Source organism: Chiloscyllium plagiosum, unplaced genomic scaffold (assembly GCF_037043375.1).
Source record: "Chiloscyllium plagiosum isolate Xiang-an unplaced genomic scaffold, Cpla_swu_hap1 HiC_scaffold_45, whole genome shotgun sequence".
Lineage (NCBI taxonomy): Eukaryota > Metazoa > Chordata > Chondrichthyes > Orectolobiformes > Hemiscylliidae > Chiloscyllium > Chiloscyllium plagiosum.
Window position 1 is genome coordinate 2,009,488 of NW_028270183.1, and position 1,067,500 is coordinate 3,076,987.

At 45.8% G+C, this 1,067,500-nt stretch overlaps 20 protein-coding genes, 5 long non-coding RNA genes, 1 other non-coding gene and 3 pseudogenes across 60 annotated transcripts in view; 18 read left to right on the forward strand and 11 right to left on the reverse strand.

Annotated features, from left to right (window-relative positions):
* Positions 1-11,784, forward strand: part of fbxw9 (F-box and WD repeat domain containing 9) — a 30,712-nt gene extending 18,928 nt beyond the window's left edge. For 5 of the 6 annotated variants that reach the window (XM_043695076.2, XM_087983500.1, XM_043695078.2 and 2 more), the window contains 3 exons: positions 8,307-8,396; positions 8,933-8,998; positions 10,165-11,784. In XM_043695076.2, coding sequence (XP_043551011.1) covers positions 8,307-8,396; positions 8,933-8,998; positions 10,165-10,239 — 231 coding nt within the window. In that variant the 3' untranslated portion in view covers positions 10,240-11,784. The remainder of the gene's footprint in view (positions 1-8,306; positions 8,397-8,932; positions 8,999-10,164) is intronic. The other variant, XM_043695083.2, reaches the window with a different exon arrangement.
* A 3,339-nt stretch (positions 11,785-15,123) lies between these two features.
* On the reverse strand, positions 15,124-21,363 carry LOC122552326 (guanine nucleotide-binding protein G(I)/G(S)/G(O) subunit gamma-7-like). 2 transcript variants are annotated; one of them, XM_043695071.2, is made up of 4 exons: positions 21,106-21,363; positions 19,689-19,758; positions 19,013-19,145; positions 15,124-15,680 (listed from the first exon to the last, which is right to left on the reverse strand). In XM_043695071.2, exons 3-4 carry the CDS (start codon positions 19,103-19,105, stop codon positions 15,555-15,557), a joined length of 219 nt encoding a protein of 72 aa, XP_043551006.1. In that variant the 5' UTR covers positions 19,106-19,145; positions 19,689-19,758; positions 21,106-21,363; the 3' UTR covers positions 15,124-15,554. The 2 variants fall into 2 exon arrangements, with proteins under 2 accessions (XP_043551006.1, XP_043551007.1); XM_043695072.2 differs by lacking the exon at positions 19,689-19,758.
* A 1,547-nt stretch (positions 21,364-22,910) lies between these two features.
* On the forward strand, positions 22,911-52,910 carry dhps (deoxyhypusine synthase). Of its 2 annotated transcripts, none has more exons than XM_087983325.1 (10): positions 22,911-22,937; positions 23,794-24,015; positions 26,190-26,354; positions 48,294-48,415; positions 49,176-49,272; positions 49,884-49,970; positions 50,616-50,721; positions 51,106-51,209; positions 51,310-51,435; positions 51,861-52,910. In XM_087983325.1, the coding sequence occupies exons 2-10, from the start codon at positions 23,821-23,823 to the stop codon at positions 51,954-51,956; spliced, it is 1,098 nt and encodes a 365-aa protein (XP_087839451.1). In that variant the 5' UTR covers positions 22,911-22,937; positions 23,794-23,820; the 3' UTR covers positions 51,957-52,910. The 2 variants fall into 2 exon arrangements, with proteins under 2 accessions (XP_087839451.1, XP_087839452.1); XM_087983326.1 differs by lacking the exon at positions 22,911-22,937 and adding an exon at positions 22,964-22,971.
* On the reverse strand, positions 52,789-63,527 carry wdr83 (WD repeat domain containing 83). Its single transcript, XM_087983327.1, has 9 exons — positions 63,419-63,527; positions 61,851-61,971; positions 61,119-61,224; positions 57,069-57,117; positions 56,285-56,411; positions 56,061-56,128; positions 55,727-55,835; positions 54,316-54,430; positions 52,789-53,229 (listed from the first exon to the last, which is right to left on the reverse strand). Exons 1-9 carry the CDS (start codon positions 63,519-63,521, stop codon positions 53,086-53,088), a joined length of 942 nt encoding a protein of 313 aa, XP_087839453.1. The 5' UTR covers positions 63,522-63,527; the 3' UTR covers positions 52,789-53,085.
* Positions 63,465-67,763, forward strand: wdr83os (WD repeat domain 83 opposite strand). Its single transcript, XM_087983328.1, has 4 exons — positions 63,465-63,598; positions 65,447-65,552; positions 65,778-65,875; positions 66,666-67,763. The coding sequence occupies exons 1-4, from the start codon at positions 63,564-63,566 to the stop codon at positions 66,730-66,732; spliced, it is 306 nt and encodes a 101-aa protein (XP_087839454.1). The 5' UTR covers positions 63,465-63,563; the 3' UTR covers positions 66,733-67,763.
* An 8,449-nt stretch (positions 67,764-76,212) lies between these two features.
* Positions 76,213-91,112, forward strand: alkbh7 (alkB homolog 7, RNA demethylase). The gene is made up of 5 exons (XM_043695067.2): positions 76,213-76,410; positions 78,465-78,638; positions 80,220-80,344; positions 80,626-80,801; positions 90,926-91,112. The coding sequence occupies exons 1-4, from the start codon at positions 76,228-76,230 to the stop codon at positions 80,765-80,767; spliced, it is 624 nt and encodes a 207-aa protein (XP_043551002.2). The 5' UTR covers positions 76,213-76,227; the 3' UTR covers positions 80,768-80,801; positions 90,926-91,112.
* LOC122552324 (artemin) lies at positions 81,882-82,465 on the reverse strand. Its single transcript, XM_043695068.2, has one exon. It carries the CDS (start codon positions 82,463-82,465, stop codon positions 81,977-81,979), a length of 489 nt encoding a protein of 162 aa, XP_043551003.2. The 3' UTR covers positions 81,882-81,976.
* Positions 82,309-127,535, reverse strand: gtf2f1 (general transcription factor IIF, polypeptide 1). Of its 4 annotated transcripts, none has more exons than XM_043695063.2 (14): positions 121,608-121,799; positions 118,604-118,650; positions 118,114-118,186; positions 117,559-117,752; positions 117,303-117,473; positions 105,936-106,138; positions 104,450-104,603; positions 103,416-103,477; positions 99,443-99,574; positions 98,288-98,361; positions 98,064-98,199; positions 97,683-97,809; positions 94,025-94,248; positions 82,309-82,446 (listed from the first exon to the last, which is right to left on the reverse strand). In XM_043695063.2, exons 1-13 carry the CDS (start codon positions 121,617-121,619, stop codon positions 94,038-94,040), a joined length of 1,596 nt encoding a protein of 531 aa, XP_043550998.1. In that variant the 5' UTR covers positions 121,620-121,799; the 3' UTR covers positions 82,309-82,446; positions 94,025-94,037. The 4 variants fall into 4 exon arrangements, with proteins under 4 accessions (XP_043550998.1, XP_043550996.1, XP_043550997.1 ...); XM_043695061.2 differs by lacking the exon at positions 82,309-82,446 and adding an exon at positions 127,517-127,535 and having other exon boundaries at positions 92,994-94,248; positions 121,608-121,669; XM_043695062.2 differs by lacking the exon at positions 82,309-82,446 and adding an exon at positions 127,439-127,495 and having other exon boundaries at positions 92,994-94,248; positions 121,608-121,669.
* Positions 127,536-128,293: 758 nt separating this feature from the next.
* Positions 128,294-128,655, reverse strand: LOC122552391 (small ribosomal subunit protein uS8-like; annotated as a pseudogene).
* A 5,335-nt stretch (positions 128,656-133,990) lies between these two features.
* On the reverse strand, positions 133,991-142,287 carry yju2b (YJU2 splicing factor homolog B). Its single transcript, XM_043695053.2, has 9 exons — positions 141,986-142,287; positions 139,704-139,757; positions 138,679-138,761; positions 138,124-138,179; positions 137,391-137,451; positions 136,522-136,664; positions 136,027-136,199; positions 135,514-135,652; positions 133,991-134,511 (listed from the first exon to the last, which is right to left on the reverse strand). Exons 1-9 carry the CDS (start codon positions 141,986-141,988, stop codon positions 134,069-134,071), a joined length of 1,155 nt encoding a protein of 384 aa, XP_043550988.1. The 5' UTR covers positions 141,989-142,287; the 3' UTR covers positions 133,991-134,068.
* Positions 142,288-143,024: 737 nt separating this feature from the next.
* On the forward strand, positions 143,025-211,690 carry LOC122552320 (uncharacterized). The gene is made up of 3 exons (XR_015754515.1): positions 143,025-143,110; positions 187,745-187,832; positions 211,509-211,690. It is a non-coding gene; the product is annotated as an uncharacterized LOC122552320 (long non-coding RNA).
* LOC122552319 (sphingosine 1-phosphate receptor 2-like) lies at positions 180,866-325,386 on the reverse strand. 8 transcript variants are annotated; one of them, XM_087983525.1, is made up of 3 exons: positions 256,258-256,490; positions 255,276-255,339; positions 180,866-184,062 (listed from the first exon to the last, which is right to left on the reverse strand). In XM_087983525.1, the coding sequence occupies exon 3, from the start codon at positions 183,942-183,944 to the stop codon at positions 182,865-182,867; it is 1,080 nt and encodes a 359-aa protein (XP_087839651.1). In that variant the 5' UTR covers positions 183,945-184,062; positions 255,276-255,339; positions 256,258-256,490; the 3' UTR covers positions 180,866-182,864. The 8 variants fall into 8 exon arrangements, with proteins under 8 accessions (XP_087839651.1, XP_043550992.1, XP_087839655.1 ...); XM_043695057.2 differs by having other exon boundaries at positions 255,276-255,397; XM_087983529.1 differs by lacking the exons at positions 255,276-255,339; positions 256,258-256,490 and adding an exon at positions 325,366-325,386.
* Positions 283,604-283,918, forward strand: LOC148136379 (Nuclear RNase P). Its single transcript, XR_015754521.1, has one exon.
* A 49-nt stretch (positions 325,387-325,435) lies between the features above and the next one.
* On the forward strand, positions 325,436-443,538 carry LOC122552310 (intercellular adhesion molecule 4-like). Of its 4 annotated transcripts, none has more exons than XM_087983524.1 (5): positions 325,436-325,508; positions 431,690-431,953; positions 435,569-435,883; positions 438,140-438,418; positions 439,649-443,538. In XM_087983524.1, the coding sequence occupies exons 1-5, from the start codon at positions 325,451-325,453 to the stop codon at positions 439,825-439,827; spliced, it is 1,095 nt and encodes a 364-aa protein (XP_087839650.1). In that variant the 5' UTR covers positions 325,436-325,450; the 3' UTR covers positions 439,828-443,538. The 4 variants fall into 4 exon arrangements, with proteins under 4 accessions (XP_087839650.1, XP_043550981.1, XP_043550979.1 ...); XM_043695046.2 differs by lacking the exon at positions 325,436-325,508 and adding an exon at positions 403,157-403,357; XM_043695044.2 differs by lacking the exon at positions 325,436-325,508 and adding an exon at positions 419,304-419,488.
* Positions 443,539-444,034: 496 nt separating this feature from the next.
* Positions 444,035-453,259, reverse strand: LOC122552317 (uncharacterized). Of its 2 annotated transcripts, none has more exons than XR_006312355.2 (3): positions 453,124-453,259; positions 452,474-452,659; positions 444,035-444,443 (listed from the first exon to the last, which is right to left on the reverse strand). It is a non-coding gene; the product is annotated as an uncharacterized LOC122552317 (long non-coding RNA). The 2 variants fall into 2 exon arrangements; XR_015754516.1 differs by lacking the exon at positions 444,035-444,443 and adding an exon at positions 449,959-450,046.
* LOC122552311 (intercellular adhesion molecule 5-like) lies at positions 448,827-480,691 on the forward strand. 3 transcript variants are annotated; one of them, XM_043695049.2, is made up of 7 exons: positions 448,830-449,074; positions 453,209-453,475; positions 459,018-459,332; positions 460,286-460,579; positions 462,109-462,396; positions 469,563-469,871; positions 480,233-480,691. In XM_043695049.2, the coding sequence occupies exons 1-7, from the start codon at positions 449,008-449,010 to the stop codon at positions 480,385-480,387; spliced, it is 1,695 nt and encodes a 564-aa protein (XP_043550984.2). In that variant the 5' UTR covers positions 448,830-449,007; the 3' UTR covers positions 480,388-480,691. The 3 variants fall into 3 exon arrangements, with proteins under 3 accessions (XP_087839647.1, XP_043550984.2, XP_043550983.2); XM_043695048.2 differs by lacking the exon at positions 480,233-480,691 and adding an exon at positions 472,081-475,536 and having other exon boundaries at positions 448,831-449,074; XM_087983521.1 differs by lacking the exons at positions 469,563-469,871; positions 480,233-480,691 and adding an exon at positions 468,965-469,541 and having other exon boundaries at positions 448,827-449,074.
* A 16,581-nt stretch (positions 480,692-497,272) lies between these two features.
* LOC122552309 (intercellular adhesion molecule 1-like) lies at positions 497,273-539,001 on the forward strand. Of its 2 annotated transcripts, XM_087983516.1 has the most exons (8): positions 497,275-497,526; positions 512,596-512,868; positions 520,754-521,068; positions 526,938-527,231; positions 528,000-528,287; positions 534,751-534,996; positions 535,354-535,662; positions 536,549-539,001. In XM_087983516.1, exons 1-8 carry the CDS (start codon positions 497,460-497,462, stop codon positions 536,782-536,784), a joined length of 2,028 nt encoding a protein of 675 aa, XP_087839642.1. In that variant the 5' UTR covers positions 497,275-497,459; the 3' UTR covers positions 536,785-539,001. The 2 variants fall into 2 exon arrangements, with proteins under 2 accessions (XP_087839643.1, XP_087839642.1); XM_087983517.1 differs by lacking the exon at positions 526,938-527,231 and having other exon boundaries at positions 497,273-497,526.
* Positions 539,002-545,434: 6,433 nt separating this feature from the next.
* On the forward strand, positions 545,435-550,854 carry LOC148136380 (uncharacterized). The gene is made up of 3 exons (XR_015754514.1): positions 545,435-545,727; positions 546,591-546,788; positions 547,628-550,854. It is a non-coding gene; the product is annotated as an uncharacterized LOC148136380 (long non-coding RNA).
* A 5,830-nt stretch (positions 550,855-556,684) lies between these two features.
* On the forward strand, positions 556,685-601,901 carry LOC122552314 (intercellular adhesion molecule 1-like). Its single transcript, XM_087983518.1, has 8 exons — positions 556,685-556,913; positions 573,682-573,954; positions 582,089-582,403; positions 588,274-588,567; positions 589,334-589,621; positions 597,651-597,896; positions 598,254-598,562; positions 599,449-601,901. The coding sequence occupies exons 1-8, from the start codon at positions 556,847-556,849 to the stop codon at positions 599,682-599,684; spliced, it is 2,028 nt and encodes a 675-aa protein (XP_087839644.1). The 5' UTR covers positions 556,685-556,846; the 3' UTR covers positions 599,685-601,901.
* Positions 601,902-615,043: 13,142 nt separating this feature from the next.
* Positions 615,044-653,948, forward strand: LOC122552312 (intercellular adhesion molecule 5-like; annotated as a pseudogene). Its single transcript, XR_015754506.1, has 7 exons — positions 615,044-615,110; positions 615,695-615,964; positions 630,960-631,274; positions 633,808-634,101; positions 634,871-635,158; positions 645,927-646,235; positions 653,106-653,948. The product of XR_015754506.1 is annotated as an intercellular adhesion molecule 5-like (transcript).
* On the reverse strand, positions 641,077-856,422 carry LOC122552308 (uncharacterized). Of its 5 annotated transcripts, XR_015754509.1 has the most exons (5): positions 856,319-856,422; positions 852,657-852,740; positions 727,000-727,119; positions 720,266-720,318; positions 641,077-641,558 (listed from the first exon to the last, which is right to left on the reverse strand). It is a non-coding gene; the product is annotated as an uncharacterized LOC122552308 (long non-coding RNA). The 5 variants fall into 5 exon arrangements; XR_015754508.1 differs by lacking the exons at positions 852,657-852,740; positions 856,319-856,422 and adding an exon at positions 780,540-780,589; XR_015754511.1 differs by lacking the exons at positions 852,657-852,740; positions 856,319-856,422 and adding an exon at positions 780,230-780,304.
* Positions 677,918-726,551, forward strand: LOC148136381 (intercellular adhesion molecule 5-like). Of its 2 annotated transcripts, none has more exons than XM_087983522.1 (6): positions 677,918-678,050; positions 678,836-679,105; positions 720,157-720,471; positions 722,563-722,856; positions 724,694-724,981; positions 726,416-726,551. In XM_087983522.1, the coding sequence occupies exons 1-6, from the start codon at positions 677,990-677,992 to the stop codon at positions 726,535-726,537; spliced, it is 1,350 nt and encodes a 449-aa protein (XP_087839648.1). In that variant the 5' UTR covers positions 677,918-677,989; the 3' UTR covers positions 726,538-726,551. The 2 variants fall into 2 exon arrangements, with proteins under 2 accessions (XP_087839648.1, XP_087839649.1); XM_087983523.1 differs by lacking the exon at positions 677,918-678,050 and adding an exon at positions 678,592-678,692.
* Positions 738,442-774,614, forward strand: LOC122552315 (uncharacterized). Of its 2 annotated transcripts, XR_015754512.1 has the most exons (5): positions 738,442-738,557; positions 744,154-744,272; positions 750,494-750,706; positions 753,159-753,293; positions 774,522-774,614. It is a non-coding gene; the product is annotated as an uncharacterized LOC122552315 (long non-coding RNA). The 2 variants fall into 2 exon arrangements; XR_015754513.1 differs by lacking the exon at positions 738,442-738,557 and having other exon boundaries at positions 744,139-744,272.
* LOC122552307 (sphingosine 1-phosphate receptor 1-like) lies at positions 855,756-861,934 on the forward strand. Its single transcript, XM_043695042.2, has 2 exons — positions 855,756-856,113; positions 856,410-861,934. Exon 2 carries the CDS (start codon positions 856,913-856,915, stop codon positions 858,047-858,049), a length of 1,137 nt encoding a protein of 378 aa, XP_043550977.1. The 5' UTR covers positions 855,756-856,113; positions 856,410-856,912; the 3' UTR covers positions 858,050-861,934.
* A 14,990-nt stretch (positions 861,935-876,924) lies between these two features.
* Positions 876,925-877,851, forward strand: LOC148136382 (SCAN domain-containing protein 3-like; annotated as a pseudogene).
* LOC122552306 (kinetochore protein Spc24) lies at positions 876,969-896,932 on the reverse strand. The gene is made up of 6 exons (XM_087983148.1): positions 896,849-896,932; positions 893,422-893,586; positions 892,526-892,671; positions 887,999-888,102; positions 884,876-884,952; positions 876,969-882,764 (listed from the first exon to the last, which is right to left on the reverse strand). Exons 2-6 carry the CDS (start codon positions 893,582-893,584, stop codon positions 882,658-882,660), a joined length of 597 nt encoding a protein of 198 aa, XP_087839274.1. The 5' UTR covers positions 893,585-893,586; positions 896,849-896,932; the 3' UTR covers positions 876,969-882,657.
* LOC148136383 (protein FAM200C-like) lies at positions 877,957-878,700 on the forward strand. Its single transcript, XM_087983166.1, has one exon. The coding sequence runs from the start codon at positions 877,957-877,959 to the stop codon at positions 878,698-878,700; it is 744 nt and encodes a 247-aa protein (XP_087839292.1).
* A 22,094-nt stretch (positions 896,933-919,026) lies between the features above and the next one.
* On the forward strand, positions 919,027-1,002,670 carry LOC122552390 (DENN domain-containing protein 1B-like). Of its 3 annotated transcripts, XM_087983376.1 has the most exons (23): positions 919,027-919,158; positions 937,099-937,163; positions 944,633-944,676; positions 947,611-947,660; positions 952,027-952,146; positions 956,911-956,980; positions 957,320-957,400; positions 958,695-958,769; positions 959,939-959,992; positions 961,725-961,835; positions 965,396-965,496; positions 965,640-965,685; positions 966,611-966,712; positions 970,444-970,569; positions 971,667-971,768; positions 975,284-975,374; positions 975,513-975,544; positions 982,290-982,361; positions 986,460-986,516; positions 992,210-992,344; positions 993,200-993,267; positions 994,246-994,456; positions 995,638-1,002,670. In XM_087983376.1, exons 1-23 carry the CDS (start codon positions 919,142-919,144, stop codon positions 996,757-996,759), a joined length of 2,952 nt encoding a protein of 983 aa, XP_087839502.1. In that variant the 5' UTR covers positions 919,027-919,141; the 3' UTR covers positions 996,760-1,002,670. The 3 variants fall into 3 exon arrangements, with proteins under 3 accessions (XP_087839502.1, XP_087839504.1, XP_087839505.1); XM_087983378.1 differs by lacking the exon at positions 958,695-958,769; XM_087983379.1 differs by lacking the exons at positions 958,695-958,769; positions 959,939-959,992.
* A 4,373-nt stretch (positions 1,002,671-1,007,043) lies between these two features.
* The window catches only part of LOC122552305 (protein crumbs homolog 3), a 64,853-nt gene continuing 4,396 nt past the window's right edge, over positions 1,007,044-1,067,500 (reverse strand). For both annotated transcript variants that reach the window (XM_043695036.2, XM_043695035.2), the window contains exons 2-4: positions 1,014,149-1,014,529; positions 1,009,555-1,009,604; positions 1,007,044-1,008,618 (exon numbers count right to left, since the gene is read on the reverse strand). In XM_043695036.2, coding sequence (XP_043550971.1) covers positions 1,008,424-1,008,618; positions 1,009,555-1,009,604; positions 1,014,149-1,014,212 — 309 coding nt within the window. In that variant the 5' untranslated portion in view covers positions 1,014,213-1,014,529 and the 3' untranslated portion in view covers positions 1,007,044-1,008,423. The remainder of the gene's footprint in view (positions 1,008,619-1,009,554; positions 1,009,605-1,014,148; positions 1,014,530-1,067,500) is intronic.

Here is a 1,067,500-nt window from a genome sequence, read left to right on the forward strand (position 1 = left end):
GGATACATTCAATACGTGCAGGAGGTAGAGGAGGAGACTTGGACTCTGCGAAAGGTCCCTGACTCATCCAGCACCTGTGCAGAGGATAGAGACAGGCTAGCTTCATCCAGCACCTGTGCAGAGGATAGAGACAGGCCAGCTTCATCCAGCACCTGTGCAGAGGATAGAGACAGGCCAGCTTCATCCAGCACCTGTGCAGAGGATAGAGACAGGCCAGCTTCATACAGCACCTGTGCAGAGGATAGAGACAGGCTAGCTTCATACAGCACCTGTGCAGAGGATAGAGACAAGCTAGCTTCATACAGCACCTGTGCAGAGGATAGAGACAGGCCAGCTTCATACAGCACCTGTGCAGAGGACAGAGACAGGCCAGCTTCATACAGCACCTGTGCAGAGGATAGAGACAGGCCAGCTTCATACAGCACCTGTGCAGAGGATAGAGACAGGCCAGCTTCATACAGCACCTGTGCAGAGGATAGAGACAGGCTAGCTTCATACAGCACCTGTGCAGAGGATAGAGACAAGCTAGCTTCATACAGCACCTGTGCAGAGGATAGAGACAGGCCAGCTTCATCCAGCACCTGTGCAGAGGATAGAGACAGGCTAGCTTCATACAGCACCTGTGCAGAGGATAGAGACAGGCTAGCTTCATCCAGCACCTGTGCAGAGGATAGAGACAGGCCAGCTTCATACAGCACCTGTGCAGAGGATAGAGACAGGCCAGCTTCATACAGCACCTGTGCAGAGGATAGAGACAGGCCAGCTTCATACAGCACCTGTGCAGAGGATAGAGACAGGCCAGCTTCATCCAGCACCTGTGCAGAGGATAGAGACAGGCTAGCTTCATACAGCACCTGTGCAGAGGATAGAGACAGGCTAGCTTCATCCAGCACCTGTGCAGAGGATAGAGACAGGCCAGCTTCATACAGCACCTGTGCAGAGGATAGAGACAGGCCAGCTTCATACAGCACCTGTGCAGAGGATAGAGACCGGCCAGCTTCATCCAGCACCTGTGCAGAGGATAGAGACAGGCCAGCTTCATCCAGCACCTGTGCAGAGGATAGAGACAGGCCAGCTTCATCCAGCACCTGTGCAGAGGATAGAGACAGGCCAGCTTCATCCAGCACCTGTGCAGAGGATAGAGACAAGCTAGCTTCATCCAGCACCTGTGCAGAGGATAGAGACAGGCCAGCTTCATACAGCACCTGTGCAGAGGATAGAGACAGGCCAGCTTCATACAGCACCTGTGCAGAGGATAGAGACAGGCCAGCTTCATACAGCACCTGTGCAGAGGATAGAGACAGGCCAGCTTCATACAGCACCTGTGCAGAGGATAGAGACAAGCCAGCTTCATACAGCACCTGTGCAGAGGATAGAGACAGGCCAGCTTCATACAGCACCTGTGCAGAGGATAGAGACAAGCTAGCTTCATCCAGCACCTGTGCAGAGGATAGAGACAGGCTAGCTTCATCCAGCACCTGTGCAGAGGATAGAGACAGGCTAGCTTCATACAGCACCTGTGCAGAGGATAGAGACAGGCTAGCTTCATCCAGCACCTGTGCAGAGGATAGAGACAGGCCAGCTTCATACAGCACCTGTGCAGAGGATAGAGACAAGCCAGCTTCATCCAGCACCTGTGCAGAGGATAGAGACAGGCCAGCTTCATACAGCACCTGTGCAGAGGATAGAGACAGGCTAGCTTCATACAGCACCTGTGTAGAGGATAGAGACAGGCTAGCTTCATACAGCACCTGTGCAGAGGACAGAGACAGGCCAGCTTCATCCAGCACCTGTGCAGAGGACAGAGACAGGCCAGCTTCATACAGCACCTGTGCAGAGGATAGAGACAGGCCAGCTTCATACAGCACCTGTGCAGAGGATAGAGACAAGCCAGCTTCATACAGCACCTGTGCAGAGGATAGAGACAAGCTAGCTTCATACAGCACCTGTGTAGAGGATAGAGACAGGCTAGCTTCATACAGCACCTGTGCAGAGGACAGAGACAGGCCAGCTTCATCCAGCACCTGTGCAGAGGACAGAGACAGGCTAGCTTCATACAGCACCTGTGCAGAGGATAGAGACAGGCCAGCTTCATACAGCACCTGTGCAGAGGATAGAGACAAGCCAGCTTCATACAGCACCTGTGCAGAGGATAGAGACAAGCTAGCTTCATCCAGCACCTGTGCAGAGGATAGAGACAGGCCAGCTTCATCCAGCACCTGTGCAGAGGATAGAGACAAGCTAGCTTCATACAGCACCTGTGCAGAGGATAGAGACAGGCCAGCTTCATCCAGCAACTGTGCAGAGGATAGAGACAGGCCAGCTTCATACAGCACCTGTGCAGAGGATAGAGACAGGCCAGCTTCATCCAGCACCTGTGCAGAGGATAGAGACAGGCCAGCTTCATCCAGCACCTGTGCAGAGGATAGAGACAGGCCAGCTTCATACAGCACCTGTGCAGAGGATAGAGACAGGCCAGCTTCATACAGCACCTGTGCAGAGGATAGAGACAGGCCAGCTTCATCCAGCACCTGTGCAGAGGATAGAGACAGGCCAGCTTCATCCAGCACCTGTGCAGAGGATAGAGACAGGCCAGCTTCATACAGCACCTGTGCAGAGGATAGAGACAGGCCAGCTTCATCCAGCACCTGTGCAGAGGATAGAGACAGGCCAGCTTCATCCAGCACCTGTGCAGAGGACAGAGACAGGCCAGCTTCATCCAGCACCTGTGCAGAGGACAGAGACAGGCTAGCTTCATCCAGCACCTGTGCAGAGGATAGAGACAAGCTAGCTTCATACAGCACCTGTGCAGAGGACAGAGACAGGCCAGCTTCATACAGCACCTGTGCAGAGGACAGAGACAGGCCAGCTTCATCCAGCACCTGTGCAGAGGATAGAGACAAGCCAGCTTCATCCAGCACCTGTGCAGAGGACAGAGACAGGCTAGCTTCATACAGCACCTGTGCAGAGGACAGAGACAGGCTAGCTTCATACAGCACCTGTGCAGAGGACAGAGACAGGCTAGCTTCATCCAGCACCTGTGCAGAGGATAGAGACAGGCCAGCTTCATCCAGCACCTGTGCAGAGGACAGAGACAGGCCAGCTTCATCCAGCACCTGTGCAGAGGACAGAGACAGGCTAGCTTCATCCAGCACCTGTGCAGAGGATAGAGACAGGCCAGCTTCATACAGCACCTGTGCAGAGGATAGAGACAGGCCAGCTTCATACAGCACCTGTGCAGAGGATAGAGACAAGCTAGCTTCATCCAGCACCTGTGCAGAGGATAGAGACAAGCCAGCTTCATCCAGCACCTGTGCAGAGGACAGAGACAGGCCAGCTTCATCCAGCACCTGTGCAGAGGATAGAGACAAGCTAGCTTCATCCAGCACCTGTGCAGAGGATAGAGACAGGCCAGCTTCATCCAGCACCTGTGCAGAGGATAGAGACAGGCCAGCTTCATACAGCACCTGTGCAGAGGATAGAGACAAGCTAGCTTCATCCAGCACCTGTGCAGAGGATAGAGACAAGCCAGCTTCATCCAGCACCTGTGCAGAGGATAGAGACAGGCCAGCTTCATCCAGCACCTGTGCAGAGGATAGAGACAAGCTAGCTTCATCCAGCACCTGTGCAGAGGATAGAGACAGGCCAGCTTCATACAGCACCTGTGCAGAGGATAGAGACAGGCCAGCTTCATACAGCACCTGTGCAGAGGATAGAGACAAGCTAGCTTCATCCAGCACCTGTGCAGAGGATAGAGACAAGCCAGCTTCATCCAGCACCTGTGCAGAGGACAGAGACAGGCCAGCTTCATCCAGCACCTGTGCAGAGGATAGAGACAAGCTAGCTTCATCCAGCACCTGTGCAGAGGATAGAGACAGGCTAGCTTCATCCAGCACCTGTGCAGAGGATAGAGACAGGCCAGCTTCATACAGCACCTGTGCAGAGGATAGAGACAAGCTAGCTTCATCCAGCACCTGTGCAGAGGATAGAGACAGGCTAGCTTCATACAGCACCTGTGCAGAGGACAGAGACAGGCCAGCTTCATACAGCACCTGTGCAGAGGATAGAGACAGGCTAGCTTCATCCAGCACCTGTGCAGAGGATAGAGACAGGCCAGCTTCATACAGCACCTGTGCAGAGGATAGAGACAGGCTAGCTTCATCCAGCACCTGTGCAGAGGATAGAGACAGGCTAGCTTCATCCAGCACCTGTGCAGAGGATAGAGACAGGCTAGCTTCATACAGCACCTGTGCAGAGGATAGAGACAGGCCAGCTTCATACAGCACCTGTGCAGAGGATAGAGACAAGCTAGCTTCATCCAGCACCTGTGCAGAGGATAGAGACAAGCTAGCTTCAGGATGAGATGCTTTTTACAGTAAAGATCAACAGCTCCTTCTCTTGAGCTCTGATGTTTTTCAAACATTCATGCCCTCAAAATGTTCATCTAGCTGGGAGCCAATCACCTTGCTGTTGGTGGGCAGAAGTCTTTTGTCATGGATAGCTGGTCACTAGTCCATAGACCAACCAGCTCCTTACTGCCAACCACAGATTCCTGTAGACACACCTCTTGGCTCCAGCTCATCTGGAGGGAGGGGATAAACTGGATGTTTAAGAAGGAAATTGAAGGGAAAGTTAGAACAAGGGAAGTCAAGAAAGACAACTATCAATGAAGCAGAAAACTCAAAAAGGGATTATGCCGTAAGGTTGAGTGAAATAGGAGTTGATGGGAAGGGTCAGGGCAGTAACAAATTAAAAATGCTATATATGAATGCACGAAGCATTAGAAATAAGATGGATGAGCTTGAGGCTCTTTTGGAAATTGGCAGATACGATATTGTGGGGATAACTGAGACGTGGTTTCAAGTGGACAGGGCCTGGGAAATGAATATTCAAGGCTACACATGCTATCGTACGGGCAGAGGGGGTGGTTGTTGGTAAGGGATGATATTCAATCCCTTGCGCGGGGGGACCTAGAATCAGGGGATGTAGAGTCAGTGTGGATAGAGCTGAGAAATTCTAAGGGTAAAAAGATCCTCTTGGGAGTTATCTACAGGCCCCCCAAACAGTAGTCTGGATGTCGGATATAAGTTGAATCAGGAGCTGAAATTGGCCTGTCGCAAAGATGTCACTACAGTTGTTATGGAGGATTTCAACATGCAGGTAGACTGCGAGAATCAGGATGGTATTGGACCTCAAGAAAGAGACTTTGTGGAGTGCCTCCAAGATGGATTCTTAGAACAGCTGGTGCTGGAGCCTACCAGGGAGAAGGCAATTCTGGATCTGGTATTGTGCAACGAACCAGAATTGATCAGGGACCTCGAAGTGAAGGAGCCATTGGGAAGTAGTGACCATAATACAATAAGTTTCAATCTGCAATTTGAGAGGGAGAGGGTACAATCGGAAGTGACAGTACTTCTGTTGAATAAAGGGAACTATGGAGCTATGAGGGAGGAGCTGGCCAAAGTTCAATGGTGCAATACCTTAGCAGGGATGACCGTGGAGGAACAATGGCGGATATTTCTGGGTATAATGCAGAAGTTGCAGGATCAGTTCATTCCAAAAAGGAAGAAAGATCCTAGGAGGAGGCATGGGTGGCCGTGGCTGACGAGGGAAGTTAAGAAACATATAAAGTTAAAATAGAAAAAGTATAACATAGCAAAGATAAGTGGGAAAACGGAGGACTGGGAAACTTTTAAAGAACAACAGAGGATTACTAAGAAGGAAATACGCAGAGAAAAAATGAAGTACGAAGGTAAACTGGCCAATAATATAAAGGAGGATAATAAAAGTTTTTTTAGGTATGTGAAAGGCAAAATAATGGTTAAGACTAAAATTGGGCCCTTGAAGACAGAAACAGGGGAATATATTACGGGGAACAAAGAAATGGCAGAAGAATTGAATTGGTACTTCAGATCTGTGTTCACTGGGGAAGACACAAGCAATCTCCCTGAAGTAACAGTGGCTGAAGGACCTGAACTTAAGGGAATTTATATTTGTCAGGAATTGGTGTTGGCGAGACTGTTAGGTCTGAAGCTTGATAGTGTACATCCCAGGGTACTGATGGTGTACATCCCAGGGTACTGAAGGAGGTGGCTCGAGAAATCGTGGATGCGTTGGTGATTATTTTCCAGAGTTCGATAGATTCGGGATCAGTTCCTGTGGATTGGAGGGCGGCAAATGTTATACCACTTTTTAAGAAAGAGAGAAAGCAGGAAATTATAGACCAGCTAGTCTGACCTCAGTGGTGGGAAAGATGCTGGAGTCTATTATAAAGGATGAAATTACGACACATCTGGCTAGTAGTAACAGGATAGGTCAGAGTCAGCATGGATTTATGAAGGGGAAATCATGCTTGACTAATCTTCTGGAATTTTTTGAGGATGTAACTCTGAAGATGGACGAGGGAGATCCAGTAGATGTAGTGTACCTGGACTTGCAGAAAGCTTTTGATAAAGTCCCACATAGGAGGTAGTGAGCAAAATTAGGCGCATGGTATTGAGGGCAAAGTGCTAACTTGAATTGAAAGTTGGTTGGCTGACAGGAAACAAAGAGTAGTGATAAACGGCTCCATTTCGGAATGGCAGGCAGTGACCAGTGGTGTACCGCAGGGATCAGTGCTGGGACCGCAGCTTTTTACAATATATATTAATGATATAGAAGATGGTATTAGTAATAACATTAGCAAATTTGCTGATGATACTAAGCTGGATGGCAGGGTGAAATGTGATGAGGATGTTAGGAGATTACAGGGTGATCTGGACAGGTTAGTTGAGTGGTCAGATGCATGGCAGATGCAGTTTAATGTGGATAAATGTATGGTTATCCACTTTGGTGACAAGAACAGGAAGGCAGATTACTACCTAAATGGAATCCATTTAGATAAAGGAGCAGTACAGAGAGATCTGGGTGTTCTTGTACACCAGTCAATGAAGGTAAGCATGCAGGTGCAGCAGGTAGTGAAGAAGGCTGATAGCATGCTGGCCTTCATAACAAGATGGATTGAGTATAGAAGCAAAGAGGTTCTTCTGCAGCTGTACAGGGCCCTGGTGAGACCACACCTGGAGTGTTGTATGCAGTTCTAGTGTCCAAATTTGAGGAAAGACATTCTGGCTATTGAGGGAGTGCAGCGTAGGTTCACGAGGTCAATTCCTGGAATGGCGGGACTACCTTACGCTGAAAGACTGGAGCGACTGGGCTTGTATACCCTTGAGTTTCGAAGACTGAGAGGGGATCTGATTGAGACATATAAGATTATTAAAGGATTGGACAGTCTGGAGGCAGGAAACATGTTTCCGCTGATGGGTGAATGCCGAACCAGAGGACACAGCTTAAAAATACGGGGTAGACCATTTAGGACAGAGATGAGGAGAAACTTCTTCACCCAGAGAGTGGTGGCTGTGTGGAATGCTCTGCCCCAGAGGGCAGTGGAGGCCCAGTCTCTGGACTCATTTAACAAAGAGTTGGATAGAGCTCTCAAAGATAGTGGAATCAAGGGTTATGGAGATAAGGCAGGAACAGGATACTGATTAAGGATGATCAGCCATGATCATATTGAATGGTGGTGCAGGCTCGAAGGGCAGAATGGCCTACTCCTGCACCTATTGTCTATTATCTGCAAACTCTGCTTTCACTATGATAGGCCACAGGTACTGGAACGGCATTAGGCCATTCAGCCCAACCAATCTGCTCTGCTGTTCAATCATGGATAGTATTTTTCTCATCCCGAAAATGCATAACCTCTCACTTTCCCACATGGGATTCCACCTGCCCCTTCTTTGCCCACTCTCCCAGCCTCTCCAAGTCCTTCTGTAGCCTCCCTGCTACCTCAACATAACTTGTCCCTCCACCTACCTTTGTGTCACCTGCAAAAGTAGCAACAGTGCCCTCAGTTCCTTCATCCAGATTGTTAAAGTATGATGTGAATAGCTGTGATCCCAACACTGAGCCCTGCAGAAATCCATGAGTCACTGAATACCAACCTGAGAAAGACCCCTGTCTCCCTGCTCTACCTCTGCCAGTCAGCCAATCCTCTCACCACGCCAGTACTGGCCCCAACACCACAGACTGGTATTTAGCAGCCTCCTGTGTGGCGCCTTGTCAAGGGTCATTTGGAAATGCTACTTGAACAAGCAGCTGTGTAAATAGTGCTAATAGTGAGGATCAAGGACTTTGCTTTTAAAAGGTGCAGCAATCCTTCAACAATTCTTTCCCCATTTCAGACCATAAGCAAAAGTACAGAGATATAAAAAATGCAGTCTTTCCATCTTTCTCTGTCAATTACCATTTCTTTGGCTTCTCACTCACAGTGTTTTAATGTTGGTCACCGCTCACAGCTCACAGGAATCAAGCATTCCCTTGGAACCTTGTACACTTCATCAACTGATAAAAGCATCAAGGTAAGCTTGAGGGGGTTATTGAGTATCTGATCCTTGGCACTGACGTGGTATGTAGTGATCGTTGGTTTCCTCAATATCCCCACGTTGTATTCTATGTACTTGTTGGAGTACACTGGCTTCGAGATGGGTATACAGTCCAGGCTGTGGTCACTGGTCATCTGATTCACATCAATCGAGACTGACCTGCAGTTTAACTGCATCTAGCTGTTCTCCCATATCGTGTTTATCAACCATTGGACCTCCCACCATCCAGAGGGATTGCAGAAGTGAAATGCAATTTCTGGGGTCCCCTTCCTGTGATCATGTGCTTCATCTGTTCACTCCTAAATGGTCTCATGCTCCCCTGACTACAGTTTCCTCTTATTCTGAGTTACTTTACCATTTGAACACCTACTTCCAGCTGACCACTCTCTGTACCTTTGCCATGTTAGAGCTGGTACACAGCTCCAGTGTGTGGAATGTTGGTGGTTGATTCACCATGTACGTTTATTGTCTGTGTTAATCAGGAGCTGATATCTGTCTCTCTCCTTTTCCAGGTACATGTGCCAACAGAGCCCCCACACACAATTTGCACTTTACCACACGTTGATGTAATGAATGGGGTGAGTATGTTGAGTGGATTGTGTGCTGGGGGAATGACGTGAGTTTGGAGTTGCCATTTCCTACCATGAGTGCTCCTTGTTGGGGCCATAACCCTCCTGACCCTGGGGTAGGTTTGTGGACTCTGTTTTACCAATGGCCCAGAAAACGTTTCCCCCCCCCCCAGCCTTTCAGAAAGTGTTGGAATTCAAGGAGGGGCTTGGATCGGGCATGGCTCTGTGGTCTGTCAGCTCTGACAGTGCTTGTTGCAAGGGGATCTGAGTTAGGATTAAATGCTACAGAATCCTGGGGAGACCTCCCCTGGAGAAGTGTTGACTCTGAAACTCCTTGTGTAACGAGGGGTCTACCTTCTGTAGCCACAGTGCACCAGATATCCACCAGATTCAAATAAAACAAAACCAAGTAAAGAACCCCAGAGGATGATGATCTAAAACAAACACTAAGAATGTTGGAGAAACTCAGCAGGTCTGGCAACATCCGTGGAGAGAGATACAGAGTTACTGTTTCAGGTCTGGTGACCCTTCCTCAAACCTGGAATCTCAGAATAATCCCGGGGATGGAGGATTGTTTTATGGGGAGAGATTTGAGCAAACTAGGTCTGTTGGGAGCTTTGAAGAATGGGAGATGCTTTCATTGAAACTTACAAAATCCTTACAGGCTGGATGTAGTTAGGATGCCCCCACGGACTGGCCTCGTTAGAACCGGGGAGGGGGGGGAGGAATCATCTCAGGACAATGTAGGCCGTTAAAGACTGAGATGAGGAATTCACCCGCTCAGATGGTAGTGACCCTTTGAGAGTGTCCACTCCGGAAGTGTGGAAGCTCAATCCTTGAGTACATTCAAGACAGCAATCGATGGGTTTCTAGAAAATATTGGCCTTGGTGTCACAGCCCGCGATAATGCGTGGCTAGGCTGGCTTGATGGACTGAATGGCACACCCATGTTACAAAGACTGACCAGAGAAGGTATAATCAGGAAGCACCAAATGCCCTCAAGCAGATTGTCTTTACCCCTGGCATTCTCACTCTGAGGGGTCTGTGCCCCTTGGCTATCTTGCCTTGAGGTGAGGGGAGAGAGAGCCGTTCTGTTGCATTGGGAGGGCAGGGGGCTGTGTGTTTGAAGGAATGTTGGAAAGCATTGGGGTAATGGTGACCTTGATGTTTTTCAGATCAGTGTGGAGGGAGACATCTTGGCAGCTGCTTCTGGATCGATGTCTGTGGAAATCTGGAGGAGCATAAAGTGACCAAGAGACTGGTTTGAGTTTGGAGTGTGGTTCGGGTTCCTAAGGGACACTCGGTTGTCAGACCACCCCACCTTTACCAGGGCTGCAAGCAGGCGACTGGTGCTCTTGGCAGGAGGGGGTGGTTCCCCCTCTTAAACACACCTACTCATGTCATGTGACTGCAAACTCCTCCCTCCTGCCAAATGTCCTAATGCATTAAATTCCTATTGATCGAGACACTTTATACATTAATATTGTTATGGTCGTCACTTGCATCCCACACTTCCATGGTGACGGTGGAAGGTGCTGGTACTGTAGAATTGAGTGCCCATGGCCAGTGAATTGGGCCACAGTTTTCCTTCAGCCTCTGTCCTGGGGTGAGTTTCTGGAAAGCTCTGACTGTTTATCCCTTTGTGAGCCAGTGCACTCCCACAACCAAGCAGAGACAGTACAATGTGTCTGTGGAACGGTTGACCCACAGATCTTGCTGCTGTGTGATTGAGAAAATAACACATTTCACAGGGTTAACACTAGCCATTGGGTCAGTGCCACTCACTGAGACCTGTCGTGAGTATTAAACCTGCAGCACTGACTGGTGGTTAAGCTGAGCACTGGTAAGTGGTAATCTCCCAATGTCATGGCAACTACACCGTGTAGACCCACCCCCCGATCCAGGTCAGGTCCCTGTGATGGGGTTTGGGCTGTAGTTTTTGGCAGCCTGTGCTCTGTAAGTTGGTGATATCAACAGGAACCTCAGGTGCTGCAGTTCCCCATCTGTCGGATTTCTCAGGCTGGTGTCACAGCCCAAGATAATGCATGTTCAAATCCCTCTCACAGCTTCGGTGCTCATATCCATGAGCCGAGCCGAGCCAAGCCAAGGGAGTACGGTGCTGCCAGAGCCGCCATTAGGTTGAGATGTGAATCAGAGGTGCTGGGTTTCCAGTTGCGTGGATGTAGATGATCCCAAACACTACATTACAAAGGAGTTAAATAATGACTTTTTAAACAGTTGTGAAATGTTGACATGAAAACATGCACACGTCCTGACGAAACATATATCCCTGAACCAACATCACGAAAACAGATTCTCTGGTGATTTACCTCATTGCTGTTTGTGGAATCTTGCTGTTCAAATTGGCTGCTGTGTTTCCAGAGTTACCAAAGTGAGTGTGTTTGAAAAGTACTTTGTGAGCTTGTAAACATTGTGATTAGAAATGCAAGTTTTATTCTTTTAATATTTGCTGACCTGGAGCATTCCTTTGTTGCCGTTGTGAGATTGACTGGATTTACTACTGTGTTTCTGGAGCAGAAATACAATTTAATTAAGGTATAACCTCTCTAACACGACGAGGCACTGAGGCACAGGTCGGGTTTGTCCCCTCTCCATATGTATCATGTTACAAATGGAGAGAGGGAGAAGTGTTTGTTTAAAGACACAGGCACCCAGTATTCTCTCTCATCCACAGAGCAGCAGCTCAACAAAAAAAGCAGCGTTGCACAAATGGCAGAAAATTACTTGAACTGGGAGAATATTAATTAATAAAGGTAAAAGATGTGAACAGCTGACACGGTGAATCAGATTCTGTTCCTGTGGCAGAAAGGGCAAAAATTCCCACATGAATCCGAAGTTCAGAATTCGGGTTTTTTTCCAGAAACTTGAACAAAATCCAGAAAAACAGTCTCGTGTGGAATACGATGAGAGTGCTGCACTGTCTGAGGGTCAGTGCTGAGGGAGTGGGCACTGTCTGAGGGTCAGTGCTGAGGGAGTGGGCACTGTCTGAGGGTCAGTGCTGAGGGAGTGGGCACTGTCGGAGGGTCAGTGCTGAGGGAGTGGGCACTGTCGGAGGGTCAGTGCTGACGGAGTGGGCACTGTCGGAGGGTCAGTGCTGACGGAGTGGGCACTGTCGGAGGGTCAGTGCTGACGGAGTGGGCACTGTCGGAGGGTCAGTGCTGAGGGAGTGGGCACTGTCGGAGGGTCAGTGCTGAGGGAGTGGGCACTGTCGGAGGGTCAGTGCTGAGGGAGTGGGCACTGTCGGAGGGTCAGTGCTGAGGGAGTGCCGCACTGTCGGAGGGTCAGTGCTGAGGGAGTGGGCACTGTCGGAGGGTCAGTGCTGAGGGAGTGGGCACTGTGGGAGGGTCAGTGCTGAGGGAGTGGGCACTGTGGGAGGGTCAGTGCTGAGGGAGTGGGCAGTGTCAGAGGGTCAGTGCTGAGGGAGTGGGCACTGTCAGAGGGTCAGTGCTGAGGGAGCGCCGCACTGTCAGAGGGTCAGTGCTGAGGGAGTGGGCACTGTGGGAGGGTCAGTGCTGAGGGAGTGGGCACTGTCGGAGGGTCAGTGCTGAGGGAGTGGGCACTGTCGGGTCAGTGCTGAGGGAGTGGGTACTGTCGGAGGGTCAGTGCTGAGGGAGTGGGCACTGTCGGGTCAGTGCTGAGGGAGTGGGTACTGTCGGAGGGTCAGTGCTGAGGGAGTGGGCACTGTCGGAGGGTCAGTGCTGAGGGAGCGCCGCACTGTCGGAGGGTCAGTGCTGAGGGAGTGGGCACTGTGGGAGGGTCAGTGCTGAGGGAGTGGGCACTGTCGGGTCAGTGCTGAGGGAGTGGGTACTGTCGGAGGGTCAGCGCTGAGGGAGTGCCGCACTGTCGGAGGGTCAGCGCTGAGGGAGTGCCGCACTGTCGGAGGGTCAGCGCTGAGGGAGTGCCGCACTGTCGGAGGGTCAGCGCTGAGGGAGTGCCGCACTGTCGGAGGGTCAGCGCTGAGGGAGTGCCGCACTGTCGGAGGGTCAGCGCTGAGGGAGTGCCGCACTGTCGGAGGGTCAGCGCTGAGGGAGTGCCGCACTGTCGGAGGGTCAGCGCTGAGGGAGTGGGCACTGTCGGGTCAGTGCTGAGGGAGTGGGTACTGTCGGAGGGTCAGTGCTGAGGGAGTGGGCACTGTCGGAGGGTCAATGCTGAGGGAGCGCCGCACTGTCGGAGGGTCAATGCTGAGGGAGCGCCGCACTGTCGGAGGGTCAGTGCTGAGGGAGTGGGCACTGTGGGAGGGTCAGTGCTGAGGGAGCGGGCACTGTGGGAGGGTCAGTGCTGAGGGAGCGGGCACTGTCGGAGGGTCAGCGCTGAGGGAGTGCCGCACTGTCGGAGGGTCAGCGCTGAGGGAGTGCCGCACTGTCGGAGGGTCAGCGCTGAGGGAGTGCCGCACTGTCGGAGGGTCAGCGCTGAGGGAGTGCCGCACTGTCGGAGGGTCAGCGCTGAGGGAGTGCCGCACTGTCGGAGGGTCAGCGCTGAGGGAGTGCCGCACTGTCGGAGGGTCAGCGCTGAGGGAGTGCCGCACTGTCGGAGGGTCAGCGCTGAGGGAGTGCCGCACTGTCGGAGGGTCAGCGCTGAGGGAGTGCCGCACTGTCGGAGGGTCAGCGCTGAGGGAGTGCCGCACTGTCGGAGGGTCAGCGCTGAGGGAGTGCCGCACTGTCGGAGGGTCAGCGCTGAGGGAGTGCCGCACTGTCGGAGGGTCAGCGCTGAGGGAGTGCCGCACTGTCGGAGGGTCAGCGCTGAGGGAGTGCCGCACTGTCGGAGGGTCAGCGCTGAGGGAGTGCCGCACTGTCGGAGGGTCAGCGCTGAGGGAGTGCCGCACTGTCGGAGGGTCAGCGCTGAGGGAGTGCCGCACTGTCGGAGGGTCAGCGCTGAGGGAGTGCCGCACTGTCGGAGGGTCAGCGCTGAGGGAGTGCCGCACTGTCGGAGGGTCAGCGCTGAGGGAGTGCCGCACTGTCGGAGGGTCAGCGCTGAGGGAGTGCCGCACTGTCGGAGGGTCAGCGCTGAGGGAGTGCCGCACTGTCGGAGGGTCAGCGCTGAGGGAGTGCCGCACTGTCGGAGGGTCAGCGCTGAGGGAGTGCCGCACTGTCGGAGGGTCAGCGCTGAGGGAGTGCCGCACTGTCGGAGGGTCAGCGCTGAGGGAGTGCCGCACTGTCGGAGGGTCAGCGCTGAGGGAGTGCCGCACTGTCGGAGGGTCAGCGCTGAGGGAGTGCCGCACTGTCGGAGGGTCAGCGCTGAGGGAGTGCCGCACTGTCGGAGGGTCAGCGCTGAGGGAGTGCCGCACTGTCGGAGGGTCAGCGCTGAGGGAGTGCCGCACTGTCGGAGGGTCAGCGCTGAGGGAGTGCCGCACTGTCGGAGGGTCAGCGCTGAGGGAGTGCCGCACTGTCGGAGGGTCAGCGCTGAGGGAGTGCCGCACTGTCGGAGGGTCAGCGCTGAGGGAGTGCCGCACTGTCGGAGGGTCAGCGCTGAGGGAGTGCCGCACTGTCGGAGGGTCAGCGCTGAGGGAGTGCCGCACTGTCGGAGGGTCAGCGCTGAGGGAGTGCCGCACTGTCGGAGGGTCAGCGCTGAGGGAGTGCCGCACTGTCGGAGGGTCAGCGCTGAGGGAGTGCCGCACGGTCAGCGCTGAGGGAGTGCCGCACGGTCAGCGCTGAGGGAGTGCCGCACGGTCAGCGCTGAGGGAGTGCCGCACGGTCAGCGCTGAGGGAGTGCCGGAGGGTCAGCGCTGAGGGAGTGCCGGAGGGTCAGCGCTGAGGGAGTGCCGGAGGGTCAGCGCTGAGGGAGTGCCGGAGGGTCAGCGCTGAGGGAGCGCCGCACTGTTGGAGGTGCCTTTCTTTGAGTGAAATGTTATAGTAAATTGTGATGTCAGATATAAAAACCTGGCCTTAATATGAAGAGCAGTGCAGTGCCGATGGTCAGGGGTAAAGATTTGTTTCCTGACCATCAATCCCATCAGTGATGGCTGGGTGATTATTCTGTTGCTGCACATGGACACTTGAAGGCTGCTGTTTTGTCTGACTGAGGGAGGGCTGGATGTTTGGAATTATCTCGGTGTCCCCTCCTCCCTGAGACCGACACACACAGATTCCGAGAACGCAGCAAAAATATGAGACAGCTCAGGATTCACACTGACAGCGTTTAATTGTCAAAAAAACTGTTCCGATCCAAATTGGTGATTTTAAACACACAACAAACACGTACTGCCCTGACCCTGTGCCCAGGCCCAGCCCCATCCCCAACTCCACAGCCAATGGCTGGAGGGAGGTGGGGAGTACTGCAGACAGTGTCTCTGTATGGGCATCTCTTTGGACAGCACTGTGTGGCTGGGGGACCCTCAGGCCTCTCCATGATATGCAGACACTTGTCTCTCCTGCGTTTTCTCCCACCCCCTTCTCTTGGCTGCTTCATCCCACTCAATGTCTGGTCCGGGATTTGGGATGGGGAAGGGGAAGAGGAGTACATTACGGGGTGAAATATAAAGCAGGGATCTGTGTTTCCCACTGGATGTGTGGTCCCACTGGGTAGTTTGGTACTGCCCTGGGTGTAGTTACAATATGATACAGGGTTTCTTGTCCTTGAATGGATTGTCCGAGTTCGGGACTCCTGTCACCAATGGGTCATTTGTTACATGGTCCTCGCAGTAACGCATCAGATCAGCTGCAGCTTTGGAAATCTGGGGACCAGAGCAGAGAGAGAGTGAGACATTGGAGATGGGAGACTGTATGAGTGGGACAAATGCAGCCTAATGGAACACTGAACAGTCATACAGCACAGAAACAAACCCTTCGCTCCAACTCTTCCGCACCAACTAAACTAGTCCCACTGACCTGCATTGTCCCACATCCCTCTAAACCTTTCCTATCCATGTACCTGTCCAAATACCTTTTAAATGTAACTGTACCTGCCTCTACCACTTCCTCTGGCAGTTCATTCCACAGACAAACCACTCTTTGTGAAAAAGTTCGACCTCAGGCCCCCTTTGAACCTTTCTCATCTCACTTTAAATATATGGCCCCTTAGTTTTGAACTCTCCCTATCTGAGGGAAAAGACCCTTTCTATTCAGCCTGTCCATGTCCTTCGTGTTTTTATAAACCTCTGTCAGGTCACCCCCTCAACGCCCGAGACTCCAGTGAAAAAAGTCCCAACCTAACCAGCCTCTCCTTATAACTCAAAGCCTCCAGTCCCAGCAACATCGTTGTAAATCGTCTCTGCACTCTCTCCAATTTAATAATATCCCTCCTGTAGCAGGGCTACCAGAACTGTACACATTACTCTGAAAATCGTCAATTAGTGACAGTAATGAAAATGAACTTTACCGGTGATAACAGTCATGCTGGAATATCCCTAAGGAATCTGAGGTGTTGCTTCTTGCCTGAAGTTAGTCATCGTGATTCTTTACAATGACCTCTGTGAATGTCTTCTGCCCTTTTCAAAAATCCTGTGACTGACGCTGTACAGAAACTCCCGGGAAGGGATCTTGTGGTGCAATGGTAATTTCCCTGAATTTGGGTTTAAGTCAGACCTGTTCCAGATGTGTGTCTGAGCAGAATGATGGAAAACCCTCCAGGGCAGAGCAGACAGTGAGAGTGGGCCATGTGGGGGTAAGGCCAGAATTAGGTCCACAGCCCAATCAGCAACTCTCAAGAAACTTTTTTTCCTCAGACAGGGATGAGAACCTGAAACTTATTACCACATGGAGAGTTTGAGATGCATCGTGTTGATGTTTTTAGGGGGAACACCAGAGAGAATGAGATAAAGTGATGGGATGGAGGGGGATGATTTACACTGAGTCGGATGATTTCAACTGAATGTTCTGATTGGATGCTGTGCTGTTGATGTAACTCTGTACCAGTGTGTATTGGGTAGTGACACATCTTGGAAATTGATATTTACTTCTCAGCATAGCTTGTGTGTTTGTGAATAAAGTGTGAAATGGAACATGAAATAAGAAGCTTTTTTGAAATGAGAATCAATGCCTACCATATGGAAACCTCCCCCACGCTGCTTCCAATTTTCATCCAGATTAATGAAAGCAAGGACTGAGGGTGAGGACATTCTGAGGTGTTACCTTGTGCATAGAACCATCAACCCACAGGTCCAAGGTCAAAGCAGCTAAACAGAATTCGACCCCAGTTTGCCACATGATCTTCAAGTCAGTCATTGTTAACCCAATCCCACACCCTGACAATATTGGAATGAAGAGGAGCAGGTGCTGGAAATCAGAAACAAGATCAGGAAGTGCTGGAGAAACTCAGCAGGTCTGGCAGCCTCTGTGGGGAGGACAAAAAAACCCCCCGATGTCTTGAGTCCAGTGACCCCTTCAACAGTACCTTCTGACAAAAGGTCACTGGACTCAAGATGTTAACCCTGCGTTCTCCCCACAGAGGCTGCCAGACCTGCTGAGTTTCTCTAGCACTTTATGATTTTGCTTCTGACAATGTTGGAAGTTGGCTGTATGTCCTGGAGTAAAACCCGTTCACCCAGGGCTGAGGAGAACAGTCCAGGATCTCCCTTTTGATTGACAACACAAATTCAAAATTGTTGCTTTTACTGCATCGACTGACATATAACCAATCCCCTGTCCTGCAGGGGCTATTTGCTAACTGATCCCCTCTCCTCAAGGTGGGAGGGAGGTTGTGCTATTGGTGGAGAGTAGGAAATTGGCGAATTAATCTGTGGAGCATTTTGGAGAATACAGGAATTAGGAACAGGAGTAGGCCATTCACGCCCTAAGTTACTCTGCTGTTCAATAAGATCATGGCTGATCTGTGTGTGTTTTGAATTCATATTCCCATCTACCCCCATTATCTTTGATTTCTCTCCCTAACATCAATCTATGCACCTCTGCTTTAAGAATATTCAATGAGCCCATTTCCACTGCTTTCTCAGACAGAAAGTTCCAGAGTACCTCAATCCTGAGAGAAAAACAAAATTCCTTCTCTCTGTCCTAAAAGGCTGACCTCTAATTTTAAACAGAGAACGTGGGAGGGGGAAGTCTTAAGTCATAATCCTTATTCTTCCTGCCAAAGTGAACAACTTTACATTTTCCCACATTACACCCCTACCAGATGTTTGCCGCTGACATAAGCGATCCATATCGGTCTGCATCCTTGTTATATCCTCTTTATTACACTTTTCTAGCAAGCTTTATGTCATCTGCAAGTTTAGCCACCGTGTCCTTATCTAATCATTGATATACATTTACATGTTGTGGGCCCACGACAGACCCCTGCGGGACTTCACATTCTGTCAATCAGAAAAAGAATCTTTATGCACACTCTACTTTGGGTCAACTAGTCTATCAATAGCAATATGTTACTCCCTGTACTCTGAGCTCCTCCTTTGCACAATGACTACTCATGGGGAACCTTATCAAATGCCTTCTAGAAATCCAAGTACCGTACATCAGTGGCTCCTCGATCCACTCTACATGTTATTACTTCCAATAAATTGGTGATTTCCCTTTTCACAAAACTATGCTGATTCTTCCTGATTACCTTTAGCTTTTCTAAGTGCCCAGTTATAAGTAATCCTGTTACATCACACAATAATTTAACCTGCTCTCTGGTTGCCTCCAGAAAATGCTACTTTAAGAAACTATTTAAAAAGCTTTCCATGAATTCCTCGTCCGGGGTACCAATGCCAATCTGATATTTCCTGTTTAGATTAAAGTCATCCTTGATTATCGCCTTCCCTTTGTCACAAACACCAGAATTTCTTCTTGTATAGAGTAACCACAATGTGGGATAAGATAATAGGGCATGTAGACCATTCCCACTGGTGACATCTTCCCCATACTATTTCTCCTCTCCATCCAACCCCATTCTAATCCTGATCTCCTAAACTGAGATCACCTTCAACTGTTACACAAATGTCTTCCTTGTTTAGGATTCCTAGTCTGGGATCAATTGATTAATTAGAGTGTTTTGGAGAGTACAAGATTGATTGGTTAAATCATTTTCATAGATTATTAACGAGTAAATCCCAGTTCGGGAGTTGCTCACTTGAATTCTCTCGATGCCAGCCTCCATACGAAGTTGTTCCACTGCCTTCCTGGCCTGAGCGATGTGGCTCATGGTGACCATTTTGGATGTCATTGTGAGAGCAGTCAGTTATTTCACAGTCACAACTGCGAAACTAAAACAAGAAGACAGTGATGCATAGACCCTTCACTCCAACCACTCCATGCCGAACATAATCCCAAACTAATCTAGTCCCACTTGCCTGCTCCTGGCCCATATCCCTCCAAACATTCCTTATTCATCTTGGAATTCAAAAGACAATTACAACTCAGCATTTACAAATCACTCATGACATCTTAACAAACTCCAACTGCTTTTTATAAAACGTATTAGTTGATGGGATGTGGGTGTGGCCGGTCAGGTCTGTATATATCACTGTAATCTCATGTGAGCCAGTAAAGAATGGCAGATTTCCATCCCAAAAGACCATTAGTGACCAGATGGGTTCTCTGACAATTGAGTGCAGTTACATGGTCACCACTAGGCTCGGTAATGTATTTGAAAAACAATTCTAGAACATCAGATATGTCACTTATTCATGTACCAGCTTAGTACCTAAACTAAGGAGTAGTCAAACTGTGGAAGATGCACAAGATATTGGATTATTATTTAACCGACAAGGATTCCTGGAAGAAAGAGAGCGCGCCTCCTCATTTACCTGAATGAATGGCCCAGTGAAGTATTGTCAAAATATTCCAAGCCATTTGAATAATACTGAGTAGAGGTATCTGGAGCAAACAAGACAATACAGAATAAAACACTGAATTGCAGATGCTGAAGGAACTTCTGAGGAAGGGTCACTGGACCCAAAACATTAATTCCGTTTCTCTCCTCAGATGCTGCCAGACCTGCTGGGTTTCTCCAGGATTTTTGTGGGAGAATACAGAACTTTATAACAGTGTGTGTCTCTCTGACTCTGACTCCCTCCCCCACTACTGTCTCTCCCTGTAAACTCCTCCTGTGTCATCCCCTCTCCCTGTCACTCCCTCTGCTCGCTGTCAGCCTCTCCTCTCCCGTGACCCTCTCCCCTCCCTATTACTTCCCCCGCTCGCTGTCAGCCTCTCCTCTCCCGTGACCCTCTTCCCTCACTATTACTCCCCCCGCTCGCTGTCAGCCTCTCCTCTCCCGTGACCCACTCCCTGTCACTCCCCCTGTGACCCTCTCCCCTCCCTGTCTCTCCCAGTGACCCTCTCCCTGTCACTCCCCCTGTGACCCTCTCCCCTCCCTGTCTCTTCCAGTGACCCTCTCCCTATTACTCCCCCCGCTCGCTGTCAGCCTCTCCTCTCCCGTGACCCTCTCCCCTCCGTGTCTCCCCGTGACGCTCTCCCCTCCCTGTCACTCCCCCCGCTCGCTGTCTGCCTCTCCTTTCTCGTGACCCTCTCCCTGTGACCCTCACCCCTGTCTCTCCGCCACTCCCCCTGCTCCCCCTTCCTCTCCTGTGACCCTCTCCCTGTCACTCCCCCTGCTCGCTGCCAGCCTCTCCTCTCCATCACTCCCCCTGCTCGCTGCCAGCCTCTCCTCTCCCTGTGACCCCCACCCTTCTCCATTACCCCCTCCACTCCCTATTTCTCCCATTACTCTCCTCCACTTCCCTTCCCTTCATCATCAACCCCTTCCCATCACTTGCCCTCCTCTCCCCGTCAGGAAGAAGGGCTCATGCCCGAAACGTTGATTCTCCTGCTCCTTGGATGCTGCCTGACCTGCTTCGCTTTTCCAGCAACACATTTTCAGCTCCTCTCCCTGTCACCCTATCAGCCTCTCTTCTTCCCAACACCCCTCTATCACCCCTTTTCCTCGCCAACTCACTCGCTGTCGGATCCAGGTTGCGTTCTGGCTCTGATGGGTTGTTTTTATCCCTCCAAGCCCGCAATATATTGAGCCGGTGTCCCTCGCCTCTAACCCCCGTTGCTGTCTCCAATCTTCATTTTGTCAGACACTCAAACCCCTTGTCGCTCATGTACTTCTGGAACAGAAATCTATTTGCCCTGTCTCAGCCTGTGCCAAGCTGATGAAAAGCTGTTGTGTTGAAAGCGGTTTGTTGAGCTCTGTTGAGAATCACAGATTGCTGTACATACCTGAGCCCGGACAAGTTCCCAGTTGCTGTTTACTGAAGCTCAGGCAGATATTGTGCAGGTAAGTCACCAGAATTGCATCCTAATTCTTCTCCCAAACACTGTGGTGATCATCTGCTGTTGTTTACTGTGCCCAAGCTCCCTTTCCCCATCACAGCCTGGATCCTGGGGTTTCACGACAGAAAGCTGCTCTTTAAAATGTGTCACAGGACTGGCACACACTGAGAACTCTACAGTTAAATGTCAGACTTCAAAAACAGCTCCCCCCCACCGCCCAACCCTCACCCGACTCCCATGCTGTCTAGTTATAAACCTTTGTTTTAAAAATAACTTCTCCCTGGAATTCTTCTAATCGTTCGGAGACCCTCAGCTCCCAGAGCTCCACCTCAGATCTTCAAAGTTACAGACTTTGGGATTGAAGGAAGTTGGAGAGGTTTAAAAATTCCAGCTGCCAGAACCACAGACCGTTCCCTTCCCTGGTTTTAACCTGTGACTGTAAACAGATCAGACGGCAATCCAGAGTCCCTCAGTATCAGCCCCCACAGAACTTTCCCAATACCCTCCCACACGGACCCCGACTCCCCCTCCCCAAACCGACCCCTACACCCCCTCCCCACACCGACCCCCACACCCCCTCCCCACACCGACCCCGACTCCCCCTCCCCACACCGACCCCTACACCCCCTCCCCACACCGACCCCGACTCCCCCTCCCCACACCGACCCCGACTCCCCCTCCCCACACCGACCCCGACTCCCCCTCCCCACACCGAACCCCACACCCCCTCCCCACACCGACCCCCCACACCCCCTCCCCACACCGACCCCCCACACCCCCTCCCCACACAGACCCCCACACCCCCTCCCCACACAGACCCCCACACCCCCTCCCCACACCGACCCCCACACCGACCCCCCACACCCCCTCCCCACACCGACCCCCCCACACCGACCCCCCACACCGACCCCCCACACCCCCTCCCCACACCCCCTCCCCACACAGACCCCCACACCGACCCCCCACACCGACCCCCCACACCCCCTCCCCACACCCCCTCCCCACACCGACCCCCACACCCCCTCCCCACACCCCCTCCCCACACCGACCCCCCACACCCCCTCCCCACACCGACCCCCACACACCCCCCCCACACACCCCCTCCCCACACCGACCCCCACACACCCCCTCCCCACACCGACCCCCACACCCCCTCCCCACACGGACCCCCCCCCACACGGACCCCCCCCCCACCCCCACCCCCTCCCCACACGGACCCCTACACGCCCTCCCCACCCCGACCCCGACCCCTACACGCCCTCCCCACCCCGACCCCGACCCCTACACCCCCTCCTCAAACCGACCCCTACACCCCCTCTCCACCCCGACCCCTACACGCCCTCCCCACACCGACCCCCCCCTCCCCACACCGACCCCCCACCCCCTCCCCACACCCCCCCACCCCCTCCCCCACCCCACCCCCTCCCCCCCCACCCCCCCCACCCCACCCCACCCCCCCCCCCACCCCACCCCCTCCCCTCCCAACCCCCTCCCCCCTCCCACCCCCTCCCCCCTCCCACCCCCTCCCCCCTCCCCCCCCCTCCCCCCACCCCCCTCCCCCCCCCTCCCCCCACCCCCCTCCCCCCCCCTCCCCCCACCCCCACACCCCCTCCCCCACACCCCCTCCCCACACCCCCTCCACCCCCTCTCCCCACCCCCCCTCCCCCACACCCCCTCCACCCCCACCCCCTCCCCCTCTGGCCTCTGCCCCGCCCCTTCCGGCCTCCCGCCGGTGACGCGCAGGCGCAGTTCTTTCTGTTCCGCGCGTTGATCCCTCGGTGAGGAGAGGCCGGGAATGGGGGCCTCGTCCGTGTCAGTGCGGGAGGGGGAGAGGGGCCTGTGTATACCCCGGGGGGGGGGAGAGGGGCCTGTGTATACCCCGGGGGGAGGGGGGAGAGGGGCCTGTGTATACCCCGGGGGGGGGGAGAGGGGCCTGTGTATACCCCGGGGGGGGAGGGGGAGAGGGGCCTGTGTATACCCCGGGGGGGGGGAGAGGGGCCTGTGTATACCCCGGGGGGAGGGGGGAGAGGGGCCTGTGTATACCCCGGGGGGGGGGAGAGGGGCCTGTGTATACCCCGGGGGGGGAGGGGGAGAGGGGCCTGTGTATACCCCGGGGGGGGGGAGAGGGGCCTGTGTATACCCCGGGGGGAGGGGGGAGAGGGGCCTGTGTATACCCCGGGGGGGGGGAGAGGGGCCTGTGTATACCCCGGGGGGGGAGGGGGAGAGGGGCCTGTGTATACCCCGGGGGGGGGGAGAGGGGCCTGTGTATACCCCGGGGGGGGAGGGGGAGAGGGGCCTGTGTATACCCCGGGGGGGGGGGGGGAGAGGGGCCTGTGTATACCCCGGGAGGGAGGGGCCTGTGTTTACTCGGGGTGGGGGGGTGGAGAGAAGGGGTCTCTGCTTACCCCAGGGAGGGGTCTGTGTTTACCCCCAGGGAGGGGGGAGAGGGAGGGGTCCCGGGGGGTGTCTGTGTTTATCCTGGGGTGGGTGTTGGAGGTGAATTTGTGTTTACCTGAAAGTATGGGGGAGAGGGAAGTCTATGTTTACCTGGAAAGGATAAATCACTTGGGAGGTCTGTGCTCTGGATCTGACTGTGAACTCTTCCTGCCCTCAGACTGTATCTCTGTTTTCCAGCCTATAGATAATCCACTGGGATCAGGGATGGCTGAGTCTATACCATCAGTCGCTCTGGATGCAGTTCTGAAGCCAAGTTCCACCATCCCCGAAGGATCTGTGCAGGTCAAAGGATATGACTTCAACAGGGGCATTAACTACCATGCTCTGCTACAATCTTACCTCACCACTGGATACCAGGCTACCAACTTTGGACTTGCCGTACAGCAGATTAACAGCATGGTAAATCCGAGAGACCCTTCACCTTTTCTCACAGGAGCACAAATTGAGTGATAGTGGATGAAGTCGAGTTCCTGGAGAAAATCAGCCATGTAATTGTTGAATAATGGAGCAGACTAGAGGGGATGGCTGGTCCTGAACTGCTGAAATTAGCTTCACCCCCTACTGAGACAGAAGCACAATAACCAGGTCCAAGTCCAAATCATTTAGGAGATCAACAAAATCTTGTCTGACCACCCTCCTCCAAAACCATGTGCTCTTTTAGATTCATAGAGATGTACAGCACAGAAACAGACCAACCTGTCCGTGGCAACCAGATTTCCTGAATTAATCTAGTACCATTTGCCAGCACTTGGTCCATATGCCTCTATATTCATTCCTTATTCATAATATTCATAACCCTTCCTATTCATATACCCATCCAGATGCTTTTTAAATGTTGCAATTGTACCAGCCTCCACCACTTCCTCTGGCAGATCATTCAATACACGTACCACCCTCTGCATGAAAAAGTTGCCCCTTCAGTTCGTTTTATATCTTTCCCCTCCCACCCTAAACCTATGCCCTCTAGTTCTGGACTCCCCCACCCCCAGGGAAAATGCCTTGTCTATTCACCCTATCCAGGCCCCTCATGATTTGATACATCTCTATGAGGTCACCTCTCAGCCTCTGGTGCTCCAGGGAAAACAGTTTCAGCCTAGTCAGTCTCTCCCGGCAGATCAAACCCTCCAACCCCAGCAACATCCTTGTAAATCTTTTCTGAATCCTTTCAAGTTTCAATACCCTTCCTATAGGAAGGACACCGGATTAGCACACCGTATTCAAAAAGTGGCTGGAACATGCTTCTGCAGAAATCTACATTTCTAACTCGGATACAAAGATCCTTTCAATGTCATCCTGAATCAGTCATAACAGGAATATTCCAGTAGTCACTGCACGTCAGTGAGTCTAGTGGGGTAGCGTCTGAAGGGGAGCAGTCAGCGAGTAAGTTCTATTAGTCAGTGCTTGGAGTCAAAGTGAAGCGAGGATTCATTGACAGCAGGTTATTAGGGCACTCCTGTGAGTTCTGCCTTCATTCTCTTCCAGAGGGTCTGCCTTTAGGGAGGAAGTGGAAAGGTGTCTGACCTCAGGGAATGTGGCCACTTTAGCAGGAAGAATACTAAGGCTGAATATTATCTAAATGGAGAGAGACTGCAGATAGCTGCAGAAGAGAAGGACTTAGGTGTTCTTCATGGATTACAAAAGATCAGCAAGCAGAAAAAACAGCAAGGAATTAAGAAGTTAAATGGAATGTAGTAATTTATTGCAAGGGGGAAGGAATATGAAAGTAGGAGTTCTGCTCCAACTGTTGAAGGCTTTGGTGCAACTGCACCCAGTGTACTCTGTACCATTTTGATTTCCTTACATATGGAGGAATAGACTTCCATCGAAATAACTTCAGAGAAGATTCACTCAACTGATTCTAGGATGAAAGGTTTGTAAGGAAAAGCTGGACAGTCTGAGGCTGTATCACCTTGAGTTGAAGAGGTGATCTTATTGCAATATATAAAATGTTCAGGAGACTGGACAGGATGGATCCTGAAAATAAATTTTCTCTTTTGTCGTTTCAACTAGTCAAAAATAAAATGTAAAAACAGGGGGTCTCCTATTTAAGACAGAGATAAATACGTATTCGAACCAGGTCAGAGCAGGCTCAGGAGGCTGATTCCTGGGATGAAAGGGCTTTCCTGGGAAAAAGGTTAAGTGTGTGACCTTTGGATGTTGAGAAGAGTCAGGTGATCTGATTGAAACATATAAGATTCTAACAGGGTTTAATATGGTGGATGCTGAGAGAATGATTCCCCCTTGTTGGGGAATTTGAATGAGCTGAAAAATTATAAATAAGTCACTCATTTAGGACTGAGGTGCGGAGAAATTATTTTTCTTGGAGGTTAATGAGTCTTTGGAATTCTTGGAGAGCATAGGTCAATGGAAATATCCAAGCCTTGATCCAGGAGGAAATGGTGGCGTATGGAGGGCAGAGAGAAGGTGAAGTGGATCAGCTATGATCTTACTGAATGCTGGAACAGGCTTGAGGGGCCAGATGTCGTCCTCCTTGTTGCTGACTCTTATGATTGTTTGTGGACATGGTGCCAGGGGAATCGGAAAGCTAATATGTGACTGACTGACTGTTTCAGATTGAGAAGAAGCTCGAACCATTAAATGAAGATGAACTGAATGCAATCAATCTGAATCCATGTCAGCGAGAGAGATCAGGCTGCACTATCTTCTTGGGATATACATCCAACCTCATCAGTTCTGGCCTTCGTGAGACGATCCGCTACCTCGTGCAGCATAACATGGTATGACCCACATCAATAACCCAGTACAGTCTGACCCACATCGATAACACGGGACTCCCTGACCCACATCGATAACACGGGACTCCCTGACCCACATCGATAACACGGGACTCCCTGACCCACATCGATAACGCGGGACTGTCTGACCCACATCGATAACGCGGGACTCCCTGACCCACATCGATAACACAGGACTGTCTGACCCACATCGCTAACGCGGGACTGAATGACCTACATCGATAAAGCGGGACTGTGATCCACATCGATAACGCGGGACTGTCTGACCCACATCGATAACGCGGGACTGAATGACCCACATCGATAACGCGGGACTGAATGACCCACATCGATAACGCGGGACTGTCTGACCCACATCGATAACGCGGGACTGTCTGACCCACATCGATAACGCGGGACTGTCTGACCCACATCGATAACGTGGGACTGAATGACTCACATCGATAACACGGTACAGTCTGACCCACATCGATAACGCGGGACTGTCTGACCCACATTGATAACGCGGGACTGTCTGACACACATCGATAACGCGGGACTGTCTGACCCACATTGATAACGCGGGACTCCCTGACCCACATCGATAACGCGGGACTGTCTGACCCACATCGATAACGCGGGACTGTCTGACCCACATCGATAACGCGGGACTCCCTGACCCACATCGATAACACAGGACTGTCTGACCCACATCGCTAACGCGGGACTGAATGACCTACATCGATAACGCGGGACTGTGATCCACATCGATAACGCGGGACTGTCTGACTCACATCGATAACGCGGGACTGTCTGACCCACATCGATAACGCGGGACTGAATGACCCACATCGATAACGCGGGACTGTCTGACCCACATCGATAACGCGGGACTGTCTGACCCACATCGATAACGCGGGACTGAATGACCCACATCGATAACGCGGGACAGTCTGACCCACATCGTTAACGCGGGACTGAATGACCCACATCGTTAACGCGGGACTGAATGACCCACATCGATAACGCGGGACTGTCTGACCCACATCGATAACGCGGGACTGTCTGACCCACATCGATAACGCGGGACTGTCTGACCCACATCGCTAACGCGGGACTGAATGACCTACATCGATAACGCGGGACTGTCTGACACACATGGATAACGCGGGACTGTCTGACCCACATCGATAACGCGGGACTGTCTGACCAACATTGATAACGCGGGACTGTCTGACCCACATCGATAACGCGGGACTGTCTGACCCACATCGATAGCGCGGGACTGTCTGACCCACATCGCTAACGCGGGACTGTCTGACCCACATCGCTAACGCGGGACTGTCTGACCCACATCGCTAACGCGGGACTGTCTGACCCACATCGCTAACGCGGGACTGTCTGACCCACATCGATAACGCGGGACTGTCTGACCCACATCGCTAACGCGGGACTGAATGACCTACATTGATAACGCCGGACTGTGATCCACATCGATAACGCGGGACTGTGATCCACATCGATAACGCGGGACTGTCTGACTCACAGCAATGACGCGGGACTGTCTGACCCACATTGCTAACGCGGGACTGTCTGACCCACATTGCTAACGCGGGACTGTCTGACCCACATTGCTAACGCGGGACTGTCTGACCCACATCGCTAACGCGGGACTGTCTGACCCACATCGCTAACGCGGGACTGTCTGACCCACATCGCTAACGCGGGACTGTCTGACCCACATTGCTAACGCGGGACTGTCTGACCCACATTGCTAACGCGGGACTGTCTGACCCACATCGCTAACGCGGGACTGTCTGACCCACATCGCTAACGCGGGACTGTCTGACCCACATCGCTAACGCGGGACTGTCTGACCCACATTGCTAACGCGGGACTGACCCACATCGCTAACGCGGGACTGTCTGACCCACATCGCTAACGCGGGACTGAATGACCCACATCGATAACGCGGGACTGTCTGACCCACATCGATAACGCGGGACTGTCTGACCCACATCGCTAACGCGGGACTGTCTGACCCACATCGCTAACGCGGGACTGTCTGACCCACATCGATAACGCGGGACTGTCTGACCCACATCGCTAACGCGGGACTGTCTGACCCACATTGCTAACGCGGGACTGACCCACATCGCTAACGCGGGACTGTCTGACCCACATCGCTAACGCGGGACTGAATGACCCACATCGATAACGCGGGACTGTCTGACCCACATCGATAACGCGGGACTGTCTGACCCACATCGATAACGCGGGACTGTCTGACGCACATCGATAACGCGGGACTGTCTGACCCACATCGATAACGCGGGACTGTCTGACCCACATCGATAACGCGGAACTGCCTGACCCACATCGATAACGCGGGACTGTCTGACCCACATCGCGAACGCGGGACTGTCTGACCCACATCGCGAACGCGGGACTGTCTGACCCACATCGCTAACGCGGGACTGTCTGACCCACATCGATAACGCGGGACTGTCTGAGCCACATCGATAACGAGGGACTGTCTGACCCACATCGATAACGCGGGACTGCCTGACCCACATCGATAACACAGGACTGTCTGACCCACATCGCTAACGCGGGACTGAATGACCTACATTGATAACGCCGGATTGTGATCCACATCGATAACGCGGGACTGTCTGACTCACATCAATGACGCGGGACTGTCTGACCCACATTGCTAACGCGGGACTGACCCACATCGCTAACGCGGGACTGTCTAACCCACATCGCTAACGCGGGACTGAATGACCCACATCGATAACGCGGGACTGTCTGACCCACATCGATAACGCGGGACTGTCTGACGCACATCGATAACGCGGGACTGTCTGACCCACATCGATAACACGGGACTGTCTGACCCACATCGATAACGCGGAACTGCCTGACCCACATCGCTAACGCGGGACTGTCTGACCCACATCGCTAACGCGGGACTGTCTGACCCACATCGCTAACGCGGGACTGTCTGACCCACATCGATAACGCGGGACTGTCTGAGCCACATCGATAACGCGGGACTCCCTGACCCACATCGCTAACGCGGGACTCCCTGACCCCCATCGATAACGCGGGACTGTCTGACCCACATCGATAACACAGGACTGTCTGACCCACATCGATAACGCGGGACTGTCTGACCCACATCGATAACACAGGACTGTCTGACCCACATCGCTAACGCGGGACTGAATGACCTACATCGATAACGCGGGACTGTGATCCACATCGATAACGCGGGACTGTCTGACCCACATCGCTAACGCGGGACTGTCTGACCCACATTGCTAACGCGGGACTGACCCACATCGCTAACGCGGGACTGTCTGACCCACATCGCTAACGCGGGACTGAATGACCCACATCGATAACGCGGGACTGTCTGACCCACATCGATAACACGGGACTCCCTGACCCACATCGATAACGCGGGACTGTCTGACCCACATCGATAACGCGGGACTCCCTGACCCACATCGATAACACAGGACTGTCTGACCCACATCGCTAACGCGGGACTGAATGACCTACATCGATAAAGCGGGACTGTGATCCACATCGATAACGCGGGACTGTCTGACCCACATCGAGAACGCGGGACTGAATGACCCACATCGATAACGCGGGACTGAATGACCCACATCGATAACGCGGGACTGAATGACCCACATCGATAACGCGGGACTGTCTGACCCACATCGATAACGCGGGACTGTCTGACCCACATCGATAACGCGGGACTGTCTGACCCACATCGATAACGTGGGACTGAATGACTCACATCGATAACACGGTACAGTCTGACCCACATCGATAACGCGGGACTGTCTGACCCACATTGATAACGCGGGACTGTCTGACACACATCGATAACGCGGGACTGTCTGACCCACATTGATAACGCGGGACTCCCTGACCCACATCGATAACGCGGGACTGTCTGACCCACATCGATAACGCGGGACTGTCTGACCCACATCGATAACGCGGGACTCCCTGACCCACATCGATAACACAGGACTGTCTGACCCACATCGCTAACGCGGGACTGAATGACCTACATCGATAACGCGGGACTGTGATCCACATCGATAACGCGGGACTGTCTGACTCACATCGATAACGCGGGACTGTCTGACCCACATCGATAACGCGGGACTGAATGACCCACATCGATAACGCGGGACTGTCTGACCCACATCGATAACGCGGGACTGTCTGACCCACATCGATAACGCGGGACTGAATGACCCACATCGATAACGCGGGACAGTCTGACCCACATCGTTAACGCGGGACTGAATGACCCACATCGTTAACGCGGGACTGAATGACCCACATCGATAACGCGGGACTGTCTGACCCACATCGATAACGCGGGACTGTCTGACCCACATCGATAACGCGGGACTGTCTGACCCACATCGCTAACGCGGGACTGAATGACCTACATCGATAACGCGGGACTGTCTGACACACATGGATAACGCGGGACTGTCTGACCCACATCGATAACGCGGGACTGTCTGACCAACATTGATAACGCGGGACTGTCTGACCCACATCGATAACGCGGGACTGTCTGACCCACATCGATAGCGCGGGACTGTCTGACCCACATCGCTAACGCGGGACTGTCTGACCCACATCGCTAACGCGGGACTGTCTGACCCACATCGCTAACGCGGGACTGTCTGACCCACATCGCTAACGCGGGACTGTCTGACCCACATCGATAACGCGGGACTGTCTGACCCACATCGCTAACGCGGGACTGAATGACCTACATTGATAACGCCGGACTGTGATCCACATCGATAACGCGGGACTGTGATCCACATCGATAACGCGGGACTGTCTGACTCACAGCAATGACGCGGGACTGTCTGACCCACATTGCTAACGCGGGACTGTCTGACCCACATTGCTAACGCGGGACTGTCTGACCCACATTGCTAACGCGGGACTGTCTGACCCACATCGCTAACGCGGGACTGTCTGACCCACATCGCTAACGCGGGACTGTCTGACCCACATCGCTAACGCGGGACTGTCTGACCCACATTGCTAACGCGGGACTGTCTGACCCACATTGCTAACGCGGGACTGTCTGACCCACATCGCTAACGCGGGACTGTCTGACCCACATCGCTAACGCGGGACTGTCTGACCCACATCGCTAACGCGGGACTGTCTGACCCACATTGCTAACGCGGGACTGACCCACATCGCTAACGCGGGACTGTCTGACCCACATCGCTAACGCGGGACTGAATGACCCACATCGATAACGCGGGACTGTCTGACCCACATCGATAACGCGGGACTGTCTGACCCACATCGCTAACGCGGGACTGTCTGACCCACATCGCTAACGCGGGACTGTCTGACCCACATCGATAACGCGGGACTGTCTGACCCACATCGCTAACGCGGGACTGTCTGACCCACATTGCTAACGCGGGACTGACCCACATCGCTAACGCGGGACTGTCTGACCCACATCGCTAACGCGGGACTGAATGACCCACATCGATAACGCGGGACTGTCTGACCCACATCGATAACGCGGGACTGTCTGACCCACATCGATAACGCGGGACTGTCTGACGCACATCGATAACGCGGGACTGTCTGACCCACATCGATAACGCGGGACTGTCTGACCCACATCGATAACGCGGAACTGCCTGACCCACATCGATAACGCGGGACTGTCTGACCCACATCGCGAACGCGGGACTGTCTGACCCACATCGCGAACGCGGGACTGTCTGACCCACATCGCTAACGCGGGACTGTCTGACCCACATCGATAACGCGGGACTGTCTGAGCCACATCGATAACGAGGGACTGTCTGACCCACATCGATAACGCGGGACTGCCTGACCCACATCGATAACACAGGACTGTCTGACCCACATCGCTAACGCGGGACTGAATGACCTACATTGATAACGCCGGATTGTGATCCACATCGATAACGCGGGACTGTCTGACTCACATCAATGACGCGGGACTGTCTGACCCACATTGCTAACGCGGGACTGACCCACATCGCTAACGCGGGACTGTCTAACCCACATCGCTAACGCGGGACTGAATGACCCACATCGATAACGCGGGACTGTCTGACCCACATCGATAACGCGGGACTGTCTGACGCACATCGATAACGCGGGACTGTCTGACCCACATCGATAACACGGGACTGTCTGACCCACATCGATAACGCGGAACTGCCTGACCCACATCGCTAACGCGGGACTGTCTGACCCACATCGCTAACGCGGGACTGTCTGACCCACATCGCTAACGCGGGACTGTCTGACCCACATCGATAACGCGGGACTGTCTGAGCCACATCGATAACGCGGGACTCCCTGACCCACATCGCTAACGCGGGACTCCCTGACCCCCATCGATAACGCGGGACTGTCTGACCCACATCGATAACACAGGACTGTCTGACCCACATCGATAACGCGGGACTGTCTGACCCACATCGATAACACAGGACTGTCTGACCCACATCGCTAACGCGGGACTGAATGACCTACATCGATAACGCGGGACTGTGATCCACATCGATAACGCGGGACTGTCTGACCCACATCGCTAACGCGGGACTGTCTGACCCACATTGCTAACGCGGGACTGACCCACATCGCTAACGCGGGACTGTCTGACCCACATCGCTAACGCGGGACTGAATGACCCACATCGATAACGCGGGACTGTCTGACCCACATCGATAACGCGGGACTGTCTGACGCACATCGATAACGCGGGACTGTCTGACCCACATCGATAACGCGGGACTGTCTGACCCACATCGATAACGCGGAACTGCCTGACCCACATCGATAACGCGGGACTGTCTGACCCACATCGCGAACGCGGGACTGTCTGACCCACATCGCGAACGCGGGACTGTCTGACCCACATCGCGAACGCGGGACTGTCTGACCCACATCGCGAACGCGGGACTGTCTGACCCACATCGATAACGCGGGACTGTCTGACCCACATCGATAACGAGGGACTGTCTGACCCACATCGATAACGCGGGACTGCCTGACCCACATCGATAACACAGGACTGTCTGACCCACATCGCTAACGCGGGACTGAATGACCTACATTGATAACGCCGGATTGTGATCCACATCGATAACGCGGGACTGTCTGACTCACATCAATGACGCGGGACTGTCTGACCCACATTGCTAACGCGGGACTGACCCACATCGCTAACGCGGGACTGTCTAACCCACATCGCTAACGCGGGACTGAATGACCCACATCGATAACGCGGGACTGTCTGACCCACATCGATAACGCGGGACTGTCTGACGCACATCGATAACGCGGGACTGTCTGACCCACATCGATAACACGGGACTGTCTGACCCACATCGATAACGTGGAACTGCCTGACCCACATCGCTAACGCGGGACTGTCTGACCCACATCGCTAACGCGGGACTGTCTGACCCACATCGCTAACGCGGGACTGTCTGACCCACATCGATAACGCGGGACTCCCTGACCCACATCGATAACGCGGGACTCCCTGACCCACATCGCTAACGCGGGACTGTCTGACCCCCATCGATAACGCGGGACTGTCTGACCCACATCGATAACACAGGACTGTCTGACCCACATCGATAACGCGGGACTGTCTGACCCACATCGATAACACAGGACTGTCTGACCCACATCGCTAACGCGGGACTGAATGACCTACATCGATAACGCGGGACTGTGATCCACATCGATAACGCGGGACTGTCTGACTCACATCAATGACGCGGGACTGTCTGACACACATCGCTAACACGGGACTGAATGACCTACATCGATAACGTGGGACTGTGATCCACATCGATAATGCGGGACTGTCTGACTCACATCGATAACGCGGGAGTGTCTGACTCTCATCAATGACGCGGGACTGTCTGACCCACATCGCTAACGCGGGACTGTCTGACCCACATCGATAACGCGGGACTGTCTGACCCACATCGATAACACAGGACTGTCTGACCCACATCGATAATGCGGGACTGTCTGACCCACATCGAGAACGCGGGACTGTCTGACCCACATCGATAGCGCGGGACTGTCTGACCCACATCGCTAACGCGGGACTGTCTGACCCACATCGCTAACGCGGGACTGTCTGACCCACATCGATAACGCGGGACTGTCTGACCCACATCGATAACGCGGGACTGTCTGACCCACATCGCTAACGAGGGACTGTCTGACCCACATCGCTAACGCGGGACTGTCTGACCCACATCGATAACGCGGGACTGCCTGACCCACATCGATAACACAGGACTGTCTGACCCACATCGCTAACGCGGGACTGAATGACGCACATCGATAACGCGGGACTGTCTGACCCACATCGATAACACGGGACTGTCTGACCCACATCGATAACGCGGAACTGCCTGACCCACATCGCTAACGCGGGACTGTCTGACCCACATCGCTAACGCGGGACTGTCTGACCCACATCGCTAACGCGGGACTGTCTGACCCACATCGCTAACGCGGGACTGTCTGACCCACATCGATAACGCGGGACTGTCTGAGCCACATCGATAACGCGGGACTCCCTGACCCACATCGCTAACGCGGGACTCCCTGACCCCCATCGATAACGCGGGACTGTCTGACCCACATCGATAACACAGGACTGTCTGACCCACATCGATAACGCGGGACTGTCTGACCCACATCGATAACACAGGACTGTCTGACCCACATCGCTAACGCGGGACTGAATGACCTACATCGATAACGCGGGACTGTGATCCACATCGATAACGCGGGACTGTCTGACCCACATCGCTAACGCGGGACTGTCTGACCCACATTGCTAACGCGGGACTGACCCACATCGCTAACGCGGGACTGTCTGACCCACATCGCTAACGCGGGACTGAATGACCCACATCGATAACGCGGGACTGTCTGACCCACATCGATAACGCGGGACTGTCTGACGCACATCGATAACGCGGGACTGTCTGACCCACATCGATAACGCGGGACTGTCTGACCCACATCGATAACGCGGAACTGCCTGACCCACATCGATAACGCGGGACTGTCTGACCCACATCGCGAACGCGGGACTGTCTGACCCACATCGCGAACGCGGGACTGTCTGACCCACATCGCGAACGCGGGACTGTCTGACCCACATCGCGAACGCGGGACTGTCTGACCCACATCGATAACGCGGGACTGTCTGACCCACATCGATAACGAGGGACTGTCTGACCCACATCGATAACGCGGGACTGCCTGACCCACATCGATAACACAGGACTGTCTGACCCACATCGCTAACGCGGGACTGAATGACCTACATTGATAACGCCGGATTGTGATCCACATCGATAACGCGGGACTGTCTGACTCACATCAATGACGCGGGACTGTCTGACCCACATTGCTAACGCGGGACTGACCCACATCGCTAACGCGGGACTGTCTAACCCACATCGCTAACGCGGGACTGAATGACCCACATCGATAACGCGGGACTGTCTGACCCACATCGATAACGCGGGACTGTCTGACGCACATCGATAACGCGGGACTGTCTGACCCACATCGATAACACGGGACTGTCTGACCCACATCGATAACGTGGAACTGCCTGACCCACATCGCTAACGCGGAACTGCCTGACCCACATCGCTAACGCGGGACTGTCTGACCCACATCGCTAACGCGGGACTGTCTGACCCACATCGCTAACGCGGGACTGTCTGACCCACATCGCTAACGCGGGACTGTCTGACCCACATCGATAACGCGGGACTCCCTGACCCACATCGATAACGCGGGACTCCCTGACCCACATCGCTAACGCGGGACTGTCTGACCCCCATCGATAACGCGGGACTGTCTGACCCACATCGATAACACAGGACTGTCTGACCCACATCGATAACGCGGGACTGTCTGACCCACATCGATAACACAGGACTGTCTGACCCACATCGCTAACGCGGGACTGAATGACCTACATCGATAACGCGGGACTGTGATCCACATCGATAACGCGGGACTGTCTGACTCACATCAATGACGCGGGACTGTCTGACACACATCGCTAACACGGGACTGAATGACCTACATCGATAACGTGGGACTGTGATCCACATCGATAATGCGGGACTGTCTGACTCACATCGATAACGCGGGAGTGTCTGACTCTCATCAATGACGCGGGACTGTCTGACCCACATCGCTAACGCGGGACTGTCTGACCCACATCGCTAACGCGGGACTGTCTGACCCACATCGCTAACGCGGGACTGTCTGACCCACATCGATAACGCGGAACTGCCTGACCCACATCGATAACACAGGACTGTCTGACCCACATCGTTAACGCGGGACTGTCTGACCCACATCGATAACGCGGGACTGTCTGACCCACATCGATAACACAGGACTGTCTGACCCACATCGCTAACGCGGGACTGAATGACCTACATCGATAACGCGGGACTGTGATCCACATCGATAATGCGGGACTGTCTGACTCACATCGATAACGCGGGAGTGTCTGACTCACATCAATGACGCGGGACTGTCTGACCCACATCGCTAACGCGGGACTGTCTGACCCACATCGATAACGCGGGACTGTCTGACCCACATCGCTAACGAGGGACTGTCTGACCCACATCGCTAACGCGGGACTGTCTGACCCACATCGCTAACACGGGACTGTCTGACCCACATCGATAACGCGGGACTGTCTGACCCACATCGATAGCGCGGGACTGTCTGATCCACATCGCTAACGCGGGACTGTCTGACCCACATCGCTAACGCGGGACTGTCTGACCCACATCGATAACGCGGGAATGTCTGACCCACATCGCTAACGAGGGACTGTCTGACCCACATCGCTAACGCGGGACTGTCTGACCCACATCGATAACGCGGGACTGCCTGACCCACATCGATAACACAGGACTGTCTGACCCACATCGCTAACGCGGGACTGAATGACCTACATTGATAACGCCGGACTGTGATCCACATCGATAACGCGGGACTGTGATCCACATCGATAACGCGGGACTGTCTGACTCACATCAATGACGCGGGACTGTCTGACCCACATCGCTAACGCGGGACTGTCTGACCCACATCGCTAACGCGGGACTGTCTGACCCACATCGATAACGCGGAACTGCCTGACCCACATCGATAACACAGGACTGTCTGACCCACATCGTTAACGCGGGACTGTCTGACCCACATCGTTAACGCGGGAATGTCTGACCCACATCGATAACGCGGGACTGTCTGACCCACATCGATAACACAGGACTGTCTGACCCACATCGCTAACGCGGGACTGAATGACCTACATCGATAACGCGGGACTGTGATCCACATCGATAATGCGGGACTGTCTGACTCACATCGATAACGCGGGAGTGTCTGACTCACATCAATGACGCGGGACTGTCTGACCCACATCGCTAACGCGGGACTGTCTGACCCACATCGATAACGCGGGACTGTCTGACCCACATCGCTAACGAGGGACTGTCTGACCCACATCGCTAACGCGGGACTGTCTGACCCACATCGATAACGCGGGACTGCCTGACCCACATCGATAACACAGGACTGTCTGACCCACATCGCTAACGCGGGACTGAATGACCTACATTGATAACGCCGGACTGTGATCCACATCGATAACGCGGGACTGTGATCCACATCGATAACGCGGGACTGTCTGACTCACATCAATGACGCGGGACTGTCTGACCCACATCGCTAACGCGGGACTGTCTGACCCACATCGCTAACGCGGGACTGTCTGACCCACATCGATAACGCGGGACTGTCTGACGCACATCGATAACGCGGGACTGTCTGACCCACATCGATAACGCGGGACTGTCTGACCCACATCGATAACGCGGAACTGCCTGACCCACATCGATAACACAGGACTGTCTGACCCACATCGTTAACGCGGGACTGTCTGACCCACATCGATAACGCGGGACTGTCTGACCCACATCGATAACACAGGACTGTCTGACCCACATCGCTAACGCGGTCTGAATGACCTACATCGATAACGCGGGACTGTGATCCACATCGATAATGCGGGACTGTCTGACTCACATCGATAACGCGGGACTGTCTGACTCACATCAATGACGCGGGACTGTCTGACCCACATCGCTAACGCGGGACTGTCTGACCCACATCGCTAACGCGGGACTGTCTGACCCACATCGATAACGCGGGACTGTCTGACGCACATCGATAACGCGGGACTGTCTGACCCACATCGATAACGCAGGACTGTCTGACCCACATCGATAACGCGGAACTGCCTGACCCACATCGATAACACAGGACTGTCTGACCCACATCGCTAACGCGGGACTGTCTGACCCACATCGCTAACGCGGGACTGTCTGACCCACATCGCTAACGCGGGACTGTCTGACCCACATCGATAACGCGGGACTGTCTGACCCACATCGATAACGCGGGACTGCCTGACCCACATCGATAACGCGGGACTGAATGACCTACATCGATAACGCGGGACTGTGATGCACATCGATAACGCGGGACTGTCTGACTCACATCAATGACGCGGGACTGTCTGACCCACATCGCTAACGCGGGACTGTCTGACCCACATCGCTAACGCGGGACTGTCTGACCCACATCGCTAACGCGGGACTGTCTGACCCACATCGATAATGCGGGACTGTCTGACCCACATCGAGAACGCGGGACTGTCTGACCCACATCGAGAACGCGGGACTGAATGACCCACATCGATAACGCGGGACTGAATGACCCACATCGATAACGCGGGACTGTCTGACCCACATCGATAACGCGGGACTGTCTGACCCACATCGATAACGTGAGACTGAATGACTCACATCGATAACACGGTACAGTCTGACCCACATCGATAACGCGGGACTGTCTGACCCACATCGATAACGCGGGACTGTCTGACCCACATCGATAACGCGGGACTGTCTGACCCACATCGATAACGCGGGACTGTCTGACCCACATCGATAACGCGGGACTGTCTGACCCACATCGATAACGCGGGACTGAATGACCCACATCGATAACGCGGGACTATCTGACCCACATCGATAACGCGGGACTGTCTGACGCACATCGATAACGCGGGACTGTCTGACCCACATCGATAACGCGGGACTGTCTGACCCACATCGATAACGCGGGACTGTCTGACCCACATCGATAACGCGGAACTGCCTGACCCACATCGATAGCGCGGGACTGTCTGACCCACATCGCTAACGCGGGACTGTCTGACCCACATCGCAACGCGGGACTGTCTGACCCACATCGATAACGCGGGACTGTCTGACCCACATCGATAACGCGGGACTGTCTGACCCACATCGCTAACGAGGGACTGTCTGACCCACATCGCTAACGCGGGACTGTCTGACCCACATCGATAACGCGGGACTGCCTGACCCACATCGATAACACAGGACTGTCTGACCCACATCGCTAACGCGGGACTGAATGACCTACATTGATAACGCCGGACTGTGATCCACATCGATAACGCGGGACTGTGATCCACATCGATAACGCGGGACTGTCTGACTCACATCAATGACGCGGGACTGTCTGACCCACATCGCTAACGCGGGACTGTCTGACCCACATCGCTAACGCGGGACTGTCTGACCCACATCGCTAACGCGGGACTGTCTGACCCACATCGATAACGCGGAACTGCCTGACCCACATCGATAACACAGGACTGTCTGACCCACATCGTTAACGCGGGACTGTCTGACCCACATCGATAACGCGGGACTGTCTGACCCACATCGATAACACAGGACTGTCTGACCCACATCGCTAACGCGGGACTGAATGACCTACATCGATAACGCGGGACTGTGATCCACATCGATAATGCGGGACTGTCTGACTCACATCGATAACGCGGGAGTGTCTGACTCACATCAATGACGCGGGACTGTCTGACCCACATCGCTAACGCGGGACTGTCTGACCCACATCGATAACGCGGGACTGTCTGACCCACATCGCTAACGAGGGACTGTCTGACCCACATCGCTAACGCGGGACTGTCTGACCCACATCGCTAACGCGGGACTGTCTGACCCACATCGATAACGCGGGACTGTCTGACCCATATCGATAGCGCGGGACTGTCTGACCCACATCGCTAACGCGGGACTGTCTGACCCACATCGCTAACGCGGGACTGTCTGACCCACATCGATAACGCGGGACTGTCTGACCCACATCGCTAACGAGGGACTGTCTGACCCACATCGCTAACGCGGGACTGTCTGACCCACATCGATAACGCGGGACTGCCTGACCCACATCGATAACACAGGACTGTCTGACCCACATCGCTAACGCGGGACTGAATGACCTACATTGATAACGCCGGACTGTGATCCACATCGATAACGCGGGACTGTGATCCACATCGATAACGCGGGACTGTCTGACTCACATCAATGACGCGGGACTGTCTGACCCACATCGCTAACGCGGGACTGTCTGACCCACATCGCTAACGCGGGACTGTCTGACCCACATCGATAACGCGGGACTGTCTGACCCACATCGATAACGCGGAACTGCCTGACCCACATCGATAACACAGGACTGTCTGACCCACATCGTTAACGCGGGACTGTCTGACCCACATCGTTAACGCGGGAATGTCTGACCCACATCGATAACGCGGGACTGTCTGACCCACATCGATAACACAGGACTGCCTGACCCACATCGCTAACGCGGGACTGAATGACCTACATCGATAACGCGGGACTGTGATCCACATCGATAATGCGGGACTGTCTGACTCACATCGATAACGCGGGAGTGTCTGACTCACATCAATGACGCGGGACTGTCTGACCCACATCGCTAACGCGGGACTGTCTGACCCACATCGATAACGCGGGACTGTCTGACCCACATCGCTAACGAGGGACTGTCTGACCCACATCGCTAACGCGGGACTGTCTGACCCACATCGATAACGCGGGACTGCCTGACCCACATCGATAACACAGGACTGTCTGACCCACATCGCTAACGCGGGACTGAATGACCTACATTGATAACGCCGGACTGTGATCCACATCGATAACGCGGGACTGTGATCCACATCGATAACGCGGGACTGTCTGACTCACATCAATGACGCGGGACTGTCTGACCCACATCGCTAACGCGGGACTGTCTGACCCACATCGCTAACGCGGGACTGTCTGACCCACATCGATAACGCGGGACTGTCTGACGCACATCGATAACGCGGGACTGTCTGACCCACATCGATAACGCGGGACTGTCTGACCCACATCGATAACGCGGAACTGCCTGACCCACATCGATAACACAGGACTGTCTGACCCACATCGTTAACGCGGGACTGTCTGACCCACATCGATAACGCGGGACTGTCTGACCCACATCGATAACACAGGACTGTCTGACCCACATCGCTAACGCGGGACTGAATGACCTACATCGATAACGCGGGACTGTGATCCACATCGATAATGCGGGACTGTCTGACTCACATCGATAACGCGGGACTGTCTGACTCACATCATTGACGCGGGACTGTCTGACCCACATCGCTAACGCGGGACTGTCTGACCCACATCGCTAACGCGGGACTGTCTGACCCACATCGATAACGCGGGACTGTCTGACGCACATCGATAACGCGGGACTGTCTGACCCACATCGATAACGCGGGACTGTCTGACCCACATCGATAACGCGGAACTGCCTGACCCACATCGATAACACAGGACTGTCTGACCCACATCGCTAACGCGGGACTGTCTGACCCACATCGCTAACGCGGGACTGTCTGACCCACATCGCTAACGCGGGACTGTCTGACCCACATCGATAACGCGGGACTGTCTGACCCACATCGATAACGCGGGACTGCCTGACCCACATCGATAACGCGGGACTGAATGACCTACATCGATAACGCGGGACTGTGATCCACATCGATAATGCGGGACTGTCTGACTCACATCGATAACGCGGGACTGTCTGACCCACATCGATAACGTGGGACTGAATGACTCACATCGATAACACGGTACAGTCTGACCCACATCGATAACGCGGGACTGTCTGACCCACATCGATAACGCGGGACTGTCTGACCCACATCGATAACGCGGGACTGTCTGACCCACATCGATAACGCGGGACTGTCTGACCCACATCGATAACGCGGGACTGTCTGACCCACATCGATAACGCGGGACTGAATGACCCACATCGATAACGCGGGACTATCTGACCCACATCGATAACGCGGGACTGTCTGACGCACATCGATAACGCGGGACTGTCTGACCCACATCGATAACGCGGGACTGTCTGACCCACATCGATAACACGGGACTGTCTGACCCACATCGATAACGCGGAACTGCCTGACCCACATCGATAACACGGGACTGTCTGACCCACATCGCTAACGCGGGACTGCCTGACCCACATCGATAACGCGGGACTGTGATCCACGTCGATAACGCGGGACTGTCTGACTCACATCGATAACGCGGGACTGTCTGACTCACATCAATGACGCGGGTCTGTCTAACTCACATCAATGACGCGGGACTGTCTGACCCACATTGCTAACGCGGGACTGTCTGACCCACATCGCTAACGCGGGACTGTCTGACGCACATCGCTAACGCGGGACTGTCTGACCCACATCGCTAACGCGGGACTGTCTGACCCACATCGCTAACGCGGGACTGTCTGACCCACATCGCTAACGCGGGACTGTCTGACCCACATCGCTAACGCGGGACTGTCTGACCCACATCGATAACGCGGGACTGTCTGACCCACATCGATAACGCGGGACTGCCTGACCCACATCGATAACGCGGGACTGCCTGACCCACATCGATAACGCGGGACTGTCTGACCCACATCGATAACGCGGGACTGTCTGACCCACATCGATAACGCGGGACTGCCTGACCCACATCGATAACACAGGACTGTCTGACCCACATCGCTAACGCGGGACTGAATGACCTACATCGATAACGCGGGATTGTGATCCACATCGATAACGCGGGACTGTCTGACCCACATCGCTAACGCGGGACTGTCTGACCCACATCGCTAACGCGGGACTGTCTGACCCACATCGCTAAAGCGGGACTGTCTGACCCACATCGATAACGCGGGATTGTCTGACCCACATCGCTAACGCGGGACTGAATGACCTACATTGATAACGCCGGACTGTGATCCACGTCGATAACGCGGGACTGTCTGACTCACATCAATGACGCGGGTCTGTCTAACTCACATCGATAACGCGGGACTGTCTGACTCACATCAATGACGCGGGTCTGTCTAACTCACATCAATGACGCGGGACTGTCTGACCCACATCGCTAACGCGGGACTGTCTGACCCACATCGCTAACGCGGGACTGTCTGACGCACATCGCTAACGCGGGACTGTCTGACCCACATCGCTAACGCGGGACTGTCTGACCCACATCGCTAACGCGGGACTGTCTGACCCACATCGATAACGCGGGACTGTCTGACCCACATCGATAACGCGGGACTGTCTGACCCACATCGATAACGCGGGACTGCCTGACCCACATCGATAACGCGGGACTGCCTGACCCACATCGATAACGCGGGACTGTCTGACCCACATCGATAACGCGGGACTGTCTGACCCACATCGATAACGCGGGACTGCCTGACCCACATCGATAACACAGGACTGTCTGACCCACATCGCTAACGCGGGACTGAATGACCTACATCGATAACGCGGGACTGTGATCCACATCGATAACGCGGGACTGTCTGACCCACATCGCTAACGCGGGACTGTCTGACCCACATCGCTAACGCGGGACTGTCTGACCCACATCGCTAAAGCGGGACTGTCTGACCCACATCGATAACGCGGGATTGTCTGACCCACATCGCTAACGCGGGACTGAATGACCTACATTGATAACGCCGGACTGTGATCCACATCGATAACACGGGACTGTGATCCACATCGATAACGCGGGACTGTCTGACTCACATCAATGACGCGGGACTGTCTGACCCACATCGCTGACGCGGGACTGTCTGACCCACCTCGCCAACGCGGGACTGTCTGACCCACATCGCTAACGCGGGACTGTCTGACCCACATCGCTAACGCGGGACTGTCTGACCCACATCGCTAACGCGAAACTGTCTGACCCACATCGCTAACGCGGGACTGTCTGACCCACATCGCTAACACGGGACTATCTGACCCACATCGCTAACGCGGGACTGTCTGACCCACATCGATAACGCGGGACTGTCTGACCCACATCGATAACGCGGGACTGTCTGACCCACATCGCTAACGCGGGACTGTCTGACCCACATCGATAACGCGGGACTGTCTTACCCACATCGATAACGTGGGACTGAATGACCCACATCGATAACGCGGGACTGTCTGACCCACATCGATAACGCGGGACTGAATGACCCACATCGCTAACGCGGGACTGAATGACCTACATCGATAACGCGGGACTGTGATCCACATCGATAACGCGGGACTGTCTGACTCACATCGATAACGCGGGACTGTCTGACTCACATCAATGACGCGGGACTGTCTGACTCACATCAATGACGCGGGACTGTCTGACCCACATCGCTAACGCGGGACTGTCTGACCCACATCGCTAACGCGGGACTGTCTGACCCACATCGCTAACGCGGGACTGTCTGACCCACATCGATAACGCGGGACTGCCTGACCCACATCGATAACACAGGACTGTCTGACCCACATCGCTAACGCGGGACTGAATGACATACATTGATAACGCCGGACTGTGATCCACATCGATAACGCGGGACTGTGATCCACATCGATAACGCGGGACTGTCTTACTCACATCAATGACGCGGGACTCTCTGACCCACATTGCTAACGCGGGACTCTCTGACCCACATTGCTAACGCGGGACTGTCTGACCCACATCGCTAACGCGGGACTGTCTGACCCACATCGATAACGCGGGACTGTCTGACCCACATCGCTCACGCGGGACTGTCTGACCCACATCGCTAACGCGGGACTGACCCACATCGCTAACGCGGGACTGTCTGACCCACATCGCTAACGCGGGACTGAATGACCCACATCGATAACGCGGGACTGTCTGACCCACATCGATAACGTGGGACTGAATGACCCACATCGATAACGCGGGACTGTCTGACCCACATCGATAACGTGGGACTGAATAACCCACATTGATAATGCGGGACTGTCTGACCCACATCGATAACGCGGGACTGTCTGACCCACATCGATAACGCGGGATTGTCTGACCCACATCGATAACGCGGGACTGTCTGACCCACATCGATAACGCGGGACTGTCTGACCCACATCGCTAACGCGGGACTGAATGACATACATTGATAACGCCGGACTGTGATCCACATCGATAACGCGGGACTGTGATCCACATCGATAACGCGGGACTGTCTGACTCACATCAATGACGCGGTACTGTCTGACCCACATCGATAACGTGGGACTGAATAACCCACATTGATAACACGGGATTGTCTGACCCACATCGCTAACGCGGGACTGTCTGACCCACATCGCTAACGCGGGACTGTCTGACCAACATCGCTAACGCGGGACTGTCTGACCAACATCGCTAACGCGGGACTGTCTGACCCACATCGCTAACGCGGGACTGTCTGACCCACATCGCTAACGCGGGACTGTCTGACCCACATCGATAACGCGGGACTGTCTGACCCACATCGCTAACGCGGGACTGTCTGACCCACATTGCTAACGCGGGACTGACCCACATCGCTAACGCGGGACTGTCTGACCCACATCGCTAACGCGGGACTGAATGACCCACATCGATAACACGGGACTGTCTGACCCACATCGATAACGTGGGACTGTCTGACCCACATCGATAACACGGGACTGTCTGACCCACATCGATAACGTGGGACTGTCTGACCCACATCGATAACGCGGGACTGTCTGACCCACATCGATAACACGGGACAGTCTGACCCACATCGATAACGCGGGACTGTCTGACCCACATCAATAACACAGGAGAGTCTGACCCACATCGATAATGCGGGACTGTCTGACCCACATCGATAACGCGGGACTGTCTGACCCACATCGATAACGCGGGACTGTCTGACGCACATCGATAACGCGGGAGAGTCTGACCCACATCGATAACGCGGGACTGTCTGACGCACATCAATAACGCGGGAGAGTCTGACCCACATCGATAACGCGGGACTGTCTGACGCACATCGATAACGCAGGACAGTCTGACCTATACCCACTGATCATTTAATTGATTTTGTCATTCACCATGTTGACCTGGTTACTAAGGGAAGATTTTGTGTCGCTCGTAATGTCCTGGGTGATGCTGTCAGTGAGATTAGGAATTTGTTCGGCTGTCACACAGTGATCACTGAGAGTGTTGAGGAGCAGCCAGCAGTATTATGCAGGAAATCTGCGTCTTGTTGGATGTACAATGGACCTAGCATTTCTCTGGGATCTCAGTCCGCGTATCAAACCTGACCAATCAGCTCATTACTGACATGAGCTGTTACAATTCTGTCAAACTCTGTGTTATAAACACCCACATTGTACACAAACTCTCGCATACACCCAAATACACAGGTATACACACATACACATAGTCACTCACACCCAAATACTCAGGTACACACACTCACACTTAAATACACGGGTACACACACACAGTCAAATTCACAGGTACACATACTCATACTCAAATAGACAGGTACACACGTATATACTCAAGTGCTCAGGTATAGATAAACGTACTCACACAAATACACAGGAACACATACATACTCACTCACACCCAAGTGCACAGGTACACACACCCAAATACACAGGTACATGCACACACTCACACCCAAATACACAATTTCATGCACACGCTCACTGACACTTAAATACTCCGGTACACACAGACACACGCACACACACTCTTAAATACGTACGTACACACACAATCACACAATTAGTCACTCAAATTCACAGGTACACACACATACTCTCACTCAAATGCAGAGGTACACACATACTACACCGAAATACACAATTACACACACTCTCTTTCACACACCCAAATACACAGGTACTCACATACATACACCCAAATACACAGGTACACTCACACACTGACACTGAAATACATCATTACACACACACACAGCCAAATACATGGACACACACATACTGTCACACAAATGCACAGGTCCGTGCGCACATACTCACTAATGCCCAAATATACAGGTACACACACATACTCACTCACACTCAAATACACAGGTGTACACACTCACTCACACACTCAAATACACAGGTGTACACACATACTCTCACTCAAATACACAGGTACACACGCACATACTAACTCGCCCACATACACAGGTGTGCACATACACATCCACCCACACCCAAATACATAGGTATACAAATCTACACCCATGCAAGTTCCCAGTTTCTCAGGGGCAAACCCATTGAATTTTGGTCAGGACCAGAATTACTGTCAAGGTCATTTGTTGAGTGATGATCTTTTGAGAGCCTTGATTTACCGTGTTTGAAGGGGTGGACTAGCTTGTTAATTCTGTTTTCCAGTGTCCTATGGCTCCACCTTATTTCCCTCACTGTCACCTTCTTTGCAGGTTGATTGTGTGGTGACTACAGCAGGAGGTGTTGAGGAGGATCTCATGAAGTGTCTTTGTCCCACGTTTCTGGGGGATTTCAGTCTGGAGGGGAAGGAGCTTCGTGCCAATGGCATAAACAGGTAGTATCCAGCCTGGGACAAGGCAGCTGTTTGTGAAAGCAGCAATTCTGAAAATGGATTAGGAAATCTCCGGCTCAGGGAGTCATGTCGGGAAGGCAGGTTTCATATCACAGTACACTGACTGACTGCACAGATGCCAAATGTCTCAGAGCTTTAATCCTCTCCTTTAGCCTCTCTCTGGCAGAATCTCATTGCATGTTGTCTGGGCTACTGTGTTTGTCATCAGGAACTGGCACCAGTGTTTCAGTCAGCATCTAGTCACACACCCAGCTGTTACATTCAGTGAGCAAAGTTCAGCTTCATTGTCATCTCGCTCCTGGAGAAAGCTGACATGGAAACTCTTGTGTTCTCACCTCAGCCCTGCAAATCCTGGAGGTCTCTTCGCTCTTCTCTTGGGATGCTTTGCCAGTTGGATACTGCGATAATCTGGTTAGCTGTCCGTTTCTGAAACTGGCTCAGCCCAGGGTGCTACCTGATTGTAGACCAGTATCTCATTTTGCAAGGTTGGCGTGGCATCAAGTTCCCTCGGCACAAGGTGATGGAGAAAGCCTAGTGCCCGTGGAAGCTGCACCATCAACATCAGTACCATCAGGGACTGGGCTTTTGGAGAAACTTCAATAAAAGTTTATAACTCTTTGGTTTGGTCAGCCCAACTTCCAAAGTTGAAACACTGCAGCCTAACCCAGTGCCTCTCTTCTCATTCCTGAGACAGCTGTTTCCTTCTGACTTTGGATGTAAGTTATTTGTAATTACTTAACAGAATTGGAAATCTACTGGTTCCAAATGAAAACTACTGCAAATTCGAGGACTGGGTGATGCCCATTCTGGATCAGCTGGTCCGAGAACAGAATGAGCAGGTGAGAAAATCTTTTATCCTACAGTTCGATCTGCAGCTGGACTGAAACCTCCAGGGGGTGCATGCTGTAATCTGGCTGTAAACAGGTCAGTGATGAGGGACAGACCTATTCTGTATTCCTTGGGAGTTTTGAAGAAAAAGGAGTGATCTGACTAAGCAGTTTCTGATTGGGTGGGATGGAGAGAAACTCTTTCCAATGGTAGAGCAGTCCAGAATAAAGGGGAAAAACTATCACGAGAGCAAGTCTGTGTCAAGTCAAACTGGGGAGCACATTGCTACCCAAAGGCTGGAGTAGGTCCGGAACTTTTTACCTCAAAGGCCCAGAGATACCAGGAAAGGGACTGACATTTTCAAGACTGATCATTTTTTGTTGGCTACAGGTATCCACAATGTGGAACACAGGAAATGAAATAAAGTTGAGATACAGATACAGGGTCTGAGTTCATGGGAGTGGTAGTGAAGGGTTGAATGCCTCTTGTTAAAGCATCGTACCATGTTGGAGCTTGTAATATGAGTGGCTGTGAATTGCCTTGGTTTATTTACTTGCCCTGTTGTAATGTACTGGCCTTTACAGTTTGGAATGAAGTGGTTGTATTCTCTCTCTTGTTATAGGGGATGAAATGGACTCCATCAAAGGTGATTGCTCGCCTTGGGAAGGAGATTGATAATCCAGAGTCAGTTTATTATTGGACTTCCAAGGTGCAGTATTCAGTCCATTTCTCACACTCCCTTCCAAATTCTTTCCAGTCTCTACTGATTAGATTTCTCCCCCTGACGTAAACAGTCAAAAAGTCTAACTCAAGTCACAGTGATCCAGAGGCATTATCTTCCCTGCTATTTTTGATCCAGTTGTCCACAAGCATTTCCATTGGCCAGATTCTTGGAATAGTTTGCACTACATTCCTGTCTTTCATATCCTGCTGTAGCTTCCTTTCCTAACTTTGTTGTTTCTGGAGTCTCCCAAGAATCTGTCTTTGATCTCATCTCTTTCTCATCATGTTACACCTTGCAAGCATCATCCTTAGGCATGGGCTTAGCTCCCCTAAGTGTAGAGAAAAACCCACTTTGTGTTGGCAGGCTGTTAGACTGGAAAGGTCAGAATTCCCTGATTTGTCCGTGCCTGGGGAGGTGTGCGGTGCGTGTCCGTGCCTGGGTGGGGGGATGCGTGTCCATGCCTGGGCGGGTGCATGTCTGTATCTTGGGAAATGTCTCCTGTCTTACTTCTCTTGGTGTTAGAACATGAAACAATCCAGCACAGGGCCAGGTCCTTCGGGCCACCATACCCATGCTGATCACGATGCCATCCTGAACAATGCCTGTATTCCCTGCTGGTTCTTGTTACAGAATAACATTCCGGTCTTTAGTCCAGCTCTGACTGACGGCTCGATTGGGGACATGATGTATTTCCATTCATACAAGAATCCTGGCTTAGTGCTCGATATCGTGGAAGGTGAGTGGGGAGACACTCCCTGTAACCCTCCTTCAGGTGTGGGAGTAGAGGTTGAGGTTGTGTTCTGTGCTTTGGGGCCAGGCTGACTGTGGGAGGGAGAACTGGCTTTATGTTGTGAGACAGAGCGTGAAGGGAACCATGTTTGGATGGTGCAGGGGGTGGAGAAAGGCAGTCTGTGCATGGTGACGGTCTTCTGTGTTTGGGGAAGTAACCGGGGACTGTGTTGGGGGTTGGGAATGGTACTCAATGTGGGGGGGAGGGCTGCACATTTGGCACCAGAGGCAGGAACTGGTTGTGGTCCATGCTTGAAAGCAGTAGGGAGAGGGACCTTGTTGGGTGCAGTCAATGATATTACTTGTTTCCTTTCCTTTCCTGTCGGTGCAGACATCCGCAGGATCAACGACCAGGCAGTGTACGCCAAGAGAACTGGAATGGTCATTCTGGGAGGTGGTATGGTCAAACATCACATTGCCAACGCCAACCTCATGGTCAGTAATCTCCACAGAAACCATCGCCACTTCTACTGGGCCCAATCCTTTTCCTCTTCCCCTCATCCTAATTCCTTTCTTGTTCCCTCCCCACAAACAGAGGAACGGAGCAGACTATTCCGTCTACGTGAACACAGGTCAGGAATTTGATGGCTCAGATTCTGGAGCTAGACCAGATGAAGCGGTGTCTTGGGGTAAAATCCGGGTGGATGCCAAACCGGTGAAAGTAAGTTTCTCTTGCTCCTTGGTGGGTAACACAAACAGCAGCTGGAGAAAACCGTGCACCCCCCCCCCCCCCACCTCCTGCTGCACGATTGCTGTCAGGACCACCTGCTAAATACAGAGGCTACCTGATATTGCTAAGATTCAAGTCATGCTGCACAACAATGAGTTAATGTCCCTCCACATAACCCTCACTCAGTCACGCTGTTTGCCCAACTGGAGAAAAACTGTATCTCACGGCATTGACTGTGTACACTGTCAGGGCAACAGGATGTACACTGTACTTCCCATTCACTGTTGCAGACAGCTGCTGTGCCAGGGGCAGGGGACACTTTTAAGGCTGGTCTGATGAGAAGGGTGCTGGCAGGGAAGGGGCTGTTACAAAGGGATCGTTGTGAGTTAATTCTGTTGCCTCCCTCTCTCCCACAGGTGTGTGCAGATGCCACTCTTGTCTTCCCTCTGCTCGTGGCTGAAACATTTGCTCGGAACTTTGATGCACTTTCACCTCAGTCAAAGCTGCTTTAGGCCCTGGTCTACAGTCGCGGTGCTCCAGCCCCTGGCCTCCTCTCCCTGAATAACCCTGATGAGTCCTGGAATGCTGCTCCCTTGAGAACATATTGTGAATCTCAACTGCCTTAGCTTCAGCTCTGTACAGCAAATTATGTGTGGGATTTGTGGACTACAGCTGAGAGTAGAGGGCCATTAGTGCGAAAGTTGGGAAGGAAAGATGGAAGTCGGGGGGAGGGTCATGTGTGAACACCAAAGATTGGCTTCTGATCTAATACACATTAAGAGCTGAACGACTTGGAAAGGTGAATGTTTGCTTTGAAACTGGTGTGGATGAAGCAGAGATGTTTTGTCTCTTTTTAGCTTAACCAGAAAGAGAGGTGGGATGGTGGAGGTGAGGGAGATAAGATCAAGGACACAGGACCAGTGATACCCAGAGGACTTCAGTAAAATTGATTCAGGAAATTTCTGGGATGAACAGGTTCGGAGTTTGGTTTAACTTGCATCCTGAGTGTAGACCGTGCCAGAGGAGTTTGATCTGTGGTATGTCCTAGTGCTAATACACCAGCATGCTGTGCGCTCACCTGACAGTGAACAATCCATGATTCTACACTGGCACACTGTGCATGGGGTGGGAGATGACAAGCAGGAATCTGCTGTCAGGACCAGTCCAAAAACACTGTCCCCTCCCCCTGACTGAACATCTCAGACAGCTGGTTAGGTAAATCTGTAGATCAGGTGAATTTGCTGAATTGGTCATTTACTTGAAGCTGAGGCTGCTGCTTCCTGCATATGAAAAAAATCAGTTAGTCAAAGTTTCTGATTGTTTTCCCCGATTATAAAACATCAGTGGTTTTGAGTCTCTGTTTTTATTCACTTGGAAACCTGATGTTATAAATACAAATGTGAACCTCAGCCACTTTCAACAGAATAATGTTATTCACAACAAAATAAAGTTATGTTGCCAGTCAATTCTCAGTGCTGGATGAGTACTTAAAGACATTAACTTGACCATTCCCTTGGTTGAGAATTTCTGCCTTGTTCACCAGCCTCTGCTGTTATTGTTTTGAGCGAGACTCAGAGAGCTGTGTAAAGGTCCCGTGGTTCTCGGTAATACATGGAGCAGCTGGTCCTGTTCTAGTGATGGTCACGATGGGGTTGCCTCTTCACTGTCATCTCCCCAGAGCTGGACAGTATCCTCAGTGGCAGTCAGTAAACAGCACTGGGTGGGATGGTAGCTCAGTGACTGCACCACACCCTTCCCAACAGGCAGAGTGAGAGTGCAGGATCCCTGCAACCAAGACATCACAATATATCAAACAAAACTTGTATTTGTGCACCTTTCCCACTCTGTCACACCCCAAAACCCTTACTTTTATACAGTTCTGCCTTGTATTGTTAGAAACCAACAGTCTGCACGGCAAGATTGCACAGACAGCACTGCAATTACAAGGTAAGCTGTTAGTGATGCTACATAAGGGATATGTTTTGGAATTCCCCTGTGTCTCCTTGAAATAGTGGTTTTGGATCAGTAACACTCCCCACAGAGAGTAGACGTAGCCTCATTTACTGTCAAGTCCCAGAGTCAGGAGCTCTGACTGTGCAGCCGTCCCTGAATGAAGGCACTGTCCTGACAGTCTGAGTTAGCTGCTCCAATCTCTGAAATGCAACATACTCTGGTAAAACTGCTATTCACTGAGCCACCATCAACTGCCAATTTGCAGCACTTCAACCAATGACCATTCCTTCTATGAGAGTGTAGACTGGGCAGTATCTGTAATCTAAGCTGAATCACTCCTTAAACCATAGAATGATCACAGCGCAGTGTGCCATTGCTGGCTCGTGAATGAGCAATACACCAAGTGCTATTCCCCTTTTTCCCATAACTCTGCACTTTCTTCCTTTTCAGATAATCCAATTTCCTATTCATTGCCTAGATTAAACCTGCCTCCACTAGTGTCACCAGCATCACATTCTAAATCTTCACCAGTTCTCATCATATGTCAGCATTGCTTCTTTTGCCAGTTACCTTCAGTCTGAATTCAGTTTCTCGTTCTTTACACCTAAAGGATAACAACAAAATTCTGCAGATTGCTGGAAACTTGAAACAAACACAAAATACTGCACAAACTCAGCAGGTCTAGCAGTATTTGTGGAAACTTCAGTACAACTCCTCTTCAGGTGTGAATTCTCCAGCATTTTCTGTGTTTCTTCCACCAATGGGAACAGTTTCTCCCCATCCACTCGATCCAGACCCCTCACTGATTTGAACACCTCTCCAACCTCCTCTCAGCCTTCCCTCTCGGCCACAGACTCCCTGGGAGCTGGCACCAGACATTGTCAAGGGGAAGTCTTCAGATGTGGTGCATGTGCTCACCTCGATCAGATCCCAGAAGTACACAAGCCCATCCTCCGAGCCACTCACTACATGTGTGTCAGATTCATTAAAGCAACAATCCAGCTTGCAGTCTGTGTTCCTGTGTCCTGTATACCTGTTCAAACAAAGTGAAGCTTGAGCTCAGAGTATGGCAGTGCATTCAGTTCATTCACTTGTCTTACTACTGGGTTATGAAGTAGGGCACTGCTACCTCACAGCACCAGGGTCTCAGGTTCGATTCCAGCCTCAGGTGACTGTGTGGAGTTTGCACTGTGTGGGTTTCCTCCGGGTGCTCTGGTTTCCTCCCACAATCCAAAGATGGTGAATTGGCCATGTTAAATTGCCCGTAGTGTTAGGTGCATTACTCAGAGGGAAATGGGTCTGGGTGGGTTACTCTTCGGAGGGTCGGTGTGGACTGGTTGGGCCGAAGGGCCTGTATCCACACTAGATAAGCTAATCTAGTCAGTCCCATGAACACTGGTGAGCAGACATCTTTTGGGACTAAATCCTGTGGCACAGGGAGAAGGGGAGACATCTTGCTCAGTCAGACCATGGAGATCGAACAAGCACAACGAGTTGTCTCCCGCTCTTCTCACCACATGGAAACTCGTTCAATTCTGTAACGGATTTATTTCCACTTTCTAATGAACAATTTCGTTTTGAGAAAATCACTGAGAGCAGTGGCAGGGTCTTGAGTGGGTGGGCTAATGACCTGGGCACACATCAGTCAGGAAGAGAAAAATGTTAGTCACCCAAAACTGAAAATTCAACACTGCACAGAACCAAATAAACCTTGATAGAAAATTCTTTAATCTGATATTCATGTGACCATCTGTGTAGTTTTTAATAATCTTTTTGTTGAGCTTGTGAGACCCTGTCTAGCAGGATCACTGTTGTACTTGAGGTACAGTAATGTCTCCCCTGGGGAAAGAAAGGAGGTGAGGGGTCAGTGGTGAGAGGATTCAGCCCCTCAACTGCCATGGGAGGAGGACTCCGAGTTCCACTCAGTCCTGGCCGGCTGAAATAAACAGCCAGATTATAATAGGGTGTACAACATCACAGCAACATTCCTCCAACATCCCCCCCCCCCCCCCAAAACCAGGGAGGGCTCTGTACAACACCACAGTAACATTTCCACCCCCCCCTTCCCAGGGAGGCCTCTGTAAAACACCACGGTAACATTCCCCCTCAGTCGGTGAATAACTTCCCTTTTGACTATTTAAATTTCTGGTCAGGTTCAAGTGACTGATTACAGTTACAATTTGCAGGTTCGGTTTGGAGAGTGTGGAAATTGGTTCTTTGCAGCCGCCCACCCCTCCCTCCCTGAGGGTGGGTGTTGGGGAATAAGAAAAGGAGGCTGGAGAGTTAATGTTTGATTCAACCTTCTCAGAATATGACTAATTTCACTTACTCGCCAAGAAGCTCCCCAGTCTCCTTATCTAACAGGCGCAATGTAGAGTCCAGGCTCGAACTCAACGTGCACTGACTATCTTTGCTGAAACACACACTCGTTATTGGACCTGAGAGAGAGAGAGAGAGAGATAGAAAGACAGTCTGTCTGTAGGAAGGACATCTACTGTCTTGGTACTGACTGTAACACATTGTAGCATTGATAATACTCAATAACACTGTAGTTAAACTGACTGTCTAAGACACATAAACAAGAACTTGGATTATTTGTCTGAGCTGATGTGCTATATTTCCATCTCAAAGATTTGATATGGCCCCTCTCACTTAGCACTTACTTCCAATAAAATCTGCAAAAAGTTGTCCCATCCGTAAGTCGTATCTCCGAATTCGCCCATCGACAGACCTAAAGCAACAGGAAGCTGTTAGGCTGCACAGCAAATCAGGTTATATGTGGCACATTCAGAAAAAGGCACTCTCTTATACACTGGTGTTTGCTGTGTGTGTATCTGCAAGTGGGTTTCTATTTGTCATGCTGCCCTTGTTTCTTCTGTTCGCTCACCCTGACAGAATTTCATGGTCTGAAACTTTCACACTAGAAATCCCATCCTTTGCTTCATCCAGGATTTGAATAGGCTCTGAAGTCCGTGAGCGACAATCCCAGCACCGAACCGAAGTGTCGATGGAACCTGCAAACACAGAAACATAGAAATTATCAGGAGTGGGCCATTCGGCCTGCTTCACTGTTCTAAACAATTATGGCTGGTCATCCAACTCAACTCTCTGTTCCTGCTTTCTCCCCACAGCCTTCCAATTCTCTGGTTAGTTGAAAAGTGCACGCTAACCCACCTTAAACAGTGAATTATGCAAAAAGGAATCAGACTGAAATAATACAATAGGCTGAAAGGAGAGAGTGGCCAATTCCTGGTCAAATCTGTACTGTCAAGATTCCTCACAAATATCTAACTTCATCAAGTTGGACAACGTAAGAAAATAGCATCTAAACACACATCAGCATTGTTGGCAGTTATACCGTGCAATCCCGGGGCTGAAAATGGTTAAACATTCTTCTCTCTGTCCATCCCTCTGCCCACTGACACTTGGCAGTGCCCTATCCCTACAACCTCCTTCCTGCAGATTCCTGACCTTTAACCTCTGCCAGCAGCCATTTGCCCACTACATGCAATATTATATTATATTAATTACCAGACAATGTGAAACCAGAGCACACACAAATTTCAAGCCTAGATTGTGAAACTTGCTGATGTGTTGCGATAGATTGCAACAAGCTAGATACAGAATGCAAATTCACTCTGCCTGGATCTTAGTGGGAACCCTGTACTCACCTGAAACAATGACTGTCGATTCCTCATTGAACTGAACACAGTTTACTTTCTGTTTAAAACAAAGAGAAATCACAATTGGTATTTGGCTGAGAGCTGGGAAGATGGCAGTGAGCAAGAGTAGAGGAAGACAGCTGAGTGAAGGTGACATTCAACAGCTTTGAGGAGGATTCTAAATGTAGAGAGAGGTTTACAAGACCATAAGATGTAGGGACACAGGTAGGCCAATTTGACCCAACAAGTCTGCTCCACCATTCAATAAGACCATGGCCAATCTGACAATCCTCAACTCCACTTCTCTGCCTATCCGCCCAACTCTCAGTTCCTGACCTTTTCAACCTCTCCTCCTAAGACAGTCCCTCCATTCCTGGAACCAACTAAGTGAACTTTCTCTGCACTGCCTCCAGTGCCAGTGTAACTTTCCTTAGATAATAAAACTTCTCACAGTCTTCCAGTTGTGGTCTAACTAGTGCCTTGTACAGTTTTAACAAGACTTGGTACTCTATTCCCTTTGAAATAAATATTAGTGTTCCATTTGCCTTCCCTATTAATCAGTGAACTTGGATGCTAGCTTTTTGTGACTCATGTACAAGGACTCCCAAATCCCTTTGTGCTGCAGCTTTCTGCAAACCATCCCCCTTTAAATAATGTGCAGCTTTTCTATTCTTCCTGCCAAAATGCATCACCTCACATTTTTCCAAATTATATATTTTTTTGCCCATCCACTTAACATGTCCGTACCTCCCTGTAAACCTCTTGTCATCGTCGCCACTTGGCTATTTTTGTGTCTTCTGCAAATATGGTGAGAGTACATCCATTTCCCTCATCCAAGTCATTAATATATATTATAAATAACTGTGGCCCCAGCACTGATCCCTGTGGTACTCCACTAGTTACAGCGAATCCTCTTACAAGGATGCCTTCCTTGAAAATGCTCAATCCCAACTCAACTGCCTTCTATTACTTAGCCAATCCTCTTACCATGCTACTATACCATGCCCAATAACAAGGGCTTTTACACCTGTTGGCAATCCCCAAATATATCTACTGGTTCCCCTTTACCTGTCCTCCTTATTAACTTCCCAATTAACTGTAATACATTTGTCAGGCACGGTATTCACTTCATGAAGCCATGCTGACTGTTTGATCTTGGTATGTATTTCTAAATGCTCTATTATTATATCATTCTGTCATAAGCCAACCAGTCAATCATTATCTGTTTACTGTCTTCCTTTTTTGAATAAGGATGTTAATATTAGCAATTTTCCAATCTCTGTGACGTTCCCAGAATCTAAGGATCCTTAGAGGACTACGACCAAATAAACCACACTCTCTCTGTAGCTATGTTTGAAATCTGAGGTTGCAGTTGATCAGGTCCAGGAGACATACCAAACTTTAGCCCTATTAGTTTCCCTAAGACCATAAAATATAGGAGCAGTATTAAGCCATTTGGTTGATTGACCCAATCTAGTCCCACCTGCCAGCACCCGGCCCATATCCCTCCAAAGCCTTCCTATTCTTATACCCATTTAAGCAAAACAGAATTTACTTAAACACTACAGTTGAAACGCAAACAAAAGAGTTTAGAATAATTTAACTATTTGAAAACCCAACTGACTCAATACCGCAACTTAACAAAGGAGCTGTTCCAACTCCCATAAGCACACCCCCCCTTGGCAAAAGGTAAATTCAAACACAGGTTCTGACACAGAGAGAAGTCAGCCAGGGATCATCTGCTCCACTATCCAATCTTCCTTGTGGTTATCAATGCCAATGTGATTTTCCCAATCTGCATTAATATTAACATCACCCCTGATTAGTGTACTGCCTTTTCACATGTCTTCAATAACTCCTGATCTGTTATCTGCTTTACAGCCACTGTTAGTGGCTTATTAACTACCCCTCCCAAAGTCTACCTCCGTATTTTATCTTACCGTCATTAGATATTTTACATCTTCTGATTCAAGGTCATTTCTTGCTATCGCACTTGTTCCATTTCTTAGTAACAAAACTGCTCCACCACCTTCCCTTCCTGCCTGTATTTTGGAAATGTCATCTGCCCCTGAATATTTAGTTCCCACGTTTGGCCTCCTTCTAACCATGTCTCTGCAATGGCTATAAGAATATATCATTAATCTCTATTTGTGACACTAATTCATTTATTTTGTTCGAAATTAAGTAAACAGCCATTGATTTTGCATTTTACCATTTTTTTTCCAGCTTTGGCCTAATTGCTGATTTTTCTTGTGCTTGTACACTCTGTTCCTTCCTGTCCCACTCTGGGCATCATTATTAAAATAATTGTGCAACAATTATACCTTCTTTTTGTTGTGACAATGCTACTCCTTTAACAAGGTTATTTTTTGTTTTTTGTTTTCGAGAGGTAGTAGAAACAGTGGTGCTGACAATGGCAGGGCACTGGCCAGTTCTCCCAGTTGAGGTTTTTTCTAGTTTGGTTTTACTTGTAGCAGGCAGTCAGACGCTTCTGCAATGAAAAAGGTTTCAAGTTTCAGTAGATGATCCCTGGCTGACTTCTCTCTGTGTAAGAACCTGTGTTTGAATTTATCTTTTGCCAAGGGGTGTGCTTATGGGAGTTGTGGGAGTTGGAACAGCTCCTTTGTTAAGTTGCAGTATTGAGTCAGTTGGGTTTTCAAATAGTTAAATTATTCTAAATTCTTTTGTTTGCGTTTCAACTGTAGTGTTTAAGTAAATTCTGTTTTGCTTAAATGGGTATAAGAATAGGAAGGGTTTGGAGGGGTATGGGCCGGGTGCTGGCAGGTGGGACTAGATTGGGTTGGGATATCTGGTCGGCATGAACAGGTTGGACCGAAGGGTCTGTTTCCATGCTGTACATCTCTATGACTCTAAAGCCGAGTGGTTTGACCAGCTGCATCACTCCCGGAAAATCCACTTTATGTCTGCCTTTAAAAATAAGAAAATGTTAGGGTCAGAGCTATCTTCTTAAAGTATTTTGCTGGGGTCTGGCCTGGTCCATAACTTTGCTTTTAAGTGTACACATGCTCCCCACCCCTCGTCTCCTGAACCCTCCCCTCTTCTAACCAGTTTAAAGCCTCTCTCCAGCCCTAGTTACACAATTTGCCCGGACACTGATCCCAACATGGTTTAAGTGAGGCCTATCTAAACAATAGTGCTGCCAGTGCCCCATGAACTGAAACCGTTCCTCCCCCCACACATTTAATTCCATGATTTTATCTACCGTGAGCCTGATTGCCATGGTTCAGGCGATAATCCTTACGTGGTTTTGAGTTCTTAGTTTCCAGTCCTATCAATGTCACTGGTACTATGGGATCCCTGCCCTCCCATTCCAAGTTCCTGTCCAGTTTGAGGAGATCTCCTTTATCCCAGCACTGGGCAGAAACACCGCTTTTGAGACTCAAGCTCAAGGCTGTGGAGAACTGTGTCTATCCAGAATATACTTCCTTTATCACAACTATGTCCCTATTCCACCCCCCAACAACTCCCAAGCTGTCATGGTCAGTTTGCTCGTCCTCCCTGCTGTTCCACTCCCGTCCACATTCTCTTAACTGTTGGACAATTGCAGGGACAAAGGCTCCTCATGAGCTACCCCATACCTGGCTCACCTATAATCACACCCTTCCTATTCCTGACCACAAACCAATTAATCTAAAGGTGTGACCATCCTCTGGAGAAACATCCAGGTTACTTTCCCACTCTCTGATGGGCACTATCTCTGCAACTTCTGGATCAGTGGTGCTGGAAGAGCACAGCAATTCAGGCAGCATCCGACGAGCAGCAAAACTCAGACTTCAGCTCCTCAACTCATATCTCAAGTAGCTCAAGCTGCAAACACTTGCCACAAATCAGGTGGAACAATATAAGGTGAAGGAGTGAAGATTATAGGCAGATTGACTGATCACAGTAGCAGGAGAGAGCAAACGATCAGTATGTTGACTGTCCCCCCATTTCTGTGTCTGCCCCTAGCACAATCCCACTTCCAACAGGGAACACCATGGATTGTTGATACCTCAAGATTTTCCAGTGCTCCAATTATTTACCAAACAGCTTTCTTACCCCTCTGTGGCCCCGGAATTTCCGGACCAGCTGTCCTGTAGCCACGTCCCACAGGACAACAGTTTTATCGGATCCACACGAGCAAATCTGGCTATTATCACAGGAGCTGGGAGAGATGAGAAATCAGAGTATGAGTCAATGAAAGGGAACCTATAGCAGGAAGATGCAAAAATCCTCAGCACAATGCTTCCACCCCCACCAAGATCCCACACAAGGGCAAAGGTCATTGAGTGGATGACCAGCTGACCCTGAAGGCAAAGAGCATGAATTCACAGGCTGGGGATGGGGGGGGGGGGTCACATCAATATCAAAGCTATTAGAAATGTAAAAAGGTAAACCAGTATTTCATGGTACGGAAAATTAACCAGTTCAGTAAACAAGGCCATTCAGTCCATCAACAGCTTTGTCAATGCCTTGCTGTAGAAGCTGTACCTCTTGGTAAATAGGGGCTCGGGACTGAGATACTGTCAATACCTGGTGGACAGGGTGACAACGTGGGAATGGGCCACCATGCTAGGGAAAGCATCCCGAAGCGAATGTTGCAACTGCTGATACTCACAAATGCTGAACGGCGTGGAATGTGCAAACAGTATATCTTTATATTGCCTGTAAATCTAATCTTCACGCAGTATGCACATTGACTTCAAGCAGGAAGCATTTAAAAACACAGAAGTGAAAATGTGATTTGGTGTCAGTGGAAAGGCGTGCAGTAGTATGACAATCTGGCCTTACCCAGCAGCATCCAGAACCTCATATCCATGGCCACTGTAGGTCTTTAGGATGATTCCTCGATGTGGATTCCACAGTTTTAGAGATTTGTCACTGCCACAGGTTAAACAGTAATTGCCATCCACTACAGACAGAACACAGACAACAGCTAAGTAAACGGTGGAGAATCGCATCCCCACTAGACTGGATCTAAATGTCATCCAAATACATGGCACATAAGTGGAACATAATTTTTATAAATAGAGTCATAGAGATGTACAGCATGGAAGCAGACCCTTTGGTCCAACCCGTCCATGCTGACCAGATATCCCAATGAGTCTAGTCCCATTTGCCAGCATTTAGCACATATCCCTCTAAACCCTTCCTATTCGTGTATCCATACAGATGCCTTTTAAATGTTGTAATTGTACCAGCCTCCACCACTTCCTCGGGCAGTTTGTTCTATACACACTCCAACCTGTGCTTCTTGGGTCCTTTTTAAATCTTTCCCCTCTCACCTTAAACCTATGCCCTCTAGTTTTGGACTCCCTAACCTGAGAAAAGGACCTTGGCTATTCACCCTATACATGCCCCCAATGCTTTTATAAGCCTCTATAAGGTCGCCCCTCAGCCTCCAACACTCCAGGGAAATTAAACCTAGCCTATTGAGCCTCTCCCTATAGCTCAAACCTGGCAGGATCTTTGTACATTTTTTTGAACCCTTTCAAGTTTAACAACATCTTTCCTGGACCAGTATTGAACGCAGTATTCCAAAAATGACCTAACTAATGTCCTGTATAGTCACAACATGACCTCCCAACCACTATACTCATAGCACTTACAAATAAAGGAGGCAATGGCCTAGTGGTATTATCGTTGGACTGTAAATCCAGAGACCCAGATAATGTTCCAGGGACCCAGGCTGGAATCCCGCCATGACAGACAGTAGAATTTGAATTCAATAAAAATCTGTTCATTGTTGGAAAAACCCATCTGGATCACTAATGTCCTTTAGAGAAGGAAACTGCCATCCTTATCTTGTCTGGCCTAAATGTGACTTCAGACCCACAGCAATCTGGTTATCACTTAACTGCCCTCTGGGCAATTAGGGATGGACAATTAATGCTTTCAGCCAGCGACACCCTCATCCGTGAATTGGGGGGGGGGGGAGGAGGGGGGGGGGGGGGGGGGGAGGAGGGGGGGGGGGGGGGGGGAGGAGGGGGGGGGGGGGGGAGGAGGGGGGGGGGGGGAGGGGGGGAGGGGAGGGGGGAGGGGAGGGGGGGGTGCGGGGAGGAAGGGGGGGGGGGGGGGAGGAGGGGGGGGGGGGGGAGGAGGGGGGGGAGGAGGGGGGGGAGGAGGGGAGGGGGGGGAGGAGGGGGGGGAGGGGGGGGGGGGAGGGGGGGAGGGGAGGGGGGAGGGGGGGTGCGGGGAGGAAGGGAGGTGGGGTGCAGGGTTGGGGGGGTGTCTAAGGGATGTTTGGTCCTCCAGCCGTTGGCGGCGCTGTCCCGGTCCGTGAGGAAGCGAGTCGAGCCCGGGGAGGGGGCCGGGGGCCGGGGGCCGGGAGCGGCGGCGGCGGTTACGGTTACTGTTACCATTAAAGCGCACGGCCCGCACGGCGCGCTGTCCGCTCGGGAAACCCCGGAGCCGTGTCCTCGGGAAACGCGGGGGCTGAGGCCGAGGAGCCGGAAACGCCATCACGGAGTGACTTCCGGTTCCGGGTGAAGGGTCAGAGGCAACATGGCGGACCCGCGGCGGCCCAACAAAGTTCTGAGGTAAATATCCCGGAGAGCGAGAGTCACACAGCACAGAGGCAGACCCTTCGGTCCAACCCGTCCATACTGACCCAGGTATCCCAACCCAATCTAGTCCCACCTGCCAGCACCCAGCCCATATCCCTCCAAACCTTCCTATTCATATATCCATCCAGATGCCTCTTAAATGTTGCAATTGTACCAGCCTCCACCACATCCTCTGGCAGCTCATTCCATACATGTACCACCCTCTGTATGAAAAAGTTGCCCCTTCGGTCTCTTTTATATCTTTCCCCTCTCACCCTAAACCTATGCCCTCTAGTTCTGGACTCCCCGACCCCAGGGAAAAGACTTTGTCTATTTATCCTATCCATGCCCCTCATAATTTTATAAACCTCAATAAGGTCACCCCTCAGCCTCCGACACTCCAGGGAAAACAGCCCCACCCTGTTCAGCCTCTCCCCCCAGGCTCAAACCCTCCAACCCTGGCAACATCCTTGTAAATCTTTTCTGAATCCTTTCACGTTTCACAACATCTTTCCGATAGGAAGGAGACCAGAATTGCACGCAATATTCCAACAGTGGCCTAACCAATGTCCTGTACAGCCACAACATGACCTCCCAACTCCTGTGCTCAATACTCTGACCAATAAAGGAAAGCACTTTTTGCACTATCCTGTCTACCTGGGCCTTTCAAGGAGCTATGAACCTGCACTCCAAGGTCTCTTTGTTCAGCATATATCCTCAGGACCTTCCCATTAAGTGTATAAGTCCTGCCCTGATTTGCCTTTCCAAAAAGCAGCATCTCACATTTATCTAAATTAAACTCCATCTGTCACTCCTCAGCCCATTGGCCCATTTGATCAAAATCCCATTGTATTCTGAGGTAATCTTCTTCACTGTCTACTATACCTCAAATTTTGGTGTTATCTGCAAATCTACTAACTGTACCTCCTATGTTCACATCCATATTGTTTATATAAATGACAAAAAGCAGTGGATCTAGCACCAATCCTTGTGGCACACTATTAGTCACAGGCTTCCAGTCTGAAAAGCAACCCTCTACTACCATCCTCTATCTTGTACCTTTGAGCCAGTTTTGAATCCTGGATTAGAATGGTGCTGAAAAAGCACAGCAGTTCAGGCAGCATCCGAGGAGCAGGAAAATCAACATTTCGGGCAACGCCCTTCATCAGGAATACAGGCAGAGTGCCTGAAGGGTGGAGAGATAAATGAGAGGAGGATGGGGAGAAAGTAGCATAGAGTACAATAGGTGAATAGGTTTGGGGATGAAGGTGATAAGTCGGGGAGGAGGGTGGGGAAAGGTAGCAAAGAGTACAATGGGTGGATGGGGTGGGATATAGGTGATGGGTCAGAGAGGAGGGTGGAGTGGATAGGTGGAAAGGAAGATAGGCAAGTAGGACGAGTCATGGGGACAGTGCTGAGCTGGAAGTTTGGAACTGGGGTGAGGTGGGGAAGGGGAAATGAGGAAACTGGTGAAGTCCACATTGATGCCCGGGGTTGAAGTGTTCTGAGGCGGAAGATGAGGCGTTCTTCCCCCAGGCATCGGGTGGTGAGGGAGTGACAATGAAGGAGGCCCAGGACTTCCATGTCCTCGGTAGAGTGGGAGGGGGAGTTGAAATGTTGGGCCACAGGACGGTGTGTTCCCTCGCTTTAGTACTGGTGGGGACAGGTCTGTCACTATAACACTGGGGTACAGTATTGGCGGGGACAGGTCTGTCTCTTTATGACACTAGTTTACAGTATCTGGGAGACAAGTTTGTCTTTGTTTAACTGTGGGCTATACAGTTTATATTGTGTTATTTGTCTTTCAAACTTTAATCCCTGAATCATGATGTTTAATTGCAGGTACAAACCACCAGCCAGTGATAATAATCCAACCCTGGAGGATCCAACTCCGGATTATATGAACCTATTGGGGATGATCTTCAGCATGTGTGGGCTGATGTTAAAGGTACATCTCCTCCACCCTTTCAGTGTCTGTTCAGTTTCAGTGACTATAACAGGATTATACAGTCTGACGCTTCGACCCACACAGCCAACACAAAATAGGATAACTGGCATTGACATTGGTGGTGTCTAGTGGTTTTTGGGATGTGAGGGGTGTTGTATTGTTGGCTGTGTCTGGCATTGGTTATATTTCAGGGTCTGACTGCTGTCTCGCTTGTTCTCTCTCTAGTTGAAGTGGTGTGCCTGGATCGCTGTTTACTGCTCTTTTATCAGCTTTGCAAACTCCCGCAGTTCTGAAGACACAAAGCAAATGATGAGCAGTTTCATGTAAGTGAAACATTTTCTTATTAAACTAATTCAGTTCATCTCAAAACATAACAAACAGTTCTCGGTCTGTCATGTACTTCTCGTATCTGCTGTATTCTAGAAAATAACACAGACTGTTCATGCAGAGCACAGGAGGATCCCGCACAATACAATTAGAAACATAAGCAATACATCTGGGTTAGATTGGTGCTGATTGACACAAGCATATTGACCCCAGAGAAGAATCTTCTACTGTTTATGTTCCACTAGTGGCCCTCGATGATTTAGAGACTTGATGTTGATTAACATCTCATATGAAAGATTGCATTTTTAAAGTGCAGTGCGCCCTCATTACCGACACTCGGTGCTCCCTCAGCACTGACCCTCTGTCAGGGCGGCGCTCCCTCAGCGTTGACCCTCTGTCAGGGCGGCGCTCCCTCAGCGTTGACCCTCTGTCAGGGCGGCGCTCCCTCAGCGTTGACCCTCCGTCAGGGCGGCGCTCCCTCAGTGTTGACCCTCCGTCAGGGCGGCGCTCCCTCAGCGTTGACCCTCCGATAGGGCGGCGCTCCCTCAGTGCTGACATTCCGACAACTTGACATTTACAGATAGGTTGCTGGTTTTACAGCTGGGCTGTGGTGAGGACAATGGAGCCTCAAGAATGGAAGGAAGGGTAAGGAGCTTGAGTTGATTAGATGGGAGAGAAGTGAAGCAGGAGTTTGTTCTAGTGTTGCGAGGTGAAGATCGTCTTTGTGATGTGGTTAGCAATAAGTTCCTGCTGTAATGCCTGACATTTCACCACCTTGTTTTTCAGGTTGTCAATTTCAGCAGTGGTGATGTCATACCTGCAAAACCCACAACCCATGTCTCCACCATGGTAATGGATTGGGCCACCCCAACATCACCATGGTCACGGTTGGGCCACACCAAATTCACCATGGTCCCAGGCCATGTCATGACCACACCACCATGGTCATGGCCAGGGCCGTGCCCACGTCACTATGGTCATGGCCCTGGGCCAATGATCCAGCAACCCCCGACTGCCCCACCTCTCCCATATCATCATACCATGTCAATGACTCAGACCCCATGCTTAGTCTGATTGTGATAATGGCACAGACCTGTAATTATTTCCCTGTTATTGCCATGGTATTAGCTCAAGAACCTCCCCATCTTATATTACCATGGCAATAGGGCACCCCATCCCTCCCAGTAATGGCTGGCACCATAACTGGTACACGCAGTCCCCTCCCACCGCTGCACCTCTTCGTCCCTTCGTAACCTTGCCCTCTGCAGGACTCAACGATAATCACAGAACTCATGCTTTGCCCTTCCTGGATGTTACAATGTATGAAGATCAAGGGAAAGCTGTCATTGCCGAAGAAATAACTTAAATTACCTTTTGTTATTCTGAAATGTATCAGCTATACAATTTATTTAAATTGTGAATATTAATTGAAGCATGTGGAGAAGCTGTGGCCAGACCTCTGAGACCTGTGTGTAAAGTTTTCTGATCTGGGGTCTGACATCAATTGGAAACTGATTTGCTATTTTCAACCAGGATCCTAGCACCAGCTCCCACCCAGTGCCAGGTTGTCCCTTAATATGTCACTTTTATACAACTTTGCAAGAACTCTCATGAGAATTTGATTTAAGGAGCAACTCATAACTGAAGCTGCACACCAGTCTGAAGTAGCAGCAGAAGCAAGTTGTCCAATTCATTTGGCAACACTAATTCATCTAAATAGATATTTCACCAGTTTCCTAAAAGCCGCTTGGTTAATGAATACCATTTAACACAAGAACTGACTCTCAATATTCTTGTGTTGTTTTAAGATTCTTGCTTCGTGAGTGTTTCTCTTGGCAACAAATAGGATGTATAAGATCTCACTGAATAAAGAAAATAAATATTTGTGTCTTTGTTTTTTTTAGTGTGGGAAAGAATTTTGTAATTTATTTTGTTGCTGGAGATTAGAAATCATCAGTCGTCACTTCCCTTTCCAGAGCCCAGGGGCTGCTGAACCTGGGGCAATTGGGAATAAGGAGGAGTGAGGCCACTCCCATCACTTTCTTCTGACTCTTTTAGCAGAATGAGTGATTGATCATCAGAGCTCACACTGTCCTGGTTCTGGAGAAAGTGGAAGTTGAGCAGACAAAAGGGTATAATTTCTTCACATAGCATTCTATGGGCGGCACGATGGCTCAGGGGTTAGCACTGCTGTCTTGCAGCGCCAGGGAACCGGGTTCAATTCCTGCCTCAGGCGACTGTCTGTGTAAAGCTTGCACATTCTCCCCATGTCTTCATGGGTTTCCTCCCACAATCCAAAGATGTGCAGGTCAGGTGAATTAGCCATGCTAAATTGCCCGTAGTGATAGGTGTGTTAGTTGGGGTAAATATAGGCTAGGGGAAGGGGTCTGGGTGGGTTACTCTTCGGAGTGTCAGTGTGGACTAGTTGGGCCAAAGGGCCTGTTTCCATACTGTAGGGAATCTAATCTATTGCTGTCAGTATCCTGTCCACTCACTATCAGTGAATAAGGAAGGCCATTCAATCTATTTAATACATCTTCCAGAGACACGAGCGAGGGTTCAACCATCCACCATACATTCCAACATTTTATTATTGTCAGTGTTAGTTTGAGCTGGAAACAAACTTTGACCTGGAAAGTCAGCTCTGTTGCAGGTCAGTAATGTCACTTTGAGATAGTCTGAAGAAGATGTAATGGCTGAGAGGAAATGGACAAATGTTACAGGTGAGAGATGGGGAGGATCATGGGGAAAAGATTGAGATGGTTGAAAGGGAAAATGTCAAGGATTGATATGGGTTGGTTCAAAAGGGAGGTGTTGGGGAAAGGCTACGGGGAAATGTTGCTGCGAAGGGGCTTAAAGGGGAGAGGTTTGAAAGGGTTAATGGGAACATTGGTGTGAGGGGGGTAAAGGGGAGATGTTGCTATGAAGGGGGTTAATGGGAAGAGGTTGCTGTGAGGGTGGGGGGATTAATGGGGAGAGGTTGCTGTGAGGGTGGGGGGATTAATGGGGAGAGGTTGCTGTGGGGGTGGGAGGATTAATGGGGAGAGGTTGCTGTGGGGGTGGGGGGGATTAATGGGGAGAGGTGGGGGTGGGGGGGATTAATGGGGAGAGGTTGCTGTGGGGGTGGGGGGGATTAATGGGGAGAGGTTGCTGTGGGGGTGGGGGGGATTAATGGGGAGAGGTTGCTGTGGGGGTGGGGGGATTAAGGGGGAGAGGTTGCTGTGGGGGTGGGAGGGTTAATGGGGAGAGGTTGCTGTGGGGGTGGGGGGATTAATGGGGAGAGGTTGCTGTGGGGGTGGGGGGTTAATGGGGAGAGGTTGCTGTGGGGGTGGGGGGGTTAATGGGGAGAGGTTGATGTGGTGTTGGGGGGGTTAATGGGGAGTGGTTGCTGTGGGGGTTAATGGGGAGAGGTTGATGTGGGGGTGGGGTGTTAATGGGGAGAGTTTGCTGTGGGAGGTTGGGGGGGTTAATGGGGAGAGATTGCTGTGGGGTTGGGGGGTTAATGGGGAGAGGTTGATGTGGGGGTAGGGGGTTAATGGGGAGAGGTTGCTGTGGGGGGTTTGGGGGATTAATGGGGAGAGGTTGCTGTGGGGGGTTTGGGGGATTAATGGGGAGAGGTTGCTGTGGGGGGTTAACGGGGGGAGAGGTTGCTGTGGGGGGTTAATGGGGAGAGGTTGCTGTGAGGGGTTGGGGGGGTTAATGGGGAGAGGTTGCTGTGGGGGTGGGGGGTTAATGGGGAGAGGTTGCTGTGGGGGTGGGGGGTTAATGGGGAGAGGTTGCTGTGGGGTTAATGGGGAGAGGTTACTGTGGGGGTTAATGGGGAGATGTTGCTGTGGGGGTGGGGGGTTAATGGGGAGAGGTTGATGTGGGGTTAATGGGGAGAGGTTACTGTGGGGGTTAATGGGGAGATGTTGCTGTGGGGGTGGGGGGTTAATGGGGAAAGGTTACTGTGGGGGTTGGGGGTTAATGGGGAGATGTTGCTGTGGGGGTGGGGGGATTAAGGGGGAGAGGTTGCTGTGGGGGTGGGAGGGTTAATGGGGAGAGGTTGCTGTGGGGGTGGGGGGATTAATGGGGAGAGGTTGCTGTGGGGGTGGGGGGTTAATGGGGAGAGATTGCTGTGGGGGTGGGGGGTTAATGGGAAGTGGTTGATGTGGGGGTTAATGGGGAGAGGTTGCTTAGTGGGTTGGGGGGGTTAATGGGGAGAGGTTGATGTGGGGGTGTGGGGTTAATGGGGAGAGGTGGTTGGGGGGGTTAATGGGGAGAGGTTGAGGTGGGGGTTGGCGGGGTTAATGGGGAGAGGTTGCTGTGGGGGTGGGTGATTAAGGGGGAGAGGTTGATGTGGGGGTGGGGGGTTAATGGGGAGAGGTTGATGTGGGGGTTGGGGGGGTTAATGGGGAGAGGTTGCTGTGGGGGTGGGGGGATTAAGGGGGAGAGGTTGATGTGGGGGTGTGGGGTTAATGGAGAGAGGTTGCTGTGGGGGTGGGGGGGTTAATGGGGAGAGGTTGATGTGGGGGTGGGGGGTTAATGGGGAGAGGTTGATGTGGGGGTGGGGGGTTAATGGGGAGAGGTTGATGTGAGGGTGTGGGGTTAATGGGGAGAGGTTGCTGTGGGGGTGGGGGGTTACTGGGGAGAGGTTGATGTGGGGGTGTGGGGTTAATGGGGAGAGGTTGATGTGGGGGTGGGGGGTTAATGGGGAGAGGTTGATGTGGGGGTGGGGGGTTAATGGGAAGAGGTTGATGTGGGGGTTAATGAGGAGAGGTTGATGTGGGGGTGGGGGGTTAATGGGGAGAGGTTGATGTGGGGGTGGGGTGTTAATGGGAAGAGGTTGATGTGGGGGTTAATGGGGAGAGGTTGATGTGGGGTCTGGGGGGGTTAATGGGGAGAGGTTGATGTGGGGGTTGGGGGGGTTAATGGGGAGAGGTTGATGTGGGGGTGGGGGGTTAATGGGGAGAGGTTGCTGTGGTGGAGTGGGGTTAATGGGGAGAGGTTGATGTGGGGGTGGGGGGTTAATGGGGAGAGGTTGATGTGGGGGTGGGGGGTTAATGGGGAGAGGTTGCTGTGGGTGTGGGGGGATTAATGGGGAGAGCTTGATGTGGGGGTGTGGGGTTAATGGGGAGAGGTTGATGTGGGGGTGGGGGGTTAATGGGGAGAGGTTGATGTGGAGGTGTGGGGTTAATGGGGAGAGGTTGATGTGTGGGTGGGGGGTTAATGGGGAGAGGTTGATGTGGGGGTGGGGGGTTAATGGGAAGAGGTTGATGTGGGGGTTAATGAGGAGAGGTTGATGTGGGGGTGGAGGGTTAATGGGGAGAGGTTGATGTGGGGGTGGGGTGTTAATGGGAAGAGGTTGATGTGGGGGTTAATGGGGAGAGGTTGATGTGGGGGTTGGGGGGATTAATGGGGAGAGGTTGATGTGGGGGTTGGGGGGGTTAATGGGGAGAGGTTGATGTGGGGGTGGGGGGTTAATGGAGAGAGGTTGCTGTGGTGGAGTGTGGTTAATGGGGAGAGGTTGATGTGGGGGTGGGGGGGTTAATGGGGAGAGGTTGATGTGGGGGTTGGGGAGGTTAATGGGGAGAGGTTGATGTGGGGGTGGGGGGTTAATGGGGAGAGGTTGCTGTGGGGGTGGGGGGTTAATGGGGAGAGGTTGATGTGGGGGTGGGGGTTAATGGGGAGAGGTTGCTGTTGTGGAGTGGGGTTAATGGGGAGAGGTTGATGTGGGGGTGGGGGGTTAATGGGGACAGGTTGCTGTGGGGGTGGGAGGTTAATGGGGACAGGTTGCTGTGGGGGTGGGGGGTTAATGAGGAGAGGTTGATGTGGGGGTGGGGGGTTAATGGGGAGAGGTTGCTGTGGGGGTGCGGGTTAATGGGGAGAGGTTGCTGTGGGGGTGGGGGGTTAATGGGGAGAGGTTGCTGTTGGGGTGGGGGGTTAATGGGAAGAGGTTGATGTGGGGGTTAATGAGGAGAGGTTGATGTGGGGGTGGGGGGTTAATGGGGAGAGGTTGATGTGGGGGTGGGGGGTTAATGGGGAGAGGTTGATGTGGGGGTGGGGGGTTAATGGAGAGAGGTTGCTGTGGTGGAGTGGGGTTAATGGGGAGAGGTTGATGTGGGGGGTGGGGCGGTTAATGGGGAGAGGTTGATGTGGGGTTTGGGGGGTTTAATGGGGAGAGGTTGATGTGGGGGTGGGGGGTTAATGGAGAGAGGTTGCTGTGGTGGAGTGGGGTTAATGGGGAGAGGTTGATGTGAGGGTGGGGGGTTAATGGGGACAGGTTGCTGTGGGGGTGGGAGGTTAATGGGGAGAGGTTGCTGTGGGGGTGGGGGGTTAATGGGAAGAGGTTGATGTGGGGGTTAATGAGGAGAGGTTGATGTGGGGGTGGGGGGTTAATGGGGAGAGGTTGATGTGGGGGTGGGGTGTTAATGGGAAGAGGTTGATGTGGGGGTTAATGGGGAGAGGTTGATGTGGGCGTTGGGGGGGTTAATGGGGAGAGGTTGATGTGGGGGTTGGGGGGGTTAATGGGGAGAGGTTGATGTGGGGGTGGGGGGTTAATGGAGAGAGGTTGCTGTGGTGGAGTGGGGTTAATGGGGAGAGGTTGATGTGGGGGTGGGGGGGTTAATGGGGAGAGGTTGATGTGGGGGTTGGGGGTGTTAATGGGAAGAGGTTGATATGGGGGTTAATGAGGAGAGGTTGATGTGGGGGTGGGGGGTTAATGGGGACAGGTTGATGTGGGGGTGGGGGAGTTAAAGAGGAGTGGTTGATGTGGGGGTTGGGGGGGTTAATGGGGAGAGGTTGATGTGGGGGTGGGGGGTTAATGGGGAGAGGTTGATGTGGGGGTGTGGGGTTAATGGGGAGAGGTTGCTGTGGGGGTGGGGGGTTAATGGGGAGAGGTTGCTGTGGGGGTGGGGGGGTTAATGGGGAGAGGTTGATGTGGGGGTTGGGGGGGTTAATGGGGAGAAGTTGATGTGGGGGTTGGGGGGGTTAATGGGGAGAGGTTGATGTGGGGGTGGGGGGTTAATGGAGAGAGGTTGCTGTGGTGGAGTGTGGTTAATGGGGAGAGGTTGATGTGGGGGTGGGGGGGTTAATGGGGAGAGGTTGATGTGGGGGTTGGGGGGGTTAATGGGGAGAGGTTGATGTGGGGGTGGGGGGTTAATGGAGAGAGGTTGCTGTGGTGGAGTGGGGTTAATGGGGAGAGGTTGATGTGGGGGTGGGGGGTTAATGGGGAGAGGTTGCTGTGGGGGTGGGGGGTTAATGGGGAGAGGTTGATGTGGGGGTGGGGGTTAATGGGGAGAGGTTGCTGTTGTGGAGTGGGGTTAATGGGGAGAGGTTGATGTGGGGGTGGGTGGTTAATGGGGACAGGTTGCTGTGGGGGTGGGAGGTTAATGGGGACAGGTTGCTGTGGGGGTGGGGGGTTAATGGGGACAGGTTGATGTGGGGGTGGGGGGTTAATGGGGAGAGGTTGCTGTGGGGGTGCGGGTTAATGGGGAGAGGTTGCTGTGGGGGTGGGGGGTTAATGGGGAGACGTTGCTGTTGGGGTGGGGGGTTAATGGGAAGAGGTTGATGTGGGGGTTAATGAGGAGAGGTTGATGTGGGGGTGGGGGGTTAATGGGGAGAGGTTGCTGTGGGTGTGCGGGTTAATGGGGAGAGGTTGCTGTGGGGGTGGGGGGTTAAAGAGGAGTGGTTGATGTGGGGGTTGGGGGGGTTAATGGGAAGAGGTTGATGTGGGGGTGGGGGGTTAATGGGGAGAGGTTGATGTGGGGGTGTGGGGTTAATGGGGAGAGGTTGCTCTGGGGGTGGGGGGTTAATGGGGAGAGGTTGCTGTGGGGGTGGGGGGGTTAATGGGGAGAGGTTGATGTGGGGGTTGGGGGGGTTAATGGGGAGAAGTTGATGTGGGGGTTGGGGGGGTTAATGGGGAGAGGTTGATGTGGGGGTGGGGGGTTAATGGAGAGAGGTTGCTGTGGTGGAGTGTGGTTAATGGGGAGAGGTTGATGTGGGGGTGGGGGGGTTAATGGGGAGAGGTTGATGTGGGGGTTGGGGGGGTTAATGGGGAGAGGTTGATGTGGGGGTGGGGGGTTAATGGAGAGAGGTTGCTGTGGTGGAGTGGGGTTAATGGGGAGAGGTTGATGTGGGGGTGGGGGGTTAATGGGGAGAGGTTGCTGTGGGGGTGGGGGGTTAATGGGGAGAGGTTGATGTGGGGGTGGGGGTTAATGGGGAGAGGTTGCTGTTGTGGAGTGGGGTTAATGGGGAGAGGTTGATGTGGGGGTGGGTGGTTAATGGGGACAGGTTGCTGTGGGGGTGGGAGGTTAATGGGGACAGGTTGCTGTGGGGGTGGGGGGTTAATGGGGACAGGTTGATGTGGGGGTGGGGGGTTAATGGGGAGAGGTTGCTGTGGGGGTGCGGGTTAATGGGGAGAGGTTGCTGTGGGGGTGGGGGGTTAATGGGGAGACGTTGCTGTTGGGGTGGGGGGTTAATGGGAAGAGGTTGATGTGGGGGTTAATGAGGAGAGGTTGATGTGGGGGTGGGGGGTTAATGGGGAGAGGTTGCTGTGGGTGTGCGGGTTAATGGGGAGAGGTTGCTGTGGGGGTGGGGGGTTAATGGGGAGAGGTTGCTGTTGGGGTGGGGGGTTAATGGGAAGAGGTTGATGTGGGGGTTAATGAGGAGAGGTTGATGTGGGGGTGGGGGGTTAATGGGGAGAGGTTGATGTGAGGGTGGGGTGTTAATGGGAAGAGGTTGATGTGGGGGTTAATGGGGAGAGGTTGATGTGGGGGTTGGGGGGGTTAATGGGGAGAGGTTGATGTGGGGGTTGGGGGGGTTAATGGGGAGAGGTTGATGTGGGGGTGGGGGGTTAATGGAGAGAGGTTGCTGTGGTGGAGTGGGGTTAATGGGGAGAGGTTGATGTGGGGGTGGGGGTGTTAATGGGGAGAGGTTGATGTGGGGGTTGGGGGGGTTAATGGGGAGAGGTTGTTGTGGGGGTGGGGGGTTAATGGAGAGAGGTTGCTGTGGTGGAGTGGGGTTAATGGGGAGAGGTTGATGTGAGGGTGGGGGTTTAATGGGGACAGGTTGCTGTGGGGGTGGGGGGTTAATGGGAAGAGGTTGATGTGGGGGTTAATGAGGAGAGGTTGATGTGGGGGTGGGGGGTTAATGGGGAGAGGTTGATGTGGGGGTGGGGTGTTAATGGGAAGAGGTTGATGTGGGGGTGGGGGGTTAATGGGGAGAGGTTGCTGTGGAGGTGGGGGGTTAATGGGGAGAGGTTGCTGTGGGGGTGGGAGGTTGATGGGGAGAGGTTGCTGTGGGGGTGGGGGGTTAATGGGGAGAGGTTGATGTGGGGGTGGGAGGTTGATGGGGAGAGGTTGCTGTGGGGGTGGGGGGTTAATGGGGAGAGGTTGATGTGGGGGTTGGGGGGGTTAATGGGGAGAGGTTGCTGTGGGGGTTGGGGGGGTTAATGGGGAGAGGTTGCTGTGGTGGAGTGGGGTTAATGGGGAGAGGTTGATGTGGGGGTTGGGGGGGTTAATGGGGAGAGGTTGCTGTGGTGGAGTGGGGTTAATGGGGAGAGGTTGATGTGGGGGTGGAGGGTTAATGGGGAGAGGTTGCTGTGGGGGTGGGGGGTTAATGGGGAGAGGTTGATGTGGGGGTTGGGGGTTAATGGGGAGAGGTTGATGTGGGGGTTGGGGGGGTTAATGGGGAGAGGTTGCTGTGGTGGAGTGGGGTTAATGGGGAGAGGTTGCTGTGGGGGTGGGGCTTAATGGGGAGAGGTTGATGTGGGGGTGGGGGGTTAATGGGGAGAGGTTGCTGTGGTGGAGTGGGGGGTTAATGGGGAGAGGTTGATGTGGGGGTTGGGGGGTTAATGGGGAGAGGTTGCTGTGGTGGAGTGGGGTTAATGGGGAGAGGTCGCTGTGGGGGTGGGGGGTTAATGGAGAGAGGTTGCTGTGGGGGTGGGGGGTTAATGGGGAGAGGTCGCTGTGGTGGAGTGGGGATTAATGGGGAGAGGTCGCTGTGGGGGTGGGGGGTTAATGGAGAGAGGTTGCTGTGGTGGAGTGGGGATTAATGGGGAGAGGTGGGTGGGGGGTTAATGGGGAGAGGTTGATGTGGGGGTGGGGGGTTAATGGGAAGAGGTTGATGTGGGGGTGTGGGGTTAATGGGGAGAGGTTGCTGTGGGGGTGGGGGGTTAATGGGGAGAGGTTGCTGTGGGGGTGGGGGGTTAATGGGGAGAGGTTGATGTGGGGGTGGGGGGTTAATGAGCTGGCAGTCAGGAACATGTCTGGCTTTGGCGGGTATTGAAGGATAATGAGAACTGAAGGTTAATGCAGCAGCAGGTGAAGGGTCAGGGGTGAGCGGGAGGTCATTGCGCGTGCCCAGTGCTATGCTGCGCGCGGCCTTCCCGCTCATCCGGGCCTCCAGCCCCGAGCTGCTCGAGCGGCTGTCACGCGGCGGCGGGCTCGAGCTCCGGCCGCGGTTTATCAGCGGCCCCGAGGAGGACGCTCTTCTCCGGGACGTGGAACCCGGTCTTCGCCGCAGGCAGTACCAGAGGGATCACTGGGACCAGGTCTGGGACACTCCGGGGCCTGAGGGACAGGCAGAGCAGGCCCCACTGGACCGGACCGGCGCCCCCTCAGCACTGACCCACGGACAGTGCCCGCTCCCTCAGCACTGACCCTCCGACAGTGCCCACTCCCTCAGCACTGACCCTCCGACAGTGCCCGCTCCCTCAGCACTGACCCTCGGACAGTGTCCACTCCCTCAGCACTGACCCTCGGACAGTGTCCACTCCCTCAGCACTGACCCTCGGACAGTGTCCACTCCCTCAGCACTGACCCTCCGACAGTGCCCGCTCCCTCAGCACTGACCCACGGACAGTGCCCACTCCCTCAGCACTGACCCTCCGACAGTGCCCGCTCCCTCAGCACTGACCCACGGACAGTGCCCACTCCCTCAGCACTGACCCTCCAACAGTGCGGCGCTCCCTCAGCACTGACCCTCCGACAGTGCCCACTCCCTCAGCACTGACCCTCCGACAGTGTCCACTCCCTCAGCACTGACCCACGGACAGTGCCCGCTCCCTCAGCACTGACCCTCCGACAGTGTCCACTCCCTCAGCACTGACCCTCCGACAGTGTCCACTCCCTCAGCACTGACCCTCTGACAGTGACCACTCCCTCAGCACTGACCCACGGACAGTGCCCACTCCCTCAGCACTGACCCACGGACAGTGCCCGCTCCCTCAGCACTGACCCACGGACAGTGCCCACTCCCTCAGCACTGACCCTCCGACAGTGCCCACCCCCTCAGCACTGACCCTCCGACAGTGCCCACTCCCTCAGCACTGACCCACGGACAGTGCCCACTCCCTCAGCACTGACCCTCCGACAGTGCCCACTCCCTCAGCACTGACCCACGGACAGTGCCCACTCCCTCAGCACTGACCCACGGACAGTGCCCACCCCCTCAGCACTGACCCTCCGACAGTGTCCACTCCCTCAGCACTGACCCTCGCACAGTGCCCGCTCCCTCAGCACTGACCCTCCGACAGTGCGGCACTCCCTCAGCACTGACCCTCCGACAGTGTCCACTCCCTCAGCACTGACCCACGGACAGTGCCCACTCCCTCAGCACTGACCCTCCGACAGTGTCCACTCCCTCAGCACTGACCCACGGACAGTGCCCACTCCCTCAGCACTGACCCTCCGACAGTGTCCACTCCCTCAGCACTGACCCACGGACAGTGCCCACTCCCTCAGCACTGACCCTCCGACAGTGCCCACTCCCTCAGCACTGACCCACGGACAGTGCCCACTCCCTCAGCACTGACCCACGGACAGTGCCCACTCCCTCAGCACTGACCCTCCGACAGTGCCCACTCCCTCAGCACTGACCCACGGACAGTGCCCACTCCCTCAGCACTGACCCACGGACAGTGCGGCACTCCCTCAGCACTGACCCTCCGACAGTGCCCACTCCCTCAGCACTGACCCTCCGACAGTGCCCACTCCCTCAGCACTGACCCACGGACAGTGCCCACTCCCTCAGCACTGACCCACGGACAGTGCCCACTCCCTCAGCACTGACCCTCCGACAGTGTCCACTCCCTCAGCACTGACCCACGGACAGTGCCCACTCCCTCAGCACTGACCCACGGACAGTGCCCACTCCCTCAGCACTGAACCTCCGACAGTGCCCACTCCCTCAGCACTGACCCACGGACAGTGCCCACTCCCTCAGCACTGACCCACGGACAGTGCCCACTCCCTCAGCACTGACCCACGGACAGGGCCCCCTCCCTCAGCACTGACCCTCTGACAGTGCGGCACTCCCTCAGCACTGACCCTCCGACAGTGCGGCACTCCCTCAGCACTCACCTCAGTCAGTATGCACATGTCTCAGTCACCTTACATACGGACTGGGTTTGTGGGTTGTGTTTACTCTCTTTCGGAATGTGGAGACTCCAGATGCTGCAGAGTCAGAGTTGGAAAGTGTGGCGCTGGAAAAGCACAGTGGGTCAGGTAGCACCTGAGGGCCAGCAGCCCTTCAGCCTGGTAGCAGGACGTCACGTTGAATTGTTCTTGATTTTAATGGATTTTTTTTATCATTGTTGGCCATCAGGCAATCCATGGATATCGTGAGATTGAGAAATCACATTGGAGTGAACAGAGCGAATCTGTCTTGCAACGACTGCGAGATGTTGCGTTTCCCCCAGGGGTCCCCCAACTCTCAATGGTACATGTGCTTGATCTTGAGAAAACTGGATTCATCAAAGCTCATGTGGACAGTGTGAAGGTTAGTAACAGAGGCAACTATTAATGTTGGTGCATTACTAAGTGAAATCATAGATTATGTGTTGGGTCCCCTGCAGTTTTCTACTTATCAAGTATTTAACCATTTCTCACTTCAATGTCACAGTACCTGTTTCTGTCACCCTTACAATCAACTGCAGATCATCAGAAGTGTCTGCCTAAAATTTATTCCCTCAAGTCGCCTCTCTGTTTTTTCCATACTCCCTAAATCTACTTTTTTCTAAATACTTACCCCACCTTCCACCTGAGTATCGCCGCCAGTACACTAGCAGAAACCAGTTTTGAACATGTCTATCAAATCTTCCACACCCATCCCTGAAATTTCCCTGGTCAATGGAAAAAAATCCTAGCTTCTCTCCCATCATTTATATCATGCTCTGTAAAGATCTTGACATCCTTCCTGAAGTTTCCAGAATTAGCAACAATAGTCCAGTTGAAGCCTAACTAGTCTTTTTAAAGAAAGAAGGTTTCTTTATGATTTCCTTGCTTGTATTTATTGCTCCACACCCATTCTGTCTTTCCTACATAATTAACTTCAGGGTTGTACATATTCATTGGAATCCTCCCTCTATCTGTCCATGTCATCATATGCCTCTATTGTTCTGAAGTCTGCTAAACAGTCCCTTTTCATCCCATTTTTTTCTGTTTTCTGAACAAGTTTGTTGTAACTCTAAGCAATTCCTGCAGTGATTTTTTTTTTGGTTTTGGGACGAGAGGCCTCCAGCAATCATAATAATCTTTTCTGCTAGTTATAACTCAGTTGGAGAGTTTTTCTTGATTCCCATTGATTTCAGCTTTTCTTTTTACAAATAAAAATGAAATTTTATCATTTTTTGTGGTTCCCAATCATGTTACCATTTGTTGAGTTATCTTTAAACTTTAAACGAGAACTGTTCTTTTCTTTCACTGTGTTTGCCTTTTTTCCATTTTTCATGCACTCTACTTTAAATTTTGCCTACTTTTAGTGTTTGCTAATAGATGTAGTTTCAATGTTTTATTTTCACCTGTGTTTTTGTCATCCAGGGAGCTCTGGCTTTGGATATCTTATTTCTCTTAATGGTAATGTGTTTATCTCCACCCCAAAGCCTGACATACCATTTAGTTTCTCTTTTACACTCTGTGCTTCTGTTAAAATGTCATGTAGAATCCTTGATTTTATGACAGTTCGAACGAACTTCTTACCTTCGAACCATGCCCACTAGTTTTGCACTCCCTTACCCTTGGAAAAAGACCTTGCCTGTTCACCCTATCCTCGCCCTTCATGACTTTGTAAACTCTATAAGGTCACCCCTTGGCCTCCGTCCCAGGGAAAACAGCTCCAGCCTTATGAACTCTTCTCACTCTTCCAACTAAACTGTATCTATTTTGTGTATGTCCCCATCATTGAATTTTGAATTTGTCACATGTTCTAATAAGTAAATTTGAAATAGCGGAGTAAGATGGTCCCAAAGACAGACTGCATAATCTGTCTGTCCATGGTCTGGGTAAGGGGAGGGTGGGAGCAGGAGAGTCTGACTTTAGGAGGTCTGTGCCTTATGCAGTTGCCTCTCTCTTGTTCATATAGTTCTGTGGAGATACAATTGCTGGTTTATGCCTGTTGTCAGGATGCGTGATGCGCTTGTTGAGTGAAGACAGTGATGTGGATCAAATGGATTTACTGCTACAGCAACATACTGCCTACATTCTGAGGTGAGATTACAAAGAATCAGAGGCTCTCATTGGAAGGCAACTTGCCTTAGTGTATCTTTACTCAATCGTCACTGCTTTGATTCACTCAGTGGATTTGGGGATGACCTATCTTATCTTCTCTTTGCTCTTTTCACGGTAACCTAACAGATCAAGCTTGCCTCAGTACCCTGGGAGGGAGGGGAGAACTCCAAGCTCTCTTGCCCAGGAGTGTAAATATCAACTGTAACAGTCTGTCACTACTCTTTCCATCTTCCTTCATTAGTATTGTGTGTATGTTTCAGGGGAGAGGCCCGTTACCGATTCAGCCACCAAATCCTGCCAGATGAACAGTCATTTTTTGGGGGAGAGAAGGTGCCTCGTGGACGGAGAATTTCAATCATTTGTAGGAACCTGCCCAATGAACCAGGATCAGGGCCAGACTGATCCCCCCGGGCTTTGTCCCAAGAGAACGTATTTGGTAATCTGCACTGATTTAATCTTGCATAAATGAAGCAGACTTCCATTTGTGCATCTTGAGGTTCTTTTAGGCTATTTTCTGCTTTTTGTCTCTGTCTCTCTCTCTCTCTCTCAATCACATACTGTAATCAGGGCTTTGTGACTTCATTTCACTTTTTATTTGAACATTAGATAAATCGAAGCATTTGCAACAGCAGAATCTTTAAAATAAATAAATAATTTAGCTACATAAATATTTCTGGTTGCACAAACCGTCACCAAGAATTAATCCCAACATCACCTTGTTGTCACTATTAGTCAAATAGAAATCTTTTCAGACTCAAAACTGCTTTAAGTATAAATGCACACATCACTGTTATAACATGTTGAACACCTGGAACAGCAAAAGACTAATTTTTAAGAGCCAGAACCTTGCCCCACACACCCAGAATGCCCTACTTTACAAGTTTGCAAAATCTAAATGTTGGGATAAATATAACCAGACATGAAACTTCTAGTGACAGTAGACCACAAGCAAACTCTTAGCTGATGAAACTGGTGAACCTATCACCTTACCTGGCTGGTATTTCTTTGCCAAAGGCAGCACTAGTCACCCTCACAGCACTGAGATATTAGTATGTAACAGCTAGAATGGAGGCAAAACTCGGAGTGTGAATGAGGTGAGGATTTGGACAGATCGCAGGGAGAAATAAACAGCACAAGCAAATGATGGAGAGGGAGAGTAGCGTAGAAGGAGAAAAGGAAGGCTGTTGAGATGCTGTGATAAGCCCAGGTTCAAGTTCAAGAGGTGTGTCATAACATTTCTGAACAGGTTGATTAAAATATCTAGAAGAAGTGTCAATAAGAGGAGCTTCACTGTCCAAAGCACTTACAAGTCACTAAAATATTCTTCCCTCCTTCCCTACTTGTTCCCCCCCCACAACACCAAAATTTTCACTTGCCTGAGCTCAGCTTTGAAGTCTTGCCCAATTCATTGATACCATATAAACTGCATGTTGTTACAACTCTCCACATTTCTCTCCGTCTCTCTCTCTCTTTCCCTCCCCCTCTCTCCTGTCCTTCCCCCATCATAACCCCCTCTGCCGCCAAGCAAGGTATGGATTTTCCCTCTGTTTCAGTCTAGGTTGTGCTGGGATTTTTGTCTCTTTGCCCCACCCCTGCCCCATGCTCAAATGATTACCCAATGCAGCTGCACTCAGAGGCTGAGAGCTTTTCCACTGTGTGCCAGTGATTGTTAATGTCCAGAAAGGTGACGTCCTTGAACTGAGTGGGGCGACAGCACGGGTCACTGACAATCTTCTCCTGTGATGTGCTGAGGAGGCCGGTTTTCCTAAGCAGCAGCGAAAGGGTCAGGTCATGGTTGGTCCTGGCCAGGGGGCAGCTTCCACTGCAGTACTTGAAGAGGACGATTTCATCTGACTGGTAACCGAGCCCCAGATCCTGAACACGCAACTGGATGGCGCGAAGTCTGCAGTTCCTGTCCTCCCACTCCTCGCCTTTCCTCATCACTGACATTTTCCGTTTTCTCCTCGCTCTTCCTGGGTTTGACTGAGGTTCGAGTGGGGAGTCTGATGTGGGTAGTGGCGAAATTGTGAATTCTCCACCTGAGCTTGTGGTGGATGTTCTTGGGAGGTCAGGCCTTCTCCCTGAGGGAAGAAATATCATTTAATTTTCCTTTCAACAAATGTAGGAAATGGTTAGATTTGGGAGCAGCGGTTGTGTCATCAGTTCTGAAAATACAAACGTCTTCCCTTCCCCCAACACATTCACCAAGAGAAACTGCAAAGAACTAGACTGGCCAGCAGCTGGGATCTCTGCTGTGGCCATCCCTTCCCCATGAGGCCAGACCATGGGCATTTCTTGATTGTGCCATTGACAGTGCACATGTAGAGGGTGAAACCGGACTTCGACCCTCCATAGCCCCAGGTATTAAGGCCCTGTGTGAAAAAACAAACTCACTGCCCTCCAAGCTAAAGCTGATTTGGATTTTACTCATTAATCTGTATGGGGGGGGTCAAGTATTTTATAGGTTCACTAACTCCATTCATAGTCACTGCTGCAGATGCAGGCAAGTGGGCTGACTGAAGTTAATCAGTCAGAGTGAGAGAGTATTCTCTCTTCTTTTTCACTTACCTGGCAGATGCTGAGGTGGATCATTGGTGTCCAGAGGTTGTTCCACTGACAGATCAACATGAAAAATGATTAAAATTGCCACCAGCACAGGGAATGTCATGATTCAGTCGAGCGTTTGGAAATTCACTTGCCTCCCAAAAAAATACTAGGGCGACCGAGGGACTGCTGGATTGTCCACTCCAAATTCTTGATTGAATTTTAATTTCGGTGGTTCTTCGTTCGCTGTTGCAGGATGTTTGTGATGGAATGGGTGAATTGGAGTATTTAAAGCAAATCTGCATCCTCTCACTGACATATTTCATACGACATTCCTGGCATGACTAGCCAGTGAGCTGCCCGGTATCAGCTGGTCCAAATACCTCAGAGTATTGCAGGAACGATGTTGAGTGTGAGCAAAACTCAGCCGACCTCCCTGCTAATGATTTATCAGGTGCATTGGAGCTGTACCTGCAGGGACCAGAAGCGACAATCCCACAGGGCAATACTACCCCACCAATCGTCAGTTGGGGGTTGAGGTGGGGTATGGGGTTGGTGACTGTGGCTTCATGCTCTCTCTCTCCTGTCTGGGCTATTCCTAAACTTTACTACACAGTGGCTGTGGGAAAACACTTGTTTTTGAAATAACATTGTGTATTTATATGTCATTTCTAGCGTCTTCATCCTATAACCCAAACTAATCTCATCAGCACTGATAGTGTTCTGTATACCAGACTTATCAAAGATACTGCAGCAAGACTGTGGTGAGACCTGGACAGTATCCAGGTTTGGGCTGACAAGTAGCACGTAACATTTGCACCACACAAGTGTGAAACAATGACGATCTCCAATAAGAGAGAACCTAACCATCATCTCTCGATATTTAATTTGCATTACCATTGCTGAATCCCTCACTCCCAACATTCAGAAACTGAATTGGACTAGCCATCCAAATACTGCGACAAGAGTAGGTCAGAGGCTAGGAATCTTACAGCGAGTAACTCACCTCCTCAGTTTCCAAAGCCAGTCCATTATTGACAAAGTACCAGTCAGGAGAGTGATGGAACACTTGCTTGGCTGACTGCAGCTCCAAAAATACTCAAGCTCAATATTGTCCAGGACAAAGCAGCCTGATTGCTCCTGGATGTGGTGTCAGTTGTTGATTCTGTCCACCACAAGAATATTAGCAGCAGTGTATACCATATATTAAGATACACTGCAGAAATTCATCAAGGCTCCCTAAGCAGTCCCTTCCAAATATGTGTCTGCTACTCTCCAGAAGGACAAGGGCAGCAAATATATGGGAACATTTCCATCTAGTTCTCTCCAAGCTACACTCCTGATTTGGAAAATACATCACTGACATTAGGTCAAAATCCTAAATCTCCCCCCAACAGTTTTGTGGGTCTAACACATAGATTGCAGCCCTGCAATTTGGAATAGGTAACAAATGTTGGCCTAGGCAGTGACAGCCAGTCCTCATAAAGAATATCAAAAATATCACAGAATATCTAAGAGTATTTTGAAGTCTTTCACAGATGGTGAACGGACTGGGATAGACTGTTGGATAATGGAATTGTTTTGTGACCATCCTCCCTCAGCTCTGGATTTTACTGGGGTCACTTTCTCACAACTGGATACCCAGTGAATCAACGATTGTCAGCAAGCTGTTGAATCCCTGGTAGCATTATCAAAAACCCCCATCACAGGTCAGGGAGGTGGTGGGGGCAGGTATGCTGCCTGATCCAGGAAATCAGTGTCAGGTCAGGACTGGATTGAACCTGGGAGAATATTAGTCTTAGAACAAGCACATGTGAGATCAGGTAGACAGAAACATGGGAGGGGACAGAAGACACACATGGAGGCGGGGGAGACACTTAGCAGCAGGGGAGGTGGCACAGACGGCTTTGGTAGGTACAGTCGGAGACATTTCTCCGATGTACATCTTTCACACAATGTGTGTTTGATATCTGCCACATTGAAATGTTTTGTTAAATTTTCTTGGTGTATTCCTGCAGACTGTCTTTGTAAATCCTGCAGTGAGCTTTCTCTGCTTAATCCCCACACAAATCATTGTTCCTGGGTAAGAAAGAAAGTTTCCACCTGTGAGGTGACCTCACCCCCACTCAGAACAGATGCAAAGCAGGTACTGCCAGCCAGAGACACCTCGGAGAGGCCACTGTGGGGCTTTCGAGGCCACAGCGCAGCCCCCATCTCAGCTCCACAGTTTGTGGCAGGATTGATTTGTCCCCACGGGCTGGGAGGAGTATTGTATTGGTATTGTCTATTCCCCAAACGCAAATCATAGATAAGAAATATGGTCATCCAGCGGGAGTTGCACATCAACAGATGCAAATATGTCACAGAGTATCCCAGACGGACCAGAATCAGTGGAGGAGGCCAGCACCAGATAGCTCAAATCAGGATCCTCATATCAACCTCTGGGACCTTAGCCTTGGCTGTGCAGATCGCAGCGAGAGAAAGGGAATCATGACAAGAGAATTAAAACCCAGTGATACACAGCTCCTCAGCCACATCTTAAAATGACTTGGAACATTCCTTGTCAGGATACTTTCAATGGAATTTTAACTGAAGGAGCAGGATTTCTCAGCTCACAGCACATTCTTTCCACAGACCAGCGAGCAGTCATTACCCAAGAGTCAATTAACCATCAGATCATTCTCCGCTGAAACAATCACTATCCAATCTGACTCAATGACTAAAATGATGGACTCTCCAGTCACACCTGCTGTAAAGATTTGCCTTGTATACCCAGCTTTGACTAAGCTGTGAGGAACCAGTGATAGTTAAATCCTCCTTTTCCAGAGATACAGATCAGACAGACATATTCACACACGGACATATAAACAGACCATTCAAAGAGATATACACACACAAACATACTGAAGCTTGAATCACATTGAGTCTGTGTATTCCAGTGCTAGATTTTCTGATAAAATTCAAGAATGGAAACGTCTTTCAGTGACACATTTCTGTTTGCCTTATTCACTGAAAAGGGACAAGCTGCTGAAGGACTTTGATTTCACAAGCTGATCTTAGGTAATTCCCACTTAGAGACGAGATGCCACCTCCCTATCAGTAAAGACAATCTATCTCTTCAGAGTGACAGGAGTCAGCGAGTAGCACAGTGCCACTCAATCCCCCTGTTCACACAGCAAGCCAATTAGCTCATTCCAAACTCATCTTTTATCCATTTCCTGAAATGTTTGTTCCCATGAAGTCTCTGACCAATTTTGTTTTGAAGTTTACTCCTGAATCCACGACGTATCAAGTAGCACTTGCCAAATTCTCACCACTTGCTACAAAGGTTTTCTCTCATCACCTCTGGTTCCTTTACCCTCTGGTCATTGAGAGGTGACCAAAGGAAATAATTTCCCTTGGTTTACCTTAAACACTTCATAATTTTGGAAAAACTCCATCAAATTTCCCCTTCTCCAAACTCTCCATGTGACCAAAGTCCCTCATTCACATGACACTCTAAGGAACCTTCCTGGCACAGCCTTCATAAATCACAGTCCCTGGAGTTAAACACTATGTGGCAGTTGAGCCTGGACAAGTGTTTTACATTTGGATGGTCAAAATGACAATGATTCACCTTCACTTGCACAGAATTCACAAGAAATAATAACCAACAGTGTTCATTCTCAGTGTAAATGGAGCTGGGACTGCAGTCTCTCACACTTGTCAGTGACCTGCCATTTAATCAGGAGCTTCAAAGACTAACATCCAATAGATGGGGCTGTCTTAGGAACGGTGACAAAGAGATGGGTTTTAAACAGTACTTTAAAGCAACACATGATCAAGAGGCACTTTCAGTGTTTTGAGTCAGTGACAGAGTGAGAAAATCAGGCTATACAAGAAACCAGGAGAGAGGGAAATTACAGAGATAGGGAAGTATGTAAGGGCTGAAGGAGGTTACAGAGATAGGGAGGAGTGTAGGGGCTGGAGCAAGGTATAGAGATAGGGTGAGGTGTAGGGGGCTGAGGAGGTTACAGAGATAGGGAGGGAGTTAGGGGCTGGAGGAGGGGAGAGATAGGGAAAGTTGTAGAGGCTGGAAGATGTAACAGAAAGGGAGACGTGTAGGGGGCTGGAGGAGGTTACCCAGATAGGGAGGGGCTAGAGGTGGTGACAGAGGACTCTGCTGTTCAGAGTCATAACAGATGGGGCAATTAAACAAGCTGAGGATGGAGAGAGGGTAAACAGGGATTGCCAGAAGATAATACTAAGGAAGAGATCATCACCAGCTTCATTCTCTCACACCCACATGTCTGCACAATCACGTAACCATGTGTGTACTCTTACTTTTGAAAATCCATACTCTCGCCTCATTTGTTGCTAACCATTGAATCCTTTCAAATTTGTGAAGGGTGATATTAGCATTGTTGCATCACAGGTTCGATGCCACCCACCGTGTGTGTGGAATTTGCACATTGTCCCTGTGTCTGCGTGGGATTCCTCCCACAATCCAAAGATATGCAGGTTAGAGTGGATTGGCCATGGTACCTGTGAGGTTATGGTGATAGTACAGGAGGCTTCGTCTGGGTGTGATGTTCTTCAAGTGGTCAGTGCAGACTCAATGGGCCAAATGATCTCTTTCCGTACCGTAGGAATCCTTTGATTCTATTTTTACATTCCTTTCTGGGCTAAGTTTTACTGAAATAAAGAGGCAATCAATTGTTTATTTTTTCACCCCTTCTTCCCATCCCAATTTTATTATTATTAATTTTTATAGTAAAATGAATTTCCCCTCAATTATTGAACAACATCAGACTTCAAGTGAGTAATCAATATCATCCCCACTCCAATCACAACCAGGAAAATCTCTGCCAACCCACAAAAATGCAGGAAAACTGAGAGGAATGGAAGGAATTCTGATTATAGCCAAATTGGAAAATACCGAATCTATAAATACTGGAATCTCCATAAATCAGGTGAAGGACGAACATATTTTGCTGAGTCCTGTGGTCAGTTGTGGCAGAATCTGAGCACAGGATGACCATGTGTGTTCAATCCTCAGCTTCACAAAACCTGTCTACAGACTGTTGTCTACACCAAGAACCTGATTGATGAGGCTCCTCCAGTGCGTGTTCCAGCAAAGAGGCAGCACCTGATCCACAAGCTGCAAATATGCAGAAAACAGCAACGGGGTAGAGGCAGTTAAACACTGCAGGCAGGAGGATCAGTGACAGCAAAAATCATTCTAAACCAATTAAGGTACCCGTAGTCTGGTCAGTCATTGCAGCAGAGGTGTTATGTGAAGCAGTGACCTCTGTGTAACACAGCAATGGGGCACAGACTATTCTCAGGTCTGATCCACAGCAGGCAGAGACTCCCAGACACAGACATTCCAGGTGCTGTCACACACCTGGTGATGTATGGACTGAAGAAGCAGAAACAGACCTTGAAGGAGCAGACAGAAACCAGGAAACTAACTAGTATGACAGAGACAGGAAACTAAATCAAAAACTCAGATTCTCAGTGGGGTAGAGCTTTGCTAGGCACGAACTCTCGCTGTAGTACAGACACACACACATAGTAACCACAGTGAGAGTCAGAGTCAATCTCCAACTTTAACTGAGGTACCAGACACACACACCAACTCTTGCTGGGGTACAGGTTACACACACGCGCTCTCACTGGGGAACGGAGCCCCACCCCGTGCGCACACACACACACTCTCTCTCTCACCGGGGGACAAAGCTCTCCCACACATACACTGACTGTCTCTGGGGTACAGTCCCCTACACACACTAACTCTCACTAGAGTACAGCTCCCACACACACTGACTCTCACTGGGGTACAATCCCACACACCGACTCTCACTGGGGTACAATCCCACACACCGACTCTCACTGGGGTACAATCACAAATGCACTGACTGTCATTGGGGTACAATCCCACACACACCGACTGTCACCGGGGTACAATCCCACACACACCGACTATCACCGGGGTACAATCCTGCACACACACTGACTGTCATTGGGGTACAATCACATACTGTCTCTCTCTGGGTACAATCCCACACAGGCTGACTCTCACTGAGGTACAATCCCACACACACTGACTGTCACTGGGGTACAATCACATACTGACTCTCACTGGGGTACAATCCCACACACACTGACTCTCACTGGTGTACACTCCCACACACACTGACTCTCACTGGGGTACAATCACATACATACTGAACACTGGGGTACAGCTCCCACACACACTGTCACTGAGGTACAGCTCCCTCACACACTGTCACTGGGGTACAGCTCCCACACTGACTCTCACTACAGTACAGCTCTCTCACACACCTACTCTCACTGGGGTACAGTTCCACACACACTCTCACTGGGATACAAGGTCCCACACACTGATTCTCAGAAGTACACAGACCCCACACACGCATTGACTATCACTGGGGTATGGGCCCCCCACACACTGACTCTTACTCTGGTACAATCTCTCACCCACTGACTCTCTTTGGGGCACAAAGTCCCACATACACACTGACTCACTGGGGTACAAGGTCCCATGCACACACTGACAATCACTGGTGTACACTCCCACACACACACTGACTCTCACTGGGGTACAATCACATACACACTGTCACTGGGGTACAGCTCCCACACACACACTGACTCCACACACATACTAATTCTCACTGGGGTACAGACCCCACGCATAGCTGAGTTTATGAGTGAGCAGGGTTTAGGGTAACTGTTTGTCGAACAATCCCATCATCATTGCTTAGAGTGCTGCAAACAATTGCAAATGTAAATATCGCTGTTATTCAGGAATCCAACTAGAACAAGTTTTCAAAAAGCAAACCACCAGGGCACAGACTCATCAATCGTCAATACTGTTCATCACAGTCACTGTGTGTCAGCTTCTAATCCAAGCTAATCCTCTGATAGCTGAAACATTCCAGCTGCCTGCTCTTTGGCAAACTCAGAGCAATACTGTAAGGCCATCAGCACATCATCAACAGATTTCCTTATTAGACATTTCCTGTCTGTCCAGTCCATTACAGACACTGTTCTTCCAGCCCCACATTATAACTTGCACCCAGAAACAGACCACACTGGAGATAAAGCCTCATCTGACACTCGAGGGACAGGGGGCAGTGGGGGGAGACATTGACAGGTTAATTACAATTACAGTGTTAGCAGATTAGAGAGATGAATCAACTCTGATACTTCATTGCCAGCTCTCAGACAGGCCACTCTGTCAGTCTCATGGGCGCACACTAAACCTGAGCCATTCACTGACATTTGGCAAGGGTTGGACCAGCTACACCAGTGACACACCTAAACAAACACAACATCCCTCTGGGTCACGTAAGGGTTTCCCTGATCCCCAGAAACCACAAATCATCCCATCACACCAAAGTGAGGGTCAACTTATGGGAAATTGTACTCCAGCGAGAGTCAGTGTGAGAGACTGTACCCCATTGAGAATCAGTGTGCCCGTGGGATTGCATTCCAGTGGGAGTCAGTGTGTGTGGGAGCTGTATCCCAGTTAGAGTCTGTGGGTGTGGGACTATACTCCAGTGAGTGTGGGACTGTACCCCAGCAAGAGTCAGTGTATTTGGGAGCTGTACCCCAGTGAGAGTCAGTGTGTGGGACTGTACCCCAGCAAGAGTGAGTGCGTGTGGGAGCTGTACCCCAGTGAAGTCAGTGTGTGTGGGAAAGTACACCAGCAAGAGTCAGTGTATTTGGGAGCTGTACCCCAGTGAGAATCAGCGTGCGTGTGGGAGCTGTACCCCAGAGAGAGTCAGTGTGTGTGGGATTGCACCCCAGTAAGAGTCCATGTATGTAGGAGCTGTACCCCAGTGAGGGTCAGTGTGTGTGAACATGTGCTTGTCTGTACCCTAATAAGAGTGATGTGCGCCCCCTCAATTTCATGTGAGATAGCTGTTCCAGGAGTAAAGGAAATGAAAAGGTATTTTGTTTCGACAAATAACAACGTGAAGCCTCTGGATATTTTTGTTTTTCCAGAAAGGAATTGCTTCCCAGTGTGATAACATGCAGCCAGGAAGCCGCCAGTGCTTTGAAATGTACCAGATGCTCACATCACGACAGCTGGAATGTAATATCGGCAAAGGAATAAAATTGGAAAAGAATGACAAGTTTTGTCCAGCCCAAACCCTTCAACCCTCAAATAAATCTATTTATTGGAAAAATCTTCCGTTGGTTTTTTACAATGTGTGGATTGCAGTGAGGATGATTAACATCTCTCACCATGTACAGGCAACCAAGTGTGGAACCAGTCACAATTCTTAGAACAGGAGCCCATTAGCCGCCTATTCAGGTGACCCAGAGTCTCAGGAATGCTTTGAACAGAAACAGTCACTAACGGGAAGCAAGCCTCTGGTATTAAGATGGTATCTCAAACATTTCAAGAAACTCACTTGTCAACACTCCTACTCATGTTGAGACTTCACAGCACAAAGTCGTCTTCTGGCACACACCCCTACCCTACATACCAAATACATCGTCCTATTCAAAAAGTCAACATAAGAACAATTATAAAAGGAAGACCTTGTGTCTGGTTTTCCCTCTCATGAAGATTAATTGTGGTTAATTTAATTACTCCTAGCTTAGGATGTTGGAGGCTGCGGGCTAGTACCAAACCAGACATATCAGCCCAAAATCGAGGCTGACTACAGCACTGGGAGTGCTAAACTGGAAGCATCTTTCACCAATGTTATTAAAGAGATGCAGTATTATCTATGAGGAGAAAGTGAGGTCTGCACATGCTGGAGATCAGAGCTGAAAATGTGTTGCTGGAAAAGCGCAGCAGGTCAGGCAGCATCCAGGGAACAGGAGAATCAATGTTTCAGGCATAAGCCCTTCTTCAGGAATGCGCTTTTCCAGCAACACATTTTCAGCTGCAGTATTATCTACTGTAGTGAAGATCTCACAGCTCACTTTGCATGACAGTAGGAACCTCTCCCTATTCATCCATCAACCAAATCTAGTAATATACTTGCCCATAATCAATTATTTATTTCTTCACTGTTTGTGGTATCCTTTGGTTTAGCTGTGTGTATGCACAGTGACTGTGGGCCATTGATTCACTGCCTGAGACAGCTGCACACTTACACATGCGAGCAGGCACACTGACCGGCAGCTCGATCCCCCTGCAGTTCACAGATACTGTTCCCTGCCAACAAGGCGCATGTCTATTAATCGCTCTCTTAGATCACAACAGTCTGAATGGCACAGAAGCCACAAAGGCTCAATTCTTCAACTCCCAGAAACAGTCTGCAGGGCTCTGGCAAAACAGATAGCAACAAGGAATATTTTCCAGTCCAGAGTCCTTGTTCTTCACGTTTGCCACTCCATCTTCTTTCAAACAGTATGATAGACAGTAACACAGTCTTGGCTCTATTCTCAGAGACCTGTTTGAACACCAGGATGTGTTCAAACCTGCCGAACACAAAACTGCTCCATTTGGAGCGAACCCCAGCTTGTTTCCTCTTTATGCAAATTGTCCATGTATTTTGAATGGCCAATTAGGAAAAACGGCTTAACTATCCCACTGTAATTAATGTTCTAGGTCCTTTTTCTTTTTGGCTGTTCAGCCCCATGGCAATCCCAGGTCACATGGGCAGTTTTTGGGACTAGATGAGATCATAGTCAGGAAAACAATTCATTTCCTTTCAGAATGCTCTTGAGGGGCTTTTGTGGTGCAGTGGTGGTGTCCCCACCTCTGGTCTAGAAGATCTGCTTTCATGTCCCACCTCTGGAACAGGTGGGACAGGTCAGAATACTCCCAGCCAGTTTGGTCTTTAAAGGGAGATCACACTAATATGTAGGCTGTTCCTAACACGTTACAACAGTGCTGTCCCCCACAGTGAGATCAAGAGCTGGAACTGTAGCAGCTTCGCCCCGACTCCTGCTCAGGATTCCTGAATTTGATAGTTGTGTCTATACTGTCAGCAATTCGAGCTGTCTTCCCCAGCCAGAGTCTCAATTGCATTGCAGCAACGTACATGGACACACTCCCCCCAGTCACTCTATTGTAGCCACAGCTGGAACCTCAGCAGTGATGAAACGAATGAAAACTCGCAGCCGTTTTATTGGATAAGGTATTGAGCCTGAACCATTACATTCATTGCACAACAAATACAGATACTGAACAAGTTTAACATTTGACAGAACCAACACCGGGGAACGTTACAGCCTAATGCACATTCCACCTCACTTACATTGTTAGTTTTACTGAGCTCTCCAGCGATAGGAAAAATTCTGCTCATTTTGGTCTTGCACTGACAACCCCACTCCCACCTTATCCTGAACCAAATCTCCAACAACCCTCTGCCCCACAATCCAGCCCCCAGGCTTCAGTCATACCTGCTGTGTAGTAATCCACTGGAGTTGATGTGCGTTTGTACTGAGTCTTTCCTTCCCCCACATAGATACTTTTCCAAAACATTGCTGCCCGCACGCGTCCGCACCCCCCCCCACTCTCCCCCCCACCCCATCTCCGGCTATGACTGGTGCTTCAAGGTTGTCAGCAGGTGGAAAGGCTTTTGCTACAGTCAGTTCTGTACTTAAAGGCTTGGTACCCAATCCGTACAAACTGTCTCGTTGTCACAGGAGATATTGTACTCCGAGACTCTGTGAATTGTACAGTCACATTCTACCCAGGAGCTTCTCTGTTGGTTATGTCTGGTCAGCCACTCTGGTAACACGTGTAATATGAAGCCAGGCTGTCCCAGTGAAGCTGCTGTGGGTATTGGTGCCTGTTTGACAGGAGGGATTTCCTAAAGCGGGTCCTGAATGGCTCAAGTCCCACGGTAAGGCTCCAACAACAGGTAGCACCCACACAGGAGTATCTGCTACATCCAGAATGAGACTGATTTTGATCCAGTTTAAGGCCTGCCTGTGCTGTGGATTGAACCTACCTCACAAAAAAAAACCCTCGTCCTTCATCCCTTCAGTCAGGGTTGGACTGAAAGCCAGGACTCAGGAGGGAAGAAAGGACAAGGCTGAGTGCAGACCATAACAATTACCATATTGTACAAAATGACAGCAAGAGGTCAGTCCATTATATACAGGAACAAAATCAAAAACTACATACACACACACCCTGGGCCACGTGTCAGTTCCCTTCCTTCAGGAAGAAGTGCATCTTCTCATTAATCATCTTCCGCTCAGGATTGAGTTTTTTCAGGATCTGTGCCAGGACATTGACCGTCTGCTCACTACTGAGTCCCGTCTTCTTGGTTTGAAACTTCTTCAGCAGGTCCTTGGTGGTCATGGGTTTTCGGGTGAGATACCGTCGAACTGCATCCTCTGTCAACTGGATATCACTGCGGGGGGGGGGGGGGGGGGGGGGGGGGGGGAAGCAGGGAGAATGGCCAGGGGGTTAATAATGGGCATCTCACTTAATGACAACTGTGCAGCCTCCCCCAAGCCCACAAGCAACCCAATAACCAGGTTCCCCAGACCCCGCTCCTTACTCAATACCCCATCCCCCAGCATCTCGTTTAACCCCATTCACTCATGTCTCACTGTCACTTATCTCCAACTCCAGCCTGCCCCGTCGTATCTCACTGACTCTCCATCCTGACCCAATCCTCCCCTCCCCCAACCAGCACTCACCCCCACCACCTCCATTTCCCCATCACACTATCCCATTCCCCACCATTCTGCCCCATCCTGCTATCCCACTCTCCACCATTCTGCCCCATCCTGCTATCCCACTCCCCACCATTCTGCACCATCCTGCTATCCCACTCTCCAACATTCTGCCCCATCCTGCTATCCCACTCCCCACCATTCTGCAATCCCACTCCCCACCATTCTGCCCCATCCTGCTATCCCACTCCCCACCATTCTGCCCCATCCTGCTATCCCACACCCCACCATTCGGCCCCATCCTGCTATCCCACTCCCCACCATTCTGCCCCACCCTGCTATCACACTCCCCACCATTCTGCCCCATCCTGCTATCCCACTCCCCACATTCTGCCCCATCCTGCTATCCCACTCTCCACCATTCTGCCCCAACCTGCTATTCCAGTCCCCACCATTCTTCTATCCCATTCCCCACCATCCTGCCCCATTCTGCTATCCCTCTCTCCACCATTCTGCCCTGTCCCACTATCCCACTCCCCACCATTCTCCCCTCTCCTGCTATCCCACTCCCCACCATTCTGCCCCATCCTATCCCACTCACCACCATTCTGCCCCACCCTGCTATCCCACTCCCCAGCATTCTCCACCATACTGCTATCCCTCTCTGCACCATTCTGCCCCGTCCCGCTATCTCACTCCCCACCATTCTGCCCTGTCCTGTTATCCCACTCCCCACCATTCTGCCCAATCCTACTATCCCACCATTCTGCCCTGTCGTGCTATTCCACTCCCCACCATTCTGCTATCCCACTCTCCACCATTCTGCCCCATTCTGCCATCCCATTCCCCACCATTCTGCCCCATCCTGCTATCCCACTCTCCACCATTCTGCCCCGTCCACTATCCCACTCCCCACCATTCTGCCCTGTCCTGCTATCCCATTCCCCACCATCCTGCCCCATTCTGCTATCCCTCTCTCCACCATTCTGCCCTGTCCCACTATCCCACTCCCCACCATTCTCCCCTCTCCTGCTATCCCACTCCCCACCATTCTGCCCCATCCTATCCCACTCACCACCATTCTGCCCCACCCTGCTATCCCACTCCCCAGCATTCTCCACCATACTGCTATCCCTCTCTGCACCATTCTGCCCCGTCCCGCTATCTCACTCCCCACCATTCTGCCCTGTCCTGTTATCCCACTCCCCACCATTCTGCCCAATCCTACTATCCCACCATTCTGCCCTGTCGTGCTATTCCACTCCCCACCATTCTGCTATCCCACTCTCCACCATTCTGCCCCATTCTGCCATCCCATTCCCCACCATTCTGCCCCATCCTGCTATCCCACTCTCCACCATTCTGCCCCGTCCACTATCCCACTCCCCACCATTCTGCCCTGTCCTGCTATCCCATTCCCCACCATTCTGCCCTGTCCTGCTATCCCACTCCCCACCATTCTGCCCCGTTCTGCTATCCAACTCTCCACCATTCTGCTATCCCATTCCCCACCATTCTGCCCCATCCTGCTATCCCACTCCCCACCATCCTGTCCTGTTCTGCTATCCCACTCCCCACCATTCTGCCCTCTCCTGCTATCCCACTCCCCACCATTCTGCCCCATCCTATCCCACTCCCCACCATTCTGCCCTATCCTGCTATCCCATTCCCCACCATTCTGCCCCACCCTGCTATCCCACTCCCCAGCATTCTGCCCCATCCTGCTATCCCTCTCTCCACCATTCTGCCTCATACTGCCATCCCACTCCACAGCATTCTCCACCATACTGCTATCTCTCTGTACCATTCTGCCCCGTCCCGCTATCTCACTCCCCACCATTCTGCCGTGTCCTGTTATCCCACTCCCCACCATTCTGCCCCATCCTGCTAGCCCACTCTCCACCATTCTGCCCCGTCCACTATCCCACTCCCCACCATTCTGCCCTGTCCTGCTATCCCATTCCCCACCATTCTGCCCTGTCCTGCTATCCCATTCCCCACCATTCTGCCCTGCCATCCCACTCCCTACCATTCTGCCCCATCCTGCTATCCCACACACCACCATTCTGCCCCATCCTGCCATCCCACTGCCCACCATTCTGCCCCATCCTGCTATCCCACTCCCCACCATTCAGCCCTGCCCTGCTATCCCACTCCCCACCATTCTGCCCCATCCTGCTATCCCACACACCACCATTCTGCCCCATCCTGCCATCCCACTGCCCACCATTCTGCCCCATCCTGCTATCCCACTCCCCACCATTCTGCCCTGTCCTGCTATCCCATTCCCCACCATTCTGCCCTGTCCTGCTATTCCATTCCCCACCATTCTGCACTGTCCTGCTATCCCACTCCCCACCATTCTACCCCATCCTACTATCCCACTCCACACCATTCTGCCCCGTCCCAACATCGCACTCCCCACCATTCTACCCCATACTGCCATCCCACTCCCCACCATTCTGCCCTGTCCTGCCATCCCACACACCATTCTGCCCCATCCTGCTATCCCATTCCCCACCATTCTGCCCCATTCTGCTATCCCACGCCCCACTATTCTGCCCCATCACACTATCGCACGCCCCTCTATTTTGCACTGTCCTGCTATCCCACTCCCCACCATTCTGCTCCATCCTGCTATCCCACTCCCCACCATGCTGCCCTGTCCTGCTATCCCACCCCACACCATTCTGCCCCATCCTGCTATCCCACTCCCCACCATTCTGCCCCATCACACTATCCCACTCCCCACCATTCTGCCCCATTCTGCTATTCCACTCCCCACCATTCTGCACTGTCCTGCTATCCCACTCCCCTCCATTCTACCCCATCCTGCTATCCCACTCCCCACCATTCTGCCATCCCACTCCCCACCATTCTGCCCCACCCTGCTCTCCCACTCCCCACCATTCTGCTCCATCATGCTATCACACTCCCCACCATTCTACCCCATCCTGCTATCCCACTCCCCACCATTCTGCCCTGTCCTACTATCCCACCCCACCATTCTACCCCATCCTGCTATCCCACTCCCCATCATTCTGCCCCATTCTGCTATCCCACTCCCCACCATTCTGCCCCATCCTGCTATCCTACTTCCCACCATTCTGCCCCATCCTACTATCCCACTCCCCACCATTGTGTCCTGTCCCGCTATCCCACTCACCCGCTGCTTGGGGTGGATTTGCCGGATTGGGGTTGTGGGGTGGATTTGCCAGAGGCAGTCTGGGGTCCCGTATCCATCTTCAGCCGCTTGGCCACCGGAGTTTCTGCAGAGTTACCCTGCCGCTTCCCTGTGAATAGGAGACACCAGGATATTAAACATTCCCCGTTTCAGAGCCCACAGTCTGGGTCCAGAGGGTTTCTGTCGGAACAGTTATGTTGTTCTGCCACCTCGTCATGTACCGTGGGCAGTCAGACCGTACCCCCATTCCCACACCCTCTGTTTCACTGGGAATTGAGCACAGCCCCCCCCCCCCCCCTCCCCCCGTTCCCTGAGTGAGTCTCTTGTTGGGGTCAGCCTGAGCACAGTGTGGAGGTATCTCACCTTGCTCCAGTTTGTTGGCAGCTGCCTTCAGTGTGGACGAGGTGCTGATCTGTGGCGTGGGTGTTCCTGGGCGGCTGTTCCCACAGGAACTGTTATTTGATCCTCTCCAATCTTTCTTTGGGGGCGTTTTCTTCTTCTTTCAACACAAGAGAAAAAGAAAGGTTCAGAGATGACAGGACCTCCTCAGGGAGTGTGGACCCGGAGGGTGAACGTGAGAAACTCACCGACATGAAAAGCGCTGAGGCAGCTTCAGACTCGATGTCACTTTCATCCGAGGATTCCGATTCCTCGCTGCTGTCTGTGGAAGACGACCAACACAATCACACTTCAGCTCTCACAGATTCCAGTCCCGCTCCCCAGGATACAATCCACAGCTACACCAAGTCTGCATCGCACCCAGCAGCTCCAGCACTGTAGCGGAGTGCGGCCCAGGGACTGATGGAGGAGCCTTGGGATTAATGAGGCAAGGTTCCACCCCCCCCCCCCCCCCATCATCATTGCTGAGACAGCAACACTGGCCAGGGTCTGACAGACACGACCACAACGAGATTACCCAGTTACTGACACTGGCCAGGGTCTGACAGACACGACCACAACGAGATTACCCAGTTACTGACACTGGCCAGGGTCTGACAGACACGACCACAACGAGATTACCCAGTTACTGACACTGGCCAGGGTCTGACAGACACGACCACAACGAGATTACCCAGTTACTGACACTGGCCAGGGTCTGACAGACACGACCACAACGAGATTACCCAGTTACTGACACTGGCCAGGGTCTGACAGACACGACCACAACGAGATTACCCAGTTACTGACACTGGCCAGGGTCTGACAGACACGACCACAATGAGAACATGTTGCCTCACATCTGCAAACAAAAGTGACAGTCAGTTCTGACTCCACTGGGTTCCATTCTACAACAGACAGTGGACCAGGTGAATGGAAAGTTACTGACTGCACTTTCAACTGTTTTGGTACTAACTGCGCTAATACTGGCAAGTTCACCAAATCATTGATCACAGCTTGGGAAATCGCAGTTCATTAGCTACAAGATCAGAATCTTCCAGGGGAACAGTTGTGCTGCAGGTAACATTGTGGGCAATGGTTCCTCTAGGTTTGGCCTCGAGCTCTCTGGACATCGGTTACAGGTCCTGGTGTCAACTGAGAGAAACATGAAAGGCTCCCCACAATGAGAGAAAATTCCATCAGAAGGAGGAACAGCTCAAATGTTAGAGGGGGCAATTTAACCTCTAGACAAGGGACAGTATCATTGCACAGGAAAAGCATTCACACACGTGCAGAGAGACAGACACACTATCTCCCCTTTCATACACTGGTCTGGAACAGCAGCTGGAGAACAGATTCCAAACCTCCTTTGTTCTTCTTTTCTCTCTTGTCAGGGGCTGCAGATTTCTTGTCGTCATCTTCCTCATCTTTCTCTTCATTTTGTTTTTCCTCTTCACTCTCCTCACTGCTCTCAGATCCAACAGTCTCATCAACACCTGAGAAACACCATGCCAGGAGAATTCAGAAACTAGCACGAGATGACACAGAAACTGATCATGACACTGATAATAGATTAACAATGGAACCTACAAAGGAACAGGTCAGGAAAGCTGCCAAACATATAGATGAAGGAAAAGATGAGCAGAGAGAAATGTTGGTCCATTGCTGGAGAACTGGTAATGGCAAATCGAGAAATAGCAGATAAGGTTTTTTAAAAAAAAAATTGTCTGTCTTCGCAGACACAGGAAACCTCCCAGATATAACAAATCCAAGAGACAAAGGCGAATGAGAAACTGAAAAAAATCTAAGTAACTGGACTGTTAATAACATCATTCTCGCCTGCTCACCCATTCTCTCCCCTTACACTGTTCTCTCTCATTCCCCCCTCACTCTCTCCCCTTACACTGTTCTCTCTCGTTCCCCCCTCACTCTCTCCCCTTGCGCTGTTCTCTCTCCTTCCCCCTCACTCTCTCCCCTTACTGTTCTCTCTCGTTCCCCCTTACTCTCTCCCCTTACTGTTCTCTCTCGTTCCCCCCTCACTCTCTCCCCTTGCGCTGTTCTCTCTCATTCCCCCCTCACTCTCTCCCCTTACTGTTCTCTCTCTTCCCTCCCTCACTCTCTCCCCTTACACTGTTCTCTCTCATTCTCCCTTCACTCTCTCCCCTTGCACAGTTCTCTCTCATTCCCCCTCACTCTCTCCCCTTACACTGCTCTCTCTCATTCCCCCCTCCCTCTCTCCCCTTACACTGTTCTCTCTCATTCTCCCCTCACTCTCTCCCCTTGCACAGTTCTCTCTCATTCCCCCTCACTCTCTCCCCTTACACTGCTCTCTCTCATTCTCCCCTCACTCTCTCCCCTTGCACAGTTCTCTCTCATTCCCCCTCACTCTCTCCCCTTACACTGCTCTCTCTCATTCCCCCTCACTCTCTCCTCTTACACTGTTCTCTCATTCCCCCCTCACTCTCTCCCCTTACACTGTTCTCTCTCATTCCCCCCTCACTCTCTCCCCTTGTGCTGTTCTCTCTCATTCCCCCCTCACTCTCTCCCTTTGTGCTGTTCTCTCTCATTCCCCCCTCACTCTCTCCCCTTGTGCTGTTCTCTCTCATTCCCCCCTCACTCTCTCCCCTTGTGCTGTTCTCTCTCTTCCCCCCTCACTCTCTCCCCTTGTGCTGTTCTCTCTCATTCCCCCCTCACTCTCTCCCCTTGCCCTGTTCTCTCTCATTCCCCCCTCACTCTCTCCCCATGCTGTTCTCTCTCATTCCCCCCTCACTCTCTCCCCATGCTGTTTTCTCTCATTCTCCCCTCACCCTCTCCCCTTGTGCTGTTCTCTCTCATCGCACCCTCACTCTCTCCCCATGCTGATCTCTCTTGTTCCCCCCTCACTCTCTTCCCTTGTGCTGTTCTTTCTCGTTCCCCCCTCCCCACGCTATTCTTGCTGGTCCCTTTAATCATTTTGTGATTTGTCAGGAATTTGATCGCAAAGTGAATCAAAGGCGATATAAAAGATCAACAAATTCTAGTGTCTGAATTCACACCCTTTACCTACAGATGGTTCATTTCTTTGTGCCTATTTTCTCAAACCCATCACATCTTGGACAGTTCTGTCAGTGTATGACTGAGTGTGCTTGGAAGAAGTGGACGCTGTTTAATTCTGGTTTCTTATTGTAATTATACTTTAGCTGTTAACTGTTTTTGCCACATGTTTAAAGAATAAGTCTTTATATAATAAAGGAATTATTTTTCAGTTGTTCAAAATCATTTGGTTGATCGCTCTTTTCCAAAGAGACTATCTATTGTAGGGATTATACTGACATTTTACACTTGTAGTACGGCTCATGGGATGGTCTGCCTTGCTTATCAGGTCGCAGAGGTTAGTGATTAACGCAGTGGCATTGACTGAGAGCTGTGTAAAGACTGCAAAGATCAGAATCCCAGCTGCAGCTTCTCACAATCTCAATATCTGGGATGTAGGACTGGGTCTAATACTTACAAATTTGCAGATGACTAATTAGATGTGAACATTATTCTGTACTGGGCAGTTACTAGGCTCCAGTCAGAACTGAAGAACATACAAACTCATTGCATGCTGTAATCCAACAGGGAGGCTTTATTCCGAAGCTCTGTACTCTGTAAGGACTCGAAACAAGTCTGAACAAGCCTGACTGCTGATTCAGAGGACTCACCTCTTAAAGCGACACTGTTCCTAACATAACATCCCACAACTACAACATCGAACCAATGTGAGCTACCAGGTGGATAGAAAGAGGCTTCAAGGGGATTTGGACAAATCGAGGGAATGGGCAAGAGTGTCGGAGATGGAATGGAATGCGGATCAGTATGAAGTCATTCACTGTGGTCACAGGAACAAAGGTGATCTTTGAAATAGTTATTACTGACGTCAGACTGGACCCGAATACCCTTGTTTACAACTTACTAAAATCTCACATGCCAGTACAACAGGTACGGGGAAGATAAATGCTATGCTTGCCACCACTGCAAGGGGATCCAAGTCCCGGAGTAAGTAAGTCTTGGTGCAGTTGTAAAGCGCCTGGTGAGACCCTACCTGGAGTATTATATGCAGCTTTGATCTTATCTAAGGAAGAATATACTTGTCAGAGACAGAGTGCAACTGAGGTTCTCCAGAATGACCCTTTGGTTGGCAGGATTGCCTGATGGAGTCATATAGCACAGAAACAAACCCTTCGGTGCAATCAGTCCATGCTGACCATAACCCCAACTAAATAATGAGTTAACTACCAAGGAGTCCCACCTCTCTACTCCTGGCCCATATCCCTCCAAACTTTTCTATTCATGTACTTAACTAAATGTCTTTTAAACATTGTAACTGTCCCCACATGCACCATTTCCTCAGGGTAAAGCGAAATTAAAGATCAATAGTTCCCTCATGGTTTGAAAAAAATGAGTGACTTCATTGAAATTTGCAAAATTCTTACTGAGAGTGACGAGGGATATGGAGAGGTTGTTTTCCCTGGCTGACGTTCCAGAACCAGGGAATTCACCTGATAAAGGGCAGACCATGTATGACCGAGATGAGGAGCAATTCCTTGCTCAGAATACAGTGAGTCTTTGGAATTCGTCACTCCAGAGGGCTGTAATCATTGAGAAGAAATCGGTACATGTCTGGACACGAATAACATCAAATGAGATAGTCCAGGAAATTAGCAGTGAGAGGGCAAGTGGGAGGGAGAGGGAAGAGAACGTGCAGGATGATGCGCTGTCTAGTCCCGATGGGGGTCATTTATTAAAGCTGTCAGGCCACAGAGAAAATGTTTCTCCAGAGACAGGTCTCCACTGTGAAAGCTGCCCTCAATCTGATCCCTCCACACTAACTCAGGGAAAGGCAGCAGTTTATCAGCATCCACCAGCAATGATAAAGAAACACCAACCCACTCACTTTAAAGCTATGGATGAGATCTTTCTCAGCAAATCATAAGCTTTAGTTACAAAATACGAATTAACTACCAAGGAATGTACTGCAGGCTGTTGGCAGGTTTAACAGGGTGACTGCTAACATATTCAGAGGAACCTCGATTATCCGAAAAACATTGGTGGGGACTATTTTGTCAGATATTTGAAAGTTTGGCTAACCAAATGCCAGATAACACAGTTTAGCCAAGCATCAGGACCTTGTGATCTTGCTGAATAATCCGAAATTCAGATAATCGAATGCCGGATAATCAAGGCTCCTCTGTAGACAGAATGAGCCTTCCTACCTTTGGTCACGGGGAACCATAATTATAACCAATCCCAGCACAAACATCCTCCCCACAATGGTCATGTCCAAACAAACCAGCACCAGGGACAATCACTACATACCTTTCGGTACATCTTCCCCTTTATCGGCTTTCCCTTTTTCCAGCTCGTCTTCATTATTGTCACTGAAAATCAAACACAACACTTTCGGTAAAATACTTGACAGGTTTACCACCCCCACTCCCCCCGCCTGACCCCCAACCCCAGCAAACAGCCAGATCCCTCTCCCCATGAGACACTGCAATGGGCAGCCAAGAATCCCCCCCACCCAGTGCATTGTCCCCCACTCTCTCCCCCCCCACCCCGCTGCAGTGTCCCCCGCTCTCTCCCCCCCAACCCCGCTGCAGTGTCCCCTCGCTCTCTCCCCCCCTCGTGCAGTGTCCCCGCGCTCTCTCCCCCCCTCGTGCAGTGTCCCCCGCTCTCTCCCCCCCTCGTGCAGTGTCCCCGCGCTCTCTCCCCCCCTCGTGCAGTGTCCCCGCGCTCTCTCCCCCCCTCGTGCAGTGTCCCCGCGCTCTCTCCCCCCCTCATGCAGTGTCCCCCGCTCTCTCCCCCCCTCATGCAGTGTCCCCCGCTCTCTCCCCCCCTCATGCAGTGTCCCCTCACTCTCTCCCCCCCTCGTGCAGTGTCCCCCGCTCTCTCCCCCCCTCGTGCAGTGTCCCCGCGCTCTCTCCCCCCCTCGTGCAGTGTCCCCGCGCTCTCTCCCCCCCTCGTGCAGTGTCCCCGCGCTCTCTCCCCCCCTCGTGCAGTGTCCCCCGCTCTCCCCCCCTCGTGCAGTGTCCCCCGCTCTCTCCCCCCCTCGTGCAGTGTCCCCCGCTCTCTCCCCCCCTCGTGCAGTGTCCCCCGCGCTCTCTACCCCCCCCACCCCGGTGCAGTGTCCCCTCGCTCTCTCCCCACCCCACCCCGGTGCGGTGTCCCCTCGCTCTCTCCCCACCCCACCCCCACCCCGGTGCAGTGTCCCCGGCTCTTTCTCCCCCACCCTGGTGGTGTAGTTTGCTCTGGCACTGTGCCCCAGTGCAATCTGCAGGCTCAATGGAAAAACTGTAAAACCCAGGATGAAATCCTAACACCGATGATAGCAAGTAAAAAAGATTAAATACCTCGATTCATCATCAGAGATATAATCCACTTCCTGCCCTTCGAAATCTCCATCATCACTATCCTCGACAGCCTCATCGTCAGAACCCTTTCTCTTCTTCCTCTTGGCTCCAGCTTGCCCTTTCTTTGTGGCTTTTGGGAATTTTTTGGTGTCTCCTGGAGAAGGCAACAGAAGAGCCATGTCAAGTCGGTGAGTCAGAAACACGGAATCCAGGACATGGCAACAGAAATTGGCCATTTACTCATCAACTCCCTGGGCCTAGCAAACCTTTACTGGCCTGAGCCTTCAATAAATTCCTCTGCTGTTCCCTGGGGAAGGGAATTCCACAGGTTAACAACCTGGAGACAGAGAAACAAAATGCTTTCATCTCCATTTTAAAGGGAGGCCTCTTCCACTTTGCCCCAAATTTTAGTCTACCCTACAACAGGGAGCACCCTCCGGGTATCCACCCTATGCAATGACACCCTCTGACGGAGCCAGTGATCCACAGCCCACACTGTCAGACTCTCTCTGAGGGAGCCAGTGGCCCAGGGCCCACACTGTCAGATTCTCTCTGACGGAGCCAGTGGCACAGAGCCCACACTGTCAGACTCTCTCTGACGGAGCCAGTGGTCCAGGGCCCACACTGTCAGACTCTCTCTGAGGGAGCCAGTGGCCCAGGGCCCACATTGTCAGACTCTCTCTGAGGGAGCCAGTGGTCCAGAATCTCTGCCTCAGAGTAAGAGGGGTTCTGGGGAGACAGGGAATGTAGTTAATGTGATTCATTCTGAGAATGATGACATTATCTACATCAACACAGACTGGGCAGTGGAAGGGAGGAGGAAATATGGGAAAGTGTTTTTAAACCAGACCATTAGGGTTAATTGTTAAAGTTAATTGGAAATGACAATGAGCAATTGAAGTAAAGTGGAAACGTATGTGAAAAACTGGCTAAATGTAAGAACAGTGTGATTTGGTGGAGGGCGGGAGGAGGAGCAACCTGACCTAGGGTATGGGTGGGAACTGTCCCCTTGTGCAGTTTATGTTGGGTCACTTGATATTGCTTGCCATCTAGTTGCAAGAGCTGGAAAAGTGCTGCAGTTAGAATGAAATGTGGATTCAGCCTGTAACTTTACATTCAGAATAGTATTAACAGCAGGGACCATGCTCCACTCATCGGAATTTATCCCAGCAGGCTGGGGTTCACGAGAGCGGTGCTGTGCAATCGAGACCGTCTCAAGTGCCTCTGTCACTAAAGTCCCCGATGGATCGGAGGCAGTGAGAGATTCACTGGTTTTAGCTCAGTTGATTAACCTAATTATATTACATTATAAAGTAACTGTGGTATTAGCTAACAATTATTAATTCATGTATGTATAAATATTTTAACTCAATAAATGAGCTACATATTGAAGTGCATGTATCAGACCATAAACAGGCAACAGGGAGGTACTTTCAGCTGAACAACACACAGGACAAGGTGAATCGTGCTGCTCCCTGTCACTTACTGTCCTCATCACTGTCCTCATCATTCTCATCAGAGCTCATTTCCAGGTCATCTTCCAGGTCGTGGATGCGGAGGTCATTGCCTTTTCGCTTCCTTTCTTTCCCTTTCTTTCCTTTTTCTTCCTCCTCCTCTCCATCATCCCGGTCCTGATCCTTTAACCTTTTTTGCAGCATGATACTGAAATGGTTCACCACTTTGTTGCGCCTGGCCAATAGCCATCGTTCCAAGGTGATCGGACGGTATGGGACAAAAACAGAAATAACCCCAAAAAAATGTTAAACTCAGCATAATAAAACGGCAATAATCGAGCGCCCTTTCCAATCTCTCACATCAGCAGGAAGATGGTGCAGTGACTCTGAGGAACAGACAGATACTGCCCTCTATAATTAAAGACAGACCAATAATGACCAACTGAGATGCCTTCTCTGTGAGAGAGGGGCCCAGTACTGTTCAGAGTCCACTCGCAGCAAACCCAGTGTTTGAACATAGTGCCCTGGCAGCGTGAGGATAACCAGCAGCAGCATCTCCAAGTACCCCAGCCCCTCCAGACGACAGAGGGTGAGGGAAGCTCAATCACAATTCCCTTAAAGAGCCCAAAACCCTGATGTATAGATAGAAAAAGATTTGATTTGGACTTCCAAGATCAACAAAGTCTGACTGCGAGAAATCAATATTAACTTTAGCCCTACACCAACCATATGGATACTGTTGGGGGGGGGACGGCCTAGCAGGGGTAAGCTGCAGTGACCGGGTCTCTGGCACGAGGTCTGGCTCTGAGGCCCAGAAGGGAAAGGGGGAGAGGAGGAGAGCGCTAGTTATAGGAGACTCTATAGTTAGAGGGACAGACAGGCGGTTCTGTGGACATGGGCGAGACTCTCGGATGGTTTGTTGACTCCCGGGTGCTAGGGTCCGAGACGTCTCAGACCTTGTCTTCAGAATCCTTAAGGGGGAGGGTGTGCAGCCAGAAGTCGTGGTGCACGTTGGCACCAACGACATAGGTAGGGAGAGGGGTGGGGAGGTCATTCAGGAGCTCAGGGAGTTAGGCTGGAAACTAAAAGCTAGGACGGACAGAGTCGTCATCTCTGGGTTGTTGCCGGTGCCACGTGACAGTGAGGCAAGGAATAGGGAGAGAGAGCAGTTGAACACGTGGCTGCAAGGATGGTGTAGGAGGGAGGGCTTCAGATATTTGGACAATTGGACTGCATTCTGGGGAAGGTGGGACCTGTACAAGCAGGACGGGTTGCACCTGAACCAGAAGGACACCAATATCCTGGGAGGTAGGTTTGCTAGCACTCTTCGGGGGGGTTTAAACTAATTTGGCAGGGGGATGGGATCCGGACTTGTAGTCCAGCAAGTAGGTTAGCTGTTTTTCAGGATGTCCAAGAATGTAGGGAGGCTGTGGAGAAGGTAGCACTGACAGGGAATACTTGCGGACACAGAGATGGGTTCAAGTGCGTATACTTCAACGCAAGGAGTATCAGAAATAAGATGAGTGAACTTAAGGCGTGGATCGGTACTTGGGACTACGATGTTGTGGCCATCATGGAAATAGGGATAGAAGAGGGACAGGAATGGTTGTTGGAGGTTCCTGGTTACAGATGTTTCAGTAAGATTAGGGAGGGTGGTAAAAAAGGAGGGGGTGTGGTGTTGCTAATTAGAAATGGTATAACGGCTGCAGAAAGGCAGTTCGAGGGGGATCAGCCTTTGGAGGTAGTATGGGCTGAAGTCAGAAATAGGAAAGGTGCAATCACCTTGTTAGGTGTTTACTATAGGCCCCCCAATAGCAGCAGAGATGTGGAGAAACAGATTGGGAAACAGATTTTGGAAAGGTGCAGAAGCCACAGGGTGCAGAAGTCATAGGTGATTTCAACTTCCCAAATATTGATTGGAAGCTCTTTAGATCAAGTAGATTGGATGGGGTGGTGTTTGTGCAGTGTGTCCAGGAAGCTTTTCTAACTCAGTATGTAGATTGTCTGACCAGAGGGGAGGCCATTTTGGATTTGGTACTTGGTAACGAACCGGGACAAGTGATGGGCTTGTTAGTGGGTGAGCATTTTGGTGATGGTGACCACAATTCTGTGACTTTCACCTTGGTTATGGAGAGAAATAGGTGCATGCAACAGGACAGGTTTTAAAATTGGGGGAAGGGTAAATACGATGCTGTAAGACAGGATCTGAGGAGCATAAATTGGGAGCATAGGCTGTCAGGGAAGGATGTTGTTGAAATGTGGAACTTTTTCAAGGAACAGATACGACGTGTCCTTGATATATATGTACCTGTCAGGCAGGAAAGAGACGGTCGTGTGAGGGAACCTTGGTTGACGAGGGAGGTTGAATGTCTTGTAAAGAGGAAGAAGGAGGCTTACATAAGGTTGAGGAAACAAGGTTCAGACAGAGCAGTGGAGGGATACAGGATAGCCAGAAGGGATCTGAAGGAAGGGATTAGGAGAGCTAAGAGAGGGCATGAAAAATCTTTGGCGGGTAGGATCAAGGATAACCCCAAGGCCTTTTATGCGTATGTGAGAAACATGAGAATGACGATAGGTCTGATCAAGGACAGTAGTGGGAGACTGTGTATTGAGTCGGAAGAGATAGGAGATGTCTTGAATGAGTACTTTTCTTCAGTATTTACAAACGAGAGAGACCGTATTGTTGAAGAGGAGAGTATGAAACGGACTGGTAAGCTAGAGGAGATACTTGTTAGGAAGGAAGATGTGTTGGGCATTTTGAAAAACTTGAGGATAGACAAGTCCCCCGGGCCTGATGGGATATATCCTAGGATTATGTGGGAAGCAAGAGAGAAAATTGCAGAACCGTTGGCAATGATCTTTTCATCTTCACTGTCAATGGGGGTGGTACCAGGGGACTGGAGAGTGGCGAATGTTGTGCCCCTGTTCAAAAAAGGGAATAGGGATAACCCCGGGAATTACAGGCCAGTTAGTCTTACTTTGGTGGTAGGCAAAGTAATGGAAAGGGTACTGAGGGATAGGATTTATGAGTATCTGGAAAGACACTGCTTGATTAGGGACAGCCAGCACAGATTTGTGAAGGGTAGGTCTTGCCTTACAAGTCTTACTGAATTCTTTGAGGAGGTGACCAAGCATGTGGATGAGGGTAGAGCAGTGGATGTAGTTTACATGGATTTTAGTAAGGCATTTGATAAGGTTTCCCATGGTAGGCTTATGCGGAAAGTCAGGAGGCATGGGATAGTGGGAAGTTTGGCCAGTTGGATGGAGAACTGGCTAACTGGTCGAAGTCAGAGAGTGATGGTAGATGGTAAATATTCAGCCTGGAGCCCAGTTACAAGTGGAGTTCCGCAGGGATCAGTTATGGGTCCTCTGCTGTTTGTAATTTTTATTAATGACTTGGAAGAGGGAGTCGAAGGGTGGGTCAGTAAATTTGCAGACGATACGAAGATTGGTGGAGTTGTGGATAATGAGGAGGGCTGTTGTCGGCTGCAAAGGGACTTAGATATGATGCAGAACTGGGCTGAGGAGTGGCAGATGGAGTTCAACCCTGCCAAGTGTGAGGTTGTCCATTTTGGAAGGACAAATAAGAATGCGGAATACAGGGTTAACGGTAGGGTTCTTAGTAAGGTGGAGGAGCAGAGGGAACTTGGGGTCTATGTTCATAGATCTTTGAAAGTTGCCACTCGAGTGGATAGAGCTTGTAAGAAGGCCTATGGTGTATTAGCGTTCATTAGCAGAGGGATTGAATTCAAGTGTCGTGAGGTGATGTTACAGCTGTATAGGACCTTGGTAAGGCCACATTTGGAGTACTGTGTGCAGTTCTGGTCGCCTCATTTTAGGAAAGATGTGGAAGCTTTGGAGAGGGTGCAGAGAAGATTTACCAGGATGTTGCCTGGAATGGAGAATAGGTCGTACGAGGATAGGTTGAGAGTGCTAGGCCTTTTCTCATTGGAACGGAGAAGGATGAGGGGTGACTTGATAGAGGTTTATAAGATGATCAGGGGAATAGATAGAGTAGACAGTCAGAGACTTTTTCCCTGGGTACAACAGAGTGTTACAAGGGGACATAAATTTAAGATGAAGAGTGGAAGGTATAGGGGAGATGTCAGGGGTAGGTTCTTTACCCGGAGAGTGGTGGGGGCATGGAATGCGCTGCCTGTGGGAGTGGCAGAGTCAGAATCTTTGGTGACCTTTAAGCGGCAATTGGATAGGTACATGGATGGGTGCTTAAGCTAGGACAAATGTTCGGCACAACATCGTGGGCCGAAGGGCCTGTTCTGTGCTGTATTTTCTATGTTCTATGAATGTCTTGTGGTGAGACTGAGAGATAACTGAATAAAATTACAAACATAATTCACATCTTATTTTTATTCCTCTGATAACACTTGCAACACTAAAACTCATACAGCAGTGGGGAAACTAACAGGAGTTACAGTCAATACGATGGGAATATAATAAGGATGATGTGGAAAAATGGAAGACATGGAATAGTTTGGACATTTTCTGGACTGAAACGTTACCATGCTGCTCCCCACCCCCAACCAAAGAATAAGGTTAATTTTGTGTTCTGATCAACCGGTGCTGTGATGTTATTACACACCTCTGGAGCAGTTGGGACTGGGACCCAGGCTTCCCAGTCCAGGGACATGGACAGTACCTCAGCAACGCCCACCTCCATGATGACAATTTAAAGTGCACTGTGAGCCACCTGCTGTTTATGAAATCCAGGTGACTTCAGGGAAAAGGCAAACAAAGCTTTCAAAGTGATAAAGGTTCATGGCCCTTCATTATTACTGACAGGTTAATGGGGCCTACATGTTCATGGCTGCCTGGCAACCCTTTTGGACATAACTTTCTGTTTTACAGACCTAAATAATTAGTAAGGAAGACACCCCAGAAGTTGCAAGTGTTTCTCCCAAAATTCTTTTCTTAATAGAAGTTCCCAGATACCCAATAATAAGTTTCCAGAAAGCAGTATTCCTGGCTAGCCTTTTAAAATCTGAAAGCTGAAATGTGATCATTTCCCAAAGCCTCAGATTCACGTCAACTGTAATCAGGATGAGGTTCTTCCATCGGTGTCCAGCTATCAGTAATTTGATGCTATTGATAGGGAAGCCAGTGTTTCTGCTTAGGCCCCTGGCCCAGGAACGAGCTGTTCCTCTTTCCTTTAAACCAGCCTGGCTGTAGGGACTGCTCTCTTCTCATGCTCTGTCAATGGGTCTACATTTGGGATTAAGGTGATGTACTTCTATTTTGGGATTATATCTTAGATTTGACAGTGTTTGTACCCGTTTTATGAATATGTTTTGCTCACTGTAAACTGATTTTTTGAATTAATTAAAAAAACCTCTGGTGAAAGTCTCTTATGTTCTCAATTTTAAACGTAAAGGTAAAGTCAGGATAGTCCCAGAGGATCACACGGGCTGTTCTCTCATTACAGAGATAGAGAGACAACTGGTGGTGGTTTAACCTGAGACACAGGCGAGGGGAGAGATCTTCATGGTAATGTGACCAGTGGTGTGCCACAAGGATCGGTGCTGGGCCCTCTATTTTTTGTCATTTACATAAATGATTTGGATGCGACCATAAGAGGTACAGTTAGTAAGTTTGCAGATGACACCAAAATTGGAGATGTAGTGGACAGCGAAGAGGGTTACCTCAGGTTACAACAGGATCTGGACCAGATGGGCCAATGGGCTGAGAAGTGGCAGATGGAGTTCAATTCAGATAAATGTGAGGTGCTGCATTTTGGGAAAGCAAATCTTAGCAGGATTTATACACTTAATGGTAAGGTCTGAGGGAGTGTTGCTGAACAAAGAGACCTTGGAGTGCAGGTTCATAGCTCCTTGAAAGTGGAGTCTCAGGTAGATAGGATAGTGAAGGCGGCTTTTGGTATGCTTTCTTATATTGGTCAGAGTATTGAGTACAGGAGTTGGGAGGTCGTGTTGCGGCTGTACAGGACATTGGTTAGGCCACTGTTGGAATATTGCGTGCAATTCTGGTCTCCTTCCTATCGGAAAGATGTTGTGAAACTTGAAAGGGTTCAGAAAAGATTTACAAGGATGTTGCCAGGGTTGGAGGATTTGAGCTATAGTGAGAGGCTGAACAGGCTGGGGCTGTTTTCCCTGGAGCGTCGGAGACTGAGGGGTGACCTTATAGAGGTTTACAAAATTATGAGGGGCATGGATAGGATAAATAGACAAAGTCTTTTCCCTGGGGTCGGGGAGTCCAGAACTAGAGGGCATAGGTTTAGGGTGAGAGGGGAAAGATATAAAAGAGACTAAGGGGCAACTTTTTCACACAGAGGGTGGTACGTGTATGGAATGAGCTGCCAGAGGATGTGGTGGAGGCTGGTACAATTGCAACATTTAAGAGGCATTTGGATGGGTATATGAATAGGAAGGGTTTGGAGGGATATAGGCGGGTGCTGGCAGGTGGGACTAGATTGGGTTGGGATATCTGGTCGGCATGGATGGGTTGGACCGAAGGGTCTGTTTCCGTGCTGTACATCTCTATGACTGTATGACTCTATGACCTCAGCAAAGCAATTGGCTACTTTGGTGATTAGAACATAGAACATTACAGCGCAGTACAGGCCACTCAGCCCTCGATGTTGTGCTGACCTGTGGAACCAATCTGAAACCCATCTATCTTACACTATTCCATTATCATCCATATGTTTTTCCACTGACCATTTAAATGCCTTTAAAGTTGGCGAGTCTACTACTGTTGCAGGCAGTGCATTCTACACCCCTACTACTCTCTGAGTAAAGAACCTACCTCTGATATCTGTACTATATCTATCACCCCTCAATGTGAAGCTATGTCCCCTTGTGCTGACCATCACCATCCAAGGAAAAAGACTCTCCCTGTCCATCCTACCTAATTCTCTGATCATCTTCTACGTCTCAATTAAGTCACCTCTTAACCTTCTTCTAACGAAAACAGCCTCAAATCCCTCAGCCTTTCCTCAATAGACCTTCCCTCCATACCAGGCAACATCCCAGTAAATCTCCTCTGCACCCTTTCTAATGCTTCCACATCTACAATTCTATAATGTGGTGACCAGAACTGTACACAATACTCCAAGTGCGACTACACCAGAGTTTTGTAGAGCTGCAAGATGACCTCATGGCTCTGAAAATCAATCCCTCTACCAATAAAAGCTACCACAGTACGCCTTCTTAATAACCCTATCAACCTCAGGGATCTATGTACATGGACACCGAGATGTCTCTGCTCATCTACACTACCAAGAGTCTTACAATTAGCCCAGTACTCTGCATTCTTGTTACTCCTTCCAAAGTGACTTACTTCACACTTTTCCACATTAAACTCCATTTGGCACTCAGCCCAGCTCTGCAGCTTATGTCCCTCTGTAACCTGCAACATCCTTCTGCACTGTCCACCATTCCACCGACTTTAGTGTCATGCGCAAATTTACTAACCCATCCTTCTATGCCCTCATCCAGATCATTTATAAAAATGACAAGTGGCCCCAAAACAGATCCTTGCGGATACACCACTAGTAACTGAACACCAGGATGAACATTTTCCATCAAAAACCACCCTCTGTCTTCTTTCAGCTGGCCAATTTCTGATCCAAACCACTAAATCACTCTCAATCCCATGCCTATGTATTGTCTGCAATAGCCTACTGTGGGGAACCTGATCAAACACTTTACTGAAATCCATATACACAACATCAACTGCTTTACCGTCATCCACCTGTTTGGTCACCATCTCAAAGAACTCAATAAGGTTTGTGAGGCATGGCCTACCCTTCACAAAACTGTGTTGACTATCCTAATCAACTTATTCCTTTCTGGATGATTATATATCCTCTCTCTTTTAATCCTTTCCAAGACTTTACCCACAACCAAAGTAAGGCTCTCTGATCTACAATTACCAGGGTTGTCTCTACTCCCCTTCTTGAACAAGGGGACAACATTTGCTATCCTCCAGTCTTCTGGCACTGTTCCTGTAGACAATTATGACATAAAGATCAAAGCCAAAGGCTCTGCAATCTCTTCCCTGACTTCCCAGAGAATCCTATGTCACAAAGCTAGTCCCTTTTTTTCTGAAAGCTGTTCCTTGGCTCAAGGAGGCTCTGTCCTTGATTTTATTTCAGAGGGGTAATAAACCAGGCCGGGCTCCAATCAGTCTGGTTTGGTACAGAGATGAAAAGGGTTTTGAGAGGCCTTTTGTTTATATGTAAACAAATGAGACTTCAGGCCAAAGTGGTCATGTTTTAGCAGTGACCGGTATAATGAAAGGGGAGTGGTCAGCTCTCTAGCTGAGCAGTTTAGTTCAGTCTTGAACTGGTGAGGCTTTCAACAGTGAACTGTGTGGAAACTTTCTCTCTCTTTCTGCCCTTCAACTTCAGCCTGTAAGCATATGTTCCATTTATACTGGCTTTTAAAGGGAGTTTGCTTAATGGGATTGTTGTGTATATTCGGAACCACATGCTTAAGTCTAGTTTGGATAGACTGAGTTCTGTTGGGGTTCTTTATTCTGTTTTTTGCATAACATTGTGTAATTTTGTGAATACATTTTTTTGTCTGTTTTAAAATCTAGTAGTCAACCTAGCTAACTTACTCCGGGTAATTTTCACCGTACACTTACTGAAACAAATTGCAAAGTTATGGTCTGAGCTGCCTGCTTAACAATGTTTTGAGTGGCCTGGCCTAGTCCATAACACCTAGGATAAATCCCTTCTGCCCAGGGGACTTATCTATTTTCACACTTGCCAGAATTGTTAACATCTCCTCCTTGTGAACCTCAATCCCATCTAGTCTAGTTGCCTGTATTCTCCTTGACAACAGTGTCTTGTTCCTTGTGAGTACTGATGAAAAATATTTATTTAGCACCTCTCATCTCTCCTCAGACTCCACGCACAACTTCCCACTACTGTCCTTGATTGGCCCTAACCTTACTCTAGTGATTCTTTTATTCCTGACATAGCAAGGGAAAGTTTTAGGGTCTTCCTTGATCCTATCTGCCAAAGACTTCTCATGTCCTCTCCTGGCTCTTCTTAGCTCTCTTTCGGTCCTTCCTGGCTAACTTGTAACTCTGAAGCGCCCTAACTGAGCCTTCACGGCTCATCCTAACATAAACCTCCTTCTTCCTCTTGACAAGAGATTCAACTTTAGTAAACCACAGCTCCCTCGCTCAACCACTTCCTCCCTGCCTGACAGGTACATACTCATCAAGGACACGCAGCAGCTGTTCCTTGAACAAGCTCCACATTTCAATTGTGCCCACCCCCTGCAGTTTCCTTCCCCACCTGTGCATCCTAAATCTTGCCTAATCACATCATAATTGCCTTTCCCCAGCTACAACTCTTGCCTGCAGTATATATCTATCCCTTTGCAGCTCTAAAGTAAACATAACCAAATTGTGGTCACTATCACCAAAGTGCTTATCTACCTCCAAATCTAACACTTGGCCCAGTTCATTACTGAGTACCAAATCCAATGTGGCCTCGTCCCTTGTTGGCCTGTCTACATAATGTATCAGAAAACCATCCAGCACACATAGGACAAAATCTGACCCATCTGAGGTCCTCAAACTATAGCGTTTCCAGTCAATACTTGGAAAGTTAAAGTCCCCTATAACAACTACCTTGTTGCTTTCACTCCAGTCCAGAATCATCTTTACAATGCTTTCCTCTCCATCTCTGGAACTTTTCAGAGGCCTGTAGAAAACTCCCAACAGGGTGACCTCTCCTTTCCTGTTTCTAACCTCAGCAGACAAGTCCTCAAACATCCTTTCAGCCACCGTAATACTGTCCTTGACCAACAATGCCACACCTCCCCCTCTTTAACCACCTTCCCTGTTCTTATTGAAACATCTAAACTCCAGAACCTGCAACAACCATTCCTGTTCCTGCTCTATGCATGTCTCCAAAATGGTCACAACATCGAAATCCCAGGTACCAACCCATGGTGCAAGTTCACCCAGCTCATTCCAGATGCTCCTGATGTTGAAGTAGACACACTTCAAACCACCTTCCTGCCTGCCGGTACACTCCTGCAACCTTGAAATCTAATTCATGACCTCACTACTCTCAACATCCTGTACATTGAAGCTACAATTCAGGTTCCCACCCCCCCTGGTGAACTAGTTTAAATCCTCCCAAAGAGCATTGCAAAGCTCCCCTCAGGACACTGGCACTCTCTGGTTCACGTATAGACCATCAGACTGAATCAATTCATTTATACAAACACAGCTCGCCTGGTGGCGAGGTGGGGCTCCATTATCAGCACATTCCTCCGTCTCCAGCTGTAACAACTACAAGGGTAAGTAGATGATGTGCATCAATATCTGATGTTCCTTATAGTACCAGGGGAAAGTGCTGGGAACAAACTGATCTGAGAGAGATAGCTCAGACACTATCAAGCTCGAAAGAGGCCAATGATGCAATCCAGGCCCAAAAGAACAAAGAACAAGAACATTACAGCACAGGAACAGGTCCTTCGGCCCTCCAAGCTGGCGCTGATCCATATCCTTTATCTAAACCTGTCGTCTATTTTCTAAGGATCTGAATCCCTTTGCTCCCTGCCCATTCATGATTAGATTCCCTACAGTGTGGAAACAGGCTCTTCGGCCCAACCAGTCCACACCAACCCTCTGAAGAGCAACCCACCCAGACCCATTTCCCTCTGACTAATGCACCTAACACTATGGGCAATTTAGCATGGCCAATTCACCTGACCTGCACATCTTTGGACTGTGGGAGGAAACCAGGGCACCCGGAGGAAACCCACGCAGACACGGGGAGAATGTGCAAACTCCACACAGACAGTCACCCGAGGCTGGAATCGAACCTGGGACCCTCATGCTGTGAGGCAGCAGTGCTAACCACTGAGTCACCGTGCCGCCCATGTATCTGTTTACATACATCTTAAAAGACGCTATCGTTCCTGCCTCTACCACCTCTGCTGGCAACGTGCTCCAGGCTCCCACCACTTTCTGAGTAAAGAACTTTCCACGCATATCTCCCTAAACGTTTCCCCTCTCGCTCTGAACTCCTGACCCCTAGTAATTGAGTTCCACACTCTGGGGAAAAAGCTTCTTGCTATCCACCCTGTCTATACCTGTCATAATTTTGTCTAACTCAAATCAGGTTCCACCCCCCCCCACCACCCCCAACCTCTGTCTTTCTAATGAAAATAATCCTAATCTACTCAACCTCTCTTCATAGCTAGTGCCCTCCATATCAGGCAACATCTTGGTGAACATCCTCAGCACCCTCTCCAAAGCATCCACATCCTTTTGGTAATGAACTGTATGCAATATTCCAAATGTGGCCAAATCAAAGTCCTGTACACTTGTAACATGACCTGCCAAAAAAAGCACAGATTTAAACTTCGAGGTAACCAATATTAGGAGTTTACCTTCCCCACTCCTCCTCGGCTTCCTCTGCTGTCAGAGTCTTGTGTTTCGCGACCGGGATAAAGTTGTACCAGGCATTAACAGGGAAGGCTTCAAACGCTCCATCAGGACACTGCGTGAAGATGTAGTAGGAAGCATTTTCAGTGACCCCACCTTTCCTCTGACCTTTGAACCTTAACAAAGGAAAAAGAGATGAGGAGTTCACACAGAGGGTTGTGCCCATTGCTGCCCAGTAATGATGCAATTCCCTTTCCTTACTTCCGACCCGCTTTCCCATTCACTCTCAGCAGCCAGGGCTGGTCCTCGGGTTTAAATTCGCGTGTAACAATCCCAAATTTCTTCTTTCTTGACTCCTCACGGAGCTTTTTGCCAAACTCACTGCCTGCACCAAACATCGGCTGTTCCTCCTCCTGGTAAATCTTCTTGTTACTCAGGTCACGCTCCATTTTAGCCTGAGAGGAAATGGAGAATCATGTAATGCTTGTGACGAACCCTGACAGTCATCAGTATCAATGTATCCTGTGCAGGACCCTCTCCCTGCATCTCTCACACAGCCTACTGGAGCCCTCTTGTATAAAGTTATATAATCCAGGAGACCCTATGCCCTGATAGCAAGCACTGATTCCCTCTCACCCACCATCATTTACTCAATGTGAATAACACAAAAGCTTTTAGACAAAGATACCCTGAAAAGGATGAAGTTGGACAGCGCAGTACCACAAAACCTTCTGGAATAGTGAACATTTCCGAGCATCCCTTGCCCTGTGGCATCCCGCACCCCTTCTGAGGCCTCTGCCGTCTGCAGAGTTATACCTGAGTCCATGTAGAGAAGTCAATCTTATCGGCAGCATTGAAGGCCATGATGTTGTGTTTCTTGGTGTTGTTCCTGGAAAGGGAATGGGTTCAATTCAATAAGAGATCAGGCCCAATGACCACCCCTGATGCTCACCCTCAAAAATCCCCTCAGCCCATAACCTCCCAGCCCTCACTTCATCACAGAAGTTCTGAGAAAGAGTCACTTTAGACAAAGTTATGGAGTGAAGTCAATGGTGGCCCTCGAAATGTTTACGCTTTCTCTCTCTCCACAGATGCTGCCAGACCTGCTGACTTTCTCCAACTTTTGATTATTATTGCAGATCTCAGCACCCAAGTGCTTAGCTTTTGTTTTCATCAGAAAATAACCCATCCTGATTTGGGAAGAGTTCATACATTTCCCTGTGAATGATTAACGTGTTGTTCCCGTGTCCTGGCCCAGCTGTTAGTTACTGCTAATTCAGACATGAATGATCAGAGAATCTCTTACTTGGGGACACGGACTGTGTATTCCGTCACTGCCTGGCTGCTCGAACCCTGTCAAAGAAAAACAACCATGTGATCATCAGTGACCTACGCCAAGCAGTAACTGTAATAATAACCCTCTACCTGCTACACCATAGTAACTGGCCTGTGCATTGTAACTCAGCACAAGAATGAGCCAGAGGTGAACCTTTCCGCCATCCTAATGTCAGAGTGAGGATGATTGCTAATGCACAATGCTCAGCACCATTTAGGAGCCCAGATACTGAAGCTGTCTGTGTTGCACAGATGGTGTCTAACTGCTTTTGGTAAGTAACAGGAAAACTAACTTTTGGATACCACTCTGCCGTAGAGAACAAGCTACTTTTCCAAGATCAAAGATCAAACCTTGAATTGTGTGGTAAATAGTCATTAGTTACACAAGGGCATGTAACCTTGAAGATATTTGATAACATTTGAGCTAAAGGGAAAGGCTGTTTCCCCTGGAGCTTCAGAGGCCAAGGGGTGACCTTATAGAGGTTTATAAAATCATGAGGGGCATGGATAAGGTAAATAGACAAGATCTTTTCCCTAGGGTGGGAGAGTCCAAAACCAGAGGGTATGGGTTTAAGGTGAGAGGAGAAAGATCTAAAAGGGACCAGAGGGGCAACTTTTTCATGTAGAGGGTGGCGCGTGTATGGAATAGGCTGCCAGAGGATGGTGGAGGCTGGTACAATTACAGCATTTAAAAGGCATCTGGATGGGTAAATGAATAAGAAGGGTTTAGAGGGATAGGGACCAAATGGTGGCAAATGGGACTAGATTAATCTAGTATATCGCAAGGTTGAGTTGGCCGATGGGTCTGTTTCTGTGCTGTACATCTCTGTGACTCTGTTAGTGATACATCTCTCTCTCCCTCTGTCTCACACACACATGCACAATCAGCAAACATCAAAACAACTCTGAGAAAGTCATCTCACACCTTTGAACTTTGGACTCCCGATTTACTAAACGTTACTTTTTGTTCATGTTTCCCACCCACAATATCTCTGCAGAGCGTTCTGTTTTACCTATCCTACTTGTGAATAAATACACGTACATGTTTGCACTTAAAAAGGGAATATAATTGGTCAAACCTATCAATGTGAGAGTTTATTTTATCTTACAGAATGGTCACAGTCAGACATTAATCATCGTTGAGAATCCATTGGTCACATTTCACACTTGTGACAATTTGTGGAGTATTGGGGCTTGATCCTAGGTGCACAGCTGTCACCAGGGTCATGAGACTGCCCACAAGCAGCAAGCCCTGGTCAACATCCAGGCTTGAGAAATGGCAGAAAGCATTTGTGCTACATAGACGCAGGCAATAGCCATCTCCAACAAGATTAAATCTAGCTATCTCCCATTGACATTCAATAGTGTTACCATCACGGAATCCATCACTGTCAACATGCTGGGGGTCACTATTAACAAGAAACTCAACATCAATGGACTTGCAACATCAATACCACAGCTTCAAGAGCAGGTCATAGGCTCGGATCATGTCATCCCTAAAGCCTGTCCATTGCCTACAGGGCACAAGTCAGGTGTGTGACAGTATATTCTCCACTTGACCAGATAAGCTCTAACAAACAGATCAAAACCATCCAAAACAAAGCAGCCCACTTAAACTGGCATTCACCCCGTCCACCACAGTAAGGCTATGGATGCAATTTACAAGATACACTGCAGTAAGACACCAATAACCTTCGGATAGCATCTTCCAAACTCACAATCACTATAACTTAGAAGGTCAAGGGCAGCAGGTAGATGGGAAAACCACTGCCTGCAAGTTCTGAACCATCTCACCTTGGGATAGTATCTCAGTTCCCTCACTGTTGCTGGGGAAGAATCCTGGAAAGCCCTCCCTAAAAGCACTGTGGGTATACCTACAGTCCATACATTATTGCCATTCTCTCAGCAGCTCACAACCACCTCTCCAGGGCAGGTCAGGGTGACAATAAACACTGGGCTTGTCAGCAATGCCCACATCCTACTAAAAAAAATTGTTACAAGGCTTGATCCAGTTGCCTTCCCTCTATCCCACACTCTCAATATTTATTATTTAGCAGCATACAGATGTACCGGTGCAGGGGACAGGCTGTACAGAAAACATATTGCTGTCAGGGCAAGAGAACCAACTGATTGGGTGTCCTGTTCTTACTCTCTTGCTAATCAAATAGGCTATATTTATCCCTTAGTAAGGGGGATCCTTGTTCCCTTTGTGAATGATAGAATGGCAAAGTGTTTACTTTATTCACAGCTCAAAAAAGGTGCACATGATTTTGATCTTAAAAACTTAAGTTTTGTAACTGCTGCAAAAACTAAACCCTGTGGTGAATGCAGCATCAGGGTTGAGACACGTTTAATTAGGTTAACATGATTCAGAAATACTAGCTACCTGATGAAGGAGTGGCGCTCCGAAAGCTTGTACTTCCAAATAAACCTGTTGGACTATAACCTGGTGTAATGTGATTTTTAACTTGGCCCACCCCAGTCCAACACTGGTATCTTCACATCAGAGAAACACTTGGATTAAGGGGCTCAGACAATCCAGTGTTATCCCAGTCAAAGGGAATTTCAATATACTTCTCACACTTGAATAATGGTAAGCCTGGATTTACACATTTTCTTCCTGTGCATCTGTCAATGCACATTTATCAAGATACCCTCTGTCTATACACGAGCTCAGGCTAGACTTATCAGAAATTAGAATAGTTGCAGAAAGTTCGAAAAATGAGGGAATTGAGTCAATGCAGAGACACTTTAGAAATTGGGATTAGCTTCCTTAAGGCAAGAGAAAATTGAGTAGAGAATGAATAGAAGAGTTCAAACTGCTGATAGTTTTGACAAGAAGCGAATAGCGGTTCTTCTTCTGACTGACAAAGCCACTACATGCAAAGTCTTTCCAGACTTCAATGGCAGCCAATTCCTTTCAAACTTTCTAAAGCCTCCCAGGCCAACCCATCTCCAGTAACAGTCCAACTTACCAAATTGGCCATAATTGCAATATGGTGAGAGTTTCAACTTCTGAATGGGCCTTGTTTAGAAGCTGTAATATGAGTAAATAAAGGTAAATTATCAATGTTGTGAAGGTGGAAGAAAAGGAGGAGGAGGATGTCAGACAGGGTATTGTGGATGACGGCTGAGGGGGGGATTGGTGAGGAACTGACTGAGGAGTGGATGGGGAGGGTATATGATTTGAGGGGGAATCGGGGTGGATTGGGGGAGGTGATTTGTGGATGGATGGGGGTGAAAGTGACGGGGTGAAGGTGATCGGGGGTAAATGGGGGGGGGGGGGGGGGGAAGGTGAGTGAGGGATGGATGGGGGAAGGTGATGGGGGTGGATGGGGGGGGAAGGTGATGGGGTGCATGGGGGGGGGAAGGTGATGGGGGTGGATGGGGGGGGAAGGTGATGGGTGGGAAGGTGATGGGGGTGGATGGGGGGGAAGGTGATGGGGGTGGATGGGGGGGAAGGTGATGGGGGTGGATGGGGGGGAAGGTGATATGGGGGGGGGGGAGGGTGATATGGGGGGGGGGAAGGTGATATGGGGGGGGAGGTGATATGGGGGGGGGGATATGGGGGGGAGGTGATTGGGGGGGGGAAGGTGATATGGGGGGGGGGAAGGTGATATGGGGGGGGGAGGGAAGGTGATATGGGGGGGGGGGAAGGTGATATGGGGGGGGGGAGGGGCGAAGGTGATATGGGGGGGGGGGCGAAGGTGATATGGGGGGTGATATGGGGGGGGGAAGGTGATATGGGGGTGGATGGGGGACAAAGGTGATTTGGGGGTTGATGGGGGACGAAGGTGATTTGGGGGTGGATGGGGGACGAAGGTGATTTGGGGGTGGATGGCAGTGATGATTGGGGGGCAATGAATGGAGGAGGATGGGGGATGGATGGGGGGAGGTGAGTGGGGGATGGATATGGGGGGAGGTGAGTGGGGGATGGATATGGGGGGAGGTGAGTGGGGGATGGATATGGGGGGAGGTGAGTGGGGGATGGATATGGGGGGAGGTGAGTGGGGGATAGATATGGGGGGAATGGGGGGAGGTGAGTGGGGGATGGATATGGGGGGGAATGGGGGGAGGTGAGTGGGGGATGGATATGGGGGGGATAGGGGAGGTGAGTGGGGGATGGATGGGGGGGGGAGGTGAGTGGGGGATGGATGGGGGGGGAGGTGAATGGGGGATGGATGGGGGGGAGGTGAGTGGGGGATGGATGGGGGGGGAGGTGAGTGGGGGATGGATGGGGGGAGGTGAGTGGGGGATGGATGGGGGGGAGGTGAGTGGGGGATGGATGGGGGGAGGTGAGTGGGGGGTGGATGGGGGGGAGGTGAGTGGGGGATGGATGGGGGGGGGAGGTGAGTGGGGGATGGATGGGGGGGAGGTGAGTGGGGGATGGATGGGGGGGAGGTGAGTGGGGGATGGATGGGGGGAGGTGAGTGGGGGATGGATGGGGGGGGAGGTGAGTGGGGGATGGATGGGGGGGGAGGTGAGTGGGGGATGGATGGGGGGGGAGGTGAGTGGGGGATGGATGGGGGGGGAGGTGAGTGGGGGATGGATGGGGGGGGAGGTGAGTGGGGGATGGATGGGGGGGGAGGTGAGTGGGGGATGGATGGGAGGAGGTGAGTGGGAGATGGATGGGGGGAGGTGAGTGGGGGATGGATGGGGGGGAGGTGAGTGGGGGATGGATGGGGGGGGGGAGGTGAGTGGGGGATGGATGGGAGGGGGGGGGAGGTGAGTGGGGGATGGATGGGGGGAGGTGAGTGGGGGATGGATGGGGGGAGGTGAGTGGGGGATGGATGGGGGGGGGGAGGTGAGTGGGGGATGGATGGGGGGGGAGGTGAGTGGGGGATGGATGGGGGGGAGGTGAGTGGGGGATGGATGGGGGGGAGGTGAGTGGGGGATGGATGGGGGGGGAGGTGAGTGGGGGATGGATGGGGGGGGAGGTGAGTGGGGGATGGATGGGGGGGGAGGTGAGTGGGGGATGGATGGGGGGGGAGGTGAGTGGGGGATGGATGGGGGGGAGGTGAGTGGGGGGTGGATGGGGGGGGAGGTGAGTGGGGGATGGATGGGGGGGGAGGTGAGTGGGGGATGGATGGGGGGGAGGTGAGTGGGGGATGGATGGGGGGGAGGTGAGTGGGGGATGGATGGGGGGGGGAGGTGAGTGGGGGATGGATGGGGGGGGGAGGAGAGGGGGGGATGGATGGGGGGGGAGGTGAGTGGGGGATGGATGGGGGGGAGGTGAGTGGGGGATGGATGGGGGGGAGGTGAGTGGGGGATGGATGGGGGGAGGTGAGTGGGGATGGATGGGGGGGGAGGTGAGTGGGGGATGGATGGGGGGGGAGGTGAGTGGGGGATGGATGGGGGGGGAGGTGAGTGGAGGATGGATGGGGGGGAGGTGAGTGGGGGATGGATGGGGGGGAGGAGAGGGGGGGATGGATGGGGGGGGGAGGAGAGGGGGGGATGGATGGGGGGGAGGTGAGTGGGGGGGAGGTGAGTGGGGGGGAGGGGGGGGAGGTGAGTGGGGGGGAGGGGGGGGGAGGAGAGGGGGGGATGGATGGGGGGGAGGTGAGTGGGGGGGAGGTGAGTGGGGGGGAGGGGGGGAGGTGAGTGGGGGGGGAGGGGGGGGAGGTGAGTGGGGGATGGATGGAGGGGGGGGAGGTGAGTGGGGGATGGATGGGGGGGGAGGTGAGTGGGGGATGGATGGGGGGGAGGTGAGTGGGGGATGGATGGGGGGGGGAGGTGAGTGGGGGATGGATGGGGGGGGAGGAGAGGGGGGGATGGATGGGGGGGAGGAGAGGGGGGGGATGGATGGGGGGGAGGAGAGGGGGGGATGGATGGGGGGAGGTGAGTGGGGGGGAGGTGAGTGGGGGGGAGGGGGGGGAGGTGAGTGGGGGGGAGGGGGGGAGGTGAGTGGGGGGGAGGGGGGGAGGTGAGTGGGGGGGAGGGGGGGGAGGTGAGTGGGGGGGAGGGGGGGGAGGTGAGTGGGGGGGAGGGGGGGGAGGTGAGTGGGGGGGAGGTGAGTGGGGGGGAGGGGGGGAGGTGAGTGGGGGGGAGGGGGGGGAGGTGAGTGGGGGATGGATGGAGGGGGGGGAGGTGAGTGGGGGATGGATGGGGGGGGAGGTGAGTGGGGGATGGATGGGGGGGGGAGGAGAGGGGGGGATGGATGGGGGGGGGGAGGTGAGTGGGGGATGGATGGGGGGGGAGGAGAGGGGGGGATGGATGGGGGGGGGAGGTGAGTGGGGGATGGATGGGGGGGGAGGTGAGTGGGGGATGGATGGGGGGGGAGGTGAGTGGGGGATGGATGGGGGGGGAGGAGAGGGGGGGATGGATGGGGGGGGAGGTGAGTGGGGGATGGATGGGGGGAGGAGAGGGGGGGATGGATGGGGGGGGAGGTGAGTGGGGGATGGATGGGGGGGGAGGTGAGTGGGGGATGGATGGGGGGGGGAGGTGAGTGGGGGATGGATGGGGGGGAGGAGAGGGGGGAGGGATGGGGGGGAGGAGAGGGGGGGATGGATGGGGGGGAGGAGAGGGGGGGATGGATGGGGGGGAGGTGAGTGGGGGGGAGGTGAGTGGGGGGGAGGGGGGGGAGGTGAGTGGGGGGAGGGGGGGAGGTGAGTGGGGGGGAGGGGGGGGAGGTGAGTGGGGGGAGGGGGGGGAGGTGAGTGGGGGGGAGGGGGGGAGGTGAGTGGGGGGAGGTGAGTGGGGGGGAGGGGGGGAGGTGAGTGGGGGGAGGGGGGGGAGGTGAGTGGGGGGATGGATGGGAGGGGGGGGAGGTGAGTGGGGGATGGATGGGGGGGGAGGTGAGTGGGGGATGGATGGGGGGGGGAGGAGAGGGGGGATGGATGGGGGGGGGGAGGTGAGTGGGGGATGGATGGGGGGGAGGAGAGGGGGGGATGGATGGGGGGGGGAGGTGAGTGGGGGATGGATGGGGGGGGAGGTGAGTGGGGGATGGATGGGGGGGGAGGTGAGTGGGGGATGGATGGGGGGGGAGGAGAGGGGGGATGGATGGGGGGGGAGGTGAGTGGGGGATGGATGGGGGGAGGAGAGGGGGGGATGGATGGGGGGGGAGGAGAGGGGGGGATGGATGGGGGGGGAGGAGAGGGGGGGATGGATGGGGGGGGGAGGAGAGGGGGGGATGGATGGGGGGGGAGGAGAGGGGGGGATGGATGGATGGGGGGAGGTGAGTGGGGATGGATGGGGGGAGGTGAGTGGGGATGGATGGGGGGTGGGAGGTGAGTGGGGGATGGATGGGGGTGGGAGGTGAGTGGGGGATGGATGGGGGGGGAGGTGAGTGGGGGATGGATGGGGGGGGAGATGGATGGGGGGGGGAGGTGAGTGGGGGATGGATGGGGGGGGAGGAGAGGGGGGGGATGGAGAGGGGGGATGGATGGGGGGGGAGGTGAGTGGGGGATGGATAGATGGGGGGAGGTGAGTGGGGGATGGATGGGGGGGAGGTGAGTGGGGGATGGATGGGGGGGGAGGAGAGGGGGGGATGGATGGGGGGGAGGTGAGTGGGGGATGGATGGGGGGGGAGGTGAGTGGGGGATGGATGGGGGGGAGGAGAGGGGGGGATGGATGGGGGGAGGGTGAGTGGGGGATGGATGGGGGGGGGGGAGGTGAGTGGGGGATGGATGGGGGGGAGGAGAGGGGGGATGGATGGGGGGGAGGAGAGGGGGGATGGATGGGGGGGAGGTGAGTGGGGGATGGATGGGGGGGAGGAGAGTGGGGGATGGATGGGGGGTGGGAGGTGAGTGGGGGATGGATGGGGGGTGGGAGGTGAGTGGGGGATGGATGGGGGTGGGAGGTGAGTGGGGGATGGATGGGGGGGGAGGTGAGTGGGGGATGGATGGGGGGGGAGGTGAGTGGGGGATGGATGGGGGGGGAGATGGATGGGGGGGGGGAGGTGAGTGGGGGATGGATGGGGGGGGAGGAGAGGGGGGGGATGGATGGGGGGGGAGGTGAGTGGGGGATGGATAGATGGGGGGAGGTGAGTGGGGGATGGATGGGGGGGAGGTGAGTGGGGGATGGATGGGGGGGGAGGTGAGTGGGGGATGGATAGATGGGGGGAGGTGAGTGGGGGATGGATGGGGGGGAGGTGAGTGGGGGATGGATGGGGGGGGGAGGTGAGTGGGGGATGGATGGGGGGGGGGAGGTGAGTGGGGGATGGATGGGGGGGGGGGAGGTGAGTGGGGGATGGATGGGGGGGAGGAGAGGGGGGGATGGATGGGGGGAGGTGAGTGGGGGATGGATGGGGGGGGGAGGTGAGTGGGGGATGGATGGGGGGGAGGAGAGGGGGGGATGGATGGGGGGAGGTGAGTGGGGGATGGATGGGGGGGGGGGGAGGTGAGTGGGGGATGGATGGGGGGGAGGAGAGGGGGGGATGGATGGGGGGAGGTGAGTGGGGGATGGATGGGGGGGGGAGGTGAGTGGGGGATGGATGGGGGGGAGGAGAGGGGGGGATGGATGGGGGGGGGAGGAGAGGGGGATGGATGGGGGGGGAGGAGAGTGGGGGATGGATGGGGGGAGGTGAGTGGGGGATGGATGGGGGGGGGGGGAGGTGAGTGGGGGATGGATGGGGGGGAGGAGAGGGGGGGATGGATGGGGGGGGAGGAGAGTGGGGGATGGATGGGGGGGGAGGAGAGTGGGGGATGGATGGGGGGGGAGGTGAGTGGGGGGATGGGGGGAGGGATGGGGGTAGATTGCTCTAACTTATCACTGCGCACGCGCAGTCGGTAGGGTTGATTGCTGAATGTTATATCTTTCCCGGAAATCGCGACACGATGAAGCCGATATCAATAAGTTATTAGTTAACCTCCGAGAAACAGCGCTCCAATCCCCATATACAGAGAGAACCGAAAACAAACCACCTCCCGCACTAAACCGGACTCACCGGAAACCAGGCCCCCGCTTAATCCCCGCCCCCAGCCGGCTCGGTCCGGCACACAATCCCCGCCCTCCGGCATCCGGTCCGGCACACAATCCCCGCCCTCCGGCATCCGGTCCGGCACACAATCCCCGCCCTCCGGCATCCGGTCCGGCACACAATCCCCGCCCTCCGGCATCCGGTCCGGCACACAATCCCCGCCCTCCGGCATCCGGTCCGGCACACAATCCCCGCCCTCCGGCATCCGGTCCGGCACACAATCCCCGCCTTCCGGCATCCGGTCCGGCACACAATCCCTGCCTTCCGGCATCCGGTCCGGCTCTCTCAGTTCCTGTGTCGAACAGGCCCCCGAAAGAGCGGAGTTAATCCGAAACAGAGTGCGGGAGGAGCTGGGCAGCTCCGGGTGGGGGTCACTGTCAGGGGAACGTCACCCTCAGTGGGATCGGGGGGGGGGGGTGTCAAAGTTTGTGAGAAGATTTGTAGCTCGGGTGCTCGTTGTTGTGGTTCTGTTCGCCGAGCTGGGAATTTGTGTTGCAGATGTTTCGTCCCCTGTCTCGGTCACATCCTCAGTGTTTGGGAGCCTCCTGTGAAGCGCTTCTGTGATGTTTCCTCCGGTGTTTATAGTATCAGGGGGATTCACTCTCTGGGGAAATGGGGGGGGTCACCATCAGGGTGACTGTCAGGGAATGGGGTGGGCACCGGATATTGTTCTGAGCCCCTGACCATGGTGCAGACAACACTATCTTTTTTTGGTTTCAGTGTTTTATTATAGACAAATAAGTTTTAGAGAATGAATCCTAGGTTCTTTCCTCCCATACATTTTCTTTTGGCTTCTTCATGGTTCATGATCCAAGCTGAGATTGTTCTAACGAGGTTCCCAGCAGAGCATCCCTGCACCTTTAAAGCTCCTTGACTGGAACATCGAAACCTGGGTCTAATGACACCCCCTTTGTTTAGTCTGCCAGTGAGACTGACCACTATTTTCCCAACTCTTTGTCATTAATAGTCTCAAACTCTCCGATACAGCCACACTTCTTCATTATGGTCAGAAATTTCACAATCACTTTGGAACATGGTTGGATGAGAATGTGGCGTTTCTGTGCATTGTCGATGCTGGTAAGGGCATCAGGGAGAACATACATGCACACCACGATGCTGCTTCGTCAAAGAATTTTTAAATTTAGATCTGTATGTGATGATATTGCTGCAAGGAAAGTACCATACTCCATGAGTATGGGATGCAGACTCATGACATGGTCTTCAGGAAGATACAGAGCTCTTTCAGCATGTCTGGTGTCATGTTTAGGGAGTGTGGAATAAGTTAGAAAGCATTCAGCCCCATTCCTTCAATCTGGACTGATAGTTCAATTAAGAGAATGTGAGGACTGCAGATGCTGAAGAATCAGTCAAAAAGTGTACTGCTGGAAAATCACAGCAGGTCAGGCAGCATGTAAGGAGCAGAAGAGTCAATGTTTCAGACATAAGCTCTTCATCAGGAATGTGGAGAGAGAAGGGGCCTGAGAGATGGGGGGGGGGGGTAGATTAAGGATGAGGCTGGGGTGAAGGTAGCTGGGAAGGTGATAGGTAGATGCAGTCGGGAGATAATTGTGATAGGTCAGTGGGGAGGATGGAGTGGATAGGTGGGAAAAAATATGGACAGTTTGTCAGGTTGGATCTGAGATGACGTGAGGGGAGTCGAGGTGTGGAAACTGATGAAGTCGATGTTGATGCTATGTGGTTGTAGGGTCCTGAGGCAGAAGATGAGGCAATCTTCCTTCAGTTGGTGGATGGCTTTGATTTGGCAGTGGAGGAGTCTCTGCTCCACTCTCCCCACCACCCTATCACAATTACCTCCCACCTGTATTCACTTATTGCTTTCCCACCTACCTTCTCCCCCCCACCCCATGCCCCACAGTTCCACCCCACTCCCCTATTTATGTCTCAGCTCCCTCCCCCCGCCACATTCTTGATAAAAAGAGTTTCTGCCCAAAACGCCAGCTGTTCATCAATCCCGCACAGGATTGAACATAGATTTACACATTTTGTACAGCAGAACAGTTTCTCAGAGGCAGCTTCCGGCTGGGACTGTGACAATGGCACATCAGACCAAGGGCAACCTCTTGCAGTCTGTGACCAGATGAAGCCCACAGCAGAGACAGCTGCTCCTGAGCTTGCATGGAGAACAGAGCAGATCCCTTCAATAGAAGAGGAAAACATGGGAGCATCGAGGGACCATAACAATTGGGGGTTGGGGGGTTATGGGGGACAGACTTTGTCTATTTTCACATCTTGCCTTTATCTTGAAACTCACTTAACTGTACATTTAGTATTGTATTTTTTGTCCTATGGTTCATTTTCCTGAAGGCAGCATTTCTTAAAGCAAATAGAAGGTTTCAAAACAGTCCTGGTGTCACTTAAAAAAAAAAATTATCTGCTATTCCTGTCATAATTTTGCATTGCCACTTATAAATCATGACAGTTCAGACGTTAAGAATGCACTTTTGCCCTATTTTGTATAGTCAAAACAATGTTTTAATTTAATATCAACACTGTCAAAGAGAGTGACAAACAAACAGCTTTTCAGGAGGGAGATACAGTCATTCAGATTTAAGGAGCAAAAACTGTAGGAAGCAGACATTCTCACTGCTGTTGGTATACCAGGGCTGCTTCACCTTCTTTCACCTGCATCAGGATCCGTGGAACATTTATCCATCGAACCTGCTGCTCCACTCGTTTCTCTCCAGGGTCTAGGCTCAATCCTTATTCAACAGTAAAACTTTGCAGTGCACAACCTGCAGCCCCAATCTTGGACACTGTCTCATGCAAGTACAGTAAGGTACTGCCTTACCTGTCTAAGCAAAAGGAAGCATGTTCGGAGTACTCAAATGGTTTTCTCCTGTACTTGCTGTGTTGTGTCCAAGGTGTGTCCTTCCTGCCTCAGTGCTGTTCCTGTGAAATTCGGTCATCAAACCACGTTTTCAGAGGGTGCCCTTTGTCACCCAAAGACTATCGTCCGAATCTGAGTGTAGAAATCATGGCCTGTTGCAACTGAGTTCACCAGGACAAAATGAATCATGTGCACTTTGCTGGTTATCTGCATTCACATTTTAGAATCTTGGCAAATCTGTTAATTTTAAACCATAAGATTATCTCAATCATCTGATAAACAAAGGACCTTGTAATGAAATGTTACACATCACTAGTCCCACGACAAAATGAACCACAAGCAAGAAATGATAATCCTGCATCATATGATCAAATGAATCTGCATCATGTCAACCATTGAAGCATCAGTATTGTGGAAGATGACATCTCACACATGCAGGCATGTAAATAACGGTGTCTAAGCATATGAGGATTCTATAATGACCAGTTCAAAGTGAGATGTAATATTACATTCAATGTCCATCTCAGTAATTCAGCAACATTTTTACTACAAGCGTTAAAAGTTTTTCACTTCTGAAATTTTCATTTAAATCCTTTACCTACATATATTTAAAACAGATTGTTAAAAGAAATGCATTACAAATTCACATCGACACAGCATCTATAAGAGTTGAAGGCCTTTTAAGGTCAAAGATAAGATTATTTTCTAATTATGTTACAAAATGTCTGACATTTGACTCAGTGGTTAGCACAGAGACTGGGTTTGATTGCACCCTTTGGTGACTGTGTGGATTTTGCATGTTCTCCACACGTCTGTGTGGGTTTCCTCCAGGTACTCCAATTTCCTCCCACAGTCTAAAGATGTGTAGGTTAGATGGATTAGCCAGGGGAATGCAGGGTTGGGTGGAATGCACTTTGGAGAGTCGGCGTGTGCTGAATGTCCTACTTCACTATTAATCGGGATTCTATGATTTGCACTTTTCAAGTTCACTTCACACCATTAAATAACGTTTAACAATTTTTAATGAAAGCACAACCTCCAAAATCAAGCTTTGCAAATACTACTTTCCAAAATTTCTCTCTGACCACACTAAAATCTCAAACTCAAATCTTTTAGGAGTGGGGGTGGAATTGAGCTGAAGTTTATGATTTTGTTAATTTAACAGGCAACCCTTTGTCTGGATTGTGAATCCCCACCAGGGGCTTTAAATGAGCTTGTGCATGTACTTCCTCTAAAGTCCAAATCGGACATACTCGAATAACATAACACCAGCCAGAGTGGTGTTAACCTGTCTCTCCACAGGTGCTGCCAAACAAACTGAATTTTTCCAATATTTTCTATATTTCAAATCTCAAGTATGCACAGTCCTTTGCTTTTACTTATGGTGTTAACCAGTTAATGTGAGCTGAGGGCACTGCCTATTAAACCCAGAGATATGCTGAAACGAAAATGAAATATTCAGCAGGTCAGACAGCACTTGTGGAGAGAGAAAACATATGCATTTCCCGCAACTTTTTTCAGATTTTTATTATCGACAATATTTTGATTATGTTTCAACCTGGGATGGAATTGTAAAAGAATTAATAAATTCTACAATTACTGAGCTGCTGAGTTTACATTTTCTTCTGTCTCATTTATCGTCACTTTACTTTCCCTCCATTGTGACCCAGCAGAGGGGAGATTTGCCACCACTTACTAAAAACACTGAGCCTTCTTTTATCCCTCAGCACCTTTCACTCAGTGACAGTCAACCATCCTTCCTAACCTTTTAAAGGTTAAGTGTTTGATGGGAATGCTTACAGATATTTCCACTTGGGCACAAGGGGGAAGCAAAGTGACAAGCCCAGCAGATAATTATTTAATTCATATGGGTGGGTGATGGGGAGATGCCATGATATTTTCACTGACCCAGTAATCCAGAGCCCAGACTAATCATAGAAACAGACAGCACAAAAGAGGCCTTTTGGCCCAAGTCTGTACCGACAAAAACAATTCAAGTCTACACAAGTCCCACTCCAGCACTTGGCACATGGCCTTGAATATCATAATATTCCACAGAGTGCATCCAAGCACTTTTTAAAAGATAGTGAGATTTAAGCATCCAACTACCCTCCAGTGTATTCCAGATCCCCTCCAGCCTCAATAAATTGCCTCAAATCCCTCTAAACCTCTTGCCTTCACCTTAAAATTACGTCTCCTTATTACTAAATCCTCAACTGAGGGGAACAGCTGTTCCTATCCACCCTGTCCACGCCCCTCAAATCTCATATACATCAATCAGGTTCCCACCAACCTGCTCTGCTCCAAGCAGAACCACCAGAGCTTATCCAATTTCTCTTCATAACTGAACTGCTCCACCCCAAACAACATCCTTCCTGTAACTGCACACAGTACTCCAGCTGCGGCCTGACCAAAGTTCTGTACAACTCTAACATAAATTAGAAGAGCAGGGAGGTTAGGGTTTTAAAGGTAAGGGTCCTGAATGCCTCTTAATCGCCCTATTGACCTGTCCTACCAACTTCAGGGATTTGTGGACCAGAGGCTCTGGTCATTCATTGAGCACTCACTTACCTTATTCCTTCTTCCAATGTGTATCACCTCACTTACCAGTGTTAAATTCCATCTGCCACTGATTTGCTCATCTGACAAATCCATCTATATCCTCCAAGAACTCAAGACTTTCTTCCTCCCTGTTAACCGACTTACATCCAACTTGCCAAGTAACCCTGGATCCTTTGTGTTTTTTCCTTCTTTAATCAGGGTCCCATGTGGGAACTTGTCAAAGGTTTTCCTTAAATCCATTTAAACTACATCAACTGCACTCTCACACCTGGTCACATCCTCGAAACATTAAAAAAAAACTGGTTAGGCATCAGCTCCTGCTGACAAAGCTATGCAGACTACTCCAACAACCTTGCCTCCGACTGGAGATTAATTTCTTTTCTAATAACCTGAGGAAAATGGGATTGAATTCCTCCCTGGCAGCTGATTAAATTTAAATTCAATAAATTTGGAATTGAAAGCTAGCCTCCGTAATGAAGACTATAACTATTATCATTATTGTAACAATCCATCCAGTTCACTGTGTCTTTTGGAGAAGGAATTTGGTCGTTCTTACCTCGTGTGTGATGTATGTCATCATAGACTCATAGCAACCATCCTCTGCATTGGTCTAGTAAGCCTCTCAGTTCCAGGGCAACTAAAAATGGGCAATAAGTGCTGGCCTTGTGCACAAAAGAAGAATATAATTACTTATAAAGCATTCAGAAAAAACCGTTACCTGGAGACAGGTGATAAGATGGAACTAGGTACCACAAGGAGTGGCTGAGGAGAACGGTATTAGCTTTCAAGTGACAGATAGACACAAGATTCTGTTGATGGGGTGGACACAGGATTGTGTGCAACATTAACCACACCTGTTTCAGTGTTGAACATTTCATGTAATTATAGAAAGTGGTTTTCTCACATGGTTTTCCAAGCTGATTGGGGACAGACACCAAGTTTGGGATCAAGCCCAAGGTTGATCATGGAGCATGCTGCTCCTGAAGGTCAATGTCACAGGTTAACTTCAATAACTAGATTCCCTCAGAAACACAGGTTGATGTGAGTATTTATTGTACAGGAATTGTAAATCATGAACCTATTTGCATTTATTTACACACAGGCACAGCTCAGACAACATCGGTGTCTGAACTAGAGTCAGAATAGTCTGCAACAAGGGAGCTGGTATTGAGATCTCGATCCGAGTCTATCACCGCTTCAGTCTGTAGGGAAATGTCAGCTTCTTCCTTCAAGTCACTAACACAGTCTCCAGTTGTACTGTCTGGAACATGGTCCTTTTGATCTGTTCTATTTCTCATCTTCGATCCAGAATCCTTCTTTCTGCTGATCAAGAGCGACTGCTGTTTCTGGCTTTCTGATTTCCGTCGAATTATTCCAAGATTACTTGCAGCAAATCCATTTGGGCTGTTTGTGGATTTGGTTGTTAATATTTTATTCAGGCCAAGTTTTTTCAAGGTCTCACCAGCCTTCTCTCCCATGGCAACTTGTGATGATGCAAACCAGGACCTGGAGGTGATTTCCTTCCTTTTCAACCTTTGCTTGTCCTCGTAGGCTGTATAAGAAATAGTGGAACATCAGAATCACTGCAATTCCCGCAGATACAACAGAAACAAACAGGTCAGTCCGCCTGGCCTGGCGTTTTAGAGACACTCAAACTTCTTTCCATTTAATCTCAGCTTAACCCTCTTCAACATTCTCCCTCAAAATGTTAAATTTCTTATTCAGTCCCTCCCTGTGGTGTACATGTTTCTCCTGAATTTCCAACCGTATTTCTTGGTGACACATCAATGATCTTTAAGCTCTGCTCTTTAGTACAAGAGGAAATATTCTAACTTACCCAAAGGGTCATTTTACTCGAGAATGTTACTGCTGAGACACATGCATAATCCAGTTTGGAGTCATTAGATAATGAGTGGTTCAAACTGGGTCAGTCTTACTGAATCAGGTGATTATTCGTCATGTCCCAGTGATCTTCAGCTGAAACCAAATTCAGCACAGGTAGGGACTGCTACAGAGAGTCAGTGCCATCATCATGGATTCTCAGAGGTGAACGCTATTCTCTTTGTATTCAGTTTTGACCAAATGCATTTAACCCTGAGGTTCTTAGCCTAAAGGGTTTCTTTAGCTCCTCTGTCCCTAACACTGATACAGTGACCTTGAACCCCATGCGCCCCCATGGAAGTTTACAAAATCACAGTGGGTGGGGAGTTCTGGGACACCCCATTGCACAGACCCAGTGTGTGTGTCGTCACTCTCTGACTACACAGAGAATCTGGTTACATGGGCTTCAGAGAGCTTTGCCAGGTCTCCCTGACCATGTACTTTACCATCACTCACAATGATACCCTCCCCTGTTCCAGACTGGGTGCTGAGAAACCACAGACATTGCCTAGGACTTTCCCAGAACACCAGAGGATGAACCATATTGCTCCCAAGATATTAGTTGAGAATTTTCCTTCCTATAAACACAGCTGTAATGCAGCAGTGTTAATGCTGAAATCAGCTCCTACTCTGCACCCTTCTACGCATTAATATTGATCGTCACCCAACTTACAATCCATAGTATGGAATTTGAGAAGCGAAGCCAGGTGTTTATCATCCTCAGACTCCTGAACCAGAGGGATACTGAGAGATGCTTTGTTCCGAAGAGCTTCATCTTTCTCTTCCACCTCTTTCAACACCTTTTTCTCATCCTAAAGACAGGAGAAATGTAATTGTTTATTAAGAATTAACATTCATGACCGCAATGAAATAGGAGAGCTAAATGGAAAACACGTGGGCACCAGGAATATAAAGATATCTTTAGCAATGACTTTCTGCTTTGTGTTTAGTGATTATCTACACACCCTTTATCTTTTTAATTGTTTGATGGTTCTCAGAAAGATATACCCCCACCCCTACCAGCCAATGTGCTCACATGTGGGAGACACCACAATGCTAACTGGTGCTGTTCACTCTCTCAAGGAGGGGCTGTAACTGGTGGTGCTGCCTTTCTCTGGGAGAGGTGGGCTGGAGAGTGAGGGGTGCTGGACTAATAGCTTCACAGAATCTGCATCAGCAAACGCACCCGGAATTTCTTGCGCAGCATGCTGTTCATGGCAAAGTCATCTTTCCAAGCATTCTGCATCTCCTGGATATCGGACAAGGTGGGAATGGCAATCTTCAGCTTCTCCTGGTCACTGACTCCATGTTCCAACTTGTACATGGCATCTGTCTCCAACAACTTCTTCTCTTCATGCTCTGGAGGATCAATAATCTTCATGTGATTAAAGTGAAAGCAGCACACTCAGACCAACTATCAGCCCAAATTCACAAAGACGCATTCAATGCCACACTCACCCTCACATCACATCACATCAACTCCTGAGCCAGAGACCCTCACCTCCCCAATCGAGCCGACCCTCACTAACCTGGCTTGTCAAGCATCCTGACCATCATTCCACCCTCCCCCACATACACTATCATCCCTGCCTGCATTCTCACCTCCCTCAGAGACCCCTCCCCTTTGTCCCACTCCTTCCCTTAATCCCCACTCTCTGCTCCCTCCTGCTGGGTCACTAACCTGTTGTTAAGATTTGCTCATTGTCCTTCATGTCCCACCGCTCCTCTTTGCGCCGTGCTCCACTCACTATCACATAGTCACAGTTGGCTGGGTCAGTCTGCATCTCGATGTGATTCACACACAAATGACACTTCATCCGAAATCTGCAACATCCAACACCAGACTTAACGGAACACTGACAGTGCGTGAGCAAGGAAACAATCCAGCTCCAAAATCAAGAACCCACCCGTGTGAGAGTGAGCGATCAAGCAAGCAAAAGGGAGTCACATTTCTGTGCTAGAAAAGGGGCCTGGCCAAAAATCAGGGAATCCTCCCACCTGTCATTGTCTTCCCTTAGAGTCCTCATGAGCAGCCATACAGGGACAGCCTGATCACAGCTGGACCTTGAGGTGCATGACAATGGGGACAAGGGTTTTCCAGAGGGAGAACATGTGGTGAACTGGATCATTCAAACAGGAGATCCCACTCCAGCAGTCACACCATCTCAAACACACATACTGGCAGCTAGTGAACAAATGAAGAGCACGCAGACCCATTCTATTATCACTGGACTGCCCGACACAGCAAGACTAATTCTCGACTATGGTCGAGAAATAAGGTAATTTTAAAAAAGTTTACAATACCAGCACTATTGGCTAGGCCTTCATAATGTGAACCACTTCTTGAAATGCTGCAGTCAATGGGGGGTGCACTCACAATGCCATTAGGGAAGGAGATGCAGATTTTTGATTCATTGACAGTAAAGGAATGGTGAGCCTGCCTCTGCCAAAGGAAAGGGAGGATCAATCTGTCCCGATGAAACAATGAAAAGGAGAGGAGCAGCCAAGCCCTGACTGAGCTTCAGAGGATGAGGTGAACAGGAGTGGTACCTGTAGATGGGGGTTGTGTAGTAATTCCCAACTTTCTTCTTTTCTGCATTATACCGGACACCTGGAATGAGGAAAGGACTTTTAACCCTTTAGCATCTACTCTTTTAAACCCATAGGAAAGCTATCTTTATACTGTCCCCAAGAAACACTTCCAGGGTAGTTACACAGCATAGAGTTAGAAAGACTGTAAAGTTCCCTTTATTCTTTTGAGCCAAGTAAAGCTCCCTCTGCTATTTTAAACCAAGTAAAAGATCCTGTGACACTGTCCCCATCAAACACTCCTAGGACAGGGACAGCATAGGATTCGATACAGACTAAAGTTTCCTCTACGCTGTTCTAGAAACAGGTACTGCACAGATTTAAATATAAAGTAAAAACTCCCTCTACTCTGTCCCCAAACATTCCCAGAACAGGAACAGTACAGGGTTAGATACAGAGTAATGCTCCTTATTCTTGCAAACAATCCTGCTTGGATAAAGGTTCTACTGCATGTTTGCAATTTCCCTCCTTATGGCATCTCCTAAACAGCAAATGTTGTTCTGCGGAGCCAAACTCAAGTGAAGCTAACTACATCTCATTGCTCTTCAATTAACTGCCATGAAGCAGCAGAGATACAAGTTTTCTCCAGCTGGTTTACACTGACTCCACATTTGGGCTGAAGAGATGAAAAGGCTGAATGCACTAACTCCCCCAGCCCAATCCCATTATATCCTGCACACTGTCATAGACTTACCCATTCCAATGTGCTTCCCACAACCATCACACCAGATGTTATATGGCATCTCGAACCTTTGAGAAAGCAGAAGATTCAGTTACTGGTAAACTATTCCTAATAAGCCACAATGATATCTGTCACCCTGAAGATCCAATTCCATTGACTATCAGGCACATCAACAGGCCATGGCAAGGGCCTGTCCAGTGAGTATGAACAAGACATTAATCAGGAAAGTGTGGTTACCACAGCCAAGCTGACCAACTCTTGCTCATCCACTACTCAGATCTGCTTGGATAGCAATTGAGGAAGAAAACTTATTTGACATCCCTTTAATTGGACCACATGGCAGACAACTGTACATACAGAGAGAGAGAGAGAGAGAGAGTGCTAGAGCAGAGCTGGGAATGAGTTGTCGTCATCGTCGTCCCTGTCCCCTCTAACCCCAACTGCAACACACAGAACGTCAACCCCAGTTGCGTACACAGAAATCCCAACAGATTGTCTTGGCTCCTACAGATACAAATGCACAAGAAAACAGAGTAGCTGAAAATTCAGATTCAGCAGGAGACTCACCGAATAATGAGGATTCCTTGGGAGAGTTTTCGTGCCCTTTCCCGCAGAGGATGACTGTTCCTGTATTTGTTGAGGGATCCATGCTGTCAGGTTAGAAAGACATCATCCCAGTTGAGAAAAAACAAGGAAGAGAAACATTACGGTTTAAAGCCAGAGTACATTGCTTAGCATTGAAATCCCTCCACCCAACTCCTCCCATCTTTAGTTCTCTCACAGAACCAAGCCCAGCTTGCTGATATCACCACTCAGTTTTTACGTCTCAGAAAGAGGCCTTTCAGCCCATCATGTGAACGTTGGTCATCAAACACCTACCTATTATAACCCCATTCTCCAGCACTAGGCTTTGTGCACAATGGCATTTCAAGAGTTTATCTAGTTGATTTTTAAATGTTTTGAGGGTTCCTGCCTATTTTAGTCAGAGTTCCAGATGCCCACAACCCTCTAGGAAAATGTTTTTGCTCAAACCCCCTCAAAACCTCTGACTCCTCATCTGAAAGCTGTGCCAACTGATTACTGCCCTTTCCACTAAGGGGAAAAAGTTTCTTGCTATCCACACTCAGGGCTTCTTACACCTCAAACAGATCCTCCCTCAGGCTTCTGCCCTCTAAGGGAAACAACCCCAGCCTATCTAGTTTTTGATGTGAAACACTCTTCAGGTTTTACAATGTTAAAGGCATAAAATAAATGTAAGTTTTTTTTGATAAAAACTATTATTCATGGGATACGAGTGATTTTAACAAGGCAAAATGTATTGCCCAACCGAAACAGCCCTTGAGAACATGGTGTGAGCTACTTTCTTAAACAGTTGCAGTCTTTGGGGCATAGATACACCCACAGTGCTGTTAGAGAAGGCAGTTCAAGGTTTTTTGAGCCAGCAACAGTGAAGGAATGGTAATATTAGTTCCAAGTCAGGATAGAAAGACAATAGCACACAGTTGCTGTATGAAAATATCTTGTGGATACAGCTTGCAGTTCTTAAGCACCATTCCACCAAGCACTTTATCTCAAACACACTGAACTCTTACCTTGGCAGGATCAAAGTCAGGTGGGTAATACTTGTTCACACCTTTCCGTTCCCCCTATAGGGAAGAAATAATAATTTGCACAATGATTAGCTAAGTTTTTCTTTTGTCTTGAATGCATGCCTCTCCAGCCTAGAGAGGCCACCTCTCACAGGATTGAGAATTCCTCAAGGGCAGGACATCCCAGTCCAACATTGATGTGGCTATTCCTCACCAGAGTCCAGGCAATAGCACTGATATGAAATTTTAAATATGAAGGTTTCAATGGTCAAACCCTAGCCAATTCTCGACAGCCAGGAGTCCCAACAGGTTTACCCAACTAGTATCCCTTAGGTAAACCATTGACTGGACAGAGACAAGGTGTCAAACTCGGGATCAAACCAGAGCCTTTGGACCGACTACACCTCAGAACACTGGGAAGACTGTTTGCAAAACGTTATAAAGCGGAGCCTCATCACATAACAAGGCAAACATCCTTCTAGTCAGCAGGCCGCAACTTCTGCAACAACCCATCTGTCAAGGATTTTTAAAACTGGGGCTTCAACCAGCTGCAATAGCATAGTCTCACCTTTGAGGCTCACACAGATTCAGAGTGAGCGCTCAGATTGATTCTGCAGTGAAGAATGTCAGTAGCATACCTGACAATGTTTTGAATGTCTTCCTGAATAATTTAAATTTTAATTAGTGCTATAGAGTCATGGAGATGTACAGCGTGGAAATAGACCCTTCAATCACCTCAAACGTCAACCAGATATCCCAAGTTAATAGCCCTATTTGCCAGCACCTGGCCCATACCCCTCTAAACCCTTCCCATTTATATACCCATCCAGATGCCTTTCAAATGTTGTAATTGTAACCACCTCCACCACTGATAGAGTCATAGGGATGTTCCTCTGGCAATTCATTCCATACAGATATCATTCTTTGTGTGGGAAAAGTTGCCTCTCAGGTCCCTTTTAAATCTTTCCCCTTCACCTTAAACCTATGCTCTCTTGTTTTGGACACCCCATCCCAGGGAAAATACCTTGTATTTTTACCCTATCCATGCCCCTCATGATTTTATAAATCTCTAAAAGGTCACCCCTCACCCTCCGACACTCCAGGAAAAACAGTCTATTCAGCCTCTCCCGATAGATCAAACCCTCCAACCCTAGTAAAACCCTTGTAAATCTTTTCTGAACCCTTTCAAGTTTCACAACATACTTTCGATAGCTGGGAGACCAGAACTGAATGCAGGATTCCAAAAGTGGCCTAACCAATATCCTGTAGAGCTGCAACATGATGTCCGAATTCCTACACTCAATGCATTGTCCAATAAAAGCAAGCATATCAAATACCTTCTTCACTGTCCTATTTAAGACTCCACTTTCAAGGAACTATGAACCTGCACTCCAAGGTCTCATTGTTCAGCAACACTCCTCAGGACCTTATCTTTAATTATATACATCCTCAATTTGCCTTACCAAAATGCACCTCACATTTATCTAAATGAATTCCATATCCCACACCTCAGCCCATCTGATCAAGATCCTGTTGTTCTGAGATTATGTCCAATTTTGATATCATCTGCAAACTTACTAGCTATACCTTCTATATTCCCATCCAAATACATTACAAAAGAAACATTTCAGACCCATATTCAAAAAATAGACTGCAATGAATCACAGTTTACACTTAACGATGCAAATCCAAACAGCAACTGTATTATTACCTAATTTGGCAGGACAGTGGCTCAGTGGTTAGCACTGCTGCCTCACAGGGCTAGGGAGCCCAGGTTCGATTCTAATTTCAGGCAACTGTGTGTGGAATTTGCACCTTCTCCCCATGTCTGTGTGGGTTTCCTCCAGGAGCTCTGGCTTCCTCCCACTTTCCAAAGATGAGCAGGTTAGGTGAATTGGCTATGCTAAATTGCCCATAGTGTTCAGGGATGTGTAGTTTAGGTACATTAGTCAGGGGTAAACGTAGAGTAACAGGGAATGGGTTTGGGTGGGATACTCTTCAGAGGGTCTGTGTGGACTTATGAAAGGCCTGTTTCCACACTGTAAGGATTCTAAGATAATTAGCCAGAATTAAATCAGGACACAAGACTCAAACAAAATGTTACACCACTTTATATGGAGGTGCCAGTATTGGATGGGGTGGACAAAGTTAAAAGTCACACAATACCAGGTTATAGTCCAAGTTATGTGATTTTTGACCTTCCCTTTAGATAGACACCATTGATCAATTGCTTGTATAGTACATAAATACTCATTCTCAATACAAAGCATGACCAGCATATTTACCATGGCTTATCTCTTGAACTTCCAGTCCACTGTCAAATGGTTTCCAATGCAATCCAACAGCCTGTGGACAAAAGAAACATTGAGTGAGGTTGCCAGGATTTCCTGACACTTCTTACTGATGTATGTCTGTGCTGAGATTAAGTGGATGGTCACAGGAGGACAGAGAGGAAAAAGGAATAAAGGGTCAGGAGATGGAGGAGGAGAAAAAGGGATGGAAAGGGTGGGTAGGAGGAAAAGGGAAGGAGAGGATGGGAAGGAGGAAAAGGGAAGGAGAGGGTGGGTAGGAGGAAAAGGGAAGGAGAGGGTGGGTAGGAGGAAAAGGGAAGGAGAGGGTGGGAAGGAGGAAAAGGGAAGGAGAGGGTGGGAAGGAGGAAAAGGGAAGGAGAGGGTGGGAAGGAGGAAAAGGGAAGGAGAGGGTGGGTAGCAGGAAAAGGGAAGGAGAGGGTGGGTAGCAGGAAAAGGGAAGGAGAGGGTGGGAAGGAGGAAAAGGGAAGGAGAGGGTGGGAAGGAGGAAAAGGGAAGGAGAGGGTGGGAAGGAGGAAAAGGGAAGGAGAGGGTGGGTAGGAGGAAAAGGGAAGGAGAGGGTGGGAAGGAGGAAAAGGGAAGGAGAGGGTGGGTAGGAGGAAAAGGGAAGGAGAGGGTGGGTAGGAGGAAAAGGGAAGGAGAGGGTGGGTAGGGGAACACTGAAGGGGGAAGAGGGACTTGAGGAGGAAAACTAATGGAGACTGTTCGTGGGAACAGAGGCTGAAAACGGTAGAGTTTCCGAACCCCCGTCATCCCGGGAGTGACAACGAGGACAATCGGCAGAAAAGACGGATGTTAGGCGGGAGAGACGGATTCCCCCTGCGCCGCGCCGGGCCAGGCCGCCGAGAAACCTCGGAAACCCAAAGCCCGGTTTCCACAGCAACCCCCGATCCCGCCAGCGCAGGCACCGCCATATTACCTGCTCCGAGACCCAGACTCACCGCGCAGGCGCGCCCCCGCCGTGATGACGTCAACACGTTCCTCCTCCCAATCCGCGGAGCAACCGTCTCCGAGCAACGGGGCAGTCCGAGCCCATAAATTCCCACAGACTACAGGAGTCAAAGAAACTCAGCTAGTTAGGAAATAAACTGTGTATTTCAGGTTAGTAAAGTTAGAATTATAAAATGTTTCAAACTGAAGTAGGGGATTGGTAGAATTTAAGCATGTGAGGCCATTGCTGCATTGTGTCTAAATGAGCGATTTACCTCATGGCAGCCCCGCACATTCTCCATTTTTAGAAAATAATCCAATTCCATCTTCAGTCTTAAACTGAATCTACCTCCACCGCATTTTCAGCAAGTGTCTTCTAGGTCCTACTGTCACGTGTACCAAGGCGCAGTGAACAGCTTTGTCTTGCGAGCAAGACAGGCAGATCACAGAGTTAAGTAGCACAGATGAGTAAATAATAGGTAAACAGCGGCAAAAACATAAACACAGGTACAGGCGAATGTTAAGAGTTTGTGCGTCCATTCAGTATTCTAACAACAGTAGGGTAGAAACTGTTACAAAACCTGGCTAGTGCATGTGTTCAGGCTTCTGTACCTTCTTCCCGATGGTAGAGGTTGTAGATAAACGTTGCCAGGGTGGGATGGATCTTTGAGAATGCTGGCGGCCTTTCCTTGACAGCAGGCCTGGCAGATGGATTCTATAGATGGGAGTTTGGCCTTTGTGATTGTCCGGGCCGGGTTCACCACTCTCTGTAACCATCTCCGATCTTGAGTGGTACGGTTGAACATACCAGGTAGTGATACATCCAGACAGAGTACTCTCAATAGCGGACCGATAAAAATTGGTAAGGGTATTTGCCATCATACCAAATTTCCTCAGCTGCCTGAGGAAGAAGAGATGTTGTTGGGCCTTTGTAACCAGTGTGTCCACATGAAGAGTCCAAGAAAGCTTGTTGTGGATGCCCACTCCCAGGAGCTTGACACTCTCCACTCGTGCCACCTCTGTGCTGTTAATGTGTAGGGGTGCGTGAGTAACATCCTGCCAAAAGTCAATAATGAGTTCCTTGGGCAAATGTTTCTCCTCATGTCACTGCCCTTAAACTGGTGCCCTCTCGCTCTTGATCCTTCTCCATTGGGAAGAGTTTCTCCCTATCTACTTTGCCCAGACTCTCATGATGTTTCAAATCACTTCACAACCAATTCAACAAAAGCAGTCTCAAAGACTCTATCTGCTTAATTAAAGTCCCTCATTTCTGGGACCATTCTCATTAATCTATTCTATGATTTAAATGATATATTAAATTACAGATACAAATAACAAAGGGTTGATGGTGCAGAGACAAAAGGAGTGGTAATAAGGTTAAAGGTGTGGCCTGAGGAGGTGTGAATGGCAGAATGATAAAATAGAAGGACTCCTGATGGATGTCAGTTATAAAAGTCATACAGCACAGAAGCAGGCCCTTCTGCATAATTCATCCATGCCGACTAGATTGCCTAAAATAAATTATTCCCATTTCCCTGCATTTGGCCCAGATCACTGTAAACCTTTCCTCTCTGTGTACATGTCTTTTAAATGTTGTAATTTTTCCTCTGGCAGCTTGTTTCATATGTGCACCATACTTTGTGTGAAAAAGTTGACCCTCAGATCCCTTTTAAATCTTTCCCCTCTCATCTTAAACCTATACCCTCTAGTTTTGAATTCCCCTAACCTGGGGAACAGACCTTGTCTATTCAACCTCTGTAGTCCGATCCTGATTTTATAAACCTCTATAAGGTCGTTCTTTAGCCTCCAATTCGCCCTACAGCTCAAACCTTCTAGTCTCTGTAACAAATCTTTTTTTGCATGCTTTCCAGTTTAATAACTTGACCTATATCAAGGAAACCAGAAATGCACTAGACTCCAAATTTGGCCTTACCAATGTCTTGCACAGTCGTTACATGATGTCCAAATTCCTGTACTCAGTGTTCTGACCAATGAAGGCAAGTGTGCCAAATGCCATCTTCACCACCCTGTCTACCTGTAATGCCACTTCCAAGAAACTGTATGTGCACTCCTGGATCTCTCTGTTCAACAACACTCCCCAGTCCCCTACCATTAACTGTGTAAGTCCTGCCCCAATTTGTCTTAGCAAGACCCTGCATTTATCTGAGTTAAACTTCATCTGCCATCCTCGGCCCATTGGCCTAGCTGATCAATGTCTCTTGTACTCTTGGATAACCTGTCCACTATACCATCAATTTTGTTGTCATCTGCAAACTTACAATCCAGTTAATACCACTTAATACAGTCTCATCCTACCTCCAGAAGGGAAGATAGTGATGTCAAGGCTGGATAGGGAAGAATCAGAAATGAACAAAATGAAGGTGAGAGAATGATGAAATTGAAAAGAAATGTAATGAAGTTTTCCAGTTTAGGGCAGAGTAGAAAAAGGCATTGCTTGTGTCATACTATACTGGAAAAAGAGTTGATAGGAAGTGATACAGTGTAGGACTGGAATAAGAAATATTCCACGTAGCCCACAAACCAGGTATACCTTGGATCCAGTGTGGTTAACCTTGACTACAACTTTTATTTTAGTCAGTGAGATGAGTTAAAAGCAAAGAAGTTCAGCTGGATACAGATGAGGGGAGCACTGGATCAAAATTGCTTGGATCTCCATTGAAGGAAGAACTGGAACCTGTCAGGCCATCCTGATCAGAGATGAAGGTGTAGAGAGAGATCCATTACAGAATTCTGAATGGTCTGGACAGAGTGGACATTGGGAAGATGTTTCCATTGGCAGGAGAGATGAAGACCCGAGGGCACAACCTTAAAGTAAAGGGAAAACCCTTTAGAATGGAAATAAGGAGAAACTCTTTAGCCAGAGACTGGTGAATCTGTGGAATTCATTGTCACAGAAGGCTGTGGAGGCCAGGTCATTGAGTATATTTAGAACAGAGATAGCTAAGTCCTTGATTGCCAAAGGGGATCAAAGGTTACAGGGCAAAAGCAGGAAAATGGGATTGAAAAACCTATCAGCCGTGATTGAATCACAGAGTAGACTCGATGGGCTGAATGACCTAATTTCTGCTCCTATGTCTTAAAGGGAGATGTTGAGGACAGAGAGCTTTAGAGAAGTCAAATCAGTAAGGAGAGACTGGTGGTTCTGAATGAAGCATCACTTGGTGTGGCTTTGGAGCCCTATTCTGGACAGGTAGTTTCTGTCTCATTGGCTGCACAAATATGATCTGAGAAGATACACAATTCTCTGTTCTCTGCTTTTTGCTAGACTCTCTTCTCCAGCTGAGATTTTTGTCTTGACTTGCCTCTCTCAATGTCCTGAGAGAAAGTGAGGACTGCAGATGCTGGAGAGTCAGAGTAATCCTGATGAAGGGCTTATGCCCAAAATGTCAACTCTCTTGCTTCTCGGATGCTGCCTGACCTGCTGTGCTTTTCCAGTGCCAAACTTTTCAACTCTTTCAATGCCCTTCCAAACAGAGAGCCTCCAGAGGTCACAGCTGTCAGGACTTTCTCTTAGTCTATGGCTTATAGCTTGCAGGTGTTCTTGTCCTGAGGTATGGACATCCAGGACATCATGACTTTATTGACCAATTCATTGTACAGCAGCTCTTTGGGTAAACAGTAGTCATAAATGTGTCTGAGCCTCTACAAGCATTGCTACTTAGCAATGAATCTCTGTTGATAGAATTAGCAATCCCCAGGACCTCTGAGTTGGTGACCTGCACTTGCCAAGAGCTCCTCCACCGTGGACTTAATATATAGCCATGACAGGTAGGCTTTCTATAGTGCCTAGAGCTTCCCTGGCAATTCTCCCTAAACTACAAATCAAGGTAGTGTTGCATATGTCTCTTCAACTGTTTGTTGCAATCAGTGATGATCTCCCTGTCTTTGTTTTCAATGGAACTGTTCTCTTTACTGAAGGACCTGTTGCCTTTTTGATCACTTCAAATGTGCCCTGACATTCCTGCATTCAAGAACATCTGGACATTTCGGCATGTAACCAGTAATTATTGGTACATCACATTGTAATCTGTTTAACTTTATTTCAAATGGCTCTTAGTGCATTCAGAATATCCTCACTCCAGTCTGTCACAATTTATTTCCATAAAAGGACTGGACCGGGGGGGGGAAATGGACCCAAGATAGGAACAATTCAGTTCAATGAGGTAGGTGCAGACTATTGAGGTTTATTGATGTGAATAGGGCTGTCATGTTGAAGGAAACCATGACCTTGTTGTCCTCTGTTTTGTTGTTTTTGATGATGTGAAAGAATTCTGGGTGGAGTAGATTGAGTGCCGTGAGTCTTCTACTCGGTGTTTCAGTTTACGGTGAAGTTCCTTGGCTAATCTGTCTGACGGTGTGCTGGGGAGTGAGACTATAGGTCTGAGGGAGGCCCTTGGTTTGTGTATCTTTGGTAACCCATAGAAACGGGGTTTGTTAGATCCTTTAGGTTTCATTCTTTGGAGGTCTGTCTTGTTACTTTCACCTGTCTTGTGGATGTCTTCAATGTCACTGTAATATGGTTTTCTTGGTTTGTGGAGTCGGGTCCATCGCCACCTTTTAGTAGGTGTCAGTATCTGCGAGTAGTGTGTTTGCTTTTTCAATGTATTGTGTTCTGTTCAGGATGACGGTCATGCGTCCTTTGTCTTCCAGTAGGATTACAATATTTCTGTCTTTTCTGAGCCCTTCCAGTGATATCCTTTGCAGTGTGTTGAGGGTGTTCCCTTCTTTCTTTCTGCTTGTTGTTGGTGCTACTAAGCAGAAAGGGGTAGCACAGTGGCTCAGTGGTTAGCACTGCTGCCTTAAAGCGTCATGTACCCGGGTTCAATTCCAGCCTCAGGCAACTGTCTGTGTGGAGTTTGCACATTCCCCCGTGTCTTGTGTGGGTTTCTTCCGGGTGCTCCGGTTTCCTCCCATGGTCCTAAGATGTGCAGGTCGGGTGAATTGGCTATGCTAAATTCCCCTTTGTGTTCAGGATGTGAAGGTTAGGTACATTAGTCAGGAGTAAATATAGGATGGGAGAATGGGTCTGGATGGATTACTCTTCAGAGCGTCAGTGTGGACTTGTTGGGTCGAAGGACCTGTTTCCACACTACTGATTCTACTGTCTGATGGCCTGCTGGGTTTCTTCAGTACGTCCGTTGTCTTTCAGGGTTAATTCCAGTGTTGCTAGGAAGTCCTTTTTGTTCACATTCCTGTGGTTGAAGTTCATCCCTCGTACTAGGACAGCTTTCTCCGTGTCTGTGAGTGGTTGGTCTAACAGGTTCTTTATCCAAGCTTCTGAATTGTCTGTATTATTGCTGTGTGTGAGCTTGTCCAGTTTTTCTTGTAGGGTTAGTCTTTTCTTTGTCTTGGTCAGTTATTGTTTAGTGTTGATGGTTTGTTCTAGCATAATTGTCCATTCCTGGAATTTTTGTTCGATGTGACAGCCCTATTCACATCAATAAACATCACCCTGGCCAAAAAAACACTGGCTGCACTACTAGATGAGCCAAGGACACAAACACCTGACAACACCAACTACATCAGCAAGGACAGCATCCTCAAACTAGTAGACCTGTGCCTTAAAACCCACTTCGCCTTCAACAACAAGACCGACAATGGGACATCCATGGGATCACCAATATCAGGATTCTTGGCAGAAGCATTTATGCAGAGGTTGGAACAAACAGTCATCCCCACGATCCAGCCCAAACTTTGGGTCCACAGAACTAATTAGAAGAAACCCACAAACACATAAACAACCTCCTTAATGGAATAAAGTTCACCAAAGAGGAAGCGAACAACAACAGACTCCCCTTCCGAGATGGCACGTTAGAACAAAAAGCCAATGGAGAGCTGAAACCAGACCAAATACTCCACCACAGGAGCAATCACCCCAACACCCACAAACAGAGCTGCATCAGGACATTATTTAAATGAGCCACAACATACTGCAGCACCCAAGAGCTACGAAACGCCAAAGAAAACCACCTATACAATGTATTCAAGAACAACGGGTAGCCAGTAAGCACAGTCTGTTGATTCCTCCACAACAAACCTAAAGAAGAAGACACAACGTGTCCAGAGACTCTAGCCACACTACTATACATTAAAGACATCTTGGAAATAACAACAGACTACTCCGACCCCTTAGCATCGCAGTAGCCCACAAACCTTCCAATACATTGAAAAAGCTCTTGATGAATTAAAAGGACCCTTACCAACAACCAGCAGAACGAATGTCATATACAAAATACCCTACAAGGACTGCAACAAACATTACATTGGACAGACTGGCAGGAAACTAGCCACCAGGAAACATGAGCACCAACTAGCTACCAAAAGACACGACCAACTATCACTAGTATCCTTACACACAGACAATGAGGGACACCAGTTTGACTAGGAAAATACATTCATCCTGGGACAGGCCAAAGAGAGACACGCTTGGGAATTCCTAGAGGCCTGGCATTCAAACCGCAATCCATTTACCAACCTCTGAGAAAAAGAACCAGAAGTGATATCAACCACCACAACAGACCCAGACACATAAATAGAAAATGGGACAGAACACCAGTGCTTCACTGGAGGCTGACTGATGTTACCTAGCATGGTGATGAAAACGGGACAGAACACCAGTGCTTCACTGGAGGCTCACTGATGTTACCTAGCATGGTGAGGAAAACGTCTGAGAACAAATCTTCCAGCTCTGTGAGGAAACTTACAACCTGAACCACAACTTGAGCTACAAATCTTCACAAAAATTGCAGTCATGAATGTGTCTGAACCATTCCAAGCATTGCTATTTAGCAATGAATTAGCATTCCTCAGGATCCTCCCCTTCTCCCATACCGAGCAGATCCCCTCAACAGTGAAAATTGTCTTTCGGCAGACACTCTATTGGTCTCTCAGATAACCACTGAGGGGATTTTCTGAGAAAGTGGAGTTGTCATTGAACAGCAGGAGCAAAGTCCACAAAATACATGACCCACTGCTGCTCACATATGTATAACCTCCTCTGGAGGTCTGTAAACACCTCCAGCCACCACACGGCTCCCTAGGTCTGTAACCTCCTCTGGCCCCTACATATCTCCCTAGCTCTATAAACACCTCCAGTCTCTATATCCTTCCCTGTCCATAAACTCCTCTAAGTCCCTAAAACCCACCCCATCTCTGTAACCTCCCTATATTTCTAAACACCTCTAGCCCCAACAACCCTCCACTGCACTCATCCCTATCTCTGAAACTTCCTAAAGTTTCTACATCCCTCCCTATCAGTGTAATCTCCTCCAAGTGTTACAACCCTCTCCATCTCTGAACCTCCTCCTTCTCCAACCACCCTTCCTACCTCGAAACCTCTTACAGCCCTCTCTGTCTTTATAACTTCTGGCTTAAGAGCCCTCCCTAGCTCTGTAATGTCCTTCTGCCACAGTATCCAGCCCCATCTCTGTAACTGCAGCATCAACCAGAAGGGCCTCTTATCTCCCTTTCCTCCAATTTCTATATACAAACATATGGGTTAGTAGCAGAATGCGTTAGCTGTTTTATGTGACTTCAGCCTGCTCTGCCACTGAATATGATCATGGCTGTCCGATTGTAACCTCATCTCGACATTCCTGACTATTACCAATAACCTCCCGCTGCCCTTTGCTTAACAAGAATCTTTTCACTTTTGAATTAAAAATATTCAAGAAATCTGATTCCATCCTCTTTTCAGGAAAACAGATCCAAGGACTCACAGCTCTCTGAGTAAGAAGATTCTGCTCATTTCTGCCTTAAATGGGCAAGCCACAGGAGGAAATATCCACTCTACATCCATCCTGACAGGATCACTCAGGATTTTTGCATCTCAATCAAGTTGCATCTTACTCTAAATTATAGTTGATATAAACTCAGCCTGTCTGATTTGGCCTCATAAGTCAACTAACCCATTCCAAATATTAATCTAATTTTCTGAACTGCTTCCAATGCATTTAAATCTTTCTATAAATAAGGTGACCAATGCTATAATTCAGATGTGGTGTCACCAATACCCTGTGTAACTGGACATAAACTCCTTAAATGGAAATGGTTGAAGATCAATGTGGAGTATGATGAAGTGGGGCGTGAGGGAACCTGGTCCTGGTTCTATGAAGGAAGAAAAATAGTGCGGCCAGAAGTGTGGGAAATAGACCAGTCACAGCTGAAGGCCCAATCCACCATAATGGGGGTGAATCTGCAGTTAAAGAAGAACATGTCAGAAGCACTGCAACTGAAGGTGGTATCATTAGAACAGGAGAACAGAGACAGAGAAACTGAAAGAAAGAATGGAATGCCAACAGGAGACAGAATGCGAGGAAGTGGAGCTGAGCTGGTTTTGGGAGTCAGTAGGTTTGTAACAGGTTATTAGTGGATAGCCTTTCCCTGGAAATGGAGACAGAAGTCAAGGAAGGGTCGGATGAGTCAGACATGGATCAGCTGAAAGTGAGAGAAGTTGGAAGCAAAATTGATCATTTTTTTCTTTTCAGACAAGAGCAGGAAGCAGCAGTGATACAGTCATTGACGTACTGAAGAAAAGGTTATGGGAGAAGCAGGAATGGAACAAGAAATGTTTCTCAAACTCCCAGGCATAATATGAGTCCCATGGTCACTCATTGTATTTGCTAGAGGTAAAATAAGTTAAAAAAGAAGTTGAAAATGCCTACTTTTGCAAGAAATAGCATTTGAATGGGTCTCTTTCAGCAGCCATGTATTTGTGACAGGCAACATCTCAATAATGTTTTCAATGGTTTTGTTAATTAACATAACTCATGATTCCAAAAGAGCGGTTTTGGGTCCTGACTCAGTATTAGATAACGTATATTTATGATATCACAATCTGGCCCTTCTGCATACTTTAAGTGTATGAAGAGCATCCAGGTGCAAGCATGCTGAAGTACATGGGTCTTAGTCAAGTTGGATCCACTGCCATTTTCAAGAGTCCATGCTCCTGTCACAAAAGGAGGCCAATTTTGCTGACTATCTGTCTTTAGTGACATTTGCTAATTGAAATATGAATATTGTCAGGGAACTTTGAGAACTTCCCCCACTTCAAAATTAGGGCCATGCTATCTTTCACAATGGTCAGAGACCCAGGTAGTCTCAATCAAAACCAGTTTCCCTTATCTTGAGCTTAAATCTTAGCCAACATCTTTGGAGTAGTGTTTGAACATGATTCAGAGTAGCAACTAATTCCTATTTCATTATTAGTCTTGCTTTTGTAAATAATTACAAAACCTACAAAATATACAAGGGAACACACTCTTCATGAGCAGTATTTCTGTTAGGAGCTATTAGCTTCTGCCCCAGTAGGAATAAGATTGAGATCGCTCACCTCTCATTGTCAGCATGAACCTTACAGCCATCACTTGGAGCTTGATTAGAGCTGAATTATCAGACACGAAAGGGCAATATTCTGACCAATCGGTCCAAACAATCTCCCTGACCAGGGTATTAAATATTGCATGCTGGTCACCTGGACGGTCATGATCTCCCTCAGCAGAGATCACTCAAAGCCCAAAGCATTACCACAAGATGGTGGTTAATTCCATCTGCAAATAACAGAATTAAGTTTATGTAACACCTTCATCTCTATTCGACAAGAGTTACAGATACTAATAGTTTAAAATGAGAAGAGCTGTGACATTGTGAATTTAAATCCACCAGGTGGCACCCTTTAAACAAGTGTGATCCCGTGCAGCGAGGTTTCTGATGTTTGGCTTTATCAGGACAGATAGGAGGTTGGCCTTTGTGATTGTCCGGGCCGAGTTCACCACTCTCTGTAATTGTCTCTGATCTTAATGGTACAGTTACCATACCAGGTAGTGATACATCCAGACAGAATGCTCTCGATGGTGCACTTATAAAAGTTGGCAAGGATTTTCACCATCATGCCAAATTTCCTCAGCTGCCTGAGGAAGAAGAGATGTTGTTGGGCCTTTGTAAGCAGTGTGTCCACATGAAGAGTCCAAGAAAGCTTGTTTTGGATGCCCACTCCCAGAAGCTTGACACTCTCCACTCATTCCACCTCTGTGCTGTTAATGTGTAGGGGTGTGTGAGTAACATCCTGCTGAAAGTCAATCATGAGTTCCTTGGTTTTGCCGGCATTGAGAGCGAGGTTGTTCTCAATGCAGCATTTTTCCAGATCTTCCACCTACCTTCTGTAATCTGTTTCGTCGCCATCTGAGATTCGACCGACTATGGTGGTGTCATTAGTCAACTTGTAAATGGCATTAGTCTGGTATTTGGCGACACAGTCATGGGTATACAGTGAGTACAGTAGGGGATGAGTACACACCCTTGGGGGGCTCCAGTGTTGAGTGTTAGTGAGGATGAAATATTGTCCCAAGCCTCACTGATTGTGGCCTGTGGGTCAAGAAACTGACGATCCAGTTGCAGAGAGTGGGGCTCAGTCTGAGATCATTAAGTCTAATAATCAGTCTCAAGGGGATAATAGTGTTGAAGGTTGCACTGTAGTCAATGAGTAGAATTCTTACGTAGCTGTTCTTGATGTCAAGATGTTCTTGGGAGGAATGAAGGGCAAGTGATATGGCATCTGACATGGATCTGTTGATCCGATAGGCAAATTGGAGTGGGTCAAGAGTAGTGGGGAGGCTGGAGTTGATTACTGCCATGACTAGCCTTTCAAAGCACTTCATAACCACCGAAGTTAGGGCCACTGGGCGGTAGTCATTGCGACATGTTGCATGAGCCTTCTTAGGCACAGGGATGATGTTGGCCTCTTGAAACAGGCAGAGACAGTGGCTTGCTGCAGGGAGAGGTTGAAGATGTCCGAGAAGACCTCTGCCAGTTGATCTGTGCATGCTCTGAGTGCATGGCCTGGTACTCTGTCTAGTCCCATCGCTTTTCTTGGATTCACATGAAGGAAAACTGATCTGACCTCTGATGCAGTGACTGTTGGGATTGGTTCATCAGGACTTGTCAAAATAGGTGTTACCTCTCCGCCGAAATTCTGCTCATAGTGAGCATAGAAGGCCATGAGACAATCTGGGAGGGATGTGTCATCATCTGCTATCTTGAACTGTCTCTTTTTAGAGCCTGTGATGTCATTCAGTCCTTGCCATAGTCGCCAGGTGCCTGTCTGGGTCTCTAGTTTGGATTGGTATTGGTCCTTAGCTGTCTTAATGGCTCTGCGAAGGTCACACTTGGATTCCTTATATTTGAGTGGGGCTCCTGATCTGAAGGCCTCACGCCTGGTTTTTAGCAGGTTCTGTCTGTCCTGATTCATCCAGGACTTCCTGTTGGGGAGCACCCAGATTGATTTCCTCGGTATGCAATCCTCCACACACTTGCTGATAAAGTCTGTGACAGTGGTAGCGTACTCGTCCAAGGTACCTGCGGCCTGTTTGAACATGCCCCAATCAGCCGATTCCAGATAGCACCGGAGTTGATACTCTGCCTCCTCCGACCAGCACTGGACCTGTATCCGCGAGGGGGTCTCCTGCTTGAGCTTTTACCTGTAAGCTGGGAGAAGAAACACGGCATTGTGGTCGGAGTTCCCAAAATGAGGGTGGGGGATGGAGTGGTAGGCATCTTTCACAGTGGTGTAGCAGTGGTCTAAAATGTTTGGGCCCCCACACCAGGCTCTTAGCATTCAGCAAAGTATCCCGAGTAAGTCACTCACTTACTGGTTAATCAGTGACCCTGAACCCTGATATAACGGGCAATGTGGGGGTTTTGTTGTACAGTACTAATGTCTGAGCCTCTGGGCAGAAGATATGCTCTCAAGACCCATTCACCCCAGAGTTATGTCATAACATACTCAAACAGGTTGGTGAAATAAATAATATAATGGCAATGTGTACTTGGTTGGAGTGATACCTAGTGCATAGGAGTTGTGGTCGAGACTAATCATCTGTTCAGTTTTCTGTACGTGCAGGTTGTTGCCTTTTTAAAAATCAGATCTCATTGATCCTCTTTACACCTGCATCTTGTTTCCTGTCTGTATGTACTGCTCAGTTAGATCTCAGAATGAGTCTCCACTCACGATGAACAGAGATAACAAGCTTATAATCAAAAGTTCAATTTCCGGATTCAAATCACAAAATGTTTTGAAGATTGAATAGAAAAGGACATTTTGATCTTTTATTCCACATAGCCTTCACACCTGGCAAAGGGCACGTAAGGTTCTGAAATGTCATCAATATAGCATCTGTTGTTTTGGATGTATCGGTAAGGTGTCAGTCATCTGGAGGATGTAATTTCTCTAGTATTCAACTGTTGGCTACAACATGAGTGGAATTTTCTTGGATTTAGACCAGTGTCCAGTGAGGACAGACCTAAAGCACAGTGATGTTGTCAAATTGCATTAATTTCATTACTCAGGAACTCTACAGGTTAACTGGAGAAGATGGGACATTCTGATTACATTGTATCCGACTCCCTCTTTCTATCTGTCCACCTCTGTATGTATACGTCTGGCTGTGACAATATTTTTTCTTTTCATGCATTCATGGGAGATGGTCATTGCTGACTTGCATTTAGTACCCATTCCTATGGCTCAGGGGGGAGTTAAGAGGCAGCCACATTGCTGTGGGTCTGGAGTCGCATGTAGTCCAGACCAGGTAAGGAAGGCAGATTTCATTCCTAAAGGACATTACTGAACCTGTCCAGCACAGTTTTGGAATGATCCAGTTGGCCTATGGTCTCTGACAATAGCTTTTTATTCTAGTTTTTTCATTAAATTCTCCAACTGGGAGTTGACCTCATGTTGCTGCTTCATTCATGTAGATCTCAAGAGGACCATTCTACTTCTCTTGATTGTGTGGGTATCTGTCTGTCTGTGTATTGATGTGTGTCTCTGTATATGTTTATGTATATGTGTCCCTTCATGTGAGTGCCAGTCTGTCTGTGTGTGCTGTCTAACCATCACTCGGTATCCTTATATCACTCAAGTAAAATCACTGCAAGATTGTTGTTATAACTCATTTAATGCTCAAATGTATTTCAGGCTGCAGAAGCTGTCCCTATTCATCTTGAGCTGATACATCTCCCCATCACCACAACATGTCCCTGCACCTCAAATAACCACTTCGTCAGACGAATAATCTGACATGTGTGGTCTTGCAAAAATTACCCACATCCTGAACACAAATACTTTTTAAAAGACTTTTTCACACTGATATCTAAATTTACGAGCTCTGAGGAATTCACATTGAATTTGACAGCACAGAATAAGGTCATGGAGTCTGTGCTAGCTTTTTGAAAAACTTATATTATCACTGGCACCTTGATAATCTCTCCTCTCTGAGTATTTATCCTTCTCGTGTGTCAGCATTGACTCTGAACTCAGGAGGTTTTGGCTTGGCAGGTTCCACTCCAGAGAATTGAGCATCTACTGCGGCCTAACATACTCAGTGCACAAGGAGTGCTGGATGAGATGTTAAACTGAAGCCCTTTCTGCCCTTTCCAACATTATTTCAAAGAAGGGGTACTAGAGTTCGCTCTAGGCTCCTAGCCAAACTTTATCCCTTATCCACAAAAACAGATGATCTGGTCATTATCACATTACTGCTTATGGGAGCTTGCTGTGGGCAAATGGCTGCTGATATTTTTTGACAACTTCATTTCACAAGGATTTCATTGACTGTAACACACTTTGGTTATCTTGTGGTTGAGCAAATTCTTTCTTTTATTCCCTTTTGAAAGAAGTTTCAATATTTTCTCACCTGCTGGACAAGTTGTCACTCCTGATGAAGGGCTTATGCTTGAAACGTTGACTGTCCTGCTCCTCAGCTGCCGCCTGACTGGCAGTACTTTTCCAGCATCACACTTTTTGACTCTGATCTCCAGCATCTGCAGTCCTCATTTTCTCCTAGGTTGTCACTGTCTTTTCCAGTGGATTTGACACTGATTCCAGATGTCCTGCTCCACTCTTCCATTATCTAAACCTTACCCCTCCACAATACAGCCTCCATCTTCCCTTTCTTCCTCCAATCCAGCCCTCGTCTACATGACTGTCATCTCACTCCCTCCCTTCCCACTCCCCCTATCTCTATGAAGCAGTCAGAATGGCATCATCACTCCCTCGCTGATTGCCATGCCCCTGGCTCTGTAGTAGTTCCTGGGACTCAGTGCCCTGTTTACAGGGATTAGCACAAAGAGCCAGAAATTAAGTACAAGATATTGCCAGTGCATCAACCATGACACACTAGTGTCCATGTGTTATAACCTGTATGTCCTAAGATGATATTAAGACCATAAGACATAGGAGCAGGAGTTGGCCATTTGGCCCATCGAGTCTGCTCCTCCTCTATTCAATGAGAGCTTGGCTGATCAGATAATCCTCAACTCCATTTTCCTGCCTTTTCTCTCTTTTCTTGTCATCTGTTAGATTAAGATTCCTGTTCCAACCTCTAGGTTTTATGAAAATATTCCTGAAGAAGGGCATGTGCCCAAAACGTCGAATCTTCTGTTCCCTAGATGCTGCCTGACCTGCTGTGCTGTTCCAGCAATAAAGTTTCAGCTTTGATCTCCAGCGTCTGCAGACCTCACTTTCTCCTTTATGAAAATATTGAATTGTAGAAAAATGGGTGACACCTTCAGCCTATTGTGCCTGTGCAGGGTCTTTGGAAAACATACAATTCAATTCTCCCTCCCTGTGCTTTGCACATAACCCAACAGAATTTCTCCCTTCAGGTATGGAACAAATGGCAATTTTTGTTTGATTGGTTCACAGCATATGGGCATCACTGACTTCCCAGTGTATCGGAGGATTGTAGGGATACCTACAGAACTGTTACAGAGGATGTTCTAGGGCTTTGACCCAGCAATAGCATCAAACCTGGATATTGTCCAGGCTTTCTGCATTGAAGACTGCTTTAGTATCTGAGGAGTAGCAAAAGATGCTGAACATTGTGCAGTCAATAGCAAACATTCCCACTTCTGGCCAAACGATCAAGGGAAGATCATTAATAAAGCAGCTGAAGATGGTTGCACCCAGGAACTCAGAGGGCCCTCCTGTGGTGCAGAGGCAATGTCCATGCCCCTAGACTAAAAGGCCAGGATTCAAGTTCCACCTGCTCCAGAGGCATACAATAATAGGTTGATTAGGAAAAGTGGTTAAAAAATACACTGAAAAATTGGTGCTCTTGTTATGTGGTGTTAGTGTCCCTGCCTCTGAGCCAGAAAACTTCTGTTCAAGTTCCACCTACTCCAAATGTGTGTCACAATATTTCTCAGGTTGATTAGCAAATATTTACCCTGAGGAACTCCAACTGTGATGTCCTGGGATTGAGGTGATTTATTTCCAGCAACCACAATCATCATCTTTTAATGCAAACATATAGGGTAGGAGCAGGAGGAGGCCACTTACCATTTAATAAGACAATACCTGATCATCAAATCCACATTCCTGCCTATCCTCTGATGTGCTCGGTCAATCTCACACCTCCACCACATACCAGTAGCTATGTAGCAAGTACACTGCAACTGTATTAAACATGGCCAGGTCTCAAAGTCTAAAGGGAGTAGTCCTCAGTCAAATCAAGGGAGCTTACTTTCAGTCAGGAGGTCCCAAACAATAAGTCAAGGGCAGCTTCTAACATCATTCCAAGGATTGGATATGGTCAGTCTGTCATTTGGGTGGTTGGGGGTCCAAACTCCGACAGTTTGGAAAGTTGATGTATGTCAGCTCTGTGTATCTGGTGCAACCAGTCCAGGAAGTTGCAGGAAATCAGTCAGGAAGCTGCACAGAGATTGGTCAGGAACATGGCCAGTCATCAGTATTGGCTGGTCGTTCAAATCAGTCAACAGATGGGTCAAGGCCAATTCTGCGGCTCCATCCTTGAAAAGTCATTGGTTTATTATCAGGGCTTATTGCTACAGGAGGAAAGCTGGGGAACTCAAATGTGAGAATTGGAAAATGTATGCAGGGGTATTCCAATTTGGAAAGTAGGGCAAATCAATATATTTTGAAGGGGGACGATGATAGACCATGAAAGAACAATGCAGGGGGAGGTGAGTATCATCGACAGTCAGCAACACCCTTGCTTTGGTGAGATAGAGCACAACTATTATCTGGCATGTTGGCCCGATATAGCTGCAGTTGGGTGTAAAGTAAGCAGATGTAAATTTTGATAGATAGTTTGGGTAGGTGCTTGGGAAGCTCATAGCCAGTGGGGTTGGGGGTACTGGGAGGAGAATGTGTACATTTGGGAGTTCATCAAGGGTAAGAGGCTGAGGCTGAGACTCACTGCATAAAGCATGACAGCTGTTTCCTTCTATCATGCTGCAAATAACAAGTGCAACAGAACTGCAAATGGCTGCCATCAGACCTGGAATGCGTTTCATTTCGTGGGATGGGACTTCAACTATTGAAGATGTAAGGCCCTCCAAAGGTACATCAACATCATTACGCAGACAACCATACAGTTCAGCTGGAAGACACCTTCAAGCATTACCCATGTAATGATACCATGTCTTTAAGAGATGTTTTAAATGCTTTTTTGATGAAGAAAGGTTGACAGAGAGAGGTGACGAACAATTTACTTGGAGCCAATGAAATAAACAATTTGTGAAGTCTTGGGGTTTCTTTTAAAGTTGGAGCAATAGATGCGGCATGAATGGGTGCTGTCAAGCTCTCACAGAACAAGGATTTTTAGTTTTAGCTTTCAGTAGCAGTTGCTGATGGGGTCATAAAGCTGGATGTGGAAGCTGTTATTCTTCTCTCTGTTACAGCTAAGAGCTTGGGCTATGTTCTTGCTGCTAGAATTTCTTGTGAGACAATCTATTTTACTGAATTTGTCTTTGCCAATGGTGTGTTTATGTGATATTACTTTGTTGGAACAGTTACTTAGTAATAGTCACAGAGTCATTGAGATATACAGCATTGAAGCAACACCTCACATTTATCTAAATCATACTCCATCTGCCACTCCTCAGCCAGTGGCCCAACTGATCAAGATCCCGTTGTACTCTGACGTAACCTTTTTTGCTGTCCACTACATCCACTACATTTTCACACGGATGATCCCTGGAATGACAGGTCTAACATATGAGGAACGGCTGAGGATACTGGGATTGTATTCGTTGGAGTTTAGAAGATTAAGGGGAGACTTAATAGAGACGTACAAAATAATACATGGCTTGGAAAAGGTGGATGCTAGGAAATTGTTTCAGTTAAACGAGGAGACTAGGACCCGTGGACACAGCCTTAGAATTAGAGGGGGTCATTTCAGAATAGAAATGCGGAGACATTTCTTCAGCCAGAGAGTGGTGGGCCTGTGGAATTCATTGCCACGGAGTGCAGTGGAAGCCGGGACGCTAAATGTCTTCAAGGCCAAGATTGATAGATTCTTGTTGTCTAGAGGAATTAAGGGCTATGGGGAGAACGCTGGTAAGTGGAGCTGAAATGCGCATCAGCCATGATTGAATGGCGGAGTGGACTCGATGGGCCGAATGGCCTTACTTCCACTCCTATGTCTTATGGTCTTATGGTCTTATCTCCAAGTTTGATATCGGCTGCAAATTTACTAACCATACCTCCTATATTCTCATCCAAATCATTTATATAAATGACAAAAAGCAGTGGGCCCAGCACCATCCTTGTGGCACACTGCTGGTCATAAGCCTCCAGTCTGAAAAGCAACCCTCCACCAACACCCTCTGTCTCATACCTTCAAGCCAGTTCTGTATCCAAATGACGACTTCTCCCTGTATTCCATGTGATCTAACCTTATTAACCAGTCTACCACGAGGAATCTTATCAAAAGCATTACTGAATTCCGTATAGAGCACGTCCACAGTTCTGTCATCATCAATTCTCTTCATTACTTCTTCAAAAAAACTCAATCACGATAGTGAGACATGATTTCCCATGCACGTTGACTATCCCTAATCAGTTTCCAAATGCATGTACATTCTGTCCCTTGGGATTCCCTTCAACAACTTGCCCACTTCTGATGTCAGCCTGTGGTTCCCTGGCTTTTCCTTACCACCTTTCTTAAATAGTGGCATCATGTTCGCCAACCTTCAGTCTACCTAACCTGTGGTTTAAATTATCTTTTATTCTGTTAAGTTTTCCAGTAGAGTTATTCCAATTTAGAGTCATAGAGATGAATAGCATGGAAACAACTTCTTTTACTGTATTTTAACTATAGTGTATGAGTAAAGAGTATGTGTATGGATATGTGTTTTACTTCAAGACTGGTAGTTTGACCAATCAAATTGCATCCAAAATGCAACGTTTGGCACTCATCTTTAAAATAAGAAAAAGTTAGGGTCTTGGCTGTCTTCTTAATATATTTTGAAGGTATTTAGTCAGGTCTGTAACAAATTGCAGGCTTTTGTCGGGATCAAAATCTCTAATTCCAGGCTGGGTCTAAGATTGTCTGACTCAAAGGCAGTGAGTGGTGAGTGTCGGTACTTTTTATTTCAGAATTTGCGTTTGATTGTTTTAAACAGGGTGTGCCTTGTGTGGTGATGGCTCTTTCAGTCACTATGAATTTCCTAGGGGTGGAAGAAGTCACTTCAGAAGTTTTACAGAAAGTGAGCAAGGCAAAACCTTTGGAATTGGCAGACTTGCTGGAGTTGGAGTTGCCTTTGTCCATGTGTAAAGGGAAGGCAATTGCAGCAATAATTCGATATTTACGATTGGTGGAATAGTCATCAGAATTATTGGAAATTGCTAAAAATTCAATTGTAATTGAAGCAGCTTGAACATTTAAAGGAAATGAAACAGTTTGAATTACTATTAAAAACAGAGGAAAAGGAAAAGGAAAGGAAGGCCCCAGTGGGAGAAAGAAAGAGTTTTTGAACTTCAGAAGTTGGAACTAAAAACTCAAATTCGACTTAAAATGGCGGAGGTAGACGTGAAAGTTAAGAGAAGTGATGGCAACAGTGATGGAAAGCAATTCCATCGTAGCCAAGGGACTGGTGGGATTTGTTTAAGTATGTCTAAGCATTACCTAAGTTTGACAAGGATGTAGAAAACTTTTTCATTTCATTTGAGTAATTGGCTAAACAAACAAAGTTGGTGGAAAAAGCTAGTGAGATATAGTACTGCATTACTATCAGAGGAGTTATCTGAGGAGTATGAGGAGGTGAAAAAAGTCATTTTAAGTGCATATGAGCTAGTACCAGAAGCCTACAGAGAATGTTTTAAGAATCTAAGAAGAGAACCTGGTCAAATATACATAGAGTTTAAAAGGATTAAACAAAATAATTTTGATAAGTGGAAAAGGCATTCAAAATTGGTCACCAACATATGACACTCTTAGAGAGATAATTATTTTGGAGGAGTTCAAAAATTCATTTCCTAAAGTAGGGAGAACTTGTGGAAGAGCAGAGAATTAGCAACTGAAATTGCAGATGATTTTGAGTTAGTTCATAAATCAGAGTTTGCCTTCCGACATCAATTTCATAGAACATAGAACATTACAGCATAGAACAGGCCCTTTGGCCCTCGATGTTATGCCGACCTGGGAAACCAATCTGAAGCCCATCTAACCTACACTATTACATTCTCATCCATATTCCTATCCAATGACCATTTAAATGTCCTGTGGGGGATATAAATTGGGGAAAAGAAAAATCCTCAGTTGGTAAGGGAAAAGGAAATCTCATTGAAGATAGTAAATGTAGGTTACTAGATAGTGAAAGGAAACTCATGAGCGGGTGGGGGGGAGAGGGGGGCGGCAGTGAGAAGAGAAGTAAAAAGCTCAGGTGTTTTCACTGCAATAAAATAGGCCACATGAAGTCACATTGTTGGTGGGTTAGAAGTTCTCATGACCACATGATGTAACATCATTAACCAACACCACTAATGACTATGATGTACAAGCAGTGAGTTGTGGCCTAGAATGGTTCACTCTAGTTGCCAAAGTAGCAAGCACCTTCCAGTAGTCTGCACTTGTTTCAGGAGCTGCTCACTTTATATCTTGGACCACAAAACCTTGTGTTGCATTAAGGATGGTGACGCTCTGCGTCTTCAATCTTGTGGCAGCAGCTAAACAGACACTTTGCTCACACAAAGTGATGAAAAGTGAATATATATTTCCAAATGTAAAAACTTCTTTACAATTAAGTGTTACTTATGCCATCTATACATCCACAAATAGTCTTAAGACATAAGATGTAAGAGCAGAAGTCAGCCATTTCGTCCATCGAATCTACTCCTCTCCATTCAATGAGATCGTGGCTGATCTGATACTCCTCAGCTCAATTTTCCTGTCTTTTCCCCATAACCTTGATTTCCTTGCTGATTAAAAGTCTGTCATATAACATGGGAACAGATCCATAAGTCCAGCTCATCCCTGCCAACCAGGTATCCTAAACTGATCTAATCCCTTTTGCCAGTATTTGGCCCATATCTCTCTAAACCCTTCCGATTCGTGTACCCATCCAGATGTCTTTTAAATGTTGTAATTGCACCAGCCTCCACCACTTCCTCTGGCAGCTTATTCCACACATGCACCACCCTCTGAGTGAAAAGGTTGTCCCTCGGGTCTCTTTTAAGTCTTTCCCCTCTCACCTTAAACTATGCCCTCTCATTTTTGGATACCCTATCCGTGGAAAAAGACCTTAGCTATTCAACCTATTCAAGCCTCTCAGCCCCCAAAGTTACCCCTTAGGTCCCTTTTAAATCTTTCCCCCTCACCCTAATCCTCCAACCCAGGGAAATACCTTGTCTATTCACCCTATCCAGGCCCCTCATGATTTTATAAACCTCTATAAGGTCACCTCTCAGCCTCCAAAACTCTAGGGAGAAAAGCCCCAGACTATCCAGCCTCTCCCAATAGCTCAAACCCCCAATCTCGGCAACAATTCTTGTAAATCTTTTCTGAACCCTTTCAAGTTTCATATCATCTTTCACATAGCAGGGAGGCCAGAATTGAATGCAATACTCTAAAAGTGGCCTCAACAACATCCTGTACAGCCACAACATGACATTCCAACTCCTTTACAAAATGCACTAACCAATGAAGGCAAGCGTGCCAAATGCTTTCTCCGGCACCCTGTCTATCTGCGACTCCACTTTCAAGGAACAATGCACCTACATCCCTATGTCTGTTTGTTCAGCAACACTCCCCAGCGCCCTACCATTAACTGTATAAGTCCTTTCCAAATTTATCTTACCAAAATGCAGCATCTCACATTGATTTAAATTAAACTCCCTCTGCCACTCCTCAGCCCATTGGCCCATCTGATCAAGGTCATATTATGTCTGAGATAACTCTCTTCGTTGTTCGCTGCACCTCCAATTTTGGTATAATCTGCAAATTTACTAACCATACCTCCTTTATTCACATCCAAATCATTTATATAAATGACTAAAAGCAGTGGACCCAGCACCAATCCTTGTGACACACTGCTCGTCACAGCCCTCCAGTCCAAAAACCAACTGTCTACCACCACCTCTGTCTCCTACCTTCAAACGAATTTTGCATCCAAATGGCTAACTCCCCTTGGATTCCATGTGAGCTAACCTTCCTAACAGTCTAATATACGGAACCTTGTTGAGCACTTTGCTAAAGTCCATATAACCACTCTTTCTTCATCAATCTTCTTTGTCATCTCTTCAAAAAAGTCAATCAAGTTAGTGAGACACAGTTTCCCATGTACAAAGCCATGTTGGCTATCAGTTCTTGCCTTTTCAAATGCATATAAATCCAGTTCTTCAGAATTTCCTCAACAACTTACCCACCACTGATGTCAAGCTGACTGGTCACCTTTCTTAAATAGTGGCACCACATTAGCCAAGCTCCAGTGTTCCGGCATATCACCCATGACTGTGATGATACAAATATCTCAGCAAGGGCCCCAGCATTCTCTTCCCTATCTTCCCACAAAGTTCTGTGAATCTCAGCCTTGACTATACTTAATGACCCTGCTCTACAGCCCTTTATGGTAAAGAATTCCACAAATTCACTACCCTTTGAAAACAATCTTCATCTGTCTTAATTGGGCAACCCCTTATTCTGAGATCAAGGCCTCTGATCCGAGACTCTCTCACAATGTGAAACAGCCTCTCTGCATTTAGCCTGTCAAGCCCCCTAATAACCTTGTATTTTCCTCTCATAATAAGATCTCCTCTCATTCTTCAGAACTCCAATAGGTACAGGTCCAACATACTCAACCTCTCCTCATAGAGTCATAGAGATGTACAGCATGGAAACAGACCCTTTGGTCCAACCCATCCATGCAGACCAGATATCCCAACACAATCTAGTCCCACCTGCCAGCACCCAGCCCATATCCCTCCAAACCTTTCCTTTTCATATACCCATCTAAATGCCTCTTAAATGTTGCAATTGTGCCAGCCTCTACCACTTCCTCTGGCAGCTCATTCCAAGCACGCACCACCCTCTGTGTGAAAAGGTTGCCCCGTAGGTCTCTTTTATTATCCTTCCCCTCTCACCCTAAACCTATGCCCTCTAGTTCTGGACTCCCTGATCCCAGGGAAAAGACTTTGCCTATTTACCCTATCCATGCCCCACATGATTTGAGAAACCTCTATGACGCCACCCCTCAGCCTCCGACACTCCAGGGAAATCGGCTCTAGCCTATTCAGCCTCTCCCTATAGCTCAACTCCTCCAACCCTGGCAACATCCTTGTAAATCTTTTCTGAACCCTTTCAAGTTTCAGAACATCTTTCCCATAGGAAGGAGACCAAATTGCATGCAATATTCCAACAATGGCCTAACCAATGTCCTGTACAGCCGCAACATGACTTCCCAACTCCAGGGAAACCAGCCCTAGCCTATTCAACCTCTCCCTGTAGCTCAAATCCTCCAATCCTGGCTACTTCCTTTTAAATCTTTTCTCAATCCTTTCAAGTTTCACAACATCCTTCCGATAGGAAGGAGACCAGAATTGCATGCAATATTCCAAAAGTGGCCGAACCAATGTCCTGTACAGCTGCAACATGATCTTCCAACTCCTGTACTCAATACTCTGACCAATAAAGGAAAGCATACCAAACGCCGCCTTCACTATCCTGTCTACTTGCGACTCCCCTTTCAAGAAACTATGAACCTGCACTCCAAGGTCTGTTTGTTCAGCAACACTTCCTAGGACCTTACCATTAAGTGTCTAAGTCCTGCTAAGATTTGCTTTCCCAAAATGCAGCACCTCATATTTATCTGAATTAAACTCCATCTGCCACTTCTGAGTCCATTGGCCAATTTGGTCAAGATCGTGTTGTAATCTGAAGTAACCCTCTTCGCTGTCCACTACACCTCCAATTTTGGTGTCATCTGCAAACTTACTAACGATACCTCTTATGCTCGCATCCAAATCATTTGTGTAAATGACAAAAGGTAGAGGGCCCAGCACCGATCCTTGTGGCACACCACTGGTCACAGGCCTCCAGTCTGAAAAACATCCCTCCACCACCACCCTCTGTCTTCTACCTTTGAGCTAGTTCTGTATCCAAATGGTTAGTTCTCCCTGTATTCCGTGAGATCTAACCTTGCTAATCAGTCTCCCATGAGGAACCTTGTCGGACGCCTTACTGAAGTCCATATAGATCACTGCTCTGCCCTCATCAGACCTCTTTGTTACTTCCACAAAAAACTCAATCAAGTTTGTGAGACATGATTTCTCATGCACAAAGCCATGTTGACTATCCCTAATCAGTGCTTGCCTTTCCAAATACATATACATCCTGGGCCCTCAGGATTTCCTCCAACAGCTTGCCCACCACCGACGTCAGGCTCACTGGTTTATAGTTCCCTGGCTTGTCCTTACCATCCTTCTTAAACAGTGGCACCACGTTAGCCAACCTCCAGTCTATGGCATCTCACCTGTGACTATCGATGATACAAATATCTCAGCAAGAGGCCCAGCAATCACTTCTCTAGCTTCTCACAGAGTTCTAATACCACTAAACCAAGAATAGACCTATCAATGTTGTCATGGACAAAAGCAAATAGATGAGACTTTTTGACTCCCTCATCACCTTTTGCATACTCAGACCAGCAGCGTAGTCCATTTGAACTTGACTGGCTTGGTCATTAGTAGTACTGAAGAGCAACTCTGGGTACTGGACCTTGAACCCCTCCACCCAGAGTGCATTCTGCACCCTTGTTACCCACATAGCTTCCTCCAAGTGGTGTCCCAACATAGAGGAGTACTGATTCATAAGCAGGTATATGAACAGGAAGGGTTTGGAGAGATATGGGCTGGGTGCTGGCAGTGGGGACTAGATTGGATATCTGGTCAGCATGGACGAGTTGAACCGAAGGGTCTGTTTCCGTGCTGTACATCTTTATGACTCTAAGTGGGACGATTAGGTGGTAATCAGAAAGGAGGTTTTGTTGCCCGTCTTTAATCTGGTGCCGTGAGACATCATGGGGTATGGAGCCAATGCCTATGGCTCCCAGGGCAACTCCTTCCTGACTTATACCTTTGTGCCATCACCACTGCGGAGTCTGACATTTTGGGACGTAGATAGGATAAATGAATTGACAAAAGTCTGGCAAATGGAATATCTTGTGAGAAAATGAGAAATTCTTCACTTAGACAGGAGGAACAATAAAGAAGTACATTACCTACATGGTGAGATGTTGCAGAGTTCTGAGTTGTAGAGAGATCTGGGTTCCGAGTGCATGAATTGCAAAATGGTTGGTATGTAGGTACTGCAAGTAATAGAATTTTATCATTTATTGCAAGCGGAATTGAATGTAAAAGTAGAGAAGTTATGCTTCAGTTTTACAGGGAACATCACGAATAGTGTGTATATTATTGGTTTCCTTATTTAAAGCAGGAAATGAAAATGAATTGTTGACAATTCCGAGGAGATTTATGAGATTAATATCTGGAATAAGTGAACTCTCCTATGAGGAAAGGTTGGACAGACTGGGCTTGTTTTTACTGGAAATTAGAAGAGTGAGGAATGATTTAACTGAAGTATATAAGATTCTAAGCCATCTTAACAAGGACTTGGAAGTGATTTTGCCTGTTTTGAGTGAACCCAGAACAAGACACGTCCCATTTAGGACAGAGATGAGGAGAATTTGTTTCCTCAGAGGGTTGTGTGATTTTGGAATTGTCTGCCTCAGTTGGTGGTGGAGGCAGGGTCATTGAATATTGTTAATATAGAAAAATAGGTACAGGGGTAGGCCATTCAGCCCTTCGAACCTGCACCACCATTCAATATGATCACGGCTAAACACAAAGTCTCAGTATCCCACTCTTCCCCTCTCCCCATACCCTGGATCCCTTTTACCACTAGGACCATGTCCACCTCCTTCTTGAATATAAGTAATGAACTGGCCCCAACAACTTCCTGTGGGAGAGAATTCCACAGGTTCACAATTCTCTGGGTGAAGAAATTCATCCTCATCTCAGTCCTGAATGGTTGACCCTTTATTCTTAGACTGTGGCCCCTACTTCTAGATTTCCCCAATATCAGGAACATTCTTCCCACATCTAGCCTGTCCAGCCCCCTTAGGATTTTATGTTTCTATGAGACTCCTCCCTCATTCTTCTAAATTCCAGTGAGGACAAGCCCAGTCGATCCAGCCTTTCCTCATATGTCAGTCCTGCCATCCCGGGAATCAGTCTGGTGAACCTTTGCTGGACTCCCTCAATAGTGAGAATGTCTTTCTTCAGATTGAGAGACCAAAACTGCACACAATACTCAAGGTGGAACTGGATAGATTCCTGTCAGGGTAGGGGAATGAAAGTTTATTGATTGCAGATGGAATGTGGAATTCGAAACACAAACAGATCAACAGTGTTTTTAATAAATAGTGAAGCAAGCTTGAATAGCCAAGTGGTCTATTTATGCTCCTACTCAATATTTTCTTAATGTTCTGATCAGATTAAGAGAGTCCAGGATGTTTGTTTTAGCGCGTGATCAGTTCTAGCAGATCTCAGGCTGAGCAATGCTGGAGTTTGAATTGCTGTCAGTGCCTCTAGCCTGAGACTGAAAAATAAAACTATCCTGAGTTTTTACTTCTGATCATACTCACTAGAATGTGTGCCTGCATCCTGTAATTAGATTCTGGTCTCTGGACCCTAGGCCTCCCTTCACTGGATTTTGATCATTGGACCCTGAGTCTCCCGTCACTGGACCTCAGTAGCTCCAGACCTAGACCCTCCTCTAACTGGACTTTGAGCCTCTGGACTTTAACTCTCAGATTTCCCATCTCTGATTTCTGGTCACTGGACTCTGGGACTCCTGTTACAGGACTGAACATCCAGTCGCTGAACAACTAATGATGCTCTGCTGCTGTTGCTCCTATCTGCTTAGGGGGAGGTGTCATTATGTGACAGTTAATCAGCATTTACTGAACAAGAATGCTTGGTTGTGGTCGAACCAGAGGGTATTTGGGTTGCTTCTGTTTCCTGGATCAACAACTTTTTACCAGGGTGTGATTTTGCAGGAAATGTCAGATTCTCTCACGTGGAAAGGAAGCTGATCATGATGCTCATGGCTGTCTTCAAATAGCTGCTGAGATAAGTGTCAGCCTATTAACCTTGCTCTTAGTAAGAATATTAAGTACTCAGAATAGTGTGAACATGTCTTTCCGTACAAAAATGAACTGACTCGACATTTAATGACAAGGCAACAAATCTGAGAGCTCAGTGTGCAATAACACAGAGCACAGCCACAGTACACATGGAAGACACTGTGTCTAATTAGTGCTTAGTATGAGGATTCCAGGTCATGATCAGTGCCCAGTGTGAGGGTTCCAGTTCATGATCAGTCCCCAGTGTGAGGGTTCCAGTTCATGACCAATGCCCAGTGTGAGGGTTCCAGTACATGGTCAGTGCCCAGTGTGAGGATTCCAGCTGATGATCAGTGCCCAGTGTGAGGGTTCCAGTTCATGATCAGTCCCCAGTGTGAGGGTTCCAGTTCATGATCAGTGCCCAGTGTGAGGGTTCCAGTTCATGATCAGTGCCCAGTGTGAGGATTCCAGCTCATGGTCAGTGCCCAGTGTGAGGATTCCAGCTCGTGATCAGTGCCCAGTGTGAGGGTTCCAGTTCATGGTCAGTGCCCAGTGTGAGGATTCCAGCTCATGGTCAGTGCCCAGTGTGAGGACTCCAGCTCATGATCAGTGCCCAGTGTGAGGGTTCCAGTTCATGGTCAGTGCCCAGTGTGAGGATTCCAGCTCATGGTCAGTGCCCAGTGTGAGGATTCCAGCTCATGGTCAGTGCCCAGTGTGAGGATTCCAGCTCGTGATCAGTGCCCAGTGTGAGGGTTCCAGTTCATGGTCAGTGCCCAGTGTGAGGATTCCAGCTCATGGTCAGTGCCCAGTATGAGGATTCCAGCTCATGATCAGTGCCCAGTGGGAGGATTCCAGTTCATGATCAGTCCCCAGTGTGAGGGTTCCAGTTCATGGTCAGTGCCCAGTGTGAGGGTTCCAGTTCATGGTCAGTGCCCAGTGTGAGGGTTCCAGTTCATGATCAGTGCCCAGTGTGAGGGTTCCAGTTCATGACCAGTCCCCAGGGAGAGGGTTCCAGTTCATGACCAATGCCCACCGTGAGGGTTCCAGTTCATGATCAGTGCCCAGTGTGAGGGTTCCAGTTCATGACCAGTGCCCACCGTGAGGGTTCCAGTTCAAGACCAGTGCCCACCGTGAGGGTTCCAGTTCATGGTCAGTGCCCAGTGTGAGGGTTCCAGTTCATGATCAGTGCCCATTGTGAGGGTTCCAGTTCATGACCAGTGCCCAGTTGAGGAGTCCATTCATGACCAGTCCCCAGGGAGAGGGTTCCAGTTCATGACCAGTGCCCAGTGTGAGGGTGCCAGTTCATGACCAATGCCCAGTGTGAGGGTTCCAGTTCATGATCAGTGACTAGTGTGAGGGTTCCAGTTCATGGTCAGTGCCCAGTGTGAGGGTTCCAGTTCATGGTCAGTCCCCAGTGTGAGGGTTCCAGTTCATGACCAGTGCCCAGTGTGAGGGTTCCAGTTCATGATCAGTGCCCAGTGTGAGGGTTCCAGTTCATGATCAGTTCCCAGTGTGAGGGTTCCAGTTCATGGTCAGTGCCCAGTGTGAGGGTTCCAGTTCATGGTCAGTCCCTAGTGTGAGGGTTCCAGTTCATGACCAGTGCCCAGTGTGAGGGTTCCAGTTCATGGTCAGTCCCCAGTGTGAGGGTTCCAGTTCATGGTCAGTGCCCAGTGTGAGGGTTCCGGTTCATGATCAGTTCCCAGTGTGAGGGTTCCAGTTCATGATCAGTTCCCAGTGTGAGGGTTCCAGTTCATGACCAGTGCCCAGTGTGAGGGTTCCAGTTCATGATCAGTGCCCAGTGTGAGGGTTCCAGTTCATGATCAGTGCCCAGTGTGAGGGTTCCAGTTCATGATCAGTTCCCAGTGTGAGGGTTCCAGTTCATGGTCAGTGCCCAGTGTGAGGGTTCCAGTTCATGGTCAGTCCCCAGTGTGAGGGTTCCAGTTCATGATCAGTTCCCAGTGTGAGGGTTCCAGTTCATGACCAGTGCCCAGTGTGAGGGTTCCAGTTCATGATCAGTGCTTGGGAATGAGGGTTCCAGTTCATGACCAGTGCCCAGTGTGAGGGTTCCAGTTCATGATCAGTGCTTGGGAATGAGGGTTCCAGTTCATGATCAGTCCCCAGTGTGAGGGTTCCAGTTCATGATCAGTCCCCAGTGTGAGGGTTCCAGTTCATGACCAGTGCCCAGTGTGAGGGTTCCAGTTCATGGTCAGTCCCCAGTGTGAGGGTTCCAGTTCATGATCAGTGCCCATTGTGAGGGTTCCAGTTCATGATCAGTGCTTGGGAATGAGGGTTCCAGTTCATGACCAGTGCCCAGTGTGAGGGTCCAGTTTGTGACCAGTGCCCAGTGTGAGAATTCCAGTTCAAGACCAGTGCCCAGTGTGAGGGCGCAGTACTTGACCAGTGTCAGAGCCCCAGTAACAGTCTCGTGCACCAATTTTCCCTCTCCATCAGCATTCAAACACCTCTTTTCTCTCATTGGCTATCTGTTGTTTCTGTAAACGTACGCCTGAGAATATCATGCAAACTGGTGTCTCAACTCTAACTTATTTCCAAAGACCTATAGTTAGTAAGTTCGCAAATGACACCAAAATTGAAGGTGTAGTGGACAGCGAAGAAGGTTAACATAGATTACATAAATTAGATGGGCCCATGGGCTGAGAAGTGGCAGATGGAGTTTAAATTAGATAAATGCGAAGTGCTACATTTTGGGAAAGCAAATCTTAGCAGGACTTATAGCCTTTATGGTAAGGTCCTAGGGAGTGTTGCTCAATAAGGAGACCTTCGAGTGCAGGTTCATAGCTCCTTGAAAGTGGAGTCGCAGATAGATAGGATAGTGAAGAAGACGTTTGGTATGCTTTCCTTTATTGGTCAGAGTATTGAGTACAGGAGTTGGAAGGTCATGTTGCGGCTGTACAGGACATTGGTTCGGCCACTTTTGGAATATTGCGTGCAATTCTGGTCTCCTTCCTATCGGAAGGATGTTGTGAAACTTGAAAGGGTTGAGAAAAGATTTAAAAGGATGTTGCCAGGATTGGAGGATTTGAGCTGCAGGGAGAGGTTGAATAGGCTAGGGCTGGTTTCCCTGGAGCATCGGAGGCTGAGGGGTGACCTTACAGAAGGCATAGGTTTAGGGCGAGAGGGGAAAGATATAAAAGAGACCTAAGGGGTAAGTCTTTCATGCAGAGGGTGGTACTTGTGTTGAAAGAGCTGCCAGAGGAAGTGGTGGAGGCTGATACAATTGCAATATTTAAAAGGCATCTGGATGGGTATATGAATAGGAAGGGTTTGGAGGGATATGGGCCGAGTGCTGGCAGGTGAGACCAGATTGAGTTGGGATATCTGATCGGCATGGACGAGTTGGACTGAAGGGTCTGTTCTGTGCTGTACATCTCAATGACTCTATGACCTCAAAACTATGAACTTTCTCATTCATCTACCAGATGCAGTCCAGATGGGTGGCACGGTGGCTCAGTGGTTAGCACTGCTGCCTCACAGCACCAGGGACCCAGGTTTGATTCCCGTCTCAGGTGACTATGTGGAGTTTGCACATTCTCACCATGTCTGTATGGGTTTCCTCTGGGTGCTCCAGTTTCCTCCCACAATCCAAAGATGTGCAGGTCAGGTGAATTGACCATGCTAAATTACCCATAGTGTTAGGTGCATTAGTCGGGGTAAATGTAGGGGAATGGGTCTGGGTGGGTTACTGTTCAGAGGATCGGTGTGGACTTGTTGGGCCAATGGGCCTGTTTCTGTACTGTAGGGAATCTAATCTATTTCTCATCTGATTGGAATATCATGATGTATGTTACTTTCTCATCTGTGGGTCAGAGTTCACACATCAAGGTTGGGCTTGTCAACTTTAAACAGCCTTTGGGCACTCTTGTTAATTACAACAGAATGAAGAAATAATTAGATCTTTGAGGTGATCAGAATCGCCGCTGAACCTGCCCAGACTTGGAAATTCTGAATTCAGTGAAGTAACTTAAGATTCAAATCAGCAGCAGCCCACGGGAATTCAAAAAGCTCACAGATGTCTGATTGATAGAGCGTAACAGTGAGTCAGCGCTTGCTATTTAACTTCTTTCACTCAACCATTTCCTATTTCAATGTCAGGGCCTTTTCATGCTTGCACGGCTTTGCTGCTTCAAGTCACGTTCTACTGCTTCACTTCCCTGTATCTCACACAGGGAACCTTCCTTCTTCAGAAGTCTGTAATTTCATCGCTGAGGTCAATCATCACCGATCAGCCATTTAAGTTCCAGGCCATCTCTGCAGGAGTTCTTCAGGGTGGATATTTTCTAATGAATCTGTGCAGAGACGTTATTACAACACCTCTAGAGCAGGTGGGACTTGAATCCAGGACTCTTGGTCCAGAGGTATGGACACCACCAATGCACCACAAGAGCCTCAATTTCCTGGGGTATGGTCCTGGACCCAACCATCTTCAGCTGCTTTATCAATGACCTTCCCTCCATCATAAGGTCAGAAGTGAGGATGTTCACAGATGATTGCATATATTAGCACCATTCGTGACTCCTCAGGTACTGGAGCAGCCCATGTACAAACATAGCTGAGAGCGACCATATTGTTGAAGAGGAGAGTGTGAAACGGACTGGTAAGCTAGAGGAGATACTTGTTAGGAAGAAAGATGTGTTGGGCATTTTGAAAAACTTGAGGATAGACAAGTCCCCCGGGCCTGATGGGATATATCCTAGGATTATGTGGGAAGCAAGAGAGGAAATTGCAGAACCGTTGTCAATGATCTTTTCGTCTTCACTGTTAGCGGGGGTGGTACCAGGGGACTGGAGAGTGGCGAATGTTGTGCCCCTGTTCAAAAAAGGGAATAGGGATAACCCCGGGAATTACAGGCCAGTTAGTCTTACTTTGGTGGTAGGCAAAGTAATGGAAAGGGTACTGAGGGATAGGATTTATGAGTATCTGGAAAGACACTGCTTGATTAGGGACTGCCAGCACGGATTTGTGAAGGGTAGGTCTTGCCTTACAAGTCTTACTGAATTCTTTGAAGAGGTGACCAAGCATGTGGATGAGGGTAGAGCAGTGGATGTAGTATACATGGATTTTAGTAAGGCATTTGATAAGGTTCCCCATGGTAGGCTTATGCGGAAAGTCAGGAGGCATGGGATAGTGGGAAATTTGGCCAGTTAGATAGAGAACTGGCTAACTTGTCGAAGTTAGAGAGTGGTGGTAGATGGTAAATATTCAGCCTGGAGCCCAGTTACAAGTGGAGTTCCGCAGGGATCAGTTCTGGGTCCTCTGCTGTTTGTAATTTTATTAATGACTTGGAAGAGGGAGTCGAAGGGTGGGTCAGTAAATTTGCAGATGATACGAAGATTGGTGGAGTTGTGGATAGTGAGGAGGGCTGTTGTCGGCCGCAAAGGGACTTAGATATGATGCAAAGCTGGGCTGAGGAGTGGCAGATGGAGTTCAACCCTGTCAAGTGTGAGGTTGTCCATTTTGGAAGGACAAATAAGAATGCGGAATACAGGGTTAATGGTAGGGTTCTTAGTAAGGTGGAGGAGCAGAGGGAACTTGGAGTCTATGTTCAAAGCTCTTTGAAAGTTGCCACTCAGGTGGATAGAGCTTGTAAGAAGGCCTATGGTCTATTAGCGTTCATTAGCAGAGGGATTGAATTCAAGAGTCATGAGGTGATGTTGCAGCTGTACAGGACCTTGGTAAGGCCACATTTGGAGTACTGTGTGCAGTTCTGGTCGCCTCACTTTAGGAAAGATGTGGAAGCTTTGGAGAGGGTGCAAAGGAGATTTACCAGGATGTTGCCTGGAATAGACAATAGGTCGTATGAGGATAGGTTGAGAGTGCTAGGCCTTTTCTCATTGGAACGGCGAAGGATGAGGAGTGACTTGATAGAGGTTTATAAGATGATCAGGGGAATAGATAGAGTAGACAGTCAGAGACTTTTTCCCTGGGTACAACAGAGTGTTACAAGGGGACATAAATTTAAGGTGAAGAGTGGAAGGTATAGGGGGGATGTCAGGGGTAGGTTCTTTACCCGGAGAGTGGTGGGGGCATGGAATGCACTGGCTGTGGGAGTGGCAGAGTCAGAATCATTGGTGACCTTTAAGCGGCAATTGGATAGGTACATGGATGGGTGCTTAAGCTAGGACAAATGTTCGGCACAACATCGTGGGCTGAAGGGCTTGTTCTGTGCTGTATTGTTCTATGTTCTATAGCAAGATCTGGACAGTGTCAAGTGGCAAATAATATTCACTCCACACAAATGTCAGGCAATTACCATCTCTGACAAAAGTGAATCTAACCATTTCCCCATGACATTCAATGGCATTACAACACTAAATCCCCCACTATTAATATCCCAAGGGTTACCATTTACTGGAAACTAAATTGGATCAGCCATATAAATACTGTGTCTACAAGAACAGGTCAGAAGCTAGGAATCCTGCAGCAAATAACTCACTTGTCCACCATTGACAAGTCACAAGTCAGGACTGTGAGGATTATTCTCCAGTTGACTAGATGAGCACAGCTCCAAGAACACTTGAGAAACTAGACACCATCCAGGACAAAGTTTGTACCCTACACACCACTTTTAAAATGTTTACTCCCTTCATTATCAATATACAGTGACCGCAACTATTTACCAAAACTTCTTTAACAGCATCTTCTAAACCCATGACTTCTAACACATAAAAAAACAGGAACATCAGATGTATGGGAACACCACCACTTGCACGTTCCCCTCCAAGCCAAATACCATCCTGACTTGAAAGTATATCGCAGGGTCAACATTCTGGAACTCCCTCCTTAATAGCATTGTGGGCGTATCTACACCAGCTGACTGCTTGGTGGTGATCCTATGCTGGATGGTAATGGGTTTGGAGCTGCAGTCTAAGGAGTCGACTCTGGGTCTGGATTCACAGATATGTCAGACCAGGCAAGGATAGCAGATTTCCTTTCCTGACGTATTTCAGTAAACCAGTTGAATTTTTACAATAATAAACAATGGTTTAAGGATGATCATTAGACTTTCAATTCCAAACATTTTTATTGGGTTCAGATTCCACCATCTGTTGTATTGGGAATCATATCTACCTGTGTCTCTGGTTTAGTCCAGCCACATTACCAGTAGGACATAACATTGTTAAAGATTGAGACTCATCAATCTACTCAGCCAGTTGTCTAGGAAGATGTAACATGTAACAGTCTGTTTTACATAGGCCATAACTAGCAATCTATCCTGGGTCAGAGGCTATGACTGTCCTAATCCATGGACCTGAGCATATCATCCAGGCTGACAATGGAGTGCAATGCAATAGTTGTTTGTTGTGTGTTGTACTGTGACTTTGCCCACTTTTTTCAGCTTGGAAAATTATAGAGGCATAGGCTCAGTGCATTTCTGGAGGGAGTGTTGCATCACTGGAAGTGACATCTTTTGTCCTTTAACAAAGGCCCCCTCCCATTAATGTAAAAACATCTTGTGGTGTTGCTTCAAAGAAAAGCAGGGGAGTTCTCACTAATGTTCTGGGCAATGATTATCCTTCAAGTAACATCACAGAAAGAGATGATCTGAGCTTGATCATGTGACTGTGTGAGGCTGCTGTGAGAAAACTGGCTGCCATATTGATATAAAAGGAAAGTGCTGCAGATGCAAGAGATCATAATGACAACCAGTAAGTGCTGGAGAAACTCAGCAGGTCTGGCAGTATCTACGGAGAGAGAAGAAACTCCACTGTGCCAAAGAAGTCATTAGACTCGAAATGTTAACTGTTTCTCTCTCCACAGATACTGCTGGAGCTGCTTAGTTTCTGCAGTAGCTTCTGCTTTTATGAGTCACTGCATTTCCTGGTGTCTTCATTTTAAAACTCATTGATAGTGAAGGTCTCTGGGAACATCCTACAAGCGTATAGAAGCTGCTAATACTAATTAGATCATGGAACTCAAGTTTGTATTTCACTTTTTGCTCCCAGCGATTGCTGGAATAAGGCAAAGGAATGAGTTTTAGTTTATTATAATGTCCAGTCTCTCATATGCAGCATTGAGATCAGAAAGAACCATATAAACTACTTTGGAGTAATGTAGTCACAGAAGTATACTCAGAATTTACAGCAAACACAGACATTGCTAACAAAACTCAGCAGATCTGGCAGCATCTTTTGGAAGAAAGCAGAATTAACGTTTTGAGTATGATGACTTGTCATCAGGTCTCATTCGACTCTTCATTATTTTCCTGACCACCCCTGCTTTCAGCATTGTAAATAGTTTAACCTACCTGGCATTCCCCAAGCTGATCAATTTTTTAGCAGACCCATCATAACCCCAAATTATCTGTTACGTTGCAGTGTTACAGATTTACAACATGGCAAATAGTCTTCCTGGGAAACCAATGACTGAATTCTTGACAAGTCTGTAGAATTTGGTGGAACACTGTGAGTAGGGTCAGCACTTTAGGAAATGTCAAAGGATCACTTGGTTTGTAGAATTAATAATATTGTGACTCAAAGGATCTGGACCTCAAGAAAGCCATAGAACTGGCCCTTTACCTGCAAAAATATTGGAAAAGGGGGTCAGGAACATCAGGGGTCCATAAACGGTACTGTCTTCAACCTTGGACAATCCCCATACCACAGAGCCAAATCCCAGGTGGATAATACTCACAGCTCCTGTTTGTTGCTGAGTGACAATTGGCGATTGGAGTCAAAGGCTGTGAGCTTTTAGAACTGGATGGGAAGTATCTCTACAATACAATGAGAGGCAAGAACACCCATCTGTGCGTGTGGTTGTAGAGTTCACCCCAGACAAGGCGAAATACATACTGCCCAAGCCGTAGCCACCTCAAGTCAGGGCTTTGCAAATAAATCAACCTGAAGATGAGGAATTGTTACAACTAAATTGCATCACTGCTCCCAAAGTGTTCCCAATTAAGCTCAAACTCCAGGTAATTGGCCACCCGCAGACATGGAGGTAGACATAGATGCCACTGTATCTATTGTTGGGGAGTGAACCTTTAGGAAATTCCAAAGGGGAATCTTCGCTTTAAGCTTGTAAGGCAGCAGGGCTAGATTGGCCACATACTCTGGGGAGCCACTCTTATTATTGGGACCACTATAACCCCAGATAGGCACAGACAACAGACAATCCGACTGGCCTCGTTGGTAGTGAAAGAACCAGGTTCCAACCTTTTGGGAAGGGACTGATTACAGAAAGTCTGCCTGCATTTGGCAACAGATCTTAAAAATGGGTACTGCTTAGCTATATGAAATCATTAAGAAGTATCCCAAGGTGTTCGAAGAGGGCCTCTTGAAGATAAAAAGTGACAGGGCCAAGGTCTATGTAGACCCAGAGGTCCAACTTAAATACTCGAAGGCACATCCAGCCCCCTATGCCCTATATGCCAAAGTAGAGGCCGAATTGGAACGTCTAGAGGAACTTGGCATTAAATGCTTGGTATAACTTTCTGACTGGGCCATGCCAATAGTCCCAGTTTTAAAACGTGACAACTCAGTTTGCCTCTGTGAGGTGTATAAGCTAATAGTCAACAGAGCTTCCTACTTAGACAAATACTTTCTGCCACACAGAGAAGACTTGTAGGCAAAGCTGGCTGGAGTCACATATTTTCCAAAATGGATATAAGCCATGCCTATCTCCAACTGCAGTTTGAGGTATCATTCAGGAAATATGTTAATATAAAAACTCAGAAAGGTCAGTCTGAATACGCTCACTTGCCTTTTGAGGTATCTTTGCCTTATGCCATGTTTCATAGTGTCATGGAGAGCATCCTTCAAGGGGTGCCCAATCTGGGAGTCTATCTGGATAACATTTTAATCTCAGGAATTACTGCAATGGAACATGTGGAGAGTTTGGAGGAGGTCTTACAGCATTTTTCTGAGGCTGGCATCTGGCTACAAAGGGAAAAGTGTCTGTTCCAGATAAACGAGGTAACATACCTCAGATATAGAGTCGACAAAGATGGACTATACACTCTCAAACAGAAGGTGAAATTTATAAAACGATGCTCCAATTCCGAGGAATGCAATGTTTTGCTGGTGCAGTGGTAGCATCCCTACCCCTGGACCGAGAGGCCCAGTTCAAGTCCCACTCACTACAGAGGAGTGTAATAAAATCTCTAAACAGGTTGAATAGAAAATGAAGTTAAATTAAACAAAACTTTATAAGGTGGTAGTGTCCCTACCCTTCCACCAGGAGGCCAGGGTTCAAGTCCCACCTGCTCCAGAGATGTGTAATACATCTCTGAATAGGTTGATTAGAAAAATAGGTTAATTAAAGAAAAAACTAAAAATTATAAACTTAAAAAAAGAGACTCAGGGTTGTCATGTTTGCCACTGCCTGCCCCACCTCCTCAGTTATTCTCATGTCACTGGAGAGAGAGCATGTAGTGTTCATCAATGCTGTCAATGCCTTCAGAGAGATGGGAACCATGGGGTTACTTGTCTCTCCAATTCAATTTTGTCTTAGACCCTTCCCACTCTCCCTACCCCTCCTTCACTTTTGGTGGTTCATGTTGGTCATAATGGGTTTTGCTTGTAAATATCTAGTTGGCTACGTGGGTATTTTACTGGCAGTGGTTAGTGTTTAGAAAGGAAACGAAAATAAAACAAGTCATGCTGGCTTTGGAGCTGGTGAAGTCCTCCATGGTGTGTGATAGCACTTCAGGGTATATAAAACGATAAAGTGGACCTGTGGTGCAGTGATAATTCCCTACCCCTAAACCAGGCGACCCAGGTTCAAGTCTCACCCAGTCCAGATGTTTGTCATAACATGTTTGAACAGGTTGTTTAAAAAAAAAGCACATCATCCATTTGTCTGAGCTGTCTGTCCCAGGCTGGAGCTGGCCTCTCTATGCCATGAGTAGTGGCTTTATTTGGTGTTCAAGAATAAATGATGTTCCAATTAGGCTTCCTGAGCGATCACAGTTTTAGATCTCCGTTTTTTTTGTTTTATCTTACATAAGAGTTGATGGCTTTGGATTGAGTGAGTAATTTCTTCCTAAGCACAGCTGAGATGTCAGTCCCCCCTGCCAAACACACACACCATCTCTTCCCCTGTCCCCATATTTGCATGAAGCTTGCACAGTTTGACATATTATCAGGTGCTAAGTGATGTTTAACTTGCTCGACAATTTCTAGCCACACTCACTGAGGTTTGAATCTTGCATAAAGTCAAAGCTCTGACTGTAGGAAGAACACACAACTTGGGAATAATCTTTTAACGTCAATCAAAGAAAGGGGGGTAAGAGGAGTTGGGAGGGAAAGAGAGACAGAAAGAGTAAATGTGGCATAATGCATAATCACTGACAGTGTCAAATGAAATCCAACTCCAGTCTTACCTCTTACACAGTCTGCACAGAACACAGCAAATTGACTCCAAAACCTTATTTTGATTCCATCCTTCTGGCAGAATCACAAATTCTGTTTGTGAGCCATCTATTGGAACAGTTCCTGAACCAGAACCTCAAAAACCAAGGCAGAATTTTTTTTAAGAAAAGGTTTATTTTCTGTTGGTTAATTCTCAGTGAGCAGCCATTAATCATTTCTCGTACCGCTTAACATTCTATATTTTGAGTTCTCTACATTGACATTTAGACATTTAACAATGCCAATCCATTGCTGGATTCTGCTGTAGTGTTGCCACTTAAACATTTAAACTAAACAACCAAATTAATTTGACCTTCATTTAAAGGAGCAGCCTGACCCACTGGCAGCTTCAAGATACTGAGTGTCTCTACATCTGGGTCACTTTCTGTATGTTCTCCACAATGGTATCACGATGGAGAATAAATCAGATGCCGTTTGCACTGCCGTCCAGGATTCTGCCCAGCTCCTTTTTGCTGTTAGTATCATAACTTGGCTTTTTCAAACACTGATTGGTTGCTGCCTCCATCACTTTGTGAAATGTAGGCAGCATAGCTCCATTAAACTTTTATATTGGAGTTATTTTCACAAGAAAGAGAACTCCTGCACATTTATGGAAACTTACACAATCAACAGTCATTGTCCAGTTGTCCAATGTGACTTGAGTTGAAGACAGTCACTGAAGCTGGTCTCCAGAGCTAGGTGTCAAATTTGAATCTGCGCAAGGCCAGAGCTGCTGCATCAGTCTGAGACTGGGCCTGAGGCTCTGTGACTCACATGCAAAGTTCCACAACTCCCTCTGTATGTTGGTTGGGAGGTGCTGACTACATGGAAATTTCAAACAGCGGAAATATCCCGTGGAAACTAATCACAATATGTTTTGATATTAAACAGTTTCTCACAGCGTGACACATATCAGTGACAGAGATCAAAGTAAAGGCAGCAGTCAATGCCCAAATTACAGAATTTATAGAAACAAACCTAATTCTAAATGATGTGTGAGCCAGTTTAAAATATAATAATTAGAATTTTAAACATTTAAGCTGGAATTGGCCAGCAGACTTGCTTCTTTTAGCTACACTCATCATGTAAGTAATAGTTTACTGAGTTACAAAATGTCAGTGTCAAGGTGTCAAGTTATTATCAAGATGATAGATAGCCCTAAAGGGTCCAGCTTATGCTCCTAATATAATTGAAACCAAAACCTGGCTCAGAGAAATCCTGCTGCTCTCCTTCCTCTGCTGTGTTAACATGAGGGGAACAATTTCACTTTCCCACTGTAATTTTGCTGCATTACCATTACCAGTGGGTACTATGCAGGGGGCACAGGACTAGGCAGAGCAGGCCCTAGGTGGGGGACAGTGCTGCTGGGCAGCAGCAGTGCTACTATACAGGGAGCACAAGGCAATGTTGATTGGTAGGAGACTGTGCTGCTGGTCACAGGGCAAAGCCCCAGGCAGGGAAACCTGCTGCCACCACTGGAAACAACATTATATATGGAAGTGGCATTACCTGGAGGTCAGGTCTAACACTAATGTGGCATCAGAAAAAGAAAGAAAAGTTTGTGATGATGCTCCATTAAAATTGTTGTGTGTGCCTGCACGCCTCAAAAATATTTTTTTCTCTCCCTCCAGCCACCATTTGCGTTTGCAAATAGCATGGAAACGTGATCCTTTCTGAGGATAGATTAAGAGCAGACTGTGTCCTGTAAGCTCTATTATTCAGCATTGTCTTTAGTTGTGATTTCCAGCAGCTTGGCTCACAGATTCTGTCCACGAGACTCTGCAAATTCTGTCGTGCAGCTCAACCATTGGTCACTTTGTCAGGTGTATTCATTTCTGATTGGCTGCTGCTAAATTGTTATTGTGGAGAGTAAAATAAATCCTGTGGGTCAGCTGACTGGTTGCCATTGTATCATACAGTGAAAGGGGTTAGATTGAGTCTCACATCCAACTTGCTCATCATTTGTTGACCTGAGGTCCTCTTGTGACAGCGGATATTGTAGGCTCAGGGACTAATCATGCACATGTTTGTCTCTGTGGCAGGTAAGTGTGTGGAGTGCACGTGTCGATGGTGCATGGTAAGTTACTCAACACCATCAGACCCTTTTGCAGCACAGACATTCACACAAATGTTGTGCATTCTGGCATCGTTGGTGAGTCTGCCATCTTGTGTTTATGGTAAGACCGGTCCAATGTACTGGTGTGGCGAAGACTAGGGAAGCAGCTGTCAAACCTGGTCTTATTCTCCATCATGGAACAGCAACACAGGATGCGGAGAAATGCTCTGCGCATGTCCCTGCTCCTCAGAGTGTATATGATGGGATTCATAGCAGAGTTGAGTGTAGATAGGGCCAGGAAGATTTCTGCTTTGTGCAGGATCTTCAAATTGCTTTCTGTGTAGGCAAAGTCCAGCAGTAACATGATGAAGGTGGGTGCCCAGCAAATAATAAACACACCGAGCACAATCGTGACTGTCTTTAGCAACGCCAGGGTCTGTGGAGCCGCAGTTTCACAGTGACTGGATCGTACAATCAGATAAATCCGCACATAAAGGATGACAATAGACAGAAGGATGATGCTGAGCAAGGTGATACAGAACAAAATGTAATTCTTGGAGAACAGAGGCAGCACAGTGGAACAACCATTTACATGGCAGAGGCAGTTCCACCCCATTACCGGCAGCCCACCCAGCAGCACAGAGGCAATCCAACAGCTTCCAATCAGCAAGCACATCCGAGTATTCTTGTCACCGCTGTAGAGTTTGACTTTCACAATGGCTGCATGCCTTTCAATAGCGATGGCCAACAGACTGAGAACTGATGCAGCCAATGCAACAAACATGGTGCCCTCACGGATAAACCACTGCAGCGGTGTCAGCTTCATGGTCTGGCTTCCCGAAAACACAATGTTGAAGATGTAAGCAATGCCCGCAAAAAGGTCCGAAAGTGCCAAGTTTCCAATGAAATAAAACATGGCTGAGTGGAACTTCTTATATCTGCAGATGGCCACCAACACCAAAAGGTTTTCAAGGATGATGAAAGAACACAAAATGATGAAGACAACAGAGGTGACACTCAGGCCTTGTGACTTATATTTCGGGTCTGCAAGTTTCCCAGTGTGGTTATAATGGAAACTTATTAACTCCCTGTTGTAGTAATTATTAAAGGAGCCCTCAGACGCGGTGCATAGTGGTTCCCCCATTTCTACAGAATTCGCTGGTTGCAGTCGGCAGTCGATTCCTTCAAAGGCATAATGTCTCTTAACACCACGTTGGAGGCCCACAGGTTCGACAAGATTCAAGAAGGGCTACTGTCATCACCTATAGGAATCAACAAAGGAAAATGAGGTAGTTAGTCACTGTTATGAGAAACAAACATCACAATAAAAGGTCATATGTGGGGAAGGGGGGAGGCCAAGAAAATGTTGACAGTTTTCTTTACTGCCCCTGGAAACCAAATCATCCTCAACGGGACTTGCTAAATGATCTGTTTGCAGCACAGAATTATTGGTTCAACTCATCGAAAGAACACATCCTGCTGGACATGTTATTATTAACTCAATAACTAGCAGGGAGTTACAGTGATAGAGACAAATCTAAATCTCCTTAGTCACAAGGTGACCTCATCTCAGATCTCGGTCAACCTGACTCCCAAAGTAACCCAACAAGCAGAGTTTCTGAGATAATAAAGTTGCACCAACTCCATCAGGCATGTGCACTGGGGCTGCACAGGGCAGGAGGAGAAGTGGTGCATATTGGCATGACCTAGTTTGGTGCTGCAGTGGGATGTAAACAGGAATGGGGTTGCACTGGGACATGAGGAAGATTGGTACCACAAAACAGCAGGAGTGAGATTTTAGCTGCATCCAGGCATGAGCAGGATTGATGTGCAGTGGGGACATGGTTGGATTGAAACTGCACTGGGGCAGAAGTAAGATAACAGCAGCATAGATACTGAGTTATGACCATTGCAAGGGTTCAGTCTGAGAATCACAGTCACCAGGCTGAATAATATACAATGCTCTACATCATATACCAAGACTGCATAGAGAACCAACTCTGCAGATTTGAAAACTTTCAAATGGAGGCCTCCATCTATATTCCGCCTTAATTCCCATCCCTGGGATTTGTCCAGTCCAATAATCCTCACTCTGGTAAAACTACTCATTCACGGCCTGGTGCCAGTAACTGAAGGCAAACATGCTGTCCTAATATCAGAAAGGGATTGGGGGTCAGAGTATTAGAAAGAGGATTTTACTTTTAAACATTTGATGGGGTAGGATAGAGTGGGGTGGGGGTCTGTGTGGAGGAGTACAGATTAATATGTAGCCTCTTCCAATCACAAAAAGTTTATCAATTCATCTGTTGAGTAATTCAAATTTTATATCTTCAATTCAAAACGTGGATGGTAGAGTGATACAACCCATTCCTGCTAATACTCCTGATTTCTCCTGCAGACACTCCCTGCCCTCCTCCTCCCAATACTCCCTGCACTCCCTTCAATATTCCCCATACCCCCCTTCCCAATCCTCCCTGCTATCCCTGCCCCGATACTCCCCATTACCCCCTCACCCGATACTCCCCACAATCCCATTACCCGATACTTCTGCAAACCCTCCCTCAATACTCCCTGTGCCTCTCCCACCTAAACTCCCCGCACTCCTCCCCTGATACTCCCCGCACTCCTCCTACTAATAATCCCCACATTCCTCCTGCTGAGATCCCTCACTAGACCTTGTTATTAACAGGGTTTATCATTTATTCGCACATAATCTAATCTAATCTAATCTAATTATTAATTAAATTCACTTCATTAATATTCAGTCTCCAACTCTATCCGTCCACTACGTAAAAACAAAACACTTGATATGAAAGTCAGAAAAGGTAAGTGGCAACTCCAGCCTACCCATTGCTCCTCCTGGCCTTCACCTTGAATGCCAGGCACCAACATCTCAAGCATGCTTCATAGTAAGCAGATGCAAGCACCCTTTGTCCACAGTTGCTGACATCCAACATATGCCAGCTTCTGATTCATCATGGCAAGCTCCAAACCACTTATGGTTCTGCACTTTTAATGTTACACTTTGTAGTGCAATGGCAATTAGTGCAAGGGCACTTTATATGCAGGGACCCATCTCACGGAAAGGACCAGGTTACATTGACCTTCCTCCTATAGGGCAGGCATTTCTCCAGATGGTACTGACCCTACTGGTAATCCTAGATCAAACCGGCAAGGACCAATGCCATGGCCCATCCTGAGAAGAGACTGAGCCTCCACACCATGCCATCCAACCAGGACCTCCAGGTCCCTGCCTGCAAAGCAGGTGCCTATTTCCTCCCACCTGCTAGGTTTGGAGCAAATGCCACAAACTGCACAGGGCAGCTCTGGGCACAACAGCCTTTTAATAATGACACTGCCACCAGCGGTACTGCTGATTCCCAGCAGTGGTGAGCATCTCCATGTATAGTGAGTGGTAGAATTCTGCCAGTATCAAATGAGAGGGGTACCGTAGAGATGAACTAGGCAGTCAATAAGGTAGGCCTGCAGTGACAGCACAAGAAAACTCACTAGACCTTATGGAGAGAAATCTCTATGAAACTCCATAAAAATGACAATTTTCCAAAATATGACAAAAATACAGCTCTCGGTATCTGGATGCATGTAGCACTCAGTAAAGATGAAGGGGTAACACTGTCAATTAATAATAGCACTAATTCCATAAAGATTATTTTAGTTAGGAGATCAAGATATAGATTCGGTTAGAATGGAGATAAGAAATAGTTGAGGAAAGAAGTTACTCATGGGAGTAGCTTATATGCCCCCTAACAGTAACCGCAGTATGGGACACAGTATACAAGAAGAAATATTGGGTACCTCTGATAAAGGGACAGCAATAATTATGGATAACTTTAATCTACATATCAACGGGAAAATCAGATTAGCAATACAAAAAAAAACTGTGCATGCTAGAAATCAGAAACAAAAACAGAAATTGCCAGAGAAACTCAAGAGCTCTGAAAAGGGTCACTGGACCTATATCCACAAATGCTGCCAGACCTGCTCAGTTTCTCCAGCAATTTCTCTTTTCTGTCTATTCAATCCCTCTTATACTAAATCCCATTAGCCTTCTTGATTAAATGATGTGGAGGAGCCAGTGTTGGACTGGTGTGGACAAAGTTAAAAATCACGTAACACCAGGTTATAGTCCACCAGGTTTATTTGGAAGCACTAACTTTCGCACTGCTCCTTCATCAGGTAGTTGTGGGACAAGATCACAAGACACAGAATTTATAGCAAAAGATTACAGTGTCACGCAACTGAGATGATATATTGAACAAACCTAGATTGCTGTTAAGTCTTTCAAGTTTGAGAATGGGTTTTCAGTTCATTAATAAGTAAATCACAGAACTTGTTTTAAGTCACATTGTCGAGATAACTTAAGATTTTATAGAAATGGTGACATCTCAGCTCAGACAATAAATTAAAGATGGGAGGTCATTGAAGTCATTCTGCGTATCCACAAGGATTCTGTTCCTGAGAACCCCCAGGAGTGATGAAATTTGCAAGTGTGGAACTGGATATGTGGGTTTTGCCCACAGATGTTGATTTTTATTGTATAAAAGCAAATATTTGATTTTTATTGTTACTTATTTCTTGATGCAGATAAGCAAATTTGTGATTTTGTGGATACAGAGGGCTTACTGTATGCATTGTACTTGCATAGTAACTTTTTGTGACTCATATACCAGAAACTTAAATCCCTCTGAATCTTGGAATTCAGAGATGGTTCTCTATTTAAATAAAACTTCACTTTGTTATTCTTCCTGTCAAAGTGGGCAACTTCACATCTTCCCACATTATATTCCACGTACCCAGTTTTTGTTCACATGCTCAACTATGTATAGTAGTGTCCAGTTTCCTTATGTCTTTTATCTTTGTGTCATCTGTGAATTTAGCTACCATGCCTTTGCTTCAGTGACCCTTCTTCATTTCTCTCCACAGATCCTGCCAGAGCTGCTGAGCTCCTCCAGCAATTTCCGCCATTGCTTCCAGTCTTCAGTAATCGCAGTTCTTTGTTTTATTTATAAAGGTAAGGACTATATGCTTTAGCTATACAGAATATTTGTGAGTCCGTATCTCAAATCCAGTGTGCAGTTTTGATCTTTAAGGAAGGATGTATGTGCACTGGAAGAGGTTCCCCATGATCGGATAGATTAGATTAGATTCCCTACAGTGTGGAACTAGGCCCTTCAGCCCAACCATTCCACACCAATCCTCTGAAGAGTAACCCACCCAGACCCAATCCCCTCTGTCTAATGCACCTAACACTTTAGGCAATTTAGCAAGACCAGTTCACTTGACCTGCACATCTTTGGGCTGTGGGAGGAAATAAGAACAGCCAGAGGAAACCCACGCAGACACAGGGAGAATGTGCAAACTCCACACAGACAGTCAACCGAGGCTGGAATCAAACCTAGGTCCCTGGCACTGTAAGGCAGCAGTGCTAACCACTGAGCCACTGTGCCACTATGGAAACCTGTAATTATCAGCTGTACCCCCCTAGCCCAAACAACCCTCCCAATGATCGCTGGACTCCTCCCTGGACCACATACAGCTGCCACCTCTGTACCTGAAGCCACTCTGCACAAATATTGTACCATCAACTGAAAGATAGCTAGCTATTCTCTCCCACCATTCACTGTAAGTTGTTCCCTCTAACCAGTGACTGAAAGATTGAACAATTAATATGTGAACCTCCCTGTGTCTTCAGCAAAGAACTGAAAGGATCTGGAAATGAGGAAATTGGAGATCAGAAGGTGTTCTAAGAAGCAAAAGGGAAACTTCATTGAATCCAATGGCCTGGTGCTAGTGCATCATGTTTTCCCCAGTATTTTTTTCTCCGCTGATAATATAGCAGTTTGCTGTCTGTATATGTGTGTGGGGGTTAGAGTTTCAGCCAGCAGAGTTATCCGTTGATAATTCAAAGTTCTGTTTGCCTGTGTTTAGAGTTGATTTCTTTGCAATAATTAGTACTTTGCGATAATGAATATAGAAACCTGGTCGGTGTTTTCCGTAAAACTGACTGAATCAGATAGGAAAATCAGGGACTATGAATAATTTGATTAAATCTTTAACTTTTCTGTTGTTTCCAGGGAGTAATAGGGTTTGAGTACCAGCACACTTTCCCAAATGGATTGTAACATAAATTGCCCATTTATTCCTTTTAGTACCTTTTGTTAGAAACCAGAAGGTAATAATTACTGTTTTACTTGAAACATATCATTTTCTCCAATGACTTTTTAAAACTTGTAATAAATCCACAAAGTTCTTATCCTTAAAATACTTGTATGTTCCTTTGTATCATAAGCACATATGACTAGGAGCTGAGGTAGACTATTCAGATATTCGAACCAACCCAGCCATTTAATAATTTAAGAACTGTGCCTTTTTATTTTTGCATGTTTAAAAGCTGTGGCTGCAAGGAGAAAAAAGTGTTTCTAAAAACAGGGATTTACCAGGGTGGCTGCACAATTTCATAGCAAGAAATTCAATACCTATTGTGAACTTCATTTCTTGTGACTATGGGTTCCTGAAATCTTAATGTAATTGCAATAACTGTCTCTCCCAACTTGCAAGTCTCCCTCCATTCTGTGTCCCTGATTTTCTCCCTCCCATTGTCCATGACTCACTATCCCTGTATCTGTGACTCTCTCCTCCCCATGTCTCTATCTCTTATCCATTCCATTTTCCCTCCGCGGTGTCTGTGATTCTCTCCTTCCTTCATCCTTTTCTTTCTTTCCCCCTCAACAGTGTCCATGATTCTCTTCCTTCCTGTATCCCAGACTCTGCTCTTGTATCCATGATTCTCTCCCCCTCTGTATCAGTGACTCTCTCCCTCCCTGTGTCTGTGACTGTAATTTTAAGTCTCTCTCAACATTGTATCTTTGATTCCCTGTGTGTCTTTGTAAGCAGTCTTTACATTGCCTTATTAAAGAGAAGGCTGTGGCATGACGTAAATTCTTCTACTTCTGGGTAAGGCCAGAGCATGTGTCATAAATATAAACCGGTTACTCAGAGATCCAAAAGGAATTCAGGCAACAATTCTTTACCCAGAGAATGCTGAGAATGTGGAACTCACTATGCAACAGAGTGGTCAGGATGAAGAGCACAAACACATCTAAGTAGTTGCAAAATAAACTCATGGGGGAGAAAGATCAGTACGTGTGATTTATGAATTTGGAGGAGATCCCTGTGGAAATTAAACATCAGCACGGTTGGTTTCTGTGCTGTTCATTCAATGCAAATAACTTTTAAGATATGATTTTTCTAAGGTGCTGTCCCCTCCACGCAATGAATAATTTCAGCTGGTTTGAAGTTACCCATTTGACCAATGTGATGGCAGTGAGGTTAAACCTCTCCTGTGTGCTGTATAACACACATTTGTGCCATAGACTCAGTCTGCACAATGTGCTGACAGGTCATCTGAGAGTTGGTTAGTACCTGCAGCAGAGTGCCAGAGAACAAGAACAGAAATTGCTGGAGAAACTCAACAGGTCTGGCAGCATCAGTGGAGATAAAACCGGAGTTAACATTTCGAGTCAGAAGGGTCAGTGGACTCTAAACATTAACTCTGTTTCTCTCTCTACAGATGCTGCCAGACCTGCTGAGTTTCTCCAGCAATTTTTGTTTTAGCTTCAGATTTCCAGTTCTTTGTTTTATTGTATGCCAGTGAACAAGGCCTGGGTCTCACCCTCTTCCTCCTAGTGACATTTGAGGAGGAGTATGGTGGTGTAGGGGAAGAAAACAAAGCAACCAAAGTAATGTCAGTGAACATTTATCTTAAGTTGGAGGACAGACAGATGATCTCACTGGAGTTTTTCAACATTTCCACTCTGATGGTGAATGTTTATGCTTAAAAGCCATGCTGGGATTTCCCACTCTGCTGCTTTATCATCATAAATGAACACCAATGTACTGACAGGGCTGATACACGTGTTTTTGGGACCTTCAGCTACTACTGAGCAATTTCATCCTATCACCCAGTCAGAACCAGGAGTGACTAATTGACAGCCCCTCAGCCCTACATGTAGTTTTGAATATTGCCTCAGTGATGTTTGCACATACTGCAAAGACTGGACTGTAAAAGTATTTAATTGGCTGTAAGGTGCTTTGGAATGTCTGGTACTCTTGAGCAGATTATATCATTGAAAATCTATCCTTCTTCAAATGGTGTGAGTTGATGTGAAGTAGACTGGATTTTATCACAGTCAAATGCTTTATTAGATAGGAAGTGGGCTGACAACCCTCTTGCAATTTCTTTAAAAACTAATGACTTCTGCTTTCTGGCTGACAGGACATAACTTGACAATATTCTACATTATAAGGTACATGGCAGTGTTGTAGCTGCCCAAGAATAGCTTGGCTAGTGAAGTGGCTAATTCTGGAGCACAGATCTTCAGTACAACACTGACAGCTGTGATGCTTGGGAATCTGGGAAGTCACTGAGATGGATCATCCATTGGACACTTCTGGCCAAAGATGGTTACAAATGTTTCAGCCTTGTCTTATGCACAAATAGCATGTGCTCTTCCATTATTGAGCGTGGGCACTTATGGACCCTGCTCAGTGTGCTGCATGTTTAACTGAACACTGCCATTCACAACCGCATGTTGCAGAACCCCAAAAGGACGGGAAACTTGGTGAGTTTGATTGGTTAGATTTTAGCAAAGCTTTTGATAAATGAACCCAGGAGATTGGACTTCAAGATTTGAAGTCATAACTTAAGTGGAATACATCTGATTTGGACCAACACCTGCTGAACAAGAGGAAGCAAAGGGTGTTTACAAGTGGAAAGAGAGTTGGACTGCTGGGATTCGGCACTTGATACATGAGAAGGAGCTGTTAAAACTGAAAATCTTTGTGCAGGAGAAGAAAAAACGCAGGGGTGACCTTATTGAATTATTCACAATGATAAAGTGTATTGACTATATGAATATAATAATATAGACACTGTTTCTAGGAAAACTGAATAAGCTGGTGCTATTTTCCCTGAAGTGTCAGAGGCTGAGGGGTGACCTTATAAAGATTTATAAAGTCTCTATATGAGGGGCATGGATAGGGTAAATAGACAAAGTCTTTTCCCCAGGCTAGGGGAGTCCAAAGCTTGAGGTGACTTGAGGTCACATGTTTAAGGTGAGAGGGGAAAGATTGAAAAGGGACCTAAAGGGCAACCTTTTCATGCAGAGGGTGGTGCATATGCGGAATGAGATGCCAGAGGAAGTGCTGGCGGCTGGTACAATTACAACAGGCATTTAAAAGGCATCTGGATGGGTATATGAATAGGAAGGGTTTAGAGGAATATGGGTCAAATGCTGGCCAATGAGACTAGATTTATTTAGGATATCTGGTCAATATGGACGAGTTGGACCAAAGAGTCTGTTTCCATGCTGTACATCTCTATGCCTCTATGATTCTAAATACTTAGAAAAGAGTGAAATGATGTAACAACTTGCAGGATGTGACAATATGGAGTGAACAACAATGCAAATGCTGAGTGAGGTCTGAATTAGTGACTCAAGTTGGATAGATTTAAGTTCTGAAAGCAGGGATAAGAAGTCAGTGGTAGATATGTTATTGGAGGGGATTCTGAGGAACTGGTTTTACATGCTTTTGGAAAGGCAAGGACTGATTAGGGATAGCCAGCATGGCTTTGTGCATGGAAATTGGGACTCACTAACTTGATTGAGTTTTTTGAAGAAGTGACAAAGAAGATAGTTGAAGGCAGGATAATAGATATTGTCTATATGGACTTCATTAAGGCATTTGACAAGGTTCTACATGGTACACTGGTTAGTAAGATTAGATCTGCCCAAAATCCACAAACCTGACTGCCCCGGCTGACCCATTGTTTCAGCCTGCTCCTGCCCCACTGAACTCATCTCTGCATACCTCGACATGCTCCTGTCCCACTTAGTCCAAGAACTCCCCACCTACGTTTGGGACACCACCCACGCCCTCCACCTCCTCCATGATTTTCACTTCCCCGGCCCCCAACGCCTTATCTTCACCATGGACATCCAGTCCCTATACACCTCCATCCCCCATCACAAAGGCCTCAAAGCCCTCCACTTCTTCCTTTCCCGCCGTACCACCCAGTACCCTTCCACTGACACCCTCCTTCGACTGACTGAACTGGTCCTCACTCTGAACAACTTCTCTTTCCAATCCTCCCACTTCCTCCAAACCAAAGGAGTAGCCATGGGCACCTGCATGGGCCCCAGCTATGCCTGCCTCTTCATCGGATATGTGGAACAGTCCATCTTCCACAGCTACACTGGCACCACTCCCTACCTTTTCCTCCGCTACATCTATGACTGTATCGGCGCTACCCCGTGCTCCCACGAGGAGGTTGAACGGTTCATCCACTTTACTAACATCTTCCACCCGACCTCAAATTTACCTGGACCATCTCAGACTCCTTCCTTCCCTTCCTAGACCTCTCCATTTCTATCTCAGGTGACCGACTCAACACGGACATTTACTATAAACTGACCGACTCCCACAGCTACCTAAACTACACCTCCTCCCACCCTGCCCCCTGTAAAAATGCCATCCCATATTCCCAATTCCTTCGCCTCTGCCACATCTGCTCCCAGGAGGACCAATTCCAATGCCGAACAACCCAGATGGCCTCCTTCTTCAAAGACCGCAATTTCCCCTCAGACGTGATCGACGATGCTCTCCACCACATCTCCTCCACTTCCTGCTCCTCTGCCTTTGAACCCCGCCCCTCCAATCGCCACCAGGACGGAACCCCACTGGTCCTCACCTACCACCCCACCAACCTCAAGATACATCGTATCATCCTTCGTCATTTCCGCCACCTCCAAACAGACCACACCACCAAGGATATATTTCCCTCCCCACCCCTATCACCACTCCCTCCGCGACTCCCTCGTCAGGTCCACACCCCCCACCAACCCAACCTCCACTCCCGGCACCTTCCCCTGCAACCGCAAGAAATGCAAAACATGCGCTCACACCTCCCCCCTCACTTCCCTCCAAGGCCCCAAGGGTTCCTTCCATATCCGTCACAAATTCACCTGCACCTCCACACACATCATTTACTGCATCCGCTGCACCCGAAGTGGCCTCCTCTACATTGGGGAGACAGGCTGCCTACTTGCAGAATGTTTCAAAGAACACCTCTGGGACACCGGCACCAACCAACCCAACCGCCCCGTAGCGGAACACTTTAACTCCCCCTCCCACTCCACCAAGAACATGCAGGTCCTTGGCCTCCTCCATCGCCAGACCATGGCAACACGACGCCTGGAGGAAGAGCGCCTCATCTTCCGCCTAGGAACCCTCCAACCACAAGGGATGAATGCAGATTTCTCTAGCTTCCTCATTTCCCTTCCCCCCCACCTTATCTCAGTCCCAACCCTCAGACTCAGCACTGCCTTCTTGACCTGCAATCTTCTTCCCGACCTCTCCGCCCCCACCCCTTCTCCGGCCTATCACCCTCACCTTGACCTCCTTCCACCTATCGCATTCCCAATGCCCCTTCCCCAAGTCCCTCCTCCCTACCTTTTATCTTAGCCTGCTTTGCACACCTTCCTCATTCCTGAAGAAGGGCTTATGCCCTAAACTTCGATTCTCCTGCTCCTTGGATGCTGCCTGACCTGTTGCGCTTTTCCAGCAACACATTTTTCAGATTAGATCATATGCAATCCAGAGAGAACTAGCAAACGGTACAAATTTGGCTTAAAGATAGAGAGAGACTGATGGTAGAGAGTTGATTTTCAGACTGGAGGCCTTTGACCAGCAGTGTACCACAGTGATCAGTGCGAGATCCACTGCTTTTCATTATTTATATACATTATTTGGTTATGAACATAGAAGTATGGTAAGTTTGCAGATGACACCAAAATTGAAGGCGTAATGTACTGTCAAGAAATGTTCTCAAGCGTACAACGGAATCTTGATCAGATGGGCTAGAGGGCCAAGGAGTGGCAGATGGAGTTTAATTTAGATATATGTGAGGTGTTACATTTTGGTAAGGTAAATCAGGGCAGGACTTGTACAGTTGTGAGAATCCAGAGAAAGTATATTCCTGTCAGGGTGAAAGGAAAGGCTGGTAGGTATAGGGATTGCTGGATGACTAAAGAAATTTAGTGAGGAGAAAGTGAGGTCTGCAGATGCTGGAGATCAGAGATGGAAATGTGTTGCTGGAAAACCGCAGCAGGTCAGGCAGCATCTAGGGAACAGGAGAATCGACGTTTCGGGCATTAGCCCTTCTTCAGGAATGAGGAAAGTTGGTCCAGCAGGCTAAGATAAAAGATAGGGAGGAGGGACTTGGGGGAGGGGCGTCGGAAATGTGATAGGTGGAAAGAGGTCAAGGTGAGGGTGATAGGTCAGACTGGGGTGGGGGCGGAGAGGTCGGGAAGAAGATTGCAGGTTAGGAAGGCGGTGCTGAATTTGATGGTTTTGACTGAGACAGGCTGGGGGGAGGGGAAATGAGGAAACTGGTGAAATCCGAGTTCATCCCTTGTGGTTGGAGGGTTCCTAGCCGGAAGATGAGGCGTTCTTCCTCCAACCGTCGTTTCGCTGTGGTCTGACGATGGAGGAGTCCAAAGACCTGCATATCCTTGGTGGAGTGGGAGGGGGAATTGAAATGTTGAGCTACAGGGTGGTTGGGTTGATTGGTCCGGGTGTCCCAGAGGTGTTCCCTGAAACGCTCCGCAAGTAGGCGGCCCGTCTCCCCAATATAGAGGAGGCCACATCGGGTGCAAAGGATGCAATAGATGATATGTGTGGAGGTACAGGTGAATCTGTGGCGGATGTGGAAGTTTCCTTTGGGGCCTTGGAGGGAGGTGAGGGGGGAGGTGTGGGCGCAGGTTTTGCACCTCCTGCGGTTGCAGGGGAAGGTGCCGGGAGTGGAGGTTGGGTTGGTGGGGGGTGTGGATCTGACAAGGGAGTCACGGAGGGAGTGGTCTTTACAGAATGCTGATAGGGGAGGGGAGGGAAATATATCCTTGGTGGTGGGGTCCGTTTGGAGGTGGCGGAAATGGCGGCGGATGATGCGCTGTACATGGAGGTTAGTGGGGTGGTAGGTGAGGACCAGTGGGGTTCTGTCCTGGTGGCGGTTGGAGGGGCGGGGTTCAAGGGCGGAGGATCGGGAAGTGGAAGAGATGCAGTGGAGGGCATCGTCAACCACGTCGGGGGGGAAATTGCGGTCCTTGAAGAAGGAGGCCATCTGGGATGTGCGTTTTTGGAACTGGTCCTCCTGGGAGCAGATGCGGCGGAGTCGAAGGAATTGGGAGAATGGGATGGCGTTTTTACAGGGGGCAGGATGGGAGGAGGTGTAGTCCAGGTAGCTGTGGGAGTCGGTTGGTTTGTAGTAGATGTCCGTGTTGATTCGGTCGCCTGAGATAGAAATAGAAAGGTCGAGGAAGGGGAGGGAGGAATCTGAGACTGTCCAGGTGAATTTGAGGTCGGGGTGGAAGGTGTTGGTGAAGTGGATGAACTGTTCAACCTCCTCGTGGGAGCACGAGGCGGCGCCGATACAGTCATCGATGTAGCGGAGGAAAAGGTGGGGGGTGAGGCCAGTGTAGTTGCGGAAGATGGATTGTTCCACATATCCTACGAAGAGGCAGGCATAGCTGGGGCCCATGCGGGTGCCCATGGCTACTCCTTTCGTTTGGAGGAAGTGGGAGGATTGGAAAGAGAAGTTGTTCAGGGTGAGGACCAGTTCAGTCAGTCGAAGGAGGGTGTCTGTGGAAGGGTACTGGTCGGTACGGCGGGAAAGAAAGAAGCGGAGGGCTTTGAGTCCTTCGTGATGGGGGATGGAGGTGTACAGGGACTGGATGTCCATGGTGAAAATAAGGCGTTGGGGACCGGGGAAGCGACAATCATGGAGCAGGTGGAGGGCATGGGTGGTGTCCCGAATGTAGGTGGGGAGTTCTTGGACTAAGTGGGACAGGACGGTGTCAAGGTATGCGGAGATGAGTTCGGTGGGGCAGGAGCAGGCGGAGACAATGGGTCGGCCGGGGCAGTCAGGTTTGTGGATTTTGGGCAGGAGGTAGAAACGGGCGGTGCGGGGTTGTGGGACTATGAGGTTGGAGGCGGTGGATGGGCGGTCCCCTGAGGTGATGAGGTTATGGATGGTCTGGGAGATGATGGTTTGGTGGTGGGGGGTGGGGTCATGGTCAAGGGGGCAGTAGGAGGAGGTATCTGCGAGCTGGCGTTTGGCCTCAGCGGTGTAAAGGTCGGTGCGCCAAACTACTACCGCGCCTCCCTTGTCTTCTGGTTTGATAGTGAGGTTGGGGTTGCAACGGAGTGAGTGGAGGGCTGCGCGTTCCGAGGGTGAGAGGTTGGAGTGGGTGGGAGGGGTGTGGGAGTTCAGGTGGCGGTTAATATCGCGGCGGCAGTTGGCTATGCAGAGGTCGAGGGCAGGTAGGAGGCCAGCACGGGGTGTCCAGGTGGATGGGGTGTGTTGGAGGTGGGAGAAGGGGTCGTCAGAGGGTGGGCGGGAGTCTTGGTTAAAGAAGTAGGCGCGGAGGCGAAGGCGGCGGAAGAATTGTTCGATGTCACGCCGCGTGTTGAATTCATCAATCCGGGAGCGTAGGGGAATGAAGGTGAGGCCTCTGCTGAGGACTGATCTTTCATCCTCAGAGAGGGGTAGGTCTGGAGGGATGGTGAAAACACGGCAGGGCTGGGAGCTAGGACCTGGTGTGGGGCTGGAGCTGAGTGTGGGGGCGGGGTTAGGTCTGGGGGCGGGTGTTTGGTTAAGAAAAAGAAGGAAGCATATGTAAGGTATAGACAGGATAGATCGAGTGAATCCTTAGAAGAGTATAAAGGAAGTAGGAGTATACTTAAGAGAGAAATCAGGAGGGCAAAAAGGGGACATGAGGTAGCTTTGGCAAATAGAATTAAGGAGAATCCAAAGAGTTTTTACAAATACATTAAGGACAAAAGGGTAACTAGGGAGAGAATAGGGCCCCTCAAAGATCAGCAAGGCAGCCTTTGTGTGGAGCCGCAGAAAATGGGAGAGATACTAAGTGAGTATTTTGCATCAGTATTTACTGTGGAAAAGGATATGGAAGATATAGACTGTAGGGAAATAGATGGCGACATCTTGCAAAATGTCCATTTTACAGAGGTGGAAGTGCTGAATGTCTTGAAAAGGGTAAAGGTGGATAAATCCCTAGGACCTAATCAGGTGTACCCGAGAACTCTGTGGGAAGCTAGAGAAGTGATTGCTGGGCCTCTTACTGAGATATTTGTATCATCGATAGTCATCGGTGAGGTGCCAGAACACTGGAGGTTGGCTAAAGTGGTGCTCCTGTTTAAGAAGGGCGGTAAGGACAAATCAGAGGACTATAGACCAGTGAGCCTGACGTCGGTGGTGGGCAAGTTGGTGGAGGGAATCCTGAGGGAGAGGATGTACATGTATTTGGAAAGGCAAGGACTGATTAGGGATAGTCAATATGGCTTTGTGCATGGGAAATCATGTCTCACAAACTTGATTGAGTTTTTTGTGGAAGTAACAAAGAGGATTGATGAGGGCAGAGCAATAGATGTGATCTGTATGGACTTCAGTAAGGCGTTCGACAAGGTTCCCCATGGGAGACTGATAAGATTAGATTAGATTACTTAGATTAGATTAGATTAGATTACTTACAGTGTGGAAACAGGCCCTTCAGCCCAACAAGTCCACACCGCCCCGCCGAAGCGCAACCCACCCATACATTTACCCCTTACCTAACACTACGGGCAATTTAGCATGGCCAATTCACCTGACCTGCACATCTTTGGACTGTGGGAGGAAACCGGAGCACCCGGAGGAAACCCACGCAGACACGGGGAGAACGTGCAAACTCCACACAGTCAGTCGCCCGAGGCGGGAATTGAACCCGGATCTCTGGCGCTGTGAGGCAGCAGTGCTAACCACTGTGCCACCGTGCCGCCCACTAGATAAGCAAGGTTAGATCTCACGGAATACAGAGAGAACTAGCCATTTGGATACAGAACTGGCTCAAAGGTAGAAGACAGAGGATGGTGGTGAAGGGACGTTTTTCAGACTGGATGCCTGTGACCCAGTAGAGTGCCACAAGGCCCTCTACTTTTTGTCATTTACATAAATGATTTGGATGTGAGGGTAAGATGTACAGTTAGTAAGTTTACAGATGACACCAAAATTGGAGGTGTAGTGGACAGCGAAGAGGGTTACCTCAGATTACAACAGGATCTGGACCAGATGGGCCAATGGGCTGAGAAGTGGTAGATGGATTTAATTCAGATAAATGTGAGGTGCTGCATTTTGGGATGCAAATCTTAGCAGGACTTATATACTTAATGGTAAAGTCCTAGAGAGTGTTGCTGAACAAAGAGACCTTGGAGTGCAGGTTCATAGCTCCTTGAAAGTGGAGTCGCAGGTAGGTAGGATAGGATAGTGAAGAAGGCGTTTAGTATGCTTTCCTTTATTGGTCAGAGTTTTGAGCACAGAAGTTGGGAGGTCATGTTGCGGCTGTACAGGACATTGGTTAGGCCACTGTTGGAATATTGCATGCAATTCTGGTCTTCTTCCAATCGGAAAGATGTTGTGAAATTTGAAAGGGTTCAGAAAAGATTTACAAGGATGTTGCCAGGGTTGGAGGATTTGAGCTATAGGGAAAGGCTGAACAGGCTGTGGCTGTTTTCCTGGAGTGTCGGAGGCTGAGGGGTGACTTTATACAGGTTTACAAAATTATGATGGGCATGGATAGGGTAAATAGGCAAAGTCTTTTCCCTGGGGTTGTGGAGTCCATAACTAGAGGGCATAGGTTTAGGGTGAGAGTTGAAAGATATAAAAAAGACTTAAGGGGCAACATTTTCACGCAGAGGGTGGTACATGTATGGAATGAGCTGCCAGAGGAAGTGGTGGAGGCTGGTACAATTGCAACATTTAAGAGGCATTTGGATGGGTATATGAATAGGAAGGTTTTGGAGGAATATGGGCCGGGTGCTGGTAGGTGGGACTAGATTGGGTTGGGATACCTGGTCGGCATGGATTGGTTGGACTGAAAGGTCTGTTTCCATGCTGTACATCTCTATGACTCTAATGGTCCTGGGGAGCATTGTCGAACAAAGAGACCTAGAGGTGCAGATTCATAGTTTCCTGAAAATGGAATCACAGGTAGACAGGGTGGTCAAGAAGGCATTTGGCTTGCTTGCCTTCATTGATCAGTGCACTGAGTATAGGAGGTGGGAGGTCATGTTGTGGCTGTACAGGACATTGATTAGATTAGATTACTTACTGTGTGGAAACAGGTCCTTCAGCCCAACAAGTCCACACCAACCCATCAAAGCGCACCCACCCAGACCCATTCCCCTACATTTACCCCTGCACCTAACACTACGGGCAATTTAGCATGGCCAATTCATCTAACCTGCACATTTTAGGACTGTGGGAGGAAACTGGAGCGCCCGGAGGAAACCCACGCAGACACGGGGATATTGTGCAAACTCCACACAGTCAGTCACCTGAGGTGGGAATTGAACCTGGGTCTCTGGCACTGTGAGGCAGCAGTGCAAACCACTGTGCCACCGTGCCGCTCATTGGTGAGGTAACTTTCAGAATACTGCATTCAATTCTGGTCTCCCTGCTGTAGGAAATATGTCGTTAAACTTTTACAAGGATGTTGCCAGGATTGGTGGGTTTGAGCTGTCGGAGATGCTGAATAGGCTGGGGCTATTTGCCCTGGAGCATTGGAGGCTGAGGGATGGCCTTATAGAGGTTATAAAATCATGAGAGCATGGATAGGATGAATAGCCAAGGTCTTTTTCCCAAAGTAGGGTAATCCAAAACTAGAGGGCATAGATTTAAGGTGAGAGGGAAAATATTTAAAAGGGATCTGAGGGGCAACTTTTTAATGCAGAAGATGGTGCATGTATGGAATGAGCTGCCGGAGGAGGTGACGGAAGTGAGTACAATTACAACATTTAAAAGGCATCTGGACAAGTACAAAAATAGGAAGGGTTTAGAGTGATACTTGCAAATTGGACTAGATGAAAAAAGGATATCTGGTCTGCGTGGACGAGTTGGACTGAAGGGTCTGATCATGTGTACAACTCTATGACTCTATAAGTATCATGGAATATGATGTTTCTAAGACATTGGAAGCAAATATGTGGAATGAAAAGATTTCTGGCACTCCTGTACACTCTTATGATTTGACTGAATTAAACTGCGACTAATTAGACCGTGTAAAGGTCTGTGTTTCTGCTGCAATCCCTCACGGTTCTTCCTCATTACCCTTGGCCTTGGGGCCATCAGCTCATTCCCTCTGATGTAAAGTCCAGCAACAAATTTATGGGAGGTTCATAAGGAGTACTTCATATTCCCTGACAGCCAACACCAACCATAACCTTTTCATTAAAGTCACATAACTTGGCTGAACAAAGCACACATATACATCACTGAAAAGGAGTGTATCTCTTTCTTAGAATAGACTCAACTCAAAGCAGCAGAAAAATGTATTCAATTCAAAACTCCACTTCAGGTGAGAGAAATGAAGTTTCAGAGAGAGGTACAGCAGAGGATTAAATACATCATCAAGCACCCTGTATACTGTTCCCCCATATTTTCACCTCCTGCAAGTTGTTAAATCATTTCACCAAATTCTATGTTTGCCTGGGGAACTGTGACTCATTCATCAGGATGTGATTAGATGAAGAGTAAAGTTCCCTCCACATTATCATAGAATCCCTACATTTAGGAAGCAGGCCATTTGGCCCATCGTATCCACACCAACCCTCTGAAGAGCATCCCACTGAGACCCACCCAGATACCCTATCCCTGCTTTCCAATGGCTGTTCCACCTAGACTGCCCAATCCTGGACACTATGGCATTTGAGCCATGGCCAATTCACCTAACATGCACATCTTTGGACTATAGGAGGAAACCCACACAGACACATCAAAGATACCCAGGACAGGTTCAGCATGGGGTTAGATACAGAGTAATGCTCTCTTTACACCATCCCTAAGAAACAGTCTCTGGACAGGTTCAGCTTGGGGTTAGGTACAAAATAATGCTCCCTACACCATCTCCATGAAAGACGCCCTGGACAGGTAGAGCACGGGGTTAGATATAGAGTGAAATTCCTCCAGTATTTCAAAATTGAATCTGAATTCTGGTCCAATTCAGGAAATAAAACCACAAATTTTTAGAAGAGCTCAGCAAAGCTAGCAGCATCTGTGAAGAGAAATCAGAGTTAATGTTTCAGGTCCAATGACCCTTCCTCAGAACTCCTCAGAGTTGAGAAAGGGTCACTGGACCTGAAAGGTTAACTCTGATTTCTCTTCACAGATACTGCCAGACTTGCTGAGCTTTTCCAGCAATTTCTGTTTTGGTTTCTGATTTACAACATGCTCGGTTCTTTCAGTTCTAATTCAGATAAACATGTTTGAAGGCAGAATAGCTTAGTTTCTATAAAGACAAGCTGTGCTACAATAAATCAAGATTTTCACAAATAATCCCAATCCTAATCAAATAGATGAGAGCTTTATTAAACCATCTTACTGTTATGTTCACCAGCAGCCTCTTTTAACAGTAATTAATAGCTTTGTGCTTCTGAACTCAGCTGTGTTCCTCCTTTCACTGAGATTCTTTTTCTATCCAGATTGTTAACTTAGCTTTTCTCCTTCAGAGAAAGAAACATCTTCATATATTTCCAATTATTTATTACATACGGTCCAGCACAGAGACAGACTGTCTGGCCCAACAGCTCTATGCTGATGTTTATGCTCCACCCATACTTCCTTTCACTCTACATCATCTAATCCCATCAACACATCTTTCTTTTGTCTCACCCCCATATATTTCTCTAGCTTTACTACCCCAACTACTCACTGTGGTAGCAAGTTCCATACTCTCACAAGCCAAGGACAAGGAATTCCCTATTGGATTTATCAGTTACTACCTTATGTTTACGGACCCAAATTTTCTGGAAACATTTTCTCCACATTTATCTTTCAATAAAATACACTAATAAATTAGAGCATCTCTATTAGGTCAGCCTTCAGGCTTCTCTTTTCTAGAGAAGTGTGTCCAGTATATTCAATCTTTACTCACAGTTATAACCTCTCAATCCTGGAATTAACTGTATCAATGCTTTTGTAGCTTCTCCAGTGCAGTTTGGAGATTAGTGTGTGAGTGAGTGAGTAAGTATGTGTGTGTGTGTCTGTGTGAGTGTGTGTCTGCGTGTGTGAGTGTTTGTGTGTGTGTGAGTATGTATGTGTGTGTATGCGTGGGTGTATGAGTGTGTGTGTGTGTGGTATGTGAAGTGAATACATCTCTAAATTAGAAACAAGGATAGAAGAAAGAAATAAAATGGTTTGTGGCTTACAGCCCTATTATATAAAGCGAGAGAGAGAGAGAGAGAGAGAAGCGATTTCTCTAGAAAGACAGAAACGTTCAGAAGGTCAGTGAATATGCAGGGACTTTCAAAGAGAGAAAAAGTCACTCCAGAAGAAACAGGCCTGTAACAACAATTCTGGAGTTTAGCAGGCTCCACAAAAATCAGAGCAAAACAAAATAAGCCCATAGTGCTTCAATCTCAGTAAGAGAATAGCTCCAAAAACAGAAAGCTGTGGCAGAGGAGTTAAAGGAACCCATGTGAAGAAATATTGAGCTTTCTTAGCAGTTTGTTTAAGGATCTCAGAAAGAGATATTAACTAAAGAAATAGCATCAAGTGAATGTAGATGTTTGCTGAAAAGAACCAATTACCACCATGCTCACTGAGCAAGGAACCTTAAAGTGGGAACAGGATGATCTTTCTCTAAAGTTGAATACCTGTAAGGTTGCTGTTGAGGGTAAACCTTAATCCTCAATATTTGCAATAAGGCTATTCAAAATAACTCTAGTATTGCACAAAATAACTTCTTTCCCTTTTGTACGTAACAAACTTTAATGTTCTTTTGTTAAAAAGACATTCAACAGCCTGTTGTGAATATGTTCAGTGAAGAACCTCCACTGTAATTAAATTGTAAAATAGAAAGCTTATGGTCTGTCAAGTCAGGTTTCACTATGGAGTCTGACCTGTCCAGTATTACTGTCAGTTGGGATCAGAACCATTTTGAAGTGTCAGCTACAAGTTTTCAATAACGTGATTCTGAGGTTTTCTTTTCCTCATTGTAACTTCCTATTTTTCATTAAAAATGAAATATTATCATAGAAGCCCTACAGTGTGGAACCAGCCTATTTGGCCTAACAAGTCTACACTGACCCTCTGAAGTGTAACCCACCCAGACCCATTCCCCTACCATATTACTTTACATTTCCCTTGACTAATGTACCTAACCTACATATCCCTGATTACTATGGGCATTTTAGCGTGGCCAATTCATCTAACCTGCATATCTTTGGACTGTAGGAGGAAACCCACGCAGTCACAGGCAGAATGTGCAAACTCCACACAAACGCAACATCAGGTTATAGTCCAACAGGTTTATTTAGAAACACTAGCTTTCAACACACCTCTTCTTCATCAGGTGAATCACCTGATGAAGAAAGTTAGTGCTTCCAAATAAATCTGTTGGACCTTAACCTGGTGTTGTGTGATTTTTAACTTTGTCCACCTCAGTCCAACACCAGGACCTTCAAATCCTCCACACAGTCAGTCATCCGAGGCTTGAATCGAACCCAGGTCCCTGGCACTGTGAGATAGCAGTGCTAACCACTAAACCAACATGATGCAGTCTGTTTTCACATTGGTATATATTCTGCCCAAAACGTTCAGAAAACAACTTTACTCATCACTGAAATTTCATTGGCTGCAGTTGACTGGCAATTCAGTGCCATTCAGACAATTGCCTCTTCAAAGAGGAATGTTGTGGTCAGCTATGTACTCATCTCAGCTCACTCCACTTCTGCAGAAAAGTTCATGTACACAATATTCCCGAATGTTACACAAGAACCTTTCCAACTTTCACATTATACACTCAATACCTTCCCTATACTGGATATTTTAAGTGTTCCAGGAATCCTCTTGCATTGCATGTCTGCCTAAACTGTACCGAAGATCTCTCAGTTCCTTTCCTACCAATCAGCTGCTTTTATTGGGAGCCTTTCCCACTGCATCGCACTGTCACTTTCTTTCAATCTGGTCAGTTCTGTTTCTCCTGGACTGACTAAATACTACATTCCATGATGTCACAGCTGGGATGGAGCTCAAATTAGCTTTTGGTCAAAATCTGGTGAAATGCCAAGAAATAACAGAGACTGGATTGGATTTATTGGCCAGTGGTTACTATACAAGAATGACAGCATGGTCATTGAACTCAGTGCATTTGCATTAGGTATTACAGGTAGCTAATGTAATGATCCCATGTTCAAGGCTACAATCCAGGGTCAACAACAGAACCAGCAAATTTTCAGGTGGTGATGGCAAAAGCTAGAACTTGAGGGAGAATGACTGCTTACAGGCAAAGGATTCATCATGCAGAGGATTTGTGTTTTCTTTAAGCAGATATGAAGATTGTAGTGGATACTGCGAAGGCTACTGGGCTTGACAATATAACAATTGTGGTGAAGATGTGTGCTCAGAACTTGCCACATCCAATGCTGAGGTGTTCCAGTACAGTTGCAACACTAGCATCGACCTGACAATGTAGAAAATAACCCAGATAAGATGCTATACACAAAAGGCAGGTCAAATCCAAACTGACCAATTACAAACTACTCTGTAAAGTGATGGAAGGGGTCATCAACAGGCCTATCAAGCAGCACATGATTATCAATAACTGGCTCACTGATAGTTGGCTTGAGTTTGTTGCCAGGGCCACTCAGCTCCTGACCTCATTACAGCCTTGGTTCAAACATGATCAAAAAAGTTGAATTCGAGAGGGGAGGTGAGAATGACAGCGCTTGACATCAAGGCCGCATTTGACTGAATGTGGTTCCAAGGAGCCCTAACAAAATCGGCAGTTGGGTGGGGGGTGTGAATCTCCACTGTTTGGCTCACATCCAGTACAAAGGAAGATAGATTAGATTAGATTACTTACAGTGTGGAAACAGGTCCTTTGGCCCAACAAGTCCACACCAACCCACCGAAGCGCAACCCACCCAGACCTATTCCCTTTCACCTAACACTACAGGCAATTTAGCATGGCCAATTCACCTAACCTGCACATTTTTGGACTGTGGGAGGAAACCGGAGCACCCGGAGGAAACCCATGCAGACAATGTGCAAACTCTACACAGTCAGTCGCCTGAGGCGGGAATTGAACCCGGGTCTCTGGCGCTGTGAGGCAACAGTGCTAACCACTGTGCCACCGTGCCGCCCACAAATGATTGTTGTTCTTCAAGGTCAGTCAACTCAGCTCCAGAACATCTCGGCCAGAGTTCCTCAGGATAGCGTCCTAGGCCCAACAATCATCAGCTACATCATCAATGACTTGCTTCCATCAGAAATGGCAATGTTCACTGATGATTGGACAATGTTCAGTTTCATTTGTGAATCCTCTCATTCTAAAGCAGAATGTGTCCATATGCACAAGACCTGGACAATATCCAGGATTAGTAAGTTACAAGTATCAAATTTGCAGAACACAAGTGACAAGCAATTACCTACTTCCCACTCAATGGTATTACCACCACTGAATATCATTGTGCTGGAATTTACCAGAGATCAAAAATTGAACTGGACTAGCCACGATCTGGCTACAAGAGGATTTCAGACGCTAGAAACCCTGTAGCAATTAACTCACCTCCTGACTCTGTAAAATCTAGTCAAGAGTGTGAGGGAATATTCCCCAGTTTCTTGGATGGGTGCATTTCCAACAACATTCAAGAAGCTTGACACCATGCAAGACAAAGCAGCCCACTTGATTAGGACCATATCCAATTCCTCCACCACCAATGCTCAGTAGCAGTAGTGATGCCACCTACAAGATGCAATATAGAAATTCACAAAGGTTCATTAGACAGCACCTTCCAAAACCCCTGACCATTACTGTAAAGAAGACAAGGGCAGCAGATATATGAAAATGCCACCACCTACAATTTCCCATTCAAGCCAATCACCACCCTGACTTGGAAATATATGCCCTTCCTTTATTGTTGCTGAGTCGAAACACTACAACAAATGCTTGCCCTGCTAGCAACACTTATGTCTCAGGAAAAAAAGAGAAACATAAGATTTATTTTTTTTAGTCATATTGCTCACTTAAGTTGAAAAATGGGAAGCTATTGCAAGCAACTTAAAAGGAAAATACAAAACCACGAAGTGTGGAGAATTAGCTCCAGGACTTGTCCTTCAGTACTTTCTTTGTTTATCAATTAGTTAATCAGCAAATTCTTCACAGTCAAGTAACAGGAAAAGTAAGACAATCCGAATTTGATTCACATTGAATAAGATCCCAGTACAGACAAGGGTGTGAAACAAGGTTATGAATATCACAGAGTTTGTACCAGAGGTCACTCTGACATGGACATTCTTAAACGACTTGTACACATTCCCAATTCCTTGCACATTGAAACATATGCTTTGTCCTTGTAGCTGAGCAGTAGCTGCACACATTCCACATCCATCTACAATCTAAGCAGCACACAACTGTTTTTAATCATGCGTTTTCACATCAAGAGGCCTCTGAAAATAACAATTGTGAATGGTTGAGTTGCAATCCTAGAGAATGAGTGTCGCCCTCTGGAATTGTTCACTTGTGTACTACAAGACACGTTTAGCAGGATACATTGTGCAGGATTTTATTCTTTTTACACAGATTGACACCTCCAGCAGAAATGGTCTGAAAGAATCAATGGACCTTACAGTGTAAATATGATTAGCCTCACAGAGATGAAAGCTATACAATCCCACAGCACCACAGTATCCCCACTGTATGCAATAAGCTCAGCCATTCCTCTCTCCCCATCACCATGTCACTGTCTGTATCTGTCCCAATGTTCATTTGTTCCCTCATACCATTAGTCAGAAACCCCTTTCCCCTTACACCCTGTATTATCATTTGTAATATTGATAACTGGTTCCAGTTAGCATTGTGATGCAGTGGTAGTAACCCTATCTTTAAGCCAGAAGGCCTGGGTTCAATTCCCACCTGTTCCAGAGATGTGTAATAACATCTCTGAATAGGTTGATCAGGAATTTGTTTTTTTACACTATGCTATAATCAGTGTACTCTCATCAAGAAGATATTTGAACATTGCTGGAAGCAGCTAAACTCAGTGAGCGGTACAGCCAAACATACATGCTACTCCCACTCAGCGATGCAGCCTGAACTGGGCAGTTATGCTTTTCTTTGTCTGATTTTTGTAGCAGGTAATTTGGTATAACCAATCACAACACACGAATCCTCATTCCCCAGCACTCCTGTTCTTTATGTGACTTCTTCTCGGCTGTGTAAGTGGGTGGGTTGTGGAGTTACACATTGGTCCCAGTCTGCCACAATAAACTGCAGGCTGAGAGTTTCATTGAGTATGGTGGGTGGTGTTAAACACCACAGGTTAAATGTTGGTAGACAGAATTTGTGTATTAATGTTTCTTATCACAGTTAAATTCCAACTCCCAACATTAGCAGCACAAACGTTGCTGATTGCCAGTCCAAGGTGCAATGGGAAAGACCACCATCCAAAGTCTTTCTGCTGAAGTTAAATGAGGGTCCATTCAGTTATTAGACCCTCCCAGTGCCTCAGATACTTGTAAATATAGTTTTGTATGAGTAAGCAATGCCTTGGGTTTTTGTTCTGTTCTCAATATACATACACTGTGTAGAATTGAACTGCTCTAGTAAATAAAAACTGAAAGAACTGCAGATGCTGGAAATCAGAAACAAACACAGAAATTACTGGAAATGCTTAGCAGGTCTGGCAGCATCTGTGGACAGAAATCAGAAATTTTTTGGAACTGAAACATTAACTCTGATTTCTCTCCTCAGATGCTGCCAGACTTGTTGACCCTTTCCAGCAATTTCTGTTTTTGTTCTACTGACTGTGTATGTATATAAAGATTTTTTAACATCATAGAATCCCTACAATGTGGAAGCAGGTCATTCAGCCCATTGAGTCCACACCGACCCTCCGAACAGCATCCCACCCACTCACCCCAACATACATACATTCTTTGAAACCCTGCATTTCCCGAGGCTAATCTACCAGCCTGCGTATCTATGGAAACTATGGGCAATTTGGCATGTCCAATCCACCTAACCTGCACATCTTTAGATGGTGGGAGGAAACTGGAGCACCTGGAGAAAACCCATGCAGACACATGGAGAGTGTGCAAACTCCACACATTTGCCCAAGGATGGAATCGAACCCAAGTCCCTGGCGTTGTGCTAATCTGAGAGTGTATAATTTTGAAATTAAAAAAAGCAGTACTCATCAACCCAGCAAAATTCTTACCCAATTTCCCTCAATTAATGGATAACTATTACCTGTCCCCTTGTTCTACTTAGCCTCAGGCACCCCTGTCAGACACCATTATTTAAACAGGTGGATGGAGATGAAGAGGGGAGGGCATGAAAGAGATAGAATCAGAGCTAAATGTTAGCAGCTGGATCATTACCTCCTTTCCTGGTGTCTTACTGTTACTTTGCCCTTAACATGCACTTAGCATTACGCCAGACTATCTGGCTCTCTGACATCTCTTTCTGTCTGTCTCTCTCTCTCTCTCTCTCTTAGTGGTATGATTAATATGGACTGCAGTTTGTGAGGGGACGCTGGGAGATCGAAATGCTGCTTGTCAATCCAAATGTGAAAATACTACACTTTTCGATAAGTAGTTAGGTAAAGCTCTTAGGGCTAAAGGCAGAGCAGGCTTGTACAGCTAAACGGCCTACTCTTTTCCTATGTTCTCAGATTCAATGTTTCCCCTATCAATTTCCTGATGGTACCTCAGTGATTTAAAAGCACAGAAGCTGAGCAGCACGCTGTCAGCAGGAAAGCAACAGGGGTAAAGGGAGCACTCACAGGCTTGGACTAAAAGAAATATCCCAAAGGCCACTCTTTCCACATGACCATTCAATCACAGATCCTCTGGCCTTCAAAATCTCTGCACTCTATTTCCAATCCCTGTTTGAAATATACAGACACATTTAAATCACATTGTTTCATGCGAGTCCTCAGTTTTAAAACCCTGTGATTAATGGCAGAAGTTGCCATTTGGGTTTAGTGAGACTGATGTTACATGGGTGCAATAAGTTTCATGAGGCAGAGAGTTGGGGTCAGAGATATTTAAGTTGGTCTGTCTCCCTTTCCCCAGGAGGTGATTTATAGTTTTGCTTATCTCTGGTGTTTTCAGAAGGTTATGGTGAATTGTTATTGTACAGACTGTGCTGAGCTGTGCTGTCCTCCCACTGTGCTGTTAGATAGGAGATTCAGTAGTGATGAGCTATTCCTAACTCAGAATGGTGAGTGGGGGCCCTCTCAGAGGGACTGAAGTTCCCATGTGCTTGCTAGCCTCCCCCTTTGAGTTGCAGGTCTGGGAGGTTATTTTCAAGAAGTCTCGGGGACACACTATAGGATGGTGTATAGATGCCACATTGCAGCCATGGGGGTGTGCTGGTGGAGGATGCACAGTTTGTAGCCAGTGGCTACGGAACAAGCAAGTATGCTGCTTTGTTCTGGATAGTGTATGCATTAACACGATTCTTGGTTCTTCGCTTCCCCATCATAGCTCATATTAGTTCTTAAACTTTCATAAGTTGCTCATCATTGCTTAGAGGAGAGAAAAGGAACATCCTAGATGTTGATTAGATGAACAGTTTAGGGATAAAGCCAAAAGGATGTAATGGGTAATGACAAACATGCTTATTGGGTTGACTGAGTGTCCTTGCTAGTGTTTTTATAAATCCTCTATTGTATTAGGCAGAGCAGCACTGAATGAATCCTTTTATGACTCTCAAAGAGCCATAAATATCAAGTAGTGGAACAGATATTATCTGTGTCAATATAAATGGATCTTCCTGTTCTTTCTGGCTTCGATGAAATCCCATTGGGGTTATCTGCTTTCCTCACAGATGGGACCAAACAATTGGCAGATGGTAAGAATGCAAGTCTCCAGATCCAACAATGTAGATTTTATAATTATAGCATGGTGGTTCAGTGGTTAGCCCTGCTGCCTCACAATGCCAAGGATCTGGGTTCAATTCCAGCCTCGGGTGATTGTCTGTGTGGAGTTTGCACATTCTCCTTGTGTCTGTATGGATTTCCTTCGGGTGCTCTGATTTCCTCCCACAGTCCAAATAAGCAGATTGGATTGGCAATGGTAAATTTCCCACAGTGTCCAGGGATATATAGATTGGGTATATTAGCCATGGAGAATGCAGGGTTATAGGGATAGGGTAGCGGAGTAGGTTTGGGTGGAATGCTCTTTGGAGGGTCAGTGTGGACTTGATGGGCTGAATGCCTCCTTCCCCTATCTGTGATTAGTTTGCAATGCACTAGGTGGGTAAAGGGGGAATATTCTCTTGATTCTATACTTTACATAGGCCAGTGAAACAAAATCAGCAACGCTGAGTTACTGTTGCAATTCACGGTCACTCAACCAGGGCTGAAGTCAAACATCCCCCTTTAACACTGAGGAGCAGAGGCAGTCATCACATTAGTTTGAGTAATTTGAAATTGAAAGGAATGTTGCTCACTGTTATGCATTGATCTGGTTGAGTCACAATACACTGGCTATTTTAGAAAACATTAACATGTTGCTCTGGGTTCCAGTGGTTTAATAACAACAACGTCAAAAACTCTTTCTATCCTACAGATTTCTCATTCACCTTCTTAGCCAATGCTGTTCCTGTACTCCACAACTACCTGATGAAGGAGCGGCGCTCCGAAAGCTAGTGATTACAAATAAACCCGTTGGACTATAACCTGGCATTGTGTGATTTTACTTTGTCCACCCAAGCCCAACACGGCACCTTCAAATCAATGTTATTTCTGGCCATGTTCTAGACTCCCCATGGCTGTGGTACCTGAGGGAAAGCCAGGTCCTGGAGAAGAAGGAGCTGTGCTGCTGGTAACTTTTGTGAGAGTCTGGTAAAACAGTTCACAGGAAGGCCAGGAGCTGGACCAGGTAGCAACACGGCACTCTGCATGGCCAGTGAGAAAAGGAATGGGTACAATAACAAGAATCAGAACAATCCAGGACTGCAAAGTCACCCCAACTCCTCATGATTCAGTCACTTTATTGTGAAAGATTTAACAAGGTTCCCCTCCACGGGAGGCATGGAGGAACTGATGTCAACAAATGTACTGTGATTACAATGATTCTGCTTCAGGATTGCACCATGTTGAGAAGCCTTTGTGTAGTCACACTCCAAAGCATTGGCAGCACAGCAAAAGGATCTAATACTTATCACCCCACACAGTGTCTAAACTGAAGGAATGTTTGCAGAATTATTTTCTCAGACAGACTTATAAACTGAAATTGTAAGGTCTTTAACTCGGAGGTAGCTTGCATGACCCACTCTTCTATTGCTCGAAGAGTTTTTTCTTCCTCCACCACTACTCACTGTGACATTCTCAAGCTTCAAAATGTGGTTACAGTGGGAAAGTGTTCAGCAACTATTCTGTAGGAGGGCCTGAATACTTTTTTGAGTTGTTCATTCACAACATGTTTCTGTGATCCACTTCACGTTTCCATTTTCGATGCATTCGAAATTTTCAAAATGCAACATGCCTATCGATCAAACTCCATTCCCCCCCACCCCACTCCATTACTGCTCTGTCCAGCCAATTAGTGAGACAACAACTAAATATTACTCTCCATCTCCCCCAGCCCACCATCACCCCGAATCCCAATGCTATTAACTGTCGACTATATTTCACAAAGCACTCATGAGAAAGTGAAGCTAGCATGTCAGAGAGGCTGGAAGCAGCAGCCAGTTGGCAGAAGATCAGGGGAGGAGCTCACCTTCCTAACCCACATGCACCCTAGAGTGGTGCTTGACTCTCAAGCTTTCCACTGAATACAGTGCTATTGAGTACCCTCTTGTAGCGAACTCCTGAAATTACAGCTTCTCCAAATGCAACAACACGGGCCCCTGCTCACTGTCACACTTCACCCTGTTTAGAGGGGAGAGTTGCTCAAGGGAGGCAGGCTGCCAACATTATTGCACCGCTTTGATAAAAGAACCTCACTCTCAACATCTTTTTACTGAGACAGCTTGGCCATCCCAGCCCTTTTAGACAAATCATTCCCTGTTCTTTGAGAAAAACTGTGGATGCCCAATCCATGTTTAATAAGACTGTGCATAATTTGTTGACAAGGGATGCCCGGAACATGAATACTCCCTCTCCCTGGTGGGTCCACTCAGACAAACCCTTTGATTATTTGTCCCAACAGCACAGTTAGCCATTTGTTCTGGTGTGGAGTCTAAAAATTGAATGCATTCCTGGCTGATTCAGTCATGTTATCGTGCAGAGGTGAAGGTAACTGAGGCAAGATGCACTGAGTGAAGCTGGAACAGAAGGGTTTTTTTTAACACTGAATCAGAGCTTTGTATCCCACTCCCTCATTAGTGCTGACTCTTGAGAGGACTTGGGAAACCTGCACAGTGGGACATTCATTTACTAAATCATCCAAAATCAGGAATCTGACAAAGCAATGAAATAACACACAGAGAGGAAGATTTCCAGAACTTCAAGAAACCCAGAGCTCTGACATGAAGAAATCTCCATGAGGATTGCAATGTGAGAAGGAGGAATTGAATGGAATAGTAGAGGTTTGCTCTGGGATCACAGTATACTTACAGATCTGGCATTGACAATGCTGACCAAGTGTGAGATTTCCAGAGCAGCAGCATGAGTTACACCCCATGCCCAAACCAGAACATTAACAGGTACAGGTCAACGTAAAGACTGACTTCACAAAGAGTGTGTGATTCAGATTTCTGCTCACACATTGTTTCCTGGAAGAGGCAAAGTCACCATAGTCCCAGAGGATGTTCGAGAGAGATGACTAGTGATGAATTTAACATGAGGGTTACCACAACAGAGGCAATGGCAAGATTCAGAAGGCGGGATCAGACGTTGACACTGACTCAATGCCATCCTTGAATTGAGGGATAGTGATGATTTGACAGCAACTGAGTCTTTTGTTAAGGACATCTAGGGATATGATGAATTATTCTAAACTGATTTGATGGTCATTTTAAATTATTTTAGTCTTTTCTTAGTCATTCTGCAGAATCATTTAACATGACTGTGGTTAGAGAGCACAGTCTTTAATAGAGCTTTGCAATTCATGCTTTTACTGAGAGTAGTTTAGATTTTAGCTTCAATTTTCTCTATTATCTGACCATTTTCTAAATATCTAACGTTCTGGTATATTTCACTGCATTGGCACCTGTCCCTGTCAGTTCCATATGCTGGGGTTTCTTTGCATCTGTGCCTAAATACTTATCTGTATACAATTGATATACCCACACATTCATAAATATGATCTGCACAGCCTTCAGAACATTTAAGGAAACTCATCAATGCAGTATTAGCTTCAGTTTTATAAATACACACAGCCTGTGACCTGGAGACAGACACGCTGCCTGCCTTCCGACAACTTCCACTTTCACAGTGACTGGAAACCATAACAGTCAAAGGTTGCTGCACAACAGCAAGAACTCAGTAACTAAAATAAGGGACATCAAAATATATTTTTAAAGCATTTTGGTGACTGGAGATTGTGACAGGCATGTAATCATTTTTGATCTGTCATCAGCAGTGTATCATGAGATATTTAGCTGAAAGGAGGTCAGATCAGGGCTTGTGGAAGCAGAGGAGAAGGCACAGGGGGCCAGGAAACAATGGTCATGGAGTCTGGGCGCAGGGAGATTGGGAACAGGGTGTCTGGAAACAGTGTTTGGAAGTCTAGGTGCCGAGGTTAAATGGCTCATCAAAAAGAGAAAATTGGCAAAATATAATGAGTGCAGATTCTCAGATCTTACCAAAGTGTAGAGCGTTTAGCTATCTGATGGAATTACATTATTTTATGACTACCTAATAGCGTGGGGCTCAGAATCAAAGGAAATGTGTAGTCATATAAAACCATGTCCAATTAACCAGCACTGACAAGGATTGACAGGGCTGTGATGTTTGAGACAGTTGACTTATAAATGTCACCTGAGGAACATAATTCACTCCACAGCAAGATGCCCTGAGGATCAAGTGGAAGGACCTTATATTTTTTATGCATCATTACTAGTTTGTAGTGACATCAAATCTTTATGAGAAGCATGCAAGTATTTCTTCTTTCATTGGGAGATTTAGACCTCAGTGCAAGTTCCCTAAATGATGAGTCATTGGAGTAATTTTATGATTGAATCATTATCAGGTTGGCACTGTGGCTCAGTGGTAAGCACTGCTACCTCACAGTATCAGGGACCTAGGTTTGATACCGGCCTCAGTCTGTGTGGAGTTTGCACATTCTCCACATGTCTGTGTGGGTTTCCTCAGGTGGTCTGGTTTCCTCCCACAGCTCAAAGATGTGCAGTTCAGTTGGATTGGCAATGCTAAATTGCCCATAATTTCCATAGATGTGCAGGCTAGGTGGAATAGCCATGGGATATGCAGAGTTACAGGGATAGGGTAGTGGACTTGGTCTGAGTGTGTTCTTTGATGTGGACTCGATGGACCAAATAGCACGCTTCCACACTAGAGATTCTTTGATTCTAAGAATAATTTGAACTGTATATTTAACATTAAATAACAGCTTATAATAAAAAAAAGCTTAAGAAAATGACTTTAGGAACAAACTGTGAAAGAATGCCAGGCAGTCTGTGAGTTGGGTATATCAAAGTGTTTCAGTGAGGGGTGTGGGCTATATCAATGCATTTCAGTTCAGTTCAGGTTGAGGGATATATCAGTGTTGCAACAAGGGGTGTGGGATGCATCAGTGAAGGGATGTGATACATCAATAGTGTTATGTTGAGTGTTATCAGGTACATCAGAAGGGTGTACAATGAGGGGTGTTACTGTCAGGGATATAAGGTAAAATGAAAATGATGAACACAGACAAATGTAGTTTGCCTCTACCCAAAATGAATCAGGAGAATTGGACATGGAGCATAGGGAACTGGCAGAGTAGTTCAACAACTACTTTAGTTCGGTCTTCACAGAAGAAAGCAGATACAAATACCGTCCCAGAATGGTAGGGGAGTTAGAAAGGAGGAATTGAAGGAAATTAATTTTACTATAGAAGCAGCGTTGGAGATGAGATGGAAAGTTGGTAAACTGCATGGCCTGGTCATCTAAATCCCAGGGTACTAAAGGAGGCGGCCTTGCAAATAGTTGATATGTTGGTCGATAATCAAGAGTAGCTTTATTTGTCCTTTCTACCACATACAATGGATACAGTGAAAATGAGACAACGTTCCTCCAGGACCAAGGGTGCTACATGGACAGGCAGACTACACAATGATACACAGAGCAGCACATAAGAAGTGCAAAATATGCAAGACAGCACAGTAACTCCTGACACGTCAAGACAATAGGTACAGTTGTGTACACATTACAGTTTCTCATCTTCAAAATGTTTGTACATTCTGTATTCCAGTCACAAATTGGAGGGTGGGAAATGTAACCCAGCAGTTTAAAAGAGGAGAAAAGTAGGAATTACAAACCTAACATCAGTAGTAGGGGAAATGCTGACATCTGGTCGAAAGAATGTGATAAAAGGACATTTAAAAAATAGCAAGGATATCATATATGAAGTCAAAAAAGGTTTTATGAAAAGAAAATTGTGTTTTTCAAACCTACTGGAGTTTTTTTTGAGGAAGTAACTGTCGTCTAGATGAGAGAAAAACCTGTGGATAGTGTATATTTGGATTTTCAGAACGCTTTCGATTAAAGTAAAAGGATAGTGTGTGTAATCAAAGAGATAGGATTAATGATAACATACTTACATTGATTGAGAATTGGTTAATGGGCAGAAAGCAGAGGTTAGGAATAAATGGGTCAGTTTTGGAGTGGAAGGCAGTGATGAGTAAGGGACCTCAGGGATCAGTGTTCGGGCCCTAGCTGTTGACAATATGTATAAAAGATTTGGATCAGGGATTGAAGTTTGCTGATGGCACAAAAGCAGGTGGAAGTATGAATGGTGAGGAAAATGGTAAGAAGTTTCAGGGTGAGTGAGAAGGAAATGCATAGAAGATGCACAATAAATGTGTATAAATATATGGATAAATGTGCACTCATCAATTTTGGTAGGAAAGACAGAATAGCAGAGTATGATTTAAATAGTGATGGATTGCAAAATGTTGATGGACAATTCCTCCTTTCCAAAAGACACTTGCTCCCCTATCATAGGCCAGTTAGCTTAACATGTGTTATTGAGAGTCTATTGTAGAGACTTCAGGGGCTGCCAGGAAGGTAAATGTTCCTGTTAAATACTTACCTCATGAATAGGCAGAGTGAAGGCTCAATAGGAGTGAATGCAGACACGGGGACTGCTGGGTACGTGAACTAATACATTCAGGCTGTGGGTATAAGGTAGCTAGGAAGGAACTGAAGAATGGACTTAGGAGAGCTAGAAAAGGGCATGACAAAACTTTATCGGGTTGGATTAAGGAAAACCCTCAGACATTCTACACTTATGTGAAGAACAAGAGGATGGCCAGAGTGAGGGTAGGGCCGAAATGGGATGGTGGAGGGACTTTGCGCCTGGAGTCGGAGAAGGTAGGGGAGGTCCTTAATGAATACTTTGCTTCAGTATTCACTACTGAGAGGGACATTGACTTTTATGAGGACAGCGTAAAACAGGCTGATATGTTTGAACAGGTTGATGTTAAGAAGGAGGATGTGCTGGAAATGTTGAAAAACATAAGGATAGATAAGACCCATGGGTTAGACGGATTATACCTAAGGTTACTACAGGAAGTGAGGGAAGAGATTGCTGTGCCTTTGGCGATGATCTTTGCAACCTCACTGTCCACTGGAGCAGTACCAGATGATTGGAGGATGGTAAATGTTATTCCCTTGTTCAAGAAAAGGAATAGGGATAACCCTGGGAATTACAGACCAGTCAGTCTTACATTGGTGGTGGGCAAATTATTGGAGAAGATTCTGAGAGACAGGATTTATGATTACTTGGAAAACCATAGTATGATTAGAGATAGTCAGCATGGCTTTGTGAGAGACAGGTCATGCCTCACAAAATGTTATTGAATTATTTGACGATGTTACAAAACACTTTCATGAAGGTAGAGTAGTGGATGTGATGTACATGGATTTTAGCAAGGCATTTGATAAGGATTCCTGAAGAAGGGCTTATGCCCGAAATGTCGATTCTCCTGTTCCCTGGATGCTGCCTGACCTGCTGCGCTTCTCCAGCAACACATTTTCAGATTTGATAAGATTCCCCATGGTAGGCTCATTCAGTAAGTAAGGAGGCATGGGAAACCTGTCTGTCTGGATACAGAATTAGCTGGCCCAGAGAAGACAGAGGGTGGTAGTAGATGGAAAGTATTCACCCTGAAGCTCAGTGACGAGTGATGTTCCACAGGGATCAGTTCTGGGATCTCTGCTGTTTGTGATTTTTATAAGTGACTTGGATGAGCAAGTGGAAGGGTGGGTTCGTAAGTTTGCTGATGACACAAAGGTTGGTGGAGTGGCGGATAGTGTGGAGGGCTGTTGTAGGTTGCAACAAAACATTGACAGGATGCAGAACTGGGCTGATATGTGGGAGATGGAGTTCAATCTGTAAAGTGATTCACTTTGGAAGGTCGAATTTGAATATAGGGTTAAAGGCAGGATTCTGGGGTCCACGTCCACAGATCCTTCAAAGTTGCTACCCAAGTTGATAGGGTTGTTAAGAAGGTGTATGGTATGTTGGCTTTCATTAGCAGTGGGGTTGAGTTTAAGAGCCACAATGTTATGCTGCAGCTCTATAAAGCCCTAGTTAGACCATAACTAAGGAGCATAATTTTACGGTGATTCGAGGAAGGTTTAGGGGAGATGTCAGAGGTAGGTTCTTTACACAGAGAGTGGTGGGTGCGTGAAATGCACTGCCAGCAGTGTAGTAGAGTCAGATACATCAGGGACATCTAAGTGACTCTTGGATAGGCACATGGATAATAGTGAAATGAAGGGAATGTAGGTTAGTTTGATGTTAGAGTAGGATAAAAGCCTGGCACAACATCAAGGGCTGAAGGGCCTGTACTGTGTTATATTGTTCAATGTTCCATGCAATAGCAGTGCATTTAAAAATACATCACATATCAGGCAGTAGTAGTATGGCTTCCAAAAGGAAAGTCAAGCCTGACAATTTTATTAGTTTTTTTGAGGAAATAACAAACAGGATAGTTAAAGGGAAACTTGTAGATCTAATAGATTTGACTTTCCAAGTGGTATTCAATAATGTACTGCATATTAGACTACTTACTAAGGTAAGAGCACTTGGTACTGAATGTGTTAGAATGGAGAAGGAATTGGCTAACTAATAGAAGATAGGAAGCTGAGCATAAGGGGGGGGCATTTTCAGGATGGCAACTCATAACTATAGGAGGGATTAGTGCTGGGGCAACAATTACTTAGAATATATATTGATGACTTGGATGAGGGAAATGAACGTACTCTCACCAAACTTGCAGTAGACTTAAAAATAGGTTGGATAGATAGTTGAGTTTTGTTTTTTCTTCTTTTTCGGTTTTTTTTCTGTCTCTTGTTAAATTTTGGCTATTGTATATTTGAGTTAATTGTATATCAATGTTTATATCTGAGAGTTTTGTTTATTTTTGTAAACTTGTAAAAATGTTAAATTTCTAATAAAAATATCTATATAAAAAAAAAGGTTGAAATGTAATAGTGAGGATGAGACAAGGAGCTTGCAGAGGGGTATAAATAGGATAAGTGCGTGGCAAATGGAATACAATGAAAAAATGTGAGATTGTGCACTTTGGAAGGAACAATAGAGGAGTTAATTATGATATAAATGGAGAGAGACTGTGAAAGCTACAGCACAGAGGAATTTGGGAGTCCCGTGCATGACTGACAAAAAGCTAGCATCCAAGTTCAGCAGGTAACACAAATGGTAAATAGACTGTTGTTCTTCATTTGGAATGCAGTACAAAAATAGAGAGTTTTGGTAAAACTATACAAAGCACTACTGTAGTCAGATCTCTTTTGAAATAAAAGTTGTACTGGCATTGAAGGCAGTCCGGAAAAGGTGTGTGGAGGGATTTGCTTATGGGGAGAGGCTGGTTGGGCTTGTATGCATTTGAGTTTAAAAGAATTAGAAGAGACATGATTAAAACACAGATTTGTTCGGAGACTTGACAGGATAGATGCTGAGAGGTTGTCACCCCAGTGAAGGTGTGAGGTATTTGTGGAATAGTCTAGGACCAGAGTAATTTCAGAGTAATGAGGCACCCATTTGAGATGGAGATGAGAAGGAAATTTCTTCTCTCAGAATGGATAATGAAATTATGGAGTTCTTTAGCACAGAGGGCTGTCAAGGATTGAATGAAACACATCTATAATTAGCAAAGGAATCTAGGAATACAGGGAAAGAGTTGAAAATGATCAGATCAGCTATGATCTAACTGAACTATGAGAATTATGTGCAGCTCATTCAAGGAACACCTACTGCGGGTTCTTGATAAGTATATACCTATCAGGCAGGGAGGTAGTTGTCGAGTGAGGGAGCCATGGTTTACTAAAGACGTTGTAGCTCTTGCCAAAAAGAGGGAGGCTTATGCAAGGATGAGGCGTAAAGGCTCAGTTAGGGGGCTTGAGAGTTATAAGTTAGCCAGCAAAGATCTAAAGAGAGGGCTAAGAAGAGCCAGAAGGGGACATGAGAGTTGTTGGCGAATAGGATCGAGGAAAATTCTAAGGTCTTCTATCAGTATATCAGGAATAAAACAACGACTAGAGTAAGATTAGGGCCCATCAAAGATAGTAGTGGGCAGCTGTGTGTGGAATCAGAGGACATAGGGGAAGCGCTGAATGAATACTTCTCGTCAGTATTCACATTGGAAAATGACAATGTTAGTGAGAATACGGAGATACAGACTACTAGATTAGATGGGATTGCAGTTAACAATGAGAAGGTTTTAGCAATTTTGGAAAATCTGAAAATAGATAAGACCCCTGGGCTGGATGGGACTTTTCCTCGGATTCACTGGGAAGCCAGAGAAGAGATTGCAGAGCCTTTGGTTTTGATCTTTATGTCATCATTGTTAACAGGAGTAGTGCCAAAAGACTGGAGGAAAGCAAATGTTGTTCCCTTGTTTCAGAAGGAGAGTCAGGACAACCCTGGGAATTATAGGCCAGTGAGCCTTACTTCAGTTGTGGGTAAGGTGTTGGAAAAGATTATAAGAGATAGGATTTATAATCATCTGCTAATGAATAATTTGATTAGGGATAGTCAACCTGGTTTGTGAAAGGTAGGTCATGCCTCACTAACCTTATTGAGTTCTTCGAGAAGGTGACAAAACAGGTAGATGAAGGTAAAGCAGTTGATGTGGTGTATATGGACTTCAATAAGGCACTTGATAAGGTTCCACACGGTAGGCTATTGCATAAAATACTAAGTTTTGGGATTGAAGGTGATTTAGCAGTTTGGGTCAGAAATTGGCTAGCTGAAAAAAGGCAAAGGGTGGTAGTGGATGGGAAATGTTCATCCTGGAGCTCAGTTACCAGTGGTGTGCCACAAGGATCTGTTTTGGGGCCACACCTGTTTTTCATTTTTATAAATGATATGGATGTGGGCACAGAAGGATGGGTTAGTAAATTTGCAGATGACACTAAGGGAGGCAGAGTTATGGATAGTGCCGAAGGATGTTGTGGGTTACAGAGGGACATAGATAAGCTGCAGAGCTGGGCGGAGAGGTGGTAAATGGGGTTCACTTCAGAAGAAGTAACAGGAATGCAGAGTACTGGGCTAATGGTAAAATATTTGGCAGTGTAGGTGAACAGAGAGAAGCATAAACCTCTGAAAGTTGCCACTCAGGTTGATAAGGTTGTTAAGAAGGCATATGGTATGTTGGCGTTTATGGGTAGGAGAATTGAATTTTGGAACCAGGAGGTCATGCTTCAGCTGTACAAGACACTGGTAAGGCCGCACCTGGAATATTGTGTACAGTGCTGGTCACCACATTATAGGAAGGATGTGGGAGCTTTGGAAAGGGTGCAGAGGAGATTTACTGAAATGTTGCCTGGGTATGGAAGAAAGGTCTTATGAGGAAAGGCTGAGGGAACTGAGGCTATTTTCATTAGAGAGGAGAAGAATGAGAGATGACTTAATCAAGACATATAAAATGGCGGCACGGTGGCACAGTGGTTAGCACTGCTGCCTCACAGCGCCAGAGACTGGGTTCAATTCCTGCTTCACGCAACTGTCTGTGTGGAGTTTGCACATTGATAGATATAGGACAGATATGAGGGGTAGTTTCTTCACTCAGAGAGTAATAGGGCATGGAACGGCCCGCCTGCAACAGCAGTAGACTCGCGGACGTTAAGGGCATTTAAATGGGCATTGGACATACATATGGATAACAATGGAACAGTGTAGGTTAGATGGGCATCAGATTATTTTCATAGGTTGGTGCAACATCGAAGGACAAAGGGCCTGTACTGCGCTGTAACGTTCTATGTTCTATGTTCTAAGACTTGATGGGCCAAATGACCTATTCTTCTGCATCTTACAGTCTTTCGAAGTTACAGAGTCATAGAGATGTACAGCGTGGAAACAGACCCTTCGGTCCAACCCGTCCATGCCGACCAGATATCCCAACCCAATCTAGTCCCACCTGCCAGCACCTGGCCCATATCCCTCCAAACCCTTCCTATTCATATACCCATCCAAATGCCTCTTAAATGTTGCAATTGTACCAGCCTCCACCACATCCTCTGGCAGCTGATTCCATACACATACCACCCTCTGCAAGAAAAAGTTGCTCCTTAGGTCTCTTTTATATGTTTCCCCTCTCACCCTAAACCTATGCCCTCTAGTTCTGCACTCCCCGATCCCAGGGAAAAGACTTTGTCTATTTATCCTATCCATGCCCCTCATAATTTTGTAAACCTCAATAAGGTCACCCCTCAGCCTTCGACGCTCCAGGGAAAACTGCCCCAGCCTGTTCAGCCGCTCCCTGTAACTCAGATCCTCCAACCCTAGCAACATCCTTGTAAATCTTTTCTGAACCCTTTCAAGTTTCACAACATCTTTCCGATATGAAGGAGACCAGAATTGCATGCAATATTCCAACAGTGGCCTGACCAATGTCCTGTACAGCCACAACATGACCTCCCAACTCCTGTACTCAATACTCTGACCAATAAAGGAAAGCATACCAAATGCCTTCTTCACTATCCTATCTACCTGCGACTCCACTTTCAAGGAGCTATGAACCTGGACTCCAAGGTCTCTTTGTTCAGCAACACTCCCGAGGACCTTACCATTAAGTGTATAAGTCCTGCTAAGATTTGCTTTCCCAAAATGCAGCACCTCACATTTATCTGAATTAAACTCCATCTACCACTTCTCAGCCCATTGGCCCATCTGGTCCAGATCCTGTTGTAATCTGAGGTAACCCTCTTCGCTGTCCACTACATCTCCAATTTTGGTGTCATCTGTAAACTTACTAACTGTACATCTTATGCTCACATCCAAATCATTTATGTAAATGACAAAAAGTAGAGGGCCCAGCACCGATCCTTGTGGCACTCCACTGGTCACAGGCCTCCAGTCTGAAAAACAACCCTTCACCACCACCCTCTGTCTTCTACCTTTGAGCCAGTTCTGTATCCAAATGGCTAGTTCTCCCTGTATTCCATGAGATCTAACCTTGCTAAACAATCTCCCATGGGGAACCTTGTCAAACGCTTTACTGAAGTCCATAAAGATCACATCTACTGCTCTGCCCTCATCAATTTTCTTTGTTACTTCTTCAAAAAACTCAATCAAGTTTGTGAGACATGATTTCCCACGCACAAAGCCATGTTGACTATCCCTAATCAATCCTTGCCTTTCCAAATACATGTACATCCTGTCCCTCAGGATTCCCTCCAACAACTTGCCCACCACCAAGGTCAGTTCCAAAGGATAAGAAGAAATCTTATTAAATGGTAGAAAGTTCGGACAGGAGTGAAAAGACTAGATGCAGGGAAAATGTTTGGAAATGTGTTGCTGGAAAAGCGCAGCAGGTCAGGCAGCATCCAAGGAACAGGAGAATCGACGTTTCGGGCATAAGCCCTTCTTCAGGAAGAAGGGCTTATGCCCGAAACGTCGATTCTCCTGTTCCCTGGATGCTGCCTGACCTGCTGCGTTTTTCCAGCAACACATTTCCAGCTCTGATCTCCAGCATCTGCAGACCTCACTTTCTCCACAGGGAAAATGTTTCCCTTGGCTTGGGAAGGCCCAGAAGAAAAGATCATGGCCTTAGGATATGGTAGGCCAATTTGAACTCAGAGGTGGACAGATTTCTTCATGAAGGGTGGTGAACCTATGAAATTCTCTATCACACAAGACAGTGAAGGCCACACCTGTGAATATATTTAAGAAAGATGAGAAAGGTTTCAAAAAGCTAAAGTTGATGAGAAGTATGGTGAGAGAGCAGGAATACGGTGTCAAAATATAGGATCAGCCATGATGATGCTGAATGGCAGAGCAGGCTCAAACCTCCGAAAACACGTTCCTACTTTATCTCTTTCTAATCATTGAGGGGTGTGGAGAATTTCAGAGTGTTACAGTGAAGAGAGTAGAATATATGTTACTGTGATTGGTGTTGGGCTTATTAGTGCTATAGTGAGGGGCGTTATTGCATTAGTGTTACAGTGAAAGATATGAGGTCTATCAGAGTGTAACAGTGAGGGGTGTGGGTTAGATCAGAGTGTTACAGTGAGGAGTGCTGAATGTATCAGACTGTTACAGTGAGGGGTATAAGTTAGATCAGTACTACAGTGAGGGGTGTAGGGTATATCCAAGTGTTAGACTGGGGGCTGTTGAATGTATCAGACTGTTACAGGGCATGGGGTATATCAGTGTTACAATGAGTGGTATGTTAAATCAGGGTACAGACTGTAATATTAGGTGCTATACAGTGTTTTGTAACCCCTGTCTTAGTGTGAGATATCAAACTGAAATTTGAATGAAATCTCTCAGATTGACAGGGTGTCCATGAAGGATTGGCAGATATGCATTGTATTGTGATTGCTGTCTCAGATGCCAGCAGTAACCTCATATAGTACCAGGCAGACAGATTACACTGTAAACACACAGCCCCTCTATCACTGATAGTCCAGTGCCAGTATTGAGCTGTGTCACACTGTAAGAGCAAGAATTACTTGGAACATTCACGTGTGAGATGTTTAATAGTTACCAGACTCTTAGCCCCAGTCATCATGGTAAGTTTGAATTGTTTCCAGGAAGGTAGTTTGTGACCAGGCAGATGGACGATTGTCATGGTGAGTGGTACACTCCAACAGACATGGCTTTCAATTGGTCTGTGCCAGTCAGCATGTTCCACTAGAGGCTCCCCATCCTTACCTCATCACATCCTATCAGCTTACCCATCTATTCCTTTCTCTCTCATCTGCTGATCCAGTTTCTCCTTAAAACTGTCTCTGTTGTTCATTTCAAGCCTTCCCTATCAGAGCAAGTTTCACATTTTATAGAATTATAGATTCCCTACAGTATGGAAACAGGCCATTCAGCCCAACAAGTCCACAATGACCCTCTGAAGGGTAACCCACCCGGACCCATTTACCCCTGACTATATATTTTTTGGGGGATGGGGAGGGATGGAGACCATCTTACGAGGAGAGTTCTAACAGCATGGACACCAACCCTTTGGTTCAACCAGTCCATGTCGACCATAATCTCAAACCAAACTAGTCCCACCTGCCTGTGCTTGGCCCATATCCCTCCAAATACTTCTTATTCATGTACTATTCAAAATACATTTTAAAATATTGTAACTGTACCTGCATCCACAACTTCCTCTGGCAGTTCACTCCACACATGAACCATTAAGTGTCAAGAAAAGCCCCTCATATTTTTAAAATCTTTCTCCTCTCACCTCAAAATATGCCCTCTAGTCCCGTAATTCCCCCATCTTGGCATTCACCTTATAAAATCATGAGGGCTGTAGATAAACTGCTATAAAAGTCAGCCCTCAAACTCTAAAAAAAGTCCCAGTCTATCCAGCCTCTTCTTCTAACTCAACCCCTCCATTCCTGACAAGAGATTTGCCATTTGGTAAATTTCTTCTGAACCGTCTCCAGCTTCATATTGTTCTTCCTATAACAGGGTGACCAGAACTAGATACAGTAATCCAGAAGAGGCCTCACCAACATCTTTAGAACCTCAACATTGCACCAATCTCAGGGGAAAGAGATTTCTCCTAAGTGAATCATAGAATCCCTACAGTGTAGAAACAGGTCATTTGGCCTAATGAGACCACACTGAGCAGCATTCCACCCAGACTCATCTCCCTACCCTGTACCCCTGAATTTTCAATGGCTAAACCACCTAGCCTGCACATTCCTGAATACTATGGCAATTTAGCATGGCCAATCTGTCTAACTTGCATATCCTTGGTCATCTCTATGTGTATGTTATCAAACATTCTTAGATTGGACCTTAGCCTTTTTAAAAAATCTGCTGGAAGGCTAGTGACATTAATGAACAAGATGACCAAATGAACACAGCATCTTAACGAAAAAGAAAGAACTGCTGATGTTGTAAATCTGAAACAGAAACAGAAGTAGCTGGACAAACTCGGCAGCTCTGGCAAAATCAGTGCAGCGAAAGCAGAGTTAACATTTCAAATCCAGTGACCATCAGTTCTGAAGAAGCAGATGATGCCAGACCTACTGAGTTTCTCCAGCTATTTCTGTTCTTGAGCACAGCACTTTGCTTAATAGTGACACCTCTGCACGAGAGCAGCTTGCTGACTCCTTCTTGGTTGACACAGTATTTAAAAAATCCTGATTAAAGGCTTTTGCCCAAAACGTTGATTTTCCTGCTCCTCGTATACTGCCTGACCAGCTGTGTTTTTCCAGCACCACTCTAATCTTTACTCTGATCTCCAGCATCTGCAGTCCTCACTTTCGCCATAAAAAAAATCTACCTTGGGTAAGATCCCGAGGGGTGTTCACATCATTGGAACACGATCTCCAAAGTTAGTAGGTTAGGAAGGAGCAAGGCTCACATTCTGAAGCTGGATCAGACCAGATCCGGTTCAGATATCAGAAGAAGGTTCTTTCTCCAGGCTACAATGGCCTGTGGAACAGGCCGTCATTTAGTGCAGTGAATGCTGAATTCCTTCAGTCAAGAGTTGCATCAGAAAGGTCAGATGAAGTGATTTGAAGTACTGTGTGGAGGTTGAATGATGGTGGGAATGTGGAAAGACTTGTAGCACTCTTTCAGAATCTGACAAGTTTGTTACTGTATGATATTATCTCCTGACCAAGCCATCTCAGAAAATGCTTCCTTCTCACCAGTATAATGTGCACACAACTGACTCCAGTGTTTAGATTAACAAACTTTTCCCCCCTCCCCATTCCATTTGTTGCTGAAGATCTTATATCCAATGCAGACTGTTCTACGAGGAGGGAGCAGTGCTGATGTTGTCTCGTTCAGTTTTTTCCAGACTATGTCTAAGATGATTTCTGGTGCTGAGCTTCATCAGCTAATACTCCCACAACACACTGGCTTCAAAATCCCTGCCTGGTTTTCTTATTCAAATACAGCCCACTCCCTCTGCCAGTAATTGCAGTCTCTGACCAACCCCCTCCTCCCAGTTCCCTGTGTGCCGCCCCCTGGGCCAAAATCCTCAGGAACTAATGCTGCCTCCTTCCCATTCTTCATCCACAACTCTCACCAACTCCTGACCTGGCCATCTCTCTGACCTGGCCCAAAGCTCCTCAGTCACTCTGTGTAGCAACGAACATTCTCAACAGCTTGCATTCATATAGCACATTTTCTGTAATAAAACATTCTGTAGTGCCTCACTGGAGATTTACCAACAAACGTTAGTTAGGACGGACCCCCCCCCCCCCCCCGGAGAAGGGTAACCAGGAGATCTGATTGAAGGAGGGGATCTGTGAGGGTGCAGAATTGGATCTTCTGCCTAGACTCGATCTTTTCGTCAGGTCTGACCTTTCCAACGGCCTCCTTGTCTCAGTCTCAGTCTCAACGTCAACTCGCTGTGCCTTTTCCGTATCCCCAGCCAGCCTCTCCCCATCTGCCAGTCGGAGTGAGACTTTCCCTGTCTAGCTCTATCCAAACTAACGGCCAGCAACTCCAAGCTCAACTCGTTGGTGAGAGACTTAAACTAAAAAAATCAAAACACGCTCCATTCCAGATCAGCCTGAATTTGAATAAAACAGGGTGGGGTGAAAACCAGTTCGCTCAATGTTACAAAGCTGTTAAATCAGTCCCAGATTTCTGAAACAGTCTGGCATTAACCTGGCTTCCTAACAAAGTAACCGCGGGATCGCCTCGAGTTTCCAGTCACTCACAGCCCGTTTCCCAAACACAGAGAGACACCAAGTAGCGGAGAAGGAGCAGCAATTCCTTACCGTGTTAATAATCCCGACCTCTCAGACTGTGTTCAGATTCAGATCGAGATCCTCAGTGCGGCCAAACCTTCACCGCCCACTCCCTTCCCCAGCCCCTCTGCTTTGTGTCCGCTTCACTTATGCTTTCCTTCAGACAGGAGGGGACGTGGCTCATTGAGTCTCCCTCCCTCTCTGCACGTCTGTCTGTGTCTCCCTGCTGCAGCACATGCGTTTCTCCCTCTCTCTCTCTCCGTCTCTGTCTGTCTGTCTGTCTATGTGTCCCTCTGTCTCTGTGTGTGTCTCTCTATCTGTTTCAGTGTGTGTGTGTGTGTCCCTCTCTGTCTCTGTATGTGTGTGTGTCTCTCTGTCTGTTTCAATGTATATCCCACTGTCTCTGCCTGGGTCCTTGTCTCTATTTCAGTCCCCCCGAGTGTGTGTGTGTGTGTGTGTGTATCTCTGCCTGGGTCCCAGTCTCTATTTCAGTCTATGTGTCCCTCTGTCTCTGTGTGTGTCTCTATCCATTTCAGTGTGTGTATGTCCCTCTCTGTCTCTGTATGTGTGTGTACCTTTCTCTGTCTGTTTCAGTGTATGTCCCTCTGTCTCTGCCTGGGTCCCCGTCTCTATTTCAGTTCCTCTGTGTGTGTTTGTGTGTGTGTGTATCTCTGTCTCTGCCTGGGTCCCCGTCTCTATTTCAGTTCCTCTGTGTGTGTTTGTGTGTGTGTGTATCTCTGTCTCTGCCTGGGTCCCTGTCTCTATTTCAGTCTATGTGTCCTCTCTCTTTGTGCCGAGCTGAGGGCTGTGTCAGTGCTGTTTCATATGAACAGTACATCGGGGAAAGTCCACAATATTCCTCAGAGTCTGCTTTGGATATCTTCAACGGCTCGCTGTCAGACATCAAATACCACATTTCCTTTTGTAATAACACGGCCATTAAAACTGTCCTGGTAATACCCAGCCCCACTGTCTCACACCCACAGGCTCTCCCTCTCCCCTCCTCTTTCCCTTTTCACCCCTCAACTCTCCTTCTTAGAACCTTCTCCCCAATCCTCCTCTTCATTTCATCTCCCCATCCCATCTGCTCACTACAATCCCCTCTCCACTTTCCACTCACTCACCCACCCACCCTCACCCTTCCCTATCCACTCACCCACCTCCACACCCTTCACTACCCATTCACCCAGCCCCTCACCTTTTCCTACCCACTCATTCAGTCACCCATTCCCTCACCATTCCCATCCACTCACATATCCGCACACTCTTCCCTACCCACTCACCCAGCCCTTCACCCTTTCCTACCCACTCACCCAGTCACCCATCCCATCAGCATTCTCCACCCACTCACCCACCCCCTCACCCTTCCCTACCCACCCCAACACCGTTCCCTCCCTTCTCCACACCCACCCACCCATCACCATTCCATCCCTTCTTCCCACCACCCCGCCCCCTCACCACTCCCTCCCTTCTTCCCACCCCCCCACCCCCCTCACCACTCCCTCCCTTCTTCCCACCCCCTCACCATTCCTTCTCCCCACCCACTGCCCTCACCATTCCCTCCTTTCTCCCCACCCACCCACCATCTCACCATTCCCTCCTTTCTCCCCACCCACCCACCCTCTCACCGTTCCCTCCTTTCTCCCCACCCACCCACTCTCTCACCGTTCCCTCCTTTCTCCCCACCCACCCACCCTCTCACCGTTCCCTCCCTTCTCCCGACCTTCTCCCAACCCAAACCCCTCACCATTCCCTCCCTTCTCCGCACCCACCCACCCACCCCCCTCGCCATTCCCTCCCTTATCCCCACCCACCCACCCCCCCCCCTCGCCATTCCCTCCCTTATCCCCACCCACCCCCTCACCGGTCCCTCCCTTCTCCCCACCTACCCACCCCCTCACCATTCCCTCCCTTCTCCCCACCCACCCACCCCCTCACCATTCCCTCCCTTCTCCCCACTCACCTACCCCCTCACCATTCCCTCCCTTCTCCCCACCCACCCACCCCCTCACCATTCCCTCCCTTCTCCCCACCCACCCACCCCGGCACCATTCCCACCCTTCTCCCCACCCACCAACCCCCTCACCATTCCCTCCCTTCTCCCCACCCACCCACCCCCTCAACATTCCCTCCCTTCTCCCCACCCACCCATCCCCTCACCATTCCCTCCCTTACCCCACCCACCCACCCTCTCACCATTCCGTCCCTTCTCCCCACTCACCCACCCCCGCACCATTCCCACCCTTCTCCCCACCCACCAACCCCCTCACCATTCCCTCCCTTCTCCCCACCCACCCACCCCCTCACCATTCCCTCCCTTCTCTCCACCCACCCACCCCCTCACCATTCCCTCCCTTCTCCCCACCCACCCACCCCCTCACCATTCCCTCCCTTCTCCCCACCCACCCACCCCCTCACCATTCCCTCCCTTCTCCCCACCCACGCACCCCCTCACCATTCCCTCCCTTATCCCCACCCACCAACCCCCTCACCATTCCCTCCCTTCTCTCCATCCACCCACCCTTTAAACATTCCCTCCTTTCTCCCCACCCACCCCCTCACCATTCCCTCCCTTCTCCCCACCCACCCACACCCTCACCGTTCCCTCCCTTCTCCCAAACCACTCCCCTCACCATTCCCACCCTTCTCCCCCCCACCCACCCCCCTCACCGTTCCCTCGCTTCTCCCAACTCACCCCACTCACCATTCCCACCCTTCTCCCCATCCACCCAGCCCCTCACCATTCACTCCTTCTCCCCACCCACCCACCCACTCCCTTACCCCACCCACCCCCTCACCGTTCCCTCCCTTCTCCTAAACCAACCTCCTCACCATTCCCACCCTTCTCCCCCCCACCCACCCCCCTCACCGTTCCCTCCCTTCTCCCAACCCACCCCACTCACCATACCCACCCTTCTCCCCATCCACCCAGCCCCTCACCATTCCCTCCTTCTCCCCACCCACCCACCCCCTCCCTTACCCCACCCAGCCCCTCACCATTCCCTTCCTTCTCCACACCCATCCACCCCTCACCATTCCCTCCCTTCTCCCCACCCACCCTGTCACCATTACCTCACTTCTCCCCACTCACCCCCCTCACTGTTCCCTCCCTTCTCCGCACCCACCCACCACTTCGCCATTCCCTCCCTTATCCCTAACCACACCCTCACCGTTCCCTCCCTTCTTCCCACCTACCCCTTCACCGTTCCCTCCCTTCTCACCACACACCCACCCCTCACCATTCTCTCCCTTTTCCCACCCGCCCACCCCGTCACCATTCCCTCACTTCTCCCAACCCACTGCACTCACCATTCCCTCCCTTCTCCCCACCCACCAACCCCCTCACTGTTCCCTCCCTTCTCCACACCCACCCACCCCCTCACCATTCTCTCCCTTTTCCCACCCACCCACCCCCTCACCATTCCCTCCCTTCTCCCCACCCACCCAACCCCTCACCGTTTTCTCCTTTCTCCCCACCCACCCACCCCCTCACCATTCCCTCTCTTCTCCCCACCCACCCACCCCCTCACCATTCCCTCTCTTCTCCCCACCCACCCACCCCCTCACCGTTCACACCCTTCTCCCCACTCACCCACCCCCTCAACATTTCCTCCCTTCTCCCCACCCACCCCCTCACCATTCCCTCCCTTCTTCCCATTCACCCACCCCCTCAACATTTCCTCCCTTCTCCCCACCCACCCACCCCCTCACCATTCCCTCCCTTCTTCCCATTCACCCATCCCCTCACCATACCCTCCCTTCTCACCACCCACCCAACCCCTCAACATTTCCTCCCTTCTCCCACCCACCCAACCACTCACCATTCCCTCCCGTTTCCCCACCCACACACCCCCTCACCATTCCCTCCCTTATCCCCACCCACCCCTTCACCATTCCCTCCCTTCTCCCCATCCACCCAGCCCCTCACCATTCCCTTCCTTCTCCACACCCACCCACCCCCTCACCATTCCCTTCCTTCTCCACACCCACCCACCCCTCACCATTCCCTCCCTTCTCCCCACCCACACTCCCCCTCACTGTTCCCTCCCTTCTCCACACCCACCCACCCCCTCACCGTTCCCTCCCTTCTCCACAACTACCCACCCCCTCACCGTTCCCTCCCTTCTCCCCACCCACCCAACCCCTCAATGTTCCCTCCCTTCTCCCCACCCACCCACCCCCTCACCGTTCACTCCCTTCTCCCGACCCACCCACCCCCTCAACATTTCCACCCTTCTCCCCACCCACCCACCCCCTCACCATTCCCTCCCTTCTTACCATTCACCCATGCCCTCACCATACCCTCCCTTCTCACCACCCACCCACCCCCTCAACATTTCCTCCCTTCTCCCACCCACCCAACCACTCACCATTCCCTCCCATTTCCCCACCCACACAACCCCTCACCATTCCCTCCCTTATCCCCACCCACCCCTTCACCATTCCCTCCCTTCTCCCCATCCACCCAGCCCCTCACCATTCCCTTCCTTCTCCACACCCACCCACCCCTCACCATTCCCTCCCTTCTCCCCACCCACACACCCCCTCACTGTTCCCTCCCTTCTCCACAACTACCCACCCCCTCACCGTTCCCTCCCTTCTCCCCACCCACCAAACCCCTCAACGTTCCCTCCCTTCTCCCCACCCACCCACCCCCTCACCGTTCACTCCCTTCTCCCCACCCACCCACCCCCTCAACATTTCCACCCTTCTCCCCACCCACCCACTCCCTCACCATTCCCTCCCTTCTTACCATTCACCCATGCCCTCACCATACCCTCCCTTCTCACCACCCACCCACCCCCTCAACATTTCCTCCCTTCTCCCACCCACCCAACCACTCACCATTCCCTCCCGTTTCCCCACCCACACAACCCCTCACCATTCCCTCCCTTATCCCCACCCACCCCTTCACCATTCCCTCCATTCTCCCCACCCACCTATCCCCTCACCATTCCCTCCCTTCTCACCACCCACCCACCCACTCAACATTTTCTCCCTTCTCCCACCCACCCAACCACTCACCATTCCCTCCCGTCTCCCCACCCACACACCCCCTCACCATTCCCTCCCTTATCCCCACCCACCCCTTCACCATTCCCACCCTTCTCCCCACCCACCAACCCCCTCACCATTCCCTCCCTTCTCCCCACCCACCCCCTCACCATTCCCTCCCTTCTTCCCACCCAACCACCCCCTCACCATTGCCTCCCTTCTCCCCACCCACCCACCCGCTCACCATTCCCTCCCTTCTCCCCACCCACCCACCCACTCACCATTCCCTCCCTTATCCCCACCCACCCCCTTACCATTCCCTCCCATCTCCCCACCCACCCGCCTCACCGTTCCCTCCCTTCTCCACACCCACCCACCACTTCGCCATTCCCTCCCTTATCCCCAACCACACCCTCACCGTTCCCTTCATTCTTCCCGCCTACCTCCTCACCGTTTCCTCCCTTCTCACCACCCACCCACCCCTCACCATTCTCTCCCTTTTCCCACCCACCCATCCCCTCACCATTCCTTCCCTTCTTCCCACCGAAACCCATCACCGTTCCCTCACTTCTCCCAACCCACTGCACTCACCATTCCCTCCCTTCTCCCCACCCACCCACCCCCTCACCGTTCCCTCCCTTCTCCAAAACCACCCACCCCCTCACCGTTCCCTCCCTTCTCCCCACCCACCCACCCCTTCACCGTTCCCTCCCTTCTCCCCACCCTCCCAACCCCTCACCATTCCCTCCCTTCTCCCCACCCACCCAACCCCTCACCATTCCCTCCTTTCTCCCCACCCACTGAACCCCTCACCGTTCCCTCCTTTCTCCTCACCCACCCACCCCCTCACCGTTTCCTGCCTTCTCCCCACTCACCCACCCCCTCACCGTTCCCTCCCTTCTCCCCACCCACCCAACCCCTCACCGTTCCCTCCTTTCTCCCCACCCACCCAACCCCTCACCGTTCCCTCCCTTCTCCCCACCCATCCAACCCCTCACCGTTCCCTCCCTTCTCCCCACCCACCCACCCCCTCACCGTTCCCTCCCTTCTCCCCACCCACCCACCCCCTCAGCGTTCCCTCCCTTCTCCCCACCCACCCACCCCCTCACCGTTCCCTCCCTTCTCCCCACCCACACACCCCCTCACCGTTTCCTCCCTTCTCCCCATCCACCCACCCCCTCACCGTTCCCTCCCTTCTCCCCACCCACCCACCCCCTCACCGTTCCCTCCCTTCTCCCCACCCACACACCCCCTCACCGTTCCCTCCCTTCTCCCCATCCACCCACCCCCTCACCATTCCCTCCCTTCTTCCCATTCACCCATCCCCTCACCATACCCTCCCTTTTCCCCACCACCCACCCCTCAACATTTCCTCCCTTCTCCCACCCACCCAACCACTCACCATTCCCTCCCTTCTTCCCATTCACCCATCCCCTCACCATACCCTGCCTTCTCCCCACCCACACACCCCCTCACCATTCCCTCCCTTATCCCCACCCACCCACCCCTTCACCATTCCCTCCCTTCTCCCCACCCACCCACCCCCTCACCGTTCCCTCCCTTCTCCCAAACCACCCTCCTCACCATTCCCACCCTTCTCCCCCCCACCTACCCCCCTCACCGTTCCCTCCCTTCTCCCAACCCACCCCCCTCACCATTCCCACCCTTCTCCCCACCCACCCATCCCCTCACCATTCCCTCCCTTCTCCTCCACTCAATCACCCTCTCACCGTTCCCTCCCTTCTCCCCACCTTCTCCCAACCCACCCCCCTCCCCATTCACTCCCTTCTCCACACCCACCCACTAACCCCCTCACCATTCTCACCCTTCTCCGCACCCACACACCCCCTCACCATTCCCTCCCTTCTCCCCACCCACCCACCCCCTCACCATTCCCTCTCTTCTCCCCACCCACCCACCCCATCACCGTTCCCTCCCTTCTCCCCACCCCCACACCCCCTCACCATACCCTCCTTTCTCCCCCTCACCATTCCCTTCCTTCTCCCCACCAACCCACCCCCTCACCGTTCCCTCCCTTCTCACCACCCACCTCCTCACCATTCTCTCCCTTCTCCCCACCCATCCAACCTCTCCCTGTTCCCTCCCTTCTCTCCACCCATCCCATCACCGTTCCCTCCCTTCTCCCCACCCACACACCCTTTCACCATTCCCTCCTTTCTCCCTCTCACCATTCCCTCCTTTCTCCCCACCCATCCACCCCCTCCCCATTCCCTCCCTTCTCCCCACCCACCCACCCCCTCACCGTTCCCTTCCTTCTCCCCACCCACCCACCCCCTCACCGTTCCCTCCCTTCTCACCACACACCCCCTCACCATCCCCTCCCTTCTCCCCACCCACCCACCCACACTGTTCCCTCCCTTCTCCCCACCCACCCAGCCACCCCCTCACCATTCCCTCCCTTCTCCCCACCCACCCACCCCCTCACCGTTCCCTCCATTCTCCCCACCCACCCACCCCCTCACCGTTCCCTCCCTTCTCACCACCCACCCACCCCCTCACCGTTCCCTCCCTTCTCACCACCCACCCCCTCACCATTCCCTCCCTTCTCCCCACCCACCCACCCGCACTGTTCCCTCCCTTCTCCCCACTCACCCACCCTCTCCCTGTTCCCTCCCTTCTCCCTACCCACCCACCCCCTCACCGTTCCTTCCCTTCTCCCCACCCACCCACCCCCTCACTGTTCCTTCCATTCTCCCCACCTCCCCACCCCCTCACCGTTCCTTCCCTTCTCCCCACCCCCTCACCATTCCCTCCTTTCTCCCCACCCCATCACCATTCCCTCCCTTCTCCCCCCTCACTGTTCCCTCCCTTCTCTTCACCGTTCCCTCCCTTCTCCCCACCCACCCACCCCCTCACCGTTCCCTCCCTTCTCCCCACCCACCCACCCCCTCACCGTTCCCTCCCTTATCCCCACCCACCCACCCCCTCACCGTTCCCTCCCTTATCCCCACCCACCCTTTCCCTCGCCATTCCTTCCCTTCTCCCACCCACCCACCCCCTCGCCATTCCCTCCCTTCCCCCACCCAGCCACCCCCTCGCCATTCCCTCCCTTCCCCCACCCAGCCACCCCCTCACCATTCCCTCCCTTCTCCCCACCCACCCATCTCCTCACCGTTCCCTCCCTTCTCCCCACCCACCACCCCCTCACTATTCCCTCCCTTCTCCCCACCCTCCCACCTCCTCACCGTTCCCTCTCTTCTCCCCACCATCCCACCCTCTCACCGTTCCCTCCCTTCTCCCCACCTACCCATCCCCTCACCATTCTCTCCCTTCTCCCACACACCCACCCCCTCACCGTTCCCTCCCTTCTCCCCATCCACCCACCCCCTCACCATTCCCACCCTTCTCCGCACCCACCCACCCCCTCACCATTCCCTCCCTTCTCCCCACACTCCCCCCTCACCGTTCCCTCCTTTCTCCATTATCCCCACCCACCCCCTCACCATTCCCTCCCTTCTCCTCACCCACCCACCCTCTCACCATTCCCTCCCTTCTCCCCACACTCCCCCCTCACCGTTCCCTCCTTTCTCCGTTATCCCCACCCACCCCCTCACCATTCCCCCCTTCTTCCCACCCACCCACCCCCTCGCCATTCTCTCCGTTATCCCCACCCAACCACCCTCTCACCATTCACACCCTTCTCCCCACCCCCTCACCGTTCCCTCCCTTATCCCCAACCACCCCCTCGCCGTTCCCTCCCTTCCTCCACCCACCCACCCTCTCACCATTCCCTCCCTTCTCCCACCCAGCCACTCCCTCACCATTCCCTCCCTCCTCCCTTCACCCCCTCACCGTACCAGCTCGCCACTCCCCATGTCTCCACTCCTCCTCCCCTCCCCTTGTCTCCTCTCGCCACCCCTCCCTTCCCTCCCCACCCCTCCCCACCTCTCCTCCTCTCTCCTTCCCTCATCTTCCTTCTGTCTCCTCTTTCTTCCCCCTTTTGCTGCCCATCATCCTGCTCCTCCACTTCCCTCGCCACCTCCCTTTAGTCTGTCCTCCTAAACCCCTCATTTTCTCCCTTTTCCTTTCTCTCTCTTTCTCTCTCTCTCTCTCCCTTCCTCTCTGTCTCTCCTGCTCCCCTTCCCCATCCTTCCCATCCTTATCCTCCCCTAACTTTCTCCTCTTCCAGATCCCTCCCCTTCTCTCTTGCTCTCTTTTTCTGTCCTCCTCCCCCCTTCCCCTCCCCCTTCCCTAACTCACTCAATGTGTTCTCTGAAGAATTTATTTCCCGCCTATCATGTTTCAGTTGCAGAGTTTGAAAGCATTTCGGGTAGAAAGAGTTTTCAGAATGTGCACTGCGAATCTCTCTCCCTGTCACTTCAGATCATGAGATATAGAAGCAGAAGAAGACCCATCAGCGTATTGCGTCTCAATGAAATCATGGCTGATTGGATATTTTTCAAACCTTTAAGCCTTTGGTTGGAATCATACATTACAGAAGAGGCCTTTTGGCCCATTGCATCTGTATCGCCAAAAATACAATCCTACCTAGACTAACCCCACTTCCCCACGCTAGGCTAACCCCACTTCCCCATGCTAGACTAACCCACTTCCCCACGCTAGACTAACCCCACTTCCCCACGCTAGACTAACCCCACTTCCCCACGCTAGGCTAACCCCACTTCCCCACGCTAGGCTAACCCCACTTCCCCACGCTAGACTAACCCCACTTCCCCACGCTAGACTAACCCCACTTCCCCACGCTAGGCTAACCCCACTTCCCCACGCTAGACTAACCCCACTTCCCCACGCTAGACTAACCCCACTTCCCCACGCTAGGCTAACCCCACTTCCCCACACTAGGCTAACCCACTTCCCCACGCTAGGCTAACCCCACTTCCCCACGCTAGACTAACCCCACTTCCCCATGCTAGACTAACCCACTTCCCCACGCGAGGCCAACCCCACTTCCCCACGCGAGGCTAACCCCACTTCCCCACGCTAGACTAACCCCACTTCCCCACGCTAGACTAATCCCACTTCCCCACGCTAGACTAACCCCACTTCCCCACGCTAGACTAATCCCACTTCCCCACGCTAGGCTAACCCCACTTCCCCACGCTAGACTAACCCCACTTCCCCACTCTAGGCTAACCCCACTTCCCCACGCTAGACTAACCCCACTTCCCCACGCTAGACTAACCCCACTTCCCCACGCTAGGCTAACCCCACTTCCCCACACGAGGCTAACCCCACTTCCCCACACTAGGCTAACCCCACTTCCCCATGCTAGACTAACCCCACTTCCCCATGCTAGGCTAACACCATTTCCCCACGCTAGGCTAACTCCACTTCCCCACGCGAGGCCAACCCCACTTCCCCACGCTAGACTAACCCCACTTCCCCACGCTAGACTAACCCCACTTCCCCATGCTAGGCTAACACCATTTCCCCACGCTAGGCTAACTCCACTTCCCCACGCGAGGCCAACCCCACTTCCCCACGCTAGACTAACCCCACTTCCCCACACTAGGCTAACCCCACTTCCCCACGCGAGGCCAACCCCACTTCCCCACGCTAGACTAACCCCACTTCCCCACGCTAGACTAACCCCACTTCCCCACACTAGGCTAACCCCACTTCCCCACGCTAGACTAACCCCACTTCCCCATGCTAGGCCAACAGCCTTGAATGTTTTGACACTCAAGTGTTCTTCCAAGTACTTTTTAAAAGTTGTGAGGTTACCGGCCTCAATTACCCTCCCGAACAGTGTTTTTCCACCACCCTGTGAGTTAAAAAGCTATTCCTCAAGTCCCCTCCCAACCTTCTGTTTTTCCTGTTGTACCCCCTTATTATCGACCCTTTGACTAAGGCAAACAGCTGCTTTTGGATCCTGTCATGCCCCTCATAATCTTAAACACCTCCATAATGTTCCCTCTCAGCCTTCTCCACTCCATAGAAAACAATCAGAGCTTATCCAGCCTCTCTTCATAACTAAACTGCTCCATCCATCCCAGACAATATCCTGGTCAATCTCCTTCGATTTATTTAAAAATAAATAACAATCAGAATACACAATGCTAATATTGCATTACACTAACATACAACTTTTATTTATTTATGTAAATCCACCCAAACTATTCACAAAATTGCTTCAAAGTAATTAACTGGACCATCCCTCATTCTTTGAAATGTTTCTAGCGATTTATGAGATGCAGCCAGTTCCCAAGCCTTGATCTGTGTCGTTTTAAAACACAGGCATGATTCACATGCACTGCACAGTGCTTCCTGATGTACCCTCACTCTGTCTTAAAGGTACAGCCTGCCCACAATGTGCTCTCCATTTATCTGGTTGAGTAGGTTTGACTGTGGACAGTGGGGAAGGAATCTGTTCTGTGTGAATATCTGCTCCTTTCATATTTTGTTCTAAGCTCAGGATTGCCTTGAAGCTTTGTTAGACTTTGTTCGGAGAAAAAGGATTGCTTATTTAATCAAAACTAAAATATTAATTTTTGTGTGCGTTGAGCGAAGGAAGTGCTCAGTGACATGTTAGGCACTTATTGTTAGAAATCAAAAACATAAAACATTGGAAAACAAAACAGCTTCAGGATATATTATAAACACCCCCATAGTCAGTCAGCATCAATAGAAATACCAACAAGAACACCTTGCCATCAGGTCCATTCCCCACCAAACACTCTCAGTACAGGTAGATACAGAGTAAAGCTCTCTGGCCAATGTCCCCATCAAATACTTCCAGGACAATTATAGCATGGGATTAGATACAAAGTAAAGCTATCTCTATGCTATATTCTTCAAACACTCCCAGGACTAGATACAGCGGAGGGTTAGACACAGAGTAAATTTACCTCTACTCTTGTAAACTGAAAACAAAGCTCCCACGACACTGTCCCTATCAAATTCTCCCAGGACAGGGACCACATGGGAGTTAGATACAAAGTAAAGCTATCTCTATTCTTTTAAACTGAATGGAAAGCCTTCTGTACACAGTCTCCACCAAACATCCCTGACAGGCACAATAGGGTGTTTTTAATACACTCATGAGATGTAGCCGTCACTATCTGAGCAAACATTTATTGCCTGTCCCTAGTTACCCTTGGTAAGGTGGTGGTGAGCTATCTCCTTGAACTGGTATAGTCCATGTACTGTAGGAAGAGAGTTCCAGGATTTTGACTCAGCAATACTGAAGGAATAGCAATATACTCCTAAGACAGGATATCGAGTGGCTTGGACAGGAATTTACAGATGCTGCTGTTCCCATGTACCTGCTGCCCTTGGTCTGGATGAAAGTGGTTTTCAGTTTGGAAGTGATGCCCAAGAATTTCAGCTGTGTATCTTGTAGGCAGTACACACTGTTGCTACTGAGTGGTGGTGGAGGAGCAAGTCAATGTAGGGCCAATCATGTGGACTGCTTTCTTCTGGATGGAGTGTTGTTGGAGTTGCACTCATCCAGGCAAGCTATCCTACCTGTTTCTACCATCCCGTCTGGCAGTGCATTCCAGCGCTTACCACCCTTTGTGTAAAAAAAACTTCCTCTCACATCTCCTTTAAAAACTCCCCCTTTTAAAGTCATAGAGTCATAGAGATGTACAGCAAGGAAACAGACCCTTTGGTCCAACCTGTCCATGCTGACCAGATATCCCGACCCAATCTAGTCCCACCTGCCAGCACCCGGTCCATATCCCTCCAAACCCTTCCTATTCGTACATCCATCCAGATGCCTTTTAAATCATACTAGCCTCCACCCACTTCCTCTGGCAGTTCATTCCATGCACGTACCACCCTCTGCGTGAAAATGTTGCCCTTTAGGTGTCTTTTATATCTTTCCCCTCTCACCCTAAACCTATGCCGTCTAGTTCTGGACTCCCTGACCCCAGGGAAGAGACTTTGTCTATTTATCCTATCCATGCCCCTCATAATTTTGTAAACCTCTATAAGGTCACCCCTCAGCTTCTGACACTCCAGGGAAAACAGCCCCAGCCTGTTCAGCCTCTCCCTTTAGCTCAAATCCTCCAAACCTGGCAACATCCTTATATATCTTATCTGAACCCTTTCAAGTTTCACAACATCTTTCCAATAGGAAGGGGACCAGAATTACATGCAATATTCCAACAGTCTCACTCCATGTTGTCTCTGTGACCCAACACAACATTTATTTGCACACACCTTTATATAAAGTTGAACATCAGGTGCAGTTTAGCAGAGCTTTGGGACTTTCTGAGTGGTTGGAAAATGTCTTGCAAGAATTAACAATTCTGATGTAATAGAAAAGATAATATTGACATATCAAATATGAGTGATTATTTTATTGCGCATTTTGATTAAAAGACAGTAATAATCTTTTAAAGGATGTGATCATGGGCTGTGGGTGTTGTTTCCATCCCCACTTGCCCTTGGAGAAGAAGGTGCTGAGCTGTGTTCTTTAATAGCTGCAGTCCATGTCGTGGAGTACAGCCCTTTCACTGCAGCAAACTCCTGCAATGATGCATCTCGCGGTTTTCTTCGAGCTGTATTGAAAGTGTTTATTGAATGATATGATCTTGACCTGAGTCTGACCTAACATAAAAGTGTGGCTCCAGATGTACATTGGTTATAGAAAAGGGGACAGAGCAACAGCAAAAGCAGCCTTCACAGGCATGAGTAAGTGAAACTGAGTGCATCAACAGTAAACAGGTCAGAAATCTCGCAATGATGTAAGATCTGAACCTCAAAACCTTAATCCATTTTCACTAATTTCACATTCTAATAAAATATTAGTGATACACAAAATAGCACAGGTCGGTGTATGTTATAGACACACAGGATAACACAGGCCAGAGCGAGTAGGCCAGAATGTGTTACATACACAGGGCAATATAGGCTAGAGACAAGCCAGAGTGTGTTACACAGGATAACACAGGCCAAAATATGTGACACGCACAGGATAACACAGGCCAGAGTGTGTTACACACACAGGATAACACAATCCAGAGTGGGTTCCACATACAGAATAACACAGGCCAGAGTGAGTTACATACATAGACAACACAGGCCAGAATGTGTTACACATACAGAATAACACAGGCCAGAGTGTGTTACACACACAGGATAACACAGGCCAGAGTGTGTTACACACACAGGATAACACAGGCCAGAGTGGGTTCCACATACAGAATAACACAGGCCAGAGTGAGTTACACACACAGGACAACACAGGCCAGAATATGTTACACACACACAGGATAACACAGACCAGAGTGTGTTACACACACAGGATAACACAGGACAGAGTGTGTCACAAACACAGATAACACAGGCCAGAGTGTGTTACATACACAGAATAACCTAGGCCAGACTGTGTTACACACACAGGGATAACACAGGCCAGAATGTGTTACACACACAGGATAACACAGACCAGAATGTGTTACACACACAGGATAACACATGCCATAGTGTGTTACATACACAGAATAGCATAGGCCAGAGTATGTTACATACACAGAATAACACAGGCCAGACTGTGTTACACACACAGGATAACACAGACCAGAGTGTGTTACACACACAGGATAACACAGGCCAGAGTATGTTACACACACAGGATAACACAGGCCAGACTGTGTTACACACGCTGGATAACACAGACAAGAGTGAGGTACACACCCAGGTGGCACAGACCAGAATGTGTCTCCCACATAGGATAACAGAATGTGTTACACACACAGGGATAACACAGGCCAGAATGTGTTACACATACAGGATTACACAGGCCAGAGTGTGGTACACACACAGAATAGCATAGGCCAGAGTATGTTACATACACAGAATAACACAGGCCAGAGTGTGTTACACACACAGACAAAACACAGGCCAGATGTGTTACACACACAGGATAACACAGACCAGAGTGTGTTACACACACAGGATAACACAGGCCAGAGTATGTTACATACACAGAATAGCATAGGCCAGAGTATGTTACATACACAGAATAACACAGGCCAGATGTGCTACACACACAGGATAACACAGACCAGAGTGTGTTACACACACAGGATAACACCGGCCAGAATGTGTTACGTACACAGAATAACACAGGCCACAGTATGTTATATACACGGGATAACACAGGACAGAGTGTGTTACATACACAGAACAACACAGGCCAGAGTATGTTACACACACAAGATAACACAGGCCAGACTGTGTTACACACACAGGATAACACAGGCCAGAGTGTGTTACATACACAGAATAACACAGGCCAGAGTATGTTACATACACAGGATAACACAGGCCAGAATGTGTTACACACAGAGAATAACACAGGTCAGTGTATGTTACACGCACAGGATAACACAGGCCAGAGTGTGTTCCACACACAGGGATAACACAGGCCAGAATGTGTTACACACACAGGATAACACAGGCCAGAGTGTGTTACACACACAGGATAACACAGGCCAGAGTGGGTTCCACATACAGAATAACACAGGCCAGAGTGAGTTACACACACAGGACAACACAGGCCAGAATATGTTACACACACACAGGATAACATAGACCAGAGTGTGTTACACACACAGGATAACACAGGACAGAGTGTGTCACATACACAGATAACACAGGCCAGAGTGTGTTACATACACAGAATAACCTAGGCCAGACTGTGTTACACACACAGGGATAACACAGGCCAGAATGTGTTACACACACAGGATAACACAGACCAGAATGTGTTACACACACAGGATAACACAGGCCAGAGTGTGTTACATACACAGAATAGCATAGGCCAGAGTATGTTACATACACAGAATAACACAGGCCAGACTGTGTTACACACACAGGATAACACAGACCAGAGTGTGTTACACACACAGGATAACACAGGCCAGAGTGTGTTACATACACAGAATAGCATAGGCCAGAGTATGTTTAGGGGGTTAGATAGGGTCGACAGTATGAACCTTTTCCCGCGTATGGAGTCGGGTATTACAAGGGGGCATAGCTTTAAATTAAGGGGGGGTAGATATAGGACTGATGTTAGGGGTAGGTTCTTCACTCAGCGAGTCGTTAGTTCATGGAATGCCCTGCCAGTAACAGTGGTGGACTCTCCCTCTTTATGGGCATTTAAGAGGGCATTGGATAGGTATATGGAGGATAGTGGGTTAGTGTAGTTTAGGTGGGCTTGGATCGGCGCAACATCGAGGGCCCAAGGGCCTGTACTGCGCTGTATTCTTCTATGAAATCTATGAAATCTATGAAATCTATAACACAGGCCAGAGTATGTTACACACACAGGATAACACAGGCCAGACTGTGTTACACACACTGGATAACACAGACAAGAGTGAGGTACACACCCAGGTGGCACAGACCAGAATGTGTCTCCCACATAGGATAACAGAATGTGTTACACACACAGGGATAACACAGGCCAGAATGTGTTACACATACAGGATTACACAGGCCAGAGTGTGGTACACACACAGAATAGCATAGGCCAGAGTATGTTACATACACAGAATAACACAGGCCAGAGTGTGTTACACACACAGACAAAACACAGGCCAGATGTGTTACACACACAGGATAACACAGACCAGACTGTGTTACACACACAGGATAACACAGGCCAGAGTATGTTACATACACAGAATAGCATAGGCCAGAGTATGTTACATACACAGAATAACACAGGCCAGATGTGCTACACACACAGGATAACACAGACCAGAGTGTGTTACACACACAGGATAACACCGGCCAGAATGTGTTACGTACACAGAATAACACAGGCCACAGTATGTTATATACACGGGATAACACAGGACAGAGTGTGTTACATACACAGAACAACACAGGCCAGAGTATGTTACACACACAAGATAACACAGGCCAGACTGTGTTACACACACAGGATAACACAGGCCAGAGTGTGTTACATACACAGAATAACACAGGCCAGAGTATGTTACATACACAGGATAACACAGGCCAGAATGTGTTACACACAGAGAATAACACAGGTCAGTGTATGTTACACGCACAGGATAACACAGGCCAGAGTGTGTTCCACACACAGGGATAACACAGGCCAGAATGTGTTACACACACAGGATAACACAGGCCAGAGTGTGTTACACACACAGGATAACACAGGCCAGAGTGGGTTCCACATACAGAATAACACAGGCCAGAGTGAGTTACACACACAGGACAACACAGGCCAGAATATGTTACACACACACAGGATAACATAGACCAGAGTGTGTTACACACACAGGATAACACAGGACAGAGTGTGTCACATACACAGATAACACAGGTCAGAGTGTGTTACATACACAGAATAACCTAGGCCAGACTGTGTTACACACACAGGGATAACACAGGCCAGAATGTGTTACACACACAGGATAACACAGACCAGAATGTGTTACACACACAGGATAACACAGGCCAGAGTGTGTTACATACACAGAATAGCATAGGCCAGAGTATGTTACATACACAGAATAACACAGGCCAGATGTGCTACACACACAGGATAACACAGACCAGAGTGTGTTACACACACAGGATAACACCGGCCAGAATGTGTTACGTACACAGAATAACACAGGCCACAGTATGTTATATACACGGGATAACACAGGACAGAGTGTGTTACATACACAGAACAACACAGGCCAGAGTATGTTACACACACAAGATAACACAGGCCAGACTGTGTTACACACACAGGATACCACAGACCAGAATGTGTTACACACACAGGATAACACAGGCCAGAGTGTGTTACATACACAGAATAGCATAGGCCAGAGTATGTTACATACACAGAATAACACAGGCCAGACTGTGTTACACACACAGGATAACACAGACCAGAGTGTGTTACACACACAGGATAACACAGGCCAGAGTATGTTACACACACAGGATAACACAGGCCAGACTGTGTTACACACACTGGATAACACAGACAAGAGTGAGGTACACACCCAGGTGGCACAGACCAGAATGTGTCTCCCACATAGGATAACAGAATGTGTTACACACACAGGGATAACACAGGCCAGAATGTGTTACACATACAGGATTACACAAGCCAGAGTGTGGTACACACACAGAATAGCATAGGCCAGAGTATGTTACATACACAGAATAACACAGGCCAGAGTGTGTTACACACACAGACAAAACACAGGCCAGATGTGTTACACACACAGGATAACACAGACCAGAGTGTGTTACACACACAGGATAACACAGGCCAGAGTATGTTACATACACAGAATAGCATAGGCCAGAGTATGTTACATACACAGAATAACACAGGCCAGATGTGCTACACACACAGGATAACACAGACCAGAGTGTGTTACACACACAGGATAACACCGGCCAGAATGTGTTATGTACACAGAATAACACAGGCCACAGTATGTTATATACACGGGATAACACAGGACAGAGTGTGTTACATACACAGAACAACACAGGCCAGAGTATGTTACACACACAAGATAACACAGGCCAGACTGTGTTACACACACAGGATAACACAGGCCAGAGTGTGTTACATACACAGAATAACACAGGCCAGAGTATGTTACATACACAGGATAACACAGGCCAGAATGTGTTCCACACACAGGGATAACACAGGCCAGAATGTGTTACACACACAGGATAACACAGGCTAGAGTGTGTTCCACACAGAATAACACACGCCAGAGTGTGTTAAATGCACAGGGACAACACAGGCCAGAGTGTGTTACACACACAGGATAACACAGGCTAGACTGTGTTGCACACACATAATTTCACAGGCCAGAATGGGTTACATACACAGAATAACATAGGCCAGAGTGTGTTACACACACAGGATAACACAGGACAGAGTGTGTCACATACACAGATAACACAGGCCAGAGTGTGTTACATACACAGAATAACCTAGGCCAGACTGTGTTACACACACAGGGATAACACAGGCCAGAATGTGTTACACATACAGGATTACACAGGCCAGAGTGTGGTACACACACAGAATAGCATAGGCCAGAGTATGTTACATACACAGAATAACACAGGCCAGAGTGTGTTACACACACAGACAAAACACAGGCCAGATGTGTTACACACACAGGATAACACAGACCAGAGTGTGTTACACACACAGGATAACACAGGCCAGAGTATGTTACATACACAGAATAGCATAGGCCAGAGTATGTTACATACACAGAATAACACAGGCCAGATGTGCTACACACACAGGATAACACAGACCAGAGTGTGTTACACACACAGGATAACACCGGCCAGAATGTGTTACGTACACAGAATAACACAGGCCACAGTATGTTATATACACGGGATAACACAGGACAGAGTGTGTTACATACACAGAACAACACAGGCCAGAGTATGTTACACACACAAGATAACACAGGCCAGACTGTGTTACACACACAGGATACCACAGACCAGAATGTGTTACATACACAGAATAACACAGGCCAGAGTATGTTACATACACAGGATAACACAGGCCAGAATGTGTTCCACACACGGGGATAACACAGGCCAGAATGTGTTACACACACAGGATAACACAGGCTAGAGTGTGTTCCACACAGAATAACACACGCCAGAGTGTGTTAAATGCACAGGGACAACACAGGCCAGAGTGTGTTACACACACAGGATTACACAGGCTAGACTGTGTTGCACACACATAATTTCACAGGCCAGAATGGGTTACATACACAGAATAACATAGGCCAGAGTGTGTTACACACACAGGATAACACAGGACAGAGTGTGTCACATACACAGATAACACAGGCCAGAGTGTGTTACATACACAGAATAACCTAGGCCAGACTGTGTTACACACACAGGGATAACACAGGCTAGAATGTGTTACACTCACAGGATAACACAGACCAGAATGTGTTACACACACAGGATAACACAGGCCAGAGTGTGTTACATACACAGGATAGCATAGGCCAGAGTGTGTTAAATGCACAGGGATAACACAGGCCAGAGTGTGTTACACACACAGGATAACACAGGCTAGATTGTGTTGCACACACTTAATTTCACAGGCCAGAATGGGTAGCATACACAGAATAACACAGGCCAGAGTGTGTTACACACACAGGATAACACAGGACAGAGTGTGTCACATACACAGATAACACAGCCCAGAGTGTGTTACATACACACAATAACCTAAGCCAGACTGTGTTACACACACAGGGATAACACAGGCCAGACTGTGTTACACACACAGGATAACACAGGCCAGAGTGTGTTACATACACAGAATAACACAGGCCAGAGTATGTTACATACACAGGATAACACAGGCTAGACTGTGTTGCACACACTTAATTTCACAGGCCAGAATGGGTAGCATACACAGAATAACACCGCCAGAATGTGTTACGTACACAGAATAACACAGGCCACAGTATGTTCTATACACGGGATAACACAGGACAGAGTGTGTTACATACACAGAACAACACAGGCCAGAGTATGTTACACACACAAGATAACACAGGCCAGACTGTGTTACACACACAGGATAACACAGGCCAGAGTGTGTTACATACACAGAATAACACAGGTCAGTGTATGTTACACACACAGGATAACACAGGCCAGAGTGTGTTACACACACAGGATAACACAGGCCAGAATGTGTTCCACACACAGGGATAACACAGGCCAGAATGTGTTACACACACAGGATAACACAGGCTAGAGTGTGTTCCACACAGAATAACACACGCCAGAGTGTGTTAAATGCACAGGGATAACACAGGCCAGAGTGTGTTACACACACAGGATAACACAGGTCAGTGTATGTTCCACACACAGAATAACACAGGCCAGAGTGTGTTACACACACAGGGATAACACAGGCCAGAATGTGTTACACACACAGGATAACACAGGCCAGAGTGTTTTCCACACACAGAATAACACAGGCCAGAGTGTGTTAAATGCACAGGAAATACACAGGCCAGAGTGTGTTACACACACATAATTACCCAGGCCAGAATGTGTTACATACACAGAATAACACAGGCCAGAGTATGTTACACCTACAGGATAACACAGGCCAAAATATGTTACACACACCAGGATAACTCAGCCAGAATGTATTGCACACATATTTGCACAGACACCCACAGAGTATGTTAGGCACACACAGGATATCACAGGCCGGAATGTGTTATACACACACAAGATAACACAGGCTGGAATGTGTTACACACACATACAAGATAACACAGGCTGGAATGTGTTACACACACACACACACACAGGATAACATAGGCTGGAATGTGTTACACACACACACACTGGATAACTCAGGCTGGAATGTGTTACACACACACCCAGGATAACACAGGCTGGAATGTGTTACACACACACACACTGGATAACACAGGCTGGAATGTGTTACACACACACGCACACGCACACACACAGGATAACACAGGCTGGAATGTGTTACACACACACACACACACACACACACAGGATAACACAGGCTGGAATGTGTTACACGCACACACACACACACACACATGAAACAGAGTGGCAGCATCTCTAACCTCATAGGAAATTACCCACCACTGATCTGCTGATTTTTTTTTTAACTAGTTATCACCACCAGTAAAACACCCATGCATCCAATTGAGTGTTTACATACAAAACCCATATGGGCAAAATGAATTGTCAAAGGTGAGGGTGCAGGGTGGATAGGGAGACCAGGAAGAGACTAAATCAAAATTTATTTGGACAGGAAATAAAGCATTGTATGTCCCACAGTACCTGCAGATGTTAAAAACTGGTGAGAAGAGTCTCTCCTGACACAGGTAATCAAACTCTTATTAAAATCTAGACAGCCAAGAGGAAACAGATAGAATTACTGGAGCCCAGTCCTTTTACACGTACAAACTTTGTCTACAAAAACACCCATTGCATGTTGTGCACGCCCCACTTCCATTGTTTTTTGCACTCATTTATGTGATATAGAAATCACTGGCTTGTCCAGCACTTATTCCCTGTCACTAATTGCCCTGGGGATGGTGGTAATGAGCTGTCTCCTTGAATGGCTACAGTGCTCATGGTGCGTAGTCTGATATATTCTGAATCAATCTTATATTATGGTATACCTCCAGGCACGTGGGACTTGTACCCTGACCTTCTAGCCCAGAGATAGAGACACTATCGCCCCGCCATGATACAGATGGTACCCAACTACTATCACCTCCTGAATATAAAGAACAATATCTAATAAACATACTCACTATGAGAGCTGGCTTTGTCTTCCACAAAGGACGGAGGTATAGTTTTGGGAAATAATATATACTGGAGTTGAGGACAGAATGCTCACATGCAATACTTTCATTGCTTCCTCATGTGATTGGGCAACATTCCTCAAGTGCATGGCCCCACACATTGTTGATCTGCATGTGCAGAAACTTGTAATATCTCCCCACAGGGAGAGACTTCTAGATGTCAGGAAAGGACATGAGAAATCGTTGGCAGATAGGATCAATGAAAACCCTAAAGCTTTCTATAGTGATATCAGAAATAAAAGAATGACTAGAGACAGATTAGGGCCAATCAAGGATAGTAGTGGGAAGTTGTGCGTGGAGTCCGATGAGATAGGGGAAGCACGAAATGAATATTTTTGGTCAGTATTCGCACTGGAAAATGACAGTGTTGTCGAGGAGAATACTGACCTACAGGCTACTAGATCAGACGGGATTGAGGTTCACAAGGAGGAGGTGTTATCAATTCTGGAAAGTGTGAAAATAGGTAAATCCTCTGGGCTGGATGGGATTTATCCAAGGATTCTCTGGGAAGCCAGGGAGAAGATTGCAGTGTCTTTGGCTTTGATCGTTATGTCGTCATTGTTTACAGAAATAGTGCCAGAGACTGGAAGATAGGAAATGTTGCCCTCTTGTTCAAGAAGGGGAGTGGAGACAGACCTGGTTATTATAGACCTTAAAGCCTTACTTTGGTTGTGAGTAAAGTGTTGGAAAGGGCTATAAGACATTGGATTTATGATCATCTAGAGAGGAATAATTTGATTAGGGATAGTCAATATGGTTTTGTAAAGGGTAGGTCGTGCCTCACAAACCTTATTGAGTTCTTTGAGATGGTGACCAAACAGGTGGATGAGGGTAAAACGGTTGATGTGGTGTATATGGATTTCAGTAAAGTGTTTGATCAGGTTCCCCACGGTAGGCTATTGTAGAAGATACGGAGGCATGGGATTGAGGGTAATTTAGCGGTTTGGATTAGAGATTGGCTAGCTTAAAGAAGACAGAGGATGGTGGTTGATGGGAAATGTTCATCCTAGTGTTCAGTTACTAGCAGTGTACCGCAAGGATCTGTTTTGGGGCCACTGCTGTTTGTAATCTTTATAAATGACCTAGATGAGGGCAGAGAAGGATGGGTTAGTACCTTTGCAGATGACACTAAGGTCGGTGGAGTTGTGGATAGTGCAGAAGCAAGTTGCAGTTTACAGACGGACATGGATAAGCTGCAGAGCTGGGCTGAGAGGTGGCAAATGGAGTTTAATGTGGAAAAGTGTGAGGTGTTTCACTTTGGAATGAGCAACAGGAATGCAGAGTACTCAGCTAATGGAAAGATTCTTGGTAGTGTAGATGAGCAGAGGGATCTACACTAGATCCCTGAAAGTTACCACCCAGGTTGATAGGGTTGTTAAGAAGGCACACGGTGTGTTAGTTTTTATTGGTAGAGGGATTGAGTTTTGGAGCCACGAGGTCATGTTGCAGCTGTACAAAACTCTGGTGCGGCCGCACTTGGAGTATTTTGTACAGTTCTGGTCACTGTATTATAGGAAGGATGTGGAAACTTTGGAAAGAGTTCAGAAGGGATTTACCAGGATGTTGCCTGGTATGGAGGGAAGGTCTTATGAAGAAAGGTTGAGGACTCGAGGCTGTTTTCATTAGAGAGAAGAAGGTGGAGAGGTAACTTAATTGAGACATATAAGGGTGGACAGTGAGAGCCTTTTTCCTCGGATGGTGATGGCGAGTGCAAGGGGACATAGCTTTAAACTGAGGGATGATAGATGTAGGACAGATGTCAAGAGGTAGTTTCTTTACTCAGAGAATAATAGAGGTGGGGAATGCACTGCCTGCAACAGTAGTAGACTCACCAACTTTAAGGGCATTTAAATGGTCATTGGATAAACATATGGATGAAAATGGAATAGTGTAGGATAGATAGGCTTCAGATTGGTTCCACAGGTTAGCGCAACATCGAGGGCCGAAGGGCCTGTATTGCACTGTAATGCTCTATGTTCTATGTCTCAGGGAATACTGTATGTGTGGAATTGTTCAGGTGACTTAAAAGCCATCGACACAGAGTGACTCAATCAATATTAGCGATCTTTTGATTTTAGTATCAAAACGTTCTTCCCTATCCCCTCCCCCTCAAAAAAGATCCAGTTCTGGTGAGGAGATAGTGCTCTTTTTAGTACACCTCCACTATCTCCCATGCCCTACGTGGTGACTGCTATGATTTGATTAACAGAAAAAGTGATCAGGAAGAGTCTTTACTTCACTGAGATGACAAAACTAGGATCTAGTTGGTAAGGTAGAACATGAAACCAGAGACTACTTGATTGAAAAAGCAGCCAGAGAATATTCTCTATTTGTGTTTCCATCTGTTCTTAAAGTTGCTTCGTTTGTAAACATATCCAAATACCCTCAGAAACCATCACACACTGTATTCTACTTTCACTTTGATTTCTAATGCTGAGGTGAGAACCACTGACTATGGAATTCCTTACCAAAGAGGGTAGTTATACACAATGTGGCCATGGCCAAAACAACACAGCCTACACAAGCACAAACTCACTTTATCCTTCTCTTTCTACCCACACACACTGCCTGTCATTGGGATACAGTCCTACTCATACACTGATTCTCACTGCGGTACAGCTCCCACTCACACGCTGTCTCTCACTGAGGTACAGCTCCCACACAAACTGACTCTCACTGGGGTATGATCCCATACACACTGACTCTCACTGGGGTACGGCCCCCACACACACTGACTCTCACTGGAGTACAGCTCCCACACACACTGACTCTCACTGGGGTACAGCTCCCACACACACTGACTCTCTCTGGGGTACAATCCCACACACACTGACTCTCACTGGAGTACAGCTCCCACACACACTGACTCTCACTGGGGTACAGCTCCCACACACACTGACTCTCTCTGGGGTACAATCCCACACACACTGACTCTCACTGGAGTACAGCTCCCACACACACTGACTCTCACTGGGGTACAGCTCCCACACACACTGACTCTCTCTGGGGTACAATCCCACACACACTGACTCTCACTGGAGTACAATCCCGCACACACTGACTCTCTCTGGGGTACAGCTCCCACATACACTGACTCTCACTGGGGTACAGCTCCCACACAAACTGACTCTCACAGGGGTACAGTCCCACACACACTGACTCTCACTGGGGTATGATCCCATACACACTGACTCTCACTGGGGTATGATCCCATACACATTGACTCTCACTGGGGTATAGTCCCACACACACTGACTCTCTCTGGGGTACAACTCCCACGCACACTGTTCTCTCTGTGGGGTACAGCTCCCACACACACTGATTCTCTCTGGGGTACAGTCCCACACACACTGACTCTCACTGAGGTACAGCTCCCATACACAGTGACTCTCAATGGGGTACAGCTCCCCCACACACTGACTCTCGCTGGGGTACAGACCCCACACACTGACTCTCACTGGAGTAAATCTCCCACACACACTGACTCCCACTGGGGTACAGCTCCCACACACACTGACTCTCACTGGGATACAGTTCCACACGCACTGACTCTCACAGGGGTACAGTCCCACACACACTGTCTCTCACAGGGGTATAGTCCCATACCCACACTGACTCTCACTGGGGTACAGCTCCCACACACACTGATTCTCACTGGGGTACAGTTTCACACACATTCACTCCCACTGGGGTACAGCTCCCACACACACTGACACTCATTGGGGTACAGTTCCACACACTGACTCTTGCTAAATATGGTTTGATTTGGTTTGTTTACTACCCAGCTGTTTCCTGAAAACATACTTAAGTTGGTCAGTCAGTATTAGTTTCTTATTCTAGCATGTTTTACATGTACTTGTGGTCACCATGTTTCCTAACTTAGCTCAGTTACTGTGATGTCATCTTTTACAGAATTGTTCCCACTGACTAACTGGAACCTAGGAAGGGACACTGGACCTAAAACATTAACTCTGATTTCCCTCCACAGATGATATCAGACCTGCTGAGCTATTCCAGCAAATTCTGTTTTTGAAACTGGACCCTTTTATGCAGACAGGCACAGAAGATCTCATTTCAGTCCCACCTCTCAACTATTCCTGTGGTCACAGAGTAGGAAGTTCCCTCTGCTAGTCAGTATCTTTTCAGCAGTAAGCAACCCCATAGTGACAGTACGCTGCAAATAACCGTCCTTGCTATTAAGGTTTGGCTTTTATTAAATTAGACTGGTCAGAATCAGGGGGTTGAGTGACATATACCCAGCACCAGGACTGTGGAACTGAAGAGCAGAGTCTCTGGATTGGATAGATCCTGGATAAAACTAACAATGGAATAAGGGTCCGTTCTTGTCAGAACGTCGACTCATTTGGAGGATTGGTGCACCGGAGCTATACAAAGCCAGGCCCTCAATAATTTGTCATTCAGACAAATCATCTGGAAGTATGTTTCCAAGTATAAAGAAGAAATCGCCACTTGTAAATCAAATGTGGTCAATGCTCAGTCAACAGTGTGTCTGCTTCCACTGTTCCTGAGCAGACTGGTAATGACGTCATATCTGAATACAACTGTGAATAAGTCCGATCATTTCATTGGATGGGCTGCCAGGGCCTGAAGCAATCAGCGAGGTCCAAGGCTCCCTCCAGGGCACAAGGTTATTCAACAGCAAACATTTTGATACTCACCACAAATTCCATGGTGCAGTTCTCCTCAGGACAGCAGTGAGCACAGACCCTGCAATGGCCGAGTCTAAAGTCCAAAGGAAGGGGCGGACATTCAGTAGGCTGCATTCCACCTCTCCTGTGACCTATTGGAGCAATAGGTTGGCTTAACCATGGGCAAAGACATTGCTACATGACTGCTTAAAGGGGCAATGTCACAGTATTAAAGTGGTGGAGTCACTATATTACCAGGGCAGTGATAGTATATTATGCTCCTGTGTTTCAGTATTCTCAAAGATGACTGTAATCCTGTGTGGCTTTCACTCAGCTGAGTAAATTAATAGCAGACCTACAGAACAAACTGAAAACCCTTTTCAGATTCCTTCACTGCTGATTCCATTTCAAAGTCACTAAAGATTCACCTAGACTTTAGAATACAACAGACTCTAACTATACGAAACCTTACCTGAGGTCCTTAACTGTTAAATAAATTGAATTACTGTTAAAGCAGTTGAGGAGCGATATTAACAACTGTGTTCTTTTTATTGTCATCATTAACTTTAGATAGCTTGGAATAATCAACAGTTTGCTATGTTGTATTCTGATAGAAGGGATATTATTTAATAGTGATGATTTTGTTTCCTTTTATGGACATGATCTGGACTAACTGACTGATTTGAAGGCTTCACACGTACTCACAAGCTTGAAACTATGGCCTCATAGACACCTCCAAAAAGAACATAGTGAACATCAACAATTGTTTATTCAATTGAAAAGGAGCTGCCAAACAAACAATTGTGAATATTCAACATGGCTTACAAAATTCTTTGATTCAATTTGAGTGGATTGGACCTTTCCTCAGACAGAGTGATTAAATATTAAGATAATTGTTTCTGTTAAACTTCTGAATTTCTCTGAATGAAATTAATTTTTTTAGTAAGCTCTGTACTGTGATTATAACAAAATAAATAATGATACATTTCAGACAATAAAACTTCACTCTTACCAGTTTTCTCTCAAGGTTTGGCACGCTCATTTCTCCCATTGAGCCATTTTCTTAAATGAAGTGAAAGAGAACAAGGCTATTTTCAGTCCGAAGCGTGCATCTCTATAACAAGCTTCAGGAAGTTCACAAGGACTGGATTTAAAATATTCCCTGTCTTCTTTTGGCTAAGATCCTGGGTTATTCATCTGTCCTGACCCTCCTCTGCCTAACAACAGCCCCCTCATGATTGAAAGTATGAGCACAGAGCTGTGCACAGTTGTTGCTCCAAGCTCTGCCCAATGCTCATTCTCTGTAAGTTGTTTTGTGGATAGCTAAACTGCTGCAGATGTTAGACTTACATAACATTCTTGTTACATAACAATAGACAGTTAGGATGTGTGAAATAATGAGATCAAAAACCCTCAAAGAGGAACAATTTGTGGGAAATGACACCCTATCTTTATAAAGATCGAGCCGTAAAGAAGAATGTTTATGTTCCAAAGATGTGTTAATTAGTTAAGGGGTAAACTATAAAGTATGGGATTTGGGGGGGTGGCGAGGATTAGTTAGAGGGAGGAAACAGGCAGTTCGTAATTGGAAGTGGGTTGTGGTGTCCCATAGGATTCAGTTATTGAGATATTTCTGTTTGCTCTACATGTTGTATATATCTCAAGGCCTAACATGAATATACCAAAAACAGGAAGTATAACTAGTTATTTTAGAAGACAAAAGAAAGCTGTAAGAAAAGTTTTGGGAAGATGAGGTTGAGGTTAAAAATGGACCATGGAATTCAGTGTCAAGATGTGTGAGGTAATGTGGCTTGGCAATGACAGAAATAAGTGTGAATGGGAATTGACTCTGTGAAAGAGAAGTTATGTTTGAGCATATGGGTTCACCAGTCATTAAAGGAAAACCCCGGATGGCAAGGCTATGAAATATAGATTTCCATGTCTGAAGTGTAAGGGATGTAGAATGTAAAAGCTATTTCACATGAATTAGACATCGGCTCCAGCACTGGAGTATTGGATTTCACAATGGGAAAACGGGTACAGAGGTTCAGCAGAGGCTCACTGTGATGCTGCCTGGTATGTTAAATAAACATTTCTGAGGAGCTCAGTGTCAGCACACATTTGGGAAACCTCAGGCAGAATAGGGAGGAAGAAGTGGAATTAACCATGTGATGGCCAGAACTGCATCTCAGGAACAGTGTGAAACTTATAAAAAAGCAATGTGCAGAATGTGAAATAATTTAACAATTGCTTCTTGCCTCAACCTCCTTTACTATCTTAAATTAAGCCTCAGAAATCTTCCAATCTGTCTACATGCTTTCTGGAGATGGGCAATTAATTTTATAGACAAGTACAACTTTACAATTATTCTTGCTACCTCAGCAGGTTGAGGATGAGGACTGTTCTGTTCACCTCAACCTTGAAATAGGGGCCAACACTTGGGCCTCCTTCACTGAGTCATGCAGTCATGGTGGAGCCAGCTGTGTTCCGTTTTCATTTACTGACTTCCAACAATGCTTTCATCATGAAGCTCCCAAATTAAAGCTTCTTCACAGACTGAACATTTTGTCGGATTGAGCACTGCCCAGGGAACAGCTGTGGTTCCTTGCTTTTACCGATCAATAGAAAATCTATTCACAACTTATTCAATAGAGGAAAAATACAAACCACAAACTCAATTTTTTGTTAAGTCCTTTAGAAGAACGTTGTTTCATTTACCTTGAGGCAAACTTTTAGCTTTTAAAATTGTAATGTAATCCTTTTCACTCTGAATACTGACATGAACAAATTCCAAATATAGGTTTCTATTTTCCATATGTGTCAGTTAGATAATTGTGAAGCAGGTTTCTTTCTCTCAGACTTTGGCTGTACTAACCTGAACTAAGTGGAACTGATTGTGGCACAAACTCATTCTTCCGCCTTCTTCCATCTGTGGAGAAGCATCCAAATGTCAATTAACTTCTCCACTTCCTGCTCACACTGAGCTTATGGTGGCAGTGTGAGACATCTTGGATAGGACTTTACAGGATTTCTCTTCTCACTTAACTACAGCTCCAGAAAGTAATCCTGAACTCCACAGAACCATCTAAAGAGAAACATTCAAAGGATTTTGCACAGACCCCTCAGGTGAATGTAGCCAGGACTAGAGTGATCAAGGTGTTATAGAGGGAAAGTGAGGACTGCAGATGCTGGAGATCAGAGTCGAGAGTATGGTGCTGGAAAAGCATCTGAGGAGGAGAATTGATGTTTCGAACATAAGCTTTTCATCAGGAATGAGATGTCATCGGGCTCAGTTTATCAATGTGTTTGTTGAAACATTCCCATCCCTGATCATCAGTGGCTGCTGACTAACTGAGTGCTTAGGACCGGGGAGCAGTTAATAAGCCTGAATTAACAAGGTCCAAGTTCTGTGATTCTAAACTAATTGTCCAACCCTTGTGATGGGAGGTAGGTGATTTATATATTTAATAACATCCACTTTACAGTTGGAATTTCAAACTAGTGTCATATGGCTATTGGTTACTTTTGGGAAGGGTTGAAAAACACCATGGTTAGAGAATCCTTCCTGAACCATTACTTAATCCAGTATGTTTAGGAGAGCAGGTGATACCTAATCCAGTATGTATAGGAGAGCAGGTGACAGTAAATACCCCTGGAGTGTTAATGGAAGATTGTTTATGTCATGGGAATTACAAAAGATGTAAACATTGAAACCATTAGCTTGATTTTTGGTTTTGAAAAATCAAGGAGAGGACTGATTTTGGCTTAGAAAACCAAGAAATTAAATGCTTTTAGGACAATTTTTGCAGAGGCCTGACTGGAGTCACAACCAAATATGGGTTCTCTCCCAGAAAGGTGGGTAGAACATTTCAGGGAAAGTGCAGTTAACTTAGTGTAAACGTTCAGCTTGTGAAAATGTCAGGTGAATAGTATTTCGTTCAAAATCTGAAGATTATTGAAAGACTGAGAAAGACTAAACTTGTAGTTTTCTGAGTATTTATGGAAGAAGACTTCAAAGTCCTGAGGATAGCACTGGAGAACCTTTGATAAAGAAGAATATTCTCTCTGGATTTAAAGCACTGTAAAATAATGATCTTGGGGATTAGATGGACTTAGTTTTGCTATGGGCCTTAAGATCTTTGAAACTATGTTCTGTATTTCAATGGTTTGGTTCGTTTATCTTTTTCACTTTGTGCAATAAACTTCTGTTTTATTGTTAATAGAAAAATCTGCAACCTTGCCTATCTATGTTTCAATGAATGACCACCATGTTCATTAAACAATATACTGTCAAGCCAGATCTCATTTTGGGATCTGATTTCTCCAGGTAGTAACATCAGCTGGGCCTATAACAGTCTGCACCCTCATCAGAATCTAATATTTCGACCCAACATCAGGGAAAGAATGAAGATACATTTCCAAATCATAATAGTGTGTTGTTTGGAGGGGAACATGCAGGTCGTGGTGTTTCTGTTGATCTGTTGACCTAGTCCTTCTAGACTATGACACCATAATTGTCCCCCACTACAACATTACCCATCTTCCAACAACTCTGTTGTCTCTGAAACTCTCAACCCCTCATACCATCATCACATCCAGATTTGTTCCAGTGTTTTTTTGTGAAGTCTCCTATATCCCACGAAGTGTAATCTTGAGCCCAAGTAAAGCTGTATTGCCTATATCCTATCCAAAGCTAGTTCTAGACACTTATTACAGTATAAAAGTAAGGAAGTCTTGCTACAATTGTGCAGGGCATTGTTGAGACTCACCTAGAGTACTGGGTATAGATTTAGCTCTTTATTTAACGAGGGATATCTTTATGTTGCAAATAGCAAGGCATATTCTGGAATTCCACCTCTAACACAACGTCTTAAGATTAGATTCTTCTACAGTGTGGAAACAGGCCCTTTGGCTCAACAAGTCCACGCCAATCCTCCGAAGAGTAACCCACCCAGACCTGTTTCCCTCTAACTAGTGCACCTACGTTATGGGCAATTTAGCATAGCCAATTCACATGACCTACACATTTTTGGAGCACCCGGAGAAAACCCGCACAGACACGGGGAGAATGTGCAAACTCCACACAGACAGTTGCCCGAGGCTGGAATCGAACCTGGATCCCTGGCGCTGTGAGGCAGCAATGCTAACCACTGAGCCACCTTACCACCCTCTGACCAAGTTTTCTTCTCTCTGGTCCTCACACCTCCTTCTTTGGCTTTGTGTCTAAGTTTCTGTGGAGCTCCTTGCGATATAGAAACATAACATAGAAGCAGAGAGAATAGGAGCAGGAGTAGGCCATTCTGCCCCTCAAGCCTACTCCTCTATTCAATACGATCATGGCTAATCAGTCCCCGGTCCCACTTTCTCCTCATACTCTTTGATCCCTTTAGTCCTAAGAAATTTATCGACATCTTTCTTGAAAGTCTTCAATGTTTTGGCCTCAATAGTTTCTTGTGGTAGAGAACTCCACAGGCTCACCACTGTCTGGGTAAAGAAATTTCACCTCATCTCAGTCCTAAATGCCCCCCCCCCCCCCCCCCCTACCCTTAGCCTGTGACTCTGGTTTTGATTCCCTGATTATCAACAGCCAGAAGATCCTTCTTCACATAAAGAGACCAAAACTGCCATAATATTTTAAGTGTGATCTTACCAATGCCCTGTACAGTTGCAGCAAAACACTCTTGCTCCTGTACTTGAGTCCTCTCACTATGAAGGCCAATGGGCCATTTGCCTTCTTCACCACCTGCTGAAACCTCATGTTTATTTTCAGCGTCGTCTCGCTGCTCCTCTCCATTTCCTGATCTATCACTTTTGAGATAATTGCCTTTATGTTCTTGCTACCAAAGTGGATAACCTCATATTTATCCAAATTATACTACATCCCCTGCTATATATTTGTCCATTTCCTTAACTTGTTCAAATCACACTGAAGCACTTCTCCGTCCTCCTTACAGTTCACCCTCCCAATCAACTTTGTATCATCTGCAAACTTGGAGATATGATACATGATTTCCTTATCTAAATCATTAATATTTATTTTTGAGATGTGGAAAGTGTGATATAAAAACTTATTGGTATTTTGATTTGTTAACGTAATCACTGGTTTCATTAACTAACTGCATATCTGAGATAAACACAGCGGGAACACTTAGCTACACAAGCTCTGAGTTCACCATGCTAGCTTTATGTCATTGTTGAGGCTATGTGCAATCACCAGTCTGTGTGCATTACTAGGATTAATATCCAGTGCATTCTGCTTACATTACTGAAGTTTTCCAACTTCACCAATTGCCACAAGTATGTATGTTTATTTGATTACTTTCCTTGTGTAGCTTTCTCAGTGTACGTCTTTGCACCATATGTATTTTTTATACAGTCCATCTTCCATTCTCTCCATGCTATGTCTGCATGTAAACGCAATCTGTGTGTGTCTGTATGTGTATGTGTGTGTGTCTGTCTGTCTGTTTGTCTGTGTATCTGTGTGTGTATGTGTGTGTGTGTCTATACGTGTGTGTTTCTGTATGTGTGTGAGTGAGAGAGAGAAAGAGGAAACATTCTTTAATGCGGCAGCATTGATGATCATGTGAGATTTATCCACTGTTTGTAGACAGTACTGTATTTACTTCGGTTTGTTGTCTCAACCTCTCATTCCCATGATAATTGTCCCACAAAAATACATGGATTATTTTAAACCAATGAAGAATAGAAACAGCAATATTTTGGGAATAGGTGTTACCTGGACAATTGCTCTGTGTCAGGAGTAACTGAGGACAAAAGACTACAGTAAAATGCTGAGATTGAACCTGAACTGCCCTTTCAGAAAGCTGAAAGCCTTCTTGAACTGCAGGAATTTTTTGTGTGTAGGGTCATCCACAATGGTGTTTGGGAGGGAGTTTCAGAATTTTCATCCAACAACAGTGAAGGAACAGCGATGGATTTCCAAGTCACAGTGTGGCTTGGTGGGTAACTTTTAAGTGGTGATGATCCTATGTCTCTGCTGCCCTTAACCTGCTAGGTGGAAGTGGTCATGACTTTGAAAGGTGCTGTCAAAAGAGCTTTGGTGGATTATCGCAGTACATTTTGCAGATGGTGCAAACAGCTCCTACTGTGCACTGTGGTGAAGGATATTTAAATGTCTGTGTATGCAGCAGATTGAAGTGTGTGTACATAAAAGAACTGAATATCCCAGCAATGACTGTGCGAGTGTGTAACAGGACTAATTTATCGAGTTTTGGCATCATGGTAGCCCATAATCCCACCAGCACAGCAAAACAGCAACTAATGAACTTGAAAGATCCCATACAGACCACGTCCTTGTTTTTACCTAGTCATTTACGAAATACCTTGCAAGGATGTAACAAACACTACATTGGACAAACAGGCAAAGAACTAGCCACTAGGATAAATGAACATCAACTAGCCACAAAAAGACATGACGCTCTCTCACTAGTATCCTTACATACTGATGAGGAAGGACACCATTTTGACTGGGACACCACATCCACCCTAGGACAAGCCAAACAGAGACGTGCACAAGAATTCCTAGAAGCATGGCATTCCAACGGGAATTCCATCAACAAACACATTGACTTGGACCCCAACTACCACCCCCTGAGAAAAAGAACAGGAAATGACACCACCATAGGAAATGACATCACCAGTCCAAGGGAACCTAAACACATAAATAGAAAGCGGGTCAAATCACCAGTGCTTCACTGGAGGCTCACTGATGATGTTACCTAATATGGTGATGAAATGTTTGAAAACAAACCTTCCAGCTCAGCGAGCAAACTTACATCCAGGAGTATTTTATTTTGAAGTTTTTTTAAAGAGGTGACAAAGAAAATTGATGAAGGTGGAGCTGTAGACGTTGTCTATATGGTCTTCAGCAAAGCATTTGAAAAGATTCCATGATAGACTGGCTAGTAAGGCTAGATCATATGGATTGGGAGAAGCTAGCCAATTGGATATAAAATTAGAGGGTACTGGCGATGGTTGTTGTTCAGACTGGAGGCCTGTGACCAGCAGTGTGCCGCAAAGATCGGTGCTGGGTCCACTGCTTTTCTTCATTTATATACATGATTTGGATGTGAATATAGGAGGTATGATTAGTATGTTTGCAGATGACACCAAAATGGGTGGTGTAATGGACAAGTGGAGAAAATGATCTCAGAGTAGAATGGGACTTTGATCAGGTGGGCCAGTGGGCTGACTAGTGGCAGATGGATTTTAATTTAGATAAATATGAGGTGTTGCATTTTGGTAAGGCAAACCAGGGCAAGATTGATAAAGTAAATGACAGGAATCTGGGGAGTGTCGCTGAACAAAGAAATCTAGAGGCGCAGGTCTATAGTTCTGAGCCAGTAGAGTCACAGATAGACAGGGTGCCTTCATTGGTCAGAACATTAGTATAGGAGTTGAAATGTCAAGTTGTGACTGTACAGTACATTGGTGAGGCCACTTTTTGGAATACTGCATACAATTCTGGTCGGCCTTCTGTAGGAAGGATGTTATTAAACTTGAGAGGGTGCAGAAAAATTTACAAGAAATTAACAGGGTTGGAGAGTTTGAGTTATAAGAAGAGGCTGAATAGACTGGAGCTATTTTCCCTGAGCATTGAAGGCTCAGGGGTAACCTTAGAAAGATTTATAAAATCATGAGGGGCATGGATAGGTAAATAGACAAGGTCTTGTTCCTAAGGTGGGGAAGTCCAAAATTTGGGGGCATGGGTTTAGTGTGAGAGGGTGGTACATGTATGGAATGGGTTCCAGAAGTGGAAGTGGTGGAGGCTGGTACAATTACAGGCATCTGGATGGGTACATGAATAGGATGGAGTTAGAGGGATATGGGCCAAATGTTGGCAAATGGGATTAGGTCAGATTAGGATGTCTGGTCAGTGCGGATGAGTTTCAGTAGAGTCATAGAGATGTATAGCATGGAAACAGACCACTAGGTCCAATTCGTCCATGCTGACCAGATATCCTAACCTAATCTAGTTCCATTTGTCAGCACTTGGCCCATATCCCTCTAAACCCTTCCTATTTACGTACCCATCCAGATGTTTTTTAAATGTTGTAATTGTACCAGCCTTCACCACATCCTCTGGCAGCTCATTCCATACACGCACCATCCTTTGCATGAAGAAGTTGCCCCTTAGGCCCTTTTAAACCTTACCCCTCTCACCCTAAACCTACATCTTCTAATTCTGGATTCCGCCACCCCAGGGAAAAGACCTTGTCTATTTACCCTATCCATGCCCCTCATGATTTTATAAACCTCTTTAAGTTCACCCCTCAGCCTCCAACACTCCAGGGAAACAGCCGCAGCCTATTCAGCCTCTTCCAATAGCTCAAACTCTCCAACCCTGACAACATCCTTGTAAATCTTTTCTGAACCCTTTCAAGTTTCACAATATCCTTCCTATTTGGATCAAAGGGTCTGTTTCCATGCTGTATGATTCCATGATTGAAGTGTGAGTGTATAACAGGACTGAGTGTCCCAGCACTGATTGTGGTGTATCTATTTACCTATTTACCATGGTCAGTCTGTGTGTCACATGGCATGTCCAGTGGTGTGGATTTACAAACCACAAAGGAACAAGCTCTAAGATGGAGTTTTACAGGAGCTGATACAATAGTGTAGATGTGGTGATAATACATAAACCACAATCCCCACTTTCCCTTCTGTGAATCAGTTTTAGAAGAAGTTTGTTCATATCAGAACAGTCAGGGCTCCATATGTATTAGCTTCCATTCCATAGGCTCTGGGATCACTCCAGGAACTCTCTCATATTAACCTCATCACTTCATTATATTATGTCTGTGATTTTCCACAAACTCCTCTGCAACATCTTGCCTTAAGCTGGAAACTTTAACAAACACCCAGAGGCCCTTTAACATCTGCTTTGTACATGTGTTTGTGAGCACCATGTGTACACATTGTCTTTTTCCATATCCAGCTGTTCGTTGGAGAATGCCTATGGACAAGAATCCCGGCACCTTTCATACACTGGCCTGCTCAGAACGGCAACAATTGGCTGAGACAGGCAGGTCACAAGAATGTACTGGTTTATCCATATTCTGATTGGATTTGATGTCTTTTCAATGGGTGAGCAAGTGCCCAGTTGTGCAAACAAGACTCTGCATCTTGTTGGACTGTCCAGACACGAGTTTCAGGTGAGAATAATTCAAGGTGAGCTCCACTAGTATCTACAGCCAAGGAAGGAGCAGTCCAATAACCTTGTGCTGCCAAATAAAACTTTCCATGTCAGAGAAAGCAGCAAAACTGTGAGAGAAGAGGGGGAAACAATGCTGGTATATTTGCTTGAGCTGTTTTACAATGATATATTGCACAGTCAGTTTCCTTTATACCCCGATGGGTATAACAACAAAGTGCCGTGGTGTTACTAAGAGGCCAGGTCAGACGAGATTCTCCAGGAAGCCAGGCAATAAACCATTCAGCAACTCTCCCTCATTGTGCCCTGTGTCCAGTTCCAGAGGTGGAAGGGAACTGTTTAAAACCCTCCTTTTCTATAACTTCAAATCTTTTAAATAACAAGGAGTTTGATTTGAACAATAACATAGGTTTCTGTAGTGTCTAAGACATCCAAAGACAGTTGCATCTGCTGACAAGATTCGACACAGGAGCTACTTAAAGAGATGTGAAGACAGTTGACCAATATGTTACTGAGTGAGGTAGGTATTAATGAGAGAAGTAGAGCAGGGAAGAGCTCTACGAATGGAATATTAAAACCTCGGAAACTGCCAATGCAGTTTTAAATTAGGAAGGAAAATAGGTTGGAATTAGTGGAGTGTAGAGATCTCGGAGGTCTGTGGGGCTGGAGAAGGCTACACAGAAAGTGAGGGACAACACCATAAGTGGTTTCAAGGGAAGGATGAGAATTTTAAAATTAAAGCACTGTTGGACAAGGAGCCAATATAGACATTCACATTTCAGATGTACTCAAGTTGAAGGAAGGTCTAAAATGAGAATTTGAATGTTTGAGCCTGGTACTATTTAAATATGAGACTAGGCCCAAATAAGGAGAACAGGGCATGTCTGCAAAAATATAGTGGCAAGGACAGAGATGAAAGTGAAAGCATTTTCAATCTTACAGGACTTCTTTTATCTTTATCTTTCAATTTGTACATCTCTCCTGAGCACTGACTACAAGAATGTGTCAGCTGCTGCTGTCTCCAATGATCTATTTGAAGGTACTATTGCTGTCAGGGTGATTCCTTTCCTTCCCATACTGAAGCATCTGGAGTTTGCTCAGTGCCTCCTCAGAGGGACAAGGGAAAAGACAGGAATTAAAGCTGTAGGTATAGATTCTATCCATCTGGGATGCAAAGTTTCTTGACAGGCTCTTCTGATATTCTGCTACGTTGCATCACTCACACTCATAGAACATAGAACATAGAACATAGAAGAATACAGCGCAGTACAGGCCCTTTGGCCCTCAATGTTGCGCCGATCCAAGCCCACCTAACCTATACTAACCCACTATCCTCCATATACCTATCCAATGCCCGCTTAAATGCCCATAAAGAGGAAGAGTCCACCACTGCTACTGGCAGGGCATTCCATGAACTTACGACTCGCTGAGTGAAGAACCTACCCCTAACTTCAGTCCTATATCTACCCCCCCTTAATTTAAAGCTATGCCCCCTTGTAATACCCGACTCCATACGCGGGAAAAGTTCACACTGTCAACCCTATCTAACCCCCTAATCATCTTGTACACCTCAATCAAGTCACCCCTAAACCTTCTTTTCTCTAATGAAAACAGCCCCAAGTGTCTCAGTCTTTCCTCATACGATCTTCCTTCCATACTAGGCAACATCCTGGTAAACCTCCTCTGCACCCGTTCCAGTGCCTCCACATCCTTCCTATAGTATGGCGACCAAAACTGCACACAATATTCCAGATGCGGCCGCACCAGAGTCTTATACAACTGCATCATGACCTCAGGACTCCGGAACTCAATTCCTCTACCAATAAAAGCCAGTACGCCATATGCCTTCCTCACCGCACTATTTACCTGGGTGGCAACTTTCAGAGATCTGTGTACATGGACACCAAGATCCCTCTGCTCATCCACACTACCAAGTATCCGACCATTAGCCCAGTACCCCATCTTTTTGTTATTCTTCCCAAAGTGAATCACCTCACACTTAGCTACATTGAATTCCATTTGCCACCTTTCTGCCCAGCTCTGCAGCTTCTCTATATCCTGCTGTAACCTGCCACATCCTTCCTCACTGTCAACAACTCCTCCGACTTTCGTATCATCCGCAAACTTGCTCACCCAACCTTCTAACCCCTCTTCCAGGTCATTTATAAAAATGACAAACAGCAATGGTCCCAAAACAGATCCTTGCGGAACACCGCTAGTGACGGCACTCCATGAAGAAACTTTGCCATCAACTACTACCCTCTGTCTTCTTCCATCCAGCCAATTCCTAATCCAAACCTCCAACTCACCCTCAATGCCATATCTCCGTATTTTCTGCAGTAGCCTACCATGGGGAACCTTATCAAACGCCTTACTAAAATCCATATATACCACATCTACCGCTTTCCCCTCATCAACCTCCTTCGTCACCTTTTCAAAGAATTCAATAAGGTTTGTGAGGCACGACCTGCCCTTCACAAAACCATGCTGACTATCCTTGATCACATTATTCCTCTCCAGATGTGCATAAATCCTATCCCTTACAATTCTCTCTAAGACTTTGCCCACAACAGAAGTGAGACTCACCGGCCTATAGTTACTAGGGTTATCCCTATTCCCCTTCTTGAACAAGGGAACCACATTTGCTATCCTCCAGTCTTCTGGCACTACTCCTGTAGACAAAGAGGACATAAAAATCAAGGCCAATGGCTCTGCAATCTCCTCCCTTGCTTCCCAGAGAATCCTAGGATAAATGCCATCAGGCCCAGGGGACTTATCTATTTTCACCTTTTCCAGGATTTCCAACACCTCTTCTCTACATACCTCAAAGCCATCCATTCTACTTATTTGTGTCTCAGTATTCACATCGACGACAATGCCCTGTTCCTGAGTAAATACTGAAGAAAAGTATTCATTCAGTGTCTCCCCAATCTCTTCCGCCTCCACACGCAACTTCCCACTACTATCCTTGACTGGACCTATTCCTACCCTAGTCATTCTTTTATTCCTAACATACCTATAGAAAGCCTTAGGGTTTTCCCTAATCCTACCGACTAAGGACCTTTCATGTCCCCTCCTTGCTGCTCTTAGCTCTCTCTTCAGGTCCTTCCTGGCTACCCTATAACTCTCAATCGCCCCAATTGAACCTTCACGTCTCATCTTGAGATAGGCCGCCCTCTTCCATTTAACAAGGGATTCCAATTCCTTATTAAACCACGGCTCCCTCGCACGACCCTTTCCTCCCTGCCTGACAGGTACATAATTATCAAGGACACTCAATAGTTGCTCCTTGAACAAGCTCCACATATCATTTACACTCTTGCCTTGGAGTCTACTTTTCCAAGCCACACATCCTAAGTCATGCCTCACCGCATCATAATTTCCCTGACCCCAGCTATAACTCTTGCCCTGTAGTACCACACTTATCCCTCTCCATCACGAGAGTAAAAATCACCGAATTATGGTCACTATCCCCAAAGTGCTCACCTACCTCTAATTCTAACACCTGGCCTGGTTTGTTACCCAGAACCAAATCCAGTATGGCCTCACCTCTTGTTGGCCTGTCTACATATTGTGTCAGGAAACTCTCCTGCACACATTGAACAAACACTGACCCATCTAACGAACTTGAGCTATAGCTTTCCCAATCAATATCAGGAAAGTTAAAGTCCCCCATAACAACCACCCTATTACTGTCACTCATCTCCTGAATCACCTTCCCTATCCTTTCTTCAATGATTCTAGGACTATTAGGAGGCCTGTAAAAGACTCCTAACAGGGTGACCTCACCTTTCCTATTCCTAACCTCAGCCCAAACTACCTCAGATGGCAAGTCCTCATCCATCGTCCTTTCCACCACTGTAATACTATCTTTGACAAGCAATGCCACACCTCCCCCTCTTTTACCCCCACCTCTGACCCTACTAAAACATTTAAATCCTGGAACCTGCAACAGCCAATCCTGTCCCTGTTCTAGCCATGTCTCCGTAATAGCCACAACATCGAAGTCCCAGGTACCAACTCAGCTCAGACAATGTCTTGGCACAGTTCTCCTATCATACACATCTAACAGCTTTTGCAATTGACATTCACAACTGTTGCAGCTGATAATTTGACTCATTCATTAGGGACAAATCAAAAATGTTGCAATGCTTCAAACATGCAACACATCTTCTAGGATCCCACTGGACTGAAAAGATCAAGGAAGTGATGAGTGATGAGTTTATTTTAACTCCCACATTGGTCAAAATTGACCGATGTAATCAGTTTAGTAAAGTCAATTACAGAATAGAGTGTACATGTCTGTGTAAGAAGATGAACTGGATTTTGAGAGTTCCTGATAAGGGTAGAGATACAGAAAAACATAAGAAAGTAGAAGCAGGAAACAGGCTGATTATGATTTTGCCTCAATTTCTGTTCACCTATCATTTCCCCATAGTCCTCAATTTCCCAAGAAACGGTATATCCATGCATCTCCAAACATATTAAATGATAGAACACCCACAATCCTTTGGGGTTTAAAGATTCAAATATCTCATACCAGCTTTGCGTGAGGTAATTTCTCCTCATCTCTATCCTAAATGATTGGTGCATTATCCTGGGACTATAGCTCCATTTTCAGATTCCTGATCAGGGGAAAGCAATGTCTTAGGATTGAATCTTACTTGTTTCAATTTGATATCCTCTCATTCTCCTAAATGCCAGAGACTGTAGGCCTAATTGACTCAGCCTCTCATGTTAAGACAGCCTGGGCATCCCATGAGACAATTTACAGAATCTTTGCTGTCCACCTCCAATAAAAGCACAGTGTATGCTTCCTTGGATATAAAAACCAAAGTAGCACATCCTTTTTCTAGTTGTGGTTACTCAAAACCCAGGAAGTAGGGAGATTAAGTGGTTGGGATAAGGTTAATGATAGGGTACATTGTTGATGGAGTATAGAACTATTTTATTTAATTTGCTGCACTGTCTTTGTGTGATCCAATCTTTCATAAGACCAAAAACTGCTGGAGAAGCTCAGCAGATCATGCAGTATCGATGAAGAGAGAAACAAGGTTAACATTTGTCAGTTAAAATGTCAGTGAGCTTTCATGTCAGTGGCCGTTAAACCTGAAGTTATGAAAGGCAAAGTAAATTCTTCCTCCAGAAATCCTGCCAGATCTGCTGAGTTCCAGCATTTAAAAATAATATTTCAGATTTCCAGCATCCACAGTATTTTACTTTTGCATCAATCTCTCATAAACCTTCCCAATCTTATTACGACCTTTCACTGAACATGAGTCTTTCATCGAGTTTATAAAATGAGAGTTGGTACTGTTTTAAATCTCTATGACAGTGTACTACTGCCAGCGTTTGCATTGAGTACGTGAAAACATAGTGAAGGATAAAGCAAACCACGACTGGAATGGCTTTCAGTTTTAATTCATTCATATCTTTCCAGATGTCTGCCTTAAAGTAGACTGTGACTGAACTGAAGCTCCCAAATACTGAAAGCAGACAGTGTGGGTGAGACTCTGTGGTGAACATTGCAACACTCAGAACACAAGTCCGCTATCCTTTGATAAGGGGATTTTTAAAAACTACAGCCCACATTTCCTGGAAAGCTATTACCTGTACTGATATGGTTTCTGGGAAAAAATGACATTTCTACAGCTGCCTCTCTGATTCACCCACATTTTCCAAAATGCAGCTAATTCAGAATATTACAGAATTTTAAATGCTACACTTAACCTCAATTTTTAACCCGTGACCAGCTGAGAGACTGAGAAATGGAAAATCATCTGATAGACACTTGTTTTGTCAAACAAAGGTTGTATGTGGCAATATGAAGCATGGTATCTCAGGAAATCTGAAATTAAAACAGAAAATGCTGAGAAATATTAAGCAGCATCTGTAAAGGGAGAAGCCAAGCTAGCTGAGTTTCAGGCTAGTGAGCTTTCATCAGGACGTAAAAGGGCTGTTTGGAATGAAGACAAAGAGAAGGTCAGTGAAAGGTTAGTAAGACAAAGAGATTGAATGGGAGAAGGGATATTTTTCCAGAGCTGTCGAGAATGGTGTGGGGGCAAGTGAAGAAAAAGACAGACAAAAGCTGTGCCAGAGCAGGTGACCTGCTGTTCCAAACCTGTCAGTGCCAATATCATCAGAGGCTGATCCTTGATTTGAGGGTGCCATCTGCTCAGGATTGTGAGGTTCTGCCCTATCCCTTGGTGAAGTTTCTCTGTTTGTTCTGGTTCCAGGCAGGATACCTCATCGGTAAGTTACTGTACTCGCTCCCCTTCTTTCTTCAACTGCCCCTTCAGTTGGTTAAATTTCAAAGGATCTCTTGCTCGTGAATCTAATTCTCCCTCACCAAAGTAATTGATGTTTTAAAAGGGGCAATTTTACCAGCTTTCTTAAATGAACAAAAGAGTGGTTTATTAGTTATTAGGAGAAAGTGAGGTCTGCAGATGCTGGAGATCAGAGTTGAAAATGTGTTGCTGGAAAAGCGCAGCAGGTCAGGCAGCATCCAAGCAGCAGGAGAATCGACGTTTCGGGCATGAGCCCTTCTTCAGGAACGAGGAAAGTGTGCCAAGCAGGCTAAGATAAAGGTAGGGAGGAGGGACTTGGGGGAGGGGCGTTGGAAATGCGATAGGTGGAAGGAGGTTAAGGTGAGGGTGATAAGGTGAAGGTGATAGGCCGGCCTATCACCCTCACCTTTTCACCCTCACCTTAACCTCTTTCCACCTATCGCATTTCCAACGCCCCTCCCCCAAGTCCCTCCTCCCTACTGTTTATTAGTTATTAACCAGGATAGAAAATAGTAACAGATTCAAAACAGGAGGCGAGTCTGAAAAAGATAACATTTAAAAATATGTACAGATCAGTATCAGAGTTCCAGGAACAGCAGAAGATGAGACATTGAGACCATTGGTGATACTGGTAACACTGATGTTAGTAGGCCAACACTCCATGGCTGTAATGAGGTCAGGAGCTGAGTAGTCCTGGCAGAACCCAAACTGGATGTCACTGAGCAGGTTATTGCTGAGCAAGTGCGGCTTGATAGTGCTGTTTCAACATGTTACCTTTGTGGGTAAGTTGCTTCCTGCTTCCTTTCGATTGTGATTGGCTTGCAGCAAAGAGAGTGTACTTGTTCTATTACCTGCAGCGTACGGATACCGAGGGTTTCTCAGCTGACACCGAAGTGATTGGAATGAGGTCAGTCAAGTGGATCTCATAGAAAATGAATTCCCTGATTGGGGATGTTAACCTGGACCAATTGGGGAGCCCTGGCTGACAGGTATAAACAGGAGTGTCAGGGGTTCTGCTCACTTTGGGAGTCAGCTCTAAGCTCATTGGGTCAGTGTTATATACTATGCACATGTAAATAAAGGGTGAGTTAGTGATGAGATACCAGTCTTCTTGGAGTTATTTCAGACACTTTCACCCACTAGCACACAGAGCAGAGGTGAAGCTGACATTGAACTCCTGTTCTTGTCAATGCTTGAGAGACAGAAACATGTTTCTCAGCCAGATTGCTCTTTTTTCTTCATCATGGTCAGCCTGAAATAACTCACAGAAATTACAGTACTGTTTGCAATGCCTTTCTCCCTTTGATGTCCTTCTCTTTGAGGCTTCCTTGACACCTGTTAGGTGTGACATCCCAGAGTCTCCCTCAAGGCTGAGGATAATCCACACAGGCTGTCCAGAAAGTCATTGAATTCCATTGTGTGGAAATTTCATTCTCAGTCAAGTTTTGGTTATATATCCTCTTTAAAAAAAAAGTATTGCAATAAAAATTCAGTATGCACTATGTTTGTAAGTGGTCGTAGATAATGACAGTCTTCTTGTGAGTGAACAGCTTGTGGGGCTGGTCGCAAGAAAGAAATATTTATTATCAAACACTCACTGATCTAGTTTGTACAAAGCTGATCTGGTGTGTGGAGAGTTGCCCAGGTGTGTCCTGTACACAAAAAAGCAGGACAAATACAACTTGGCAAATTACCACCCCATCAGTCTACTCTCTATCATCAGTAAAGTGATGGAAGGTGTCATCAACAGTGCTATCAAGCAACACCTGCTCAGCAATAACCTGCTCAGTGACGCCCAGTTTAGGTTCTGCCAGGGCCACTCAGCTCCTGACCTCATTTTGGACAGAGAAATGGGAGATGGAGTTTAATCTGGACAAATGCAAAATGATGCATTTTGGAAATCAAATCTAAGTGCAACTTATACAATAAATGGTAGAACACTTCAGAGAATTGACGTACAGAAGGAACTGGGTGTATAGGTCCATGATCCCTGAAAGTGGCAACTCAGGTGGATAAGGTGGTCAGGAAGGCACACAGCATGAATGCTTTCATTGGCGGGACATACAATATCAAAGTTAGCAAATTATGTTGCAGCTGTTTAAAACTTTAGATAGGCCACATTTGGAATACTGCATGCAGTTCTGGTCACCACATTACCAGAAGGAAGGGGATATTTTGGAGAGGGTGCCCAGAAGATTTGCCAGGATGTTGCCTAGTCTGGAGGGTTTTGGCTATGCGGAAAGGTTGGATTAACTTGGATTGTTTTCACTGGAAAAATGGAGGCTGAGGGGTGACCTGATAGAAGTTTACAAAATTATGAGAGTCTTAGATCGGGTGGATAGTCAGAGGGTTTTTTTTCCCCAGGGTGGAAAGGAGAAATTACAAGAGGGTAGAGATTCAAGGTGAGAAGGGGAAAGGTTAGGGGAGAAGTGCAGGGAAAATGATTCACACAGAGGGTGGTGGGTGCCTGGAACACACTGTCAGTGGAGGTGGGGGAAGCAGGCATGCTAGCAACATTTAAGGTGTATCTTGGTAGACACATGAACAGGAGGCAAACAGTGGATAGAAACCACTTATGGGCAATAAATAGTGGGTCTAAATAAGGGTCAGAATCAGTTCAGGCTTGGCTGTTCCTGTGCTGTATTATGTTGTATACAATAGCTCAGAGACTAGGATACTGTGATGAGTAACCCACCTCCTGATTCTTCTCCCCCCTCCCAACACCCCATCTTCTGTATACACACCAACAATTTCTTAACTACTCTCAGTTCTGAAGAAGTGCCACTGGACCTGAAATGTTAACTCTGATTTGTTTGCCAGACCTGCCAGACCTGAAGAGTTTTTCCAGCAATTTCTGTTTAAGATTTTTAACGCATCTGTTTCACATCTTCCACCCAAGGTGTTTGCAGTCACATCATTAAGAAGTGCCTTCAGGATTATGATAATGTTTTGTGGACACCTGAAACTTTGAAGCACAATCCACAGAGTCTCACAATTTACTGCTCAGTTCAGTGAACCCACTGAAGCATTTCTGAAGTTTTTCTTGTTTTGTCTGGTGACAAAGGCTATGTCAGAGGTTCCTCTGGAGAGTTTAAAGCCCATACTGTGTCTGTGGGAGGATTTCCTGAACTACAGGAAGAAGGTGATTCAGGAAAATGGACAAGATTTTCTCTGTTTTGGACAACAGAGAAACATCTCGAAAGTTTCCACAATGTGGTTTATCTCCCTTTTTGGAGATAGTTATAGTGGTCACCTTCATGAAGTCAGAAGGAGTTCATTTTCCTTACAAATCCTTACAAGAAGAGTGCGCAGAGTCGAAGGGTGAGCAAAAGCTCATTAGCTTTGAAGCGCTCGGCTGGAATATAATCAGGACAACACACTCTGTTCAGTCCAAGAGGGGGAGATCGGCGTCTCAGTGTTAAAGTGGCCCACCGACAACAGGAATTCCAAAAGCATCTGACGGCCAATCTGGGAAATATTCACAAACCCAGCTCCCACTTCAGTGAGATGGGAGGTTGACTGCACTAGATACCATTGTCCAAACCGTTGGGTTCCAGCACCATTGCTATCAGGACTGATTTGATGAAAACCATGCTGGAATATGTAACCTCCTGCATCAGAAACGAATGCCTGCTGGAACAACCCAAAGTTTGCAAGTCAAGGCAGCAGCTGAAGATTGATTTCCAAAGACAACTCTGCAACACAAGTGATCAGTCAAGGAGACAGAAGATCCAGGAAATCTGACAGCCCACTGGTCACCACAGAGACTGGCTTCCCATGTAAAACTTTTTGAAGCCATCAGGGCCATCCATGGGGCAAGGTCTAACAGACAGAATCGTCTTTGTTTGCAGTATTGTCTTTCTCTTTGTAAGGTTGACAATGACATTTGACAAAGCTGGAAAGAACACTTCCAACAACTTTCAACCACAAAGCCAAAGGGACAGCTGACCCCATCCAGGATATTCTGCTGTTATCCTAGATAGGTCATAGAACATAGAACATAGAACAATACAGCACAGAACAGGCCCTTCGGCCCACGATGTTGTGCCGAACTTCTAACCTAGATTAAGTACCCATCCATGTACCTATCCAAATGCCGCTTAAAGGTCGCCAATGATTCCGACTCTACCACTCCCACGGGCAGCGCATTCCATGCCCCCACCACTCTCTGGGTAAAGAACCCACCCCTGACATCTCCCCTATACCTTCCACCCTTCACCTTAAATTTATGTCCCCTTGTAACACTCTGTTGTACCCGGGGAAAAAGTTTCTGACTGTCTACTCCATCTATTCCTCTGATCATCTTATAAACCTCTATCAAGTCACCCCTCATCCTTCGCCGTTCCAACGAGAAAAGGCCGAGAACTCTCAACCTATCCTCGTACGACTTCCTCTCCATTCCAGGCAACATCCTGGTAAATCTTCTCTGCACCCTCTCCAAAGCTTCCACATCTTTCCTAAAGTGAGGCGACCAGAACTGCACACAGTACTCCAACTGTGGCCTAACCAAAGTCCTGTACAGCTGCAACATCACTTCACGACTCTTGAATTCAATCCCTCTGCTAATGAACGATAATACTCCATAGGCCTTCTTACAAACTCTATCCACCTGAGTGGCAACCTTCAAAGATCTATGTACATAGACCCCAAGATCCCTCTGTTCCTCCACCTGACTTAGAACCCTACCATTAACCCTGTATTCCGCATTCTTATTTGCTCTTCCAAAATGGACAACCTCACACTTGGCAGGGTTGAACTCCATCTGCCTCTCCTCAGCCCAGCTCTGCATCATATCTAAGTCCCTCTGCAGCCGACAACAGCCCTCCTCACTGTCCACAACTCCACCTATCTTCGTATCATCTGCAAATTTACTGACCCACCCTTCGACTCCCTCATCTAAGTCATTAATAAAAATTACAAACAGCAGAGGACCCAGAACTGATCCCTGCGGAACTCCACTTGTAACTGGGCTCCAGGCTGAATATTTACCATCTACCACCACTCTCTGCCTTCGACCGGTTAGCCAGTTTTCTATCCAATTGGCCAAATTTCCCTCTATCCCATGCCTCCTGACTTTCCGCATAAGCCTACCATGGGGAACCTTATCAAATGCCTTACTAAAATCCATGTACACTACATCCACTGCTCTACCCTCATCCACATACTTGGTCACCTCCTCGAAGAATTCAATAAGATTTGTAAGGCAAGACCTACCCTTCACAAATCCGTGCTGGCTGTCCCTAATCAAGCAGTGTCTTTCCAGATACTCATAAATCCTATCCCTCAGTACCCTTTCCATTACTTTGCCTACCACAGAAGTAAGACTAACAGGCCTGTAATTCCCGGGGTTATCCCTATTCCCTTTTTTAAACAGGGGCACAACATTCGCTACTCTCCAGTCCCCTGGTACCACCCCCGTTGCCAATGAAGACGAGAAGATCATTGCCAACGGTACTGCAATTTCATCTCTTGCTTCCCACATAATCCTAGGATATATCCCGTCAGGCCCGGAGGACTTGTCTATCCTCAAGTTGTTCAAAATGTCCAACACATCTTCCTTCCTAACAGGTATCTCTTCTAGCTTACCAGTCCATTTCACACTCTCCTCTTCTACAATACGGTCCCTCTCGTTCGTAAATACTGAAGAGAAGTACTTGTTCAAGACCTCTCCTATCTCTTCCGACTCAATACACAGTCTCCCACTACTGTCCTTGATCGGACCTACCCTCGTTCTCGTCATTCTCAGGTTTCTCACATACGCATAAAATGCCTTGGGGTTATCCTTGATCCTATCCGCCAACGATTTTTCATGCCCTCTCTTAGCTCTCCTAATCCCTTTCTTCAGGTCCCTTCTGGCTATCCTGTATCCCTCCACTGCTCTGTCTGAATCCTGTTTCCTCAACCTTATGTAAGCCTCCTTCTTCCTCTTTACCAGACATTCAACCTCTCTCGTCAACCAAGGCTCCCTCACACGACCATTTCTTTCCTGCCTGATAGGTACATACATATCATGGACACGTCGTATCTGCTCTTTGAAAAAGTTCCACATTTCCACGACATCCTTCCCTGACAGCCTATGCTCCCAACGTATGCTCCTCAAAACCTGCCTTACAGCATCGTAATTTCCCTTCCCCCAATTATAAAATCTACCTTGTTGTGCGCACCTATCTCTCTCCATAACCAAGGTGAAAGTCACAGAATTGTGGTCACCATCACCAAAATGTTCACCCACTAACAAGCCCATCACTTGTCCCGGTTCATTACCGAGTACCAAATCCAATATGGCCTCCCCTCTGTTTGGACAATCTACATACTGCGTTAGAAAAGCTTCCTGGACACACTGCACAAACACCGCCCCATCCAATCTACTTGATCTAAAGAGCTTCCAGTCAATATTTGGGAAGTTGAAGTCGCCCATGACTACGACCCTGTGGCTTCTGCACCTTTCCAAAATCTGTTTCCCAATCTGTTTCTCCACATCTCTGCTGCTATTGGGGGGCCTATAGTAAACACCCAACAAGGTGACTGCACCTTTCCTATTTCTGACTTCAGCCCATACTACCTCCAGAGGCAGATCCCCCTCAAATTTCCTTTCTGCAGCCGTTATACCATTTCTAATTAGCAATGCCACCCCCCCTCCTTTTTTCCCACCCTCCCTAATCTTACTGAAACACCTGTAACCAGGAACCTCCAACAGCCATTCCTGTCCCACATCTATCCACGTTTCCGTGATGGCCACAACATCGTAGTCCCAGGTACCGATCCACGCCTTAAGTTCACCCACCTTATTTCTGATACTCCTTGCGTTGAAGTATACGCACTTGAGCCCATCTCTGTGTTCGCAAGTAGTCCCTGTCAGTGCTACCTTCTCCACAGCCTCCCTACAGTCTTGGGCATCCTGACACACAGCTAGCTTACTTGCTGGACTACAAGTCCGGATCCCATCCCCCTGCCAAATTAGTTTAAACCCCCCCGAAGAGTGCTAGCAAACCTACCCCCCAGGATATTGGTGCCCTTCTGGTTCAGGTGCAACCCGTCCTGTTTGTACAGGTCCCACCTTCCCCAGAATGTAGTCCAATTGTCCAAATATCTAAAGCCCTCCCTCCTACACCAGCCTTGCAGCCACGTGTTCAACTGCACTCTCTCCCTATTCTTTGCCTCACTGTCACGTGGCACCGGCAACAACCCAGAGATGACGACTCTGTCTGTCCTAGCTTTTAGCTTCCAGCCTAACTCCTTGAGCTCTTGAATGACCTCCCCACCCCTCTTCCTACCCATGTCGTTGGTGCCAATGTGCACCACGACTTCTGGCTGCACACCCTCCCCCTTAAGGATTCTGAAGACAGGGTCTGAGACGTCTCGGACCCTAGCACCCGGGAGGCAACAAATCATCCGTGAGTCTCGCCCATGTCCACAGAACCGCCTGTCCGTCCCTCTAACTAGAGAGTCCCCTATAACTAGCGCTCTCCTCCTCTCCCCCTTTCCCTTCTGAGTCTCAGAGCCACAGACCCCTTCACTGCAGCTTACACTTGCAACGCTGTCCCCCCAACAGTTTCCAAAGCTGTATACTTATTTTTTAGGGGAACGACCACAGGGGAACCCTGCACTGCCTGCTTCTTCCCCTTCCCACCTCTAACTGTTACCCAGCTACTTCTGTTCTCCGGCGTAACTTTGTCCCTGTAGCTCCTATCAATCACCCTCTCAGCCTCTCGAATAATCCTCAGTTCATCCAACTCCAGTTCCAGTTCCCTAACTCGTTCGGTGAGGATCAGGATCTGACTGCATTTCCTGCAGGTCATTCTTTAAGGATGTGGGATGGGCCATTTAGTACTGATATGAGGAGGGATGTCTGTACCCAGAGAATGTGAACCTGTGGAATTCTCTGTCACAGAAAACAGTTGATGTCAAAACATTGAAAATTTTCAAGAAGGAGTTAGATACAATTCTTCAGGCTAAAGAAATCAAAGATTATTGGAGAAAGCAGGAACAGGGAAATGAGTTGATCAACCATAGATGAATTGAATGGTGGAGCACCTGGAATGGCTTGAAGGATCGAATAGCCTACTCTTATTTCTATTTTCTGTTTCTGTTTCTGTTCCTTGGTCAAATCCATGGGTGGACCTCCATCGAATCAGAGAGTCATGCAGCCCAGAACAGACCCTTCAGTCCAAGCAGACCATGCTGAAAATTGTCCCAAATTAAATAGTCCTACCTGCCTGCACTTGGCCCATATCCCTCCAAACATTTCTTATTCATGTACTTATCTAATTATCTTTTAAATGTTTTGACTATACCCACATCTACCACTTCCTTTAGAACTGCATTCCACACATGAACCACTCTCTGTGCAAAAAATGTTCTGCTCAAGTCTTTTTAAAATCTTTCTCCTCCCACCTTAAAAATGAGCTCCCTGGTCTTGACATCCCCCACCCTAGGGAAAAGACATCTACCATTCACCTTATCTATACCCCTCATGATTTTAGAAACCTCTAAAAAGTCACCCCTCAACTTCCTATGCTCCGGTGAAAAAAGTCCCAGCCTATCCAAGGTATTTTTGAAGAACTGGGAGAGCTGCATTAAGCTTCAATGTGATCTCCAACATCCAAACTGACTGCAGCAGTAGATACATGGAAAATCCCTCCCTTCCACATTTAAAATTGATCAGCATGTCTTATAACATCCCAACTTAATGAGCTACTAGAATTGGGTAAATAATGTTGGCATTGCCAGCAATGACGCCATCCCAAACATGGCATTGCAACTTATGGCCTTCAGAGATCCTGTCAAGGATCTAAACGCCATATTTAAGTAGTGTAGAGAAGGGCATTCTCCTTGGTTTCTCCTCTGTTGTTCTATTCTTAAAGAGTTGCATATTCTCCAGGAAATAATGGAGAATTGGAGTTGGAGTTTTTCCCAAGATGGGTCTGTTCTCATACTCCTTTACATTTTCAGGTGGGCTGTCCCATCGAACTCAGCAATGAGAAAAGCTCAAGGAGAGGCCGGAAACAGTTCCGTGCCCTGTTTGCTTCACTCTGTGTACTCTTGTTCAGTGCAACCCTCCTTAATTGCCTGGTGCAGTTTGCACATGCAGCAGATTACTGTATATGTATAAAATTTCACTCTTAAACAATACCGTATGACAAGGCTGGAATGCTTGGCTTTGTGAGTTGTGATATCTGCTTTCTGCTCCTGGACAGTGAATGCTGTAACTGACGTTCATTCCTTCCAACCTTCTGCATGCAATCAAATCTATTCTCATTGAATCCCTACAGAGAGAAACCTAGGAACGTCAACAGCTCTGCAAGTCAATCAACCAGACGGTTCCCTTTTTCCTGCTCTTTATTCTTAACCGCTTGTTCTTCCCTGACTATTTCATTTTTTTTTAATCATTTGTGTCGTCTACAGCTCAGTGCAGAGATTGGGCAGCATCACAACCAAAGACTGGGTAGATTGTGTTGGACTGCTCTGTCTTTGTTTGGTTACCAGAACAGGACAGATTTAGCTGCTCAGTATGCTGTTTCTTCAGACTGAGCCACACTCTGACCTGTTCTCAGCTTTGTCTGGATATCTGTGATGAGAACACATTCAACCAGGTTGTAAGACCAACACATTGACATATTAATCCACCTTATAAAAACGGAATACTTTCCAGCCTGGGTGTCCTGTTCATCTCTGCCTCATGTCCTGGGTTGCCGGAGTTTTAAAGTTGTGCCATAATTCAGTGCAGAGAAATGATTCACACAGACTAAGAATGGCAAATTCAGCCCACACTTCCTATCCTGAAATTATTCCAAGCTTTGTGCAGCACAGCAGCTGCATTAGCTTCAGGTTTCAGATTTCCTGGGAAAGAGACTGCAGGCAGGTTTGTGAAATAAGAGCTGCAGTGTGCTCCACAGAATTGACTCTTTGTTATAGTGATTATGTGGGGGAGGGGAGGTACTGGGATATATTAGAGAACAGAATGGCTGTTAGACTAGGGCCCTGATGCACTGTTTATGGTCTTTGTCAAATATATGTAAAGCAATAGGCAGAACGGGCAAGCTTCCAGCAATGTGCATGCGTATCTGTATGTCTGTCTGTCTGTGTGTGTCTATGCCTGCCCATCTTTGTGTGTCTGTATGTGTGCGTGTGTGTGTGTGAGTATTTTTGTGGAAGTTGGATGCAGACCTGTGTCACAGCAATGGTTTCACGAGAACCATAGTTGGTTGGAGTACTTTGGTAAAGAGTAGAATCAAGAAGCAGGGAGAATAGTAATAACAGATTGAAAGCTGCTCCCACCAAATCTTTAACATTGCTGGACATGCTTCCAGACACAGCCTCAGATAACAATTAGCCGTTTCACACTCTATACAGTGTGCATTTATCAGACACTGCACTGAGTTGTACCAGACCTCAGGCTTGTTTTAAAATGCTGTGTATCCGTAAAGTTAGTTAGTCAGGTGTGTTCAGATGGTGACCATCATATGTCTCACCTGTTTCATACATGAGTCAGTTGAATGTTTTGATTATTGAGAGACAGTGAGGACTGCAGATGCTGGAGATCAGAGTCAAAGAGTATAGTGCTAGAAAAGCACAGCAAGTCAGGCAGCATCTGAGAAGCAGGAGAGTCAATGTTTCAGGCATAAACTCTTCGTCAGGAATGTGAGGATGGGAGGAGGGGTCGGGGAGGTGAAGGCAGCTGAAAGATAATTAGGAGAGTGGGAATGGGGGAAAGGTAGCTGGGAAGGTGATAGGTAGATGCAGGTGAATAGCTTGGAGTGGAGGGTGGAGCGGATCGGTGGGAAGGAAGATGGACACGTAGGACAGTTCAAGAGGGCGGTGCCGAGTTGGAGGGTTGGATCTGGGTTGAGGTGAGTGGAAGGGAAATGAGGAACCTGGTGAAGTTGATGTTGATGCCGTGTGGTTGGAGGGTGCCAAGGCAGAAGATGAGGCATTCTTCCTCCTGGCTTGGATTTGACGGTAGAGGAGGCCCAGGGGTTGCATTTCCTTGGCAGAGTGGGAGGGGGAGTTGAAGTGGTCGGCCACGGAGTGTGTGTGTGTCCCAGAGATGTTCCCTGAAATGTTCCGGGAGTTGGCGTCCTGTCTCCCCAGTGTAGCGGAGACCACATTGAGAGCAATGGACACAATAGATTAAGTGTTTGGATGTGCAGGAAGATCTCTGCAGGATAGATTTTGAATTGATAATGTGATCTTTAATGTGTGACTGCAAATGAAAGCTTTACTGAGCTTCTTAAATTAATTTTAAACTAGGGGTTATGGATCAGCATTTATTACTAATCACAAGTTATAGAGTTATAGATCTGTACAGCAGGGAAACAGACCGTTCGGTCCAACTCCTCCATGCTGACCAGATATCCTAAATTAATCTAGGCCAATTGGCAGCATTTGGCCCAAAGCCCTCTAAACCCTTCCTATTCACATACCCATCCAGATGCCTTTTGTCCTTGAGAAGGCAGTAGTGAGCTGCTTCTTGAATTTCTGCAGTCCATTTGGTGTAAGTCCATCAATAATGCAATGAGGGAGGGAGTTGCAGGATTTTGACCCAGTGATACTGAAGGAATGGCAAAATAGTTCCAAGTCAGAATGATGACTGGCTCTAAGGGGAACTTGCAGATAGTGGTGTTCCCATGTAGTTGCTGTCTTGGTAGTGGTGGTTGGTTTGGAAGATACAGTCCAAGGAGCCCTAATGAATTTCTGGAGTCCATTTCGTAGATGATACACATTACTTCCACTGAGTGCTAGTGATGGAGGGAAGGAATTTGTTGGATGTGGTGTCAATCAGTTGGGCTGCCTTGTTCTGGATAGTGTCAAACTTCTTTAGTGTTGTTGGAGCACCCATCCAGGCAAGTAGGAAGTATTCCTTCACACTCCTGACTTGTGCCTTGTGGTGGTCAGGCTTTGGGAAGTCAGGAGGTGAGTTACACGTTGCAGTATTCCTAACCCCTGACCTGCTCTTGTCACAGTACTTATTCATGTCCTCAGGAAAGATCTGAGACAAGAGCTAATCACAACCCTTGCAGGGTATCACCTGATTCAGGTGAGGAAGTCACCAGGCAGTAGTAGAAAACAGGAGAAGCAGTTCCAAGACAAACCTGGATGTGGATGCAGCTTCTACTAAGAATGGGAAGAGCTTCTGGCTGGCCGTGTGAGTTCAGTGTGTGAGATGAGTCAAACAGGACTCACAACCCAACTTGGACTACTCTCACCCCACACAATTTTAGGGTAACAAGGTGACTCAGTGGTCAGTGCCAGGGACCTGGGTTCAATTCCTCGGGCAACTGTCTGTGTGGAGTTTGCACATTCTCCCTGTGTCTGCATAGGTTTCTTATGGGTACTCTGGTTTCCTCCTACAATCCAAAGATGTGCCGGTTAGGTGGATTGCATGTTAAGTTGCCCCACAGTGTCCATGAATGTGTAGGCTAGCTGGGTTAGCCATGGGAAATGCACGGTTACAGAGATGGGGTGGGCCTGGGTGGGGTGCTTATCAGAGGATCAGTGTGGATTTGATGGGCTGAATGCTTCCACACTGTAGGGATTCCATGATTCTATCTTATTTATTTGGTTAATCTAGTTCGGTTTCTGAAAGTGTAACACTACTTCATGGGCTTAAAAAAAGGCTGTCAGTTTGTATCATTGACCATTTACAACATTTTCAATAAGTACTGCCTAATTTGCTGCATGTTTCCAGCATTTTTATTTTTTTTAAAATCAGCATTTTGCTGAGAATGTTGAAGGACAAAAATGGAAAATGCAGGAAACACTGCACACCATTTGTGGAGAGAGAATCAGACCCTTCCTTTTTCCACGGATACTGTCAACTAACAATGTCTCCTGCATCTACAATACTTTGTAACTGTTAAGAGATTGATATTAGTGGCTGAGCTTTATTCATTGTGTTCATAGCAGAGATGGATTTGGGGACCCTTGAATCTGGATGACTCTTTTCTATGGTGTGTTCAATAAGCTGTCAGCAGCCTGAACTCTCTCTCTATATCACCAATGCATGATTTATGTGATCAGTTATGAATGAACCTGTTTACTTATAGAGTAATTGATCATATAGCAAGTGCAGCCAAGTCCATGCTGACCATAATCGCAAACTAACTAGTTCCACCTACCTGCTCCTGGCTCATATCCCTTCAAATCTCTCCTATTCATGTATTCCTATCCAAATGTCTTTTCTCATGGCAAACAAATCTTTAAATTACTAAAATAATTAACTGCAGAATTGTTTAAAACTTCGTCCATTTAATGAATTAGCGAATTTGACTAAATTCATTGTTAAATCTCGCAGTGTTCACAGGGTAAGTAATGATAATATGTTTGAGGGATTTTGCTGTGAAGCTATTTAAAATTCAAAAATCAGAAACAGATTTGCTCACAAGGAGGAATCTGAATCCAATAAACAAGTGTCATAACCTTGGGATCAGCTATGGACATGTGAGCTTATCATTCCAACATGCATGTTTTTAAAAATGGAATACTAAATTTGCTGCTAAGGAAAAGATAACGAGAGACAGACTACCCCACTGTCTCCCACAGACATCTTTAGATGTTACCCTTCCAGGGATATGCATAAACACAGCTAAAAATTCCCTAAAGCCACCGGTCTGTATGTTTTAATGTCTGATACCTGATATGTGGATTATACTGCTGTGCAGGTCACAACTTGAGAACAGCCATTAAATACCCCTGTACTGGAAGTGAAGAAAGGAAAAATGGTTTCTCATTACGAATGCTGCCAGCCAGCCATCAAGGCCGAAATCAATCAGGATTGAAGAATTTTAGTCAACCTGCAAAATCAATAATCTCAAAATTGTCTGTTTAACTACCAAAGTAACCTCTACATGTACCCATCCAATGTAATGGCCACAATGTTCTACTATCTTCTCTTCACAAATGAGACTGACATGTTTATCTTTTTTTTAACACTTTTATTTATTTTGGACTAATTTCATATTCCTAATCTGCTGTGTTATTATTTCTTCTCATGTTTACTAATCAATAAAACTAACTGTTTTGCTAACTCAAGAAATTCTGACTAAATTGGCTCCTTTAAAAACATAAATTCATTTGGTCTGGGAGAAAGATATCAAAATTGAAGGGATCTTTTTACATTAACCTTGTTGTGACCATCCAGAGGGTGGGTAAATAAAGAGGAGTCAGTTCATCCATCCTCACCTGGGAGATGAATGATTTGTTATATTCCATCTGGGAGAAAGTGAGGACTGCAGATGCTGGAGATCAAAGTTGAAAAGTGTGGCACTGGAAAAGCACAGCAGGTCAGGCAGCATCTGAGGAGCAGGAGAGTTGACATTTCAGACATAAGCCCTTCATCAGGAATGGTAACAGACTGGGTAACTTTGTTCAGAGACTGGTGGTTGTAAAGCAAGTTAGAGTTGTTTCAGGTTCTGGAGGATCAGGCAGCATTGGGAAAGGAGGTGGGGTAGTAGAATGTTACAAGGCTAATGATTCAGAGGCCAGGCTAAAGCCCTGGGCACACAAGTGTAAATCCAAGCATGGCATCTGGTTGAGTTTGAACTCAATGAATAAATCTAGAATCGACAACTAGTTTCAGTTACAGAGACCATGGTTGTTGTAAATGACCCATCTGGTCCTTTCAGGACAGAAATCTGCTGTCCTCACTCAGTCATGCCTACCTGTGATTCCAATTCCACAGTTATGTGGTTGACTCTTAATTATACTCCCAAATGGACAAGCAAGTCACAAGTTCAACAAAATTCAGCAGTTAGGGACTGGTAATAAATGCTGCCCTTCCAGCCATGCCCACAGACTGATAATCAGTAAAGAGAACCTGATCATGGCCTTCTGTCTAAACATTCAAGGTTTTTTAGTTGGGTGGTGATCCTTCCTGTGTTGCATTCTGCTACATCCACTTCTTCCAAAACTGTGTTCTGGCCACAAATTGTTCTTGACCTGGAATCTGATTAAATAATCTCTTCCTACAATATAATCCAATTGGTTATTAAACCACAAAACACTCAAACTAGCAACATGAATACAGGACAGTGATGCTAATACAAATGTTGACACATATATGAATTAGAAACCCTGACTGTACAGATTGTAAAATAGACACTTACACTTTATCTCTGGGAAGACTGTGCTACTTTGGCACAGAAAGGTTATCCGAAGGAAATTCCAGGTCTAATAAGACTCAAGAGAAGTCTTGCTTGAAGGTGTTCCCTGTCAATATGAGCAAACATTAATAGGTGTAAACTTGGCTCCTGGCCTCCACTTTGCCATACTTTACAGAGTATAGGACGCTCTAGAAGTTGCAGGAACCAACTGCAGAGCCAGTGCTCAGTAATGTCCTTTTCAAGTGTACACCCAACTCTTTTTGGGAAATAAGGTTTCAGCATACGTGAGAACATTTCACTTGCGAATTTCCATTCTAGTGGGGAGGGTGTTGTGGGTAACTTAATTGAAACTTAGAGGCGAGGAGAAAGTGAGGATTGTAGATGCTGGAGAGTCAGAGTCGAAACGTGTGGCGCTGGAAAAGCACAGCAGGTCAGGCAGCATCTGAGGAGCAGGAGAGTTGACGTTTTGGGCATAAGCCTTTCATCATTCCTGATGAAGGGCTTATGCCCGAAATATCGATTTTGCTGTTCCTCAGATGCTGCCTGACCTGCTGTGCTTTTCCAGCGCCACACTTTTCAACACTGAAAAGTAGAGGCTGTACATTAAGTTACCTGTCTATAGGTGAGGTCCAGTTTTGAATGAATCTTAACAGCTTCGGATTCCAAACAAACATTCACTCAGTTCAGATTGGATGGTGAATAATGGGCAGTAGAGACTGGTTAGCCATTATCAGTAGCAGCAGGTGACTTGAACCAGCAGAGGTAAAAATGTCAGCTACAGGTTTTAACCCTGATTTCAGGTTTTAATATTAGCCATCTGATACAGAAATAAAAACAGCAAAATGTTTCGCAAAGTTTCAGTCTGTGAAGAGATCAGTGGCTGGTCAGGATTGAGATAGAAACCAACATTACGAGGAGAATATTTATAGAATGAAGTATCTACAAAGGAAGTAATTTCTCTTTCCAGTTACTGTCCAATAAAAACTGCTTTTCCAGCATCTTCTAATTTGTAGCATCATTCCTTGTCAGGAATTGAATCTGACCCACACAGTGAGTTCCTAAGTCAGTGATTCTCTGGTTGATAAGGAACAGTAATTCTGATACAAATGCTGGAGAAATCAGGTCAGCAAGTCTAGCAGCATCTGTAGAGACAGAAACAGAGTTAACATTTTGAGTTCGGTATGAATCTTCTTTCGAATGTTAGTTCTGATGGTTGCAGTAAGTTGTTCCACACGTAAACAACTAAGTTCTTTCTTAATATAACCTTCCTTTTTATGTTAGGGTTTTGATTCAGCTGAGTTACCAAGAGACCTGGAGCAAATAAGCAGTTCGGCTACAGACCAGCCATGATCTCAATACGTTGAGAGAACAAAGAATAAGCTTGAGATGTGAAATAACTTATGTGGGATTCGGAACTTAGCATTAACATCAAAGAGAATACTTTCCACTGTCATGTAATCATTATTATAAATCAAATAAAGATGATCCTATTGGGCATGTTAGAGAGGGCATTTATTCTTGACATTGCTTTATGCATTTATTTCCTGACCCCAAATTACCTCTGTCATTCAACACATCTACGTTGTCCTCTCCTGTAGGCTAACTTTTTCAGATTTTAATTGTGACTCTCCTTGGCTGCTGCAGATTAATATATTGTTAGTTACGGTGAATACAGTTCAGGTGTGTCCAAGGGTAGTGGCACTGCCCATCAAGGCAGTATCATGCTTGTTTGAGCATGTGCAGGCAGTGTAGAGCTTTGTCTATGAAATACTTCATTCTCTCAGAGACAGAGAAAAACAGATACTGAACTGAGTGTAATCCTTTTTCCAGTCAGTGAAGAACACGGAGCTGAATGACTGAAGCATTACCGTATGTTCCAGGATAAAAAAAAGCTTTTCTTAAAGTAAATGATTTCAAGAATTCTTACTGATCGAGGAAGCTGAAACTTCCAAAGTCAACCACTCCACTGGAAAACATTGGTATGGGTGATAAAATCAGTCACAAAAAATCCACAAGCATTTTCTTAAAATGATCTCATGGGATTTGAGCATCACAAGCTGGGCCAACATTCATTGGGCATTCCTAATTGCCGCAATCCAAGATGGGGTAGGTAAACCCACAGTACTGTCAGGCAGCGAGGTCCAGGTAGGAATGGCAATTTAGTTCTAAGTCAGGATGGTGTGTGACTTGGAGGGAAACTTACAAGTGATAGTGTTCCCATGCATCTGCTGCTGTTCTCCTTTGAGGTGGTAGAATTTGTACATTTGGAACATGCTGTGTAAGGAGTTTCATTGAGTTGCCGTAGTGCATTTTGTAGTTGGGAGACCCTGTGGTCGCTGTGTGTCACTAATGGATGCTGTGAGTGTTGAAAGTGGCCAATGCACTGCCAGTTAAGGGGGGAGGGGGGGGGCTGCTTTTCCAGAACTTCTTGTGTTGAGCTTCTTGAGTGCTCCTGGAACTGCATCCATGCAAATGGAAAGTACTGCATTGTACTCCTGACTTGTAGATGGTGGACAGGCTTTGAGGAGACAAAAGGTGAGTTATTTGTCACAGAATTCCTAGTCTCTGACTTGATCATGTAGTCATAGTACTTTTATAACTGCTCCAGTTCAGGTTCTGGTCAATGGTAATCCCAGTACATTAATAGTGGGGAAATTCAGAGATGGTAATGTCATTGAATGTCAAGGGTAGATGGTTGGATTGTCTCTTGTTGGAGATGGTCATTGCCTGGCATTTGAGTGGCTGAGTCTTACTTGCCCCTTATCAGCCAAAACTGAGTATTGTAAGTCTTGTAGCATTCTGGTGTGGACTACTTCAGTATCTGAGGAGTTGTGATTGGCTCTGAACATTGTACAGTCATCAGTGAACATCCCCACTTCTGACCTTATGATGGAGGGAAGGTAATTAACGAAGCAGCTGAAGATGGTTGGGCCAAGGAAACTCACCAGAGATGTCCTGGAGCGGAGGTGACTGACCTCTAACAAGCACAACCATTTTCCCTTGTGCTGAGTATGACTCTAACCAATGGAGAGTCTTTCCCCCTGGTTCCTATTGACTCCACTTTTGCAGGATCTCTCGGATGCAGTACTTTGTCAAATGCTGCTTTGATGTCAAAGGTAGTCACTCTTACTTTGCCTCAAGAATTTGCTTTTTTGTCCATGTTTGAACTAAGGATGTAATGAGGTCAGGAGCTGAATGGCCCTGGTGGAACCTGAACTGGGCATCACTGAGCAGGTTATTACTGAGCAGTTGCTGCTTGATAGTACTGTTGGTGACATCCTCCATCACTTTACTGATTTAGAAATCACACAACATCGGGTTACAGTGGTCGAGAGTAGACTGATGGGTAGTATTGTCATGATTTTGGATACACATCTGGGCAGTTTTCCACATTGTCAGGTAGATGCCAGTGTTGTCACTGTACTGGAACAGCTTGGCTAGGGACGGGGAAGTTGTGGAGCACATTTCTTCAGCACTATTGCTGGAATGTTGTCAGGGCCCATAGCCTTTGCAGTATCTTGTGTCATCAACTGTTTTTTAATATCATATGGACTGAAACAAATTGGCTGAAGATTGGCATGTGTGACGCTCTGGACTTCTAGAGGAGGCCAAGATGGACTCAGCACTTCTGGCTCAAGATTGTTGTTGATGCTTCAGCCTTATCTTTTGCACTGATGTGCTGGGCTGTTCCATCGTTGAGGAAAGGGATATTGGTGGAAACTTCTTCTCCAATGAGTTTGATTGTTCACCACTATTCATAACTGGATATGACAGGTCTGCAAAGCTTAGATCTGATCTGTTGGTTGTGGGATTGCGTAGCTATGTCTAACATTTGCTGCTTATGCTGTTTGGTACGCAAGTAGTCCTGAGTGTAGCTGCATCAGGTTGACAGCTCATTTCCGCGCCTGATGCTGCTCCTTCGCACTTCATTCAATATTGAATTGACATGGGATTTTGTGTGTATGAATTCTAACTCAGATATGGAAAGGGGAGGGGTGGTTTCATTGCCCACACTTTACTGACAGATGTGAGAATGATTTTGAAGGGGCATGTCCAGTGGCTGAGTGGTTAAATGCATTGGTAATGAAGTGCGCAGGCCAAAGCCAGCCTGGATTCAAGCCCCAGTCTATACTGACTGGCTGATTCTGTTCAGAGATGGCACACATAATTCAATTGTCACTTAGTGAAGGAGGGCATCACATCACATGTTGATGCTGAGCACTGTTTCAGCTCAGTGTGCAGTGATCCAGTAGCTCATGCTTTATAATGTGGTGATCCAATACATTATACATCAGTGTGCAGTGATCCAGTAGCTTATTATGCAGAATGTGGTTGATCTGGTAGCTCATGCTGTGGAGTGGGGTGATCGATTGCGTTATTCTGTAGAGTGTGGTGATCTAGTAGATCATACTGTGATCCAGTGTGTCATTTTGCAGAGTGCGGTAACATTAGGCACACATATTAAGAATGGCCTAGAGCACAATCCCCGGCCCTGGCTGGGACAGGAGAAGAAGGGGAGAGGTTAGGCAGGAGATACTGAGGTGCAGATGTGTAGACAGAGGTCGACTCTGAGCAGCTGTGCATTTTCCACATTCCACAAAGCACCATGTGGTTAATGGTCATTCCTCATCTGGAGATCGCTTATCAACTACCTCCATACTGCTTCATTGTGACTCTATCTTATCATTGGCCATCAGTTGTCTGGGATTTCACTGTAAAATCTCTATCAAGTTACAATAGCAGTCTACATATCTTCAGCCTGTTCACAAGGCAGCCCTATCATTACTGCACATCACAGCCAGGGAAGATCCACAACAGTAAGTAACTGAATGATACGTGACAAAATGAAAGCTTGCACAGGCTGAGGATTGAGCTAACGTCAAGTGCCTGCAGCAACATGAATTGACTAATAGTCCTCTGGCCTGTGATATTGGTGAGACAGCAGCCAGCAAACTGTATGTGTATGAGAGAATAATCATTCACCACTGAAAGCACATGACAAGATTATTTTACATTCACTGTCAGGATGTTGTCCTTTCGTATATCAGGGAAGATTCCTGATGTATTACTCAGCTGGAAACCATTTTGTTTTTATTTTTATTTCTGATATTCTCATTAACCCAGCAGTATTGCACTCAAGCTGTATTGCTGCTATTTCTGCAGAATAACTTGGACAATGTGATTTCTGTGAAGTGGAATGTGTTGTCATGCAGACGGAACTGATTCATCAATCAGATTGCAGCTGAGTGAATGGTGCGTAGGCACATGAGGAGATATGAACAGGCGCTGAATGAGCTGAGGTCTGCAGTATTCTGCTGGTGCTGCTGTGAAATGCCTGTGCTTTCATTCCGATCGACATCACTGATTGATGTACAGGAGAAAACTCAAAATAGGCCCTGTACTTTCTTCACTCTGAACTGACAGAAGACTTGAGCTTTTGGGAAACGTAAAATTCACAGACTGTTCTGTAAGGTCTTGCTTACAGTAGCAGAGGCTCACTCGCTGCTGCATGCTGCACATCCTCTGAATCCAGAACAACTACATCTGGTGAGGAGCAAATCCGATACAGTACTTTAAAAGAAACATGAGGAAATGTTAGACCTAATGCAAAGGAAAGAAGCCAGTCAAGTAGTTGAAGTGTCCTTGGGTGAGCGCTTTGGGGATAGTGACCATAACTCTGTAAGTTTCAATGTCCTTATGGGAAGAGATAAGGATAGTGCAGAAGTTGTATCTAAATTAAAGGAAGGCCAATTTCAATATCATTAGACAGGATTAGGCAAACACAGAATGGGAGCAGAAACTTAATTAGAACTATAATTAGAAAGTAGGAGTCTTAAAAATGGAATAGCAAGAGTTCAAGGCCAGCAGGCCCCAAAGGATCCTTCCACATCCGACAGAGATTTACCTGTACCTCCACACACATCATCTGCTGTGTCTGTTGCTCTTGGTGTGTTATCCTGTACATTGGGGAGACAGGACACCAACTCGCGGAACATTTCAGGGAACATCTATGGGACACACACACTAAACAATCCCACCGCCGTGTGCTAAACACTTTAACTCCCCTCTCCCACTCCGCCAAGGACATGAAATCCCTGGGCCTTCTCCACTGCCAGATTGTAACCACCCGCCATCTGGAGGAAGAACACTTCATCATCTGTCTTGGGACCCTCCAACCACATGGGATCAATGTGGATTTCACCAGTTTCCTCATTTACCCTCTCCCCACCCCCCACCTTATCCCAGATCCAACCTTGCAACTCGGCACGATCCTCTTAAACCATGCCACCTGTCCATCTTCCTTCCCACCTATCCGCTCCACCCTCCCTCTGTGACTTATTACCTTCACCCCCACCTTTACCTACTTATCAAACTCCCAGCTTCCCCCCAGCCCCATACCCTCCCATTATCTCTCAGCCCCCTTGGGTCCCCCACATTCCTAATGCTCGAAACATCAACTCTCCTACTCTTACTACCTGACCTGCGGTATTTTTCCAGCATCACACCTTTTGACTCTGATCTCCAGCATCTGCAGTCCTCACTTTCTCCCAGCATGTTCCTTGAAGAGTGAAGGGGAAGGACAGCTATCCAGCAAACACTAGGTGTCAAAGCCGAACAAGAGTTCGAAAATGAAGGAGATATATGTCAGGTACAGAGCATAAAAACACAGGAGGCCCTTCAGAATATACAGCGTGTATGGGGTTCTTAAAAAAGAAATTAAAAGGGCCCACAAAATACCTTTGGCAGAGAGGATTATGAAAAACCCTAAGGCATTTTTAAGTATATTAAGAGCAAGAGAAAAACCCAGGAAAGAGTGGAGCCTATTAGAGACCAAAGGGGCAACCTGTGTATGGAGCCAGAGGGCATGGGTGAGGTCTTAAATGAATAGTTCTTATCTGTATTCACAGAGGAGAAATATATTGTAGCTAGAAATTTCATTTGGGATGGTGAGGTTCTAGACCATGTTAAGATTAATAAGGCGGAGATATCAAATGTTTTAGTAGGCACAGTAGTGCATAAATCCCAGGATATATTCCAGGCTGCTATTGGAGATAAAGGAGCCCTGCCGGAGATATTTAATACTTCACTGGCCACAGGTGAAGTGCCAGATGACTGGAGGATCACTATTGTGTTCAAGAAGGGCAGCAAGGATATGCCAGGTAATTACAGAGCAGATAGTCTGACAGTAGTGGGAGGGAAATTGTTGGAAAAACATTGGAGGGACAGGATTAACTTGGAAAAGCAGGGATTAATCAGGGATAGTCAGCACGGATTTGTTGGAAGGAGATCCTGACTAATTTAATTGAATTTTTTTTGAAAAGATTAAATATATTGATATGGAGAGTGTAGTTGAGTTAGTTTACATGGACGTCCGTAAGGCCTTTGACAAGATTCTACATGGAAGGCTGGTCCAAAACGTAAGAGCCCATGAGCACGAAGGCAAGTTGACAAACGGGATCCAACATTAGCTTGCAAATAGAAGGCAAAGGATGATGGCAGAAAGATGTCTTTGTGATTGGAAGCTTGTGACCAGCGGTGTACCACAGGAAGCAATGCTGTTTGTTATGTACATTAATGACTTGGATGTGAATGTACAAGGTATAATTAGTAAGTTTGCAGATGACACGAAAACTGTTAGTGTTGTTGACAGTGAGGAGGGTGGTCTCAGGCTACAGTCTGATATTGATCAGCTGGTAAATTGGGCAGAGGAATGGCAGATGGAATTTAATCTCAATAAGTGTGAGGTAATGCAGTTTGGGAGATCTAATAATGGAAGGATTTACACAACGAATCGTAGGTCCCTAGGGAGTACTGTACTGAGGAACAAAGGGATCTTGGTGAGCAAGTCCATAGATCCCTGAAAGTGTCACTCCAGCAAGGTAAGATGGTGAAGAAGGCATAGGGATGTCTGCCTTCATTAGCCAGGATGTAGAATATCAGAACAAGAAAGTCTCGTTACAACTTCATAAAACATTGGTTAGGCCACGGATGTGCAGTTCTGATCGCCACACTCTCAGAAGGATACAATTGCACTGGAGAAGATACAGGGGAGATTCACCAGGATGTTCTATGTTTCCTAGAATAGAAACTCTCAGTTATGAGGAGAGACTGGACAGGCTGAGTTTGTGTTCCTCAGTGTTGAAAAGTGTGGCACTGGAAAAACACAGCAGGTCGGGCAACATCTGAGGAGCAGGAGAGCCGACGTTTCAGCATAAGCCCTTCGTCATGCCCAAAACGTCGACTTTCCTGCTTCTCAGATGCTCCCTGACCTGCTGTGCTTTTCCAGTGCCACACTTTTCAACTCTGAGGAACACAAACTCAGCCTGTCCAGTCTCTCCTCATAACTGAGAGTTTCTATTCTAGGAAACATAGAACATCCTGGTGAATGCCACACTTTTTGACTCGGACTCTCCAGCATCTGCATTCCTCACTTTATTCTTGTTTTCCTCAGAGCAGAAGAGGCCAAGGGAGGATCTGACTGCAGTATACAAAATTGAGAGACATAGATCTTTTTCCCATGGAAGACATAGCTAAGACCAGAGGACATAAGTCTAAGGCGAGGAGTAAGCAGTTAGAGAGAATCTAAAGAAACATTTTTCCCCCAGTGGGTGGTAGAAATATGGAAGGTGCTGCCTGAGAGGGTGGTGGAGGCCGATACTCTTGCAATATTTAAGAAGCATTTGGAAGAATTTATAAAATGCCACGGCAAAGTAAGTTGCTGATCATGTGCAGGCACATGGGATTCATACAGTTTGGTATTTGTTGGTGGGCATCGAAATGGTGGGCCAAGGGGCCTGTTTCTATGCTGGATGACTCTATGAGAAGTCAGTTGGGAAGAGTGTTCAGTTCTTCACTCATACACAGAAAGTGCAACTCTATGAGTACAGATGTCTGAACATGATGATGCACAATCTTATTAGTTATAAACAAACTACTTTATGCCAAATAATTCCAGGAACAGAACTGATCTTTGAGTAGGACATGACAACAACTTACATTTAACAAAATAAAACAGAAGCTGCTTCCTTACAACAGGAATACTTAGAAGTGCCTGTTCCACATTTTCCGGTGTCTTTGTGTAGGCAAATGGAGCCATGACAGACAGAACGTGCACAACACAGAATCGATCTGAGCCCAGATGGCTGGTATTGAAAATTGTTGATCAATATTCTGCATCAGATTTCATGATGTAACTTCTCAAAGAATAACATGAAATTATGAAATTATAATATATCCAGTTCTGAATAGGGATCACTGAACCTGAAACGTTAACTCGGTTTTTCTCTCCACAGGTACTGCCAGACCTGCTGAATTTCTCCAGCAATTTCAGTTTTTGTTTCAAGTGTGTCCTGATGGTCTGACGTTGACTTCAACTTGCCCGGTTCCAGTTTCAACAGCTGAAGGCTGGATAACACAAATGGCGAAAATAGGCAACTGAGTTGCTTCCAGAAGGCCTGTGTGCCTCAGATTCAACCTAACATTAAAAAGTCACATTTCCAAATCCTCAGGAATCCCAGCAACTGAAGGGATTTATGAGGAAAGTAAGTGTATTTCCAGCACTGCTTGTGAATTAAGCAAACAGGAGTGTTTCCTTCCAGTCCATCAAGTTTATCTTCTCTGCCTAGCCAGGACTGGTGAGCACTTTACCCTCTGCCCCGATCTAGTTACAGACAGGATATCTGCTTTAAATAAATAGCACACTGTTCTTAAACCTGCACAGTATTTAAGGAATTAGTCATCTCCCCTTATAAAATCCACACCTAAATAACAGCAGAGCCCTAGTTTCTACAGCTCAGTTTTGAATTTAACCTCCTGCCTTTGCAAGCTGTGGTAATTAAACTGTGCTGTAACAATTCTGTCATGCTGTTCAGAATTATTTTACTTAAAATCAATACTTTGCTTTCCTTAAGTTGTTGAACGTTAGAGATTCTGGTCACTATCCAGAACCTTGCCCATTAAGCCATGCGTCTTGTTTCGGTCTAGATAGCAAAGTTTGTCTCTTCATCTGTTGCAGATGACTGCAGCTGAGTGCAATCTCATATCAACAATCACTTGCAAGTGTGCACTTTCCAGCAACTTCACTGGATTAGATTCCAGACAGGAAATCCTGGATGATCTGTGTTCTGAGGAAGCAAAGTGCTTCCTCAAAAGCACTCAATCGATCTCAGCAAATCTCTCTCTCTCTCTTTGTCTTACAAACACTGGAAATAATTAAAATAAAAGTGATTCTGGGCATGTGTTGGCAAGCAGCCAGAAACATGGCTGTCTTTATTTTAATCTGTGCACCCTCTCAAGGGGCTGATCTCATGAGGCCTTAAACTGAAACAATTTGTACGCCCACGCATAAATAATTGCTTCATCTTGGCAATTCTGTTTTCCAAGTTGCTGTCAGCTATGTGAAGATGTTAAAGTTCACATTGTTGCGTGCAAGAGGATTATTTAACCTCTTCATCACCTCAGACTCTTCAACCCAGGCATTTTAACTCCAACTCATCTCACTCAAAAGATTTGTAAAAGGTCCTGATCAGCACTGCCTCCGCACCCTCCAAAAAAACTAAAGCTGGAATCAGGAATAATTCAAAAGTTGCAAATTGAACAATTGGAATTTAGTATTAGACAGGAAAATTGATGAGACACCAACCAGTACTGCCCTAACACAGCTGAGGTAGACAAGCAGGAGGCTGGAAGAACACAGCAAGCCAGGCAGCATCAGGAGATGGAGTGTAACCCTTCTTCAGATCTGGGGGTGGGTGTGGGGGGAGCTGCAGATAACGGGGGTGGCGGGTGCAGGGTGGTGAAGTGGGGATAGGTGAAGACAGGTAGAGGGTACGACCTGGTTTGTCGAAGGGAGGAATGCATCTAGTTGGTGGCAGGGAGCAGTGGAAGGGATGGGAAGGGGCTGGGCAGAGAGTCGGGGGATGGGAAGGGTGGTTAATTGAAATTGGAGAACTCAACGATTAGCCCCCTGGGCTGCAGGATGCCCAGGAGATGTTGTTCCTCCAATTTGTGGTTTGGATCATTGTGGTAATGAAGGAGACCAAGGATGGTCATGCCAGAAAAGGACCACATCGGGAGCACCTGATGCAGTAAACAAGGTCGGAAGAGAGGCAGGTGAACCTTGGTCTCACCTGGAAGGACTGTTTGGGGCCCTGGATGGAGGTGAGGGGGTGTGGGGTACCAGCAGGTTTTGCATAAGCCTGCAGGGGCTGACCTGACGTCCCAGTCACTGCCCATTTTAATCCCCTTTCCCACCTTTTCCACCTGGGCAGTCTACAGCTTGGAGGACTCAACCATTGAATTGTCCAATTTCAAATAACCTCCCTCCCTATCCCCCAACTTCCTCTCCCTTCCTTCCACTGTTCCCTGCCACCAACCGGATTCATTCCTCCATTGAGGAGAAAGTGAGGACTGAAGAAGGGCTTATGCCCGAAACGTCGATTCTCCTGTTCCTTGGATGCTGCCTGACCTGCTGCGCTTTTCCAGCAACACATTTTCAGATCATTTCTCCATTGACCAACCAGGTTGTGCCCTTTACCTGTCTTCACCTATCCCCACTTCACCACCCTGCACCCACCACTCCCCTTATCTGCAGCTCCGCCCATCCCCAGTCCTGAAGAAGGGTTCCCCCTGAAATGTTGACTTCTGCCCCTGCTGATGCTGCCTGGCTTGCTGTGTTCTCCCAGCCTCCTGCTGGTCTACTTTGGAGTCCAACATATACGGTTTTTTATTGTCTCTGACACCATCTGAGGACCATCTGGACAGACAGGAATGGGAGGAAGCTGTACTGTGTGAGCCACTTTACCATTCAGAGAGATCCTGTCTGATCTATGTTGTAAGACTGAACCTTTGTCACACATCAGTTAATATTGTTAGTTACCAAAAGTCTGTCAATTTCAGATTTAAAATTAGCAACAAATGTAGAATCAACATTCAGATTTGGGCTGGCAAGTTGGTAAGTGAATAAGGTTCACTCAATAAATATCTCCCTGAAAAGCAAACCTAACCAGTTCCCACTGATATTAAATGGCATTATCGGTGGTAAACCCTCACCATTAATATCCTGGGAGTCACAGTTGACCAGATGTTAACTGGACCAGTCACATAAAGACTGGGACTACAGGAACGTGTTAGAGGCTGGGAGGTCTGCATTGAGATATCCATGTCCTGCCTCCCAGACTGATTGAGTGGCACCTCGAACATTCAATCCCTCCACTAATTGCCTACCCTGGTTACAAGATGTCATAGAGTCACAGAGATGTACAGCACGGAAACAGACCCTTTGGTCCAACTCATCCATGCTGAGCAGATATCCCAAATAAATCTAGTCCCATTTGCCACCATTTGGCCCATATCCCTCTAAACCCTTCCTATTCATATACCCATCCAGATGCCTTTTAAATGTTGTAATTGTACCAGTCTCCACCACTTCCTCTGGCAGCTCATTCCATACACGCACCGCCCTCTGTGTGAAACAGTTGCCCCTTAGATCCCTTTTAAATCTTTCTCCTCACCTTAAACCTGTGCCTTCCAGTTTTGGACTTCTCACCCTGAGGAAAGGACCTTGTCTACCATATCCATGCCCCTCATAATTTAAAAAAAAATCTCTGTAAGGTCCCCCCTCGAGCCTTGAACAGCTGTGTGATTTTTAAAGAAAAGGAAAGCAAATGAAACAACTATTGGCTACTGCTGAGTGATCTGGAGGACAATTCAATTTACTTGCCAATCCATGGAACACTATGGACACAACTAGTTGGACACTGTTCGTCAAAGGAAGACCGATGTTAACTAGCCAACAGATTATTGATTAACATAAAGAGGAGGGAGTAAACAATCTCTGACTGGTTTTGACAGGTGCAGAGTGATTTCTGAGGAGATATGGGACTGGCTGCAATGTCTTACTCTGCTGCTACTTGCCAAGGTTCCTTCATTTGCACTTTCCAAACCTGCAATTGCTACCACATTGAACGGCAAGACCAGCAGATGCACCTGCGAGTTCCTCTCCAGCCCACACACTTGGAAATATATCACTGTTATGTTAACTCTCACAGCAGATATGTGATATACTTTTAAGGGTCATACTTATGACATCATCATCACATCATTGCATGTGAGCTAATGGGATAAAGGTCTCAACCTCTGTCTCCCTAAGCTTCCTCTCACATTATGACATGCTGAGGGACGTGTGCTGCAGTATGTACAAATTACTTATCTTGAGCATAGAAACACAAATGCCAGTGATTATAATGTATGTATGCAAATGCAAAGTGCTGTAGTTTTGTTGAGTTCTTCAGCATACATGACCACATTTCATCCTTATGTCATGTGAGCTAATGTAAGTATCACAGTGTGATAGTGGCAGATCATCAGTATATCAGACCATAGCATGTCACAATCACTCTGCTGTTGGGGTTGGTACACTTTGCAAGCCTCACATCCCTGCATGAGTTGCTGAATATCCTGACTCACCCCTGGCCAGTACACAGATTCACATGCTTGACACATTGAATGTTCAATACCTATGTGTCCTTGATCTAACATGGTCATGATATCTTGCTGTAGATCTTTTGGTGCTTGGACTTGAAAATGATTTGCCGTGACATTTCAAGTTCATCACTGTATGGCCAAAATGAGCAAGTGTTCTCAGGAACTTCCTTGATATTGTCAAGCCACCTTTGGATCACATTCTTTTGCAACTTCTCTCGTTGCTCATCTTTGGCAGTTTCCATTTGCAACAGTTCACACTGACTCCAACCAAAGTCTGGTAGCTCTATCTGAAGAATGTATTTGTTCCAGAAATCTAAAGCATCCATATGCAGAGCAAGAGGGCCATCATGATCTACTGTGAGTTGATTAATCTGCTCAGTGCATCAGATGTAATCATTCTGGTGCCTGACTTCAAAGCCATTTCTAGGGTGCCTTGACAAAGTAAGTACTGCAAATATATTGGTGCTTTTGTTCGTGGGGTTTAAAATATAATTCCTTGTGCCTTTGGTCCCTTTCAGTGGTGAATTTATTGCTGAACTGCTGTGAAAGCACGTGGTACCAAATTCCAAAGCTAATATTTTATGTTCTATATTGGCTAGTTGGCTTGGACAGGTAACAGGACGTTTCGATCAAAAACAGTACATTTTTAATCTTGCAAAAGATCTTTTTGAGAGGTGTCTACTTCCAAACTTGTGTTATTCCTGATATTGTAGGATTGCAATAGGCAAGATTTGTGAACAGAAGTTGCTCAAGAGTAGCTAATGAGAAACAAAGACTTGTTGGCAGTCATCTTGACACTGAAAGGGACTGCCCCTGGGTAAATCTCTCAGCTGATATGCCTACTGCACAAGGTTGGAAATGTAAGGTGACAGGAGGTCCAAAACTCTGAGGCAACAACACAGATCCTCCTTATCCTGTGGGATTAGCATTTGTTTAATATCCATTATCTTGCTTAGATCAAGGTGGACTCTATGGTCAGAGTAAATACATCCAAAAATGTTCATTTGGTTAATGTTGACCTGGTACTTGGTGCAGTTCAATACAAATTCATGTTGCAGGCTGTGGGTCCTAACTCTGCCTTTGTTTGACCCCTGACCACAATCTCACTAGCTCTGCAAACAGAGCCAAGTTCATTTCCAATAATCACATCCATGTGCTCTAAGACATAGCAAATCTTTCACTGTCACTGCATCAAAATCCTAAACTATTTCTCTAACAGCATTATGGGTCTCCCTACACACCAAGGATTGCAGAGGTTCAAGAAGGCACCTTATCAACACATTTGCAAGGGCAATTAGACCATAAGGCCATATGATAGCAAAACAGAATTAGGCCATTGGGCCCATTTAGTCTGTTCTCCCATTTGATCATGGCTGATATGTTTCTTACCCCTAAACTCCCACCTTCTCCCCACAGTCCTTGATCTCCTTACTAATATAGAACCTATCTATTTCTATATTAAATACACACCATGACTTGGCTTCCACAGCTTTCTGTGGCAATGAGTTCCACAGATTTATCACCCTCTGACTGAAGACATTCCTTCTCATCTCAGTTCTGAAGGATCACCCCTTTACCCTGAGGCTGTGGCCTTGTATTCCAGTCTCTCCTACTAGTGGAAACATCTTCTCCTCATTCACTCTTTCCAGGCCTCTCAGTCTTCTGTAAGTTTTAATGAGATCTGCCTCATCCTTCTAAGCTCCATTGAGTACACACTAAGAGTCCTCAATCACTCATATGACAAGCTGTTCATCCCCTGTACTATTCTTGTAAATTTCTCTGGACCTCCTCCGATGCCAGCACATCTTTCCTTCAATAAGAAGCCCACAACTACTCACAATATTCCGTTCTGACCAGAGCCTTAAATGCCTCAGCAGAAGATCTCTGTTCTTGTTTTCTAGCCCTCGTGAAATGAATGAACAAAGGCATCGGCAATAAATACCAAAATCCCACTAATGAATTTTCAGGAAATTATCTTTGGCTTCAGCTTCTGCTTCTTCAAGTGACAAGGGTAAGGAGTTGCATGTTCAACAACAGAAATGTGCAAAGAGGGACAAGGGATAAGTGAGCAGGACAGCAGAAAGGAATGAGCAACTGAAAATGGCAGCAATTGAATTTCTAGACCCCTCCATTGAAAGTAGTTTGCGAAGTAGTGTAGTTTTCTGAGTGGTAAACTTGGCTTCTTTTCATCTACTTGAAGAATTTGACAGCATAACTTCAAGAATATTTACTTGTTCATTGACTTCATCTTTTAAACTTTAATTGAAACCTGTTATGATACTCTTAACAGTGTCATAAGATCTAATATATGATTGCCTAGGAATTACAAAGGGGGGGGGGGGGTTGTTCATTTTCCAGTGCATTAATTAAAATCTCTCAAATGTAAAAGGATGAACAGTCAGACTGGAATAGACAAGGAGTAAGGCATCTCGTGAGACTCATTGAGAGCTGAATTAATTCAGGAAAAAGAGGTTGGCAATGGGCCAGATATGTGACCAATGAACATCAAAGAAGTAGTCATGGAAAAGTGGAGAGTCAAGCAGATTATTTGAAGCTGATAGTTTATTGAAGCAAAGCAATGATGGATGCTTAATAAAGCACTTTGAATTACACTCAGGGAATTTTACAATATTTTCAGTCAGCAATATTGCCATGGTGACACAGCTTGCATTAATTTTCCTGCTGTTTAACAAGTGATGTCCATGTGTTTGGGATTGTTTCTAAAACTTAAACAGCCCCACATAATGTGCGATTCCCTCAGCTGTGGCAACATGTGTCTGGGGCCCGAGCTCCAACTCTGCACAAATTCACAACTGATCTCAAACTATATCCCATCATTCCTCTTCAATGGAATTAGTGCACACTGGCCTTTCACTTTTTAGGTCAAATTTAAAAAAGCCCAAAGCTGGAGGAGGATGATGTAGGGGAGATACAGCTGGCATGGGAACAGTAGATTGGGACTGTGGATTGAGTGTCGGGGAGTGTTGGGACTATGGAATGGGGGTTAGATAGTGTTGGAAATGGGAGTCAGATAGCTTTGGATCAGCCATGATCAAATGGTGGAGCAGACTCAATGAGCCATATGGTCTAATTTGCTCCTATATGTTATGGTCTTATGGGGATCAGGCAGTTTTGGGGCTGTGTTTTGGGTGCCATGCAGTGTTTTGACTTGGATTGGGTGCCATGTTGAGTTTTGACTGTGTACTGGGTGTCAAGCAGAGTTGGGACTGTGGGTTGGGTCTGAGATAGTGTTGGGACTGTGAGTTGGGTGTCAAGGACAGTTTTGGCTGTGTATTTGGTGTAAGCCAGTAATGAGTCTGTGGATTGGGTGTCAGGCAATCCTGAGGAAGGATCTCTGGACCCAAAACGTTAACTCTGGTTTCTCTCCACAGACACTGCCTGACATACTGAGCTTTTCCAGCAATTTTTGTCTTTGTGTCAGGCAGTTGAGTCATGATTTCAACACCATGAATTCTCCAGCAATCTTGAATCCCAAAGAACAAGGATGAAGAAACCTCATCAAGGAAATTAGTTACTTGCTTATCTTGAACAATTGCTTATGGGAAATTGTTGGGTTCCGGCTGTTGTTTTGCTTTTCACTCACACTCATGTCACTCTCTCTCCTTCCATTTATAAATTTCTCCTTTTAGTTTTTTTTCTTTTTTTTTCTATGTCTTTCATGTTATAGCTCTCTTACCTTGTTTTTATTTCTCTCACCCTGCTTCTTGTCCTAGTGTTTCTTTCCTTTCTCTTCCATTCTTGTTCTTTCCCAGTGTCTCAATTTCTGTTCCAAGCTACGAAGACAGGATAAAGCTGCAAACAGTCAAACTGTTGCCCACATAAACACCATTCCTTCATTCCAGTCTGACCAATCCCCAACCTAAAACACACAGCATCTGCTTCTCTTTAAGTGATGGGGTACAGCTGATGTCTTATGTCAGAAATCTGCGTGGGAGGCAACCAATTGGCACTGAGTTCAGGAGAACCAGGTCAAAGCTGTCTTATGTGATAAAGTGTGCAATGCTGAAGCCTCTCTTTAGGAACTTGTTTATCAGAGCAAAAGTGTCATCATTTTCAAATGATTTCAAGAGTTTATCAGCCTCCCTTCTCTTTATCCTAAACGAACATTAAGTACTAACATTAATGGCTGTCTGTTATTGTGGACACGCGTGTACATGTATCCGTACTTAGCTTTATAAATGTTGCTATCTATATGTGCGAACATCTGTAATCTATAATGCAGCTGCTTTGTAGCTATGAAAGTCAAAGATAAAATCTTTGCATTTCTGGGTAAGATCAGGTACCTGAATAGTATCAACTATATTTTAGTCAGGGATTGGCCAGGTTCCATCTGAGATTTTTGATTTTCCATGGATTAGTACCACAGTAGAATTCTCCACATTGGCAGCCTTTATATTCCATTAATCTCAACTAAACTCACATCTATTCTCAGGGATTTACAGAAGATATTGACATTTAACAACTTACAGCATGACAGGTAGAGCAAAATATTTTGGTTTGCTTCAAAAAAGAATAGAACAAATGCTGTGAACAGATTCAGAGCAGCTTTGGTGCTAAAACTTGGTAGAATTAGATTGAAAGGATTCAAACTGGGCAGAGTAGGAGAAGCAAGCTGAGAACAAGACAACAAAGGAACGTGACATACAACAACAAACAAACAACAAAACAGCAAGTACACCGCAAGACAACAGGCACACTGCAAGACAACAGGCACACTGCAAGACAACAGGCACACTGCAAGACAACAGGCACATAGCAAGACAACAGACACACTGCAAGACAACAGGCACACAGCAAGACAACAGGCACACAGCAGGACAATAAGTACATAGAAAGACAACAGGCACACTGCAAGACAACAGGCACACTGCAAGACAACAGGCACGCAGCAGGACAACAAGTACACAGCAAGACAGCAGGCACACAGGAGGACAACAGGCATACAACAAGACAACATGCACACAGCAGGACAACAGGCACACAGCAAGACAACAAGCACGCTGCAGGACAACAGGCACACAGCGAGACAACTGGCACACAGCAGGACACCAGGCACACAGGTAGACAACTGGCACACAGCAGGACAACAGGCACACAGCAACACAACAGGCACACAGCAAAACAAAAAGCACACAGCAGGACAACAGGCACACAGCCAGACAACAGGCACACAGCAGGACAACAGGCACACAGCCAGACAACAGGCACACAGCAGGACAACAGGCACACAGCAAGACAACAAGCACGCTGCAGGACAACAGGCACACAGCAAGACAACTGGCACACAGCAGGACACCAGGCACACAGCAAGATAACTGGCACACAGCAGGACAACAGGCACACAGCAACACAACAGGCACACAGCAAAACAAAAAGCACACAGCAGGACAACAGGTACACAGCCAGACAACAGGCACACAGCAAAACAACAAGCACACAGCAAGACAACAAGTATACTGCAGGACAACAGGCACACAGCAAGACAACAATTACACAGCAACACAACAGGCACACAGCAGGACAACAGGCACACAGCAGGACAACAGGAACACAGCAGGACAATAATCACACAGCTGGACAACAAGCACACAGCAAGACAATGTACACAGCAGGACAACACGTACACCGCAGGACAACAGGTGCACAGCAAGAGAAATACACTGCAAGACAACAGGCACACAGCAGGACAACAGGCACACAAGACTACAGGCATACAGCAGGACAACATGCACACAGCAGAACAACAAGCACACAGCAAGACAAGGACACAGCAACACAACAGGCACACAGCAGGACAACATGCACACAGCAAGACAACAGGCACACAGCAAGACAACAGGTACACCGCAGGACAACAGGCACACAGCAAGACAACAATTACATAGCAACACAACAGGCACACATCAAGACAACAGGCACACAGCTGGACAACAAGCACACAGCAAGACAAGTACACAGCAACACAACAGGCACACAGCAGGACAACAGGTACAGAGCAAGACAATGTACACAGCAAGACAACAAGCACACAGCAACACAACAGGCACACAGTAAAACAAAAGGCACACAGCAGGACAACAGGCACACAGCCAGACAACAGGCACACAGCAAAACAACAAGCACACAGCAAGACAACAAGTATACTGCAGGGCAACAGGCACACAACAAGACAACAATTACACAGCAACACAACAGGCACACATCAAGACAACAGGCACACAGCTGGACAACAATCACACAGCAAGACAAGTACACAGCAACACAACAGGCACACAGCAGGACAACAGGTACAGAGCAAGACAATGTACACAGCAAGACAACAAGCACACAGCAACACAACAGGCACACAGCAAAACAAAAGGCACACAGCAGGACAACAGGCACACAGCCAGACAACAGGCACACAGCAAAACAACAAGCACACAGCAAGACAACAAGTATACTGCAGGGCAACAGGCACACAGCAAGACAACAATTACACAGCAACACAACAGGCACACAGCAGGACAACAGGCACATAGCAAGACAATAATCACACAGCAAAACAACAAGCACACAGCAAGACAACAAGTATACTGCAGGGCAACAGGCACACAGCAAGACAACAATTACACAGCAAGACAACAGGCACGCAGCAAGACAACAGGCACACAGCAAGACAACAGGCACACAGCAGGACAACAGGTACACCGCAGGACAACAGGCACACAGCAAGACAACAATTACATAGCAACACAACAGGCACACAGCTGGACAACAGGTACAGAGCAAGACAATGTACACAGCAAGACAACAAGCACACAGCAGGACAACAGGCACACAGCAAGACAACAATCACACAGGAAGACAACAGGCATATAGCAAGACAACAGGCACACAGCAAGACAACAATCACACAGCTGGACAACCAGCACACAGCAAGACAAGGTACACAGCAAGACAACAGACACATAAGACAACAAGCACACAGCAAGACAATATACAACAGCAGGACAACAGGCACACAGCAAGACAACAGGTACACAGCAGGACAACAGGCATACAAGACAACATGCACACAGCAGGACAACAGGCACACAGCAAGACAACAAGCACACCGCAAGACAATGTACACAGCAAGACAACAGGCATACAGCAGGACAACAGGCAGACAGCAAGACAACAGGAACACATCAAGACAACAGGCACACAGCAAGACAACAAGCACACAGCAAGACAATAGGCAGATAGAAGGACAACAGGCATACAGTAAGACAACAAACACATAGCAAGACAACAAGTATACAGCAGGACAAGAGGCATGCAGCAAAACAACAATCACACATCAACACAACAGGCACACAGCAAGACAACAAGCATACAGCAAGATAACAAGCATACAGCAAGACAACAGGAACACAGCAAATCACAGGCACACAGCAGGACACAGGCTCAAAGCAGGACAACAGGCACACAGCAAGACAACTGGCACACAGCAGGACACCAGGCACACAGCAAGACAACTGGCACACAGCAAGACAACTGGCACACAGCAGGACAACAGGCACACAGCAACACAACAGGCACACAGCAAGACAACGTACACAGCATGACAACAGGCATACAAGATAACATGCACACAGCAGGACAACAGGCACACAGCAAGACAACAAGCACACAGCAAGACAATGTACACAGCAAGACAACAGGCATACAGCAGGACAACAGGCAGACAGCAAGACAACAGGAACACATCAAGACAACAAGCACACAGCAAGACAATAGGCAGATAGAAGGACAACAGGCATACAGTAAGACAACAAACACGTAGCAAGACAACAAGTATACAGCAGGACAAGAGGCATGCAGCAAAACAACAATCACACATCAACACAACAGGCACACAGCAGAACAACAAGCACACAGCAAGACAACAAACATAAAGCAAGATAACAAGCATACAGCAAGACAACAGGAACACAGCAAATAACAGGCACACAGCAAGACAATATACAACAGCAGAACAACAGGCACACAGCAAGACAACAGGTACACAGCAGGACAACAGGCATACAAGACAACATGCACACAGCAGGACAACAGGCACACAGCAAGACAACAGGAACACATCAAGACAACAGGAACACATCAAGACAACAGGCACACAGCAAGACAACAAGCACACAGCAAGACAATAGGCAGATAGAAGGACAACAGGCATACAGTAAGACAACAAACACATAGCAAGACAACAAGTATACAGCAGGATAAGAGGCATGCAGCAAAACAACAATCACACATCAACACAACAGGCACACAGCAGGACAACAAGCACACAGCAAGACAACAAGCATACAGCAAGATAACAAGCATACAGCAAGACAACAGGAACACAGCAAATCACAGGCACACAGCAGGACACAGGCTCACAGCAGGACAACAGGCACACAGCAAGAAAACAGACACACACCAAGCCAGCAGGTACAAACCAAGACAACAATCACATAGCTGGACAACAAGCACACAGCAAGACAACAATCACACAGCTGGACAACAAGCACACAGCAAGACCACAGGCACATAGCAAGACAACAGCCACACAGCAAGACAACAGCCACACATCAAAACAACAAGCACATAGAAAGACAACAGGCACACAGCAAGATAACAAGCACCCAGCAGGATGTCAAGCACTCATCAAGACAACAAGCACACAGCATGACAACAGGAACACTGCAAGACAACAAGCATACAGCATGACAATGGGCACATAGAAAGACAACAGGCACACAGCAAGACAACAGGCACACAGCAAGACAACAGGCACACAGCAGGACAACAATCACACAGCTGGACAACAGGCACACAGCAAGACAACAATCACACAGCAAGACAACAGGCACATAGCAAGACAATGTACACAGCAGGAAAATAAGCACACAGCAGGACAACAGGCACACTGCAAGACAACAGGCACACTGCAAGTCAACAATCACACAACTGGACAACAGGCACACAGCAGGACAATGTACACAGCAGGCCAACAATCACACAGCAGGACAACAGGTACACAGCAGGACAACAAGCACATGACAAGACAACAAGCACACAGCAAGACAACAGGCACACAGCAACACAACAAGAACACAGCAGGACAACAAGCACACAGCAAGACAATGTACACAGCAGGACAATAGGCACACAGCAAGACAACAATCACACAGCTGGACAACAAGCACAGAGTGGGACAACAAGCACACAGCAAGACAACAAGCATACAGCAAGAAAACAGGCACACACCAAGACAGCAAGCACACAGCAAGACAACAAGCACACAGCGGGACAACAATCACACAGCAAGACAATAAGCACACAGCGGGACAACAAGCACATAGCAAGACAACAGGCACATAGCAAGACAACAGCCACACATAAAACAAGAGGCACATAGAAAGACAACAAGCATACAGCAAGATAAAAGTACTCAGCAGGATGATAAGCACACGGCAAGACAACAATCACACAGCTGGACACAAGCACACAGCAAGACCACAGGCACATAGCAAGACAACAGCCACACAGCAAGACAACAGCCACACATCAAAACAACAAGCACATAGAAAGACAACAGGCACACAGCAAGATAATAAACCCCCAACAGGACAACAGGCATACAAGACAACATGCACACAGCAGGACAACAGGTACACAGCAGGACAACAAGCACATGACAAGACAACAAGCACACAGCAAGACAACCGGCATACAGCAAGACAACAAGCACACAGCAGGACAACAGACACACAGCAAGACAACAGGCAGACAGCAAGACAACAGGGACACATCAAGGAAACAGGCAGACAGCAAGACCACAGGCACATAGCAAGACAACAGCCGCACAGCAAGACAACAGCCACACATCAAAACAACAAGCACATAGAAAGACAACAGGCACACAGCAAGATAACAAACACCCAGCAGGACAACAGGCATACAAGACAACATGCACACAGCAGGACAACAGGTACACAGCAGGACAACAAGCACATGACAAGACAACAAGCACACAGCAAGACAACCGGCATACAGCAAGACAACAAGCACAGAGCAGGACAACAAGCACACAGCAAGATAATGTACACAGCAGGACAACAGACACACAGCAAGACAACAGGCAGACAGCAAGACAACAGGGACACATCAAGGAAACAGGCAGACAGCAAGACAATAAGCACACAGTGAGACAACAGGCATACGGCAAGACAACAGGCAGACAGAAAGACAACAGGCATACAGCAAGACAACAAACACATAGCAAGACAACAAATATACAGCAGGACAAGAGGCACACAGCAAGACAACAGGCACACAGCAAGACAATAATCACACAGCTGGACAACAAGCACACAGCAAGACAACTGGCACACAGGAGGACAACAGGCACACAGTAGGACAACATGTACACCGCAGGACAACAGGTGCACAGCAAGAGAAGTACATTGCAAGACAACAGGCACACAGCAGGACAACAGGCACACAACAAGACTACAGGCACATAGCAGGACAACATGCACACAGCAGAACAACAAGCACACAGCAAGACAACATGCACATAGCTGAACAACAAGCACACAGCAAGACAAGTACACAGCAACACAACAGGCACACAGCAGGACAACATGCACACAGCAGAACAACAGTCACACAGCAAGACAACAGGCACACTGCAGGACAACAGGCACACAGCAAGACAACAGGCACACAGCAAGACAACAGGTACACCGCAGGACAACAGGCACACAGCAAGACAACAATTACATAGCAACACAACAGGCACTCAGTAAGACAATACTCACACAGCTGGACAACAAGCACACAGCAAGACAATGTACACAGCAGGACAACAGGCACACAGCAGGACAACACATACACCGCATGACAACAGGTGCACAGCAAGAGAAGTACACTGCAAGACAACAGGCACACAAAACTACAGGCACACAGCAGGTCAACAGGCACACAGCTGGACAACAAGCACACAGCAAGACAAGTACACAGCAACCCAACAGGCACACAGCAGGACAACAGGCACAGAGCAGACAATGTACACAGCAAGACAACAAGCACACAGCAGGACAACAGGCACAAAGGAAGACAACAGGCATATAGCAAGACAACAGGCACACAGCAAGACAACAATCACACAGCTGGAAAACAAGCACACAGCAAGACAATGTACACAGCAAGACAAAAGACACATAAGACAAGCACACAGCAAGACAATATACACAGCAGGACAACAGGCACACAGCAAGACAACAGGTACACAGCAGGACAACAGGCACACAGCAGGACAAAAGGTACACAAGACAACAAGCACACAGCAGGACAATGTACACAGCAAGACAACAGGTACACAGCAAGACAACAGGCACACAGCAAGACAACAAGCACACAGCAAGACAATGTACACAGCAAGACAATGTACACAGCAAGACAACAGGCAGACAACAAGAAAACAGGAACACATAAAGACAACAGGCACGCAGCAAGACAACAAGCACTAATCAAGACAACAAGCACACAGCAAGACAACAGGCATACAGCAAGACAACAATCACACAGCTGTACAACAGGCACACAGCAAGACAATGTACACAGCAGGACAACAAGCACACAGCAGGACAACAGGCACACTGCAAGACAACAGGCACATTGCAAGTCAACAATCACGCAGCTGGACAACAGGCACACAGCAAGATAATGTACACAGCAGGACAACAATCACAGCTGGACAACAGGCACACAGCAAGACAAGTACACAGCAACCCAACAGGCACACAGCAGGACAACAGGCACAGAGCAGACAATGTACACAGCAAGACAACAAGCACACAGCAGGACAACAGGCACAAAGGAAGACAACAGGCATATAGCAAGACAACAGGCACACAGCAAGACAACAATCACACAGCTGGAAAACAAGCACACAGCAAGACAATGTACACAGCAAGACAAAAGACACATAAGACAAGCACACAGCAAGACAATATACACAGCAGGACAACAGGCACACAGCAAGACAACAGGTACACAGCAGGACAACAGGCACACAGCAGGACAAAAGGTACACAACAAGACAACAAGCACACAGCAAGACAACAGACACATAACAAGACAACAAGCACACAGCAGGACAATGTACACAGCAAGACAACAGGTACACAGCAAGACAACAGGCACACAACAAGACAACAAGCACACAGCAAGACAATGTACACAGCAAGACAATGTACACAGCAAGACAACAGGCAGACAACAAGAAAACAGGAACACATAAAGACAACAGGCACGCAGCAAGACAACAAGCACTAATCAAGACAACAAGCACACAGCAAGACAACAGGCACATAGAAAAACAACAGGCACACAGCAGGACAACAGGCATACAGCAAGACAACAATCACACAGCTGTACAACAGGCACACAGCAAGACAATGTACACAGCAATACAACAATCACACAGCAAGACAACAGGCACATAGCAAGACAATGTACACAGCAGGACAACAAGCACACAGCAGGACAACAGGCACACTGCAAGACAACAGGCACACTGCAAGTCAACAATCACACAGCTGGACAACAGGCACACAGCAAGATAATGTACACAGCAGGACAACAATCACAGCTGGACAACAGGCACACAACAAGACAATGTACACAGCAGGACAACAGGTACACAGCAGGACAACAAGCACATGACAAGACAACAAGCACACAGCAAGACAACCAGCATACAGCAAGACAACAAGCACACAGCAAGACAATGTACACTGCAACACAACAGGCACACAGCAGGACAACAGGCACAGAGCAAGACAATGTACACAGCAAGACAACAGGCATATAGCAAGACAACAGGCACACAGCAAGACAACAATCACACAGCTGGAAAACAAGCACACAGCAAGACAATGTACACAGCAAGACAAAAGACACATAAGACAACAAGCACACAGCAAGACAATATACACAGCAGGACAACAGGCACACAGCAGGACAAAAGGTACACAACAAAACAACAAGCACACAGCAAGACAACAGACACATAACAAGACAACAAGCACACAGCAAGACAATGTACACAGCAAGACAACAGGTACACAGCAAGACAACAGGCATACAGCAGGACAACAGGCAGACAGCAAGAAAACAGGAACACATAAAGACAACAGACACACAGCAAGACAACAAGCACTAATCAAGACAACAAGCACACAGCAAGACAACAGGCACTTAGAAAGACAACAGGCACATAGAAAAACAACAGGCACACAGCAGGACAACAGGCACACAGCAAGACAACAATCACACAGCTGGACAACAGGCACACAGCAAGACAATGTACACTGCAATACAACAATCACACAGCAAGACAACAGGCACATAGCAAGACAATGTACACAGCAGGACAACAAGCACACAGCAGGACAATAGGCACACTGCAAGACAACAGGCACACAGCTGGACAACAGGCACACAGCAAGACAATGTACACAGCAGGACAACAATCACAGCTGGACAACAGGCACACAGCAAGACAATGTACACAGCAGGACAACAAGCACATGACAAGACAACAAGCACACAGCAAGACAACCGGCATACAGCAAGACAACAAGCACACAGCAGGACAACAAGCACACAGCAGGACAACATGCACACTGCAAGTCAACAATCACACAGCTGGACAACAGGCACACAGCAAGACAATGTACACAGCAGGACAACAATCACAGCTGGACAACAGGCACACAGCAAGACAATGTACACAGCAGGACAACAGATACACAGCAGGACAACAAGCACATGACAAGACAATAAGCACACAGCAAGACAACCGGCAGACAGCAAGACAACAGGCACACAGCAAGACAATGTACACAGCAGGACAACAGACACACAACAAGACAACAGGCAGACAGCAAGACAACAGGGACACATCAAGGAAACAGGCAGACAGCAAGACAACAAGCACAAAGCGAGACAACATGCATACGGCAAGACAACAGGCAGACAGAAAGTCAACAGGCATACAGCAAGACAACAAACACATAGCAAGACAACAAACACATAGCTGGAAAACAAGCACACAGCAAGACAATGTACACAGCAAGACAAAAGACACATAAGACAAGCACACAGCAAGACAATATACACAGCAGGACAACAGGCACACAGCAAGACAACAGGTACACAGCAGGACAACAGGCACACAGCAGGACAAAAGGTACACAAGACAACAAGCACACAGCAGGACAATGTACACAGCAAGACAACAGGTACACAGCAAGACAACAGGCACACAGCAAGACAACAAGCACACAGCAAGACAATGTACACAGCAAGACAATGTACACAGCAAGACAACAGGCAGACAACAAGAAAACAGGAACACATAAAGACAACAGGCACGCAGCAAGACAACAAGCACTAATCAAGACAACAAGCACACAGCAAGACAACAGGCACATAGAAAAACAACAGGCACACAGCAGGACAACAGGCATACAGCAAGACAACAATCACACAGCTGTACAACAGGCACACAGCAAGACAATGTACACAGCAATACAACAATCACACAGCAAGACAATAAGCACACAGCGGGACAACAAGCACATAGCAAGACAACAGGCACATAGCAAGACAACAGCCACACATAAAACAAGAGGCACATAGAAAGACAACAAGCATACAGCAAGATAAAAGTACTCAGCAGGATGATAAGCACACGGCAAGACAACAATCACACAGCTGGACACAAGCACACAGCAAGACCACAGGCACATAGCAAGACAACAGCCACACAGCAAGACAACAGCCACACATCAAAACAACAAGCACATAGAAAGACAACAGGCACACAGCAAGATAATAAACCCCCAACAGGACAACAGGCATACAAGACAACATGCACACAGCAGGACAACAGGTACACAGCAGGACAACAAGCACATGACAAGACAACAAGCACACAGCAAGACAACCGGCATACAGCAAGACAACAAGCACACAGCAGGACAACAGACACACAGCAAGACAACAGGCAGACAGCAAGACAACAGGGACACATCAAGGAAACAGGCAGACAGCAAGACCACAGGCACATAGCAAGACAACAGCCGCACAGCAAGACAACAGCCACACATCAAAACAACAAGCACATAGAAAGACAACAGGCACACAGCAAGATAACAAACACCCAGCAGGACAACAGGCATACAAGACAACATGCACACAGCAGGACAACAGGTACACAGCAGGACAACAAGCACATGACAAGACAACAAGCACACAGCAAGACAACCGGCATACAGCAAGACAACAAGCACAGAGCAGGACAACAAGCACACAGCAAGATAATGTACACAGCAGGACAACAGACACACAGCAAGACAACAGGCAGACAGCAAGACAACAGGGACACATCAAGGAAACAGGCAGACAGCAAGACAATAAGCACACAGTGAGACAACAGGCATACGGCAAGACAACAGGCAGACAGAAAGACAACAGGCATACAGCAAGACAACAAACACATAGCAAGACAACAAATATACAGCAGGACAAGAGGCACACAGCAAGACAACAGGCACACAGCAAGACAATAATCACACAGCTGGACAACAAGCACACAGCAAGACAACTGGCACACAGGAGGACAACAGGCACACAGTAGGACAACATGTACACCGCAGGACAACAGGTGCACAGCAAGAGAAGTACATTGCAAGACAACAGGCACACAGCAGGACAACAGGCACACAACAAGACTACAGGCACATAGCAGGACAACATGCACACAGCAGAACAACAAGCACACAGCAAGACAACATGCACATAGCTGAACAACAAGCACACAGCAAGACAAGTACACAGCAACACAACAGGCACACAGCAGGACAACATGCACACAGCAGAACAACAGTCACACAGCAAGACAACAGGCACACTGCAGGACAACAGGCACACAGCAAGACAACAGGCACACAGCAAGACAACAGGTACACCGCAGGACAACAGGCACACAGCAAGACAACAATTACATAGCAACACAACAGGCACTCAGTAAGACAATACTCACACAGCTGGACAACAAGCACACAGCAAGACAATGTACACAGCAGGACAACAGGCACACAGCAGGACAACACATACACCGCATGACAACAGGTGCACAGCAAGAGAAGTACACTGCAAGACAACAGGCACACAAAACTACAGGCACACAGCAGGTCAACAGGCACACAGCTGGACAACAAGCACACAGCAAGACAAGTACACAGCAACCCAACAGGCACACAGCAGGACAACAGGCACAGAGCAGACAATGTACACAGCAAGACAACAAGCACACAGCAGGACAACAGGCACAAAGGAAGACAACAGGCATATAGCAAGACAACAGGCACACAGCAAGACAACAATCACACAGCTGGAAAACAAGCACACAGCAAGACAATGTACACAGCAAGACAAAAGACACATAAGACAAGCACACAGCAAGACAATATACACAGCAGGACAACAGGCACACAGCAAGACAACAGGTACACAGCAGGACAACAGGCACACAGCAGGACAAAAGGTACACAAGACAACAAGCACACAGCAGGACAATGTACACAGCAAGACAACAGGTACACAGCAAGACAACAGGCACACAGCAAGACAACAAGCACACAGCAAGACAATGTACACAGCAAGACAATGTACACAGCAAGACAACAGGCAGACAACAAGAAAACAGGAACACATAAAGACAACAGGCACGCAGCAAGACAACAAGCACTAATCAAGACAACAAGCACACAGCAAGACAACAGGCATACAGCAAGACAACAATCACACAGCTGTACAACAGGCACACAGCAAGACAATGTACACAGCAGGACAACAAGCACACAGCAGGACAACAGGCACACTGCAAGACAACAGGCACATTGCAAGTCAACAATCACGCAGCTGGACAACAGGCACACAGCAAGATAATGTACACAGCAGGACAACAATCACAGCTGGACAACAGGCACACAGCAAGACAAGTACACAGCAACCCAACAGGCACACAGCAGGACAACAGGCACAGAGCAGACAATGTACACAGCAAGACAACAAGCACACAGCAGGACAACAGGCACAAAGGAAGACAACAGGCATATAGCAAGACAACAGGCACACAGCAAGACAACAATCACACAGCTGGAAAACAAGCACACAGCAAGACAATGTACACAGCAAGACAAAAGACACATAAGACAAGCACACAGCAAGACAATATACACAGCAGGACAACAGGCACACAGCAAGACAACAGGTACACAGCAGGACAACAGGCACACAGCAGGACAAAAGGTACACAACAAGACAACAAGCACACAGCAAGACAACAGACACATAACAAGACAACAAGCACACAGCAGGACAATGTACACAGCAAGACAACAGGTACACAGCAAGACAACAGGCACACAACAAGACAACAAGCACACAGCAAGACAATGTACACAGCAAGACAATGTACACAGCAAGACAACAGGCAGACAACAAGAAAACAGGAACACATAAAGACAACAGGCACGCAGCAAGACAACAAGCACTAATCAAGACAACAAGCACACAGCAAGACAACAGGCACATAGAAAAACAACAGGCACACAGCAGGACAACAGGCATACAGCAAGACAACAATCACACAGCTGTACAACAGGCACACAGCAAGACAATGTACACAGCAATACAACAATCACACAGCAAGACAACAGGCACATAGCAAGACAATGTACACAGCAGGACAACAAGCACACAGCAGGACAACAGGCACACTGCAAGACAACAGGCACACTGCAAGTCAACAATCACACAGCTGGACAACAGGCACACAGCAAGATAATGTACACAGCAGGACAACAATCACAGCTGGACAACAGGCACACAACAAGACAATGTACACAGCAGGACAACAGGTACACAGCAGGACAACAAGCACATGACAAGACAACAAGCACACAGCAAGACAACCAGCATACAGCAAGACAACAAGCACACAGCAAGACAATGTACACTGCAACACAACAGGCACACAGCAGGACAACAGGCACAGAGCAAGACAATGTACACAGCAAGACAACAGGCATATAGCAAGACAACAGGCACACAGCAAGACAACAATCACACAGCTGGAAAACAAGCACACAGCAAGACAATGTACACAGCAAGACAAAAGACACATAAGACAACAAGCACACAGCAAGACAATATACACAGCAGGACAACAGGCACACAGCAGGACAAAAGGTACACAACAAAACAACAAGCACACAGCAAGACAACAGACACATAACAAGACAACAAGCACACAGCAAGACAATGTACACAGCAAGACAACAGGTACACAGCAAGACAACAGGCATACAGCAGGACAACAGGCAGACAGCAAGAAAACAGGAACACATAAAGACAACAGACACACAGCAAGACAACAAGCACTAATCAAGACAACAAGCACACAGCAAGACAACAGGCACTTAGAAAGACAACAGGCACATAGAAAAACAACAGGCACACAGCAGGACAACAGGCACACAGCAAGACAACAATCACACAGCTGGACAACAGGCACACAGCAAGACAATGTACACTGCAATACAACAATCACACAGCAAGACAACAGGCACATAGCAAGACAATGTACACAGCAGGACAACAAGCACACAGCAGGACAATAGGCACACTGCAAGACAACAGGCACACAGCTGGACAACAGGCACACAGCAAGACAATGTACACAGCAGGACAACAATCACAGCTGGACAACAGGCACACAGCAAGACAATGTACACAGCAGGACAACAAGCACATGACAAGACAACAAGCACACAGCAAGACAACCGGCATACAGCAAGACAACAAGCACACAGCAGGACAACAAGCACACAGCAGGACAACATGCACACTGCAAGTCAACAATCACACAGCTGGACAACAGGCACACAGCAAGACAATGTACACAGCAGGACAACAATCACAGCTGGACAACAGGCACACAGCAAGACAATGTACACAGCAGGACAACAGATACACAGCAGGACAACAAGCACATGACAAGACAATAAGCACACAGCAAGACAACCGGCAGACAGCAAGACAACAGGCACACAGCAAGACAATGTACACAGCAGGACAACAGACACACAACAAGACAACAGGCAGACAGCAAGACAACAGGGACACATCAAGGAAACAGGCAGACAGCAAGACAACAAGCACAAAGCGAGACAACATGCATACGGCAAGACAACAGGCAGACAGAAAGTCAACAGGCATACAGCAAGACAACAAACACATAGCAAGACAACAAACACATAGCTGGAAAACAAGCACACAGCAAGACAATGTACACAGCAAGACAAAAGACACATAAGACAAGCACACAGCAAGACAATATACACAGCAGGACAACAGGCACACAGCAAGACAACAGGTACACAGCAGGACAACAGGCACACAGCAGGACAAAAGGTACACAACAAGACAACAAGCACACAGCAAGACAACAGACACATAACAAGACAACAAGCACACAGCAGGACAATGTACACAGCAAGACAACAGGTACACAGCAAGACAACAGGCACACAGCAAGACAACAAGCACACAGCAAGACAATGTACACAGCAAGACAATGTACACAGCAAGACAACAGGCAGACAACAAGAAAACAGGAACACATAAAGACAACAGGCACGCAGCAAGACAACAAGCACTAATCAAGACAACAAGCACACAGCAAGACAACAGGCACATAGAAAAACAACAGGCACACAGCAGGACAACAGGCATACAGCAAGACAACAATCACACAGCTGTACAACAGGCACACAGCAAGACAATGTACACAGCAATACAACAATCACACAGCAAGACAACAGGCACATAGCAAGACAATGTACACAGCAGGACAACAAGCACACAGCAGGACAACAGGCACACTGCAAGACAACAGGCACACTGCAAGTCAACAATCACACAGCTGGACAACAGGCACACAGCAAGATAATGTACACAGCAGGACAACAATCACAGCTGGACAACAGGCACACAACAAGACAATGTACACAGCAGGACAACAGGTACACAGCAGGACAACAAGCACATGACAAGACAACAAGCACACAGCAAGACAACCAGCATACAGCAAGACAACAAGCACACAGCAAGACAATGTACACTGCAACACAACAGGCACACAGCAGGACAACAGGCACAGAGCAAGACAATGTACACAGCAAGACAACAGGCATATAGCAAGACAACAGGCACACAGCAAGACAACAATCACACAGCTGGAAAACAAGCACACAGCAAGACAATGTACACAGCAAGACAAAAGACACATAAGACAACAAGCACACAGCAAGACAATATACACAGCAGGACAACAGGCACACAGCAGGACAAAAGGTACACAACAAAACAACAAGCACACAGCAAGACAACAGACACATAACAAGACAACAAGCACACAGCAAGACAATGTACACAGCAAGACAACAGGTACACAGCAAGACAACAGGCATACAGCAGGACAACAGGCAGACAGCAAGAAAACAGGAACACATAAAGACAACAGACACACAGCAAGACAACAAGCACTAATCAAGACAACAAGCACACAGCAAGACAACAGGCACTTAGAAAGACAACAGGCACATAGAAAAACAACAGGCACACAGCAGGACAACAGGCACACAGCAAGACAACAATCACACAGCTGGACAACAGGCACACAGCAAGACAATGTACACTGCAATACAACAATCACACAGCAAGACAACAGGCACATAGCAAGACAATGTACACAGCAGGACAACAAGCACACAGCAGGACAATAGGCACACTGCAAGACAACAGGCACACAGCTGGACAACAGGCACACAGCAAGACAATGTACACAGCAGGACAACAATCACAGCTGGACAACAGGCACACAGCAAGACAATGTACACAGCAGGACAACAAGCACATGACAAGACAACAAGCACACAGCAAGACAACCGGCATACAGCAAGACAACAAGCACACAGCAGGACAACAAGCACACAGCAGGACAACATGCACACTGCAAGTCAACAATCACACAGCTGGACAACAGGCACACAGCAAGACAATGTACACAGCAGGACAACAATCACAGCTGGACAACAGGCACACAGCAAGACAATGTACACAGCAGGACAACAGATACACAGCAGGACAACAAGCACATGACAAGACAATAAGCACACAGCAAGACAACCGGCAGACAGCAAGACAACAGGCACACAGCAAGACAATGTACACAGCAGGACAACAGACACACAACAAGACAACAGGCAGACAGCAAGACAACAGGGACACATCAAGGAAACAGGCAGACAGCAAGACAACAAGCACAAAGCGAGACAACATGCATACGGCAAGACAACAGGCAGACAGAAAGTCAACAGGCATACAGCAAGACAACAAACACATAGCAAGACAACAAACACATAGCAAGACAACAAGTACACAGCAGGACAACAGGCACACAGCAAGACAACAAGCACACAGCAAGAAAATAGGCACACACCAAGACAGCAGGTACACAGCAAGTCAACAAGCACACAGCAAGACAACAAGCACACAGCAGGACAACAAGCACACAGCTGGACAACAAGCACACAGCGGGACAACAAGCACACAGCAGGACAACAAGCACACAGCTGGACAACAAGCACACAGCGGGACAACAAGCACACAGCGGGACAACAAGCATACAGCAAGACAACAAGCATACAGCAAGACAGCAGGCACACAGCAAGACAGCAGGTACACCGCGAGACAACAATCACACAGCTGGACAACAAGCACACAGCGGGACAACAAGCACACAGCAAGACAGCAAGCATACAGCAAGACAACAGGCACACAGCAAGACAACAAGCACACAGCAAGAAAACAGGCACACACCAAGACAGCAGGTACACCACAAGACAACAATCACACAGCTGGACAACAAGCACACAGCGGGACAACAAGCACACAGCGGGACAACAGCCACACAGCAAGACAACGGACACACATAAAAACAACAGACACATAAAAAGACAACTGGTACACAGCAAGATAACAAGCCCCCAGCAGGATGACAAGCACACAGCAAGACAATAAGCATACAGCAAGACAACAGGCACACAGCAGGACAACAAGCACACAGCAAGACAACAGGCACACAGCAGAACGACAGGCACACAACAAAGCAACAAGTGCACAGCAAGATTACTGTGGAGAAGGACATGGAAGATATAGAATAGGGGAGATAGATGGTGACATCTTGAAAAGTGTCCATATTGCAGAGAAGGAGGTGCTGAATGTCTTAAAATGCATAAAAGTGGACAAATCCCGGGCACCTGATCAGGTGTATCTTAGAACTCTGTGGGAAGCTAGGGAAGTGATTGCTAGGCCTCTTGCTGAGATATTTGGATCATCGATAGTCACAGGTCAGGTGCTGGAAGACTGGAGGGTGGCAAACGTGGTTCCACTATTTAAGAATGGTGGTAAGGACAAGCCAGGGAACTATAGGCCGGTGAGATTGGGCAATATATTGGAGGAAATCCTGAGGGACAACATGGCTTTGTGCCTGGGAAATCATGTCTCACAAACTTGATTGAGTTTTTTGAGGATGTAACAAAGAGGATTGATGAGGGCAGAGCAGTAGATGTGATCTATATGGACTTCTGTAAGGCGTTCGACAAGGTTCCTCATGACATACTGGTTAGCAAGGTTAGATCTCATGAAATAGAGGGAGAACTAGCCATATGAATACAGAACTGGTTCAAAGGTAGAAGACAGAGGGTGGTGGTGGAGGGTTGTTTTCAGACCGGAGGCCTGTGACCAGTGGAGTGCCACAAGGGATTGGTGCTGGGTTCACTGCTTTTCATAATTTAAATAAATGATTTAAATGTGAGCACAAGAGGTATAGTTAGTAAGTTTACAGATGACACCAAAATTGGAGGTGTAGTGGACAGCGAAGAGGGTTACCTCAGATTACAACAGGATCTGGACCAAACGGGCCAATGGGCTGAGGAGTGGCAGATGGAGTTTAATTCAGATAAATGCGAGGTGCTGCATTTTGGGAAAGCAAATCTTAGCAGAACTTATACACTTAATGGTAAGGTCCTAGGGAGTGTTGCTGAACAGAGACCTTGGAGTGCAGGTTCATAGCTCCTTGAAAGTAGAGTCGCAGGTAGATAGGATACTGAAGGAGGCGTTTGGTATGCTTTCCTTCATTGGTCAGAGTATTGAGTATAGGAGTTGGGAGGCCATGTTGTGGCTGTACAGGACATTGGTTAGGCCACTGTTGGAATATTGTATGTAATTCTGATCTCTCTGCTATTGGAAGAATGTTCTGAAACTTGAAAGTGTTAAAAAAAAAAGTGTTGCCAGGGTTGGAGGATTTGAGCTATAGGGAGAGGCTGAACAGGCTGGGGCTGTTTTCCCTGGAGCGTTGGACGTTTAGGAGTGACCTTGTAAAATCATGAGGGCATAGATAGGACAAATAGACAAGATCTTTTTCCCAGGGTAAGAGAGTCCAAAACTAGGGGGCGTAGGTTTAGAGTGAGAGGGGAAAGATATAAAAGGGAAATAAGGGAGAACCTTTTTCACCTAGAGGGTGGTACGTGTATGGAATGAGCTCTAGGGGAAGTGGAGGAGGCTGGTACAATTATAACATTTAAAAGGCACCTGGATGGGTATATGAGTAGGAAGGGTTTGGAGGGATATGGGCCAAGTGCTGGAAAATGGGGCAAGATTTATTTAGGATACCTGTTTGGCATGTACAAGTTGGACTGAAGGATCTGTTTCCTTGCTGTACATCTCTATGACTCTAAGACCACAAGCACACAGCAAGACAATAAGCAAAGGACAAGACATTACCAAACAGTAAAGCAGCAATAAGCACCAACAAACAACAACAATTCTTAATTACTGCATTTCTGTGGATAAAAATGTTTCTGAGTGAATAGTGGGATTGATAGCTGGAGGCTGTGTTCTTCATTAAAGTGTAGGATATTTGAAAAAAAAAACCTGCTATTTTCTGTAGAAGAATATGCTTTAAGAGTAGCCAAGTGCTGGATCTGCAAGGGTTAACATGGTCAAGAGCTCATTGTTTAGTTGTAGTCTGACCTTTTCAACCAGTTAACCAGATCAAGACATTCAACCCCAAAGTGAACAGTGTATAAAAACGATGATTCATCACACTTCAATCCAACTGCCTGCAGCTCCCCACAGTAGAGCATGGGATAATAGCTCTTAATGGAGCACAGACTGCCCTGTGTGCCTTTGTACCCTTCTGGCTGTGTCAATCTGCCTATTCATTAGGTAGAAATGCAGGTATTTGGGAATTTCAAATTCTCAAGCTGTCTGATTATCAGGACTGATTTGGAAGGAGATGGGGATCCAGCAAGCAGGATATGTTTACTCAGGAAATTAGCATTTTAAATCCAATAAATCAGTATCACAACCAAATTACAAAATATTTTGGTTAATATATAATGACTATAGCACACGTGACAGAAGGAGAGAGAGAAATCATTGACATGGTAGACTACAGCATTCTTGTGCCTCAGTGTCAGTCCCTGTGGAAGGAAACAGATTAATTCCTCAGAACATCATCAAGAGATTTCAAAGAATATATCACAAACAACAAATCTTTTTTGTCGTTCTTCATTTTTGCAACCATTTGCAGTTCTGAAGAAGGGTCACTGGACCCAAAACATTAACTCTGATTTCTCTCATTGGATGCTGAGTTTTTACAGCAATTTCTGTTTTTGTTTCAGATTTCCAGATCTGCAGTTCTTCCGGGTATTTTTTCAAATCATTTTTGGGGTTATAGTCAACATTTTGCCAAAAAATGCAGTTGCTACTTTGCAAAAAAAAACAAGAAAGATCTAGTAAGAAATAAGAAAGGTGAATGAGCAGTATCTTACTTTTTTCTTCACTCCCAGGGTGTTGGTGTCAACTGGCTGGGCCAGTTTTTCTTATCCATCCCGAACTTCCCTTAAATGGATTGATATGCTCGGTCCAGTTCAGAGGGCACCATGGGTCTGGATTCACATGTGGACCACAGCAGGTAAGGACAGATTTCCTTCCTTAAAGGGTGTGAGTGAACTGGATGGGCTTTTGCACCAACTCATGCTGGTTCTTGGTAGTTGGTGTTATTGGGACTCGGAGCAGAAATAGGCTATTTGGCCTTTTAAGCCTGCTCACATTTCAATAAGTTCAAAGCCCATCTGGTGTGGTTTCATCTTCATTTTGCTATCTGCCCTGTGGCTCTCAAGCTCCTAGGAGACAGTGAGGACTGCAGATGCTGGAAATCAGTCGAGAATGCGGCGCTGGAAAAGCACAGCAGGTCAGGCAGCATCCGAGGAGCAGGAGAATCGAGGTTTCAGGCAAGAGTCCTTCATTCCTGATGAAAGGCTCTTGTCCGAAACGTTGATTCTCCTGCCCCTAAAGCTCCTTGTCTGCCAATCTCCACTTTGAAAAAATTCTGGGATCCAGCTTCCACTGCTTTCTGACGATTGTTATCAGCCAGCTTACACATTGCTAAACTGCCGCAATGGGAATTGAACCCACGTGAGAGCATTAGTAGGGATTAATGTCCCAGGGATAATACCACCTCCCCATTACAGCCCTTAAAGCAGAAAAACCTGCTGAGTAAGGAAGCAGGAGGTGGGGAGGAGGCAATGCAGTGAGGATACAGGGGATCGGGGAGTGAGATTGGGGCAGGAATGGGGATGGGGGAGTGTGGGTGGGGGGAATGGGGGAGTGAAGGTGGGGAGGAGTTAGGATGTGGGAGGGAGCAAGGGTGGACGGAATGATGGTGCAGGGCAGTGGGGACGGGTGAGGGTGGGGGCAAGTGGGTATACGGGAGGAGTGAGGGTGGGGGAAATGGGGATGGGTGAGTGTGGGTGGGGGAAATGGGGATGGGGGAGTGTGGGTGAGGGAAATGGGGAATGGGTGATGTGGGTGGAGGAAATGGGGAGGGGGAGTGTGGGTGGGGGAAATGGGGATAGGGGAGTGTGGGTGGGGGAAATGAGGAATGGGTGAGTGAGGATGGGGGAGTGTGGGTGGGGGAAATGGGGATAGGGGAGTGTGGGTGGGGAAAATGAGGAATGGGTGAGTGAGGATGGGGGAAGTGTGGGTAGGGGAAATGGGGATGAGTGAGTGTGGGTGGGGGAAATGGGGATTGGGGAGTGTGGGTGGGGGAAATGGGGATGGGTGAGTGTGGGTGGGGGAAATGGGGATGGGGGAGTGTGGGTGAGGGAAATGGGGATGGGTGAGTGAGGATGGGGAAATGGGGATGGGGGAGTGTGGGTGGTGGAAATGGGGAGGGGGAGTGTGGGTGGGGGAAATGGGGATGGGGGAGTGTGGATGGGGAAGTGGGGATGGGGGAGCGTGGATGGGTGAAGTGGGGATGGGGGAGTGTGGGTGGGGGAAATGGGGATAGGGGAGTGTGGATGGGGGAAATGGGGAATGGGTGAGTGAGGATGGGGGAGTGTGGGTGGGGGAAATGGGGATAGGGGAGTGTGGGTGGGGGAAATGGGGAATGGGTGAGTGAGGATGGGGGAAGTGTGGGTAGGGGAAATGGGGATGAGTGAGTGTGGATGGGGGAAATGGGGATTGGGGAGTGTGGGTGGGGGAAATGGGGATGGGTGAGTGAGGATGGGGAAATGGGGATGGGGGAATGTGGGTGGGGGAAATGGGGATGGGTGAGTGAGGATGGAGAAATGGGGATGGGGGAGTGAGGGTGGGGGGAAATGGGGATGGGAGAGTGTGGGTGGGGGAAATGGGGATGGGGGAGTGTGGGTGGGGGAAATGGGGATGGAGGAGTGTGAGTGGGGGAAGTGGGGATGGGGGAGTGTGGGTGTGGGGAATGGGAATGGGGTAGTGTGGGTGGGGGAAAGTGGGGATGGGGGAGTGTGGGTGGGGAAATGGAGATGGAGGAGTGTGGGTGGGGGAAATGGGGATGGGGGAGTGTGAGTGGGGGAAAGTGGGGATGGGGGAGTGAGGATGGGAGAATGAGAGTAGGGAAGGAGTGAGGGATGGGTGAGGTGATGATGCAGGGGAGTGGGGATGGGGAAGAGAGGGTGGGGTGCAGTGAGGGATGGGTGATGGAGGAGTACTGAGGGTGGGTGTGAATAACACTCGGGGGAGTAAGGGTGGGTTGGGTGAAGGTGGGGATGGGGGATAGTGAAGGTTTGGGGAATGGGGATATGGGGGGTGGTGAGGCTTTCGGTGGGGGCATTCCCTCCCTGTTAATACAATGCCTATCTGCTGGTATCTGCAAACACAGCCCCATCGCAATGATCAGAACCATCGCTGAAAGGGAACTGTCAGTTTGTCAGTGTATTTAGAAATCCTGCACTTTAAATTTTTGCAAAAATGCCTGGAGTATTACAGCAGTGATTGTCAGCTATTTCCCTTTGCCTATTGACATTATTCTGAGAAATTCCTTACTAGAATTTTGCTGCCTGTCTGATTTTAGAAGCATTCATTCCTACTGTAGGCGATCACAATTTCAGTTTAATTGTGCACTCATTGGTCCGGGGCCTGACGTTCCACTACTTGTTGTTTTAAGGTATTGTTTGTTTTGGTAAGGCTTTATTTCATTAAAGGTAATTAAATGGAGTTAATGGACTTTTATAGATGATCCTGTTTTCCCAATATAGCGAAAACAGAATTGGACATCTAGGAGGTTCTTAAAATTCTGACTTACCTGTGTTTGGGTCCTAAGATTTGCCCATTGTCGGTCTTTCTCTATTCTTGCCTGGGATATGGGTGTCTCTGGCTAGGCCAGTATTTATCACTCACCCCTAATAGCCCAGACATCAGCTGAAAATCAACCAGATGGCTGTCTGCACATGTAGCCAGACCAGGTAAGGAAGATGGACTTCCCTCCCTGAAGGGCACTATGAAAGGACCAAGGGTGGTGGGTGAGGGGGTGGGAGATGAATTGGCACTACTTTGCCCTGGAGGTTATGAAGGCCCATGCATAGGCCGCCTTCCAGGGAGCCCTGCCACCCCTCAGTGAAAATCCGGAGCTTCCCACCCAACTTTTTAGAGCCAGAAGCTGTCCCAGCTCAGCCCTTCCAATCCCGTGCCAAAGTTCCCTGCCTGTGTATTTTATTTAGAAAAGTGTGAGCAATGGAATCAGTGGCAGTATGCAGCTCAATTCTTGCTTAGGCTGAGCAGGAGTAAGGGAGAGCATGAGTACAGTGATGCGTTTCTCTGTGGAGCTGAAAATAAACAGCCAACTGCTTTCATCAACCATAAATGCAGCCACAAACAATCCAAATGTGTGCTTTGTTTTTCCAGTCAATAAATTATATTTCCAAGCATTCAAATTAAAAACGGAACCAGTCCAAGTCTGATTCTTGTTTATTCCAAGTGTCAGCTCCTGTAAACAGGGTTAAATATTGGGGGTTGTCAGAGTGAACAGTCATGGTGAGGCAGTGTACCGACCGGGGATAAGTACTCTGCACTCTACAGCTGCATTCCCATGACCACATTCCCAAACTAGCAACCGGAAAGTAAGTACTCCCCCTTGGCACTCTTCCCATGATTGATCCGGACGCTGATTTCATGCATTCCTGGCTGATATTCCTGAAGGGGTAGACAGGGCCTCTGCTTCCATTCCATAATTCCCTGAGGTCAGGATGGAGGCCTATTTCACTCATTCCTAATAAATCCACACTGTTTCCAGAAAGGACATTTCCCTGCCTGTGGAGCAGGAAACCAGATATTAAACAATTCTTTCTGACCTGTCTGACAGGCTGAATAAGAACAGTTCACTGTTTAGCTGTTCCCTGCTCTGCAGGCTCTCCTGGAGTTGTAAATGTGGGCCCCGTGTTCATGCAGCTGGGGTCGGGTCAGCAACATGACCCTTACTCTGAATAAGATGAAAGAAAAAAATGTGGAGAATTTCTGTCCATTCAACTCCTTTCTGCCCCATTTACTGAAATACTTCAACAACAAACTGGAAGGCACCATGGGGAAGCCAAAAGACAAATGACAGCAGTTGTGTTAACATCAGGAAGTAGAGGCAAGGCAGGTTTTACAAACTCAGAAAAACCAGGTGAGTTTGAGGAGGTGCTGGTGTAGGGGAAGTGATCATTGGGTTCCATGCTCCGGTGGGAGTGGGGCTCAGAAAGAGCTGATCATCCTTTCGGGTCAAGTCTCCTGGCTGTGGGGGAGCAGAGGGATGAGGATGTTCTTCCTGTGACAGTCAGACTATGGAATACATTACATGGTCTTTCTCAAACTGTGGGATCAGAAGGTCCAACTGTAGCACCCTCATAGGTTTCAGTCTGGGATTGGCTGGGTATCTCCAGAGGAGGCCAATGGAAATAAAAATGTTCATCTCAAAGGAAACAACCTTACACTTCAAAGAAGGTTGGACAGTGAATTAGCTGTGACCAATAAACATCAGAAACAAGAAGTAGGAGGCAGAGAAATTAGAAAAGAGACGGTGAGGGAAGAGGGGTGGGAGAGGAGCGATGTGAAGGTGAGGGGATAGAAGGGGATGACTGGACAGGTGAAGAGTCAGGAGCAGAAAGGAGAGAGGGGTTGAGGGCAGATGAAGGGGTGAGGGGCTGTGAGGATGAGAGGGGACTGGAGGAAGGGGTGAGGGGACATGACGGAGTGAGGGGAGAAGTTAGGGAGCAGGAAAGAATGAAATGAGAGGAGAGGGTGGGAAGAGTGCCCACATACTCTCCCTGACAGAGGGGTTCAGTAACTCGCTGTCTAATCCCTGCCATTGTTCTCCCTGACAATTGTGCAATTAGTCTGTCATCACATTCTGGAGGGGAGACGTCTGTCTGTCTGTCTGTCCTTTCTTGGCTTCAGAGCCTCTCTGTCATCACATGCTGGAATCTGAAACTTGTGACATCAAAAGTGCACTTAAACAAAACATACACATAGAACATTCTGGAGGTTTGCACAGTCCCAATGTAAACTGGACAATTCACATGGCAGAAAGACAGTTCAAATTTCCTGGGTTATTCACACAGCAAATCTGTTCTGAACTTTAACTTTTTCCTACATTGGTGGTGACCTTCTGTACACAGTCATTTCGGGAACTGGAGATAGTCTAAAGCACGGCTTCCTAAAATGTAGGCTGTGACACCACAGTCTCCTTTTTCCCCAAAGTGGGGTGTGAGATAAGATTTTGGGGTCATGAACTCTGAGGCAGCAATGGTTGCCATGGTGGAGTTTGAACTGAATGCTTGCAGTCCAAATGGCTAGGGTTCTTAGCAGAGACTCAAACAAACAGCTCTGCCAACCATCCAACCCAAACTTAGGGTCCACTACATGGATGACACCTTTGTCATCACTATATGAAACAAATTAGAGGAAACCTTCAAGACCATCAATAATACCTCTCCTGACATAAAATTCACAAAAGAGGAACTCAACAAAAAACTGCCATTCTTCGATGTCACAGAGTGAACAGCCAATGGGAGAAACTTCAAACCAGCATCTACAGGAGAACAACACATATGGACCAAACACTGGACTACAGAAGCAATCATTCCAACACTCACAAATGAGGCTGCATTAGAACATTATATCAATGAACCACCACACACTGCAACACAGATGATCGACGAAGAGCAGAGAAAAATCACCGATACTGTGTATTCAAAAAGAACGGGTTCCTAATGAACATAGTCCACTGATTTCTGAGGAACCAACCAACACAAGCAGACAAAACCCGTCCAGAAACCCGAACCACTCTCCCCTACATCAAGGACATCTCGGGAATGACTGCCAGACTACTCAGACCCCTTGACATCATGGTAGCCCATAAACCCACTAACACACTAATGAACTTGAAAGGCCCCATACAGACAACAAGCAAAACTAAAGTAACTTACAAAATGTCTTGCAAGAACTGTAACAAACTGTAACGAAACTGAAGTCCAATGTTGACTCTGGTAATACTGAGTGACTTCCATTAGCCCTACTATTTCCAGGTCTATGGCGGGTGGTGGATTTAACTGTAACAAACTACATTGGACAAACCAGCAGAAAACTAGCCACCAGGATACATGAACATCAACTAGCCACAAAAAGACATGACCCACTCTCACTACTGTCCTTACATTCAGATGAGGAAGGACACCACTTTGACTGGGACAACACATCCGTCCTAGGACAAGCAAAATAGAGACACGCATGAGAATTCCTAGAAGCATGGCAATCCAACTGGAACTCCATCAACAAACACATTGACCTGGACCCCATCTACCACCCCCTGAGAAAGAAAGAAGGAAATGACATCACCAGAGCAAATGACACCACCGACCCAAGGAAACCTAAACACATAAATAAAAAGCGGGCCATACCAGCAGTGCTTCACTGGAAGTTCAGTGATGATGTTCCCTAGTATGATGACAAAATGTCTGAAAACGAACCTTCCAGCTCAGTGAGCAAACTTACAACTAGGAAACTGCCATCCTTACCTGGTCTGACCTACATGTGACTCCTGACCCACAGCAATGTGGTTGACTCTAACTGTCCTCTAGGCAATTAGGGTTGGGCAATAAATACTGACCTAGCGGGCAACGCCCTCATGCTGTGAATGAATAAGAAACGAAACTGAAGTCCAATGTTGACTCTGGTAATACTGAGTGACTTCCATTAGCCCTACTATTTCCAGGTCTATGGCGGGTGGTGGATTTAACTGTTCACATTGGACGAGAGTTATCCAGTGGCCAGGATGTGTATGTTTTCAGTCATTTGCATGGCTTTCCACTACCGGTTCAAATGGAGACCAATTTATTTTAGAAAATGCTCATTTGCCTTTGCTTATCAGTTGTCACTGAGTTAACATTCCCAGGCAGTGCTGAGTAACTCAAAGTACAAAGAAATGGGACATTGCCAAGTTAAACTTCCAAGGACCGAAAACATATTCTCCCCAAATTTATTTTCTTGTCTGAAACACTAACAGCTGTTTTTCCCTTTAACTGTGGATAGATGACAGAATTCATCTCAAATGGCTACCCAACTCATAATGGCAACAATGAGGCATTTGTGTGAATTAGACCCTAGTGCAGTTTACCATCCTTCCATCTGTGTCTATTACATGAGAGGAGCAATGACTCAATGTTGGAGTGAAGGATGAAGTATTACTGAGACAGCTGCTTAATAGAGTGCTTCCAAATCACTTGCTAAATTCTGTGTAAATGTGGGGCAGTAGGGTAAATTCCCATCCTCATTAAGTTACGTTGCACAGTGTGTTCTGAACTCTGCTCTGAGCTGGAGCCTGAGGACTATATTTATTCCTTTAACTGGATCATTTCCAAACGATATCACATCAGACTTGGTCACCACAGTTAGAATTGACAAAAGGATTCCATTGGATAAACACAGGGTAACTATTCACTCTGATGAAGAATCAAGAAATTGAGTTGAGGTCATGTATGAAGTCCTCAGAGAAATTATTCTCTTCACAGAATGACAGAATTGTTATGGTGTGGAAAGAGGCCGTTTGGCTGATTGTGATTGCACTTGTTGTTCAAACATCACCACCCAGTACCAATCCCCTTCTTCCCCGAACCCTTGCTCTCCATTTCTATCCAGTTCATCATCCAATGCCCTCTTGAATGCTTTAGTTGAACCTGCGTCCAGCATATTTCAAGGTTGGATATCCTACTCACTGTGTGAAAACATTTTTTGCTCACAACACCCTTGCTTCTTTGGTCCTCTTGTTCTATTCCTTTTACCAGCAGGAACAATTTCTTCCTAGCTATTCTATCCATCAGATCTCCTCTCAGCCATTTTCTCTCGAAGGAGAACAATTCCAACTTCCTCAGTTTCTTAGAGAAATGAAGAACTCATGTGAGAAATGAAGCTCACTGCCAAATAATTTTAGTCCGAGTCAAATTCCAAAGCAGTCTTTATTCATACGTTCTTGCAAGCCCGAGTGACCAGAAAGTAGGCACACTTCTGAATAATATTATTGCACATTTATAGAGTTTTCTATGAGCCTCTCTGTACCTCCCCTTTTACCTCATATGTGACAGTTGTATTGCTCTGTGCAGCTGCTAATCTAATCGGCTTACCATATCTATCTGTGGCCTGTTGTTAGCGTGCAACCCCCTTGATAGCTGAGTCTCATTACCTTTGTTGACGCAACACTGGGTTTTATCACTTCTGCACACTGAGTCTTTATGACTTCTGAGTACCTGACTTCTGAGTACCTGACTTCTGCAGAAGCAACACTTAGACACATTTTCCACACTCACAACTTTCCAAAATCAGAAGACACACTGAGCACCAAAGGGTTGCACCTGCTAGAGAGGCAGCAGACGAATCAATTAAATCAACCCTGTTTCCCATCGTTACTGATGATTGCCCCCTGAAAGTTGTTGAATTGATAATTTTGAGATATTCAAAGTTAACTATCAAGTATGTTCTGAAGAAGAGTTAACTGTTTCTTTTGCTCCACAGATGCTACCAGTCCTTCTGAGTTTCTCCAGCATTCCCTGTGTTTGTTTCAGATTTCCAACACGCGCGATATTTTTCTTTTACATAAGTTATGTTATTGCTTCTTGTTTGTTGGGCTCAAGTGGTTTGAAGACAGTTGTTAGTGATCTGCAGTTATATTTTGGAACTATCTCATCCAGTGTCTATTTGTGATGCTAGGGGCCTGTTGGCACTCACAGACATGAAGCCATGTGTGGCCAGTCACCATGACAGGGCTGTTCCATAGTTAATGGTAAAGGGCCAATAGTGAGCATAGTTTGCGCTTTCTTCATGTCGAGTTCCTTCTGGTTTATTATTCTGTTTCTGAATGTGAATTCTCACAATAATTGAAACAATGCTTAGTAATGAATGCTTCCAGCCTCCACACACTGGGCAATTCACTACCCTTAGATCCTATCAGTACTTTAATGATCATTGATGGTTTTACACTCTACTGAATGCAGTCTAGCCTCTCTCTGTCATTAACACACAACAAACTGATCTGCTACTTCCATTAACACGCCCTGATCCCTTGGAGTTGAGTACTGAGATTTATTTATTTTTCCTGATGAGAACTGGCTACAACCCAACCACATATGATTCACCCTCCCCCCCCCACCCCCACTGCCTTCTGCAGCCCTCCTGCTGACCTAGTGCTGATGATGTCCGATAGGAGCCTCAGGCTGTTAGCCATACATCATTAGATAGCACTATCTGATAAACATGTCGATCTATTCTTAGAGCAAGTTTGGGATTTGCTCTGGGCAAACAGCTCGACTGATCAGTCACTGACCGTTGAAAGGCCAGGATATGATTTGTCGCTTAGATACTTTCAGTAGAGATGTTTCAATTCAATTGAAAATAGAAGTTTATTTGTAAATTAGTTCAATATCTCAAATTTTTAGCCAGTAAGACAGGGTCTATGCAAAAATGATCATAACTAGGAAACATTGTTGATGAGAAATATGTATCTCAAAATTGTTTGCAGTGCCTGTTTTCCAGGCTCTGGGAACAGCAGTGGGTTCCAGTTCTGCAGCCATACAAATGGGTGAATGATTGTGATAACCCCCGCTCCCTGTGCCCTCTCCATACTGAGGAGTTGTTAAGCACCCACAGAGTCTAATTTCTGGATTCTGTTTTTTGGCAGCTGCGGTTATGATCATCTTTGTGCTGCAAGTTAAAAGGTTCAATGTGATGTCACAGAATCGATCGCGATGGTGTTAACGATTTTGAACTGTTTTATAATTAAAACTCCCTGCATCCACAAACCCTTCTGCCCATGATAAATATTCTCCCTCAGTCTTGTTACTCTATTTGCGGGTCAGTGAACTGAGATAAAGAAGAGTTTCTGAATTGGTGATGGAACTGGCTATTGGTCATTGTATTTAAACATCTGGCTGTGAATCAGACTCCAGCAGGAGAAATCTTCAATCGTTTCATTCTGTCAGACATTCCAGACAGCCTGGAGCCTGCTCTAGTTATTCTTTAATTGTCTTAATTATTTCAAATGAGCTGCAGGTTACGATATCAACTCCATTTACTCTCCTTTAAAGCTAACTGCAAATCTCCAGTTGTCCCAGGATTGAGCGAGATCTTCACATCTGAATTGTTTCCATTCTAACCAAGTTGGACATATATTTGGTCAAATCAGATCAATTTGGGAAATCTCTGGTAGCAAACATTAAGAGATCTAATTCTTTATCCCAAACCTGTGAGTATCTGTAACAGTGTTCCTTAATCATGATTTAGAGACTCTGATGATATCTCTCCAAATATCTCTGTGTTTGTGAATGACATGAAATTGACTTCATTTGTGTTTGATACTCAAACAGTTAATAATGTTCTGGAGATCCTCAGAGATAAAGTTCAAACTCCATTGGTAGTCTGAAATGAGTTAAAAACTGTATTAATCTTTCCACCACTAGTTTAGCTGTAATTGACCTGAAAGGAATCAGCCTTTCATATCCATTGCTCTGCGTCAGGAGGCCTGGGTTGAAGCCCCAACTACCTAAATGTCACCTAAATGTCCTAACATGTTCAAACACACTGACGCCTAGCTTTTGATTTTGGGAGTGGTTCTTCACAATTCTCTAACACGCAACTGAATGATTGTCAAAAACGGGTTTGGGTATCAAAGATAGTTGTTTCATTAGGTTTTCCTATGACCTGATATGTGTGACATGTTTTACAAAATTGTACTGCATCTTTATGAAGTCTTGGTACGTAAAATACCTGTTCATTGATGTCGATGTTTCCCATATTCCCATTCACTCTACTGTAGAGTTTTCATCAATTATTCACAATATCTCCTTTGATATCTCAATGGTACCACCATTTGATGAACAGCCATACATGTCTCCGCCTCCTCATCCAAATTCTGTTTCAAATAACTCTGGAACACCTTCTTCCTCAGCTTCAATGTGAGCCTGCTGTGTTCACCTATTTAACTCTGGATCTGATTCCTGAACCTCAATTAACACACATGTCAAACACATCCTTTGAATTATCTGAAACAGAGATTCAGATACTCTAATACCTGCTTGTGGTATTGGTGTGGTCTCTGGTGATGGCCCTTGTTTAGCCATTGTCCTGGTTACTGTACATTGTTATGATGCTGTGATAGGCAGCCAAACAAAATCAGTCTTTCCACCTTTGTTGTTGTAACACTGTAAAACTAAACCATTGAAGGCCCCAAATAGTCACTCCAACAGTTTGTAACCAGACTTTTAAATATCCAATACCAGACTTTGTGAATGATAAATTCCCAGACGTTGGTTTTTATCTTCAACAAATGGCTTAATTTATTAAATAGAAAATAACATTAGCAGAGAGAAGAAAATAAACAACACTGTAAGCTGATTAATGTCTGTGCTTTGGAATAATAAAATCCCTACAGTTTGGAAACAGGCCCTTCAGCCCAGCAAGTCCACATTAACCCTCTGAAGAGTATCCCACCCAGACCCATTCCGCATTATTCTATATTTACCCCTGACTAATGCAGCTAACCGACACGTCTCTGAACACTATGTGCATTTTCGAATAGCTAATTCATTTAACCTGCACATTATTGGATTGTGGGAGGAAAACCTCGCAGACATGGGGAGAATGTCCAAACCGCACACAGATAGTCACCCAAGGCTGGAATCGAACCTGGGTCCCTGGTGCTGTGAGGCAGCAGTGTTAACCACTGAGCAACCATGCCGCCCCTAAACTTGTAGGTTTAGGCTAATGTTCTTGTGGACAAGCTTGACAGCAACCGGCAGAATTTAAAATCAACCAAAAAATCTGGAGTATAAAGTGAGCCTCAGTAACGGTGACCATGACAGCTACCATTGATAGCAGTGAACCACTTGGGTTTTTAGAATGTGCTTTATGGAAGGGAATCTGTCACACTTACCCATTCTGGCCATTATGCGGTTTCAGATTCAAAGCATTATAGCTGGCTCTTAACTGCCCTCTGCAATAGCCTCACAAGGCATTCATTTGGATGGGCAACAAATGCTGGCCTTGGCAGTGATACCTACTTCTCATGAGAGAATAAAATTACAAGCAGTTATCAAATTTTATTTCAGAAACTGTTCATGTACAGGTCCAGAGATCAGACATTGCCAAGGATCTCAAGATTTAGCAGCAAGACAAATATGCATTAGGGTGTAAATCTGAAATATTTGTTTCAGACTTATTTATACAAAAGGCAGACAGACAAGCAGGTAAACAAAACGAGGGATAAATAACAGAAAATAACAAAACTGGCCAGATTACTTTCACACCACATTGTTTCATAGCATAAATGTGGACTCCTTGGTTGTTTTTCTGAAACATTGATCAGGGTCACCTTTTCAGTTCACCCAGACAAAGGCAGCAATATCAGGCTTCCAGAAACTGGTGGAACAGATTAGACAGGGAGCTTTCAATTCTTCATGCTGTCTCAGCAGCAGCCCAGAACCATCTCTCAGAAAACATTATTCAAAAAGTCAGTTTTAATTCTGGTTCCACCCTGATAGTCTGATTGATTCTTCCAACACCTCAATGACCATTCAACAACTGCCAAATGCTTGAACATAGACTCTCTTCCGAACTTGCCAGAACCAATTCCTAGATACTGACCTCGTAAGTAGTCCAATTCTACTATCTGTTTCAATACAGCTCTCTTCCTGGGTGTTGTTGTGTTTGGTAGAACCTTTTTAATCAAAGTTCAGCCTGCAATTAGACTCCTAACCTGGTCTCACAAAGACACAAAGCTTGTTTGATCTGTTATTTTCCTTTTAACATAAGCTGTCAATCAGGTATTTCCAGCTCCTAATGCAAAATTGATTAAATAATGCACACTAAGTAATGAAAATTCAGTGACAGTTTGAACTTGATGGAAAAATATCTGTTCTTGCAACTGTTCCACCTCTTCAGTCTTACTCAGACTTTCTGTGATTATGGGTGAAGCTTTCAATTTCACTCTTGCCAAATCGTTATCCAGGAGTAAATCAACTCTATCCATGGTCCTTTTCTAAACTAACCTGACTGTGACTCGTCCTGACAACAATTCATTCTCCAATTGAACTTTGTACAATGGAATCAAAGCATACCCCACACTTATCTTACTTACCAACACTTTGGTTTTCATTGAACTCTCTGGAGGGAAAACTAAACCTTCCAGCAGTAGAATTTAAGTAGCCCCTATGTTCCTTTGTAAAGGCTACCTCACTTGAAGAAAAAGGAGTCACAGAGCATAGAACAGTATAGCCAGTACAGCACAGGCCCTTCAGCCCTAGATGTTGTGCCAACCTTTTATCCTACTCTAAGATCAAATTAACATACATACCCTTCATTTTGCTATCATCCACGTATCTATCCAAGAGTCACTTAAATGTTCCTAATGTATCTGATTCTACTACCACCACTGGCAGTGCATTCCACACACCCACCACTCTCTGTGTAAAGATGTAGTCCATTTTGGGACTAACATAGGCAAGGCTAGGATGGAGGACCTGTTTGGGGATAATTGAGCACGAGGAACGAAAGGGTCATAATCTCCAAATTACTGCCCAAGCCAGGGCTTAGGGACAAGAACATTAGGGAAGGAAACACCTGACTAAGGGAATGGTGTGGGAAAGAGGGGTTCTATTTCATGGGACATTGGCATCAGTTTTGGAACCGGGAGGATCTGTACCGATGGGACGGTCTCTACTGAACCGATCTGTAACCAGTGTTCTGGTGAAAAAGATAAATAGGGTCAGTAGGACTTCAAATTTGTGAATCGGGAGAAAGGGAAAGGGAAAGCAACAGGAAGTATGGTGATAAATGAAAAGGTCAGCAGTAGGTTAGCATGTATGGAGGAAGGTTTAAGTATAAGGCAGAGTATGAAAGAAGTGAAAAGGAAGGATAACTCAAGAGATGTAATTAGAGATGTTGGAAATCATGAGGGGTAAGAAAACTAGCATAAGGGCACTTACCTGAATGCTTGTTGCATTTGTAACAAGTAGGAGAACGTGAGGACTGCAGAAGCTGGAGATCAGAGCTGAAAAATGTGTTGCTGGAAAAGCGCAGCAAGTCAGGCAGCATCCAAGGAATTCCTGAAGAAGGGCTTATGCCTGAAACGTCGATTCACCTGCTCCTTGGATGCTGCCTGATCATCTGCGCTTTTCCAGCAACACATTTTTCAGCATTTGTAACAAGGTTGATGAGTTAACAGCACAAGTCATTGCGAATGAATATGAGTTGATAGCCATCACGGAGACATGGTTACAGAATGGTCATGACTGGGAATTAAATATCCAGGGGTACCTGACTATTTGGAAGGACAGACAGGAATGCAAGGGAATGGTGTAGCTCTGATATTCAAGGAAGACATCAGGGAGGTGCTGAGAGATGATGTAGGTTCTATGGAGCATGAGGTCAAATCCATTCGGGTGGAAATTAGGAATTCCAAGAAGAAAAAGTCACTGATAGGTGTAGTTTATAGGCTACCAAATAATAACATTGGGGTGGGAAATAAACAAGTAAATAACTAATGCCTGCAAAAATGGTAAGGCTATTGTCATGGGGGATGTTAATGTGCATGTAGATTGGCCGAACCAGCTCAGTCAGGGTAGCCTTGAGGAGGAGTTTGTTGAGTGTAACCTTGACAGGTTTCTTGAACAGCATGTAATGGAACCGACGAGGAAGCAAGCTTTCCTAGACTGGTCCTGTGTATTGAGACAGGAATAATTAATGACCACATAGTCAGGGATCCTCTTGGAAGGAGTGATCACAGTATGGTTGAATTTAAAATACAGCTGGATAGTGTGAAGATAAAATCCAATCCCAGGGTCCTGTGCCTGAATAAGGGGGACTGTGATAGAATGAGGGAGAACCTGGGTAAAGTAGACTAGAAGCAGAGACTTTATGGTGGGACAGTTGACGAGCAGTGGAGGACCTTCAAAGAAACTTTTCAAAGTGCTCAGCAAAAGTATATTCCAGTGAAAAGGAAGGAGCGTAAGAGGAAGGGGTAATCTGCCATGGGTAATCTGAAAGAGGAGGGGTAATCTGCCAGGGGCAATCTGTAAGAGGAGGGGTAATCTGCCATGGGTAATCTGTAAGAGGAGGGGTAATCTGCCATTTAGTACCCTGGGATGCATTCCATCAGGACCTTGAGACTTATCTATCCTTAGCTCCATTAGCTTACCCAACACTAACTCTTCTGTAATAATTGTTTCCAGGTCATTCATCTCTTTGTCAATTACTGGCATGTTATTAGTGTCCTCCACTGTGAAGACTGATGCAAAGTACCTTTCAATGCCTTAGCCATGGGCAATCTGTAAGAGGAGGGGTAATCTGCCATGGGTGCCTAAGGAAATAATGAAGGCTATCAAAGTGAAAGAGAAGGCATACAAAGTGGCCAAAAACAGCAGGAGTCTAGAAGATTGAGAAAGCTTTAAACAGACACAAAAAAAGCTATAAAGAAAAGTAAGATAGAGTATGAAGAAAAGCTGGCACAGAATATAAAGATAGATAGCAAATGTTTCTATAAATATATAAAACAAAAAAGAGTGGCTAAAGTAAATATTGGTCCTTTAGAGGATAAGAAGAAGTAGTTAGTTATGGGAATTGATGAAATGGCTAAGGCATTGAAAGGTACTTTGCATCAGTCTTCACAGTGGAGGACACTAATAACATGCCAGTAATTGACAAAGAGATGAAGGACCTGGAAACAATTATTACAGAAGAGTTAGTGTTGGGTAAGCTAATGGAGCTAAGGATAGATAAGTCTCCTGGTCCTGATGGAATGCATCCCAGGGTACTAAAAGAAATGGGGGGAGAAATAGCAGGTGGACTGGCAGTAAGTTTCCAAAATTCACTAGACTCTGGGCAGTCCCAGCAGATTGGAAAATAGCAAATGTGACACCACTTTTAAAAAAGGGAAGTAGACAAAAGATGGGAATTATAGACCAGTGAACTTAACCTCTGTAGTGGGGAAGATGCTTGAGTCTATTATCAAGGAAGAAATAGCAAGGCATCGCGATAGAAATTGTCCTATTGGACAGATGCAGCATGGGTTCATGAAGGGCAGGTCATGCTTGGCAAATCTTTTGGAATTCTATGAAGATGTTTCAAACAAGTTGGACAACGGGGACCCAGTGGATGTGGTATACCTAGATTTCCAAAAGACCTTCAACAAGAGGCTGCTGCATTAGATAAGGATGTATGGTGTTAGGGGTAGAGTATTAGTATGGATAGAGGATTAGCATGGATAGAGGATTAGTTGACTAACAGGAAGCAAAGAGTGGGGATAAATGAGTGCTATTCTGGCTGGCAATCAGTAACTAGTGATCGGTGTTGGGACCACAATTATTTACACTTTATATAGATGATTCGGGGTTGGGGACCACATGTACAATGTCAAAATTTGCTGATAACAATAAGATGAATGGAAGAGCAAAGTGTGCAGAGGACTGTGAAACTTTGCAAAGGAACATAGATATATTGAGTGAGTGGGCAAAGGTCTGGCAGATGGAATACAATGTTAGTAAATATGAAGTAATCCATTTTGGGAGGAGTAACAGTAAAAAGGATTATTATTTGAATGGTAAAAAGTTGCAGCATGCTGCTATGCAGAGGGACCTGGGTGTCCTTGTGCATGAGTTACAGAGGGTTGTCTGCAGGTACGACAGGTAATTAGGAAGGTAAATGGAATTTTGTCCTTCGCTGCTAAAGGAGTTGAGTTTAAAAGCAGAGGGGTAATGTTACAGCTGTACAACGTGCTGGTGTGGTCACACCTGGAGTACTGTGTGTGGTTTTGGTCTCCTTACTTGATAAAGGATAGACTGGCACCAGAGGGGGTGCAGGGGAGGTTCACTGGGTTGATTCCGGAGTTGAGGGGGTTGGTTTATGAGGAGAGACTGAGCAGACTGGGATTGTATTCATTGGAATTTAGAAGAATGAGGGGGGATCTTATAGAAATGTATAAAATTATGAAGGGAATAGATAAAATAAAAATAGTTAGGATGTTTTCACTGGTGGGTGAGATTAGGACAAGAGAGCATGGTCTCAAGATTAGAGGAAGCAGACAATTGCCAAGTATTTGCCTGCTCACTGAACCAATGTGAATGAGACATTTAGATGGACTGTACCATTCTATCTTCACCCTGGAGGCTCCCTGCCTCCATTCCTGATGAAGGGCTTTTGCCCGAAACGTCGATTTTCTTGCTCTTAGGATGCTGCCTGACCTGCTATGCTTTTCCAGCACCACTCTGATCTAGACTCTGGTTTTCAGCAAATGCAGTCCTCACTTTTGCCCATTCTATGTGCAGTTGTGTATCCCCTTGCAGATCCCTTATGCCCTCATCACAACATTCTCTTCCACCAATTTTTGTATTGTCAATAATTCAAATACATAAATGACACTCTGACCCACTCCCAAATCATTAATATACATTGTAAATAATTGAGGTCCTAGTGGCAATCCACTAGTTACATCATTCCAATCTGAAAAAGAAACATTAATCCTGACTCTCTAACTTCTGTGTGTTAACCAATCCTCAATCCATGCTAATATATTACCTCTAGTACCGTGAGCTCCCATCCTGTCTATAATCTTTTATTTGGCACCACGTCGAATGTCTTCTGGAAATTTAAGTACATTGCTGGTACCTCTTTATCAACTCAGTATTTTTTTCATCCTCAAAGAACTTTGGCAAATTTGCCAAACATGATTTCCCTTTCACAAAGCCGTGTTGACTCTCCCTGAACGCATTAAGCTTTGCTAATAATGGCCTCCAGTGGTTTCCCATTGCCAGATGTTAGGCTTTCCGTCTCCTTTTCTTTTTAAACAGGGTCATCACGTTAGTAGTTTTCCAGCCCACTGGAACCCTCCCAGAATCCTGTGAGATCTGGAATGTTTCAACCAATGCCTCCATTATTTCTGCAGGCACTTCTTTTAAAACCTTTTGATGCAGGCCATCATGTTCTGAAGACTTGTTTGCCTTCAGTCCCATTAGTTTGTCAAATAGTTTGTCCCTCGTGATATGAGCTGTGATAAAACTTTTCCTCCCATTAGTACCTTACTTTTCTGTTACTGTTCGGATAAAAACAATGACTGCAGATGCTGGAAACCAGATTGGGATGTTTATAGTGTCCTGTAGTGTTACAGAATATTCTCTTCAATGTCTACTAACGTTCCCCTCCATCTACTTTTCCAGCCTGCGTTCTTTTTTTATTGTTAAAAATCACACAACACCAGGATATAGTCCAACAGGTTTATTTGGAAGCACTAGCTTTCAGAGCGCTGCTCCTTCATCAGGTGGTTGTGGAGAATAAGATTGTAAGACCCCAGTCCAACATCAGCATCTCCAAATCATGTCTTACAATCTTATTCTCCACAATCACCTGATGAAAGAGCAGCGCTCCGCAAGCTAGTGCTTCCAAATAAACCTGTTGGACTATTACCTGGTGTTGTGTGATTTTTAACTTTGTCCTCCCCAGTCCAATACTGGAGTCTCCAAATCATTCTTTTTTCACATCTGTAATTGCCTTTATTTAAATGAAGTGCACTGGTTTGAAATCCAGACCTGAGTTGTTCTCGCTAAAATGGAGTTTGAATTTTCTACATTTTGTGATTGCTATCCTCTAGAGGAACACTTAATTGTGAGATCTTTTCTTAATTCATGTTGTTAGACATCACTTGGTCTAAAATATTCTGTTTCTGGTTAGTTTCTGTTATGCACTGCTATAGGAAGGAATCCCTGATGCACTCTACAAATTCACCTTCCATATCACCTTTGCCCATCTGATTTGCTCAGTCAGTTTGCAGTTTAAAATCACCCGTGTCAACAGCAGAGCCCTTCATACAAGCCTCATTATTTTCTTATTTATACTCTGTACTAGACTGAGGCAACTCCTGGGGGCCTATTGATAACTCGCACTTGTGATTTCTTTCCCTGATTATTCCTTATTTCCAGCCGAACTGATTGCACATTGATACCTTTCACTATTAAAAATTCTACTCCACCTTTGCCTATTTTTCTGAAAGGTTAGATACCCTTGAATATGGAGTGCCCAGTTTTGACTACCCTGTAACCACATCTCTGTAATAGCAATCGTCATCTTCATTTAATTTGATCTGTGCGGTCAACCCATCTAACTTGTTACAAGTGCATTCAGATAAAGAGCCTTTCGCTTTGACTATTTTTATCATTACTACTTATTCTGCTTCTAATTTCTGCTGTCCACTGTGCATGTTTTCTATCACTTCCTGTCACATTTTATTTTATTGCTTTTCTCTTCACTACCCTGCACCTCTGGTCCCACTTTTTAGGTTTTTAAGCTTTGTCTACAACCCTAATTACATAATCTACCAGGACACTAGTCCCAGCCTGCATCAACTGAAGCCCGAGCTAATGGAATAGCTCTCTTTTTCCTCATGGCTGTTACAGTGGCCCATTTATATAGCCATAGAGATGTACAGCATGAAAACAGACCCTTCCAGTCCAACTTGTTCATGCCAACCAGATATTCTATATTAATCTAGTCCCATTTCCCAGCATTTGGCCCATATCCCTCCAAACCCTTCTTATTCATATATCCATCCAAACGCCTTTTAAATGTTGTAATTGTACCAGTTTCCACCACTTCCTCGGGCAGCTCATTCCATGCACGCACCACCCTCTGTGTGAAAAAGTTGTCCCTTAGGTCCTTTTTAAATCTTTAATTTTTGCCCTCGGAAGGGTTTTAAAGGTTCATACTTCTGTAAAATGAATTGAAATTCAGTCCTTTAAGCTCCCAAAAAGGACTTTGTAGTACTCTGTACAAACTTGCACTGGTAATCCTGAGTCAGTCTGAGTCTGAATGATGCCATCGCTGGGTGTGAAAAAAAAAACTTAACTGCATTTCCTGTGACTTTGCATTGAATTCATTCTCGCTGTTTATCAGTATGAGTCAATTAATTTCTCAGAATGGTCAAATATATAAATATGATAAATGGTCAAATACATTGAATCACCCCCCTTCTTTGACAATTTACAAACATTAACTTGGAATTGTTACTCAGATTATCTGCCAGAGCTGGTCAAAGCTTCCAAGTATTAGCGAGATTGATCATTTTATCGTTAACAAAAGAATGAATTATCTTTGGCGAAATTCTGGGCAATTATGTAGTGGTGTGTTCCCAACACTGACAGTATTTCTGATGGTCATCGAGAGCCAACTGCATGTGTCTAGTCGAGAGTGTGGTGTTGGAAAATCACAGCAGGTCAGGCAGCATCCGAGGAGCAGGAGAATCGAAGTTTCAGGCAAGAGCCCTTCATGTCATGGTAATAGATCAGAAACCCAGAGTACAGATAGGTGCACATATTAAACTCCTAATTCCAACCCGTGTCTTTTAAAAGAGGACCGATGTAGCCAGAAGAGAACAGTGGATGTAAATACAGTAGTTGACATGGTCCTGAGTAGACCGTGGAAAGTTTTTCTTTATTCACTCATGGAATGTTGGTGTCGCTGGCTGGCCAGCATTTATTGTCCCGTCCTTAATTGTCCTTCAGAAGGTGGTCGTGAGCTGCTTTTTTGAACCACTGCAGTTCACCCTCAATGCCATTAGGATGGAATTCCTGCATCTTTACCCAGAGACAGTGAACGATACTTTTCGGTGATATTTTTCCAAGTCAGGATGGTGAATGGCATAGAGGGGAATTAGCAGGTGGTGGTGAGAGAGAGTGCATGTGGGAGCTGTACCCGAGTGAGGGTCAATGTGTGTGGGGGCTGTACCCCAGTGAGAGACTGTGTGTGGCACTGTACCCCAGTGAGGGTCAGTGTGTATGGGAGCTGTACCCCAGTGAGAGTCAGGGTGTGTGGGAGGTGTATCCCAGTGAGGGTCAGTGTGTTTGGGAGCTGTATCCTAGAGAGAGTCAGTGTGTGTGGGAGCTAAACCCCAGTGAGAGTCAGTGTGAGTGGGAGCTGTAATCCCAGTGAGAGTCAGTATGTGTGGGAGCTGTAACCCAGTGAGAGTCAGTGTGTGTGGGGACTGTAACCCAGTGAGTCAGTGTGTTTGGGAGCTGTACCCCAGAGAGAGTCAGTGTGTTTGGGAGCCGTAACCCAGTGAGAGTCAGTGTGTGTGGTGTCTGTACCCCACTGAGAGTCAGTGTGTTTGGGAGCTGTACCCCAGCGAGAGTCAGTGTGAGTGGGAGCTGTACCCCAGTGACAGTCAGTGTGTGGGGACTATACCCCAGTGAGAGTCAGTGTGTGTGGGAGCTGTAACCCAGTGAGAGTCAGTGTGTGTGGGAGCTGAACCCCAGTGAGAGTCAGTGTATGTGGGTGCTGTACCCCAGTGAGAGTGTATGTGGGATTGCACACCAGTGACAGTCAATAGATCATTGTTTACACATGACAATTTGTACCACTGCTCAGAATTGGACCAAATTGCTTGTTGTGTTATTTTAATGCAGATGCTGAAACAATGCTAAGGAAGAGCAGTACATGTGGATGAGGATGAGCTATCATGATATCGAACACAAAGAATGTGCAACATTTGAAGTATACTGCTATCTTTTGCAGATGTAATTTGTTTGCTTGCTCATTGTGAGTGACTCTTGGACATACAGCTCTGATACTCTCTCTATATGGTGTAGATTCTGTTTGCAGTGCTGCTTCTGAAGAGGTCAGCATATCTGTAGGGGCTTGTGGTTATGAAAGCAAAGCAGATTCACATCAAAGTAACAACACTTCACCTGACAGATGAGCACTGTGGTTACTCTTCTTCGACTTTAATTCACACTTTATTTTATGCAGGTCAGCGACATCTCAATGGATCAGGGTTTGAACTCTAATCACAAGTGTAATCTTTTATGAAGCTTTTTATCTTTTATCAGTTCTTTTATGAAGGCGATGGGTTTGATCTGAATGGCTGCATTGATGGATTCCCAGGTAAAGTTCTCCTGAACCTGCTGGAGTTAGTTTATAGACTGAAGGATCCCACGCTGTGCTCACTGGGTCCCACAGACACTGGGTTACAATTTCAGCACAGACTCTTGTCAAACGCTATTCAAGAAGAGAAACTAGGGCCATGTGTTCTAATCGGAGCTCTTGCTCACACATCCTTTGCCATTGTGACCTGATACAACGAGCAAGTTTGAAGGTTATTTATACTCCTTCATAATTCCAAGCTAGTCTGAGACAAGCCCAAAGTTTATACATCGCAAAGCCTTAATTATGAGGTAGCAGCTTATGGGTGAATGGTATGAAAGAATAGCTTGCCATTTCTCAGTTCTTTATCAGTTCTCTACCAAGAGAGGGAGTGTATTGTCTTTTTGCAGTCTGGAGGCTCCTTGCCTCTGTAGTGTTCATACACAAGAGCCAATCACAGAGCTGTTACATTCAGCATTCCTGACCCAAGCAACTGGTTCTGATTGAGAAACCAACCAACAGGTGATCCCTTGGTGAAACTGCTCTGAACACCCACCCACAGTGCTGATGGTTCTGATAGTCTCTCCTGAATATCTACAACGTAGCAGTATAAGTACAATAAGCTCCAGTATCTTGTTTTAAAACTGTGATATCTCCTTCCACAGTTTCCTTGGTTTAAAGCAGTATCCTTTTCTCATTTTGGTCCACAAACCAAAAATAAAGACAACTTTATAAAAAGGTTATCTTTCCAGTAGTCACTGCCTGGCACTTATGTAGTCAGAATGTTACTTGCCACTTACCATCTGAAGTCTAAATATTGCCCAGGTCTGACTGCATTTGGACACAGACTGCTTCAGTGTCTGGGGAGTCCCGAAAGGTGCTGAACATTGTGCAATCATTGGTGAACATCCCCACTTCTGACCTTATGATGGAGGGAATGGATTGGTGGGAACTGATAGAAACAAGTACCTGGTGCCTTCTGGTGATGGCAAAAACATGAGATTGCCATCATTAAACACAACAAAGATCATTTGTTTCCAAGACACTGAATGAACAATATTTCTTCCTCAGGATAATTCCACAATGGAAAAAACTGTCAAAGGAGATAGTCACAACCCCAGCATCTAAAATCTTCAAGACCCATCTTTAGATTATTTCCATTCAAAAATGTTCACTATCTTGACTACCAGCTCCACAGGTGATACCTAGTTTAGCTAGAGCTACCCATTTAAATGTTTGTGGAAAAGGGAGGTTAGCTTATGATGCTGACATAACCACAGTGAAAGCAGAAATGATGCTGCTGTTGGACTTTGTAAATTACATTAGCACCTGACATCAGGTAATCTACAGAAGGAGTTAGCCACTGCTTTTCTCGTTCAGATAAGTGGTTAGCACTGTTGCCTCACAGCACCCAGGGTCCCAGGTTCGATTCTAGTCTCAGGTAACTGTCTGTATGGAGTTTGCACGTTTTCCCCGTGTCTGTGTGGGTTTCCTCCCACAGTCCAAAGATGTGCAGGTTAGGTGAACTGGCCATGGTAAATTGCCCATAGTGTTAGATGCTTTAGTCAGAGGGAAATGGGTCTGGGTGGGTTACTCTTTGGAGGGTCAATGTGGACTGGTTGGGTTGAAGGACCTGTTTCCACACTGTAGGGAATCTAATCTAATCTGTTGTCACTTCCATTGGCATCAAACAGGCGTGATCAACTAATCAACCTGAAAACCTCTCTCCAACCTTTAAAGAGACAGATCACATTTCTAAGCAATAGACAACCAGAGAAAGCAGTAACAGTACTTGGCTCTTTGATTTCTCTTAAAATTCAAGACCATTTTGAATAGAAGGGCAGCAGAGGGAATGGTACAAAGCATAGAAACACACAGCTTCAGTCATTCAGATTTCTGAGCGCTCCCTGGATGTAGCACAAGCAGCTCATACTGTACCGAGCTATAACAAAGTAACTCTGCACTTTCCACGCACCAATGTTCTCCCGACTCAGATAATCTTCTATATCCTCAACTCGTGTTCCTTCATTTAGTATATCCAACCCAACTTTAAATAAAATCTGAAGCTTTGAAGATCTGTCATAGAAATGACTGTGTGCTTGTACTTGAATATAAGAGGTATGGTTAATGGGTTTGCAGATGACAGCAAAATTGGAGGTGTAGGTGACAGGAGAGAAAGTTATCTCAGAGTGCAGTGGGATCTTGATCACATGAGCCAATGGGCTGAGGAGTGGCAGATGGAGTTTAATTTAGATAAATATGAGGTGTTGCATTTTGGAAAAGCAAATCATAGCAGGACTTGTACACATAATAGTAATGGGGAGTGTTGCTGAACAAAAAAACTTTGGAGTCCGGGTTCATAGTTCCTTGAAAGTGGAGTCACAGATAGATAGGACAGTGAAGACAGTGTTTGGTATGCTTGCCTTTATTGGTCAGTGCATTGAGTATAGAAGTTAGGAGGTCATGTTGCAGCTATATAGGCACATTGGTTAGGACACTATTGGTATACAGTGTGCAATTCTGGTCTCTATGCTATAGAAAGGATGTTGTGAAAGTTGAAAAGGTTCACAGGATTGGAGGGTTTGAGCTACAGGGAGAGGCTGTATAGATTAGATTCCCTACAGTATGGAAACAGACCCTTCAGCCCAACAAGTCTGCACCGACTGTCCAAAGAGTAACCACCCAGACCCATCGCCTGACATTTACCCCTGACTAGTGCACCTAACAGTATGGACAATTTAGCACGGCCAATTCACCTGACCTGTACATCTTTGGACTGTGGGAGGAAACTCACGCAGACACAGGGGAGAATGTGCAAACTCTACACAGGCAGTCACCCAAGTCTGGAATCGAACCTGGGTTCCTGGTGCTGTGAGGTAGCAATACTAACCACTGAGCCGCCCAATTCAAATTTCACAGCCAGCTAGCGTAGGATTTGAACCCACATCCCTAGATCATCAACCTAGGCTTCTAGATTGCTAGTCCAGTAACTACACCATCAAATAGGCTGGGACTATTTTCACTGGAAGGTGAGCAGTGAGGGGTGACCTTATAAATGTTTGTAAAATCACTCTGAATAGCCAAGCTCCTTTCACCAGGGCGGAGGAGTCCAAAACTAGAGGGCATAGGTTTAGGGTGAGAGGAAAAAGATTTAAAAGAGACCTAAGGAGCAACTTTTTCACACAGAGGGTGGTGCGTGTATGGAATGAGCTGCCAGAGGAAATGGTGGAGGCTGATACAATTACAACATTTAACAGGCATCTGGATGGGTATATGAATAGGAAAGGTTTAGAGGGATATGGGTCAAATGCTGGCAAATGGAACTAGATTTAAGATATCTGGTTAGTATGGATGAGTTGTACTGAAAGGTCTCTTTCTGTGCTGTACAACTCAATGACCCTATATCAGACTTGAAACGTTACCTCTGTTTTTCTCTCCCTCCAGATGTTGCCAGGTTTGCTGAGTTTTTCCAGTATTTTCTGTTTTTAATGTTTCCAGCCACTGTAATATATTGCTTTTGATCTGGCATCAGTTAAATTCTGGATTTCCATAATACCAGGTCCTAATTCCCCATCTAACCTTTCTGGTGAGTAGGAAGAATGGACTTTCGCCTCATTCATCCAGGCTTCAGTCCAACCCAGTTCCAAAGGTGGAAAGGGATCTGTTCTGACTAGTTCCCAAACATTTTCAAGTACGTCAAGCCAGTGTGAGGGAAAGACAGCATAACTTTGGGTCAGAGATATGGAAAGTTGGGATGAGGGACCAACATGGGATAGAAGATGAACTAACTGCACAGAGACTGGTATCCTGTCATCAAGTCAGCCACTATTTACCTGTGCACAGTGTATGGCTGTGGCCAGCCAGTGACTCCTGATTGACCTGGGTTAACAACCCCAAACAAGGATCTCTTCACTAACAAAGTCCACTTGGTTCCAATCACTACAGAAGGTCTGATTGAAAAGTATTTGAATGAAAGACCAGAGTCATATCTGTCTCCAAAACCCAATGCTTCTCCTGTTTTAGTTCATAAGATTAGATAATTGTACAGAGTGGAAATAAGGATATAAAGATTTTAATCTGGTCTTTCTATTCAGAAACAACTTGCAGTTAACCTTTTATGTCAACTTCTCACAACCTGCATTTTGAGTCAACCTGCATATTTCTAAATATCTGACATTCCTAAACTTGGCACCATTATTTCCCAGTTCTTTCACTCTGAGGGTCCAAGTTGGATGTATAGTTCACATTGTTGAATATAGAATATCCAACATCTGCAAATTGTTTAGTCAGAAACACAAAATCTGCTCGAGTCTGAAAGTTTAACTTGGCAATTTTCCTTGTTTAATTGTTGAGTTCCTCAATGATATGTTGGGATTGTTTGTGATAAATATAGACCAGTCATTTTCCTTTCACTTAATCCTCTTTCTCATCACCTCCACTCTGCTGCTGACCCCTTTTTCTTTGTAGAATAGTCACTAATATGACAATTTACATTATAGAGTACCTTATACATTGCGAAATGGCTCAAGGCCGTTGTTGTAAATGCTTGCGTTTATAGAGCAGTTACATTTTAAACTGTCCCTTTAATACAAGGCGAAGCAGAGTTTCATTGGGAGGGATGTGAGCTCCGGTGAAACAAAGTTGAAACTTTATTGCTGGAACAGCACAGCAGGTCAGGCAGCATCCAGGGAACAGGAGATTCGACGTTTCGGGCACAGGCCCTTCTTCAGGAATGAGCAGAGAGTGTTCAGCAGGAGAAGATAAAAGGTAGGGAGGAGGGACTTGGAGGAGGGGAGTTGGAAATGTGATAGGTGGAAAGAGGTCAAGGTGAGGGTGATAGGTCGGAGTAGGATGGAGGCGGAGAGGTCAAGAAGAAGACTGCAGGTCAGGAAGGCGGTGCCGGGCTGGAGGGATCCGGCTGAGACAAGGTGGGGGGAGGGGGGATGAAGAAACTGGTGAAGTCCAAGTTCATCCCCTGCGGTTGGAGGGTTCCCAGTCGGAAGATAAGACGCTCCTCCTCCGACCGTCGGGTTGTTGTGGTTTGGCGGTGGATGAGTCCAATGACCAGCATATCCTCGGTGGAGTGGGAGGGGGAGTTGAAATGCTGTGCTACAGGTTGGTTGGGTTGGTTCGTCCGGGTGGCCCAGAGGTGCTCTCTGAATCGCTCCGCAAGTAGGCGGCCTGTTTCCCCAATATAGAGGAGGCCACACCGGCTGCAGCGGATGCAGTAGATGATGTGGGTGGAGGTGCAGGTGAATCTGTGGCGGATATGGAAGTTTCCCTTGGGGCCTTGGAGAGAAGTGAGGGGGGAGGTGTGGGCGCAGGTGTTGCACCTCCTGCGGTTGCAAGGGAAGGTGCCGGGAGTGGAGGTTGGGTCGGTGGGGGGTGTGGATCTGACAAGGGAGTCGCGGAGGGAGTGGTCTCTACGGAAAGCTGATAGGGGAGGGGAGGGAAATATATCCTTGGTGCTGGGGTCTGTTTGGAGGTGGCGGAAGTGACGGCGGATGATGCGCTGTACATGGAGATTGGTGGGGTGGTCCTTCTTCAAGGACCGCAATTTCCCCCCCGACGTGGTCGACGATGCCCTCCACCGCATCTCCTCCACTTCCCGCTCCTCCGCCCTTGAGCCCCGCCCCTCCAACCGCCACCAGGACAGAACCCCACTGGTCCTCACCTACCACCCCACCAATCTCCATGTACAGCGCATCATCCGCCGTCACTTCCGCCACCTCCAAACAGACCCCAGCACCAAGGATATATTTCCCTCCCCTCCCCTATCAGCTTTCCGTAGAGACCACTCCCTCCGCGACTCCCTTGTCAGATCCACACCCCCCACCGACCCAACCTCCACTCCCGGCACCTTCCCTTGCAACCGCAGGAGGTGCAACACTTGCGCCCACACCTCCCCCCTCACTTCTCTCCAAGGCCCCAAAGGAAACTTCCATATCCGCCACAGATTCACCTGCACCTCCACCCACATCATCTACTGCATCCGCTGCAGCCGGTGTGGCCTCCTCTATATTGGGGAAACAGGCCGTCTACTTGCGGAGCGATTCAGAGAGCACCTCTGGGCCACCCGGACGAACCAACCCAACCAACCTGTAGCACAGCATTTCAACTCCCCCTCCCACTCCACCGAGGATATGCAGGTCATTGGACTCATCCACCGCCAAACCACAACAACCCGACGGTCGGAGGAGGAGCGTCTTATCTTCCGACTGGGAACCCTCCAACCGCAGGGAATGAACTTGGACTTCACCAGTTTCTTCATCCCCCCTCCCCCCACCTTGTCTCAGCCGGATCCCTCCAGCCCGGCACCGCCTTCCTGACCTGCAGTCTTCTTCTTGACCTCTCCGCCTCCATCCTACTCCGACCTATCACCCTCACCTTGACCTCTTTCCACCTATCACATTTCCAACGCCCCTCCTCCAAGTCCCTCCTCCCTACCTTTTATCTTCTCCTGCTGAACACTCTCTGCTCATTCCTGAAGAAGGGCCTGTGCCCGAAACGTCGAATCTCCTGTTCCCTGGATGCTGCCTGACCTGCTGTGCTGTTCCAGCAATAAAGTTTCAACTTTGATCTCCAGCATCTGCAGACCTCACTTTCTCCTCCGGTGAAACAAACCCATGTGACTCGCTTGTTATGGAGACAGAAACTCATGTTGAAATTTATTGGAAGTAAGATGTGAGTTTAACAGAATGGAAGAGGCAGTCATCCTCCTGTGTACATACAGGCCTGGGTTTTTACTGAGTCAGGAGAATGCAGGAACCCTTTATAAAATGGTGGGTAGATCCTCAAGCTGAGATTCTCAACCCCCATTCCTAGGGTTTGTATTTTCAGTGGAGCCTATTGATGGTGCACGTGTGTTCAGGCTACACACTGATACCAAGTCTCCTCCGCTGGCTACTTCCAGTTTGGAGGGAAACACGGCGTCTCCTCTGCATTTTCTATGGAGTGGGTCCGTGATTAAAGATGTCTCCTGGTGCCTCAGGGCATGTCATGATAAAGTGTGAGTGAGGGAACTTTTGAAAGTGAGATTGAAAATGCCCTCCTCATGGCTCCCCTCCACACCCATACCAGGCTATGCATCCCCCCTACCTCCCACACAAATTTTCTGAGGAGTTGTAAGAATTATTACTTTATTAGTTTTTTATATTTTTGATTGTGGACTAAAATGGGGAAAAGTGGACTGTTTTGAAAGTAAAGGATTGTGGAAGGAATTGTTGCATTTTTAAGAACATTGACTGAACTGAAACTCATTGTGAGTGGTGTTTACACAGCTCCTTTAGTCAAGATTTGGCTAGTAACAAGTAACTGATTGTAAAATTGTGACCAATCATGGATGCCAAAGCTCATCAATCTGACAACTCGCTGATTGGTTCCTGGGCAGCTGAGCAGTTTGTGGGCGAGGCTTTTAGATGGCTGCAAGGTGGTATGTGCCTGACTCTATGCAGGAAAATACCTGAAGCCGAAAGACAGCTTGTAATCTTCATCCATCAGTTATTGTAATCTGTTGTCTTTACCGAATAAGTAAGAGACTTTGAAGTTAGTGTATCAATCACCCTGTGCCTTTCATGAAGAAATTAAAGAGCACGCTGTCCATGTTCTTTTTACCAAAATCTATCACCCCACACCTCTCTGCATTGAAACACCATCTGTCACTTATTTGCCTCCTCCACCAACTTGTCTATATCCTTTTGTTACACATTGTTCTCCTCACAGTTAACAGTTCTCCCAATTTAGTGTCATCTGCAAATTTTGAAATCATCACCTGCACACCAAGATTTAGATCATTAGCATAGATATGAGGAAAAGTAAAGTTTCCAAATCTGAACCTGGGAACTCCACAACAAATCTTCCTTCAGCCTGAAAATACCCATTAACCATTATTCTCTGTTTCCTATCCCCCAGCTAATTTTGTATTCAGGTTTCTCCTATCCCATTTATTCCATGATCTGTAAGTTTTCTTCAAAGTTTGCTGTGTATCAAACATCTTTTCAAAGCACACCACGTGACAGCATTATCCTCATAAACACTCCGTTGCCTCTGCAAAAAACTCCAAATTAGTTAGATGTGGCTTTCCCTTAACAAACCCAAGCTGATTTTTCTGAATGAACCCACATTTTTCCACATGACTATTAATTCTATCCTGAATAATTGTTTTGAGATGTCACCTCACCATTAATGTTAAACTGACTAGTCTGTAGTTGCTCGACACTTTTTCTTTTTTAACTTAACTGTGACCACTGGAGAAGCCAATGAAAATTCAAGGTTACGACGGAGGATTTCAATGGGTGGAGTTTATGTGAAGTGTTAAATTAAAAGAGAGGGAAAAGAAGTCACAGAGCGATTCACAGAATGACAGCCAAGACTGCATTCATGATTATAAATAACATTTGTGCTATATAAATGCCAGGTAATGACCATCTCCAATAGGAGACAAACTGACCACCTCCCCATCACATTTAATGGTGTTACCATCACCAAATCCCCAACTAGCAACATCTTGGAAGATACCATTGACCAGAATACAGAAACCCAGTTACTGACATACAGTCAATGATACTCTGTCACTAATACCTGGTCACTGATACCCAGTGATACCAGTCACTGATACCCAATCAGTCATACCCAAACTGTGATACCCAATCACTGATACCCGGTCACTGATGCCCAGTCACTGATGCCCAGTCACTGATGCCCAAACAGTGATACCCAATCAGTGATACCCAATCAATGACACCCGGTCACTGATACCCAGTCACTGATACCAAGTCACTGATACCCAATCACTGATATCGGTCACTGATACTCAATCATTGATACCCAATCACTGATACCCCAATCACTGATACCCAGTCACTGATATCAGCCATTGATACCTGGTTACTGATACCCGGACACTGATACCCAATCACTGATATCAGTAACTAATACCTGCTTACTAATACCCGGTCACTGATACCCAATCACTGATATCGGTCACTGATACCCAGTCCCTGATACCCAATCACTGATATTGGTTATTGATACCTGGTCACTGATACCTAATCACTGATATCCAATCACTGATATCGGTCATTGATACCCAATCACTGATACCGGTTACTAATACCTGGTTACTGATACCCGGTCATGATACCCAATCATTAATACCCGGTCACTGATATTGGTCACTGATACCCAGTCACTGACACCCAGTCACTAATATACCCAATCATTGATACCCAATCACTGATACCCAGTCACTGATATCCAATCACTGATATCTGTCACTGATACCCAATCACTGATATCTGTCACTGATACCCAATCACTGATATCGGTCACTGATACCCAGTCCCTGATATCCAATCAGTGATACTCAATCACTGACACCCAGTCACTGATACCCAGTCACTGACACCCAGTCACTGATACCTAATCACTGATATCGGTCATTGATACCCGTCACTGAAACCTAATCATTGATATCCAATCACTGACATCGGTCATTTATACCCAATTACTGATACCCAATCACTAATACACGGTTACTGATACCCAATCAATAATACACGGTCACTGATACCCAATCACTGATATCGGTTACTAATAGCTGGTTACTGATACTCGGTCATGATACCCAATCACTAATACCTGGTCACTGATATTGATCACTGACACCAAGTCACTGACACCCAATCACTGACACCCACTCACTGACACCCACTCACTGATACCCAGTCCCTGATACCCAATCACTGACACCCACTCACTGACACCCACTCACTGATACCCAGTCCCTGATACCCAATCACTGACACCCAGTCACTGATATCAGTTATTGATACCCAGTCACTGACACCCAGTCACTGATACCCAATCAGTGATACTCAGTCACTGACACTCAGTCACTGATACCCAATCACTGATATCGGTTATTGATACCTGGTCATTGATACCCAGTGATACCCAGTCACTGACATCCAATCACTGACACCCAGTCACTGACACCCAATCACTGATATCGGTTATTGATACCTGGTCATTGATACCCAGTGATACCCAGTCACTGACATCCAATCACTGACACCCAGTCACTGATACCCAATCAGTGATACTCAGTCACTGACACCCAGTCACTGACACCCAATCACTGATATCGGTTATTGATACCTGGTCATTGATACCCAGTGATACCCAGTCACTGACATCCAATCACTGACACCCAGTCACTGATACCCAATCAGTGATACTCAGTCACTGACACTCAGTCACTGATACCCAATCACTGATATCGGTTATTGATACCTGGTCATTGATACCCAGTGATACCCAGTCACTGACATCCAATCACTGACACCCAGTCACTGACACCCAATCACTGATATCGGTTATTGATACCTGGTCATTGATACCCAGTGATACCCAGTCACTGACATCCAATCACTGACACCCAGTCACTGACACCCAATCACTGACACCCAGTCCCTGATACCCAGTCCCTGATACCCAGTCCCTGATGTCGGTTATTGATACCCAGTCCCTGACACCCAGTCCCTGACACCCAGTCCCTGACACCCAGTCCCTGATACCCAATCAGTGATACTCAGTCACTGACACCCAGTCACTGATACCCAGTCACTGACACCCAGTCACTGACACCCAGTCCCTGATACCCAATCAGTGATACTCAGTCACTGACACCCAGTCCCTGATACCCAATAAGTGATACTCAGTCACTGACACCCAGTCCCTGATACCCAATCAGTGATACTCAGTCACTGACACTCAGTCACTGATACCCAGTCACTGATATCGCTCCTGTGAACTGTCTTGTCTAGTTTTGTATAAATATAGGTGTTATAGGAATATAAGTTGTTGTTGTGACTTGGGTGTCATGGTGTAGTTGGAATTGAGTGGAAGGAGCTGAGGTCCGGTTTACATTTTGCCTACTTTGCACCCCCTCTTACTCTCAGAAAGTGTGAGTTGAGGAGCCCATGGTGGTGGGGTTGGCTGATGGGCCCAGCTTCCTATTGGATTACTGTGGCCTCTGATTGGGCAAGAAGATCCAGTGATTATGGTCTGATTGCAGGAGGAAGTGGACTCCCTGAGCTGCCTGGTTCCCTCAAACAATTTGATCTGAGGAGGTAGCAGGTTCAAGTCTGACACCAAACCCTTGGATACTTGCTCCCACCTGCATCGAAATAAGTCCGGGTGTCTTACAGCATTGTCTTATCACATGGTTGTGAGAAAGTTTAATCCAAGATCAATTACTCATCTTTAACTGACCTTATGATTAGTCTGTTCTGGTCACTTCCTTACAGATAGTACCTGTGAAATGGTGTTAAATGTTAGCTGTGGCTAAATGTCAGAACGATGCTGTAGGCCTGGCTCTCCATGTGCACGGTGCAATGATGAATTAAATTCATTCCATGTGAATGTGGTCGCTCCCTATTCTGGCCCCAGACGATTTAATCATGTAATTTAATTCAGTGGATGCTTGATTTCCGCTGATACAGTTTGCTGAGCCCTCTACTGTACAATGTTTTGATGTTTGGCTGGAATGGGAAATTATTGAAACCAGGCTAGTCATTATTACTAAACACATTGTTTAGAAGATTAAGAACCACAGCAGAAAATTCTGGAATTAACCACAAGACCTCAATAAGTTTTACCAAAAACATTGAAATGTCTTTGACTTTAAATGTTGTCCTATTTTCCAGCATTGGTTGATTTTCTCTGTACGAATGGTAGGAGCTTATGATAGGTCATGATGTAGGCTCACTGTGTTGGTATAGACCTGTATGGGCCACGGGCAAGTATTGAATGAGGCAGGCCTGATGTGGAGCACTGAGAAGAGGACAGGACAATCAGAATGAGTAGGCACTGAGTGAGGCAACTCATCAAGAATGAAGCATTGAACAGGAAGTGATTCCTCACAGCTCACAGTTACTGACAGAGAAGCTGCCACTTGCTTATTCTCTCAATCCCTGTCTGTCATGCAGCAGGAACACACAATGGGAGTCATATTAAAATAAGATCTACTCCTGAGCCAAGTTAACATGGAATGTCAGTCAGACAGTCACAGGCAAGTTCGACTGTCCAGCTGGTTTCTCCAGGTAGCAGACAGAACCCTGGTTGGCTTTTCAACTTCAGCGTTTGAAAAGAAACCTGGGCCTATGGGAGATGTTTGAAGTGAGGACAGTCTCTTATACGCCAGACATTCTCTAGACAGTTAACACCTGCAAGCTTGCAGGATTTAGTAAGTGCATTATACTTGGTAAATGAGGTGTGCAGGATGACCCGTCTCCTTCTGAATGCCAGTATGATAGTGGCTGAAGATAATGTGGTTCCAGCTCATATACAGAAAGAGGGTTAAGGTGGATGTGAACACTGATCACTGCTTATCACCTCCTTGCATGTTTTGTCTTTTCTCTGGGTTTTGGGTTCTCTTCAAATCTCAGTGTAGGTGTTGTAGCTAGAACAGCTTTTTGTCTCTTTGGGGTTGTGCTGCAAATGCTGACAGATTCTCCTCTGACAGAATTGAAGAGTTTCAGAGTTTGGTCTCCTTTCCATGCAGCTTCAGGTGCAGTTTTTATGTGGTATTGCTGCCCTAAGCTATTTTGAATTTCTCTCTGATTTCTGTGGTTTATGCTGCTTTTGTTGTTTGCTGTGAGAACACTGTAAGGGGAGGAAAAACAAATCTGCAAATACCAGATACCTGAAAGTTAAAATGAAGGGACAGGTCAGTTAACATTTTGTACAGGGTAGATACCTTCTCTTGTCTCTTCTGCCCTGGCAGTATGATGTGGGTTATTGGCACCAAACAGAGGGTGAGCAGAGTAGGTTGGGGCCAGCAGTACAAGGCTAATGGGCATCTCAGGAGGGGAGGTAGCTCATCTGCCAACCCAGGAGGAAAAATGAGGTTTCAGTAAGAATAAATTCATCCAAAAATTTTATTTTAATTAATCCATGGGAAGTGAGCATCTCCAGCTGGACCAGCAGTTATTGACAATTCTTTGTTGCCTCTGAGAAGGTGGTGGTGAGCTACAGTCCTTGTGCTGTGGGTTGACCCACCATGCTCTTAGGGAGAGAGTTGACCCAGCGACAATGAAGGAACAGTGACATATTTCCAAATCAGGATGGTGAATGGCTTGGAGGGGAACCTGAAGGTGGTGGTGTTCCCATGTATCTGCTGTCCTTGTCCTTCTGGATGGAAGTGATCGTGGGTTTGAGGTGTCTGAGGATCTTTGCTAAATGTCTGGGCATGTTTGCTTTGCTTTCTCCCTGATGATTGTCTTTTGTCAGCAGCATGGAGTCAATAGGCTGACTTTCTGTATTGAAACAGTTCAGTGATGATATGGCCTGACAAGCCTTTGTATGTCTTAGCCCTCACTCGTGCCACCTGTGACACTGAAGAGACCAATTCGTCCTTGCTTTGTGTTGAGAATTGGAGACTGTTCCATAAGAGTGGACTTGTACAGGATGGTCAAAGCAAAGAGGGACTAAACAAAGATGATTGGATAGTGTTAGAATGTGGTATTGAGGGGGATGGCCAGCTACAATCTTCAATGACACAGCAGGCTCGAGAGATTGAGCAATGAACCTTAGCTCCTGCACTCCAGTGTTTGGTGGTTACCAATTGTGTTGCCCTGCTGCTTGGCTTGCTTGTGACACAGGCAGTGTAGTTGCTGCTTCTTTCCATCATCATTAGGCAGCAATATTGAAGTACCCCCACAACACATTCTGTTCTTTCCACACTGGTAGAAGCAAGCTCCTGACGAATGGAAAGCATTGTTGAACAATGCTGGCAGAAAAATGTGTTGTATGTCGAATTGTTTCAGTCAGGCTGCAGCCCCCTGAACCCAGCAGCTGGTTTCCATCTCCAGACCAATACTGCAGACTCAGTCTTATACCAGCAGGATTCAGGCAGCCTGCACTGTTTACAGGCTTCCATTCTGACATTTTAATTCACAGTTCTTTAAACTAACCAGATTCCAGCAAATATGTTGTAATTGTACTTTATTATCTTGCAGAGACTTGACTCTTAATCAGCCATGACAACGAACCAAAACAAAACAAGTAGAAACTTTCCCTGAAAAATCAGACTTGATACTTTCAAACTTCACAATTTGTCCTGATTGAAACATCACTTTAAGTCTATCTATTTTCAGAGGATGCCTGCCTCTTAGTGAATGCTATTTACAGCCAAGTAAGAGCGAAGTGGGTTTATCCCTGGGTGGTGGTGGTTTTGGGGGGGGGGGGAGGTGCGGGGGGGTTGGTTGGGGAGAGGAATCCCAGGTCAGGTATGCATACTGTGATCCCAAATCACCCAGTCAGAGTTAACTCCATACATGGCCTTGGCCCAAAGGCCACAATTACAGTTAAGATCACTGTCGCCATCAGACATTGCCAGACAGGGACAGCAGTGTTTCCCACAGACCTATGGGATTTCCCACACAGATGTTCCACAATGTGTAAAATTCAGGAGATGAGGAGACATTTCTTTACCCACAGAATGGGTGAGTCTGTGGAATTCATTACCACAGGAAGGAGTTGATGCCAAAACATTGAAGTTGGGCCCACAGGGCAGGATGGCCCATGGCTTTGCTGCTTTTCTTCCCGTTTCTGCTGCTGCTCTGTTTCCTTGTTAAGGCCTTTAGATCCAGAGGGAAGCAGCTTGCTACCTCATTTCAAGGCAAGCTCCAGTGTGTCTTCATGGCACTTTCTTTGTCCTCCTGTGAAACACTGACCATTCGAGGGTTGAGAGAACAGGACCTAATGGAAGAAGATAGATTTTGGTCATCTGGACACAGTCTAGCACAACTGATCTTTCAGCGTTTTGCCTGAAGGCTTGTGGAGCTGGCCTTAGTTTTTATGACAGTAATGTTTGTTCAGTGATCCTCCCATTGAATATGGAGGATGGGTGATGTCATTGCTGAGGGAGTTTCTCTCGTGATGTTATGTGTCACTGATACACAGGTCAGGTCCCATTGAAGTACAGGAATGAGGCGACAACAGCTGCAAGGAGTTTTGTTGACCTGAGCAGTCTTTATTGTCAAACGCTCACTGCTGGAAGTTGTAAAAAGCTGTTCTGGTGCAGGATCTCATTGTCAATGGTCACCTTCTGAAAGAGGTGGCTGCTGAGATATGGGAAGAGCTCCACATATTCTGGTCTCACCTTCCATATTTGGCAGGTGGAATATTCGGCTGGCCAGATCTAGGGTGATATATTCATTTTGTTGTGGCAACCCTCAAGATCGGGACAAATTTCTTGTATTTAAAATTGAAGCAATTAAAAGTGGCTTGCAGACCTGTTGTAGAGTAGGTAAGGACACTGTAGTGATCTGTATGTCATGTGGGTCTATGATGGTCGGTTTATGTTTGGCATGAAGGCAACTGAGGTCAATGGGTTTTTTTTAACCAGAGTAATACTAATATTTTAAAAAATTATTATGTGGGTTAATAATGTGGCTATCATTTGTGGCAATTCCTATTTGTTGCTGAATCCATTGGCTCTCTGGGCCATCTTGGAGGACAGTTACAAGTTAGCCACATTGCTGTGCCTCTGGGGACTAGATGAGGACAGTAGTGAGCCATTTATAAGTTTTTTATCACAATGGTCACCATTAGAGTAGATTTTTTACAAATGGAAGATCCCAAAGCACCATGGTGGTATGCAAACTGAGGTGTTGGCCTGGGCCCCTGGATAACGAGTCCAGAGGTATTACCATTACACTGCAGGCTCTCCTTTTCATGATGGGATGCAGCACATGAGGAAAGACAGCACTTGAATGATCAGTGTAATACCAGAGAAAAACCTTTATAACCATTCATACTTCAACGTCAGTCACCTTTAACTAGTAAGTCTCAAAACCCTGCTTCCTGTGTCTGAACTCATTGTACCTTCCCAGTCAGATGGGTATAAAGGATCCCATGGCACCATTTCAGAGATCAGGAGAATGTTCTCTAACATCCTGATCAGATAGTCCCTCAAACCACAGCATTAACAACTGTACCTGACGAAGGAGCAGCGCCCCGAAAGCTTGTGTGATTTCAAATAAACCCGTTAAGACTATAACCCGGTGTCATGTGACTTCTAACAGCATTAAAAGCATTTTAACGGCTCTGGGGAGAGGTAAAGTCAGAGTGTCATTATCCAGTCACTGCTTTATTGAAGGTGGTACAGCAGGGCCATCTGCTGACAGAAATGTGCAGTTCAGATTTTTAAAATTCATTTGTGGGACATGGGTGTCACTGGTTGGGCCACTATTTATTGCCTGTCCCTAATTGCCATGGAGAAGGTGGTAGTGAGCTACCTCCTGAACCGCTGCACACCAGGTGTTGCAGGTTGACCCACAATCCCTTTAGAGAGGGAATTCCAGGATTTTGACCCAGCGACAGTGAAGGAACAGTGATATATTTCCAAGTCAGGATGGTGAGTGACTCAGAGGGAAACTTGCTGGTGGCGGTGTTCCCATGAATCTACTGTGCCTTGTTATTCCAGCTGGAAATGGTCATGGACTTGGAAGGTGACGTCTGAGGATCTTTAGTGAATTTCTGCACTGTATCTTGTAAATAGTACACACTGCTGCTAGTGAGCATCAGTAGTGGAGGCAGTGGATGCTTGTGGATGTGGTGCCAATTGAGTGGGCTGCTTTGTCCTAATTGGTGCTGAGCCTCTAGAGTGTTGTTGGGGCTGCACCCATCCAGGCAAGTGGGAGTATTCCATCACACCACTGATTTGTGCCCTATAGATAGTGGACAGGCTTTGGGGAGTCATTACTGCAGTATTCTGAACCTCTTACCTGCTCTTGTAGCCACTGTGTTTAGATGGTGACCCCAGTGAATTTCTGGTCAATGGTAATCCCCAGGATGTTGATAGTGGGGGATTCAGTGATGGTGACACCAGTGAATGTCAGGGGATGGTGGTTAGATTGCTTCTTATTGGTGATGGTCATAGCCTAGCATTGTGTGACACGAATGTTCCTTGACATTTGTCAGCCCAAGCCTGGATATTGTCCAGACCTTGTTGCATTTGAAAGTGGACGGCTTCAGTATCTGAGGAGTGGTGAATGGTGCTGAACATTGTACAATCTTTGCTGAACATCCCCACTTCAGAGCTGAAAATGTGTTGCTGGAAGAGCGCAGCAGGTCAGGCAGCATCCAAGGAGCAGGAGAATCGACGTTTCGGGCATAAGCCCTTCTTCAGGAATCTTTGAGGAAAGTGTGTCCAGCAGGCTAACATAAAAGGTAGGGAGGAGGGACTTGGGGGAGGGGCGTTGGAAATGCGATAGGTGGAAGGAGATTAAGGTGAGGGTGATAGGCCGGAGTGGGGGTGGGGGCGGAGAGGTCAGGAAGAAGATTGCAGGTTAGGAAGGTGGTGCTGAGTTCGAGGGTTGGGACTGAGACAAGGTGGGGGGAGGGGAAATGAGGAAACTGGAGAAATCTGAGTTCATCCCTTGTGGTTGGAGGGTTCCTAGGCGGAAGATGAGGCGCTCTTCCTCCAGCCGTCGTGTTGCTATGGTCTGGCGATGGAGGAGTCCAAGGACCTGAATGTCCTTGGTGGACTGGGAGGGAGAGTTGAAGTGTTGAGCCACGGGGTGGCTCATGCCCGAAACGTCGATTCTCCTGCTCCTTGGATGCTGCCTGACCTGCTGCGCTTTTCCAGCAACACATTTTCAGCTCTGATCTCCAGCATCTGCAGTCCTCACTTTCTCCATCCCCACTTCAGACCTTATGACAGAGGGAAGGCCATTAATGAAGAAGCTGAAGACTGACAGTGTGTACAGTACAAGGGAATATCAGACTGACAGTGTGTACAGTAGACGGGGTATATCCAGATGGACAGTGCGTAAAGTACAGGGGTATATCAGACTGACAGTATGTACAGTATACAGGGATGTATCAGACTGACTGTGTACAATAGATGGGGTATATCCAGACGGACAGTCCGTACAGTACAGGGTATATCAGACTGACAGTGTGTACAGTATACAGGGGTATATCAGATGGGCAGTGTGTACAGTAGACAGGGTATATCCAGACTGACAGTGCGTACAGTACAGGGGTATATCAGACTGATAGTGTGTACAGTATATAGAGGTATATCAGATGGGCAGTGTGCATAGTAGACGGGGTATATCCAGATGGACAGTGCGTACAGTTACAGGGGTATATCCAGTTGGGCAGTGTGTACAGTATACAGGGGCATATCCAGATGGGTAGTGTGTACAGCACAGGGGTGTATCAGATAGGCAGTGTGTATAGTTACAGGGGTATATCAGACTGACAGTGTGTACAGTTACAGGGGTATATCAAATGATCACTGTGGAGTTACAGGGGTATGTCAGACTGACAGTGTGTACAGTATGGGGTACATCAGATGAGCAGTGTGTAGTTACAGGGTATATCAGACTGACAGTCTGTATAGTATACAATTGGACACTGTATAGTACCGGGGTACATCAGACCGACAGTGTGTACAGTTACAGGGGTATATCAGCCTGATAGCGTTTACAGTACAGGGGTACATCAGACTGATAGTGTATACAGTTACAGGGGAATATCAGACTGATAATGTATACAGTACAGGGGTACATCAGACTGACAGTGTGTACAGTATACAGGGGAATATCAGACTGACAGTGTGTACAGATACAGGGGTATATCAGACTGACAGTGTGTACAGTACAGGAGAATATCAGACTGACAGTGTGTACAGTTACAGGGGTATATCAAATGAGCACCGTGGAGTTACAGGGTTTTGTCAGACTGACAGTGTGTACAGTATGGGGTACATCAGATGAGCAGTGTGTAGTTACAGGGTATATCAGACTGACAGTCTGTATAGTATACAGTTGGGCACTGTGTATAGTACCGGGGTACATCAGACCGACAGTGTGTACAGTTACAGGGGTATATCAGCCTGATAGCGTTTACAGTACAGGGGTACATCAGACTGATAGTGTATACAGTTACAGGGGAATATCAGACTGATAATGTATACAGTACAGGGGTACATCAGACTGACAGTGTGTACAGTACAGGGGAATATCAGGCTGATAATGTGTACAGTACAGGGGTATATCAGACTGACAGTGTGTACAGTATACAGGGGAATATCAGACTGACAGTGTGTACAGATACAGGGGTATATCAGACTGACACTATGTACAGCATACAGGGGTATATCAGACTGACAGTGTACAGTTACAGGGGAATATCAGACTGACAGCATGTACAGATACAGGAGAATATCAGACTGACAGTGTGTACAGTACAGGGGAATATCAGACTGACAGCGTGTACAGATACAGGGGAATATCAGACTGACAGTGTGTACAGTATACAGGGGAATATCAGACTGACAGTGTGTACAGATACAGGGGAATATCAGACTGACAGTGTGTACAGAATACAGGGGTATATCAGCCTGATAGCGTTTACAGTACAGGGGTACATCAGACTGATAGTGTATACAGTTACAGGGGAATATCAGACTGATAATGTATACAGTACAGGGGTACATCAGACTGACAGTGTGTACAGTATACAGGGGAATATCAGACTGACAGTGGGTACAGTCATGGGTATAGCAGACTGACAGTGTGTACAGTTACAGGGGAATATCAGACTGACAGTGTGTACAGTACAGGAGAATATCAGACTGACAGTGTGTGCAGTATGGGGTACATCAGATGAGCAGTGTGTAGTTACAGGGTATATCAGACTGACAGTCTGTATAGTATACAATTGGGCACTGTGTATAGTACCGGGGTACATCAGACCGACAGTGTGTACAGTTACAGGGGTATATCAGCCTGATAGCGTTTACAGTACAGGGGTACATCAGACTGATAGTGTATACAGTTACAGGGGAATATCAGACTGATAATGTATACAGTACAGGGGTACATCAGACTGACAGTGTGTACAGTATACAGGGGAATATCAGACTGACAGTTTGTACAGATACAGGGAATATCAGACTGACAGTGTGTACAGATACAGGGGTATATCAGACTGACAGTGTGTACAGTATACAGGGGAATATCAGACTGACAGTGTGTACAGTTACAGGGGAATATCAGACTGACAGTGTGTACAGTACAGGAGAATATCAGACTGACAGTGTGTACAGTTACAGGGGTATATCAAATGAGCACTGTGGAGTTACAGGGTTTTGTCAGACTGACAGTGTGTACAGTATGGGGTACATCAGATGAGCAGTGTTTAGTTACAGGGTATATCAGACTGACAGTCTGTATAGTATACAGTTGGGCACTGTGTATAGTACCGGGGTACATCAGACCGATAGTGTGTACAGTTACAGGGGTATATCAGCCTGATAGCGTTTACAGTACAGGGGTACATCAGACTGATAGTGTATACAGTTACAGGGGAATATCAGACTGATAATGTATACAGTACAGGGGTACATCAGACTGACAGTGTGTACAGTACAGGGGAATATCAGGCTGATAATGTGTACAGTACAGGGGTATATCAGACTGACAGTGTGTACAGTATACAGGGGAATATCAGACTGACAGTGTGTACAGATACAGGGGTATATCAGACTGACACTATGTACAGCATACAGGGGTATATCAGACTGACCGTGTACAGTTACAGGGGAATATCAGACTGACAGCATGTACAGATACAGGAGAATATCAGACTGACAGTGTGTACAGTACAGGGGAATATCAGACTGACAGCGTGTACAGATACAGGGGAATATCAGACTGACAGTGTGTACAGTATACAGGGGAATATCAGACTGACAGTGTGTACAGATACAGGGGAATATCAGACTGACAGTGGGTACAGTCATGGGTATAGCAGACGGACAGTGTGTACAGTTACAGGGGAATATCAGACTGACAGTGTGTACAAAACAGGGGTATACCAGACTGACAGTGTGTACAGTACAGGGGTATATCAGACTGACAGTGTGTACAGATACAGGGGTATATCAGACTGACAGTGGGTACAGTCATGGGTATAGCAGACTGACAGTGTGTACAGTTACAGGGGAATATCAGACTGACAGTGTGTACAGATACAGGGGTATATCAGACTGACACTATGTACAGCATACAGGGGTATATCTGACTGACAGTGTGTACAGTACAGGGGATTATCAGACTGATAGCGTGTACAGTACAGGGGTACATCAGACTGACAGTGTGTACAGTACAGGGGAATATCAGGCTGATAATATGTACAGTACAGGGGTATATCAGACTGACAGTGTGTACAGTATACAGGGGAATATCAGACTGACAGTGGGTACAGTCATGGGTATAGCAGACGGACAGTGTGTACAGTTACAGGGGAATATCAGACTGACAGTGTGTACAAAACAGGGGTATACCAGACTGACAGTGTGTACAGTACAGGGGTATATCAGACTGACAGTGTGTACAGATACAGGGGTATATCAGACTGACAGTGGGTACAGTCATGGGTATAGCAGACTAACAGTGTGTACAGTTACAGGGGAATATCAGACTGACAGTGTGTACAGTACAGGAGAATATCAGACTGACAGTGTGTACAGTTACAGGGGTATATCAAATGAGCACTGTGGAGTTACAGGGTTTTGTCAGACTGACAGTGTGTACAGTATGGGGTACATCAGATGAGCAGTGTTTAGTTACAGGGTATATCAGACTGACAGTCTGTATAGTATACAGTTGGGCACTGTGTATAGTACCGGGGTACATCAGACCGACAGTGTGTACAGTTACAGGGGTATATCAGCCTGATAGCGTTTACAGTACAGGGGTACATCAGACTGATAGTGTATACAGTTACAGGGGAATATCAGACTGATAATGTATACAGTACAGGGGTACATCAGACTGACAGTGTGTACAGTACAGGGGAATATCAGGCTGATAATGTGTACAGTACAGGGGTAAATCAGACTGACAGTGTGTACAGTATACAGGGGAATATCAGACTGACAGTGTGTACAGATACAGGGGTATATCAGACTGACACTATGTACAGCATACAGGGGTATATCAGACTGACAGTGTGTACAGTACAGGGGATTATCAGACTGATAGCGTGTACAGTACAGGGGTACATCAGACTGACAGTGTGTACAGTACAGGGGAATATCAGGCTGATAATGTGTACAGTACAGGGGTATATCAGACTGACAGTGTGTACAGTATACAGGGGAATATCAGACTGACAGTGGGTACAGTCATGGGTATAGCAGACTGACAGTGTGTACAGTTACAGGGGAATATCAGACTGACAGTGTGTACAAAACAGGGGTATACCAGACTGACAGTGTGTACAGTACAGGGGTATATCAGACTGACAGTGTGTACAGTATACAGGGGAATATCAGACTGACAATGTGTATAGATACAGGGGTATATCAGACTGACACTGTGTACAGATACAGGGGAATATCAGACTGACAGTGTGTACAGATACAGGGGTATATCAGACTGACAGTGTGTACAGTTACAGGGGTATATCAGACTGACAGTGTGTACAGTTACAGGGGAATATCAGACTGACAGTGTGTACAGTATACAGGGAATATCAGACTGACAGTATGTACAGATACAGGGGTGTATCATACTGACAGTGTGTACAGATACAGGGGTATATCAGACTGACAGTGTGTACAGTATACAGGGGAATATCAGACTGACAGTGTGTACAGTATACAGGGGAATATCAGACTGACAGTGTGTACAGATACAGGGGTATATCAGACTGACAGCATGTACAGATACAGGGGAATATCAGACTGACAGTGTGTACAGTACAGGGGTATATCAGACTGACAGTGTGTACAGTTACAGGGGAATATCAGACTGACAGTGTGTACAATAGAGGAGAATATCAGACTGACAGTGTGTACAGTTACAGGGGTATATCAGACTGATAATGTGTACAGTACATGGGTATATCAGACTGACAGTGTGTACAGTACAGGGGTATATCAGACTGACAGTGTGTACAGTTACAGGGGAATATCAGACTGACAGTGTGTACAGTACAGGGGAATATCAGACTGACAGCGTGTACAGATACAGGGGAATATCAGACTGACAGCGTGTACAGATACAGGGGAATATCAGACTGACAGTGGGTACAGTCATGGGTATAGCAGACTGACAGTGTGTACAGTTACAGGGGAATATCAGACTGACAGTGTGTACAAAACAGGGGTATATCAGACTGACAGTGTGTACAGTACAGGGATATATCAGACTGACAGTGTGTACAGTATATAGGGGAATATCAGACTGACAATGTGTATAGATACAGGGGTATATCAGACTGACACTGTGTACAGATACAGGGGAATATCAGACTGACAGTGTGTACAGATACAGGGGTATATCAGACTGACAGTATGTACAGTTACAGTGGAATATCAGACTGACAGTGTGTACAGTATACAGGGGAATATCAGACTGACAGTGTGTACGGATAGAGGGGTGTATCATACTGACAGTGTGTACAGATACAGGGGTATATCAGACTGACAGTGTGTACAGTATACAGGGGAATATCAGACTGACAGTGTGTACAGTTACAGGGGAATATCAGACTGACAGTGTGTACAGTATACAGGGAAATATCAGACTGACAGTGTGTACAGATACCGGGGTGTATCATACTGACAGTGTGTACAGATACAGGGGTATATCAGACTGACAGGGCGTACAGTTACAGGGGAATATCAGACTGACAGTGTGTACAGTTACAGGGGTATATCAGACTGATAGTGTGTACAGTACAGGGGAATATCAGACTGACAGTGTGTACAGTTACAGGGGAATATCAGACTGACAGTGTGTACAGTTACAGGGGTATATCAGACTGACAGTGTGTACAGTACAGGGGTATATCAGACTGAGTGTGTGTACAGCTACTTCAACAATGACCTTCTCTCCATCATAAGGTCAGAAGCGGGTATTGGCTGATGTTTAGCAACAGTTGCTATTCCTCAGATAGTGAATCAGGTCCTATCCAAATGCAGAAAACCTGGACAATATTCAAGCTTGAGCTGACAAGTGACAAGTGATATTCACACCACACAAATGCCAGGAAATGATCATCTCCTACAAGAGACAATCTAATTACCGTGTCTTAACATTCAATGCCATTACCCACATTGAATCCCCACTGTTAATATCCTGGGGTTACATGGACCATGAACTTGACTAACTGTATAAACTGAGCAGCTACAAGAGAAAGTCAGAGGTTAGGAATATGCAGCAAGTAACTCACCTCCTTACTCACCAAAGCCTGTCGACCATCTCCAGGATCAAGTCAGGAATGTGATGGAATGCTCCCCATTTGCCTGGATGGGTGCATCTCATAACACTGACACCATCTGGGACAAAGCAGCTGTTTGATTGGCACTACATGCCATAAACATCCTGACACTCAGTAGCAGCAGTGTGTACCATCTATAAGATGCACTACAAAAATTCACCAAGGACAGCAGGTACATGCAAGGTTCCCCTCCAAGCCACTCACTACCCTGACTGGGAAATATGTCACCTTTCCTTCACTGTCCCTAACAGCTCCATGGTTCAACCCACAGCACATGGACTGCAGCGGTTCAAGAAGGCAGCTCATCATCACCTTCTCAAGGGTAAGTAGTGAGAGGCGTGAGTGAAATAAAAATCAACTTAAATCTGATGATGGTGAGGAGGTGGTGGCCTTCATGGTCATTGTACTTTTCAGCTCTGACTGTGGTCAACTGGCTCCTGTGTCCAGCCAGAAACCCCTGTTCCTGCTGCTCCTGCACTCTGGTGGTGCTATGCCAATGCAGTGGCAATGTTAATAGGTGTCTTTCCCATTTTTACACCTACCACCACATGAAAACAGTTGACCAAAAGAGTACCATTTCTGTTCTTTGTTTGTACTGAAGCTGTGGCTTTGTCAGTGGAGCTCCTGTTTCTGTGGCAGTTGCGTTGCATTTGATAGTAATGAAGGCTGATATTGCAGCGCAGTGCTGAGGGGGTGCTGCAGCATTGTCGCAGCAGTCTTTTGATGAGATATTAAACTGAGGCACTGTCTGTGTGTTGGCTAAATGTGAAAGATTCCAGTGGATGATTTCGTAGAAGAGCAGGGAAGTCCTCCCCAGTTTCCTGGTCAATATTTATAGAGAGAGTTGATCCGTATCTGCTAATTATCACATTGCTGTTTGTGGTGCTGCTTGCTATAAGCCAAATAATCGCTGAATTTCCTGCATTACTACATTGACCACACTTCCACAACTCATCGACTGACTGTACAGTGCTTTGAAATTCTGGATTAGTGGAGCTGGAAGAGCACAGCAGTTCAGGCAGCATCCAAGGAGCAGCGAAATCGACGTTTTGGGCAAAAGCCCTTCATCAGGAATAAAGGCAGAGAGCCTGAAGCGTGGAGAGATAAGCTAGAGGGGGGTGGGGGTGGGGGGAAAGTAGCATAGAGTACAATAGGTTAGTGGGGAAGGGGATGAAGGTGATAGGTCAGGGAGGAGAGGGTGGAGTAGATAGGTGAAAAGGAGATAGGCAGGTAGGAGAAGTCCGGACAGGTCATGGGGACAGTGCTGAGCTGGAAGTTTGCAACTAGGGTGAGGTGGGGGAAGGGGAAATGAGGAAACTGTTGAAATCCACATTGATGCCTTGGGGTTGAAGTGTTCCGAGGCAGAAGATGAGGCGTTCTTCCTCCAGGCGTCTGGTGGTGAGGGAGCAGCGGTGAAGGAGGCCCAGGACCTCCATGTCCTTGGCAGAGTGGGAGGGGGAGTTGAAATTTTGGGCCACAGGGCGGTGTGGTTAATTGGTGCGGGTGTCCCAGAGATGTTCCCTAAAGCGCTCTACTAGGAGGCGTCCTGTCTCCCCAATGTAGAGGAGACCGCATCGGGAGCAACGGATACAATAAGTGATATTAGTGGATGTGCAGGTAAAACTTTGATGGATGTGGAAGGCTCCTTTAGGGCCTTGAATAGACGTGAGGGAGGAGGTGTGGGCACAGGTTTTACAGTTCCTGCGGTGGCAGGGGAAGGTGCCAGGATGGGAGGGTGAGTTGTAGGGGGGCGTGGACCTGACCAGGTAGTCACGGAGGGAACGGTCTTTGCGGAAGGCGGAAAGGGGTGGGGAGGGAAATATATCCCTGGTGGTGGGGTCTTTTTGGAGGTGGCGGAAATGTCGGTGGATGATTTGATTTATGCGAAGGTTGGTAGGGTGGAAGGTGAGCACCAGGGGTGTTCTGTTCTTGTTACGGTTGGAGGGGTGGGGTCTGAGGGTGGAGGTGCGGGATGTGGACGAGATGCGTTGGAGGGCATCTTTAACCACATGGGAAGGGAAATTGCGGTCTCTAAAGAAGGAGGCCATCTGGTGTGTTCTGTGGTGGAACTGGTCCTCCTGGGAGCAGATACGGCGGAGGGGGAGAAATTGGGAATATGGAATGGCATTTTTGCAGGAGGTAGGGTGGGAAGAGGTGTAATCCAGGTAGCTGTGGGAGTCGGTGGGTTTGTAAAAAATGTCAGTGTCAAGTCGGTCGTCGTTAATGGAGTTGGAGAGGTCCAGGAAGGGGAGGGAGGTGTCAGAGATGGTCCAGGTAAATTTAAGATCAGGGTGGAATGTGTTGGTAAAGTTGATGAATTTCTCAACCTCCTTGCGGGAGCACGAGGTGGCGCCAATGCAGTCATCAATGTAGCGGAGGAAGAGGTGGGGAGTGGTGCCGGTGTAATTACGGAAGATCAACTGTTCTACGTACCCAACAAAGAGACAGGCATAGCTGGGGCCCATACATGTGCCCATGGCTACCCCTTTGGTCTGGAGGAAGTGGGAGAATTCGAAGGAGAAATTGTTAAGGGTGAGGACCAGTTCGGCCAAACAAATGAGAGTGTTGGGGACATCGGGAGATGAAGAAACAGAGGGCTTGGAGGCCCTGATCATGGCGGATGGAGGTGTCGAGGAATTGGATATCCATGGTGAAGATGAGGCGTTGGGGGCTGGGGAAACGGAAGTCTTGGAAGAGGTGGAGGGCGTGGGTGGTGTCTCGAACGTATGAGGGGAATTCCTGGACTAGGGAGGATAGGACAGTGTCGAGGTAGGTAGAGATGGGTTCAGTGGGGCAGGAGCAGGCTGAGACAATGGGTCGGCCAGGGTGGTCAGGCTTGTGGATCTTGGGAAGGAGGTAGAACCGGGCAGTGCGGGGTTCCTGGACTATGAGGTTGGAAGCTGTGGGTGGGAGATCTCCTGAGATGATGAGGTTCTGTATGGTCTGGGAGATGATGGTTTGGTGATAGGGGGTGGGGTCATGGTCGAGGGGGCAGTAAGAGGAGGAGTCCTCGTGTTGGCGTTTGGCTTCAGCGGTGTAGAGGTCAGTGCGCCAGACTACCACTGCGCCCCCTTTATCCGCTGGCTTGATGGTGAGGTCAGGATTGGAGCAGAGGGATTGGATGGCTGCGCGTTGTGAGGGTGAGAGGTTGGAGTGGGGGAGGGGGGTCGACAGGTTGAGGCGGTTAATGTCCCGGCGGCAGTTGGAAATGAAGAGGTCGAGGGTGGATAATAGGCCAGCGCGGGGTGTCCAGGTGGATGCAGTGTGTTGGAGGTGGGCGAAGGGGTCCTCGGAAGGTGGGCGGGAGTCCTGATTGTGAAAGTAAGCTCTGAGACGGAGGCAATGGAAGAAGTGTTCGACGTCACGACGTGTATTAAATTAATTGATGCGTGGACGGAGGGGGATGAAGGTGAGTCCTTCGCTGAGGACTGATCGTTCGTCCTCAGTGAGGGGGAGGTCTGGGGGGGATGGTGAAAACTCGGCAGTGCTGGGAGCTGGAATCTGGTGTGGGTGTGGAGCTGGGAGTGGGGGTGGAACCTGTAACTGGAGTGGGTGTGGTGATGGGGGGAATGGGGTTGGAGTCATGAGCAGGGGTAGTCGTCCCCTGGGGTTCTGGGGTGTGGGGATAGTGACAGTGGGGTCTGTGGGGAGCGTGTCAGCAGAATGCAGGTGAGTAGTGCAGTGCTTTGAGATGCCTGCCTTCTTTCAGGACAGGACAGCTATTCCAGAATTCCACACAAGGGGGAGTTTGAGCTACATTTAAAATTTCACTGCATCACAGCAGCAGGAATTTACAACTTGACCAGTTTCAAATGAAAATATGGGATTTAATGTGGGAAGAAACCGTGTGAGTACTTGTTTCTGTGAGATCATTTCCTGGTATTGACAGATGGTATCAATCAAATAACATTGACGGAGAAAGGCCACAAGGCTCCACAAATATTTCCTTCACATGAATCAAAAACAAAGAATGCTGGAGAAACTCAGCAAGTCTGGCACAATTACTCATAGAATCCCTCCAGTGTAGAAACAGGCTGTTTGGTCCATCAAGTCCACACTGACTCTGCGAAGTGCATCTCACCCAGACTCACCCACCTACCCTATCCATGAAACCCTGCACTTCTCATGGCTAATCAACCTACCCCGTACATCCCTAGTTACTATGGGGCAATTTAACATGACCAATCCACCTAACCTATATGTATTAGGAATGTCAGAGGAAAGCCACATAGACATGGGGAGAATGTGTAAACTTCACATAGACAGTCACTCGAGGCTGGAATTGAACCCGGGCCCCTGGCGCTGTGAGGCAGCAGTGCCAACCACTGGGCTCTGCCACCCAAAAACAAGCCTGAAGTTGTCTAGCTCCTTCAAGGTCACTGCCTCGAATATACACCACTTGTGATGTTGGTAGCAATGGGATTCATCATGACTCCTTAGAGTGTGGAGCTTAAATACAGCACTTCCGAACACTTGGCCACACTACCTGTGGTGTGGAGAGAAAAACCAAGTTAAGTTGGGTGACCCCTTTCTCCAATACCTTCTCCTTTTTCTTTCAGATCTCCAGTATCTTCAACTTCTTGTGTTTTATTACTTTTATTATTTGTTGATTGATTTCCCCGCCCTCTCCCTCCGTATTATAACCTCCAACTTTATGTATCCATGAAACATGACAATAATATCTTGTTCCCATCTTTACTGTGCATTCCAACATCATTTCCTGGCTTAACATTGGTAAATGAATTATGATTTGAGGATTTAACCTCAGCTCAGACAATTCTATTGCCACATCCTGATCGTGGGTATGATAAAGATCCATTCAACGGTCGAATAACATTGGGGAGGGAGCTGTTCTTGAATCTGTTGGTATGTGTGTTTAAGCTTCTTTATCTTCTGCCTCATGGAAGAGGTTAGAAGAGAGCATTACAGGGGTGGGAGTGGTCTTTGATGATGTTGACAGCCTTTCCAAGGCAGCAAGAAGTGTAAATGGAATCCATGGGTAGGAGGTTGATTTGTGTGATGGTCTGGGATGTGTACACAGCTCTCTCTAGTTTCTTACGGTACTGGGCAGAACAGTTGCCATACCAGGCTGTTATGCACCTGGACAGTGTGCTTTCAACGGTGCATCTATAAAGGTTGTTGAGAGGCCTTATGGATGTGCCGAGTTTCCTGAGTCACCTGTGGAAGCAGAGGTCTTGATGGTCACACCTCTGTGGGTGGCCCAGGACAGATTGTTGGTGATCATCACTCCTAGGAACTTGATGCTGTTGACCCTCTCCACCTGAGCTCCATTGGTGTAGACAGGGGCGTGCCCTCCAGCTTGCTTCCTGAAGTCAATGATCAGCTGTTGTGGTTCTGTTCGCCCAGCTGGGAATTTGTGTTGCAGACGTTTCGTCCCCTGTCTAGGTGACATCCTCAGTGCTTGGGAGCCTCCTGTGAATCACTTCTGTGATGTTTCCTCCGCCATTTATAGTGGTTTGTCTCTGCCACTTCCGGTTGTCAGTTCCAGCTGTCCGCTGCAGTGGCCGGTATATTGGGTCCAGGTCAATGTGCTTATTGATTGAATCTGTGGATGAGTGCCATGCCTCTAGGAATTCCCTGGCTGTTCTCTGTTTGGCTTGTCCTATAATAGTAGTGTTGTCCCAGTCGAACTCATGTTGCTTGTCATCTGCGTGTGTGGCTACTAAGGATAGCTGGTCGTGTTGTTTCGTGGCTAGTTGGTGTTCATGGATGCGGATCGTTAGCTGTCTTCCTGTTTGTCCTATGTAGTGTTTTGTACAGTCCTTGCATGGGATTTTGTACACTACATTGGTTTTGCTCATGCTGGGTATCGGGTCCTTCGTTCTGGTGAGTTGTTGTCTGAGAGTGGCTGTTGGTTTGTGTGCTGTTATGAGTCCTAGTGGTCGCAGTAATCTGGCTGTCAGTTCAGAAATGCTCTTGATGTATGGCAGTGTGGCTAGTCCTTTGGGTGCAGCATGTCCTCATTCCGTTGTCTTTCCTTTAAGCATCTGCTGATGAAATTTCGGGGATATCTGTTTTTGGCGAATACATTGTCTCGGTGTTCTTCTTCCTCTTTTTGCAGTTCTGGTGTACTGCAGTGTGTTGTGGCCCTTTTGAATAGTGTCTTGATGCAACTTCTTTTGTGTGTGTTGGGGTGGTTGCTTTCGTAGTTCAGGACTTGGTCTGTGTGTGTGGCTTTCCTGTATACCCTTGTGGTGAATTCTTCATTCGGTGTTCTCTGTACCATCACATCTAGGAATGGGAGTTGGTTGTCCTTTTCTTCCTCTCTAGTGAATCGGATTCCTGTGAGTGTGGCGTTGATGATCCAGTGTGTGTTCTCTATTTCTGTGTTTTTAATGATTACAAAGGTGTCATCTACATATCTGACCCAGAGTTTGGGTTGAATTTGCGGTAAGACTGTTTGTTCTAATCTTTGCATTACCGCTTCTGCTATGAGTCCAGAGATGGGTGAGCCCATGGGTGTGCCGTTGATTTGTTCATATATTTGGTTGTTGAATGTGAAGTGTGTTGTGAGGGACAGGTCCAGTAGTTTGAGTATACCGTCTTTGTTGATAGGTTCACCGTCCTGTTGTCTGTTCTGTATGTCCAGCTGGTTGGCTATTGTTTCTCTGGCTAGGGTTTTGTCAATAGAGGTGAACAGTGCCGTTACATCGAATAAGACCATGGTTTCTTCCTTGTCTATGTGTATATTTCTGATGATGTCCAAGAATTCCTGTGTTGACTGTATAGAGTGTCTGGATCCGCTGATCAGGTGTTTCAGTTTCTGCTGTAGTTCTTTAGCCAGTTTGTGTGATGGTGTCCCTGGGAGTGATACTATGGGTCTGAGTGGGATGTCTGGTTTGTGCACTTTAGGTAGTCCACAGAATCTGGGGGTGTTGTTGCTTTCAGGTTTCATTCTCTGTAGGTCCGACCTGGTTATCTGTCCGTTTTTTTGTAGGTTCCTCAGTGTGTTGTTTATCCTATTGGTGAGCTGTGGGGTGGGGTCAAACTCCCTCTTTTGGTGGGTGTTGGTATCTGCAAGTAGTTGTTGCGCTTTTTGGATGTACTCTGCTTTGTCCAGGATGACCGTCATTCTGCCTTTGTCTGCTGGTAGTGTGATTATGTTCTTATCGTTTCTTAGTGATTTTAGTGCTTCTCTCTCCTTGGTGTTGAGGTTATGTGTTTGTCTTTTCCTTGTTGTCAGGGGTACGATACTTTGTCCCACTGTTTGTTGAGTCTCTTCTGTCAGTCCATTGTTCCTGAGTGTGCATTCTAGTGCTGCCAGGAAGTCTGTTGTCTTGGCGTCCCTGTGATTGTAGTTGAGTCCCTTGGCCAGTATTGTTCTTTCCGTGTCTGTGAGCTGTCTGTGGGAGAGGTTTCTAACCCAGGTGTGTGTTGTGGTGTCCTCTCTGTTGTGCGTTAGTTTGGCCATTTTTTCTTTTAGTGCAGTTTTTTTGTGGTGTGTGGTCCTGTTCTGTCCTCTGGTGACGGCCTGTTCTATGGTCCGGGTCCATTCCTGATTGGTGGTTTTTGAAATTAACGACTTTTGGCACGCAATTTCTTGTCTGTATTTGTGAAGTCTGTTGTGAGCGTCTGTAATCATTACCTGGATCATCCTGAATCCGTTCTGTCTGGCTGTGTCTCTGGCTTGTGGATTGTTGACTGGTGGTCTGTATCTGACACATGGCAGAAGGATTCGATTCTTTCGGCATTCATGCAGGAACCGGAGTTGTTCAAATGTGGCGCTAAGGCGGTTGGCACAGGATTCCCATTTCCTGGCTTGTCTTAGCGTCTTTCGCCCGTAGGTGTTCAAAGTTTGTGAGAAGATTGTGAGGGGACAAAACATCTGCAACACAAATTCCCAGCTCAGCGAACAGAACCACAACAACAAGCACCCGAGCTACAAATCTTCTCACAAACTTTGATCAATGATCAGCTCTTTAGTTTTGCTGATGTTGTTATCTTAACACTACAACACCAAGCATTCTGTCTCCTTCCTGTATTTTGATTCGTCATTTTTTTGATATCCAGCTTACAACGATGGTGTGGTCAACAAACTTGTAGACTATGTTCGGATGAAATTTAGTCATACAGTTATCCTATTAGATTTTGTACTGAGTAAAGGATGAGTTCTGAAAGGAATATGTACTGGTACTGTGGCACTGATGGATAATTACTTCAGGATTTAGTTGGCTGCATGGCTGGTTTATGATGCAGTGTGATGCCAACAGAGTGACTTAAATTCCCACATCGCCAGAGGTTACCATGAAGGACTTCTCTACACCTCTCCTTGCCTGAGACGAGGTGACCTTCCAGTTAGCCCTGTAGGCCTCAGGGACTATAGTAATGTGATCTTTATGCTAGCTCTGTGCTCGCAGAGTAACAATAGGGAATATTATTGGATTGTTTAGCAGCGTTGAAGAGAAACAGCAGCCAAATGCTTGAGGCCAGGGGAAGGGTAAATTACAGCTGAGTCATATCTCGTTCTAAGCAAACATTCAAAGCATGCATTTTTCAACAGGGGTCAAGGAATAGCAGTCTTGAACAGGAAGGTGGTTAATTCCTCCACCCTTGCACTCAGCACTTGAGAAGCACAACTGCCTCCTTTGCCTTAGATTGATCAACACATTATGGAGACACTGATTCGTGCAAGTTGACACTGTATAGAACTTCTCTGTAACTTCCGAGGCCACATTATTTATTTCTGGCTACTTCCATGTTTATCAAGATATTTGACAGGTTGTTGACCTGAGAGTAATGTTCAGCATTGGCCTTGTTTATGTAACAACTGCACAGTGCCATCGTCAGCATTGGGATTTTCTAGCCAAATCAAACCCACGTGATTCACAGGAAACTCCTCAGCATTTTAATAAAACAACTGTGGATGCTGGAGATCTGAACCAAAAACAGAAATTGCTGAATAAAAGCAGTAGGCCTGACAGCATCTGTGGGAAGAAAGCAGAGTTAATGTTTTGGGTCTAGTCATCCTTCCTCAGAAACATTGACTCTGCCTTCTCTCCCCGGATGCTGCCAGACCTGCTGACTTGCTGCAGCAATTTCAGTTTCTGTTTCAGCACTTACATATATCACGATATATCAACTCACAGAACATACCATTCCCAACACGACAAAAACACAGCATCCGTGTTGTAGTAGTGTGCATGGGAAGACTTGGTTTTTTGGAAAAAGGTATTGATTTTTCAACAAATTTATAAAAGTACAAAAGATAATATAACAATCTTACATAAAAACATGAATAATAAACTACCTACTACTGTACAAAACAAGCCAAAACTGACTCAAAGACACTGAACAGTCTTTCTACATTACAATTCAATAAATAATTAAATTTAACAAATTAGATTAAATTAACTTAAATTAAACCAAACCAACTTAACCTAAGTTAGATTCAACTAAATGAAATGAAATGAAATTAAATTACACCACTCAACTCCCCTCTATCGAAGCTCCTGTCAGCTGTAACATTAGTTATTATACCTGTATTTATTCAGGCCTCCTCCCCTCAAGGCCCCCAGGCTACTAAATCCAGCCATCACGGCTGTACAAAAGCCCTAATCAGTATTGCTGACAAGTCCGCGTCTATGTGATCTATAAAGGGCTGCCACATCTTATAAAACAGTTCCGTTTTCTGGTGCACCACATTCGTAAGAAAGTCTGGAGGGACATGCTCAATCACTAATCTGCGCCATCCCGTGAGACCTAGAGAGTTTTCTGAGATCCAACTCATTAAAATGCTCTTCCTCACACAATACATGAGAATGTTGAATACTCTCTTCCCGTGTTCATCTAGCAAAGGCAGATTCGGCAATCCCAGAAGAAGGGATACTGGATCTGCCTTGACATCAATTGCCAGGATCCCCTACAACTCATTTACTATGGCACCCCAGTACCTATGGATCTTGTGGCATGACATAGACAATGTGTAAGGATGTGCCAGTACTTGTTTCACATTTAGGGCACCCTGGAGATGCTCCTTTCTTAAATTTTGCTAACCACTCTGGGGCCAAATGGGCCCTGTGGAGAATCTTTAGTTGCGTGGCCTGTGCTTTATTTTCACAATCTCCCAGATATCCTCCCATGTTTCCAGTGAGAGCTCAGTTCCTGATTCCAAACTCCACAAAGTCTTTCCATACTTTCCAAAGCACCCCTTTCCTTGTAGATGGTAAAGGGTACTGACCGAGAGAGTGCCCGCACACCGACGCACCCTTCGTTCCATATCGGACTTATAGGGCTGAGCCAAGAGTGTGGTCCTTTTCTGTATGTAATCCCTAATCTGGAAATAGCTAAAGAGGTCCCTACTGAGTAGCCCCATATTTATGGCTCAGCTGGTCAAAAGACATTAAGACCGCTCCCTCAAGTAGGTCTCCCAAGCAGGAGACTCCTCTCACCTCCCATGCTTTAAAGCTGGAATCCATTGATCTGGCCTAAATCCTGGTGTTCCGACTAAGGGGGTGAACAGTGAGGTCTTATATAGATTACCCGCGTCCTGCCACATCATTCTCCACACTTTGACTGTGTTTCTAATAAGGCTTTTACAATGCTCAACAACAGATTTCATACTAGCCATAAACAGCAAGTTAAGGAGGGGACACTCTATCCGGAGACTCACTGATGATGTTACCTAGTCTGGTGACGAAACGTCTGAAAACGAATCTTCCAGCTCAGCGAGCAAATCTACATCTAGAACCTCAACCTGAGCTACAAATCTTCTCAAAACTCGCTAAGGGGAACATTTTGCCTGGGAGGCCTCAATGTCAAGGCATATTGACCTCGAATCCTTCCACACCCAATCACTCACATAGACAATAGGAGTTTATTTAGTATTGTTTAAAGTCTGGGAGATCTACCCCTTCCCATTCCCTGTAGGAGTTGCAACTTGGCAAATTGAATGAGAGGATGCCTACGGCACCAAATAAAAGATCTAAGCCAGCCATTAAGCCTCCACAGCTCTCGTCTGTGCATCAACAACGGGAGCATTCTCATGGGGGATAGTAGGCAGGGAAGAACATTCATTTTCATCAGAGCTATCCGACCTAACCATGATATTGGTAACCCCTCCCAGCGCTGAAAATCTTGTTTTATCTTCTCAAATAACTGCACAAAATTGTCTCTGTACAACTGATGAAAAGCATGAGGTAATGAAAATACCCAAACACAGAAAACCTTTTTGTGACCAGCGAAAAGGAAATCACATTCCATCTTCCAGGTCAGGTTTTCCTACCAGGCCCCCCATTGGCATGGCTTCCGATTTTGTAAAATTAATTTTATACCCTAAGAAAGTGCCAAATAAATTAATCTTTTGTATCAGCCAGGGCACAGACTTTTCCGGGTCAGCCAGAAAGAGAAGGTCACCATCAGCGTAGAGTATGATTTTGTGTTCTCCCATTCCTACCTTTGGAGCAACTATTTTAGAGTCCTTCCGAATAGCCTCTGCCTGGGGTTTGATTACTAAAGTGAATAGCAGCAGCAGTGAGAGAGAGGACACCCTTGTTGGCTACCTCTCCCAATGCTACAGTTACCTGATTTTATACCATTCGTAAGGACTGCTGCCATAGGGTCACTATACAACACTGCTACCCACCTGGTGAAGGACCCCCCCCCCTCCCCCAAGGCCAAAATGTTTCAGGACTTCAAAAAGTCCAAGACTTCACCCAGTCAAATGCCTTTTGTGCGTCTAAGGAGAGTACCAAGCCTGGGACTGACCTCTGCTGATATACCTGTACCATATTCAACACTCTCCTGATATTGTTAGAACTACGACCCTTAGTAAAGTCTGTCTGGTCCTCCTTTATGACAGAGGGCACTACCTTCTCCAGCCTCAACGCTAACATTTTAGACAGGATTTTAAAGTCTACCTTGAACAATGAGATAGGTCTATATGAGGCACCATCCTCAGATTCTTTCCCTCTCTTTTGAATAAGAGAGATATTGGCTTCCCTAAGAGAAGGCGGAAGGCAGTCCGGGCTGTGTGAATGGTTGTATATAACCCAATATTGGCTCAGCCAACATATTTATGAACTTCTTACAGAACTTGCTCAGAAATCCGTCCGGTGTTTTGCCACTTTGGAGCTGCCTTACTGCACCTTGTATCTGTTGTTTAGTTAAAGGCGCATTCAAAAAGGAGGCTTGCTTTACAGTTATACCTGGGAGGTCCAAGTTCTCAAAAAAGGATTTCATCCTCACAACCCTCTGACCGATCTAACTCTGCATAAAATTTCCGAAATATTGCATTAATCACTTTAGACTCGTGGGTGAGAATACCAGTTCGCTCCCTAATGGACATAATGGATTGTGGGACACTTCTTCCTGGTCAGGTTGGCCAAGTATCTACCTGGCTTATCATCATATTCAATAAATCTCTCTTCACTGCTTGGGTGAGTACTGAATTCAGAGCAGGCCGGAGTGCCATGGCCGCTGTAACTTAGCCATAGATGGTCTATCATAGTATGCTGATTTGGCTGCCTTCAGCCAGCCCTTCAGTATACGCTGCTGCTCTCCTCTCTGCCTCTTCCTGGTTGCTGAGTATGAAATAATTAAGCCCCTTAAATAAGCCTTGGTCATTCCCAGAGCTTAGATGGGTTACTGGCTGTCCCTGTGTTAATGTCCCAGAAAGTCCTAGATTCCTTGTAAAGTACTCAATAAACTTACTATCTTTCAAAAGAAATGGATCCATACGCCAGTGCCACGTATATTAACATCCAAGTACATTGCCACATGGTCTGAAATGGCTATATTCCCAATCCTGCAGAGTAGTACCAAGTCCAGACAGGTCAGTGGATCAAAGAACATATCGATCGTTGTGTGGCACTTGTGCGAGTTGGAGTAAAAAGTAAAATCCCGACCATTAGAGTGGACTCATCTCCACACATCCACCAACCCCAACTCCCCACGTAAGTCCACCAACCCCAACTCCCCACATAAGTCCACCAACCCCAACTCCCCACGTAAGTCCACCAACCCCAACTCCCCACGTAAGTCCACCAACCCCAACTCCCCACATAAGTCCACCAACCCCAACTCCCCACGTAAGTCCACCAACCCCAACTCCCCATGTAAGTCCACCAACTCCAACTCCCCACGTAAGTCCACCAACTCCAACTCCCCACGTAAGTCCACCAACTGCTTGGATTATGGGGAGATACCCAAGAGACCCCTTGGCATCCTGACCACCTCCAGATCCATAAGACGGTTGAAAACTCTCCCTATAATCATACAGTGCACCTAAAAAGCCATCAATTTAGAGAATGTATCAACTAAGAATTTAAGGGGATGTGCCGGAAGGCAGTAGACATTCAAGATGCCATACTCCTCCCCATGTGTTAAGGCTTTGAGGATAACAAACCACTCATGTTCATCCTTAATTTGTTCTATTACCTGGAGTGGGAGGTTCTTCTGTATTAATATAGCCATTTTTCTGCTTTTAGAATTGAAAGATGAATAAAGTACCCTGCCAAACACTCGCTGCTGTAATTTTAAATGTTCCTTATCATTCAAGTGTGTTTATTGTAGCAAAGTGATATCAACCCTCTCCTTTCTGAGATTTGAGAGCACCTTCTTTCTTTAGGCATATTGCAGATGTTGGAAACCAGAGTTTAGATTAGAGTAGTGCTAGAAAAGCACAGCAGGTCAGGCAGCATCCAGGGAGCAGGACAATTGACGTTTCGGGCAAAAGCCCTTAATCAGGAATGGCTTTTGCCCGAAACGTCGATTTTCCTGCTCCTCGAATGCTGCCTGACCTGCTGTGCTTTTCCAGCACCTTCTTCCTTTAGTCTGGTGAGTGACTTCCCTTTATGTTCCAGGTGCACCATCTAAACGAACAACTAGCCATAACCTGCAGCCTCCCCGAGAAAGAGACCTTGGAGTGCATGTTCATAGCTCCTTGAAAGTGGAGTTGCAGGTAGATAGGATAGTGAGAAAGTGTTTGGTATGCTTTCCTTTATTGGTCAGAGTATTGAGTACAGGGAGCTCATGTTGCGGCTGTACAGGGCATTAGTTAGGCCACTGTTGGAATATTGCGTGCAATTCTGGTCTCCTTCCTATCGGAAAGATGTTGTGAAACTTGAAAGGGTTCAGAAAAGATTTACAAGGATGTTGCCAGGGTTGGAGGAATTGAGCTATAGGGAGAGGCTGAACAGGCTGGGGCTGTTTTCCCTGGAACGTCAAAGGCTGTGGGGTGACCTTAGAGAGGTTTACAAATTTATGAGGGGCATGGATAGGGTAAATAGACAAAATCTTTTCCCTGGGGTTGGGGAGTCCAGAACTAGAGGGCATAGGTTTAGGGTGAGAGAGGAAAGATATAAAAGAGACCTACGAGGGAACTTTTTCATGCAGAGGGTGGTACATGTATGGAATGAGCTGCCAGAGGAAGTGATGGAGGCTGGTACAATTGCAACATTTAAGAGACATTTGGATGGGTATATGAATAGGAAGGGTTTGGAGGGATATGGGTCGGGTGCTGGCAGGTGGGACTCGATTGGGTTGGGATATCTGGTCAGCATGGACAGGTTGGACCGAAGGGTCTGTTTCCACGCTGTACATCTCTATGACTCTATGAGTGGAGACAAAACAGGATTTATAAAATCTAAAAACTACCGCTACAGGCACTACCAAAACAAAGAATCTAATTATTACTGTTAAATTAGGCAGAAAACAAATAGCTGGAGATTTCCCCCCTTGCCCATAGGGGGCACTCATCCTCCTCCCTAATACCATCATGGCTCCTTCCGGTTAGAGCCACGCCCCAAAACCCAGGTCACACAGAAACAAAGGAAACCTATAATTTACACAAATGGAAATTAAAAGTTGGCATCCAACCTGTCCCCTCCATACGTCAAACTGCTTTGTCTTTAATAAAAAATGACCACTCCACACCCGGAGAGAACAAAGACAATAAACAGAATGAATAAAAAATTACAAGAAAGGGAAAGGAAGAGAAAAAAAAACCCATCCCCAATCCCATACATTATCAGAACATTGCCAGGCATATAAAATAGAAAATGGAGAGAGCAAAAGGATACACTAATGTCCATGACTTTTTTTTGACCCAGTCCATCATCTTTAGAGTCTGGGAAATCCCTTCCTTTCTCTTATGAGTTAAAATTGTAAAGAGACCCTCCATGGCTGAAGCACATTACTGCCAGGTACCTCTCAGAGTACTGAACGTTCAGGCCTCTCAATCTTTTCCTGACTTCATCAAAGGATTTGTTTTTCTAATTACAGCCCCAGAAAAATCTTGAAAGAACGTTTTTGACCCCTTGTATACCAGGACCAGTGAGTCTTTCCCCATTGTTTTGGAGGCTTCCATAATTATTTGCTTCTCCTTGTAGCACTGGAGTCACACTAGGATCGGGCGGGGGCGCTGATCCGACCTGGACCTGCATATTGCGATCCGGTGGCCTTGCACCACACGCACCCAGCCCAACTCGACTTCCAGCTCCAGGAACTGCAGGAGCCATTGCTTCAGGAAGCTGACCAGATTCCACCTCCTTCGTGTTCCCGGAGCCCGATTATATGTAAGATTTTTCTTCAACCTTGATTCTCGAGGTCGTCAACCTGGTCTAGCAAGGCCCACCTAGCCTTCCAACCCTTCTGAGTTTTCCACTGCGACCTCCAACACTGTGGTTCCACTCATTGGTCAAGCTTTTGGATCTCCTGCTTATGCTTTTGTAACATGGCAGAGATTTGTACCAGCGCTGACTCAATTTTCTCTCTGAGCTTTACAAACTCCGAGACTAAATATTGGTGTTCCAGTGAGTTCAAAGGCACCACTGTGGGATCAGCACTGCGGCCAGAGGTGTGTCCCATACTGTAAGGGAGTGCTACAATCCTCACAATCCCTTTCCCATAGTCATCTTCCTTTTCCCAAACTGTTTAAATACTAATTTTAAAGGTCTTGGGGCTTTATTTTACTTTATTTTCCTGATTTTCCTTATAAATAGCTAGTGATCTGTGTGCAGATCTAAGTTTCCTATTTCCTACAATTGTAATACCGATTATTTACTATCTATGCTACTTAACACTGTGATCTATCTGTATTGCTCGCAAGACAAAGCTTTTCACTGTGCCTCAGTACACGTGACAATAAATTCAATTCAATTCAATTCAATTCAGTGAGGGGAAGGTGAAAGCACTTCACTTGGATTATGTGCAGAGCCCAGTACAACAGACCTATCAGGTTGCCACGATCTTGGATCAGCGGGAGGACTTGTTTTAAAATCAGGGCATTGACAGATGAGGTCAGGACAGAGGATTTCCCGCCAAAAGAGTTCGCAAAATAATCAGCTTTAACTGATACTAACTTGTGGATCAAATCCAGACTTATTTAACTGACTGTTTTTAAATTCCCAAAGCTACAATGATGGCACTATATTACAACTCCAGTCATTAGTCTGCAAGTCCAGTAACATATCTTTTAGAGGGATGGGATGGTTGTGAAGTTAAAACTAGCACCTGCCTCAGAGACAGTCAAAAAGTGTGGGGCTGGAAAAACACAGCAGCTCAGACAGCATCTGAGGAGCAGGAGAGTCAACGTTTCGGGCATAAGACCTGCCTGAGAGAACTTGCTTTATCCTGCCTGGGAGAGCCTGCTTTACGCTGGCTCCTGTCTCAGAGAGAGCCTGCTTTACGCTGGCTCCTGTCTCAGAGAGAGCCTGCTTTACACTGGCTCCTGTCTCGGTGAGGCTGCTTTACACTGGCTCCTGTCTGGGAGAGCCTGCTTTACACTGGCTCCTGTCTGGGAGAGAGCCTGCTTTACACTGGATCCTGTCTCAGAGAGAGCCTGCTTTACACTGGCTCCTGTCTCGGAGAGAGCCTGCTTTACACTGGCTCCTGTCTCGGTGAGGCTGCTTTACACTGGCTCCTGTCTGGGAGAGCCTGCTTTACACTGGCTCCTGTCTGGGAGAGAGCCTGCTTTACACTGGATCCTGTCTCAGAGAGAGCCTGCTTTACACTGGCTCCTGTCTCGGAGAGAGCCTGCTTTACACTGGCTCCTGTCTCGGTGAGGCTGCTTTACACTGGCTCCTGTCTGGGAGAGCCTGCTTTACACTGGCTCCTGTCTGGGAGAGAGCCTGCTTTACACTGGATCCTGTCTCAGAGAGAGCCTGCTTTACACTGGCTCCTGTCTCAGAGAGAGCCTGCTTTACACTGGCTCCTGTCTCAGAGAGAGCCTGCTTTACACTGGCTCCTGTCTCGGAGAGCCTGCTTTACACTGGCTCCTGTCTGGGAGAGCCTGCTTTACACTGGCTCCTGTCTGGGAGAGCCTGCTTTACACTGGCTCCTGTCTGGGAGAGCCTGCTTTACACTGGCTCCTGTCTCAGAGAGAGCCTGCTTTACACTGGCTCCTGTCTGGGAGAGCCTGCTTTATACTGGCTCCTGTCTCGGAGAGAGCCTGCTTTATACTGGCTCCTGTCTCAGAGAGAGCCTGCTTTACACTGGCTCCTGTCTCAGAGAGAGCCTGCTTTACACTGGCTCCTGTCTCAGAGAGAGCCTGCTTTACACTGGCTCCTCCCTGGGAGAGCCTGCTTTATACTGGCTCCTGTCTCGGAGAGAGCCTGCTTTACACTGGCTCCTGTCTCAGAGAGAGCCTGCTTTACACTGGCTCCTCCCTGGGAGAGCCTGCTTTACACTGGCTCCTGTCTCAGAGAGAGCCTGCTTTACACTGGCTCCTGTCTCAGAGAGAGCCTGCTTTACACTGGCTCCTGTCTCAGGGAGAGCCTGCTTTACACTGGCTCCTGTCTCGGAGAGAGCCTGCTTTACACTGGATCCTGTCTGGGAGAGCCTGCTTTACACTGGCTCCTGTCTCAGAGAGAGCCTGCTTTACACTGGCTCCTGTCTCAGAGAGAGCCTGCTTTACACTGGCTCCTGTCTCAGAGAGAGCCTGCTTTACACTGGCTCCTGTCTCAGAGAGAGCCTGCTTTACACTGGCTCCTGTCTCAGAGAGAGCCTGCTTTACACTGGCTCCTGTCTCAGAGAGAGCCTGCTTTACACTGGCTCCTGTCTCAGAGAGAGCCTGCTTTACACTGGCTCCTGTCTCAGAGAGAGCCTGCTTTACACTGGCTCCTGTCTCAGAGAGAGCCTGCTTTACACTGGCTCCTGTCTCAGAGAGAGCCTGCTTTACACTGGCTCCTGTCTCAGAGAGAGCCTGCTTTACACTGGCTCCTGTCTCAGAGAGAGCCTGCTTTACACTGGCTCCTGTCTCAGAGAGAGCCTGCTTTACACTGGCTCCTGTCTCAGAGAGAGCCTGCTTTACACTGGCTCCCGTCTCAGAGAGAGCCTGCTTTATACTGGCTCCCGTCTCGGAGAGAGCCTGCTTTATACTGGCTCCCGTCTCGGAGAGAGCCTGCTTTACACTGGCTCCTGTCTCAGAGAGAGCCTGCTTTACACTGGCTCCTGTCTCAGAGAGATCCTGCTTTATACTGGCTCCTGTCTCAGAGAGAGCCTGCTTTATACTGGTTCCTGTCTCAGAGAGAGCCTGCTTTACACTGGCTCCTGTCTCAGAGAGAGCCTGCTTTACACTGGCTCCTGTCTCGGAGAGAGCCTGCTTTATACTGGCTCCTGTCTCGGAGAGAGCCTGCTTTACACTGGCTCCTCCCTGGGAGAGCCTGCTTTATACTGGCTCCTGTCTCGGAGAGAGCCTGCTTTACACTGGCTCCTGTCTCAGAGAGAGCCTGCTTTACACTGGCTCCTCCCTGGGAGAGCCTGCTTTACACTGGCTCCTGTCTCAGAGAGAGCCTGCTTTACACTGGCTCCTCCCTGGGAGAGCCTGCTTTACACTGGCTCCTGTCTCAGAGAGAGCCTGCTTTACGCTGGCTCCTGTCTCAGAGAGAGCCTGCTTTACACTGGCTCCTCCCTGGGAGAGCCTGCTTTATACTGGCTCCTGTCTCAGAGAGAGCCTGCTTTACACTGGCTCCTCTCTGAGAGAGAGGCTGCTTTACACTGGCTCCTGTCTCAGAGAGAGCCTGCTTTACACTGGCTCCTCCCTGGGAGAGCCTGCTTTACACTGGCTCCTGTCTGGGAGAGCCTGCTTTATACTGGCTCCTGTCTCAGAGAGAGCCTGCTTTATACTGGCTCCTCTCTGGGAGAGAGCCTGCTTTACACTGGCTCCTCTCTGGGAGAGAGCCTGCTTTACACTGGCTCCTGTCTCAGAGAGAGCCTGCTTTACACTGGCTCCTGTCTCAGGGAGAGCCTGCTTTACACTGGCTCCTGTCTCAGGGAGAGCCTGCTTTACACTGGCTCCTGTCTCAGGGAGAGCCTGCTTTACACTGGCTCCTGTCTCAGGGAGAGCCTGCTTTACACTGATTCCTCTCTGGGAGAAAGCCTGCTTTACACTGGCTCCTGTCTCAGGGAGAGCCTGCTTTACACTGGCTCCTGTCTCAGGGAGAGCCTGCTTTACACTGATTCCTCTCTGGGAGAGAGCCTGCTTTACACTGGCTCCTGTCTCAGAGAGAGCCTGCTTTACACTGGCTCCTGTCTCAGGGAGAGCCTGCTTTACACTGGCTCCTGTCTCAGGGAGAGCCTGCTTTACACTGGCTCCTGTCTCAGAGAGAGCCTGCTTTACACTGGCTCCTGTCTCAGAGAGAGCCTGCTTTACACTGGCTCCTGTCTCAGAGAGAGCCTGCTTTACACTGGCTCCTGTCTGGGAGAGCCTGCTTTACACTGGCTCCTGTCTCAGAGAGAGCCTGCTTTATACTGGCTCCTGTCTCAGAGAGAGCCTGCTTTACACTGATTCCTCTCTGGGAGAGAGCCTGCTTTACACTGGCTCCTGTCTCAGGGAGAGCCTGCTTTACACTGGCTCCTGTCTCAGAGAGAGCCTGCTTTACACTGGCTCCTGTCTCAGAGAGAGCCTGCTTTACACTGGCTCCTGTCTCAGAGAGAGCCTGCTTTACACTGGCTCCTGTCTCAGGGAGAGCCTGCTTTACACTGGCTCCTGTCTCAGGGAGAGCCTGCTTTACACTGGCTCCTGTTCAGAGAGATCCTGCTTTATACTGGCTCCTGTCTGGGAGAGCCTGCTTTATACTGGCTCCTGTCTCGGAGAGATCCTGCTTTACACTGGCTCCTGTCTCGGAGAGATCCTGCTTTACACTGGTTCCTGTCTGGGAGATCCTGCTTTATACTGGCTCCTGTCTCAGAGAGATCCTGCTTTATACTGGTTCAAGACTGCAGGAAGATGACTCGTTACAGTCAAATTGTATTCTGTCTATAAAACATTCATTTAAGCCAGCTGCAAAAGAGACTAAACGGATATTTGTCATGTTGAAGATGTTCCCATTTGTGGAAATTCCAGCTGTTCCTGAATAAAAACATTACTCTCCACTTAGATGTTAGTCATGTTCTAATTTCAATCAAACTGCATTTCCTTAAAGATTGAATGATTTTAATTGGAGCCTGGGGATTGGCAAACTTGTAATGTGTCCTCAGTGCCTATTACAGTGAAATGTCCTATCTGAGAGTGGAATGAGTGATTTGATCCTGCCTTGTCAAACTTAATTGTGGGAATAAAGAGATGTTGTCAAAATAAGCACTACCGCACTTAGGTGGTAGTGTGGGGGTTAAAAAGAAAAAAAAAAATTAAATACACTCAGTGCCTTGGGCTCTCCAGCCCTTTGCAGCAATGTGTGCAAAAAAACAAAAAATAAAGAGATGTTGTTTATATTGATTGGACACATCTTGTAAAGTTGATTGGTAATTAGGGAAGACCGGGGTTTTCATTCATGAGTTATTACTTTCTTCCCAGCAAACTGACACTTTCCTTGAGTAACAAACTTATATCCAGCACATACCATGTTAGCATAACCACTCACTCAGCCACAAACAAGTCAAGCAGTGGAAATACCCAGACCCTCCAACTTCTCTCTTTGTTAAAGATAGACTTGTGAACTTTAATTAATTTCAGTAGATCTGCAGCATGGTAGCTGGGGATTTTGAACTTCCTCAGAATGACCCATTTTCAGGCCTACTTTCACTCCTGTGAACTAGTTAAAGGGAAACACAAGGACCAATGTGGAATTTGTGAACTTCTTTATTTTTGTCATTTTTCTCCCAGTGTGTCTCTCCTTGAAGCTGTTTCATTTTCAGTAATTGCTTTGTAGTACAGAGCTTCAACATTTGTTCAAAGAAAACAAGCAGTCAAAGCTGTATGTCTTGTAACATCAGGCACAAAGCAGACGAGATAAGAGATTCTGTTTGACACAACATGACGAGAGTTTTGACTGATGAGGCCATCATTGGTGTGAACTGACACCTGCCTAACACAGTTATCAGAGCAGGCAGGATGATTCTGATTGGAGAGGGTCTTACCCTGAAAACTGTGCAATGTGTGTACAAATTCTTTTACTCCTACATCAAACAGTGCTGTCGATTAAGACATGTGCTTTTAGCATGCTCAAATACATTGCAGTGATTAGATTAGATTAGATTCCTTACAGTGTGGAAACAGGCCCTTCGGCCCAACCAGTCCACACCGACCCGCAGAAGAGTAACCCACCCAGACCCATTTCCCTCTGACTAATGCACCTAACACTACGGGCAATTTAGCATGGACAGTTCATCTGACCTGCACATCTTTGGACTGTGGGAGGAAACCGGAGCACCCGGAGGAAACCCACACAGACATGGGGAGAATGTGCAAACTCCACACAGACAGTCACCCAAGGCTGGAATCGAACCTGGAACCTTGGTGCTGTGAGGCAGCAGTGCTAACCATTGAGCCACTGTGCTGCCCTTCTAACTACTTCTTCTAACTTATTATTTTCAGTTGATTTACAGTATAATTTGTCATCCAGTCTAAATTATTTGAGATATGGATGTCCAATGCCAGAACACCATTTCTTGAGAACAGTTTGAGGTACAGATGACACATTTAAATTGCCACTATACTGAGGCATAGTGCAAATGGCAATGGATCCTTTCAGTGGGATGAAGCTACAATTTCAGAGCAGCACATGGACGTGTGATTGCTTTCAATATGTAAATCTTGTATACAGTAATCTTTACAAAAGTGAAGGAATCCTTCACAACGTATGTGGAAACCTTGTGGAGAATCAGTTACAAAAACCACACAATGGTTTGGCCACTTCATTCCATGCAGAGTCTGACTCTGAAACTCAGTTGCACTCATGAAGTTAGCGACTCATGAAGTTGGGTTCAGTTTGAATAACACTATGTCCACCCAAATAAATGCTGTTGCCACTGTCTATCATGAAAACTCATGAAACAACCTTTGTGTTCCACCTTTGTCCTAATCGAACTCAGACTGCTCTGGAAGGGGCGTCGCTCACATATTTGAGCAATGCATCAAATCTAAGCTGTGCAGTCCTGCCACATCTAGTTGTGAATGGTGGAGGACAGTTAAACAATTCACTGGGGAAGGAGGCTCTGCAAATATCCCCATCCTCAATGATGGAAGAGTCCAGCACATCAGTTCAAGCGACAAGGCAGAAGCATTTCCAGGAATCTTTAGCCAGAAGTACTATGTGGATGATCCATCTCAGCCTCATCCAATGATTTCCAGCATCACAGATACCAGTCTGCAGCCAATTCGATTTATTCCACATGATATCAAAGAGTTGGATGGAGTGGATACTGCAAAGGCAATGGGCCCTGACAACATTCCAGCAATAGTACTGAAGATTTGTGCTCCAGAACTTGCCTCTCCCATAGCCTAGATGTTTCAGTATAGTTACAACATTGGCATCTACGTGACAACATGGAAGAATTTCCAGGTACATCCTGTATACTAAACGCAAGCCAATTACCACTCCATCAGTCTACTCTCGATCATCAGTAAAGTGATGGAGGGTGTCATCAACTGTGCTATCAAGCAGCAGCTGCTCAGCAATAACCTGCTCAGTGATGCCCAGTTCGGGTTCCACCAGGGCCATTCAGCTCCTGACCTCATCACACCCTTGGTTCAAACATGGACAAAAAAGCTGAATTCCAGAGGGGAGATGAGAGTGACAGTCCTTGGTATCAAGGCTGCATTCAACCAAGTGGGGCATCAAGGAGCCCGAGCAAAACTGGAATCAATGAGTATCGGGGGCAAATTCTCCAGTGGTTAGAGTCATACCTAACACATATTCCAGATGAAGGGCTCATACCTGAAACGTCGATTCTCCTGCTCGTCGGATACTGCCTGACCTGCTGTGCTTTTCCAGCACCACACTTTTCGACATAGGAAGATGGTTGTGGTTGTTGGAGTTCAGTTATCTCAGCTCCAGGATATCTCTGCAGAAGTTCCTCAGGGTGGTGTCCTCGGCCCAACCATCTTCAGCTGCTTCATCAATGATCTTCCCTTCATCATAAGGTCAGAAGTGGGAATGGTCACTGATGATTGCACAATGTTCAGCACCACTTCCGACTCCTCAGGTAATGAAGCAGTTCATGCTCAAATGCAACAAAATCTGGACAATATCCAGGCTTAGACTGACAAACGGCAAGTAACATTCATGCCATACAAATGCCAGGCAATGACCATTTCCTAACCACTAACCACTTCCCCGTGACATTCAAGATGTTACTATCACTGAAGTGCCTAGTGTCACATGTCAGGAGTGCAGGTCAGGGGCTGGGTACTTATTTCATCACCTCCTGTTCCACACAATCTCAACTAATCTTAATTTTGACCTCAACTCTCCATTCTGGTATACCCCCGATAATTTTTCATACCCTTGATAATCAAGAATCGACCTATCCATAGCTTAAAATGTTGGAATATTGTGCACCCACTGAGGAAAGGAATTCCCATGACTGATAACACTCTGAGAGGCTCAATGGCTGAGCTTCCGTAGCTGTTTGAGGTACAGACTTGGAATGATTCACCAGTCTCAGAGTGATGAAGCCCCTCCTCATCTCAGTTATAAATGACCTACTTTGTATTCTGAGCCTGTGTGCCATCTTCCTGATTAGCCCCCTCCTCCTGTCCCCTCCCACCAGCCCAGGGAACTATCCTTTCTGCATTGACCCCATCAGCCCATTGAAACATTGATGTATTTTGTTGAGATTGGCAGAGATTGAGGTTAAAGATATGTTTTGGTTGCATGATTGTAGAATATTGTAAGCACCAAAACAACCCATATCGACATCAAGTTAAATGATGCAAAATGTGACATTTCTGTTTCTACCAGTCATACAGAATATACTGGAATGGTGAATCTTGAGGAAAAGTCAGCCATTTGTGCTGTAAGATGATGTCAGTCACAAACAAGCTGATGCTGGAACAGCTCACCCTTCAGAGTTTCCAACAGCTTAACATTGAGGAAATATCCTTGCACAATGTAGGAAGGAAGTGCCCCTGAGATAGTTGTGACCTGACAGATGAAGCTGCATTCTTTGTGCAACTTCTCACTACACTGGAGCCTGATTGGATGAGGTATCTGCTTTCTCAAATGGACATTAGCTTGCAAATCAGATGTTGTTGGTGTGGATGGACAAATTTGTGTCTGAATTCACTGTGGGCTATTTAGGTCATAGATGAACACAGACACTAACAAGAAGTTGCTGTTGTTACATTTTGTGTGAAATGAGAGTTAAGTGAGCATTTCAGCTCAAGACTCACGTTTGGTTATTTTGCAACTCAGTGTGCCTGGTCTTGACTTTAGCTTGCACTTAAAGATAGATTTTAAAAATATATCATATTTGCGGGCGTACAGTGGCTCAGTGGTTAGCACTGCTGCATCACAGTACCAGGGTTCGATTCCACCCTCGGGCGACTGTCTGGGTGGAGTTTGCACATTCTCCCCATGTCTGTGTGGGTTTCCTCCGGGTGCTCTGGTTTCCTCCCACAGTTCAGAGATGGGCAAGTTAAGTGGATTGGCCACGGAAAATTGCCCATAGTGTTCAGGGATGTGCAGGTTAGGTGGATTAACCATGGAAAATGCAGGGTTACAGGGATAGGGTAGTGAGGTGGGTCTGGGTGGGATGGTTGGTTGGACTCGATGGGCTGAATGGTCTGCTTCTATGTAGGGATTCTATGATTGGGCTGCATCTCTGACTATCTTTTGTAAGCTGAAATAAAATTAGAACAGTTTTTTTTGTTCTCTGCAATATAAATGCATTGTTTTAAACCCAAACATGCATTAGTATCATATACAAAGTGACTGCGGCATGTTTCCCATAGGAAATATCTTACACTTTGCTCATTGGTGTAGCTGGCTGAGAACTCCTTAAGTACTTTAGGTCAAAGGCCCAGCCAGGTCTTTGAATTCTGTCAAAGTGTTTGGCAGGTAATTCAAATCTGCGAGTTGAGGTCAGGTGAGAGAAGGCTTGGTAAAGACACCAGCATGGACCAGTTAGGCCCAAGGGCTTGTATCTGCATTGCAAAACTGATGTAATTCTGTGACCTGGAGCACACTGAGCTGAGCTCTCAGGCAGGACTGGGGTTGCCACTTATCTGATTCCAACTGAAACTGTTCAACAAATCGATGCAGCCATGTAAGTATATAGCCATGTAAGTATATAGCCATGTAGTCCTCTGCCTGAGCTGCTTAGAGAGTATGACCCTGAAGGAAGGTATCCTGCAGAAAGCTGCTGACATGGCTTAGATGTTTGTGCCTACATTAAACAGCCTGAGTTCTCACTCAGTAAATATCACCATGCTGCATAAGCATATTGTGGAAGGGTACCACTTCTTAATGAACTGAAACAATGTAGAACTGATGCAAGTTCCTTCCCAGAAATGAGGCTTACCTCATATCCTCACAGTAAACGAGAACCGAAACTGAAATTGGTGACCTGCCAGTTCTCAACAAGAACTGACAAGCAACTCACCAGTCAGGAACATTGATTAGTGAAAGAGAGAGATACTGACAAACTATCTATCTGAGGGGACGGACTGAGGGGATGGTGATGGGGACGGACTGAGGGGATGGTGATGGGAACGGACTGAGGGGATGGTGATGGGGACGGACTGAGAGGATGGTGATGGGGATGGACTGAGGGGATGGTGATGGGGACGGACTGAGGGGATGGTGATGGGGACGGACTGAGAGGATGGTGATGGGGACGGACTGAGGGGATGGTGATGGGGACGGACTGAGGGGATGGTGATGGGGACAGACTGAGGGGATGGTGATGGGGATGGACTGAGGGGATGGTGTTGGTGAAATTTGGGAGGTGAGAAGGAAGCTACTTTGCTCCTTCAGCTTCTCCAAACTATTTCGATAGCTTCCTCAGCATATTTCCTGTTTCAGTAACTTATTCAGCATGCCTCCTGGGGGCAGATGTATGAGGAACAGCTGACCCTATACTAGAGATATTGTGCTGTTGACCTAATGATAAAGTCACTGGGCTGGGTGGCACTGTAGCATCAGTCCACCAGTGAGGTCATGACGCTTGCCGGCACTGAAGGAACCTTTGGATCAACAAAATATAACTTCTCAACTTATTCCAAACTTTTCTAGTCAAAGCAATTGGCAAGAAATTCCGGTGAATTGAAGAGACCCTTTTCCTTTTGAGGTAAGAATATACTGTCTGAAAGGGGATTCAGCAATAATAGAGATTTGAATGCATATTTGAAAGGAAACATTTTTAAGAGTGTGAAGATAATGATATCACCCTTCCAAAGAAACAGCCCAGACAATGCAGGCAATGGCTATGTTTCCATCCTCCTATAAAGTTTATAAATATTCACACTTCAGGATTAAACAGGGTTTCTAGCCAAACCAGTTGGCTGCTTGACTTGACAATGGGTTGTTCAATATTAATTAATGTTTCTACTGTAGTTAATAATAGATAACTATCAATATTGTGTCACAGCACTATAGCAACCTTTAACAAGCCAAGGCACTTTTAGTCATTTTTAACATGATGATGACTTGATTAGATTAAGCACATCTCAGATGCCAGGAAATGACAGTATTTCAGGAAATAAGGATCTCAAAAAGCCAACACAAACCTTGACCTGCATCTGTGAAACAAGATAAATGTAGTCACTCCTTAATGACTGTTCATATGCTCACTTGATAAACATTGCTTCCTTAGAACTTTATTGTAATGGGAAAAGGCCAATTATTACAGAAACGGAGTCCATACCCTTTGAGAGTTAACCTGTTCATTTCAGAGTCAACATGAATTTCCAATGGATTTTCATCAGGGCCAGTACAAGGCAAGGGTCTGGATGGGCAGGGGATGTCTAGCTCCCATGTTTATGGATATGAGATCAGTGGTATGCCTGCTCATAGCCAATCGTAACACAGCATTAGGAACCTACGCAGCCGATGACAGGATTTTGCAGATAACCAGGGCTAGGCTAAGCTAGGCTCGAATGTAGTGAGCACAGATCTGGCAGATGGAATACAATGTTAATAAATGTGAAGTCGTTCGTTGGGGTAGGAGTAACAGTAAAAAGGATTATTATTTGAATGGTAAAAAGTTGCAGCATGCTGCTCTGCAGAGGGACCTGGGTGTCCTTGTGCATGAATCACAGAAGGTTGGTCTGCAGGTACAACAGGTAATTAGGAAGGCAAATGGAATTTGTCCTTCATTGCTAAAGGAGTTGAGTTTAAAAGCAGGGAGGTTATGCTGCAGCTGTAGAGGGTGCTGGTGAGGCCACACCTGGAGTACTGTGTGTGGTTTTGGTCTCCTTACTTGAGGAAAGGATGGACTGGCACCAGAGGGGGTACAGAGGAGGTTCACTCGGTTGATTCCGGAGTTGAGGGGTTTGGTTTATGAGGAGAGACTGAGCAGACTGGGATTGTATTCATTGGAATTTAGAAGAATTATGAAGGGAATAGATAAGATAGAAGTAGAGAGGATATTTCCACTGGCAGGTGTAATTAGGGCAAAAGGGCATAACCTCAAAATTAGGAGGGAGCAAATCTAGGACTGAATTGAGAAGGAACATCTTCACCCAGAGGGTTGTTAATCTGTGGAATTCCCTGCCTAATTAAGTAGTTGATGCTTCTTCAGTAGATGTTTTTAAAGCTAAGATAGATATCTTTTTGAACAGTGAAGGGATTAAGGGATACAGGGAGCGCGCAGGTAAATGGATCTGAGTTCACAAAAAGATCATCCATGATCTTATAGAATGGCAGAGCGGGCTCGAGGGGCCAGATGACCTACTCCTGCTCCTGGTTCTTAGGTTCTTATGTTATGAATATCGCCATACAACAGCCATGTGGGTGTTGGGGGGTGGGGGGGAGGTGAGTGTGTAAGGCTTGGCAAGTCTCAAGTCCTGGGGAGCCCTGTCTGCTTGAGTATAGCAGCAGCCTTTGATTATGTTCTGTCTCTCCCCATCTGTCCCAAAAGTGGGCTGACTGCAGTCATTTTTTTTAAGTTTTATAAAGTTTTGGAGGAGATGATGTCTCCATGTTAAAGCATCCTCTCTGCTACTTACCTTTCATTTAGGCTGCTGCTCCTCTCAGACTGGAAGGGCTCTGATTGGCCATTGAGCTTTGAGAGATCACTCCCCCTCCCTCATTTAAACAAAGCTGCCTCTGAACTGACTAACGGGAGAATCGGCTTTGGGTGGTTTTCTTAGTTCCACACGAACTCATCCCACATCTTGAATTTGAAGCAAAGGTAATTGTTGTGACAGTATTAATCTGCTAAATGAACTGAGCCACCCCACTATCTCTTCCTAGCGTCCTGGCCTTCCTCTGGATGCCATCACAAGCAGGATTGCTGTGAGCTATCGGTGCTCGTGATTTTGAGAGCGAGCAATTTGTTGGGTATTCCACTGCTCACCATGGTCCACCGAGTGTCAAATGAGGACAGATTCTTAGTGTTCCACAGCAAAATTCTTATATGACGGGAGTTGGTTAGCTCAGTTGGCTGAATAATTGGCTCCTAATGCATAGTGAAACCACTGGGTTCAATTCCAGACCAAGCTGAGGTTATCATCAAGGATCCTCCTTCTCAACCTCACCCCTTGTCTGAGGTATTGGTGATCTACTGGTTGAAGTTACCATCAGCTCCTGTGACAGACTCTGTGGTAGATATTGAGGTCCCTGCTTTGGTTTCCTTGTAGTCACATCTCCATTGTCAGACATATGAATTTCTGTTTGAGCTGACAATCCATCTGTTTCACATACAAAGTCTTCATGGAAATCATCATTTCTTTCGGGGAGGCTTCTGGCCTCAGGAACAGCTCCAACCATTGGGTCCCTACCCTGGGGGGAGATGTCTTCCCTTAACTGATGTCTTCCCTTAGACACTTCACAGGGAGCTCCCAAGCAGCAATCAAACTAACTGCAGGTTGTTATCATTTTGGTAGCTGAAGATCAATCATCTCAGCTCCAGGACATCTTTCAGGGGAGTTCCTCAGGTTAGTGTCTGAGTCCCAACTATCTTCAGCTGCTTCATCATTGACCTTCTCTCCATCGTGAGGTCAGAATTGGGGGTGTTTGCCAATGATTACACAATGGTCAGCACTATTCCCAATGACTCAGATCCTGAACCCATCCATGTCGTAATGCAGTAAAATTCTGGAAACTATCCAGACTTGGACAGGTAACTGGTAAGTAATATTTATATCATACAACAGCAAAATCATGAACAGGTTCAACAAGAGAACCAACTACATTGACATTCAGTGGCATTACAATCACTGAATACCCCATATCAATGTCCCGGGGATTAACAGGACTAACTGTATAAATACAGTGGTTACAAGAGCAGGTCAGAGGGTCGGAATAGTGCAGGCATGTAACTCACTTCCCAACTTCCCTAAGCCTGTCCATGATCTACAAGGCACAACTCAGGAGTGTGATGGAATATTCCCCACTTCCCTGGATGGGTGCAGCTTCAACAACACTCAAGAAGCTTCACACCATCCAGATCAAAGCAGTCACCTGACTGGTATCACATCTGCACCTAAAACACCCAATCCTTCTCCCACCAAGATATTGTGGCTGTAGTGTGCATATTCCACAGGAAGCACTGCAACATCTCACCATGACTCCTTCGACAGAACATCTTAAACCAATGACTTCTATTGGGAACTAAAAGCAACAAGTACAAAGGAACACTACCACTCCATACTCTGCACCATCCTGACCTGGGAATGTATTGTATTTCTTCACTGTCACTTCATGAAAGTGACTGAGCATTATCTTTCCAAGGAAAGTTAGGAATAGGCAATAAATGCTGGACTAATCAGAAATACATGTGTTCCATGAAGTAATTCATAAATTAGACCAAGTTATCTGCTGCCTTTAGCCGAATGTACACAGCAACATGGTGCCTATCCCCTTGTGTACAGAGGTCAGCTCTCTTCTTAGAATCTCTTTCCCCCTCTCCCACTGAGTTCGCTATTTGTTGCTTCCTTTTAAACTCTTTAAAAGTTACTCCACTCAAATGGAGAATGTTAAGAAATAAATAATTGAAGTTTTAATCTTTAAAGAGCTACAGTGCAAGCTGTTTGTTTAAAGAGACATTGGATTTGTGTTGGGTGTATATTGAGTGAATGATTAGTGATGTTCAGAAGGTGGATATTTACTCCACAGTCACTTGTTCTCAGAGTGATAGTACCACTCTTGGTTTTGGAGATGAAAGAAAATGATTTTTAATTAATCTGTTTGACATATTATTGCACATCTCTAGGTCAAATGGGACTTTGAACATGGACCTTCCAGAGATATGGAAATTACCATTTCACCACAAGACCCCACCCTCACTCTATCACGTGGCTGGGTATTTGTGATATTTATCACTGCGAATAAAAACCTAATAAAGTCCGTATGAACATCAGGTTCCAGTTCTATCTTTCGGTGCCTAATGTTTCAGTATACAGTATATTGTATTCTGATTTACCTAGTTTTTAGACAATATTGTCACAACTCCATGAACTAGTGCAACAGCAATAACGCTCCACTTATTCCATGACATTCCCCAAGATACTTGACTGTCAGACCGAGACTAATGAAAAGCATGGAAGAGGTTTCTATTGTTCACAGGAGTTACTATTTCTTGCAAGTTATTATACTGTAGGTACAGGTGAACAGTTTATCAACCATTTGCATATATTGCCTTATAAACTCCCCCGAACACACAAAAATAAACAGAGTAAGGAAAGAAACATGGACACAGGGAAAACTGAGAAAGTTATTCAGTTGTCTTTTTTCACAAGATTTGTTGAGTTGATTCTTGCTGATCAGAAGATTCTTCTCATTTCCTTTTCCAAAAACATCCCCTGGTTTGCAGGAGATGCACGTGTTCCTCAGGGTAGTGTCCTTGGTCCAACCAACTTCAGCTGCTTTATCTATGACCTTCCTTTCATCATAAGGTGGGGGTGTTGGCCAATGATTGTACAATGTTTAGCACCATTCCTGATTCCTCACATACTGAAGCAATCCATGTTCAAATGTGACCTGGTCAATATTGATCCAGGTTTGGACTGATAACATTTACATCATACAAGAGCAAGATAATGACCATGTCTGACAAGAGAGAATCCAACCACATTGACATTCAATGACATTTGAATCAGTGAACCCTCCTGTACCACAGAAGGTGCAACGTAGTCAGCAGCACTCGCACAGTCACCTCTTGGATGTTTGTGGTGGTTGCTGACATCACTGGGCTGGTCTGCACATGTGCCAGTGGCTTTTTGCTGTTCCATGTAATCATTTCTTATTGTACCTCAGTGCTATGTGGCCCTCAGCTCCTCACTTTTCCTTCTGCAGCGGGCCCTGGAGATTTCCTGAGGATTGCTGTCGCTTGTGCTGCAATAGATACCGGAAAATTGCTAATGTGTTCCGAGGCCGACTTTCAGATTTGTGTTACAAACATTACATATGAGGTTTTAAAAGAAGGCCATGTGTAAGTTATCTCTTTTAATTTAACATCAAACAGAACACTTTCAAAAGGGAGGATCGTGTGAAACTCTATTGGAGTCTGTCTGGCAAAAGGTCAGTTGATGATTACCAGAGGGATAGGGATCCAGGTCAAAGATTACTGAAAGTAAGATCTTTCACACCCGAACACAAAAAGAGGCTGTAATTTTCATCTATGTGCTGTCCTATGAACTCCAAGCACTCTGATTAAAAAAACCCTAGAGAGAGAGATTGCACCAGAGAGAATCCCAAAGAGAGAGAAAAAGGGTCACAGAGAAAGTCCCAGAGAGAGGGAGAGGCACATATATACAATATATAGATAAAGAATTGAATTTACTGTCACGTGTACAAAGGCACAGTGAAAAGCTTTGTCTTGCAAGCAATACAGACAGATCACAGAGTTAAGTAGCCTGGATGAGTAAATAATAGGTAAACAGCGGCAGAAACAAAACACAGGTACAGGTGAATGTTAAGAGTTTGTGGGTCCATTCAGTATTCTAACAACAGTAGGGTAGAAACTGTTACAAAACCGGCTGGTGCATGGGTTCAGGCTTCTGTACCTTCTCCCCGATGGTAGAGGTTGTAGAAAAGCATTGCCAGGATGGGATGGATCTTTGAGAATGCTGGTGGCCTTTCCTTGACAGCAGGCCTGGTAGATGGATTCTGTAAATTAGAGGTTGGCTTTTGTGATTATCTGGGCCGAGTTCACCACTCTCTGTAACCGTCTCTGATCTTGAATGGTACAGTGGCCATACCAGGTAGTGATACATCCAGACAGAATGCTCTCGATGGCGCACCTATAAATGTTGGCAAGGGTATTCACCATTATGTCCAATTTCCTCAGCTGCCTGAGGAAGAAGAGCTGTTGTTGGGCCTTTGTAACCAAATCGTCCACATCCAACAAGAAAGCTTGTTGTAGATGACCACACCCAGTAGCTTGACAGTCTCCACTCGTTCCACCTCTGTGCTGTTAATGTGTAGGGGGGAATGAGTAACATCCTATTGAAAGTCAATAATGAGTTGCTTGGTTTTGCCAGCTTTGAGAGCTAGGTTGTTCTCAGTGCACCATTTTTCCAGGTCTTCCACCTCCTGTCTGTAATCTGTTTCATCGTCATCTGAGATTCGACAGACTATGGTGGTGTCATTAGTCAACTTGTAAGTGGCATTAGGTGAAAGTCAGGACTGCAGATGCTGCAGATGAGAGTCAAGATTAGAGTGGTGCTGTAAAAGCACAGCAGGTCAGGCAGCATCCGAGGAGCAGGAAAATCGACGTTTCAGGCAAAAGCCCTTCATCAGGATGCTTTTGCCCGAAACGTGATTTTCCTTCTAAATGGCATTAGTCTGGTATTTGGCGACACAGTCATGGGTACACAGTGAATACAGTAGGGGGCTGAGTACGCACCCCTGGGAGGCTCCAGTGTTGAGTGTTAGTGAAGATGAAATATTGTCCCAAGCCTCACTGATTGTGGCCTGTGGGTCAGGAAACTGATGATCCAGTTGTAGAGAGTGGGGCTCAGTCCGAGATCACTAAGTTTAATAATCAGTCTCAAGGGGATAATAGTGTTGAAGGCTGCACTGTAGTCAAAGAGTAAGATTGTTACTTAGCTGTCCTTGGTGTCAAGATGTTCTAGGGAAGCGTGAAGGGCAAATGATATGGCATCTGACATGGATCTGTTGATCCGATAGGCAAATTGGAGTGGGTCAAGTGTAGTGGGGAGGCTGGAGTTGATTAATGCCATGACTAGCCTTTCAAAGCACTTCATAACCACCGAAGTTAGGGCCACTGGGCGGTAGTCATTGAGACATGCTGCATGAGCCTTCTGAGGCACAGGGATGATGTTGGCCTCTTGAAACAGGCAGGGACAGTGGCCTGCTGCAGGGAGAGGTTGAAGATGTCCGAGAAGACCTCTGCCAGTTGATCTGTGCATGCTCCGAGTGCATGGCCTGGTACTCTGTCTAGTCCCATCGCTTTTCTTGGATTCACATGAAGGAAAACTGATCTGACCTCTGATGCAGTGATTGTTGGGATAGGTTTGTCAAAACATGTCGGAATAGGTGTTACCTCTCCGCCAAAATTCTACTCAAAGCGAGCATAGAAGGCCATGAGACAATCTGGGAGGGATGTGACATCGTCTACTATCTAGCACTGTCTCTTTTTAGAACCTGTGAAGTCATTCAGTCCTTGCCGTAGTCACCAGGTGCCTGACTAGGTCTCTAGTTTGGATCAGTATTGGTCGTTGGCTCACTTAATGGCTCTGCGAAGGTCACACTTGGAAAGAGAGAGTGTGACAGCAATTACCATGGTTCGTGGTGTGTAAAAGACTTTTGCTTCCGTCTTCACCTCTGCTCAGAATGCAAGTGAGAGTATGGTTGAAGAGACAGAATCCATGGAAATTTGAGGACATTGGAAAATTTGTTCTGATGCAGCAGAGGAAGGAATCACTGAAATTATGCACTGCTTGGGATTTCTGAAAAGACCTAGGAAGAATAAAATTGGGAATAATTTTAATTGCCTTGCGTTAAGAATGTAATTCTATAGAGAATGATATAAAGGATAAATGTGTGTAGGGTTTTCCAGTGTGCTGACATGCTAATAAGGGATGTCTTGTTTTGTAATTTAGAGTATTAGGTCACTACTCAATGTTTAATTGGGGTTAATTTTAGTTTATTTGTTACAGTAAAAGTCTTAAAGTTGAAATTTGTTGTACAATTTCTTTGAGTTAATGACTGAGAACTCAATTAGTTGTCAGTCTCAAGACAGAGATCATGGTGAAAGTCCTAGGTGTACTGAGTGGTGTTTGATGTTACTGAATTGGGAATTCCGTACCCCAGGCGAAATCACTGGAGAAATAGTTTCAAATCCCATTGTGGCAGCTGGTAACATTTGAATTCAATCAAATTGGAATTAAAACACAACTATGTGGTTCATTAATGTCCTTTAGGGAAGAAAATCCACCATCCTAATCTGCTGTGGCCTACACGTGACTTCAAACCCACAACAATGTGGTTATCAATCAACTGCCCTCTGAAATATCTGAGAGCCAATCAGCTCAAAGAACAAACACCCGCTTGTCCAGTGATGCCCACATCCCATGAGAAAAGAAAGTTAATTGCAGGCTTAAGTTTCAGTCTGAATTGAATACATAGAGTCATAGAGTCCCCCAGCATGGAGACTGGCCCTTTGGCCCGAACTGCTCAATGCCAACCAAAATGTCCATCCACGCTAACCCCATTTCCCTGAACTTGGCCCATATCCTTCTAAACCTTTCTCATCCATGTATTTGTCCAAATGCCTTTTAAGTGTACCTGCCTCAACCATTTCCACTGGCAGCTCATTCCATATGCATACCACCCTCTGTGTAAAACAGTTGCCCCTCAGGTTCCCTTTTATTTTCTCCCCCCCTAACCTTAAACTGATGCCCTCTAGTCCTCAATTCCCCAACCCTGGGAAAAGGACTGAATGCAATCACCCAATCCATGCCTCTCATAATCTTATACACTTCTATATGATCCCCCCTCAGTCTTCTACGCTCTAAACAAAAATGTCTTCGCTTGTCCAGTCTCGCCATATTACTCAGATTGTTAAGTCCTGGCAACGCCCTTGTAAATTTCTTCTGCACTCGTTCCAGTTTAATGACATCCTTCCTATAGCAAGGTGACCAAAACTGAACATAATACTCCATATTAATGAATACATATTAAAATCAAACACGGCTGTTTTCGTGTTTTCCTCCAACTCCAAATAATATAATTGTTTTTATGGAATGAATTATTATCAGTCACTGCTTTGCCAATAACACTTAACTGCCAAAAACAAACTGTTGCATAATCAGAGAGTGACATTGGACCTTCCTTTTCTGGAGGATCTTGGAAATGATGAAACATAACTACTTTTGCAGAAACAGTTCCCAAGGAATTGTTTGTTTCAACATGCCCGTGGTGCACAGTCATTTCTCACAATCTATTCCCCAAGGTAAAATAAACATCTTAAAGATAAATCCAGCCCTTAGAAAATAGGCTAATCTTCTTTGTTCTTGTACTTTCCTATCTTCCAAAGACTAACACCCTTAAATATCCGGTTCGGATTAAAATATTCACGTTTACTGCCACACTGCCCAGCTCAGCTGTCCATTCATTTACATACATGTAAGTCTAAAATGCGCAGCCATCTTCTTTTGCCAAAACATCATCCTGTTTCTCATATTTCTAGAGTTCACAACAAGCTCATTTAAAACACTGAGCTTCACTTTACAAAACTGACTCTTGACCTACATCAGGATCACACACAAACTTGCAACAACTTTTTTATTTGGGTTTCACCAGAAGAAAATTCAACAAAAATTCACCAAATTCAACACACAATTCACTACTGTCACATCAGCAACCCAGCAACCCAGCAACCTGTCCAGCCTGATAAGAGATCCACTCCGGATGCTGAGCAGAATATCCAAGCCGACACTCTTGGGCAGTACTGAGGGAGTGCCGCACTGTCAGAGGGTCTGTGCTGAGGGAGTGCCGCACTGTCAGAGGGTCTGTGCTGAGGGAGTGCCGCACTGTCGGAGGGTCTGTGCTGAGGGAGTGCCGCACTGTCAGAGGGTCAGTGCTGAGGGAGTGCAGCACTGTCGGAGGGTCAATGCTGAGGGAGTGCTGCACTGTCAGAGGGTCAGTGCTGAGGGAGTGACGCACTGTTGGAGGGTCAATACTGAGTGAGTGCCGCACTGTTGGAAGGTCATTACTGAGGGAGCGCCGCACTGTCGGAGGGTCAGTACTGAGGGAGCGCCGCACTGTCGGAGGGTCAGTACTGAGGGAGCACCGCACTGTTGGAGGGTCAGTGCTGAGGGATTGGCACACTGTTAGAGAGTCAGTGCTGTGGTGGTGCCACACTGTCCAAAGGTCAATGCTGAGGGAGTGCCGCACTGTCAGAGGGTCAGTGCTGAGGGAGTGCTGCACTGTCAGAGGGTCAGTGCTGAGGGAGTGACGCACTGTCCAAAGGTCAATGCTGAGGGAGTGCTGCACTGTCAGAGGGTCAGTGCTGAGGGAGTGACGCACTGTTGGAGGGTCAATACTGAGTGAGTGCCGCACTGTTGGAAGGTCATTACTGAGGGAGCGCCGCACTGTCGGAGGGTCAGTACTGAGGGAGCACCGCACTGTCGGAGGGTCAGTGCTGAGGGATTGCTGCACTGTCGGAAGGTCAGTACTGAGGGAGTGCCGCACTGTCGGAGGGTCAGTGCTGAGGGAGTGGGCACTGTATGAAGATCAGTGCTGAGGGATTGGTGCACTGTTAGAAAGTCAGTGCTCTGGTAGCGCCGCACTGTCGGAGGGTCAGTGCTGAGGGAGTGACGCACTGTTGGAGGGTCAATACTGAGTGAGTGCCGCACTGTCGGATGGTCATTACTGAGGGAGTGCCGCACTGTCGGAGGGTCAGTGCTAAGGGAGTGCCGCACTCTCAGAGTGTCACTGCTGAGGGAATGCCGCACTGTCGGAGGGTCATTGCTGAAGGAGTGCCGCACTGTCAGAGGGTCAGTGCTGAGGGAGCGCCGCACTGTCAGAGGGTCAGTGCTGAGGGAGTGACGCACTGTCAGAGGGTCAGTGCTGAGGGAGTGACGCACTGTCGGAGGGTCAGTGCTGAAGGAGTGCCGCACTGTCGGATGGTCATTACTGAGGGAGTACCGCACTGTCAGAGGGTCAGTGCTAAGGGAGTGCCGCACTCTCAGAGTGTCACTGCTGAGGGAGTGCCGCACTGTCAGAGGGTCAGTGCTGAGGGAGCACCGCACTGTCAGAGGGTCAGTGCTGAGGGAGTGACGCACTGTCGGAGGGTCAGTGCTGAGGGAGTGACGCACTGTCGGAGGGTCAGTGCTGAGGGAGTGCCGCACTGTCGGAGGGACAGTGCTGAGGGAGTGCCGCACTGTCGGAGGGTCTGTGCTGAGGGAGTGCCGCACTGTCGGAGGGTCTGTGCTGAGGGAGTGCCGCACTGTCAGAGGGTCAGTGCTGAGGGTGTGCCACACTGTCGGAAGGTCAGTGCTGAGGGAGTTCCACATTGTTGGAGGGTCTGTGCTGAGGGAGTGCCGCACTGTCAGAGGGTCAGTGCTGAGGGAGTGCCGCACTGTCAGAGCGTCTGTGCTGAGGGAGTTCCACACTGTCGGAAGGTCAGTGCTGAGGGAGTGCCGCACTGTTGGAGGGTCAGTGCTGAGGGAATGCTGCACTGCAGGAATGCCACAGTGTTGGAGGGTCAGTGCTGAGGGAGTGTTGCACTGTCGGAGGGTCAGTGCTGAGGGGGTGGTGTACTCTCAGGGGCTCAGTGCTGAGGGAGTGCCGTACTGTCAGAAGGTCAGTACTGAGGGAGCGCCGTATAGTTGAAGGGTCAATGCTGAGGGAGTGCCCCACTGTCTGAGGGTTAGTACTGAGAGAGTGCTGCACTGTCGGAGGGTCAGTGCTGAGGGAGTGGTGCACTGTCGGAGGGTCAGTGCTGAGGGGGTGGTGTACTCTCAGGGGCTCAGTGCTGAGGGAGTGCCGTACTGTCAGAAGGTCAGTACTGAGGGAGCGCCGTATAGTTGAAGGGTCAATGCTGAGGGAGTGCCGCACTGTCTGAGGGTTAGTACTGAGAGAGTGCCGCACTGTCAGAGGGTCTGTGCTGAGGGAGTGACGCACTGTCCAAAGGTCAATGCTGAGGGAGTGCTGCACTGTCGGAGGGTCAGTGCTGAGGGAGTGACGCACTGTCCAAAGGTCAATGCTGAGGGAGTGCTGCACTGTCAGAGGGTCAGTGCTGAGGGAGTGACGCACTGTTGGAGGGTCAATACTGAGTGAGTGCCGCACTGTTGGAAGGTCATTACTGAGGGAGCGCCGCACTGTCGGAGGGTCAGTACTGAGGGAGCACCGCACTGTCGGAGGGTCAGTGCTGAGGGATTGCTGCACTGTCGGAAGGTCAGTACTGAGGGAGTGCCGCACTGTCGGATGGTCAGTGCTGAGGGAGTGGTGCACTGTTAAACAGTCAGTACTGAGGGAGTGGGCACTGTATGAAGATCAGTGCTGAGGGATTGGCGCACTGTCGGAGGGTCAGTGTTGAGGGAGTGCCGCACTGTCGGAGGGTCACTGCTGAGGGTGCGCTGCACTGTCGGAGGGTCAGTGCTGAAGGAGTTCCGTACTGTCGGAGGGTCATTACTGAGGGAGTGCCGCACTGTCAGAGGGTCAGTGCTAAGGGAGTGCTGCACTCTCAGAGTGTCACTGCTGAGGGAATGCCGCACTGTCGGAGGGTCATTGCTGAAGGAGTGCCGCACTGTCAGAGGGTCAGTGCTGAGGGAGTGGGCACTGTCAGAGGGTCAGTGCTGAGGGAGTGCCGTACTGTCGGAGGGTCAGTGCTGAGGGTGCGCTGCACTGTCGGAGGGTCAGTGCTGAAGGAGTGCCGCACTATCGGAGGGTCAGTGCTAAGGGAGTGCCGTACTGTCGGAGGGTCAGTGTTGAGGGAGTGCTACACTGTCGGAGGGAGAGTACTGATGGAGTGCCGCACTGTCAGAGGGTCAGTGCTGAGGGAGTGCTACACTGTCAGAGGGAGAGTACTGATGGAGTGCCGCACTGTCAGAGGGTCAGTGCTGAGGGAGTGCAGGACTGTTGAAGGGTTTGTGATGAGGGATTGCCGCACTGTCGGATGAGCAGTGCTGAAGGAGTGCCGCACTGTCGGAGGGTCAGTGCTAAGGGAGTGCAGCACTCACTCCCACTCTCACACCCTCTCACAGGGTTATACTCCATAACAGTCACACACACACTTTACCAAACATACATACATCCAAACACACAGTCTCTCACGCGGACCTATACTCATATGTACACACACTCACATGCAGACACTCACACACACTCTCTCTCTCTCATGCACACACACGTATAAGTCTATGGGGTGAATTTCCATTTGTAGAATTATATTTGCAGATATATTCTACTTTGCTCAAAAAGTGCACCATCTGCAGGCAGTCAATCCATGTAATATTTCATAAATTCCACTTTGGAAATAGAACCAGTCTGACTCAAGACTGGGATCATATAGATTCTAACCTCCCATCTTTAATGCTCTGTCTGAGCTGAGATGTCACCCTTGTATTATAAAAACCTTAAGTTATCTCAAGAATGTGATGTAAAAGTAGTTCTGGGATTTACGTATCAATGAACCAAAACCCGCAACCCATTCTAAAAGACGAAAGACTTAACAGCAATCCAGGTCTGTTCAATATATCATTTCAGCTGCATGACACTGTAATCTTTTGCAAAAAATCCTGTGTCTTATGATCCTGCTTCACAACCACCTGATGAAGGAGCAGCGCTCCAAAAGCTAGTGCTTCCAAATGAACCTGTTGAACACACCACAACTTGGTGTTGTGTGATTTTCAACTTTACAAGTATTTAATGATCCCACTCCACTGCTTCTGAGGCAAAGAGTTCCAAAGTTGCACAATCTGCTGAGAATGAGGGGCTATTGTCCCTGAACACAATGTCTGGAATGATGGACTTGGGAATAGTGCTTTCTGGCAGTATGCAATCTCATCGGTAACCACTGATGTCAACTGGCTATCTCCCAGGCATCAAATATTCACCGATGGAGGTCATCAGTTCATGTGAGAGTGAACAAGTCTATCCCAAGCCTCATCCCTGGTCCATCTGGATGCCATGCATCATAAATAGTTCTTTAGAGTCATAGAAATGTACAGCACAGAAACAGACCCTTCGGTCCAATTCATCCATGCCGGCCAGATATCCCAACCCAATCTAGTCCCACCTGCCAGCACTTGGCTCATATCCCTCCAAACCCTTCCTAATCATATGTCCATCCAAATGCCTTTTAAAGGTTGCAATTGTACCAGCCTTCACCACTTCCTCTGGCAACTCATTCCATACAGTACCACCCTCTGCATGAAAAAGTTGCCTCTTAGGTCCCTTTTATATCCTTCCCCTCTCACCCTAAACTTATGCCCTCTAGTTTTGGACTCCCCAGCCCAGGGAAAAGACTTTGTCTATTTATCCTATCCATGCCCCTCATGATTTTGTAAAACTCTGTAAAGTCACCCCACAGCCTTCAGCGCTGCAGGGAAAATAGCCCCAGCCTATTCAACCTTTCCCTATAGCTCAAATCCTCCAACCCTGGCAACATCCTTGTAAATCGTTTCTGAACCCTTTCAAGTTTCACAACATCTTTCCGATAGGAAGGAGACCAGAATTGCATGCAATATTCCAACAATAGCCTAACCAATGTCCTGTACAGCCACAACATGACCTCCCAACTCCTGTACTCAATACTCTGACCAATAAAGGAAAGCATACCAAATGCCTTCGTCAGTAGCCTATCAACCTGCGACTCCAGTTTCAAGGAGCTATGAACCTGCACTCCAAGGTCTCTTTGTTCAGCAACACTCCCTAGGACCTTACCATTAAGTGTATAAGTCCTGCTAAGATTTGCTTTCCCAAAATGCAGCACCTCACATTTATCTGAATTAAACTCCATCTGCCACTTCTCAGCCCATTGGCCCATCTGGTCAAGATCCTGTTGTAATCTGAGGTAACCCTCTTTGCTGTCCACTACACCTCCAATTTTGGTGTCATCTGCAAACTTACTAACTGTACCTCTTATGCTCACATCCAAGTCATTTATATAAATGATGAAAAGTAGTGGACCCTGCACTGATCCTTGTGGCACCGGCCTCCAGTCAGAAAAACACTCCAGTTGTGTTTATCCAGTAATTACCATAATTTGTTGTTTTTGTTTTTTATTCATTTGGACTTCTGCTAATGGTACAGTATGAATGTTGACAGGCATGAATTTCGACCCCATAATAGTCGACCCCATAAATTTAACCTTAAATAGCAGTCTAAACAAAATTCAACTATTACTCGAGTATATAGAGGAACCTCGATTATCTGAATGAGATGGGCGAGCACTATTTTGTTCAGATAATTGATTATTCAGTTAATTGATTTCCTCTGGGGCTCGGAGTTTTCTGTGAAGTGTGCTCCCCGTTTAGGAGACGAGACAAAAGCACACCGCGTGCGAGTCCCCCACTCCCAGCCCGTCCCAACCGCCTGCCTGCCCCACCACTCTCCATAACACCATCTGCCCCCCCCCCCGTCTGCTCCCACCCCAACCCTCAACCCCGTCCAACATCACCCCCATTTACTCACACCCCGCCTCCCGCCCACCCCCAACCCTGCAGCCCCAACCCCACCCCTCCTTCCATCCCACCCACCATTCCACCCCCATCTGCAGCCCTGCCTTCCCAGCTGACCTCCCCCAGGGCAGCCGGACTATACACCAAAAGTCAGACTACACACACGCACACATGCACATGCACACACAACTTTTTGACAGGTTCCACCTCTGCCCTGTACAGGACAATGTTGGAGAGATTATCTGGGGAAGGGGGGTTTAGGGGTCACCCCTGTGTAGAACTCCAGGGAGTTGGGGCAGAGAGAGAGGGTGGAAGGTCAGTTATTCAGAGACGGTACCTGGACTGTCCAGGACTGTTCTCGGCAGCATTTCAGTGAGCTGAGTTCGTTTTTAGTCACTGTACCTGTAAACAAAAGATGCAATCAGGGTTGAAACAGCTCTTTGATGTAATGTTTCTATCAGGACCTTGAGATCCCCTTCAGATAATCTGATATTCGGATAATTGATATTGGGATAATCGAGGTTCCTCTGTATATGGTATTTGCACTTTGAACAGAGGAATCTGTAGAATCTTTTCAAAGCTATTAGGATAAATAGACAAAGTCATTTCCCTTGATCAGGGAGTCCAGAACTAGAGGGCATAGGTTTAGGGTGAGAGGGGAAAGATATAAAAGAGACCTAAGGGGCAACTTTTTCATGGAGAGGGTGGTACATGTATGGAATGAGCTGGCAGAGGAAGTGGTGGAGGCTGGTACAATTGCAACATTTAAGAGGCATTTGGATGGGTATATGAATAGGAAGGGTTTGGAGGGAAATGGGCAAGGTGCTGGCAGGTGGGACTAGATTGGGATATCTGGTCGGCATGGACGGGTTGGACCGAAGGGTCTGTTTCCATGCTGTACATCTCTATGACTCTATGATTCTATGACTATTTATGTGCATTGGTCAGGGTTTCACAGTTTGTTTTCACACTGACACCACCCTACCACTTACATCGCTATTTTCTTCAGCTTTTTTGTAAAAATTGCAACACATCATGTTTCAACCTTCGTTTCTCATTGAGATCAGCCCCAGTTTCATTTATCTAAACTTAGAACTGGTAAGTTGAGTCGTTTGTGCGGGGGAGAGAGAGAGAGAGCAAGAAAACACTGCTGTTAACAACACGGAAAATTCTGTACAGGAAATGGTCATTTGTAGATATTATTCTTGTTCCAACCAGTTAGTGCTTCTATGGAAATGTACCATGCCACCTCTGAGACACTTCTGTGATCTCTTGGAATTGCAGCTGCAGCCCATAATAATCCTTAGGAAGCAGCTTGTTTCTGTGGAAATGTCAATCTTTCAGCTTCAAATGTTTTTTCCTCCCAGTGAGCAATTAAATAGATGAATCAATATTCCAGAGTTTAAGGACATTGCAATATTCTATGTCACAGGATGAGCTACTCATCAGTGTGTGCAGGATAGGGACATGATCAAAGTGTGATCGTGTTCTCTTTGATCTTAAAATATGGATCACATCTGCAAGAGAATTAATTCAGTCTTTAGAGAATCTGGTCTGGTTCAAAGACTCTTCATTTAATTAATTGAAACAACATTCACTCATATTGTGCTTTTCACATAGAAAACCTCACATGATACTTAACAAGAGGATTTTTAAAAATGTTAACACTGAGTGACATAAGCAGACATTAGATATAAAAAAAATGCAGCAGAAACTTTGCAGATCTGGCAGCCTCTGTAGACAGAGAAACATGGTTATCAGGACAGATCATCAAAAGCTTGATAAAGAAGTAGGTTTTAAGGCATGTCTTCAAGGAGGAAGTGAGGGAGGTAACGAGATGACAAGGTGGAGAGATTGGGAGGGAATTTCAGAGCGTTGGGCTTGACCATGTAAAAGCACTGCTGTTTGAGAGTTCAGCATTGGAGTGTAGATACTTTGGAGCATTAAAGGAGATTAATAGGGAGGAGGTGAGTCTATGAATGTATTTGTAAACAAGGATGAGGAATCTAAAATTGGGGCATTGCTTAACTGGAAGTGATTGTAGGTTAGTGAGCACAGGTGATTGGAAATGAAACTTGGTGTGAGTTCAAGGTTTTGGATAAAAGCTTCGGGAGCCAATAAGTTGGGACAGGAGTGATTGTGGGAGAGAAGCAGTTTGTGAATGAAGCAGCAGTGAGTTTAGTGGCAGCCACAAACAAGGTGCCGGCTGCAGCAAGTAAAGAGGGCAGGAGACCAGCAATCAGCAGACTCAGAGCAATGTCATGGAACTGGAAATAGATGGTTTCTGTGCTAGTGCAGCAGATACGTAATTGGAAGTTAATACCAAAGTTGCAAACAGATTGCAGGATCAATAGATTTCAGGATCCCAACCATATGATGAAGACTCGGAATATATTCCCTTGATATTTTCTTGAAGGTTACATTGTAAATTTCAGGAGCTACATTTTCATCCTCACAAGCTTTTTTATTTGATAACAAAGGAATAGCAGATGGAATTTAATTTATATTAATGTGAGGTGCTGCATTTTGGAAAAGCAAATCAGAGCAGATTTATACACTTAATGGTAAGGTCCTGGGGAGTGTTGTTGAACAACAAGACCTTGGAGTGCAGGTTCAATGTTCCTTGAAAGGGGAGTTGCAGGTAGATAGAATAGTGAAGAAGGTGATTGGTATGCTTTCCTTTATTGGTCAGAGTATTGAGTACAGAAGTTGGGAGGTCATATTGCAGCTGTACAGGACATTGGTTAGGCCACTTTTGGAATATTGCATTCAGTTCTAGTTTCCTTCCAATCGGAAAGATGTTGTGAAACTTGAAAGGATTCAGAAAAGATTTACAAGGATGTTGCCAGGGTTGTAGAGTTTGAGCTATAGGGAGATGCTCTATAGGCTAGGGCTGTTTTTCCTGGAGCATCAGAGGCTGAGGGGTGACCTTATAGAGGTTTATAAAATCATGAGGAGCATGGATAGGATAAATAGACAAGGTCTTTTCCGTGGGTTGGGGGAGTCCAGAACTAGAGGGCATAGGATTAGGGTGAGAGAGGAAAGATATAAAAGGGACCTAAGGGGCAGCTTTTTCACATAGAAGGTGGGGCGCATATGGAATGAGCTGCCAGAGGAAGTGGTGGAGGCTGGTACAATAGGAAGCATTTGGAGGGAGATGGGCCAAATGCTGGCAAATGGGACTAGATTGGATTGGGATATCTGGTTAGCATGGATGAGTCAGGCCAAAGGGTCTGATTCCATGCTGTACATCTCTATGACTGTATCTCTATAAAATAGATCAGTAATAACACCTTCTGAATTTGTGTCGGTCTAGCAGGTATTTGAACTTGTACAGAAGCAGAATTAGAAGAATTCATTAATATCCGCAACAATGATCACACCTACTACATTTAAAATACACAAGAGAAACATTAATTTCCTAGACAGTACAGCTGTAATGATATCCTTTACCAAAATCATGAGGGCCATGGATAGGGTAAATAGACAAAGTATTTTCCCTGGGATCGGGCAGTCCAGAACAGGAGGGCATAGGTTTAGGGTGAGAGGGAAAAGATATAAAAGAGACCTAAGAGGCAACTTTTTCACGCAGAGAGTGGTACGTGTATGGAATGAGCTGCCAGAGGAAGTGATGGAGGCTGGTACAATTGCAACATGTAAAAGGCATTTGGATGGGTATATGAATAGGAAGGATTTGGAGGGATATGGGCCGGGTGCTGGCAGGTGGGACTAGGTTGGGTTGGGATATCTGGCCGCATGGACGGGTTGGACCGAAGGATCTGTTTCTATGCTGTACATCTTTATGACTCTAAGTACAGTATTTAAGGATAACAGGAATAAGTTAACAATAAGTGCTTTTTCTACAAAAAAACTTGACACACATTTCTATGTACAAAAAAAAAAGCATCCTCAATGTACTTCCTGTAGTCTGATGAAGTCAAGCTAAACATTTGAAGGTTTGTTTCTAATTCTGTCACTGCAACTCCAACAATTCACAGTATGAACATTCAGTTGAGAAAACGCAAGTGCAATACATGAAATAAAACTGTTCAGCTTTAAATTATCTAAATGACACAATATTCAACAACATTCACTGCATTTTCCACCACTCTGTGGCTCCTGGACCTCTGCCACTTTAAGCTCCAGTTACCTTTGCAAGGAACTTATTACCTGAATGACTTGAAAGATTGGCAGGCCAGATTGAAATGGAACAATGGGAAAATGGAACAACTGATCAGGTTTTTAGCAGAAAGGTAGAATACAAATAAATCAGAAATGAAGTGAAATAAGAAATAAGAGAAGCAAAGAGAGACAATAACAGGAGATTGGCAGTTAAGATATGAAGAAATGCAAAAGTCTTCTGTAGGTTTGTAAATAGTAAAACATAATTTAGCAAGATTTGCTATTAACATGGTTTTACATTTAGATTCCCTACAGTATGGAAACAAGCCCTTCGGCCCAACAAATCCACACTGACCTTCTGAAGAATAACCCACCCAGACCAATTCCCCTACATTTATCCCTGACTAATGTACTTAACACTACAGGCAATTTAGCATGGCCAATCCACTCTAACCTGCACATCTTTGGACTGTGGGAGGAAACCGGAGCACCCGGAGGAAACCTATGCAGATACAGGGAGAACATGCAAACTCTACACGCACAGCCGCCTGAGGTTGGAGTTGAACTCAGATCCCTGGCACTGTGAGGCAGCAGTGCTAACCACTGAGCCACTGTGCCACCCTATTAGAACTTTACTGTCAAAGTTAAATGCCTTCAAGTTAAGTTCGAGATATTTTTAATGGACTTGTCTCTGTCTAAAAAAGGCATTATAATTACACAATGTCTGTGTAAATATGGAAAAAAAATGGATATGCAGTTAGAAAGTTGATGAAAAGTAGAAACAATTAAGGACCAAAATGGTAATTAATATATGGAAGCAGAGGGCCTGGCTGTGGTACAAAATCAGTACTTTGCATCTGTCTATACCAAGGAGGAAGGTACTGGTGAAGTGAGAGTGAATGGGAAGGTCGCTGAGATAGACCACAGTTGATAAAGAGCAGCAGCTAAGAAAAGCTGGATACTGTCATACCTTCATCAGGTGTAAATGCAAACATGTTTCTACATTCAACATTATCTCATTCTGAGAAAGAAAACTTCACATTCAAACTTCACATTGTCACTTTTGTCTCTGGGCAATTAGAAAAATCCAATCTCCATTTTCCCAATTAGCAGATAAAACAATAGAATATGCTGTGGAGTCAGCACAGATCTTTTCCCAAAATATTTATTCCAAACCTTCCAAACACCCAACATCTATCACCCAGACTGACAAAGGTAGCAGATGTGATGGAGCTCAGCAGCAGCATTTAGTCTCCTGTTGTCAATTTAAATGTTTTTCTTTCCATGTTTTATTCATTTGTTACAGATTACATACCTCTGTAAGATGGTCTCTCTGCCAAAGAAACAGAGTGGTATTTGTGAAAGGGTACCAGTGAGAACCCAGACATGTGTCTGCCAATCATGCCATTCCTGAAACCTATGATTCCAACATGTATTATTCAGAGCAGTGTTCGCTATTTAACACGGTTTTCCGCAGAATTTTACTTTCAATGTTAAATGCCTTCGAGTAAAGATCGAGATAATTTTAACGGATTCATCTGTATCCAGAGAAACAGAAAGGTTAAAATAACATGTTGACGTCAGTTTAGCCAAGTTGCCAGAACTCTCTGTGGAAAAAAATCGGAAACGCTATTAGAAAGTTGATGAAAACTCAGTAAAACAATGCAGTCTGTTGGCCCATTTACTGCCCTGCAGAAGCTTGGAAAGGTCCAGTTTCCGCATAGAGCCAGCAGTACCCAGCTTTCTCCTAGGACTGGCTGCTGCTCGGGACCATTTAGCGATGGATTTCCAACTGTCTCCGCGCTTTGCAGGAGGTTACCTCTTTTTCCTGGCTTTTACCGGGACAGGTAATTATAAATATTTTTAATCTCCCTATTTGCTGAGGCTGGAGCCGGGTAGCGCCTCGGGTTGTTGTTATAATGTCCCGGCTCCAACCCTGAGCCCGCTCTCGGGGGAGTGGGGGGTGAAGATGGAAGATTCCCCTTATCCCTCCTCCCTCTGTGTCACAGACAGAGCCTTACACCCAGGAGGGCAGGGATGGTTCTGAGGGAAAGTGAGTACATTAATGATGGAGCAGTGAGAGTTGACGAGGATGATCAGTGTGTATTTCCGTGTCTGAAAGAGAATGGTGTTTCAAGGAGCTCACATAGAAGGCAGTTCGACATACACTTGAACAGGGAAAAGGTCCAATCAGAAAAGAAAATACAGCCGGAGCTACATGGATTTTCAGTAGCCTGGCCCAGTCTTTCTTTAGTGTGAGTTAAAGTGGAATGTGATTTTTTTTACAATTAGAGGCAATGTAGTGTTCAATTCTGTGCAGTAACCACTGTATTAGGAGGTCAGATGGTGGTTAGAACAGGGAACTAGCGATGTGATTTCTGTGAAGGCAGATCCTTTTTACTCAGTCAGTTAACTGTCTAGTAGAATATCTGCTATCTGCGATCTTAATGAACGAAATGTTTGTACTACTGCGTTTAGGGCTGATTGGAGTTTCCTTCCTAAGTGTTGGGAGTTCAGTTCAGGAGAACAATTTACTCCCAGCGGAAGAACTGGTTTTCAGATCAGGAGAAGCAATCAACCCAACTGAAGTTTGTGAGTTGATGGGTCTTCAAGTTGTTAGAATTGAAAAGAGGTTTAGGGCATTAGGATTGAAATAGGTTCATGTCAGCATTCTGATTTAAGTGGTAAAAAGGTCCCAGCAATCCAGGAAGGAGAACTGAGAAGTCAGTAAAGTAAGAAATGAAAGAGTTGAGCTAGGCGTAATATTTCTCTGAGACTGAGTACCTCTAAAGGATAGTGATTGAAACTTTACTATCTGTCTTAAGATCTTTCTAAATTGTCAAAGACATAGCTTTGTTTTTCTTCTTTTGTGTAGTAACTTTGGCCCAGAGTGTTTGTATGGGATGCCTGGGTACTCTGAAGAATTTGAGTTTCACATCACATTGAACCAGCAACAAATCTATTGATGCATGAGACCATGCCAGCATTGATACGGTCAAAGTTTTTAGCAAATTTGATGGATTAAATGCTATTAGAACATGAAGTTTAAAAAGGAATATTTTCTGTTGACAGCATTTGTTCATTCCCTATTCATGTGATAGCCTTGCAGTGAACCAGGATACATTCCAACAGATAATAGGTAAGATTTACAGAGAATGTAAGGGAGCCAGTGCATAGCTGACCTCTATGATGTCGATGAAAAGATACAGCCATCAACAACAGAAATCTATAGAGAGAACTGGGAAGGCCGGGTTCAGCTAAACTCAGACAAATACATTGTGTAGGTAAAAGAATGCCAGTCCTTTGGAATGATTTAGACACACTGGTGGTGGACTGGGGTGTACAAAATTAAAAATCAGCCAACACCAGGTTATAGTACAACAGGTTTATTTGGAAGCACTAGCTTTCGGAGCGATGCTCCTTCATCAGGTGATTGTGGAGAATAAGATTGTAAGATACAGAATTTATAGCAAAAGTTTACAGTGTGATGTAACTGAAATATTATATTGAAAAAGACCTGGATTGTTTGTTAAGTCTCTCATCTTTTAGAATGAACATGTTGGTTCCAGTTCTTTCATACGTAAATCACATTTTTTTTTTAAAAGTTACATTCTCAAGTGAATTTTAACAACAGTGTCATGCCGGCCCAGATAATGTATTGAGGGTGTTAGCTCCCTGTGTGAGGCTGTCTGTGCCACAATGGTCAGACTGATTCTAATCTAAAAAACAGATTTACAGAATCTTAGACGGATTCATGCAGTTTTTGAACAAACAATCCAGGTCTTTTTCAATATAATATTTCAGTTACATCACACTGTAAACTTTTGCTATAAATTCTGTCTTACAATCTTATTCTCCACAATCACCTGATGAAGGAGCGTCGCTCCGAAAGCTAGTGCTTCCAAATAAACCTGTTGGACTATAACCTGGTGTTGTGTGATTTTTAACTTAGTCCTTTGGAATGCTGTGCTCCTGACAGAATCAAGCTGTGAACTTAAAAATATCACAGCCATCTATCTCTGAGATGGATGCCTAAAGACACAAGAAAGAGTTGAAAAGTTTCCCACTATGTATTCAGTCTGCAGTTTTCTGATGTGTGAGAAAACGTTGTGGGTTAGTTAGCAAGTAGGGAAGCATGGTGGCTCAGTGGTTAGTGCTGCTACCTCACAGCACCAGGGACCCATGTTTGATTCCCCCCTCGGGTAATTTGTCTGCATGGAGTTTGTACATTCTCCCCATGTCTGCGTGGGTTTCCTCTGGGTGCTCCAGTTTCCTCCCACAGTGCACAGAAAATTGACCATAGTGTGCAGATTAGGTGGATTAGCCTAGGGAAATGCAGGGATAGGGTTGGGGGCGGGGGGGGGGGGGGGATGCTCTTCAGAGGGTCATTGTGGACTCGATGGGGACACTGTTGTGATTCTATGAATCTTTGATGTGTTGTGATGGATAATTCACAAGGGAGTTATTACTGATATTTGTTATATTAAGGTTAATATAAAAAAAGGTGCAGTATTGAAGGGAAGTTTTCTATTTCCTGCAGAATACAGGTCCCTGTGGATGAATAGATGTAGCTTGTAGTGGGTTTAAGTGAATGACACTATGAACTCAACTGTTAATTTTAAACTGGTTATTATAGGAATTCTCAATGCACATGGGATTGTTCAGCAAGTGCTATTCAATTGTAGATCCATCTTGAACATTACACATTCTGTTACGAGTCTTGTAACATTGGGAAAGTTGACTGCACCCACTATTATCAGTTTGGTTCATAAAGTGCTTCCCTTATACTTGCTAGAAACTCAATATTCAAATATATATAGGGCCCAGGCCTCTGCAGGAGAAGGCACCATTGGTGTTTTAATTAATCAAAGCAGTTCCCTGGTACATTCTCCATAGTAATGCCAATCAGAGAGATCATGCCAACTAATCACTATGTGGAAATCATGAAGCAGAAACCTTTCTTATTTTTAGGATGAGTGAACAGGAGAGACATGCTGCAATCAGTTCTGAAGAAGGGTCACTGGACCCAAAACAAGGACGTGAGGGGGAAGAGAAGTGTAATAGCCATCACGAAGGAGAAGGTGCTAGGGAAGCCGAAAGGTATGAAGGTGGATAAATAACTCAGACCAGTTCTGAAGGAGATAGCTGGAGGCATTGGTGGTGAGCTTTCAGGAATCACTGGAGTCTGGAAGGTTCAAATGTAACACCCCCTGTTTAATAAGGGAGGGAGGCAGAAGACAGAATCTATAAGCTGGATAGCCTGACCTCAGTTATTGGTAAGGTTTTAGAAGGAGAAAGTGAGGACTACAGATGCTGGAGATTAGAGTCAGAGAGTGTTGTGCTGGAAAAGCACAGCCAGTCAAGGCAGCATCCGAAGAGATCCTCAGATGTTGCCTGACTGATAAGGTTTTAGAGTCCATTATTAAGGATGAGTTGCAAAGTGCTTGAGAGTGCATGGTCAAGTAGGACTGAGTCAGCATAGCTTCGTCAAGGAGAGGTCAGGCCTGACAAATTTGTTAGAATTTTTAGAGGAGGTAACGGGCAAGTTAGACAAAGGCAAGCGAGGGGACCTGATCTATCTGGATTTCCAAAAGGCCTTTGACAGGGCGCTGCACAGGAGTCTGTAAAACAAGATAAGAAATCATGGTGTTGCAGCAAGTTACTGGCATGAACAGAGGATTGTCTGACTGGCAGAAGGGGAGGAAGGGCTCTTTTTCAGGATGGCATCCAGTGACCAGTGGAGTTCCGCAGATTCTGTGTTGGGACAGCTATTCACATTAGACATTAATGATCTGGACGATGGAACTGAGGGCATTGTTGCTAAGTTTGAGATGACACAAAGATAGGTGGCAGGAGAGGTAGTCGAGAGCATAGTGCTGGAAAAACACAGCAGGTCAGGCAGCATCTAAGGAGCAGAAGAGTCGATGTTTCGGACAAAAGCCCTTCATCAGGAAGGGCTTTTGCCTGAAACATTGACTCTCCTGCAGCTCGGATGCTGCCTGACCTGCTGTGCTCATTCCTGCTGAAGGGCTTTTGCCCGAAACGTCGATTCTCTGCTCTTTGGATGCTGCCTGACCTGCTGTGCCTTTCCAGCACTACACTCTTGACTCTAATCTCCAGCATCTGCAGTCCTCACTTTCACTTGGCGGGGAGGTAATATTAAGGAAGCAGGGAGGCTGCAGAAGTACTTGGACAGGCTAGGAGAATGGGCAAAGAAGTGGCAGATGGAATAGTGTGGGAAAGTGTGAGGATATGCATTTTAGTAAAGAGGACTATGGATCTGTACCTGATGGAGTTTAGAAAGGTGAGGGGGATCTCATTGAAGTGTACATAATACTGAGAGGCCTGGATAGAGTGAACGTGGAGAAGATGTTTCCACCAGTAGGAGAGAATGGGACCTGAGGGCACCGGCCTCAGAGTGAAGGAATGATGCTTTAGAACTGAGATAAGGAGGAATTTCTGTAACCAGAGGGTTGTGAATCTGTGGAGCTCATTGCCACAGAAAGCTGTGGAGGCTAAGCCATTCACTGCATTTAAGACAAAAGTAGATAGTTTTGTGATTAGTAAGTGGATCAAGGGTTACGAGTAGAAGGCAGGAGAACGGGGTTGAGAAACATTTCAGCCATGATCAAATGATGGAGCTGACTCGATCAGCCAAATGGCCAAATTTGCTCCTATGGTCTTATGGAAACATTGACTCTGCTTTCTCTCCCTAGATGGAGACCTACTGAGTTTCTCCAAAAATGTGTTTTTTTTGTTTCAGATTTCCAACAGCTGTTTGTTCTTTGAATAGTATTGATGTGACTTGTTCACTTTTTGGTCAATGTTAACCACAGGATGTTGAAAGTGGGGGAATCAGTCATCGTAATACCCATTGCATGTCAAAGGTTTATGGTTGAATTTTCTCTTGTTGGAGATGGTCAATATCTGGCACTTGTATGGTGTAAATGAAGCTTATTACTTGTCAGCCCAAACCTAGATATTGTCCAAAGCTTGCTGTATTTTAACATGGAGAATCGACGTTTCGGGCATGAGCCCTTCTTCAGGAATGAGATAAAAGGTAGGGAGGAGGGACTTGGGGGACGGGCATTGGAAATGCGATAGGTGGAAGGAGGTTAAGGTGGGGGTGATAGGCCGGAGTGGGGGTGGGGGCGGAGAGGTCAGGAAGAAGATTGCAGGTTAGGAAGGGCTCATGCCCGAAACGTCGATTCTCCTGCTCCTTGGATGCTGCCTGACCTGCTGCGCTTTTCCAGCAACACATTTTCAGCTCTGATCTCCAGCATCTGCAGTCCTCACTTTCTCCCTGTATTTTAACATGGACTGCTTCAATGTCTGATGAGTCACAAATGATGCTGAATATTGCACAATCGTCTGTAAACATCCCCACTTCTGACCTTATGATGGAGGGAAAGTTATTGATGAAGCAGTTGAAGATGGTTGGGCCAAGGATACTACTCTGAGGAACTCCTGGAGCTGAGATGACTGATCTCCAACAACCACAACTTTCTTCCTGTGTGTCAGGTGTGACCACAATCAGTGGAGAGTTTGCCCCTTGACTCCCATTGATTCCAGTTTTGTTAGGGCTCCTTGATGCCACACTCGGTTGAAGGCAGCCTTGATGTCGAGGGCTGTCACTCTCCCCTCCCCTCTGGAATTCAGCTTTTTTGTCCATGTTGAAACCAAAGCTTTAATGAGGTCAGGAGCTGAGTGGCCCTGGTGGAACCCAAACTGGGCATCACTGAACAGGTTATTGTTGAACAGCTGCTACTTGATCACACTTTTGAAAACCCCTTCATCAATTTTCTGACGATCTGAAGGAGGGTCATGGGCCGGGTTGGATTTGTCCTGCTTTTTTATATACAGGACCTACCTGGGCAATTTTCCTCATTGCTGGGTGATGTCAGTGCCGTAGCTATCCAGCAACAATTTGGCAAGGTGTGCAGGAAGTTTTGGTGCACACATCTTCAATACCATTGCTGCAACCTTATCAGGGCCTTAACCTTTGTAGTGCTCCAACCATTTCTTGTTATTATGTGGAGTGAATCTAATGAACACTCCATTTGTGTTGCTGGGGACCTCAGGAGGAGGCTGAGATGGATCATCTTCCTGAAGAAGGGCCTGTGCCCGAAACGTCGAATCTCCTGTTCCCTGGATGCTGCCTGACCTGCTGTGCTGTTCCAGCAATAAAGTTTCAACTGAGATGGATCATCCACTCAGCACGGGAGGCAATGGTTCAGTGCTAGTATTGCTGGACTGTTCATTCAGAGACACAGGAAATAGAACATAGAACAGTACAGCACAGTCCTTGGGCCCTCGATGTTGTGCCGACCTTTTATCCTATTCTAAGATCAAAGTAACCTCCATACCCTTCATTGTACTATCATCTATGTGCCTATCCAAGAGTCACTTAAATGTCCCTAATGTCCTGGGGACCTGGGTATGAATCCTGCCATGGCAGATGGTGCAATTTGAATTCAATAAAAAGATCTGGGTTTAAGAGTGCACTGACGACCATGAATCCATTGCCGATTGTCAGAAAATCCCACCTGGTTCATTCATGTCCTTCAAGGAAGGTAATCCTTACCTGGTTTGGCCAACATGTGACTCCAGATGCACAGCAATGTGGTTGACACTAAGCTGCTCTCTAGGCAATTTGGGCTCGGCAGTAAATGCTGGTCTAGCCAGTAATGCCCTCATCCTGTGAATGAATAAAAACAAAGTTCTGGCTTTTCAACCAAAAATATGTTTGTAATTGCCTTTGTCTTTGGAATGCTGTGCTGGGTTCTCCCATTATTAACATCGACCATATTAGTGGAGGGATGTTTAATTGTCCACAAGGTGTAGCGGGTACGATGGTTATATATTCTTAGATTATATAGGTTTAGGAAGGATTCCTGCATATGGAAAGCTAGAATACGTTACCCCACTATTAAAGAGAAAGGAAACAGGGAACTCACACAGCTGTTAGTCTTACATCAATAATCAGGAAAATGCCACAGTCTGTTATGAGCAATGGGATAAATAGACACCTGGATGATAATAATTTGTTTGGATATGATCAACATGGATTTGCGAATGGGAAACTTTAAAGATATTATGAACACAATTGATAATGGAGAGTTAAAGGACATAATACATTTAGATTTTCAGAAGACTTATGATGAGGTTCCCTACAAGAATCTGGTTAGAAAGATTAAAATGCATGGGATAGGAGGGAAGGATTACCGATTGGCAAACAGACAGGAAACAGAGAGTCGGTATAAATGGGTCATTCTCATGTTGGCAGCTGGGATGGATGGGTAACCACAAGGACCAGAACTTGGCCCCAGCTGCTCACAATCTTGACCAATGATTTCAAGGGGGAGAGGAAATGTAATATTGATCCAAAACAAAGCGGGAATGTGTGTTGGGATGAAGGTGTAAAGCAGCTTCTGGAAGATTTGGACAGGTGTCCTGATTGGTCAAGAACATGGCAGATGGAATGTAATTGGAAAATATAAGGTTATCCACTTTGGCGGGAGAAACAGATGTGCAGAGTATTTTGAGAAAGCTAAGAGATTGGAAAGTGTAGATGGATAAAGGCACCTAGGTGTCCTTATCAATAAGTCACTGAAGGCCAACCTACAGGAGTAGCAAGCTGTTAGAAAGGCTAATGGAATGGTAGTCTTTATTGCAAGGAGATTTGTGTACATGAGTAGTGAAGTCTTGCTTTAATTGTATCGGAGCTTGGTTAGACTGTAGTTTTGGTTTCCTTCCCTATATCATTACTATAGACAGGGTGCAACTACATTCCACCAGACGTGTTCCTGGGATAGTGGGACTGTCCGCTGAAGAGAGTTTGGACAAACTGGGTGTGTGATCTCTAGAGTTGCAAAAATTGAGAGGTGATCCTATTGAAACTTAGAAAATATTGAAAAGGTTATACAGATGTTATGACATGGAGATAGGCAGCCGAACCAAATCAGCCTTTTGGCTCTTGCCTGAAACGTTGGTTCTCCTGCTCCTTGGGTGCTGCCTGACTTACTATGCTTTTCCAGCACCACACTCTCGACAGCTACCCAGATTCTGATGGACTTCATCCCAACATCTTAAAAAACGTAGCAAGTGAGATAGTTGATTTTTTGCTTTTAATATTTGAAAACTCCCTTGATTCAGGCAAAATCTCATTAGATTTGAATGTAGCAAATGTCAAAAAGGGAGGAAAATGGAAAGCAGGGAACAACAAGGTAGTTAGCTTAACATCTGTCACCGGGAAAATTCTGGAAGCTATTATTAAAGAAATTATGACATGGCTATATTACATGATTTCAAGATTATTAGTCAACATGGTTTAGGAACATAGAACTGTGAGCAGTCTGAGCACCACACCCTGAAAGGGTATATTGGCCTTGGAGAGAGTACAACATAGGTTCCAGAATGATCTCTGGACTTCAGGAATAAGTAATGAATTTTTTTGATTTGATTTATTATTGTCACGTGTAACTAGGTACAGTGAAAAGTTTTGTTTTGTGTGCAGTACAGGTGGATCATACCATACAAAGATCACAAAGTGATAGAACAGAGCAAGGAATACAAGGTTCCAGCTGTAAAGAGGGTGCACAAAAAGCAAGATCAACTTTAGATTTAAAATTTGAAAGATCCATTCGTCAGTCTAATAGCAGCAGGGAAGAAGCTGTTCTTGAACCTGTTGGTACGTGTCTTTACGCTTCTGTATTTTCTGCCTTAAGGAAGAGTTTGGAAAAGATTATAGTCGTGCGGGAAGGGTCTTTGATATTATCTGCCTTTCTGTGGCAGCGAGAGGTGTAGATGGAGTCAATGGATGGAAAGTTGGTTTGTGTGATTAACTGGGATGTGTACATAACTCTCTGTAGTGTCTTACAGTTCTGGGGAGGGCAGTTGCCAAACTAAGCCATTATGCATCCAAATAGAATACTTTCTATGGTGTAACTATAATGGTTGGTGAGGGTCCTAATGGGCACACCAAATCCCCTGAGGCTCCATGAGGGAGAAAAGGTGTTGTTGTGGCTTCTTAACCATCATATCTGACCAGGACAGATTATTGGTGATCATCATTCCTAGGAACTTAAAATCTCGGACCATCTCTACCTCAGCTCTGTTGATGTAGATAGGCGCATGTCCTCCCCCTTGTTTCCTGAAGTCAATGATCAGCTCTTTGGGTTTGGTGACATTGAGGAAGAGATTTGTATCATTGCATCATGACACCAAGCACTTTGTCTCTTTGCTGTGTTCTGTCTTGTCATTGTTTGATATGTGGCTTGCATTGGTGATGTTGTCAGCAAACTTGTGGATAGAGTTCAGATGGGAGTTGGCCACACAGTGTGAGTGTACAGGGAGGACAGTAAGGGGCTGAGAATGCATTCTTGCAGGGTGCCAGTGTTGAGGATTATCTTGGAGGAGATGCTATTGTCTATCTTCACTGATTATGGTCTGTGGGTCAGAAAGCTGAGGATCCAATTGCAGAGGGCGGAACTGAGACCTGGGTTTCGGAGTTTTGAGATTAGTTTGGTTGTAATGATAGTGTTGAAGGTGGAGTTGTAGTCAATAAGTAGAAACCTGACAGAGGTATTCTTATTATTCAGATGTTCTATGGATGGATATAGGGCTAGGGAGATGGCATCTGCTGTGGACCAGTTGCACCATTGGGCAAATTACAAGGGATTGAGGCAGGTTGGGAGGCTAGAATTAATATGAGCTAAGACTAATCTCTCAAAGCATTTCATAGTGATGGAGGTCAGAGCCACCAGGCAGTAGTCATTGAGGCACGTTGCATGTGTTTTCTTTGGTTACCAGGATGAAGAGAGATTTTGCAAATTAGGAACAGATTCAGGAATTACTGCAGAAACTCAGGTCTGGCAGCATCTATGGAAAGAAAGCAGAGTTAACATTTGGAGTGCAGAGACCCGCCTTCAGTAGTATGAGAAAAAGGGCTTATAGAACAGCAGGTACAGACAAGCTGCACTTCAGCCAAACCTGTGAACAAGAATCTTCCCATCATTTCCTTCACCCATAACACACATGTTTTTCTCCCTTTCTGTCTGAATGGGCACTTTATAAAGGGGTTAAAGGTGTAGCTGATAGATTTATGTATCAACAATTATTAATTGTATGTGTATCAGTCGTTAGAATATTTATATGGAATAAAGAGTATCTTGCTAGGTACAGAAATGCAGCCTGTGCTCTGTCAATTTGGGACTAAAAGACAGGTAAAGCAGGGAATTTTCAAAGAATCCCTACAGTGTGGAAACAGGCCATTTTGGCCCAACAGGTCCACACCGACCCTCTGAAGAGTAACCTACCCAGACCTCTACATTTACCTCTAACCTACACTACCCTGAATACGATGGGTAATTTACCTAACCTGCACATCTTTGGATTGTGAGAGGAAACCGGAGCACCCGGAGTAGACCTACGTAGACACGGGGGGAATGTGCAAACTCCACACAGACAGTCGCCCAAGGCTGGGATCGAACCCGAGTTTCTGGTGTTTGGAGACACAGTACTAACCACTGAGCCACTGTATCGCCCGTTCAGCATTATCATACTAGTACATTCACTTTTGTCATCCAAGTCATTAATAAATATTGTAAATAATTGTGGCCCAGCAATAACCCCTGTGACATTTCACTCGTTACAGGTTTTCATCCCAAAAAGGCTCCCCTAATGGTAATTCTCTGACTTCTATTAGTTAGCCATTCCTCTATCCACATTACCATGGGCTCTTGCAACTAGTCTAAGTAGGGGGTACATAATTGCTAGTTATATTGAGCACTGATGAGACCAAACCTACAGTAGAGCTAATTGAATTGAAATAAAACATTTGGAAAGGCTTTCTGGAGCAGATGCTGAGCAAGTGTTTCCTCTGGCTGTAGAATCAAAGACACAGACTCAGTCCTAGATTACAAAGTTGGCCATCTGTTACTGGGATTAAGAAATATTTCTTTACTAAAGGGATTGCGAATTTATGAAATCTTCTATCCAAGAGAGTTTTGAATGCTCAGTGTCGATAGGGTTATCTTTCATGACGGCCAGAGTGCAATCCATTAAGGGTTTCCATCTGATCCTAAAACCAACGTCATTAAAATACAGCTGAAAAGAAGCAACAGATTCTGCAACTACAAGTAGCTTCTCTTCCACATTTGCCTATTGAGTTGACCAACTGTAAAGCGGGAATGAAAGACTTTTGCTTACTTGAATTTTGCACACTTTTAAAAAAAAACTTTAACTTCTGTAGCCATGCCCCGAACACCGGGGCTTGATTTCCACCATATTGCCCCGGAGGAGATTAAAAAAGTAAAATACCTAAACAGTGAGAGAGATGCAGCCTAGAGCATGAATCATAAAAGATTTGTATGAGGGTGCAGTAGTTGGGAATTGCGAGGGGACTTGAATACAAAAGTAGGGAGCTTATGTTTTGGGTGAAACACATCTGGAGTGCAGGATTGGTCCCCTTATTTAAAGAAGGATGTCAATGTGTTGGAAGCAGTTCAGAAAACCTTAACGAGACTAATACCAGGAATGAGAAAAGGTAGGGCTTATAACTGCTGGGAATTGGAAGAGTAAGAGGTACTTTGATTGAAGCATATAAATTCTTGAGGGGTCTTCATAGTGTGAATGTGAGGAAGATCTTCCCTGTTGTTGGAGAATCCAGAACTAGCAGTGACTGCTTAGAAATCAGGCATCACCATTTTAAAGGGAGGGATGAGGGACATGTTTTCCTTTTGGACTGTCATGAATCTTTGCACTTCTGTTCCTGAAAAGGCAGTGGAGTGTTTGGATGTGTTTAAGACAGAGCTGGATTGATTCTTGGTAAGGAAGGGAGTGAAAGGTTAATGTGACTGGGCAGGAATGTGGAGTGATGAGGTCAGCCATAAATTTATTAAATGGCAGAGCAGGCTTGAAGGACCAATGGCCTATTCCTGCTCCATGTTCATCTGTTCATCTGTAAACTGATCCAGAGATTTGTTCAGAATTGTTCATGTTCTCAATGAATTCCAAATCCCGATATTTACTGTGATTTGTATCCACAGTGGGAAAAGTGACTGGATTGGAGCTACAGGTCAATGCAAACCCCCTGGCTGTGGCATTTGGTGACCCTTTGGTGGTGAACTGCAGTACGTCATGTGCAGGATCTTACATAGCAATCGAAGGACTAAGAAATTATCCCAAACTGGAAAGTGATCAATGGGTCTCAGTTAATATCACAAGTATCCACAGGTGGTCTTTCTCGATAATATGTTTCGTACAATGTGAGAATACGACTGACATTAAAAGAGAAGACATAACTGTATATAGTAAGTGGAAAATTTTATATTAACAAATAAAATAAAATGGTGATAGAATTTACATGTTTTAGCCTGTACAGCAAATGTTTGGCTAAAGGAATCTTAATGTGTTGAAAAGCTGCAGTGTCACCCAAAACTGTTTTACATACAAACTGAGGAGATAAGCTCAGTCAAAATTATGGAGTACAGACAAACATAGAGACACCGTAAGGACAAAATGACAGCCACATTTAGAATGAAGTAACTCACAGGTTATTGAGGCTGGGCAAAGGGCAAGATGTCATCACATAACCAGCAGTCACAGTCGCTTCAGTATTGTAGCATCATAGACAAGGATGTGTCAAGTGATCACTCTATTGGAGCAGATAATAAAATTGGTAATTGTCTCAGCACATATCAAAGCATTCCAAAATGACCTCTTGGCAAAAGGCAAGGTCAAATCATTGATTCACTATGAGCAGATGGCAGAAAATATGAGGCCATTGTGGCTGGACAACATTCGGTACTAGGCGCAGTATCAGCACTGTAACCAGGACAGAAAAAGCAAGCAAACTGTGTGCTCCAGTGTTACCACAAAGCTGTCCTGCCTGACAAGATGTATGTGGTTCTAAAGAAGACTGGTCCCTTATATCCAAGAAATGTATCTCCAAGCATGCAGGCTGCACTAGGAAAAGAAAACCAGAAAACAAGCACAATAAAGACAGCAGTGACAGCAAGAAGTACACAAGGAGACTGAGTCCACGTAAGCTAATACACAAAGTTCATGGCAATGCAGACACAAGTCAAGAGCCAGAATTATTTTTATATTCACTTGTGGGACATGAACATAGCTGGGTGGGCCCAGCATCTATTGCCTGTCCCTAGTTGCCCTTGACGAGGTGTAGTGAGCAGCCTTCTTGAACCACTGTAGTCCACATGCTGTAGGTAGACTCACAATGTCCTTAGGGAGGGAATTCCAGGATGATGAACCAGTGACATTGAGGAATCACAACATATTTTCAAGTCTGGTTGGTGTGTGGCTTGGAGGGCAACTTGCAGGTGTGTTGTCAGAATAGAACAGCTTTCAATCATAAAGTCATAGAGTCGTAGAGATGTACAGCACAGTAACAGACCATTTGGTCCAACTTGTCCATGTCGAAAAGATATCCCAACCTAATCTAGTCCCATTTGCCAGATTTGGCTCATATCCCTCTAAACCCTTCCTATTCATATATCCATCCAGATGCCTATTAAATGCTGTAATTGTACCAGCCTCCACCACTTCCTCTGGCAGCTCATTCCATACACGTACACTCTCTGTGAAAAAGTTGCCCCTTAGGTCCCTTTTAAATCTTTCCCCTCTCACCCTAAACCTATGTCCCTCTAGTTCTGGACTCCCCCACCCCAGGGAAAATACCTTGTCTATTCACCCTATCCATGCCCCTCATGATTTTATAAACCTCTATAAAGTCACCCCTCAGCCTCCAACGCTCCAGAAAAATAGCTCCAGCCTATTTAGCCTCTCCCTATTGCTCAAACCCTCTAATCCTGGCAATATTTTCTGAACCTTTCAAATTTCATAACATTCTTGTTTTAGGAGAGAGACCATAACTGCCCACAGTATTCCAGTGTCTTGTCCAGTCCCACTTTGTAAATGGAGCACACTGTGGGACAAAATCAACTCACGAGAAGTTTTTGCCAGAAACAATGTTGTTTTCTCAGGCAGAGCTGGCAAACACCACTCCAAGCCAAGACTAACACAGGAGAGAATGCGATATCCCATCAGTCTGAATTTTGAAGGATATCATTGGAATTCAGTAGTACACTGATAACTGCTACATTAACTGCATACAATGGTTTATCCAAGCCGTGCATTGGCACATTCTGATCACAATGCAGCTCTGGCAATTTGGCATGGAGATCACAAGTATTTTAGCTGATAGAGCCAAGTGAACTGATAGTGGCAGAACCACCAACCTATATGGACCTTGACTTTATGCCTATCTCTGAAATCTGCGAGGGCAGCAGAAGAGACCAAGACTCACATTGGGTCATTCCAGGATATACAACAATGTAACCAGATAGGTTTGATTCTGCAGGAAGTTTTAAAGGTGGTGTTGTGTTGCGTGTTAGAGAAGTGCAGTATTCACATACAAAGAAGCTTAAGTGTCAGCTTGATGGCCTGGAATGCATTAGGATTGTCCATCATGTGGATCACCTCATAGACGCTTTGGAAATGCTGGGCTGGTTGGCAAACTCAATAAAGATGCAGACATTCCAGTGGATCTATAAACACTTCTATGTTTTCACCTTTAGTGTATTTGATTTAACGTCACTTCTATGTTTTCACCTTTAGTGTATTTGATTTAACGTCTGGGGAAAAGAAACAGGAATGTTGTAATATTGCTTTAAGAGCAGTGTTCCCTATACAGATGGAGCAAAGGTTAGGATATCCTCACTGTCCAGAATCACTGCAGCACTCAAAGGCAAGGATGTGACTGGATATTATACTGGATGTCTTAATTTTTTTCTAAGTAACCTCAAAAGAGATCTTAAGGTGAACAGAATCAATGAGATTTTGTAGTTCATTTGTGTTCTGTATAGCTTGTGTCAACAGTCACTAACTCATCATTATAGTGTAAAGAAGCTGTGACTGTATGATACGTTTATGAGAGACAGCATGTATCATCACAGGAAGTTGTACAATCTGACAAGATCGAGCATTCAAACAGAGTTGTGGCAGGATGCAGACACAGTAAGATGGTCCTTAAATAAAGTGAATGTTTTCCTTAACTGAGCACATTCTTTAGCTGAGATATTATTTCAGTGGTGAAATAGTTTAGCGAGTCAGAGAGTCATACAGTCCTTGAGCACGGGTTTGCACATATACCTATCTACACTAATCTCACTTTTCAGCACTTGGTCCGTAGCCTTGAATGTTATGACACTTCAGAGGTTCATCCACATACTTTATAAACATTGTGAGGTTTCTTTCCCTCCTATTAAGATGAATAAACCATATTCTTCAAATTTTAGTTCAAACACTCACCACAGAACAACACACATTAATGTCCAGGTCCTCTGTAAAATGACAATTTTTATTGTTGGTTGTTTCAATGAACTTCAGTTAGAAATCTTTTAATTGAAAGTTACTTTTAACAATGCTACTGATGTCAGTAGTAATTTCAGTTTTCTAATCAGAGTATCAGTTTGAGCTGAAAATGTGTTGCTGGAAAAGCGCAGCCGGTCAGGCAGCATCCAAGGAGCAGGAGAATCGACGTTTCGGGCATAAGCCCTTTTAACAGTTTGAGCTGTGTGCAGATTGAGAAGTCCCCAAGTCAATGTGCTGAGCAATGACGAATAATGAATGGCAAGGTATAAATGTGATTGGCTGAAATATCTAGTCTGGTACATGTATAACATTGTGTGACAGTGAATCATTGGGAAGGACAGGGCTCCATGGTCCTCAGAAATGTTATTTCCCATACCAGTTGAAGTTACCATGAAGGACTCTCCTTTTCAGCTGCTGCCCTCATCTGAGGTATGGTGACCATCTGGTTAAACCAGCATCAGTCATCTCTCTAATGGTCCTTGTGGACTTTACTATCTCAGCGAATCCTGTCAACTGTAATTCTCCTTTAACAGATCGAGAGATAAACATTACAGTACTCCCTGAAGTGCTGGAGATTAACAGAACATATCATCTGGAGTGCATTGGCCCAAGAGTTTATCCAAACAACAAACTCATTCTCACATGGCTAAGAGGCAGTGAGATTATTCAGAGAAATTCCACAGGCGAACCAGGTTCTGTGGATGAAGATAAAAGGTTGAGAAATGTCTTCAATTTCGTTGCAAGTCGATCAGATGATGGACAGGAGTACACCTGCTTGGCTGAAGTGGACTTGGGCTCTAATACCACAAAGTCAATCACAAACTCTTCTGTCACTCTGCAAACGTACTGTAAGTTAAATTGTAACAGGTTTTGTTGATTCATCTCTATGTTCTGGTTGCAGCAATAAGGGGCCTTTATCAGTAAAGTTTTGGATCACATTGAAATCTCCTGTGTTGAAAGGACTTTGCTGATATTTTAAACCTAAAATCACTGGGAATACAGGTCTGCAAAGCAGTTCAGAAAACCCACAGACCTGAAATGTTAACTCAGTTTTACTCTCCTGAAATGCTTCTTCAATTGCTGAGTATTTCAATATTTTCTTTTTTTAAATTTTTGACTTGTGGGATCTGCAGTATTTTAATTTTTTATTAAGCAAAAAATTAATCCCTTTCAACTCAGGAGATAGAGTAACTTCACCAGGTTGATATGGTAACAGAGCTGGTATTTATTGAAATGCACTGATCACCCAGAAAGATACAGTGATTAGATTCTCTACAATATGGAAACAGGCCCTTCGGCCCAACATGTCCGCACTGACCCTCCGAAGAGTAATTTACCCAGACCCATTCCCCTACCCTATATTTACCCCTGACTAATGCATCTAACACTATGGGCAATTTAGCATGGCCAAGTCACCTGTCCTGAACATCTTTGGATTGCCACTATTTTTAAGGTGGAGATAAATAGATTCTTGATTATTAAGAAAATTAAAGATGATTATGCCTATGAAGAAGTGGGTAGAATTGAGGTTAAAATCAGATCATTGATGATTTTAATAATGGCAGAACAGGCTCAAAGAGCCTGACAAATTACTCTTATTCCTTGGTTGTACACGTGCTTGTAAGTTGGCACAAAATTATTCATAGAAACCTTAGCCAAGTGAGTTAATTATCAACTCATGCAGTGATTCCATCCCATCTCCACTCCACAAGGTTGCCATAGCAGCCTTGAACAGATTGGAGATTGAAAGACTGCTCTCTAACTGTACAAATTTCCAGTTTACATCAAGTTTATGATTGCTATTCCCTCAATAGTTTTTTTAAAATTCTGACCTTGGAAATTTTGATTTAAATATAGCATTTGTCTAGTCAATAGGGAGCAAAACCTCATGAAAATTTGGACAACTCATTGTGTATAAAATTGTGCCACCGTTTAATCAACATTTTATTGTTACAAATACATTACAGGAAAGTTCCACATTAATCTGCCATATAGTTGACTCAAATCTCATTTATAAAGCAACAAATGACATCTAAGAATGTTCTCAACATAACAATGAATATGTCATAAGCAACGACAAAGATTGGTAATTACAACACTCCAAACTATTCATTAAGCACACAAAAATAATTGCAAGTAGTTAGCAGCATAAACTCAACTAAATAAAATCCATCAAAATACTTTAGTTAAATTCATTTGTGGGATCTGGGCCAGCATTTATTCCCCGTTTCTAGTTGCCCTTTGAGAAGGTGATGGTGAGCTGCATTCTTGAACCGCTATAGTCCATGTGTTGTAGGTTGACCCACAATGCCCTGAGGAAGGTAATTCCAGTATTTTGACCCAGTGACAATGAAGGAAGGCGGATATATTTCCAAGTCAGGATGGTGAATGGCTTGGAGGGGAACCTGAAGGTGGTGGTGTTCCCATGTATCTGCTTTCTAAAAAGCCCTCTCTGTCACCATGTTCATTTCTCAACCCCCCGAACACGAGAAAATCAGTCTCAGTAAACCATTCAAAATCATAGTCATGATATGATGTATATTTGAAATATCTCTGATAAATTTCCTAAATCCATCTTTTACAGACTGTTCCAATTATACAGCCACGGCCATACTTCCTTACACAACAAATCCTCCTATAATCATCTCACCATAAATAATGCCCAGGCAATTCAACTTAATTATATTATTGTCAATGTCCTTCAGAGTGACTTTTTGTATATTGGACATTTGAGTTGTTTATTAAAGATACTCCATGTTAAATAAATTCAAGCCTTCTTTGGGGAGAATTAGAAACAAGCATAATAACAGTGTGGTATATTGGTGGCATCATTGTGGAGTTTTCCAGTTTACCAGGATTCAGATTGCATTCCCATATTGCAGGTGGCCCAAAGCTCTGCAGCAAAGCCCCCCCCACCACCACCATTAGGAATAAGCAGTGAGTCCGTTCTGGGCAATTTGCACAAGGGCAGAAATCTGGTCACAGAATTGTTTCGCACATCACATACAATTAAACCATTTAAATTAAATTGAGATATCATTGCTTTTTAACAAGATCAGCTGGAAGTTGCATTGCTCCTAATTTCAAATCATTTTGTTTTACAGATAAACCAATCATTACAGCTCTATTAGCAAATAACAAAAGTGTCTCCAAGTCTCCAGTATATTTCAGTAAAGGTGAATCTATTATATTACAATGTGACTACCAAGGAAATCCACGCCCAACACTGAAATGGGAATGGCCCAAACAAAGCAATGTTGTGATTAATCCTTCAGGAGTTCTCTGTATTTCTGATGCTACAACTAAAAATAGTGGAACATATAAATGTTCAGTTATGAACCAACTTGGAGCTGAAGAGAAGATCGTGGACATCAGCATCGAAGGTGAATCAAAAATATCAAAGCTGATTGATTAAATTATTTAACTTCACTAAAAACCCGTGGTGTAAATCTCTACTTCAAACAGAAAAAAAAGTGAAAGTTTTGGCCTGTCTAACACCAAAGTCGAAAGATCAGACAAAACCTTTTCCAAGGTCTCTTCTGTTTCATTCCAACCTCCAACAGATTTAAAAGTTCATCCTCTCACAACTTCACTTACACAGTGGGGGAAAACAATCTCCATGTACTTACTGGAAGAAATGAACGGTTGTAGGCCTTTATGGGAAAGTTTGTGCAAGTGTCCAGAAACTTGATCATAGAGTGGACTTTTGTAAACAGACAGAGAGACTTCAGGAAGTCAGAGAGAAAGTGAAAGAATTCTTAAACCAGTAGACATGATGTGGAGGTTCTGGTGTTGGATTGGGGTGGACAAAGTTAAAAATCACACAACACCAGGTTATAGTCCAACAGGTTTATTTGGAAGTACAAGCTTTCGGAGCGCTGCTCTTTCATCTGGTAGCTAGTCGGGCAGGATCATAGGACACAGAGTTCAGAGTAAAAGATCAAAGTGTCATACAATTGATGCGATGTATTGAACAAACTTAGATTGCTGTTCAGTCTTTAATCACTTAAAATGGGGATGCAGGTTTCAATTCATTAATATGTAAATCCCAGAACTTCTTTCAAATCATAGTTCCAAGATAACATAAGATTTTATAAAAAATTGTGACATCTCAGCTCAGACAATGCATTAAAGCTGTGAGTTTAGAATCTATCTATATCCCAATCTTGAGGCAGATTGGTTCTATTTCCAAAGTAGGAATTTATAAAATATTACATGGACTGACTGCTTACAGATTGTGTGCTATTTGAACAAAATTGAATGTATCTGCAACTACAGATCCCTAATCAGTGGAAACAGATCATGAGATTAGTAACTGAGAAAGCACTGAAACAGGAGCAGCAATCAATTTTGAACATTTTCATTAGACTAATTCCATTTCACCTGACACTGCAGTTATGGATGGGCCATGCTGTTGAGCATCTCCTGTGATTCTCATTCTACCCAGCTGACTAATCTGACAGATTGACACACTGTTTTTCTCCATTTATATTCATGACGCACAGAGAACAAAGTATCTATATGACTTTAGGACATTAAAAATCTCATTCATTTTTTAAAAATTATGCAAATTCAGTTTTACGAATCATTTCATTCACCTATCTTCCTCACAGGTAAAGCTACGATCATAGCTGCAGCAAGTGTATCAGTGGTGGCTACATTGATCTTTGCAACAGGAGTCATCATTTATTACTTGAACAAGAATGTCAAGAAAACAGGAGTATACAAACTACAAAATGCAAAGCCCAACAACAATCCACAAGTTCCCAATGAAAACCAGTATCAGGAATGATCACAACAACCTGCAATGGACTAGAATATGAAACGAGATTTTACAATTTAAAAACAGCATTTCTAACTACTCTGGAAAATATCCTGGGTTTGAGTTTGTTTGCAGGTCTCTTGTCCTATGTCTTGTGCTTTCTGCAGATGATACAGGAGAACTATGCAAATATTCACCTCTAATTCTTTCTGAATGGTGTCTTCCTTCTCTACCTCTGTAACCTTCTCCAGCTGTGACTCTCCAAGAACTTCCTTTGTTTTTAAGACTGGCTCTTGCACATCTGCATCTTTATTACTTATATCACTAGCAGAATCTTCTTCTATGCAAAAGTGGGTACTGCAGATGCTGGAGATTAGAGTCAGGGTTAGAGTGGCACTGGAACAGCACAGCAGTCAGGCAGTATCCGAGGAGCAGGAAAAATCGACGTTTTGGGCAAAAGCCCTTCTTCAGGACGATTCCCGATGTTACAGCCATTCTTCAGATTGAGATTCAGGGCACAATATCAACTTAGATTTGGAGACCAATTGGCTTTTAACACTCCCTAGGATGGGGGGGGGGGGGGGTGCTTTAAGACTGGGGGCACATTTTTAAGTTGAGAGGAAAGACATGAGAGCAAATCTTTTGCCTCAAATGTTGATTTTCCTGCTGCTCGGATGCTGCCTGACCTGCTGTGCTTTTCCAGCACCACTCTAATCTGGACTTCCTGCCTTCTATGTCACATCGCTAAGGAACAGGAGACCAGGAGCCAATGTAATCCCTTCAGCCTGTTCTACTGTAAACTTATTTTGATATCCTTGCTCCCTGGGACTCTAACAGAACCACCTTGCTGAATTCCAGAGCTGTCAGCCTCAACATTGACCAACCCTTTGGCCTTCTAGTGTTGGGCATGCTCTCCACATCTTCCAACTTAACAAAGTCATTGGGTCAAACAGCACGGAAACAGACCTTCGGTCCAACCAGTCTATGCCAAACATAATTCGAAACTAAACTCATCCCACAGTTTCTGGTCCACATCCTTCCAAACCTTTCCTATTTGAGTACTTATCCAAATATCTTTTAAACATTGGAAATGTACCCTCATCCACCACTTTCTCAGAAAGTTCATTCCACACACAAACCACCCTCTGCGTAAAAAACGTTGCTTCTCATGTTTTTCCTCTCAATTTAAAAATGTGCCCCCTAGTCTTAAACCCTCCCCCACTCCAATCTTAAGGAATGTTAAAAGCCAATTGGTCTCCAAATCTAAGTTGACATTGTACCCTGAATCTCAATCTGAAGAATAGCTGTAACAAATGCAGAGAATGCTAGAGAAACACAACAGGATCTGTTTTGAAGAAGAGCCATACCATATTCGAAAGACTAACTCTGCTACCCGTTCCACTGATGCTGACAAACCTGCTGAGTTTCACCAACATTCTCTGTGTTTGTTTTAGATTTCCAATATCCACAGCATTGTGCTACCAATGAAGGGGAGCTGAATTGTCCAGGAAGACATGAAATATGAACTGGTTGGGATGTTGGCAAGACATGGTCAAGTGAGATACAGGACCAGGTCACAAATCCTCCCTGCAGATCCTTGAGTTCATCTGTAAGAAACATTTCACATGTCAGACAGAGGTGTGAAGAAAGAATTAAGAAACTTGAGCTTTTCAGGTTTGAAAGGCAGTGACTGCTTCTACAAACCAGGATGTCAAGCTTTGCCATGAAATGGACAGAGAGAAACACTCAAAGGCAAATTTAGGTCAGGTGTTGGAACCTTTTTCACATTTATTGAATAGAAGTGAGGAATAGATGCAGCACTGAAGGAAGCTAATGGATGCATCTTGTCTGTGCCCACTGCCTGTAAGAGCAGCTGAGCTCATCCCACTCCATTACCTTTCCCTGTTGTCCTGAAAATGACCTTTCTTTAGTTCTCTTTATAAATCCATGACTGTATCTACCTCCATCACATTCTCAGGCAGCACATTTCACAACCTCACCACACACTGACTCATTTAGGCTTTCTCAAATCAGTGTTAGTTACTTTGATAATCACATTGAATCAGTGGTCTCTGGTTCTGGGATTGCAGAAATCCAGCCTCTCTGCATTTCTTTCATCCATGTGCCTCATTACATCTTTCTTCTTGCTACATTGAGACTTTAGTTATTTTCATGATCTTTGTTTGGTTAATGAAACTTCACTACCTTATCAAAATGATTCATTTTGCAGGAAGTCTTTCCAATTTCTTTGAAAAAATTAAACAGTTCATTGTTGAGGTACATTAACAACAGACTCTTTAAAAGGTTATATTCAAGTATCTAATGTTGATAGATTTAATTAGAAACCTTTTTCTCTCACATAGAAACAGACCCTTCAGTCCAACTCGTCCATGCCAACCAGATATCCTAAAGTAATGTAGCCCCATTTGCCAGCATTTGACCCATGTCCCTCTAAACCCTTCCCATTCATATACCCATCCAAATGCCTTTTCAATATTGTAATTGTACCAGCCTCCACCACTTCCTCTGGCAGCTCATTCCATACACGCACCACCCTCCGTATGAAAAAGTTGCCCCTTAGGTTCATTTTAAATTTTTCCAGTTTCAAGTTAAACCGATGCCCTCTAGTTCTGGACTCCTCCACCCCATGGAAAAGACCTTGTCTCTCATCCATGCCTCTCATGATTTTATAAACTTCTATAAGGTCACCCCTCAGCCTCCAATGCTGCAGGGAAAACAGCTACAGCCTATTCGGTCTCTCCCTATAACTCAAACCCATCAACCCTGGCAACATCCTTGTAAATTATTTCTGAACCATGTGAGAAAAGACTGGGTAGAAATTGCCTTAGTGGTTTCAGGAAGTTGACCCTATGCAGAAATGATATCCTTCTTCCTGAATTGTGGGTCTGTTTCAGGATGAGTGAAGAGCTGGCTGAAACTGAAACAGCAATAAGAGAGTGGATCACATTGGCCAGATCACAGGAGGGACCAGAATGATTGTGAGAACATGGGGCAAATGATAGAAAGGCAGAGAAGTTGTGAAAATTGTGTATTTTCGATATCCTTGCTAAAGCTAATTCCTACATCAGTCCAATACCACAAACATGGTGAAAACAGAAGGCAACTAGCTGCCTACATTAATGAGATGTTAACAATGATGCTGCTCATATCAACTGCTTCAGGAGAGATTACTTTGGTTGTATTTTGTCTCATTCTCACTCACCTGAACCCAAATTAACACAATACGTGGAGGCAATGGCTTGATGGTGTTATCACTGGGCTGTTAATCCAGAGACTAAGGTAATGTTCTGGGAACCTGTGTTCAAATCCTGCTGTGGATCTGACTGAATTCAATTAAATAAAATCTGAAATAAAGATTCTAGTGATGACCATGAATCCATTGTTGAATGTTGGAAAAGTCCATCTGGTTCACTAATGTCCTATAAGAAAGGAACGTGCTATCCTTACCCAGTCTAGCCTACATTTAACCCCAGACCCACAGCAATGTGGTTGACTCTGAACTACATTAAATGCTGGCCTAGCCAGTGATGCCTACATCCTGTGAGTGAATGATTAAAAAAATGAAATTAACATCTGTTTTGTCACAAGATTGCTGCGTACACACCACCTCTCGGGATCGTTTTGATTCAATTTTGTAAGATGCAGTATTTTAATTGTATAATGAATTTGATGTATTTCATGAACATTAAGTGGGTAATAAATTATATTGGTAAACACAGATTCAGGACTGAGTCTTTTCTTTTGTAGCTATATGGCATGCCTCTGTAAATTCCAAAGTTATAACGTTGAATAGAAGTACGACATTGAGAAACTTTGGTGCTATATTAATGAAGGATCTTTTTATGTGTGAATTGAAGCTTGGCAGCTTATAAAGGCTTGGCTGTGAGTTCTGTTCTTCACCACTTCGCAACAGCTGGCTTTATCATTAGATCAAAACAGGATCAATGAATTTGCAAGTTTACAAATACGTGTATGCAAACTTTGCTTGTCAATTTTTGTATTTTGGAAATATTTTTCCAAGCCCATTTTTGTTTTGCTTGGATTCCTCCTAAGACCTGCATTAACAGTTTTCGCTGTTTCTTCCTTGTTCAGGCCACCCACTGATTTACAGAAACGCCCTCCCCATCTCCTACATCTCCACAGACCATGTAAGACTTAACCCCTTGGTGACCCACTCCGCCATTATTATGGAGGCAGGGGAAGAGCAGCAGTTTGCAGGTACATAGGATTCAGGCATCATTACTCCCAGGCAAAAGTGAGGACTGCTGATGCTGGAGATTAGAGTCAATAGTGTGGTGCTGGAAAAGCATAGCAGGACAGACTGCATCCGAGGTGCAGGAGAATCGAAGTTTCAGGCAAAAGCCCTTCATCAGGAATGAGGCTTTATTTCAACCAGGGAGGTTACCAGCACCACCGGTCCTTTGAGGTTCCCTGAGTGAGTTTGCATCATTTCTCAAAAGCTGTGGACCACTACTTGAAGATCTCAAGCTGTTCACCTGATGTCATTGAAGCAAACCAATTGAGCACTAACCTGTGGTCAATCTGTTATCTGTTATCGGACAGCTGAAGGAGAATCTGTGACAGGCCAGTGAGTAGTATGAACATCCATTTAGCAGATCAACACCCTGTCCAAAGTAACAACACCCATCTTTAGCTTTAGAACATAAACCAGCAGCAGAGGCACAGAGATCTTCAATTCTTTGTAATCTGCCTGATTAAAGCTACATTCAAACCCCAAAAGCAACAATGGTTCTGGGAATGGATATTGCAGATATTGATGAGTTCTTAAAGCACAGGGATAGTGTTTTCTAGCTCGGAGCCAGAAGGCCTCCCTGTGACATGTGTATATCATACTGTATCAGGACCGGTTCAGTAAAAAATAATCACAGAACTTGGTGCTTTACAGCACCAGTTTTAGATTGCAGACAATGCGACATTTGCATACAGAACTGGCATCCAAATTCTGGTAGAGGACAGGGTGGTGGTGGAGGGATGCTTTTCAGACTGGAGGCCTGTGGTCAGTGAGTGCTATAAGGATTGGTGTGGGGTCCACTACTTTTCATCATTTATATAAATGATTTGGATGTGAACACAGAGGTACAGTTAGTAAGTTTGCAGATGACACCAAAACTTGAGGTGTAGTGGACAGCGAAAAAGTTTACCTCGGAGTACAACGGGATCTTGATCAGATGGGCCAATGGGCTGAGGAGTGGCAGTTGGAGATTAATTCAGATAAATGTGAGGTGCTGCATTTTGGAAAGGCAAATCACAGCAGGACTCACACACTTAATGGTAAGGTCCTGGGAAGTGTTGCTGAACAAAGAGACCATAGTTCCTTGAAAGTAGAATTGCAGGTAGATAGGATAGTGAAGAAGCCCTTCCTGAAGAAGGGCTTATCCTGAAACATTGATTCTCCTGCTCCTTTGATGCTGCCTGACCTGCTGCGCTTTTCCAGCAACACATTTTTCAGCTCTGATCTCCAGCATCTACAGTCCTCACTTTCTCCTAGTGAAGAAGACGTTTGTCAGAGTATTGAGTACATGAGTTGGGAGGCCATGTTGCGGCTGTACAGGACATTGGTTCGGCCACTTTTGGAATATTGTGTGCAATTCTGGTCTCCTTCCTATTGGAAGGATATTGTGAAAATTGAAAGAGCGCAGAAAAGATTTACAAGGAAGTCGCCAGGGTTGGAGGTTTTAAGCTATAGGGAGAGGCTGAATAGGCTGGGACTGTTTTCCCTGGAGCATTAGAGGCTGAGGGGTGCCCTTATAGATGTTTATAAAATCATGAGGGGCATGGATAGGGTAAATAGACAAGGTATTTTCCCTGGGCTGGGAGTCCTTAACTAGAGGGCATAGGTTTAGGGTGAGAGAGGAAAGATATAAAAGGGACCTAAGGGCAAACTTTTCATGCAGAGCATGGTACGTGTATGGAATGAGCTGTCAGAGGAGGTGGTGGAGGCTAGTACAATTACAGCATTTAAAAGGTATCTGGATGGGTATTTGAAAAGGAAAGGTTTAGAGGGATATAGAACAGGTGCTGACAAATGGGATTAGATTAATATCAGATATCTGGTTGGCCTGGCTGTGTTGGACCGAAGTGTCTTTTTCCGTGCTGTACATCTCTATGACTCTATGACATAGGAGCAGAAATTAGGCCATTTGGCCCATTGAGTCTGCTCTGACATTCGGTCATCGCTGATAGGTTTCTCAACCCTATTCTCATGTCTTCTCCCTGTAACCTTAGATCCTTTTGACAATCAAGAGCCCATATATCTCTGTCTTCAATATACTCAAAGACCTGGCCACTACAGCCTTCTGTGGCAATGAATTCCATAGATGCACCACTCTCTGGCTGAAGAAGTTTTTCCTTATCTTGCTTCGAAAGGGTCATTACTCTAAGGCTGTGCACTTGGGTCCCAGTCTCTCCTGCTCAATGAAAACATCTTTCCAAAATCCATACTGTCCAGACCATTCAGTATTCTGTAAGTTTCAATGAGATTCCCCCTCAACCTTCTAAACTCCATCGAGTATCGACCCAGACTCCTCAAACGTTCTTCACATATTAAGCCTTTCATTCCAGGGATCATTCTTGTGAACCTCCTCTGGACCCAGCCCAGGGCCAGCACATCCATCCTGAGATATGGGGCCTAAATTGCTCACAATGTAAATAACTATGTGTTGAGTCACAATGAAGTATTTTAAAGTTTAACTGAATGGACAAGTTAATGGAAAAGTTAGGATCATTGGTTATGGGAGTGTACTGCAAACTGTAGAAAAGTCTGACAGTGATTAAATTGAACATAGAACATAGAACATTACAGCACAGTATAGCTCGATGTTGCACCAACCTGTGAAATTAATCTGATGCCCATCTAACCTACACCATTCCATTATAATCCAAATGTATGTCCAATGCCCACTTAAACGCCCTTAACGTCAGCGAGTCTACTCCTGTTGCAGACAAGCCATTCCACGCCCCTACTACTCTCTGAGTGTAGAAACTATCCCTAACATCTGTCCTAAATCTATTAACCCTCAATTTAAAGCTATGTCCCCTTGTGTTAACCTTCACCATCCAAGGAAAAAGGCTCTCACTGTCCACACTATCTAAGCCTCTGATTATCTTATACATCTTGATTAAGTCACCTCTCAACCATCTTCTCTCCAACGAAAACATCCTTTAGTACCTCAGTCTTTCCTCGTAAGACCTTCCTTCCATACCAGGCAACATCCTAGTAAATCTCTTCTGATCCCGTTCCAAAGCTTCCATATCCTTCCTATAATGCAGTGACCAGAACTGCACGCCATACTCCAGGTGCGGCCTTAACAGTGTCTTGTACAGCTGAAGCATGACCTTGTGGCTCTAAAACTCAATCCCTCTACCAATAAATGCCTACACACCTTATGCCTTCTTAACAACCCTATCAACCTGGATGGCACCTTTCAGGGATTTATGCACATGGACACCGAGATCTCTCTGCTCATCTACACTGCCAAGAATTTTACCATTAGCCAAGTACTCTGCATTCTGGTTACTGCTTCCTAATTGAACTACCTCACACTTTTCCATATTAAACTCTATTTGCCACTTCTCAGCCCAGCTCTGCATCTTATCTATGTCTCTCTGTAACCCACAACATCCTTCGGCACTATCCAAAACTCTACTCACCTTAGTGTCATCTGCAAATTTACTCACCCATTCTTTTATGCCCACCTCCAGATCATTTATAAAAATGACAAACAGCAGTGGATCCAACACTGATCCTTGCAGTACACCACTGGTAACTGAACTCCAGGATGAACATTTCCCATCAACCACCACCTTTCTTCTTTCAGCTAGTCAATTTCTGATCCAAACCGCTACATCATCTTCAATCCCGAAACTCTGTAGGTTTGCTCACTGAGATGGAAAGTTCATTTTCAGACATTTCATCACCATACTAGGTAATATTTTCAGTGAGCCTCCGAAAGAAGCATTGATGGTATAGCCCACTTTCTATTTATATGTTTGGGTTTCCTTGAGGTGGTGATGTCAATTCTTGTCATAACATCATTTCCTACAGTGATGTCATTTCCTGTTTCTTTTCTCAGGGAGTGGTAAATGGGATCCAAGTCAATGTGTTTGTTGATAGAGTTTTGGCTGGAATGCCATGTCTCTAGGAATTCTCGTGCGTGTCTCTGTTTCTCACAGTAACTATAGATTATAACACCTTACTTAGAGTAACAAGGTTCTCAGTTCACCTCCCACTTCAACACTGAGGCACAACCATAAAAATCTAAAAGCCAGTATAGTATTGAGGGAACATTGTACTCCAGGTACGTTGTTAAACTGAAGTCCTATCTCCTGTCTCAAATGGATGGAAAAGCTCAATGCCAGGCATGATAATGTTTTCAAATTGAGCAGGGGTTCTACTCAGTGCCCTGGTCAAAGGTTCTCAATCAATCAATATCTACAAAACCAGATGCTCTGACATGATCACATCACAGTTTCTTGGAGTTGGCTGAACACATACTGGTTGGTGTGGTTTCTATGGTTGCCCTGCAAACACAGCCTGCCTCGAATATGGTTGAGTCTTCAGATCATGGAATGATCAGCATCTCAGAAACTCTCAAACTGGAGGATAAAGTTAAAAATCACACAACACCAAGTTATAGTCCAACAGGTTTATTGGGAAGCACTGGCTTTTGGAGCGCTGCTCCTTCATCAGGTGGTTGTGAAGGAGAGGCGCTCCGAAAGCTAGTGCTTCCCAATAAACCTGTTGGACTATAACCTGGTGTTGTGTGATTTTTAACCCTGTCCACCCCAGTCCAACACCGACACTTCTACATTACACCGGAGTGGCGGCATGTGCACCCTGAATCCTGAGAGACTCAGACAGCAGAATGAATGAAACCTTTAAAAATTATAAGAAAATAAACGAAAGATGTGCAGGGGTTTTTGAAGGATTGAAATAAAAAGAGACTGGGCGTGGAACATCCCCCATATTCTGACATTTGACAGTTAACCGGAAGGGTTGGTCAATGGAACATGGACTCAGATGGCTCAAGCGTGCTCTGAGTTAGTCTGGAAATAAGTTGTTAAATTGTCAGCAAGTTCCTCTCGATCTAGTTACAGTCTCAAAATTCCGAAACTTTTAAGATTAGTGTGATTCCAGATTATTTTAAAAACATCTTTAAGTTAATAATTATGGATTCGAGACTAACTTCACTGGCTGAATGTATTTGGCATTTCAAGTTGCTGTTCATTGTAACAGGCAAGTAAAGCATTTTAAAATATGAGTAATGTTTAACATTTACATAGACTGAAGTAGTATTGTATTGTGATAGGTTTACTACATCGGTGCAGTAAAAACGATATCTGTTGGCTTTTCCAACAAGACATTTGCCGTTACCGATTTCCTCGTGTATTAGTTGGTTTCAGTTTAACAACCGGAAATAAAAAAAGGCTTTGTTTCACACTTTCTTCTAACTAATGTTAAGGAAAGTACAGATTAAATAAATATAGTCGTATACAGAGATCTGCATCATTCACATAACTCAAATCAATCCTTGTAAATTGGTAAATTAATGGTATCAGTTTGCTGCAATCTGATCTAATGCTTCGGTCTACCCCTATATTTAACAGTCACCATTATCTTTCATCATGTGCGTTGCTAGACCGCTCGGAAAGGAAGAGCGGTTCAACACTGGATCTTTCATTTTCAATTTGTCTGGAACTAAAATAACTAATTACAAGTTGGCCATTTATGAAGAAAAGTTTTCTTTCCTATTCAAGAAATAACGTTTCCTGTGGGTCAGTATCAGCTGAACATAATTCACCACGACATAACATGTTGATTGTCTTCAAGTATAATCCTGTATAAAATGTACCCATGCCATCCAACTCCCTCCTGTGACTCTGCTGTCCTTGTTGTTCAGGGTTTAGATCAGAGTGGTGCTGGAAAAGCACAGCGGTTCAGGCAGCATCCGAGGAGCAGGAAAATCGACGTTTCGGGCAAAAGCCCTTCATCAGGAATAGAGACAGGGAGCCTCCAGGGTGTAGAGATAAATGGGAGGGGGGTGGGGGCTGGGGAGAAGGTAGCATAGTGTACAGTAGGTGAATGGGGATGGGGATGGAGGTGATAGGTCCTTTTTGTTCAACTGTGCTGGTTTTTCTGAAGTGGAAGGAGATGGGTGGATACTCAGATTCTGGTGCTTGCATCTCTGATCCTCTGCAACCTGGCATCCTTGAAGGGAGAAAATCGAAACCTTAGCACAGAGTGGGTTCTGAGAAGGCTTTTCAAAGAGAAACATTTTCATTTGGGAAGACAAATAAGGCAATGGAGTAAATGATAACAGAACGTAGAACATTACAGCGCAGTACAGGCCCTTCGGCCCTCCATGTTCCACCAATCTGTGAAACCAACCTGAAGCCCATCTAACCTATAGTATTCCATTTTCATCCATATGTTTATCCAATCCACCATTTAAATGTCCTTGAAGTTAGTGAGTCTATTACTGTTGCAGGCAGTGTGTTCCACACCCCTACTACTCTCTGAGTAAAGAAACACTCTTCTGACATCTGCCCTATATCTATCACCCTTTAGTTTAAAACTATGTCTCTCCAACAAAAACAGCCTCAAGTTCCTCAGCCTTTCCTCATAAGACCTTCCCTCCACAAATCTCCTCTGAACCCTTTCCAATGCTTCCACACCCTTCCTATAATGCAGTGACCAGAACTGTACACATTACTCCAAATGCAGCTGCACCAGACTTTGGTACAGCTGCAACATGACCTCATTGATCCAAAACTCAATCCCTTTACCAATAAAAGCTAACACACTGTATGCCTTCTTAACAACCCTATCAACCTGGGGGGTAACTTTCAGGGATCTATGTATATGGACACCAAGATCCCTTTGCTCATCTACATGACAAAGAATCTCACCATTAACCCAGTACTCTGCATTCCTGTTACTCCTTCCAAAGTGATTCACCTCACACTTTTCCGCATTAAACTCCATTTGCCCCCTCTCAGCCCAGCTCTGCAGCTTATCTGTGTCCCTCTGTAACCTACAACATCCTTCGGCACTATCCACAATTCTACCGACTTTAGTGTTATCCGTAAATTTACTAAACCATCCTCTAAACCCTCATCCAGATCGTTCATAAAAATGACAAACAGCAGTGGACCCAACACAGTGGACCCTTGTGGTACACCACTAGTAACTGAACTCCAGGATGAACATTTCCCATCAACCACCATCTTCTGTCTTCTTTCAGGTGGCCAATTTCTGTTCAATATCGCTAAATCACCCTCAATCCCGTGCCTCTGTATTTTGTGCAATAGCCTACCGTGAGGAACCTTACCAAAGACTTTACTGAATCCATATACACCACATCAACTGCTTTATCCTCATCCACCTGTTTGGTCACCTTCTCAAAGAACTCAATAAGGTTTATGAGGCACAATCTACCCTTCACAAAATCATGTTGACTATCCCTAATCAACTTATTCCTTTCTAGATGATAATAAATCCTATCTCTTATAACCCTTTCCAACACTTTACTCACAACTGAAGTAAGGCTCACTGGTCTATAATTGATTTGGAGTGCTGGTGTTGAACTGGGGTGTTCAATCTAAAAATCACACAACACCAGGTTATACTCCAATAGGTTTATTTGTAAGCACTAGATTTCATAGCACTGCACCTACCTGATGAAGGAGCAGCGCTCCAAATGCTAGTGCTTCCAAATAAACCTGTTGGACTATAACCTGGTGTTGTGTGATTTTTACTTGGTCTACAATTACCAGGGTTGTCTCTACTCCCCTTCTTGAACAAGGGAACAACATTTGCTATCCTCCAGTCTTCTGGCACTATTCCTGTAGATAGGATACAGAGAATTCTAGAGGAACAGTGAGACCTTTAGAGGAGATGATGGTCTAGTGGTATTAACACTAAACCATTAATTCAGTGAGTCAAGATTAGAGTGGTGCTGGAAAAGCACAACAGTCAGGCAGCATCGTGAGGAGAAGGAAAATCGACGTTTTGGGCAAAAGCCCTTCATCAGGAGTCCAGCAGCACTCTAATTTTGACTCTGATCTCCAGCATCTGCAGTACCCACATCTGCCACTTTGAGAAAGATGTGATAGCACTCAAGAGTGTTCAGAGAGGTTTTACAGGGAGTTGTCAAGGCGGAGAATTGTAAATGTGAAGAGATATTGGATAAGCTGGGATGATTTTCTTTGGAGCAGAGAGGCTGAAAGGAAATGTATTTGAGGTGCCCCTTATTATGAGGGGCCATTTAGATTGAATAGGAAGGATCTATTTCACTTAACAGAAGTTAGTAATGTGGGGAATAGATATATAATTTGTGAAAGGATTAAAGGGGAGTTGTATAGAAAGATTTTCACCAGGTGGGGCTGGTGGGGTCTGGAATTTACTGGCTAGAGGCAGAAGGGGAAATGTTGGTGAAGTGGTGTCATCAGCTGAGTAATCCAGACAGCCACTGTTCTTGGGATTAGATTAGATTCCCGACAGTGTGGAACCAGGCCCTTTGGCCCAACAAGTCCACACTGAACCTCCGAAGAGTAACCCACTCAGACGCTTACCCTATATTTACCCCTGACTAATGCATCTAAGACCATGGGCAATTTAGCATGGCAAACTCACCTGACCTGCACATCTTTGGATTGTGGGAGGAAACCGGAGCACCCGGAGGAAATCCATGCAGACATGGGGAGAATGTGCAAACTCCACATAGTCACCTGAGGTGGGAATCAAACCTGGATCCCTGTGCTGTGAGGCAACAGTGCTAACCACTGAGCCACCGTGCCGCCCTTGATTGGATGTGGATTCCTGTGGAAACCAATGGAATTTAAATTCAGCAAAATCCCAAATTGGAAGTACAGCTTTAATGATGACGACAATCAGACTATCATTAACTGTTACAAAATCTCATCTGATTCATTATTGTCCTTTAGCGGATTGACACATCATTCTAAACTACAAGCCACTCGTGCCCTGCAACAATGTGGATGACTCGCAACTGCCCTGGGTGGTGGCTGAGCAAGCCACTTGTTCAAGGACAGTTAGGGATGGGCAACAAACGCTGGTCTTGCCGGTGATGCCCGTATCCCATGAAAAGAAATTCTCAATATTTGGATATTCACTGTAATCTTTGAGGCTACAGATTAGGTCAGGTAGCACTTTATAGCTGGTAGGGATTTGATGGGTCAAGTGTTTTCCTTCTATACAGTAAATTTCTAAGCTCCTGTTATTTGCGTAAAAGAGGTGTCTTGTTTTAAAAGAAGCCTACTTACTGGGCTGGTTTCACATCAGCTCCAATGATCTTGACTCAAATGGGTTGTATGTCTCAGTATTTACTGTGGTTTGTTTTTTTGGCAGCCACTGTAACTGGATTTGAAGTTTCAATCGATGTAAACCCCCCAGCCGTGGAATTTGGAGGTTCCATCGCGATGAACTGCAGCACAACATGTCCAAAACCAACAATAAATGTGGAATATAAATCAGGGGTAAACTTTCACAGAAAAAAGGGCATTACTTGGTACAATGACTATTTCCCAATTGTCCAGCAGTGGGATTTAACACCAGCATGTTCTGTGATGTGTATCTCTGAGCTGAAGGAGAAGACAGCGAATGTCCCAGTATACAGTAAGTGAAAACTCTCATTTCCATATTTGTATAGGAAACATAAAGTAGGTAAAAGGTGGTGTGGAATAGTTTAGACTGTAAGAAGTTTCCATGATTTGCAACCAGATGCTGCAGCATGTGAGCTGAGATACTGGACTGCATTAGTACGAAATGGGTTCATACTCAGCACCTGCACAGGTTGACAGTCACGTGGTTTTAATATTCCTTCATTGGATGAGGGCATTACTGGCTCAGCCAGTATTTGTTGCCCTTGCATAATTGCCCTTGAACTGAGTTCCTTGAGAGGCCACTTCAGAGGTAAAATATAAGTGAACCACAAAACTGTGGGTGTGGAGTCACATGCAGGCCAGATCAGGTAAAATGGCAGATTTTCTTCATGAAGGACATTAGTAAGTGAACCAGAATGGTTTGTGAGACATTGAATGGAAGGTTCTTGCTACTCTTACTGTGACAAATTTTATTTCCTATAACCGGTAACCTGTAGAAACATATGGGAGTGAACTGTACATACTTTTAGCTCTGTGCAAGTTGTGTTGTGCTTTTTGAAGTTTTTATTTGCCATGAGACCTGGTGAATTTTTCTGATGAAGGGCTTATGCTCAAAACTTTGACTCTCCTGCTCCTCGGATGCTGCCTGACCTGCTTTGCTTTTCCAGTGCTACACTTTTCAACTCTGATCTCCAGCATCTGCAGTCCACACTTTCTCTTTGCCATCTTTAAAAGCCCTTTGTGCACCTGGACAAACTCAGTAAGTCTGAAGCTGCCTTGCCTGGTTCCTGATATTTGTCCTGGCCTTAGCAGACAGGCAGACATTGGCATGCACTTTGGAGGCAAGGACCTGGAGGTGCTGTTGGGAGGGGTGGTACAAAGGGAGGATTTCCTTTACCCCCTGACCAGTAGTGGAGACTGTGGCACCGGACCATACCAGCCTGGAGCAAGACTGTCACCCAGGTTAAAGTAGCTCTCTGCCACCTGCAGGGGTACACAGCAATGTAGTGAGAAGGTCGATAACCTTCTTCACACTGTCAGTGTAAGTGCCACCCTGTTCTCTCTGATTGTTAACCAAAGGTGTAGCAGGGGAGCTCTGTCCCATGTGTTGTACACCTTGCAGTAGGTAGGAAGTATGAGACACCACTGTCCACATCCGCAAGGAGCAGTTTAAACATTGAGTTTGAGAGTTTGAGAGTCAGCTAGAAGCACAATAGTGCTTCCACAAGTTTGGAATAATGTGAAAGGCACTTTTTAGATGTGGTCACCCCACAGCTTGAAGAAGGAACAGGTAACCAGCAGATACAGGATGGAGACAGGAGACAGGCACCTCTCTGATACACTTTCAGGCAGCCCATGAAGTTCAGATTTGCATAGCAGAACGTACTGACATTGAAAAGCTGTAGCAGGGACACTCTGAGGCACCCAGCTGATAGACTGGACCAGGTTGTGTCTCAGGGCTGCTCACTTGCTCATTTAGTGCTCACTCACTTCATGTCTGTCTACATGGTCACAGCATCTATGACTTGGCCTGCCTTTCAGTGGCAATTACAGCAGTCACACAAGCAGGCAGTTTGACTTGCTGGTCAGCAGCCCTCAGCCAAGGGACACACATCTTGCTGTTTGGCAATGCGCTATGTCAGTCCCATTTCAGCACCATGTGACAGGTGAAATCAGGTCGCACGACTATTTGTGCTGGTATTGTGGGGTATTGTGGAGGGGGTGAGGTGTCAAAAGGAGGTGCGGTGTCCCGATGAAGTGAGTAGCATGACAGAAGCCACAATGCATAGTCTGGAAGATTGGAACTGAGAGAGAGTGAGGGAGGTTGTTGCAAGCATTCGAGAGAGTGGCAGAGCATGAGCCTGGGAGGAAGGTGTGTGCTATAGCAGAGTTAGAGTGAGTGTGAAGTAGCAGAGAGAAGAGTGTGGCACTTGCCCTGGAGGAGCAGAGAATGCCATTGGTCTTCTTCCTTTGATCTTGCCTCGCTTTTCCAGCATCTTCTGTTTTTGTTCCAGATTTACAGCATCTGCAGTTCTTTCAGATTCAGTATTGAATTCAGCACCTTCAAATTGTGAACCCATTCTTTTCCTTTCTTTTAGTTTTGCTGATTACATTCTCTGTCACTCTCTCCCCTCTCCTCCCCTCCCCCGCAGTGGGCCTGTCTGTTCTTTCCAGCCTGGCAGTTAAGCACCCCATCCTTCTGCCTTTCTCATATTCCAATCACCTAATCTGAACAATCAACACCCTTTCTCCCCCAGCACTCCAACCCACCCCCTGCACATAAATGCTGCCCTCTCCACACTCCAACCCACCCCCTGCACATAAATGCTGCCCTCTCCACACTCCAACCCACCCCCTGCACATAAATGCTGCCCTCTCCACACTTCACTTCAGTTTTGATGAAGAGTCATCTCGTCTCAAAAAGTTAGCTTGTTTTTCTCTCCATGGGTCTGGATCAGAGTGGTGCTGGAAAAGCACAGCACAGCAGGTCAGGCAGCATCCAAGGAGCAGGAAAATTGACGTTTCGGGCAAAAGCCCTTCATCAGGAATAGAGGCAGGAAGCCTCCAGGGTGGAGAGATAAATGGGGGGGTGGGGCTGGAGAGAAGGTAGCAAAGAGTACAATAGGTGAATGGGGTGGGGATGGAGGTGATAGGTCAGAGAGGAGGGTGGAGTGGATAGGTGGAAAAAAAGATAGGCTGGTAGGACAGGTCATGAGGGCAGTGCTGAACTGGAAGGTTGGAGCTGGGGTGAGGTGGGGGAAGGGGAAATGAGGAATAGTGAGCTTTTTTAGGTATGAGAAAAGAAAAAAAAATGGTTAAGACTAAAATTGGGCCCTTGAAGACAGGAATGGGTGAATTTATTATGGGGAACTAGGAAATGGCAGAAGAGTTGAATAGGTACTTTGGATCTGTCTTCACTGGGGAAGACATAAGCAATCTCCCAGATGTAATAGTGGCTAAGGACCTAGGGTAATGGATGAACTGTAGGGAATTTATATTAGGCAGGAAATAGTGTTGGTTAAACTGTTAAGTATGAAGGCTGATAAGTCCCCGGGACCTGATAGTCTGCATCCCAGGGTACGTAAGGAGGTGGCTCCAGAAATCGTGGATGCATTGGTAATTATTTTCCAATGTTCTATAGATTAAGGATCAGTTCCTGTGGATTGGAGGGTGGCTAATGTTGTCCCACTTTTCCAGAAGGGAGGGAGAGAGAAAGTAGGGAATTATAGACCAGTTAGCCTGACGTCAGTGGTGGAAAGATGCTGGAGTCAGTTATAAAAGATGAAATTACGACTCTCTTGGATAGCAGTGACAGGACAGATCAGAGTCAGCATGGATTTACGGAGGGGAAATCATGCTTGACTAATCTTCTGGAATTTTTTGAGGATGCAACTATGAAGTTGGACAAGGGAGAGCCAGTGGATGCAATGTACCTGGACTTTCAGAAAGCCTTTGTTAAAGTCCCACATAGGAAGTTAGTGAGCAAAATTAGGACACATAATATAGGGGGAAAAATACTGACTTGGATTGAAGATTGGCTAACTGACAGGAAGCAAAGAGTAGTGATAAACGGCTGCCTTTCGGGATGGCAGGCGGTGACCAGTGAGGTACCACAAGGTTCGGTGCTGGGACCACAGCTATTTACAGTATACATTAACAATATAGATGAAGATATTAAAAGTAATATTAGCAAATTTGCTGATGATGCAAAGCTGGGTGGCAGGGTGAAATGTGAGGAGGACGTTAGGAGAATACAGGGTGACTTGGACAGGCTAGGTGAATGGACAGACGCATGGCAGATGCAGTTTAATGTGGATAAATTTGTGGTTATCCACTTTGGTGGCAAGAACAGGGAGGCAGATTACTACCTAAATGGAGTCAAGTTAGGTAAAGGGGCAGTACAATGAGATCTAGGTGTTCTTATACATCAGTCAATGAAAGCAAGCATGCAGGTACAGCAGGCAGTGAAGAAAGCCAATAGCATGCTGGCCTTAATAACAAGAGGGATTGAGTATAGAAGCAAAGAGGTTCTTCTGCAGCTGTACAGGGCCCTGGTGAGACCGCACCTGGAATGTTGTGTGCAATTTTGGTCTCCAAATTTGAGGAAAGACATTCTGGCTATTGAGGGAGTGCAGCGTAGGTTCACGAGGTCTTACGCTGAAAAATTGGAGCGACTGGGCTTGTATACCCTTGAGTGTGGAAGGCTGAGAGATGATCTGATTGAGACGTATAGGATTATTAAAGGATTGGACACTCTGGAGGCAGGAAGCATGTTTCCGCTGATGGGTGAGTCCTGAACCAGAGGACACAGTTTAAAAATGAGGGGCATGCCACTTAGAACAGAGTTGAGGAGAAACTTCTTCACCCAGCGAGTGGTAGGTGTATGGAATGCTCTGCCCCAGAAGGCAGTGGAGGCCAAGTCTCTGGATACTTTCAAGAAAGAGATGGATAGAGCTCTTAAAGGTAGTGGAGTCAAGGGTTATGGGGATAAGGCAGGAACAGGATATTGATTGTGGATGATCATCCATGGTCATAATAAATGGTGATGCTGGCTCGAAGGACCGAATGGCCTACTCCTGCACCTATTGTCTATTGTTTTCAGTTCAGATTCGAGTATCTGCAGTAATTTGCTGTTTTATTGTGTGCAGTGTTTAACTTTAGCTCCTGAAGGATTCCTGAAGAAGGGCTTACGCCCGAAACGTTGATTCTCCTGCTCCTTTGATGCTGCCTGACCTGCTGCGCTTTTCCAGCAACACATTTTCCAGCTCTGATCTCCAGCATCTGCAGTCCTCACTTTCTCCTAGTGTTTAACTTTAGTCAAACACAGCACCAAAGCACAGGGTAAAGTGAGATTTGGCTGATTATACAATTGCAACCAACTATGAATGCCAAAACTCACCAGTCTGATGAAGATGAGGCGTTGGGGGGATAGTGAATGGCTTGGAGAGGAACCTGTAGGTTGTAGTGCTCCCATGTTTCTGCTGCCCTTGCCCTTCCTGATGGTAGTGGCCACAGATGTGGGGGGGGGGGGGGGGAGCTCATGAAGGAGCTTGGTGAGTTGCTGCAGGAGTTCATGTATTTCCTGGCCTAAGGTTACATTAAGATGAATGATAAACACTTGAACTAAAAATATGCAGGAGAACTGGAACCATGTTGAAGAAGGAGAATTGACAGCTGTGTGGGGTTTGAACTGGTTAGTAGAATCGATTGGAGGGAATGGAGAAGATTGCTCAACAGAATTGCCTCCTTTGTCGTATCATTTTATGGTTTGATTCAGCAACAATTTTATATGTTGTTATTGAAAACAGTGCGCATTTTAGTGCTATTAAATCAGAATCCCAACTCCATGTTCTTGCCATAGTGTAGAGCATGATGCATGAAAAAGAATTTGATCACTGCTTGATGGGCCAGGCACAGGCTGGGATAAACTTTACTGCACACAAGGACTATTTATATATGGAATGAAAGATAGATATGTTGAAAGTAAACAAGAGTAGAACTGGAGTTTTCAGAGACCTATTATTTCAAAGAATTCTGTTAACTATTTTTCATAGATCGAGAGATAAGCATTACATTACTCCCTGAAGTACTGGAGATTAACAGAACATATAGTCTGGAGTGCATTGGCCCAAGAGTCTATCCAAACAACAAACTCATTCTCACATGGCTGAGAGGGAGTGAGATTGTCCAGAGAGATTCCACAGGTGAACCAGGTCTTCCGGATGAAGATAAAAGGTTGAGAAATGTCTTCAATTTCGTTGCAAGTCGATCAGATGATGGACAGGAATACACCTGCTTGGCTGAAGTGGACTTGGGCTCTAATACCACAAAGTCAATCACAAACTCTTCTGTCACTCTGCAAACTTACGGTAAGTTCCAATTGCACAAAAAATGCTTTCTTTGTTGAGAGAATATCAAAGATTAAATATCCATAACTTATTGAGAATAAGCAATGGGAAGCAATATGTAAATGTTCCACAAGTCTTTAAGCCTGCCAGAGGGTGTGCAAAATCTAGTCCAAAAAAGTCAATAAAGTCTTTGCGAGGCAGATGAACATAAGGAACAGGTGTGGGAATATGCCATTTAGCTCCTTGAGCCTACTCTGCTGTTCAATAACTAATCTTTGACTGTAGCCCCATGTCCTTACCCGTTCCCACATCTCTTGATTTTCCTTCTTCAAGGTGGAGAGCTCAAGTTGGAGTATGTTCTGACTTGCCAGACATTCCATTGGTTAAAGTGTACTGATGGGCGCTCCTTCCACTTTCAGGAACACTGGGTGGCTGAGGCAGTCACCTCTTGCTTTGCCACATGGCAGCCAGCAGATTCCTGACAGTGACAGGAATTTCTGAAGGAATTTCACCACGCTGCCTTAAACATCACTCAGTAATGAGGAGAGGGGGGGGGTGATAAATAGTTCAATAAACCTCATTATAAAGAGAGGGCAAAGACAACTACAAAAATCTACACCTGGGTTATGAACACTGAAATCCCAGCCTTAGCCGGGATGTTATAGACAGAGGCGAGTAAAGATCACAGTGAAGATAAATCAGGAGTGCATTATTATGGACTGCTCAGGGTGACTGGCACACATGAAACAGATGTAGCATTTGAAATGCCTGAAAAGTAGCAAGAATTAATTTGAAAATAAAAGAGGTGAGGTCCTCCAGATGACTCCAGTTTTCTGACTATGAGTGAATGTGATATATTCCTGGGGTGGTGTATTATCTAATACCTACACTGGTCAGTTTTCCACTCTGTCCATTATAAACTGAAACACACTGCAGCAAATTAAAATAAAGTGAATTTCTTGTCTGAATTACAGCTTTCATGGATCAGCCTAGAATCCTGGACAAAAGACCCAAAGAAGTGAAGCAAGAGGTCACATTAACATGTGAGGTCTCAAATGTCTATCCTACTGAGAAGATGAGAGTAAGATGGTTTCAGGATGGTGTGGAACTGAACTCAGATACCACAAGGCCAAATTCCAACACTGTCCGAATAACAGCAGCATGGACACCACAGGAATCTGGTCTGATGGAAATCGTCTGTCTGGCCGATTTTGAGAAATATCCATCAATTCCCTCAAAGAATAATAGTGCTTTCATTGAGGTGTATGGTAAGAATGCTGGTTATGGGGGAGTTCAAAATCAGACAATATTCTGATAGTTCATCACTGTCAACAATACAACATGTCAGCATTTCCACCACTTTCAGTAATAAAATCCTTTTCATTGAGTAACAAATTGGGAAGCTTGTGGAAATGTTTGTATACTCAGACACTTGGTTGAGTAAAGCATAAACATTGGCTAATTCGTTGGAATGGTCTGTTTCTGTGCCATATATTCTATATGACCCTCTGTCAATGAAAAGCATTCTGAGAAAGTCTTAATGACTCGAGGTATTCCGAGATCCTGAGATAATGTGATTGACATTGTCAATCATAGGTGCTGCTCATAGGTGAATGTTACTCACACTTAGTATTCCAGGATCACAACAGAATGTTTCAATGTTTAAACAAGTGATCTTATCATTTGGATTATAAACCTGAGGTTTCAGATTGACAAAAGAAAATGGTGTATGAAAAGAAAAGAGAGAATCTCTAACTGTTAAGGTGTTTTCATCCTCTTCCATGAATAAATCATTGATCACTAAGTCATTAATTACATGTAACTGAAGTTCCCTAACAACCAAAGTTCCCGACAAGCTGCAATGATAAACAGAAGATGCTGGAGAAACTCTTGAGTTGTGGTGAACAGTCAATGGACTTGAAATGTTAAGTCTGCTTTCCCTGCATACTTGCTCCTAGAACTGCTGAGTATCTCCAGCATTGGCAGCTTGTGGGAAGAAACAGGTCGTGGCCCTCTTCAAGATTGGGGGTTTTGTAGACATTTTCAAGGAGTAGTCAGTGAAACGTGGGTCACACATAACAACAAATATCAGAGGAAATATTGCTATCCAACTTTAGACAATGGAATCGTTGAAGGTATTTGTACGACATGGAATATTAAAGCAGCTGCTGACAAAACAGAACCTTCATGCAGAATGAAACCTCCTGAGAAGCAGTTACCCGTAAAGAGATTGGCCAGTGTATATTTTACAATAATGATGAATATAGTTTCAAAAGTTGCAAACACAAATGATCAGAGCACCAAATTAAAGAAGAATTTTGCATTCATGTAATCACATACTCACCCTCAGGAGATCTCAGATTGCTTCAGAGCCAGAGAATTATTACTGATGAGCAGTTCCATTGTTTCGATTGCACATATCCTCTGGAGTGAACCACTTACAGTAAACTCACTGAGGATAGGTGTTAAATGTGGCTCCTTCAGTGCTTCCAAAGTCTTGAGAACAATGAAAATAAATGAGATTGTAGGATTCTACAAAAAGAAATGAGCAGAATCAACAGTTCAATAGTTCCAGGGGATTTGGATCAGGGATGTATGCTGACCAGAACACCAGGAATACTGAGGGAATACAGAAAGATACTGTGGGGCTGTGTACATCTCCCTGATACAGCAGTGAAGTGGATAGTGAGTAATTAGCACTGAGTGCCGCCTGCCTTTGTTTCATTGTTATTAACCTCACACTGAGGGACTACTAGATACAACAATGTTTCTAACAGTATCTTTCTATTATTTTTAGCTTTCTCTTCCCCTGAAATCCAAGTACCAACCAGCCAGGAAGGAAATCTGGTTAATATTACATGCCTTGTGTTAAATGTCTCAGGGGATCTTGAACTCAGTCTGAAGAAAGGAAATGACATATTAGTGAATGGATCAAGCAGTACTGGGCTCACTATCTCTCATACAGTAGAAGCTCAAGCTAAGCTGGATGGACAGCAGTATATCTGTGAAGCTGAACTGAAACTTCAAGATCAGTCAATGACAAGCCCTGTTATTAAACAACAGATTGAAACCCTCCATGTCCTGTGTAAGTAGCATTACTTTCCCCACAAAAAGTCAGTGGGATTTTTTTTTCAAATGGAGACAATGAAATCCTCATCTCAACTTTCCTCTTAGTCCGAACCAATTTGAATTGGTCTCCTCACACAGGGACTGCCCTGCAGCAGCTCCTTTGTCACTGAGACCAAAGGGATACAGATCCTGGGGTCAGGACATGTGAGGACACTGTCCATTATTACCCCGGTGCATTGTGCCACAGAGTGCAATCATGGGAGTGTGTGTTCACTTCCCATGAAGCAAGGTCTACATATTAACCAGATCACTGGAATGATACTGAAGGAAGAATGGGCAATTCCACATGGACAGCAGAGGGGAAATTTAAAGTTGAGTCACAGTGAGCTATTGTAATGTGTGGGATAATAATAGGACCTGAATTATCCTGGAATAGCATCTTCAATGGAGATAATTGGACACAGTTGTGAAAAATGAATAGTTAACATTCAGCCCATGAAGATTGCAAAAAGAGTGATATATTGTCCAACACTTAAACAGAAATACTCTGTGAAGAAATGGTTCTCTTTTTTCTGGTATAATTTGCTGAGGGTAAAATAAATAAAATGTAAAAACAAAAGAAGTCACAAACTGAAAAACTCCTAGAGGTTAATCTAGCACACCCTCCAGCTGTAATGACGGATGTCTTTCCCTCCAATATTCTTGTGTAGCTCGGCTGTTCAGTAGATGCAAAATGTGTTGACATGAGCTGAATTTGAAAGTGGGTAAAGTGAGTTAATGAAGGGACAGCAGTAGAGAAATGAGGGCTCCTGGCAGTGCAGTGTGCACTTCCTGGAACACGGAACACTGAACTCTGGAACACTGAGTGCAACGAGCCCTGGTAAAGGGGGTGGGTGATAGCCCTGGTACAGTGGGTGAGTGATAGCCGTGGTACAGTGGGTGTGTGATAGCCTTGGTACAGTGGGTGGGTAAAAGTCCTGGTACAGTGGGTGGGCTGTGAGCCCTGGTACAGAGGGTGGGCTGTTAGCACCTGTACAGTGCAGGGAAACAGCCCCAGAGCAGTGCGCAGGCAGGAGTCCCAGGCAGAGACCTCCACGGGGGAGATAGTTTAGCCACTTAACTTGGAGCAGCTGAGAGAGGACGGCTGTTGGACTAGGGTCTGGTGTGGGCATGCAGATCATGTGTGGAGCCCTGTGCTGAGCTGCTGTACTGTAATGCCTATTTGAAATCTCCAACTTGCTGTAATGTCAACCCTTTCGTGTTATTGTGTTACTGTATTTTTATCTTATTTTTCAACTTGTCAGTAATGCAATTCCTTTTATTTCTCTGCTGTGTCCAAGAACTGTCCCATGGCACTTGTACCTAAGATGTTGCCATAAGAAGGCAGACATTGTAAAAGTTTGTCACTGTTTGCTGACAGTGGCCAATTGAAGGATATTGTATTCTCACAACCGATGGCAGAGAATGTGATCTTCCTGGGACTGAGCCTCATCCCTGATTTCATCCATGAGGATATAGTTTGTGGCAAGTATGCAATCTGTGCCATGTGGATGCTCAATTCCTATTTTCCATGCAGCATCTCCATGAAGGAGGCTTTCCATTTCCTTCCAATTGAAGAGATTGCATCAGATTCATTGTCAGAGGGGTTCACCATTTCATGTGGTCGTGGAGGGAGAGGGGGAGCAGAGCCAATTTGTGGAAATGGCCTCAGTGAGCAAGGTTTTAAAAAGCTGCGTTATGAATGCAGCAAGAGGCTTTGTAAAATATTCACTGTAGGTTACCACCTGATGAAAGCGTAATGCAGCTCAGTGCTCCCAAAATGTTGACTTTAAAGACAGCAGTCCAGTTCCAGGTCACGGGCATCGTGCCCTTTGGAATTCTGTCTGATTTTTACTCACCAGCCTCCCACCACATCCCCACTTGTCAGTCCACACATGAAAGCAAGTATAAAATTCTGACCATCACCCCTCTCCAGTGTTATGAACATTTCTTAAATCAATATTAGTCCAGCCATCAACATGTCCTTTAACTTGTCTCTCCAAACTATCTTGTAGCCAGAAATCCTACATTTCCAATTCTCTCCTTCTGTAAGCCAGGTTCATCTTCCTGCCACCATCTCACAGATTCAGAGCTTGAGTTCACGTTCCTGTAATTCACTGCTCCAAAACTATATTATCACCAATTGGCAGGCACTAACACTCCATGACAGAACATTCCCAGTTATAAACAAAGTTCCAACCCACATGAATGAAAGAAAAACTGCAGGTAAGTGTGAACAGTTTTCCTGTGGGACCTCTCATTGTCAGAAGCTAACACAGACGTATTCAATGATTTTAAATGCAATGTTATGAATCACTGCGATTTTAAATTAATATCTGAGAAGTTGTGAATGATGCTGAACATTGTGCGATCATCTGCAAACATACCCACTTCTGGCCTTTTGATGGAGAGAAATGGATTGTTCTGATTCACAAAGTGAATTTAGATTATAGCAGATAAATATATTGATACATGGATTGGAGTGATCGCTAGTTATTTGAAAAAGCAATGCCTCAGAAGCATTACAAAGGTGAACACATATGTTAAATCAGCATAGAAATGGTATGCATGATGTATTAACAGACTATAATTTAATGAAACACTCACTTTGTGTCCCTTGTGAAAACGTGAAAGAAGCAAAAAAAAACTATTAAGACAAGGCCTTGTCACCACATGGGCTGCTACCTTGAACAATGCATGGTCCCCATCAGCAGCTATTCACTCTCCCAGGCTGACCTTGATCATTCTGTTTGTCTGCCCAACTGTTTTTGTCTCTGCGAGCTCCATCTCCATCTATTGGTTACTCCATTCCCCTCCCTCCCACCCTTCCTTCAGCATATACACAAACCTTTTCCTGCCAACAATCATTATTGAACAAGGGTCACTGAACCTGAAACATTAACCCTGCTTTCTCTCTACACATGCTGCCAGACCTCCTGAATTTCTCCAGCAATTTCTGATTTTGGGGCTGAGTACAATTCTGCTGCAGCTGATTGCCCACAGTACCTCCTGAATACTCTGTGTTGAGTTACCAAATCTGTTCAAAGTGTATCCCATTTAGCACAGTGATAGAGCCCACAACATGATGAGGGCTCAATGTGGAAACAGCATTTTGTCTCCACGAGGACTGTGTGGTGATCACTCCTACTGTCTTGGATAGACTAATCTGCAGCTGGTAAATTGGTAGAGATGAGGTCAAGTTTGCTTGTTCCTCTCATTGGTTTCCTCTTGACCTGCCACAGATCCAGTCTAGTGAACAGCTCAGTCAGTGGTGATGCTGCCGAGTCACTCTAGGCAATGGACATTGAAGTGTCCCACCCAGAGTACATTCTGCACCCGGCTACCCTCAGTGTTTCCTCTAAATGATGTTCAAGATGGAGGAGTACAAATTCAGAATAGGAGGGGATTATGGTCATCAGCAGGAGGTTTCCTTGTCCATGTTTGACCAAATGTCATGTCACTTTCTGGGGTCCAGATTCAATGTTGAAGCCTCCCAGGACAACTTGTTGCTAACTGTATACCACTGTGCCACTGCCTCTGTCACCGATCTGCCTACTTCAGCCCTTATAAATGACCTTGACATTGTCCTCCTCACAGTTTACAATGCTTCCACATTTTGTGACATGAACGCATTTTGGAATTGTCCCTTACACAACATGATCAAGACTGTTTATATTCAAACATTCAGGGTATAGTCATTACAACCCTGGGGATCTCTACTACAAGTTTACTTCCAGCCCATAAAGTATTCATTAGCTGTTACTCTCTGTTTCCCATCACTTCACCTTTTCAACTTTAAATATTGACAGCTTATCCAAAAGCTCCTCTTTATCAAATCTAAACCATTCAAAGTGATGAAATTTCCTCCTCTGTCACCATGGCCTGGGCAGCATCTACCTCTTTGGTAAAGACAGAAATAGAAAAATAGTTTACCACCTCAGCCATGCCACTTGCCCCTTTCATTGTCCCGAATCCCCCTTACACCACCCTCTTCATCAGTATTCACACTGGAAAAAGACAATGTGGTCAAGGAGAATACTGAGATACAGGCTACGAGACCAGACGGGATTGAGGTTCACAAGGAGGAGGTGCTAGCAATTCTGGAAAGAGTGAAAATAGATAAGACCCCTGGGCCAGATGGGGTTTATCCTAGGATTCTCTGGGAAGCCAAGCAGGAGATTGCAGACCCTTTGGCATTGATCTTTATGTTGGCATTGTCTACAGGAATAGTGCCAGAAGTCTGGAGGATAGCAAATGTTGTCCCCTTGTTCAAGAAGGGGAGAAGAGACAACCCTGGTAATTGTAGACCAGTGAACTTTACTTTGCTTGTGTTGGAAAGGGCTCAAACAGATAGGATTTATAATTATCTAGAAGGGAATAAGCTGATTAGCAATAGTCGATATAGTTTTGTGAAGGGTAGATCGTGCCTAACAAACCTTATTGAGTACTTTGAGAAGGTAACCAAACAGATGGATGAGGGTAAAATGATTGATGTGTGTACATGGATTTCAATAAGGCATTTGATAAGATTCCCCACAGTAGACTTTGCAGAAAATATGGAGGTATAGGGATTGAGGGCGATTTAGGGGCATGGATGAGAGATTGGTGAGCTGAAAGAAGACAGAGGGTGGTAGTTGATGGGAAATATTCATCCTGGAGTTCAGTTACTACTGGTACATCGCAAGGATCTGTTTCGGGGCCACTGCTGTTTTGTCATTTTTATAAAAGACATGGATGAGGGCACAGAAGGATGGATTAATAAATTTGCAGATGACCTAAGGTTGGTGGTGTTGTGGATAGTGCGGAAGGATGTTGCAGGTTACAGAGGAACATAGATAAACTACAGAGCTGGGCTGAGAGGTGGCAAATGGAGTTTAATGCAGAAAATTGTGAGGTGAGTCACTTTGGAAGGAGTAACTGGAATGCAGAGTGCTGGGCTAATGGTAAGATTCTTGGTAGTGGAGATGAGCAGAGATATCTCGGTGTTCATGTACATAGATCCCTGAAAGTTGCCACCCAGGTTGATAGGGTTGTTAAGAAAGGCATACAGTGTGTTAGCTTTTATTGGTAGAGGGAGAGAGTTTCAGAGCCATGAGGTCATGTTGCAGCTGTACAAAACTCTGGTATGGCGCATTTAGAGTATTATGTACAGTTCTGGTCACTGCATTGTCGGAAAAATGTGGAAGCCTTGTAAAGGATCCAGAGGAGATTTACTGAGATGTTACCTGGTATGGAGGGAAGGCCTTTTTCCTAGGATGGTGATGGCTAGCACGAGGGGACATAACTTTAAATTGAGGGGTGATAGATATAGGACAAATGTCAGAGGTACGCAGAGAGTAGTAAGGATGTGGAACACCCTGCCAACCTTTAGGGCATTTAAATGGTCAGTGGATAAACATATGGATGAAAATGGAATAATGTAGGCTAGATTGGCTTCAGATTGGTTTCACAGGTCGGCACAACATCAAGGGTCGAAGGGCCTGTTCTGCGCTATAATGTTCTGTGTTTTTATTGTAGATGTGTCTGTCAGTGATATCCAGATTTTCTTTATGTTAACTGTCAGTCCACATAATCTGTTTCTCATTTTGCTTTTTAACATCACTTCTGAACCTTCTGTATTGTACTTGGTTCTCAACTGTAATTACTACCTGACACATGTCATAAACAGGGAGAAAGTGAGGACTGCAGATGCTGGAGATCAGAGCTGAAAATGTGTTGCTGGAAAAGCGCAGCAGGTCAGGCAGCATCCAAGGAGCAGGAGAATCGACGTTTTGGGCATAAGCCCTGCCTGAAGAAGGCCATTTCTTCAGACCAGACCATTTCTTCTCTGAAGACAGCTCTTTGTTCAGCCATTGATTTTCCCGTGAGCCTTTGGTTGTCGTTCACTTGATCCTGCTGTGTTCTTGCCCTACTGAAGGCCACTCTCCCCCAGTTGAATATTCATACTCTGGATTGACCAATGTCATTTTCTGCCATTGTACTGATGATACGATGATCACTGAGCCCTCAATGTTCTCCCACTGACACTTGCTCCATTTGGCCCATTCCCATGACCAGGTTGAGCGGTGCTTCCTTTCTTATCGGTCTGGACACTTACGGCTGGAGAAAATTCTCCTGAACACAGCCTAGGAATGCTTTCCCTTTTTATATTACCACTATCTCAGGCAATGTCCCAGTATTTAAAAAGCCTATTATAATTATCCTATGAGGGGAACCCCTCAGTAAAATTTATTTGCCTTTTTTTCCCTCAATTAATCAGGATCCAAACAGAAACCTAAAATAAATTGGAAATTTCTCAAAAGCAGCACTCAGAATGTTACATTTTTCACAGAATTCAGGGCAGGTTATTCCTCCTTTTATCCTGTGTTTTACTTTGCCTGGTTCTGCTTGATACAGACACTGGGTTTTAAAATAGAAACCAATTTTATTCTAAATATTAAAATCTGGAGAGCACCAGAAAGAATGAGCAGAAGAATTGGAAGAATATTTGAACTTTGAGTTGTTCAGTATCATAATTTAATTTTTGATTGGAATGAACTTTACAGATGCACCAGTAAAAGCAGAGATCTTTAAAGCTCAAGAAAACTGGATTGAAGGGGAATCACAGAATTTAACATGTCATGGGCAAGGGAACCCAGATCCCCAGAGGTTCTGGATCAAAGATGGGAAAATGGAAAGCAGAGAAATACTCTACATCCCATCTGTTCAAATGCAGCATGGGGGACTGTACGTGTGCATGGTCAAAAATGAGCACTGATCGAAAACCTCATCTCTAAATGTAACTATTTTGTGTGATGTCAGATTCTAGGAAATTGAATCTTTGAATCTCCCTATATTCCGAGCACCGTGAACATTGTGTGATATTCTTAGACCATGAGTTCCAGTAGTTGTAATGCTGAATTAATATTTACACAATGACTGCATTTCACTGTGAACATACCTCATAATAACAGATGACTGTAAGTATGTCCCAGGCTATAACACAACTGCAGAGATTCACCTGTTCTGAAATGACTGTTGGAAGATAGATGGCAGCACGGTATGTGGGAGGTTTGGACATCCTGTTAATTGAAGCCGTGTTGGAGAGCTGTATCAGTGATCCTGTCTGCCTGCCTATTTTCATCTTTTTCTTCTCTCTTCCAGATAAACCACGAGACACAATCATGACCATATCGGTAAATGACAAAACCATATCAGGAAATAACACACCCATGTCAAGCATTCCAGTAGAAGTTACTAAAGGTGATGAAATTACAATAAGCTGTAAGTCAGATGGAAGACCCTCACCTACATTAGAGTGGGTAAACCCCAGTAATGGCAGCAACATTGTGATTGGTCCCTCTGGGTTTCTGCACATTCCGTACGTAACCTCAGAGCATCAAGGAATTTATAAATGTAGAGCTACCAATCAATATGGAATTGATGAGAAGGAAGTGGACCTCAGGGTCAAAGGTCAGAATCTAATATTTCTATTGTCATTACTAGTTTGAGCTCCTATTTTACTGCACCCTTCCTGACAATGGGACAAATGGATAAACTGTTGCCTGCCTCTAACAATGCTGCTCTGTAACTGGCCTCTGGTACATTGGGTACGGGTGGTTCAGAGTGAGAGTCTCTTGCATGTGTTCCTCTTTGTGTGTAGAAGCACCATCCTCCTGCTTTGTGTTTGCCCCACCTGCCTGGGGAATAACTCCAAGGTAGGAGGAGTGGGACACTTTATGGCTGTGAATCCACACATTGCGACTCCATGGAGCAGAGTTTTGGCAGATCAGTGAGTGCAGCACATGTCTCTGGGCTTCACTTCTTATTGTGATGGGAGCAACAGGGAAAAGCAGTGAAAAAGTACAAGCTGGAGGTACTGCAAACACAGCAGCTCAAATCAGTGTCTTGGGGAAAATACAAATGAATATTAGGGTTGGAAACTTAAAAAGAAAGACAGGATTCCAGTAAAAGGCCATCCCTGTAACTATTATCAATGCTGGGGCTATTCCTGCAGTCAGGAGTATTATTCATGTTAACAATCCATGTTGGTTCAAACTATGGACAGCGAGAGGAGTTTCTAGTTTGGGAGACTTGTTTGAGGGGGAGGTTATAATGTCTTTTGAGCAACTGAGCCGCAAACACGGGTTGCCCAGCAGAAACCTTTTCCGTTTTTTTCCGGTTATGGATTTCATCCAGAAGAAGACTACACTTCTCACTAAGCCCTATAAGCCCAATACAGAGAGGTTGTTGCTACGTTTCACAAGCACCCTTTCAGTTAGTGCTCTCTATCGCCTGTTGGGTGGCAGGGCCTGGCAGGATATTAACCGGTTATGTGAGGTCTGGGAGCAAGAGCTGGGAGTGGAGATCTCTTCTGAAACATGGGAGAACAGACGGGAGAATACTCGAAAGATCTCAGTCTGTAATAGACATGCGCTATGCAGTTAAAAGTTCTGCACAGGGCTCATCTGGCACCAGACCACCTGGCAAAGTTTAAAAAAGGGACATCTTCAGTGTGCCCCAAATGTAAAATAAGTACTCTTACCCACTGCTTCTGGACATGCCACAGGCTCTGTGTTTATTGGAGCGCTGTGGCGGGAGAGATAGGGAGGGTATTGAGGACTGAAGTCAAAGTAGACCCGAAATCTCTCCTCTTAGGTCTACCGAATTTACCATCTTTAGACGGGCATGGGAAGAAACTATTTAATATTCTTACATACTGTGCATGGAAGAATATTCTGATAAATTGGGTGTCAGAGAACCCGCAGGGCTTGGTGGGACGGCAGAAATTAATTATGGAGCACATTCCCTTGGACCTTTTCACAAACATGGTGCACTACACAACAGACCATTTTTATAAGGCATGGCAGCCTACTTGAGTTATCTGGATATAGATTTGTCAGTTATCTTAACTAGGGTGTTTGTTTAACCAGGATGATTAGATTTGTCAAGCCCTGGGCCCTGGAGGGGGTCTCCCGAGTTAATATGGGTATATATACAATGCTCCCGTTCCTGTTTGGGAGCCTTGCGCTGAGCATAGCTGTTCTGTATTTTGTGTTTGTTTTGTATTTTTTTTAGTTTTCTTTCTTTTTTTGGTGTTGCTTTGCACAGTGTTAGGGTTTGCTTTGTATTATAGAGTAGGTTAGTAGTTAGTAGATAGTAGTTGTATTGTAATTTGTATTTTTTTTTTCTTTATTATACTGATATTTGTGATTTTTTTTTCAATAATTTTATATGTTTGTAAAGTTAAAAAAAATTGTTAATAAATATATTTACAAAAAAAACATGATAATCATGCTAATAGCAATGTAAGAGACAGGAAATAATTATGATTGCTGGAAATTCTGAACCATCTTAAAAAGAAATCTTGATATCAAATGTATGGAACATTACATTAAATCTACTTATCCGTGTGCAATTCCTGCAGAATGTAAACAGGTATAGACAGTGAGTTGAGGGCAGACTGCCAAGGAGTGGGGTGTGATGTGGGAAGAATGAAAGAAGGTGAAGAATACAAGCAGGAAAACAGCCATGAAAGAGCTGAATAAAGCACACGGGACATTCCATTGGAAAATACCCTTTGTTTATAATCCACAGATTTCAGAAATATTCAGGCATTTTGCAATTAATTATTTCCCACACTGTTGATTATTTGATTTCTGTTTTTTCAATGTTTTCATAGATTTCATATGGATAATACTAGTGATTGCAGGAGCAGCAATACTATTGATAATAGTTACAGTGTTGACCTTGTACTGCAAGTGGAGATCCCAGAAAAGAAGACAGTATAAATTAAACAAAAGAAAACCCAATTCACAGAAGCCCAGTGGGAATGATCATCAGGAAGATGTTCCTTTGGAGGAACTTGATCCATAACAATTACAAACTAATATGATACATGTTCTGATAGATATATTATATGTTCTGATATATATGATGTATGTTCTGCAAACACAGCAGCTTGATCAGTGTCTCAGGGAAAATGATGGAACCTATTTAAAAGATGAAAGAAAATCATCATATGATGAGGACTCCTTCTGTCAACAACAAGAACGTGCATTTTCTCGAACCTTTAATGTAATAGATATCCCAAGGTGCTTTGCAGAAACCATAAGACCACAAGATAGAGGATCAGAATTAGGCCACTTGGCCATTAAGTCTGCTGCACCAGTCGATCATGGCTGATGTTTCTCAACCCCATTCTCCTGCCTTCTCCCCATAATCTTTGATTCCCTTACTAATCTGTCTTAAATATGTTCAATGACTTGGTCTCCACAGCCATCTGTGGCAATGAGTTCCACAGATTAATTACCCTCTGGGTGAAGGAATTCCTTCCCATCTCAGTTTGAAAAGGTCATCCCTTCACTCTGAGGCTTGATCTCTGGTCCTAGTCTCTCCTACTAGTGGAAACATCGCCTCAATGTCCACTCTATCCAGCCCCCTCAGTATTCTGTAAGTTTCAATCAGATTCCACCTCCCTCCCCCCCATCTTTCTGAACACTGTCCAGTACAGATCAAGGGTACTCAACTGCTCCTTATATGACAATCCCTTCTTCTGGGATCATACTTGTAAGACTCTTATGGACTCCTCCAATTCCTTAAATATGGGGCCCAAAACTGTTCACTATATTCCAAATGTGGTCTGACCAGAGCCATATAGATCATTAGCAGGACATCCCTGCTCTTGTATCCTCACTCTCTTGAAATGAATGTTAACATTGCATTTGCATCCAAATTGCCAACTGAACCTGCATGCTAAACTTAGGGGAATCATGAATTAGGATTCCCAAGTTCCTTTGTGCTTCGGATTTCAGAAGCCTTTACCAATTTGGAAAATACTCAACCCCTCTCCTCTCTACTGAACTGCATAACTTCACACTTTCCCACACTGTATTCCATCTGTCATTTTATTACCCACTCTCCAAGCCTGTCCAAGTCCTTCTGCAGCCTCCCTGCATCCTCAGCACAACCTGTACCTTCACCTAGGAAGCAATGATGAACAACATGTAAACACTATTAGGGAGTTGGATTTCAAACTAGAGACAGATGAACCTTGGTTAATTCTGTGATATTGTTTTAAGGTCAGAAAGTCAATGTGGAACAGTAATGTAAAGATCTCAGTTTTACAGTAACATCTGATCACTGTAGAATGTCTGCAAGAACCCCTGTTATATTAATAGGTAAAATACTCATAGTCATAGAGTCATAGAGATATACAGCACGGAAACAGACCCTTTGGTCCAACTCGTCCATGCTGACCAGCTATCCCAACCCAATCTAGAGTCTTGTATTTATGAAAAGCACTTCAAATACATGAAGGAAAATAGTATAGTTTTAATCTCAGAACAGAAAGTTTTAAGGTTTAGTTCAGAAGAACCAGCCACCTCTGCCACTGTGCTATGTAGAGCTTTCAAACCAGGAGACTTTGCATACAATTCTTCAAGTTGGAACTGAAAATGTTTTGGCAATTTAATTTAGATAAATGCAAGGTGCTGCATTTTGGGAAAGCAAATCTTAGCAGTACTTATACACTTAATGGTAGGGTCCTAGGGAGTGTTGCTGAACAAAGAGATCTTGGAGTGCAGGTTCATAGCTCCTTGAAAGTGGAGTTGCAGGTAGACAGGATAGTGAAGAAGGCGTTTGGTATGCTTTCCTTTATTGGTCAGAGTATTGAGTACAGGAGTTGGGAGGTCATGTTGCAGCTGTACAGGACATTGGTTAGGCCACTGTTGGAATATTGCGTGCAATTCTGGTCTCCTTCCTATCGGAAAGATGTTGTGAAACTTGAAAGGGTTCAGAAAAGATTTACAAGGATGTTGCCAGGCTTGGAGGATTTGAGCTACAGGGAGAGGCTGAACAGGCTGGGGCTGTTTTCCCTGGAATGTCGGAGGCTGAGAGATGATCTTATAGAGGTTTACAAAGTTATGAGGGGCATGGATAGGATAAATAGACAAAGTCTTTTCCCTGGGGTCGAGGAGTCCAGAACTAGAGGGCATAGGTTTAGGATGAGAGGGGAAAGATATAAAAGAGACCTATGGGGCAACTTTTTTATGCAGAGGGTGGTACGTGTATGGAATGAGCTGCCAGAGGAAGTGGTGGAGGCTGGTACAATTACAACATTTAAAAGGCATTTATTCTCTTATTAAAGAACATTTGGTGCTGCATTTTGGGAAAGCAAATCTTAGCAGGTCTTACACACTTAATGGTAGGGTCCTAGGGAGTGTTGCTGAACAAAGAGACCTTGGAGTGCAGGTTCATAGCTCCTTGAAAGTGGAGTCGCAGGTAGACAGGATAGTGAAGAAGGCATTTGATATGCTTTCCTTTATTGGTCAGAGTATTGAGTACAGGAGTTGGGAGGTCATGTTGCAGCTGTACAGGACATTGGTTAGGCCACTGTTGTAATATTGTGTGTAATTCTGGTCTCCTTACTATCAGAAAGGTGTTGTGAATCTTGAAAGGGTTCAGAAAAGATTTACAAGGATGTTGCCAGGGTTGGAGGATTTGAGCTATAGGGAGAGGCTGAATAGGCTGGGGCTGTTTTCCTGGAGTGTCGGAGGCTGAGGGGTGACTTTATAGAGGTTGATAAAATATGAGGTGCATGGATAGGATAAATAGACAAGGTCTTTTCCCTGGGGTGGGGGAGTCTAAAACTCAAGAGCATAGGTTTCAGGTGAGGGGAAAGATATAAAAGAGACTTAAGGGGCAACGTTTTCACGCAGAGGGTGGTACATGTATGGAATGAGCTGCCAGAGGAAGTGATGGAGACTGGTACAATTGCAACATTTAAGAGGCATTTGGATGGGTATATGAACAGGAAGGGTTTGGAGGGATATGGGCCGGGTGCTGGCAGGTGGGACTAGATTGGGTTGGGACATCTGGTTGGCATGGACGGGTTGGACTGAAGGGTCTGTTTCCGTGCTGTACATCTCTATGACATCAGAATTGTGAGAGGTTCACAGCAGCAGATTCGGAATGGAATTGGAAACAAATATTCTCAACAGTCTAAGGAGAATAAATTGGAAAGTCAGTTAAGTAAGACTTCAAGAACTGAGATAGTTATGATATTTTTCTGGAACTGAGTCAGTTATATTTGTTCTTTTCTTCTTTTCTGCAATAAATTTATGCTCTTATTAAAGAACATCTGGAGCCTCATGTAAATATGTTTCAGAGACTAACCTTCATGTTGAATAGCTAGAAAATTAAACATTTGATCTATGAAGACAGGTTTCATTCTATATTATGACTTATCCTATAATTCCATCAGCAGGGATCTTCACAAAATTATGAAAAATAATTTGCTACTGAGCCTTAGAATGAGATATTAGGAAAGCTGATCAATGCTTATTCAAGAAGTAGGTTTTAGGAAACGCTTAAAAGATACAATTATTCGGAATATTGGGAAGGCCAAAGGCATTATCTTTAGTCCCTGCTACAAACTATGACCACAAACCATTTCCATTTGTTTTACTGGAAACTGCAGCTTTGAGCCTGAATGTTCACTGAGTCCAAATGCTCCAAACCATCTAAAAATGTTGGGGCAAGAGCCACTTCTAGGATTTCTGCCCCCTATTCCCAGCATCCCAATTTTTGTGGTCATGGAGTAAGATGCAGGTAGCAAGTCTGAACTTTGCCTCCCAACTTGGTTGACTCTGCGAAGGGCTTGCCATTTCCTAACCCCCTTGCAATTTGTGGGGAATTAGCCAGCTTCACTATGACTCATTGTTCATGGTGCTCAGAAGACTCATGTACCAGAGAACCTTCTGTTCAAAAGTTCTTTCCCACTTAATGGAAAGGTCTGAGGGAGTGTTGCTGAACAAAGAGACCTCGGAGTGCAGGTTCCTAGTTCTTTGAAAGTGGAGTCACAGACAAATAGCATAGTGAAGAAAGTGTTTTGTATGCTTTCCTTTATTGGTCAGCGCATTAAGTATGGCAGTTGGGAGGTCACATTGCTGCTGTATAGGACATTGGTTCAGCCACCCTTGGAATATTGTGTGCAATTCTGCTCTCTCTCCTGTAGGAAGGATGTTGTGAAACTTGAAAGGGTTCAGAAAAAACTTACAAGGATGTTGCCAAGTTTATGGGTTTGAGCTATAAGGAGAGGCTGAATAGGCTATGGCTATTATCCCTGGAGCATCAGAGGCTGAGGGGTGACCTTATAGAGGTTTATAAAATTAGGTCTTTTCCCTGGGGTGGGGGAGTCCAAAACTAGAGAGCATAGTTTTAGGGCAAGAGGGGAAAAAATTAAAAGGACCTAAGGGGCAACTTTTTCATGCACAGTGTGGTGCGGGTTTGAAATGAGCTGTCAGAGGAAGTGGTGGAGGTTGCTACAATTACAGTATTTAAAAGGCATCTGGATGGGTATATGAATAGGAAGAGTTTAGAGGAATATGGGCCAAGTGCATATGGTCAGCATGGATGAGTTGGACTGAAGTGTCTGTTTCCGTGCTGTACATCTCTCTGACTCTATGCATTGAGGCAAGTCATGCCTCCATTCAACTCCATGGTCCTTTATAGCTCCATGACAAGTTCAGACAGATAGAGTCATAGAGCCATACAGTGATAAAGTCAAACAACACAGAAACAGTCGATGCCAGCCCATTGTCACATCCACCCCCATGGTCACTTATAGCTCCTATGTCAATGCAATGCCAACTCATCCACACTACCCGTACCTATCATACCAAAGCAAAACTCTGCCATCCCCATATATCAACTGCTTACTAATTCATTGATGAGACTGAGCTTTCAGCCAAGCAGACATCCAGTATGAAGACATCCAGTACTTTATAAAATATTCTTAAAATTGTCCTGATATTTCATGCTTACCTAAAATCCCAGACTGATTTAAGGATATTCTCAGTGGGGATTCAGTTTTGACAATTCGGAGAGAATGGTTGACTTTGTTTGATTGACATTGTCAAGTGATTACAACAAATTTTTCTTTCTGGATCTTTGTCATCAATATCTCAATGTTTATTTGCACAAGATTAAGAAGCTTGTATTATCAATACTTCCATGGACCTTTAGGTTGATTTGATGCATGTATAGGATTTGTCGGAATATATTTCAATTTCAAAAGAGAATTTGTGAATGTGTGTTTTATTTCTGAGCACTACTTTACCACGCATGCCACTGTTACTATAGGGTCATTAGTTTTCAATATGGTGTATTCTATGTGAATGTACATGGAAGGGCCATCAGTTGGCTGGAAGAGATCATTGGGATTGATGATGGACAGGAGTTGGTGAGTTGGCATGGATGTGGTCCTCGTGTTGAGTTAGGGTGTGTGTTAATGTGGATGTATAAGGGGAGTAGGGGTGTTACGCATTATAAACGGTGAAGTAGTGTGAAAATGAAGGGCGAGAGGGCCCAACAGCCTTTAATATAACAGGGACAAAGTGCCAGAAAACTAAGGCAGGTCTTTTGAGGAGGCCAGCGATACCCTGATCCTGTGACTGAATACAAAACAACACTGGGCCAACTTGGCACTTTGCCATCCATGTGGCTGCCTCTGATCAGCTTCTGGAAGCAGTGAGCTGCTTGTTGCCCTATGCCACAATTATTACCCATCCCCAGGGTGAAAGTGCCACTGATCTTGGGCCTTTCTACTGAGGCTGGTTGCGAAATTTCCCGACCTGAGTTACTGCTTTGGTACTGAAGTATATGGATCCGAGTGCCATACACTGTATAACCCAAGCTGCACTTCCATCCACGTACTGACATCACAAAGCTGATTTTTTCTCCTTTATAATATTGTCAGACTCTGAACCTGCCTAAGCTCACGTGTTGCTGAAACCTTCATCAATGCCTTCTTTACTTCGACACTTTACTACTCCACTGCACTTATGGCTGGCCTCCCATACTCATCTGTTAACAACCTGATGCCAGTCTCTGCATTACTCTTGGCAAGTCCTGCTCGCTGATCATCCCTGTGTTCACTAACCGACATTTGTTCCTGGTTAGGCAATGTCTTCACTTTTAAAATTATCATTCAGGTTCTCCAATCTGTTCATGAGCTCACTCGTTCAGATCTCTGTAATCTCCTGCAGTCCTATAACCCTCTGAGATATTTATACTCCTCTAATTCTGGCCTCATGAACATCTCCAACATTAATTGTTGCACCATTTATGCCCATGTGATCAGTTGCTAGGGCCTAAATTCTGGATTTCTCTTCCTGAACCTCTCCAACGTCCTGTCCTTCTTTAAGATTCTTTTTTTTAAATGACTTCTCTGACAAAGCTTTTGCCCATCCAAACTAGCATCACTAAGCAAAAGCAGAATTTACTGGAGAAACTCATCAGACCTGGCAGTATCTGTGAGTCCAGTGACACTTCTTCATAGCTGTCATATATATGTTGAAGACAGGGGATAAAGGAAAAGCAATGAGCAGATAAGTGGAAACAGAGTTCAGACAGAGAGAAAGATAATTCGGCAGACAAACTGATGGATGTTAGTAAGCTTGGGAAGGAGAAAAACTGATAATGGGTCCATAAGTAGGTGAAAATGTGCTGTCATGACAGGGTCTGAGGTGTGGGGGTGAGTAAAGGAAATGGAACGACGTGTCCAGGTTCTAAAATTATTGAACTTAATATTGAGTCCTGGAGGCTGCAGGGAGCCCGTGCAGAAAATAAGGTGCTGGTCCTCGCTGGAGCACTGCAGTAATCCCGAGAGAGAGATATTTGCCAGGGATCACAGGTTGAATTGTTGCGTGTTAGAGTACAGGGAACAGAGTTTGGATGAATTAGTGTGTGTTAGGGTATGGAGAAAAAACGTTGGATGAAATTAACTTCACAGAGGGTGCAGTTTATGAAACTGGCAATGAACCTGGTTGAAATGGGTGGATTTTCAGGGGAAAGGTGAGTTTCAAGGTTACAAATACAGGGATATGGGTTGCACCAGCAGATGGGTTGAAGCAGGGCTGCGACATGCAATGTTATGGTGGTGCAAGTGGCTGGACTGAGCGTTGGAAACATAATTGGGGTCCGAAATTCAACACAGGCTCATAGAGGAGGTCAATGTCAAAGACAGATTTGTTCAGCTCCAAGTGTGGACTGCAAGGGGAATAGAGTTGGTGGAGGGAGTGAGTGAGGACTGCAGATGATGGAGACTCAGCGTCGAAAAATATGGTGCTGGAAAAGCACAGCAGGTCAGGCAGCAACTGAGGGGCAGGAGAGTCGATGTTTCAGGTGTCAGCCCTTCATCAGGAAAGTGGAGGGGGTAGCAGGCTGAGAAATAAATAAGGGAGTGGGGGCAGGGCTGGGGGGAAAGTAGCTGTGTTGATGATAGGTGGGTGCAGATGGAGGGTAATAGTGATGGGTCAGGGGGGACGATGGAGGTGGGAAGAAAGATGGACAGAATGAAGATCGTGGCAGGGGCTTACAACAACATTTTCACATAATTAGTTGCAGGACATTCCTGCTCATCCCATACTGAATATCAGACAATTAATATGATAAATCGGAGGCAGTGGAGAACAAGAGGAGAAAGGAATCAATGATCTAATGCTGTATGAGGGGTACTCAATGAAGGTATGTGATGTTGGGAGAATGAAGGAAGGGAAAGAATACAGTCTGAAGTACAGTTAGTGGAGAGTCCATGAACACTATTTATTTATTCTTTCATAGGATGATATCATTTGTGGCCGGGCCTGCATTTGCTGCCCATCCTTTGAGGATTACCCATGGAAATGCAGCCTTGAACCAATGCAGCCTATCTGATAAATATGATAATAATGTGAATAAACAATGGATTTTGGAAATTATCAGGAGTTTCATTATCAACATGTTGCTTTGCAACAAACTAATGATTTGGTTTTTCATTAATGTCTTCACAGATGAAACACGGAAATGGAATTTAATCATCATAATTTCCATAGTCATCGTGTTGGTGGTGCTAATAATACTCAGCTCTCATTTCTGCACTGCCCATGGGCAGCTTTGCAAAGGAAATCAACCTGATATCGCTCTGGGAAATACCAGTGATAATTGAATGAAAAACAATGAGGATCACTAAATTGAGGTATAAATTGATCTGGTGGTTGTTCAAGTCAAAATCACGAAAACCATCTTTTCCTTACCAAGGATTTTGACTGTGTTTTGTGTAATGTGCTACTTGCAATGCTCATTAATATAATTATAACATTTTCACATTTATTTTGGAAGATATTCTAGATACTGGAGAACACATTATGAAACCTTTATTTTGAAAGTCATACCTTATGAGCTCATTTTTGTATTTCTAATACTTGAGAGAAAAAATGTAAATTCCTGAAGTAAATATTGATTTATTGGCATTCGTTTATGGTGCAATTTGTAAGACTACAAGAAATTATGATGATTAAATTCCATTTGTGGGCGGCACGGTGGTACAGTGGTTAGCACTGCTGCCTCGCAGCGTCAGAGACCCGGGTTCAATTCCCCCCTCAGGCGACTGACTGTGTGGAGTTTGCACGTTCTCCCCGTGTCTGCGTGGGTTTCCTCCGGGTGCTCCGGTTTCCTCCCACAGTCCAAAGATGTGCAGGTCAGGTGAATTGGCCATGCTAAATTGCCCGTAGTGTTAGGTAAGGGGTAAATGTAGGGGTATGGGTGGGTTGCGCTTCGGCGGGTCGGTGTGGACTTGTTGGGCCGAAGGGCCTGTTTCCACACTGTAAGTAATCTAAAAAAAAAAAAAAAAAAAAAATATTGTTTCAGTTCTGGTTGCCTCAGTATAGGAAAGATGTGGAAGCTTTATAAAGGGTGCAGAGGAGTTTTACCAGGATGCTGCCTGGACTGGAGAGCATGTCTTATGAAGAAAGGTTGAGGGAGCTAGGACTTTTCTCATTGGAGCAAAGAAGGATGAGAGATGAATTGATAGAGGTGTACAAGATGATGAGAGGTATAGATAGAGTGAATAGACCAAGAACTTTTCCGAGACTGGAAATGACTATCACGAGTGGCATAATTTTATGGTTATTGGAGGAAGGTTTAGGGGAGATGTCAGAGGTAGGTTCTTTACACAGAGAGTGGTGAGTGTGTGGAATGCACTGCCAGCAGTGGTAGTAGATTCAGATACATTAGGCACATCTAAGCGACTCTTGGATAGGCACATGGATAATAGTGGAATGAAAGGAATGTAGGTTAGTTTGACCTTACAGTAGGATAAAAGGTTGGCACAACATTGAGGGCTGAAGGGCCTGTACTGTGCTGTACTGTTCTATGTTCTAAGCCATTCACTCCCTCGAGCCTGCTCTGCCATTCAATGGAATCACAGCTGATCCAGCAATCCTCACATCCATTTTCCTGTGCTTTCCCCTTAATTCTTGATTTCCCTACTGACCAAGAATCTATCTATCTCAGCCTTGAACATATATAAAGATTCTGTACCCACAACCCTCTACAGCATGAAGTTGCAAAGACTCATAACCTCTGACAGAGGAAATTCCTCCACATCTCAATCTTAAATTAGCGCCCCTTTATTCTAATACCACGCCCCATGGTCCAAGACTGTCCCATGAGTGGTAACATCCTCTTGGCATTTTAGCTGTCAAGCCCTTTAAGAATCGTGTATGTTTCAATGAGATACCTCTCATTCTGCTAAACTTAAATGAATGGAGTCCCAATCCGTTTATTCTTTGCTCATAAGACAATCCCTCCATACAGGGATTACCACATTATTGAGTAGGTAAGTGCCACTTGATGTGACAGAATTGATCTAGAATTATGACAGGATTATAAATAGTGAACATGCCATTGTTACAATCCCTTGAATTTTTGTTTAAAAGTCTCTGATTATGTTAAATACTGTAACTTAATAATAAATATCAATTGAACGTGCTGGATGAAGTAATGTTGCAAAACTTTACTTTCAAAAGGCATGTTACCATTTCTTAAAATACTAATGTAACATCCTTATATTACTTATTCTGTTTCCTTGGACACCATCAGGGAGACATTCATTGAAGATTGTATGGTTACCTTAGGAATGGCCAAATCAAAAATAATTATTTGCCTGCAGGATGAGAATGTGTTTTATTCAGCTTCACTGTATAAAGAACAGTTAAAAAGTCTCGCAGTGAAAAACCTAAAATGTTTGACTGTCCATATCCCACGTATTTTGAATCAATTTGTTTTCCAAAATTCATAAAGTCATAGAGTCATAGAGATGTACAGCATGGAAACAGACCCTTCAGTCCAACTCGTCCTTCCCTTCTCACCCTAAACCTATGCCTAGTTCTGGACTCCCCCACCCCAGGGAAAAGATCTTGTCTACTTACCCTATCGATGCCCCTCATGATTTTATAAACCTCTATAAGGTCATCCCTTCAGCCTCCGACACTCCAGGGAAAACAGCCCCAGCCTATTCAACCTCTCCCTATAGTTAAAACCCTTCAACACTGGCAACTTTTTCTGTAAATTTTTTCTGAACCCTTTCAAGTTTCACAACATTATTTCTATAGCAGGGATACCAGAATTGCATGCAATATTTCAAACCAGGGGCCTAGCCAATGTCCTGTACAGCTGGAACATGACCTCCCAATTCCTATAATCCATGCACTGACCAATAAAGGAAACTTGCTTATAAAAGAATAGTTTAGGATTTTTCTGCCCGGAGAGCAGAATAGAGATCTATGTTTTGCATGGGACTGATCCTTTTCCTTTATACCATGTAAATCATTTTAAAAATGTTTTATCAGAATAGCAAAAAAAAAGAGAATAACAGAAGTTGATTTCCATAAAGGTGGATAAATCTCCAGGACCTGATCAGGTATACTCTAGAACTCTGTGGGAAGTGAGGGAAGTGATTGCTGGGTTCCTTGCTGAGATATTTGTATCATCAATAGCCACAGGTGAGGTACCAGAAGACTGGAGGTTGGCTAATGTGGTGTCACTATTTAAGAAAGGTGGTGAGGACAAGCCAGGGAACTATAGACCGGTGAGCCTGACATCAGTGGGTGGGCAAGTTGTTGGAAGGATTCCCGAAAGACAGGATGTACATGTATTTGGAAAGACAAGGACTGATTAGGGATAGTCAACATGGCTCTATACGTGGGAAATCATGTCTCATGAACTTGATTGAGTTTACTGAAGAAGTAACAAAGAGGATGGATGAGGGCAGAGCGGTGAACATGATCTGTATGGATTTCAGTAAGGTGTTTGACAAGGTTCCTCATGGTAGACTGGTAAGCAAGGTTAGATCACATGGAATAGAGGGAGAACTAGCCATTTGGACACAGATCTGGCTCCAAGGTAGATGACAGAGAGTGTTGGTGGAGGGTTGCATTCAGACTGGAGGCCAGTGACCAGTGGAGTGCCACAAGGATCAGTGCTAGGTTGACTGCTTTTCCTCATTTATATAAATGATTTGGATGTGAACGTAAGAGGTATGGTTAGTAAGTTTGCAGATGGCACCAAAATTGGAGGTGTATTGGACAGTGAAGAGGGTTACCTCAGAGTACAAAGGGATCTTGATCAGAAGGGCTAATTGGTTGAGGAGTGGCAGATAGAGTTCAATTTAGATAAATGTGAGGTCCTGCATTTTGGAAAGGTAAATCAGGGCAGGACTTATACACTTAATGATTAGGTCCTGGGGAGTGTTGCTGAACAAAGAGACCTTGGAGTGCAGGTTCATAGTTCCTTGAAAGTGAAACCGCAGGTACATAGGATAGTGAAGGAGTCATTTGGTGTACTTGCCTTTATTGGTCAGAGTATTGAGTACATGAGTTGGGAGGTCATGTGGCGGCTGTACAGGACATTGATTAGGCCACTTTTAGATAAGGGCAGAGTGGTAGACATTGTTTACTTGGACTTTTGTAAAGTCCTTGAAAAGTTTCACAGGGTAGATTGTTTAATAGAGTTATATCACATGGGATTCAGGGTGAGCTTGCCAAATGGATGTAAAATTGCCTCAATGGTATGAAACAGAGAGCAATGATGGAGGGCATTGTTTTGGACTGGAAGCCTGAGACCAGCTGTGACGATGCTGTCACTTTCAGAGGTTATTCTGTCCTGGGTTTTTTTTGGAGAGAGAGATTTAGGGACAGGTGACAAGCAGCCCATGAGAAGATAACTAGCCTTGGGTGTTTTTTCTTTAAAGCTGGAACAATAGAAACAGCCTGAATGGGCGTGGTCAAGGTTCCAATAGACAATAGGTGCAGGAGTAGACCATTCAGCCCTTCGAGCCTGCACCGCCATTCAATATAATCATGGCTGATCATTCTTAATCAGTATCCTGTTCCTGCCTTATCTCCATAACCTTTGATTCCACTATCTTTGAGAGCTCTATCCAACTCTTTCTTAAATGAATCCAGAGAGTGGGCCTCCACTGCCCTCTGGGGCAGAGCATTCCACACAGCCACCACTCTCTGGGTGAAGAAGTTTCTCCTGAGCTCTGTCCTAAATGGTCTACCCTATATTTTTAAGCTGTGTCCTCTGGTTCGGCACTCACCCATCAGCGGAAATATGTTTCCTACTGCCAGAGTGTCCAATCCTTTCATAATCTTATACGTCTCAATCAGATCCCATCTCAGTCTTCGAAACTCAAGGGTATACAAGCCCAGTCGCTTCAGTCTTTCAGTGTAAGGTAATCCTGCCATTCCAGGAATTGACCTCGTGAATCTATGCTGCACTCCCTCAATAGCCAGAATGTCTTTTCTCAAATTTGGAGACCAGAACTGCACACAATACTCCAGGTGTGGTCTCACCAGGGCCCTGTACAGCTGCAGAAGCACCTCTTTGCTTCTATACTCAATTCCTCTTGTTATGAAGGCCAGCATGCTATTAGCCTTCTTCACTACCTGTTGTACCTGCATGCTTGCCTTCATTGACTGGTGTACAAGAACACCCAGATCTCTCTGTACTGCCCCTTTACATAAATTGATTCCATTGAGGTAGTAGTCTGCCTTCCTGTTCTTGCCACCAAAGTGGATAACCATACATTTATCCACATTAAACTGCATCTGCCATGCATCTGCCCACTCACTTAACTTGTCCTGGTCACCCTGTAATCTCCTAACATCCTCATCACATTTCACCCTGCCACCCAGCTTTGTATCATCAGCAAATTTGCTAATGTTATTGCTGATACCATCTTCTATATCATTAACATATATTGTAAAAAGCTGTGGTCCCAGCACGGATCCCTGCGGTACCCCACTGGTCACTGCCTGCCATTCCGAAATGGAGCCGTTTATCACTACCCTTTGTTTCCTATTAGCCAACCAATTTTCAATCCAATCTGGTACTTTGCGCCCAATACCATGCGCCCTAATTTTACTCATAACCTCCTATGTGGGACTTTATCAAAAGCTTTCTGAAAGTCCAGGTACACTACATCTACTGGATCTCACTCGTCCAACTTCAGAGTTACATCCTCAAAAACTTCAAGAAGATTAGTCAAGCATGATTTCCCCTTCATAAATCCATGCTGACTCTGTCCTATCCTGTTACTACTATCCAGATGTGCAGTAATTTCATCCTTTATAATAGACTCCAGCATCTTTCCCACCACTGAGGTCAGACTAACTGGTCTATAATTTCCTGCTTTCTCTCACCCACCTTTCTTAAAAAGTGGTATAACATTAGCCACCCTCCAAAAACTACACCTAAAATCCACTCACAGAACCAGGGATTTTAGGTGTAGTTTTCAATAATTGCTGTTCGGGTCTTGAAGAGATGGAAGCTATTTTTGTACCTCTCTTGGTTACAGCCAAAAGCTGGGGGTCCTCTGTCTGCTTTATGCTATCCATGTGACAATCTGTTTTCTGAATTTGCCTTTTGCCAAGAATATGCTTATGGATTCATTATATTGAAATAGTTAATTAGTAATAATTACTGTATTTATTACTCTGTTAAGTTTTCCAATGGAGTTGTTATTCACAAATTCTTGTTTCTTTTATTGCACTTTAACTGCAGTGTTTGAATAAATTATGTTTTGCTTAACGTCAAGTAATTTGACCAACTGCACTGCACCTGGAAAACAGCATCTGACATTTACCTTCAAAATAAGAAAAGGTTAGGGTCTGGGCTACCTTCTTAAAATATTTTGAGAAGGTCTGGTCTGGTCCATAGCACAGCTGTGTTCCACAGGGATTGATGCTGGATTCCCCTTTACTCTGAGGCTGCGCCATTGGGTCCTCGTCTGTCCTACCAATGGAAACATCTCCCCTATATCCAATCTGTCCAAGCCATTCAGTATTCTGAAAGTTTCAATCAGATCCCCCCATCCTTCTAAACTCTATCGAGTATAGATCCAGAATCCTCAAACGTTCCTTGTATGTTAAGCCTTTCATTCCTGGGATCATTCTCATGAACCTCGTTGGGACCTGCTCCAGGGACAATACATCTTTCCTGAGGTATGGGGCATAAAACTGCTCATAATACTTTCAATGTGGTCTGACCAGAGTTTTATAAAGCCTCAGACGACTGATGCAAAATACTTATTCAGTTCATCAGCCATTTCTTTGTTCCTCATCATTAATTCTCCAGCATCATTTTTCAGCAGCCCAATGTCTACTTTTGCCTCCTTTTGCTCTTTATATACGAAAAAAACTTCTTGCAATCTTTCCAAATATTACCAACTAGTTTACCCTCATATTCAATCTTCTCCTTCCTTATTTGTAGCCATTGTCGTTGCTGCCATAATATGGATTTGAGACAACAAAAGACTCCTATAGGGCCCGACCTGAGTAAGAAAACCTATAGGCTGTCACCCAGAAGAGTGCACACCCTGGAAAGTCCCCGTACATGTGGGTTGGAACAATTAAAGTGCTTAGCAATTTCCAATTCAGAACCGATTAAAATTAATGTTCAGTGAAATGGTCACCCAGTTCCCATGAAAGTCGATACCAGTGCAGCTGTATCTGTGGTTGCAGATTTGGTCTTTAACAAGATTCGCTTGGGACTCCAACCATTACGTTTGTGCAAGATCTTAGCCACACTATTAACATACACTGGGGAACTGTTGCAGATTGAGGGTGAAAGTTTGGCTTCCGATTACCTATGAGAAGCAGTTGGTGTAGTTCCCACTGATGGGAGTAAAAGGCTTGGGGCCCAAGCCTATTAGGGCAGAATTGGTTGAGAAAGATTCACCTAGATTGGCTCAACATTTTTCGATTAGAAAATGGCTACATCAGTGAAGTCCTAGTGAAATACCCAGAAGTATTTCACAAAGGGCTTGAGACTATCAAAGGGCCAAAGCCACTTTACATCTTGACCAGGCAGCAATTCCGAGATTTTGCGACACCTGCCTAATACCATTTGCCCTAAAAGTACAGGCAGAAATCAGGAGGCTGAAGAGCAAAGGAATCATCATACCAGTGCAGTTGCAGAATGGGCGGCACTGGTCGTACTGATTGTGAAGCCTGATAGCTCAGTTCATCTTTGTGGGGATTTTAAACAAACAGTAAACCACCTCTTGCAGCTGGATAAATACCCAATCCCTCGCACAGAGGACTTGTATGCGAAGGTGGTGAGAGGGCTCTCCTTTACGAAGCTGGACATGAGCCATGCCTACCCACAATTGTGATTGGATGAGTCCCAGAAGTACACTATAATTAATACCTATAAGGGTTTATACCAAGACACAAGACTGCTATTTGGGGTATTGTCAGCCTGTGCTCTTTTCCAAAACTGGGTTACACCCATTGGAAGATAAAGTGAGGGTGATCAAAGGAGCCCTGGCTCCCATGTCCGTACCAGAACATAGGTCTTTCCATGGGTTAGTAAATTATTACAGAAAATTCATACGTAACCTGGCCTCTATCTTTGCACTCTTACACCTGCTGTTGATAAAGAGTCAGCCTTGGAAATGGTCACATAGCCACGAAGTAGCCTTTAGGGAAAACGCAGCTTTTGTCATCTAAGGTCTTGGCCGACTACGATCCGAAGCGAGAGGTCGTACTGATATAGTGTTAGGTGCAGTAGTCAGGGGAAAATATAGGGAAATGGGTCTGGGTGGGTTACTCTTCGGAGGGTCAGTGTCGACTTGTTAGGCTGAAGGGCCTGTTTCCAGATTAGGGAATCTAATCTAATCTAATCTAAGATCTTTGTCAACTACGATCCGAAGCGAGAGGTAGTGCTGACATGCGATGCCTCCCCACATGGTATTGGAGCAGTGTTGGTTCACCGGAAACCCAAAGGAGAGGAATCCTGATAGCACATGCTTCCCACACTTTGGCTGATGGTGAACGCATTACACCCAGATAGAGAAGGAAGGCTTGGCAGTCATTTTTGGTGTGAGGAAGTTCCAGCAGTAGCTTTAGTGATGGAAATGTGTCACAATAACAGATCACAAACCCTGCTAGGGTTTCTGATGGAAGATAAGGTGGTGCTACCATAGATTCCAGGAGAATTCAGTGTCAGGCCCTTATTCCCAGCGCATACAAGTCCAAGTTAGAACACCATCCAGGAAGCCAAATGGTCAGTGCGGATTCCTTGAGCCACCTCCCACTGGCAGACACTCCACCACTGGTGCCTCCCCTCGAACAGTCTGTTTTGGTTTTGAACTTCCTGGACACCCTTCCAGTCACCGCTGACAATATCTGACTATGGGCACACAAAACATCCTGTCCTAGAGAAACTAAAACAGCTGATGGTAATGGGGGAAACAGAAGGGCCATTGCAACCAGGATTGAAACCTGGCAAGACCAGGTATTATTGTGGGGAGCAAGGGTGCTGTCCTGAGTAAAGGTTGCTGCCAGATACTGGCTGAACTCCACCAGGGTCATTCAGGAGTTTCTAAGATGAAGACGCTAGCAAGAAGCGATGTCTGGTTGCCAGGGTTGGAGGCCGATATAGCTGTGTAGATGGGGCAATACCCAGAGTGCTAACAAGGACAAAAACTGCCACCAGCAATGCCCCTACATTTGTGGGAATGGCTGGGTAAACCCTGGACTTGGTCCTGTCATGGGATCAATATTCTTGCTCATTGTGGATGTCCACCCAAAGTGGTTGGATTTGCATAAAGTCTGTACAGCAAAATTAGGGATGACAATTGAGAAGCTGCAAGTATCGGTCGTGATACATGGACTACTGCAAATTTTGGTCGCGGACAATGGGATGTAATTTACCAGCAGGGAACTTGACTATTTCCTAAAGTCAAATGATATTCAGTACATAAAGACAGCTCCATACCATCATCTAATGGTCTACAGGAAAGAGCGGTCCAAATATTGAAGGCATTGCTAAAGAAGCAGCCTACAGCACCTCTTGATACCAAACTGTGCCGATTCCTGTTTGCTTATAGGACCACCCCTCACCCATCTATAAGGATAGCTCCAGCAGAGTTGTTGACTGGGAGAAGACTCCGCACCAGATTAAACCTGATATTGTCAGCTCTGGGTGGGGTTGAAATGAAATTAGGAATGCCAATGGCAGCTACATGCCACCTCTGAGTAAGAAACACATTTATGGTTAATGTAGCTCATATGATTTTATATGCACTTGTTTGAAGAAGTGCTCCCTGATGTCACCCCGACAGCCTTACCCTTGTTTACAGTCCCCTCAGCACAGAAAACAGTTTCTACCAACGTTACGAACTCTTGTAATGGTCATAATTATTTCAATTAGATCACTGCTTAATCTTCTAAACTGAAGGGAATACAAACCTAATCTCTGCAATTTTATAATTTAATCATCTGAGTCCTGGTATTGTTCTGGCATGTTCCAAAATCCAATATATACTTGGAGATGTACAATGCCCAGAAATGAACTCAGTACAGTGCTCAAAACTCAGTTTCACAAAAGCTTGATTTAATGTCCATTCTAGCTTCCTTGAAATTAAGGCCAACATTTCAGTAGCCCATTAAATTATTTTTTGTACATATCCATGAGCTTCATTTCATTCTAAGACTCTTAAAACTCCCTGCGCCTTCACGTGTCAGACTTTTTGAGCAGCTTGTGGTGGAGCTCACTAGAGAACAGACAATACTGGATTTAATGTTGTGCAATGAGGTAGACTTGATAAGGGAGTTTAGGATGAAGGAACCCTTAGGAGGCAGTGACCATAATATGATTGAATTTACTCTCCAATTTGAGAGGGACAAGTTAAAATTAGAGGTAACGGTATTACAGCTGAATAAAGGCAACTACAGAGGCATGAGGGAACATCTGGGTAGAATTGACTGGGAAAGGAGCCTAGCAGGAAAGACAGTGGAACAGCTATGGCAGGAATTTCTGGGAGTAATTAAGGAGACATGCAGAGATTTATCCCAAGGAAAAGAAAGCACGGTACAGGGAAGATGAGGTAACCACGTAAAAACAAGGGCTGCAGATACTGGAAACCAGATTCTAGATTAGAGTGGTGCTGGAAAAGCACAGCAGTTCAGGCAGCATCCGAGGAGCAGGAAAATCGATGTTTCGGGCAAAAGCCCTTGATCAGGAATACAGGCAGAGTGCCTGCAGGGTGGAGAGATAAATGAGAGGAGGGTGGGGGTGGGGAGAAAGTAGCATAGAGTACAATAGTTGAATGGGGGTGGGGATGGAGGTGATAGGTCAGAGAGGAGGGTGGAGTGGATAGGTGGAAACGAAGATAGGCAGGTAGGACAGGTCATGGGGACAGTGTTGAGCTGGAAGTTTGGAGCTGGGGTGAGGTGGGGAAGGGGAAATGAGGAAACTGGTGAAATCCACATTGATGCCCTGGGGTTGAAGCGTTCCGAGACGGAAGATGAGGCGTTCTTTCTCCAGGTGTTGGGTGGTGAGGGAGCAGTGGTGAAAGATGCCCAAGATGTCCATATCCTTGGCTGTGTGGGAGGGGGAGTTGAAATGTTGGGCCACGGGGCGGTGTGGTTGATTGGTGCGGGTGTCCCAGAGATGTTCCCTAAAGCGCTCTGCGAGGAGGCGTTCAATCTCCCCAATGTAGAGGACATCGCATTGGGAGCAACGGACACAATAAATGATATTGGTGGATGTGCAGATGAAACTTTGATGGATGTGGAAGGCTCCTTTTGGGCCTTGGATGGAGGTGAGGGAGGAGGTACGGGCGCAGGTTTTGCAATTCCTGCGGTGGCAGGGGAAGGTGCCAGGATGGGAGGCTGGGTTGTTGGGGGGAGTGGACCTGACCAGGTAGTCACGGAGGGAACGGTCTTTGCGGAAGGCGGAAAGGGATGGGGAGGGAAATATATCCCTGGTGGTGGGGTCCGTTTGGAGGTGGTGGAAATGTCGGCGGATGATGTGGTTTATGGTTGGTAGGGTGGAAGGTGAGCACCAGAGGGGGTCTGTCCTTGTTATGGTTGGAGGTGTGGGGTCTGAGGGCGGAGGTGCGGGATGTGGACGGGATGCGTTGGAGGGAATCTTTAACCACGTGGGAAGGGAAATTGCGGTCACTAAAGAAGGAGGCCATCTGGTGTGTTCTATGGTGGAACTGGTCCTCCTGGGAGCAGATACGGCAGAGGTGGAGGAATTGGGAATACGGGACGGCATTTTTGCAGGAGGCAGGGTGGGAAGAGGTGTAATCCAGGTAGCTGTGGGAGTCGGTGGGTTTGTAAAAAAATGTCGGTGTCAAGTCGGTCGTCATTAATGGAGATGGAGAGGTCCAGGAAGGGGAGGGAGGTGTCAGAGATGGTCCAGGTGAATTTAAGGACAGGGTGGAATATGTTGGTGAAGTTGATGAATTGCTCAACCTCCTCGTGGAAGCACGAGGTGGCGCCAATGCAGTCATCAATGTAACAGTGGAAGAGGTGGGGAGTGGTGCCAGTGTAATTACGGAAGATGGACTGTTCTACGTAGCCAACAAAAAGACAGGCATAGCTGGGACCCATACAGGTGCCCATAGCTACCCCTTTGTTCTGGAGGAACTGGGAGGATTCGAAGGAGAAATTGTTGAGGATGAGGGCCAGTTCAGCCAAACGAATGAGAGTGTCGGTGGAAGGGTTCTGTTGGTGATGTTGGGAGAAGAAGAAACGGAGGGCTTGGAGGCCCTGGTCATGGCTGATGGAGGTGTAGAGGGATTGGATATAACCATGGCTGACTAAGGAAGTCAGGAATGGCATAAAAGCAAAAGAGAAAGCATATAATGTGGTGAAGGGCAGTGGGCAACCAGAGGATTGGGAAGCTTACAAAAACCAACAGAGAGGAGAAAGTGAGGACTGCAGATGCTGGAGACCAGAGTTGAAAAGTGTAGTGCTGGAAAAGCGCAGCAGGCCAGGCAGCATCCAAGGAGCAGGAGAATCGACGTTTCGGGCATAAGCCCTTTTTCAGGAATGAGGCTGGTGTGCCAAGCAGGCTGAGATAAAAGGTGGGGCGGGTGGAATTTGGGGAAGGAGTGCTGGGAATACGATAGGTGGAAGGAGGTGAGGGTGAGGGTGATAGGCCGGAGGAGGGGTGGGGGCGGAGAAGTCGGGAAGAAGATTGCAGGTCAAGAAGGCGGTGCTGAATCCGGGGGTTGGGACTGAGATCTATCGTGTTCCCAGAGCCCCTTCCTCAAATTCCACCCCCCTCCACCTTTTATCTCAGCCCGCTTGGCACACCAGCCTCATTCCTGAAGAAGAGCTTATACCCGAAACGTCGATTCTCCTGCTCCTCGGATGCTGCCTGGCCTGCTGCACTTTTCCAGCATCACACTTTTCAAAGACCAACAGAGGGCAACAAAGAAAGAAATAAGTAGGGAGAAGATTAAATATGAGGCTAAGCTAGCTAGCAATATCAAGGAAGACTATAAGAGTAAGAGGCAAAAGTGGACATTATAAAATGGTGCTGGAGAGATCATAGTGGGGAATAAGGGAATGGCTGAGGAACTGAATAATTACTTCACGCCAGTATTCATGGTCGAAGACATGAGTAATATCCCAAACATTCAAGAGAGTTGTGGGGGGGAGCCCAGAAATGAGTATGGTGACCATCACCAGGAAGAAAGTGCTAGAAAACCTGATTGGCCGGAAGGTGGATAAACCACTTGGACCAGATGGACTACACCCCAGTGTTCTAAGGGAGATAGCTGAAGAGATAATGGAGGTGTTAGTGGTGATCTTCCAGGAATCACTAGGATCATGGAGGGCCCCAGAGGACTGGAAAATCACTAACGTAACACACCCGTTTAAAAAGGAGGTAAGGCAAAAGATGGAAAATTACAGTCCGATTAGCCTGACCTCAAACGTGGGTAAGATTGGACTCCATTGTGAAGGATAAGATTTCTGAATACTTGGAAGTGTATGGTAAAATAGGGCAAAGTCAGCAGGGTTCCATCAAGGGGAGGTCTTGCCTGACAAATCTACTAGAATTCTTTGAGGAAGTAATGAGCAGGTTAGACCAAGGAGAGCCAATGGATGACTTCAAGAAGGCCTTTGACAAGGTGCTGCACAGAAGGCTACTGAGTAAGATAAGGGGCCCATGGTGTTAGAGGCAAGGTGCTAGCATGGATAGAAGCTTGGCTGTCTGGCAGAATGCAGAAAATGGGGATAAAAGGATCATTCTCAGGGTGGCAGTCTGTGAGAAGTGGTGTTCTGCAAGGCTCAGTGTTGGGTCTACAACTTTTCACTTTATACATTAATGATCTAGATGAAGAGACTGAGGGCATTCTGGCTAAGTTTGCAGACTATACAAAGATAGGTAGAGGGACAGGTAGTATTGAGGAAGTGGGAAGCTGCAGAAAGATTTGGACAGGTTAGGAGAGTGGGCAAAGAAGTAACAGATGAAGTACAATGTAGGAAAGTGTGAGGTCATGCACTTTAGTTGGAAGAATAGAGGCATGGACTATTTTCTAAAGGGAGACAAAATTCAGAAGTCTGAAATGTAAAGAGACTTGAGAGTTCTAGTCCAGATTTCACTCGAGGAAAACCTGCAGGTGGAGTCAATAGTTTGGAAGGCAAATGCAATGATGGCATTTATTTTGAGAGGACTTAAATAGAAAAGTAACAATGTCCTTCTGAGACTCTATAAGGGTCTGGTCAGACCACATTTGGAGCAATGTGTGCAGTTTTGGGCCCCAAATCTCAGGAAGGATGTACTTGCTCTGGAGTGTTTTCAGAGGAGGTTCACGAGAATGACCCCAGGAATGTAAAGCTTAACATATGAGAACATTTGAGGACTCTGGGTTTATACTCGATGGAGTTTAGAAGGGTGAGGGGGATCTAACTGAAACATACAGAATACTGAATGGCCTGGACAGAATAGACATTGGGAAGATGTTTCCATGGTTAAGAGAAACAAGGACCCAAGGGCATAGCCTTAGAGTGAAGGGAAGACCTTTTAGAACAGAGATAAGGGAAAACTTCTTCAGCGAAAGAGTAGTGAATCTATGGAACTCATTGCCATAGAAGGTGGTGGAGGCTGAGATAGGTAGGTGTTTGAGTATCATGGTGATCAAGGGTTATGGAGAGAAAGCAGGAGAATGGAGTTGATAAACTTATCAGCCATGGTTGAATGATGGAGCAGACTCGATGGGCTGAATGGCCTAATTTCTGCTCCTATGTCTGATGGTTTTATGGTCTTTTCACCACTTGGAAAATACTCCAATCATATTTTCTTCATCCAAAGTTGAAAACTTTGTGCTTATTCTCAGTGAACTCCATCTAACCATGTTGTGCCCATTCACTTAATCTATTAATTGTCTCTTTGTTCCTTTCTGCCCTGTCTGTAGTCATTACCATGTGGCCTAACTGAGTTTCATCAGTGACCTTCAATTCATCACTTGCTGTTCCTTCATCAAATTAATCATAGTGAAAGAATGAGGTCCAAGTATGAATCCCTGGGGAACACCATTAATCACATCTGTTCAATTTGAATCAATATCCAATACCCCTACTGCCTGCCTTGTGCTTTCCCCAAAATAACTGTCTGAGTTCTGAAGGGGGGTCACTGGACCCGAAACATTAACTCTGCTTTCTCTCTACAGGTGCTGTCAGAGCTACTAAGTTTTCCCAGCACTTTCTGTTTTTGTTACTAGACTAACTCCTGGAATGGCCAGATTGATGTATGGAGGCAGACTGGATTGGTTCGGACCAGATTCACTAGAATTTATAAGAATAAGGAAGGATCTCTTAGAAACCTATAAAATTCTAATAGGATTAGAGGATAAATACAGGAAGGATGGTCCCAATGACCAGGGAATCCAGAACCAGGGGTCATAGTCCAAGAATACAGGGTAGGCTATTTAGGATTGACATTAGAAGGATTTCATTTTCCCCAGATTGTGGTCAGCCTTTGGAATTCTCTGCTACAGAAAACTGTTGAGGCCAAAACATTGACGACTTTTGAGAAAGATGTGGATGTATTTCTTAGGACTAAAAGGATCAAAGGATATGGAGTGAAATCAGTAACAGGGGAATGAGTTGGATGATCAGCCAGACATCAGTGATGGGCAGGTTATTCGAGGGAATCCTGAGGGACAGGATGTACATGTATTTGGAAAGTCAAGGACTGATTAGGGATAGTCAACATGGCTTTGTGCATGGGAAATCATGTCTCACAAACTTGATTGAGTTTTTTGAAGAGGTAACAAAGAAGATTGATGAGGGCAGAGCAGTAGATATGATCTATATGGACTTCAGTAAGGCGTTCAACAAGGTTCCCCATGGGAGACTGATTATCAAGGTTAGATCTCATGGAATACAGGGAGAACTAGCCATTTGGATACAGAACTGGCTCAAAGGTAGAAGACAGAGGATGGTGGTGGAGGGTTGTTTTTTAGACTGGAGGCCTGTGACCAGTGGAGTGCCACAAGGATCGGTGCTGGGTCCTCTACTTTTTGTCATTTACATAAATGATTTGGATGCGAGCATAAGAGGTACAGTTAGAAAGTTTGCAGATGACACCAAAATTGGAGGTGTAGCAGACAGCGAAGAGGGTATACCTCAGATTATAACAGGATCTCGATCAGATGGGCCAATGGCAGATGAAGTTTAATTCAGATAAATACGAGGTGCTGCATTTTGGGAAAGCAAATCTTAGCAGGACTATACACTTAATGGTAGGGTCCTAGGGAGTATTGCTGAATAAAGAGACCTTGGAGTGCAGGTTCATAACTCCTTGAAAGTGGAGTCACAGGTAGATAGGATAGTGAAGGCGGCGTTTGGTATGCTTTCCTTTATTGGTCAGAGTATTGAGTTCAGGAGTTGGGAGGTCATGTTGCGGCTGTACAGGACATTGGTTAGGCCATTGTTGGAATATTGTGTGCAATTCTGGTCTCCTTCCTATCGGAAAGATGATGTGAAACTTGAAAGGGTTCAGAAAAGATTTACAAGGATGTTGCCAGGGTTGGAGGATTTGAGCTATAGGGAGAGGTTGAACAGGCTGGGGCTGTTTTTCCTGGAGCGTCGGAGGCTGAGGAGTGACCTTATAGAGGTTTACAAAATTATGAGGGGCATGGATAGGGTAAATAGGCAAAGTCTTTTCCCTGGGGTCAGGGAGTCCAGAACCAGAGGGCATAGGTTTAGGGTGAGAGGGGAAAGATATAAAAGAGACCTATGGGGGTAATGTTTTCACGCAGAGGGTGGTACGTGTATGGAATGAGCTGCCAGAGGAAGTGGTGGAGGCTGGTACAATGACAACATTTAAGAGGCATTTGGATGGGTATGTGAATAGAAAGGGTTTGGAGGGATATGGGCCGGGTGCTAGCAGGTGAGACTAAACTGGGTTGGGATATCTGGCCAGCATGGACCGAAAGGTCTGTTTCCATGCTGCACATCTCTATGACTTTATTTGCCATGAGCATAATGATAGACAAGCAGGCGAGAAGGACTGAATGGCCTACTCCAGCTCCTTTTCTCTGTTTCTGACGAAGCTAAACTGTCTGGATATAAACAGGAACCCAGTTGTGAAGAACTTGCTTTACTTCCTTCTCCATTTGACAGAAAGCAGAGAGGCATTGAGCTATATGTATCTTGATCTCTGAGTAGGCTTGATTTTATTAATTCTGGGGAAGGTTTCTGATCTGTTCAGTTGCTCTCAGCCTGCTGTGAATTGAATGCCTCCCACATTTGGGAGATGGCAATATATCAAATGTTGAAACAAGATGTTGGAATTTTTCCACTGGAATTCTTGCCATTGTTTTTTAAATAATTTCCGGGAAAGGACAGAGGTCATTTTCATTAACATCGAGCTGAGTTAGTCAGGTCGAGTACAGATTGCAGAGCCCATCCACATTCTGGCGACATGAGCTTCCAGATCTTTTCACCTCATGGACTTCTGCAGTTCTTCACTGTGACTTCTTATGTGACAAGTGGGTAAAAACATATTTAAAATCAGTGGATAGTGTTTACTGGGTGTATTTGTGCTGCACTTCACGATGCGTACAGTTATGTTTAAATGCGGACATTTCTCGTGTGTACTTGTACTGTAATGAAGGATTGATTTTCTTGTTATTCGTTAATATTAAGAACAACATTATTGGACACGTTTCTGGTCTGTGTTAGAAGCAAAAAGGAGAGAGAGATGGTTATTCAGGATTGAGTGTTGCTCTGATTCAGCCTGTTTTGTGATAAATGAGGCTTCGTACGTTCGCTGAAATGTTTGATGGGTTAGCTGGAAGTGGGGTTCTATAACCCCACACCCAGCCCAGGCTCTCGACTCTCTTCTAGGTAAAAACAATGACTGCAGTTGCTGGAAACCTGATTCCAGATTAGTGGTGTTGGAAGAGCACAGCTGAGGACCGGATGCTGCCTGAACTGCTGTGCTCTTCCAGCACCACTAATCCAGAATCTCGACTCTCTTCACCGTCCCTCGAGCAGAGATCGCAGAGCTCTGGGCTCCGTTGAGTTCAGTCAGTTGTATCAGTGTGGTTTCTGCTGTTCCGGTGCTGTTAGACCTGACGGTGCTGAGTTGCTGCCGGTGTACCATCCCGGGAGCAGCAATTCCAACTGTCTGTTCAAACTGCCCCAACACACACACACGGAGCAAATCCTGGACATGAACCAGTCATTGTCCACTATGTAAAGAATCCGTCTGTTCCGTTCAGTATTGAATACTGCGGTAGAAATCCTCGGTAATAAAGATGGACACGGTTATGAGTGGCTCAGGTAACGGCAAAGTGAGGGGCATTCCCCACTGAGCTGGACTGAAACTTTCCCCAAGAATGTTCTCCTGTCCTTGGAGTGACCTCGCTCCGTCCGCGGAACAGTCCGGGGACTTTCCAGCAACAGTGACGGCATCCAGTACGGTATGTAGTTAATCTCAGTCAAATACAGCCACAGACCACTCCTCACCAGAAATTACACCCGAGAGTTTAACAAGAGGGGATTTTTCATTTTCATTAACATTTTAGACAAATGAAAATAAATGATTGGGAAGTACACATGAGATCAAGACAGAATGAAATATCAGACTTTCAAACAACAGGAAAACATGGTTTTAAAATCACAAATGGAGACATTTGCCATCCCAGTGGTTGCGTTTATCGGGTAGAGAGAGTGTTCAGTAGTAACTATCAAGCTTGTGTAGAGGGTTGGAGGTTCAGAATGCTCACACCCTGCCCAAGAATATCAGAGCCCACGGAATCCAGGGCAATTTGGCAAATGGCTCCAAAATCGGCCAGTGATAAGAAGAGAAGCTGGTGGTTGAAGAATTTTAGTGACTGGAAACCTGTGTCCAGTGGGGTTCTACAGGAACTGGTGCTGGGTCCTTTGCTGTTTGTTGTGTAAGGTGATGATCTAAACATGAATGCAGAAGTTATGATCAGTATGTTTGTTTGGTGGTGTGGTAAATAATAAACAGGAAAGTCTTAGATTACAGTATAATAAAGAAGATCCAAAACAGGCCGAACAATGGCAAATGAAATGTAATCCTGAAAACGGTGAGATTATACATTTTGGGTAGACTAACAAGGCAAGTGAATGGTCAGACCCGACATACAGAGGATCCGAGGGACCTTGGTGCAGATGTTCTTAAATCCTTGAAAGCCACATGGCAGGTAGATAAGGTGGTTAGGAAGGCACATGGGATACTTGCCTCTATTATTCAAGGCATTGAATACAAGAGCAGTGAGGTTATGATGGAGCTGTTTCCAACACTAGTAAGCCATGCTGTGGAGGTGCTGGTGTTGGACTGGGGTGAACAAGTTAAAAATCACACAACACCAGGTAATAGCCAACAACGCTGCTCCTTCATCAGCTCGTGAGACAGGATCATAGGACACAGAATTTTAGTAAAAGATCAGTGTCATACAACTGATGCAATGTATTGAACAAATATATACACACTCTTACACGATCACGCACACTTATGCAGACACTCTCTCATCCACACACATTCTCTCAGATGTGCACACACCCTCTCACAGATATATATTCCATCAGACTCACACACACACACTGTATTAAGCATGCACAAATACAGACACCCACACTCACAAATGCATATTCACTCACACACTCTCTCCCTGTTTCTCACACACATACTCTCCCTCCCTCACAAGTATGCACACACACATATTAGTCTATGGGGTGCATTTGCTTTTGCAGAATTGTGTCTGCAGATATATGCTATTTTGCTGAAAAAGCACACAGTCTGTAGGCAGTCAGTCCACGTGGGATTTGATAAATTCCAACTTTGGAAATAGAACCAGTCTGATTCAAGGTTGGGATACAGTCAGACTCTAAACTCACACCTTTAATGCATTGTCTGAGATGAGACATCACTTTTTTAAAATAAAACCTTATGTTATCTTGGGAATGTGACTTAGAGTCATAGAGATGTACAGCATGGAAACAGACCCTTCGGTCCAACCCGTCCATGCCGACCAGATATCCCAACCCAATCTAGTCCCACCTGCCAGCACCCGGCCCATATTCCTCCAAACCCTTCCTATTCATATACCCATCCAAATGCCTTTTAAATGTTGCAATTGTACCAGCCTCCACCACATCCTCTGGCAGCTCATTCCATACAGGTACCACCCTCTGTGTGAAAACGTTGCCCCATTGGTCTCTTTTATATCTTTCCCCTCTCACCCTAAACCTGTGCCCTCTGGTTCTGGACTCACCAACCCCAGGGAAAAGACTTTGTCTATTTATCCTATCCATGCACCTCATAATTTTGTAAACCTCTTTAAGGTCACCCCTCAGCCTCCGATGCTCAAGGGAAAACAGCCCCAGCCTGTTCAGCCTCTCCATGCAGCTCAAATCCTCCAACCCTCCAACATCCTTGTAAATCTTTTCTGAACCCTTTCAAGTTTTACAACATCTTTCCGATAGGAAGGAGGCCAGAATTGCACACAATATTCCAATAGTGGCCTAACTAATGTCCTGTACAGCCACAGCAGGACCTCCCAACTCCTGTACTCAATACTCTGACCAATAAATGAAAGCATACCAAACGCCTTCTTCACTATCCTATCTACCTGCGACTCCACTTTCAAGGTGCTATGAACCTGCACTCCAAGGTCTCTTTGTTCAGCAACACTCCCTAGGACCCTACCATAAAGTGTATAAGTCCTGCTAAGATTTGCTTTCCCAAAATGCAGCACCTCACATTTAACTGAATTAAACTTCATTTGCCACTTCTCAGCCCATTGGCCCATCTGGTCGAGATCCTGTTGTAATCTGAGGTATACCCTCTTCGCTGTCCACACCTCCAATTTTGATGTCATCTGCAAACTTTCTAACTGTACCTCTTATGCTCGCATCCAAATCATTTATGTAAATGACAAAAAGTAGAGGACCCAGCACCGATCCTTGTGGCACTCCACTGGTCACAAGCCTCCAGTCTGAAAAACAACCCTCCACCACCATCCTCTGTCTTCTACCTTTGAGCCAGTTCTGTATCCAAATGGCTAGTTCTCCCTGTATTTCATGAGATCTAACCTTGCTAATCAGTCTCCCATGGGGAACCTTGTCGAACACCTTACTGAAGTCCATAGAGATCACATCTACTGCTCTGCCCTCATCAATCTTCTTCATTACCTCTTCAAAAAATGCAATCAAGTTTGTGAGACATGATTTCCCATGCACAAAGCCATGTTGACTATCCCTAATCAGTCCTTGCCTTTCCAAATACATGTACATCCTGTCCCTCAAGGTTCCCTTCGACAACTTGCCTATCACTGAGGTCAGGCTCACCGGTCTATAGTTCCCTGGCTTGACTTTACCGCCCTTCTTAAACAGTGGCACCACGTTTGCCAAACTCTAGTCTATGGCACCTCACATGTGACTATTGATGATACAAATATCTCAGCAAGAGGCCCAGCAATCACTTCTCTAGCTTCCCACAGAGTTCTCGGGTACATCTGATCAGATCCTGGGGATTTATCCACCTTTAACTGTTTCAAGGCATCCAGCACTTCCTCCTCTGTAATCTGGACATTTTGCAAGATGTTACCATCTATTTCCCTATAGTCTATATCTTCCATATCCTCTTCCACAATAAATACTGATGCAAAATATTCCTTTAGTATCTCCCCCATTTTCTATGGCTCCACACAAAGGCTGCCTTGCTGATCTTTGAGGGGCCGTATTCTCTTCCCTAGTTACTCTTTTGTCCTTAATATATTTGTAAAAACCCTTTGGATTCTCCTTAATTCTATTTGCCAACGCTATCTCATGTCCCCGTTTTGCCCTCCTGATTTCCCTCTTAAGTATACTCCTACTTCCTTTATACTCTTCTAAGGATTCACTCGATCTCTCCTGTCTATACCTGACATATGCTTCCTTCTTTTTCTTAACCAAACCCTCAATTTCTTTGGTCATCCAGCATTCCCTATACCTACCAGCCTTCCCTTTCACCCTGGCAGGAATAAACTTTCTCTGGATTCTTGTTATCTCATTTCTGAAGGCTTCCCATTTTCCAGCCGTCCCTTTACCTGCAAACATCGGCCTCCAATCAGCTTTCGAAAGTTCTTGCCTAATACTATCAAAATTGGCCTTTCTCCAATTTAGAACTTCAACTTTTAGATCTGGTCTATCCTTTTCCATCACTATTTTAAAATGAATAGAATTATGTTCACTGGCCCCAAAGTGCTCCCCCACTGACACCTCAGTCACCTGCCCTGCCTTATTTCCCAACAGTAGGTCAGGTTTTGCACCTTCTCTAGTAGGCACATCCACATACTGAATCAGAAAATTGTCTTGTACACACTTAAGAAATTCCTCTCCATCTAAACCTTTAACATTACGGCAGTCCCAGTTGATGTTTGGAAAGTTAAAATCCCAATCCGTATCTACCCTATTATTCTTACAGATAGCTGAAATCTTCTTACAAGTTTGTTTCTCAATTTCCCTCTGACTATTGGGGGGTCTCTAATGCAATCCCAATATGATTATCATCCCTTTCTTATTTCTCAGTTCCACCCAAATAACTTCCCCGGATGTATTTCCAGGAATATCCTCCCTCAGCACAGCTGTAATGCTATCCCTTATCAAAAATGCCACTTTTGCCTCCCTTTCTATCCTTCCTGTAGCATTTGTATCCTGGAACATTAAGCTGCCATCCTGCCCATCCCTGAGCCATGTTTCTGTAATTGCTATGACATCCCAGTCCCATGTTCCTAACCGTGCCCTGAGTTCATCTGCCTTCCCTGTTAGGCCCCTTGCACCGAAATTAATGTAGTTTAATTTATTAGTCCTACCTTGTCCCTGCCTGCCCTGACTGCTTGACTCAGCCATACATTCATCTGCTTTATCCTATTCCTGCCCTCACTAGCTCGTAGCACTGGGAGTAATCCAGATATTACTACCCTTGAGGACCTCCTTTTTAAATTTCTGCCTAACTCTCTGTCATCTCCCTTCAGAGTCTAAACTTTTTCCCTTCCTATGCTGAAAGAAGTTCTGGGATTTACATTTTAATGAATGAAACCGTGCATCCCCATTCTAAGTGATTAAAGACTGAACAACAATCTAAGTTTGTTCAATACATTGCATCAGTTGTTTGATAATTTGATTGTTTACTCTCAATTCTATGTCCAATGATCCTACCACACTAGCTACCTGATGAAGGAGCAGTGCTCCGAAACCTAGTACTTCCAAATAAACCTGTTGGACTATAACCTGGTGTTGTCTGATTTTTAACACTAGTTAGGCCACAGCTAGTACTGTGTGCCGTTCTGGTCACCACACTATTGGAAAGATGTGATTGCATTGGAGGGGGTGCAGAGGAGATTCAGCAGGATGTTGCCTGGGCTACAGCAACTCAGTGATGAAAAGAGACGAGATGGACTGGGGTTGTTTTCCTTAGAGCACAGAAGACTGAATGGGGACCTGGTTGAGGTGTACACAATTGGGGGGCATAAATAAATTTGGGGTGGCATGGTGGCTCAGTGGTTAGTACTGCTGCCTCACAGTGCCAGGGACCTGGGTTTGATTCCAGGCTTGGGTGACTGTCTAAGTAGAGTTTGCATGTTCTCCCTGTGTCTGCGTGGATTTCCTCTGGGTGCTCCGGTTTCCCCCATAATCCAAAGATGTGCAGTTTAGGTGACTTGGCCATGCTAAATTGCCCATAATGTTAGGTGCATTAGTCAGGGTAAATATAGGGGAGGGGAATGGGTCTGGGTGGGTTATATTTTGGAGGTTTGGTGTGGACTTGCTGGGCCAAAGGGCCTGTTTCCACACTGTAGTGAACCTAATCTAAAGGAGATGGGAAGAAAGCTTTCCTCTCAAGAGACGTGATTTAAAGCATATTTTCTTCACCAGAGGGTGGGTGGTGGGTTACTGGAAGTCGCTACCTGAAAGGGTGATAGAAACAGGTTTAACTTTCCAAAAGCTGACTAGGTTTTCTCATAGTCGAAAGTGAGGACTGCAGATGCTGGAGATTAGAGAGTGTGGTGCTGAAAAAGCACAGCACGTCAGGCAGCATCTGAGGAGCAGGAGAATCGATGTTTCGGGCAAAAGCCTTTCATCAGGAATGGCGAAATGACTAGGATTCTCATTGTGTTAAGTGCCTAGATGGGGAGGACTTTGTTAAGTGTGTATAGGAAAACATCCTTATTCAACATATGCATGTATCTATTAGGGAAAGAGCAATATTTGATCTCCTGTTAGGAAACAAAGCAAGTGACTGAGGTGTCAGTGGAGGAGCACTTTGAAGCAAGTGATCATAATTTTATTTGTCTTAAAATAATTATAAAAAAGTATAGAACTGATCAAAAAATTAAAGCTCTAAGTTAGGGCAAGGCCAATGTTGATGGTATTATGTTCCTGTTCGTGCAAAGGGCAAGGCTGGTAGGTGTAGGGAATGCTGGATGACTAGAGAAATTGAGTCTCTGGTTAGAAAAAGGAGGTATATGTCGGGTATAGACAGCTGGGATTGAGTGAATCCCTAGACTAGTATCAGGGCAGTAGGAGGGAAATCAGGAAGGCAAAAAAGGGACAAGTGATAGCTTTGGCAAATGTCTTGGAGAGAGTTAACATTATAGAAGAGGATGTGCTGGAGGTCTTAAAATTCAAATAGGCAGATAAATCTGTCAGACCTGATCAAGTGTATCACAGAACTTTGTGGGAAGCCACGGCACAGATTACAGGGATAGAATCCCTACAGTCTGGATATTTGTATCATCAATAGGGTGGGCACTGGAAGACTGGAGTTTGGCTAATGTGGTGACATTATTTAAGAATAGGATGTAAGGAAAAAGTGGGGAATTATAGACTGATGAGCCTTACGTCAGTGGGGGGGCAAGTTATTGGAGGAGATTCTGAGGAACAGGATCTACATGCATTTGGAAAAGCAAAGACTGATTAGGGATCGACAACATGGCTTGGTGCATGGGAAATAGTGTCTCACTAATTACATAGAACATAGATCAGTACAGCACAGTACAGGCCCTTCAGCCCTCGATGTTGTGCTGACCTGGAAGATCAAACTAACCTACATTCCCTTCATTCCACTATTATCCATGTGCCTATCCAAGAGTCGCTTAGATGTCCCTAATGTATCTGACACTACTACCACTGCTGGCAGTGCATTCTACACACACACCACTCTCTGTGTAAAGAACTACCTCTGACATCTCCTCTAAACCTTCCTCCAAACACCTTAAAATTATGTCCTTCATGATATTCATTTCCGCTCTAGAAAAAATTCTTGGACTATTCACTCTATCTATACCTCTCATCATCTTGTACACCTCTGTCAAGTCATCTCTCATCCTTCTTTGCTCCAATGAGAAAAACCCTTGCTCCCTCAACCTTTCTTCATAAGACATGCTCTCCAGTCCAGGCAGCATCCTGGTAAATCTCCTCTGCACTCTCTATAAAGCTTCCGATAACGAGGCAACCAGAACTGAACACAATATTCCAAGTGTGGTCTAACCAGGGCTCTACAGAGCTGCAGCACAACTTTACAGCTCTTAAACTCAATTCCCCTGCTAATGAAAGGCAACATACCGTGTAACTTCTTAACAACCCTATCAATTTGGGTGACAAATATGAGGGATCTATGGACATGGACCCCAAGATTGCTCTGTTCCTCTACACTGCCAAGAATCCTGCCTTTAATCCTATATTTTGTATTCAAATTCAAACTTCCAAAATGAATCATTTCACATTTTTCAGGTTGAACTCCATCTGCCACTTCTCAGCCCAGCTCTGCATCCTGTCAATGTCCCGTTGCAACTACACCAGCCCTCCAAACTATCAACCACTCCACAAACGGTCATGCCATTGTCAAACTTATTAACCCACCCTTCTACTTCCTCACCAAGTCATTTCTAAAAATCACAAAGAGCAGAGGCCACAGAACAGATCCCTATGGAACATCACTGGTCACCGAGCTCCAGGCTGAATACTTTCCATCTACTACCACCCTCTGTCCTCTATTGGCCAGCCAATTCTGTGTCCAGACAGGAAATATCCCTGTAACCTATGCTTCCTTACTTTCTGAATGCCCCTACCATGAGGTACCTTATCAAATGCTTTGCTAAAATCCATTTACATCATATCCATTACTCTACCTTCATCAATGTTTTTTGTCATATCCTTCAACAAAGCTTGTGAGGCATGACCCGCAACTCACAAAGCCATGCTATCTCTAATGAAACTATGGTTTTCCAAGTAATCATCAGTCCTGTCTCTCAGAATCTCTCCAATAATTTGCCCACTACAGACATAAGACTGACTGGTCTGTAATTCCCAGAATTATCCCTATTCGCTTTTGTAAACAAGGGAATAACATTTGCCACCCTCCAATCATCTGCTACTACTCCAGTGGACAGTGAGGACATAGATCATCACCAAAGGCACAGCAATCTCTTCCCTTGCTCCCTGTAGTAATCTTAGGTATATCCCATCTGGCCCATCTTTTCAGCACATCCTCTTTCTTAACATCAAACTGTTGAAGCATATCAGCCTGCTTTAAGCTGTCCTCACAAAGGTAAAAGTCCCTCTCAGTAGTGATTACTGAAGCAAAGTAATCATGAAGGACCTCCCCTACCTCCTCCGACTCCAGGCACAAGGTCCCTCCACTATCCCTGATCTACTTTGACTCTGGCCATCCTCTTGTTCCTCACATAAGTGTAGAATTCCTTAGGGTTTTCCTTAATCCAATCGCTAAAGCATTTTCATGCCCCCATCTAGCTCTCATAAATCCATTCTTCAGTTCTTTCCTGGCTATCTCGTAACTCTCTGGAGCCCTGTCTGATCCTTGCCTCCTCAACCTTAAGTAAGCTTCATTATTTCTCGATTAGATCTTCCACATTTCTTGTCATCCAAGGTTCCTTCACCCTACCATCCCTTTCTTGCCTCAGTGGGACAAACCTGTCCAGCATTATCAGCAAGTGCTCCCTAAACAACCTCCACATTTCTGTTGTGCATTTTTCTGTTCCCAATTTAGACACAGCAGTTCCAGGGTAATAGTACTGTAATTCCCCCTCTCCTAGTTAAATACTTTCCCAAACCATCTAATCCTATCCCTCTCCATGACGATAGTAAAAGTTTCTCACTATCATCGAAATGCTCTCCCACCAAGAGATTTGACACCTGACCTGGTTCCTAGCCAACTACCAAATCCAATATGGCCTCCCCTCTAGCTGGCCTACCTACACGGTAAAAACAATGACTGCAGATGCTGGAAACCAGATTCTGGATTAGTGGTGCTGGAAGAGCACAGCAGTTCAGGCAGCATCCAAGGAGCAGTGAAATTGACGTTTCGGGCAAAAGCCCTTCATCAGGAATTCCTGATCTAATCTAATCTAATCTTTCGGAGCACTGCTTCTTTGTCAGGCAGCTAGTGGGGCAGGATTATAGGACACAGAACTTATAGTGAACGATCAAGCTGTCATAAACCGATGCAATATTTTGAACAAACCTAGATGGCTGTTAAGTCTTTAATCACTTAAAATGGGTTGCAGGTTTCAATTCATTAATATGTAAATCCCAGAACTTCTTTCAAGTCACTATCATGAGATAACTTAAGGTGTTATAAAAAAGGTGACATCTCAGCTCAGACAATGCATTAAAGGTGTGAGGTTAGAGTCTTGTCTGTATTCCAACCTTGAATCAGACTGGTTCTATTTCCAAAGTAGGAATTTATAAAATCTCACATGGACTGACTGCCTACAGCTTGTGTGTTTTTTGAACAATATGGAATATATCTGCAAATACAATTCTGCAAATGCAAAGACGTGGGTTTCACAGGGGCAGGAATGGTTGCTTGATGTTCAAGGGTTTAGAATGTTTAAAAAGAACAGGGAGGGTGGAAAACAAGGAGGGGGTGGAGCATTGCTAATCCGAGAATGCATCACAGCTACAGAAACAAAGGTTGTTGAGGAAGGTCTGTCTACTGAGTCGTATGGGTGGAAGTTAGGAACAGCAAGGGAGCAGCCACCACATTGGGGTTTTCTACAGACCCCCAATAGCAGTAGGGAGATTGAAGAACACATAGGCGGGCAGATTCTAGAAAAATGCAGAGGTAGCAGGGTTGTAGTTATGGGTGATTTCAACTTTCCCAATATCGACTGGAACCTCTTCAGTGCAGATAGTTTGGATGGAGCCGTTTTTGTCAGGTGTGTTCAGGAGGGTTTCCTTACTCAGTATGTAGACAGACCGATGAGGGGAGAGGTTATTTTGGATTTGGTGCTCGGTACTGAGCCAGGACAGGTGTCAGATCTCGCGGTGGGAGAACACTTTAGTGACAGTGATCACAACTGCCTAAAATTTAACATAGCCTTAGAGATGGAAAGGAGCAGTTACCGAGGGAAGATATTTAATTGGGGAAAAGGAAATTATGATGCTATCAGACAGGAGTTGGGAAGTACGGACTGGGAGCAATTGTTCCACAGAAAGGACACAGCAGACATGTGGAGACTGTTTAAGGAGCAGTTGTTGCGAGTGATGCACACATTTATTCCTCTGAGACAGATAAGAAGGGGTAAGATTAAGGAACCTTGGATGATGAGAACACAGGAACTTCTCGTCAAAAGGAAGAAGGCAGCTTACAAAGGTGGAGGAAGAAAGGATCCAACATAGCTCTAAAGGAGTACAGGCTTGCAAGAAAGGACCTCATAAATGGACTGAGGAGAGCCAGGAGGGGGCATGAAAAAGGCTTGGCAAATAGGATTAGGGAGAACCCAAAGGCATTTTACTCATACGTGAGGAATAAGAGAATGATCAGGGAGAAGGTAGGGCCGATCAGGGATAGCGGAGGGAACTTGTGCATGGAGTCTGAGCAGATAGGGGAAGCCCTAAATGAGTATTTTGCTTCAGTTTTCTCCAAGGAAAGGGAGCTTGTTGTGAATGAGAACTTTGAGGAGCTAGGATACAGGCTTGACCAGATCAAGGTTGATGAAGTTGATGTGCTGGAAATTTTGGAAAACATTAACATTGATAAGTTCCCAGAGCCAGATTTATCCTAGGTTGCTTCAGGAAGCAAGAAAGGAGGTTGCTAAGCCGATGGCGAAGATCTTTGCCTCCTCACTCTCCAAGGAAGTCGTGCCAGAGGATTGGAAGGAGGCGAATGTTGTTTCTCTTTTCAAGAAGAGTAATAGCGAAATCCCTGGCAATTACAGACCAGTCAGTCTTATGTCTTTGGTCAGCAAAGTTTTGGAAAGAATTCTGAGGGATAGGATCTGAGACTATTTGGCAAAGCATAGCGTGATTAAAGGCAGTCAGCATGGCTTTGTGAGGGGCAGGTGAAAGTGAGGTCTGCAGATGCTGGAGATCAGAGCTGAAAATTTGTTGCTGGAAAAGCGCAGCAGGTCAGGCAGCATCCAGGGAACAGGAGAATCGACGTTTCGGGCATAAGCCCTGGTCATGCCTCACAAATCTTATTAAGTTCTTCGAGGAGGTGACAAGACAGATCGACGAAGGTCGAACAGTGGATGTGGTGTATATGGACTTCAGCAAGGTATTTGATAAGTTCCCCATGGTAGGCTCATTCATAAAGTCAGGAAGTATGGGATACAGGGAGATTTGGCTATCTGGATTCAGAATTGGCTGGCTGACAGACAGCAGAGAGTGGTTGTAGATGGAAAGTATTCTGCCTGGAGGTCAGTGTTGAGTGGGGTTCCGCAGGGCTCTGTTCTTGAGCCTCTGCTTTTACTAGTTTTTATAAATGACTTGGACGAGGTAGTTGAGGGGTGGGTTACCTCCCTGACCTATCACCTCCATCCCCACCCCCATTCACCTATTGTACTCTATGCTACTTTTTCCCCACCCTCCTCTCATTTATCTCTCCACTCTGCAGGCACTCTGCCTCTATGACTGATGAAGGGCTTTTGCCCGAAACGTCGATTTTCCTGCTCCTCAGATGCTGCCTGAACTGCTATGCTTTTCCAGCACCACTCTAATCGAGAACCTGTTGAACTATAACCTGGTGTTGGGTGATTCATAAGACTGATAAAAGCAGTCTAAATGGACTTCAGCAAAGCATTCAACAAGGTTTCACAATTGGCTTGAAGGTAGGAGACAGAACATGGTGGTGGAGAGTTGTTTTTCAGACTGGAGGGCTATGATCAGCAGTGTGCCACAGGGATCAGTGCTGGATTCACAGGGTTTTGTCATTTATATAGAAGTTTTGGATCTGAATATAGCAAGTATGGTTGGTGAGTTTGTAGATGACACCAGAATTGGTTGCGTAGTGGACAGTGAATAAGATTATCTCAGAGTACAATGGGACCTTGGTCAGATAGGCCAATCGGCTGAGAAGTGGCAGATAGAGTTTAAGTTGGATAAATGTGAGGTATTGCATTTTGGCAAGCTAAGCAAGGGCATGAGTTATACAATTAATGATAGGGAGTACTGCCAAACAAAGAGACCTAGAGGTGGAGATGCATAGTCACTCGAAGTGTAATACATAGGTAGACAGGGTGGTGAAGAAGGAGTTTAGTATGCTTGTCTTCATTGGTCAGAACACTGAGTATAGGAGTTGGATGCCATGTTGTGGCTGTACAGGACATTGGTGAGGCCACTTTTAGAATACTGTTTACAATTCTGGTTATCCATCTATAGAAAGGATGTTGTTAAACTTGAGAGGGTGCAGAAAAATTTACAAGGATGTTGCCGGGATTGGAGGGTTTGAGCTATAGGCAGAGACACAATACCATTGGAGGCTGAAGGTGATCTTGTAGAGGTTTATAAAATCCTAAGTGGCATAGATAGGGTGAATAGCCAAGGTCTTTTTCCCTGGGTAGGGGTGTCCAAAACTAGAGGGCATAGGTTTAAGGTGAAAGAGGAAAGATTTAAAAAGGACCTGAGGGATCACTTTTTCAAGCAGATGGTGGTGCGTGCATGGAACAAGCTGCCAGAGGAAACGATGGAGGTGGATACAATTCCAACATTTAAAAGGCTTCTGGATGGATATATGAATAGGAAGGGATCAGAGGAGATATGGACAAAATGGTGGCAAATGGGATTAGGTCAGATTGGGATGTCTAGTTGGTGAGGATGAGTGGACTGGAGGGTCTTTTTTCATGCTGTATGAATCTATGACTCTATGAGTTCCCAAGATAATTAAGAAGATTTTTAAAATATAAACACTTGAATCATGTTAGATTCCAAGGCTATGGGCTAACTGCCAGATAATGGATAAGAATAAATAGCTGTCTGATGATCGACATGGACACAATGGGTCCAGTAGCCCCTTCCCTGCTGTACAACTCTATGGTTCTAGATGGATGTTAAGTGGTGATGAGCTCAACAGGAACGGATAATTTTTTTGTTATGGTTCTTCGGGAAAAAACATTTTGGTTGTTGGCTAGAAACCTGTGGTGAATTCAGAAAAGCAAATAAGCCTGGATGGCAAAATGACCACAGTTTAGATAATTTTAATGTGAGGAGTATAATAAATAGGACAGACCAGCTGAGGGCAGTATGATACCATACATGGCTTAAAGAGGGTCAGGAAGGATTTCTGGCTCCAGAACTTTCCGACACGATAGAGAGGGATTAATCAGAAAACTGGGTAGCAATTGTGGTTGAAGAAACAATCATATTTTTAAGGAGGGATGACAAGTTGGAAGCATCATCATATGAAGCCACATGGATTGCACTAAGTACCATAAAAAGGGCAGCTAAACTCTTGGGAATGTACAACAGACTTCGAGAGGGAGACAGAAGAACAAAGATGTTGGCAAACTCGCAGAAGTGCAAAAACAACAAAGTAGTAATAGTTTGTTTTTTTTTACCTACCCCAATATTAACTGAAATAGTTTTAATGTGAAAAGAATGGAGGGAACTGAATTCATTGAGTGCATTCATAGAGTCATAGAGATGTACAGCATGGAAACAGATCCTTCGGTCAAACCCGTCCGTGCTGACCTGTTCAGAGGCATTTTTTCAATATTTGCTCTGGGAGTTGTAGTTTTTAAAATCAAAAACAATACTGTGCTCACTACAGAGATCACAGATACAGTTGATTAAAGCAAGTAAATGTGAATTGTCGAAGAAAAGATTCTTTGAAGTAGTCATGCTGAAGAATCCACACAAAATACACTGGGGTAAGTCCCCCAGCCCACTCCGCTCTGTGCTATGACAACAGGTTGAAAGGCAACAAGGCTGGCAATATAATGGGCAAGGTATCAGAATGGGAGGCCAAAATCCTCCTGTTACCATGACATATTGTCAGTAGCAGGAGAGGGCAGCCATTTAAATGGCTCATTTAAAGACCACTTCCTGCCCTCAGGCTTCCTGCAGCTTCCAGGGGAGGGTGGCTCTTCTTAAATGGTACTGCATGGTCCATGCATTGAACTGCACATGTGTGGACTTTGGAAGTTGCTGTCTGAATACTCTTCAATGAAGGTAAGCTCTGATTACCTCATTTCTACGAAATGTGTCAATATGTTTTATTTTGTTTCTTGTTTTTACCTCTGGAAGTTACTCTGAATACGAAATAGATTCAGTGCCAATGTATTGACTGTGATTTGTTTACTTGGCAGTAAATGTGGCAGGACTTGACATTTGGATCGACGTAACCCCTCAAGTTCTGGAATTTGGAGACTCATTGAAGGCAAACTGCAGTACATCATGTGTGGATTCAAACCTATTAATTGTCTTGGAATATAAATCAGGGCTAAGTCCTCAGAGAAAACGTGAAAGTACATGGATATCAGACTTCTTCCCAAATGTCACAGCATGGGATATTTCTGTCCCTTGTGTTGTGAGATGTAAGAATGAACACAACTCAGCCAAGAAAGTGGTCCCTGTTTACAGTAAGTGAAAATTATTGTAACAAAATAATTGTGAGTGATAGAGATTCCCTACTGGCTCAGTAAATATCTATTTTCCGTGGTTTAAATACTGGAATGCCGAAATAAATTAAGGCAAATGGGATGTTTTAACACACATTGAAACTCAGCTAAGTGATATAGCCTAGTCATCTGCTGAAACCAGTAACCACACCAATTCCCTTAGAATAAGTTTGTTTCCATCAGGTTTCACCTTCTTCCTGCCTTGTGTCCATTTTAAGCCTTTGCATTCCACAATTACGATATGGAGTTGCCAGTGTTGGACTGGGATGGACAATGTCAGAAGTCGATTGACACCAGGTTATAGTCCAACAGGTTTATTTGAAATCACAAGCTTTTGGGGTGTTGCCCCTTCACTTCATCTGATGAAGCAGCAATGCTCCAAAAGCTTGTGGGTTTAAATAAACCTGTTGGACTATAACCTGGTGTCGTCTGACATTCTGCAATTAGTTATTTTCCTCAGAGTAGGAACTCCAAAATGAAATTCATTATCTCAAAAAACAACTACTGCCTGCTTTAAAACAAACACACAAATCCTTCACTCTCTATCTCTGTAATCTCCTCCAGCCCAATAAACCTCTGATCTCTGCACTGTTCTAATTCAGGCATTTGGTTCATCTCGAATTTTATCACCACTATTGCAAACTGTGCCTTCAATTGCCAAGTTGTTAGGCTCTGGAATCACTCCCTTAACCTCAATCTTTCTCTCTCTCCTCCTGTAAGGCACTCTCTAGATCATACCCTCTTTCAATCATCTGCCCCAATACCTCCTCATGTAACTTGGTGTTAACCATTCATGGGGAAATTGAAGCTCCAGTATTTATAGTCAATGTAACAGTAGTGATTGTAACAAGGTCAGCCAAATGGACACTATACAATATAAGTTCACTGGCTGGGGCTGTTAATCAGGAGTATTCCGTTCATTCTGAGAGCTGGCTCTGAGAGATCCAGATCAGTGTCAAAGACTATCCACATGTAAATAAAGGGTGACTCCACGATGGCTTACTGGCTTATGTGAAGTAATTTCAGTGGCAATGAGAAGAAATCCTGAAGAAATTCACTCACAATAGTTATCTCTGAATTGGCATAAGCATTTCTGATATTGTGTCATTATTTAGGAAGCTTGACTCATTTGATCCTGCCATCAAAGACTGGGCCCTGTATGCGGAAAGAATGCATTATTGCTTTCTGGGCAAATGATATTGGGGCAGATGAAAAGCAATGAGTAATACTCTTGACAGTTCGTAGATCTACAGCTTTTTTGGTTATTAGGTACCTAACTTTTCTTGAAGCATCAGATTTTAACTTTCCAAACATCACTTGGGACTGCCATCGTGTTAAAGGTTTAGATGGAGAGGAATTTCTTAAGCGTGTACAAGACAATTTTCTGATTCAGTTTGTGGACGTACCTACTAGAGAAGGTGTAAAACTTGACCTACTCTTGGGAAATAAGACAGAGCAGGTGACTGAGGTGTCAGTGGGGGAGACTTTGGGGCCAGTGAACATAATTCTTTTCGCTTTAAAATAGTGATGGAAAAGGATAGACCAGATCTAAAAGTTGAAGTTCTAAATTGGAGAAAGGCCAATTTTGACGACATTAGGCAAGAACTTTCGAAAGCTGATTGGAGGCAGATGTTCACAGGTAAAGGGACAGCTGGAAAATGGGAAGCCTTCAGAAATGAGATAACAAGAATCCAGAGAAAGTATATTCCTGTCAGGGTGAAAGAGAAGGCTGGTAGGTATAGGGAATGCTGGATGACTAAAGAAATTTAGGGTTTGGTTAAGAAAAAGAAGGAAGCATATGTCAGGTATAGACAGGAGAGATCGAGTGAATCCTTAGAAGAGTATAAAGGAAGTAGGAATATACTTAAGAGGGAAATCAGGAGCGCAAAAAGGGGACATGAGATAGCTTGGGAAAATAGAATTAAGGAGAATCCAAAGGGTTTTTACAAATATATTAAGGACAAAAGGGTAACTAGGGAGAGAATAGGGCCCCTCAAAGATCAGCAAGGCGGCTTTTGTGTGGAGCCACAGAAAATGGGGAGATACTAAATGAATACTTTGCACCAGTATTTACTGTGGAAAAGGATATGGAAAATATAGACTTTAGGGAAAAGGATGGTGACATCGTGAAAAATGTCCAGATTACAGAGGAGGAAGTGTTGGATGCCTTGAAATGGTTAAAGGTGGATTAATCCCCAGGACCTGATCAGGTGTACCTGAGAACACTGTGGGAAGCTAGAGAAGTCATTGCTGAGCCTCTTGCTGAGATATTTGTATCATCGATAGTCACAGGTGAGGTGCCGGAAGACTGGAGGTTGGCTAAAGTGGTGCCATTGTTTAAGAAGGGCAGTAAAGACAAGCCAGGGAACTATAGACCAGTGAGCCTGACCTCTGTATTGGACAAGTTCCTGGAGAGAATCCTGAGGGACAGGATGTACATGTATTTGGAAAGGCAAGGACTGATTTGGGATAGTCAACATGGCTTTGTGCGTGGGAAATCATATCTCACAACTTGATTGAGTTTTTTGAAGAGGTAACAAAGAAGATTGATGAGGGCAGAGCAGTAGATGTGATCTCTATGGACTTCAGTAAGGCGTTCGACAAAGTTCCACGTGGGACACTGATTAGCAAGGTTAGATCTCATGGAATACAGGGAGAACTAGCCATTTGAATACAGAACTGGCTCAAAGCTGGAAGACAGAGGGTGGAAGAGGAGGGTTGTTTTTCAGACTGGAGGCCTGTGACCAGTGGAGTGCCACAAGGATTGGTGCTGGGTCCTCTACTTTTTGTCATTTACATAAATGATTTGGATGCAAGCATAAAAGGTACAGTTAGAAAGTTTGCAGATGATACCAAAATTGGAGGTGTAGTGGACAGTGAAGAGGGTTACCTCAGATTACAACAGGATCTGGACCAGATGGGCCAATGGAATGAGAAGTGGCAGATGGAGTTTAATTCAGATAAATGTGAGGTGCTGCATTTTGGGAAAGCAAATCTTAGCAGGACTTATAACTTAATGGTAAGGTCTGAGGGAGTGTTGCTGAACAAAGAAACCTTGGAGTGCAGGTTCATAGCTCCTTGAAAGTGGAGTCGCAGGTAGATAGGATAGTGAATAAGGCATTTAGTATGCTTTCCTTTATTGGTCAGAGTATTGAGTACAGGAGTTGGGAGGTCACTGGTTAGGCCACTGTTGGAATATTGCGTGCAATTCTGGTCTCCTTCCTATCGGAAAGATGTTGTGAAACTTGAAAGGGTTCAGAAAAGATTTACAAGGATGTTGTCAGGGTTGGAGGATCTGAGCTCCAGGGAGAGGATAAACAGGCTGGGGCTGTTTTCCCTGCAGCGTCGGAGGCTGAGGGGTGGCCTTATAAAGATTTACAAAATTATGAGGGGCATAGATAGGATAAATAGACAAAGTCTTTTCCCTGGGGTTGGGGAGTCCAGAACTCGAGGGCATAGGTTTAGGGTGAGAGGGGAAAGATATAAAGGAGACTTAAGGGGCAACGTTTTCACGCAGAGGGTGGTACCTGTATGGAATGAGCTGCCAGAGGATGTGGAGGCTGGTACAATTGCAACATCTAAGAGGCATTTGGATCTGTATCAGGATTTTTGACTAGTTAAGATGACTGGCAGAGGCTTGTGACTTTGGTTAATCCTTAATGAGATGCTGAGAGACCATTTGGTCTGTGGGATTAATGATGTGAGCATGCAAAAACAATTAGTAACTGAAGCTCAGCTGGAGTTTAAACAAGCAAAACCAATGGCTTTATCATTGGAAAATGCAGTAAGCGGAGTACCTAAGTTGCAAGGTATTCTGATGGAAATGGCACCTTTGCCAGTCCAATTGAGCATGTGAGTGAAGGCAGTTACAAAGCATCACTCAAGTCATATCCTAACAGTTGACACCACAGCAAAACCCCAAAACAAACTCAAGCCTTTGCCAAACAGTTAAACTTTTCTCGAGGCTCCAGGCTGAGCCATTGTAGTTGTTATTGGTATGCATACCTGAGAGAGCAAAAGAATCCCACTGGGTCTGAATTAAGTAACAGAGCTCATAGGCCAATATCTAGAAGTATACACACCAAGGGATGTCCACCTACATCTGATTTGGAACCATTAAATTGGTTAGCAACATTCAAAACAAAACCAATCAAAATAAATGTCTGGTTAAATGGTCACCTGGTTCTTTTGGAGGTCGATACTAGCACAGCTATTTTAATGTTTGCAGAGCCGGTCTTTAACAAAATTCACTCTCGACTCCGGGTTTGCACAAGACCTCAGTTTGACTGAGAGCCTTTCCCAGAGAACCTTTACAGATAAAAGTTACAACTTTGTTTCCGGTCTCTTATAAGAAGAAGCTGGTTCAGTTACCACTGATTGTAGTGAAAGGGTCAGGCCAAGCTTGATGGGCAAAATTAGTTAAGAAAGACTCAACTTGACTGACTCAACATTTTTCAGTTAGAAATGGCTGTGTCAGTGAAATAAGTCCTAATTAAATACCCGGATGTTTATCAGGAAGGTCTAGGTAGTATCAAAGGAGCCAAGGCCTCCTTGCATGAGGACCAGGAAGCAATTCCATGATTCTGCAAGGCTTGCCCAGTGCCATTTGCCTTACTTGCAAAAGTAGAGGCAGAAATGAGGAGGTTGCAAAACAAAGTAATCATCAAACCAATCCAATTTGTGGACTGGGCAGCCCAGTAATAGCTGAAGCCCAGTAATTGTGAAGCTTGACAGATTGGTTTACGTTTGTGGGTGAACATTTTAAACAAATGGTGAACTGCGTTTAGTAGCAGGATAAATACCCAATCCCTCACACTAAGGATTTATATGCAAAGCCAGCAGGGGTGAACATGGACATGAGCCATGCGTATTTGCAAGTGAGGTCAGACGACGACTGTCAGAAGCATGTTACAGTTATTATCCATAATGGTTTGTACCAATGAATGACACTGCCATTTGGGGTATCATCAGCCGGTGCCATTTCTCAGTGGACGATGGAGAACATTTTAAAGGGTTTACCCAAATCCCCATCTACCAAGACGATTTGCTAATAAAAGGGAAGACTAATAAGAAGCACTTTGAGAACTTGGATATAGTCCTTAGACATTTCTCCCAGGTGGGCGTATGCCTTGGAAGGGAAGAATGTTGGTTTCAGGCATCCCAAGTGACCTCGTGGGCAAGACCGGGTAACACTTGGAAGCTGAAGTGAGGGTGATCAAAGATGCCCCAGCTCCCAACTCAGTATCAGAACTTAGGTCTTTCCTTGGGCTGGTGAACTATTCCGGATGGTTCATACATAATGTGGCCTCCATCCTAGCACCTTTGAAATCAACTCTTTAAAAAGAGTTAGCCTTGGAAATGGTCATGCAGCCAAGCCATAGTTTTCAGGGAAGTCAAAAAACAGCTATCATCCTGTAAGTCATATTAAGATTCTAAACGGGATCTGGTACTGACATGCGATGCCCTGATGGAGAATGAAGGTTTGGCAGTGATGTTTGGAGTCAGGATGTTCCACCAATACTTTGACAGACATAAATTTGTAATAATAACAGACCACAAACCCTTCTAGGTCTACTTAAAGAGGACAAGATGTGGAGGTGGTGGTGTTGGACTGGGGAGGAATACGTTCAAAATTGCACAACACCAGGTTGTAGTCCCAACAGATTTATTTGGATGTACTTGCTTTCAGAGTGCTGCCCCTTATAGCTACAAATTATGATCCTGCCCCACTAGTTACCTGAAAGCTAGTACTTCCAAATAAAGCTGTTGGACTATAAACTGGTGTAGTGTGATTTTTAACTGAAGAGGACAAGGCAGTGCTGCTCACAGCTTCACACTGAATTCAGCGGTGGGCTCTAGTTATAAGTCTGTACAATTACAGGTTGGAACACTGTCTGGGAGGCCAAGGAGCAAATGTAGTTGCACTGAACCGCCTCCTGCTGGAAGGTACACCACCGGTGGGACCACTACAAGAAGAGTCCACTCTGGTATTAAACTTTTTGGACACACTTCCAGTCACAGCTGACAATATCAGACTCTGGACAAAGATCCAGTCCTGGCAAAACTGAACCAGCTGGTGGTGATGGGGGAGGAAGCCAAAGGGCCATCACAATCAGAATTGAAATGTTTCTGGACCTAGAGAGATCAGATCACAGTCGAGGACAGCATTTTATTATGGGGAGCAAGAGTGGTTGTTCGTAGCAAGGGTCAGCACCAAGATACTGACTGAACTCCACAGGGGTGTACAAGGGTTTCCAAAATGAAGACATTGATGAGAAGTTATTGGATTGGAGGATTGGATACAGACAAAGCTGCATTGGTGGGGCAATACACACAAGGACAAAAATCACCAAAAGCACTCCCCACATTTGTGGAAATGGTTGGGTAAACACTGGATTCGGTTACACTTTGACTATGCAGCTCCTTTCATGGGCTCAATGTCCTTAGTCTTTTTGGATATCCACTCAAAATGGCTGGATATGTGTAGAGTTAATTTGTCTTACACATGGATGATGACAGAGTACTGCAAATATTTTACAATACGTGGACTGTTCGAGATGTTGGTCACAGATAACAGACTATCATTTCAAGCAGGGGACTTGAGTATTTCCTAAAGCCGAATGATATGCGTCACATAGGACAGCTCTGAGCCATTCCATCATCCAATGGTCGGGCAGAAAAACCATTTCAAATTTTGTAGGCAGGCTAAAAGAAATAGCCTACAGCTTCACTCGATACCAAACTGTCCCAGTTCCTGTTTGACTATCGACCCATCCCTCATGCAACTACAGGGATAGCTCCAGCAGAGTTGCTAATGGGTAGAAGACTCCACAACAGGTTAAACCTGATCTTCCTAGTCTTGAGGGGAGGGTGAAATGGTATCAGAAACATCAATGCTGGACACAATGCTCCACTAAATGAGAGAGACAGTTTACTTTAGGGCTCAAAGTTTGGTGTAGGAACCGTGGGAATGGCCTTGAATGCGCTGGAGGCACAGTCAATGTAAGGTCAGGTCCAGTGATGTCTAAGGTTTGGGTAGGTGCAACAGTCCTGAACAAGTACATGGATCATATGAAAGCTGCAAACATTGCAGGAGCAAAATGTGCCCTGCTCTTCGCTGCCTTTCTGACTGTTCAAAAACTCATGGGGTCTCTGTCTCCGGTAAGCATTTAAGGTACTACAAAATCTGAGGTGGATGTCACTGTCTCAATGCCTTTGCCACCTAAAGAGGAGAATAAAGAGGGAGGGATGTAATAATTGTAATGAGGTCAGCCAGGTGGACATCATAGAAACTGAAACAACTGCAGATGGTGTAAATCAGAAAAAAAATCAAAATTGCTGGAAAAGCTCAGCAAGTCTTGCAGCATCTGTGGAGAGAAATCAGAGTTAATATTTCCTGTCAAATGACCCTTCCTCAGAACAGGGAAAGGGTCACTTGACCCCAAACATTAGGTCTGATTTGTCTCCACAGATGCTGCCTGACCTGCTGAGTTTTTCCAGCAATCTTGATTTTTGTTTCTGGGTATCATAGAATGAGTTCCCTGATTAGGGCTCTTTATCTGGTCCAATCAGGGAGCCGTGGCTGACAGGTATAAACAGGAGTGTCAGAGGTTCTGATCACTCTGAGAGCTGGCCCTGACGGAGATGGATTAGTCTCCATGTGTAAATAAAGGGTGACTTGGTGACAGGATACCGGCCTCTGTTGAAATATTTTAGTAACCTTTTGTCGAATGTGTACACACACTTACATCTCTTATGTATCTGAGTAAATGTGTGGGGAAATGGAACATGGTCCTCAGGTACACTATTTCAGTGAAACCTGTTAACTGTGATTCTCCTTTAACAGATCGAGAGATAAGCATTACAGTACTTCCTGAAGTACTGGAGATTAACAGAACATATCGTCTGGAGTGCATTGGCCCAAGAGTCTATCCAAACAACAAACTCATTCTCACATGGCTGAGAGGGAGTGAGATTGTCCAGAGAGATTCCACAGGTGAACTAGGTCTTCCGGATGAAGATAAAAGGTTGAGAAATGTCTTCAATTTCGTTGCGAGTCGATCAGATGATGGACAGGAGTACACCTGCTTGGCTGAAGTGGACTTGGGCTCTAATACCACAAAGTCAATCACAAACTCTTCTGTCACACTGCAAACTTACGGTGAGTTCCAATTGCTCAAGATATTACAAAAAAAACTTATCTTGTATTATGGTGCAAATATCCAGTAAATGTAAATGTTTGCTTTAAGTCAGCCAGAGCATGTGCAAACCATAGTTTGACAGTGAAGGCCTACAATCATTTTGCAATCACTTTCTTTTTTACCATGCTGAGTCTTAATAATATAATTCCAAAACATATTCAAGGCCCATTCTGATTCCTGAGGCTTGAGTTTCAAACTGGGAACATTAAGTGGGGACAGAAGCTGCTACTGGCTCAGTCAGGGAATCCAGAATTGACGTGCTCTGTCCCTTTCCAATACCTGGGTCATTTCCAGGTCCTAATCTCATGCCATACACTGACACAAAGCACATCATTTCCAGAATCCATAACTGAAACCAGTAGCAGCTTCTGCCCCCAGTTAATGTCACTAAGCACCTGGTGAAGATGGGAACTGACTGCTGAGCACGACCCTCAAAGGCAGTCTGCAGCAATGGGCGAGCTACTGCTTTGCAAAATTGAGAAAGCAGTAGAGAGAAGGGTTAGCAGACTTTTAGTGCAGAGAAGATGGCAATCAGCCAATACACATGAAAAACCCATTATTAAAAACTGTTCTTCCTCATTGTGGTAACCCCAACAAAGTACACCGGAATCACTAATTAATCTCCTCATGGAGCTTGTTGAGTATAAGTTCCCTTGGTAACAGGCAATGGCCTGCCGAACTGGAACTCAACACCTTATGGTGTAGTGGTAGTGTCCTTACCCCTGGACCTGGCAGCCAAGGTTCTAGACCCACCTGCTCCAGAGATGTGTAATAACATCCCTGAACTGGTTGACTAGAAAAATAGGTTAGTCCCTTCCCTCTCTCCCTACCCACGTCTCTCTTTTGATGGTTTGCATTTACCCAACAGGCTTTGCGTGTAAATATTGAATTGGATGTTTATACTGGTGATGGCTGGTAATTGTTTTAAAAAGGCATGGTTATTTTGATGGTGGGAAGGCCGCTCAGTTGTAGGTAATAGCACTTCAGAGTAAAATAAAGTATTGCCAGAGGGTCTTGTGGTACAATGGTATAGTCTCTATCGCTGAGCCAGGAGGTCTTGGTTCACATCCCACCTGTTCCAGAAGGTGTGCAATAACATCGATGATCAGGTTGATTAGAAAATAAGTTTAAAAAAGAAAATATTACCATTGTACATAATGGGATTTTAATCGTAAACAATTAATTGGCTACACAAGTGAATGCTGGTGGTTGTTAGTAAAACACATAAAAGTCATAGTGATTTGGGTGGTGGTAACATCGCTCAAACGTGCATGTTAACACATCTGGGTGTTAAAAAAAAGAATAAATAAATAAATAAAACAAGACCCATGGGGGGGGGGCGGATACAGTTCTTTATTTTCCCCTCCAATTCCATTTTGATTTAGTTTCTTCCTGCTTTCCCTAAATCCCCTCCTGCTCATTTTTGGTGGTTCATATTGGTCATAATGGATTTGCTTGTGAATCTCTAATTGGCTACAGGGATGTTTTTATTGGTGGTGGTTAATAGTTAAAAACAAAACATAAATGTCACAGTGATTTGGGGGTGCGATATCCTTCTGGTTGTGCGTAAGAGCATTTCTGGATACAGAAGAAGGAAAAAGGAGATAAAGGCAGAACCAGGAGACCTGGTTCAAGTCCCACCTCCACCAGAAGTGAGTCATAATATCTCTGAACAGGTTGATGAAAATAAAAGCAGATGCAGGAGGCCCACTTATAGTGCAGTGGGAATAGAACTTAGAACGGTACAGCACAGAACAGACCCTTCGGCCCTTGATGTTGTGCTGACCTTTTATCCTACTTTAAGATTAAACTAACCCACATAACCTTTCATTTTACAATCATCCATGGGCTTTTCCAATGTCCCCAATGTATCTGACTTTACTACCACTGCCGGCAGTGCATTCCACACACCCACCACTCTCTGTGTAAAGAACCGACCTCTGACATCTCCCCTAAATCTTCCTCCAATCACCTTAAAATAATGCCCCACATGAAAACCATTTCCACCCTGGGAAAAAGTCTTTTGCTATTCACTCTGTCGATGCCTCTCATCATCTTGTACACCTCTATCAAGTCACCTCTCATCCTTCTTCGTTCCAATAAGAAAAGCCCTAGCTCCCTCTTCCTTTCTTCATAAGACAGCCCTCCAGTCCAGGCAGCATCCTGGTAAATCTCCTCTGCACTCTCTCTAAAGCTTCCACATCCTCCCTATAATGAGCTGACCAGAACTGAACACAATACTCGAAGTGTGGTCAATCAGGGCTTTATAGAGCTGCAGCAATACCTCATGGCTCTTAAACTCAATCACCCTTTTAATGAAAACCAATACATCATACGCCTTCTTAACAACCCTATCAACTTGGGCGGCAGTTTTGAGGGATCTATGGACATGGACCCCAAGATCCCTCTGTTCTTCCATATCAGCTTGAATCCTGCCTTTAACCCTGTATTCTGCTTTCAAATTCGACCTTCCAAAACGAATCACTTCACACTTTTCCAGGCTGAACTCCAAATGCTACTTCTCAGCCCAGCTCTGCATCCTGACAATGTCCCATTGCAACCTACAACAGCCCTCCATACTATGCACCACTCCTCCAACCTTCGAGTCATCAGCAAACTTCCTGCCCCCCCCCCTTCCACTTCTTCATCCAAGTTATTTATAAAAATCACAAAGAGCAGAGGTCCCAGAACCAATCCCTGCAGCACACCACTGGTCACTGAGCTCCAGGCTAAATACTTTCCATCAACTACCACCCTCTGTCTTCTATGGGCCAGCCAATTCTGTATCCAGACAGACAGGTTTCCCTGAGTCCCATGCCTCCTTCCTTTCTGAATGAGCCTTCCATGGGGAAACCTTATCAAATGCCCTGTTAAGATCCATAGACACCACACCCACTGCTCCACCTTCATCAATGTGTTTTGTCACATCCTCAAAGAATTCAATAAGGTTTGTGAGGCATGACTTGCCCCTCACAAAGCCACGCTGACTATCTCTCATCAAACTATGCTTTTCTAAATAATCATAAATCCTTTCAGAAACCTCTCTAATAATTTGACCACGACCGACATTAGACTGTCTGGTCTGTAATTCCCAGGATTATACCTATTTCCTTTCTTCAACAAGGGAATAACATTTACCACCCTTCAATCATCTGGTACTGCTCCTGTGGACAGTGAGGATGCAAAGATCATCGCCAAAGGCACAGCAATCTCTTCCCTCACTTCCTGTAGTAATCTTAGGGAGATCCTGTTTGGCCCAGTGGTTTTATCTATCTTTATGTTTTTCAAAGTTTTCAGCACATCCTCCTTAACATCAGCCTGTTCGAGCATATAAGACTGTTTCACGCTGTCCTCACAAACAACAGGGTCTCTCTCAGTAGTGAATACTGAAGCAAAGTATTCATAAAGGATCTCCCCTACCTCCTCTGACTCCAAACACAAGTTCCCTCCTCTATCCCTGATCAGCCCCACTCTCACTCTGGCCATCCTCTTGTTCCTCACATAAATGTAGAATGCCTTGGTGTTATTCTTAATCCTATCTGCTAAAGCTTTTTCATGCCCCCTTCTAGTTCTCCTAAGTCCATTCACCAGTTCCTTCCTGGCTACCTTGTAAACCTCCAGAGTCCTGTCTGATCCTTGCTTCCTCAACCTTGTCAGCTTCCTTCTGCATCTTGATTTGATGTTTCACATCTCTTGTCATCCAAGGTTCCTTCATTCTACCATCCCTTCCTTGCCTCAGTGGGACAAACCAATCCAGTTCTATCAACAAATGCTCCCTAAACAACTTCCACATTTCTGTTACGCATTTCCCTGAGAATCTGTTCCCAATTTAGGCCTCCCAGTTCCTGCATAATAGCAATGTAATTCCCCCTCCCCAATTAAATACTTTCCCAACCACCTGCTCCTACCCCTCTCCCTGAGTACAGTAAAGGTCAGGGAGTTGTGATGACTATCACAGAAATACTCTCCCACTGAGTGATCTGACACCTGACCTGTTTTATTGCCAAGCACCAAATCCAATATGGCTTCCCCTGTAATTGGCCTATCTACATTTTGAGTCAGGACACACCTGATAAAGTCTGCTCCATCTAAACAATTTGAACCAAGGAGATTCCAATCAATATTAGGGAAGTTGAAGTCACCCATGACAACAACCCTGTTACTTCTGTACCTTTCCAAAATCTGCCTCCAAATCCACTCCTCCTGTCCCTGTTGCTATTGGGAGGTTTGTAGAAACTCCCAATTCAGTCAGTGACTGCTCCTTTCCTGTTTCTGACTTCCACTCATACTGACTCTGTAGACAAATTCTCCTCAACACCCTCCATTTCTGCAGCTGTGATACTATCCCTGATTAGCAATGCCATTTCCCCACCTCTTTGCCCTGCCTCTCTATTCCTTTTGAAATATCTAAACCCTAGAACATCCAGCAAACATTCCTGCTCTTGTGACATCCAAATCTCCATAATGGCCACAACATTGTAGCTCCAAGTACGAATCCATAGTCTAAGTTCACCATCATAATTCCTGATACTTCTTGTATTAAATTAGACACATGTCAACCCATCACACTGACTGCAACTTTGCCCGATCAACTGTTTATTCTTCCTCACAGACTCTCTGCACACTGTATTTGCCTGTTCACCAGCTACCTCATCCTCTGGTCCGTAACTCCAGTTGTCATCCTTCTGCCAATCTAGTTAAGCCCTCCCCAGAGCTCTAACCAACCTCCTGCCTAGGATACTGGTGCCCCTTCAGTTTAGGTGCAACCCGTCCTCCTTGTACAGATCTCACCTTCCCCAGAAGGTATCTCAATGACCCAAATATCTGAAGCCCTCCCTCCTCCACCAGCCCTGCAGGCACATGTTCATCTGCACTCGCTCTCTGTTCCTAGCCTCACTAGCCCGTGGCACTGGTAGCAATCCTGAGATTACTACTCTGCTCATTCTGCCTTTTAGATTCCAAACTAACTCCCTATGTTCACTTTTCAGGTCCTCATCCCTTTTCCGAGCTATGTCACTGGTATGGATGTGTACCATGACCTCTAGCTGCTCACCCTCCCCCTTAAGAAGGATATTCTAGACAGATGCAAGTAAAGATCAAAGCGAAGGTAAATCAGGAGTGCATCAGCCTGTACTGCTCAGAGTGACTGACATACACGAAACTGACATACACGATGGTCAAAGGCCTTAATAGTTGAAAAGTAGCAAGAATTAATTTAAAACTAAAATAGCTGAGCTGTTTTGTGGTTTTGAATTGAGGTGCTGGCCTAAACATATTATTCCTGGACCGTTAATCCAGAGATCTAGATAATGTTCCCATGACCTAGATTTGAATCCTGCGGTAGAGGAATCAGAATCCAACAAAAAAAAATCTGGAATTAACAGCCTAATGATGACCATGAATCCATTGCTGATTGGTGTACAAACTGATCTGGTTCACTAATGTCCTTCAGGGAAGGAAACTGCCATCCTTACCTTGTCTGGCCCAGACCTACAGCAACGTGGTTGATTCTGAACTGTCCTCTGGGCAATTAGGGATGGGTAATAAGTGCTGGTCCAGCCTGTAATGCCCTTATCCTGTGGATAATTGTCAAAAATATCAGACAAATTTGTCAATTGCACACCACGATTGGCATTAACAGTTACTTCTCAAAGTGCACTATGGCCTCCTGCAGATGACTCCAGTTTTCTGACTATGAGTGAATGTGATATATTCCTGGGGTGGTGTATTATCTAATACCTACACTGGTCAGTTTTCCACTCTGTCCATTAAAAACAGAAACACACTGCGGCAAATTAAAATGAAGTGAATTTCTTGTCTGAATTACAGCTTTCATGGATCAGCCTATAATTCTGGACAAAAGACCCAAAGAAGTGAAGCAAGAGGTCACATTAACATGTGAGGTCTCAAATGTCTATCCTGCTGAAAAGATGAGAGTAAGATGGTTTCAGGATGATGTGGAACTGAACTCAGATACCACAAGGCCAAATTCCAACACTGTCCGAATAACAGCAGCATGGACACCACAGGAATCTGGTCTGATGGAAGTCGTCTGTATGGCCGATTTTGAGAAATATCCATCAATTCCCCCAAAGAATAATAGTGCTTTCATTGAGGTGTATGGTAAGAATTCTGGTTGTGGGGGAGTTCAAAATCAGACAACATTCTGATAGTTCATCACTGTCAACAATACAACATGTCAGCATTTCCACCACTTTCAGTAATAAAATCCTTTTCATTGAGTAACAAATTGGGAAGCTTGTGGAAATGTTTGTATACTCAGACACTTGGTTGAGTAAAGCATAAACATTGGCTAATTAGTTGGAATGGTCTGTTTCTGTGCCATATATTCTATATGACCCTCTGTCAATGAAAAGCATTCTGAGAAAGTCTTAATGACTCGAGGTATTCCGAGATCCTGAGATAATGTGATTGACATTGTATGCGCTGCTCATAGGTGAGTGTTACTCACACTTAGTATTCCAGGATCACAAGAGAATGTTTAAATGTTTAAACAACCAATGTACCCTAAAAACTGCAGGGGTGCAAAAACATACACCAATCAGGAATATACCGTGTGGAAGAAACAGGCGGTAATAAATAAATCTGCATTAAAATAAATACAGATTTCAGGATTCTACAAACAGAAACGAGCAGAATACATTTTTGGTGAGTTTGGGTCAGGATTGAATGTTGACTATGATACTGCAGATACTGAAGGAACATGGAAAGATGATGTAGGGCTTTGTACATCTCCCTGATACAGCAATGAAGCAGAGGATGAGCAAGAGCACGAAATGCAATCTGCCTTTGTTTCATTGTTATTAACCTCACACTGAGGGACTACTAGATACAACAATGTTTCTAACAGTATCGTTCTATTATTTTTAGCTTTCTCTTCCCCTGAAATCCAAGTACCAACCAGCCAGGAAGGAAATCTGGTTAATATTACATGCCTTGTGTTAAATGTCTCAGGGGATCTTGAACTCAGACTGAAGAAAGGAAATGACACATTAGTGAATGGATCAAGCAGTACTGGGCTCACTATCTCTCATACAGTAGAAGCTCAAGCTAAGCTGGATGGACAGCAGTATATCTGTGAAGCTGAACTGAAACTTCAAGATCAGTCAATGACAAGCCCTGTTATAAAACAACAGATTGAAACCCTCCATGTCCTGTGTAAGTAGCATTATTTTCCTCACAAAACGTTAGTGGGATTTTTTTTCAAAATGGAGACAATGAAATCCTCATCCCAATTTCCTCTTAGTCCGAACCAATTTGAATTGGTCTCCTCACACAGGGACTGCCCTGCAGCAGCTCCTTTGTCACTGAGACCAAAGGGATACAGATCCTGGGGTCAGGACATGTGAGGACACTGTCCATTATTACCCCGGTGCATTGTGCCACAGAGTGCAATCATGTGAGTGTGTGTTTCCCCTTCAAATACTATCCTGTGAAAGACACTAATGCATCTGCTTCCACTATTCATGCTAGAAAACAATCAACAGCTTTCTTTAAAAAAACAATCACATCACATTTGTTCCTTTTCTAATCACCTTAAATCTGTGTCTCATAATTATCAAACATTTTGCCACTAAAAAAACTCCTCTTTATTTGTCTACAATTGGTTCATTATCTTGAACATGACTATCAGAACATTCTCTTGACCCTCACTGCCTGATTGGCAAAATCCCAACTTTTCCATTCTTTCCGCATAAGAGAAGCCGCTCATCCCTTGTCCCATTTTATTGACTCTCTTTTACATTATCCACCAGGCTATCACTCCTTTCCTAAAGTGTAACCATGGAGGTGAGTGCTCTTGACTACATCTCACAACATGCGACCCATCATTGTTGGTGGTTGCTAGTAGATGAAGATGACTCTTTTCACCTCCCAGGGAGGTGGTGGTGACCTGGGGAAGGGGTGGGTGGAGTGTTGGTGTGGCAGCGCACTGCTTTTGATGTTGTGGCCTGGCTTCCATTTTCTGCCATACAAGGCTGGAGATGCTCGATACCTTTCTGGATGCTCCTCCTCCACTTTTGATGGTCTTTGACCATTGACTTCCACTTTGTCCTGGAGCAGGTGAAGGATGGTGACAAACTTCATGGTACAATCAAAACAGAAAAGGACCCTGCATATGCTCAAAGACAGTGTCAAAGGCCTTTGTAGGTTCGAAGGCAGCCAATTCCAGGGGAGGTTTTTGTCTCTGCATTTCGCCTGCAGCTGTCGCATGATGAAAATCATGTCCATTGTGCCTCTCCATGGCTGAAAACCACACTGTGACACTGGCAGGAGCTCCTCAGCCACAGGGAGGAAATATTTATGGAGGACCTTGGCATCAATAGCAGGGAGATTCTCCTGTAGTTACCACATTTGGACTTGTTCCTTTTTTGAAAGTGGTCAGAACTACGGCATCTCAGAGCTGTCCTGGGATGCTCTCCTCATTCCAGATAAGGCAGACAAAGGTGTGGAAATTCAACAGTAGATCTTTGCCTCTGCACTTCAATACCTTAGTGGGTGTACTGTCTCCTCTAACTGTCTGAGTGTTCTTAAGATGGCGGACAGTCTTCTCTATTTCGTGCAGGGCTGGGGTATTGCTGAGCCCATGGTGTGTAGAATGCTGTAGGATGCATTCAAGAATGCTCAGATCAATGACAGAGCCCTGCTTGAGGTCTCTGATGGTTTCTTTACCTTTGATAAGAGTCACTCTGTCGTTGGCCAGCAGTGGAGTGAGGCCTTGGCTGTTTAGTCTGTATGTCATCTTGACAACACAGAAGAAACCCATCACACCATGGCTGTCAGCCATTTATTGGATCTCCAGTGTTTCTCCACCCGTTTTTTATGTTGTGGGTTTGGTTTTGTTCCTCAGCCTTCAGTCACCTGTAAACCTACCTTTCCATTATAGAGGATACAGTTTTTGTGTTACACTCAGAAATGCCATGCGCTTCCAGCTTGGTAGTTCCTTAATCTCCATATCATTCTCATCAAACCATTCCTGGTGTTTCCTGGTGGATTGGCTGACTGGCATTTTACAGGCAGTGATAATGGCAGTCTTAAGGATGGATCAGAGACTGTTGGGATCCGTGACACGGTATTGCTGAGAGTCACTAGGTTTGTGGAGACGAGTTGATTGTATGAGGCTATTTTCTCCCGGTCTTTAAGTTGGGATGAGGATTTCATTGTCTCCATTTTGAATGTTCTTTGGCATTGCTTCTGTTGTCTCCTCTGATACAGGTCTGGAAGTATGTTGATCCTGACTCGGATCAGGTGGTGGCACATCCAGCAGTCGCTGGCTGTGGTCATGGCACGTGTGATTCTAACATCTTTTTGATCCCTCATCTGACAATGACACAGTCAAGGAGGTGGGGTGTTTGGAGAGGGGGTGTTGTCACCTTGTCCTGTATTTGTCCCTTTGGTGGAACGGTGTGTGAATGATGAGGAGGTTGTGTTCTCAGCATTTGATCAGGAAAAGGGTGCCATTGGAGTTTTGCATCTCTGCTCCCTCTTTCCTGATCGCATTGTCCCAGAGCTCTGCACTTTTGCTGACTCTGGCACTGAGGTTGCCAAGGTTGATAAGTTTGTCTGCTGCAGGGACCCGTGAGAGAGAGACTGGTCAAGGTTGGAGTAGAATTTCTCCTTGTTCTCATCTGCTGCATTGAGAGTTGGTGTATATGCACTGACTATCGTGACATACTAATTCCCATCAAGGGGGAATCAAAGTGTCATGAGGTATTCATTTACCCCGAAGGAGGAGCCTTTCAGTTCATGCACCAGTTCAGTTTTGATGGTGAAGCCGACTCCAGGATGAAGCCTTCAGCCTTGCCTTTCCAGAAGAAGGTGTAGTCACTACCTTTGTCCCTGAGCTGTCCTTCCCCTGCCTACCAGGTTTCACTCAGGGTGGTGATGTCAGGATCATAGCTCCTGCGTTCCTGAGCAATGATGGTGGTGTGGTATTCTGGTCGATCACTGTCCGTAAGGGTCCTGACATTCCAGGTCCTAAACACCATCCTGACGGTGTGGAAGGTGCCTGTGCAAGAATTCTTTTCATGTGGGAAAACTGTTGCATTCTGGTAACCTCATTGGCTTAGCAGCACAAGTTCTTGGTGCTGAGGTGAGGGACGTTCAAGACAACTGTAATCTAATTGAAATGTATGTAATTTAAAAGAAGTTCTGGGATTTATATATCAAAGAACAGAAACCATCATATCCTATTCTAAAAGATCAAAAGATTTAATCTAAAACTGTTTAATGTATCACATCTCTGTAACACTGGACTCCCTTGGCTATAAATTCTGTGATCATGATCTTATTCTCCACAACCACCTGATAAAGGAACGACGCTCCGATAGCTAGTGCTTCCAAATAAACCCGTTGGACTATAACCTGGTGTTGTGTGATTTTTAAACTTGTCCACCCCAGTCCAACACCGGCACCTCCAAGTCATGTATTCCATTTAGCACACTAATGGAGCCCACAACACGATGAAGGGTATCCTCAATGTGGAAACAGCATTTTGTCTCCATGAGGACTGCGTGGTGATCACTCCTACTGTCTTGGATAGACTAATCTGCAGCTGGTAAATTGGTAGAGATGAGGTCAAGTTTGCTTGTCCCTCTCATTGGTTTTCTCTTGACCTTCCACAGACCCAGTCTAGTGAACAGCTCAGTCAGTGGTGATGCTGCCAAGTCACTCTAGGCAATGGACATTGAAGTGTCCCACCCAGAGTACATTCTGCACCCGGCTAACCTTAGTGCTTCCTTTAAATGATGTCCAAGGTGAAGGAGTACAAATTCAGAACAGGAGGGGATTATGGTCATCAGCAGGAGGTTTCCTTGTCCATGTTTGACCAAATGTCATGTTACTTTCTGGGGTCCAGATTCAATGTTGAAGCCTCCCAGGACAACTTGTTGCTAACTGTATACCACTGTGCCACTGCCTCTGTCACCCATCTGCCTACTTCAGCCCTTATAGATTACCTTGACATTGTCCTCCTCACAGTTTACAATGCTTCCACATTTTGTGACATGAACACATTTTGGAATTGTACCTTACACAAGATCTAAGAACATTTACAACAATACAATTAGAGGTATTTATACCACACTGTGGGGAACTCTACCACAAGCCTTCCAGCCTGAAAAGTATTCATTAACTGTTACTCTCCATTTCATGTCACTCAGCCAAGTTTGTATCCTCATTGGTATAGTCCCTTTTATTCCATGACCTATCACTTTCCTCAAACATCTGTTGTGTGGTACAGTATCAAACACCTTTTGGAAGCCTGTACACCTATTCAACATCTTTGTCCGCATCAACTATTTCTATCAGAGTCTTTAAACTACTCCAAGTTACTTAGACACTACTTTTCCTTTATTTTGTTGTTGATATTATTGTGTCAACGTTGTCTGACCAGACCAAAGGGCTACTCTCCCCTTAGAGAGAGATGACTCATGGTGATATACCTTGAGGATCACCTTGCCTCAGATGAGGGGAGATTCTGAAAAGGAGAGTCTTTCATAGTAACCAAAGCTGGTGATGGGAATTGAACCCAGACTGTCGGTATCACAATGCTTCATAAACCAACCATCCAGCCAACAGATCTAAAGTGACTCTTTAAAAAAAAAACCATGCAGATTCTTCCACATCTATAAAGTATTTTCATATGATGATTAATTGTTTTATCAGCAATTGTTTCACATTGCCAAAGTTTAACTGATGAGTCTGTAATTGCTGGTTCAATCTTTACAACCTTTTTGAAGAAGTCATGATTTAGAAATGCTGGTGTTGGACTGGGGTGTACAAAGTTAAAAATCACACAACACCAGGTTATAGTCCAACAGGTTTAATTGGAAGCACTAGCTTTCGGAGTGTCGCTCCTTCATCAGGTAATAGTGGAGAGCTCAATCCTAACACACAGAATTTATAGCAAAAATTTACAGTGTGATGTAACTGAAATTATACATTGAAAAACTGATTGTCTGTTAAGCCTTTCATCTGTTAGAATACCATGATAGTTTCACTTCTTTCATGTGTAAATCACAAAACCTTTTTTTAAAAAGTTGCATTCTCAGGTTAGCTGTTAACAATGGTGATAGCTTGACAATATGTTGAAGGTGTTAGCCCCCTGTGTTCTCTGTCTGTGCCATGATGCTTAGATTGATTCCAATCTAAAAAGTGAGATAACAGTATTTTACATGAATTCATGCAGTTTTTGAGCTCAGAGTTCTACATGAATGCATGCAGTTTTTCAACAAAGTACAATGTAACCCTGCAAGTACAAATTCACCCCATAAAATATATGTGTGTATTTGGGTCTTTGTCTGTCTGTGTGTGTGTATCTGTCTGAGTTGGGGATTGTGAGTGTGAGAGAGTGTATGTGTATGTGTGTAGTGAGTCGATGAGTTGGGCATTTTACCCCGTTCTTGTGAGGGCATCCCTGAGTACTTCCAGGTGTCCATCACGTTTCTTCTCATCTGAGCAGATCCAGTGTACGCGCAGGGCTTGTCCTTAGGGGATGGCTGTTTTAATATGTTTTGGGTGGAAGCTGGTGAAGTGTAGAATTGTGAGGTTGTCGGTGGGTTTGCGGTAGAGTGTGTTGCTGAGGTGTCTATCCTTGATGGAGATGCATGTGTCCAAGAATGAGACAGATAGTCGAGAGTAGTCCATGGTGAGTTTGATGGTGGGATGAAACTTGTTGATGTCACTGTGTAGTTTTATCAGTGACACCTCGCCATGGGTCCAGAGGAAGAAAATGTCTCAATGTACCTGGTGTATAATGTTGGTTGGAGATCCTGCATAGAGAAGAAGTCTTGTTCGAACCTGTGCATAAAACTGTTGATATATTGGGGTGCAAATTTGGTTCCCATGGTTGTTCCATGTGTCTGGATGAAGAACTGGTTGTCAAAGGTGAAGACGTTGTGATCAAGGATAAAGCGGATGAGTCCACAAATCTGTTTCTCATTTTGCTTTTTAACATCACTTCTGAACCTTCTGTATTGTACTTGGTTCGCAACTGTAATTACTACCTGACACATGTCATAAACACACATCCTTTACTGAATATCCATCTCCTTTGACATCAAGGGAGATCTGCATTTGTTTGTCTCCCTTTTCCCATTTGTGGGAATTTACCTTGACTGTGCCCAGACCATTTCTTCTCTGAAGACAACTCCTTTCTTATTGGTCTGGACACTTACGGCTGGAGAAAATTCTCCTGAACACAGTCTAGGAATGCTTTCCCTTTGCTACTCTTTATATTACCCATGTCTCAGGTCATATCCCAGTATTTAAAAAGCATATTATAATTATTCTATGACAAGAGCTCCTCACTAAAATGTATTGGCCATTTTTTTCCCTCAATTACTCAGAATCCCAACAGAAACCCAAAATAATTATGAAATTTCTCAAAAGCAGCTCTCAGAATGTTGTTTCTTTCAGTGCATTCATGAAAAGTTATTCCACTTTTATTTATTTATTTAGCCTGGTGCTGTTTGATACTGATACTGGGTTTTAAAATAGAAACCAATTTTATTCTAAACATTAAAATCTACAGAGAAAGAAGTAGCAGAAGAATTTGAAAAATATTTGAACTTTGAGTTGTTCATTATCATAATTTAATTTTTGATTGGAATGAATTTTACAGATGCACCAGCAAAAGCAGAGATCTTTAAAGCTCAAGAAAACTGGATTGAAGGGGTATCACAGAATTTAACATGTCATGGGCAAGGGAACCCAGATCCCCAGAGGGTCTGGATCAAAGATGGGAGAATGGAAAGCAGAGAAATACTCTACATCCCATCTGTTCAAATGCAGCATGGGGGACTGTACGTGTGCACGGTCAAAAATGAGCACGGATCTAAAACCTCATCTCTAAATGCAACTATTTTGTGTGAGTATCAGAATCCAGGAAATTGAATCTTTGATTCTACTTTTATTCTGGGCACTGTGAACATAGTGCGATATTCTTAGACCGTCAGACCCAGTAGCTGTAAACCTGAATTAGTATTTACACAATGACTGCATTTCACTGTGAATATACCTCATAATAACAGATGACTGAAAGTATGTCCCAGGCTATAACACGACTGCAGAGATTCACCTGTTCTGAAATGACTGTTGGAAGATAGATGACAGCACGGTATGTGGGAGGTTTGGACATCCTGTTAATTGAAGCCCTGTTGGGGAGCTGTATCAGTGATCCTGTGGGTCTACCTGCCTATTTTCATCTTTTTCTTCTCTCTTCCAGATAAACCACGAGACACAATCATGACCATATCGGTAAATAACAAAACCATATCAGGAAATAACACAACCATGTCAAGCATTCCAGTAGAAGTTACTAAAGGTGATGAAATTACAATAAGCTGTAAGTCCAATGGAAGACCCTCACCTACATTAGAGTGGGTAAACCCCTGTAACGGCAGCAACATTGAGATTGGTCCCTCTGGGTTTCTGCACATTCCGTACGTAACCTCAGAGCATCAAGGAATTTATAAATGTAGAGCTACCAATCAACATGGAGTTGATGAGAAGGAAGTGGACCTCAGGGTCAAAGGTCAGAATCTAATATTTCTATTGTCATTACTAGTTTGGGCTCCTGTTTTACTGCACCCTTCCTGACAATGGGACAAATGGATAAACTGTTGCCTGCCTCTAACAATGCTGCTCTGTAACTGGCCTTTGGTACATTGGGTACGGGTGGTTCAGAGTGAGACTCTCTTGCATGTGTTCCTCTTTGTGTGTAGAAGCGCCGTCCTCCTGCTCTGTGTTTGCCCCACCTGCCTGGGGAAATAACTCCAAGGTAGGAGGAGTGGGACACTTCATGGCTGTGAATCCACACATTGCGACTCCATGGTGCAGAGTTTTGGCAGATCAGTGAGTGCAGCACATGTCTCTGGGCTTCACTTCTCATTGTGATGGGAGCAACAGGGAAAAGCAGTGAAAAAGTACAAGCTGGAGGTACTGCAAACACAGCAGCTCAAATCAGTGTCTCGGGGAAAATACAAATGAATATTAGGGTTGGAAACTTAAAGATAGACAGGAGATTTCATCATGCTATTCGCAATGTAAGAGACAGAGAATAATTAAGATTTCTGGAAATTCTGAACCACCTTAAATGAAATCTTGACATCACGTGTGGAACATTACATTAAATTTACTTACCAGTGTGAAATTCCTGCGGAATGTAAATAGGGAATTGACAGTGAGTTTAGGGCAGACTGCCAAGGAGTGGTGTGTGATGTGGGAAGAATGAAAGAAGGTGAAGAATACAAGCAGGAAAACAGCCATGAAAGAGCTGAATAAAGCACACAGGACATTCCATCGGAAAATACCCTTTGTTTATAATCCACAGATTTTGGAAATCCTCGGGCATGTTGCAATCAATATATTTCCCTGGACTGTTGATGATTTGTGTATCTTTTCTTTCTTTCTTTTCATAGGTTTAAGATGGATAATACCAGTCGTGGTGGTGATAGCAGCAGTATTGTTGATAATTGCACTGATGGCCTTGTATTGGAAATGCAGTGCCCATAAAAGAGGACATTATAATGTACAGAATGCAAAACCCAACAAAAATCTACAGATCCCCAATGGGCATGAACACCAGCAGAATGTTCCTTTAAAGAATCTTGACCCATATCATGGTGAAACACTTACAAATGGATTGAACCAATGATAAAGATGTTACACGCCCTGACTTTGCAAAATATTCCAGTGGTCCTGTTGTACATGTAGTTACTGACGGGTGCCACTCATTGCCATGTTGAAGTCTATACCAGCTGTAAAGACAACTAGTTACTGACAATCCTTTCTATATTTTCGGCAATTTTTGAATTACTGTGGTAAAACTTTTAATTTGATCTTCACAAACAGTAGATAGTCACCTGAACTATGGCATTTGGAAAGACTCATCTCTGTTAACTTCAGAGCTCCATAAACATAACTATTTTCTCACGAGCTGACATGAAGACTGCGCTATGTTGTTTTGGTTGTATATTGTTTTTTTATGACGTATATTGTATAAGATGATAAAATGGAAACTACCTTTGAAACATCGTTAATTTAAAAATTCCATCCATGTGCTTCAACGACACCATGCTTTTGATCTTCTCTGTCTTAAACCTTAATACAACCAATAATTAAGGACCATTGTGTGAGAATAAGGGATTTCATATTTAAGATGCAGATGGGCATGGAATACTTCTCAAGGATCATGAATATTTGGAATTCGTTATGCCTGAGAGGGGTAAATACAGGGTTCAGATTATTGGGATTCAAGGATTATGCAGCTGTAGCCAGGTGTACCCTCAAGCCTGAACTCTGTGCTGTTCTTGTTCATCCTGAATTTCTCCACCTTGTTGTTAGTGGGAAGGGCTAATGCCCGAAACGTCGTTTCTCCTGTTCCCTAGATGCTGCCTGACCTGCTGCGCTTTTCCAGCAACACATTTCCATCTCTGATCTCCAGCATCTGCAGACCTCACTTTCTCCTCAGTGCTTACAACTACATAAACTTGACAGACCCATGGAAGCTGTGATTTGCACCGATGCAGCCAGACTCTCTGATTAACTGCTGTATTCAGAATTTGGCCAAAGCAGGAGATTCTCAGTAAGATGGTGGAAGTGATTTCCTTTGGTTAAAATCACACAGCACCACATTATAGTCTGACAGGTTTGTTTGCAAGTACAATATTTTGGAGCACTGCTCCCTTCTCAGGTAGCTAGTGGAGTAGGATCATATGACACAGTATATGGCAAAACATCATAGTGTCATTCACTAATGCAATATATTGAATAAACCTAGATTACTGTTAAGCCTTTCATCTTGTAGAATGGATTGCAGGTTTCAATTTGTTAATATCTAAATCCCAGAATTTCTTTCAAGTTACACTCCCGAAATAATTCAAGGTTTTATAAAAAAACGGTGACATCATAAGGTATGAGGTTAGAGTCTGTATGTATTTCAATCTTGAGCCTGACTGGTTCTATTTCCAAAGTAGGAATTTGTAAGATGTCACATGGATTATAAAAAACATTGACTGCCTACACAGTGTGTGCTTTTTGAATAATATAGAATGTATCTGCAAATGCAATTCTGCAAATTTTGGAAACAGAACCAGTCTGACTCAAGATTGGAATGCATACAGACTCTAACCTCACACCTTTAATGTATTGTCTGAGCTGAGATGTCACCTTTTTCTTTATAAAACCTTAATTTATCTCGGGAATGTGATCTGAAAGAAGTCACCTGATGAAGAAGCAGCGCTCTGAAAGCTAGTACTTCCAAATAAGCCTGTTGGACTATAATCTGGTGTTGTGTGATTTTTAGCTTTTTGTCAGAGTATTCAGGGAAAATTATTTCACCTTTTATCTTGTGTTTTATTTGGCCTGTTTGATACTAACAATGCTTTTTAAAATAAAAGCCAGTTTTATTCTAAACATTGAAATCTGGAGAGCACTGGAAAGAATTTGCTGAAGAATTTAAAGAATATTTGAACTTTGAGTCGTTCAGTATCATGATTTACTTTTTGACTGGAATGAACCTAACAGAATGTAAGAGCAGAGATCTTTAAAGTTCAAGGAGAAATCACAGAATTTAACATGTCATTGGCAAGAAATCAGAGAGTCTGGATCAAAGATTAAAACATGAAAAGTGGAAAGATACTCCAACCCATCTGTTCAAATGCAGCGTGGGGGACTGTACGTGTGCATGGTCAAAAATGAGCACTGATCTAAAACCTCGTCTCTAAATGCAACTATTTTGTGTGAGCAACAGATTACAGGAAATTGAATCTTTGAATCTACCTATAATCTGACCACTGGGAACACTGTGTAATATCCTTAGACCATCAGATCCAGTTGCTGTAATGCTGAATTAAAATTTTCAAACCCTGTGGCTGTAATGTGAATTAACACAATGACTACATTTCACTGTAACTGTACAAAATAACAGATAGAGTCATAGAGTCAAAGAGATGTACAACACGGAAACAGATCCTTCGGTTCAACTCGTCCATGCCGACCCAGATATCCCAACCCAATCTAGTCCCACCTGCCAACACCCGGCCCATATCCCTCCAAACCCTTCCTATTCATATACCCATCCAAATGCCTCTTAAATGTTGCAGCTTTCGCCACATCCTCTGGCAGCTCCAGGTTGATGTGCTTATTGATTGAATCTGTGGATGAGTGGACCCAATATACCGACCACTGCAACGGACAGCTGGAACTGACAACCGGAAGCGGCAGATTCAAACCACTATAAATGCCGGAGGAAAGATCACAGAAGGGCTTCACAGGAGGCTCCCAAGCACTGAGGATGTCACCGAGTCAGGGGATGAAACATCTGCAACATAAATTCCCAGCTCGGCGAACAGAACCACAACAGCGAGCACCTGAGCTACAAATCTTCTCACAAACTATGCCCTCAAGTTCTGGACTCCCAGACCCCAGGGAAAAGACTTTGTCTATTTATCCTATCCATGCCCCTCATAACTTTGTAAACCTCCACAAGGTCACCCCTCAGCCTCCGATGCTCCAGGGCAAACAACCCCAGCCTGTTCAGCCTCTCCCTATAGCTCAAATCCTCCAACCCTGGCAACATCCAGGAACCCTTTCAAGTTTCACAACATCTTTCCGATAGGAAGGAGACCAGAACTGCACGCAATATTCCAATAGTGGCCTAACCAATGTCCTGTACAGCCGCAACATGACCTCCCAACTCCTGTACTCAATACTCTGACCAATAAAGGAAAGCATACCAAACGCCTTCTTCACTATCCTGTCTACCTGCAACTCCACTTTCAAGGAGCTATGAACCCGCACTCTAAGGTCCCTTTTTTCAGCAACACTTCCTCGGACCTTACCATTAAGTATATAAGTCCTGCTAAGATTTGCTTTCCCAATTTGCAGCACCTCACATTTATCTAAATTAAACTCCATCTGCCACTTCTCAGCCCATCTGGTCCAGATCCTGTTGTAATCTGAAGTAACCCACTTCGCTATCCACTATACTTCCAATTTCGGTGTCATCTACAAACTTACTAACTACACATCTTATGCTTGCATCCAAATCATTTATGTAAATGACAAAAAGTAGAGGGCACAGCACCGCTCCTTGTGGCACTCCACTGGTCACAGGCCTCCAGTCTGAAAAACAACCCTCCACCACCATCCTCTGTCTTCTTCCTTTGAGCCAGTTCTGTATCCAAACAGCTAGTTCTCCTTGTATTCCATGAGATCTAACCTTTATAATCAATCTCCCATGGGGAACCTTGTCGAACGCCTTACTGAAGTCCATATAGATCACATCTACCGCTCTGCCCTCATCAATCTTCTTTGTTACTTCTTCAAAAAATGCAATCAAGTTTGTGAGACATGATTTCCCACACACAAAGCCATGTTGACTATCTGTAATCAGTCCTTGACTTTCTGAATACATGTACATCCTGTCCCTCAGGATTCTCTCCAACAACTTGCCCACCACTGAGGTCAGGCTCACCGGTCTATAGTTCCCTGGCTTGTCTTTACTGCCCTTCTTAAAGAATGGCACCACGTTTGCCAACCTCCAGTCTTCCAGCACTTCACCTGTGATTATCGATGATACAAATATCTTAGCAAGAAGCCCAGTAATCACTTCTCTAACTTCCCACAGAGTTCTCGGGTACACCTGATCAGGTCCTGGGGATTAATCCACCTTTAATCGTTTCAAGACATCCAGCACTTCCTCCTTCGTAATCTGGACATTTTGCAAGATGTCACCATCTATTTCCCTATGGTCTATATCTTTCATATCCTTTTCCACAGTAAATACTGGTGCAAAATATTCATTCAGTTTCTCCCCCATTTTCTGTGGCTCCACATAAAGGCCGCCTTGCTGATCTTTGAGGGGTCCTATTCTTTTTTTATTAGATTAGATTAGATTACATTACAGTGTGGAAACAGGCCCTTCGGCCCAACAAGTCCACACCGACCCGCCGAAGCGCAACCCACCCTACCCCTACATTTACCCATTACCTAACACTTCGGGCAATTTAGCATGGCCAATTCACCTTACCTGCACGTCTTTGGACTGTGGGAGGAAACCGGAGCACCCGCAGGAAACCCATGCAGACACGGGGAGAACGTGCAAACTCCACACAGTCAGCCACCTGAGGCGGGAATTGAACCCGGGTCTCTGGCACTGTGAGGCAGCAGTGCTAATCACTGTGCCACCGTGCCGCCCACATTTCTTATGTGGATTTAAGCCTGTGGTTTACATCTGGTTGGGGAAATCCTTTGTCTATTTGATTCTTCTTCCCTCGAAGCGTCCTTCCTGCAAAGGCACCCTTTCCTTTGAAAGGGTCTCTTCAACGACCCTGCTCAGTGCACTTCATCACAGTTGCTACCTGCTTGTTGTGTTGTTCTCTCCCTAGTTACCCTTTTGTCCTTAATATATTTGTAAAAACCCTTTGGATTCTCCTTAATTCTATTTGCCAACGCTATCTCATGTCCCCTTTTTGCCCTCCTGATTTCCCTCTTAAGTATACTCCTACTTCCTTTATACTCTTCTAAGGATTCACTCGATCTCTCCTGTCTATACCTGACATATGCTTCCTTTTTTTTCTTAACCAAACCCTAAATTTCTTTAGTCATCCAGCATTCCCTATACTTACCAGCCTTCCCTTTCACCCTGACAGGAATATACTTTCTCTGAATTCTTGTTATCTCATTTCTGAAGGCTTCCCATTTTCCACCCATCCCTTTACCTGCGAACATCTGCCTCCAATCAGCTTTCGAAAGTTCTTGTGTAATACCGTCAAAATTGGCCTTTCTCCAATTTAGAACTTCAACTTTTAGATCTGGTCTATCCTTTTCCATCACAATTGTAAAACGAATAGAATTGCGGTCGCTGGCCCCAAAGTGCTACCCCACTGACACCTCAATCACCTGCCCTGCCTTATTTCCCAAGAGTATAAAGAGTTTTGCACCTTCTCTAGTAGGTACATCCACATACTGAATCAGAAAATTGTCTTGAACGCACTTAAGAAATTCCTCTCCATCTAAACCTTTAACACTATGGCAGTCCCAGTTGATGTTTGGAAAGTTAAAATCCCCTACCATAACTACCCTATTATTCTGACAGATAGCTGAGATCTCCTTATAAGTTTGTTTCTCAATTTCTCTCTGATTATTAGGGGGTCTATAATACAATCCCAATAAGGTGATCATCCCTTTCTTATTTCTCGGTTCCACCCAAATAACTTCCCTGGATGTATTTCCGGGAATATCCTCCCTTAGCACAGCTGTAATGCTATCCCTTATCAAAAATGCCACTCCCTCTTCTCTCTTGCCTCCCTTTCTATCCTTCCTGTAGCGTTTGTATCCTGAAACATTAAGCTGCCAGTCTTGCCCATCCCTGAGCCATGTTTCTGTAATTGCTATGATATCCCAGTCCCAAGTTCTTAACCATGCCCTGAGTTCATCTGCCTTCCCTGTTAGGCCCTTTGCATTGAAATGAATGCAGTTTAATTTATTAGTCCTACCTTGTCCCTGCCTGCCCTGACTGTTTGACTCACTTCTGTTCTCAACTATACAGTCTCAGATTGACCTCTTTCCTCACTATCTCCCTGGGTCCCACCTCACCACCTTACTAGTTTAAATCCTCCCAAGCAGCTCTTGCAAATTTCCCTGCCAGTATATTAATCCCCTTCCAATTTAGATGCAATCCGTCCTTCTTGTACAGGTCACTTCTACCCCAAAAGAGATTCCAATGATCCAAAAACGTGAATCCTTCTCCCATACACCAGCTCATCATATGCTCTATCCTCCTATTCCTGCCCTCACTAGCTCCTAGCACTGGGAGTAATCCAGATATTGCTACCCTTGAGGACCTCCTTTTTAAATTTCTGCCTAACTCTCTGCAATCTCCCTTCAGAATCTCTACCTTTTTGCTTCCTATATCGTTGGTTCCAATGTGGACAATGACCTCTTGCTGGCCCCTCTCCCCTGTCAGAACATTCTGCACCCTCTCTGAGACTCCTTGATCCTGGCATCAGGGAAACAACACACCATTCTGCTTTTCTCTGCTGGCCACAGAAATTTCCGTCTGTACCTCTGACTACAGAATCCCCTAACACAATGGATCTTTTGGAAGCCGACGTACCCCTCGTTGCATTAGTGCCAGTCTCAATACCAGAAACTTGGCTGTTCGTGCTACGTTCCCCTGAGAATCCATCACCCCCTACATTTCCCAAAAAAGCATACCTGTTTGAAATCGGTATATCCACAAAAGACTCCTGCCCTAGGTGCCTACCTTTCTTATCCTTCCTGGAGTTAACCCATCAATGTGACTGTATCTGAGACTTTCCCCCTTTCTTATAACTGCCATCCATCACATACTGTTGCTGTTGCAAATTCCTCATCGCTTCTATCTGTCTCTCCAACCGATCCACTCGATCTGATAAGATTCGCATCCATCAGCATTTATGGCAGATATAATCCGCAGTAACCCTTAAACTCTCTTTAAATACCCACATCTTACAAGAAGTACATGTGACTGCAAAGGCCATTTTTGCTCCTTCATAATCTACAGACCCAGAAAATAACACCGTCTTATTCCTCTACAAAACACTGCACCAGGTTAAATTAATAGCCATGGCTTATATTTTAAGTTTAATCAAGAGATTTACCTCCAAAAACATATAATCAAGAAAGAACCCATTGTACTCACTAATACAGCCTTTCTCTTGGACAGACTTAAAACAACAATTAACTTATGTGATTCTGTGCTGTGAACTTCGCCCAAACCGGTTCCTCCAAGATTAGTTGTGAAATTCACTGTTTGTTAATTTTCCCAGATGCACTCCGATGTCCAGCGACACATGAATTCAAAAACAGCAAAGGCAGTAACTGTGCAGGTTTTTTCTCTCTCTCTCTCTCCCCTGCACTGTCCTCACCATGTGCTTCCTTTGTCTGTTCTTCTGACTATGAGCAGGTTCAAGGCTGTAACACGACTGCGGAGATTCACCTGTTCTGAAATGATTGTTGGAAGATAGATGCCAGCACAATATGTAACTAAGTTTGGGCATCCTGTTAATTGGAGCCGTGTTGGGGAGCTGTATCAGTGATTTTTCTTCTCTCTTCCAGATAAACCACAAGCCACAATCACAACCATCTCAGAAGATAACAAAACCATGGATTAGAGTAGTGTTGGAAAAGCACAGCAGGTCAGGCAGCATCCAAGGAGCAGGAAAATCGACATTTCGGGCAAAAGCCTTACATCAGGAATAGAGGCAGGAAGCCTGCAGGGTGGAGAGATAAATGAGAGGGGGTTGGGGTGGGGAGAAAGTAGCATCGAGTACAATAGGTGAATGGGGGTGGGGATGGAGGTGATAGGTAAGAGAGGAGGGTGGGGGAAGGTAGCAAAGAGTACAATGGGTGAATGGGGGTGGGGATGAAGGTGATAGGTCAGAGAGGAGGGTGGAGTGGATAAGTGGAAAGGAAGATACGCAGGTAGGACAGGTCATAGGGACGGTGCTGAAAGGTTGGAACTGGGGTAAGATGGGGGGAGGGAAAATGAGGAAACTGGTGAAGTCCACATTGATGCCCTGGGGTTGAGGTGTTCCGAGGCAGAAGATGAGGTGTTCTTCTCCACCCTGCAGGCTTCCTGCCTCTATTCCTGATGAAGGGCTTTTGCCAAAACATCGATTTTCCTGCTTCTTGGATGCTGCCTGACCTGCTGTGCTTATCCAGCACCACTCTAATCCAGACTCGGGTTTCCAGCATCTGCAGTACTCGTTTTTACCTCGTTGATTTTAACCTTACTGCGAGTCCTCTTGCAAGGATGCCTACCTTGAAGAAGTTCTCCTCCTCTGTCTCCAAGAATCTCAGTGAGTCTCTCTCTCTCTCACTGCAACTCCCAGGTCATCTCCTCAACCATGTCCTGAAACAAACTCAAAGAACACCTCATCTTCTGCCTCGGAACAGTTCAACCCCAGGGCATCAATGTGGACTTCACCAGTTTCCTTATTTCCCCTCCCCCCACCTTACCCCAGCTCCAACCTTCCAGCTCAGCACCATCCCCATGACCTCTCCTACCTGTGTATCTTCCTTTCTACCTATCCACTCCACCCTCCTCTCTGACTTATCACCTCCATCCCCACCCCCATTCACCCATGGTACTCTTTGCTACCTCCCCCCACCCTCCTCTCTGACCTATCACCGCCATCCCCAAACCCCTCTCATTTATCTCTCCACCCTGCAGGCTCCCTGCCTCTATTCCTGAAACGTCGATTTTCGTGCTCCTTGGATGCTGCCTGACCTGCTGTGCTTTTCCGGCACCACTCTAATCCAGACTCAGGTTTCCAGAATCTGCAGTCCTCGTTTTTACCTAGATAACAAAACCATGTCAGACTTTCCAGTAAAAGTCACTAAGGATGATGAAATTACATTCAACTGAAATTCCAATGGAAGACCCTCACCTACATTAGAGTGGGTAAACCTCAGGAACAGCATTGAAACTAATCCCTCTGGATTTCTGCATACTCCCCATATAACTGCAAAATATCAGGGGGAATTTATAAATGCAGAGCTACCAATCAATATGGAATTGATGAGACGCAAGTGGACATCAGGGTCAAAGGTCAGTTGGTATTATTAGTTTGGGCTCCTGTTTTAATGCACCCTTCCTGACAATGGGACAATGGATAAACTGTTGCCTGCCTCTAACAATGCTGCTCTGTAACTGGCCTTTGGTACATTGGGTACGGGTGGTTCAGAGTGAGAGTCTCTTGCATGTGTTCCTCTTTGTGTGTAGAAGCACCATCCTCCTGCTCTGTGTTTGCCCCACCTGCCTGGGGAATAACTCCAAGGTAGGAGGAGTGGGACACTTCATGGCTGTGAATCCACACATTGCGACTCCATGGAGCAGAGTTTTGGCAGATCAGTGAGTGCAGCACATGTCTCTGGGCTTCACTTCTCATTGTGATGGGAGCAACAGGGAAGAGCAGTGAAAAAGTACAAGCTGGAGGTACTGCAAACACAGCAGCTCAAATCAGTGTCTCGGGGAAAATACAAATGAATATTAGGGTTGAAAATTAGAAGAAAGACAGGAGATTTAATTGTGTTATTAGCAATGTAAGAGATCGGAATTATGAATTCTTAAAATTCTGGACCCAGCTTAAAATAAATCTTGATATCAATATGTATGGAACATTACATTAAATTTACTTACCAGTGTGAAAGTCATGCGGAATGTAAATAGGGAATTGACAGTGAGTTGAGGGCAGACTGCCAAGGAGTGGGGTGTGATGTGGGAAGAAAGAAAGAAGGTGAAGAATACAAGCAGGAAAGCAGCCATGAAAGAGCTGAATAAAGCACACGGCGCGGCGCATTCCATCTGTGTTTAATATCCGCAGATTTCAGAAATATTCAGGCATTTTGCATTTAATATATATCCTTGCACTGTTGGTGATTTGTGTATCTTTTCTTTCTTTGTTTTCATAGATTTAAGATGGATAATACTAGTGACTGCAGGAATAGCAGTATAGATGGTAATTGCTGTGATGGCCTTGTACTGGAAATGCAGTGCCCATAAAAGAGGACAGTATAAATTAGACAAAGCAAAACCCAACAACAATGCACAAGTCCCCAGTGGAAATGATCAGAATGGAGTTCCTTTTAAGAAACATCATCCATAACTTGGTAGTACAACAACAATTACAAACTAGTATGAGATATGTTCTGAAGAGAAATTCCGATGATCCTGTAGTTGATATTGTATCCATCAAGTGCAGCTCATTGCAATACTAAAATTGTTTGCAGTTATTATTGTAATATTTGTAATGACAATTTGTTCCGCACATTTCTCAACATTTTAGATTGCTTTTGAAATGTTGTATGGATCATTTTCTTTTATTTTTTTCAAAATCTGGATTGTCACCTGAGCTCTGGTAACTAGACTGATATCATCAAAGCTTTATGAGAACAACTTTCTTCCCCACGAACTGACACGAAGGCCAGATACAAGATTTGTTTATTCTGTAAAATAAATTCCTGTTGTGACCGTTTGCTTTAGTAAGATAAATATTATCTTTGTAATCTATAGTTTTCCAAATGTATGAAATGAAGACGAGATGTGAAGTCTCAATTTTAAAATTCACATCATGTTTAAATGCCTCCATGCCTTTCCTCTCTGTATCTCCATAAACTCCCTCCGCCCTGTAAACTTCCAAGAATTATATACTTCTTCAATTCCGGTATGATGAGCGTCCTGATTTTCATTGTCCTTAGATCAATCGCAACTTTGTCTTCAGCAGCCTAGGCCCTGACCTCTGGAAGTCCTTCCCAGTCTCTTTGCCTATAAATGTTGATCAAACTTTGTCACTTTCCAGCATGCTTGCTTCTTTGTTAAGGCGGTGGATTGAAATTCTTTTCAGATTTTGAGCATATAAAACTCTGATACAGTAGTGAGGAGGGTCAGATTGCCAATGTTGCCGTATTTTGGGCGAGTTGTTAAATAGATGCTCTGTCTCTTCTTTCAGGTGGATGTAAAAGATTCCGTGGCTCAATTCTGAAAAAGAGCAGACAAGTTCTCCCTGGTGTACTGAGGAATACAATCAGTCTGAACATAAAAGCAGATCATCCGGTGGAACGTCATGAAATGTACTGTGATGCTGATGACACTACCACAGTGGGGCAGATATTGAACAAAGACGAGTCAAAATACAGAAAGGAGGAAGAGGGCTTGGTGACATGGTGCAATAAGAACAACCTCTCTCTCAATATCTGAAGAACTGCAAAACTGAAGAACTGATCATCGACTTCAGGAAAAAAGGAGAACATACCCCCATGTACATCACCAGAACTGAGGTTGAGATGGTTGAGAGTGTCAAGTTTCTTGGAGTGACGATAACCAACAGTCTGTCCTGGATTTCCCACATCAATGTGACATTCAAGAAGGCACAACAATGCCTCTTCCTGCTCAGCTGACTCAGGAAATTAGTCATGTCCATAAGGACCCTCACCAACTTCTACAGATGCACTATTGAGAGCAAGCTGATCAGGCGCACAATGGCCTGGTATGGCAACTGCTCTGCCCAGGGTTATAGGAAACTATAGAAGGTGGTATGCACAGCCCAGACCATCATGGAAATCAACCTTCCATCTAGGGACTCCATTTACACAGCTCGCTGCCGCAGAAAGGCTGCTACACATAATCTAAGTCCCATTGCACCCCAGTAATGACTTCCGACAACCTCTTCCATCAGGCAGAAGGTGTAGAAGACTGAACACACATATCAGTAGGTCCAGGCACAGCTTCTTCCCAGCTGTTATTAGACTGATGAATGGACTCTCTCGTCTCAATAAGCAATGTAACCTGCATGCCTCTGTCTAAGTATTTTTAATCTGTACATCCTTGCTTACTGTGATCTGCCTGTACTGCTCGTAAACTGTCCTTCAGTACATATGACAATCAATTCAATGAATTCAATGCAATTTGAAAGGAAGACAAGTAGCCAAGATAAGGAATGGAAAACTGGGAATGCCCCACGGTCTCCTCATTGGAGAAGAATAGAAAGTACTGAGGATGGAGGTGAACATTTGGAAGGTGTTTCCATTGTTACAAATTGGGACACATTTGTTCTGAATGCTGGAGGTTGAAAGGGAGACCCATGGGTCTTAATGAAGTTTGTAAGAATAAGTCTAAAAATGAGTTAGAAGGAAAAGGCCAGAGATCAGATTGTAACTTTAACCACAACTAAGAGACAGGATGTGGATGCTGCTGTCAGTGTTGAAGAATATCAGGTAGATTAGAAATATCAAAGATTTTTATCTAAAGGGAAGATAACCCCTTTCTCTTCAAAGGAAGCATCTAAAGGATGCAGAGGTTTTCCAAAGTCTTTTGCTGGATAAAGATTTACTTTTCTCTCCACAGAGTTCAATGAAATCTAAAGTGTTAGAAAATGGACTAGATGGAAGATATATCCAAGTTCTATTGCTCAAGATCCAATTGGAGTGTGACTTGATGTCTGGACTTCTGGTAGCTCCAGAGGTGGTGGGTACAATGGTAGTAATCTTCCAGGAAATGATCCAGAGAATTGGAAAACAGCCAATGTAACATGCTCATTCAAAAACAAAGGGAGATTTAAACCAGTAACTATTGGCTAGTTAACATCTGTCATTGGTTAGATGTTCATAAGAAAGGATGTAATAGTAGAGTATTTTGAAATACATAATGAAACCAAGCAGAGTCAGCAGGATTTCATTAAGGGGATTCATTGAACATAATATACTTGGATTTAAAAAATAATTTGATAAAGTACCACATGTTAGGCTTCTTAATAAATAAAGACCCCTAGAGGGTGAGTGTAGGATATTAACATGGATGAGGATTGACTAACTAATAGAAGATAGAGTTGGGACAAAGGATCATTTTCAAGATGGCAATCTGTAACTAGTAGAGTGCTACAAGGCTCTGTGCTGGATCCACAATTATTTACAGTAGCTATTAATTACTTGGAAATTAGACTGAATGTACTATTGTGGATGACACAAAATAACTTAGAAAACAAGCAGTTAGGATGACACAAAAAGCCTACAGATGGTTAGAGACAGGGAAATACACTGTGAGTAGGCAAAATCCCAGCAGATGTAATGTAAGGCAGGAAATGTGAGGCTCTGCATTTGGCAATAAGAAAATCTGAATATTATTTACATAGAAACAGTGCTGAATCTCTGGAATTCTTGAGTGCAGAGATTACCAAGTGAATTCAAGGCTGACATACTCAGATTTTCAACCAGTAAGAGAATCAAGAATTAGGAAGAAAAGGCAGGAAAGTGAAGTTGAGGATTATCAGATCAACCACGGCCTCACTGAATGGCAGAGCAGACTTGAGCCTATTGGCCTACTTCCACTCCCATGTCTTATGATCTTAGAGGAAAATATTCCAATTCCTGGTCACTAAGTGGTAAATGGGTTCCATTGCCAGAGGAGACAGGTGCCATCTGGCAAGAAACACAGGTCAAAGTCATCATTTATGTTGGGTGCTGGACAGGACTGCTCCAACTGCTACTGCTGTTGAGCACTGGGTTCACTGAAAAAGTACTATATCTCCCAACTAGAAAGGGTCATCAGATACTGGTATGATTTTGCAGCATGGTTACGACATTCTGTCTTCAGACTCTGCAGCAATGTCTTCATGTCAAGCTCCCTCTTAAATGATAGATACAAGAGATTAATTTCTTCCCTCAGATGCACTGTTTCAATTGTGACTCACAATTGGGATCCCCAGCTCAGAAATATGCATCTCACGACAATATAGATTGAGGTGGCATGGAGACAGCAGGCTGGATGACACCAAAAGAACTCATGCACTCTGTCTGTGGAAGTAATGTTCTGGCCAATGCCATCCCTTCAAAGTTTGGGAGAAGATTTGTAGCTCGGGTGCTCGTTGTTGTGGTTCTGTTCGCCGAGCTGGGAATTTGTGTTGCAGACGTTTCATCCCCTGTCTAGGTGACATCCTCAGTGCTTGGGAGCCTCCTGTGAAGCGCTTCTGTGATGTTTCCTCCGGCATTTATAGTGATTTGTATCTGCCTTTTCCGATTGTCAGTTCCAGCTGTCCGCTGCAGTGGCCGGTATATTGGGTCCAGGTCGATGTGCTTATTGATTGAATCTGTGGATGAATGCCATGCCTCTTGGAATTCCCTGGCTGTTCTCTGTTTGGCTTGTCCTATAATAGTAGTGTTGTCTCAGTCGAACCCATGTTGCTTGTCATCTGAGTGTGTGGCTACTAAGGATAGCTGGTTGTGTCGTTTCGTGGCTAGTTGGTGTTCATGGATACGGATCGTTAGCTGTCTTCCTGTTTGTCCTATGTAGTGTTTTGTGCAGTCCTTGCATGGGATTTTGTACACTACATTGGTTTTGCTCATGCTGGGTATCGGGTCCTTCGTCCTGGTGAGTTGTTGTCTGTGAGTGGCTGTTGGTTTGTGTGCTGTTATGAGTCCTAGTGGTTGCAGTAGTCTGGCTGTCAGTTCAGCCCTAGCCAGAAAAGTTTGATGTTTATCACTGTTGGCATCCATGACAGCGAAGCAGTTCACATGTGTGGTGAACACCCTTCTTATGTGCCCTCTGTTTGTACAGAATTTCACATTTGCACCAAAACCTCCCTCAGAAGCTTGGTAAAGATAATCATTAACCAGTACAGGTCGCAAACAGTCAAAGCAGCTATTGACCTGACGGCCTACCTCTTTTGAGCAGCTGCACTCATAGAACAAAGAAAAGTACAGCACACATCAGGCCTTTTGGCCCACCATGTCTGTGATGACCATGATAACTAATGGCATTAGGTTGGATGGCCCTGGAGAGGGGAAGGAAATGCTTAACAGTGTGTTTGAGGCCTTCTGTGGCTCATGCGCAACACAGGGTTGGCAGTACATTGTCTCCACCAAGCAACCTTTTCGTTTGAAATGTAAGTTTCCTCAAGAATCTGATTTTTTGTGGTACAGTCTCTTTCAAGGACAGTTTGTTTTTTGTTAATGTGTTTGCTTTGATTATTAGGTTTCCAGAATATTAATAAGTATTGATTTATGGCTTACCTACTGCCTTGCATCTTGACAGCAAGGTTTCTAAGTTGGGTACTGTTAAGAGAATGGCAGGACGCCCCCAGTACAACTTTCCACTGAGCCTGGCCCACGAATCCCAGCTCATTACCAGCATTAATGGCGACTATCCATCTGGAAAGGATCTCAGAATGAGCAGCCTGAATCCCAGAGAGTCTTAAAGGCAGCTGGTACAGAAACACATTCTTTTGTGTCTTTGATCCGCATAGGTGGGACATTGGATGGACAAAGGCGTTCAAAAAGCCAAGTTAGTACGTGAAACATTAAAATGAAAAGGAATTACTCTTGGAATTTCATCATATCATCGCCTAAAATAAATATCTCCATAATGTCCCGGAAAGGATGTGGGTCTTAAAGTAGCGGAATCTCTAGAAAAGCCAGGAAGCACAGTTCAGCTTCTGATTCCAGCTTAGAACAGTGAAGCTCAAACTCCACAATTATGGATTTTAGGAGGAAATCATCGGTTGAGGGTATTTACTTCTCCGTGTTAATTTTCAGTATAACAGGTGAGGTAAAGGAAACAAAGTAAATTCGGATTACTATTTTGTCCAATGTGGGTCCAGACCTCATAACTCACTCTGGCGGGGGCTTTCCGGTGTCCTGATAATATTTTAATTGAACGTTGGCACATTTTATTTTGGAGATGATAATGATGGGTTGTGTTGAAAGTTGAGATAAAGACCGAGAAAATCCTGCTCGGTGTCGATTTAACTTGTGCGGTAGCCTCAACTGCGGCCGTGTTGCCTGCTACAAATGGGACAAGCGCTTCGGCGGCAAACTCTTGAGAGTAGTGGCCAAATCTCTGTCCCGTGTCAAGTGAAGGACAAGCGACGTGTTGGGGCAGCAGTGCGGGCGATGATCCTTTACTATGGGGATCCGTCCCAGGCAATTTTCCCAACGAAATTCTTCTTCCTATCCAATGTACTGGTCTAAAATAAAAACCGAAAATGCTGGAGAAACAGCAGACCGAGCAGTAACTATGCTGAGACAAACGGAGTTGAGTCCAGTTTCAAATTGAATCTGTTAGTTCGGGGAGTTAATTGATGAGTCCTTATCTTGTGTTTACTCCTGTGGTTTGTTTTCTTGGCAGCCACTGTAACTGGATTTGAAGTTTCAATCGATGTAAACCCCCCAGCCGTGGAATTTGGAGGTTCCATCGAGATGAACTGCAGCACAACATGTCCAAAACTAACAATAAATATGGAACATAAAGCAGGAGTAAACTTCGTTAGAACAAAGGGCATTACTTGGTACCATAACTATTTCCCAAGTGCCCAGCAGTGAGATTTAACACCAGCATGTTCTGTGAAATGCCTGGATCCTCAGCTAAAGGATGTGAAAGAGTATGTCACAGTGTACAGTAAGTATAAACTCAAGACCTGGCATTAAAGAAATACAGCAGCATGGGATGGCATTGCTGATGGTAAGTGGAACCTGTCTGATTTAGTGTAGGTTGATACTGGCTTAATAAGGAATGATTCTTCAGAGTGGAAGAAAACAGACTGGGGCTCCATCAGAATAAACTGCAGCACAGCATGTCCAGAATCAACAATTACTATAGAATATAAATCAAGGATAAATCCTAACAGAACAAAGGGCAGTACTTGATATGATAACTATTTCCCAAGTTATCCAGAAGTAGGATTTTACAACTGCATGTTCTGTGATACGTCAAGCAGAAGATTCTAGGAGGAAGAAGACAGTTGATGTCTAATATACAGTAAGTGAAAACTCTAGATCCGGCATGAAAGGGGTCAGGTTCAAAGGAGATACGAGGGGTAAGATTTTTACACAGTGTCTGGTAGGATTCCAGAACGTGCTGCCAGGGGTGGTGGTGGAAGCAGATACACTAGGGGCATTTAAGGGACTTTTAGATCAGCACATAAATATACAACAAATGGAGGGATATGGACCAAGGGCAGGCAGAAGGGATTTCAGTCATGTTCGGTACAACATGGTGTACTGAAGAGCCTGTTCCTCTGCTGTACAGTCTATGTTCTATTAAAGAAATACAGTGGCTCGGGATAGTCTTAGTGATGATAAATGGAACCTGTTGGATTTCGTGTAGTTTGGTACTGGTTTAATTGGGGAAAAATGCTGTCAGAAGATCTCATTTGGTTCACTAGTGTCCTTTCTGAGAGGATAACTGACTTCCTTAATTAGTCTGGCCTACCTGGGACTCCAGACCCACAGCAATGTGGTTAATTCTTAACTGATGGTCAGGAATTTTAAGAATGAATAACATGGAGGAGTGAAATAGATTAACACACAAACACAGTTTCATCCTGATGTGTTAATGAGCAGTCATTGATTGTTGGTAAAGCAGATCTAAGAGATTATTGCATGAAGACCATATCCCACTATTTCATTGTTTATCATTGAACTGGCCTTGGAATTATTTTAGAGATGATGACTTAGTGGTAACATCACTAGACTAGTAATTTAGAAACGAGGCTAATGATCTGAGACATGGGTTCAAATCCCACCAAGAATGTTGGGAAATTTGAAATTAATAAAAGTCTGGTATAGCAAATTAGCCTGATGGCAAACATTGAAATTAAACCTACTTGGTTCACTAATGCTCTTTCTGGGAGCATATTTGCCATCCTTACCTGGTCTGGTCCACATGGGACTCCAAGCCCACAGCAAAGCAATTGTTTCTTATCTGCCCTCTGGGAGATTAAGGATGAGCAACAACCGCGAACCAACAATGCCACATCCCATGAACACATAAAAGTAAAGCAGTGAAGATGCCGATCCCTTCCCTTTGGAAATGCAGTGTTTCAGCCAAAATTGTGAAGTGAAGGATCCAGCTCAGCCTTTTCCTATGAGTCCACAGGCAATTCGATTCACCCCATGTGACATCAAGAAATGGTGGAGGACAAAGAACGCAGCAACAATAAACATGCTGAATACTTGTATCAACAATGGCACCCATCTGACCAAGTAGAACATTATGATCTGTGCCCTATTCTAAAAATGCACACCAAGTCTGATTTGTCCACTTGCTCCATCAGTTTCCCCATTATCATGGTCAAAATAATCAAAGGTGCCAATGATGGTGCTATGAAGTAGCATTTCCTATCCAGCAAATTATACGCTGCATCTTGGTTTGGTTCTGCCAGGATCATTCAGCCACAGACCTCATTATAGTCTTGGATCAAACATGAACAGAAAAGCTGAACTCCAGAGGACAGATGAAAATGACTTCCTTTCGCATCGAGGCAGCATTTGACCAGGTTTTCCAACAAGGTGATCAGTAAGCTCGAATTGACTGGGAGTCAAGGGATAAAACGTGTGCTGAATAGAGTTGAATAATGAAGCAATCATTACCACATGCTGCAAGGTCTGGACAACATTGAAAAGTAGACTAATAGTGGGTGAGTAACATTCATCCCAAAACCTCCAAGCAATGACAATCTCCAAGAGCAGAAGCTCCAACCATCCCCCCTTGACAACCAATGGTATTACCATTGTTGAATTTCCCATGGTCTGTTAAATATATATGCATTTTATTTTATTGTCTGCAGCTATTGGCAATAGTTGATGATTCACCTTTATCTTGAAAATTAGACATATCTTCTGAAATTGTGGCTGTCGTGTTTGGAGGGATATGTTTGTAACATCTGATGCTAAATAAATACAAGCTTCATTAAAGACTAGCTGGTTGTATCCTTCACTAACTACATTTCTGCATTGTGGTTTCATTGGCAGCTTGCAGCACATCATTATACAGAAACCGAACTGCTGTCAGACCTGCTGAGCTTCTCAGGAATTTCTCTTTTGGTGCATAAATAATATGACTGTAAGGGCTGGTCAGAGGATCTCATCTGCAGACTCCCATGGTTGTTCCAGAAGCAGGAAGGAACCAGAACAAATACTCACCATTTGCCTCTATCAGCTGTTGTTGAAGCTCCAGCGACACTAAAAATGTTCTTGTCACCAATTCTTGGGGTCACTTACCAAGTAATCCCCAACCTCTGATCTATTCTTCTGCCTCACTGTTTGTATGAATGGTTCAGTTCTGTTTCTGATAAATGATACCCCCCAGAATGCTGAAAGTCTTTAGAGGTCTGGAGTCACAGGTTGGCTGAAGTCATTTCCACCAGTTTTTGAAAAGTTTCATAAAAAACAAGTGAAAGGAGCTCAGCCAACCCTAGCGACCTCGTGGGCAAGACCAGGTTACACTTGTTGAAAGCTAAAGTGAGGCGATCAAAGGTGCCCCGGCTCCCACCTCACTGAAATCAGAAACAGCGGACTGAGTTGGATGATCAGCCATGATCATAATGATGGACAAGCAAGCTCGAAGGACTGAATGGCCTACTCCAGTCCTTTTCTCTGTTTCTGACGAAGCTGAACTGTCTGGTTATAAACAGGAACCCAGTTGTGAAGAACTTGCTTTTCTTGCTTCTCCATTTGACAGAAAGCAGAGAGACATGGAGCTATTTTTATCTTGATCTCTGAATAGGCTTGATTTTACAATTTTGGGGAATGTTTCTGATCTGTTCAGTGCTCTCCTATAAAATTATGAGGGGCATGGATAGGATAAATAGACAAAGTCTTTTCCCTGGGGTGGGGGAGTCCAGAACTAGAGAGCATAGGTTTAGGGTGAGAGGGGAAAGATATAAAAGAGACCTAAGGGGCAACTTTTTCACACAGGGTGGTACGTGTATGGAATGAGCTGCCAGAGGAAGTGGTGGAGGCTGGCACAATTGCAACATTTAAAAGGCATTTTGATGGGTAAATGAATAGGAAGGGTTTGGAGGGATATGGGTCAGGAGATGGCATGTGAGACTAGACAACGTTGTGGGCCGAAGGGCCTGTCCTGTGCTGCATTGTTCTATGTTCTAGACTGGGTTGGGATATCTGGTCGGCATGGACAAAGGGGGATCGAGGGGACTGTTTCCGAGCTGTATATCTCTATGACTCTCTGGCTCAGCCTGCTGTGAATTGAATGCCTCCCACATTTGGGAGATGGCAATATATCAAATGTTGAAACAAGATGTTGGAATTTTTCCACTGGAATTCTTGCCATTGTTTTTTAAATAATTTCCGGGAAAGGACAGAGGTCATTTTCATTAACATCGAGCTGAGTTAGTCAGGTCGAGTCAGATTGCAGAGCCCATCCACATTCTGGCGACATGAGCTTCCAGATCTTTTCACCTCATGGACTTCTGCAGTTCTTCACTGTGACTTCTTATGTGACAAGTGGGTAAAAACATATTTAAAATCAGTGGATAGTGTTTACTGGGTGTATTTGTGCTGCACTTCACGATGCGTACAGTTATGTTTAAATGCGGACATTTCTCGTGTGTACTTGTACTGTAATGAAGGATTGATTTTCTTGTTATTCGTTAATATTAAGAACAACATTATTGGACACGTTTCTGGTCTGTGTTGTTAGAAGCAAAAATGAGAGAGAGATGGTTATTCAGGATTGAGGACTTCCTCCAGACCAAAGGGGTAGCCATGGGCACACGTATGGGCCCCAGCTATGCCTGTCTCTTTGTTGGCTACGTAGAGCAGTTGATCTTCCGTAATTACACCGGCCCCACTCCACACCTCTTCCTCCGCTACATTGATGACTGCATTGGCGCCACCTCGTGCTCCCGCGAGGAGGTTGAGCAATTCATCAACTTCACCAACACATTCCACCCTGACCTTAAATTTACCTGGACCATCTCTGACACCTCCCTCCCCTTCCTGGACCTCTCCATCTCCATCAGTGACGACCGACTTGACACTGACATCTTCTACAAACCCACCGACTCCCACAGCTACCTGGATTACACCTCTTCCCACCCTACCTCTTGCAAAAATGCCATCCCGTATTCCCAATTCCTCCGCCTCCGCCGTATCTGCTCCCAGGAAGAGCGGTTCCACCATAGAACACACCAGATGGCCTCCGTCTTTAGAGACCGCAATTTCCCTTCCCACGTGGTTAAAGATGCCCTCCAACGCATCTCATCCACATCCCGCACCTCCGCCCTCAGACCCAACCCCTCCAACTGCAACAAGGACAGAACGCCCCTGGTGCTCACCTTCCACCCTACCAACCTTCGCATAAACCAAATCATCCGCCGACATTTCCGCCACCTCCAAACAGACCCCACCACCAGGGATATATTTCCCTCCCCACCCCACTCCGCCTTCCGCAAAGACCATTCCCTCCGTGACTACCTGGTCAGGTCCACGCCCCCCCTACGACCCACCCTCCCATCCTGGCACTTTCCCCTGCCATCGCAGGAACTGTAAAACCTGCGCCCACACCTCCTCCCTCACCTCTATCCAAGGCCCCAAAGGAGCTTTCCACATCCATCAAAGTTTTACCTGCACATCCACTAATATCATCTATTGTATCCGTTGCTCCCGATGCGGTCTCCTCTACATTGGGGAGACTGGGCGCCTCCTAGCAGAGCGCTTTAGGGAACATCTCCGAGACACCCGCACCAATCAACCAAATCGCCCAGTGGCTCAACATTTCAACTCCCCCTCCCACTCTGCCGAGGATATGGAGGTGCTGGGCCTCCTCCACCGCCGCTCCCTCACCACCAGACGCCTGGAGGAAGAACGCCTCATCTTCCGCCTCGGAACACTTCAACCCCAGGGCATCTATGTGGATTTCAACAGTTTCCTCATTTCCCCTTCCCCCACCTCATCCTAGCTTCTAACTTCCAGCAACTCGATCCCCTGACCTGTCCGGACTTGTCCGACCTGCCCAGCTCCTTTTCCACCTATCCACTCCACCCTCTCCTCCCTGACCTATCACCTTCATCTCCTTCCCCACTGACCTATTGTACTCTATGCCACTCTCTCCCCACCCCCACCCTCCTCTAGCTTATCTCTCCATGCTTCAGGCTCTCTGCCTTTATTCCTAATGAAGGGCTTTTGCCCGAAACGTCGATTTTGCCTGTCCTCGGATGCTGCCTGAATTGCTGTGCTCTTCCAGCACCACTGATCCAGAATGTTGCTCTGATTCAGCCTGTTTTGTGATAAGTGAGGCTTCGTACGTTCGCTGAAATGTTTGATGGGTTAGCTGGAAGTGGGGTTCTATAACCCCACACCCAGCCCAGGCTCTCGACTCTCTTCTAGGTAAAAACAATGACTGCAGTTGCTGGAAACCTGATTCCAGATTAGTGGTGTTGGAAGAGCACAGCTGAGGACCGGATGCTGCCTGAACTGCTGTGCTCTTCCAGCACCACTAATCCAGAATCTCGACTCTCTTCACCGTCCCTCGAGCAGAGATCGCAGAGCTCTGGGCTCCGTTGAGTTCAGTCAGTTGTATCAGTGTGGTTTCTGCTGTTCCGGTGCTGTTAGACCTGACGGTGCTGAGTTGCTGCCGGTGTACCATCCCGGGAGCAGCAATTCCAACTGTCTGTTCAAACTGCCCCAACACACACACACGGAGCAAATCCTGGACATGAACCAGTCATTGTCCACTATGTAAAGAATCCGTCTGTTCCGTTCAGTATTGAATACTGCGGTAGAAATCCTCGGTAATAAAGATGGACACGGTTATGAGTGGCTCAGGTAACGGCAAAGTGAGGGGCATTCCCCACTGAGCTGGACTGAAACTTTCCCCAAGAATGTTCTCCTGTCCTTGGAGTGACCTCGCTCCGTCCGCGGAACAGTCCGGGGACTTTCCAGCAACAGTGACGGCATCCAGTACGGTATGTAGTTAATCTCAGTCAAATACAGCCACAGACCACTCCTCACCAGAAATTACACCCGAGAGTTTAACAAGAGGGGATTTTTCATTTTCATTAACATTTTAGACAAATGAAAATAAATGATTGGGAAGTACACATGAGATCAAGACAGAATGAAATATCAGACTTTCAAACAACAGGAAAACATGGTTTTAAAATCACAAATGGAGACATTTGCCATCCCAGTGGTTGCGTTTATCGGGTAGAGAGAGTGTTCAGTAGTAACTATCAAGCTTGTGTAGAGGGTTGGAGGTTCAGAATGCTCACACCCTGCCCAAGAATATCAGAGCCCACGGAATCCAGGGCAATTTGGCAAATGGCTCCAAAATCGGCCAGTGATAAGAAGAGAAGCTGGTGGTTGAAGAATTTTAGTGACTGGAAACCTGTGTCCAGTGGGTTCTACAGGAACTGGTGCTGGGTCCTTTGCTGTTTGTTGTGTAAGGTGATGATCTAAACATGAATGCAGAAGTTATGATCAGTATGTTTGTTTGGTGGTGTGGTAAATAATAAACAGGAAAGTCTTAGATTACAGTATAATAAAGAAGATCCAAAACAGGCCGAACAATGGCAAATGAAATGTAATCCTGAAAACGGTGAGGTAATGCATTTTGGGTAGACTAACAAGGCAAGTGAATGGTCAGACCCGACATACAGAGGATCCGAGGGACCTTGGTGCAGATGTTCTTAAATCCTTGAAAGCCACATGGCAGGTAGATAAGGTGGTTAGGAAGGCACATGGGATACTTGCCTCTATTATTCAAGGCATTGAATACAAGAGCAGTGAGGTTATGATGGAGCTGTTTCCAACACTAGTAAGCCATGCTGTGGAGGTGCTGGTGTTGGACTGGGGTGAACAAGTTAAAAATCACACAACACCAGGTAATAGCCAACAACGCTGCTCCTTCATCAGCTCGTGAGACAGGATCATAGGACACAGAATTTTAGTAAAAGATCAGTGTCATACAACTGATGCAATGTATTGAACAAATATATACACACTCTAACACGATCACGCACACTTATGCAGACACTCTCTCATCCACACACATTCTCTCAGATGTGCACACATCCTCTCACAGATACATACTCCATCACACTCACACACACACTGTATTAAGCATGCACAAATACAGACACACACACTCACAAATGCATATTCACTCACACACTCTCTCCCTGTTTCTCACACACATACTCTCCCTCCCTCACAAGTATGCACACACACATATAAGTCTATAGGGTGCATTTGCTTTTGCAGAATTGTGTCTGCAGATATATGCTATTTTGCTGAAAAGGCACACAGTCTGTAGGCAGTCAGTCCACGTGGGATTTGATAAATTCCTACTTTGGAAATAGAACCAGTCTGATTCAAGGTTGGGATAGTCAGACTCTAAACTCACACCTTTAATGCATTGTCTGAGATGAGACATCACCTTTTTAAAATAAAAACCTTATGTTATCTTGGGAATATGACTTAGAGTCATAGAGATGTACAGCATGGAAACAGACCCTTCGGTCCAACCCGTCCATGCCGACCAGATATCCCAACCCAATCTAGTCCCACCTGCCAGCACCCGGCCCATATCCCTCCAAACCTTCCTATTCATATACCCAACCAAATGCCTTTTAAATGTTGCAATTGTACCAGCCTCCACCACATCCTCTGGCAGCTCATTCCATACACGTACCACCGTCTGTGTGAAAACGTTGCCCCATTGGTCTCTTTTATATCTTTCCCCTCTCACCCTAAACCTGTGCCCTCTGGTTCTGGACTCACCAACCCCAGGGAAAAGACTTTGTCTATTTATCCTATCCATGCCTTTCATAATTTTGTAAACCTCTTTAAGGTCACCCCTCAGCCTCCGATGCTCAAGGGAAAACAGCCCCAGCCTGTTCAGCCTCTCCATGCAGCTCAAATCCTCCAACCCTCAACATCCTTCTAAATCTTTTCTGAACTCTTTCAAGTTTCACAACATCTTTCCGATAGGAAGGAGACCAGAATTGCACACAATATTCCAATAGTGGCCTAACCAATGTCCTGTACAGCCACAGCATGACCTCCCAACTCCTGTACTCAATACTCTGACCAATAAAGGAAAGCATACCAAACGCCTTCTTCACTATCCTATCTACCTGCGACTCCACTTTCAAGGAGCTATGAACCTGCACTCCAAGGTCTCTTTGTTCAGCAACACTCCCTAGGACCCTACCGTTAAGTGTATAAGTCCTGCTAAGATTTGCTTTCCCAAAATACAGCACCTCACATTTAACTGAATTAAACTTCATCTGCCACTTCTCAGCCCATTGGCCCATCTGGTCGAGATCCTGTTGTAATCTGAGGTATACCCTCTTCGCTGTCCACACCTCCAATTTTGATGTCATCTGCAAACTTTCTAACTGTACCTCTTATGCTCGCATCCAAATCATTTATGTAAATGACAAAAAGTAGAGGACCCAGCACCGATCCTTGTGGCACTCCACTGGTCACAGGCCTCCAGTCTGAAAAACAACCCTCCACCACCATCCTCTGTCTTCTACCTTTGAGCCAGTTCTGTATCCAAATGGCTAGTTCTCCCTGTATTCCATGAGATCTAACCTTGCTAATCAGTGTCCCACGGAGAACCTTGTCGAACACCTTACTGAAGTCCATAGAGATCACATCTACTGCTCTGCCCTCATCAATCTTCTTTGTTACCTCTTCAAAAAATGCAATCAAGTTTGTGAGACATGATTTCCCACGCACAAAGCCATGTTGACTATCCCTAATCAGTTCTTGCCTTTCCAAATACATGTACATCCTGTCCCTCAGGGTTCCCTTCGACAACTTGCCCATCACTGAGGTCAGGCTCACCGGTCTATAGTTCCCTGGCTTGACTTTACCGCCCTTCTTAAACAGTGGCACCACATTTGCCAAACTCTAGTCTATGGCACCTCACATGTGACTATTGGTGATACAAATATCTCAGCAAGAGGCCCAGCAATCACTTCTCTAGCTTCCCACAGAGTTCTCGGGTACATCTGATCAGATCCTGGGGATTTATCCACCTTTAAACGTTTCAAGGCATCCAGCACTTCGTCCTCTGTAATCTGGACATTTTGCAAGATGTCACCATCTATTTCCCTACAGTCTATATCTTCCATATCCTCTTCCACAATAAATACTGATGCAAAATATTCCTTTAGTATCTCCCCCATTTTCTATGGCTCCACACAAAAGCTGCCTTGCTGATCTTTGAGGGGCCCTATTCTCTCCCTAGTTACTCTTTTGTCCTTAATATATTCGTAAAAACCCTTTGGATTCTCCTTAATTCTATTTGCCAATGCTATCTCATGTCCCCGTTTTGCCCTCCTGATTTCCCTCTTATGTATACTCCTAATTCCTTTATACTCTTCTAAGGATTCACTCGATCTCTCCTGTCTACCTGACATATGCTTCCTTCTTTTTCTTAACCAAACCCTCAATTTTTTTAGTCATCCGGCATTCCCTATACCTACCAGCCTTCCCTTTCACCCTGGCAGGAATAAACTTTCTCTGGATTCTTGTTATCTCATTTCTGAAGGCTTCCCATTTTCCAGCTGTCCCTTTACCTGCAAACATCTGCCTCCAATCAGCTTTCGAAAGTTCTTGCCTAATACCGTCAAAATTGGCCTTTCTCCAATTTAGAACTTCAACTTTTAGATCTGGTCTATCCTTTTCCATCACTATTTTAAAATGAATAGAATTATGCTCACTGGCCCCAAAGTGCTCCCCCACTGACACCTCAGTCACCTGCCCTGCCTTATTTCCCAACAGTAGGTCAGGTTTTGCACCTTCTCTAGTAGGCACATCCACATACTGAATCAGAAAATTGTCTTGTACACACTTAAGAAATTCCTCTCCATCTAAACCTTTAACATTACGGCAGTCCCAGTTGATGTTTGGAAAGTTAAAATCCCAATCCGTATCTACCCTATTATTCTTACAGATAGCTGAAATCTTCTTACAAGTTTGTTTCTCAATTTCCCTCTGACTATTGGGGGGTCTCTAATACAATCCCTTTCTTATTTCTCAGTTCCACCCAAATAACTTCCCCGGATGTATTTCCAGGAATATCCTCCCTCAGCACAGCTGTAATGCTATCCCTTATCAAAAATGCCACTTTTGCCTCCCTTTCTATCCTTCCTGTAGCATTTGTATCCTGGAATATTAAGCTGCCATCCTGCCCATCCCTGAGCCATGTTTCTGTAATTGCTATGACATCCCAGTCCCATGTTCCTAACCATGCCCTGAGTTCATCTGCCTTCCCCGTTAGGCCCCTTGCATTGAAATTAATGTAGTTTAATTTATTAGTGCTACCTTGTCCCTGCCTGCCCTGACTGCTTGACTCAGCCATGCATTCATCTGCTTTATCCTATTCCTGCCCTCACTAGCTCGTAGCACTGGGAGTAATCCAGATATTACTACCCTTGAGGACCTCCTTTTTAAATTTCTGCCTAACTCTCTGTAATCTCCCTTCAGAGTCTAAACTTTTTCCCTTCCTATGCTGAAAGAAGTTCTGGGATTTACATTTTAATGAATGAAACCGTGCATCCCCATTTTAAGTGATTAAAGACTGAACAACAATCTAAGTTTGTTCAATACATTGCATCAGTTGTTTGATAATTTGATTGTTTACTCTCAATTCTATGTCCAATGATCCTACCACACTAGCTACCTGATGAAGGAGCAGTGCTCCGAAAGCTAGTGCTTCCAAATAAACCTGTTGGACTATAACCTGGTGTTGTGTGATTTTTAACACTAGTTAGGCCACAGCTAGTTCAGTTCTGGTCACCACACTATTGGAAAGATGTGATTGCATTGGAGGGGGTGCAGAAGAGATTCAGCAGGATGTTGCCTGGGCTACAGCAACTCAGTGATGAAAAGAGACGAGATGGACTGGGGTTGTTTTCCTTAGAGCACAGAAGACTGAATGGGGACCTGGTTGAGGTGTACACAATTGGGGGGCATAAATAAATTTGGGGTGGCATGGTGGCTCAGTGGTTAGTACTGCTGCCTCACAGTGCCAGGGACCTGGGTTTGATTCCAGGCTTGGGTGACTGTCTAAGTAGAGTTTGCATGTTCTCCCTGTGTCTGCGTGGATTTCCTCTGGATGCTCCGGTTTCCCCCATAATCCAAAGATGTGCAGTTTAGGTGACTTGGCCATGCTAAATTGCCCATAACGTTAGGTGCATTAGTCAGGGTAATTATAGGGGAGGGGAATGGGTCTGGGTGGGTTATATTTTGGAGATTTGGTGTGGATTTGCTGGGCCAAAGGGCCTGTTTCCACACTGTAGTGAATCTAATCTAAAGGAGATGGGACGAAACCTTTCCTCTCAAAAGACGTGATTTAAAGCATATTTTCTTCACCAGAGGGTGGGTGGTGGGTTACTGGAAGTCGCTACCTGAAAGGATGATAGAAACAGGTTTAACTTTCCAAAAGCTGACTAGGTTTTCTCATAGTCGAAAGTGAGGACTGCAGATGCTGGAGATTAGAGAGTGTGGTGCTGAAAAAGCACAGCACGTCAGGCAGCATCTGAGGAGCAGGAGAATCGATGTTTCGGGCAAAAGCCTTTCATCAGGAATGGCGAAATGACTAGGATTCTCATTGTGTTAAGTGCCTAGATGGGGAGGACTTTGTTAAGTGTGTACAGGAAAACATCCTTATTTAACATATGCATGTATCTATTAGGGAAAGAGCAATATTTGATCTCCTGTTAGGAAACAAAGCAGGGCAAGTGACTGAGGTGTCAGTGGAGGAGCACTTTGAAGCAAGTGATCATAATTTTATTTGTCTTAAAATAATTATAAAAAAGTATAGAACTGATCAAAAAATTAAAGCTCTAAGTTAGGGCAAGGCCAATGTTGATGGTATTATGTTCCTGTTCGTGCAAAGGGCAAGGCTGGTAGGTGTAGGGAATGCTGGATGACTAGAGAAATTGAGTCTCTGGTTAGAAAAAGGAGGTATATGTCGGGTATAGACAGCTGGGATTGAGTGAATCCCTAGACTAGTATCAGGGCAGTAGGAGGGAAATCAGGAAGGCAAAAAAGGGACAAGTGATAGCTTTGGCAAATGTCTTGGAGAGAGTTAACATTATAGAAGAGGATGTGCTGGAGGTCTTAAAATTCAAATAGGCAGATAAATCTGTCAGACCTGATCAAGTGTATCACAGAACTTTGTGGGAAGCCACGGCACAGATTACAGGGATAGAATCCCTACAGTCTGGATATTTGTATCATCAATAGGGTGGGCACTGGAAGACTGGAGTTTGGCTAATGTGGTGACATTATTTAAGAATAGGATGTAAGGAAAAAGTGGGGAATTATAGACTGATGAGCCTTACCTCAGTGAGGGGGGCAAGTTATTGGAGGAGATTCTGAGGAACAGGATCTACATGCATTTGGAAAAGCAAAGACTGATTAGGGATCGACAACATCGATGTGGGCGGCACGGTGGCACAGTGGTTAGCACTGCTGCCTCACAGCGCCGGAGACCCGGGTTCATTCCCGCCTCAGGCGACTGACTGTGTGGAGTTTGCACGTTCTCCCCGTGTCTGCGTGGGTTTCCTCCGGGTGCTCCGGTTTCCTCCCACAGTCCAAAGATGTGCAGGGTCAGGTGAATTGGCCATGCTAAATTGCCCGTAGTGTTAGGTAAGGGGTAAATGTAGGGGTATGGGTGGGCTTCGCTTCGGCGGGTCGGTGTGGACTTGTTGGGCCGAAGGGCCTGTTTCCACACTGTAATGTAATCTAATCTAATCTAATCAAACATGGCTTGGTGCATGGGAAATAGTGTCTCACTAATTACATAGAACATAGATCAGTACAGCACAGTACAGGCCCTTCAGCCCTCTATGTTGTGCCGACCTGAAAGATCAAACTAACCTACATTCCCTTCATTCCACTATTATCCATGTGCCTATCCAAGAGTCGCTTAGATGTCCCTAATGTCTCTGACTCTTCTACCACTGCTGGCAGTGCATTCCACACACTCACCACTCTCTGTGTAAAGAACCTACTTCTGACATCTCCTCTAAACCTTCCTCCAATCACCTTAAAATTATGTCCTTCATGATATTCATTTCCGCTCTAGAAAAAATTCTTGGACTATTCACTCTATCTATACCTCTCATCATCTTGTACACCTCTGTCAAGTCATCTCTCATCCTTCTTTGCTCCAATGAGAAAAACCCTTGCTCCCTCAACCTTTCTTCATAAGACATGCTCTCCAGTCCAGGCAGCATCCTGGTAAATCTTCTCTGCACTCTCTATAAAGCTTCCGATAACGAGGCGACCAGAACTGAACACAATATTCCAAGTGTGGTCTAACCAGGGCTCTACAGAGCTGCAGCACAACTTTACAGCTCTTAAACTCAATTCCCCTGCTAATGAAAGGCAACATACCGTGTAACTTCTTAACAACCCTATCAATTTGGGTGACAAATTTGAGGGATCTATGGACATGGACCCCAAGATTGCTCTGTTCCTCTACACTGCCAAGAATCCTGCCTTTAATCCTGTATTTTGTATTCAAATTCAAACTTCCAAAATGAATCATTTCACATTTTTCAGGTTGAACTCCATCTGCCACTTCTCAGCCCAGCTCTGCATCCTGTCAATGTCCCGTTGCAACTACACCAGCCCTCCAAACTATCAACCACTCCACAAACGGTCATGCCATTGTCAAACTTATTAACCCACCCTTCTACTTCCTCACCAAGTCATTTCTAAAAATCACAAAGAGCAGAGGCCACAGAACAGATCCCTATGGAACATCACTGGTCACCGAGCTCCAGACTGAATACTTTCCATCTACTACCACCCTCTGTCCTCTATTGGCCAGCCAATTCTGTGTCCAGACAGGAAATATCCCTGTAACCTATGCTTCCTTACTTTCTGAATGCCCCTACCATGAGGTACCTTATCAAATGCTTTGCTAAAATCCATTTACATCATATCCATTACTCTACCTTCATCAATGTTTTTTGTCATATCCTTCAACAAAGCTTGTGAGGCATGACCCGCAACTCACAAAGCCATGCTATCTCTAATGAAACTATGGTTTTCCAAGTAATCATCAGTCCTGTCTCTCAGAATCTCTCCAATAATTTGCCCACTACAGACATAAAACTGACTGGTCTGTAATTCCCAGAATTATCCCTATTCGCTTTTGTAAACAAGGGAATAACATTTGCCACCCTCCAATCATCTGCTACTACTCCAGTGGACAGTGAGGACATAGATCATCACCAAAGGCACAGCAATTTCTTCCCTTGCTCCCTGTAGTAATCTTAGGTATATCCCATCTGGCCCATCTTTTCAGCACATCCTCTTTCTTAACATCAAACTGTTGAAGCATATCAGCCTGCTTTAAGCTGTCCTCACAAAGGTAAAAGTCCCTCTCAGTAGTGATTACTGAAGCAAAGTAATCATGAAGGACCTCCCCTACCTCCTCCGACTCCAGGCACAAGGTCCCTCCACTATCCCTGATCTACTTTGACTCTGGCCATCCTCTTGTTCCTCACATAAGTGTAGAATTCCTTAGGGTTTTCCTTAATCCAACCGCTAAAGCATTTTCATGCCCCCATCTAGCTCTCATAAGTCCATTCTTCAGTTCTTTCCTGGCTATCTCGTAACTCTCTGGAGCCCTGTCTGATCCTTGCCTCCTCAACCTTAAGTAAGCTTCATTATTTTTCTCGATTAGATCTTCCACATTTCTTGTCATCCAAGGTTCCTTCACCCTACCATCCCTTTCTTGCCTCAGTGGGACAAACCTGTCCAGCATTATCAGCAAGTGCTCCCTAAACAACCTCCACATTTCTGTTGTGCATTTTTCTGTTCCCAATTCAGACACAGCAGTTCCAGGGTAATAGTACTGTAATTCCCCCTCTCCTAGTTAAATACTTTCCCAAACCATCTACTCCTATCCCTCTCCATGACGATAGTAAAAGTTTCTCACTATCATCGAAATGCTCTCCCACCAAGAGATTTGACACCTGACCTGGTTCGTAGCCAACTACCAAATCCAATATGGCCTACCTACATGGTAAAAACAATGACTGCAGATGCTGGAAACCAGATTCTGGATTAGTGGTGCTGGAAGAGCACAGCAGTTCAGGCAGCATCCAAGGAGCAGTGAAATTGACGTTTCGGGCAAAAGCCCTTCATCAGGAATTCCTGATCTAATCTAATCTAATCTTTCGGAGCACTGCTTCTTTGTCAGGCAGCTAGTGGGGCAGGATTATAGGACACAGAACTTATAGTGAACGATCAAACTGTCATAAACCGATGCAATATTTTGAACAAACCTAGATGGCTGTTAAGTCTTTAATCACTTAAAATGGGTTGCAGGTTTCAATTCATTAATATGTAAATCCCAGAACTTCTTTCAAGTCACTATCATGAGATAACTTAAGGTGTTATAAAAAAGGTGACATCTCAGCTCAGACAATGCATTAAAGGTGTGAGGTTAGAGTCTTGTCTGTATTCCAACCTTGAATCAGACTGGTTCTATTTCCAAAGTAGGAATTTATAAAATCTCACATGGACTGACTGCCTACAGCTTGTGTGTTTTTTGAACAATATGGAATATATCTGCAAATACAATTCTGCAAATGCAAAGACGTGGGTTTCACAGGGGCAGGAATGGTTGCTTGATGTTCAAGGGTTTAGAATGTTTAAAAAGAACAGGGAGGGTGGAAAACAAGGAGGGGGTGTAGCATTGCTAATCAGAGAATGCATCACAGCTACAGAAACAAAGGTTGTTGAGGAAGGTCTGTCTACTGAGTCGTATGGGTGGAAGTTAGGAACAGCAAGGGAGCAGCCACCACATTGGGGGTTTTCTACAGACCCCCAATAGCAGTAGGGAGATTGAAGAACACATAGGCGGGCAGATTCTGGAAAAATGCAGAGGTAGCAGGGTTGTAGTTATGGGTGATTTCAACTTTCCCAATATCGACTGGAACCTCTTCAGTGCAGATAGTTTGGATGGAACCGTTTTTGTCAGATGTGTTCAGGAGGGTTTCCTTACTCAGTATGTAGACAGACCGATGAGGGGAGAGGTTATTTTGGATTTGGTGCTCGGTACTGAGCCAGGACAGGTGTCAGATCTCGCGGTGGGAGAAACTTTAGTGACAGTGATCACAACTGCCTAAAATTTAACATAGCCTTAGAGATGGAAAGGAGCAGTTACCGAGGGAAGATATTTAATTGGGGAAAAGGAAATTATGACGCTATCAGACAGGAGTTGGGAAGTACGGACTGGGAGCAATTGTTCCACAGAAAGGACACAGCAGACATGTGGAGACTGTTTAAGGAGCAGTTATTGCGAGTGATGCACACATTTATTCCTCTGAGACAGATAAGAAGGGGTAAGATTAAGGAACCTTGGATGATGAGAACACAGGAACTTCTCGTCAAAAGGAAGAAGGCAGCTTACAAAGGTGGAGGAAGAAAGGATCCAACATAGCTCTAGAGGAGTACAGGCTTGCAAGAAAGGAGCTCATAAATGGACTGAGGAGAGCCAGGAGGGAGCATGAAAAAGGCTTGGCAAATAGGATTAGGGAGAACCCAAAGGCATTTTACTCATACGTGAGGAATAAGAGAATGATCAGGGAGAAGGTAGGGCCGATCAGGGATAGCGGAGGGAACTTGTGCATGGAGTCTGAGCAGATAGGGGAAGCCCTAAATGAGTATTTTGCTTCAGTTTTCTCCAAGGAAAGGGACCTTGTTGTGAATGAGAACTTTGAGGAGCTAGGATACAGGCTTGACCAGATCAAGGTTGATGAAGTTGATGTGCTGTAAATTTTGGAAAACATTAACAGTGATAAGTTCCCAGGGCCAGATTTATCCTAGGTTGCTTCAGGAAGCAAGAAAGGAGGTTGCTAAGCCGATGGCGAAGATCTTTGCCTCCTCACTCTCCAAGGAAGTCGTACCAGAGGATTGGAAGGAGGCGAATGTTGTTTCTCTTTTCAAGAAGAGTAATAGCGAAATCCCTGGCAGTTACAGACCAGTCAGTCTTATGTCTTTGGTCAGCAAAGTTTTGGAAAGAATTCTGAGGGATAGGATCTGAGACTATTTGGCAAAGCATAGCGTGATTAAAGGCAGTCAGCATGGCTTTGTGAGGGGCAGGTCATGCCTCACAAATCTTATTAAGTTCTTCGAGGAGGTGACAAGACAGGTCAACGAAGGTCGAACAGTGGATTTGGTGTATATGAACTTCAGCAAGGTATTTGATAAGTTCCCCATGGTAGGCTCATTCATAAAGTCAGGAAGTATGGGATACAGGGAGATTTGGCAATCTGGATTCAGAATTGGCTGGCTGACAGACAGCAGAGAGTGGTTGTAGATGGAAAGTATTCTGCCTGGAGGTCAGTGTTGAGTGGGGTTCCGCAGGGCTCTGTCCTTGAGCCTCTGCTTTTACTAGTTTTTATAAATGACTTGGACGAGGAGGTTGAGGGGTGGGTTACCTCCCTGACCTATCACCTCCATCCCCACCCCCATTCACCTATTGTACTCTATGCTACTTTCTCCCCACCCTCCTCTCATTTATCTCTCCACCCTGCAGGCACTCTGCCTCTATGCCTGATGAAGGGCTTTTGCCCGAAACGTCGATTTTCCTGCTCCTCAGATGCTGCCTGAACTGCTATGCTTTTCCAACACCACTCTAATCGAGAACCTGTTGAACTATAACCTGGTGTTGGGTGATTCATAAGACTGATAAAAGCAGTCTAAATGGACTTCAGCAAAGCATTCAACAAGGTTTCACAATTGGCTTGAAGGTAGGAGACAGAACATGGTGGTGGAGAGTTGTTTTTCAGACTGGAGGGCTATGATCAGCAGTGTGCCACAGGGATCAGTGCTGGATTCACAGGGTTTTGTCATTTATATAGAAGTTTTGGATCTGAATATAGCAAGTATGGTTGGTGAGTTTGTAGATGACACCAGAATTGGTTGCGTAGTGGACAGTGAATAAGATTATCTCAGAGTACAATGGGACCTTGGTCAGATAGGCCAATCGGCTGAGAAGTGGCAGATAGAGTTTAAGTTGGATAAATGTGAGGTATTGCATTTTGGCAAGCTAAGCAAGGGCATGAGTTATAAAATTAATGATAGGGAGTACTGCCAAACAAAGAGACCTAGAGGTGGAGATGCATAGTCACTCGAAGTGTAATACATAGGTAGACAGGGTGGTGAAGAAGGAGTTTAGTATGCTTGTCTTCATTGGTCAGAACACTGAGTATAGGAGTTGGATGCCATGTTGTGGCTGTACAGGACATTGGTGAGGCCACTTTTAGAATACTGTTTACAATTCTGGTTATCCATCTATAGGAAGGATGTTGTTAAACTTGAGAGGGTGCAGAAAAATTTACAAGGATGTTGCCGGGATTGGAGGGTTTGAGCTATAGGCAGAGACACAATACCATTGGAGGCTGAAGGTGATCTTGTAGAGGTTTATAAAATCCTAAGTGGCATAGATAGGGTGAATAGCCAAGGTCTTTTTCCCTGGGTAGGGGTGTCCAAAACTAGAGGGCATAGGTTTAAGGTGAAAGAGGAAAGATTTAAAAAGGACCTGAGGGATCACTTTTTCAAGCAGATGGTGGTGCGTGCATGGAACAAGCTGCCAGAGGAAACGATGGAGGTGGATACAATTCCAACATTTAAAAGGCTTCTGGATGGATATATGAATAGGAAGGGTTCAGAGGAGATATGGACAAAATGGTGGCAAATGGGATTAGGTCAGATTGGGATGTCTAGTTGGTGAGGATGAGTGGACTGGAGGGTCTTTTTTCATGCTGTATGAATCTATGACTCTATGAGTTCCCAAGATAATTAAGAAGATTTTTAAAATATAAACACTTGAATCATGTTAGATTCCAAGGCTATGGGCTAACTGCCAGATAATGGATAAGAATAAATAGCTGTCTGATGATCGACATGGACACAATGGGTCCAGTAGCCCCTTCCCTGCTGTACAACTCTATGGTTCTAGATGGATGTTAAGTGGTGATGAGCTCAACAGGAACGGATAATTTTTTTGTTATGGTTCTTCGGAAAAAAACATTTTGGTTGTTGGCTAGAAACCTGTGGTGAATTCAGAAAAGCAAATAAGCCTGGATGGCAAAATGACCACAGTTTAGATAATTTTAATGTGAGGAGTATAATAAATAGGACAGACCAGCTGAGGGCAGTATGATACCATACATGGCTTAAAGAGGGTCAGGAAGGATTTCTGGCTCCAGAACTTTCCGACACGATAGAGAGGGATTAATCAGAAAACTGGGTAGCAATTGTGGTTGAAGAAACAATCATATTTTTAAGGAGGGATGACAAGTTGGAAGCATCATCATATGAAGCCACATGGATTGCACTAAGTACCATAAAAAGGGCAGCTAAACTCTTGGGAATGTACAACAGACTTCGAGAGGGAGACAGAAGAACAAAGATATTGGCAAACTCGCAGAAGTGCAAAAACAACAAAGTAGTAATAGTTTGTTTTTTTTACCTACCCCAATATTAACTGAAATAGTTTTAATGTGAAAAGAATGGAGGGAACTGAATTCATTGAGTGCATTCATAGAGTCATAGAGATGTACAGCATGGAAACAGATCCTTCGGTCAAACCCGTCCATGCTGACCTGTTCAGAGGCATTCTTTCAATATTTGCTCTGGGAGTTGTAGTTTTTAAAATCAAAAACAATACTGTGCTCACTACAGAGATCACAGATACAGTTGATTAAAGCAAGTAAATTTAAATTGTCGAAGAAAAGATTCTTTGAGGTAGTCATGCTGAAGAATCCACACAAAATACACTGGGGTAAGTCCCCCAGCCCACTCCGCTCTGTGCTATGACAACAGGTTGAAAGGCAACAAGGCTGGCAATATAATGGGCAAGGTATCAGAATGGGAGGCCAAAATCCTCCTGTTACCATGACATATTGTCAGTAGCAGGAGAGGGCAGCCATTTAAATGGCTCATTTAAAGACCACTTCCTGCCCTCAGGCTTCCTGCAGCTTCCAGGGGAGGGTGGCTCTTCTTAAATGATACTGCATGGTCCATGCATTGAACTGCACATGTGTGGACTTTGGAAGTTGCTGTCTGAATACTCTTCAATGAAGGTAAGCTCTGATTACCTCATTTCTACGAAATGTGTCAATATGTTTTATTTTGTTTTTTGTTTTTACCTCTGGAAGTTACTCTGAATACGAAATAGATTCAGTGCCAATGTATTGACTGTGATTTGTTTACTTGGCAGTAAATGTGGCAGGACTTGACATTTGGATCGACGTAACCCCTCAAGTTCTGGAATTTGGAGACTCATTGAAGGCAAACTGCAGTACATCATGTGTGGATTCAAACCTATTAATTGTCTTGGAATATAAATCAGGGCTAAGTCCTCAGAGAAAACGTGAAAGTACATGGATATCAGACTTCTTCCCAAATGTCACAGCATGGGATATTTCTGTCCCTTGTGTTGTGAGATGTAAGAATGAACACAACTCAGCCAAGAAAGTGGTCCCTGTTTACAGTAAGTGAAAATTATTGTAACAAAATAATTGTGAGTGATAGAGATTCCCTACTGGCTCAGTAAATATCTATTTTCCGTGGTTTAAATACTGGAATGCCGAAATAAATTAAGGCAAATGGGATGTTTTAACACACATTGAAACTCAGCTAAGTGATATAGCCTAGTCATCTGCTGAAACCAGTAACCACACCAATTCCCTTAGAATAAGTTTGTTTCCATCAGGTTTCACCTTCTTCCTGCCTTGTGTCCATTTTAAGCCTTTGCATTCCACAATTAAGATATGGAGTTGCCAGTGTTGGACTGGGATGGACAATGTCAGAAGTCGATTGACACCAGGTTATAGTCCAACAGGTTTATTTGAAATCACAAGCTTTTGGGGTGTTGCCCCTTCACTTCATCTGATGAAGCAGCAATGCTCCAAAAGCTTGTGGGTTTAAATAAACCTGTTGGACTATAACCTGGTGTCGTCTGACATTCTGCAATTAGTTATTTTCCTCAGAGTAGGAACTTCAAAATGAAATTCATTATCTCAAAAAACAACTACTGCCTGCTTTAAAACAAACACACAAATCCTTCACTCTCTATCTCTGTAATCTCCTCCAGCCCAATAAACCTCTGATCTCTGCACTGTTCTAATTCAGGCATTTGGTTCATCTCGAATTTTATCACCACTATTGCAAACTGTGCCTTCAATTGCCAAGTTGTTAGGCTCTGGAATCACTCCCTTAACCTCAATCTTTCTCTCTCTCCTCCTGTAAGGCACTCTCTAGATCATACCCTCTTTCAATCATCTGCCCCAATACCTCCTCATGTAACTTGGTGTTAACCATTCATGGGGAAATTGAAGCTCCAGTATTTATAGTCAATGTAACAGTAGTGATTGTACCAAGGTCAGCCAAATGGACACTATACAATATGAGTTCACTGGCTGGGGCTGTTAATCAGGAGTATTCCGTTCATTCTGAGAGCTGGCTCTGAGAGATCCAGATCAGTGTCAAAGACTATCCACATGTAAATAAAGGGTGACTCCACGATGGCTTACTGGCTTATGTGAAGTAATTTCAGTGGCAATGAGAAGAAATCCTGAAGAAATTCACTCACAATAGTTATCTCTGAATTGGCATAAGCATTTCTGATATTGTGTCATTATTTAGGAAGCTTGACTCATTTGATCCTGCCATCAAAGACTGGGCCCTGTATGCGGAAAGAATGCATTATTGCTTTCTGGGCAAATGATATTGGGGCAGATGAAAAGCAATGAGTAATACTCTTGACAGTTCGTAGATCTACAGCTTTTTTGGTTATTAGGTACCTAACTTTTCTTGAAGCATCAGATTTTAACTTTCCAAACATCACTTGGGACTGCCATAGTGTTAAAGGTTTAGATGGAGAGGAATTTCTTAAGCGTGTACAAGACAATTTTCTGATTCAGTTTGTGGACGTACCTACTAGAGAAGGTGTAAAACTTGACCTACTCTTGGGAAATAAGACAGAGCAGGTGACTGAGGTGTCAGTGGGGGAGACTTTGGGGCCAGTGACCATAATTCTTTTCGCTTTAAAATAGTGATGGAAAAGGATAGACCAGATCTAAAAGTTGAAGTTCTAAATTGGAGAAAGGCCAATTTTGACGACATTAGGCAAGAACTTTCGAAAGCTGATTGGAGGCAGATGTTCACAGGTAAAGGGACAGCTGGAAAATGGGAAGCCTTCAGAAATGAGATAACAAGAATCCAGAGAAAGTATATTCCTGTCAGGGTGAAAGAGAAGGCTGGTAGGTATAGGGAATGCTGGATGACTAAAGAAATTTAGGGTTTGGTTAAGAAAAAGAAGGAAGCATATGTCAGGTATAGACAGGAGAGATCGAGTGAATCCTTAGAAGAGTATAAAGGAAGTAGGAATATACTTAAGAGGGAAATCAGGAGCGCAAAAAGGGGACATGAGATAGCTTGGGAAAATAGAATTAAGGAGAATCCAAAGGGTTTTTACAAATATATTAAGGACAAAAGGGTAACTAGGGAGAGAATAGGGCCCCTCAAAGATCAGCAAGGCGGCTTTTGTGTGGAGCCACAGAAAATGGGGGAGATACTAAATGAATACTTTGCACCAGTATTTACTGTGGAAAAGGATATGGAAAATATAGACTTTAGGGAAAAGGATGGTGACATCGTGAAAAATGTCCAGATTACAGAGGAGGAAGTGTTGGATGCCTTGAAATGGTTAAAGGTGGATTAATCCCCAGGACCTGATCAGGTGTACCTGAGAACACTGTGGGAAGCTAGAGAAGTCATTGCTGAGCCTCTTGCTGAGATATTTGTATCATCGATAGTCACAGGTGAGGTGCCGGAAGACTGGAGGTTGGCTAAAGTGGTGCCATTGTTTAAGAAGGGCAGTAAAGACAAGCCAGGGAACTATAGACCAGTGAGCCTGACCTCTGTATTGGACAAGTTCCTGGAGAGAATCCTGAGGGACAGGATGTACATGTATTTGGAAAGGCAAGGACTGATTTGGGATAGTCAACATGGCTTTGTGTGTGGGAAATCATATCTCACAACTTGATTGAGTTTTTTGAAGAGGTAACAAAGAAGATTGATGAGGGCAGAGCAGTAGATGTGATCTCTATGGACTTCAGTAAGGCGTTCGACAAAGTTCCACGTGGGACACTGATTAGCAAGGTTAGATCTCATGGAATACAGGGAGAACTAGCCATTTGAATACAGAACTGGCTCAAAGCTGGAAGACAGAGGGTGGAAGAGGAGGGTTGTTTTTCAGACTGGAGGCCTGTGACCAGTGGAGTGCCACAAGGATTGGTGCTGGGTCCTCTACTTTTTGTCATTTACATAAATGATTTGGATGCAAGCATAAAAGGTATAGTTAGAAAGTTTGCAGATGACACCAAAATTGGAGGTGTAGTGGACAGTGAAGAGGGTTACCTCAGATTACAACAGGATCTGGACCAGATGGGCCAATGGAATGAGAAGTGGCAGATGGAGTTTAATTCAGATAAATGTGAGGTGCTGCATTTTGGGAAAGCAAATCTTAGCAGGACTTATAACTTAATGGTAAGGTCTGAGGGAGTGTTGCTGAACAAAGAAACCTTGGAGTGCAGGTTCATAGCTCCTTGAAAGTGGAGTCGCAGGTAGATAGGATAGTGAAGAAGGCATTTAGTATGCTTTCCTTTATTGGTCAGAGTATTGAGTACAGGAGTTGGGAGGTCACTGGTTAGGCCACTGTTGGAATATTGCGTGCAATTCTGGTCTCCTTCCTATCGGAAAGATGTTGTGAAACTTGAAAGGGTTCAGAAAAGATTTACAAGGATGTTGTCAGGGTTGGAGGATCTGAGCTCCAGGGAGAGGATAAACAGGCTGGGGCTGTTTTCCCTGCAGCGTCGGAGGCTGAGGGGTGGCCTTATAAAGATTTACAAAATTATGAGGGGCATAGATAGGATAAATAGACAAAGTCTTTTCCCTGGGGTTGGGGAGTCCAGAACTCGAGGGCATAGGTTTAGGGTGAGAGGGGAAAGATATAAAAGAGACTTAAGGGGCAACGTTTTCACGCAGAGGGTGGTACCTGTATGGAATGAGCTGCCAGAGGATGTGGTGGAGGCTGGTACAATTGCAACATCTAAGAGGCATTTGGACGGGCATATGAATAGGAAGGGTTTGGAGGGATATGGGCTGGGTACTGGCAGGTGGGACTAGATTGGGTTGGCATATCTGGTCGGCATGGACGGGTTGGACCGAAGGGCCTGTTTCCATGCTGTACATCTGTATGACTCTATGCGAAATCCTTTCAAGAGTTAATGGATTTAGTTAAGAAATATTTTGACCTGAGGCCTTCTCTCACTCTGAGACACTATCAGTTTTACTCATCAATTCGAGGGGATCTGTATCAGGATTTTTGACTAGTTAAGATGACTGGCAGAGGCTTGTGACTTTGGTTAATCCTTAATGAGATGCTGAGAGACTATTTGGTCTGTGGGATTAATGATGTGAGCATGCAAAAACAATTAGTAACTGAAGCTCAGCTGGAGTTTAAACAAGCAAAACCAATGGCTTTATCATTGGAAAATGCAGTAAGCGGAGTACCTAAGTTGCAAGGTATTCTGATGGAAATGGCACCTTTGCCAGTCCAATTGAGCATGTGAGTGAAGGCAGTTACAAAGCATCACTCAAGTCATATCCTAACAGCTGACACCACAGCAAAACCCCAAAACAAACTCAAGCCTTTGCCAAACAGTTAAACTTTTCTCGAGGCTCCAGGCTGAGCCATTGTAGTTGTTATTGGTATGCATACCTGAGAGAGCAAAAGAATCCCACTGGGTCTGAATTAAGTAACAGAGCTCATAGGCCAATACCTAGAAGTATGCACACCTTGGCATGTCCACCTACATCTGATTTGGAACCATTAAATTGGTTAGCAACATTCAAAACAAAACCAATCAAAATAAATGTCTGGTTAAATGGTCACCTGGTTCTTTTGGAGGTCGATACTAGCACAGCTATTTTAATGTTTGCAGAGCCGGTCTTTAACAAAATTCACTCTCAACTCCGGGTTTGCACAAGACCTCAGTTTGACTGAGAGCCTTTCCCAGAGAACCTTTACAGATAAAAGTTACAACTTTGTTTCCGGTCTCTTATAAGAAGCAGCTGGTTCAGTTACCACTGATTGTAGTGAAAGGGTCAGGCCAAGCTTGATGGGCAAAATTAGTTAAGAAAGACTCAACTTGACTGACTCAACATTTTTCAGTTAGAAATGGCTGTGTCAGTGAAATAAGTCCTAATTAAATACCCGGATGTTTATCAGGAAGGTCTAGGTAGTATCAAAGGAGCCAAGGCCTCCTTGCATGAGGACCAGGAAGCAATTCCATGATTCTGCAAGGCTTGCCCAGTGCCATTTGCCTTACTTGCAAAAGTAGAGGCAGAAATGAGGAGGTTGCAAAACAAAGTAATCATCAAACCAATCCAATTTGTGGACTGGGCAGCCCAGTAATAGCTGAAGCCCAGTAATTGTGAAGCTTGACAGATTGGTTTACGTTTGTGGGTGAACATTTTAAACAAATGGTGAACTGCGTTTAGTAGCAGGATAAATACCCAATCCCTCACACTAAGGATTTATATGCAAAGCCAGCAGGGGTGAACATGGACATGAGCCATGCGTATTTGCAAGTGAGGTCAGACGACGACTGTCAGAAGCATGTTACAGTTATTATCCATAATGGTTTGTACCAATGAATGACACTGCCATTTGGGGTATCATCAGCCGGTGCCATTTCTCAGTGGGCGATGGAGAACATTTTAAAGGGTTTACCCAAATCCCCATCTACCAAGACGATTTGCTAATAAAAGGGAAGACTAATAAGAAGCACTTTGAGAACTTGGATATAGTCCTTAGACATTTCTCCCAGGTGGGCGTATGCCTTGGAAGGGAAGAATGTTGGATTCAGGCATCCCAAGTGACCTCGTGGGCAAGACCGGGTAACACTTGGAAGCTGAAGTGAGGGTGATCAAAGATGCCCCAGCTCCCAACTCAGTATCAGAGCTTAGGTCTTTCCTTGGGCTGGTGAACTATTCCGGATAGTTCATACATAATGTGGCCTCCATCCTAGCACCTTTGAAATCAACTCTTTAAAAAGAGTTAGCCTTGGAAATGGTCATGCAGCCAAGCCATAGTTTTCAGGGAAGTCAAAAAACAGCTATCATCCTGTAAGTCATATTAAGATTCTAAACGGGATCTGGTACTGACATGCGATGCCCTGATGGAGAATGAAGGTTTGGCAGTGATGTTTGGAGTCAGGATGTTCCACCAATACTTTGACAGACATAAATTTGTAATAATAACAGACCACAAACCCTTCTAGGTCTACTTAAAGAGGACAAGATGTGGAGGTGGTGGTGTTGGACTGGGGAGGACTACGTTCAAAATTGCACAACACCAGGTTGTAGTCCCAACAGATTTATTTGGATGTACTTGCTTTCAGAGTGCTGCCCCTTATAGCTACAAATTATGATCCTGCCCCACTAGTTACCTGAAAGCTAGTACTTCCAAATAAACCTGTTGGACTATAAACTGGTGTTGTGTGATTTTTAACTGAAGAGGACAAGGCAGTGCTGCTCACAGCTTCACACTGAATTCAGCGGTGGGCTCTAGTTATAAGTCTGTACAATTACAGGTTGGAACACTGTCTGGGAGGCCAAGGAGCAAATGTAGTTGCACTGAACCGCCTCCTGCTGGAAGGTACACCACCGGTGGGACCACTACAAGAAGAGTCCACTCTGGTATTAAACTTTTTGGACACACTTCCAGTCACAGCTGACAATATCAGACTCTGGACAAAGATCCAGTCCTGGCAAAACTGAACCAGCTGGTGGTGATGGGGGGGGAAGCCAAAGGGCCATCACAATCAGAATTGAAATGTTTCTGGACCTAGAGAGATCAGATCACAGTCGAGGACAGCATTTTATTATGGGGAGCAAGAGTGGTTGTTCGTAGCAAGGGTCAGCACCAAGATACTGACTGAACTCCACAGGGGTGTACAAGGGTTTCCAAAATGAAGACATTGATGAGAAGTTATTGGATTGGAGGATTGGATACAGACAAAGCTGCATTGGTGGGGCAATACACACAAGGACAAAAATCACCAAAAGCACTCCCCACATTTGTGGAAATGGTTGGGTAAACACTGGACTCGGTTACACTTTGACTATGCAGCTCCTTTCATGGGCTCAATGTCCTTAGTCTTTTTGGATATCCACTCAAAATGGCTGGATATGTGTAGAGTTAATTTGTCTTACACATGGATGATGACAGAGTACTGCAAATATTTTACAATACGTGGACTGTTCGAGATGTTGGTCACAGATAACAGACTATCATTTCAAGCAGGGGACTTGAGTATTTCCTAAAGCCGAATGATATGCGTCACATAGGACAGCTCTGAGCCATTCCATCATCCAATGGTCGGGCAGAAAAACCATTTCAAATTTTGTAGGCAGGCTAAAAGAAATAGCCTACAGCTTCACTCGATACCAAACTGTCCCAGTTCCTGTTTGACTATCGACCCATCCCTCATGCAACTACAGGGATAGCTCCAGCAGAGTTGCTAATGGGTAGAAGACTCCACAACAGGTTAAACCTGATCTTCCTAGTCTTGAGGGGAGGGTGAAATGGTATCAGAAACATCAATGCTGGACACAATGCTCCACTAAATGAGAGAGACAGTTTACTTTAGGGCTCAAAGTTTGGTGTAGGAACCGTGGGAATGGCCTTGAATGCGCTGGAGGCACAGTCAATGTAAGGTCAGGTCCAGTGATGTCTAAGGTTTGGGTAGGTGCAACAGTCCTGAACAAGTACATGGATCATATGAAAGCTGCAAACATTGCAGGAGCAAAATGTGCCCTGCTCTTCGCTGCCTTTCTGACTGTTCAAAAACCCATGGGGTCTCTGTCTCCGGTAAGCATTTAAGGTACTACAGAATCTGAGGTAGATGTCACTGTCTCAATGCCTTTGCCACCTAAAGAGGAGAATAAAGAGGGAGGGATGTAATAATTGTAATGAGGTCAGCCAGGTGGACATCATAGAAACTGAAACAACTGCAGATGGTGTAAATCAGAAAAAAAATCAAAATTGCTGGAAAAGCTCAGCAAGTCTTGCAGCATCTGTGGAGAGAAATCAGAGTTAATATTTCCTGTCAAATGACCCTTCCTCAGAACAGGGAAAGGGTCACTTGACCCCAAACATTAGGTCTGATTTGTCTCCACAGATGCTGCCTGACCTGCTGAGTTTTTCCAGCAATCTTGATTTTTGTTTCTGGGTATCATAGAATGAGTTCCCTGATTAGGGCTCTTTATCTGGTCCAATCAGGGAGCCGTGGCTGACAGGTATAAACAGGAGTGTCAGAGGTTCTGATCACTCTGAGAGCTGGCCCTGACGGAGATGGATTAGTCTCCATGTGTAAATAAAGGGTGACTTGGTGACAGGATACCGGCCTCTGTTGAAATATTTTAGTAACCTTTTGTCGAATGTGTACACACACTTACATCTCTTATGTATCTGAGTAAATGTGTGGGGAAATGGAACATGGTCCTCAGGTACACTATTTCAGTGAAACCTGTTAACTGTGATTCTCCTTTAACAGATCGAGAGATAAGCATTACAGTACTTCCTGAAGTACTGGAGATTAACAGAACATATCGTCTGGAGTGCATTGGCCCAAGAGTCTATCCAAACAACAAACTCATTCTCACATGGCTGAGAGGGAGTGAGATTGTCCAGAGAGATTCCACAGGTGAACTAGGTCTTCCGGATGAAGATAAAAGGTTGAGAAATGTCTTCAATTTCGTTGCGAGTCGATCAGATGATGGACAGGAGTACACCTGCTTGGCTGAAGTGGACTTGGGCTCTAATACCACAAAGTCAATCACAAACTCTTCTGTCACACTGCAAACTTACGGTGAGTTCCAATTGCTCAAGATATTACAAAAAACACTTATCTTGTATTATGGTGCAAATATCCAGTAAATGTAAATGTTTGCTTTAAGTCAGCCAGAGCATGTGCAAACCATAGTTTGACAGTGAAGGCCTACAATCATTTTGCAATCACTTTCTTTTTTACCATGCTGAGTCTTAATAATATAATTCCAAAACATATTCAAGGCCCATTCTGATTCCTGAGGCTTGAGTTTCAAACTGGGAACATTAAGTGGGGACAGAAGCTGCTACTGGCTCAGTCAGGGAATCCAGAATTGACGTGCTCTGTCCCTTCCAATACCTGGGTCATTTCCAGGTCCTAATCTCATGCCATACACTGACACAAAGCACATCATTTCCAGAATCCATAACTGAAACCAGTAGCAGCTTCTGCCCCCAGTTAATGTCACTAAGCACCTGGTGAAGATGGGAACTGACTGCTGAGCACGACCCTCAAAGGCAGTCTGCAGCAATGGGCGAGCTACTGCTTTGCAAAACTGAGAAAGCAGTAGAGAGAAGGGTTAGCAGACTTTTAGTGCAGAGAAGATGGCAATCAGCCAATACACATGAAAAACCCATTATTAAAAACTGTTCTTCCTCATTGTGGTAACCCCAACAAAGTACACCGGAATCACTAATTAATCTCCTCATGGAGCTTGTTGAGTATAAGTTCCCTTGGTAACAGGCAATGGCCTGCCGAACTGGAACTCAACACCTTATGGTGTAGTGGTAGTGTCCTTACCCCTGGACCTGGCAGCCAAGGTTCTAGACCCACCTGCTCCAGAGATGTGTAATAACATCCCTGAACTGGTTGACTAGAAAAATAGGTTAGTCCCTTCCCTCTCTCCCTACCCACGTCTCTCTTTTGATGGTTTGCATTTACCCAACAGGCTTTGCGTGTAAATATTGAATTGGATGTTTATACTGGTGATGGCTGGTAATTGTTTTAAAAAGGCATGGTTATTTTGATGGTGGGAAGGCCGCTCAGTTGTGGGTAATAGCACTTCAGAGTAAAATAAAGTATTGCCAGAGGGTCTTGTGGTACAATGGTATAGTCTCTATCGCTGAGCCAGGAGGTCTTGGTTCACATCCCACCTGTTCCAGAAGGTGTGCAATAACATCGATGATCAGGTTGATTAGAAAATAAGTTTAAAAAAGAAAATATTACCATTGTACATAATGGGATTTTAATCGTAAACAATTAATTGGCTACACAAGTGAATGCTGGTGGTTGTTAGTAAAACACATAAAAGTCATAGTGATTTGAGTGGTGGTAACATCGCTCAAACGTGCATGTTAACACATCTGGGTGTTAAAAAAAAGAATAAATAAATAAATAAAACAAGACCCATGGGGGGGGGGGCGGATACAGTTCTTTATTTTCCCCTCCAATTCCATTTTGATTTAGTTTCTTCCTGCTTTCCCTAAATCCCCTCCTGCTCATTTTTGGTGGTTCATATTGGTCATAATGGATTTGCTTGTGAATCTCTAATTGGCTACAGGGATGTTTTTATTGGTGGTGGTTAATAGTTAAAAACAAAACATAAATGTCACAGTGATTTGGGGGTGCGATATCCTTCTGGTTGTGCGTAAGAGCATTTCTGGATACAGAAGAAGGAAAAAGGAGATAAAGGCAGAACCAGGAGACCTGGTTCAAGTCCCACCTCCACCAGAAGTGAGTCATAATATCTCTGAACAGGTTGATGAAAATAAAAGCAGATGCAGGAGGCCCACTTATAGTGCAGTGGGAATAGAACTTAGAACGGTACAGCACAGAACAGACCCTTCGGCCCTTGATGTTGTGCTGACCTTTTATCCTACTTTAAGATTAAACTAACCCACATAACCTTTCATTTTACAATCATCCATGGGCTTTTCCAATGTCCCCAATGTATCTGACTTTACTACCATTGACGGCAGTGCATTCCACACACCCACCACTCTCTGTGTAAAGAACCGACCTCTGACATCTCCCCTAAATCTTCCTCCAATCACCTTAAAATAATGCCCCACATGAAAACCATTTCCACCCTGGGAAAAAGTCTTTTGCTATTCACTCTGTCGATGCCTCTCATCATCTTGTACACCTCTATCAAGTCACCTCTCATCCTTCTTCATTCCAATAAGAAAAGCCCTAGCTCCCTCTTCCTTTCTTCATAAGACAGCCCTCCAGTCCAGGCAGCATCCTGGTAAATTTCCTCTGCACTCTCTCTAAAGCTTCCACATCCTCCCTATAATGAGCTGACCAGAACTGAACACAATACTCGAAGTGTGGTCAATCAGGGCTTTATAGAGCTGCAGCAATACCTCATGGCTCTTAAACTCAATCACCCTTTTAATGAAAACCAATACATCATACGCCTTCTTAACAACCCTATCAACCTGGGCGGCAGTTTTGAGGGATCTATGGACATGGACCCCAAGATCCCTCTGTTCTTCCATATCAGCTTGAATCCTGCCTTTAACCCTGTATTCTGCTTTCAAATTCGACCTTCCAAAACGAATCACTTCACACTTTTCCAGGCTGAACTCCAAATGCTACTTCTCAGCCCAGCTCTGCATCCTGACAATGTCCCATTGCAACCTACAACAGCCCTCCATACTATGCACCACTCCTCCAACCTTCGAGTCATCAGCAAACTTCCTGCCCCCCCCCCCTTCCACTTCTTCATCCAAGTTATTTATAAAAATCACAAAGAGCAGAGGTCCCAGAACCAATCCCTGCAGCACACCACTGGTCACTGAGCTCCAGGCTAAATACTTTCCATCAACTACCACCCTCTGTCTTCTATGGGCCAGCCAATTCTGTATCCAGACAGACAGGTTTCCCTGAGTCCCATGCCTCCTTCCTTTCTGAATGAGCCTTCCATGGGGAAACCTTATCAAATGCCCTGTTAAAATCCATAGACACCACACCCACTGCTCCACCTTCATCAATGTGTTTTGTCACATCCTCAAAGAATTCAATAAGGTTTGTGAGGCATGACTTGCCCCTCACAAAGCCACGCTGACTATCTCTCATCAAACTATGCTTTTCTAAATAATCATAAATCCTTTCAGAAACCTCTCTAATAATTTGACCACGACCGACATTAGACTGTCTGGTCTGTAATTCCCAGGATTATACCTATTTCCTTTCTTCAACAAGGGAATAACATTTACCACCCTTCAATCATCTGGTACTGCTCCTGTGGACAGTGAGGATGCAAAGATCATTGCCAAAGGCACAGCAATCTCTTCCCTCACTTCCTGTAGTAATCTTAGGGAGATCCTGTTTGGCCCAGTGGTTTTATCTATCTTTATGTTTTTCAAAGTTTTCAGCACATCCTCCTTAACATCAGCCTGTTCGAGCATATAAGACTGTTTCACGCTGTCCTCACAAACAACAGGGTCTCTCTCAGTAGTGAATACTGAAGCAAAGTATTCATAAAGGACCTCCCCTACCTCCTCTGACTCCAAACACAAGTTCCCTCCTCTATCCCTGATCAGCCCCACTCTCACTCTGGCCATCCTCTTGTTCCTCACATAAATGTAGAATGCCTTGGTGTTATTCTTAATCCTATCTGCTAAAGCTTTTTCATGCCCCCTTCTAGTTCTCCTAAGTCCATTCACCAGTTCCTTCCTGGCTACCTTGTAAACCTCCGGAGCCCTGTCTGATCCTTGCTTTCTCAACCTTGTCAGCTTCCTTCTGCATCTTGATTTGATGTTTCACATCTCTTGTCATCCAAGGTTCCTTCATTCTACCATCCCTTCCTTGCCTCAGTGGGACAAACCAATCCAGTTCTATCAACAAATGCTCCCTAAACAACTTCCACATTTCTGTTACGCATTTCCCTGAGAATCTGTTCCCAATTTAGGCCTCCCAGTTCCTGCATAATAGCAATGTAATTCCCCCTCCCCAATTAAATACTTTCCCAACCACCTGCTCCTACCCCTCTCCCTGAGTACAGTAAAGGTCAGGGAGTTGTGATGACTATCACAGAAATACTCTCCCACTGAGTGATCTGACACCTGACCTGTTTTATTGCCAAGCACCAAATCCAATATGGCTTCCCCTGTAATTGGCCTATCTACATTTTGAGTCAGGACACACCTGATAAAGTCTGCTCCATCTAAACAATTTGAACCAAGGAGATTCCAATCAATATTAGGGAAGTTGAAGTCACCCATGACAACAACCCTGTTACTTCTGTACCTTTCCAAAATCTGCCTCCAAATCCACTCCTCCTGTCCCTGTTGCTATTGGGAGGTTTGTAGAAACTCCCAATTCAGTCAGTGACTGCTCCTTTCCTGTTTCTGACTTCCACTCATACTGACTCTGTAGACAAATTCTCCTCAACACCCTCCATTTCTGCAGCTGTGATACTATCCCTGATTAGCAATGCCATTTCCCCACCTCTTTGACCTGCCTCTCTATTCCTTTTGAAATATCTAAACCCTAGAACATCCAGCAAACATTCCTGCTCCTGTGATATCCAAATCTCCATAATGGCCACAACATTGTAGCTCCAAGTACGAATCCATAGTCTAAGTTCACCATCATAATTCCTGATACTTCTTGTATTAAATTAGACACATGTCAACCCATCACACTGACTGCAACTTTGCCCGATCAACTGTTTATCCTTCCTCACAGACTCTCTGCACACTGTATTTGCCTGTTCACCAGCTACCTCATCCTCTGGTCCGTAACTCCAGTTGTCATCCTTCTGCCAATCTAGTTAAGCCCTCCCCAGAGCTCTAACCAACCTCCTGCCTAGGATACTGGTGCTTCTTCAGTTTAGGTGCAACCCGTCCTCCTTGTACAGATCTCACCTTCCCCAGAAGGTATCTCAATGACCCAAATATCTGAAGCCCTCCCTCCTCCACCAGCCCTGCAGGCACATGTTCATCTGCACTCGCTCTCTGTTCCTAGCCTCACTAGCCCGTGGCACTGGTAGCAATCCTGAGATTACTACTCTGCTCATTCTGCCTTTTAGCTTCCAAACTAACTCCCTATGTTCACTTTTCAGGTCCTCATCCCTTTTCCGAGCTATGTCACTGGTATGGATGTGTACCATGACCTCTAGCTGCTCACCCTCCCCCTTAAGAAGGATATTCTAGACAGATGCAAGTAAAGATCAAAGCGAAGGTAAATCAGGAGTGCATCAGCCTGTACTGCTCAGAGTGACTGACATACACGAAACTGACATACACGATGGTCAAAGGCCTTAATAGTTGAAAAGTAGCAAGAATTAATTTAAAACTAAAATAGCTGAGCTGTTTTGTGGTTTTGAATTGAGGTGCTGGCCTAAACATATTATTCCTGGACCGTTAATCCAGAGATCTAGATAATGTTCCCATGACCTAGATTTGAATCCTGCGGTAGAGGAATCAGAATCCAACAAAAAAAAATCTGGAATTAACAGCCTAATGATGACCATGAATCCATTGCTGATTGGTGTACAAACTGATCTGGTTCACTAATGTCCTTCAGGGAAGGAAACTGCCATCCTTACCTTGTCTGGCCCAGACCTACAGCAACGTGGTTGATTCTGAACTGTCCTCTGGGCAATTAGGGATGGGTAATAAGTGCTGGTCCAGCCTGTAATGCCCTTATCCTGTGGATAATTGTCAAAAATATCAGACAAATTTGTCAATTGCACACCACGATTGGCATTAACAGTTACTTCTCAAAGTGCACTATGGCCTCCTGCAGATGACTCCAGTTTTATGACTATGAGTGAATGTGATATATTCCTGGGGTGGTGTATTATCTAATACCTACACTGGTCAGTTTTCCACTCTGTTCATTAAAAACAGAAACACACTGCGGCAAATTAAAATGAAGTGAATTTCTTGTCTGAATTACAGCTTTCATGGATCAGCCTATAATTCTGGACAAAAGACCCAAAGAAGTGAAGCAAGAGGTCACATTAACATGTGAGGTCTCAAATGTCTATCCTGCTGAAAAGATGAGAGTAAGATGGTTTCAGGATGGTGTGGAACTGAACTCAGATACCACAAGGCCAAATTCCAACACTGTCCGAATAACAGCAGCATGGACACCACAGGAATCTGGTCTGATGGAAGTCGTCTGTATGGCCGATTTTGAGAAATATCCATCAATTCCCCCAAAGAATAATAGTGCTTTCATTGAGGTGTATGGTAAGAATTCTGGTTGTGGGGGAGTTCAAAATCAGACAACATTCTGATAGTTCATCACTGTCAACAATACAACATGTCAGCATTTCCACCACTTTCAGCAATAAAATCCTTTTCATTGAGTAACAAATTGGGAAGCTTGTGGAAATGTTTGTATACTCAGACACTTGGTTGAGTAAAGCATAAACATTGGCTAATTAGTTGGAATGGTCTGTTTCTGTGCCATATATTCTATATGACCCTCTGTCAATGAAAAGCATTCTGAGAAAGTCTGAATGACTCGAGGTATTCCGAGATCCTGAGATAATGTGATTGACATTGTATGCGCTGCTCATAGGTGAATGTTACTCACACTTAGTATTCCAGGATCACAAGAGAATGTTTAAATGTTTAAACAACCAATGTACCCTAAAAACTGCAGGGGTGCAAAAACATACACCAATCAGGAATATACCGTGTGGAAGAAACAGGCGGTAATAAATAAATCTGCATTTAAATAAATAGATTTCAGGATTCTACAAACAGAAACGAGCAGAATACATTTTTGATGAGTTTGGGTCAGGATTGAATGTTGACTATGATACTGCAGATACTGAAGGAACATGGAAAGATGATGTAGGGCTTTGTACATCTCCCTGATACAGCAATGAAGCAGAGGATGAGCAAGAGCACGAAATGCAATCTGCCTTTGTTTCATTGTTATTAACCTCACACTGAGGGACTACTAGATACAACAATGTTTCTAACAGTATCGTTCTATTATTTTTAGCTTTCTCTTCCCCTGAAATCCAAGTACCAACCAGCCAGGAAGGAAATCTGGTTAATATTACATGCCTTGTGTTAAATGTCTCAGGGGATCTTGAACTCAGACTGAAGAAAGGAAATGACACATTAGTGAATGGATCAAGCAGTACTGGGCTCACTATCTCTCATACAGTAGAAGCTCAAGCTAAGCTGGATGGACAGCAGTATATCTGTGAAGCTGAACTGAAACTTCAAGATCAGTCAATGACAAGCCCTGTTATAAAACAACAGATTGAAACCCTCCATGTCCTGTGTAAGTAGCATTATTTTCCTCACAAAACGTTAGTGGGATTTTTTTTCAAAATGGAGACAATGAAATCCTCATCCCAATTTCCTCTTAGTCCGAACCAATTTGAATTGGTCTCCTCACACAGGGACTGCCCTGCAGCAGCTCCTTTGTCACTGAGACCAAAGGGATACAGATCCTGGGGTCAGGACATGTGAGGACACTGTCCATTATTACCCCGGTGCATTGTGCCACAGAGTGCAATCATGTGAGTGTGTGTTTCCCCTTCAAATATTTTTCCAACTATCCTGTGAAAGACACTAGTGCATCTGCTTCCACTATTCATGCTAGAAAACAATCAACAGCTTTCTTTAAAAAAACAATCACATCACATTTGTTCCTTTTCTAATCACCTTAAATCTGTGTCTCATAATTATCAAACATTTTGCCACTAAAAAAACTCCTCTTTATTTGTCTACAATTGGTTCATTATCTTGAACATGACTATCAGAACATTCTCTTGACCCTCACTGCCTGATTGGCAAAATCCCAACTTTTCCATTCTTTCCGCATAAGAGAAGCCGCTCATCCCTTGTCCCATTTTATTGACTCTCTTTTACATTATCCACCAGGCTATCACTCCTTTCCTAAAGTGTAACCATGGAGGTGAGTGCTCTTGACTACATCTCACAACATGCGACCCATCATTGTTGGTGGTTGCTAGTAGATGAAGATGACTCTTTTCACCTCCCAGGGAGGTGGTGGTGACCTGGGGAAGGGGTGGGTGGAGTGTTGGTTCTCCCACTTTCTCCAAACAAAAGGAGTAGCCATGGGCACCCGCATGGGCCCCAGCTATGCCTGCCTCTTTGTAGGGTATGTGGAACAATCCATCTTCCGCAACTACACTGGCCCCACCCCCCATCTTTTTCTTCGCTACATTGATGACTGTATCGGCGCTACCTCGTGCTCCCACGAGGAGGTTGAACAGTTCATCCACTACACCAACACCTTCCACCCCGACCTCAAATTCACCTGGACAGTCTCGGACTCCTCCCTCCCCTTCCTAGACCTTTCTGTTTCTATCTCAGGCGACCGAATCAACACGGACATCTACTACAAACCTACCGACTCCCACAGCTACCTGGACTACACCTCCTCCCATCCTGCCCCCTGTAAAAACGCCATCCCATTCTCCCAATTCCTTCGTCTCCGCCGCATCTGCTCCCAGGAGGACCAGTTCAAAATACGTACAACACAGATGGCCTCCTTCTTCAAGGACCGCAATTTCCCCCCCGACGTGGTCGACGGTGCCCTCCACCGCATCTCCTCCACTTCCCGCTCCTCCGCCCTTGAGCCCTGCCCCTCCAACCGCCACCAGGACAGAACCCCACTGGTCCTCACCTACCACCCCACCAATCTCCATGTACAGCGCATCATCCGCCGTCACTTCCGCCACCTCCAAACAGACCCCAGCACCAAGGATATATTTCCCTCCCCTCCCCTATCAGCTTTCCGTAGAGACCACTCCCTCCGCGACTCCCTTGTCAGATCCACACCCCCCACCGACCCAACCACCACTCCCGGCACCTTCCCTTGCAACCGCAGGAGGTGCAACACTTGCGCCCACACCTCCCCCCTCACTTCTCTCCAAGGCCCCAAGGGAAACTTCCATATCCGCCACAGATTCACCTGCACCTCCACCCACATCATCTACTGCATCCGCTGCAGCCGGTGTGGCCTCCTCTATATTGGGGAGACAGGCCGCCTACTTGCGGAGCGATTCAGGGAGCACCTCTGGGCCACCCGGACGAACCAACCCAACCAACCTGTGGCACAGCATTTCAACTCCCCCTCCCACTCCACCGAGGATATGCAGGTCATTGGACTCATCCACCGCCAAACCACAACAACCCGACGGTCGGAGGAGGAGCGTCTTATCTTCCGACTGGGAACCCTCCAACCGCAGGGGATGAACTTGGACTTCACCAGTTTCTTCATCCCCCCTCCCCCCACCTTGTCTCAGCCGGATCCTTCCAGCCCGGCACCGCCTTCCTGACCTGCAGTCTTCTTCTTGACCTCTCCGCCTCCACCCTACTCCGACCTATCACCCTCACCTTGACCTCTTTCCACCTATCACATTTCCAACTCCCCTCCTCCAAGTCCCTCCTCCCTACCTTTTATCTTCTCCTGCTGAACACTCTCTGCTCATTCCTGAAGAAGGGCCTGTGCCCGAAACGTCGAATCTCCTGTTCCCTGGATGCTGCCTGACCTGCTGTGCTGTTCCAGCAATAAAGTTTCAACTTTGATCTCCAGCATCTGCAGACTCACTTTCTCCTCGGAGTGTTGGTGTGGCAGCGCACTGCTTTTGATGTTGTGGCCTGGCTTCCATTTTCTGCCAATACAAGGCTGGAGATGCTCAATACCTTTCTGGATGCTCCTCCTCCACTTTTGATGGTCTTTGACCATTGACTTCCACTTTGTCCTGGAGCAGGTGAAGGATGGTGACAAACTTCATGGTACAATCAAAACAGAAAAGGACCCTGCATATGCTCAAAGACAGTGTCAAAGGCCTTTGTAGGTTCGAAGGCAGCCAATTCCAGGGGAGGTTTTTGTCTCTGCATTTCGCCTGCAGCTGTCGCACGATGAAAATCATGTCCATTGTGCCTCTCCATGGCTGAAAACCACACTGTGACACTGGCAGGAGCTCCTCAGCCACAGGGAGGAAATATTTATGGAGGACCTTGGCATCAATAGCAGGGAGATTCTCCTGTAGTTACCACATTTGGACTTGTTCCTTTTTTGAAAGTGGTCAGAACTACGGCATCTCAGAGCTGTCCTGGGATGCTCTCCTCATTCCAGATAAGGCAGACAAAGGTGTGGAAATTCAACAGTAGGTCTTTGCCTCTGCACTTCAATACCTTAGTGGGTGTACTGTCTCCTCTAACTGTCTGGTTGTTCTTAAGATGGCGGACAGTCTTCTCTATTTCGTGCAGGGCTGGGGTATTGCTGAGCCCATGGTGTGTAGAATGCTGTAGGATGCATTCAAGAATGCTCAGATCAATGACAGAGCCCTGCTTGAGGTCTCTGATGGTTTCTTTACCTTTGATAAGAGTCACTCTGTCGTTGGCCAGCAGTGGAGTGAGGCCTTGGCTGTTTAGTCTGTATGTCATCTTGACAACACAGAAGAAACCCATCACACCATGGCTGTCAGCCATTTATTGGATCTCCAGTGTTTCTCCACCCGTTTTTTATGTTGTGGGTTTGGTTTTGTTCCTCAGCCTTCAGTCACCTGTAAACCTACCTTTCCATTATAGAGGATACAGTTTTTGTGTTACACTCAGAAATGCCATGCGCTTCCAGCTTGGTAGTTCCTTAATCTCCATATCATTCTCATCAAACCAGTCCTGGTGTTTCCTGGTGGATTGGCTGACTGGCATTTTACAGGCAGTGATAATGGCAGTCTTAAGGATGGATCAGAGACTGTTGGGATCCCGTGACACGGTATTGCTGAGAGTCACTAGGTTTGTGGAGACGAGTTGATTGTATGAGGCTATTTTCTCCCGGTCTTTAAGTTGGGATGAGGATTTCATTGTCTCCATTTTGAATGTTCTTTGGCATTGCTTCTGTTGTCTCCTCTGATACAGGTCTGGAAGTATGTTGATCCTGACTCGGATCAGGTGGTGGCACATCCAGCAGTCGCTGGCTGTGGTCATGGCACGTGTGATTCTAACATCTTTTTGATCCCTCATCTGACAATGACACAGTCAAGGAGGTGGGGTGTTTGGAGAGGGGGTGTTGTCACCTTGTCCTGTATTTGTCCCTTTGGTGGAACGGTGTGTGAATGATGAGGAGGTTGTGTTCTCAGCATTTGATCAGGAAAAGGGTGCCATTGGAGTTTTGCATCTCTGCTCCCTCTTTCCTGATCGCATTGTCCCAGAGCTCTGCACTTTTGCTGACTCTGGCACTGAGGTTGCCAAGGTTGATAAGTTTGTCTGCTGCAGGGACCCGTGAGAGAGAGACTGGTCAAGGTTGGAGTAGAATTTCTCCTTGTTCTCATCTGCTGCATTGAGAGTTGGTGTATATGCACTGACTATCGTGACATACTAATTCCCATCAAGGGGGAATCAAAGTGTCATGAGGTATTCATTTACCCCGAAGGAGGAGCCTTTCAGTTCATGCACCAGTTCAGTTTTGATGGTGAAGCCGACTCCAGGATGAAGCCTTCAGCCTTGCCTTTCCAGAAGAAGGTGTAGTCACTACCTTTGTCCCTGAGCTGTCCTTCCCCTGCCTACCAGGTTTCACTCAGGGTGGTGATGTCAGGATCATAGCTCCTGCGTTCCTGAGCAATGATGGTGGTGTGGTATTCTGGTCGATCACTGTCCGTAAGGGTCCTGACATTCCAGGTCCTAAACACCATCCTGACGGTGTGGAAGGTGCCTGTGCAAGAATTCTTTTCATGTGGGAAAACTGTTGCATTCTGGTAACCTCATTGGCTTAGCAGCACAAGTTCTTGGTGCTGAGGTGAGGGACGTTCAAGACAACTGTAATCTAATTGAAATGTATGTAATTTAAAAGAAGTTCTGGGATTTATATATCAAAGAACAGAAACCAGCATATCCTATTCTAAAAGATCAAAAGATTTAATCTAAAACTGTTTAATGTATCACATCTCTGTAACACTGGACTCCCTTGGCTATAAATTCTGTGATCATGATCTTATTCTCCACAACCACCTGATAAAGGAACGACGCTCCGATAGCTAGTGCTTCCAAATAAACCCGTTGGACTATAACCTGGTGTTGTGTGATTTTTAAACTTGTCCACCCCAGTCCAACACCGGCACCTCCAAGTCATGTATTCCATTTAGCACACTAATGGAGCCCACAACACGATGAAGGGTATCCTCAATGTGGAAACAGCATTTTGTCTCCATGAGGACTGCGTGGTGATCACTCCTACTGTCTTGGATAGACTAATCTGCAGCTGGTAAATTGGTAGAGATGAGGTCAAGTTTGCTTGTCCCTCTCATTGGTTTTCTCTTGACCTTCCACAGACCCAGTCTAGTGAACAGCTCAGTCAGTGGTAATGCTGCCAAGTCACTCTAGGCAATGGACATTGAAGTGTCCCACCCAGAATACATTCTGCACCCGGCTAACCTTAGTGCTTCCTTTAAATGATGTCCAAGGTGAAGGAGTACAAATTCAGAACAGGAGGGGATTATGGCCATCAGCAGGAGGTTTCCTTGTCCATGTTTGACCAAATGTCATGTTACTTTCTGGGGTCCAGATTCAATGTTGAAGCCTCCCAGGACAACTTGTTGTTAACTGTATACCACTGTGCCACTGCCTCTGTCACCCATCTGCCTACTTCAGCCCTTATAGATTACCTTGACATTGTCCTCCTCACAGTTTACAATGCTTCCACATTTTGTGACATGAACACATTTTGGAATTGTACCTTACACAAGATCTAGAACATTTACAACAATACAATTAGAGGTATTTATACCACACTGTGGGGAACTCTACCACAAGCCTTCCAGCCTGAAAAGTATTCATTAACTGTTACTCTCCATTTCATGTCACTCAGCCAAGTTTGTATCCTCATTGGTATAGTCCCTTTTATTCCATGACCTATCACTTTCCTCAAACATCTGTTGTGTGGTACAGTATCAAACACCTTTTGGAAGCCTGTACACCTATTCAACATCTTTGTCCGCATCAACTATTTCTATCAGAGTCTTTAAACTACTCCAAGTTACTTAGACACTACTTTTCCTTTATTTTGTTGTTGATATTATTGTGTCAACGTTGTCTGACCAGACCAAAGGGCTACTCTCCCCTTAGAGAGAGATGACTCATGGTGATATACCTTGAGGATCACCTTGCCTCAGATGAGGGGAGATTCTGAAAAGGAGAGTCTTTCATAGTAACCAAAGCTGGTGATGGGAATTGAACCCAGACTGTCGGTATCACAATGCTTCATAAACCAACCATCCAGCCAACAGATCTAAAGTGACTCTTTAAAAAAAAACCATGCAGATTCTTCCACATCTATAAAGTATTTTCATATGATGATTAATTGTTTTATCAGCAATTGTTTCACATTGCCAAAGTTTAACTGATGAGTCTGTAATTGCTGGTTCAATCTTTACAACCTTTTTGAAGAAGTCATGATTTAGAAATGCTGGTGTTGGACTGGGGTGTACAAAGTTAAAAATCACACAACACCAGGTTATAGTCCAACAGGTTTAATTGGAAGCACTAGCTTTCGGAGTGTCGCTCCTTCATCAGGTAATAGTGGAGAGCTCAATCCTAACACACAGAATTTATAGCAAAAATTTACAGTGTGATGTAACTGAAATTATACATTGAAAAACTGATTGTCTGTTAAGCCTTTCATCTGTTAGAATACCATGATAGTTTCACTTCTTTCATGTGTAAATCACAAAACCTTTTTTTAAAAAGTTGCATTCTCAGGTTAGCTGTTAACAATGGTGATAGCTAGACAATATGTTGAAGGTGTTAGCCCCCTGTGTTCTCTGTCTGTGCCATGATGCTTAGATTGATTCCAATCTAAAAAGTGAGATAACAGTATTTTACATGAATTCATGCAGTTTTTGAGCTCAGAGTTCTACATGAATGCATGCAGTTTTTCAACAAAGTACAATGTAACCCTGCAAGTACAAATTCACCCCATAAAATATATGTGTGTATTTGGGTCTTTGTCTGTCTGTGTGTGTGTATCTGTCTGAGTTGGGGATTGTGAGTGTGAGAGAGTGTATGTGTATGTGTGTAGTGAGTCGATGAGTTGGGCATTTTACCCCGTTCTTGTGAGGGCATCCCTGAGTACTTCCAGGTGTCCATCACGTTTCTTCTCATCTGAGCAGATCCAGTGTACGCGCAGGGCTTGTCCTTAGGGGATGGCTGTTTTAATATGTTTTGGGTGGAAGCTGGTGAAGTGTAGAATTGTGAGGTTGTCGGTGGGTTTGCGGTAGAGTGTGTTGCTGAGGTGTCTATCCTTGATGGAGATGCATGTGTCCAAGAATGAGACAGATAGTCGAGAGTAGTCCATGGTGAGTTTGATGGTGGGATGAAACTTGTTGATGTCACTGTGTAGTTTTATCAGTGACACCTCGCCATGGGTCCAGAGGAAGAAAATGTCTCAATGTACCTGGTGTATAATGTTGGTTGGAGATCCTGCATAGAGAAGAAGTCTTGTTCGAACCTGTGCATAAAACTGTTGATATATTGGGGTGCAAATTTGGTTCCCATGGTTGTTCCATGTGTCTGGATGAAGAACTGGTTGTCAAAGGTGAAGACGTTGTGATCAAGGATAAAGCGGATGAGTCCACAAATCTGTTTCTCATTTTGCTTTTTAACATCACTTCTGAACCTTCTGTATTGTACTTGGTTCGCAACTGTAATTACTACCTGACACATGTCATAAACACACATCCTTTACTGAATATCCATCTCCTTTGACATCAAGGGAGATCTGCATTTGTTTGTCTCCCTTTTCCCATTTGTGGGAATTTACCTTGACTGTGCCCAGACCATTTCTTCTCTGAAGACAACTCCTTTCTTATTGGTCTGGACACTTACGGCTGGAGAAAATTCTCCTGAACACAGTCTAGGAATGCTTTCCCTTTGCTACTCTTTATATTACCCATATCTCAGGTCATATCCCAGTATTTAAAAAGCATATTATAATTATTCTATGACAAGAGCTCCTCACTAAAATGTATTGGCCATTTTTTTCCCTCAATTACTCAGAATCCCAACAGAAACCCAAAATAATTATGAAATTTCTCAAAAGCAGCTCTCAGAATGTTGTTTCTTTCAGTGCATTCATGAAAAGTTATTCCACTTTTATTTATTTATTTAGCCTGGTGCTGTTTGATACTGATACTGGGTTTTAAAATAGAAACCAATTTTATTCTAAACATTAAAATCTGGAGAGCACCAGAAAGAAGTAGCAGAAGAATTTGAAAAATATTTGAACTTTGAGTTGTTCATTATCATAATTTAATTTTTGATTGGAATGAATTTTACAGATGCACCAGCAAAAGCAGAGATCTTTAAAGCTCATGAAAACTGGATTGAAGGGGTATCACAGAATTTAACATGTCATGGGCAAGGGAACCCAGATCCCCAGAGGGTCTGGATCAAAGATGGGAGAATGGAAAGCAGAGAAATACTCTACATCCCATCTGTTCAAATGCAGCATGGGGGACTGTACATGTGCACGGTCAAAAATGAGCACGGATCTAAAACCTCATCTCTAAATGCAACTATTTTGTGTGAGTATCAGAATCCAGGAAATTGAATCTTTGATTCTACTTTTATTCTGGGCACTGTGAACATAGTGCGATATTCTTAGACCGTCAGACCCAGTAGCTGTAAACCTGAATTAGTATTTACACAATGACTGCATTTCACTGTGAATATACCTCATAATAACAGATGACTGTAAGTATGTCCCAGGCTATAACACGACTGCAGAGATTCACCTGTTCTGAAATGACTGTTGGAAGATAGATGACAGCACGGTATGTGGGAGGTTTGGACATCCTGTTAATTGAAGCCCTGTTGGGGAGCTGTATCAGTGATCCTGTGGGTCTACCTGCCTATTTTCATCTTTTTCTTCTCTCTTCCAGATAAACCACGAGACACAATCATGACCATATCGGTAAATAACAAAACCATATCAGGAAATAACACAACCATGTCAAGCATTCCAGTAGAAGTTACTAAAGGTGATGAAATTACAATAAGCTGTAAGTCCAATGGAAGACCCTCACCTACATTAGAGTGGGTAAACCCCTGTAACGGCAGCAACATTGAGATTGGTCCCTCTGGGTTTCTGCACATTCCGTACGTAACCTCAGAGCATCAAGGAATTTATAAATGTAGAGCTACCAATCAACATGGAGTTGATGAGAAGGAAGTGGTCCTCAGGGTCAAAGGTCAGAATCTAATATTTCTATTGTCATTACTAGTTTGGGCTCCTGTTTTACTGCACCCTTCCTGACAATGGGACAAATGGATAAACTGTTGCCTGCCTCTAACAATGCTGCTCTGTAACTGGCCTTTGGTACATTGGGTACGGGTGGTTCAGAGTGAGAATCTCTTGCATGTGTTCCTCTTTGTGTGTAGAAGCGCTGTCCTCCTGCTCTGTGTTTGCCCCACCTGCCTGGGGAAATAACTCCAAGGTAGGAGGAGTGGGACACTTCATGGCTGTGAATCCACACATTGCGACTCCATGGTGCAGAGTTTTGGCAGATCAGTGAGTGCAGCACATGTCTCTGGGCTTCACTTCTCATTGTGATGGGAGCAACAGGGAAAAGCAGTGAAAAAGTACAAGCTGGAGGTACTGCAAACACAGCAGCTCAAATCAGTGTCTCGGGGAAAATACAAATGAATATTAGGCTTGGAAACTTAAAGATAGACAGGAGATTTCATCATGCTATTCGCAATGTAAGAGACAGAGAATAATTAAGATTTCTGGAAATTCTGAACCACCTTAAATGAAATCTTGACATCACGTGTGGAACATTACATTAAATTTACTTACCAGTGTGAAATTCCTGCGGAATGTAAATAGGGAATTGACAGTGAGTTTAGGGCAGACTGCCAAGGAGTGGTCTGTGATGTGGGAAGAATGAAAGAAGGTGAAGAATACAAGCAGGAAAACAGCCATGAAAGAGCTGAATAAAGCACACAGGACATTCCATCGGAAAATACCCTTTGTTTATAATCCACAGATTTTGGAAATCCTCGGGCATGTTGCAATCAATATATTTCCCTGGACTGTTGATGATTTGTGTATCTTTTCTTTCTTTCTTTTCATAGGTTTAAGATGGATAATACCAGTCGTGGTGGTGATAGCAGCAGTATTGTTGATAATTGCACTGATGGCCTTGTATTGGAAATGCAGTGCCCATAAAAGAGGACATTATAATGTACAGAATGCAAAACCCAACAAAAATCTACAGATCCCCAATGGGCATGAACACCAGCAGAATGTTCCTTTAAAGAATCTTGACCCATATCATGGTGAAACACTTACAAATGGATTGAACCAATGATAAAGATGTTACACGCCCTGACTTTGCAAAATATTCCAGTGGTCCTGTTGTACATGTAGTTACTGACGGGTGCCACTCATTGCCATGTTGAAGTCTGTACCAGCTGTAAAGACAACTAGTTACTGACAATCCTTTCTATATTTTCGGCAATTTTTGAATTACTGTGGTAAAACTTTTAATTTGATCTTCACAAACAGTAGATAGTCACCTGAACTATGGCATTTGGAAAGACTCATCTCTGTTAACTTCAGAGCTCCATAAACATAACTATTTTCTCACGAGCTGACATGAAGACTGCGCTATGTTGATTTGGTTGTATATTGTTTTTTTATGACGTATATTGTATAAGATGATAAAATGGAAACTACCTTTGAAACATCGTTAATTTAAAAATTCCATCCATGTGCTTCAACGACACCATGCTTTTGATCTTCTCTGTCTTAAACCTTAATACAACCAATAATTAAGGACCATTGTGTGAGAATAAGGGATTTCATATTTAAGATGCAGATGGGCATGGAATACTTCTCAAGGATCATGAATATTTGGAATTCGTTATGCCTGAGAGGGGTAAATACAGGGTTCAGATTATTGGGATTCAAGGATTATGCAGCTGTAGCCAGGTGTACCCTCAAGCCTGAACTCTGTGCTGTTCTTGTTCATCCTGAATTTCTCCACCTTGTTGTTAGTGGGAAGGGCTAATGCCCGAAACGTTGATTCTCCTGTTCCCTAGATGCTGCCTGACCTGCTGCGCTTTTCCAGCAACACATTTCAATCTCTGATCTCCAGCATCTGCAGACCTCACTTTCTCCTCAGTGCTTACAACTACATAAACTTGACAGACCCATGGAAGCTGTGATTTGCACCGATGCAGCCAGACTCTCTGATTAACTGCTGTATTCAGAATTTGGCCAAAGCAGGAGATTCTCAGTAAGATGGTGGAAGTGATTTCCTTTGGTTAAAATCACACAGCACCACATTATAGTCTGACAGGTTTGTTTGCAAGTACAATATTTTGGAGCACTGCTCCCTTCTCAGGTAGCTAGTGGAGTAGGATCATATGACACAGTATATGGCAAAACATCATAGTGTCATTCACTAATGCAATATATTGAATAAACCTAGATTACTGTTAAGCCTTTCATCTTGTAGAATGGATTGCAGGTTTCAATTTGTTAATATCTAAATCCCAGAATTTCTTTCAAGTTACACTCCCGAAATAATTCAAGGTTTTATAAAAAAACGGTGACATCATAAGGTTTGAGGTTAGAGTCTGTATGTATTTCAATCTTGAGCCTGACTGGTTCTATTTCCAAAGTAGGAATTTGTAAGATGTCACATGGATTATAAAAAACATTGACTGCCTACACAGTGTGTGCTTTTTGAATAATATAGAATGTATCTGCAAATGCAATTCTGCAAATTTTGGAAACAGAACCAGTCTGACTCAAGATTGGAATGCATACAGACTCTAACCTCACACCTTTAATGTATTGTCTGAGCTGAGATGTCACCTTTTTCTTTATAAAACCTTAATTTATCTCGGGAATGTGATCTGAAAGAAGTCACCTGATGAAGAAGCAGCGCTCTGAAAGCTAGTACTTCCAAATAAGCCTGTTGGACTATAATCTGGTGTTGTGTGATTTTTAGCTTTTTGTCAGAGTATTCAGGGAAAATTATTTCACCTTTTATCTTGTGTTTTATTTGGCCTGTTTGATACTAACAATGCTTTTTAAAATAAAAGCCAGTTTTATTCTAAACATTGAAATCTGGAGAGCACTGGAAAGAATTTGCTGAAGAATTTAAAGAATATTTGAACTTTGAGTCGTTCAGTATCATGATTTACTTTTTGACTGGAATGAACCTAACAGAATGTAAGAGCAGAGATCTTTAAAGTTCAAGGAGAAATCACAGAATTTAACATGTCATTGGCAAGAAATCAGAGAGTCTGGATCAAAGATTAAAACATGAAAAGTGGAAAGATACTCCAACCCATCTGTTCAAATGCAGCGTGGGGGACTGTACGTGTGCATGGTCAAAAATGAGCACTGATCTAAAACCTCGTCTCTAAATGCAACTATTTTGTGTGAGCAACAGATTACAGGAAATTGAATCTTTGAATCTACCTATAATCTGACCACTGGGAACACTGTGTAATATCCTTAGACCATCAGATCCAGTTGCTGTAATGCTGAATTAAAATTTTCAAACCCTGTGGCTGTAATGTGAATTAACACAATGACTACATTTCACTGTAACTGTACAAAATAACAGATAGAGTCATAGAGTCAAAGAGATGTACAACACGGAAACAGATCCTTCGGTCCAACTCGTCCATGCCGACCCAGATATCCCAACCCAATCTAGTCCCACCTGCCAACACCCGGCCCATATCCCTCCAAACCCTTCCTATTCATATACCCATCCAAATGCCTCTTAAATGTTGCAGCTTTCGCCACATCCTCTGGCAGCTCCAGGTTGATGTGCTTATTGATTGAATCTGTGGATGAGTGGACCCAATATACCGACCACTGCAACGGACAGCTGGAACTGACAACCGGAAGCGGCAGATTCAAACCACTACAAATGCCGGAGGAAAGATCACAGAAGGGCTTCAGAGGAGGCTCCCAAGCACTGAGGATGTCACCGAGTCAGGGGATGAAACATCTGCAACATAAATTCCCAGCTCGGCGAACAGAACCACAACAGCGAGCACCTGAGCTACAAATCTTCTCACAAACTATGCCCTCAAGTTCTGGACTCCCCGACCCCAGGGAAAAGACTTTGTCTATTTATCCTATCCATGCCCCTCATAACTTTGTAAACCTCCACAAGGTCACCCCTCAGCCTCCGGTGCTCCAGGGCAAACAACCCCAGCCTGTTCAGCCTCTCCCTATAGCTCAAATCCTCCAACCCTGGCAACATCCAGGAACCCTTTCAAGTTTCACAACATCTTTCCGATAGGAAGGAGACCAGAACTGCACGCAATATTCCAATAGTGGCCTAACCAATGTCCTGTACAGCCGCAACATGACCTCCCAACTCCTGTACTCAATACTCTGACCAATGAAGGAAAGCATACCAAACGCCTTCTTCACTATCCTGTCTACCTGCAACTCCACTTTCAAGGAGCTATGAACCCGCACTCTAAGGTCCCTTTTTTCAGCAACACTTCCTCGGACCTTACCATTAAGTATATAAGTCCTGCTAAGATTTGCTTTCCCAATTTGCAGCACCTCACATTTATCTGAATTAAACTCCATCTGCCACTTCTCAGCCCATCTGGTCCAGATCCTGTTGTAATCTGAGGTAACCCACTTCGCTATCCACTATACTTCCAATTTCGGTGTCATCTACAAACTTACTAACTACACATCTTATGCTTGCATCCAAATCATTTATGTAAATGACAAAAAGTAGAGGGCACAGCACCGCTCCTTGTGGCACTCCACTGGTCACAGGCCTCCAGTCTGAAAAACAACCCTCCACCACCATCCTCTGTCTTCTTCCTTTGAGCCAGTTCTGTATCCAAACAGCTAGTTCTCCTTGTATTCCATGAGATCTAACCTTTATAATCAATCTCCCATGGGGAACCTTGTCGAACGCCTTACTGAAGTCCATATAGATCACATCTACCGCTCTGCCCTCATCAATCTTCTTTGTTACTTCTTCAAAAAATGCAATCAAGTTTGTGAGACATGATTTCCCACACACAAAGCCATGTTGACTATCTGTAATCAGTCCTTGACTTTCCGAATACATATACATCCTGTCCCTCAGGATTCTCTCCAACAACTTGCCCACCACTGAGGTCAGGCTCACCGGTCTATAGTTCCCTGGCTTGTCTTTACTGCCCTTCTTAAAGAATGGCACCACGTTTGCCAACCTCCAGTCTTCCAGCACTTCACCTGTGATTATCGATGATACAAATATCTTAGCAAGAAGCCCAGTAATCACTTCTCTAACTTCCCACAGAGTTCTCGGGTACACCTGATCAGGTCCTGGGGATTAATCCACCTTTAATCGTTTCAAGACATCCAGCACTTCCTCCTTCGTAATCTGTACATTTTGCAAGATGTCACCATCTATTTCCCTATGGTCTATATCTTTCATATCCTTTTCCACAGTAAATACTGGTGCAAAATATTCATTCAGTTTCTCCCCCATTTTCTGTGGCTCCACATAAAGGCCGCCTTGCTGATCTTTGAGGGGTCCTATTCTTTTTTTATTAGATTAGATTAGATTACATTACAGTGTGGAAACAGGCCCTTCGGCCCAACAAGTCCACACCGACCCGCCGAAGCGCAACCCACCCTACCCCTACATTTACCCCTTACCTAACACTTCGGGCAATTTAGCATGGCCAATTCACCTTACCTGCACGTCTTTGGACTGTGGGAGGAAACCGGAGCACCCGCAGGAAACCCACGCAGACACGGGGAGAACGTGCAAACTCCACACAGTCAGCCACCTGAGGCGGGAATTGAACCCGGGTCTCTGGCACTGTGAGGCAGCAGTGCTAATCACTGTGCCACCGTGCCGCCCACATTTTTTATGTGGATTTAAGCCTGTGGTTTACATCTGGTTGGGGAAATCCTTTGTCTATTTGATTCTTCTTCCCTCGAAGCGTCCTTCCTGCAAAGGCACCCTTTCCTTTGAAAGGGTCTCTTCAACGACCCTGCTCAGTGCACTTCATCACAGTTGCTACCTGCTTGTTGTGTTGTTCTCTCCCTAGTTACCCTTTTGTCCTTAATATATTTGTAAAAACCCTTTGGATTCTCCTTAATTCTATTTGCCAACGCTATCTCATGTTCCCTTTTTGCCCTCCTGATTTCCCTCTTAAGTATACTCCTACTTCCTTTATACTCTTCTAAGGATTCACTCGATCTCTCCTGTCTATACCTGACATATGCTTCCTTTTTTTTCTTAACCAAACCCTAAATTTCTTTAGTCATCCAGCATTCCCTATACTTACCAGCCTTCCCTTTCACCCTGACAGGAATATACTTTCTCTGAATTCTTGTTATCTCATTTCTGAAGGCTTCCCATTTTCCACCCATCCCTTTACCTGCGAACATCTGCCTCCAATCAGCTTTCGAAAGTTCTTGTGTAATACCGTCAAAATTGGCCTTTCTCCAATTTAGAACTTCAACTTTTAGATCTGGTCTATCCTTTTCCATCACGATTGTAAAACGAATAGAATTGCGGTCGCTGGCCCCAAAGTGCTACCCCACTGACACCTCAATCACCTGCCCTGCCTTATTTCCCAAGAGTATGAAGAGTTTTGCACCTTCTCTAGTAGGTACATCCACATACTGAATCAGAAAATTGTCTTGAACGCACTTAGGAAATTCCTCTCCATCTAAACCTTTAACACTATGGCAGTCCCAGTTGATGTTTGGAAAGTTAAAATCCCCTACCATAACTACCCTATTATTCTGACAGATAGCTGAGATCTCCTTATAAGTTTGTTTCTCAATTTCTCTCTGATTATTAGGGGGTCTATAATACAATCCCAATAAGGTGATCATCCCTTTCTTATTTCTCGGTTCCACCCAAATAACTTCCCTGGATGTATTTCCGGGAATATCCTCCCTTAGCACAGCTGTAATGCTATCCCTTATCAAAAATGCCACTCCCTCTTCTCTCTTGCCTCCCTTTCTATCCTTCCTGTAGCGTTTGTATCCTGAAACATTAAGCTGCCAGTCCTGCCCATCCCTGAGCCATGTTTCTGTAATTGCTATAATAACCCAATCCCAAGTTCTTAACCATGCCCTGAGTTCATCTGCCTTCCCTGTTAGGCCCTTTGCATTGAAATGAATGCAGTTTAATTTATTAGTCCTACCTTGTCCCTGCCTGCCCTGACTGTTTGACTCACTTCTGTTCTCAACTATACAGTCTCAGATTGACCTCTTTCCTCACTATCTCCCTGGGTCCCACCTCACCACCTTACTAGTTTAAATCCTCCCAAGCAGCTCTTGCAAATTTCCCTGCCAGTATATTAATCCCCTTCCAATTTAGATGCAATCCGTCCTTCTTGTACAGGTCACTTCTACCCCAAAAGAGATTCCAATGATCCAAAAACGTGAATCCTTCTCCCATACACCAGCTCATCATATGCTCTATCCTCCTATTCCTGCCCTCACTAGCTCCTAGCACTGGGAGTAATCCAGATATTGCTACCCTTGAGGACCTCCTTTTTAAATTTCTGCCTAACTCTCTGCAATCTCCCTTCAGAATCTCTACCTTTTTGCTTCCTATATCGTTGGTTCCAATGTGGACAATGACCTCTTGCTGGCCCCTCTCCCCTGTCAGAACATTCTGCACCCTCTCTGAGACTCCTTGATCCTGGCATCAGGGAAACAACACACCATTCTGCTTTTCTCTGCTGGCCACAGAAATTTCCGTCTGTACCTCTGACTACAGAATCCCCTAACACAATGGATCTTTTGGAAGCCGACGTACCCCTCGTTGCATTAGTGCCAGTCTCAATACCAGAAACTTGGCTGTTCGTGCTACGTTCCCCTGAGAATCCATCACCCCCTACATTTCCCAAAAAAGCATACCTGTTTGAAATCGGTATATCCACAAAAGACTCCTGCCCTAGGTGCCTACCTCTCTTACCCTTCCTGGAGTTAACCCATCAATGTGACTGTATCTGAGACTTTCCCCCTTTCTTATAACTGCCATCCATCACATACTGTTGCTGTTGCAAATTCCTCATCGCTTCTATCTGTCTCTCCAACCGATCCACTCGATCTGATAAGATTCGCATCCATCAGCATTTATGGCAGATATAATCCGCAGTAACCCTTAAACTCTCTTTAAATACCCACATCTTACAAGAAGTACATGTGACTGCAAAGGCCATTTTTGCTCCTTCATAATCTACAGACCCAGAAAATAACACCGTCTTATTCCTCTACAAAACACTGCACCAGGTTAAATTAATAGCCATGGCTTATATTTTAAGTTTAATCAAGAGATTTACCTCCAAAAACATATAATCAAGAAAGAACCCATTGTACTCACTAATACAGCCTTTCTCTTGGACAGACTTAAAACAACAATTAACTTATGTGATTCTGTGCTGTGAACTTCGCCCAAACCGGTTCCTCCAAGATTAGTTGTGAAATTCACTGTTTGTTAATTTTCCCAGATGCACTCCGATGTCCAGCGACACATGAATTCAAAAACAGCAAAGGCAGTAACTGTGCAGGTTTTCTCTCTCTCTCTCTCTCCCCTGCACTGTCCTCACCATGTGCTTCCTTTGTCTGTTCTTCTGACTATGAGCAGGTTCAAGGCTGTAACACGACTGCAGAGATTCACCTGTTCTGAAATGATTGTTGGAAGATAGATGCCAGCACAATATGTAACTAAGTTTGGGCATCCTGTTAATTGGAGCCGTGTTGGGGAGCTGTATCAGTGATTTTTCTTCTCTCTTCCAGATAAACCACAAGCCACAATCACAACCATCTCAGAAGATAACAAAACCATGGATTAGAGTAGTGTTGGAAAAGCACAGCAGGTCAGGCAGCATCCAAGGAGCAGGAAAATCGACATTTCGGGCAAAAGCCTTACATCAGGAATAGAGGCAGGAAGCCTGCAGGGTGGAGAGATAAATGAGAGGGGGTTGGGGTGGGGAGAAAGTAGCATCGAGTACAATAGGTGAATGGGGGTGGGGATGGAGGTGATAGGTAAGAGAGGAGGGTGGGGGAAGGTAGCAAAGAGTACAATGGGTGAATGGGGGTGGGGATGAAGGTGATAGGTCAGAGAGGAGGGTGGAGTGGATAAGTGGAAAGGAAGATACGCAGGTAGGACAGGTCATAGGGACGGTGCTGAAAGGTTGGAACTGGGGTAAGATGGGGGGAGGGAAAATGAGGAAACTGGTGAAGTCCACATTGATGCCCTGGGGTTGAGGTGTTCCGAGGCAGAAGATGAGGCGTTCTTCTCCACCTGCAGGCTTCCTGCCTCTATTCCTGATGAAGGGCTTTTGCCAAAACATCGATTTTCCTGCTTCTTGGATGCTGCCTGACCTGCTGTGCTTATCCAGCACCACTCTAATCCAGACTCGGGTTTCCAGCATCTGCAGTACTCGTTTTTACCTCGTTGATTTTAACCTTACTGCGAGTCCTCTTGCAAGGATGCCTACCTTGAAGAAGTTCTCCTCCTCTGTCTCCAAGAATCTCAGTGAGTCTCTCTCTCTCTCACTGCAACTCCCAGGTCATCTCCTCAACCATGTCCTGAAACAAACTCAAAGAACACCTCATCTTCTGCCTCGGAACAGTTCAACCCCAGGGCATCAATGTGGACTTCACCAGTTTCCTTATTTCCCCTCCCCCCACCTTACCCCAGCTCCAACCTTCCAGCTCAGCACCATCCCCATGACCTCTCCTACCTGTGTATCTTCCTTTCTACCTATCCACTCCACCCTCCTCTCTGACTTATCACCTCCATCCCCACCCCCATTCACCCATGGTACTCTTTGCTACCTCCCCCCACCCTCCTCTCTGACCTATCACCGCCATCCCCAAACCCCTCTCATTTATCTCTCCACCCTGCAGGCTCCCTGCCTCTATTCCTGAAACGTCGATTTTCGTGCTCCTTGGATGCTGCCTGACCTGCTGTGCTTTTCCGGCACCACTCTAATCCAGACTCAGGTTTCCAGAATCTGCAGTCCTCGTTTTTACCTAGATAACAAAACCATGTCAGACTTTCCAGTAAAAGTCACTAAGGATGATGAAATTACATTCAACTGAAATTCCAATGGAAGACCCTCACCTACATTAGAGTGGGTAAACCTCAGGAACAGCATTGAAACTAATCCCTCTGGATTTCTGCATACTCCCCATATAACTGCAAAATATCAGGGGGAATTTATAAATGCAGAGCTACCAATCAAGATGGAATTGATGAGACGCAAGTGGACATCAGGGTCAAAGGTCAGTTGGTATTATTAGTGTGGGCTCCTGTTTTACTGCACCCTTCCTGATAATGGGACAATGAATAAACTGTTGCCTGCCTCTAACAATGCTGCTCTGTAACTGGCCTTTGGTACATTGGGTACGGGTGGTTCAGAGTGAGAGTCTCTTGCATGTGTTCCTCTTTGTGTGTAGAAGCACCATCCTCCTGCTTTGTGTTTGCCCCACCTGCCTGGGGAATAACTCCAAGGTAGGAGGAGTGGGACACTTCATGGCTGTGAATTCAAACATTGTGACTCCATGGAGCAGAGTTTTGGCAGATCAGTGAGTGCAGCACATGTCTCTGGGCTTCACTTCTCATTGTGATGGGAGCAACAGGGAAAAGCAGTGAAAAAGTACAAGCTGGAGGTACTGCAAACACAGCAGCTCAAATCAGTGTCTTGGGGAAAATACAAATGAATATTAGGGTTGGAAATTAGAAGAAAGACAGGAGATTTAATTGTGTTATTAGCAATGTAAGAGATCGGAATTATGAATTCTTAAAATTCTGGACCCAGCTTAAAATAAATCTTGATATCAATATGTATGGAACATTACATTAAATTTACTTACCAGTGTGAAATTCATGCGGAATGTAAATAGGGAATTGACAGTGAGTTGAGGGCAGACTGCCAAGGAGTGGGGTGTGATGTGGGAAGAAAGAAAGAAGGTGAAGAATACAAGCAGGAAAGCAGCCATGAAAGAGCTGAATAAAGCACACGGCGCGGCGCATTCCATCTGTGTTTATTGTCCGCAGATTTCAGAAATATTCAGGAATTTTGCATTTAATATATATCCTTGCACTGTTGGTGATTTGTGTATCTTTTCTTTCTTTGTTTTCATAGATTTAAGATGGATAATACTAGTGACTGCAGGAATAGCAGTATAGATGGTAATTGCTGTGATGGCCTTGTACTGGAAATGCAGTGCCCATAAAAGAGGACAGTATAAATTAGACAAAGCAAAACCCAACAACAATGCACAAGTCCCCAGTGGAAATGATCAGAATGGAGTTCCTTTTAAGAAACATCATCCATAACTTGGTAGTACAACAACAATTACAAACTAGTATGAGATATGTTCTGAAGAGAAATTCCGATGATCCTGTAGTTGATATTGTATCCATCAAGTGCAGCTCATTGCAATACTAAAATTGTTTGCAGTTATTATTGTAATATTTGTAATGACAATTTGTTCCGCACATTTCTCAACATTTTAGATTGCTTTTGAAATGTTGTATGGATCATTTTCTTTTATTTTTTTCAAAATCTGGATTGTCACCTGAGCTCTGGTAACTAGATTGATATCATCAAAGCTTTATGAGAACAACTTTCTTCCCCACGAACTGACACGAAGGCCAGATACAAGATTTGTTTATTCTGTAAAATAAATTCCTGTTGTGACCGTTTGCTTTAGTAAGATAAATATTATCTTTGTAATCTATAGTTTTCCAAATGTATGAAATGAAGACGAGATGTGAAGTCTCAATTTTAAAATTCACATCATGTTTAAATGCCTCCATGCCTTTCCTCTCTGTATCTCCATAAACTCCCTCCGCCCTGTAAACTTCCAAGAATTATATACTTCTTCAATTCCGGTATGATGAGCGTCCTGATTTTCATTGTCCTTAGATCAATCGCAACTTTGTCTTCAGCAGCCTAGGCCCTGACCTCTGGAAGTCCTTCCCAGTCTCTTTGCCTATAAATGTTGATCAAACTTTGTCACTTTCCAGCATGCTTGCTTCTTTGTTAAGGCGGTGGATTGAAATTCTTTTCAGATTTTGAGCATATAAAACTCTGATACAGTAGTGAGGAGGGTCAGATTGCCAATGTTGCCGTATTTTGGGCGAGTTGTTAAATAGATGCTCTGTCTCTTCTTTCAGGTGGATGTAAAAGATTCCGTGGCTCAATTCTGAAAAAGAGCAGACAAGTTCTCCCTGGTGTACTGAGGAATACAATCAGTCTGAACATAAAAGCAGATCATCCGGTGGAACGTCATGAAATGTACTGTGATGCTGATGACACTACCACAGTGGGGCAGATATTGAACAAAGACGAGTCAAAATACAGAAAGGAGGAAGAGGGCTTGGTGACATGGTGCAATAAGAACAACCTCTCTCTCAATATCTGAAGAACTGCAAAACTGAAGAACTGATCATCGACTTCAGGAAAAAAGGAGAACATACCCCCATGTACATCACCAGAACTGAGGTTGAGATGGTTGAGAGTGTCAAGTTTCTTGGAGTGACGATAACCAACAGTCTGTCCTGGATTTCCCACATCAATGTGACATTCAAGAAGGCACAACAATGCCTCTTCCTGCTCAGCTGACTCAGGAAATTAGTCATGTCCATAAGGACCCTCACCAACTTCTACAGATGCACTATTGAGAGCAAGCTGATCAGGCGCACAATGGCCTGGTATGGCAACTGCTCTGCCCAGGGTTATAGGAAACTATAGAAGGTGGTATGCACAGCCCAGACCATCATGGAAATCAACCTTCCATCTAGGGACTCCATTTACACAGCTCGCTGCCGCAGAAAGGCTGCTACACATAATCTAAGTCCCATTGCACCCCAGTAATGACTTCCGACAACCTCTTCCATCAGGCAGAAGGTGTAGAAGACTGAACACACATATCAGTAGGTCCAGGCACAGCTTCTTCCCAGCTGTTATTAGACTGATGAATGGACTCTCTCGTCTCAATAAGCAATGTAACCTGCATGCCTCTGTCTAAGTATTTTTAATCTGTACATCCTTGCTTACTGTGATCTGCCTGTACTGCTCGTAAACTGTCCTTCAGTACATATGACAATCAATTCAATGAATTCAATGCAATTTGAAAGGAAGACAAGTAGCCAAGATAAGGAATGGAAAACTGGGAATGCCCCACGGTCTCCTCATTGGAGAAGAATAGAAAGTACTGAGGATGGAGGTGAACATTTGGAAGGTGTTTCCATTGTTACAAATTGGGACACATTTGTTCTGAATGCTGGAGGTTGAAAGGGAGACCCATGGGTCTTAATGAAGTTTGTAAGAATAAGTCTAAAAATGAGTTAGAAGGAAAAGGCCAGAGATCAGATTGTAACTTTAACCACAACTAAGAGACAGGATGTGGATGCTGCTGTCAGTGTTGAAGAATATCAGGTAGATTAGAAATATCAAAGATTTTTATCTAAAGGGAAGATAACCCCTTTCTCTTCAAAGGAAGCATCTAAAGGATGCAGAGGTTTTCCAAAGTCTTTTGCTGGATAAAGATTTACTTTTCTCTCCACAGAGTTCAATGAAATCTAAAGTGTTAGAAAATGGACTAGATGGAAGATATATCCAAGTTCTATTGCTCAAGATCCAATTGGAGTGTGACTTGATGTCTGGACTTCTGGTAGCTCCAGAGGTGGTGGGTACAATGGTAGTAATCTTCCAGGAAATGATCCAGAGAATTGGAAAACAGCCAATGTAACATGCTCATTCAAAAACAAAGGGAGATTTAAACCAGTAACTATTGGCTAGTTAACATCTGTCATTGGTTAGATGTTCATAAGAAAGGATGTAATAGTAGAGTATTTTGAAATACATAATGAAACCAAGCAGAGTCAGCAGGATTTCATTAAGGGGATTCATTGAACATAATATACTTGGATTTAAAAAATAATTTGATAAAGTACCACATGTTAGGCTTCTTAATAAATAAAGACCCCTAGAGGGTGAGTGTAGGATATTAACATGGATGAGGATTGACTAACTAATAGAAGATAGAGTTGGGACAAAGGATCATTTTCAAGATGGCAATCTGTAACTAGTAGAGTGCTACAAGGCTCTGTGCTGGATCCACAATTATTTACAGTAGCTATTAATTACTTGGAAATTAGACAGAATGTACTATTGTGGATGACACAAAATAACTTAGAAAACAAGCAGTTAGGATGACACAAAAAGCCTACAGATGGTTAGAGACAGGGAAATACACTGTGAGTAGGCAAAATCCCAGCAGATGTAATGTAAGGCAGGAAATGTGAGGCTCTGCATTTGGCAATAAGAAAATCTGAATATTATTTACATAGAAACAGTGCTGAATCTCTGGAATTCTTGAGTGCAGAGATTACCAAGTGAATTCAAGGCTGACATACTCAGATTTTCAACCAGTAAGAGAATCAAGAATTAGGAAGAAAAGGCAGGAAAGTGAAGTTGAGGATTATCAGATCAACCACGGCCTCACTGAATGGCAGAGCAGACTTGAGCCTATTGGCCTACTTCCACTCCCATGTCTTATGATCTTAGAGGAAAATATTCCAATTCCTGGTCACTAAGTGGTAAATGGGTTCCATTGCCAGAGGAGACAGGTGCCATCTGGCAAGAAACACAGGTCAAAGTCATCATTTATGTTGGGTGCTGGACAGGACTGCTCCAACTGCTACTGCTGTTGAGCACTGGGTTCACTGAAAAAGTACTATATCTCCCAACTAGAAAGGGTCATCAGATACTGGTATGATTTTGCAGCATGGTTACGACATTCTGTCTTCAGACTCTGCAGCAATGTCTTCATGTCAAGCTCCCTCTTAAATGATAGATACAAGAGATTAATTTCTTCCCTCAGATGCATTGTTTCAATTGTGACTCACAATTGGGATCCCCAGCTCAGAAATATGCATCTCACGACAATATAGATTGAGGTGGCATGGAGACAGCAGGCTGGATGACACCAAAAGAACTCATGCACTCTGTCTGTGGAAGTAATGTTCTGGCCAATGCCATCCCTTCAAAGTTTGGGAGAAGATTTGTAGCTCGGGTGCTCGTTGTTGTGGTTCTGTTCGCCGAGCTGGGAATTTGTGTTGCAGACGTTTCATCCCCTGTCTAGGTGACATCCTCAGTGCTTGGGAGCCTCCTGTGAAGCGCTTCTGTGATGTTTCCTCCGGCATTTATAGTGATTTGTATCTGCCTTTTCCAATTGTCAGTTCCAGCTGTCCGCTGCAGTGGCCGGTATATTGGGTCCAGGTCGATGTGCTTATTGATTGAATCTGTGGATGAATGCCATGCCTCTTGGAATTCCCTGGCTGTTCTCTGTTTGGCTTGTCCTATAATAGTAGTGTTGTCTCAGTCGAACCCATGTTGCTTGTCATCTGAGTGTGTGGCTACTAAGGATAGCTGGTCGTGTCGTTTCGTGGCTAGTTGGTGTTCATGGATACGGATCGTTAGCTGTCTTCCTGTTTGTCCTATGTAGTGTTTTGTGCAGTCCTTGCATGGGATTTTGTACACTACATTGGTTTTGCTCATGCTGGGTATCGGGTCCTTCGTCCTGGTGAGTTGTTGTCTGTGAGTGGCTGTTGGTTTGTGTGCTGTTATGAGTCCTAGTGGTTGCAGTAGTCTGGCTGTCAGTTCAGCCCTAGCCAGAAAAGTTTGATGTTTATCACTGTTGGCATCCATGACAGCGAAGCAGTTCACATGTGTGGTGAACACCCTTCTTATGTGCCCTCTGTTTGTACAGAATTTCACATTTGCACCAAAACCTCCCTCAGAAGCTTGGTAAAGATAATCATTAACCAGTACAGGTCGCAAACAGTCAAAGCAGCTATTGACCTGACGGCCTACCTCTTTTGAGCAGCTGCACTCATAGAACAAAGAAAAGTACAGCACACATCAGGCCTTTTGGCCCACCATGTCTGTGATGACCATGATAACTAATGGCATTAGGTTGGATGGCCCTGGAGAGGGGAAGGAAATGCTTAACAGTGTGTTTGAGGCCTTCTGTGGCTCATGCGCAACACAGGGTTGGCAGTACATTGTCTCCACCAAGCAACCTTTTCGTTTGAAATGTAAGTTTCCTCAAGAATCTGATTTTTTGTGGTACAGTCTCTTTCAAGGACAGTTTGTTTTTTGTTAATGTGTTTGCTTTGATTATTAGGTTTCCAGAATATTAATAAGTATTGATTTATGGCTTACCTACTGCCTTGCATCTTGACAGCAAGGTTTCTAAGTTGGGTACTGTTAAGAGAATGGCAGGACGCCCCCAGTACAACTTTCCACTGAGCCTGGCCCACGAATCCCAGCTCATTACCAGCATTAATGGCGACTATCCATCTGGAAAGGATCTCAGAATGAGCAGCCTGAATCCCAGAGGGTCTTAAAGGCAGCTGGTACAGAAACACATTCTTTTGTGTCTTTGATCCGCATAGGTGGGACATTGGATGGACAAAGGCGTTCAAAAAGCCAAGTTAGTACGTGAAACATTAAAATGAAAAGGAATTACTCTTGGAATTTCATCATATCATCGCCTAAAATAAATATCTCCATAATGTCCCGGAAAGGATGTGGGTCTTAAAGTAGCGGAATCTCTAGAAAAGCCAGGAAGCACAGTTCAGCTTCTGATTCCAGCTTAGAACAGTGAAGCTCAAACTCCACAATTATGGATTTTAGGAGGAAATCATCGGTTGAGGGTATTTACTTCTCCGTGTTAATTTTCAGTATAACAGGTGAGGTAAAGGAAACAAAGTAAATTCGGATTACTATTTTGTCCAATGTGGGTCCAGACCTCATAACTCACTCTGGCGGGGGCTTTCCGGTGTCCTGATAATATTTTAATTGAACGTTGGCACATTTTATTTTGGAGATGATAATGATGGGTTGTGTTGAAAGTTGAGATAAAGACCGAGAAAATCCTGCTCGGTGTCGATTTAACTTGTGCGGTAGCCTCAACTGCGGCCGTGTTGCCTGCTACAAATGGGACAAGCGCTTCGGCGGCAAACTCTTGAGAGTAGTGGCCAAATCTCTGTCCCGTGTCAAGTGAAGGACAAGCGACGTGTTGGGGCAGCAGTGCGGGCGATGATCCTTTACTATGGGGATCCGTCCCAGGCAATTTTCCCAACGAAATTCTTCTTCCTATCCAATGTACTGGTCTAAAATAAAAACCGAAAATGCTGGAGAAACAGCAGACCGAGCAGTAACTATGCTGAGACAAACGGAGTTGAGTCCAGTTTCAAATTGAATCTGTTAGTTCGGGGAGTTAATTGATGAGTCCTTATCTTGTGTTTACTCCTGTGGTTTGTTTTCTTGGCAGCCACTGTAACTGGATTTGAAGTTTCAATCGATGTAAACCCCCCAGCCGTGGAATTTGGAGGTTCCATCGAGATGAACTGCAGCACAACATGTCCAAAACTAACAATAAATATGGAACATAAAGCAGGAGTAAACTTCGTTAGAACAAAGGGCATTACTTGGTACCATAACTATTTCCCAAGTGCCCAGCAGTGAGATTTAACACCAGCATGTTCTGTGAAATGCCTGGATCCTCAGCTAAAGGATGTGAAAGAGTATGTCACAGTGTACAGTAAGTATAAACTCAAGACCTGGCATTAAAGAAATACAGCAGCATGGGATGGCATTGCTGATGGTAAGTGGAACCTGTCTGATTTAGTGTAGGTTGATACTGGCTTAATAAGGAATGATTCTTCAGAGTGGAAGAAAACAGACTGGGGCTCCATCAGAATAAACTGCAGCACAGCATGTCCAGAATCAACAATTACTATAGAATATAAATCAAGGATAAATCCTAACAGAACAAAGGGCAGTACTTGATATGATAACTATTTCCCAAGTTATCCAGAAGTAGGATTTTACAACTGCATGTTCTGTGATACGTCAAGCAGAAGATTCTAGGAGGAAGAAGACAGTTGATGTCTAATATACAGTAAGTGAAAACTCTAGATCCGGCATGAAAGGGGTCAGGTTCAAAGGAGATACGAGGGGTAAGATTTTTACACAGTGTCTGGTAGGATTCCAGAACGTGCTGCCAGGGGTGGTGGTGGAAGCAGATACACTAGGGGCATTTAAGGGACTTTTAGATCAGCACATAAATATACAACAAATGGAGGGATATGGACCAAGGGCAGGCAGAAGGGATTTCAGTCATGTTCGGTACAACATGGTGTACTGAAGAGCCTGTTCCTCTGCTGTACAGTCTATGTTCTATTAAAGAAATACAGTGGCTCGGGATAGTCTTAGTGATGATAAATGGAACCTGTTGGATTTCGTGTAGTTTGGTACTGGTTTAATTGGGGAAAAATGCTGTCAGAAGATCTCATTTGGTTCACTAGTGTCCTTTCTGAGAGGATAACTGACTTCCTTAATTAGTCTGGCCTACCTGGGACTCCAGACCCACAGCAATGTGGTTAATTCTTAACTGATGGTCAGGAATTTTAAGAATGAATAACATGGAGGAGTGAAATAGATTAACACACAAACACAGTTTCATCCTGATGTGTTAATGAGCAGTCATTGATTGTTGGTAAAGCAGATCTAAGAGATTATTGCATGAAGACCATATCCCACTATTTCATTGTTTATCATTGAACTGGCCTTGGAATTATTTTAGAGATGATGACTTAGTGGTAACATCACTAGACTAGTAATTTAGAAACGAGGCTAATGATCTGAGACATGGGTTCAAATCCCACCAAGAATGTTGGGAAATTTGAAATTAATAAAAGTCTGGTATAGCAAATTAGCCTGATGGCAAACATTGAAATTAAACCTACTTGGTTCACTAATGCTCTTTCTGGGAGCATATTTGCCATCCTTACCTGGTCTGGTCCACATGGGACTCCAAGCCCACAGCAAAGCAATTGTTTCTTATCTGCCCTCTGGGAGATTAAGGATGAGCAACAACCGCGAACCAACAATGCCACATCCCATGAACACATAAAAGTAAAGCAGTGAAGATGCCGATCCCTTCCCTTTGGAAATGCAGTGTTTCAGCCAAAATTGTGAAGTGAAGGATCCAGCTCAGCCTTTTCCTATGAGTCCACAGGCAATTCGATTCACCCCATGTGACATCAAGAAATGGTGGAGGACAAAGAACGCAGCAACAATAAACATGCTGAATACTTGTATCAACAATGGCACCCATCTGACCAAGTAGAACATTATGATCTGTGCCCTATTCTAAAAATGCACACCAAGTCTGATTTGTCCACTTGCTCCATCAGTTTCCCCATTATCATGGTCAAAATAATCAAAGGTGCCAATGATGGTGCTATGAAGTAGCATTTCCTATCCAGCAAATTATACGCTGCATCTTGGTTTGGTTCTGCCAGGATCATTCAGCCACAGACCTCATTATAGTCTTGGATCAAACATGAACAGAAAAGCTGAACTCCAGAGGACAGATGAAAATGACTTCCTTTCGCATCGAGGCAGCATTTGACCAGGTTTTCCAACAAGGTGATCAGTAAGCTCGAATTGACTGGGAGTCAAGGGATAAAACGTGTGCTGAATAGAGTTGAATAATGAAGCAATCATTACCACATGCTGCAAGGTCTGGACAACATTGAAAAGTAGACTAATAGTGGGTGAGTAACATTCATCCCAAAACCTCCAAGCAATGACAATCTCCAAGAGCAGAAGCTCCAACCATCCCCCCTTGACAACCAATGGTATTACCATTGTTGAATTTCCCATGGTCTGTTAAATATATATGCATTTTATTTTATTGTCTGCAGCTATTGGCAATAGTTGATGATTCACCTTTATCTTGAAAATTAGACATATCTTCTGAAATTGTGGCTGTCGTGTTTGGAGGGATATGTTTGTAACATCTGATGCTAAATAAATACAAGCTTCATTAAAGACTAGCTGGTTGTATCCTTCACTAACTACATTTCTGCATTGTGGTTTCATTGGCAGCTTGCAGCACATCATTATACAGAAACCGAACTGCTGTCAGACCTGCTGAGCTTCTCAGGAATTTCTCTTTTGGTGCATAAATAATATGACTGTAAGGGCTGGTCAGAGGATCTCATCTGCAGACTCCCATGGTTGTTCCAGAAGCAGGAAGGAACCAGAACAAATACTCACCATTTGCCTCTATCAGCTGTTGTTGAAGCTCCAGCGACACTAAAAATGTTCTTGTCACCAATTCTTGGGGTCACTTACCAAGTAATCCCCAACCTCTGATCTATTCTTCTGCCTCACTGTTTGTATGAATGGTTCAGTTCTGTTTCTGATAAATGATACCCCCCAGAATGCTGAAAGTCTTTAGAGGTCTGGAGTCACAGGTTGGCTGAAGTCATTTCCACCAGTTTTTGAAAAGTTTCATAAAAAACAAGTGAAAGGAGCTCAGCCAACCCTAGCGACCTCGTGGGCAAGACCAGGTTACACTTGTTGAAAGCTAAAGTGAGGCGATCAAAGGTGCCCCGGCTCCCACCTCACTGAAATCAGAAACAGCGGACTGAGTTGGATGATCAGCCATGATCATAATGATGGACAAGCAAGCTCGAAGGACTGAATGGCCTACTCCAGTCCTTTTCTCTGTTTCTGACGAAGCTGAACTGTCTGGTTATAAACAGGAACCCAGTTGTGAAGAACTTGCTTTTCTTGCTTCTCCATTTGACAGAAAGCAGAGAGACATGGAGCTATTTTTATCTTGATCTCTGAATAGGCTTGATTTTACAATTTTGGGGAATGTTTCTGATCTGTTCAGTGCTCTCCTATAAAATTATGAGGGGCATGGATAGGATAAATAGACAAAGTCTTTTCCCTGGGGTGGGGGAGTCCAGAACTAGAGAGCATAGGTTTAGGGTGAGAGGGGAAAGATATAAAAGAGACCTAAGGGGCAACTTTTTCACACACAGGGTGGTACGTGTATGGAATGAGCTGCCAGAGGAAGTGGTGGAGGCTGGCACAATTGCAACATTTAAAAGGCATTTTGATGGGTAAATGAATAGGAAGGGTTTGGAGGGATATGGGTCAGGAGATGGCATGTGAGACTAGACAACGTTGTGGGCCGAAGGGCCTGTCCTGTGCTGCATTGTTCTATGTTCTAGACTGGGTTGGGATATCTGGTCGGCATGGACAAAGGGGGATCGAGGGGACTGTTTCCGAGCTGTATATCTCTATGACTCTCTGGCTCAGCCTGCTGTGAATTGAATGCCTCCCACATTTGGGAGATGGCAATATATCAAATGTTGAAACAAGATGTTGGAATTTTTCCACTGGAATTCTTGCCATTGTTTTTTAAATAATTTCCGGGAAAGGACAGAGGTCATTTTCATTAACATCGAGCTGAGTTAGTCAGGTCGAGTCAGATTGCAGAGCCCATCCACATTCTGGCGACATGAGCTTCCAGATCTTTTCACCTCATGGACTTCTGCAGTTCTTCACTGTGACTTCTTATGTGACAAGTGGGTAAAAACATATTTAAAATCAGTGGATAGTGTTTACTGGGTGTATTTGTGCTGCACTTCACGATGCGTACAGTTATGTTTAAATGCGGACATTTCTCGTGTGTACTTGTACTGTAATGAAGGATTGATTTTCTTGTTATTCGTTAATATTAAGAACAACATTATTGGACACGTTTCTGGTCTGTGTTGTTAGAAGCAAAAATGAGAGAGAGATGGTTATTCAGGATTGAGGACTTCCTCCAGACCAAAGGGGTAGCCATGGGCACACGTATGGGCCCCAGCTATGCCTGTCTCTTTGTTGGCTACGTAGAGCAGTTGATCTTCCGTAATTACACCGGCCCCACTCCACACCTCTTCCTCCGCTACATTGATGACTGCATTGGCGCCACCTCGTGCTCCCGCGAGGAGGTTGAGCAATTCATCAACTTCACCAACACATTCCACCCTGACCTTAAATTTACCTGGACCATCTCTGACACCTCCCTCCCCTTCCTGGACCTCTCCATCTCCATCAGTGACGACCGACTTGACACTGACATCTTCTACAAACCCACCGACTCCCACAGCTACCTGGATTACACCTCTTCCCACCCTACCTCTTGCAAAAATGCCATCCCGTATTCCCAATTCCTCCACCTCCGCCGTATCTGCTCCCAGGAAGAGCGGTTCCACCATAGAACACACCAGATGGCCTCCGTCTTTAGAGACCGCAATTTCCCTTCCCACGTGGTTAAAGATGCCCTCCAACGCATCTCATCCACATCCCGCACCTCCGCCCTCAGACCCAACCCCTCCAACTGCAACAAGGACAGAACGCCCCTGGTGCTCACCTTCCACCCTACCAACCTTCGCATAAATCAAATCATCCGCCGACATTTCCGCCACCTCCAAACAGACCCCACCACCAGGGATATATTTCCCTCCCCACCCCTCTCCGCCTTCCGCAAAGACCATTCCCTCCGTGACTACCTGGTCAGGTCCACGCCCCCCCTACGACCCACCCTCCCATCCTGGCACTTTCCCCTGCCATCGCAGGAACTGTAAAACCTGCGCCCACACCTCCTCCCTCACCTCTATCCAAGGCCCCAAAGGAGCTTTCCACATCCATCAAAGTTTTACCTGCACATCCACTAATATCATCTATTGTATCCGTTGCTCCCGATGCGGTCTCCTCTACATTGGGGAGACTGGGCGCCTCCTAGCAGAGCGCTTTAGGGAACATCTCCGAGACACCCGCACCAATCAACCAAATCGCCCAGTGGCTCAACATTTCAACTCCCCCTCCCACTCTGCCGAGGATATGGAGGTGCTGGGCCTCCTCCACCGCCGCTCCCTCACCACCAGACGCCTGGAGGAAGAACGCCTCATCTTCCGCCTCGGAACACTTCAACCCCAGGGCATCTATGTGGATTTCAACAGTTTCCTCATTTCCCCTTCCCCCACCTCATCCTAGCTTCTAACTTCCAGCAACTCGATCCCCTGACCTGTCCGGACTTGTCCGACCTGCCCAGCTCCTTTTCCACCTATCCACTCCACCCTCTCCTCCCTGACCTATCACCTTCATCTCCTTCCCCACTGACCTATTGTACTCTATGCCACTCTCTCCCCACCCCCACCCTCCTCTAGCTTATCTCTCCATGCTTCAGGCTCTCTGCCTTTATTCCTAATGAAGGGCTTTTGCCCGAAACGTCGATTTTGCCTGTCCTCGGATGCTGCCTGAATTGCTGTGCTCTTCCAGCACCACTGATCCAGAATGTTGCTCTGATTCAGCCTGTTTTGTGATAAATGAGGCTTCGTACGTTCGCTGAAATGTTTGATGGGTTAGCTGGAAGTGGGGTTCTATAACCCCACACCCAGCCCAGGCTCTCGACTCTCTTCTAGGTAAAAACAATGACTGCAGTTGCTGGAAACCTGATTCCAGATTAGTGGTGTTGGAAGAGCACAGCTGAGGACCGGATGCTGCCTGAACTGCTGTGCTCTTCCAGCACCACTAATCCAGAATCTCGACTCTCTTCACCGTCCCTCGAGCAGAGATCGCAGAGCTCTGGGCTCCGTTGAGTTCAGTCAGTTGTATCAGTGTGGTTTCTGCTGTTCCGGTGCTGTTAGACCTGACGGTGCTGAGTTGCTGCCGGTGTACCATCCCGGGAGCAGCAATTCCAACTGTCTGTTCAAACTGCCCCAACACACACACACGGAGCAAATCCTGGACATGAACCAGTCATTGTCCACTATGTAAAGAATCCGTCTGTTCCGTTCAGTATTGAATACTGCGGTAGAAATCCTCGGTAATAAAGATGGACACGGTTATGAGTGGCTCAGGTAACGGCAAAGTGAGGGGCATTCCCCACTGAGCTGGACTGAAACTTTCCCCAAGAATGTTCTCCTGTCCTTGGAGTGACCTCGCTCCGTCCGCGGAACAGTCCGGGGACTTTCCAGCAACAGTGACGGCATCCAGTACGGTATGTAGTTAATCTCAGTCAAATACAGCCACAGACCACTCCTCACCAGAAATTACACCCGAGAGTTTAACAAGAGGGGATTTTTCATTTTCATTAACATTTTAGACAAATGAAAATAAATGATTGGGAAGTACACATGAGATCAAGACAGAATGAAATATCAGACTTTCAAACAACAGGAAAACATGGTTTTAAAATCACAAATGGAGACATTTGCCATCCCAGTGGTTGCGTTTATCGGGTAGAGAGAGTGTTCAGTAGTAACTATCAAGCTTGTGTAGAGGGTTGGAGGTTCAGAATGCTCACACCCTGCCCAAGAATATCAGAGCCCACGGAATCCAGGGCAATTTGGCAAATGGCTCCAAAATCGGCCAGTGATAAGAAGAGAAGCTGGTGGTTGAAGAATTTTAGTGACTGGAAACCTGTGTCCAGTGGGTTCTACAGGAACTGGTGCTGGGTCCTTTGCTGTTTGTTGTGTAAGGTGATGATCTAAACATGAATGCAGAAGTTATGATCAGTATGTTTGTTTGGTGGTGTGGTAAATAATAAACAGGAAAGTCTTAGATTACAGTATAATAAAGAAGATCCAAAACAGGCCGAACAATGGCAAATGAAATGTAATCCTGAAAACGGTGAGGTAATGCATTTTGGGTAGACTAACAAGGCAAGTGAATGGTCAGACCCGACATACAGAGGATCCGAGGGACCTTGGTGCAGATGTTCTTAAATCCTTGAAAGCCACATGGCAGGTAGATAAGGTGGTTAGGAAGGCACATGGGATACTTGCCTCTATTATTCAAGGCATTGAATACAAGAGCAGTGAGGTTATGATGGAGCTGTTTCCAACACTAGTAAGCCATGCTGTGGAGGTGCTGGTGTTGGACTGGGGTGAACAAGTTAAAAATCACACAACACCAGGTAATAGCCAACAACGCTGCTCCTTCATCAGCTCGTGAGACAGGATCATAGGACACAGAATTTTAGTAAAAGATCAGTGTCATACAACTGATGCAATGTATTGAACAAATATATACACACTCTAACACGATCACGCACACTTATGCAGACACTCTCTCATCCACACACATTCTCTCAGATGTGCACACATCCTCTCACAGATACATACTCCATCACACTCACACACACACTGTATTAAGCATGCACAAATACAGACACACACACTCACACACATGCACATTCATTCACACACTCTTTCCCTCTTTCTCCCACACATACTTTCTCTCCCTCATATGCACGCACACACACATATAAGTCTGTAGGGTAAATTTGCTTTTGCAGAATTATATTTGCGGACACATTCTATTTTGCTGAAAAAGCACAAAGTCTGTAGACAGTCAGTCCATGTAGGATTTTATAAATTACTATGGAAACAAAATCAGTCTGACTCAAGTTTGGGATACAGACAGACTCTAACCTCACACCTTTAATGCATTGTCTGAGCTGAGATGTCACTTTTCTTTTCTAAAAGGTTATGTTATTTCTAAAAGGTTATGTGCATCCCCATTCAAAGTGATTAATGACTGAACAGCAATTGAGGTTTGTTTAACATATCACATCAGTTGTATGACACTTTGATCTTTTACTCTCAATTCTGTGTCCTATGATTCTACCCCACTAGCTACCTGATGAAGGAGCAATGCTCCAAAAGTTCGTGCTTCCAAATAAACCTGTTGAACTATAACCTGGTGTTGTCTGATTTTTAACACTAGTTAGGCCACAGCTAGTTCAGTTCTGGTCACCACACTATTGGAAAGATGTGATTGCATTGGAGGGGGTGCAGAAGAGATTCAGCAGGATGTTGCCTGGGCTACAGCAACTCAGTGATGAAAAGAGACAAGGTGGGCTGGGGTTGTTTTCCTTAGAGCACAGAAGACTGAATGGGGACCTGGTTGAGGTGTACACAATTGGGGGGCATAAATAAATTTGGGGTGGCACAGTGGCTAGTACTGCTGCCTCACAGTGCCAGGGACCTGGGTTTGATTCCAGGCTTGGGTGACTGTCTAAGTAGAGTTTGCACGTTCTCCCTGTGTCTGCGTGGGTTTCCTTCAGGTGCTCCAGTTTCCCCCCACAATCCAAAGATGTGCAGTTTCGGTGACTTGGCCATGCTAAATTGCCCATAGTGTTCGGTGCATTAGTTAGGGTAAATGTAGGGTCGGGGACTGGGTCTGTGTAGGTTATTCTTAAGAGGTTCGGTGCGGACTTGCTGGGCAAAAGGGCCTGTTTCCACACTGTAGTGAATCTAATCTAAAGGAGATGGGAAGAAATTTATCCTCTCAGGAGAGGTGATTTAAGGCATATTTTCTTCACCAGAGAGTGGATGGTGGGTAACTGGAAGTCACTATCTGAAAGGATGATAGAAACAGGTTTAACTTTCCAAACATTGACTAGGTTTTCTCATAGTCAAAAGTGAGGACTGCAGATGCTGGAGATTAGAGAGTGTGGTGCTGGAAAAGCACAGCACGTCAGGCAGCATCCAAGGAACTGGAGAATCAACATTTCAGGCAAAAGCCTTTCATCAGGAATGGCGAAATGACTAGGATTCTCATTGTGTTAAGTGCCTAGATGGGGAGGAATTTAAGTGTGTACAGGAAAACATCCTTATTCAACATGTGCATGTATCTATTAGAGAAAGAGTAATATTTGACCTCCTGTTAGGAAACAAAGCAGGGCAAGTGACTGAGGTGTCAGTGGAGGAGCACTTTGAAGCAAGTGATCATAATTTTATTTGTCTTAAAACAGTTATAAAAAAGTATAGAACTGATCAAAAAGTTAAAGTCTTAAGTTAGGGCAAGGCCAATCTTGATGGTATTACAGAGAAACTTTTAAAGATTAATTGGAGATCATTATTTCCAGTACGGGGATGGTTGGAAAGTGTAAGGGCTTTAAAAAAAAGGTAATAAGAGTTCAGAGACAGTTCCTGTTAGTGCAAAGGGCAAGGCTGGTAGGTGTAGGGAATGCTGGATGAGTAGAGAAATTGAGGCTCTGGTTAGGAAAAGCAGGCATATGTCAGGTATAGACAGCTGGGATCGAGTGAATCCCTAGACTAGTATGAGGGCAATAGGAAGGAAATCAGGAGGGCAAAAGGGGGACAAGTGATAGCTTTGGCAAATGTCTTGGAGAGAGTTAACATTACAGAAGAAGATGTGCTGGAGGTCTTAAATTTATATAGGCAGATAAATCCCTGAGACCTGATCAAGTGTATCGCAGAACTTTGTGGGGAGCCACGAAACAGTTTACAGGGTCCCTTGCTGAGATAGAATCCCTACAGTCTGTATATTTGTATCATCAATAGGGTGGGGCACTGGAAGACTGGAGGTTGACTAATGTGGTGACATTATTTAAGAATAGGAAGTAAGGAAAAAGTGGGGAATTATAGACTGATGAGCCTTACGTCAATGGGGGGCAAGTTGTTGGAGGAGATTCTGAGGGACAGGATCTACACGCATTTGGAAAGGCAAAAACTGATTAGGGATAGTCAACATGGCTTGGTGGTTGAGAAATTGTGTCTCACTGATTTACAGAGAGCATAGATCAGTACAGCACAGTACAGGCCCTTCAGCCCTCGATGTTGTGCCGACCTGGAAGATCAAACTAACCTACATTCCCTTCATTTCACTATTATCCATGTGCCTATCCAAGAGTCACTTAGATGTCCCTAATATATCTGACACTACTACCATTGCTGACAGTGCACTCTACACACGCACCAGTCTCTGTGTAAATAACCTACCTCTGACATCTCCAATCACCTTAAAATTATGCCCCTAATGATAGTCATTTCTGGCCTTGGAAAAATTCTCAGACTACTCACTCTATCTATGCCTCTCATCATCTTGTACACCTCTATCAAGTCACCTCTCATCCTTCTTCACTCCATTGAGAAAAGCCCTAGCACTCTCTACCTTTCTTCATAAGACATGACCTCCAGTCCAGGCAGCATCCTGGTAAATCTCCTCTGCATTCTCTATAAAGCTTCCACATCCTTCCGATAACGAGGCGACCAGAACTGAACACAATATTCCATATGTGGTCTAACCAGGGCTCTACAGAGCTGCAGCACAACTTTACAGCTCTTAAACTCAATCCCCCTGCTAATGAAAGGCAACACACCGTGTAACTTCTTAACAACCCTATCAATTTGGGTGACAAATCTGAGGGATCTATGACATAGACCCCAAGATTCCTTTGTTCCTCCACGCTGCCAAGAATCCTGCTTTTAATCCTGTATTTTGTATTCAAATTTGAACTTCCAAAATGAATAATTTCATACTTTTCCAGGTTGAACTCCATCTGCCACTTCTCAGCCCAGCTCTGCATCCTGTCAATGTCCCGTTGCAACTACACCAGCCCTCCAAACTATCAACCACTCCACAAACAGTCATGTCATTGGCAAACTTACTAACCCACTCTTCTACTTCCTCACCAAGTCATTTATAAAAATCACAAAGAGCAGAGTCCCTGAACCGATCCCTATGGAACATCACTAGTCACCTAGCTCCAGGCTGAACACTGTCCATCAACTACCACCCTCTGTCCTCTATTGGCCAGCCAATTCTGTGTCCAGACAGCCAAATATCCCTGTTTCCCATGCCTCCTTACTTTCTGAATGAGCCTATCATGAGGTACCTTTCAAATGCCTTGGTAAAATCCATATACACCATATCCACTGCTCTACCTTCATCAATGTGTTTTGTCACATCCTTCAAAAAGGCTTGTGAGGCATGACCCACCACTCACAAAGCCATGCTATCTCTAATGAAACTATGGTTTTCCAAGTAATCATCAGTCCTGTCTCTCAGAATCCTCTCCAATAATTTGCTTGCTACAGACATAAGACTGACTGATCTGTAATTCCCAGAGTTATCCCTATTCACTTTCTTGAACAAGGGAATAACATTTGCCACCCTCCAGTCATCTAGTACTACTTCACTGGATAGTGAGGACGCAAACTTCATCGCCAAAGACACAGCAACCTCTTCCCTTGCTTCCTGTACTGACTTTAGGTATATGCCATCTCTGGCCCAGGGGACTTATGTATCCTTATGTTTTTCAAACTTTTCAGCACATCCCCTTTCTTAACATCAACCTGTTCAAGCATATCAGCGTGTTTTACATTGTCCTCACAAATGAGAAGGACCCCCTTAGTAGTGAATACTGAAGCAAAGTATTCATCAAGGTCCTCAGTCTACCTCCTCTGACTCCAGGCACAAGTTTCCTCCACTATCCCTGATCAGCCCTACCCTGACACTGGCCATCCTCTTGTTCCTCACATAAGTGTAGAATTCCTTGGTGTTATCCTTAATCCAACCCGCTAAAGCATGTTCATGCCCCCTTCTAGCTCTCCTAAGTCCATTCTTCAGTTCCTTCCTGGCTACCTCGTGACTCTCTAGAGCCCTGTCTGATCCTTGCCTCCTCAACCTTAAGTAAGGTTCATTCTTCCGCTCGATTAGATGTTCCACATTTTTTGTCATCCAAATTTCCTTCACTCTACCATCCCTTCCTTGCCTCAATGATACAAAGCTATCCAGTATTATCAGCAAGTGCTTCCTAAACAACTTCCACATTTCTGTTCTGCATTTCCCTGTTGGGAGAAAGTGAGGACTGCAGATGCAGGAGATCAGAGCTGAAAAATGTGTTGCTGGAAAAGCACAGCAGGTCAGCCAGCATCCAAGGAGCAGGAGAATCGACGTTTCGGGCATAAGCCCCTTCTTCAGGAACGCATTTCCCTGTTCCCAATTTATTCCCACCTCAGTATCAGAGCTTCGGTCTTTCCTTGGGCTGGTGAACTATTCCGGAAAGTTGATACACAATGTGGCCTCCATCCTGGCACCTTTGGAATCAACTCTTTAAAAAGGGTCAGCCTCAGAAATGGTCATGTAGCCAAGCCGTAGCTTTCAGGGAAGCCAAGAAACAGGTAATTCCTGTAAGAAACATTAAGATTCTAAACAGGATCTGGTACTGACATGCGGTGCTTCCCTGTATGCCCTGATGGAGAATGAAGGTTTAGCAGTCACGTTTGGAGTCAGGATGTTCCACCAATACCTTGACAGACATAAATTTGTAATATTAACAGACCACAAACCCTTCTAGGTCTACTTAAAGAGGACAAGGTGTGGAGGTGTCAGTATTGGACTGGGAGGACTACATTAAAAATCACACAACACCAGGTTGTAGTCCCAACAGATTTATTTGGATGTACTTGCTTTCAGAGTGCTGCCCCTTATAGCTACAAATTATGATCCTGCCCCACTAGTTACCTGAAAGCTAGTACTTCCAAATAAACCTGTTGGACTATAAACTGGTGTTGTGTGATTTTTAACTGAAGAGGACAAGGCAGTGCTGCTCACAGCTTCAGACTGAATTCAGTGGTGGGCTCTAATTATATTGGCGGCACGGTGGTACACTGGTTAGCACTGTTGCCTCACAATGCTAGAGACCCGGGTTCATTTCCTGCCTCAGGCGACTGACTGTGTGGAGTTTGCACATTCTCCCAGTGTCTGTGTGGGTTTCCTCTGGGTGCTCCGGTTTCCTCCAACAGTCCAAAAATGTGCAGGTTAGGTGAATTGGCCATGCTAAATTGCCCGTAGTGTTAGGTGTAGAAGAATGGGTCTGGGTGGGTTGCGCTTTGGCGGGTAGGTGTGGACTTGTTGGGCCGAAGGGCCTGTTTCTACACTGTAAGTAATCTAATCTAATCTACAGGTTGGAACACTGTCTGGGAGGCCAAGGAGCAAATGTAGTTGCACTGAACCGCCTCCTGCTGGAAGGTACACCACCGGTGGGACCACTACAAGAAGAGTCCACTCTGGTATTAAACTTTCTGGACACACTTCCAGTCACAACTGACAATATCAGACTCTGGACAAAGATCCAGTCCTGGCAAAACTGAACCAGCTGGTGGTGATGGGGGGGAAGCCAAAGGGCCATCACAATCAGAATTGAAATGTTTCTGGACCTAGAGAGATCAGATCACAGTCGAGGACAGCATTTTATTATGGGGAGCAAGAGTGGTTGTCCGTAGCAAGGGTCAGCACCAAGATACTGACTGAATTCCACAGGGGTGTACAAGGGTTTCCAAAATGAAGACATTGATGAGAAGTTATTGGATTGGAGGATTGGATACAGACAAAGCTGCATTGGTGGGGCAATACGCACAAGGACAAAAATGACCAAAAGCACTCCCCACATTTGTGCAAATGGTTGGGTAAACACTGGACTCGGTTACACTTTGACTATGCAGCTCCTGTCATGAGCTCAATGTCCTTAGTCTTTTTGGATATCCACTCAAAATGGCTGGATATGTGTAGAGTTAATTTGTCTTACACATGGATGATGACAGAGTACTGCAAATATTTTACAATACGTGGACTATTCGAGATGTTGGTCACAGATAACAGACTATCATTTCAAGCAGGGGACTTGAGTATTTCCTAAAGCCGAATGATATGCATCACATAAGACAGCTCTGAGCCATTCCATCATCCAATGGTATGGCAGAAAAAACCATTTCAAATTTTGTAGGCAGGCTAAAAGAAATAGCCTACAGCTTCACTCGATACCAAACTGTCCCAGTTCCTGTTTGACTATTGACCCATCCCTCATGCAACTACAGGGATAGCTCCAGCAGAGTTGCTAATGGGTAGAAGACTCAACAACAGGTTAAACCTGATCTTCCTAGTCTTGAGGGGAGGGTGAAATGGTATCAGAAACATCAATGCTGGACACAATGCTCCACTAAATGAGAGAGACAGTTTACTTTAGGGCTCAAAGTTTGGTGTAGGAACCGTGGGAATGGCCTTGAATGCGCTGGAGGCACAGTCAATGTAAGGTCAGGTCCAGTGATGTCTAAGGTTTGGGTAGGTGCAACAGTCCTGAACAAGTACAAGGATCATATGAAAGCTGCAAACATTGCAGGAGCAAAATGTGCCCTGCTCTTCACTGCCTTTCTGACTGTTCAAAAACCCATGGGGTCTCTGTCTACGTTAAGCATTTAAGGTACTACAGAATCTGAGGTGGATGTCACTGTCTCAATGCCTTTGCCACCTAAAGAGGAAAATAAAGAGGGAGGGATGTAATAATTGTAACGAGGTCAGCCAGGTGGACATCATAGAAACTGAAACAACTGCAGATGGTGTAAATCAGAAAAAAAATCAAAATTGCTGGAAAAGCTCAGCAAGTCTTGCAGCATCTGTGGAGAGAAATCAGAGTTAATATTTCCTGTCAAATGACCCTTCCTCAGAACAGGGAAAGGGTCACTTGACCCCAAACATTATGTCTGATTTGTCTCCATAGATGCTGCCAGACCTGCTGAGTTTTTCCAGCAATCTTGATTTTTGTTTCTGGGTATCATAGAATGAGTTCCCTGATTAGGGCTCTTTATCTGGTCCAATCAGGGAGCTGTGGCTGACAGGTATAAACAGGAGTGTCAGAGGTTCTGATCACTCTGAGAGCTGGCCCTGACGGAGATGGATTAGTCTCCATGTGTAAATAAAGGGTGATTTGGTGACAGGATACCGGCCTCTGTTCAAGTATTTTAGTAACCTTTTGTTGAATACATACACACTTACATCTCTTATGTATCTGAGTAAATGTGTGAGGAGATAGAACATGGTCCTCAGGTACACTATTTCAGTGAAACCTGTTAACTGTGATTCTCCTTTAACAGATCGAGAGATAAGCATTACAGTACTTCCCGAAGTACTGGAGATTAACAGAACATATCGTCTGGAGTGCATTGGCCCAAGAGTCTATCCAAACAACAAACTCATTCTCACATGGCTGAGAGGGAGTGAGATTGTCCAGAGAGATTCCACAGGTGAACCAGGTCTTCCGGATGAAGATAAAAGGTTGAGAAATGTCTTCAATTTCGTTGCGAGTCGATCAGATGATGGACAGGAGTACACCTGCTTGGCTGAAGTGGACTTGGGCTCTCGCACTACAAAGTCAATCACAAACTCTTCTGTCACACTGCAAACTTATGGTAAGTTCCAATTGCACAAGATATTACAGACAAAAAAAAACTTATCTTGTATTTTGGTGCAAATATCCAGTAAATGTAAATGTTTGCACAGCCAGAGCATGTGCAAACCATAGTTTGATAGTGGTGGCCTACAGTATTTTGAATAACTTTTTTTTTGCCAAGCTGAGTCTTAATAATATAAGTAAGTGTAGAATGCCTTGGTGTTATCCTTAATCCTACCTGCTAAAGGTTTTTCATGCCCCCTTCTAGATCTCCTAAGTCCAACCTTCAGTTCCTTCCTGGCTACCTTGTAAACCTCTAAAGCCCTGTCTGATTGATCCTTGCCTCCTCAACCTTAAGTACGCTTCCTTCTTCCTGTTGATTTAATGTTCCACATCCTTTGTCATCCAAGGTTCCTTCAACCTACCATCCCTTCCTTGCCTCAGTGGGACAAACCAATCCAGAACTTGCAGCAAGTGCTCCCTCCACAACCGCTACATTTCTCTCATGCATTTCCCTGTAATATCTGTTCCCAATTTCGGCACACCAGTTCCTGCCTAATAGCATTTTAATTCACCCTCCTCCAACTAAATACTTTCTCAAAAACCCTGCTCCTATCCCTCTCCATGAGTACAGTAAAGGTCAGGGAGTTGTGATGACTGTCACCGAAATGCTCTCCCACTAAGTGATCCGACACCTGACCTGATTCATTGCCAAGCACCCCTCTAATCAGCCTATCTACATATTGAGTCAGGAATCCTTCCTGGACACACCTGTCAAACTCTGCTCCATCCAAACCATTTGAACCAAGGAGGTTCCAATCAAAATTAGGGAAGTTGAAGTCACCCATGACAACAACTGTTATTTCTGCACCTTCCAAAATCTGCCTCCCAACCTGCTCCTCTGTGTTTCTGTTGCTGTTGGGGGAGGGGGGTGGGGGGTTATCTAGAAACTTCCCAATAAAGTGCCTGCTCCTTTCCTGTTTCTGACATCCACTCATACTGACTCTGTAGACAAACCCTCCTCAACGCCCTCCCTTTCTACAGCTGTGATACTATCCCTGCTTAGCAATGTCACTCCCCCACCTCTTTTACCTCTTTCTATTTCCTTTTGAAACATTTTAAACCCTGGAACATCCAACACCATTTCTGCCCATGTGATATCCAAATCTCCATAATGGCTACACATTGTAGCTCCAAGTACAAATCCATGGTCTAAGTTCATTATCCTTATTCCTGACACTTCTTGCGTTAAAATTGACACATGTCAACCCATCACACTGACTGAAACTTTGACCTATCAACTGTTTATCCTTCCTCACAGACTCTCGGCATGCTGTGTTTGCCTGTTCACCAGCTACCTCATCTCTGATCCATAGATCTAGTTGTCATCCTTCTGCCAATCTAGTTAAGCCCTCCCCAAGAGCTCTAGCAAACCTGCTGCCCAAGATACTGATGCCCCTTCAGTTCAGGTGCAACCCGTCCTCCTTGTACAGATCCCACCTTCCCCAGAACGTGTCTCAATGACCCACATATCTGAAGCCCCCCCTCTGACATCAGCTCTGCAGGCACGTGTTCATCTGCACTTACTCTCTATTTCTAGCCTCACTAGCCCGTGGCACTAGTAACAAACCTGAGATTACTACTCTGCTCATCCTGCCTTTAAGCTTCCAAACTAACTCCCTATATTCACTTTTCAGGTCCTCATCCCTTTTCCGAGCTATGTCACTGGTATGGATGTGTACCATGACCTCTAGCTGCTCATCCTCCCCTTTAAGAAGGATATTCTAGACAGATGCAAGTAAAGATCAGAGCGAAGGTAAATCAGGAGTGCATCAGCCTGTACTGCTCAGAGTGACTGACATACACGAAACTGACATACACGATGGTCAAAGGCCTTAATAGTTGAAAAGTAGCAAGAATTAATTTAAAAATAAAATAGATGAGCTGTTTTGTGGTTTTGAACTGAGGTGCTGGCCTAAACATATTATCCCTGGACCCTTAATCCAGAGATCTAGATAATGTTCCCATGACCTGGGTTTGAATCCTGCCATAGTGGAATCTGAATCTAACAAAAACAAAATCTGGAATTAACAGTCCAACGATGACCATGAATCCATTGCTGATTGGTGTACAAACTCATCTGGTTCACTAATGTCCTTCAGGGAAGGAAACTGCCATCCTTACCTTGTCTGGCCCAGATGTGACTCCAGACCTAGAGCAACATGGTTAATTCTGAACTACCCTCTGAGCAATTAGGGATGGGTAATAAATGCTGTCCAGCTTGTAATGCCCTTATCCTATGAATGAATTGTCAAAAATACTTAGACAAATTTACCAATCGCACACCGTGATTGGCATTGCCAGTTCCCTCTCAAAGTGCACTATGGCCTCCTGCAGATGACTCCAGTTTTATGACTATGAGTGAATGTGATATATTCCTGGGGTGGTGTATTGTCCAATACCTACACTGGCCAGTTTCCCACTCTGTCCATTATAAACTGAAACACACTGCAGCAAATTAAAATGAAGTGAATTTCTTGTCTGAATTATACCTTTCATGGATCAGCCGAGAATCCTGGACAAAAGGCCAAAAGAAGTGAAGCAAGAGGTCACATTAACATGTGAGGTCTCAAGTGTCTATCCTACTGAGAAGATGAGAGTAAGATGGTTTCAGGATGGTGTGGAACTGAACTCAGATACCACAAGGCCAAATTCCAACACTGTCCGAATAACAGCAGCAAGGACACCACAGGAATCTGGTCTGTTGGAAGTCGTCTGTCTGGCCGATTTTGAGAAATATCCATCAATTCCCTCAAAGAATAATAGTGCTTTCATTGAGGTGTATGGTAAGAATTCTGGTTGTGGGGGAGTTTAAAATCAGACAACATTCTGATAGTTCATCACTGTCAACAATACAACATGTCAACATTTCCACCACTTTCAGTAATAAAATCCTTTTCATTGAGTAACAAATTGGGAAGCTTGTGGAAATGTTTGTATACTCAGACACTTGGTTGAGTAAAGCATAAACATTGGCTAATTAGTTGGAATGGTCTGTTTCTGTGCCATATATTCTATATGACCCTCTGTCAATGAAAAGCATTCTGAGAAAGTCTTAATGACTCGAGATATTCCAAGATCCTGAGATAATGTGATTGACATTGTATGCGCTGCTCATAGGTGAGTGTTACTCACACTTAGTATTCCAGGATCACAAGAGAATGTTTAAATGTTTAAACAACCAATGTACCCTAAAAGCTGCAGGGGTGCAAAAACATACACCAATCAGGAATATACCGTGTGGGAAGAAACAGGCGGTAATAGATAAATCTGCATTAAAATAAATACAGATTTCAGGATTCTACAAACAGAAACGAGCAGAATACATTTTTGGTGAGTTTGGGTCAGGAATGAATGTTGACTAAGATACTGCAGACACTGAAGGAACATGGAAAGATGATGTAGGGCTTTGTACATCTCCCTGATACAGCAATGAAGCAGAGGATGAGCAAGAGCACGAAATGCAATCTGCCTTTGTTTCATTGTTATTAACCTCACACTGAGGGACTACTAGATACAACAATGTTTCTAACAGTATCTTTCTATTATTTTTAGCTTTCTCTTCCCCTGAAATCCAAGTACCAACCAGCCAGGAAGGAAATCTGGTTAATATTACATGCCTTGTGTTAAATGTCTCAGGGGATCTTGAACTCAGTCTGAAGAAAGGAAATGACACATTAGTGAATGGATCAAGCAGTACTGGGCTCACTATCTCTCATACAGTAGAAGCTCAAGCTAAGCTGGATGGACAGCAGTATATCTGTGAAGCTGAACTGAAACTTCAAGATCAGTCAATGACAAGCCCTGTTATTAAACAACAGATTGAAACCCTCTATGTCCTGTGTAAGTAGCATTACTTTCCTCACAAAACGTCAGTGGGATTTTTTTCAAAATGGAGACAATGAAATCCTCATCCCAATTTCCTCTTAGTCCGAACCAATTTGAATTGGTCTCCTCACACAGGGACTGCCCTGCAGCAGCTCCTTTGTCACTGAGACCAAAGGGATATAGATCCTGGGGTCAGGACATGTGAGGACACTGTCCATTATTACCCCGGTGCATTGTGCCACAGAGTGCAATCATGGGAGTGTGTGTTTCCCCTTCAAATATTTTTCCAATTCTCCTGTGAAAGACACTAGTGCATCTGCTTCCACTATTCATGCTAGAAAACAATCAACAGCTTTCTTTAAAAAAACAATCACATCACATTTGTTCCTTTTCTAATCACCTTAAATCTGTGTCTCATGATTATCAAACCTTTTGCCACTAAAAACTCCTCTTTATTTAAGACCATAAGACCATAAGACATAGGAGTGGAAGTAAGGCCATTCGGCCCATCAAGTCCACTCCGCCATTCAATCATGGCTGATGCGCATTTCAGCTCCACTTACCAGCGTTCTCCCCGTAGCCCTTAATTCCTCGAGACAACAAGAATCTATCAATCTCGGCCTTGAAGACATTTAGCGTCCCGGCTTCCACTGCACTCCGTGGCAATGAATTCCACAGGCCCACCACTCTCTGGCTGAAGAAATGCCTCCGCATTTCAGTTCTGAAATGACCCCCTCTAATTCTAAGGCTGTGTCCACGGGTCCTAGTCTCCTCGTTTAACTGAAACAATTTCCTAGCATCCATCTTTTCCAAGCCATGTATTATTTTGTACGTCTCTATTAAGTCTCCCCTTAATCTTCTAAACTCCAACGAATACAATCCCAGTATCCTCAGCCGTTCCTCATATGTTAGACCTGTCATTCCAGGGATCATCCGTGTGAATCTCCGCTGGACACGTTCCAGTGCCAGTATGTCCTTCCTGAGGTGTGGGGACCAAAACTGGACATAGTACTCCAAATGGGGCCTAACCAGAGCTTTATAAAGTCTTAGTAGTACATCTCTGCTTTTATATTCCAACCCTCTTGAGATAAGAGACAACATTGCATTCGCTTTCTTAATCACGGACTCAACCTGCATGTTTACCTTTAGAGAATCCTGGACTAGCACTCCCAGATCCCTTTGTGCTTTGGCTTTATTAATTTTCTCACCATTTAGAAAGTAGTCTATGCTTTTATTCTTTTTGCCAAAGTGCAAGACCTCGCACTTGCTCACGTTAAATTCCATCAGCCATTTCCTGGACCATTCTCCCAACCTGTCAAGATCCTCCTGCAGCCTCCCCACTTCCTCAGTACTACCTGCCTGTCCACCTAACTTCGTATCATCGGCAAACTTCGCGAGAATGCCCCCGGTTCCCTCATCCAAATCGTTAATATATAATGCGAACAGCTGTGGCCCCAGCACCGAACCCTGCGGGGCACCGCTCGTCACCGGCTGCCATTCTGAAAAAGAACCTTTTATCCCAACTCTCTGCCTTCTGTTAGACAGCCAATCCTCAATCCATCCCAGCAGCTCACCTCGAACACCATGGGCCCTCACCTTGCTCAGCAGCCTCCCGTGTGGCACCTTATCAAAGGCCTTTTGAAAGTCTAGATAGACCACATCCACTGGGTTTCCCTGGTCTAACCTACTTGTTACCTCTTCAAAAAATTCCAACAGGTTTGTCAGGCATGACCTCCCTTTACTAAATCCATGTTGACTTGTTCTAATCAGACTCTGCTCTTCCAAGAATTTAGAAACCTCATCCTTAATGATGGATTCTAGAATTTTACCAACAACCGAGGTTAAGCTGATTGGCCTATAATTTTCCATCTTTTGCCTTGATCCTTTCTTGAACAAGGGGGTTACAACAGCCATCTTCCAATCATCCGGGACCTTTCCTGACTCCAGTGACTCTTGAAAGATCTCAACCAATGCCTCTGCTATTTCCTCAGCCACCTCTCTCAGAACTCTAGGGTGTATCCCATCGGGGCCAGGAGATTTATCAATTTTAAGACTTTTTAACTTTTCTAGCACTATCTCTTTCGTAATGGCAACCATACTCAACTCAGCCCCGTGACACCCTTTAATTTTTGGGATATTACTCATGTGGTTTACTCATTACTCATTTGTCTACAATTGGTTCATTATCTTGAACATGACTATCAGAACTTCTCTTGACCCTCACTGCCTGATTGGCAGAATCCCAACTTTTCCATTCTTTCCACATAAGGGAAGCCACTCATCCCTTGTCCCATTTTAATGACTCTCTTCTGCATCAACCACCAGGCTATCACTCCCTTCCTAAAGTGTAACTATGGAGGTGAGTGCCCTTGACTACATCTCACAACAGGTGGCCCATCATCGTTGGTGGTTCCTAGCAAATGATGATGATGATGATGATGATGATGATGATGATGATGATGATGATGATGATGATGATGATGATGATGATGATGATGATGATGACGACGACGACGACGACGATGATGATGACGATTCTCATCACCGCTCAGGTAGGTGGTGACCTGGGGAAGGGGTGGGTGGAGTGTTGGTGTGGCAGCGCACTGCTTTTGATGTTGTGGCCTGGCTTCCATTTTCTGCCAATACAAGGCTGGAGATGCTCAATACCTTTCTGGATGCTCCTCCTCCACTTTTGATGGTCTTTGACCATTGACTTCCACTTTGTCCTGGAGCAGGTGAAGGATGGTGACAAACTTCATGGTACAATCAAAACAGAAAAGGACCCTGCATATGCTCGCCAGTTGACAGTGTCAAAGGCCTTTGTAGGGTCGAAGGCAGCCATGTCCAGGGGAGGTTCTTGTCTCTGCGTTTCTCCTGCAGCTGTCGCACAGTGACAACCATGTCCATTGTGCCCCTCCGTGGTGAAAACCACACTGTGACTCCGGGAGGAGTTCCTCAGCCACAGGGAGGAAATACTTGTGGAGGACCTTGCCGTCAACAGCAGGGAGATTCCTCTGTAGTTACCACATTTGGACTTGTTCCCTTTTTTGGAAATACTCTGAACTGTGGCATCTCGGAGCAGTTCTGAGATGCTCTCCTCGTTCCAGATAAGGCAGACAAGGCTGTCAACTTCAACAGTAGGTCTTTGCCTCTGCATTTCAATACCTCAGTGGGTGTACTGTCTCCTCTAGCTGTCTGGTTGTTCTTAAGATGGCGGACAGTCTTCTCTATTTCGTGCAGGGCTGGGGTATTGCTGAGCCCATGGTGTGTAGAATGCTGTAGGATGCATTCAAGAATGCTCGGATCAATGACAGAGCCCTGCTTGAGGCTCTGAAGTGCTTCTCCCAACACTTTTTGACGGTTTCTTTATCTTTGATAAGAGTCACTCTGTCCTTGGCCAGCAGTGGAGTGGGGCCTTGGCTGTTTGGTTGTATGTCGTCTTGACAACACAGTAGAAACCCATCACACCATGGCTGTCGGCCATTTGTTGGATCTCCAGTGTTTCTCCACCCACCACCCATTTTTTATGTTGTGGGTTTGGTTTTGTTCCTCAGCCTTCAGCACCTGTAAACCTGCCTTTCCATTTTTGAGTATACGGTTTTTGTTTTCACTCAGAAATGCCATGCGCTTCCAGCTTGGTAGTTTCTTAATCTCCAGATCATTCTCATCAAACCAGTCCTGGTGTTTCCTGGTGGATTGGCTGACTGGCATTTTGCAGGCAGTGATAATGGCAGTCTTAAGGGTGGACCAGAGACTGTTGGGATCCCGTGACATGGTATCGCTGAGACTCGCTAGGTTTGTGGAGACGAGTTGATTGTCTGAGGCTATTTTCTCCCGGTCTTTAAGTGCCTCAATGTTAAACTGTTTTTGGAATTGCTTCTGTTGTCTCCTCTGCTGCGGGTCTGGAAGTATGTTGATCCTGGCTTGGATCAGGTGACAGTCTGTCCAGCAGTCGCTGGCTGTGGTCATGGCATGTGTAATTCTAACATCTTTTCGATTCCTCATCTGACAATGACATAGTCAAGGAGGCGTCAGTGTTTCCAGCGGGGGTGTTGCCACATTGTCCTGTATTTGTCCCTTTGGTGGAACGGTGTGTTGATGATGAGGAGGTTGTGTTCACAGCATTTGATCGGGAAAAGGGTGCCATTGGAGTTTTGCATCACTGCTCCCTCTTTCCTGATCGCATTGTCCCAGACCTCTGCACTTTTGCTGACTCTGGCACTGAGGTTGCCAAGGTTGATAAGTTTCTCCGCTGCAGGGACCCGTGAGAGAGATTTGTCAAGGTTGGAGTAGAATTTCTCCTTCTCATCTGCTGCTTTGAGATTTGGTGTATATGCACTGCCTATCCTGACATACTAATACCCATCAAGGGGGAATCAAAGTGTCATGAGGCATTCATTTATTCCGAAGGAGGAGCCTTTCAGTTCATGCACCAGTTCATTTTTGATGGTGAAGCCGACTCCAGGATGGGAACTTTTCTTCAGCCTTGCCTTTCCAGAAGAAGGTGTAGTCACTACCTTTCTCCCTGAGCTGTCCTTCCCCTGCCTACCAGGTTTCACTCAGGATGGTGATGTCAGTATCATCGCACCTGCGTTCCTGAGCAATGATGGCGACATGGTGTTCCGGTCGATTACTGTCCGTAAGGGTCCTGAACTTCATGATTAGATTCCCTATAGTTGCGAATCAGGCCCTTCAGACCAACAATCCACACCGACCCTCTGAACAGTAACCCACACAGACCCATTTCCCAAATCCCTACTGATGCACCTATCACTATGGGCAATTTAGCATGGCCAATTCACCTGACCTGAACATCTTTGGACTGTTGGAGGAAACCGGAGCACCCGGAGGAAACCCATGCAGAGATGGGGAGAATATGCAAACTCCACACAGGCAGTTACCTGAGGCTGGAATCGAACCCGGGTCCCTGGTGCTGAGGCATCAATGATAACCATGGAGCCACAGTACATTCCTGACGGTGTGGAAGGTGCCTGTGCAAGAACTCTCTTCATGTGGGGAAACTGTTGCACTCTGGTTACTACACTCGCTTAGCAGCACAAGTTCTTGGCGCTGAGGCGAGGGGGGTCCAAGACAATTGTAATTTTATTGAAATTTATGTAATTTAAAAGAAGTTCTGGGTTTTACATATCAAAGAACAGAAACCAGCATATCCCATTCTAACAGATGAAAGACTTAACCTAAAATTGTTTAATGTATCACATCTCTGTAACACTGGACTCCCTTGGCTATAAATTCTGTAATCATGATCTTATTCTCCACAACCACCTGATAAAGGAACGGCGCTCTGAAACTAGTGCTTCCAAATAAACCCGTTGGACTATAACCTGGTGTTGTGTGATTTTTAACCTTGTCCACCCCAGTCCAACACTGGCACCTCCAAGTCGTGTATCCCATTTAGTACAGTAATGGAGCCCACAACACGATGAAGGGTATCCCCACTGTGAAACAGCATTTTGTCTCCACAAGGACTGCATGGTGATCACTGTCTTGCAGAGACTGATCTGCAGCTGGCGAATTGATGGAGATGAGGTCAAGTTTGCTTGTTCCTCTTGTTGGTTCTCTCTTGACCTGCCACAGACCCAGTCTAGCAGCAATGTCCTTTAGTACTTGAACAGCTCAGTCAGTGGTGATGCTGCCGAGTCACTCTAGGCAATGGACATTGAAGTGTCCCACCCACAGTATATTCTGCACCCGGCTACCCTCAGTGCTTCCTCTAAATGATGTTCAAGATGGAGGAGTACAAATTCAGAACAGGAGGGGATTATGGTCATCAGCAGGAGGTTTCCTTGTCTATGTTTGACCAAATGTTGTGTCATTTTCTGGGGTCCACAGTTAATGTTGGAGCCTCCCAGGACAACTTGTTGCCAACTGTATACCAATGTGCCACTGCCTCTGTCACCCATCTGCCTACTTCAGCCTTATAAATGACCTTGACATTGTTCTCCTCACAGTCTACAATGTTTGAATTGAATTGAATTTATTGTCACATGTATCGAGGCACAGTGAAAAGCTTTGTCTTGTGAGCAATACAGGCAGATCACAGAGTTAAGTAGCACAGATAAGTAAATAATAGGTAAATAGCAGCAAAAAGAAAAACACAGATACAGGTGAATGTTAAGAGTTTGGGAGTCCATTCAGTATTCTAACAACAATAGGGGAGAACCTGTTTCGAAACTGGCTGGTGCATGTGTTCAGGCTTCTGTACCTTCTCCCCGATGGTAGAGGTTGTAGATAAACATTGCCAGGGTGGGATGAATCTTTGAGAATGCTGCCGGCCTTTCCTTGACCGCGGGCCTGGTAGATGGAATCAGTCTCGAGGGGATAATAGTGTTGAAGGCTGAACTGTCGTCAAAGAGTAGGATTCTTACATAGCTGTTCTTGGTGTCAAGATGTTCTAGGAAGGAGTGAAGGGCAAGTGATATGGCATCTGACATGGATGCTTCCACATTTTGTGACATGAACACATTTTGGAATTGTCCCTTACACAACAAGATCTAGAACATTTACAACCATAAAATTAGAGGTGGGGAACTCTACCACAAGCCTTCCAACTGGTACAGTTGAAACTCTACCACAAGTATCCATTAACTGTCATGCTCCGTTTCATGTCACTCAGCCAAGTTTGTATCCTCATTGGTATAGTCCCTTTTATTCCATGACCTATCACTTTCCTCAAACATCTGTTGTGTGGTACAGTATCAATCACCTTTTGGAACCCTATACACCACATCAACAACCTCGTCCTCATCAACCATTTCTATTAGTCTTGAAACTACTCCAAGTTACTTAGACACACTTTCCCTTCATTTTGTTGTTGATATTATTGTGTCAACATTGTCTAACCAGACCAAAGGGCTGCTCTCCCCTTAGAGAGAGATGACTCATGGTCACCATGCTCCTGATGAGGCGACATTCTGAAAAGGAGAGACTTTCATAGTAACCAAAGCTGGTGATGGGAATTGAATCCAGACTGTTGGTATCACACTGCTTCACAAACCAACCATCCAGCCAACTGAGCTAAAGTGACCCTCTAAAAAAAAATCCATGCAGATTCTTCCACATCTACAAAGTATTTCCATGTGACGATTAATTATTTTATCAGCAATTGCTTCTCGGAGTGTCCCCATTGCCAAAGTTTAACTGATTAGTTTGTAATTGCTGGTTCAATCTTTTTTGAAAAAGGTTTGCAATTCTAAACTCCTCCAGCACTGTCCTCAAATCCAGGCCAGATTGAAAGATTATTGCTAGTGCCTCTGCAATTTCAATTCTCACTTCCTCCAAGGTCTTTGGAAGCATTTCATCTGGTTCTGGGACTTTTCACCTTTAAATATTGACAGCTTATCCAAAAGCTCCTCTTTATCAAATCTAAACCATTCAAAGTGATGAAATTTCCTCCTCTGTCACCATGGCCTGGGCAGCATCTACCTCTTTGGTAAAGACAGAAATAGAAAAATAGTTTACCACCTCAGCCATGCCACTTGCCCCTTTCATTGTCCCGAATCCCCCTTACACCACCCTCTTCATCAGTATTCACACTGGAAAAAGACAATGTGGTCAAGGAGAATACTGAGATACAGGCTACGAGACCAGACGGGATTGAGGTTCACAAGGAGGAGGTGCTAGCAATTCTGGAAAGAGTGAAAATAGATAAGACCCCTGGGCCAGATGGGGTTTATCCAAGGATTCTCTGGGAAGCCAAGCAGGAGATTGCAGACCCTTTGGCATTGATCTTTATGTTGGCATTGTCTGGCAGTGCCAGAAGTCTGGAGGATAGCAAATGTTGTCCCCTTGTTCAAGAAGGGGAGAAGAGACAACCCTGGTAATTGTAGACCAGTGAACCTTACTTTGGTGTGGGTAAAGTGTTGGAAAGGGATATCAGAGATAGGATTTATAATCATGTAGAAGGGAATAAGTTGATTATGGATAGTCAACATGGTTTTGTGAAGGGTTGGTTGTGCCTCACAAACTTTATTGAGTTCTTTGAGAAGGTGACTAAACAGGAGGATGAGGGTAAAGCAGTTTATGTCGTGTATATGAATTTCAGTAAGGCGTTTGATAAGATTCCCCACACTAGGTTATTGCAGAAAATATGAAGGCATGGGATTGAGGGTGATTTAGCAGTTTGGATGAGAAATTGGTGAGCTGAAAGAAGACAAAGGGTAGTGGTTGATGGGAAATGATCATCCTGGAGTTCAGTTACTAGAGGTGTACCACAAGGATCTGATTTGGGGCCACTGCCGTTTGTCATTTTTATAAATGACCTGGATGAGGGCGCAGAATGATGGGTTAGTAAATTTGCATATGACACTAAGGTTGGTGGAGTTGTGACTAGTACTGAAGGATGTTGCGGGTTACAGAGGGACATAGATAAGCTGCAGTGCTGGGCTGAGAGGTGGCAAATGGAGTTTAATGCGGAAAAGTGTGAGGTGAGTCACTTTGGGAGGAGCAAGAGGATTACAGTGTAATGGGCTAATGGTAAGATTCTTGGTCGTGTTGATGAGCAGAGATTTTAGTGTCCATGTACATAGATCCCTGAAAGTTGCCACCCAATTTGATAGGGTTGTTAAGAATGCATACAGTATGTTAGCTCTTATTGGTAGAGGGATTGAGTTTTGGAGCCATGAGGTCATGTTGCAGCTGTGCAGATCTGTGGTGTGGCAATGTTTGGAGTATTGCATACAGTTCTGATCACTGCATTATAGGAAAAATGTGAAAGCTTTGGAAAATTTTCAGAGAAGATTTACAACAATGTTGTCCGGTATGGAGGGAAGGTCTTACGAGGAAAGGCAGAGGGACTTTAGGCAGTTTTCCTTTGGGAGAAGAAGGTTGAGAGATGATTTCATTTAGACATATAAGATAATCAGAGGGTTAGATAGGATGGACAGTGAGAGTCTTTTTCCTTGGATGGTGATGGCTAGCACGAGGGGACATAGCTTTAAATTGAGGGGTGATAGATATAGGACAGATGTCAGAAGTAGTTTCTTTACTCAGAGAGTAGTAGGGGCATGGAACACCCTGCAAACCTTTAGGGCATTTAAATGGTCATTGGATAAACATATGGATGAAAATGGACTGGTGTAGGTTAGATTGGCTTCAGATTGGTTTCACACGTTGGCGCAACATCCAGGACCGAAGGGCCTGTACTGCGCTGTAATGTTCTGTGTTTTTATTTTAGATGTACCTGTCAGTGATATCCAGATTTTCTTTATGTTCAATGTCAGTCCACACAATCTGTTTCTCACTTTACTTTTTAACATCACTTCTGAACCTTCTGTATTGTACTTGGTTCTTAACTGCAATTACTACCTGACACATGTCATAAACACACTTCCTTTTCTGAATATCCATCTCCTTTGACATCAAGGGAGCTCTGCATTTGTTTGTCTCCCTTTTCCCATTTGTGGGAATTTACTTTGACTGTGCCCAGACCATTTCTTCTCTGAAGACAGCTCTTTGTTCAGCCATTGATTTTCCCATGAACCTTTGGTTGTCGTTCACTTGATCCTGCTGTGTTCTTGCCCTACTGAAGGCCACTCTCCCCCAGTTGAATATTCTTACTCTGGATTGACCAATGTCATTTTCTGCCATTGTACTGATGATACGATGATCACTGAGCCCTCAGTGTTCTCCCACTGACATTTGCTTCATTTGGCCCATTCCCATGACCGGGTCGAGCAGTTTCTCCTTTCTTATCGATCTGGACACTTACTGCTGGAGAAAATTCTCCTGAACAGTCTCGGAATGCTTTCCCTTTGTTGGTCTTTATATTACCTCTGTATCAGTCTATCTCCCAGTATTTAAAAACCCTATTACAATTGCTGTATGAAGGTAACCCAGTCTCTGAAATGTATTTATAACCTCTTTCCTCAGTTACTCAGGATCCCAACAGAAAACGAAATTAATTGGAAATTTCTGAAAAGCAGCACTCAGAATGTTACATTTTTCACAGAATTCAGAGCAGGTTATTCCACCTTTTATCCTGTGCTTTACTTTGCCTGGTACTGTTTGATTCAGTACTGTTTGGTACTGTTTGACACTGGGTTTTAAAATAGAAACCAATTTTATTCTAAATATTAAAATCTGGAGAGCACCAGAAAGAATTATCAGAAGAATTTGAAGAATATTTGAACTTTGAGTCGTGCAGTATACTGATTTAATTTTTGATTGGAATGAACTTTACAGATGCACCAGTAAAAGCAGAGATCTTTAAAGCTCAAGAAAACTGGATTGAAGGGGAATCACAGAATTTAACATGTCATGGGCAAGGGAACCCAGATCCCCAGAGGGTCTGGATCAAAGATGGGAAAATGGAAAGCAGAGAAATACTCTTTATCCCATCTGTTCAAATGCAGCATGGGGGACTGTACGTGTGCACGGTCAAAAATGAGCACTGATCTAAAACCTCATCTCTAAATGCAACTATTTTGTATGAGCAACAGATTACATGAAATTGAATCTTTGAATATTCTGAGCAGTGTGAACCCTTAGACTATGAGACCCACTAGCTGTAAACCTGAATTAGTATTTACACAATGACTGCATTTCACTGTGAACAGCCGTCATAATAACAGATGACTGTAAGTACGACCCAGGCTGTAACACGACTGCAGAGATTCACCTGTTCTGAAATGATTGTTGGAAGATAGATGACAGCACAATATGTGGTGAGGTTTAGACATCCTGTTAATTGAAGCCGTGTTGGAGAGCTGTATCAGTGATCCTGTCTGCCTGCCTATTTTCATCTTTTTCTTCTCTTTTCCAGATAAACCACGAGACACAATAATGACCATATCGGTAAATAACAAAACCATATCAGGAAATAACACAACCATGTCAAGCATTCCAGTAGAAGTTACTAAAGGTGATGAAATTACAATAAGCTGTAAGTCCAATGGAAGACCCTCACCTACATTAGAGTGGGTAAACCCCAGTAATGGCAGCAACATTGAGATTGGTCCCTCTGGATTTCTGCACATTCCGTACATAACCTCAGAGCACCAAGGAATTTATAAATGTAGAGCTGCCAATCAATATGGAATTGATAAGAAGGAAGTGGACATCAGGGTCAAAGGTCAGAATCTAAAATTACTATTACAGGTAGCCAACCCTTTATCCAAAATCACGAAATCCGAAAAGCGCCGAAGTCCAAAGGCATTTTTTGTAAAGTTTTTTTCTCATTAACAATGTTGTTTGGCGTGCAAACAATTAACCCAGTCAACACCCACTCGACGCAACATGCGGGGCCGTGGTCCAGCACCGGCAGGCCTCAATTCTCTCTCAAGTCCCGTTTTACTGAGTGAGTGATGCTCCTCCAGTAAATTTTTTTAAAATTTTACCATAGAACTGTCACTTATTCCAAAATTCAAAACATTCTGAATTCCGAAAACCTGCTGTACTGAGCATTTCAGAGAAAGGATTGTGCACCTGTATTATTAGTTTGGGTTCCTGTTTAACTCCACCCTTCCTGACAATGGGACAAATGGATAAACTGTTGCCTGCCTCTAACAATGCTACTCTGTAACTGGCCTCTGGTACATTGGGTACAGGTGGTTCAGTATGAGAATCTCTTGCACGTGTTTCTCTTTGTGCATAGAAGCACCATTCTCCTGTTGTATGTTTGTCCCACCTGCCCGAGTAATAACTCTGGGGTGGAGGGCAGTTGTGGCTGTGAATCTACACACTACCACTCTAAAATAATTGCAGTGAGGCCCTGTCACCAACTTACCCCTTATTTACATGTCCCCTGGGCTGTGACTAGTCGGCTCAAAGTCAGTCTTAGATTGAGGAGCCCTTCTGAATTCCCTGTTTATGTCTGTCAGCCAGGGTTCCCTGACGAGGCTTGTTAAACTATGCAAATCAAGAATCTCATTGTCAATGAGATCCATCTAGCCATGGTTCCAATCAAACAATTCCAGGCAGGATGTACCTGTCCTTTTTCTTGCAGCTTCTCCTGGGATGTTTTTGCCCTAGGTCTGGTTCTTCTGAATGGAAATGGGTGTGTGTGCCACACCATAGTCTGCCTCCTATGTCTGCAGCATCTGGGAGAGTTTCTTCCAGCAGTAACAGTATTGAGACTGAATCCACCTCAGACTTTGAGGTTTCCTCGATATTAGACAAGGGGGAGCAACTCACAATTTCTCACTCTTTTCTGGCTGTTCTGAGGGGCCAGGTATATTTTGCACCTGCACCGTTTGCATACTGGCAGCTTTCAGGTGACCCACATTTGTTCAGGACCCCCTCACCTACCCAAACATTGTTTGTCATAGGACCTGACATTGCATTGACCTTGTCCCATACCCATGTCAGGCCATTTCCGTGGTTCCAGCACCAAATGTCTTCACCTGAAATAAATTTGCTTAGAGGAGGCATGTGGCAGGCATTGACATTCTTACTGCTGTTTCAGCCTGACCTCCAGGTCTGGGAATATCAGCTTTAACCTTGTGTGGAATCTTCTCCGTATCAGCAACTCTGCTGGACCCAACCCTAGTGTTGCCTGAGGGATGGTCCCATAATCGAACAGTAACCAGGACAAGTTGGTATCAAGTGAAGCTATCGGCTGTTTCTTTAAACCTGCCTTCAATATTTGGACTGCTCTTTCCTCCAGAACACTGGACGATGGATGGTATGCAGCTGTATGAACAGGCCAAATGCCATTTGGCTTTAGGAAATACTCAAATTCCTGCTGGTAAATGATGTCACATTGTCCTTAACTAGGAGTCCATGTATCACAAACAAAGCTCACAGCTTTTCACTCATCATCCCTGAATTTACCAAATGAATTCTCTGCATGCCTAACCACTTTGAATTGGCCTTGTGGGACTCTGGGTACTGCCCCACCAACACAGCTATGTTGGCCACCTGACATAACTCCTTGCCAACATCTTCATTTTGGAAATCCCTGGATGACCCAGGTGGGGTTCAGCCAGTATCTGGCCGTGATCTTTACTTGGGACAATCACTCTAGCTCCCATAGTAATATGTCATTCTCTACGCTGATCTGGTCTCACCAGGTCCAGAAAGATTTCAATCCTGGTTGAGATGGCCCTTTTGTTTCCCATTACCAAGAGCTGTTTTAGTTTTGCAAGGATGGGATCTTTCTGTGTCCAGAATCGGATATTGTCAATGGTGACGAGAAGGGTGCCCAGAAAGTTTAAAACCAGAATGGACTCTTCCAGGGGAAGCACCACCAGAGGAGTATCTGCCAGTGGGAGGTGCCTGAAAGCATGCACATTTGTCACTTGGCCTCTTGGACGGTATTCCAAGTAGTAATGGTACCCACTGAGAAAAAGGACCCACTGTTGAATTTGACCAGAAGCTATGGGTGACATGGCCTTGCCTTCTTTAAGTAGCTCTATCAGGGTTTGTGGTCCTTCACGATGACAAATATATGTCGTAAAGGTGGAACTTCCTCACACCAAAAATGACTGCCATACCTTACTTCTCTATATGGATGTTTTTGTGTTCAGCATCAGCCAAAGTCTGGCGAGCAAACACTATCAGATATTCCTCTCCGTTGGGCCACTCGTGAGCCAACACTACCCAGGTACCATATGGGGAGGCATCGCATGTCAGCACTACCTCTCGCTTTGAATTGTAGTGGGTTAACACCTTAGATGACAATAGCTGCCTTTTCACTTCCCCAAAGGCTACTTTTTGGCTGTGTGACCATTTCCAAGGCTGACCCTTTTTCAACAGTTGTAAAGGTGCAACGATGGAAGCCAGGTTACATTTGAATTTTCCATAATATTTCACTAACCCAAGGAAGTACCTAAGCTCTGGTAGAGGCGTGGGAACCAGGGCACATCTGATCACTCTCACTTTATCTTCCAATGAGTGTAACCCAGATTTGTTGACTCTGTAGCCCAAATAGGTCACTTGGAGCACATGGAACTCTCATTTTTTCCTTCTAATGCATAAACCTGCCCGGGAGAAATGTTTAGACACTACGTCCAAATTCTCCAAGTGCTCTTTATTGGTCATCCTGGTTATTGGCAAGTCATCCAGATAAAAGGAAACCCAGGGTAGTCCTTGTAATATGTTCTCCATGGTCCACTGAAAATGGTTAAGGCTGATATTATCTAAAATGGTAGTCTTGTTTATTGGTACAAACTCCCATGTGAATTAATTGTGGCATACTTCTGGGACTCCTCATTTAGTCATAACTGAAGGTGGCATGGCCCCTCCCTACCTATTTTATGTACAAGTCCTCTATGCAAAATATTGGGTATATATCCAGCTGTGAGAAGTGTTTTACGGTTTTCTTCAAATCCTCACAAAGGCGAACGGAGCCGTCAAACTTCACAATCTATACAACCACTGTTGCCTATTCCACAAACTGCATTGATTTGATGATTCCCTCGCTCTCCAGCCTCCTGATTTCTACCTCTTCTTTTGCCCGTAAGGCAAATGGCACTGGGCAGGCCTTGCAAAACTGTGGAATTGCTTCCTGGTCAACATATAAAATGGCCTTGACTCCTTTGATAGTCCCAACCTCTTTCTGAAAAACTCCTGGCTATTTCATTAGAACTTCATTCAGGCAGCTATTTTCTAATTGCAAAATGTTGAGCCAATCTAGGTCGATCTTTCTCAACCAATTCTGCTCCAACAGGATTGAGCTTCTTCCAACAATCAGTGATTACTTCTTATAGGGGACCAGAACCAATGTCGTACCCTTAGTGTGTAACAGTTCCCTGGTGACTGTTCTCAATCTGGCCGAGGTCTTGCGCAAACCTAGGCCCAGAGGAAATCTTGTTAAAGATTGGTTCTGTAACCACTGACACATCAACCTCAATGAGAACCGGGTGACCATTTAACCAGACATTTATTTTAATTGATTCTGATTTGGATGTTGTGGTACAATTTAACTGTTCCAAACCACAAAAAGGTGGACTTTCCAGTGTGCACCCACCAACCCATGCCTGAACACTTCAATTTCTCCTCAAACTCCGTCAAGGACATACAGGTCCTGCACATCCTCCACTGCCAAACCGTTACCACCCAATGCCTGGAGGAGGAACGCCTTATATTCTGCCTTGGGACCCTGCAACCACATTGGATAAATGTGGATTTCAACAGCTTCCTCATTTCCCCTCCTCCCACATTATCCCAGTCCCAAGCTTCCAACTCAGCACCACCCTCCGGGCCTGTCTATCACTCCCATCTCTGAGTTATCACCTTCTCCCTCACCTTCATCCACCTATCGCTTTCTCAGCTACCTTACCCTCCCCCACCCCCCTCCCATTAATCTCTCAGTCCTGGCCCACAAGCCTCATTCCTGACAAAGGGCTTATGCCCGAAACCTCGATTCTCCTGCTCCTTGGCTGCTGCCTGACCTGCTGTGCTTTCCCAGCAACACAGTCTCAACTCTCCTGGATACTGGTCTGAGTTTTCTTACTCAGGTCTCATAGGGCTCCTTTGCTGTCTCAAGCCCACATACCAGCAACAACTACAATGGCTTGCCAGTCCAGATCTTGAATAACTTTTCAGCCATCTGGCCAAGGCTCAGCTTTGCTGTGGACTGACCAAGGGTCCTTCTGCTCTCATGCCCTGCTTGAGTCACTGTGATTGCCTACACTCAAGTGCTCTTCCCCAACCTCTGTTGGACAAGTGTTCACTTTCGTTGGGATGCCCTCTAACTCCCATGCTGCATTTTCTAATGACAAAGCCAGTTGTAGTGCCTGTTTGAAGTCCAGTTGGACTTCAGTTAGTAGGTACTTTGCAGGGTTACCTCATGAATGCCACATACCAAATGGTCTCTCAGCATATCATTCAGGGTTAACCAATGTCTCTGCCAGTTGTCTTAACCTCATCAAAAATCTCGATATGGATGCCCCTGGTTCTCAAACAGCCAAATACTGGGCCTAATCTTTGATGACAAAATTGAATGAATCAAGCTTTCAAAATAAAATGCTTACCCCAACTGAAAGACGACTGTTTTAAACAAATTATATTCAGGCATGTATTGTTTTCTCTTGTCTCCACTGATATAATTGCACAGAGGCTGGAATCCTGTCACCAAGTCACCCATTATTTATGTGTGCACACTACACTGGCTGTGATCAGCCAGCTCAGAGTCAGTCCCTGAACTGAGGAGATTCTGAATGTGATGTTTATACTGTTCTTTTTTCTTTTCCTTTTTAGTACACTCACTGTGACCAGCTAGCTCAGAATCAGTCACCTGAATTGAGATTCGAAATCTCCTGTTTATAATTTTTTTTTCTTTTCTCCCCTTACACTATTGCAATTCTGCAATAGTGCTTATATTTCTTAGCACCCATGTTTGTGTGAATCCCATGTTAATTTTTTTTCTAAATCTCAGAGTGAACAGCATGTCTGACACTCATGTTCTTCTCTTTTTTTTCACCTTTTTTTCCCCCTCCCCCCATAGTACCATCTGACAGCTGTAGTACTTATTTTTCCTCAGCATCTATGTTGTGTGTATGCAGGTGTCGGACACCGTGAAAAACAACAAGTGTGTAAATCTTTGTTTATATTCCACCATCAGGAAGAAAGGAAACACCCGAGTGGCCAGTGACAAGCAGTGCCCTTCTCAGAGGGCAATGATGTGTGATCAAGCAGTGAAGAGGAGGGCAGGGATTAAATAATCCTATGTTAATTTTTTTTGATCCAGCTCCGTCAGAGCCAGCTCTCAAAGTGAACAGAACCTCTGACACTGTCTCCTGGTTATTTTGTTTCTTCTCAGAGTGAACAGGATGTCTGGCACCCTTGTTTATTTTTTTAAACTTTTTTATCTTTTCATTCTTTTTTTATACCCCTACACTACCACCTAACTGCGGTTGTGCTTATTTTTTCCCCAGCATCCAGGTTGTGTGTGTGTGCAGGTGTGAGACACAGTGAAAGACACAAGGTGCACAAATCTTTATTCAAATTTCCACCACTAGGAACAAACAAAACACCCGAGTGGCCAGTGACAAGCAGTGCCCTTCACATCAAAGGGCAATGCTGTGTGTTCAAACAGGGAAGGGGAGGGCAGGGATTGATAATCCTATGTTAATTTTTTTCTTTTATTTATATTCCTGCTCTTTTTTTTTAACCCCCACACTACCGCCTAACTGCAGTAGTGCTTATTTTTCCCCAGCACCCATGTTGTGTGTGTGTGCAGATGTGAGACACAGTGAAAGACACAAGGTGCACGAATCTTTATTCAGTTTCCACCACCAGGAAGAAAGGAAACACCCAAGTTGCCAGTGACAAGCAGTGCCCTTCACATCAAGGGGCAATGCTGTGTGATCAAACAGTGAAAGGGAGGGTAGGGATTAAATAATCCTATGTTAACATTTGTTAGCCAGAGCTCCCTGATTGGCCAAGGTTAACAATGACAATGAAGAGTCTCATTGTCAATGACATTCACTTGGCCATGATTTTAATCATTACACACTCCATGAAGCAGAGATTTGGAGCAGATCAGTGAGTGAAACACACATCTCTAAGCTTCATTTCTCCTCATGAGGTGGGGTAACAGGAAACAAACACAAGCAAGAAGTATGCAAACACAGCAGCTTAATCAGTGCCTTGGGGAAAATGCTAATGGATGTTTAGGGTTGAAAATTGAAAGAAAGACAGGATATGTAATTTTCAGTAATGTAAGAGATAGAGAAGAATTATAAACTCTGGAAATTCTGGAACCAGCTGAAAAGAAAGCTTGTCAGCGGTATGTTTGGAGCATTATATTAAATTTACTTACCCGTGTGTAATTCCCGCAGAACATAAACAAGAATAGATAGTGAGTTGAGAGCAGACTGCCAAGGAATGGTGTGTGATGTGGGAAGAATGAAAGGTGGTGAAAAATACAAGCAGGAAAACAGCCATGAAAAAGCTGATTAAGCACATGGGGACACTAGATTTTAGAAATATTCAGGCATTTTGCAATAAATATATTTCCCTGAACTGTTGATGATCTTTTCTTTCTATGTTTTCATAGGTTTAAGATGGATAATACTAATAACTACAGGAATAGCAGTATTGATGGTATTTGCAGTGATGGCCTTGTACTGGAAATGCAGTGCCCATAAAAGAGGACAGTATAAATTAGACAAAGCAAAGCCCAACAACAATACACAAGTCCCCAACGGAAAGGATCATCAGGAAGATGTTCCTTTGGAGAAACTTCATCCATAGCTTGGTAGCACAACAATAATTACAAACTAGTATGATATATGTTTTGAAGAGAAATTCCGATGATCCTGTAGTCGATATTGTATCCAACAAGTGCAGCTCATTGCAATATTAAAATTGTTTGCAGTAATTACTGTAATAATTGTAATGACAACATTTTCCTCACATTTCTCAACATTTTAGATTGCTTTTGAAATGTTGTATTGATCATTTTCTTGCATTTTTTCAAACTCTGGATTGTCACCTGAGCTCTGGTAACTAGATTCAGCATTGATATCATCAAAGTTTTATGAAAACAACTTTCTTTCCCACTAATTGACACGAAGACTAGATATAAGATTTGTTTATTCTGTAAAATAATTTACCTATTGTGACTGTTTGCTTTAATAGAATAAATATTGTATTTGTAATCTATAGTTTTCCAAATGTATGAAATCAAGACGAGATGTGAAATCTCAATTTTAAAATTCACATCATGTTTAAATGCCTCCATGCCTTTCCTCTCTGTATCTCCATAAACTCCCTCCGCCCTGTAAACTTCCAAGAATTATATACTACTCCAATTCAGGTATGTTGTGTGTTTTGATTTTCATTTCCCCAAGACCATTAGCAACTTTGCCTTCAACAGCCCTAGGCCCTGACCTCTGGAAGTCCTCCCAGTCTCTTTGAGACTTTCTTAAAACCTATAAATGTTGATCAAACTTTGTGTCACTTTCTAGCATGCTTGCTTCTTTAAGGCTGTCGATTTCAGTCCCCTTTCAGATTGTAAGCACACAAATAAAAACTGAGGTCTGAATCATGATGCTGCATCTGCTCAATAGCAGCGTATCATTTTGAATGATTTACCCAGTCCTGACAAGGCTAGTGGTGGCTATACCCCAGATATTGATTCACTGGATGGTAGTTATATGTGGAAGGCCCCTTCCTCCATTTTACCGTTACACACTCAAATGCTTCGGTTTAGCCCCGTTTCAAGACATGGCATATATGGTTAAAATCAGGGATATGCAAGGACCAGAGTTGGAGCAGCAGAGAATTCTGATAAATTTGCAGGGTTGGGGATAGATACAAAAAGTGTAAAAAGTGGAACAGATGAAGTCAAGGAGAGAACTGAAATCGCAGCTGATAATTTGAAAATGCTTCAGTGGAAGCTGGAAGTCAGCAAGCACAGGCATGTTGGGTAAATAGAATTGGTGTGTGTTAGGGTACGGGGAACAGAGTTTGGATTAATTGGTGTGTGTTAGGGTACAGGAAACAGAGTTTGGATGAATTGGTGTGCGATAGAGTACGGGGAACAGAGTTTGGTTGAATTGATGTGTGTTAGGATACAGGGAACAGAGTTTGGATGAAATTAACTTCACAGAGGGTGTAGTTTATGAAACTGGCAATGAACCTGGTTGGAATGGGTGGATTTTCAGGGGAAAGGTGAGTTTCAAGGTTACAAATACAAGGATGTGGGTTGCAGCAGCAGATGGGTTGAGGCAATGTTACAGTGGTGCAAGTGGCTGGTTTGAGTGTTGGAAACATAATTGGGGTCAGAAATTCAACAAGGGCTCATAGAGGAGGTCAACGTCAAAAACAGGTTTGTTCACCTCGAAGTGTGGACTGCAAGGGGAATGGAGTTGGTGGTAGGGAATGAAAATTGGGGCAGGGGCTTACAACAATGGCTTTGACTTTCTCCCATAACTAGTTGCTGGACATTCCTGCTCATCCCATACTGAATATCAGACAATTAATGTGACAAATTGGAGGCAGTGGAGAACAACAGGAGAAAGGAATCAATGATCTAATGCTGTATGAGGGACAGAGTATATGAGTAAGTAATTAATAAAGGTCCAATTTTTGGACAACGAAGAAAGATGAAGAATATATCCTTAAATACAATTATTAGTTGAGAGTATTGCAGTTTGGAGAGTCCATGAATGTTATTTATTTATTCTTTCATGGGATGATACCATTGGTGGCTGGGCCTGCACTTGCTGCCCACCCTTTGAGAATTATCCATAGCAAGGTGGTATTGAGGTTCCTCCTTGAACCAATGCAGACTGTCTGATAAATATGATAATAATGTGAATAAGCAATGGATTTTGGAAATTACCAGGAGTTTCATTATAAACATGTTGCTCTGCAACAAACTAATGTTTTGTTTTTTCACTAATGTCCTCACGGATTAAAGATACAAAGGATTGTTACTGCTTGACATAATCACCACGGTGGTAATCATAATCTTAGACAATAGACAATAGGTGCAGGAGTAGGCCATTCAGCCCTTCGAGCCTGCACCGCCATTCAATATAATCATGGCTGATCATTCCTAATCAGTATTCTGTTCCTGCCTTATCTCCATAACCCTTGATTCCACTATCTTTGAGAGCTCTATCCAACTCCTTCTTAAATGAATCCAGAGAGTGGGCCTCCACTGCCCCCTGTGGCAGAGCATTCCACACAGCCACCACTCTCTGGGTGAAGAAGTTTCTCCTGAGCTCTGTCCTAAATGGTCTACCCCGTATTTTTAAGCTGTGTCCTCTGGTTCGGCACTCACCCATCAGCGGAAACATGTTTCCTACTGCCAGAGTGTCCAATCCTTTCATAATCTTATACGTCTCAATCAGATCCCCTCTCAATCTTCGAAACTCAAGGGCATACAAGCCCAGTCGCTTCAGTCTTTCAGTGTAAGGTAATCCTGCCATTCCAGGAATTGACCTCGTGAACCTACGCTGCACTCCCTCAATAGCCAGAATGTCTTTTCTCAAATTTGGAGACCAGAATTGCACACAGTACTCCAGGTGTGGTCTCACCAGGGCCCTGTACAGCTGCAGAAGCACCTCTTTGCTTCTATACTCAATTCCTCTTGCTATGAAGGCCAGCATGCTATTAGCCTTCTTCACTACCTGCTGTACCTGCATGCTTGCCTTCATTGACTGGTGTACAAGAACACCCAGATCTCTCTGTACTGCCCCTTTACATAAATTGATTCCACTGAGGTAGTAATCTGCCTTCCTGTTCTTGCTACCAAAGTGGATAACCATACATTTATCCACATTAAACTGGATCTGCCATGCATCTGCCCACTCACCTAACTTGTCCAGGTCACCCTGTAATCTCCTAACATCCTCATCACTTTTCACCCTGCCACCCAGCTTTGTATCATCAGCAAATTTGCTAATGTTATTGCTGATACCATCTTCTATATCATTAACATATATTGTAAAAAGCTGCGGTCCCAGCACGGATCCCTGCGGTACCCCACTGGTCACTGCCTGCCATTCCGAAATGGAGCCGTTTATCATAGAACATAGAAGAATACAGCGCAGTACAGGCCCTTTGGCCCTCGATGTTGCGCCGATCCAAGCCCACCTAACCTATACTAACCCACTATCCTCCATATACCTATCCAATGCCCGCTTAAATGCCCATAAAGAGGGAGAGTCCACCACTGCTGCTGGCAGGGCATTCCATGAACTTACGACTCGCTGAGTGAAGAACCTACCCCTAACTTCAGTCCTATATCTACCCCCCCTTAATTTAAAGCTATGCCCCCTTGTAATACCCGACTCCATACGCGGGAAAAGGTTCACACTGTCAACCCTATCTAACCCCCTAATCATCTTGTACACCTCAATCAAGTCACCCCTAAACCTTCTTTTCTCTAATGAAAACAGCCCCAAGTGTCTCAGTCTATCCTCATACGATCTTCCTTCCATACCAGGCAACATCCTGGTAAACCTCCTCTGCACCCGTTCCAGTGCCTCCACATCCTTCCTATAGTATGGCGACCAAAACTGCACACAATATTCCAGATGCGGCCGCACCAGAGTTTTATACAACTGCATCATGACCTCAGGACTCCGGAACTCAATTCCTCTACCAATAAAAGCCAGTACGCCATATGCCTTCCTCACCGCACTATTTACCTGGGTGGCAACTTTCAGAGATCTGTGTACATGGACACCAAGATCCCTCTGCTCATCCACACTACCAAGTATCCGACCATTAGCCCAGTACCCCATCTTTTTGTTATTCTTCCCAAAGTGAATCACCTCACATTTAGCTACATTGAATTCCATTTGCCACCTTTCTGCCCAGCTCTGCAGCTTCTCTATATCCTGCTGTAACCTGCCACATCCTTCCTCACTGTCAACAACTCCTCCGACTTTCGTATCATCCGCAAACTTGCTCACCCAACCTTCTAACCCCTCTTCCAGGTCATTTATAAAAATGACAAACAGCAATGGTCCCAAAACAGATCCTTGCGGAACACCGCTAGTGACGGCACTCCATGAAGAAACTTTGCCATCAACTACTACCCTCTGTCTTCTTCCATCCAGCCAATTCCTAATCCAAACCTCCAACTCACCCTCAATGCCATATCTCCGTATTTTCTGCAGTAGCCTACCATGGGGAACCTTATCAAACGCCTTACTAAAATCCATATATACCACATCTACCGCTTTCCCCTCATCAACCTCCTTCGTCACCTTTTCAAAGAATTCAATAAGGTTTGTGAGGCACGACCTGCCCTTCACAAAACCATGCTGACTATCCTTGATCACATTATTCCTATCCAGATGTGCATAAATCCTATCCCTTACAATTCTCTCTAAGACTTTGCCCACAACAGAAGTGAGACTCACCGGCCTATAGTTACTAGGGTTATCCCTACTCCCCTTTTTGAACAAGGGAACCACATTTGCTATCCTCCAGTCTTCTGGCACTACTCCTGTAGACAAAGAGGACATAAAAATCAAGGCCAATGGCTCTGCAATCTCCTCCCTTGCTTCCCAGAGAATCCTAGGATAAATGCCATCAGGCCCAGGGGACTTATCTATTTTCACCTTTTCCAGGATTTCCAACACCTCTTCTCTACATACCTCAAAGCCATCCATTCTACTTATTTGTGACTCAGTATTCACATCGACGACAATGCCCTGTTCCTGAGTAAATACTGAAGAAAAGTATTCATTCAGTGTCTCCCCAATCTCTTCCGCCTCCACACGCAACTTCCCACTACTATCCTTGACTGGACCTATTCCTACCCTAGTCATTCTTTTATTCCTAACATACCTATAGAAAGCCTTAGGGTTTTCCCTAATCCTACCGACTAAGGACCTTTCATGTCCCCTCCTTGCTGCTCTTAGCTCTCTCTTCAGGTCCTTCCTGGCTACCCTATAACTCTCAATCGCCCCAATTGAACCTTCACGTCTCATCTTGAGATAGGCCGCCCTCTTCCATTTAACAAGGGATTCCAATTCCTTATTAAACCACGGCTCCCTCGCACGACCCTTTCCTCCCTGCCTGACAGGTACATAATTATCAAGGACACTCAATAGTTGCTCCTTGAACAAGCTCCACATATCATTCACACTCTTGCCTTGGAGTCTACTTTTCCAAGCCACACATCCTAAGTCATGCCTCACCGCATCATAATTTCCCTGACCCCAGCTATAATTCTTGCCCTGTAGTACACACTTATCCCTCTCCATCACGAGAGTAAAAATCACCAAATTATGGTCACTATCCCCAAAGTGCTCACCTACCTCTAATTCTAACACCTGGCCTGGTTCGTTACCCAGAACCAAATCCAGTATGGCCTCACCTCTTGTTGGCCTGTCTACATATTGTGTCAGGAAACTCTCCTGCACACATTGAACAAACACTGACCCATCTAACGAACTTGAGCTATAGCTTTCCCAATCAATATCAGGAAAGTTAAAGTCCCCCATAACCACCACCCTATTACTGTCACTCATCTCCTGAATCACCTTCCCTATCCTTTCTTCTACGTTTCTAGGACTATTGGGAGGCCTGTAAAAGACTCCTAACAGGGTGACCTCACCTTTCCTATTCCGAACCTCAGCCCAAACTACCTCAGATGGCAAGTCCTCATCCATCGTCCTTTCCACCACTGTAATACTATCTTTGACAGTACCTTTTGTTTCCTATTAGCCAACCAATTTTCAATCCAATCTAGTACTTTGCCCCCAATACCATGCACCCTAATTTTACTCACTAACCTCCTGTGTGGGACTTTATCAAAAGCTTTCTGAAAGTCCAGGTACACTACATCTACTGGATTTCCCTCGTCCAACTTCATAATTACATCCTCAAAAAATTCAAGAAGATTAGTCAAGCATGATTTCCCCCTCATAAATCCATGCTGACTCTGTCCTGTCCTGTTACTACTATCCAGATGTGCAGTAATTTCATCCTTTATAATAGACTCCAGCATCTTTCCCACCACTGAGGTCAGACTAACTGGTCTATAATTACCTGCTTTCTCTCGCCCACCTTTCTTAAAAAGTGGTATAACATTTGCCACCCTCCAATCCTCAGGAACCGACCCCGAATCTATTGAACTCTGGAAAATAATCACCAACGTATCCACGATTTCCCGAGCCACCTCCTTCAGTACCCTGGGATGCAGACCATCAGGCCCCGGAGACTTATCAACCTTCAGACCTAACAGCTTCTCCAACACCAAATCTTGGCAAATATAAATTCCCTTAAGTTCAGGTCCTTCAGCCACTGTTACCTCAGGGAGATTGCTTGTGTCTTCCCAAGTGAACACAGATCTGAAGTACCCATTTAATTCCTCTGCCATTTCTTTGTTCCTAGTAATATATTCCCCTGTTTCTGTCTTCAAGGGCCCAATTTTTGTCCTAACCATTTTTTTGCCTTGCACAAACCTAAAAAAGCTTTTACTATTCTCCTTAATATTCTTGGCTAGTTTACCTTCGTACCTCATTTTTCCTCTGCGTATTTCCTTCTTAGTAATCCTCTGTTGCTCTTTAAAAGCTTCCCAATCTTTATCTACAACAAATGTCATCCAGTCATAATCATAGAGCCACACAGCATGGAAACAGACTCTTCAGTCCAACCAGCCCATGCCAACCATAATCCCAAAATAAACTTGTCCCACCTGCCTGCGCTTGGCCCATATTCCTCCAAACAACTCTTATTCATGTACTTATCTAAATGTCTTTTAAATATTGTAATTGTACCTGCATGCACCACTTCCTCTGAAAGTTCATTCCACAAATGAACCACTCTGTGTAAACAAAAATTGCCTCTCATGTCTTTTTAAAATCTTCCTCCTCTCACCTTAAAAATATGCTCCCTAGTTAGTCTTGAAATACCCACCCAAAAGACACCTGCCATTCACCTTATCTATACCCCTCATTATTTTATAAACTTCTATGAGGTCACCTCTCAATCTCCAACATCCCAGTGAATAAAGTCCCAGCCTATCCAGCCTCTGCTTATAACTCATACTATCCATACTCAGCAACATCCTGGTAAATCTCTTCTGAATCCTCTCCAGCTTAATAATATCCTTCCTGTAAAAGGGCTACCAGAACTGGGCACAGTACTCCAGAATAGGCCATACCAGCATTCTGCACAACCACAATATAACATCCCAACTCCTATACTCAAAGGTCTGAGCAATGAAGGCAAGCGTGCTAAATGCCTTCTTAACCACTGTATCTATATGTGATGCAAACTTCAAAGAATTATTTACCTTAATCCTTAGATCTCTCTGTTCTACAATACTACCCATTGGCCCTACTTTTACAAAACCTTGCATTTATCCAAATTAAACTTGATCTTGCAGTCTGGAAGTGACGGGTACCAGAGGGGGTAGCCGGGAAGCTAAGCAGTAAGTATAAATACTCACCCTTCGACGCCAACGGCCATTTTAAGTGCGAGCAGCAGCAGAGGTAGGACGAACTCGGAAGACTGCAGATAAGGTAAGGCAGTTTTTATTAAAATTACTTACTGGTAGCGGGCAGCAGTGTTTTTCACAGAAGGAGCAGGAGCAGCGGAGGAAGTGACGGGGACCAGAGGGGTAGCCGGGAAGGTAAGCAGTGACCATATATATCAGCAAGGTGGCTAAACTCGAGACTCTACTACTGTAGTGTCTCCCACCCGCCCTCCTCCTCTAACCTAGTTAATAAGTAGGAAGAGCGGGAGCGACGACCAGGGGACTGCTGGTAATATATCTGGGCAGTGGCTAAACCCGAGACACTACACGTGTTGTGTCTCCCAACCCCCCCCACTCCAAAAATAGGACTCTGGTTTGTTAAGGTAAGGATTTTCTATTTCTTTATCGGTGAATGGTTAAAAATTTACTTTTTTATGGTTTATCTATTAATTGGTTTTTTAGAAAAAGACTATAGAAAGAGGTATCAGAAAGTATTTTAACTCAAACCTGTACAAAGTAATAAAGTAATTAACTAAGCAGAGATGGCTGCGCAGGTGATGTGCTGTAGCTATATGATGTGGGAGCTGGCTGATCCCATTGTGAACGGCAGTGACCACATCTGCAGCAAGTGTTGGTTGCTGGAAGAACTCCGGATCAGAGTTGATGATCTGGAATCTGAGCTTCAAACACTGCGGCACATCCGGGAGGGGAAGAGTTACCTGGACGCTTTGTTTCAGGAGGCAGTCACACCTGGGAGATTCAGTAATTCACATTCAGTTAGTGATCAGGAACATCAGAGTGTGACTGTCAGTGAGGCAGGTAGGGGGAACCTGAGTTCAGGAGCCTCAGCCCTTGACCTTGTCTAACAGGTATGAGATTCTTGCTCCCTATATGAATGACAAAAAGGGCTCTGGACAGGATGAGCCAGCTGATCACGGCACCATGGTGCAGAAGGCCATTCAAGAGGGGGGAGCAAAAAGACAAGTAGTTGTTATAGGGGATTCTATAATTAGGGGGACAGATAGTATCCTATGCAAGCCGGATTGAGAGTCTCGCATGGTGTGTTGCCTGCCCGGTGCCAGGGTGCGGGACATCTCCGACCGGCTTGAAAGGATATTGGAGGGGGAGGGGGAGGATCCAGTTGTTGTGGTCCACTTTGGGACTAACAACATAGGCAAAGCTAGAATGGAGGACCTGTTTGGGGATTATCAAGCACTAGGAAGGAAATTGAAGTACAGGTCCTCAAAGGTCATAATCTCCGGATTACTGCCTGAGCCACGTGCCAATTGGCATAGGGGTAAGAAAATTAGGGAAGTAAACACGTGGCTAAGGGATTGGTGTGGGAAAGAGGGATTCCATTTCATGGGGCATTGGCATCAGTTTTGGAACCGGGGGAAATATGTACCGTTGGGACGGTCTCCACATGAACTGATCTGGTGCCAATGTTCTAGCGAAGAGGATAAATACGGTGGTCAGTAGGACTTTAAACTTCTGACTTGGGGGGGGAAGGGAAAGTGAAAGCGACAGGGAGTATGGAGTTAAATGGAAAGATAAGCAGGAGGATAGCATGTATGCAGGTGGATTTAACCTTGAGGCAGATTAAGAATGCAACAAAAAGGAAGGATAACTTAGGACATCTTATGACTTCCAATATCTCTAATGATAAGAATGTTAGCATTAAGGCACTTTACCTGAATGCTCGTAGCATTCATAACAAAGTAGATGAACTAACGGCACAGATCATCGTGAATGATTATGATGTGGTAGGCATCACACAGATATGGTTGCAGGGGGTTCAGGACTGGCAGTTAAACATCTAAGGATTTACAACTTGTCGAAAAGACAGGGAGGTGGGCAGAGGGGGCGGGGTGGCCTTGTTAGTTAAGAACAAAATTAAATCTATGGCATTTAATGGTATAGGGTCGGATGATGTGGAGACTGTGTGGGTGGAATTGAGGAACCACAAAGGCAAAAAAACCATAATGGGAGTTATGTACAGACCTCCTAACAGTGGTCAGGACCAGAGACGCAACATGTACCAGGAAATAGAAAGGGCATGTCAGAAAGGCAAGGTCACGGTGATCATGGGGGACTTCAATATGCAGGTGGACTGGGTAAATAATGTTGCCAGTGGATCCAAAGAAAGGGGATTCTTGGAATGCTTACAGGATGGCTTTTTGGAACAGCTTGTCATGGAGCCCACAAGGGAGCAGGCTATTTTGGACCTAGTGCTATGCAATGAACCAGACTTTATAAAAGATCTTAAAATAAGGGAACACTTAGGAAGCAGCGTTCATAATATGGTAGAGTTCAGTCTGCAGTTTGAAAGAGAGAAGGCAAAATCGGATGTAATGGTGTTACAGTTAAACAAAGGTAATTATGAGGGCATGAGAGAGGAACTGACGAAAATCGACTGGAAGCAGAGCCTAGCAGGGAAGACAGTAGAGCAAAAATGGCAGGGGTTTGTGGGTATAATTGAGGACACAGTACAGAGGTTCATCCCCAAGAAAAGAAAGATTATCCGGGGAGGGATTAGACAGCCATGGCTGACAAAGGAAGTCAGGAAATGTATCAAAGAAAAAGAGAGATCCTATAAAGTGGCCAAGAGCACTGGGAAATCAGAAGATTAGGAAGGCTACAAAAACAGAGCATAACAAAGAGAGAAATAAGGAAGGAGAGGATAAAATATGAAGGTAGGCTAGCCAGTAATATTAGAAATGATAGTAAAAGTTTGCTTTCAATACATAAGAAACAAATGACAGGCAAAAGTAGACATTGGGCCACTTCAAACTGATGCTAGTGATGGGAGATATGGAAATAGCTGGAGAACTTAATAAGTACTTTGCGTCAGTCTTCACAGTGGAAGACATGAGTAATATCCCAACAATTAAAGGGAGTCAGGGGGCTGAGTTGAGTATGGTTGCCATTACAAATGAGATAGCTAAAAGGTCTTAAAATTGACAAATCTCCTGGCCCCAATGGGCTACATCCTAGAGTTCTGAGGGAGGTGGCTGAGGAAATAGCGGAGGCGTTGGTTGAGATCTTTCAAAAGTCACTGGAGTCAGGGAAAGTCCTGGATGATTGGAAGACCGCTGTTGTAACCCCATTGTTCAAGAAAGGATCAAGAGAAAAGATGGAAAATTATAGGCCAATTAGCCTAACCTCGGTTGCTGCTAAAATTCTAGAATCCATCGTTAAGGATTCTTGGAAGAATTCTTGAAAGAGCAGGTCAGATTAGAACAAGTCAACATGGATTTAGTAAGGGTAGGTCATGCCTGACAAACCTGTTTGAATTCTTTGAAGAGGTGACAAGTAGGTTAGACCAGGGAAACCCAGTGGATGTGGTATATCTAGACTTCCAAAAGGCCTTTGATAAGGTGCCACACGGGAGGCTGCTGAGTAAGGTGAGGGCCCATGGTGTTCGAGGTGAGCTACTGGCATGGATTGAGGATTGGCTGTCTGACAGAAGGCAGAGAGTTGGGATAAGAGGTTCTTTTTTGGAATGGCAGCTGGTAACAAGTGGTGTCCCACAGGGTTCAGTGTTGGGGCTGCAGCTGTTCACGTTGTATATTAATGATCTGGATGAAGGCCCTGGGGGCATTCTAGCGAAGTTTGCTGATGATACGAAGACAGGTGGACAGGCAGGTAGTACTGAGGAAGTGGGGAGACTGCAGAAGGATCTGGACAGTTTGGGAGAGTGGTCCAGGAAATGGCTGATGAAGTTCAATGTGAGCAAATGCGAGGTCTTGCACTTTGGAAAAATGAATACAAGCATGGACTACTTTCTAAACGGTGAGAAAATTCATAAAGCCAAAGTACAAAGGGATCTGGAAGTGCTAGTTGAGGGTTCTCTAAAGGTAAACATGCAGGTTGAATCCGTGATTAAGAAAGCGAATGCAATGTTGTCATTTATCTCAAGAGGGTTGGAATATAAAAGCAGCGATGTGCTACTGAAACTTTATGATGCTCTGGTTAGGCCCCATTTGGAGTAGTGTATCCAGTTTTGGGCCCCACACCTCAGGAGGGACATACTGGCACTGGAGCATGTCCAGCGGAGATTCACACGGATGATCCCTGGAATGGTAGGTCTAACATATGAGGAACGGCTGAGGATCCTGGGATTGTACTCATTGGAGTTTAGAAGGTTAAGGGGAGATCTAATAGAAACTTACAAGATCATACATGGCTTGGAAAGGGTGGACGCTAAGAAATTGTTTCCGTTAGGCGAGGAGACTAGGACCCGTGGGCACAGCCTTAGAATTAGAGGGGGTCAATTCAGAACAGAAATGCGGAGATATTTCTTCAGCCAGAGAGTGGTGGGCCTGTGGAATTCATTGCCGCGGAGTGTAGTGGAGGCTGGGACGCTAAATGTCTTCAAGGCAGAGATTGATAAATTCTTGATGTCACAAGGAATTAAGGGCTACAGGGAGAATGCGGGTAAGTGGAGTTGAAATGCCCATCAGCCATGATTAAATGGTGGAGTGGACTTGATGGGCCGAATGGCCTTACTTCCACTCCTATGTCTTATGGTCTTTAGCCCATTGACCCAATTGATCAAGATTTCTTTGTACTTTGAGGCAATGTTCTTCACTATACCACTAATGTTGCTGTCATCTGCAACTTTACTAACCATGCCTTCTATATTCTCATCTAAATCATGTAAATAAATGACAAACAAAAATGGACCCAGCACCCTGTGGAACATCACTAGTCACAGCCTCTCAGTCTATAAAACAACTCTCCACCATCTCTCTCTATTCCCTGACATTAAGCTAATTTTGTATCCAGTTGACGAGTTCAAACTGAATCCTATGTGATGTAACTTTACTAATCAGTCTACCAAGAACAACCTGGGCAAAGGCTTTACTGAGGTCCAAGTAAACAATGGGCACTATCAATCTTCTGCCCTTATCAATCTTCTTGGTTACTTCCTCAAAAAACTCAATCAAGTTTGTGAGATATGATTTCCTTTGTACAAAACCATGCTGACAATCCCTAATATTCCTGGCATCTGCAAATGCTTGTAAATTCTATCTTTCAGAATTGCTTCCAACAACTTATCTAATGCCGAAGTCAGACTCACAGATCTGTAATTCCCAGGCTTTTCTTAAATCCCTTCTTAAACAAAGGCACAACATTACTCACTTTCCAGTCATCTGCCATGCCCCTTGAAATTGATGTTTATAAAGTTTACAATAATCCACCCGTATGAAATTGGATTCAACAGGAGGAAAATATTCCTTTGAATATCATCATTAAATATCACATAGGAATGCAAATTGTGATGAGGGTTCACATTAATTTGTTATTTGGAGACTTAAGTTCTAGAATGGTATGTAGCTTTAAGGAGAAAGTGAGGTCTGCAGACGCTGGAGATCAAAGCTGAAACTTTATTGCTGGAACAGCACAGCAGGTCAGGCAGCATCTAGGGAACAGAAGATTCGACGTTTCGGGCACATGCCTGAAATTCCTGAATTCCTGAAGAAGGGCATGTGCCCGAAACGTCGAATCTCCTGTTCCCTGGATGCTGCCTGACCTGCTGTGCTGTTCCAGCAATAAAGTTTCAACTATGTAGCTTTAAGACTGATTTATATTTTCATATTGTTTGAGTTAGAGAAAGTGAGAAAAATTTCTAATGCCTGTTGGTTTCTAAAAGTTGCCATGTAAGTAACAAAGAAATAAAATGTGACTCCTCAGACAAGAAAGATGGCCCTGACCTAACATCTTTGATTCTAGGATAACAAGAATGCTAAGGTGTTACAGTCGGCTATTTGGCCTCTTCAGCCTGTTCTACATTTATTGAAATCATGACTGACTCCACTTACTTATCTTTGTTCTAAATCATTTGCTCACCTCTGTCCTGAAATGTTGTAATTGACCCTTAGCATTCTCAGTCTTTCAAGACAAGGTGTTCAAGACTTCCATGACCCTTTCATTCCAACTCACTGAAAATGAGAGGTTTAGTTTTATCCTTGTCAGCAGAGAGCCAATGACAAAGTGAACATTGATCAGTAACAGGTCTATAATACTATAGCCCAATTGTTTGACACATGTTCCCTATAAGCCAATGTATGGATTGGAATTGCAGAAACAAAAACACTTAGTGATTGTGATGTAAGGTGTGTGATTGATATATATTTTAATATCATTTATTTTTGAATTTGGACTTTTGAATTTGAGCCAGTGACATGTAAGTTTTCTGCCTTAAAACAATATGAAAGGAAGACTTCTTAGAGAGTAATGGGTTTTTGTTCTTATGGGAGAATAAGCGAACACGATAAATTATTATGTTTTAAGCTCTACTTTGGAAGGTCAGAGTTCTTTTTTAGTTAGGGGTAAGACCTAATGCTTGGAAGATATTTTGTTTAGTTTCACTTTGTGCAGTTATGCAGTTGTTCCTTAGAAAGGAAAAATATAATTTAGAACTGTTTAAATTAGATTACCTAAGTGTCAGATGTTTAGCAAAATTTCTAAGTGTTTAATTATTTAAAACTGAGAATGGTTATGCTCCGTTGTATGATGTATCAATGAACAACTGATCAGATTCTCAACACCAGGAATTACAGCCACAGCTAAATCAAAGCTGATGTGGTATAGAGAAAGGAGTTCTCTTTGCTGTAAGTACTATAAATGCTTCTTGTTGGGATTAATGGGATTTTTATTTATTTTGTTTCAAAATCTATAAACTTATGTTATATGTAAACAATTTAGTGTATTATATTTTACCTTTTTCTGTAATAAACTTCGATTTTATTGTTAAAACTGAGTCTGCAGCATTGCTATGCTTATGTTCAGTGAAAGACCACCTCATTAAAACAAAAACAAAATATGATCTATCAAGCCTGATTTCAAAGAACAGTATGGCACAGAAACAGGCCCTTCAGTTCTCCAAGCCTGCACTGACACATTTTGATCATCTTATAAACCTCTATCAAGTCACCCCTCATCCTTCGCCGTTCCAACGAGAAAAGGCCTAGCACTCTCAACCTATCCTCGTACGACCTATTCTCCATTCCAGGCAACATCCTGGTAAATCTTCTCTGCACCCTCTCCAAAGCTTCCACATCTTTCCTAAAGTGAGGCGACCAGAACTGCACACAGTACTCCAAATGTGGCCTAACCAAAGTCCTGTACAGCTGCAACATCACTTCACGACTCTTGAATTCAATCCCTCTGCTAATGAACGCTAATACACCATAAGCCTTCTTACAAGCTCTATCCACCTGAGTGGCAACTTTCAAAGATCTATGAACATAGACCCCAAGATCCCTCTGTTCTTCCATCTTACTAAGAACCCTACCGTTAACCCTGTATTCCGCATTCTTATTTGTCTTTCCAAAATGGAAAACCTCACACTTGGCAGGATTGAACTCTATCTGCCACTCCTCAGCCCAACTCTGCATCATATCTAAGTCCCTTTGCGGCCGACAACAGCCCTTCTCACTATCCACAACTCTACCAATCTTCGTATCATCTGCAAATTTACTGACCCACCCTTCGACTCCCTCATCCAAGTCATTAATAAAAATTACAAACAGCAAAGGACCCAGAACTGATCCCTGCGGAACTCCACTTGTAACTGGGCTCCAGGCTGAATATTTACTATCTACCACCACTCTCTGACTTCGACTGGTTAGCCAGTTTTCTATCCAATTGGTCAAATTTCCCTCTATCCCATGCCTCCTGACTTTCCGCATAAGCCTACCATGGGGAACCTTATCAAATGCCTTACTAAAATCCATGTAAACTACATCCACTGCTCTACCCTCATCCACATGCTTGGTCACCTCCTCAAAGAATTCAATAAGATTTGTAAGGCAAGACCTACCCTTCACAAATCCGTGCTGGCTGTCCCTAATCAAGCAGTGTCTTTCCAGATACTCATAAATCCTAACCCTCAGTACCCTTTCCATTACTTTGCCTACCACCGAAGTAAGACTAACTGGCCTGTAATTCCTGGGGTTATCCCTATTCCCTTTTTTGAACAGGGGCACAACATTCGCCACTCTCCAGTCCCTGGTACCACCCCCGTTGACAGTGAAGACGAAAAGATCATTGCCAACGGTTCTGCAATTTTCTCTCTTGCTTCCCACATAATTCTAGGATATATCCCGTCACACCCGGGGACTTGTCTATCCTCAAGTTGTTCAAAATGTCCAACACATCTTCCTTCCTAACAAGTATCTCCTCTAGCTTACCAGTCCGTTTCACACTCTCCTCTTCAACAATACGGTCCCTATCGTTCGTAAATACTGAAGAAAAGTACTCATTCAAGACCTCTCCTATCTCTTCCGACTCAATACACAGTTTCCCACTACTGTCCTTGATCGGACCTACCCTCGTTCTCGTCATTCTCATGTTTCTCACATACGCATAAAATGCCTTGGGGTTATCCTTGATCCTATCTGCCAAAGATATTTCATGCCCTCTCTTAGCTCTCCTAATCCCTTTCTTCAGATCCCTTCTGGCTATCCTGTATCCCTCCACTGCTCTGTCTGAACCCTGTTTCCTCAACCTTATGTAAGCCTCCTTCTTCCTCTTTACAAGACATTCAACCTCCCTCGTCAACCAAGGTTCCCTCACACGACCATTTCTTTCCTGCCTGACAGGTACATACATATCAAGGACACGTCGTATCTGTTCCTTGAAAAAGGTCCACAATTCCACGACATCCTTCCCTGACAGCCTATGCTCCCAACTTATGCTCCTCAGATCCTGTCTTACAGCATCATAATTACCCTTCCCCCAATTGTAAACCCAACCCTTTTGCACGCACCTATCTCTCTCCATAACCAAGGTGAAAGTCACAGAATTGTGGTCACCATCACCAAAATGTTCACCCACTAACAAGCCCATCACTTGTCCCGGTTCGTTACCTCGTACCAAATCCAATATGGCCTCCCCTCTGATTGGACAATCTACATACTGAGTTAGAAAAGCTTCCTGGACAAACAAACACCGCCCCATCCAATCTACTTGATCTAAAGAGCTTCCAATCAATATTTGGGAAGTTGAAATCGCCCATGACTACTACCCTGTGGCTTCTGCACCTTTCCAAAATCTGTTTCCCAATCTGTTTCTCCACATCTCTGCTGCTATTGGGGGGCCTATAGTAAACACCCAACAAGGTGACTGCTCCTTTCCTATTTCTGACTTCAGCCCACACTATCTCCAGAGGCAGATCCCCCTCGAACTTCCTTTCTGCAGCCGTTATACCATTTCTAATTAGCAATGCCACCCCCCCCCTCCTTTTTTACAACCCTCCCTAATCTTACTGAAACATCTGTAACCAGGAACCTCCAACAACCATTCCTGTCCCTCTTCTATCCACGTTTCCGTGATGGCCACAACATCGTAGTCCCAGGTACTGATCCACGCCTTAAGTTCACCCACCTTATTTCTGATACTCCTTGCGTTGAAGTAGACGCACTTGAACCCATCTCTGTGTCCGCAGGTATTCTCTGTCAGTGCTACCTTCTCCACAGCCTCCCTACATTCTTGGACATCCTGACAAACAGCTAGCCTATTTGCTAGACTACAAGTCCGGATCCCATCCCCCTGCCAAATTAGTTTAAACCCCCCCCGAAGAGTGCTAGCAAACATACCCCCCAGGATATTGGTGCCCTTCTGGTTCAGGTGCAACCCGTCCTGCTTGTACAGGTCCCAGAATGCAGTCCAATTTTCCAAATACCTGAAGCCCTCCCTCCTACACCATCCTTGCAGCCACGTGTTCAACTGCACTCTCTCCCTATTCCTTGCCTCACTGTCACGTGGCACCGGCAACAACCCAGAGATGACGACTCTGTCTGTCCTAGCTTTTAGCTTCCAGCCTAACTCCCTGAGCTCTTGAATGACCTCCCCACCCCTCTCCCTACCTATGTCGTTGGTGCCAACGTGCACCACGACTTCTGGCTGCACACCCTCCCGCTTAAGGATTCTGAAGACACGGTCCGAGACGTCTCAGACCCTGGCACCCGGGAGTCAACAAACCATCCGAGAGTCTCGCCCATGCCCACAGAACCGCCTGTCCGTCCCTCTAACTAGAGAGTCTCCTATAACTAGTGCTCTCCTCCTCTCCCCCTTTCCCTTCCCAGTCTCAGAGCCAGACCTCGCGCCACAGACCCGGTCACTGCAGCTTACCCCTGCTAGGCTGTCCCCCCCAACAGTATCCAAAGCGGTATGCCTAATGTTTAGGGGAATGACTACAGGGGATCCCTGCACTGCCTGCTTCCTCCCCTTCCCACCTCTAACTGTTACCCAGCTACCTCTGTTCTCTGGCGTAACTATGTCCCTGTAGCTTCTATCTATCACCCTCTCAGCCTCTCGAATAATCCTCAGTTCATCCAACTCCAGTTCCAGTTCCCTAACTCGTTCTGTGAGGAGCAGGATCTGACTGCATTTCCTGCAGATGAAGTCGGCAGGAGTATCGGTGGTCACCCCTACCTCAAACATCCGGCAGGAGGAACATTCCACTGCCTGCGCTGCCATTACTCTACACTTGGTCTCCAAAACAAGAACACTGAGTAGCTTACCTGTGAACTTTAAAGTTAGGTTAGAGGAGGAGGATGGGAGGGAGGCCCTACTATGTAGGGCCTGGGGTCTAGAACACACCCACTCAAATATCAATCACTTACCTTCCTGAACAGCTCTGCGCTCCAACCTCACTTCCGCCCAGCTCGCGACGCTCTCTGCTGTGAAAAGCTTCACATCCACAGACAATGATCTCTGATGTGTGCCTGCTTCTAAAACCCACACAGCACATTTCTGATTCACTTACATGACACTTCTGTACTTGGATGGTAATCACAAGCTGCATCAGCAACCAGGACTGTAATACTGCAGGAAAGACATTGCGCGCTCAGGGACATTCCAGGTTCTTTATTGGCTGTCAAAGTGACCACAGGAATATGCCTTGCTTTTGTGTTCCCTCAATCAGAGAGATCAGGGTCATATTACTTCTGTCCTGCCTTGGTGTTTAGCATACAAAAAAAAGTCAGGTTTTTTTATGGTTGTCAGCAGTGTCAGTCAAGCCAAGGGCCTTTGCTCAAGGATCCCAGCACAGTAAGCTAAAAGCAGCCTTCAGTACCAGGCCAGGTCCTCCTTGGAGCTGTCAGAGTTAAAATACCCACCCTATAAGGGGCGAGGAGACAAATGGCAGGCAGCGCATGACCTGTCTAGACTCTTTCTGCCTGATTTTGGGCTATTTTCCTCCTGGAATGAGTGAGAGATGCAGGTATTACAGAATATGATAGGCCTTATGCCGGCAGAATGGAAAAGAACACTGACTTCCTTTCAACAGTGCTGAGCATTTCTTCAGATAGATGAGGCTTTATTAACCTGGGTGGCAACTTTGGACAAGGTTGGCATGTTCAGGTGTCATGACCTCCACTGCTGGTCCTAGGAGAAGAAGAAGTGCCATCTCTACACCACCTTGTCCAGAAAGATCTCCAGGACTCTGTCTGCAAAGTGGAATTCCCCCTATCCACTACGTCCAGGGTAAATGTCAGGAACAGTGCAGGGCAGCTACTGACTAACAATGCTTGTCCAGGTGAATAATAGGCTTTTAAAGATGATGCAAACTAAAGGGATACCAATGAATGCCAGAACTTCAAGTTGTTGTGGAAAGGTTGCATGGTATGATGGGGTGGAAATTATATGTGAAAAACACTGTAGGGTGGGATAAGTAGCTAATTAAACAACTTTGGTAAGATTTGTCAAGATAACTCACTTGGCCTCGTTACAAATTCTCAAAACCCCTTGATGCAATTCAAACTCAGTCAAAAAACTTATTCAATCCTAGATATGACTACATAGAGAACAGTAAAAATGTCTATCTATCTAAAGCCATGATGTGGCAGAGCCGGTGTTGGACTGGGTGGACAAAGTTAAAAATCACATGACACCAGTTTATACTCCAGCAGGTTTATTTGGAAGTACAAGCTTTCGGAGTGCTGCTGGATTAAGTAGCTAATCCACTAGCTTTAACTTTATCTATCTAAAGATGTGCAATAAATCAGTTTCTTGTTAGTGTTTTTCTGTCTGCCTTTGATAAAAAACTTATCAGGACTGATACAAAACTACAAAATTTCAAAGAAATTATAACTTTTTTTCTTCTCTTTTTTTACTTTTCTTTTCTTTTTTTCTTTTTCTTAACCCCCACACTACCGCCTAACTGCAGTAGTGCTTATTAATTATAACTTTATACTGCACAAGAAATGAGTGCTGATTGGTTGGCAAACAGATGCTGATTGGGGAGACTTTCATAAAGAATGCACAACAGAATTAACATTCCTCACACTTCTGTTTCATTAAAAACAGGACAATGCTTGAACAAACTCCTTTGCTTGCAGAGAAAATGTTGCAGAATAATACTGATGGTGTTGAACCATGAGACTTGGTGGGAAGTTGGTGCAGAAGCAGAGACAGTATGAGTTGCAGAGGGAATAGTCTGGTGCTTATCTTGATGCAACAGGGAAGGTTGTTGACCTTCTTACAACACTACTGGAGGCAGACTGATCTAGATGGCAGGGTCTGATGATATGGCCTCTGGTAGCTCTCCAGGAAGAGTAATCCATTTTTAAATTTATTCACAGGATGTGGGTGTCACTGGCTAGGCCAGCATTTATTACCCATCCCTAATTGCCCACATCATTGTGGGTCTGGAGTCATATATAAGCCAGACCAGGTAAGGATGGCAGTTTCCTTTCCTAAGGGACATTAGTGAACCAGATGGATTTTTCCTGACAATTAACAAATGTTTCATTATCATCATTAAGTGTTAAATTCCAGATTTTTATTGAATTCTAATTCTACTATCTGCTGTGGCAGGATTCAAAACCAGGTACCCAGCACACCACTACCAGGGGGTGTTTGGATTAATAATCTGGTGATAATACCATTAAACCATCACTCCTGTCCTTTGCATTACTGTGCCAATAAGGACCTCCAGGTCCCTGTTGGAAAATTGTAGTGCCATATTCCCCTTTTCCAAAATATCCAGATTCTGTCCAGCAGTGAGCAGGGCAGCATCAGAATGCGTGTGCTCATCTGGATGCACAGTAATGATGAAGGAACTAATATATATTTCCAAGTCTGTATGGGATGTGAGTTTGAAGGGAACTTACTGATGGTGGCATTCCCATGTGTCTGCTACCCTTGTTCTTATAGTTGGTAGAGGTTGTGGATTTGCAAAGTGCTGTCAAAGGAGCCTTATTGAGTTACCAGATTGCAACACGTTTGAAGTAACATATTTCTTATTCAATCTAGGTACAGTAACCAGGCCCTGGTATGGTTCCTCAGGTACAGAGTTCAAAGCCAACTCAAGCATCTCCCTTGGTTGGCATGGATGCTTCAGTCTGTTTGATCAAAACATGCTTCACCAAAACCTTTATCAGAAAGTTTGGTGCAAGACCAGGCACCTGCTGAGCACCAGGCAGGATAGGACCATGTAGTTCAGCAATCAAGGACTGCACCCACATATACAAGGAGAAAGAGCAGCAGCAGACAGGTATGTGGGACACAATTGCCCTCATTTCTTACTTCTCCACATTCCCACACATTTATCTACATGGTCCACTTCAGCTGTGGACATCAGGGCTGCATCAAGGCACAGTGGTTGGCTAAGAAAGAAAAAGACACATTCAATATACATGGGTGGCATAGTGATCATTTGGTGTTATATAATCCAGACTACTGTAAATATTTCTTAATTTAACAGGATATAAACATATCTTCCTTTCTCTCTACATCCAAACAATGCCTCATTGACTTTCCCTCTCCTTTGCTACTTTACTTCCCCCCCCTCCACAGCTACAGCCACCTTCTTCCTCTATACTGTTTTTGCTCCACTTAGAGATCTTGCAACACAACATAATCTAACCTTAACTTTAAGCTGTAAGTAGCAAGCATGTTACTCCAAAGTTATGGAAGAAGTCAGTCTCACCAGGGTGCATGTCGCTTATATGCAGTTAGGTACCTGAAGACATGGATTTCTCAATTGGGTAGAACTTAATTAGGAGCAAGCATTTAATTCTGAGGATTTAATTCCATTGCTTTAATGAAATGGAAATACATGCAGATAAGCCTCTTGACCCCTGTAGTCAGGGAGGTCAATCCACCTTTAAGGTTGGAAAACTTAATTGCAAAAGTTGACCTTCCTGTGAGATCCTGAAATGTTGGCCTTTTGCCCAGTTATTTCCCCTGCCCACCATTCCTCTCATTTCCTCTCGGATCACTCCTCCAAAACTTCTCGGGCTTCCTGTCAAAGAGTGGGTCTACAAAATAAGTAGAGTCGAAAAACGTGGTGCTGGAAAAAGCACAGCAGGTCAAGTAGTATCCGAGAAGCAAGAGAGTGAATGTTTTGGGCACTGGCACTTCAGGAATTGTCCAATTTATCCAATGACAACCAAGTTTCTCAAACTGAACTAGTCCCACTTGCCTGTGTCTGGCCCATATCCTTTTAAACTTTTCCTATTCATGTACCTGCCTTTTCAATGTTGTAACTGTACCGGCACATACCAGTTCCCTTGGCACTTCTATTTGTAGCTTCAACATTGTCAAAAAACAAGATGGTGCCCTCTGCTGGAAGCAGAATGCCGAAACACTTATAGCTTGTTTCTGATAATTTCATCACACTTTACACTAAGAACGTAGAACTACATAACTACAAAACTACCTAAATAATACAGTGAGATGGAAATGTAATCCCAACAAAATCAACTTTTTTAATGCAGAAGATTATCTGTATTCTGATGTAGTTGATAGCTGTAGCACTGTGAACTGGATTTTCCACTGCTATATTGCCCAAAATCTGGAAACAAAAATAAAGGGAATATAGGACAGAGACCTGCTGCCAGATTTTCATCATTGCCAGCAAGTCAGAGAACTATCCACAAGCAGGACCTTTGAACATGTTGTCAGGTATGGATGGTTTGAGTTATAAAGAAAGGCTAGATAGGCTGGGAGTTCTTTTCACTGGAGCATAGGAGATACATTGAAATACATAAAATAATGAGGGCGATAGACGGAGTTAATGGTAGTTGGCTTAACTCTAGGATGGGGAATTTCAAGACTAGGGGACATATTTGTAAGGTGAGATGAGGCATTTAGAAAAAGATGGAGGAATCTTTTTTACACAGAGAGTGGTTTGCGTGTGGAATGAACTTCCTGAGGAAGTGGTGGATGTGCATACAATTACAACATTTAAAAGACATTTGGATGAGTACATGAATAGGAAAGACTTGGACAGATATGGGCCAGGAACAGGCAGACAGGACTAGTTTAGTTTGGGATTATGTTTGGCATGGACTGGCTGGACTGAACGGTCTATTTCCATGCTGTATGACTCTAACTGTGGGGAGCCAGTTTCCAAAAGATTCCTCAACTTCAACTTCAATTATTATTTGTAGTGATCTGAACGGTGTCAGTCGAGTGGATCTTATAGAATATAAGTTCCCTGACTGAGGCTGTTAACCTGGTCCAATCAGGGAGTCCTGACTGTTAGGGGTTCTGTTCACTCTATGAGCCAAATCTGAGCTAGCTGGGTCAGTGTCATGTAGGAGAAAGTGAGGACTGCAGATGCTGGAGATCAGAGCTTCAGTGGTTACTACACCAAACGCCATCCCCTGAAATAAACTGTCTCTCTCATTTACTGGAGTCTTATGTCTAGCAGTGGCATTCCTGATGACATTTCATGGCCTCCCCCACCAAGGATAGAATCCCTTTGGTCCTCACCTTCCAATCCACTAATCTCTGGATACAGCGCATCATCCTCCACCATTTCCACCACCATCTGTCAGACCCCACTACCAGAGATACATTTCCCTCCCCAGCCCTATCAGCATTCCGCAGAGATCATTCTCTCTGCAACTCCCTCGTTAGGTCCATGACCCCCACCAACCCACCCTCCATTCTCGGTACCTTCCCTTGCCATCGCAAGAAGTGTAAACCCTGCGCTCACACTTCCTTCCTCACTTCCAACCAAGGCCCCAAAAGATCCTTCCACATCAGACAGATTTTCCTGCACATCCAAACACCTGATCTACTGTGTCTGTTGCTCTCGATGCGGTCTCCTCTACATTGGGGAGACAGGATACCAACTCGTAGAATGTTTCAGAGAACATCTCTGGGACACATACCAAACAACCCCACTGACCTGTGGCCAATTGCTTCAACTCTCCTCTCCCAAGTTCTGGGCCTCCTCCACTGCCAAACCCTAGCCGCCCAATGCCTGGAGGAAGAATGCTTCATCTTCTGTCTTGGGACCTTCTGATCACACGGCATCAACATCAATTGCACCAGTTTCCTCATCTCCCCTCCCACCACCTCAACCGAGATCCAACCATCCAACTCGTCACTGCCTTGTTGACCTGTCCTATCTGTCCATCTTCCTTCTCACCAATCCACTCCACCCTCCACTCCAAGCTATCACCATCACCTCCCCACCTGCATATACCCATCGTCTTCCTAGCTACCATCCCCCCAACCCTACCACCCACTCATATTTATCTCTCAGTCCCCTTTCCCCTCCCCTGTTAAGCCTGAAACGTCGACTCTCCTGCTCCTCAGATGCTGCCTGACAACTGTACTTTTCCAACCCCACCCTTTTCGGCCTATTGTAAGCTCTAACCATGTGGCTTCATATGAGGAGCCTTCTAAAATGTCGAAATGTACTTAAAGCCTTTCAAACCTTGAAAATTAACATTTTTAATGTTGAAAGACATATCAGGAGACTATTCATTTTTACTGTAATCATTTTGTTTTCATATTCAGTTTTCCTTACAGTTTTTGGGCGGTGCAGTATAGCACACATTGAGGGACTAAAGGGTGCTACTTACAGATAACATAAAACCGTTACTATTTAAAATGCAGCACACAATCATTCAACTGCCAAATAAACTTGTTTTGGACATGTTGAAATCATCACTTACGGTCTCACTGATACACTTGTATCTGAAACTATCTGGGTTTGGTGTCAAATTGAGCAATTGATGTTTCTTAGCAGCATGTACAGCAACATAATCCCTTCAGTGCTGGCTTTCTGGATCCAAAGTGAGTACCTGTGTTAAAGGAACTGCTTAAAAACAAATTGTTCCCTGGATTAAAAAGTTAACTTCCAAGTGTTTAAAAACTTTAAGGACATTTCTTGCGCTGGACATGGGCATGTCTCTGTGGCAGCTCCTGTATTTATTAAGTTAGTACTGGGTAAAAGGTAACCATTCATTCTGATGGTTCTGAAAACCATGCTTATTGAGACAGCCCTGAAGTTTAGATTAGATTAGATTACAGTGTGGAAACAGGCCCTTCGGCCCAACAAGTCCACACCGACCCGCCGAAGCGAAACCCACCCATACCCCTACATTTACCCCTTACCTAACACTATGGGCAATTTAGTATGGCCAATTCACCTGACCCTGCACATCTTTGGACTGTGGGAGGAAACCGGAGCACCCGGAGGAAACCCACGCAGACACGGGGAGAACGTGCAAACTCCACACAGTCAGTCGCCTGAGGCGGGAATTGAACCCGGATCTCTGGCGCTGTGAGGCAGCAGTGCTAACCACTGTGCCACCGTGCCGCCCATTAGTCGCTTTATATCATGAAATGTCACACTAGAAAACTTCTGTTCCCATATTTCTCTCTCTAATTCCTTTATAGTTCCTCTCATGTTTAACTAACTTCTTCCTCTCCTCAGTAAGTGATCATCTGCTTCTACCTAAAGTATGCATTCAAAAAACTTTGTCCTCAAATGTACTATTATGTCAGTGAGTTACATGCAATATGTTGCCTTGTGGATTCTGTCTGTTTGTATTTACTGTGGTTTGTTTTCTTGGCAGCCACTGTAACTGGATTTGAAGTTTCAATCGATGTAAACCCCCCAGCCGTGGAATTTGGAGGTGCCATCGAGATGAACTGCAGCACAACATGTCCAAAACCAACAATGAATGTGGAACATAAACCAGGAGTAAATTTCATTAGAACAAAGGGCAGAACTTGGTACAATGACTATTTCCCAAGTGTCCAGAAGTGGGATTTAACACTAGCATGTTCTGTGAAATGTCTGGATCCTCAGCTAAAGGATGTGAAAGAGTATGTCACAGTGTACAGTAAGTATAAACTCAAGACCTGGCATTAAAGAAATACAGCGGCATGGGGTGGCATTGCTGATGATAAGTGGAGCTGGAAATGTGTTGCTGGAAAAGCGCAGCAGGTCAGGCAGCATCCAGGGAACAGGAGAATCGACGTTTCGGGCATAAGCCCTTCTTCAGGAAAGGGCTTATGCCCGAAACGTCGATTCTCCTGTACCCTGGATGCTGCCTGACCTGCTGCGCTTTTCCAGCAACACATTTCCAGCTCTGATCTCCAGCATCTGCAGACCTTACTTTCTCCTGATGATAAGTGGAACCTGTCTGATTTAATGTAGGTTGATACAGGCTTTATAAGGAATGATACTTCAGAGTGGAGTAAAACAGATTAACAGACAAATGCAATTTCGTCTTGATCACAGCTGGGTTAATGAGCAGTTATTGATCAAAGACAATGCAGATAACGTGGGTTTATTGTAGAAAGTCATGTAGGAATCTTTTAAAAACCAGTTGACCAAGATTCAGGGACCAGTATTTTCCTGTGAGGATGAAAGATAAGGATGGAAAGATTTGGTAACCTTGGTTTAGGTGTTGGAGGTGATTTCCTCGAATTCCAGGAGCAGCAATTACTATTTTATATGCTGTTGCATTGTTTTGGAATTTTGGAAAAAAAAAGTCAAAACAACAGCACTTTAAAAGGGAGAAGAGCAGATAAAGGAAGCACATGGTGAGGACAGTGCAGGAGAGAGGGAGAGAGGGAGAACCTGCACAGTTACTGCCTTTGCTGTTTGAATTTGTGTATCACTGGACATCGGAGTGCATCTGGGAAAATTATCAAACAGTGAAATTCACAACTAATCTTGGAGGAACTGTTGGGCGAAGTTCACAGCACAGAATCAGACAAGTTAATTGTTGTTTTAAGTCTGTCCAAGAGAAAGGCTGCAGTAGTGAGTAGTGGATTTTTTCTTGATTATATGTTTTTGGAGATAAGTCTCTTGATTAAACTTAAAATGTAAGCCATAGCTATTAATTTAACCTGGGACAGTGTTTGTAGAGGAATAAGACAATGTTATTTTCTGGGTCTGTAGATTGTGAAGGAGCAAAAATGGCCTTTGCAGTGATATGCACTTCTTGTCAGATGTGGGAGTTTAAAGAGAGTTTAAGGGTTACTGCGGATTATATCTGCCATAAATGCTGTTGGATGCGAATCTTATCAGATCGAGTGGATCGGTTGGAGAGACAGATAGAAGCGATGAGGAATTTGCAACAGCAACAGTATGTGATGGATGGCAGTTAGAGGAAGGGGGGGGAAGTCTCAGATACAGTCACATAGATGGGTTAACTCCAGGAAGGGTGAGAGAGGTCAGCAGCTAGGGCAGGAGTCTTTTGTGGATATACCGATTTCAAACAGGTATGCTGTTTTGGAAAATGTAGGGGCTGATGGATTCTCAGGGGAACATAGCACGAACAGCCAAGTTTCTGGTATTGAGATTGGTTCTAATGCAACGAGGGGTACGTCGGCTTCCAAGAGATCAATTGTGTTAGGGGATTCTGTAGTCAGAGGTATAGACAGACGTTTCTGTGGCCAGCAGAGAAAAAGCAGAATGATGTGTTGTTTCCCTGGTGCCAGGATCAAGGATGTCTCAAAGAGGGTGCAGAATGTTCTCACGGAGGAGAGGGGCCAGCAGGTCATTGTCCACATTGGAACCAATTATATTGGAAGGGAAAAGGTTGAGACTCTGAAGGGAGATTGCAGAGAGTTAGGCAGAAATTTAAAAAGGAGGTCCTCAAGGGTAGTAATATCTGGATTACTCCCAGTGCTACAAGCTCGTGAGGGCAGGAATAGGAGTATAGAGCATATGATGAGCTGGTGTATGGGAGAAGGATTCACATTTTTGGATCATTGGAATCTCTTTTGGGGTAGAAGTGACCTGTACAAGAAGGACGGATTGCATTTAAATTGGAAGGGGACTAATATACTGGCAGGGAAATTTGCTCGAACTGCTTGGGAGGATTTAAACTAGTAAGGTGGGGGGGGGGTGGGACCCAGGGATATAGCGAGGAAAGAGGTCGATCTGAGATGGGTACAGCTGAGAACAGAAATGAGTCAAACAGTCAGGGCAGGCAGGGACAAGGTAGGACTAATAAACTAAATTTATTTCAATGCAAGGGGCCTAAAAGGGAAGGCAGATGAACTCAGGGCATGGTTAGCAACATGGGACTGGGATATCATAGCAATTACAGAAACATGGCTCAGGGATGGGCAGGACTGGCAGCTTAATGTTCCAGGATACAAATTCTACAGGAAGGATAGAAAGGGAGGCAAGAGAGGAGGGGGAGTGGCATTTTTGATAAGGGATAGCATTACAGCTGTGCTGAGGGAGGATATTCCCGGAAATGCATCCAGGGAAGTTATTAGGGTGGAACCGAGAAATAAGAAAGAGATGATCACCTTATTGGGATTGTATTATAGACTCCCCAATAGTCAGAGGGAAATTAAGAAACAAACTTGTAAGGAGATCTCAGCTATCTGTAAGAATAATAGGGTAGTTATGGTAGGGGATTTTAACTTTCCAAACATCGACCAGGGCTGCCATAGTGTTAAAGGTTTAGATGGAGAGGAATTTCTTCAGTGTGTACAAGACAATTTTCTGATTCAGTATGTGGATGTGCCGACTAGAGAAGGTGCAAAACTTGAACTACTCTTGAGAAATAAGGCAGGGCAGATGACTGAGGTGTCATTGGGGTAGCACTTTGGGGAGGGCGACCATAATTCTATTCGTTTTAAAATAGTGATGGAAAAGGATAGACCAGATCTAAAAGTTGAAGTTCTAAATTGCAGAAAGGCCAATTTTGATAGTATTAGGCAAGAACTTTCAAAAGCTGATTGGAGGCAGATGTTCGCAGGTAAAGGGACGGCCGGAAAATGGGAAGCCTTCAGAAATGAGATGACAAGAATCCAAAGAAAGTATATTCCTGTCAGGGTGAAAGGGAAGGCTGGTAGGTATAGGGAATGCTGGATGACTAAAGAAATTGAGGGTTTTGTTAAGAAAATGAAGGAAGCATATGTCAGATATAGACAGGAGAGATCGAGTGAATCCTTTGGAGAGTATAAAGAAAGTAGGAGTATACTTAAGAGGGAAATCAGGAGGGCAAAAAGGGGACATGAGATAGCGTTGGCAAATAGAATTAAGGAGAATCCAAAGGGTTTTTACAAATATATTAAGGACAAAAGGGTAACTAGGGAGAGAATAGGGCCCCTCAAAGATCAGCAAGGCGGCCTTTGTGTGGAGCCATAGAAAATGGGGGAGATACTAAATGAATATTTTGCATCAGTATTTACTGTGGAAAAGGATATGGAAGATATAGACAGTCGGGAAATAGATGGTGACATCTTTCAAAATGTCCAGATTACAGAGGAGGAGATGCTGGATGTCTTGAAACGGTTAAAAGTGGATAAATCCCCAGGACCTGATCAGGTGTACCCAAGAACCCTGTGGGAAACTAGAGAAGTGATTGCTGGGCCTCTTGCTGAGATATTTGTATCATCAATAGTCACAGGTGAGGTGCCGGAAGACTGGAGGTTGGCAAACGTGGTGCCACTGTTTAAGAAGGGCGGTAAAGACAAGCCAGGGAACTATACACCGGTGAGCCTGACCTCAGTGGTGGGCAAGTTGTTGGAGGGAATCCTGAGGGACAGGATGTACATATATTTGGAAAGGCAAGGACTGATTAGGGATAGTCAACATGGCTTTGTGCGTGGGAAATCATGTCTCACAAATTTGATTGAGTTTTTTGAAGAAGTAACAAAGAAGATTGATGAGGGCAGAGCAGTAGATGTGATCTATATGGACTTAATAAGGAGTTCGACAAGGTTACCCATGGGATGCTGATGAGCAAGGTTAGATCTCATGGAATACAGGGAGAACTAGCCATTTGGATACAGAACTGGCTCAAAGATAGAAGACAGAGGGTGGTGGTTGAAGGTTGTTTTTCAGACTGGAGGCCTGTGACCAGTGGAGTGCCAAAAGGATCGGTCCTGGGCCCTCTACTTTTTGTCATTTACATAAATGATTTGGATGCGAACATAAGAGGTACAGTTAGTAAGTTTGCAGATGACCAAAATTGGAGGTGTAGTGGACAGCGAAGAGGGTTACCTCACATTACAACAGGATCTGGACCAGATGGGCCAATGGGCTGAGAAGTGGCAGATGGAGTTTAATTCCGATAAATGCGAGGTGCTGCATTTTGGGAAAGCAAATCTTAGCAGGACTTATACACTTAATGGTAAGGTCCTAGGGAGTGTTGCTGAACAAAGAGACCTTGGAGTGCAGGTTCATATGTCTTTGAAACTGGAGTCGCAGGTGGATAGGATAGTGAAGAAGGCGTTTGGTATGCTTTCCTTTATTGGTCAGAGTATTGAGTACAGGAGTTGGGAGGTCATGTTGCGGCTGTACAGGACATTGGTTAGGCCACTGTTGAAATATTGCGTGCAGTTCTGGTCTCCTTCCTATCGGAAAGATGTTGTGAAACTTGAAAGGGTTCAGAAAAGATTTAAAAGGATGTTGCCAGGGTTGGAGGATCTGCGCTACAAGGAGAGGCTGAACAGGCTAGGGCTGTTTTCCCTAGAGCGTTGGAGGCTGAGGTTATAGACCTTATCGAGGTTTAGACCTTATGAGGTGCATGGATAGGATAAATAGACAAAGTCTTTTCCCTGGGGTTGGTGACTCCAGAACTAGAGGGCATAGATTTAGGGTGAGAGGGGAAATATATAAAAGAGACCTATGGGGGTAATGTTTTCACGCAGAGGGTGGTACATGTATGGAATGAGCTGCCAGAGGAAGTAGTGGAGGATGGTACAATGACAACATTTAAGAGGCATTTGGATGGGTATGTGAATAGAAAGGGTTTGGAGGGATATGGGCTGGGTGCTGGCAGGTGGGACTAGATTGGGTTGGGATATCTGGTCGGCATCGACGGGTTGGACCGAAGGGTCTGTTTCCATGCTGTACATTTCTATGACTGTATAACTCTAGGTTTAAATAAAAAGGAAGAATATTTAAGGTTTGGGAAACATAAATCAAATAAGGCCTTTGAGGAATATAAGGGAAGCAAAAAATAATTTTTTTAAAAAATTAGGAGGGCTTGAAGAGTCCATGGCAAGTAGGATTAAGGAGAATCCCAAGGTATTTTATACACATATTAGAGTGGGAAGGTAACGACAGAAAGGGTAGATCCATTCAAGGACAAAGGAAGGAATTTATGCATTGAGCCAGAAGAAGTGTGTGATGTCCTTAATTAGTACTTCACCAAGGAGAAAAACGTAAGGTTAGAGATCATAAGTTTAGAGCAGGCTTTGTTGATACTATAAGGCATGAAAATATTAAAAAGGTGTTGGTGTCTCAAAAAACATTAAGATAGATAAGTTCCCAGGGCCTGATCGGATCTATACCAAGATACAGAAGGAGGCAAGGGAGGACATTGCTGGGGCCTTGAAAAAGCTCTTTGTGTAGTCTTGAGCCACAGGCGAGGTCCAAGAATACTGGCAAATAGCCAATGCTGTTCCTTTGTTTAAGAAGGACAACAGGGATAATCCAGGAAATTATAATCTGGTGAGTTTTATGTCAGTGGTATGGAAATTACTGGAGAAGATTCTTAGGGACAAGATTTACTTGCATTTGTAAAAGAATGGACTTAATAAGGATAGTCAGTATGGCTTTATGCAAATATTATGAACATGATTGCGTTTTTTGAGGAAGTGACAAAGATGATGGATGAGGATTAGGCAGCAGATGTTAGCTATATGGATTTCACTAAAGCATTTTACAAAGTCTCCCATGGTAGGCTGGTTCAGTAAATCAAACCACATGGAATTCATGGTGAATTGACAAGTTGGATACAAAATGTGGCATGGCCAGAGAAGACAGGGGGTATTTGTCAAAGGTTATTTTTCTGACTGAAGGTCTGTGACTAGTGGTGTTCCGTAAGGATTTAGCACAGGACCTCAGTTGTTGGTAATAAATAATTTAGATGAAAATGTCAGTGGTCTGATTAATAAGTTTGTAGATGACTTGGTGAAGGATAATGAGGAAAGATAGGCAATAGGGTAGTGGTGATGGGAGATTTTAATTTTCCCAACATTTACTGGGATACACTTAACGTCAGAGGTCTGGATGGGGTAGAATTTGTAAGAAAAGTCCAGGAGAGTTTTCTAGAGCAGTATGTGAGTAGTCTGATGAGGGAAGGGGCCATATTGGACTGGTACTGGGGAACTAGCCAGGACAGGTGGTAGATGTTGCGGTGGGGGATTTCTTTGGGAACAGTGACCACAATTCTGTAAGTTTTAGAATACTCGTGGATAAAGAATAGAGTGGTCCTAAGGGAAGAGTACTAAACTGGGCCAAGGCCAATTATATCAAAATTAGGTAGGAGCTCGGAAATGTGGAATGGACACTGCTATTTGAAGGGAAGTCCACATTTGAGATGTGGGAGGCTTTCAAAGATAGGTTAAAGATAGTGTAGGATAGGCATGTCCCATTGAAGGCAAAGGATAGGAAGGGCAAGATTCGTGAACCATGGATGACAGTAAAAAGGAAGCATACAAAAGGTCTAGGCAGCTAAGAACAGAACGGGCCCTGGAAGAATATCGGAAGAGCAGGACAAGTCTTAAATGAGGAATCAAGCGGGCTAAAAGGGGTCATTTAATAGCTTTAGCAAGCAGAATTAAGGAGAATCCCAAAGCATTTTATTCTTATATAAGAAGCAAGCGGGTAACTAGAGAAAGGATTGGTCCACTAAAGGATAACAAAGGAAAGCTGTGTGTCAAACCTGAAAGAATGGGTGAGATTCCGAATGATTACTTTGCATCAGTGTTCACTGAGGAGAGGAACATGATGAATCCTGAGATTAGAGATAGAAGTTTGATTAGTCTGGATTACGTTGACATAAGTAGGGAAGATGTGTTGGGTAGGCTAGAGGTTATTAAGGTGGACAAATCCCCAGGACCGGATGGGATCTATCCCAGATTGCTGAGGGAGGCAACAGAGGAAATAGTTGGAGTCCTGACAGATTTCTTTGTGGCATCCTTAAATACAGGTGAGGTGCCGGAGGACTGGAGGGTTGCTCATGTTGTTCCCTTGTACAAGAACGGTAGTAGGGATATTCCGGATAACTACAGACCAGTGAGCCTGACGTCGGTGGTGGGAAAGTTGCTGGAGAAGGTACTGAGGGATAGGATCTATTTATACTTAGAAAAGAATGGGCTTATCAGTGATAGGCAACAGGGTTTTGTGCAGGGGAGATCATGCCTTACCAACTTTGAGGAAGTGACCAAGTTGATAGATAAAGGAAGGGCTGTTGATGTCATATACATGGATTTTAGTAAGGCGTTTGATTAGGTTCCCCATGGTAGACTAATGGAGAAATTGAAGTCATATGGTGTGCTTGGTGTTGTAGCTAGGTGGATAAAGAACTGGTTGAGAAACAGGAGACAGAGAGTAGTAGTTGAAGGGAGTTTCTTGAAATGGAGAAAGATGACCAGTGGTGTTCCACAGGGATCAGTGTTGGGGCCACTGTTATTTGGAATATATACAAATGATCTGGAAGAGCGCGCTGTTGGTATGATCAGCAAGTTTGCAGATGACATGAAGATTGGTGGAGTAGCAGAAAGCATAAGGGACTGTCAGAGAATACAGGAGGATATAGATAGAGAGTTGGGCAGAAAAGTGGCAGATGGTTTTCGATCCAGACAAATGTGAGGTGATGCATTTAGGCAAGACTAATTTGAGAGCGAATTATACAATGAACGGAAGAGCCTTGAGAAAAGTTGATGGGAAGAGAGATCTGGGAGTGCAGGTTCATTGTACCCTGAAGGTTGCTGCACAGGTGGATAGAGTGGTCAAGAAGGCACATAGTATGCTTGCCTTCATTGGACGGGGTATTGAGGAGAAGAGCTGGCAAGTCATGTTAACATTGTACAAGACATTGTTTGGGCCGCATTTAGAATACTGTGTACAAAAGGATGTGGACACTTTGGAGAGGGTGCAGAGAAGGTTTGCAAGGATGTTGCCTGGTATGGAAAGTACTAGCTATGAAGAATGCTGGGCGGCACGGTGGCACAGTGGTTAGCACTGTTGCCTCGCAGCGCCAGAGACCCGGGTTCAATTCCCACCTCAGGCGACTGACTGTGTGGAGTTTGCACGTTCTCCCCGTGTCTGCGTGGGTTTCCTCCGGGTGCTCTGGTTTCCTCCCACAGTCCAAAGATGTGCAGGGCCAGGTGAATTGGCCATGCTAAATTGCCCGTAGTGTTAGGTAACGGGTAAATGTAGGGGTATGGGTGGGTTCGCTTCGGCGGGTCGGTGTGGACTTGTTGGGCCGAAGGGCCTGTTTCCACACTGTAATGTAATCTAATCTAATCTAATCTAAAGAAAGGTTGAGTAGGTTAGGATTGTTTTCATTAGAAAAAAGAAGATTGAGGGGGGACCTGATTGAGGTTTACAAAATCATGAAGGGTATAGACAGGGTGGATAGAGACAAGCTTTTTCCCAGGTTGAAGGATTCAATAACGAGAGGTCACGTTTTCAAGGCGAGAGGTGGAAAGTTTAAGGGGAATACACGCCGCATTACTTCACACAGAGGGTGGTGGGTGTTTGGAACACGTTGCCAGCAGAGGTGGTAGAGGCAGGCACGGTAGATTCATTTAAGATGCGTCTGGATAAATGCATGAGTAGGTGGGGAGCAGAGGGATACAGATGCTTAAGAATTGACCAACAGGTTTAGGCAGTACATTTGGATCGGCTCAGGCTTGGGGGGCCAAAGGGCCTGTTCCTGGGCTGTAAATTTTCTTAGTTCTTTATATCAAAGGACACAGCAGAATAAAGACCAAATGGAAAGTTAGGTGGAGAAATGGAAGATGGAGTTTAATCCGGATAAGTTGAGTGATGCATTTTGGGAAATCAATTGCCCTAACACCATTGAAATAAGGCCAACATTCTATTGCCCTTCTTGATTCCTGCTGCACCTGTGTTGCAGATTTCTGCAGTTTCTCTCCATTAAAATAATATTTTAGTCTTTTGTTCTCCTTTCCAAAGTGAATAACTTCACATTTTCTCACATTATACTCCATTTACCAACATTTTGCAAACTACAGTAAATTTGCTTCCACCTTTTATATCATAAACAGTTGCTGTCCCAGCACTAATTCAGGTGGGACCTCACTGGTCACAGGTCGCCAACTTGAAAAAGAACCCCTAATCCCCACTCACTGTTTCTCGCTCATTAGTCAATTCTCTATCCACCCAACTCCTCCTTCCCACCTATCTCCACTCGTTTGTCTTCCCTCCCACCTGTCCCACCCGTCTATCTTCTCTCCCACCTATCCCCACCTCTCAATCTTCCCTCCCGTCTACCTTCCTTCCCACTTGTCACCACCCCGCCTATCTTCCTTCCCACCTGTCCACACCCGTCAATCTTCGTTCCCATCTGTCCCCACCCATCTATCTGCTTTCTCGTCTATCTGCATTCCTACCTATCCCCATCCGTCTATCTTCCTTCCCACCTGTCCCCACGCGTCTATCTTCCTTCCCATCTATCCCCATCCGTCTATCATCTTTCCCACCTATCCCACCAATCTATCTTCCATCCCACATGTCCCCACCCATCTAGCTTCTTTCCTACCTATCCCATCCGTCTATCTTCCTTCCCACCTATCCCCACCTGTCTATCTTCCTTCCCACCTATCCCCAGCCGCCTATCTTCCTTCCCACCTATGCCCACTCGTCTATCTTCCTTCCAACCTGTCCCCACCCGTCCATCTTCTTTCCCAACTATCCCACCCGTTTATCTTCCTTCCCACCCGTCTATCTTCCTTCCAACCTGTCCCCACCCATCTATCTTCTTTCCCACCTATCCCACCCGTCTATCTTCCTTCCCACCTATCTATCTTCCTTCCCACCTATCCCCAGCCGCCTAACTTCCTTCCCACCTATGCCCACCCGTCTATCTTCCTTCCAACCTGTCCCCACCTGTCCATCTTCTTTTCCAACTATCCCACCCGTCTATCTTCCTTCCCACCTGTCCCCACCCATCTATCATCCTTCCCACCTGTCCCCATCCATCTACTTTCCTTTCCACCTGTTCCCACCCGTCTATCTTCATTCCCACCTATCCCCACCCGTCTATCTTCCTTCCCACCTATCCCCATCCGCCTATCTTCCTTCCCACCAATCCCCACCTGTCTATCTTCCTTCCCACCTATCCCACCTGTCTATCTTCCTTCCCAACTATCCCCATCCTTCTATCTTCCTTCCCACCTGTCCCACTTGTCTATCTTCCTTCCCACTTATCCCCACCCGTCTATCTTCCTTCCCACCTTTCCACACCCATCTATCTTCCTTCCCACTTATCACCACCCATCTATCTTCTTTCCCACCTGTCCCCACCCGTCTACCTTCCTTCCCACCTGTCCCCACCCGTCTACCTTCCTTCCCACACCCATCTATCTTCCTTCCCACTTATCCCCACCTGTCTATCTTCTTTCACACCTATCCCACCTGTCTATCTTCCTTCCCACCTATCCCCATCCTTCTATCTTCCTTCCCAAGTATCCCACTTGTCTATCTTCCTTCCCACTTATCCCACCCGTCTATCTTCCTTCCCACCTGTCCCCACCCGTTTATCTTCCTTCCCACCTGTACCCACCTGTCTATCTTCCTTCCCACCTATCCCCGCCTGTGTACCTTCCTTCCCACTTTTCCCGACCGGTCTGTCATCCTTCCCACCTGTCCCCATCCTTCTACTTTCCTTTCCACCTGTTCCCACCCGTCTATCTTCCTTCCCACCTGTTCCCGACCCGTCTATCTTCCTTCCCACCTATCCCCATCTGCCTATCTTCCTTCCCACCTATCCCACTTGTCTATCTTCCTTCCCACCTATCCCCACTCGTCTATCATCTTTCCCTCTTATCCCCACCCCGTCTATCTTCTTTCCCACCTGTCCCACTTGTCTATCTTCCTTCCCACTTATCCCCACCGATTTGTCTTCCTTCCCACCTGTCCCCAGCCGTCTATCTTCCTTCCCACCTGTCCACACCCATCTATCTTCCTTCCCACCTGTCCCCACCCGTCTATCTTCTTTCCCACCTATCCCACTCATCTATCTTCCTTCCCACTTATCCCCACCCATATTTCCTCCTTCCCACCTGTCCCACTTGTCTATCTTCCTTCCCACTTATCCCCACCCCGTCTATCTTCCTTCCCACCTGTCCCCACCCGTCTATCTTCTTTCCCACCTATCCCACTCATCTATCTTCCTTCCCACTTATCCCCACCCATATTTCCTCCTTCCCACCTGTCCCACTTGTCTATCTTCCTTCCCACTTATCCCCACCCCGTCTATCTTCCTTCCCACCTGTCCCCACCCATCTATCTTCTTTCCCACCTATCCCACTCATCTATCTTCCTTCCCACTTATCCCCACCCATATTTCCTCCTTCCCACCTGTCCCACTTGTCTATCTTCCTTCCCACTTATCCCCACCCGTCTATCTTCCTTCCCACCTATCCCCACCCGTCTATCTTCATTCCCACCTGTCCCCACCCGTCTATCTTCATTCCCACCTATCCCCACCCGTCTATCTTCCTTCCCACCTATTGCCACCCGTCTATCTACTTTCCCACCTGTCCCACCCGCCTATCTTCCTTCCCACCTGTACCCACCGGTCTATCTTCCTTCCCACCTGTCCCCACCCGTGTATCTTCATTCCCACCTACCCCCATCCACCTATCTTCCTTCCCACCTATCCCCACCCATCTATCTTCATTCCCACCTATCCCCATCCGCCTATCTTCCTTCCCACCTATCCCCACCCATCTATCTTCCTTCCCACCTATCCCCATCCTTCTATCTTCCATCCCACCAGTCCCACTTGTCTATCTTCCTTCCCACTTATCACCACGCGTCTATCTTCCTTCCCACCTGTCCCACTTGTCTATCTTCCTTCCCACCTATCCCCACCCGTTTATCTTCCTTTTCACCTGTCCCCACCCATCTATTTTCCTCCCCACCTGTACCCACCCGTCTATCTTCCTTCCCACCTATCCCACCCGTCTATGATCCGTCCCGCCTGCCCCCACCCATCTATCTTCTTTCCCACCTATCACACCCGTCCATCTACCTTCCCACCTACCCCCACTCGTCTAACTTCCTTCCCACCAATCCCCACCCATCTACCTTCCTTCCCACCTGTCCCCACCCATTTACCTTCCTTCCCACCTGTCCCCAACTGTCTATCTTCCTTCCCAACTGTCCCACCTGTCCATCTAACCGCCCACCTTTCCCCATCAGCCTATCTTCCTTCTCACCTATCCCCATCCATCTATCTTCCTTCCCACCTGTCTCCACCCATCTATCTTCGTTCCCACCTATTCCCATCCTTCAATCTTCCTTCACACCTATCCCCACCCGTCTATCTTCCTTCCCACCTGTCCCACTTGTCTATCTTCCTTCCCACTTATAACCAACCATCTATCTTCCTTCCCACCAGTCCCCACCCGTCTATCTTCCTTCACACCTAACCCCACCCGTCTATCTTCCTTCCCGCCCTGTCCCACTCGTCTATCTTCCTTCCCACCTATCCCCACCCGTCTATCTTCCTTCCCACCTGCCCCCATCCTTCTAACTTCCTTCCCACCTGTCCCCACCCGTCTATCTTCCTTCCCACCTATCCCACTTGTCTATCTTCCTTCCCACTTATCCCCACTCGTCTATCTTCTTTCCCGCCTGTCCCCACTCGTCTATCTTCTTTCCCGCCTGTCCCCACTCGTCTATCTTCTTTCCTGCCTGCGCCCACCCATCTATCTTCCTTCCCACCAGTCCCCACCCATCTATCTTCCTTCCCACCTATCCCCACTCGTCTATCTTCCTTCCCACCTATCACCACCGGCCTATCTTCTTTCCCACCTATCCCACCCGTCTATCTTCCTTCCCACCTATCCCCACCCGTCTATCTTCCTTTCCACTTATCCCCACCCGTCTATCTTCCTTCCCACCTGTCCCACTTGTCTATCTTCCTTGCCACCAGTCCCCACCCATCTATCTTCCTTCCCACCAGTCCCCACCCATCTATCTTCCTTCCCACCTATCCCCACTCGTCTATCTTCCTTCCCACCTATCACCACCGGCCTATCTTCTTTCCCACCTATCCCACCCGTCTATCCTCCTTCCCAGCTGTCCCCACCCCTCTATCTTCCTTCCCAACTGTCTCACCTGTCTATCTAATCGCCCACCTATCCCCATTCGCCTATCTTCCTTCCCACCTATCTCCACCTGTCTTTCTTCCTTCCCATCTCTCCCTATCCGTCTACCTGCCGTCCCACCTGTCCCCACCTGTCTAGCGTCTTTCCCACCTAATCAACACGTCTATCTTCCTTCCCACCTGCCCCCACCCATTTATCTTCCTTCCGACCTGTCCCCACCCGCCTATCTTCTTTCCCACCTGTTCCCACCCGTCTATCTTCCTCACCTGTCCCCACCCGTCTATCTTCCTTCCCACCTGCCCCCACCCATTTATCTTCCTTCCGACCTGTCCCCACCCGCCTATCTTCTTTCCCACCTGTTCCCACCCGTCTATCTTCCTCACCTGTCCCCACCCGTCTATCTTCCTTCCCACCTGTCCCCACCCGTCTATCTTCCTTCCAACCTGTCCCCACCCGTCTATCTTCCTTCCCACCCGTCTCCACCCGTCTATCTTCCTTCCCACCCGTCTCCACCCGTCTATCTTCTTTCCCACCTATCCCCACCCGTCTATTTTTCTTTCCACCTATCCCCACCCGTCTATTTTCTTTACCACCTGTCCCACCCCTCTATCTTCCTTCCCACCTATCCCACTTGTCAATCTTCCTTCCCACCTGTCTATTTTCCTTCCCACCTGTCCCCACCCGTCTATCTTCCGTCCCACCAGTCCCCACCTGTCTATCTTCCTCCCACCTATCCCCACCGTCTATCTTCCTTCCCACCAGTCCCCACCGTCTATCTTCCTTCCCACCTATCCCCACCCGTCTATCTTCCTTCCCACCTATTTCCATCCTTCTATCTTCCTTCCCACCTATCTCCACCCGTCTATCTTCTTTCCCACCTATCCCCACCCGTCTATTTTTCTTTCCACCTATCCCCACCCGTCTATTTTCTTTACCACCTGTCCCACCCCTCTATCTTCCTTCCCACCTATCCCACTTGTCAATCTTCCTTCCCACCTGTCTATTTTCCTTCCCACCTGTCCCCACCCGTCTATCTTCCGTCCCACCAGTCCCCACCTGTCTATCTTCCTCCCACCTATCCCCACCGTCTATCTTCCTTCCCACCAGTCCCCACCGTCTATCTTCCATCCCACCTATCCCCACCCGTCTATCTTCCTTCCCACCTATTTCCATCCTTCTATCTTCCTTCCCACCTATCTCCACCCGTCTATCTTCCTTCCCACCTATCTCCACCCGTCTATCTTCCTTCCCACCTATCTCCACCCGTCTATCTTCCTTCCCACCTATCTCCACCCGTCTATCTTCCTTCCCACCCGTCCCCACCTGCCTATCTTCATTCCCACCTGTTCCCATCCATCTATCTTCCTTTCCGCCTGTCCCCACCCGTCTATCTTCCTTCCCACTTATCCCCATCCTTCTACATTGCTTCCCACCTATCCCCACCCATTTATCTTCCTTCCCACCTATCCCACTTGTCGATCTTCCTTCCCACCTATTCCCATCCTTCTATCTTCCTTACCACCTATCCCACCCGTTTATCTTCCTTCCCACCTATCCCACTTGACTATCTTCCTTCCCACTTATCCCCACCCATCTATCTTCCTTCCCACCTGTCCCCACCCGCCTATCTTCCTTCCCACCTATCCCACTTGTCTATCTTCCTTCCCACTTATCCCCACCCATCTATCTTCTTTCCCACCTATCCCACCCATCTATCTTCCTTCCCACTTGTCCCCACCCATCTATCTTCCTTCCCACCTGTCCCCATCCTTCTAACTTCCTTCCCACCCGTCTCCACCCCTCTATCTTCCTTCCCACCTATCCCACTTGTCAATCTTCCTTCCCACCTGTCTATTTTCCTTCCCACCTGTCCCCACCCGTCTATCTTCCGTCCCACCAGTCCCCACCTGTCTATCTTCCTCCCACCTATCCCCACCGTCTATCTTCCTTCCCACCAGTCCCCACCGTCTATCTTCCTTCCCACCTATCCCCACCTGTCTATCTTTCTTCCCACCTATCCACATCCTCCTAACTTCCTTCCCACCTATCCCACCCGACTATCTTCCTTCCCACCTGTCCCCACCCGTCTATCTTCCTTCCCACCTATCCCGACCTATCTATCTTCCTTCCCACCTGTCCGCATTCGTCTATCTTCCTTCCCACCTCTCCCACCCATCTATCTTCCTTCCCACCAATCCCACCCGTCTATCTTCCTTCCCACCTGCCCCCACCCATTTATCTTCCTTCCCACCTATCCACACCCATCTATCTTCCTTCCCACCTATCCCCACCCGTCTATCTTCCTTCCCACCTATCCCCACCCGTCTATCTTTCTTCCCTACTGTCCCCACCTGTCTATCTTCCTTCCCACCTATTCCCACCTGTCTATCTTCCATCCCACCAATCCACACCCATTTATCTTTCTTCCCACCTATTCCCACCCATCTATCTTCCTTCCCACTTATCCCACCCATCTATCTTCTTTCCCACCTATCCCCACCCGTCTATCTTTCTTCCCTACTGTCCCCACCTGTCTATCTTCTTTCCCACTTATCCCACCCTTCTATCTTCCGTCCCGCCTGCTCCGACCCGTCTATCTTCGTTCCCACCTATCACACCCGTCTCTCTTCCTTCCCACCTACCCACACCCGTCTATCTTCCTTCCCACCTATCCCCACCCATCTATCTTTCTTCCCACCTATCCCCACCTGTCTTTCTTCCTTCCCATCTATCCCTATCCATCTACCTTCCGTCCCACCTGTCCCCACCCGTCTATCCTCCTTCCCACCTGTCCCCACCCCTCTATCTTCCTTCCTTCCCAACTGTCCCACCTGTCTATCTAACCACCCACCTATCCCCATTCGTCTATCTTCCTTCCCACCTATCCCCACCCATCTATCTTCCTTCCCACCTATCCCCACCCATCTATCTTCCTTCCCACCTATCCCCAACTGTCTTTCTTCCTTCCCATCTATCCCTATCCGTCTACCTTCCGTCCCACCTGTCCCCACCTGTCTATCTTCTTTCCCACCTATCCAACAAGTCTATCTTCCTTCCCACCTGTTCTCACCCGTCTATCTTCTTTCCCCCTATCCCCACCCATCTATCTTCCTTCCCACCTATCCCCACCCGTCAATCTTCTTTCCCACTTGTCCTCACCTGTCTATCTTCCTTCTCACCTATCCCCACCCATCTATCTTCTTTCCCACCTATCCCACCCGTCTATTTCCTTTCCACCTGTCCCCACCCGTCTATATTCCTTCCCACCTATTCTCACCCGTCTATCTTCCTTCCCACCTGTGTCCAAGCGTTGATCTTCCTTCCCACCTGTCTATCTTCTTTCCCACCTATCCCCACCTGTCTATCTTCCTTCCCACTTATCCCCACCCGTCTATCTTCTTTCCCACCTATCCCACCCGTATATCTTCCTTCCCACCTATCCACACCTGTCTTCTTCCTTCCCACCTATCCCCACTCATCTATCTTCGTTCCCACCTGTTCCCACCCATCTATCTTCCTTCCCACCTATCCCCACCCATCTATCTTCCTTCTCACCTATCCCCACCCATCTATCTTCGTTCCCACCTGTCCACAAACCCTCTATATTCCTTCCCACCTGTCCCCACCCGTCTATCTTCCTTCCCACCTATCCCACTTGTCTATCTTCCTTCCCACTTATCCCCACCCATCTATCTTCTTTCCCACCTATCCCACCCATCTATCTTCCTTCCCACTTGTCCCCACCCATCTATCTTCCTTCCCACCTGTCCCCATCCTTCTAACTTCCTTCCCACCCGTCTCCACCCTTCTATCTTCTTTTCCACCTATCCCCACCCGTCTATCTTTCTTTCCACCTATCCCCACCCGTCTATTTTCTTTCCCACCTGTCCCACCCCTCTATCTTCCTTCCCACCTATCCCACTTGTCAATCTTCCTTCCCACCTGTCCCCACCCGTCTATCCTCCGTCCCACCAGTCCCCACCCATCTATTTTCCTTCCCACCTATCCCCACCGTCTGTCTTCCTTCCCACCAGACCCCACCGTCTATCTTCCTTCCCACCTATCCCCACCTGTCTATCTTTCTTCCCACCTATCCCCATCCTCCTAACTTCCTTCCCACCTATCCCACCCGACTGTCTTCCTTCCCACCTGTCCCCACCCGTCTATCTTCCTTCCCACCTATCCCGACCTATCTATCTTCCTTCCCACCTGTCCGCATTCGTCTATCTTCCTTCCCACCTCTCCCACCCATCTATCTTCCTTCCCACCTGCCCCCACCCATTTATCTTCCTTCCCACCTATCCACACCCGTCTATCTTCCTTCCCACCTATCCCCACCCGTCTATCTTTCTTCCCTACTGTCCCCACCTATTCCCACCTGTCTATCTTCCATCCCACCAATCCACACCCATCTATCTTTCTTCCCACCTATTCCCACCCATCTATCTTCCTTCCCACTTATCCCACCCATCTATCTTCCTTCCCACCTATCCCAACCCGTCTATCTTTCTTCCCTACTGTCCCCACCTGTCTATCTTCTTTCCCACTTATCCCACCCTTCTATCTTCCGTCCCGCCTGCCCCGACCCATCTATCTTCGTTCCCACCTATCACACCAGTCTCTCTTCCTTCCCACCTACCGACACCCGTCTATCTTCCTTCCCACCAATCCCACCCATCTATCTTTCTTCCCACCTATCCCCACCTGTCTTTCTTCCTTCCCATCTATCCCTATCCGTCTACCTTCCGTCCCACCTGTCCCCACCCCTCTATCTTCCTTCCCAACTGTCCCACCTGTCTATCTAACCGCCCACCTAGCCCCATTCGGCTATCTTCCTTCCCACCTATCCCCACCCATCTATCTTCCTTCCCACCTAACCCCACCTGTCTTTCTTCCTTCCCATCTATCCCTATCCGTCTACCTTCCGTCCCACCTGTCCCCACCTGTCTATCTTCTTTCCCACCTATCCAACACGTCTATCTTCCTTCCGACCTGTCCCCACCCGTCTATCTTCTTTCCCAGCTGTTCCCACCCGTCTATGTTCCTCCCCACCTGCCACCACCTGTCTATCTTCCTTCCCACCTATCCCCACCATCTATCTTCCTTCCCACCTGTCCCCACCCATCTATCTTCTTTCCCACCTATCCCCATCGTCTATCTTCCTTCCCAGATGTCCCCACCTGTCTATCTTCCTTCCCACCTATCCCCATCTTCCTACCTTCCTTCCCACCTATCCCACCCGTCTATCTTCCTTCCCACCTATCCCCACCCGTCTATCTTCGTTCCCACCTGTCCCCACCCATCTATCTTCTTTCCTACCTATCCCCACCCGTCTATCTTCCTTCCCACCTATCCCCACCCGTCAATCTTCCTTCCCACCTGTCCCCACCCGTCTATCTTCTTTCCTACCTATCCCCACCCGTCTATCTTCCTTCCCACCTATCCCCACCCGTCAATCTTCCTTCCCACCTATCCCCACCCGTCAATCTTCCTTCCCACCTGTCCCCACCCGTCTATCTTCTTTCCCACCTGTCCCCACCCATCTATCTTCCTTCCCAACTGTCCCACCTGTCTATCTAACCGCCCACCTATCCCCATTCGTCTATCTTCCTTCCCACCTATCCCCACCCATCTATCTTCCTTCCCACCTAACCCCACCTGTCTTTCTTCCTTCCCATCTATCCCTATCCGTCTACCTTCCGTCCCACCTGTCCTCACCTGTCTATCTTCTTTCCCACCTATCCAACACGTCTATCTTCCTTCCCACCTGTCGCCACCCGTCTATGTTCCTCCCCACCTGCCACCACCTGTCTATCTTCCTTCCCACCTATCCCCACCGTCTATCTTCCTTCCCACCTGTCCCCACCCATCTATCTTCTTTCCCAACTATCCCCATCGTCTATCTTCCTTCCCACCTGTCCCCACCTGTCTATCTTCTTTCCCAACTATCCCACCCATCTATCTTCTTTTCCACCTATCCCCATCGTCTATCTTCCTTCCCACATGTCCCCATCTGTCTATCTTCCTTCCCACCTATCCCCATCCTCCTACCTTCCTTCCCACCTATCCCACCCGTCTATCTTCCTTCCCACCTATCCCCACCCGTCTATCTTCTTTCCCACCTGTCCTCACCTGTCTATCTTCCTTCCCACCTATCCCCACCCGTCTATCTTCCTTCCCACCTGTCCCCACCCATCTATCTTCTTTCCCAACTATCCCCATAGTCTATCTTCCTTCCCACCTGTCCCCACCTGTCTATCTTCTTTCCCAACTATCCCACCCATCTATCTTCTTTCCCACCTATCCCCATCGTCTATCTTCCTTCCCACATGTCCCCACCTGTCTATCTTCCTTCCCACCTATCCCCATCCTCCTACCTTCCTTCCCACCTATCCCACCCGTCTATCTTCCTTCCCACCTATCCCCACCCGTCTATCTTCTTTCCCACCTGTCCTCACCTGTCCATCTTCCTTCTCACCTATCCCCACCCATCTATCTTCGTTCCCAGCCGTCCCCACCCGTCTATCATCTTTCCCACCTATCCCACCCGTCTACTTCCTTCCCACCTGTGTCCAAGCGTCAATCTTCCTTCCCACCTGTCCCCACCTGTCTATCTTCTTTCCCACCTATCCCACCCGTCTATCTTCCTTCCTACCTGTCCCCACCCGTCCATCTTCCTTCCCACCTATCCCCACCTGTCTTCTTCCTTCCCACCAATCCCCACCCATCTATCTTCGTTCCCACCTGTCCCCACCCATCTATCTTCCTTCCCACCTATCCCCACCCATTTATCTTCTTTCCCACCTGTCCCCTCCTGTCTATCTTCCTTCTCACCTATTCCCATCCATCTATCTTCGTTCCCACCTGTCCCCACCCGTCTATCTTCTTTCCCATCTATCCCACACGTCTATTTTCTTTCCACCTGTCCCCACCCATCTATATTCCTTCCCACCTATCCCCACTCGTCTATCTTCCTTCCCACCTGTGCCCAAGCGTCGATCTTCCTTCCCACCTGTCCCCACCCGTCTATCTTCTTTCCCACCTATCCCACCCGTCTATCTTCCTTCCCACCTGTTCTCACCCGTCTATCTTCCTTCCCACCTATCCCCACCTGTCTTCTTCCTTCCCACCTATCCCCACCCGTCTATCTTCGTTCCCACCTGTCCCCACCCATCTATCTTCTTTCCTACCTATCCCCACCCGTCTATCTTCCTTCCCACCTATCCCCACCCGTCAATCTTCCTTCCCACCTGTCCCCACCCTTCTATCTTCTTTCCTACCTATTCCCACCCGTCTATCTTCCTTCCTACCTATCCCCACCCGTCTATCTTCTTTCCCACCTATACCACCCGTCTATCTTCCTTCCCACCTGTCCCCACCCGTCTATCTTCCTTCCCACCTGTCCCCACCCGTCTATTTTCCTTCCCACCTGTTCTCACCCGTCTATCTTCTTTCCCCCATCCCCACCCATCTATCTTCCTTCCCACCTATCCCCACCCGTCTACCTTCCTTCCCACCTGTCCCCACCCGTCTATCCTCCTTTCCCCCTGTCCCAACCCATCTATCTTACTTCCTACCTATTCCCACCCATCTATTTCCTTTCCACCTGTCCCCACACGTCTATCTTTCTTCCCACCTGTCCCCACCCATCAACTTCCTTCCCACCTGTTCCCGCCCGTCTATCTTCATTCCCACCTGTCCCCACCCGTCTATCTTCTTTCCCACCTATCCCCACCTGTCTCTCTCCCTTCCCACTTATCCCCACCCGTCTATCTTCTTTCCCACCTGTCCCCACCTGTCTATCTTCCTTTCCACTTCTCACCACCCATCTATCTTCCTTCCCACCTGTTCCCGCCCGTCTATCTTCCTTCCCACCTGTCCCCAACCGTCTATTTACATTCCCACCTATCCCCACCCGTCTATAGTCTTTCCCACCTGTCGCCACCCGTCTATTTACATTCCCACCTAACACCACCCGTCTATCTTCCTTCCCACCTGTTCCCCAACCGTCTATCTTCCTTCCCACCTGTTCCCCAACCGTCTATCTTCCTTCCCACCTGTCCCCACCCGTCTATCTTTCCCACCTGTCCCCAGCCGTCTAACTTCCTTCCCAACTATCCCCACCAGTCTATCTTCCTTCTCACCTATCCCCACCCATCTATCTTCGTTCCCACCTGTCCCCACCCGTCTATCTTCTTTCCCACCTATCCCACCCGTCTACTTCCTTCCCACCTGTGACCAAGCGTTGATCTTCCTTCGCACCTGTCCCCACCTGTCTATCTTCTTTCCCACCTATCCCCACCTGTCTATCTTCCTTCCCACCTATCCCCACCTGTCTTCTTCCTTCCCACCTATCCCCACCCATCTATCTTCATTCCCACCTGTCCCCACCCATCTATCTTCATTCCCACCTGTCCCCACCCATCTATCTTCTTTCCCACCTATCCCACCCGTCTATTTTCCTTCCCACCTGTTCTCACCAGTCTATCTTCCTTCCATCTATCCCCACCTATCTTCTTTCCCACCTGTCCCCAGCTGTCTATCTTCCTTCTCACCTATCCCCACCCAACTATCTTCCTTCCCACCTATCCCCACCCATCTATCTTCCTTCCCACCTATCCCCACCCATCTATCTTCTTTCCCACCTATCCCACCCGTCTATCTTCCTTCCCACCTATCCCCACCCGTCTATATTCCTTCCCACCTGTCCCAACCCATCTATCTTACTTCCTACCTATTCCCACCCGTCTATTTCCTTTCCACCTGTCCCCACCCATCTATCTTCCTTCCCACATGTCCCCACCCATCAACTTCCTTCCCACCTATCCCCACCCGTCTATCTTCCTTCCCACCTGTCCCCATCCGCCTATCTTCCTTCCCACCTAATCCGGACCTGTCTATCTTCCTTCCCACCTGTCCCCACCCTTCTATCTTCCTTCCCACCTGTCCCCACCCGCCTATCTTCCTTCCCACCTAATCCGGACCTGTCTATCTACCTTCCCACCTGTCCCCACCCGTCTATCTTCCTTCCCACCTGTCCCCACCCGTCTATCTTCCTTTCCACCTGTCCCAACCTGTCTATCTTCCTTCCCACCTGTCCCCACCCGTCTATCCTCCTTTCCCCCTGTCCCAACCCATCTATTTTACTTCCCACCTATTCCCACCCGTCTATTTCCTTCCCACCTGTCCCCACCCGTCTATCTTTCTTCCCACCTGTCCCCACCCATCAACTTCCTTCCCACCTGTTCCCACCCGTCTATCTTCCTTCCCACTTCCTTCCCACCTGTCCCCACCCGTCTATCTTCTTTCCCACCTATCCCCACCTGTCTCTCTTCCTTCCCAATTATCCCCACCCTTCTATCTTCCTTCCCACCTGTCCCCACCCGACTATTTACATTCCCACCTATCCTCACCCGTCTACTTCCTTCCCACCTGTGTCCAAGCGTTGATCTTCCTTCCCACCTGTCCCCACCTGTCTATCTTCCTTGCCACTTATCCCCACCCGTCTATCTTCTTTCCCACCTATCCCACCCGTCTATCTTCCTTCCCACCTGTCCCCACCTGTCTATCTTCCTTCCCACCTATCCCCACCCATCTATCTTCCTTCCCACCTGTCCCCACCAGTCTATCTTCCTTCTCACCTATCCCACCCATCTATTTCCTTTCCACCTGTCCCCACCCGTCTATATTCCTTCCCACCTATCCTCACCCGTCTACTTCCTTCCCACCTGTGTCCAAGCGTTGATCTTCCTTCCCACCTGTCTATCTTCCTTGCCACTTATCCCCACCCGTCTATCTTCTTTCCCACCTATCCCACCCGTCTATCTTCCTTCCCACCTGTCCCCAACTATCTTCCTTCCTACCTATCCCCACCCATCTATCTTCGTTCCCACCTGTCCCCACCTGTCTATCTTCTTTCCCACCTATCCAACAAGTCTATCTTCCTTCCCACCTGTTCTCACCCGTCTATCTTCTTTCCCCCTATCCCCACTCATCTATCTTCCTTCCATCTATCCCCACCTGTCTATCTTCTTTCCCACCTGTCCCCAGCTGTCTATCTTCCTTCCCACCTGTCCCCACCCGCCTATCTTCCTTCCCACCCATCTGGACCTGTCTATCTTCCTTCCCACCTGTCCCCACCCGTCTATCTTCCTTCCCACCTGTCCCCACCCTTCTATCTTCCTTCCCACCTGTCCCCACCCATCAACTTCCTTCCCACCTGTTCCCACCCGTCTATCTTCCTTCCCACTTCCTTCCCACCTGTCCCCACCCGTCTATCTTCTTTCCCACCTATCCCCACCTGTCTCTCTTCCTTCCCACTTATCCCCACCCGTCTATCTTCCTTCCCACCTGTACCCACCCGTCTATTTACATTCCCACCTATTCCCACCCGTCTATCTTCCTTCCCACCTGTTCCCCAACCGTCTATCATCTTTCCCACCTGTCCCCAGCCGTCTATCATCTTTCCCACCTGTCCCCAGCCGTCTAACTTCCTTCCCAACTATCCCCACCAGTCTATCTTCCTTCTCACCTATCCCCACCCATCTATCTTCGTTCCCACCTGTCCCTACCCGTCTATCTTCTTTCCCACCTATCCCACCCATCTATTTCCTTTCCACCTGTCCCCACCCGTCTATCTTCCTTCCCACCTGTCCCCACCCGTCTATCTTCCTTCCCACCTGTCCCCACCAGTATATCTTCCTTCCCACCTATCCCCACCCGTCTATCTTCCTTCCCACCTGTCCCCACCCGTCTATCCTCCTTTCCCCCTGTCCCAACCCATCTATCTTACTTCCTACCTATTCCCACCCGTCTATTTCCTTTCCACCTGTCCCCACCCGTCTATCTTCCTTCCCACCTGTCCCCACCCATCAACTTCCTTCCCACCTATCCCCACCCGTCTATCTTCCTTCCCACCTGTCCCCACCCATCTATCTTCCTTCCCACCTGTCCCCACCCGTCTATCTTCCTTTCCACCTGTCCCAACCTGTCTATCTTCCTTCCCACCTGTCCCCACCCGTCTATCCTCCTTTCCCCCTGTCCCAACCCATCTATTTTACTTCCCATCTATTCCCACCCCACCTGTCCCCACCCGTCTATCTTTCTTCCCACCTGTCCCCACCCATCAACTTCCTTCCCACCTGTTCCCACCCGTCTATCTTCCTTCCCACTTCCTTCCCACCTGTCCCCACCCGTCTATCTTCTTTCCCACCTATCCCCACCTGTCTCTCTTCCTTCCCAATTATCCCCACCCGTCTATCTCCCTTCCCACCTGTCCCCACCCGTCTATTTACATCCCCACCTATCCCCACCCGTCTATAGTCTTTCCCACCTGTCCCCACCCGACTATTTACATTCCCACCTATCCCCACCCGTCTATCTTCCTTCCCACCTGTTCCCCAACCGTCTATCTTCCTTCCCACTTGTCCCCAACCGTCTATCTTCCTTCCCACCTGTCCCCACCCGTCTATCATCTTTCCCACCTGTCCCCAGCCGTCTAACTTCCTTCCTACCTGTCCCACCCATCTATTTCCTTTCCACCTGTCCCCACCCGTCTATATTCCTTCCCACCTATCCTCACCCGTCTACTTCCTTCCCACCTGTGTCCAAGCGTTGATCTTCCTTCCCACCTGTCCCCACCTGTCTATCTTCCTTGCCACTTATCCCCACCCGTCTATCTTCTTTCCCACCTATCCCACCCGTCTATCTTCCTTCCCACCTGTCCCCACCTGTCTATCTTCCTTCCCACCTATCCCCACCCATCTATCTTCGTTCCCAACTGTCCCCACCTGTCTATCTTCTTTCCCACCTATCCAACAAGTCTATCTTCCTTCCCACCTGTTCTCACCCGTCTATCTTCTTTCCCCCTATCCCCACCCATCTATCTTCCTTCCCACCTGTCCCCACCAGTCTATCTTCCTTCTCATCTATCCCCACCCATCTATCTTCGTTCCCACCTGTCCCTACCCGTCTATCTTCTTTCCCACCTATCCCACCCATCTATTTCCTTTCCACCTGTCCCCACCCGTCTATATTCCTTCCCACCTATCCTCACCCGTCTACTTCCTTCCCACCTGTGTCCAAGCGTTGATCTTCCTTCCCACCTGTCTATCTTCCTTGCCACTTATCCCCACCCGTCTATCTTCTTTCCCACCTATCCCACCCGTCTATCTTCCTTCCCACCTGTCCCCACCTGTCTATCTTCCTTCCCACCTATCCCCACCCATCTATCTTCGTTCCCACCTGTCCCCACCTGTCTATCTTCTTTCCCACCTATCCAACAAGTCTATCTTCCTTCCCACCTGTTCTCACCCGTCTATCTTCTTTCCCCCTATCCCCACCCATCTATCTTCCTTCCATCTATCCCACCTGTCTATCTTCTTTCCCACCTGTCCATCTTCCTTCCCACCTGTCCCCACCCGCCTATCTTCCTTCCCACCTATCCGGACCTGTCTATCTTCCTTCCCACCTGTCCCCACCCGTCTATCTTCCTTCCCACCTGTCCCCACCCTTCTATCTTCCTTCCCACCTGTCCCCACCCGTCTATCTTCCTTCCCACCTGTCCGCACCCATCAACTTCCTTCCCACCTATCCCCACCCGTCTATCTTCCTTCCCACCTGTCCCCACCCGTCTATCTTCCTTCCCACCTGTCCCCACCCGCCTATCTTCCTTTCCACCTGTCCCAACCTGTCTATCTTCCTTCCCACCTGTCCCACCAGTCTATCTTCCTTCCCACCTGTCCCCACCCGTCTATCTTCCTTCCCACCTGTCCCCACCCGTCTATCTTCCTTCCCACCTGTCCCCACCCATCTATCCTCCTTTCCCCCTGTCCCAACCCATCTATCTTACTTCCCACCTATTCCCACCCGTCTATTTCCTTCCCACCTGTCCCCACCCATCAACGTCCTTCCCACCTGTTCCCACCCGTCTATCTTCCTTCCCACTTCCTTCCCACCTGTCCCCACCCGTCTATTTACATTCCCACCTATCCCCACCCGTCTATCGTCTTTCCCACCTGTCCCCACCTGTCTATCTTCCTTCCCAGTTATCACCACCCGTCTATCTTCCTTCCCACCTGTCCCCACCCGTCTATCTTCCTTCCCACCTGTCCCCACCTGCCTAACTTCCTTCCCACCTATCCCCACCTGTCTATCTTCCTTCCCACCTATCCGGTCCACCCTCCTGTCCGACCTATTACCCTTACCCCCACCTCCAACCACCTATTGCACTCTCAGCCCCCTTGTCCCCATCCCCACCCCTCTCCCATTTATCTCTCCATCCTCGAGGCTCCCAGCTTCATTCCTGATGAAGGGCTCCAGCCTGGAATGTCAATTTTCCTGCTCCTTGGATGTTGCCTGACCTGCTATGCTTTACCAGCCACACACTCTCAACTCTGAGCTCCAGCATCTGCAGACCTCATTGTCTCTATCCATACCAGTCTACTAGCTCCGACACCATTGTTTCTTATTTTACGACTTAACCTTTTGTGAGGTACCATGACGAACACCTTCTGGAATTCCTAATACGACACAGTCACTAGTTCTCTTCTACCCACTCTGATTGAGACTTGCTCAAAAAAACTTTAATAAATTAATCAGACATAATTTCTTTTTCATGGAGCCGTGCTGACTTTGATTGGGTTATGATTTTCCAATTGTTCTGCAAATACTTCCTTAATAATTGATTCCAATTTTTTTCCAACAATAGATGTTAGGTTAATTAGCCTATGGTTACCTGCTTTTTGTCTCCCCCCCTTTTTGAAGAGGGATGTCACAATGGCAGTTTTCTATCTCTGCTACTTCTCCAGAATCCAAGGAGTTTTTGAAAATTACAACTAAATGCGTCTACTATCGCTGTAGTTACTTCTTTTAGGATCCTAGGATGCAAGACATCAGGGTCAGGGTATTAATCTGCTTTTAGCCTCATTAGTGTATCTGAAACTATGTACACATTGACCTCTCTCTTCATTGTTGTATATTTAAAGACTCTCTTATTGTCAGTTTTCATATTCTCACTAATTTTCCCATATAATTTGTTATCTCTGACTTCATTAACTTTTTAGTCCTCCTTTGATGGATTCTGAATTTATTCCAGTCTTTGGCCTCCTTGTCTGCTTTTTATTTCAACTTACTGCTCTCTTTAACTTACTTGGTTAGCCATGATTGGTTTATCTCTATTAGAATCTTTCATCTCTCCTGGGATACATCCATGCTGAGAGTCATGAATTTCCTCCTTAAATGTCTACCACTGCTTGCTTACTGTCATTCCTGGTAATCTATCTGCCTAGTTCATTTTAGCTAACACCAACTTCATTTCATTATAATTCCCTTTATTTAAGTTAAACAGTTTTTTTTCTGACCCAGGTTTCTCACTGTTGGAATGAATATTAAAATCTATCATATTATGATCACTACTTCCTGGGTGACCTTTTACTCAGATGCCATTTGTTAAACCTCCTCACTACCCATTACATGGTCCAAGATAGCCTGCTCTCTGTTCCATAAGGTATTGCTCTATCAAACTATACCTAATGCACTCTATCAATTTGTTGTCATTGCTACCTTTTCCAATTGAAGTAACCTAATTAACATGAAGATTAAAGTAACCCATAACTATTGCTCAATTCTTTTTACATGCTCCTATGAGTTGCTGATTTAAAGTCTTTCCTAAAGAGTGCAAACTGTTTGCGGTCTATATACTACTCTTACCCATGTTGTTTTTTATATCCACCCAAATGGAATCTACATCATCTGAGCCTAGATCATCTCATACAATTATTGTCATAATGTTTCTTATTAACACAACTATTCCACCACCTTTTCCCTTCTTCCATCTTCTGAAAGGTCAAATATCCCTGAATGTTAAGTTTCTCGTTTTGATCTCCTTGTAACCATATATCCATAGCAGCTATGAGATCATATTTAATTACCTTGATTTACATTGTCAATTCATCTACCTGTATGCTGTTATAGTTCCTTCGGGATTCCCTGTAGGGATTTTATCACCTCCACTTCCATCTACCTATTGCACTCTCAGCTACCTTCTCCCCAGCCCCACCCCCCTCCCATTTATCTCTCCATCCCGGAGGCTCCCAGCCTCATTCCTGATGAAGTGTTTTTGTCCAAAACATTGACTTTCCAGCTCCTTGGATGCTGCATAACCTGTGCTTTTCCAGCACCACACACTCTCGATTCTGATATTCATCATCTGCAGTCCTCACTTTCTTATAGTACATTCCCCCTATCCCAAACCACTGAACAAAATCAAGCTAGTTAGTCAAATGGACATGACAGCCTCCTGAAACACAGTTCCCAGGTAACTCTCCCCCTCCCTGATTTGTCACAGTGATGTCACTTTGTTTTGTATTGGGCATCTCTGAATCCTGTGTTTCAATCTACCTCTTTAATATAATCCTACAAACTATGAACCAAAAAAGCAAACAGCACCTCTTCTCCTTAGTACCAAATTCACATGCAGCCTCCAAAATCCCCGAACTATATATTCACTTGGGCTGTCTCTCATTCCAGATGTGATCTCTCCTTACTGACCATACAAAGCTTACTCATCAATACAATCATTGAATTTCCCATCATCTGTTGAATGTACATGAATTATGTTCATTGTTTGCAGCTATTTGGCAAGAATTAGTTGTTCACATGAATCCCGAAAATGAAATACACGGTATGACTGTGGTAACTGTGAAGGGAGAGGTATGTTTCTAACATCTAGTTCTGCGAATTAATACAAAATCTATTTAAGGTTAGCTATTGGCTCAATCCTTCACTAACCACAATTCTGAATCACAGCGCCATCAGCATCCTGCAGCACAGAAATAGACTGGTACATAAATTATATAGTTACAATTGCAGGTTAGAGTATCTCATTTGCAGGCTCCCCATAGATGGTCCAGAAGCCACAAGGATCTTGAAGGAATAACCCACTACTTTTCTCATTCAGCTACTGTTGAAGCTCCAGCAACACTGAAAAATAATTCTTGACACCATCTAGGACAAAGCAGGCTGTGTGATTGGCCCTTCCTCCACCTGAGGCACAGTAGCTTCAGTGTGTGCATCTACAAGGTATAATGCAGTATCTTACCAATGCTCCTTTGACAGCACCTTCCAAATCTACAACCTCTATCACCTAGAAGAACTAAGACCGAGGACACATGGCAACATCACCACAATAATGTCCCCTCCAAGGCTCATAAGTCATCCTGAAATAGAATTAAATGAATGTTTCTTCAATGTTTGGGTTAACCATTTGGATGCCTCTACACCACAATGATCGCAGCAGTATAACCCTGGCCAGGCCAGCTTTGATTGCCCATTCCTAATTTGGTAGTAAATGCTGGCTTTGCCAGTGGCAATGGCATCCCACAAACAAATAAATAAAACCTTGAACAATGAAAGAAATCTAGTCAGTAAATCATCTCTAGGTTTGAATCATCTGTCAAACCTTCGGGGTGACTCAAATGAATATTCAGAAATGTACTAAATCTTTGCTTTGGTTCTGGTGGTGATGGAGGAAGGGATAGAAGAAACAGGTTTCCGGGTCCTGAAAATACTCCAAAGGGAAATAGCGACACATTAAGATTTTGATGGAGCTTTCCCTGTTCACCCAAGCACAACAAGCAAGCTTTCAGAACTTAAGAACCAATCAGAACCCTTCCATTTTGAAAGAAGATGCATATGACAGTAAGGAAGTGATTTTACAAAAATCATTCACAGGATATAGGCACTGCTGACTAAGCCAACATTAGTGCCCCTCCCAAATTGTCCTTGAAAAGGTGGTAGTAAGCTGCCTTCTTGAACCCTGTTATGCACATGGTACAAGTACACTCACATTGCTGTTAAGGAAGGGACTTCAAGGATTCTGCCCCTGTGAAGAAACAGTGATATATGTCCAAGTGAGGAGGTTGTGTGATTTGGGGGGATGTTTTTGGGAGCGCACACACCTGCATCTGTTGTCCTTGGGTTGCTGGGTGGTAGATGTTATAAATTAGGAAATTAATAAGTTAGGTTCTATTAAAGAAGGAAGGGTGAGTTATTGCAATGTACAACAACTGCCACTGTGTATTGACAGTTGAAGGAATTAACATTGTCACCTCATTCACCACCTTCAAACAAGCTTCCTGCTTTTTGCTGGATGCTTCCTGAGCGGTTGTTTGAAGCTGCACCCATTCAGGCAAATGGAGAATATCCCATCAGATATCTGACTTGTGCTTTGTCGATACTGGATAGGCTTAGAACAGTGAGAGGGTGAGTAATTCACTGCAGAATATCTAGCCTCTGACCTGCTCTTCTGGCCAAAGTATTTATATGTCTGATCCAATTTCATTTCTGGTCAATGGTAACCCACAACGAAGAGTTCAGTTAATTCAGATAGCTGGATGATTGGTTTGATGAAGAGTAATGCCAACAGCACGGTTCAATTCATGCAATGGGTGAGGTTCCATGAATACACCACTTTCTCAATCTCGTCCTTCACCTTCTCAAAACTCATGTTCAAGAAGGTTGTGGATTCTGATACTTAAGTTGATTCCAAGATGACATTGGCAAGATGGACCCAGCAGCGGTGATGGCACTACAGGGTAGCCACTTGGACATTGGTAGTCCGGCATAGGCAGCATTGGTGAGTCTGGCTCAAGGCTCATGGCAGTGGCAGCAAGGGTGATCTGGACATTTTCTTTTCCTTAATTTCTGCTCTTGTTTTTAATTCCAAATATATATTTCTAAGATGGTGCTGAAGTATAGCAACTGTACACTTCTCATTGCATTCCTATATTCTTGTATTCGCAAGAAATAAAATCGAATCAAATCTAATCTAATCTAATCTAATCTAATCACCTGAAACATGGTGACCCTTAGGTTAAACCACCACTATATGTCCCCCTCTGATCAAAGAGCAGCCTTTGGTCAGGTGAGATTATGGCAACTTGACCTTACCTCCAGATGCTGACAGTAAAAGAATTAAGGCATTTGAATGTCAAGAGCAGATGGACAGATTCTACCTTGGTCAGTGCTTGAAACCTGTGTGGTATAAATGTTACTTGACACCTAACAGCCCAATTCAGGATTTTGTCCAGGACTCGTTGCATTTGGACATGAACTGCTTCAGTGAGGAGTTGCAAATGGTGCTGAACATTGTGTAATCATCAATGACTATCTCATTCAAAGTTAAAAATCACACAACACCAAGATATAGTCCACCAGGTTTAATTGGAAGCACTAGCTTTCAGAGGGCCGCTCCTTCATCAGGTAGTTGTGGAGGACACAATTGTAAGACAGAATTTATAGCAGAATTTATTGCTATAAATTCTGTGTCTTACAATTGTGTCCTTCACAACCACCTGATGAAGGAGCAGCGCTCCGAAAGCTAGTGCTTCCAATTAAACCTGTTGGACTATAACGTGGTGTTGTGTGATTTTTAACTTTGAACACCCCAGTCCAACACCGGCATCTCCAAATCATTCCATTCATAATCTTGTGATGGAAGGAAGGTCCAGAGCTTACATCTGATCCGTTAGTTGTATGATCAATTAGTTCTGTCAATCACATACTCCTTCCACTATTTGGCAAATAAGTCGCCCTGTACTGTGACATCGCTATGCTGACACCTCGGTTTTAGACATTGCTAGTGCTGCTGTTGGCATGTCCTTTTGCTTTCTTCATTGAACCTGTTTGATCCCCTGGTTGATGATAATGGTAGAGTAGGAAATATGGCAAGCCACAAGATTGCACATTGTGTTAGAGGACAATTCTGCTGTGGCCCAATAGTCCACAACACCTCATGAATGCCCAATTTGCAGTTTCTATTCAAAATCTATTGCATTCAGCACAGTGATAGTACCACATAACATGATGGAGGGTTTCCTCAGTGTTGTTAAGCAATTTTTTTTGGACTAGATTCAAAAATAGGAAAATCCTTTGCTTTAAACTGAGGGACTGTGAAAAAGGTTGTTGCAGTTTTTTTTTGAAAAAGCAAGTTACTGGAATGCATTGTGTGTTGCATCTACAAGGTGGCCTTATTAAAGTCTTGGGGAAGATATTAGCATCCTTGGCTCTGTGGGTGACAGTCTAAGGGAAGGTTTCCCTAGTGACAGACGTATTTGGTTTTTACCCTGGACTAGTTGCTTGTGTACAGAATTATCAGCTACCTAACAACTTTTTGATTGGTTCTGGTCGAGTGGCTACAACCTGTTCTGATGAAGGGTTACTGGATACCAAACGTTACTTTTGTTTTAACTCTACAGATGCCACCAAAGCTGCTGAATTTCTCCAGTGAAATAAGTCCATTGAGGCCAATATCCCATCACCAAATCACCCTTTATTTATAAATGGAAAGTCCTTGACAATGATCCAGCTCACTTAGAGTCAAATCTCAGAGTTAACAGGTTGTCTGATATGCTTGTTTATTTATATCTGATTCTAGAACTGTGCTGTTCCTTTCCCACTAGCATTATTTGTGTTTTGTCTCTTAATATGTCTGTTTGTATGTAAATGGCAATTTTTTCATTAGGTTCAGAAGTTCAGAAAGTTATAGGTTAGCAATTAGTGTTTCTTTTCTGCCATGGAATAATAACAATCTGTTTCCAATAAATAGCTGTTTATTTACTATCTTTTGATGATTGTTTTCTTTTAACCTGTCAACATCAGTCATCTACACTGGGGACTTTTCATAGCCAGTTTAAATCCTTTCACTTTGTGAAGACTCTAGGAAAAGTGGGGCTTGATTTCCAGTAAAGTGCCGCAGTGAGTCATGGCAACGTTTGAGGGCTGATCCAGGGTTTTGGAACAAAGACAATTTAAGATTGGATGTGGAGTTAGCATGAGTGACAAAGGCTTAAAAGATAAACACCAAGGCTTGTACTACAAAGATAAGATGGCATTGGAAGTTGTAAAGGCTTTCTATAACTGTTCCTGATTAACTCACCTTGATGTTTATGATCTCTTTTAATGAAATTGGAAGATAAATTAGAAGTGACATTACCTGTCAGATCTAAAAAGGCACAGCTAATTGAAGGATTAGCACAGCATTTGCACTTAATAGAGATACAGGAGATACCAAGTACTCCAAATAGTGAGATGTTAGAATCAGTTTATATTGAGTTACAAATAAAAAAGTTTCAGCATGTGAAAAAAAAATGCAGAAGTTGGAGTTTGAAATGATCATTAGAATATTAGAATTAAAACTACAAAGGCAAAGGAAGGCAGGAGAGAAAGATGACAACTATGAGCTTAAAATGATGCTGTTTGTAAAAAAGAGAATGCTGCTTATTCTGATAGGGAAAATCCTAGTCATAATCTAAAATCCATTGAGGCAACGTTTAAGGTTGTACAGGTCATACCAAAATTTGAGGAAAAGAATGTGGAAGCATTCTTCATGTCATTGGAAAAACTAGACAAATGAAACAACCAAAGTAAAACTGAACATTGCTCATAGGATATTTATGTATCATTGTCAGAGGAGATTTCTAGGGATTAAGGCAGTATACAAGAACTATACTGGGAGCATGTGACAGTTCAGGAAGCATACAGGAAAAGTTTTGAAATTTAAGTAAACAGCTTGGGCAAACCTGCCAAGGATTTCAAAAGGTTAAGCAAAGCAATTTTGATATAAATATATGAACATTAGAAGTTGAAACCACATATGAAGTTCCCTGAGAGATCATTCTCTTAGAAAAAAATTAATAACTTTTGTAATTAAAAACCCTTGTTGAAGGCCAAAGAATTGCAACTACTAAACAGGGATGGCTGACAATTATGAGCTGATCTATAAAACTAAACCATGTTTCCCTCAACCACATAAACTTAAAAAGGATAGAGAATGGGAGAGTGAAAGGAAGGTAAATTGCCAGGGTATAAAAAAGGACAGCTAGGAATGCCCCAAAATCTCTTCTCCAGATCAGAAAGGAAGGTGCTGAGGATGTAGGTGAAAAGTGAAGTGCTTCCAATGTAATAAAGTAGGACACCTTCATTCAGAATTATGGGAGTTGTATAGGATGCGCTGAGGCTCCTAAGAGTGTAATCTGTAATAGGAACTCAAAACAAAAATATAACGGATCAACTTTAACTACGATCAGGAAACTGAAAGATGCAAATCAGATTAATAGGGAGATCAGAGAATGTAAAGGGTTTTTTTCAAGAGAACAAAGAACTATTTTTTTTCCCAATCATGCCATAAAACGCAAAACTCTGTTGAGGGACACAGATGCTACTCTGCTTCTTACAACAGCTGCTTTTGCTGGAGAAGGATTTAGTTTTTCTTCTAGAGAATGCAATGTAAGATTTAGCATTAGTAAACAAGATAGGTACAAAGTATGTGCCAGTTCAATGGTACAAAGTGCAATTGGAATGTGACATGCTATCAGACCAGTGGTAGTAGGAACAGTTAAGAAATTACCTCTGGATGGAGTGTACTTACTCCTAGGTAATCATTTGACTGGAGTGAAAGATATAATTTTATTCATAATCACAAAGTCCAAATGAGGTGAACGAGATGGATCAGTTACAAATACAAAGTCTAGTATTATTCTATCATTAGTGGTGACCACAGTAATGGCTAATAAAGTCCACAGCCAGAGATCAAAATCATACTGCAAGCAGATGTTAGAATAGCTGAAACTTTATAATGAAACAGGATAATCCAAAGGAGGTATTTAACTCATCATCATTAAGTGAAGCTCAGAAATATAGAAAGTAGATGCAGGAGTACCTCATTTGGCCCTCAGAGCCTGCACTACCATTCAATACCATCATAGAATCTCAGTATCCCATTCCCGCCTGCTCCCCATACCCCCGATCCCTTTAGCAACAAGGGCCATGTCCACCTCCCCCTTGAATGTATCTAATGAACTGGCCCCAACAACTTCCTATGGGACAGAATTCCACAGGTTCATAACTCTCTGAGTGAAGAAATTCTTCATCTCAATCCTGAATACAGAAAGCAGATTCAGAATTACATGAGTCAGTGTAGGCAGTTCACACTGAAGCAGAGGCTGAAGGAGTTCTGGAGTACTATTGTATTAAGAATGCCTAAGGGAAACTGCACCAGAAAAAAGGTAAAAATATATCAGAGGAAGAGTATTTGGAGGACCACGAGTAAATTGGATCAAGGAATGTTCCATGTACCCCACAAAGATACAGGCATAACTGGAGCCCATGTGGGTACTCAAACTTTGACTAAAGGAAGTGAGAGGATTAAAGGAGAAGTTATTAAAAGTGAGAACGAGCTTGTGTGTTGCGGAGCAGTGTGATGTTGGATGGGGACGGTTCAGGTCTTCTTTCCAGGAAGAGGTGGAGGGTCTAAGAACACCCTTATGGGGGATGGACATGTAAAGGGATTGCAAGTCCATGGTGAACAGGAGGAGATTGATGCCAACATACTGGAAAATGATGTAAAGCATCAGAAGAATCATGGATGCAAGGGGGAGAGACTGTCAAGGGGAGAAAAAGAGTTGAAGAAGGAAGAAATAAGTTCTGCAGGGCAGGAACAGGCAGAAGCGATGGGTCCGCTCAGGTGGGTAGAAGGTAAAAGCAGGATTTTGATTTGAATTGATTGGATTTATTGTTGTCACATGTACCGAGATATAGTGAAAAATGTTGTTTTGCATGGTCTATGGGCAGTTCATACCATACAAAGTCCATCAGGTAACAGAACAGAATGGCTAATAAAGTCCATAGCTAGAGATCAAAATCATATTGCAAGCAGATGTTAGAATACAGTATTAAAGCTGCAGGGAAGATGCAGTGAGAGAGATCAACATTAACAGTTGAGAGTTCAGTGTAGGCAATTGGGAGACTATGGGTTTAGAGGCTGTTGGGGGGGGGGGATTCCCAGATAAAATGAGGTTAATTACAGTTGTGGATACAATGGTGTGATGCTCAATGGTGGGATCGTAGTCCAGGGTAAGATAGAAGATGTCCAACAGCTGGCACTAAGCCTCTGCAATGTTGAGGTCATTATGACACACAATAACAGCACTATCCTTGTTTGCAGGCTTGATGAGAAAGTCAGAAGTGGATCTGACAGCAGTCAGTTCAGAAGGAGATTGGTTCAAATGTGTAATGTGAGGTAGGGAAATTAAGACAACCAATGCTGCATCAGCAGTTCTCAACAGGTCAAGAGCAGGAAAAAGGCAACAAGGAAGAGTCCAGGTAAAGGGAGAGTGTTGGAGGCGGGTGAAGATTCCATGGGGTGTAGAGAGGACTCTACCCAAAGAATTGGGCACAGAGGCAGAGGTGACGGAAGAAGAGTTCAAAACATGTGCATTCAAAATTCATTAAGGTGAGGGCACAAAGAGATACAACTAAGACAGTTGCTCAGTGTGGAATGTTCACCATCAGAGAGTGGAAGGTCAGAAGGGATATTAAATATTTGACAAGTAGTAGAATCAGGAAAAAGGATAGAGTCAGAGGAGAAGGGAGGGGAGTGGCATTCCAGAGGGGCATGTGTATCTCTGAGTTGTACCAGTTTGCATTTCTCAATGCCTGAAAGAAAAAAAGATTCTTATTAGAATGCTGAAAGAGCTGGAAAGTCCATTGAAACTGAGGTGCAGGACAGCTCTGAGCCAGCAAGAGGTAGCACTGATTGAAAAAGAGCTCAAGAGTGTGCAAATGGTGGCACATAGCATTCAGTGTGGTCCTCAGGGTGTGATGAGAACAACTGTCTGAGGTGTTTTGTACATCATGATCCTGAGTGAAAATGCAAAGGATGAAACTTCAGTCAGAACTCATGCTGGGTGACCTAGAGCCGGAGGAGTCACTGAGGAATGATGTGTGGGTGCAGAAACAAGTTTTGGCAAAGATTTTATCAAATACCAGGAGAGAAAACAGAAGTAACAATGGAGTACAAAAAGAAAGGTTAGAATGGAAATCCAATTGGAGAGAGGAACAGAACTTACCAGTCCTTACAATTATAGATTGGACAATAACAATTAAGGTAGTAGTGGAAAAGTTAACTCAGTACTGTTCTTGATATGGACTACCAATTGAAATACAATCTGACTAAGGTTCCAACATTGTGACTAAAATTTTCCAGGATAATGATTGGTAATTTGGGTATAAAATATCCGAAGTCTACCAAATAAATAGAAGCAGCATGGTAGCTGAAAATCAGAAATAAAAACAGAAATTGCTCGAAACATTCAGCAAGTCTGGCAGTATCTGTGGAGAGAAATCAGAGTTAACAATGCAGGTCCAGGGACCCTTCTTCAGAACTGATGGAAGCTAGGAAAAAGCTGATATTTACTCAGGACATTGGGTGGGGCCGGAGAGGAGGAAATGATCAGTGAAGATAAAGACCAAAGAGAAAGAAAAACAGTTGGAAAGACAGAAGTGGCTAAAGGTCAGTCTGGGGGCAATGAATACCTCCTAATTGGGGCTATTAGTAGCTGATAAAGTTGTAGCAGCCTGTGTAATAACAAGGCCTGGTGTGCACGTCTTGGGGTAAAGAGGTGGCCTCAAACCCTAAAAATGTTGAATTCAATATTCTTTTTTTGCTTTCTCTTCAGCAAATCTTTCCTTACGCATCTTTGATTTAGATTTAGATTTAGATTAGATTACAGTGTGGAAACAGGCCCTTCGGCCCAACAAGTCCACACCGACCCGCTGAAGCGAAACCCACCCATACCCCTACATTTACCCCTTACCTAACACTACAGGCAATTTAGCATGGCCAATTCACCTGACCTGCACATCTTTGGACTGTGGGAGGAAACCGGAGCACCCGGAGGAAACCCACGCAGACACGGGGAGAATGTGCAAACTCCACACAGTCAGTCGCCTGAGGTGGGAATTGAACCCGGGTCTCTGGCGCTGTGAGGCAGCAGTGCTAACCACTGTGCCACCGTGCCGCCCACAATTCTTCTCATTAATTTGCATTCTTCTCATTAATTTGAGCAAACTTCTGCTCAATTTTTTTGATCTTTTCTTCTTCTTGTTGTTGAACTCTGGAACGGGTTTCCAAAACACACTTTATTTGCATTTCCCGTTTCTTTTAAACTCTTCCATTTTGCGTTTCTTCTCTTCCTCCATCTTTTGCATTCTTTCTTCCTCTTGTTCTCGTTTCTTCTTTAGATTTGCCAGACGAGCTGTCTCTTGTTCCTTGGGATCAACTTTCAGTGGAGTGTGCATTTAATGAAGGACTTAACTACTGTGCAGCCAACAGACACTGGGGTCATCATCAATTGGTTCTTTTGAACTGCATGGAGGAAGCTGTTGTGCTTTAGTCGAACCACATGGCTGGCTGTAAGGTCTGGTGAAGGGGTCTTCTTTCTTGGTGGAAAGTCATCTGTTTCTAATTCTTCATTGTAATTACACACAGCTGCCACTGCATGCTTATAACTCCGTTTCCGTTCAACATTCTGGCCATCAAGAAAAACTGGTTCGTCAGAATCACTGCTCTCTGTGATAAGATAACCTTTCTGAACTTTTGAAATTCTACATGTTTCTACATTAGCTGACAGCTCCTTCTCTTGATTGTTTGTGGTAGTTTCAATGACACTTCGTGTGCATCTACATTCTTGATTTTTCAGGAACCTTGGTGGCTGATTGTTCATCTTCCTTGGCTCTTCAGTTTTAAGTGGAGCACCAGAACATTCGTCAACTCATGTTGTCTCATCCATATTGTCATTATCGATGTGACAGCTGGAAGCAGAGGATTCTCGAATATTCTTCCTCTTGGCCATGGATATACAGAAGGATTTCCTCATCGGGGTGGCTCAGTGGTTAGCACTGCTGCCTCACAATGCCAGGGACCCTGGTTCAATTCCCACCTCGGGCAATGTCTGTTTGGAGATTGCACATTTTCCCTGTGTCTGCGTGGATTTCCCCTGGGTGCTCCGGTTTCCTCCCACAGTCCAAAGATGTGCAGGTGTATTGGCCATATTAAATTGCCCGTAGTGTTAGGTGCATTAGTCAGGGGTAAATGTATGGGAATGGGTCTGGGTGGGTTGCTCTTCGGAAGGTCGGTGTGGACTTGTTGAATCATTTGGGTTTGATCCAACTGAACTAATCAATGAGCATGAGACAAGCCATTAAAATTGATTATGGAAGAGTTCTTAAGACAAAAGAACATAAATTGGTCACTATTGGATTGTATGTTCAGTTTCTACAGACTTATGGGAGCACATAAAATTGTGCAGCAGCATTTAAACACCTCCCAGGAGATTATGAAAAGAATAGGCAGATAAGCATGTTGTCAACAGAATATTAGATAGTTGCAAGCAGGATGCAAAGTATTTGTGCGCTTAAACAGGATGAACCTCTGAAAGCAAAGATCAGTGGTCAATAGAAACATGTTAAGACACTAAGTAAAGTGACTTCTCTGGGTTTTAAATGGCCCCAGTTACATTCCAAAGACTTTTGCATCAAGCCATTGCTAAAGTATCTGATATTGCAGTTTTATTAGACAATGTTGTTATATACATGGGAAGACCATGTAAGGTACTTAGAAGACCTACTTAAGCAATTGTAGTCAGCTGGCTGAGTAATAAATCTGGCCAAAAGTGAATTCACAAAAGCAAAGGTAACTTACTTGGGATACTTCATAGGGCAAAGATAAATATTACCAAGAACCGCATAAGTGAAGAATCTGATTGAATTCCACATTTCTAAAGCTGAATAGAAAATCATGAGATTTTTAGGAATATGTGAGCTTTGTTATGTGGACTTCAGTACAATAGCTGTAACTTGTGATGATTCTGGGAATAGTGAGACCTGATCTCCAGTACACTACTTCACGGAGTTGTGACAGTGAGAAGGTTGGAGTTAATCTCCACAAGATCTGTGTGTCAATCACTTCCACCAATACTCTCATTGCTACATTTGAGGCAGGTAAATTGGTGGAAATAAAATCAAGTATGATTTTGTCTCTCCTTGGTTCCCACCTCATCTACTGCAGAACCAATCTAGCAGTTATGTCCTTTCGGACTCTGCTAGCTCAATCAATAGTGGTGTTACTGAGATACTTCTGGTAATGGTCACTGAATTTGTGCACTCAGATTGCACTATGTACCCTTGCTACCTTCAGTGCCCTAATCAATGTAGCGAATTAGATGGGTTTTTATGACAATCAATAATGGTTTCTTCATAATCATCATCATTAGGTGAGCTTTCAATTGAACTTAATTGCACCAGCTGCCAGGATGGGATTTAATTCATGTCCCCAGATTATTGCCAGTTCAGTGACAGTACCACTACAACACCAGTTCCTCACTTCTGCAGCCTCCTCAATTTTGAAAAACAAAAATGATGAAAAACAAGTGAAAGCAGCTCAGCCAACTCTGTTGCGGGTTGGCAGGGAGAATCTTTCAACATGGCAGTCTTCAATTGGACCTGCACTAAGGCAGGCATGGAAGGCCACAAGCTGCCTTGAGCGTTGGTCGCCCAGTCTGCCTCTGGTTGCATACTTCCAAGCAGTTCATCAGACTGTGTTATATTGGGAAACTGGAGGTTAACTGAAAGCTCCCACATGGCCTCCTTTATTCCCTTTAACAAAAGTATGAATGAGTCGAAAATGTGGTGCTGGAAAAGCACAGTAGGACAGGCAGCATTCGAGGAGCAGGAAAATCGACATTTTGGGCAAAAGCACTTCAGCAGGAAAAGTATGAATGAGCCTAATTGGCTACCTGCAGAAGTGGGTTGGGAATTGCTATGGACCCATACACACCTCATGCTACCTGCAGAAGTTGACAACCTTTTGGGAAACTGCATACTGGTCAGTCCACTTCCATTCCTTATCCACACCAAGTGGACGCCTGAAACATTAAACGTACCATTTCAGTGAAACCTGTTAACTGTGATTCTCCTTTCACAGATCGAGAGATAAGCATTACATTACTCCCTGAAGTACTGGAGATTAACAGAACATATAGTCTGGAGTGCATTGGCCCAAGAGTCTATCCAAACAATAAACTCATACTCACATGGCTGAGAGGTAGCGAGATTCTTCAGAGAAATTCCACAGGCGAACCAGGTTCTGTGGATGAAGATAAAAGGTTGAGAAATGTCTTCAATTTCATTGCAAGTCAATCAGATGATGGACAGGAATACACCTGCTTGGCTGAAGTGGACTTGGGCTCTCAGACCACAAAGTCAATCACAAACTCTTCTGTCAGTCTGCAAACTTATGGTAAGTTCTAATTGCACAAGAAATGCTCTCTTTCTTTAGAAAATACCATTGATTAAATACCTATAGTTTGTTCAGAATAAACAATGGAAAGCAATCTAGAGATGGGCTTCTCATGAGTTCTTGTTTTGTCCCCATTACAAAATATGATGGATAAGAATTGTTTGTCCTGAATAATGGTGCAAACATGCAATTTTCTCACCCGTAGTAGAGATGGGTACAAATACAACATTTGCACAGAAATGGCTTCGAGGGATATGGGCCAAACACAGGTGAATGGGGGTAATTCAGTTTAGGAAACCTGGTCTGTTACCGTGTTGGATGACTCTATGACCTGTTCATGGTGTAATTCTAAATGTTCTACAAATCTTTAAGCCTGCTAGAGAGTGTGCAAAATCTAGTCCAAAAAAGTCAATAAAATCTTTGCGAGGCAGATAAACATAAGGAACAGGTGTGGGAATATGCCATTTAGCTCCTTGAGCCTACTCTGCTGTTCAATAACTAATCTTTGACTGTAGCCCCATGTCCTTACCCGTTCCCACATCTCTTGATTTTCCTTCTTCAAGGTGGAGAGCTCAAGTTGGAGTATGTTCTGACTTGCCAGACATTCCATTGGTTAAAGTGTACTGATGGGCGCTCCTTCCACTTTCAGGAACACTGGGTGGCTGAGGCAGTCACCTCTTGCTTTGCCACATGGCAGCCAGCAGATTCCTGACAGTGACAGGAATTTCTGAAGGAATTTCACCACGCTGCCTTAAACATCACTCAGTAATGAGGAGAGGGGGGGGGTGATAAATAGTTCAGTAAACCTCATTATAAAGAGAGGGCAAAGACAACTACAAAAATCTACACCTGGGTTATGAACACTGAAATCCCAGCCTTAGCCAGGATGTCATAGATAGAGAGACACTGAGAACTGCAGACGCTGGAGAGTCAGAGTCAAAAGGTGTGGCACTGGAAAAACACAGTAGGCAAGGCAGCATCCGAGTAGCAGTAGAGCTGACATTTCAGGCATAAGCCTTTCCTGATAAAGGGCTTTATCAGGAAGAGCTCATGCCCTGAAACGTCAACTAGCCTGCTCCTCAGATGCAAGGAGAAAGTGAGGACTGCAGATTAGATTAGATTAGATTAGATTAGATTAGATTAGATTACAGTGTGGAAACAGGCCCTTCAGCCCAACAAGTCCACACCGACCCGCCGAAGCGAAACCCACCCCATACCCCTACATTTGCCCCTACCTAACACTACGGGCAATTTAGTATGGCCAATTCACCTGACCCTGCACATCTTTGGACTGTGGGAGGAAACCGGAGCACCCGGAGGAAACCCACGCAGACACGGGGAGAACGTGCAAACTCCACACAGTCAGTCGCCTGAGGCGGGAATTGAACCCGGGTCTCTGGCGCTGTGAGGCAGCAGTGCTAACCACTGTGCCACCGTGCCACTCTGGAGGTCAGAGCTTAAAAATGTGTTGCTGGAAAAGCGCAGCAGATCAGGCAGCATCAAAGGAGCAGGAGAATCGACGTTTCGGGCAGAAGCCCTTCTTTAGGTTCCTGAAGAAGGGCTTATGCCCGAAACGTCGATTCTCCTGCTCCTTTGATGCTGCCTGACCTGCTGCTCCTCAGATGCTGCCTGACCTCCTGTACTTTTCCAGCACCACATATTTCGAGTCATGTTATAGACAGATGCAAGTGAAGATCACAGTGAAGGTTAATCAGGGGTACATTATTATGCTACTCAGACTGATTGGTGCACATGAAACAGACTTAATAGTTGAAATACCTGAAAAGTAGCAAGAATTAATTTAAAAATAAAAGAAGTGAACTTCTGCAGATGTCTCCAGCTTTCTGACTATGAGTGAACGTGATAAATTTCTGGGATGATGTCAGTTTTCACTCTAGATGAAAGTGAGGACTGTAGATGCTGGAGATTATAGTCGAGAGAGAAAAAGCACAGCAGGTCAGGCAGTATCTGAGGAACATTAGAATCAACATTTTGGGCAAAAGCCCTTCATCAGTTTTCCACTCTATCCATTCAAAACTGAAACACACTGCAACAAATTAAAATGAAGTGAGTTTCTTGTCTGTATTACAGCTTTCATGGATCAGCCAAGAATCCTGGACAAAAGACCCAAAGAAGTGAAGCAAGAGGTCACATTAACATGTGAGGTCTCAAATGTCTATCCTGCTGAGAAGATGAGAGTAAGATGGTTTCAGGATGGTGTGGAACTGAACTCAGATACCACAAGGCCAAATTCCAACACTGTCCGAATAACAGCAGCATTGACACCACAGGAATCTGGTCTGATGGAAATCATCTGTATGGCCGATTTTGAGAAATATCCATCAATTCCCTCAAAGAATAATAGTGCTTTTATTGAGGTGTATGGTAAGAATTCTGGTTATAGAGTCATAGAGATGTACAGCATGGAAACAGACCCTTCGGTCCAACTCGTCCATGCCGACCAGATATCCCAACCCAATCTCGTCCCACTGCCAACACCCGGCCCATATCCCTTCAAACCCTTCCTATTCATTTACCCATCCAAATGCCTCTTAAATGTTGCAATTGTACCAGCCTCCACCACATCCTCTGGCAGCTCATTCCATACATGTACCACCCTCTGCATGAAAAAGTTGCCCCTTAGGTCTCTTTTATATCTTTCCCCTCTCATCCTAAACCTATGCCCTCTAGTTCTGGACTCCCCGACCCCAGGGAAAAGACTTTGCCTATTTATCCTATCCATGCCCCTCATAATTTTGTAAATCTCTATAAGGTCACTCCTCAGCCTCCGACGCTCCAGGGAAAACAGCCCCAGCTTGTTCAGCCTCTTCCTGCAGCTTAGATCCTCCAACCCTGGCAACATCCTTGTAAATCTTTTCTGAACCCTTTCAAGTTTTCACAACATCTTTCCGATAGGAAGACCAGAATTGCATGCAATATTCCAACAGTGACCTAACCAATGTCCTGTACAGCTGCAACATGACCTCCCAACTCCTGTACTCAATACTCTGACCAATAAAGGAAAGCATGGGGGAGTTTAAAATTAAAAAATATTCTGATAATTCATCACTGTCAACATGTCAGAACTTCCATTACTTTAAACAATAGAATCATTGTTGTTGACTGACAAATTGGGAAGGTTATTGAGCCATTTGTATACTCAGACACTTGGTATGACAAAAACATAAACATTGGCTAATTGGGTGGGATGGGCCTGTTTCTGTGCCATATTTCCTGTATGCACCTTGCAAAAATCTTAATGACACTTGGTATCCCAAGATCATGGGACAGTGTGAGTGACAGTCTATTCGGTGATCAGAGGCGAATGTGAATCACACTTGGCATTCCAAGTCATAAGATAATGTTTCATTAAGTGACTGTGTAATTTGGATTTGTAAGCACAATAATAAATTTAATTTCGACAAGGAAATAATCATGCCGGAATAGAAATGAATTGTGTCTTGAGATGAATAGTGAATATATTCAGGAAGGATAGAGTAATTTGTCAGATATTTTAATCCTGCTTCGTTAATCACATATTAGATTGATATTGAATCTAATTGTACTATTGTTCGCAACCTACTTTAGCCAGTGAATTATCTGCACGTTTGTGTGGCAGAAGCAAGTGACATGGATAAAGTAACTATTGATACAACTAGTGTCCAGAATTAAATTGCCCATAAAAATTGCCCGTAAATAAGTTGTTTAATATGGTTTCTGAGATTTACAAATTATAAGCAAAACCAACAAAAATGTAGGATCAAAAACTGAAAACACAAAACGTTAAGCAGAAATATTGCAAAAAAAGACTTTGCATTCTTTTCATACCTTACTCATTACGAGATCTCAAAATAGGGAGAGAATTATTTCCAATGAGCAATTACATAGTTTGAAGCATATGTCCTTTGAAACTAATCACTTATGGTAAACTAACCAACAAGCCAATGAGGATGAACACAAAAGGATTCTACAAACAGAAATGATCAGAATAAAGTTTTGGTGAGTTTGGGTCAGGATTGAATGTTGACTAAGATACTGCAGACACTGAAGGAACATGGAAAGATGATGTAGGGCTTTGTACATCTCCCTGATACAGCAATGAAGCAGGGGATGAGCAAGAAGCACGAAATGCATTCTGCCTTTGTTTCATTGTTATTAACCTCACACTGAGGGACTACTAGATACAACAATGTTTCTAACAGTATCTTTCTATTATTTTTAGCTTTCTCTTCCCCTGAAATCCAAGTACCAACCAGCCAGGAAGGAAATCTGGTTAATATTACATGCCTTGTGTTAAATGTCTCAGGGGATCTTGAACTCAGACTGAAGAAAGGAAATGACATATTAGTGAATGGATCAAGCAGTACTGGGCTCATTATCTCTCATACAGTAGAAGCTCAAGCTAAGCTGGATGGACAGCAGTATATCTGTGAAGCTGAACTGAAACTTCAAGATCAGTCAATGACAAGCCCTGTTATTAAACAACAGGTTGGAACCCTCCATGTCCTGTGTAAGTGGAATAATTTTGCTGACAAGAGATGAGTGGGTTTTTTTATTTCCAAATGCAGACCAATGAATTTCTCATACCAATTCTCCTCTTAGTCCTAACCAAACTGAATGGGTCTCCTCATACATAACCAAAGATTCCATACCTTTTCAACAAGACTGTACTGTTATTCTCTGGTCCCACCTCACCACTGGACACAACATAACTTTAAATGCTTTATCCAGTTACAGATATAGTCAATGACACGCTTTATCTACATTAGGTTTAGAATCAAAATATCCAGCAAGCACATTTCTTTAATAAACAACTAGTAAACAAGATTTTCAGCAAAGATTGAAATCAAATCAGCTCATTCTTTGCAAGTCAGGGGCACTGAACAATGCAGGCACCTTTGAGGGTTCCAGAATGTAGGAGTTGTGACAGCTCCCTGGATCTTGTGAATAGATCTGCATTACTTGGCTGGTGTCATCATAGATGATCCACACACTTACAGTGTGGAACCTTTCCAGAACATTGCTGGTGGCTGATAGTGTGCTCTGATTGCTACGTGATTACAACTGTTTGTATGCAGCCCCTATGGATTTCTAGCAATGGCAACCATGCAGAATGTCCTGAGCATCTGATTCCCAGCATCCAGGGAAAGCTAATATATTAATGGGCTTTAGTGATGAAGCCATGAGTCACCTCCCAGATAAATTTACAACTGAATGAGTGTGAAATTTCATAGAGATCCTAAGTGTTTTCCTTCAATGATCAATTCCTTGAGAAATTGAGGATCGCTGTCTTCTTCAAAGAAATTGAAATGACATGTTTCCCAGTCCTTGAGGATGCAAATGCTTGTCTAGCAACTGGCAGATGTAGGATATAGCTTTTCAGGACATTCTGATGTGTATTCTGCTCTACCTGTCTGTTAGCTAAATAAAAACCGAAGGAGCTGCCAATGCTGTAAATCAAAAACAAAAACAGAAATTGCTGGAAAAGCTCAGCAGGTCACAGACTGGAGGCTAGCGCAGGGAGGCAAGTCCCACCTGGGATTTCTATATTAATCAATGAAAACCTGCATCCCCATTCTAAGTCATTAAAGACTTAACAGCAATCTAGGTTTGTTCAATACATTGCATCAGTCGTATCTTTTATTATAAATTCTGTGTCCGACGATCCTACTTCACAAGCTACCTGACGAAGATGCAACGCTCTGAAAGCTTGTACCTCCAAATAAACCTGTTGGACAATGACCTGGTGATGTGTGATTTTTAGTTTTGTCCAACCTCGTCGACACTGGCACCTCGACATTAATGGGGAATCGCACTTTTAATTAGGAGAGAGGATATAAAGGATAAATAACTTTAAAGCGGACTTTAAACCATATTTGTATGTTATTGTGTAATGAACACTTTTGATATTAATTTAATCATTCTTTACTTTTCTTTAATTCAGATCAAACAACAGCCAGAAGGCTTGCAGCAAAGATCATTGGCCTCTCCTCTGTTGTAATCATAACTGGAGAATTGTTATTTATCACAATCATTTACTGTATCAAACAAAATAAAAAGAAGTAAACATAAATAATCAATGTATGTACAGCCAAGATCAATGTTTATGATGATACGGTCTCAGAACTGACACAATAAAAGGCGAAACAACCCCATCATTAATATCTACATGACAATGTGCAAATTGCCTAGGCATTTCCTGTCTGTAAAAAGCAGGACAAATCCAAATTAGCCAATTACCGCCCCATCAACCTCTTCAGTGAAATGATAGGGGGAGTTGTTTCATGGTGTTATCACTTGCACACAAAAAACTGCTCACTCACCATCCGTTTAGGTTCTCCCAAGGTCCAGTTGGCTCCTTAATCCAATGCAGCCTTCATCCAAACATGGACAAAAAAAATGCACAAGCAATACAGTGAAAGTGTCTGTCTTTGACATTAAGGCAACACTTGATCAACTGTAGCATCATGAAGCAAACTGAAGTCAATGGAAATCAGGGAGAAAACGCCTCATTGGATGAAATCATACCTTGTGCAAAGGAAGATGGATGTGCTTGTTGGAAGTAAATTGTCTCAGCCATAGGACATTACAGCAGGAGTTCCTCAAAGTAGTGTCTTGCCACAATCATCTTCAGATCAATGTTCTTCTCTAAAACGTAAAATCAGAAATGTTCACTCATTATTACACAATATTCAGCACCATTTTCAACTCCTCAGATACTAAAGCAGACCATGCAAATATGCAGGAAGGACTGGACAACATTCAGACCTTGTGCTAATAAATGGCAACTAAACATCTCTCAAACAAAAGAATATCTCCCTTTGACATTCAATGGCATCATTATCAGTGAATTCGCTACTATCAACATCCTGGGCTACCATTGACCACAAACCAAACTGGACCTTTCTCTTTCAACTTAATACACTCCTTAACCTCCTTGGTTAACCATGGTTAGTTTATCCCTCTCTTGGAATCCTTCCTCCTTACTGGGAGGCATCCATGCTGAAAGTCATGAATTACCTCCTTAAATGGGTGCCACTGCTTGTTTACTTTTATTCCTAATCTATTCACCTAGTTTACTTTAGCTAATTCTATCCTCATTTCATTGTAATTTCCTTTATTTTTCCTACCCAAGTTTCTCACTCTTTAGCTGAATATTAAATTCTACCACGTAATGATCAATTCTTCCTTGGGGATCTTTTACTTGGGGGTCATTATTAAACCTGTCTCACTACCCTATACATGACCCAAGATAGTCTGCTCCCTTGTTGGCACTTTAACATATTACTCTAGGAAACTATCCCTAATGCATTCCCTGAATTTGTTATCATAGCTACCCTTTTGAATTTGATTAACCTAATCAACCTGAAGATTGAAGTAATCCATAATTATTCCACTATTCTTTTTACATGGCCCCATTATTTGTTGATACATAGACTGTCCTATAGCATGACAATTGTTTGGGGAACTGTACATTACTTCTATCAATGTCTTTTTTTCCCTTACTGTGTTTTACTTCCCATCAAGTATGTGGCATGAACTGCGAGAAAAAGTGATAGATGCAGGTATAATTACATTTAAAAGATAGTTGGATGGAATAGAAAAGATTTAGAGGGATATGGGCCAAATTCCAGAAAGTGGGCTATTTGGTCGTCATGGATGAGTTGGACCAAAGGGGATGTTTCCATGCTGTATGACTCTATGACTTTACATCATCTAAGCCTAGATCGTTTCTCACAACTGTCTTCATTTCGTTTCATATTAATGGTGCTGCCCTACCACCTTTTCCCTCTGTCCTGTCTTTCTGAAAGGTCAAATATCCCTGATTGTTAAGTTCCCAGCTTTGATCTCCTTGTAACCACGTCTCCGTAATGGCTGAGATCATTTTCATTTATCTTGATTTGCGCTGTCAGTTCCTCCAACTCATTGTATTCAGATACAAAGCTTTAGGTTTGTTCTATTATTGAGTTTCCCTATGCTTTCATTGCTCTTTGATACAATATGATATTAACATATTGCCCCTTACTATCATTTTCTGGAACAACCGATCCCATTATTAACGTGCAATTCTACCTTCTCCTTTATCTTTGATATTCCAGTTTTCAATGCAACTGAACCCACCCCCACCCCCACCCTGACTAATTATCCCTGTTTACAACTACATTTCTCTTTCCTCCCCCCTTTTTAATGGTTGTCTGTACCACAGTGCTATGGTTATTTTGATCATCCTCCCTATAGTCCCTGCTCTCATCCACACAGGAACAAGTCTGTCTGACCCATTAGACAAGCTCAAGGGTTGAGTCTCCTTCAGCATAATTCCTGGATCCCCATACCTGCTTTGCTCATAGTCACACACTCCTGTCCCTCATCATCGAACAAATTCGAGGTAGTTAATCTAAGAGGTGTGACTGACTCCTGAAACATAGCATCCAGGTTATTCTTCCCCTCCCTGATGTATCAGTGTTTGAAACTCAGACTCTAGCTCATCAACACTGATTTGGAGTTCCTCAAGCAGCCCAACACTTGCTACATATGTACCTCTTGCCCTCTTTACCAAATTCTCATACTTCAAAATCCCATACTCATTCAAGCTGTGCCTCAATCCAGATGTGATATTTCCTTACTGACCGTGCAAAACTTACTGATCAAACTAAACTCTTCATCCAAGACATTAAGATATATTGTACATAATTGATGCACTGATCCCAAGTGGCATTCTGCAAGTTACAGCCTCCCAACCTGAAAATTACTCTATCCCATTTATCTCTACTTCTTGCTTCCTGTTAAAGTTGCCATAGTCCCAGAGGATCATTGGGCTCCTCTCTCATAAGAGAGAGGTGATTGGTGGTGGTTTAACCTGAGAGTCACCACATCTCAGATGAGGTTGAGAAGGTGTGACCTTCACAGTAACCTCAGCCAATACAGACAATGAGTGTGCTATTCCTGTCACTCTGCATTGCAAACCAGCCATCCAGTTAACTGAGTTAGCTAATCACTTCTCTGGCCATGCTTATATGTCACCCTCTACATCATGAGTTCTTATTCTGTGCAGTAACATTTGGTGTAGCACATCATTAAATGCCTTCTGGAAATTCAACTCTGTCACCTTCATTTGAGAGACAAATTGCAAACTGGGTGACTGCTTTGAGAAGACTCATGTTCTGACCCTGACCTTCCAGTTGACTGCTACCGAGTTTCCTGGCCACCATTTCTGTTTCCGGCCTGCTCCTCTCGTGAAAGGACTAAAACTGAATAAAATAATGAAGTCTAACCAAGTGCAGTATAAAAGTAAGTTTATGGATTATCCTGTAAAGACATCCTAATACTCGATTTACCTTTGCCTGTAGCTTCTTGGCAATGGCATTAATCATTAAAATATTCCTATTCTCTAATATATCTTCACACTCCTAAACAAAATACACACAATTTGTGTTAAGCCTACCCACTTGGAGGAGATTGCTATTCAAGACCTTTTCCTTACACATACCTAAATTCAGATTATCTGATCAAATGGGAGTGACAAAGCATATACCAAAGCATATACCAGATTGCAAAGACCAACTTCAAGAAATGGAGTCAATAGTAGCTTAATCACAGAAGAAAGATTCTTCATCAGAGTATCACTTCAATTCCATGAGCCTTTTGTAGGATAATATCAGGAATGAACAAGTTGTTTATTTGTGCTCATTTTGTTCATTTTGTGTTCACTTTTATTATTTCTGTACAATATAATAGAATTCTATTATGTTAGAATTCTATCATGTAATTCTTATATTAAATTAGGATGTCAATTTATGTTGGCTGTGCTGCCCCAACACCACACTGTGTCATAACACAGTTCTTTGCTAAAACTAGGAACAAAGAAAACAATAGCTTAAACTGAACACTGCTTTTCAGTGAACATTCCAACCGCTCTTAAGGAAAGCAACCGTAAATGAGCAGAATGAGGCATGAGGGAAGCTGAACATAATCACATCTGAAGAGTCATAGAGATGTACAGTATGGAAACAGACCCTTCAGTCCAACTCATCCATGCCAACCAAATATCCAACCCAATCTAGTCCCACCTGACAGCACCCGGCCCATATCCCTCCAAATCCTTCCTATTCATATAGCCTCTAGATGCCTTTTAAATGTTGCAATTGTACTAACCTCCACCACTTCCTCTGGGAGCTCATTCCACACACGTACCACCCTCTGCATTAAAACGTTGCTCCTTAGATCTCATTTATACCTTTCGCCTCTCATCCTAAACCTATGCCCTCTAGTTCTGGACTCCCCCACCCTAGAGAAAAGACTTTGTTTAGTTATCCCTATGCCCCTCATGACTTTATAAACCTCTATAAGATCATCCCTGAGCATTCAAAGCTCCAGGGAAAACAGCATCAGCCTATTCAACCTCTCCCTATAACTCAAATCCTCCAAGGAGAAAGTGAGGTCTGCAGATGCTGGAGATCAAAGTTGAAACTTTATTGCTGGAACAGCACAGCAGGTCAGGCAGCATCCAGGGAACAGGAGATTCGACGTTTCGGGCACAGGCCCTTCTTCAGGAATGAGCAGAGAGTGTTCAGCAGGAGAAGATAAAAGGTAGGGAGGAGGGACTTGGAGGAGGGGCGTTGGAAATGTGATAGGTGGAAAGAGGTCAAGGTGAGGGTGATAGGTCGGAGTAGGATGGAGGCGGAGAGGTCAAGAAGAAGACTGCAGGTCAGGAAGGCGGTGCCGGGCTGGAGGGATCCGGCTGAGACAAGGTGGGGGGAGGGGGGGATGAAGAAACTGGTGAAGTCCAAGTTCATCCCCTGCGGTTGGAGGGTTCCCAGTCGGAAGATAAGACGCTCCTCCTCCGACCGTCGGGTTGTTGTGGTTTGGCGGTGGATGAGTCCAATGACCTGCATATCCTCGGTGGAGTGGGAGGGGGAGTTGAAATGCTGTGCTACAGGTTGGTTGGGTTGGTTCGTCCGGGTGGCCCAGAGGTGCTCTCTGAATCGCTCCGCAAGTAGGCGGCCTGTCTCCCCAATATAGAGGAGGCCACACCGGCTGCAGCGGATGCAGTAGATGATGTGGGTGGAGGTGCAGATGAATCTGTGGCGGATATGGAAGTTTCCTTTGGGGCCTTGGAGAGAAGTGAGGGGGGAGGTGTGGGTGCAAGTGTTGCACCTCCTGCGGTTGCAAGGGAAGGTGCCGGGAGTGGAGGTTGGGTCGGTGGGGGGGTGTGGATCTGACAAGGGAGTCGCGGAGGGAGTGGTCTCTACGGAAAGCTGATAGGGGAGGGGAGGGAAATATATCCTTGGTGCTGGGGTCTGTTTGGAGGTGGCGGAAGTGACGGCGGATGATGCGCTGTACATGGAGATTGGTGGGGTGGTAGGTGACGACCAGTGGGGTTCTGTCCTGGTGGCGGTTGGAGGGGCGGGGCTCAAGGGCGGAGGAGCGGGAAGTGGAGGAGATGCGGTGGAGGGCACTGTCGACCACGTCGGGGGGGGAAATTGCGGTCCTTGAAGAAGGAGGCCATCTGTGTTGTACGTATTTTGAACTGGTCCTCCTGGGAGCAGATGCGGCGGAGACGAAGGAATTGGGAGAATGGGATGGCGTTTTTACAGGGGGCAGGATGGGAGGAGGTGTAGTCCAGGTAGCTGTGGGAGTCGGTTGGTTTGTAGTAGATGTCCGTGTTGATTCGGTCACCTACCACCCCACCATTCTCCATGTACAGCGCATCATCCGCCGTCACTTCCGCCACCTCCAAACAGACCCCAGCACCAAGGATATATTTCCCTCCCCTCCCCTATCAGCTTTCCGTAGAGACCACTCCCTCCGCGACTCCCTTGTCAGATCCACACCCCCCACCGACCCAACCTCCACTCCCGGCACCTTCCCTTGCAACCGCAGGAGGTGCAACACTTGCGCCCACACCTCCCCCCTCACTTCTCTCCAAAGCCCCAAAGGAAACTTCCATATCCGCCACAGATTCACCTGTACCTCCACCCACATCATCTACTGCATCCGCTGCAGCCGGTGTGGCCTCCTCTATATTGGGGAGACAGGCCGCCTACTTGCGGAGCGATTCAGAGAGCACCTCTGGGCCACCCGGACGAACCAACCCAACCAACCTGTAGCACAGCATTTCAACTCCCCCTCCCACTCCACCGAGGATATGCAGGTCATTGGACTCATCCACCGCCAAACCACAACAACCCGACGGTCGGAGGAGGAGCGTCTTATCTTCCGACTGGGAACCCTCCAACCGCAGGGGATGAACTTGGACTTCACCAGTTTCTTCATCCCCCCCTCCCCCCACCTTGTCTCAGCCGGATCCCTCCAGCCCGGCACCGCCTTCCTGACCTGCAGTCTTCTTCTTGACCTCTCCGCCTCCATCCTACTCCGACCTATCACCCTCACCTTGACCTCTTTCCACCTATCACATTTCCAACACCCCTCCTCCAAGTCCCTCCTTCCTACCTTTTATCTTCTCCTGCTGAACACTCTCTGCTCATTCCTGAAGAAGGGCCTGTGCCCGAAATGTCGAATCTCCTGTTCCCTGGATGCTGCCTGACCTGCTGTGCTGTTCCAGCAATAAAGTTTCAAATCCTCCAAACCCTGGCAACATACTTGTAAATCTTTTCTGAAACCTTTCAGGCTTCACAACATCTTTCTGATAGGAAGGAGACCAGATTTGCACGCAATATTTTAACAGTGGCCTAACCAATGTCCTGTACAGCCACAACATGACCTCCCAACTCCTATACTCAATATTCTGACCGATAAAGGAAAGCATACCAAACACCTTCTTCACTATCCTATCTACCTGCGGCTCCACTTTCAAGGAGCTAGGAACCTGCACTCCAAGGTCTCTTTGTTCAGCAACACTCTCTCGGACCTTACCATTAAGTGTATAAGTCCTGCTAAGATTTGCTTTCCCAAAATGCAGCATCTTGCATTTATCTAAATTAAACTCCATATGCCACTTCTCAGCTCATTGGCCCATCTGATCAAGATCCTGTTGTAATCTGAGGTAAACTTCTTCACTGTCCACTACACCTCCAATTTTGGTGTTATTGCAAACTTACTAACTGTACCTCTTATGCTCGCATCCAAATCATTTTATGTAAATGACAAAAAGTAGAGGACCCAGCACCGATCCTTGTGGCACTCCACTGGTCACAGGCCTCCAGTCTGAAAACAAACTTCCAACACCACTCCAAATGGCTAGTGCTCCCTGTATTCCATGAGATCTAACCTTGCTAACCAGTCTCCCATGTGGAACCTTGTTGAACACCTTACTAAGGATAAATTTGAAAGAAGAATAGATAATAAGTCAGAAGAATTTGTGAAGAAATTTCCAAATTGTAAGGGAATGGTGGCTGATGATGGCACTTGACACAGTGAAAGGTGAAAGATGTGCATTAGAAAGAAGCTTCGCAACTGAAAGAAAACCTACCATATCTGGGACAGAACACCTAATAAACATTTACTAAGGGAATCATGAGGGAGAGTGAGAGAGTGAGCCTAACGCGAAGGACATCTAACCAGTGAAGGAGAAATGGGAGAGCATGGGTGATAGCGGGAGAGCAAGCCAAAGGCAGATGAGAGTGAGCATGAAGTATCCCAGCAACTGTAGCGTCGGCAATCGCAGAGGAGATCGAGTCAAAAGCAGAGAAGGTCGAACACTTGTAGGGAGTGCAAGCCCAGCATGGTTAAGCACTTAAGAAGGGACTCTCATGTTGAACTACTAACTTTATTTCTTTATTTTTCTACTTTATACTAAGAAGGATTTTACTAGAACATAGAACAGTCCTGCACAATAAAAGTCCTTCGGCCCTTGATGCTGTGCCGACATTTTATCCTACTCTAAGATAAAACTAACCTGCATACCCTTCATTGTGCTATCATCCATGTACCTATCCAAGAGTCGCTTAAATGTCCTTAATGTACATGATTCTACCAGCACCACTGGCAGTGCTTTCCATGCACCCACCACTCTCTGTGTAAAGAAGGACTTCTGTCATCTCTCCTAAACCATCCTCCAATCTCCTTAAAACTATGCCCTCATGTGATAGCCATTTCTGGGAAAAAGTTTCTGATTATTCACTCTATCAATGCCTCTCATCATCACATACACCTCTATCAAGTTGCCTCTCAGCCTTCTTTGCTCCAATGAGAAAAGCCCCAGCTCCCTCAATCTTTCTTCGTAAGACATTCTCTCCAGTCCAGGCAGCATCCTGGTAAATCTCCTTTGCACCCTCTTGAAAGCTTTCACGTCTTTCCTATAATTATGATCAGAACTGAACACCATATTCCAAGAGTGGTCTAACCAGGCCAACATAACCTCATGACTCAATCCCCCTGCTAATGAAAGCCAACACACCGTACGTTTTTTCAACAACTCCATAAACTTGGTGGCAACCTTGAGGGACCTATGGACATGGACCCCAAAATCCTTCTGTTCCTCCCATTGCCAAGAATCCTGTCTTTACCCCTGTGGTCTGCATTCAAATTTGACTTCCAAAGTGAACCACTTCACACTTTTCCATCTGCCACTCGTACGCCCAGTTCTGCATCCTGTCAATGTCCCGTTGCAACCTACAAAAGCCCTCCACCCTATCCACCACTCCAATAACCTTTGTGTCATTGGCAAACTTACTAACCCACACTTCCACTTCCTCATCCAAGGCATTTAGAAAAAAAAATCACAGAAAGCAGAGGTCCCCAAACAGATCACTGCAGAACATCACTGATCATCTAGCTCCAAACTGAATACTTTCGATCTACAACCACCCTTTGTCTTCTATGGGCCAGCCAATTCTGTATCCAGACAGCCAAATATCCCTGTATCCCATGCCTCCTTATTTCCTAAATAAGTCTACCATAAGGAACCCTATCAAATGCCTTGCTAAAATCCATTTACACCATACCCACTGCTCTAACTTCATCAATGTGTTTCGTCACATCCTCAAAGAATTCAATAAGGCTTGTGAGGCAGTCCTGCTCCTCACAAAGCCATGTTGACTAGTTCTAATCAAACTATGATTTTCCAAGTAATCATAAATCCTGTCTCTCCGAATCCTCTCCAATAATTTGCCCACCACAGATGTAAGACTGGCTGGTCTATAATTCCTAGGATCATCCCTATTCCCTTTCTTGAACAATGGAATAACATTTGTCACCCTCCAATCATCTGGCACGATTCCAGTGGACAGTGATGACGCAAAGATCATCGTCAAAGGCACAGAAATGTCTTTCCTAGCTATCTGTAGTAATCAGGGTTTATCCCATCTGGCCCAGGGGACTTATCTATCCTTACATTTCTCAAAATTTTCAGCACATCTTCCTTCTTAATATCAAACTGTTCAAGCACATCAGCCTGTTTCATGCTGTCCTCACAAATGACAAGGTCCCTCTCAGTAGCGAATACTGAAGCAAAGCATTCATTAAGGACTTCCCCTATCTCCTCCAACTCCAGGCGCAAGTTCCCTCCACTATTGCTAATCGGCCCTACCCTCACTCTGGCCACCCTCTTATTCCTCACATAAGTGTAGAATGCCTTAGGGTTTTCCTTAATCCTACCTGCTAAAGCTTTCTCATGCCCCCTTGTAGCTCTCCTAAGCCCGTTCTTCAGTTCCTTCCCTGGCTACCTTGTAACTCTCTAGAGCCCTGTCTGATCCTTGCCTCCTCAACGTTAAGTAAGTTTTCATCTTTCTCTTGACTATATTTTCCATATCCCTTGTCACTCAAGGTTCTTTCAACTACCATCCCTTCCTCAGTCGGCCAAACCTGTCCAGCACTATAAGCAAGTGCTCTCCAAACAACCTCCACATTTGTCGTGCATTTTCCTGAGAACATCTGTTCCCAACTTAGTGCCCAGTGCCTGCCTAATATAATTGCAATTCTCCCTCCCCCAATTAAATACTTTCCCAACTGTCTGCTCCTATCCCTCTTCATGACCATAGTAAAGGTCTGGGACTTGTGGTGACTATCACTGGAATGCTTTCCCACTGAGAGATCTGACACCTGGCCTTCTTTGTTGCCAAGCACCCAATCCAACATGGCCTCCCCTCTACTCGGTCTATCTGCATATTGTGTCAAGAAACCTTCCTGGATACACCTGACAAAAACTGCTCCATTCAAACTAAGAAGGTTCCAATCAATATTAGGAAGTTAAAGTCACCCATGACAACAACCCTGTTACTTCTGCACCTTTCCAAAATCTGCCTCCCAATCTGCTCCTCTGTGTCTCTGCTGCTACTGGGGGGCTTGGGGGAGGAGTGTGTGGGGGCGGGGGGGGGGGGGGGTCTCTAGAAACCATCTAATAAAGTGACTGCTAAATAAAGTTACAGGAACATTTACCTTCCCAGCAGCCCCATGGTCCGTGTTCTCGCCACTCCTGCTGCTTCACTGTTGAATTTTTAACTTTATTTCCTTATTTTTCTCCTTCCTACCTAAGATTTTGTACCCATGTACCTTTGTACCTAAGATGGCACCAGGAATGGCAATATTTAATACTTTTCACTGTACTCCTGTAACCCTGTATCTGTGTACATATGACAATAAAATCTAATTCAAATTCCAATTTCTCTGTGAAAACTTCTCAAGAAATAAACCTGGTCGGGAATCAGAACAGTTTACACTTAAATGTCTTCTGTGGTCTACACTTAGATGGACACGATGTATATTTGTCTCCGAAAATCCTGAATGAAGAACTTACAGAGTGCGTAGATCCAAAGGATCACTTCCATGGATCATCAGAAAGTGAGGTTCCATCCAAAGTACAGGGAAGAGGAGAAAGTCAGGATATTCCTTCATAAATATTCAACAAACAAAATATTGAGAGGCCAGGTTCCAGGTCACACTCCATTTTTGGAGAAGAGGTAATTAAACTAAACATAAAATCCCCTGAAAAGAAGAAACTGAACTACATTATGATACAGAAGGGGAGAGGGAATGCTGACATACTTTCTTCTTTAACTGATATAACTTTTATCCTTTCCCCAAACTCTGGCAAGGTTAGATGTTCTTTCTAGCACTCAATTGCAGGACTATCCCTGACTGGATCTGACAACAACAATAAACTTATTCAACAGACATATTAAGACAAAAATTTCTGAAGAAATTTCCTGAATATTCCTGAAGAAGGGCTAATGCCCGAAACATCGATTCTCCTGTTCCCTAGATGCTGCCTGACCTGCTGCGCTTTTCCAGCAACACATTTCCATCTCTGATGTCCAGCATCTGCAGACCTCACTTTCTCCCATATTAAGACAAAATATCACCTTCAAAATACAGGAGGGTGTACCAACATGCCAAAGACAGCAGCAGTTAAAGAAGGTGGCTCATTTTCAAGGGTAAATAATGGTCAGCAAAAAATGCTGGCCGAGCCAATGATGCCAGCACTTCATGAACAACGCTTTTTTAAAGAGCCAAAAAGAAATTCCTGGAACACTCCCAGAAGCACTACGAATGAGTTTTTGAGAAGTGATGGGATGGTACTCGTTTAATTTATCTTATTCATATCCCATTGGCGCTCTAAATAGATCACCACAATCTATTCCGTTAATAAAGTATTGATCATAAATGTAAGCTAGCATATCATCTTCTGACCAAACAATTACCTACAAAAAGATGATTGCCACACTAAAAGCAAAAACAAATTACAGAAGTTATCCAAAATCACAGGGCAATGGGAACTTTTACTAATGGGAAAAATGAGTCATAATAATGAGAAATGGATGAATGTGGTCTTCAGTTTAGAGAGTGTGATTGACATCAGATCTAACAACACCAATGACATAAATAAGTAATCAGTTTACAGATAAAGCAGAAAATCATGTGATTGGACATGAGGAGAGTTATTCTGCCCAATCCCACTATTGCTATGCAGGAGATTTTTGGCTGTGTTATTACGAGTTCCTTCCAGTAGCTGCTGGGTTTTGGAATGGAAACACGTTTCAGCATTTCTACAGCCAAATATACTGCTCCAGGATGGTTTGCTGCCTCCCTAAATCCACGATCAAGAATGTCACCGAGTAGCTGCAGAATATTCTTATTGGGAGCGGATGAACGGGCAGAAGGCATGGTCTATATTGCTATCAAAAACATAGGTAAGAAGGGAGAACTGGTCTTAAAAGTAGATTTTAGAGGTTTAGGAACGAGTTTAAAATGCAGGACTTCAAAGGCAGCAACGTCAGGATTATGCCCAGTGCAATGTATTAGAAATAAGAGGATAAGAGTAAATGAACACATGGCTGGAGAGATGGTGAAGGAGGGAGAACTTCCAATTTCTGAGACATTGGGACCAGTTCTTGGGCAGGTGAGACCTACACAATGAAAAATGTAATAATGCACTTGCAATCCTTTACATTTTGCTGTTTCCCATGCAATTACAACTAAATTTAACACACAATCAGGGAAGATTTTCAGTAGTTTAATCTGCCATTGGTCTACAATTGAGCAGGTATGTGTTTGCTATGAACAGGGAGGTTGTTCAACACGATCATTATGTTGCTACAATTAACCTATGATTTATTGACAGCACAAAGTTGACACAGCTTTTTTCAAATTTAAATGTCATTTGTAAATATTTCACATTTCATTGGTTTCACTTTTACTTGTGTGTGTCACCATTATTTGATGAGATGAACTCAGTCAAACAGCTAGTACTGGCACACCTCATGTTGGCTTACAGTTTGATAATCACACAGAAATTAGAGACATTACTTTATTGTGGAAAAAAACAGTCAGGTATTTTTGAATTCACTATTAATTGAATATTCATGTCAATTTTGAACTTGCCATACCTTGGGACAATGTTGAACTTGCAGGCTAAGCTGACCATTTCCTCTGGGTGAACTCAAAGCCCTATAAGGACTCTGCCAGCCAACAGCTGAAATAGACATTTCAGCAGTATGGACCCTGCCCTTTAGGTTCCTCATTTTCTTATCTTGCCTGACTGACTGTTCCCACCATCTCACACCACACCCAGGATGCCAGGCCCTTCCCCCTTCTACTTCTCCGTTAATTTAACCAGGTTTTCCTGAATTAACAAAGTGAGCAAATTTATTTATTGCTAAATGTGAGAAGAAAAAGTAGTCCAACATACACTCACACAGCAGAAGTAAGCAGCAAGTCCAAAAAAATACAAAAGTTAAAAAATTACGCAGATCAATCTATGAATTGTTTGTTAACAGCAGATACTGTGATGTTGTCATAATCACTGGATGTCAACAGTAATATTGATGTTGGCAGTTGAGCAGTCGATTTTGTGATTCTTGGTTTTGCAGGTTGGTGGAAGTTCTGTGGTTCTGTTACCTTTTGACATTCACTGAATTCCAGAATTCAGAGTAAAAGAAAGCTTTTCCCTTTGTTTTACCTACAGTTCAAGGGTGTTTATATTGTCTGTTCTCAAGGCTGTGGTCCTCACGGCACTCTAGTCCACACATTAGCACATCCAGACAATAAAACACAGACTAGTGCTGTAGTCAGTTTTTAACGCCTTTTTATTGTACATTCCTGGAAGGTTAAACACATCTGACTGCAATATTGACTTTCTCCTGAGACAGGGAGGTAATCAGCCCACTTGTGATGTCTTCTTGCTAAGCCTCTCCCCTGCTTGAAGTTTCCCTAACACATTACGGGGTGACATTTCATGGACTTCTAAGAAGACTTTGGCAGTCACTGCATTGATTTTAACCTCAACTCTACATTATTGTATGTTCCTGATAACTTTTCACCTCTTTGCTCATCACAAACCTCTGCCTTAAAACCTCCAAAGATTCTGCCTCCACTTCTTTCTGAGGAAGAGAATTCCAAAGACCCATAACCCTCTGAGAGAGGAAAACAAATTCTCCTGATCTCTATTTTAAATAAATAACCCTTATTTTTAAGCAATGACTTCCCCATTCAAGATTCACCCACAAGAGTCAACATCCTATCCACATGGAGAAAGTGAGGTCTGCAGATGCTGGAGATCAGAGCTGGAAATGTGTTGCTGGAAAAGCGCAGCAGGTCAGGCAGCATCCATGGAACAGGAGAATCGACGTTTCGGGCAAAAGCCCTTCTTCAGGAATGGGGACAGTTTGTCCAGCAGGCTAAGATAAAAGGTAGGGAGGAGGGACTTGGGGGAGGGGCGTCGGAAATGTGATAGGTGGAAAGAGGTCAAGGTGAGGGTGATAGGTCAGACTGGGGTGGGGGCGGAGAGGTCGGGAAGAAGATCTCAGGTTAGGAAGGCGATGCTGAATTTGATGGATTTGACTGAGACAGGGTGGGGGGAGGGGAAATGAGGAAACTGGTGAAATCCGAGTTCATCCCTTGTGGTTGGAGGGTTCCTAGCCGGAAGATGAGGCGTTCTTCCTCCAACCGTCGTTTTGTTGTGGTCTGACGATGGAGGAGTCCAAAGACCTGCATATCCTTGGTGGAGTGGGAGGGGGAATTGAAATGTTGAGCTACAGGGTGGTTGGGTTGGTTGGTCCGGGTGTCCCAGAGGTGTTCTCTGAAACGCTCCGCAAGTAGCCGGCCTGTCTCCCCAATATAGAGGAGGCCACATCGGGTGCAGAGGATGCAATAGATGATATGTGTGGAGGTGCAGGTGAATCTGTGGCGGATATGGAAGTTTCCTTTGGGGCTTTGGAGGGAGGTGAGGGGGGAGGTGTGGGCGCAAGTCTTGCACCTCCTGCGGTTGCAGGGGAAGGTGCCGGGAGTGGAGGTTGGGTTGGTGGGGGGTGTGGATCTGACGAGGGAGTCACGGAGGGAGTGGTCTTTACGGAATGCTGATAGGGGAGGGGAGGGAAATATATCCTTGGTGGTGGGGTCCGTTTGGAGGTAGTGGAAATGATGGCGGATGATGCGCTGTACATGGAGATTGGTGGGGTGGTAGGTAAGGACCAGTGGGGTTCTGTCCTGGTGGCGGTTGGAGGGGCAGGGTTCAAGGGCGGAGGAGCGGGAAGTGGAAGAGATGCGGTGGAGGGCATCGTCGACCACGTCGGGGGGGAAATTGCGGTCCTTGAAGAAGGAGGCCATCTGGGTTGTGCGTTTTTGGAACTGGTCCTCCTGGGAGCAGATGCGGCGGAGTCGAAGGAATTGGGAGAATGGGATGGCGTTTTTACAGGGGGCAGGCTAAGATAAAAGGTAGGGAGGAGGAGGTTGGGGGTCCAGCAGGCTAAGATAAAAGGTAGGGAGGAGGGACTTGGGGGAGTAGCCATGGGCACCCGCATGGGCCCCAGCTATGCCTGCCTCTTCGTAGGATATGTGGAACAATCCATCTTCCGCAACTACACTAGCCCCACCCCACACCTTTTCCTCTGCTACATCGATGACTGTATCGGCGCCGCCTCGTGCTCCCACGAGGAAGTTGAACAGTTCATCCACTTCACCAACACCTTCCACCCCGACCTCAAATTCACCTGGACAGTCTCAGATTCCTCCCTCCCATTCCTCGACCTTTCTATTTCTATCTCAGGCGACCGAATCAACACGGACATCTACTACAAACCGACCGACTCCCACAGCTACCTGGACTACACCTCCTCCCATCCTGCCCCCTGTAAAAACGCCATCCCATTCTCCCAATTCCTTCGACTCCACCACATCTGCTCCCAGGAGGACCAGTTCCAAAAACGCACAACCCAGATGGCCTCCTTCTTCAAGGACCGCAATTTCCCCCCCGACGTGGTCGACAATGCCCTCCACCGCATCTCTTCCACTTCCCGCTCCTCCGCCCTTGAACCCCGCCCCTCCAACCGCCACCAGGACAGAACCCCACTGGTCCTCACCTACCACCCCACCAATCTCCATGTACAGCGCATCATCCGCCGTCATTTCCGCTACCTCCAAACGGACCCCACCACCAAGGATATATTTCCCTCCCCTCCCCTATCAGCATTCCGTAAAGACCACTCCCTCCGTGACTCCCTCGTCAGATCCACACCCCCCACCAACCCAACCTCCACTCCCGGCACCTTCCCCTGCAACCGCAGGAGGTGCAAGACTTGCGCCCACACCTCCCCCCTCACCTCCCTCCAAGGCCCCAAAGGAAACTTTCATATCAGCCACAGATTCACCTGCACCTCCACACATATCATCTATTGCATCCTCTGCACCCGATGTGGCCTCCTCTATATAGGGGAGACAGGCCGGCTACTTGCGGAGCGTTTCAGAGAACACCTCTGGGACACCCGGACCAACCAACCCAACCACCCTGTAGCTCAACATTTCAATTCCCCCTCCCACTCCACCAAGGATATGCAGGTCTTTGGACTCCTCCATCGTCAGACCACAACAAAACGACGGTTAGGAACCCTCCAACCACAAGGGATGAACTCGGATTTCACCAGTTTCCTCATTTCCCCTCCCCCCCACCCTGTCTCAGTCAAATCCATCAAATTCAGCATCGCCTTCCTAACCTGAGATCTTCTTCCCGACCTCTCCGCCCCCACCCCAGTCTGACCTATCACCCTCACCTTGACCTCTTTCCACCTATCACATTTCCGACGCCCCTCCCCCAAGTCCCTCCTCCCTACCTTTTATCTTAGCCTGCTGGACAAACTTTCCCCATTCCTGAAGAAGGGCTTATGCCTGAAACGTCGATTCTCCTGTTCCCTGGATGCTGCCTGACCTGCTGCGCTTTTCCAGCAACACATTTCCAGATCCTATCCACATACATTGTTAAGTTCCATCAGGATCCTACATGTTTCAATGAAGTCATCTTTTACCTTTATTTCTAATCATTCAAGGAATGTGGCCATTGCTGGCTTGACCAATGTTAATTGCTCATCCCAAATTAACATGGAGAAGGTCGTGATGTTTACTTGTACCACTCAGTCTTCGGGGTTTACAGACACCTAGAGTAATAAACCCTAATGGACACAAGCCCACCCAGTCCAATATTTCCTCCCAAGTATTAGTCTGTAAAAGAACAAAGAAAAAAGAACAGTACAGCACAGGAACAGGCCCTTTGGCCACTAAGCCTGCGCTGACACATGACGACTTTCTAAACTAAAAATCTTGTGCATCCATTAGAGTCCATGTCTCTCTATTCCTTGCCTATTCATGTATCTGTCAAGATGGCTCTTAAACATTGCTATTGTACCCATCTCCACCATCTCCTCTGGAAGAGCATTCCAGGCATTTAACACACACTGCGTAAAAAATTTCCTTCCAAATCTCCTTTAGACTTAACCCCTTTTACCTTAAACCTAGTAATTGACATTTTTACCCTGGGAAAAAAGCTTCAACTATCCATTCTCTCCATGCATTTCATAATTTTGTAAACTTCTATCAGGTCGCCTCTCATCCTTCGATGTCAAGTGAAAACAAATCAAATTTATCCAATCTCTCCTTATAGCTAATACCCTCCAAACCAGGCAATATCCTGATAAACCATTTCTGTACGCTCTCCAAAGCCTCCACATCTTTCTGACACAGGTAGTTCTTCTATAATGCTGGAGCTGCATTCCAGTGAAACTTCGCTTAATGAAAATCACTTTAGAGAAATAATGGGGCCTATGGGAAAAGTGGGGTTGGGGCAGATCAGCAAAACGTAACACGATCGCTCAAAAATCACCCAAAAGTATAACACAGCCTGAATGAAGGTTAAATCATTTTTACTAACAAAACAAAAGTAAACTAAACACAGTACATTTAAAAATGTAAGGAAGCTGCTCTCTATACAGTACCTCTCACAGAAAGCTGCTCTGTCCGCAGCTGACATCAGTGCACACGCAGACCGGCATGACGACGGGCACTGACATTGCACGTGCGCACGAACATGGATGCACGCACAGAACGAAGCGCACGCTGGAATCATGTTATTGCCAATGGAGGTAAGCGTTCTCGAAAATACATTCCTTAATTCTTTAGCAACGTTATAGCCAAATCACACTGCCAAAATAAGCATTATCCCAGAATTGCCTGTAGTGTGCTGACCAGAATTGTACACAATATTCTACATGTGGCTTAATTAAAATTTTATACAGTTGCATCATGACTTGCTGATTTTTATACTCTTTGCAATGACCAATGAAGGCAAACATGTCATCATCTTTTTAAAAATATATTTTTATTGAAAAAATAGATTTTTAAAATATTATAACAATTACAAAACAATACAAAAAAAACAAAAAAAGTTTTAAAAAAATCCAACCTGCCCTCATGTACAAATGGGGATTTTCGGACATCCAACCGAGCAAGATATTCTTTCTTGCTGAGAAAGTGAGGATATTGAAGCTTTTTCTTATGTGCATCTGCAGGGAACATACTGGGCAGGCCAAGAAGAAGAGAGATCAGGTCCTTCTCCACCCTTACCCCCAAAATCCTCTCCATTGCACCTGCCACAGTGCTCCAGTATGTTTGAAGCCTATAACAAGACCAGAGACTGTGAGTAAGAGTGCCCGTACAGAGCTTGGGACATGCAGAAGATACCGCTGGTTTAAATTTTGACAAACGGTCCAGAGCCAAGTGGACCCTTTGGAGAATCTTCAACTGTAAAGCATGGGTCCTATTGCAAATTGATATCTTTAGCAACGTTCTGGCCTTTGGCATTTTCCCAAATATTTTCTTATGGCTCTGAGGTGACTTCAACACCAAGCATCTCCCACACCCTGCAGAGTCGATCGAACGCATTTGAGGGGGCACCTCTCCCCCCCCTCCCATATTGATGATATGAAGTGCTGACAGAAAGTGTGTGCTTTTAGCACTGAGCACCCTCCTCTCTATGTTGGATTGTAGGGATCAATTAAAAGTGTAGTCATTTTTCGAATAAAATCCCTAACTTGAAAAAAATGCAAGAGGTCCCTGTTTGATGACTCATATTTCCTTGCTAACTGATCAAAGGATATATTGTGTCTCCCTCAAATAAATCTCCCATGTAAGACACACCCCTAGCTGCCCAATGTTTGAATCCTGAATCCATCACCCCTGGCTGAAAGCCCGGCATAGGTGTAAAAGAAGATGTTTTGCCAATATTGCCTTCCCTCTGCCGAATTGCACTCCATGCTTTAACAGTATTGATAACTATTGGGTTATGGCAATATTCCCTAACTGTCCTCATTTTGTCTAGAAACAACAAGCTAGTAAGGGGCCATCTTGCCTGGGAGGCTTCGATATCTACCCATATTGAAAGAGGGTCCCCACAGGCCCAATCACTCACATAGGATAAAAGCAAGCTTAGTTGGTAGATTTTAATGTCCGGAAGGTCCACTATCCCCAATCTGTGAGGCAATTGCATTTTAGTTAATTTAATGAGGGGGCCGCTTACAATGCCAAATAAAGGAGCTGAACCAGCCGTTCAGTCTCCTGAAAGTTTGCTCATTGAAAATCAGGGGGAGCATCCATATAGGGTATAACAAATGGAGGAGAATATTCATCTTAATAAATGCCATCCGACCCAACCATGAGACCAGAAGCGCCTCCCATTTTTGAAGGCCTTGTTTGATTTTGTCAAATAATTGAACAAAATTGGCTTTGAACAGCCGATCTAGAACTGGAGTAATGAATATGCCCAAATACATAAAACCCCGCTCTGACCACTTAAAAGGGAATCGATATTCACCCTCAAGACCTAGCACCTTCGTAAGACCATTCATAGGCATCGCCTCTGATTTCGCAAGATTAATCTTGTACCCCGAAAAGGCACCAAATGCGCAGATGCATTGTATCAGGCGAAGAACCGAAACTGCTAGATTTGACAAAAAAATTAGGATATCATCCGCATACAACGAAATCTTATGTAATTTTGACCGCAGTTCAGGAGCTGATATATTAGGATCCCTACGAATGGCCTCCGCTAATGGTTCAGTTACCAACGTAAAAAGCAGTGGCGAAAGGGGACAGCCCTGCTGCCCACCCCTAAAAATGTTAAAATTGCTTGATCGCACCCATTGTTGATGAGCGCAGCAAGAGGGTAACTGTAGAGAACCTTTACCCATCGTATAAAGACTTCACCCAAAATTAACTGCTCCAAAATATAGAAAAGATACAGCCATTCAACTCAGTCAAATGCCTTCTCTGCATCTAGAGAAATCACCAGTCCCTGTGCTGACTGTTGTTGACCTGCTTGAATTGCATTAAGCAGCTTCCTAACATTATTGGAGGATCTGCAGCCCTTTATGAAGCCCGTCTGATCCTCTATAACAATAGGAGGTAACACAGTCTCCAGCCTTATCGTGAGAGTCTTAGAGAGGATTTTAAAGTCCACATTTAAAAGTGAAATAGGCCTGTACGAAGCACAGTCCTCCGAGACCTTCCCTTTTTTAAGAATAAGCGAAATATTAGCATTTCTGAAAGATGAGCTGAAAATGTGTTGCTGGAAAAGCGCAGCAGGTCAGGCAGCATCCAAGGAACAGGAGAATCGACGTTTCGGGCATAAGCCCTTCTTCAGGAATGAGGAAAGTGTGTCCAGCAGGCTAAGATAAAAGGTAGGGAGGAGGGACTTGGGGGAGGGGCGTTGGAAATGCAATAGGTGGAAGGAGGTCAAGGTGAGGGTGATAGGCCGGAGTGGGGTGGGGGCGGAGATGTCAGGAAGAAGATTGCAGGTTAGGAAAGCGGTGCTGAGTTTGAGGGATTTGACTGAGACAAGGTGGGGGGAGGGGAAATGAGGAAACTGGAGAAATCTGAGTTCATCCCTTGTGGTTGGAGGGTTCCTAAGCGGAAGATGAGGCGCTCTTCCTCCAACTGTCGTGTTGCTATGGTCTGACGATGGAGGAGTCCAAGGACCTGCATGTCCTTGGTGGAGTGGGAGGGGGAGTTGAAGTGTTGAGCCACGGGGTGGTTGGGTTGGTTGGTCCGGGTGTCCCAGAGGTGTTCTCTGAAACGTTCCGCAAGTCGGCAGCCTGTATCCCCAATATAGAAGAGGCCACATCGGGTGCAGCGTATGCAATAGATGATGTGTGTGGAGGTGCAGGTGAATTTGTGGCGGATATGGAAGTATCCCTTGGGGCCTTGGAGGGAAGTAAGGGGGGAGGTATGGGCGCAAGTTTTGCATTTCTTTAGGTTGCAGGGGAAGGTGCCGGGAGTGGAGGTTGTGTTGGTGGGGGGTGTGGACCTGACGAGGGAGTCACGGAGGGAGTGGTCTTTTTGGAACGCTGATAGGGGAGGGGAGGGAAATATATCCCTGGTGGTGGGGTCCGTTTGGAGGTGGTGGAAATGACGGCGGATGATAGGCTGTACATGGAGGTTGGGGGGGTGGTAGGTGAGGACCAGTGGGGTTCTGTCCTGGTGGCGGTTGGAAGGACGGGGCTCAAGGGCGGAGGAGCGGGAAGTGGAAGAGATGCGGTGGAGGGCATCGTCGACCATGTCTGGGGGGAAATTGTGGTCCTTGAAGAAGGAGGCCATCTGGATTGTACGGCCTTTCTGAGAGATGGCGGGAGACAATCATGGCTCTATGAGTCATTAAACATATTGAGCATTGGGCCTGACAGTCTGTTTATAAATTCCTTATAGAATTCACTGGGACGGCTTGCCACTCTGAAGTTGCTTGCTTTGATAAGGGGGCATTGAGAAAAGACTCTTGCTCAGGGATCATGACCGGGAGCTCCAGATCCTTAAAAAAAATTCCATTTTGGCCCGTCCCTCCTCACAACCCTCAGATTGGTCTAACTTAGAGTAAGATCTCTGGAATGCCACATTAATATTTTGGAGTCACATGTTAGGTTCCCAGACCCTTTCCTAATCGCCGTAATGGCTTGAGGGACACTCCTTTTCCTGGCGAGATATGCTAAGTATTTGCCTAGCCTGTCACTATGCTCATATAACCTTTGCTTTGCAAAAGTAAGCTCCTTCTTTGCTGTCTGTGTGAGCACGGAATTCAAAGCAGATTGCAGCGCCGTAACCCTCTGTAGCTTGACCAATGAGAGCCTGTCAAAGTAAGCCTTCTCAGCTGCCTTCAACTGTGCTTGAGAGACATTGCTGCTCACCCTTCTGCCGTTTCCTACTAGCAGAGTAGGAAATAACTAACCCCCGGCATAGGTTTGGCAGTTTCCCAAAGGATGGATAGGCTACTAACTGAGCCTGAGATAATATCTAGGAACCCTCGAAATTCCCTAGAGAAGTACTCCACAAACTTATTATCTTTGAAGATAAAGGGATCCATTCGCTAGTGCCTTGAACCCACTGTAACGTCCTTAATCTTAACCAACAGGTATACTGGAGCGTGATCGCAGATGGTAATATTACCAATCATACAAGATGCCACCAAGTCCAGAGTTGCCATAGGCAATCAATCAATCTTGGTGTCACACCTGTGCGGATTGGAAAAAAATGTAAAATCCCTGCCTGTAGGGTGGACACGCCTCCAGACGTCCACCAACCCTAACTCCACACGCAGAACCACTACGTTTTCTAGTTTGTGCAGAGGGGTATCGAGGCGCCTTTGGGCAACCTGTCTACTGTGGGATCCATGAGACAGTTAAAATCTCCCCCTATAATGATATGCCGGGACTCAAGACTGATCAGTTTAGAAAACACATCTACCAAAACTTTGAGGGGATGGGCTGGAGGGCAATACACATTTAAAACACCACATTCTTCCCCATTTATCAGGGCTTTGAGAATTACAAACCTCCCATGTATCCTTAACACTCTCTAGTAACTTAAATGGGAGATTTCTCCTACCGAATATAGCCACTCCCCTACTTCTGGTGTTAAATGATGAAAAGTAAATCAAAGCCATTCTGCTGTAGTTTCAAATGCTCCCTATCATCCAAGTGTGTCTCCTGTAACAAAGCAATATCCACCTTCTCCTTTCTAAGACTCAAAAGTACCTTCTTCCTCTTAATTGGTGGGTGACTCCCCTTGATATTCCAGGTACACAATTTAATCAAGTCATTAGCCATAACCTTCTGCAGTAACATTTATATTCCAGAGAGGAGGAATTCCAACCACAAATCGCTGAGCCTTAATGTCACATGATCCACTGAATCTAAAAACTACATAAACTAAAACGAATACATTTAACAAACCTACAAAGCTATCAAAGATTGTATACAACAAAAACCAATAAAACAAACCAACATATAAAACACAAATGGCACTTAATAGGAGAACTCATCCTCTGCCAAAAGGGGGCAACTACCCATCCCAATCTGCCCATAAGTAGGCATCGAGCCATCCCAATCATTTTCCCTCCTCCCAGCTATGAGCCACACTGCAAACACAAGCAGAAAAAAATAAATACACCATGGAATAGCAATATGAATAAAGAAAAACTTGTTTTTAGAGAAAAAAGGGGTAAATACCCCACCCATTCTTTTGTATAACTTAACTTAGAAATTGAAAGTACAGATCTTAACCACTGCCAAACATAATTTAAACCCAATTATTACCAATAAAAAAGGAAAAGAAAGCTCCAATTGGTCTTCCTCTGTTTTAAAAAGAAAGACATACCCAAATAACATTATTATTTGTACATACTAAATTGTTCAGATTAGGTTAATTTGCCCACAAAGTCTCTTGCCTTCTCTGACGTGTCAAAAGGATGTACAGATCCATCTAAGGTGATACGAAACACCACCGGATACCTCAGAGTATCCCGGATCCCAAGCTCCCTCAATCTTCTCTTGACACCGTCATAGGATTTTCTTTTCTAAATCACAGCCGCTGAGAAGTCCTGGAAGAACATGATCTTAGAGCCCTGGTAAATTAGGGCCTTCAGATCCTTTCCCTGGATTCTGGAAGCTTCCACAATTCTCTCCTTGTCTCTATAGTGATGAAACTGCACCAGGAGAGGACAAGGACATTGACCCAAACCTGATCTCCACGCCGTGACCCGGTGAGCCCTGTTGATCTTCAAGCCTCTTGTGCCAGCCTCCAAGTTAAGGAATTTCGGCAACCAGTCCTTAATAAAATCCCCCGGCCGTTCACCTTCCTTACCCTCAGGCAGACTGACAATCTGAATATTTTTTCTCCTGCCGCTGTTCTCAACATCATCCACTTGATCACGCAAATTACGGACCTGCATCTCCAGGGCTTGGATCCTATCCTTGGAGGAACTGGAATCAGCTTCCACCACTGTGACTCTGTGTGCAACCTCATCCATCCTTTTTTCCAGGTCTCCCAGCTGCTGTTCATGCTTCTGCAGCATGATAGAGATCGGGGCCAGCTTCTCCTCTATCTACTTATCCAACATCTCGCGAGATTTCATGAGCTCCTTCACCAGGGCCTGGTAGGAAATCAAGTCCAAGGACCCTGCAGGCTGGGCCACGGGTCCAGCATCGGATGCTCCTCCTCTCTTCTCCGGCATCTCTGGATGGCAAAAACGCAGGCAAGTTGATTTTTCAAAGTTTCATGGGACTTCAGGACCTTTCCAGAGTTCCAGAATATTGCAATGGTCCAGGTTGGGCAGGTTAGCAGTTAGTCCCATTTGTACTGTGAGGTGGAGCTCTGCAATGCAATCCTGCTATCTTGGTTCCCCGGTCATATCACCTTTCGACCACCTTATCAACTTGTGTTGCCACTTTCAGGGAAAATGGACCTGTATGCCTAGATTGTTTTGTATGTTGATGTTACCATGCTTTCTGCTATTTATTATCTACTTCCCTCCTGTTCCAAAATATATCAAATTGCATTTGTCTGGATTGACTTCCATTCATCATTTTGCTGCCCAAGTCTCCAGCCTATCTATATCCTGCTTTCTCTGGCAATCCTCCTCACTATCCACAGCTCCCCCAATCTTTGTGTTGGCTGCAAACTTACTCATCATGCCAACTACATTTTCCTCCAAATCATTTATATGTATTACAAACAACAGGGGTTCCCCGCCAGTATCCTTCCACTGACACTCTCATTCATTTGGCTGAACTGGTCCTCACACTTAACAATTTCTCCTTTGAATCCTCCCACTTCCTCCAGACAAAAGGGGTAGCCATGCGCACCCACATGGGCCCCAGCTATGCCTGTCTTTTTGTTGGCTACGTAGAACAGTCCATCTTCCATAATTACACCGGCACCACTCCCCAACTCTTCCTCCGCTACATTGATGACTGCATCGGCGCCACCTCGTGCTCCCGCAAGGAGGTTGGGCAGTTCATCAACTTCACCAACACATTCCACCCCGACCTTAAATTCACCTGGACTATCTCTGACACATCCCTCCCCTTCCTGGACCTCTCCATCTCCATCTCCATCAATGACAACCGACTTAACACTGATATTTTTTACAAACCCACCGACTCCCACAGCTACCTGGATTACACCTCTTCCCCCCTACCTCATGCAAAAGTGCTACGCTGTATTCCCAATTCTTCCGCCTCTGCCATATCTGCTCCCAGGAGGACCAGTTCCACCACAGAACTCACCAGATGGCCTCTTTCTTCATAGACCATAATTTCCCTTCCCATGTGGTTGAAGATGCCCTCCAACACATCTCATCCACGTCCCTCAAACCCCAGCCCTCCAACTGCAACAAGGACAACACCCCCCTGATTCTCAGCTTCCACCCTACCAACCTCCACATAAACTGCATCATCTGCCGACATTTCCACCACCTCCAAACAGACCCCACCACCAGGGATATATTTCCCTCCCCACCCCTATGCGCTTTCCACAAAGACCATTCCCTCCATGACTACCTGGTCAGGTCCACGCCCTCCAACAACCCACCCTCCCCTCCTGGTACCTTCTCCTGCCACCGCAAGAATTGCAAAACCTGCACCCACACCTCCCTCCTCACCTCCATCCAAGGCCCCAAAGGAGCCTTCCACATCCATCAAAGTTTCACCTGCACATCCACCAATGTCATTTATTGTATCCATTGCTCCCGATACGGTCCCCTCTACTTTGGGGAGACTGGACGCCTTCTCGCAGAGCGGTTTAGGGAAAATCTCCGGGACACCCGCAGCAATCAACCCCACCGCCCCGTGGCTGAACATTTCAACTCCCTCTCCCACTCTGCCAAAGACATGCGGGTCCTGGGCCTCCTCCACTGCCACTCCCTCACCACCCGACACCTGGAAGAAGAACGCCTCATCTTCTGCCTCGGAACACTTCAACCCCAGGACATCAACTGTGGACTTCACCAGTTTCCTAATTTCCCCTTCCCCCACCTTACCCCAGTTCTAACCTGCCAGCTCAGCACCGTCCTCATGACAATCTTCCTTCCCACCTATCCGCTCCACCGTCCCCTATCACTTTCATCCCCACCTCCATCCACCTATTGTACTCTTAGCTACTTTCTCCCCAACCCCACCACCCCCCCCCCCATTTATCTCCCCACCCCAGAGGCTCCCTGCCTCATTCCTGATGAAGGACATTTGCCCGAAACGTTGATTTTCCTGCTCCTCCGATGCTGCCTGACCTGCTCTGCTTTTCCAGCACCACTCTAATCTTGACTCTGACCTCCAGCATGTGCAGTCCTCACTTTAGTCTCTTGCCACTTGTCAGCCCAAGTCTAGATATTGTCCAGATCTTGTTACAGATCTGGAGCCAGGGAACCAGCATGCTGAACAGTGAGGCTTACTGGTTGTTAATTCTCTTCCACTCTGATCCCAGCTATTGAAGGAGCTAAAAATCTAGCCCTATATGATTCACACAACATCCTGACAATGACTGGGCATTGGTATTAACTCGGCTCTTGTCATTGTCACCTAAATTCCAAAACAACAGATAAGTAGACCTACAATAATTATTTCTATATGGCAAGGGAAACATGATATGCTGTACTTGGAAACATGTCAAATGCAAGAACTAACAGGAAGCTGATTAAATCATTTCTCTAGGAGTGGTGATTGGTCTCTGTCGTGGGAAAATGTTCTTCTAAGTTTCTACAAAGAAGATTTTATGTCACTCTTTGTATCATTCTATAATATTTCAACTCTCTCAGCACAGCTGACCTCTAAGACATGTTGCTACAGGTACTGTTCATATTTCATGGAATAAACTGATGTGTTAGTTTGTTGCAGTATATTTACACAAGGCAGCCTTAATTTTACAAATGGTAGTTTCGGTTGACAGATCAAAAAGATTTTTATTGTGCAAATATGATAAAGCACATTGAGTGTGATTAACACAATTCAAATGCACAAAATGCAGTCTGACATCACGGCGTACACATAGCCATCTAATGACATTCATCACAATTTGTGTTGTGACTTTATCAAAGCCCGCATGCCAGCCCTTCTATACTTTGTAAGCTCATCAATATGATATGCCGTCATCAGCACTGTGCACTGAACAACTGGAAATTCAAATAAAACCAAATTATGATGTTTGTGCAGAATTTTTAAATATCGCAGCTTTTAAAAAAAATTCTTATTGCACTTGCACAAAAGGAAAAAAATGCAGGCAAAAGAAAGTGCAAGTGAATTTGATGAAAGCTTCAATTTCAAGGTTCTCATTACATGTGAATACTTTCATTAAGCTTCATTTATGATTTCCTAAATGTTCTTTTAATTACTAACAGATGGTTTTACAGCATCTTGGTCTCTATCAAATGCATTCTATAGACTTTGGAAGTGTTTATTGTCTCATGTATAAACAATTCCTCACCACGTTTATAACAAGACAAGAGAGTGCTCAATGAATTTCAGATCACCAGTAATCTTAGAAGAACAAAGGAATCTCAGGGGTACTTGCCCAAAGCTCCCTGAAAACAGCAGGGGAGGTTAAGACACATGGGATACTTGCCTTTGTCAGTCATGGCATAGATTATAAGAGCAGGGAGGTTATGTTGAGGTTGCAGAGATCTTTGGTTAGGCTAAGTGCAATTTTGCTCACCACACTATAGGAAGTATATGATTGCACTGGAGGGGGTGTAGAGGTGATTCACCAGGAGGCTGCCTTGGTTGGAAGAGTTTAGCAATGTAGAAAGTCTGAATAAGCTCAGGTTGTTTTCTTTGGAGCAGAGCTGGCTCAGGAAGGATTTGATTTGAGGAAGTGTATAAAATTGAGAGTGAAGTGGAAGCAGCTGTTACCCTTAGTTGAAGAGGTAATAACGAGGGGGCATTATTTTAAGGTGAAGGGCAAAGGGTTTAGAGGGGTTTTGAGGAAAATGGTTGGCGTCTGGAATGTGCTGCCTAGGAGGATGGTCAAAACGGCAAACCTCATAACCTTTAAAAGTACTTGGATGAGAACTTGAAATGTCATAACATTCAAGGCAATGGACCAAATGCTGGGAAGTGGGATTAGTGTAGATAGGGCAGCACAGACACGATGGAACAAAGAGCTTCTTCTCTGCAGGATGATTTATGACTTTGGAAGCCTGGACTTTGAATCCTTCGATGAATTCAGCATTAAGCTGAAGATTTTCCAGTAGGTGATAAATCCACATTCATAATGGGAGGGGTAGAGTGCGAGAACAAGGGAGGGAGAAAGATTGAGAGTGAGGGAGGGGGAGAAAGCAATGGAGGGCAAGGGGAGAGAGAGGGAGAGGACAAGAGAGGCAGGGACTAAGAGGGCGGAAGGATAGACAGAGAATGTGATGGAGAGTCATGTCCCCAAAACTAACTCTCCTTTCCTCAATCCTGTTCCCTTTTCCTAAACATAATCTCCCTTGCTCCATCATCATGGTCATCTCTCCCCAACACTGTTTCCTCTCTCAACATCAGCATCTTTCTCTCTCCAAAATCATAGTTCCTTCTTCCAAGCACAATACCACACTCTCCCAATTACCATCTCACTCCTCACCATCACCATCTCACTTGTCTCATCAGCACACTGTCATTATCTCCCCATCATCATCTCTCTCTCCCCGACAGTGTCATTCTCTGCCCATCACCATCCTACTCTCTCCCCATCACTGTCTCATGTTCTCACCAGCACTGCCCAACTCTCTGCTCATCAACCATCCTTCTCATCATCATAGTCTCCTCACAAACACCAACCACACTCATCTTAACTAATCCTCTCTCCCCATTAGTAACATTCTGATCCCATTATTGCCTCCTCTCCCCACCATCACCCCACACTAACCATTACTGTCACTCTCTTTCTATCACTCACCATTCCCACCAACACTGTCCTCACATTGCATCACTGACCCTCGCTCACTATCACCATTCCCCTCTCCCCAACACTGTGCCCCTCTCCCCTCAAGTACGTCATCCTAATTTTTCTCCATCTCCTCTCTCAGGCTCACTCTCACCCATTCCCTCCCCTCTCAATCCTCTTGCCCTTTCCGCTCAACCTCTCTCCCCTGTCCTCCAAAAACCAACCCCATCCCCCCAAAACACTCACTTCCTCTCCCCTCCCATTACTGTTCTGCCCCAACTACTCTATCCCCTAATTCTTGAGCTCCAAAAATCTCCCACGTCCCCGACAAAGCCTTCCTCATGCTCTCTCCCATGAACCTCATGCTACACTTGAGTCACAGAATCCCTACAGTGTAGAAGCAGGCCATTTGGCCCATTCAGTCCACACAGCCCCCCCTTTGAAGAGCATCCCACCCAGACTCACCCCCACCCCCAGCCAATCCCTGTAATTCTGCATTTAACCTGGCTAAGTCACCTAGCCAACACATCCCTCGACACTATGGGCAATTTAGCACAGTCAATCCACCTAACCTGCACACCTTCGTACTGTGGGAGGAAATCCACACAGACATGGGGAGAATTTACAAATTTCACACCGACAGTTGCCCAGGCTGGAAGTGAATCCGGGTCCCTGGCACTGTGAGGCAGCAGTGCTAACACTGAACCACTGCCTCACTCTCCCTTTCCATCATACACCTCGTCTTACAAGCTTTCCAAACTGAAGTAGGAGTGGATTTGTGAACTGGGAGCATGGAACAACACGCTAGGACTCACATCTGACTTCTACCCACTACTAACAGCATCTTGATCACCACACATATCACGCTTTGTTTAATGGCAGGGTTTATCACAAATGCAGAATCTGAGAGGAAGGACAAAGCATGTGCTCCATAATCTCAGCAGATATGGTCCAACTGAATCAAAATTGAAATAAAAATTTCTATCAATTCCTATAGGCATGATTTTTCAAATATTTTTAATTCAAACTCCTTATCAGACTTTACGAATTGCCTTTTAATTTGACTTAACCTTGAAATATTGACATAATGTAATCATCCAGCGTGAACACAAATTCTCTCTTGCATGTACCTATACAGACAAGCAGAAAATAAGAAGTCGACACATACAGAGAGGCATACATAGGTGCACAGACAGAAATGCTTATTAACCAGAGAAAATAGGAACATAGAATTACTGCAGCAATCATTTTAGAGGTCATAACTGCATCTTGATGCTAGTATCTCAGGGTTATGATTCATGAGAGGTGATAAAACCCAACCCTTCCGGTAGCTATTTAGATGCAGTAGAACTGCAAAACAGATTTTAATACCATGCAACACTTGCTAGTTAATAGCTCACAGCAAATTCAACATCTAAAAATAAGCCAAGATTTAAACAGTTACTTTTGTACATTTCTAAATAAATCTTAACCAACAGAGAACATTCTGACATTATGCTGCGCTCTAGCTAAGTTCTTCGGTATTCAGCGTCATCTTCTGCTGCAAAGCTATTCCAAACCACAAAAAGAAATTGCATCTGATAGGGAAGCACCAACCACCTAGCTTTACTTTTAAATATGTAGGAAGACAATCTACCTTCTGTACTAAATGGCACTGCCAACATGTATCCCTAATTTCAGTACTTCAAATATGGTTTTGTAGTTGGGGCTGAGGGGAAAAGGCAAAGCTTGCTTCAATTACCTTAAATCAATCACGCCTCAGAATTTAGCTTTTAACTCAGGTTTGCAATTATTCAGTTCCATTATATTAATCCTACAGCAACACCAAATGAACACACACAATTTTCTTTTCACTGGAACGAGTGTTGATTGCATCCATCAGTGTTGTGATCTGCTCTGAGGGCTGAATCTTGCTATGAGTTCTTTTAGGTTAAGCATTCCTTTGCAAGTGTTAGCCATTTGTTAATTAATTTGGACGTATCTACAGCCTCAAATTGAAACAAGCAATAAAACAAATGTTAAACATGAAATATTTACTGTAGCGATTGGAACCAAGTGGATCTTATTGACTATGAGATCCTTGATTTGGGTTTTTAACCTGGGTCAATCAGGGAGCCCTGGCTGACAGATATAAACGGGGAATTCAGAGTCTCCTGATTTCACGGACTAACACAAAGTTGGCTGGCCACAGCCAGTGTACAAGAAAAAGAATAAACTGGAGATTCAAAGTCTCCTGAATTCAGGGGCTGACTCTGAGCTGGCTGTGCATATATAAATAAAGTGTGACTTGGTGCTGGGATACCGGCCTCTATGCAGTTATTTCATTTACATGTGCATGAATACTATAAATGGAAGCAGTAGACCATGCTCTGTCAAGTCTTTTCTGCCATTCAAAATGCATTTTCTATTCAGTGGTAATCAAATAGTTAAAAAGTCTATTTCTAAACATATTGCAAAACACTGTGGAAAGTTGAAAAAGTTTAAACCCTTATGGTTTTGATGGTCATGGTGATAAGAAGATTGAAAACGAAAAGCTGAAAACCAAATTTTGGAAACACCCATTGTGTTCACCACAAAGTCCTGCGATAAGAAGTTATATGTTTACACCTCTAAAATATAAAAATAATGCTACAGCTCCAACAATTTAATGCAAGGAGCATTATGCTCCAAACTTCTACTTTCCTTAGAATCATATGACACAGGAGGTCATTTAGCCCATCACAAATATGCCTGCTCTTTGCACTAGCTACACAGTTGAATATAACAGATTTAGGCTCATGGTAAGTCACCAGACAAAAATGGGTCGAGGCTAACTCTAGTGAAAGGATCATTTGTGTGCCAGCTAAGTGGATGATAAGCTTATAGATGAGGACTCAAATGGAAAATTTAACCTGATAGTATACAGGAGAATGCCGACAGGCATGCACATGGGGATCCTTGTTAATTAGCAGGCGTGCCACAGAGCATCTTGTCACAACCAAGGAACATGGAGAAATCTGGTTTACAAGGCTTCACTTGTCACTTTAAGCTCAGTGTTTCCAGTGCAGAAGTGGAGAAATTTCAAGGCAACATCGATGTAACCTCATCTGGTCGTCAATAAGTGCAGTACATACAGAAGCCAACTGACATTGCATTGCTGTGGTGGAAATTCAGACTGAATTTGCAATATAAATTTGGCTTAATGCAATGCAGGTTCAGACTGCTGATCTCATAGCTGCAGAGAGAAATGTTCAAAGGGCCATTCAAGTTGTCGCAACAGTCCAGCAATTGTCTCTCTAACAGATTACTTGAATTGCTGAAGCACAACCCCAGCAGTATTCCTGAGGCTCAGTGGTGCACCTACCTGCTGTTCTTTCTCACCATAACACCACATGTCTCAAGCACTGTCACTTTCAGCCAGACAACCCAGGTGACTGTCACCCATGCAATGATGGAAGCTAATCCTGAGATCCACATCCATTTGAGATCTTCTTGGAAGATTATCTACAGTCTCATCTAATGAAAGCCATACTGCAGCAATTAGGAAACCAATGCCCAGGAGCACAAGACAGGCAAAGGCACATAGAAGACTGGCACTGAGGAATTAGATGAAGTTCAGTTAGAATAAAATAGAATTTCCTTTATTGTCACAGAAGTACAGGAGTGCAATGAAAAGTATTTATAATGGCTGCCTTTAATAATGCCACCTTAGATACAAGTACCTTGGCACAAATCTTACAGAGTAAAAAGAATAATGTTACAGAGCAAAAAAGAATATAGACTAGCATGAAACAATGAAAAAGTCCAAAATGATAATAAGTGATCATAAGGACTTAAGTTCCGGTCTGTGCCTGCAGGCACCAGAACATAAGGCTATGCTGCCTACACGTGCTGGCCTCATCCAGAATTAGTTCTGCCGCTCCTCTGGGAATCACCTGTGTTCACTCCATCGCGGGACATGGCCCACTTGCTTCGCTCTGCCAAGTGACATGGCCCACTTGCTCCATTCCGCTGTGGAACATGGCCCATTCACTCTGCTCTTCAACTCCATTCTCCAGGTAGGGCAAGGGGGAAAAGAAAAGCTACAATGAGGAGAAAAAAAGGGAAAGAGAAAGGGACTGGCGAGCAAAGGAGCTCTGATCAGAGCATTCTATTCTGCCTCCATTTTGAAAGAGTTTTGGGCTTGTTATTGGAGGTTGGTTAAATCTATTCCGATTTTTTTGATACATGTATCTTATTTCAGGATATTTGTCAACAGGATCCTGAGATCGCACATGGCAGGTGTATAGAAAGGTCAGGAAGTTTTGAGCATCATGGTGACATCTGAGGAATTAGAGTTTCTGTATTCCCTCTAATGGACAACTCAATAGAGGCAAATTAAATATGGTTGCTTTCTTCCTTTCTCCTCTCAAGATAGTTTTAGAAAGCTTATTTATTAGGAGTTGAGGATGTAGCAGATCATCCTGAAGTTGCTAATTCTGCTATCTAATCTGGAAGTGTCCACTTGCTCAGATATTTAGGGAACTGGTGATCTATGATTATTGGCATTGCCTGACCTGAACTGATGGTGACTGAAAGTTGAGTAGCCATCACTTTGATGAAACACAGGTGCTGAGCATACCAATCCTGATTGAGTTGGGAGTAGAATAATTTCATGAAGACTCTAAGTGTATAAGGTCCATTAGTGAAAACCTTTCATTTCCTTCCATGGCATACAGCTTCGCCTCTCTGCTCCACTTCATGTAACAAACAGCAATTACAAACAGCTTTACTGAGGCGGGCTTTCTCCTGTCAGTTCTTACAACTCTATTGACCTCCTTGTCAGAATCCTCACTAGGGGAGAAAGTGAGGTCTGCAGATGCTGGAGATCAGAGCTGAAAATGTGTTGCTGGAAAAGCGCAGCAGGTCAGGCAGCATCCAGAGAACAGGAGAATCGACGTTTCAGGCATAAGCCCTCCTGAAGAAAGGACTTATGCCTGAAACGTCGATTCTCCTGTTCCCTGGATGCTGCCTGACCTGTTGCGCTTTTCCAGCAACACATTTTCAGCCCAGAATCTTCGCTACACCACTATAAAGCCAGCAACATTCAACACAATTATTCCAATAATCCAGCACCAGCAAAGGAAGGTCAAAGCCTGCATGAATATTGCATGAGTAGTCTTGTGTAACTTAATGTTAAGTGGTAATGCTCCTACTCTGGACTAGGAGGCTCAGGATTCAGTCCCACCTTCTCTAGAGGTATGTTATAGCATTTCTGAACAGTTGATGATAAAATATAATTTGAACTGGTGTAACCCAAAGTGGCAGCTTAAGAGACTTTCTGACATGATGATTTGCCCACTGTACATTGTTCTGGCATTTGCATAGCATGTCTGTGCAAGCAGCTTTACAGTCCAGGCAGGTCATTCAGGAGTAGCTGGATAGATCTTATGATTTTGGACTTCCTAGCATTGGCATGAACAGAACTAAGAAGGCATGTTTCATCATCAGCAATTACTCTTTGGTTTATTAAAGGCACAATCCTGCTCTTTAGAAACTGGATATTGCATTACGTATTAGATTACCATTGAGTCATACAGCATGGAAATAGACCCTTCAGTCCAATTTGTCTATCCTGAGCACGTTTCCCAAATTACACTGATCCCACTTGCCTGCCATATCCATCCAGATCTTTCCCATTCATGTACTCTCTAAATGTCTTTTAAATGTTTTAACTGTACCTGCATCTCCCACTTCCTCTGGCAGTTCATTCCACATATCAGCCACCCTCTGTGTGAAAATGTTGCCCCTCAAGTCCCTTTTAAATCTTTCTCCTCCCACTTTAAAACTATACCCTCGAGTTTGAACTTCCCCTACCCTCGGGAAAAGTCGTTGCGATTCACCTTAAACAAGACTCTATAAGGTCACCCCTCAACCTCCTACGCTGCAGTGAAAAAGTCACAACCTATCCAGCCTATTCTTATAACTCAAATCCTCCAGTTTCGGCAACATCTTGATAAATCTTTTCTGAATCCTCTCTAATTTAATAGTATCCTTCCTATAGCAGAGTGCCCAGAACTTTACACAGTATTCCAAATGAGGCTTCACTAACATCCTGTACAATCTCATCATGACGTCCCAACTCCTATACTCAATAATCTAAGCAATGTAGGTAAGTGTGCTAAACATCTTCTTAACTACCTGTGACACAACTTTCAAAGAACTATATATCTGAACCCCTAAGTCTCTCTGTTCTACAACACCACCCAGGGCCCTACCATTAACTGCTCTTGTTCGCTTCACTAAAATGCAATGCCTCACATTTATCCAAATTAAATTCCATCTGCCATTCCTCAGTCCAATGGCCCAATCAATTAAGATCTCTTTACAATTTTAAATAACCTTCTAACTGACCACTATACCACAAACTTTGGTGTCATCACCAAATTTACTACCATGTCTCCTAAATTGTCATTCAAATCATTTATATTAATGACAACCAATAATGGACCCAGCACCAATCCCTGCAGCACACTCCAGTCCAAAAAACAACTCTCCACTGCCACCCTCTGTCTCCTCATTTCAAGCCAATTTTGTATCCAATTAACATGCTCTCCCTGTGCATATAAAGTAGTATGCTCCAATTATTGTGAACTGTCCCATGAATGATAGAAACATAGAAACTAGAAGCAGGAGTTGGTCATTCAGCTGTACAATCCTACTCCACCGATCAACACAATATTGATTAATCGTCTATCTCAAACTCACCATATCCCTTGATACCTAAAAAGTCCCTTTTTAAAGATAGTTTCTTAAATTAGCTTCTACAGTCTTCATAAGAAGATTGACAAAGCAGACATAGAAATAATGTTTCCTTAGGTTGGGCAATTTAGAAAGAGAGGTCATAGTTCTAGGACCGAGAGGTGCGAGATTTGCCGGGAGGTGCAAGGGATTTCTGGGAAGGTGAGTCTAACGGTTTAAAAACCTTAGTTCAGGCATCGGGGCCTCCATTTGCCGAGTGGTGAGAGGGAGGAGTGAAGGACTTCTGGGTAGTTTTTAAGTGGGTGAGATCTAAACCCGAGACCCAACACTGTAGGGCCTCCCTTCCACCCAACTCCTCCAACCTTACTAAGAGTCTGTAAACTAGGTAAGTTTTCAGGTTTCTCTTTTTTTTCTTCTCTTCCTTTGTTTAGTCCTGTGCTGGCTTTCAGAGTAGCGGGATATGGATGTCAGGGCAGTTGCGTGTTTCTCCTGCAGAATGCGGCAGGTGAGAAACACTTCACATGTCTCTGTCGACTTCATCTGCAGGAACTGCACCCAACTCCAGCTCCTCAAAAACCGAGTTAGGGAACTGGAGCTGGAGCTGGATGAACTACGGATCATCCGGGAGGCTGAGGGGGAAATTGAGAGGATGCACTGGGAGGTGATTACTCCCCAGACACAGGATAAGGACAGCTGGGTTACTGTCAGGGGGAGGAAAGGGAACCAACGTCAGAGCAGGGATCCCCTGTGGCCGTTCCCCTCAGCAATAAGTAGACCGTTTTGGATACTGCTGGGTGGAGACAGCCTAACAGGGGAAAGCCATAGTTGTCAGGTCTCTGGCACTGAGCATGGCACTGAGGCTCAAAAGGGAAGGTGGGGGGGGGGGGGGGGGGGGGGAGGGGGGAGTAGAAAAGCGCTAGTGGTAGGGGACTCAATAGTTAGACGGATTGACAGGAGATTTTGTGGTCAGGAACGGGACTCCTGGAAGGTATGTTGCCTCCCTGGTGCCAGGGTCTGGGATGTCGCCGATCAGATTTACAAGATTCTGAAGGGGGAGGGGGAGCAGCCAGAAATTGCGGTACATATTAGCACCAATGATATAGCCAGGAAAGGAATTGAGGATCTGAAAAGTGACTAGAGAGTTAGGTTGGAAGCTGAAGAGCACGACAAGTAGAGTAGTGATCTCAGGTTTGCTACCGGTGCCACGAGATAGTGAGATGATGGACAGTCAACGAATTCAGCTTAACATGTGGCTGCGAGGCTGGTGCAGGAGGGAGGGCTTCAGATATCTAGACTATTGGGATACCTTCTGGGGAAGGTGAGACCCGTACATGAAGGATGGGTTGCATCTGAACTGGAAGGGTACAAATGTCGTGGGTGGGAGATTTGCTTGTGTGATTTTGGGAGGGTTTAAACTAGTTTGGAAGGGTGGTGGGAATCAGAGCCACTTGCCTGAGAGAAGGTCAGTTGCAGACAGGACAGTGACAGGATATATTGAATTTATCAGGAAGGTTTCTCACGCGATGAAACAAAGGGATCGGTTAATGTGTGTCTGCTTTAAGGAGTGTCTGGAATAAGAGTGACAAACTTAGAGCACGGATCAGTACTTGGGGCTACGATGTTGTGGCCATAATGGAGACGTGGGTTTCACAGGGGCAAGGATGGTTGCTTGATGTTCCAGGGTTTAGAACGTTTAAAAAGAAGAGGGAGGTTGGAAAAAGAGGAGGGGGTGTAGTATTGCTAATCAGAGAATGCATCACAGCTACAGAAACGAAGGTTGTTGAGGAAGGTCTGTCTACTGAGTCAGTATGGGTGGAAGTTAGGAACAACGAGGGAACAGCCACTGCCTTGGGGGTTTTCTACAGACCCCCTAATAGCAGTAGAGAGATTGAAGATGTCATAGGCGGGTAGATTCTGGAAAAATGCAAAAGTAGTAGGTTTGTTCTTATGGGTGATTTCAACTTTCCCAATATTGACTGGAACCTCCTAAGTGCAGATAGTTTGGATGGAGCCGTTTTTGTCAGGTGTGTTCAGGAGGGTTTCCTTACTCAGTATATGGACAGACCAACGAGGGGAGAGGCCATTTTAGATTTGGTGCTCGGCAATGAGCCAGGACAGGTGTCAGATCTCACGGTAGGAGAACACTTTGGTGAAAGTGATCACAACTGCCTCACATTTAGCATAGCCTTGGAAAGTGAAAGGTGCAGTTACCAAGGGAAGATATTTAATTGGGGAAAAGGAAATTATGAAGCTATCAGACAGGAGTTGGGAAGTACAGACTGGGAGCAATTGTTCCACAGAAAGGGCACAGCAGACTATTTAAGGACCAGTTGTTGCGAGTGATGCACGAATTTGTTCCTCTGAGACAGGTAAGAAAGGGTAAGATTAAGGAACCTTGGATGACGAGAACAGAGGAACTTCTCGTCAAAAGGAAGAAGACAGCTTACGTAAGGTGGAGGAAGCAAGGATCCTGCACAGCTTTAGAGGATTACAGGCTTGCTAGAAAGGAGCTCAGAAATGGACTGAGGAGAGCCAGGAGGGGGCACGAAAAAGGCTTGGCAAGAGGGATTAGAGAGAACCCAAAGGCGTTCTCATATGTGATGAATAAGAGAATGATCAGGGAGAAGGTAGGGCCGATCAGGGATAGCGGAGAGAACGTGTACTTGGAGTCTGAGCAGATAGGGGAAGCCTTAAATGAGTTTTTTGGTTTGGTATTCACCAAGGAAAGGGAACTTGTTGTAAATGAAAACTTAGACGAGCTGGGGTACAGCCTTGACCAGATCAAGATTGATGAAGATGATGTGCTGGAAATTTTGGAAAATATTAAGATAGATAAGTCCCAAGGGCCAGACAGATTTATCCTAGGCTGCTCCGGGAAGCGAGAAAGGAGGTTGCTAAGCCACTGGCAAGGATATTTGCCTCCTCACTCTCCACAGGAGTCATACCGGAGGATTGGAAGAAGGCAAATGTTGTTCCACTTTTCAAGAAGGGTAATAGGGAAATCCCTGGCAATTACAGACCAGTCAGTCTCAGGTCTGTGGTCAGCAAAGTTGTGGAAAGAATTCTGAGGGATAGGATTTATGACTATTTGGCAAAGCATAGTGTGATTAAAGGCAGTCAGCATGGCTTTGTAAGGGGCAGGTCATGCCTCACGAATCTTATTGAGTTCTTTGAGGAGGTGTCAAGACAGGTCGACAAAGGTCGAGCAGTGGATGTGGTGTATATGGATTTCAGCAAGGTATTTGATAAGTTCCCCATGGTAGGCTCATTCATAAAGTCAGGAGGTATGGGATACAGGGAGATTTGGCTATCTAGATTCAGAATTGGCTGGCTGACAGAAGGCAGAGAGTGGTTGTAGATGGAAAGTATTCTGCCTGGAAGACAGTGGTAAGTGGGGTCCCGTAGGGCTCTGTTCTTGGGCCTCTGCTCTTTGTAGTTTTTATGAATGACTTGGATGAGGAGGTTGAGGGGTTGGTTAGTAAATTTGCAAATGACACAAAGATTGGAGTTGTTGTCGATAGTATAGAGGGCTACTGCAGGCTGCAGCGACATAGACAGGATGCAGAGCTGGGCTGAGAAATGGCAGATGGAGTTCAACCTGGATAAATGCAAAGTGATGCATTTTGGAAGGTTGAACTCGAATACTGAATACAGGATTAAAGACAGGATTCTTGGCAGTATGGAGGAGCAGAGAGATCTGGGTGTGCAAGTACATAGATCCCTCAAAGTTAGACAATAGACAATAGGTGCAGGAGTAGGCCATTCAGCCCTTCGAGCCTGCACCGCCATTCAATATAATCATGGCTGATCATTCCTAATCAGTATCCTGTTCCTGCCTTATCTCCATAACCCTTGGTTCCACTATCTTTGAGAGCTCTATCCAACTCTTTCTTAAATGAATCCAGAGAGTGGGCCTCCACTGCCCTCTGGGGCAGAGCATTCCACACAGCCACCACTCTCTGGGTGAAGAAGTTTCTCCTGAGCTCTGTCCTAAATGGTCTACCCCGTATTTTTAAGCTGTGTCCTCTGGTTCGGCACTCACCCATCAGTGGAAATATGTTTCCTACTGCCAGAGTGTCCAATCCTTTCATAATCTTATACGTCTCAATCAGATCCCCTCTCAGTCTTTGAAACTCAAGGGTATACAAGCCCAGTCGCTTCAGTCTTTCAGTGTAAGGTAATCCTGCCATTCCAGGAATTGACCTCGTGAATCTACGCTGCACTCCCTCAATAGCCAGAATGTCTTTTCTCAAATTTGGAGACCAGAACTGCACACAATACTCCACGTGTGGTCTCACCAGGGCCCTGTACAGCTGCAGAAGCACCTCTTTGCTTCTATACTCAATTCCTCTTGTTATGAAGGCCAGCATGCTATTAGCCTTCTTCACTACCTGCTGTACCTGCATGCTTGCCTTCATTGACTGGTGTACAAGAACACCCAGATCTCTCTGTACTGCCCCTTTACATAAATTGATTCCATTGAGGTAGTAGTCTGCCTTCCTGTTCTTGCCACCAAAGTGGATAACCATACATTTATCCACATTAAATTGCATCTGCCATGCATCTGCCCACTCACCTAACTTGTCCAGGTCACCCTGTAATCTCCTAACATCCTCATCACATTTCACCCTGCCACCCAGCTTTGTATCATCAGCAAATTTGCTAATGTTATTGCTGATACCATCTTCTATATCATTAACATATATTGTAAAAAGCTGCAGTCCCAGCACGGATCCCTGCGGTACCCACTGGTCACTGCCTGCCATTCCGAAATGGAGCCGTTTATCACTACTCTTTATTTCCTATTAGCCAACCAATTTTCAATCCAATCTAGTACTTTGCCCCCAATACCATGCACCCTAATTTTACTCACTAACCTCCTGTGTGGGACTTTATCAAAAGCTTTCTGAAAGTCCAGGTACACTACATCTACTGGATCTCCCTCGTCCAACTTCAGAGTTACATCCTCAAAAAATTCAAGAAGATTAGTCAAGCATGATTTCCCCCTCATAAATCCATGCTGACTCTGTCCTATCCTGTTACTACTATCCAGATGTGCAGTAATTTCATCCTTTATAATAGACTCCAGCATCTTTCCCACCACTGAGGTCAGACTAACTGGTCTATAATTTCCTGCTTTCTCTCGCCCACCTTTTTTAAAAAGTGGTATAACATTTGCCACCCTCCAATCCTCAGGAACTGACCCCGAATCTATTGAACTCTGGAAAATAATCACCAATGCATCCACGATTTCCCGAGCCACCTCCTTCAGTACCCTGGGATGCAGACCATCAGGCCCCAGAGACTTATCAACCTTCAGAACTAACAGTCTCTCCAACACCAAATCCTGGCAAATATAAATTCCCTTAAGTTCAGGTCCTTCAGCCACTGTTACCTCAGGGAGATTGCTTGTGTCTTCCCAAGTGAACACAGATCTGAAGTACCCATTTAATGCCTCTGCCATTTCTTTGTTCCTAGTAATATATTCCCCTGTTTCTGTCTTCAAGGGCCCAATTTTTGTCCTAACCATTTTTTTGCCTTGCACATACCTAAAAAAGCTTTTACTATCCTCCTTAATATTCTTGGCCAGTTTACCTTCGTACCTCATTTTTCCTCTGCGTATTTCCTTCTTAGTAATCCTCTGTTGCTCTTTAAAAGCTTCCCAGTTCTCAGTTTTCCCACTTATCTTAGCTATGTTATACTTTTTCTCTTTTAACTTTATATGTTTCTTTACTTCCCTCATCAGCCACGGCCGCCCTTGCCTCCTCCTGGGATCTTTCTTCCTTTTAGGAATGAACTGATCCTGCAACTTCTGCATTATACACAGAAATATCCGCCATTGTTCCTCCACAGTCATCCCTGCTAAGGTATTGCACCATTGAACTTTGGCCAGTTCCTCCCTCATAGCTCCATAGTTCCCTTTATTCAACAGAAGTACTGCCACTTCTGACTGTACCCTCTCCCTCTCAAATTGCAGATTGAAGCTTATTGTATTATGGTCACTACTTCCCAATGGCTCCTTCACTTCGAGGTCTCTGACCAATTCTGGTTCGTTGCACAATACCAGATCCAGAATTGCCTTCTCCCTGGTCGGCTCCAGCACCAGCTGTTCTAAGTATCCATCTCTGAGGCACTCCACAAAGTCTCTTTCTTGAGGCCCAATACCATCCTGACTCTCCCAGTCTACCTGCATGTTAAAATCCCCCATAACAACTGTAGTGACATCTTTGCGACAGGCCAATTTCAGCTCCTGATTTAACTTACATCCGACATCCAGACTACTGTTTGGGTGCCTGTAGATGACTCCCAAGAGGGTCTTTTTACCCTTAGTATTTCGAAGCTCTATCCACACTGACTCTACATCCCCTGACTCTAGGTCCCCCCGTGCAAGGGACTGAATATCATCCCTTACCAACAAGGCCACCCCACCCCCTCTGCCCATCAGTCTGTCCTTACAATAGCACGTGTAGCCTTGAATATTCATTTCCCAGGTCCTGTCCACTTGAAGCCACGTCTCAGTTATCCCCACAATATCGTATCTGCCAATTTCCAAAAGAGCCTCAAGCTCATCCATCTTATGTCTAATGCTTCGTGCATTCATGTATAGTATTTTTAATTTGTTACTGCTCTCACCCTTCCCATCAACTCCTATTTCACTCAACCTTACAGCATGATGCCTTTCCGAGTTTTCTGCCTCATTGATACAGTTGTCTTTCTTGACTTCTCTTGTTCTAACTTTCCCTTCAATTTCCTTTTTAAACATCCAGCTTGTCCCCTCCCCCCCACTACTTAGTTTAAATGTAGCGGTGTTGCAGTAGAAAACCTGCCTGCCAGAATGCTGGTCCCTAACCTATTAAGGTGCAAGCCGTCTCTCTTGTAGAATTTATGCTTACCACAAAATATATCCCAGTGATCCAAGAACTTAAATCCTTGCTTCCTGCACCAGTTCCCCAACCACACGTTCAAGACCATTATCTCCCTGTTTCTGGCCACACTAGCCCGAGGAACTGAAAGCAAACCGGAGATAACCACCTTGGACGTCCTGCTTTTCAGCCTTCTTCCTAGTTCTCCGAAGTTTCGCTGTAGTATGTTCCTCCTCTTCTTCCCGACATCATTTGTGCTGACATGTACCACCACCTCTGGCTCTTCACCCTCATCCCTGAGGATTTCCTGCACTCTGTCCACGATGTCTTTCACTCTAGCACCAGAAAGGCAACACACCATTCTTAAATCCCGTCTGCTGCCACAAAAACCCCGGTCAGTTCCTCTCACGATGGAGTCCCCTATTACCACGGCTCTGTGCGATGTCCGACTCTTCCGCTCTGCCTCTGCGGCAACATTTGATTGACAAACTTGGCCGCCTTGCGAACTGGCAGTGTCATCAGTCTCTGTTTCCAAAAGCTTCAACTTGTTCCTGACAGGTACTTCTCCCGGGGTCTCTTGCACCTGTCTCCTCTCCGCCTTCCTCATCATCTGTTCTCTTCTGCTCTCTTCTGGCATGATTGGTGTAATAACATCGCTGAAGGTCTTGTCCAGAAAGATCTCGTTCTCTCGGATGAGCCTAAGGTCTTCGAGTTCTTTCGTCAGCGCTGCAATATGCTCGGTCAATTGCTGAATGAGCACACATTTTCCACACATGTACGAGCCAGACACACCAGAGTCGTTGACCTCCCACATCAAGCACGTAGCGCACTGAACCAGCTGGGCAGTCATGTCTTCACCCTCTTCAACTGTGGTGTAATCACTTCACTCAAACTCCTTGTCAAAGGTTCCTGAGCTGAAGCCTCACTCTTCGATCTAAACTTCCTTAGACCCTCTTTTTGTGGCACGTCTGTGGACTCTTAATTAAGGTTAGAGGAGGAGGGAGGGAGGGACCCTACTTTGTAGGACCTGGGGTTTAGAACACACCCACTCTAATAGCAATCACTTACCTTCCCGACCGGCTTTGCGCTCCGTCTGAACTTCCGCCCAGCTCCCGCCACTCTCTGCTGCGAAAAGACTGTTGGCGTCGAGATAAGTTCTTTATATAGTAATCACTTACCTTCCCGAGCGGCTTTGCGCTCCGTCTGAACTTCCGCCCAGCTCCCGCCGCTCTCTGCTGCGAAAAGACCGTTGGCGTCGAGGTAAGTTCTTTATATAGTAATCACTTACCTTCCCGACCGGCTTTGCGCTCCGTCTGAACTTCCGCCCAGCTCCACCAAGTGGATAGGGTTGATAAAAAAGCATATGGTGTTTTGGCTTTCATTAACAGGGGTATCGAGTTTAAGACCGCAAGGTTTTGCTGCAGTTCCCTGGTGAGACCACACTTGAAATATTGTGTCCAGTTCTGGTCGCCCTACTGTAGGAATGATACAGGGGCTTTGGAGAGGGTGCAAAAAAGGTCATCTAGGATACTGCCTTGACCGGAGGGTTTGCCTTATGAAGAAAGGTTGAATAAGCTCGGACTTTTCTCTCTGGAGAGAAGGAGGAAGAGAAGAGACCTGATCAAGGTGTACAAAATAATGAGAGGAATAGATAGAATCAATAGCCAGAGACGTTTCCCCAGGGCAGGATTAACTGGTATGAGAAGTCATAGTTTGAAGATAGTAGGAGGAAGGTATAAAGGACACATCAGAGGTAGGTTCTTTATGTAGAGAGTTGTGAATGCATGGAATGCGTTGCCCGCTGAGGTAGTGGTAGCGAAGTCACTGGGGACATTTAAGCAACTGCTGGACATGCATTGAAGGGTGCATAGGTTAAGTTACTATATTTTACATTAGGATTAAGTCTCGGCACAACATTGTGGGCCTAAGGGCCTGTTCTGTGGTGTACTTTTCTATGTTCTATTACAGGTATCAGATTTAAACAAGAGATGAAAAGAAATCACTTCTCTCAAATAGTCATGATGATGTTGAATTCACCAACTTAGAATGTAGGAGATGCTGATACATTGAGTAAATTTAAGGAGGTTTTAGACAGATTTTTAATTAGTAATGCACTGAAGGGTTACATGGAGCAGCAGGAAAGTGGAGTTGAGGCGGGAGATGAGATCAGCCATGATTGTATTAAATGGCGGAGCAGGCTCAAGGGGCTGAATTGCTTACTACTGCTCCTAGTGTTTCTTACTTCCATGGTAGCAAATTCTACAGGCTGACCATCCTTTGAGTGAAGAAACGTTTTCTCATTTCAGTCCTGAATGGTTTAGCCTGTATTCTGAGAGTATGACCCTCGTTCTAGATGTCTCAACCAGGGGGAAAATCCTTTCGTAACTAATCTGTCTGGCCCTGTTAGAATTTTATACACTTCAATCAATTCCCCTCACGTTCTTGCAAACGCACGTGAACACAGGCTTAGTCGAACCAATTTCTCCTCGTACAATAGTCCTGCCATTCCAGGTATCAGCCTCGTGAACCTTTGCTGCACTCCTTCTGTGACATGTTTATCCTTTCTTGGGTAGGAAGACCAAAATTGCATGCAATACTCCAGGTGTGATCTCAGAAAGGTCCTGTATAACTGCAGTAAGACATACCTACATTTAAATTCAAATACTCTTACAATAAAGGCTAACAAACCATTGACTTTCTCATTGTTTGCTGCACCTACCAATTTATTTCCATTAACTGGTGTACAAAGACACCTTTTCTCTTTAATATACATGCTCACTTTGTCTAATCCTATTATTCCACATGTTCTGTTACCATATTTTTTAAAATACTGTAGTATTTTCCCACTATTGAAGTTAGGCTAACTGGTCTGTAAGTCTTAACTTTTCACTCTTCTTTTCTTTCTAAAGGGATACATTTGCCACCTTCCAATCCGTAAGATTCTATAAAATTTTGGAAGATGACCATCAATGCATCCTATATTTCCAAAGTCACTACCTTCAATATTGTGGGATGCCAATTGTCAGGCTTTAAGCCTGTTAATTCCTCCAGCACAATTTTGTTACTAATACTGATTTTATTCAATTACTCCCTCTCACTAGATCCTTAGTTCCCTAACATTTCCGAGTAATTATTTGTGCCCTCTTTTGTGAAGATAGAACCAAAATATATATTTAATTATTCTGCTTTTTTTTGATCCACATTATAATTTCCCCTATTTCAGGTTCTAATGCACCCACATTTGTCTCACAAATCTTTTTCTCCTCAGATGTTTATAGAAGTTTTATGCCACCTACAATTTTACTTTAATATTCAATTTCCCCCTCTTGATCAATCTTTTTGTTCTCTTTTACTAAATTCCAAACTGCCATCAGTCCTCAGGCTTGCAGCTTCTTCTTGCAGTTTTGTATGCATCCGAGTCGGATCTAATATAATCCATAATTTTGTTTCTAAGCCTCCCAAAGGGAAGGAGATGGCCTAGTGTTATTACCACTGGACTATTAATCCAGAGAGCCAGTAGCATTCTGGGGACCTGAATTCAAATCCTGCCACGGCAGACGGTGGAATTTAAATTCAATAAAAATCTGGTTCACTAATGTCCTGTAGGGAAGGAAACTGCATCCTTACTTGATCTGCACTACATGTGACTCCAGACCCACAGCAATGTGGTTGACTCTTAACTACCCTCTGGGATAGGCAATAAATACTAGCATAGCCAGCAAAACCCTCATCCTGCGAATGAATTTTTAAAAAGCCATGATTGAGCCACAATTTAACTTTTATTTTTGCGCCAGCTGGAAATGAATAATTGTTTTAATTCATGCAATGTTCTTTAAATATTACTTATCGCCTATCTTTTAGTAAAGTTTCCCAAACCATTCTTGCCAATTTGCACCTTATACCCTCACATTTCCCTTTAGATTCAGGATAGTTTCTGATCCACCTTCTTCACTCTCCATCTTAAAGAGTACTTCTATCATTGCTTTTTATTCATGGGATGTGGATTTATTTCCTATCTCTAATTTTCCAGGGGCACAGTTAACAGACAACCACATTGCTGTGGGCCTAGGGTCACCTGCATGCTAGGCAGATAAGGACAGCAGATTTCCTGAACCAGATGTATTTCTACGATAATCAACAGTGCTTACATGTTGCCTTTAGGCCAGCTCTTTATTCCAGAGTTTATTAAATTCAGATTTCACCATCTGAGGTGAGGTTCAAACCATGTTTCCTCAGAACAATGGCCTGGGGATCTGGATTACTAGTTCAGTGACATTACCATTACATCACTGCCTTCCCTGAATGGTTGCTCTTCTGCAGTGGATCCTGCACAACAAAATTGTTAATTGTGAAGGAGGGTCACTGGACTTGAAATACTGATTCTGCTTTGTCTCCAGAACTACTCAGTATCTCCAGCAATTTGAGATCTTCAGCATCTGCAGTTCTTTGCTTTTTTGTATATTCTTGTTCATTCATCCTTTCTTATTTCACAATTCTAAGAAACCATCATATATACACTTCAAGAAGTCTTCCTCCACAGTATTAATTCTAGTTTGGATTTTTCAATCTATATGCAGATTAAAACCACTCATGATTATAGTTGTACCTTCATTGCATGAAACGCTAATCTCCTCTTTAATTCCTTCCCTTACATCTCTGTCACTGTTTGGGGTGCTATAGACAAATTCACTGATGTTTTCTGCCCCTTGATATTTCATATCGCCACCTACACAGATTCCATATCATGATTTGCTCCACTAGTAAATAATCATACCTAAACATTACTAATCCAACAGTCTCAAGACAACTTAAGGTTTTATTGGTCTCAAGAAAACATGACATCTCAGCTTAGACAATGCATTAAAGGTGTGAGGTTAGAATCTGTCTGGTTCTATTTCCAAAGTAGGAATTTATTAACTGTCTCATGGACTGACTACAGATTGTATGCTTTTTGAATAAAATAGAATGTATCTGTAAATGCAAATTCACTCCCATCGATTTATATGTGTGTGTGTGCATGTGAGGGAGACAGAGAGAGTGTGTGTGCGCGTGTATGTGTGTGTGTTTGGTGTGTGAGAGGGAGAAAGTGTGCATGCATGCTTGATAGAGTGTGTGTGTGAGTATAACAGAATATATGTCTGTGAGAGGGTGTGCGTGAGTGTGAGTGTGTGTGTGAGGGAGAGGGCATGTGTGTGAGAGAGGTTCCGAGTGAGTGTGTGTGTCATCATGTCTAGGAGCATGTGCATATGTGTGCTTGTGCGTGAGTGTGTGTATGTGAGAATGTAGTGCAGTGGGGTCACCTGTAGTGTGACATGAACCCAGATCCCTGTTGAGGCCATCCTCATGGGTACTGAACTTGGCTATCAGCCTGTCTGAGCTGAGATGTCACCTTTTCTCATACTGATAAAACCTTAAGTTATCTCAGGACTGTGAGGTGAAAGAAGTTCTGGGATTTACATATTAATTAATTGAACCCTGCATCCCCATTCTAAGTGACTAAATACCTAACAGCAATCTAGGTTTATTCAATACATTGCATCAGTTGAATGACACTTTGATCTTTTACTATAGATTCTGTGTCCTATGATCCTGCCCCACGAGCGACCTGACGAAGGAGCAGCACTCCGAAAGCTTGTACTTTCTAATAAACTTATTGGACTATAACCTGGTGCTGTATGACTTTTAACTTTGTCCACTCTAGTCCAACACAAGCACCTCCACATTAAATATAAATGATGTAAGTAATGGATAAGGCCAGCAAATAAGAATACAATGTGTTGCATAGAGTCCTTCAGAAGAGGAAGGACAAGCTAAAATAACAATAGTAAAAATGCTTCCTTATCAGCAAACATTAGTAATGTCTGTTATGACTTCTAAGTATCTGAATTTCTCTTTCATACAAGGATAAAGCAAAGCTTAGCACAGCTGCATCCTCAATCAGGAAAAAATACTTACTCTCACATCCTTTAAGTCTTGCAGTCCTAGACGACAGAGACTCCTGTATAACATTTACTACAGGAATTTCATGTTAATTAGTGTTGGCGCTTAAAGTCTCAAGGAAGCTACTGATCTACAGTGGCAATACAGGGGTGTATTTATTTCTGCTCCATGACCAGTTGCACTGTTTTTTCTTTTTCACAATTTTATGGAATCATGTTATTGGGAATAAAACTGGCAATATTTGCATTTACTTAGTCAAGCCTGGTTGTATCACAAGATTATCTCAGATAGCTATTAAATACAATGTATAAATGTTTACCATTTGTCAACATCCAAATTATCTTCTGACAAAGGATTTGGTTGGAAATTCTTTCCACATTGTATCAATAACATAGGCTAATATCAATAAGAAGGTTTTGTGGCAAGGATCTATGCAAAATTTCAAAGCCCCAGTATTTTAATGCTATTCTAAGGATTCCCAAAACGTCCATAATTACACATGCAATAACATTGAAGAAATTTTCTCAGACTCATGTTTAAGGCAACAGGATGTCATCACTTTAATGGCAACTAATTTTGAAATATGATCATCTTTGAACAATAGACTTGCTTATCAGAAACTGGATTTAAACTTCCCCAAATGTGTATTTCTGTTAGAGCTTTAAGAGCAGAAGGGAATGGAAGACTTAAAAACAAACTATCTTCATGACAGTAGTATTCATAATGGATTGCTGGTTACACTCTGGATGAATATTTATGAAAAAATATATTTTGGAATTACTGTTTGTAATAATTGTGTACAGAACTGTAGTGATTGGACAAAGCTGGATCTTATTGACTATGAGATCCTTGATTTGGGTTGTTAACCTGGGCCAATCGGGTAGCCCTAGCTGACCAATATTAATAGGAGATTTTCAGGGAGAGGTGGGCACACTGGGGTGTGGAGTGCTTTATTTCTCCCTCCAACTCTATTTTGATTTAATCCCTACCTTCCTCTTCATTTTTTTTTCATTTACATAGGCATTGCCCTCGATGAGAAGGGCACTCCTTGTCACTGGCCACTCAGGTTTTTTCTCCTTCCTGATGGTGAAACAAAGTTTTCTGCACCCAATATTTCTTCACTGTGTCCTGCACCTGGACGCACACAACATGGGTGGTGGGGAGAAGTAAGCACTACGGCTGTTTGGTAGTAGCGTGGGGGAGTTTTAAGGAAAAAAATATATAACCAGAAGATTACAATCTCCTCAGTTGAGAACTGACTCAAAAAATATATAAACAGGGAATTCAGAGAGTCTCCTGACTTCCGGGACTGACTTTTGAGCTGGCTGGACACAGCCAGTATACTATACACATATAAACAAAGGGTGACTTTGTGATGGGATACCAGTCTCTGTGTAGTTATTTCAAGAACGTAATAAGTTTGATGTTTAACTACTATTTTAATGACAATGCCAATCTGAAACAGGTTAATTTTACCATTAGAATAGCAGGGAGAAGAAAACAAATGTGATAACTATCTGCTGATATTACCAAACATGCCAGGCTTAAATCTCAATATTTAAGGGAGTACAGGTGGAAGTTAAACTCACAGCCAATTCTAAAAAAAACATACTTTGATATTTTCTGGACTATAGAGTGAAAATGAGAAAACTGGGCACTCCTTTCAAAAGTGGAGAATAGAACGATTTGTTTGTGATTTTGGTAAAATAAGTGAAGTTAACTGGTGTGCACAAAACAATGCTACGTTTTGGGGACATTGAGTCCAGACAAATTGGCACCATTGGTTATGGGTTCAGGAGAGCTCAACATAAGCCAGGACATAGTAGGCTATAGACAAAGTGTAGGTAAATGGGATTGGTGTAGCTTGGTGTTTGTTGGTCAGCTTAGACATGATGGGCCAAAGGGCATGTTTCTATGCTGTATGACTCTATGACTGTATAGCCATACTCCTTTGATTGGTCAGATAGCAGTTTAATACAAACTCTGTGAGGGGAGTGAAACAGAGAGAAGTAAAGAGACTTCCAGAAGCTATGTTGATCTTTCTCTTTCCCCCTTCTCTGTAATGTTGATCTTTCCAATGTTCCAATGGCAAAAGAGCAAGGAAACTATGTTTAGAAATGTTGAAAGAAATAACACGAAAACCCAAAGATAACAGAAAGATCCATGGTCTAACCAAATTACTCGTGAATTAAAGACTAATCATTGCTATGCAGTTAACATCAAGTCAAAGACCTAAGGATGGTGAAACCAATTCATCTTGTTTTGTGATTCCATATTCTTCTAACAATGGTTTGTCCCTCCACTCAACATCTAAATATTGTCAGAGTCTTTTGTGTGAGTCTCCATGTGCGTAAGAGTTTGAGAATTTTAAAAGGTTAAAGTGATATCAAAAAACTGTTGGAGACACTGGATACTGCAACAATTACTGGTCCTGACAACATTCCGGTAATAGTACTGCAGGCCCGTGCTCCAGAACATACCGCTCCGCTAGCCAAGCTCTTCCAGTACAACTACAACACTAGCACCTATCCAACAATGTGAAAAATTGCCCAGGTATATCCTCTACATAAAAAACAGGACAAATCCAACCCAGCCAACTACACTTCATCAGTTTACTGTCGATCATTATCAAAGTGATGGAAGGTGTCATCAACATTGCTATCAATCAGCACCTCCTCAGCAATAACCTGCTCAGTGATGCCCAGTTTGGCTGCCTCCAGGGCCACTCAGCTCCTGACCTCATTACAGCCTTAGTCCAAACACAGACAAAATTGCTGAATTCCGGAGGTATGGTGAGTGACAGTCCTTGACATCAAGGCTGAATTCAACAAAGTGTGGCATCAAGGAGCCCTCGCAAAACTGGAATCAATGGGTATCAGGGGGTAAACTCTCAGCTGGTTGGAGTCATACCTGGCACACAGGAAGATGGCCATGGTTGTTGGAAGTCAGTCAGCTCAGCTCCAGGATACCTCTGCAGGAGTTCCTCAGGGTAGTGTACTCGGCTCAATCATCTTCAATTGCCTCATCATTTACCTTCCCTCCAACATAAGGTCAGAAATGGGGATGTTCGCTGATTGCATAATGTTCAACACCATTCCAGCTCCTCAGATACTGAAGCAATTCGAATTCAAATGCAACAAGATTTAGACAATATCCAGGCTTGAGCTGACAAGTAACTTTCATGCACACAAATGCCAGGCTATGACCATAATTAATAAGAGACAATCTAACCACTGACCCTTGACATTCAATAGTGTTACCATCACTGAATCCCCCACTATCAACATTCTGGTGGTTATCATTGACCAGAAACTCAACTGGACTCACCATGGGGCGGCATGGTGGCTCAGTGGCTAGCACTGCTGGCTCAGTGGCTAGCACTGCTGTCTCAGAGCACCAGAGACCCAGGTCTGATCCCTGCCTCAGGTAACTGTCTGTGTGGAGTTTGCATGCTCTCCCCGTATCTGTGTGGGTTTCCTTCAGGTGCTCCGGTTTCCTCCCACAATCCAAAGATGTGCAGGTCAGGTGAATTGGCCATGCTAAGTTTCCCATTGTGTTAGGTGTATTAGTCAGGGAATGGGTCTGAGTGGGTTACTCTTTGGAGCGATTGTGTAGACTTGTTGGGCTAAAGCACCTGTTTGCATACTGTAAGCAATCTAATCTAACTGTGAGCGGAACAGTGACACAGTGGTTAGCACTACTGCCAGAGACCCAGGTTCAATTCCCGACTCAGGCAACTGTTGCCTGTGTGGAATTTGTATATTCTCCCCGTGCCTGCGTGGGTTTCCTCTGGGGTGCTCAGGTTTCCTCCCACAGTCCAAAAATGTGCAGGTTAGGTGAATTGGCCATGCTAAATTGCCCGTAGTGTTAGGTGAAGGGATAAATGTAAGGGAATGGGTCTGGGTGGGTTGCTCTTCGGAGGTTCAGTGTGGACTTGTTGGGCTGAAGGGCCTGTTTCCATATTGTAATTAGTCTAATCTAATCTAATCACATAAACACAGTGGTGACAAGAGCAGGTTAGAGGCTAGGAACATTGCAGTGACTAACTCACCTCTTGACTCCCCAAAGTCTAACATCAGCTACAAGGCACAAGTCAGGAGTGTAATGGAATACTCCCCACTTTCCTGGCTGAGTGCAGCACCAACAACACTCAAGAAGCTTACACCATCCAGGACAAAGCAGCCAGTTTGATTGGCACTACATCCACAAGCATCCATTCCCTCCACCATAGCCATTGAGTAGCAGCAGTGTGTATTATCTACAAAATGCACTGCAGAAATTCATCAAAGATCCTTAGACAGCATCTTCCAAACCCATGACCACTTTCATCTGGAAGAACCAGTACAGCAGATACATGGGAACACCACCCAACTTCACGTTCCCCTCCAAGTGACTCACTACCCTGACAGGGAAACATGTCACCATTCCTTTATTGTCGCTGGGTTGAAATCCTGAAATTCTCTCAGGATTGTGACTTTTTGGTCATTATTATTTTACTGGTTTTGAGAGCTTGTTTGCACAAATTGGCTGCAGTACTTCCTACATTACAGTGGTGGTGACGACACTACAATGGACTAGTCAGGTAATCAGACGAGTGATAAATGGAATTCAACCCAATAAAGTATGATGTTACATGGTGAGGGCTAACAAAGCAAGAGGTTACACCGTGAATGATAGGACCTTCAAAAGTACTGAAGATCAGATGGATTTTGGAGTGTATATTCACATTTATTTAAGTATTTGAAACTTTAACCTTTTTTTTAAAGAATACTTCCATCTCATTCTCTGCAGCTGTTAAAGAGAAAATACCAGTCAGGAATGGGGCAGATGCTGTGTTTCTCAGTCCCTTAGGCCACCCCCTCATTCTTGATGAAGAGCATATGCTCGAAACATTTTTTCTTTGCAACTGAGAAACTTTAATTTCCCTTCCCACTCCCCCAAGGACATGCAAGACCTGGGCCTCCTCCACCATCAAACTCTAGCCGCCTGACGCCTGGAGGAAGAATGCATCATCTTCCACCTTGGGACCCTCCAACTACAAGGGATCAATGTGGAATTCACCAGGTTCCTCATTTCCTCTTCCCATACCGTATCCCAGATCCAACCTTCCAACTTGGCACCACACTCTTGAACCGTCCTATCTGTCCATCTTCCTTCCCACCCGTTTGCTCCACCTTCCTCTCCAACCTATAACCTTCACCCCCACTTTGACCCACCTATCACAATCCCTCCCATTTATCTCTCAGCCCCCTTGGGCCACCTTCTCATGCCTGATGAAGAGCTTATGCTCGAAACATCATTTCTTTATCGACTTTCCTGCTCCTCAGATGCTGCCTGACCTGCTGTGCTTTTCCAGCACCACACCCTTCGACTCTGATCTCCAGCATCTGCAGTCTTCACTTTCTCCATTTGTGATCTTAATGGAGGGTTCGTATATGATGTCATTAAATTTCATTTTTTCAAGTTTTACCAGCTGTCTGACAAATGGGTCCTGCAAATTCCAGACAAATTATCCTGTAAATATAAAATACTGCCAATGTCTATTCAAAATTCATTCAGCAATGACATCTGACAAATATAATCAATCAAAGGAGTAATGCATGTAATCAAGGAGAAAGGAAAGCAAAAATAGAACAAAAATTATGTTACCATTTACTTTGTTTCCTGTTATGCAGTTCACAACATGTAGCTGCTTTACCAGCAGCAAAAGGAAGAAGGTATTCAGGTATCTGTTATTATTAAAAACTGAAACAGGTGGGATGGGCAACCTCTTCCTGTTTCTCTGCTATTTTCATCACTTTGGCCTAGTTTATTGTTGACTGCTATAAAAGGCATTTCATGGCATCCATTTCAAATATAAAAACATATACTCTACACTAGACATCAGACACAATAACTAAAACTGATACAATTCTCCAATATGGGTAATATGCCATTCCACTAAATGAACCACCAATTGCTTTTTGCTGTTCTTTCCAGTTATACATTTACTCAAAGACATCCAGTCAATGGCATTCCTACCTAGTTAACATAAAGTTGACCGCAGTGGAAGTCAATGTGAGGTATAGGAACTGTGTTTCCAGAAAACTTCAATTGCATCTTCTGTCTCAGAATTCTATTTGTGTAGTTACAGTCTGAGTTAGTCTTGTGACAATGAATATCTAACAATAACAATAAATAAACATCTGAAATGATTGAATGGTGACAAGTATTAATTTTGCAGTTTTGGCTACTCAAACAAGATAATGACTCATATAATCCATCTATTTAAATCAGTAATTCAAGATGTATCTATTCCCCACTACCCTTGTTTCTTTCATCCATTGTAACCACATTCATGCTCATCCTCCAGCCACAATATCCATTCAGCCAAGGCTTATCTGGGTTTTTGAGCTCTTTGTCACATTCTGTGATAGATCATTGTTAAAGTGAATTATAAAATTAGTCACCTATTAATATTGAAACTGGATGCTAAATTGATTTTCAGACATTTAGATTGGCACATGAATAGGAAAGATTTAGAGGGATAGGGTCCAAATGCAGGCAAGTGGGACTAGTTTTAGTTTGAGAAATTTGCATAGACAAATTGGACTGAAAGGTCTGTACCCGTGCTGTGTTACTCTATGACTTCATTTATCTATAAGCTAATATTTGGAAATCTGATTTTCTGTTTGATCCATTTGTTTTGAATTTTAACGTATTTTTCTTTGCACTATCTCATTGAATAACTGTAAAAATCACACAACACCAGGTTATGGTCCAACAGTTTATTTGGATGTACAAGAGGAAGAAAGAAGCTTACTTCAAGATGAAGAAGAAGGAAGCTTACTTGAGGTTGAGGAGGCAAGGATCAGACAGGGCTTTAGAGGGTTACGAGGTAGCCAGGAAGGAACTGAAGAATGGACTTCGGAGAGCTAGAAGGGGCACGAGATAAACTTTAGCAGGTAGGATTAAGGAAAACTCTAAGGCATTCGACACTTATGTGAGGAATTGGTCCTCCTGGGAGCAGATACGGCGGAGGCTGAGGAATTGGGAATACGGGATGGCATTTTTGCAGGAGGTAGGGTGGGAAGAGGTGTAATCCAGGTAGCTGTGGGAGTCAGTGGGTTTGTAAAAAATGTCAGTTTGTAAAAAAGAGGATGGCCAGCATGAGGTTAGGGCTGATCAGGGATAGCGGAGGGAACTTATGCCTGGAGTCGAAGGAGGTAGGGGAGGTCCTTAATGAATACCTTGCTTCAGTATTCACTACTGCATCGGCGCCACCTCGTGCTCCCGCAAGGAGGTTGACCAGTTCATCAACTTCACCAATACATTCCACCCTAATCTTAAATTCACCTGGGAACATCTCTGACACCTCGCTCCCCTCCTGGACCTCTCCATCTCCATTAATGACACTGACATTTTTTTACAAACCCACCGACTGGCCAGATGGCCTCCTTCTTTAGAGACCGCAATTTCCCTTACCATGTGGTTGAAGATGCCCTCCAATGCATCTCATCCACATCCCGCACCTGCGCCCTCAAACACCACCCCTCCAACCATAACAAGGACAGAACCCCCCGGTCCTCACCTCAACCTTCGCATAAACTGCACCATCCGCCTACATTTCTGCCACCTCCAAACAGACCCCACCACCAGCAATGTATTTCCCTCCCCACCACTTTCCGCCTTCTGCAAAAACCATTCCCTCCGTGACTACCTGGTCAGGTCCACCCCCACCCCCCCAACAACCCACCTTCACATCCTGGCACACTCCCCTGCCACCGCAGGAATTGCAAGACCTGCGTTCACACCTCCTCCCTCACCTCCATCCAAGGCCCCAAAGGAGCCTTCCACATCCATCAAAGTTTCACCTGTACATTCACCAATTTCATTTATTCTATCCGTTGATCTCGATGCAGTCTCCTCTACATTGGGAAGACTGGACACCTCCTCGCAGAACGCTTTAGGGAACATCTCCAGGACATCCGCACCAATCAACCCCAGCGCCCTGTGGCCCAACATTTCAGCTCCCCCTCCCACTCTGCCGAGGACATGCAGGTCCTGGGCCTCCTCCACTGCCGCTTCCTCACCAGCCAACGCCTGGAGGAAGAAGACTCAACTTTTGCCTCAGAACACTTCAACCCCAGTGCATCAATGTGGACTTCACCAGTTTCCTCATTTACCCTTCCTCCACCTTACCCTAGTTCCAAACTTGCAGCTCAGCACCGTCCTCGTGGCCTGTCCTATCCGCCAATCTCCCACCCATCCGTTCCACCCTCCCCTCTGACCTATCATCTTCATCCCCACCTCCATTCACCCATTATACTCTGTTACCTTTCCCCACCCTCCTCTCTGACCTATCACCTCCATCCCCACCCCCATTCACCTATTGTACGCTTTGCTACCTTCTTCCCAGCCCCACCCTCCCCTCTCCCCATTTATCTCTCCACCCTGGAGGCTCCCTGCCTCCATTCCTGATGAAGGGCTTTTGCCCGAAACATCGATTTTCCTGCTCCTCAGATGCTGCCTGACCTGCTGTGCTTTTCCAGCACCACTCTAATTTAGACTATTGAGAGGGACCTTGATGTTTCTGATGGCAGCACGAAACAGACCGATATGCCAGAACAGGTTGATGTTAGGAAGGAGGATGTGCTGAAAATTTTGAAAAACATAAGGATAGGTAAGTGCCCTGGGCCAGACAGGATATACCCAAGGTAACTACAGAAAGCGAGAGAAGAGATTGCTGTGCCTTTGGCAATGATCTTTGCATCCTTACTGTCCACTGGAGTAGTGACAATGATTGAAGGTGGCAAATGTTATTCCTTCATTCAAAAAAGGGAATAGGGATAATCCTGGGAATTACAGACCAATCAGTCTTATGTCAGTGAAGGGCAAATTATTGGAGAGGACTCTGAGAGACAGGATTTATGATTACTTGGAAAACCATAGTTTGATTAGAGATAGTCAGCATGGTTTTGTGAGGGGCAGGTCATGCCTCACGAACCTTACTGAATTCTTTGAGGATGTGACAAAACACATAGATGAAGGTAGAGCAGTGGATGTGGCGTATCTGGATTCCTGATGAAGGGCTTATATCTGAAACATCGATTCTCCTACTCCTCGGATGCTGTTGACCTGGTGTGCTTTTCCAGCACCACACTCTCGACTCTGTACATGGATTTTAGCAAGGCATTTGATAAGGTTCCCCATGGTAGGCTCATTCAGAAAGGAGGCACGGGGTACAGGGAAATCTGACTGTCTAGATACATAGTTGGCTGGCCAATAGAAGACAGAGGGTGGTCATAGATGGAAAGTATTCAGCATGGAGCTTGGTAACCAATGGTGCTCCACAGGGCTCAGTTCCAGGACCTCTGCTCTTTGTGATTTTTTATAAATAATTTGAATAAGGAAGTGGTAGGGTGGATTAGTAAGTTTGCCGATGACATAAAGGTTGGTGGAGTGGTGGATAGTGTGGAGGGCTTTTGTAGGTTGCAACGGGACATTGACAGGATGCAGAACTGGGCTGACAAGTAGCAGATGGAGTTCAACCTGGAAAAGGGTGAAGTGATTCACTTTGGAAGGTCAAGTTTGAATGCAGATCACACGGGTAAAGGCAGCATTCCTGGCAGTGTGGAGGAACAGAGGAATTTTGGGGTCCATGTTCATAGCTCCTCAAAGCTGCCACCCAAATTGATAGAGTTGTTAAAAAAGCATACAGTGTGTTGGCATTCATTAGCAGGGTGATTGTGTTTAAGAGCCATGAGGTTATGCTACAGCTCTGGGTAGGCCACACTTGAAATATTGTGTTAAGTTCTGGTCGCCTCAGTATAGGAAAGATGTGGAAGTTTTAGAAAGGATGCAGAAGAGATTTACCAGAATGCTGCCTGGACTGGAGGGCATGTCTTATGAAGAAAGGTTGAGGGAGCTAGGACTTTTCTCATTGGAACAAAAAAGGATGAGAGGTAACTTAATAGCGATGTACAAGATGATGAGAGGCATAGATGGAGTGCATAGCCAGAGACTTTTTCCCAGGGAAGAAATGTCTATCACGAAGGAGCATAATTTTAAGATTATTGGAGGAAGGTTTAGGGGAGATGACAAAGGTAGGTTCTTTACACAGAGAGTGGTGAGTGAATGGAATGCACTGCCGGCAGTGGGAGTAGAGTCAGATACATTAGGGACATCTAAGCAACTCTTGGAAAGGCACATGGAAGATAGTACAATGAAGGGTATGCAGGTTAGTCTGATCTTAGAGCAGTATAAAAGGCCAGCACAACACCAAGGGTCGAAGGTCATGTACTGTGCTGTACTGGTCTATGTTCTATGTATACACTTTTGTCAGGTAGCTGTTGGAGCAGTCATAGGACACAGAATTTATAGCAGAAGATCATAGTGTCAGACAACTTATGCAATATATTGTACTCCCAAAATAAACCTATTGCACTATAATCTCGTGTTGTTTGACTTTTAACTTTGTCCACTCCAGTCCAACACCTGCACCTCCCCATCATTGAATACCATCCTCCTTGTGTGTAGTTTACTGCATCTGGTGTTATTAGTCACAGCTTTACACTACATCCTGTGTCATATCTCGCCTGCATTCTTTATTATCAGGGAAAATGTGGGCACACGGTAGCTTTATAGATTCAGTTAAAGATTGTTTGTCATATAAGTCTAACAAGGTCAGCAGCAGCAGTGCTTCTCGTGCTACACTCCACACTGTGGCAGAATAATGGTAATACCGTTATAACAATGCCACCCATGCATTATTTGCCTGTATTTTGCTGCAGGACAATGTGGTGGTGACCTTAATGCAGTGATGCCAATTGACTCTGGTTGGTAGCATGAAATATGATGAAACTGAGCAGCAGAACCAATCTCATTGGCCTGATCTTAACAATTACTGGGCAATACGACACAGGGTCAGAAACAATTACTCTGGTACTCAATTACTGATACTGATGCAAAGCACCTTGATCGAAGTTGGAAGCTGAATGCAGAAAAGAAAGTATTGTATTGTCAGTAAAAATGAAGTTGCATGTTAAAATGAAGCATAGTGCAACATACATTATGCAAAACTGAGGCTTTATTTCCTGACGTAGTTGGGAAGGATTTGCTGAGTTGGGGACTTTTATAAGTTGAATTTGTTTTGTTATACCATCCAACCCTTGTGAGTGGAACACACCCATGAAGCAGAAACACATGATAACAAGAAGTGCTGCATTCTCGCAACATAAAGTTAGGCCAACCCACCCTTACATATAGGGCAGTCACACTCACCTCACAACTCTTTTATCCATTTTTCACCAAGGCTATAATGAGGTCAGGGGTTGAGAGACCCCAGTGGAATTCAAACTGACTACACGCATTGACCTACTTTCACAAATCCCACTTTCCAGCACCTGTCCCACAGCCTTCAATGTTATGACATTTCAAGTGCTCATCCATGTACTTTTTAAAGGTTGAGGTTTGCACCTCTACTACTCTCCAAGACATTCAAGATTCCCACCATCCTCTTAGTGAAAAACATTTTCCCCAAATATCTCAAAGCGTTCTGCCCTTCACCTTAAAATTATGTTACTGAATCTTCAACTAAGGAAAAATGATGATTCTTATTCATCATGTCCATGCCCCTCATTATCTTTTACATCTCAATCAGGTCCATCCTTAGTCTTCTCTGCTCAGAAGAAAACAACCCAACCTTATCCAGCCTCTCTTCATAGCTAAACTACTCCATCTCAGACAACATTCTGATGAATTTTCTTTGTATTAATTCCAGTGCAATCACATCCTTTCTGTAGTGTGGTTACAAGAATTGCACACAGTACTCCAGCTGTGGCCTAACCAAAGTTTCGTAGAACTCAAACACAACATCCCTGCTCTTATAACATAGGCACGAGTGATAAAGGCAAGTGTCTCATTTGCCTCCTGAACTACCTAATAACCTATCCTGCCACTTTCAGGTTATTGCATATATTTCCTCTCTTCCTTTTGCTCCTTGATTATTTATAGTTTTGGAATACCATTGCTGTCATCTACTGTGAAGACTGATGCAAAGTTTTTATTCAAATAGTTCATTTCCTAGTTCCCCGTTATTATTTCCCCAGCCTCATTTTCTAAGGAGTTTAAATTTATTTTTGCCTTGCTCTTCCTGTCTTCATAATTAAAGAAATTCTTCATGTCTGGTTTGGTATTGCTTTCTAGTTTATCATTAAAGCTTATTTTTTTCTTTTTTTGGGGGTCATCATTTTTTTTAAAAAACAAACTTTCTCAATCCTCTGTTTTACACTGAACTTTGTTACATTGTGTATCTTTTTTCTTTCAACTTGATCCTTAATATCTTTGGACAACCATAGTTGCTTAATCACCTTCTTAGAATCCTTCTTTCTCATTGGGAAATATTTTTATTGTGAGTCATGAACTATATTCTTAGATGTCTGCCACTGTTCCTCAACAGTGTTTCTGGCTAAACTCTTCTCTCCCAGTCCACTCAAACCAACTGTAGACTCATTCTTTTGTAATTACTCGTATATAAGTTTAACACAACTTTATCCAGCCCAGGATTCTATCTCTCAAACGGAATGCTAAGTTTTATTATGTTGCAATCACTGCTTCCAAGGGTATCTTTTACTCTTGACATAATTTATTAACCCTACCAAATTATACATACTAGATCCAAAATAACTTGATCCTCGGATGGAACTACAACATGTTGTTCTCGGAAACTCCCAAATTCACAATGAATTCTTTCTCATGGCTAACTCTGCCAATTTGATTTTCCTAATCTATGAAAAGACTAAAGTCACAATAAATAACATACTGCCTTTTTTATATCCCCTCATTATAATTTGTATCTGACTATTGTACTACTCTGCCCAACTATTCCTACCAGACTCTTCTTCCCCTTGTTACTTCTTACTTCGACCCACATGGATCCTACAGCTTCCAATCCAAGGTCATTTCTTGGTATTGTCCTTATTCAGTCTCGTACTAACAAAGCATCCTCACCAACTTTTGCTTCCTGCTTGTCCTTTTGAAAGGTCACATATCCCTGAATGTTTAGTTCCTAACTTTCATCTTCCTGCAACTATGTTTCTGTAATAGCTATAATACATTTCTCTATTAGGGCAACTCGGATAGACTCATAACTGAAATTATTTTTTTCAAAAAGACTTAAGTGGCTTTTAATGCCCAGACGAGTAATATGTCTGTGGGGTTACTTGACTTGAAATATCATTTTTATAGAAAGGAATTGACAGAAATAAATAGAAGATTGTTCAGAAGGCGCAGGGTCAGTTTATGAACAGTCACTGTCGTGTGCAAGTTTGAAAAAAAACTTAGGAAATAAACCACTCTGATTTTGTTTTAAATAGGACTTTACCTTTGCTTGGTGTTCAATAACTGAGTTTTGACAGACAGAATTTCATCACTATTTGAATCAACATATGCAATTTGGCATCTCTGAGCATGGTATTTAGGAAGTGAAATAGGTATGGAAGTCGATTACATCACCTCACTTGCTAAGGATATCCCTTATCAACTGACAGATCTGAATGAATTGTTTTATTTTACTTTGATATATTCTGTATAGGTAAATTGATGGACGTTGGGATTCAAAACAAGGCCCAGTGTCAGGGAGCTTTTTTTTAATCTACTGCGGCTAACACACACGTGGGACAAAAATAATCAAAGAAAGAGTTTTGTTCCTTTTTGCCTGCTGTGTTCTTTACTTATCCAGAATTAACAATGAGACCTATGTAAGCTGTACATTATAAGAGACCAGTGAATTGTTCCTTTTTATTCATCATGTTTGGTACATGTACAGAGGCTGACAACTGAGACAGGTGTATCACACTGTGTGAAATGTTCCATTCCACTCAGGGGCCAGTATAAATTTTCACTAACTGATACACACCCTCTTCTGGCACTCTGCAGTTTGACGGCACTGAAGCATACCTTATCACTAGCTGCTGAAAATGAACACAGAAACGAATAAAACTGAACCATTGGCGAGCTCACGAGACTACTTTTTATATAAAAACAGAAACGCTGCAAACACGTAAAAACAGGGAGAGTCCAGCTTCAGACATTAGGAAAATTCAATGACTAAGGAACTTCCAGGCCCCAGATCTTGGTAAAATTATTGGCACATTTTACGAAATCAGATATCTTTTCAGCATGACAAATTAAAACCAATGAGAATTGAGTATTAGCAGGTCATCAGAGCAGGGATCCTATGTGGCCAAAATAGTTACAAATATACTGAGTACAACTAAAACTGAAATCAAACTCGAATTTTTAATTTTTTTTTTGTGGATCTCTAAATCCAACACAAAAAGCTGAAAGCTGTTTCCCTGCTGAAACCCTGCTATCCTACTAAAACTATATACACCCAGTGTAGGATTAGTAGGAAAACTAACATTTCATGATTGATTTTGGTTTATAATCACATAATCAAAGTATATTCATTTATAATCTAATATTACACTATTCCACTTAATAGTAGCCAACGCAGATCTTGACACTAACATCATGTGACTGCTTAGCTTCATTTGATTAAAAACATACCATAGGATTGTGAACAGGATTAAGACAGGAACCGAATGTTTCGACCTATGGGGCGGCACAGTGGTTAGCACTGCTGCCTCACAGCGCCAGGGACCCAGGCTCAATTCCTGCCTCAGGTGACTTCTATGTGGAGTTTGCACATTCACTCTGTGTCTGCGCAAGTTTCCTCTGGGTGCTCTGGTTTCTTCCCACAATCCAAAGATGTGCAGGTCAGGTGAATTGGCCATGCTAAATTGCCCCATAGTGTTAGGTGCATTAGTTAGGAGTAAATAGACAGTGGGGGAATGGGTCTGGGTGCGTTACTCTTTGGAGGGTGTGGACTTGTTGGGCCGAAGGGCTTGTTTCCATACTGTAGGGAATCTAATCTAAAATCTACAGCTGAAAGAACGAATGAGGTTTTTTTTAGTTTCAAATACAGACTTCCAAGGTTGAATTTCCAGCAGTATACCCATGGTCTGGAATGCTGTGCCATTTCAAGTACTCATCCAAGTTCTTGTTACAGGTTGTGGGGTTTCCCATCTTAACTGGCAGAAATCACAATCATGTGCTTATACTGCAAAATTCAAAGTATAGCAATTGACTAAATGTAATTTTTGCATTAGTGTTAACTTGGCAACAATGTGTTTACTTGGTAACAATGTGTTTAATGTGTGTAAATGTGTAATTATATCATCTTTTAGAATTTAAAACAATTTGTAGAGATTAGTATCTTCTGACTTGGTGAATGTAAACTATTTCCAAACATTCAAACACAGGAAAAACAAATGGTCAGCGATTAGTAAGTGTATGATGTAATGGGAACTTTGCCAGTTAAACAACATTGAGACAGGAGCTCAAAGCTACAAGTCTCTGGGCCTTGATTGCATATGCCTCCCTTTATTTCCTTAATAAAGAGGGAAATAATATTTTACTTACTGAAAAGGTGGGACCCATGGATAATTGACAATCTAAGAAACTATCAGGAGATAGTGGGAGGTGGCATCAGTCAATGTCCATCACCTTTAAGAACAAAGAACAAAGAGAACAAAGAAAATTTACAGCCCAGGAACAGGCCCTTTTGCCCTCCAAGCCTCAGCTGATCCAAATGTACTGTCTAAACCTGTCGGTTAATTCCTAAGCATCTGTATCCCTCTGCTCCCCACCTACTCATGCATTTATCCAGATGCATCTTAAATGAATCTACTCAACCAATCTTCGTGTCATCTGCATACCAACAGTGCGCGCTTCCAGATCATTTAGGTATATTACAAACAACAGTGGCCCCAACACTGATCCCTGTAGAACACCACTTCTCCATTTCGAGAAACTCCCTTCAACTACTACTCTCTGTCTCCTGTTGCTCAACCAGTTCTTTATCCACCTAGTTAGAACACCATGCACACCAAATGACTTCACTTTTTCCATTAGTCTACCATGGGGAACCTTATCAAACGCCTTACTAAAGTCCACGTATATGACATCAATAGCCCTTCCTTCATCTATCAACTTGGTCACTTCCTCAAAGAACTCTATTAAGTTGGTAAGGCACAATCACCCCCACACAAAACCCTGTTGCCTATCACTGATAAGCCCATTATTTTCTAAATATAAATAGATCCTATCCCTCAGTACCTTCTCCAGCTACCTTCCCACCACCGACGTCAGGCTCACTGGTCTGTAGATATCCAGAATATCCCTACTACCCTTCTTGTACAGGGGGACAACATGAGCAACCCTCCAGTCCTCCGGCACCTCACCTGTATTTAAGGATGCCACAAAGATATCTGTCAGAGCCCCAGCTATTTCCTCTCTCGCCTCCTTTAGCAACCTGGGATAGATCCCATCCGGTCCTGGGGATTTGTCCACCTTAATAACCTCTAGCCTACCCAACACATCTTCCCTACTTATGTCAACGTGATCCAGACTAATCAAACTTCTATCTCTAATCTCAATATTCATCATGTTCCTCTCCTCAGTGAACACTGATGCAAAGTAATCATTCGGAATCTCACCCATTCTCTCAGGTTCGACACACAGCCTTCCTTCATTATCCTTTAGTGGACCAATCCTTTCTCTAGTTACCCGCTTGCTTCTTATATAAGAACAAAGATCCTTGAACAAATTAGCAATAAGCCTTGCTTATCTTAGACCAATCAGAATGTAATGATATTATTGATATGCTGTGGGTTGTGACTTAGAAAGAGTTAATAAATGAAAGCTTTCAATGACTCGCACATGGGTGACCAATTTTGAAGTCATCTTCCTTACAACTGAGTGTGGAAGGTCTTGAGGCATTGAAGAAAGACCAATAAACCAAGTATTAAAGCACTTTGACAAAGGGTCAGTTAGACTCGAAACATCAGCTCTTTTCTCTCCTTACAGATGCTGCCAGACCTGCTGAGATTTTCCAGCATTTTCTCTTTTGGTTACTTCTCCTTGTTGCCTGACAACAGTCTGCAAGGTGAAAGCTACCCACCTTGCCTCCAACTTCTTCTGCTGCCCGTAAATTGCACCAGAGGCATAATGATCCCTTTAAGTGGACATCAATTGGCCATTTATGCCCAAAGGATTGCAGACTCCTTCCCAGCACCACACTTAAAGGGGGTCAATTAGCAGTGGGCAAAAAGAAGTGGAACACTACATCTTCAATTTGGTTGGTAGGGTAGCCATTACATCCAGTCCCACAAAACAAACTAGATCAATTGCACCTGATACAGCCAGGGTGTTGCTGAATTCTTTGTTCAAAAATTTCAGAGTTAATCAGTTTTTACTGTCTAAATGTCTTTGGAGCACCGGCACAAGGAATATTTCAGGTTGTGAACGAAGTCTTTCCTTGACAGTCCTTTCCTGTTTTGTGTGGTCTCTGGATTTTTAAAAAAAATTTACTTGTGGGACGTGGGCATCACTGGCTGGCCACCATAATATTGCCCATTCTTTGTTGCCCTTGAGAAGGTGGTGGTGAGCTGCCTTCTTGAATCACTACAGCCCATGTGCTACAGGTAGACCCACAGTGCCCTTAGGGAGGGACATGTAGAGACATGTTGCTCCTTATCGAACCACAGACACTTGCAGGTTACAGCAATCTATAACTGGAATGTGCCTCTTTGTGACAGTGACCTCAGCCAATGTCTGCCTGTTCCCTGTGGCAATGGGAACACCCTGATCAAGGGGATTTGTTTTGGACCAGTTTTAAATCATGAGCCAAGAATGAGAGAATGCTGAAATGATTATGTAATCCTGCCTCTAAATATAGTCAAAGGATACTTTGCATTTTGTACAAGGGAAAAAGCACTCCATCAATGTTGCACTGGGATATCAGCCTAAATTGTTGTGCTAAAGTTTCCCATTTTGAACCTGAACCCACAACATGTTAATTAGAGTTTAACGGTTAGATCCCTTATCAATTTGGTTTGTTTTGGAAGTTGACTTTTATACACTGTAGTCATGTAGCCCTTTATGAACTATGGTAACTATGATAAATATAGATTAGATTAGATTACTTACATACCCCTACATTTACCCCTTTACCTAACACTACGGGCAATTTAGCATGGCCAATTCACCTGACTTGCACATCTTTGGACTGTGGGAGGAAACCGGAGCCCCCAGAGGAAACCCACGCAGACACGGGGAGAACGTGCAAACTCCACACAGTCAGTCGCCTGAGTCGGGAATTGAACCCGGGTCTCTGGCGCTGCGAGGCAGCAGTGCTAACCACTGTGCCACCGTGCCGCCCACAGGATTGGATACAGAGTGATCTGTCTAAGCTTTGCAGTATAAGCACCAATTAGAGGTAAAATACATTGCACAAAGACTGCTCAGCCTGTGGTAGAGAATTCCATAGGTTCGCAATCCTCTGAGTAAAAGAAAAATCTCCTCATCTCAGACCTAAGTTGTGTCTCCCATATTTTTAAATTGTGCCTTCTAGTTCTAGACTCCTTAACCAGAAGAAACATCTACTCTATTGATCTCCTCACAAATTTTGCAAAACTCTAAAGAATACTGTCCCGGTTTTGCCAATTAGATTAGATTAATTACTTACAGTGTGGAAATAGGCCCTTCGGCCCAACAAGTCCACACCGACCCACCAAAGCGCAACCCACTCAGACCCATTTCCCCCACATTTACCCCTGTCCCTAACACTATGGGCAATTTCCCATGGCCAATTCACCTAACCTGCACATTTTTGGACTGTGGAGGAAACCGGAGCACCCGGAGGAAACCCACGCAGACACGGGGAGAATGTGCAAACTCCACACTGACAGTCCCCTGAGGCGGGAATTGAACCTGGGTCTCTGGTGCTGTGAGGCAGCAGTGCTAACCACTGTGCCACCGTGCCACCCACTATCTTTCTTCATTGGACATTCTCACCGTCCCGGGAACAAGTTTGGTGAACCTTCACTGCACTCTCTCTAAGACTATAATATATTTTCTGAGACAAGGGTCCAAAACTGCACATAGTGTTCAAGGTGCAGTCGAACAAAGCTCCAACACAATTGAAGCAAGACTTCATTACTCCTGTACTCAAATCCTCTTTTTGTAAAGACTAGCATTTCATTAGCCTTCCCAATAGTTCACTGCACTGGCATGTTATGAGAAATACACTGTGCATCTGTTGCTCAAACCAAAGTGAATAAACTCATATTTTTCCACATCATAATGTTCTTGCCCATTCAGTAGGCCTAAACCTTTTTCCAAATGCATATTCCCATTAGCTTGGTTTCATCTACAAATGTGGGAATTTACATTTGGTGCCCACTTCTACATAAATTGATTCATATTGTGAACAGTTGGGACCCCAAGTACTGACCTCTGGTATCCCACTAGTCACAGACTGCCAATGTGAGAATGATGCCGCTTATTTTAACTCTCTACTTCCTGTGTTAGCCAATTGTTAATCCACACTAGTGCAGCATCTCCTACATCACATGCTTTAACCTTGCTAACCAGCTTCCTGCAGGGGAGTTTATTGTAAACCTTCTGAAACTCTTAAGTACATTACATTTATCAGCTCTCCTTTATAATGTTTATTCATGACATCTTCAAAAACCTCCACCAACTTTGTCATACATGATTTCCCATTTGCAAATCCATGCTGACTATGCCAAAGACATTATTATTAACTAGGCATCTATTTATCTTATCGTTTATAACTGATGGTAGCATTTTCCCAATTACTGATCTAAGGATCTGAAGTTCCATTCTTCTCTTTCTCTCTCTCTGTCTCTCTCTCTCTCTCCTAGTCACAGCCTCCAGTCTGAAAAGCAACTTTTCACCACCAACTTCTGTCTTCTACCTTCAAGCCGGTTCTGTATCCAAATAACTAGTTCTCTCTCTATTCCGTGTGATCTGTCCTTGCTAATCATGAGGAATCTCGTCAAACGCCTTATGGAACTCCAAGTTCACCACTCTGCCTTCATCAATCCACTTTGTTACTGCTTCAAAACAATCAAGTTAGTGAACAATTTCCCACACACTGGACGATGACTGACATGGTGGCATTATTTAAGAAAGGTGATAAGGAAAAGCCAGGGAACTATAGACCGGTGAGCCTGACATTGGTGGTGGCCAAGTTGTTGGAGGGAATCCTGAGGGGCAGGATTTACGTGTATTTGGAAAGGCAAGGATTGATTAGGGATAGTCAACATGGCTTTATGGGAAATTGTATGACATGATGTCCCAACTTCTGTGCTCAATATTCTGACCAATGAAGGCAAGCTTGCGAAGTGCCTTTTTCACTCTGTCTACCTGTGATGCCACTTTCAAAGAACTATGCACTGCACCCCTAGGTATCTCTGTTCAGCAAGACTCCCAGGGCCTTACCATTAAGTATGTAAGTCCTGCCCTGTTTGTCTCATCAAAATGAAATATCGTGCATTTATCCAAATTAAATTCCATCTGCCAATCCTCAGGTCATTGGCTCAGTTGATCAAGATCCTGTTGTATTCTTAGATAACCTCTTTACTGTCCAATATATCACCAATTTTGGTGTCATCCCACAAATATATTAATCATGCCTCATATATTCTTATCCAATTCGTATATATAAATGACAAACAACACTGAACCCAGCGTTGATCTTTGCAGAATGCCAATGGTCACAGGCCTGCAGTCTGAACAACAAACCTCAACCGCCACTCTCTGTCTGCTACTGTCCAGCCAATTCCGTATCTAATTGGCTGGTTCTCCCTGGATCCCTTGTGATCTAACCTTACTAACCAGTCTAACATACAGAACCTTGTTGAAGGCCTTTCTAAAGTCCATGTACTCCACGTTTTCTGCTCTGCCATCATCTATCTTCTTGGTCATCCCTTCAAAAACCTTAATCCAAGTTTGTGAGACATAATTCCCCATTCACAAAGCCATGCTGATTATCCCTAATTAGTTCTTGCCTTCCCAAATGTATGCAGATCCTGCCTCTCAGCATCCTATCCTACAACTTACCACCACTTATGTTAAGCTCACCAGTCTATAGTTCCCTGTCTTTTCTTTGCAGCCTTTCTTAAATAATTGCACAATATTAGCCACCCACCAGTCTTCCAGCGCCTTACCTGTGGCTGTTGACGATACAAGTATCTTCACTAGAGGCCCACAATTTCTTCCCTACCTTCCCACAACATCCTGGGATAAAACTGACCAGGTTCCAGGGATTTATCTACCTTCATGCAATTCCTCTTCTGTAGGGTGGACTCTTTTCAAGATATCACTATTTATTTCCCTAAGTTCCTTAGCTTCCATGTCTTTTTCCACATTAAATACTTATAAGAAATATTTGTTTAGGATCTCACCCATCTCCTGTGGCTCCACATAAGACACCCTAGTTGATCTTTAAGGGACCCTATTCTCTTCCTCATTACTCTTTTGCCCTTAATATACTTGCAGAATTTCTTTGGATTCTCCTTTACCATACCTGCCAAAGCTATCTCTTGTCCTCTTTATGCCCTCCTGATTTCCCTCTTCAATGTAATCCCACATCCACTATATTCCTCAAGAGATTTACTTGATCCCAGCTGCCTATTCCTGACATATGCCTCCTTTTTCTTGACCAGAGCCTCAAATTGACTAGTCATCCAGTGTTCCCTGCTCCTGTACAGTCTTGCCCTTCTCATTAACAGGAATATATTGGCCCTGAAAACTTGTTATCTTGCTCTTAAAAGCCTTCCATTTGCCAGGCATCCCATTACATGTGAACAGACTCCCCCCAATCAATTTTGAAAGTTCCTGCCTGATAACATCTAAATTGGCTTTGCCCCTATTTAGAACTTGTGGACCAGACTGATCCTTTCCCATAATTATTTTTAAAATTAATAGAATTATGGTAATTGGTCCCAAAGTGCTTCCCCAAGTTCAGTCACTTGCCATGCCTTATTTCCTCAGAGAAGGTTAAATTTTGCCCCTTCTCCAGTAGGGCCATCTGCATATTGATTGAGAAAGTTTTCCTGACTTAAAAAATTCCACTCCATCCAACCTTAATATTATGCTAGTCCCAATCTATGTTTGGAAAGTTAAAATCCCCTACAATTACAATCATTTTATTCTTACAGCTATCTGTGACCTGCGATTTATATAGCTTGCTTTTTTTTCTTTTGTGAAATAAACTTCTGTTTTGATATTTAAGAAACTCTGCAGGCTCCTGTGGCTATATCTCCGTGACTGATGCCAGGCTCACTAACTAAACAATAAAAATATGTGATCAACCAAGTCAGGTCTTATTCTGGCACTTGACATGAACAGTGGTACTACAACACCAGACTAGATAAGGATGATGGTTTTCCTTCGCTAAAGGCATTAGTGAATCAGATGGGTGTAGAGGTCAAGCAAGATTAGTGACATCGTCTCTATCACTAAGATTAGCTCTCAATTACCAGATTTATCCTATGAATTAAAATCCTTGCAACTGCTGTGGTGGGATTTGAAGGCATGCTCTCAAATCATTTGGGCATTTTGATCACGAGGCCACTGACATTATCATTGTGCCACCATCTACACAGAAATCTAGAAATGTAGAAAACAGGAACAGAAGTAGACCATTTAACTCTTTGGGAACACTCTGCCATTCAACACGATTGTAGTGATTGTAATGAGGTCAGCAAGCTGGACTTTATCGAATATGAGTTCTTTGATTAGGGCTGTTAACTTAGACCAATCAGGGAGCCCTGGCTAACACAGAAAAAGGGTGAGTGTCAGAGATATTGATACCTGACTCTGAATGAAGCAGCACTAAAGTAAAGTACTGTTCATGTGTAAATAAAGGGTGACTTGGTGACAGGATACTAACCTCTATGGAGTTATTTCAGTGGCAACAGAAGTAAAGCACAATCCTGAAGAAACTCGCTCGCAACAGTTGTCTTTGAGTTGTGGTAAGCATATGTCTTTGTTTGGGAAGCTTGACTTTTTCAATCCTGAGGTCAAGGACTGGGCCCAGTACATGGAAAGAATGCTTTTCTTCTGGGTAAACCACATTGCAGCAGACAAAAAATCAAGTAATTCTTCTGACAGCTTGTGGAGTTGCAGTTTTATTAGGAACTTAATTTTCCCAGAGGTACTGACTTCAAACAGGTGCTACAACTAGCTTTATCATTGGAAAACGGTTTCCTCCCACAGTCCAAAGATGTGCAGGTCAGGTGAATTGGCCATGCTAAATTGCCCATAGTGTTAGGTAAGGGGTAAATGTAGGGGTGTGGGTGGCTTGCACTTCGGCGGGTCGGTGTGGACTTGTTGGGCCGAAGGGCCTGTTTCCACACTGTAAAGTAATCTAATCTAATCTAAAAAAAAACACAACAAGTGGAGCATGTGAGTTGCAGAATGTTCCAATGGAAGTGGACACCTTTGCCAGTCCAACCAAACTTCGGGAACATCACCTTCGAGGCAAGTGTACAGCCTCATTCAGGACACATCCTGATCAGAGGGACGCCATTTTGGTCCACTACAAAACCTCAAAATAAAGCCAAGCTTCAGCCAAACAGTTAAACCTTCTTCAGAATCCAGGCCAGCAAGCTAATGTAGTTGTTACTGTATGCAGAATTGAGACAGCAAAAAGACTGCTACTAGACCTAAATTGATTAAGAGAACTTTATAGGTTGGTTTGCAGGAGGGTATCCAGTAGAGTTCATACCCTGCAAAGTCCACCTACATATGATTTGGATTAGTTAAATTGTTTAGCAACATCAAAATGAGAGCCAATCAAAATAAATTTCTGGTTAAATGAACATCCAATCCTAACAGAGGTCGATACCAGCGCAGACCTATCAGTGATCACAGAACTAATCTTTAATAAAATTCACTCCTGACTCCAGCCCTTAACTTTGCACAAGACCTATAGCATGGAACATTTACAGATAATGGGTACAACTTCACTTCCGGTCTCTTATGAGAAGCACCTACTCAGTTACCACTGACTGTAATAAAAGACTTGGGCCCAAGCATGATGGGGTGAAATTGCTTGAGAAAGATTCACCTAGATTCGCTCAACATTGTTCAATTAGAAAATGGCTGCCTGAGTTTCTGCCTGAAGTCTTCCAAGCAGGTATAGGGACTATGAGAGGGCCCAAGGCTACCTTGCACATTGACCAGGAAATAATTCCTCTGCAAAACACAGCCAGTGCCATGTACCTCACAGGCAAAAGTACAGGCAGAAATCAGGAGGCTAGAATACGGAGGAATCATTAAACCAGTCGAATTCAAGAAATGGGCAGCACCAGTCATACTGGTTTTGAAGCCCGGTGAGTTAGTTAGTCTTTGTAGAGATTTTAAACAAATGGTTAACCTCTTTTCGCAGCTGGATAAATACCCAAGCTGGCAGGGGGGCTGTCCATCACAAAGCTGGGCATGAGCCATGCTTACTTGCAATTGCAGATAGACAAGGATTCCCAGAACTATGCTAATACCCATAAGGGCTTGTAACAAAATACAAGGTTGCTATTTGGTGTATCGTCAGACTGTTAAATTTTTCAGCAGACGATTAAGAACATTTTGTGAGTTCTACCACAGGTCGCCATTTATCTAAATGTCCTAATAACAGGAAAAACTAATAAGGAACACTTAGAGAACTTGGATATAATCCTAGGGACTTTTACCAGGGCAGGCTTATGCCTGAGAAGGGAAAAATGTGTGTTCTAGGCCCCCCACGTGACCAATCAAGGAGCCCTGGCTGACATACAAAAAGGTGAGTGTCAGAGATACTGACACTCTGGCACCTGACTCTGAATGAAGAAATATTAAAGTCAAGGACTGTTTAATGTATAAACAAAGGATAATTTAGTGATGAGATACTAGCCTCTGTGGAGTCATTTCTATGAGCATGGCTATCATCATTCCCAAGTTCGCTCCATACCCTTTGATCCCTTTAGCCCTAAATACTATACTAAGCTCCTGCTAGAAAACATACATTGTTTTGGCCTAAACTGTTTTCTGTGGCAGAGAGTTCCACAAGCTCATCACTCTCTGGGTAAAGACATTTCTCCTCATTTTAGTCCTAAATGATCCTATCCCATATCCTTAGACTGTGACCACTGGTCCCAGACTCCCTTGTCATAAGGAACATCCTTCTTGCAATTATGCTGTCTAGTCCTGTTAGAATTTGTAAGTTTCTGTGAGAACTCCCTCAATCTTCCAAACTTCTGTGAATATAATCTATATAAAAGAGAGACTGGGTCTCTTTTCGTGCATCGGTCTGCCATCCCAGGAATCAGTCTGGTATCCACGCTGTTGGCTTATTATCAACCAATGTTTTGAGACAGGATAAATAATGATGCCCTCTAACTCTAAAAGAATTTTAAAATCTATTTAACAGGAAGACGGCTTCACTAAATGAGCTTCTCCAATTCCCCTGTAGAAGGTGGTGGTGAGATGCCTTCTTGAACTATTGCAGTCCTTGGGGTGTAGGGGCACACACATCGAAGTCAGGAAGGAAGAAGTAACAAGGAAGTTTTGGTCATCAGCTGCTTTTGGAGGTTTGCCACAATCTGGAATTTAAGAATGAGGATATGACTGGCTGGGTAATCAACAATATGAATGCCAATTTTGTAGCAGAACCAAAAAGGGGCAAGTAATAATTACCCAATCCACAATAGAAAACACAGGAAGCTGTTTGAATCAAGATTCTGAAGAATGTTGTCACTGTTCCTTTGAATATGAAACTGTTAAATGCAGTCAGTTCTGGAAGAACAGGTAACTGTGGATTTATTAGGTCTGGATTTCATGCTCCCAGATTTGCAACATTGAAGAATGAGCGTGGGAAGAATTCTTTGTAAAATCCAATATCCCTATCCTGACCTGTGTGAAATTTTACCGGGTGGGGGAGGGGTGAGTACCATGGAGGCTTCAGGTCCATTACCTATGACAGCGGGGGTCACATACTGTGTACTTGAACCGCAGGGAGTGAGACAGAAATGATGCAGCCATTAGCTGGATCACAGCTGGACTATTAACAGTTTTATTCAAGGCTGCGATAGACAGATTTTAAATCAGTAAGAGGATACGAGTTATGAGGAAATGGCGGGAAAAGAGTGGGGGAATATCAGATCAGCTCTGATCTCATTCAATGGCAGAGCAGACTTGATGGCCTCCTTCAGCACTTGCATCTTATGGTTTCCCTCACTCAGGCAATAGCTTCCTTAATGTAAGACAGTTGGAATACAATACAGTAGCGCCTCGACATACGAACGACCCCATTCACGAACAAATCAGTTTACGAACAGGATTGTACGTAAAATTTTGCTTCAACGTACTTACGAAATTCAAGGTACGAACGAAGGTACGAACGCAAAAAGCCCGTGTGCGACCACGTGGTTTCATTGTTCTGCTTTGCTACGCGCTTGTTGAACATAAAGGCTCGCAGGCCCCGCGTGATCTCATTCAGTTTGTCTTTGGCGCATGCGCTGTGAACAGCTTTCGTTGCTACGTCCAAGCATTCTTACACTATCCGAACAATGGGAAAAATTGATTCAGTTCGCGAACTTTTCGGTTCGTGTACCAGGTCCCGGAACGGATTAAGTTCGTAAGTCGAGGCGCTACTGTATTATTCAATTCGGAAAACAATAACAGTTTAATGACCAACTGAGAAAGAAAGTAACTTCCTTAGTTGGTCCAAGGGGACAAGGAATGCCCCATGAGCAATATCTGAAACCCTGAAGCCACAAGCATGACTTTCTCAACTAGCTCTAATCTCTCGATTTATCTTGGTGTCAGTAGCTACATTCCTGGGTTTGATCCCACTTCTGCAATACCTCAGTTCTGGGTTTCTTTACATTCCAATAATCCCTGTTCTGTATCTTTTCCCAGTCCAATAATACCCTCATTCTAAATTTGATCCCACCTGTAATACCCATATCTAGGTTTCTTCCCAAATCTATACTAACCCTATTCTGGGTTTGTGACTTCCTTCAGCAATAACCTTGCCCTGCTTATCACTCCATCATTTTTTAACAGTTCCAGAATTTTTGTATGTCTGAGACAAAGTAATCAAATGTAATTGATCATCTATCATTGTGATGTAACAAAGCTATGAAAATGAACATATTTGAAATTTTCAAGAGTTTGGATTGATAATATTTAAACAAACAGGATTACAATATCACAATCTGCAAGGAAATTGTTACACGGTCATTGGGAGGACGTAAGACCATAAGAAATAGAAACACGAGTAGGCTAGTCAGCCTCTCAAGTTTGCTGCACCATTCAATAGGATCATGGCTGATATGACCCTCATGTTCACTTTCCTGCCCTTTCCCATAACCCTTGATATCCCCTGATCAAAAACCTATCTACTTCAGCCTTAAATATACACAAAGACTCTGTCCCCATAGTTCTCTATGGCAAGGAGTTCAAAAAAAGTCACAACCCTTTGAAAGAAGAAATTCTTCCTCATCTCAGTCTTAAATTGGCACCCCTTAATTCTGAAGCCAGATCCTCTGTTCCTAGACTTTGGTAAATAGAATGAAGGAGAATCCAAAGGGCTTTACAAATACATTAAGGACAAAAGAGTAATTAGGGAGAGAATAGGGCCCCTCAAAGATCAGCAAGGCGGCCTTTGTGTGGAGCTACAGAAAATGGGGGAGATACTAAATAAGTATTTTGCATCAGTATTTACTGTGGAAAAGGATATGGAAGATATAGACTGTAGGGAAATAGATGGTGACATCTTGCAAAATGTCCAGATTACAGAGGAGGAAGTGCTGGATGTCTTGAAACAGGTAAAGGTGGATAAATCCCCAGGACCTGATCAGGTGTACCCGAGAACTCTGTGGGAAGCTAGAGAAGTTATTGCTGGGCCTCTTGCTGAGATATTTGTATCATCGATAGTCACAGGTGAGGTGCCGGAAGACTGGAGGTTGGCAAACGTGGTGCCACTGTTTAAGAAGAGCGGTAAAGACAAGCCAGGGAACTATAGACCGGTGAGCCTGACCTCAGTGGTGGGCAAATTGTTGGAGGGAGTCCTGAGGGACAGGATGTACATGTATTTGGAAAGGGAAGGACTGAGTAGGGATAGTCAACATGGCTTTGTGCGTGGGAAATCATGTCTCACAAACTTGATTGCGTTTTCTGAAAAAGTAACAAAGAGGATTGATGAGGGCAGAGCAGTAGATGTGATCTATATGGACTTCAGTAAGGTGTTCAACAAGGTTCCCCATGGGAGATTGATTAGCAAGGTTAGATCTCATGGAATACAGGGAGAACTAGCCATTTGGATACAGAACTGGCTCAAAAGTAGAAGACAGAGAGTGGTGGAGGGTTGTTTTTCAGACTGGAGGCCTGTGACCAGTGGAGTGCCACAAGGATCAGTGCTGGGTCCTCTAATTTTTGTCATTTACATAAATGATTTGGATGCAAGCATAAGAGGTATATAATTAGTAAGTTTTCAGATGACACCAAAATTGGAGATGTAGTGGACAGCGAAGAGGGTTACCTCAGATTACAACAGGATCTGGACCAGATGGGCCAATGGGCTGAGAAGTGGCAGATGGAGTTTAATTCAGATAAATGCGAGGTGCTGCATTTTGGGAAAGCAAATCTTAGCAGGACTTATACACTTAATGGTAAGGTCCTAGGGAGTGTTGCTGAACAAAGAGACCTTGGAGTGCTGGTCCATAGCTCCTTGAAACTGGAGTTGCAGGTAGATAGGATAGTGAAGAAGGCATTTGGTATGCTTTCCTTTATTGGTCAGGGTATTGAGTACAGGAGTGGGGAGGTCATGTTGTGGCTGTACAGGACATTGGTTAGGCCACTGTTGGAATATTGCGTACAATTCTGGTCTCCTTCCTATCAGAAAGATGTTGTGAAAGTTGAAAGGGTTCAGAAAAGATTTACAGGATGTTGCCAGGGTTGGAGGATTTGAGCTATAGGATGGGTATATGAATAGGAAGGGTCTGGAGGGATATGGGCTGGGTGCTGGAAGGTAGGACTAGATTGGGTTGGGATATCTGGTCGGCATGGATGGGTTGGACCAAAGGATCTGTTTCCATGCTGCACATCTCTATGGCTCTATGACTCTTCCAAGAGAGGAAACATCCATGCAACATTTACCCTGTCAAACCCCTAAGACTCCTTCTGGTTTCTTCTAAGTTCCAATGAGTGGAGTCCCAACCTGTTAAACACTCTCCTTAACATCCTTGGTTTATCCCTCTTAGAATCTTTCCTCCTTGCTGGGATGTATTTCTGCTGAGTCATGAATTACTTCTTTAAGTATCTACCATTGTTTGCTTATTATTGCAAACTAATCTTTCCGCCCAGTTTACTTTAGGTAACACTATCCTCATTTCATTGTAATTCCCCTGATTTCAGTGAAATACAGTTATTTCTGACGCAACTTTCTCTTCAACTGAATATTAAATTCTATCATGTTCTGATCACTACTTCCTAAGGGATCTTTTACTCAGAGGTAATTTAATAAACCTGTTTCATTTCCCATTACCAGTTCCAAAGTGGCCTGTTCCCTGGCTGGCTCCATGACATACTGCTTTAGGCAACTATCCCTAATGCACTCAATGAATTTGTTCTTGTAGCTACCTTTTCCAATTTGATTAACCTAATCAACATGGAGATTAAAGTCACTCATAAATATTGCTCTATTCTTTTACATGTTCCTATATTTGTTGATTTATAGCCTTTCCTACAGAATGGCTACTGTTTGGGGATCTATTCACTACTCCTACCAATGTCTTCTTTCCCTTGCTGTTTTTACCTCCACCCAAATAGGCTCTACATCATCTGAGTCAAGACTGTCTCTCACATCTGTTCTCATTTCATGTCTTATTAACAGTGCTGTGCCACCACCTTCTCCTTCCTTCCAGTCGTTCCAAAATCTCAAATATCCCTACATGTTAAGTTCCTAGTTTGGATCTCCTATAACGCTGTCTGTGAGAACATACCCATTTACATCGATTTATGGCATCAATAATCTAACTTATCAAGATACAAAGCCTTCAAGTTTATTTGAAAATTGAGTTTCCTTTCAGTTTTATCATTCCTTGGGACAATGTGACTTTCATACATTCTGACCATTCCTTTTATTTTCTTGGGCAATCAAGGGAGTTTCTACAATGGCATGGAATATATTTCTTATAAGGAGACATTGTCATTTTGCTGACAAGCATCTTCAGCATAAAGGCAATGGATTCTGGGACATTAAATCTGAATCAAAAAGGATAACAAAGGCAACAAGGAGGATGTAGTGATTGTAACACAGTCAGCCAGAGGGGTTTCATAAAATACGAACTCCCTGATTGGGGCTGTTACTCTGGTATAATCATAGAGTTTTAGCTGACTGATAGGAACAGGAGTACTTCCAAAAATAAAACTGTTGAACTATAATCTGGTGTTGTGTGATTTGTAACTAGGAACAGGAGTGTCAGACATCCTGTTCACTCTGGGAGCTGGATCAATGTCAAGGTCTTTCCTCATGTAAATAAAGGCTAACTTGGTGACAGGATACCGGCCTCTGTAGAATTATATCAATGGTGAAGAGAGTAGGATACTTTCCTGAAGAAATTCGCTAGCAACAGTCGTCTTTGAGTTGACATAAGCCTTTCTGGCATCATGCTGTTATTTGAGAAGTATGACTTATTCAAACCTGCGTCGATGACTGAGCCCAGTTCGTGGAAAGAATGTATCATTTTTTTCTGGACAAATGACATTGGGACACATGAAAAGCAATAAGTAATTCTCCTGACAGCTTGTGGATTTGCAGTTATTCAGTTATTCAGCTTTTTTCAGTTATTAGGAACCTAATTTTCCCTGAGGCACACAGATACTAAAACCTTTCAAGAGTTGACAGATGCCTCCTCGAGAACCAGGGGAATCCGTATTGGGATTTTTGACTTGGTTAGGAGGACTGGCAGAGGCATGTGACTTTGGTTTAAACTTTAATAAGAGATACTGCAAAAAAGATATATGGGATTAATGATGTAACCATGCAAAAGTACCTATTAGCTGAATCCCAACATGACTTCAAACAGGCACTACAAATGGATTTGTCATTGGAAAATGAGGCAAGTGAACTGTATGAGTTACAGTGGACACCCTCATCAGTCCAACTAAGTTTGGGGAACACCACTTGAGTGAAGGCAATTGCATAGCCTCACTCAGGATATATCCTGAACAGAGGAACTCTAGATCAGTCCACAGCAGAACCCCAAAACAAAGACAAACCTCAGCCAAATGGTTAACATTTTCTTCAGGATCCAGGCTGGCAAATAATTGTAGTTGCTGCCGTCACGTGGACTCAAGACAGCAAAAATATCCCACTAGACCTAATTAGAGTAAGAGAACTCATAGGCCGGTTACCTGGAAAGTACACACCTTGGATAGTCCATCTACATCTAGTTTGGTACAGTTAAATTTCTTAGCAATATCCAAATCAGAACCAATCAAAATAAATGTCTGCTTAAATGGCCATTCCTGACCCTTCTCATTCCTGAAGAAGGGCCTGTGCCCGAAACGTCGAATCTCCTGTTCCCTGGATGCTGCCTGACCTGCTGTGCTGTTCCAGCAATAAAGTTTCAACTTTGATCTCCAGCATCTGCAGACCTCACTTTCTCCTCCTGCTTAAATGGCCACCCAGTTCTGGTGAAGGTCAATACTAGCGTGGCTGTTTCAATGATCACAGAACCAATCTTTAACAAAATTCAGAATTCAGAATTTGGAACTCAAAATGTTGTTCTGAGGAAGGGTCACTGGACCTGAAACATCTGATTTCTCTTTACAGAAACTGCCAGACTTGCTTAGCTTTTCCAACAACATCTTTTTTGTTTACGAAAATTCATTCTGGAGTCCAGCCCTTAAATTTGTGCAAGACCTCAGCGAGAGTGAGAACCTGCACTGGGGAACCATTACAGATTAAGGGTGTTACTTCAGTTCCACTCTTTTATGAGAAGTGCCTGGTTTAATGATTGTAGTAAAAGGTTCAGGCCCAAGCTTGATGGGGTGAAATTGGTTGAGAAAGATTCTACCTTGATTGGTTTAACACTTTCTGATTAGAAAATAGCTGCCTGAGTGAAATTCTAAATAAATACCCAGACGCTTTTGAGGAAGGTCTAGGGACTATCAAACAAGCTAAGGCCACCTTGTATGTGATCCGGAAGCAATTCCACGATTCTGCAAGGCCCGCCAGTGCCATTTGCCTCACAGGCAAAAGCAGAGGCAGAAATTAGAAGGCCAGAAAGCAAAGGAATCAGCAAACCAGTCCAATTCACAGAATGGCAGCACCGGTCGTACTGATTGTGAAACCTGATGGGTCGGTTCGTCTTTGTGGGGATTTTGAAAAAACAGTAAGCCACTTTTCATAGCTAGATAAATGCCCAATCTCTCGCATTGAGGATTTATACACATAGCTGGCCTTTACAAAGCTGGACATTAGCCATGCGTACTTGCAATTGTGGTTAGATGAGGATTCCCAGATATGTGCTTCAATTAATACCCATAAAAGTTTTGTACCAATATATGAGACTGCCATTTGTGGTATCATCAGCCTGTGCCACCTTTCAGCAGACCGTGGAGAACATTTTATACGGTCGATGTGCTAAGATCAGGAAAGACCAATAAGGAGTCATTAGACATTTCTACCAAGCAGATGTACACCTTAGAAAGGAAAATTGGTGGTTCCAGGCACCCTTAGTGACCTACTTGGGCTACAGAGTCAACAAGACCAGGTAACACCTGTTAGGAGATAATTGAGGGTGAATAAAGGTCTCCCACGTCTGTACGGGAGTTTCCGACTTTCCTTGGGCTGCTGTGTTATTATTGCAAGTTCTTACCTGACCTAGCCTCCACCCTAGCACCTTTGCATCAACTTTTAAAGGGTCAGCCTTCTAAATGGGCATGTAGCCAAGCCATAGCCTTCAAGGAAGTGAACAAACAGCTATCATTCTATGATCCCAAGAATGATTTGGGATTGGTACGCAATGCCTCACCAAATTACATTAGGGTAGTATTAGCTCATAGGTGGCTCATGGGAGAGGAATGCCCAATAGCATATGCATCCAGGATTTTGACTAAGGAGAGTGTATATACACCCAGATAGAGAAGGATTGTTTGTCGGTCAAGTTTGGATTCAGAACGTTAGACCAATACCTTTACAGATGTAAATTGGTAATAATTATGGACCACAAACCCCTGCAAGGCCTACTTAAAGACATCAGGCATGGCCATAGCTTCAGGCCGAATTCAACGTTGGGATCTAATACTAAATGCATTTAATTACCAGTTGGAACAACATTCGGGAGGCCAAGTAGCACCGACCACCCAGGTACGTTCCTCTGCAACCGGAAAAGATGCAAAACCTGCTGGTACCCCACCCCATTCACCTCCATCCAGGGCCCCAAACAGTCCTTCCAGGTGAGACAGAGGGTCACCTGCCTCTCTTCCAACCTTGTTTACTGCATCAGGTGCTCCCAATGTGGTATTCTCTACATTGGGGATACCAAAAGTAAACTTAGGGAACAGCTCACCAAGCAGCTCAGCCAGGACCGCAGGCGCCATCCAGACCTCCTAGTTACCGACCATTTCAATTCCTCCAACCACTCCCTTTCCAACGTGACCATCCTTGGCATCCTCCATTGCCACAACGAACCACATCACAAGTCAGAGAAACAACACCTCATCCTCTGCCTGGGCAGCCTAAAGTCTGGAGGACTCAACATTGAGTTCCCTAATTTCAAATAACCACCCTCCCCATCCCCCGACTCCCTTCCCAGCCCCTCCCCATCCCTCCCACTGCTCCCTGCCACCAACTGGATTCATTATTCCCATTGACCAAACAAGTCATACCTCTACCTGTCTTCACCTATCCCCACCTCACCACGCTGTCCCCACCACCCCCTTTATCTGCAGCTCTCCTTACAATCACCCCAGTCCTGAAGAAGGGTTACACTTTCTCCACCTCCTGATGCTGCCTGACTTGCTATTCCAGCCTCCTGCTTGTCTATTTTGGATTCCAGCATCTGCAGTGTTTTCTCTAACCAGTGCATGAAATGAAGCAGGCACTATGGGCTGTGTTGCAAAGATGACATGAAGGAATCTCAGACACTGACATAGAGAAGGCCAAAAATGGCATGATTTATGACAAATAAAAATTGGTCATCCAGCAAAATAAATGACTATGAAGTTGTTTATAAATTAAAAGCTGTAACAATAGCTAATTTCTCTAATAACTATTTCTATAAAGAATGGAAATATATGTGCAGCCAGCTTGATGTTTTATACAGTTTCATTATCAAATCATGGTCTTTGTGAAGGTTTTTCTCCATCAAACATTGATTTGTTACATTTGGGGTAAACACAATTCTTGAATAGCTTATTAATGTGTACATTCAAAGGTTGAACTATTGACATTGGACCCCTGCAATATGGGTGTTATTTCTTCACAGGGATATCTTGACCCTTGTTGGTTATATGGATCTGAAGATCTGAGTTTGATCGTTGTGTGGAGTTTGCATGTTCTCCTGTGAAGGTTGGGTTTCCACTGGGTGCTCCACTTTCTTCCCAGAAACCAAAGATGTACAGGTTAGGTAATCTGGCTATGCTAAATTGCCCCTTAGTGTCCAGGGTTGTGATTAGCCATGGTAAATATGGGGTCACAGGGATAGGGTAGGTCTGAATGGGATGCTCTTTAGAAGGTTGGTACAGACTTGATGGGCTGAATGATCTCTTTCTGCTCTGCAGAGATTCTGTGAATAAATTATGTCACATTACTTTCAAAATGACAACTATCTGTCACCAGCAGTTCATATTTAATCTCAGTTTACAAGTTGATCTCTGTTTTTGTAAGGATTTTTGAAACTTTCAGATGCTGACTTTAATGCAATCTACAGTAGTACATATGTTAGTTTGGGGAATTGCATATTAATAGGTTTAGTTAGGGTCTATCTATTGGGCCAAGTGACCCTTATATAATATACTGATTATGTCTATACTATATGCAACAACCAACAAAGAACAGAGCAAATGCAAGAAATAAAGGTGCACTCCTAGATATCAGCATACTATGCCACCCAAACTGATGCAGTCAGCTCTACCTTGAAAGCTCCCCACAGACAAGCTTTTTAAATGGAACTTCTCCACAACTGGTGTAAAAAAAAAATTGAATGTCAGTGCATATTCATTTTGTATACCTCAGCAACCACCTCAAGAGTAGAACTGACAGAGAGCCAGGATAAGCACTTAGCCCAATCACAGTCCTACTCTTTTGTCCTTTTCGATCCTCCCCCATTTTCTACATCAGCTATTAGTTTCCTAACATTTCCCAATTCATGACCGGAACATTAACTCTATTTCTCTGTCCTTCATTGTGAATGCACTGAACAGAATCCTTTGGTGTTTGTGACATCAGAGGAGTGAAAGTAGAGAGGAAGAAGAATAAAGTTAAACCTTATGAGGCAAAAAAAGAGCATTTCACACCTTGAAGGAAAATCAAGTCATACTTTAATTTTATTTTGGCAAATTAAAAACTATCTTTGCTGCAAACAGAGTAACAGTGAAAATGTTGGTCAATATTGAATGTGCGTTTAAAAGAGCATAAATAATTGTGCAATTTCCACAAACATGCTGCAACACTGACCATATTCTTTCCACTCAGAATTTTGTAATCAAGATATCATTTGTAGGTCATGTCAGCAGGAGTTTGGACTTTAACCTTCTTGCCACTTTTTTTGAGGGAAAAATTGGTCAATTATCCAATGCACTCTGAACAGTTTGTATCTAGTTGTGTAGGGATGCAGGGGACAGCTGAGCACATGAAAGAAACTAGGTAAATGAACAGTAATGTAGAAGGATTTGATGGGATAGTTTTTTAACTCAAGTGGTTGAGTGTTTGAGCATTTCAATTATTAATTCATGTTTGAAATCATTATATCTCTTGAGGGTCGATTTTAATGGCTTTTGAGCAAACCAGATATAGCATCATATTAAGGATTGTTGTTTCTCTCCACTTCAAACATAAGAGAAACAGCCTTCTATTGAAAATTAGCATTTAGGAAAAGAATTGCAGAGTTTACAAACTTGATAGAAGGATATCAATGGTAAATATAAGAAAATCAGGGACCTACAAGAGGACAAATTAGGGCTGAAGCAAATTTTCTCCTGAAGAAAAAAAATTGGAGTGACCTAATAGAGGCTTTTAACATTGCTTAAGGTTTTGATGGAGTAGATAAAGAGTGAATGTTTCCTCTTGTGAGAAAGAGTATAACTAGATACTAAAAATATCAGATAGTCAACCAAAAACATCACTAGGGAATTCGGAAGAATTCACCAACAATGGTGAAAATATTCAACATGCTATCATAGCAAATGATTAACACTGATATTATAGATGTATTTAAGGGGAAGCTAGGCAAACATAGGAGGCAGCAGGGAATAGAGGGTTTTGATGATATACTTAGATGAGAAAAATGGGAAGAGGGTTGAGTACAGCACAAATATCAACATGGACTAATTGAGCCAAATAGCCTGATTCAGTCACATATCATCTGTGCAAACAAAGATGAGTTAGGGGTAATAAATGAGGCCATGAAGAGATTTGAACGCTGAATGAAATTTTTCAAATCAAGATGCTGATCTACTGGGAAACAATATAGGTCAGCACAGACTTGATTGGTCAACGGGACTTGGTGCGAGTTAATGTTGTAAAGAGTGTCTGGAATTACTAATTCAGATGTATGCGCAGTTGGAAATTGATTCCAAGTGGCCCTGAAAGGCTATTTTTAAAGTGGGTGTGGCACCTATTTCACGTTTAGACAGGAGTCATTCCACTGACAGAAATTTCACCCAATTCTCTATAGTAATGTACAACTGGAAAGTTGCAGTTTGTCTTCAACAGGATTGGCATGTACTGGTTCTGCAATTGAGGTCACCACACTCCGGAAGTAGAAAAGTCTGTGCTCTTGTACATAGTTCTCTGTCATATTTTGCATTTGATCAAATCATGACAAGCAAGATCACTGTTCCTTTTTCAATTCATATTGAAGTGCAGTTTTGGAAAGCGAAATCAGATATACATATTGCTAGACCTGACTCCTTGATATGTTTTAAAACATGTTTTAAGACACTTCTGCCAAACTAAATGATTACTTTCTTTTCAATTCCTTTGAGTCATTTATTGAGCAGAAATCATTCAACTTAATCTTTCATGTACTCACTGTTTCATAGAACTGTCCAACAAATCCCAAAAAAAGTCCTTCCAATTCTTTTCTGAATATCAATGTTAAATCTGCTTTCACCATCATCCTGCTTTAGAACATGGAACATTACAGTGCAGTACAGGCCCTTCGGCCCTCAATGTTGTGCCGACTAATACTTTCTTCAGGCATTGCTGACAGCAATGGCTTGGACTAAAAAAAGAATTCCTCACAACACCTCTGAAACTTTTGTCAGATAGGTGTCTTAGATCATAGAATAGAATCATAGAGTAGACATAGAATCCCTACAGTGTGGAAGCAGGTCATTCGGCTCAATGAATCCACACCAACCTTTTGAATAGCATCCCACCCAGACCCACTCCTACCCCATCCCTGTAACCCTGCATTTCCCATGGCCAACCCACCTAACCTGCAATTCCCTGGACACTATGGGTAATTTAGCATGAAACAATCCACCTAACCTGCACATATTTGGATTGTGGGAGGATCCGGAGAAAACCCACAGACACAGGGAGAATGTGCAAACTCCACACAGACAGTTGCCCAAGGTTGGAACTGAACCCAGGTCCCTGGCACTGTATGGCAACAGTGCTAACCACTGAGCCACCGTGCCATCTTCTGGTGAACCTTCTGCTATGGAAAGAATTATCCTTTATTTTCTCCATTAAAACTATCCATGATTCTAAACACCTCCATTAGATTTTTAACCCTGCCCCTATTTAAGAAGCCCAAGGTCCAACATGCGTTTTTAGCAGTTTCTTAACTTCTTCTGCCACCTTCAACTGTTAATGCACACACCCACAAATCTTGCAGCTTGCCATGCAAAAAGCCCTATATTGTAGCTTGATTAGATTGACACCTCATTTTTAGGTATTGTGGGTACTGCTCTTGACACACCTTCTTGCACTCTTCTTTGTGTCAAGGTTGGTCTTCCAGCCTGATATTATTGGTAGAGTGGAGGGATATGCTGGGCCATGAAGGTACATACTTTGGTTGAATACAATTCTGTTGCAGTTGATAGTCCAGAGCACTTCAATGATGTCCAGTTTTGATTTGTTAAATCTGTTCAGAGTTTGTACAATGTAGCAGAGTGGTGATGCCTATAATATGATAGAGTATCCTCAGTGCAAAGAATGAGATCAAACCTCTGGGATTGGATTGGGTGATCCTCGAACAAGCACAGTGGCAGCTTGGTGGAAGACTTACATCAGATCTAGACCACTAAATCCAAAATTTTCTTTAAAAGTATATGACATAAAACATCCATCCAACCCTCACCCGTTACATACCCACACATTTCTTCATGCCTCGTCCATGCAATCCATGTTACATTAGGACCCCAATGACCATCCCAACTGATGCCCCTTCTCCACCCTCTCCAGGCTTCTCACACCTTCCATGCCAACACAGTGGCTCAGTGGTTAGCACTGCTGCCTCACAGGGCCAGGGACCCAAGTTTGATTCCCACCTCGGGTGACTGCCTGTGTGGAGTTTGCACGTTCTCCCAGTGTCTGCGTGGGTTTCCTCCGGGTGCTCCGGTTTCCTCCCATAATCCAAATGTGCAGGTCAGGTGAACCGGTCATGCTAAATTGTTGATAGTGTTAGGTACATTAGTCAGAGGGAAATGAGTCTAGGTGGGTAACTCTTCGGAGGGTCGGTGTGGACTTGTTGGGCCAAAGGGCCTGTTTCCACACTGTAGGGAATCTAATCTAATCTGTATTAAACTTCTGAAGTTTCTTAATTGTTTCACATGTGGCAACTAACCAGACCAATACACAGGTTGAATGAATATTGGAAAATTGTATTAGAAGGGTGTGATCAGGGATATGGAGTTTTAACTTTGCAAATTGGTAACAGGATTATCCAACACAGATAATCATTGTAAAATGTTAATAGTGGATGTTAAGATTAAAGGTTGTGTCATTTCAATGATTACATACAAAGTAGGTTTACCCATACAAGGGCACTTTGGCATTCTTAAATCTTTTACTATAAGTATACTGTAAGATACAATAATTTTAAAAAGCCAAGAACTAATTGAATACTCATGACTCTCTCCATTGAATGTACTTGCAATGTCATGAATGTGTAAGCAGTATGATGAATGTGTTCTGACACAATACCACAGTCACATGTGAAAATTAAATTGTTAGCAGAAAATTAGTTATCATTACATTAGTCTATCAAATAGAATCTTTCAATCATTCATTACACATGTTCCTTGCTATATTCTGCATTCACACAGCGCAGCTGCAATAACATCACAGAGCAATTCCTCAGGACTCTAAGAAAATTGTATGTGACAATTGTATGGAAAATAAGTACAATTCAATTTAACATTATGAAGAACATGCAATATTTTTTAAAAAAACAGTTAGAGTACTAATTTCATACTCTAATAGGCATTAAAGATTTGAAAATACTACTTGAAAAGGAGCAGTTTCTTTTTCCTCGGTGTATTGACCAAGATACTACCTTTAAGGAGAAAGTGAGGTCTGCAGATGCTGGAGATCAAAGTTGAAACTTTATTGCTGGAACAGCACAGCAGGTCAGGCAGCATCCAGGGAACAGGAGATTCGACGTTTCGGGCACAGGCCCTTCTTCAGGAAACTGATTCCTGAAGAAGGGCCTGTGCCCGAAACGTCGAATCTCCTGTTCCCTGGATGCTGCCTGACCTGCTGTGCTGTTCCAGCAATAAAGTTTCAACTACTACCTTTAACCAACCACTCAAAAAGAAGTTAACAAGCCCTTTGTCTCATTGAGGATTGTGGGATCTTACTATTCAAATAGTGGCTTTTCAAGAACAAACAGAAACACTGGGGAGAAAGTTGGGATGCTGAGACTGAAATATGTAATAAAAGTGTCAGCCTTGGCTCAGTGGGTAGGAGTCTCATCTATGAGTTAGAAGAGCATGGGCTTCAGTTCTTCACCACAGATTTGAACACTTAATCTAGGGCATGAGAACAGGTTATCAGGTCTTTCATGTCATTGATGAATGATGAACTTGTTTCCTTAGATATCAATTGTATTGGCTGTGAACTGTTTTGGGACATGCTGAGGATGTAACACACAAAAGATGGTAGAGGTTTGGAACTTTCTTCCTTAAACGACAACTGATGCTAGATCAGATGATAGTTTTAATTCTGAGATAGATATTTTTTTTGTTAAGCAAAGGCATTTAGGGATATGGGCTAAAGGCAGGTATCTGGAGTTAGGTCACAGATCAGCCATGATCTCACTGAATGAGGGAACAAGCTTGAGGAGTTGAATGGCCTACTTCTGTAATTATGTTCCTAACAAGCAGTATGTACTTCAATAGTATTACTTCAAAAAGTCCAATAACTGTGTTTGAGAATACTGGAATCTGAACTGGGACACTGCACCAATTCTATTTCTAGAGGGTCAACATTCCCAGGATCAGACAGGTAGTCTAGAAAGAGAATGGGCAAAATCTTATAGGGGTCTGAGCAACATGGTCTACAGAAAGATTTGTGGCAGAATTGGACAAGACTTCTGGTGAGGCTGATTGCATTCTTAGTCAGGAACATCTCACTGCATTTTCATGCTGTTGAGAAGTGATTTGGTGAGTTTCTCGCGAGACAGTGGCGAATTGCCAATTATGGGGAATGATTACTTCTTAAATGCCTTGTTAACAGTCTAACTCATTAATTTTCAACTTTCCCATTTACCAAACTCACCAAACAAGCTGGATGTCAAGAAAGCCCAACATGGAAATGAGGGAGCAGGTACCTGACAGATACATGATTAGATTAGATTAAATTAAATTCCCTACAATGTGGAAACAAATCCGCACCAATCCTCCGAAGATTAATCCACCCAGATCCATTTCCCTCTGACTAATGCACCTAACACTGTGGGCAATTTAGCATGGCCAATTCACCTGACCTGCACATCTTTGGATTGTGGGAGGAAACAGGAGCACCTGGAGGAAACCCACGCAAACGCCACATAGACAGTCACCTGAGGCTGGAATCCAACCTGTGTCTCTGACATTGTGATGCAGCAGTGCTAACCACTGAGCCACCGTGCTACCCATGCAGGTTGCTGCTTACTACTAAATAACCTCCAAAGTGGGACATCAGGCACCAATGTCTAGAGAACACTATGGACACTGGCCACATACACACCACAGCCACAGACAGTAGTATCCAATGTGTGCCAGCCTCTAAGAACCCTCACAGCACATCTCCAAACCACTTACAGAACATTTCTGCATTTCAATGCTGCTCTTTGGACTACACTGGGCATCTAGCATTGTAATGCCACAGCAAGAACACTGTACACTCATGGAATGGAACAGGCTGTGTCTCGGGCTCTTTGTTCACTGATATATCACACGCTCACTCTGAGTCTGCATGGATGCTCATAGCATCCCAGTTTTGCATTACATTTTTTTCCCCTTTTTATGCTTTGTCCCCTCAGCCAGAGATACCAGGTTCATAGTACACCTGTTTGCCTTGCCATTTAGCATAGACACAAAGAAAGGAAGGTTGTTATAGTTGTCAGCAGGCCTCAGTCAAATCAAAGGAAATTACTTTCACTCAGGTGATCCTGGCACAGTACATCAAGGCCTACCTCCAATAACAGTTTCACAGGTTTTGAAATAATAGGTCAACTACTGGAGCTGGTCAGTGAGAATTTCCAAATAGGGGTGGGGAACTGAATGCCAGGAAGGCCGCCATCCTCCTTGAGTCTTTCTACTCCATTCCTCCAGAAGGTTGAAAGTGCTTTAATCCAGATGGCAACCTCAGATGAGGCGAGCTCGGTCTGGTGTCATAGCCTTCACTGATGCACTTAGGGAAAGGGGAATCCCAACTCTGCAACACTCCATCCAGCAGGACCCTCCAGGTCCTTGCACACAAAACATGCACACATTTCCCAGGCTTTTGTGGTACAGTGGCAGCATCTCTACCTCTGGATTTAGAGGTCCAGGTTCATTTCCCACCTGTAATAACATCTCTGAATTTGATTAGATTTCCTCCTGTCTCTCATGTCCAGGGCAAATGTCAGAAACTGTGCAGGGCAGCTCTGGATTGACAGCGCTTGTCCGGGATTTGTTCTATAGTTCCAAATTGGGATTAGGGTTGTTGGGCTCAAAAGCAGCGAGTGGTATGTGTTCGTGTCTTTTGTTCTGGGTGTTGAATTGTTGATTTTAACAGTGCTTGAGCTGGAAATGTGTTGCTGGAAAAGCGCAGCAGGTCAGGCAGCATCCTGGGAACAGGAGAATCGACGTTTCGGGCATAAGCCCTTCTTCAGGAAACGTCGATTCTCCTGTTCCCTGGATGCTGCCTGACCTGCTGCGCTTTTCCAGCAACACATTTCCAGCTCTGATCTCCAGCATCTGCAGACCTCACTTTCTCCTTTAACAGTGCTTGGGCTAGTAATGGCTCTTTCAGTCACCAAGAGTTTTCTGGGGGTGGAAGAAGTGACTTTGGGGGTTTTGCAAAAGGTGATTAAGGTCAAACTGCTGGAATTAGCATACATGCTGGAGCTGGAGCTGCCTCCTCCCATGAGGAAAGGAGAGATAATTACAGCAATTACTCAGCATTTAGATTTTCTGGAAATGTCATCAGATGGCGAAAATTCAATTGAAAATGAAGCAGTTTGACTTAGAGACAAAGACAAGGAAAGGTCAACAGAAATAAAACAGTTTGAATTACAATTAAAAGCAGAGGGAAGAGAAAAAGAACAAATCGTTTTAGCAGAATAAAAATAAAAAAGAACAAATCGTTTTAGCAGAACAAAAAAGAAGAATGAATCGTTTTAGCAGAACAAAAAGAAAAAGAGAGAAAGAGAGGGAGAAGAGAAAGAAAGAGAAGAGGGAGACAGAAAAGGAAAGGAGGGAGTTTGAACTTCAGAAATTGGCACTTAGTCAGGAAAGTCAGCTTAAAAGATTGGAGATGAAGGCTGAAGGTAAGCTTAGTGAGAAAGAGAGTGAGGATGAGCAAACCCATGGTAGCAAAAGGCCTGGTGAGAAACTGTTTAAATCACTTGAAGCATTGCCTAAATTTGATGAGATTTGATCTCATTTGAAAAGGTGGCTAAAGAAATGCAGTTGCCAGTGATCATGTGGGTTTTGTTGATCCAAACAAAACTTGTAGGTGGAGCTCGTGAGGTATTCGCATCACTATCAGAGGAGATGTCTGGGGCGTATGAGGAGGGGAAGAGCATTTGAGCTTGTGCCAGAAGCCTACAGACAATGTTTCAGGAATCTAAGAAGGGATCCTGGTCAAACCTACAATGAGTTTGAAAGGATCAAACAAAGTAATTTTAATAGGGAGATAAGGGCACTAAAAATAGAGAAAACCTACGACACCCTCAGAAAGATGATTATTTTGGAGGAATTCAAAAATTCACTTCCTAAAGTTGTGAGAACTCACGTGGAAGAGCAGGGAGTTAAAGCGGCAAGATTATCAGCTGAAATGTATTATGATAATGAGTTTGGCTTCCAAAATCAATTTCAATCCATGAGGGATAGGAATTGAGGAAAAGAGAAATCCTTGAGTGGAACAGGAAAGGTAAATCTCAGTGAAGATTATAAGGGTAACTTACCACAGAGTAAAAAGGAAACCCTTGAAGGGGAAAGAGAAGTTTAAAAGCTCCGGTGTTTCCCCCGCAATGAAATCACTGTGTTGGTAGGTTAGGAAAAGAGCTGGGAAGCCAGATATAGGAAAACAGGATAAACCAGTGAATTTTGTTGGGAATGGTAATGGAAAGCACAACGGAGGCTAGAGAACTGCACCAGAAAGAACCACTTGGTCAAAGGCTGGTTAAGGAGGAAATGCCAGATCTTCTTAAACCATACACCCGCAAAGGTAAAGTTTACTCACATAGGCCAGGAGCAGCAGGTAAAGAGAACTATTGCAGGACATATACCCTGGGATTTTTCCTGACTGTGTGGTAACGAGGTCACAAAGTCACCAGTTAAATCAGGAAGATCAAAGAGTATAGATAAGAAGCTTGAAGTGGAATTAGCAGAGACCCTGTTTGAGCAGATGGTTGGCACAAACCAGGAGCAGATAGATGACAAAACAGACATCTTTAGTTCAGATACATTAACGGAGTTACAGCAAAAAGATGAAAATTTAAAGCAAATTGTATCAAAAGGCACACACTGAAAAAGAATCTGAATGTATCCATGCATGTAATTATCTTAAAAATGATGTCTTAATGAGGAAATTGAGACCATCACACATTCAGGCAGATGAGAAATGGGCAGATGTTCATCAGGTCGTATTGCCAGTGGGTTATAGAGTGTAGGTGTTGTGAGTGGCACATGAGCTACCAGTAGGGGGTTATTTAGGAGTAAGAAAAACACAAACTAAAATACGAAAACATTTTTACTGACCTGGACTGCACAAGGAAGTAGTTGAATTTTGCCAGACATGTCAGATAATTGGAAAACCACAGGCAGTAATGAAACCCATACCTTTAGTACATGTTCCTGCATTTGAGGAACCTTTTATAAGAGTCTTAATTGATTGCGTAGACCCCCACCTAAGACAAAAAGTGGGAATCAGTATTTGTCAACAATAATGGATGTGTCCGCTAGATTTACAGAGGCTGTCCCATTATGCAATATCACAGGTAAAAGGATTATAGAGGAGTTACTCAAATGTTTCACTAGATATGGACTACCCACAGTGATACAATCAGATCAAGGGTCAAATTTCATATCAAAATTATTCAAGAAAGATATGGACAGCTTAGGAATAAAACAATTCAAATCTACTGCGTACTGTGCAGAGTTGCAGGAAGCGCTAGAAAGGTGGCATCAGACCATATTGAGGGCTTATGGTCAAGATTATCCAAATGATTGGGATAAGGGAATTTCATTTGTGCTTTTTGTGATCAGAGACGCATCAAATGAATTGACCAAATTCAGTCTATTTGAACAAGCTTTTGGGTATGAAGTGAGAGAACTGCTGAAATTGATTAAGGAGAAATTAGTATGTCAGAATTTAGAGGCCACATATTTGGACTATGTGTCAAATTTGTAGAAACAATTAAAAAAGAGTGGGAGAGTTGGTTAGACAGCATTTAAAAGTATTACAGCATACAATGAAATGGGAAGCAGACAAGAAATCAAAATTTCACAATTTTGCTAATGGAGATAAGGTGTTAGTGTTACTCCCAGTGATAGGTGAACCTTTAAAAGCAAAGTTTAGTGGACCTTATCAAATCAAAAGGAAATTGAGTGAGGTGAACTATTTGATAAGGACTCCAGAGAGAAAGAAATCTGACAAACTGTGTCATGTGAATACCCTGTCAAGGTATTTTGACAGGGAAGGAAAGCCAAAGGAGGTTGTGTTATTGGTTACAACACAAAGGGAAGTACCAGGTTCAGAGGATTCTGAATTGGACATTTCTCAAATTAAATTGGACAATGAGGAAATTGTCAAAAATTGGGATAAATTATTGAGTTACCTTCCAGAGGAAAATCAAAATGACCTGAAAGAGTTATTCTATCACATGGGGAGATATGTGGAAATAAGATGGGAAATACTAACCTAACTACGCATGATGTAGGTACAGGAGATGCTGTTCCAATTAAGCAATATCCCTATAGAAATAATTCTCTAAATTTGGCACAGGTTCAAAAGGAGATTGAATGCATGTTCCAAGACAACATAACTGAAGTGAGTTACAGTGACTAGAGCTCACCCATAGTAATGGTGCCAAAACCAGGTGATACCCAACAGTTATGTGTGAACTATTGCAAAATTAGAAGGACTGATGCATGTCTCATTCTGTGTTTGGAAGACTGTGTCGAGAAGGTGGGACAAGCAACACATATTTCTAAGCTGGACTTGCACAGAGGATACTGGCAGGTACCTTTGTCAGAAAGAGTGAAGACAATTTCAGCTTTGGTAATGCCAAATGGACTGTATCAGTTTAAAGTCATGTTGTTTGGTATGAAAAATGCACCAGCAACATTTCAGAGACTAACCAATAAGGTCATTGCCAGATTACCCAATTGTGTCACATATATTGATGACCTGTTGATTTTTAGTCACACGTGGTAGGAACATTTGCAACATTTATCAGACTTGTTTGATCGACTTCAGAAGGGAGGCTTGCTGATAAGCCTGGCTAAAAGTGAATTTGCCAAAATCCAAGTCACCTCCCTGGGCCATGTTACTGGACATGGACAAACAGCCCCATGGAATGCAAAAACAAAGATAATTGGGGAGTTTCCCATACCATCAACAAAACAGAGCAGCACAACAGTTTCTGGGATTGAGTGGATTTTATCAAAAATTTATACCAAATTTTAGCAGTATGGCTGCTTCACTCACTGAATTGCTAAAGAAAGACAAGAGGTTTCAGTGGACAGCAGACTGTCAGAAGGCATTTGATAGCCTGAAAGTTGTGTTAACCACTGAACGTTTGTTAGTCATACCTAATTACACAAAGCCATTCAAGGTGGCTATCGATGCAAGTGATGTGGGTGTCAGTGCTGTGCTCTTCTATTAAGATAATGAGAAGATAGAAAGACCTATCGGGTATTTCTCCAAGAAAATGAACATTCATCAGCAGAAATATTCGACAGTTGAGAAGGACTCTTTGAGCTTGGTGTTGACGTTACAACATTTCAAAGTTTATGCTACCAGTAACATATCTGAGACAATCATATACACTGATCATAATCCATTGAAGTTTGTGGAGAAATTTAAGGACAAAAATGTCAAATTGTTTAGATGGAGCTTGTTGTTACAGCCATTCAATTTGAAAATTGTGCATGTGGCAGGATGAGAAAACGTGATTGCCGACGCATTGTTGAGACTTAAATGAGAAACGGAGGCATTCAGTGGCAGGACTACAACAGACTGAAACATAATGTAGTAGTGCATGTTTGCATGATTATTGTCAATGTAGTGTATGTGCGTGTTACAGGGTACTGACAGTTTAAAATTAAGGGGTTTTAAAATGAAGCCATCTTTGGATATTGATGGTTCACTGTTTTTTAAGGAGGGGGGGAGGTGTGATGATGCTGCTCCTTTAACAAGGTTATGGTGGCCTTTTTTTCAGAGAGGTTGTAAAAGTCACAGATTCCGAAAAGTCTAAATTTGAAGAGTCTGAGAGCCAATTTCCTTATAGCTAATTGATACTGCCTCAGGAAAAAGGCTTTCAAGCTTTAGAAATAACACTTGTATAATAAAAGGGGACTGGCCAGTTCTCCCAGCTCAGCTTTTCTCTGATTTGGTTTGGTCTGGCTATTCACTGAAAGCAGGCAGCCAGTTGTAAAAGCTGCTGGATTCAAAGAACAGCTACATGCTGATCCTCCATCTCTCTGACATCTCCCCTGTAAGACCCTGAGTTTGATTTTACCTCTTGTGCCAAGGGGTGTTTATGGGGACTGTTGAAGTAGTTGGAACAGCATCATTAAGTTGGTTTAATCTGTTGAGTTTTCAGACAGGTTAAATTATTCAGAATTGTGTTCTCTTATTTGTGTTTCATTCCGCAATCTTGAAATTAAGTTCTGTTTTGTTTAAAACTAAGTAGTATGACCAGCTGCATTCCTCCTGGAATATCCAAATTACATGTACTTAAAATAACTAGCAAAGTTAGGGTCTAGTCGACTTTCTTAAAATGTTTTGAGGGGGTCTGGTCTGGTCCATAACACAAGTTTGTAAGATGTGGCAAAAAGCCTTGATAGGCCTGGCAGCGTCAATCTCTCCAACTTAGAACCCTACAATTAAGCCCAATATATCACCATTTGATATATTTTTTAAAAGAAATATTACTAAAGACAAACTCCTATTAGAATATCCCAATCTCTTAACTGAAGATAGTTAAACATGGTGGGCTGAGAGAGATACAATCCAAAGAATTATATAAATTGATGTAGGTGAAAGAGTTAATGTAATCTGCCACCATCACTAAACAGAGTAGGCAAGTACAGCTTTGAAACAGCATCATAAACTATTATTACCTTCAAACAATGGCTTTCATTGAAGCCTGAACCGCACTATTTTGCCTTAGGAATGAAAGTAAGCGTGAATTAGGCATGTTTAAGCATGAGAAAAATCTCACTACAATTCTCCAATACAGTAGATTAGTGAAAGTATGTGTGGTGTCTGCAAATTAGCAAGAAATTGATAAAAATCCTTTCAGAGGCACTAGGTTCAACAGCCTTTACAACTTGAAAACATTATTCAATTGATATGTTGAATAATATGTCAGTCCATTAATCCATATTACATAAAGACAAACAAACTCAAGGTTAAGGAATTCAAGCTTGGTTTCTTTGAATGCTTGTGGTGATTCAACAAATTATTCTCAATGGGTGAAGGGTTCAAATTCCAGGAAGCACAATTTTTTAAAAATTCTTTCATGAGATGTGGGTGTTACTGGTAAGGCCAGCATTGTTGCCCATGTCTAACTTAGCAATGGCTTGCTGGCAATTTAACTATCAACAGCTTGCTATGCTATTTCAGAGGATAGTCAAGAGTCAACCACATCGTTATGGAGTTACATAAAGGCCAGGCCAGATAGTGAAGATTTGGGACAATATTTCATCCTCACTAACACTCAACACTGGAGCCCCCCCAGGGGAGTATACTCAGCCCCCTACTGTACTCACTGTATACCCATGACTGTGTCACCAAATACCAGACTAATGCCATTTACAAGTTTGCTGATGACACCACCATAGTTAGTTGAATCTCAGATAATAACGAAACAGGCTACAGATGGAAGGTGGAATACCTGGAAAAATGGTGCACTGAGAACAACCTAGCTCTCAATGCTAGAACTCATTATTGACTTTTTTTTGGATGTAGGTTTGGTCGCTGAGCAGGAAGGTTCATTTCCAGACGTTTTGTTACCCTACTGGGTAACATCATGCTGAAACTTCCTGCTTTCTTTTTATATGTTTGGGTTTCTTTGGGTTGGCGATGTCATTTCCTGTGGTGATATTATTTCCTGTGGTGAAGTCACTTCCTGTTCCTTTTCTCAGGGGATGGTAGATGGGGTCTAACTCGATGTGTTTGTTGATAGAATTCGGTTCAAATGCCATGCTTCTAGGAATTCTCGTGCATGTCTTCTTTTGGCTTGTCCTACGATGGATGTGTTGTCCCAGTCGAAGCGGTGTCCTTCCTTATCTGTATGTAAGGATACTAGTGAGAAAGGCTCATGTCTTTTTGTGGCTAGTTGGTGTTTAGGTATCTTGGTGGTTCTTCTTCCTCAGGAGATGTTGCTTTAAACCAAGGAAACACTGGCAGGTAGTTCCGTTCCCATGCAATCCCGTGTTGTAAGAAAATTGTGTAATAGCAGCACCATTTAAACTAATGGGGCCAGAATAGCATTATAACCAATACATGCTTTAAAACTTCATACTTTAGAAACAGTGTCCCCAATTTGTCAATCATGTGACAGTGAATTTATGTTAATGAAACGCACGTTATAGCAGAACTTCCTGAAATTGCATGCCATAAAACATAACCAGCAAGTGACAGTTAAAGCTAAGTGATTCCACAATCAACAAATCAGATCTAATCCAGCCATATTCAGTTATTGTAGTTGTGCGTATGTTCGCTAGGCTGGGAAATTGACAAGCAGAGATTTTGTTCCCTGTCGAGGTGACATCTTCAGTGCTTTGGGGCTTCCAGTGAAGCGCTGCTGTATACTGTGTCTTCTGGAATTTATTTGGTTCTGTTCCTGCTGCTTCCAGTTGCAAGTTCTGTTTGAAATTGTAATGGCTGGAAAATTGGGTCTAAGTCTATGTGCTAATATCCACGGATTCTATCAACAAGCACATAGACCCATACCCAATATGGGAACCAAATAAATTCCAGGTGACACAGTACAGCAGCACTTCACAGGAGGCTCCAAAACACTGAAGATGTCACCTAGACAGGGAACAAAACGTGTGCAAATCAATTTCCGAGCTCAGCAAATACTCCTATAACTACAACAACTGGCATCCAAGCTACAAATCTTCACACAAACCTTGAACATTCAGTTATGAATGGTGGTGGACAGTTAAATAACTCACTAAAGGAGTAGGTTCCAAAAATATCCCAATCCTCAATGATGGGAGAGCCCAGCACATCAGTGCAAAAAATAAGGCTGAAGCGTTTGCAACAATCTTCAACCAGAAGTGCCGAGCAGATGATCAATTTCAGCCTCCTTCAAAGGTCCCCAGCATCATAGATGCCAGTCTTCCACCAATCTGATTGCCTCCACTTGATATCAAGGAATGACGACAGGCACTGGATGTTGCAAAGACGATAAGCCCTGACAATATTTCAGTAAGAGTACTGAAGGCATGTGCTCCACAACTTGCCACACCTTAGCCAAGCTGTTCCAGTACAGTTACAACACTGGCATCTACCTGACAATGTGGAAAACTGCCCAGGCACATCTTGTACACTAAAAGCAGGAAAAATCCAATTACTGGCCAATCAGTTTATTCTTGATCATCAGTAAAGTGAGGGAATAGGTTGTCAACAGTGCCATCAATCATCACTACCTTATCAACAACCTGCTCACTAACACCAAGTTTGGCTTCTGGCAAGGCTACTCAGCTCCTTACCTCATTATAACCATGGCTCAAAACTTGGCAAAAAATCTGAATTCTTGAGGTAAGGTGAGGGAGACTGTCCTTGTCATCAAGGTCATATTGGTGAGTGTCGCATCAAACAGCTCTTGCAAAACTGGAGTCAATGAATTCAAGGGGAAAATCTGTTTGCTGTTTGGAATCAAAACTGGCACAACGAAAGATGGTTGTGGTTGTTGGCAGTCAGCCATCTCAGATCCAAGACATCTCTGTGGGAGTTGCTCAGGGTAGTGTTCTAGGTTCAACAATCTTCAGCTACTTCATCAATGACCTTTTCTTCATCATAAAGTTAGAAGTGGGGAGGTTCACTGATAATTGCACAGTGTTCAGCCCATTTATCTCTGAAGATGCCCATGTCCAAATGCAGCAAGACCTGGGCAATACCCAAGTTGGGCTGACAAGTAGCAAGTAATATTTACACCATACAAAGACGAAGGAATGACCATCTCCAATATCAGAGAGTCTAACCATCATCCCTTGACATTTAATGGTATTACCATCACTTTTTCCTCTTCTATCAACAATCTGGGGATTACCATCCACCAGAAATTGAACTGGAGTAGCAGTATAAACCCAGTGGGTCAGAGGGTTAGGAATCCTGCAGTGAGTAATTTAGCTCCTAACTCACCAAAGCCTGTTCAGCATCTACAAGGGGCATTTCAGGAGTGTGATACAATACTTCCCATTTACCTGGATGTGTGCAATTCCAACAACACTGAAGTTGCTTGACACCATCCAGGACAGAGCAGTCTGCTTGACTGACACCACATCCACAAATATCCACTCCTTCCATCACAAACACTCAGCAGCAGTGTGTATATCTACAAGATGCATTGTGTAAATTCACAAAGACTTCTTAAACAGCATTTTTGAAACCCATGACCACTTCCAAATAGAAGGACAACGACAGGATATACACGGGAACACCACCACCAGGTAAATTCCTGTCCAAAACAATCTTCATTCTGACTTAGAATCATAGAGATGTACAGCATGAAGCAGACCCTTTGGTCCAATTCATCCATATCGATCAGATATCCCAACCCAATCTAGTCCCACCTGCCAGCACCTGGCCCATATCCCTCCAAACCCTTCCTATTCATTTATCCATCCAGATGCCTTGTAAATGTTGCAATTGTACTAGCCTCCACCACTTCCTCTGGCAGCTCATTCCATACACGTACCACCCTCTGCGTGAAAAGGTTTCCCCTTAGGTCTCTTTTATATCTTTCCCCTCTCACCCTAAACCTATGCTCTCTAGTTAAGGACTCCCCGACCCCAGGGAAAAGACTTTGCCTATTTATCCTATCCATACATCTCATGATTTTATAAATCCCTATAAGGTCACCCCACAGCCTCCGACACTCCAGGGAAAACAGCCCCAGCCTATTCATCCTCTCCCTATAGCTCAAATCCTCCAACCCTGGCAACATTCTTGTAAATCTTTTCTGAACCCTTTCAAATTTCACAACATCCTTCCAATAGGAAGGAAGCTAGAATTGCATGCAATATTCCAACAGTGGTAAACCAATGTCCTGTACAGCCGCAACATGACCTCCCCACTCCTGTATTCAATACTCTAACCAATAAAGGAAAGCATACCAAACACCTTCTTCACGATCCTATCTTCCTGCGACTCCACTTTCAAGGAGCTATGAACCCCTACTCCAAGATCTCTTTGTTCAGCAACACTCTCTAGGACTTTACCATTAAGTGTATAAGTCCTGCTAAGATTTGCTTTCCCAAAATGCAGCACCTCGCATTTATCTGAATTAAACTCCATCTGCCACTTCTCAGTGCACTGGCCCATCTGATCAAGATCTTGTTATAATCTGAGGTAACCTTCTTCGTTGTCCACTACACCTCCAATTTTGATATCATCTGCAATCTTACTAATTATACCTCTTATGCTCATATCCAAATCATTAATGTAAATGATGAAAAGTAGTGGACCCAGCACCAATCCTTGTGGCACTCCACAAGGCCTCCAGTCTGAAAAACAACCCTTCACCACCAACCTCTGTCTTCTACCTTTGAGCCAGTTCTGTATCCAAATGGCTAGATCTCCTTGTATTCCATGTTGCCAACCAGTCTCCCATGGGGAACCTTGTCGAACGCCTTACTGAAGTCCATATAGATCACATCTACTGCTCTGCCCTCATCAATCTTCTTTGTTACTTCTTCAAAAAACTCAATCAAGTTTGTGAGACATGATTTCCCACACACAAAGTCATGTTGACTATCCCTGATCAGTCCTTGCCTTTCCAAATACATTTACATCCTGTCCCTCAGGATTGCCTCCAACAATTTGCCCAACACCGAGGTCAGGCTCACCGGTCTATAGTTCCCTGGCTTGTCCTTACCACCCTTCTTAAGCAGTGGCACCACGTTAATCAACCTCCAGTCTTCTGGCACCCCATCTGTGACTACCAATGATACAAATATCTCAGCCAGGGGCCCAGCAATCACTTTTCTAGCTTCCTACAGAGTTCTAGGGTACACATGACCAGGCCCTGGAGGTTTATCCATTCAGCACTTCCTTCTCTGCAATATGGACATTTTTCAAGATGTCACCATCTATTTCCCTACATTCTATATCTTCCATGTCCTTTTCCACAGTAAACACTGATGCAAAATACTCATTTAGTATCTCCCTATCTCCTGCAACTCCACACAAAGACTGCCTTGCTCATCTTTGAGGAGCCCTATTCTAGTTACCCTTTTGTCCTTAATGTATTTGTAAAAAGCCTTTGGATTCTCCTTAATTCTATTTGCCAAAGCCACCTCATGTCCACTTTTTGCCCTCCTGATTTCCCTCTTAAGTATACTTCTACTGCCTTTATACTCTTCTGAGGATTAATTCGATCTATGTTGTCCATAATATGCTTCCTTCTTTTTCTTAACCAAACCCTCATTTCTTTAGTAATCCAGCTTTCGCTACACCTACCAGCCTTTCCTTTCATCCTAACAGGAATATACTGTCTCTGGACTCTCGTTATTTCATTTCTGAAGGCTTCCCATTTTCCAGCCATCCCTTCACCTGCAAACATCTGTCCCCAATCAGCTTTTGAAAGTTCTTGCCTAATACTGTCAGAATTGGCCTTCCTCCAATTTAGAACTTTAACTTTCCGATCTGGTCTATCCTTTTCCATCACTATTTTAAAACTATTAGAATTATGGTCACTGGCCCCAAAGTACTCCCCCATTGACACCTCAGTCATCTGCCTTGCCTTATTTCCCAAGAGTAGGTCAAGTTTTGCACCTTCTCTAGGAGGTGCATCCACATAGTGAATCAGAAAGGTTTTCTGCACACACGTAACAAATTCCGCTCCATCTAAACCCTTAACACTACAGCAGTCCCAGTCTATGTTTAAAACATTAAAATCCCCTACCATAACCACCCTGTTATTCTCACAGATAGCTGAGATCTCCTTACAAATTTGTTTCTCAATTTCCCTCTGACTATTAGGGGATGTATAATACAATCCCAATGAGGTGATCGTCCCTTTTTCTAACTCAGTATGTAGATTGTCCGACCAGAGGGGAGGCCATATTGGATTTGGTACTCGGTAATGAACCGGGACAAGTGATGGCCTTGTTAGTGGGTGAACATTTTGGTGATGGTGACCACAATTCTGTGACTTTCACCTTGGTTATGGAGAGAGATAGGTGCATGCAACAGGGTAGGTTTTACAATTGGGGAAAGGGTAATTACGATGCTGTAAGACAGGATCTGAGGAGCATAAGTTGGGAGCATAGGCTGTCAGGGAAGGATGTCGTGGAAATGTGGAACTTTTTCAAGGAACAGATACGACGTGTCCTTGATATGTATGTACCTGTCAGGCAGGAAAGAAATGGTCGTGTGAGGGAACCTTGGTTGACGGGGGAGGTTGAATGTCTTGTAAAGAGGAAGAAGGAAGCTTACATAAGGTTGAGGAAACAGGGTTCAGACAGAGCAGTGGAGGGATACAGGATAGCCAGAAGGGACCTGAAGAAAGGGATTAGGAGAGCTAAGAGAGGGCATGAAAAATCTTTGGCGGATAGGATCAAGGATAACCCAAAGGCATTTTATGCATATGTGAGAAACATGAGAATGATGAGAACGAGGGTAGGTCCGATCAAGGACAGTAATGGGAGACTGTGTATTGAGTCGGAAGAGATAAGAGAGGTCTTGAATGAGTACTTTTCTTCAGTATTTACGAATGAGAGGGACCGTATTATTGAAGAGGAGAGTGTGAAACGGACTGATAAGCTAGAGGAGATACTTGTTAGGAAGGAAGATGTGTTGGACATTTTGAACAACTTGAGGATAGACAAGTCCCCCGGGCCTGACAGGATATATCCTAGAATTATGTGGGAAGCAAGAGAGGAAATTGCAGAACCGTTGGCAATGATCTTTTCGTCTTCACTGTCAACGGGGGTGGTACCAGGAGACTGGAGAGTGGCGAATGTTGTGCCCCTGTTCAAAAAAGGGAATAGGGATAACCCCAGGAATTACAGGCCAGTTAGTCTTACTTTGGTGGTAGGCAAAGTAATGGAAAGGGTACTGAGGGATAGGATTTATGAGTATCTGGAAAGACACTGCTTGATTAGGGACAGCCAGCACGGATTTGTGAGGGGTAGGTCTTGCCTTACAAGTCTTATTGAATTCTTTGAGGAGGTGACCAAGCATGTGGATGAGGGTAGAGCAGTGGATGTAGTATACATGGATTTTAGTAAGGCATTTGATAAGGTTCCCCATGGTAGGCTTATGCAGAAAATCAGGAGGCATGGGATAGAGGGAAATTTGGCCAATTGGATAGAGAACTGGCTAACCGGTCGAAGTCAGAGAGTGGTGGTAGATGGCAAATATTCAGCCTGGAGCCCAGTTACAAGTGGAGTTCCGCAGAGACCAGTTCTGGGTCCTCTGCTGTTTGTAATTTTTCTTAATGACTTGGATGAGGGAGTCGAAGGGTGGGTCAGTAAATTTGCAGATGATACGAAGATTGGTGGAGTTGTGGATAGTGAGGAGGGCTGTTGTCGGCTGCAAAGAGACTTAGATATGATGCAGAGCTGGGCTGAGGAGTGGCAGATGGAGTTCAACCCTGCCAAGTGTGAGGTTGTCCATTTTGGAAAGACAAATAAGAATGCGGAATACAGGGTTAACGGTAGGGTTCTTAGTGAGGTGGAGGAACAGAGGGATCTTGGGGTCTATGTTCATAGATCTTTGAAAGTTGCCACTCAGGTGGATAGAGCTTGTAAGAAGGCCTATGGTATATTAGCGTTCATTAGCAGAGGGATTGAATTCAAGAGTCGTGAAGTGATGTTGCAACTGTACAGGACTTTGGTTAGGCCACATTTGGAGTACTGTGTGCAGTTCTGGTCGCCTCACTTTAGGAAAGATGTGGAAGCTTTGGAGAGGATGCAGAGAAGATTTACCAGGATGTTGCCTGCAATGGAGAATAGGTCGTACGAGGATAGGTTGAGAGTGCTAGGCCTTTTCTCGTTGGAACGGCGAAGGATGAGGGATGACTTGATAGAGGTTTATAAGATGATCAGAGGAATAGATAGAGTTGACAGTCAGAAACTTTTTCCCCGGGTGCAACAGAGTGTTACAAGGGGACGTAAATTTAAGGTGAAGGGTGGAAGGGAAAGGGGAGATGTCAGGGGTGGGTTCTTTACCCAGAGAGTGGTGGGGGCATGGAATGCACTGCCTGTGGGAGTGGTAGAGTCAGAATCTTTGGTGACCTTTAAGCGGCAATTGGATAGGTAAATAGATGGGTGCTTAAGCTAGGACAAATGTTCGGCACAACATCGTGGGCCGAAGGGCCTGTTCTGTGCTGTATTGTTCTATGTTCTATGTTCTTTCGTATTTCTCAGTTCCGTCCAAAAATCTTCCCTATACATATTTCAGGGAATATTCTCCCTCAGTACAGCTGTAATGCTATCCCTTATCAAAAACACCACTCCCCCTCCTCTCTAGCTTTCCTTTCTGTCCTTCAACAGCATTTGTATCCTGGATTAAGCTGCCAGTCCTGGCCATCTCTGAGCCACGTTTCTGTAGTTGCTATGATATCCCAGTTCCATGTTCCTACCCATGTTCGGAGTTCATCTGCCTTCTCTGTTCGGCCTCTTGCATTGAAATAAATGCACGTTATCAGTCCTACCTTGTTCACTATTTTGTCCCTGCCTCCCCTGACTGTTCGACTTGTTCTGTTCTCAACTGTACCAGTCTCAGATTGATCTCTTCCCTCACTATCTCCCTGTGTCCCACCAGCTCCCCCTCCACCCCAACTACCGTAATAGTTTAAATCCTCCTGAGCAGCTCTAGCAAATCTCCCTGCCCCAGTATATTAGTCTCCTTCCAATTCTGCTGCAATCCGTCCTTCTTGTACAGGTCACTTCTACCACAGAAGAGATTCCAATGATCCAAAAATGTGAATGCTTCTCCCATACACCAGGTCCTTAGCCATGCATTCATCTGTTCTATGCTCCTATTCCTACCCTCACTAGCTCTCTTTATTCTCCTTTCAGAATTTCATCCTTTTCCATTCATGGGAATCTATTGTCCTTCCTTCATTGTTGCTGGGTCAAAATCTTGGAAATCCCTTCTTAATGGCATTGTGGGTCTACCTACAGCACATGGACTGCGGTAGTTAAAGAAAGCAGCTCAAAAATACCTTCTCAATTGCACCTTAGAATGACCCATAAATATTAGCCCAGCCAGCAACTCCAACATCCCATGAATGATTTTTTTTAAATATTTGCTGTTTTAAAAAAAACAAGTTACTAAAACACTTCATGGGTTGTAACTATAATGTTTATAATATAAATATATTATTCAAGCAGCGATGGATAATGCCACAGAGAATGGCACCACCATTGTGTGTTCAGGGCAGCTTTACTCAGAGACAGTCTTTTGAATTTTTCAATTGGGAACAGTTGTTGTGGGCTCAGATCAATTCAGCATAGTAACAAGCATTTGATTGGTTCCTGGGTAATGGCTGGAGCCTTTGGTGTGGACGATATAGAAACATTTAGCCTGCAAATTTCATTCTCTCTTTCCCTTCTGTATGGATAAGTAAACAAAAAAATTCCTTGGAGCTAGCTTCACCTTACCCTCACCTTTCTGTGTAAGTTGTTCTTTCAGCAAATCCCATTGAAAGGAAATGTGGAAGAAAGCACTTTTAAGAGCACTGAAGGGTCAGATCCTTAAGCAATTAAAGACTGAGAACTGATTTATCCATAACCTCACGTCATTAGCAATAATTCGGAAGGAGTCAAAAGAAAACTCATTAATATCTGTAATCTGATTGGATCCAAAGCCGTGCTTCTCTGGCTTTTTATTTCCTTCCCCACCCATTATATGTCTTGTCTTGTCTCTTAGTGTGCCTGTTTGTACGTGTATGGAACTTCTCAGAAGAGTTTGAGCTTACATTGTAGGAAGCTATAGAGTTATAGATTAGTCATTAAACTTTCCTAGTTTCTGCCACTGGTTCAAAAAAAGGTTGATTACAATAGATATTTTCTGGTGAATGGGAAAATCCTGGTGTTCATGTACTTTGCATCTGAATTAGACAGGTAAAGTTGGGAAATGGACCGTCTTGGGCACAGTGGTAGTGTCCCTATCTCTGGACTGAGAGGCCCAGGTTCAGGTCCCATCTGTTCCAGAAGTGTGTAATACAATCTCTGAACAAGTTGATTAGAAAAATGGTTAAATTTGGTGACTTATTCAAAGTATCACAATTGCTTCAACTCCAGGAAGAGTGAGGCTTGATTTCCAACAAACTATCCCAGTAGTCACAAGATTTTAAATTCAATTCTGCAACTCCAGCACATCAGTAATTCGTTCTTTTGATGACTTTAATGAAACTATTTTTTAATCATTTTCCTCTTTGCTCCATATTATTCCCTGCGAAAGGGTAGGTATTGAATAGAGGACATGTGCAGAGTAGACTGTAAAAGACCTTCTTACAATTGAAATTGCAAGATTGAAAAGCATTGAAGATATTAGGCAATTCAATTATCCAATTCTAAATGAAAAATGATTTGGTGTTCTGTGATCCACACTGTATATTTCTTCTCTATCTAATTTCAGACCCATTTCAGTCCCTGAAAGGGAAAACACTATATTCTCACATTTGCCAATAACTATTTCCTCCATGTTCAGTGAGCTGAATCTTACAAAAAACATTGACAGTTGTGTTCACTCAATTCCTTCCTTGGTCTATTCCAGAAATAAACAGCCCACAATTGATTGGAGAGAGGGACTGGCTCTAGGCTAGCTGGTTAGAGTCCATGTGCACAAGTAAATAAAGGGTGACTTAGTGACGGGATACCAACCTCTGTTCAGCTATTTCACTGTTCCAAAAGTATTTGGACTATCCAGGGTGTGCATACTCTTGGCTACTGGCCCATGAGTTCCCTTACCCAATTCAGGCCTGGTGTGCTTTTTTTGTTGTCTTGAGTCCTCATACAGGCAGCAACTGCAATGGCTTGCCAGCCCAGATCCTCAAGAAACTTTTAGCTATATGGTCGATGCTCAGCTATGTTTTGGGATTTTGCTGTAGGCTGAGTTAGAGTCCTTCTGTTCAGGATATGTCCTGAATGAGGCTGTGTAACTGCCTTCACTCAAGTGATGATCCCCAGCTCAGATGGCCTGGCGAGGATGTTTCATTCCATCAGCATACTCTGTAGCTCATAGGCTCCATTTGCCACATTTTCTCATGACAAAGCCAGTTGTAGTACCTGTTTGAAGTCCAGTGGACTTCAACTAGTAGGTGCTTCTGCATGATCACACTAATACAAACGGTCTTTCAGAATCTCACTTATGGTTAAACCAAAATCACATGTATCTGCCAGTCATCTTAACTTCGTTAAAAACCCAGATACAAATTTTCCTAGTTTTCGAACTGCTGAGTAAAACCGATATCATTTCAGAATTAGAGGAGGCTTGTAATATTCCTTAGCTATATTCCGTTATCACTTAAAGGTTTCAATGTCTGGTGCCACAGGGAAAGTTAGGCTTCTGGTACCCGAAAAAGCTGCAAATCCACAAGCTGTCAGGAGAATCACTCATTGCTTTTCGTCTGCCCAAAGGTCATTTACCCAGAAAACAATAATGTATTTTTTCCAAATACTGGGCCTAGTCTTCTACAGCAGGGTTGAATGTTCCCCTGCCTAATGAAGGGCTTATGCTCGAAACATCAATTCTCCTGCTCCTCGGATGCTGCCTGACCAGCTGTGCTTTTTCAGCAACACACTCTTCAACTCTGATCTCCAGCATCTGCAGTCCTCACTTTCTCCAGGCAGGATTGAATGAGTCAAGCTTCTCAAATAATGGCCAGATGTCAGAAATGCTTACCCCAACTCAAAGATGACTGTTGCGAGTGAATCTCTTCAGGGGTGTGTTTTTCTCTCATTGTCATTGAAATAATTCCATGAAGTCCAGTATCCTGTCACCAACTCATCCTTTATTTACATTTGCACAGTACATGACACGGACCCAACAAACTCAGGACTGGTTCCTAGAGTGAACAGAACCAACTACATTCCTGTTTATATTCTTTATTTTTTTTATTTCCTATCTTTTGCTTTTTTCTACAGTGAAAAACAACAGGTGTACAAATCTTTACTCAATTTCCACCACCAGGAAGAAAGAAAACACCCGAGTGGTCAGTGACAAGCAGTGCCCTTCACATCAAAGGGCAATGCTGCATAATCAAAAAAGTGAAGGGGAGGGCAGGGATTAAATCAAAATAGAATTGGAGGGGGAAATAGAGCACTCCACTCCCGGCAGTGCCCACCTCTCCCTGAACAGCTCGAGGGAGTTGGTAGATACCTCATGCTCCTTCTCCAGACGCACCCAGGCTCAGACATAGCCACGGAAGAGGGAACAGGCAATCAGCCATAATGGCCCCCTCCATGGCCCGCTGCCTAGACCTATTTATGGCCAGGCCCAGGAGCAGATCCAAGAGGAGATCCTCTGACCTACCCACCCCCCTCCACACCGGGTGCCCAAAGATCAGGAGCGTAGGACTGAAGTGCAGCCAAAAGCAGAGAAGGTTCTCTAGAAAACTAAAAAGGGAGTGCAAACACCCACACCTCATATATACATGGTCCACGGACTCCACAGCACCACAGAACAAGCAGTTGGGCTGGGGGTCTGTGAACCACCACAATCTGCGTTTGCAGGGGACTGCTGCATAACATTCCCATTTTTTTTTCAGAAACCAACAGTAGCAGGAACACACTGACTGTGGCCCAGCCAGCACAGTCAGTCCCCTAAACTGAGAGATTCTAAATCTCCTTTTTTTTTCTTTTATCTTTTTTTCTTTTCTTTTTTCTTTCTTTTCCCACACTACTACCTGACAGCGGTAGTGCTTATTTTTCCCCAGCATCCATGTCACTTGTGTGCAGGAGTCGGACACAGTGAAAAACAACAAGTGTGTAAATCTTTACTTATATTCCACCACCAAAAGAAAAGAAACACCTAAGTGGCCAGTGACAAGCAGTTCCCTCTGCAAAGAACAATGCTGCAGGATCAAACATTGAAGGGGAGGGTGGCAACTAAATCAAAATAGAGTTGGAGGAGGAAATAATACATTTCACTCACTGCAGAGCCCATCTTTCCCTGAAAATCTCAAGGGTGTTGGTAGACACTGCGTGCTCCTTCTCCAGAGACACACGGGCTCTGACATAACCGCGGAAGAGGGGCAGGCAATCGGCCATAGCGACCCCCTCCACAACCCGCTACCTGGACCTGTTTATGGTCAATTTGGTCAGGCCCAGGAGCAGACCCACGAGAGATCCTCTGACCTACTCATCCACCTCTGCACTGGGTGTCCAAAGATCAGAAGCGTGGGACTGAATGCAGTCAAAAGCAGAGGAGAAGGTTCTCTCGGAAAACTAAAAAGTGAAGGGGACGGCAGGGATTAAATCAAAATAGAGTTGGAGGGGGAAATAATGCACTCCACTCCCTGCGGCACCCACCTCTCCCTGAACAACTCCAGGGTGTCGGTGGACACTGCATGCTCCTTTTCCAGAGACACCCGGGCTCTAATGTAACCATGGAAGAGGGGCAGGCAGTCGGCCCTAACGACCCCCTCCACGGCCTGCTGACTTGACCTATTTATGGCCAGTTTGGCCAGGCCCAGGCGCAGACCCACGAGGAGGTCTTCAGACTGCCCTCCCTCCTCCGTGCCAGGTGCCCGAAGATCAGGAGCGTGGGACTGAAGTCCAACCAAAAGCAGAGGAGGACGTTTTTGAGAAAATCAAAAAGGGAGTGCAAACGTCCACACCCAATATATACATTGTCCATGGACTCCACAGCACCACAGAACAAGCAGTTGGGCTGCGAGTCCGTGAACCAGCGCAATCTGCGATTGCAGGCGACTCCAGCGTGACAATCCCATTTATATTTTTTTCCTGGTTATATATTTTATTAAACAATACAGTTTCCAAAACAGTTAACATTAATAGCTGTTTATAAAGAAAAAACAATTTACAAGGGAGAGGACCAACAAAGCCAGGCCCCAAACCCTACCATTCAAATAGTTTTCAGGGAGATGAGGACAAACCACAAATCCCACTTCCATTTATCAAAGATAACAGTAACAAACACAGACAAGACAGTGCAATCAAATGAGAAACAGTGCATAGAGCACAGATCCAATATCGCTATAAAAGATACCTGACACCTGTCTGTACAACATACTGATCATTCCTGTTTATATCTGTCAGCCAAGACTCCCTGATTGAACCAGGTTAACGGCCCCAATCTGGAACATACATTCTATGAGTTCCATCTGGCTGACCTTGTTCCAATCACTACATGGAGCATATTTTTTAAGATGACAGAAAAAAGGTTTAAAAGGGACCTGACGGGGCAAAGTTTCCACACAGAGAGTGGTTTGTATGTGGAATGAACTGCCAGAGGAAGTGATAGGTGCAGGTAAAGTTACAACATTTAAAACACATTTGGACAGGTACATGAATAGGAAAGGTTTAGAGTGGTATGGTACAAATGCAGGCAAGTGAGGCTAGTTTAGTTTGGGAAAACTGGTCAGCATTGATGAGTTGGACTGAAGGGTCTGTTTCAATGCCATATGACACTATGACCTCAGTGTATACATTAGCTAGAGTGCAGTCAGGAGTACACTCTGGTGAGAACATCACTGCTACCTCTCCACAGCTGATCAAGGAAGAAATATTCCAAGTTGCTGACACTCAGAGGACAGCTGGACATTAGATAACTGGTCAACCCCAGACAGGAGAGAACCCCCCGGTGTCAGCCAACTTAATCTAAATGAATATGCAGGCACAGAAGTTGTGGGCTGGTTTGTAGGAGTGGTTGGGTAAACTGATTCAAAAGGTTGAGGAATCTACCAATGCTACTGTATCATGTAGCCTCCAACATGCAAGTGTCTGGTTGTCTTTATGGACAGCTTGGCAGATGCCATGGAGACCCGGATCCAGCACACTCAGCATCTGCTGAAAATATGCAGAAGGCCTGCACTCCAGCACTTTAGCTATTGATGCTAAGCAAGGCAACAGGGGGTCAAAGCACCCTGAACTCACTTCAGGCACCCTTTCTCATCGAGAGACAGGGTGTTGCTGTAAGGAACCAACTGGTGGAGGAAACACATACAGAACTCTCCAAACATCTCTTCTTAGGATACTCTAAGGTAGTCCAGGCCCCCCACCTCCACCCTATCTGCCACCCTCAGCCCTGTGAAAGTTCATAATGAACAGAGTGAACCTGAATCTGGGCAGGACTCACTCAGGATTTGTGGGCCTTCTAGTTACAAATACCCCCAAGGTTGTCAGTCCAAAACTCCAAGGCCAATAAGTTCCCTCCATCCCAACTGCAGATAACCTATATGTAATGGGAGGGAAAGGAAACAATTTTATAAGGCATGTAGTTGGTCACGGTTGGCACTTCATTGTAAATAATTATCACGTTTTAAATAAATGTTCACTTTTCATCATCAGCTCTGTGAGTGAGTCATTTTAGTTGCAATTACAAAAAGGAAGTTTGAGAGGCTAGCCATTCTTAGCATAACACCCACATCCTAACCTTGTTTGAGCAACAGCTATCCTCTCCATATATACTAACATGAAACTTTGTCATGACTGAACAAGGGAGTGCCCGATGTTGTGAAGGCTTTCATCCATTTGCAATCTGAAATTTTATTGAACAACCTGAACCACAAAAAAAGAACAAACCATTAAGCTGCACTTGCAGATGGGATTACACAGGAAATGCTAGCCTCAGCAGTGTCAAGACATTTACAGTCAGTGAAAGGAGACTTCACACAAGTCTGTTCCATTGAGCAAAGTTCAGAAAGGAGTCATGCCTGTAATACTTTGGCTGATACTGCCGCACTGTAGGTTGCTGAAGGTGTTGTTCAATCTGAAGAATTTCCTCATGTCCTCATTGGTGCAATGCTCTCATGGATACCCATCATCATCCCATTGCCTCAAAACATCCTCCAGTTGTCTGGAGCAGAGATTCCAAGAATTAAGCAGCATTTTCTGTCTGAACTGTTCTGGTCGGAAGACCCAGACATGATCAGCATGGAAACCTAACATGGAGGGGCCATTCTATGGCTCGCAGTGATCTCAGAAGAAGATATGCTGAACACCATGACATGTCATTCTAACCACCACCTCTGGCCAAAATATAGTGTGGCTGCCTTCTCTCATTCAAACACATTCCATGGAAGGCAAGTAACTTCTGCATCTTCACCACGTTATGAGGGCACTGATGGCTGAAGGCTGAGAGTAACAGGCAGTTCTACATCCACTGGAGGTTGATGCTGGTCCTGGACTTCAAGAAACATGTGTCTCTCATCCATTCTTGTAGACAAAGGTCTTAGTACAGTGGGCACTGGTGTGACCACAGCTTCAGTACCTGGATTCATTGGGAGCAGTTCCAATAAAAGGATGTGGGCAATTTCAGAAAAAAAGTAGTTACTCAGTAATGTGATCATTCAACAGCACACATGAATAAAGTTTGGCCAGGGTTGCCAAACATTAGGATATGATGGTCCCAGATAAGGAGATCAAGAGGATACTTCTATATGACTATTGCACAATATTCCCCTAATTGAGATATCTGTTGCTTAAGGCTTGTGACACAGACAAAGTAGCAGATTGTGCATATAGGAGCAAAAATGAGGACCACTCTCATAGTACCCAGAAAGGCAACACTGCATAAATGATAATAGTGCAGACCAGACCACAAAGCTAAAATTCAGAACTAAGAGGGCTGTTCCGGCATAACCACATACATGGAATCATACAAGAATTCAATATGAATTACATTATTATGTAATGTAAAATTGGTTTTCTTTGCAATGTATTGACACTGTCTGAACAGCTCATTATAATTTTGGGCCCTTTTATCATTTAACAGCACTGCAATATTACGGGGAGACAATTAAAGAATGGTAATGTCACTAGGTTACTAGCAATCTAGAGTTCAAATCGCATCATATCAACTCTCAGAAATTAAATTCAATTAATAAATCCGGAATTATAAAGTTAGTCATAGCGATGGTGACTAAGAAATTATCATCGCTTGTCAAAAAAAATCCTCATATTTTTTGGGGAAGGGAATCTGCTGTCCTCATCTGGTGTCGCCTAAATGTGACTCCAAACTTAGAGCAGCAGTTAATTGTTGATAACTCAATTATAACAATATTAACTTTTTCTTACAATTTAACCATCAGCTCACCAGTTTTGTGGACTTCTCGATTTTGCCTTCAATTTTTCAATTTCGTCTTTGAAAGTATAGCAAAGGTAGGAGCTGAACACATGAGAGGGATTATCACAGGTGCAATTTTGCCTTGTGTTACAGAATACGAGTGTTGATAAATTATTTTAATATTTTGGAGATATCACCCAAACTTTGAAGGCTTATATTCCTGATTTGAACTTTGGAGTCTGATATTTCAGATCAGCATGGATATCTCTTATGTTATGTTCCTTTGGACATCAGATGTCCCCACTTCATCTCCCATTTCAATATCATCCTCCTCACAGCCATGACAACAGTATTAGTATCTAATTTAAGGAGACATTTCGAGGACAGAAACCTTTGGTGAAGGTCTGCATGCACTTACTTGTTTGCTGTATCTGTTGCTCATATAGGTGCCATTCAAGGTGGGTCTGTTCAATCTGGAAAACTTACCAATATAGGTACAGTTTTTGCTGTATAAGCAGTATACTTTATATCAAAAACTACCCAAGGTACATTCCACCAAAAGGAGTATGGAGCATCCTGTGGCCTGTGACACAGTCTTGTTATTGCTGTCTCTGATTCCATCAGCTCTTGTTGCTCAGTTATGATATTTCAGGGGTTTTTTTATTCATCTGTGGGATGTGGGCATCACTAGCTGGCCAGCATTTATTGTCCGTCCCTAGTTGCCCTTGAGAAAGTAGTCCTGAACTGCCTTCTTGAACTACTGCAATCCACCTGCTGTGGATGGACCCACAATGCCATTAGTGAGGGAATTCCAGGATTCTGATCCAGTGTCAGCAAAAGAACAGCAATATATTTCCTCGTCGGGATACTAAGTGGCTTGGAGGGGAACTTGTAGGTGGTGGTGTTCCCATGTATCTGTTGTCCTTATCCTTCTAGATGGAAATGGTCATGAGTTTAGAAGGCGCTGTCTCAGGATCTTTGGTGAGCAAAATCTTAGCTATCTATCTTATCAGTCCCATCAAGGTGTGATTATTTTTATTTGCTTATTTGTGAGTTTTGAGATTTTTTGACAAGCCAATATTTATAACCCACCCCCAAATCGGTTCAAGAAATTGAACTGGCTTGTTGAAAAACTTAAGGTTATGTGGAGTATGTACACCTACAGCACGAGAAAGGGAGTTCTAAAATTATGAACCAGTAGTGGTGGAGTGGTGATATAGTTGCAGATTAGAACGTTTTATGATATGGAAGGGAACTTGGAAATGGTAGCTTTCCCATGTATCTTATCCTTCTATTTGGTGTTGTCAGGCTGCAAATTATTGCCAAAGTATGTGCAAGTTTGAATGCATCTTACAGATATAAGCAAGTGAGTTGGTATTTGTGCTGAATGAGTTCTGTGACAGTGCACCCTCAGTGGAAGTTAACTTCAACTGAGAAGTCTCCATTACCTTCCTGGATTACTTCTTGCATGGTGCATGAAAGGCCGGTGGAAGATTAAAGACATCAATTAGCTATGAACATTTAAAGTGATGATTATGCACATGAACTTTCATTCACTGTTGACTTCAAGTCATCATGATATTAATTCTGGCATCACAAAACTTATGAGTAACCATCTTGTCATTTCTATAGCAAATCTGTTGAGGCTTCACTGATATCCAATGCCTCCTGCTTTGCAAACTATCTTTTATAAGATGGCTGCAGTGGTCACCTCTACTCCTTCTTCATGTTCCAAGTTCTTTTCTCCAGCAAGTAGTGAAAATTTTTTATTTATTTTAGTTAGCAAATGCAAATCCCTGAAGCCAAGCGTCAGCCTCATTTGTGAAATTCCAGGTGATAGATCAGCACTGTATCTGTAGAGTGAACACTCCTCAATAATGTGCAGTATTATTTAGATCTTTCCACAAATGCATAGAGAGTTCGTACTAAGGCATCAGCCAATGAGATTGGCTACACAGGGGCCTTGGCTTGTTCTTAACCTGTTTAACAAGGACTACTGTCAATGTCATACTTCAAAGACTGCCATTCAACAGATGGAGTTTAGCATATGAAATTGATTAATGACTTTGTGTTTCCCATTCCTTGATCGCAAGAATATATGCCGGTAGATCTTTCTTGGGAAAACTACTTCAAATGGAGCACTTAAATGGAAAGTGGGCAGTAAGTGTTTTGAGTAGGTAATCATGGAGTTGGTAAGTGAGGTGTGGAAATATTTTAACTACCCTGTGGGCCTTCATCAGTTGACTAGTTTTGGGGTAGTCGTGTTTGCTAAGACACATTTCCCATCTTAGTAATTAGATAATTATGAGAGAGAGGCATAATATTGCTTGAAGGCAAGTGTTAGCATATGCAGTTTGGTGTGATGAGTGACGCCTTTCTTTCCTGACTTGCTTAGGTAATTATACTTTTCAGTGTTAAATCTAGAACGTTCCTACACACTCCTACTTTTGGCCTCATGGGCAACTTTAAATATTTTCTGTGTTTCATATGCAGCTTCAATTTAATCATAGAAAAGGGGTGGCACAGTGGCTCAGTGGTTAGCACTACTGCCTCACAGCGCCAGGTACCCGGGTTTGATTCCCACCTCAGGCGATTGTCTGTGCGGAGTTTGCACATTTTCATAGAACATAGAAGAATACAGCGCAGTACAGGCCCTTTGGCCCTCGATGTTGCGCCGATCCAAGCCCACCTAACCTATACTAACCCACTATCCTCCATATACCTATCCAATGCCCGCTTAAATGCCCATAAAGAGGGAGAGTCCACCACTGCTACTGGCAGGGCATTCCATGAACTTACGACTCGCTGAGTGAAGAACCTACCCCTAACTTCAGTCCTATATCTACCCCCCCTTAATTTAAAGCTATGCCCCCTTGTAATACCCGACTCCATACGCGGGAAAAGGTTCACACTGTCAACCCTATCTAACCCCCTAATCATCTTGTACACCTCAATCAAGTCACCCCAAACCTTCTTTTCTCTAATGAAAACAGCCCCAAGTGTCTCAGTCTTTCCTCATACGATCTTCCTTCCATACCAGGCAACATCCTGGTAAACCTCCTCTGCACCCGTTCCAGTGCCTCCACATCCTTCCTATAGTATGGCGACCAAAACTGCACACAATATTCCAGATGCGGCCGCACCAGAGTCTTATACAACTGCATCATGACTCCGGAACTCAATTCCTCTACCAATAAAGCCAGTACGCCATATGCCTTCCTCACCGCACTATTTACCTGGGTGGCAACTTTCAGAGATCTGTGTACATGGACACCAAGATCCCTCTGCTCATCCACACTACCAAGTATCCGACCATTAGCCCAGTACCCCATCTTTTTGTTATTCTTCCCAAAGTGAATCACCTCACACTTAGCTACATTGAATTCCATTTGCCACCTTTCTGCCCAGCTCTGCAGCTTCTCTATATCCTGCTGTAACCTGCCACATCCTTCCTCACTGTCAACAACTCCTCCGACTTTCGTATCATCCGCAAACTTGCTCACCCAACCTTCTAACCCCTCTTCCAGGTCATTTATAAAAATGGCAAACAGCAATGGTCCCAAAACAGACCCTTGCGGAACACCGCTAGTGACGGCACTCCATGAAGAAACTTTGCCATCAACTACTACCCTCTGTCTTCTTCCATCCAGCCAATTCCTAATCCAAACCTCCAACTCACCCTCAATGCCATATCTCCGTATTTTCTGCAGTAGCCTACCATGGGGAACCTTATCAAACGCCTTACTAAAATCCATATATACCACATCTACCGCTTTCCCCTCGTCAACCTCCTTCGTCACCTTTTCAAAGAATTCAATAAGGTTTGTGAGGCACGACCTGCCCTTCACAAAACCATGCTGACTATCCTTGATCACATTATTCCTATCCAGATGTTCATAAATCCTATCCCTTACAATTCTCTCTAAGACTTTGCCCACAACAGAAGTGAGACTCACCGGCCTATAGTTACTAGGGTTATCCCTACTCCCCTTTTTGAACAAGGGAACCACATTTGCTATCCTCCAGTCTTCTGGCACTACTCCTGTAGACAAAGAGGACATAAAAATCAAGGCCAATGGCTCTGCAATCTCCTCCCTTGCTTCCCAGAGAATCCTAGGATAAATGCCATCAGGCCCAGGGGACTTATCTATTTTCACCTTTTCCAGGATTTCCAACACCTCTTCTCTACATACCTCAAAGCCATCCATTCTACTTATTTGTGACTCAGTATTCACATCGACGACAATGCCCTGTTCCTGAGTAAATACTGAAGAAAAGTATTCATTCAGTGTCTCCCCAATCTCTTCCGCCTCAACACGCAACTTCCCACTACTATCCTTGACTGGACCTATTCTTTCATTCTTTTATTCCTAACATACCTATAGAAAGCCTTAGGGTTTTCCCTAATCCTACCGACTAAAGACCTTTCATGTCCCCTCCTTGCTGCTCTTAGCTCTCTCTTCAGGTCCTTCCTGGCTACCCTATAACTCTCAATCGCCCCAATTGAACCTTCACATCTCATCTTGAGATAGGCTGCCCTCTTCCATTTAACAAGGGATTCCAATTCCTTATTAAACCACGGCTCCCTCGCACGACCCTTTCCTCCCTGCCTGACAGGTACATAATTATCAAGGACACTCAATAGTTGCTCCTTGAACAAGCTCCACATATCATTTACACTCTTGCCTTGGAGTCTACTTTTCCAAGCCACACATCCTAAGTCATGCCTCACCGCATCATAATTTCCCTGACCCCAGCTATAACTCTTGCCCTGTAGTACACACTTATCCCTCTCCATCACGAGTGTAAAAATCACCGAATTATGGTCACTATCCCCAAAGTGCTCACCTACCTCTAATTCTAACACCTGGCCTGGTTCGTTACCCAGAACCAAATCCAGTATGGCCTCACCTCTTGTTGGCCTGTCTACATATTGTGTCAGGAAACTCTCCTGCACACATTGAACAAACACTGACCCAGCTAACGAACTTGAGCTATAGCTTTCCCAATCAATATCAGGAAAGTTAAAGTCCCCCATAACAACCACCCTATTACTGTCACTCATCTCCTGAATCACCTTCCCTATCCTTTCTTCAATGATTCTAGGACTATTAGAGGCCTGTAAAAGACTCCTAACAGGGTGACCTCACCTTTCCTATTCCTAACCTCAGCCCAAACTACCTCAGATGGCAAGTCCTCATCCATCGTCCTTTCCACCACTGTAATACTATCTTTGACAAGCAATGCCACACCTCCCCCTCTTTTACCCCCACCTCTGACCCTACTAAAACATTTAAATCCTGGAACCTGCAACAGCCAATCCTATCCCTGTTCTAGCCATGTCTCCGTAATAGCCACAACATCGAAGTCCCAGGTACCAACCCACGCTGCAAGATACCTATCGCATTTCCGACACCCCTCCCCCAAGTCCCTCCTCCCTACCTTTTATCTTAGCCTGCTGGACAAACTTTCCTCATTCCTGAAGAAGGGCTTATGCCCGAAACGTCGATTCTCCTGTTCCCTGGATGCTGCCTGACCTGCTGCGCTTTTCCAGCAACACATTTTCAGCTCTGATCTCCAGCATCTGCAGACCTCACTTTCTCCTGTTAAAATTGCCCATAGTGTTCAGGGATGTATCGGTTAGGTGTATTAGTCTGGGGTAAATGTAGAGCAGTGGGGGAATAGGTCTGGGTGGGTTACTTTTCGGAGGGTCAGCGCAGACTTGTTGGGCCGAAGAGCCTGTTTCCACACTGTAGGGATTCTACATCTAAATCTTCCTGTCAGTAGGGAAGGCTCTGTGTAAAAAGCATCCCGGCAAAACTATCAGGGAGACATCACTCAAATATATACAGCTGTTGAACATCTAGTCTCTATACTACCACTAATTCTGTTATGCTCCCAACTAATTGTATATTTGGGATGTCCTATTTAAATACTGAAATTAAAATTGTCGAAAGTGTGGCGCTGGTAAAGCACAGCAGGTCAGGCAGCATCAGAAGAGCAGGAGAGCTGATGTTTCAGGCATAAGCCCCTCATCAGGACATTCCCAAAATGTCAACTCTCCTGCTCCTCAGATGCTGCCTGACCAGCTGTGCTTTACCAGCATCTGCAGTCCTCACTTTCTCCTCCTCACATAGGTAGTCATCATGCTTGCTCACTCATCTATCATTCATGTAACCAGGAACTGACATACTAAGACAGTATATGTGTTCAAAAGTCTTAGTTATTAACCTGGTTCTGAGCTTCCTTAGTTGCCAGAAACTGCAAACTCAACTGCAACAATCCCACTGCAACATCATACTCAGTGTAGAAGAACTATTAATGATTCAGGCATAAATGGCCAAATGGTCTCCTCTGCTATATAATATCTATAATTCTTTCAGTCTGTCAAAAAGGGCACAAGTTCACAAAAATAATTCCATTCAAAGCCATGTAATAGTCTCAGCCAGTAAACTAAAAATACATCGACATTGATAAATAGGCATTGTTTCCTTACCTTCTCCATTAAGATATGCTACAGGTATTATCATAATTACCTAAAGGTGGACCCAATGAATCAGTTGCTTATGGCAGTGAGTAGCCTCAATATTATCACATTAGAAAGGGCTAATTAGCCACTAATCAGCAATCATTTACTTTGATTGTAATTTATGTGTGGATGGTAGATGAGGATTGAGTCAGCCTCAGATGAGTTGCCCACCCTAGCCCATAATAGTTTAGACAGAAAAAAATAACTGATTGACTAAGAAACTAGGAAAGAGTCCTCACTTGTGCAACTGCACTTTGTCAATAAGTTTCATGAATATGAGGAGGTGAGAAAATTATTAAAAAGAGATGTGAGCAACTTTCAGGGATCTATATACATGGACACCAAGATCCCTCCGCACATCCACAACAAGAATCTTTCCATTGACCCAGTACTCTGCCTTCCTGTTATTCTTCCCAAAGTGAATCACCTCACATTTATCTGCATTGAACTCCAATAGCCACCTCTCAGCCCAATTCTGCAGATTATCCAAATCTACCTGCAACCTGCAACATTCTTCCACACTGTCCACCACTCCACTGACTTTAGTGCCATCTGCAAACTTACTAACCATCCCCCTATGTCTGCGTCCAAGTCATTTATAAAAACGACAAACAGCAATGGTCCCAAAACACATCCTTGTGGCACACCACTAGTAACCGGACTCCAGGCTGAATATTTGCCATCAACCACCACTCGCTGCCTTCTTACAAAAAGCCAGTTTCTAATCCAAACTGCTAAATCATCCTCAATCCCATGCCTCTGCATTTTCTCCAAAAGCCTACCATGTGGAACCTTATCAAAGGCTTTGCTGATGTACATGTATACCACATCAACTGCCCTACCCTCATCCACATGCTTGATCACCTTCTCAAAAAAAGTCAACAAGGTTTGTGAGACACGACCTGTCCCAGAAGAAACCCTGTTAACTATCTCCAATCAAATTGCTGCTTGCTAGGTGATTATAAATCATATCTCATATAATCCTTTCCAAAACATTTCCTACAACAGAAATAAGGCTCACTGGTCTATAATTACTTGGGTCATCTCTACTGCCTTTCTTGAACAAGAGCACAACATTTGCAATCCTCCAGTCCTCTTGTACTAGACCTGTAGACAATGATGACTCAAAGATCAAGGCCAAAGGCTCCGCCGTCTCCTCCCTAGCTTCCCAAAGAAACCTCAGATGAATCCCATCCGGCCCAGGGGACTTATTTACTTTTACACCTTCTAGAATTGATAACACCTCTTCCGTACTAACCTCAATCGTTTCTAGTCTAATAGCCCGTATCTCAGTCTTATTCTCTACAATATTCTCCTTTTCCTGAGTGAAAACAGAAGAGAAATATTCATTTAGCACCTCTCCGATATCCACAGGGTCCACACACAACTTTCCACTTCTGTCTTTGACTAACCCTTGTCATCCTTTTATTCCTCATATACCTATTGAAAGGTTTAGGGTTCACCTTTATTCTACCTGCTAAAGTCCCCTCTTCGCTCTTCTTAACTCTCTCTTTAAATCCTTCCTCGCTAATCTGTAACGCTCCATTGCCTCATCTAAACCATCTCATCTCAACGTCACATAAGCCTCCCTCTTCCACTTAACAATAAATACAATTTCTTTAATAAACCACAATCCCTTACCTTATCACTGTCTCCCTGCCTGACAGGTACTTACCTATCATGGACACACAATATCTGTTCCTTACACCAGTTCCCCATTTCAGTTGTCCCCATCCCCTGCATTTTGCTACCCCATTCTATGCCACCTAAGTCTTGCCTAATCGCATTGTAATTGCCTTTCCCCCATCTATAACTCTTGCCTTGTGGCATGTACCTATCCCTTTCCATCGCTAAACTAAATGTAACTGAAAAATGGTCACTCTCTCAAAAGTGTTCACCTACCACTAAATCAAACACCTAGCCTGGTTCATTACCGAATACCAGTTCCAGTGTGGCCTCCCCTCTTGTTGGCCCTGTGTCAGTAAACCCTCCTGCACACATTGAACAAAAACTGATCCATCCAATGTACTAGAGTTATAACATTTCCTGTCAATGTTGAGGAAGTTAAAGTCCCCCATAATGACCATCCTGTTCCTTTCACTCCTACCCAGAATAGTTTTGCCAATCCTCTCCTCCACATCCCTAGAACTTTGCGGAGGCCTATAAAAAACTCCCAACTCTCCTTTCCTGTTTCTAACCTCAGCCCATTCGGCCTCAGTAGATGAATCCTCGTCAAAAGTTCTTTCAGCCACCATCATGCTGTCCTTGACAAACAAAGCCACACCTCCCCCTCTTTTACTACCTTCCCTGATCTTAATGAATGGATTTGGGGCGACATGGTGGCTCAGTGGTTTGCACTGCTGCCTCACAGCAGCAGGGACCTGGGTTCGATTCCTGCCTCAGGTAACTGTCTGTGTGGAGTTTGCACATTCTCCCAGCGTCTGCATGGGTTTCCTCCGGGCGCGAGGAAACCCACGCAGACACGGGGAGAACGTGCAAACTCCACGCAGTCAGTCGCCTGAGGCGGGAATTGAACCCGGGTCTCTGGCGCTACGAGGCAGCAGTGCTAACCACTGTGCCACCGTGCCACCGTGTACTTCTGAAGTACACACTTCAAACAAGCTTGCTGTCTGCCAGCACGCTCCTGTGACCGTGAAATTCTGTCCATGTCCTCCCTATTCTCATCCTCCTGTGCACTGGAACTACACCATAGATTCCCATCCCCCTGCTAGCTAGCATGAACAGAATGAACAAATTTCCCATCCAGAATATTAGAACCCTTCTGGTTCAAGTGAAGACCATCCTGTTTGTAGAGGTCCCACCTTCCCCAGGATGAGCCCTAATTATCTATATACCTGAAACTCTCCCTCCTGCACCTTCCCTGCAGCCACGTGATAAGCTGATATATCGCCCTGTTCTTTGCCATGCTATCACGTGGCACGGGTAAATAACCAGAGATAACAACTCTGTTTGTTCTAGCTCTTAGCTTCCACCCTAGCTCCCTGAAGTCATGCCTTACATCCCTATCCCTCTTTCGACCTATGTCGTTGGTACATTTGTGGAACATGACTTGCGGCTGGTCACCCTCTCCACACAGGACCCGAAAGACACGAGCCGAGACATCACAGACCCTGGCACCTGGGAGGCAACACACCACCATGAGTCTCTTTAGTTCCCAATAAACCTCCTATCTGATGCTCTGACTATTAAGTCCCCAGTGACTAACACTCTCCTCCTTTACCCCCTTCCCTTCTGTGCAACAGGGACAGACTCTGTGCCAGAGACCTGCACCCCAATGCATGCCCCTGCTAAGTTCCAACAGTATCTAAAACTGTATTCTTATTTTTCAGGGGAACGGGCAAAGGGGATCCCTGCACTGACTGTTTTTCGCCCTTCTAACAGTTACCCAGCTTTCTTCATGCCTAGGAATAATTACTTCCCTGTAACTCTTATCTATTACAGACTCTGCCTCCCGAATGATCTGAAGTTCATTCAGCTACTGCTCCAGTTTCTTAAGAGCAACACAATTAATCTTTCAGGTCAAAGACCAAGTTCTGATGAAAGATGATAAACTGTTCCCACTCCAAAGATACTGTCAGACCTTTTGAGCATTTTCAGGATTGTCTGTTTTTTATTTTGGATTTCCAAAAGTCCCAATACTTAGTTTTGGTACCTCTAACATTTCAGAAAGTATTCTATATGGTATAGAACATATCTATCAACACATATCTATTCAGTACTAATTTGGAAAACATCTATGACTTGTGGAGCTGCAGGAGTTTTATTTAAAAAAGGAGAATTTTCAAAATAAAGAGCCTACTGTAAGCAGCATCTCCCTGTAAAATGTATTTATTGGGGAAAATTCACTGAGAAGGTTCTGGATTAATTAAATGTGGAACGTACTGGACACGTGCCAACTATGTTTTCGAACTTCACTGAAGTATTTCAACTCAGTAATTTTACAGTTAAGAAAAAGACAGAATATTTTAGGGACACAGAAATACTGATAAGAGATTTTACTGATTGTATCTTTGATTGTTTTGGAATTCAGCCTGTAGAGATTGGAATAATATTCTCCCTCACTAAATCAAACACTGCTCTGTTTGTTACCTAGTTTAGTTTCCAGAGAAACATTAAAAAGACACAAAAGCTTGATATGCAGGAAAATTAGAGAAGACAAGTAAAATAGATAGGAAATCATTGGAAAAGCATCGGGAACCAGGAATGTAAGCTTGTAATCATTGTAACTGTAATGGAAGTGTGGTGGTGTTTGGATTCCAATCACATGCAGTAATAATAATGTCATCTGTCTAGAGAGGGAATTCAGTTTGCTTCTCTTCAGTCAACTCTGGCACCCAATTTACAATGCAACTTCAAACTCAATGTGAAATGGTCCTGGCTTTATTCTAACTTATAAATTTGTGAAGTAAGATGACCCAAATATTGTTGAGAACATTCCAGATGACACGTATGTATTTTTTTCAAATGCTTATCCCATTTCAAATATTAATCAGAAATTAGAAACAGAATATTCCAACATTTGAAATTTTAGGATGACCTATTCGAAGGCCATCCCATAGGGAAACCACAAAAACACCAATCATTGCTTAAATCAGCCAATAGAAAGTCCTTGGATGCTGCCTGAACTGCTGTGCTCTTCCAGCACTACTGATCCAGAATCTGGTTTCCAGCATCTGCAGTCATTGTTTTTACCTCGTTGATTTTAACCCTACTGCGAATCCTCTTGCAAGGATGCCTGCCTTGAAGAAGTTTTCCTCCTCTCTCTACAAGAATCTCAGGGAGTCCCTCTCCCACTGCAACTCCCAGGTCATTTCCTCTGCCCTGAAGCTACTCTATGCTACTCTCTCCCCACCCCCAACCTCCTCTAGCTTATCTCTCCACGCTTCATGGTTCACTGCCTTTATTCCTGATGAAGGGCATTTGCCCGAAACGTCGATTTCGAAGCTCCTTGGATGCTGCCTGAACTGCTGTGCTCTTCCAGCACCACTGATCCAGAATCTGGTTTCCAGCATCTGCAGTCATTGTTTTTACCTAATAGAAAGTTCTGCCCATCCTGAGACTGACCGAATAAATCTTGATAAGTCATCTTGAGATAAATCCATAGTAGGTTCAGCTCAAAATTAGGGCTCTAAATGATGAACTTGTCCACATTAAGCCCAAGCAATGCAAGTTTCATTTACACACTCCATTATAAACTGCATCAAAGCCAATTCTAAATAAGGCTTTTATACACATACAGGTGTATATAACAAGCTGGATGAGCAGACATCCCTAAGAACACTGTTCCCAATTACTCTCTCTGCATCATGATAACTAACACCAGCATAACGGTGCCAAGTCCTTTCAACAATCATGCTAGATTACCAAACAGTGCTCAAAAGCATCAGAAATCATAAATAAATCACCACTAATCATGACACTTTTTGTTTTATTTAACCTACTTTCCTAACCAACCTGTTCGGAGATAACACACCTCTTGAACCTGGGCTTCTCAGTCCAGGAGTAGGGACACTACCACTGTATTACAAGAGGATCCCTCAAGGTATGGTGTCAAACTTTATATTTTTTCTTAACAATCTATTTGGTAATATGATTACACACCTGCTGGAGCATGTGGGACTCAAATCTAAGGTCTCCCACTTCAGAGGTGGTGGCCCTACCACTACACCACAGAACTGCCCATCAGGGTACATTATATATACCTCTATCTAATGGCTAACATATGCTGCATCACCTACTGTTTTGATTTGGTTTTGAACTAGCTTTTTGTTATACACTTACTTACCAATCTTAACTGAATTGGTCATAAAGAAGAGTGTAAACAGGCTTTTCCCACATTGGCAGCAAAATTTAATCATCAGCAAGTCACCTTTGAAAAATAGAGAAGAAAATGGTTCAATCAAGACTTCAGGCACAGTATTATTTCTATTTGATAGTCAGGAAAGTAACACCATCTTAACCCAGTTAAAAATCACACATCACCAGGTTATAGTCCAACATGTTTATTTGGAAGCACTGGCTTTCGGAGCACTGCTCATTTATCAGATAGCTCTGAAAGCTAGTGCTTCCAAATAAACTTGTTGGACTATAATCTGGTATTGTGTGATTTTTAACTTTGTCCACCCCAGTCCAACACCAGCCTGTCCACATCATACCTTAACCCAGATATTTTGAAGTAAAGAAGCACATTGTTTAGGTGATTGAAAAAGATCCAGAAAGACAATTTGAAAATATCTTTCAGGTTTATAATACAAAAAGACATGAAATTTAATAACTACTGATCAGTGGTAATTTACAAATGTATTTCTAAGCTCTTAATGGCTCACAACTGCAACTGCCTGATCTACCATTATTACTCCACCTTTTACATCTTCAACTTCTTACACCAACTTCACCACAAAGTTCATAAACAGTAGAAGTAATTTTGAGCATCTCAGACTGAGCTCAACAGGAATGCATTTTAATAAGACTATCAGAAAAAAGGAACACGATTAGGCTGTTCAGCGTCTCAAGCCGACTCCACCATTCAATAGGATCATGGCTGATCTGACATTCCTCACATCCATTTTCCTGCCCTTGATTTCTTGATTTATCGAGAATCTATCTAACTCAGCCTTATAAATATATACAAAACTCTGCCAATACATCTCCCTGCAGCAAGGAGTTCCAGAGATTCACAATACTCTGAGGAAGAAATTCCTCCTCAAGTCAGCCTACAATTGGTGCCTCTTTAGTTTGAGACTGTGCAATCTGTTCCTAGACTTGCTCATGAGGGGAAACATCCTTTCAGAATTTACCTTGTCAAGTCCCTTAAGAATCCTTAAGATTACTTCTCATTCTTTTAAGCCTCAGGAGACTTACTGTGTGGAGTTTGCACATTTTCCCCGTGTCTGCGTGGGTTTCCTCCGGTTTCCTCCCACAATCCAAAGATGTGCAGGTCAGGTGAACTGGCTATGCTAAATTGCCCATAGTGTTAGGTGAAGGGGTAAATGTAGAGGAATGGGTCTGGGTAGGTTGCGCTTTGGCGGGTCGGTGTGGACTTGTTGGGCCGAAGGGCCTGTTTCCACACTGTAAGTAATCTAATCTAATCAAGACAATCCCTCCGTACCAGGGGCTAACCCAGTTAAATTTCTCTGAACTGTCTCCAATGAAATAATATCTTTGCTTAAGAAAGGAGACCAAAACTGCTGTCAGTACTCCAGATGGTCTCTCCAGCACCTTGTACAGTTGCAGTAAGACCTCCCTGTTTTTATACTCCAACCCCCTTGAAATAAGGGCAAATATTCCATTAGCTTTATGATTATCATTCTGTACTTTGTGCACAAATACCCCCAAGTCCCTTTGGTTGCAGCTTTCCACTGTTTTCCTTCATTTAAATAATACACTGTTCTTTTGTTCTCCTTTCAAAACGGTGCTACTGGGAAGGTACATTCTGTATTATCAGTTTGTATTCCTAAAAGTGCAAAGCACGATTTATTCTGTTAAAGATATGTCAAAAATTATATCTACTTTCTCTGTAGATACAACATGGTGGGCGGCACGGTGGCACAGTGGTTAGCACTGCTGCCTCACAGCGCCAGAGACCTGGGTTCAATTCCCGCCTCAGGCGACTGACTGTGTGGAGTTTGCACATTCTCCCCGTGTCTGTGTGGGTTTCCTCCGGGTGCTCCGGTTTCCTCCCACAGTCCAAAGATGTGCAGGTCAGGTGAATTGGCCATGCTAAATTGTCCGTAGTGTTAGGTAAGGGGTAAATGTAGGGGTATGGGTGGGTTGTGCTTCGGCGGGTGGGTGTGAACCGAAGGGCCTGTTTCCACATTGTAAAGTAATCTAAAACATTTAAGAATTCCATGCAATGTTATGTGTTTTAGTGCCACCTATGAAGTTCAATAATGTAGCAATTAAGGGCATGTAGGAGTATATGCATAAATGGTGAAAGGTTGCATCCTTACATGAATATGTAGAGTTTAAGAACTGAATTCTGAGCATTGTAAGTACTTTCATCATAAACATTACATTAACAATTTCTATAAGAATAAAGCCATTTTAAGAAAGAATATCCTGAAAAATATCAGCATGTGAAATGCTATTTGTGAATTCCTTTTAACAGTTTCTTTGAGTAAATGCCAGCCAGCTCTGCAGTGTTTTCCAGCATTTTGTGTTGTTTTTATGTCAGATTTCTAACATCTACTATTTTGTTACTTTTATTTTAACCTTCTTCAGCATTTGCTCCTATAGCTTCTGGATGGAGGGAGATAACATCCCTGCTTTCAATTACCTCTTCCTTCCATTCACTGGAGACAGTTGTATTATGAGGGAGATAGCACTTCGTAATATTAACTCAAAGAATGCAACTTCAATAGGTGCCTGCCTGTTTGCCTCTTTTCACTTCCCTTTTATCAGGGAACTCTTGCGCTGATAATGGCCGTATAACTCTCCTTTTAACGCTACTACCCAGCCAGCTACTGTGGGACAGGATATGCGAATATCCTGTAACCGGCCCAAACTGCACAAGGAGTTTGCTGGTCAAACCTTAAATGGCTTCCTCTCACATTCTGCTTTGTACGCTATTGGCAAAGCTATAGCTATTTACTTACGTTCATAATTCCCCACCCTCCCTTCTGGGAATGTTTGCTCCCTTTTTTTTCTCTGCAACCGGAATTAACTTTAGCATAGTTTTTTTATCCTTTACAGCTCCAGTCTGGAAACAACTTGTCTGCAATTTGATGAACTCCCTCTGAAGCATTGTTTTTACTTGCTCTATTCTCTTCCTGTCTATTTCGACCTCTTCTATCAATGGACTCCCACCAATCCCCGACAACAAATCTAACCTGTGGTCAAAGTTAAAAATCACACAACACCAGGCTATAGTCCAACAGGTTTGGTAGCACACCAGCTTCCAATTAAACCTGTTGGACTATAACCTGGTGTTGTGTGATTTTTAACTTTGTACACCCCAGTCCAACACCGGCATCTCCAAATCATAACCCGTGGTCTGCATTCTAAAGGCTTCTTTGTTTTCCTCCCCCACCCCCAGGTGCTGGTCGAGTTACTGCTCGTGCTTATTCTCAGTTCAGGCGGTAACAAAGGCGAACTTGTCCCGCCCAGAAAGTTCGTCGGGCTCGATCCGGCCCATCACTTTAAACTCTGCCAGCTGTTAGCAGCGGCCAGTCCGCGCAGAACGGCTCACACTGAGCTCTCAGGATCAAGGGTTCCGTAACCGCTGTTATATTTCCTCTTCGACAGTAAGTGTTTTCTAATTGCGATTTTTTTTTCCAATATTCAATTGTCGGTGTTTACTGTGCTACTAGAAGTGTCTGTAAATTGGGCTGGAGTTAGTTCAGTAACTTTTCAGATTTTCCTACCAGGTCGCATAGTCCGTCTACCACAGAAAAGCTCACTATCCTCCTGAAATATATTTAAAATTGAAATTTTAGAGGCTTTCTTTACTTTGTGTAAGCCTTTTCAGATTATAAAAACACAGATGTTTGATGAGGTTTGGTATTAACGACAAGTGTTTTAACTGTTTCTTTTCTCCTAGAATTAGGGCTCTTGCTGATTTTCGGTTGTGGTCGGGAACATGTAATCCACATTATTCCTGGTGATTTTTGTGAACTCTTGCGACATCCCGAACCCTTTACTAACACCTGGTGAATCTGTCAAAAGGGCATCGATAATCCTGCACCATACAGGATACTCCACCCATCTCCTCCTCCGCCGGCTCCCTTACCCTGGGATCGCTGCATTCAATGCAAACTGCGGCATCAACTGACCCAAAGGAACAGCCAATCATCAGTCACCCATTCATCAGTTGGACTCCGTGAATTTACTCGGGACCATGTCCAGGTGTGTTCTGACCGACTAGATGTTCTGAGATTCTAAGAAGGACAAGGTTGAAACTGTGTCTTACAATCTTATTCTCCACAACCACCTGATGAAGGAGCAGTGCTCCGAAAACTGGTGCTTCCAAATAAACCTGGGCTATAACCTGGTGTGTGATTTTTGACAAGGTTGAAGTAAACATCGGTTACAAGACTACGCAAAATGGATGTAGGGCACACAGCAGGTCACAGCGTTGACACTATATTGAGCCCCAGGTTCAGCGAATACTATAGCAATGAGACGGTTGCCTTGCACTATAATTACACTGGGAAACTGACTTCGAGCCGATACCACACAGGGTTGAGGGTCCATGCGATCGTGTTTATAATAGTTTGTCTTTTTATAATATTGGAGAATTTGCTGGTTCTCATTGCCATCTGGAAGAATAGCAAGTTCCACAAGCCTATGTATTATTTGCTGGCCAACCTGACTCTATCTGATATGTTGGCAGGAGTCGCTTACATGGTCAACATCTTGCTGTCTGGTGCCAACACACTGAAGTTGACCCCGGTCTTGTGGTTCTTGAGAGAGGGGGGTGTTTTTATCACGCTCACAGCCTCCGTTTTCAGTCTCTTGGCCATCGCGGTGGAGAGGCATGTCACCATGGTGAGAATGCAACTATACCATACAGATAAGAAGTGCCGGACACGTCTCTTTGTGGCTGCAGACTGGATTATCTCTGTGTTCCTTGGAAGTCTGCCAATCATGGGGTGGAATTGTATTAGGAACTTGTCAGAATGCTCCACAGTGCTGCCACTGTACTCCAAGAACTATATTCTGGTTTGCATCCTGATCTTTATATTAATCTTGTTTGCAATCGTTATATTATACGTTCGGATTTATCGTTTAGTGAAATGCAACAGCCCTATGGGAGGCACATCGAGAAACATGGTATCCAGAAGTCAGAAATATTTGGCGTTACTCAAAACTGTTACCATTGTGGTGGGCACCTTCATCGCCTGCTGGCTGCCGCTCTTCATCGTGCTACTTCTGGATGTTTCATGCACAGTGGGGACTTGCAGGATTCTTTATAAGGCTGATTATTTCCTCGGGCTGGCCATGATTAATTCAGCACTGAATCCAATCATTTACACTCTGACCAGCAGAGACATGCGCCGGGCCATTGTGCGCCTGTTGTGCCTGACCAAAGACGGAGAACAGGCTAGGTGCTGTGGAATCCTGGTCTCTGAGTGCAGCACAAGTCAGATGGATAGGTCATCTCACAGGCATGAGCCCCTCCATACAACTCTGTCCTCTGGCAACGGACCTCAATCACCTACTCGAACCTCAGTCGCCTGACTTGGATGACCGCAGTGTCCAGGTTAACACTGATCTCAAACAGGTAGCACCTGTTCACAGGGGAAACTGCACTCACTTTCTGCATCTTGCGTTTTAGGGATGACCGGAACTAAATCACCTGCCTGGTGCCCAATTACGAGAGTGTTGATGTTGTGGCAGGAACAGGAAAGAAAGGACAATTGTGGGCAGCCTGATACCATAAACTGGCTTCCAGTTGCCACTGAAAAACTTTTGCAGGTTTTAACACAGCCTAGAATTTCTAAGAGTTGATGTAACATATTTCCAAAATTGCACTCATGCAGTTTGCTTTGAAATTTTAAGTAGCTTTAAAAGAGCAACGTGAGGCTGTTTTAAAAGCTTTTAATATCAGCAGCAAATAACTCCGCCTACAGCTGCGATAATTCTGCCTGGCAACTGGCTCCATGAAATAGAAGGAACCAATTAGGCACACATTCAAGAAAAATCCAATTTTAAAAACATAAAAGGAAGTTCATGTGACTCCACCCTCGTGTTGCAAGATACGAAGTTGCGTAATGAGTATGGTGAATGCTGAACACTGAGAATTAGTGCTGGAAGCATAATTTTGTTTTCCGATGTAACCTTCTTTGTTGGAATCCAGTTAGCTCTGCTAAAACAGCACTTTGTCATTCTAAAATATAATCTCCCCCCCCGATGACAGTTGGAGCCCCGCAGTAAACGCACCACGGGAATTCAGCTCGACGCCAGAATACAGTCTTCGAAGACTGTAAACGAAAGAGGCCTAAACCGATTTAAAATTTAAGGCATCAGCAAGTATTAAACATTTCTGGTAACTGCAGAATAAAGTTGCATTTAACTAATTGGGAAATAATATGCATTGAATGTACTTAAACAGAGATTATGAGTAAATCCTAGTATGGTTCTATTATTGCATTGGCAATGCCATTTGAAATGCTATAGACCTAACCGTGAAAACAAAATTAACTGCTATGCGCTCAATACATTGCTAAGCATGTTCTTTAGTAAAAGAAAAGGATTGTGCCAGAGGGTCACAGTTAAACACACGCACCTGCAAAGTCAAGATAGGTCTTAAATGTGTCACTGCCCTTTGCCTCCTCATCACAGATGAAAAGTTCCTGCTGTTTCACACATTTCCACTTTGAACTATTAAGTCTTTTCCAGGGTTCACCTGGCTGCTGTACTAAAATAGCTGGTTAACAGTAAATCCTGACTGGTTCTTGGAGTCCCAGAATGTCATCACAAAGTTGTTACCGCAAATATAAGTGGGACTGGAGGAGCACTTTAAGAAATAGCCAGTGCTATCCTGGACCAATGTATCTTCCCACTGGACCTCTCAGCTTGGTGCAGATGATCTGGGGAAAGTTTCAGTTTCAAATAATCTAAATACATCAGAACTGATCAAGTACCTCTCTCTTTTTACAGCTAGTTAATTCAAGCAGCAACAAATAGACACCAATGTAGTTCCTGCCAGATTGCTCTCAAGGAAACTAAGGGTGGGTAATAAATTATAGCCCACCTGGTGATGCTCACATTCCAAATTAACTTTAAAAATTACATTAAGCTCCTATATAATTTAATTAGCTTTATTGTCATATGTATTCAAATGAGTGCAGTGAAAAACTCATAAGTTGCCACTTATAAACCGCTGAGGGGCAGCACGGTAGCTCAGTGGTTAGCACTGCTGCCTCACAGCACCAGGGACTTGGATTCAATTCCCGCCTCGGGCGACTGTCTGTGTGGAGTTTGCACGTTCTCCTCGAGCCTGTATGGGTACCCTCCCTCCAGGTGCTCTGGTTTCCTCCCACAATCCAAAGATGTGCAGGTCAGAAGAATTGGCCATGCTAAATTGGCCATGCTAAATTGCCCATAATATTAGGTGCATTAGTCAGGAGTAAATATAAGGTAGGGGAATAGGTCTGGGTGGGTTACTCTTCGGAGGGTCAGTGTGGACTTGTTGGACTGAAGGGCCTATTTCCATACTGTAGGGAATCTAATCTAACCTTACACTGCCATCTTAGGTACAAAGTTATTCCTTAGAATAGAGAAATTAAGATAAAACAGGCAGTTGGTGGTACAGAAATGAATTCACCAACTTAAACCTCAACAGTTGGACGCGGAGGGTCTGCAAAAAAGATAACTTTTTGTCACATTACTGTATTGCTGATGTTGATATTTTTGCACTGTATGTTTTTATCCTACTGTTCGCACAGGCTTCTCCCCCGAAGGTGCTGACTACTTGATGGTTTGCGTCAATGGGTACTGAGAATCCTGCAATAACTCATCCTAAACTTCATTTCTCTTAATGAGTATAGGCAGGTCATTCAATGGCAAGAAACATCACATTATTTCTACATATATATTCTTTTTCGCAGAGATCAGTGGACTGTAATCAGGTTACGTGTATTTCCTTGTAACCAACTTTAGCCTACTTCCAACTCTTCCTCACTCACCCCTCTCCCATCATTCCGTCATCCAACTTTCCCTCATCTCCTTTTTTCCCCTTTAACCAACACAGACCAGTAACTGTCCACTTTGAGCATGTTGCACAAGGTACAAAATTACAGGGACATTATCTTGTAGAGTCTGAGAGACAGAATAAAATGTTATTAATGTTGGCCCCTCTAACATTGTGTGCCCCTTGCCTGAACTGGTAGCAATTGAACTTCCCAGACACTCCTGATTGGTCAGGCCAAGCTACTGCGTTATTGAATCCTTCACATCATCCTACTTACAGTGTAGAAGAGGTTGTTCCATCATAATTGTGTCTCGCACCTTTTTGCTCACTGACAGAAGCAATTCAGCTGGACCAACCAGTAGTATAAACTGGAGATCTGAAAGAATGAAGATCAATGACATTGCCCACCCCAAACCCTTTTTGAAATTTTTAAAGGTGTCCAGTTAGGTCCAGTCCACTAATTATTTTCCACTTAGTTTCAATGCTTATCTAAGTAGCACAAACTTCAAGGCAAAAACTAAACATGGTATTCAGGAAGATTTTCTAATGCAGTATATCCACATTGTGCAATGGTTGGATGCAGGGTATGTGGATCAGATGTGAATTATGGCTCCAAGCAACTTATCTAAAGAAAAATTATCTGGAAAAGAAAATCTGAGAAGCAAAGACATTTGCCCCACTTCACCTTCCAATTTGAAATTAAAATTAGTCTGCAATTTGTGACTTATCTAGATTAGATGGATTTCCAAAATCAATCCATAATTTGGGAGACTGTAGACTATATTAATTGTTTGCGACAAGGAGAATCTTGCATACAAATTGACAAATGCCAAGATATTCTGTGACAAGAACATTCACAGCTTCAAGGTCATCATTGATTCTTCTACATCTTTGGACTGTGGCTTGAGCCTTGCATATTCACCTGCAAAAGTCTGAAGGAAAATGTCAAACTCCTCCCATCCCCATCAGGAGTATTAATCATGAAAAACTCATGTTTACAAAATCTCATGTAAATTCAGTTTCCTGAATTTTCCCCTCTGACAATTTACTGGTTAAATTTTATTAATAACCTAGAATTCATGCAAGAATGATTGTAAGTCGTCTCCCATCTATTGCCCTACCCATTAAAGAGCAACTACTAGTAAGCAAATTAAATTCATAAGGACTGGGTACATGGGAAGACCAAGAACTGACTTTCAATCCAGTCTACAAAAATGTAGGGAATATACTGTATAACATGATTTCTGTATAATTGTCCAAGAAAGAATGAACAATTTGAAATTTTCTAAAGCTAATCTTAAATTAAACATGATCAGAGTAATTGTACAGCTATTAGCATTATTTGAGCTGTGAGATTTGTGGATGAAACTGTTTAATTTAAATGCATTGTTATGAAAGTTTGAATAAAGTTTTATTGTTCAACAAAAAAATGTTATTTTCTGCGCAATAACACAATAAATATTGGGTGTCACAAAGCAATGCAAAGAGAGTCTGACCATAAAACGTCAGCCATGATTTTCTTCTGCAAATGTAGATCAAGTCATCTACAAACTGAAGGAGAAATTTTACAGACAGGAGAGGCAACAGGTAAGACAGCAATGATTCAATTTTATATAAAAGTAAAATACTGCTGGAAAATGCTGGGAAAAAACTCAGCAGATCTGGCAGTATCTGTGGCGGGGGAAGAGAGAGACAGAGAGTTAATATTTCAAGTCTGATATGTGTTTTTCAATAATTACTTTTAGTACCACAAGCAAACAAGAGGGGGAAAAAATCATCCATGAAATCTGCACCACATCAGTATTGAATGATTTCTGCTGGGAAGTCCCACTATGTTGGTTACAAGTGAGGATACGATCAAGGTTGGGTGTGATGCTCCCTCTTCTAAATCAGCCAGCTGAGATCCACTGTTCAAATTTACACATGAAGGACAATTGTTTTTGAGAAATACTGGCTAGAACCAAACTGTTATATCCATAAGACATGTAAACAGGAAAGGAAAAGTAAGTGGTAGCAAAGGAGAGCAGTCACTATGCAGTCGTTTTCACGTTATCATATTTTCAGCAAGAAAAAGTACTGATCCAACATCATACTTTGCTTAGTTAAATCAAGACTAAGAATCAAATACAATATGACAAAATTCTTTCTCATAAAAGTTTAAAGAAGCAATAGCTACAACCAGTAGTCCAGGGAATCTGCAGAGAATTTGGTTTCCTTCACTTCAGTTCTTTTTCCTCCCCTAAAATGCATTCCCAATGCAGCTGGAAAACCCTGAGAGATTTTCTCAAGTTGAGTGAATGCCAACTTCCATACACTTTTACTCTTCACACCATGTCACAAAATCCAATGTGGCACGTTTCATGTTTTTCCAAGGATTTATTTCTGTCCCAACTGTTACACTGAAATCACCAAGGAAAATCCCTTTTGTACATAGTTTACTGATCACCCAAGGCTGGAATAGAATTCCTCTTTGGTCTCATCCATTGCTTCCACATTTGGGGCATACACATGATGAACATGATGTACTATTTCTGGAGTCAGCATGAGCCAAAGGAATATGAGGTGATTTCTCACCTATAGAGGGCCTCATTGAAGTAATCAACTAGCTTGCTTCCAATGACATATCCAAACTGATGGAGCTTGTGTTCTACCTCAGATTTTCCCTTATAGACGATGGTGCTACTGCCACCTTAATGAGCTGATCTTCTCCTCTCTAATATGTCTCACACAGGACATCATTGTCAATTTCATCATGCCAGAGTTCATGAGCTATTACAACAATGCAAAGTTTAGTTCTGTTGCTGGTATGGCTGTCCATGACAGCCCTGATATTTCAAGTCCCAAACTTCATATTGAAGGGGTCGAAGATAGCATTCTGACTACTACATGATCCTGATAGAGCATAATTATTATTAAACAACAGCCTAGACCCACAAACTGTAATGAAATAAATTGCAACATCATGTTTTTAGCCTTGTAAGTTGAGAGATAAATATTAACCAGAATAGTGAGGGCTCCCCTCCTCTTCTATGGAAATCTTTTACATCCACCTGGCAAAGTCAGTACCTCTGACATTACAGCACTCCTTCACTCAATTGTCAGTAGGATGTTTAGTATGAAACTAGAACCCACAGCACTGTACTAAGGCTGGCATTTACTGATGAGAGCACACTCTTCCGGCTGCGTATAGTCACAGTGCAAATGTCACCTTCTCCTCCAGTTAATACTTGCCGCAAAAGACTAAACATATTCTCTTTGTGCAAATCGTCTTGCTATACAGTCAGCTGAGTGTTTCCTCTCCCGTGCTAGCCATGACCATAAGAATAAATCTGAAAATATTAGCAAATAATATTTTGGCAGAGGAGCCATTAAATTTTCACAAAATTAATTCCACTGATACATTTGATTTATCTGGGTTAACCGTAGCAATAACGTACAAACAACTGCATTTTTAAACACATTCTGTGCATAGCGATTTTTGAGAAGATTTGTAGCTCAGGTTGATGATAAATATGTAAGTTAGCTCGCTGAGCGGGAAGATTTGTTTTCAGGCATTTTGTCACCATACTAGGTAACATCATCAGTGAGAGTCCCGGTTCACTGCTGATGATGTTACTACTGACATCATCAGCAGTGAACCGGGACTCTCAATGATGATGTTACCTAGTACGGTGACAAAACATCTGAAAACAAATCTTACAGCGAGCTAACTTACAATCATTCTGTGCACAATCTGCTAACACTTTATACATTAATCTGCCTTAATTTTAAAAATGCCAGAGTAAGAAACAAACCCAAGAGTCCAGAAAGAGTCAAACCTATCAATTCCAAATATTTGTAAGCATTTTGGAAGATATTCTTGCCAACAGCTTTATCTCAAACACAGTTTCATGTTTCTAAATGCTCCTGCAACAACAAACAACTGGTCTGCCAGGAATTTGACATTTTCGAAGATATACTGCCACATAAACTTTACAATATTTGGGTTCTGTTGAAACAAAGGGAATTGTAAATTATTTTAATTGTTTTCCTGATTTACACCAGCAGGCAAACTCTGCAACTAGACACATGGTGGACATCTCTCATCATTCTTGCCAGATTTTGAGTAGCTTTGCGGATACAGGGGTTACTGAGCAAGATACCATTTTTAAATATTGGTGTCCCAATTTTAGCTATAAAGTTGGGGAACTGACATCACCAGTGGGTGGCCCAGTACTGCATCAAAGACATTCATCCCACCAACAAAATCCACTGAGATTCTTTGTCCCTCAAGTTAAATATAATTTAAAAAGCCACAGCAGGGTATAAGAAAACAGTAATTAAACTAATATGTAATCCATCTCAAATCAACATTACCGCACTGCAGTAAATCCCTTACAGCTCCCCTCTCTATTGGCTCAGTGGGTTCATGCAACTTGTGGTGTGGCATTGTGCCATACGGACCATAAATGTCCATTCTGAATTTTTGACTGAGCTGAATTCACTAATCTTATATGAGCAGGCTTAGGCTCAACAACCTGGGCAGAGAAATGTCATAGAGTTATAGAGCTGTATAGCATGGAAATAGATCCATCGGTCCAACTCATCCATGCCAACCAGATATCCTAAATTAATCTAGTTCCATTTGCCAGCATTTGGCATATCACTTTAAACCATTCCTGTTCATATACCCATCCAGGTGCCTTTTAAATGTTGTAACTGTGCCAGCCTCCACCCACTTCTTCTGGCAGTTCATTCCAAATACGCACAACACTCTGTGTGAAAAAGTTGCCCCTTAGGTCCCTTTTAAACCTTTCCCCTCTCACCTTAAATCTCTGCTCTCTAATTCTGAATTCTGCCACCCCAGGGAAAAGACCTTGGCTATTCACCCTATCCATGCCCCTCATGATTTTATAAACCTCCATAAGGTAACCTCTTAGCCTCTGACACTGCAGGGAAAATATCCCCAGCCCTCCAGCCTCTCCCTATAGCTCAAACCTCCAACCGTGGCAACATCCTTGTAAATCTTTTCTGAACCCTTTCAAGTTTTACAACATCCTTCCTGTAGCTACGAGACCAGAATCAAACACATATTCTAAAAGTAGCCTGGTCAATGTCCTGTACAGTCGCAACATGTCCTCCCAACTCCTATACTCAAGTACTGATCAATAAAGGCAAACATACCAAATGCCTTCTTCATGATCCTGTCTACCTGTGACTCCACTTTCAAGGAACTATGAACCTGCACTCCAAGGTATCTTTGTTCAGCAACGTTCCCCAGGGCCTTACCATTATGTCCTGCCCTGATTTCCAAAATGCAGTACCTCCCATTTACATAAATTAAACTATTTGCCATTCCTCAGCCCACAAACCCATCTGACAAAGGTCCAATTATCCTCTAAGGTAACCTTTTTCGCCGTCCACTACACCTCCAATTTTGGTGTAATCTGCAAACTTACCTATGAATATTGCTTCCAATCAACTTTTGAAAGTTCTTGCCTAATACTGTCAGAATTGGCCTTCCTCCAATTTAGAACTTTAACTTTCAGATCTGGTCTATCCTTTTCCATCACTATTTTAAAACTAGTAGAATTATGGTCGCTTGCCACAAGCTGCTGCCCAACTGACACCTCAGTCCTGTATTTCCCAGCCTTATTTCCCAAAAGAACATCAAGTTCAGCTCCTTCTCCAGTAGGTATATCCACATACTTGAATCAGATAATTTTCTTGTACACACTTAACAAATTCCTCTCCATCCAAGCCCTGAACAGCACGACAGTTCCAGTCTATGTTTGGACATTTAAAAGCCCCTACCATTACCACTCTATTATTCTTACAGATAACTGAGATCTCCTTACAAATTTGCTTCTCAATTTCCCATTGACTGCTGGGGGGAATCTATAATACAACTCAATAAGGTGATCCTCCCATTCTTATTTCTCAGTTCCACCCAAATAACCTCCCTGACCATACTCCCAGGAATATCCTCCCTAATTACAGCCGTAATGTTATCCATAATTTGCTACTCCTGATCATTAATGCCATTCTTTATTCTTATAGTACATTAGCTTAATGCAAAATACCTTTGATATTGGGCCACCTTGATGAATAAGCAGAGTTGTAAACACCTATTCAATTTTACCTGAACACAAGTCACTGTTTTCAGAGTAGTAAGGAAAGAAATGGAAATTAAGAAATCACATGAGCTAATACATATCAGTAACCTATACTGAAAACCTGCATGAGATTGAGATTCTAAGGAAATAATGACAAAATCATGGCATATGCAAAATTCTGCCATTCTGCCCACAAAAGATTTTCAGACAGGGTTATTCTCCCCCAAAACGCATGTCACACTGTACTGCCTTAGTTGCCCAGACACAGTTAAGTCCAAATAGGAGAGAACTGTGGATTTACTAAATCACAAAGTTTTATAATATTCACTTAGGATTCATTTCTTCACTGTCAGTTTGGAACTACATTTAACGTAGAAGTGCTAGAAACATTACGGACAAATATTGAAAAAACAATGTAAAGTAATAATATCAGTTACATTTTTAAAAAGGGAGGACTTATTTTGCCTTTTAAGATGTTTGGTATTTTCCTTCCATTAACCTTTGTATTAGTTTCTCTGAACTATGGATTATTAATGGGCAAAACTTGTTAACTCTACAACTGGGTGACCAACCATCCCATATTTTATTTCATTGTCCTAAATTTAGTTGATTATTCCACATCCTGTACCTCTTCCTCCTGGGATGTCATTTGTCTCATATTTCTGTGAAAGTGTTTCAGCGACTACCTGAGGAGCCATCTTACGTTACTGCCAGCCTAGTATGTGAAATTTCACTGCTATGAGGTCAGCCTACTTGGACACAACTCAGGAAGAGATTGCCTGGAGTTCTACAAGTAGGTCACTCAAGCCATTAGGCCTGCTTTGTTATTTAATTCGACCCTAGCTGATCTGAACATGGCCTCTTTTCCACTTTCTGGTTTGCCTCCATCACTCTTAATTTCCTCACTAATAAAGACTATCAAATTCACCCTTGAATATATTCAATGACTAGCCTCAAATGAATTCCATTAGCTAAATTTTCACAGAAAAGTCAAGGAGTTAAGTGAGGTGGATGTCCAGAGAGCCCTGAACTCTGGGGGAATAATTCTCAAGCAGAGAATCCATCAGGAGGCCCAGATCTCAGGTAGGGTATCAAGCAGCCTGACCCCCAAGTGGGGTGGGACAGTTTCATATCTGAAGTGATTGTAATGAGGTCAGCTAGCACAGTATGAGTTCCCTGATTGGAACAGATTAACAGTCCTAATCAGGGAGACCTGGCTGACATAAAAGGATGAATTTCAAAGATATTGAGCCACTGGAATGACTGACTATTGTCAAAGGCAATGCATTTGTAAATAAAGGATGATTGATGATGGGATGTCAGCCTCTGAAGAGCTATTTCAGTGGTCACGAGAGCAAAGCATGATCTTGAAGAAACTTGCTCACAGTCATTTTGAAGTTTGGATAAGCATTTTCTTACATAATGTCTCTGTTTGGGAAGGTTGACTATTTCACACCTAACTTTGAGGACTGGGTCCTGTATGTGGAAAGAATGCTTTATTTTTTTTCCAGGCAAATGACAATTTCACATATGAAAAATGAGCAATTCTCCTGACAGCCTGTGGAACTGCAGCTTTTTCTGTCATTAGAAGCCTTACTTTTTCTGAGGCACTAGATTCTAAAGTTTTTCAAGAATTGACTGACATGATGCCCAAGCCTTCTTTAATTCTGGGATGCTATTGCTTTTACCCTGCAATTCAAGAACTGGGAAATCCATCTTCAGGGTGGTATTAACTCACAGGTGGCCCACTGGATAGGAATACCCCATAGCTATGCATCCAAGATTTTGGCAAACGTAGAGCATAAATATGCCCAACTAGAATCAGAAGGATTGGTGGTTATATTTAGAGTGAGAACGTTTCACCTATACCTATATGGACAAAAATTAGTGATAAACTTTGTCATCGACTACAAACCCAACTTGGTCTGCTTAAACAGGATAAGGCAGTGTTTCAGGTAATGTTTGAGTGGGTTCTAATATTAAGTGCTTATAATTACAAATTAGAACATTGAGTGGGAGGCCGAGTAGTGAATGCGGATGCATTGAGCCACCATCCATTAGCAGATATACTACCTGTGGTACCCCCAATGGAAGAATTTGTCATGATATTGAATTTTCTGGATACACAACTAGTCACAGCTAACAATATCAGATTTTGGACTTAGAAAAATCCAATCCTTTCCAACTCTAATAATTGATATTAAGTGAGTGGGAAATGAAAGGGCTGTCATAGATAGAATTAAATCTGTTCTGGGCAGAACAGACCAGCTCGTGGTAGAGGACAGTATTTGTTATGGGGAGCAAGAGTGATTGCCCCGAACAAATATTGGCTGAACTCCAATAGGGTCATCCAGGCATCTCCAAAATGAAGGTGTGAAGAACTTATGTCTGCCAGCCAGGCTTAGACACAGACATAGCCACGTTTGTGTCAACAAGGACAAAAATTACTGCCAGCAGGTTCTCCACATCTGTAGGAATGACCGGATAAACCTTGCACTTGGTTGGGTGTCAACTATGCAGGTCCTTCCATGGCTTCAATACTTTTTAGTCATTGTGGACACCCACTCAAAGTGGTGGGATGTGCCCAGAATCCACTTGTCAAACACTGGAGTGATGAGAGAACAATTGCGTGGTTTTTTTGCAACATGTGGAGTCCTGGAGGTATTGGTCACAGATAATGGGTGATCGTTTACCAGCAAGGATTTTAGTTACTTCTTAAAGTTGAATCAGTTTCAGCATAGTAGGACAGTTCCATACCACCCCATCATTCAAAGGCCTGGCAGAAAGAGCTGTCCAATCTTTGAAGGCTGGACTGAAGAAATAGCCTATATTCTCACTTGATACCAAATTATCACAGTTCTTTGTTTGATTACAGGAACAGTCCACTTGCAACTATAGGTATAGCACCAGCAGAGCTGTTTATGGATAAAAGATTCCACACCAAGCTAGGTCTGATCTTCATAGACCTGAAGGGAGGATGAAACAGCATCAAGAACTCCAATGCCAAAATCAAAGACTGCACAGGAGCTGAACTTGCTCTGCACCTCGAAGCCTTCACAAATATTTTAGGGACCCATTGATTCATCCTCTCCATCAAACATTGTTGAATCGCTTGAATCAGAAATGGACATGATAGAAGTTGCTGCTTCAATGCCTCCGGAAGAAGGAAGTGAAACTCAAATGAAGCACTCAAAACACAAGAGGCAAGCTCCCATTCATTTCACACCTCCCATGTTGGATTCAGAGTTAGATGACCCTGACCCAGTGTTAAAAAAGCTCCAAGAGGCTCTCAAAGGAATTGGACCACCCAGAGTCCATGGACTCCGGGGGAGAGATGTGCTAATTGTAATAAGTCAGCCAGCTGGACTTCATACAATCGGAGTTTCCTGATTGGACCAGATTACAGTCCCAATCAGGCAGACTTGACTGACATAAAAGAGATAAAATGTCAGGGATATGGAGTCCTAGGGACTGACTCAGTAAGAGGAAGAGCTTATGTCAAAGGATGTGCATTTGCCAATTAAGGAGTGATTGGTGATGGCATGCTGGCCTCTGAAGATTTATTTCATTACCCACCTCTTTTGGAATAGGGAATGAGGATTCTGGCCTGTGGAGAGGTTTCCCCTTCATATTAGTAACTCAGGAGTTGTGACCATTTTTTCATTTTAAGTTATTTAAAATTGCTGATAGGCTTCAAATAGGATGGAATTGCATCCTCTCTTCACTACCTACAATAACAGCACCTTTGGTGCTGGCCTCCCATTAGCCTTTTGGACTTGATTTAATTTGTTGTTATCACATGTACCTAAGTAGTGAAAAGTTTTGTTTTATGAGCATAACATACAAGGACATACAGATCATAGGGTGCTTAGATAAAGAGAGACATATAACGTCAAAAATAGATTTTAAATTAGAGAGAGTCATTCAGCATCAAAAAGTGTGGCACTGGAAAAGCACAGCAAGTCAAGCAGCATCCAAGGAGCAGGAAAATCGACGTTTCGGGCATAAGCAGATTCTCCAGCTTCTCGAATGCTGCCTGACTTGCTGTGCTTTTCCAGTGCCACACTTTTTGACTCTGATCTCAAGCATCTGCAATCCTCACTTTCTCCTAAGTCCATTCAGCAGTCTAATAACAGCAGGGAAGAGTCTGTTCTTGAACTCACCGGCGCGTGTTCAAGCTTCTGTATCTTTCTGCCTGACGGAACATACTTTAACAGCCACCCTATCCTTAATTGCATGGCAAACACACCCTCCAGTTAATAAATAGTTAATCACAGTAAAATTGCTTTTGATATTCTTTCCCTCCCTCTGGAGCAGGAGGCCTGAGTTAAAGACCCACCTGCTCCAGAGTTGTATAACATCTCTGAACAAGTTGAATAAAAGAAAAATGGTCTCCTGTGACCCAGTGGTAGTATCCCTATATCTGAGCCAGGAGTGTGTGATAATATCTCTTTTGTGGTTGACATGTTATTTTAAAACCCAATGGTTGGATGCCTGTTCCCAATACAATGAAGGATCAGTACTCAACCCAAAAGATAAAATCTTGCCTTATGACTATAGCAACTTTTCTAATGACTGCATCATGCCAAAGTTGGAACAATCAGTACTTCTAGGGCGTAACACCAGGCATGAGATTTGTTTACATTAGAATGCAAATGCTGATTAAGGTCACATTCAAGTCAAAACTTTTGTATTAAGGAATAACTGCCATCTGAGTCACATTTTGCACAGTTCCACAACTATTCATATATAAAATACTTTAATCTACAATGTAATACTACAATGTAGTGGACATGCACACAATCATTGAGTTCCAGGGATGAAGCTTTACTCAAACATTATCATGCTGACTCAATGTGTATTCCTATCATTTTCTGTTTCTTTATTAATACTCTTTCCACTTCTGGGATCTCTAGTCAAACTCAGTTCTTGTTTTATGGTGTGAGTCTCCTCATTCTGCTGATTGTAAAGATCCCAAATTACATAGAAGAAATTCAGCGTAGAACCAGGCCACTTACTAAAATCATCCCACGCTCCACAGGAACCTTTCAGTTAACTTCAGCTATTCTTTCAACCAGCCCTTCAATTTCATTCTCCTTCTTGCACCTATTTAACGTTCCCTTAAACTAATCTACAATAAATACAAAGCAACAACTTAGTAAAAAATTTTCAATTCTAAATTCTCACCATCACGGAGAAAAGTCTTAAAACATGAATAATAACAAAGTGAATATGCTAGGCTAATGTAGTTAGAATGCTCTTATCAGGTTGAAATTAAAGAATATTGCTGGTGCAGAGTAAAGAGTTCTTTAATCTTTATCTGTGCTGCATCTGACCTTGGGTAATGGAGCAGTCAGGTTAAATCATACTCTGCAGCCAACTACTGTTGTGCCTGATATAGAATACATGGATGCAGACAAGAGCCACAAATGAATCTGGTCCTTTTACCTGGGAAATTAAAATTAGAATTCTTATTTGATAGGGTGAGGCTTGTTTATAGTGAGCTTGTGTTGGTAAAGTTGATTCTGATCAGTTTCTGAAGAACTTGTACCAGAAAGTGGTGAGGGCGGAGAACTTAGTGGGTTACTTTAAAGATAATTTTAACCTTGTAATAATCTAACTTATGGCTGCTGAATGAGCCAGACCACTTAGAGCTGGTAGGAATAACTGCTAAGTAAACAGTTTTATAATTGAGTGAAATATTATTACCCTATACTTTACTTCTGGAACAGTGTCATGTTTAAGGGAGTGAAGCCAACTAAGTTAGGCTTCAGCACAGCCAAGGCGATGCAGTCAACTTTAGTACCCAAGCTCCCATGTGAACATTTTAAGATTCACTTCAGTGATGCTGGCCAGGAACAGTATATTTGGAAAAGGCATGTTGAAAAGGAGAGAGTGAGGAGCAAAACAGAAAGAAAACTTGAGAAAAAGAATTATTAATGTACCAAAAACAGCAGACTTAAACCATTAATGTGTAGCATAGAGACTCCTGGTGGTGTGAAAAGAGAAGAGCATACAATGATAAGGCACTAAAACACCCAAAGGTGCTTCATCCATAGAATCTCTACAATGTGGAAGCAAGTTATTCGACCCATTGAGTCCACACCGACCCCTCCAAAGAGCATTCCACCCAGGCCCTCATCACTACGTTATCCCTGTAACCAGGGCAAAACAAAATGATGCAGCAAAGGAGGATATATTAGGAAGGATGACCAAAATAAGCTGGCCAGACACCTAAATGAAACAGGAATGAAAACAGGACGTGGTCAAGGCTGAAGAGGGATCAGAGAATCATGGTTTAATAGGGAAGGGATGGATAAAGCAACTGAACAGATAATGTATATCTTGATATCTTGTTTTACCTGTGGTATCTCCATATCTTTAAGATCCAAAAATCTATCTGTTTTGATCATACTCAACAACTAGGCTTCCACAGTCCTCTGGGATAGGAACAATTCTGATGTTGTAGGTAGTTCAAATGCAGTGCTGCTGGGAAAAGTTTCAAAAGTTTGAGTGGCAATGCCAAAGGAATAGCAATATAGTTCCAGGTCATGCTGTGGGACTTGGACAGAAACTTACAAGTGCCAGTGTTCCCATTCGTCTCCTGCCTTTCTCTTTCTGGGTGCAGAGGTTGTGGGTTTGTAAAGTGCGTTGAAGAAGCCTTGATAGGTTGCTGTAATGCACCTAATACGTGGTACACTTAGCTGCTACTGTGTATCAGAAGAAGTAAATGTTGTTGGATGGGGTGCCAAGCAAGCAGGCTGCTCTCTCCTGGATAGTGCCAAGCTTCTCGTGTTTTTGGAGCTGCACTCATCCAGGCAAGTGGAGAGTATTCCTTCATACTCCTAACTTGAGACTTTCAAATGGCAGACAGAATTTGTTGAGACAGGAGATGAGTTACTTGACCCAGAATTCCTAATCTTATGGCCACTGTTTCTATTTGTTTAGATCAATTCAGTTTTTGACAATGCTGGAATGTTGACAGTGGTGGATTCAATGATAGTAAAGCCATGAAATGTCAAGGTTAAATTCTCTCTTGCTAGAGATGGCACAAATATTATTTGCTACTCATCATCTCAGGTCTTGCTGCATCTGGACAGAGTGCTTCAGTGTCAGAGGAGTTGTAAATTGTTCTGCTCATTGCACAGTGAACCCAATTCTAACTTTACTTTGGAGGGAAGGTCACTGCTGAACATGGTTGGGCATCAGAACTAGCCTGAGGAACCTATGCAGTGATGTCTTGGGACTAAGATGATTGACCTTCAAGGAACCTTCCATTGCTTTACTTATGATTGCAACACGAGAAGCTTGGCATCTGGAATCTGAATACAAAAACAAAACATCCTAGAGATCAGCAGAAGAGTCATCGAGACTCAAATCGTTAGCTTCCTTTCTCTCCATGGATCCTGCCTGACCGGCTGTGATCTCCATCACGTTTTGTTTTCAGTGGAGAGTTGTGATAGGGCTCCTTGAGGTCACGCACAATCAAATGCTGTCTTAACATCAAAGATTCTCACCTTACCTCTAGATTTCAGCTCCTATTCCATTGTTTAGAATAAGGCTGAAATGAAGTCAGTGTCTGAATGGTTGTGATTAAACACAAACCAAGCTTCAATGAACAGGTTGTTGCAGATCAAGCACTATTTATAGCACAGTTGACATCCCCTTCCAATACTGTGCTGATGATCATGAATAGACTGACGAGCCAGTAATCAGCTTAGTCCTGCTTTTTGCAGACATACCAGGGCAATTTTCCATATTGTTGAATAGGTGTGAGCAGTTGATGTATTGGAACAGCTTGGATAGAGGCACAGTTAGTTATGGAGAACAAGTCTTGAGCACTAGTGCTAGAATGTTGCCAGGGCCCATGGCTTTGCAGAGCGCAGTGTTGTCACACATTTTTTGATATTAGATGGAGTGAATCAAATTAGTTGAAGAACAGAATTGGATTTGCTGGGAACCTCTGTGCTATGCAGACATGGAGTATTCAATAAGCTGAGTCAGTAGCGGTGCTATCTAACCACTTGGTCAAGACATTGAAGTCTTCCACCCAGCGTACAGATGCCTTTGCCATCCTCAGTGCCTCTTCCACTTCTTTTTTAAACATGGAAAAGTGCTGATTTGTCAGCTGAGGACAATATGCAACGATCAGCAGGAGGTTTCCTTGCCCATGTTGGATAATGTCGTGAGACCTCAATGTTCAGGACTCCCAAGGAAACTATCATCCAACTGCATAGCACTGTCCTTCTGACATTGGTAGGTCTCCTAGTAGGGGACCCAAGATATATCCAGGATGGTGACAGTGGTGTCTAGGACGTAGACATATTCATGGAATCACATTTCAGAGGTAATGTTGAGTTCAACTGGTCTGAGAGACTGCTTTAAGAATTTTGGCACAAGCATTCATCTCCATAAGAAAGCATTTGCAGGATTGTTAACAGAGAAGTGCAACATCAATGTTGGGTGATCCACATTTGTTCCTTTTATACTTTGCAACAGTTTGAATGGCTTGCTGGGCCATTTCAGAAAACATTCAATGCTCACCATCTAGGTCTGAAGTCGTCTGTAGGCTAAATCAGGTAAGGATGGCAGATTTCCTTCCCTAAAGTACATTAGTAAACCAAGTTTTATTTTAAACAGCAGTCTATTGGTGACTATGAAGCCATTGTTGACTGTCTTCTAATTCCAGATTTATTATTTGAACTTAAATTTAATTTAGCACTTGCTGTGGTGGGATTTCAGTGGCTCAGTGGTTAGCACTCTTGCCTCACAGTGCCAGGGACAATTCGAGCCTCATTTGCACATTCTCCCTGAGTCTGTGTGGATTTCCTCCGGATGCTCCGGTTTCCTTCCACAGTCCAAAGATATGCAGTTTAGGTGAATTGGCCATTCTAAATTATTCATAATGTTCAGGGATGTGTAGGTTAAGTGCATTAGTCGGGGTAAATGTAAGGTAGGTGAATGGGTCTGGGTGGGTTACTCTTCGGAGGGTCGATGTGGATTTTCTGGGCTGAAGGCCTGTAGGGATTCATACAGATTATAGGGATTCTGATTGGGACTCATACCACAGAGGAATAGCATGGGCTAGGTACAGCTCTAGTGACATTAGCAGTACATTACCACCTGTACTGAACAAAATAAAACAAGAGGCCACATTTAATTGCCAGGGTTTGTGTCATTATTCATTCTCATTTGTGGTAACAGTTGACCACCAGTGCCCCTGTACTGAGAATTGAAAATATGATGGTCTCATTATTAACATTGCACGTTAGTTCCAAGAATTGCCTTGAGTATTCATTCTCCTATATACTTATATTTGTCTCAGTAGTCTCCTCCCGTTACTTGGATCTGTCACTGATTCCACAGACCCAGTTTCAAAATCTTGCCCATATTTAAGCAATGCTACTTCATCCTTCAAAGATGAAAATGACTTGCACTTATAGGATATATGTCAGCCTCAGGATATCTGAAACCGTGTAATACTTAACTGTGATTCTGTAGGCAAACATTCAGACTCATTTTACATACATAGGCCCATAAATATCAGGTGAACAAATGGATACACAAACAATGGTATTCCTGCCTCTTTGAAGAATGCAACATAATCATTTACCTCCATTTAGACTTTCTCAGCATTATCAAGTATTTTAAGATCCTCGACTAAACATAAAATTATTTGATCATTTAATTGTGTTGCTACTTATCGAGGCTTTGCTGTGGATAAAGTGTATGCTACATGGAATAGTGACAGCATAACGAATAAACTTTAACACACTTTTGCATCATGATCTTGAAAATAAATGCTAAGTAATATAAATATCTTTGTTATGAAAAGTGATTGTGTAGATCAGTGTTTCTCAACAGTGGTGGAAGCGCCCCCTGAGGAGCATTTGCCTTCTTCGGTGGGCGTTGAAGTCAAAGTGGGCACTGAACGACTTTGTAGAGAGCTTACCAATTACCTTGAAGGACATCGCTGTGTGCAAATGGATAGTCGCATAACACGAGTCTGTTATTTTCCCTGCACCCATGGAGGCATGCACTCTGATTGGTTGCTGCGCTATTATTGATAGTCTTCTCTGTGAATGGTAAACTATTTGAACTCGTTCGCAGTTGGCATTGATTCTACTGCCGAGATCAATATCACCTAACTCGTGTCGCTTCTAGGAAGACGAAACGCAGCTTTTCAACTGTTTTACCAGGTGGTAGAATGAATACACATTACAGCTAATTAGCCAATCAAATTTTGCCACTTGCCTGAGCATCTTAAAATTATCGTGATAAGATAATACTATTGATTCCATCAGGGTATTCGAGTGAGTGTAAAAATGGCCTCATTGAGTAAGAAAAAATGCAGGCAGAATAGCATGGACTATTTGCAATATGGCTTTATTCAATCTCCATCTAATAAGCAGTTACCACTGTGCTTGCTCTGTGAACAAAGTTTTTCCAACGAGGCCATGAAGCCTTCCCGTCTTATTAAACATTTGAAAAAGAAACACAGTGACAAAAAGGACAAAGATTTGGCATATTTTCAAACATTAAAGAAGAAATTCAATCAGCGACCGATTTCCACTGCTTTTTCAAAGATGGGAGCCACAAATGTGGATGGCCTTGTGGTATCATACAACATAGCGAAGCTAATTGCAAAATGTGGTAAACCTCTTTCAGTGGGTGAATCGTTGGTGCTTCCAGCTATTGCCGAAGTATTACTAACCGTGTTACGTTAGGAACCATCGATGACTGTCAAGCGGATTCCTCTTAGCAATGATTCCATAAGAAGGCACATCAATGAAATGGCCTCAAATGTTGAGGATAAATTATGTTCCTTTTGATATCGAAAGAAATCACCTTACAAATTGATGAAAGTACTATATGCGGAAATCAAGCTTTACTTTTGGGGTACGTACGTTTCATCAACAAAAATGAAATACGAGAAAAATTACGTTTTGCTCTGGATCTACCGACAGATCCAAAGGTAAGACTATCTTCGACTGCATCAAGGATTATTTTGATAAACAATCTGTTCCCTCAAAAACATTGTTGCTTGTGCTACGGATGGCACACGTGCTATGACTGGCCAACATCAGGGATTTGTCGCATTATTAAAGAGAGAAGTGCCACATGTTGTTTTCACAGTACACTGCATTATCCATCGGCAGCATCTGGCTGCAAAAAAACTTAGTGAAGCTCTCAACCATTCTCTACAAGTGGTGATAGATGTGGTAAATTATACAGAGACATGCTCTGAATGAACGACTTCTCCGCCAACTCTGTAAAGATAATGAAGGTGAATTTCTGCAATTACTGCTACACACAAGTGAGATAGCTCTCGAAAGGAAAATGCCTCAATCGTTTCCATGAACTGGTTTGATCCTATCATCGAATTCCTACACAGAAATAATGAAAACCTTTGTATGAAAGCCGAAACTGTAAAACACGACTGTGCATATCTCGCGGATATATTCGATAAGTATAATTCGCTAATCATGCAGATACAAGGAGGTAATGTGAGTTTCATAAAAGCAAGGAATGCTGATACATCCTTTATTACAAAACTTGATCTCTTTCATCAGAGTATCAGTCGCCGTGAGTTTTACCAGTTCCAGAGTTTAAACAATATCGCGGAGGATGTTAGTGATGATCAATTACTTATCTACTCAGCTCACACTCGTGTACTGCAGGATGATATGAAAATACGATTTGCAGATCTTATCGAGATGGAGATCCCTACATGGCTGACTGACCCCTTTATCTCATGCACAGAAGAAATGGATATTCGCCTTCAGGAAGAAATGATAGAGCTCCAAAATGACACTGCAATGAAAATTCGGTTTTCACAAATGGGTGAGCCCCTGTTTTGGATTCAAGATGCCACCCTATGTCGTTTCCTGCTATTAAGCGAAGAGGCAAAGCGGTTTGCACTATCATTTCCTACCTCTTATTTGGTTGAGAAAGGATTCAGTATCGTTGTCAGAATACAAGATAAGACCCGCAATCGCATGGATGTTGTTCAGCGTGGTGACCTGAGATTGCTTTTGACAAAAATTGAACCAGATGTATCTGATTTAGCAAGACAACATGAATCACAAGGATCACATTGACTATTTTGCTATCACAGACTAAATTTTCTACAGTGAGCCAAAGGTAGGTGGACAGTAAGAACAGTAATTAATGATAATTTATTTTTGTTGTATATAAAACATATTTTACAAAAAATTTCCGTTTCCAGCACTGCAGTGTATTGCAGTTATATGTGCAAAAACAGACTGGTAATTTGGGGGTGTTGCATGATTTCAAGGATAAGAAGGGGGCGTTGAATACGGAAAGGTTGAGAAACACTGGTATAGATCAAATGGTTTGATAGATAGAAAGAGCAAAATTCAATATCAGTGAGAAAGCCAATAGGGAGTTCAGAAGATCATTCTTTATCCAGGGAGTGGTCAGAACGTGGAATTTACTACTATGAGTAGTGGAATGGATAGGATAGATGCATTTAAGGGGAGACAAGATAAAGATATGAGGAAGAAATGAATAGTTATGCTGACAGACAAATGAGGCCAAAGGAAGTTCAAGTGCAGCACAAAATGCAGTATGTACTTAATTAGGCTAGATGATGCAACAGTACCTGGTGTCATTTAATACATGGACAATATAAGACTACTATGCTTTCTGAATGCTGTTTTTCATGTGACATGAGCATGATTGGGAAGGATAACATTTACTGCTCACCTCTAATTGCCCTAGAGATAGTGTCAAGTTCCTACCTTCTTGAAAAGCTGCAGTCCATGTAATCGAGACACATGCACAGTGCTATTAGAGTGCAAGCTCCAGAAAGCTGCACTGAAGTGGACATTGCATGCAATGCAGTATTTCAAAAAGCAGGAAGATAGCTCCAAGTCAGAACGGTAGGTGATGTAGGCTGTGATGTCTCCATGCATCTATTTCTGTTATTCTTCTAGATGATACAAGTTGTAAATTTGTGTAGCCCTGTTGAAGAAGCTTGGCAAGTTGCAATCCCGTGCATTGTATCACCAAAACATTTTTCATTAATGAAGTTAGCAATAATTACCAATAAGGACCGATTGGTTCAAATAGCCTATTGCCAAGAAGCCGTTGAGTAAAGTAAAACATAAAATCAAAGAATACATTTTAAATATTTGATATCAGATGAATCGTTCACCCTGTAAAAGTGTAACAATACCAAATCAATTATACAAACACCCAATTTTCTATTAATTTCAAGGTTTCTCACCCAAGATGCAAAATGCATCTTCTGAATAATCAGACAAGGCTAAGAACTTGTCCATTGCTCATTAAGAATCTCTAGCAGATTGTACCATCTTGCATTTTAATACTATTACTCTCCACCTTTAACTGCCTTCAGTATGGGGTCAGTCTCAGGACATAACTCTTAGTGGAGAATCTTTGCTAAATGAAACTGGTATTTATATCCTGAATTGTAATATTTCATGAAAAAATGGCCAAATATAAGTTAATTGTGTCTGTACAATTTAATTTGCCTTATGTACGCACATTTGACCAGTTCGTTTCCTCCAGAAGGCTTATCGTTTACTACATTTCCAAGTTTTCCATCATCTGCAATCTTTGAAATTATGTTCCATATAATCAAGTCCAAGTCACTACGATCAAGAAAAATAATGGTCCTAGAACCAAACCCTAATGCCACTATATACTTCTCCCTAAACTGAAAAGCAACAATTTATTATTACTTTGTTTGTAGTCCATTAAAAAGTTTTCTGTCTCTCCTTTTGTTCCTATGACTTTAACTTTGATAACAAATGTAATTTATCAAATATTTATTTAGTGGAAGTCTACATATGCAACAAATTGCACTGCCCCCAGCAACTCTACTGTAAAGAAAATGTTATAACACAAGTAAACCTTCTCAGATTTAACTAAAGAACACTCTTTTAAATTGTATTTCAAAGAACTATTGAATAGAAATGCAATTGAAATTCTATCAAAAATACATAAATTTTTAATACACTTTGGAATACTGCTGCCATGTAATTTTACATCTCTCTCACTTTATTAAATACTAATGTAGCGTTTTCTGTGTAACACTGTAGTCAGGGTTTAATATTAATGTGCTATCAGAGGATGGGAGATTGGAGTACTTTAATTGTGACAGTATGTGCCTATTGCATAGTCATGGCAAGTAACAGAAATGTGGGAGAGAGAATTAAACCTGTATACAATTCGATTATAATAGTTGCTGCATGGAAATGTTTACTTCACTGTTTAAGACCCTTACGTTTTTAAAGCTTTAACTGTTATCCGCCTCCCATTACACTCCAGTTATAACTTTTCCATACCTGCCTCATGAGTCTTTCTTTTTTGCCAGCTTCTATTTGAGCAATTTCCTGGCCTCTTAAGAAATATGTTTGCATCTACTGGTTTTCAATTCTTGGAACAAAACATGCAGGCTAAGCTGAATTCAGTAGGCACAGCAGCTGGAGGTACATGGACTGTATTTTGTCATGGGCTGAAAGATTACTACTGACTGATGTAGTTATGACCCAAACACTTGCAGTAAGCAGCATAGTCCTACTTTAGACAGACAACTTCTTGTAATGGTTATACCTGCTTTCCCTTTGTATAGCTAAATATATTAGATTAGATTGGAATGGATAGATTTTCTTAGCAATTTGCAGCTGTCCCTGTTATGAAATAATCAAGTTAGTTTATGTACCAATCTAGCTGATGGTTGAACAGATTGTGATGTTCTAATAGATTAGATTCCCTACAGTGTGGGAACAGGCCCTTCGACCCAACCAGTCCACACCGACCCTCCGAAAAGCAACCCACCCAGACCCATTTCCCTCTGACTAATGGGCAATTTAGCATGGCCAATTCACTTGACCTGCACATCTTTGGACTGTGGGAGGAAACCAGAGCACCTGGAGGAAACTCACACAGACATGGGGAGAATGTGCAAACTCCACACAGACAGTCACCCAAGGCTGGAATCAAACCTGGGACCCTGGTGCTGTGAGGCAGCAGTGCTAACCACTGAGCCACCGTGCCAAATAGCCACCTTATTCTTTTCTATTTAATAGTGACTGTTATTGATATAATTGCAGTAAAAGTTAAGGGGCAGCATCTCAATCACAGGTGAAAAGTTTGCACCTTGGTAGAACACACCAATTCCAGTCTTCTTTGCTGATGCAAGGTTCCAACTGTTCAACAAACATTGGCTGCCTACAGTTGTCAAATTGAAGTCCAGAGAAGCAAAAGATTATTCCCACAATTATTAAGGGAATAAACCACTTTATTAGAACTGAAAAATATAACTGAGGTAAGCATAGAAACCAGCTTAGGAAAAGGGGGATACAGTTGCAAATATCACACGCTGAGAGATAAGTAGCAGAGCCTCAATATGAGCCATGGTTGCTTATACATGTCACAGTTCTGAAATCAGACATGCACACTTCTAGTGTACTGCATCCAGTTTTTTCAATTTGCTGCACACAATTTTCAGGAAGCCAGCCAATCAGTTTTTAAAAGGAGTAAAACCTAATATGATGCTTACTAATGCTTCATATGCTTGATACTTACTAATCTACAATATTACTAAAGAACAGATAATATTTATCCAAAACAAATCAAGAATGAGATTCAAGAGCGCAGTAGACTGGACTCATGAATCAATGCTAGACAAAACAAATGGACCAATCATTTAAATGTTTTTGTAAAAGTTCACATAAACATAGACTTATTTTGCAAAAAAAAGGAATATAATTTTACAGTATTCTATGATATGGAGTGGTGGCACACAGGTTTCTGCTGCAAGTTCTCAAAAGGAACGAATTTCCAGTTTCAGCAATATCATTACAAAAATCACTGCACATGTTGCCACATGCAAGTCACTCAGGGGATTAGTCTATACTTTGTCAAACACCGCACACTCATGAGTCCACCAGTAAGACTTCCTAAATTACATTTTTCTAGATTGAAGCCATTACTTCAAAAATGTACAAAAACACCAATTCAAAATGAACAGTTCACCTGTTCTCCATACTTGCTCAGAGAACAATTTACCAATCCGTGCTCAACAGGTTCCACAGATAATCACAGATGAAACTCTCCGAGTGCTTGGTAGAGTCTATGTTAATGGGATGTGCTATATCTGTCCCAAAATGAACTGACATAAATAGTTAAGGAAACCATTGCAAACAAAACAATCTCAACAAATAACATACCATTTTCTTCTACCTGGACAGAATTTAATAAAAGGTGGTTTGTGGGTTAAACACAACATCGCTTGATGCATTCTGTTTATTACTATCCATCTCAATTTCTGCTACCTCCAACTAAACAGATAATTTTAAATGCCTTGGCTCAATCTAACTACATGATTTTCAGCATTTTCACTTTTAATCACAGATCAAATTGCTTTTGTGACATTGGTGATTCTTTTCCCATCATTATGAACTATTGCTTTTCACTGATGTGACACTACACACTTCTTTCAAATGCTCTCATATCAATCTTGTATTTCCACTAAGACTGAAGTAATTAAATTCAATTAATCATCCATGGTTGGAAATAAAGTAGCAAAGGTTTCAGCAGACAAGACAGCTGGTTTGTCAGAATTATTTTACATTTTCATTCCTTCGCTGGCATTTTTGCATTCAATTTAAAGTAAATTCCCACATTTCCTCCACAAAAAGAGAAACCAGGAAATTATAGACCTGCTTATTTAACATTTGTTACAGGGAAGCTACTGGAATTTATAATTAAGGACAAAGCAACCAAGCACTAGTCTGAGTTGACCAAACAGACAAACAATGGCCTTTATTAAGCAGGCATTAAAATGAATTGAGAGAGAGTGTAACCAAAGCAGTGGACAGAATACAAGTCACATGCACTTCCAGAAGGCATCTGCTAAGTCTCCAGGAAAGAGAATGTTAGTTAAAATTAACATTATGGATTAGAGGCAAATTACTGACATGATGAACAGATTGGTCAGACAGAAGGTAGTAGAGATAAAGAATATGTACTCAAAAATAAAGGAAGTGTCTAGAGGTGTTCCACAGGGATCTGATGATTTGGAGATGCCAGTGTTGGACTGGGGTGTACAAAGTTAAAAATCACACAACACCAGGTTATAGTCCAACAGGTTTAATTGGAAGCACACTAGCTTTCGGTGCGACGCTCCTTCATCAGGTGATTGTGGAGGGCTCGATCGTAACAGAATTTATAGCAAAAATTTGCAATGTGATGTAACTGAAATTATACAATCAATTTTTCAATGTATAATTTCAGTTACATCACACTGCAAATTTTTGCTATAAATTCTGTGTTACGATCGAGCCCGCCACAATCACCTGATGAAGGGGTGTCGCTCCGAAAGTTAGTGTGCTTCCAATTAAACCTGTTGGAATATAACCTGGTGTTGTGTGATTTTTAACTTTGTACACAGGGATCTGGACTGTGATTTAAACTATTTACTATACTAACAGAGAACCAGTAATTCTCATTTGCCAATGCGGAAAATTGGTGGCATAGTAAGTAATGCAAACAGATGTTTTAAATAATGTTGAGATAATAGATTAACCGAAAGTGGCACTGTGTCTTAGCCACTTAAAACACCTGTCTAGTAAACGGGGCATCGTGAGTTCAAAGTCCAGCAGTACCTTTGCTCTACCATAGCCTTTCAGTTAGAGCTCTCTTGAGGTACAGAGATAGTGATCCTACTCCTGAACCAAGAGACTTGGGTTCAAGCCCTACCTGCTCCAAAGGTGCGTAACTGATTAGAAAAATAAACGTTACTACTAATGAAGGAACCTAAGAATTGACAACCTTAACACTCAGGAGTGAGATAAGGAAACAAATTATGGGAGAAATATCTAAAAACAGATGTTACTTAATTTTAAATCAGACAATAATTTTTTTTTTAAGATAAGCATATTAGGGTATTAGGGAGCTGAGGCAGGTGGACAGAGACAGTCAACATGTGAAAAGGAGCCAGGGAACTGACTTAAGACTGACCATTCAAATCATGTTCCTATAACTCGGCTAACTCCAAGAAACTCTCTCACTTTTGTGCCAAATGCTTTTCCCTCACAGCATTTTACTTTATTGAATTCAAGATTCCTTACACATCATACTTTCAGAGGCTTTATAAAATGAGATTCAACAGTCTTTACATTCCTGAAAAGCATGATAATATTAGCTGATTTATCTATCTCTAGTACTAAAGATATTTGAGTTTTCTCTACTTTAGTTTCAAAGTCAAAAATCAAAGGATACCACCTTTCACAAGAGATGGATCGCTGTCATAGTCCCAAATGATCTTAGTGACTTTATGGAAAATGTGAGCCAAGTACCTGCATGAAATCATATTTGAATAGAACCAATTTACACAAGTCATGACATGATGCTAATTGACATAAAACAATTTAAATGAGAGCAGCTAAGTTGAGGAATGAAGCAGTATACTTTATAACATGTTATATCTTGATTTGATTTGTTATTGTCACAAGTACCATGATACAGTGAAGAGTATTGCTTTCCATACTAACCAAACAAATCATAACTTACATAAGTATGTTAGGGTAATAGAACAGAATACAGAATATAGCGTTACAACTACAGAGCAGGTGCAGAGAAAGCTCAAACCTATGAGAGATCAGTCATAATTCTGATAACAATGGGGAAGAAACTGTTCGCAAATATGTTGATACATGTTTTTCAACTTTTGCATCTGCTGTCCAATGGAAAGGGAGTGGAAGAGTATAACTGAGGAGGGAGGACTCTTTGATTTTGTTGGCTGCTTTCTTAAGGCAACGTGTGTAGACTGAGTCAATGGAGGAAAGCTGGTTTTTGTGATGAACTGGGCTGCGTTCACAAGTCTTTGTAATTTCTTGCAGTCTTGGGCAGAGCAGTTGCCAAACCAAGCTGTGATTCTTCCAGATAGGATGCACCATCTTCTATGGTGCATCTATAAAAACTGGCAGGAGTTATTGTGAACATGCCAAATTTCCTTAGCCCTCTAAAGGAAGTAGAGGCTTTGGTACGCTTTTTTGACGTAGTGTCAATGTGGATGGACCAGGTTAGATTGTTGGCGATATTTACACCTAGGAATTTGAAGCTTGTGACTACCTCTACCTCAGTGCCACTGATACAAACAGAGGTGTGTTCTCTACTCCACTTCCTAAAGAATACCAACTCCTTCATTTTGCTGACATTGAAGGAGAGATTGTTGCCTTTACACCATGCCACTAAGCTATCTATCTGCTTCCTACACTCAGTCTCATCATTTGAGATCCTGAAAGTTTTGCGTTATAAGGAGAGGCTGGATAGGCTGGGACTTTTTCCCCTGGAGCGTCAGAGGTTGAGGGGGTGACCTTATAGAGGTTTATAAAATCTGAGGAATACAGATAAGGTGAACAGCAAAGGACTTTTCCATTGGGTAGGGGAGTTCAAAACTAAAATAATTTTTTTTTTTAAGGTGAGAGATGATAAATTTAAAAAGGATTTGAGGGGTAACTTTTTCAAATAGAGGGTGGTTCATATATGGAATGGACTGCCAGACGAAGCAATAGATGCAGGTACAATTACAACATTTAAAAGACATTTGGACAGGTACATGAATAGTAAAAGATTTACAGGGATATGGGCTAAACGCAGGCAAGTGGATCTAGCTTAGTTTGGGAAACTTGGCCGGTATGGACAAATTGGATTGAAGGGTCAGTTTCCATGCTATATGACTCTGACCCACTATAGTGGTATCATCAGCAAATTTGTAAATGGAGTTAGAGCTGAATCCGACCACACAGTCATAAGCATATAAGGAGTATCGTAAGGGGCTGAGTATATAGTCTTGCGGGGCACTGACTTAATGGATTATTGTGAAGGTAATGTTGTCACCTAACCTTACCAATTGGGGCCAGCAGGTCAGGGAGTCAATAATCCAGTTGCAAAGGGTGGGGGTGGGGTGGAGCACAGTCCTAGGTCTCAGAGTTTGGAAAAGACTTTTGTTGGAACTATGGTGCTGGAGGGGAAGCTAAAGTCAATAAATAGGAGTCTGACGTAAATTTCCTTGTTATTCAGATGTTCCAGGGTGAGTGTAGGGCCATGGAGATGGCATCTGCCAAGAACTTATTGTGACAAGAGGCGAATTGAAATGGATCAAGGCAATCTGGGAGGCTGGAGTTGATGTGTACCATTACTGAAAAAGGGCTTATGGCCGAAACGTCGATTCTCCTGCTCCTTGGATGCTGCCTGACCTGCTGCGCTTTCCAGCAACACATTTTCAGCGTGTACCATTACTAACCTCGCAAAGCACTTCATAATGATGGATGTCAGAACCAGTGGGCGGTAATCATTAAGGCACATCACCTTAGTTTTTCTTTGGTACTGGGACAATAGTGGTCTTCTTGAAGCAAGTGGGAACCTTACATAGTAAGGAGAGGTTAAAGACATCTGCAAATACTCTCGTCAGCTGGTTCTAGGATCGGAGTGCACAGCCGGGGACTCAATCCAGGCTAGTCGCTTTCTCACAGTAGAATAGGAGAAAATGTATTATCTCATAACAGCAAGGTTAGCAAAATAGGTTTTTCTCCTGGATTGGTTTTGTTTTCCAAGCATCAGATGTACCGTTGTTCCCTGGGCACACATTTATTGCCCATGCCCAATTTCTGCTTGGACTCACTGGCTTGCCAAAGCCATTTCAGAGGCCAGTTAACCCCATTGCTGTGGGTCTGGAATTACATGCAGACCAGATTAGGTAAGGACAACAAATTTCTTTCCCTTACAAGACATTATTGAGCCTAACAGGTTTTTACAACAATCGACAATAGTTACATAGTTGCATTAGACTAATTTTTCTTTTTAAAAAAATATCAGACTTTCATTAATTTAAATTTCATATGTGCCATGGTGGGACTTGAACCCATGTCTCTAAAGCATTAGTCTGAGTCTCTGAATTGCTAGTCCAGTGATAATGCCAGTATAGTATCATCTCCCCACACCAGCAAACAATTCTACATTTCTGCCATCAGTTTCTATGACCCACAATCATAGTGAATGATTTAAGAGCAAGTAGCTTTTCACCTTATGAGCTGCATAGAAGTCATAGACTCAGATGTACAGTACGGAAATAGACACTTAGGTCCAACTCATCCATGGTGACCAGATATCCTCACCTAATCTAGTCTCATTTGGCTCATATCCTTCTAATCCCTTCTTATTCATATACCCATCCAGATGTCTTAAATGTTGAGGAGGATAATTTTTCCAAATTGCAATGGAGTGAATTCATCTATGCCAAGAAATATCCTGAGAATTCAAGCATTTGATTTTCTACGTACAGATTCAATGTAACAAAACATGAATATTTTAAGTAAACTTATGCATTACTTCAAAACTTACTTGGTAGAAGGAATAATTACTGTTGTGTCTTCAGCTACCTCTTCTTCTATTTTGGTTATTTCTTTCTCAGTCCTTTCAAGCTCCTCCAGATCTTGCTGTAAAAGTGTGACTTTTGTTTGTTAAGAAAAGGAGCAGTATATAATTGGTTATTATAACAATGCACATGTATGAGCTAGGTACAAAATGTTCCACAAAAGTGAAGGTAAAATTGAGACAATGGATTCACATGGTGGTTCAAGCAACATCAAAATCTGTAAAGCACTTGAGAATTACATTTATATTACAATGACTTAAATAGGCACAAATTATTCAGAGCAGCAATATGCAATAAACTGATTTTGGATGATAGCTTATCAGAACAATGACACACCACTAACATGTTCAATGCAAATACCAAAATGTTTTAAGCAACAACCTGTAGTGGATAATATTTACTTCAATGTCCAAGTGAAGTTACTCCATTCTGCAACAAACATTTTAAACGTTAATCTCCAGCAACGAGTTTAATAAAGCAAAGTTGTTTATAGCACAGTGCTTGAGGATTGCTGAAAAAACACAGATATGCTGCTGAAACTTTTTGTCTTGCACTCATAGACAATTTCAAGTATACCAAATGTCAAAGAAAACACAATTTATACTGAAAGAGACAAGGGTGCTGATGGATTTGTCGAAGCTTTATCAGAGAACACACCAGGTAACAGGGATCACCCATGTTTTTGTCTAATTTAAGAAGGTGTAATAAGAACGCTTGTGATGCAGCAGTAGTATCACTATCTCTGACCCAGTAGGCCTGGGTTCAAGTTCCACCGGCTCCAGAGGTATACAATGACATAACTAAGCAGGTTAACCCGGAAACCATCTAAAAAGATGCAATAGGGCTCTTATGATGCAGTAATAATGTCCTTACTTCTGAACTAGAAGGCCCATATTCAAGTCCTATCTGCTTCAGTAGTCTCTTTATTACATTGTTGAACAGGTTAATTAAAAACAACTAATCTTATAAAGAGGTGTAATTTCCTGCCAACATCATTTTGATTTAGGTGATTTGGTAGTGGGAAAAGTTGTGTGAAATAGCACTTCTGGAAATACAAAAGGTTTAAAAAGAGGGATAGGGCTCTTGTGGTGCATTGGTAGTATTCCTATGAGCCCAGGCAGCCTGGGTTCAAGTCCCAATAGTCTGGAAGTGTCTAATAATATCTCTGAAGACTTACTACTTAATTGGTTGTTTCTCAGCCCAACAATCTTAATTTTCTTGTGATGCATATGAAAGTGTCCCTGCCTCTGAGCCTAGAAGCCCAGGTTCAAGTTCCATTTGCTCCAGAAGTGTGTAAAAATAACTCTGAACAGGTTAATTACATAAGGTATTTAAAAATATGCAAATCCTCCGCATGTTCTATTTGCAGAGAATGGATTCAGCATGTATAATTTCTAGCAAGCCCACTGATAACTCTAAATTATCTTAAGGCAACATAAGAGAGTGAGGGTCAGTGTGTGACCATCGGAGTGGTCAGAGAGTGAGGGCCAGTGTGTGACCCTAGGAATGTCAGTGTGAAGGTCAGTGTGTGACCCTCGGAGTGGTCAGAGAGTGAGGGTCAGTGTGTGATCCTGGGAGTGGTCAGAGGGTGAGGGTCAGTGTGTGACCCTGGGAATTGTCAGAGGGTGAGGGTCACTGACTGACCCTGAGAATTGTCAGAGTGTGTGAAAGTCAGTGTGTGACCCTGGGAGTGGTCAGAGAGTGAGGGTCAGTGTGTGACTCTGGGAATGGACAGGGAGAGGGTCAGTGACTAACCCTGGGAATTGTCAGAGAGTGAGGGTCAGTGTGTGACCCTGGGAATTGTCAGAGGGTGAGGGTCAGTGTGACCCTGGGAATTGTCAGAGTGTGTGAAGATCAGTGTGTGACCCTCGGAGTGGTCAGAAAGTAAGGGTCAGTGTGTGACCCTGGGAACGGTCAGAGAGTGAAGGTATGTCACTGACCCCAGGAATGGTCAGATTGAGGGTCAGACACCGACCCCGGGAATGGTCAGAGAGTGAGGGTCAGTGCGTGAGCCTGGGAATGGTGAGAGAGTGAGGGTCAGTGACTGACCATGGGAATGGTCAGAGAGTTGAGGGTCAGCGACTGACTCTGGGAGTGGTCAGAGTGTGTGGGTTAGTCACTGACCCTGGGAATGGTCAGAGAGTGAGGGTCACTGACTGACCCTGGGAATGGTCAGAGTGTGAGGGTCAGTCACTGACCCTGAACACTGAGCAGAATGAATACCAGCCACTTACCCTGGCATTGTCACTGTATGGTGACTGGTTACTAATTGGAGCCAGTTACTCATTTGATTATTCAATTGCTTGACTCCAATTGTTCATCTTCAATAAGTGTAAGATTTTCCGAACACTTCTGATTCTCTCCAAGCTTCCACCAACTCCCATTTACTTGTCGTCAGATGCTTGGTATATATTCAACCTCCTCTGGCAACCTGTCCGTTTTCCAATTCATCTCCTTCCATGACCACACCATCAAAATCTCTGTAATCTCGGCAAGCCTACAACTCTCATAAGACCTCAGTATTCCTTCATTTCTGGCTCCCTCGCATCCTCAATTTTCATCATAAGCTCAAATAGTTTGATTAAAAACATCTATAAGTACAGGGATATTGCTCAAAATACTTAAAGGGTTCTTTGGTTAATTTCAAAGGCATTTTCTAACTGAAAAGAACAACTCTTCTTATTCACTAGCAAAGCCAATCTAATCCATTGTCTGCTGCGACAAAATGCAAACGTGAATACAAGTATGAAAATTTACTGCTGTTTTCATTAGTGCTAGGGACTTTAGGGGATAATTTAAAGATTAAAAGGATGACACAGAGCTTTTAGAGTTTTGGGGGAGTCATGGACCAGGAAAGGTATGTTTAAGATTAATTATGAGTTTCTGACTGACAGAAGTATTTTTACATCAAGGGTTTTGAGACCGTGGAAAATACTACCAGAAATTAAAATAGAGATCATTTTGACATTTACAAATAGGTTGAAGGAGGGGAGAGTTATAAACTCATTATCTGATGTTTTTTCTCTACAATGAAAAATTCTAAAGTCTTAAACTTTAAGTGAAATAAAAATATTGTGTTTGGAGTACAATTCATTTTGAAGATTTACGCTAACACAGACTGATGAGGTTGAATTGGCTGTTTTCATCCCTCTGGATGTGACTTAATTCTTTCCTAAAACTGATCTTCGTCAGCGTCACGGTGTCTCAGTGGTTCACACTGCTGCCTCACAGTGCCAGGGACCCGGGTTTCAACCCAGCCTCAGGTGACTGTCTGTGCGGAGTTTGCACATTCTCCCCATGTCTGCGTGGGTTTCCCCCGGGTGCTCTGGATTCCCCCCATATTCTAAAGATGTGCAGGTTAGGTGAATTAGCCATGTTAAAATTGCTCATAGTGTTCAGGAATGCATTGGTTAGGTGCATTGGTCAAGGGTAAATAAAGGGTAGGGTTACGGGTTTGGCTGGGTTACTCTTCGGAGGGTTGGTGTGTACTTGTTGGGCTGAAGGACCTGTTTCCATACTGTAGGGATTCTATGATTTCTGAAAACCTTCAAACCATAGACATTTAAAAAAAATGTTGAGATAATATTAACTACATGATTAATTTTATAACAATATAAGCAGCCAAATTGCACTTTCCATATGTGTATACAATTAATCAATTCAAATGAAGCAGGCACAAAGCTGTGCAATAAAAAAATTATCTATCTTTGTTTCACAATTGTTTCCAAAAGATATATATTGCATGTGGTGTAAGACATATCCTCAAACTCAATATCACTATAACTGTACACTTCTTGGTTGAATCACATAACGTGCCAACTATCAATTCCCCTTTCAACAATGAAAATTGTAGAACATTGGTAGAACAAGGATATTGATTAGGCTACTGTTGGAATATTGCATACAATTCTGGTCTCTTTCCTATCAGAAAGATGTTGTGAAACTTGAAAGGTTCAGAAAAGCTTTACAAGGATGTTGCCAGAGTTGGAGGATTTGAGCTACAGGGAGAGGTTGAATAGGCTAGGACTGTTTTCCCTGGAGTGTCGGAGGCGGAGGTTGACCTTATAGAGGTTTACAAAATCATGAGGGGGATGGATAGGATAAAAAGACGAAGTCTTTTCACTGGGATGTGGGAGTCCAGAACTAGAGGCCATAGGTTTAGGGTTAGAGGAGAAAGATATAAAAGAGATCTAAGGGGCAGCTTTTTCACACAGAGGGTTTTACGTGTATGGAATGAGCTGCCAAAGGAAGTGGTAGAGACTGGTACAATTGCAACATTTAAGAGGCATTTGGATAGGAAGGGTTTGGAGGGATATGGGCCAGGTGTTGGCAGTGGGACTAGATTGGTTTGGGATATCTGGTCGGCACGGACGGGTTGGACCGAAGGGTCTGTTTCCATGCTGTACATCTCTATGACTCTATGAATCACTTGCAACGCCCATTCCTCCCTAATCTAAGTAGGCACTTAAAATAAATTTCAGTAGCAAAGGATATTTTAATTCTGCTTCTTTCTGAGTGTACTGCTGTTGACTTTTTTTCCACTGTTCCTGAATCTTCTGCACCTCCAGAAAGCTTTTCTGTTGTTCTTCTCCAATCTCTATAACTTTCAGTGCCACCTTCTCCCGTGTCTGTTGTATTTCTGAAATCAACATCATGTAATTCTCAAAGATCTTGTATTAGACACAGATGTTTTCAAAGGCTTGTGATTTCTAGCCATTAACATTTTCAAGCAACAGGGAGTTGATTCAAAACTAATTTTAAAGTAGCACAGATCATTCACTGCAAACCCATTAGGTTACTTTGAAAAAAAATTGAATTTGAAACAATCAGCAAAGGTAGACAAACTATGCAGTATAAGTTTGCTCAGCGATAAAGATTCGATTAATGTCTTTTTTTAAAAATCAACCTGTACTCAGGATTTCATTTTCAAGGTACGATTATGAATTCTGCACAAGATGGTTTGACTTCACAGAATCGTTAGTGTAGTTTCTCGTTCAGACACCACAGATTGTCGGTGTGCTACCCTCACAGCATCTCTAGTGCTGGAATAATGGTAAAATACTGCGGATGCTGGAAATCTGAACTAAAAGCAGAAGCTCAGCACGCCAGGCACCATAAGGAGAGAGAAATAGTTTCTGTTTCAAGTCCAAAACTATTATTTGAAACATGCTAGTTTCCAGAGTCATTTTGCACTCAAAACAATAACTGATTTTCTCTCCAGATGCTGCCAGACTTGTTCAATTTCCCCAGATTATTGTGTTTTTATCTTTACTATAATTGCCATTCATATCATCACAGCAATGTCAGTTTGCAATGTCTTTTTAAATCATCCATGCCAATTTTACAAATGTATGCTCATTCACCCAATTTCTGAATTGTCACACCTTACCTGTAAGCAGTTGCTTCACTGATCTTTCAAATTCCAGGTACCTATTCAAAGTTTTTGCTTTATTCATCATGGCTTTCTGCAACAGCACTTCCCCATGAGAGCCCGAGAGGATAATCGACATTTCTCCAGCTAACGCCTTAAATTCTTGCATCTGGGCCTCCATCTCTATAAGGGGTAAGAAAAACAGAAAATTTACACTTTAATTTCTTGTTCCATCATTCAATGAAAAGATGTGCAGTCACTCAGATATCAAGTGTTACAATCCGAGGGAATAAGAGAGGAGATAATTTAAGTTAATGATCGATTTTTGAAGGGGATTCTCACGTTTTCTATCTCACTCTTGTCCGAATTCACTCGTTCCCGCCATTTTTGTTTTTCCTCTTCTCTTACAGGGGTTTATCTCTCACATTGAATATTCCTAATTTTTTTTCTCTCTGTCTCGGTTGCTTTTATCTCTCCTCCCTGAGCTTTTTCTCATTTCACTTTTTCTCTCCTCTCCAGGTGCTGTAATTTCTCCTCTTCACGCTCTTCTTCTGGTGTTTTTCTCTCTAACACTCCTCTCCAAGTGTTTTTATCTCTCTCCCCACTCCAGGTATTTTTCTTTCTGTCTGTCTCACTACTCCGGGTATTTTTATCTCTGTCTCGCTCTCCATTTCGGGTATTTTTATCTCTCTCTCTCTCCCCTCTCCGGGTGTTTTTATCTCTCTCTCTCTCTCTCTCTCCCCCCTCTGCGGGTGTTTTTATCTCTCTCCCCCCCTCTCCGGGTGTTTTTATCTCTCTCCCCCCTCTCCGGGTGTTTTTATCTCTCTCTCTCTCCCCTCTCCGGGTGTTTTTATTTATCTCTCTCTCTCTCTCTCTCTCTCCCCCCTCTCCGGGTGTTTTTATCTCTCTCTCTCTCCCCTCTCCGGGTGTTTTTATCTCTCTCTCTCTCTCTCCCCACTCCCGGTGTTTTTATCTCTCTCTCTCTCCCCTCTCTCCGGGTGTTTTTATCTCTCTCCCCCCCTCTCCGGGTGTTTTTATCTCTCTCTCTCCCCCCTCTCCGGGTGTTTTTATCTCTCTCTCTCTCCCCTCTCCGGGTGTTTTTATCTCTCTCTCTCTCTCTCCCCTCTCTGGTTGGTTTTATCTCTCTCTCCCCTCTCCGGGTGTTTTTATCTCTCTCCCCCCCTCTCCGGGTGTTTTTATCTCTCTCTCTCTCCCCTCTCCGGGTGTTTTTATCTCTCTCTCTCCCCCCTCTCCGGGTGTTTTTATCTCTCTCTCTCTCCCCTCTCTCCAGGTGTTTTTATCTCTCTCTCTCCCCCCTCTCCGGGTGTTTTTATCTCTCTCTCTCTCCCCTCTCCGGGTGTTTTTATCTCTCTCTCTCTCCCCTCTCCGGGTGTTTTTATCTCTCTCTCTCTCCCCTCTCCGGGTGTTTTTATCTCTCTCTCTCCCCCCTCTCCGGGTGTTTTTATCTCTCTCTCTCCCCCCTCTCCGGGTGTTTTTATCTCTCTCTCTCTCCCCTCTCCGGGTGTTTTTATCTCTCTCTCTCCCCTCTCCGGGTGTTTTTATCTCTCTCTCCCCCCTCTCCGGGTGTTTTTATCTCTCTCTCTCCACTCTCCGGGTGTTTTTATCTCTCTCTCTCTCCCCTCTCCGGGTGTTTTTATCTCTCTCTCTCCCCCCTCTCCGGGTGTTTTTATCTCTCTCTCTCCCCCCTCTCCGGGTGTTTTTATCTCTCTCTCTCTCCCCTCTCCGGGTGTTTTTATCTCTCTCTCTCCCCTCTCCGGGTGTTTTTATCTCTCTCTCCCCCCTCTCCGGGTGTTTTTATCTCTCTCTCTCCACTCTCCGGGTGTTTTTATCTCTCTCTCTCTCCCCTCTCCGGGTGATTTTATCTCTCTCTCTCCCCTCTCCGGGTGTTTTTATCTCTCTCTGTCTCCCCTCTCCGGGTGTTTTTATCTCTCTCTCTCTCCCCTCTCCGGGTGATTTTATCTCTCTCTCTCCCCTCTCCGGGTGTTTTTATCTCTCTCTCTCCCCTCTCCCGGTGTTTTTATCTCTCACTCTCTCTCTCCCCCCTCTCCGGGTGTTTTTATCTCTCTCTCCCCCCCTCTCCGGGTGTTTTTATCTCTCTCCCCCCCCACCCCTCTCCGGGTGTTTTTATCTCTCTCCCCCACTCTCCGGGTGTTTTTATCTCTCTCTCTCTCCCCCCTCTCCAGGTGTTTTTATCTCTCTCTCTCTCTCTCTCTCCCCCCCCTCTCCGGGTGTTTTTATCTCTCTCTCTCTCTCCCCCCTCTCCGGGTGTTTTTATCTCTCTCCCCTACTCTCCGGGTGTTTTTATCTCTCTCCCCCCCCTCTCCGGGTGTTTTTATCTCTCTCTCCCCCCTCTCCGGGTGTTTTTATCTCTCTCTCTCTCCCCTCTCCGGGTGTTTTTATCTCTCTCTCTCTCCCCTCTCCGGGTGTTTTTATCTCTCTCCCCCCTCTCCGGGTGTTTTTATCTCTCTCTCTCTCCCCTCTCCGGGTGTTTTTATCTCTCTCTCTCCCCCCTCTCCGGGTGTTTTTATCTCTCTCCCCCCTCTCCGGGTGTTTTTATCTCTCTCTCTCTCCCCTCTCCGGGTGTTTTTATCTCTCTCTCTCTCCCCTCTCCGGGTGTTTTTATCTCTCTCTCCCCTCTCCGGGTGTTTTTATCTCTCTCCCCCCTCTCCGGGTGTTTTTATCTCTCTCCCCCCTCTCCGGGTGTTTTTATTTCTCTCCCCCCTCTCCGGGTGTTTTTATCTCTCTCTCCCCTCTCCGGGTGTTTTTATCTCTCCCCCCCCCCCTCTCCGGGTGTTTTTATCTCTCTCTCCCCTCTCCGGGTGTTTTTATCTCTCTCTCTCTCCCCTCTCCGGGTGTTTTTATCTCTCTCTCTCCCCCCTCTCCGGGTGTTTTTATCTCTCTCTCTCTCTCCCCCCTCTCCGGGTGTTTTTATCTCTCTCTCTCTCTCCCCCCTCTCCGGGTGTTTTTATCTCTCTCTCTCCCCCCTCTCCGGGTGTTTTTATCTCTCTCTCCCCTCTCCGGGTGTTTTTATCTCTCTCCCCCCTCTCCGGGTGTTTTTATCTCTCTCTCTCCCCCCTCTCCGGGTGTTTTTATCTCTCTCCCCCCTCTCCGGGTGTTTTTATTTCTCTCCCCCCTCTCCGGGTGTTTTTATCTCTCTCTCCCCCCTCTCCGGGTGTTTTTATCTCTCTCCCCCCTCTCCGGGTGTTTTTATCTCTCTCTCCCCTCTCCGGGTGTTTTTATCTCTCTCTCTCCCCCCTCTCCGGGTGTTTTTATCTCTCTCCCCCCTCTCCGGGTGTTTTTATCTCTCTCTCCCCTCTCCGGGTGTTTTTATCTCTCTCTCTCCCCCCTCTCCGGGTGTTTTTATCTCTCTCCCCCCCCCCCTCTCCGGGTGTTTTTACCGGGTGTTTTTACCGGGTGTTTTTACCGGGTATTGTGAACTTTCTCTCTCGGTTTTCCCGCCTCCCCGCTGTCGGTTTATTCAAAGTTTCCGCTCGAGCCTAACGTCTCCCCAAAGGCCCCTGCTGAACTGACTGACGGAACCGCCCGTTCACAACTGAAGTCAATTTTGTTCGTTTCAACTCCATTAATCTTTGCAAGGGTATTTTCATATTGGTTTATTCATGTTTTATGTCTGAAAATTAAAACGTCTCCTGCTCCAGGGACCTGATTCTGCTGGCATATAAACTGGACACCCATAAAACCAACAAGGGTTTGCATTGAACTGTCGCCTTTAATGTACCGAAACGATCCCAGGCGGTCTCTATGTGTAGAAAGCAGGCAAAATTTATCAAATAGTACCTTAGGTATATCTTATGATTCTTTACCCTTTGGAAGTTTTCAGAATTGGGAGATTTTATTTTTAATGAAATATATCTTGAGGGGACTTGACAGGTATATTTCTGAAAGGGTGTTTCAGGAAAGGCTAAAACTAGGGGACACCGTATAAGAATAAGAATAACCTTTTAAGATGGAGATTAGGAAAGCCATTTTTTCTCAGTGATTATTATAGGAGCAGATAGGAAATTAAAGATGAGAGTCCTTCTGGATTAGCCATGATATTAATTAATGGTAGAAGAGGCTTGAAGGGTTAAGTGGCTTACTCTTGCTCCTAGTTTGTATATTAATGTGATGAGTTCCAAGTACTGGGCAAATTTTCAGATCTGGGTCAGAATGCCCATCAAATCAATAATCCATGAGGCAGCAGCATCTCAGAAACCAGCCCACCAACCCCTCTCGGAAATAGTTGCTGTATTCTAGTAAGTGAACACATTTTGGACATCCTAAAGCTGTTGGACAGCTGGTGGACAGAGTGTTAGGTTGGCGGGCTGGTCAAGGAGGTAGGGTGACAGTTTGGGGGTGGGGTGCCAGGTCAGTAAGCAGAGGTCAGGTGTGTGTGCAGGTACAGGTGCAAGGAAGGTGAGGGTTTAGGTTGTCAGTAGGATGGGGATTGCAAAGTGGGTGAGGGGCCAGAATGCTGAGTGAGTGGGCCAGGTAAGAGTGAGAAAGGGTAAAGTGGGTCAGGTTTTGGGTGGACTCTAGTGTTCATAGTTGGGAGGGTCAGGCTGGATGAGTATAGGTCGGTTTAGGTGGGGGACGGTAAGAATTCAATGGTTGGAGTGGGCTTTGGCATGATTGTCCATAGGTCAGATGTCAATTCGAAGTGGTTGACAATCCATTTGGGTGAGGCAGGGTGTCCATGTGAGTGAATGGGGATCAGTTTTATTGTTAACAAGGAATTTTAGCAATTAACAATACTTTAACAGTTCCTGACTAACTATTCATATAAATGAGTAAATATATCCAACTTTGGAGACTTTTCAGAGGGTTCCAGACAACAAGTAAGTCCCGTCAAGATCTTGGATGTTTTGGTAGTATTGGGTCTCATTCTTATAAACTCAAATCTCCCAACAGACACCGGCAGCTTAACCCACCTTTCTTCACAATATAACACCCCACTCATCTCAGGAATCAGTTCCATGAGGCTTAGCTCTATTTCCCCACAGCACCAGGTTCAATTCCAGTTTTCGATGACTGTGTGGAGTTTGTATGTTCTCTGCATGGGTTTCGCCCAGATGCTCCAATTTCCTCCCATAGTCCAAAGATGTGCAGATTAGTGGAATGGCCATGGTAAATTGACTGTTGCATCCAGGATGTGCAGGCTAGGTGGAAAAGCCATGGAAAATGCAGGGTTACAAGAATAAGGTAAGGGGGTGGATCTGGGTCTGAGGATCAGTGTGGGTTGAATGGCCTGTAAAAATTCCATGATTTAGCGCTAAAGGCATCTCACTCATTACTTCCCTGCACCCCCACTCCATAACTCCTCAAATGTAAAATATTAAATGTTTCCTACCCTTTGAGCAGTTTCTCAGCCATTAAAAGAGTTTAACTTGAATCCCCATCATTTAAATTTAATTAACAGCCTGACGTAGGGAATGAGTTCCACGATGTAATAACTTTCTGCCCACTGGAGTGTCATTATCTCACCGTTAGAAGATCAAGCAGAAGATCTAAAAAATGTTGACTGCTGTTAACTAGATAATACAGAAGATCCTGATAATTGTTTAGCAAGAATGAACTAATGGATAATGTGGTCCACTGACTCTCGCAGCAATTGTCAAAGTTTCAGAAATCTATGTCCCAACCACTCAAAAAAGAATGAAGACCAAAAAAAGGTAACTACAGCCAAAAAAAAAACAAAGAACTGTGAACGCTGGAAATCAGAAACAAAACAGCAGGTCTGGAGAAACTCAGCAGGTCTGACATCATCTGTAGAGAAAAGAAGAGTGAATATTTTGGATCCAGTGACCCTTCTTCAGAACTGATATTAGCAGAAAAAGAAAGATTATATACTGAAGATGGGGTAGGATGAGGAGTAAATGATAACTGGAGATGGAATCCAGAGAGAGAGAAAAACAGTTGGGCAGAAAAAGGAAGGAGTAAAGGTCAGCCTGAGAGAAAGAATTGCTGCTAATGGCGACTATTAGTGGCTGACTATTAGATGTGATGACAAGGTCTGGTGTGTGGGGGTTAGGTGAGGACATGGGAGAAGATGCTCAGGCCCTAAAATTATTGAACTAAATATTGAGTCCAGAGGCTGCAGGGTCTCCAAGCAGAAAATGTGATGCTGTTCTTCCAGCTTTTGAGAAGCTTTGCTGGAGCACTGCAGCAAGCCCAAGACAGAGATGTTGGCTAGGGAACACAGTGGTGTGTTGAAATGGCAGGACAATGTAAGCTCAGGGTCATTTTTGCAGAGTGAATTTAGATGTTCTGCAAAGCGTTTGCCTAGTCTACATTTGTCTCCCCATTTACTGCAGACCACATTGTGAGCAGCGAATACAATAGTCTTGATTGAGTGAAGTGCAAATAAGGCATTTCTTCACCTGGATAGTGAGAAGGAAGAAAGTAAATGGGCAGATGTTGCACGTTCTAGGATTGCAATGGAAGGTGTTATGGGGGCATGGGGAGGTGTTGGGAGTGAGGAAGAGCTTACCAAGATGTCCTGGTGAGAATGGTCCCTGTGGAAGCTAACAGGGGAAGGGAGAGGAATGTGGCTGGTGGTGGCATCCCCCTGGATGTGACAGAAATGGTGGCTAATAATCCTTTGGATTTGGATGCTGGTGGGTGATAGCTGAGGACCCAGGGACCCTATTGCTGTTGTGGGAAGAAAGAAAATGGGTGAGGACAAAGTGCAGAAGATAGGTCAGACACAGCTGAAGGCATTGTCAATTACGGTGTTGGAGAATCATTGGCTGTTTGAGGGTAAATCCACATTGGGCATGTGGGAGTATTTCAAACTGCAGTTGATAAGAGTTCAGGAGCAGCACCTTCCTGCGAGAATGAAGGATAGATATGGCAAGTTACATGAACCTTGGATAATCAGGGCTGTTATGACCTTGGTCATAAAGGAAAAGAAGAATGAAACAACATGAGGCCTAGTAAGATAGGAACTGACGAAGCCCTTGAAGTATATAAGGAAAGTAGGAAAGAACTTAAGCAAGAAATTAGAAGGGATAAAAGAGAACTTGAAAAGTTGATAGCAAACAGGATTAAGAAGAATCCCAAGGCGTTTTATATATGTATAAAAAGCAAGAGAGCAACCAGGGAAAGGGTTAGCTCACTAAAGGACAAGGGAAGGAAGCTATGTGTGGAGCCAAAAGAGGTAGTTGTGTTGGTATTCACCAAAGGGAAAGAATTGGTGCAGGATGATCACAGGGAAGAGAGTATCAAATTTCTAAGCCAAGCAACTATTAATAAGGCAGAGCTGTTGTGCATCCTAAAAAATATTAAGGTAGATAAATCCCCAGGTCCTGTTGGGATCTATCCCAGAATATTGAGGGAGGCAAGAGAACAAATTGCTGGAGCATTGGCAGTCATTTTATATCTTCTTTGGCCACAGGTGAGGTTCCAGAAGACTGGAAAATAGCCATGTTGTCCCCAGAAGACTGGAGAATAGTCAATTTAAGAAGGATAGCAGGGATAATCCAGGAAATTACAGGCCTGTAAACCTCACATTGGTGGTAGGGAAATTATTGGAAAAGATTCTCAAGGACAAGATCTATTTGCATTTAGAAGCAAATGGACTCATTAGCGATGATCAGCATGGTTTTGTGCAGCGGAGGTCATAGTTCACTAACTTGATCGAGCCTTTTGAGGAGGTGACAAAGATGATTGATGAGGAAAAATCAATTGATGTTGTCTACATGGATCGCAGTAAAACTTTTGACAAGTTCCCTCATGGCAGACTGGTACAAAAGTCATGGTGTCAGGGATGAGCTGGCAAGACAGATACAGAACTGGCTTAGTCATAGGAGAGGGTAGCGGTGGAAGGATGCTTTTCGGAATGGAGGGTTGTGACTAGTGGTGTTCACAGGGATCGATGATGGTATCTGCTGTTCGTGGTGCACAAATCATTTGGAGGAAAATATAGCTGTCTAATTAGTTCGGGTTTGAGGACAATACAAGGATTAGTAGAGTTGCAGCTGGTGAGGAGGATTGTCAGGGGATACGGCAGACGTAGATTAGTTGGAGGCATGTGCAGAAAAATGTCAGATGGAGTTTAATCCAGACAGATGTGAAATGATGAATTTTTGGAATGTCAAGTACAGATGGAAATTATACAGTTAATTGTAGAACCCTTAGGTATATTGATATGTACAGGGAACTGTGTGTGCAGGTCTACAGGTCATTGAAGGTGGCAGCGCGGGTAGGTAAGGTAGTAAAAAAAAAAGCCTATGGCTTGATTGCTTTCATTGGAAGAGTCATTGAGTGTAAGAATAAGCAAGTTATGCTGCAGCTTTATAGAACTTTAGTTTGGCCGCACTTGAAATATTGTGTACAGGTCTTGTCACCACACTACTATAAGAGTGTGGATGCTTTGGAGAGGGTACAGAAAAGGTTATTGCCTGGTACAGAGATTTTAGCAATGAATAAAGGTTGGACATACTGGGTTTGTTTTCACTGAAATGTAGTAGGTTGAGGAGTGACCTGATAGAAGTTGTTAAGATTGTGAAAGTCAGGGATAGAGCAGAAAGTATGAGCTTTTACCCAGGGTGGAGGGGTAAATTAGTAGGGGGCACAGGTTCAAGGTGTGGGGGGGGGGGGGTTTAAAAGAGATGTGCAAGGCAATTTTTTCACACAAAGGGTAATGAATGCCTGGAATGTGCTGACAGAGGAGGTGGTGGAAGCAGACACAATAGCACCCGGACGAATACATGATTTGGAGGTGAATAAAGCAAAGACAGTTTTAGTATAGAAGGGCAAAATGTGTTATTACAGGCTTGGAGGGCCAAACAGCTTGTTCCTGTGCTGATTTGTACTTTGTTTTTTGAGGAAAAACGATGAACATTTCAGAGGCACCCTTGTTGATGCTGTCACCACAGGAACAGATGCAATGGAGACAAATAAACTGGGAAAGTGGAATAGAATCTTTACAGGAAGCAGGGTGAGGATGTTTAGTCCAGGTGACTGGGAGTCAATGGGTTTGTGGTAGATATTGGTGGCAAGCTTAATGCAAAAAATGGAAACAGATGTTGGAGAAGGGAAGGGAGGAGTCAGAGATGGACCAGGTGAAAGTGAGAGCAGGGTGGAAATCAGAAGCAAAAGTCCTAAACCTTTCCAGTTCCGGACAAGGGAGGGAAGCAGCATCCATTATCTCATTGATGTAACTAGAGAAAGAGTTGTGGCTGGAAGCCCAAGTAAGACTGGAAATATAGGTCAGTTAGCTTAACATCACATCAGTAGGATAATATTAAAAGTATATTATAAAGGATGTAATAGCAGAACATTTAGAAATATTGTATGATTAAGCAGCGTCAGCAAGGCTTTGTGAAGAAGAAATCATGCCTGACAAATTTATTAGAATTCTTAAGGCAATAATCATTATTGATAAAGGGAAATCAGTCAATGTAATATATTTTAATGTTCAAAAGCCATTCGATAATTGCAGTACATAAGACTACATAATAAAAGCCCATAATAAAAGCGAAAGTACTAAACCTTTCTGATTCTGGATGAGGGAGGGAAGCAACACCCATGATGCCATTGATGTAAACAGAAAGAGTTTTGGCTGGAGGTGAATAAATTATCAGAAAGATTGCAAGTGACACAAAAATAGGTGAGAAAGCAAGTGGTGTGTTTGATGCAAAAGTGCCTGCAGAGGGTTACAGACTGCTTACAGAGAGTGAGTAAAAACCTGACAAATGGAATATAATGTAGGAAAAGCTTATGTCCTTTGTCAGGCAAAATAGAGGAAATGATTTTATTTAAATGGGGAAAGCTGCAATACAGAGGGATTTTGATGTAATAAGGAAGGTAAATGGAATGTTGGCCTTTATTTCAAAGGAACTGAGAGTGTAAAATTAGGGAGGTCTTGCTGAAACTGTATAAAGCACTAGTTTGACCTTTTTTGAATACTGTGAACAGTTTTAGACTCATAGATGTTTCTCGCACAGAAGAGGGCCATTTAGCCCATCATGTCAACATCAGCCAACAAAGATCTGACTGTACTGATCCTATTTTTCAGCTCCTTGCTCATAGCCCTAGAGGCTATGGAAACACAACTGAATATTTAAATACTGCTTAAATGTTACAAGAATTTCTGACTCAATCTACTTTTTCAGGCAACAAGTTCTGGACTCCCATCAACCTCTGGGTGAAACAAATTATCCTCAATTCTTAGCCTTCAATTTCTTATCTTAAATTTATGCCACCCCCCAAGCTATTAACCTCTCTACTAATAAAGGAAGTGCCTTTTACTCTCCACTATTTATGTTCCTAAAAATTATATACACCTCTATCAGGACTCTTCTCTGCTGCTCCAAGAAAACACCCACAGCCTGTCCAATCTTTCCTCATATCTCTGATTTTCTAGACCATGCACCATTCTGGTAAATCTCCTCAGCATCCCCACTAGTGCAATCACATCCTTCCTACAGCATGCTGATCAGAAGTGTTCACAGTACTCTAGCTGTCGCCTAACTCATGTTTTGTACAGTTCCAACCTTCCTGTTCTTGTGTTGCATATCCAGGCTAATAAAGTAAGTGTGGCAATTGACCCACATTGGTCCCCTTCTGTAAGAAGAAATATTCTGACGTTGAAGGCAGTCCAGAAGAGGTTCGTTCAGTTTATCTTGGGCATGGAGGGATTTTCTTTTGAGGAGCGGTTGAGGAGGTTCAACCTGTACTTTTCACCTTCAGAAGAATGTGGAGTGATCTTATTGAAACATGCAAGATTCTTAGGGGATTTGATAGGGTCAATGCAAGGAGGTTGTTTCCCTTGTGGGAGAATCAGGGATGAGAGGCATAATCTCAAAATAAGGGGTGATACATTTAAGACAGAGATGATGAGTAATTTCTTCTCTTGGAGGGTGGTGAATCTGTATCACCCAATGTTTTTTTTCCTTTGCAGTCTCATTTATAATAAATTAAAAATTTATAAGTTTACTTGGCCATTCACAGGTTGAAGATGGAAGTTTGTTTATGTTTTCAACTGCGAATGACACTTGTTCAGAATATTGTCGATATTGTCATCTTCAATTTCATGCCCTAATAAAAAGAATTTGAGAATTTATTAGCAATTCATCTTTGAGTAATTACCTTTTTTTCATATTTGCAAGTCTTTCTTCCTTCTGAAGTTTCAAGGTGCTTTGTCTGAGGAGTTACCCTGTGTTTTTATCTCTTCTCCAGGAACCTCATGCTTCCTTCCAGCCCCTTTGTACTCACGCCACTCAGCCAGGAGGTCAGGCTGCAGTTTTCTTTTTTAAATTTGATTAGACTCCTTACAGTGTGGAAACAGGCCCTTCGGTCCAACAAGTCCACACCAACCCTTCAAAGAGTAACCCACCCAGACCCATTTCCCTCTGACTAATGCACCTAACACTATGGGCAAGTTAGCAGTGTTGAGTATAAAACAAAGTGCACAATTCCACTAAGCTGAATATAGTTGGGCCAAGGACACTATCCTGAGGAACTGAGAGATGTCCAAGAGTTGAGATGACTAACCTCCAACAACTATGACCACCTTCCTATGTGTCAGGTATGACTCTAACCACCAGAGAGCTTGCCCCCTGATACCCATTGATCCCAGTTTTGCTAGGTCTCCTTGGTGTCACACTCAGTCGAATGCAGCTTGATGTCAAGTCACTCTCACCTCACCTTTGGAGGTTCTTTTTCAGTTCATCTTTGAACCAAAATTGTAATGAGGTCAGGAGCTGAGTGGCCCTGGCAGAACCCAAACTGGGCATCACTGCTAAGCTTGTGCTACCAGATAGGACTGTTGATGACACCTTCCATCATTTTACTGATGATCGACAATAGACTAATGGGACAGGAATTGGCCGAGTTGGTCTTTCCTGCTTTTTATGTACAGGTCATTGTCGGGTAGGTGCTAGTGTTGTTACTGGAACAGATTGCTCGCGGACCAGCAAGGTCTGGAGCACAAATCTTCAGTACTACTGTTGGAATGTTGTCAGGGCCTGTAGCCTTTGCAGTATCCAGTGCCTCCAACCATTTCTTGATATCACATGGAGTGAATCAAATTGACTGAAGACTGGTATCTGTAAAGCAGGGGACCAGTGGAGGAGGCCAAGATGGATCATCTACTTAGCACTTCTGGCTGAAGATTTGCTGTGAGAGCTTCAGCCTTATCTTTTGCACTGATGTGCTGAGCTCTTCCATCCTTGAGGATGGGGATATTTGTGGAGTCTCCTCCTCCAGTGAATTGTTTAATCGTCCAACACCATTCATGATTGGTTGTGGAAGGAGTAGTGTTCCACAGGGATCAGTGCTGGGACCTCTGCTATTCATGGTCTACATGAATGATTTAGAGGAAAATATAGCAGGTCTAAATAGTAAGTTTGCAGACAATGCAAAGATTGATAGTGAGAAGGATTGTCAGAGTATACAACAAGAAATACATCAGTTGGAGGCATGGGCAGAATAATGGCAGATGGAGTTTAATCTGGACCAGTACAAGGTTAAGTGCAGGTGGAACTTATACAGTGAATGGCAGAACCCTTAGGAATATTGATATGCACAGGGATTTGGGTGTGCTGGTCCACAGATCACTAAAGATGGCAGCACAAGTAGGTAAGGTGGGTAAAAAAAGGCTTATGGCATGCTTGTCATCATTGGAAGGCGCATTGAGTATAAGGATAGACAAGTTATGCTGCAGCTTTATAGAACTTTAGTCAGGCCACACTCGGAATATTCCATCCAGTTCTGGTCACCATACCACCACAAGGATGTGGACGCTTTGGAAAGGACACAGAACAGGTTTACCAGGACATTGCCTGGTATGGGGAGTTTTAGCTACAAGAAAAGATGGGATACGTTGGGTTTGTTTTTACAGGAAGTTCAGGGCGACCTGGTAGAATTTATAAGATTATGAATAGCATAGATAGAAGAAAGTATGAGGCTTTTCCGAGGTGGAGGGGTTAATTGCTAGGGAACACAGGTTCAAAATGCGATGGGGGAGTTTAAGAGATGTGCAAGACAATCTTTTCACACAGAGGATGGTGAGTGCCTGGAATGCGCTGCCAGAGGAGGTGATGGAAGCACACACAACAGCAGCATTCAAGAAGTATCTGGACGAATACATGAATAGAAAGGGTATAGAGAGTTACACATCCTGTTAGTGAACACTGTTTTAGTGTGAAAGGACAAAATGTGTCAGCACAGGCTTGGAGGGCTGGAGGGCCTGTTCCTGTGCTGTTTTGTTCTTTGACTGCAGAGCCTAGATTTGATCCGTTCATTGCGCGATCGCTTAGCTCTGTCAATCATTTGCTGCTTACACTGGCGTGCAAATAGTCCTGTTTGGTGGCTTCACTAGATTGACACGTCATCTTCAGGTATGCCTGGTGCTGCTCCTGGCATGCCCTCCTGCACTCTCCATTGAACCAGGGTTCACCCCCTGGCTTGATGGTAATGGTTGAGTCGGGGATATGCCAGGCCATGAGGTTACAGATTGTGCTAGAGTACAGTTCTGATGTTGATGATGGCCCACAGAGCCTCATGGGTGCCCAAACTTGAGTTGCTAGATCTGTTCAAAGTCTGTCCCATTTAGCACGGTGATAGTGCCACACAGCACAATGGAGTTTATTCTCAATGTAAAAGCAGGACTTTGTCTCAACAAGAACTTAACAATACTGTCATGAGTAGGTGCATCTGCAGCTGGCAGTTTGATAAGGATGAAGTCATGTTGGTTCCCTCATGTTGGTTCCCTCAGCACCTGCCGCAGACCCAGTCGAGCAGCTATATCCTTTAGGACCCGACCAACTCGAACAATAGTACTGCTGCTGATCCACTCTTGGTGGTGAACATTGAAATCCCCCACCCAGAGTACATTGTGTACCCTTGCCATCCTAAGTGCTTCCTCTGAGTGTTATTCAACATGGAGGAATATTGATTCATCAGCTGAGGGAGGATGGTGTGTGGTAATCAGTAGGAGGTTTCCTTGCCCATGTTAAACCTGAAGCCATGAGACTTCATGGGATCCAGAGTCAATGTTGAGGACTCCCAGGGCAATTTCCTCCCGACTGTATCCCACTGTGCTGTCTCCTCTGCTGCGGTCTGTCCTGCCAGTGAGATAAGGATGGTGATGGTGGTGGTTGGGACATTGTCTTGAAGGTATAGATTTCCAACCAAATACTCCTGATCTGGAAACTTCACAAATTATATTCCTTCATTAAGGTGAATAATTTCCCTAAATCCTCCAAACGATCTCTTTGTCTAGTAGACACTATACTTACTTCAAGTTCCCCTTCAAACTGAACCCAATCACCTTTGAACTAAATTTTTAAAAATCTTGCTCATCCTAGATTCTGCTAAATTAATGTCGTAATTTTTTTTCTCTAGTTGTAAGCCTTCACAATATAAACAAACTTCTATTAACACTCCAGGAGGCTTGCAGACCAACTTTTTGACAAATACTGGTTTAAAACTTGTGGTTCTGAAAAGACTGATCTAATTAATTTTTAAACACCTTCAAAAATAGACCAACAGCCCAATACTATTAATTTAAAAAATGATAACATGTAAAAAATCACACATCTTCCATCAGAAAATGTCCAAGTCCGGAAATTTGAAAGGGAAAATAAAGATGATGTTGTATACCCAAGATTTCTACCCGTATTGATTGCAGAGATCACTGAGGGGCTATCAGAGTTTGAGACCTTGCACCATTACAGATTGTAACCATCATACTAACTTCCCAGAGACGGTTGCATTATAGAAGCACATGAACAATGTAATAGCACACACTTTAAACATCTTAACCTAGTTTATCAACTGTTCAGGGTTGAGGGGCTCCCTCTGTGCCCCAATTACTGTTGGAGTATAGTCTGAGTATTGGCACTTTTGCCAGAAGCAATTGGAAGAATAATACTAAATTCAGAGCATAATTTCTATTGTTCAAGAAGTCACCTGTGCCTGTGGGTGGGATAGCTGTTGTTTGACTAATTCCATATTTTCTCATTTGCCAGCTGGGCAGAATGCCTTTCCCTGGGGAGTGTCACATTTGGTGCAACATACTCTCAGATATGGTCCTTTCATCAAATCCTCACCCTGTCTATGGTAAGTGGAATTCAGGACACTTTGAGGATCTGGCGGGTAGAAGTAAATTGGAAGAGCTGCCCTTTGAGCTAGGCAGTCTCAGGCACATGCTGTATTAATGTAACTGATGGATTGTTTCATGAAAATATACTGCTATCATCATGTTTTCCCTGTCAGAGGGTCCCACTTAGCACTCTGACTCTCAACTGGATAATTGCAGCCTGCCTGTGTGAGCACTTCAATTTTAGCAGCTGCTACTTCTGAAAAGAGTCTTATAGTGATTATATCGAGGTCAGCGAGGCGGACCTCATAGAATGAGTTCCCTGATCAGGACTGTTAATTTGGTCCAATCAGGGAGCCCAGGCTGACAGATAGAAACAGAAACGTCCGACTGCCTGCCCCTCTTCCGCGGTTACGTTAGAGCCCGGGTATCCTTGGAGAAGGAGCACGTGGTGTCGACCAACACCCTGGAGTTGTTCAGGGAGAGGTGGGCGCCGCGGGGAGTGGAGTGCATCATTTCTCCCTCCAATTCTATTTTGATTTAGTCCCTACCCTCCCCTTCACTGTTTTGATCACACAGCACTGCCCTTTGATGTGAAGGGCAGTGTTTATCACTGGCCACCCGGGTGTTTTCCTATCTTCCTGGTGGTGGAAATTGAATAAAGATTCGTGCACTTTGTGTCTCTCACTGTGTCTCACACCTGCACACACACACACCATGGGTGCTGGGGAAACAATAAGCACTACCGCACTTAGGTGGTAGTGTGGGGGTTAAAATAAAAAAATAAATAAATAAATAAACAGGAGTGTCACCCTCCCCTTAGAAAAAAGAAAAAAAAAAGAAACAGAAACGTCAGAGGTTCTATCAACTCTGAGAGCTGGCTCTGAGGAAGCCGGACCAGTGTCAAGAACTATGTGCATGTAAATAAAGGGTGACTTGGTGACAGGATACTGGTTCTGTGGAGTTACTTCAGTGGGAACAAGAGAAAAAAATACAGTTCTGGAGAAATTCTCTCACAGTGGTCATCTTTCAGTTGGAGTAAGCATTTCTGGCATCATGCCATTATTTGGGAAGTTTGCCATCGAAAAACCAGGCCCAGTATGTGAAAAGAATGCATTTGTTTTCTGGGCAAATGATATTAGAGCAAATGAAAAGCACTGAGTAATTCTCCTGATGGTTTGTTGAACTGCAACCTTTTTGGCTATTAGGAGCCTAATGTTTTTTGAGGCACCAGATGCTAAAACCTTTCAAGAGCTGATGGATTTAGTTAAGGAATATGATGACCTCACACCTACTCTAATTCTGAGACATTGTTGGTTTTGCTCGGCAATTCGAGAATCAGGGGAATCCACTTTGGGATTTTTGACAAGGTTAAGATGACTGGTGGAGGCATATGACTTTGGTTTAACCCTTAATGTGATGCTGAGTTACTGTTTGGTATGCAGGATTAATGATGTACCATGCAAAAGCACCCACTAGCTGAAGCCCAAGTGGACTTCAGACAGGCATTGCAACTGGGTTTGTGGCAAGTGGATCATATGAGTTACAGGGTATGCTGACAAAAGTGGACACCCTCCCCAGGCCAACTGAGCTTGGGGGAACACCACTTGAGTCAAGATCATTGCATATCCACTCAGGACATATTCTGAACAGAGGGACTCTAGGTCAACCCACAGCAATACCCCAAATCAAAGCCGAGCCTTGGTCAAACGGTTAACATTTTCTTCATGATGCGGGCTGGCAAGCCATTGTACAAAAACAGAAGTTGCTGGAAAAGCTCAGCAAGTTTGGAAGCATCTGTGAAGAGAAATCAAAGTTAAAATTTCAGGTTCAGAGATCCTTCCTCAGAAGCCTTTGTAGTTGCTGCTGGTATGCAGACTCAAGACAGCAAAAGAGTTCCATAGGCCTGAATTGAGTAAGAGAACTCATAGGCCAGTAAGAAGGAGAATGTGCATCCTAGAGAGTCTACCTACATCTGGCTTGGAACAGTTAAATTGTACCAATCAAAATAAACATCTGGTTAATTAGTCACCTGATTCTAATGGAGGTTGAAACTGGCGCAGCTATATCAGTGTGTGCAAAGCCAGTCTTTAACAAAATTCACTCTAACCCTTAAAGTTTCCATAAGACATTGGCCAGACTGAGATCCTGTACTGCGGAGCCTTTATAGTTTAAGGGCACAAATTTGGTTCCAATCTCATAAGAAAAGCAGTTGGTTCAGTTACCACTGATTGGAATAAAAGGCTCAGGCCTAAGCCTGATGTGGCAAAATTGGTTGAGAAAGATTCGCCATGATTGGCTCAGCATTTTGCGATTAGAAAATGGCTACTTGAGTGAAGTCCTAATTAAATACCTTTTTCAGGTTTTTCAGGAAGGTCTAGAAACAGTCAGAGGAGCCAAGGCCACCTTGCTTGTTGATCAGGAAGTAATTCCACAATTTTGCCAAACTCACCCAGTGCCATTTGCCTTACATGCAAAAGTAGAGACAGAAATCAGGAGGCTGGAGAGCAAAGGAATTATCAAAACAGTCCAATTTGCGGAATGGGCAGCACCAGTCGTATCAATTGTGAAGCCCAACAGGTCAGTTCATCTTTGTGAGGATTTTAAACAAATGGTACACTGCTTCTCCCAGCTGGATAAATGCCCAAGCCTTCACAAAGAGCACTTAAACGCAAAGGTTTGTAGCTCAAGTTGAGGTTTAGAGTGTAGGTTTGCTCGCTGAGCTGTAAGTTTGATATCCAGACATTTCATTACCTGGCTACAGTGGCGACCTCCAAGTGAAGCAAAGCTGTTGTCTCCTGCTTTTTTTGATATGTTTGTCCTGGACGGGGTTCCTGGGGTTTGTGGTGATGTCATTTCCTGTTCATTTTCTGCGGGGTTGATAGATGGTATCTAGATCTATGTGTTTGTTTATGGTGCTGTGGTTGGGGTGCCAGGCCTCTAGGAATTCTCTGGCATGTCTTTGCTTAGCCTGTCCCAGGATAGATGTGTTGTCCCAGTCGAAATGGTGTGTGTAGGGCTACGAGGGAGGGTCGTGTCTTTTTGTGGCAAACCAAGCCATAACCTTCAGGAAAGTGAAGAAGTGGTTATCATCGTCGAAGCGGTTAGCACACTCTGATCCCAAGTGGGATCTAGTGCTGACATGCAAAACAGTAAAAGGTAGTGTTGGCTCACAGATGGTCCAATGGAGAGGAATGTTTGCTTCCTGAACTTTGTCTGATGCAAAGCACAAATATACCCAGATACAGAAGGAAGGTTTGACAGTCATCTTCGGTATGAGGAAGTTCTCCCAAATCCTTTACGGAAGTAAATTGTAATAGTAATGGATCATAAACTCCTGCTAGGGCTACTTAAAAAGGACAAGGCTGTGCTGCCCATTGCTTCATAGCGGTGGGCTGTCATTGTAAGTGCCTACAGTTACAAGCTGGAACACTGTTCGCGATGCCAAGTGGCAAATGCAGGTGCCTTGAACCACTTCCCGCTAGCAGATCCACCACAGTGGTGTTACCACTGGAAGAATCGTTGTGGTTTTAAACTTTCTGGGCACCCTTTCTGTCACCGCTGACAATATCAGAGTGTAGACACAAAACAATCCCGTCCTGACAAAACTAAAACTGCTGGCGGTGATTGGGGAAACAAAAGGCCCATCCAACTAGAACTGAAGCCTTTCTGGATCTGGTGATACCAGATCACCATAGAGGATGGCTTTTTATTATGGGGAGCAAGAGTATTTGTCCCAAACAAAGGTCGTCATCAGATATGAGTACTGGCTGTACTCCACCAGGGTCATCCAGGGTCATCCAGGGGTATCCATTATGAAGCCATTAGTGACAGGTTCTGTCTGGTGGTCAGATTGGATGCAGACATAGCCCATGTCAGTGGGGCAGTGCTCAGAGTGCCAAGAAGGACAAACATTTCTGACAGCAGCTCCTCCACATTTATGGGAATAGCCAGGTAAATTCTGCACTTGGATACATGTTGACCAAACAGCACCTTTCATAGGCTCAACAGTCTTAGTCATTGTGGACACCCATTCAAAGTGATTGGATGTGCATAGAGTTCATTCATCAAACATGAGGACCGCAATAGAAAAACTGTGAGCATCCTTTGCTATACATGGGCTCTCGGAAGTGTTGGTCACAGATAACCAGCAGGAAATTCAAATAAATCCTAAAGTCGAATGGCATTCAGCATGTTAGAACAGCTGCACACCATCCTTCATCCAATGGTCTCGTGAAAAGAGCAGTTCAAACTTCAAAGGCAAGCTTAAAGAAACAGCCTACAGCTTCACTCAGTATGAAACTGTCCCAGTTTCTATTTAATTATTAGACCACCCCTCATGCAACTACAGGAATAGCTTCAGCAGGTTTGCTAATGGAAAGAAGACTCCGCTCCTGGTTAAATCTGATCTTCCCAGACCTGGGAGGCAGGAGGGTGAAGTGGCATCAGGAATTCCAGTGTTGGATACAAAATTCATCTAAGCAAGAGAGACAGTTTACTTCAGGGGACGAAGTTTGGTGTCAACGTGGTCCTGCATGGGTAAAAGGTGTGTTTGTTGCGAAGTCAGGTCCTGTGACATACAAAGTTCAGGTCAGGTAGGTGAGGCAGTCCTGAAGCAGATTGACCACATGAAAGCTGCAGATTCGCAAATGAGGCAGGAGCACAATATACCTGGCCCTTTAGAACATCCAAAAAGACTGTCAGAACCTATGGGTTCTCCCTTCTGTCTAGTCTTGAAGAAACTTTGGAGTCTGAGATGGACACTGCGCATGTTGCAGCCTTGACACCTTTGCTGCCTGAAGAAGGGGATGAATTCCTTCCAAGACTCTTCAGATACTAGAGGCAGGCTCTGGTCTGGTACACACCACCCATATCCGAGGCTGAATTGGAGAAACTGGACCCAGTGCAAAAATGCCCCAGGAGAGGCTACACAAAAATGAACAGGCCCGTATCCCCAGACTTAGAGGAAAGGCATGAAGTGATTGTAACGAAGTCAGCCTGGTGGACATCATAGACTACGAATTCCCTGAAAGGACCAGATTAACAGTCCCAATCAGAAAGCCCTGGCTGACGGTGTGTTGGAGATTCTGTTCACTCTGAGAACTGGCTTTTTGGAAGCCAGACCAGTGCCAAGTTCTACTCACGTGTAAATAAAGGGTACTTGGTAACAGGATACCAGCCTCTGTGGAGTTATTTCACCTCTGTCAGAAATCTGGTTACTCTGCATCATACATTCAGGAAATTGATAAACCACAGTTTCCTACCAGTCAGGATATGTATAAAGTGACAATACTGTCGGAGACAGGGTCTAATATTGCTCTCTTGATCTGCTTGTAACACTCTGATTTTAAAGTTTGATTCCCCTAAACCTTCAGGTTTGTTTATAATCTCTACAAATGTCAAAACTTGAAAGAGTAACTGGTTCATAATGGCCCGGACATCTTTGATCAGAAATCCATAGAATCTAGTGTGTGGCCAATTCAATATTGAGCACAAGAATGGCCTCCTTCTCTCAAAGAATCAATTGCAAGTGTTATTTCTCACAATGTGAGCATTGCTGGTCGGTAAGCAATTATTGCACATCCCAAGTTGCTTGCATGCTGCTTGTAGGCCTTCCCTTTAAATCACTTCAGTTACAATGGATAGTGCTTCCAAGTCCATAATTGTCATCATGATGACTGACTGCTATTGTTTAAACAATGTTAACACACCAGACCTATCTGAACCCAATTGATCAGATTGTAACAGTAAAATATTCCAACTGTTTCATTTTAATTCACCTTTAACTAATGGTTGGGTGGCAGGAAGTTGAGGCCAAGGAGTTGGTGTATGTAGGATCGAGAAATTGTAGTGCATTACGGTCAATATGTGCATCTTGCGAATGTGAGCCTATTTGCTGCCTGTTCATAAATACTACAGCTACTCCCATCTTCTGCAGGTCAGAATGTAGCTGGATATAACTGAATTTATAAGTCACAGAGCTGGGTTATACTGGACATTGTGAGGAATGAGGTAACTGTCTCCAAGGGTTTGAAAGGTCCTCCAGTTCCCTGCGATTGGTATGGGAATCCTCCGCTATCAGCAAGATCAGAGGAGAATATCCAGACAGGTGTCCTGACCAATGACACTGACACTACTGTAGAACCATATAATGCCACATTTGTCAATTGGCAGGCTTGTAGGGAGTGTAGTGAAAAGCTTTTGCATTGACAGTGTAACTGCAGGTCATTTGTTTCCCCACTTTAGATTTCAAAGTCCCATAGACCTGATGTGCTAGGGTTTGTAAGGATAGTGGACTGCTTAGTAATTGCATAACAGTAGCCATATTGTACATAGCATTGTCCCAAAGCAGTTTGGTGAGAAGAATAGAAGAATTGAATATTATTTAAATGGGGCAAAACTGCAGAAGGCTGCAGCATGGAGCGATTTGGGAGTTCTAGCCCATGAATCACAGAAAAGCTAACATCCAAGTTCAGTGGATAGTAGGGAAGGCAAATTAATTGTTAGCCTTTATTTCAAAGGGAATGGAGTATAACAACAGGGAGATCTTGCTAAAACTGTACATAAGGCATTAGTCAGACCACAGCTCAAATACTGTGAATACTTTGGGCCTCTTAAATTAAGAAAGATATATTGACAAGGAAGGCAGTCCAAAGAAGTTTCACCAGACTGATACCAGGTACAAGGTTAAAAATCACACAACACCAGGTTATAGTCCAACAGGTTTATTTGGAAGCACTAGCTTTCAGAGCGTCGCTCCTTCATCAGGGGGTTGTGGAGTATAAGATCATAAGACACAGAATTTATAGCAAAAGTTTACAGTGTGATGTAATTGAAATTATACATTGAAAAATACCTTGATTGTTGAGTCTTTCATCTGTTTGAATACCATGCTCCGAAAGCTAGTGTGCTTCCAATTAAACCTGGTGGACTATAACCTGGTGTTGTGTGATTTTTAACTTTGTACACCCCAGTCCAAAACCCGCATCTCCAAATCATGACCAGGTACAAGGACTGTCCTATGAGGAGAGGTTGAGCAGATTGGGTCCGTACTCATTGGACTATAGAAGAATGAGAGGAAACCCTATTCTTAGAGAACTTGACAGGGTAAGTGTGGAAAATCTTGTTTTCCCTTCAACTATATTCCTAAAATAGAATTCCTTTTTTGTGGAATTTACCGTAGGCAAATTAGCTTAATACATTCTCTGTCACAACCGTGATTGCATTTTGGAAAAATACCTCATTGACTATGATGTGCTTTGTGATATCCTGAGATAATAAAAGGATGTATTGAAATATGTTTTTCTTTCCTTCACACTTCTGTTTAATATACAGATTGTGGCACTAGGTGTCAGCATGATCCCACAATCTGATTTCCATACAATCTGCAAGTGACTGAGTTACACACAGCAGCAGCTTCCTGACTTAGTCCTAAGCCTACTCTGCTTCACCCTGGTTTGACCTCGGTTAGCAGTTAAGGATGGGCACTACATGTTAGCATTGCCAGTGATGTTCACATTCCTCAGTGCCCGCAGTTAGAGAACACGATGTGCACCTCGCTGGCTGGGCCAGCATTGATCGCCCAATCCTAGCTGCCCTTGAGAAGATGGTAGTGAGCTGTCTTCTTGAACCGTTGCAGTCCATATGTTGTAGGTAGGCCTTAAAGACCGTTAGGGAGGGAATTCCAGGATTTTGACCTAGTGACACGAAAGAAATGGCAATATATTTCCAAATCAGAATAGTGAGTGGCTCAGAGGGCCGGTGTTCCCATATATCTCTTTTAGAATCCGAGGATGTAGACAAACAGCTCCAGTGGTTTGTTGTGTTGTAGGTTTCCCCAATACTTTTATTTTACTGATATTAATTTTTACTTGTTTTCATCACCGAGATTTACCCTGTATTTTGCGTATGCAACTTGAACTTTCTACTGTGATGATAGGTACAAATCTAAGGATATGGTGTAGGCCATTTAAATCTGAGATGAGGAGAAATGTCTTCACCCACAGAGGCGTGAACCTGTGGAATTCCCGGCCACAGGAAATAGTTGAGGCCAAAACATTGAATGATGCCAAAAAGGAGTTAGATATACTTCTTAGAGCTAAAGGTATCAAGTGGGGAGAAAGGAGGAATAGGGGACTGAGTTAAATGATTGGTGGAGCAGACTCAAAGGACTGAATGACCTACTACTGTTCTTGTTTCATATACTCGTCCTTCAAGATGTAATTGGCTGTCGGTTTGGAAGGTACTTGGTGAATTACTGTAATGCATCTTGTAGATGCTGCTATTGAATCGGTGGTGAAGGGATTAGGTGTTTGTGGATGTGATGCCAATCCAGCTACTGCTTTGTCCTGGATGGTGTTAAGCTTCTTGAATGTTGTAGGAGCTGCACCCATCCAGGCAAGTGGAGAATATTGCTGTATCGCCCCCAGCCTGATTGCAATCCAGTACCACTTTCGTCTGAGCTTTGAGTTTGTGGACAACATTAAGCTGACCTGCTAGTTTCCCATGATCTAACGGCCTTCTCACATTGATGTCTGTACATACAGATGACCCACTAAGGTGAGATCCTGGAAGAATGTATAAATGATTTTATTGTAACATGTATTTTACAGTGAAAAATACCACAAAATACAGGGAAAAGTTTCCACTATCGCCATGATTCTGGTGCCATTTTGAATAGTTAAAGAATAATTTAAAATATAAAAGGACATAGCCAGCTGTCTTTGAAGTCACCGTTCCTCAGGCGCCATTTTTCGCTGCTGGCCCTACCTCACCGATGTCGCCTCTGCTGATGTAGACAGGCAGCAGGCTGGAAGAACACAGCAAGCCAGGCAGCATCTGGAGGTGTAGAAGTCAATGTTTTGGGTGTAACCCTTCTTCAGAATTCCAGATGATGCCTGTCTTGCTGTGTTCTTCCAGCCTCCTGCCTGTCTACTTTGGATTCCAACATCTGCAGTTTTTTTGCCTCTGCTGATGTAGCAGCCGATATGGGTTCTGTGCTCACCTCCTCAATGCTGCTGCGAGAGTCCCACTCCTAGCTTACCAGCCACCAACACGCTGTGGACCCCAATGAAGCTGCCTTCTTAGTCAATGCTGTCACCACCAGTACCGCCATGACTGAGCTCTCTATCGCAGGTAAGTAGAAGCACAAATAAAGAGTGAAAAAGAAAAGGAAAAAAAGAAAAGTGGACAGAGTGGATGAACCCCAGGCAAAGGAGCCCAGATACTGCCTATTATGTCACTGCTGTCTTGAATGCCACCAGAGGCTGGGTCCCTGTGGAATCATATCTCAGAAATATGTCATTACTTTCACACAGAAAAATAGAAAGTAGGGGCAGGTGTGGGCCATTCAGCCCTTCGAGCCTGCTCCTCTATTCATCCAACTCAGTCCCCTCGTCCCACTTTTGCCCGGTACCCTTTATTCCTTTGGTCCAAAAAACTATATCTAACTCCATCTTGAAAACATTAAATGTCAACCACTTTCTGTGGCAGAGCATTCTCGCCATTCTCTGGCTGACGAAATTTCTCCTTATCTCAGTCTCAAATGGCTTACCGTACATCTTTAAACTGTGACCCCTGGTTTTAGACTCTCCAGTTGGAGGAACGTTCTTCCCAAGTTTACCCTGTCGAGGAGAACTAGAGGAGAGAAGGTCAAACAATCCCCTTTCCGACCTTTACAAAAATGCCCACAATCAAATTAATGAAAGATTCCAAATTTGTTCCTTCGAATCTTCAGGTTACAGCACCATTCCTCCTTTTACAAAAGCAAAATATTTTGTTCTTATTCCTGCGTCTACTCACTTATCCGGTGGCATTACTGGTGGAAAGGTGTCCAGTTTCCTACTTCACAGCATGCTGCTCTTAAGGTGGTGCCTGATAGAAATAGATCTGATCCTTTCTGAATTGCTGGTCATTCCCCTCAATAGATGACTATTTGATTTCAGTGAATTTAGTGAAAGGGAGGATGAATTTTTAAACCTCTGTGCACCAGGTTAAAAGGAATCAAGAGGAAATGACTGGCTTTTGTTTTTGAACTTGTACCACTGAAAGTGCGACTGACTTGAAACTTTAATTCTGTGATGGATTTCACGTCTTCTTTCATTCCCCTGTTGGGCAGTGATCCTACTTTGAAATTCTTCAGGACATGTTTACATTTCCATATCACATACACTATCATATCTTTATGATTGTTAAAATTGGAATATATTGAAGACTGTTGTAGAGAGAGATTATGGTGCAGAAATCTACATGATTCCTGAAGAAGAGCTTATGCCTGAAACGTCGATTCTCCTGCTCCTTGAATGCTGCCTGACCTGCTGCGCTTTTCCAGCAACACATTTTTAGCTCTGATCTCCAGCATCTGCAGTCCTCACTTTCTCCCCGCAGAAATCTACATCTCAGCTTGTGGACTGAGCTTGCAGTCTCACTATAGAGTGACTGTGCTCTGAGTGGCACGTCACACATCGTACTTCCTATAGCGTAACGGAAGGATTGCAGCATTATATGCTGGCAGAAAACTGTTAGATCCAATACTAGACACCCCATCACCCCTTACACCCCCCTCCCCTCCCCCATTTCCCCACAATCCCCACCACTTCCTAACTCTATGATTTATCCATATCCAGCCCAGGATTCTTTGCAGCTGGGAAGACTGATCATGTAGACAACATGGGATCCAGAATCAAGTAAGAGACTCAATCAATTCCAATGCGATTACAGGACTGTGATATATTTTTTAAAATTTGCCTGATGAATGCTTTCCTTCTCTAAATTTGTTCTACTCAGCTGGTGCTGAAGTGACAGTTAGGTGTTTGAAGACAAGTAGAGAGTTTGAAAGGAAGGAGCTGAAACCACAGTTTAGCTGATGCTTGAGTTAACAGGTAGTTTTGTATTGTTGACGTACATTTAAGTAATAATTTTTTAAAGTTTTTTTTTATATTTCTAAGCTAATGCTTTAGCCTTTGCCAACAAATGTAATTGCTGAGCAAGGATTGGGAGATGGTAATGTCTGTACACCTGAGATTAAGTCTGTACAAGAAATTGAATATGACAAAATGGTTGCTTGAAAAGGAAGTTGGTGTGAGATTCGTACCTTCTGTGAAGGTTTGTGAACTGATAGATGCAGATCATTCTTGCTGCCATCCTGTTGTGCACCCTTAATTTATCATATTTTCTATGTACAATACAGATTACACTAAAAAAACTGACAGCTTTTTTTTCAAACAACAAAACCGTCATTCTCAGAAGTAGTAAGCTTTGAAGTAGCACAGAGAGCAGATGTTAAACTCACTCAACAGAGTAGTTTGTAAGAAGCTATTCCATCCAAGATCGATGGTGCTGTTTGTGCACAGTCTATCTGCTGTGTATAATCTCGAGATTTGTCATATTACTCCAGTAAAAGCCAGCTAAATCTGAAAATAAAAGATTCTGAACAGAGGAAACAGAAACATAGAGAAGTTTTCCCTTATACTGAACCAAAAAACCATTGAAGAACTGCGGAAATCAGAAACAAAAATCGAAAGGAAAAACACAGTAGGTCTGGCAGCATCTATGGAGAGAAAGCAGAGTTGAGTTTTGGGTTCAGTGATCCTTCTTCATTTTCCATTATCTTGTTCCTTAATAATGCCTGTTCTATTTCAGATGGTGCATTTGTTCCACTCATTAGCAACTATCAACTATCATGAGCAGATTAGATCAATCTGAAGACAAGTCTCTTCTAGTCTGGCCTCCTCCCCCCAGGCCAGAGTGTGATCCCTGAATGGTTCCTACTTCATAAAGGGCAAACCTCACTGTTTCTCATTAGATTTGGTTAGTCTATTTATGCCCCATTCCACAAATATTTTTTCAGATTGATCCCCACTTCCCCCTTGTTGTGGGTCATTATTATCATACAGGTTTAACACTAGGACTTAGCTTAAGCTGGCTTCAGAAGTGATCCATCTCCCCACCTTCTTCCTTCATATTGATCATACTTCCTTTCTGTTGAGTTATGGTTTCAGTGTTTCTTTCAACGTTGTTTCTAAAAACAGAGTTACCAGTTTTGGTACAGTACTGCAGCTCACAACTAGTGTTGAGTAACAACACTAAACTAAGCAAACAAAACAGTTACATTAAGAGCTAAAAGACATGGTGCACAATACAATTACACATTACAACAAAGCGATCAAATACTCCCTCCTCCTGTCCATCCAGGACTCAAGCACCCTGTCCATCTCCATATTGTTTGTTGTCCTTGAGATTTGTGTGAATTTACCAATTTATTATATATGACTTCTGTCATTAATATAAGTGCCGTGGTGTGGTGACTTATAAAACGTTTCACTGTATATTTCAAATAAAAGTACATATAGAACATAGAACAGTGCAGCACAGCACTGACCCATCGGCCCTCAATGTTATGCCGACCTTTTATCCTAATCTAAGATCAACTAACCTACATACCCTTTCATTGTACTACCTTCCATGTGCCTATCCAAGAGTCACTTAGATGTATCTGACTCTACTATCACTACTGGCAGTGCATTTCATGCACTCCCACCACTCTCTTTATAAATAACTGACCTCTAACATCTCCCCTAAACCTTCCTCCAATCACCTTAAAATTACACCCCCAAGTGACAGCCATTTCTGCTGTTCACTCTATCTATCTCATCATCTTGTACAACTCTTTCAAGTCACCTCTCATCTTTCTTCGCTCCAATGAGAAATGCCCTAGCTCCCTCAACCTTTCTTCAGAAGACTTGCCCTCCAGTCCAGGTAGCATCGTGGTAAATCTCCTCTGCACCCTCTATAAAGCTTCCACATCCTTCCTATAATGAGGCGACGAGAACTGAATACAATATTCCAAGTGTGGTCTAACCAGGGCTGTATAGAGCTGCAGTATAACCTCATTGCTGTTAACTCAATCCCCCTGTGAGTGAAAATCAACACACCATATGCTTTCTTAACAACTCTATCAACTTGAGTGGCAACTTTGAGGGATCTATGGACATGGACCCCAAGATACCTCTGTTCCTTTACACTGCCAACAATCCTGCCTTTAACCCTGTAATCTGCATTCACATTTGACCATCCAAGGTGAATCACTTCACATTTTTCCAGTTTGAACTCCATCTGCCACCTATCAGCCCAGTTCTGCATCCTGTCAATGTCCTGTTGCAACTTACAACAGATCTCCACACTACCCACCACTCCACCAACCTTCACGTCATCAGCAAACTTACTAACCCACCCTTCCACTCCCTCATTCAAATTATTTATAAAAATCAAAAAGAGAAAGGTCCTAGAACTGATCCCTGTGGAGCACCACTGGTCACCAAACTCCAGTCTGAATACTTTCCATCACCTACTACCCTCTGTCTTCTATGGGCCAGCCAATCCTGTGTCCAGACAGCCAGATTTCCCTGTATCCCTTGCCTCCTGACTTTATGAATGAGCCTACCATGGGGAACCTTATCAAATGCCTTGCTAAAATCCATGTACACCACATTCACTCTTCTACCTTCATCATTGTGTTTTGTCACATCCTCAAAGAATTCAATAAGGTTTGTGAGACATGACCTGCCCCTCTCAAAGCCATGCTGACTATTTCTAATCAAACTATGGTTTTCCAAATAATCATAAATCCTGTCTCTCAAGATCCTCTCCAATAATTTGCACACCGTTGATATAAGACTGACTGGCCTCTAATTCCCAGGATTATCCCTATTTCCTTTCTTGAACAAGGGAATAGCATTTCCCACCCTCCAGTCTTCTGAGGGTGAAGACACAAAGATCATCGCCAAAGGCGCAGCAATCACTTCCCTCCCTTCCTGTAGTAACCTTAGGTATATCCTGTCTGGCCCAGGGGAAGTATCTATCCTTACGTTTTTCAAAGTTTTCAGCACATCCTCCTTCTGAAGATCAACCTGTTTGTGCATATCAGTCTGTTTTATGCTGTCCTCATAGACGTCAAGGTCCCTCGCACTAGTGGATACTGAAGCAAAGTATTCATTAAGGACCTCTCTTACCTCCACTGACTCCAGACACAAGTTCCCTCCTCTATCCCTGATTGGCCCTACCCTTGGCCTATCCCTGATTGGCCTTGGAGTTTTCCTTAATCCAACCTACTAAGGCTTTTTCATGCCCCCTTCCAGCTCTCTTAAATCCATTCTTCAGTTCCTTCCTGGCTACCTTGTAAACCTCTAAAGCCCTATCTGATCCCTGCCTCCTCAATCTTAAGTCAGCTTCTTTTTTCCTCTTGACTAGGTGTTCCACATCTCATGTCATCCAAGATTCTTTCACCCTACCATCCCTTCCTTGCCTCAGTGGGACAAACCTGTCCAGCACTATCAGCAAGTGCTCCCTAAACAACCTCCACAATGCCCAGGAAACCCACCAACACACTAAAACAGCAGCTAATGAACTTGAAAGACCCTATACAGACAACAAGCAAAACTAACGTCATTTACAAAATACCTTGCAAGAACTGTAACAAGCACTACATTGGACAAACAGGCAGAGAACTAGCCACCAGCTTACGTAAACACCAACTAGCCATAAAAAGATATGACCCTCTCTCACTAGTATCCTCACATATGGATGAGGAAAGACACCACTTCATCTGGGACAACACATCCATCCTAGGACAAGCCAAACAAAGACACGCACGAGAATTCCTAGAAGCATGGCATTCTAACCAGAACTCTATCAACAAACACATCGAGTTAGACCCTATCTACCAACCCCTGAGAAAAGGAACAGGAAGTGACTTCACCATAGGAAATAACATCACTACAGGAAATGACATCACCAACCCAAAGAAACCCAAACATATAAATAGAAAGCAGGAATTTTCAGCATTGCTTCACCTGAGGCCCACTGAAGATGTTACCTAATAGGGTAATGAAACGTCTGGAAATGAACCTTCCAGCTCAGCGAGCAGACCTACATCCAAAACCTCCACATTTCTGTCGTGCATTTCCCCGAGAACATCTGTTCCCAATTTAGCCGCCCCAGTTCCTGCCTAATAGGATTGTAATTGCTTCTCCCCCAATTAAATACTTTCCCATACTGTCTGCTCCTATCCCTCTCCGTAAGTATTGTAAAGGTCAGGGAGTTGTGATCACTATCACCAAAATGCTCTCCCATCGAGAAATCTGATACCTGCCATGGTTTGTTGCCAAGCACCAAATCCAATATGGCCTCCCCTCTACTTGGCCTATATACATATTGAGTCAGGAACCCTTCATGTGACAATAAATTTCTATTCTGTTCTATCCACTCAGTGTTAATGTGGTGGCATGAGAAGCCTTCTCATTGTAGATGTTGTATCTGCCTTCTTATACAATCAATTCACCCAGTTTTTTTATTATGTCAGTAATACAGCAATCACAGTGACAGGAGTTTAACTGCTATATTAACACACTCTCTAGTGCCATTGTGACAAGGACGGACTTTAGGTTTTCGATGGGCAACAGGAGGTTGAGTCTTTTGTAGCCTTCCCTTACTCCGCCAACAAGGATGACAGAGGAAGGGGAGCTGGATGTTTCTTCACCTTCTGGACAATTACTAAATGAGGAAAGACCTGGTGGATTAGTTAGCAAGTAATTAACCACACAGAACACCAGAGTACTGGTTTATTTCAAGTGTTGATTCATCTAATCTTGCCTGACTTGGGGTGATTGGCTCTCACTGTAAGAAAAAGAATGATTTCAGATCTGATACCAGGTCATCCCTGAAGGGAAATTCCTGCTCAGCTATGGTTGACGTGGAATGATTCCCCTCAAGCTATAAGCTATGTATCACTATAACAGAGAGAGATGTCTACCAGCCTTCATGGACAGATGCTAATTATGGACAGTTGGAAGGTGCATAGTAGTCAGATGAGAACAGGATTAGGTTTCACTTTAAACCCAACCTACCACATCCCCATTGAATGAAGATTGGGCTGATTTAGTAATGAGCAGCTGTCCCCTCTTCCTTCCTTCCAGCAAGAAGTTAACACCTTCAGGTTCATTTTCTAAGCTTTACTCAGTCAGCCAATGGGACATGTAGGAGTGATGCTTATTTAACAACAGTGCTAGGTGAGAAGAGGAAAGTTTTGGCAGATTATCCAACGTCTGCTTTCTGACAAATAGCCGCCCCCATTCCTTGGAATGTTTGTAAGCAAGGCAGGAATAGAATGTTTGCTTGAAGGAAGAACCTCACTTGACCAAAGGTCAGTATATAATTTTAGATGGATGCAAGCAAGTTGAATTTCTGCTGCCGAAATTCCTGCCCTAAATCTGTATGCCTTTTATTTTGCTTACCCTGTAATACATACCTCTTTAAGCAAGCTTTTGATCATCTGACCTCATAATCTCCTTATATGGCTCAGTATCATGCTTTGTTTTATAATACTGTTGGGAAGCACCTTGGGATGTTTCACTACCTCAACGGCACTATACAAATCTATCTTGTTGTAGTGAGTTTGTGAAGAATGGAAGCTGTAAAGCTGAAAAGGAGAGAATAAGAAAAACATGTCTTTGGTTGCTATAGGCTTTATCAGCACGATCCTGAGGGCAACGATAGCCAGCCACAATGGAGTTCGTGGGTATATTAACCGCTTTACCAGCTGGTGCTGGATGTAGGGGAGAAATATATTTCAGTGCAGGAATGAGAGATTCTGAAGTTGCTGATCCATACGGCTGAGCCTTAAGGAGGAGTACTCGCTGGTGATCTACTTGGTGCTAGAAACATACGAACACTCATATTAACACACACTCTCACTCAGTCAGTCATTCACTCGCTCACACACACAAACACACACACACACATATGTTTTCACATTCACAGTCAAGTTCTTAGCAGAGGCAGTAATGCAGAGACTCGAACAAACAGCTCTGCCAACCATCCAGCCCAAACTTTGGGTCCACTACAAGGATGACACCTTCGTCAGCACTAAACGAAACAAATTAGAGGAAGCCTTCAAGACCATCAATAATACCCTTACTGGCATAAAGTTCACAAAAGAGGAGGAAAATCACAACAAACTGCCATTCCTAGATGTTAAAGTACAGCAAACAGCCAATGGGGATCTTCAAACTAGCATCTAGAGGAAAACAACACATACGGACCAAATACTGAACTACAGAAGCAATCATCCTCACAATCATAATCCACAAATGAAGCTGCATTAGAACATTATTTCAACAAGCCACCACATACTGCAGCAGAGAGGAACTACGAAGAGCAGAGGAAAATCACCTGTACAGCATATTCAAAAGGAACAGGTACCCAATGAACACAGTCCATTGATTTCTCAGCAACAAACCTAAACACGCAGACAAAACGCGACTCTCCCCTACATCAAAGACATCTCGGAAATGACTGCCAGACTACTCAGACCCCTTGGCATCATGGTAGCCCACAAACCCACCAACACACTAAAACAGCAGCTAATAAACTTGAAAGACCCCATACAGACAGCAAGCAAAACTAATGTCATTTACAAAATATCTTGCAAGCACTGTAACAAGCACTACATTGGACAAACAGGCAGAAAACTAGCCACCAGGATACATGACCATCAACTAGCCACAAAAAGACATAACCCACTCTCACTAGTATTTTTACATACAGATGAGGAAGGACACCAGTTTGACTATGACAACACATCCATCCTCAGGCAAACCATACAGAGAATTCCTAGAAGCCTGGCATTCCAACCGGAACTCTATCAACAAACACATCAATTTGGATCCCATGGCCACCCCCTGAGAAAAAGAACAGGAAATGACATCACCACAGGAAATGACATCACCAACCTAAGGAAACCTAAACACACAAATAAAAAGTGGGCCATGCCACCAGTGCTTCATTCGGAGGCTCACTGATGATGTTACCTAGTATGGTGATGAAACGTCTGAAAACAAACCTTCCAGCTCAGCGAGCAAACTTACATCCAGAACCTCAACCTGAGCTACAAATCTTCTCAGACTCACGAATTCAGAGTCATTGTCAAGTTCATGTACACCCAATTAAACATAGTTTAATTATAATACATAGTTGTTTTCCTGTTATTGAGGGAAAAGAAACGATGTGTGTTTTCTTTTAACCTGAATGAGAGAGTTATGTAAAATTGGCCAATTGGTGGTTTAATCAAATGGTTACATTTGTAACAGTGACAGGAATACTGGAGCTTGATTTCCAGCTCACTATCTCAGGGAGATGTGACATTGTTTGGAGGCACATCCCGGATTTTGTAACAAAGACAATGTAAGATTGGATGTAGAGTTAGAGTAAGTGATAATGGTTAAAAGATTGAACACCAGATTTATACAGACAAAAAGGTGGCACTAGAAGCTGCTAAAAGAGAAGTGGCAAAGCTGCCTCTGATGAATTTAAAAGCAACCACAATTCACAAGGGCTAAGATATTAGAAATAATTGAAGGACTAGCACAGAATTTGGACTTAATAGAGATGTTGGAGTGATATATTCCATATAGTGAGACATGAGAGTCTGTTCATATTGGAATCAGTTTAAATATGTCGAAGTATTAATGTCACTTGAAATGGAAAAAGAAATTAAGATGCTAGAGATGGCTGAGAAAGATAAGGAAAGCAAGATGGAATTGAAATGAGAAGGATGGAACTAGAGATGCAGGGGAGAAAAAAAGGAGTCAAAGCTGAGAATGAAGCATGATGTGGAGATGCCGGTGTTGGACTGGGGTAGACAAAGTCAGAAGTCACATGGCACCAGGTTATAGTCCAACAGGTTTATTTGTAATCACAAGTTTTTGGCACACTGCACCTGACAGAGAGCAGCTCTCCAAAAGCTTTTGATTTCAAATAAATCTGTTAGAATGAAGTAGTTAAGAAAGGAGTCCCCTGAAGCCAAAGTTATAGGGAAATTCCTATCATAATCTTAGAGTCCAGTAAGGAAATGTTTCAGTTTGTAAAGGCCCTACCAAGATTTGAGGAAAAGAATATGGAGGCATTTGAGAAAAGGCAAACCAGATTAAACTAGGTATTGCCCACACAGAGCAAACTGACATATAGAGGACCACAGGGAAGGTATGCTGCATTATGAGAGTGGGTTCTTAAGGATTATGATGGTATTCTGGATGCATGTGAATTAGTACCAGGAGCATACAGGCAAAAGCTTGGAAATTTAAGGAAATTTACATTGAATTTGAAAGGATTAAACAAGCAATATTGACAGTTAGATATGAGCATCAGGAGTTGTAACCACGTTTAAAGCTCTCAGAAAGACCCTTCTCTTGGAAGAATTTAGAACTCGCTAGCTTTTTTAATAAGAAGCCATGCTGAAGGCTGAAGAATTGCAGCTGCTAAAGAGGCAGCAGTAATGGCTGATGATTATGATCCGATATGTAAAACGAGACTTGTTTTCTTCTGTCACCCCCTAAACTTGAGAAGGACAGAGGATGGGAAAGTGAAAGGAAGGCAAATACCCCACGGTAAAGAAAGGACAGTTGGGTATGGCCAAGAGGTCCTCCTCAGGTCAGAAAGACCAGATCAAAATACTGAGAGGCCTCAGTATAGTGGATTTGGAGAAGATATTTCCACTAGTAGGAGCGACTAGGACCTGAGGGAACAACCTCAGAGTGAAAAGGAATGACTCTTTAGAGAAGAGATGAGGAAGAATTTCTTCAACCAGGGGGTAGTTAATCTGTGCAGCTTTTGCCGCAGAGGTTTGTGGAGGCCAACGCCATTGAGTGTATTGAAGTCAGAGTTAGATAGGCTGTTGATTGGTCAGGGGATCAAAGGTTACAGGTAGGAGGCAGGAGGATGGGGTTGAGAAACAGATCACCCATGATCAAATGGCAGAGCAGTCCCGATGGGCTGAATGACCTAATTCTGCTCCTGTGTCTTATTGTCTTATGGAAATGAAGTGAGGAGGTAAAAATTGAAGGCGTAAGTGTTAATTCAATTTTAATAAATTGGGATTCTTTACTTCAGAACGCTAACAGCCCATGAGACTTACTGGGGTTCACAAGAGTGAGTCCAGAAATCAGTGCAATTTGTGCAGAGTTGTTAAAAAACCATTCATGGACAGAGTTGACTTGTTCCATGGTAATTATTTGACTAGGCAAAGGATGTAGCTCCACTCATTATCATGGAAAGTCTGAGGTTAAAGAGACAGAACAGTTACAGGAACAGGTTCCAGGTATTTGACTATTGTTGTAGTGACCAGAGCAATTATTAAAGAAAGTCCATCACCAGAGCTCACAGTAATAACACAAGTGGAAATTAGAGAAGCCACAACCATCCTGAGAGATGGAGATAATTCAAAGGAAGTGTTCAGCAGTGAAAGTGTTCTTCATTAACTGATTCTGAGATCTGGAGTTACATTTTAAGTTAGCACGGATAGCTCATACTGATGCTAAAGCTAATGAAGTTCTAGAGTGCTATTAAAAATGGAATTGAAAGTGTGGTGATGGAAAAGCACAGAAGGTCAGGCAGCATCCGAGGAGCAGGCGAATTGACGTTTTGGGCATAAGGCCTTCATCAGGAGCTCCTGCTGTGCTTTTCCAGCACCACACTCTTAACTCTGAATTTCAGCATCTGCAATCCTCACTTTCACCTATTACAAATGGAGCTCTGATGAGGAAGTGGAGACTCTTTGAGAAAGAATAGCTCTGAGGTCCATGTACAGCAGTGTCTTCCACATGTGAAAGTCAGTGTGACAGCACACATTTTTGGAATAATGTATTGCAGAGTCATAGTCATAGAGTCTTACAGCACAGAGACAGGCCCTTTGGCTCAAACTGGTCCAAGCTGACCAAAATGTCGGTCCACGCTAATCCCATTTCAATAGACAATAGACAATAGGTGCAGGAGTAGGCCATTCTGCCCTTCAAGCCAGCACCACCATTCATTATGATCATGGCTGATCATCCTCAATCAGTATCCTGTTCCTGCCTTATCCCCATAACCCTTGATTCCACTATCCTTGAGAGCTCCATCCAACTCTTTCTTGAAAGTATCCAGAGACTTGGCCTCCACAGCCTTCTGGGGCAGAGCATTTCAAACACCCACCACTCTCTGGGTGAAGAAGTTTCTCCTCAACTCTGTTCTAAGTGGCCTACCCTTATTTTTAAACTGTGTCCTCTGGTTCGGCACTCACCCATCAGCGGAAACATGCTTCCTGCCTCCAGAGTGTCCAATCCTTTAATAATCTTATACGTCTCAATCAGATCCCCTCTCAGCGTTCCAAACTCAAGGGTATACAAGCCCAGATGCTCCAATCTTTCAGCGTAAGATAGTCCCACCATTCTGGGAATTGACCTCGTGAACCTACACTGCACTCCATCAATAGCCAAGAATGTCTTTACTCAAATTTGGAGACCAAAATTGCACACAATATTCCAGGTGCGGTCCCACCAGGACTCTGTACAGCTGCACAAGGACCTCTTTGCTTCTATACTCAAAATTCCTCTTGTTATGAAGGCCACCATGCTATTACCTTTCTTCACTGCCTGTTGTACCTGCATACTTGCTTTCATTGACTGCTGTACAAGAACACCTAGATCTCGTTGTACTGCTCCTTTAACTAACTTGACTCCATTTAGGTAGTAATCTGCCTTTCTGTTCTTGCCACCAAAGTGGATAACCACACATTTATCCACATTAAACTACATCTGCCATGCATCTGTCCACTCTCCTAGCCTATCCAGGTCACCCTGTAATCTCCTAACATCCTCCTCACATTTCACCCTGCCACCCAGCTTTGTGTCATCAGCAAATTTGCTAATATTACTTTTAATACTTTCATCTATATCATTAATGTACATTGTAAAAGGTTGCAGTCCTAGCACTGATCCTTGCAGTCCCCCACTGGTCACCGCCTGTCATTCCGAAAGGGAGCCATTTATCACTATTCTTTGTTTCCTGTCAGCCAACCAATTTTCAATCCATGTCAGTATTTTGCCCCTAATACCATATGCCCTAATTTTGCACACTAACCTCCTATGTGGGACTTTATCAAAAGCTTTCTGAAAGTCCAGGTATACTACATCCACTGGATCTCCCTTGTCCATCTTCAGAGTTACATCCTCAAAAAATTCCAGAAGATTAGTCAAGCATGATTTCCCCTTCATAAATCCATGCTGACTCTGACCTATCCTGTTACTGTTATCCAGATGTGTCGTAATTTCATCCTTTATAATTGACTCCAGCATTTTTCCCACCATTTAGCTCAGACTAACTGGTCTATAATTCTCTGTTTTCTCTCTCCCTTCTTTCCTAAAAAGTGGGACAACATTAGCCACCCTCCAATCTGCAGGAACTGATCCTGAATCTATAGAACATTGGAAAATGATCACCAATGTATCCACGATTTCTTGAGCCACCTCCTTCAGTACCCTGGGATGTAGACCATCAGGTCCCAGGGACGTATCAGCCTTCAGACCTAACAGTCTCTCCAACACCAATTCCTGCCTAATATAAACTCCCTTCAGTTCAGGTCCTTCAGCCACTATTACATCTGGGAGATTGCTCGTGTCTTCCTCAGTGAAGACAGATCTAAAATACCAATTCAAGTCTTCTGCCATTTCTTTGTTCACCGTAATAAATTCACCTGTTTCTGTCTTCAAGGGCCCAATTTTAGTCTTAACTATTTTTTTCCCTTTCACATACCTAAAAAAGCCTTTACTATCCTCCTTTATATTTCTGGCCAGTTTACCTTCGTACCTTATTTTTTCTTTGCGTATTTCCTTTTTAGTTATCCTCTGTTGTTCTTTAAAAACATCCTCCGATTTCCCACTCATCTTTGCTATGTTATACTTTTTCCCTTTTGTCTTTATATGGTCCTTAACTTCCCTCGTCCAGCCATAGCCACCCCTGCCTCCCCTTAGGATCTTTCTTCCTTTTTGGAATGAACTGATCCTGCACCTTCTGCATTTTACCCAGAAATCCCTGCCATTATTGTTCCATCACCATCCCTGCTTGGGTATTGCACCATTGAACTTTGGCCAGCTCCTCCCTCATAGCTCCACAGTTCCCCTTATTCAATTGAAATATTGTCACTTCCGATTCCACCCTCTCCCTTTCAAACTGCAGATTAATGCTTATTGTATTGTGGTCACAACCTCCTAATGGCTCCTTTACTTCGAGGTCCCTGATCAAATCCGGTTCGTTGCACAACACCAGATCCAGAATTGCCTTCTCCCTGGTAGGCTCCAGTACCAGCTGTTCTAAGAATCCATCTCGGAGGCACTCCACAAAGTCTCTTTCTTAGGGTCCAGTACCATCCTGATTCTCCCAGTCTACCTGCATGTTGAAATCCCCCATAACAACTGTAGTAATATCTTTCCGACAGGCCAATTTCAGCTCCTTCAACTTACACACTACATCCAGGCTACTATTTGGGGGCCTGTAGATAACTCCCATTAGGGTCTTTCTGCCGTTAGAATTTCTCAGCTCTATCCTTACTGACTCGGCATCCCCTGATTCTAGGTCCCCCCACGCAAGGGACTGAATATCATTCCTTACCAACAGGGCCACCCCACCCCCTCTGCCAGTCAGTCTGTCCTTACGATAGCACGTATAGCCTTGAATATTCATTTCCCAGGTCCTGTCCACTTGAAGCCATGTCTCCGTTATCCCCACAACATCGTAACTGCCAATTTCCAAATGAGCCTCAAGCTCATCCACCTTATTTCTAATGCTTCGTGCATTCATATATAATATTTTTAATTTGTTACACCCCTCACCCTTCCTATCAATCCCTATTTCACTTGACCTTACGGCATGATCCTTTTTTGAGTTTTCTGCCCAATTGATTCCGTTGTCTTTCTTGATTTCCCTTGTTCTAACTTTCCCTTTAACTTCCTTCTTAAACTTCCAGTTTGTCCCCCCACCCCGTTACTTAGTTTAAACGTAGCTGTGTTGCAGTGGCAAACCTATCTGCCAGAATGCTGGTCCCCCACCTATTAAGGTGCAACCCATCCCTCTTGTATAATTTATCCTTACCGCTAAACATATCCCAGTGATCCAAGAATTTAAATCCTTGCTTCCTGCACCAGTTCCCCAGCCACACATTCAAGTCCATTATCTTCCTGTTCCTGTCCTCTCCAGCCCGAGGAACTGGAAGCAAACTGGAGATAACCACCCTGGACGTCCTGCTTTTCAGCCTTCTTCCGAGTTCTCCGAAGTTCCGCTGTAGAATGTCCCTCCTCTTCTTCCAGACGTCATTTGTGCTGACATGCATCACCACGTCTGGCTCTTCGCTTTCGCCTTTGAGGATTTCCTGCACTCTTTCTGCGATGTCCTTAATCCTGGCACCAGGAAGGCAACACACCATCCTCAAATCCCACCTGTTGCCGCAGAAACCCCTTTCAGTTCCTCTCACTATGGAGTCCCCTATTACCATGGCTCTGTGTGCTGTCTGACTCCTCGGCTCTGCCTCCATGGCAATTTCTGATTGGCAGACCTGACCGCCTCTCGGACTGGCAGTGACGCCCTGCACTTGGCCCCATATCCTTCTAAACCTTTCCTATCCATGTATTTGTCCAAATGCCTTTTAAGTGTTGTCAATGTACCTGCCTCAACCACTTCTGTCGGCAGCTCATTCCATATGTGTACCACCCTCTGTGTAAAAAAGTTTGCCCATCAGGTTCCCTTTTATTTTTTCCCCTCTAACCTTAAACTGATTTCCTCTAGTCCATGATTCCCCAACCCTGCGAAAAAGACTGAGTGCATTCACCCAATCCATGCCTCTCATGATCTTATACACTTCAATAAGATCCCCCCCTCGGTCTCCTACGCTGTAAAGGAAAAAGACCTCGCTTGTCCAACCGCTCCCTATAACTCAGATTGTTGAGTCCTGACAACACACTTGTAAATTTCTTCTGTACTGTTTTCAGTTAAATGACATCCTTCCTGTAGCAAGGTGACCAAAAGTGAACACAATACTCCAAGTGCTGCCTCACCAATGTCCTGTATAACTGCAACATAACTTCTCAACTTTGATACTCAGTGCCCTGACTGATGCAGGCCAGTGTGCCAAAAGCCTTCTTCAATGCCCCATCTACCTGTAACTCCACTTTCAGAGAGCCATGCACCTGAACGCCAAGATCCCAGTGTTCCATACGCTCCTTAAGGCCCTACCATTCACCATGAAACTTCTACCTTAATTGACTTTGCAAAATGCAAGACCTCACACTTATCTATATTAAACTCCATTTGCCATTTCTGGGCCCACATCCCCAGATGATCAAGGTCCTGCTGCAATTTCTGATAACCTTCCTCAATGTCCACGATACCGCCTATTTTAGTGCCATCTGCAAACTTACTAATCATGCTTTGTTCTTTCTTATCCAAATAAATTATATAAATAACAAACAGTAATGGGCCCAGCATCGACCGCTGAGGTATTCCACTCACAGGCATCCAGTCCAACAATTCCACTATTATTCTCTGTCTCCTACCATCTCATCAATTGTGTGTCCAGTTTGCCAGCTTGACCTGGATTCCATGCGATCTAACCTTCTGGTGCAGCTACCACATGGAACTTAAAGGCCTTATTGATACCTATATAGACTACATTTACTGCCCTGCCCTCATCAAATGTTCTGCTCACTTCACCAAAAAACTCGTAACAAATTTGTAAGGCATGATCTCTCATGTCTCCTAAATACAGAAGCATGTAAAGATTACTTTTGTTTTGGACTGTAGACTAAAATAGGAAGAGATACTATTTTAAACCAAAGAAACTGTTGAAGATGTTTTGAAAATGAGTAACTGGAACAATTGTGAGTTGTATCTACAAACAGTGAGGGACAATTCTGGATAGAATAGCACCACATATGTGTATTCTGGATAGTTTTGCCCAAAGACAGTCTTTTTATTGGTTTTTCAATCAGGACCAACTATTGTGGACACAGGAGAGTTCAGCATAATATAACCACTTGAATGATTCCTAGCCAGGTGACCACAACGAGGGTGAATGCTCAATAAACAAAGAGAATGCGTCTAAATCAGGCTCTCCCTTCTGTGCAGGAAGTAACAGAGAGTCTCCAGGCAGCTGTTCTCCCCACTATTTACACTAAATCTATTCCATCTGCAAATCAACTAATGAAAAGAAAAGCGAATAAACACCTTCAGAGTATCTCGAAGGGAAAATGCTGAACCAGTGAATGAAAAACTGAGAATCGCTATAACTATAACCTTCCAGACTGAAAATCACTGTAACCAGAACCTTCCAGACTGAGAATTGATGTAACCATAACCTTCCAGACTGAGAATCGATGTAACCATAACCTTCCAGACTGAGAATCTATGTAACCGTAACCTTCCAGAATGAGAATTGATGTAACCATAGCCTTCCAGACTGAGAATCGATGTAACCATAACCTTCCAGACAGAGAATTGATGTAACCGTAACCTTCCAGACTGAGAATTGATGTAACCGTAACCTTCCAGAATGAGAATTGATGTAACCATGACCTTCCAGATGAGGATCGCTGTAACCGTAACCTTCCAGACTGAGAATTGATGTAACCATAGCCTTCCAGACTGAGAATCTATGTAACCATAACCTTCCAGATGAGAATCGATGTAACCATAACCTTCCAGACTTAAAATCGCTGTAACCATAATCTTCCAGACTGAGAATCGATGTAACCATAACCTTCCAGACTGAGAATCTATGTAACCGTAACCTTCCAGACTGAGAATTGATGTAACCGTAACCTTCCAGAATGAGAATTAATGTAACCATGACCTTCCAGATGAGGATCGCTGTAACCGTAACCTTCCAGACTGAGTATCGATGTAACCATAACCTTCCAGACTGAGATCAATGTAACCATAACCTTCCAGACTGAGAATCGATGTAACCATAACCTTCCAGACTGAGTATCGATGTAACCATAACCTTCCAGACTGAGAATTCATGTAACCATAGCCTTCCAGACTGAGAATTGATGTAACCATAACCTTCCAGACTGAGAATCGATGTAACCATAACCTTCCAGACTGAGAATTGATGTAACCGTAACCTTCCAGAATGAGAATTGATGTAACCATGACCTTCCAGATGAGGATCGCTGTAACCGTAACCTTCCAGACTGAGAATTGATGTAACCATAGCCTTCCAGACTGAGAATCTATGTAACCATAACCTTCCAGATGAGAATCGATGTAACCATAACCTTCCAGACTTAAAATCGCTGTAACCATAACCTTCCAGACTGAGAATCGATGTAACCATAACCTTCCAGACTGAGAATCTATGTAACCGTAACCTTCCAGACTGAGAATTGATGTAACCGTAACCTTCCAGAATGAGAATTAATGTAACCATGACCTTCCAGATGAGGATCGCTGTAACCGTAACCTTCCAGACTGAGTATCGATGTAACCATAACCTTCCAGACTGAGATCAATGTAACCATAACCTTCCAGACTGAGAATCGATGTAACCATAACCTTCCAGACTGAGTATCGATGTAACCATAACCTTCCAGACTGAGAATTCATGTAACCATAGCCTTCCAGACTGAGAATTGATGTAACCATAACCTTCCAGACTGAGAATTGATGTAACCATAACCTTCCAGACTGAGAATCAATGTAACCATAACCTTCCAGAATGAGAATTGATGTAACCATAGCCTTCCAGACTATCGATGTAACCATAACCTTCCAGACTGAGAATTGATGTAACCATAACCTTTCAGATGAGAATCGACGTAGCCATAACCTTCCAGACTGAGAATTGCTGTAACCATAACCTTCCAGACTGAGTATCGATGTAACCATAACCTTCCAGACTGAGAATTGATGTAACCATAACCTTCCAGACTGAGTATCGATGTAACCATAACCTTCCAGACTGAGAATTGATGTAACCATAGCCTTCCAGACTGAGAATTGATGTAACCATAACCTTTCAGATGAGAATCGACGTAGCCATAACCTTCCAGACTGAGAATTGATGTAACCATAACCTTTCAGACTCAGAATCAATGTAACCATGACACTGACTGAGAATCGATGTAACCATAACCTTCCAGACTGAGGATCAATGTAACCATAACCTTCCAGACTCAGAATCGATGTACCCATAACCTTTCAGAATGAGAATTGATGTAACGATAATCTTCAGTCATCATTAAAGGATTGATGTGGAGGTCCCGGTGTTGGACAAAATCAGAAGTCACATGACACCAGGGTATAGTCCAACAGGCTTATTTGAAATCACAACCTTTCGGAGTGTAGCCCTTTCATCAGGTGAAGTGACATTTAGCAAATCATTGGTTTAATCAAATTTTCACTTTGTCATGACTCTGTGATGAGTGGGGCTTGATTTTCAGATTGTCTACCTCAGGCAGTCAGGGCTGTCTTTGTGTGTGTGAGAGAGAGAGAGAAATTGTCTGCATGACTGTGAGTGTGTCTGAGAGACAGTCTGCAAATGTGAGAGTTTGTATGTGTGAGAGACAGAGCAAGAGAAAGTATGTGAGAGTGTGTAAAAGTGTGTGGGATGTTCTGAGATATGTCTGAAGTTCATGTACACAAGGCTTAGTTACCATTGGCTGTCAGAAGGCCTCAATACCCAGCTTGAGTCAATGTTGAGGAGTAAGAGAAGGCTTTTTTACTCCAGATCATGCTGTGACTTCACCATGTATATTTGTTTTCAGAGAAAGCCCAGAAAGGACATTCGAGTTATTTATCGAGGCCTCATGTCCAAAATCATCAGATGTTGGTAAGTGAGAAAAATTGTTCAATATAAATCCTGAAAAGTTGTTCTATCTTAAATGTATCTACAAATGTTCTCTTGAGATGGATATAGACAAACGCACTTGGTCCTGTCCACTCAAACTCCCAAATTTGCCTCAACTGCTCATCTTACTTTCTGAATTCCTTTTACCTGCCTCTGACCAAATCCTTTAATACCCTTAGCTTACACAAGTATTTTTAAATAGTTGAATAACTTATTATTAACACTTCTACAGTCTTTAGTGAAGAGAGTTGCACATTTCCCTTTCATTTTGTGTGTTGAAGGGGTGCTTCCAGACTGACCATTGCTCTAGATTCCATCCCTTTTCTCCCCCACCAGTACCAGGGGAATAGTTTCTCTATATCTATGGTATTGAACCTGTAATTACTTTTAAGCACCTCAACTAGATTGTCCCTCAAACTTCTAAACATGTAGGAACAGGAGCCAGATCTATGCAACCTTGTCATTATCTGTCTAAGCATGTTGGGCCTAACAAGACACACCTTAAAATCATGACAGAGTGACTGAGCTAGAGTGTTGATGTGGTTGAGCAATTACCAAATGCTGCAGGAAACAAGTTTGCACAGTCTCAGCAATCTCTAAACACACTTGTTCCTCTCATACTCACATAAGGGGATTTTGCTTAAGTTTAGTTCTTTTTCGGCACTTAATAATGTCTAATAATGCAAAACTCGTGGCATAGCTGACAAAAAGGCAGCTCACTGGCAGCATATATTTAACCATATTCTCCTTTCAACATATTCTCTAAGTGCTGCCTATCCTCAGTGATCTTTTCCTTTCACAGAGTCATACACCATAGAAACAGGCCCTTCAGGCCAGCCTGTCTATGCCAACCAATAAACACCAAATTACACTAATCCCATTTCCCTCCACATGGTCCATAGCCTATAATGCCCTGGCATTTTAAGTGCTCATCCAGATTCTTCCTAAATATTGCAAGACTATCTGCCCCCAACACCCTCTCAAGCTGCATGTTCCATATTTCTACCAGCCTCTTGGGGGAAAAACTTTTCCCCAGATCTTCTCACTTTAAACTTCTGCCCTTTGGTCCTAGACCCATCTACTATGACTAAGAGATTTTCATGATCTACTCTGTCTATGCCTCTCATGATTTTGAAAACCTCAATCAGCCTCCTCTGCTGCAGGGAAAACAAACCCAGCCTATCCAGTCTCTCCTTATAGCTGAGAGTTTCTATCCCAGGCAACATCCTGGTGAATCTCCTTTGCATCTTCTCCAGTGCAATCGTGGCCTAACCAATGTTTTATGAAGTTGTAACAAGACTTCCTTGTTCTGATATTCCACATCCTGGCTAATGAAGGTGGACATCCCTATGCCTTCTTCACCATCTTACCTACCTGTAGTGACATCTTCAAGGATCTATGGACTTGCTCACCAACATCCTTTGTTCCTCAGTACAGTACTCCCTAAGGACCTACGATTCATTGTGTAAATCTTTCCATTATTAGATCTCCCAAACTGCATCATCTCACACTTATTGAGATTAAATTCCATCTGCCATTCCTCTGCCCAATTTACCAGCTGATCAATATCAGACTGTAGCCTGAGACCACCCTCTTCACTGTCAACAACACCAACAGTTTTCGTGTCATCTGCAAACTTACTAGTTATACCTTGTACATTTACATCCAAGTCATTTATATACATGACAAATAGCAGGGATCCCAGTATCGATTGCCGTGGTTCACTACTGGTCACATGCTTCCAATTACATTTGTTAAAGTTCACAACCCAAAGTCCTGTCCTGTCCCCACCAGACATCAAAACTTTAAGAAACATAAAACTAGTCCTGTGGAATTCTCCTGTATGTATTGTAACCCAATTCTCTGACTCTGAACTAGAGTTTCCTGACTCACTGCAACCATGCAGTTGAAAGGAGACATCAGCCCATGTTCAAATGCAGCAAGATCTGAAGAATATCCAGGTTTGAGCTGACAACAGGCAAGTTTCATTGGCACCTTACAAATACCAGGCAATGATCAACTCCAACAAAAGACATTACAACCATTGCCCTTTAACATCCAATGGTATAACCATCACTGAACCCCTCTACCAACATCGTAGGGGTTACCATTGACCCAAAACTGAACTGGAACGGCTTTATAAATACAGTGGCTACAAGAACAAGTCCAGATGTTAGGGTTGCTGCAATGAGTAACTTCCCTCCTGTCTCCCCAAAGCCTGTCCACCACCAACAAGACACAAGTCAGGAATGTGATGGAATACTCCTCACTTGGCTGGATTAGTGCAGCTCCAATGTCACTGAAGAGGTTTGACACCATCAAGACAAAGCAACCCATTTGAATGGCATTATGCACATCCTGCAGAAGCCCTCTCTGAAAAGGTGGTCCACTCTCTTTGAGACACCCCCGAAAGCCTCCTTCTTGGTCATCTATTTTAAATTTCCAAGCGCAGCCTGATGTCAAATTTTTGTTTGGTATCGCTACTGTGAAGTACCTTGGGTGGTTTTGAAATGTTAAAGGTGCTACAACTGTTATTATATATGCTTGTGACTTTTACACACCATGAAGATCTCAGTTTCAATTTCTCCTCTCGGATCAGTTAAGCTGAGTTCAGCCAGGGTGAGACCAGAGGGCTAGATGATTAACCTTATTTAAAGTGACATAGAAGCCCTGAGTATTGTGATTGGTCTGAGTACATGTATAGACAGAACCTGCTTAGCAATAATGCCTCCCGTGGTCAAATAGCCAGCCATCGCATGTTCAGAAATGTGGAATGGCCACCTGAATAGTTGTATATAAGACTGTCACTGGTCAAGCCCAGAGCCCTGGGAGCAGGAAAGGAGAAATCTGAAGGCACTGAAACAGGTGCAGTGGCTCCTGTTGTTGTGGGCTCAGTGTCAGACTGCTTTCGGTCGACTGGACTTTTTAAAAATGTTGTGCTTAAGCCACAAGTTTCCTGCTGAGCTCATCGTTAAGTGAACATGTGAAGGAGACAGAAGTACCCACAAAATATCATCTCCACAACTCAGAAAACACACTTAATGCAGAAAGTATTTGTAGCCAGAGAATTGGTTGTGTGCTGACAGGGGATGAGAAGACAAGACAAGATGCTTCAAGCAGACATTTTATATTTAAATAAGCCTGAATCGCGTTCCAGTTAATGAGCTGCCCCATCTTGTATTAAACCACATCCTGTCTGCTAGGAAGCAGGCCCAGCTCTCTGCTGGTGCAGTTCAGGGATTTCTCACAAATGCTCCACTACTGCATGTGGTTTTCTCTCTTTCTTCCCTCCTCTCCTGAAAATGCTGACTCTTGCTGCACACAGATGTGCCTAGACCAATCCCTGATCATAGTTGCAGAAAGAGCAAACAGCAAACTATCCACAATCACATTGGAATATTTACTAGGTATGGCAGCCTTTACATCTTTGTGTGCTTTCATGCTTAATTCTCTGAAGTTTGCAGATGAAAGAGACCAATGATAGTTTGAACAGGCTGATTGTGAGCAGTAGAATAATTAAAATGGGAAATATAGAAAATAGGTACAGTAGGCCTTTTGGCCCTTCGAGCCTGTACCGCCATTCAATGTGATCATGGCTGGTCACAAAATCTCAGAATCCCACTCTTGCCCTCTCCCTATCCCCCTTGATCCTTTCTTGAATATTAGTAATTCGTAATGAACTGGCCCCGACAGCTTCCTGTGGGAAAGCAGTCTGACACTGAGCCCACAACAACAACTCTCTGGGTGAAGAAATTCTTCCTCATCTCAGTCCTGAATAGTTTACCCTTTATTCTTAGACTGTGGCCCCTAGGATTTTCCCAACCTCAGGAACGTTCTTCCCACATCTAGCCTGTCCAGCCCCCTCAGGATTTTATGTTTCTGTGAGACTCCCCCATCATTATTCTAAATTCCAGTGAGTACAAGCCCAGTCGATCCAGCCTTTCCTCATATGTCAGTCCTGCCATCCCGGGAATCAGTCTGGTGAACCTTTGCTGGACTCCCTCAATAGTGAGAATGTCCTTCTTCAGACTGGGAGACCAAAACTGCACACAATACTCAATGTGCAGCCTCACCTAGGCCCTGTATAACAGATTCCTGAAAAAGGGCTTATGCCCGAAACGTCGATTCTCCTGTTCCTTGGATGCTGCCTGACCTGCTGCGCTTTTGCAGCAACACATTTTCAGCTCTGTATAACTGTAGCAAGACATCCCTACTCCTATTCTCAAATCCTCTTGATATGAAGGCCAGCATGCCATTAGCGTTCCTCACTGCCTGCTACACCTGCATGTCAACCTGAATAACCTCACATTTATCCACATTATATAAATTGAGGTCTCATATTCATTCATTAATCATGAATCAAAGAGCTCTCATTCTCTGTGGATCAATATCATATCGAGGACAAAATTTAGGTGAACTACCATTGCATTCAAATTACAAATCCAGAAAAATGAAATAGGGTGGAGGGATACAATATTCAGGAGACGAGCACAATTGTGGGACAGTTAGAGAGGGAAGCAGGTTAGAGAGATTGCACAATGAAGAGCTGAGGGTGATATAAAGGGGCTGACAATGGGGGAGCTGAGGGTGATATAAAGGGGCTGACAATGGGGGAGCTGAGGGTGATATAAAGGGGCTGACAATGGGGGAGCTGAGGGTGATATAAAGGGGCTGACAATGGGGGAGCTGAGGGTGATATAAAGGGGCTGACAATGGGGGAGCTGAGGGTGATATAAAGGGGCTGACAATGGGGGAGCTGAGGGTGATATAAAGGGGCTGACAATGGGGGAGCTGAGGGTGATATAAAGGGGCTGACAATGGGGGAGCTGAGGGTGATATAAAGGGGCTGACAATGGGGGAGCTGAGGGTGATATAAAGGGGCTGACAATGGGGGAGCTGAGGGTGATATAAAGGGGCTGACAATGGGGGAAGAGTTGAATTGAATTGAATTGAATTTGAATTTATTGTCATGTGTACCGAGGCACAGTGAAAAGTTTTGTCATGTGAGCAATACAGGCAGATCACAGGGTTAAGTAGCATCGATAGTAAATAATAGGTAAACAGCAGCAAAAACAAAACCACAAGTACAGGCAAATGTTAAGGGTTTGTGAGTCCATTCAGTATTCTAACAGCAATAGGGTAGAAACTGTTTAGAAACTGGCTGGTGCGTGTGTTCAGGCTTCTGTATCTTCCCCCGGATGGTAGAGACTATAGAAAAACATTGCCAGAATCGGATGCATCTTTAAGAATGCTGGCAACCTTCCTTTGACAGCGGGCCTGGTAGGTGGATTCTGTGGATGGGAGGTTGGCCTTTGTGATTGTCTGGGCTGAGTTCACCACTCTCTGTAACCGTCTCCGATCTTGAATGGTACAGTTACCATACCAGGTAGTGATACATCCAGACAGAATACTCTCGATGGTACACCTATAAAAGTTGGCAAGGGTATTCACCATCATGCCAAATTTCCTCAGCTGCCTGAGGAAGAAGAGACATTGTTGGGCCTTTGTAACCAGTGCATCCACGTGAGGAGTCCAGGAGCTGCTTGACACTCTCCACTCGTTCCACCTCTGTGCTGTTAATGTGTAGGGGGGGGGCATGAGTAACATCCCGCCAAAAGTCAGTAATGAGTTCTTTGGTTTTGCTGGCATTGAGAGTGAGGTTGTTCTCAGTGCAGCATTTTTCCAGATCTTCCACCTCCCTTCTGTAATCTGTTTCATCATCATCTGAGATTCGACCGACTATGGTGGTGTCATCAGTGAACTTGTAAATGGCATTAGTCTAGTATTTGGCGACACAGTCTTGGGTATACAGTGAGTACAGTAGGGGATGAGTACACACCCCTGGGGGGCTCCAGTGTTGAGTGTTAGTGAAGATGAAATATTGTCCCAAGCCTCACTGATTGTGGCCTGTGGGTCAGGAAACTGAGGATCCAGTTGCAGAGAGTGGGGCTCAGTCTGAGATCACTAAGTTTAATAATCAGTCTTAAGGGGATAATAGTGTTGAAGGTTGCACTGTAGCCAAAGAGTAAGATTGTTCCTTAGCTGTCCTTGGTGTCAAGATGTTCTAGGGAGAAATGAAGGCCAAGTGACATGGCATCTGACGTGGATCTGATGGTCACATAGGCAAAGTGAAGTGGATCAAGAGTAGTGGGGAGGCTGGAGTTGATTAATGCCATGATCAGCCTTTCAAAGCACTTCATGACCACCGAAGTTAGGGCCACTGGGCGGTAGTCATTGAGACATGCTGCATGAGCCTTCTGAGGCACAGGGATGATGTTGGCCTCTTGAAACAGGCAGAGACAGAGGCCTGCTTCGGGGAGAGGTTGAAGATGTCTGAGAAGACCTCTGCCAGTTGATCTGCGCATGCTCTGAGTGCATGGCCTGGTACTCCATCTGGTCCCATCACTTTCCTTGGATTCACACGAAGGAAAACTGATCTGACCTCTGATGCAGTGGCTGTTGAGATTGGTTGAGCAATATATTGGGCAGCCAGAGTCCAGGGTGAGAATATCAGGTTATCGAGGCAGCTAAAGAAAGCCAGACAACTGACACATGTTGAAGTCCTCTGCTAGTGGGAAAACCCACAACTGGATGAGTTACTGGACTGCATTGTTGAATTCAATTTCACAACGTAGAATTTGAATCCTCACCCTGTGGGTTTCCTATCCAGTACTACATCCATATCATTGTAATCTGTGATTCCTAAAGGAACCATTTGGAGACACTCAGCCTCATATTTCACGTCAATACTAGTATTTTTGCCATCCACATGTTGTTAGGCAGGTATCAATACTAACAAAGCCAAGCACCCTACCGCCAATCTATATGTACTCTCCAACTATCAAACTCAAGTGAAGAGGGACAGCTTCCAAATAGGCTCTAATGGAGGGATTAGTGAGCATTTTTTATGTTGAGATGTTTCCACAGAAGTTATACTAGACAGCATCATTGCTACTCCAATAAGGATCTGCTAAACTCCATCTTGTAGATCAGTCTCAGAACTGGAATGATATAGGATGGAAGGAGGCCACCTGGTCCATCATGGTTATACTATTCAACTTGCTTTGCTGCCTTGTTCCCTGACAGCATATAGGCCATGCACCAATTCTGAAGACATCGCAGAACTTTTTTGAAGAGATTATATGTCTGTGGGTAATTTCAACCCTTCAAAAGTTGGTGATGAGCTCAGTGGGAACTCTGTAACTTGAGCATAATTCCTGTATTTAGCTAAGCTAAACCCCCTCCCTCCCCCCCCACTCTAGCTCTTCCAAATCAATTCAGTACAGGCTCAACAGACTCTGACTCTAAACTTCCAGTTCACTTTCTTGCAGTAAACCTTCCTGCAAAGTTTGCAGATTAGTACACGACCCAACATGTCATGAGTAACCATGAATACAGGGTACAATTTGAGTGCTGAGACTGATGACTGTTTGTTTGGCTTGCTCTTTCAGACCCTGAAGTGCTTAGGCAGTTTCCTGAAGATTACAATGACCAGGTAAGCGGCATCCTTTCTCTCACTGTGTGCTTTGCAGTTTTAGCATCAAACTAACTCATTAGTGAACTGGTTGATGATAGACCACCAACTGAAGCAGGGTGCAGGTATCTGCTGAACTTTCATACTAATTCTGAGCTCCTGTTTAAAAGGATGTAAGTTACTTTGGAGTATGAACTCTAATAGGTTTTAATAGATTGTTTTGGGCCTAACATCTATTGTTAGAAAAGTATTGGCATCAATTATTAAGGAAGTTATCGCAGAACATTTGGAAAATCATAATCCAGTCAAGCAGAGTCAGTGTGGATTCAAGAAAGGGAAGTCATATTGGACTAACTTATTCATATTTTCAAGGAAATCTCAACCAGAGTGAATAGAGGGTAACTAGTAGATGTGTTGTATTTGGAGGAGTGTATTGGCATGGAGAGAGAATTGGCTCATTGGCAGAAAGCAGCAAGTGGGGATAAGGGACTCTTTTTCAGGCTGGCAACCCGTGACCAGTGGGGTTCCACAGGAATCAGTGCTGCTACTGCAACTAGTTATAATATATTAATGACTTGGAGGAAGAAAGTGAATGTACTGTAGCCAAATTTGCAGACAACGTAAGGACAGGTAGAAAGACAGGATGTGTGAGGGATACAAACAGTTTACAGGAAGATATTTACAGGTTAAATGAGTGGGCAAATGGAGTACAATATGGGAACATGTGAAGTTGTTCATTTTGGAAAAGAGAACCAAAGAACAGAATATTATTTACTGGAGAGAAACTACAAAAAGCTGCAAAACAGAGGGAACTGGGGGTAGTTGTACATGAAACATAGAAAGCTAGTAGGTGCAGCAGGTAATGAGGAAAGATAATGGAATATTGGCCCTTATTTCAAGGAGGTTAGATTTTAAGAGTAGGAGAATCTTACTGCAACTGTACAAGGTGCTAGGGAGACCACATCTGGAGTACTGTGAGCAGTCTTGGTTCTTTTATTTAAGAAAAGATATTATTTTATTGGAGGCAGTTCAGAGAAGGTTCACTCGGATGATCCTGGTTTGGAGGGATTGTCTTATGAGCAAAGGCTGAACAGGTTGGGACTCTACCCACTGGAGTTTAGAAGAATGAGAAATGATCTCATTGAAACTTGTTGAATTCTTAAGAGACTTGACAGGGTACATGCTGAGAGGATGTTTTTCCTCATGGGACAGTCTGGAACCAAAGAGCACAGTCTCAATAAAAGGGGCGCCAGTTAAGACTGAGATGAGGAAGGAGTCCTTCCTTCAGAAGGTTGTGAGTCTTTGCCACATAGAGCTTTGGGAGCAGAGTCCTTGTGGATATTTAAGGCTGAGCTAGATAGATTCTTAATCAGTCACAGAATCAAGGGTTATGCAGAAAGGGCAGGAATGTGAGGAAGATGAGATCAGCTATGGATTCAGCTTTTGAATAGTGGAGCAAGCTCAGGGCTGTACTGCCCATTCCTGTTCCTATTTCTTATGCTCTCATGGGTCATGTTAAGTATTTATTGATTATAATACTGTTTTGTTATCTTGTGTGTGAATTGTTTTATCGTATATGCACACTGCTGAGGGAGTCCTAATACACAACAGCTAATCAGAGTGCCTGGCTGACTGCTGTCTCAGTGCCATCTCCTAATCCTTTACAACATGGTTGCTAAATGGGAATTCTTCACCTTCTTTAGTTTAATCCATTTATCCCTCCACCTTGTTTTCCTCAGTTTACTCATCCACACGTTTATCTTGAAACCAGGCAGTAAAGGCCCAACTTTAACTCTAAGTGGACATGTTTCGAATGAGTTAAAAACTCATCATGAATTGTCAACAGGTTATGTGACAAGTGAAGACATCACAGTTATAGGGTCAAAGACTTGTACAGCATGGAAACAGATCCATCAGTCCAATTTGTCCACGCCAACCAGATATCCTAAATTAATCGAGTCCTATTTGCCAGCATTTGGCCCATATCCTTCTAAACCCTTCCTATTTGTGTACCCATCCAGATGCCTTTCAGATGTTGTAATTTAAGTATTTCCACTACTTCCTCTGGAGCATCATTCCAGGCACATACCACTCTCCACATGAAAAGGTTACCCCACAGGTCCTTTTTAAAATTTTCCCCTCTCACCTTAAACCTACATTCTCTACTTTTGGGCTCCCCCACCTTAGGAAAAAGACTTTGCCTATTTACCCTATCCATGGGTCCTCATGATTTTATAAACCTCTATAAAGTCATCCCTCAGCCTCCAATGCTCCAGGAAAAAAATCCCCAGCCTATTCAGCTCTTCCCTATAGCTGAAACACTCCAATCCCAGCAACATCCTTGTAAATCTTTTCTGCACTCTTTCAAGTTTAACAACATTGTTCCTATAGATGGACGACCAGAGTTGTATGCAATATTCTAAAAGTGGCCTCACCAATGTCCAGTACAGCCGCAACTTAACATCCCAACTCCTATACTCAATCTTCTGACCACTAAAGGCAAGCATACCAAATGCCTTCTTCACCACCCTGTCTATTTTCAATTCCACTTTGTAGGGACTATGAATCTGCACCCCTAGGTCTGTTTGTTCAGCAACACCCCCTCCCCGCCCCCCCAGGGTCCTACCATTAACTGTATAAGTTCTGCCCTGGTTTGCCTTACCAAAATGCAGCACCTCACATTTATCTAAATTAAACTCCTTGACCCATTGGTCCATTGGCCCAAGTGATCAATGCCCCATTGTACACATATTGTCAAATCCTACAATATGCATGCAGCCTTCAAAACCAGTGGTCAGTAAGCTAGAGTGGGGCCCAGGAATCAAATCCAGGGATATTTGACTCAGTGTCACAATGACCTGAGCTATCAGAGGCCCAGACACATACACACACTAACCTGATATGTTACCGACAGCAGTTCTTAAACATGAATCTATGCCTGCTTTTCTCTCACAGGAATCTCTGCAGAGCTTGCCCAAATTCTGCTTTCCTTTCGATGTGGAAAGGTAAGACTGAACCCTGGGGCTAAATGTCATGTCCCTAAACCTCCTTAGTCTGAGGTCAGTTTCAGTTCCTCATTGAAATCAAGTTGAACGTTAGGCCTCAGTAGTTCCTGTTGGGTGCAATACCACAAGTCACAGTGACAGGTTAAAGCAGTGTTTAAGTTTTTCTTAAATATTCCTTTTTTCACTAAATTAACTCCAAAAGAATTTTAGAGATTATTATTCAACCAGAAGATGTCGAACCCAAGGGTCAACAATTAATATTATCACGAGGAGAATGAGTGGGAGATTAGATTAGATTAGATTACTTACAGTGTGGAAACAGGCCCTTCGGCCCAACAAGTCCACACCGACCCGCCGAAGCGCAACACACCCATACCCCTACATTTACCCCTTTAACCTAACACTACGGGCAATTTAGCATGGCCAATTCACCTGACCCGCACATTTTTTGGATTGTGGGAGGAAACCGGAGCACCCAGAGGAAACCCACGCAGACACGGGGAGAACGTGCAAACTCCACACAGTCAGTCGCCTGAGTCGGGAATTGAACCCGGGTCTCTGGCGCTGTGAGGCAGCAGTGCTAACCACTGTGCCACCGTGCCGCCCATTAAGGAAAGAAGGAAACAGCTCTTTATTATTGGAATCCTTTACTACATGGAGTGGCTGAGACTTGGGGCCATTACTGAATTTACTGGAGAGTTCATGCCAAGGAAGATGCAGAGCTTTAGGAAGAGGACCAGAATGTGGGCATAATGTCAAATGACTGTAGCAAAGATCCTCCATGGACAGGATGAACTGAATAATCATTTCCAATGCTGGAAACTGCTCTGGTAACATCAAACTCATAAAAGGGCAATCTGAGAAAAGACAAGCACAATTGGGCTGGTGGCGGGGGAACTGGGAAGCCAATAGTGTTACAGAGTTTGTGTGCTTCAGGTGTTTAGATACACAAGCTTTATTCTGCACCTACCTTAGACAAACTGAGAATGTTTGGAATTCTGTACCACTAGGGCTGTGGAAGCTCAGTCTTTGAGGTAGAGTTTGATAGATTTCTGATTACAATAGTGTAAAGAATTATGGTGATAGTGTGGGTAAAAATCATTGAAGTGTTTGATCAATCATAATCATATTAAATGATTAGGAATAAAAGAATGACTAGGGTAGGAATAGGTCCAGTCAAGGATAGTAGTGGGAAGTTGCGTGTTGAGGCGGAAGAGATTGGGGAGACACTGAATGAATACTTTTCGTCAGTATTCAATCAGGAACAGGACATTATTGTCAATGTGAATACTGAGTCACAATTAAGTAGAATGGATGGCTTTGAGGTATGTAGAGAAGAGGTGTCGGAAATTCTGGAAAGGGTGAAAATAGATAAGTCCCCTGGGCCTGATGGCATTTATCCTAGGATTCTCTGGGAAGCAAGGGAGGAGATTGCAGAGCCATTGGCCTTGATTTTTATGTCCTCGTTGTCTACAGGAGTAGTGCCAGAAGATAGTGCTAGCAAATGTGGTTCCCTTGTTCAAGAAGGGGAGTAGGGATAACCCTAGTAACTATAGGCCGGTGAGTCTCACTTCTGTTGTGGGCAAAGTCTTAGAGAGAATTGTAAGGGATAGGATTTATGAACATCTGGATAGGAATAATGTGATCACGGATAGTCAGCATGGTTTTGTGAAGGGCAGGTCGTGCCTCACAAACCTTATTGAATTCTTTGAGAAGGTGACTAAGGAGGTGGACGAGGGGAAAGCGGTAGATGTGGTGTATATGGATTTTAGTAAGGCGTTTGATAAGGTTCCCCATGGTAGACTACTGCAAAACATACGGAGGTATGGCATTGAGGGTGAGTTGGAGGTTTGGATTAGGAATTGGCTGGATGGAAGAAGACAAAGGGTAGTAGTTGATGGCAAAGGTTCATCTTGGAGTGCCGTCACTAGCGGTGTTCCGCAAGGATCTGTTTTGGGACCATTGCTGTTTGTCATTTTTATAAATGACCTGGAGGAGGGGTTAGAAGGTTGGGTGAGCAAGTTTGCAGATGATAAGAAAGTCGGAGGAGTTGTAGACAGTGAGGAAGGACGTGGCAGGTTACAGCGGGATATAGATAAGCTGCAGAACTGGGCAGAAAGGTGGCAAATGGAGTTCAATGTAGCTAAGTGTGAGCTGATTCACTTTGGTAAGAGTAACAAAAAGATGGGGTACTGGGCTAATGGTCGGATACTTGGTAGTGTGGATGAGCAGAGGGATCTTGGTGTCCATGTACACAGATCTCTGAAAGTTGCCACCCAGGTAAATAGTGCGGTGAAGAAGGCATATGGCGTACTGGCTTTTATTGGTAGAGGAATTGAGTTCCGGAGTACTGAGGTCATGTTGCAGTTGTATAAGACTCTGGTGCGGCCGAATCTGGAGTATTGTGTGCAGTTTTGGTCGCCGTACTATAGGAAGGATGTGGAGGCACTGGAACGGGTGCAGAGGAGGTTTACCAGGATGTTGCCTGGTATGGTAGGAAGATCGTATGAGGAAAGGCTGAGGCACTTGGGGCTGTTTTCATTGGAGAAATGAAGGTTTAGGGGTGACTTGATAGAGGTGTACAAGATGATTAGGGGTTTAGATAGGGTTGACAGTGAGAATCTTTTTCCACATATGGAGTCAGCTATTACAAGGGGGCATAGCTTTAAATTAAGGGGGAGTAGGTATAGGACAGATGTTAGGGGTAGGTTCTTTACTCAGCGAGTCGTGAGTTCGTGGAATGCCCTGCCAGTAGCAGTGGTGGACTCTCCCTCATTATGGGCATTTAAGCGGGCATTGGATAGGCATATGGAGGATAGTGGGCTAGTGTAGGTTAGGTGGGCTTGGATCGGCGCAACATCGAGGGCTGAAGGGCCTGTACTGCGCTGTATTCTTCTACGTTCTATGTTCTATGTTCTAAATGACAGAACAGGTTCAATGGGCTGAATGGCCCACTTCTGGTCCTATGTTCCAACGTTTGATAGAGCACTTGAAAAACTGGTTGTTTCCACAGCACTGCCAGCAATCTCTGTGTAATATGTTATGAAACGACATACCAACAAGATAACAAGATAGTCTGAGTTTTTCTGCATGTTCTGCTAATTCAACATCAAGTGTGCAAAAGACCGGGAATTAGTGGGGTTGCATTTTTTAAAAACATACTGTAATTGCTAAACGGAGAAAGTGAGGTCTGCAGATGCTGGAGATCAGAGATGGAAATATGTTGCTGGAAAAGCGCAGCAGGTCAGGCAGCATCTAGGGAACTGTAGAATCGACGTTTCGGGCATTCCTGAAGAAGGGCTAATGCCCGAAACGTCGATTCTACTGTTCCCTAGATGCTGCCTGACCTGCTGCGCTTTTCCAGCAACACATTTCCATCTGTAATTGCTAAACATCAGTTTGTGATAGTGTATTAGTGAGATAACTTGTTTACTGCAAAGGGCACTCATACTGGGACCAAGATTACAGTTTGACTCTGGATTGTGTATGTCTTAAAGTTAATTCTTTTTCCCCATCCCTGGGTTAAAAACAATGCTGTTTCTATGACTAAGACTAAGGTACTATTTTCGTGAGGGCTGATTAAATTTTATTGTCTTTTTGTCTTGCTTCCGTCCTGTTATAAAGTTGACCCTGACATTGAGTGATGTTCATAGGTTGGAGAATATTGTCGTTATTATCCTTTGAGCCACATTCACCCAGTGCTGATTCACCCCTTTGGGGTCATTCGTTTTGGGTAAACTCTTTATTCATATCCAAACCAGGACCCAAAGCACACTCTTGACAGACACTGACTGTGAACACTGGAAGGATATTTAACGATGGGGCATTATAGCCCAGGCATCCTGTCTTTGTCCAAAGCACACACAGACTAATTTTGCTGTAGCAGTCATCAGGCGTGTCCATATAACTCCCAATGGCGAGTGTCCTGATCTGCCAGCTAACTGGCCAAATGTGTTGACAATTGAGTGGATCTTTAGTGTGTATGTAATGGTAGTTTGCAATGAGAGCATAAAGTAATATTTGCATAGACTGCATGAAGTCCTCTGCTGAGTTGATTACTGGGTTACAAATCTGAATCTGGATGGTCATATGTGAACTGACTGTATGAGCTAGGTAAAAACAATGACTGCAGATGCTGGAAACCAGATTCTGGATCAGTGGCGCTGGAAGAGCACAGCAGTTCAGGCAGCATCCGAGGACAGGCAAAATCGACGTTTCGGGCAAAAGCCCTTCATCAGGAATTATTCCTGATGAAGGGCTTTTGCCCGAAACGTCGATTTTGCCTGTCCTCGGATGCTGCCTGAATTGCTGTGCTCTTCCAGCACCACTGACTGTATGAGCTGTCAATCATGTTTGTGTTTGGCAGGGTGTGGGAGAGCTCAGTGGTCCAGCAGTTCACCTTCGTGCTGACAGATCTAAATGGAAACCAACGGTTTGGCTTCTGCCGGCTGACTGGAGGATCGAAGACCTGCGTCTGCATCCTCAGGTAGGACCCTCAAAAAAGCACAGTGACAAACAACCAGCTAATCTGTTTCAGTGCTGCTGGAGTGTTACAGTGACATCAACGATTGAGATGGTTGAAAGATGGAACAAGACAGTAACTTAATGGAAGCACAGGACAGTTCTTGGACAAACTGCCTGTCTGAGCATCGATGGGTTTACGCAGTTACTTATTTGGCAATCATGTTGATATGTGCATTTTCTTTATCCAATGACTACAAACTATTACAGTACTTTACATTTCTTTGTGAAACTGGATGAATCTCCAGTTGATGCCTTTTACAATGACCACATCCTTTGTATGGCTAATTAATCCTCTGTGATCGTGTTTCTTAGTGTTTGAAAACAAATTTCCACCCTGTCTGTTTACAGGTTTCAGTTTTAAGTTAAATCTGTCTCAATCTGTTAGCTATGTGTCACCCCTTCTATATGGCAGGCTAGCAATGTTTGCATTGTTATCTCCCTGCGGTGTCATTGTTTTTTCCAGGAATATGAGCACGACGAGGAAACACCCCTCTCAGTCCCTTCAAATAGGGAATCTCTGCCACATTGATATCGAGATGTGAGATTCCAGTTTCACAATTCTGACAAAGCATCACTGGATTTGAAACATTAACTCTGTTTTGCTCTCAGCAGATGTGGCCAGGCCTGCTGAGTTTTTCCAGGACTTTCTGTTCTTGTCCCAGTTTCACATCCTGTCCAAAATAAAGACCTCAGCAATAATTTATTGGTGCCAGGAGAGCTGGTTTAAACCACAAATCATCTCACATGCACTGATATTGTGTCAGAATGTACCCATCACATCCCTGGGGAGAGAGGAGTGGGAGAGACTTGTCCCTGAGGGAGAGAGGGGTGTGAGAGACACATCCCTGGGGAGAGAGGGGTGTGAGAGACTTGTCCTGAGGGAGAGAGGGGTGTGAGAGACACATCCCTGGGGAGAGAGGGATGTGAGAGACTTGTCCCTGAGGAAGAGAGGAGTGTGAGAGTCTTGTCCCTGAGGGAGAGAGGAGTGTGAGAGACACATCCCTGGGGAGAGAGGAGTGTGGGAGACACATCCCTGGGGAGAGAGGACTGTGAGAGACTTGTCCCTGAGGGAGAGAGGGGTGTGAGAGACTTGTCCCTGGGGAGAGAGGGGTGTGAGAGACTTGTCCCTGAGGGAGAGAGGAGTGTGAGAGACACATCCCTGGGAGAGAGGAGTGTGGGAGACACATCCCTGGGGAGAGAGGACTGTGAGAGACTTGTCCCTGAGGGAGAGAGGGGTGTGAGAGACTTGTCCCTGAGGAAGAGAGGGGTGTGAGAGACACATCCCTGGGGAGAGAGGACTGTGAGAGACTTGTCTCTGGGGGAGAGAGGAGTGTGAGAGACTCGTCCCTGGGGAGAGAGGACTGTGAGAGACTTGTCCCTGAGGGAGAGAGGGGTGTGAGAGACACATCCCTGGGGAGAGAGGACTGTGAGAGACTTGTCTCTGGGGGAGAGAGGAGTGTGAGAGACTCGTCCCTGGGGAGAGAGGAGTGTGAGAGACTCATACCTGGGGAGAGAGGAGTGTGAGAGACTAGTCCCTGGGGAGAGGGGAGTGTGAGAGACTCATACCTGGGGAGAGGGGAGTGTGAGAGACTTGTCCCAGGGGAGAGAGGGGTGTGAGAGACTCATACCCTGGGGAGAGAGGGGTGTGAGAGACTTGTCCCAGGGGAGAGAGGGGTGTGAGAGACTCATACCCTGGGGAGAGAGGAGTGTTAGAGACTCATCCCTGGGGGAGAGAGAGGAGTGAGAGAGACTCACCCCTGGGGAGAGAGGGTGTGAGAGACTTGTCTCTGGGGGAGAGGGGTGTGTGAGAGACTTGTCCCTGGGGAGAGAGGTGTGTGAGAGACTTGTCCCTGGGGAGAGAGGTGTGTGAGAGACTTGTCCCTGGGGAGAGAGGGGTGTGACAGACTTGTCTCTGGGGGAGAGATGGGTGTGAGAGACATGTCCCTGGGGGAGAGAGGAGTGTGAGAGACTCATACCCTGGGGAGAGAGATGTGTGAGAGAGACTCACCCCTGGGGAGAGAGGGTGTGAGAGACTTGTCCCTGGGGAGAGAGGTGTGTGAGAGACTTGTCCCTGGGGAGAGAGGAGTGTGAGAGACTTGTCCCTGGGGAGAGAGGAGTGTGAGAGACTTGTCCCTGGGGAGAGAGGAATATGAGAGTCACATCCCTGGGGAGAGAGGGATGTGAGAGACTCATCCCCTGGGGAGAGAGGACTGCGAGAGACCTGTCCCTGGGGAGAGAGGGGTGTGAGAGATGTCCCTGGGGAGAGAGGGGTGTGAGAGACCCACCCCTGGGGGGAGAATAGTGTGAGAGACCTGTCCCTGGGGGAGAGAGGAGTGTGAGAGACTCATCCCTGGGGGAGAGAGGAGTGTGAGAGACTCATCCCTGGGGGAGAGAGGGGTGTGAGAGATGTGTCCCTGAGGGAGAGAGGGGTGTGAGAGACTCATACCCTGGGGAGAGAGGCGTGTGAGAGACACATCCATGGGGAGAGAGGGGTGTGAGAGACTCACCCCTGGGGGAGAGAGATGTGTGAGAGACTCACCCCTGGGGAGAGAGGAGTGTTAGAGACTTGTCCCTGGGAAGAGAGGGGTGTGAGAGACTCATACCCTGGGGAGACAGGGTGTGAGAGACTTGTCTCTGGGGGAGAGATGGGTGTGAGAGACTCATACCCTGGGGAGAGAGGGGTGTGAGAGACTTGTCTCTGGGGGAGAGGGGGGTGTGAGAGACTTGTCCCTGGGGAGAGAGGTGTGTGAGAGACTTGTCCCTGGGGAGAGAGGTGTGTGAGAGACTCATCCCTGGGGAGAGAGGAGTGTGAGAGTCACATCCCTGGGGGAGAGAGGAGTGTGAGAGACTCATCCCCTGGGGAGAGAGGAGTGTGAGAGACACATCCCTGGGGGAGAGAGGGGTGTGAGAGATGTGTCCCTGAGGGAGAGAGGAGTGTGAGAGACACATCCCTGGGGGAGAGAGGAGTGTGAGAGACTCATCCCTGGGGAGAGAGGGGTGTGAGAGATGTCCCTGGGGAGAGAGGGGTGTGAGAGACTCATCCCCTAGGGAGAGAGGGGTGTGAGAGACACATCTCTGGGGAGAGAGATGTGTGAGAGACTCACCCCTGGGGAGAGAGGAGTGTTAGAGACTTGTCCCTGGGCAGAGAGGAGTGAGAGAGACTCACCCCTGGGGAGAGAGGGTGTGAGAGACTTGTCTCTGGGAGAGAGGAATATGAGAGTCACATCCCTGGGGCGGAAGAGTGTGAGAGACTCATCCCCTGGGGAGAGAGGACTGCGAGAGACCTGTCCCTGGGGAGAGAGGTGTGTGAGAGACTTGTCCCTGGGGAGAGAGGGATGTGAGAAATTCATCGCCTGAGGTGAGAGGAGTGTAAAAGACTCATTCCCGGGGTAGAGAGGGATGTGAGAGATTCACCCCTGGGGGAGAGAGGGATGTGAGAGACTTGTCCCTGGGGAGAGCGGAGTGTGAGAGACTTGTCCCTGGGGAGAGCGGAGTGTGAGAGACTTGTCCCTGGGGAGAGAGGGATGTGCGAGTCTCATCCCTGGGGAGAGAGGAGTGTGAGAGACACATCCCCGGGGTAGAGAGGGATGTGAGAGACTCATCCCTGGGGGAGAGAGGAGTGTCAGAGACTCACCCCTGGGGTAGAGAGGGATGTGCGAGTCTCATCCCTGGGGGAGAGAGGACTGTGAGAGACTCACCCCTGGGGTAGAGAGGGGTGTGGGAGACTTGTCCCTGGGGGAGAGAGGAGTGTGAGAGACTCACCCCTCGGGAGAGAGGGGTGTGAGAGACTTGTCCCTGGGGGAGAGAGGAGTGTGACAGCCTCACCCCTGGGGTAGAGAGGGATGTGGGAGACATGTCCCTGGAGAGAGAGGAGTGTGAGAGACTTGTCCCTGGAGAGAGAGGAGTGTGAGAGACACATCCCTGGGGAGAGAGGAGTGTGACAGCCTCACCCCTGGGGAGAGAGGGATGTGGGAGACTTGTCCCTGGAGAGAGAGGAGTGTGAGAGACACATCCCTGGGGAGAGAGGGGTGTGAGATTCTTGTCCCAGGGGGAACGTGGAGTGTGAGAGACCCATCCCTGGGGGAAGAGAGGAGTGCGAGAGACGCATCCCTGGGGAGAGAGGAGTATGAGACCCTCCGTAAGATGTTGGAGGCGGGTCAGGTTAATTTAAAAGTAAATGTCTCCTGACTCTCAGTATCTAGGCTCACACCTGAACAGTGAGTGCAATTCAAGATGCTGAAGGACAGACAGTAGCTCTCAGTTCATGCCCAGCGAGACAGGAACACTTTCTGGGAAGCATTTCCAGAGAAGGTCAATGAATGGATAGAAATAGACAATAATGTTAGAGACATTGGAACGTAATGAAGATATTAAAGGGAATATAAACCAGGAGTGGTCATTGGCAAAGTATGCAGCATTGAGTCATAGAGATGTACAGCACAGAAACAGACCCTTCGGTCCAACTCATCCATGCCAGCCAGATATCCCAACCCAATCTAGTCCCACCTGCCAGCACCCGGCCCATACCCCTCCAAACCCTTCCTGTTCATCAACCCATCCAAGTGCTTTTTAAATGTTGCAATTGTGCCAGCCTCCACCATTTCAATATAATAATTATTTTAAAATAAGGATAAATTAAATGAAATCTCTTAACTGAACTGGGACAGCTTTTCTTTTGTAACTAGGTCCTTGCAACCTTTTATTCATTGCTCCATTTATTTTCTAGTTTCTTGCCCTGGTTTGAAGTTTTCTACAAGCTCCTAAACAATATCGCTGACTGCCTGGCAAAAGGACAGGTAAATATCACAATGTGTAAAATTATAACCTCAGTCAATCTACTGTATCACACATGCTAATGTGAGTTTGTTTGAGTTTTGAGTTCTGCTACCCTGATGCACTTTGTATGGTATGATGTGCCTGTAAACCACACAAAACACCTTTCAACGTATCTTGGTATATGTGACAACAATAAATCAAACTCCTAATATGATGGAAATTCACCCAACCTGTACCCCTTCCCTTTAGAACGCTTCCAACCTTATCACGTGCTGACGTTTTTGAGAGTTTGCTCCTTTGCCTCAGTGCACTGGCCACCTCTTTGTGTGTTATAATAAGTTTTGTTTTCATTTCTGCAGGACAATGAAGTGAAAGAACTCTTAAGAATCCTGTATATTCACCCACCTCCCCAACCAGACTCTCCACTCAAACTTGAACTTGTAAGTTAAAAAGACGAAAGAGACTCCATTTATTTAGCATCTTTCACAACCTCAGGACATCTACAATCGTTTCATACTGTCCCCATTCCCACTTTCTGGACTGTGCACTATAGGCCTGTTAAAAAAGCAAAGCGATGTTCATTTTGTATACCTTCGATTAATAGGAATTATGACTTGGTCAGTATACCATCTTTGGATAGAGTCATAGAGTCATACAGTATGGAAACAGACTCTTCGGTCCAATTAGTCCATGCAGAACATATTCTCAAACTAAACCAGTCCCACCTGCCTACTCCTAGCTCTTGTCCCTCCAAACCTTCCCTATTCATGGACTTATCCAAATGTCTTTTAAATGTTGTAACTGTACCTGCAACCACTACGTCCTCTGCAGTTCATTCCACACATGAAACACTCTCTCTGTAAAAAAACTGCTCCTCATGTACTTTTTAAATCTTTTTCTATAGTCAAACAAACCAGCAAAACTGCCATAAATCCCTGAGATAAACTAGGGTACAGTACAATGGGTGGTTTTAGTAATTCTAGGTGGGGAGCATCTAAAATTGGCCATTTACTTTCTTTGGAAAATACATCTGCCTGATTTATAAAAATAGCCATAAGTTATTTACAATCCAGATTGAAATAGGGTCAACAGAGTGAATATTTCAGGTTGATAATGTTTTGTGATGGAGAAAGTGAGGTCTGCAGATGCTGGAGATCAGAGCTGAAAATGTGTTGCTGGAAAAGCGCAGCAGGTCAGGCAGCATCCAAGGAGCAGGAGAATCGACGTTTCGGGCATGAGCCCTTCTTCAGGAATGTTTTGTGATATAAAGTACCTTCAAAGAGTAGTTGCTGTCGTAATTCGAGAAACACAACAGCCAATTTTCAGAGCAACAGCTCCCACAAACAGCAATGTGACAATGATGAGATGATCTGCTTTTGAAATGCTGGTTGGTTAATTATTGACCAGGGCACTGAAGAGAACTCCTCAGCTCTTCTTTGAAAGAATGCCATGGAATTATATACACCCAAGAGGCCAGCAGTCTGATCTGGAAGACAGTGCCTCTGACAATACAGCCTTTCCTCAGCACTGCACTCAGAGTGTCTGCCTGGATTATGTGCTGATATCTATGGAGTGGGACAAGGGCTCCCAGGTTCTGACTCAGTGAGAGCACTGCCTACTGATCTGTAGCTCACCTCAGCAAGTGCAGCATTTTGTTTAACATAAAGTTGGTAGTGTGTACATTGTAATGTGATATTTTAGAATGAAAAATAATACATAATACTGTTTCACAAGGCCCAGAAGCTGGGAGTTACAACAGGACGGTTTCTGAAAGATCAGAAGAGGGATCCTAGTAGTGGTATGCTATCGGTGAGTCGGGTGAAACCCGATAACCAAAGCCACTATACTGGAATTGACCAGATTAACCCAAACAGCACCTAACTTCAATCTAATTTACCTCAAGCAGCACCCCATGCATGCTGGCCAACTTAACTAGCAACTTGTGCTCCTATTGTGTAAAAAATGTGCTGTCTGCAGGCTAACGTACTCTAATTGTGCAGATTGTCAATCTTTCTTTTGTTAACAATGGTTTCCTAGTTTGCAAATATAACTCTACAATTCAGTCTTTATAATTCAAAGGATAGAAGCCTGGTAACTATAGAGTCAGTTTGCATGGTAGAGACCCCGATGGAGATTCTGAAGGGGAGCTCCTGATGGGGAGCTCTTGATGGGGAGATCCTGAGGTGGAGAACCTGAAAGGGAGCCCCTGAGGGTGGAGATTCTGAGGCAGAGATCCTAAGGGGGCTATCTAGATGGGAGATGTGAAAGAGCTGTTCTCTCTGGCTCAGCTTGGGAGCAACAGGCCATCCAGGACAGAGCAGTCCGTTTCGGACTGTGTGAGGCAACCATTGGATACTTTCCCCTCCAGGTATCCCACAGGTTGCACTCCATCTCCCTTACAGATCAATCATCATGGTTAACCTATCGTTCAGTCTGATATTTCTTCCTTGGAGACGAAGGGAAGTTGACAGCCTGAAGGCTATGAATCAGCCTCTGTTGCAGGGAGGCATGAGTCCCAGTGTTGGCAATATTAGCTGTAACCAGGTTTCAGAAAGACATTGGGACATTTCTTATTGGGAAACAGTAAATCATTGCTGGAACATCAGGTCCTTTAGGCCTGACCAGTGTCTCCATCGCCTGATTAAACTGCTGCTGTAGGCTCCCTTTCAAGGTGGGTGTGGGATGGATTAAAATGGGATGGGAGAAAAGGGGGAGAGGGGATACAGGAGACATGGGGAGAGAGAAGAGAAGGAGAGGGGAGGAACCAGGAGGGGGAAGATGTCAGTCTCCAGCATTATTAAGCATCCTTTTGCCTTGCACCTCTGTTAACTGCCTCATTACTCTCATTAATGCCTTGTGGGAACTACATTCCTGAAAATTAATCTCATTGCAACAAACACTGAGCAATGACACTCTGCAAACTGTATGTTTTATAACTTCAAATACAAACATAACTTTTTGATCTCTTCTCCTTCCAGCTTTCTTATTTTATTGCCCCCGACAGCAACAGCTTACCTACTATACCAGAGAGTGTAAGTATGACAGAGTGTTGGGGGCAGTGGTGGGCTGCCTGACTGGGGCAGTGATCATCCCAGTGGGAAATCTGTTTGGCCGATGTTTGGCAAACTACCTGCAGGAACCCATTCAATTTATATCAGGCACAGCCAGTGGAGAATGGTAATATCACTGATCTGGTAATCCAGGGCTAATGCTTTGGGAATACGTGTTGGAATCCGATAATGGCTGCTAATGGAATTTAAATTTGATCAGTAATTGTGGAAGTGACTGTTGTAAAAATGTATCTGCTTCACTAATGTCCTCAAGGGACAGAAGCAAAACTGCTGTCCTCTGGTTTGGACCTTAACTGGACCACATTGACACTCAACTGTCCTCTGAAATGGCCACTCATATCCAGGGCAATCAGGGATCAGCAAGAAGTGGCTTCTAGGTCTTGGGAAAGAATGCAAAATACACTCAAAATAGATTTGTACATTGACACACGCGCACACAGATCTGTCCAATTCGCTTTCCAACAAATCTCACCAAATAACAACCAGCCAGAGCTCCCATTACCATGAACCCCGCTGGAGACATGTATGTGTGAATATCGCTGATGTCAGGCAGAAAGAACATTGAACAATGCATAGAACTCATAGAACACTTATTAGACATTGTTCAGGATTTTACAGATGGTGGTATTTACTGCCCATTGCTTAAAAGGTACTGAAATTCACCCTGTCTCAGGCATGCTGCCCCATAGGCAATTAATGCTCTGGGGAGTCCCACCAGTCTAGTTGGCATCAGCTTCCTAGTCCCTCCCTGAAGAGTTGTGAACCCTCTGCTGGAACGGCACCCAGTCCCTGCAGGATAAGTAAGAGCTGGTCAGCAGGGAGGTTATTTGAAGGTGGCAAGGGCCAGGATAGGAAGCTCAGAGAATTGGGATTGGGAAGGCCTGTGCTTCTCAGGGTCAGAGCACAGGGAGAGGATATCTGGGTGGGGGCATCCATTTGGGAAAAGAAACCTGAAAAGAGGTCTTGATATTGGAGTAGGAGATGATAATGTCACATCTATTCACACACCAGAATTTTACACTCAATCTGTAAACCCAGTCATAGGGACTGTGAAATTCTAGTTTATGAGTTTAAGGTGCTGTTTTTTGGTAAGGTTACTGGGAGGTTCAGAGGCCTATTAAGAGTGACATTATATAGCCGTCTTTCTATAAATACCTCATATCACTGCAAAATGTACATAGTAAACCTTCCACTGAATGTTTTGCGTGAAGGAGTTAGAGTTGACTGAACTACAATACATTTATATCAGAATCAAGAATCATAATCACAATGAGCATTGATTTCTGCATTCTCCATACATTATTATCCCAAATCCGCCCTGCACCCCCCTCACCCTAACAGTCAACCCATGTAGGAAAAGATATTCCAGATTGATCATAGCTCCTGCTTCTGTTCAGAAATCTGCCCTGTCTAGTTCCTTTGCATTTTTCATGAGTCTCTGAGTGTCTCAGGCAGTAGCAGTATGTCGTACAGGGAGAGAGAACAGAGACATAAAAGGAATTTGATCTGAATTAATGATTTTGTGCAATGACACGAAACTGAAGAAGGTTTTACTCAGTTACAAAAATAAGTGAGGGATTATTGACTACTGTGTTGATATTGATTCAGTTTTTCTCATAAGATATTGCTCAATTTTGCATAATTCATTTCCTGTTTGTTGGCCAGTTTTGTATAAATGTTTTTTGGCTTACAGAGGAACCTGACAGAATATGTGGTTGCTGTGGATGTGAACAACATGCTGCACCTCTATGCCAGTATGCTACATGAGAGACGCATCATTATCACCTGCAGCAAGCTCAGCACGGTGAGTGACAGCTCAGACTGCTGTCATTCTTCAATCTCTATCCCTTCCCAATTCTCTTCCAGCACTCAGCTTCAACCATCTATCTCTACAGAGTACAGCTGTGATCGGATCTACAGGGACAGTCTATATCTAAAGAGTTCATGGATTCTTGAACTGAGATGCCCTGACAGAACATTCAGCTTTCTTTGATCCATTCAGAGTTGTCTAATCTCACCCCAGCTCAACAAAGTGGCTAGAATTTAAGACAAGACAATCAGGAGGATTCCTTGCTCCTCAGCCTTGTCAGTGGAGAGCTGTTGGAAGGTGCCTCTGTATAGGTGTTCCTGGACAATCCCAATTACATTACCTGCATTCAGAGAATGTTTGTACTATGGGTGTGGTATAGAGGAACATCTGGTCACTCTGGACCACACCAACCTACTGGACAGAGGTTGGCATTGGGAAAGGTAAAAACTTCCTCGACAATTTCCCTTCTTCCCAGTCAGAACACTCACGGCGGTGTTCACTGGCACTTTGCTGTGGTGATGAGCACCATCAATATTTCTCAATCATTGGCACCATGCTTTTTAGACTCTCACATGTTGTTCTCCTTTAATCCCTGCTTAATCTTCAAGCCTCCATTGTCTTCTTCCTTCAGTATTGGGGAAGACATGCCCCTCAATTTACATAGAACATAGAAGAATACAGCGCAGTACAGGCCCTTTGGCCCTCGATGTTGCGCCGATCCAAGCCCACCTAACCTATACTAACCCACTATCCTCCATATACCTATCCAATGCCCGCTTAAATGCCCATAAAGAGGGAGAGTCCACCACTGCTACTGGCAGGGCATTCCATGAACTTACGACTCGCTGAGTGAAGAACCTACCCCTAACTTCAGTCCTATATCTACCCCCCCTTAATTTAAAGCTATGCCCCCTTGTAATACCCGACTCCATACGCGGGAAAAGGTTCACACTGTCAACCCTATCTAACCCCCTAATCATCTTGTACACCTCAATCAAGTCACCCCAAACCTTCTTTTCTCTAATGAAAACAGCCCCAAGTGTCTCAGTCTTTCCTCATACGATCTTCCTTCCATACCAGGCAACATCCTGGTAAACCTCCTCTGCACCCGTTCCAGTGCCTCCACATCCTTCCTATAGTATGGCGACCAAAACTGCACACAATATTCCAGATGCGGCCGCACCAGAGTCTTATACAACTGCATCATGACCTCAGGACTCCGGAACTCAATTCCTCTACCAATAAAAGCCAGTACGCCATATGCCTTCCTCACCGCACTATTTACCTGGGTGGCAACTTTCAGAGATCTGTGTACATGGACACCAAGATCCCTCTGCTCATCCACACTACCAAGTATCCGACCATTAGCCCAGTACCCCATCTTTTTGTTATTCTTCCCAAAGTGAATCACCTCACACTTAGCTACATTGAATTCCATTTGCCACCTTTCTGCCCAGCTCTGCAGCTTCTCTATATCCTGCTGTAACCTGCCACATCCTTCCTCACTGTCAACAACTCCTCCGACTTTCGTATCATCCGCAAACTTGCTCACCCAACCTTCTAACCCCTCTTCCAGGTCATTTATAAAAATGACAAACAGCAATGGTCCCAAAACAGATCCTTGCGGAACACCGCTAGTAACTGCACTCCAAGATGAACCTTTACCATCAACTACTACCCTCTGTCTTCTTCCATCCAGCCAATTCCTAATCCAAACCTCCAACTCACCCTCAATGCCATACCTCCGTATTTTCTGCAGTAGCCTACCATGGGGAACCTTATCAAACGCCTTACTAAAATCCATATACACCACATCTACCGCTTTCCCCTCATCAACCTCCTTCGTCACCTTTTCAAAGAATTCAATAAGGTTTGTGAGGCACGACCTGCCCTTCACAAAACCATGCTGACTATCCTTGATCACATTATTCCTATCCAGATGTGCATAAATCCTATCCCTTACAATTCTCTCTAAGACTTTGCCCACAACAGAAGTGAGACTCACCGGCCTATAGTTACTAGGGTTATCCCTACTCCCCTTTTTGAACAAGGGAACCACATTTGCTATCCTCCAGTCTTCTGGCACTACTCCTGTAGACAAAGAGGATATAAAAATCAAGGCCAATGGCTCTGCAATCTCCTCCCTTGCTTCCCAGAGAATCCTAGGATAAATGCCATCAGGCCCAGGGGACTTATCTATTTTCACCTTTTCCAGGATTTCCAACACCTCTTCTCTACATACCTCAAAGCCATCCATTCTACTTATTTGTGACTCAGTATTCACATCGACGACAATGCCCTGTTCCTGAGTAAATACTGAAGAAAAGTATTCATTCAGTGTCTCCCCAATCTCTTCCACCTCCACACGCAACTTCCCACTACTATCCTTGACTGGACCTATTCCTACCCTAGTCATTCTTTTATTCCTAACATACCTATAGAAAGCCTTAGGGTTTTCCCTAATCCTACCGACTAAGGACCTTTCATGTCCCCTCCTTGCTGCTCTTAGCTCTCTCTTCAGGTCCTTCCTGGCTACCCTATAACTCTCAATCGCCCCAATTGAACCTTCACGTCTCATCTTGAGATAGGCCGCCCTCTTCCATTTAACAAGGGATTCCAATTCCTTATTAAACCACGGCTCCCTCGCACGACCCTTTCCTCCCTGCCTGACAGGTACATAATTATCAAGGACACTCAATAGTTGCTCCTTGAACAAGCTCCACATATCATTTACACTCTTGCCTTGGAGTCTACTTTTCCAAGCCACACATCCTAAGTCATGCCTCACCGCATCATAATTTCCCTGACCCCAGCTATAACTCTTGCCCTGTAGTACACACTTATCCCTCTCCATCACGAGAGTAAAAATCACCGAATTATGGTCACTATCCCCAAAGTGCTCACCTACCTCTAATTCTAACACCTGGCCTGGTTCGTTACCCAGAACCAAATCCAGTATGGCCTCACCTCTTGTTGGCCTGTCTACATATTGTGTCAGGAAACTCTCCTGCACACATTGAACAAACACTGACCCATCTAACGAACTTGAGCTATAGCTTTCCCAATCAATATCAGGAAAGTTAAAGACCCCCATAACAACCACCTTATTACTGTCACTCATCTCCTGAATCACCTTCCCTATCCTTTCTTCAATGATTCTAGGACTATTAGGAGGCCTGTAAAAGACTCCTAACAGGGTGACCTCACCTTTCCTATTCCTAACCTCAGCCCAAACTACCTCAGATGGCAAGTCCTCATCCATCGTCCTTTCCACCGCTGTAATACTATCTTTGACAAGCAATGCCACACCTCCCCCTCTTTTACCCCCACCTCTGACCCTACTAAAACATTTAAATCCTGGAACCTGCAACAGCCAATCCTGTCCCTGTTCTAGCCATGTCTCCGTAATAGCCACAACATCGAAGTCCCAGGTACCAACCCACGCTGCAAGTTCTGCAATTTGTCAGAGGGTGGCCACAGGTTGTAGTCAGGAGCTTGAGTCATTCTCTGTGATTTATCTATTTGTAAATTGCTATTTGTTTTCTGTTCCACAGTTAACTGCTTGTGTACACGGCTCAACCTCGATGCTGTATCCCATGTACTGGCAGCATATCTACATCCCTGTGCTCCCTCCACACCTCCTTGATTACTGCTGGTAAGAAATCCTTTCATTTACTGTTACTTGGAGAGGGAGAGCTGGTAAACAGTAGGTATCTCAGTAATGGTTGAAGTTTAGTGCAGATGCTGGAGGTGAAAGGTCAGCATATTAACCCTTTCTCTTGTCTGTTATACTTCCAGTGCTCCAATGCCTTACGTCATAGGGATCCACTCAAGCTTGATGGAGGTGAGTGGGTCAGTGTGTTTCACTATCTCATTCTTCAGTAGTGCTGACAAATGCCATTCCTCAAAGTTTGTTTCTTTTTTCCCACCAAGCTCCATATTCTGACCACAGCCAAGGAACAAACTTTGACCTTTGGTAGCTCTTCAATGTCTCTGTCATCTCCTGTAGAAACACATTCCTTATCCTGACACTTGCTTTGCTTTCTCCCACTGTTACAACAGGATAAAAGTCCAGATAGAATAGATACATGCAGAATAGTGTTCAGAAGAAACAATAACAGAAGGACAAGATTGTGAGTTCAAACCACATTCCAGAAATTCAGAATGCAATCGAGTGGTTCAGACAGATATTAAAGATCTTATGGTACTTCACAATAGAGTAACAAATTCTCCCAGTATCTGATCCAATAAACCTCCACCCAAAACATAACCTGTTTTCAGAACCATTCAGTATATATTATGGCCACCACACCAAGTTACATAATAATAGTCACTGAATTTCAAAATCCAAATAACAGAATGAAGCATTTTTGAGGTGTTTTGAGGTGACAAGACACTGAACATTTCCCAATCTATCACAATTGGTTTTCCAGTCACGAGTCTCATTGATATGAGGGTTAGGGAATGGTCTATTGGGTATGGTCACACAGACTGAAGTATCAGAACTGACTGTGGAGAAGACAGTGAATGTAGCACCGCTGAATGGGTTTACTCTGAGACATTCCTGATGAAGGGCTTATGCTCAAAATGTCGACTCTCCTGCTCCTCGGATGCTGCCTGATCGGCTGTGTTTTTCCAGCACCACACTTTTTGACTCTGATCTCCAGCATCAGCAGTCCTAACTTTATCCCAGATCCCTATCTTTCCCAAAGTAAATGCGAATGAGAGAAATGAAAGTTTGTTCCTTCAGATATCCCTTTCTTTTGCAGAAAGTCAGAAGCAGAGCGCTGGAGGATGTGGTTATATTAAATGTTGACTCAAATACACTGGAATCGCCATTCAATGATCTGGATAAGTTGCCACCAGATGTGGTGAGTTCACAGTGACAAAGTAAGCCATGACATTCCACTGCAAATGAGAGTGACTGAAGGGAGTTAGCAGTATGGCAGTCTTGTTATTGAATTAGTAATCCAGAGGTTATGCTAAACCCTGGGCACAGAAGTTCCTTCACACCAGCTGGTGAAATCTGAATTCAGGTAACAGACTTAGAATTGAAGACTACAGTGATCGTAAAACTATTGTCAGTTGTCATAAAAACTCATTTAGATCACTACGATCCATAGGGAACTATGATTTGGAGGTGTCGATGAAGGAGCGTCGCTCCGAAAGCTAGTGTGCTTCCAATTAAACCTGTTGGACTATAACCTGGTGTTGTGTGATTTTTAATATAGGAAACTCGGTTTGCTGATCTCACTCAATCTGCATGTAACTTCAGACCCACAGTGAAGTGATTAATTCTTAATGGTCTTTGATTTGGCCGAGCAAACCACGCAGTTACATTAAATTGCTTTGAATTCTAAAAATGAAAACGAGTAAACCTTACCGCTTCGACCACCCAGGCAGCAGATACAACAAGAGAGAAAGTGAGGGCTGCAGATGCTGGAAATCAGAGCTGAAAATGTGTTGCTGGAAAAGCGCAGCAGGTCAGGCAGCATCCAAGGAACAGGAGAATCGACGTTTCGGGCATAAGCCCTTATTCAGGAATGAGGGCTTTCCTCATTCCTGAAGAAGGGCTTATGCCCGAAACGTCGATTCTCCTGTTCCTTGGATGCTGCCTGACCTGCTGCGCTTTTCCAGCAACACATTTTCAGCAGATACAACAAGGGCAAACACTGTCTGATCAACACTGTCAAGTCCTCTTTGCTAATGTGTGGGGACCTATGTTCTGTCTAGGCTGCACAGACGCTGCTTTGAAGGCCTATGCAATGCCAATCAGCATTCTGATGCCATTCCGAGCGTTGGCTTCTCATTTCAGAAATCCCTGCTGCATACCTGCAGAAGAAACCAAAATTAGAGGGAATGTAGCTGGAGTCTAGTGCCAAATGTGGGAGAGCTCAATCTGACAGAGCAGTCAAGCAACAATCTGACATAGTTACGTACAGAATCAGATCTTATACATAATGTCTCAGATACCACCATCACTATCTCTGAATATTGTCTGTCCCACTGCCAGGATAGCCCCAGCCCAGGTGACAGCAGAGTAGTATATGGGAAGGAAGGAGTTCCTCTAGGAATCTTCCACATTGACACCAGACCTCATGAGGTCACATTGCATTAAGTCATGGACGCATATTTGCCCCCACGTCTTTTTTAAGTCTTTCTCCTCTCACCGTAAAAATGTGCCCCTTGCTTTGAAATGCCACATCCTAGGGAAAAGACACCCTAACATTAACTCTATCTATATCCCTCATTATTTTATAGACTTTGATAAAGCCATCTCTCAACCTCCTACACATCAGTGAAAAAAGTCTCAGTCTATCCAGCCTTTCTCTATAACTCAAACCAATCTCTTGCTTGTCATCTAGCCTCTCACTACTTGTTCCCCACCCCCGGCTGATCAGTCAGTTCCATTCCATGTTGAACGTCACTTGGATTGGGACCGGAGGTGGCTCGAATGTACTCTAGGTGGAGGACTTCAATGTCCACTACTAAGAGTGACTTGCCAGCACTACTATGGACTGAACTGGTTGAGTTCTAAAGGAAATTGCTACCAGGCTGAATCTACAACAGGTTGTAAAGGAACCAACAAGAGGGAAAACCAGATGTGACCTCAGTCTCACCAGTCTCCCTAGCACAGATACACATATCCATTATAGCAAGAGTGATCGGTACACTCCATGTGGAGACAAAGTGCAGCTTCATTTTGAGGATACTCTTATCATCTTGTGTAGTTATAGAGTCATAGAGATATACAACACGGAAACAGACCCTTCGGTCCTACTCATCCATGCCGACCAGATTTTCTAAATTAATCTAGTCCCATTTGCAAGCACTCGACCCATATCCCTCTAAACTCTTCCTTTTCATATACCCATCCAGATGCCTTTTAAATGTTGTAATTGTACCAGCCTCCACCACTTCCTGTGGCAGCTCATTCCATACACAGACCACCCTCTGCATGAAAACGTTGCCCCTTAGGTTCCTTTTAAATCTTTCCCCTCTCACCTTAAACCTATGCCCCCAATTCTGGATACCCCCAACCCAGGGGAAAAGACCTTGTCTATTTACCCCAGCTATGCTCCTCATGATTTTATAAATCTCTATAAGGTCACCCCTCAGCCTCCAACGCTCCAGGGAGGACATGTTGAATGGATTCAAACAGATCTGGCAATTCAACACTGAATATCAATGAGGCATTGTGGACCGTCAGTAGCAGCAGAAGTGTATTCAGCCACTTTCTGTTACCTTACAGTCTGGTATATCTCCCACTCTATTATTACTATCAAGGCTGGATCAACCCAAGTTTAATGAAGAGGATAGGAGACCATGCCGGAACAGCACTGGCTGGAACTGAAAATGGGTGTCAACCTGGTGAAACAATAAAACAGGATTACTTGCATGCCAAATTGTAGAAGTAACAAGGGATAGATACAATCAACATATCACATATCAGCTCTGCAGTCCTGTCACATCTAGTTATGAATGGTGGTGGATAATTAAACATTCCTGATGAAGGGCTTATGCCCGAAACATCGACTCTCCTGCTCCTCAGATGCTGCCTGACCTGTTGTGCTTTTCCAGCGCCACACTTATCAACTCTGTCTCACCAGCATCTGCAGTCTTCACTCTCTCTGTGTGGATAATTAAACAACCAACATAGAAAGAAAACTCTATAAATGCCCCCATCCTCAACAATGGGAGAGCCCAGCACACCAGTTTTAAAAGATAAGGCTATAGCATTTGCAGACATAAAAGAAATTTGCTCCCTTCCTTCCTTGCACACTAAAACTAGATGATTGTTGTTGAAAGTCAGTCATCTCAATCCCAGATTGTAACTTCAAGAGTTCCTCAACGTAATGCTCTACCCAACCATCTTCAGCTGTTCCATCAGTGACCTTCCGTCCATCATTGGGACAGAATGAGAATATTAATTGATGATTGTACAATATTCAGCACCAATCATGACTCCTCTGATACTCAAGCAGCCCACTCCTTGATGTTCAATGATTTTACGTCATTGAATACCCCACTATCAGCAGCCTGAGGTTGCCATTGACGAGAAACTGAATTGAACCAATCATATAAATACTGTGGCTACAAGGAGGGAGGTGGTGGGGTAATGGTAATCTCACTGAACAAGTAAACCTGAACACCAGGCTAATGTTCTGGGTCATATATTTGAATTCAATCATGGCAGATGGTGAAATTTGAAATCAATGTTATCAAGAATGGAATTTGAAAACCTCTTCTAACGACAACCATCTAACAAATGTCAATGTCACAAAAATCCATCTGGGTCACTACTGTCCTTTCGGAAAGGAAATCTGCTATCCTTACCTAATCTGGCCAACATGTGATCCAGACCTACAACAATATAACTGATTCTGAACTGTCCTCTGGATCTTTGGGGATGGTGAATAAATGCTGGCCTCGTCAGAGATGCCCACATTCCATGATTCTGAAAAGGGCAGGTTAAAGGCTAAGATTTCAGCCAAGAGTAATTCATCTCTGGAGAAGAATTGGGAGGAGGTGAGAGTTTAAATGGGAAGTGTTGATGGCTGCCCTCGATGACCTCTGACCTCTGAGGTTTTGTTTGTTTCAGGTGTCCGTTCTGAAAATGAAGTTGAAGAAGCAGTCCGCAGTTACTGGCGATGTGGTGGCAAGAGCCTTTCTCAGGGCACAGGCTGCAATCTTTGGAAGCTATCAGGATGCTCTTAAATTTAACTCTGTGAGTGTCCACACTCACTCAGACCCAACTCCATCTCTTCCACCTGTACCCTGTCAACTTAGACTTGAAGACTCAATGTTCAATATGGAGGCATCTTTCCCAAACTCACCAATTGTTGGAAACAGCAATTTTTACCTTTACTCTGAGGACTTTGAAGATATCAGGAAGGGGCATATAAATCTTATTGTGAGACAGCAAATAATTAGAGAGAGAATGAAATTAATTTGAATGTACAGTTATCATTTGATTGTACAGAGGAAAGATTGTTGTTGAGGAAAGATACATTTTGACAAAGCTTTCCGTTTTGAACTCATTAGGACAACTGCCAAGAATATAAATTCTGGAGGAAAATGTACACTTCATTTACAGTGCTAATTACATGGCAAGATTGACAGTTAACAGCCAGGCGCTGTTTAAATGTAAACTTGCATTAGTGTTACTGTAGGAACATTCAGAGGTTATTGGCCAGAGGCCCGATGTTAAAATAGAAAGAAACAAGAAAGGATATGATGGGGCGGAGTGTTCAACCATAAATTCTTTCCTACATATTAATGTTAAATGTGAGTCCACTTTCCCAAGAGATTGAGTAAAATGACAAAAATTATAGAAATGTAATTATTTACTCATTAATTTTTACGTGGGGTTAATGTAGTTTCCTTGAGAGCTTAATGTTTTGGCTGTCACATGGCATGACATGATGGTGTCCAAACTGCCACAGCCCAGAAACCTGATCTCGAGAGGGACAATTGTTGCTGCTTTCTATAACAGAAAGAGTTCCTGCCCCTGATCATTACTTGTCTGTTGTCCATTGGACAAGGGAAGGGTAGAGGATAATGAAGAGCTAGAATGGCACTGGAAACAGATTCAAAACAGACTTTTTATGTAAGTTGGATAAATACTTAAAGAGGAAGCATCTGCTGAGCTTTGGGGAAAGAACAGGGTAGTGAGACTAATCAGATAGCTCTTTGACAATGGGCCAAATGGCATCCTTTAATGCAGATTAATTCAATGATTGGTAACAGTTCAAGGAACCTAGGAAAAAAATGGGAAAGAAGAGAAGCTATGGGGTAATGGAGTCTGTTTTCCTTTATGCTTAGGATGAACCAGTCACATTTTGTGAGGAGATATTTTTGAATCACAAACCTGCCTGGATGAAGGATTTCCTGCAACATGCAGTACATCTTCAGCTCTTCAAACAGGTGAGACTTGGCTTCCGCCGCCTTCGCCTCCGCACCTATTTCTTTAACCAAGACTCCCGCCCACCCTCTGACGACCCCTTCTCCCGCCTCCAACACACCCCATCCACCTGGACACCCCGTGCTGGCCTCCTACCTGCCCTCGACCTCTTCATATCCAACTGCCGCCGCGATATTAACCGCCACCTGAACTCCCCCACCCCTCCCACCCACTCCAACCTCTCACCCTCGGAACGCGCAGCCCTCCACTGACTCCGTTGCAAGCCCAACCTCACTATCAAACCAGCAGACAAGGGAGGCGCGGTAGTAGTTTGGCGCACCGACCTCTACACCACTGAGGCCAAACGCCAGCTCGCGGACACCTCCTCCTACTGCCCCCTTGACCATGACCCCATCCCCACCACCAAACCATCATCTCCCAGACCATCCATAACCTCATCACCTCAGGGGACCTCCATCCACTGCCTCCAACCTCATAGTCCCACAACCCCGCACTGCCCGCTTCTACCTCCTGCCCAAAATCCACAAACCTGACTGCCCCGGCCGACCCATTGTCTCCGCCTGCTCCTGCCCCACCAAACTCATCTCCGCCTACCTTGACACCGTCCTGTCCCCCTTCGTCCAAGAACTCCCCACTTACGTTCGGGACACCACCCACGCCCTCCACCTGCTCCATGATTTTCGCTTCCCCGGTCCCCAACGCCTTATTTTCACCATGGACATCCAGTCCCTGTACACCTCCATCCCCCATCACGAAGGACTCAAAGCCCTCCGCTTCTTCCTTTCCCGCCGTACCGACCAGTACCCTTCCACAGACACCCTCCTTCGACTGACTGAACTGGTCCTCACCCTGAACAACTTCTCTTTCCAATCCTCCCACTTCCTCCAAACGAAAGGAGTAGCCATGGGCACCCGCATGGGCCCCAGCTATGCCTGCCTCTTCGTAGGATATGTGGAACAATCCATCTTCCGCAACTACACTGGCCCCACCTCCCACCTTTTCCTCCGCTACATCGATGACTGTATCGGCGCCGCCTCGTGCTCCCACGAGGAGGTGGAACAGTTCATCCACTTCACCAACACCTTCCACCCCGACCTCAAATTCACCTGGACAGTCTCAGATTCCTCCCTCCCCTTCCTCGACCTTTCTATTTCCATCTCAGGCGACCGAATCAACACGGACATCTACTACAAACCGACCGACTCCCACAGCTACCTGGACTACACCTCCTCCCATCCTGCCCCCTGCAAAAACGCCATCCCATTCTCCCAATTCCTTCGACTCCGCCGCATCTGCTCCCAGGAGGACCAGTTCCAAAAACGCACATCCCAGATGGCCTCCTTCTTCAAGGACCGCAATTTCCCCCCCGACGTGATCGACGATGCCCTCCACCGCATCTCTTCCACTTCCCGATCCTCCGCCCTTGAACCCCGCCCCTCCAACCGCCACCAGGACAGAACCCACTGGTCCTCACCTACCACCCCACTAACCTCCATGTACAGCGCATCATCCGCCGTCATTTCCGCCACCTCCAAACGGACCCCACCACCAGGGATATATTTCCCTCCCCTCCCCTATCAGCATTCCGTAAAGACCACTCCCTCCGTGACTCCCTCGTCAGATCCACACCCCCCACCAACCCAACCTCCACTCCTGGCACCTTCCCCTGCAACCGCAGGAGGTGCAAGACTTGCGCCCACACCTCCCCTCTCACCTCCCTCCAAGGCCCCAAAGGAAACTTCCATATCCGCCACAGATTCACCTGTACCTCCACACATATCATCTATTGCATCCTCTGTACCCGATGTGGCCTCCTCTATATTGGGGAGACAGGCCGCCTACTTGCGGAGCGTTTCAGAGAACACCTCTGGGACACCCGGACCAACCAACCCAACCACCCTGTAGCTCAACATTTCAATTCCCCCTCCCACTCCACCAAGGATATGCATGTCTTTGGACTCCTCCATCGTCAGACCACAGCGAAACGACGGTTGGAGGAAGAACGCCTCATCTTCCGGCTAGGAACCCTCCAACCACAAGGGATGAACTCGGATTTCACCAGTTTCCTCATTTCCCCTCCCCCCAGCCTGTCTCAGTCAAATCCATCAAATTCAGCACCGCCTCCCTAACCTGCAATCGTCTTCCTGACCTCTCCGCCCCCACCCCAGTCTGTCCTATCACCCTCACCTTGACCTCTTTCCACCTATCACATTTCCGACGCCCCTCCCCCAAGTCCCTCCTCCCTATCTTTTATCTTAGCCTGCTGGACAAACTTTCCTCATTCCTGAAGAAGGGCTAATGCCCGAAACGTCGATTCTCCTGTTCCCTAGATGCTGCCTGACCTGCTGCGCTTCTCCAGCAACACATTTCCATCCAAGATGGCAACATATATTAGGGTGAACCCAGCATTTGGTAGGGTTCACTACTCAACATTAAGACTCCTCAATCTGATGAGTAATTTCTTAATACAATGACTAAGGATCCCAAGTTCCTCTTCCACTCAGCATTCCAAATGAAAAACACCTTTGAATTTTACAACAAAGAAAGTGCACATTAAGCCCATCATAGACATTCCAAGTCTATGCCACAACAATTGCAAACTCATCTCTCACTGCTCAACCCCACCCCGTGGTCCTGTATCATCCTAAACACCCTGCCCACACTCTCCCCAAAGCTCTGTATTAATCCCCAAATTAATCCCACTGCCCCATTCTCTCCCCTTTGCCCTGTATCAATTCCAAACTAACCTTCCTGCCCCACACTGTCCCCACTTTCTCCCCATAGCCCTGTATCAATTCCAAACTCACCCTCCTGCCCCACACTGTCCCCACTCTCTCCCCATAGCCCTGTATCAATTCCAAACTAACCCTCCTGCCCCACACTGTCCCCACTCTCTCCCCATAGCCCTGTATCAATTCCAAACTAACCCTCCTGCTCCACACTCTCCTCACTCTCTCCCCATAGCCCTGTATCAATTCCAAACTAACCCTCCTGCCCCACACTGTCCCCACTCTCTCCCCATAGCCCTGTATCAATTCCAAACTCACCCTCCTGCCCCACACTCTCCCCATAGCCCTGTATCAATTCCAAACTAACTCTCCTGCCCCACACTGTCCCCACTCTCTCTCCATAGCCCTGTATCAATTCCAAACTAACTCTCCTGCCCCACAATGTCCCCACTCTCTCCCCATAGCCCTGTATCAATTCCAAACTAACCCTCCTGCCCCACACTGTCCCCACTCTCTCCCCATAGCCCTGTATCAATTTCCAAATACATCCCTGCCCCACTCTCAACACACAGTCTCTGATGGAATGCTATTTCCTATATTTCCCTTAAAAATTATATCGATTTCTTCCTTAACCAATCCCTATTGGGAAGTAAAGCAACTCTGACTTTAACATATAAAAAAATGAATTCCTGCGCTCTCTGAACTCTTCATAGCCATTTTAAAATACTGGCCTACCCCAGCCCAATCAGAAATAAGAGCAGTTTAATTCTCCTCTGTTTTGGATTCAGTTTATAGACAATCGACTGGAAAAACTTAATCAAGGGAAAGAATTGACAGATATATTCGAAGAGGAAGTCAATCTAGGTGGCTTTTCATCAGGTAAGAGCTGTTAATCTTGAGTTTACTCTCACATTATCCAACATAGACACAAGCTGCCTCTCCCTACAATACTCCACTTTGCTGAATAGCATGACGCTATCTCTTTTCTCTCTCACTCTCCCTCTCTCCCTACCCCAGGCTGCTCCAAGTTGTGGATTCAAAACTTTAAGGTAAGTCAAACAAACTTTTCAGTTTAGTTATAAAGCCATTGAAGGCCAAATTTCAGGATACAAGCAGGGCTGGTGAGAGGTTTGAGAAAAGACATGAACAATAACACCAAGATTGGGTGTGAAAAGCCAACAGATTCGAGATGGAAGAGAGAAATGTGAAACGGGGCAGATCAACAAATGGAAGGGAACTAGGCAAATGAGTTGGAGAAACACAATTATATTTTGTTTAAAACTATGGAGGATTCCGAGGAAAGAAGAGGGACGGAACTTGGCTGGAGTGAAGGGAAGGGGGGGATAAAGAGAGGGCAAAACAGATGGAGGACAAAGAGACGGGGAATTATGTAGGGAGAAGTGCGGAAGGGGGAGAGTGTGGAGGGAACTGGGAGAGTGGGTGGGCTGTAGGGATAAGGGAGAGAGGACATTCAAAGGTGAATTTTGAATGTCACGTGATAGTGTTGGACTATCTGATAGTTAAAAATCACACAACACCAGGTTATAGTCCAACAGGTTTAATTGGAAGCACTAGCTTTCGGAGCGACGCTCCTTCATCAAGTGATAGTGGAGAGTTCAATCCTAACACACAGAATTTATAGCAAAAATTTACAGTGTGATGTAACTGAAATTATACATTGAAAATTGATTGTTAAGTCTTTCATTTGTTTGAATACCATGATAGTTTCACTTTTTTCATGTGTAAATCACAAAACTTTTTTTTTAAAGTTGCATTCGCAGGTTAGCTGTTAACAATGGTGATAGCTAGACAATATGTTGAAGGTGTTAACCCCCTGTGTTCTCTGTCTATGCCATGATGTTGAGATTGATTCTAATCTAAAAAGTGAGATAACAGAGTTTTACAAGAATGCATGCAGTTTTTGAGCAAAATACAATGTAACCCTGCAAGTACAAATTCACCCACAAAATATGTGTGTGCATGTGGGTCTTTGTCTGTCTATGTGTGTGTCTGTCTGGGGTGGGGGTTGTGAGTGTGAGAAAGTGTATGTATGTGTGTGTGTAGTGAGTGCAGAGTGTCTTAAGTCTGTGAAGGGGTGCGTGAGGGAGTGTGTGTCTGTAAGGGTGTGTGTGGGTGTCTGTGTGCGCGTCTGTGTATATGTGTGTCCGTGTGTATGTGTGTATAGGAGTGCCTGTGTGTGTGTGTGTGTGAGAGAGAGAGTGTGTGTGTGTGGGAGATCTGTGTGTGTGTATAGTGCAGTGGTTGTCACCTGTAATGTGACATGAACCCAAGGTCCCAGTTGAGGTCCTCCCTATGAGTACTGAACTTAGCTATCAGCCTCTGCTCGACCACTTTTCGCTGCTGCCTGTCCCGAAGTCCACCTTGGAGGATGGTCACCCGAAGGTCTGAGGCTGAATGTCCTGGACCACTGAAGTGTTCCCCAACTGGGAGGGAACCCTCCTGTCTGTTGATTGTTGTGCAGTGCCATTCATCCGTTGTCGTAGCCTTTGCTCGGTTTCCCCAATGTACCATGCCTCAGGGCATCCTTACCTGCAACGTATAAGATAGACAACGTTGGCTGAGTCACATGAGTACCTGCCATGTACAAGGTGGGAGGTGTCCCCACACGTAATAGTGGTATCTATGTCCACACTCTGACACGTCTTGCAGCGTCCACCGTGACAGGGTTGTATGGAGTTGTCCTGAGAGCCGGGCAGCTTGCTACGAACAACGATCTGTTTGAGGTTTGGTGGTTGTTTAAAGGCAAGTAGTGGAGGTGTGGGGAAGGTCTTGGTGAGGTGCTCAGCCTCATTGATAATGTGTTGCAGGTCACGAAGAACATGGCATAGTTTTTCAGCTCCTGGGAAATACTGAACAACGAAGGGTACCCTGTCAGTTGCAGCACGTGTCTGAGCAGATCCGGTGTACGCGTAGGGCTTGTCCATAGGGGATGGCTGTTTTAATATGTCATGGTGAGATTGATGACCATGGACTACTCTCAACTATCTGTCTCATTCTTGGACACGTGTGTCTCCATCAAGGATGGACACCTCAGCACCACACTCTACCGCAAACCCACAGACAACCTCACAATTCTACACTTCTCCAGCTCCCACCCAAAACATATTAAACAGTTATCCCCTATGGACAAGCCATACACGTACACCGGATCTGCTCAGATAAGGAGGGACGTGACGGACACCTGGAAGTACTCAGGGATGCCCTCACAAGAACGGGGTACGATGCCCCACTCATCGACCGCCAGTTCTGACGTGCCACAGCAAGGAACCGTAATGACCTCCTCAGGAGACAGACACGTGCTGCAACCGACAGGGTACCCTTCGTTGTTCAGTATTTCCCAGGAGCTGAAAAACCACGCCATGTTCCTCGTGACCTGCAACACATTATCAATGAGGATTAGCACCTCACCAAGACCTTCCCCACACCTCCACTACTTGCCTTTAAACAACCGCCAAACCTCAAACAGATCGTTGTTCGTAGCAAACTGCCCGGCTCTCAGGACAACTCCATACAACCCTGTCACGGTGGACGCTGCAAGACGTGTCAGAATGTGGACATAGACGTGGGGAACCTCCCACCTTGTACATGGCAGGTAATCATGTGACTCAGCCAACGCTGTCTATCTTATACGTTGCAGGTAAGGATGCCCTGAGGCATGGTACATTGGGGAAACCGAGCAAAGGCTACGACAACGGATGAATGGGCACCGCACAACAATCAACAGATAGGAGGGTTCCCTCCCAGTTGGGGAACACTTCAGTGGTCCAGGACATTCAGCCTTGGACCTTCGGGTGACCATCCTCCAAGGCGGACTTCGGGACAGGCAGCAGCGAAAAATGGCTGAGCAGAGGGTGATAGCTAAGTTCAGTACCCATCGGGAGGGCCTCAACTGGGACCTTGGGTTCATGTCACATTACAGGTGACCACCATTGCACTATACACACACACAGATACTCCTACACACACACACACACACACACACAGGCACTCCTATACACACATACACACAGACGCACACACAGACACCCACACACACCCTTACAGACACACACACACTCCCACACTCACACATGCACCCCTTCACAGACTTAAGACACTCAGCACTCACTACACACACACACATACACTCTCTCACACTCACAACCCCCAACCCAGACACACACAGACAAAGACCCACATGCACACATATATTTTGTGGGCTGAATTTGTACTAGCAGGATTACCTTGTACTTTGCTCAAAAACTGCATGAATTCATGTAAAACTCTGTCATCTCAATTTTTAGATTAGAATCAATCTAAACATCATGGTATAGACAGAGAACACAGGGGGCCAACACTTTCAACATATTGTCTAGCTATCACTCATTGTTAACAGCTAACCCGAGAATGCAACTTTTAAAAAAAGGTCTGGTGATTTACACATGAAAGAAGTGAAACTATCATGGTATTCAAACAGATGAAAGACTTAACAACCAATTTTTCAATGTATAATTTCAGTTACATCACTCTGTAAATTTTTGCTATAAATTCTGTGTTAGGATTGAGCTCTCCACTACCACCTGATGAAGGAGCAACGCTCCGAAAGCTAGTGCTTCCAATTAAACCTGTTGGACTATAACCTGGTGTTGTGTGATTTTTAACTTTGTACACCCCAGTCCAACACCAGCATCTCCAAATCATGACTGTTTGACAGTGACAGTGTTGCACTGTCTGGCACTGATCATGTTGTACAGTTTAACAGTGATGGTGTTGGACTGTCTGACAATGACGATGTTGGACTGTCTGGCGGTGATGGTGTTGGACTGTCTGACAGTGCCGGTGTTAAAGAGTCTGACGGTGACGGTGTTGAACTATTTGGCAGTGACGGTGTCAAACTGTCTGGCACTGAAAATGTTGGACTGTCTGGCACAGAAGATGTTGGACTGTGTGGCAGTGACGATGTTAGAATGTCTGATGGTGACGGTGTTGAACTTTCTGACGGTGATGGTGTTGGACTGTCTGACAGTGATGGTATTGGATTGTCTGATAGTGACAGTGTAGGACTCTCTGATGGTGACGGTGTTGCACTGTCTGGCACTGATCATGTTGTACAGTCTAACGGTGATGGTGTTGGACTGTCTGACAATGACGATGTTGGATTGTCTGGCGGTGATGGTGTTGGATTGTCTGACAGTGCCGGTGCCGGTGTTAAAGAGTCTGACGGTGACGGTGTTGGACTACTTGGCAGTGACGGTGTCACATTGTCTGGCACTGAAGATGTTGGACTGTGTGGCAGTGATGATGTTAGAATGCCTGATGGTGACGGTGTTGGACTGTCTGATGGTGATATGTTGGACTGTCTGGCGGTGACAGTGTTGGACTGTCTGGCGGTGACAGTGTTGGACTTCTGGCGGTGATGGTGTTGGACAGACTGGCGGTGATGGTGTTGGCCTGTCTGACGGTGATGGTGTTAGACTGTCTGGCGGTGATGGTGTTAGACTGTCTGACGGTGACAGTTTTGGACTGTCTGGCGATGATGGTGTTAGACTGTCTGGCAGTGATGGTGTTAGACTGTCTGACGGTGACAGTGTTGGACTGTCTGACAGTGACAGTGTTGGACTGTCTGGCGGTGATGGTGTTGGACTGTCTGACGGTGACAGTTTTGGACTGTCTGGCGATGACGGTGTTAGGACTGTCTGGCGGTGACAGTGTTGGACAGTGGCGGTGATGGTGTTGGACTGTCTGGAAGTGATGGTGTTGGACTGTCTGATGGTGATGGTGTGGGATTCTCTGGCAGTGACAGTGTTGGACTGTCTGGCGGTGATGGTATTGGATTGTCTGATGGTGACAGTGATGGTTTTGGACTGTCTGATGGTGACAGTGTAGGATTGTCTGACAGTGATGGTTTTGGACTGGCGGTGACAGTGTTGAAGTGGCAGTGACACTATTGGACAGTCTGACGGTGATGGTGTTTCTGACAATGACAGTGTTGCACTGTCTGGCACTAATCATGTTGTACAGTCTAACAGTGATGGTGTTGGACTGTCTGACAATGAGGACGTTGGACCGTCTGGCGGTGATGGTGTTGGACTGTCTGATGGTGATGGTGTGGGACTGTCTGATGATGATGGTGTTGGACTGTCTAGCGGTGACAGTGTTGGACAGTCTGTCGGTGATGGAGATGGACGGTCCGACAGTGATGGTGTTGGACTGTCTGACAGTGATAGTATTGGATTGTCTGATAGTGACAGTGTAGGACTCTCTGATGGTGACGGTGTTGGACTGTCTGACGGTGATGGTGTTGGACTGTCTGATGATGATGGTGTTGGACTGTGTGACAGTGTTGGAATGTCTGGCAGTGACAGTGGTGGACTGTCTGGTGGCGTTGGATTGTTTGACGGTAATGGTGTTGGACTAACAGTATTGAACATTTTGATGGTAGTGGACTGTCTGATGGTGATGGTGTTGGACTTTCTGGCGCTGTTGGACTGTCTGATGGTGACGGTAATGGACTGTCTGACGGTGATCGTGTTGTACTGTCTAACGGTGATGGTGTTGGACTAACTGACAACGATGATGTTGGAGTGTCTGGCGGTGAAGGTGTTGGAGTGTCTGACGGTGACAGTGTTGGAGTGTCTGACGGTGACAGTGTTGGAGTGTCTGATGTGATGGTGTTGAACAATCTGGTGGCGACAGTGATGACGTCAGATGGTGAGTGTGGACTGTCTGATGGTGACAGTGATGGACTGTCTGATGGTGATGGACTGTCTGCTGTGATGGTGTTGGCCTGTCTGATGGTGATGGTGTTGGACTGTTTGATGATAATAGTCTTTCTGACCGTGACGGTGTCGGACTGTCTGATGGTGATAGTGTTGGACTGTCTGATGGTGATGGTGTTGGATTGTCTGATGGTGATGGTGTTGGCCTGTCTGACGATGACAGTGTTGGACTCTCTGACAGTGATGGTGTTGGACTGTCTGATGGTGACTGTGTTGGACTGTTTGATGATAATGGTCTTTCTGACCGTGACGGTGTCGGACTGTCTGATGGTGATAGTGTTGGACTGTCTGATGGTGATGGTGTTGGATTGTCTGACAGTGATGGCCTGTCTGATGGTGATGGTGTCGGACTGTCTGACGGTGATGGCCTGTCTGATGGTGTTGGACTGTCTGATGGTGATGGTGATGGTGATGGTGATGGTGTTGGATTGTCTGACAGTGATGGCCTGTCTGATGGTGATGGTGTCGGACTGTCTGACGGTGATGGCCTGTCTGATGGTGTTGGACTGTCTGATGGTGATGGTGTCGGACTGTCTGATGGTGATGGCCTGTCTGATGGTGTTGGACTGTCTGATGGTGATGGTGTTGGACTGTCTGATGGTGATGGTGTCGGACTGTCTGACGGTGATGGTGTCGGACTGTCTGACGGTGATGGCCTGTCTGATGGTGTTGGACTGTCTGATGGTGATGGTGATGGTGATGGTGTTGGATTGTCTGACAGTGATGGCCTGTCTGATGGTGATGGTGTCGGACTGTCTGACGGTGATGGCCTGTCTGATGGTGTTGGACTGTCTGATGGTGATGGTGATGGTGTTCGACTGTCTAACGGTGATGGTGTTGGCCTGTCTGACGGTGATGGTGTTGGACTGTCTGATGGTGACAGTGTTGGACTGTCTGACAATGACAATATTGGTCTGTTTGGTGGTTACGGTGATGGACTGTCTGATGTGATGGTGATGGTGACAGTGACGGTGTGGGCCTGTGTGATGTTGTGATTTTTTTTCTCTGTTTGCAGAAAGGTGGTGGAGCTCTGATTCACACAGTGAGATCCAAGACCAATCCAGCCATGAAGAATATGTATAAATATGTAAGTTCAGAGTTAATGGGCACACCATTCACTATTGGGGTAGTGTGATCCTTGAAGCTGTCTAGATTGATTGCCAAGTTAGCTATGGTCTGAATAGGGAGCTCTCAGAATGATAACAACTGGTGAAACTGAAACAATTCAGCTGTAATTGAAACATCTGTCACTCTTACCTAAACGTTACAAATATGAACTAACTCATGCAGGGCTCTCACTTCCGGTCCACAATCCCTCTGATCTTACTTATGCATCTTTGGAGCTTATTGTCCAATCAAAGCCACCTATCTTTCACCGTATTTGTATCACATGGATTCACCCTTTGTGTTCTGTAACCCAGGTCCAAACCTACAGTGCAGTGTGGTCTCTGCTCTCCTCCTCTCTGACCCTGCTGCGTATTTCTGATTTACTTTTTATTTCAAAAATAAACTTTATTCATAAAAATATCTTCAAGCACCTGTATAGTTATTACAGCAGGTCAGTTCTGTACAGTAGCATATGGAGAAACAAACAAACATTGGAGTTTGACTCTATGCAGCAAATAAACCAAAAACATTTCTCACTTGTGCAAGATTATATTTACATATATTTGAGGCACCAGGAGGAACTGGTAACTGAACGGATTCCCATTTACCTTGGGCAGGAAGTCCTCAGACAGTGGTCTATCCCCACTGCGCCTTGGCGGCAGCTGCTCTAAGCTTCAGTGCGTCCCTCAGCACGTAGACCTGGACCTTGGGATGTGCCCGTCTGCAACACTCAGTCAGGGTCAGCTCCTTGCTTGGGAAGACCAGTTAGTTTCGGGCAGAGCAAAGATTGTCTTTCACTGAGTTAAAGGTCCTCCAGGCACAGTTGATGTTTGTTCCTGAGGTGTGGACGTACCGAGCATAGAGCACAAACACCTCTGTCAGAGAACTGCTTGAAATGAATTTCAACAAACAGCATTGCAACTCTCTCCAGACTTCCTTTGCAAAGGCATATTCCAACAGGAGATTTGTGAGAGTCTCTAGCCCCTGCAGCCGCTGCAAGGGCAGTGTGCAGTGACGTGGACAGACGAGGCATGCATAATGGGATCTCCCAAGTAGTGCCTTTCTCCCCACCAGCCAGGCGATGTCTTTGGTGCTTGTTGGAAAGTGCTGGTGATGAGGCATTCTGCCAAATGGCTTTGACAGTCTGCTCAGGGAACAACCTATAAGGAACCACCCTCTCCTTTTCTCTCAGGGTCTCAAGGACACTACATGCTGACCACTTCTTGATGGACTAGTGGTCAAAGGGGTTTTTCTTTGCAAATGTCTCCATGAGGGTGATAGGAAATGGTTGAACTACTTGGAGTGTTCTGTGTCTCCGAGATCTGGCCAATCCCTCGCAACAGCAGGGACAGGTAGAATCTCAGTACGTGGTGACACTTGGTGTTTACGTACCTAGGGTCTATGCACACCAGGATAAGGGCTACGTTAGGTATGTTCTTCCACCCTCCCAGAGTTTTGTACATGGTGTTCCTGCAGACACGGTCCATCTTAGACCTCCAGATGAAGGGAAAGATGGCTGAGGGGACTGAAACAGACCCATTCTGGGCCACACCTGCCCAGGTACAAGACCACAGAGACAGTACCTTATACCTGATAACCAGGTTTTTACCCACAGTGGAGAGGAAGCAGTGCTTCCAAAAGTCCAGTTTCTGCTTCACCTTGGCGACACACTCCTCCCAAGATTTTGGGAAAGGCCTGGCCCCGCCAAACCATATTCCCAGCACCTTTAGGTAATCTGTCCTGACAGTGAAGGGGATAAAGGATCAGTTGGCCCAGTTCCTAAAGAACGTGGCCTCACTGTTCCCTCAATTTACTTTGGCTCCCAAGGCCAGTTCAAACTGGTCACAGATACTCATGAGTCTGTTCACTGACATTGGATCCGAGTAGAAAACAGCAACACCATCCATGTGCAGCGAGGCTTAGGCCTACAGACCTCCCCTGCCTGGAATAGTCATCCATCTCAGGCTCACATCCTTCCTGATGAACTCAGCAAAAGACTATCTGCTTGGAATCAACAGCAATCCAGGAGGACTCACTTCACGTAGAGGGTCTGGTTGACTGGTATGTTCTTCACAGTTATCCTGACTGTATTGTGAACCCCCTGGTCTGAGGTGTGGGCATTGGCAAAGGCTGTCGCTCTGTTTGGCTGGTTACTGAATTGGCGGTAGGCTGAAGCCCACATAAAGATCCACCAATTTCAGCTCAGCTCAATCAACCACCCTCCAAGTTCCACTCACAATCACAATCCAGCAACGACTGCAAGATGGGGATGAAGGTTCTCAGCTCAGACCTATCCCTGGAGAACCACATTCTGGATCATGGTGTCTCCCCACTACAATCTCTGGTTTTACACACACTGCCAACAAGATTCTCACCCTTCAGCTCTCCATGCTCTACTTCCACCTTCATGGTCCTCCTTGAAAACTATCTCTTTGACCAAGCTTTACTACCTCACCCGCCTAAATATTAAATGTTGTCTGCAAAACTCTTGGGAAAAAATCTTCGAGGAGAAAGTGAGGTCTGCAGATGCTGGAGATCAGAGCTGAAAATGTGTTGCTGGAAAAGCGCAGCAGGTCAGGCAGCATCCAAGGAACAGGAGAATCGACGTTTCGGGCATAAGCCCTTCTTCAGGAATGAGGAAAGTGTGTCCAGCAGGCTAAGATAAAAGGTAGGGAGGAGGGACTTGGGGGAGGGGCGTCGGAAATGCGATAGGTGGAAGGAGGTCAAGGTGAGGGTGATAGGCCGGAGTGGAGGTGGGGGCGGAGAGGTCAGGAAGAAGATTGCAGGTTAGGAAGGTGGTGCTGAGTTTGAGGGATTTGACCGACACAAGGTGGGTGGAGGGGAAATGAGGAAACTGGAGAAATCTGAGTTCATCCCTTGTGGTTGGAGGGTTCCTAGGCGGAAGATGAGGCACTCTTCCTCCAACTGTCGTGTTGCTATGGACTGGCGATGGAGGAGTCCAAGGACCTGCATGTCCTTGGTGGACTGGGAGGGGGAGTTGAAGTGTTGAGCCACAGGGTGGTTGGGTTGGTTGGTCTGGGTGTCCCAGAGGTGTTCTCTGAAACGTTCCGCCAGAAGGCGGCCTGTCTCCCCAATATAGAGGAGGCCACATCGGGTGCAGGGGATGCAATAAATGATGTGTGTGGAGGTGCAGGTGAATTTGTGGCGGATATGGAAGTATCCCTTGGGGCCTTGGAGGGAAGTAAGGGGGGAGGTGTGGGCGCAGGTTTTGCATTTCTTGCGGTTGCAGGGGAAGATGCCAGGAGTGGAGGTTGGGTTGGTGGGGGGTGTGGACCTGACGAGGGAGTCACGGAGGGAGTGGTCTTTTCAGAACACTGATAGGGGAGGGGAGGGAAATATATCCCTGGTGGTGGGGTCCGTTTGGATGTGGCGGAAATGACGGCAGATGATATGGAGGTGGGTGGGGTGGTAGGTGAGGACCAGTGGGGTTCTGTCCTGGTGGCGGTTGGAGGAGCAGGGCTCAAGGGCGGAAGAGCAGGAAGTGGAGGAGATGCGGTGGAGGGCATCGTCGATCACGTTTGGGGGGATATTGCGGTCTTTGAAGAAGGAGGCCACCTGGGTTGTTCGGTATTGGAACTGGTCCTCCTGGGAGCAGATGTGGAGGAGACGAAGGAATTGGGAATATGGGATGGCGTTTTTACAGGGGGCAGGGTGGGAGGAGGTGTAGTCTAGGTAGCTGTGGGAGTTGGTCGGTTTATAGTAAATGTCCGTGCTGATTCGGTCGCCCGAGATAGAAATAGAAAGGTCGAGGAAGGGGAAGGAGGAGTCTGAGACGGTCCAGGTGAATTTGAGGTCGGGGTGGAAGGTGTTGGTAAAGTGGATGAACTGTTCAACCTCCTCATGGGGGCATGAGGCAGCGCCAATACAGTCATGGATGTAGCGGAGGAAAAGGTCGAGGAAAACTCTTGGGAAGCATAGGACATTTTATAAATTTTAAATGTTGTTGAGTCTCACTGAGCCTAAACCAAAGAAAGGTAGAGATTTAAGTGAGAGTGGGCAGGGGGTTATGTTTCAAGATGCAGAAAACTCACTTGTTTTGATGATCTTTCATTTCCAGGCTAAAGGTCAAGCTAAATTGGGACTGAAGGATTTGAAAAGTCGACTGAAACACAAGGTACTGACTGTTTCTTTCAGCTTTAACTTTCACTTTGTTCTCCAATGGTCTGAATTATTCAGAGCAATTAGAATTAGATAAGGGAGGGTGTCGAATGCATCAAATAAACCCTAACTTAACCAGATTAAATAAACCCTAACATAACCCAATTTAATAACCCCTAATCTAACCCGATCAAATAAACCCTAACCTAACCTGATCAAATATACTCTAACCTAACCTGATTTAATAAACCCAAATCTAACCCGATCAAATAAACCAAAACCTAACCCGATTTAATAAATCCAAACCAAATTTGATCAAATAAACCCTAACCTAATGCAATCAAATAAACCGTAACCTAACCCAATCAAATAAATCCTATACTAACCCAAACAAATAAACCCTAACCTAACCTGATCAAATAAAAAGCCTAACGTGATCAAATAAACCCTAACCCAATCGAGTAAACCCTAACCTAATCCAATCAAATAGACCCTGACGTAATCCAACCAAATAGATCTTAACCCTAATCTTATCCAATAGACCCTACCCTAATCATATCCAATATCCCCTAACCCTAATCCTATTCAATATACCCTAACACTAATCTTATCCAATAGCCCCTAACCCTAATCCTATCCAATAGACCCTAACTCAAATCCTATCCAATAGCCCCTAACCCTAATCCTATCCAATAGCCCCTAACCCAAATCCTAACCAATAGACCCTAACCCTAATCCTATCCAATAGCCCTTAACCCTAACCCTATCCAATAGACCCTAAATCTAATCCTATCCAATAGCCCCTCACCCTAACCCTATCCAATAGACCCTAAATCTAATCCTATCCAATAGCCCCGACCCTAATCCGATCCAATAGCGCCAACCCAAATCTTATCCAATAACCCCTTACCCTAATCCTATCCAATAGCCCCTAACTTTAATTCCATCCAATAGACCCTAACACTAATCTTATCCAATAGCCCCTAACCCTAATCCTATCCAATAGCCCCAACCCAAATCTTATCCAATAGCCCCAACCCTAATCCTATCCAATAGCCCCTAACCCTAATCTTATCCAATAACCCCTAAATCTAATCCTATGCAATAGCCCCTAACCTTAGTCCTATCCAATAGCCCCTAACCCTAATCCTATCCAATAGCCCTGAACCCTAACTCTGGAACAGCAGTCAGCAAATTCCTAAATAGATTCATAGAGATGCACAGCATGGAAACAGACCCTTCGGTCCAACCTGTCCATGCTGACCAGATATCCCAACCCAATCTAGTCCCACCTGCCGGCAGCTGACCCATATCCCTCCAAACCCTTCCTATTCATATACCCACCCAAATGCCTTTTAAATGTTGCAATTGCACCAGCCTCCACCACTTCCTCTGGCAGTCAGATTTTCACAAGTCAAAGACTCTTTCTAAGTGAGGGCTGAATGAATATCAGGATAGGCAGGGATGTGGAGTAATTAGATCAGCTGTGATCTGAGTGAATGGGTCTACTCCTGCTCCTCATTCTTATGTTCATATGGGACACATTGAGAAACCTTGGGAAGACGATGCATCTAGCTCAAAGTTTGCCAACTCTCTCGGGATATTTTCCAGGAAGAATCATCACATGAACTTCTATCTTCAGTGGCCCATTGCAGCTTCTGATTGGGCAAACCATTGCATGGGAAGATCCAGCCCTACCTTTAGCTGCTCCAGGGACATCCATTGTCAAGGGACAGTCTGTTCAGTGAGTCAAAGGAAGAGTGACCCCTGTTCATGGGCCATATCATTAGTCTCTTTATACAGTGTATTGAGTATAGGGAGTTGGGAGGTCATGTTACGGCTGTACAGGTTAGGCCCCTTTTGGAATAATGCACGCATTTCTGGTCTCCCTACAAGAGGAAGGATGTTGTGAAACTTGGAAGGTTGCAGAAAAGATTTACAAGGATGTTGCCAGGGTTGGAGGATTTGAACTATAAGGAGAGGCTGAATAGGCTGGGGCTGTTTACCCTGGAGCGTCGGAAGCTGAGGGGTGAACTTATAGAGGTTTATAAAATCATGAGGGGCATGGATAGAGTAAATAGACAAAGTCTCTTCCCTGGGATGGGAGTGTCTAAAACTAAACAGCCTAGGTTTAGAGTGAGGGAGGAAAGATATAAAGGAGACCTAAGGGGCAACTTTTTCACAGAGAGGGTGGTGTGTGTATGGAATGAGCTGCCAGAGGAAATGGTGGAAGCATTTAAAAGGCATCTGGATGGGTATATGAATAGGAAGGGTTTAGAGGGATATGGGTCAAATGCTGGCAAGTGGGACTAGATTAATTGAGGATATCCGGTCGGCATGGATAAGTTGGACCGAAGGGTCTGTTTCCATGCTGTACATTTCTATGACTCTATGACCTGCAGTCTCTTTCTTAGCTAATATGCAGCAATAAAGGTTGTCCTCTATCTACCACAGTACAGCTCAGACTAGTCTGTTTGCTGTGTTACCACACACTGTATATAACATTCTTTACTCTTTATAGAATCTCATTGAAACTCATTTACAAAACATGCCTCAGTCTGTAGGTTGTATATTACAAACTGACCTCTCCCATAATGTATGTCAACACAACGCAGAAGGCATGTACAGGAGGAAATTGCTTTATTAAGTCAGGAGTAAAATAAGAAGGATAGCAAAGCTCTGATTTCCAATAAATCCAACCTTTTGCATCAGTCTTTTAACATGGTGAGAGTAAGTGAACTGCATCACAACTTTTTGAAATCAACATGAAGTCCTGGTACACTTCATTCACAATTACAGCTTACACGGGGGAGCTCACTCACAGGTTTCCCCATCTAGGTGGGAGTGAGAAGTGGAGTGGAGCTGGGCAGAGGGGTTTTAAAAAGCTCTAGTTTTCTTCAGTCCAGTTTTATAGATTTTTTTTTATTTCAAAAATATACTTTATTCATATATATTTAATCTATACAATTGGACATGTCATCATTCTGTAAACATTCCATTTCTTTGCGTGTCGAAACAGGGTGATCATTCATATTCACAGGTTGGTGCGATTACATTGAGCTGAGGCGCCAGCGGAGCCCAAATGACTGCGTGGGCCCCCTGTTCTTCTTTAGTCAGGCAGACGTTACACGGTGGCCTTTCCCCACCGCACCTTGGCGGCAGCTGCCCCAAGCTTCAGCGCGTCCCTCAACACGTAGTCCTGGACCTCGGAATGTGCCAGTCTGCAACACTCAGTCGGGGTCAACTCCTTCAGCTGGAAGATCGGCAGGTTTCGGCTTGCCCAGACAGCGTCCTTCACCGAGTTGATGATCCTCCAGGCACAGTTGATGTTCGTCTCGGTGTGCGCCCCGGGGAACAGGCCGTAGAGCACGGAGTCCCGCGTCACGGTGCTGCCCAGGACGAACCTCGACAAACACCACTGCATTCCTCTCCAGACTTCTTCTGCATAGGCACATCCCAGAGGGAGGTGTGTGACAGTCTCGCCCCCCCCCGCAGCCGCTTCGAGGGCAGCGTGCGGTGCGGCAGAGAGTCCGAGCGTGCATAAATGATCTCACAGGCAGAGCCCTTCTCACCACCAGCCAAGCCATGTCTTGGTGCTTGTTGGAAAGTTCTGGCGATGAGGCATTCTGCCAAATGGCTTTGACAGTCTGCTCAGGGAACCGCTCGATAGGATCCGCCCTCTCCTTTTCTCGAAGGGTCTCAAGGACACTACGCGCTGACCACTTCCTAATGGACTTGTGGTCAAAGGTGTTTTTCTTGATAAATTTCTCCACGAAGGACAGGGGATATGGAACGGTCCAACTACTCGGAGCGTTCCGCAGCAGCGAGGCCAGGCCCATCCTTCGCAACACCGGGGACAGGTAGAACCTCAGTACATAGTGACACTTGGTGTTTGCGTACCGGGGATCCACGCACAGCTTGATGCAGCCACACACAAGGGTGGCCATCAGGGTGAGGGTTGCATTGGGTGTGTTTTTTTCCCCCATTGCACCGGTCTTTGTACATTACATCTCTTCGGACCCGGTCCATCTTTGATCTCCACATGAAGTGGAAGATGGCCCGGGTGACTGCGGCAGCACAGGTTCTGGGGATAGGCCAGACCTGTGCCACGTATAACAATACTGAGAGTACCTCACACCTGATGACCAGGTTCTTACCCGCGATGGAGAGCGACCGTTGCTTCCATCTGCCCAGTTTCTGTCTCACCTTCCTGATCCGCTCCTCCCAGGTCTTGGCGCACGCCCCAGCCCCCCCCGAACCAAATACCCAGCACCTTCAGGTGGTCAGTCCTGACGGTGAAGGGGATAGAGGATTGGTCGGCCCAGTTCCCGAAGAGCATGGCTTCGCTCTTGCCTCGGTTTACCTTGGCCCCCGAGGCCCGTTCGAACTGGTCACAAATGCACATGAGTCTGTGCACGGACAGCGGATCCGAGCAGAAAACGGCGACGTCATCCAGTTTATAGATTGTGGGACAGCACTGTGAATTTGATGCTGTGAGCTTAAAGATGTTGGCAGCCAAGAAGAAGATGGGGGAGGCTAGTACCTGTTACAGTGACAGGTGTTTAGTCGTGATGCTGAGCTTTATAACATAGGAGTTCACACTGTGCAGGAGAGTTTGCATCAATTATAGAATTGTTTTATTGGTGTGATAAAAGGGACAGGGACTCTGGGGAGAAAGTGTAGACAGAGGGTGATACTGTGTGAAAGCTAAAGAAGCAAGTGAAATATGTACATTTGAGCCAACAGGAGAAAGTATACAGGTTTCTGGGTCTTCCAAGAAAAACTGAGAGGGTCACAGCAAAACAGGATGTCTATTCACCACGTAAATAAATAACTCTGGAATTTACTTTCCACCTGCCCAGAGTCAATTCAAGAATGTAATCACTTTGAGAAAGACTTCCTGGACTACACTGAAATATTGTATTAAATCAATTTCCCAAAACTGACATGTTATTTGGAAATAGATTTCAGATGGACCTCTTCCCTATCCTTATTGATTGTTCTTAAACCCTTTCTAAGTTGCTGCAGTTAAGGACTAAAATATTTAAGGTTGTTATGCTTTTGATATCCAGGAGTAGGGATCTCACCTTAATTATTAAGCGATACATTTTGGTGAGTTTTGTAATATTTCCTATGTAATATTGCAGAGACTACAGCCTTGATATTCTATAATGTTGAAGCAAATTCCTGCAGATGCTGGAATCTGTACTGAACTCAAAAAATACTGCACATCACTGTGATTTCCAGCATTTTCTGTTTTCAGTACTCTGTAATGCTATTGGTTTTATTTAAATTGCTTCCTCAGTCACATCCCCTTCAACCCATCCCCCATCCAATCCTACCTATCCACTCCCCTCCCCAACTCTCTCTCTCTCTGTTTCGCTCTCTCTCCTCCCCAACCCAGGAAATGGCATTTCTTTCACTTCCTCCTGCCATTCTGGATCCTGATTCATTTTGTCCATAATCCCCTGCCTTCTCCACCTTCCCCTCACCTCCCCTCCCCACCATCCATCCCCTCACATAAACAAATAAACCTGTTGGACTATAACCTGGTGTCATGTGACTTCTGAGCTTGTCTACCCCAGTCCAATATGGAAGATGAGTGTGAGTGTGACTGCAGTGCAGTATGTAGGCACAGTGAAGCCTGGTCCAGCCTGGCCTTTCTCGTTGGGTATTGCAGTCGAGTGATGCATGTTGTTTCACTTCCAGGAGTTGAGTGTGGAGCGAGGGGTTCAGCGCGGGGGCTCCCTGAGGTGTGAGTCCATAGGAGGCTCCTCCCATCAAAGGCGTATGCAGTCGGAGAGTTTACAGAATCGCCTGCCCATCACCCAGCACTTTGGCCAGGTAAGGAGCAGCCTTGGCGACTGGCCAGGTATTCCGAACAGGCATGGGGTATCTGCACCCTTGCTGCTCATCTCTAGCCTGGCACATGAGCTGTCCCCCTGCTACCCTACCCCAGCCATGCCCTGCGCACTATGGACAGAACGTTATTTAACCCGAGACTGTCTTTAACAGAGTGTAATCCTGACCGACACCATGTAGAGCACGGCAGGGGTGGTAATTAACAGAGGATAACCCTGGCTGTTTTCTCCTTCCCCCCCACTGTCCCAGCTTCCCTGAAGCCCTACACCAGGTTACCTTTCGAGAGATTAGGAGAAAGTGAGGACTGCCCATGCTGGAAATCAGAGCCAAACAATGTGGTGCTGGAAAAGCACAGCAGGTCAGGCAGCATCTGAGGAACAGGAGAGTTGACATTTTGGGTATTCTCGATTCTCTTGCTCCACTGCCTGTTATGCTTTTCCAGCACCACACTTTTCAGTGACCTTTAGAGAGAGCTAGGTTCTGGGAGCCATGGCTATATCACATGGAGGAGCAGTAAGGGGAGCATCAGCTCGAAGCAAGGACCTTCATGGTCAAACAGGAGTCTACATTACCCAAACAGCTGTCCCACCATCACTGGTCTCAGTCATGTCAAACAAAATGCCCATTTTCTCAACCTTAGAACAAAATGCCCCTTTCTTATTTTATGGAGGGTTTATAGGAGAGTGACAGGAGTGGGCTGAGCTGGGGAAGATGGGGGTTGAGAGTGTGAAGTTGGTTCTGGGTTGGGATATCTGGTCATCATGAATAAGTTGGACCTAAGGGTCTGTTTCCATGCTGTACATCTCTATGACTCTATGTTCACTGTTTTCCCTCCAGTCTCGTCCTCGGCGACCAGCTCCTCGCTCCACCAACGCAGATGCTGCGCTGCCCCCTGGGAGAGACAGGTAACAATTTCAATGGCAGATACAATCCCCATCCTGACTCCCTACCACTGGGACCCTGACTATACCCACCCCCTCTCTACCTGTTCCTGACACACTCCCCGTTAATGGCACTTCCCCATCCCATAATCATATGTGAGCTGAAAATGTGTTGCTGGAACAGCGCAGCAGGTCAGGCAGCATCCAGGGAACAGGAGAATCGACGTTTCGGGCATAAGCCCTTCTTCAGGAATGAGCTTATGAGAAGGGCTTATGCCCGAAACGTCGATTCTCCTGTTCCCTGGATGCTGCCTGACCTGCTGCGCTGTTCCAGCAACACATTTTCAGCTCTGATCTCCAGCATCTGCAGACCTCACTTTCTCCTCATAATCATATGTAGGAGTGACAGCACCCCCTCTCCCTCTTTGTGTGGGGTATTAACCCCCTGTCTATCCCTGTGAGGAGTATTAACCCCCTCCCTATTCCTGTGTGGGTATTAACCCCGTCCGTATCCCTGTGAGGGGTATTAACTCCCTCCTTATCCCTGTATGGGTTATTAACCCCTTCTCCGTCCCTGTATGGGGTATTAACCCCCTTCACCCCCCCCATGAAAGGTATTAACCCCCCCTATCCCTGTGAGGGGTATTAACCCTCTTCCCCTCCCAGTGTGGAGTATTTACCCCTCTCCCCTTTCCTGTGTGGGGTATTAGTGACCCCACCACCCCCAGCACCTCTCTCGTTTCCTCTCACAGCTCCCCCTTTGTGTGTCCGCTCAACATTAGGAATATAAACACCTGCCAGGCCACACATCCTGTCACCCTGGGCTCCAACCGACTGAACTCTCATGGAAAGACCACTCTATCTCTGTTTGTTTTGCCATTTTCTTTGTAAATGCCCGGTGAGGTTTTTATGTCCCAGTATAGGATCTGCAGCCTGAGCCCATTCCAGTGGTGGTCCACCTGATTTCTATTTTGCCTGTAATTTATTAGCTTTCTTGTGCAGATCCAACAGTAGAGAGCTGGGGCTGGAGAGCTCACTGGACACCATTGAAGATGAGCTTCTGGATTGTAACCTTCTGCAGGATGAGGATATGGATCTACTCGGTGAGATCTTTGACACGCTCAGCACACGGACAGTACATGACAAGGGTCTTCTGTATGGTACTCGCAGCCTTGATTTCTACAACTTGGATTCAATGGAGGATATCCGTAGGGTGAGAAATCGAAGAACGCCTCATCTTCCGCCTCGGAACACTTCAACTCCAGGGCATCAATGTGGATTTCAACAGTTTCCTCATTTCCCCTTCCCCCACCTCATCCTAGCTTCTAACCTCCAGCAACTCGATCCCCTGACCTGTCCGGACTTGTCCGACCTGCCCAGCTCCTTTTCCACCTATCCACTCCACCCTCTCCTCCCTGACCTATCACCTTCATCTCCTTCCCCACTGACCTATTGTAACGCTATCACATCAATCATTCTGTGTCTGCTCATTTCTGTCCAGTCAGTCCCTTATCTCGCAAAACAGCTTCAAAGTCTCCAGTCCGCAGAACCCATGTCTATTTCTGACATAATGTTGCCTCTCTGGGACATGGGTTTCAAACATCATGCCAGAAACCCAGATCCCGAATCCACAGTGCAGTGTTGAGGGAATGCTGCACTCTCAAAGCTTTTAACTTAATTCCCCATTTGCCCTCTGAGGTGCATGATAAAGATCCCAGAGTCAATGCTAACCAATGTTTATTCCTGCACCATCACCCAGATTAAAAAGCCATTTTAAAAATACATTCACACCCTGGAAGTGAACAAGACTGACAGATGGAGCCCACATCCAGTCACCCTGAGGTGATCATCTGTGCAAAACAATTAAAAATAAATAAAAATAAAATTCTGTAGTGACAGCTTCAGAAAGTAGTTAAGAAGCGAGTGTCCAAATGCTGGAGCTGAAAAATGTGTTGCTGGAAAAGCGCAGCAGGTCAGGCAGTATCCAAGGAACAGGAGAATCGACGTTTCGGGCATAAGTCAATTCTCCTGCTCCTTGGATATTGCCTGACCTGCTGCGCTTTTCCAGCAACACATTTTTCAGCTCTGATTTCCAGCATCTGCAGTCCTCACTTTCTCCAAATGCTGGAGCCAGTAAGGACAGCGTCAGTGTGCTAAATCTCAGTGATGTGTAAGATCTGTTTGAACGTACCTCTTTCTGGCTCATATTTAATTTTATTTGTGACAATATGGAGAAGACATTGTCTGGGACCAGGAAAAGCCTGACACTGCAACCTGGGGTCACAGTATCTTATCATCACGACGACATGCATTCCTTATCCAGAAGTCTGCACTAAACAGTTGTTTCAATGTATTATTGATAAAAGTGCTCATTTGTTTTTCTCATGTTTGCAGGTTAAAGACATCAATCCCAGTGAGGAAAACCTCACCAGCAAGAGTCGGAGGGAGTCTGTACCAGCTCAACCTGGCAGTTGGGGTTTGGACGGTTCTGCAGAGTGTGTGAAGTCCCTGTCAGCTTCTCTGGATGAATCGTCGGGCCTATCGTCAGTGTCCAATAGCCAGCCAGACCTCAGAGATTCTGGCAGTCTCTCCAGTAGCAGTCATGAAGAAAACATACCAGCTCCCAAAGCAGAGACATTGAAATGCAATTCTCTGATCAACAACAACACAACAGATCCTGGATCAACAGAGGAGCCTTCATCCAACTCCCTGTCTGGCAAAGCTAATGATAAATGTACAGGGATTCACTGGGATAAAGGATCTTCACTAGCCCAGTTCGATGAAACATTGGCTGAAAATGGAGATTCTCAGCTGGAGGTGAGCAAGATTAGAGGTGAAGTGCAAACTGAGACTGTAGGGCTCAGTGAACTGAAACTATCTGAAGGTGAATTGAAGCAGCACCGTGGACAAGAAGCAGCGGGGGATCATGTTGAGAATGCAGTCGTGTCCACAGAGATTATACCTGACCAGACCAAGAACACTGAAAAACTTCCACCACCAACTGCTCCTAAAACATCAACCATGGGGCGGAGAGCAAGGCTGACTGCCCAGGCCAACAAAGGATTAGATGGTAGTGATACAAAGGGGGAGAGTTCCAATGGCCAGGAAATGGGATCCAAGGAGCCAGTTTCACACACCGAGTTCCCTCTGTCTGCTCCTGCAGGCATGCCCACTGGTGGGGAGGAAACAACTCCCCCCATACAGTCTGCCCTCTCTTATTTCAAGGCTCGCTCAGGGGAACAAAAGGCTGATTCGGTGAGAGGGAAGGTGCACCAGTCACCAGCCTCAGCAGGGGGGAGCCTGGGCAGAAGTGGCAAAGCCGAGTGTAAAGAGGACCTTAATGCAGGAAAGGCCGTATCTGAGCTCACCACCTCAAATAATGGGAGTCCAGGCAAAAGTTCACCATCTCCAGAGAGCGAGAAACAGATACCTGAACCAGCAACACCTAGTGATAAAGATTCTGACATTACACCTCCCAAAAAAGTTTCAGAGCTAAAGAAGAGATTTGAATCCTAGCAAACAACAGAATTTCTAATTGACTTTTTCCGAGGTTGGGGTATGTGTTTTCCCAACCGAATATTGGATATGTTGGGTTTCTGATCTTTGCTTTGTGGTTGTGTGGCATGTCACACATTAGTTTCCAGGTCAGTGACCAGAATTTTTTTTTTTTTACTTATATCCAAGAACTGAGCTGAAGCCTTGAAAGATGTCCATTGTAAACTGGAAGAGCGATTTTTAATCTTTCCATTAACTTCTTCCACTCAGTAACTGTTTTAAGAAATGGCCTCCTGAACAATGACTCAAGCTCTAGAAATGTCCAGAGGAGGGGTAGGGCCTGGTATTTAGAAAGTAAGCCAATATTTTTTCAGAGTTTTCTATATTTAAAAGAGCAATGTGCAGCATAGGGGCTGCAAACAGGTCCTCACACAATTGGCTTTGTGACAGGACAAGAAATATGTTATTAGTTGTGTGAAATAGAGTGCAAATCTGAGATAACTTGTTCAACATCCTGCACATTTGCTTGAAGTGCAGGGGATACCTAAACAAAGTAAATCTTTGTCTTAAATCTTCATTTTGTGAGTCATAAAGAGGTGAAATATTGAGATTTCAGACCATAAGATGTCAGAACTGAAGTGGGCCATTCACTCTATCAATGAGATCACAGCTGATCTACTAATCCTTAACTCCACTTCCTGGAGTTATCGCTATAACTCATCCTTACACTTTAAAAATCTGCCTGTCTCAGCCTTGAATATTGTTAATGACTCAGGTAAAGAATCCCACAGATTCACTTCACTCTAAATCAATACATTTCTTCTCATTTCTGTCTTAAACACTTACTCTAAGATGATGTCCTCTGGTCCTACACTCTCCCATGACAGGCAATAACATCTCAGTATCTTCTCTGTCGTGACCCCTGAAATCTTTTATGTTTCAAAAGGATCTCCTGTTATTCTTCGAAATTCCAATGAGTACAGCCCAAACTACTTAATATGAAACACCCTCCATATCCAACCTAATAAAGTTCTCTGGACTGCCCTCAGTGCCAGTAAATCTTTTGTTATACAAGGGAATCAGAAATGTTCACTGTTTCCAGCTGTGGTCTGATTTGTGCTATGTATAGTTTTTGCAAGACCTCTCAATTGTTACCCACTATCCCCGTTGGAATGAAGACCAACATTCCATTTGCTTTTCTTCGTTCCTACTGAATTTGGATGCTTGCTTTTTGTGATTCATACACAAGGATCCCCAAATTCCTCTGTTCCATAGCTTTCTGCAGTTTTTTTCAGATGAAATAATATCATCTCCTGTAGTTTCCTATCAAAGTACATAGCCTCACATTTTATTCCATCTGCTAAGTTTTTGCCCATTCACTTAATCTGTCCATATCCCTCTACAGAATGTTTGTACATCCTCAACACTTGCTTTCCCACCTGTTTTCATCTCATCAGCAAACTTGACAATATGGCATTAATTTCCCTCATGCAAGTTATTAATATACATGATCAATAATTATGGCCCCAGCACTGATCCCTGTAGCACTCCGCTCATTACTACTGTATTCTGAAAATGCCACCCTTTAGCTGTACTCTGTCTTCTACTAGTTAGCCTGTCCTCTAACCATGCTTATGTGGATTGTCTTCTTATTAAATAGCTTTATAACAGTACCTTATCAAATGTGTTTTGGAAATCCAAATATATATATGGATTCCCTTTTATCTCTCCAACGTGTTACCCCCTTAAAGAGTTCCAATAAATTTGACAGGCATTACTTCCCCCTCATGAAACCATACTGACTCTGCATGATTATATTTTGTATTTCTAAATGCTCTAAAATTGCATCTTTCTCGCAGACTCTGAACATTTTCCCAATTATAGATATTAAGCTAACTCGCTTACAGTTACATCTTTTGTCCCTCCTTTTTTTGGATAAGGGCAGTTGGCAGTTTTCTAAACATCTGGGACTTTTCCAGAATCTCTATTCTTGGAAAATTATTACCAGTGTGTCCACTATCTCTGTAGCTACTTTGTTGACTATCCTAGGAAGCTTCCCATCACATCCAGAGGATGTACCAGCATTTAGCCCCCAGTAGTTTTTTTCTTCTCCAGTGATAGTTTTTTTATTTATTCTCTTTCTCTCACACGCACACACACAGACACACACTCACATTCAGCATTGGTTATTTCACACAATATGGTCTCCTGCCATGAAAACTGATGCAAAGTATTTATTCAATTCTTCTGCCATGCCTCGGTTCCCCATTATTATTTCCCCAGCCTCATTCTCTAAGGATCCTACGAGTACTTGGGCCTTTCTTTTCCTTTTCCTATATTTAAATAAGCTCTTGCTGTCTGTTTTTACATTACTTGCTGGTTTACACCCAAAGTTTATGTTTTGCTTTATCTTCGTCACCTTTTGTTGGCTTTTAAAACTTTTCCAATCCTCTGACGTACTACCATTTTTTGCCATGTTGTAGCATTTGTTTTTCAAGTGATGCTATCCTAAATGTCTCTGGTTAACTATGGTTGGTTTATCCCCTACTTAGAATCCTCCTTCTTCATTGGGATTTTATTTGCTATCAACCATTTTCTTAAATGTCTGCCACCTTTGCTGGACCGTATTTCCTGTTAACCACTTTTCACAATCCACACCCACCAACTCTGTCCTTATCCCTATGTAATTATGCTTACTTAAGTTTAACACTGTTGTTTTTGACCCAAATTTCTCACATTCAAATGGAATGCTAAATTCTGTCATGTTCTGGCCCTTGTTCCATTGGGGATCTTTTACTCTTTAAATCTGCCTCTTTATATATATTAGCAGATCCAAAACTGATTGCCAGTAGAATCCACAACATATTCATAGAATATGACTCCCTACAGAATGGAAGCAGGCCATTTGGCCCATCAGATCCACACCAACCCTCTGAAGAATATCCCACCCCTAGCCCTATCCCCGTAACCCTGTAATTCTCATGGTCAATCCATCTAATCTGCACAAATTTTGGATTGGGAGGAAATCGGAGCATCTGGTGGAAATCCACGCAGACATGGGGAGAACATGCAAACTCCACACAGACAATCGCCCCAGGCTGGAATCAAACCCAGGTCCCTGGCACTGTGAGGCAGCAGTGCTAACCACTGAGCCACTGTATCTGCTCCAAATTCTTAATAACACAATCCAGTTTCACTTTTTGCACCAGATATTCCACATGATGTGCTTCCACTGTCATTAATTTTGGTTGAAAGAATGAAGAAAAACTAATTTCAATTTAATGGAATAATTTTAAGGTGGATGTAGAAACAGACTTGAACACATTCATACACAACAGTGTTTGTGGCAGGACATGTTGAGAAAGTTGTTTGAAACCTATACAACATCACTAACTTTTCTAAATAGGAGAGTAGAGAAGCAAGGAAGTGGTGTTTAACCTTTCCAAACACTGTTTGGGCCTCAGTGGAATATTGTATTCCATTCCAGAGCCCATCTTTCAGGATGTCAGGGTACAGAAGAGACTTACTAGAATGGGAGCAGCAATATGGAGACATACAGCATGGAAACAGATCCTTCGGTCTAATTTGTCTGCACCAACTAGATATCCTAAACTGATCTTGTCCTATTTGCAAGTATTTTGGCCTATATTTGTGTACCCATTGTATCTTTTAAATGTAATTGTCCCAGCCTCCATCACCTCCTATGGCAGCTCGTTCCATGCATACATCACCCTCTGCATGAAAAAGTTACCCCTCAGTATATTTCTGGTAGGGTGAAAGGGAAGGCTGGTAGGTGTAGGGAATGCTGGATAACTAAAGAAATTGAGGATTTGGTTAAGAAAAAGAAGGAAGCATATGTCAGATATAAACAGCAGAGATCGAGTGAATCGTTAGAAGAGAATAAAGGCCAGTAGAGAGTATACTTAAAAAGGAAATCAGGAGGGGAAAAAGGGGACATGAGATAGCTTTGGCAAATATGGTTAAGGAGGATCCTATAAATACATTAAGGACAAAAGGGTAACGAGGGAGAGAATAGGACCCCTCAAAGATCAACAAGGCAGCCGATGTGTGGAACAGCAAGAGTTGGAGGAGATACTAAACGCATATTTTGCTTCAGTGTCTACTGTGGAGAAGGACATGGAAGATATAGACTGTAGGGAAATAGATGGTGATATCTTGAAAAATGTCCATATTACAGAGGAGGAAGTGCTGGATGTCTTAAAACGCATAAAAGTTAATAAATCCCTAGGACCCGATCAGGTGTCCCCTAGAACTCTGTGGGAAACTAGGGAAGTGATTGCTGGGCCCATTGCTGAGATATTTGTATCATCGATAGTCACAGGTGAGGTGCTGGAAGACTGGAGTTAGCCACCGTGGTGCCACTGTTTAAGAAGGTGGTAAGGACAAGTCAGGGAACTATAGACCAGTGAGCCTGACCTCAGTGGTGGGTAAGTTGTTGGAGGGGCAAGATATACATGTATTTGGATTGGCAAGGACTGATTAGGGATAGTCAGCATGGCTTTGTGCATGGGAAATCATGTCTCACAAACTTGATTATGTTTTTTGAAGAAGTAATGAAGAGGATTGATGAGGGCAGAGCAGTAGATGTGATCTATATAAACTTCAGTAAGGCATTTGACAAGGTTCCTCAGGGTAGGCTGGTTAGCAAGGTTAGATCTCACGGATTAGAAGGCAGAAGACAGAGGGTGGTGGTGGAGGGTTGTTTTTCAGACTGGAGGGCTCTGACCAGCGGTGTGCCTCAAGGATCGGTGCTGGATCCACTGCTATAAATGATTTAGATGTGAACACAGGAGACAGAGTTAGTAAGTATGCAGATGACACCAAAATTGGAGGTGCAGTAGACAGAGAATAAGGTAAACTCAGACTACAACTTGATAAAATGGACCATTGGGCCAAGGAATGGCAGATAGAGTTTAATTTAGATAAATGTGAGATGCTGCATTTTGGCACTTATACACTTAATGGTAAGGTCTGGGGAGTGTTGCTTAACAGAGACCTTGGAGTGCAGGTTCATAGTTCCTTGAAAGTGGAGTTGCATGTAGATAAGATAGTGAAGAAGGCGTTTGGTATGCTTTCCATTATTGGTCAGAGTATTGAGGATAGGAGTTTAGATCAGAGTGGTGCTGGAAAAGCACAGCAGGTCAGGCAGCATCCGAGGAGCAGGAAAATGGACGTTTCAGACAAAAGCCCTTCATCAGGAATAGAGGCAGGATGCCTCCAGGGTGGAGAGATAAACTCCTATTGAGTATAGGAGTTGGGAGGTCATGTTGCAGCTGTACAGGACATTGGCTAGGCCACTATTGGAATATTGTGTGCAATTCTGGTCACCCTGCTATAGGAAGGATGTTGTGAAACTTGAAAGGGTTCAGAAAAGATTTACAAGGATGTTGCCAGGGTTGGGGGATTTGAGCTATAGGGAGAGGTTGAATAGGCTGGGACTGTTTTTCCTGGAGAATCAGAGGCTGAGGGGTGACCTTAGAGAGGTTTATAAAATCATGAGGTGCATGGATAGCGTAAATAAACAATAAATATTTTCTCTGGGTGGGGGAGTCAAGAACTAGAGGGCATAGGTTTAGGGTGAGAGGGGAAAGATATAAAAGGGACATAAGGGGCAACGTTTTCACACAGAGGGTGGTACGTGTATGGAATGAGCTGCCAGAGGATGTGGTGGAGGCTGGTACAATTACAACATTTAAAAGGCATCTGGATGGGTATATGAATAGGAAAGGTTTAGAGGGATATGGGATGGAAATGTGCTGCTGGAAAAGCGCAGCAGGTCAGGCAGCATCTAGGGAACAGGAGAATCGACGTTTCGGGCATTAGCCCTTCTTCAGGAATGAGGAAAGTTGGTCCAGCAGGCTAAGATAAAAGATAGGGAGGAGGGACTTGGGGGAGGGGCGTCAGAAATGTGATAGGTGGAAAGAGGTCAAGGTGAGGGTGATAGATCAGACTGGGGTGGGGGCGGAGAGGTCGGGAAGAAGATTGCAGGTTAGGAAGGCGGTGCTGAATTTGATGGATTTGACTGAGACAGGCTGGGGGGAGGGGAAATGAGGAAACTGGTGAAATCCGAGTTCATCCCTTGTGGTTGGAGGGTTCCTAGCCGGAAGAGGAGGCGTTCTTCCTCCAACCGTCGTTTCGCTGTGGTCTGACGATGGAGGAGTCCAAAGACCTGCATATCCTTGGTGGAGTGGGAGGGGGAATTGAAATGTTGAGCTACAGGGTGGTTGGGTTGGTTGGTCTGGGTGTCCCAGAGGTGTTCCCTGAAACGCTCCGCAAGTAGGCGGCCCGTCTCCCCAATATAGAGGAGGCCACATCGGGTGCAAAGGATGCAATAGATGATATGTGTGGAGGTACAGGTGAATCTGTGGCGGATATGGAAGTTTCCTTTGGGGCCTTGGAGAGAAGTGAGGGGGGAGGTGTGGGCGCAAGTCTTGCACCTCCTGCGGTTGCAGGGGAAGGTGCCGGGAGTGGAGGTTGGGTTGGTGGGGGGTGTGGATCTGACGAGGGAGTCACGGAGTGAGTGGTCTTTACGGAATGCTGATAGGGGAGGGGAGGGAAATATATCCTTGGTGGTGGGGTCCGTTTGGTGGTGGCGGAAATGGCGGCGGATGATGCGCTGTACATGGAGGTTAGTGGGGTGGTAGGTGAGGACCAGTGGGGTTCTGTCCTGGTGGCAGTTGGAGGGGCGGGGCTCAAGGGCGGAGGAGCGGGAAGTGGAGGAGATGCTGTGGAGGGCATCGTCGACCACGTCGGGGGGGAAATTGCGGTCCTTGAAGAAGGAGGCCATCTGGGATGTGCGTTTTTGGAACTGGTCCTCCTGGGAGCAGATGCGGCGGAGTCGAAGGAATTGGGAGAATGGGATGGCATTTTTACAGGGGGCAGGATGGGAGGAGGTGTAGTCCAGGTAGCTGTGGGAGTCGGTTGGTTTGTAGTAGATGTCCGTGTTGATTCGGTCGCCTGAGATGGAAATAGAAAGGTCGAGGAAGGGGAAGGAGGAATCTGAGACTGTCCAGGTGAATTTGAGGTCGGGGTGGAAGGTGTTGGTGAAGTGGATGAACTGTTCAACCTCCTTGTGGGAGCACGAGGCGGCACCGATACAGTCATCGATGTAGCGGAGGAAAAGGTGGGGGGTGGGGCCAGTGTAGTTGCGGAAGATGGATTGTTCCACATATCCTACGAAGAGGCAGGCATAGCTGGGGCCCATGCGGGTGCCCATGGCTACTCCTTTCGTTTGGAGGAAGTGGGAGGATTGGAAAGAGAAGTTGTTCAGGGTGAGGACCAGTTCAGTCAGTCGAAGGAGGGTGTCTGTGGAAGGGTGCTGGTCGGTACGGCGGGAAAGAAAGAAGCGGAGGGCTTTGAGTCCTTCGTGATGGGGGATGGAGGTGTACAGGGACTGGATGTCCATGGTGAAAATAAGGCGTTGGGGACCGGGGAAGCGAAAATCATGGAGCAGGTGGAGGGCATGGGTGGTGTCCCGAACGTAGGTGGGGAGTTCTTGGACTAAGGGGGACAGGACCGTGTCGAGGTAGGCGGAGATGAGTTCGGTGGGGCAGGAGCAGGCTGAGACAATGGGTCGTCCGGGGCAGTCAGGTTTGTGGATTTTGGGCAGGAGGTAGAAGCGGGAGGTGTGGGGTTGTGGGACTATGAGGTTGGAGGCAGTGGATGGGAGATCACCCGAGGTGATGAGGTTATGGACGGTCTGGGAGATGATGGTTTGGTGGTGGGGGGGTGGGGTCATGGTCAAGGGGGCAGTAGGAAGAGGTATCTGCGAGCTGGCGTTTGGCCTCAGCGGTGTAGAGGTCGGTGCGCCAAACTACTACCGCGCCTCCCTTGTCTGCTGGTTTGATAGTGAGGTTGGGGTTGCAACGGAGTGAGTGGAGGGCTGCGCGTTCCGAGGGATATGGGCCAAGTGCTGGCAAATGGGACTAGTTAGGTTAGGATATCTGGTCGGCACGGACAGGTTTGACCAAAGGGTCTGTTTCTGTGCTGTATATCTCTATGACTCTAACTTAAAGCTATGCCCTCTAGTTTTGGACTCCCCCACCCTGGGGCAAGACATCTGTTTACCCTATCCATGCCCCTAATGATTTTAGAGAGAAAGTGAGGGCTGCAGATGCTGGAGATCAGAGCTGAAATGTGTTGCTGGAAAAGCGCAGCAGGTCAGGCAGCATCCAAGGAGCAGGAGAATCGACATTTCGGGCATAAGCCCTTCCTAATGATTTTAATAAACCTCGATAAAGTCACCCCTCAGCCTCTGATGCTCTTGGGAAGAAAGCTCCAGTCTGTTCAGCCTCTCCCTATTGCTTAAACCCTCCAACCTTGGCAACATCCTTCTAAATCTTTTCAGAACCCTGGAGAAACTGAGATTGTTCTTTTTAGAACCACTCAAGACAGACAAAACCGTAAACTCTTTGGATAAACAAAGGAAAAACAATTCCCATTGGCAAAAGGATCAGTAACGAATGGGGTACAATTTTAAGAAACTGGTTAAAGACCAAAGTGGGCAATGCAGTTTTTTTTTTAACTGCGGGTTTTGTGTTCTGGACTGCACTGCTTGAGAAGGTATGGATCAATTTCAATAGTAACTTTCTAAAGGAAATTGTGTAAATCCTTGATGTTATGATTACAATCTCCAGCTATCACCTGATGAAGGAGCGGCGCTCCGAAAGCTATGTGCTTCCAATTAAACCTGTTGGGCGAAAACCTGGTGTTGTGAGATTTTTAACAATCTCCAGCTGGTTAGTGAATGTCAGGTTGTGTTGCAGTAGCAGCCTCTGGCCAGTTGATAGTGATGTTGTTCCAAGAATGATCATGAACAGTTTACAGCAGCTTGCAGAAAGGATATGGTCAATCAGAAAGGAGGTTTCCAACACCTTTCACAATCGCTTGTAGTGTGTAGTCATTGTTGTAATGTAGAAACACAAGTGAATTCCCACTTTCTGCATTTATAATGTTGCTTGAGGGACAAATATCAGCCAGAGCATCAGGGATAACTTCAGAACCTTCATTTAATGTCTTACCCGAAAGATAGCACCTGAGAACACAGCACTCTCTTGATATTGCAATAATGCGAAATAATCTAAACCACCACCACCTCTTTTAACTGGTGCAAGTCTGACAATTTACACCACATCCACCCAGAAGGACTGAGGCAAACTAATGCTGAGACTGGAGATTGAACTAAGATCTCTCCTGGTCCACATCAGGATGGATAGAACCCAATCATCGCATTACTTACGTTTCAAAAACCACAAAATACACTTCTTCTGGATTCATCTATGACAGAAACCCTGGTTTGAAAGTGTGGAAAGAATCATTAAAATGATTTTAAAAAATCAACAACCTTGTCATCAGTGTATTCTCCAACCAATCTATGTATTGTCTGGTGTAATTATATTAATGACTGGAATACTGTATAAATTTGCTGTTGTAGTGTGTGCGATTAAATAAAAAGTCTCCTTCACAGAATAAGGAAATTTTCACAAAGGTCATTTGACAATCACATTATTTGGGAAATAGAAAGTTACTGTGGCGTTCAGGGATTAGAGAAGGTGGAATTTGAATCAAAACAAGCAACCATTGTTACAAAAAATGGCAGAACTATCTCAAGAGGTGAACAGCTTTATAAGTTTCTCTGCACTCCCAGGTTCACTGCACAGTCCAAGATGTATTTCCCAAACCTCCTCGGTAGTTTTTAATAATAAAATAATATTGGATATTTATTCTGGGATTTGGTGATATTTGTCACTGGATCTTGTGCTAGACTTCAGGAAATTCCCCAAAAGTCCATCATCTGATCTCTGGCAGTGCAGCTGCACAAATAGTAATACATGTACCCTGGACATGTGGAGAAACTGAGATTTTATAAAACAGCAGCTAAAGATTCTAAGACTTCTCAGTGTTAGATGGGGAACTAAAGATTCATGAATCATTGATAGCACTTTGTAATAACAAAACCCACAAATTAGATCGAAACACACAAGTTTCGCTTAAGACCAGGCCAAAAAGCTGGGTAACATTACAACACTCCCCATGGCAGGATGATGAATTACATTATGACAAGTTTACGCTGGTTGTTTCAATTATAAATTGAAGCTAACATTTACAACAACAAAACAAGAAGTGTGACAAAAATATCAGTGGGAAAGTGGGTTTTTTTCTAGCCAGTGTATGCAAATGTAAGCTTTGTAAGATATTGATTGTGTGTGCACTTCTTTCACTTAAAATTATTACAAGAAAATAACTCCCCCAGAGCAGAAAATTATACTAAGAATTTCTGTAGTCTCTTGTTTGATGTGGTATAAATTCACCCAGTGTTTATTTAACAGCAATCTCTTGGTCTTGATATAAACTCATTCAGTGTTTACTGAACAGCAGTTTGACAATTTCGCCTTGAGGAGAGACATATTTACATGTTTCTTATATAATTCTCCTGGCCTTTATAAAACAGCAGAACCTCCAATTTACCCTAATTCAGGAAGATTTCTTAACTTATATAATTTTTCATCTAGTGCAAGACAGCCACAGAGAGAAAAAAATATTTGTTTCAAATTTGAAACATCCAACATTTATCTTTTACTGACATCTCACAAATAACTTCTCAAAGTCTGGCTCCTTACGGCTTTCTCATCTACAGGGCCGCATCACTGAGGAATCAACTAATCAAAATTATCAGCTTCTGTCAACAGTCTCAAATTGACACCATTCCAAGGATTGGGACGATGTAAAGTCAGAACTATACTAGGGGAGCCCTCATACCCCAGTTACATCTCACCATCATGAAGGTTAATGACTTACAGAAGATAGGATCAAGATAGGGACTCTCAAAATAAATCTTCAAAAATCAACTTAAACATCCTTTTAAAATAATATGACACAAAACTGTGATGTCATCTGTATGACTGAAATCTCTGTAAACAGATGTGTTAATGTATCTACATGACACAATGGATGGTCTCCTGAGCTTGTGCAATGTATGGGTTAGGAGAATGTGGGATTACCAAATGGTCACTGATAATTGCTGAGTGCTACTTTCATTTCACTGTGTTTAATTGTGGGAAGGTAGTGTGTGTCCATTCTGGGTCTATTTCTAACTCAGAAGGACAGTGGGGCCTAGAGACTCAGAAACTATGTAAAACAGGACCTTGCTAAACATCTTTACTTTCTTCTGAAATAAAAATCTCCGATGTGAGATCTCCTGGACACATTGGCCTGAATATCCTTGTTCAGAAGGGTCTAGTGTCCCTGTTCTAGCAGCTGAGATGGGATAGTCAGAACATCGACCGCTCAATACAGGTGGCATATTGCTTTACATTAGGTGACAAGAGGCTGGTTTTGGTTTGTGGTGTTGATCCAGAGATACCCCTGGAGAAACAGTGTCATGTAACTAGGTCCTTTCAATCGTGACACCATGCACACATGAAGATACTCAAATAAAAAGGCAGATACTGTGCCTTGTAATAGTTCAGTGTGGAGTATCATTCATCTGACATCCAACAAAAACAAAATGAGAATCAATAAAAAGAATAAAGATCACAGAATCATTGCTGATGGTCAACATTCTACAAAGCAATGATCAACAGTGGCTGATTTTCCTGGGTTTTCTAGTTAAAATCCTTAAGCACCAACAGGATTGTGATGATGGCTGAGTCAGTGGGACATCACTTAGATAAGTCTTTCCTCTGGAGGCAGTTTCAGGCCGTGGTTGACTTGTGTTCGTGCCCCAATCTGCTCCTGCTGACTAGGGTTATATGTCCCCTCATCCCTCCGCTTTCCTTTCAGCTTTATGAAGAGCACAGCGAGGATGATGATGATGATCAGCACACCACCGATAACACTGGGAGCCACAATGGCAGCGATCTGTATGGGAGGTCAATAATGCACCGTTATCCTTATCCTACCAGCAAGCAAACATTACACGTATTTTCCAATATCCATGTCCTACCCCTGAAAAACAAACACCCAGCCTCCAATAATCTATTCCCAATGTTTCTGCTTCAGATCAGAGTCTGGAGTGTTGGCAGTCAATTCAATCACCGTGAATTCAATTTCATGGGATTGGCCTGTGTAACTACTGAACAGCAAGGGGTAAGAAACAAGACTCATTCTACCCCAGCCCGTCCTCTAGAGATAAGCAACATTAACAGAAACAGCCAGATTCTGGTCCATGGATTTACTAATCTCACATTCAGCACAGACTGACGTCAGAGGCAAGGACTACCTGGAATTGTGACGCTCAGTATCAGATCACATACTGCAGGTTTCTACTGGCTTGTAAGGCAACCAACCAGTCAGTAAGGAGCTGATGGTACTATTCAAGAAAACTAAAACATCAACCATCTCAAAAAAGGACACAGCAACACAAAGGACAGAGTGACAGAAACCCACAGAGAAACAGGAGCTGAAGGATTTTCACATCCCATACCAACCCTCCACTCAATCAAACCATTCTCACACTTCAATCAGGTCTTGAATAGAAGCTATAGACAGGGAGAGGATTCCATCTCATGGTTCTTTCAAGATCTCCCTTGACCATCAGAAGGCAGGATCCAGACCCCACAACTCTACAAACAGGTATTGAGCAGAGCTGAACAAAGAAACTCTGATAGTAAACAGAGACTGAGTCAATCTCCTGTAATCAGTCTGGAGATGAAAACCTCCCAGGAATTTCATTGCTTGCAATCCAGCCATCACTGCCTAGAGCAATACAGTAAATGTGGAGACAGTAACTGGCCCTAGTATACAAATCATATTGAAGAGCAAGACACAATGAAGAGAAAGGAGGGTGTCACTTACTGGTACGTCTGATCTTGGTGCCTCTGTAGAATCTGGGCTTGTTGCATTTTCTATTTACAAAGAAGATAAAAAAGCAAATGAATCATTAATTAGAACACTTCCTGGTCCAGTGAAAACCATTTAAAACCTGAGGCACAAATGCCTCAGAGGTCAAATTAACAAGATATTCAAGGAAGTAGAGATTATTAACAGCCAGTTCCCACGTGAGTACTTCAGTTGAGGAATAATCAGCCTCACAGCTGACTCTCAGGTCGATGCAAAATGCCCAACATTGCAGTTTAAAAGTTAGGCCAAGCATTCAGCTGTTCCCTACCTTCTCTAGTTAGGGGGAAACGTTGGCATTCTCAATCCCAATCGCCACTCACAGCACAAACAGAATTGCATGTGTCAGCGATAGGAACCCAAGATGCAATTCGGTTGTAAACTTAGATCCACTGTCAATACACACCGTTTGAGCAACACATCAATGTTCAATCGTCACCCAGGGTAACAGACCCCAATTTTAAATCAAACAATGCAGTCATGGGAGAATGGGAAATTTTTGGAGAGCTTTTTTTTCCCACTTGAAATCCACTCGACCTGTCACACACTCACTTCTTACTAAAATGACACCAAGATTTCAGACCTTGGGCCAAATGCTATCAGCAGGGTTTGGGTTCAGGGTACGGGTTAGGGTTGGGGGTTGGGGTACAGAGTTTGGGTTCGGAGTACCATATTGGGTTCAGGGTTGGGGTTCGGGTTCGGGTTCAGGTTCAGGGTCAGGTTTGGGGTCGGGGTTCGGGTTAGGCCTGGGGTTGGAGTTCGGGGTACGGGTTCAGGGTACAGGTTAGGGTCTGGGGTCAGGTTTGGGTTGGGGTTGGAGGTTGAGGTTGAGGTTCGGATTAGGTTAGGGATTGGAATTGGGGTTCAGGTGGGTTTTGGGGGTTGGGGTTGGAGATTGAGGTTAGCAGGCAGAAACAAAGTCAGTCACAAAAGCTCAAGGCTGTAAAGACAACCCTGTTCCTTTGTCTTGCTACATGGCTCCTGCCTGCACCCTCAGGTTGGTGTAGAGGGATTTATAAAATAGTGGGGGGTGAGGGCAAAGAAGTACAAAATTAGATTTGGTAAAGTCAGGAGTGATTACAAAACTAAACATGATTAAAACCACATCTTGTTACTATAGTAACAACAGCACCTTGAAAATCCTTCCAGTTTACAGTAAACCTTAACATTCACAGACTTATTACATTTCATTCACAGAGAGAACTAAGGACCCCTCCCCAGGACAATTGTTTCTTTTCGTTTATTGTGGGTTCTGTAAACTTCTCCACCTCCAGTTCCCAGAATTGCTTAATTTCTGCTTCCAACCATCCCCCAACACTCCAGCTGACATTGTACCTGTACCAGACAAATAGTCATGGGTCACGTTAATGAATAATCCTCCCAGATCACTGCACAGCAGCAATCTCACCTCATGATTCACAAGGCACTATACAGAGAACAAGCATCAGCTCCCTCCCACTTCCTGCTCACTGATCCATTTGGTAATGATTAACCAACAACAACCACCAAAAAAACAAACTTTCTCTGTTACTTATCTACTACAATCGGAACAAACTTTAAACATCAATTTACTCAAGTCAATTTCTCCCAATTGAATAATTATGATCCTGATAGGTTTTTTCAGGATGTTTCTCCAGACTGGAGATTCCGGAACAAGGAGGCATTGTGTCTGATAAAGCCAAAAAAAATCACAACACCAGGTTATATTCCAACAGGTTTGTTTGGAAGCACTAGCTTTTTGAGCGCTGCTCCTTCATCAGGTGATTGTGTCTGATAAGGCATTGGCCATTTCAGATTGACGTGGACTTGTCAGTGTTGGACCAGGGTGGACAAAGTCAGAAGTCACACGACACCAAGTTATAGTCCAACAGGTTTATTTGAAATCACAAGCTTTCGAAACACTGCCTCTTCGTCAGGGTCAAGGAGCAGCGCTCCGAAAGCTTGTGATTTCAAATCAACCTGTTGGACTATAACCTGGTGCCAAGTGACGTCTGACCTCATTTCAGACTGAGCTGAGGAGAGCTTTCTTCACTCAATGGATGGTGAAGGTTCAGTAGCTGAATGTAGTCATGAAGCAGATTGTTCGAATTTTGGTCACGAGGGGAACGAAGAAAGAAATAGAGGACAGTGCAGGAAAGTGAAATTGAAGAAAGGGTCAGGCCATAATCATATTGAATAGTAGAATGGGCATTCAAGGTTGGACAGCTTCCTCCTGCACTCATCTCTTGAGTTTTTATCTTGCTGAGAAATATACATTGAAACTTGAAGCTGGTTGGGTGAGTGCAATGCAATGTAATAATTGATAGGAAAGGCATTGGAGAGCTGGAGGGAGAGAAGTCAGAGCATCAGAATCATTAGGAAACACACTTCAAATACAAGAGCAACTCAAAGACCATGCTGTCAGTCAAGAAAAGAAACAAATGCTTCGCTATCAGCATCAGGAAGATGGCAAACCAGAACTGGGGCAGATCCTTATCACCTCAGAGAGAGAACGGAAATACATACAGATACAGGTTAGAAATGGAACAGTACAAATAAATCTGGACAGGTACAAAGGACTAACAGGAAATACATACTTCAGGTATTTCCAAAGAATTTCAAGGGGAGATTGTGAGTTTCTTGAAAATGTGAAACGCTGAGGTTATGGGAGAAAAGTACTTTGTGTTGAATGCCCTGTTTCCACACTAGAACATTCCACTGACTCGAGACATCACCAGCGACTGAGCAGAGTTTAAACAAGAACCCAAAATTTCAAAGTCAACTCCTGAGAAAATAAGATCAACCTTTCAGCACTTGTATCATTTAAGATGATTGTGATGGATCGGACAGTGGTTTTAGCTTCCCTGACTCTAACACTTGACTCCCTGATTAATCAAAAACTGAATCTATTCAAGGCTGTACTGTACAATGAGCCACCATTCACTGCTCCCTGAGAAAGAGAAAGATTGACCAAACTCAGATTTCCCTCCTAATCTTTGTTTTAAACAGGAGAGCCTTTTATTTAAAAACTCTGTCCTGTAACTACCTCCCCCCAACCCCAGTGTCTGCCCTGCCGTGGGGACTAACACTATCCATCCTGATCACTCACTATAGAGGACAGAGTCAGTCTATACAGACTGAAAGATTGACAACACTCCCCTGATTCCAGCTGAGAGATGAAGCAGATTGTTGGACTGTCTCTCTCCCTGGTTAAGTACAGACAGAACCAGGTTTAACCTTCAGTAACACCAAACTATTTAGCCAAACCACACTTGATTCGGTTTCAGGAACTATTGCTCAAAATTGTTAAAAATAAATGATTGAACACTAGAAGCTGTCTCAGGAACACAGAGTGAGAACATTTCAGTTCAAAGTTCCAGATGACTAGTTACCTGGGCTGTTTATGTGGGTCACATGTAGTTATGGTTGCACAGGGTCACAGGGCTGCTGGAAAATGCAGCAGAATATTTCAAATATCCCTTCATCCTGAAGGCACTGATTCATGGCAGTTGTTTAATACTGACCCTCACCCTTGGGTAAACGTTGGAGCTTTGCTCAAAATCAGTGATTCTCAAAGCCTTGGAGCAGTCACAACATTGTCCTCATCCCCACAGACACTAGGAGAGGGAGCTGAACAAATGGCCCAGATACCTTTCTTTCAGAGTCTGAAGGGAAGGGTCCAGCAGCTCAGACCCAGGCCGCAGAGCTCCCCAGGCTGGAGGGCTGGACCATGTGGTATACATGGGCTTGTTGTGCTGTGAAAGCCTGGGCTCCAGAGGCTGGCTGGGGACAATGGCGAGAATGGAATGTTGCCTGACGCACAAATTAACTTTGAAGCTCACGGTTTCAGTTGCACCGATCAGCAGGGATTATCAGAAACTTACATTGTTCAACAAGAGATCAGGATCCAGCTGAGAATTGTACATTACAAAATGATACAAACATCAGAGTGAGAGCACGGGTGGGCCACCCTGCCCTCGATCCCACTCCACTGCTCAAGGTGATTAGAGTACTATCTCAACTCCACTTTCCTACCTACGTCCTAATACCCTTCGACTCCCTTGTGAGCCAAGAATCTACATCTACTTTCAAATTATTCATTGACTCCCCCCTCCACTGCTGTCCTGATCATGACAAACCCAACGTGATCAGGACAATTAATTCTAATCAGTGATCAATCTCCATTAATGAACCTCTAACAGAGCCAGACACCAGGGGAGGAAAACTCAAGGACTAAGATCTGGGAACTGTGGACCCAAATACACACAGACACAGACACAGACACAGACACAGACACAGACACAGACACAGACACAGACACAGACACATGAGACAGACACATGAGACAGAGTCAGACAGAGACACAAATAAACACACAGATGAGACAGACACAGACACAGATAGACACACGCACAGAGATGAGAAAGCGACACACGCACACACGCCATGTGAAAACTCATATTACCAAAACACAGCATCCCACAACCTGCAGTCCTGTTAAGATCAGCTATTATTTACTGTAAAAACTATCCCCATTCCGTCATTTCTCAAAACAAAAAAAAAATCAACTCACCAACTTGTGCAGCATTAACAAGTGCCAGCGAGGAGAGGCTCCAAGGTTTCTGCAGCCTCTGCATTGCAGCATCAACAGGCACCAGGACAGAGACTCACTCCACTCACACTCCGCACCGAGCCCAGAGAAATTCGGCTTACACAGTCCTGGACATGGAGGAGTCTGGGGCTGGCACACGCACACCACTTTTTTTCAGGTAGAAGATTTCTGAGATTGACTGTTGGGGCAGGGCCGCTGGTAAAGCCCTGAGCTGGGCCGGTGGAGATACCTGTGATGCTGCACCCCAGGACAGGTCTCTGTAGGAGGTAGCTGCACGGTTATCCCCAAGTCACATGGATCTCATCTTCTCAGATTGTGGTTTCCTCTGGGCTCCAAAACATTCTACAAAACATTTAGAATCAAACATTTAATAAACATGGCAATTTTAAAAAAAAAAATTCACAAGGCATAGGCATCACTGTCCCTAATTACTCCTTGGACTGAACAGTTTGCTTGGTCATTTCAGAGGGCAGTAGAGAGTCACCCAAGTTGCTGTGGGTCTGGAGTTACATGTAAACTAGACCAAATAAGGATGGCAGAGTTTCTTCCCTAAACCATGATGTTGCTGTAAAAACAAATTGAAACATAGTCACAATTAGATTAACCTTTTCATTTCCAGATTGAATTGAAATTTAAATCCCCTAATGGGATTCAAACCCATGTTCCCAGAATATTAGCCTGGCATTTTGAGTTACTAGTGCATGAGGGGGAGGCTCAGTGGTTAGCACTGCTGCCTCACAGTACCAGGGTCCCAGGTTCGATTCCAGCCTTTGGCAACAGTCTGTGTGGAGTTTATACATTCCCCCCGTGTCTGTGTGGGTTTCTTCCGGATACTGCGGTTTACTCCCACAGCCTAAATATGTGGGGGGGTTTGGTGGATTGGCGTGGGAAATTGCCCTGTTGTGTCCAGGGATGTGTAGGGTAGGTGGGTTTGCCATGGAGAATGCAGGGATGGAGTGGGATGCTCTTCAGATGGTCAGTATGGGCTGAATGGCCTGGTTCCGCACTGTCAGAAATCTTCATATTGCCACCTTCTTCCCCTGCTGACTACCTTTAAATGTCAGGGAGGTCAGAGACTCTCCTCCTAATTAATCTACAGGACCCTGCAGGAGAGGTGACAATGGTCCAATTTACCAACGTTCAAGGGCCTGATGGAAGGACCAGTGAATGTCAGAAAACAGCCTCTTGAAGATCCAGCTCAATAGCACATCAAACTGCCAAACCACAGCAACACCAAGAGAACAAGGAGTTTGCAGAGCGTGGAGAAAGAACATGTGGAAAACAACATTGTCAGGTGCCAGTCCATTAACTTTAAGAAACAATTGAAATGCATTAAGCAAGCCCATGCCTGTGTCAGAATGACTCATTTACTTTCTGGCCACATCGCCCTAGTAATAGAAGAACAAAACTTGGAAACTGGATTTGGACATCTGAAGCAAGAAAAAACTCAGCATATGCTGCTGTTGAGAAACAGAGTCCCCCTTAGCTCAGCAGCCAATACAATGAGGCAGAGTCACTGCTGGAACATTAGAATCACCACAGCCAATTTGTTCAAAGCAAGCTCCCACAGGGAGACTTGACCAGAGGATTTTATTTGATTGATGATATATTGAGTGTTATAACAGACGGAATTCTATTGTGTTGCTTCCACGCAGTGCTATGGGATCTTAAACAGGGAGGAGAGAAGTGAAACAGAAAACGTGTAAATAGTTAAGGAGGAGTTAGAGAATTATTTGCCAGGTTCTGATGAAAGGTTACCTTGACCTGAAACATTACCTTTGTCTCTCTCCCTGAACATTTCCTGCATTGTTTGGTTTTTATTCAAGTGGCTAATTGTTCTGGTTCAGGCTGTTTAACAAGGTGAGCCTCACAGCCAAATTCATACAGAGTGCTTTCAGTGGGGATACCAGAGAGACAGCCAATCTCCAATTCACCACCTCAGTGAGTGAGATAACCTCGCAACAGAACAAACTACATTTAAATGTTAAAAGGTTACAAAACGAACATAAACTCCGTTTCAGACAGTCCGTGTGGCTGCCCGACGGAGAGGGAGACACAGCTATCGCTAAGTCACAGTCCATTAGTGGTTCAAGGTTTGGGGGCGGCAAGTGGCTCAGCAGTTAGCACCGCTGCCTCACAGTGCCAGGTCAGATGAATTGGCCATGCATAATTGCCCCTAGTGTTAGGTGCATTAGTCAGGGGTAAATGTAGGGGAATGGGTCTGGGTGGGTTGCTCTTCAGAGGGTCAGTGTGGACTTGTTGGGCCGAAGGGCCTGTTTCCATTCTGTAGGGAATCTAGTCTAATCTAACACCGAAACTGGCCAGATGTTCACCGTAACACCCCTTCCAGACATACACAGTCACAATCCCTAAACCCCACCTATCACCACACACACACACTGACCCCCCCATTCTTTCCCTCTTTCTCACACACTGACCCCCCCCCCCACATTCTTTCCCTCTTTCTCACACACTGACCCCCCCCACATTCTTTCCTTCTTTCTCATAAACTGACCCCCCCATTCTTTCCCTCTCTCTCACACACACACATGAATCCCCCCCCCAGGCGCTCTCTCTCACACACACACAGAACCCCCCCACATTCTCTCTCACACACACACACACACATACTGACCTCCCCCCCACATTCTCTCACACACACTGACCGCCCACATTCTCTCTCACACAGACCCCCCCACATTCTTTCCCTCTCTCTCACACACACTGACCCCCCCCACATTCTCTCACACACACACACTGACCCCCCCCCACATTCTTTCCCTCTCTCACACACACACTGACCCCCCCCACATTCTCTCTCACACACACACCGACCCCCCCACACTCTCTCACACACACTGACCCCCCCACACTCTCTCACACACACTGACCCCCCCCCACATTCTTTCCCTCTCTCTGACACACACTGACCCCCCACATTCTCTCAAACACACTGACCCCCCCACATTCTCTCTCACACAGACCCCCCACATTCTTTCCCTCTCCCACACACACTGACCCCCCCCCACATTCTCTTTCACACACACTGACCCCCCCCACATTCTCTCTCACACACTGACCCCCCCCCCACATTCTCTCTCACACACTGACCCCCCCCACATTCTCTCTCACACACTGACCCCCCCCACATTCTCTCTCACACACTGACCCCCCCCCACATTCTCTCTCACACACTGACCCCCCCCACATTCTCTCTCACACACTGACCCCCCCCCACATTCTCTCTCACACACTGACCCCCCCCCACATTCTCTCTCACACAGTGACCCCCCCCCACATTCTCTCTCACACAGTGACCCCCCCACATTCTCTCTCACACAGTGACCCCCCCACATTCTCTCTCACACAGTGACCACCCCCCACATTCTCTCTCACAGTGACCCCCCCCCACATTCTCTCTCACACACTGACCCCCCACACATTCTCTCTCACACACTGACCCCCCCCATTCTCTCACACACACTGACCCCCCGCCACATTCTCTTTCACACACTGACTCCCCCCCCCACATTCTCTCACACACACTGACACCCCCCCACATTCTCTCACTCACACACACTGAACCCCCCCACATTCTCTCTCACACACTGACCCCCCCCACATTCTCTCACACACACTGACACCCCCCCACATTCTCTCACTCACACACACTGAACCCCCCCACATTCTCTCACACACACTGACCCCCCCACATTCTCTCACACACACACACTGACGCCCCCCCCACATTCTCTCACACACACTGACCCCTGCAACACACTCACACACACACACACTGACCCCCCCACATTCTCTCACACACACTGACCCCCCCACACATTCTCACACACACACTGAACCCCCCCACATTCTTTCCCACTCTCACACACTGACCCCCCCACATTCTCACACATACACTGACCACCCCCCACATTTTTTTCCTCTCTCTCACACACACAGACCCCCCCCCCCACATTCTCTCTAACACACACAGACATACACACACTGACCACCCCCCCCACATTCCCTCCCTCACACACACTGACCACCCCCCCACATTCCCTCCCTCACACACATTGACCACCCCCCCCCACATTACCTCCCTCACACACACTGACCCCCCCCCACACACACTGACCCCCCCCACACACTCTCACACACACTGACCCCCCCACACTCTCACACACACTGACCCCCCCCACACACAATGACCACCCCCCCCACATTCCCTCCCTCACACACACTGACCCCCCCCCACATTCTCTCACACACACTGACCCCCCCCCCACACACTGACCCCCCCCACACACTCTCACACACACTGGCCCCCCCACACTCTCACACACACTGACCCCCCCCACACACTCTCACACACACTGACCCCCCCCACACATTCTCACACACACACACACACTGAACCCCCCCACATTCTTTCCCACTCTCACACACTGACCCCCCCATTCTCACACATACACTGACCACCCCCCACATTCTTTTCCTCTCTCTCACACACACAGACCCCCCCCACATTCTCTCTAACACACACAGACATAGACACACTGACCACCCCCCCACATTCCCTCCCTCACACACACTGACCACCCCCCCCCCACATTCCCTCCCTCACACACACTGACCACCCCCCACCACATTCCCTCCCTCACACACACTGACACCCCCCCACATTCCCTCCCTCACACACACTGACCCACCCCACATTCTCTCTCACACACTGACCCCCCCCCACATTCTCTCTGACACACAGTGACCCCCCCCACATTCTCTCTGACACACAGTGACCCCCCCCACATTCTCTCTCACACACAGTGACCCCCCCCACATTCTCTCTGACACACAGTGACCCCCCCCACATTCCCTCTCACACACTGACCCCCCACACATTCTCTCACACACGCTGACCCCCCGCCACATTCTCTTTCACACACTGACCCCCCCCCCACATTCTCTCACACACACAGACCCCCCACATTCCCTCCCTCACACACACTGACCACCCCCCCCCACATTCCCTCCCTCACACACACTGACCACCCCCCACATTCCCTCCCTCACACACACTGTCCACCCCCCACATTCCCTCCCTCACACACACACTGACCCCCCCATTCTCCCCCCCACACACAATCCCCCATTCTCCCCCACACACACACTGACCCCTCAATTCTCTCCAACACACACAGACACCCCCATTCACCCACACACACACACACATACTGACCCCCCCCCATTCTCCCCCTCACACACACACACATACTGACCCCCCCCCATTCTCCCCCTCACACACACACACATACTGACCCCTCCCTTTCTCCGACACACACAAACTAACCCCCCCTCCCCCATTATCCCCCCACACACACTGACCCCCCATTCACCCCACACACACAGACACCCCCATTCTCCCCCACAGACACACACTGACACCTCCATTCTCCCCCACACACACACTGACCCCCCCATTCTTCCCCACACACACACTGACACCTCCATTCTCCCCCACACACACTGACACTCCCATTCTCCCCCACACACACTGACACTCCCATTCTCCCCCACAGACACACACTGACACCTCCATTCCCCCACACACACACTGACCCCCCCCATTCTCCACCACACACACACACTGACACCCCCATTCTCCCCCACACACACACTGACACCCCCATTCTCCCCCACACACCACACATACTGACCCCCCCATTCTCCCCCCCACACACACAGAACCCCCCATTCTCCCCCCCCAACACACAGAACCCCCCATTCTCCCCCCCACACACACAGAACCCCCCATTCTCCCCCACACATGCACACACATATTAACCCCCCCTTTCTCCCACACACACAAACTAACCCCCCCCCATTCTCCCCCCACACATACTGACCCCCCATTCACCCCGCACACACAGACCCCCCCATTCTCTTCCAAAGACACACACTGACCCCCCATTCTCCCCCACACACACACTGACGCCCCATTCTCCCCCCCCACACACACACACTGACCCCCCATTCTACCCCCCCACACACACACACTGACCCCCCATTCTCCCCCCCCCACACACACACACTGACCCCCCATTCTCCCCCACACACACTGACCCTCCATTCTCCCCCACGCACACTGACCCCTCCATTCTCCCCCACGCACACTGACCCCTCCATTCTCCCCCACGCACACTGACCCCTCCATTCTCCCCCACGCACACTGACCCCTCCATTCTCCCCCACGCACACTGACCCCCCCATTCTCCCCCACGCACACTGACCCCCCCATTCTCCCCCACATACACACACACATACTGAACCCCCATTCTCCCCCACACACACACACTGACCCCACCATTCTCCCCCACATACACACACACATACTGAACCCCCATTCTCCCCCACACACACAGTGACCCCCCCATTCTCCCCCCCACACACACACACACTGACTCCCCCATTGTCCCCCACACACCACACACACTGACCCCCCCATTCTCCCCCCCACACACACACTGATCCCCCCATTCTCCCCCCCACACACACACTGACCCCCCCATTCTCCCCCCCACACACACACTGACCCCCCCATTCTCCCCCCCACACACACACTGACCCCCCCATTCTCCCCCCCACACACACACTGACCCCCCCATTCTCCCCCCCACACACACACTGACCCCCCCATTCTCCCCCCCACACACACACTGACCCCCCCATTCTCCCCCCCACACACACACTGACCCCCCCATTCTCCCCCCCACACACACACTGACCCCCCCATTCTCCCCCCCCACACACACACTGACCCCCCCATTCTCCCCCCCCACACACACTGACCCCCCCATTCTCCCCCCCACACACACACTGACCCCCCCCATTCTCCCCCCCACACACACACTGACCCCCCCATTCTCCCCCCCCACACACACACTGACCCCCCCATTCTCCCCCCCACACACACACTGACCCTCCCATTCTCCCCCCCACACACACACTGACCCCCCATTCTTCCCCACACACACACAGAACCCCCATTCTCCTCCACACACACGCACTGACCCCCCATTCTCCCCCCCCCACACACACTGAACCCCCATTCTCCTCCACACACACACTGACCCCCCATTCTCCTCCCCCCCCCACACACACACTGACCCTCCCATTCTCCCCCACACACACTGACCCCTCCATTCTCTCCCACACACACACATACTGAACCCCCATTCTCCCACACACAGCGACCCCCCCATTCTCCCCCACACACACACACTGACCCCCCCATTCTCCCCCCCACACCACACACACTGACCCCCCATTCTCCCCCCCACACACACACTGACCCACCCATTCTCCCCCCCCCCACACACTGACCCCCCCATTCTCCCCCCCACACACACACTGACCCCCCCATTCTCCCCCCCACACACACACTGACCCCCCCATTCTCCCCCCCACACACACACTGACCCCCCATTCTCCCCCCCACACACACACACACACTGACCCCCCCATTCTCCCCCCCACACACTGACCCCTCCCCATTCTCCCCTACACACACTGACCCCCCATTCTCCCCCACACACACTGACCCCCCCATTCTCCCCCACATACACACACACATACTGAACCCCCATTCTCCCACACACAGCGACCCCCCCATTCTCCCCCCCACACACACACACTGACTCCCCCATTCTCCCCCACACACCACACACACTGACCCCCCCATTCTCCCCCCACACCACACACACTGACCCCCCATTCTCACCCCCACACACACACTGACCCCCCATTCTCACCCCCACACACACACTGACCCCCCATTCTCCCCCCCACACACACACTGACCCCCCATTCTCCCCCCCACACACACAGACCCCCCATTCTCCCCCCCACACACACACTGACCCCCCATTCTCCCCCCCACACACACACTGACCCCCCATTCTCCCTCCCACACACACACTGACCCCCCATTCTCCCCCCCCCACACACACTGACCCCCCATTCTCCCCCCCACACACACACTGACCCCCCCATTCACCCCCCCACACACACACTGACCCCCCCATTCTCCCCCCCACACACACACACTGACCCCCCATTCTCCCCCCCACACACACACTGACCCCCCCATTCTCCCCCCCACACACACACTGACCCCCCATTCTCCCCCCCACACACACACTGACCCCCCATTCTCCCCCCCCACACACACACTGACCCCCATTCTCCCCCCCCACACACACACACACTGACCCCCCATTCTCCCCCCCACGCACACACTGACCCCCCCATTCTCCCCCACACACACACACTGATCCCGCATTCTCCCCCACACACACACACTGACCCTGCCATACTCCCCCATACACACATACTGAACCCCCCAATCTCCCCCACATAGACCCCCCCATTCTCCCCCACACACACACAGATCCCCCTTTCTCCCCCCCCACACACACACACACTGACCCCCCCATTCTCCCCCCCACACACACACTGACCCCCCCATTCTCCCCCCACACACACACTGACCCCCCCCATTCTCCCCCCCACACACACACTGACCCCCCCATTCTCCCCCCCACACACACACTGACCCCCCATTCTCCCCCCCCCACACACACACCCCATTCTCCCCCCCCACACACACACTGACCCCCCATTCTCCCCCCCCCACACACACACACTGACCCCCCATTCTCCCCCCCCACACACACACTGACCCCCCATTCAACCCCCCCACACACACACTGACCCCCCATTCTCCCCCCCACACACACACTGACCCCCCATTCTCCCCCCCCCACACACACACACACTGACCCCCCATTCTCCCCCACACACACACACTGACCCCCCATTCTCCCCCCCCCCACGTACACACTGACACCCCCATTCTCCCCCACACACCACACACACTGACCCCCCCATTCTCCCCCCCACACACACAGAACCCCCCATTCTCCCCTCCCCCCCACACACAGAACCCCCCATTCTCCCCCCCACACACACAGAACCCCCCATTCTCGCCCACACACGCACACACATACTGACCCCCCCTTTCTCCCAAACACACAAACTAACCCCCCCCATTCTCCCCCCACACATACTGATCCCCATTCACCCCGCACACACAGACCCCCCCATTCTCCTCCAAAGACACACACTGACACCCCCATTCTCCCCCCCACACACACACTGACCCCCCATTCGCCCCCCACACACACACACACTGACCCCCCATTCTCCCCCCCCACACACACACACACTGACCCCCCATTCTCCCCCACACACCACACACACTGACCCCCCCATTCTCCCCCCCACACCACACACACTGACCCCCCATTCTCCCCCCACACACACACTGACCCCCCATTCTCCCCCCCACACACACACTGACCCCCCCATTCTCCCCCCCACACACACACCGACCCCTCATTCTCCCCCCACACACACACTGACCCCCCATTCTCCCCCCCACACACACACTGACCCCCCCATTCTCCCCCCCCACACACACTGACCCCCCCCATTCTCCCCCCCCACACACACACACTGACCCCCCCCATTCTCCCCCCCACACACAAACTGACCCCCCCATTCTCCCCCCCACACACACACTGACCCCCCCATTCTCCCACCCCTCACACACACACACTGACCCCCCATTCTCCACCACACACACACACTGACCCCCCCATTCTCCCCCCCACACACACACTGACCCCCCATTCTCCCCCACACACACACTGACCCCCCATTCTCCCCCACACACACACTGACCCCCCATTCTCCCCCCCACACACACACTGGCCCCCCATTCTCCTCCACACACACACACACTGACCCTGCCATACTCCCCCATACACACACAAATCCCCCTTTCTCCCCCCCACACACACACACTGACCCCCCCATTCTCCCCCACACTCACACTGACCCCCCCATTCTCCTCCCCACACACACACACTGATCCCCCATTCTCCCTCCCACACACACACTGACCCCCCCATTCTCCCCCCTACACACACACTGACCCCCCCATTCTCCCCCCTACACACACACTGACCCCCCCATTCTCCCCCCTACACACACACTGACCCCCCCATTCTCCCCCCCACACACACTGACCCCCCATTCTCCCCCCCCACACACACTGACCCCCCATTCTCCCCACCCACACACACTGACCCCCCATTCTCCCCACCCACACACACTGACCCCCCATTCTCCCCCCCACACACACACACACTGACCCCCCATTCTCACCCCCACACACACACTGACCCCCCATTCTCCCCCCCACACACACACACACTGACCCCCCATTCTCACCCCCACACACACACTGACCCCCCATTCTCCCCCCCCACGCACACACTGACACCCCCATTCTCCCCCACACACCACACACACTGACCGCCCCATTCTCCTTCCCCCACACACACAGAACCCCCCATTCTCCCCCCCACACACACAGAACCCCCCATTCTCCCCCACACACGCACACACATACTGACCCCCACCTTTCTCCCAAACACACAAACTAACCCGCCCCATTCTCCCCCCACACATACTGACCCCCCATTCACCCCGCACACACAGACCCCCCCATTCTCCTCCAAAGACACACACTGACACCCCCATTCTCCCCCCCCACACACACACACACTGACCCCCCATTCTCCCCCCCCCACACACACACACACTGACCCCCCCATTCTCCCCCCCCCCACACACACTGACCCCCCCATTCTCCCCCCCACACACACACTGACCCCCCCATTCTCCCCCCCACACACACACTGACCCCCCCATTCTCCCCCCCACACACACACTGACCCCCCATTCTTCCCCACACACACACAGAACCCCCATTCTCCTCCACACACACGCACTGTCCCCCCATTCTCCCCCCCACACACACACTGAACCCCCATTCTCCTCCACACACACACTGACCCCCCATTCTCCTCACCCCCCCACACACACACACACTGACCCCCCCATTCTCCCCTACACACACACTGACCCCCCCATTCTCTCCCACACACACACATACTGAACCCCCATTCTCCCACACACAGCGACCCCCCCATTCTCCCCCCCACACACACACACTGACCCCCCATTCTCCCCCCCACACACACACTGACCCAACCATTCTCCCCCCCACACACACACTGACCCCCCCCATTCTCCCCCCCACACACACACTGACCCCCCCATTCTCCCCCCCACACACACACTGACCCCCCATTCTTCCCCACACACACACAGAACCCCCATTCTCCTCCACACACACGCACTGTCCCCCCATTCTCCCCCCCACACACACACTGAACCCCCATTCTCCTCCACACACACACTGACCCCCCATTCTCCTCACCCCCCCACACACACACACACTGACCCCCCCATTCTCGCCCACACACACTGACCCCTCCATTCTCCCCTACACACACACTGACCCCCCCATTCTCTCCCACACACACACATACTGAACCCCCATTCTCCCACACACAGCGACCCCCCCATTCTCCCCCCCACACACACACACTGACCCCCCATTCTCCCCCCCACACACACACTGACCCAACCATTCTCCCCCCCACACACACACTGACCCCCCCCATTCTCCCCCCCACACACACACTGACCCCCCCCATTCTCCCCCCCACACACACACTGACCCCCCCATTCTCCCCCCCACACACACACACTGACCCCCCCATTCTCCCCCCCACACACACACACTGACCCCCCCATTCTCCCCCCCACACACACACACTGACACCCCATTTCCCCCCCCCCCCACACACACACACACAGACCCCCCATTCTCCCCCCCCACACACACACACACTGACTCCCCCATTCTCCCCCACACACACTGACCCCTCCATTCTCCCCCACACACACATACTGAACCCCCATTCTCCCCCACACACACACACTGACCCCCCATTCTCCCCCCCACACACTGACCCCCCATTCTCCCCCCCACACACTGACCCCCCATTCTCCCCCACACACACTGACCCCCCATTCTCCCCCACACACACTGACCCCCCCATTCTCCCCCACACACACTGACCCCCCATTCTCCCCCACACACACTGACCCCCCATTCTCCCCCACACACACACTGACCCCCCCATTCTCCCCCCCACACACACTGACCCCCCCATTCTCCCCCCCACACACACACTGACCCCCCCATTCTCCCCCCCACACACACACTGACCCCCCCATTCTCCCCCCCACACACACACTGACCCCCCATTCTTCCCCACACACACACAGAACCCCCATTCTCCTCCACACACACGCACTGTCCCCCCATTCTCCCCCCCACACACACACTGAACCCCCATTCTCCTCCACACACACACTGACCCCCCATTCTCCTCACCCCCCCACACACACACACACTGACACCCCCATTCTCCCCTACACACACACTGACCCCCCCATTCTCTCCCACACACACACATACTGAACCCCCATTCTCCCACACACAGCGACCCCCCCATTCTCCCCCCCACACACACACACTGACCCCCCATTCTCCCCCCCACACACACACTGACCCAACCATTCTCCCCCCCACACACACACTGACCCCCCCCATTCTCCCCCCCACACACACACTGACCCCCCCATTCTCCCCCCCACACACACACTGACCCCCCATTCTTCCCCACACACACACAGAACCCCCATTCTCCTCCACACACACGCACTGTCCCCCCATTCTCCCCCCCACACACACACTGAACCCCCATTCTCCTCCACACACACACTGACCCCCCATTCTCCTCACCCCCCCACACACACACACACTGACCCCCCCATTCTCGCCCACACACACTGACCCCTCCATTCTCCCCTACACACACACTGACCCCCCCATTCTCTCCCACACACACACATACTGAACCCCCATTCTCCCACACACAGCGACCCCCCCATTCTCCCCCCCACACACACACACTGACCCCCCATTCTCCCCCCCACACACACACTGACCCAACCATTCTCCCCCCCACACACACACTGACCCCCCCCATTCTCCCCCCCACACACACACTGACCCCCCCCATTCTCCCCCCCACACACACACTGACCCCCCCATTCTCCCCCCCACACACACACACTGACCCCCCCATTCTCCCCCCCACACACACACTGACCCCCCCATTCTCCCCCCCACACACACACTGACCCCCCCATTCTTCCCCCCACACACACACTGACCCCCCCATTCTCCCCCCCACACACACACACACTGACCCCCCATTTCTCCCCCCCACACACACACACACTGACCCCCCATTTCTCCCCCCCACACACACACACACACTGACCCCCCCATTCTCCCCCCCACACACACACACACTGACCCCCCCATTCTCCCCCCCACACACTGACCCCTCCCCATTCTCCCCTACACACACTGACCCCCCATTCTCCCCCACACACACTGACCCCCCCATTCTCCCCCACATACACACACACATACTGAACCCCCATTCTCCCACACACAGCGACCCCCCCATTCTCCCCCCCACACACACACACTGACCCCCCATTCTCCCCCCCACACACACACTGACCCAACCATTCTCCCCCCCACACACACACTGACCCCCCCCATTCTCCCCCCCACACACACACTGACCCCCCCCATTCTCCCCCCCACACACACACTGACCCCCCCATCTTCCCCCCCACACACACACACTGACCCCCCCATTCTCCCCCCCACACACACACTGACCCCCCCATTCTCCCCCCCACACACAGACCCCATTCTTCCCCCCACACACACACTGACCCCCCCATTCTCCCCCCCACACACACACACACTGACCCCCCATTTCTCCCCCCCACACACACACACACTGACCCCCCATTTCTCCCCCCCACACACACACACACTGACCCCCCCATTCTCCCCCCCACACACACACACACTGACCCCCCCATTCTCCCCCCCACACACTGACCCCTCCCCATTCTCCCCTACACACACTGACCCCCCATTCTCCCCCACACACACTGACCCCCCCATTCTCCCCCACATACACACACACATACTGAACCCCCATTCTCCCACACACAGCGACCCCCCATTCTCCCCCACACACACACACACTGACCCCCCATTCTCCCCCCCACACACACACTGACCCCCCATTCTCCCCCCCCACACACACACTGACCCACATTCTCCCCCCCCACACACACACACACTGACCCCCCATTCTCCACCACACGCACACACTGACCCCCCCATTCTCCCCCCCACACACACACACACTGATCCCGCATTCTCCCCCACACACACACACACACTGACCCTGCCATACTCCCCCATACACACATACTGAACCCCCCAATCTCCCCCACATAGACCCCCCCATTCTCCCCCACACACACACAGATCCCCCTTTCTCCCCCCCCCCACACACTGACCCCCCCATTCTCCCCCCCACACACACACTGACCCCCCCATTCTCCCCCCACACACACACTGACCCCCCCATTCTCCCCCCCACACACACACTGACCCCCCCATTCTCCCCCCCACACACACACTGACCCCCCCATTCTCCCCCCCACACACACACTGACCCCCCATTCTACCCCCCCCCACACACACACTGACCCCCCATTCTCCCCCCCCCACACACACACTGACCCCCCATTCTCCCCCCCCACACACACACTGACCCCCCATTCTCCCCCCCCCCACACACACACTGACCCCCCATTCTCCCCCCCCACACACACACTGACCCCCATTCTCCCCCCCCCCACACACACACACACTGACCCCCCATTCTCCACCACACGCACACACGGACCCCCCCATTCTCCCCCACACACACACACACACTGATCCCGCATTCTCCCCCCCACACACACACACACACTGACCCTACCATACTCCCCCATACACACATACTGAACCCCCCAATCTCCCCCACATAGACCCCCCCATTCTCCCCCACACACACACAGATCCCCCTTTCTCCCCCCCCCACACACTGACCCCCCCATTCTCCCCCCCACACACACACTGACCCCCCCATTCTCCCCCCACACACACACTGACCCCCCCATTCTCCCCCCCACACACACACACCCCATTCTCCCCCCCCACACACACACTGACCCCCCATTCTCCCCCCCCCACACACACACTGACCCCCCATTCTCCCCCCCCCCACACACACACTGACCCCCCATTCTCCCCCCCCCACACACTGACCCCCCATTCTCCCCCCCCCCCCACACACACACTGACCCCCCATTCTCCCCCACCACACACACACTGACCCCCCATTCTCCCCCCCACACACACACTGACCCCCCATTCTCCCCCCCACACACACACTGACCCCCCATTCTCCCCCCCCCACGTACACACTGACACCCCCATTCTCCCCCACACACCACACACACTGACCCCCCCATTCTCCCCCCCACACACACAGAACCCCCCATTCTCCCCCCCCACACACAGAACCCCCCATTCTCCCCCCCCACACACACAGAACCCCCCATTCTCCCCCACACACGCACACACATACTGACCCCCCCCTTTCTCCCAAACACACAAACTAACCCCCCCATTCTCCCCCCACACATACTGATCCCCATTCACCCCGCACACACAGACTCCCCCATTCTCCTCCAAAGACACACACTGACACCCCCATTCTCCCCCCACACACACACACACACACTGACCCCCCATTCGCCCCCCCCACACACACACACTGACCCCCCATTCTCCCCCCACACACACACACACACACTGACACCCCATTCTCCCCCACACACCACACACACTGACCCCCCCATTCTCCCCCCCACACCACACACACTGACCCCCCATTCTCCCCCCCACACACACACTGACCCCCCCATTCTCCCCCCCCACACACACTGACCCCCCCATTCTCCCCCCCCACACACACACTGACCCCCCCATTCTCCCACCCCTCCCCCCATTCTCCCCCCCACACACACACTGACACCGCATTCTCCCCCACACACACACTGACCCCCCATTCTCCCCCACACACACACACTGGCCCCCCATTCTCCTCCACACACACACACACTGACCCTGCCATACTCCCCCATACACACATACTGAACCCCCCAATCTCCCCCACATAGACCCCCCCATTCTCCCCCACACACACACAGATCCCCCTTTCTCCCCCCCACACACAAACACACTGACCCCCCCATTCTCCCCCACACGCACACACTGACCCCCCCATTCTCCCCCACACACACACACACTGATCCCGCATTCTCCCCCACACACACACACACACACTGACCCTGCCATACTCCCCCATACACACATACTGAACCCCCCAATCTCCCCCACATAGACCCCCCCATTCTCCCCCACACACACACAGATCCCCCTTTCTCCCCCCCCCACACACTGACCCCCCCATTCTCCCCCCCACACACACACTGACCCCCCCATTCTCCCCCCACACACACACTGACCCCCCCATTCTCCCCCCCACACACACACTGACCCCCCATTCTCCCCCCCCACACACACACTGACCCCCCATTCTCCCCCCCCCCACACACACACTGACCCCCCATTCTCCCCCCCCACACACACACTGACCCCCCATTCTCCCCCCCCACACACACACTGACCCCCCATTCTCCCCCCCCACACACACACTGACCCCCCATTCTCCCCCACCACACACACACTGACCCCCCATTCTCCCCCACCACACACACACTGACCCCCCATTCTCCCCCCCCACACACACACTGACCCCCCATTCTCCCCCCCACACACACACTGACCCCCCATTCTCCCCCCCCACGTACACACTGACACCCCCATTCTCCCCCACACACCACACACACTGACCCCCCCATTCTCCCCCCCACACACACAGAACCCCCCATTCTCCCCCCCCCACACACAGAACCCCCCATTCTCCCCCCCCACACACACAGAACCCCCCATTCTCCCCCACACACGCACACACATACTGACCCCCCCTTTCTCCCAAACACACAAACTAACCCCCCCATTCTCCCCCCACACATACTGATCCCCATTCACCCCGCACACACAGACCCCCCCATTCTCCTCCAAAGACACACACTGACACCCCCATTCTCCCCCCCCACACACACACACACACACACTGACCCCCCATTCGCCCCCCCCACACACACACACTGACCCCCCATTCTCCCCCCACACACACACACACACACTGACACCCCATTCTCCCCCACACACCACACACACTGACCCCCCCATTCTCCCCCCCACACCACACACACTGACCCCCCATTCTCCCCCCCACACACACACTGACCCCCCCATTCTCCCCCCCCACACACACTGACCCCCCCATTCTCCCCCCCCACACACACACACTGACCCCCCCATTCTCCCCCCCACACACACACACTGACCCCCCCATTCTCCCCCCCACACACAAACTGACCCCCCCATTCTCCCCCCCACACACACACTGACCCCCCCATTCTCCCACCCCTCCCCCCATTCTCCCCCCCACACACACACTGACCCCGCATTCTCCCCCACACACACACTGACCCCCCATTCTCCCCCACACACACACACTGGCCCCCCATTCTCCTCCACACACACACACACTGACCCTGCCATACTCCCCCATACACACATACTGAACCCCCCAATCTCCCCCACATAGACCCCCCCATTCTCCCCCACACACACACAGATCCCCCTTTCTCCCCCCCACACACAAACACACTGACCCCCCCATTCTCCCCCACACTCACACTGACCCCCCCATTCTCCCCCCCACACACACACTGACCCCCCCATTCTCCCCCCCACACACACACTGACCCCCCCATTCTCCCCCCTACACACACACTGACCCCCCCATTCTCCCCCCTACACACACACTGACCACCCCATTCTCCCCCCCCGCACACACTGACCCCCCATTCTCCCCCCCCACACAAACTGACCCCCCATTCTCCCCCCCCCACACACACTGACCCCCCATTCTCCCCCCCCCACACACTGACCCCCCATTCTCCCCCCCCACACACTGACCCCCCATTCTCCCCCCCACACACACACTGACCCTCCATTCTCCCCCACACACACACACTGACCCCCATTCTCCCCCCCCCACGCACACACTGACACCCCCATTCTCCCCCACACACCACACACACTGACCCCCCCATTCTCCTTCCCCCACACACACAGAACCCCCCATTCTCCCCCCCACACACACAGAACCCGCCATTCTCCCCCACACACGCACACACATACTGACCCCCACCTTTCTCCCAAACACACAAACTAACCCGCCCCATTCTCCCCCCACACATACTGACCCCCCATTCACCCCGCACACACAGACCCCCCCATTCTCCTCCAAAGACACACACTGACACCCCCATTCTCCCCCCCCCCCACACACACACACACTGACCCCCCCATTCTCCCCCCCCCCCCACACACACACACACACAGACCCCCCATTCTCCCCCACACACACACACACTGACACCCCATTCTCCCCCCCCACACACACACACACAGACCCCCCATTCTCCCCCCCCCCCCACCCACACACACACTGACCCCCCCATTCTCTCCCACACACACTGACCCCTCCATTCTCCCCCACACACAGTGACCCCCCATTCTCCCCCACACACACACTGACCCCCCCATTCTCCCCCACATACACACACACACACTGACCCCCCATTCTCCCCCCCACACACAAACTGACCCCCCTATTCTCCCCCCCACACACACACTGACCCCCCCATTCTCCCCCCCCACACACACTGACCCCCCATTCTCCCCCCCACACAAACACTGACCCCCCCCATTCTCCCCCCCACACACACACTGACCCCCCCATTCTCCCCCCCACACACACACTGACCCCCCCATTCTCACCCCCACACACACTGACCCCCCCATTCTCCCCCCCACACACACACTGAACCCCCCATTCTCCCCCCCCACACACTGACCCCCCCAATCTCCCCCCCACACACACACTGACCCCCCCATTCTCCCCCCCACACACACACTGACCCCCCCATTCTCCCCCCCACACACACACTGACCCCCCCATTCTCCCCCACACACACACACTGAACCCCCCATTCTCCCCCCCCACACACACACACTGAACCCCCCATTCTCCCCCCCCACACACACACACTGAACCCCCCATTCTCCCCCCCACACACACTGAACCCTCCATTCTCCCCACCACACACACACTGAACCCCCCATTCTCACCCCCCACACACACTGAACCCCCCATTCTCCCCCACACACACTGATGCCCCCATTCTCCCCCACACATACTGACGCCCCCATTCTCCCCCACACACACTGACGCCCCCATTCTCCCCCACACACACTGATGCCCCCATTCTCCCCCACACACACTGACGCCCCCATTCTCCCCCACACACACACTGACCCCTCCATTCTCCCACACACACACACACAGACCCCCCATTCTCCCCCCCCACACACACACACTGACCCCCCATTCTCCACCCCCACACACACAGACCCCCCATTCTCCCCCCCCACACACACAGACCCCCCCATTCTCCCCCCCCACACACACAGACCCCCCCATTCTCCCCCACACACACACAGACCCCCCCATTCGCCACCCCACACACACAGACCACCCCATTCGCCACCCCACACACACAGACCCCCCCATTCTCCCCCCCCACACACACAGACCCCCCCATTCTCCCCCCCCACACACAGACCACCCCATTCTCCCCCCACACACACACAATGAACCCCCCATTCTCCCCCACACACACAATGAACCCCCCATTCTCCCCCACACACATACTGACCCCCCATTCTCCACCACACACACTGACCCCCCCATTCTCCCCCACACACACACACTGACCCCCCATTCTCCCCCACACACACACACTGACCCCCCATTCTCCTCCACACACACACTGACCCTGCCATACTCCCCCATACACACATACTGAACCCCCCAATCTCCCACACATAGACCCCCCCATTCTCCCCCCCACACACACTGGCCCCCCATTCTACCCCACACACACACACTGACCCCCCCATTCTTCCCCACACACACACAGACCCCCCCTTTCTCACCCCCCCCCCACACACACACACTGACCCCCCCATTCTCCCCCTACACACACACTGACCCCCCATTCTCCCCCCCGACACACACACTGACCCCCCCATTCTCCCCCCCCACACACACTGACTCCCCATTCTCCCCCCCCCACACACACTGACCCCCCATTCCCCCCCCACACACACTGACCCCCCATTCTCCCCACCCACACACACTGACCCCCCATTCTCCCCCCCCCCACACACACACTGAACCCCCCATTCTCCCCCCCCCACACACACACTGAACCCCCCATTCTCCCCCCCACACACACACACTGAACCCCCCATTCTCCCACCCCACACACACACTGAACCCCCCCATTCTCCCACCCCACACACACACTGAACCCCCCCATTCTCCCCCCCACACACACACACTGACCCCCCATTCTCCACCCCCACACACACAGACCCCCCATTCTCCCCCCCCACACACACAGACCCCCCCATTCTCCCCCCCCACACACACAGACCCCCCCATTCTCCCCCACACACACACAGACCCCCCCATTCGCCACCCCACACACACAGACCACCCCATTCGCCACCCCACACACACAGACCCCCCCATTCTCCCCCCCCACACACACAGACCCCCCCATTCTCCCCCCCCACACACAGACCACCCCATTCTCCCCCCACACACACACAATGAACCCCCCATTCTCCCCCACACACACAATGAACCCCCCATTCTCCCCCACACACATACTGACCCCCCATTCTCCACCACACACACTGACCCCCCCATTCTCCCCCACACACACACACTGACCCCCCATTCTCCCCCACACACACACACTGACCCCCCATTCTCCTCCACACACACACTGACCCTGCCATACTCCCCCATACACACATACTGAACCCCCCAATCTCCCACACATAGACCCCCCCATTCTCCCCCCCACACACACTGGCCCCCCATTCTACCCCACACACACACACTGACCCCCCCATTCTTCCCCACACACACACAGACCCCCCCTTTCTCACCCCCCCCCACACACACACACTGACCCCCCCATTCTCCCCCTACACACACACTGACCCCCCATTCTCCCCCCCGACACACACACTGACCCCCCCATTCTCCCCCCCCACACACACTGACTCCCCATTCTCCCCCCCCCACACACACTGACCCCCCATTCCCCCCCCACACACACTGACCCCCCATTCTCCCCACCCACACACACTGACCCCCCATTCTCCCCCCCCCCCACACACACACTGAACCCCCCATTCTCCCCCCCCCACACACACACTGAACCCCCCATTCTCCCCCCCACACACACACACTGAACCCCCCATTCTCCCACCCCACACACACACTGAACCCCCCCATTCTCCCACCCCACACACACACTGAACCCCCCCATTCTCCCCCCCACACACACACACTGAACCCCCCATTCTCCCCCCCCACACACACACTGAACCCCACATTCTCCCCCCCCACACACACACTGAACCCCCCATTCTCCCCCCCACACACACACTGAACCCCCCATTCTCCCCCCCCCACACACACACACACTGAACCCCCCATTCTCCCCCCCACACACACACTGAACCCTCCATTCTCCCCCCCCACACACACACTGAACCCTCCATTCTCCCCCCCCCACACACACACTGAACCCCCCATTCTCCCCCCCCACACACACTGAACCCCCCATTCTCCCCCACACACACTGACGCCCCCATTCTCCCCCACACACACTGACGCCCCCATTCTCCCCCACACACACACTGACCCCTCCATTCTCCCACACACACACACAGACAGACCCCCCCATTCTCCTCCCCCACACACACTGACCCCCCATTCTCCCCCACACACACACACAGACCCCCAATCTCCCCCCCCCCACACACACACACAGACCCCCCCATTCTCCCCCCCACACACACAGACCCCCCCATTCGCCACCCCACACACACAGACCACCCCATTCGCCACCCCACACACACAGACCCCCCCATTCTCCCCCCCCACACACACAGACCCCCCCATTCTCCCCCCCCACACACAGACCACCCCATTCTCCCCCCACACACACAATGAACCCCCCATTCTCCCCCACACACACAGACCCCCCCATTCTCCCCCACACACATACTGACCCCCCATTCTCCACCACACACACTGACCCCCCCATTCTCCCCCCACACACACACACTGCCCCCCCATTCTCCCCCACACACACACTGACCCCTCATTCTGCCCCCCACACACACACACTGACCCCCCATTCTCCCCCCCACACACACACACTGACCCCCCATTCTCCCCCCCACACACACACACTGATCCCCCATTCTCCCCCCCACACACACACACAGACAGACCCCCCCATTCTCCCCCACACGCACACACAGACAGACCCCCCCATTCTCCCCCACACACACACTGACCCCTCCATTCTCCCACACACACACACACTGACCCCCAGTCTCCCCCACACACACAGACAGACCACCCCATTCTCCACCCCACACACACAGACCCCCCCATTCTCCCCCCCACACACACAGACAGACCCCCCCATTCTCCCACACACACACACTGACCCCCCATTCTCCGCCACACACACAGACTGAACCCCCCATTCTCCCCCCCCCCCACACACACACAGACCCCCCCCATTCTCCCACACACACACACAGACAGACCACCCCATTCTCCAGCCCACACACACAGACCCCCCCATTCTCCACCCCACACACACATACTGCCCCCCCCCATTCTCCCCCACACACACACACTGACCCCTCATTCTGCCCCACACACACACACACTGACACCGCATTCTCCCCCCCACACACACACTGGCCCCCCATTCTCCTCCACACACACACACACACACTGACCCTGCCATACTCCCCCATACACACATACTGAACCCCCAATCTCCCCCACATAGACCCCCCCCATTCTCCCCCACACACACACAGATCCCCCTTTCTCCCCCCCACACACACACACACTGACCCCCCCATTCTCCCCCACACTCACACTGACCCCCCCACATTCTCCCCCCCACACACACACTGACCCCCCCATTCTCCCCCCCACACACACTGACCCCCCCATTCTCCCCCCTATACACACACTGACCCCCCCATTCTACCCCCTACACACACTGACACCCCCATTGTCCCCCCCCACACACACTGACCCCCGATTCTCCCCCCCCACACACACTGACCCCCGATTCTCCCCCCCACACACACTGACCCCCCCATTCTCCCCCCCCACACACACACACTGACCCCCCATTCTCCCCCCCCCACACACACACTGACCCCCCATTCTCCCCCCCACACACACACTGACCCCCCATTCTCCCCCACACACACACACTGACCCCCCATTCTCCCCCCCCACACACACACTGACCCCCCATTCTCCCCCCCCCACGCACACACTGACACCCCCATTCTCCCCCACACACCACACACACTGACCGCCCCATTCTCCCACCCCACACACACAGAACCCCCCATTCTCCCCCCCACACACACAGAACCCCCCATTCTCCCCCACACACGCACACACATACTGACCCCCTCTTTCTCCCAAACACACAAACTAACCCCCCCCATTCTCCCCCCACACATACTGACCCCCCATTCACCCCGCACACACAGACCCCCCCATTCTCCTCCAAAGACACACACTGACACCCCCATTCTCCCCCCCCACACACACACACACACTGACCCCCCATTCTCCCCCCCCCCACACACACACTGACCCCCCCATTCTCCCCCCCCACACACACACACACTGACCCCCCATTCTCCCCCACACACACTGACCCTCCATTCTCCCGCACACACACACAGACACCCCATTCTCACCCCCCACACACACACACACAGACTCCCCATTCTCCCCCACACACACTGACCCCCCATTCTCCCACACACACACACATACTGAACCCCCATTCTCCCCCACACACACACACTGACCCCCCCATTCTCCCCCACATACACACACACATACTGAACCCCCATTCTCCCCCACACACACACACACATACTGAACCCCCATTCTCCCCCACACACACACACTGACCCCCCCATTCTCCCCCACATACACACACACACACTGACCCCCCATTCTCCCCCCCACACACACACTGACCCCCCCATTCTCCCCCCCACACACACACTGACCCCCCCATTCTCCCCCACATACACACACACATACTGAACCCCCATTCTCCCCCACACACACACATACTGAACCCCCATTCTCCCCCACACACACACACTGACCCCCCCATTCTCCCCCACATACACACACACATACTGAACCCCCATTCTCCCCCACACACACACACTGACCCCCCCATTCTCCCCCCCCACCACACACACTGAACCCCCCATTCTCCCCCCCCACACACACTGATGCCCCCATTCTCCCCCACACACACTGACGCCCCCATTCTCCCCCACACACACTGACGCCCCCATTCTCCCTCACACACACTGACGCCCCCATTCCCCCCCACACACACACTGACCCCTCCATTCTCCCACACACACACACAGACCCCCCATTCTCCCCCCCACACACACACTGACCCCCCATTCTCCCCCCCCACACACACAGACCCCCCATTCTCCCCCCACACACACACACAGACCCCCCCCATTCGCCACCCCACACACACTGACGCCCCCATTCTCCCTCACACACACTGACGCCCCCATTCCCCCCCACACACACACTGACCCCCCCATTCTCCCCCACACTCACACTGACCCCCCCACATTCTCCCCCCCACACACACACTGACCCCCCCATTCTCCCCCCCACACACACTGACCCCCCCATTCTCCCCCCTATACACACACTGACCCCCCCATTCTACCCCCTACACACACTGACACCCCCATTGTCCCCCCCCACACACACTGACCCCCGATTCTCCCCCCCCACACACACTGACCCCCGATTCTCCCCCCCACACACACTGACCCCCCCATTCTCCCCCCACCACACACACAGACCACCCCATTCTCCCCCCCCACACACACAGACCACCACATTCTCCCCCCACACACACACATAATGAACCCCCCATTCTCCCCCCCCACACACAGACACACAGATCCCCCCATTCTCCCCCACACACACACAGACCCCCCCATTCGCCACCCCACACACACAGACCCCCCCATTCGCCACCCCACACACACTGACCCCTCCATTCTCCCCCACACACACTGACCCCCCCATTCTCCCCCACACACACTGACCCCCCCATTCTCCTCCACACACACACTGACCCCCCCATTCTCCCCCACACACACACTGACCCCCCCATTCTCCCCCACATACACACTGACCCCCCCATTCTCCCCCACATACACACACACATACTGAACCCCCATTCTCCCCCACACACACACACTGACCCCCCCATTCTCCCCCACATACACACACACACATACTGAACCCCCATTCTCCCCCACACACACACACTGACCCCCCCCATTCTCCCCCACATACACACACACATACTGAACCCCCATTCTCCCCCACACACACACACTGACCCCCCATTCTCCCCCACACACACACACACTGACCCCCCATTCTCCCCCACACACACACTGACCCCCCATTCTCCCCCCCACACACACACTGACCCCCCATTCTCCCCCCCACACACACACTGACCCCCCATTCTCCCCCACACACACACTGACCCCCCATTCTCCCCCACACACACACACTGACCCCCCCATTCTCCCCCCCACACACACACTGACCGCCCCATTCTCCCCCCCCACACACACTGACCCCCCCCATTCTCCCCCCCCCACACACACTGACCCCCCCATTCTCCCCCCCACACACACACTGACCCCCCCATTCTCCCCCCCACACACACACTGACCCCCCCATTCTCCCCCCCACACACACACTGACCCCCCCATTCTCCCCCCCCCACCACACACACTGAACCCCCCATTCTCCCCCCCCACACACACTGAACCCCCATTCTCCCCCACACACACTGACGCCCCCATTCTCCCCCACACACACTGACGCCCCCATTCTCCCCCACACACATTGACGCCCCCATTCTCCCCCACACACACTGACGCCCCCATTCTCCCCCACACACACTGACGCCCCCATTCCCCCCCACACACACACTGACCCCTCCATTCTCCCACACACACACACACAGACCCCCCATTCTCCCCCCCCCACACACACACACTGACCCCCCATTCTCCCCCCCCACACACACAGACCCCCCATTCTCCCCCCACACACACACAACCCCCATTCTCCCCCCACACACACACACCCCCCATTCTCCCCCCACACACACACACAGACCCCCCCCATTCGCCACCCCACACACACAGACCCCCCCATTCTCCCCACCCACACACACAGACCCCCCCATTCTCCCCCCCCACACACACAGACCCCCCCATTCTCCCCCCCCACACACACAGACCCCCCATTCTCCCCCCACACACACACACCCCCCATTCTCCCCCCACACACACACACCCCCCATTCTCCCCCCACACACACACACAGACCCCCCCCATTCGCCACCCCACACACACAGACCCCCCCATTCTCCCCACCCACACACACAGACCCCCCCATTCTCCCCCCCACACACACAGACCCCCCCATTCTCCCCCCCCACACACACAGACCACCCCATTCTCCCCCCACCACACACACAGACCACCCCATTCTCCCCCCCCCACACACACAGACCACCACATTCTCCCCCCACACACACACACATAATGAACCCCCCATTCTCCCCCCCCCACACACAGACACACAGACCCCCCCATTCTCCCCCACACACACACAGACCCCCCCATTCGCCACCCCACACACACAGACCCCCCCATTCGCCACCCCACACACACAGACCCCCCCATTCGCCACCCCACACACACAGACCCCCCCATTCTCCCCCCCCACACACACTGACCCCTCCATTCTCCCCCACACACACTGACCCCCCCATTCTCCCCCACACACACACTGACCCCCCCATTCTCCCCCACATACACACACACACATACTGAACCCCCATTCACCCCCACACACACACACTGACCCCCCCCATTCTCCCCCACATACACACACACATACTGAACCCCCATTCTCCCCCACACACACACACTGACCCCCCATTCTCCCCCACACACACACACACTGACCCCCCATTCTCCCCCACACACACACACTGACCCCCCATTCTCCCCCACACACACACACTGACCCCCCCATTCTCCCCCCCACACACACACTGACCGCCCCATTCTCCCCCCCCCACACACACTGACCCCCCCATTCTCCCCCCCCCACACACACTGACCCCCCCATTCTCCCCCCCCACACACACTGACCCCCCCATTCTCCCCCCCACACACACACTGACCCCCCCATTCTCCCCCCCACACACACACCGATCCCCCCATTCCCTCCCCCACACACACACCGATCCCCCCATTCTCCCCCCCACACACACACTGACCCCCCATTCTCCCCCCCCACACACACACTGACCCCCCCATTCCCCCCCCCACACACACACTGACCCCCCATTCCCCCCCCCACACACACCGACCCCCCCATTCTCCCCCCCCACACACACTGACCCCCATTCTCCCACCCCCCACACACACACACAGACCCCGCATTCTCCCCCACACACACACACAGACCCCGCATTCTCCCCCACACACACACACACAGACCCTGCCATACTCCCCCATACACACATACTGAACCCCCCAATCTCCCCCACATAGACCCCCCCCATTCTCCCCCACACACACACAGATCCCCCCGTCTCCCCCCCTACACACACACACACACTGACCCCCGATTCTCCCCCCCCCACACACACTGACCCCCCCCATTCTCCCCCCCCACACACACTGACCCTGCATTCTCCCCCCCACGCACACACTGCCACCCCCATTCTCCCCCACACACGACACACACTGACCCTCCCATTCTCCCCCCCACACACACAGAACCCCCCATTCTCCCCCCCACACACACAGAACCCCCCATTCTCCCCCCCACACACACAGAAGCCCCCATTCTCCCCCACACACAGAAGCCCCCATTCTCCCCCACACACGCACACACATACTGACCCCCCCTTTCTCCCAAACGCACAAACTAACCCCCCCATTCTACCCCCACACATACTGACCCCCCATTCACCCCGCACACACAGACCCGCCCATTCTCCTCCAAAGACACACACTGACACCCCCATTCTCCCCCCCCACACACACTGACCCCCCATTCTTCCCCCCCACACACACACTGACCCCCCATTCTCCCCCCCCACACACACACACACACAGACCCCCCCATTCTCCCACACACACACTGACCCCCCATTCTCCCCCCCCCCCACACACACACACACACTGACCCCCCATTCTCCCCCACACACACTGACCCTCCATTCTCCCCCACACACACACACACTGACCCCCCATTCTCGCCCCCCACACACACACACCCCATTCTCCCCCCCACACACACACACACACACACACTGACCCCCCCATTCTCCCCCACACACACTGACCCCTCCATTCTCCCCCACACACACTGACCCCCATTCTCCCCCACACACACTGACCCCCCATTCTCCCCCCCACACACACACTGACCCCCCATTCTCCCCCCCACACACACACTGACCCCCCCATTCTCCCCCCCCACACACACACTGACCCCCCATTCTCCCCCCCCACACACACTGACCCCCCATTCTCCCCCCCCACACACACTGACCCCCCATTCTCCCCCCCCACACACACACACTGAACCCCCCATTCTCCCCCCCCACACACACACTGAACCCCCCATTCTCCACCCCACACACACACACTGACCCCCCCATTCTCCCCCCCCCCCCCACACACACACTGAACCCCCGATTCTCCCCCCCACACACACACACTGAACCCCCCATTCTCCCCCCCACACACACACTGAACCCCCCATTCTCCCCCCCCCACACACACTGAACCCCCCATTCTCCCTCCCACACACACTGAACCCCCCATTCTCCCCCCCCCACACACTGAACCCCCCATTCTCCCCCCCCCACACACTGAACCCCCCATTCTCCCCCACACACACTGACGCCCCCATTCTCCCCCACACACACTGACGCCCCCATTCTCCCCCACACACACACACATCCCCCATTCTCCCCCCCACACACACACACACACCCCCCATTCTCCCCCCCCACACACACACTGACCCCCCATTCTCCCCCCCACACACACACTGAACCCCCCATTCTCCCCCCCCCACACACACACTGAACCTCCCCATTCTCCCCCCCCACACACACACTGAACCCCCCATTCTCCCCCCCCACACACACTGAACCCCCCATTCTCCCCCACACACACCGACGCCCCCATTCTCCCCCACACACACACAGACCCCCCAATCTCCCCCCCCACACACACACTGACCCCCCATTCTCCCCCCCCCACACACACACTGACCCCCCATTCTCCCCCCCCACACACACAGACCCCCCATTCTCCCCCCCCCCACACACACACAGACCCCCCCATTCTCCCCCATACACACACAGACCCCCCCATTCGCCACCCCACACACACAGACCCCCCCATTCGCCACCCCACACACACAGACCCCCCCATTCTCCCCCCCCACACACACAGACCCCCCCATTCTCCCCCCCACACACACAGACCCCCCCATTCTCCCCCCCACACACACAGACCCCCCCATTCTCCCCCCCACACACACAGACCACCCCATTCTCCCCCCACACACACATAATGAACCCCCCATTCTCCCCCACACACACAGACCCCCCCATTCTCCCCCACACACATACTGACCCCCCATTCTCCCCCCCACACACACAGACCACCCCATTCTCCCCCCACACACACATAATGAACCCCCCATTCTCCCCCACACACACAGACCCCCCCATTCTCCACCACACACACTGACCCCCCCATTCTCCCCCACACACACAGACCCCCCCCATTCTCCCCCACACACACAGACCCCCCCATTCTCCCCCACACACATACTGACCCCCCATTCTCCACCACACACACTGACCCCCCCATTCTCCCCCCACACACACACACTGCCCCCCCATTCTCCCCCCCACACACACACTGACCCCTCATTCTGCCCCCCACACACACACACTGACCCCCCATTCTCCCCCCCACACAGACAGACCCCCCCATTCTCCCCCACACGCACACACAGACAGACCCCCCCATTCTCCCCCACACACACACTGACCCCTCCATTCTCCCACACACACACACTGACCCCCAGTCTCCCCCACACACACAGACAGACCACCCCATTCTCCACCCCACCCACACAGACCCCCCTTATTCTCCCCCCCACACACACAGACAGACCCCCCCATTCTCCCACACACACACACTGACCCCCCCATTCTCCCACACACACTGACCCCCCATTCTCCCCCACACACACACAGACTGAACCCCCCATTCTCCCCCCCCACACACACACAGACCCCCCCCATTCTCCCACACACACACACAGACAGACCACCCGATTCTCCACCCCACACACACAGACCCCCCCATTCTCCACCCCACACACACACACTGCCCCCTCATTCGGCCCCACACACACACACACTGACCCCCCATTCTCCCACACACACACATACACACTGACCCCCCATTCTCCCCCCCACACACACACAGACAGACCCCCCCATTCTCCCCCACGCACATACAGACAGACCCCCCCATTCTCCCCCACACACAGAATGACCCCTCAATTCTCCCACACACACACACTGACCCGCCATTCTCCCCCACACACACACACTGACCCGCCATTCTCCCCCACACACACAGACAGACCACCCCATTCTCCACCCCACACACACAGACCCCTCCATTCTCCCCCCACACACACAGACAGACCCCCCCATTCTCCACCCCACACACACAGACCCCCCCATTCTCCACCCCACACACACAGACCACCCCTATTCTCCACCCCACACACACAGACCCCCCCATTCTCCACCCCACACACACAGACCCCCCCATTCTCCACCCCACACACACAGACCCCACCATTCTCCCCCCACACACACACTGACCCCCCCAATCTCCCACACACACACACTGACCCCTCCATTCTCCCCCACACACACTGACGCCCCCATTCTCCCCCACACACACTGACGCCCCCATTCTCCCCCACACACACACTGACCCCTCCTTTCTCCCCCACACACACACTGACCCCTCCATTCTCCCCCACACACACACTGACCCCTCCATTCTCCCCCACACACACACTGACCCCTCCATTCTCCCCCACACACACACTGACCCCTCCATTCTCCCCCACACACACACTGACCCCTCCATTCTCCCCCACACACACTGACCCCCCCATTCTCCCCAACACACACTGACGCCCCCATTCTCCTCAACACACACTGACCCCCACATTCTCCCCCACACACACACAGACAGACCCCTCCATTCTCCCACACACACACACTGACCCCCCATTCTCCCCCACACACACACAGACTGAACCCCCCATTCTCCCCCCCCCACACACACAGACTGAACCCCCCATTCTCCCCCCCCCACACACACACACACACAGAGACCCCCTCATTCTCCCCCCCACACACACATACTGAACCCCCATTCTCCCCCACACACACTGACCCCCCCATTCTCCCCCCACACACACTGACCCCCCATTCTCCCCCCCACACACACACAGACCCCCCCATTCTCCCCCACACACGCACACTGACCCCCCATTCTCCACCAGACACACAGACAGACCACCCCATTCTCCACCCCACACACAGACAGACCCCTCCATTCTCCACCCCACACACGCAGACCCCTCCATTCTCCCCCCCACACACACAGACAGACCCCCCCATTCTCCACCCCACACACACAGACCCCCCCCATTCTCCACCCCACACACACAGACCCCCCCATTCTCCACCCCACACACACAGACCCCCCCATTCTCCACCCCCCACACACAGACCCCCCCATTCTCCACCCCCCACACACAGACCCCCCCATTCTCCACCCCACACACACAGACCCCCCCATTCTCCACCCCACACAAACAGACCCCCCCATTCTCCACCCCACACAAACAGACCCCCCCATTCTCCACCCCACACACACAGACCCCCCCATTCTCCACCCCACACACACAGACCCCCCCATTCTCCCCCACACACATACTGACCCCCCCATTCTCCCCCACACACATACTGACCCCCCATTCTTCCCCACACACATACTGATCCCCCCAATTCTCCCCCACACACACTGACCCCCCCATTCTCCCCCACACACACTGACCCCCCCATTCTCCCCCACACACACTGACCCCCCCATTCTCCCCCCACACACACTGACCACCCCATTCTCCCCCCACACACACTGACCACCCCATTCTCCCCCCACACACACTGACCCCCCCATTCTCCCCCCACACACACACTGAACCCTCCATTCTCCCCCACACACACACTGACCCCTCCATTCTCCCACACACACACACACACTAACCCCTCCATTCTCCCCCACACACTGACGCCCCCATTCTCCCCCACACACACACTGACCCCTCCATTCTCCCCCACACACACACTGACCCCTCCATTCTCCCCCACACACACACTGACCCCTCCATTCTCCCCCACACACACACTGACCCCTCCATTCTCCTCCACACACACTGACCCCCCCACTCTCCCCAACACACACTGACCACCCCATTCTCCCCAACACACACTGACCCCCCCATTCTCCCCCACACACACACACAGACAGACCCCTCCATTCTCCCACACACACACACTGACCCCCCATTCTCCCACACACACACACAGACTGAACCCCCCATTCTCCCCCACACACACACACACAGACAGACCACCCCATTCTCCACCCCACACACACAGACCCCCCATTCTCCTCCACACACACAGAGACCCCCTCATTCTCCCCCCAACACACACATACTGAACCCCCCATTCTCCCCCACACACACTGCCCCCCATTCTCCCCCCCACACACACTGACCCCCCCATTCTCCCCCACACACACACACTGACCCCCCCATTCTCCCCCACACACACACACTGACCCCCCCATTCTCCCCCACACACACACTGACACCTCCATTCTCCCACACACACACACACTGACCCCCCATTCTCCACCAGACACACAGACAGACGACCCCATTCTCCACCCCACACACACAGACCCCCCCATTCTCCCCCCCACACACACAGACCCCCCCATTCTCCCCCCCACACACACACACTGACCCCCCCATTCTCCCCCCCACACACACGCACTGACCCCCCCATTCTCCCCCCCCACACACACTGACCCCCCCCATTCTCCCCCCCACACACACTGACCCCCCCCATTCTCCCCCCCACACACACACTGACCACCCCATTCTCCCCCCCACACACACACTGACCCCCCCATTCTCCCCCCCACACACACACTGACCCCCCCATTCTCCCCCCCACACACACACTGACCCCCCCATTCTCCCCCCCACACACACACTGACCCCCCCATTCTCCCCCCCCCACACACTGACCCCCCATTCTCCCCCCCCCACACACACTGACCCCCCATTCTCCCCCCCCACACACACTGATCCCCCATTCTCCCCCCCCCACACACACTGACCCCCCATTCTCCCCCCCACACACACACTTACCCCCCATTCTCCCCCCCACACACACACTTACCCCCCATTCTCCCCCCCACACACACACACTGACCCCCCATTCTCCCCCCCCCACGCACACACTGACACCCCCATTCTCCCCCACACACCACACACACTGACCCCCCCATTCTCCCCCCCACACACACAGAACCCCCCATTCTCCCCCCAACACACACACATACTGACCCCCCCCCCTTTCTCCCAAACACACAAACTAACCCCCCTCATTCTCCCCCCACACATACTGACCCCCCATTCACCCCGCACACACAGACACCCCCATTCTCCTCCAAAGACACACACTGACACCCCCATTCTCACCCCCACACACACACACACACAGACCCCCCATTCTCCCCACACACACACACACACAGACCCCCCATTCTCCCCCCCCCCACACACACACACACACTGACCCCCCATTCTCCCACACACACACTGACCCCCCATTCTCCCCCCCACACATACACACACACACACTGACCCCCCATTCTCCCCCACACACACTGACCCTCCATTCTCCCCCACACACACACACACTGACCCCCCATTCTCCCCCCCCCACACACACACACACAGACCCCCCATTCTCCCCCCCCCACACACACACACACTGACCCCCCATTCTCCCCCCCCCACACACACACACTGACCCCCCATTCTCCCCCCCCACACACACACACACTGACCCCCCATTCTCCCACACACACACTGACCCCCCATTCTCCCCCCCCCCACACACACACACACACTGACCCTCCATTCTCCCCCACACACACTGACCCTCCATTCTCCCCCCCACACACACACACACACACTGACCCTCCATTCTCCCCCACACACACTGACCCTCCATTCTCCCCCACACACACACACACACACACTGACCCCCCATTCTCCCCCCCCCCCCCACACACACACACACACACACTGACCCCCCCATTCTCCCCCACACACACTGACTCCTCCATTCTCCCCCACACACACACTGACCCCCCCATTCTCCCCCACATACACACACACATACTGAACCCCCATTCTCCCCCACACACACACACTGACCCCCCATTCTCCCGCCCACACACACACTGACCCCCCCATTCTCCCCCCCACACACACACTGACCCCCCCATTCTCCCCCCCACACACACACTGACCCCCCCATTCTCCCCCCCACACACACACTGACCCCCCCATTCTCCCCCCCACACACACACTGACCCCCCCACACACACACTGACCCCCCCATTCTCCCCCCCACACACACACTGACCCCCCCATTCTCCCCCCCACACACACACTGACCCCCCCATTCTCCCCCCCACACACACACTGACCCCCCCATTCTCCCCCCCACACACACACTGACCCCCCCATTCTCCCCCCCACACACACACTGACCCCCCCATTCTCCCCCCCACACACACACTGACCCCCCCATTCTCCCCCCCACACACACACTGACCCCCCCATTCTCCCCCCCACACACACACTGACCCCCCCCATTCTCCCCCCCACACACACACACTGACCCCCCATTCTCCCCCCCACACACACACTGACCACCCCATCCTCCCCCCCCAACACACACACTGACCTCCCCATTCACCCCCCCACACACACACACTGACCCCCCCATTCCCCCCCCCACACACACACTGACCCCCCCATTCTCCCCACACACACACAGACCCCCCATTCTCCCCCCCCCACACACACACTGACCCCCATTCTCCCACCCCCCACACACACACACTGACCCCCCATTCTCCACCACACACACACACACTGACCCCCCCATTATCCCCCCCCACACACACACTGACCCCGCATTCTCCCCCCCACACACACACACACACTGACCCTGCCATACTCCCCCATACACACATACGGAACCCCCCAATCTCCCCCACATAGACCCCCCCATTCTCCCCCACACACACACTGACTCCCCCATTCTCCCCCCCACACACACACTGAACCCCCCATTCTCCCCCCCACACACACACTGACCCCCCATTCTCCCGCCACACACACACACTGACCCCCCATTCTCTCCCCCCACACACACACTGACCCCCCATTCTCCCACCCCCACACACACTGACCCCCCATTCTCCCCCCCCCACACACACACTGACCCCCCATTCTCCCCCCCCCACACACACACTGACCCCCCATTCTCGCCCCCCCACGCACACACTGCCACCCCCATTTTCCCCCACACACCACACACACTGACACCCCCATTTATCCCCCCCACACACACAGAACCCCCCATTCTCCCCCACACACACACAGAACCCCCCATTCTCCCCCACACACGCACACACATACTGACCCCCCCCTTTCTCCCAAACACACAAACTAACCCCCCCATTCTCCCCCCACACATACTGACCCCCCATTCACCCCGCACACACAGACCCCCCCATTCTCCTCCAAAGACACACACTGACACCCCCATTCTCCCCCCCCACACACACACACTGACCCCCCATTCTCCCCCCCCCACACACACACACACACACTGACCCCCCATTCTCCCACACACACACTGACCCCCCATTCTCCCCCCCCCACACACACACACTGACCCCCCCATTCTCCCCCCCACACACAGACACACACACTGACCCCCCCATTCTCCCCCCCACACACACACTGACCCCCCCCATTCTCCCCCCCACACACACACCGACCCCCCCATTCTCCCCCCCACACACACACCGACCCCCCCATTCTCCCCCCCACACACACACCGACCCCCCCATTCTCCCCCCCACACACACACCGACCCCCCCATTCTCCCCCCCACACACACACCGACCCCCCCATTCTCCCCCCCACACACACACCGACCCCCCCATTCTCCCCCCCACACACACACCGACCCCCCCATTCTCCCCCCCACACACACACCGACCCCCCCATTCTCCCCCCCACACACACACCGACCCCCCCATTCTCCCCCCCACACACACACCGACCCCCCCATTCTCCCCCCCACACACACACCGACCCCCCCATTCTCCCCCCCACACACACACCGACCCCCCCATTCTCCCCCCCACACACACACCGACCCCCCCATTCTCCCCCCCACACACACACCGACCCCCCCATTCTCCCCCCCACACACACCGACCCCCCCATTCTCCCCCCCACACACACACTGACCCCCCATTCTCTCCCCCCCTCCCCACACACACACACAGACCCCCATTTTCCCCCCCCACACACACACACTGACCCCCCATTCTCCCCCCCCCACGCACACACTGACACCCCCATTCTCCCCCACACACCACACACACTGACCCCCCCATTCTCCCCCCCCCACACACACACACACACACTGACCCCCCATTCTCCCACACACACACTGACCCCCCATTCTCCCCCCCACACATACACACACACACACTGACCCCCCATTCTCCCCCACACACACTGACCCTCCATTCTCCCCCACACACACACACACTGACCCCCCATTCTCCCCCCCCCCACACACACACACAGACCCCCCATTCTCCCCCCCCACACACACACACACACTGACCCCCCATTCTCCCCCCCCACACACACACACTGACCCCCCATTCTCCCCCCCCACACACACACACACTGACCCCCCATTCTCCCCCACACACACACACACTGACCCCCCATTCTCCCCCCCCACACACACACACAGACCCCCCATTCTCCCCCCCCCCACACACACACACTGACCCCCCATTCTCCCCCCCCCCACACACACACACTGACCCCCCATTCTCCCCCCCCACACACACACACACTGACCCCCCATTCTCTCACACACACACTGACCCCCCATTCTCCCCCCCCCCACACACACACTGACCCTCCATTCTCCCCCACACACACTGACCCTCCATTCTCCCCCCCACACACACACACACACACTGACCCCCCATTCTCCCCCCACACACACACACACAGACCCCCCATTCTTGCCCCCCCCCCACACACACACACACACTGACCCCCCCATTCTCCCCCACACACACTGACTCCTCCATTCTCCCCCACACACACTGACCCCCCATTCTCCCCCACACACACACTGACCCCCCCATTCTCCCCCACATACACACACACATACTGAACCCCCATTCTCCCCCACACACACACACTGACCCCCCATTCTCCCGCCCACACACACACTGACCCCCCCATTCTCCCCCCCACACACACACTGACCCCCCATTCTCCCCCCCCCACACACACACACTGACCCCCCATTCTCCCCCCCCACACACACACACACTGACCCCCCATTCTCCCACACACACACTGACCCCCCATTCTCCCCCCCCCACACACACACACACACTGACCCTCCATTCTCCCCCACACACACTGACCCTCCATTCTCCCCCCCACACACACACACACACACACTGACCCCCCATTCTCCCCCCACACACACACACACAGACCCCCCATTCTCGCCCCCCCCCCACACACACACACACACACTGACCCCCCCATTCTCCCCCACACACACTGACTCCTCCATTCTCCCCCACACACACTGACCCCCCATTCTCCCCCACACACACACTGACCCCCCCATTCTCCCCCACATACACACACACATACTGAACCCCCATTCTCCCCCACACACACACACTGACCCCCCATTCTCCCGCCCACACACACACTGACCCCCCCATTCTCCCCCCCACACACACACTGACCCCCCCATTCTCCCCCCCACACACACACTGACCCCCCCATTCTCCCCCCCACACACACACTGACCCCCCCATTCTCCCCCCCACACACACACTGACCCCCCCATTCTCCCCCCCACACACACACTGACCCCCCCATTCTCCCCCCCACACACACACTGACCCCCCCATTCTCCCCCCCACACACACACTGACCCCCCCATTCTCCCCCCCACACACACACTGACCCCCCCCATTCTCCCCCCCACACACACACACTGACCCCCCATTCTCCCCCCCACACACACACTGACCCCCCATTCTCCCCCCCACACACACACTGACCCCCCATTCTCCCCCCCACACACACACTGACCACCCCATCCTCCCCCCCCCCCACACACACACTGACCTCCCCATCCTCCCCCCCCCACACACACACTGACCTCCCCATTCACCCCCCCACACACACACACTGACCCCCCCATTCCCCCCCCCACACACACACTGACCCCCTCATTCTCCCCCCACACATACTGACCCCCCATTCACCCCGCACACACAGACACCCCCATTCTCCTCCAAAGACACACACTGACACCCCCATTCTCCCCCCCCCACACACACACACAGACCCCCCATTCTCCCCACACACACACACACACAGACCCCCCATTCTCCCCCCCCCCCCCACACACACACACACACTGACCCCTCATTCTCCCACACACACACTGACCCCCCATTCTCCCCCCCACACATACACACACACACACTGACCCCCCATTCTCCCCCACACACACTGACCCTCCATTCTCCCCCACACACACACACACTGACCCCCCATTCTCCCCCCCCCACACACACACACACAGACCCCCCATTCTCCCCCCCCACACACACACACACTGACCCCCCATTCTCCCCCCCCCACACACACACACTGACCCCCCATTCTCCCCCCCCACACACACACACACTGACCCCCCATTCTCCCACACACACACTGACCCCCCATTCTCCCCCCCCCCACACACACACACACACACTGACCCTCCATTCTCCCCCACACACACTGACCCTCCATTCTCCCCCCCACACACACACACTGACCCTCCATTCTCCCCCACACACACTGACCCTCCATTCTCCCCCACACACACACACACACACACTGACCCCCCATTCTCCCCCCCCCCACACACACACACACACACACTGACCCCCCCATTCTCCCCCACACACACTGACTCCTCCATTCTCCCCCACACACACTGACCCCCCATTCTCCCCCACAGACACACACACATACTGAACCCCCATTCTCCCCCACACACACACACTGACCCCCCATTCTCCCGCCCACACACACACTGACCCCCCCATTCTCCCCCCCACACACACACTGACCCCCCCATTCTCCCCCCCACACACACACTGACCCCCCCATTCTCCCCCCCACACACACACTGACCCCCCCATTCTCCCCCCCACACACACACTGACCCCCCCATTCTCCCCCCCACACACACACTGACCCCCCCATTCTCCCCCCCACACACACACTGACCCCCCCATTCTCCCCCCCACACACACACTGACCCCCCCATTCTCCCCCCCACACACACACTGACCCCCCCCATTCTCCCCCCCACACACACACACTGACCCCCCATTCTCCCCCCCACACACACACTGACCACCCCATCCTCCCCCCCCCACACACACTGACCTCCCCATTCACCCCCCCACACACACACACTGACCCCCCCATTCCCCCCCCCCAGACACACACTGACCCCCCCATTCTCCCCACACACACACAGACCCCCCATTCTCCCCCCCCACACACACACTGACCCCCATTCTCCCACCCCCCACACACACACACTGACCCCCCATTCTCCACCACACACACACACACACTGACCCCCCCATTATCCCCCCCCACACACACACTGACCCCGCATTCTCCCCCCCACACACACACACACACTGACCCTGCCATACTCCCCCATACACACATACGGAACCCCCCAATCTCCCCCACATAGACCCCCCCATTCTCCCCCACACACACACTGACTCCCCCATTCTCCCCCCCACACACACACTGAACCCCCCATTCTCCCCCCCACACACACACTGACCCCCCATTCTCCCGCCACACACACACACTGACCCCCCATTCTCTCCCCCCACACACACACTGACCCCCCATTCTCCCACCCCCACACACACTGACCCCCCATTCTCCCCCCCCCACACACACACTGACCCCCCATTCTCGCCCCCCCACGCACACACTGCCACCCCCATTCTCCCCCACACACCACACACACTGACACCCCCATTTATCCCCCCCACACACACAGAACCCCCCATTCTGCCCCCCACACACACAGAACCCCCCATTCTCCCCCACACACGCACACACATACTGACCCCCCCCTTTCTCCCAAACACACAAACTAACCCCCCCATTCTCCCCCCACACATACTGACCCCCCATTCACCCCGCACACACAGACCCCCCCATTCTCCTCCAAAGACACACACTGACACCCCCATTCTCCCCCCCCACACACACACACTGACCCCCCATTCTCCCCCCCCCACACACACACACACACACACTGACCCCCCATTCTCCCACACACACACTGACCCCCCATTCTCCCCCCCCCCACACACACACACTGACCCCCCCATTCTCCCCCCCACACACAGACACACACACTGACCCCCCCATTCTCCCCCCCACACACAGACACACACACTGACCCCCCCATTCTCCCCCCCACACACACACTGACCCCCCCCATTCTCCCCCCCACACACACACCGACCCCCCCATTCTCCCCCCCACACACACACCGACCCCCCCATTCTCCCCCCCCACACACACACCGACCCCCCCATTCTCCCCCCCACACACACACCGACCCCCCCATTCTCCCCCCCACACACACACCGACCCCCCCATTCTCCCCCCCACACACACACCGACCCCCCCATTCTCCCCCCCACACACACACCGACCCCCCCATTCTCCCCCCCACACACACACCGACCCCCCCATTCTCCCCCCCACACACACACCGACCCCCCCATTCTCCCCCCCACACACACACCGACCCCCCCATTCTCCCCCCCACACACACACCGACCCCCCCATTCTCCCCCCCACACACACACCGACCCCCCCATTCTCCCCCCCACACACACACCGACCCCCCCATTCTCCCCCCCACACACACACCGACCCCCCCATTCTCCCCCCCACACACACACTGACCCCCCATTCTCTCCCCCCCTCCCCACACACACACACACTGACCCCCATTTTCCCCCCCCACACACACACACTGACCCCCCATTCTCCCCCCCCCACGCACACACTGACACCCCCATTCTCCCCCACACACCACACACACTGACCCCCCCATTCTCCCCCCCCCACACACACACACACACACTGACCCCCCATTCTCCCACACACACACTGACCCCCCATTCTCCCCCCCACACATACACACACACACACTGACCCCCCATTCTCCCCCACACACACTGACCCTCCATTCTCCCCCACACACACACACACTGACCCCCCATTCTCCCCCCCCACACACACACACAGACCCCCCATTCTCCCCCCCCCACACACACACACACACTGACCCCCCATTCTCCCCCCCCCACACACACACACACTGACCCCCCATTCTCCCCCCCCCACACACACACACTGACCCCCCATTCTCCCCCCCCACACACACACACACTGACCCCCCATTCTCCCCCACACACACTGACCCTCCATTCTCCCCCACACACACACACACTGACCCCCCATTCTCCCCCCCCCACACACACACACACAGACCCCCCATTCTCCCCCCCCACAAACACACACACTGACCCCCCATTCTCCCCCCCCCACACACACACACTGACCCCCCATTCTCCCCCCCCACACACACACACACTGACCCCCCATTCTCCCATACACACACTGACCCCCCATTCTCCCCCCCCCCACACACACACACACACTGACCCTCCATTCTCCCCCACACACACTGACCCTCCATTCTCCCCCCCACACACACACACACACACTGACCCCCCATTCTCCCCCCACACACACACACACAGACCCCCCATTCTTGCCCCCCCCACACACACACACACACACTGACCCCCCCATTCTCCCCCACACACACTGACTCCTCCATTCTCCCCCACACACACTGACCCCCCATTCTCCCCCACACACACACTGACCCCCCCATTCTCCCCCACATACACACACACATACTGAACCCCCATTCTCCCCCACACACACACACTGACCCCCCATTCTCCCGCCCACACACACACTGACCCCCCCATTCTCCCCCCCACACACACACTGACCCCCCATTCTCCCCCCCCCACACACACACACTGACCCCCCATTCTCCCCCCCCACACACACACACTGACCCCCCATTCTCCCACACACACACTGACCCCCCATTCTCCCCCCCCCCCCACACACACACACACACTGACCCTCCATTCTCCCCCACACACACTGACCCTCCATTCTCCCCCCCACACACACACACACACACAGTGACCCCCCATTCTCCCCCCACACACACACACACAGACCCCCCATTCTCGCCCCCCCCCACACACACACACACACACTGACCCCCCCATTCTCCCCCACACACACTGACTCCTCCATTCTCCCCCACACACACTGACCCCCCATTCTCCCCCACACACACACTGACCCCCCCATTCTCCCCCACATACACACACACATACTGAACCCCCATTCTCCCCCACACACACACACTGACCCCCCATTCTCCCGCCCACACACACACTGACCCCCCCATTCTCCCCCCCACACACACACTGACCCCCCCATTCTCCCCCCCACACACACACTGACCCCCCCATTCTCCCCCCCACACACACACTGACCCCCCCATTCTCCCCCCCACACACACACTGACCCCCCCCATTCTCCCCCCCACACACACACTGACCCCCCCCATTCTCCCCCACACACACACACTGACCCCCCCCATTCTCCCCCCCACACACACACAGACCCCCCATTCTCCCCCCCACACACACACTGACCCCCCATTCTCCCCCCCACACACACACTGACCCCCCATTCTCCCCCCCACACACACACTGACCACCCCATCCTCCCCCCCCCCACACACACACTGACCTCCCCATCCTCCCCCCCCCACACACACACTGACCTCCCCATTCACCCCCCCACACACACACACACTGACCCCCCATTCCCCCCCCACACACACACTGACCCCCCCCATTCTCCCCACACACACACAGACCCCCCATTCTCCCCCCCCACACACACACTGACCCCCATTCTCCCACCCCCCACACACACACACTGACCCCCCATTCTCCACCACACACACACACACTGACCCCCCCATTCTCCCCCCCCACACACACACTGACCCCGCATTCTCCCCCCCACACACACACACACACTGACCCTGCCATACTCCCCCATACACACATACGGAACCCCCCAATCTCCCCCACATAGACCCCCCCATTCTCCCCCACACACACACTGACTCCCCCATTCTCCCCCCCACACACACACTGAACCCCCCATTCTCCCCCCCACACACACACACTGACCCCCATTCTCTCCCCCCACACACACACTGACCCCCCATTCTCCCACCCCCACACACACTGACCCCCCATTCTCCCCCCCCACACACACACTGACCCCCCATTCTCCCCCCCCCACACACACACTGACCCCCCATTCTCCCCCCCCACACACACACTGACCCCCCATTCTCGCCCCCCCACGCACACACTGCCACCCCCATTCTCCCCCACACACCACACACACTGACACCCCCATTTATCCCCCCCACACACACAGAACCCCCCATTCTCCCCCCCACACACACAGAACCCCCCATTCTCCCCCACACACGCACACACATACTGACCCCCCCCTTTCTCCCAAACACACAAACTAACCCCCCCATTCTCCCCCCACACATACTGACCCCCCATTCACCCCGCACACACAGACCCCCCCCATTCTCCTCCAAAGACACACACTGACACCCCCATTCTCCCCCCCCACACACACACACTGACCCCCCCATTCTCCCCCCCCCACACACACACACACACTGAACCCCCATTCTCCCACACACACACTGACCCCCCATTCTCCCCCCCCCCACACACACACACACTGACCCCCCCATTCTCCCCCCCACACACAGACACACACACTGACCCCCCCATTCTCCCCCCCACACACACACTGACCCCCCCATTCTCCCCCCCACACACACACTGACCCCCCCATTCTCCCCCCCACACACACACCGACCCCCCCATTCTCCCCCCCACACACACACCGACCCCCCCATTCTCCCCCCGCACACACAGACCGACCCCCCCATTCTCCCCCCCACACACACACCGACCCCCCCATTCTCCCCCCCACACACACACCGACCCCCCCATTCTCCCCCCACACACACACCGACCCCCCCATTCTCCCCCCACACACACACCGACCCCCCCATTCTCCCCCCCACACACACACCGACCCCCCCATTCTCCCCCCCACACACACACCGACCCCCCCATTCTCCCCCCCACACACACACTGACCCCCCCATTCTCCCCCCCACACACACACTGACCCCCCATTCTCCCCCCCACACACACACTGACCCCCCATTCTCCCCCCCACACACACACTGACCCCCCATTCTCCCCCCCACACACACACTGACCCCCCATTCTCCCCCCCCCACACACACACTGACCCCCCATTCTCCCCCCCCACACACACTGACCCCCCATTCTCCCCCCCACACACACACTGACCCCCATCCTCCCCCCCACACACACACTGACCCCCATCCTCCCCCCCACACACACACCGACCCCCCCATTCTCCCCCCGCACACACAGACCGACCCCCCATTCTCCCCCCCACACACACACCGACCCCCCCATTCTCCCCCCCACACACACACCGACCCCCCCATTCTCCCCCCCACACACACACCGACCCCCCCATTCTCCCCCCCACACACACACCGACCCCCCCATTCTCCCCCCCACACACACACCGACCCCCCCATTCTCCCCCCCACACACACACCGACCCCCCATTCTCCCCCCCACACACACACTGACCCCCCCATTCTCCCCCCATACACACACTGACCCCCCATTCTCCCCCCCACACACACACTGACCCCCCATTCTCCCCCCCACACACACACTGACCCCCCATTCTCCCCCCCACACACACACTGACCCCCCATTCTCCCCCCCCCACACACACACTGACCCCCCATTCTCCCCCCCCCACACACACTGACCCCCCATTCTCCCCCCCACACACACACTGACCCCCATCCTCCCCCCCACACACACACTGACCCCCCCTTTCTCCCCCCCCACACACACACTGACCCCCATCCTCCCCCCACACACACACTGACCCCCCCATTCTCCCCCCCACACACACACTGACCCCCATCCTCCCCCCCACACACACACTGACCCCCCCTTTCTCCCCCCCCACACACACACACTGACCCCCCCTTTCTCCCCCCCCACACACACACACTGACCCCCCATTCTCCCCCCCACACACACACACTGACCCCCCATTCTCCCCCCCCACACACACACACACACACACACACCCATTCTCCCCCCCCACACACACACTGACCCCGCCCATTCTCCCCCCGACACACACACACTGACCCCCCCATTCTCCCCCCCGACACACACACTGACCCCCCATTCTCCCTCCCACACACACACTGACCCCCCATTCTCCTCCTCACACACACTGACCCTGCCATACTCCCCCATACACACATACTGAACCCCCCAATCTCCCCCACATAGACACCCCCATTCTCCCCCCCACACACACTGGCCCCCCATTCTCCCCCACACACACACACACTGACCCCCCCCATTCTTCCCCACACACACACACACACACACTGACCCCCCCCATTCTCCCCCCCACACACACACTGACCCCCCCTTTCTCCCCCCCCACACACACACACTGACCCCCCCTTTCTCCCCCCCCACACACACACACTGACCCCCCATTCTCCCCCCCACACACACACACACCCCCCATTCTCCCCCCACACACACACACTGACCCCGCCCATTCTCCCCCCGACACACACACTGACCCCCCCATTCTCCCCCCCGACACACACACTGACCCCCCCATTCTCCCCCCCGACACACACACTGACCCCCCCATTCTCCCCCCCACACACGCACTGACCCCCCCATTCTCCCCCCCACACACACGCACTGACCCCCCCATTCTCCCCCCCACACACGCACTGACCCCCCCATTCTCCCTCCCCACACACACTGACCCCCCATTCTCCCCCCCCCACACACACAGACCCCCCATTCTCCCCCCCCACACACACACAGACCCCCCATTCTCCCCCCCACACACACAGACCCCCCATTCTCCCCCCCCCCACACACACACTCCCCATTCTCCCCCCACACACACACACTGAACCCCCCATTCTCCCCCCCCCACACACACTGAACCCCCCATTCTCCCCCCACACACACACACACACTGAACCCCCCATTCTCCACCCCACACACACTGAACCCCCCATTCTCCCCCCCCACACACACACTGAACCCCCCATTCTCCACCCCACACACACACACACACTGAACCCCCCATTCTCCCCCCCCACACACACACTGAACCCCCCATTCTCCACCCCACACACACTGAACCCCCCATTCTCCCCCCCCACACACACACTGAACCCCCCATTCTCCACCCCACACACACACTGAACCCCCCATTCTCCACCCCACACACACACTGAACCCCCCATTCTCCACCCCACACACACACACTGAACCCCCCATTCTCCCCCCCACACACACTGAACCCCCCATTCCCCCACCCCACACACACACTGAATCCCCATTCTCCCCCCCACACACACACTGAACCCCCCATTCTCCCCCCCCCACACACACACTGAACCCCCCATTCTCCCCCCCCACACACACACTGAACCCCCCATTCTCCCCCCCCACACACACACTGAACCCCCCATTCTCCCCCCCCCCACACACACACTGAACCCCCCATTCTCCCCCCCCCCACACACACACTGAACCCCCCATTCTCCCCCCCCACACACACACTGAACCCCCCATTCTCCCCCCCCACACACACACACTGAACCCCCCATTCTCCCCCCCCACACACACACACTGAACCCCCCATTCTCCCCCCCCACACACACACTGAACCCCCCATTCTCCCCCCCCACACACACACTGAACCCCCCATTCTCCACCCCACACACACACTGAACCCCCCATTCTCCACCCCACACACACACACTGAACCCCCCATTCTCCCCCCCCACACACACACTGAACCCCCCAATCCCCCCCCACACACACACTGAACCCCCCAATTCTCCCCCCACACACACACACTGAACCCCCCATTCTCCCCCCCCCACACACACACTGAACCCCCCAATTCTCCCCCCACACACACACACTGAACCCCCCATTCTCCCCCACACACACACTGACCCTTCCATTCTCCCCCACACACACTGACTCCCCCATTCTCCCCCACACACACACACTGACCCCCCATTCTCCTCCACACACACACTGACCCTGCCATACTCCCCCATACACACATACTGAACCCCCCAATCTCCCCCACATAGACCCCCCCATTCTCCCCCCCACACACACTGGCCCCCCATTCTCCCCCCCACACACACACACACACTGACCCCCCCATTCTTCCCCACACACACACACACACACACACTGACCCCCCCATTCTCCCCCCCACACACACACTGACCCCCCCATTCTCCCCCACACACTCACAGACTGACCCCCCCATTCTCCCCCACACACTCACAGACTGACCCCCCCCATTCTCCCCCCCACACACACACTGACCCCCCCATTCTCCCCCCCCACACACACACACTGACCCCCCCATTCTCCCCCCCCCCCACACACACCCCCCATTCTCCCCCCCCCCACACACACACACTGACCCCCCCATTCTCCCCCCCCCACACACACACACCCCATTCTCCCCCCCACACACACACCCCCCATTCTCCCCCCCACACACACACCCCCCATTCTCCCCCCCACACACACACCCCCCTTCTCCCCCCCACACACACACCCCCCTTCTCCCCCCCACACACACACCCCCCTTCTCCCCCCCACACACACACCCCCCTTCTCCCCCCCACACACACACCCCCCTTCTCCCCCCCACACACACACCCCCCTTCTCCCCCCCACACACACACCCCCCTTCTCCCCCCCACACACACACCCCCCTTCTCCCCCCCACACACACACCCCCCTTCTCCCCCCCACACACACACCCCCCTTCTCCCCCCCACACACACACCCCCCTTCTCCCCCCCACACACACACCCCCCTTCTCCCCCCCACACACACACCCCCCTTCTCCCCCCCACACACACACCCCCCTTCTCCCCCCCACACACACACCCCCCTTCTCCCCCCCACACACACACCCCCCTTCTCCGCCCCACACACACACCCCCCTTCTCCCCCCCACACACACCCCCCTTCTCCCCCCCACACACACACCCCCCTTCTCCCCCCCACACACACACCCCCCTTCTCCCCCCCACACACACACCCTCCTTCTCCCCCCCACACACACACCCTCCTTCTCCCCCCCACACACACACCCCCCTTCTCCCCCCCACACACACACCCCCCTTCTCCCCCCCACACACACACCCTCCTTCTCCCCCCCACACACACACCCTCCTTCTCCCCCCCACACACACACCCTCCTTCTCCCCCCACACACACACACCCCCCTTCTCCCCCCCCACACACACACCCCCCTTCTCCCCCCCCCCACACACACCCCCCTTCTCCCCCCCCCCCACACACACACCCCTTCTCCCCCCCCACACACACACCCCCCTTCACCCCCCCCACACACACACCCCCCTTCACCCCCCCCCCACACACACCCCCCTTCACCCCCCCCACACACACACCCCCCTTCACCCCCCCCACACACACCCCCCTTCACCCCCCCCACACACACACCCCCCTTCACCCCCCCCACACACACACCCCTTCTCCCCCCCCCACACACACCCCCCTTCACCCCCCCCACACACACCCCCCTTCTCCCCCCCCACACCCCCCCCTTCTCCCCCCCCACACCCCCCCCTTCTCCCCCCCCACACACACACACCCCCCTTCTCCCCCCCACACACACACACACCCCATTCACCCCCACACACACACTGACCCCCCATTCTCCCCCCCACACACACACTGATCCCCCATTCACCCACACACACACACCCATTCACCCACACACACACCCCCATTCACCCACACACACACACAGACCCACCCATTCTCCCACACACACACACAGACCCCCCCCATACACACAGACCCCCCCCATTCTCCCCCCCCACACACACAGACCCCCCCCATTCTCCCCCCCACACACACAGACCCCCCCCATTCTCCCCCCCACACACACAGACCCCCCCCATTCTCCCCCCCACACACACAGACCCCCCCCATTCTCCCCCCCACACACACACTGATCCCCCATTCACCCACACAGACCCCCCCATTCTCCCCCACACACACACAGACCCCCCCCATTCTCCCCCCCACACACACAGACCCCCCCATTCTCCCCCCCACACACACAGACCCCCCCCATTCTCCCCCCCACACACACAGACCCCCCCATTCTCCCCCCCACACACACACTGATCCCCCATTCACCCACACACACACACACACCCCCATTCACCCACACACACACCCCCATTCACCCACACACACAGACCCACCCATTCTCCCACACACACACAGACCCACCCATTCTCCCCCACACACACACAGACCCCCCCCACACACACAGACCCCCCCCCATTCTCCCCCCCACACACACAGACCCCCCCCATTCTCCCCCCCACACACACAGACCCCCCCTATTCTCCCCCCCACACACACAGACCCCCCCCATTCTCCCCCCCACACACACAGACCCCCCCCATTCTCCCCCCCACACACACAGACCCCCCCCCATTCTCCCCCCCACACACACAGACCCCCCCCATTCTCCCCCCCACACACACAGACCCCCCCCATTCTCCCCCCCACACACACAGACCCCCCCCATTCTCCCCCCCACACACACAGACCCCCCCCATTCTCCCCCCCACACACACAGACCCCCCCCATTCTCCCCCCCACACACACAGACCCCCCCCATTCTCCCCCCCACACACACAGACCCCCCCCATTCTCCCCCCCACACACACAGACCCCCCCCATTCTCCCCCCCACACACACAGACCCCCCCCATTCTCCCCCCCACACACACAGACCCCCCCCATTCTCCCCCCCACACACACAGACCCCCCCCATTCTCCCCCCCACACACACAGACCCCCCCCATTCTCCCCCCCACACACACAGACCCCCCCCATTCTCCCCCCCACACACACAGACCCCCCCCATTCTCCCCCCCACACACACAGACCCCCGCCATTCTCCCCCCCACACACACAGACCCCCGCCATTCTCCCCCCCACACACACAGACCCCCCCCATTCTCCCCCCCACACACACAGACCCCCCCCCATTCTCCCCCCCACACACACAGACCCCCCCCATTCTCCCCCCCACACACACAGACCCCCCCCATTCTCCCCCCCACACACACAGACCCCCCCCATTCTCCCCCCCACACACACAGACCCCCCCCATTCTCCCCCCCACACACACAGACCCCCCCCATTCTCCCACACACACACAGACACACTGACCCCCCATTCTCCCCCACACACACACACTGACCCCCCCATTCTCCCCCCCACACACACACTGAACCCCCCCATTCTCCCCCCCACACACACACTGAACCCCCCCATTCTCCCCCCCACACACACACTGACCCCCCCATTCTCCCCCACACACACTGACCCCCCCATTCTCCCCCACACACATACACAGACCAACCCCATTCTCCCCCCCCACACACACACACAGACCCCCCCAGTCTCCCCCTCACACACACACTGACCCCCCCCATTCTCCCCCACACACACACACACTGACCCCCCCATTCTCCCCCACACACACACACAGACCCCCCCATTCTCCTCCACACACACTGACCCCCCCATTCTCCTCCACACACACTGACCCCCCCCATTCTCCTCCACACACACTGACCCCCCCCCATTCTCCTCCACACACACTGACCCCCCCCCATTCTCCTCCACACACACTGACCCCCCCCCCATTCTCCTCCACACACACTGACCCCCCCATTCTCCCACACACACTGACCCCCCCCCAATTCTCTCCCACACACACTGACCCCCCCAAATTCTCTCCCACACACACTGACCCTCCCCATTCTCCCACACACACTGACCCCCCCCCAATTCTCTCCCACACACACTGACCCCCCCCAAATTCTCTCCCACACACACTGACCCTCCCCATTCTCCCACACACACTGACCCTCCCCATTCTCCCACACACACTGACCCCCCCCCATTCTCCTCCACACACACTGACCCCCCCCCCATTCTCCTCCACACACTGACCCTCCCCATTCTCCTCCACACACACTGACCCCCCCCATTCTCCTCCACACACACTGACCCCCCCCATTCTCCTCCACATACACTGAGCCCCCCATTCTCCCACACACATTGACCCCCCCCATTCTCCTCCACACACACTGACCCCCCCCATTCTCCTCCACACACACTGACCCCCCCCATTCTCCCACACACACACTGACCCCCCCCATTCTCCTCCACACACACTGACCCCCCCCATTCTCCTCCACACACACTGACCCCCCCCATTCTCCCACACACACACTGACCCCCCCCATTCTCCCACACACACACTGACCCCCCCCATTCTCCTCCACACACACTGACCCCCCCCATTCTCCCACACACACACTGACCCCCCCCATTCTCCCACACACACACTGACCCCCCCCATTCTCCCACACACACACTGACCCCCCCCATTCTCCCACACACACACTGACCCCCCCCATTCTCCTCCACACACACTGACCCCCCCCATTCTCCCACACACACACTGACCCCCCCCATTCTCCCACACACACACTGACCACCCCGCCACATTCTCTCTCTCACACACACACACACACACACACACACACACATACTCCCACACACTCTTTCCCCCCCCCCCCCCACCCCCCGCCTCCCCCCCCCACGCACACACACTCCCCCACACACAAAACACCGGTCCCGAGAACAGCAAATAACTGCAAA

Excerpts from the sequence above, each read along its gene's own strand:
- LOC122552309 (XM_087983516.1), top strand. The coding sequence starts at position 497,460 with ATGAGCTTCCAGATCTTTTCACCTCATGGACTTCTGCAGTTCTTCACT. Across the intron at positions 521,069-526,937 it reads TGTCACACTGCAAACTTACG|CTTTCATGGATCAGCCTATA; the intron begins GTGAGTTCCAAT and ends TCTGAATTACAG. Across the intron at positions 528,288-534,750 it reads TGAAACCCTCCATGTCCTGT|ATGCACCAGCAAAAGCAGAG; the intron begins GTAAGTAGCATT and ends TGAATTTTACAG.
- LOC122552310 (XM_043695044.2), top strand. The coding sequence starts at position 419,422 with ATGGATTTCCAACTGTCTCCGCGCTTTGCAGGAGGTTACCTCTTTTTC. Across the intron at positions 431,954-435,568 it reads AGAAGACATAACTGTATATA|ATCGAGAGATAAACATTACA; the intron begins GTAAGTGGAAAA and ends CTCCTTTAACAG. Across the intron at positions 438,419-439,648 it reads CGTGGACATCAGCATCGAAG|GTAAAGCTACGATCATAGCT; the intron begins GTGAATCAAAAA and ends TCTTCCTCACAG.
- LOC122552390 (XM_087983376.1), top strand. Across the intron at positions 971,769-975,283 it reads ATCTTCAGCTCTTCAAACAG|TTTATAGACAATCGACTGGA; the intron begins GTGAGACTTGGC and ends TTTTGGATTCAG. Across the intron at positions 982,362-986,459 it reads TGAAGAATATGTATAAATAT|GCTAAAGGTCAAGCTAAATT; the intron begins GTAAGTTCAGAG and ends TTTCATTTCCAG.
- gtf2f1 (XM_043695063.2), bottom strand. Across the intron at positions 99,575-103,415 it reads AGGGGAAGATGTACCGAAAG|GTGTTGATGAGACTGTTGGA; the intron begins GTATGTAGTGAT and ends GGTGTTTCTCAG. Across the intron at positions 98,362-99,442 it reads AGAAAAGAAGAACAAAGGAG|ACAGCAGCGAGGAATCGGAA; the intron begins GTTTGGAATCTG and ends CGTCTTCCACAG.
- LOC122552307 (XM_043695042.2), top strand. The coding sequence starts at position 856,913 with ATGGATGTAGGGCACACAGCAGGTCACAGCGTTGACACTATATTGAGC.
- alkbh7 (XM_043695067.2), top strand. The coding sequence starts at position 76,228 with ATGCTGCGCGCGGCCTTCCCGCTCATCCGGGCCTCCAGCCCCGAGCTG. Across the intron at positions 76,411-78,464 it reads AGAGGGATCACTGGGACCAG|GCAATCCATGGATATCGTGA; the intron begins GTCTGGGACACT and ends GTTGGCCATCAG. Across the intron at positions 78,639-80,219 it reads CTCATGTGGACAGTGTGAAG|TTCTGTGGAGATACAATTGC; the intron begins GTTAGTAACAGA and ends TTGTTCATATAG.
- LOC148136383 (XM_087983166.1), top strand. The coding sequence starts at position 877,957 with ATGAACTGGTTTGATCCTATCATCGAATTCCTACACAGAAATAATGAA.
- wdr83 (XM_087983327.1), bottom strand. The coding sequence starts at position 63,521 with ATGGCGTTTCCGGCTCCTCGGCCTCAGCCCCCGCGTTTCCCGAGGACA. Across the intron at positions 56,412-57,068 it reads ATCGACAGTCATTGTTTCAG|GTTCCATCGACACTTCGGTT; the intron begins GTGAGTACAGGG and ends CTGTGTTTGCAG. Across the intron at positions 55,836-56,060 it reads TTTTGCAGATTTTATTGGAA|GTCCAATAACGAGTGTGTGT; the intron begins GTAAGTGCTAAG and ends TCTCTCTCTCAG.
- LOC122552306 (XM_087983148.1), bottom strand. The coding sequence starts at position 893,584 with ATGGAGGCCCAGATGCAAGAATTTAAGGCGTTAGCTGGAGAAATGTCG. Across the intron at positions 888,103-892,525 it reads AGAAAGAAGCAGAATTAAAA|CTTTTACAGCAAGATCTGGA; the intron begins TATCCTTTGCTA and ends ACAAAAGTCACA. Across the intron at positions 882,765-884,875 it reads TCCATCTCTTGTGAAAGGTG|TTCATTTTGGGACAGATATA; the intron begins GTATCCTTTGAT and ends TATTTATGTCAG.
- yju2b (XM_043695053.2), bottom strand. Across the intron at positions 137,452-138,123 it reads TGGGAAGCACATTGGAATGG|GTGTCCGGTATAATGCAGAA; the intron begins GTAAGTCTATGA and ends TCCTCATTCCAG. Across the intron at positions 135,653-136,026 it reads TGCTGCGCAAGAAATTCCGG|GATGAGAAAAAGGTGTTGAA; the intron begins GTGCGTTTGCTG and ends TCCTGTCTTTAG.
- LOC122552319 (XM_087983529.1), bottom strand. The coding sequence starts at position 183,944 with ATGGGGGAACCACTATGCACCGCGTCTGAGGGCTCCTTTAATAATTAC.
- LOC122552326 (XM_043695072.2), bottom strand. The coding sequence starts at position 19,105 with ATGACATCCAAAATGGTCACCATGAGCCACATCGCTCAGGCCAGGAAG. Across the intron at positions 15,681-19,012 it reads CTGGCATCGAGAGAATTCAA|ATTTCCAAAGCTGCAGCTGA; the intron begins GTGAGCAACTCC and ends TCTGGTCCCCAG.
- LOC122552311 (XM_043695048.2), top strand. The coding sequence starts at position 449,008 with ATGGATTCGAGACTAACTTCACTGGCTGAATGTATTTGGCATTTCAAG. Across the intron at positions 462,397-469,562 it reads TGAAACCCTCCATGTCCTGT|ATAAACCACGAGACACAATC; the intron begins GTAAGTAGCATT and ends TCTCTCTTCCAG. Across the intron at positions 469,872-472,080 it reads AGTGGACCTCAGGGTCAAAG|ATTTCATATGGATAATACTA; the intron begins GTCAGAATCTAA and ends ATGTTTTCATAG.
- LOC148136381 (XM_087983522.1), top strand. The coding sequence starts at position 677,990 with ATGTTTCTTAGCAGCATGTACAGCAACATAATCCCTTCAGTGCTGGCT. Across the intron at positions 678,051-678,835 it reads GCTGGCTTTCTGGATCCAAA|CCACTGTAACTGGATTTGAA; the intron begins GTGAGTACCTGT and ends TTTTCTTGGCAG. Across the intron at positions 679,106-720,156 it reads AGAGTATGTCACAGTGTACA|ATCGAGAGATAAGCATTACA; the intron begins GTAAGTATAAAC and ends CTCCTTTCACAG.
- dhps (XM_087983325.1), top strand. The coding sequence starts at position 23,821 with ATGGCTGAGTCTATACCATCAGTCGCTCTGGATGCAGTTCTGAAGCCA. Across the intron at positions 49,273-49,883 it reads TCCGAGAACAGAATGAGCAG|GGGATGAAATGGACTCCATC; the intron begins GTGAGAAAATCT and ends CTCTTGTTATAG. Across the intron at positions 51,436-51,860 it reads TGGATGCCAAACCGGTGAAA|GTGTGTGCAGATGCCACTCT; the intron begins GTAAGTTTCTCT and ends TCTCTCCCACAG.
- LOC122552324 (XM_043695068.2), bottom strand. The coding sequence starts at position 82,465 with ATGATATTTCTTCCCTCAGGGAGAAGGCCTGACCTCCCAAGAACATCC.
- LOC122552314 (XM_087983518.1), top strand. The coding sequence starts at position 556,847 with ATGAGCTTCCAGATCTTTTCACCTCATGGACTTCTGCAGTTCTTCACT. Across the intron at positions 556,914-573,681 it reads TGTGACTTCTTATGTGACAA|TAAATGTGGCAGGACTTGAC; the intron begins GTGGGTAAAAAC and ends TTTACTTGGCAG. Across the intron at positions 598,563-599,448 it reads AGTGGTCCTCAGGGTCAAAG|GTTTAAGATGGATAATACCA; the intron begins GTCAGAATCTAA and ends TTCTTTTCATAG.
- wdr83os (XM_087983328.1), top strand. The coding sequence starts at position 63,564 with ATGGCGGACCCGCGGCGGCCCAACAAAGTTCTGAG. Across the intron at positions 63,599-65,446 it reads CGGCCCAACAAAGTTCTGAG|GTACAAACCACCAGCCAGTG; the intron begins GTAAATATCCCG and ends GTTTAATTGCAG. Across the intron at positions 65,553-65,777 it reads TGTGTGGGCTGATGTTAAAG|TTGAAGTGGTGTGCCTGGAT; the intron begins GTACATCTCCTC and ends TTCTCTCTCTAG.